Below are 995,432 nucleotides of genomic sequence, written 5' to 3' on the forward strand. Positions count from 1 at the left end.
CTATGTAAGATTATGAGCACAGTAGTTTTATCAGTAAAAGGAAGTCCCCAAAATCCAGCAACTTTGCTGCCACAGACAGACTTAATATGGAACAATGTATGTGAAACATACTTATACATTAATGTAACCAACTCGTGAGTACAGAAATAAATTTTCACACTGATTGTTAGCCAAAGTACCAAGGCAATTCAGTGAGGAAAGTGATAGTATTTTTTAACAAATGATGTTGCAGGGAAAATTGAATTGCTACACAAAAAGAACTTAGAACCACATCTCACATTGTACTCAAAAATTAACTCAAAACAGACCAAAAACTGCAATATAAGGGACAAAACTATAAAACTTATAGAAGAAAACATAAAATAAGATACTTGTGACCTTGAGTTAGGCAAAAATTTCTTAGATATTATACCAAAGCCATGGCCCACAAAAATTGATAAATTATATTACTTTCAAATTTAAAACATTTGTACTTAAGCACACATATACATCATTAAGAATAAATAGACAAGTCACACATTGGAAGAAAGTATTTGCAAACCATATATTTAATAAAGGACTAGTAAAAAACTGAATAATAAAATGCAACTGACTAAATAAAAAAGCATGAGCTAAATAACTGAGCAAACATCATCACCGACTCCAATGGACATGAGTTTGAGCAAACTCTGGGAGATGGTGATGGAGACGGAAGCCTGGCGCGCTGCAGACCATGGGGTCACAAAGAGTAAGACACAACTGAGTGACTGAACTGAACTGACATTTGTACAAAGACAGTAAATAGCTAATATAGGTATGGAAAGATGCCCAATGTCATTACTCCTTAAGTTCCAATGAGATACCATTAGCCACAGATTAGACTAGTCATAACAATAAACCAAGTGATAGTTAAGTGTTGGCTAGGATGTAATAAACTGGAACCCTCCTTCTTTATTGGTAGGGATGTAAATGGTACAGTCACTTTGGAAAACAGTTTGGAAGTTTCTTTAAAAGTTAAATATAAACTTAAAATATAAGCTAGCAATTCAACTCTTTGATAGATTTCCAACAGAAATTAAAATATATGTCCATACAAGTACTTGTACATGAATGTTCATAACAGTGTTATTCATAATAATCAAAAATTGGAAATAAGACAAATGTCCATCAAGCAGTGGATAGATTTTGTCCATCAAGTAGTGTACGCATACAATGGATCAATAATGTCAGGAACAAACTACTGATACATGTAACAACATAGATGATGGTGCCTCTCCAAGTGATCCTTAAGTAGAGGAACCCAGGGGCTTCCCTGGTGGCTCAATGGTATAGAGCCCGCCTGCCAATGCAGGAGACATGGGTTTTATCCTTGGGTCTGGAAGATCCCTGGTAAAAGGAATGGCAACACATTCCAGTATTCACACTTGGGAAATTCCACAGAGGAGCCTGGTGGGTTACAGTTCATGATGTCGCAAAGGGTTGGACAAGACTTAGTGACTGAGCATGCAAGCAGAGGAAACCAGACAAAAATTCCTACATATTATATTATTCCTTTTCCATGAAATTTCTAGGATTGGCAAGATTTCCAAGATAGAAAGCAGATGAGTAGTTGCCTAAGGCTGGGGGTGGAAGCAGAAATTGATTTCGCATGGACACAAAGGAACTTTGGGAAGTGATGGCTCTGTTATAAACTTGTGTTACAGTTGCAGTTGCACAACTACATAAATACATAAAAATCCCAACTCCTCACTTACAACCGGCTAATAGTATGGTACATAATTTATACCTCCCTAAAACTTAAAAAAATCACACAGAAGTGAAAAACAACTAACGTTAAAATTACCTTCCAAACTCTTGAAATGTTTTAATTCTCAAGAAGTGTTTGTAAGCCTAGAATACATCAATTAGAAAATTTTGCCTCTGCTGCCACTTTGGAAATCAGTTCTGGTAGATTCAGTCTTAAAACTGCTGCCATGTTAGCCCCTAGTGTCTTTATGTGATGCTTTTTCAATCAAAGGAATCAATAAAAAACAGTAACCAGAGAAAAGAAAAAACTTAATATATTACAAATTACTAAATTCTATTATTTAAATAAATCTGAGTATAAACTTAATTACAAAAATTAATTACACCAAAGAGCATGAGTATCCCCAACCATTTGCTTACAGATCAATACCTTCTTCTGGTTCTAATGTGTCTTAAGGCAAGTTTCTGATTTTCATTATTTTGTTCTGTGATTAATTATACACTGCAATTTCTTGAATAATATTGGATGAATTAGAATGGGTAATTATATGGGCACATAATGATAGGGGTTTGAGTTTTAATGATAGATATGTGTGACACAAATGCATTTATTCACCTACTGATTCAACAACTGTGTATTATTTATCAGATACTGTAGTATAATATCTGGAATTATTTGTCAGATATTATAGTTTAATATCTGTGTCCATAGGCACAGAGTTTTCCTTAGGGAATTCATTATCTTTTGAGGAAGAAGGAGAAATTTAAAAAATACTTGCCAGTTTAAGTTATTTCTTAAATTTTTTCCCATTCTGATAAGGACAAACACCAGGTATCCAGTTGTCATGGAGACTTAGATGAGAGCGACTTGACTTAAGTTTGGTAGATTAGAAAAATTTCCTTTAGTTGATGTTTCCTAAGCAGGTTTTGGAAACTTTATTGGAATCAGACAAATAAAGCTGAGAAGGGATAAAATGAAAACAGCTTCCATAGACAGAGTAGTATATGCCAAGACTCGGTTGAGAGATAGAAAGATATGTGTGGGGAACTGAAAGTAGTTGACTGAGGCTAGAGTTTGGAACTTGATTGGATGGATGAGGCTCAAGCTGAAGGTAAGGACTAGATCTGAAGGACATTATAGGTGTTGCTTAGGAGTTTGGAAAAGATACTAAAGGCAGTGGACGTGCAAGAAAGGTTTTAAGAAAGGGGATGCTGTTGCTGGATCTGAAAATCAGAATATGAGAGATATGTCAGAGGTAGACCTTCATTAATAGAAACAAAAAACAATGGTTTATTTGCTTAACAATATAAGTGTTAGTCACTCAGTGACTGACTCTTTGCAACCCCACCAGGCTCCTCTGTCCATGAGATTTTCCAGGCAAGGATACTGGAGTGGGTTGTCATTTCCTTCTCCAGGGGATCTTCCCAACCCAGGGATCAAACCCGGGTCTCCTGCACTGCAGGCAGATTCTTTACCGAGTGAGCTACAAGGGAAGCCCACTTAACAAGATAGGTGATGGGTTTTTCAGTTTGCTTGTTGTTGTTGTTATTGTTGTTGTTTTTTCCCCAAATCTGAAAGCAGAGAATCCTAATCTTATTGATCACATAGTAGTACCATGCTATCTATCGTCAGGGACCAAGACTTCTATTCTCTGGCTTCACTATATTTTCATGTGGCTTTTCTCCTCATAGTCACAAAAAAGCTGCCATAATTTCAAACATTGCACCTACATTCTAGGCAGGATGACCAAGGGCTGAGATAATTAGACAGCTCGATAGTCATCTTTTCAAAGAATTATCTCCGGGATAATTCTTTGAAAAGATGACTATCGAGCTGTCTAATTAGGAAGTCAAGAAACACCTGGAGTAACAGGCAAATTTGGCCTTGGAATACAGAATGAAGCAGGGCAAAGACTAATAGAGTTTTGCCAAGAAAATGCACTGGTCATAACAAACACCCTCTTCCAACAACACAAGAGAAGACTCTATACATGAACATCACCAGATGGTCAACACTGAAATCAGATTATATTCTTTGCAGCCAAAGATGGAGAAGCTCTATACAGTCAGCAAAAACAAGACCAGGAGCTGACCGTGGCTCAGACCATGAACTCCTTATTGCCAAATTCAGACTTAAATTGAAGAAAGTAGGGAAAACCAATAGACCATTCAGGTATGACCTAAATCAAATCCCTTATGATTATACAGTGCAAGTGAGAAATAGATTTAAGGGCCTAGATCTGATAGATAGAGTGCCCGATGAACTATGGACTGAGGTTCGTGACATTGTACAGGAGACAGGGATCAAGACCATTCCCATAGAAAAGAAATGAAAAAAGCAAAATGGCTGTCTGAGGAGGCCTTACAAATAGCTGTGAAAAGAAGAGAAGCAAAAAGCAAAGGAGAAAAGGAAAGATATAAACATCTGAATGTAGAGTTCCAAGGAATAGCAAGAAGAGATAAGAAAGGCTTCTTAGGTGATCAATGCAAAGAAATAGAGGAAAACAACAGAATGGGAAAGACTAGGGATCTCTTCAAGAAAATCAGAGATACCAAAGGAACATTTCATGCAAAGATGAGCTCGATAAAAGACAGAAATGGTATGGACCTAACAGAAGCAGAAGATATTAAGAAGAGATGGCAAGAATACACAGAAGAACTGTACAAAAAAGATCTTCACGACCAAGATAATCACGATGGTGTGATCACTGACCTAGAGCCAGGCATCCTGGAATGTAAAGTCAAGTGGGCCTTAGAAAGCATCACTACAAACAAAGCTAGTGGAGGTGATGGAATTCCAGTGGAGCTATTCCAAATCCTGAAAGATGATGCTGTGAAAGTGCTGCACTCAATATGTTAGCAAATGTGGAAAACTCAGCAGTGGCCACAGGACTGGAAAAGGTCAGTGTTCATTCCAACCCCAAAGAAAGGCAGTGCCAAAGAATACTCAAACTACCACACAATTGCACTCATCTCACACACTAGCAAAGTAATGCTCAAAATCCTCCAAGCCAGGCTTCAACAATACATGAACCAAGAACTTCCAGATGAGCAAGCTGGATTTATAAAAGGCAGAGGAACCAGAGATCAAATTTCCAACATCTGCTGGATCATGGAAGAAGCAAGAGAGTTCCAGAAAAACATCTATTTCTGCTTTCTTGACTATGCCAAAGCCTTTGACTGTGTGGATCACAATCAACTGTGGAAAATTCTGAAAGAAATGGGAATACCAGACCACCTGACCTGCCTCTTGAGAAACCTATGTGCAGGTCAGGAAGCAACAGTTAGAACTGGACATGGAACAACAGACTGGTTCCAAATAGGAAAAGGGGTACGTCAAGGCTGTATATTGTCACCCTGTTTATTTAACTTATATGCAGAGTACATCATGAGAAACACTGGACTGGAAAAAACACAAGCTGGAATCAAGATTGTCGGGAGAAATATCAATAACCTCAGATATGCAGATGACACCACCCTTATGGCAGAAAGTGAAGAGGAACTCAAAAGCCTCTTGATGAAAGTGAAAGTGGAGAGTGAAAAAGTTGGCTTAAAGCTCAACATTCAGAAAACGAAGATCATGGCATCTGGTCCCACCACTTCATGGGAAATAGATGGGGAAACAGTGGAAACAGTGTCAGACTTTATTTTTCTGGGCTCCAAAATCACTGCAGATGGTGACTGCAGCCATGAAATTAAAAGACGCTTACTCCTTGGAAGAAAAGTTATGACCAACCTAGGTACCATATTCAAAAGCAGAGATATTACTTTGCCAACAAAGATTCGTCTAGTCAAGGCTATGGTTTTTCCTGTGGTCATGTATGGATGTGAGAGTTGGACTGTAAAGAAGGCTGAGTGCTGAAGAATTGATGCTTTTGAACTGTGGTGTTGGAGAAGACTGTTGAGAGTCCCTTGGACTGCAAGGAGATCCAACAGTCCATTCTGAAGGAGATCAGCCCTGGGATTTCTTTGGAAGAAATGATGCTAAAGTTGAAACTCCAATACTTTGGCCATCTCATGCGAAGAGTTGACTCATTGGAAAAGACTGTGATGCTGGGAGGGATTGGGGGCAGGAGGAGAAGGGGACGCCAGAGGATGAGATGGCTGGATGGCATCACTGACTCAATTGACGTGAGTCTGAGTGAACTCCGGGAGTTGGTGATGGACAGGGAGGCCTGGCGTGCTGCGATTCATGGGGTCGCAAAGAGTCGGACACGACTGAGCGACTGATATGATCTGATCCCGGAGAACTTCTGGGGTGAAATCCTCTTACAGCTCATTGGCCAGGATTATGTCCCTGTGCTATCAGCAAGGGAGGCTAAGAGATCAAATAGTTTGATTAGGTAGATCAGGGCTTTGGAAGCAAGAATAGATATAAAGTGAAGCAAATGGATAAAAAAAGAAAGTGAAAGTAACAAGACATACTGATTGTTTGGAAATGGAGGGCAAGGGAGAGGAAGGGGTCAGGGAAATTCCCAGGTTACTGGTTTGAACAGTTGGAAGTGATGTCATTTACTGAGACAAGAAATGCAAATTTCAAGAAAAGACGAAAAATTAAAATTTGAATATGTTAGTTCAACATCCTTGTGGAATATTCAAGGTGTGGTATTGGATGGCCCCAAAGAAATCTCAGCCAGAGGTACAGATTTGAAAGTCATCCACATATAGGTTGTAATTAAAGTCATCAGAGTGGATGAGGTCTTGAAAGAATAGGAAGTGATATGCAAAGATTATCAATGTAGAATAAAGGAAGAATCAATAAAATTTGGTAGCTTGTCAAATCCATATAAAAGAAGAAAGTTCAGATTTTATAACTAAGAGATTCATTCTTTTGGCAGTATGAAAGGGAAATTAATACTTTGTGCACTTCTTTTTCCTTTTTGACATGGCATTTTTTTTCTTTGTAGTTAGCTCAAATACATGATCTCTTTTAAATTGCTTTATGCTCTCTAGGAAAAATAGATGATTAGACTGAATATTTCTAACAGAAACTGTGTTAAACAAGAATGGTGACTTGACATTTAAAAAGCCTGCACCCAACTTTCAATTTTATTACAGATTTTGTCTCTGGGAAGATGATCTCTTGTGCCACATCATATTTCTCAAATGTGAAGACCAAGATCCATGCTCTGCTTATGGAGATGGGTCAAACAAAGGTTCATTGTACCTGAGTTCCCTGGAGACAGCCACTAAACAGATACAGGCTGAATTACTAAAGGGCATCTTTGCCTTTCTCATCATTGTGTATAGAGGTCAGGGATGAACATTCTTCAGGGTAATTGCTGTTGACCACTTCTTTTGCCCTTTGCTTCTGAGAAGCCACAGCAACAAGGTCTCCATACAGACTGAAGAGCATCTGGTTGACCTGCTCTATTTGCTTGACATTCAATACGGAGAAGTCAAGAGAGATCATCAGGCATTTGTTGAACTGATGAAATCCAGAATATCACCCATTCCTGGGAAAAAATATTTCCTGCATTATAGAGATAAATATTTACTTCAGCTCTGCTGGGAAACATGTGCCTAATAAAAGAAATGTTCCTTTTTTAATGGTCTGTTTATATTGCAGAGATTTCACATTATGAAATTTGGTCACTTACATCATATATAATTTTCATCACATATTTTCACAAAATACTTCTGAGAAGACCTAAACTTAGTAGTCAAGCAAATACCTCATAACAGACATAGATACAGAAGTCTTTTACTCCTATTACTTTTTCTTCTGCAGGATCGAAAAATCTCACAAGGACATGTCACAATGTATACAACACCAAGGAAAGATGTTGGTTGAAAGTGAGCATTTTGTTGCTACAATATTTTTAAACAAGTTAACTTCAGAGGCAGACTATATCAGAGAAAACAGCAGCCAGAATTTAGGGACTCCCAGAAATAATGTGTGTGCTTCCAGACACCATGGGAATATGTACATCGGTTAATGTGTTATGATATCTGGGCCACACCATTGAACTCAACTCAATTTTGGTTTTGTTTCAATACTTCAACCCCAGGTCCATGGTATCTCTGTTAAGTGGCTCCTTGCCTGTTGCATGCTGCCTCTATGAATATGTTTAGTACATTTAGTTTAAAATACAAGCATTATCATATGACTTGTTGGCAATCTATTGCTATGGAAGAGTTTCCTTGACAAAAAAAATCACATTCACTAATTGCATTCTTAAATTATTTCAAGTCAGTCAACTAAATTGAGACTGAAGGGAAGACTATATGCCATTGTGTAAGTTCAAGTGTGTGCAATCCATCATACGAGGGAATTTAATCTCATGTTATACTACCTGCAGTCCTGAGTGGTTGGCAATTACTGCACTTTGCAAGTAGGGAACTTTAGAAGTTCCTTGAGTAACTTACCCAAGGTTTCAGGGAAAAGTGGTGGAGGCAGGGTTCAAACCCTGACTGCTACTGCAAAACACCTGCTAAGAACAACTGCTTTTGTTGTTCTTTAGTCCCTACGTCATGTCTGACTCTTCTGCAGCCCCGTGGACTGCAGCCTGCTAGGGTCCTCTTTCCATGGGATTTTCCAGGCAAGAATACCCAAGTGCTGAGGATAAAAGAGGGTGAGTATTTTTGAGCACATCAAACAACTTAAACTTGACTATAAGGGACTCATCTTCTTCAAAATTCTCTAGCCAATAACATACTAGGAATTTCCCCTTTGTCACCTTCTCTCCAGCATTTCCTTCTCTACATTTTCCTCTAGAAATTTACCTTTGAGGGACTGCCCTGTGTTGGTCCAGTAGTTAAGACTCTGTGCTCCCAATAGAGGGGGCCTGAGTTCCCAGGAGCTGCAACTAAGACCTCATGCAGCCAGATAAATAAAAATAAATTAATTAAAAAGAAATTTGCCTTTGATCTTCTCTTCTTGGTTCTATGTATCCTCACTCTCCCTCCTTCTCGGGCTGCCAACGTTTCTCCAAAACCATTTTTTGTTGCATTTTGCAAATATTTTTTGCTTTCTCATTGTGTGCCTTCCACTAAAATTTCCCAATAATCTAACATAAAATACCCTTTTTAAAGATACATACCACCACCAGCAACATTTTTTCAATTAAATTAAAATTGATAGAAAATACACCAGATGCCATATTTATTTTTCTCTCCTCTGAAAATGAAATGGACACAAAAATAACATCAACTGACCTTGGGAGAGAGCATAGCTTGATTTGCTATTTGTAATTTGTTCCACAGATATTATATTAAACTGAGAATCTTATTAACTCTGTGAGTAAACAAGACTCAGAGAGACTTTAGGAGACATAATAAATTTGTTTAACCAATAAGTACCTCAACCAGAACTCGAGTTCAGATCTTAGAAATTAACGTGAGTAATGATAGCCTTGGAGCTCTAGAAATTTAATGATATAATGCCTTGAGTAATGGAAAGACTTGATTTTTTTTTAACTTAAAATACTCACCTGGCAGAGAAGACTTGTAAGGAGCTCTCAGAATTACACCTGCTTGCATGTGTGCTCAGTCGTGCCTGACTCGTTGCAACCCCATGGACTGTAGCCTGCCAGGCTCCTCTGTCCATGGGATTTCCCATGCTAAAATACAGGAGAAGAAAGAAATTGCCATTTCTTTCGCCAGGGTATCTTCCTGACTCAGAGATTGAACCTGCATCTCCTGTTTCTCCTGCCTTGCAGGCAGATTTTTTACCACTGAGCCACTGCGGATACCCAGAATTATACCTAAGTGACATTAATATGACCTCTATGAGAGATCAGTATATGCACAGACCTGTTGCTACTATTTCCATAATTTGTCTAACTTCTGACGTCCTATTTAAAAAATGCATGCATTTTGCTAGCTCTAAGCTAAAACTGTGGAATGTTGCTAGGAACATGTTGGCTTAAACCAAGTCAAATGAACTTTGGCTAAGAATGATAAACTTCAATTGTTTCGATAATGTTGTAGATGGAAATAATTATAGCAACGTTGCCATCCTGGTATATTTCCCATCAGCTCTTCAAAGAATGACAAAGTTACCCCAGAAAGGTCTTTATTTTGGGGAGTACTGAATACTTTTGTTATCTCTTTTGATGCTTAGAACACTAAAATAATACTTTTATCTTTCCCATTTGACATGTGACAAAACTGAGGCACAGAGTATTTAAGTGACTTGCTTAATATCACTTAGACATTGAGGTGCAGAGATGGGATTCAAGTACAGGATCCAAAAGCTGTACTTGAGCTGAGCCAGAGCATTTCCATGCTCTGCCACTGGATTCAGAATCTGTACCTTTACAGTTGGCCATATTGCTTCCATATATTGAGCAATGTACACATTATACGTTAGAGAAACTGACAACTTATATAATGTAATCACGGTCTAAAAGGAGGAGGATGTTGCTGCTTCTATTATTATTATCTTTTTTTTTTTTTTTTTTTTTCTGCTCAGGCTGGGGAATAAATGTCACTGTTTTATCTACTATGATGTTGTCAGTCCCTCAGTCGTGTCTGACTCTGTGACCCCATGGACTTCAGCATGCCAGGCCTCCCTGTCCTCCACTATCTCTTGGAGTTTTCTCAAGTTCATGTCCATTGAATGTATTATCTACTGTACATTCATCTATTTATTCAAGCATTGATGAATCTTCAAATGGATATTTATTTCACTCCATCTGTGTGCCAGGCACTTTTGCTTGTGATCAAGGCCCAGACTTTCTGAGTTGGATACTTTAATTGATGTTGTAAAACATGGACAGCAGTTTCATTAGGCTCATGATCTCTATCTTCCTCTTAAAAATCTGATTTTATAAGTGGAGTAACAGAGGCTCAGGAAGGCCAAGAGGCTTGCCTTCAGCCAGATGGGTGGGTGGGACATAACAAGGATTTGAATTCAGATCTGATTTGCTATCTAGGTACTTATCTCACTACATCACTAAAAAGGAAAAATGTTTCAGTAATCCAAGTACCACCTAAAACAGTAATCTGGAAAGAGCAATGAATGAGTTACATTACTTATAATTTGTGCTATGGATGTGAGAGTTGGAGTATAAAGAAAGCTGAGTGCTGAAGAACTGATGCTTTTGAACTGTGGTGTTGGAGAAGACTTTTGAGTGTCCCTTGGACTGCAAGGAGATCCAACCAGTCCATCCTAAAGGAGATCAGTCCTGGGTGTTCATTGGAAGGACTGATGTTGAAACTGAAATTCCAATACTTTGGCCACCTGATGTGAAGAACTGACTCATTGGAAAGACCCTGATGCTGGGAAAGATTAAGGGCAGGAGGAGAAGGGGATGACAGAGGATGAGATGGTTGGATGGCATCACCAACTCAACGGACATGAGTTCGGGTAAACTCTGGGAGTTGGTGATGGACAGGGAGGCCTGGCGTGCTGCAGTCCATGGAGTCGAAGAGTCAGACACAACTGAGCGATTGAACTGAACTGAACTGTGCTCTTATTTCTACTTCATTTTTAATAATTAATTAAGCTTTAGATTTCATTACAGACTCTTATGATTCATAAGTAAATGAAAAAAATTTTTAAAAATTTGCAGCCCTTATCCCTCTAACTTGAAAAATGGGTTTCAGTCTACAGCTGTAAAGGACATGGGTATTTCACTCAAACACTTAAACTTTGGAAAAAGGATGGAAGTAGGATTTATTCATTTTGAAAAAGCAAATAGCTCTCACTCTTGCTCTGTTTCATCTTTAGCCTAACTGTTTATTGATACTTTAACTTTTCTTGTTGGTAGTGGGACTCAGAATATTTTAGATATCAGATCAGATCGGATCAGTCACTCAGTCGTGTCCGACTCTTTGCGACCCCATGAATCGCAGCACGCCAGGCCTCCCTGTCCATCACCAACTCCCGGAGTTCACTCAGACTCACGTCCATCGAGTCAGTGATGCCATCCAGCCATCTCATCCTCTGGCGTCCCCTTCTCCTCTTGTCTCCAATCCCTCCCAGCATCAGAGTCTTTTCCAATGAGTCAACTCTTCACATGAGGTGGCCAAAGTACTGGAATTTCAGCTTTAGCTTCATTCCTTCCAAAGAAATCCCAGGGCTGATCTCCTTCAGAATGGACTGGTTGGATCTCCTTGCAGTCCAAGGGACTCTCAAGAGCCTTCTCCAACACCACAGTTCAAAAGCATCAATTCTTTGGCGCTCAGCTTTCTTCACAGTCCAACTCTCACATCCATACATGACCACAGGGAAAACCACAGCCTTGACTAGACGAAACTTTGTTGGCAAAGTAATGCCTCTGCTTTTGAATACGCTATCTAGGTTGGTCATAACCTTCCTTCCAAGGGGTAAGCGTCTTTTAATTTCATCACTGCAGTCACCATCTGCAGTGATTTTGGAGCCCCCCAAAATAAAGTCTGACACTGTTTCCACTGTTTCCCCATCTATTTCCCATGAAGTGATGGGATCGGATGCCATTCGTTTTCTGAATGTTGAGCTTTAAGCCAACTTTTTCACTCTTCACTTTCACTTTCATCAAGAGGCTTTTTAGTTCCTCTTCACTTTCTGCCATAAGGGTGGTGTCATCTGCATGTCTGAGGTTATTGAGATTTCTCCCGGCAATCTTGATTCCAGCTTGTGTTTCTTTCAGTCTAGCATTTCTCATGATGTACTCTGCATATAAGTTAAATAAACAGGGTGACAATATATGGCCTTGACGTACTCCTTTTCACTGTAAGAGTGATGGAAAGATCACAGCTACCTGACCAACATAGGCAGCAAGCTCCTGACTTGGTCCTGTTTTTCCCATTTTATAAACAAGTCAGTAAATCCAGGATAGAATCACTCAGATATGCTTCCATAGTGGCAAAGGATTGCTTGGTATCTAGTGACCTGGATATGAACTGATTTATTGTCTTTTTATCTCCAAAAAAATTTTTTTTCACATGAGTCTTAGAATTATACAATATTTTTTTTTCATTGTCTTAAAAAGTATAAGCTGTTGTATTAGAGTAAAATAAATTATCACATCAAAAATTATAAAATGTTTTTCCTGAGGAATAAAACAGACATCCAGACATTTAATCAGACTATGTGTATGCTAAGTTGCTCAGTCATGTCCAACTCTTTGCAACTCCATGGACTATAGACTGCCAGGCTCCTCTGTCCATGAGGATTCTCCAGGCAAGAATACTAGAGTGGGTTGCCATGCCCTCCTCCAGGGGATCTTCCCAACCAGGGATTGAACCCTGAACCCAGGTCTCCCACATTGCAGGTGGATTCTTTATCATCTGAGACACCAGTGTGTCTATATTTTTCTTGTATCCTCTATCTGATGATTTATAAGCTTCTCTTGGATAGAAAATCTCTTTACTAACTTCTGAAGAAATCATATCACTTTAAGGCTGTCATAAAATGATTTCAAGAGATAATGCTGAGTTTATAATTAAATCAGTACTTCACAGGCCAAGTAAACTTTCTTATTTTTCCTTGACATCCAGTAAAATATTAAAAAGAAGATCAGTTATGTTCTGATTACCGTAGAAATTCTTAGAAATTATGTGACAAGCAATCTGAAATAGAATGCTTTCCTTTTAGTAATCCAGCAAAATAAAATAGCTAAGACTTACGAAGTGCTGGGGAACATTCACTTTTACAAGTGCTTTACATGTATGAACTAGATGCTCCCCAAAAGCCAAGTAGATATGCACTATTCTTACCAGGAAGCAGGTATTTAGAAGTTAAGTGGCTTGCCCAAGGTTTCACGGCTAGTAATCATCATTTGAACTATGAGTAGAGGCAATCAGTTTCAGAGTTGCAACTTCAGCCTTGAAAGCCAGTTTGTCTCTCCAAGCAAAAGCTAATTCAACCACACTGACAGTGTATTTCTGAAAAATGGGGGAAACTGAATTTTTAGATAATTGAATTTTCGGATCATTGATGGAGACAGACAGGAGTGCTAGAAGTTATAGCATGGTTCTTTTCCAGACGCAGCCAGTGCTGAGATGGCTTTTTGTTTCTTCTTCAGGGTCAATTATACAGCTCCTATAATTGGTATTAAAAGAAAATTCCTTTGATTCATCAAGAATTTATGAGTACTGACTCTGCCATGTACTTGCCTAAGCACTGGAGACAGTACAGTAAGACTCAGTCTTTGAACTTGAGAATATTTCTTTGTTAAAAAACTAATTTAAAAAAACAAGCCAAACTTAAAAAATTCGATTATGCTGTTCTTGTGGCTTAGTAAATAAGGATGCTTTTAAAAATTATCTCTTTCTTTGATGATTGAGTATAGAGCATTAGGAGTTACCGTGTGGAATGATGACTCATTCTACAGTAGACAGGTTTATGTATGGAGATAGATTAAATTTGTTCCAACTCTAGAATTTATCTTGAAAATCATATTTTGCTAACATCTATGAGATAAGCTTGTTTTCCCGACATGCTTTTTAAATAAGAGGATAATTCAGACTTTCCACTTATTTGCATTATTGCTGAGAGCTGTGTTTTATTAATTGGATTTTTACTGTAATTGGCATGACACCTTTGACATTGGACTTTCAAGGCCATCTGTTTTCTCCTATTAGTTTTTCTTTATACTATGTAATCACATTCCTACAGAAAAATGTAGAAAACTGGAGGGCTTTAGTTCAGAAATAAAACAATACCTCTCGGGGGGTTTATGTTTAAAAGAGTAAATATATATCCTTATTTGCACATTTTTCAGAGAAGAAACATCTCCATTCCAGCTGATGGCAGGGGGCGGGGTGTTGAAAAACCTGCATCTGAATAGTACATGTATATTAGTCCTCTAAAAAGACAGAAGTAGAAATGCCACTATTAAGAGCTGGAAAGTGAAAGTCCAAATTTCACTTTGAGCATTAGTCTCTCTACCTTTGTGCTTCCTGATCCCTATAATTTAAATGAAGCTTCCTTGCTGGTGTATCAGTGCAAGAAAGACTCTCTTAACTTGATCTGGAAGGCTAATGGCTGGATGTGACACAGTATATGTTGTAACATACTCTTGGTTACTGAGTACACACAGAGGCTTGAGACAGCTGGCCATGGCCACACTTCTGGCTTGGAGTCACGCCCTGAACTTCCACAGTTGAAAAGAGTCCATGCTTCTCTAGCTGCCTGATCCATTACCCATGTGGAATTAGAGCCAAAGTGGTAAACCAGTTTCACCAAAGCTCAGATGGACCCAAGATGTTTACCTTGTACACTGCTCCATGTACTCTTTTATTTGAAAGTGGTTGCTTCTCTGTGATAATGATGTACTGTTTCTTTTGAGAAGGTACCCATTAATAACGTGTTGGTATATATTCCTCCTCACACACATTTTTGAGTAGAGTCCAAAGTAGAAGAGCCAGATTACTTAGAACTAAGTCAACTAAGCTAAGATTTCCTAAGGGAATGCTCTTCCCAAGACCTCATCACATTCTTTGCTGAATTCTTGACATGCAAGTTCATGCTGGTTACTTCACATGAAAGCTAAATGTGGGGAAGAAAATTCTATGGTTCAATATGTGGTAAAGCCATTGACTAACTCATAAGGCCATAGGAAGACAGTCTATAGCTCAATATCAGGTCTAAATGAAATAAAATTTATTTCTAAATAAGCAACAACATTCATAACCTTCTCCAGGGGATCTTCCCAATCCAGGGATAGAACGTGGGTATCCTGCATTGCAGGCAGATTCTTTACCATCTGAGCCACCAGGGAAGCCCCAGATAAAGGAGAAGAGCGTGGCAGAGAATGAGATGGCTAGATAGCATCACCAACTCAAGGGCATGAATTTGAGCACACTCGGGGAAGCCCTATGCCCTAGTGGCTCAGGTGGTAAAGAATCTGCCTGCAATGCAGGAGACCCAGGTTTGATCCCTGAGTCAGGAAGATCTCCTGAAGAAGGGAATGGCAACCCACTCCAGTATTCTTTCCTGGAGAATCCCATGGACAGAGGAGCCTGGCGGTCTATGGGCTGCAAAGAGTCGGACATGACTGAGTGAGGTTGCAAAGAGCTGTACTCTTCACTTGGAGTAACTTTCATTTCACTAGGAGAACAAAGGAGCCTGGAGTGCTACAATCCATGAGGTTGCAAAGAGTCCGATCTAAGTTAGTGACTGAACAACAACAACAAAACCACAATAAAACAGATACAATACCACGTAAAACTCAGGAAAGTCTAATTGTAAAATTACAATTGTTTGAAAATTAAGGCATCTTTCATGTTTAGAAGAATTCCAACATCTCTAGCTTCAATATAGAGACTGGATGTGTTGAGTGAATAGTTTGAACTATCTATTGTTTCTTTAAGTGGTACCATTAAAAGGATGGGTTGGCCAATATAAAATATGGGCAAAGCAACTGTTGAAATAAGACGAGGCTAATATTTAATCTGAATGATAAATTCATGTCAAGAATTCCAATTTACTGTACATCAACGGACTTATGATAATCACCATTAATCATACTGTTTCTGAAAGAGTCCATTATAATCTGTACAGAGCCATCAACAAAGCAAAAGCAAGGCTAAAATGAAAAGAGTTTGCCAGAATGAAGGCTGCAGAATCTAAACAAGGATCAGTGACACATGTTGGGTAGGATAAATCTACAAATAGCTTGGGGCCAGACATCAGACATTATTTGAAATGACAAACTTCACATTAACTAAAAGAAAAAAAAGAAGATCACAGATGGAGACAGACAGTGGTGCTAAAAGTTATACAACTGCATGATTCACTTCCAGAAGAAATCAATGTTGAGATGACTTTTTTCCTCCTTCAGAACCAATAATGAGCCTCCTATAATTAGGTAAACTTTCTACGTCCTATCAAAACAAACTGTTAAGCCACAGAGAGGCCACTGACACATCTGCCGCTCAACCAAAGCTATAGTATTTTAATCTAAGTACAATGCAAAGATGCATGAGTCAATCTACCGTAAATTTTCAGCAAATAGTATGTGTCATTGGAAATAACTTTTGCTTTTCCAAAGACCGTAGATTTATTCTGTAGGAGTTTTAGAAACAAGCAACAATAATTTTAGCAAAAGCAATTCCCTGCGTTCACTAAACCATAACTGTCTGAAACTAGTTATTTCTAGAATTACACAGAACCAAAATAGCAAACATGTAAACAGAGAGCTATGGGTTAGAATTCATCAAACTGAGGTGGGGGGTGGGGGGGAGTTTTGAATTTTAAGGTATAAAATATCACAGCTGTTAACTATTTATAGTTGCCCAGTTTTAATGCATGATACAAACACTAATTAAAAACATTCTCCATAAATAGAAAACCAATTTGCTGTGTGTGCAGAGTGAATGATACAATCAACTTTCCCAGCTATCAGTTTTCTCTTCAAACAGGCGGTCAAAAAGTAATTGACCTTTGGACTTCTCATTAAAACTCAGCAATGGAGTTCAGAAAAAATGAAGCTGGGTCTATTCATGCCATCAAATGAGGTTATAGCATATCTAATCCTATTGTTTCAGTTTTCCCTATTGTCATCATGAGTTGCTGGGCCAAATTCTAAGCCAACTGGGGAGAAAAAGCAGAGTTGAGCCGATTGGTCATGCCACATTTTATCCACTCCTTGTATACAGGTAGAGCCTTCGTTTGCCACTGAGCTAAAAAGATAAAAACATGAAACATGCAATGACATCCCAGGACACTGGGATGGAGAGATGGACCCCTATTGTTCTGAACTCACGTTGTTTTATGTTGTTGCTGTTTTTAAGATTATTTTTTTTTCTTTAATGCATATCATTTTAAAAGTCTTTATTGAATTTGTTACAGTAACAAATTCTGTTGTTTACATACTATTTTTTTGTCTATGAGGCACGTGGAATCTTAGCTCCCCCATCAGGGATCAAACTTTCACTCTCTGTATTGGAAGGTGAAATCTGAAACATTGGCCTACCAACATGACCTTAAGTTGTTAGGTTGTGGTAAGTTGTATTAATGCCCAAGGCAAATTCCAGATGGAGAAATTCTTTGTGGTTCTCATTTTCTGAAATTTCTGAGGAAATTTCATCAAGAGCTTGAGGCAAATTGGTGATGGTGATGGTGGAGGCGGGGGTGGCTGTATGAGTAATAATTTTTCCTGAGAAATGATAAAATCATGAAAGCTAATTAACAAATCCATGGGAGTCTAAAATTGGAGCTAGAAAGAAAACAAAGAGTCTCATCGAGTCATTTTACTTTATAAACAATGGAAATGATAAGATCCAGAGATTTAGAGTAATAAGCCTCAGGTTACATTTTGCTGAAACATGAGTTTGGGTCTCAATGTGTTTGGGTCCCAGCTGTGTTTTTTCAGTCACAGCATAGCTTTACTACTCTTTCATGTGTGTTTGTTTGTTAAAAAAAAAAAAAAATAAAAACAGAACCAAAATTCTCATTGAAGACATCTTGCAAAGCTACATGTACATGCTTGGGTCTTTCTGGTAGTGGTTAGTTCTACTCTGGGCTTTCCAGGTGGCTCAGTGGTAAAGAATCCACCTGCCAATGCAAAAGACGCAGGAGATGCAGGTTCCGTCCCTAGGTTGGAAAGATCCTCTGGAGTAGGAAATGGCAACCCACTACAGTATTCTTGTATGGGAAATTCCATGGACAGAGGAGCCTGGTGGACTACAGTCCATGGGGTCGAAAAGAGTCAGACACAACTGAGTGACTGAGCACAGCTTTACTATGGCCATTGTGTGTGACCTTGCTCATTTTCAAGCACACAGTATTTCCCATCCCCCAGCCTCTTTTCAATCCCAAACGCTTATAATAGCTTGTGTATACTTCCTTACGGAAGGCCAAGTTAGAATGTACCTTCAGGTTCTTTGCAAGTAAAATGTGACTCTTCACATTCAACAAGAAACTTGTGCCTTCATTAAGGTGACCATAGAAATTATCTTCTAAATCACACAATTATGAGAGCAAATGGGGGACTATTGATGATTACAACAGGACAACAGATGCAGACTGAACTACTCTGGACAAACTAGGATATGTGATCTCCCTAGTTTGAGTGTTTCCAATATCCACAATAGTAAAAATTCCCCTGTACAGGTATTTGTTCTAACTTTTTTCTTAAGACTTGTTTTTGTTGACTTATTTTGAAAGGCAGCATTATATAGTGGAAAGGTAAAAGGAAATAGAAAGAAGATATGGTGGTCTCACTTCTAAGTGTGAGATTTTCAAAGAATCATCATCCTCTCTTGGGTTCAGTATTTGCATCTGACTAAGTCACTATGGGGCTTCCCAGGTGGCTCTAGTGGTAAAGAACCTGCCTGCCTAGGCAGCAGACGTAAGAGATGCAGGTTTGACCCTGGGTCGGGAAGATCACCAGGAGAAGGGCATGGAAACTCACTCTAGCATTCTTGCCTAGAGAATCTCTTCCCTTGGAATCCTCTTCATTTGGATAGAGGAACCTGGTGGGCTACAGTCCATAGGGTCACAAAGAGTTGGACACGACTGAAGTGACTTAGCACACATGCAAGTTACTATTAAGTCTTCTTCTAGCCCTAATGCTCTAGGATTTCTATGCCCCTCAAATTTCTATTTGCATTTCCATATGCGTATATGAAAATAGAGACCAATTATGAAAATAATATGAAGTTTCAATAAATATCAGATAAGAAAACAAACAGAATTTGAGTCTGGAATATACTGTTGGTAATGTTATCTCTGAAAAAAAAAAGAGCAAGACTGTTTATCTATATTGAAAGTCACACCCATACATCAACATGAATCCGCCACAGGTATACACGTGTTCATGTTGATGTATGGCAAGACCAATACAATATTGTAAAGTAATTAACCTCCAATTAAAATAAATAAATTTATATTTTTTAAAAAAAGAGAAAAAAAATGAAAGTCACACCCAGACACATAATGTCACAGCAACTTGGTAGTTCAGCACAGACAGGAAATGTTTTTTTCATGTGTGTTTTTGGCAAAACTCTACGGCTTAGGATACTGGTGGGGTTTTTTGTTATAACAGTCTTTCATGTGGGAAAGTCACATTAGACGCTGTCTGGTTGCTCTTGGTTACGAAGACTTTTCCTATTTGACTCACCTTCAATTTTTAGGTAAATTCTCTGGCTTCCTGCTATTGTTTCTGGGTGTCTGCAAGTTTTTGTGTCATTTGAAAGTCTGGGTGATAAAAGTGTTACATGGTCCACGTAACTTCAGAGGTGTAAATTATTAAAAACAGAAAAGTGGTTGGATAAGAAACAGAAACAAAATTTATCACAAATTCTAGATCCTTATCTAGTTTAATAAATCTCCCCTTTTAAATTAGAAGTGATAAGCTTTATCTACCTTCTGCATATGCCACAGGCACAATTTGGTATATTGTTTTGACTTTCCATATTGCTTGTCTGAATTCTAACATTTCAAAACTTCCTCAAGTCATCTTGCTGACCCTGGGAGACAAATACAAATATAGTTTCTCTCTTCTGTTATGACTCTTAGTTATAAATTTTAGGTGCAAGATTGCTTCTTCATTTGATTACTATGATGCATTCCTACCCAAGCTGCAGTATAAAGAATAGTTTTTTAAAGAGCTTATTGAGCTTTGATATTAATAATGTGCTAAACATTTTCTACACACAATCTCAACAAATTCTCAAAATGATCCACTACATAAAATGAGGGTCAGAAAGATTAATTACTCAACCAAGTTTGCACAGCTAGTAAGTGGCAAAGCCAGGATTCAAACACAAGTATATCTGAAATCCAAGGCTTCCCTGGTGGCTCAGTGGTAAAGAATCTGCCTGCTAATACAGGAGAGGTGGGAAATGTGGGTTTGATAGCTGGGCCAAGAAAATCCCCTGGAGAAGGAAATTACCACCTACTCCAGTATTCTTGCCTGGGAAATCCCATGGACAGATGGGTTTGGCAGGCTACAGTCCATGGGGGCATAAAAGACTAAAGTCTTTTTAGTGACATTAAAGACTTTTTAGCGACATTAAAGACTGTTTAGTGACTAAACGGCAACAATATCTGAAATCCAAGCCCTGTGTTTTTAACAACTACAGTGTCACCTCAGGGTATATCATGGGATAACAACCTTCCTCTTTACATTTGCACAAAGTCTCATGTTTTTAACACTCTTACTAGCACATCCATTTAGCTTATTTGATCCTAATGGTGTTTTATGGGGGCAGCACAGAAGGGTAGATGCTAGGTTCATTTTACAAATGAGGATGCTCAGAGAGGATGGTCCAGCAGCACAGAGCCAGCAAGTTGTAGTGCTGGCAACTGAGCTTGTGTCTCTGAGCGGCTGCCCCAGTGAAAATTCCATAAAACCAGGGTTATTTCTTGAAAAGACTTTTTAAAACGTTAAAACCTTAAAAAAACAAAAGTTCAAACGTATCACAAATAAGGAATGACTATCATATTGATCACAAAGTTTGGTTTCCCTTCTTGCCTATTTCACATCTCAACCATTGTCTGGCCAGTTTGAATTTGTGACAACACCAGTCAATAATGGTAGTTAGTCGTGTCTGACCCTCAGCGACCCCATGGACTGGTAGGCTGCAGTCCATGGGGTCGCTGAGGGTCGGACACGACTGAGCGACTTCACTTTCACTGTTCACTTTCATGCATTGGAGAAGGAAATGGCAACCCACTCCGGTGTTCTTGCCTGGAGAATCCCAGGGACGGGAGAGCCTGGTGGGCTGCTGTCTATGGGGTCGCACCGAGTTGGACACGACTGAAGCGACTTAGCAGCAGTAGCAGCAGCAGCAGTGTAACTCAGACCTCTATGACTCTCTCTGAATTGTCATGCAATTCCTTATATTAACTAGTCTGTTTTTCCTACCAAGTTCTGATGTTAAGTACAAAAACCATTTTTTATAGGTCTTCCCTGTAGAGTGGGTGTCCACTAAAAGTTTGCTGAATAAAAAGCACAAGGTGTTATTGTTAAGAGATGTAATAATACCATTTACTGAGTTTTAATCATTTTTTCTCTAAATATGGATTTAGCTGGGAGTCACAGTTGTTTTTTCTTAAAATTTTATTTATTTTTGCTCGTGCTGGGTCTTTGTTGCTTCACAGGCTTTTCTCCTGGTAGTGGAGAGTGAGGGCCGCTCTCTAGTGAGGTGCATGGGTTTCTCATCGCCGTGGCTTCTCTTGTTGCAGAGCACAGGCTTTAGGGGCAAGGGCTTCAGTAGTTGTGGTGCACAGGCTTAGTTGCTCTGCAGTATGTGGGATCTGCCCAGAGCAGGGATTGAACTTGTGTCCCCTGCATTAGCAGGCAGATTCTTAACCACTAGACCACCAGGGAAGTCCCTTTAATCTGTAATATATACCAATCACTCTTCAAAGGACTTTAGGTACATGAAAATATTGATTCCTAACATCTATCTTATTTCACCTCAATCTCACAGGTACAGAAAATGACATACAAAGAATTCAAACAGTTTGCCAAAGTCATATTATAAGTAAGAGGCAAGGTAAAAATTTGAACCCAGTTGGCATAGTTTAGGAAAAGGAAGATTTCAAACTTATTAGCACTTAGCAAATGCTATTAGGTGGTATTCTTTTAGTCTTGGATCCATTTCATCAAAATGATGAAAATGCATTCTTATTGTGTTTTGCTACTGAACGGATGTACTGAAGGAAATGCCATTAAAAAAAAATACACCTTCAGATTTTCCTACAAGAATGAAATGGTACTCCATCATTTGGAGATCAGACTGGAAAAAAGAAGTGCTGTTTCAGCAGATTCTCTGCTGAGGATCTGACAACAAGAGCCAAAAATAGTTGGTACTAGATAATAGCATGGGCTTGGGAGCAAGACAAATAGGTTTAAGACCCAGCTCCATCCATGTTAGGGGCCAAATTCCATAGACGTCCACTCTGACAAGGATTTGCATGCCCCTTTGACATGGTGCCAAACTAGCTGTGACGTTTCGCAGGTTACGTCTGGGCACACAAAGCACAACCCCATGTGTCTGGAAATTATTTTGTGTTAGCTATTCTCCATTTGCCCCTGTTATTTTTTTCCTGGGGGAAAATCCAAGAAAAAAAAATCCCACTGTCCCTTTTAGACCAGATTAGAGTCTCACTTGTCCTCTAGTTTCTGGGTTTGAATTTGCCAAATCGCTGAGCATCATCAGCTGGCATTCAGGAGGTGGGGAGGGAGAGAAGTAGAGGTGTTCCCTCCACACTCCCCCTGTAGGGCCAGAGTCTGACACTGGCTCTCTCGTATCAATAGTCACAGCTCCTGTTGAATGACTCTCTTGCATACAGTTAAAACTCTTCCTCTTGTGGATCCCAAAACCCAGCTCCTCTTTCTGATGCTTCCCCTCTGTTGATAATCCTTAGTGCTTCTTCATCTCTTACTGGCTCCTTTAATTCTGTCCATACCTCTCTGTAAATAGCCCTTTCATCAAATTTTCTTTGCTCAAAGCTTTGAACGTACATCTTCCTGCTAAAGATGACTAATATATCCCTTATCAGTATGGAAATTCTTGTTAGGGATTTAAACGAAGCGGAGACCCACAGCATGGCTTCCTTGGTGACTTGGTGGTAAGGAAGCTGCCTGCCAATGCAGATACATAAGAGACTCAGGTTCTATCCCTGGGTTGGGAAGACATAAGAGACATGAGAGACTCGGGTTCGATCCCTGGGTTGGGAAGATACCCTGGAGTAGAAAATGGCAACCCACTCCAGTATTCTTGCCTGGAGAATCCCATGGATAGAGGAGCCTGGTGGATTACAGTTCATGGGGTCACAAAAGAGTCAGACATGGCTTAGCGAATAAACAACGACAGCAACAGAGACCCACAGCATGTGTATTTCACTACATGCTTCCTGTTGACTTTCTTCTTTCTCCCCACGTGCTCTAGGATGAATGGGCTTTTGCTCTTCCCTTTGTGGTAACTATATCCCTTAGATCATATTCTGAACTTCACTCCACATGGTTTAATCTTCCACCTTGATATTAAAAGATATTAAGGAACTGAGAACATCTTTTTCTCCTTCGAGAATGTCTGCTTTTAAGACTACTACTATGCTAGGTCCCCCAAAACAAAAACAAAATAATAGTTAATTTCAGAATCAAGCCTAACTAATGATGTAATTTTTGTGGTTGGTATTTGCTTTCTTCTTTCTGGTGTTTCATGCATCATGACTTGGAGTTGTCATAAAGAAACAAAATTTACCAGGAAGAAAATAGTAGAATCCATTCACTGGATAGTTTAATATTATATATATTGCCTGGGCCAGAGGCAGAAGATTTCTTAGAAGTCCACTAACCCCATCTCTTGTTTTACAGATATGCTATGCTATGCTATGCTAAGTCACTTATTGGTAAAGAATCTGCCTGCAATGCAGGAGACCTGGAATAGTTCCCTGGGTTGGGAAGGTTCCCTGGAGATGGGAATGGCTACCCACTCCAGTATTCTTGCCTGGGAAATCCCATGGACAGAGGAGCCTGGGGGGCTACAGTCCATGGGGTCGCCGAGTCAGACACGAATGAAATGATGTAACATGCATGCACACAGGGATCATGCACAGACAACAGGTACATAACAAGAAATCAGACAACTCACAGGTCCTTTCCTCTGAGGTCTTATAATATAAAGAAAGAGTCAGGAAGTTAAATCACATGCATTTGTATAACTGAATTACTTTGCTATACAAACACAACATTTGCTGAAACTAACACAACATTGTAAATCAACTATTCTCCAGTATAGAATAAAAATTAAATAAAAAAAAAAAGAAAGTTAAATCAGCATTAACATTGACATAGGGAAAGCACTACCCATTAGAAGGGCAGGGTGCCAAGGATGCCCTGGCAGGGTGAGCGACCCCAGGAGGGGTCAGGAATGGCCTCTGTGGAAGCTGCTGTTTCAAGCAGAAAACTGAAGGGTGAGCAGAGGGAACTGACCTTGGGAATGTGAGTGGAATTGGAAGTTGGGGCACAATAGAAATAAACAGAAGGAAGTGCATGTTCCAGAATTAAAAAAGAAAGCCTTGGTGAAGCAAAAAGAAGGTTCTGTCTACATGACTGGAATAAAGGCTTTAGAGAGAGCATGGTGAGGGAAGGGGCAATTAAGGTGAACAGGGACAGGGGGACAATGCTATGCATGCCACACACTGTGACTCCTGAGCCTTTAGAAACAGAATTTGGGTGATATAATTTAATGCTATTAGTAAGACTGCTACAATTGCACATATTTAATTTTACATATAGTGTCATTTTATATAATTTTAATGTATATTTTTCATGTTATAATTTTATGTATAATACTTAGATGGTCATGTAAAACTGAAAAGAACTTGAAGAAAGCTAATGTAGCAGCATCTGATAAGGTTGGGAAATAATCCTGGTGTGTTTATTAAATTGTGTGGACAGGTTAACTCAAGAACAAAATATCGATGATTAATCTAAAGGCCCACAAAGATGGATCACAAGATTCATGAATGAATGGGAATGAGGGTATAACACTATCATTTCAACACAAACATCCATTGATTCAAATTTTATACATTCCTGAAACAAGTTTACCAGCTTATGTAGAAAAGAGGGGCGTGAATGTACATAAATTCCTATGGTATTGTGTTCAGTTGTTCATTTGATATAGTACTAAGATTGGGACTTCCCTGGTGGTCCAGTGGTTTAAGACCTGAGCTTCCACTGCAGGGAGCATGGGTTCGAATCCTGGTTAGGGAACTAAGATCCCTCGTGCCGTGTGGAGTGGCCAAAAAATAAATACAGAAAATTAAGCAGTACTAGGATTAAGTTTCCACATCTCATGGAAAGGAAAGTTTAATGGAAGAATGTTGATTCCCATCATGCCATGAATTTTTCTAAAATTACAAGGTCTTTAAATGCCCCCATTTGAATCCACGGTCCCATCCTTTGACTTTAACCACAGCACAGCTTTTGGTACCCTTAAGGGAAAAGAGGGTGATAGAAGTGGGAAAGCTAGTATTTCTTCATGTCAGTGAACTTACTATGTACATAAACCTGTTACATTCTCTCAGCAACCTCAGAGAAGTTGAATAACTCAAGAAGTTGATAACTCAAGGTTATCAAGCTAGAAATGGCAAAACTGTGATGTGAGCTCCAGTTGGTCTCATATTAAAGCCCAAATCTTACCATGGTCATTTTCATGCTCTCTGTTCAGTAGCAGAAAAGAGTGAGAATTAACTTTCTTGCTGTATCTCTGAAGTCTAGGGATGTGTCCAGAAGAGCCTAGAAAAGGAAAGAACGGTTGACCTGAATAAATTAAGCTTCTAATTATTGAGCACCTATTAAATGCCAAGATTCATGTTGTGGATTTCATGATGAAAAAGACAGGGTTTGAAACTTCAGGCAGCTAGACAACAAAATTTATATTTAATACAGTCATTCAAGAGGAAAACAATACAGTTCAATGTGATCACTGCCTTAATGGAATGAGTGTCAATTAGATTCAAAGATTTCCAAGAATAATAATCTAGATGTACACAGGCAAAAGAAATCTCTATCAAGGAAGTTCATACTGTGAACAGATGTTTGGGATGATCAATTGAGAGTTCAGAACCCTTTGTGGACTGAGGATCTAATGTACATTGTGGTAACTATAGTAACTATGGAAGGTGATGAATTGTGTCAATTAATTCGACTGTGGTAACAATGTCCCAAATCATCTCATTGTACTTGCTAAATATACACAATTTTGTTTGTCAATTTAATCTCAATAAACCTGAAGGGGAAAAAAACACTTTGGAAAAAGTAGGAATGGAAACCTCTCATCACCTCGAATGCTGTTTATATGTCTGTAATTATTCCCGTCAACTATGCTGTGTGGGCTTCCCTGATGGCTCATCTGGTGAAGAATCTGCCTGCAATGCAAGAGACAGAGGAGATGTGTGTTTGATCGCTGGGTGGGGAAGATCCCCTGGAGGAGGGCATGGCAACCCACTCCAGTATTCTTGGCTAGAGAATCCCATGGACAGAGGAGCCTGGCGGGCTACAGTCCATAGGGTGGCAAAGAGTCAGCCACAACTGAGCAATTCTGCACACACATACATGCTCTGTGTATGAGTGAAATCCTGTACCCTGGACCTCATCATATAGGTAAGTCCCTTGGAAGAACCAAGCTGGTATGACTTCAATTCTAGGGTTGGCCTCTCATGAAAGTAGGAGAGGCCCACCATTCTCTAGAAGACAATTTCCCACCACGAGTCCTAGGAAATGAAAATGAAGAAGCTGGCTTAAATAACATTATAAAATGTCAAGTTCAGAAATAAGAAACTTTTTTCTGGCATTTATTTGCCCAACTACTAGTTATTAAGTGCTTCATCTGTGCCACGCATTGTTCTGGGTTCTGCTAAAAGTGTGATGAATAAGTTAGATATGGTCCCTCCCCATAGATGATTCACAAAATAAAATATTTGGTTAATAAGAAGATATACTGTACAAAAAAAAAGACTCTGCCCCTAGATATGTGCTGAGTTTGTATAGGTCCTTATCTGGTTTGGGATGAGTCATTCTCGAAATCAGTAGTGATAGAAATCATCTTTATGTTGGGGTGATTTTAATTTTTTGCCCTATTCAGATCTATTTTTCACTCTTTTGTAAATTTATTTTTATTGTAGTATAGTTGATTTACAATGTTGTAAATTGTTTACAATGGTTAATTTTAACAATGCTGTAAATAATTTACAATTGTTCATTGTAATTTATAATTGTTCAACTTACATTGTTTACAATTGTTAATTCCTGTTATACAGCAAAGTCATTTGGTCATATATATCAGATCAGATCAGATCAGTCGCTCTGTCGTGTCCGACTCTTTGCGACCCCATGAATCGCAGCATGCCAGGCCTATATATATATATATATATATATATATATATACCCATTCATTTTTTAATATTCTTTGCCTTTAAGGTTTGTCATAGGATATTTTTTAATTGGAATGTAATTGCTTTACAGTGTTGTGTTCGTTTCTGCTGTACAACAACATCAATCAGCTATAAGTATACATATATCCCCTTCCTCTAGAGCCTCCCTCCCACGCCCCCAACTCCATCCCTCTAGACCATCACAGAGCACCATGCTGAGCTTCCTTGACATGTAAACACTACCATGCATAAAATAGATAGGTAGTGGGAAGCTGCTGTATTCTTCATCCTTTATAACCATCCTGTTTGCCTTGTGAAATTGACTGGTATGGACCCCAGTGAAGAGCATGGGCTTTGGCTTCTGCTTCACTAAGCCAATGGGACCCCTGTCCCCAGGAAACTGTGGGAAAGGGGACCCTCATGATGCCTTGACCCTCAACATATGGCCATGTACCACTCCTCTCAAGGTGAACTTCTCTATGTGACTTCCCTGAAGTCCAATATCTGCTCCCTCCTCTCCATTATGCCTCAGAGGTTATATCTCAGCCACTATTTACCACCTGCAGATTACTGCATGATTCCATGGGTTTCCCGTCTATCCACTTGCATCATTACAAAAAGTTCTTTGTAAATGACTCATCCTTAAATTATTCTCATTTGAGTGGGTGTTCTATTCCCTGCTGGGACCCTGACTAACACCTTTGTTGTATCCAAGTTTCTATTCTTTATTTACTTATTTTGCTTACATCGATTGATACCACACCCTCAGCCTGGTATAGAGGATGACACACACAGACAATAGAATACCTGCCTAAAACAAGCGCTCACACATACTCTTAGTAGGAACTTTATTAATCTGTCAAAATTTAAGATGCACTGATCCAAGAAATGCCATGTAAGGAATTTATCCTCTCCATTACAGCAGTATTTGCAACAACAAGATACAGAAATCACTAGTTAGCTATATTATGGTACATTCAAACAATAGAATGACTTGCAAATATTAAAAAGAATGCAAAGATCTATATATAATAATATTGAAATGTCTCCAAGAAATGTTAAGAGAGAAATCAAAGTACTCTATAGTATTTTATATTTCTATTTGGGTAAAATACACAATATAGTGTATCTGCTACATGAGTGGGTCTACACATAAAATTCGGTTTTGTATTTTTTTGGACTTATACAAAAAGAAATTTTGAAAGGGATATGAAGAGATAGGAAAACAAGACTGTTACTTCATATTCGTTTAGCTTTCTGTATCTTTTATTTAAGAAAAAAACAAGGGCTTGAATTAATTTTTTTTAAGTAACGTAAAAAAAATAGAGATGTAATTTCAACCCGCTGTTTTGCTTCGCTTAATGGAGGAGTTCCGAAATAGTAGTCAGAGGAAATAAAATGACTCCCTAAAACAAATTTACAAGAAACAACATCAGTACATTAAACAATATCACTTGTGAAATATGAAATGGCAACATTTTACTCCGCTTATTTCACATGAAAATCTATTGAAACTGACTTCAAAGGCTGAACCACATGTCCTTGACAGCCACCAAGGGCCTTTTAACATAACCTCTGCCTGGTTCCTCTCTTATTATTTTTGCAATACAATTATAACTGAAAGTCCCCAAACCTTGTAATTGTCAACTAACTTTTGGAAAATGTGAATGGTTGACCATAGATTTAATGGGAAGGCCCCTCCTACACTCTCTGAACTTTGTGGTGGTCTTTGGGTACAAAATGACCCAGCTGCAGCAATCCTCAAAGATGAGCCAAAGGAGAAAATAATTGTCTTTTCAAAAAGGGTTTCTCTCTGGACATCAAAGATCTCAGAGAAGGAATCTGTATAATATTATTTCCTTTTCCCAGAATTTATTGGCATCTATCCAAGAGTTTTCACTGAAAATTAACATCCTCCTGGATACAGATAGGTTTGATATCTGAGCTCAGCTGGGTCACCCCATTTTTGTGTGAAGTACAATAATATTTTGTCCATGCCTCGGGCACTCTTATTAATCCAGCACAGTTTCATATCTCTTCTTCCTGTTTCTGCTTTTCAAAAATAATCACAACAAACTAGAGATAGCAGATATTCCTGAAAGTACAAAATAATAGCTAATGCACATACAAAGCCATTGTGAGCTTTAATTTCATTCTAGGAGAATACAGATCATGAGCATTATAATTTCTGATAGATACTTCCATGCACGCAAGCACATTACTTTAATTATTTTCCATTCTGCTTGCTTATTGACACTATCTGCTGTGATTGTTACTCATGTGTGCTGTAAAGAGGCTAAATAAACAAGGTTAAAGAAAATATTTTGTAGGATATCTTGCCCAATGAACAGGGAATTATATATTATTAGTATTCTGCTAACTCAATCCCGTGGATGGAGGAGCCTGGTAGGCTGTAGTCCATGGGGTCGCTAAGAGTCGGACACGACTGAGCAACTTCCTTTTCACTTTACACTTTCATACATTGGAGAAGGAAATGGCAACCCACTCCAGTGTTCTTGCCTGGAGAATCCCAGGGGCAGGGGAGCCTGGTAGGCTTCTGTCTATGGGGTCGCACAGAGTCGGACACGACTGAAGCAACTTAGCAGCAGTAGCAGCAGCAACTCTGTGAGAGTTGGACTGTTAAGAAAGCTGAGCACCGAAGAATTGATGCTTTTGAACTGTGGTGTTGGAGAAGACTCTTGAGAGTCCCTTGGACTGCAAGGAGATCCAACCAGTCCATTCTAAAGGAGATCAGTCCTGGGTGTTCATTGATAGGACTGATGTTGAAGCTGAAACTCCAGTACTTTGGCCACCTGATGCGAAGAGCTGACTCATTTGAAAAGACCCTGATGCTGGGAAAGATTGAGGGGAGGAGGAGAAGAGGACAACAGAGGATGAGATGGTTGGATGGCATCAATGACTCAATGGACATGGGTTTGGGTAGACTCCGGCAGTTGGTGATGGACAGGGAGGCCTGGCGTGCTGTGGTTCATGGGATCACAAAGAGTTGGACACGACTGAGCAACTGAACTGAACTGAACTCAAAATACTAGTCTTTGCTATTTTTGAATAATGCAGTTAGTTCTCATCTGTTAAATTATAGGCACGCACTGGACTAAGTACATTACATGTATTATTGCCTTTCAACTTCATGATAATCTTTGAAACAAAGATTTCGATTCCTATTTTACAAATGAGAAGTGGAAGTTCAGGAATATTATCTGGGATTGACATAACTAATAAATGGCAGAGCCAGTGCTTGTTTTCAATGTACATGTCTTTTCTTCTAAAACCCAAGAGTAGGATTAACTTTTTTTTTGCATGCTCAGTCACTCAATTGTGTCCAATTCTTTGCAATCCCATGGACTGTAGCTTGCCAGACTCCTCTGTCCATGGAATTTTCCAGGCAAGAGTACTAGAGTCAGTTGCCATTTCCTACTCCAGCGGATCTTCCTAACCCAATGATCCAACAGGCAATTCTTGCATCTCCTGCCTTGACAGGCAGATTCTTTACCACTGCGCCGCCTGGGAAGCCCTAACTTTGTAGTTAGCACTTAGTACTACTGTAGTTTAGAAGGACTTTCCTGCTACCAAAATGAATCAGCAGTTCATATCCCAAAGTTAAAAAACCAAAGTTAGAAACTTCTGATATTTCTACTCACCTACTTTTCTGCCCCTATCTGTGGTTTGAAAAAGACCCTTCTATGGGTTTTCCTGGAAATATTCAGACTCTCCAAACCTCTACTTAGAGGGGTTTTTATTGTCCCATATTTGGGCAACAGAACTACAAAGAAAGAGAGATGACAAAATTTAAGCAAATGCATCACAAAAAGTCCCTTTCTGGAGACTCACAGACTTAGAAAATGAACTTATGGTTGCCGAGGTGGGGGGTGGGGGGTGGGGAGGGACAGTCAGGGAGTTTGGGCTTGACATGTACACACTGCTATATTTAAAATGGATAACCAACAAGGACCTACTGTAGAGCACAGGGAACTCTGCTCAGTGTTATGTGGCAGCCTGGATGGGAGGGCAGTCTGGGGGAGAATGGATACTTGTATATGTACGACTGAGTCCCTTCACTGTTCCCCTGAAACTATCACAACATTGTTAGTCAGCTCTACCTCAATATAAAATAAAGATTAAAAAAAAGATGATATTAGTAGTTGGACAGAGCATAAAAGACAAGGAGATACTGAGTACACCTTTCTCTCTCAGTTAGTACAAAATAATGAATAAAAATATCTTTCTGTGTAATATATTTCAATACAAGATATGATCAGAATAAAATATTGAAATATATTTAAAAAATCCCTTTCTGAATTGTTTTAAAACACAGACCATGGAAGAGAAGACCTTTGTTTACAAGAGAATGAGATTTTCCTTTTCCAGAGAAATTCCTCTCACTACTTTGCCTATAAACAAAGGGCAATAATCTAATGTCTCAGGCTGAGTACAAAACCACAGCCACGGGAATCTTGGAAAGGGCTTTTAATATATGCAAGGATTAAACTAATGGCCACACTGATTAGGCAATGCCATGTGTTCCTTTTGGTGACGTGCCTACCCTCTGGGTAGATTGTGTGGATCAGTTACCATATCCCTTTGAGCTCAGAGTCACTCTCAGGATGAATACTCCATTATACAATCCAAACCACAGAACACAAAGCTTGAAGGGGCTACAGAGGTCTTTAATTTCAACTTTTCCAATTTCTCCCTGCCCTAGCAACCCATCCCTCAACTCATGTTTTACAGACGAAGGGTGGCATGACTACTGCCTTGCCAATAAATAGCTAAATTAGGACTCTAAACCAAATCTCTGAATTCCTGACCCTCTGCTCATCCCACAACACGAGAGGACTTCATTTTGAATCCTGGCTAGCATCTTAACAGTGGGCGAGCAAACTCTCTAAATCTCAAATTTCCCCATCTGTAAAGTGGGAACAATGGTATACTTGTCTTATAGGCTTGTTCTGTGACGACTGTGAAGAGGTTAATGCTGTGCTTGATACATGTTAAGTGCCAAGTTAATATGTCATCATCATCATCATCATCATTAATATAATGTTCTCAAGTCAAAGTCTATTCTCTAAGATGTGATACACATATAGGTTTTAAAATTACATTTACCCTCTGAATGCTCAATTGTCGTTGTAAGTTGAATTAAGGTCAAGTATAACATAATATGGGCTTCCCAGGTGGCTCAGTGGGTAAAGAATCCACCTGCAATGAAGAAGATGAAGGTTTTCTCCCTGGGTCGAACCCCTGGAGGAGAGCATGGCAGGCCACTCTAGTATTTTTACTCTTGGAGGATCCCATGGACAAAGGAGTCTGGTGGACTATAGTCCAAGGTATTGCAAAGAGTCAGACTGAGGTGACTGAGCATGCATGCACATAATGTAACATATATGAAATACATAATTTTTCTTCCTGTTTACTCTTCTTTTGGATTAACTTCTAACTGATCAAGGAGAAAAGGTCTGCAGTAAGACACATGAGAATGGGAAGTCCCTCTGTAAATGGTTTTGCTCTCATCTACTTAACCATCTCCTTCAACTGCATGTCCCATGACAGTCATCAGCATCACTATTCACTAATTGATATGCTATGTCAGAAATATGGTGATCGTTTCCTTTTTAAATTAATTTTAATTGGTATACAGTTGATGTATAATGTTGCATGATCTTCTTCAACTACTACTTTTCTACATTTTCATCCAACACTTCAAGCTAATCAGTGACTTAGTCCTGTAAGTCTTATTACTCTTATCCGTACATAATTTACCCTATCGCTCCAGCTTCATCGTAATGACATAAATGTTGACCCTCATCATTTATCATTTGAATTATTTAAGAATCTCCTATTGCTCCCCACTCCCCATTTTCCATGCTACAGCCAGAGGTATCACTCTAAAACAAAACAAAACAAAGATCATGTTTCTGTTTTGTCAAAAAACATTCATGGACCCCAAATGTCCACAGAATAAAGCCTAAACTCTTCCACAAGACATATAAGACAAAAAGCCCTCTTCAACTTCAATTCCCAACTATTTTGACCTCAAATGCTGAAATACTTGTAGTTTCCCAAACATGCCAAGATTTCTGGCCTTTCTTCTAATCATGCTCTTCTCATGACACTATCTAGTTTGATGATTAACTTCTTTTTACCATTCAAAACTCATTTCAGGTTATTCCTCCCTGAAGGCAGCTTCCTCTGTATTTGACAGACCTCACTCCCCAGGTCTCATTGCTGTGAATTTCATATGCCTCTATTATTATACTGTTTTGGAATTTTTTACTTGTCTTGCTCCTCCACTAATTGGAAATTTCCTGGCTAGAGGGTGTTTTCTTCTTATTGGTACCTTCATGTCTATCCTAATATCTGGCAGAGAGTAAGCACTCAATTGATTAGTTTTCATCAGTAAGAATCTCCTAGATCCTTGTGATTGATAATCAGTTATTTCTACATGATATTGCATTTGGTTTACATATTTTAGAGATGGAACGCTGGATGAAGCTCCATGTACCATTGGCTGTGGAGTGACTTCTCACAACCATAAAACAGGGTGTGCACAACCACAACTCCAGAGACCTTTAATCTGGTCTGGAATATGATGCAACACTGGCACCACCCTCTGTCTTTCTTTCCAAAGAATACACTGGACCTTTAAATATGGTTTCCATCTGTGATGATTAGAACCCAACATGATGCGATGCTCTCTCACAACTTCCATCCTTCCATCCCAGAGTCATCAGTGGAATTTTGAAATCTTCATATAAAATACAGGATGAATAATTATAAATACTTTTATACACAATAACTCAGAGTTGTGCATGAGTGGTAGGGTAGTCATTGTATTTAATATGAAGCACGGTCAATTTCACAGGCATGCCTTCACATGTTCAGAGTTTTCTGGCAATGTATTGATGTAAAGGACTGCATTTTCTCAAAAATTTCAAAACAATTATATAATAAGTACTGCTTATATTTATTCTAGGCTCATTACACATATTGACTTATTTGATTCTCCCAATAACCCCAGTGAAGGAACTACTATTATTATGTCTATCTTAGTGATAGAAATTGATGCTCAGAGATTTGTCTTTACTTTTTATTGTTTGTACCTAGTATTATTAGCATTCAAATAATTTTTGAATGAATGAATGAATACCATACTACCAATAATTAGTTACTGTGATTTTTATTCCTGTCATCAGGAAAAAATAATGTTTATCTACCTAAGATGACAAGACCACATATGAATTGACCTTTGAAATGACTTTCACTTTCTCAAAAAGAAGATTGTGGAGCATTCTCATTTTAAAATAGAGATAACAACTCCTTAAGTTTCTGTGTCATACACTTAACATTTCACTTTTTCCAAAAGTCTGTCCTTTACACTACTGTGAAATTTCAGTATGATATATGATACATATCAAACTTTTGCCTTAGCCATGTATCCAGCAGTTATTCATTTAATGTGCCAGACACTCTCCTAGATGTCATGGAAACCAAGATGTATAAGACAAGCTCCTTCTCTTGAGGGGCTTATAATTAAATGGAGGAAACATGTAGATAACCACATTAATACTCATATCTATTAATACTGTGTACATACTTAGTGTATTTTGTACACATTTTCTTATTTAATCTTGACAAGGAACTTCCAGGGTAAGCCAAGGAAATCAGGGGTATAATTGGTCCAAGATCACTTCATAATAAGGGTTGAATTAGGATTTAAACCTAGGACTGTCCAATCTCAGGGCTCATCATATGCCACTATGGACAGTAATGTTAAATACTTTAATCCAGAGACTGATGGAGAAGGCAGGATAACATAGAGGAGAGAGAAAGTAATTTTTCCACTGACAGAAAAGAAGATCTGTGTGTTTTTCTGCACTCATGTGTATGAGGCAGAGACAGCTTCCTAGAAAAGATTTTAGCTGTGGAGAGAAGTTAACTCACAAAGCAATTGGTTAAAGTCCCAGAGTTAAAAGTAATTAGCACAATATTGTAAATCAACTATACTTCAATAAAATTAATTAGCTCTTGCTGGGAAATGAGTTACATATAGTTAGTGTTAGTCACTCAGTTGTGTCCAACAACTCTTTTCAACCCTATGGACTGTAGGCCACCAGGCTCCTGAAATTCTCCAGGCAATAATACTAGAGTGGGTTGCCAGGCCCTTCTCCAGGGGAGCTTCCTGACCCTAGGATAGAAGCCAGGTCTCCTGCATTGCAAGCAGATTCTTTACCGTCTGAGCCACCAGGGAAGCCAGAGCTACACATAACGGAGTGGCAATAGAAAATGCGATTGTCTAAGAAACTTCTACTTCATCTTATGGGAAATGGGATTTTATGATAATTCAAATGGGATTTTAGGATAATTCAAATAATTGTATTTGAATTTGTATAAAAGATCATTATCTATCCCTAGAGGATTGTTTAAGAAGGAGAAAGATTGAGAGTAAAGATATCGGTCTAGACAATAGCAAATAAGGATCTAAACTAGGGAAGGAACATTGTTGAGGCTGGAGAACACATCACTAGTAGGATATTTAAAACAAAGAATCAATAGAATTCATGGATTGAATGTGGGCACACTTACAGTCTGGCAATCTATTGAATTTAGTCCTGTAGCACATTTATTTCTTTAGCTGTTTTGAGTGGCTATTGAATTTTAAACAATACCTGATTTTACCAGGCACTTACTATGTGCCAGATATAATTTTAAACCATCACAAAAACATGTGGTAGGTACTATCATTATTCCCATTATAGCTATAGAAAGTAAGACATAGAAAATTTAAATAACTTCCCTAAGGATATAGAGCTACTGTAATGCAAACTGTGAGGCTATGCCAAGACTTCCTGTTCCCTTTAGGAACAGAGCACATGGCTATAATGGCTGGCAGTATTGCTACTGAACAGCCCTCAGCTCCCAGTCCCATTCTAAGAAAGCCACATGGCCCAAAGCCATAATATCGTCCCCAGGGGAAGTCTAGGCGTCCCTGCTGGCTCAGATGGTAAAGAATCTGCCTGCAATTTGGGAGACATGGGTTTGATCCCTGGGTTGGGAAGATCCCCTGGAAGAGGGCATGGCAACCCACTCCAGTATTCTTGCCTGGAGAATCCCCACAGACAGAAGAGCCTGGCAGAGGTCCCAAAGAGTTGAATACAACTGAGCAACTAAGCACAGCACACAGCACAGGGGAAGCCTGCAACCAATAATTGGTAGAAACAGGGTTACAAAGCCTCTCCCAAGTTTGACAAAGTTCTGAAAGCCCATCCCATTCAGTTCAGTTCAGTCGCTCAGTCCTGTCTGACTCTTTGTGACCCCATGGACTATAGCATGCCAGGCTTCCCTGTCCATCACCAACTCCAGGAGCTTGCTCAAACTCATGTCGGTGATGTCATCCAACCATCTGATCCTCTATTGGCCCCTTCTCCTCCCACCTTCAAACTTTCTCAGCATCAGGGTCTTTTCCAATGAGTCAGTTCTTTGCATCAGGTGGCCAAAGCATTGGAGCTTCAGCTTCAGCATCAGTTCTTCCAATGAATATTCCGGATTGATTTCCTTTAGGATTGACTGGTTTGATTCTCCTTGAGAGATCAAGGGACTTTCAAGAGTCTTCTCCAACACCACAGTTCAAAAGTATCAGTTCTTTGGTGCTCAGCTTTCTTTATGGTCCAACTCTCACATCCATACATGACTACTGGAAAAAACATAGCTTTGACTAGACCAACCTTTGTAGGCAAAGTAATGCCTCTGCATTTTAATATGCTGTCTAGGTTTGTCATAGTTTTTCTTCCAAGGAGCAAGTGTCTTTTAATTTCAGACTGCAGTCACCATCTGCAGTGATTTTGGAGCCCAAGAAAATAAAGTCTCTCACTGTTTCCATTGTTTCCCCATCTATTTGCTGTGAAGTGATGGGGCTGGATGCCATGATCTTAGTTTTTTGAATGTTGAGTTTTAAGCCAGATTTTTCACTCTCCTCTTTCACTTTCATCAAGAGGCTCTTTTTAGTTCCTCTTCACTTTATTCCATAAGGGTATGGTCATCTGCATATCTGAAGTTATTGATATTTCTCCCAGTAATCTTGATTCCAGCTTGTGCTTCATCCAGCTTGATATTTCGCGTGACGTACTCTGCAAATAAGTTAAATAAGCAAGATGACAACATACATCCTTGGCATACTCCTTTCCCAATTTGGAACCAGTCTGTTGTTTCATGTCCCATTCTAACTGTTGCTTCTTGACTTGCATGGAGATTTCTCAGGGGGCAGGTAAGGTGGTCTTGTATTGTCATCTCTTGAAGAATTTTTCATAGTTTGTTGTGATCCACAAAGTCAAAGACTTTGGTATAGTCAATAAAGCAGAAGCAGATGTTTTTTCTGGAACTTTCTTGCTTTTTCTATGATCCAACAGATGTTGGCAACTTGATCTCTGTTTCTTCTGTAAATTTCTTTTCTAAATCCAACTTTAACATCTGGAAGTTCTCAGTTCATGTACTGTTGAAGCCTCACTTGGAGAATTTTGAGCATTACTTTGCTAGCTGATATGAGATCAGCTTCAGGCAACTCCACGAGTCTAGTTTGATAGGAGTCTACAGCTCTACTTTTCTTTTTGTCCGATGTTGCTTCCCTCCTTAACACCCACAGCTTTGATCTCAAGAGCACTCCTTAATAAACATCCTACACTGATCTTCATCTCAGAGTATCCTCTCAGGACTCTCTTCTAAACAGCCACCAAATGACAGGGATAGCACTGCAATTCAATTGGATTGGTTGTATTAGCCATGGTTTAAAACACTTTTCTATGTACCTCTGCAAAATCAAAGATCACAGGGCAATGTCCAGGACTGCAAAAAATGATTAATAAATGAGCACATAAATGAACACATTCTACTTTTTGTATTACTTCATGATGCAGAAAAGTCATTCAATAAAATTATTCTTGAAAAGAATAGAATTGAGAATATGCTGAACTATGTATTGTCAAAATCAAGAGAGGAGACTATTCCTCTAGTTGACTAGAAATAGGAACTAGTCAACTACATCAAGCACTAAGGAAAGACTAAATGGAATAAGGACTGATAAGTGTCCACTGACTCTGGCAATGGGATAGTTTGAGCAATCCAAGTGAAGTTTGTTGACATGATGTAAGCATGAACTATACTACTGTGTTATGGAAAGAACAGGATGATGAGAGAATGAACTGGAAGAACATAAGGTTGAGGAGTTATTGTAAACTATGCTCTCAAGGAGATTGGCTTTCAAGGGAGCCAGGATGGAGACTTGGTGTTTTCTAACATTGTTCATCTGTGAGGGTGAACTGAGTCTATGTCTGCTGTGTAAGCACAGGGATCCTGGAGTAATATCATTTGTAATAAGGTGGCACAGTGGTAAGGAATCTGCCTGCCAATGCAGGAGACGGAGGAGACATGGGTTCAATCCCTGGGTTGGGAAGATCCCCAGGAGTAGAAAATAGACAACTCACTCCAGTACTCTTGCTTGGAAAACCCCATGGACAGAGTAGCCTGGCGGGCTACAGTCCATAGGGTCGCAAAGAGTAGGACACGACTTAGCGACGGAACAGCAACAACAATGAATCTTAAGCAAACATCTGAGGTTCTATGAACAGTCATTCACATCACATCTTCTTTCTCAAGAACTGGAGGTTCCCAAAACTGAATCCTCAAATCCCACACTGTGATGTGGTCAAGCCGTGTGGTTGGTCACTTTGTGCCTGGTGCCCGTATTTGTCGATTTTTTGGAAGCCAAGTTTCAGGTAAGAAGTTCCTGACCTAAGGCCACAGGGGTGGGTGGCCTGGGGAAATAACCACAGAAAGTAGTTCCCACGAACCCACAGAGCACAGAAACCATGTTTGAAGTGCTGATGTTTGTGCTCATTTATTCCAGGCAGCGTGCAGTACCAAGCATTATGTAATAGAGGCAATAGCAGCTAAAACTTTAAAAAATAATCTCTGTGGTAAATTTGAAAACAAAATGCTGAAGCCTGGAACATTTCAGATTTTCCACTCAGTGGATTGAATTGCCAGATACTTCGGTATCACTTTCTCTCCATTTAGCTCTGGAAAGCAAAGATCAAATGCATGACCTCCCAATTTCCATGTTCTGGAAGGAATAGACACTGAAGCTGTGAAATGGAAACCAAGCTCTGAGACATGGTACTATGTAGATGCAAATATATGCTATTGAAGTTGTATGGATATCTTACAGAAAGTGGGATATTTTCTGTTAGTTATGATAATGCATGTAACTCCCAGCTTACTGAAACTCACTGTAACTGGGTTGAGAGATTATGTGTCAATGGTTTTGCCCAGATCTCTTGTGGCTTAAAATAAAAGAGTAGTGTGAGAAGTCTTAATTGATAAATTCTAAAATTCTCCCTCAATTTCCCTTTTAGACCATTTTAGCAGGTATAACTTTTAATCTCCAAACCTCTTAGCAAGAAATTTAATATTATTCTCTTTCAGTAAATCAGATGGCTTGTTCTCATCCTCCATCTTTCTGAAAAAAGTAAGAAAATGTAACCAGGCTTCAGTATGACACCTCCTCCTCAGTGTAATACAAGAATAATACAAGAACAGTGGCAGTCTCATGCCATCTAGGACATTCAGTTACCGACACTTTGCCCACTACCCTTACAACCAGGTGACTGTACAACGTTATAGATGTGTGTGTATGCACATTGTGTGTGTGTGTGTGTGCGTGTGTTTGTGTGTTGGAAGAGGAGGTGATTCTCCCCTAAGGGTTGAGCCTTAACAATCAGTGACCAGCATCCCAATCTATGTAGCCATTCCCATTTGTGGTCACTCATATAATCTAGGTCTTACAAAGGGTCCCCCTATTAAAGAAAACAAGTAAAACGCCATCTCCCCCAATTTCAAAAAGTGAAAGTGAAAGTTGCTAAGTCGTGTCTGACTCTGGGACCCCATGAACTGTAGCCCACCAGGTGGCCATGGAATTCTCCAGGCAAGAATACTGGAGTGGGCTGCCACTTCCTTCTCCAGGGGATCTTCCCAACTCATGGATTGAACCCTGGTCTCTCGCATTGCATGCAGATTCTTTACTGTCTGAGCCACCAGGGAAGCCCAATTTCTGGGGAAGCTTTAAAAATAATTTTAAAATGTTTTTTTCCTAATTTATTCCACTTCTATCTTTTCCAATTCCTGAAGCCTTTCTTCATAAAAGGTGAGACTCAAGGTCCCAAAGGATATTCTAAGAATGGGTGAGAAATAACTGGTTGGTAATCATCAACTCTGTCTTTTGTCAAAAGCTAATAATACAGGCCCCTACCCAACCAGAGGCATGGAAACACAAAGTTTAAAACACTTTCTTGAAATGGAAGCTCAAAAGAGTCACAGTTTTTTCTCATAGCAGCACAAATTTAATGTCTGAACTGTGCTATACACTCTTCACCTCCAAACCCTTATCATATTGGCATGTTTCTGACAAATGAGACTTCCCAGAAGGAATATGCATCCGTGTGAGGTTTTGACCTTCAGTGTCTGGCTCTGGATGAAAGCAGCTGGGAGTACACGACTGTCACATTCTCTCTTAAAACGAAAGCAGCAACAAAAATCCCACTCCTGCCTCTCAAATAGCTATTCCTCCAACTTCAAATGAATGTCTGTAACTGCAGCTTTCACCAAATGTCTTGACATCAAATTACTTGACTGAAAGATAAATACAGAATGGGATGTTGCTTTTGCTGAAAGATATAATGATTGAGATATACATTCTAACAGAAACATCATTGCTTTGTTTCACTAAATGTTATCCATTCTTTCCACACAACTAAAATTTAAAACCAGAATATTATCCAATTTTCATAGCAGTCACAAAGAGAGAACTAAGCTGAATAGTAAAATATGTAGAAACTGGGGGTTTTAAATCTGGAATATATAATCCCAGTTTTATTTCTGTTCATTAAATTCTATCCCACCATTCTACTTCTATAACTCGATCACTTGTTTCCTCCCATTTAAAAAATACTCTTTTCCCAGCTGTCTGCTTGTCTCTGAAGTGTTCCTCCAAAATACCACCCTCAAGAATATCTGGTCAGGAAGATCATCCATTTATTTATTCTCCAAATGGGATACATAAATGAAACAAATAGACATAAATCCTTGCATTCTTGGAATTGATAATGGGGGAAATGGATGGAAGACAGGCAATAAATAATAAACAGAATAAACAAGTAAAATATATGGCATACCACATGGTGATAAATGCTGCAGAAAAACATATAGCAGGATCAGCAGTACTAAGAAGCAGGAAGCGGGTGTGCAGTTTGTGATTTTAAATAGATAGGGTAGTTGGATGGACTTTCTTGAGACAACAATATTTAGGCAAAGGTTTGAAGCAGGTGCTAGTGCAAGGTGGGTGTCTGGGGGAAGAGCGTAGAGGAAAGCAGTTGCCTGAAGCAGAGCAGATGGCCAGTGCAAAGATCCTCAAGCAGGAAGTGCCTAACGAACAGGAGGAAGATCAAGGAATCCAGAGCTAACAAGGGAAAACTAATAGGGGATAATGTCACAGAGACAGAAGTTGGGTACGGAGGGCCTCCTGACAATTTCAGGATTTTGGCATTTACTCAGTGAGATGTAAATCACTGGAGTGCTGTTCTGAGATGTAAACCATCGGAGTGCTGTTTGTTTTTTTTTCTTTAGCCCTAGTCAATCACTGACTTGCATTACGCCTCTACTCATGTACTTTTTAAAAATATATATTTATTTTTAATTGAAGGATAATTGCTTTACAATACATTAGAGGGTTTTTAACAAAAGAATGTCATGATCCTTCTTGCTTTTTGGAAACATGACTCTGACTGCTGAGTTGGGAACAGACTGAGAAGGAAGCCACAGTGAGAAGGACTGGTTAGGAGGCTACTACAATAATCCAGGCAATAGGTGATTATAGCTCACATGAGGGTAGAAGAAGAGGAGGTGGGAAGAAGTTCTCACTTGACCACTTTTTAGATCTATTTTGAAGGAGGAGCCAAAAGAATGTCCTGAGAGATTGGACGTGGGGTGTGAAAAAAATGTCCGCCTTTCCCAATGTCAATACCCTGCGTGAAAGATAAACTCTGCTTTAACTTGCCCACCTCAAGCAGTTTCTTCTTTTTAGTGCTAAAATCTTTTTTTTAATTTAATTAAAAAGATTAAAAATTTGGCAGCACCATGCAGCATGTGAGATCTCAGGTCCCTAACCAGGAATCAAACCTGTGGCCCCTGCATTGGAAAAGCAAAGTCTTAAACACTGGACTGCCAGGGAAGTCCCTGAAATAGTTTATATATAACACTAACACTTCACGTACATTCTTCTATCTTTGCTGTTTCATCCCACACAGACATAGATGGGAAATAAAGTTTAAGGGGTTATAACTGTTTGACTCTAGGAGAGGCCCGTCTGTACGGAAGTCAGACACACAGAGTTTTTTTGTTTTTCATTTGCTCTCCTTAAAAAAAAACTGGCCAGCGATTAAATTTTCAAAGAACAAACAGAACCTGTACTCGGTTCACAATTTATGAGGCTGATCTAATTTATGAAGCTTATCAATTTATGAGGCTGTTGACAATTCCATCACAGTTCTGACAGTTACAGCTTTTATTTTTCTCCAAAACATCAAGATACTCTATTTGGGTGTTGCTGGGACAGAAGTGAGGGGAATCTTGGCATTTGAGCAAGATGATTGTCAGAGGAAGCAATAGTAACCATGAGATGGTCTTGCCCATTTCTGTCCCAAAGCCAGCTTTAAGGGTAATAATAATCAAGTACAGAGAGTGCTTCTCAGTGGACTGAGCTCTTTCCCATGCATCCACCTATGTAATCCTCCCTGCAACTGGTGGATTATGTGTTGTTGGCGGCATAGTACAGAGAAACATACTGTCTCATAAGATGTATATTGGTTTCCCCAGGTCATATCACTGGTAAATGACAGAGCTAGGTTCAAAACTGGGTTTAGAATTTAACTCTAGTCATGTTTCTACTATGTTGCATTGACAGATCTGGAAAGAGAAAGTAGACCAGAAAAGAACAATGTTATTTCACAATCTTGTTAAGGATGGGTCTTTCCAGGAACATAAGGGGGTGGTGTTCAACAAGCCTGTGGAATCTCTAAGGCCTTGACCTGAGATGCAGACTCACCCAGGACCAAACTCTGCCTATTCCATTTCCTTCCATATGGAAGCCTTCAGCCTCCACCAGCTCCAAAAGGAGTAATTCCTCCAGACCCTATGTTTTGATTGTAGAGGACAGTCATTTCCTGCCCCTAAACTCCTTAGGTGCATCCCAGGTGGTACTAGTGATAAAGATTCTGCCTGCCAATGCAGGAGATGCAAGAGACACAGGATCGATTCCTGGGTCAGGAAGATCCCCTAGAGATGGTAAAGGCAACCCATTCCAGTATTCATGCCTGGGAAATCCCATGGACAGAGGAGCCTGGTGGGCTACAGTCCCTGGGGTTGCAAAGAGTTGGACACAACTGAGTGATTGAGCACACAAACTCCTTAGAGAGTCCCCACCTTAGATATAATTGCTATTGTACTTCATCTGTGGGGACAAATGAGAGAACCTGTTTATGAAGTCTGCGGTGCTGCAAAGCCCTTCATGAAATGTTAAGTTCTGTTGGTATAAATCTGGAAATAATGTGATCCATGTCCCCTTGACAGGATAGAAGAATAAAAAGTCACCATCTGCCTGTCCCCAAAACAATATTAATGGGGCTAACACCATGGATTTAAATTGAGGCAGCTTCTAAAATTGGGGAAATAGAAGAAACAAAGTTCATTCCATCAGAAGTTTATTGATTTTCCAATTAACATTGAAAGTTTGCTTCTAACATTTTTGCTTACTAGCTCAGAAATGAAGTATGACTGTGGATAATAATTGACATGAATTGCTATATTCTGTATATCATCTGCAATGTCAAAATGACTGATAATGAGCAAGTTCTAGTTGTTTAAACACTCTACAACTGAAGTAGCATCATTAGAAAAGACAAAGATTGCACAGCCTGAGATTCTTGTGCATTTTTAATGATTCTAGCTTAAAACAAACCTACCAAAATATCGGTTCCTAGGTGAATTTGATTTAAACATACTCAAAAAGAAGATTATTCTCTTAAGAAGGACTGCTACTGCTGCTACTGCTAAGTCACTTCAGTCGTGTCCAATTCTGTGCGACCCCATAGACGGCAGCCAACCAGGCTCCCCCGCCCCTGGGATTCTCCAGGCAAGAACACTGGAGTGGGTTGCCATTTGCTTCTCCAATGCATGAAAGTGAAAAGTGAAAGTGAAGTCACTCAGTCGTGTCCAACTCAGCGACCCCACGGACTGCAGCCTACCAGGCTCTTCCATCCATGGGATTTTCCAGGCACGAGTACTGGAGTGGGTTGCTATTGCCTTCTCCAACTAGGTGCTTTTTAAAAAAGAAAACTTAATTAAGTACAGTTTTTTTAACCAATTCAAGATGCTAGCCTTTTAACCTTCAGATCTTTATAGGATGCTTATAATGAAGGGTAAAGCGTCTGCCTGCAATGCAGGAGACCTGGGTTCGATCCCTGGGTCAGGAAGATCCCCTGGAGAAGGAAATGGCAACCTACTCCAGTACTCTTGCCTGGAAAATCCCATGGACAGAGAAGCCTGGTAGACTACAGTCCATGGGAGCACAAAGAGTCAGACATGACTGAGTGACTTCACTTCACTTACAATGAAAAAGTGAAAAGAATGTTCACCGCTATACTGACATCCATGCCCAAGGTAACATTGGTAAATACTGAAATTATTTGCTAACTTTGGAGAAGGAAATGGCAACCCACTCCAATACATTTTGTCTGGAAAATCCCATGGACAGAGGAGCCTGGCAGGTTCCAGTCCATAGGGTCACGAAGAGTTGCGCACGACTGAGCAACTAACACTAACACTATGGGCTAACTTAGCTACTATTTTGTATTGTGACTGCACAGCTTCAGGGTACTAGGTTCCCCCATAACGGAAGAGATACTGTTAAGCTTAACTCTTAATCACAACCTTGGAGTTTAACACCTAGTATTTAACAAGCTCTGGGAGATGGTGAAGGACAAGGAAGCCTGGCACGCATGCTGCAGTCCATAGTGTCGAAAAGAGTCGGACATAACTGAGAGACTAAACAACAATTTAGCAACTTGTACTAGGTATCCGTGTGCATCTCTTAGGTAAACACAGTTACAAAACAAACCTAGAAACCATTATTGGAGTTTTTGAAAAAGTTAAAACCTTCTAAAATGTTTATTTGAGGAGGGAATTTTTAATTCATGTATTCAAAGCACTGAAAACAGTGCCTGGTAAACAGTTGGGTTCTCAATAAATATGTATTGACTGTTGGTTAAATGAATAAATGTTCTTTGTTTTGCACCAACATTTAATCATTTCAGCACATCTGAGTGCTTACCCTGTGCTAAGTAATATGCTAGATCCTAGGAAAGGTAGAACGAAGCATGAGGCAAAAGAACCAGAGACCCAGTTCAGGACTTTAAGTAGCTAGTGACCTAGTGTGCATGCGCAGTTGCTCAGTCGTGTCTGACTCTTTGTGACCCCACGGACTGTAGCTCTCCAGCTCTTCTGTCCATGGGATTCTCCAGGCAAGAATACTAGAATGGGTTGTCATTTCCTACTCCAAGGGATCTTTCCAACCCAGGGATTGAACCCTCATCTCCTGCATAAGCAGGCATCGTCTTTACCTCTAGCGCTATCCAGAAAACCTATAGAGTAGGATAAAAGGACATAAAGCAGCCAGACTATCAACCAGTGCTGTGTAATCATAGAACGGAAGGCTACTGCTGTCGCAGGAGGTCAGACAAGACTTCCAAGAGGATAGAATACTTGATTTCTGTATTGTAAGAGAGACACAGTAAGGAATGAATGAAACCTCACAGATCAATGATAACTCAGTTGCCTTTACTCTTTCTTTCTCCCCCCACCTTTCCCCGCCCCCCGCCCAAGGTCAATTCTTACCACTTTTTAAGAAGTCAGATAGCATGGTACTGAAATTTTAACTGGGTTGCTTAGCTTTATTAACAGTTTGCTTCTTGGGTTAAGCCTTCAAATGAACGTTAAGTGTTCAGTGCCAAGCACTGCCCGTGCCCAGTGTCGGGCGCTTGTCAGTGTAGGAGGCAGCACCATGCCTGCCCTAGAGGATCCCCCTCCTGTGTGTCATCTGTGTGTCCTCAGGTTGGAAAGACCTCCCCTCCCGCAGGAAAAAACTTTGAAGCTGGGACCTGATGAGTGAGAGTAGAAACAAACGGGGCGGCGAGGGAAAAAAAGAAAAAGAAAAGAAAAAACCAGGAGGGGGTGGAAAGTAGGGAAAGACCTTCCAGGAAGAGGGAGGAGCCTGTATGATGCCACCCATTCCCATAGGCTCCGAGGACCAATTTCTTGGGAGTCCTTAAAATGAATGGCTTCAGGAGCAAATGGAAAACAGGCTTTCCTGTCACTCCTCTCTCACCTGACCGTCTCCCGGGGGCCCTGGCACTGCGCTGACAGGCTGTCCAGACGGGCAACAGGGAACCCACTTTCCTTTTTCCGGCATTCTCCTCCCACTGACCCGGAAGTCACAAGCCGCAGGTTTCTTGGAACTGCGAATACTGTTTGAACTCCAGCTAAAACTGGAGATGTGTTTTGAGTCACATTATGCAAGCATATTTATACCATCTGTTTATGACCCTGACAGGTGGACACTATGATTCATTACTCATACTGCATGCTAAACATAGACTCTTGGAAAATCCTGAGCCCTGGAGAGTCACAGGGTACCGGTCAGTGTGCCCAAGGAGAAGGGAGTGGGAATCTTTTCTTAGGATTTTATAGTCTGTCAAATAAAATCCTTATCATGATGAAAATGTTTTTGAAAGTATTTTATACAGTGGATTAGGTAGATAAGGATGGAGGAAACAGAGTCACAAAATATATACTATTTTGACCGATTATGGAAGATATTCCTTTTCTGTGGGTTATGTGTATCTATACACAAGCACACAAATATTAAAGTATCAGAAAATATTTGGTAACTATGGGGTCAGAAACAAGTCATCTCTGTGTCAGAGGTGAGGATTTGGTTCTAAGACAATTACTTCTTTCTCTTCAGTAGAGTTTCTGTCTCACTTGGACTTAGCTCATGCTCTTTATCATCTTATGCAAGTATTTTCTTAGTTGCTTTTGTTGTTGTTTAATTTTTGTTGGACTTTAGTTTCTTTGCAATGTTGTGTTAGTTTCTGCTGTACAGCAAAGTGAATCAGCTATATGTATACATACATCCCCTCTTTTCTGGATTTCCTTCCCATTTAGGTTACCATAGAGCACTGAGTAGGGTTCCCAGTGCTATACAGTAGGTTCTCATTAGTTATCTATTTTATACATAATAGTGTATATATGTTGATCCCAACCTCCCAAGTCATCCCTGCCTTTTCCCTCCTTGATATCCATACATTTGTTCTCTATGTGCATGTCTCTATTTCTGCTTTGCAAATAAGTTCACCATTTATTATTATTATTTTAAATCATATTAGGACCCTTTTGACCACAACACACAGAGACCTAAATATGAAGCCACAAGATATATCCATCCTTTTGTTTTTAGGGACTATTCCCCCTACCTATAAATTAGGAAATCTACCATCACAAGCCAAGGCTGGTATCACTCCAGTGCTCTCTGTTTCAGCCAAACAAGCAAACTTTTAACAGCCTCATAAATAACAATAACTTTTAAAGTAGTTTCAATATGCAAGTAGCTCAAAGTCAAGCTATCTGATGGGGACCCTTCCCCTTGGGGAAACAGAAACATCCAAAAGAGTCAAGGAAGAAAGGACTCACTGCTGTATTCAATTAGTTGAGAAACCATCAAAGTAAATAAGGCAATACCTTCAAGAACACACAAAAAAAGAAGGCAGTGAAGTAGAACAGATTAAAAGAAAAAGGAGAAGTCTGTTTTAGCTACCAAGTGACCCCAAGGGCGAAGAATAATTTCTTCTTCAGGACAATTTTAGTAAAGGTCTCCTAGCAAGATGGCTCGGTGGAAACGATTTCTTTTCATGTCTGTGGAGAACTGATGAAGTTTGCAGGAAACACAGGCAGTTTAATTCCAAACAAAGTATAGTAGGTCAGTTAGAGGGAGCAACTTCAGAACACTTCTGTCCTCTCTTAGAATACTAATGGCTTTCAAAAGTCCCAGTGGTTATGAGGTAAGTCATTTACATCTTAAGAGACAGGTCAGAGGAAAACCTCCTTAACTCTGTATCAGTTCAAGATGGCTTTCACAGAAATCTCAGTTTTCTCAAATAGACGACTAATCATGCTCAGCCCACAAAATCACTTTTAGCCATAAATCCTTCGGTAACAATGTATTAAGTCCAAAAATCTGCCAGGATTTGTGTCAGACAGAAAAAATACCCAGATACACAAGGTCTCTGATTTCAAGAGTGAGAATGAGAAAAATATCATTAGATATTTATACAGCTATTAATATAAAATCACAGAAGTATGACTATAGGGTTGTAAAATCACCAAAGGGATAACTCTGTTTGGAAGATGCAACAAATAAGAGAACAAATCCTAAAAAATAAATCTCAGTAAGAGGTCCAGTGAATAGCTGAAAAATTTTCCCTCAATCACTACACATGTACCAGTGAAAGCCATGACTAATCAATCATTTATTTTGACAGAGCCTCAGCATCCCTCTCAACACAGCTGATTACCACCAAAAAGTCATAGCTACTGTGGACACTACTTGCCAATCTGGCTCAGTAAAAATGCAAGGAATTGTTATTTGTATAGTTCTGAGAGCAATTACTCATCTAAATTGCCCATTGCAAAAAGGTATCAGTTCAATCAATTATTTATAGGCCCCAAGACCAAACAGTGGAGGATATGCATTCATTCCTTAGCTTTGTGACTATGGCTAGACCTTACATCAAAATTTCTTTCCTTGTCAGAAATGGGAAAATACTTTGGAAGTATTAAATGTTCAATATAAAAGTATTTTTTATGACTACTTTGATAACTGAAGTGTTAAAACAACATAAGATGTGGATTACCATGATGACATCCCTCATAATACCAGTGGTACTGGCTTTAACTAATTTTTTCTTAGTACTCTGGGAAATCTCCCATGACATTACCCCTCCTCTTCAGCTTGCAAAGCCCAACATAAGTATAATACAGTGAAACTCCAAGGTATCCTTAAAGGGGGAAAGAAGTTTAAAATATAAGAGAGAAGAGGTGGAAGAGTTCCTGGGTAGTAGTGTAGTGACTTCAGAGCAAGGGTTTTAAAGCCAGATTATGTGTGTGTGCATCTTGCATCTGCCACTAACTGTGTGACACTGGGCAAGTCACTTACTTGCTCTGGTCTTCATTTCCTCATCTGTAAAGAGAGTCCTAAATGCAGTACTTGGGTACAATCTCAAAAATGACAAAATGGTCTCTGTTCGTTTCCAAGGCAAACCATTCAATACCACAGTAATCCAAGTCCATGCCCCGACCACTAACGCTGAAGAAGCTAAAGTTGAACAGTTCTATAAATACCTACAAGACCTTCTAAAACCTAACACCAAAAATAGATGTCCTTTTCATTACTGGGGACTGGAATGCAAATGTAGGAAGTCAAGAGATACCTGGAGTAACAGGCAAGTTTGGCCTTGGAGTACAAAATGAATCAGGGCAAAGGCTAACAAAGTTTTGCCAAGAGATCGCACTGGTCATAGTAAACATCTTCTTCCAACAACATGAGCGATGACTCTACACATGGACGTCACTGATGGTCAACACTGAAATCAGATTGATTATATTCTTTGCAGCCAAAGATGGAGAAGTTCTATACCGTCAGGAAAAACAAGACCAGGAGCTGACTTGGCTCAGATCATGAACTCCTTATTGCAAAATTCAGACTTAAATTGAAGAAAGTAGGGAAAACCACTACTTTCTTGGTCTAAGCCATTCAGGTAAGACCTAAATCAAATCCCTAACAATTATACAATGGAAGTGACAAATATATTCAGGGGATTAGATCTGATAGACACAGTGCTTGAAGAACTATGGACGGGGTTCATAACATTGTACAGAAGGCAGTGATCAAGACCAGTCCCAAGAAGAAGAAATGAAAAAATGCAAAATGGTTGTCTGAGGAGGCCTTACAAATAGCTGAGAAAAGAGAGACATGAAAGGCAAAGGAGATAAGGAAAGATAAACCCATCTGAATGCAGATTCCAAACAATAGCAAGGAGGGAAGTGAAAACCTTTCTCAGTGAACAATGCAAAGAAATAGAGGAAAACAATAGAATGGGAAAGACTGGAGGTCTCTTCAAGAAAATTAGAGAAACCAAGGGAACATTTCATGCAAAGATGGGCACAATAAAGGATAGAAATGGTATGGACCTAACAGAAGCAGAAGATATTAAGAGGAGGAGGAAAGAATACACAGAAAACTATACAGAAAAGATCTTAATGACCCAGATAACCATGATGGTGTAATCACTCATCTTGAGTCAGACATCCTGGACTGTGAAGTCAAGTGGGCCTTAAGAAGCATCACTATGAACAAAGCTAGTGGAAGTGATGGAATTCCAGCTGAGCTATTTCAAATCCTAAAAGATGATGCTGTGAAAGTGCTGCACTCAATATGCCAGCAAATTTGGAAAACTCAGCATTGGTTACAGGACTAAAAAGGTCAATTTTCATTCCAATTCCAAAGAAAGGCAAAGTCAAAGAATGTTCAAACTACCACACATTATACTCATCTCACATGCTAGCAAAGTAATGCTCAAAATTTTCTAAGCCAGGCTTCAACAGTACATGAACTGAGAACTTCCAGATATTCAAACAGGATTTAGAGAAGGCAGAAGAACCAGAGTTCCAATTGCCAACATCTGCTGGATCATCGAAAAAGCAAGGGCATTCCAGAAAAACATCTACTGCTGTTTTATTGACTATGCCAGCCTTTGACTGTGTGGATCACAACAAACTGTGGAAAATTCTTAAAGAAATGAGAATACCAAACCTCCTAACCTACCTCCTGAGAAATCTGTATGCAGGGCAAGAAGCAATAATTAGAACCAGACATGGAACAACAGACTGGTTCCAAACTGGGAAAGGAGTACATTAAGGCTGAATACTGTCACCCTACATATTTCACTTATATGCAGAGTACATCATGCAAAATGCCAGGCTGGATGAAGCACAAGCTGTAATCAAGATTGCTGGGAGAAATATCAATAACCTCAGACATGCAGATGACACCACTCTAATGGAGAAAGTGAAGAGGAACTAAAGAGCCTCTTGATGAAGGTGAAAGAGGAGAGTGAAAAACCTGGCTCACAATTCAGCATTCAAAAAATGAAGATCATGACACCTGGTCCCATCACTTCATGGCAAATAGATGGCGAAACAATGGAATCAATGACAGACTATTTTTTCAGGCTCTGAAATCACTGCAGATGGTGACTGCATTCATGAAATTAAAAGACGCTTGCTCCTTGGAAGAAAAACTATGACCAACCTAGACAGCATATTAAAAAGCAGAGACATTACTTTGCCTACAAAGATCTGTCTAGTCAAAGTCATGTATGAATGTGAGAGTTGGACCATAAGGAACTGATGTTTTGAACTGTGGTACTGGAGAAGACTCTTGAGAGCCCCTTGGACTGCAAGGAGATCAAACCAGTCAATCTTAAAGGAAATCAATTCTGAATATTTTTTGGAAGGATTGATGCTAAAGCTGAAGTTCAATACTTTGGCCACCTGATGCGAAGAACGGATTCATTGGAAAAGACCCTGATGCTGGGAAAGATTGAAGGCAGGAGGAGAAGGGGATGACAGAGGATGAGATGGTTGGATGGCATCACCAACTAGATGGACATGAGTTTGAGTAAGCTCTGGGAGTTGGTGATGGACAGGGAGGCCTGGTGTGCTGCAGTCCATGGGATCTCAGAGTCAGACACGACTGAGCAACTGAACTGAACTGAACTGAAATAGGAGATAAACTTTTATTCTCTAAACAGAAATTTATTGAGTGTCTGCTAAGTTCCATATCCTCAGTGGTGTGCAAATGCTTACCTCAACTCTCAGCAAACCCCAAATTTGTTCAGTTTAAGATTAACATTGTGATAGGGTGAACCCAAGAATAATCTGTGTTTCTTATGAAAAGAGTTTCCTAGCTGTGGGGTAAAGATCAAGACTGTTTACAAAATCTGTGATCTTAAAGATAAAATATTGTGTAAAAAGAAGTCACCTTTCCCTTTCTCTTTTCCTCTCTTCCTTCTTCTTCCCTCCCTTTCTCTTTCTTCCTTCCTTCAGTATTCTTTGAGAGTTTAGTATGCACTAGATTCTATAGTAGAAATCTGAAAACTTTGTATTATGGTGAATACCTCAGACATATTGATAGTTTTGATATTGCTCATAAATCCAGTGATTGTTGAGAAGACAACTTAAATGATCCTGTGAAAGCATAAATTGATCCACCACAGTAAAGCATTAAAGGTTAGTTTCCTAAATTTTAAGGCCTCCAGACTTGTTGTAATATTCTTCTCCATCAGAAAAGATATTATTGAGGATTAATCTCCAATATAAGTATAATATGAATTTATAAATCACGTAGAAGAACTCCTGTAATAATAATATATTGCTTATTAAAAATAATATATTGCTTATTAAAATAACTAACAATAAAGAAATGAGATAAAATAAATGATCTAGTATTTCTTTTTGTACTTCCAAGAATTTCTCTGTGCACACCTCTGGGGTTCTCATACCTTATGTAGAAGACACCTCTTCTATGGGATTTATCTTGACAAAAGAAGAATATATAACTATAAAACATGGGAAAATATTTTCTTTTTACTAGGCCAACATCTTGAGAAATATTTGGCCAATTTTACACTCTGCCATGCCAAATAAGACTTTACCACAGATACAATATGCAACAAAAATTTCTCAAAAAATGCAGTACATTTTCTTGAGATGTGTTACCTTTTAATTAAGAGCTGCTAAACCCACTTGCCAAATTCAACAGTAAAGCATAATGGTTAAGCACAAAATCTCTGGGGGCCAATTTCCTGGAATCAGATTTCAACACAACCATCATTGGACGTGTTACTTAAACTTTTTATGCCTCTATTTCATTTGTAAAAGGTAGAATGATAGTATGCCTATATCATGAAGTAGTTGTGAGGATTAGATAACTCCCCAGCACACACTATGTGCCCTAGAGTTACTTATTTTTTTTTAAACTAACTTTGATAAAGATAGCACTGAAAAGCTAAGCTTTCTTTACTTCATTTGTGAGTAAGTTGTTAAATTACTTTATAATCATCAAGCAAGAGCCAAAGCACAGCCTTCTTGAAGTGCGTTTAATCCTTAATCCACAGATAAGCAAATCAAAAGTGATTTACCCAACTTCTCAAAGGAATAGAGCAGGAAATCAAAGTCAGATCCCCATTTGTGCTGTGCCTCCTGAATCTGTCCTTTCTATAGGCTTTATTCTAGCTGCCCACAATCTGTTCTTAAGGGGGAAGGGATCTGCATGGGAGGTTCTGAGCCAGTGGTGCCCCCCTCCCTCCCTCGCTTGTCTGTGTTTTATTGAAATGAACCTCAAAGGTGAATTTTAAGGTTGAATGTTGGCAGGAGCATATATCAGGGTATGAAAGGCACTACCCTAAGGAGGCTATTGGAACACTATGTGTGTTTGTATTCAGGAATTCCAAGTTAGTGCTCAATAAGTTTGCTAATTAGATTTTACAAACTGACGCCACTTCTTTTCACTCTTGCTTAATTAGGTAGAAAGGAAGGAAGGAAAAAATGGAGGAAGGCAGGGAGGGAGGAAATGTCGAGTACCTATTATGTGCCAGATATTTAACCATCACAATTCAATGGAGGTGGGCATGGTATAGGAAGAAACTGAGGCTCAGAATGTTGAAGTAACTTTCTCAAGATCACAAAGATATTAAAAGACACAGCCAGGATTTATTATATAGTTGTGTAAGATCATCACACACACATCTGTCTTAATGCCTCCCATGAGACACCCACCATTGCCCAGGCATCCAGTTTTCTGGAAAGATTATCTCCCTGAATAAATGCAAACCTCTGAGCTATCATAGACCCAAAACTCAAGCACAAGCTGAATCTCAGTGACAAAAAATTACTCTTTTGATAATGATTCAGTCAATTTAGCTCTTCCCTGACCCTACAGAATTACATTTACTAGATTACTCATTTTCATGGAAATTATGAAGAATACTAATTCAGAGTAAACTGGGAAAATAGGAAGTTAAGAAGGGGGATGGCATTTGGGACTTTCCAGCCTCCTCAATGAGTTCCCAGAGGCACTCTTTCCCATACCTCTTCTACTCACACTGCTTGCGATTGACTTGAGTCACATTATCATAAAAATATCTTCCCAAAGAGTTCTCAGTTTAAAAAAATTATTGTGTTCCGTAATTCACTTAGAATTCATTGGTTTGCATTTTGAACTGCATTTTCCCATAGGATTAATGGTTTCAGTTTAGCTACCAAAACCTCTCTAACGTATAACATAGCTGAAATGTACTTAGTACCATACTGGTAAAGTGCAAATAATAGACTTGATAAGAAGATTCTTATAATTGCTAAAATTTAATAAATATGATCATAATAATTGCAACCTTGTATCAGGATCTGCATTTAACACAATCTCATGAAAATCTTTGAAGATATACCCCATTTTTATAAAGGAGAAAACTTTCTTGAGCCAGATTAAGTAATTAACAAAAAAACACATAATTACTCAATTTTCAGGATTTGAACTCAGATCTAATACAAATTTGATATTTCCAGTTCCTCAAACTCTCTGAATGTTAATGTAAGAAAAAAAAAAACTGGCATCAAAGGTAAGAAATTCAATTTTGCTTCCAGGTCTGTTGAAAATATGCTTTGGGCAAGTCCTTTGACTTCCCTGGACTTAATTCACTGGTGAGCTGAACAGTTTGGACAACTGGTCTTTAAATTTATCTCGACGATAAATTTCTCATCCCCTCTAAATGCAGCCCTTTTAAAAACTCTTTGTTCCAGAGCTAAAAATTTTAGAAACTTTTCTTCCTAGTCAATCAAAATATATCTCCCAATAATTTCCAAAAATTTTTCTCCTAGAACCATACTGAGTAAACCCATATGCCCTTCTGCATCCATCCAATCAGTACCAGCATTAGGGAACCCAGAAAGGCTATAGTTAAGTGGGTAGAAATGAAACGAAACTATTACAATTGATATTTACTTATTTGATACAGATATATCTGAGTTCAGTAGGAACATAGAGGAACTCTGTATGTCTGTCTGGAATATATTAGTGATGGTGTGGTAGGCTGTATTGAAGTATTAATAGAAATAAAGACTAATATCCTAGGGGCTTAACACAAATTTACTTTTCACTCAAGTAAATTTCAGTGTGGTTTGGTGATATTTCTATGAAACTCTCTCCCAAGTGATAAACTAGGAGCCAGGTTGCTTCCAACTTACAGTTTTGTCATCTTTGATCCTTCACTTATAACTACATAGACAAAAACAGAAAATGGAAAATCATGCATAAAGTTTTGTGGCTAGGGTTGTAAATCACTTTTATCACTTCTGATCACATTTCCCTGACAAGAACTCAGTCACATGGTCCTAGCTCCTTGCAATGCTGACTGGGAAATGTACTCTTTCAGTATTTCCACAGATCAAATTGTTTGGTGCTCAAATTGCATTATGTTTCTTATAAGAACTCAGGGAGTTTACATTGCAGAGTTGCAAATAAGTTAAGATTTGAAAAATGAGCAGGAGTTTTACAGATGATAAATCTGATGGAGGTGTTTGGGTTAAAAAGAAATTCCTGAGCAAAGATCTAGACAGACCCAAAGGAAGAACACGGCAGGTCCAGAGACCAGTATTTGTTACCTAAATATTTATTGGGTCCATATCATCCATCAGTTCCTTTGCTTAGTGCTGTACTTATCTTGGGAAAACTGGATGTCTCAGCAAGAGTTCTGTCTAAGACAAATCCTTGAGTGAAGATTCTGTATTTAGAAAGTGGTTCCCCAAAGCAAAAGTGAACACACGGGAAAGTGAAACAGAAAAGGAAGAGAAAAAAAAAAAAGAAAAGGAAGAGAAGCCAGTATGAGGTTGCATCTTCTAATTGGCTACTGATACAAGCAACATGTCACTTGAGCCTGAGGCTTGAAGACTTATGTGTCTCATAACTGCTCTAAGAAGATTTGAAGTTGTGCACAAAAGATGTCCAATAGCATCCTCTTCCAGCACCATCCACCTCTTATATTACTCAGATTCACTTTCGCCTTCCATTAGTCCAATCCAGGACAAAATTCCATTTCAAAGGTAGTTAGTTATTAAAAGTAGATTAAGGGTACAACTCCAGTTCCTGCTATTGTAACTGGTACCAGAGCACATGATTTTAATTCATTCTCTTACTCATATACTATCTGTTATGGGCTGAATGCTTACGTCCCCCCAAAACGTATGCACTGAATCTCTAGCCCTCAATGTGACTACATTTGGAGATAAGGCCTCTACAAGTAAGGTTAAATGAAGTCACAGGGTTAGGCCCTAATCTAGTAGGATTATAATTAAGAGAAACCAAGGAGCTTGCTCTCTCCCCCTCTTTCATCACCTGCACCAAGGAAAGGCCAGGTGAGCACACAATGAGAAGGAAACCATCTACAAGCCAGGAGGACAGCTTTCACCAGGAACACATGGACCACCACCTTGATCCTGAATTTCGCAGCTTCTAGAACTGAGAGAAACAGATTTCTGGTGTTTAAGTCATTTAGTCTCTGGATTTGATTATAGCAGCCTGAGAAAACTGACACAAGCTATTCCAAATCCTGAAAGATCATGCTGTGAAAGTGCTGAACTCAATATGCCAGCAAATTTGGAAAACTCAGCAGTGGCCACAGAACTGGAAAAGGTCAGTTTTCATTCCAATCCCAAAGAAAGGCAATGCCAAAGAATGCTCAAACTACCACACAATTGCACTCATCTCATATGATAGTAAAGTAATGCTCAAAATTCTCCAAGCCAGGCTTCAGCAATATGTGAACCGTGAACTTCCTGATGCTCAAGCTGGTTTCAGAAAAGGCAGAGGAACCAGAGATCAAAGAGCCAACATCTGCTGGATCATGGAAGAAGCAAGAGAGTTCCAGAAAAACATCTATTTCTGCTTTCTTGACTATGCCAAAGCCTTTGACTCTGTGGATCACAATCAACTGTGGAAAATTCTGAAAGAGATGGGAATACCAGACCACCTGATCTGCCTCTTAAGAAATCTGTATGCAGGTCAGGAAGCAACAGTTAGAACTGGACATGGAACAACAGATTGGTTCCAAATAGGAAAAGGAGTACGTCAAGGCTGTATATTGTCACCCTGTTTATTTAACTTCTATGCAGAGTACATCATGAGAAACGCTGGGCTGGAAGAAACACACACTGGAATCAAGATTGCCAGGAGAAATATCAATAACCTCAGATATGCAGATGACACCACCCTTATGGCAGAAAGTGAAGAGGAACTAAAAAGCCTCTTGATGAAAGTGAAAGTGGAGAGTGAAAAAGTTGGCTTAAAGCTCAACATTCAGAAAACGAAGATCATGGCATCCCGTCCCATCACTTCATGGGAAATAGATGGGGAAACAGTGGAAACAGTGTCAGACTTTATTTTCCTGGGTGCCAAAATCACTGCAGATGGTGACTGCAGCCATGAAATTAAAAGACGCTTACTCCTTGGAAGGAAAGTTATGACCAACCTAGATAGCATATTCAAAAGCAGAGACATTACTTTGCAAAAAAAAAGGTCCATCTGGTCAAGGCTATGGTTTTTTCTGTGGTCATGTATGGATGTGAGAGTTTGACTGTGAAGAAGGCTGAGCGCTGAAGAATTGATACTTTTGAACTGTGGTGTTGGAGAAGACTCTTGAGAGTCCCTTGGACTGCAAGGAGATCCAACCAGTCCATTCTGAAGGAGATCAGCCCTGGGATTTCTTTGGAAGGAATGATGCTAAAGCTGAAACTCCAGTACTTTGGCCACCTCATGTGAAGAGTTGACTCATTGGAAAAGACTCTGATGCTGGGAGGGATTGAGGGCAAGAGGAGAAGGGGACGACAGAGGATGAGATGGCTGGATGGAATCACAGACTCAATGGACGTGAGTCTGAGTGAACTCCGGGAGTTGGTGATGGACAGGGAGGCCTGGCGTGATTCATGGGTCGCAAAGAGTCGGACACGACTGAGCGACTGATCTGATCTGTTCTGATCTGATCCATTGAATATTTTCCTCGCCGGTTTTTGGTTGGTCTAGTGGTCTTCCATAGGAGTCAAGGTTGCTTGCCTAATGATACAGTCTAGACCTTCACTGCTGAGGACTTAGGACTCATGCCTTTGTTAGGTCATGGCCTGACATGACATACACTGGCCCATTCATCATAATCAGTGGATACAGAACCCCAAGTAAATAGTCCGGTTAATAAACACTCCAACTTACCTCCTCTGTATAGTAACAATGCTAGCTCCTTATGGAAACTATGATCAGTTACCCACACCAGTGCTATAATCATTTTCTCACTTGCTGGTTCACTAGCATGAAGATTCCAGAGTGACTAAAAGGTTACTCTAGCTTCACAAAGAGTAGAGCTCTTCCTTTTTCCTTTGGAGGTAAATCCTTTAGGAAAATAGTTCCTCAAGTCCATCAGAGTCCGAGCACAAATTTTACATGTGAATTTCAAAAAACAGTGCCTATTTTATGTCAATCTCTTGCTTCTTGGATTCATGTATTTCACCTGTTGCAGACACAGCAGCATCTCTTGATCCTTGGCTCAAATTATTCACTCTATTCTGATGATAATGCTGAAACCCTGAGGGCAATATTACTGAGCTGGCACATTAGTTGAGTGTTTAATAAGCATTTCCACTATTCTAACAGGCTTTTTGATGATTGAATCTAAAATAAGTAGATCCCACAGTTATGATGGTATTTTAAGCATTTTGTAAGCCTTTAATTGTGGTCCTAGTTGTAGCACTGAAGGCATAAAAGGCAAACCCATATCTTTATATACAGTAATTCCAGGAAAAATAAATGATCTCTCCCTCCAGGGTGGAAGAGGTTTGGTGCAATCAATCAGCACCAAGCTGACTGGTTTCACTGAGGGAGGAGCCCATTAATGGTGCTATCCACAAGTTAGAAGCATAGACTAGGGAAAAGTTGGTTGGTATGGGTGAAACACTGGATATATACAGTTCACTTTAGATATGTAGAGTTTGAAGAATGGGTTAGAAGTTTAGATTTATACATTCAGAAGATAATTGGGAATATCAGTATGGAGTTCAAGAGTGAGACCCTGGGCTGAGTAAGGTGGGGAATGAATAGCCTATAGATGGTCTACTCAGAATAAAAACTTCAGTCTCAGAGAGATTGCTATTCATTCCCGTAGTCCTCTCAAGGATAATTCTTGGCAACTGTAAAGGAAAAGGGAGAAGACTGAAACTGAAGCAACTTCAGTCTGTGACACTAGGAAAGGTGATATATTAAGAGGATTCTTGGGATTTTTACTCTTGTTTTCCCTGATCATATAGCTGAAGTTGCTAGAATAGATGGTGGGTATCAATGCTGAACCAGTACTTCATGTGGAAGAAACTATTTCCCTAAGGATCAGAAAAGTTCTCCACACTTACTTTTCCTGTAAATAACAATAACAGCTAACCACTTTTGAGTGCTTAATATATCAGCTATCATTTGAGTCTAGAACTTCTCTAAAAGTAGGCTGCTTGCTGTGATGGGTTATGGTTTGGTTGAACAAATGTTCTGGTTTTCCCAGTAATATTTTCAGTCTCATACTTCAGTAATATTTCAATCACCCAGTAATATTTCAGGGCCCTCCTTCCAGGTAGCTCAAATGGTAAAGAATCTGCCTGCAATGCAGAAGACCTGGCTTAAATCCCTGGGTCAGGAAGAAGGGTTAAATCCCTGGAGAAGGGCATGGCAACCCACTCCAGGATTATTGCCTAGAGAATCCCATGGACAGAGGAGCCTGGTGGGCTACAGTCCATGGGGTCACAAAGAGTCGGACACGACTGGGTGACTAACAGACATACCCACATTTCATTTTCTGCCTAGGGTACCAATCCGGGTGCTATTATTAATGTGCCCAATTTCATTCTCAGAAGTGTTGATATCTATATTATCCAGTCCTCCCAGTTATAAATATGATAAGATATCCAGTCCTCCTAGTTGTAAATATGGTAAGATATTGTTCCCTTCAAGGAGGCTAGACAGCTTACCACAGTTGGGAAACCCCAAGTTAGTATTCTCTGGCCTCATCCATTTGTCTTAGTGTGCTCGGCAATGTTACAATTTTTAATGTGTGCAACAATGTGAAAAAGGTAGAGAATCTGGGCAACTTGCTTGGTATTATCATCTCAATTTTAGAGGTAAGGATATGGCTTAAGTGGCACAACCAAGATCAAACTGGAAAAGAGAAGATAAAAATCCAGATCCCTCTAAATGATATCATCTTGCTTTCCAAGCATCCTAAAAAGGACATCCAGTTAATTCATCCTATGCTCAGGGATGCCAATCACATACTCATTCTGTTTATGCTGAAATCATTTTGGGACAATGATATGAGACTCTATTGGAAAGAGAAATACTTCTTACTTTTTGGAAATAATTGTGCCATTTGGGACCCAACCAAGTATTTCAGACAAGTATTAAAACCAGTGAGCTAGAATCTGATACAGAGTATAATTTATTCTGCATACAATTTACATTTATGTGGTTCCTGACTTTGAATCCTCACATCACACTGAAACACAGCTCTCTTGTCAAGCACAGTTTCAAAGTGACTCAGCAGGTAAAGAATCTGCTTGCATTGCAGGAGATGCAGGTTTGATCCCCAGGTCAGGAAGATTCCCTGGAGTAGGATATGGCAACCTACTCTAGTATTCTTGTTTGTTAAAATCCATGAACAGAGGAGCCTGGTGGGCTATACTCTATGGGATCACAAAGGGTCGGACATGACAGCATCCGTGCACAACTTATTTACAAGTAGTTGAAAAACACAATCTGATAAAGACTTCGACTTCTTCTCTCCATTGTAACTGGTAACACAAAGAGCTTTCCTGAATGTTTATCTATACATTTCAGTCACCAAAATAGTAATGATATTCTCTTTGTAGTAGCAAGAATATTTCTCTTTGCAAAGTGTAAGTTCAATTGGAACGAAGTGAGTGAAGAGAAAATTAAATCACATATGATTATGGAAAGAACTTTCCTGCCCTAACTCATCCAAAGTTACTCAGTTACTAAGTGGAAGAGTAGGGAATTAGAGCCAGATTTCAGTTCAGTTCAGTTCAGTCGCTCAGTTGTGTCCGACTCTTTGCAATCCCATGAATCACAGCACGCCAGGCCTCCCTGTCCATCACCATCTCCCGGAGTTCACCCAAACTGATGTCCATCGAGTCGGTGATGCCATCCAGCCATCTCATTCTCTGTCATCCCCTTCTCCTCCTGCCCCCAATCCCTCCCAGCATCAGGGTCTTTTCCAATTAGTCAACTCTTCACATGAGGTGGCCAAAGTATTGGAGTTTCAGCTTCAGCATCAGTCCTTCCAACGAACAACCAGGACTGATCTCCTTCAGAATGGACTGGTTGGATCTCCTTGCATTCCAAAGGACTCTCAAGAGTCTTCTCCAGCACCACAGTTCACAAGCATCAATTTTTCGTGAAAGAAAGCTCAGCTTTCTTCACAGTCCAACTCTCACATCGATACATGACCACTGGAAAAACCATAGCCTTGACTAGACGGACCTTTGTTGGCAAAGTAATAGCTCTGCTTTTGAATATGCTATCTAGGTTGGTCATAACTTTCCTTCCAAGGAATAAGCGTCTTTTAATTTCATGGCTGCAGTCACCATCTGTAGTGATTTTGGAGCCCCCCAAAATAAAGTCTGACACTGTTTCCACTGTTTCCCCGTCTATTTCCCATGCAGTGATGGGACCAGATGCCATGATCTTCGTTTTCTGAATATTGAGCTTTAAGCCAACTTTTTCACTCTCCTCTTTCACTTTCATCAAGAGGCTTTTTAGTTCCTCTTCACTTTCTGCCATAAGGGTGGTGTCGTCTACATACTGTACTCTTATTGAAATTTGTGCTTTCCTTTCAATGTCCTACTCCTCATTTCCTGGCCAAACTTTTCTACTATGATACTAATTTTTAAAAGCCTCAACTCCATCACCTAATGCATTCTGACTTAAGAGTAACCCCTAGGAAACCTGAGACCCCTGTGCCTCATTCACATGGAAGCTTTTTATTCTCCCTTATTCACTCAGGCTCAGGGTTGACAGGAAGAGCGGGGCTCTCCCCACGATCACAATGATCTGTAGGCCATGACTCTTCCACTCTTTTGTTAACATCTCGTATCCTGTGTGAATTCACCCATGTGAATTTCATGTGAACTTGTCATGGTCTTCACCACTCTCTCTGAATTCATGATTGGCTTCACCACAAAGCCCACTATCTTCCTCTCCACCACATTTCCTGCAATCATTCTTAACAGCCTCAACATTTCTATCTATCCATCACAGTGGTCTATACCCCACCTCAATTACATTCATATGAACATCCTTTCTGCCAAATAACTGGGCCATTTTGGAAACGTCCTATGATTCCAATTCACTTACTCTTAATATACACAATGAACCAGATCTCCATTACTTTCCTTCACCTCTTCTTTTTAAAAATTTTTTTCAGCTGCACCCTTGGGCATGTGGGACCTTAGTACCCAAATCAGAGATTGAACCTGTGCCCTGCACCCCAGCCCAACCACATCTGAAGGCAGAGTCTTAACCCCTGGGCTGCTGGGGAAGTCCCTCCCCTATCACTTTTAAAAACATCCATCACCCTCTTCTGCATTGTGCTCCCTTCCCTGCTTAGATCTCATCTTCAGAAGTGCTCTCACTTCCTTGCAAACACTTTTAAATCACTTTCCCCTCCTCTTTATCTTACTCTGCCATTCTTTGCCGGGTGAAACTCAAGCTTGATTAAACTCAGCTATCCTATTGCTCTGTGCTTGCACCTAAGAGGCTATATGTTGCTGGAAGAAAGGACACAGGTATGCTGATAGACCTCATTTTAATTTATGAACTCTGCAATGCCTGATAATCCTACCACACTTCTCCAGAAAAATTACTTCCCCATTCTCCACTCTAACACTCTTTTCTGATAGCCACCCTTTCCTTCTATCTCATTCTCAGCTGAAAACATTGCAGGATAATTTCCCCCAAAACAATCAGGAAAGAAACAATTTCATCTTCTTCTCTCTGATGCTAGCACTTCCTTCTGTTTGCCTCTTCTTCTTGCCATTGTCTTCTTTCTGTTTTAGTGGATCAGGTATCCTGCTCTCGTAGAAAGCCTTCCCCTTCATTGGTGCTCTGGAGGCCACAATATTCCCTTTCTTTACTGCACATCATTTTCTTCCTCACCACAGGATCATTCATATTTGCCTACAAATTTGCTGGTAGCTCATGGGCTTTCCTGGTGGTTCAGATGGTAAAGAATCTGCCTATAATGCAGGAGACCTGGGTTCGATCCCTGGGTTGGGAAATTCCTCTGGAGAATGAAATGGCAATCACTCCAATATTCTGGCCTGGAGAATTCCATGGACAGGCAGAGGAACCTAGTGGGTTACAGTCCTTGGGGTCGCAAAGAGTCAGACACAACTAAGCAACTAACTCACTTTCATGCCTTAATACTCATCTTTTAAAAAGACTGCATAATTCTTTTCAGTTTTCATTTTGGTATCTGCTCCATTTTAAAGAACCCTCTATACTCACTGCTTCCCCTTCCTCACATTCTATTTGTTCTTAGTGTGACTGTAACCGAACAGCCATTAACTGAAATAATTTTTTTCAGGGTCACCAACATCTTCCATCTTCCCAAAGTCAATGGCAAATTTTCTGTTCCCCCTTTTCTCAACATCTTAGTGAAGTGAAGTGAAATCGCTCAGTCGTGTCCGACTCTTTGTGACCCTGTGGACTGTAGCCTACCAGGCTTCTCCATCCATGGGATTCCCAGGCAAGAATACTGGGGTGGGTTACCATTTCCTTCTCCAAGAGATCTTCCTGACCCAGGGATCATACCTGGGTCTCCCACATTGGAGGCAGATGCTTTAACCTCTGAGCTACCAGGGAAGCTCCAACATCTCAGTAGGAGTCAACAAATCTGACTAATCTTATCTCTTAATTTCATTTTCAAGGTTTTTGAGACCATATTTATACAGTGTTTTTTCTCCCTTCTTGGGACATTCTTTTTCAATTTCCTTTACTGGCTCCTTCTCTTTTTTCAGATCTATAAATACAGGAAACTCTTAGGGCTCTGTCCTCAGCCTTTGTCTGTTCTCTAGAACACACATCCTGAGGCAATTTTAACTATTCCCATGGCTTCAAATGTCATCTGAATGCCGATTTTCCTCATACAAAGTACTGCAATTAATCTCGATGAATAAACAAATGAATGGCAAAAGGGCAATCATTTCCATAATCTTGTATGTATCTTGTATATGTCTTACTGTGTAACCTTGGGAAAATTACTTAATGCATTTATGCCTCAATTGGTAACATTACTTAATGTCTGGAGCTCTTATGAAAATTAAATGATAATGTACCCAAAGCACTTAGCCTAGTGCCTGACAAACAGGAAGCACTCAATAAATTCGAACACAACAATACATATTAGTTATATCAGGGATGGGCTATTATTTAGAAAACACAATTAAGCCAAACAAAACCAAGTTCTTAAATTTTCATCTCAAGATCATATTTACAAGAATATCACAATCACTTGGCATTTCAGGAACTTCTATTCATGAGCTTTTGTATTTAATTAAACTTTTTTTTCAGCCAAAGTGATGGTTTCATTGCTCCTCCACACATAACCAAAACCAACCTGTCCCCTCTATCACATATAAGAACGGAATCAACTGATGATGCTCATGGCCCATAGTTAACATAAAAAAATTAGTCATAAACTTTGAGTGTCACCATAAAATAAAACTAAACAAAAATATTGATAGGAAACTGCTTTAAAACGGGGAGGGAGGTGGGAGGGGGGTTCAGGATGGGGAACGCATGTACACCTGTGGTGGATTCATGTTGATGAATGGCAAAACCAATACAATATTGTAAAGTAAAAATAATAATAATAAATAAATGATAAATTGTTAAAAAAAAAAAGAATGGAATCAACTGAATAGACACTTAGGGTAGGTGTTAATTATTAAATACATACATGGGGTTGAAGTCTATCCACAATGGGAATAACTGGAATATTTACTCCCTTTGGGGAATATTAGCAAAAGGAAAACATAACTGATTTCTTTTAAATTCTTACAGTTTTATAGGGATGCAAACAATTTTTACCTACAATGTCTCATTTTATCTGTAAATTAGTCGTGTGAGGTGGCAGGAAGACTATAATTTATATCTTATAGTTGAAAACAGTGAGGTTAATTGACTCCCATGGTTTATAATTGGCAAATCCATACCTGGAAAAAAACAGGTCTTGATTGCTAGTCTGCTGAACATTCCAGCACTAGTTCTCAGTGCTTTGCCTCGGTAGATATTGTGATGAACTGATTTTATTATATGAAATAGAACAGGTTGTTTTTCACTTGGTAACACCAACCCCTCTATTTTATTGCCATCCAAAAGATTTCCTTAATACCCCTTGACTGAGAAGCTGCACTTATCTGTGCTTTAGTCTACTGTATATAACTTTAGAAACCATGAAATCTGGTACATTAACATTTGAGAGTTTCCATAAGGCAGAAGACACCCAGACACTCACCAGTTATAAAGCATGACCAATGAAGGAGAAAGGGGCATGACAAAAGCAGAGCCTACAGAGAGATTTCCTTACGAAGCCTAGAGTAGACAGCAGGTTCAGAATCACTCAGAGCCGGGTCTTCATCACCTTGTCATGGCATTTGAAGAAAAACAAACTTTTGAGTGTATTTTCTCAACTAAAACCAAGGACCCTAAAATCTAACTCACAGCATCATCATGAGGATTAGTGCCTAACATATTACTGCTGCTTAATAAGCATTTGTTCCTGCCTCAATTCCCACAAAAACCACTGGTTCATTTGGGTTAAAGACGTCACCCTGCAGGAAGAGGGAAGACCAGTTCCAACTGGGCATTTTATTACCAAGTGCAGCAGAGAGTAATTAAAATCAAATGTGTACCCTTGTTTTGTTCTTTGTTTTGAATGCATTCATCTTGTTTTTGAAAACCGTCAATTACAATGCAGGAAAAAAAGCTGTATGAAAGGTATTAGAATGTTTATATTCCTCAGCCTACTGAAAATGTCATTTTAAAAGTAAAAGTTTAAGAAAAATTTGATCGAGTTTAATTTGAAGAAATGAACTCTTAGACAAGTATTGCTTTGATTCTCTCAATGAGATTTTTGCTGATAAATGAACATAATCTCATGTATTATATACAGAGACTCCTTTAAAAATCTGCCATTAGCCTTTCAAAAATGTCATCTTTTACTCATCCACATCACGGTTTTTCTCCCTCAAATAGCCCCTAATTACTAGAAAGGAAAGAAGAAAAAGGACTAGGATATGAACTGTATTACTTTTCAGAATCTAGAAATCTGCTTAAGATGTATTTTCATAATTATAGCTTACACAGATATCCTGGAAGTAAAAGACACTGAGTATTTCTAATTATCTCATAGATTATCAAGTTAGAAGAGAAAATGGCCAAAATACTTAAATGAGCACCTTCTTGTGAGGATCAAACTGATTAAATAACCTTTATGAGCAAAAGAGAATTTCCACATTCACATCATAAATGGGTCTATTAACTTTTAAAAATCTTTTTATTTTGTATTGGGGTATAGTCTCTTAACTTTTAATATTGTTTTGAAGTTTGAACTCTTAAGCTGTAAAAGTTGTAAGTTTTAAAATGGTTTTACTCATAGCACATATAAATTACTTTTTGGTCAGAAAAGATATTTCAGATTTATTTCATAACAATCCAGCCACAGGGTGTTATTTTAGTCCCACTTAGCGGACAGCTAGAAAATGAATATCACAGATATAAGTAATCTGTCCAGGATATACTTCAAATAAGTGGAATGAATAGTTTGAACTTGAGCCTGGGTCTCTTGAGCCTACTTTGCCAGTGCTTTTCACTATTCACTTTGCTTTAGACTTACAAGACTTTGATTTGAGTCCCATATTAGTTGCTTCTGGGCAGTCAACTTTGTGTAAGTCAACTAACTTCTCTGAAGCTCAGGTATCTTTTTATAAATTTAATTTTATTTTTGGAGAAGACTCTTGAGAGTCCCTTGGACTGCAAGGAGATCCAACCAGTCCATTCTGAAGGAGATCAGCCCTGGGATTTCTTTGGAAGGAATGATACTAAAGCTGAAACTCCAGTACTTTGGCCACCTCATGTGAAGAGTTGACTCATTGGAAAAGACTCTGATGCTGGGAGGGTTTGGGGGCAGGAGGAGAAGGGGACGACAGAGGATGAGATGGCTGGATGGCATCACTGACTCAATGGACGTGAGTCTCAGTGAACTCCGGGAGTTGGTGACGGACAGGGAGGCCTGGTGTGCTGCGATTCATGGGGTCGCAAAGAATTGGACATGACTGAGCGACTGATCTGATCTGATTTTTCAATATTGTACAATTGTATTTGTCGATTGCATCTCAATATAGGGATGGTGGGAAACCTCATCTCATTCAGGTTCTTTCTTTATGTCTTCAGTTGTAGATCCTTTCTAGTAGGTTTTGGTCTTTTTCTTAGATGGTTATTCTGCAGATAGTTGTGATCTAGGTGTGCTCCTGAGAGGAGATGAATTCAGTGTCTTTCTATTTTGCCATTTTGTTAATGCAAAAAAAAGAAAAAGAAACAGCAACATACCCTCAGGTATCTTTCTTTTCAGGTGGGTAAAGTAACATCTAATTTCCTTTCAAGGCTTTAGAAAGAGCAAAGGACATAATGAATATTAAAACACTTCACAACAGATTTTAATATTCCCATTAAAAAGTCAAACAGTTATAGAGACTGACTGCCTGGCAAATGGAAATAACAAGACCCCTAGTGAGCCTCAGATATAAATATAGGTCTAAATTCTTATTTTTTCACTTCCTAGCTTTGTACCTGACCCACATTCCTTATTTTCTGAGGATCGCTTTCCTCACTTGTAAAACTGGCATACACAATAAGTGCTGCTCCATGATCTGTGCCCGATTTACTCCCTTTTAAACTGAAATAGTTATTATTCAGGTTTTATTATATTCTGGATATTTGTTTAAAGACAAATTTAATAGCTACTCAGCAAAGGCATACTTGCCTTCTTTGCTAGTGGTGGTGGTTTCGTCACTAATTCGAGTCCGACTCTTGTGACCTCATGGACTATAGCCCTCCAGGCTCCTCTGTCCATGGGATTTTCCAGGCAAGAATCCTGGAGTGGGTTGCCATTTCCTTCTCCAGGGGCTCTTTCTGATCTAGGGATTGAACCTGGGTCTCCTGCATTGCATGCAGATTCTTTGCTGAGCCACCAGGGAAGCCCTTCTTTAGTGTGATCAGATTTCATCTTGTAACTGCAAATCCCACCCTCACATTACAGACAGGTCTATCAGACTGAATAAAATAGAAGTAATTTATACCCTTTTCAGTGGAAAACAAAACACAACAAAAGCCTATCCTGAGATTCAAGCAGATGAGAGGAAGATTTGAGAGAGAAAAGAAAAGATCTGTATGAAAATGAAACTTTGGCCCAGCTGCCAAGCATACGGAGAAACACAGAGGTTTTGATCACTGGGTAAAGAGCAGACTGTGGGGATCCTTTCTGTGTGCAAAACAGTGCACTTGGACCACCTGGGAAGGTGTGAGGCTTAGACACCTGAGCCACAGGAATGACAGTGGCATTGAAAGATCTCAGAGAAGCTTGCTAATGCAAACTAGCTTTCCCTAAAGGCCCTGTTAAAAAGCCACCCATGGTCAAGTTTGAGCATCAAAATATCTATTTGCTTTCCTGGTTTCTGTATTATTTGATTCTCAAATTCCTTCTTGCAAAAGCAGCACATGTCCAAATAAAAATTCTGTAAATACAAGGGCAGCCAAGACTCATATCTTGCCATCACTCCCCCAAACTGCTCTTGAGAGGAACCTGGCACAACCCACCCACGAAATCTCCGGCTGAGACCCTGGCAGAAAACAGACTGCTTCACGCATTAGCAGCCCAGAGTTATTTTGGGTCTGCCACTTACCAGCAATGTGTGCTTGTGGGGGTCACTTAACCTTTCTGGGCTTCTGCTTCTTATCTATAAATCTACGAGGCTGGGCTGAAGACTGAATATCTGTCAGATCCTTCTTGTCCCAGTGTTCTCTGATCCAACTTATGAACCAATAATAAGGATTCCCAAACTAAAACAAAGTCAATGTTGCCTCCAATTTGGAATGCACTGACGTGATGTTACTAGATTTAGTGTATCTGTGGAGAGGGGAAAAAAAAAAAAAAACAGTTTACCGGCAGCCTGGGTGAGTCAAAAGGCCAAGCTATTTTTGGTAAAGACCACTAAACAGGCTTGGGCATTTATATGCACTTTCTCAGCAACAGGACACAGGCATCTTGCCCACATTCCAGGGAAAGACCTACCAACACCTTTGCTACAGTCCAGTAGTGAAATAAACGTACTTAGCTGAATAAGGACAACTCACAGTGAATGCTGGTTGTTGTTGTTGTTTTTTTTTTTTTGCAGTCTGCAAGTTGGTTATCTTGTCAAGCTGGTAGTCATCAGGTGGGACTCACAGCTTCAGTAGGGGAGTTAAGAAGCATTTCTGGACTACTTTTTTTTTTCCATTTGCCTATACTAAATTGAATTAAGAAGTCGTCACCTTATAAAGATTCCTGTGGTGAGGGCTAAGAAATACAGTGACCATCGTATATTGAGTTTGGGTGACAACTGTGTAAATGACAGGCCGACAAATGGTCTTTCTAGTACATAAGGATGATTAGGATAAAGAATATGTTTTCCTTTTATCATCAAAACTTTGAACATTTCAGGTAGTGCAGCTCTGATGGAGAGAGCTAACTCCAGGCTGTAAAGTATCATTTACTGATGCTAAGTAACCCGACTGGGTGGTGCATTTGGAAACCGCCAAGAGAATCAATTCTAAAAGTTCTCTTCACCAAGAAAACACTTCCCTTGTATCTATGTGAGCTGATGGATGATAAAACTTATGGTGATTAATTTTTCATAATAAGGTCAGTCAAGTCACAAAGCTATAAACATTCAACCTACACAGGGCTGTCTGTCAGGGATGACTCAGTAAAATTAAAAGGGAAAAAGGTTTATAAGGAAAATGTTTAATGAAAATTAATCAATTTTAAGAAAAAAAAAGTGCTAACACCCATAGTTAGCACGTTAATGAGGCAGCAGAATACGGCATTTAGAAGTGAGAATTTGAAAACCAGTGTTGAAATGTGAATTCCAGCTCTGTCTCTTTTATTCACTCTGACACCTTGGGCAAGAGATAGCCTCTGGGAGACTCAGTTTTCCTATCTGTATAATGGTGAGAATCACTGCACCTAATGTGAATATAAATACACATATGATGCAGTCAGCATACAGGCTAATGCATAAGCACTAAGTCAACACTATCAGCATTAATAATCTATTACAAAAGTAAACTTTGAATTATGCTTTGTATAATTATATACTTTGTATCTTTTGCATTAGGTATTGTGTTGTAAAAAGTTAACCAGATTTACCCTCAACTCTGATAAACATGACCCTCTGAAGACACAGGGGCTTGGTCAAGCCATCTTCCAACCACCAGGGAACTGAGAAAAGGAGGTGACACTGAGAAAACAGATGGAAGAAATGTAGAAAGAACAGTCAGGCTGCTAAAGCATTATTTATACTACAGTGTCATTTAGATTCTTGATCTAGGAAAAGAAACTTTAGTCTTGAAATGTTCAGTTGTGTAAGCTAAGGAGTTTCTCTATTTTAGTTGAGCAAGCTTGAGATGTATCTTATGCTACTTACAAAAAAAAAAAAAAAAAACCAAAAACAAACACCAAACCAATGCCTATTGGATCCTTGCTAAAAATGCAGTTTCCTTGACCTTCCAATCTTCAAGAGTGGTTCTAAGGAATTCAGAATCCTTAATGAAGTCCCCAAGTGATTCTCTTACAAAACCAGTGTTAGGGACTGAATCGTGTATCCCCCAAACTCAGTTATTGAAATCATCACTCCAAAATGGCAACCCACTCCAGTATTCTTGCCTGGAGAATCCCATGGGCAGAGGAGCCTGGCAGGCTATAGTCCTTGGGGTAGCAAGAGTCGGACACGACTTAACGACTAAACCAACCAACCAAACAGTACCTCAGATGACTGTATGTGAAGACAGGGTCTTTAAAGAGGTTTTAAAGTGAAATGAGGCCATTAGGGTGACCTCTTATTCAATACGATTGATGTCCTTATGAAAAGAGATCAGGACAATCAGGACACAAACATACAATGGGGAGACCACGTGAAGACACAGGAGAAGACCGCCACCTACAAGCCACAGAGGCCTCGGGAGAAATCAACTCTGATGATACCTCCATCTGCAATTGGACAAAATAAGCTGCTGCTGTTTAAGCCACCCAATTGGTGGTACTTTCTTACCATAGTCCTAGAAAATGAAGATAATCAGCTGTGGGAAACATCAATTCTGGAACTCCTCGCTCCATGTCAACATCTGGTTTCCAACCTTCCAGGCAAGCAGTCCCGCAGCCTTTGTTTAAATCTCCCTGCAAAGGGAATCCTCAAAATTCTAGTGTTACCCATCTCATCTTGGAACTGCTCAGTGTGAGAAAATCTTCCTTACTTTACACTGAAATTTATGTTATCATAACAGTTAAGCTTTCTAATGATAACACTGGGACACGCAAAGATTCTAAAGCAGTTTCAGAACAGTCAGAGAAAGCATTTTACTTGCTGAAAGTTGAATGCTATGCTTACTACTGACAGTATATTATTTGATTTGAATATTCTAGCTTTTAATTAACTTAGGATATTTGACAAATATTATTTGATTATAACTAGCACTCTCAATTTACTGATCATTCTGGATAAACAGAGTTTATCATAGTTTCTAAAATGAAAATATTATGTGTGAAGTTTTCTTCCCCAAGGCATTTTGGACATCTGAAGTGCAATCAACAAATGATGATAAAGTCTCAATAAGTTTGGCTGCATTGTCCTTTCTAAGGTCATATCCTTTAGCTTCAAAGGAAGTGCTTGCTGCATACAATTTCTACCTGCAGTCCGCAGGCTGCCTATTTCTATAAACCTATAGGTAATATTCCTGTCAGGAAGTAGTATTTTTACTGTTTTATTTAAAATAGTCCTATCAACTGTTTTACTGAAACAATGATTATTTTGGACAGGTTCTGCCCAGTGGAGTTGTTCAAACTGATTCAATTACCTGTGTAATTGACCTCCAAAGCTTTCCCATTTTAAAGAGGATATTTCTCATTTTAAAGCAGACACTGACGGTCAGGCTAAAGTTGAATAAAGGTCCTTTCACTTCAGTTGACTCTACTGAAACTCGTATTAATAGTGTAACAACAGTAATAATAATAACTAACATTTATTAACTGCTTACAGTGATTCTATAGTGGGCTTTATGCATATTGCCTTATTTAATGCAGTTACCCCTTGATAGAGGTTGTATGTGCTATCTGCATTTTACTGATGAATCTCAGAGAAGTTTTATGACTCCAAATCACACACTTCAGTAAGTAGCTGAACTAAGCTTCTTACCAAGCTTGCTTGGCTTTAAGGTCTTGCTCTCATTTACTGTGTGCATTCCACAAAGAAAATACACAGTCTGGGGAAAGAAAAATTTATCCTCTCAACAACGTCTGTATAACATCTGTAAAACAGGGATATTAACACTTGCCCCTTGAGACTGTTGTACAGATTAAATATGGATGCAATTTATTTCAGTATCTCACCCTAGTTCTTGGCAGACATTTCTTCAGTGTTTTATAAATGTCAATTTTCTCTTTTTCAGCAACTCTTGCCCATGTGTTTCCAGGGTACCGATCTGGGCCACGTGGGAAAATCTACAACTAGAAGGTACAGCTAATCCTGAGTTTCCTGAGTTTATATCCAAGTGTAAAGGCAAAAGACTGTGATATGAAACAGTTACAAAATAATCTATTTTAATGAGTGCTGAGAGCAGGGGCTTTGTAGTCAGAATGCACTTGATTTGCACTCTGTCTCCACCATTTCCACCCACCATTTGGAAAATCTGGGACTAGTTGCTTTCCCTCTCAAGGTCTGAGCATTCTTGTCTGTAGCACAAGGATCTACCTCACAAGGTTGATATGAGGATTTTAACAACTATTCTTCATTGGTGTTAATTTGTTCCAAGGAGGGCTGTGAGAAATGTGCTTATTGTATCTCACTCAATCCTTACAACAAGGATGAAATGCCCTCTAGTTCACGATTCTCGTGTTGAGATAATCAAGACACAGGGAGGTATATATTTGATGAATGTCACTTGAACAGTGTCATAGCTGGGGTGCTTTTTCAGGCAGTGTGGCTCTATAGCCCATTCTCCTAACATACTACACAACACTGACTTCTAGATTATAAATGATATATGAGATGTTTCAGAAATATTTCAAATGCTAAAAAACAGTTTATTATAAGTTGTTGTTTACTCACTAAGTCACGCCCACCTCTTTCACAGCCCCATGGAGTGTAACCTGCCAGGCTCCTCTGTCGATGGGATTTCTCAGGCAAGAATACTGGAGTGGGTTGCCATTTTCTTCTCAAGGGGATCTTCCTGACCCAGGGATCGAACCCATGTCTCCTGCATTGGCAGGCAAATTCTTTACCACTGAACCACCAGGTAAGCCCATTAATTTGTAAAAATAAAAACAAACTAATTAAGCAGCTCTTCTTTGGGCTGAAAGGAAAGAATAAAAGGTTGTCCAATTTGTGAGGATAATAATGGCTTTAAGCACAATGAATAGCATTATGCTTTTTTTTTATTCCCTAAAAGAAAGAAAGCCCCATGTCTATGAAGTTAATGACCTTTCCAGACTTTTTCAAGATTCTTGCTTCTTCATGTCATTTCAAAAGATAACTTCCAATTTGATGACTGTTCCCATTAGCTCTGGGCCACTTGGCTTGCTTTTTCTAACAAAGGTCCACAGATAAATTGTGCGTGGCGGATGTGATTTCCTTGAAGTTCTCAGTGGTCTAATCTGCCTTGATGTGGTTCCTTTCATGGTTTTACATGGCACTTGTGGGACATAAGTGGGCATAAGGCCAGCTGGGTTATATTGTGTCTATTTGTTTTCTCTTCAAAATGAAGATTGTGTTTAAATGAAAATTGTGTTCCAGGAACAAATTATTTCCCTTTGAAGCGCTATCTCCTAACATGACATTTGAAGGTTTTGTGGAGAGAAATAATTTGTGTTCTCATACAGTTCTTCATGTTAATTGTGCCCTTTCATTTACACTGCAGAAGGAGAAATTCAGACCCATCCTCCGTTCTTCAATATTAAGACAGGATCTACACAGAAAGGCTGGTAGTTTTAAAAAATCTTTTCCAGATTATATGAACTCTACACAAGCATACATATATACACACACACAAGTGTGTACATATATATACAAGAGGTAAGAAAAAACGTTTTTTCTCTTTTTCCCACTTCAATTCTCTTCCTCCTCCTAGGAGTATATTCTTCTCAGGTTTTTTGCTATATTTGCCTGCAATGCAGGAGACCTGGGTTCCATCCCTGGGTTGCAAAGATCCCCTGGAGAAGGGAAATGCTACCCACTCCAGACCTGGAGAATTCCATGGACTGTATAGTTCACGGGGTCCCAAAGAGTCAGACATCATGTTCTTTTTAATGATCTCAAATTCTTCAGTGTAGGTATAAGTTTGCTAATACATTTTTCTTTTTTAATCTATCATTTTCCCTCTAGTGTTTCAGAAGTTATATGTCCTGTTTCTAACTCCCATCCTGTTGCTGTCCTTATAGCTTTATAGTATGTACAGACATATCTCCTTTTATTACACTTTGCTTCATTGTGCTTCAGAGACATTGCATGTTTTTTTTTTTTTAATAGATTGAAGGTTTGTGGCAACCTTACATTGAGCAAGTCTGTCAGCAACATTTTGCCAACAGCATTATTTCATTATTGAAATAAGGTATGTTCAGTGTTTTTTTTTTAAGACATAATGCTATTCCATACTTAATGAATTACAGTATATCAGTATAATATAAAAGTAACTTTCACATGCACTGAGAAACCAAAAAATTCGTGTGACTTATTTTATTGTCATATTCACTTTATTGTGGCGGCCTGGAACTGAATCTCGAGGCAGTATCTCTGAAGTACATAGAGAGTATATGAAATCTATTACTACTTAGAGCTAGTCTGTGTATTTACCTTATGTATAAGAAAAGAAAAATTTTGCTTACATTTTATCCCTTGTCACATGCTACTAGCACACTGATACAATCTGAGAATTTTCAAGATTATGATTTTACTCATTGTTCCAAGATTTTCTTTGCCTTTAGTGTTCTGCAGCTTGAATATACTATGCCCATGTATGAAGGTGTTTTTGGTGTTTATCCTGCTTGGTATTCTAAGATTCCTGGATCTGTGGTTTGATATCTGTCACTAATATTAAAATTGTTACTGCAGCCATGAAAATTTAAAATGGTGACTGCAGCCATAAAATTAAAAGACTCTTGTTCCTTGGAAGAAAAGTTATGACCAGCCTAGACAGCATATTAAAAAGCAGAGACATTACCTTGCCAACAAAGGTCCCTGTAGTCAAAGCTATGGTTTTTCCAGTAGTCATGTATGGATGTGAGAGCTGGAACATAAAAAAGGCTGAGCACCAAAGAATTGATGCTTTTGAACTGTGGAGTTGGAAAAGGCACTTGAGAGTCCCTTGGACTGCAAGGAGATCCAACCAGTCAATCCTAAAGGAAATCAGTCCTGAATATTTATTGGAAGGTTGGATGTTGGATGTTGAAGCTGAAACTCCAATACTTTGGCCACCTGATGCAAAGAATTGACTCATTGGAAAAGACCCTGATGCTGGGAAAGATTGAAGGCAGGAGGAGAAGGGGACGACAGAGGATGAGATGGTTGGATGGCATCACCAACTCACTGGACATGAGTTTGAGCAAGCTTCAGGAGCTGGTGATGGACAGGAAAGCCTGGTGTGCCACAGTCCATGGGGTCACAGAGTCAGACATGACTGAGTGACTGAACAACAACAACTAATTTTAAAAAACTGTTGAGCATCATTTCTTCAAGTATCTCTTCTTCTCCATTCTCTTTTCCTTCTGCTTCTGATATTCCAGTTATGGGTATGTTGCATCTTTTGATATTGTTTGATGCATTCTGTTTTATGTATACTGCTCTGTTTTGTTCATTATTTTTTTCTCTTTGTATTTCAGTTTGGGAAATTTGAACTATTTTCAACTTCACTGATCCTTTCCTGAGCCGTGTCCAGTCTACTAATCAACCCATCAAACACAGTCTTCACTTTTGTTATTTTGTTTTTTATTTGTAGCATTTTCATTTGATTCTTTCTTAGGCGAGTCATCTCTGTGCTTACATTATCTACCTGTTCCTTCATACTGTCTACTTTTCCCATTAGAACCTTTAATGCAGTTCTTTAAAATTCCCTAATAGTCTGTCATATCTGACTCTGGAGTTTGCCATGTGACACTGGTTCTTTAATGGGTCCAAGAAAACTGGCTGATTTTTAGTTTGTTCAGCTTTTTCTTGTTGTAAGGGCAGAAATGTTGACTTCTAAGCTCTACCTCTTAGAGCTGAAATCAGAGCACTATTATTCTGAAGAAAATGTTTTACTGGTTTTGTTGCTTATAAATGTTTCTGATGAAATGCAGCTTGAAGTTTTTTTTAAAGTTTGTTGAAATATAACTTTAATAAACATTTCAGACAGAGTTTGCAGTGATAAATATTCCAAGTCTAGGCATGTCTTCCTCTGTCATTATTTTGCCATTTATGTGAATGATAATTGGTCTGGGCATTAAATTCAAGGCTCGTAATCTTTTTTCTCAGCATACTGAAGATACTGTTAAATGTTTTCTTGAGCCAGTTTTTAAAATGAGGATTCTATATCAATCTTTCTTGTTCCTTTGTAAGTCCCCTGTTTTTCTCTCTGGAAGCTTTTGGGATTTTCTCTTTATACATACATGGAGTTCTAAAGTTCCACTTAGAATATATATGTGTGGGTCTTCTTTTTTCCACTCTCCAGAAGCAGTTCCACAAGCAGTCCCATTGTTATCTAATGTAAGTCCATGTGCCTGATGCACAGTGAGGCCAAAAACAATACCAAAACATCAGAGTTTGGAGCAGAGAAAGGTTTATTGCAGGGCCATGCACGGAGACTGGTGGCTCAAGCCTTAAAAACCCCAAACTCCTCCCGAAAACTTTCAGCAAAGCACTTTTATAGGGAAGATGGCGGTGCAGGGGGTGGGGATGGGGTGTTAGTTGTTGCAAACATCTTGGTGTCACATCCTTTGTTCTTGCACTCAAGTCACAAGGTTCGGGAAACCTCAGCAAAACAAATGTTATTATCTGTTCTGACAAGAAAGGACAAAGGTCCCAAGGCTGAATTTTGCCTTCCAAGGTTCAGGCCTACAGAACATGGGACTTCTTAACTATTGTTCGGCAGTCCATATGTTCAGATGCCGCTCTTCAACTGCAGGGGGCGCAGGTTTGATCCCTGGTTGGGTAACTAAGATCCCAGACACCACGCTGCATGGCCGGAAAGATAAAGAAAAGGCAAGCCAGGCTGAGAGAAAACATATTGACAATACATATAGCTGAAAAAAGATTGGTATCTAGAATATATAAAGCATACTTACAACTCAAATACAAGCTGCAAATTAATTTTTTTAATGACCAAAAGATTTAGCCAGACACATCATTAAATTATATATATTTGAACAGTTAATAGGCACATGAAAAAAGGTTTAAAATGATTCATCATTAGATTTTGACTATGCAAATCAAAACTCCTACTGAAATGAGATGCCTAGCAACCACGAGAATAGCTCAAATTGAAAATACTGATGCCACCAAGTGGTGGCAAGAATTTGAAGCAACTAGAACTCTCATATAGTTCTGGTGGAAATGTGAAATCATACGGTCACTTTGAATGACAGTGTAGCGGTGTCCTACAAAGTCAGACACACACATTATATGAGCCAACAATTGTACTTCTAGGCGTTTACCTAAGAGGAATGAAAACATCTGACCACACTATGACTTCTACATGAATTTTCACAGCAGTATTTTTTTAGTAAAGATTAAAAAACCTAGAAACCACCCAAATATCCAATAGATAGTGAGCAGATGAATGTTGTGGTACATCCATACTACGAAATACAACTCAATCATAAACAGGAAGAAAATACTGATAAACAAAACAACAATGATGAAAATTAAACCATTATGTTGAAAGAAAGAAGCCAGACATGAAAGCGTATCTACTTTATAAGTTCTTATATATGAAGGTCTGTGTATATCACATCTAATCTTTACAGATAAGACAGAAAACAGATAAATGGTTGCCTGGGACCAGAATGGGGAGAATGACTGAAATGAAGCACAAGGAAACTTACATGGCTGATACATTAATATATGTTCTGTTTCTGTATGTGTATGTTCTATATCTTGATGCTTACATTATTATAGGTATTTATCAAAACTCATTCAACTGTACACTAAACTATATATAATTTGGTAGGTAGATTATACCTTAATAAAGCTGATTCAAATAAAAACAATCCTTGAGAACAAAAATAAAAATGCAAATAGTTATCTTGTGAAAGATGGAAATTTTTAGGAAAAATAAAATGCTTTTATACAGTATTTGACAGACATCCACATTTTAGATATGTATTAAACTGGTTCTGTGGACTCCTCAGATGATAAGAATGATCTTGGAAGAATATAAATAAAATGTCCTGAAAACTGGAAGTTTTTAAGTTTGATATTTGAGAACTTTCCAAATTTTCTGAATTGATAAGATGCTGAAGTCCTCTAATGTTTAGAAAGTGTTGATATCATCTTGATTTATTACAATTAATCTTATTTTAATTCCTTTGATAAAATTGATGTTTGTGATCTCCGTTGAAATATCTGAATTATGAAAGTAGAAATTAAAATTATGTTCAAATATTAATTATTAAAATAAGGAGAAAAGCAACAAACTGGGTTCTATCCTTGGCTCTATGTTACCTAGATATATGAACTTACAATGAGTCACCTCTATGCCACTCTAATTTGTAGTGTGTAAAATCCACGTGTGGCTTACATTTTTTGGCTCTTTCCACTAATTAAACCCCTCTATTAACTGCCCTAACTCAAGACTACAATTTTATGTTTGGCTCTAGAAGGATTTGTGTAACCATAAGAGGGCAGCATTCCATTTAAACAAATTCTTACACAATTTCCTGTAAGTGTTCAGTACACTACAATTACAGGCATTGAGATTGCCATAATATTCGCTAGTATTAACCCCCTTAGGATTATGTTAAGAAGAGTAATTTGTCGGTTTTAAGTATGAATACACAAATTTATCACATTTGTGTATCTCTATTTAAAGAGATATTTTCTATGGATTCTGTGTAAACTGCTATGTTCAGGGTTGCAACTATTTCAAAATCAGCATGCCTGTCCCACATCAAAATCACATTTCAGGAATAAGAGGTAAAGTGAGAAAATAAAAGAGGATAAGGAATCATTTATGGATGAGAATTTACTTGGATCTTATTCAGTGCTCAACACAATTTTAAAGTGGAAGATTTAGAAACTACTGTTAAGGCACTTAGACCATTTAAAGACACCGAATATGTATTCCTTAAACAATAAAAGATAATTGACAAAAAATAGATTCCATCACAGGGAAAGGTATTCTAATTTTCTGTATCAATGTTCCAACTGTTAGCAACTTTATCTACTTTATAAGCCCATCAGTTGATAGGAACAGAAGGCCATGGAGGCTTGCACAGCTCAAGATTACAGTAACAACTTCATGGTTTGTGGAACTAAACACCCTATCTCCTGGTCACTCATCTCAACCTGGGAATGTACCTTTTCTCTCTTCTTGGCCTTCAGTTCATCCTTCTGCTGCACAGTGTTGAATACCTTTTCACCATCTTAGAAAGCCACAATCATCTTTCATAGTTAGAGGAAAGGAATGTTCAGTGGTTTGGAAAGGAAAGGTCCAAGTGCAGGAACTCAAGGAACATTTACCATTTCTAGGTTACGTCTATGCCTACAGCACAAACTGTCACCCTCTTGGCTTACTAGGGATGTCTGAAGAATCAAATCAAAGAAGATTTGATTTACTTAAAATCACTCTTTTCATTACACTCATTAGTGTATATGGAGACGGAAATGGCAACCCATTCCAGTATTCTTGCCTGGAGTATTCTATGGACAGAAGAACCTGGTGGGCTACAGTCCATGAGGTCACAGAGTTGAACAGATTGAGTGACTAATACATAAGTGTATATGGCTTCTCACAATAATGGAGTGAATATTAGCAAATAACTAGTATGGCAAATCATACAAGAATCATCTTTTTTTTGAAAAGAACATTTATGCTTGAAATAGAGCCTTGCTTGGGCAAAATTATTAATGGATTACACAACAGAACTTACAAGTTGAGGGAATTTAGAAATGCTCTATAAGCTCACACCTTGCTACAAGACAAGAGGGAAGCCATGCCTAAAAATGAAAAAAAAAAAAAAAGTCATTTGATTATAAATGTTACTCTCATTTTACTATTTCATTTTAATATTTAAAATTTATTCCAATATAGTGTTAGCATGTTAATAAAAGGTAAATTGCTTTTATCCTGACCTACTGTTTTATTGTTTTGCCTCAGCTTTTATTATAGAATTGTTATTGCTATGGAAATGTTAACTTCCTGTTTGTATTTCTGGAGTCCTGAAGGGCATGGAAGTTGGCCAGTTTAAGCTTTATTAGGGAGCTACTGAGAGAAAAATGTCTGCAGCATTTTTGCTTTGTACTGCTGCATTTCACGAAATGAAAATCTGTCCATTAAATGTAAATTGTGTGGTCAATGCTATAGCAATGTCTCCCTTTTCTCCCAGTAAAACTCTATAAACCTTAAGCTCATTTAGGTTAATTATGAAGATTCACAATTGCTATATCTAAACCAATATGAACTTGAATCTAACCAGTCTCAAAATGTATATGCCTCTCTGGATTGCAGAGGAGAGTCATGGATAAGGTTGGGTAATCTTTTCAGATGTGCTTCATCACGGCTGCCACCTGTTGGAGGAAAGTCACAGTGGAGAGCTGAGACCTTGGCTTTCCAGGTTCATAAACCTGATTTTGTGAGTTTACCTAAATTTTAGCTCCAATGTTTTCTTATAAACAAGAACGTCACTTTACTGATTACTAAGGGAGATACAAAAAAAGTGGGAATGAACAACTCTAGTGATCAGATTGCTTATGCCCAATAGCTCTGCATTCACAGTCCTGCCTAGGAACAAAGTAATTAGAAAACTGACTGAGTGATAGAAAAGTTGCTTAATGAGATAGCAGTAAAGGGAAATGAAAGTCCTTAAAAGAATTCTCGTCTTAATTAAAGGAAGATACACCTCTCTGCGGGCTTCCCTGGAGGCTCAGATGGTAAAGAATCTGCCTGCAATGTAGGAAACCTGGGTTCCATCCCTGGGTCAGGAAGATCCTCTGGAGAATGGAATGGCTACCTACTCCAGTATTTTTGCCTGGAGAATTCCATGGACAGAGTAGTCAGACAAGTTACGAGCATGGGGTCACAAAGAGTTGGACATGACTGAGCGACTAACATATATACACACACACATTTCTGCAGTGATCAGAATATGGTAATACTTTGGTTTACTCTTTTTGATGATTACAGGATAGTTATTAGAAGAAATATGCACTCTTTTTTTTTTTCTTCTTTCTGTAGAGTTTGTATTTGTCCTAACAAAAGTGAAGTCACTCAGTCATGTCCGACTCTTTGAGATCCCGTGGACTGTAGTCTGCCAGGCTCCTCCATCCTCAGGATTTTCCAGGCAAGAATACTGTACTAGGTTACCATTTCCTTCTCCAGGGGATCTTTCTGACCCAAGGATAGAACCAGGGTCTCCCACATTGCAGGCAGACTCTTTACCATCTGAACCACCATCACCTATTGTCCTAACAAACTTCCCCTTTATTTAACCAAATGGGTCATTTTACATATACTGCATGAACAGAACAGACAGCATTTACTCCACATAGTTTTCATTTCAGTGGTGAAAAACAGACAATTAAATGTGGTATATAATATTTCATATGGTTAAAAAACAGTCTTAAAAATAAAAATAAAAAAGAGTAAGGAGGCAGAAAGCAATGAAGGAAGTGCTATTTTAGATAGTACAATCCAGAAAGGCCTCTCTAGAAACATAGAGAGTGGAGCAAAATGACATTGAATTAAGTGAAAGGCCAGCCATAGTTTTTCACATACCTGGGGGACTTAGTGACTAAACAACTGAGACCTTTCCAAAATTAAAATGTGGTATTCCAGTCCTACTTTCTGTAGGGGGCCACACTCAGCCTAACACTTATGCAGCTGCTCCTTTCCAAATGAAGGCTCAACATGGCTGAAGTTGACCTTATATCAAGTTGTTTCTGATAACAGTGGAAACAGAAAGACCAGTAGACAGCATGTGGGCATGCTCAGTTGCTCAATCACGTCCAGCTCTTTGGGACCCCATGAACTGTAGCCCACCGGACTCCTCTGTCCATGGAATTTTCCAGGCAAGAATACTGGAGTGGGCTGCCGTTCCCTTCTCCAGGGGATCTTCTCAACTGAGGGATTGAACCCATGGCTCCTGAGTCTTCTGCATTGGCAGGCAAATTCTCTAAAATTGAGCCATCTGGGAAGCCACTCTGTAGACAGAGATAATGCTAAATATGGCTTAATCTTTGGCCACAACAAAGTCAGACTCCATGCAAATCACAAAGAAAGATCAAAGACTATAAAGAGAAGGGGCTTTGGATCCAACACTTGAGCTCAAGTCATACCTGTGACAAGTACTATCTTTGTGATCATTAACCAAGATGCTTAATTTCTTTGTGCTTCACTTTATCTATAAGATTGGCATCATTGTAGTTCTCACTCATAAAATTTTTGGGAGGATAAAGAAAATAAATGATGGATGCAGTATATGATGCATGGAAAGGGCATTGTAACCCTCAGAGATATATAATGCTTTCTCCCAGATATAAAGAAGCAAAAGGAAGTAGTCAGTCATACTTGCTTTAGAAGGGAAAAAGTGTGAACACATAATGAAAGTCCACTAGGCCCTAGACACTGCTTAACATACATAATTATTGACCACCAATACGATGTCAGTATTTCAATTTCACAGGTAAGAAAACTGGGTCTCAGAGAGACCACACAGTTCACTCAAGATTGGGACTTCCCTGGCAGTCCAGTGGTTAAGACTCCGAGCTTCCATTGCAGGGGGTACAGGTTTGATCCCTGGGTGGAGAACTAAGATTCCACGTGTCATAATGAAGTAACATGAATTTCCAGATGATGTTTTTATTCCCCACACCATCAGTCCTGCTTAAGCTACTGCAAGAATACAGAAAAACTATGTATTTCATTTAAAACCACTCCTGGGCATAAAGAAGCAGCTCATCAACAGCTACTGTAGAGTCCTTCCCACTCCCTCTCTTGGTGAGGAGCCAAGAAGTGCACTCTGCTTGGTAGCATCCAGGACTGGGGCATCTCTGCCCAGCCCGAGGTGCTGACCGCTGGATTCAATGTGCAGCGGTGTTCCTCCTTGATTTTCAAAGTCCTGAACTGCCAACGCTCCTTCTCATGTGGGAGCGCACAGAACTGCAACAGGGACCTCTGCCTTCCCACCTTGGTGGAACAAGGGCCCACATCACAGAGCTCATGCCTGCTGCCAGGAACCCACTGAGAATCATCACCATGCTTCCCAAAACTGTCATTCGTTTCCAGAAAGGGAGTGAAATAAATAGCCTTTTGATTGGTTGCTTCTCAGCTTCTTCAGAAAGTTAACCTAAGGCTGCCTGGTGGGCTGCCATCTATGGGGTTGCACAGGGTCGGACATGACTGAAGAGACTTAGCAGCAGCAGCATACCCAGGTGGGTCTAACACACCCAGAGTGGATGGATGGTAGATCAGTATGGGAAACATTCGGCTTTATTTTGGTCTCAGGGGATGGCGGGGCTAGGCAGAGTGTGAGTGCATGTGATAGAATGAGGCATGACTTCCGTGTATGTGTGTGTGTGCTTAGTCACTTCAGTCATGTCCAACTCTTTGTGACTCTATGGACTGAAACCCGCCAGGCTTCTCTGTCCATGGAATTTTCCAGGCAAGAATACTGGAGGGGGTAGGCATTCCCTCCTCCAGGGGATCTTCCTGATACAGGGGTTGAACTCACATCTGCATCTTCTGTATTGCAGGTTGAGGAAGTCCCATTATTTCCATAAGAGGGCCATTTTGTTGGCTGCAATTGTAGCATCATGGGTCAGGGAACTCAGGGCAGAAGCACCAACAAAGGTGCCACAGCCCTGCAGGAATCACACTTCCCGGCTGCCCAGAACCAATGTCAACCAGCCTTCTTGCTGACGCACTACATGCATTCTTAATCTTTTTTGTTGGATGGCACAGCCCAAAATATTCATGACCTACCAGAAAAAAACACAATCTTTAATTAATCAAAACGGTAATTTCTAGGTGTCATTTTATAATACCTTGAAGCTGCTGCTGCTGCTGCTGTTGCATCACTTCAGTCGTGTCCGACTCTTTGTGACCCCATGGACTGCAGCCTACCAGGCTCCTCCATCCTTGGGATTTTCCAGGCAAGAATACTGGAGTGAGTTGCCGTTGCCTTCTCTTATAATACCTTAGGGTTTTACTAATACAATTAAAAGGGGCTCTGGCATTCTAAATGCTAATATAATTATTTAAATTAAATATGGATCCAAAATTTATAATACCTAGGACCTAAAACAAAATCCCACTATGGATCTCAGGCTTTAAAATAGTCTATCTATTAAACAAAAATGCTTTTATTTATAATTACTCATGTTTTCATTTTTTAAATCAAAGATATTAACTTCTAATCTGAATCCCTGAGCAGCCTGAGATAATGAAGAGTTGACATTGTCTGAATAACTATTTTATGTCAATGTATCAGCAAATACTTTATGTTTTTAATCTTATATGTAATACATAATTAAATCCCCAAAATACTACAGGTATTATTATTATACTTATTATAAGGAGAATAAACTTAGGTTCAGAGTGGTGACTTAATTTGATGTAGGTGACATAGCAGAGCAGAAATTTGAATCCAAAGAGTTGGTCTCTTAACCGTGATACTCTCTCTGTCAGTTACCAGTTTTGCCATACTGGTTAGCTATGCCTATAGTCAGGTTCAAGGGGTTGTCTATGCAGCCTTTGTTTTTCTATTTCTTTTCTTTTTCTTTTCTCTCTCTCTTTTTTTCTTCTTGAGAGTAAATTTATGATTTCCAACAGTGTGATGGTTTGAACCAGATCTGTACATCAGAATAACTCAAAAAAGAATTTTCAGGTATGTTTTTGACAGGCCCAACTGTAGAGCTTCTGATTTTGTGCACTAAGGCAAGTAGATGCCTGGGTGTAGGTAAAAGCTCCCTGTGTAAGTCTAACCTGGACTCCTGAGGAAGAACACTGCATCAGGTCTTATTAGACACTGGAAAAAAAAGGGCAGAAATTGCATCATTATCTTCAAGGACTTGGGCAAATACAGGAACTCCAAGTGGTGTTAGAAAACTGGTCAACAAAAGTATATAACAACTTCAGAAAGATTGTGAATCTAGTCTAGATGGAAAGAAAACTTTATAACAGAAATATGGTACCTTGCTTGACACATCACAGCAAACCCCATGAAAGATTTAAAGATGAATCAACCACCTATGATACTTTGCAGCCCCTTTTCCTGAGTTATCACATGCCTTTGCATCCATGAGTAGAAAATTAGGGTGGAGTGGAGCAAAAGAATAAAACTCTAGATTAAAAAAAAAAAAAAAAAAAACCTCCACTGGAAATACATTGTGGTTAGAGCTAAACAGTCCCAGTCATTTAAAAATGGAGCGACTGCTTCCAGGAGAGAGCAGTGCGAAATAACCCCATATATTTTATTCCTCTTTAATGCTTTCTGTTCTACAGACAAGCCCTCACAATTCTGCAAAAGGGTTTAGCCGGCTTAAAAAGACACGGTGAGAAGTCATTTCAAAGGATCAGTGTGTTTGACATGCTCAGACTAATTTTGCAGTCTCTCTGCATTATTTCATATGAATTATTTAAAATAATCTACAACCCACCAACACAATGACTTGTGCCTTCTTTCATTCTCTATTTAATGTTCTTGTTGTTGTTAAAGTCAGAAGACAACTTTTTGGCTTTCTGTTCTATTTATACTTCTGAGAAAGGCAAAGGAATTTTTTTTAATTGGAGGATAATTTCTTCATAAAGGAAGCTTTAAAAAAATGTTGATGTCTGTTTGTACATAGAGTTGATTTTTTTAAATGTCCTAATTTGGTGTCCTAATTTCGCTTCCTTGTTGTGTTTCCATGTGTAATCAACAGACACTAAGTACGTCATTGCTGCTGCTGCTGCTAAGTCGCTTCAGTCGTGTCCGACTCTGTGCGACCCCATAGAGGGCAGCCCACCAGGCTCCCCCGTCCCTGGGATTCTCCAGGCAAGAACACTGGAGTGGGTTGCCATTTCCTTCTCCAATGCATGAAAGTGAAAAGTGAAGTCACTCAGTCGTGTCCAACTCTTAGCAACCCCCTGGACTACAGCCCACCAGGCTCCTCCGTCCATGGGATTTTCCAGGCAAGAGTACTGGAGTGAGGTGCCATTGCCTTCTCCAAGTACGTCATTAGGACATACTAAATTTTTTCCATAGCCCTGGGGCCATCTTACACTCTGTTTTTTTCATTAGAGCCCCACACATGGTATTTTCAGTAAATTTTCAATTCTTAGGATGTGGTCTTTTTCCACTGAATACAAATTTTTCCCTGATTTGCTTCTAAATTATATAACTGTTGCTAAATTAGAGATTTAAAAAAAAAAAAAAACAAACAAAAAACATCACCACTATCTCTCTTGATGTTGAATTAGTATTTAATTTAGCCTACTAGTAGAAATGTCAACAGTCACCCATTCAAGTGACAAAATTAAAAATTTTTTTCAAGTCACGGTGTGGAAAGAATAACTGATTTTACTACTTAGTTGCAGGACCTGACATTGATTTTCCATTTCTATGACAATGATCCCACAATCAGCAAATATCAATTGAATGCCTACAATTCAGAAAGCAAAGGGCTGTGCCAGGGCCTGAGTTGGAGATCCATTAATAACTCTCTACTTCTTTTTTTTTTCCTGTTTTGAAGACAGTATTGGCAGCTTACCTGGCATCCACACCATTCCCCACTTCCTCCCTCACACACTCACTTCCTCCCAGCAGACAGAATCTGCCATCCAACATGGAGACTGAAAACACCAGGTACGTATTCTTCCAGCCTCCCTTGCGTTTGGAGTGCCAGTCATGGCCACAGCAAACTGAAGGGAAGTCTGCTGAGACTGGGTAAGAAACAGAGGAAACAGGGCAAGAAAAACATGGTTCTTCTCTCTGATTAAAAGGATTTTGAGAAAAGTTGCCCCCTTTCAGTTTTTTTTTTTTTTTTTAAGATACTGTTGTTTTAAAAAATGCTGAGGGATTAAGCAGCCATCTTGCAATCATGAGGCAAAAACTAAAGACCAGAAACCAATATCCTGAGAAAAAGACCAAGCACAAAAGAAAGAGATTGCATTCTCAATGCTATTTTGAGCCATTGTATTACACCTGGAATTTCCCTGCTCCTGCAATTTGTATTATGTGGGATAATAATTGCATTTTTTATTAATCCATCTTCAGTGGGGTAACCTGTATTTTGCAACTGAAGCCATCCCAACTAGTATGAAAGAAAAAGCGAAAGAGAAAGTCGCTCAGTCATGTCTGACTCTCTGTCCATGGAATTTCCAGGCCAGAATACTGGAGTTCGTAGACATTCCCTTTCAATCCCAGGTCTCCCACATTGCGGGCAGATTCTTTACAGTCTAGGCCACCAGGGAAGCCCCAGTCCCTCCCAACTAATATACCTGCTTCAAAATTTAACTGACACATTAATGCTCTATTAAACTTCCCTCAGTAGCATCTCGGACCCACTCTACAGCACCTCCCACCTCCAATCACCATCCATGTAAAACAAAATGACCCTTACTTTCAATTCCCATGATACCCTGGCATACAAATGCTCATTTTCTTACTTAGGTTTTCAAAGCTCCCTCATTCACTAGCTCTCAAATCCAATGCAACAGGTCTGACTGATGTAACCACTTGCCCCATCTGTTGGTGGCAGGCAGAATTAAATGTCTTTACTAAGAGAATCTGCTCACTCTGGGGTAGGACAATGATAGTAGCTGAAAGTTCAGAAGCAGAGGGAATTGTTTGTTCCCTTATATTGAAGCCATCAATCATCTCCTCCTCAAGATGGTAAGCATCTTAAATGAATGGATTATTTCTTTCTCTTCTTTCATCATAATTCCTCCAGTACCCTGCAGAAAGTTTAGCAGTTCAGCACATCATATCTCCTCAATAACTGTCAAAATGAGCTGATAATTATGAAATTTAAATGTTAAAAGCTCAATGACACCTTAGAGATTATCTAATATAACTTCCGAATTTCAGATGATGTATATAAAAAGAGCCTAAACTTAAAGGAGACTCAATAAATGATGGTATTTTTTTAATCATTTTACTCAGTAACTCTTCAACTGAATTCTAGTTGATATCCTATTTGTTTCTTTTAACTGTTGGACCCTTGCCTTGATATGCCAGCTCTGGGCTTCCCCAGCCCCGACCCCAGCTACCCCAATGACCTCCCATAGCACTCTATGCTCACCTTTAACATCTTCTGTTTCAACTTGTCACTTATCTGTTTTCCTTACTAGGTTGTAAATTCCTTGAACATGTGAACCCTGATTTATTTATATCTATCATATCCAGAATACAATGCTTAGAACCTAAAAGTTTCTTACAATATTTGTTGAGTGACTGTAAGAACAAATATATTTATGTTGGGAAAAGGGCCTTCCAAGAAAAGTTTTTATATAAGCCTTTGTGATATACACATTAGACATTCATCTATTCACTCAACAAAATTTTTATGGTTTTGTCTATGAGCAATTGATTCAGAGATTTGTCTATGAGCAACAGATTCAGAGATTACTGCTTCTTGGAATACATGGGTACATCCCATGGAATAAGTAGGTCTTTATTTATCTTGGCTTTTCCCAGCCAGCTAGTCAATCTCTACTATAGGTAGTTACTCATCCAGTTTGACTTGGACTTGCTGCTCCAGCAGTCCCTTCCATGGAAAGTTGTTAACTTTATGAGGTTCTAAAGAGACTGCAAATGTTTCTCAACACTTTTTTTATGGGAGCCAGAATTTACACACACCACTGCTCTGCGGAAGGGCTGTCTTTTTGGTAATGCAAAACAACAGGGGGCTGACTGGTTTGCCTGCCTCCTCCCTACAAGTGTGGCTTGGAGAGCATGAGGTCAGCTCTAGGCCCACAAGCTGACGTGCCAACTGGCAAAGTCATTTCTTTGGAAATCATTTAGCACTTTTTTAAAATTACTTAAGAACTGAGCAGGGCATTAAAAAATGTCCAAAACGAAACTCCCCATTGAAAGGTTGAGGTCTCTCTAAGCAAGAATAACCTATTCCCAACTTTGTGGGTCAAGAAACCATTAGAAAGAAATCATCGCAACTGCCCAAAGATGGTCTCGAGTCCAACCGCCAAGGTGCCAAAGCCAACATCATGTTGACGCAGACGGGTAGCCAGCCAGAAAAGGTAGCGCTCTGATGTTAGGCTCCCTCTGCTCCTTTAGCCTGGGAGTGAAGGGACGGGAAGAAGGGAGGAGAGGAAGGCAGGCCAAAAAATCAACAAGATGCAACATGTCTCATAGCCACGTCAGCCATGGCAGGGTCCTGTGATGCTGTTGACTAGTTTTAGCTTTATGGAGACAGAGCCAGCTTCTGTATCAGATGAGTCACTTGTAATCTTCCATCTTGGTACCTGCCCACAAGCCTCAAATAATCAAAAGGAACTGTTCTGGTAACAGTTGAAAATACCTTTTAGAACTTCCTTGGTGGCTCAGTGGGAAAGAATCTGCCTGCCAGTGCAGGAGACACGGGTTCGATCCCTGATCTGGGAAGATTCCATATATAGCGGAGCAACTAAGCCGGTGCACCACAGCTATTAAGCCTCTGCTCTAGAGCCGGGGACCCGCAACTGCTGAGACCCCGTGCCGCAACGTCTGAAGGCAGTGCACCCTAGAGCTTGCACTCTGCAACAAGAGAAACCACCATAGTGAGAAGCCTGTGCACCGCAGCTAGAGAGTAGCTCCAACTCTCTGCAATGAGAGAAAAGCCTGCACAGCAACAAAGACCCAGCACAAAAATAAATAAATAAAATTATTTTTTTAAAAAAGAAGAAAACACCTTACCATCAAATGATGGACAACAGCTTGAATTAAGCAGAAACAGCAAAATATAATGGAGCACAGAAGTTTTGAATCTACAGTTCAAGCTCCTGCTTTAACTTTGAGCTTATTTCTTGTTAACTCTGCCACCTTGGACTGGTCACTGGTCCTCTCTGAGTGCTACTTTCTTATTTTTTCTAATTTTCTAATAGAAATGCTAATTATGTTTTAACTTACCTACCTGTCAGTTATTGGTCAAAGGTTAAATGATTAAATGGTCTCATGATGCTCTCTTGATTTAAAAGAACTGTACAAGGTATTGCCTGGTGACCCAGTGGTTAGGACTCTGCCATGATCTTACTGCCAAGGCCTGGGATCAATCCCTACTTGGGGAACTAAGATCGAGCAAGCCACTGTGTGGCCAAAAATAAAGAAACACACAAATAAATACGTAGGAATTTTTAAAAAGAACTATAGAATGTTGGATTGTGTCTTATGGGTTACATGATAAAATAAGAGGTATGTTTAAAGTGAGCGTGACGATATAGGTACCTCTGTGTGTGTGCTCAGCTATGTCCAACTCTCTGTGACACTATGGACTGTAGCCCACCAGGCTCCTCTGTCCACAGTATTCTCCAGGCAAGAATACTGGAGTGGGTTGCCATTCCCTTCCCCAGGGATCTTTCTGACCCAGGGATCAAACCTGGGTATCCCACATTGCAGGCAGATTCTTTTATCATCCGAGCCACCAGGGAAGCCACCACCACCACCAACACATATCCACTCCTGCCTGCGTCTGGGCCTCCAGTAGCCTTGTTTTTTCTGCCTGGAACCCATTTCCTTCTCATCTCTGTCTCTGAAAGGCCTGCTTATTTCTCAAAGCCCTTCACTTTCAGGAAGACTTGCCAGGTAGCCAGACCTTCATCAGTCCCATTTCAATGTATCCTTCCTATGTGCTTGTCAACTTAAAATAGAGCCATAACCCAAAAGTTGAGAGTTATGTTTTATTCGGAGGAAACTTTTAGGACTTAAGCCCAGTAGGCAGCATCTTAAGTAGGCTTGAGAGAACTGCTCCAAGGAGGCAAGGGGAGGAGCCAGCTTATACAGAAATTTTGTAACAAAGGGCAGGTAGCCTGAACATCAACAGATAATTATTAATGAAAGGAAGCCAGATGTCCCAAGTGAAGGAATTTAGCACTTTTCTATTTATGGGAAGATGCAAGAGTCTGGGCTCACTGAAATCATTCCTTTCATATGCATCTCAGTTATCTGGGACCAGTTTCCTGCGTTTTCACACCCTGAGCTCCTTGGGCTCCCTGGAGGTAGTGGCTGCCGGACCTGCAGATAGGCTTCTCCTTCTGTGTGCCCTGGAGGGCTGGAATGGCTGAAGACCATGACATCCCTGTTTATTAATACGGTAGGAAATACTCCATTTCTCAGGCTAAACTCCTAAAGACTTCCCATTATGCTGCTGGACTTAGTCACTCAGTCATGTCAGACTCTTTGCGACCCCATGCACTACAGCCTGCCAGGCTCTTTTGTCCGTGGGGATTCTCCAGGCAAAAATACTAGAGTGGGTTGCCAGGCACTCCTCCAGGGGATCTTCCCAACCCAGGGATCAAACCCAGGTCTCCTGAATTGCAGGCAGATTCTTTTTTTTTTTTTTTTCAATTATTTATTTGAATTGGAGGTTAATTACTTTACAATATTATGGTTTTTGCCATACTGTCTTTATGCCTCTGACCTTCTGTGCCACTTCTTTTCTGTAATTATTTTAAAGCATGTGTAACAGTATAGGCCAAGCTCTGATTAAGAGACAGGCAATAAACTCCCAGAAGGCAAGGCTGACACCTGGACATCCATTTTCAGTAGGCTTCCCTCCACCCCTCCCTGATTTGACTGCCATGGATGCTGGGAGGTTTCCTGCTTATATCCAGTTTATACTTTTAAATAGGTGGTAACTGTAGCATGAACAGTCTTTGAAACTATAAAATCTCTCCATTCAATGGCCTAGACATCCGTGTCCACATAGCACCTGTTACAATCATTTTAAACTAATACATCAGTGAATTTGATGACAGAGGTGCTGATGTTTGTGGAAAGCTTACTGCTTGCCAGGCATTGTTCTTACATATATATCCCTATTTACTACTCAAAACACTCCTAAAAAATGAATACTGTTACAGCTTCTCCACTATGTAGATGAAAGAAGTGAGACCCAGAGAAATGGAAGGACACAGAGCAAGGCAGCAAAGATTCAGATGCAAAGAGTTCAGCCTCAGAACCATAGCTACACTCTGCTCTATTGCTTTTCATCTAAATGATTACTTTGGCTGCAAAACTGATCTTTATTCTATGCAATTCAGGAGACGCAGCAGACTGGAGTTTCATCCCTGAGTCGGGAAGATCCTCTGGAGAAGGAAATGGAAACCCACTCCATTATTCTTGCCTGAAAAATCCCATGGACAGAGGAGCCTGGTGGGCTACAATCCATGGGGTCACAAAGAGTAGGACATGACTGAGCAACTGAGCCCACGCACATGCACACACACACACACACACACACACACACACATGCATGCACTCACACACCCCTAGACCTTATCTTACTTGAGTTTAAAGGAAAAGCCACAAAAACCCCCTCTTCTACACTTCCCACTGTGCCTGCCCCTTGGGACTTCTGCTTTTGTGTTCCTTTCACCTCCCCAGCATCTAACAACCACTGAAGAAGCAGCAGGGCTTCCTTCAAATGTAAACTGTGGTAAGTACCAGGTTGTTTGGAGCCCACGGAGCTACTGAATCAGTCACTGTTCCCTGCTCCTGCTAACAAATATCTCTTTGAGATTCTCCAGTGACTCAATCACACAGCCCACACCTGCCAAGCAGAATCAGCTGCCCTGAGATCTGAGCTGAGCTGCGAGTACACAGTGTCAGAGGTCAAGCCCGTTTATAGACTCCGTCAGGACAGTGATGCACTAGTGAGAAGAAAACAAGCTTCATTTATGTAGTATTGAAAATTCAGGATGGGTAACCTAGACGAGAACCCAGGAAACATAAATATTGAAACATGACAAACAATGATACAACATTATTACTAACCAAGGTACAAACATCTCTTTAAAACGGAGCCGCAAAATGTTTCATCATATTCCAAATCGGTTTCCCTCCTGGAGTCACAGGCTATGAACCTTCTAAAACTGAATGCAAAATTCATGTGTTTACACTTTTTTTTTTTTTTTTTGTCCTGGAAGACCCACAGCTCTCATGAACTTGAAAGCCCCGGCCATGAAGCTACTCCTGCCAAGAAGGCTTTCTCCTGCTGTACAGTCTGTGGAGTTGGATCCACTCAGTCATGATCTCCGTTGTTGTTTAGTCGCTAAGTCATGTCTGACTCTTTGCAACCTGAAAGACTGCAGCACATCAGGCTTCCCTGTCCTTCACCATCTCCCTGAGTTTGCTTAAACTCATGTCCATTGAGTCGGTGATGCCATCCAACCATCTGTCCCCTCCTTCTCCTTTTGCCCTCAATCTTTCCCAGCATCAGGGTCTTTTCCAATGAGTCATTTCTTCGCATCAGGTGGCCAAAGTATTGGAGCTTCAGCTTCAGCATCAGTTCTTCCAATGAATATTCAGGGTTGATTTCCTTTAGCATTGACTGATTTGATCTTGCTGTCCAAGGGACTCTCAAGAGTCTTCTCCAGCATCACAATGCAAAAGCATCAGTTCTTTGGTGCTCAGCCTTCTTTGTGGTCCAACTCTCATATCCATACATGACTACTGGAAAAACCATAGCTTTGACTACATAGACCTTTGTGGGCAAAGTGATGTCTCTGGGTCTAGGGCCAACTTTCAGTTCCATTGTTAATGCAAGTACCTGTGCCTCACACATAGTTAAGCCAAACAAACTGAAATGTCAGAGTTTGGTACAGAAAAAGGTTTACTGAAGGGCAATGCAAGGAGATAGGAGGCTCATGCCCTAAAAACCCCTGAGCTCTCTGAAGGGTTTCAGCAAAATACTTTTAAAAGCCAGGTGGCAGGGAAGAAGAGAGCTCTATAGGGCCAGCTGGTGCACAATTCTCTGACTGGCTGATGGTGAGGTAAGACTGGTGTCACAGGGGTTAAAGTTATTAGTCCTTAAGCTCCATGAGGGCTGAGGCTATGTGCTCATGGTCATCAAGAAGTTAATATCTTCTATTTGGTTAGGGTTGGGGTGTGGTTTCACATCTGCAAAACAACTCATCAAATAATATTATCTGTTACCTAGGTATTTCAGAGAGGAGTTAAAACAGAGGATAAGTGGGGAGGCCTGTCTCTTCCCTGCCCCTCCCGCTGCCCCTTCCCTCCTGGTCTCGCTCAGACCTCATGCGTCCTTGTGATTTGGAACGCCACAGTTTAAAATCCTTTCTAATGTCCTAATTTATAAGAACAAGTGTGTCTTTGCCTCTACTGGAATGCCTCCCATCAGAAGCAACATGTCTTTTAAGAGAAAAAAAAAATCATAACAGTTAATGCCCTTCTTGTGCGTGTGCTCAGCCACTTCAGTCGTGTCTGACTCTGTGTGACCCTATGGATTGTAGCCTGCCAGGCTCCTCTGTCCATGGAGTTCTCCAGGCAACAATACTGGCCTGGGTTGCCATGCCCTTCTCACTAGGACCCAAAAGGTAACCTTGACTGTTCTCAGGTTCTACTGACTACATAATTCTTATTGACTACCATGTGGTACCTACAGAAATATGAACCTTCGAAGGCCATTTCACTTCACATACAGGAGGAGGAGGAGGACTGTAGTGACACAATTTGTAGATGAAACGATTTTTCACTTATACAGGTTTACATTCCTCCAGAGTCATATCCTATCCTCTCTCTCCTATTATTGTCTAAGCTATTCCCCATACACAGCTCTTTCTCTGCCACTCCCTTGTTCTGAATTCCTGTGTGTCTGAAATTTATTGTAGAATATTTTGGCACTGCGTGTATATAATGTGTTATATACACATTAGTCATGTTAATCTACCCTGTGCCTGTAGGCAGCTGACTTAACCAGGACTCCCACTTAGCAGAAAGTGAATTAGCATTTCAACAGAAAGTCCACATTCCAGGAATTCAGCTCTGTCCATCTTCCAGCAATACCAAAGACTTCTTACTCTGCATGCATAATGGTGGTAAAATGGGCTCTCACTGCTGAAATTATGGGTATTTAATCAGGGCATTGGCTAAAGCATGCATTCTCAGTGGGAGACATATGTTCCGCAAGTGGCAAAATTTATTTGGTGGGGGAAAGGTAAAAAAAAAAAAACAAACCCTGAAATATTGCAAGGGATTCATGTTCCAAAGCACAACCTCATGTGAAAACATCTTATGCCTTAGTATTTAATTTCTCTCTTTAAACTGAGTTATATTGACTTAAAAATTTCTCCTTTGGGAGTAATAATGAAAAATATGTGGAGAAACACGTAACTAAACTATTTTAACACCCTCTACAGACCTTCGTAGGAATACAGAATGTAGCCAATTCTTTGTCCTTTATTTTTAGGATCACTGAGTACCTTAAGCACTGACCTGGTCATATGTGACCTTTATTATGCTGAGGTATAGTCCTTCTCTGGGGATTCCTAGGTGGCACAGTGGTGAACAATTCGCCAGCCAAAGCAGGAAATGCAAGAGAGGAGAGTTTAATCCCTGGGTAGGGAAGATCCCCTAGAGAAGGAAATGGCATCCTACTTTAGTATTCTTGCCTGGAAAATCCCATGGACAGAGGAGCCTGGAGGGTTACAGTCCATGGGGTCACCTAGAGTTGGACATGAATGAAGCGAGAACCCATGCACATTCCTTCTATACCTAAGATACCAAGAGTTCTTATTATGAAAGGATATTGAATTTTGTCAAACTTTTTTCTGCATCTATTGAAATGATCATATAATTTTTATCCCTCTCACTCTGTTTATGCCCTGTATCATATTTATTGACTTGCATATGTTGAACCATTCTTCCAACCCAGGGATAAATCCCACCTAATCATGTTGGATCCTTTTAATGTGCTGTTGAATTTGGTTTGCTAGTATTTTGTTAAGGATTTTTGCATCTGTATTCATCAGGGATATTGGCCAGCAATTTTCTTTTCCTGTATTGTTGTCTGGCTTTGATTTCAGGGTAATGCTAGCCTCATAAAAAGAGTTTCAAAGTGCTCCTTTTGCTTCAAATTTTTGGATGAATTTGAGAAGGACTAGTATTATTTTGAACTGTGGTGTTGGAGAAGACTCTTGAGAGTCCCTTGGACTGCAAGGAGATCCAACCAGTCCATTCTGAAGGAGATCAGCCCTGGGATTTCTTTGGAAGGAATGATGCTAAAGCTGAAACTCCAGTACTTTGGCCACCTCATGCGAAGAGTTGACTCATTGGAAAAGACTCTGATGCTGGGAGGGATTGGGGGCAGGAGGAGAAGGGGATGACAGAGGATGAAGATGGCTGGATGGCATCACTGACTCGATGGACGTGAGTCTCAGTGAACTCTGGGAGTTGGTGTTGGACAGGGAGGCCTGGTATGCTACGATTCATGGGGTCGCAAAGAGTCGGACACTACTGAGCGACTGATCTGATCTGATCTGAGTATTATTTTTTCTTTAAATATTTGGCAGAATTCACCTGTGAAACCATCTGGCCCTGGGCTGTTATCTTTTGGGAGATTTTTGATTACTGATTTAATCTTCTTCCTGGTAACTGGTCTGTTCAGATTTTCCATTTTCCTAATTTTAGTCTTGATGGATTGTGTTTCTAAGATTTTTCATTTCTTCAAGTTTGGTCAGTTGGTTGGAATAAATTGTTCATAGTAGCCTCTTATCATCATTTGTATTTCTTTTGTATCAGTTGTTAGACTCAAGAGTGAAAGGTTAAGTCTTTCCTCTAAGATCAGAAACAAGACAAGGATGCCCATGCTCATCACTTCTATCCAGCTTAGTACCAAAAGTACCACAATTAGGCAGCAAACATAAATAAAAAGCATTCAAATTGGAAAGGAAGAAGTATAAAATGATCTTTGCTTGCAGATGGCATGATATTATATATAGAAAACCCTAAAGACTCCACCAAATAGCTGTTAGAACTAATGAATAAATTCAGTAAAACTGAAGAATACAGAATCAGCACACAAAATCAGTGCATTTTATATACTAACAATGAACTCTCTGAAACAGAAATTAAGAAGGAAATTGCTTTTACAATAGCATCAAAAACAACAAAATATTTAGATGTAAAATATTTTCAGTATCAATGCCCTAAATTTGATCCCTGAATTAATCCACTTCTGATGTTAAGAATACTTGTTTGCCTGCTGGAGGCATTGTTGCTACACCTTGTCACCGGCCCCTGCATGGTCTAGTCCTGTCCATCAGTCTGGGCACATATGGTCTAAATCTCTCTCTTACTCCCTTGGTTTTATCCCAGTCATATTTCTCATCTGGGTCACCACCCTTGTTCTTTGCTCTACCTGGAAGACTTTGACCCCTCACCCCCGCTCCCAGAATACACAATGTGTTCATCATCCCGTCGTCTGATCAGGAGTTATACATCCTGCTGCTGCTGGCAAGTCGCTTCAGTGCTGTACATCCTGAGAAAATCACAATTCAAAGAGACATATGTACTCCAATGATCTCTGCAGCACTATTTACAATAGCCAGGACATGGAAGCAACCCAGATGTCCATCAACAGATGGATGGATAAAAAAGATGTAGTACATATATACAATGGACTATTAATAGCTATAAAAGGAATGAGTTTGAGTCAGTTCCAATGAGGTGGGTGAACCTAGAGCTATTATACACAGTGAAGTAAGTCAGAAAGAGAAAAACAACTATCATATATTAATATATATATATATATATGGAATCTAGAAAAATGGTGCTGATGAACCTATTTGCAGGGAAGGAATGGCAACACAGACATAGAGAATGGACATGTGGACACAGTGGGGAAGGAGAGGGTAGGACAAATTGAGAAAGTAGCATTGACATATATACTCTAACATGTGTAAATAAAACAGATAAGTAGTGGGAGGCTGTTGTATAACACAGGGAGCCCAGCCTGGCATCTTGCAATGACCTGGAGGGGTGGAATGGGAGTGGGCAGGCAGGCTCAAAAAGGAGGGAATATATATATATATATGTGTGTGTGTGTGTGTGTGTGTGTGTGTGTGTGTGTGTCCCAGGTAGCACCTGTTATAAAGAACATGCCTGCCAATGCAGGTAGACATAAAAAGATGTGGGTTCGATCTTTTGGTCTGGAAGATCCCCTGGAGGAGGGCAAGGCCATCCATTCCAGTATTCTTGCCTGATGAATCCTATGGACAGAGGAGCTGGGCTGGCTACAGTCCATGGGGTCACGAAGAGTCGGATATGACTGAAGCGACTTAGCATTCATATGCATGCTATACGTATATATATAGTATATGCATGCTATATATATATATATATATAAATTATGATTCATTCACCAGCATATGGTAAAGGAATGATTCCCCAATTAAAAAATAAATAAATAAAAGAAGTTGCTTCTTTAAAGAGCTTTTCCCTAAGAAACTCAGCTAATGTAGCCCCTTTCTAGGCAAGTGCCATTATGCTAACTTGTATTATGGACTTCAACCCTCTTATCACTTTCTGAAACTGGCTTATCACATTCAAAGAGTTTATTTCCCAGTTTATTTCATTACTCTCTCTCCCCAACCTGACTGAAAGCTTCAGAAGTGTGGTTAACTATTTCTGTCTATAATGGGGGTACGGCATCTGGTACCTACTAGGTATTAAATACTTTATCACTTATCTGTTGAATAAATAAATGATAAAGTACTTTATTTGTACTGAAACCTGTTGCATTAACAGTGTCCCTTCAGCTGGGATATTAAACAACTTAATTTCCCTCTTTAGCTTAACAGTAACTTAGAGATAGTCCATGGGGTCGCTAAGAGTCAGACACGACCGAGCGACTTCACTTTCACTTTTCACTTTCATGCATTGGAGGAGGAAATGGCAACCCACTCCAGTGTTCTTGCCTGGAGAATCCCAGGGACGGTGGGGCCTGCTGGGCTGCCGTCTATGGGGTCGCACAGAGTCGGACATGACTGAAGAGACTTAGCAGCAGCAGCAGCAGAGATATTCCTTTAGGCTAAGCCTTTTCTAGGTAAACTCTCATTGCAGGAAGCAATTCTTTCTTGCAGGTTAGTTTCTCTGAAAATTATTACATCAAAATCTTTGTTTATAAAGGTTTGTTTTAGTTAAAGGAGAGGACTTTCCCAGGCTGAAGCACCTAATTGACTACTAAGAAAATAGTTCTAAGGATTCTTATCTCTCTTATTTTCATTTGCCAGGTGCAAACAAAATGAATGAGGGTTTGGGAGAGGGGCAGAATCTTTGAATTGACACTAGAGATGACCAAATTTCTTGAAGGATCTTAGAAGAGGAAACTGTGTAGGCATGCTGTATTTTCTAACACTTGTCTGATAGGAAGATATCACACATATTTGTTCAGAAGCCTTCAGGTGAGTGGTTGTTTGGATGTACATCCTTGTTTAATTAGGGAACCCATTTCGTGGGCCTGAGTAAACACTAGATGGTATCTAAGTTTCAGGAAACCCTGGGTGAAGTAACTGGAAGTATTGACAGACAGGTATGTCTCTTCCTCTAGCTGCAGAGGAACAACAGACACCATGTTTTGGTCTATTGAAATGCCTTTTTCTTTTCCCCCAACTTGCCCACTGAGAGTTACCATGAATTTGGCACCATCCTTGAAAATAATTTCAAAGAGAAAATTGTGATGGGTGTCGCATGTGCAGAAAGGCTTGATTTATGTTTTTTCTCTGTTTAAGAGGGCAGGGTATGCTATGCTATGTAACGTAATACAGCTCATCTATTAAGAACTTTTTCAAAACCTTGTTTATTTTGCTGCACCAGGGCTTAGTTGCAGCATCTGAGACCTTTTAGTTTCAGTATGTGAACTCTTAGTTGTGGCACGTGGGATCTAGTTCCCTGACCAGGGATCGAACCTAGGGCCCCTGCATCGGGAGCATGGAGACTTAGCCACTGAACCACCAGAGAATTCCCTCTATTAAGAACCTTTATCAAAGAATGTACAAAAATTTCCCCTGCTAGTATCTTGCCAACCTCATTCAGTCAGGGAAACCAGAATCTACAATCAGGTGATGTATTCAGAAAGAAATACAGACATAAAGTGAAACTGCCTGAACTATGGAAGTTATTTTCTTAAATTGAGTAGGAGAAAGAGAATCCCGAAAAGGAGGCAGAAAGAAATTTGAGGGTAAGAAAAACTATGACTTTACAGTTCTATATTCATGGCATTTATTGAGCACTATAGCAAGTACTGCAAAAGTCTAAATTCCCTTGAAAATTAAGCATGAGCTTATACACCCTAAAAGAGGGGAATAGAAATATGCTGCTATGGATTGAATTGTGTTCCCCCTTAAATTCATATCTTGAACTCCTAACCCTCAGTGCAACTCTATTTGGAGATAGGGCTTCTATGAGGGAAACAAGTTTAAACTAGGTCATAAAGGTGGAATCTATAGAACTGCTAACCTCATAAAAATAGGAAAAGAGACCTCTCTCCCTTTGAACACACACAGAGAAGAGGTCATGCTTTCACACAGCGAGATGCTGATCACCTGAAAGCCAGAAAAAAAGGACTCACCGTAATCTCAAACTCAAATTCAATATCAATCTCAATCTCAAACTCACCTCAACCTCAATCTCAAACTTCCAGTCTCCGAAACTGTGAGAAGTAAATGTCTGCTGTTAAAGCCACCCAGTCTATGGTATTTTGATAGGGCAGCCCGAGCTGACTGAGACAAATTTCCCACCTTGCACTTCTCTTGAAGGGCTAGCAGAAGTTGCTGAGCCCTGAATCATAAATGAGGTAGCTTTCTTTATAGAGCTTGAAAGACCAGACTTCCCTCTTAAAGTGCTCCCTCCAGTGCTACGTGACATGCATTACAGAGAGTAGTAGTCACTTATTTTAGGTACTCCTTCTTGCCCCAAACACACACCAAGTGGTGAGATTAATATTAAGAATTTGTAGTTGTTTAGTCGCTCAGTCGTGTCTGACTCTTTTGTGACCCCATGGACTGTAGCCCACCAGGCAGAGTCTCCTGTCCATGGGCATCTCCAGGCAAGAATACTGGAGTGGGTTGCCATTCCCTTCTCCAGGGGACCTTCCAGACCGAGGGATCAAACTCACGTCTCTTGTGTCTCCTGCAATGGCAGGCAGATTCTTTACCATTAGTGCAAAAAACAGGATATCTATCCATAAATATATGTCTTTATATGATCTGAACAATCATATAAAAACCATTGATAGTAGAAGCTTCTATAAATGGGCAGTGGAGGTCTGAAGCAAAATGGAAATTTACCCTCCATGGTATATGTATTAATACTATTTAAATTTTTACCGTAGGCAGGCATTTTAAAAAGCTTAAATTTAATTAACTTAATAAAACACTTTTCCATTTTTGCTGTGATTTTCTTAATTTAAGAAGGCTTTCTATTGTGCACTATGCTTGGATATGACCCTGAGGTTGGCAGGGTAAAGTTCAGAGAATTTCCACCCCACAGAAGCTATAATGATCATGTCACTCTCACGCTTAAACCCTCCAGAGCTTCCTTTCAATGTCTGAAGGAAGAATAGAATCAATTACACTTTGCAGCCTGACCACTGTCCACTCTCCTTTGCAGCCTCTTCCAGCCCAGGCAACATCTTGCTCTCTGCCATACCAGGCTTCCTCTAGTTCCTGGAAATCACACCTCACTTCCTCTTACCTCAAGGTCTGCTAACACATTGTTCTCCCTGTCCAAGGGCTATCTTCTCACTGCTAGTTAACATATGTGAGATGTGGCTTACAATCACACTGGCCCAGTAGCTCCTATTGTTATTTCTTTCCATGTACTTATAGATTTGAATATTTACATATTTGTGTGATTGATTTATGCTAGCTTTCAATGAAAGGGTTATTTTAACAAATGACTGACAATGTCGGAATCATTCTACTACTGAGTGGGAAACTGTAACTAGCCCTTAATGACTCCTGGTCTAATACTTTCAGATCTTTAAGAAATGGATGACCTACTGAAGCAGAAAGTGCTTCAGCTATATATAAACTTGCCTTTCTGGATGCTACTTTTTTAAACTTTTTATTTTGTATTGGAGTATAGCCAATGAACCGGAGAAGGCAATGGCACCCCACTCCAGTACTTTTGTCTAGAAAACTCCATAGACAGAGGAGCCTGGTAGGCTGCAGTCCATGGGGTTGCTAGAGTCGGACACGACTGAGCGACTTCACTTTCACTTTTCACTTTCATGCATTGGAGAAGGAAATGGCAACCCACGACAGTGTTCTTGCCTGGAGAATCCCAGGGACAGGGAAACCTGGTGGGCTGCCACCTATGGGGTCGCACAGAGTCGGACACAACTGAAGTGACTTAGCAGCAGTAGCAGCAGCAGCATAGCCAATGAACAATGTTAATGACAGTTCCAAGTGGACAGCAGAGGGACTCAGCCACACATATACAGGCATCCATTCTCCACCAAACTCCTCTCCCCTCCAGGCTGCTACATAACTTTGACCAGAGTTCCCTTGTACACTATTTTTAAAGTAAGTACATATCCATTTTCACACAGAGCCTATAACACCTTAAAACATTACTGTGCTGTGCTTAACCGCTTCAGTTGTGTCCGACTCTTTGCAACCCTATAGACTATAGCCCTATGGACTGTAACCAGGCTTCTCTGTCCGTGGGATTCTCCAGGCAAGAATACTGGAGTTGATTGCCATGGTTGGGAAGATCCCCTGGAGAAGGGCATGACAATCCAGTCCAGTAATAAAACATTAATAGCTAAAATTAATGTTTTGTCTAAAACATTAATAATTAAAATTATGTTTGTTAATGAAGAAGTGGGCAAACATTAATAAAATAAAATCAATAGGCTAACTACCTATTTCTCCTCTTTCTGTTCCATCTCCTATGAAACCAGAAAAAGATTTAGTAACAGCGAAACAACAAGGAATGAGTTCTTGTTCTTCTACTATTAACCTTTCCCATACACAACCTCAGAACTGTGTTTCCAGTTTCTATGTGTGGGAGCTTATGTGTAAGATGTTCTAGGCGTTCAATCAGTCTCTAGGGAACCCACCAGTTTGTCTTGATTCCCAAAGGACCAAATCAATCCCTGTCCTGAATTTCAGGCATTTCTGTTATAACGATGAATATAAATGGCCTCCTATAGCAGGTGCTTTGCTGTTGTGTTAAAGAGAGGAAGTATTTTCCTCAAGGGGGTCCCCAATATTCAGACACCATTTCTTTTTTTTTTTTTAATTTTATTTTATTTTTAAACTTTACATAATTGTATTAGTTTTGCTAAATATCAAAATGAATCCGCCACAGGCATACATGTGCTCCCCATCCTGAACCCTCCTCCCTCCTCCCTCCCCACACCATCCCTCTGGGTCGTCCCAGTGCACCAGCCCCAAGCATCCAGTATCGCGCATCGAACCTGGACTGGCAACTCGTTTCTTACATGATATTCTACATGTTTCAATGTCACTCTCCCAAATCTTCCCACCCCCTCCCTCTCCCACAGAGTCCATAAGACTGTTCTATACATCAGTGTCTCTTTTGCTGTCTCGTACACCAGGTTATTGTTACCATCTTTCTAAATTCCATATATATGTGTTAGTATACTGTATTTATGTTTTTCCTTCTGGCTTACTTCACTCTGTATAATAGGCTCCAGTTTCATCCATCTCATTAGAACTGATTCAAATGTATTCTTTTTAATGGCTGAGTAATACTCCATTGTGTATATGTACCACAGCTTTCTTATCCATTCATCTGCTGATGGACATCTAGGTTGCTTCCATGTCCTGGCTATTATAAACAGTGCTGCGATGAACATTGGGGTACACGTGTCTCTTTCCCTTCTGGTTTCCTCAGTGTGTATGCCCAGCAGTGGGATTGCTGGATCATAAGGCAGTTCTATTTCCAGTTTTTTAAGGAATCTCAACACTGTTCTCCATAGTGGCTGTACTAGTTTGCATTCCCACCAACAGTGTAAGAGGGTTCCCTTTTCTCCACACCCTCTCCAGCATTTATTATTTGTAGACTTTTGGATCGCAGCCATTCTGACTGGTCAGACACCATTTCTTAAAGCCACACCAGTGGCTGAAATGGAAGCAGGGACAATCATAAATGTGCACAATGAAAATGTGTTTCATTTGGTCACTGAAAATGGGACCAAACTCAGAACAGTTCAGGGAAGAGAAGATGATGGCTATCTGATGAGGTGTCACCTACAGTCAGCATCACACATCTCTGGTGATCAGAAAGAGAAGGTTAAATTTACCAGACACTCTGTTTCATGTCACCCTTGGCCCCTGCCAATGAAGGATCTGTCACGGGAAGATGGATGTAGTCTGTCCACCAAGCGAGTGTTCAGACATCGCCCCATGGATTCAGTTCTGAATCCCCGGGTCCCGTCCAGTCTAGACTGAAGATGGACTCCAGCTTCCAAGTGTTCAGGGCCTGCTGCTCACTGTAGTGGGTCCCTTGGGAAGAGCCAGGGGGATCGGCCAGACTGCTCCAGGAATATAACAAATGACGTGACTGCAAACTCAGAGTGTCTGTTTCCTGTCAGTGGGTGATTAATAAACAGCCCACGGTCAGGTCCCGAAAGGCACAATCAATACACTGTCTACTCTGTGACTCTATAAAAATGGGGCTTTTCTCAAGATGACAGCTAATTACACTTCCTCTCCTCCCTTCCCCAACACACACACACATACCAACCACCACCACCACCTCTATTACCATTATTCATCAAATAGTTAAAGGGAGGCCAGATGTGGAGCTAAAAGTTTTAAGCAGTATTGTAAGAAAATATATGATTCCTGCTCCCAGGAGCTTAGAGTCCAGACTCACCTGGTGCTTGTATAAATGTGCCTAAGAGCACCTCAGATAAGTATAACAATAATAGCTAGACTTAGTGAACACTTACTACACGTTAAACAGTGCGATGAGCACTTTACACGTTTTAGCCGATTTAATCCCTCTGAGGGTGGTATGATTTTTATTGTCACTATACCAAAAAAGAAATCAAACAGAAATACAAATAGGTTAGTTAAAATCTGGCTGAGGTAATAGAGCCAGAGTGCAGGAGATCTGGGGTTCAAGTCTAGGAGTCAGTCTGGCTCTAAAGCCTGGTATCTTATATGTACTCCCTGTGAACAATCATAGCTATAATTTAGTAAATGTTTCCTATCCAGGCAATGTGCTAGGTTATCTCATATGCATTTACTTATTGACTGCTCATGGTTAGTGATTAACCTCATTTATGCATTACTAATCTAATTTATGCATTACTTTTTAAAATGTTTTCATTTGTTCCATTCCACATTTCTGTAATAACTACTATTTTTAACTGATAGATTTTTAACTGAGTCATAAACACTTTCCCAGGGTTAACACTGCAGGACTCAGTCCTTGATCAGTTTTCTCCAGAGTTTGACTCCTGCATGTAAGCATTATACGACAGTTCAAGAAAAATGCCTTCAGGCAGTATCCCAGGTAGGCATCACCTCATAAAGACAATAATACTGCCATTTACTTAGTATTTTACAACTAACATTCAAATTTACCTGAGTCCCAGGGTCAGTCTAAGTGCTAGTAGCTCAGACTGTGGATGTCAAAGCTAAAGTTCAGAAGCTGAGAGGCAGGGCTGGAGTTAAACCATTTGGTCAGTACTCACTGACCTTTGTTCATTCACTAGTTCACTTAAGAAACCATCATGCTGTGGAGAAAGAAAGCTGAGTAAGACGCTCTGTCTTCTGTAATTCACAGTCGGAGCAGAAGAGCTGAATTTGTTCCCTCTAAATATTTTCTACTCGGTCTATGGACCCACTTTGACCTTCTGGTGGAAAGATGTTGGTTTGAAAGCGCAGATACTCTGATCCCTGCTGGTAATACTTGCCCCTGGGGGCCACTTTTTATTGCCTGGGATAGTTTGAGCCAGAGAGAATCACTTCATCTCTCTCTCCATGAACTCCGGTGAAAAGCAGAAACTGATCTTCTCAGGAGACAAGAATTGAGCACGTGGCCCTGATGGGGAGGCTGGCTTTGCAGTGGTTTTTTTCTCTTTTTTTCAGCCTCTGTAAGTGAAGAGCTCTGGTGGCAACCTAAGAACAAATCAGCAAACTGCAGGACCTCAGAAGGGGCCTACACTTTAGAAGTCATGGGGTCCAACTCTCACAAAAGCAGCTGGTGGGAGTGGATGGGGGATCCAAAAACCCTTTAGGCAGAGCCAACTTCCACCAAAAGCTTGGGGGCAATGGAAAGACCTGGAAGAGGCAACTTCAGAAGTTCAGTAGGTACCAATAACCTTTGGATGATGATGGTGTTGATAAAGACGATCAGTTCAGTTCAGTATAGCGGCGAATCCTACGGTGGTGTTTTTTCTGCCCTAGGCAAGAAGTTTGTCCTCTGCTGATTCTCTCTGGCTGAAACTACCCCAGGCAACAAAAGTGAGTGGGGAAAGGCATGGGCTTTCGAACCAGACATAAGTTAGAGAAGTTTCTTCTCCATCTGTGCAACCTTGGAGATTAATGACTGCAAACTCCCAGAAGAGCCTCTGAGCGCAGCGCGTGAATGAGAATACTTGTTATTGGGGATCTCAGAACCCCTGAGAAGCGGGTCAGACGAGAGCGGGGTGTAGTGTCTGGGGCGCACTGCAGGCTGCGCTGAGATCTTGGCTGGATCCGACGCTCAGGGTGGAGGAGCCCAGCACAGCGACTGCTCAGCGTGCGCCCAGTCCTCCCACCACTGGTCGCGGCTGCCAGGAGGCCGGCCGCTGGCGGGAAGGGGCCAGGAAACCTCAGAGCCGCACGGAGACAGCAGCTGCCTTGTTCTGCAGCTTTTTTTTTTTTTCGCCTCCCAGGGGCCAGACATCCCCGCCCCACCCCCTACTCCCACCTCTCGTGCCACTTCTTTCCGCCCTGGTTCTGAAAGTGTTAACCCCGGAGCGTTTCGCGCCTCCCCCTCCCGTCCCCCACCCCCCACCCCTACTCCCCGCCCGACTCCCGCCCAAGGTTCCTAAAAAAGAAAGGTGCAAAGTTTGGTCCAGATAGGGAATGAATGATCAAAGCCCAGCCGATACTTCCTGTTGCCGGGACACTATATATAAAGTGATGAGTGCACGGGCAGCCGAGACGCACCGTAGCGCTCGCCCCGCAGCCGCCGCCTCCGAGCGCCTGAGGTTTCCCGGGGACCACAATGAACAAGTTGCTGTGCTGCGCGCTCGTGGTAAGTTCCTGGCCCGGGACGCCGGCAGCGCTGCTCTGCGCGCCCGCGGAGGCTCCTCGCCTCCTGGTCTCCCGACCTGCCCGCCTGTTGATGGGGACAAAGCTCAACTTGCTCCCTTTCCCAGGAGAGATCTGGGGTCAGGTTGGAACAGGAGACCTCTTTCAAGCTGATTGTGCTTCTCCTAGGGTGTCCCTTTACACTGGAAAGTTCCTGCTGGGTTTATGAAGAAGAGCTCCTGACCATTTTTATTGGCATGATTTTTTTATACATTTTATTTATTGGCTTTCTTCATCTCAGATGGCTCCATACCATCTTTGCTTAACTTGGGCATCCTTGTTATTATTATTAGCGGTAATAATAGTATCAAAGTAATTTGAGAGATTATTCTTAATGCTAAGAATAATAATTCTTAAAACTACTGTAATTAGAATAAAATTTGGATGCAGTGAATATGACATCATTAGTGTCATATTAAGTGGCTTATTTGCCACTTAAGCAAATATTATAGGAAATTTTGAATAATTGGCACCAGAGAAAAGATCATACACACACACATATTTCTTATTGTGCAATTTAAAATTTTAATAACATTCTATTATTAAAATGGGACATTTCAATTTCAATGTAATGTGGAAAATACTGGTGAGATAATGTTAATTGGGTTACAAAATAGATTTAAATAATTGAGGTTCTGCACTCAATAGGGCTAAAAGTTATTTTAAATTTGGAAAAAGAAAGGAAATTTGGAAAAGAAAGGAATGTCTGTAATTTTTAGCTTCTTTTACTTAAATTTACATTTTGACCAATCAAGTTAATAAGATTTCTATGTAGATTATTCTGTGACCAATGACTTATTTCCTTTGAAACTAAAATGTAGACTGCATTGAGATATGAATCAGACATTCATGAAAGGACAGGAAAATCCATATTTAAGCCACATATGTGTTTTGAAAGTTGTTGCAGTAACTGCTTGAATGTGAATGTCCAACCCACTAAGAGTGAATGGAAGGCTAGCAAGTCCTCCAATTAGATCTTGGGATACACACACATGAATAAGTAAATAAACAGCAAAGTCACTAAAGGAAAGGTAGATTACTAAGAGGTCACACTTAAGCAAGCTAATCTTACATATAGGTACTATGTATACATATATGTGTATAAATATATTTGTATATATGTGGGTATATATTATATATATATATAATATAATTTCACTAATATGGAGAACTTTTAAAAAAGTGAACCCTTATTTAAAAAGGACACATATAAAGAACTGCACAAATCATAAGAACCTAATTAAGTTTCCGAAAGTGAATACTTGTAAGCCAGCACCCAGCTCAGACACCATCACATTACCAGCACCCCAGAAGCTTCCTGAGCTTCCTCCTTATCACCACGACAGTCATGGCCAGAGGAATCAACATTCTGACTTATAATGCCATCCATGAGTAAATGAACTTTATGTACTTTTTTGTGTCTGGCTGCTATCACTTAAGGTTCTACTGTGAGATCATCTCCAGTATTGGATGTACAAATGCCCATCCATTTCAGTGCTGTATAATATTCCATTACATGGCTATACCACAAATGACTTAATCATTCTAGGTTTTGGCTAGTATAAATAATTCTGCTATTAATATGGGGACACTTTTTTTCTTCCTAGGCTTTTGTATGCTGTCAAAGATTTGATTAATAATAAACATATTATCAGTAACTTTTAAATTTCATTATTTCCATTAAATAATATGTATATCTAATAATGGGCTTCCCTGGTGGCTCAGATGGTAAAGAATCTGTGTGCAATGCAGGAGACCTGGTTTTGATCCCTGGGTCAGGAAGATCCCCTGGAGAAAGGAATGGCTACCCACTCACTCCAGTATTCTAAGTGTTCCAAAATAATAAGTAGACAAATGTTTTGATATCTGGTCTGTATAAGGATGTAGATACGTATGTAGATAATACGATCTGAAGATGTTACAGCATTATCAAAAGAGAAACCTTTTATTGTGTCTTGAACCTAGTAAATACTTCAAATAGGAATGTGCTCCCTTTCCCTTCTGTAGCTTCTGAGATTGATTTTATTTTATAAATAAGTGAGAAAAGATACTTTGCAGTTACATATGAAGAGTCCAGATGCCCTTTCATAAACACCAAGAGGTAGTGCTAAGAACTGGAAGCATTACAGCTATTTAGTCCTTTGTACCAGGCAGGCCACTGGATACGAGACACAGAATGGAAAACATGGACACCATTTCTGTCCTCATGGACCGCACAGCAAAACGGAGAAGGCAGATACTGGAATGTCTAAATGAGAATAACAAAAGGGGAAGTACGAGGTGACTTGGGAATATAAAAGATCCTGCCTTCCAAGACCTTATAAAGGCAGCTGCTGTGCAGTGGTTATGAGTTTGGTTATTTGAGATCAAAATTCAAAATTCAAATACCAGTATTTTACTTGATAAAAGATGGTGGGCAATTTATATCTCTCTTGTGTTTTAGTTTTCTATAAAATAGAGATAATAATATGCACACGTGCAAGATAACCACACATAATATAGAGTTCCTATTCCACAGTAACACTAGCTTCTAGTCGACATTCTAGACCCAAGTGAATTATGTAAACAAAGTGCTGATGATGCTCAGAGATGGGGGAGAGATGGCCACCAACTATTACCTTGCAGGAGCAATAGAATGTTTATTATTCTCATTATACATTCCAAATGTTTCTTATTTGGAGATAAAATCAAGGCGTCCTGAATTTAAGAAGTGGAAGAAGATAAAATTGTGAGGCAAACTAGAATTCTAGATTCTTTTTGTGACAGCAGAGGATATGCTGGTAGGTAAGCATGAGAGGGTGTGGTCATTAGGACTAATGCCATAGTCGTGGGCTTTCTGAAATGCTCACTCATGTAGTTAGAGACCTGCTCTGCAAGGTGAGGTGGTGACATCACCAAGTCACTTCTTTCATGGTTGCTCAAGGAGCCTCCTGATGCTTTGGGAACATCCTAGTCTAGTCTTAGATTTTCACTGGTGGCTGAAACTTCCCATCAAGGAGCTCCAGAACTAGCCACTGACCTTCTCAAAGCGAAGGTCTAAATTAATGTTAAGATGCTAGGACTTGGGGTGGGGGATGGGGTGAAGCATTAGGAGGTAGTAAATTTTTTTTTTCGGGACAACTGCCTGATACATTGGTCCTCCTTATGTTTATTTTGGTTTCCTTGCCCTCCCCCAGTGGTTGAGTATATCTGTCTAGCCTTTTTGTTTGTTTGTTTAAGAGAATGATAACTTGAAGTTTCTAGGAGAATCTAACATACACTCCGCAGGAGTCCTGTACTTCTGTCTCTAGCAACCTCTCTGGCCTCTATCACCCATGAACCCTCAGCACAATTCCTAATTTCTATCTGGCCTTTAATTTTACTTCTTATTCCTAATTTCAATCTGGCCTTTAATTTTACTTCTTAGGTTAAAACCAATCTTAGGTTGTCAGATTCCACTGGTCAGGGAAGAAGGCGTTCTGTGACAGATGTTTTATCTACATAGTTTAGAAGGAGAGGTATATCAGAGTCTCTCAAAGGGGCACTAAACACACTCAAATATTCTTGTCCTCCTATCCACTCACTTGCCAGCTGGGTCTTGCTCTAAGCAACCCTCAGCCTCCCTGCCTGCATGTTCCCTTTCCATGAAGGCTTTCTGTGAGAAGCATTACCTTCAGTATCTCATTGACCAGAAGTACTTCATTCAACCTGAGTCTTTTCTTTGCAGCCCAGGAAAAAAAGGACAGTGAAGTATATTGCAGAGAAAGAGTACTTTCATTAAAAAAAATTATGTTTACATTATTCAAAGTCTTGCCTAATGACGCCTGGCTGCCCCTGATGTTTTTACTATGGAGCAGAGATGCCAACATTATCGGTGTATCTGTGTATCTTACCTTGTGGAGCAGTAGTTCTCCATCAGATCAGACTTCTTCCATGCGCTTATTAAATAAATCCTTTGTAACAACTCCCTTGGAGAAGGCAATGGCACCCCACTCCAGTACTCTTGCCTGGAAAATCCCATGGATGGAGGAGCCTGGTAGGCTGCAGTCCATGGGGTCTCGAAGGGTCGACTGAGCGACTTCACTTTCACTTTTCACTTTGATGCATTGGAGAAGGAAATGGCAACCCACTCCAGTGTTCTTGCCTGGACAATCCCAGGGACGGGGGAGCCTGGTGGGCTGCCATCTGTGGGGTCACACAGAGTTGGACACGACTGAAGGGACTTAGCAGCAGCAGCAGCAGCAACTCCCTGGCTCTCCTGAAATGAAATTGAGAGTGCTTATATTTTTACCTACATACAGAATTTTTTCAAATCAATATACTGGCATAACTATACTATGAAGGAGAAATAAAAAGAAAATGATTTATAATGAAATAAGCTTCACTAGAAGATTTAATGAAGTAATGATACATTAGCATCTTTATGTAGAACTGTCATGAACAGACCATGAGAAACAGATGAGAGCACGTGGGGTTCAAAACCATGATTGGCGTTGGCTTTGGGCTGTGATTTTTTGAAATGGTGAACAAATCTCGCTAAAGTTTTAAACAAAATACAACCCTCTTTCAGGCTTCCCAGATAGCACTAGTGGTAAAGAACCCGCCTGCCAATGCAGGAGACTAAGAGACGCGGGTTCGATCCCTGGGTTGGGAAGATCCCCTGGAGGAGGGCATGGCAACCCACTCTAGTATTCTTACCTGGAGAATCCCCATGGATACAGGAGCCTGGCAAAGTACAGTCCATAGAGTGGCAAAGAGTCGTAGATGACTGAAGCGACTTAGCATGCATGCATGCACAACCCTCTATCAAATTTTATGTTGTTAAATTCCTTGAAAATTCAATAGGCATAAAAATCTTACAACACACACACACAGGTCTACATATGTGTGTGTGTATATATATACACACATATATATGTATGTATGTGTGTGTGCTCAGTCACTCAGTTGTGTGCAACCCCATGGACTTTAGCCCACCAGGCTCCTCTGTCCATGGAATTTTCCAGGCAAGAGTACTAGAGTGGGTTGCCATTTCATACTTCAGAGGATCTTCTCGACCCAGGAATCAAATCCACTCTTCTTGCTTCTCCTGCATGGACAGGTGGACTCTTTACCACTGTGCCACCTGGGAAGCCCATATGTGTGCATATATATACACATATGTGTGTATATATATATATATATACACATACACACATGTGTGTTTATATTATATACACATATGTATATATATACGTGTGTTTGTGTATATATATATATGGAGTTTGAATCCAGGCTCATATAATATTTTTTTTTAGCTTAGATCACTTATACCATCATCAGTAGGACATTTGACAGTGTGTGTGGGATTTCCCTGGTGGTCTGGTGGTGAAGACTCTGTGCTTCCAACACAGGGGTAGAAAGTTCAGTCCTTGATGGGGGAACTAAGATCCCATATGCCAAATGGCACAGCCAAGAAAAAGAAAGTGTGTGGAATATGGGATTATTCTTGGTCACTGGGGCATCTAGCAGCACACAGAAACTGTGACAAGAGAAAATCCCACACAAATTTCCAGAACTTCTAGGGGATGGTACGACCCCTGTGGTAAACAAAATATGAACTCTTTGCAAACAGAGATTTTTTCCCAATTCATATTTATAGCCTCCAGGTCTCCACAGTGCCTGACACTAAATGTGTGTTTGCTGAGTCAAAGGAGCTACGATGAGATTTGCTGGGGTGTTTGTATAATGTACCAGCAGTTTCCATGGATATTCCAACAAAATGTAGCTTACTGTCAGAGATTTCACATGCTCATGTCAGCTTTGATCTCTTTCAAAATACAAATATAATGCCCTACCCACCTGACCAGTATTTTTCCTACTTATTTTTGTCCATTTCTACTGTGAAGGTACAATACCTTCATGGAGGTCCATTCTTAAGAGAGCAACAACAATGAACCAGACTTATATACTGACCCTTGCAGGTGCTACCTAACTGAATCCCCTTTCTGACCTTCCCATCGATGTTCATTTTTTGGTTTGATAAATGTGATACATTCTTAAAATATCCTAATGGAGATGTCAAATAGGCATTTGGATTCAAAAAGTTCAGAGAAGCCTGGACTGGAGATCAGAAAATCTGGGTCATGAGCAGAGAACGGGTTTTGAAAGCCATAGGAAAGGAGGATTTCACAGGGCAAGAGAGGAGGGCAGGACACAGCCCCAGAGTGCATTTCTGATACTGATAGGTTTAAAAAAAAATGCACATATGAACAGTACTAGCAGCCATGTTTAGAAAAGAAAACAAAAATCAAAATAAAACTTCACAACCCACAAGAGCAGGAACTAGTCAATCGGAAATCCTAGCAACATCTGTAAACTATCCATGCAAGAAGAAGGAGTGAGGTATAGCCAACTTGAAATACACATGGTATTTTTATGTGACATGTAATTAGTTTTAGGAACTCACTACCACAGAATATTTATTTTGGGGTAACTAGCATAGAAAGTCTAAAAAAAGAATTCTTTTAGACAGTTGTAAGGGATAAGAATAGTGTTACAACACATTAGGTAAGAAGCTGTGTGGTACCCACTCCCTCTCACATTTACCTGGCCTTGCTAAATGAATGTTCCAAAGGCCAGAACAGTCTACAGACACACTAAAATGGTTTCTTTCAACTACAAGGTGACATAACTTCCCAGGTGCTTGGGTAGTTTTTTTCAAGCCCAGTTTCTCAGAAGCACCTGAATCAGCCAGACCATAAATGGATAGAGGATACAGGAGGAAATGCAATGTCATTTCTGGAGCCCTTCTAAAAAAGTAATGTGCTCCCAAAAGTTCTGATTTATTACTTTCCTATTGAGATTTTTTTTTTAAATCCACCTCTTTTTATCATAGTTTTAATACAGTGAAAAACATTAATTTCCTAGAAGCATCTTCTATAAAATTAAAAAGAGTAGCCTTAGGATTCTTCACCTACATTTAGTCTGTACCTTGGAAGCATTTTCTATAACAGCCTCTTAAATAATCAACTATAAAACAGGAAAATCAGTGTCAAGATGAATATAGATTTAAAAGACAGTAATTCATCTAAGCTTTGTGACTGCCTTTGGTAAATTCAGTTTTCGTCTCTGGCCTTTGATCCCTAAACCTCTACTGCCATGTAATATTACTTTCTTGTTCAAAAACGTATTTTATTCTTAGAAAATATGGATATCAAGGCCCTATTCTTAAATTCCCTCTGGCATTCATACCACCATCATCACCACCAACAGAAGTAATTTAGGAAGTCATCTGTGAGGTGTAATGATAGTAAGACCTCCGCAACAGCAGTCAAGAAGCAAGAGATCTTATTCCTCAGTTTTGCCTTAGACTCTGAGGTCCAGTCTGTGACTTCATTTCTCTGGGTCTTTGCTCACCTTTAAAATAGGTGTGTTGTACCACATGATATCTGGAAGCTCTGCTATAATTTTATACTTTTGGCTTATCCCCCTGGGCCTCTCATAGTGTCCCATGCCAGAGCAAACCCAGCCCCAAACTATTGCCTGGCCTCTGCCAGTAGGCTGCAGGCACTGAAGCAGTTTGCACAGTGGAAAAAAAAAAAAAAAAATTACGTTTTTGTCATTAAAAATAAATTAAAATGTTTTATTATATATTGATACTATTTAAAATGCCAGACATACAAAAATCAAATGGACTTAGTTATCTATGAAAAAAAGCATACTAAAGAAAAATTTTTTAAATCTACTTTGTTGCAATTGTCAAAGTTCCTTGTGCCCAACTGGTTTCATTGATAAGAAATTCTGTTTAAGTGAAGGAGATCAAAAGAGGAAGCAGCTTTTTGAAATGTCACCTACTTTTAAGCAGTAAGAATTCTGTGTTTTAGGATCAGATTATTCTTTTAAGCTAAAAACTATTTTTTTTTTTTAATTCGGAAACAAGACCTTTTTGTCTTTAGCTAGCATAGAAGCCATTAATGTGCATATTTTCATATCCTACTTAGAAGCCCTATTCCCTTAGGACTTACTAAAGAGATGTAATTATGGTCACCAGCAATCTCTTTAGCCTCTTTGAGCAGAGTTTTCTTTGAATTTGTATTCACAAGGAAGCATTTCACCTTCAGGTGAAATAAGCATGTTAATGGGTAGATTGGCGTGACCATTAATACTGTGCTGGAATACTACATTGGGCTTCCCTGGTGGCTAGACGGTAAAGAATCTGCCTGGAATGGGGGAGACCTGGGTTTGATTCCTGGGTCAGGAAGATGCCCTGGAGAATGAATACTACGTGGGCTGAGAGACAGAATCCTCTGTTCCCACACTGTTTGCTGTCTCTTAATAGCCAGTAAAAGGGGAAAAAATCAACTAGATTGTGCTAAAATAATGGGTCAACTACAAAGTATGAGTGATGTTTACTGAACAATGATGTAGCTATTCCTGCTGTTTGTAAGCCTTCTCCCTTGTCCTACCTTCCAGAAACATGGTAACATTGTACCTTCCAGCTTTCTCTGGTGAGGAAGGAGGTGGATGTGATAGTTCTGGCAGATTTGTGAGTTTAAATGATACAAGTCACTTGTACATTAGAGCACCTCATTGCCTGTATATGACTCCCAACATTTTCTTTCCCAGCAAACCAACCTTGTTCCAGATATTAATTTTTATAAGATCCTAGGTCCTGGACAGAGAGGACAATGCTAACAGCCTTCATTTTCACAAAAACCCTCTGATGCAGAGACTGGAATCTGTTTTACAGGCAAGGAAATTAAGGTTCAGAGAAGTGAAGTAATTTTCCCTACGGTGACCTAGCTGAGGATTTTTTTTTTTTTTTCTCTCTCTCTAATAGGAGCTGAAATCTAGCAGTGGAGTCCAGTGAAAAATACTCACAAAGCAGAGGAAAGCCTCTGAGTTCCTTCAACCAGAGTTCTTTTCTCTGCTGGAGATACAAACGTCCTGGGATGGGACTCAGAGTCATATCCTTGGGCAAAGTGATCCCAGTGGATTTTTTAAATGCTTTTTTCACCTGCTCCTTCAGCTAGAGGAGGCCACTGTTGTTTTTCTTTCCTGATGAAATTAAATATCCCAGCTTCCTTACCGGACTTGAGTTCTAAGTCCAGACCCTTCAGGATAGAGAACATGAGGCAAACACTTTATAGTTTAGCTCCTTTATTAGAAACAGCAATCCTAGGGAAGCAGGGGCTAGCAAAAGAAGAGTAAGCAAAAAAGGAAGACAAATTTAAGCGGGTGCTTGACTGACTGAGAAGCTGCTGTTTTGTATAAAGTACAACAGACTGCTCAGTCTCACAGGACCATCTTCTAGAGAAGTTGTGTGAACTACTGCATTTCAGGACAGAAGAGCGAGGAATTTATTCACCAGGATAAATGATATAAATGATAGATAGATAGATGCATAGATATAGGATGAGGTGGCATGGATGGCTGTATGGACAGATGGACAAAATATAGATCTTCCAGAATTTTACATTGTGTCATAGGTGATCACTTAAATGCCTGTCTCCTTCCTAACACTGCAGGTCCCTAGCGAGAAGAGTCAATTGTTAAAGGCTTAGGTTCAGACAGGATTAGGTTTGAATCCTATCTTCAAAGTATACTAGCTCTGTGACTTTTGAGCAATCACTCAACTTCTTTGAGGCTCCGTTTCTTCATCTATAAAATGGGGATTAATACTATCATCTCAGAGGTGATTGGAGGGGTAGATGACAAGTGAAGTATAGAACTTACTATGTCATGATGTTATAATATACTATGCTATTATTATTCACCATGTCATCCAGTACTTCCAAAAGGATGTTTCACATTGTTGTAGGCACATGATAAACATCTACATGTTTAAGTCACATCCTGTTTTATTCTATTTCCATTTCTAGTTTCTATTTCATTTCCTAACCACCATGGCTGTTCTTTTCTAAATTTCTCTCTCCAGATGCCCTTAACCATATATTGATTGGGCTTCAATCTAAATCATCACCAACCAGAGTAATTCATAAGATGATGTGAACAAGGAATTATCTTCAAAGAAAGGTAGAAATAAAATGGGACTTAATAATTGATGTTCAAAAATATCAACATACTAAAATGTATTGCCAATTCTGAGTCCAAAGTGCCAGGAACTTTGTAGCTGGAAAATTCTGGAAAATTCTAGGGATGTCACCCTTGTGCTTGTCTGGTGGGCTTGAATGGATATAATTAAAAGGAAAATTGTGGCCAGCTCTGTTGTTGAGTTGAAATTTTCAAAATGGATGTTATATCCCAAATCTGGTGATTATGACCCAGCAATTCACCTGCAATGCAGGAGACACAGGAGACATGAATTCAATCTCTGGGTCAGGAAGATCCTGTGGAGAATTAAATGGCAACCCACTCCAGTATTCTTGCCTGAAAAATCCCATGGACAGAGGAGCCTGATGGGCTACAGTCCAGGAGATTGCAAACGGTTGGACACAACTGAATGAATGACTAAACAAATAAGCAAAGAGAAGAAATTAAGATCTGAGATTCAAAATGCGGGAGATGTCCACATATCTGCCTTGGAAAGTTTGACGTGTTTACTTGCATCACAAGTTCTTAGAGATTTTTCTCATTTATTTGTTAATCTAGCAAATGTTAATTATCTGTAAAACTCTGAAGCAGCAAAAGCACCAGAAGCAAATCTGCTCTGACAATTCTTGTAGATTCCAGACATAAACAAGGTACTGCTAATTAATTCTAAAAGCCTCCAAACAAACAACTAAAGGGAAAGTTCTTGAAGGGAACAACAACAAAACGCATTTAACGTTAAGTTTTACCTAGAGACAGTTCTTCAGCCTCACGGGAAGCAAAGAGTGTAAAGTCTGGCCCAGCGATTCATCTAATAAATCATAATTGTTCCTGTTTCCTTTCTCCTGTTTATGTAGCAAAAGCTGTTGGCAGCACATCAGTTCCTAATCGATGAATAGATTTAATGCATTTGCTCTGCATCCTTACCTAGAGACCTCATCCTGGCTGTTCTGGAAATGATTAAGCAGTGGCAGACCCTCAGGTAGAGAAATGGAAGCAGCAGATAAACCTCTCAAATGAGCCACCTGCTTTTCCCACATTTACCTTCAAAATAGAAGCTAAATACAAACAGAATGATCCATGCAAAATGCCAAGCAAAATGAAAGATGCTTAAAAAAAAAAAAAAAACTTCCTTTAGGCAAATTTTGTCATCACTATCATTTTACAGATAAGAAAGTTACAGATTTTGTGCTTGTCCTTGAAAACGCATCCTTTACCTGGAGGCTCTGTATGTGTCTATAGAATCACCAGCAATCCTAATTATACCTAGTAGGTATTCAATATCTACTGGATTGAATAAAATTAAAATATATATTGGATACTTTCTGTGTATAAGACACCATGAAAAAAGCAGGGAATGTGTCAGTCACTCAGTCATGTCCAACTCTTTGTGACCCCATGGACTGTAGCCTGCCAGTCTCCTCTGTCCATGGGATTCTCCAGACAAGAATGCTGGAGTGGGTAGCCATTCCCTTCTCTAGGGCACTTTCTGATCCAGGGATTGAATCCAGGTCTATTGCGTGACAGACTGATTCTTTACCCTATGAGCCACCAGGGAAGCCCATAAGACCTTATGCATGCTGCTTGCTAAGTCGCATCAGTTGTGTCTGACTCTTTGCAACTGTAACCCTCCAGGCTCCTCTGTCCATGGGGTTCTCTAGGCAAGAATAATGGAGTGGTGGCCATGCCCTCCTCCAGGGAATCTTCCCAACCCAGGGGTTGAACCCACATCTCTTACAACTCCTGCATTGCCAGGCAGGTTATTTACCACTAGCGCCACCTGGGAAGCCTGTAAGACAACCACGCTAAACATTTAAGGTATATGGAAACAAATCCTTTTCTATCTGAGCCCTTTAATCAAATCTGTGGAACTGCCTTTCGACCAAGTCAATGATACAAGTTGGGAAGATACTGGAACTGATTTTAAAAACGAGTCAGAGATGCTTTTTCTGAAAACAACTTAAGAATAGGATAAATAACTGACTGGGGCACATTTTAGGTTTGTGACTTCCTACTGAACAAGAGACTTCAAAATGTCTCCAAAAATGAATCTGATTCAAAATGTTCCCTATTTCCCACCTCCTGTGTAATTAGCATATGTAGTCATGACTCATTCTTGTCTGGAATCTTATTCTTTACCAAGTTTATTTGTGTCCCTTTACTCAATTGAAAACAATTGTATAGGAATAGATGAAATAAGAATTATCTCTTTTTAGAGCTAAGATAATGGCCAAGGGTTATTAAGCTGGTGGTTGAACTGAATTTGGAACCCTAATATGCAGGTTCCCAGCAAAGAGATCTGGTTAGTTCATATCAATCTAATGGATCTAAACCCTGTACATTTTTCATATCTTATTATTCATCATCCATTTAGCATTTTTCTTGAAACTTTCTGTAAAATCCCTACTCTTTTTTTCCTTCTTTTTTTTTCATCTCATCTTGCAAATGTTTGTAAAGTCCCAAAGGTTATATTTTAACATTTTTTTATGTATAAAATCCCTGGGTAATGCCATGCTACTTCTCTGTTTCTGGAACCATTTATGTGCTCATAACCCTGTGCTAAGTCACTTCAGTCGTGTCCAACTCTTTGCAACCCCATGGACTGTAGCCTACCAGGCTCCTCTGCCCATGGGATTCTCTAGGCAAGAATACTGGAGAGGGTTGCCATGCCCTCCTCCAAGGGATCTTCCTGACCCAGGGATTGAACTTGCATCTCTTTAAATCTGTGTCTTTAGCTGCATTTCTATCCTGAATACCTGATACATATATTTAAGTGTCTACTCGACATCATCACTTGAGTCTCATTGTTGGAGGACCCAGAACCAAATTCATTGTCTTCCTCCATAACTGCCTCTTTCTCCTGCTGTCAGTAATTAACAGCAACACCACATACCTAATAGTCATAATTCATGGGCATGTCCTCCTTTACTCTTTCTAGTACCTCCCTCCACGGGCAATTAGCTAACATATATCTATCTTTTCTCTCCTCCTTACTACTACCTCATTTCAGCTTCTCATTTCTGACCTGTTTCTCTATTGAGTCTTTTCTTGATCCTTTTTTTACCTTTGTTTTCCCTCTCATTGTTTTGCAGTGATTTGTGACTTTTTACACCAACAGAGGCTTTTGGATGAATTCTTGTAGGAAATAGGAACATTAACTTCCTCGGCTCTATTGTTCAGCAATATTTCCTGAGCATAGTAATTGTCTCAATAAGTGTTTGCTGAATGAATGAATAAATAAATAATTTAAGGATTGGAAGAAATAGGGAAGAGGCCACTATACCAGGTGTATGCTTAATTGCTTAGTCATGTCCGACTCTGCTATCCCATGGACTGCAGCCCTCCAGGCTTTTCTGTTCATGGGATTCTCCAGGCAAGAATACTGGAGTGGGTTGTCATGCCCTCCTCCAGAGGATCTTCCCAACCCAGGGATCGAACCCAGATCTCTAGCATCGCAGGTGAATTCTTTACTGTCTGAGCCTCCAGGGAAGCCCCATTATACCATAAGACTATAGAAAGTTAAATAAGCTAACCTTCATAGCAAAAGAGTTGTTTTTTTTTTTTTTTTAATAAGCTTTGTAGTTTATACTACAAGAGATCTTTAGGAAACTCACTGTGGTATATATCCTGAATGTTTCTTTTCTTGGCTAAGATGAATTGTAAAATATCATGGTTTCCAAATTGACCAGAAGTTTAGCTAACTCTGGTAGTCCTCAAATAGTTCTTTGCGGCAAAGATCATGACGAGGGATCACAAAAGGAACTCCCAAACCAAGTAGTTATTTCAAGCTTTGTGTGGGCTCCTTTTAATGAATTTTCCATAAACGGAAACCCACTGGGTCACTCGTGGTTCTTCATACCGGAGAATAAGCGCAGCAGCAGGGGACTGACTGCATTGCATCACGCAAAAGTAAACTTGATGGAGAAAGTATATTCCTGTATCCTTTAAGCAGCAAATACCGGTAGTCAGCTATACTGAAATCACGTGTCATCTAAGACATTTCCATATCAGTTACCTTGGACAGGTGCTAGTCTTAGCACAAAGAAAGAAACACCATCCATTCATGTGGACTTAAGGAAGGCACTGGGTGATCTCACTTCTATAATCTCCTAACACTATGCTCTTGAGTCTGAATGAAAAACTAGCATGTTAGGGCTATGCAATGTTAAAGGATTTGGTCAAAATATACTATTCTATGGCACATGCTCTGGGTTTTAATTCTGCTTCCACTAATTACTGTGACCTGGACTGGTTCCTCATTTACTTTTGTACTTTTGTAGCTGGTGGACAGATATAGAGTGGGAAGAGGAAGAAAGAAAAAATGGAGAGAAAATTCCATTTTAATGTTTCTTTATCATTATCACATGTAAAATAGACAGCCAGTGGAAATTTGCTGTGTGACACAGGGAGCTCAACCCAGTGCTCTGTGATAACATAGAGGGGTAGGATGGGGAGGGAAATGGGAGGGAGGTTTAGGAGGGAGGGGTCATATGTATACCTGTGGCTGATTCATGTTGATGTACAGCAGAAAACAACACAATATTGTAAATCAATTATCCTCCAATTTAAAAAAAAGTTAAGCATGAAAAAGCAGCTTCTTTTATAGGAAACTATAATATAGGACACTCTTATATAGGACACTTCAGGCTTCTGCAGAGACACCTATGCACAAGTCCTAGCTTTTGCAGATATTCATCAGTATTTATTCACTTCACACAAAAATTACTTTTGTACTCTTCTTAGACTTTAAATGTTATCAGCTGGCAAAGGACACAGAGCCAGTGTTAAGATGGACTGTCCTCCTTTGGCATATTTTTCATTGCTTTTCTAGAAAATGCAGAAGAAAGAGGGGATTGAGATGAAGAGGTTTATTAATTTTGCCAATCCTCTGTCAAGAATTGGTTCCAGAAATTCCATGCGGGAATTGAGGCTAACCAGAGATGGAGAGCTAAGCATCTAATTTTGGCCACACAGAGCTCTGTCTTTTTACCAAAGTGGAAAATTTTCAAGTAAATCACAGAGGCCCATAGAATTTGCTGAAAACAAGTCTGCAGTTCTTTAAGGCTTTCCAATTTTTAAAAATATATATGATAATTCCATGCGGTAGCCTAGGGGAAATGATCTTCACTATTATATAATTGCTCTCTAATCCTTAAGTCAACCTAATTTATTAATTTTTTTCCTCTGTGGATTCCTTTCACCTCAGCTTCCCTGTATTTTGAAGAAATGGCAACTAATTTCTTAAGCATGGTTTCAGAAAACCAACAGTGTCATGTCCAATTGCCTAGAAAAATACAAATTGCATCAGTATTCTCGGTCAGATCTTGTATTTGTGTGGCTGCTTCTAGTGAGGAACACATGCACCATCTGTGGGGTTTTCCCATTTCATCCTCATCTCTTCTTGGTAAGAGAGAAAAGAGTCAGCTAATGGGTAAATGAGCTGCGTTGTCATGGGAAGGGCAGGATGATGGGAAATCAGGCAGGGTTAAGTCTCAGGACTGCCAGCCCTACCAGGATGGGGCTCACTCAGCCACAGTAAGCAAGACAAATGTGTCCCTGTGGACCTCTGAGCTGGGCCTCTTGAAAAAACAGAACCCTCAAAAGTGGCTTTTCAGGAAATCAAAAGTGAACATCAAGACATAAAAAAATAAAAACATTTCTCATTGCTTTCATGTGTCTTTGCAAGTTGCATCAGGAATACTTCATTCCCTAGCGTTGAGGATGTTAGAAATAATTCAGCCAAACCCACACAAAGGGCCTTTCAGAAATATAGTACAATATTATTAGAATGACCAAGTAGCAACAAAGTTAGTTCATCTTGCTTCATTTCCTTCAAAAGATTGATCGTTATCTGTAATTATTTATTCCTTCACTTCTCTGTCTTCTCGCTAGACTGTGAGCAGTCTGAAGAGCATCCTTGTTTTGTGGGTCACCATATGCTAAGACCTTCTACAATGCCTGGTACACAGTGGGTGGTCAAGAGACATATGTTGAATGAATAGATTTCTGAAAGATACAGACCAAACCAGAGCTTTCACTCATTACTGGTCCATTTCTTTCTTCTACTGTTGACCCACTTTATCTTAGCCAATAAAAAGCCCCAGGGGAATTCAAGAACATCCTTTTCCCCAAAACCATTGGGTCATGAGAGTGTCTTGAAAATATCAAGGCAGCCCCAATTTTCCACTGTAGTTATCTTTTGTTGGTTAGCGGTCCTTTACATTATAGCACTCTGAAAACTGCTCTCAGTTAAAAGGTCTGTGGCCCTAGGGAAGATATTTTATTCAATTCTGGTTTATCAGCTCATATTAGGTCCAAACTGCCTTGTTGCTAGTCATATCTCAATAAGAAATGAGGGCATGTGTATATGCATGCTCAGTTGTGTCCCACTCTTTACGACCCCATGAACTGTAGCCCACCAGGCTCCTCTGTCCATGGAATTTTCCAGGCAAGAATAGTTGAATGGGTTGCCATTTCCTTCTCCAGGGGATCTTTCCAACCCAGGGATCAAACCCGCATCTCTTGCATCTCCTGTATTGGCAGGTGGATTCTATTGCTTATTAAAATGCCCAAATGCTTATGAAAAAGGCCTTTCTTTACCTCTGTCATTCCTCATTCAAAAAGGAGTGCTGTTTTCCTAGCTTGGCACACTTTCCTCCAGGTCAAAGGGTTTCTGTGAGATTTGCTGAGTTCTGCAAAGAAGAGAGTTTAGAAAAAATTATTGTGTTTAGCCTGTTGCTTCCCAAAAGTCTGAAAATAGTCAGTGTTGATCCCTGTACCAAAAACAAACAATAAAAGCCAAACAAACAACCCCTACACAGAAACAACACTTTTTCTCTTAATTAGTGTGAAGAACTACTTCAGTGTTCCCTTGAAGACCTTTTGAGATCTAGAATACAAGATAGAATACTCATTTGGAGCCACCTTCACAAGCAGGATTCTGGCCCACACAACTCTCTCTCTACTATGCACACACCTCTTTGGCCATTATGGATAGAAACTTCTGAAACCCTGCCTACTCCCTCAAGTTTTCCCCAATTAACCTCAAGAGAGGTGATCATTTCATTTTCTAGACATCAGTCACCTGTAAGATTCAAGACTACACTGATATTCTGGAGGAAATATCAGTCTTAAAATTTTAATAGTTTTCCAGCAGATTACCAGCTGCACAAAGATTACATCTTCTCATCAGCGCATTTCTGGTAAGCATGCAATACATATCTGCTGCATGAGTGAATGAATGACCAGAGTGAGTATAATCACCAACTGTTTACATACATGTGAAATCATTACAGCTTAGAACAGGAAAACTGAAAGAAAAATATCTGATCTTAAATATACTACTGTGACCATCACCCCATAATAAAGATTGTAATTTCTCCACCTTCCCCTCCATATTTCCAATCTTTTACTTGGCTCACTTTTTTACAACATTCATCTTCTAACACATAATTTATGTATAATTTGTTATTAAAATAAAGTCCATAAGACAGAGTTTGTTGACTATTTTATTCACTCCTGTATCCCAAATACCCAGAACAGAGCCTGGTACATAACTACCAACAAGTGAATAGGTGAAATAATATTTATTGTATATGGGTTCTACAGATGGGAATCATTGCAGGACATTTTTAAATCCTCAGTCCCATCTGAGGATTTAAAATTCAAAATTTTAAATTTAGAATTCACGTCTGTAGAATCAGAATTTTTAGGAATATAAATTCCAGGAATCTACATTTTTATCAAGGAGTCTAGGGATCCTGGTATAGCTATCCTGAGAATCTAGTTCACCTAACTCACTAGTTCACCCAACTCACTAATCTAATGATTATCCTAAACCCCAGGGAGATAAAGTATTACTCAAGGCACACAGGCTATTTAGCAGTGCATCTAAGTGTAATAATTTCTACTTGGATGAGCTTTCCACTCCAGCTATCTATAAGCTATGTTTTCCTAATATACTTTGCTGGTACTGCCATCATGGTCTTGGAGATTAATCTACGTAGAGGCAAGAGTTATGGCTTCTGAACTTGTTTTCTGTGGTCCTAGCTCCGCAGGCAGGAACAGCATGAGGTTCCAGGTAGTAAAGGACTCTGAGGTTAATGATGCTTTTGCACAGAAGAATCACCCCATTTCCATGCTAACATACCACTATTTCCCTTTCTTCTTCTAGTTCCTAGACATCTCCATTAAATGGACCACCCAGGAAACCTTTCCTCCAAAGTACCTTCATTATGACCCTGAGAGCTCTCGTCAGCTGATGTGTGACAAATGTCCTCCTGGCACCTTCCTGAAACAGCCCTGCACGGCAAGGCGGAAGACCGTGTGTGCCCCTTGTCCTGACCACTACTACACGGACACCTGGCACACCAGTGACGAGTGTCTGTACTGCAGCCCAGTGTGCAAGGAACTGCAGTATGTAAAGCAGGAGTGCAGTCGCACCCATAACCGCGTGTGTGAATGTGAGGAGGGGCGCTATCTGGAGCTGGAGTTCTGCTTGAAGCACAGGAGCTGTCCCCCTGGGTTCGGAGTGCTACACCCGGGTATGTACCAGCCAAGTTCATTAACATCACACAGAGTCAGGTAGTGGGGGAAGTTTAAGGGAACAAGTTGGTCCTGATGACATTACAGGATAGCAAATTACAAAGGTAATGGAATCTGCTAGGTATGTACTATGTGTCTGGATGGCTGCCAAAGAACCATTCCTCAGAGGAGCACTTTGCCACGACGGGCCAATTTAGTGACAAATCTCAAATGCAGCAAATCACTCTCTAATGAGATGTGTGATGGATTGCTCTTTCTTAAAGGGACACACTCTTAGTTGCACCATTCATAGCTGATCTATGTCTGTGTTTCACTTTGGCATGGACAGCCTCAGAGTGCAGTGCTTTTGGACAAACATCAGAAATGTTAATTGATACCAAGAGAGTAATTATGCTGATATTAATGAGGCTCTGGCGTGCAAACAGTGAGTAGTTATAATTAATTATATAAAAAGTGAGAATGGCTAGGGGAACTGCAGCTCATTATTAAAAATGAAGCTAGTTTTTCCTTTGGCAGGGGAGTTGAGTGTCTGGGAGGATAACGGCTATAGCAGCATCTCTTCTATGAAGCTGATTCTTTATCTTAGACAAAACAGACTGGCAAGCCAAGAGTAAGTACTTGTCTACAAACAAAGTACTTTCTCTTTTTGCATTTTGAAGAGCAGAGATTAAGGCCACTTTGCACTGAATTTTTTAAAGCTGCAATCCACCTTTTTTTTTTTTTTGCTACGTTCATGAAGTTTCAGTATCGTCTGCATGTTCTCCTGGCCTGGAAAAATTAAGAGTATTCACTCACTTTTCTGGAGGAAGCAGTATGGGTATAGATTCCAATTATTCAATTTGAATCAGTGTTTCTCAGTCTCAGCACTACTAACTTTGGGGGCTGAATAATTCTCTTCGTGGGCAGCAGTCCTGTGCATTGTAGCATGTTCAGCAGCATCCCTGGTCTTTAGCCACTAAATGCTAAAATAGTACTCTTTCCACTAAAGTGTCCCCTGGATGGCCAAATCACCCCTAGTTGACAACCATGGGTTCAGAGCATGTGAATTACTCGTAACCATTTTGACTTTCAGAAGTTGCAATATAGAGTCTAAATTATTATCAACATTTTAGGTTTCTGGAGAAGGAAATGGCAACCCACTCCAGTATTCTTCCCTGGAAAATCCCATGGACAGAAGAGCCTGGTAGGCTGCAGTACATGGGGTCACAAAGAGTCGGACACGAATTAAATATATTCAAAAACTGAACTATTAAGTGTCCTAAGTTCTGCATTTTATAAAATCAGTCACAGAGGGTGCAAATTGCATAACAGTTCCTTAAAATGCCTCTAGTATAAGTCTTTGAGGGAGAAATTGGTGACACTTCCTAATTTTTACTGGATGACAATTTGCGACTCAAAAGCTAACCCAAGTTGTAGAGTGAGAAGCCCATCCAACAGAAACAGATGCATTTAATTCCATTCAGTAATTTATATATGTAGGAAAATTCATTAAGCAGGGCATTGCAGTTTGGAAACTAGAAAGTTTTGAAAAATAATGGAAATAGTAAGAATTTTACTCATATAAGCATGAAAATCTGTTTGTAGAATGAAGTAAGCACGCAATCGAAGTCTTAGCACAAAGGTACACAGAGGTTTATTTATTTACTCACCTCTCTCTGCCTAAAATATAAAAAGTTTCCAGACCAAAGAGAAGGCAAGATTCTGCAGTTTTAGTCTAAAGAGTATTTAACATTCATTCTCTGTTGTTTTGAAGTCAGATTGCCTTGTCTTCAGATTTTACAGCTGACCTCTGAACAGCATAACATGGGTTTGAACCTCGTGGGTCCACTTCTATGCAAATTTTTTTCAATAATACTACAGTAATACCTGATCCCCGTTGTGTGAATCTGTGAATGCAGAACTCTGGCTATAGAAGGCTGACTATAAAGTTATAATGGGATTTTCCAATGCAAGGAGGTTGGGTCCTCTAACCCACCATTGTCCAAGGATCAACTGTAGTTAGTTCTATTAGTTGTATAATTCTTATATAATTGTTTATGCCTAGCATGGTGAATTCTCAACTGAAAAGCAAAATTCCTCTTGCCATTCTGTTTCACGTTTTGCCTACCAGATTATACTTTGGGTGTTTCTCTTGACATTAACAAGGCAAAATCATTTACTTAGATGGATACATCCTTTTATAAGAAGTTCTGTCAATCATGAGAGAGGGAAGCCCTTTACAGAAAGGTCATCACATAAAGCCTCCACATATATTAAGAAACTTTCCTTCTATAATTCTTGGATTCCTCTTGGTAAGGAACTTTAAAGGCTAAATTACCTGGAAGAGTGTCTTGTGCCTATGACCTTCTCATTGGAATGCAGAAGAACACCCAAGCCATCAACACGTATGTGAAGAATTAAAGATTCTTCTTTGTGCAGCTGACAAAGGGAGATTTGGATCCAGATGTCTAAGACCATTTATTCCCAGAATATTCACAATAAAATAATACCATGCAGTCCATGCCCAAATACCTCTGCTTATGATACTGTAGAATTTGGTGTGGAGTTGGATCCCCTTTAAGGAGAGGAGTATAGTAAGAAAATACTAAAAAAAAAAAAAAGAGAGACCTCTTTGTAAGGTGGTTCCTAAGATAATGTCACTGCAACCCTGGAAATGGCATTTAGCATGTTAAAATTTCATGCTTGGTCTCCCCTTTTCTTTTTTTCTGCCACCTTTTTGTCATTTTTATTGGTCAATGCATTATCAAACCCTTTAGAAAAGAAAGAAGCCAGAGGTGAAAATAAAACCAAATTCACTGTGCTCTTTTTCCCTTTTTTGGTAGAGAATGCAATGAAATGGGAGGTTAAAAGTTTTAATAAATGAAGTTTATTAACTTTCTCTAACTTTCATTTGTTTCTTTAGTATTTGGTATCTTGTGTCAGCCAGAATTGCCCTGGAATAGCTACATTTGAACACTGGAGTCTAAATCTGTTCAACTAGCTTACACTAGATGGAGGTATTTTCATATGCAAATACACTATAATGTATGATCTACTCAGGCATAGAGTCAAGGGTTTTAAAGATGTTTATTTTTAATAGCATCTTGGGTTGTTGACTGGTTCAAGTTTTCCTGCCAATGATTTCCCCAAATTTATCAAGTATCTTTCCACCATGAAAGAAAATGCCCTTTCAGTCACCCTTGCCTGAAATTTTAACGACTGTGCCCTTTTTAAACTCAACAGTTTAAGCAAATGGTATATCATCTTCCATTTATTATGTAACTGCAGGCTTACGCTTAAGTCCACAGTTAACTTTATTGCCACCTTCAAAAGTTTATTAAGATGTTGTAAATTTTTACTTCTTGGGGTTAGCACACTTACGAATTGCTTCACAATTAGGATTCAGAAAAGAAAGAACTTCTGTAGGAATCGATTGGGATTTAACGATGTGGCATACCACGGGTACTGATTTCAAAGAATGATATTACAGTGGTTACACAGCAGTTATTTTCATGATTTTCCAGGGATAATTGTGTGGAGAATATGGCTGACAACAAGATCTTCCTGACAACTTCAGCACAGGCAGGACTAATTGAATATCCTACCCTTCTTTTCTTCCCTCTCCCATTATGTGCTTTGTAGGTAACAACAGAACACATTTGTGTTTGTATTACAAGGAGGAAAGAATGCCTAAGGGGTTCACTGTAGAAGTTTTGTTCTGTCTAATGACGTGAAAAATGAAAATGCCTGAAGTTTCCTGCAACATAATAGTAGCAGTAAAAACCAAGTGAAAAGTCTTACCCCAACTCTGTTAAGATGGTTTCTGCTGTCGGAGTACTTGAGAACAATGTGCTAAACGGCTTGATATTTTTGTAGGAACCCCGGAGCGAAATACAGTTTGCAAAAGATGTCCAGATGGGTTCTTCTCGAATGAGACATCATCCAAAGCGCCCTGTAGAAAACACACGAATTGCAGTGCATTTGGGCTCCTGCTAACTCAGAAAGGAAATGCAACGCATGACAATATATGTTCTGGTAGCAGCGAATCATCGACTCACAAATGCGGAATAGGTAATTATGTTTCAAAATATCAATCTTCGTACCACCGCTGGGTTGAATACAAGACTCTCTGGTCCTTCTTAGTTAAACTTATATTTCCCCTTTCTTGAATTTTAACCAACTAAGACTATTCTCTGTGCATCATTGCTAAAGCCACAACTCAAAAATCTTTCAAAAAGTCTCCATCTTCCTATAATAGTGCTCCAAACCCTGACTTTCACACTTGAATCACGTTACCCACAGAAAAGGGGTGAAGTAAGATTATGTTGAAGGTCACATTATCAGAGTCCAAGTTGCAGAATGTTTTTAACCTATGCATTTTTATCACTTTTAAGCACATCTGTATTATTAGCCAAAGTATAAATTGGCAACTAAGAAGCCAAGTAATTGAGAGTACTTGGATCGGATTGTGTTAGTCGCTCAGTCGTGTCCAATTCTTTGCAATGCCACGGACCGTCCCAGCCCTCCAGGCTCCTCTGTCCATGGGATTTTCCGGGCAAGAATCCTGGACTGGGTTGCCATTTCCGTCTCCAGGGGATCTTCCCGACCCAAGGATCAAACCCAGGTCTCCCGCATTGCAGGTGGAGTCTTTACATCTGAGCCACGGTGATATAAATAGATGACAAATTAAAAAGGCAATACTGGCTTTGTTACCTGTGGTATTACTGCACCTATTGCACAGAAGTACTGAGTTCCTGTATATGTCTTAAACTCTATTCAGGAAGGGTCACTAGCTCCAAGTTCAAGGTATCTGAATGCACCCCATGTTGGTGATGACACTAATCAGGTTGGTATCCTCGTCTTGTCACTCCTGCCAGCACACTAGTCTCAGACCTCCTACCAAGGACTCATCACACCGAGGATAACTGACCTTTTAGTATTTAGTCAGCTTGACTCTCTTCAAACATCTTTTTGTGCAACATAGATGTATATAAAACATAGCAACGTGGATTGGGAGATTTAAGATTTAAGCCTGGTTCCAACATTTTTTCTGTTTTATAAAAATCTTAGCTAAGTCATTCATCCTGTCTGGTTTCTTATTAAATGATGGAATGTGGGGAGGGATGTTAAAAGGAGTGACATCTAACTTTAACATTCTCTTTAATCCATTTATAATTTTATTTATATCACTCTTTGAACACTTACTATTTGCCAGACACTTTTGCTATATGGGTTTTAATCTTTACAAAAACACTGTGAAGTTTGTTCAAGTTACTGTATGAACTTGAATGGCAGAGTCAGGATTCAAACCCAGACCTAATGAATCCAAACACAGACTCTTAATCCCTACGATAGACTAATGCTACCCAGACCCTCAGCTTATTGGACCTTTTTTCTAAATGACAAGTTTTTGTGTTTGATTTTTTTCCCACTTAATGTATGCTTATACTTCTGTATCCATCCTTGTTCCCAAAGATACTGTGTGTATGTGTGTGTGCAGAAAATAATATGCTATTTCAGGTTACTTTTCAGGCTTTCTTAAAGACAATGATTTGACACTGGCCTTGAAGTAACTTTTAGATACCAGCCAAGCCTTTAAAAGAATGTTTAACAGTTACTTTAAAATATGTTAATATTATATTAAGTAATAGAATTTTTGCTGTAATTTTTTATAGCAATACTATATTTTTATTAGACATTTAGTAAACTCTTCCCCTCCAAAATATTCTAAAAGAATATTTCATGGAACCGAGCTGGATTGGCAATCTGCCGTTAACATCAGGCAATAGAAGGTTGATTTTATTCAAATTTTTCATTTTAGCATGCAATATTCTGGAAAATGCAACTGTGTTGGTTTTTGTCCTTTTTTTCTCTATCTCCCTCTCCCTTTCCTTCTTCTTCTTCCTGTTATTATTATTATCCATTAGACATCCAAGATTCCAATTACTGAGTGAAAGTGAAAGTGTGAGTCGCTTAGTCATGTCCGACTCTTTGTGATCCCATGGACTGTAGGCCACCAGACTCTCCTGTTCTTGGGATTTTCCCAGGCAAGAATAATGGAGTGGGTTGCCATTCCCTTCTCCAGGGGATCTTCCCTACTGAGGGATTGAACCCAGGCTTCCTGCATTGCAGGCAGATTCTTTACCATCTAAGCCACCAGGGAAGCCCAAATTATTGAGTAAATCTTCTTAATCTTCCCACCTTCCTTTTAGACATGACCTTATGTGAGGAGGCGTTCTTCAGGTTTGCTGTTCCTACAAAGCTTACTCCGAACTGGCTCAGTGTCCTGGTAGACAATCTGCCTGGCACCAAAGTAAATGCAGAGAGCATAGAGAGGATAAAACAGCGACACAACTCACGAGAACAGACTTTCCAGCTGCTGAAGTTATGGAAGCATCAAAACAAAGACCAAGATATGGTCAAGAAGATCATCCAAGGTATGGTAGCCTGAACTAAACAACTCAAACAGAAATCAGAACACCTGCTCATCATACAACAGAAATGAGACTATGTACCTGTTTAATAGTTGTATGGATGCTGTTTCCCTTTGGGAATTATTGTTGGACTGAAATAGTTTTCAAATGATAGAGGAGAAGCTGTTCCTAGATCAGTCATGCGAGGTTTTATTTTCACCTACTCTACTCTCCAATTTTTCAACTGTCTCTCTGGAAGGAGAGAAAATACATTTCAAATGTAGGAATAAACCTCAGGAAATCTGACTCTGGATCCCTTAGTAGGTGTGCGAGCATCCTGTCTGATATATCTAGAAGTTCTTTAACTATTTTAGATCTTACCTCGCAGTTCTACCAAGAAACTATGTGGTATTTATCTGGTAATTCTCTCCAGAGAGAATCTAAGTGTCTAGGTATCCTCTCATTAATCCTCACAATACAGTCTATTTTAAAATTACCATTTTAATAGCACATGTCGTGAGGATTAATGAGATAAGTTCTTTAAAGTGTTTGAGCTTCTTGGAGAAAGGGGCTATTTAAATCCAAGTACTCTCATGTTTTAGTTTTGTAAAGAATCTCCTTTTGAGACTGTGTGTGTGTGTGTGTGTATTATGATGGGAGTGAATTAATACAGAAGGGAAAAGGGAGTAAGTTTCATCCAGAGTGTACTATAAGCTTTGGGATACACAGAAGAGAAAGTTCTGACTTGAATTAGCATTGGGAGGACATTCTGGAAAAAAATGGTTGGGGGGCTTTCATGATGCAATGTTAATGAGAAATCCATTCTACTCTTCACATGTAGTTAAATGATTGAGGAATCCTACACAACTCTAAAGCCTCAAACATCTGAAACTGAGGCAACAGATTTTAGGAGACTAACATCTTTGACAGTTGAATGCTTTCACTTGTGCAGAGTAAACTTGTCTTCTGTTTTTGGCAAACAAAATGTATTCTTTGAAAGTATAATTAGCCCTGAAGCAGAAAGAAAGGGAAGTAGAGAAACAGAGACAGTTAGAATTGGATGGGATCGAATTCCCTGTTTTATAAATGAAGACATTTTATCCCAGAAAGATGAAGGGACTTGCCTTAGGTCTTACAGATACTAAATGACTCATGTCATCAACAGAAACATTACTTACTCATCTATGTTTATGTCCTAGCTCATTACCAAAATATTCTCTAGGCCATGTGTATCCTACTGTTCTCTGGCCTCGTATTATTGGATTTTCAGATCTCCTGTGTGCTGATAATCCTCTGGTGCTATTTATTAAAGACTATTTGAAGCAACTAATTTTTCAAATAGCACATATATTGGTATCAATTAATGAAAGTTTATATTACAAAATAGCTAACTGTATTTTTTCTAAAATGTTACGCTTTTCATTTCTTCAGATTTTCTTAGAAAACTGAGAACAATGTGTCTCTAGTTTCTTACTGTTATTTTCCAAATGTGGGCTTTTCACAAAGCTCTGTTGGATGCCGAGAATACAGAAAGCATATTATTCTGTGGTAACACAAAATAATATTGAACTCAGTTCTCAGAAATAACTAGCGTGACCTGAGCCCTCCCTCAAAGGAAAGGAGGAGGTCGGCCTTTAAATTATGAAATGCTGGGGAACTCCCTTTTGCCTCGGGGTAGTTCTGTAGTGGCTTTAGATAGACTGTGTGAATGAATGTCTCTGTTTTTGCTTCATTCAGACATTGACCTCTGTGAAAACAGCGTGCGGAGGCACATTGGACACCTGAACCTCACCTTTGAGCAGCTTCTAAAGTTGATGGAAAGCTTGCCGGGGAAGAAAGTGACGACCGAAGACGTTGAGAAAACAGTGAAGACGTGCAAATCAAGTGAGCAACTCCTGAAGCTGCTCAGCCTGTGGAGGATAAAAAATGGCGACCAGGACACGCGCAAGGGCCTGCTGCACGCCCTAAAGCACTTGAAGACGTACCACTTCCCCAAGACTGTCATTCAGAGTCTCAAGAAGACCATCCGGTTCCTTCACAGCTTCACCATGTACAGGTTATATCGGAAGCTGTTTTTAGAAATGATAGGAAACCAGGTCCAGTCATTAAAGATAAGCTGCTTATAACCGGAAATGGTCACGGAGCTGTTTCCTCACGACGGACCAGATCTGATGAACGACTGTTTCTCAGGCGCTTGAGGAGGGAACAATGATTTCTTTCTCATCACCAAGGACTAGCTTTGACCCCAGGGCCCCAAAAGAAACTATGGTGTGGAGAAAGAACTCTTATCTCTCCCCCAAAGTATAATAAACCCCAAATAGTTTATCCAGCTGACACATCTGGTCCAGTATCTACTGCCTCTATTTTCTCTTGTTACTGCTTGCAGTAATTCAACTGGAAATAAGAAATGAGACTCCATTGTGTCTTACTAAATATCAGAATGTCTAATTTAAATAGCTTTGAGATTTCAGCTGTACTAGAGGCTTTTATTTAAAAGCCATTTTGTTTCTGTAAAAGTTACTAATATATCTGTAACACTATTATAGTATTTGCTATTTATATTCATTCAGATATAAGGTTTGTACATATTACCATCCTAAAGGGAAACTGTGTAAGACTTAATTTTAGAAAGAAAAATATATATATTCTGTTTATTATTATGATACATGAAAGAGATAAAAATATATATTTTTAACAGAATGTTTGTAGCATTTCCTAATATGTACTGCCATTCTTCCTGTGTTGAGTATTTTTGTAATATACTTTAACCTGTATAAGCTGTAATACCATTTTATAGAAAATGCATTATGTAGTCAATTGTTTAACGTTGGAAAGTGTATGAAATATAAATTATCTGAATATTAGATGCTCTGAGAAATTGAATGTACCTTATTTAAAAGATTTTATGTTTTTACTATATAAACAACATCATTAATTAAAGGTTTCAAATTATTTTTCATCGCTTCTCCTCTTGCTTTTATTTAAATGGCACATGAATGGATCTGAGGTTTCACGATTTTCCCTTTCTTTTATCATCAGGACCATCTGGGAACACTGTTAAAAATGCAGATTCCTGGGCCAATTTTTTGAGAAACTCTAGGGAGGAGGGCAGAAACCTGCATTTTTAACATGCTCCAATGTAGTTCTTACTACACATAAGTTGAAGAATTTCTGAAGTCAAGTTTAGTAAACAAACGACACGAGCCACTTATAACTGCTGCCACTAGCATCAAGAGACCAAACTATATAAGTTCTTTTGGTTGCCAGTAATGGACACTTGTGGGCTTCCCAGGTGGCTCAGTGGGTAAAGAAGCTGCCTGCCAATGCAGGAGACACAGGAGATATGGGTTCAATCCCTGGGCCAGGAAGATCCCCTGGAGGAGGGCATGGCAACCCATTCCAGTATTCTTACCTAGAGAATCCCATGAACAGAGGAGCCTTATGGGCTACAGTCCATAGGATCACAAAAAAGTCTGACATGACTGAAGTAACTGAGCAAGCAGGCACGCACTAGAAACTGGCACTATTTAATTTAAGAAAACATTAACTGGAAGGGTGATGTATTTGGTTGAATGGTACTCCCTGCCCAAATTATGTTTATACCATATTCTCCAGAATCTGTCAATGTGCTTTAGAAAAATCATCTGTCTTTGTACGTGTAATTAAGTTGTCTTGAGATGAGAAAATCATCCTTGATTATCCAGGTGGGCCCTACATGCAGTGGCAAGTGTCTTCATAAGAGACACAGAGCAGAAAGACAGAAGAAAAGACAATGTGCAGACAGAGGCAGAGATAGATGGGAGTGATGTGGTTTCAAGCCAAAAAGCCATAAGCGAGGGAAGAGAGGAGCACTTTCTCCCTGAGAACCTCTGTAGGGAGTACGTCCTGCTGACATCGTGAGTTTGGACTTCTGGCCTCCAGGACTATGAGAGAATTCACATCTGTTGTTTTAAGTCACCCAGTTTGTGGTAATTTGCCACAACAGCCATAGGTACTAATACAGGTTGTATCTAAGCCCCAGAAACAGTAGAATTAAGATAACACTGGGCCCCTGAGTGACAGAAGTTCCTACACTTTGTCTTAGTCTTATATTTCTGTATCTTTCAGTTCAAATTTCTAATTCATAGCAGAGAGACTCTGGTTGTTCAAATAGGGACTGGTGTAAATACACGGCCATTGAGGGTCTGTCTTCATCAGCTTCAGTTCCCAAGAAGGGGATATCACTGTGAATAGGGTCCACACCTCATCCTTTCACAGTCTGCATTTCTCTTTTCTGTCACTTTACTAAGATGTAGATGCAACACCTACATTACAGGTGAAACCTTAATGTAGGTCAAGCCTACCTTTGTGAAATCAGATCATTATGGCTGCTTTGACAGAAGGGTTACTGTTGTCTAGTCGCTAAGTTGTGTTGAACTCTTTCGTAATCCCATGGACTGTAACCCATCAGGCTCCTGGTTCATGGGATTTGCCAGGCAAGAATATTGGAGTGGTTTGCATTTCCTTCTCCAAGGGCCCATCCCAAGGACTGAACCCACATCTCCTGCACTGGCAGATGGATTCTTTACGACTAAGCCACCAGGGAAGCCCTTGACAGAGGGTAGATCCTGGTAAATGTCACACAAGCTCATAAATCTGGGGAAATAAATGGCAGAGGTAAAGTCAAGAGGCTCCAGCCTGGAGAATTAGAGTCCCAAGCTGCAATCCTGGGAGTGGAAAATGTGGAAATTAAGTGCTGAAGGCATAAGTAGGAGGACGGGGGTTAACTAACAGCCAGCATGTTGCCTTCAGAAGTTCCAGTTCCTCCACCAAAGTTCTTGTGCACAGAAAATGAAATGGCCTCATACACATCAGTTAAGTTTAAGAAACGCTTGGAAGTTTAATGGCATCAAGTATAAATCCTTTAAGTGCTAATTTGATTGGCTTCCTTGCCTGCTCTTTCGGGTTGAGTCTGCCTCAAGCCTCTCCTCCAAGGGAAATATATGTAAATTCATGTCAGTTTCTCTCTTTTTTTAACTTTTAATTTTGAAATAATTTTAGACTTACAGAATCATTGAAAATATTATATAAAATATCCCCAGTAAGCTATTTTGTAAAATGCACCTCAATTTCAGTCTATTTTCTCATGAACAGATGATATTATGGATTTGGGAGAAGAATATCACATAGGTAATTGTCCCGGTAGGCTACCGTCCATGGGGTCGCAAAGAGTCGGACACAACTAGACGACTTCACTTTCAATTTTCCTTCTTACATCATACCAGGGGCAAATGATATCAGCATGACTGCCATTGATATGAACCTTGATAAAAATGAATTTTTATATAAAATGTGACATATGTATTGAAGTCCCTTTCTTCTCCAGATATTCACTTGTTCCTATAGGATCTGTTGAAAAGACTAGCATTTCTTTATTTAATTGCCTTTGTGTCTTTGTTTCAAATCAGTCGATTATATTTCTGTGGGTATATTGCTGGACACCATTCTATTCCATTTATCTATCAGTCTGTCTTTTCACCAATACCACACAGTCTATTTTCTTCCAGTTTTGTTGAGATATAATCAACATACAACACTATATATAAGTTTAGGGTGTACAGCATAATGATTTGACTTATACATCATGAAATGATTATCCCAAGTGTAGTGAACACACATAATCTCACATAGATACAAAATAAAAAGGAAAATATATTTTTTCTTGTGATGAGAACTCTTAGGATTTACTCTTTCAACAACTTTCATATACAATATACAGTAGTGTTAATTATTTAATCATATTGTACATTGCATTCCCAGTGCTGTGCATGCTTAGTCGTTCAGTCATGTCCAACTCTTTGGGACCCCACAGACTATAGCCCGCCAGTCTCCTCTTTTCATGGGGATTCTTCAGGCAAGAATACTGGAGTAGGTTGCCATGCTCTCCTCCAAGGGATCTTCCCAATCCAGGGATCCAACCCAGGTCTCCTGCATTGCAGGCTGATTCTTTACCCTCTGAGCCACCAGGGAAGCCCAAGAATACTGGAGTGGGTAGCCTATCCCTTCTCCAGGGGATCTTCCTGATCCACGAATTGAACAGGGGCCTCCTGCATTGCAGGTGGATTTTTTACCAACTGAGATACCAGGTTAGACCTACATCCCTAGTACTTATTTATAATCGGGAGTTTCTACCTTTTGACAATTTTCAACCAATTCCCCGTCCCCCCACCTCTTACCCGCTGCTTCTGGTAGCCACAAATCTGATCTCTTTTCCTATGAATTTCTGTGTTTCTTTCTGAATTACAGTTAACTTACAACATGATATTAATTCCGGTGTACAACATAGAAATTGGATATTTCTGCACATTACAAAATGATCACCATGATAAGTCTAGTTATCATCTATCACCACACAAAGATATCACATTTTTAATGTTGTACACTTCGTTCCTGTGATTCATTTGTTTGGTAACTGGAAATATGACCTCTTAACTTCCCTCACCTATTTTATTCATCCCCATACTTCTCCCTCTGGCAACCACTTGTTAGTTCTCTGTGTCTATGACTCTGCTTCTGTTTTTTTGTTTGTTCATTTATTTTGTATTTTGCTGCTGCTGCTAAGTCGCTTCAGTCGTGTCCGACTCTGTGAGATCCCATAGACGGCAGCCCACCAGGCTCCCCCGTCCCTGGGATTCTCCAGGCAAGAACACTGGAGTGGGTTGCCATTTCCTTCTCCAATGCATGAAAGTGAAAAGTGAAAGTGAAGTCACTCAGTCGTTCCCGACTCTTAGCGACCCCATGGACTGCAGCCTACCAGGCTCCTCCGTCCATGGGATTTTCCAGGCAAGAGTACTGGAGTGGGGTGCCATTGCCTTCTCCGATTTTGTATTTTAGATGACATATATAAGTGAAATCATATGACATTTGTCTTTCTCTGTTTTAATTCACTTAGAATATTATCCTCTAGGCTCCTCTATGTTGTCACAAATGGTATGATTCCATTCTTCTTTATGGCTGGATAATATTTAATTGCATATATACACCACATCCTCTTTATCCGTTCATCTATGGACAGCACTTAGGTTGCTTCCATAGCTTGGCTATTTTAAACTATGCTGCGATAAGCATATGGTGCATATATCTTTTCATATTGGTGTTTTTGTTTTCTTCAGAAAACTATCCAGAAGTGAGATTGATGAATTGTATTGTAGTTCTGTTTTTAATTTTTTGCATACTTCTTTGCATAGTGGCTGCACCAATTTACATTCTCACCAATAGTGCACAAGGGTTCCCTTTCCTCCACATCCTTAAAACTTATTTGTTCTTTTGACGATAGCTATTCTGACTGGCTATCAAAACTCGTTGAAGTTTTGATTTTCATTTCCCTGATGATTATTAATGTTGAGCATCTTTTCATGTGTCTAATGGCCATCTGTATGTCTTTTTTGGAAAAACGTCTATCCAGGTTCTCTGTCCATTTTCTAACTGACTGGTTTTTTTAGAGGTTGAGTTGTATAAGTTCTTTGTGCACTTTTAAAATTAACCTCTCCAGCTCCACTGTCATGGGCACTGTTTTCCTTCTGCTAAAATTGTAAAGGAAGCCTTTCCATTAATCCAGTTAGTAACTGGGCTAGTTTTGTGATTTGTTGTTGTTGTTGCTAGGTTACATGCCATGAATCACAGATTTTCAAATCTCTATAGATACCTGTTTCTAAGGTGGCTGATGTACATCAAAGCAATGGCTGTAGGATCCTGAGTTTCTGGTGTTCCCTTTAGGTTGTGCCTCAAACTGGTTCTCTGTGCACATTCTTATTCCTCTAACAACCCTTGCCCAGAAATATTTTTGCTGTTGTCATTTGAAGTTTCATAGTTTCACAGTGCGGGGTGGGAGGTACAATTACCGTGTTATATTTTTTCTTTTCTCCTTCTTTTTATTTATTTATTTATTTTTGGTTTCACTGGGTCTTGGCTGCTGTGCTTTCTCTAGGTGCAGTGAGTAGGGGCTACTCTTCATTGCAATGTGCAGGCTTCTCATTGCAGTGGCCCCTCTTGTTGCAGAGCATGGGCTCTAGGGGTTCAGTAGTGGTGGCACACAGGCTTAGCTGTCCCACGGTTATTGGGATTTTCCTGGACTAGGGATTGAACCCATGTCCCCTGCATTGGCAGGCAGATTCCTTTTTTTTTTTTTTTTTTTAATTTTATTTTATTTTTAAACTTTACAATATTGTATTGGTTTTGCCAAATATCGAAATGAATCCGCCACAGGTATACATGTGTTCCCCATCCTGAACCCTCCTCCCTCCTCCCTCCCCATACCCTCCCTCTGGGTCATCCCATTGCACCAGCCCCAAGCATCCAGTGTCGCGCATCGAACCTGGACTGGCGACTCATTTCATACATGATATTATACATGTTTCAATGCCGTTCTCCCAAATCTTCCCACCCTCTCCCTCTCCCACAGAGTCCATAAGACTGTTCTATACATCAGTGTCTCTTTTGCTGTCTCGTATACAGGGTTATGGTTACCATCTTTCTAAATTCCATATATATGTGTTAGTATACTGTATTGGTGTTTTTCTTTCTGGCTTACTTCAGTCTGTATAATAGGCTCCAGTTTCATCCACCTCATTAGAACTGATTCAAATGTATTCTTTTTAATGGCTGAGTAATACTCCATTGTGTATATGTACCACAGCTTTCTTATCCATTCATTTGTTGATGGACATCTAGGTTGCTTCCATGTCCTGGCTGATTCAAATCAAGACAGTATGGTACTGGCACAAAGGCAGACAGATTCTTAACCATGGTCCCCAGGGAAGCCCATACCTGGTGGTGTTCACATTAAGGCCCGTAAACATGTCTGTGTCCCTGGGGTGTATGGCCTTCTCAATTTTCCTGCCCCTCCCCTGGCTGCAGTTCTGGGTTCAGTACTTAATTCTGTGCTTTGTCCCAAGAATAGACTTTTCCCTTCTCCTGTTCCCTTTCCTTAGCTATCAGGACACATCATTATCCCCCAAAGTCCATAGTTTGCCTTAGAGTTCACTCTTGGTGTTGTACATCCAAAGTTTGTTTGTTTGTTTGTTTTTAAGTCTGAGATTTGAATTTAGTTTGGTTCCTTTTCGTCATAAGTTTGAGAATGTCACTCACTCCAGCTCTCTACATCCTTCAGCTCTACCCATTCTTCCCAGGAGGAAGTCAAAATTTAGTCAATTTTGTTGTTTAAAGACTTAATGTGAAAGACTGGATGGGAGTTAAAACTATCCTCGTGAGTGCAGTCCCACTATCTCCTCTTGTCCATCTAGAAACTTACACAAGTTGTGAAGCAGTTTTAATGAATTAGTATAATGGGGAAAAAAGATTCAGGCCAAGGAACAATTTTGAAATCCTTATTCTACACTTGTCATGAAAAATTTCCTTGAAGTTTTAATCTACAAAACCATGTTTTTCTATCCTATCTATTTTATTAAGCATCTAATTCAATAGACTACCTTCAGTATTTTATTCATATGATGAAAATCTAATGTGTTAACTTATTGAAAAAATATTTGCATTCCAAATTAGAGTACTCAACACAATATACTTTATACCCAGGTTTACACAAGTTGCAAACCATCACTACTCTCAAGAGTGTAGACTTAGGTTGTTTTAATTTGCTAATTGTGAAACTGTCCCTGTCAAACAGAGAGGTATTTATATTCAGGTATAGAGATGAGTGTGAAAAAAAGGACCTTAAAGACAGAGAACTCTACACTCTTCTTTACCAATGCAGAGATAGCCCTGGAAGTGCATGCATGCTCAGTCACGTCCAACTCTTTGCAAGCCCATGGACTGTACCTCATCAGGCCCCTCTGTCCATGGAATTTTCCAGGCAAGCATAGTGGAGCAGGTTGCATTTCCTACTCTAGGAGATCTTCCTGACCCAGGGATGGAACCAAATCCCCTGCATCTGCTGCATTGGCAGGCAGATTCTTTACCACAGAGACACATGGGAAGCTCAGCCCTGGAAGTAGCTCCTTTCAAAATACTGAGAACATTTGAAGATGTTTCCCTAAGTGAGTGAAAGACGTTCAGTTGTGTCTGACTCTTTGTGATCCCATGGACTATACAGTCCATGGAGTTCTCCAGGCCAGAATACTGGTGTGGGTAGCCTTTCCTAAACTAATACCCACACTCACTGAGGGATAAACTTCTACCATGCTCTTTCCTTGATCAAAGTTCATAACAGTGGCGGTTATCAGTTCAATTAATATAAGTCGTTGATACTGAAAGCAACTGTATTCTCATTCTTTGACTTCCTTGCTGTTGTTTGCCAAATTCCTCTCTCTTCACATCTAAGCTAAGCTAACTAAGCTAAGCTAAGTCACTTCAGTCGTGTCCAACTCTGTGCAACCCCATAGACGGCAGCCCACCAGGCTCCCCTGTCCCTGGGATTCTCCAGGCAAGAACACTGGAGTGGGTTGCCATTTCCTTCTCCAATGCATGAAAGTGAAAAGTGAAAGTGAAGTCACTCAGTCATGTCTGACTCTTAGCGACCCCATGGACTGCAGCCTATCAGGCTCTTCCATCCATGGGATTTTCCAGGCAAGAGTACTGGAGTGGGGTGCCATTGCCTTCTCCGATAAAGTAGGGATTTAACAGTAATAATAGCCAGCAGCAATCATCTCTGTAATGGAGTTTAAATACATCTGTTCTGAGGATGGTTATAACCTATTAGGTAAGACAGGATATACACATGAAAGAGTAACTGTTAATACCAGACAGGATACCCTAAGTGCCAACTGAATTGTATAAACATGGCATAGTCATCACATGTCATCTTTGAAGCCCAGAGAAAGCCAAGAAGAAACAGTAACTTCAGTTAGGTCACGTAGCCACATCTAAGCAGAGAGAAAAGGTAGGATATTTGAGATATAAGAAATTGTACTACAAAAGTCATAGAAGCTGAAAGGTACATAATGTGTTGAAGAAACATTGTCTATACTTATGTTGTTTTATATAAAAATTCAAAGAGTAGCATTAAATGTGTTCATAGAAGTTTATTTAACCCTCTGTGTGCTAGCAATAGATACAATTGCTTGATTTACCCCCAAATCTTCATTTTAGTCTGATAAGCACCTCCTTCTTTTAAGGAACTGCTCTCTCCCACCCCACCCCAAACTCATCATGTAGTTCCAACGGGGGCTGATACTAATTCCTTCTCTGTCAACCTCTACACTTTCCCATTGCTATTCCAAGGTATTCAAAGAGATATATCTTCTTCAGGATTTATAATTTGAAATGACTTGAATATTTTTTTCTGTCCAATGAAATAACTATAAAAATGTAAATCTAAAGCCACTAGAGGTCACAGAGAAAGGGAGTGTCAACTACAAATTAGCATTTGCCATGAGCACTTGCCATCTACCTCTACAAGGATTAAATCAAGTGCTGCTGCAGATGCTGACTTTCAACACCCCCTTGAAAGGAGTTCAGGGTGGAGAGAAGAAATAAGGCACTCTGTGCTCTGGGAAAAACTGGCAGAACAAGTCTTCAGATAGTTAGATATTTTCAAGAGATGATTTTATGAGTCCAGTTCTCGTATCTCCTCATATCTAGAAAAGCACTAAAATCCTTCATGGTGTTGTCTGCTCCAGTGACTAGCAGTAACCTTTATGAGACTAGAAGTTTTCGGTAAAAAATATGTGCTTGATTGTATATACTCCCCCTTCACCAAAACCACATACATGCTGACCTCCCCACTGCCTCTTTGGAACAGTTTCTCAGAGCTATCTAAGAAGCTGTCTCCCAGACTATAATCCTCATTTTGCCCCAAATAAAACTTAACTCGAAACTCTCATGTTGTACACTTTTTAAGCTGGCAGAAGCTAACAGAGAGAACTAAGGAGAAAAGATAGGCAGAGAATCCTAATGATGTTTAAGCCCCTGGTTCTAGCCACATTTTTTCTTCCTGATACTTAGTTTTGTGAACCATTGACTTTTCCTTCTCCCTCAAGCCAGTTTCTGTCATTCATAAGCAGGAGTCCTTATTTAGGTCCCTAAACACCGGACAAAGTTGTTTGGATTTGAGGAGCTAACAGCAATGACTGTGAGTACTTATCCATCTGAGAATCTTTAGTTTTATAATATCTATATATAAACACAATAGGAGCCATTGAGGTTTAAGAAAGGTATTGATGCTTGCAAGGTAGCATTTCAAGATTATTCTGGCAGGAGTGTAGAGAATGGATTGGAGCAGAAATAGGCTAGAGACAATGAAAGCAGAAGAGTTGACTTATTAGAACAGTTTCAGCCATGAAGTAAATAGACAACACAGACTAGGGCTGGGAGCCCAGAATGGAAGAGGAGGTCACATTAAAGCATCTGCCATCTTTCCAAGAGTCATCAGAGGAACAGCACCATCTCTGGACACTTGGTTATGACTAATGGATTGAGATTCCTGGCTTTTTCCAAGTATTTAATACAAAATAAATCTCCCATTTCCTTGGGTTCTCTTGAGTCTTTTTCCAGGGAAATTCTACCTCATCTTTTGAGACACAAAAGCTTAAGTCATAATTCCACAAAAATCCTTCTAACACAAAGACGTCTTCCAAATTGACATTTCTGTAGCAATTTTGGTTTCTCATGACTCACTGATTTCAGACAAGAGAGGGTAAACAGGACAGATCATGCATGAAACCTGTGTCATCCTTGTGGAATCATAGGTTTCTAAGAGACAACAAGAGGTCATCTGTTCGCCTCTCATGTCGTGGTCCAGTCATTTCTAAACCATCCTAGGGAATGATGACCTCAAATTTAACCATTTTACAAGTAATCTTATTGCTTAGCGACTTACCTACAACATATACACATGGACCCACACTGCCAACAGAACACAATTCCAGGACTTAAGAGCTTTCACTCTGAAATTGAAACTGAGGAAAAAAAAAGGTTTCCTTAATAGAAATTCTTACTTAGAATTTTAGAGCAGGTGGGCCCTTCTAGATTGTTCTAACCTAGTGTTTATCAGAAATAATCTAATCATAAGTATCATGTGGGATGTTTATTCAAAATACACATTCCCAGCACACTTTCAGGATGATTTTGATTCCATGGGTTAGGAATTGATGCTAGAATTCTTACTGGGCAATTTTGGAAATGAGTGTATTCTAACCATTAAGGATCCCAATCAAATTGCACAGCTGGAAGAACTCAGAGCTCCTAAGACTCAGAACTCTACTACAATGCTCCTTTAACTTTGTGCTTCTCTTGATGAAATGGAAAACAACTAGCTTTCCCTCTCTGAGTACATTTAATCACTGTGTATGTATCTATCATTTCACTTATCAAAGGACAGTTCAACTACCTCTTGATACTGATGTTAATGGTAATAATAACAACAGCAATAATAATTATAATCTCTATCATTTATTACATGCTTTCCTGTTATCCCAAGATTTGTGTGTCCATTTAGGTTCCTAGAAAACAGTGTTATGTAAGTGAAGTAAGTCAGAAAGAGAAAAACAAATATCGTATAATATCCCTTATATGTGGAACCTAGAAAAATGGAACAGATGAACTTATTTTCAAAACAGAAACAAAGTCACAAATGTAGAGAAAAAACTTACCATTAGAAAGTTGGGGGAGGGAGGGAGGGATGAATTGGGAGATAGGGATTGACATATAGACACTACTCTGTATAAAATAGATAACTAATGAGAACCTACTGTATTAGTGCTGGGAACTCTACCCAATGCTCTGTGGTGACCTGAATGGAAAGGAAATATAAAAAAGAGTGGATATATATAAACATATAACTTATTCACTTTACTGTACAGCAGATAGTAACACAACATTGTAAAGCAGCTATACTTCAATAAAAAATAATTAAAAACTAAGATGAGAAAACGATGTTCTATAAAGCCAAAAGCCAGGAATTCCTTGATCCATCCTTGATTTGCTATTGCTTCTACACTGACCTTAGAACTCACAGGAAATGCCCTTTAAGAACTTGCTAGGAACACAGCCCTGCGCTTAAGCTCATAACAGACATCATCTTATTAAATCTCAACAACCTAATTCATTAACTCTCCCTAATCCACTTGTTATATCATTTCACTAGGTCCTCACAGCCCTAGCAGCTGACTTCCCCTGACATCCACCATTTTAAAAATTGAGACCTGTCTTATAACCTACTACATGGACTGGGTGTGTCAAAACTACCCCAAGTCCTCTACTTCCTACCACTGATCTATCTCGATTACACCTTTGGATTTTAGCTCAAGATGCCAAACACCACTCCTGAAATAGGATGACAGTAAGAGCCCAAAGTCATACTTTGAAAAACAAAATTCACTAGCCAGCAATCCAAGACTAATAGTTTTGTATGGAAACTTCCATCTGTTTTTTGTGGCACCTGGATCAGATTTTTCCTTCCTACCAGGAGAATATGCCACTCAAAAAACTCTGCCTTGGATGATGACATGATGTATTCTGCCATTAAGCACTCAAGGCAAGGAAAGCATCCAGGATTTGATTACTAAGAGGAGATGGCAAGAGAAGCAGCTTTGCTAAAGCCTCCAGAATAAATTTCCGTTTAAACCCAAACTATGAAGTTGAAACTGGGTATTAAAAAAACCTAAAGCCTGCAAACTCACACTTGGGTATAAGTTGTACTACATCTTTTCTTGATTATTTGAAAATAGCTTCTGTTGACTAAGCCACATTTAGAGAATAAAGAATTTCATAATAAAGTTTCTAGAAAACATAAACTTGATGGAATCTGAGAATAAATATAAGAGATGATTCCACTTCGAAATAAGTAGCCATCTTTCTCAGAAGCAGGCCCACGTGAGTTAATAAACCTTCAGTAAAGGAAAGGGGCTTTAAAGTAAGACACACCTGATTTTAAATATTTTTGGATTTTAATATTCAACATGTGTGTATATAATATTTTAGGAATTATATCAACAGTTTAACAATATTTATGATGACCATGTTTACTTCAATGGAATTATTCATTTTGTCTTAGTAATTGTTGTTCAGTTTAGCAACTAAGCTCAGTTGCTAACTTGCAACTCCAACTCTTTGCAACCCCACGGACTGCAGTACGCCAGGCTTCCCTGTCTTTCGCTGTCTCTTGGAGTTTGCTCGAACTCAGGTCCATGAAGTCGGTGGTGCCATCCAACCATCTCATTCTCTGTCGCCCCTTTCTCCTCTTGCCCTCAATCTTGTTTTAGTTAGTGCACACCAATTTTGTACTATCTGTCATCTTGTGTTCTTACTTTTAGCTCATTTCTTGATTAACTGAAGGATGTTTGAATAGGTGTAGTAGAATGCATGAAGTGTTGTATATTAAAAGGTTGTTTTCCCTTGTGTGATTATGTTAAAAAAAATAAGATCTTGTAGGTTCTGCAGCTTATTTTCAGTTTGAGGCTATTACAATAAAGCTTCTATGAATATTTGTGTAAAAAAATAAATAAATCCTGTCTCTTCTCTTAAGCAGTGTGATTGTTTTAGGGCTCAGCCTCTCTGTCTGCATAATGCATAGACTAAAACCTTAGAAACGTATCTGGATACCTCATGTAAATTTCTAACATGGTACATGGCAGAGCAAACAAATGTTTTTTAAAACTTCACACAAAGGATGGGTCCCAACCATTCTGTGTGATCATTTTGATCAGGGAAATGAAATCATTTGACCAGGGAAATGAGAAAGGATCATTCCTCCAGAAAACTATACTGATGATTTGGTTCAGGGTTGTAGCCACTTCACCCCCAAAATGGAAGGGAGGCAGGTCAAAAGAAGGCGGTTAAGGAGACACATAGGTACCCATAGGCCTGGATTTTATTTTGAGCCCTAGGCTTTCTGGGCTTCACTGAAGTTTTGGACTGCTTATGACAGTGCTGCCGTGCAGAGTATGGACACAGAACACCTGCAACTCAGATGGTTTGTGACAAATGCCATACACGCAACTGCAGGCACCATGGAGAGAGCAGATGCAAATACCGTGGAGATGTTCTCTGTTCATGTGCTCAGCAGAAATGGTGGACAATTATGGGAAGACTCTCTTTAAAATAAAACTCTACCCAGTCACTGACATCTGACAGGCTGAGTTAGCCTATTGCCACAAAGTCAGACAGGTCTTTGAGTGTTCAGGGAAGCCACATCAATCATTCTGACTTCCTTTTGATGAATCTGGATAAAAGAAAATCTCTCTCAAAGAATGATTCCAATTGGAAATAATCTTAAAGGACAGAAGAAAATAGCAATCACTGTGCATCTGTCTTTTGCCAAGATCTTATATTTTTATGTTCATTCCCTTAACGGCTTTACAAATTAGCCCTTAATATTCCCATTTGAAAGATAAAGGGCCATGGCCAAAAGAGAATAAGTTATATGCCCACTATTTCATAGCAAGGGAGTAACGGAGATAGATGTTAAGCTCCATTTTGTTTTTAAAACTCTTGATATTTCATTTTATCATACTGATCCAAAGACATTTGGAGAAGTCAGAGAGCAGTCAGTTAAGAATCAAGAAGTGGGCATTTAAAAGCTGTATTTAGTATTTCCTGCATTTTCTTGCCCTAGTGTGGAGGGCAAACTGGTTTCATGCAATTTTGAGTTTGGCTACAGATATTTATGTCATGTTTGTGTCTACTTATTCTGTTTCCACCCCAAGTGGGTGAACAGAAATTCTTTTTCAATTGATTGATTTTTGACTGCACTGGGTCTTTGTCGCTTGGGCTTTCTCTTTAGTTGCAGCAAGCGAGGGCTACTCTCTAGTTGTGGTGTGTGGGCTTCTCACTGCGGTGGCTTCTCTTATCACAGAGCACGGGCTCTAGGCGGGCAGGCTTCAGTAGTTGTAGCACATGGGCTTAGTTGCTCTGCAGTGTGTGAAATCCTCTTGGACCAGGGATTGAACACATGTCTCCTGCATTGGCAGGCAGATTCTTAACCACTGGACCACCAAGGAAGTCTTGAAATTCAGTTCTGATGTTAACTAGCCAGAGGCAGCACAGACCTCATAGATTATGAGGAAAGGTCCTCCACAAGACTGCCCTGGCTTCAGAGGCAGCCACTAGGCACACGTTTTAGGGAGTCCCCAGGCCACTCACACTTCTCACTGGCTATGAAGAATGGGTTCCTACAACCTCCTCAGGCTTGATAATTTGCCAGAATAACTTACGGAACTCAGGAAAGCACTGTACTTATGATCATAGTTTATTATAAAGGATACTCCTAGGGGCAAGATCTACAAGGGTCCTGGGAGGACCATGCCTTCTCCGTGTTGAATCAGATGCATCACCCTCTCAGCACATGAATAATGTGTTTACCAACTAGGCAGCTCCACTGTCCAGAGTTTTTATTGGGGTTTCATTACATGAGCAGGATTGATTGAACTCAGTTTCCAGCCCTCTTCCACGTCCCGGAGGTCAAGATAGCTCAAAGTTGCAATACTAATCAACATGGTTGGTTGATCTTACATCTAGCCTCTATGCTAAAATTATCTAGGAGTCTAACATTTGTAATTATATTGGGTTGGCCAAAAAGTACATTGGGTTTTTGGTAAGATGCTATGGAAAAACTCGAATGAACTTCTTGGGCAACCCACTATAAGCATAAAAATGATATTTTTCATCAGTTAGGTTAGTACAAAGATTTAGTCTCCCGGAAGAAAGGCCAGTAAAATTCTCTATTATATACCCTACCCTACCCGACCCTACTCTTCAAATTTGTTCTCTTTCCTAGCATCTCAATTCTGCCATGGGTACCATTAACCACCCTTTAAGCCTGCCACACCTAAAAACCTGAAGTTGTCTTTGACTCTGTCTTTCCTTTGTCCTTCTCTGGTAGGTTAATTTCCCTTGAGCTGGTTTTCTTTTCCAGGTTTCCTGGATTCATCCTCTCCTTTCCATTTCTACTACCAGCATTGCCACTGTCACTCAGAATTCAGACCCAAAGAAGCCTAAGTTGTCCAGCTTCCTGAATGATCTGCCTAGTTCCCTCTTCACTGACTTCAATCCTTCTTTCACAAAACTATCAGATCAATCTCTGCCAAACACCCCAGTAATTAACAGTAATTTGAGTCCCTTGTGGGCTTTCCTTGTGGTTCAGCTGGTAAAGAATCCGCCTGCAATGCGGGAGACCTGGGTTCTATCCCTGGGTTGGGAAGATCCCCTGGAGAAGGGAAAGGCTACCCACTCTAGTATTGTGACCTGGAGAATTCCATGGACAGTATAGTCCTTGGAGTCTCAAAGAGTCTGAAATGACTGAGTGTCTTTCACTTCACTTCATTTGAGTCACTTGTAATACTTTAAAAACTATTGATGTCTGGATCCCATTCTTAAGAGACATGGATTAAATTGGTCCTAGGTGTTAACCTGAGCAAAGGATTCTTTTTTGCTTTTTTTCACAAAGCTCCTCCAATGACTCTAATAAGGCAGCCAAGATTGGGAATTACTGCTGCAGTGAATTTAAAAAGAAGACGGCAGTCAAATTCAAGTTTTTTGGCTCCACTTCTAACTAGTGATCAGCTCTTGAGCTATTTAAACAATCACCTAGTATCTATGTTTATTTGCAAACTGGGAAGAATAATAATGCCTAATAGGGCGGTTAAGAACATTGAATGATATAATGCACGAAAAGTGTCTAGTGTAGCACATGACTCAGAGTGTGTTCCCAACCAATACTAGCTCTAAGAGTGTTTCATGGCCATTCACCTTATCTCAGAGACTACAAGCTACAGGGTTTGCCTGGGCATAACCAGCCCCTCTTTTTGTGGTCCTCAAAATAAACACTTGTTATTTGATGGATAGGAAACAAGCAAGTGTGGCCAAACCACATGATTGCAGCTCTTTGAGCCATAAATCTTATTTTATTTTTAGTATAGCTTTGTCATATCTTTGCTTTCCAAGTATCTTTAACCAGTGTAATCTGGATGCATGTTAGAATCATTCTGGAGGCTTTTTAAAAATACCAGGCCCAGGGCCTACCCCCCTAGAGATGTAAACTCAATTGGGACCCAGGCATCAGTGTTTTCTAGTTTTCCAGGTAATAGCAATACACGCCTACCCCCCTAGAGATGTAAACTCAATTGGGACCCAGGCATCAGTGTTTTCTAGTTTTCCAGGTAATAGCAATACACAGCAAGGGATGAGAATCTAGAACCTGGACTAAGAGTCTACAGTTGTGCTCTGGGTATAGCCACCTATCAGTAGCCACAGGAGACTGCTTCCAGGAACTCCACAGATGTCAAAATCCAAGGCTCTTCAAATCCCTTATAAGCATAATATGGCATAGCACATTTACCCCTTGGTGTCTGTGGGTCTGCATCCATGAATTCAACCAACAGTGCGATGGATTCAGCCAAACACAGATTAAAATCACACCTGGGGGACTTCCCTGGTGATCCAGTGGTAGGACTTTGCCTTCTAATGCAAGGGATATGAATTTTATCCCTGGTTGGGGAGCTAAGATACACACAAACCTCGTGGCCAAAAAACCCAAAACATAAAATAGAAGCAGCATTGTAACAAATTCAATAAAGACTTTAAAATGGTCCACATCAAAAAAAAAAAAAATATCTTTAAAAAATCGCAGTTGGTTGAATTAGTGGATGCAGAACCCTCCATAGGGCACTGACTGTACTTCTAATGCAAGCAGTAACAAATACCCGAGAATGCCATAGTGAGTCTATTGAGTGGCAGACAATGGAGTACAGGGAGAATAAAAGAGAGAAGGGATTAAAAAAAGAAGAAACAAGAAATAGATAAAGTAAGGAAAAGAAGATAATCAAGTACACCTATAAGGTATCTCTGGATTATTTATTGGCACTTACTGGCTTTCCTGGTGGCTCAGTGGTAAAGAATTTGCTTCCCAATGCAGGAGACGTGGATTCCTTCCCTGAGTTGGGAACATCCCCTGGAGAAGGAAATGGCAACCCACTCCAGTATTCTTGCCTGGGAAATCCCATGGACAGAGGAGCCTGGCAGGCTACAGTTCATGAGGTTGCAAAACAGTCAGATACAACTTAGCAACTAAGCAACAACAAAACAACAATAAGTGTCATGTAGTAACTATGATCTTCCACCTTAATTAGGTCCTTAAGGAGAGATGAGTATCTCATTAAGGAGAATCTCATTAGAGTGGAGACTCTGTGCTTCCTAGAGCATATACTCAAATTACATATCAGCAAGCCCGAATCTGACTTCTGCACAGATTTGTTCTGTGGCTACTCAGGTAGGTAGTATTGGAAGATGTGTTAAATAAAGACTAAGTTGAAAGTTTGGGGCTAGTCCTTAAACAGCCATAGAAAGGAAATTCCTTGCTCACCCTAGGTGGTACACTGTCACTATGGGGACTGCAAGGAATGTGAGTCAGAAATTACTTGAGTCAGAAATTACTCAAGAAAGTTACTCAATCTCCTAACATCCGGTGGCAAAGAGAGCAGCTAAGTGACCTCAAGGTGACTCCCAGGCATGAAGCAGTCAACAGCATCGGTCAGGTGGCCTTGCAGGGAATTTTCCTATATGCTACAAAGGGATCTATAGCAAAAATCACATCATAAGTTAAATTTTTATATCTTTTATAATTTTAAAATTCTTTCCCATTTATGAGTTCATTTGATTTTTTTTCCCCAGGGGAAAAAATACAAAAAAACTGTAAAACACATAGGTCAAATAATTACCCCCATACTTGAGATAAAGTATCAGGTAGTAAGTGACTGAGTTTTGCAGATAAAGGCTTCTGATCTTACCTCCTTTCTGGATGTGACCCTTTTTAAAGAAAAGGATAATCAGTCATGGCATAGATAATTCCAAAATAAGCTATAAATATTTTAAAATGAATTATCACTCTGTCATACAGAGTGAGGTAAGTCAGAAAGAGAAAAACAAATACATATTAATGCATATATGTATAATCTAGAAAAATGGTATAGATGATCTTACTTGCAAGGTAGAAATAGAGACACAGATGTAATGAACAAACATATGGACATATTTGGGGGAAAAGGGGTCAGAGGAATTAGGATTTACATATATGCACTATTGATATTATGTATAAAATAAATAACTAATGAGAACCTACTATGTAGTACAGGGAACTCTACTCAGTGTTCTGTGGTGACATAAACGGGAGGAAATCCAGAAAAGACAGGATAAATGTATACATATGGCTGATTCACTTTCCTATACAGTGGAAACTAACACAACATTGTAAAGCAACTATACTCCAATAAAAGTTAATTTAAAAGTGAAATATCCAGGTTCTGGAGGGAAAAAAAAAGCATCAGTAGGGCACCAATAGGCTCTATCTAAGAGAACTTCCTAGGAAATGTGAATTTGGAGAGGTATTTTGATACTGAATAACAGCAGTACTACCTTTCTGGGAAATGTAATTTCATATAAACAGCATTTTGCAAGCAGAAGGAAGTCATATATACATAGAAAACACACCACCATATACACGCTTCTGAAGTGAAAATGAAATCTCATTTGCCAAATGTCACTGTGTTAAAAGACACTTTCTTCATCATAGCTACTGATCGTTAAATATCTGAACGGCAGCACAATATGACTCTCGACACACATTAACCATCTAAACCTAACAACTCTCCTGTGAGATGGGTAATTATTACAAGAATGTTCTCAGATCACAACGAGGAGACTGAGGTGCCCCCAGTCAGAGCCCCGCAGCCGGTGGACCGCAGAGCCATGATTCAGACCCAGGTCTTTCTGACTCCGAGCTCATGCTTTTTCCGCTGTTCTATGCCATCTCCTCAAAGCCCATAATTAAGCAAAATAATATGCTCTTCACAAATGAAAAGATCTCAAGCACAAGAGTGATGAGACAACATTCGGTTGATGGGCTTCCAAATGTGCGGCGGATCCTTTTTCTGGAAACCGCATTTGGCTTCAGGGGCCTCAAGTCCAGACAGTTTTGGTGACGTAAGTCAAGGTCTCCGTGGCTGTTGGCCTTGAGTCTGAAATAGCTCTGAGCCCTCCTGTCCCGGGCGTCTCCCCTGAACCACCCCCTCCCCCGCAACCCTTCCCACCCCCCAACTCCCACCAAGCTCAGACCTGCCGCAGGACTTGCGAGTGGCTGAGGAGACAAGCTCGTGGGGTTGGAGACAAGGTACATTGTGATCTCCTTCCTCATGCCAGTAACTATTTCCAATGCTCTCACTCTCTCCAGAGCTTATTCTCAGCTCTGTAGGGCTTCGTGTTTGTTTGTTTTGCTTTCAGCTCTAAAAAGGACTCTTACCAGCAGTTGAAGACTTTAACAAAATTATTTGTCACTTAGAGCAATCCAGAGGGTGACTGAAAAGGAATGACGGACACTCTGCAAGGTGATGCTAGAGACCGGATTTTAAGTGTAAACTGCTGTGGTGTCTCCCCACTCTCATTCCTATCCACTGTGTTTGAGTCAAAGAGCGGATTCCCTCAGGTCTGAAAGTCAGTCAGCACACAGTACACCCAGGGCTCTCATCACACGCAACTCAATCTTACCGTCGAGTCCTCGTAATTCTGCAGGTGTGGTTTCTCTGTGTGTTGCCATCTCCCCTCAGTCTTCCTTGGTCCAGGTCGTGTCTTCCTGGGGACCTTATCCTTTTCCTACCAAGGTTTGGTTTCTGTTAAAAGGAAGCAATAAAAAGTAGTGAAAGGGGGCAATGGAATTAAAGTCCAAAGAACTCAGGCTCTGTTTACTTAGAAGGGGTGGCTATGGACTCTTCTTCTCATATATAAAGCAGAGATCATGCAATACTTGCCCTACATATCTCACAGACCTTTAGTAAGGATCAGAGAAAAAAGTAGATGAAAAAGAACTCAATAAATTAAAGGTAAATTCACTGGCCACTCCTGTGATTAGAGATTGTGCTTTAATAGACCTCCCTTTAAAAGAGGGAGGCAGAACTGGAAGTGAAGTATTATATGACATGAGGTGGTGAAGAAATGTACAGACTGTCATTGGGGCCTGGAGGAAGGAACTTGGTTGATGTCTGGGGACATGGGTGCCAGGTTCTAGAAAGAATCCAGAGAGGAAGTCAGATTTAAGCTTGGCCATGTAGGTTGAATGCTTTTTTCTGAGAAAGCAAAGGAGCAGAGGGCATTTCAGAAGACCAGCACATACAAACAGCCTCATGTGTTAATATATTTTTTGTATCCTTAGTGCCAGGGATGGGGGTGGACAACAACTGCTTTGAGGCAGAAAGTGAAATAAGAAGACCTTTTTCACTTTTTTAAGGGTGAAACATACGGCATTTTACTTAATTTTTTGACTCTCTATATATTTTGACTTTACATTTTGTTAAAGTAACATATTGTGAAACATTTAAATTCAAATAACTAGTGTCCTTTTTCCCATTTTTTTTTTAAACTGAGGTATAGTTGCTTTCTAATAATGTATTAGGCCAAGAGGCACATGAAAAGATGCTCAACATCACTAATTACTAATATTGTGCTGTGCTCAGTTGCTCAGTCGTGTCCAACTCTTTGTGATGCCATGGACTGTAGCCCACCGTGCTCCTCTGTCCGTGGAATTTTCCAGGCAAGAATACTAGAGTGGGTTGCCATTTCCTACTCTGGTTATTAATATTTAGTGAAATGCAAATCAAAACCACACTGAGGTATCACTTCACAGCGGTCAGAATGGCAATCATCAAAAAAATCTATAAACAATAAATGCTAGAGAGGATGTGGAGAAAAGAGAACCCTGCTACACTGTTGGTGCGAATGTAAATTCATACAACCACTATGAAGAACAGTATAGAGGTTCCTTAAAAAAAAAAAGGGAAAAAAAAGAAGCATTTTAAAAATATTTCAGGGGCAGAAGGGTGAGGTAAACATGAGAAAATTTAACTGCTATTGTTATTATTATCATGAGCGATTATCACCACATGAACCTTAATAGAGGCTGAATAATGACTGGTCCAGGGTTGGGTTATCCACCGCACAAAGAAAGAAAGTGAATCCTGGAGCAAGACCGGGAAGGGAAAGAGACGTTGGTCCTCATTTCAAGGTAAGGTGATACTCCTGAGTAGGAAAAAGCTTCCCTTCTAAGGCGGTAGAAAAGAAAATGAACCTGAGAATACAAAATTGACCTCTGAGCCTGAACTCAAAGGAGTCTAGAAAAGTTCAAGGACACTCTTCTGAATGTGCAGGGAGGATATCTTCTGACCCAGAAAGACGGTCACCAGTAGGAATGCAAGGAGACTCTTGGAAGGGACCCCAGAAGAAGAATGCACTTGGTTGTATTATCTCTGAGTCTTTGTATTAAATAGCAGTTGTACTTTCCCAGATTTTAATCCCCTTCAGTTATCCCTGAGACATCAGCCATGTCATGGAAACCTTATCAACTGGTCTCAGCTGTGCCGTAGTGAAATAAAATTGAAGCTTGTCCAAACTGGGATCATAACAATACAGAGAGAAGTGGTGAGAATAATGGTGAGCATTTATTGAGAATTTTCTATGTGCCAGGAATGAAGTGTTAGGAGCTTAAGGGGATACCTTATTTTCTCAAAATCTTGAGATTATAGAACTCTAATTATTCTCATTTTACAGGGAAGAAATTTAAGGTTTAGACTGGTTAAATAACTTGCCCAAATCACACATCTGAGATGTGGGGTTCTGTCTCTAGAGACAATTGTCTTTGCTACTACTCTTGATACTTCCCAGATGAGGCTCACAAGGAGGCTGGAGGCTTCAGTCCAAGGATGCAGTGGCCACAGCCAGCATGGAGTGGGTGGTGTCATGGGGAACTGAGATGGAGCAGCCATTGGGGTCTATTGCTGAATGATGGAGGGGCAGGCAATGACCCACATAAACACTGGAAATGAGAGAAGACAAGGCCTGGGGCTTCTCTGAGAACCAGTAGAAAGATCAGGGGGCCTTAAAATAAAGATCAAGTACCTGTTCATAATAATGAATAACATCAAGGGAGGAAACTGCAGCCTAACCTATGTGACTGTCTTTTATGCCTATAAGACAGTGAGGACTGAGGGACATCCAGGTTGTCATTACATGACAATGAGTAAGTGAACAAAGAAAAAGAGGAGACTATTAAGCAATGATGAACTGGCCCATAATCAAATTTCAAACTTGAAAATTTCTAAGCAAAGACTCTATTCTATATAGGTCTAAACAAATTTCACACTGAGAGCATGCTGTTTTCAGAGCTCTCTGACTTTATCTGCTGTTCTATTATCAACTCCACTGTTACTAATGGATTTTCTCTGAACTCAATATTTGGTGGTGTGAGGAAGAAACTGGTGGCAGCATCAGAAATTCCCTTAAAGGTAAATAACAACAAGGTCTACCCTAGAGGCCTCATAGTTATGACACTGCCTTCCAGACCAGTCCCATGGGGCCATAGGTGTCTCAGCCAAGGAGTCTTACTCTCTCATGATGAAGCTTCTCCATTTCCACCATCCCTGTAGAAAGTTCCACTGTTCACAGATGAATCCACCATTAGACTGTCTACAAATCAGGCAACACAACTGAATGTTAAGAGTGCTGCCACTCAAACTGTGAGAATGCAGATCATCGGCAAAAGAAGCATCTGGAAGCTTATTAGAAATGCAGACTGTCAGGCCCCACCCAAGACATGATGAATCAGAATCTCCATTTTAACAAGATCCCAGGTAATTTGTGTGACTGGCAAAATTAAGAAGCAGAACTTAAGATTGCCTGAGACCTTTAGGGACTTCCCTGGTGGTCCAGTGGCTAAGACTCCATGCTCACAATGCAGGGAGTCCGGGTTCAATCCCTGGTCAGGGAACTAGATCCCATGTGCTGCAACTGAGAGAGTTAATTCTTAGGTAGGTTGATAAGAAGTCTGGGTCCCTGAGAAGGAGAAAAGGGTCTGAGGCTCTCAAGGAGGAGAAAAGGACAAACTTTTTTCTACATTCCTTAGTCTTAGTCACATAATTTTTTTTTTTTTTTTTCCTTTAAGCCCAGAGCTGATGATTACACAACAAAACAAGTCATCTTAAACTCTGTAGATTCTCTGGAGAAGGAAATGGCAACCCACTCCAGTACTCTTGCCTGGAAAATCCCATGGATGGAAGAGCCTGGTAGGCTACAGTCTGTGGGGTTGCAAAGAGTTGGACATGACTGAGTGACTTCACCTTCACCTTCAAGGATTTTGTAACAACAATGTATCTTGCTTGAGGACTGTTTCTCCTTCTTAGGAACCTTCTGACTAATCCTGATATCTTTGGGAGTGAGTCTGGTAAGATCTTTCTATTACTAGTTCAAATCCTGTCATCTTAAAATGTAAATTGTGGGAGTGGGTCTGGTAAGACCTTTACAACCTTGAGACATTCTTTTGATTTACTGTAATAACCAATTGAAAAAGTATATAGCTCCCTTGCTAAGACTACTGAGAGGGGCACTTTCTGTCCCCCTTCTGATGTCTATGTCAGAAGCTTTTTCTGTCCTTCTGCCACACAAAAGCTCTGAGTAATCAAGCCTGGTCCCTGATCTTGAAGTTAAATCTTCAGAGATCACGAATCTGACATCATTCACCATAAGCTATCACAACTAAAGATCCTGCATGCCGCAACAAAGATCAAAGATCCCACATGCTGCAACTAAGAGCCAATGCAGCCAAAGAAAGAAAGAAAGAAGATTGCTTGCCATCTTTAACTATCAGACACCACATAGGATATAGTATCCATGTTAGATTAACTCAAGTAAGAGTTGGTGCCTCCCAATCAAGTAATGAATATACTAACTATTCACTTCTTCATGTGTCCCTGACTCTGCTAAGCACTGTTGGTGAAATAAACAAAATCCCCCAAAGCAAGAACAACAACAACAAAAGGCCAAGATAAGATTCCTGTTATGCATACTTAATTCTGTTGGAGAAGGAAAACCTGCATATGCTTAGAATGACCTTTCCAGAAAATTAAATCAGACTCTGTCACTGCCCTGCACAAAATAACTAGGGTTCCTCATGGCTAACTAGATGAAATCTAGACTCCTGCAGAGCATAAGAAGCCTGTTAGCAGCTTGGTGTACACCTTCCTTCCAGCTTTCTCCATGGTCACATCTCTCCCCCAGTGCTTTGCTTCTGTCACTGAACTTGGCGAGGGAATGTGTTGCCCCTCTAGTGTATTTCTATTATCAATTCTTTTTATGACTGTCTCATGGGTACAATATGGGCTTCCCTAGTGGCTCAGATGGTAAAGCATCTGTCTGCAATGCAGGAGACCCGGGTTTGATCCCTGTGTTGGGAAGATCCCCTGGAGAAGGAAATGGCAGCCCACTCCAGTATTCTTCTTGCCTGGAAAATCCCATGGACCCAGAGCTTGGTAGGCTACCATCCATGGGGGCGCAAAGAGTCGGACATAACTGAGCAACTTCACTTTCACTTTCTTTCACTTTCATGGGTACAAAGGTATCTGGTAAATGTCCAGTTGGAAGAAATGAAAATGGCTTAGGAAACAGCTATACGTCAACAATGCAACAGATCAGCATCACAGCCTCCAGCTCAGGCACACCTAAAAGCCCTGGCCCACGCTTAAGCCCTAGGCTTATCTGATAGCTCAGTTGGTAAAGAATCTGCCTGCAATGCAGGAGACCCAAGTTTGATTCCTGGGTTGGGAAGACCCCCTAGAGAAGGGAAAAGCTACCCACTCCAGTATTCTGACCTGGAGAATTCCATGGACTGTATAGTCCATGGGGTTGCAAGGAGTCAGACCCAGCTGAGTGACTTTCACATTTAAGTGCCCTAATCTTTTGCCCTGAGGCTTCTCCCAGGAATCGTCTGACCTGCCTGTGAAGTTCTGTAGGTGCTGGAGGCTCAATTCTCTTCTTGGGATATTCTTCCAAACCTCCTTCCTTTAGGAGACACCTACATATGGTTTGCATTTCGCTTCCAAGGTGACATCCTTTTTAAAATTATTTCCCCAATTAAGTTGTTACAGGGCTTCCCTGGTGGCTCAGAGGTTAAAGCGTCTGCCTGCAATGCAGGAGACCTGGGTTCGATCCCTGGGTCAGGAAGATCCCCTGGAGAAGGAAATGGCAACCCACTCCAGTATTCTTGCCTGGAGAATCCCATGGACAGAGGGTCCTGGTGAGCTACAGTCCACAGGGTGGCAAAGAGTCAGCATGACTGAGCGACTTCACTTGTTACAGAATATACAGAGTTCCCTGTGCTACAGAGTAGGTCCTTGGTGCCTATCCATTTTATATATGTGTGTAACATGTCAGTCCCCAACTCCCTAACTATCCCTTCCCCCCTTCCCCTCTCCATTCCCCCTTCCCGTAGCTCTGTTTTGTTCTCTAAGCCTGTAAGTCTGTTTCTGTTTTGCAGTTTGAAAAATAATAAACACATGTATATGTATAACAGAATCACTTGGTTGTACAGCTGAAACTAACACAACATTGTTAATTGATTAAATTCCAATATAAAATAAAAAGTTAAAAAACAAATGTGACATCCTCTAGAAAGCTTCTTCCCTTCCCAAGACTGAGCTGGACTTTCCCATCTCTGTGTTCTGACTTTGTGCTTATCTCTGTCTTAGATCTTATCTGGTTGATTGTTTATCTTTGCTTGCCTGTCTCTCCCACCTGATTATCACTTTTTCTAGGACAGAGTCTTGTCTTCTAACCCAGGAATAGAACCAGTGTGTTTCATTAATGCCTGCATTTTCAGTGTTCTGCAAAAACCTGGCACAAAATAGACTAGGGCTTCCCAACCCCTTCAAACTTATTATATCCAACCGTATGTCACCCCAAAATCCATATGCCTGCGCTTCGTCTCCCAATTCCTTTCCATAATTCTAGGATAGGAACCAGGTTTCCATATCTTTCATATGCTCCACAGATAATTCTGATATGCAACCAAGATTTATAAACAGTGCAGTAAGCCCCTTGTACCATTTGTTAGTAAAGGAATTATTCATCCTCTACTCCTAGGCATGATCCATTGCTTTTCTAGATAAACCTGAGGCGACTCCCTGACATACTCTTATTGGTTGAATTGCCTTGGTCCTTTCTGGCTAGATATCAGTTCAGTTCAGTCCTTCAGTCCTGTCTGACTCTTTGTGACACCATGGACTGCTGCACACCAGGCCTCCATGTCCATCACCAACTCCCAGAGCTTACTCAAACTCAAGTCCATTGAGTCGGTAATGACATCCAACAATCTTTCCTCTGTTGTCCCCTTTTCCTCCTGCTTTCAATCTTTCCCAGCATCAGGGTCTTTTCCAAGGAGTCAGTTCTTCGCATCAGGTAGCCGGAGTTTCAGCTTCAGCATCAGTCCTTCCAATGAATATTCAGGACTGATTTCCTTTAGGATGGACTGGTTAGATCTCCTTGCTGTACAAGGGACTCACAAGACTCTTCTCCAACAGCACAGTTCAAAAGCGTCAATTCTTCAGTGCTCAACATGCTTTATGGTCCAACTCTCACACCCATACATGACTACTGGAAAAACCATAGCTTTGACTAGATGGACTTTTGTCAGCAAAGTAATGTTTCTGCTTTTTAATATGCTGTCTAGGTTGGTCATAGCTTTTATTCCAAGGAGCAAACGTCTTTTAATTTCATGGCTGAAGTCACCACCTGCATTGATGTTGGAGACCAGGAAAATAAAGTCTCTCACTTTTTCCATTGTTTCCTTATCTATTTGCCATGAAGTGATGGGACTGGATGCCATGATCTTAGTTTTCTGAATGCTGAGTTGTAAGCCAGCTTTTTTACTCTCCTCTTTCACTTTCATTAAGAGGCTCTTTCATTCCTCTTCACTTTCTGCCATAACAGTTGTGTCATCTGCATATCTGGGGTTATTGATATTTCTCCAGGCAATCTTGATTCCAGCTTGTGTTTCATCCAGCACAGCATTTTCCATGATGTACTCTGCATATAAGTTAAATAAGAAGGGTGACAATATACAGCCTTGATGTACTCCTTTCCCAATTTCCCAAGTCTGTTTTTCCATGTCTGGTTCTAACTGTTGCTTCTTGACCTACATACGGATTTCTGCAGATGACACCACCCTTATGGCAGAAAGTGAAGAGGAACTAAAAAGACTCTTGATGAAAGTGAAAGAGGAGAGTGAAAAAGTTGACTTAAAGCTCAACATTCAGAAAACGAAGATCATGGCATCCGGTCCCATCCCTTCATGGGAAATATATGGGGAAACAGTGGAAACAGTGTCAGAGTTTATTTTTTGGGGCTCCAGAATCACTGCAGATGGTGACTGCAGCCATGAAATTAAAAGACGCTTACTCCTTGGAAGGAAAGTTATGACCAACCTAGACAGCATATTCAAAAGCAGAGACATTACTTTGCCAACAAAGGTCTGTCTAGTCAAGGCTATGGTTTTTCCAGTGGTTATGTATGGATGTGAGAGTTGGACTGTGAAGAAGGCTGAGCACTGAAGAATTGATGCTTTTGAACTGTGGTGTTGGAGAAGACTCTTGAGAGTCCCTTGGACTGCAAGGAGATCCAACCAGTCCATTCTAAAGGACATCAGCCCTGGGTGTTCTTTGGAAGGACTGATGCTAAAGCTGAAACTCCAGTACTTTGGCCACCTCATGAGAAGAGTTGACTCATTGGAAAAGACTGATGCTGGGAGGGATTGGGGGCAGGAGGAAAAGGGGACAACAGAGGATGAGATGGCTGGATGGCATCACCGACTCAATGGACGTGAGTTTGAGTGAACTCTGAGAGATGCTGATGGACAAGGAGGCCTGGCGTGCTGCAATTCATGGCATCGCAAAGAGTCAGACACGACTGAGCCACTGAACTGAACTGAACTGAGGAGGGAGGTAAGGTGGTCTGGTATTCCCATCTCTTGAAGAATTTTCCACAGTTTATTGTGATCCACACAGTCAAAGGCATTGGTGTAATCAATAAAGAAAGAATAAATGTTTTTTCTGGAATTCTCTTGCTTTCTTTATGATGCAATGGATATTGGCAATTTGATTTCTGGTTCCTCTGACTTTTCTAAAACCAGCTTGAACATCTAGAAGTTCACAGTTCATGTACTGTTGAAGCCTTGCTTGGAGAATTTTCAGCATTACTTTGCTAGTGTACGAGATGAATGCAATTCTGTGGTAGTCTGGACATTCTTTGGCATTGCCCTTCTTTGGGATTGGAATGAAAACTGATCTTTTCCAGTCCTTTGGCCACTGCTGAGTTTTCCAAATTTGCTGGCACATTGAATGCAGCACTTTCACAGCATCATCTTTCAGGATTTGAAATAGCTCAACTGGAATTCCATCACCTCCACTAGCTTTGTTTGTAGTGATGCCTCCACTTGACTTCACATTCCAGGATGTCTCATTCTATGTGAGTGATCACATAATCCTGGTTATCTGGGTCATGAATATCTTTTTTGTATAATTCTTCTGTGTTCTTGCCATCTCTTCTTAAAATCTTCTGCTTCTGTTAGGTCCATACCATTTCTGTCCTTTATTGTGCCCGTCTTTGCATGACATGTTCCCTTTGGTATCTCTAAGTTTCTTGAAGAGATCTCTAGTCTTTCCTATTCTATTGTTTCCTATATTTCTTTGCATTGATCACCCAGAAAGGCTTTCTTATCTCTCCTTGCTATTCTTTGGAACTCTGCATTCAAATGGGTATATATTTCCTTTTCTCCTTTGCTTCTTGCTTCTCTTCTTTTCTCAGCTATTTGTAAGCCCTCCTCAGACAGCCATTTTGCCTTTTTGCATTTCTTTTTCTTGGAGATAGTCTTGATCACTGCGTTCTGTACAATGTCACAAACCTCTGTCCATAGTTCTTAAGGCACTCTATCTATTATATCTAATCCTTTGAATTTATTGTTACTTCTACTGTATAATTGTAAGGGATTTGATTTAGGTCATACCTGAATAGTCTAGTGGTTTTCCCTACTTTCCTCAATTTAAGTCTGAATTTGGCAATAAGGAGTTCATGATTTGAGCCACAGTCAGCTCTGAGTCTCTTTTTTGCTGACTGTATAGAGCATCTCCATCTTTGGCTGCAAAGAATATAATCACTCTGATTTGTGTATTGATCAACTCATGATGTCCATGTGTAGAGTCTTCTCTTGTGTTGTTGGAAGAGAGTGTGTGCTCTGACTAGTGAATTCTCTTTGCAAAACTCTGTTAGCCTTTGCCGTGCTTTGTTTTGTACTCCAAGGCCAAATTTGCCTGTTACTCCAGGTATCTCTTGACTTCCTACTTTTGCATTCCAGTCCCCTATGATGAAAAGGACATTTTTTTGAGTGTTAGTTCTGGACAGCAAAATGGCTGTCTGGGGAGGCCTTACAAATAGCTGTGAAAAGAAGAGAAGCGAAAAGCAAAGGAGAAAAGGAAAGATATAAACATCTGAATGCAGAGTTCCAAAGAATAGCAAGAAGAGATAAGAAAGCCTTCCTCAGCGATCAATGCAAAGAAATAGAGGAAAACAACAGAATGGGAAAGACTAGGGATCTCTTCAAGAAAATCAGAGATACCAAAGGAACATTTCATGCAAAGATGGGCTCGATAAAGGACAGAAATGGTATGAACCTAACAGAAGCAGAAGATATTAAGAAGAGATGGCAAGAATATACAGAAGAACTGTACAAAAAAGATCTTCATGACCCAGATAATCACAATGGTGTGATCACTGACATAGAGCCAGACATCCTGGAATGCGAAGTCAAGTGGGCCTTAGAAAACATCACTACAAACAAAGCTAGTGGAGGTGATGGAATTCCAGTTGAGCCATTCCAAATCCTGAAAGATGATTCTGTGAAAGTGCTGCTTTCAATATGCCAGAAAATTTGGAAAACTCAGCAGTGGCCACAGGACTGGAAAAGGTCAGTTTTCATTCCAATCCCAAAGAAAGGCAATGCCAAAGAATGCTCAAACTACCGCACAACTGCATTCATCTCACACGCTAGTAAAGTAATGCTCAAAATTCTCCAAGCCAGGCTTCAGCAATATGTGAACCATGAACTTCCAGATGTTCAAGCTGGTTTTAGAAAAGGCAGAGGAACCAGAGATCAAATTGCCAACATCCGCTGGATCATGGAAAAAGCAAGAGAGTTCCAGAAAAGCATCTATTTCTGCTTTATTGACTATGCCAAAGCCTTTGACTGTGTGGATCACAATCAACTGTGGAAAATTCTGAAAGAGATGGGAATACCAGACCACCTGATTTGCCTCTTGAGAAATTTGTATGCAGGTCAGGAAGCAACAGTTAGAACTGAAAATGGAACAACTGACTGGTTCCAAATAGGAAAAGGAGTACGTCAAGGCTGTATATTGTTACCCTGCTTATTTAACTTATATGTGGAGTACATCATGAGAAACGCTGGGCTGGAAGAAACACAAGCTGGAATCAAGATTGCCAGGAGAAATATCAATAACCTCAGATACGCAGACGACACCACTCTTATGGCAGAAAGTGAAGAGGAACTAAAAAGCCTCTTGATGAAAGTGAAAGTGGAGAGTGAAAAAGTTGGCTTAAAGCTCAACATTCAGAAAATGAAGATCACGGCATCCAATCCCATCACTTCATGGGAAATAGATGGGGAAACAGTGGAAACAGTGTCAGACTTTATTTTTCTGGGCTCCAAAATCACTGCAGATGGTGACTGCAGCCATGAAATTAAAAGACGCTTACTCCTTGGAAGGAAAGTTATGACCAACCTAGATAGCATATTCAAAAGCAGAGCCATTACTTTGCCAACAAAGGTCCGTCTAGTCAAGGCTATGGTTTTTCCTGTGGTCATGTATGGATGTGAGAGTTGGACTGTGAAGAAGGCTGAGTGCCGAAGAATTGATGCTTTTGAACTGTGGTGTTGGAGAAGACTCTTGAGAGTCCCTTGGACTGCAAGGAGATCCAACCAGTCCATTCTGAAGGAGATCAGCCCTGGGATTTCTTTGGAAGGAATGATGCTAAAGCTGAAACTCCAGTACTTTGGCCACCTCATGCGAAGAGTTGACTCATTGGAAAAGACTGTGATGCTGGGAGGGATTGGGGGCAGGAGGAGAAGGGGACGACAGAGGATGAGATGGCTGGATGGCATCACTGACTCGATGGATGTGAGTCTCAGTGAACTCTGGGAGTTGGTAATGGACAGGGAGGCCTGGTGTGCTGCAATTCATGGGGTCACAAAGAGTCGGACACGACTGAGCGACTGATCTGATCTGATCTGGAAGGTTTTGTAGGTCTTCATAGAACCATTCAATTTCAACTTCTTCAGCATTAGTGGTTGGGATATAGACTTTGATTACTGTGATATTGAATGGTCTGCCTTAGAAACAAACAGAGATCACTCTGTCATTTTTGTGATTGCACCCAAGTACTGCATTTCAGGCTCTTTTGTTAACTATGAGGGCTACTCCATTTCTTCTAAGGAATTCTTGCCCACAGTGGTAGATATAATGGTCATCTGAATTAAATTCTTCCATTCCAGTCCATTTTATTTCACTGATTCTTAAAATTTAAATATTTACTCTTGTCATCCATTTCCTGTTTAACCACTTCTAATTTACCTTGATTCATGGACCTAACATTCCAGATTCCTATGCAATATTGGTCTTTACAGCATTGGACTTTACTTCCATCACCAGTCACATCCACACCCGGGCATTGCTTTTGCTTTGGCTCCATCTCTTCATTCTTTCTGGAGTTATTTCTCCACTCTTCTCCAGTAGCATATTGGGCACCTACAGACCTGGGGAGTTCATCTTTCAGTGTCCTATCTTTTTGCCATTTCGTACTGTGTATGGGGTTCTCAAGGCAAGAAAACTGAAGTGGTTTGCTATTCCCTTCTCCAGTGGACCACGTTTTGTCAGAGCTCTCCACCATGACTCGTCCATCTTGGGTGGGCCTACACGGTATGGCTCATAGTTTCACTGAGTTAGACAAAGCTGTGGTCCATGTCATCAGTTGATTAGTTTTCTGTGATTGTAATTTTCATTCTGTATGCCTTCTGAGGGATAAGGATAAGAGGTTTATGGAAGCTTTATGATGGGAGAGACTGACTGTGGGTGAAACTGGGTCTTATTCTGATGGGTGGGGCCATGCTCAGTAAATCTTTAACCCATTTTCTCTTGATGGGCAGGGCTCTGATCCCTACCTGTTGTTTGACCTGGAGACCAAACTACGGTGGAGGTAGTGAAGATAATAACCCAGAGAAATATCAATAACCTCAGATATGCAGATGACACCACCCTTATGGCAGAAAGCAAAGAAGAATTAAAGAGCCTCTTGATGAAAGTGAAAGAGGAGAGTGAAAGAGTTGGCTTAAAGCTCAACATTCAGAAAACTAAGATCTTGGCATCCGGTCCCATCACTTCATGGCAAATAGATGGGGAAACAATGGAAACAGTGAGAGACTTTATTTCTGGGGGCTCCAGAATCACTGCAGATGGTGACTGCAGCCATGAAATTAAAAGACGCTTGATCCTTGGAAGAAAAGCTATGACCAACCTAGACAGCATATTAAAAAGCAGAGACATTACTTTGCTGGCAAAGGTCCATCTAGTCAAAGCTATGGTTTTTCCAGTAGTCATGTATAGATGTAACAGTTGGACAATAAAGAAAGCTGAGCACCGAAGAATTGGTGCTTTTCAACTGTGGTTCTTCTGTGTATTCTTGCCACCTCTTCTTAATATCTTCTGCTTCCCTGATTATTTAACTTATATGCAGAGTACATCATGAGAAACACTGGGCTGGAAGAAGCATAAGCTGGAATCAAGATTGCCAGGAGAAATATCAATAACCTCAGATATGCAGATGACACCACCCTTATGGCAGAAAGTGAAGAGGAACTCAAAAGCCTCTTGATGAAAGTGAAAGTGGAGAGTGAAAAAGTTGGCTTAAAGCTCAACATTCAGAAAACAAAGATCATGGCATCTGGTCCCATCACTTCATGGGAAATAGATGGGGAAACAGTGGAAACAGTGTCAGACTTTATTTTTTGGGGGCTCCAGAATCACTGCAGATAGTGACTGCAGCCATGAAATTAAAAGACGCTTACTCCTTGGAAGAAAAGTTATGACCAACCTAGATAGCATATTCAAAAGCAGAGCCATTACTTTGCCAACAAAGGTCCGTCTAGTCAAGGCTATGGTTTTTCCAGTGGTCATGTATGGATGTGAGTGTTGGACTGTGAAGAAGGTTGAGTGCCGAAGAATTGATGCTTTTGAGCTGTGGTGTTGGAGAAGACTCTTGAGAGTCCCTTGGACTGCAAGGAGATCCAACCAGTCCATCCTAAAGGAAATCAGTCCTGAATATTCATCGGAAGGAATGATGCTGAAGCTGAAACTTCCATATTGGCCACGTGATGCGAAAAATTGACTCCTTGGAAAAGACCCTGATGCTGGGGAAGATTTAAGGCAGGAGAAGGGGAGAACAGAGGATGAGATGGTTGGATGTCATCACTGACTTGAAGGGCATGAGTTTGAATAAGCTCTGGGGGTTGGTGATGGACAGTGAAGCCTGGTGTGCTGCTGTCCATGGGATCCCAAAGAGTCAGATACAACTGAGTGACTGAATTGAGAGGCTTCTGTTGGAGAAGGAAATGGCAACCCACTGTAGTTCCTTGGCTGGAGATTCCCTTAGGCAGAGGAGCCTGGCAGGCTATAGTCCATAGATTGCAAAGAGTCTGACATGACTGAAGCGACTTAGCAGAGCCCTCCGTCGTTCCTCATGGTATTTCTAACAAAGAACTGCTGTACTATGTGGGAGGGACTCTCTTGGGAGTCCAGGTAAAGTTATTTCTAATTCTGTCTTAGCATGACTAATTACTATCAATAAAGGGAAGAACGAAAATGAAACGGAATATTTATTTGGTATCTATTTTGTGTCTGGTGCTTCGTACCTGCCCTTTCCGCAAATTACAACAGTTTCTTGTGTCATTCCTGCAACTTTTCCAGTGCTGGAAATTAAAGAAAGAGAGTTTAAATGATTCTTACAACTTGTATTTTTCCCCTCATGTTTTACTGCTTCTGTCCCTTCGCCTTAAGCTCTCTGGGCTCCAGTTTCTGTACCTGAAAATGAACAGATTGTTCAAGATAATGTCCTAGGCCTTTTTAGTTCTAAAATCAGTGAGTTTTTCTTGACAGTGAAGTTTCTCAGTCTTGAGGCAACTTCCTTTGTTGAAGCCTGTCTATTATCCAGTGCTACGTACCATTCAGTAGTAGCTAACTGAATGAAAGGACTGAATTTAAGCACCTAGATGGCTTTGGGTGTTAAGAAGGTTTGCTCGGACTTCTCTGAGCAAACCTTGCCTATTCCTGTTTCTTCACTATTGCCCGTGTTTTGTTCTCCACTTATCCAAATTCTATTCCATCTTCAAAGCACAGCTCATCCATGCAGGCTTCTCAAGCTGCCAATGAACCACTCAATAGGGTAAAAAGGATAGGATTATTCCAGTTGATCTAGGGATGGACTCAGTCCTACATAAACCTTGGGATGCTACATAATGAAGGAAGAACAGAATGGAGGAGAATTTAAAGAAAAAATGTTCCAAAATTGCTCTTCCCTGGAAACAAAGACCACATTACTGCCTTAGAAATAAAATGACTGGGATCTAATTTTAAAATCTACACCACCTCTAGTTTTTATGATTTCATAGACTCTTCACAACTGACCTCTGCTCTGCTGTCACATACCATAAATCTGTTTGTACACATCTCAGCCTTGAATAGTGGTAGAAGATTACAGGAGAAGACCAACTTTGTTTATTACATCTCTGCCTAAGGACATCCTGAAGAGGTCCAGGTCACTATGTGTGCAAGAAGAACCACCAGTGTATGGAAAGATTTATTCTTTTTAATGCATCTTTGTTCTTAGTAAGACAAGATGGAATCAGCATTGTGTAGCCACAGCCACAAAATTAAAATGCTTACTCCCATATATGTACATTATTACGATCTCTGACATTCAGCACAGATGATTAAGGAATGTGTATTCTTGCCTGGGAAATCCCATGGACAGAGGAGCCTGGTGGACTTCAGGCCATGGGGTCGCAAAGAGTCAGACATGACTGAGCAACTATAAACATTCTGGATCACTGTGACCTAAGAATCATAGTGATATACTGCTTCTGCTCCTTTTGTCCTCTGAAGGTTATCATTTACCAGTTGCTCACCTTTGTATCCCTGACACCTGGTACAATGATAAAATGAGTCATTCAATAAATATTTGTTGACCAAATCCAACAATCAATGGACTCAACTCTATTTTTTCTCTATTTTTCCCTAATATGACTCTGAAAATGTGTCATCATTATAATAAACACATTAATTTAAGGCTGGAAAATCTGAGTCATAAAATGGAAGAAACTTCTGTCCTCTGTGCTTTGCTAATGTTTCTGTAGTTATATTTGCAGATCATTTGTTTGTACATGCCTCTCTCCTTCACTGGACATGTGTTTTCTAAGGGAGGTGACTGTCTTACTCATCTGTGTATCATCAGCTTTCATTATAGTGTCCAGCACATAATACACTTTGTAGATGTTTATTAAATGAGTGAGTAAATATATTTCTGAAATAATAGCTGTGCCTACCTTGACTTTCCGCTCATCCCTATCCTAGATTTTTTTTTTTTCCTTAGAATTTTTAGATACTTCCTGTTGTATTTAGACAGGCAGCTTGTGGGAAATTTACAAGTAAAACCCTTGCTACAAAAAGGGATGTGATCTTTTTAAAACTGATGTCATCTTTTTAAAACTGTTTATTTTAAATCACAAAATTGTAAAGCTTGAAAGAACTTCATCAGCTTCAAATGCAAATAATATATTAAGAATCTTACCTACCAATAACATGAAATTGGTATGGTATCATTTTTATAAAGAATATATATGATAGATTAGAAAATGAAGACTTTGGAAAAAATATATGACCAATCATTACACAGGAGAAATTAAAGTGCAAGGAATCAGCATATAGAAAACACATTTCATACAAGCAAGTGGTAGGGATTGTGGGAGAATATGACCTCTTGTGCTCTGCTGACAGGAGTACAGACTGGTGATACCATTCTGAGAAGCCATCTAGCATTACTGGCTGCCTATGAATACATCCTAGAACCCAAGATCCTGAGTGAATAATCCAAAGAAATTCTCACACAGTCTCCATAGGAGCAAGTAAGAGTTTGGCAGGGAATCAGAGGCAACCATCAGCTAGAGCATGAAGAGGCAAAACATAATTCACAAACCCCAGGAAATTCAGTATGACAACAGAATTTACAGAGGAGATTTTCATATAGCAATATGATGGGTCTTAGAAACACAGTACTTAATGAGATACATGATACAAAACCATTTATGAAAGCTAATAATACATACACACAATACATATTTTGCAACCAACAAACCAAAACCAAAGCAGCCCACATCAAGGATGGTAACTTATTATGGAAAGAAAAGAAAAATATGGAATATAGTGATAAATGGGAATAAATAATTTTTTAAAATAAGAGGGAGTTCCCACAGCTCACAGATGTTAATGTCTCATCAACTGATCAATATGATCAACTTCCAATATATTGGAAGTCCAAAAGAAAAAATGAAAAGAAAAAAAAAAAAAAGCTAAAACGTGACAGTAATAACATTAATGCAAATTAAATCCATAAGATAAATTTCTCAATTAGAATAATGAAAGATTTATTTTACTTGAATAGTCTCATATTTGTCACTTATTCCAGATAAATAAAAATGGTTAGCACTGCTATTTAACTTCAATTCTAGATGTATAATTCAGTACAGTTAAGAAAAAAAGAAAGTTAAGGTAAAAAACTAGAAAGAAGGAATATTTATTATTTTATTGTATATTTGAAAAACTGAAGACAATTTAAAAATAATTTTTTCAATTTCTTGAAAGTTTTTTTTGTCATTTTTCTATTACAGATAAGTAATTTGGCCAGAAGTTTGGGCACAAATTTTATATCTAAAACTTAGTAGCCTTCCTAGATAGAATCAAATTAGTTGTTTTAAATAAAAATCACTTGATTCACAATAGGAAAAAAAAAAAAGCTTACATAACTTAACAGTTTGTGTTAGTTTCTCAGTCGTGTCCAACTCTTTGTGACCCCTTGGACACAAGTAGCTCACCAGGCTCCTCTGCCCATGAAATTCTCCAGGCAACAATATGGAGTGGGTTGCCATTTCCTTCTCCAGAGGATCTTCCTGACCCAGGGATCGAACCCAGGTCTCCCATACTGTAGGCAGATTTTTCACCATCTGAGCCACCAGGAATGCCAACTTACCAGTAGTCTTTACTATCTAAAGAAAACTGAGAATTTCTTCAGAGAGACAAAAAAGAGACTTGAGCAAATGTCAAGGCATACAGTGATCTTAGATGGAAATATCTGACAATTTTATAAAGCGGATTCTTTCCAAATCAACCTGTAAGTCTGGTGCAATTTTACCAAAAATAGCAACTCATTTATTTGTGAAACAAAAAGCTGATTTCAAAGTCAATGTAAAAGAATAACTAAGATTATCCAAGGTAATTCTACAAAAGAAGAATATTGAGAAGGGGCAAGCTTAAAAGATGTTAAAATGTTGCATAAGGCAAAATAATTTACAGAATATATTATAGATACATGAATTGATAGATACAGAGAACAAAAAAATAACTCAAAAAACCAGTCCCAAATGTATGTGGAGATTAAGCACATGGAAAAGATAACATGTAAAATCAGTGAAGAACAGAAAGTTTATTCAATCCATGGTATCAAAATAACTGGATGACCATCTGAAAGAAAAGTCTAATTAGATCAATAATATAACTAAAACAAAAATCATAAAAAGGAGAAGAAGAAACCATGGTAGCAATTTTTGATATATGATGTCTGAGTTGTAAATGTCTCCCCAAACACATTAAAAACATTCCCTGGTGGCTTAGATGGTAAAGAATCCGTCTGCAATGCAGGAGACCCAGGTTCCATCCTTGGGTTGGGAAGATCCCCTGGAGAAGTGAATGGCAACCCACTCCAGTATTCTTGCCTGGAGAATTCCATGGACAGAGGAGCCTATAGTCCATGGGTTTCAAAGAGTGAGACACAACTGAGTGACTAGCACTCTCACTTTCAATGAAACAAAAAGTGTGAAAATTTGACAGTAAAAGATTTTGGCATAGCAAAATTTATAATAATCAAAATAAAAATTCTCAAGGGCAAAATGAGAAAAACTATTTTCAACTTATATCTAAGAAAACAAGGGCCAATCTCCCTAATGTATAAAATAGTGCCCATAAATCACCAAGAAAAAAAATTAATAAAAAATTTTAAGGGTTTATAGAAAAAAAAAACACTAATCATATGAGGTTTTGTTCATCCTTACTAGAAAATAAGTGCAAATAAAATTACAGTGAGACACTGTTTTCACCCATCACATTATAAAATACATTAAAAAGTTGTTGATATATAAGTTATCCAGAATATAAGGCAACAGCCACTTTCCTACATTACTGGAGGGGAAGCAAATCCCTGATAGCTCAGTTGGTAAAGAATCTGCCTGCAATGCAGGAGACCCTGGTTTGATTCCTGGGTTGGGAAGATCCACTGGAGAAGGGATAGGCTACTCACTCCAGTATTCTTGGGCTTCCCCTGTGGCTCAGTTGGTAAAGAATCTGCCTGCCATGTGGGAGACCTGGGTTGGGAAGATCCCCTGGAGAAGGGAAAAGCTACCCATTCCAGTATTTTGACCTGGAGAATTCCATGGATTGTGTAGTCCATGGGGCCGCAAAAAGCCAGACATGACTGAGCGACTTTCACTTTTACCGGTAAATTTACTGTACCAGTACAACTTATCGGTAAAGCTATTGGAATTACAACTTCATGTATTTTTGACACAGAAAAACCATATTGCCCCGTGCTGAGCTGGGTGGAGGGGCTCTACAGCAGCTGCTAGTTCAGACTGCCAACTCTGCTCCTAGACAGGAGTATGCCAGGTCTTCTTAGTGGTCTAAGATAGACAAGACCAAAGTCACTCCTCGTGGCTGTCTCCTGAAAACTTGGTGTTTTGGATGTGTGATTTTCCTTTCCACAAGGAGAAATTTGGAGCTGGTATTTTTCCTCTGCTCACTCTGTGCTGATCTGGGAGGAGGGCTATAATAATTACTAGCCTAAAACCACCATCTCTGGTCTCAATGGTCTGAAGGTGGCTGGAGAAGGAAAAGGCAACCCAACTCCAGTATTCTTGCCTGGGAAATCCCATGGACAGAGAAGCCTGGCAGGCTACAGTCCATGCGGTCGCCATGAGTTGTACATGACTTAGCAACTAAACCACCGGAGTATTCCAGGTTCCATCAGCACCCTGAGACAAGCAAAACAGAAGCCAGGCTTCTGGGAAGCCCCCAGAGACGCTGGGTCATTAGGTGTCAGGTTCACCTCACTCCTTTCCCTGAAAAAGGCAGAGATCTTGGGGATTTCCTTCTGATCATATAGTGCTATGCTGGGGGTAGAAATTATACACAGAGGGTGTCTCAGATTTCCTTCTGACTTCAGTTTCCCTAGTTTCCTGCTTGCCAAGATTACATGAGCAACTGAGTGCACACACACACAAGGTTACCCACAGCTTTGAACCAGTTTCTGGATATCTCACAAAGGGATTTTTGTCCCCATGTCATGGTTGAATTAGGATGTTGGGTAAAAACAGAGCTTTCTGTTCTGTCATCTTACTGACATCACTCAATAATATACTTTTAACTTTTTTCTTTGTCTTAGAGATTCTCTGCACACAAAATAAGATTTGATGATTAAAGTTGATGTTGAATATAAAGCATTTGATGCAATGCAGACTTCAACAGAAGGTAGCCCTATTATTTTCATTTTGTGAAAAAAAAAAAAAAAAGCACAGAGGGTCCAAGGGATTAAGTGTAAAATAAGCAACAAGTCTTCCATAATGGATAGTATTGGACAACCAGACTTTAATACCTGACCTGGGACAAAAGACCATCGGGACTCTAGGAATAAATTTATGCTCATTTAGGCTTGCAGCCATTTTACTATATTATTTGTGTTCTCATAAAAGCAAAATAAAGATTAGGTAAAGTAAAAACCAAGTAATTTATCAGTTAAGTTAGTGGTAGGACTGATGCGAATTCAAAGGTTTGAAAATTATCTAATCACATTAGTTACCTATTGCTACATCACAAATTATAACAGATTTAGCAGCTTAAAAAAACATTTATTATCTCACAGCTTCTGTGGGTCAGGAATTTAGGCACAGCTTGGTTAGGTTGTCTGTTTCAGGGTCTTTCACAGGCATCAGCCAAGACATTTGTCCAGGGCTGCGGTCTCATCTGAAGGCTTGAATGAGAAATAATCCACTTCCAAGGTCACAGGCTTGTTGGCAAAATCCAGCTTGTCAAGGGTAATTGGACTGCAGACCTCTGTTCCCAGCTGGCTGTTAGCTAGAAGTATACCTCAGTTCCTTACCACATGAGCTTTCCTAAGATGGCAGTATGCAAATTGACATGGCAACAGAGATTCTGCTAGCAAGATGGAAGTCATAATTTTATGTCACCACTGCAGATGGTGATTGCAGCCATGAAATTAAAAGATGCTTACTCCTCAGAAGGAAAGTTATGACCAACCTAAATAGCATATTCAAAAGCAGAGACATTACTTTGCCAACAAAGGTCTGTCTAGTCAAGGCTATGGTTTTTCCAGTGGTCATGTATGGATGTGAGAGTTGGACTGTGAAGAAAGCTGAGCACTGAAGAGTTGATGATTTTGAACTGTGGTGTTGGAGAAGACTCTTGAGAGTCCATTGGACTGCAAGGACAGCCAACCAGTCTATTCTAAAGGAGATCAGTCCGGGGTGTTCATTGGAAGGATTAATGCTAAAGTTGAAACTCCAGTACTTTGGCCACCTCATGCGAAGAGTTGACTCATTGGAAAAGACTGTGATGCTGGGAGGGATTGGGGGCAGGAGGAGAAGGGGACGACAGAGGATGAGATGGCTGGATGGCATCACCAACTCAATGGACATGAGTTTGAGTGAACTCTGGGAGTTGGTCACGGACAGGGAGGCCTGGCGTGCTGTGATTCATGGGGTTGCAGTCGGACACGACTGAGTGACTGACCTGAACTGAACTGAACTGAATCACAAAAATGACATCTCAACATCTTCCCTCTATTCTAGGGATTAGTTAGAAACAAGTCACTAGACAAGCCCACATTCAACGGGTAGGGACTCCAAGAGGATGTGAATGAGAAGGAGATAAGGATTTCTGGGAGACATCTTAGAGCCCACCTGCCACACTAGTCAATTTTAAAACTCCTGGGGAACAAAAGAGACTAGGTAAACAGAAACATTCCCATTTGGCTCTTGGATATACTCTTAGACTCTTAACAGGAGATTTCCCTCACAAAATTAGCTTTTACTTACACAGATATATTCTGAGAATGTAGTGTGGCTCTAAAACTTTATGGGTAACAAAAAGAAGACAAGAAGGAAATCAAAGTTATCTATGACTAGTTAAATGGTTTAACTGCATAAAATCAGGAGATCCTATTTAATGTTGGCAGACCAATCTGAATAATGGATATCGACATACTTAATCCACCATATATGCATTGAGCATACTGTTTTGAATATAGTAAGGGCTAATATCTATTTGGAAAAAATAAAAGAGAATAGATTTAAATGTGTAGATTTCAATTATCCTTGCTGAGACTGTTCACACTTTAACTTTTACCAAGAGCCATTCTGCCTCTGCTTACAAATGTAATGAAAAATAATTTGTTCCTTAAAGTAGAAATAAAATTGACTATAAAAAATCAAACTCTGTGCTATTATTTCTCACTCCTAACAGAGCTGTGCTTATAAACTTTAAAGGGCTGTCTTCTTTCTAATCTGAGGGGAAGTTGAAGCCCACCAAATGGAAAATAAAGCTATATTCAACAGAAGCCAAGGAGTTAAGAAACTAGGTATGAAATTGTGCTTTCCTCATTACCTGCAATGCATGGTTGGGATCATTCAAAATAATGCCTGGAAATCTTCTACTAAAACAATCAGAAGGTAGGTTGGGAGTTTATGCTTTTTGACCAGGTCCACAACCCACATCTGCAACAGTGAATTTTAGTTAGGTATTATTCCAGAGAAGAGTTCCTATGCTGGTATTAAATCAGAAAAAAAGCAGTTCCACATTGCATTATTCATCATTCTGATATAAATGAAAATGGAATTGACTTAGAGTAGGAAACTACTTTACAGAAACGAGAGGGCTTCTACATAACCAGACTATCAGCCACAAGGTTCAGGCCAATTATTATAAAAATATATGTGATAAATGAATAACAATTTTATTTCTAAAGTACTATTTCCATAGTACTAATAAGGCAATGGTTTTCCTTGAACCACCTATGACTCCAATGCATTGCTTTTATTTTTGGTAAGAATGGGATAATATTAAAGAAGCCATTAAGAGTATAAATATATATAATCTTACCTAAAGTCTTGACTAGTTCCATTATACATTATATGTCTTTGTGACCTGCTTCCTGCTTTAAGTTTCTATTGTGCCTTCCCAAGCAAGACCCTAATCCTGGGAAAGATTGAAGGCAGGAGAAGAAGGGGATGACAGAGGATGAGATGGTTGGATGGCATCACCAACTCAATGGACATGAGTTTGAGTGAACTCCAGGAGTTGGTGATGGACAGGGAGGCCTGGCGTGCTGCAATCCATGGGGTCACAAAGAGTTGGACACAACTGAGCGACTGAACTGAACTGAAGCAAGCCATAATTGACCCTGAGTCAAGAATATAATTCAGATATGTGTAAATTTTCTTTTTAGAATGTATCAGAGAAATATTTCTGCCAATGAAGATTGAAAATCATGTATATTTTTAAGTATGCAAGAGAAATACCAGGAGAATTTTATCCTTATTGAGTAACTACTATGTCCCAAACATTCTTTTTTTAAACTTATATTCTCTCAATGAATGATCAGTCTTGCAAGTAAACTTTATTATCTCAGTTTGATAAATGAGGAAAGGGAAACTGTGAGACCATCGGGAAAAAACCAAGGGAAGAAAACTAACATTTGTGATCCAGTGACAACCAACATGAGGTATACTTTATATTTATTAATTAATTTAAACTTCATATACTCTTCCCCTTGTTACAGTTATAGAAACTTATGTTGGGAAATGTTAAATAATTTGCACAATATAATACACCCAGTAATTAATTAGATCTCATGTGGATCTAATTTCTTGTATTTTCCCCAAGTGTATCACAGTATTTAGGCATAAAATTCTTTATATGTAGCTTCTAGCAGAGGTACTGAAGAATTAAGATGGCTCCCTGCCACCTTAAGAGGGGAAGATTGCTATTTATAAAACTGTTGTGTTCCCCAGGAGAGAAAGGCATCTTGGAACATTTCCAGAATTAAATTTATCCATAATTAAACAAATTAAATTATTAAAAGTAAATATTAGAAGTATCTTCCTTGCCTCAACTGTATGTTCCAAAATAGGACCAGTTACCAAATCTACTCTATCATTTTCCCTTCTTTCTTTCTTTTTTCTAAAAGAAACTTAGAAACTTATTGAACACTTATCGCTTCATTATAATTTCTTTTTAACTCATCTATTTCTTGTTCTAGACTGCTGCTGCTGCTGCCAAGTCGCTTCAGTCGTGCCTGACTCTGTGCGACCCCATAGATGGCCTCCTACCAGGCTCCCCTGTCCCTGGGATTCTCCAGGCAAGAACACTGGAGTGGGTTGCCATTTCCTTATCCAATGCATGAAACTGAAAAGTGAAAGTGAAGTCACTCAGTCTTGTCCGACTCTTAGCGACCTCATGCACTGCAGCCTACCAGGCTCCTCCGTCCATGGGATTTTCCAAGCAAGAGTACTGGAGTGGGGTGCCATTGCCTTCTCCTGCTGCTACTGCTGCTAAGGCGCTTCAGTCATGTCTGACTTTGTTCGACACCATAGATGGCAGCCCACCAGGCTCCGCCCTCCCTGGGATTCTCCAAGCAAGAACAATGGAGTGGGTTGCCATTTCCTTCTCCAATGCATGAAAGTGAAAAGTGAAAGTGAAATCACTCAGTCGTGTCCGACTCTATGCGACCCCATAGACAGCAGCCTACCAGGCTCCTCCGTCCATGGGATTTTCCAGGCAAGAGTACTGGAGTAGAGTACTTCTCCTAGGAGTTCCTTAAAAGCAGATACCTTGATATAGGCCAGGTATCTAATTCCTGGCATTTAGTAGGTGTTCAATAAAAACCAAAAGGATGACTGACTAAATACAAAGCAATTAATTAATCAACAAACATATGCAGCAACAGGGTACCAAACCAGACTCATACTTAGTTCTAGCAAACCTCAGAATACTCTAGACTATGGCCTTCACACTGAATGTTATGTGATGCCACCAGGCTGCTTTGAGTTGTAGATTTCACCCGGCAGGTCCTCAGCCAGGATTCAGATAATTGAGTGTTGCCCACTTCTGTTCCACGACCATTCTAGATGTTCAGATCTTGATCTCCAATAGCTGAACAGAATACAGCCCCTCTGTTTATTTGGTTCTTTATCATGTATTTCTCCCACTTTTCCTTCATCCCTCTGTTCCAAACACATTTTATTTTGATGTTTCAAAAACACTTGATGTAGGCTTTCCTTCTGCTCACTAGAATTTTCAGAGACAATGTGCAGTGGTTAAGAGCATGAGTTTCAGATCAGACTGAGTGGCTTCAAGGCAGACAATCAAGGCAGACAATTTATTAATTAGCATGTGACCTTTAAAAAGCTACTTAGTACGTCCAAGTTTCAGGTTCTTATGAGTAAATAGGGATAAGAGAAGTATCTACCTCAGGGAGTCATCATGGAAATTATTTAAGATAATTTAGATGAACCAAATGTGACCATGAATATGACCATGGTTCCTGACACACTATTTTTTTAATAATAGAATGAGACTGAGAAAATGTCTTTTCATTTGGCTTTTCAATTTATAGGAATTAAAACCAAGAGAAATTTCTTTTACTCTTTAAGAAAGGAAAACTGACCCTTGAACAACATGTGGGTTAGGGGCACTAACCCTCTGCACCGATCCAAATCTGCGTATAACTTACAGTCAGCCCTTCGCATCCACAGTTCCTCTGTATCTGCAGTTCTGCATCCACAGATTCAACCAACTGCAGATCGTGTAAAATGATCATATTTACTATTGAAAAATCCATGTATAAGTGGACCCACACAGTTCAAACTTGTGTTGTTCAAGAGACAACTATGTTAATTGAATAGTCTAGTTGCAAGGACAAGAATATCTATGGTTTGGCTCAGCTTCAGATCATGAGCCCATCCTGGCCATGAGGATGACATGTTTTGGTGGTTAACCTGGGTCATATGGGGCTTCCTTGGTGGCTCAGAGGGTAAAGCGTCTGCCTGCAATGCGGGAGACCTGGGTTTGATCCCTGGGTAGGGAAGATGCCCTGGAGAAGGAAATGGCAACCCACTTCAGTATTCTTGCCTGGAAAATTCCATGGACAGAGGAGTCTAGTGGGCTACAGTCCATGGGGTCGCAAAGAGTTGGACAAGACTGAACGATTTCACTTTTATTTTCTTTCTGGGTCATATGACCTCCCCCAGGGGGCTGGGATGGGTGAGGGGGTAAAAAAAAGGGAGTACTGCCTTATCTGAACCACATGGATTGAGATTAGGCAGGGTGATGCTACCAGAATGAACTTTACAAGCTACACTGTGCATCCCTAAAGGACCAAACCAACCATGGATGACCAACACAGGATGATACTTCTAACCAAGAGAAGTGAAAGCTCCTCCAAATGCTTGCTTTCTCCTAAATTAAAATACAGAGATACAAAAGAGAAACAGCCAAATTCAAAGCCTATTCTAATTTAATTTGGAACCACAAAGGAACTTTTTTGCTCAAAAGGCCACAAAGTTGAGTCTAAGCACTGCAAGTGAAATGGACATCAGTAGATATCCAAGTAGGTTAATCAGGGATTTAATAGCCAGTTTGGCTAAGAGAATGTCTTTGTAAAAATTCTTTCTATCCCTCTTGTAAATTACTTAAATGCTTATTTTAAACTTTCCACTTTGCCTACAGGGACACAGTCTTGAAAAGCATAGCTCCCCAAATTTAAACTGTTCAGTTACCCCTAGGGGAGGTATGCAATAAGACAAAAGTTATGCAAATAAAATGATAAATTTTCCTATCTGTCTGTCCTGTTATAATTAATTAAGATCTTACGTATTTTCTTGTCTCAGGAAAGAATAAGCAAGAATAACAAATTTTAGAAAGAAATAAGTTGCCAATACTTCCTAATGTAGCTTTGTTTCAGAAACTTTTGTAAAAGTCCAATTGATGACAAGCTTCAAATATTACTTAAATCAGGCCATTTACCCATGAGTGTGTGTGTGAGTGTATATGTATTTGTTTCCTTTATTCTCTTCCCCCACATTTCTCTTAGTAAGAAATTTCCTCTCTCCATGGTCATCTATCACTCAAATTATCAAACAATGATGAATGAACATGATATTCAGACAATGTAACTTTGTTTCTTAAATAGAATGTCACATGAACCAGCAAATTTTTAAAATATTCACACATACAAAAGAGCAAATATGGAAGGTAATTATGGGGTCACAGAAAATCTGTTTTCTTTCAACTTTTTGTTTTTAAATGAAACATACATTTTTAGGTTATGAATTAAACTTGTGTGAAAATCTTGGGAAGATCATTAAAAAGGACATGAAATATGAAAATCTCCAGTAATAATGAACACAATTAAATAAATGGTCTTTCAGTTTCTCAATTCCTAAGTTAAGCACTGTGTACCAGGATTTAATATGAATAAGAAAAGCATAGAAACTGACACTTAGTCACACATGCAAAGAAATATCATTTACTTCTATTGTTCTTAAAATACAAATATTCAAGTGGGCAGTGCATCAGATTAAGTACACTGAAACATAGATTTATTTATGGCCACCAGAACTAAATAAAATTTTGGAGGAATAGAAGACAAGAAATGAAAACCTGGATTCAATCAGAGATGTTCCCAGTTCTGGGTTAGGCCTATTTTCTCTGGAAGTTCTACAAAGTTACAGCTAACATTAATTCTAAAATGTATCAAATGAAACAATGTATCACTAAAAGAAAACATCACTGGATATTGTAGACTACCTTTGGAAAAATGTTTTACAAAAACATACCTTAACCATTTAGCTTGGCCAAGTCCATTATTAAACAAAAATGTATCTGTCTCTCAACAAAAGTTGACTAACACTGGTAGCATTATATTCATATTGACCTCTTTCTTTCTAGTTCCAAAAGGAAATACTATCATCATGAGTTTACTTTCTTGAAAAAGGTTTTATCATTAGATTGTAACGACCAGTTTCCATCTTATTCCTTTCTTAAAGTTTCATTTATAATATAATGTATATAATATTAAGCCTGCACGCTCAGTTGCTCAGTTGCGTCTGACTCTTGCAGCCCTATGGACTATAGCCTGCCAGGTTCCTCTGTCCTTGGAATTTTCCAGCCAAGAATACTAGAATGGGTTACCATGCCCTCCTCCAGGGGATCTTCCTGATCCAGAGATCAAACCTGTGTCTCCTGCGACTTCTGAATTGCAGGGAGATTCTTTACCACTGAGCCACTGGGGAAGCCCATATTATATTATTGTGGTCATGCTGCTGCTAAGTCACTTCAGTCGTGTCCGACTCTGTGAGACCCCATAGACAGCAGCCCACCAAGCTCCCCCATCCCTGGGATTCTCCAGGCAAGAACACTGGAGTGGGTTGCCATTTCCTTCTCCAATGCATGAAAGTGAAAAGTGAAAGTGAAGTCGCTCAGTCGTGTCCGACTCTTAGCGACCCCATGGACTGCAGCCTACCAGGCTCCTCCGTCCGTGGGATTTTCCAGGCAAGAGTACTGGAGTGGGGTGCCATTGCCTTCTCCAATTGTGGTCATATGGTAGTTCTCTTTCCAATTTTTTAAGGAATCTCCACACTGTTCTCCATAGTGGCTGTACTAGTTTGCATTCCCACCAACAGTGTAAGAGGGTTCCCTTTTCTCCACACCCTCTCCAGCATTTATTGTTTGTAGACTTTTTGATAGCAGCCATTCTGACTGGCATGAAATGGTACCTCATTATGCTTTTGATTTGCATTTCTCTGATAATGAGTGATATTGAGCATCTTTTCATGTGTTTGTTAGCCATCTATATGTCTTCTCTGGAGAAATGTCTGTTAGTTCTTTGGCCCATTTTTTGATTGGGTCATTTATTTTTCTGATATTGAATTGCATGAGCTGCTTGTATATTTTTGAAATTAATTATTTGTCAGTTGCTTCATTTCCTATTATTTTCTCCCATTCTGTAGGCTGTCTTTTCACCTTGCTTATAGTTTCCTTTGTTGTGCAAAAGCTTTTAAGTTTAATTAGGTAGGTCCCATTTGTTTATTTTTGCTTTTATTTCCATTACCCTGGGAGGTGGGTCATGGAGGAACTTGCTGTGATTTACATCAGAGAGTGTTCTGCCTATGTTTTCCTCTAGGAGTTCTATAGTTTCTGGTCTTACATTTAGATCTTTATCCATTTTGAGTTTATTTTTGTGTATGATGTTAGAAAGTGTCCTAGTTTCGTTCTTTACAAGTGGTTGACCAGTTTTCCCAGCACCACTTGTTAAAGAGATGTCTTTTTTCCACTGTATATTTTTGCCTCCTTTGTCAAAGATAAGGTGTCCATAGGTCCATGGATTTATCTCTGGGCTTTCTATTTTGTTCCATTGATCTGTATTTCTATCTTTGTGCCAATACCATACTGTATGACTATACTCTTTAACACCAGAAAGATATAGCTTTAAAAAAAAATACCTCCAGTATTTTCTGCAATGAGATTAAAGTGTCAGTGAACATGTAACCAGGTAACCACTCTCCTGTGCATGTCACCCTGTACAAGCTTTTACGATTATACTTGTCATACTATGCTATAATTGTGTACTGTCAGTCTACACAATGAGGCTCTGACTCACTGGGATCTAAGGCAATGTTATACTCATTTTCGTGCTCAGTGGCAGATGACGCCTTTCCCTGCCTGTCTTTGCTGAGTCACTGCACTTGTCTTCTGTGCGTTCATGCTAAGTCACTTCAGTTGTGTTCAACTTTTTGCGACACTATGGACTGAAGCCCACTAGGCTTCTCTATGGGATTCTCCAGACAAGAATACTGGAGTGGGTTGCCATGCTCTCCTTCAGCTTTTGTGAATCTTGGCTGCTAAGGGGCTGTAGTTACCTTTCTCCAGAGAATTGTGTTTGACCTATAGAAACCCAGAAATGCCTATGAGCAGTGCCCTCATCAAATGACTGGATGATTCAAAGGTACAAAAGTCCAGTCCTTTGACTCAAAGTAGGACAAATCTCTGGTGTCATTCATACTCCAGAGCTCTCCTGGAGATCAGGCTGAAACTAGACTTAGCCAAACCCACATGGCTGCTTAGCTTCTTCCCCTATCCTAATCCACTTCCTTCACTTTCTTATAAGTTTCTCCTCAAACACTTCATCGGTAAACCACTTGCACAAGGGCTCCCACTTCAGGCTGTGCTTTTAGGAAATCTGACCTAAAACATGGCTCAAAGTGCACTGACTTCTATGACAAACTGACTTTTTCTCCTATTAAACTCTGAAACCTACCAGTACAGAAATGATGACATTCATCTTTTCATATCCAATACCTAATTCAGTGCCTGATGGATAATAAACACTTGAAAAGAAAAGTTTGTAAATTTGAATTAATAAGTAAACATATTTACTTCATTTCTTATTCTCATCTTGTAATAAACAGGTAAGTCCTAGGAAAAGAAAGAGATGCGTCTAAGGATCATCAATGCCATTATCATTTAATACCAGTGTTTCGCTAAGACTAAGCAAATATGAATTGTTGGTAGAAACAGTAAATTCTGAAGTAAGGGTGGGGGGGTGGGGAAGAAGCTCCTCTGCCAAATTCTATCCCTTCAGTTATTCAGATAATTAAACAGTGGTACCTCATCAACTGAACAGATTCATTAATAGTAGCTAATGACCATATATTAAAACAACATTTTCTTTTTTTTTTAAGCTTCCTCTGAGAATATTTTCCATTTGTCACTTTCATTCAACTCCAATATTAATCCATCATTAAACTGGCAAATATCAAGGCAATTCTAAAAAATAAAGATAGGGTATTTTTTTATTGTAGCACAGTGTATCACCAGAGATTAAAACAAATGTGGGCCTCTGGTCTCTGCTGTATCCTGTGCAAATGATCCTATTTCTCTTCACTAAGGAAGATGGATAAGATTCCACCAAATGAATCAGCAAGTTCATCTAGGAGGACAAGAACTCCCACATCAATCAAAAGCTCGTGAATATATCTAAATGAATCTGAAGGCAGAAGTTTCTTTATCGTTGTTGTTAAGACATTTCATTTCTTTTTTTTTGAAGCACATTATTAAAGAGGATTAAAAATGCTTTCTATGTATGTCTGATAAGACTAGTTTTTCACCATGTCTCAAATCTGCTGACACTGTATAAATCCAAGTAGAGACATAATCAGAGAGTACACAGTGGAATTAATGTCTAAAATATAGTTACTTTACTTTTACTACCCATTCTTTTTAGTGATATTTAAACACTGAGCTGTTGGAAACAAGGATTTTTACTTTAAAGGTGAAATATTAACTGCTCATGTATACTTCTTAATCTCTATGTACACAATATCCTTCAGTGACAGTTTTCAGGTTTATGAAAGCAATAGACATTTCAAAGAGGCTTCTTAAGTATAATATTGCTTTGTGTTAGTAACAAAAAATACTTTTGTTGGTTTGAAATACTTGATTTTGCTTAAGTTTTATTCTTCTTTCAGTTTATTAAAAAATCTTTTTTTATATATCCTTGTACTAATCCTTTTTAGTGTAGTTGACAGCCTGTTTTTGCTATTAGTTTTAGTATAATGTTATATTTGTTTTTTTCCTTTTTTTAAATTTATTTATTTTCCTTTTATTTATTTATTTTATTTTTTAAAATTTATTTATTTTAGTTGGAGGCTAATTACTTAAAAATATTGCAGTGGTTTTGCCATACATTGAAATGAATCAGCCATGGGCTTACATGATGTTCCCCATCTTACACCCACCTCCCACCTCCCTCCCCATCCCATCCCTCTGGATCATCCCAGTGCATCAGCCCTGAGCACCCTGTCTCATGCATTGAACCTGGACTGGTGATCTATTTAATATGATAATATACATGTTTCAATGCTATTCTCTCAGATCTTCTCACCCTAGCCTTCTCCCACAGTGTCCAGAAGACTGTTCTATACATCTGTGTCTCTTTTGCTGTCTCGTATATAGGGTTATTTTTACCATCTTTCTAAATTCCATATATATGTGTTAGTATACTGTATTGGTGTTTTTCTTTCTGGCTTACTTCACTCTGTATAATAGGCTCCAGTTTCATCCACCTCATTAGAACTGATTCAAATGTATGCTTTTTAATGGCTGAGTAGTATTCCATTGTGTGTATATACCACAGCTTTCTTATCCATTCATCTGCTGATGGACCTCTAGGTTGCTTCCATGTCCTTAATTTATTTTTTAATTGAAGGAAAATTCCTTTACAACGTTGTGTCAGTTTCTGAAGCCAAAAGTTTCTTGATCAGTGTTTCTGCTCCAGCATTTGTCTTACTAACAAAGTAGCAAGATTTCTATAGGCAGAAAATGGAAGGATACACTTAATATTCTACTTTTAATTCCTGTTACTAACAGATCATCTCAAAGTTTGGTCAAGACAGCATAAAAAAAGGGACTCTTCACAAATACACTTTGTTTAGAGGTAGCAAAAGCCTTCTGTTGAGAAAAGGCTTACTGGATTTCTGTTCCTCAAAATTGTGTCAAAAACTTGCATCAGATAGGTAAGATCCACCTCTCAACCCAACAGCCCCAAATTCCTACTGTTTCGAAGTGGATTAACCATTTGGGAACATTAGTATTTGGTCAGTTCCTCTGGGGAACTCCAGTCATCAACTGCATCTCAACGACAGAGTTATGACCCAAACAAATGAGGCTGGGAGTGAGGGGGAATAGGAATTCTAAAGAAAATTGGCCTTTCTAAAACTATGCTGAATAGTAGTGGTGAGAGTGGGCACCCTTGTCTTGTTCCTGACTTTAGGGGAAATGCTTTCAATTTTTCACATTGAGGATAATGTTTGCTGTGGGTTTATCATATATGGCTTTTATTATGTTGAGGTATGTTCCTTCTATGCCTGCTTTCTAGATAGGTTTTATCATAAATGGATGTTGAACTTTGTCAACCCATCTACTCTTTACAATAACTGTGAGAAGATTTTTATCTTTTTTATCATCATTTCATAAGTGATAAAACTTGGTTCTACAGGTGTTATTTTGGGGGGGGGAATGTAATTGACAATTTTTTATTGTCTTTGTTATTTATCTTTCTTCTGTATGATTTTTTTAAATTTAAATTTATGTATTTTAATTGGAAGCTAATTACTTTACAATACTGTATTGGTTCTGCCAATACAATTGGTTCTGCCATCAACATGAATCTGCCACAGGCGTACACGTGTTTCCCATCCTGAACCCCACTCCCACCTCTCTCCCCGTACCATCCCTCTGGGTCGTCCCAGTGCACCAGCCCCAAGCATCCTGTATTGAACCTGGACTGGCGATTCGTTTCTTATATGATATTATACATGTTTCAATGCCATTCCCCCAAATCATCCCACCCTCTCCCTCTCCCACAGAGTCCAAAAGACTGTTCTATACATCTGTGTCTTTTTTTCTGTCTCACATACACGGTTATCATTACCATCTTTCTAAATTCCATATATATGCGTTAGTATACTGTATTGGTGTTTTTCTTTCTGGCTTACTTCACTCTGTATAATAGGCTCCAGTTTTATCCATCTCATTAGAACTGATTCAAATGTATTCTTTTTAATGGCTGAGTAATACTCCATTGTGTATATGTACCACAGCTTTCTTATCCATTCATCTGCTGATGGACATCTAGGTTGCTACCATGTCCTGGCTATTATAAACAGTGCTGCGATGAACATTGGGGTACACGTGTCTCTTTCCCTTCTGGTTTCCTCAGTGTGTATGCCCAGCAGTGGGGTTGCTGGGTCATAAGGCAGTTCTATTTCCAGTTTTTTAAGGAATCTCCACACTGTTCTCCATAGTGGCTGTACTGGACATCTAGGTTGCTACCATGTCCTGGCTATTATAAACAGTGCTGCGATGAACATTGGGGTACACGTGTCTCTTTCCCTTCTGGTTTCCTCAGTGTGTATGCCCAGCAGTGGGATTGCTGGGTCATAAGGCAGTTCTATTTCCAGTTTTTTAAGGAATCTCCACACTGTTCTCCATAGTGGCTGTACTAGTTTGCATTCCCACCAACAGTGTAAGAAGGTTCCCTTTTCTCCACACCCTTTCCAGTATTTATTGCTTGCAGACATTTGGATAGCAGCCATTCTGACTGGCGTGAAATGGTACCTCATTGTGGTTTTGATTTACATTTCTCTGATAATGAGTGATGTTGAACATCTTTTCATGTGTTTGTTAGCCATCTGTATGTCTTCTTTGGAGAAATGTCTGTTTAGTTCTTGGGCCCATTTTTTGATTGGGTCATTTATTTTTCTGGAATTGAGCTGCAGGAGTTGCTTATATTATTTTTGAGATTAGTTCTTTGTCAGTTGCTTCATTTGCTATTATTTTTCTCCCATTCTGAAGGCTGTCTTTTCACCTTGCTTATAGTTTCCTTTGTTGTGCAGAAGCTTTTAATTTTAATTAGGTCCCATTTGTTTATTTTTGCTTTTATTTCCAATATTCTGGGAGGTGGGTCATAGAGGATCCTGCTGTGATTTATGTCAGTGAGTGTTTGGCCTATGTTCTCCTCTAAGAGTTTTATAGTTTCTGGTCTTATGTTTAGATATTTAATCCATTTTGAGTTTATTTTTGTGTATGGTGTTAGAAAGTGTTCTAGTTTCATTCTTTTACAAGTGGTTGACCAGTTTTCCCAGCACCACTTGTTAAAGAGATTGTCTTTTCTCCATTGTATATTCTTACCTCCTTTGTCAAAAATAAGGTGTCCATAGGTGCATGGCTTTATCTCTGGGCTTTCTCTTTTGTTCCATTGATCAATATTTCTGTCTTTGTGCCAGTACCATACTGTCTTGATGACTGTGGCTTTGTAGTAGAGCCTGAAGTCAGGCAAGTTGATTCCTCCAGTTCCCTTCTTCTTTCTCAAGATTGCTTTGGCTATTCGAGGTTTTTTGTATTTCCATACAAATTGTGAAATTATTTGTTCTAGTTCTGTGAAAAATACCATTGGTAGCTTGATAGGGATTGCACTGAATCTATAAATTGCTTTGGGTAGTGTACTCATTTTCACTATATTGATTCTTCTGATCCATGAACATGGTATATTTCTCCATCTATTAGTGTCCTCTTTGATTTCTTTCACCAGTGTTTCATAGTTTTCTATATATAGGTCTTTAGTTTCTTTATGTAGATATATTCCTAAGTATTTTTATTCTTTTTGTTGCAATGGTGGGTTCTACAGGTATTAAATAGCTTTTACAAAAGTCACATAGCTACTAAGTAGTAGAACTAGAATGCAAACTAAGGATTTTCTGTTACAAGGTCCACTACCTTTTGACTTCATCACTCTATGTCAGGTTATCTAGTATTTATGAAAGGTCTATTTTTTATACTTAGCTCTTGGCATCTCTGCAACTCACAAACTAAAAGGGAAGTTTTTGTGGACACTCTCTTTCTTAATAACACTAGTATTTATAATCCCATAATTCTTCTTCTATAGGACTCGCTATGCTAAATCGCCTCAGTTGTGTCCAACTCTTTGCCCCACAGTAGACTGTAGGCCACCAGGCTCTTCTTTCCATAGGATTCTCCAGGCAAGAATACTGGAGTGGATTGCCATGCTCTCCTCCAGGAGGTCTTCCCAACTCAGGGATCGAACCCAAGTTTCTTATGTCTCCTGCATTGGCAGGTGGGTTCTTTACCACTAGTGCCACCTGGGAAGCCCCATAGGACTTGCTAACTAACAACTAATGAAAGATTTGTTGTACGAATCAATTGTGTATGCTGAATAAGAGTGAGCATAGTCTTCTTTAAGGTTATCTAATGAGTTAGTCAAAGACAGTGAATGCTTTGAGGGCATGCTAAAACTATGCAGTGTGTCAGCAAATGAAGGCATTCCTGGATTAAGCAAAATATCAGGTACTCTCAGTGTTGCAAACAAACATCCATAGCAGACTTGCATGTTCATAGCACCTTGGCCTCTTAATCCCAGGGGGAAGTTCCAAAATTACTGCCCAGTCTTCTGAAGCAGGAAGAAAGGGAATGAGGCTGCATAGTCTACAGGGAGGTAGAGGGAAAAATGCATTGTTGTCTTCCGCTTCTTTTGTGAAGTGATGTATAAAGTTACCTACTAAGGGTGAAGGATGAGACAAAGATGGGGAGACTTAGAGTTGTAAAGGCTAAATGGGTTTGGATCCACTGTCTTGGGGAATGGGAAAAAGGATGAACAGGTGGCAAGGTTACTACAATACAGGGTCCATGAGGCCAAGGAATTTTTCTTCCTGGTATCTCCTTAGCATTTGCTCCTAGTAGGTGCTCAATAAATATTTGTGGAATGAGCAACCTCAGAAGAAATTCTTGTATTCATTTTATAAATGGCAGCATCCACAGAACAATTTTGGAAATAAATTCTATTAACAATATTTCAATGAAATTGCTATTATCTTACACCCTATCATCTATCTCTCATGTTCTTCATAATGCCAACCAAAGGGTCTTTGTGCAATTGAGATCTGGGCAAAATGGCTCAAATATGGATTCCAGGTATAAAGTGAAAGTGAAGTCGCTCAGTCATTTCCGACTGTTTGCGACCCCGTGGACTGTAGCCCACCACGCTCCTCTGTCCATGGGATTTTCCAGGCAAGAGTACTGGAGTGGGTTGCCATTTCAAGACTAGCCCAAAGATTACTTGTATATGATGGGTCTGGTTTTTGGCTTGGTGATGGTGAAGTGGTCTGTTAGTGTTGTAAGATGACTACATGTAGACAAGACTGAGGTCCTCTGGGAACATGGCGGACCATAGTTGCTTCCTTACCTCTCTCCCCTATAAGTGCTAACTGGCTATCTCTGAGCACCAGAGTTTCCCAGGTGCTGTACCTGAACTGTTTCTTTCCCCTTTGTTCCAGAGTTTCTTGGTACTCTGCTGGGAGCTGGCCTGAGGAGCTCCACCCATGGCAAAGGTCATGAGGGAGGAGGCTCGGCATACGCAAAGGCGGGATCGAGCCTCAGGAGTCCCCCTGGAAATTCTCGAGCATCTACCCCCAAAACCAGAGTCTGCCTACTTTCTGCTTTTTGCTCTCACCTACACCTCTGACTTTACAAGGGGCTGTCCCCCACTACCTCTCTCTGAAAAAAGAGTTAACTCTGAAAAAAGAGTTAATAATTCCTGGGTGTGACAGTGTTTCAACCTACAAACTCCCTACAAATCCTCTAGCCTGCCTGAATAGGTTTTTCCGGCCACATGTGATTGTTCAGAGCTTCCCAACTGTGAGAGGCATGAGATGTTCTAAACTGTCTAAATACAGATTCCTTTGAGCAGTTAAAAGATTGATTAGAAATTGTATTGGTGAAGGGTTTTTCACTTGTTGGGCCAATGTTTGCTGCTAAGTCTCCATATCCCTTATCTACTGTGTCCTTGGCAGTGTATTGATTGATATAACTGGTGTATAGAAATGTAAGTAGTAGTCTCAATGTTTGTAACCTTGGACCCTTGAGTTAATTCTTTTCTTGATTGAGCCCACCTCACCTTTGCCCTATAGGAATGCAACTTTATCTAATGCTTTTTGGAGGCTGGCGCCTGACTTTAGAATAATCACCTTTAGAGAAAAATAAGTTTCTTAAAATGTTAACAGGCCTCCTGGCCAGAAGATGATGTAAATCACCTAAACTTTTGCATATGATAAGTTTGAAAGCCTGGCTTCGATTAGGATCAGGGACTGCTGTCCTTGCATGACTCTACCCCTTCCCCCATTATCCTCTATGCACAACTTAAGGCATAAAACTACTTTGGAAAATAAAGTATGCCCTTTTTTGTTCACCGAAATTTGGTCTCCCCATGTTGTTCTTTCTTTCACCTTCTGGCTGAATTTTTCCTCTGAGGCGGGGAAGCTCGTCAAGCCTACTAATTTTGCCTGGGCTTCTAAGATTTGACCGAGGAGGCCTTAGTGTCTCCTCTCCTTCGGGAGAATGGGAGGACACATGCGGCCTTCGTAGGTGACGTAAATTCCCTGCTTTGGAATTTTATTCAGCCTCTTTTCTTCACTGAATTTCTTCACTGAGCTATCCTTATTTCACCACTCTTTACATCCTTAATTAACATTTAATTAAGCAGTTGTTTCCTGATCCTCGCCAACGCCGTCCCTGCTTCGAATTCCCTGGATCCACCAGGGCTGGACCCCGGCAGTACTCCCTCTGTCTTTCCTCACCCTTCAAGAGGAGCTTCTGCCAAGACTACAGAGGACTGGCTCATCCTGCTGCCAACAGCTGCCCATCAGTTTTGATGCTCTTTTTTCAGGAGGTTTTTAACTTCAACAGGAAACTACAGTACTCACTTGGCCTAGAGATGCTGCGTCATGATGGCTTTAGGTCTTGGAAACTACATCCTCCTTGGTCCCTATCTCATCAACTTTTCATGACCTTTGAACCATTAATTTACCGGTTCCTACGGGTATTCCACTTTTGCTCCTATCATGTGGAACTAGAAAAAATGGGGGAACATCTGTGTGATGCATTAGTCAAGGTTAAGCTTTCAAACTGTGTTTGCAAACCTGACAAAGCACTTTATAATCTCCATATGAAAGCCAAGTTTAAAGCAAAGATACTCAATCTGTATAAAATATACAAATGAGTAAATTATTTCTAATAGCATGACTTTCCATATTCCCCTTCAAAGCTGGACTGGGAAAAAATTACTTTGATTTTAAACAATAAATTCATTTTTCCAATATCCAGGATGCCTCACTAATCCATTTCAGGTTTTCATTATAATACAGATCTGCCCACATTTGTAAAATAAAAGATTCAGCTGCAGGAGAAATTAGGAAAAAAGCAAGAACTGCATTTCCGAGTAACATGGAAAAAGCATTAAACCAGAATTCATTTTAAACAAGTTTCTGCTAGACAGTGTGGGTTGAGTGTGATTACTAGTTCTGGGAACCCATTACAAAACAAATAAAAGTTAAACATTGCACTGGAAAATTGATACAGTGAGCTGAATTCATTTATCTATTGAACAGCAAATAAAGCTCAGTTTCGGCAGGGAGAGTTAGGATATCTGGGGAGAGGATTTTATCCCAAGGATGCAGGTTAAGAACAAGTTAGGTTAAGAAAAATAAAAGGTACAGAGATGGAATTTTACACAATCATTCAGAACATGGTGGATTTATACTATGTCAGTTTAGCTTAAGTGGAACTAACTTTCTTCAAAATTGCCTTCTCTGCATAGTTCCTGGTTAGCAATGAAGTATCAGCCACATTTTTTATCTTCAGGTCAGAGTAGACACTAAGGCTCCTTGCAGTCTACACACACTGTTGCTTATTGCTTGATGAGCATCTTGGGGTAAAATACCCTCCCGGAACTCCCCCTTCCAGATTCTCATTTGGCTTCTCTGGCTCCTGTGCCCTCTGCAGATTTAGATCCATGATGAAGGGCACTAGCTTTCCCTGCAAGATACCCCATCATCAACATTGCTGGTGTAAAGACCACCATGTTGGTCATGCAGGAGAGTGTCGCAGATTTTAGCCTGGCCTCCTGGCCCCAGTCAGCTTCCCAGGTTCCCACTTGAGCTCACTTCCCTCACTTCACACCCATCTTCCTTTTTAATTGCCCACCCTGAGGATTTCTGGCCCAACCATCAGACCCAGAAGAAAGCATCTCACATAATGGCTTAACCATGTTCCACAATTGTGCAAGGGGCCAAGCTACCATAATAAATCATTTATTGAGATATTAGCATATATTTCAGTGAAGTTGTGTTTCTCTGATCAAACTGACTGAAACACAGGGTGAGGTTATTTGAGTGGGGAAAGATTGAGGAACAAAATTAGATAAAGCATCTTTCATTTCTCAGAAGAAAGACAATGCCTTTGGCTAAGCTACTGTCACTGCAAAGTTCTCTGCAAAGCTCAACAAAAGTTTCTATTTAAGATCTCCATCTGTGTCCTGAGGGATGAAACAATTTACTAGCAAACTATTTTCTTGATGTTCAATATGTTCACATAATTTATCCATGTGATTGAAGTTACTAGACACTATACACACACTTTTAAATCATATACGATAGCTATATATTTATGTATATATTTCATATGTATTTATATTTATAGATACTATTTCAAATATCAATATAGTCAGTGTTTGACATGGTCTAAATAATATTGCCATTTTTAGTAGCAGGTGTTCAACACTTAAGATTTTGCTTTGCATACCACTTTTGATTTGTATTTTTACTATGACCTTAATTTTTTCCTCAAAATAATTTTGAGAAGTTAGAGAAGAGCCAGTAAATAACTGGGGTTTGGTATAGAAGAATAGAACAAATACCACTCTATAACTAGATCTTGCTTTATTTATTTTGTCTCAAACCTCCACCTGATGCCTCAGATTTATTAACTGAAGACCTGTTTTGTTATTTGTTCAATAATCATTGATGGTCAAATAAGGGCCAGACACAACATTAAAGATTAGGGTTAATGACTAATACATGGAATCTATCCACAATGAGGTGGTATAAGAGACAATAATGTAAAATAAAATTTCAACACAATACAGTTCTACTATAATGTGCAAATGTACAAGGATAACAGGGACCAATTCAACTGAGAGAATGAGCAAAGAAGGATTCATAAAGGAAGTGCTGCTTGAGTTAAGACTTGAAGGACAAGTAAAGTTTTTCAAAGTAAAAGTAAGAGTTAATAGCATATGCATAAAGTATATGCATGAAGTAGAATTACTCTTTAGAAATCATAATAGCTCGATGTATTAGAATATATATATATATATATATATATGAGAGAGATAACTCTATAACTAGACATGCACATGTATATATATACAGCCTGCCATGATGTAAGGCTGCAAAGAGTTGGACACGACTTAGCGACTGAACAATAAACAGTAAATTAGAATATAGAGAACAGGCAATGAAACTGGTAAGGAAGGCATAACTCAGTTCAAGAGAAACTTCTGGGGTCATGCTAAGGAATTTTGGTAACAGAGGTCATTAAATTTTTAAACTGGGAAAGAGTATGATTAAATAGCAGGTGTGATCTGACGCTCGTGTATGAAGAATGACTTAGAGGCAGTGGAGTGGCTTCTGGTTGCTCAAGCTTAATCGTCCAGGACTAGGATCCTGAGCTAGCCCAGATCACCAGGACCACCCTCCCTACCTGCTCCTCTGATTCTAGAAGTCAGGACCCTTAATGATTGGCCCTCCATTTACTGGACATTCCACCAAATGAATATTTTGCTCTGCCGTCTATTAGGTTTTCTGGCTCACATGCACTGACAGATATTTGGGTCACAGCCTGCCTGCCTCCCCTCAATGTCACATATGTTACATTGGGTTTCCGTTACTGCCGGTTCTATCCTGCTGGATCTTTGTCATTTCTGAATACCAACCCTTCTCCATTTGTTCCATCCCGGCCCCTCAAAGTTCAAATCTCAGCTTCTTGGGTTAGGCAGACATTTTCCTCCACTGACCTTGGATTCTTAGTAATCAGTTCTATCAGATAATCTTGACCTTGGCTAGTTTCACATATATGTAAAATAGGCCCTGTTTAACTCCTTATTCTGAATAAAATACTCAATTTGTGACTTGCATTCTGGACATGACAATGAGAGTAATAAATCATATCCAATTAAACCTATGTTTTATTACCCCATATATCAATTTTATGGAGAAGGCAATGGCACCCCACTCCAGTACTCTTGCCTAGAAAATTCCATGGATGGAGAAGCCTGGTAGGCTGCAGTCCATGGAGTCACTGAGGGTCGGACACGACTGAGCGACTTCACTTTCATGCATTGGAGAAGGAAATGGCAACCCACTCCAGTGTTCTTGCCTGGAGAATCCCAGGGACGGGGGAACCTGGTGGGCTGCCGTCTATGGGGTTGCACAGAGTTGGACAAGACTGAAGTGACTTAGCAGCGACTTAGCATATCAATTTTAAAGTTAAAAAAAAAAAAAGCACTTTTTGCTAATTACCATCTTTTCAAATTTAACTCTAAGTTCTTTTTTAAAAAAGAATCTTAAAGAGTGGCTATACTGAGATGTATTTGTAAAATTAATTCACTTTGCTGTACACTTGAAGGTAACAGTAATACAACATTGTAAATCAACTACACTATTAAACTATTCAACTACACTCATTAAAAGTGAGTAAATCAATGGAAAAACTACAATTACCTTTAGAACCAGAAAATATAGGGATGTATTATGTAGTAAGAAAAAGAGGCCACCAGAACATGCAAAAATTCAGTGTCTGATAGCTGGACAGCAGGATCCAAAACAATGATAAAAAAAATGTTTATCTCTTGATAATAAAACCCTTCTTATAGTAAACTAATTACAGTATGTTCAATATATCTGAAGAGTGTTACATTTTTAATATGTTTATGTGAATAAAATAGGAAAAAAAAGCAAGAATCAAACACTAGACCACAAAACTTCCAAGTATCATCTAGTTGCCAGGGAGGAAGTATGATATTTTAACAAAAAAAAAATTCCCAACGTATAATACCTAGAATTTTCATTTCAGCAATTGTCCCTTCAGTATTGAGACCCTTTGTCTGTTCCAGAGGGGTAATTGACAGGTAGAATTTTACCTGAAATCCCCTCAAGTTTCCAGTACTCTTGGTCACTTCCTCCTCAAAATTCTCCCTGTTACTAATCAATGACACTTCATCACAGCCTCAGTGTAAGTTTGAACAAAAAGAGCCATTTCCCAATGGTTGTAAAAATGAGGGAAGTTATACTGTATACAGTAGCAGAGGCTCAGAATTTTAGTGACATTTAAGATTGATTTCCCATCTTCTACAAATCAGTTAACTGAAAATTAGAGAAGTTAAGTTGTGCAGATTAGGATCAAAAGTGAGTCCAGGTTTATGAGGGCATTAAACTTGCACAATCTGGAAAGTCATCTTTTAAAAAAACAACATAACAATACAAAATTACATCCAGGACTTTGATTATGGGTCATGAAAGTGGGAGGTTAATATTCCAACCAGATCTAAATGAGATAATATCCAACTTAAAAAGGCAAAAGGCAAGTAAGGGTGGATCAACGCAGTCTCTGGAAGTGCAGGGAAGAAAAGAGGTATCAGGGACAACTGGACCAGAGACATGAACTTCACCAGGCTTGTTTCTGCCACTGTTCCTTTCTGTACGTTAGCCTTATTCCCTCTCACTGTGGACTGGCAGTATTCAGAAGCAGGGAAACATGGCTACTGATACCTAAGTTATATATCATAGAGCTTCAACTACTGCTGAGATGCCCACTCTGGGCCAAGCCAAACCATAGTGAAGGACCTTAATTGGTGCAGTTGGGTCCAAGTCAACTGTTGTCATAGAAGAAGAGTCATATAAACATGGGGCAATCCAGAAAGCAAAGTTTTCCCTAGTGGCTCAGTGGTAAAGAACCCGCCTGCCAATGCAAGAGACACGTTTTCCATCCCTAGGTTGGGAAGATCCCCTGGAGAAGGAAATAGCAACCCACTCCAGTATTCTTGCCTGGGAAAACCCATGGACAGAGGACTGTAATCCATGGAGTAGCAAAAGAGTCAGACACGACTTAGTGAGTACATAGCAACAACAAACCACTGGCACATGATCAGCACAAGGTAGGACCAGAGACAATGAGAACGTGGGAAGACAAACCACCACTCCATAAATGATGTCCTCAATGCCAAACAGCTAGAAGTGGTATATTCAGGATAATAATCTAAAGGTCTGTTTTCAGTTCAAGGATTATTTTTTCCCCTCTAACTAGTTATAGCAACTAATTAAACTAAAGAACTTAATTTTCCTGACTCAGAATTTTTGTTTTATTATCAGAAAATTAACAGAATATCAACACAAGACCAAATACAAAAATAAACATCATGTTTTCACTCAAAAGTCACACAAAGTTCTTCTGAATGGTCATTTTATGCATCAATTCTCATTAGAGATTTATTGATAGGAAATACAGGAAATCTATGTTACCTATGTATTAAGTAGTAACTCATCCTAGACACTGCCTTCTTTTTTTTTTTTACTGCTATTCTAATCTGATTTATTTACTTTTCTATTGCCTCTTTATCATAGCTATAGGATGCATGGAAAGTTTTAGTTGGTTGTGCCCTGAGATAAATGAAATATTATGAAATATCACTGTATAGTTCTTTGAAATGTAAACAGCATCACTACAGGCTATCACTTATTAAAGCTATATTTTTAGAACAAATAACATCTTATTAAACATTTCAGACCAAGAAGTTCCTGTATAAGGAAGTTGATATTGATTTGCATTTCCTAGTTAAGTCATTCTCTATCAATTTATATTTCTTTGCCCTGAACCAAGTGCTTCGATTATTGGAAAAATTAAAATGAGGGGAATTTTGACAAAATACATCACAAGAGAAAGAAAAACCCAGATCTTTTTTTCACTTTGCTGAGATGAGAAAAGATAGATTTATGGATTTCAGTTTTTAGTTCTCTCCTACCAGTAAGGCTTTCTCTGGGTTAGGCTGAGCCTCATGGCCTGTCTCACGGTGTGACCAGGTCCACAGTTGTTTCACTATGCTAGGTAGAGCAGAAAAAAATTCCAACTCACCAGTTGATTTTGTGAGTATGAAGGTAGAAAAACAAAATGAAGGGTTGTGGACACCACATCAAAATGAAGCCGTATGAACAATCTAAATGACTAAGAGCCCTATTGCCTCTCTTTGACATTTTAACCTCAGTTTTTTGATGCCATGGGCCTCTGGGTTCCATTTTTATGAATGCAAACATTTTATTCAGAATTATAACACTACTGAAAAATTTCTGTCTAGCAAGAACTCTGTAGGGTAAATATTATGCCAGTTTAATTTACTATTGTGGTTTAATTTATGATTGGATTTGCTATTCAGCACAGTTAAAACACTTTTATGTTTACTTTACTGAAATTATACTCATCAAGATCATTTTTCTGTAAACTGTACATTGTACATCTGATTTACTGGTCACTCATTTTGTCCATATCAAATGTGACTGATTATAGCTTCTACCCGGAGGACTTTTCTTTTACGGTTATTATAATAGGGGTTCTACAGCCCCACATTTAATTTACTTGAATTCAATTAGCTTGGCCAAAAATTAAAATACATCTAAGAGTTTCAGTGATTTTGAAAATCCACCCCAAGGGATTTTACACGTTAAAACTTTTTATACATGATGGGATAGAATTGAGCAGTGATTTTTCCAATTAGAAATTACGGAACTGGGATGTGGGCAAGGCGAGTACTGATGAGAAACAAGTTATTAACATGATCTCAAAATATCTCCCTACCAATTATAATTTATAAGAAGTACAATTTACTATGCAGTGGACAAGCAAAACAATGTCTTAACCAAGTGATGGAAATTACCATCAGGAATAAAGGGCAACCAGACATCATATGTCTACACATATGATAGTGTAAGAAGCACATGACATCATTTATTGAGCAATCACATCAAAAAAGTACATACTCAGAATCATATTATGAGAAAATACTGGGTAAACCAAATTGAAGGGCTGTCTGTAAAATAAGTGGCCTGTAATCTTCAAAATATCAAGGTCAGGAATGGCAAAAAGAAAGGCTAAGGAAGCATCCCAAATTAAATAAGATTTAAAAAAAAAAGAAAAACATGAAAACTAAGTATAATACTCAACCCTGGACTAGATTCTGTACTGGAGGAAAAACTGCTATGAGTGATATTATTGAGATAACTGATGAAGCTTTAAACGGACTATACATTTTATAAAATCAGTGCAGCAACAAGAAATTTTCCTGAAATTGAAAACTAGACTGTGATTATGTTAAAAAAATCTATTCTTGGGAAATACACACTGAAGTATTGAGTGATAAAGAATCATGATGAATGCAATCTTCTCTCAAATGGCTCAGAAAAAATCTGTGTGTGTGTATGTGTGTGTGTGTGTGTGTGTGTGTACGTATGGGTATGTGTGTGTGTGTATAGGTGTGTGTATTTATGGGTATGTGTGTGGCAAAGACAATAAAAAAGACAATGTGGCAAAATATTCAAAAGTAGTAACTCTGTGTAAAGATTATATAGTTGTTCTTTGTAATTTCCATAAAATTTTTCCTTAAATTGGAAAGTATTGCAAAATAGAGTTTTTCTTTTTCCTTTTTTTTTTAAAAAACAAAAACTATTTGAAGGTTTTAGAGAAACACTGACCAAAATCGGGGAAATTGTTTAAAATCTTAGGTAGAAAATAGAGAGGAGTTTTCACAAAATTGTGTATTGTAAACATTTGAATTACTTACTGATTGAGGTCCTTCTGTGGAATCGTATGCTGCATACAGTAGCCAGATATACATACACATTATTGCACTGTACCAAGAATCTTTGTACTCTGTATTGGTGGGCAATTTAGGGAATTTCCAGGGTAACTTTCACCATATGCGATTTTCAACTTATTTTCGAACTTGAAATCAGATTTTAAAATGTTACTTGACTGTATTTCCAGAAAGTCCAGTTTTTCTAGGTAAATTCTTACAGATCTAATTTTTGGTTTTGATGTGGACCATTTTAAAGTCTTTATTAAATTTATTACAATACTGATTCTGCTTTATGTTTTGTTTTGTTTTTTTTTTTCAGACACAGGCATGTGAGATCTTAGCTCCCCAACCAGGGATTGAACTTGCACTCCCTGCATTGGAAAGTGAAGTCTTAACCACTGAACCACCAGGGAAGTCCCACATCTCATCTGTTAAGGACGTAGTTTACACCATATTGGGATTTGTATTGATTTTTATTTCTGGCTCCAGTGTGATGAATGGTCTCCTTTTTCTCTCCAGATCTGTGTTTCATCCTTTGCTACCCTCCTCTGGATCTAGGAACTGTGTCCAGAGCTGCTGTGCCCTCTGGTTCCCAGATGGATGTAAAAAAGGGGAGACACTAGCAGGAGATGGGAAGGTGAGAGCTCAGGCCACTGGACATTTATTCCTGGGCTTACCCCAACCTGACCACTGAAGGCTGCTTTTCGCCACTGAGGTTTGCTCTTCAGTGAACAAACTGCTATCATATTGACTTGAACTGACAAGTGAAAGTTGCTCAGTCGTGTCTGACTCTTTGTGACACCATGGACTACACAGTCCATGGAATTCTCCAGGCCAGAATACTGGAGTGGGTAGCCTTTCCCTTCTCCAGGGGATCTTCCCAACTCAGGGATCAAACCCAGGTCTCCCACATCACAGGCAGATTCTTTACCAGCTGAGCCACAAGGGAAGCCCAAGAATACTGAAGTGAGTAGCCTATCCCTTCTCCAGGGGATCTTCCTGAGCCAGGAATTGAGCTGGGGTCTCCTGCACTGCAGGCAGATTCTTTACCAACTGAACTATCAGGGAAGCCCTGAACTGACAAGGTGATTGATTAATAATGGGCAACAGAGAAAATCTGTAAGAGGTACTGTGCTAATATGTATATCAGATCAGATCAGTCGCTCAGTCATGTCCGACTCTTTGTGACCCCATGAATCACAGCACGCCAGGCCTCCCTGTCCATCACCAACTCCCGGAGTTCACTCAGACTCACGTCCATCGAGTCAGTGATGCCATCCAGCCATCTCATCCTCTGTCATCCCCTTCTCCTCCTGCCCCCAATCCCTCCCAGCACCACAGTCTTTTCCAATGAGTCAACTCTTCACATGAGGTGGCCAAAGTACTGGAGTTTCAGCTTTAGCATCATTCCTTCCAAAGAAATCCCAGGGCTGATCTCCTTCAGAATAGACTGGTTGGATCTCCTTGCAGTCCAAGGGACTCTCAAGAGTCTTCTCCAACACCACAGTTCAAAAGCATCACTTCTTCAGCACTCAGCCTTCTTCACAGTCCAACTCTCACATCCATACATGACCACAGGAAAAACCATAGCCTTGACTAGACAGACCTTTGTTGGCAAAGTAATGTCTCTGCTTTTGAATATGGTATCTAGGTTGGTCATAACTTTCCTTCCAAGGAGTAAGCATCTTTTAATTTCATGGCTGCAGTCACCATCTGCAGTGATTTTGGAGCCCAGAAAAATAAAGTCTGACATTGTTTCTATACAAATGAATAAATGTTTATCCAAGTCATCATTGTCTTTATCAGTTAGGGTCCCAATAAGAAACAGATGGCACAGTCAAATGGGATAGTTGAAACAAGTTTGATAGATTATTGACAAGGGTACAGTTTGGGAAGAAAACCCAACCACAGGATGCTGAAGCACTTGGATGTGGCTAGGACCAGTGTGGAGCCTTTACTATCCTTGAAAAGCCTGAAAGGATGGGAGCTGAAAACAAAAGCCAGATACACCCACATAGCTCACAGTCTATATTAGCATGACTTGGCTATTTCTGGCAACTCAAGCTCAGGAAGATGAAGTTTCAAATAACTTTATTGCTTGTTTTAGGAATTTCCCGAAAGTCCATTCATCTTACTACCACACAGCTTGGCTTATCCTCACTTGAGTAAATCTTTCCTTCTTAAGATAACAGCTCCACCAAGTTTATCAAGCAGTTGTTCATTACTTAACTCAACTGAAAACCCTCATCTCATGGTGTCCACCAATCTCAAACTATTATATCATGAGTTTTGTCCCATGCTAATCGAGTCCTCACATTGCAAAGTCCACCTTAAATCAGACCTTTAAAACCTCATATATATTGGATTGGCCAAAAAGTTCTTTTGGGTTTTACCGTATGATGGTATGAAAAATCCGAATGAACTTTTGGGCCAACCCACTATCTGACTTTGTTCTCTCTCTTGCGAGTTGCTGCTAAGACTCTTATCAAAGTGGTATGTCTTAGTGATAAGCGAAACATTCAGCTTTGCTTTATCAACAGATTATTTTGGTAATACTTGGGGGAGTCAGTACTTGTCAAAGCCACTATTAGAAACTAGAACAAATGTTGTCACTATAAGAGACTGGCCACCCAACAGGAGCTGTGACCTCAGTGGAGAACTACAAACCAGAGGACGAGACGGAGTTTTGCGCCTGGATCTCTGACATGACCTACAGAATTGTCTCACTGACCTTTTGCAGTGATAGAAAACAAGAGATAGAAAACAGGAGGAATTAAACCACTCCAGCTAAATACTGAGACCCTAGCCCTGCCCTGGTTTTGAAAACTGCCCTTCTTTCTGCTTCTGTCTGGGTCTCATCTCCATCATGATAATCTACCTAGTGATTCAAACTTGCTTTATTCTTGGCAGTCCTACCTGGCAAGAATTGGAGACTTGACCATAAACCCTAACCAAGTACAAAGTTGGATACTGGATAACTCTTGTCTATTGCTGTTGGCCTGTGAAAATTTCCAATCCTGCCTCAGGTCTCTATCCTCTGGTGTTGCCGTTCAGTCACTCAGTTGTCTGACTCTTTGTGACCCCGTGGACTTCAGCACGCCAGGCTTCCCTGTTCTTCAGACTCTCCTGGAGTTTGCTCAAACTCATGTCCATTGAGTCAGTGATACCATGCAACCATCTCATCCTCTGTCACCCTCTTCTCCTCCTGCCCTCAATCTTTCCCGGCATCAGTGTCTTTTCTAGTGAGTCAGTTCTTTGCATTTGGTGGACAAAGTATCGGAGCTTCAGCATCAGTTCTTCCCATGAATATTTTGGATTTCCTTTAGGACTGACTGGTTTGATATCCTTGCTGTCCAAGGGTGTGTATGTGTTTCGAACCCCAGTGACACTGTCTAACTACAGCAACTCCCCTGCTGCTAAGCTCTTTGGTGTGGGGTCAGTCCCTTGAATATCTAATAGAAACTAAAAGAAAGGTCGTATGCTCACTCCTCCTATATTACACTCAAAAGCTTGAAAGAAAAAAATATCTTTAAAAGAAACAAAGCAAAGACTATAAATGGATGTCTAAATATATTTCCCAAACCTACAGAAACTCTCTGATCTTTCTCCTCTCTACGAAGATTACCATCATCTTTAATACACATTCCCCCGGAAACATCCGCAAGTGCTGTGCTGAATTATTTAGTATGATTTAGCATGCTATTTGTTCTGTGCTAGACCTGTTTGGAATGAAATGGAGAAAAGGACAGGAGACAGACACAGAGGAGCACAATTATAGGCAAATCACACTAGGTTTCATTCATCATTTTTTTGCTTTCATGCCAGGAACTATTTCAGTTCATTTATAATATGCATATTATATTCTTTCAAGGAGATACAAAAACTCATATAATACATATCTCAATACTTACAGAGATAAAAGTGACTCGACAGAAAAGACTATGTCACATGCAATTTCCCTGGCACTCTAAAGAAAGAGGGATAGGTTTTACCTAAAGGACATGTTATGAATCCCAGTGTATATATAAGAAATATGAAATCTTTCTTTAGATTTGGAGTCTACTCTGAAAGAGCCAAGTACAGGCATATCTTGGAGATATTGTGGAGTCAGTTCCAGACACCACAATAAAGTGAATATTACAATAAAGTCAGTCACATGAATTTTTGGTTTACCAGTGCATACAAAAGTTATGTTTAACTGTACTCTATTAGTGTGCAGCTGCATTATGCTAAAAGAACAATGTACGTATCTTAATTAAAGAACACTTTATTGCTAAAATATGCTATCCATCATCTGGGTCTTCTGCGAGTCATAACAGTAAAATCAAAGATCATTGATCACAGATCATTATAACAAATATAATAATAATAGTAATAATAATGTTTGAAATATTTTGAGATTACTGAAATGTGACACAGAGACACAAAGGGAGCAAATATCGTTGGAAAAATGACACAGAGGGACTTGCTCAATGCAGGCTGGCCACAAACCTTCAATTTGTGAAAAATAAAATATTTGCAAAACTGGGTAAAAGGAAGCAGCGGTAAAATGAGGTCTGTAACTGAAAAACTGGTATCATTTCAAGGACTCACGGGTTCCTCAAGTAATGCATTGCTGCGGAATAGCCTTCCTGCTGAGAATAGGTTTTTCATTTTCATTGAATAAATTACACACTCTGCAGTCTAATATAGTGACTAAAAGCTTTGGCTTTCATGTTAGAAAACCTAGGTTTAAATTCTAGCTCCTATTTTCACTAGCTCTGTGAGCTCTTAAAAATTAATTTATTTCATTACACCTTGGATACCTCAACTAAAAATGGGAATAAAGTCAGCATTTATTCATACAATTATTACAAAAACTAAGTGAAACAATACATTAAAGCCACAATGCACTACCTGCATATAGTAAGCACTCGGCGCTACTGTGTCATTCCAAGTTGCTGTTTTAATATTGAATTTGCACTGCAGAATGGCCAGTTTTCACCTTTACCCCTAGTATCGCCATTTAGATGACATCTAGTAACTCTTGGGAACTTCTTCCTACTCCACTATTGTTGTTCACTCACTAAGCCGTGTGTGACTCTTTGTGACCCCATGGACTGCAGCACACCAGGAACCTCTGTCCTCCTCTATCTTCCAGAATTTGCTCAAATTCATGCCCATTGAGTCAGTGATGCCATCCAACCATCTCATCCTCTGCCACCCCCTTCTCCTTTTGCCTTCAATTTTCCCCGGCATAACCCAGTAAGGATTTTCATTTGGAAGTTGCACCAGCACATCATAGATGCTGTGTCTGAAATGAAGCTTATTATCTTCCACCTAAAAAGAGTCCTAACTTACTGATTGTGTGAGAGTGGAAAAATTCCCTGTTCTCAAAGGTGGCTAGAGTCATAAATTTGAGGTCTGAAGACTAATGAAATTAGACAACAGAAGCATTGAACAGATCATTTTGAACAATGAGCTGATCTAGATCTATTGTGTAGAAGCACAAAAATTATATATTATATATATAAAAATTATAATCTGATCATCACTATGAGTCATCATACACAGTCGTCTCTCAGTATCTATGGGGGACTGGTTTCAGTACTTCTGCAGATACCAAAATTCATGGACACTCAAGTTCTTTACATAAAAATGATATAGTATTATATTTGCATATAACCTACACTCATCCTCCTATATACTTTAAAGCACCTCTAGATTATTTATAATGCCTAATACAATGTAAATGTTACATAAATAGCTGCCAGCATGCAACAAATTCAAGTTCTGTTTTTTGGAACTTTCTGGAATTTATACATATGTATATATTTTGATCCACTGTCCATTTAATCTGTGGATGCAGAACTCACAGATACAGAGTGCTGACTGAATGTATCATGACTGTAATCCTTAAAAAGGAAATAAAAAAATCAATTAAAAGTTTCTTCAAAAGGTCAATCCAATTTAGAAAAACAAATTGATCAACATTTAAATTTAAAGCCCTGAGTAAAATGTTCTTGCAGGTCTCTTAGAGTTATAAAAACAACCAAAACTCTTTATATTTATATGTTACTTTAAAGTTTACCATGAGCTTTCCCTTATATTAGCTTTTTAAGGTTAGGAAAGTATGATAAGTATTCTTGCCTTACATATGATAACTCAGAGACAGTACTTGAGATTGGACTATTAGGAAAGCCCAGTGTCATTGAGAAGGTACAGAAACCCAAGTGGAGTGCGGGACCAGGACTGCAACTCTCTGAAGGAAGAGAATTCCAGGGAGGGGGACAGCATGTATAAAGGCCCTGAGACGAAGCACACTTGATGTGGTAAAGAAACAGCAAGCAGGACCATAGGGCTAGAAGAGAGGCTGCCAGGAGCCCCATAATGTAAGGCTTTGTAGGCAACAGGGATAGCTCTGGAATCTTTTTCCTTTTCTTTTAAAATTTATATTTTAGCTGGACTACAATTGCTTTCCATTGTTGCATTAGTTTCTGCTGTACAACGCAGTAAATCAACTATATGTATACATATATCCCTTTCCTCTTGAGCCTCCCACCCTAGCCCCATCATACCCCCTAGGTCATCAGAGAGCACAGAGCTGAGCTCCCTGTGCTATACAGCAGGTTCCTGTTAGCTATCTGTTTCACACATGGTAGTGTATATATGTGGAGAAGGCAATGGCACCCCACTCCAGTACTCTTGCCTAGAAAATCCCATGGATGGAGGAGCCTGGTGGGCTGCAGTCCATGGGGTCGCTAAGAGTCAGGCACGACTGAGCGACTTCACTTTCACTTTTCACTTTCATGCATTGGAGAAGGAAATGGCAACCCACTCCAGCGTTCTTGCCTGGAGAATCCCAGGGACGGGGGAGCCTGGTGGGCTGCCGTCTATGGGGTCGCACAGAGTCGGACACGACTGAAGTGACTTAGCAGCAGCAGTGTATATATGGGCTTCCCTGGTAGCTCAGCTCATAAAGAATCCACCTGCAATGCAGGAGACCCCAGTTCAATTCCTAGGTTGGGAAGGTCCTCTGGAGAAGGGATAGGCTACCCACTTCAGTTTTTTTGGGCTTTCCTGGTGGCTCAGATGGTAAAGAGTCTGTCTGCAGAGCAGGAGACCTGGGTTTGATCCCTGAGTTGGAAAGATCCCCTGGAGGAGGGCATGGCTACCCATTCCAGTATTCTTGCCTGGAGAATCCCATGGACAGAGATGCCTGGTGGGCTGCAGTTCGTGGGGTTGCAAAGAGTCAGACACAACAGAGAAACTAAGCAAAGCACAGCACAGTTCATGTATATATGCCCATCCTACTCTCCCAAATCACTCCACCCTCCCCCTACTCCTGTGTCCAATGGAATCCTTACATTGTACCTTTTCAAAGATCTGTCAACTAGCAAGTTGCAAATCTGGGGCATGCCTTTGCCTATGCCGCTTCAAAATCTGAGATGGTAAAACTTAACAAGTGTTTCTTAGGTAGGCAGCTAAGACACTGGATGGCACCTTTAAGGACAAGACAAAAGCCCATCATTTTATCTCCACGACACCAGCATCCAGCATATCTACAACTGTCTGGTTGTAATTCTCCTAAGAAAGCAGTCCACAGGCTCAGGGCTTCCTCTATTCTTTCCGTTTGCTCTAAACTTGCTCATGAGGACATGAAGGCCAGCAGAGGGTTCACAGAAGATCTGGTACTTTCTACTTTAGCTACTTGTTCAAATTTAGTTCTAATCCTAACTGTTACACTCTTAGTTGTGACATAAGACAAGTCATTTCAGCTTTCGCTTTCCTCTCTCTGCAAAACAAAGATACTGATGCTATTGATATTTTCAAAGGGTGCTTTATCCCAGAAAAATGTGGTAATAACTATATAGCTGTTTTGGTCTCTTCTCCAGAGAGATGATATGTCAGCAAGTATTCGTTAAGCAATTCTATGTTCCCTGCTTGTGCTGGACACCGTGGAGCATAAAAAGAAGTAAAATGCCCAAGCCCAGACCACAGAGAACTCAAAATTCTCTTCAGGAAAAGAATATGTCTCCATAAGCAATGACTAAAGCCTAGGAATCTTAAAATGAAGAGAGAGACCACGATGATTTTGTCAGGTCCTGTCTGCCCTACTGCCTAATGGAGTTATCATAGGAAATAGCTGACACTGACTAGGCTCTGTGCTTCTGTGGATTAATAGGAGGCTTTGGTCTTCTTGTCCCCCTTGGGTGTGTGTGTGCTCAGTTGTGTCTGACTCTTTGTGACCCCATGGACTGTAGCCCACCAGGTTCCTGTGTCCATGAATGTTACAGGCGAGAATACTGGAGTGGGTTGCCATTCTCTTCTCCTGGGGATCTACCCCATCCAGGGACTGAACTTGCATCTCTTGCATCTCCTGTATTGGCAGCCGGCTTCTTTACCACTAGTGCCACCTGGGAAATCCCATGTCCCCCTTAAAAGGGTATAAGCTCTTTGTTTAAAAAAGGATCATATGGAGCTTTACAAAAAGAAAAAGGACATCAAGGTCATTTAGTCTCTTCAAGGACATCAGGAACATAGAGCATTTATGTTCTGTTTATCAACACAGATCGAGTGGCTGTTTTCTAGAGATTTCTGAGAAGAGCTCTGTATCCACCCTCACCTTCAAACTTTCCCACTGGCTCAACCAACGTGTATATAATTTCCACTTCGGGATCACATCTTTGGAATAAATATATTTTGTTTATTGAAAGTCCTTGTTAGAATTCAAACAACTGGGCTTCCCTGGTGGCTCAGCGGTAAAGACTCCACCTGCCAGTGCAGGAGACATGGGTTCCACCTTGATCCGGGAAGATCCCAGATGCCGTGTAGCAACTAAGCCCGTGTGCCACAGCTACTGAGCCTGTGCTCGAGAGCCTGGGAGCCACCACTACCGAGCCCAGGTGCCACATCTACGGAAGCCAGTGCACCCAAGAGCCCGAGCTCTGCAAGAGAGAGAAGCCACTGCAATGAGAAGCCCACAGACTGCAACTAGCTATTAGCCTCTGCTCTCTTCAACTAGAGAAAAGCCCATACAGAAACAAAGACCTGGCAAGCACAACCAAAAATAAATAAATAAATAAAATAAAAGACAAGGTAACCCACATTAACTGACTAGTTAATACATCATTTTCATGCCAAGGAAAAAGGCCTTGAAAGTGAAGTTGCTCAGTCATGTCCGACTCCTTGTGATCCCATGGACTGTAGCCTACCAGGTTCCTCCGTCCATGGGATTTTCCAGGCAAGAATAATGGAGTGGGTTACTATTTCCTTCTCCAGGAGATCTTTCTGACCCAGGGATTGAATCCAGATCTCCTGCATTGTAGGCAGACACTTTACCATCTGAGCCACCAGGGAAGCCCTTAGGAGAAAGGCCTTAGGAGACCATAAATACAAAAATTTTGAGAACAAAAGATAATGTCTGAGAGAACTGGGGCAAGAGAACCCAGAATCAGAGATGCTAAAACCTTCATGGGGCAAGATAAAAACATCTACAAGGTAGAGTGCTCAGAGGGGAAAATAAAATGTGACGGGAAGATAAAGCATGTAAAGCCAATTCTGGCAGCTTCCTGCTTTTGTCTAGGGTGGCTCTGATGTTCGAGAATGAGACTGAACAGCAGAAGAAACTGTGGGGACACCGCTTCAATGCCTCTACTTTACGTGTACAGAAAACACTATCTGGGCTATTTCAGTCACTTGCTTAAGTCCATTCAATGATACCCCAACCACTTTGATAAATTTTTTCAAAAAGTGGTGCTCTTGAGATTAGCCACTTTGGTAAGGGTTTTTGCAGATCCTATTTTCAAGACTTAAAAGCCCTGAATTAAAGTCCTGGAATTAAAGGTTTTTTTATTTTGGCTATGCTGAATGTTTATTTAAGAAAAGGCTATCAGACTGGGTTCAGATTGGGATTAGCATGCAAAGAAGCTTAAACCCCTGGCAGAGTACAACTCAAAAGTCAAAAAGCTCTCCTGGATCAGAGGTGGGTGCAATATGCAGACGCATTTCCTCTTTTCTTCCCACACTCTCATCTTAAAAATAATACCAGACAGTACTAGACATCAAAGACAGCCAGCTGAGACAGGAGGAAGTGACTGTTCAAACAGGAGGGATTCAGCAAGGTAAGTCCCTAAAAAATAAGGTCTGGTGATAAATGAAACAAAGCCACCACCCAGTTTATCAATGTCTCCAAAACATATGAACCCAGCCCACAAGCACCATGAAAGTTCTTCCTGTTAATGCTGGTACTTGATTCAGTCTGTCAATGAACAGTTCTTGATACAAACAGGTTAAAAACAAAATAAAAATATCCCACTTCTTTTTTTAAGCTCAAAGATAGGCATCATGGCACGATAAAAAAAAGAATAGTGTTTGAGTCACATAGCTCTGTTGTTTTCATTCTTGGCTCCCAGATAAAAGAAAGTGTATCATAAGGAGAAGTGCAAAGTGAGAAATACGAATTTTGTTATACATGCTTATCCAGTGTCTGCATTTCTCAGCAAAAGTATAGCACCTTGGTTAAAGGAAGTTTTAAGAAACGAATAGGACCGAGACCCATAACACAGATCTACTATTTACTGGCCATGTGACCATGCTGCTGCTGCTGCTGCTGCTGCTAAGTCGCTTCAGTCGTGTCCATGGGCAAGCTATTAATCTAGCTTCTCTTGAAACAGTAATACTAAAAACCAATTTATAGGATTGTCATGAGGATTAAAATTGAAAAACAAGTCACATGTAAAGTCCCTAGGGAAATATCTTGCATACAGTAAGTACTCAACAACATATAATCCCTTTCCTTAAGATGTCCTCAAAGGAAAATCAATTATATACAAAATGAAATTTTAAAAGCATTTGCCCCTATACCCTAGCCCTCTAAGTATCTTGTCATTTAAAATTTGAGCTCTTTGCACTTTAAAAATTTCTTGGTCCTTTTGAGGGAAAAAAAAAAAAAAACAACACTGAGAATAACACCTGGGATTTTAAGATATAAAAATTGGAAGGCATTCAATTTGAGTGGTTTGAGTGGTGAGATAATGATGTTAAATTCCTATGTAGGAATAGATGTTCAAAGTAACATTAAGGATAATCAACAGACTGGAAAAAATATTTGTAATCCAAGGGCTAATAATCATATTTTTATTTAGAGCTCCTATTAATAAGAAAAATACAAATGTCAATGGAAAATGGTCAAAAGACTTGAAAAGACAATTTATCAAAGACCTAGAAAGAGTCATTAAGCCCATAATGTTCAACTCAATTAATGACAAAAGAAATATAAAGTAACACAATGAGTTATTATTTTGCTTATAAGATTAGCAAAATTAAATAGATTAATGATATCCAGATTGGAAAACTTAAAAGCCAAAAGGAAGGCAATAGTTTTGGAGAAAAATATGGTATTTTGGTTTATCTATTAAAATTTAGGTGCTTATGCTCCTTGACCCTGAAATAAACTACATAGACAATGATAAATGCAGAGGATATTTGCTGCAATATTATTTGAAATATTAAAATCACAGGAGACAAATATCAATCTGTCTTAGGATGCTTTTGATTGCAAGTAACATAAAAACATTTCAAAGTAGCTAAAAAATAAGAAAGGTTTATTATCTCATGTGCCAAAATTTTAATAAGAAGTGGATCTTGAGTATTGGTTAATTTATTTGGTCAGCAATATAAAGGACAATGGTTGCTCCCATCTTTTTCCTCTTTGTAAACTTTGTTGTCAAAATAACTCTACTTGATATCATATGGTACCACAAATCAAAGTTTTTAACAGTGTTTAGCAAAATATGAAGAGCTACCTGTTTATAACATATAAAAACACCTTTCCAAGAAATCTTCTGTAGGAACTCTCATTTCCCCTTGACCAGAATCAATTACATATCCATTCCTAAGCCAATTCCTAGTGAGAAGAAAGGGATTCCTTTACTTGGTTTAAGAAAAAAACATGGCTTCCTAGCATGTTCCTAGCATGTTGGTTTTTTCCTAGGAAAAACATGGCTTCCTAAACTTCATCTGGGATCTACTTTAAAGATATAGGACGAAGACTTGACAGAAATACTCTATATGTTGATTGAAAAATTGGATATATTGAGAGATAAATGAGTCAGAATAGGAGAGGTTATGTTAAGATAACAAATAGGCCCTCTATCCCAGAAACTTAATGCAACAGCAACTCAAGTTTCCTTTTATTAATGTCATGGTCTTATGCAAGTTGCCTGGCTCTCTTGGCAGCTCATCTTTCAAGCAGAGACATAGGGATCCAGATTTCTTCTAACTTGTGGTTCTACTTAATCTCATACATGTCACTTCTAAAATCATTGCAGAAAAGAAAGACAGCATGATGACTGCATGGGGATTTTATAGCCAACCCTAGAAGTGGGTTACATTACTTCCACTAAAATCCCAATGGACAGAACACACTTACACTGTCCTTCCCCAGTTACACAACAGTCTGGGGAATGTGGTTTGTGCACGCAGAAAAGGAAAACAAAATCACAGTTTGGTTATATATAGCTTTGTCTCCATCAGAGGACACATTTTTAAATGATTTTTATTTTTTACTTTATATACTTGTCCTATTATTTTATCATTCAGTTAAGTTCAGTTCAGTCACTCAGTTGTGTCCGACTCTTTGCGACCCCATGAACCACAGCACACCAGGCCTCCCTGTCCATCACCAACTCCCAGAGTCTACCCAAACTCATGTCCATTAAGTCGGTGATGCCATCTAACCATCTCATCCTCTGTCATCCCCTTCTCCTCCTTCCCTCAATCTTTCCCAACATCAGGGTCTTTTCAAATATGTCAGCTCTTTGCATCAGGAAGCCAAAATATTGGAGTTTCAGCTTCAACATTAGTCCTTCCAGTGAACACCCAGGACTGATTTCCTTTAGGATGGACTGGTTGGATCTCCTTGCAGTCCAAGGGACTCTCCAACACCACAGTTTAAAAGCACCAATTCTGCTGCATTCAGTTTTCCTTATAGTTCAACTCTCACATCCATACATGACCACTGGGAAAACCATAGCCTTGACTAGACCTTCATTGGCAAAGTAATGTCTCTGCTTTCTAATATGCTGTCTAGGTTGGTCATAACTTTCCTTCCAAGGAGTACGTGTCTTTTAATTTCATGGCTGCAATCACCATTTGCAGTGATTTTGGAGCCCCCCCAAAATAAAGTTAGCCACTGTTTCCACTGTTTCCCCATCTATTTGCCACAAAGTGATGGAACCAAATGCCAGTTTTCTGAATGTTGAGCTTTAAGCCAACTTTTTCACTCTCCTCTTTCACTTTCATCAAGAGGCTCTTTAGTTCTTCACTTTCTGCCATAAGGGTGGTGTCATCTGCATAGCCGAGGTTATTGATATTTTATTATTGCTTTTCTTCAAACAGCTATTTTTACTTTGTAAATTAAAACAGTTTTGTATATCAAGGGAGAAAAACACTACCTGCCATTCCTGATAAGTTACCTGGTTCTGATAATATTGAATCACATTTTCTTTGTATGAAAATCATATCTTTTCCCCCCCATTATTGGAACCTCAATATAGAATAAAACTATAGTGGAGAGTCTGTAAGTTATGGATTCACATCACAGCATCCTAAAAGGCCAAGGATAAGAATCTGGAGAGGCAAAAGAACTGAGGACACTCTGATCAGAAGCCTTAGAAACACAGGGACATATGGGAATTGATTTTACTGCTTTTTTTTTATATTTGTATAATCATTTCTTTTTCTTTTTTATTTTATTCTTTTAATTATGGCAAAATACACACATAAAGTTTGTCATTGTAACCACTTCAAAGGGTACAATTCAGTGGCATTAAGAGCATTTGCAATGTAGTGTAGCCATTATCACTATCTGGTTACAGAATTTTTCTGGTTACAGAATTCTTCATCACCTTGAATGGAAACCCCATACTGATTAAGCAATTACTCCCCATTTCCTTCCCCCAGCCTTTCATAACCACTAATCTGTTTTCTGTCTCCATGGATTTGCCTATTCTGGATATTTTGTATAAATGCAGCCATACAATGGGTGGCCTTTTATGTCTGGCTTCTTAGATGATTTAACATGAGTCAGTTATGTGATCCTGTGCTCATTTCTCTGAAACCAGTCCTATTCAGAAAAAGGGACTTATTTCAGTCTGTAGCCTTTCAACACCACTTATTTTTCTCTACATGAAGAAGAATAAGGCAAAGCACAGTTGGAAGAGGTAAACAGAGAAATAGGAAATTATAATAACATATGATAAATGCAATGGTTGATATTTGCATGAAGTATTTGGAAGGAATGCAATTATTCCAAACTGAGCAGCCTATGAGGAATTCAATAGAGGTGTTACCAGGTTTTTGTATTACTGGATTAAGAAATGTTAATAAAGCAAAGTGGTCTTAGGAAAAAGAAAGGAAGGCTACTCAAAGTAGAGAAAATATATTGAAAAAGACACCTTGAGCAAATTGACAGCTCAAGAGCCTGCTAAATGGATTTTAACTCAGAGGCAAGGCCATGGAACATGTCAGGTTTGAAGTAAAGATGGTGAAATTGGAATAATATGCTACAACAAATCTTCATCTCATTCCAACTGGTGCTGAGGCCAATCTTAAATCAGATCTCATGTCATAATCTTAGTCACACTTAATTAATTTGCACACAATTTAATACCTGAGAATATGTTAGCTTATAACCTTTATTCACATTTTATTTCTGGTCGTCATGAGCAGCTTTTCGTTTAAGACAGAGACACACAAAAGACATTGCACTGACTATGAAAGGAATGTCCTCATCCCTTACAGGCAATGGAAAACCAAGCAATTGTGACCAATGTTTGGTTAGGGACTTACGTGGTTTCTTGCCTGTAGCATACCCTTTTCCTTCAGTAAATGCAATCTGTTTGGACTTCCTTTGTTTCCTGTAGTTATGCTTGTTCTGTTGATCAAGGCTTTTCCCACTCTCAAGTAAAAAAATACAAACCATGGGCCCAGTTGGCTCTGTCACCCAGGGCCTAGAGCTCACTGAGAACTATAAAACACCCTCTTCCCAAAATTCAACTGTGGGGAGAGTGTGTTTAACTAGCTGACATCATATGTAACCCCCTTGACTGCTCGGTTCCTATTTATTCCAAGCCTATGGAGAACACCTAGGGTTTCAGCCACTGCTGGAGAAATTCTCTCACTGAAGCATCAGCCTTCTAACTTCTTTACTTTCACCACCAACCCTTGCAAAAATTAAACATCACTTCTGCCTCAACCTCCTCCATGACTCTAATCCCCAACTAAGAATTTCTCTGTTCTTTACCCAAATTTACATCTCCTAATTGTGAAAAAAAAAAAAAAAAGGGAAAGTCATCATTATATGCACACTGTGCCCTGGGGTAATTCTCAGTGCTTTACCCACTGGTGATCCTGGAAGACCCATCTCTTTACTGGTTATCCCCAGTGAATATGGGTTTTAAGATGTGAGAAATAAAGGCAGAGAGTTTTTTGTTTTTTGTTTTTTTTTTTTCCTGAGTAACAAAGAAATGCAGAAAAGCCAAATTCTTGGAGAAGTAGAAAAACAACTGGGAAGCAATGTGGAATCTTACCACACATAATAGATTCAGGTAGCTCCAGGATAATATTTTCTTTAAAAAATATTCATTACACTTGCCAGAAGACTTGAAAACCATTGCTTCTTGCCAAAGCAAAGAAAGAATGCTGGATTTCAGACCAACCCATTTCCCTATGCACACAGTTCTAGAAAACCAAAGTAAATATTTTTAAAATGCTCATCATGTTTTAGGCATTCAGAAAAAATAACGTGTATGGACACTGTTCTTTCCCATAACATAAAGTGGGGAAACATGTAAAATGAGACAATTGGATTTTATATTATTATTTGAGGAAGATGAGGGAAAAGATATTGGACCAGTGGTATTCATACTACTTATAACTAACTCAAAGTACCATATGTTAGGTACTATGGCAGATAAGAGAACATATTTTGGAGTTGGTGCAGCTAGGCTTAAATCTAGAACCTGCTTTCCACTTTCTCCCTTAACTTCAGACAAGTTTCTAAGCTTCATTTTCCTCTGTTTAAAAAAATGGGGACAATAATAGTACCTATCTTATTGTATATGGATTTTTCTTGTTATATTCAGTGTAGTGGTAATATCTGGTACCTTGAAGTGTTTCGTGATGATTAAATGAGATTTTATATATATACATAAAACACATCAATGGTCAATGAATGTTTATTATTATGATTACAATATGTCTTGGTACTACCTATCAGGCCAAAAATGTAAATAAATCCAAGCCACTATTTCTTAAGTTATTTCTGACTCAAAATTAGATAACAGGTCCTTAGGTTGCTACCATTACATCTGGAGAAGCCAGATTTGCCATCAAAATATCTTGAGAAAACCATACCAAAGCATGGAGATCAGTTCTGAGATGGCCTCCATACCCACCTCTTGGTGGTCCTAATTCATGCCCTTGGGTAATCCTCTCCCTTGACTGTGGGCGGGACTTAGCTACTGCTTCTAACAAATAGGGTACATATAGCACAAGAGTTGGTATGTCACTTCCAAAATTGGTTATAGACAGACTCCTATCGTGTCAGATCTGTCTCTCTCCCTAGTCCCTTGTCTCTTTCTCTCCTTTTCTCTCTCTCTCAGTTCAGTTCAGTTCAGTTCAGTCGCTCAGTCGTGTCCGACTCTTTGCAACGCCAAGAATTGCAGCACACCAGGCCTCCCTGTCCAACACCGACTCCCGGAGTTCACTCAGACTCACGTCCATCGAGTCAGTGATGCCATCCAGCCATCTCATCCTCTGTCGTCCCCTTCTCCTCCTGCCCCCAATCCCTCCCAGCATCACAGTCTTTTCCAATGAGTCAACTCTTTGCATGAGGTGCCCAAAGTACTGGAGTTTCAGCTTTAGCATCATTCCTTCCAAAGAAATCCCAGGGCTGATCTCCTTCAGAATGGACTGCTTGGATCTCCTTGCAGTCCAAGGGACTCTCAAGAGTCTTCTCCAATACCACAGTTCAAAAGCATCACTTCTTCAGTGCTCAGCCTTCTTCACAGTCCAACTCTCACATCCATACATGACCACAGGAAAAAACCATAGCCTTGACTAGACAGACCTTTGCTGGCAAAGTAATGTCTCTGTTTTTCAATATGCTATTTAGTTTGGTCATAACTTTCCTTCCAAGGAGTAAGCGTCTTTTAATTTCATGGCTGCAGTCACCATCTGCAGTGATTTTGGAGCCCAGAAAAATAAAGTCTGACACTGTTTCCACTGTTTCCCCATCTATTTCCCATGCAGAGTCCTCTATTCTTTTCTGACTTCCTAGCTCTGATGGAACCTGTTATCCTGATGTGAGCATCCCTGTAGAGAGGCTCATGTGGTAAGGAACTGAAGTTGGCTTCTAGACAATAAACAGCAAGGAATTAGGACATTCAATCCAGTAGTTTGCAGGGAACTGAATCCTGCCAACAGTCATGTGACTGAACTTGGAAATCCACCCTCCTCCAGTTATGCCTTGACATGACTAGAGCCCCTGACACAATGATTATAGCCTGTGAGAAACCCTGAACTAAAGTCTAAGTTATGTCTATATTTTTGACCCCCAGAAACTATGAGACAATACATGAAACTGATGTAAAGTGCTATGTATCAGACTCATCTGTTACACGGCAATAGAGCTAATGCCGCATTTGGTCTTACCAAAAAGCAATGAGACAGGTCAGTGGGCAATGGGTTCCCTTTGGGATGATGAAAATGGAACAGGACGGTGGTAATAGCTATACAACACTGTGGATGCACTAAATGTCACTGAAATGTAAACTTCATGGTGGTCGATTTCATGTTCTGTGAATTCTAAAAACTAACAAAAAGTATAATTTTTTTAAAAGGGAGCAGCTCAAGACCTAAACAAAGAAACTAGGAGAAAAACAAGGGGATAATTTAACTTATATGTGGAATCTAAAAAAAAAAAAAAAACAACCAAGAAAGGTGCTATTTTCCTCATAAATAATTCTAGAATGATTTAGCCCTTAAATTATGTAAAGTTATAATTTGATTCAAAGTGAACTTCAAATAGCCAAGAAAAGTAATGAAAATGTTTTAATTTTTAAAGCCCAGTAAACTTTTTTGTGCAGCAAAGGGTAATTACTTCTGAACTTGGTTTTCCTCTCATGTACCCAAAGCTATCAGGGTACAGTCTATTATCAGGAATCCAATTTGAAACAGAAATTAGAACTTCTTTTTGCAATGAGACAGAGAAGGCAATGGCACCCCACTCCAGGACTCTTGCCTGGAAAATCCCATGGACGGAGGAGCCTGGTGGGCTGCAGTCCATGGGGTCGCTAAGAGTCGGACACGACTGAGCGACTTCACTTTCACTTTTCACTTGCATGCATTGGAGAAGGAAATGGCAACCCACTCCAGTGTTCTTGCCTGGAGAATCCCAGGGACAGGGAGCCTGGTGGGCTGCCATCTATGGGGTCACGCAGAGTCGGACACGACTGAAGTGACTTAGCAGCAGTAGCAGCAAGATGTTGTATCCACTGAAGGTAGGAACAACTGTTTAAACCACTTTCCCAATTAAGAAAATATGCTTGTCATAATGTGTCTTTAGATCATACTGTCTCTAAGACTTCATACCTGCTTTTGGGAAACGTATATTCATCTTTTACTTGGAACAGTGTGCCCTGCCAACCCTCCACCACCTGCTGTTCCTCATGTTGCTGTATTAGATTTGTGGTTCTTAACTCTATGGCGCAGAGTCACCTGGAGAGCTTAAAAAATCAAGATCCCACCCTCTGAAATTCTTATTTGTCTGTGCTAAAGTGTGGCTTAGGCTCTGGATAAAAATAGACCATCGTTTTTAAACACAACAGAGAAATAGAACAGGACAAATCTGTCTTCCCGGCTGAAAGATATTGGTATTTGAGAAAGACATCACTAAAGATAACCCTGTTCCAATATATTCTGAAAATATGAGTAGGATTGATGAAAAATAGTAGGGCCAAATCAACATCTGTGAACAACAAGGGATGTGGGAGGATGAAGTCAAACTGTGGGGGTTGGTGAGAGGGATGCAGAGCTGAGAATAGAATAATAAGACTAGGCAGAATGGTGTGTCCAAGAAGGAACTTTCCAGTGAAAATGATAATTTAAGGTGCTTTCTCCTTAGAGTGTTCACACTCTCTATGGACATGAATGTTTAGTCCATATCAAGTCTCATTTACCCCTCCATACCAAATCCTCCATAATAGCCCATGGTGACTGCTTCAAAAGTTGTTCATCTCCCATGAAAAGCCAAAGCACTAGCAATGAGGGTGTTACGGGCTGAATTGTGTTCCCCTCAGATTCATATGGAGAAGGCAATGGCACCCAACTCCAGCACTCTTGCCTGGAAAATCCCATGGACGGAGGAGCCTGGTAGGCTGCAGTCCATGGGGTTGCTAGAGTCGGACACGACTGAGCAACTTCACTTTCACTTTTCACTTTCATGCATTGGAGAAGGAAATGGCAACCCACTCCAGTGTTCTTGCCTGGAGAATCCCAGGGACAGAGGGGTCTGGTAGGAGGCCGTCTATGGGGTCGCACAGAGTTGGACATGACTGAAGTGACTTAGCAGCAGCAGCAGATTCATATGTTCTAATACCCAGTATATCAAAATGTAATCTTATTTGGAGATAGGTTATCAAGCAATATAACAAAGAAATGTTGTAGCCCTTCTCATAAAGTTCAATTTTTAATACCAAAATATGTCACTGCAGTACAATGGGAAATATTTGGTCCTTTATCTCCAGTTCCTGGCCCAGAGCTCCCAAGACCCTTGGAATTTCCTAAGAGATAAGAATGTCTTTTGGTATCCAAGCAAGCCTCTTTCAACCACAGCTGAGTTTACACTAATAAGGTGACTCTGGAGGGCCCCTAGACAGCTTCACAATGGGGACTGCTCCATCAAAAGACCAAGGCATAATTATAGGATTCGAACATTTGACCCCACCCCCTGTCCTCCAGGAAAAGATAAGAGGCTAGATAGAGATTGCATTCAATCACCCATGGCCAATTATTAATCAATCATGCCTTATATAATGAAACTCCATGAAAACCCCTCAACAGTGGGATTCAGAGAGCTTCAGGGTTGGTGAACAAACACATCAAGGTCCTGGGGGTAGGATGTTCAGGAAGGGATGGAAGCTCCACGCCCCTTCCCCACTCCCCTGCATCTTCTCCACTGGGCTCTTTTTGAGTTGTATCCTTTATAATAACCCCGTAATAGTATGTAAAATACTGTCTTGAGTTCTGTGAGTTGCCCTAAAGTGTTAGTTGCTCAGTTGTGTGTGACTTTTTGCGAGCCCATGGACTGTAGCCCACCAGCCTCCTCTATCCATGGAGTTCTCCAGGCAAGAATACTGGAGTGGGTAGCCATTCCCTTTTCCAGGAGGTTGTCACAACTCAGAGATCGAACCTGGGTCTCCTGCATTGCAGGCAGATCCTTTACTATCTGAGCCACCAGGGAAACCTAGTTGCATTGTCCTAGGAAATTGTCAAACCTTAGGAGTGGCTTGAGGGAACCCTCGAATTTGTAGCCAAGTCAGACGGAAGTGCTGGTAACCTGGGATCTGATGCTTGCCACTGGCCTCTGAAGTGGGAATGGTCTTTGTGACAGAGCCTTTAGATCTGTGAAGTCTGATGCTAATTCCAGATAATTAGTGTCAGAACAGAATTGAATTGTCAGACAACCAGTTGGTGTTCAGAGAATCGAATAATTGCTAAATTGATGTGAATAGAATACAGGTACAAAGTAGGTGATTAAATAGCTAATCTCACTAAGGGGTAGTAAGTGGCTTCCCGGGTCGCTCAGGTGTAAAAAAATCTGCCTGCAATGCAGGAGATTTGAGTTTGATCCCTGATCAGGAAGATCCCTGGAGGAGGAAATGACAACTCACTCCGGTATTCTTGCCTGGGAAATCCCATGGACAGAGAGCCTGTGGGCTATAGTCCATGGGGTCACAAGAGTCGGATATGACTTAGTGACTAAACCACCACCACCACCAAGGGATAAGAAGTAAAAAACAAAAGTATGAGAGACCCCTGTAAGTTAATGATCACTCAAGAAAGCAGGCTTGCCTAACAACAAAACCAAGCAGGCTTGCTTAGCAACAAAACTATGCAACGGAAGCATGAGACATGCCCTAAAACAATAAAACAAGGTGAAATGAGACCCACATCCTGCCCAGTGAGGTAAGTTAATGATTCCTGAGACATGCTTCTAAAAACAAAAAAATATAAGGAAAATGTGACATTATGCTAACACCTGAAATGATTTATCATATTGTAGGATATGTTTTTGACTTTTTGCTCATTTCCATTGCACCACGACGGTCCCACTTTGACCATGTAAGGACAAGAAAACTGCCCCCCCCCCCCACCCAATGTGGAAGAGGAGCTGATGATGGAAGCTTGATGTCTGCTCAAGAATGAGGAAGAAGGTGGTCTTCTCTCCTTCCCCAATTTTCCTTTGATTATAAAACTATAGCCCACTAAGTTCTCAGGGTGGCACCCTCTTGCCTGCCTGCCTGTAAACCTCAGAAGCATCCTATTTTAATAAATCAATTCTTATCTATCACGTCGCCTCTTAATGAATTCTTTCTGTGTTGAGACAAAAAAACCTGAGCCCCTCGGAGCCCCCAAGATGAAGTTCTGGATTTCAAGTCACAAACGTTTGCATCCTGCAGGACAAATAATAAGATTATGGTCATACTGTGACCCATCCATTCACTTGCCATTTAAAGGACACTACCCCTTAAGGGTGTCTGCCCTTGTAACTCAAGTGGATGGGAAGACGAGACAACTGCCTCCCAGGAATTCCAGCCACAAATTCCCTAAGAGTCACCCTGGAGGTGTTGCTCCATCTTAAGCCTTACGTTTCCTCCAAAGCCTGCTTGAAACCCAGCTTGACTTAGCAGCCTCTGCCTGGGCAGAGAGTGAGTGCAGACAGGAAGAGTGGGAGAACGTGGGTGAGGTCAGGAAGGAAACCGACCTAGGCTTAACCTCCCACCAGCCCTTCCTTTCTTCTCCCTCCTACTCCTGTTCTTCAAGGCCTTTTTCCTCCCTTTGGACAAGAAATAAAGGTAGGATGAAGTGCAAATTACTAGTTGGAGGCCACTGCAGTTTTTAAGTCTCCCACGATTCTCAGTTCCAAGCCAATTCGATTTCCCTGGGCCAAGTCAATTTCCTCTCACCTCTTCCATATACTTATCCTACATCAACATCCCACCTCTGATCCACATGCACCCCCAGAAATACCAGTGCAAGCCTTCTGCCCTCCTTGTCTCTCAATTTTCTGTTCTTTCATCTGGTGAAATCACAAATCCTTTGGTGGATTTATGAGTTACTTTGTTAGTTTTCTTTAGACTTTCCACTGCAGGTTGGTGTAAGTGGAGAACTATTTAGGCTGAGCCTAGGTTTCAGGAAGATACGGTGTCAAATTCCTCTTGCTCCATATTACCTATGTGTCTTTGTATAAATTACTTGGAACTCCTGAACTTTTCTTTTTATAAAATGCAGATTTCAATTAAACAACTTTATATGTAGTCAGATTTAATTTGATTGTTAGCTAGGTTGGAGCTGTCACTTATTATACTTATATAAAGCTATTAAGATCATATAACTTTTGAAGTAATTTTGGAAATTAAACTATTCTAAAAATGTGATTTGATTATTTATTTTTATCCTCCTGATAAATGCATGCATTGTGGTTTAGAAACTTGATATTGAGCTTGAATGGAGTAAACATCACAGCAAGAAAGAATACTTGAGATTTGTACATTCGTCCTCCTTCACGAACCCCAGGGTTCTGATAGTTATATGAAAGCAGAGCGGTTACCTGTTCAGACACCTGCAAAGAGACTGTCCTTTGTTCTTCCCCAGGATGTTTCATTTGCAAACTTTAACATGCAAAGTATCTTATGTTTGGATGCTAAAAATCAAGTATTATGTATTTCATGAGTGATATCAGAACTTTTTATACTGACAGAATTCTGTCAATACCTGATTTTCACTTTATACAATGATTTAGAATCCCGTTTTATAATTAACAGTTTATTATTTTAATATAGCATGGGAAACTGATATATATATATATATTTGCATTTTCAGCATTTGATGTTTTTCAAATATTCCGAGTAATACATTCTTTTTTTTTAATTAATTCTTATAATGTGTGGAAACAACACTATAAAAGAACAGATGAGCAAATCTGTTGTCTGCTACCACTCTCAATAACACTCCCCTGCCACTCACACACACACACACACAGTAACTAGATTCATGTGTGTTCTTTAATACCATTTTCTCCATCAAATTTATACACGCACATCTATATATTCATAGGACTGCTACTGTTTTTATTTTTTAACAAAACAGAATTATAGTATATATATTTCTACAAAATGTGGACTTTTTCCACTCACTTGCTGCTAAGTTGCTTCAGTCGTGTCCGACTCTGTGCGACCCCATAGATGGCAGCCCACCAGGCTTCCCCATCCCTGGGATTCTCCAGGCAAGAACACTGGAGTGCGTTGCCATTTCCTTCTCCAATGCATGAAAGTGAAAAGTGAAAGTGAAGTCGCTCAGTCGTGTCTGACTCTAGCGACCCCATGGACTGCAGCCTACCAGGCTCCTCTGTCCATGGGATTTTCCAGGCCAGAGAACTGGAGTGGGGTGCCATTGCCTTCTTCCACTTATATATATGTAAAATGCCTAGTACCTGTAGATATAGATATAATTTGATCTATTTTCTAAAGATTTTACACATATATTCACATCCATTAAAAATTTCATACATAGAGGTTCATATCAAACATTTTGGGAAATTTTTTGTTCAGTGCTTATTTTTCTCTTTATTTTTTACTTCTTTACATCTTTCAGTGGCCACAGGACTGGAAAAGGTCAGTTTTCATTCCAATCCCAAAGAAAGGCAATGCCAAAGAATGCTCAAACTACCACACAATTGCACTCATCTCACATGCTAGTCAAGTAATGCTCAAAATTCTCCAAGCCAGGCTTCAGCAGTATGTGAACCATGAACTTCCTGATGTTCAAGCTGGTTTTAGAAAAGGCAGAGGAACCAGAGATCAAATTGCCAACATCCGCTGGATCATGGAAAAAGGAAGAGAGTTCCAGAAAAACATCTATTTCTGCTTTATTGACTATGCCAAAGCCTTTGACTATGTGGATCACAATAAACTGTGGAAAATTCTGAGAGATGGGAATACCATACCACCTGACCTGCCTCTTGAGAAATTTGTATGCAGGTCAGGAAGCAACAGTTAGAACTGGACATGGAACGACAGACTGGTTCCAAATAGGAAAAGGAGTATGTCAAAGTTGTATATTGTCACCCTGCTTATTTAACTTATATGCAGAGTACATCATGAGAGACGCTGGACTGGAAGAAACACAAGCTGGAATCAAGATTGCTGGGAGAAATATCAATAACCTCAGATATGCAGATGACACCACCCTTATGGCAGAAAGTGAAGAGGAACTCAAAAGCCTCTTGATGAAAGTGAAAGTGGAGAGTGAAAAAGTTGGCTTAAAGCTAAACATTCAGAAGATGAAGATCATGGCATCCGGCCCCATCACTTCATGGGAAATAGATGGGGAAACAGTGGAAACAGTGTCAGACTTTATTTTGGGGGGCTCCAAAATCACTGCAGATGGTGACTGCAGCCATGAAATTAAAAGACGCTTACTCCTTGGAAGGAAAGTTATGACCAACCTAGATAACATATTCAAAAGCAGTGACATTACTTTGCCAACAAAGGTTCATCTAGTCAAGGCTATGGTTTTTCCAGTGGTCATGTATGGATGTGAGAGTTGGACTGTGAAGAAGGCTGAGCACTGAAGAAGTGATGCTTTTGAACTGTGGTGCTGGAGAAGACTCTTGAGAGTCCCTTGGACTGCAAGGAGATCCAACCAGTCCATTCTGAAGGAGATCAGCCCCGGGATTTCTTTGGAAGGAATGATGCTAAAGCTGAAACTCCAGTACTTTGGCCACCTCATGCGAAGAGTTGACTCATTGGAAAAGACTGATGTTGGGAGGCATTGGGGGCAGAAGGAGAAGGGGACGACAGAGGATGAGATGGCTGGATGGCATCACCGACTCGATGGACGTGAGTCTGAGTGAACTCCGGGAGTTGGTGATGGACAGGGAGGCCTGGTGTGCTGAGATTCATGGGGTCGCAAAGAGTTGGACATGACTGAGTGACTGATCTAATCTGATCTTACATCTTTCATTTCGTTTTCTATATTCAGATTCAATTAATTGTGAATTTAATGATTTTATCACATGGTTTTGTGATTCTAAGAATTTCCTATTACAGCCTTTGTTCAAACTTCTATTGAGCTATGCTTTCAGGTCAGTTCAGATGCTATATATTCTTTGTGTCCTATAGATTGTAAGCTGTCATCTGAAGTTGTGTATCTGAAAATACATTTTACAAATCTATCATCTATCCATTGACTTTGGTACCTTCTGTCATATTTATACATGTTTAATGTGTCTTTTATACTATCTGAATTTCCTGTCCTGATTTAAAAATTCTATCTCATACACAGGCAGCATGTGTAACTTCTTAGATTTTCTTCTAAGATTCTCATTTATTTCTTTAAATCTATTTTTTTAAGCCTTTAATTCAGCTGGAATTTAAATGTCAACTGTTCTGAATAAACTATCTTTTCCCCCAGTGAAACAGTGCCAACGTTACTATATATCAAAAATTCATTAGTATTACAGCTTATTTTTTTGATTTTCTATTTTGTTCCAACAATCTATTTATCTATTTAAATGTCAAAATAAATTCTACAGTAGCTTATGTCTGGCAAGGCAATATCCTTATCATGATATTTATTTTTCATACTTTTTTTAAAGCTATATTTGTTACTTATTTTTCCATAAGACCATCTTTTGGATAAGGAAATGGCAACCCACTCCAGTATTCCCGCATGGGGACAGAAGGACCTGGTGGGCTACAGTCCATGGAATTGCAAGAATTGGACATGACTTAGCAAGTAAACCACCACCACCACCAAGAACATCTTTTATGAAATTACCAAAACCTCTTTTTACAATTGTAATTGGAATTAATATTATTTTGGAACCATTGATATTTTTATTTACTTAATGTTACCATTTAAAACCACGATATGTCTTTCTAATCACATGAATATCCTTTTATGTCTCTCAATAGGAACCAATTTTTTCCTCTAAGTTTTCTGCTAAACTTTCCTATTAAGTTCTGATGCCTTTCTTCTTAAATTCATTCCTAAGTACTTTATCATTTTTTTAACCATTACAAATAGAATATTTTCTTACTTTTATTTCTGGTTACCATTATCACAGAGAAAACCCACTGCTTTTAATATATTTTTTTAATATATTTATTGTATATCCAGTTATTTTACATCATTTTTCTATTAGTTCTTATTATGATACTATTCTGTAGATGATGTACTTGTTGATTTTCTAGCTATACAACTCATCAGTAAAAAGAAACATTTTCATGACTTCTCCAAAAGTTTGCTTTTGTTTTAATTAAAACAATTTTAATATTTGACCATTTAGAATGATATATTTAGTTTTGAGGGTATTTGAGAATAAATGATTATTTCACACTCATTAACTACTTTTTCATTATAATTATCTGGATTTTTAAAATTAATACTAATAATCTCCAATAATTAATAGTAAATAAAAACTAAATGTTAGCTTCTCCACATACATACACATTAGATGGTAAGGTAAAATTAATCATATAACAATTTATTAGCAATCAGCAATCAAAACAGTCACACAATCTATTTCAAAAAATCAATGAAGCTCTAGCTTCTCTTCAACTTTTAAGAACTCCAAAGAATACCTTGCCTGGAAAGTGCAGCTCTTCACAAGTAAAGCAGATATTCTGGAGGATCCACTAATCTAGTCAAATCAGGCAGGGAACACAGTTTCAAATGACTTTATACATGTAGAAGGCTGCCCTGAAGGTGTCAGGTGAAAAACTAGGTTCCAGACAATAGCCATGTGAATGAACCATCTTGCAAGTGAGTCCTCTGGCCCATTTAAGCCTTCAGATTAAGTATCGGGTCCCACCAATATCCTTACCTTATGAAAGACTCATATGGTAATAAGAGGTAATGAGAGGGTCATGAGTAACGAGAGGGCCATTACCATTCAGCTAAGCTGCTCCAAAATTCCTCACCCACAAAACTACAACATAATACATCTTTGGTACTTTAGTTCATCAAATTTTGGGTTATTTTTTTAATGCAGCCGTAATCTCTTATGCTTTATGCTTAAGGTCAAATGGTCGATCATAAAAATTGTATTCCTTCATACTAAATTAAATTGGAGAAATATGTTTCATTTCTATCATTCAGAAATTGCAAAGTAGGAAAAGGTTGATATGAAAAAAATCCCTTTCCCTTCCTCAGTGTACATAGTTCACATGTTTCTTACTTACTTTCTTACTTCACATCTTTCACATCTTACTCTGTTAATTTATGTTGATATCTTTCCCTTTTTTACTTCAGTCGTATCCAACTCTTTGCAACTCCATGAACTATAGCTGCCAGGCTTCTCTGTCCATAGGATTCTCCAGGCAAGAATACTGGAGTGAGCTGTCATGATGCCCTCTAGGGGATCTTCCCAATCCAGGGATCAAACCCACGTCTCTTATGTCTCCTGCATTGGCAAGTGGGTTCTTTACCATTAGCGCCACCTGGGAAGCCCATTCCTCTACTACAGCCCTCCATCTCCCTTGCACCTCTTAGGATGAGACTTCTAGATGCTCCATTCTTCCTATTTCCACTCATAGATTCCGTTTCTCCCCTACCACCTCTCAAACACCTCATTCCAATCTGTGTTATGAGTTACTTGCTGTTCATTGTGGTCCATTCTCCAGAATATTCCTCCTATAGAATATCTGGATGATGTATATGTTGTATCATTTTCTACCTATAAATGTGTTTATTTCATCATGCTAATGGAACTGCATTTGGCTGCTTACAAAATCCATGGGTGCACTTCTTTTTCTGAGTAATCTGTAGATGTCATTCTGTGGGTGGCAACTCCTGATTCTGCACATGAGAAGTCTGTTCAGTTCAGTTCAGTTCAGTTCCTCAGTCATGTCTGACTCTTTGTGACCCCATGAATTACAGAAGGCCAGGCCTCCCTGTCCATCACCAACTCCCGGAGTTCACCCAAACTTATGTCCATCGAGTCGGTGATGCCATCCAGCCATCTCATCCTCTGTTGTCCCCTTCTCCTCCTGCCCCCAATCCCTCCCAGCATCACAGTCTTTTCCAATGAGTCAACTCTTCGCATGAGGTGGCCAAAGTACTGGAGTTTCAGCTTTAGCATCATTCCTTCCAAAGAAATCCTGGGGCTGATCTCCTTCAGAATGGACTGGTTGGATCTCCTTGCAGTCCAAGGGACTCTCAAGAGTCTTCTCCAACACCACAGTTCAAAAGCATCAATTCTTTGGCACTCAGCCTTCTTCACAGTCCAACTCTCACATCCATACATGACCACAGGAAAAACCATAGCCTGGACTAGACGAACCTTTGTTGGCAAAGTAATGTCGCTGCTTTTGAATATGTTATCTAGGTTGGTCATAACTTTCCTTCCAAGGAGTAAGCGTCTTTTAATTTCATGGCTGCAATCACCATCTGCAGTGATTTTGGAACCCCCAAAAATAAAGTCTGACACTGTTTCCACTGTTTCCCCATCTATTTCCCATGAAGTCATGGGACCAGATGCCATGATCTTCGTTTTCTGAATGTTGAGCTTTAAGCCAACTTTTTCACTCTCCTCTTTCACTTTTATCAAGAGGCTTTTTAGTTCCTCTTCACTTTCTGCCATAAGGGTGGTGTCATCTGCATATCTGAGGTTATTGATATTTTTCCCAGCAATCTTGATTCTAGCTTGTGCTTCTTCCAGCCCAGCATTTCTCATGATGTACTCTGCATAGAAGTTAAATAAGCAGGGTGACAATATACAGCCTTGACATACTCTTTTTCCTATTTGGAACCAGTCTGTTTTTCCATGTCCAGTTCTAACTGTTGCTTCCTGACCTGCATATAGGGTTCTCAAGATGAACTATGGATGGAGGTTCATGACATTGTACAGGAGACAGGGATCAAGACCATCCCCATGGAAAAGAAATACAAAAAAGCAAAATGGCTGTCTGGGGAGGCCTTACAAATAGCTGTGAAAAGAAGAGAAGTGAAAAGCAAAGGAGAAAAGGAAAGATATAAGCATCTGCATGCAGAGTTCCAAAGAATAGCAAGGAGAGATAAGAAAGCCTTCCTCAGCGATCAATGCAAAGAAATAGAGGAAAACAACAGAATGGGAAAGACTAGAGATCTCTTCAAGAAAATTAGAGATACCAAGGGAATATTTCATTCAAACATGGGCTTGATAAAGGACAGAAATGGTATGGACCTAACAGAAGCAGAAGATATTAAGAAGAGGTGGCAAGAATACACAGAAGAACTGTACAAAAAAAGATCTTCATGACCCAGATAATCACGATGGTGTGATCACTGACCTAGAGCCAGACATCCTGGAATGTGAAGTCAAGTGGGCCTTAGAAAGCATCACTATGAACACAGCTAGTGGAGGTGATGGAATTCCAGTTGAACTATTTCAAATCCTGGAAGATGATGTGTGAAAGTGTTGGACTCAATATGCCAGCAAATCTGGAAAACTCATCAGTGGCCACAGGACTGGAAAAAGTCAGTTTTCATTCCAATCCCAAAGAAAGGCAATGCCAAAGAATGCTCAAACTACCACACAATTGCACTCATATCACATGCTAGTAAAGTAATGCTTAAAATTCTCCAAGCCAGGTTTCAGCAATACGTGAACCATGAACTTCCAGATGTTCAAGCTGGTTTTAGAAAAAGTAGAGGAACCAGAGATCAAATTGCCAACATCCACTGGATCATGGAAAAAGGAAGAGAGTTCCAGAAAAAACATCTATTTCTGCTTTATTGACTACGCCAAAGCCTTTGACTGTGTGGATCACAATAAACTGTAGAAAATTCTGAAAGGGATGGGAATACCAGACCACCTGACCTTCCTCTTGAGAAATCTATTACCAACCTGAATTTTTAAATTAGTCTTCAACATAACTTGTTCTTTCTACCAGGAGGCCTAGGCATTTTTTTTTTATCCTTGGACTTTAGGAGTTTATTAAAACTTGCCTCAATAAACCTCACTGTCCATTCAGGTCTTTCTTCAGTTGAGGAAATTTTTCTTCTGTTATTTCTTTAATTATTGCCTTTCTGCACAATCTTCTTGTTTTCCCTTCTGAAACTTATTATTTGCATGTTATGTCTCCTGTGACTCTTTTTAAAGAGTCATCTTTTTCTCATCTTTTTCTCTTGAATTCTATCTCTTTGTAGTTTGATCAAGTAGTCTCAGAAAATTTCCTCCACTTGATTTTCCCAACATCTAATTTAAATCTCTGTAAGGACTAGCTCTCCTTCAATTTATCTGCTGATATTTTACTTAAAATATTATGTCACTTAGTTGCCAGAATCACTTCTCTGCAACACAAACCTTCTTATCTTCTTTAAATTTTATTTTTCAAGTTGCATACAGATCACACACCAGCTCTTGGAAGGGCAGGGGTTGCCTCTCCTGCTGGCTTCTTCTTTCTCTCTCTGGGCAGTGGGAACGTTCTAGTGTGTGGTTTTTTTCTTTGTCTGCTCATTTGGGACCAGCCACTGGACTATCCTAAGTCACACAGTGGACTCTGCTCCCATGGGAGTAGATGTAGCCAGCAGATTTTCTGACTCCCATGTAATTACATGAGGAAACTTAGCTGTTCCTTAGTCTCTTGAAACATTTCAATCATGGGAGTTGGGTGGACTCAGCTCATTGGTTCAGTTTTTCCTCTGTGATCATAAATAATAGACCAACATGACCCAGCCTCCCAGGATCCAGATCTGGTTCAAACTCACCACATCGCTTATCTGTATTGCACCCAGGCTCGTTTATGTCCAAAGCATGGAAACTCCTGCAAAAACGCTCTCATTCACATCCTCCATGCTCTAACTGCCTTGTAGCCCCAACAGCCATTTGGCTACAAGGAGAAAGAATTAAATTTGAATTTGGGAATGACAATGACCAGAATGTTTTAGCAATCACATTTTCAAAATCCTTTTCTGTCTTTAGGATTTATTCCTTAACTAAGAGGTGATGCCAATTTGTGTCTAACACATGGTGTTAGACAACATCCCAATCCCCAAGCATCTATTTACATCCTCTTATTTACATGCAAGCAGAGCATTTTTGAATGTTGCCTATAATTAGGATATTTCTGATACAAACCATATTGCAAGGACAGATGATAGCGGTTGTTGATGTACGGGAAGATCAGTAAAAAAATATTTCAATTTTCCTGGTCTCAGTTTTGAAGCAAGCAGAAAGTATAACAAAGGAATAAGACAGACGAAGATGCCAGTAGCACCTTAATTAGCTATTTAAGAACATAGCTTAAGCACTGTGGTAGTTAATTTCTTAAAAAGGCACCCCTCCCACCCACCTTTGATCACCTCCCAGTATTAACTGGTACAGCCATCCCTTGCCTATTAAAGCCTGGGTGGCTCTGGGATTCAACTGTAAACAACAGATTACATCCGAAGTAGATCAGAAGAGGCCTTCCACTTTCCACTTTGGTCTCTTGGAATGCCCACTCTGGGAAAAGTCAGCCATAATATCTCAGAGAAATTCACTACTCTGAGACCACCACAACGTGAGGCAGCCCAAGCTAACCTCCTTGTGGAGGGGTAGATTTGCCTAGGTAGCTCTAGTTGTTTCAACCATCGCAGCCCAGGCAAAGATAAGTCAGTGAAAACCTTGAACATTCTAGCCCTGCTGGAGAAACACTGAGGAACCCAGATGATGGCCAGAATCAAAGTCCAAAACAGATGGCTCCAGTCAAACCAGATGAGCCAAATCCAGCTATTTCAGCCAACCTTAGGCTCTAGTCATCACAGAGTAGATACAGGCCATCCTTGCTGCATCCTGTCCAAATTTCCAACCCCAAAACTTATGAACTTAATAAAAATGCTGTTTTACATTGCTAAGATTTTTTTTAATTGGAGCTTAGTTGGTTTACAGTGTTGTGTTAGTTTATGCTGCACAGCAAAGTGAATTAGCTATTTGTATACATATATGTCCTCTTCATCACCACAGAGCATTGAGTAGGGTTTCTCTGTGCTATTAATATAGAGTAGGTTCTCATTAGTTACCTATTTTATACATAGTATCTATAATATATATGTATAAATTCCAATTTCCCAATTCATCCCCCTCTCCCTTTTCCCCCTTGGTGTCCATACACTTGTTCTCTATATCAGTGTCTCTATTTCTGCTTTGCAAATAGATTCATCTGTACCAGTTTTCTAGATTCCATATGTATGTGTTACTATATGATGTTTTGTTTCTCTTTCTGACTTACTTCACTCTTTATGACAGTCTCTAGGTCCACCCATGTCTCAGCAAATGGCACAATTTTGTTGCTTTTTATGGTTGAGTAATATTCCATTGATATATGTGCCACGTCTTCTTTATCCATTCCTCTGTTGATATGCCATTAAGTTTTTGGATGCTTTGCCACACAGCAATAACTGGGAACGGTGTGCAGTAACAATGGGCTTGCTGTTACCCACTCTGTCATGCACAGCACTGGATAATCATTAGCCTGTCCAAGCAGGGGTGCCTCCAATGAATAGACTAGGATATATGCTTTCTGAAGGCAGACTGCCTTCCATGACAATGAGAAAGGAAGGAGCTGAGATACACATATCCTCTTTCCCTCCAAATTCATCAATCAGATAACTCACTCCACTACTGGGGGAGAAATAAAGGAAATGATGAGGAAGCCTAAGACATCAGGAATTATTAGCAGAACATTTCTTCAGAGAGGAAATAATTCCCCGTCCCAGATACCCAAAGGGAAAGGATTCTGGACCAGAAAGATGTATTCAGCGAATATAGGAGGCGTGGTTGTGAGTAAGGTCGTGCTTTCTACAAGACCTATACTTGGATATATGCACTTCAAGAAACAGAGCTCACTGTAAGTTGAAAAACCTACCTATAGAAATTTGAAATTATATTATTTTGGTAGAGCAGCCATAACGAAAACCACAGACAGGATGGAGTACCAACAGAAACTTCTTTTCTTGCAGTCCTAGAGGCTTGGAGAAAGGTCTGATTTTCCCTGAGATCTCTCTCTCTGGCTTGCAGATGGCTGCCTTCTACCTTCCTGTCCTCAAGTCCCTTTGTCTGTCCTAATCTCCTCTTCCTATAAGGACACTAGTTCTTGGATTAGGCCTCATTTTAACTTAATTACCTCAGTAAAGACTCTGTCTCTAATACAAACCGAAGATGGGCTTACTTTACCATCAATCTTGTTTGTACACTTGGATTAAATCTCTCATGTAAAGTGACTGTTTTTCTGTCTGGTTCTTAAGTCTTGCTTTCATGATAACATTACACTTGAGAGCAAATGATACTAAACAGTGAGGGTTGATACTGAGAAGGGCCCAGTGGGGCTCCTGGGCACAAAGCCTTTCTGTATTCCGCATTTCTTTGATTACAGGAAATAGCCATCATTCAGCCTCCATAACCTTCCCTGAGTTCCAATGGGCAGATTCAAGCAGTTGCTAACTAGAGAAGGGAGGGGATATGAGATCAGGGAGAACAGTCAAGAGTAGCCTTGCGGCAAGGCCCTTGTTCCCCACCAATGTAAACACACAACAATATCTTTGACCTATTTTGCAGATACTGAAACCCCCTCCAGATGGGAGATGTTAATGATTTAAAATGGTATGTTGCCACAAGCAGGGAGACCCCAGAGCAGTTGGACCTGAAGGCTGACGATGCTGGCTCCTACTTACTCACCACCAACCCATCAGAAGAATGTCCACAAGCTGGTTATCCCCTTTGAACCATTACTATAAAAACTTCTCACTATCCTCTCCAAGTTGGGACACACAGTTTCTTTGAGGCAGGGGTCCACTGTGTCCCTCTTTGCCTAGCAAAGTAATAAAAGTTCCCTGGTGGCTCAGATGGTAAAGCATCTGCCTGCAATGTGGGAGACCCAGGTTCAATCCCTGGGTTGGGACGATCACCTGGAGAAGGAAATGGCAACCCACTCCTGTACCCTTGCCTGGAAAATCCCATGGACAGAGGAGCCTGGTAGACTACAGTCCATGGGGTCGCAAAGAGTCAGACACGACTGAGCGACTTCACTTTCTTCCCTACTTCACCCAAAACTCCACCTTTGAGATTTGGTTCGGCACCAGTGTACAGAGAAGCTGAGCTTTCATCATCACAAGTGAGCAATAAAATTGAGTATTTTGCTGAGGAAATATCTAAGGAAAATGTGGAAGGAGCAGACTGTTTGCTCTTGACTGCTCACAGTAAAATGGGGGAAGAGAGAGGTGGTTTAAAGGTGGAATTGTTCATCAGGAAGAAACAGAAACTTAAAGGTACAGAACATTCTTAGCCTATCCATATTGTAAAACTGAGAAGGTCTATTGAGAAACAACTTTCACGATGTGGCCAAACCACCATCTGATAAGGCAATTTAGTCAGACTTCTAAACAGAAGCCAGGAGCTATGTTTCAATGGAAGAATGACCCCCTGCTTCTCCCCAAGGTGATCCAAAACTCATGAAAACAATTTCAAAAGAAGGGCCACCAGTGCCTGCGGGACCTCCATGCTCTTTGGCCTGTGTTAAATAAAATTAATATTTTATGACACGATAATAAAAATTTAAACATAAAGAATTTTCTCTGTCCTTTTGTCTCCTCTCTCCCCTCTACCATGCATTGCATATCTGCACTATGCATCAGCCAAACTTCCCCATCAGCAGAAGTACCTGCTCGACCATAAACCATAATCATTCTTCTAGCATCAACAAGACAATTCCTTAAAGGATAACATTCTTTCTTGATCTTGTAAGGGGCCATAAGGATGGCTAGAACTGGATTGTGGAAACTGTCAATACCACATAATTTAACATGCAGCCCTCTGTCTCAAAATTTATACAACTTGTATATAATTTATATATATTATACAAATAAAATGTATATCAACGTATGTAACTGCTCTGGCTTCTAATGGGCAAAACAGTTCTCAGTTTCTGGGTCTTCTCTACTGGCACAGAGTGCAATTACCGGGGAGGCAGGGGACGTGGCTACCTTAACCTAGATTTGCAAGGAAAAGAGTGTCAGAGCCACAAGTGTGCCATCCAGGCACAAAAACACTGTAGGAGTGGGGCTACCACAGAGAGCACCCCACTAGAGTGGTGCCCACTAGAACCTGACTCCGGGACAGTAGAACTACCAGCAGGCAATTCCAGTCCAGGAAAGCCACAGGCACAGGACTGAAACCAGGGGGAAGGGGGCAGAGATAAACAACCATTAAAAGAATGATACAGCTTTGATGATAGGACATAACTGGTTAGAACCCATTAGGCCCAAGATGGCGGAAAATTCAACTTCCAGTGAACCCTGAGTCTCAGTATACACTCATTGTAATACATCAGCGTATGTTAAACGACACAGCCACAGGTGCCATGACAGTTCCAAGGCCAACCATAAAAGGCCAAAAAAGTGGGCAGTGGCCCAATTCCTGAAAATCCCTGCCCCTTCCCCAAAATAGTTGGAATAAAACCCCCACTCATTAGCCTATGAAATCACCTAGCTCATAAATACCAACCACTGCATATTTTGGGGCCTCTCACCTTCTGAGATGGTCCACCCTCTATCTGTGGCGCGTGCTTCTCCTAGGACCTCTCTTGCCTTTTCAGGATGAACTGCATTCTGTTTTGGAATATGTATCTCTCTTAATAAATCCACTTCTTACTTATCACTTTGTCTCTCACTGCATTCTTTCTGCACCAAGGCAAAAAGAACCTGAACTAGGTCCTAAGACGAGGTGTGTGACTTAAAAGGTAGCAGTTCAAGGCCCAATGTGTGTTGTGCAGTTTCAGGACTACATCCAACCTGTGAGAGCTATGGTGGGGTTCATGTCAGCAAAGTCAGGGGTATGGGGCCTCCCAAAGCTGGGAGGGCAGGGCAACCTGGAGGCTTAAGGGCTGAAGCCCTGCAGAGCAAAGCTGGGGACCCACATCTCAGTCTAGAAGGTGGAACCTCTGCCGCAGCACAGTTGGTGAGCAGGACAAAAAAATCAAAGAAGATTCTTACATCTTAAGGTTTCCGACTTGCTCAGGATCTGTAACTCCTCTCTTCTTGCCTTTTGGAATGTGGTTATCTGTCCTGTGCCTGTCCCACCATTATACTTTGGAAGTACAAAACTTGATTTCACAGGCTCACAGCTGAAGGGGAACTGCCTCAGGATGAATCCACCTGGAGTCTGACCCATACCTGATTTTGATATTTACATGAGACCGAAATTTAGACTTGATGCTGGAAGGAGTTAAGACTTCTGAAGCTACTGAATGTATTTTGCACGTGAGGATATACACTTGGGGGAGACAGGGATGGGATGCAATTAGCTGAATGTTTGCCTCCCCAAAATTCATATGTTGAAATCCTAATCTCCAAGGTGATTGCATTAGAAAGTGGGCCCAGTGATTAGGTCATGAGGGCAGAGCTCTCATGAATGGCCCTTATAAAAAGACTCCAGAGGGTGGGAGGAATGGAGAGAGTAGCATAGAACTATATACACTACCATATGTAAAATAGATAGCCAATGGGAATTTGCTGTGTGACGCAGGGGCTCTGTAACAACCTACAGGGGTGGAATGGGGTGAGAGGTGGGAGGGAGGCTCAAGAGGGAGGGGACATATGTATATACCCATAGTTGATTCATGTAGATGTATGGCAGAAAACAACACAGTATTGTAAGGCAATTATTCTTCGATTAAAAATTAATTAATTAAAAAATGAGAGACTCCAGAGAGATCCCTCAGTCCTTCTGCCATGTGAGGTTATATTTTAAAAAAAAAAAAGGCTGTCTAGGAAGCAGGCCTTCACCAGACACCAGATCCGCCAGTACCTCGATTTTGGATGTCTCAGCCTCCAGAATTGTGAGAAATAAATTCCATTGTTTATAAGCCACCCAGTTTATGGCATACCTGTTATGGTAGGCAAAACTGACAGTCCCAGTTTCAAGATTTAAGAAATGTATTTAATAGATTTTATTTTTTAGAGCAGTTTTAGTTTTATAGCAAAACTGAGCAGAAAGTACAAAGTTCTCATTTACTCACACCCAATATGTTGTATCCTTTAATCTGTCTTTTGTTCTTTTATTATTAAAAAAAACTACTGATACTTGCAAAAACTATCATTTAGATAGTTGGTTGTCAGTGGGGGCTGGGATTCCAGAAGGTAGAAATGATGATACTGGAGAAAGATGGGATGAGTTAGTATTTGGCCTCAACTGTACCCTCACTCTGGAGTTGCCTAGCCTGGTATTTCGGAGAAGGCAATGGCACCCCACTCCAGTACTCTTGCCTGGAAAATCCCATGGGTGGAGGAGCCTGGTAGACTGCAGTCCATGAGGTCGCTAAGAGTCAGACACGACTGAGAGACTTCACTTTCACTTTTCACTTTCATGCTTTGGAGAAGGAAATGGCAACCTGCTCCAGTATTCTTGCCTGGAGAATCCCAGGGATGGGGGAGCCTGGTGGGCTGCCGTCTATGGGGTCGCACAGAGTTGGACACGACTGAAGCGACTTAGCAGCAGCAGCCTGGTATTTGGGTCCAGTGCCAGAGATTCATTGGTCTGGAATGCTGAGTTAGAAAGAATCCAGATGATTCTTTTTTTTTTTTTTTTAATTGACCAAAGTTGAGGTCCTGTCGCGTGAGCGTGGTCATCCTTCCAGACACCGGCTCCGGCCTCGATTCCGGCTAGGGGCCCGGCCCCCAGCGAGGGAGACCACCGATCGGGTTAATCCCGCGCGCCTCCCGCTCAACCCGCGGCCAGGGCGCCGCTCCGTCCCAGATGATTCTAAGTGTGTCAAGATTTATAACCAAGAAGACAAAGCCGTGTTCAATCAAAGTGGGGACAATTAGACAGTTAAAAAGTGTTTCTTTCATCCAGACTGAGGTTTTTCCTTTCGATTAGAGCTCAACAAGGTTAGTATGTGTGAAAACGGAAATGGAGGCACCAGTCAGTCCTCACGCCTGGGGCTATGGGATATCAGATCAAATTGCTCCTTTTGCCCTGGACTTAGTCACAGCATCATAACCGTAAGCTATCTTTTTATCTCTCAGAAATAGCCAGTTCACTTTTACTTTCAACCCTCAAAGCTAATTTCTTCAAATAGAGTTTTGATTTTCCATTTCATCCTAAAAATGCTTTACCTGAACCAAGGGATGGCTGAGGTTTCAGCAATTCTCTTTGCAGCCTTGCAGTTGTGAATAAGCTAGTTATTGCCTGACTATCTCACTGACGTCTGCCTCTTTTCAGTTTTCCATTTAGAAACGGAGGCAGGTGTTGAAGAAATTGGAATGAGGACAGTCCAGACACCCTTTCCTTGAAATCTCCACTTGTGTCTACAATCCTCTGGATTTCTAAAGCCTGGCATGAATAATCCCCAGAGGCACCATTGAAAATGGAATCTTGTTTTATTATTCTGAGAACTTTCATCCCTTTCCCCTCCTTCCAATCCAGGTCTTCCTGGTTTGGTTATACCCATGTTGCTGGGGGCAGTATAGGAGTCACGGATCTGAGCTCCATCATCCTCAGGTTTCTCTGAAATCGGCTGGGAAGAAAGCGTAGCTCCCCTGGTAAAGAATCTGCCTGCACTACAGGACACCTGGGTTGGATCCCTGGTTAGGAAGATTCCCTGGAGAAGGGAAAGGCTACCCACTGCAGTATTCTGGCCTGGAGAATCCCATGGACTCTATAGTCCATAGGGTCACAAAGAGTCGGACACAACTGAGCAACTTTCACTTCGCAGGATGTGCACAGGACCCTTCCCTTGTGTTTTTGTCAGCAGAAATAGTCCACTCCCCATTGCAGAGTCTGTCTGGAAAGGCGGATGAGATGAGGGGCTCTGGGCTTTCCATTTTCCAGTCCCATGTCACGTGTTTCAAGTCCAAGTTCAGATGTGCTGTATCTGACACCTGCCAAGTCAGGAACTAGCACTGGGGAAGAAAGACAAGATCAGAGGTGCCCTTCCTAACAGCTGTCTTTCACCAACCCTAGTGAGCGTTGCCTTCAAGGATTCAGAGCCTCCTTCACAGTGTCTGGAGGCGCACCTCATCCAGCACACTGCAAAGAATGGAGCAAGGGGCCAGGACTTCTCAAAACTTCAAAACCCCCATAGTTTTCTGGTTTTGAGAAGCTTTTTCCATCTCTCCCTGGGTCTTTTCTTTTTTTAAAATTGAAGTATAGTTGATGTATAATATTATATAAGTTAAAGGTGCACAATATTCACAATTTTTTGAAGGCCATACTCCACTTATGGTCATTATAAAATATTGGATACATTCCCTAAGTTCTATAATATACCCTTGTAGCTTGTACCTCTTAATCCCTACCCCTATATTGCCCCTTCCCCTTTCACTCTCCCTACTGGTAACCACTGGTTTGTTCTCAATATCTGTGAATCTGTCATTTTTTTGTTATATCTGCTAGTCTGTTGTGCTTTTTAGACTCCACATATAAGTGATATTATCCAGTATTTGTCTTTCTCTCTCTGACTTATGTCACTGAGCATACACCCTTCAAGTTCAGCCTCCCTCCTCCCTCCTTCAATGAACCTCGCATTCCTAATAAAAGAATATAAGAGTGAGAAGCGGAGTTAATTGCTTCTAGAGGTCTGGAAAACTCTGTTTCTTGGGCCAAGGCCAAAGCCTCTGTTAGAATCGGAAAGTCGGTCTGCATTCTTAGGCTAGGAAAGGGGAAAAGTACCTTTTGTTCACTTCAAGAAAACAAATAACCTATCACATCATCCTGCCTTAAAAACTAACATTAGGGGAAAACAAATATTGTATATATTAACACATACATGTGGAATCTAGAAAAATAGTACAGATGATCTTATTGACAAAGAAGTAGAGACACAGACAGAGAGAACGAACACATGGATACCGAGTGGGGGAAGGAGGGGATAGGATGAATCTGGGGACTGGGTTTGACATATATACACTACTATGCATCAAAGAGATAACTAATGAGAACCTGCTTTATAGCACAGGGAACGTCACTCAATGGTCTGTGGTGATCTAAATGGGAAGGAAATCTAAAAAAGAGGGGATATATGTATATGTATGTCTGATTCACTTTGCTTTATAGCAGAAACTAATACAACACTGTAAAGCAATAAAAAATATTTAAATTAAAAATCAAATTAAATATTAAATTAAATTAAATTTAAAAATTAATTTTCAAAAACCTCACATTAACCTTTACTTCATGCCACAGACCTATCTTGCCCAGTCCAATCTAACCAACTCATCTAGAAGGCAATTACTTTTTTGCACTCTCAAAGCCCTTATATTTTGAGTTGTTCAATTAGTTACTTTTACATTATCTAGTCGCATGTTTGAGTCTCATTTTCCTCACTGGGATATTAAGTCCCTTAAATATCAAGAGAATAGTATTTGCTTCATTCTGCCTGCTGTGTAGAAGGTCAGCAATGTTGATTTCTCCTTCTATCAGGGGAAATAAAGGCCTCCTGAAATAAAGACCAGACCCTAACCCATTCCTCAGCTAGCTGTACTTCTTTTGGATTATTGTATCATCCAAAGATAAAAAATACTCTCCATCTATCTCTCACTTGTTCCTCCTTTCCTCCAAAATAATGAGATGGACTCTCTTTTTGCCTTGATGAATAAGAATTTAGGCCTAAATATAATTCAATTAAAGAAAATGAACAACTCTCATATCCAAATGTTTCAGTCAATCATATCTGTAAAAATGCATGTGAACAAATATGCTTTCCCATAACTTATCATGTGAATTGGATGAATCCCATAGTCTTTAGATGACCCAGACTATTACATGTTCAAACTTGTCTGTAAATTTGCTAAACCAAATTGTGTCTCTTCAGGCAGGAATCCTTTCCTTGTTAGGATTCCATAAATAGCACCTCTTCCTCTCTATTTCTCTACCTCATCTATGAATAGAATCAAATGTTGAGTGTGCTGTGGAGTGGAAGGTTATGAAACTTCCCGTCTCTTTTCAAATATTGGATTGTGGGTAAAGTTATGGTTTTAGGTGATGGGTCAATAAAATTCTGTCTCAATACCAGCTATAAGATCTGGGGTCAATTCCAGCTATAAGACCTGGGGTTGCTGTTATTCCCCCCAAAGCATCTATTACAATACAGCAATTGTTACACTGACTAAAACTGTTGCAAAAAGAACATTATCATGTGTTCATTTGAATCATACAGCCAATTTTCAAAGAAAATTCACATGGCCTAACCAAGCTTTGACTCATATCTTCAATTGCCTTACCCCCCATCCTCTACTTGAACATCCCACATAAAATAACATGAAATTACTTCACTTTTGCTAAATTTTGTATTGAGATGTTACCATTCCACCTGGAACCGATCAAATATTTTAAAATTAGGGGGATAGAGAAGACCTGATGCTTAGTAGTAAAACTATCTCTATAAATGAAATAATTTGTTTTGGGGCATGTTCCACTTTACTGCACCCACTCCACACCTTATTACTGCAACTACATCCACATTGCTTCAGCAAATTGGGTGCCATCAAGTGATTTATCAGTCAATTTAGAAAAGTGGCAAGGCTCTAAGTCGGCTAACAGGGCAGTTCTTCACCCTCTCCCATCTGACTGGCTGGAGCAGGACAAGAAAAAAAAGCAACTTAGATGAGTGTCTCAGAAATACTGATACTGATGCTATAGATTCTTTGAATTTCATGTAGACTGACCCTTTTCCCCAATAGAGTAGACCCCTGTCTTGGTTGCTCCACTGCTAGGGTTGTCTAGTCCCCATAGCTCCCATGCTTTGTGCTTTGCTGATAGTGTGCAGTCAATTTAGTTATCAATTTTCAGCTCCCTCATCTGGATTTCTTCCCTGGCATGTGCAGGCCACAGGAACAGAGGACAACTTCTGCCCTTTTCCTGCCTGGAGGTGGCATGCCACTCTGTCACTACTCCTGCTGCTCACTCCTGTCTCAGCCTCAGCAAATAAACCGACTGCAGCTCAGCAAACTCCAGTAGGAAAAACAGAGAGAGAGGGAGAGAGAATGGTCTCCTACTCTTCCAAACTTCTTGGAAAGACCTGCCAGCAAACCCCTTTTAATTCCCACTGGGGCGGGGAAAAAAAAAGAAAAGGGAAAGCAAAAGAAATCTCTGCCCCTCTGGGCTAAAGTCACATTAGGAATGATATCCTTTTGATTTTACCTTCTTAGGGTCTGCATTTTTATTCTTGACGGTGAGCATCTGCTAAAGCAATGATTACCTTTATGGAAAAGGGTAACAGGCAACACAGAGAAAGTTTTAACAGGTCACATGGGAAAGGCATAGGGATGCTTTCCATTAATAGTTCAGATATTATCAGCCTCTTAATTAACATTCATCAGATCTTTCTCTTTGTTGACTTTATTTTTATATTTATTTGGCTGCACTGGGTCTTAGTTGCAGCATGTGGGATCTGGTTCCCTAACCAGAGATCAAACCTGGCCCCCTTGCACTGGGAGCACAGAGTCAGCCCTGGAACCAACAGGGAAGTCCCTTGACTTTATTTTTATACTATAATATTTCGAGTTTTAAGATAACCTGTGAGAGATAGAGGGCCATGTAGAAAAATCAGATGTTAGGGGTCAGGCAGACCAAACGGTCCTTAACTAGTTGTATAAATAAAAGCAGGTTAGTCTGTTTCATAGATGATCTGTTCCCTGTTTTACTGGATAATAATAAAAAAAAAATGTACCTCCTTAGGTTATAAAAATTCAATTAAGTTATTTCAAGCACTAAACCTGTAAGCACTTAATAGTTTTAATATTTTTATATTTTAAGCATTCATTTCAAATACTGATTAATAATTTTAAAAGACTATTCAGTTGATCATTTAAAAACTTTCACTCTAAATTATCAGTTCTAACTATAGGTTTCAGTTCAGTTCAGTTCAGTTGTCACTCAGTCATCTCCAACTCTTTGCGACCTCATGGACTACAGCACACCTGGCTTCCCTGTCCATCATCAACTCCCGGAGCTTACTCAAACTCAAGTCATTGCGTCTGTGATGCCATTCAACCATCTCATCCTCTCTCAGCCTCTTATCGTCCTGCCTTCAATCTTTCCCAGCATCAGGATCTTTTCAAACGAGTCCGCTCTTCGTGTCAGGTGGCCAAAGTATTGGAGTTTCAGCTTCAGCATCAGTCCTTCCAATGAATATTCAGGATCGATTTCCTTTAGGATGGACTGGTTGGATCTCCTTGCTGTCCAAGGGACTCTCAAGAGTCTTCTCCAACACCACGGTTCAAAAGCATCAATTCTTTGGCCCTCAGCTTTCTTTCTAGTCCAACTCTCACATCCATACATGACCACTGGAAAAACCATAGCCTTGACTAGATGGACCGGTGCTGGCAAAGTAATGTCTCTGTTTTTTAATATGCTGTCTAGGTTGGTCATAGTTTTTCTTCCAAGGAGCAAGCATCTTTTAATTTCATGGCTGCAGTCACCATCTGCAGTGATTTTGGGGCCCCCCAAAATAGTCTCTCACTGTTTCCATTGTTCCCCCATCTATTTGCCATGAAGTGATGGGACAGGATGCCATGATTTTAGTTTTCTGAATGTTGAGTTTTAAGCCAACTTTTTCACTCTCCTCTTTCACTTTCATCAAGAGGCTTTTTAGTTCTTCTTTGCTTTCTGCCATAAGGGTGGTATCATTTGCATATCTGAGGTTATTGGTATTTCTCCCAGCAATCTTGATTCCAGCTTGTGCTTCATTCAGCCCAGCATTTCTCAAGATGTACTATGCATAGAGGTTAAATAAGCAGGGTGACAATATACAGCCTTGATGTACTCCTTTCCCAGTTTGGAAACAGTCTGTTGTTCCATGTCCAGTTTAACTGTTGCTTCTTGACCTGCTTACAGATTTCTCAGGAGGCAGGTCAGGTGGTCTGGTATTCCCACCTCTTTAAGAATTTTCCATGGTTTGTTGTGATCCACACAGTCAAAGGCTTTGGCATAGTCATAAAGCAGAAGTAGATGTTTTTCTGGAACTCTCTTGCTTTTTCGATGATCCAGCGGATGTTGGCAATTTTATCTCTGGCTCCTCTGCCTTTTCTAAAATGGGTTTGAACATCTGGAAGTTCACGGTTCACATACTATTGAAGCTGGCTTGGAGAATTTTGAGCATTACTTTGCTAGCCTGTGAAATAAGTGCAATTGTGTGGTAGTTTGAGCATTCTTTGGCATTGCCTTTCTTTGGGATTGGAATGAAAACTGACCTTTTCCAGCCCTGTGGCCACTGGCGAGTTTTCTAGATTTTCTGGCATATTGAGTGCAGCACTTTCACAGCATCATCTTTTAGGATTTGAAATAGCTCAACTGGAATTCCATCACCTCCACTAGCTTTGTCGTAGTGATGCTTCCTAAGGCCCACTTGACTTCGCACTCCAGGATGTCTGGCTCTAGTCCAGTAATCACACCATTGTGGTGATCTGGGTCATGAAGATCTTTTTTGTACAGTTCTTCTGTGTATTCTTGCCACCTCTTCTTAATATCTTCTGCTTTTGTTAGGTTCATACCATTTCTGTCCTTTATTGAGCCCACCTTTGCATGAAATGTTCCCTTGGTATCTCTAATTTTCTTGAAGAGATCTCTAGTCTTTCCCATTCTATTGTTTCCCTCTATTTCTTTGCACTGATCTCTGAGGAAGACTTTCTTATCTCTCCTTGCTATTCTTTTGAACTCTGCATTCAAATGGGTATCTCTTTCCTTTTCTCCTTTGCCTTTTGCATCTTTTCTTTTCTCAGCTCTTTGTAAGGCCTCGTCAGACAACCACTTTGGCTTTTTGCATTTCTTTTTCTTGGGGATGGTCTTGATCACTGCCGCCTGTATAATGTCACGAACCTCCATCCAAAGTTCTTCAGACACTGTCTAAATAAAGCCAGAGTTTTTATCAATCTATAGGTTTATTGAACACTAAAATGTCATTGTCCATGTGCCAGCAAAGCTGTGGGAAAACTGTCAGTCTCATACAAAGCTCACTGAAGGGCATTTGTCAGAAAGAAGTAAAATCCTTAAATTATGTACTTTAACCTAATAGCTGCACTTCTAAAAATGCATCCCATGAAAATAATTGGATGCGTGCAAAGATGTATGTACAAATACTTTTTATCATAGCACTTAACATCTAATTATCAGGACAAACAGAGAATTGATTCAATGATTGAATATACATACAGAGAATACGGGACTTCCCTAGTGGCTCAGCTGTAAAGAATCTGACTGCAATGCAGAAGATGTGGGTTTGATCTCTGAGTTGGGAAATCCATTACTTTAATATATTTACTGAAAGGATGGTGTTTTCTCCATGCTTGCAGATCAACTGCTGCTTCAGTTGTCTACATACCATTCAGTCAGGCGAGCAGCAGGATTCTGAGTTATAAGGTAGGACCAGAGATCTCATGGTTATGTGTCCATAGTCACACCTACTTTCCCATACAGCTGGTCCCTTGGTCTGAGCAATCTCAGTCACTGCTTGGAAGCCCCCCAGAGTGCTGGGAGTGAGGACAACCACATGCTCAGGGCATCGGTCATTAGCAGCCAGCACTCACAGCAGCTGGAGGATAGATGCAATGATCCATTAAAAGAGCTCTGGGCAGGAAACCAAAGTGTTTACTATAGCATGTATGACTTCTATAACCAGAAAAATAGCAATAAAGCTAAAGAAAGCTTTTATAGTCAGCTATGTGTTTTAAAATGCTGCACTGAGCTACAATTTAAATCCAAGTACTACCTGAATTTACATTCTCATCTTTCACAGGAGGGAATCAATGCATGTGTGCCAAGTCACTCCAGGCATGTCTTTAAGACCCTATGGACCGTAGCCTCCAGGCTCCTCTGACCATGGAATCTTCTAGGCAAAAATACTGGAACAGGTTGTCTTTTCCTCCTCCAGGGGATCTTCCTGATCCAGGGATCAAACCTGCATCTCTTATGTCTCCTGCATTGGCAGGTGGGTTCTTTACCATTAGTGCTACCTGAGAAGCCCAAGGGCATCAACAGGTAGCATCTAAATTTGATAAGTCAAGAAGTAGAATTATAACATATTATTTTAAAAAATTGAAATTACATCTTAAAAATAAACACTCAGATTAATAGCAGAAAATGCAATTTCACACAGTTTAAGAGAATTAAGAAGACAGACATCATAAAAGTTGACAGTATTTTTCTTTGTGGAAGTTTAACAACATAGAGCTTTCAAGAAGAACATTACAGATACAGAAAAACATCAGTTTAGTGTTTAAAGACCATACTTCAATCAGCAAGATAAACATTTTCTGTACCTCATCTGTGTCTCTTATTGAGATTGCCTCTAAAAGAAATATGAAACACCTGTTTGAAATAAGAATGAATTAACAGTATGTCAGTGGCTGTTCAACAACTGGTTAAGGAACCAAATGCCTATGTCTTCATCTGGCAAAGCCACCACTGACCAAATTAAAGTTAAATTATCTTGCCTTCCTCATTTCCTCAAAGAAGACTTTAATCTATTGGGAATGCCAGAGGAATACTATTCTGTGCTAGAAGGGAGAGAAATTCATACTTATTCCCTCCAGTTCTGTTTTGTTTTTCCTGCTAACCCTTTATCACATTACTGAAGAAAATTAAGAGTAAATTTTAAAAGGCCTTGATTACAGATGAAGATGATTAAGTTGGCATTGTACATTTTAAAAGCTGCAATGAATCATGAATCACAGAGCCCCTTTCTCATCCTGATCGGTTCATATATTCATCTGACCAGTGTTAACTGATTATCTCTTATGTGGCCAGGACCGAAATGCACAATACAGCAAATCTCCGGATGGAACAGATCTGGCTCCTGTATTACTAGAGTTAAGGGGTCTGAGGCAGGAGTTGGCTTGGTTGGTTTATGGCTGCACCCCCAATGGAAGCATGTTGGAATATTTCTAATTTGTTGGTGTCCCTTGCTCATCTGTATAAATCAGTACTGAGGATGCATCCCCAGATGATACTGATAACATGAAAAGATTTCTGTTTCCAACTCCCGTGGTCTTAATAGGGTGGTTAAATTCCTGAGAGTTTAAGTGGAAAGAAACCCAGGACTAAATGTGTTTGTTTCTGTGCATCAGATAAAACAGCTGTTTCTCCCAGCCTTAACAGACTGGTTCTGCGTAGATGAACCTCTTCAATCAGACCAGCCAAGCTCCTGATTGTCTCTCAAACCTCTATGAATGCCTAAGCTGTCTTTGTTTTTTTTAGTGACTCCCAGTAGTTGACAGTGTGACAAGGGCTCTTTAGCACCCCAAAGGGGAAGATCCCATTCAGCCCTAGATGCAGGCTGGAGGGAAGCCAGACTCTCAAGCAGTAGCTGGGAAAGCATGGATGGGGTCATGCCCCTTCCAGAGAGAAAACGGGAGATACTTTGCTTCTTGGAGGGCTTCCCAGGTGGCGCTAGTGGTAAAGAACTCGCCTCCCAATACAGGAGGTGAAAGAGAGGTGGGTTCGAATCCTGGGTCAGCAAGATCCCTTGGAGGAGGTCATGGCAACCCACTCCAGTATTCCTGCCTGGAGAATCCCATGGACAGAGGAGCTTGGCAGACTACAGTCCATGGCGTTGCAAAGAGACACGACTGAAGCGATTTAGCACGCATACACATGCATGGGCTTCATGGAATACCACCATAGATGCAGGTTTTTAATTTAGTTTTATTTTTTGACTTAGCACATTCATTTTTATTGAGATATAATTCAGTTAACAAAATTTACCATTTAAAAATGCACACTTGAGTAGTTTTTATTGTGCAACTGTTACTTCTAATTCTAGAACATTTCCATCACTCCCTCCTCCCCTCCAAAGAAACCCCATTCCTTGTAACAGGACAATATCCCTCCTTTCTCCAGCATCTAGCAACCATTAATCTACCTTTTGTCCAGGGATTTGCCCACTCTGGACATTTTGCATAAATGTAAGTGAACACTAATGACCTTCTACATCTGACTTAGAATAATATTTTCTAGGTTCATCTATACTGTAGCATGTACCTACTCAGTTCATTTTAAGGCTAAATCATATTTTACTGTATGTATATATCACATTTTGTTTATCTGGTCAGCCCCTGATGGAAATTTATATTATCTTCACTTCTGAGGTAGCATGCATAATGCTGCTATAACATTTTTGTACAGGTTTTTGTTTAAACACATGCTTTCAATTCTCTTGGAGATATATATATATATATATATATATGGAATTTCTGGGTCATATAATTATTCCTGTTTAAATTTTGAGGAATTCACATTTAATTTTAAGTCAATTAAATAATCATCATTCAGCACTATTTGCCCACTTTCATTCATCATCTACAACCCTTGTGCCAAAGAGAATTGAGATGGTTCACAGTGGAAAGGAGCTTCCCAGGTGGCTCAATGGTAAAGAATCGGCCTGCCAATGCAGGAGCGTGGGTTTGATTCCTGAGTCAGGAAGATTCCCTGGAGGAGGAAATGGCAACCCACTCTAGTATGTTTGCCTGGGAAATCCCATGAACAGAGGATCCTGGTGGGCTACAGTTCATAGGGCTGCAAAGAGTGGGACACGACTGAGCGACTGAGCAGGAAGGCTTCCTGGGTGGCAAGGTGGTAAAGAATCTGCCTGCCAATGCAGGAGACTCAGATTTGATCCCTGGGATGGGAAGATCCCCTGGAGAAAGAAATGGCAACCCACTCAAGTATTCTCGCCTGGGAAATTCCATGGACAGAGGAGCCTGGCATGTTACAGTTTATGGGGTCACAAAGAGCCAGACATGACTTAGAGACTAAACCATAACAACAACGTGGTGAAAAGAAGTACAGTATAATAGTTATTTTAAAATATTAATACAGTAAAAAAAGCACAAAATATGTAGTATACACTTAGGTGATTCTTAATCTTTTGGAGCTATGTGCCCCTTGGAGAAGTGTATAAAAGCCATGAACCTAGCTTAAGCAATTATGACATTTAAGGAGGGAAGACCCTTATATATTGAACATGGGATAAGGTGGGTTCAGTAATTGTGTGTTCTATTTGGCTTGGAAGTTTCCAGGAGCCAAAACTACTCCTGCTATGCAAAGGAGACCCTAGTCTTTCCAACTCATTTCACAACTATACCCAATAATTACTTTAGACTACAATGTAATAGAAGGGACTTCCCTGGTGGCTCAGACGGTAAAGCGTCTACCTACAATGCGGGAGACCTGGGTTCAATCTCTGGGTCGGGAAGATCTTCTGGAGAAAGCAATGGCACCCCACTCCAGTATTCTTGCCTGGAAAATCCCATGGACGGAGGAGCCTGGTAGACTACAGTCTATGGGGTCGCAAAGAGTCGGACACGACTGAACGACTTCACTCACTCACTCACAATGTAATAGAGCAGAAAACAGACTGTAACAGCATAACTTAAAACTGGTTCCAGGAAACCTCTACTCTTAAAAGCCCATGGGCACAATCCAGTCTTACAGACATAAGATTATCTGGAACAGTTCCCTGCCTAGTGCCAGCCTGCCTCTGTATCACAAACACTAGGTCTGCTTACCCTGCAAATTAATTGGGGAAATTTTTTCATTGTAAATCCTTTTTTTGCTTCCTATTCCTCATCTCTTGAGGGATTTGAAGAAAAACTGTAAATTATCTCATTTCATACGAATTTCTACTTATTCCCTCCACCCTTCATCAATGGTAGTGGTGGTTTAGTTGCTAAGTCATGTACGAATCTTGGCAACCCCATGGACTGCAGTCTGCCATGCTCCTCTGTGCATGGGATTTCTCAGGCAAGAATACTGAGATGGATTGCCATTTCCTTCTCCAGGGGATCTTCCTGACCCAGGGATCGAACCCAGGTCTCCTGCATTGGCAGGTAGATTCTTTACCACTGAGCCACCAGTGAAGCCCCCTCCCATGTAGGCCTTCCTTTTATAACTCTGTACTAGTCTGCCTTTTATTCAAGGATAACTTTTAATGCTGATTTGTATCTTTTCACCAGACCCTGAGCACCAGTATTCATTTTGCTCCCTTTTCTGTTCCTAGAACAGTGCTGTGCACAGGTAACTTCTCAATAGATAGTTGTTGCAATGAATCATCTCAGATCTTGACCCAAAGAGCTGATACTTTTTAAATTTATTTCATGAGCATTCTTTCATCTTGCTACAGTGAGAAACTTCTGCTTCCATATTCAATGCTCACTTCTTTTCTAAAGTCAATCGGTTCAGTTCAGTTCAGTCGCTCAGTCGTGTCCGACTCTTTGCAACCTCATGCATTGCAGCAAGCCAGGCCTCCAAATCCATTATCAACTCCCGGAGTTCACTCAGACTCACGTCCATTGAGTCGGTGATGTCATCCAGCCATCTCATCCTCTGTCGTCCCTTTCTCCTCCTGCCCCCAATCCCTCCCAGCATCACAGTCTTTTCCAATGAGTCAACTCTTCGCATGAGGTGCCCAAAGTACTGGAGTTTCAGCTTTAGCATCATTCCTTCCAAAGAAATCCCAGGGCTGATCTCCTTCAGAATGGACTGGTTGGATCTCCTTGCAGTCCAAGGGACTCTCAAGAGTCTTCTCCAACACCACAGTTCAAAAGCATCAATTCTTCGGTGCTCAGCTTTCTTCACAGTCCAACTCTCACATCCATACATGACCACTGGAAAAACCATAGCCTTGACTAGACAGACCTTTGTTGGCAAAGTAATGTCTCTGCTTTTCAATATGCTATCTAGGTTAGTCATAACTTTTCTTCCAAGGAGTAAGCGTCTTTTAATTTCATGGTTGCAGTCACCATCTGAATTTTTTTGGAGCCCAAAAAAATAAAAAGTCTGACACTGTTTCCACTGTTTCCCCATCTATTTCCCATGAAGTCATGGGACCAGATGCCATGATCTTCGTTTTCTGAATGTTTTAAGTTTCTGAGTTTTAAGCCAACTTTTTCACTCTCATCTTTCACCTTCATCAAGAGGCTTTTGAGTTCCTCTTCACTTTCTGCCATAAGGGTGGTGTCATCTGCATATCTGAGGTTATTGATATTTCTCCCGGCAATCTTGATTCTAGCTTGTGCTTCTTCCAGCCCAGCATTTCTCATGATGTACTCTGCATAGAAGTTAAATAAGCAGGGTGACAATATACAACCTTGACGTACTCCTTTTAATAACCCCCTGTAAATTTTATCAAATTTTGTGTGTTATCAAATCACATGTACAGCAGAAAGACTATTCAAGACATATATGGCACCTTGTCTACTTGCTATAAAATAACCCAGATCACAAGTTCCTGTCTAGTATTGTTTTACTGCTTCCCTGAAGGAAGTTACACATTCAGGCTTTCTCTGAACAATGGTACAGAATTGCCCAACATTCATGAGAGTTTGTATTACGGAAATATTCTACCCTCATTTGTCTAAGATTATATATTGCTAACATCTGAGCCTATAAATCATAGATGGTCTCAAAGAGGCATCTTAACTCTTAATGTATGTTTTACTACATTCTAAGTCTAAACAGGAGAGTCACACAAACTATATTTGCCATTAACCTTAGCAGTGACCTCATCTCGCAAGGTCCCCAAACCATTAATCATTATATCCCATCACTTCTACCCTCCTTACTTTCAAATGTTTTGGATGTTACCATATTTGTTTTCAGGCCCTCTAACATTGGAGGTGTAAGGTCCTCTATAAAAGCATTCAGGATATCATTAATCTGAATGTCTTGATACTTGTCATAAGGGACAAAACAATTATTATTGTTATTATTATTATTTTTGCAATTTCAGCCTGTTAATCTTACCTAGAAGCCTTTGTCCCAGCCAGCATCATTTTTCTTGCATATCAACCTTCATAGGCGTTTTTGTTTTGTTAGAACTTGTGTAGCCCTTACTCATAAATCATCTACTTAGGCCCATAATCATTTAATTTTCCTCTTCAGTTAACTCTCTCTGGGTAGTACAAGTCAGATTATTACATTATGAATTCGCATAATTTTTCCAAAGTGAATCAAAGAATTTCTCACAAACATGTTCCCATTAACCATTCATGTCAGGGCCACTAGACATGTTTCCAGGAAAAGAGGGCATGTTCTTGCCCATTCTGCTAGTCTTGAGAATATGCAGTCTCCATGTGATCTCACAGAATAGCCTTGGGTTTCTTCAGAAAGGACTTGCCACCAAACCTCTGTGAGCGTTTCCATGACACCTGTTTGTTGCTGTCGATCCTGGCTGTTCTCATCCTTTGGCTCTCCTCCCTGCATCCGATTCTAGATCAACTTGAACAGTGTGCTACACCTTGAGACAAACAATAGAGAGGAGGTTCAAAGCCCTGGGCAATTCTACCACTTGAACCAATTTCTTCAGGCTCCCATTTTGCTGCTTCTTCATCTGCATGATTAAAGTTAGTCATCATCCTCAGAGGACTGCTGTGAGGTTGAAATCACAGAATGTATGTAGAGTACCTGGCACTGTGTCTAGCAGGGTACTTGCTAAGCAATACCAACTATGTTACCATTATCATTATTTTTGTAGGTCTTAATTGAATTGGTTCTGTTTTATGTTTTTGGTTTTCTGGCCACCAGGCATGTGGGATCTAAGCTCCCCAACCAGTGATCGAACCCACACCCCCTGCATTGGAAGGTGAAGTCTTAACTGCTGGGCTGCCAGGGAAGGCCCATTATTTTTTAATTACCAACACTGCCCTGGCTAAACTGCTCATCTGCCAACATGTATGGCTTCAGGTAAACTCTCTTTGTGTCCTGGTGAAATACATGTTAACAAGTTTAGTGTATCCCCCACCCCCTTCCCTTCTCCCCACTCACAAATTCCTTCCTCCCTTAAGTCCAGAGGAAAGAACTTCAACATCCAGATTTCCTCACAGGTCCCATCACTCAGCAGTAATGCCTCGGGGCTCACAGCTCCCACCGTATCCTATTTAAGTACGAGGAGTTATAATAACCTCTTAGCACCTGGTTCTACCACCTCTGATCCAATGCCCTAATTTTCCAGCACAATGCCTCAACACTGAACTGGGTAATCCAGGGCTTTAAAGAAAACAGAGCCCTTTTAAGGAAGCAAAACGTGGGTTTGGAGGAGATGCCAGCTACCATAACCCATAAGGTTCCCTTGGGGATGCTTTAAAAGAAACTATTGTTGCCCTGATGTTCACAGAAATACCTAGGACTATTTTAGCAATTAGCAATAATGACTCTTTAGTTTTTATCTCTCTGCTCCTGCTAACATTTTCTGCCTATCCTTGAAGGCCATTGATAGGATATAAGAAGTATCTTTTGGGTCTTGACTATTTAATTTCCAAGTGTTTATTCAGTGTATTCCTATAAACTTTATGAACTGGATGGAACGACATAAAGCTTCTACATTTGCATTATGAATTGAATTATTCAAAATAAATTCACCATTATAACCTAATGTAAGGTGGGAATTTACTGCTCAAATAGATAAAGAAAACAAAGGCAGACAAGCTGACAAAAACTCACACAGTTTATCTGTAAAGTGGACTAGAGTTTAACCAGGGGAGTGATGGTGATAAAAATAATGATATTGATAAAAGAGTCAATATTCATTAGCAAGTACCATTCTAGATATAGTGCAAGATCTTCTAGATGCATTGTCTCTTTTCATGCCTGTCTGAAATGCTCTTTCAGGCATGATCCAAAAAACAATGTTATCCTCAGTCTCCATGGAGTAGCATGGAGGTGCCTTTCAGAGACCAATAATTCCTCTGCAGAGACTGTCCTCATTCTCAGAAGCCAAAAGTTAGCTTGTCCAAGGTCAAATTAAAGGAAGCAGGAGAATCTAAAAGTCATTGTCTAATCTCTTAAATTTCTAGCAAATAGAGCATCAAAAATGTCCTTAATGATTCAAGTTTTAACTCTATAATATACAAAAAAAGAAGATACCTTTCTAGCTCAAGATCTTGCTTTACTGAAAGTCCAGTTGAAGACAATTTAAGCAGGATTTTCTTGCCTTTATGTTTCTAGTTAAACATCTATGCAATATAAATAAAGATGAAAATATCTATATATGAAGCCATGGGTTAATTTAAACATAAAAAACCAGACATTTATGGTAAAACTAGAACATGATCAAATAAAGAAAACTCAAAAAGTGTAAAGAAAAGAAAGTGTCATGAGAGGAACAGCCATTTATAGGAGAAAAGGCAGGACTGCAACAGTGGTTCTCAACCAGGGGCAATTTTTCTCCCCAGGGGACATTTGCCAGTGTCTGTGGACAGTCTTGGTTGTCGCAAATCAGGAACAGGGGGCACTACTGGCATCTAGTGGGTAGAGAACAGTGATGCGGCTAAACAGGCTCCCATTGGGTGCACAGGACCATCACAGACGATGACCCAGCTCGTACTGTCAATACTACTGACGTTGAGAAATCCGGGAAAATATAAAATTCCTTCCTTCAGGTATATTCCTACCTCTAAAACACCTCCAAAGTGAAGGTTACTCAGCTGTCCTCTGCAGATAAAAGTGGAAAACATGGGGAGAAAATCAGTCATGTTGCAACTTCATTCCTTCTGGACCAATGGGAAGCATCCAGTTGGGATTAAAGGCTGGGAACAGGCAGATCTTGAGGAGACATGGGAAAATCTCAGGACTAGCCCTGGAGAAAAAAAAATCACTAGGGAGGTCCCCTCAGGCTGACCGCAAGTTCCTTTAATCCTGCTGCTTCCGCTACTTGGCATCTCACATTCTCAGTATTCCCCCATTGGATGCTTCTTGTACAGAGGCCATCCAATATAGATCTTCTGGATGCTAATATGTATATAGTTTTAATTGAAGGATAATTACTTTACAGAATTTTGTGGTTTTCTGTCATACATCAACAAGAATCAGCCATAGATACACCCATGCCCCCTCCCTCCCATCACACCCTTCAGTCTAATTAAAGAACCAATCTATTATTAGATAGTACTTATCTAGAATGTTAAAGGAGGGTGAGAACAAAGATGGAACATCTTCTTTGTATCAAGCCTGAAGCTAAGTGCTTTATATGCACCATCACAACAGAACTGAGAAACAGGTACTCTCAGCCCAGATCTACAGATGAAGTGTCTGAGGCTCAGTGTAATTGAATAACCAACCTAAGATCATACAGTTAACAATTGATGAAGCTGAAATCAAACCCAGGTCTTTCTGACCCCCAAACCACAGCATTTTCACTTGACCACATAGCCTTCTAGGTCACATTTTGTTTTCATCTATTAACTAGTGCGTGCAACCAGAAATTCCTGAAGGGCTCATCATACTGATGGTAATTGCAGACATACATCCACTTTGTCTTGACACATCTTGCAATGAGCATCTTTGTCCATTAACCAAATCAAGGAGGCATGATGTTAAACCACCTATTCAAAGTGTCACCGCTAGGAGGACTTTAAAACATAACTCAGGCAGACAAGTATTCCTAAGACCAGGTGCCAATCAATACCATTTATGTATCAGTATTGTAATCATAAACTGAAGCCTGACTTGCTTTAATATATCCAGCAGCATGACTGAGACATCAATTCCCTACCTATCTTATTTGCCTCGGGATCTGGTCACTCTTATCCCCTTGGACTTCATAAATGCACTGAGTCACATCTCTATAGATTATTTCCTTATGGGCATCAGGAATGAGAGTAGCTTTCTGTGCTCAAAGAGAAATACATAGGAGACATAAGTTCAGTTCAATTCAGTCACTCAGTCATGTCCAACTCTTCACAACCCCATGAATCGCAGCACGCCAGGCCTCCCTGTCCATCACCAACTCCCGGAGTTCACTCAGACTCACATCTATCAAGTCGGTGATGCCATCCAGCCATCTCATCCTCTGTCATCCCCTTCTCCTTCTGCCCCCAATCCCTCCCAGCATCAGTCTTTTCCAATGAGTCAACTCTTTGCATGAGGTGGCCAAAGTACTGGAGTTTCAGCTTTAGCATCATTCCTTCCAAAGAAATCCCAGGGCTGATCTCCTTCAGAATGGACTGGTTGGATCTCCTTGCAGTCCAAGGGACTCTCAACACCACAGTTCAAAAGCATCAATTCTTCAGCGCTCAGCCTTCTTCACAATCCAACTCTTTCATCCATACATGACCACAGGAAAAACCATAGCCTTGACTAGACGGACCTTTGTTGGCAAAGTAATGTCTCTGCTTTTCAATATGCTATCTAGGTTGTTCATAACTTTCCTTCCAAGGAGTAAGCGTCTTTTAATTTCATGGCTGCAGTCACCATCTGCAGTGATTTTGGAGCCCCCCAAAATAAAGTCTGACACTGTTTCCACTGTTTCCCCATCTATTTCCCATGAAGTCATGGGACCAGATGCCATGATCTTCATTTTCTGAATGTTGAGCTTTAAGGCAACTTTTTCACTCTCCTCTTTCACTTTCATCAAGAGGCTTTTGAGTTCCTCTTCACTTTCTGCCATAAGGGTGGTGTCATCTGCATATCTGAGGTTATTGATATTTCTCCCCACAATCTTGATTCCAGCTTGTGCTTCTTCCAGTCCAGCGTTTCTCATGATGTACTCTGCATATAAGTTAAATAAGCAGGGTGACAATATACAGCCTTGATGTACTCCTTTTCCTATTTGGAACCAGTCTGTTGTTCCATGTCCAGTTCTAACTGTTGCTTCCTGACCTGCATACAGATTTCTAAAGAGGCAGGTCAGGTAGTCTGGTATTCCCATCTCTTTCAGAATCTTCCACAGTTGATTGTGATCCACACAGTCAAAGGCTTTGGCCTAGTCAATAAAGCAGAAATAGATGTTTTTCTGGAACTCTCTTGCTTTTTCATGATGCAGCGAATGTTGGCAATTTGATCTCTGGTTCCTCTGTCTTTTCTAAAACCAGCTTGAACATCTGGAAGTTCACAGTTCACATATTGCTGAAACCTGGCTTGGAGAATTTTGAGCATTATTTTACTAGCGTGTGAGATGAGTGCAATTGTGCGGTAGTTTGAGCATTCTTTGGCATTGCCTTTCTTTGGGATTGTAATGAAAACTGACCTTTTCCAGTCCTGTGGCCACTGCTGAGTTTTCCAAATTTGCTGGCATATTGAGTGCAGCACTTTCACAGCATCATCTTTCAAGATTTGAAATAGCTCAACTGGAATTCCATCACCTCCACTAGCTTTGTTCATAGTGATGCTTTCTAAGGCCCACTTGACTTCACATTGCAGGATGTCTGGCTCTAGGTGAGTGATCACACCATCGTGATTATCTGGGTTATGAAGATCTTTTTTGTACAGTTCTTCTGTGTATTCTTGCCACCTCTTCTTAATATCTTCTGCTTCTGTTAGGTCCATACCATTTCTGTCCTTTATCGAGCCCATCTTTGCATGAAATATTCCTTTGGTATCTCTAATTTTCTTGAAGAGATCTCTAGTCTTTCCCATTCTGTTGTTTTCCTCTATTTCTTTGCATTGATCGCTGAGGAAGGCTTTCTTATCTCTCCTTGCTATTCTTTGAACTCTGCATTCAGATGCTTATATCTTTCCTTTTCTCCTTTGCTTTTCACTTCTCTTCTTTTCACAGCTATTTGTAAGGCCTCCCCAGACAGCCATTTTGCCTTTTTGCATTTCTTTTCCATGGGGATGGTCTTGATCCCTGTCTCCTGTACAATGTCATGAACCTCAGTCCATAGTTCATCAGGCACTCTATCTATCAGATCTAGTCCCTTAAATCTATTTCTCACTTCCACTGTATAATCATAAGGGATTTGATTTAGGTCATACCTGAATGGTCTAGTGGTTTTCCCTACTTTCTACAATTTAAGTCTGAATTTGGTAATAAGGAGTTCATGATCTGATCCACAGTCAGCTCCTGGTCTTGTTTTTGCTGACTGTATAGAGCTTCTCCATCTTTGGCTGCAAAGAATATAATCAATCTGACTTCGGTGTTGACCATCTGGTGATGTCCATGTGTAGAGTCTTCTCTTGTGTTGTTGGAAGAGGGTGTTTGCTATGACCAGTGCATTTTCTTGGCAAAATTCTATTAGTCTTTGCCCTGCTTCATTCCATATTCCAAGGCCAAATTTGCCTGTTACTCCAGGTGTTTCTTGGCTTGCTACTTTTGCATTCCAGTCCCCTATAATGAAAAGGACATCTTTTTTGGGTGTTCATTCTAAAAGGTCTTGTAGGTCTTCATAGAACCGTTCAACTTCAGCTTCTTCAGTGTTACTGGTTGGGGCATAGACTTGGATTACCATGATATTGAATGGGTTGCCTTGGAAATGAACAGAGACCATTCTGTCATTTCGGAGATTGCATCCAAGTACTGCATTACAAACTCTTGTTGACCATGATGGCTACTCCATTTCTTCTGAGGGATTCCTGCCCGCAATAGTAGATATAATGGTCATCTGAGTTAAATTCATCCATTCCAGTCCATTTGAGTTTGCTGATTCCTAGAATGTCGACATTCACTCTTGCCATCTCTTGTTTGACCACTTCCAGTTTGCCTTGATTCATGGACCTGACATTCCAGGTTCCTATGCAATATTGCTCTTTACAGCATTGGACCTTGCTTCTGTCACCAGTCACATCCACAGCTGGGTATTCTTTTTGCTTTGGCTCCATACCTTCATTCTTTCTGGAGTTATTTCTCCACTGATCTCCAGTAGAATATTGGGCACCTACTCACCTGGGGAGTTCCTCTTTCAGTATCCTATTGTTTTGCCTTTTCATACTGTTCATGGGGTTCTCAAGGCAAGAATACTGAAGTGGTTTGCCATTCCCTTCTCCAGTGGACCACATTCTGTCAGATCTCTCCACCATGACCCGCCCATCTTGGGTTGCCCCACAGGCATGGCTTAGTTTCATTGAATTAGACAAGGCTGTGGCCCTAGAGGAGCTATCCCACGTTGAAGGTCAGGAAGGGTGGCGGTGAGGAGATACCCCTTGTCCAAGGTAAGGAGCAGTGGCTGCACTTTGCTGGAGCAGCCATGAAGAGATACCCCACGCCCAAGGTAAGAGAAACAGAAGTAAGATGGTAGGTGTTGCAAGAGGGCATCAGAGGGCAGACACACTGAAACCATACTCACTTAGGAGACATAAGGGCCTCTAAAAATTGTCATCTTTAGGTTCTTAATTCATGATTGGATTTTAAGAGGTTCATGCTCATAAAATTTCATACGAGTGTGCATTATTTTCCATTAATTTATACAAGCATTCTTCAAATCCTCAGAGGTAACTATGTTCCTGAATTTAGAAAGAATACTCTGCTACCATATAGACCTTGCACTGTAGGTTTGGATCCTATTATATTATCCTGAATTACAATATAAAGGACTTAACTCCTTAATACTAGCTTAGGGTACTGGGCACATAAGAACAGGAAGCTTCCTTGGCCCTACAATCCTCTATCACTACACATCCAAATGTTCTGGGGATGCCATGCTCTTCACCAAGAAACCGTCTCATCCACTGGTCCTGGGCACTCACAGATGGTAAATATCTGAAAAATCAATAAAATCTTAGCCCAAAGAGTAACTCTAAGGTGATGTTTTAGATACTGGGAAAGGAAGGGAATATTGGTACCTCAAATCATAACACCTAAGACAACCATTCTGCTTTACTTTTAAGCTTTACTTTTAAGTCAACTGTGGAAGACATTTTCTTCATATGGTACTTTAAGCAGAAAATTAAAGAAAAAAATTCTATAATCTGAAAGAGTTGTTGAAAAGGAGGATTTTAATGTTCTTAATACATAGAAAAATTCCTTGAATTTTCTATCTTGAGGTTATCTCTCAATAGATTAATGATGGGTATTTGAATAATTCACCACTATTTACACTCAGCAATTCTCTCCAGTGTAATCTGATCATCTCAAAAAGGCTATATTATCAGGCAAGGAAAAAGTCCATAATATTGGGTTACTGAAATGATTTTGTAATTTGTATGACATGGTTTTCTATAATGTCACATTGACTATGAGCATAACAAAGGACTGGGAATAAATTGAGTTCACAGCATTAAGTAGGTCCCTTTTCAGCATATGAAAAAGAAATAATGAAATATATATCCTTATACCTGTATCAGAATGCCTACTGTTAATAGAAATGTGAGGCTAGGAATCTCTGACTTTCAGAAATCTCAAGAAAATGAGACAGGCAGTGTGGTAGATGGTATAATTGGAAGCAAAAGCCCCTGTTCTTCACCTCTTCCTCCATCCACACCTTTTACTATGTGCTTCTGTAATTCTTCCCTTAAATGAAGTAGAGTAAATCTCCTTGCCATCTGACTTTGTGCTTCACCACGTGGCCTGCTTTGGTCAATAGCACAAAGCGTTGGAGACAGTAGTGTTTGGTTCTGATATGAAGCAATAAGAAATCTTGTATTGTTCTGCTTGCAGTCTTAACCTCTGCATCTCTGTGAGATGAGCATGCCCAGTCTATTGGTCCCTGGAGGAAGATGAGAGACCCACGGACCTCAGCAGGAAGCTGCCCTCATCTCGCTCCTTCTGATTGAGTCAAACCCCCACTTCTATAAACATGGCGTGAGGAACAAATGCTTATCGTTGAATGCCATGTGTGTTTTGCGCTATTATGCTGTATTACCAGAGAAGGCAATGGCACCCCACTCCAGTGCTCTTGCCTAGAGAATCCCAGGGACGGGGGAGCCTGGTGGGCTGCCGTCTATGGGGTCGCACAGAGTTGGACACGACTGAAGTGACTTAGCAGCAGCAGCATGCTGTATTACTGTGGCCACAGTTGACTGATACAGGTGGGTATCTGTTTTGTGTTCCAAGATGACCTTAATGCAAAGTGAACAAAGTTAACAAATAACACTAGCTGGGTTTCACCTTGAAATGCACCAAAAGTAGGGAAAACTGGAAACAAGGAAACCGAAAAAAAAAAAAAAAAGCAAAAACATAACAAACGGCTCTTTGAATTGGCTTTCATTTCAAGGATGATAACAGAGAAGAATCCGGCTCTCTTTGTGAAACTCAGGGACTCTGGCTTGACACTTTTAATTAAAAAGACATTAAAAAATTAACACAGAACTCTTCCCACTTTGCTCCAGGGCAGCTCATCAAAGATCCTTGCTTTGCTAGTTGAATGCATAATATCTTCGTCCAGGCCCATCTGCTTCCCCTTCCACAGGAAAGATTGTGAATGTCGGTGCCTCCAGTGAGAAACTGTCCCAGCGAGGCTTAATTTCCTCAGCACTGATAACATAAAAGCAATCTGGCAGAATAAATTAGTGGATGATTTCAAAGCACACATTCTTGATCTTCTGCCATATTCCTGACAGAAATCAAAACAGTCCAAATATTTTTCACTACCAAGAATGGAAAGAGGTTTATTTGAAAAGGCACAACTTTGTTTTATCCTCTAAATAAACACCTTGTGAGATGCTGTGTGTGTGTGTGTGTGTGTGTGCATGCGCACACACACGCACGCACATTTCTGGGGCAGAGCTTATAAACACTAATCTATACACAAATCACATTGCTTTTCTCATGGCTCAGACTATAAAGAATCTGCTTGCAATACAGGAGACCCAGGTTTGATCCCTGCCTTGGGAAGATCCCCTGGAATAGGAAATGGTACCCCACTCCAGTATTCTTGCCTGGAGAATCTCATGGACAGAGGAGCCTGATGGGCTACAGTCCACTGGGTGGCATAGAGTCGGACACGACTGAGTGACTAACATGCTCATACCACACACAAATCACCAAGAGTTGATGTTAAAAGTAGATTATGATGTAGGAGGGGGTGTGTTACAAGATTCTGAATTTCTAAAAAGCTCCTCTGTGGGCTAGTGCTGCTGATCCAAATACCTCTAGAGGAGTGTTCTTTCAGTTCAGTTCAGTTCCGTCACTCAGTTGTGTCCGACTCTTTGCGACCCCAGGGACTGCAGCATGCCAGGCCTCCCTGTTCATCACCAACTCCCGGAGTTTACTCAAACTCATGTCCATTGAGTCGGTGATGCCATCCAACCATCTTATCCTCTGTCGTCCCCTTCTCCTCCTACCTTCAATCTTTCCCAGAATCAGGGTCTTTTCCATGGAGTCAGTTCTTTGCATCAGGTGGCCAAAATATTGGAGTTTCAGCTTCAACATCAGTCCTTCCAGTGAACACTCAGGACTGATCTCCTTTAGGATGGATTGGTTGGATCTCCTTGCAGTCCAAGGGATTCTCAAGAGTCTTCTCCAACACCACAGTTCAAAAGCATCAATTCTTCAGTGCTCAGCTTTCTTCACAGTCCAACTCTCACATCCATACATGACTACTGGAAAAACCATAGCCTTGACAAGACAGACATTTGTTGGCAAAATAATGTCTCTGCTGTTTAATATGCTGTCTAGGTTGGTCATAACTTTCCTTCCAAGGAGTAAGCGTGTTTTAATTTCATGGCTGCAGTCACCATCTGCAGTGATTTTGGAGGCACAAAAAATAAAATTCCTCACTGTTTCCACTGTTTCCCCATCTGTTTGTCATGAAGTGATGGGACCAGATGCCATGATCTTAGTTTTCTGAATGCTGAGTTTTAAGCCAACTTTTTCACTCTCCTCTTTCACTTTCATCAAGAGGCTCTTTAGTTCTTCTTTGCTTTCTGCCATAAGGGTGGTGTCATCTGCATATCTGAGGTTATTGATATTTCTCCCAGCAATCTTGATTCCAGCTTATGCTTCATCCAGCCCAGTGTTTCTCATGATGTACTCTGCATATAAGTTAAATAGTAGGGTGACAATATACAGCCTTGACATATTCCTTTCTCTATTTGGAACCAGTCTGTTGTTCTTTACCTAAGCTCAATCTCTGTATAATGAAGTTATCCTGAACTTCAGGACTGATTTTTTACCACCAGGAAAGAGTACAATGCAGCAAAAGGAATGAAGTTTAGAGGTGATCTAGAAATCCCAGGGACGGGGGAGCCTGGTGGGCTGCTGTCTATGGGGTCACACAGAGTTGGACACAACTGAAGTGACTTAGCAGCAGCAGCAGCACTTGGTTAAGTAAAACGACTTAAAGCTTGCCTATTTATTTAACTTGCAGTATGTTTTGGGGCACTCTAATACTTATCAGCCTCCATTTCTTTGCCAATAAAATGAGAATAACCATCATGGGAAAGGAACTAACCTATATAAAATCTTGCTAAATGGTCATTAGTCAATAATGGGAGCCACCATCTTTCAATGCAGTAAAATTTCAAATAATCATAACCTCATTTTCCTCAATTTACTAGCCTATGTTTTATGTTTGGAGAAGCATTTATCCTTGTTCTGTTTCAGGTTTGTTTATTTTGTAATAAAATGCTTTAATCATAAAAAGACATGGAAACAAGACTTTTGGAGATGTCTGTTATGTATAAGTCTTATTCATCCCATAAAATTTCATTGAAGGGCACAGCACTAAAGCCGTGATTAGTGCTTTGAAGTATAGAAAGACAAGATTTCACACCCTCAAGGAAGCTAAGTTCTAGAAAGAATCATATTGCATTTTCTTAGGTGTTACCTCCTCTTGAATTTGTTGAAGACTTCCCATTATTCTGGGATTGAATATGTATCTTTCATTAGTAAATTTATTGTGCTTTTAAGAGATATTGGGTTTTGTAGAATCAAAAAAAAAAAAAAAACTTTTTTTTTTTTTTTTTGCCATGGAAATGGATTTTAGAAGCTATCCTGACCCATTGCTGTGTTGTATAGAAAACCTTAAGAAATATTCATGCCTTTCAAACTGGATTCTTTCATATTTAAGTATTCCTAAATATTTCTCTGATAAAATGTCTTTTGAAATTATTAGGACAAAAGGCAAATGATATTACTAAACAATTCTTAGTGTATATTTTTGGATGGAAGAGAATTGTTGAACTGATGAATTCTTGAAAATAAGTTCTTAGTTCTTAAACCTTGGGCAAATAATTTAATACCACTAAACCTCACAAAATTCATTTGTAAAATGGAAATAAAGAATATCTACTCTTTATAAGTAGGAGGAACATAATTTCTCAATAAATGATGGCAGTTACTTGTTATTCCTTGAGCACTTTATCTTATTATTTTCATGTAAGATACCAGGTTTCTCAAGCCAACAGAAGTTAGAAAAACTGGTTCAAAAGAGCTTTGCCTTGTAGTCTTTTACATACAAGACAGTGATGAACATGGAGCTTTCCTGTACAGGAGTTTTTGTTTTTTTTAATTGAATCATTACTCTTCAGCTTGTGAGCCCACTCTGTTTGTGGACCCCTGGTTACTTCCTCACATAGACCTTATACTCCAGGTAAGACATATGTCTACTTTGTTGTTACAAAGAATCTTTGCCCCTGGAATCAGACAACCCCAACCTCCATACTGAACCCACCCCTCACCATGTAGTCACTTTTGCGGGCAGTTGCCAGAACTGATAACAAGCCCAAAAGGGTCCTTAAATATAACAAAGCCTACAACTGTGGGAAATCATATCGTTGGAAGGCTTCTTAGGAAATGATTGCAGAGATACAAAATCTAGACCCAGTGGTGTGATATTTTTTCAGCTGTGAATGCCAACCTTAGGCTTCTCTAACTTTGTAATTCAATTATAAACACTCCTATTATATAGCTATAGAATTGTAACTAGGTTAAACCAAAAGGTAGCTAACCCATGTATTATTTTCCAATATCGGTGCACACAGGTCAGTGAGAATGTGGGAACTTGAGAATTTTTACGTTTTTGCCAAAGTTGCTTTCCTTAGTAGATATGCTTTAGATTGTCAGTCTAATCAACTGCCTCCATTTATTAAGCACCTACTATGTTCTGAATACATATTTATCTTAGTTGACCATTACAATAAACTTTATCAAATAGGTACAGTTTTATCATCCCAATTTACAGGTAAGGAAATAGACCCAGAGTGGTTGAATATAATTTTGTCCAATCACAGAACTACGAAGTGGTAGAGCTGAGATATATATACAATTTCTTTGACTTTAGGGCCAGTCCTAGCTCTAACATTCAAAACTGTTTTCTATAACATCACTTTGGAATATTAAGAAAAGGCCCCTTTCTTCCTCAGGAAAGTGAACTCTGCTTTAGAATTAATGAAATAGGAAAAATCAAATAAAAAGCAACCACAGGCCACCTGTAGGTTCTCCTTCCCAATTTTTAAGAAAGCTGCACATGAAATACTTTGTTGATTTGAGTTTATCATACTACTCATACACCCTCATCGAATATTTAGAGAAATCATGAGCTAATGAGCAATAGAATATCAAGATGGTTAAGATCAAGGAAGAGGGCTGGGGAATGGAAATTTCAGAGGAGCCTCAGAAAGTAGGGGACAGCTAAGGCCCGGAAGACTCAGGTAGGTCTAGAAATTCATGAAAAAAATTCTACATGAAGAAAGGTCTGTCTTGGCAAAAAAAACAAGAAATCCAAAACAAGGACTCTCTCTCTTAAAGAGATCTACTTTGCTGGGAAAATAGGTTCTTAAGATCTCTTCAGGGCAGGATTGGGAAGGGAAGGTGTACATGCGGTAGCCAGAGGAGGGAGAGATAAGGAGGAAGATGAGAGAAAAACAAGAACCGGGGGTAGGAATGGGAGGAGAGGAAAAACACCAAATGGGGAATGTACAGGGTGAAATGCGGCATGCTTTCTGAGCAGACCGTAGACCACAGCTCAAGGCTTTTCAACCGAGACTGCCAGAAGTATTGAAACTAATGAAGAGGTGGATCCTTGTCATAACTGATGATACATATACATAAAACTTCTATTCTTCAGCACCACAAGAGAAAAGGCCTCAGACTGCGCCGAGGGGTGGGGAGAATTCGACCTTTGATCCTCTGAAACTGTCAGCATTGAAACCTCTCACACGGCCCGTGCTTCATTTTGTCTCAATAGCATGGTTCTGTCCTTGTCCTGTAGCCACTATTAGACTACAAAAATACATACAGTGCGGCAAGATCCACTTTAGGACCATCTTTGCACCCCCTCTCATGTCTGGTAGAGAAACTGCTTGGTACATTTTTAGAGTCATGAATAATTAATACACGAATGTTTGAGCATATTTGGAATCTAAACTGCACTTCACATCTGTGTGACCTTGGACAATTTATGTAACCTTTCTGGGTCTTTGTTTCTCCAAGTGTGAAACTGGGATAGTAATAATGGAATATCATTCAGCCATAAAAAAGAACAAAATAATGCCATTTCCAGTGACGTGGATGGACCTAGAGACTGTCATACTGAGTGAAATAAGTCAGGCAGAGAAAAGCAAATATATGCTATCACTTATATGTGAAATCTAAAAATGTGGTATAGTCTGCCCTCATAGTACAGCCAGCACCGTATCAGTCTCATAAAAATGTGGTAAAATGAACTTCTTTATAAAACAGAAACAGAGTCACAGATGTAGGAAATAACAAACTATGGTTGCCAGAGGGTAAGGGGAAGGGAGGGATAAACTGAGAGATTGGGATTGCCATATTCACACTACTATCTGTAATATAGGTAACTATTAAGAACCTACTGTACAGCACAGGGAACTCTATTCAATACTCTGTAATGATCTACATGGGAAAAGAATCTAAGGAAGAGTGGCTAAGTATACATGTATAACTGATTCACTTCACTGTACAGCAGAAACTAACACAACACTGTAAATCAATTACATTCCAATAAAATTAATTTAAAATCATCCATCTCACAGGGTTCTTGTAATGATGAAAACAAATCCCTACATGCATGTGTGCAATACACATATAGCATTTGGCACAGTACCTGGAATGTGGAAAGTACACCGATCATAGGTGTTAGCTGGTATGTGTAGGTCTTTTTAAAGACCTGTCGATTTTGATCTGAAGTCCAGTTCCATAGACTGGAAATCCAGAGCTCTGTAAATATTTCTGCCAGTCCCCAAGTTCGATTTTCTCTTATTTCTCTTTGCTTCCTTCCTATACACAAGCTTGATACTAATTAGAATTAAGGTGAGTGTAAAATAGGGTTCCTTCGCAACTTCTCAATCTCTTCCAATATTCACATACATACATCAGCAGCATCATGTACTCTTGAGAAAATTCACCTGTTGAGGGTGACGGGGCAGTGTCATCTAGCACATCATGGAGCAACCCTATCATTGTATGAGCCCCATCCTCTATTCCCTCTTCTAACACCCTCCATCTGGGGAGGGGCAAGAAAATCTGTTCCCTTAAGTCACCCAGAGCAGGAAAGCTCATATTTATACCCACTGGGTCCAGCCTTCCATTCTAAGTGCTTTTCCCCACAAATAAGAGTTGTTTTTCCCTATGGAATTCTGGTGAATTAAATATTCCTCATTCTGATATGTTATTCTGAATATAATAAGGAACTCCCAATGGTGAGTTTCACTAAGCCTGTAATAAGTTTACCAGGGCAGCTACTGAGACCTTTTCTTCCCTAGGGTTCTTTACAAGGAGATATATATTAATGATGTAGATGAATGTGTATGTACAGAAGGAGCCTGAAGTGCTCTATTTTTTCAACTGCCCTAATGATACAAGATCTTGCATTTACAATAGTGGTGTTAGAGCAGTGATCTCAGATACTTGGATTCACCAAAGCTCAGAAAGGTTCAGATACTTAATTAGCTGAAGAACAAAGAAGAAACTGGGTCTGCTGATCCTTGGTCCTATGCTCTTTCTACTACAAGCTACATTATGCCCAGTGCCGAGCTCAACCGAGTAAACCTCTGTAGATCTCTGATTAGAGACCAAGAGGTGCCCTCCTTCCTGATCAAGGCTGACCTCAAAGTTCTAAATCATTTATTTCTATTTTAGTTCTTCCAAAGAGAGAGAAAGAGGGAGAGAGAGAGGGAGATGCTTTTCTTTTTAAATGATGCAGTGTTTGGAAACATCCCCAAGAAGGTTCTTTCCTTTTTTTAAAAATAAATCTCAGGGTTTGGTTTTGTTTGTTTGTTTGCTTGTTTTTGGTGAGGTTACCCTTCAAAAGGACCCGATGCACTTGGGTTGTGCAGCCATCTGCCACTACATGCTCAAGTATTGTGGTTAAAAAAAATCTGGCCACCCTGCCTTTGATATAGAAGAACCACATAGCGTTGAGTCATACGCTGTGGAGAGAACACAGCTAATTATGGGATATGCTGGGCCCAGAGAAGATGTTAACTGCTACATAATTACAACTGCAATCCAAGGGGACGGAGTCATGGAAATTCAGTTAATATAAAGAAGTCAACAGAAAAATACTAAACTCTAAGCCACAAATTGTTGATATATAATCTCCTCCTTAGACATTCTTCCAAATTTAAGATCTGGTTTGTCATCAAGGATGTCCATAATCCTGCAGCACTTTTTTTACCACTAAATGAAATACTGTTTAACACTGCTGTGTTTTGATGACTGGAATGAAGATGAAAGAATGGCATCAGTTTCTGAGACATAAGCCCTTGGTTCCAGCCTCAACTTGCCAATTAAAAGAGCAAGAGACCTTGAACAAGTCATTTAATTTGGGAAGGGGGAAAGAAAGGAGTTAGTTAAGAGGATGTCTGAGGTTTTTCCTCATGACAGAAATAGTCTATTTCAAAAGAGTCATTGATCATCAAGTTTACGTCACATAAGTATTTGGATTTCAAAGATGAATAAGACATAGTCTAATAGCCAACTTCACAAAGTTATTACACTTTCTCTGAAGGTCTCATAATTTAGAAAGCTCACAACAGTAATAGAAATTTTACCCTTGGACATTTCTGTTATTTTTTTTTCTCAAATTTCAACTCAAATTCTGATGAAGTAAAATAACTTCTCGTGAGCAGTGGATTAAGAAGTTGAAAGGTGGAAAAGTAGAAATAAATCTTTCATGGGCAATACTTCATGGCCACACTCGATGATTCCTAGACTATGTTCCACAGCATTCTATTTATAGGACATGAGGCTACAGGTTGAGACCAGTCAAGAAAGCAAAGGCATTTAAAAGAACTGTAGCATTGTAGTTGGTGTATTATACAGACTTCAGTTAAGTGGGCTTCAGTGAAGTGGTAAAGAATCTGCCTGTCAATGCAGGAGACCCAAGAGACGGGAGTTCCATTCCTGGGTCAGGAAGATCCCCTTGGGTAGGAAATGGCAACCCACTCCAGTATTCTTGCCTGGAGAATTTCATGGACAGAAGATCCTGGCGGGCTATAGTCCATGGAGTTGCAAAAAGTTAGACACAACTGAGCACACACACACGCACATGTATGTCCATGTGTGTGTATGTGTATGGAATTCCATCCCTCAGGGGTAGAACATGTGCCACAGTGGGGGTTCTTTTTTTTTTTTTTGATTCCAGCTTGTGCTTCATCTAGCCTGGCATTTCGCTTGACATACACTACATATAAGTTGAATAAGCAGGGTGACAATATACAGCCTTGATGTACTCCTTTCCCGATTTGGAACCAGTCTGTTGTTCCATGTCCAGTTCTGTTACTCCTTGACCTGAATACAGATTTCTCAGGAGGCAGGTCAGGTGGTCTGGTATCCCCATTTCTTTCAGAATTTTCCACAGTTTGTTGTGATCCACATAGTCAAAGTCTTTGGCATAGTCAATAAAGCAAAAGTAGATGTTTTTCTGGAACTTTCTTGCTTTTTTGATGATCCAGCGGATGTTGGCAATTTGATCTCTGGTTCCTCTGCTTTTTCTAAATCCAGCTTGAACATCTGGATGTTCACAGTTCAAAAACTGCTGAAGCCTGGCTTGGAGAATTTTGAGCATTACTTTGGTAGGGTGTCAGATGAGTGCAATTATGCGGTAGTTTGAACATTCTTTGGCATTGCCTTTCTTTGGGATTGGAATGAAAATTGACCTTTTCCAGTCTTGTGGTCACTGCTGAGCTTTCCAGATTTGCTGGCATATTGAGTATAGCACTTTTTTTTTTCCTTTTTTTTTAAACTTTACAATATTGTATTAGTTTTGCCAAATATCGAAATGAATCCGCCACAGGTATACCTGTGTTCCCCATCCTGAACCCTCCTCCCTCCTCCCTCCTCATACCTTCCCTCTGGGTCATCCCAGTGCACCAGCCCCAAGCATCCAGTATCGTGCATCGAACCTGGACTGGTGACTCGTTTCATACATGATATTATACACGTTTCGCTGCTATTCTCCCAAATCTCCCCACTCTCTCCCTCTCCTACAGAGTCCATAAGACTGATCTATATGTCGGAGTCTCTTTTGCTATCTCGTACACAGGGTTATTGTTACCATTTTTCTAAATTCCATATATATGCGTTAGTATACTGTATTGGTGTTTTTCTTTCTGGCTTACTTCACTCTGTATAATAGGTTCCAGTTTCATCCATCTCATTAGAACTGATTCAAATGTATTCTTTTTAATGGCTGAGTAATACTCCATTGTGTATATGTACCACAGCTTTCTTATCCATTCATCTGCTGATGGGCATCTAGGTTGCTTCCATGTCCTGGCTATTATAAACAGTGCTGCGATGAACATTGGGGTACACGTGTCTCTTTCCCTTCTGGTTTCCTCAGTGTGTATGCCCAGCAGTGGGATTGCTGGATCATAAGGCAGTTCTATTTCCAGTTTTTTAAGGAATCTCCACACTGTTCTCCAGAGTGGCTGTACTAGTTTGCATTCCCACCAACAGTGTAAGAGAGTTCCCTTTTCTCCACACCCTCTCCAGCATTTATTGCTTGTAGACTTATGGATCGCAGCCATTCTGACTGGCGTGAAATGGTACCTCATAGTGGTTTTGATTTGCATTTCTCTGATAATGAGTGATGTTGAGCATCTTTTCATGTGTTTGTTAGCCATCTGTATGTCTTCTTTGGAGAAATGTCTATTTAGTTCTTTGGCCCATTTTTTTATTGTATTTTTTGATTGTATTGTATTGTAAATTGTCATTTATTTTTCTGGAGTTGAGCTGTAGGAGTTGCTTGTATATTTTTGAGATTAGTTGTTTGTCTGTTGCTTCATTTGCTATTATTTTCTCCCATTCTGAAGGCTGCCTTTTCACCTTGCTAATAGTTTCCTTTGTTGTGCAGAAGCTTTTAAGTTTACTTAGGTCCCATTGTTTATTTTTGCTTTTATTTCCAATATTCTGGGAGGTGGGTCATAGAGGATCCTGCTGTGATGTATGTCAGAGAGTGTTTTGCCTATGTTCTCCTCTAGGAGTTTTATAGTTTCTGGTCTTACGTTGAGATCTTTAATCCATTTTGAGTTTATTTTTGTGTATGGTGTTAGAAAGTGTTCTAGTTTCATTCTTTTACAAGTGGTTGACCAGTTTTCCCAGCACCACTTGTTAAAGAGATTGTCTTTAATCCATTGTATATTCTTGCCTCCTTTGTCAAAGATAAGGTATCCATATGTGTGTGGATTTATCTCTGGGCTTTCTCTTTTGTTCCATTGATCAATATTTCTGTCTTTGTGCCAGTACCATACTGTCTTGATAACTGTGGCTTTGTAATAGAGCCTGAAGTCAGGTAGGTTGAAACCTCCAGTTCCATTCTTCTTTCTCAAGAGAGCTTTGGCTGAAAGAATTCAGCACCACCAAACCAGCTCTCCAACAAATACTAAAGGATATTCTCTAGACAGGAAACACAAAAATGGTGTATAAATTTGAACCCAAAACAATAAAGTAAATGGCAACGGGATCATACTTATCAGTAATTACCTTAAACGTAAATGGGTTGAATGCCCCAACCAAAAGACAAAGACTGGCTGAATGGATACAAAAACAAGACCCCTACATATGTTGTCTACAAGAGACCCACCTCAAAACAGGGGACACATACAGACTGAAAGTGAAGGGCTGGAAAAAGATTTTCCATGCAAATAGGGACCAAAAGAAAGCAGGAGTAGCAATACTTATATCAGATAAAATAGACTTTAAAACAAAGGCTGTGAAAACAGACAAAGATGGTCACTACATAATGATCAAAGGATCAATCCAAGAAGAAGATATAACAATTATAAATATATATGCACCCAACACGGGAGCGCTGCAATATGTAAGACAAATGCTAACAAATATGAAAGGAGAAATTAACAATAACACAATAATAGTGGGAGACTTTAATACCCCACTCACAACTATGGATAGATCAACTAAACAGAAAATTAACAAGGAAATACAAACTTTAAACGATACAATAGACCAGTTAGACCTAATTGATATCTATAGGACATTTCATCCCAAGACAATGAATTTCACCTTTTTCTCAAGTGCACACGGAACCTTCTCCAGGATAGATCACATCCTGGGCCATAAATCTAGCCTTGGTAAATTCAAAAAAATAGAAATCATTCCAAGCATCTTTTCTGACCACAATGCAGTAAGATTAGATCTCAATTACAGGAGAAAAACTATTAAAAATTCCAACATATGGAGGATGAACAACACACTGCTGAATAACCAACAAATCACAGAAGAAATCAAAAAAGAAATCAAAATTTGCATAGAAACTAATGAAAATGAAAACACAACAACTCAAAACCTGTGGGACACTTTAAAAGCAGTCCTAAGGGGAAAGTTCATAGCAATACAGGCATACCTCAAGAAACAAGAAAAAAGTCAAATAAATAACCTAACTCTACACCTAAAGCAACTGGAAAAAGAAGAAATGAAGAACCCCAGGGTTAGTAGAAGGAAAGAAATCTTAAAAATTAGGGCAGAAATAAATGCAAAAGAAGCAAAAGAGACCATAGCAAAAATCAACAAAGCCAAAAGCTGATTCTTTGAAAGGATAAATAAAATTGACAAACCATTAGCCAGACTCATCAAGAAACAAAGGGAGAAAAATCAAATCAATAAAATTAGAAATGAAAATGGAGAGATCACAACAGACAACACAGAAATACAAAGGATCATAAGAGACTACTATCAACAATTATATGCCAATAAATTGGACAACGTGGAAGAAATGGACAAATTCTTAGAAAAGTACAACTTTCCAAAACTCGACCAGGAAGAAATAGAAAATCTTAACAGACCCATCACAAGCACGGAAATTGAAACTGTAATCAAAAATCTTCCAGCAAACAAAAGCCCAGGTCCAGACGGCTTCACAGCTGAATTCTACCAAAAATTTAGAGAACAGCTAACACCTATCCTGCTCAAACTCTTCCAGAAAATTGCAGAGGAAGGTAAACTTCCAAACTCATTCTATGAGGCCACCATCACCCTAATACCAAAACCTGACAAAGATCCCACAAAAAAAGAAAACTACAGGCCAATATCACTGATGAACATAGATGCAAAAATCCTTAACAAAATTCTAGCAAACAGAATCCAACAACACATTAAAAAATCATACACCATGACCAAGTGGGCTTTATCCCAGGGATGCAAGGATTCTTCAATATCCGCAAATCAATCAATGTTATACACCACATTAATAAATTGAAAAATAAAAACCATATGATTATCTCAATAGATGCAGAGAAAGCCTTTGACAAAATTCAACATCCATTTATGATAAGAACTCTCCAGAAAGCAGGAATAGAAGGAACATACCTCAACATAATAAAAGCTATATATAACAAACCCACAGCAAACATTATCCTCAATGGTGAAAAATTGAAAGCACTTCCTCTAAAGTCAGGAACAAGACAAGGGTGCCCACTTTCACCATTACTATTCAACATAGTTTTGGAAGTTTTGGCCACAGCAATCAGAGCAGAAAAAGAAATAAAAGGAATCCAAATTGGAAAGAAGAAGTAAAACTCTCACTGTTTGCAGATGACATGATCCTCTACATAGAAAACCCTAAAGACTCCACCAGAAAATTACTAGAACTAATCAATGATTATAGTAAAGTTGCAGGATATAAAATCAACACACAGAAATCCCTTGCATTCCTATACACTAATAATGAGAAAACAGAAAGAGAAATTAAGGAAACAATTCCATTCACCATTGCAACGGAAAGAATAAAATACTTAGGAATATATCTACCTAAAGAAACTAAAGACCTATATATAGAAAACTATAAAACACTGGTGAAAGAAATCAAAGAGGACACTAATAGATGGAAAAATATACCATGTTCATGGATTGGAAGAATCAATATAGTGAAAATGAGTATACTACCCAAAGCAATTTATAGATTCAGTGCAATCCCTATCAAGCTACCAACGGTATTCTTCACAGAGCTAGAACAAATAATTTCACAATTTGTATGGAAATACACAGTGGGGGTTCTTAAACTGGGATTTGAATTAAAATCATATTAAGAACATATGTCATATTATAAAGTTCTCATTCAGTGGCTCTGTAGTGATATTCTTACCTTTGTTTTTAAAATAACAACTTCATTGTGCTGTAATTAACATACCATATGATTCACCCTTTTAAAGTGTACAATTCAGTGATTGCTAGTACATTCACAAAGTTAGGCAATCATCACCACTGTCTACTTTCAGCACAATCTCATCACTCCAAAGAGTAACTCTGCTACCTCAGGACCATGAGTATTCATACCTAATTCCTCCTTCCCCATCCCCTGCCAACCAGGTCCTTACATCTCAAGGGACAGCTATAAGAATAAAATGGGTTTCTTGTCAGATCTGCTAACTATTTTAATTCCCAAAGTTCCAGAAAAGTGATAAACAGCTAAGGGCTATGAGTTCCCACTTACATGAATTAGGAGATGTTTTGGGTTCAGGAAAATGCAAAATTGACTAGATAAACATTAAAATTATGATGCCACTTGGGACTAGAGTTTATTTTCTCAGGCCAATTCCCCAGCGCTTTCAGAAAGTTCTCTTAAGAGACTTTTTCTTCCAAAGACCTCTGTGCTATCCAACTAACATAAGCGGTAACAGGAATTATAATAGCAATAGGAACATACTCTCCATGAGCTCTTGAAGAAATACCTCGAGCTGATCTTTAACAGATGCCCAGCATCTGTCTTGTAGCCTGCTGGATATGTGTGAGAGACACTAAAGATTTAATAAGAAATTCAAAGATCCCCTGCTTCCCAGAGATGCTGCTAAGGGCCAGATTTCTAGAGGTTGTCGTCATTGTTATCAATTGGAAGGCCTAGTGGTCACCACTCCACTAGTGACATCCCTTTATTGGGAGCTTCCCCTGGAAAAAGCAGAAGCATTTTCAAGCTGGTGGCACTATACTGTACAACATGACATGGTTGATGCATCAGTCAGGACTGAACTCAACTGTGTGTGTCAAAAATCCAGTTACAGCATATTAACTAAATACAAGTTTATTTTTCTTATGTAATAAGGTCCAGAGAAAAGTAGTTCAGGGCTGGAGCAGCTACTCATGAAAAGCAAAACTCTTTCCACTTTCTTAGCTGCACATAACTGTAGTTCTTTATGTTTCCCTCATTCTTCTGCCCACAGCTCAGATGAAGTACTTTTTAATCATCTTAAAATTATGAGGATGACAGTGCCACAGTTTGAGAAGGGAAAAAAACAAAACAAACAAACAAACAAAAAAACTACAGCTCCTCCAAAAGCTCTTGCCAGTAGACTTTTGCTCACACTTCATTAGCTAAAACTAGGTCATATGACCAGGAGAGGCTTGGCTACCAGGAATTCCACAGAGGAAAGAAGAGACTGTTGCTTCTCTACTAAAAACTGGGTTGCATTAATTGAAAGCAGAAAGGAGGAAAATGCAGAAAACTAGGAGTATCTGCCACATGGGGTTTTCTTTTTTTTTAATCACCCTCATAGCTATGTCTAAGTAAAAAACCTGATCTGAAGTTCGTGGGTTTTTTGGTTTAGGTACAAGAAATTACTGACTAGTGCTCATTTCAATCTAAGACTTCTGGTTACTTTTTATGTTACTCTAAGAGGCTGCAACTCAGGGGGAAAAAAAAAAAAATATATATATATATAGGTTTGACATTACAAGTTTTTAAGATGAGGGTCCTGCCTTAGAAATGTATGAAGCCCCAGTAAATATAATGCTTTGCATACAGAGGTCTACATTTCTTCTGAGGTATGAATGGGATCCAGAAAATGAAGTCAGTTTTACCCCAAAGCCTGGCAAACTAAAGTGTCCAGCACCTCCCAAGCAACCACGCAAAGCGAGCATCAGGTTGCCTAAGAGAACACTGCATATAAACAAGAAGCTCAAATAAAACATCTTCTTCAAAGTGTCTAAACAGTGAAGGAAAACAGAGAAGAATATTGAAGGACTTTCACACAGAACGGTGGTGCTCTCAGCCACAGACAGTGGGGTGCAGAGGGGTTCCAGCTGATGAATGTAAAGAGAGCATCCCTCAGCATGTTCCTCGGGTCCAGGGAGAAGGAAGCTACTCTCTGTTACAGGCTTAACTGTGTCCCCTGAAATTTAAATCTGGAAGTCCCAACCCCTATATCTCAGAATATGACTTTGTTTTGAACATGACAGATGTAATTAGTAAAGATGAGGGCATACTGGAACAGAGTGAGGCCTTGATCCAATATAACTGATGTCTTTATAAACAAGGGAAATTTGGACACAGACAGCCACACAGGGAGAGAGACGTGTGACAATGAAGGTAGAGATCAGGATGATGCTTACACAAGACAAAGAACACCAAAGAATGTCAGCAAAACACCAAAAGCTCGGAGAGAGGCATGGAATTGTTCTCAGAAGGAAGCAACCCTGTTGAGACCTTGAACTTGGACTTCTAGTCTCCAGAACTGGGAGAGAAGACGTTACTATTCTTTAAGCCACCTAGTTTGTTGCACTTTGTTACATAGTCTGAGCTAACTAACACTCTCTAAAGAAAGATGATGATAATTGGCTTTAGTTTTTATCATCAAGACAACAGATCTGAAGGCTGTGCTGCTGCTGCTAAGTTGCTTCAGTCGTATCTGACCCTGTGTGACCCCAGAGACGGCAGCCCACCAGGCTCCCCCGTCCCTGGGATTCTCCAGGCAAGAACACTGGAGTGGGTTGCCATTTCCTTCACTGTCTGAAGGCTATAGACCTAAGCAAATAGTGATTTTCCATGATATCAACTTTACCCCTTCTGATGATTGGGCAGTCTTACTAAGTTAATCAACAAAGGCATATGGGAAGGCTGTGGCCTTGAATTCCAAATAGTCTCTCTAGCTTGTGTTTATGAATTTCCATATGGGGGAAGCCATAGTTGGAATCAGAAGCTAAAGTTTCATTCTGTACTATGCTGATTAATTGGCTGAAGAACTTTGGCAAATGACTCACATTCTCTGAAATTCAGTTATGATTACCTTTAAAATGGCGACAATACCTAGTCCAAAGGAATGCTCTGAAGATTAAATGATGCAGTGTAATACGCACAGTTCTGTGGGTGGCACTTAGTAATCTTTCAAGAAATTGTAATAAGGTTAACACTCCTGAGTTGTATCTACAGATCAGTTCAGTTCAGTTGCTTAATCGTCTGATTCTTTGCACACCCATGGACTGCAGCACACTAGGCTTCCCTGTCCTTCACCAACTACTGGAGCTTGCTCAAACTCATGTCCATTGAGTCGGTGATGCCATCCAATCAATTCATCCTCTGTCATTCCCTTTTCCTCCTGCCTTCAATCTTTCCCATCATCAGGGTCTTTTCCAAGGAGTCAGTTCTTTGCATCAGGTGGCCAAAGTACTGGAGCTTCACCTTCAACATCAGTCCTTCCAATGAATATTCAGGACCAATTTCCTTTAGGATTGTCTGGTTTGATTGCCTTGCAGTCCAAGGACTCTTAAGAGTCTTCTCCAACACCACAGTCCGAAAGCATTAATTCTTCAGTGCTGACATAGTCCAACTCTCACATGCATACATGACTACTGGAAAAACCATAGCTTTGACTAGATGGACCTTTGTTGGCAAAGTAATGTCTCTTTTTTTTAATATGCTGTCTAGGTTGGTCATAGATTTTCTTCCAAGGAGTAAGAGTCTTTTAATTTCATGGCTAAAGTGATTTTGGAGCCCTGAAAAATAAAGCCTCACTGTTTCCATTATTTCCCCATCTATTTGCCATGAAGTGATGGAACCAGATGCTATGATCTTAGTTTTCTGAATGTTGAGTTTTAAGCCAACTTTTTCACTCTCCTCATTCACTTTCATCAAGAGGCTCTTTAGTTCTTCTTCGCTTTCTGCCATAAGGGTGGTGTCATCTGTGTATCTGAGGTTATTGACATTTCTCCTGGCAATTTTGTGCTTCATCCAGCATGGTATTTCGCATGATGTACTCTGCATATAAGTTAAATAAGCAGGGTGACAATATACAGCCTGACGTGCTCCTTTCCCAATTTGGAACCAGTCTGTTGCTCCATGTCCAGTTCTAACTGTTGCTTCTTGACCTGCATACAGATTACTCAAGAGGTAGGTCAGGTGGTCTGGCACTCCCATCTCTTTTAGAATTTTCCACTGTTTGGTGTGATCCACACAGTCAAAGGTTTTGACGCAGTCAATAAAGCAAAAGTAGATGTTTTCCTGGAACTCTCTTGCTTTTTCTATGATCTAACAGATGGTGGCAATTTTATCTGGTTCCTCTGCTTTTTCTAAATCCAATTTGAACATCTGGAAGTTCACGGTTCATGTACTATTGAAGCCTCGCTTGGAGAATTTTGAGCATTACTTTGCTAGAGTGTGAGATGAGTGCGATTGTGCAGTAGTTTAAACATTCTTTGGCATTGCCTTTCTTTGGGATTGGAATGAAAACTGACCTTTTCCAGTCCTGTGGCCACTGCTGAGTTTTCCAGATTTGCTGGCATATTCAGTGCAACACTTTCACAGCATCATCATCTTTTAGGATTTGAAATAGCTCAACTGGAATTCTATCACCTCCACTAGCTTTGGTCGTAGTGATGCTTCCTAAGGCCCACTTGACTTCACATTCCAGGATGTCTGGCCCTAGTCCAGTGATCACATCATCATGGTTATTTGGGGCATGAAGATCTTTTTTGTATAGTTCTTCTGTGTATTCTTGCCACCTCTTCTTAATAGCATCTGCTTTTGTTAGGTCCATACCATTTCTGGAGAAATGGGACCATTTCCAACACCATTTTTTGCTGACTGTATAGAGCTTCTCCATCTACAGAGAAGGTATCTACCATTTATTGTGCTCATCTTTGCATGAAATGTTCCCTTGGTATCTCTAATTTTCTTGAAGAGCTTCTTAGTCTTTCCCATTCTATTGTTTTCCTCTATTTCTTTGCAATGATCACTGAGGAAGGCTTTCTTATTTCTCCTTGCTATTCTTTGGAATTGTGCATTCAAATGTGTATATCTTTTCTTTTCTTCTTTGCCTTTAGCTTCTTTTCTCAGTTATTTGTAAGGCCTCTTCATACAACCATTTTGACTTTTTGTATTTTTTTTTCTTGGGGATGGTCTTGATCACTGCCTCCTGTACAATGTCATGAACCTCCATCCATAGTTCCTCAGGGACTCTATCTGTCAGATCTAATCCCTTGAATCTATTTGTTACTTCCACTGCATAATCGTAAGGGATTTGAGTTAGGTCAAACCTGAATGACCTAGTGGTTTTCCCTACTATCTTCAATTTAAGTCTGAATTTTGCAATAAGAAGTTCATGATCTGAGCCACAGTCAGCTCCTGGTCTTTTTTTTGCTGACTGTGTAGAGCTTCTCCATCTACAGATAGTATCTACAGATAGTGCTATAGTAGAATAAAACATGATTTATGAGGCGTAATCAACTCTCAATAATCTATGACCATAAGAAAAGGTTATTATAGGAAGTAAAACCATTAGCAACTAATCTAAAAACTATGTTTTCCAAAAAATTTTTGAAAATTTTTATTGATTTTCATTAGAGAGCTTACATGCGTGCATGCGGGCTAAGTCATTTAAGTCGTGTCTGATTCTGTGCAACCCTATGGACTCTAGCCCTCCGGGATCCTCTGTCCATTGGGATTCTCCAGGCAAGAATTCTGGAGTGGTTTGCCATGCCCTCCTGCAGGGGATCTTCCCAACCCAGGGATCAAACCCATGTCTCTTATGTCCTCTGCATTGGCAGGCGGCTTCTTTACCACTAGTGCCACCTGGGAAGCCTATAGAACTTATGTATGCTCATTATACAATGTTTAAATGATATAAATATGTATAAGGTAGAATTATAATTGTATATTTCTCAAATCCAAGGTTCAGTGCTTATTTTTCATATTTCTTTAGATATGTCTGTGTGTTTAATAGAGATTTTTATAAATTATTTTAAACAAAAATGGATCGTATTCTGTATGTCCCCAACAGATTGATCGAGCTCTGTTCAATAATTTATCTTCAACCTTTCATGCCATACATACTACAAGCTCTATCACAACGCTTCAGATGTTGTATAGTGACTTTTCTGGTAGTCCAGTGGTAAAGAACCCGTCTACCAATGCAGAGGATATGGGTTTCATCCCTGGTTCGGGAAGATTTCACATGCCGTGGGGCAACTAAGCCCATGTGCCAACTACTGAACCTGCAGTCTGGTGCCCACAAGCCACAACTACTGAGCCCATGCGGGTTGCAACTACTGAGGTTTGCACACCTTAAAGCCTGTGCTCTGCAACAAGAGAAGCCACTGCAATGAAAAGTCTGCACACTGCAAGTGAAGAAAGCTCGCACACAGTGACGAAAATCAGCATAGCCAAAAAATAAAGTAAAAATTTTTTTTAATGCTGTGTAATAATGATGTTTTATGGATACACAAAATTTATTTACTCAAGTTGTTTGAATATTCAGATTTGCCTGCAATTTGTAAAATTCACAATGTTATAATAAATAAAAACTATACTTTAGAAGGGGCTTCCCAGGTAGCTCAGTGGTAAAGAACCTGCCTGCCAATGCCCGAGATACAAGTTTGATCCCTGGGTCGGGAGATTCCCTGGAGAAGGAAATAGCAACCCACTCAAGTATTCTTGCCCAGGAAATCCCACGGTCAGAGAAGTCCATGGGGTCGCAAAAGAGTCAGACACGACTCAGCAACTAAACACCACCATCACCACTGTAGAGAATGGATCTATTTTCTCCAATCTTTTAAAAATAAAATAAGGCATTGTTGAAAGGAAGGAGAGAAAATGAAAAGGGGGATATTTATTCATTTATCTAATAATTTTCGTTTATATAACATCAAATAACACATTTGCAGGTTGTCTTGTCGAATTTTACTGATAATTTCCCTGAATGAGAATTAACTGAATTGAGTGGTACACTCTAAGTTATGTGTACACAGCTTTGGATAAAAGCTATACAATCCAAGTCACCTCAGTCATCTCCAACTCTATGCGACCCCATAGACGGCAGCCCACCAGGCTCCCCCATCCCTGGGATTCTCCAGGCAAGAACACTGGAGTGGGTTGCCATTTCCTTCTCCAATGCATGAAAGTGAAAAGTAAACTGATCTTCATTGAACATGTAATGAATTTCATCTAAATAATCTAGTCCCAGGTTTTCATAATTTTTCCAACATTTTGACATCCTGCAGCAACCCCACTGTGAATCACCTCTAAAGCCAGATGGCAAAGCTTCTCAAATGATATGCCCAGAACTCACCCAGGCAGACATCCTAGGATCTTAGCTTCCTTTTGCAGATGAAATAAAGCAGGGTTTTCACTTAACATTCATTAAGAGAAAGAAGGAAAATATTTTTCTTCTGGATTAACTTTGGGAGTGTTAAGCAATGCAAACATTTCAGAGGCAGTAGTTCATGATACCATGCAGGCAGACATCCGTGCCAGGAGACACACTTGCTTGGAGAGACGACTCTTCTTTATCTAGTGGGTCTACATATACTATGTGGTTTCCATCAAAACTCCACTGAGAGTTTTCAAAAAGATATTGACTAGCTCTTCCCAAAATCATCAAAAGAGCAGATTCCAAGAATAGCCAAAATATTTTGTATCAAAAAAAGATAAAACTCAATGTACCAAATCAAAATGTAAAGTGACAGTTGTTAAAACATTGAGGTGAATAACAGCAATTGACTAATTGAAATAGAATATAAAAGTCTGGAAATGAACAGATATATATGTGTGTGTGTGTGTGTATGTGTATATATATATATATATATATACAATATATACAATATATATATATATATACATGAGAGTCTATTATGTGATAGAGATGATAGCCCAATTTAGAGGTAAAATTGCTTGCTACTTAAAATGCAGATAGAAAAAGTAGACATCTATTTGAAAAAATAAGCTATTTATTTCATTATATACACAAATGAAAGAATCAAATATATAACAGAAGCTTCAAAAAGCAGCAGAAGGAAAAAGATTATAATAAGACTATTAACAAATTTTGGACTAATTTATGAGCAAAAAGCACTGTGCTGTGTGCTCAGTCACTTCAGTCCTGTCTGACTCTGCGACCCTATGGGCTGTAGCCCACCAAGCTCCTCTGCCCACAGGATTCTCCAGGCAAGAATACTAGAATGAGTTGCCATGCCCTCCTTCATAGGATCTTCCTGACCCAGGGATCGAAACCACATCTCCTGCATCTCTATCATTGCAGGCAGATTCTTTACCTGCTGAGCCACCAGGGAGCCCTAGACACACACACACACACACACACACACACACACACACACACACACATGAAAGTCTTTTTAAGTAAGACACAAAACTCAAAGGATACATATACAAACATTGATATGTTTGTATCAATTTAGATTTAGATTTATTACTAAATCTTTATTTATTACTAAATCTAAAATAAATTTAGATTTGTTACTAAATCTTTCAAATTAGTTACTTTGAAAAATATCATAAAAATTCTTCAAAAAATAAAGAAAAGTGGGGGAAAATATTTACAAAAAAATATCAACACTCACAAGATTAACAGCTCTTACAAGTCTAAGAATAACGTATTGAAACCACTAGGGAAGATGCACAAAGAATTTGAACAGACAGTTCAAAAAAAAGAGAGCAAATCATCAATAAATATTGAAAGATATTCATCTTTGTGGTTACCAAGGAACTAGAAATAATTAAAACAACACTACCATGACATTTTCACCTATCAGATGTACAATAATTAAAAAATCATATCTAATAATAACAAAAATGCAGGAAAATGGACACTCAGCACTTGATGCAAGAGAACAGCCTTTTCACAACGTGATTCCATTGTGTTCATCACATTCAAATGCATTTATATTTTGGCCCAGTAATCTTACCTTTCAGTTTCTCTCCCAGAAGCCCACTCACAATTGCTTAAAGATATTTGTGCAAAGGTGTTGCTGCTGCTGCTAAGTCACTATTGCACCATTATTTTCTAAGTTACCCATGAAGCACATGCCAACTACATAAAACACGTTAAAACACAAAAAATGATTAATGGGTGACTAGAAGGCTCAAAGGGACAAAAATACCAAGGAGAAACCTGGCTAGAGGGAACACTCTACAACTCAGTTCAATAAAAAGGCTGGAGGAGACACGGGGCAGAAAGAAACCATTTTTTTTTTTTTCAGATTCTCCCTCATTTCAAGAAAGATCCAAATCTTGTGTATAAAATATTAGAATCAGATTTCTGTCTTGCACCCTAATTGTGTTTCTTTTCTACCTGAAGTCCAGATGCTCCTTAAGAAATCTTAAATGAATAAGAGTTTTATATCAGTGCCTTCTAGTTCTGATGTCCAAAGCTAAAATGAAAAATGACTATCTTCAACTGAAAACACACTCTTTCAGGGCACTAAACAAAGTCACATATTTACTAAAGCTAAGAGGCACAGCTATCATCAAGGAAACATTGCTCATCAGGCCACAGCCAGAGTTATATCCTCACCAATAGACGTCTATAATATCCTTTTCTCTGCTTTTTGCTAAAGGTTCATGCAGTTCGAACTTCTACAGCCATGTTTATCTACCTAATTACATATTGCAACTTGCATTTGGAAGGCTAGTTCCATTTCATTACAGCTTCCCACAGACAAAACAAAAATATTTGTTTAAACTCATCCATTGAACCAAAAAAGTGACCACTGTTTTCCTATTCAACTGATACCAATATTGAATCTGAACACTAAAATGATGAAAGATATCTGTCTGGCTGAACAGAGAACAAGAGATTTTAGGGCTCAAAGCACATCACCATATCCTTCCTTCAAAATGGGTTCATACATAGTATGCAAAACTCAGTTTTTGTATCACTGGGAAGACACTATTCTATTCCAAGTCCTTTTAACCATACACCTGCTTCCAACCACTAGTGATGCTTAAGTCTTTCTCACTTGGCTTCCCCTATCTCCCCAAACCAAAGGACTATGTCTATCCCAGGATGGTACATGCTTCACTTTCTAACAGTTAGCATTCCCACAGATCCCTCTGAATCCCTATCATGGTGCATTCTTTTAGAGCTTCTTGTAAATGGAGATTCCACTTACCTGTGTTATGAGGTACTGGGTATCCAGAAAGAATGATTAAGGCTTAGGACTTAAAATTGAACTACTGAAGGCAATCGCAGCTCTGCCATGTCACTTGTGTGTCTGTGAGCATATTATTGAACTTCCTTCAGCATTAGTTTCTTTATCTGTAAAATGGGAATAATAAAAGCACTTGTACTGTGGCCAAGATCATTAAACAGACTAGTATGGTGTCTGGCACATAAAAAATACAAAATATTTAGCTCTAATTGCTAGATTCTCATTATGTCCCTGCACACCCCTGCCTCGGACATACTTAGTAAAACATGTTACATAAATTCCCAGGAGGCCAACGGACTGCCTGCAGGTTTTCCCAGGATGTAGGCAAGTATACAGCACTGAAGGCAATTCCACCAAACCGGAGGTGAACTTCCTCCCAGACTCCTAGGCATGCCTGCCTCTCCATTTCCTATTTTGCTTTATGGAGACCCAGATAAAAAGGACACTGGTTCCATGACTCTAAGCCACTGTGTCCACTTCTATACTTTGTAAAATCAGCCTTTCTGTAACCCTAGTTGTGTAGGCATGCGTCCACTGCTAGACTGTGAACCTGAAGGAGGCACCAAGTTTCCTCCCTCTTTGTATTTCTCTTGGTGACTGCCTGGTACCATGTCTGGAGAAGCAGCATGCATGCTCAGTGGTGTCCGACTCATTGCGACCCCATGGACTATAGCCCACCAAGGCTCTTCTGTCCATGGAATCTTCCTGGCAAGAATACTGGAGTGGGTTGCCATGCCCTCCTCTAGTGTCTGGAGGAGAGGGAAGGCTAAATAAAGAATGAATGAATGGTTGTAATATTTATCAACAAGATAACTGAACCAGCTCAAGGCAAAAGGGAATTTGCCTTGTTCTTTCCTAGCTCCCTTTTCCCCAGCTGTAAGGATATTCTTCCTTTGGTTAATAATGCCTTCCAGCATGCCTTAGCTTGTCTCCATCTGTGTTTTGGATTCCTTCCTTCTATCTCTTTGTATAAGAACTAACTTTTTCTCTGTCAAATGGCAATTAAGTATGAATGCATTCATTAATCAGGTAGGCAGCCCCTAAGACAAGGTACAAACAAAGGAATGTAACAAAAAGTTAAAAATCTTAATTCAAGGAAAACTTGTGTGTAAAGAACTTAACATGAGTCACTAGAAGGGGGCAATGTCTAGTCTCGTCCCTGACAGCTGAGAGAAAGACAACTGTTTATTTACTTTCCAAGAGGCTTTTTTAAAATTACAGTTTAGCTGCTTTACAACATTGTACTAATTTCTGCTGTACAGCAAAGCGACTCAGCTACACATATACATATATCCCCTCTACGTCACCATAGAGCGTTGAATAGAGTTCACTGTGTTTTATGGGAGGTTCTCATTAGTTACCTATTTTATACATAATAGTGTACATATGTATTTGATCATTCCTTCTCCTTGGAATCCTGATGGTTTCTTTAAGTGACTCTGAGAATAGCTATTGTACACATAGAATGTGAACAAGTCTGGCCAGCCTGCTGCTGCTATACTAATTTATCTTTTCTCTGGTTTTTCCCAGACCCATACTCGCAAGAATCAAAGTCCATGCAGAAAGTATTCTGAGAACAGTTACTGCTGTGTTTGCAGAACTGTTTTTCAGAGGAACTAGAGATAGCAGAGGGGTTATTGAGTTTAGATGTCAGTAGCAGCATTATTATGAACACAATCAAATGTTTGATGTCTTTGAGTGACCGCGTGTAACTCCTCTACATAGCCAATGAGTAACATGACCAAAGACTGGTATTTTCCCTCACAGTTGAAACCTCCAGCTAAATGAATCACAGAAGTTCTATGAGAAAGTGAGGGGGAAACCCACCAATAACGAGCCAAGAGATTTTCAAGTCTAACAGAGGAAGTAACTGGGGGAAGTGGGGAGTCAGAATGCCTAGGAAGTCCATTGCTTTTCTGATGGCATCTCCTATGTGCTCTGAATCATCTTGGACTGGAGAGGGCATTACATTACACTGATTGCCTTTATTTGATTAGAGTGGAAACTGCCTAAGGATAAAGTCTTACCTGACAGAGCAGGAACAGTGGATCTGGTGAGTCAGGTGCCCGAGTCTGAGTGCAGCGTCGGCCATTGTATCTCCATAAACTTGGATTAGTTATTTCACCTCTTTGGACTTTCAATTTTGTAAACTGAAGACACTATTACTATCTTCCTCATAAAATGATTGTTAGTATTGCTTGTAATAATTAATCCATCTAAAACCCGATGTTTAGGCCCAGGTAAAACTACTGATGATCAATAATTACCAATTGCTATTGCTGACCATTGCTATCCTCCAAGTACAGAGCCTAGTACACAGAAAATTCTCAAGATAAACTTAATGTCAGTCCCAAGTGTTGTCCCATGGAACTGCTATGTTGGTGAATAAATGAAACAGTCTGGAACAATCATGTCATTGTATCATCACACCTCTGCTTACATCATCAAACAACTTTATTGTTTATTCATTGAGTAGATTGCATGAAATTTTGTAGCAGCTCTATACGGATGAACTGTGGTGTTGGAGAAGACTCTTGAGAGTCCCTTGGACTGCAAGGAGATCCAACTAGTTCATTCTAAAGGAGATCAGCCCTGGATGTTCTTTGGAAGGAATGATGCTAAAGCTGAAACTCCAGTACTTTGGCCACCTGAGGCGAAGAGTTGACTCATTGGAAAAGACTCTGATGCTGGGAGGGATTGGGGGCAGGAGGAGAAGGGGACGACAGAGGATGAGATGGCTGGGTGGCATCACCGACTCGATGGACATGAGTCTGAGTGAATTTCAGGAGTTGGTGATGGACAGGGAGGCCTGCTGTGCTGAGATTCATGGGGTCGCAAAGAGTGGGACACAACTGAGTGACTGAACTGAACTGAACTGATAAGGATAACAGGAATTTAAAACATGCCAAGGGAGTTATTTCTTTCTTCAACAAATATTTTTGAAACAGATACAGTTTTCCAAAAATGAAAACATTACAAAAATGACAGAAAGATAAAATTTCTATATCATTCTTATTAATAATAACAGTCTATAATTATTACCCACCACCCAATAAGCATGGTGCAAGGCTCTTTATATCTATTAGCTCATTTTATGATGACAAAAAATGGCAAGGTCATTATTATGCTCATTTTAGAGAGAAAGAAACTAAGATGTAAACGGACTCAATAACTTGCCTAACATTTTTCAGCTAGAGTTTTCCAAAGCTGAAATCTCTTCTGTATTTCCAAAGCCCGTTCTTTTTCTATTTTGTTATTATCTTTCTTTCAATATCTTACTACAATATCAGGCAGAATGAAATAAGTACTCTGTTGGAGGTATGAGTAAATTATCATGGAACTCCTGAACTCTGAAACTGTGGGAAAGAAAACAGTGAATTTGAATGGTAGAGAATGAGGGTTGACCTTAATCAGGACATTTTACATAAACCATATAAGATAAGGGGCAATAGGAGGAGATAAAGGGAACGTCAGGATATAAAATCATATCAGTCAAGCCCTAGCAATGTCACTTCACAGGGTAGAGTAGTTGTGCGCTCGAACTTAAAAAATAGGCTGCAGGTAGGTGCAGACTCTATCTAGGTAGGGGTAGAATGACCAGAGTGTCAGAAAAGACTGTTCTTTAAAGTATGGATGCAATCTCCATATATTCACCAACTTTACTGCATACCTGAAACACAGATGAACTTGGACGCTTCGTAGAATCATCACAATTCCTATTTGAGTGGGTTTGATTTAATGATGTTTTACAGTAACACATATGGGCTTCCCTGGTGGCTCAGGGGCAAAGAGTCCACCTGCCAATGCAAAAGACACAGGTTTGATCCCTGGGTAGGGAAGATCCCTTGGAGAAGGAAATGCCAAGCCACTCCAGTATTTTTGCCTGGAGAATGGACAGAGTCTGGTGGGCTACAGTCCATGGGGTTGCAAAAGAGTTGGATACAACTTAGCAACAACAACATGTAACACACACACACACACACACACACAACACTATGAGCAGACAATGTCTAAACAATCATATCTTGGTCATTCATTCTCTCCACTCATTTTCTGACACAAGGCAAATTACTCACAGATTATTCTCAATCCTACAAATAATCAGTAAGCAAATACATAAGGTGAAATCTGTCTGGTGCAAGACCTAAGGGAAAGAGAGAGCACTTGCTTTATCAATGACTCCAAAGCAGGTGTTTTAAGAGGAATACAGGGTTTAGAAAGTGGCCGGCTTCGGCATCAACACACAGCATGTCGGAGAGCAAGTTCATAGGACTCTGGGCCTTCAAGATGGTCTGTTTCCCCCAGTTTTATAGACAAAAGGTTTCTACAACCCTGGACTTGCACCAGGACCCAGCACCTTTGTTGCCTAAGGCCATCCTACCACTTCATCCTTAAGCTGTTCCGAAAGCAGTGGCTGCCGCCACTAGAATACATCCCGTTTGCCTCTAAAAGGAAGGCTTTTTTTGGCTACAGCAGAAGGAAAGTGGGAAGATAAAACAAACTTTAATTCATCTGTTCTTACTCATAGGCTTCCCATCAAGGGTGGGTTTTATCCTTATTTAGAATCAATACTAAGTAAAGAAAGTATAAATATACCAATTGAAAACCTCTTTCTGTGGATGCCTCGGCAGCCACAACTAAATTGCTTGAGGTTTATGGACACCATGCATTTTCCCCAGCGCTTATTCTGAAACCCTCAAGTGTTAAACTCAATCGTTTCCTGGGACCCTTGAGAGAATGGAATCTAAGACCTGTTAATAGGGGTTTTTTGTTTGTTTGTGTTTGGGAGGGGGAGGGGGACTGTCATTCTGGGACAATTAGGTAAATCCCTAACAGACGGATGGAGTTTTTGAATCCTAATTGTTTGTGTTCAATATTTTTCCCCAAGAGATAAGAGTAACTATATTTAAGTTGAGTAGTCTGAGAAGAGTAGGAGGATCTGGGTGAAACTGACAAATTTCCCCTGGGCATTTCCCATAGGTTAGCCTTGTGTCAAGGGATTCAACCCTCAGAGATCTCCTAGGATTGCTGTGTGCCACCATAGGAAGTGGCACAGACTCTGAATCAGGTGACTTTATGACTTTAACTACTACTGCAACCCAAGAGAAGGTCAATCTCCAAAGAAAGTTTATATTCTTCATGTGTAAGATAGAAGACTCGAACTGACACGTCCCTTTAGAGCTCTTCCAACAGTGATCTATTCCACTGAGGGGGCTTTTCTGGGCAAACACAAAATGAGCCAGAAGGTAAATGCTCAGAGCTGAGTATTTTGAGAAAAAAAGAAAAATGCATGTAGAGAATGCACCTAAAGAGTTTTTACACCTGTATTTCTTCCCTAACTTAGAAAACCTGAAATCCTTTGACTGCTGCAGATTCTGGGTCAAGAAGTCTCAAGTTAGGTTCACTTTTTTTTAGGAAAGCAGGGATGGATTTATCTTCCTAGTAGGTGAAACCAAAACAACCATGAGTGATAAGCCTAGATCTTGGGCTACTCTCCAGGCACTTTTCCACTACATTGTGCTACCTAGATTTTCTCCTTCAGACTTAAAAGAAAGAAAAACATGAAATGACAGGCAGATGACTTGGAAAATGTCAAACTATTGTCTCCAGACTTTCTAAAAACTAAATCTGGAAGATATCTCATATGAAAATGTTTTTGAGGGGCAAAACATGTGGGATGTCAGAAAACTCATCTCTCTTGAAGTTTAGAAAGTATCATTCAAAAAAAGCTAAGAAAGATCCTACTGTAGAGAAATCTACATATATTTTTTTAAACTGCTGCTGCTGCTGCTGCTAAGTCGCTTCAGTCATGTCCGACTCTGTGCAACCCCATAGATGGCAGCCCACCAGGCTCCCCCATCCCTGGGATTCTTCAGGCAAGAACACTGGAGTGGGTTGCCATTTCCTTCTCCAATGCATGAAAGTGAAAAGTGAAAGTGAAGTCGCTCAGTCGTGTCAGACTCTAGCATGCCATAATTTATTTGGCCAATGAAGACATACTCTACACAAACCACCAATTATCATTATATCTTATCTGAAAAGACATAGAAGTGATCATTTGTGTAGATCATTTTATCTGTATATTTAAGTGACCATGTATCCCACCTTAGTATGAGCCCATGCTAAGCTCCTTTTCCTAATCATCTTCATTCGGCACACTTTTTTTTTTCTTTTTGTAGTATTTTCACTTTATTTAACAAAGATATTCAGCATTTGCTATTGACAATGCATAGAAATTTTTTAAAATTTTACTGGAGTATAGTTGATTTATAATTTTGTGTTACTTTCAGGTGTCCAGTAAAATCAATCTGTTACACATATACTTATCTCCACTCTTCTTTAGATTCTTTCCCTATCTAGACCATTACAGAGTATTGAGTAGAGTTCCCTGTGCTAAACAACAGGTCTTTATTAGTTATCTATTTTATATATAGTATTACATATGTGTCAGTCTCAATCTTCCAATTTATCCTTCCCCCTCTTACCTCCTGGCAACCGTAAGTTTACTTTTTACATCTGTAACTCTATTTCTGTACCTTTTTTTTTATAGATTCCACATATAAATGGTTTAATATGATATTTGTCTTCCTCTGTCTGACTTCCTTCACTCAGTGTGACACTCTCTAGGTCCATCCATGTTGCTGCAAATGGCATTATTTGTTCATTTTCTTTGCTGAGTAATATGCTATTGTATGCATGCGCCACATCTTCTTTCTCCATCCCTCTGCTGATGGACATTTAGGTTGCTTCCATGTCCTGGCGACTATAAGTTAGTGCTGCAGTGAACACTGAGTTGCACGTATCTTTTCAAATTATGGTTTTCTTCAGAGATATGCCTTGGAGTTGAATTGCTGGGTCATATGGTATTTCTGTTTAGTTTTTTAAGGAACCTCCATAGTGACTGTACCAATTTAGATTCCCACCAACAATGCAGGAGGGTTCCCTTTTTCCCACACCCTTTCCAGAATTTATTTGTAGATTTTTGATGATGGCCATTCTAACCAGTGTGAACTGATATCTCATTTAGTTTTGATTTGCATTTCCTTAATAATTAGTGACACTGAGTGTCTTTTCACATGCCTCTTGGCCCTCACCACAGTTTGTTTTTTAGCACAGTATTTGACAATCTGATTCAGTTGTTTCTGCATTCCCGCCTTGGACATCACACCTCTGTATTCCCAAAATTACCTGGCATAATACTGGGCAAGATGTTATGGAAAAACTCAAACGAATACTTTGGCCAACCCAATGCTTGCAGGTCATGGATACTCAAATACTTGTGATGATCCTTTAACTGACCTTTACAAAACTTACCGCCATTTAAATGTGAATGCTCCATTTGATCACATATATTTGGCCCAATTGACTTCTATAGTCCATTGGTTTTGTGGCATACTGTCTAATCATGCACACCCAACCTTTCATGTGTCAGTGAGACGAGTGTAGCAAATCTAATCTTTGCTTAAATATAAACCAGGAGTAAAAAGAAGCCACAAGAATCTTCCCTCAAAGCCAGTACACACAGATCAGGGTCAGCAGTTAAAGGCACATGGTCATCTGACCAGTGACCTATCTTTACCCTTGGGAGCTGGTAAAGTTCCAGATAAGCCCTGGTGAGGAGGATAGATGGTAAGGCGGAATGAGTCCAGACTAGAGTGGCCAGAGGGTCCACGCAGCCTGGAGTGGCTCCGTGCAGTCCTGCCCAGCTGTAGGCCAACACTGGTTAGAGCCCAAATGATAGGGTCACAGCCAGTAACAAGTAGCAGATACCAATGGGCACAGGGAACCACACGTGGCCACAGGCACAAATCGATCAGAAGGAATGAAAACAAATCATTTAAGATGAAATACGTTGGTGGGGACAAATGTATAAGTAGGAAGAAATTGAAACCCCTGTTCACTGTTGTAGGAATGCAACATTGCACAGCCACTACAGAAAACAGTATGGGAGTTCCTCAAAAAATTAAAAGCAAAACAATCATGTGATCCAGAAATCCCACTTTTGGGTATTTATCCCAAAGAACTGAAATCAGGATCTGAAAGCAATATTAATACAATATTCACAGCGTTATTCACAATAACTAAGTTGGGGACACAACCTAAATATCCACTGACAGCCAAATGGATAAAGAAAAAGTGATATTTACACGTATAAAATAGTATCCAGCTTTAAAAAAATAAAATTCTGCAATATGTGACAACATGGATGACCCTTGAGGGTATTATGGTAAATGACATAAGCCAGTCACAGAAAGATAAACACTCATGATTCCATTTTTAAGTGGTCTCTAAAATAATCAAATTCATAGAATCAAGTAGCAGAATGATGGTTACCAATGACAGGGAAGAGAGAAATGGGGAGTGACTAGTCAGTGGGCATAATGTTTCAGTTAAGCAAGATGAATCAATTCTAGAGACCTGCAGTACAACATTGCACTCTAGTCAACAGAATGTATGTCACACTCAAGAATTTGTTAAAAGGGTATATCTCAAGTTACATGTTCTTACCGCAATAATGTTTTTAAAAATAAAATTTGAAATAAATGTCCTTGAGAATAAATAAATATCTAAAATAAATAAAATACCTATATATTGCATTATTATTCTGACTCAATGGGCTCTGAATAAGAGGGTTTAGTTTAGTGAATAAGAGTGTGTGTAGACTGGAATCTGACATACTGTGTTCAAAATCCTCCTGATTTCTCAAAGTTATAAGAATAGAATTAAATGGAATTATTTAGGGCATGTAGCATAGAGGCAGCGCCTAGCATATACTAAGTATATTTTGAACATTTTTTTAAAATATGATACAGGGCACCCTAAGCTGGTGCTCTGTGATAACCTGAAGGGATGAGGTGGGGAGGGAGGTCGAAGTGGGCTCAGGAGGGAGGGGACACATGTATGCCTATGATTCATACTGATGTATGTCAAAAACCATCATAATGTTGTAAAGTAACTATCCCCCAATTAAAATCAATTAGTCAATTAATAAAAACAAGAATTGTGTGAAGCCCCTATAATTTTGTCATTATTAGTTGGTCTTCGTTTAAAGTTTATTCAGTTGCTCCTCATACATCTGTTGTGATTTCTTTCACTTTCCCCTTTGTTTTCCTCCTCCTCTCTCTTATTGCTGGGTCTTATTTCTTCTCTTTCTGCTCTCTTATACACCAGGTCCACCATAGTCTTTTAAAGGTCTGCTTTCCTTGTGTGCGTGAGAGAGAGAGAGACAGAGACAGGAAGCAGGGGAGAGAGAACATGTAGAAAGGTTGGGCAGACAGAAGTGGGCCATGGAGTGAAGGAGGGTCACAGTAGCAGCCATGCATCTCAGGACCAGAGGAGCAATGGCGTACAGACCATCTTTCCTCCCCCACAAAAGTGCCATCATCCAGTCTCACTGCTCTCCCGAACTCACAGACAGGACTGAGTGCTCACACACGAACAGCACTCTGCTCTTGGCTTAACTGCCTTTGATTATGATAAGGGCGCATATCAACCACAGTCCTTAGGTATCCATCAGGCTACTATCCAAGACATACTGACTCCTTTTATTAACTGGAAATTATTTATGTAACAAGTATTTCCCAGAAATCAAATAACAGCTACTAATTTGAAAAACAAGCAAATTCAACTATTTAGCCAAAGAGGCTCCAAATGACACATATTAGGCATGCAAACATCTCTAACAGACATAAACAATTTTTAAGTAATCTTTTTAAAATTAAATAGAAAATATAAACAGGAAAAATACACAAATTTCAAGGTTACAGCTTGATAAATTTTCACAAGGGGTGCACACCCATACAACTATCATCCTGACCAAGAAATAGAACATTTCAGACATCCCAAAGTGCCTTCATCTTTCAGGCACCACCCCTCCAAGGGTTACACTATGCAGAGTGCTAACACCATAGATGAACTGCCTGCTTTTGAACTTCACTGAAATAGAGTTATCAGTCTCTGGTCTCTTGTGTCTGGCTTCTTCTATTCAACATAGCATTATATGATTCAGTCAAGTGAAAATGTAAATTAATTTCAATAATGAAAATTTAGCCAATGAAAATTTGAATTAATTATAACTCTGAAAACTTTAAACAGTATATCAAGTATGAAAATGTTCATATCCCTTGATCCATTGATTCTATTTCAAATAATCCATCCCCAGTTTTTTTAAACAGGTAAGAGTTTACATTCTAAAGTGATTATTAAAGGTGTATTTAACTTTGATGAAAATTCTAAGATGGGAATAGTTGGAAAAAAATAATAAGATTCATCCATGCTAACGCATGCGACCATAGTCCATTTGTTTCATTGATGTAGACTAATCCTAAGCAGCAGATTTCAATTAGCTTTATACACCAATCTCTTGATGAAAGTGAAAGAGGAGAGTGAAAAAGTTGGCTTAAAACTCAACATTCAGAAAACGAAGATCATGGCATCCGGTCCCATCACTTCATGGCAAATAGATGGGGAAACAGTGGAAACAGTGAAGAATTTTATTTTTTCTGCCTCCAAAATCACTGCAGATGGTGAGTGCAGCCATGAAATTAAAAGACCCTTACTCCTTGGAAGAAAAGTTATGACAAACCTAAACAGCATATTAAAAAGCAGAGACATTACTTTGCCAACAAAGGTCCATCTAGTCAAGGCTATGGTTTTTCCAGTATTCATGTATGGATGTGAGATTTGGACTAAAAAGAAGGCTGAGCGCTGAAGAATTGATGCTTTTGAACTGTGGTGTTGGAGAAGACTCTTGAGAGTCCCTTGGACTGCAAGGAGATCCAACTAATCCATCCTAAAGGAGATCAGTCCTGGGTGTTCATTGGAAGGACTGATGTTGAAGCTGAAACTCCAATACTTTGGCCACCTGATGCGAAGAGCAGACTCATTTGGAAAGACTCTGATGGCGGGAAAGATCGAAGGTGGGAGGAGAAGGGGACAACAGAGGATAAGATGGTTGGATGGCATCACCGACTCAATGGACATGAGTTTGAGTAAACTCCGGGAGTTGGTGATAGACAGGGAGACCTGGCGTGCTGCAGTCCATGGGGTCACAAAGAGTCGGACATGACTGAGAGACTGAACTGAACTGAACTGAACCAAACCCATATACTTTGGATGGCTTATAAGCAGGAGTTATATATATGAACTAGCTGCAAGATCAACAATCTGCTTAACTCTTTTAAAAACTTAATTAATAATTATTTTATTTTTCACTGTGCTGGGTCTTCATTGCTATGTGGGCTTTTCTCTAGTTGTGGTAAGAGGTAGCTGCTCCTGGTTGCACTGAGCAGGCTTCTCACGGCAGTGGCTTCTCTGGTTGCAAAGCATGGGCTCTAGGGTCTTGGGCTTCAGTAGTTGCAGTGCATGGGCTTAGCTGACCCACAGCATGTGGGATCTTCCTGGACCAGGGATCAAACCAGTGTCCCATGGATCACAAAGTGAGTTCTTAACCACTGGATCACCAGGGAAACCCTGCTTAACTCTTTAAACAGCTCTTTTTATTTATTCTTTCTCATATGTCCTTCTCCTTGGCAATAACCCGAGACCAGCTCATTTGGAAAAAATGGGCTTTCAAATTATTAATTGCCTGACTCCTTTTTCCAAGCTCTGCCCCACCAGTGATTCTCCACTTTCCCCCACTATTTCTTCTGTTTCACCCACCCTTCCCAAAGGTACGAATGCCAGGAAGTCTGAGGTGTAATATATTCTTTCCCTAACAATATGGAAAAAACAAACAAACAAACTACATGGGCAGAGGATGTTGGATAAATTGCAATTACTGTCTAATAGGGTCTTCACACTCATTCACTGCTTCGTTTGAAGTGTCATGAATATTCACACAAATATATATAAGAAAAAAAAGTTTTCATAAAAAAAAAACTACTTAAGGTTTATCTGGGCCAATACTTTTTCTGCCACAAACAGTAGATGGAGAAAAATTAGAGTTAACTATAATGAACTAAAGTGAAGATGAATATTACATCCAAGCAAATGGATGCTAAGACCATGTATGTGGTTGTCTCAGCCATGGAAAAAGCCCTGGAGTATGGAAGAAAGACAGACATGCCAAAAATGGACGAAAGGAAGCATACCAGGCAATATGGTTACTCCACAATGTCATCCCTGCCCATCCCAGAGGGGCATAAATAAAAATACTCTGGAATTGAGTACTACTGATATTTAAGCCCAATTTCCAACAAGGTCAAGACTAATAGCGTGTTATTTGTTTTACTAACTCAGGTTGCAAACGCCTTTGGGCGGATCTGGTACCTTCTTCTATATCTCGTTCCGCGCCAAGAACACTGTTAGCCATCAACAAAACCATAATAGAACTTGAGTTTTCTCCAAGGGCCAATGAAAACACATACACTGAGCTAATGGGGACGTTTACAGGCAAGGATTCCAGTTTCCTTTCTGAAAATGCCACCAAGGCAGACTAGCTAATTAGGTCTTAGGAAGTGACACTGACCAGAAGGACCCACCTGCCTGGAGCTTTGTGAGTGCACCCAGCCTGTTTTCTATTTGTTTTGCTCTTGTTTTTGTTCTTCTAGCTATAAATGAAAATAACTATTTTTGGAATTTCAAAAGGCTGTCTCTGAGATCTGGCCTGTGCATTTACAGTAATTTCAGGAAAATGGGACTGTAGTACTTAACATTGAAAAAAGAAAAAAAAATGTATTCTTTTGGAAATGTTCAGTTATTCCTCTTCCACCCTTATTCTCTTCCTTTTGGAGAAACCTAGAAAAATAACTTTGTCCGAGGCCACCCTGAAATGCAGTGACAATTCCAGGAATGAAATTTTAGATGTTTCTCTCAACCCTGTTTTTCGATCCAGCCTAAGAATAGTCATAATTTTCCCAGTATTTCCAATATACGTGTCCTTGTGATGGTCCAACTCAACGTCTTTGTGCTTCTGAAAATAACACAGATTGATGGAGACAGGGATTATGGACAACAGACACTGGAATAACACAGACTCAAAGACTAGTACGTTGCTCTATGAATAAGAATTACTTTGACTCCAAGCAAGGTTCTTTGAACCCAAAGAAAGACCACATACAATGAATATTAAACACCAGAAAATGCAATGGGTATTAATGGAGCTTCTATTATAAATACTTAGAACACAAAAGTTTCAGCGTCCCTCATATTCTCTTCCTCCAAAATACTAGGAAAAAATGTTACAACTGCAAGTCATGGACTTTATCCATCTAAATAAGTAAATAATTTTGGAGGAGTCAAAATACATCAACACGGGAGCCAAAACATACTAGGAAATTGTAATGGAATATGGTAGAGCAGACAGAGAATGGACCAGAGAGGCAGACTAGCAATTTCAGTTTCATTTACTATCAGCTCTGCAGCTGTTTAAATTTCTTTCAGCTTAATTTCAATTATAAAATCAAGACTCAAATACTGAGCTTTTTCAACTGCAAATATTGAAACAACCCAAATTTGTATAAATAACAACACAAATAAGTAAGAAATAAAAGAAATTTCTTGACTATTTATAAAAAAAAACCTAGGCGTCTTTAGCTTCTGGCACACTTGGATTCAGGTACTCGACATTGTCAGGAAGTCTGACATATGCCTGAGAGACATGATCTCTCTCATATGCCTCTTTCTTCTGAAAGGGCTTAATTTTCAAGTATGCTTTCCCATCACAATGGCCCCCAGAATTCAAGGGTAATATCCTTACACTCCCAACTCTTATGCAATGAAGACTTCTCTGAGCTAACAGGTGGAACAAGAGTTTACAAACTGAACCTCCTTTATTCCAATCAGTTATATGTTCAGAAGGAGGCATCTAGAGGAATCACTGGAAGGACCCCCAAGGTACATCAGAGTGCTATTACCTGAATAAAGGTAAATAACTTCTGAACAAGTCAAAGAAACCAATGTCTTCTACAATGAATCTCAGGATTGTTGTAAAAGCAAACAAATAGAACTCAATTCCAATGTCCTAAAATTTCCATTAAGACAACAATAAATTAAAGCCATTCTTATAGGTGGATGAATCTTTGATATCCAGGAAATATGTGCTTGTATTAATTCCACTAAGAGCACACAACATACTTAGTAGTGAAATTGCCATTATCTGCACAATATTCTGCCCAAATGAAGTAAGGGTGCAAGGTAAGATTTCAGTTAGATTGAAAAGAGAAAAGGATTTAGCCTAGTGAAGAAGAACAGAGCAGTCATTCTAAGGAGAAGTAAAATAAGATAATAATGAGATATTTTTCGTATAAGAAAGAGTTTGTGGGCAAGATAAGCATTCTAATCAACAGAAAATAACAGATGCAGAAAGCAAACTTAGGTTACTGAGGGGTAAAGGTGGGAAGGGATAAATTGGGAGATTGGGACTGACATACACAAAGTTCTATATACAAAACAGATAACTAATAAGAACCTTGGAGAAGGAAATGGCAATCCACTCCAGTATTCTTGCCTGGAGAATCCGATGGACAGAGGAGTCTGGCAGGCTACAGTCCATGGGGTTGCAAGAGATGGACATGACTTAGCAACTAAATCACCAATAAGAACCTACTGTATAGCACAGTGAACTCTAGTCTATACTCTATAAAAGTAGAGAAGAATCTAAAAAGAATGTGGGAAAAGAATCTAAAAAGAATGGATGTACATACATATATATGTATGTATACATAAATGATCACTTTGCTGTGCACCCAAAACTAACACAACACTATAAATCAACTATACTCCAATAAAAAATGTTCAAAAGAAAATGACATATCATTAAGTAAATTTATAAATATTTTAGTAGGAAGAATTTGCATACTTTCACCAAAAATAAAATGTAAAGAATTAAGTTCTTAAAACGTCGTCAGCAAGGAAAGATGTTTTGGGAGGAGTACTCAATCAGCGTAGTTTTTTCGGATACATGCCTCCTTCTTAAGCTGGTCTGCATTCAATGAGGCAGGCTGTGTGCGAACATAAATTTGACAAATGAAATTCAGCCTTCTTCATTATACAACACAATTAGCTCACTCCAGTACAGATGAGGATTTATTGGTTTAAGCATGTTAATAAAAGCCTGGCTGCAACAGAGAAACAACAAGTCATCTAGAATGAGAAAACTGCATTAATATACATGATGTGGCTTCTAACTGGGGGCCAAAAGGAAAACTATTTCCTGGATATCAGATAGAGGTCTGTCCAACAACAACCTTAATTTGAGCATTTTGAAGGTAGACTTCAAATAAACAATGAAAAGCAACACAGCAACATTTAACCAAACATGAAGAGTTTTTTTTTTTTTTTTTAACACATGGGGAGTGCCAACCATAAATAATTTTTGCAAGCAATACTAAGCCAGACTTACCATCCTTCCGGTAATGCACCTACATCAGGCACCAAGAATCCTTATTTCTGGCTATGATGAATTCAGATGAGTTATCCCGTCCTCAAAAAGATGTCTAGAGAAGGCTTTGCTGACTGCCAAAAGCACTATTCTCTCAAAATAGAAATCCCTTCTCAGTTCGACTTAAGTCTGTTATGATAATCTCAGGGAATTTACCAGTCTGGGAAGAATTTATTTCATGGAAGTGGAGTGTTTCCAAGGTTTAAAGAAATTCACTCCATATTTCGGGAAATGAACATGTGATATATTTTGCATGTTGTTTTAATAGAAGAAGCAAATAGCTCTTTCTACAGCGTGGTATGAGCTGTGGATTAAAAGTGGTTGTATGTTTACAATCAAAGAGTAAAAAACAGGACCTTAAGAAAAGTGAGCATAATTAAAATCTTGAGAAAATAAGGGTATTTTAAAGGCCATAATGGTAAAGCACTAGGTTCCAGAGCAAAAAAAAAAAAAAAAAAAATTCAATTTGAATTGTTTTTCATTATTATAAGGTTGCTTCTAAATATGAACATATTGAGGGGTGTCCATGCCAAGTATTCATTGGATGGTATGATGCCTGCCAAGCATCTCTACTGCTCTGGGTCCTCTCGTTTTGTGTCTGTGGTATAAAGTGACGTTTCCTCAACTCTTTCCTCAACCAAGAGCTCTGAAGCCAAAACAGAGTTAATGACATGACTAAACATGGACAGTTTTGATTATCACAAGGGTGTGCACAGCTTTCTATATGTCTGATTAATTGCAGAAGATCAAGGCAGCCTTGGGGTTTTGCTCATAGGAGAGATGTCAAAACTCATCTCTAGAAAACAGGAAAGCTTCTATGAATAGGAGAACTATAAGCCATGCTTGAAGGAGGAGAAGGAACTAGTCAGGTAAATAAGGTCTCGAGGGGGACTGGCATGGGCAAGAGACCACCAGCCAGTGGGAATACGGCTCTTTGGAGGAACTGGAATGTGTTCTGTTGTGTGAAACAGCCACATATAAGGATGAAGCCAGTGGAGAGAAATTAGAAATGTAAGCAGAGATAAGACCACGCTAAATCTTATAGGTCATTATTAGGACCAGCATATTTGGGGAGCAGCCATGTTAATCATCAGAAAATTCTTTTGTCACTACATATGAAATATATCCAGAATCTGACCACACTTTTAAAACATCTTTATCCCCATGATGGTGAAAGAAAGTGAAGTCGCTCAGTTGTGTCCGACTCTTTGTGACCCCATGGACTGTAGCCCACCAGGCTCCTCCATCCATGGAATTTTCTAGGCAAGAGTACTGGAGTGGGTTGCCATTTCTCGGGTCTCCCACATTGTGGGCAGATGCTACATATACTCTCTGGTTGTGGGAGCTCCATCTCTGTCTCTGCCATCAGAAGGGCAGGAATAAACCAGTTTTGTTCACTGCTCTATTACCTGCTTTTTGAAAAATGCCTAGCACAAAGTAGATGCTGAAAAAGGTTTTGATCATTGAGGACTAGCTTGTGCCTCCTATATTTGAAATCCTTTAGCTGCTTACCATTTCAGTAGGATGAAAAGTCAAAATCCTTACTCTGAGTTCCAGGGCCCTGCTGGACCTGGTTTTCTGGCCTCCCGCCTCCTTTCTGCTTTCATGTCCGATCACTTTTCCACTTGCTCTCTTTGACTGAGTGACTGAGCATGCATACTCTTTACTAGATACACACTGGTCTTTCCATTTCCTGTCTATAGTAAGCATGCATCACTCCAGGGCATGTGCACATCCTATGCTCTCTTGCTCCACATAGCTCCATAATTTGATCCTATGCTTCCTTCAAATCTGCTCAAATGTCACCTGCCCAGAGAGGCCTTTTCTCTACCATCCCACACAATACAATAGCAGCCCCTTCCTGATTCTCTCTTCCCCTTTACCTGGCTGAATTTGTGCACGCTAAGTTGCTTCAGTTGTGTCCAAGTCTTTGCAATCTTATGGACCCTATGGATCACAAGGCTCTTGTCCACGGGATTCTCCAGGTAAGAACACCAGAGTGAGTTGTCCCGTCCTCCTCCAAGGGATTTTCCCCACTCAAGAAACCTATGTCTCTTACATCTCCTGCATTGTCAGGCAGGTTTTTTTTTTTTTTTTTTTTTTTTTTAATTTTAATTGGAGGCTAATTACTTTACAATATTGTAGTGGTTTTGCCATACATTGACATGAATCCACCACGGGTGTACATGTGTTCCCCATCCTGAACCCTCCTCCCACCTCCCTCCCCATCCCATCCCTCTGGGTCATCCCAGTGCACCAGCCCCGAGAACCCTGCATTGAACCTGGACTGGCAATTCATTTCACATATGATAATATACATGTTTCAATGCCATTCTCCCAAACCATCCCACCCTTGCCCTCTCCCACAGAGTCCAAAAGACTGTTCTATACATCTGTGTCTCTTTTGCTGTCTCTCATACAGGGTTATCGTTACCATCTTTCTAAATTCCATATATATGCGTTAGTATACTGTATTGGTGTTTTTCTTTCTGGCTTACTTCACTCTGTATAATAGGTTCCAGTTTCATCCATCTCATTAGAACTGATTCAAATGTATTCTTTTTAATGGCTGAGTAATACTCCATTGTGTATATGTACCACAGCTTTCTTATCCATTCGTCTGCTGATGGGCATCTAGGTTGCTTCTGTGTCCTGGCTATTATAAACAGTGCTGTGATGAACACTGCAGGTTCTTTACCACTAGCACCACCTGGGAAGCCCGTACTTGGCTGTATTTGTTTTAATAATTGTGAAAAAATACTTATCATAATAAGTATTTATGTGTGTTGCATGTCTAACTCTATAAGATCAGTTCTGTGAAGGCAGTAGATTTATGTGGGTCATGACTGTTTCCTGGCACTTAGAACTATGTTTGATCCAGGTTAGCATCTGCATTAGAGGAGTCAACTGGGAATCAGAAGTTACAGCAGTTATTTGATAACAGGAAATTTAGTACCAAGAAGTGCTAAGTACTATGAGCTTAAGTAGGTACCTGCTGCTGCTAAGTCACTTCAGTCGTGTCTGACTCTGTGCGACCCCATAGACGGAAGCCCACCAGGCTCCCCCATCCCTAGGATTCTCCAGGCAAGAACACTGGAGTGGGTTGCCATTTCCTTCTCCAGTGCATGAAAGTGAAAAGTGAGAGTGAAGTCGCTCAGTTGTGTCTGACTCTTCGTGACCCCATGGACTGCAGCCTACCAGGCTCCTCCACCCATGGGGTTTTCCAGGCAAGAGTACTGGAGTGGGGTGTCATTGCCTTCTCCGAAGTAGGTACCAGAACAGTACAAAGAAAACTCTCGAGTGTCCCCGAAGTAACTACAGCAGGAAGCAACCACCACCGCTTAGTCACAGGGATAAGGAAGATGCTGGAAATTCTAAAATGCAGAAACCTAGGACAGAGTCCTTGTGGAGTTGAAACTTGGGGCTCTGAGAAGAGGGATCTCATGGCTGGTGCCTCTGAGCTCAGAGGAGTGACCTGGTAGGCTTGGGACCCAGACCTTGGAAGAAGGACTGTTGAAGGTTGGGCTGGGAAGATGATAAATGATGAAATGGGCTCTGTTCGTGCTGGAAGAACCAGTGGCACAGTGGATCCAGCTGTTGCTTTCAGAAGGAACAACTGCTATGGGATGGAGAAGTCATACTTGGGTGAAATACTAGGAACAGACAGCAGACAGGAAGCCCCTAAGAAGCTAGGGAGGAAGGAGGATATCCTTTCTTCCTCTTCAACACTTGTGACCTCCCTCTGTCTCTCCCTATTGGTGAAGTCTACACGGAGCCTGCTGCCAGAACCAAATTGTGATTTTCATAGTTCTAGCCACAGACAGCATCACAAAACTGAATATAAAAGGGTGGGTTTCAAGCTGAGAGACAACTCAATAACTTGCCCAGAGCTCAAGAACTTCTGTTGACAGAAGTTATTGAATGCACTGGAATGTCTTAAAAAAATCATTTAAATCGACTAAAAATTAAACATGTTCATGATAATAAGTAGCAATTAAAAATTATCCAAAGGAAACAGAGGCAATTGAGGTTTGTCCCCAGGCTATGGCCAAGTAAAATAATCAATTTCTATCACAGGCAGTGCATGGTATTCTGTTTCCTGGCAGCTGAGGTAACAATGGAAATATGCCATGCATTAAAATTTCATTATAACAGTGAAGAGAGAACAGCAGAGAGGTCTAAAGATAAAGTTAGTTTTTTTTTTTTTCTAAAGCAGAGGTTTGATCTTTTCAAGCAAGCATATATTTTGAAACCCCACAATATAGCACCAGGCAACGTGAAATAAAAAGGCTTAGCCTTGCTAGTGTTTCAGCCCATAGTAGCAGTGTGTGTGAGACCACTGTTGGCCTCATCTATAAAGAACATCAATATATAAACAAGAAAACATCTCATTTTAAGGACTAGATTCTAAGGAGCCATCAGGATGAATTAGGAGAAAAATGAATGCTTGAATTAGATATAAATCCACTTGTGCTCCAGAAGTGACTGAATCCCTATAAAAGACACAATAAATTGACTTCTTGCCTGGGGACATTTAAAATTGAATAGCAATTACAATGAATTTTTGTTCTGCAAAATTTTATGCTGAGTTGCTCCTCATGGAAGAAGTCAATTGACCCCCACTACTTAAGTTCACTCCTAGAGAATACAACAAGAATACAACTTTATTCACATAAAGTAAGATGCTTGCCTTGCTCTTTTTTTGCAGCAGGAGGAGATACAGTCAATTCATTTCATACTTGTACTATGTTGATAAAGATTTTTAAAATAGGTGCTATAATAGTCCTGTTTGACATCAGTTAAGGCTATATTGTAATTTATCATGAAGGTATTTCTGCCTACTCTAATTTTGGAAAATATCTTGAGGGAGAGAGATAGCAACAGCTGTCCGGATTACCTCAGTAATCCTGAGGTAACTGGATTGCATGAGATGGCCTGTAAACAATTGTCCATAGAATCAGAGGTGGATGATGGAGCATCATGAAGACTACATGTGGTCTTGAGATGTTCTTAAATGCAAGGCATGTCAATGCAAGTGCATCAAAATAGAGAGTTATATTTTCAATTTCAAAACACAGATTACTAAGATAACTTCAAGAAAATGAGAAGACAAATCATAGAATAGGAAAAAAAATATTTGCAAAAGTCACATCTGATAAAGGACTATTATCCAAAACATACAAAGAACTCTTAAGACTCAATAATAAGAAAACAAACAGCCTGATTTAAAAAGTGGGACAGAGACCTGAAAAGACACTTCATCAAAGAAGACATATGGATGGAAAATAAGTGTATGAAAAGATGTTCCACATTCCATGTTATCAGGGAAATGCTAATTAAAAATGAGATTCCACTGCATATCTATCAGAATGGCCAAAATCCAGAACAGTGGAAATAACAATGTTGACAAGGATTTGGAGCAATAGAAAGTCTCATTCATTGCTAGTGGGAGTGAAAAATTATATAATCCCTTGGGAAATAGTTTGGCAGTTTCTTACAAAACCACACTCTTTCTTTTCATATGATCCAGCATCATGCTTCTTAATATTAACCCGAATGAATCAACAACTTATGTCCACACAAACCTGCACATGGATGTTCATGGTAGCTTTATTCACAATTGCTAAAATTTGGAAATATCCAAGATGCCCCTCAGTAAGAAAATGAATAAATGGTGCCATATTCAGACAATACAATGCTATTTAGTCCTAAAAAGAAATGATCAGTTGAACCATGAAGACATGGAGGCAACTTAACTGCATATTACCAAGTGGTGGAAGATTGTAACCAATACCTCACTCTGATATCAGACATGGATAAAGGGGAGGTTGTATGTAATATGAGAACTCCCCGTACTTTCTGCTCTATTTTGCTGTGAACCTCCAACTGCTCTAAAAATAAAGTTCATTAAATTTTTTAAAAGTGTGGAGTGATTGCCTATGTTACACTGAAACTAATATTTTATCACAACTTGTCTTCCTATGAAGGAGGAGGAAGTGGTTCCATGTTTATATTCCTTACCTCTAGAACAGCTGGCTCATAACTCTTACTCTATTTTCTAACATTTCCCTCATTTTATGTCTCCTGTTATTTCTGTAAATAGCATGTGTTAAATAAGAAAATAACTGCTTTCAGAGTAACAATCAAAAGTTTTACTTAAAAAAGTGACCAAGATTATTTCAATTGGTACCCTGGAGACTATGTAGTTGGAACTCTTTGAGAAATCCTGACTACACCAGCCTTGCTAATCTAATCTCTCTTCTCATTACTCATCTATTCCAAATTCCATTAATTCCCTAGCTTGACCATGGCGTGAGCTTTCCAGAAGTCTTTGTAAGATTTTCTGCTTTATGGTACTTCCTGCATACCATTCAGTCTGTTTTCCCTCTGAAGGCCTGTTCATAAGACAGAATGCAAGAGAGAAGATGAGTCAGATTCTATCACTGACAGCAGTACATCATTAATAATGCTAATAGTTACTTATGAACGACCAATCATGTGCCAGACACCACGTTAGGTGTTCAAATAAAAGTAAGTATTGTGCCCTTTATAGCTGAGGAAGAGTTTCCTGGTGACTCAGATGGTAAAGAATCTGCCTGCAATGCAGGAGACCTGGGTTTGATCCCTGGGTTGGGAAAATTCCCTGGAGAAGGGCAAGGCTACTCACTCTAGTATTCTTGCCTGGAGAATTCCATGGACAGAGGCGCCTGGAGTGCTAAGTCCATGGGGTCACAAAGAGTCAGACACAACTGAGCGAGTAACACATATATGCATACATAGCTGAGGAAACCAAGCCTCAGAGAAGGTTCACAACTTACAAAAGGCCACAAGGCTGGATGATTTTCTGGATCCTCTGTTTGCAAGTGTCAGAAATAAGACTCCAACTCATGTTGGTGAAAAAGGATAAAGTTTGCCTTAATTCCAAATTTAAATTCCAAAGTTTAAACAAGCAGACCAAATGAATGAAAGTCACAAAGGCAGCGTGGCTTCAGGAATACTAAGAACCAGCAACTCAAAGTTCAAGTTTTTTCTGGGTCTCTCTACTCTCTCTGCTCTTCTCTGCATGTGTCACTTATTCCTTCTTATTGCAGACAAGTTTTTTGCCTTTGGGAGGGAACTGGACTACCAATGGCTCCAAAGAGTTATATCTTAAAATGTCTGTCCCTGGAAAGATATTCTCTTTGCACTCATCAATTCAAAAAATCCTGGCAAAGAAAGTTCTATTCATCTTGTTGACTCCTCTGGGTTAATTAACTCTATTACTAAAAAAAAAAAAAGAAAGAAAATGTGGATGACAAGAAATGGAAGTGGAACTGGGAGGAAGATCCAGAAAATTGAAGACTATTCTCATAAGACAAACTCAGAGATGTTCACTATAAAAACCATAATCTAAGGCCTACAATTATTATTCTTATTATGTAGATGAGGAAAACAAAAGTTAAGCCATTAAAAGAAATTAAAGTATAACTTTGGAAAAGGAAATGGCAACCCACTCCAGTTTTCTTGTCTAGAAACCCCCATGGACAGAGAAGCATGTCAGGCTCTAGTCCATGGGGTCGCAGAGTCAGACAAGATTAGTGACTGCTGCTACTGCTGCTAAGTCACTTCAGTTGTGTCTGACTCTGTGCGACCCATAGACGGCAGCCCACCAGGCTCCCCCGTCCCTGGGATTCTCCAGACAAGAACACTGGAGTGGGTTGCCATTTCCTTCTCCAATGCATGAAAGTGAGAAGTGAAAGGGAAGTCGCTCAGTCGTGTCCGACTCCTAGTGACCCCATGGACTGCAGCCTACCAGGCTCCTCTGCCCATGGGATTTTCCAGGCAAGAGTACTGGAGTGGGGTGCCATTGCCTTCTCCGGATTTAGTGACTAAACAGCAACAAAAGTGTAAGCTGCTCAACACAACCCAAGAAAGAAGTATCTGGGACTGTTCACTGTGCTTCTGTCCATTCCGTTGTATCTGTTTCCAGCCGGAAGAAATGAAGGTGGCACAGAGAAAGCCATTGCTGGTGGAAGGGTGATACACAGTATCTCACAGGACCAAGTTGATGCCAGTGGAACTTGAAGTCTACAGATTGAATCAACGGCCAATCTCTCTGGCATCCATCCTCTTAAGATAATAAGACATAAACCATGAATATAGAATAAGAGTAGTGATATTAGTTGATTATTATCTTTATGCAGTGAAATCCGCTTATTTATTACATAAAATAAAACTCTGAAAAATAGGAAAGATCATCACTGTTTCGTATAAAAGGAACCTTAGAGAAAGAGAGGTGAAAATATCTGCCTAAAACCATGGCTGATATTCCAACCTATATAAAACCAGCTTCAAAGTTTCAGTGAGTTCCAAACATCTACTTCCAAAGAGAAGAAGGCAGAAAAGAACAAACAAAGGCTCTCCCAAATAAAAATGGTAAATAACAGTAACAGTAGTGGTATTTGCCTTGATCTCAGCTGGATGAATGAAAGCGAAGGAAACAATAGACACTTACGATCTCAGCAGAGTTGGAGTCCTAGCAGCTAAGAGCAAGGGCTTAAATCTGACGTCAAGACTCCAAGTATTAATAGACACCAGGGATACAGTTAAACAAGAGTCTTCCAGTTGAGAAGCTTATATCTTCACTGGAAAAATAGACCATATTTTTATGTAAAACAAATAAACAGATAATTTATGCTTTGAGTGCATGCATACATGTGTGCTAAGTCATTTCAGTCATGTCTGACTCTTTGTGACCCTATGGATTATAGCCTGCCAGGCTCCTCTGTCCATGGGATTTTCCGGGCAAGAATACTGGAGTGGGTTGCCATTTCCTTCTCCAGGGGATATTCCTGACCCAGGGATTGAACCTGCACCTCTTAAGTGTCCTGCACTGGCAGGTCAGTTCTTTACCACCAGTGCCACCTGAGAAGCCCAATTTATGTTTTACTATTAATACATATGATGACATTAAAACAGGAAACTAGCAGCAGCAAGTGAATGTGGATGCTGGGTTGTTTAGTGTCCTCAGAGAAGATCTCTCTTAGCAGGAGATGTGCATTTAGTTCTGAATGATAAGTCAAAGGAAGCTAAACAGAAATCTGGGTGGGGTGGGAGGCAAGGAGGTGGGGAAAAGGATTATTTCAAAGAGAAAGAAGATCAAGTACAAAGACTCTGATCAATTCAGTTCAGTTCAGTCACTCAGTTGTATCCAACTCTTTGCGACCCCATGGATTGCAGCATGCCAGGCTTCTCTGTCCATCACCAACTCCCAGAGTTTGCTCAAACTCATGTCCATCAAGTTGGTGATCCAACCATCTCATCCTCTGTCGTCCCCTTCTCCTCCTACCTTCAATCTTTCCCAGCATCAGGGTCTTTTCCAATGAATCAGTTCTTCACATCAGGTGACCAAAGTATTGGAGCTTCAGCATCAGTCCTTCCAATGAATATTCAGGATTGATTTTCTTTAGGATTGACTGGTTTGATCTTTCAGTCCAAGGGACTCTCAGAGAATCTTCTTCAACACCACAGTTCAAAAGCATCAATTCTTCAGTACTCAGCTTTCTTTATGGTCCAATACATGACTACTGAAAAAACCATAGCTTTGACTAGATGGACCTTTGTCGGTAAAGTAATGTCTCTCTGCTTTTTAATGTGCTGTCTAGGTTGGTCATAGCTTTTCTTCCAAGGAGCAAGCATCTTTTAACTTCATGGCTGCAGTCACCATCTGCAGTGATTTTGAAGCCCAAGAAAATAAAGTTTCTCACCATTTCCATTGTTACCCCATCTATCTATTTGCCATGAAGTAATGGGACCAGATGCCATGATCTTGGTTTTTCGAATGTTGAGTTTAACAAAGACTCTGAGAATGGAACAAGGCTGATCTGTTTATAGGGCAGAAAGAAAGCCAGAGTAGCTGGATCTCAGTAGCTGAGTTGAAAAATAGAGAGGGGCTTTAAGAGGGGAGCCTCCTCTTGATCCTGTAGTGCTTAACAGGCAAAGGCAGGAGTTTGACATTTTTAATAGGAAGTCATTAGATATTTTTATCTAGAAAATGATGAGATCTGATTTGTATTGTAGAATAATGGTTCTGAAGGAAAAGCCCACATGAAGGCATGGAGATCAGTGAGGCTGGTAGGAAAATAGACCGGATAGGGTGGAGACTTGAACTCAGGTTTTAGCCATGAGATTTGTGCACAGTGGTCACACCCAGGGCACATTTTGGTGAAAAAGCATACAAGGTTGTATGTAGGCTGTGAAGAAAAGAATCAAAATCCCCAAATCTTAGATTTTTGGCCTGTAAATGACATTTACTGAGATAGCAAAACCTTATGAGAGAACAGATACAGTAGGTGGTTGGGGGGTGGGATGATACTTTTGTTTTGCCCATGTTACGATTAGTATGCCTATTAGACAGCCAAATGGGAAGGTCAAGTGTGCAGTTAAGTGAATAATCTGCAAGTCAGGAAGGGGACTAGGACAGAGACATAAAAGTGAGAGTTTTCCGTTTACAGGTACATTTGCACTAAATTCGTACCCTAGGGAGACACTGTGGATAAATAAACCAAGAAAGATAAAGATAGAGCCCTGTGTCACATCAAAATTTAGAGTGCCAGGGAAGAAAGAGCCAATAGTAAGTAGCTCAAAGTATAGCGTGTTAGGTGGTAGGAAAAGAGTGGGACTGAGTCACACAAGTCTAAAGAAAAATATGTTTCAGGAAGGAGAAACAGGTCAACAATGATAAATGCTACTGAAAACAAGAGATCGAATAAATAAGAATAGAGACATCTGGATCATCATTCTTTCCACTGCAAGCCACAGAGACCCAACTGAGAGAATTTTGAACAATTTGGAAGTTATCTCAGTTATCTAGACCCTGGGCTGTTCCAGGGATCCTTAATTCAGAGGGTTAACAACACTAACAAGAACCAGATACCTTCCAATGATGATGAAGGTTCTGAATCCACTGAGTGTTCACTCTATGACAGGCATTGTTCTAATCATTTATTATTTTTCTAAATCTCATTTAATCCTCACAACATTCTTACAAGGTAGGTATTATTTTTATACCCATTTCATAGTTTAAAAGACAAGGAACAAGACAAGCCTGAAAGAGCCAGGCTTTGAACCAAGTCAATATGATTCTAAATTCTCTGTCCTTCAGCACTGTATTATGTGGTGATTTACAGAGAAATAGGTGAGGCTAAAAGATGAGGACATGATGACAGAGGAGAAGACATTTGGAGGCAGAGACATGAGAGCTACAAGGCAGGGTGAGGGATGATAAAGTCAAAGACATGCACTTCAAAGAATCTGGGGTTTTAAGGGAGGAAGAAGGAGGGACAGCCTGGAAGTGACAGTGGGGAGCAAGGCTTACAAGGCACAAAAGCATTTGAAGCATTTCCGACCAAAAGGACAACATAAAAAATAACTTCAAATTTGGGCATTTAGAGGACTTGGCAGTTCCTGAGGGTTCTGTCCTCATCACTGTATTTTTATCCCAGGATAGGAAGTTCTTATGAAGTTCTTGTCCTCTAGTCCAGTCTAGCCAAGAATCATACTCAGTTTTGGAGTGAAGCTATCAGGTTAACCAAGAGGATATCAAAATGAATTATTTTGGGAATGGTTCTCAGCATGATAGTCCCATGAAAGTATTTAAAAAACAGTAACAACAAAGAAAAAACTCTCACATGTAGGAATTTTTCTATTTTTTGATAGATTGCAAACAATTTAACTAGATGCAAATGTTCAAATGTAACTTTCAATGACAGGTTTTAAAATAAATAAGTAAACTGTTTTTCAAAACCAGTAGATATAGATCAGGGGTCAGCAAAGTGCAGCCCATGGGCCACTTAAGTTTCTATGGCCTGAGAGTGAAGAATGCCCTTTACACTTCTAAAAGGTATGAAAATATAATCAAAGACAATTAATATTTAGTGACAGGTAAAAATGATATAAAACTCAAACTCAATATGAAATAATTAAAATCTCATGACACATCAACATTAACAAATGGACATTTGCAAAACATTATGATGACAGACGACATCAAATAAATGAAGTCTTACTCCAAAAGGATTCCATTTTTGTCATTCTGTTACAAACAAGTGCACTTGATTATTATTGTATTTTTAATTTCATCAGTAAAACATAATAGACATTTGTTTTCCCTTGTATTACAGAGGTACCTACATAACCTCAATTTCGCCTCTTAGCCTGAAAAAGTTAAAAGTTTGGCTATCTGACCCTTTATAGAAAACCTTCACTGACTTTTTGTTATAGATAATAGGTAGACAAAATTTATATTACTTAGGTATCACAATAGAAGTCTTATGGATGTGATGTGTGGATGTCTGTCTATAAATGTAAGCATTTGATCATATATTCATTCAGTCAGCAAGCATTTATTGAGCACCTGCTATATACTAGAAAATGTCTTGCTTGCTGAGGATACAATGGTCATTGCTCTCAAGGAAAACAGTCTTATTTTATTGTCGTGATAATTCTGGCAGAATTTAAGAAGAACAAGCAATTTCTACAAAGTTTTCCTGTGAATGACTATGTCTTCCTCTTTCTCCCACTCCATTTGTCGTGATAATTCTGGTAGAATTTAAGAAGAACAAGCAATTTCTACAAAGTTTTCCTGTGAATGACTATGTCTTTCTCTTTCTCCCACTCCATTTTCAGCTATCATTGACTACTTAATTTCATGTTTTTACATAAGTCTAGCAATTCACTGTTTTTCTATCTAGGATGTAAAATGCCAGTAAGCAAATGTGACATCTCTCCCCTACCTTTAATTCCACTGGAATGTGTTGAGACTTTCTCTTCTATGCTTCCCTTCTATTATGTCACTGAATTGGTAGGGGTCCTGGCATGTCACTTGGACAAACTCATTCACGGGAGGTGCCTCTGCCAAGGGGAACTGAGCACTATCCATTATCATAGCAATTGCATTGCTCATCCTCAGAATCAAGTTCCAAAGTCATTTTCTTGTTTTCCAGTAGCTAACTCTTGTCCTTTTCTTTCTAAATTGCCTCTGACAACAATGGTTCTACAGGATTTCAGTGTGGGTTTAGGAGACTGAACAGCCAATGGATCTGGGGCATTCTTATAGCATGCAATCATAACTTGTGTTTAGTTTTCATAACAAAATCTTATCCAAAACCGTCTCAAAGAAGCCAAAACCAATCCAAAACCACTTCCTAGGTCCACATTGCGTAACAGATAGATGTGCTCTTTCCCACCACAAATGAAGGGCACTAGGTAGCTAGATGCCTGATCATATGAATGGTGAAAGTATTTGTCTATCATGTTTAAGCTACAAAAACTGCAAGATTTCTGATTCTGTGCTTGTTTCTGGCTCCACGATTTCTGGTTCAGTGTTTATTAAACAACATTTTTCTATTCATAGGCATCACTATTCCTTCTGTGACTCCTAGGGAGAGTCTATTTTCTTTCTCTTCCTTCAGTTCAGTTCAGTTGCTCAGTCGTCTCCGACTCTTTGCGAGCCCATGGACTGTAGCACACCAGGCCTCCCTGTCCATCCCCAACTCTCAGAGTTTAGTCAAACTCGTGTCCATTGAGTCAGTGATGCCATCCAACCATCTCATCCTCTGTTGTCCCCTTCTCCTCCTGCCTTCAATCTTTCAAAGCATCAGGGTCTTTTCAAATAAGTCAGTTATTCACATCAGGTGGCCAAAGCATTGGAGTTTCAGCTTCAGCATCAGTCCCTCCAATGAATATTTAGGACTGATTTCCTTTAGGATTGACTGGTTGGATCTCCTTGCAGTCTAAGGGACTCTCAAGAGTCTTCTCCAACACCACAGTTAAAAAGCATCAATTCTTTGGTGCTCAGCTTTCTTTATGGTCCAACTCTTCCTTCACATCCTAACAAAATATAACTATTGTGGGAATAGGAACATGGGGGATTTAAGTCTTTCACTTGATACCCACAGATCAAGAAATAGGGAAGAAAAAGAATATGTTTAAGAACTGCATTGATAGAAACGAAGGAACTAGGGGGCATGGAGCTTAAATAATTTAAATATTTAAACGTTAAAATGTTTTTTCTTATTTCTCAAGTATCTTCCTTCCTTAAGCTCTCTCAGCACCATTGATCTTATGTGTCTCAGAAATAGCAAGGATTTGGGAATTTTTACTGGTTCAGTAATCACCCCTCTTCCAAAATGTCTTCTGTAGCAGCAATGAGATTATCTGAATCCTGAGTCCATGGGAAAGAAATCTTCATTCTTTTCCTTTTAGATTACAAGTACACATAACTCGGAGGTCTCTTGTGCTGTAACCTGTGCACTTTGTACAGAGGGCAGGGTTTTGACAATAATGGAACCAGAAGGGATAAAAGAATGAATTAAAGAATAGAGCAGATAGAAATTAGAAAAATTTTTTTAAGTCAGAGAAAAATTAAGTGTGTAGGGAGGGTAGGATCACATGGAAACACAGCGAGTAGAGGCCCAGATGATACAAATTTGATTCCAGGCAGTCCCATACCCTGCCCCACCACGCCCTCCAGCCCCAAAATGACAGTTCTTCCATTGCTTTACGATGGTCTCTAAAACTGCCAGCATTAACAAAACTCTTTAGGGATGTAATTTTAAAAAGATATTTTAACTTAATAAGACCAATCAGATGCCACTTTGGTATGAAAATAACACGCAAACTGTAAATAAGTGTTTGAGCTTGGGTTAAGCCTTATCTACACCCTCTACCATCAAAATAAGAGTCTTCAATCAACAACACTTTGTGCATTCCACATCTCTGGGAAGGCACCCTAGCCTCTGTCACACTCTTTACAGAGTCATTCTAGATGATTCTGTCTCCCTCACAATCTTCCCATACAATGGCACAAGCACTCACCAAAATGTACAATTTCTATTTCCTAAATATCTCCCAAATCTGTCTCCTCTTCCCTACCCACACTTCCACTATTTCAGTCCAGGCTACTCCATCTTTCATATGGATTTCTGACATAAATAGGACTAGGTAGTCCTCTTCCCTGAATCTACCTAGAAAAGAGACTTTTCTAAATTACACATCTGATCTTGATACCTCCTTGAATAACTTTCCCATGGGTTTCCTACAGGGAGTGCTCACACTCACCCCTGGGTTACAGCACACTTGTTTAGTGGCCTGTCCAGAACAAACTCCAGAGCATAGTTAGGGGTTGTCATGCTCTGCCACAGTGACATTCCTTGCAGTGTTTTATGCTGTCTCACGACTCTGCATCTTTGCGGTGATACAGATATTCTTGTCTATCTTGTGAAAACGGTGTGCTCCATGAGCATGAGCACCATGTCTTTTTATTGTTATAGCCATGGCGTCTGACACAGTGTCTGGCACGTGGCACAATGAGATGAAGGACTGGTAACTTCTAAAGCACGTGGACGATACCAAAAGGAGACAGTGCTTGCAGTCTGAGCACAGCCACCACAGTGATGAGGGCACAGTTACCTCTGACAGTCACAGGAAAACAGGAAGTGTCCCAAAAATTGGGGCCAAGGGAAGAAGGATAGGATGAGTGATGGGCACCAGGAGAAAAACATGAAATGCTTAAAAACAAACTGTCCAGTGCCTACTTTGGCAGAGGGCTGGCCCTGATGTGAAGGGTGGCTCAAAAGGAAATGACTGCCCGACATAGGAGTAAAGAATACCAATTATTTTCCTCTTAAGTAGGGCCAGACCAACTCAGCAGAAAACCAGAGGATGGGCACTGCTTTCCTGGAAGGAAGCTGATGGTGCTGATGCCATCGGCTGGGTTGACTAAGGAGACATGATCCAGGAGCCACCCAGCTGAAGGCTGGTATACCACAGACAGACATGCTTCTAAGACCTGCGGCAATTAGGAATTCAAGGTTAGCCCCAACTTTTCAGATGAAGCCTTCTAATTTTCCTTTTCCCTCCCCCGAGCTTCTTCCAGGAAACCTGCCTTGTCCTCTGCTGTGGTTGGAAAAGATCAAATGTGCCCTTTACCGAAAAGGCAGGGCTTTCCTCTCCCCACTGCTCCTTCATGTGCACCCCCATGTGACGGCTCATACAGGGACACTCCCGGGGCCTCTGACACAGAGCTGTCTCAACTCTGTGTCTCTGATCCTTTGTCTCGATTGAGGGCACACCAGGTCAAGACAGAAGGCCAGACCTGCTGGTCCAAGATGGTTAATGATGATAGAATAAAGCCACCATAAAAAACCATCATTTTGAACAGAATTTTTTTGAGATAAATTTTGAGCTCAGACAATTCAGGGATGCTTTTGTGCAATACCTTCATAATTTCGCTCATGCCAACTTCAACCAAAAACTTTATCAGAATAATGAGGCAAAAATCATGGCGGGGGGAAATGTGGTCTATTCTCCAAAGTGGAAAAAAAAAGAAAAGTTGTTGAAAGAGGAGAAAGCAATTTGATTCCACCCTGGTACCCAATCTTTTCTCCTAGAATTTCAATGAGATTTCTAAAGTTGGCTAGACGTTCTCCCACTGCACCCCAGGAGCACACAGGAGAACTTTCCAGTAAGTATTGTCTATATATTATTGTCTCCATTCTGCCCAGTTGTATCAGTCCTTATAACCTGTATATTATAGAACCATTTCCCTTTTACTTCTGTCCCTCTCATCAGCTTGTGGACTTCTGGGAGACAGGAATGTATGTCAATGATCTCAGCTTGTCACCGCTGGGTCACCCTTTCCTTCCAAAGATGGTTTCCTGTGTGTCACTGCTGGTCTGTAAGCTCACCACGGGCAGGGACATGGCTTATTTCAGCACATAAGACAAGAAGAAGACAATGGGCATGTACTGGCTGCTTGTCTGCTTTGGCCAAAACATTGGCAGGTCACATATTTCCATGCCCAAAGTTTGCTTGCAGATACACACACTGTTGCCCTTTCTGAAATCTTCATTTTTCTCACAATGAGTTAAATACTGCCCGTGGAAGGATTTACTCTCTTGGCATCAGCCCATGAGAGGGCTATGAAGGGGCAGGTGCTATGAGCACATAACAAGATTTTAAGCCTGAGGTATCACGTGATGGTGGTGATGCTGGCCTAGGTCATTGCTCTCACTCACAACAGTCACAGCCAAACTTGCACAGGATCCAACTAGTAGCCCCAGTGAGGCCAGGAAATGCAGGGTAGCCCCAGAAGTGGAGTAACCACGGGGTCACTACAGAACATTCCTGAAGGGGAATATACTGGGTTTGATAAATCACAGGGTTCGTGACCCAAGAACAACTCACTTTCCTTGATGATTCCATGGTATTTTTAGCCATTGAGATGGTTAGTTCCCTGTCTGGATATTATTCCTTTTTTGTTTGCTTGACTCTTGATCCTTCCTTCCTTCCTTCCTTCCTTCCTGCTGTGAAATGGTCTGTTTACTGTGTATTGCTAAATCACTACCATATTTACTTGTGTTTTTACGGCCAAGATGCTCACAACCCTTTTTTTTTTTTTTTTTTCCCATCTGGAGGGAAAAACCATTACCTAAAAAAGAAAAAAGAAAAGCATGTCTCTTACATGAACTGAAATGTTTCATTTTATTTTCTACCCCATCTGAACACTTGCAGCTTATCAGGTATTGTGAAGCACATTAATACACATTATCTCATTTAACTCACCACGTTGATTGCTAGAGACTTGTTCTTATCCTCAGTTTTATTTAGGGGGGAATAAGCACAGAGAAGGCAATGGCACCCCACTCCAGTACTTTCGCCTAGAAAATCCCATGGACGGAGGAGCCTGCTAGGCTGCAGTCCATGGGGTCGCTAAGAGTCAGATACGACTGAGCGACTTCACTTTCTTTCTTCACTTTCATGCATTGGAGAAGGAAATGGCAACCCACTCCAGTGTTCTTGCCTGGAGAATCCCAGGGACGGGAAGCCCGGTGGGCTGCCATCTATGGGGTCGCACAGAGTCGGACACGACTGAAACGATGCAGCAGCAAGCACAAAGAAATTTTCTCGAGGTTACCTGCTAACATGTGTTAGAGTTAGAATTTGTACCTGGGTTAGTGCGACTCCTCTTAGCTATTAATTTTCCATAACTTTGAAGTCTGTATCTTCATTTCCCATCACTCCCTCCAAGTCTGTGCATCAGTTTCAAAAGAATTCCTGGCCTAGGGAATTGTGTATCACACAAGACCACAGAAATCATAGATCTCCTCAGCTTGCATCTTACAGATGTATGTAGATCATAGAGAACAAGAGTATTTACAAGATGTTAAAGCTACTTCATGTTATCTCAAACCAATTAGATTTTCTGGTCCTCTTGTGGGTCTCTTGTTCTTATTACAACAGTGACTTCTCCTGTCCCTTATATATTTACTATAATTTTCTGACAAGCAGTATTTCTTTTCCTTCATTCAAGAAGCTCTGCTTTGCCAAAGGAGAATGAAACCTCTCAGAAGGAGAAATCCAAAAATATCATTTGACGCCATTATGCATGCAGAGACACAGTAAACCTTCTAGATGCTTAAGACATCTTGGTTATGGAAAATGATTATGTAAATGAAGATAATTCATACTTCCTCGCTTTATAAATTAGCCCTCGGAACTAACTTGGCTGGTGAATGAGACCAAATACAAGCAAGGCCAACAATAAGCAAACATCAAATGAAGTGTTATTTGTTTTGGATGACCTCTCACGTCCTTTCTGGCCCTTCCAGACCTCCTGGCATTCATCATCTTCTCTGCTCACCTGTCACCTGCTCAAAGTATCACACTGAATGGCTGTCCAAACACACTGTTTACCACCTTCTCTTTCAATTACATTACTCTCCCTTCTTCCCTCCCCCAGTTCTCATTCCCTAAGCTGGACGATTTCCCTCAAGGGTTAGAGGGCCTCTACCATTCTTTTGCATGTTCTCCTGTTCCTTTTCCTATGTTCTAAGAGCACCTGTGACTTTCCAGTACCGCCTCCAACCCACTCCTTACAGAAGACTTCCAGCAGAATGGGACATTGCTGTGATCTGGGGATCTTTCCAGGGCTTTTCTCCCATGACTACTACCTGGTCTACACTTAGCTGTTTGCATGTCATTTCTGCTCTTTTAGGAGGCTAATGGATTTATTAATTTAATTATTAATATTTTTAAAATAAATTTTATTATAAATTTATTAAAATAATACAAAATTTTGTTAATAATTGCATTATTAAATTATTATTGTTTAGCTGCTAAGTCATGTCCAACTCTTTGTGACCCCATGGACTGTAGCCCACCAAGCTCCTCCATCCATGGGATTTCCCAAGCAAGAATACTAGAGGGGGTTGCTGCTTCCTTTTCCAGAGGATCTTCCCAACACAGAAACTGTACCCACATCTCCTGCTTGGCAGGCCGTTTCTTTATCACTAAGCCACCTGGGAAGCCCAAGGGCTCCTGCCAATGCAGGAGACACAGGAGACTCGAGTTCAATCCCTGGGTTAGAAAGATTCCCAAAGGAGGAAATGGCAACCCACTAGAGTATTCTTTCCTGGAAAATCCCATGGACAGAAAAGTCTGGAGGGCTATAGTCCTTGGGGTTACAAAGAGTCACACACGACTTAGCAACTAAGCATGCATGTATGATAAATTATTGACACTCATACTTGTTAACTGGAGTAGGAAATGGCAACCCACCCCAGTACTCTTGCCTGGAAAATTCCAAGGATGGAGGAGCCTGGTAGTCTATAGTCCACAGGGTCGCAAAGAGTCGGACATGACTGAGTGACTTCACTTTCACTTCACACTTGTTAATATTATTTAAATGTTATTTGAATAGTATTAATTTAATATTATTATTATGGATTTCATTAAATAAATATTGGTTAAATAAAATCAATAATCTAATCCCTGCCAATGTGTGAACTACCTGACAGGTCACCCCACACAGTAATCAAGTTCAAAAGCACAGGTGTAGGTCCAGAAGACACTCTAGGAGTGATGACATTTACAAGCAGGTAGCAAGCCCAGTTTCTCAAATTCTGTCAGGGAGACCAGTCACTGCCGGCATCTTCTGACTCCAAAGTTAAGGTTATTTATCCAAGTCTTGCTAATTATCACATCACCCTCATTATGTCTGTAATGGCTTGTTCCAAAATAGATGGTTTATCATTTCATGAGATAGTAGTGAAACGTTTATTTTCCCTTTCATTTATAGGGTTTATTTTTCAATTAAAAAATAATGCAAGTCTGTTCTAATAATGAAATATAAGAATACTCAAAGATATAAGGAAAAGATTAACAATCTCACTCTACCTCATTTTTACTCCATCAACCCTCAAGTAATCAATGTTAATAGTTTGATGTGAACTCTTCCACCCCTTCCTCTATGATCAATACATATATATTTGAAATAAATATATATGTTCATGCAAAGATATAAACTACAAATAAAATATTTTAATTATGCTCTAAACATGGGGTCATATTATGTGTATGGATCCCATGCTTGCTTTTGTTCTTAATAAAATGTCATGGACATCCCTCTGGTCATTATAATCTATATTATGGAATACTATAATTTAGTCAATTTTCCTTCTATTCCATCTGTTTCCACTTCTTTTGTCACTACAAATAACAATATAGGAAATATCATTAACCATAGCATTGCATCTCAGAGGCTATTGTTATCTACAGAATATGTTTCCAAAAATGAGATTGCCTAGGTCAAAGAATACATACATTATTTTCTGGAAAAGACTGGTTAAAGCAACTCACACTCTCCTTGACAACATCTGAAAGTGTCTGTATTCTTAGAAGACTTGTAATATGATAAAAACAACTGATAAAAATATTATGTGAGTTACAAACATACGATAAGTCCATGTGGGCTTGTGTCTAATAGTGAGACATTAGAGACACTTAAATAGTGAGACAGTGAGACATTTAAAACAAAGGGTTGGTGGTGGAAGGAAGAGAGCCAGCTTTCAAGATGTATCCCAGCATTTTTACATAGGTTAAAGCTCGTTGGAAATAGCACCAATGACCTTTCCTGGTATGTGAAAGTAGAGGTGGACATTTTATAAAGGATGAATATAACTTTAAAGAGGAGGGTGGAAAGAGGAAAGATGATGTTATTGCCAGGCAACCCTAAAGAAACCTGCTCTGATTGGATGTATGTCAAATGAGGATGAGATGGTTGGATGGCATCACCAACATAATGGACGTGAGTTTGAGCAAACTCCAGGAGACAGTGAAGGATGGGTAAGCCTTGCGTGCTGCAGTCCATGGCATCGTAATGAGTTGGACATGACTTAGCGACTGAACAACAACGATGAATAATTTAGCCAGATATTAAGCAACTTTACCAAAGTTTTACAGATAGAAAAATGCAGTAATGGGATTTAAATGGGAGGCTATGTGGCTTAAAATCTCATACAAATTCAACCACACTAGGTGATTTCTCACCTGTTCTAGTACCGTAGTAATTATAACAGCTGTGATGATCAGTTCTATGTGTCAACTTGACTGAGCCATGAAGTGCCGAGTTCTAAGTGTATGTGTGGGATGTTTATGGGTGAGATAAACATTTGAAGAGGTGGACTGAGTAAAGTAGATTGCCCTTCCCAATGTGGGTGGGCTGCCTCCAATCTATGGGGGACCTGAAGAGAATGAAAGACAGGGAAGGGAGGATTCACTCTCTCTGTTTTCAAGCTAGGACACTGACCTCTCCTGCACTTGGACTGGAACTTACACAACCAGCTCACCTGGTTTTCAGGTCTTCAGACTCACATAGGAACTATTCGACTGCTCTGCTGGGTCTCCGGAAGATCATGGATCTTCTGAGTCTCCAGACTGTATGAGTCAATTCCTTATAATAAATACATAATATCTATCCTATTGGTTCTGTTTCTCTGGAGAATCCTGACAGTAAAATAGCTAACCTGTATTGGTTAATTCATAGGAAACATGAATTACTATGTTTAAAGCACTGGATGCTGATAACTTTTTTCAAACTATCTCATTTTCACCATACAAAAACCCTAGGAGATAGGTACTATTATCCCATTTTACAAATAAGGAAAGTGAGATTCTGAGAACTTTAAAAACTTGGACTGGCACAAATGATTGAACTAGTATCCTAGAAAGTAGTATAGGGATGCTGCTGCTGCTGCTGCTGCTAAGTCACTTCAGTTGTGTCCAACTCTGTGCAACCCCACAGACGGCAGCCCACCAGGCTCCCCCGTCCCTGGGATTCTCCAGGCAAGAACACTGGAGTGGGTTGCCATTTCCTTCTCCAATGCATGAAAGTGAAAACTGAAAGTGAAGTCACTCAGTCGTGTCCGACCCTAAGTGACCCCATGGACTGCAGCCTACCAGGCTCTTCCGTCCATGGGATTTTCCAGGCAAGAGTACTGGAGTGGGGTGCCATTGCCTTCTCCGGAAGTATAGGGATATGAGGGCTCAAAAACCAAACTCTTCACTTCTGTGACTTTTTTCTCCTAAAAGCAGTTTAATATCTCTCTCCCTCTTCATTGTCACCGCTATTATCCTGGCCCTCTGTATTTCACCCTGTGCTTTATCTCTTCTCTTTCTATTCCCATTACAAAGGTAGATATTTCATCTTATGTATCTCTAGCTCAACCAGGCATTAAGATATTTTAGACTTGCGTCGCTTACATCACCTGCCTTGGCAGATGGGTTCTTTACCACTAGCACCACCTGCGAAGCCCCAGATAAATGCATAGACAGTTGTATATCCTCTCCCATCCTGGGGATAGATTATTCACCAAAAATACTTACAGCTTCACCCTCAGCAATCCATGGACAGAGAGATGCAGTGATAAAAAATAAAAATAAAAAAGTAAATCACTACAGTGAAATCATTACAGGCAGCTCAATAATTTTGTGACTCTCTGAGTTCCTCTACTAAGTTCCTGGTGAGAGATTTTACAATTAACACAAAATGGTAGTTAAAGGAACCCAGGTTTGTTTGTTAGCTTGTTTGTATTGATATTAAACATAATATAGAGTTGGAACTGGTTATAGACAAGGAAAGTGTCTATGTATTCATCCTGTGAAAGTGAAAGTGAAGTCGCTCAGTCATGTCTGACTCTGCAGTTCCATGGACGGTAGCCTACCAGGCTCCACGGTCCATGGGATTTTCCAGGCAAGAATACTGGGTGGGCTACCATTTCCTTCTCCAGAGGATCTTCCCAACCCAGGGATCGAACCCAGGTCTCCTGCGTTGCAGACAGACGCTTTACCGTCTGAGCCACTAGGGAAGCCCTCTTCATCCTGTAATCACACCCAATCCCATGTCTTAGCGCTAAATCTAAAGAAGCTATTCCTTGTCATTAAAATTTAAATCATGATATATCACATAGTGTGTATACATACAATGGTGGTATGTGATTTGAAAAGTCATTTATTTATTTTAGGGAGGGGCACAGCTTTTTAAATATCTCAATTTTCTACAAATTAACATGATGGTGAGAATTTCAAGGAAGTTTCCCATTTCAGAAGAAATTGGCCAATATCTACTCAAACCCCAAATTTGTAACCACAAAAGTTGATTCCTTTGAAAAGGACATTTTTCCCCTTCCCACAGACAAGTCAGCTGAGCAACCCTGCACATGGTGAGACTCAAGAACCAATGGAAAAAAAGAAAATAAACCATAGGCTTCTTTCCAATGTGCCAGGAAAGAGACAGTGGCAAGAACTTTAGACACTGGAATTTGGTAGGGCAACAGCACATTTATAAATTGCAGTTCATTCTTGGAGAATCACTAGGTTCCACTCCTCTTAATATCTCCTCCTGTTGGTTTCTAAAGATGGATATTCAAAAAAGATACATCTACAATTAATCTATGACAAAGGAGGCAAGAATATACAACAGAGAAGACGGTCTCTTCAATAGGTGGTGCTGGGAAAACTGTACAGCTACATGTAAAAGACTGAAATTTGAATATTCTCTAACACCATATACAAAGATAAACTAAAAATGGATTAAAGATCTAAATGTAAGATCAGATTCTATAAAACTCTTAAAGAAAACATAGGCAGAACACCCTTTGACATAAATCACAGCAATATATTTTTGGATTCACCTCCTAGAGTAATGAAAATTAAAACAAAAATAAACAAATGGAACCTAATTAAACTTAAAAGTTTTTTTACAACAAAGGAAACCATTAGCAAAACAAAACAAAACCCACAGAATAGGAAACATCTGCAAAAGATGTGAACAACAACGGACTAATGTCCAAAATATACAAACAGCTCAATAAAAAAAGAAAAAAAAGTTCAATTTTTAAAAAATGGGCAAAAGATCTAAAGAGACATTTCTCCAAAGAAGACATACAGATGACCAGAAAGTACATGAAAGGATGCTTACCATCACTAGTTTTCAGAGAAATGCAAGTCAAAACTGCAATGAGGTATCACATTATACCGGTTACAATGGCTATCATCGAAATGTCTGCAAACAGTAAATGCTAGAGAGGGTGTGGAGAAAAGGGAATCCTCCTACACTGTTGGTGAGAATGTATATTGGTAGAGCCACTAAGGAGAACAGTAAGGAGGTTCCTTAAAACACTAAAAACAGAGCTACCATATAATAGAGTAATCTCCTCCTGGGCATATATATGAGGAAACCTGTAAAGAAAAATGACCCCAGTGTTTATCACAGCACTATTTACAGTAGCCAAGACACGGAAGCAACCTAAGTGGCCATCAACAAAGGAGTGGAAAAAGAAGATGTGGGACATATATACAATGGAATATTGGTCATAAAAAAGAATGAAAAATGTCATTTGTAGCAACATGAATGGACCTAGAGATTACCATATTCAGTGAAGTAAGTCAGACTAAGACAGATACCATATGGCATCATTTATATGTGGCATCTTAAAAATGTTGCAAATGAACTTATTTACAAAACAGAAAAAGACTGACAGAATTAGAAACCAAATTTATGGTTACCAAAGGGGAAAAATGGTAGGAGAGAGGGATAGATTAGGAGGTTGGGATTAACATATATATACTGCTATATATAAAATAATCAACAAGGACTTACTGTATAGCACAGAGAACTCTACTCAATACTCTGTAATAAGCTATATACAAAGAGTCTGAAAAACAATAGATATGTGTATATGTACAACTGAATCACTTTTGTTGTACACAGAAACTAATGCATTGTAAATCAGTTATACCCTAATATAAAAATTAAAATTACAAAAATACATCTGCTGCTAGCTGCTAAGTCACGTCAGTCGTGCCCGACTCTGTGCGACCCCATAGACGGCAGCCCACCAGGCTCCCCCGTCCCTGGGATTCTCCAGGCAAGAACACTGGAGTGGGTTGCCATTTCCTTCTCCAATGCATGAAAGTGAAAACTGAAAGTGAAGTCGCTCAGTTGTGTCCGACTCTTAGTGACCCCATGGACTGCAGCCCACCAGGCTCCTCCATCCATGGGAGTTTCCAGGCAAGAGTACTGGAGTGGCATTATTTATTTTGTGTGAAAAAAATAATTTAGTCTACCCGAGATAAAAATAGTGTGCCTTATCGATAAATAAGCCACCAAAGTTTTATTTCTAGCCAAACATTTTTCTCTTTCAGTGAAAAAAAAAAAATCAATACAGAATCTGACTTGGTTTGTATTCAGTGCAACTATTCTCTCTTAAATTATGTAGCCACTTTATCTTTTATCATCTCCAACTAAAGTGAAAACTGATATTTACTTATAAGCTACCTTTCACCTAGTCGCTAAAGACATTTTGCATAGCATCCACCTAATTAAATCAGATAAACAAAATGAGAGGATGGGGGCAGTGCTGGCTTCAGGTTCATGACTTCCCCTGATGGGCCAACTGAGGAAGACCTCAGGATGGTCACCACTGACGCTCTATGTATGTCAACAGAGTCTTTGGTCTGAGGGTTGTAGGTGGAGCTTAACTATGCCTGGGAAGCCCAAGTGCTGGTGTGCTGTGTAAGCCTGTGCAAAACAGTTGGTAAATGTGTTCTTTGTTTTAGAGGTCTGTTATATATTCTATTATGTTATATATGTATTATATATAATATATAGAGTGTATATATATATTTGGATACATATTTTAGATATATATATCCAAAATCTGGACTTCCCTGGTGGCTCAGTGGTAAAGAATCTGCCTGCCAGTGCAGGAGACATAGATTTGATTCCTAAGATCCCCTGGAAGAGGGCACAGCAACCCACTCCAGTATTCCTGCCTGGGAAATCTCATGGACAGAGGAGCCTGGTGGGTAACAGTCCACAGGGTTGCAAAAAAATCGGACATGACTTAGCAACTAAACAGAAACAACAATCCAATATCCAGTGGGAAATCTTAAGAAGAAATATGACTTGGGGAACAATGGGGAACTTGGAAAAATCCCCTCCACTTAGTCTCTGTGGCCTCAACTCATTCTTATTAACGCAGGATGAACCAGAAGCTCTTTCTTCTCTGTCTGTTCCTTCTCTCTAATAACAGTGACTCTGTGTTCTTTGACTGCCCCTTCCCTGAAGACCGCCCCTCAGCGTTCTGTTCTCAGCCATATGCCCTTCTACTTCTAGTCTTCTGCCTCCCTGAATGATCTCCTTGAAAACACAGCAAGTGGCACACATCAAAGCAAATATAAAGTTATCATTCCTGTGCATAAAACTGGGGCTCTTTATCACCTGCCAAATAAAATTCAAGTCCCTGAGACTGACTGAGAACTGATTAAAAATCATAGATAGAAATTTATATTCCTATAACAAAAAAGAAAAAAGCTCAAAATCAAAGATCAAATGATTATCCCAAGAAGTCAGAGGTGCAAACTAAATGTGACACAGAGAAAGTAGGAAAATAAACGGGGGTAGAAATTAATGGGAGTGAAAATTAGAGTAAAGACAATAAACCGCCCAAAGGTTAGCTCTTTGGAAAGACTAATGAAATTGATAAACCTCTAGTGAGACTAATCAAGAGAAAAGAGACAAAAAAGGCACAAATAATTGCTAATGGAGATGAAAGCAGACCATTGTTACTTGTTCAGACGTTCAAAATATAATGAGGACATTATAAGATTACCAGAAAAATATAGGATGTAGTTAAATCTGAATTTTAGAAAAGTGACTGATCATTTTTTAGTATACATATGGCCCAAATATTGTTTATCTGACAAATATCATAACAGTTTTATACCTGTTAGAGAAATTGAAACCATAATTAAAATTTTTCCATACCAAACCAAAGACTTCAGGTACACATGGAATTACTGAGAATTGCATCAAATCTTCAAGCAAAAAATCTGACCAATCTTACACAAAACTCTTGCAGAGAATAAAAAAGCAAGCAACCACTTTCCAATTCATTTCATGCAACTGACATGAACTTCATAAGACAGACAGAACATTATAATAAAAATAAGTTCAGTCATTTCACTTATTTAAATAATATAAATAACATAGCTATAAAGACTATACAACACAAGAAAGCTGAGTTTATTTTAGGAAGGCAAATTTAGCTTAACATTTTGAAAATCAATGTTATATTCCACATTAATAGAATAAAGGAAAAAAATTATAAGACCATATCATATACAGAAAAAAGGTTGTGATAAAACTTATGCTTACAGAAGTATATTTTACCCATAACGTGCTCGGACAACAGTGTGAAGAGTTGACACTGAGTGTGTTTAAAGTGATCAGAGGTACTGGGTTGGCCAAATGTTTGTTGTGGTTTTTCAGAACATCATATGGTTGCTTTGGGCCAACCCAATAAATTGAATTAGCAATTTCAGACTTGTTCCAGGAGAAAATAATTTCAAGTACATAAAAATGCAATACCTCCTAGAGGAGATACCCCACGTCCAAGGTCAGGAGCAGCGGCCATGAGGAGATACCCCACGACCAAGGTCAGGAGTGGCGGCTGTGAGGAGATACCCTAGATCCAAGGTAAGGAGCAGTAGCTGTGCGTTGCTGGAGCAGCCATGAAGAGATACCCCACGTTCAAGATAAGAGAAACCCAGTAAGACAGTAGACGCTGAGAGAGGGCATCAGAGGGCAGACAAACTGAAACCACAATCACAGAAAATTAGCCAACCTGATCACATGGACCACAGCCTTGTCTAACTCAGTGAAACTAAGCCATGCTGTATAGGGCCACCCAAGAAGGGCGGGTCATGGTGGAGAGGTCTGATAGAATGTGGTCCACTGGAGAAGGGAATGGCAAACCACTTCAGTATTCTTGCCTTGAGAACCCCATGAACAGTATGAAAAGGCAAAATGATAGGATACTGAAAGAGGAACTCCTCAGGTTGGTAGGGCCCAATATGCTACTGGAGATCAGTGGAGAAATAACTCCAGAAAGAATGAAGGGATGGAGCCAAAGCAAAAATAATACCCAGTTGTGTTTGAGACTGGTGATGGAAGCAAAGTCCGATCCTATAAAGAGCAATATTGCATGGGAACCTGGAATGTTAGGTCCATGAATCAAGGTAAATTAGAAGTGGTCAAACAGGAGATGGCAAGAGTGAACGTCGACATTCTAGGAATCAGCAAACTAAAATGGACTAGAAGAGGTAAATTTAACTCAGATGGCCATCATATTTACTACTGTGGGCAGGAATCCCTTAGAAGAAATGTAGTAGCCATCACAGTCAACAAAAGAGTCCAAAATGCAGTACTTGGATGCAATCTCTGAAACGACAGAATGATCTCTGTTCATTTCCAAGGCAACCCATTCAATATCAAGGTAATTCAAGTCTATGCCCCGACCAGTAACACTGAAGAAGCTGAAGTGGAATGGTTCTATGAAGACCTACAAGACCTTTTAGAACTAACACCCAAAAAAGATATCTGGAACTGGAACTCGAAGATAGGGAACTGGAATGCAAAAGTAGGAAGTCAAGAAACACCTGGAGTAACAGGTAAATTTGGCCTTGGAGTACAGAATGAAGCAGGGCAAAGACTAAGAGTTTTGCCAAGAGAATGCACTGGTCATAGCAAACACCCTCTTCCAACAACATAAGAGAAGACTCTACACATAGACATCACCAGATGGTCAATACCGAAATCAGATTGATTATATTCTTTGCAGCCAAAGATGGAGAAGCTCTATACAGTCAGCAAAAACAAGACCGGGAGCTGACTGTGGCTTAGATCATGAACTCTTTATTGCCAAATTCAGACTTAAACAGAAGGGGGGAAAACCACTAGACCATTCAGGTATGACCTAAATCAAATCCCTTATGATTATACAGTGGAAGTGAGAAATAGATTTAAGGGACTAGATCTGATAGACTGCCCGATGCACTATGGACCGAGGTTCATGACATTGTACAGGAGACAGGGAGCAAGACCATTAGCAAAGAAAAGAAATGCAAAGAAGCAAAATGGCTGTCTGAAGAGGCCTTACAAATACCTGTGAAAAGAAGAGAAGCGAAAAGCAAAGCAGAAAAGGAAAGATATACCCATTTGAATGCAGAGCTCCAAAGGATAACACGAAGAGATAAAAATGCCTTCCTCAGTGATCAGTGCAAAGAAATAGAGGAAAATAATAGAATGGGAAAGACTAGAGATCTCTTCAAGAAAATTAGAGATACCAAGGGAACATTTCATGAAAAGATGGGCTCAATAAAGGATAGAAATGGTACGGACCTAACAGAAGCAGAAGATATTAAGAAGAGGTGGCAGGAATACACAGAAGAACTGTACAAAAAAGATCTTCACGACCCAGATAATCACGATGCTGTGATCACTCATCTAGAGCCAGACATCCTGGAATGTGAAGTCAAGTGGGCCTTAGAAAGCATCACTACAAACAAAGCTAGTGGAAGTGATGGAATTCCAGTTGAGTTATTTCAAATCCTGAAAGATGATGCTGTGAAAGTGCTGCACTCAATATGCCAGCAAATTTGGAAAACTCAGCAGTGGCCACAGGACTAGAAAAGGTCAGTTTTCATTCCAATCCCAAAGAAAGGCAATGCCAAAGAATGCTCAAACTACTGCACAATTGCACTCATCTCACACTTTAGCAAAGTAATGCTCAAAATTCTCCAAGCCAGTCTTCAGCAATACATGAACCATGAACTTCCAGATGTTCAAACTGGTTTTAGAAAAGGCAGAGGAACCAGAGATCAAATTGCCAATATTCACTAGATCATCAAAAAAGCAAGACAGCTCCAGAAAAAACATCTATTTCTGCTTTATTGACTATGCCAAAGCCTTTGACTGTGTGGATCACAATAAACTGTGGAAAATTCTGAAAGAGATGGGACTTCCAGACTACCTGACCTGTCTCTTGAGAAATCTGTATGCAGGTCAGGAAGCAACAGTTAGAACCGGACAAAGAACAACAGATTGGTTCCAAATAGGAAAAGGGGTATGTCATGGCTGTATATTGTCACCCTGCTTTTTTAGCTTATATGCAGAGTACATCATGAGAAACGCTGGGCTGGAGGAAGTACAAGCTGGAATCAAGATTGCTAGGAGAAATCTTGATATGCAGATGACACCACGCTTATGGCAGAAAGTGAAGAAGAACTAAAGAGGCTCTTGATGAAGGTTAAAGAGGAGAGTGAAAAAGTTGACTTAAAGCTCAACATTCAGAAAACTAAGATCATGGCATCCGGTCCCATCACTTCATGGCAAACAGATGGGGAAACAGTGGAAACGACTGACTTTATTTTTTTGGCTCCAAAATCACTGCAGATGGTGACTGCAGTCATGAAATTAAAAGATGCTTGCTCTTTGGAAGGAAAATTATGACCAACATAGACAGCATATTAAAAAGGAGAGACATTACTTTGCCAACAAAGTTCTGTCTAGTCAAGGCTATAGTTTTTCCAGTGGTCACATATGGATGTGAGAGTTGGACTAGAAAGAAAGCTGAGCACTGAAGAATTGATGCTTTTGAACTGTGGTGTTGGAGAAGACTCTTGAGAGTTCCTTGGACTGCAAGAAGATCCAGCCAGTCCATCCTAAAGGAGATCAGTCCTGGGTGTTCATTGGAAGGACTGATGTTGAAGCTGAAACTCCAATACTTTGGCCACCTGATGAGAAGAGTGGACTCATTTGAAAAGACCCTGATGCTGGGAAAAATTGAGGGCAGGAGGAGAAGGGGATGACAGAGGATGAGATGGCTGGGTGGCATCACCGACTCAATGGACATGGGTTTGGGTGGACTCCGGGAGTTGGAGATGGACAGGGAGGCCTGGAGTGCTGTGGTCCATAGGGTCAGAAAGAGTCATACATGACTGAGTTACTGAACTAAACTGAATAAAAAATGCAAATTTGGAAATATTTTTATGGTAAATTCTAGCATATTTGACATAGTGGATCATTTTTAAATACCCTCTTCCTTGACATAAGAAAATTATTTGGAGTAACACAACACAAAATAAAAAATAATAATGGTCAAAAATGGAAATAGAAGTAACTTTTCATTTTATAGAAACTTTTATATTGTTTTGTGATGATCTCCAGCTTATCCCTAACCAATATTGTAGTTGGATCGGCTCTTGTGGTTCTTATTAAGACTGTGAGATGTCCTCAGCAAAAAGGAGCAGAAAACTAGAAAAAAAGAGGTTTATTATTCATAGGTCCTGGAAAGTAGGTGGCGCACCTGGAGCCACGCAGTGAGGTTGCTGCAGGGTGCGGGGAGGCGGGTGAGGGAGGGAGGGAGAGGGGAGGGAGAAGAGGAGAGAAAGAAAAGAGCACATCTGGCCTGGGATTTTGCTTTTACTGGTGGCTTCAGAGGCTTCCCTAGTGGCTAAGACCATAAAGAATCTGCCTGCAGTACAAGAGACACAGGTTCAATCCCTAGGTCAGGAAGATGCCCTGCAGAAGGGAATGGCAACCCACTCCAGTATTCTGGACTGGAGAATCCTATAGACAGAGGAGCCTGGCCGGCTCCAGTCCATGGGCTCACAAAACTAGGATATGACTGAGTGACTGACTCCTAGACTCAATTCTTTATTGGTGAATTTAAAACATGACAGCTGGAATTTAAAGCATAGGGAGAGAAAAAACATGTAGTCCAAACGGTTGGTTATTGAAATTAACTCTAAAACAAAGGAACCTCAGTGTGGGGAGATGACCGGGCTCTTTATCCAACTGTATGGCTGGCTTGTGTTTATTCTAGATAGCCAACTTTGAAGTGGAAGCCTCAGCAATCAAAGCTTAAGGCAGGCACTTGCATTATAAGATGAAAAGCCAGCCATCAGGTCTTATGATACATACATAATTTCTTCAATTTTTTAAACGGAAACAACAACAAAAAAGAAACTTAAGGAAACAGGTAATGGATTAGTCATTTTAACTGCATTGCATATTTTTAAAGGGAAAAAATGTATACCTACATATTGATCTATTGTAGTAATGACTAATAGTTCCAGTGAATTACAGTTCCTGTTTTTCTAGCTTTAACATTCTACAGATTTGTCAATGATTTTGTCAAAGTCATTTTTTTCACATATTTATGTTCAAGACAATGTCGACTTTTTTTGGTCAATATGTGCTCACTGATAGTTGATGGAAGAACACATTTAACGTCATAAAATTTCTTTCACATGAAACAAGAGACATAAAAACAGCTAAGAAAATTTAATCTAAAACAGGGCAAAGTTTCATCAAAATACCATTTCAAAATAAATTTCATAAAATGTGTACTGTCCACATCTTTATTTCTTTGGTATCAATTTGAATTATTCCAAATTTTTTACAGCCAAAAAAGTTCCACTAAAATACTTTCATCAGGAATTCATCTTAAATTTCTATTATGTTTAGTAAAAACTTCTAAGTTTTTCTTTTGCTTTAGAATCAATGTCTAGAACTTAGTGGAAATGATTAGGATATTTAAACATTGCCTTGTTATTTTTCCAACAATGTAAGATGAACATCTTTTGTTATTTCTCTGGGTATTTTTCATCGAATTTGATTCATTTTTCTAGGTAAATGTCCAAATTCCTTATATCTGGCATAGAGAATAGCCTTTCTCACCATTTCTGTGCACCAATCTTCAGGGAAAAAGTTTGGAACTTGCTGCTGTCAGTACATTATTAAGTGGATTCTGGCTGTGTGCAAATATTTTTATGGCTGGTTTCTTCACACTAGAAAATATATAATCAGGAACAAAAATCACATACTGCTATCTTTGTTTATTTCAAATGCACTGTTTAAATGCAGAAATATATAGCACCGTGGGAGTTGGAAATACAAACTGCTAAAGGAGGACGCTCCAAGGATTATAAACCATTAGGAATTTCTTCTGGAAATGAACTTGGTGGCCGAGTCCACATGTGTCAGAGGCCAACTGCAGAGCTGGGCGTTCTCTGAATTAACTTTCGTATATAACCCAATGTTTATTAAAGAGATGGGAATGTGCTCATTTGAAACATAAATATATGTTACTGAAAACTCAGCAGTGATCATGGCAAATGCTTGTAAAGTAGACCAGAAAAATACTCTTTTTTTTTTTTCCTGGATGGTGCTTAAGAACTGCTAGGCATGGTGGTAATTTAAACACAGACAAAGCTGAGTCAGTGTGGTTATGCTTTTAAATTCTTTACAGGTAATGCACTCTCGATTGTCTGTAGCCCAAGTGGAGGGTGTATCCCAATCTTTGATCAAATACAGATGGATCATCATGTCACTCTCCACTTACTGAAATGGAGAATAAGCAAACCCTCAACCAACTTAGAACGTCGAGCCAGGAGGCTGCTCATGCCTCTTACGGATGCCTTCATGCTTAAACCTGTACCATTTTTATCACGATTTGTGGATAGTTTTGTCAGTAGGTATTCTACGATCTCTTTTAAAATTTGCATCAGAAACAACAGTCCTGGTTTCAATAGCTCACTGGGAAATGAAAGCTTTGCAGAAATCCCTGGCCTATGTAGTCCATTGCTATGAGATTCAAGGCTTCTCCCTAGCCCTGGATGTGTCCATCTTCCTTAAACAGGGCTCTGGTCCCACACCTTTCTTGGTGAGACACCGCCAAAAAACAAACCCAATATAAACAGAGACAAAATGTGCCTTTTCCTCAGATACAGAAGCCACACCGCAGGTGGAGAAATAGGAATGTCCTCCCGATGCCATGTAACCCCTACATCTGTCCCAAAGCTGGCACACCTTCTAGAAAAAAAGAGAGGCGACCATTTAACTGGTGGGAATGGAAGAATGGCCCAGACCAGCTGGGTTGGGGGACAGGAATTCCGGAAAGCATGATGACGTTGAAGCTGGTATAACAGCAATTACGTGCAATGTCTCCCTTCTGGCTGGAGAAAAAGCAGTGTTCTTCCAAACAGAATTCCTTTGAAAATGCCCTCTCTATAGAAGAAAGTAAAGTTCTAAAATTTCTAATTTCACTTCCAAGTTTCTTCTATTTTTCCCTACCCTCTCCAGCCACCCAGAGCTCAGCTAATCCTCCCCAAAATAAAATATTTCTGCAGTTGTTCCCAGCCTTATTCTCTTGGCCATTATGTTTTCATGCCAGCTCCTCAACTATGATTATATTGATCCATGTAACAGTAAAAGAAAGCCCAAAATGAGTGCAAGACCTTGGGATGTTCACCTCATAGCTCATTTTGACAGATTTATTTAAGAAGTTGTGTGTGTGTGTTTTAACTCAGTTTTGTTTCCTTTTCCAACTAAGTATATCCTCAGCATCAAGGCCAAATTTATAGACTTATGTAGTGGATTCCCTGGAATTAGTCTCCATGTACGTTCCGCCTCATCCCAAGGCAGAGTGTATCAGACCCTCCCTCTGTGAACTGGGCAAACTCCTGGCTTCTAATGCTGCGCCTAATGCCAAAACGCAGTGTGGTGTGACTGCCATCTGCTGGCGTGGTGCTGACATTACAGCATAGACCACCGTGCACTAATCAGGTGACACTTGTTTGAAATCAAAAGCTTTCTCTGAACAAATGAAAAACAAGCTTCCTCAATCTAGCTTCAACACACACACACACAAATATTTACACTGGAAAAGCTGAAGAATTATAGAAATTTTTTTTATGGAAGACTTCCAAGTGAGAATCATACTCTGAGGAAATGGGATTACCCAGGGGGACTCCATCACCAAAAACCTAGAAGCCAAACCTCATCAACTCAGACAGTGTGATTGTACCTTGCGAAGCCTGTTATGGGCTGATATCAAGTCCTATAAGAAGTGAAATCTTCCCTCAGATACTGACAATTAAAATAAATTCTTTCCCTTTAAAGAAAATAGAATGTTTCTTACAATCCAAATGATTGACACGTAAACACTGACACTGAGGGAAGGGACGGGGGAATTCTTTTCTCATTACAAAAGCCATTCTCCAAGGTTTAAGAGTAAGAATCATGCTTAAGAAATGTTGACACAAGCTCACCCTTGAAGCAAGAGCCAGGCACTTCTGCTCAATTCTCTTTTTTTTTTTTTTTCCCCCAACTCTTATCTTGATAAAAGTGACAGTGGAGAGTGAAAAAGTTGGCTTAAAGCTCAACATTCAGAAAACGAAGATCATGGCATCCGGTCCCACCACTTCATGGGAAATAGATGGGGAAACAGTGGAAACAGTGTCAGACTTTATTTTTCTGGGCTCCAAAATCACTACAGATGGTGACTGCAGCCATGAAATTAAAAGACGCTTACTCCTTGGAAGGAAAGTTATGACCAACCTAGACAGCATATTCAAAACAGAGACATTACTTTGCCAACAAAGTTTCGTCTAATCAAGGCTATGGTTTTTCCTGTGGTCATGTATGGATGTGAGAGTTGGACTGTGAAGAAGGCTGAGCGTCAAAGAACTGATGCTTTTGAACTGTGGTGTTGGAGAAGACTCTTGAGAGTCCGTTGGACTGCAAGGAGATCCAACCAGTCCATTCTGAAGGAGACCAGCCCTGGGATTTCTTTGGAAGGAATGATGCTAAAGCTGAAACTCCAGTACTTTGGCCACCTCATGCGAAGAGTTGACTTATTGGAAAAGACTCTGATGCTGGGAGGGATTGGGGGCAGGAGGAAAGGGGACGACAGAGGATGAGATGGCTGGATGGCATCGCTGACTCCATGGACGTGAGTCTGAATGAACTCCAGGAGTTGGTGATGGACAGGGAGGCCTGGTGTGCTGCGATTCATGGGGTCGCAAAGAGTCGGACACGACTGAGCGACTGATCTGGTCTGATCTTCAGGATTCATGGAACTGCACACTTCATGGCCATGAAAACCAAATTCCTATGGCTGACTTCAATGGGTGTTGCCATTTCTTTTCAGGGCAAAGACTGGGACCATGTGTGATTGGGAATAGAATTCACAACCGCTGGGAGGACTTTCCCAGAGAGAATACCCCCTATAGTAGAATGCAATTGAACTTCTTGGAAGGATCCTATTCATTGCAGAAGCAACACATTCACTACCAAAGGCAACGGCTGCCATTAATCAACATAAATTTCTACATTAAAGGCTATGGGAACCAAGATAAATTTCACGTTTTACAAAACTAAAGGATTCAATAAGTACTAGATTTTTACATTATATGAATGCGATTTATCCTGTCCCCAAAGCCCCAGCTCCCCTCTCTTATTAAATGGCCCCACATCTGCTCAGTCACTCACCCCCTAAATGCATGGAGCTATCCTACACCTCTTATGCCCTCACTCATCACATCCAATCCATCTCCATGTCTTAGCAGCTGGATCTCAAAAGCCAAATCTGTTCATATCTCTCCATATCCACATGGACCATCTTAATCCAATTGATGATTATATTCCTTGGGAGGTGCAGCCATCAGGGGCTAAATGGGCATTGTGTCCATTCTTGCCCTTCTATCCTCAACTCTCAGCTGTGAAGTTGGAGTGATCTCTTTAAAATACAAACCTCCAGGAGTGACAGAGACTAGAACCCAAATGCTGTACCATGGCTTACATGCTTTCTACCATCTGGACTCTAGCTCTTCTTTATTCTCTTATCTTTCTCTCTTTCCTTCACTCTTTATACTCTAGCCACTCTGGCCATCTCTGTGTTCTTCCAACTCTCCAAATCTAGCTTCCTCTTAGGAGGGGGATTGGCTTCTTCCTCTGCAGGATGTCAGAATGTCACGCCACCAGCAAATTCTTTTTATTCAGCTCTCATTGAGGACATCACCACCTCACTTCAACGCTCCTTCCCTGATCACCCTATTGAAATCAGTCCTTCCCTTTGTTTTCTTTGCTTCATTTCACTTATCATTATTGACAATTATTGTTGTTCAGTCAATAAGTCGTGTCTGACTCTTTGAACCAGACTGCAGCATGCAAGGCTTCCCTATCCTTGACTGTCTCCCGGAGTTTGCTCAAACCCATGTCCGTTGAGTTAGTAATGCCATCCAACCATCTCATCCTCTGTCCTCCCTTTCCCCTCCTGTCTTCAGTCTTTCCCAGCAACATGGTCTTTTCCAACGAGTCAGTTCTTTGCATCAGGTGGCCAAAGTATTGGAGCTTCAGCTTTAGCATCAGTCCTTGCAATGAATATTCAGAGTTGATTTCTTTTAAGATTTAGTGGTTTGATCTCCTTGCAGTCCGAGGAACTCTCAAGAGTCTTCTCCAGCATCACAATTTGAAAGCATCAATTCTTCAGTGCTCAGCCTTCTTTACATCCAACTCTCACATCCATACATGACTACTGGAAAAATTACAGCTTTGACTATATGGACCTTTGTTGGCAAAGTAATGTCTCTGCTTTTGAATATGCTATCTAGGTTGGTCATAACTTTCCTTCCAAGGAGTAAGCGTCTTTTAATTTCATGGCCGCAGTCACCATCTGCAGTGATTTTGGAGCCCAAGAAAATAAAGTCTGTCACTATTTCCATCGTTTCCCCATCTATTTGCCATGAAGGGGTGAGACATTACTTTGCCAACAAAGGTTCCTCTAGTCAAGGCTATGGTTTTTCCTGTGGTCATGTATGGATGTGAGAGTTGGACTGTGAAGAAGGCTAAGCGATGAAGAATTGATGCTTTTGAACTGTGGTGCTGGAGAAGACTCTTGAGAGTCCCTTGGACTGTAAGGAGATCCAACCAGTCCATTCTGAAGGAGATCAGCCCTGGGATTTCTTTGGAAGGAATGATGCTGAAGCTGAAACTCCAGTGCTTTGGCTACCTCATGCGAAGAGTTGACTCATTGGAAAAGACTCTGATGCTGGGAGGGATTGGGGGCAGGAGGAGAAGGGGACAACAGAGGATGAGATGGCTGGATGGCATCACTAACTCAATGGACATGAGTCTGAGTGAACTCTGGGAGTTGGTGATGGACAGGGAGGCCTGGCGTGCTGGGATTCATAGGGTCATAAAGAGTTGGACACAACTGAGTGACTGAACTGAACTGAACTGAACTGATGGGACCGGATGCCATGATCTTAGTTTTCTGAATGTTGAGCTTTAAGCCAGTTTTTTTCACTCTCTTCTTTCACCTTCATCAAGAGGCTCTTTAGTTCATTCCTCTTTGCTTTCTGCCATAAGGGTGGTGTCATCTGCATTTCGGAGGTTATTGATATTTCTCCTGGCAATCTTGATTCCAGCTTGTGCTTCTTCCAGCCCAGCGTTTCTCATGATGTACTCTGCATATAAGTTACTATTACAAGGTAAATTCATGAGACCTACCTTGCTGTTCTGTTTGACATAGTATCCTCAGTACCTAGACCAGACCTGTGTGCATGAGAACTTAATAAACATTTGGCAAGTGAATGAATGTGTACGCACTGTGTATGTCATTATCCTTGCTCATACTCAGAATTTTCTCTTATATAGAATAACTGGCACTTTTTAGGCTGAGGCTCAAGTTGGATACAGAAGAAAAGAGGTTCTGATATCAACAACCCTGGGTTGGTATCGTAGGTCCAGGGTACCCAGTATCAGACTCTAAGGAAGGATTCACATGCAAGTGGTCATTTAAGGATGGCATCCCAGGAAAGACTTGTAAGAGGTCAAAAGATGTAAAACAGGGAAGCGCTGGAAGCCAAGCATAGTGGTGAAACTCAGGCAAAAGAAAAAAAGAAAAAAAAAACAAAGAGGAGCTCTGGGGTGAAAGTTAAGCTTCAGAATCATCCCCAACCCGAGGCAAGGGAGCTGGGCTTTTTTTGTTCCTCCTGAGCAGGCACTGATGCAGGACTGCTGGGGGGATGCAAACGTCAGGGCCCTGCTGGGTCTCCAGCTCACAGGCAAGGCAATTCTAGTAGCACCCAATTCCACCACTGCATAGCAGCCTGACCTGGGGGAGCTGAGTACCATCCCTAAGCACGAATTTAAATGAGCTCCAATATGAGTAACATTCCCAACAGAAAATTTTTTGGAATTTATTGAGATAATGCTTCCCTGGTGGCTCAGACAATAAAGAATCTGCCTGCAATGCAGGAGACCCGGGTTTGATCCCTGGGTCGGGAAGATCCCCTGGAGAAGGAAATGGCAACCCACTCCAGTATTCTTGCCTGGAGAATCCCATGGACAGAAGAGCCTGGCAAGCTACAGTCCATGGGGTTGTAAAGAGTCAGACACAACTGAATGACTTACACACACACACACATACACACACACAATTGCATATAATGCATTTAACCTAACACCAAAAATACAGAGAGAACTTGGAGGAGAGCTATTATTCAAGATTTGGGTTTTAGGCAATTTGGTTTTGGTTTTAAGGCAATTTGGAGATTAGAAGGGATGTCTAGGAAGTGAAAATATTACATAAGAATAAAAGCTAAACAATAACTCTGGTATATCATCCAGCCCTATGCATAAAAATTTAAAATAGAAGTGAATAATACTGGATAGTAGATTTAACAGAAAAGAAAAAGAAGAATCGGTGCACTTATATGAAGACACAATGTTTACTTCTCACTTAACACTATCCCTTTAAAATTTCTGTTGATGTCCTTTAGGATCCTGGAATATTCACAGAAAGAAAGCACAAACTTTTGGACATATAGGAGGTAAATGATTCACCAATTTTCAGTGCCCTGAGAATAAGAGAAATGGGTACTAACACAGTGAAAAGAAATGGGCTCAGTCACCTAATGGCACCCCACACCAGTACTCTTGCCTGGAAAATCCCATGGATGGAGGAGCCTGGTGGGCTGCAGTCCATGGGGTCGCTAGGAGTCGGACACGACTCAGCAACTTCACTTTCACTTTTCACTTTCATGCATTGGAGAAGGAAATGGCAACCCAATCCAGTGTTCTTGCCTGGAGAATCCCAGGGACGGGGGAGCCTGGTGGGCTGCCATCTATGGGGTTGCACAAAGTTGGACACGACTGAAGTGACTTAGCAGCAGTAGCAGCAGCAGCAGTCATCTAAAATATTTTTAAATTGGGGTATAGCTGCTTTACGATGTTGTACAATGAAGTGAATTAGCTCCATAAGCACACATATCTGCTCCCTCTTGAGCTCCCTGCCACTCCCCATCCCACCCCTCTAGGTCATTAGAGAGCACCGAGCTGAGCTCCCTGTGCTATACAGCAGCTTCCCACTAGCTAGTTCTTTTACATACGGCAGTGCGCATACATCAATCCTAATCTCCCAATTCACTGCCTCCCTACCATGGCCACACATCCACTCCCTGTATCTGCATCTCTGCTCCTGCCCAGCTAACACGTTCATCTGTACCATTCTTCCTGATTCCACATGTATGTGTTAAAGTATGGTTATTTGTATCTTATGTTTGCACTGAGAGAAACTACAAAGGGTTATTGGCCACATTTTGGATTCATCAGCATGTATTGTTAAAAAAAAATCTCATTGATCCTACAGAGAAAACAGCCTGGAGCATCTTCAACCCCACATGTAGCCAGAACCTGTCCACTGGATAATATGAGGGGATTCTACAATCTGTCAGCTTCACAGGAAAGTAAATGAGCTTTACTTGCCATTTTTTGTATCAATGATGGTGACATCTGTTTAATAAGCTTGGATAAATCTTTTAATAAATGTTAAAGTTTGGACCTGGGTCCAATCAGGAGAAACTACCAAAGCCCCAAACTGGTGGAATGAAGAGCACATGGACATGCGGGGGATTTGCTTCTCCCACCACAGAGCCTTGGGCCTGTAGAGAGAAAGTTGATAAGATGCAAATGTGTCCACATCACTTCCCTGCTTCAGACAGCTGTGAATATCAAGCAATGTGTGTGAGGCATTTAACAGTGTCGGGCACACAGTCAGAGTCTAATGTGTTATTATTTTATCATTCTTATTTTTACAGCTGTTAAAACATGAGGATTACAGAGGCTTTAAAAAAAATTCCCAAAGGTTAGAAGGTTAATAATTTGCAAAGCTAGAATTCAAATCCCTAGAAGTTTTTGATACAAAAACTCATGTTCTTATTTATCTTTCTAATAAAGTTGTTTAAAATGTGCGGTATTAGTTAGGGTTCTCCAGAGAAACAGGATGTACATATCCAGATAGATAACTAGGTAGGTATACAGATATACAGATGGATGCATACACATAAGGGCTTCCCAGGCATAGTGGTAAAAACCCACCTGCCAATGCAGGAGAGCTGAGACACGGGTTCAGTCCCTGGGTTGGGAAGATCCCCTGGAGGAGGGCACGGCAACCCACTCCAGTATTCTTGACTGGAGAATCCCCCATGGACAGAGGAGCCTGGTGGGCTACAGTCTGTGGGGTTGCAAAGAGTTGCACACAACTGAAGTGACTTGGCACACACACACATGTACACACATAAATGTGTATACACACACACATATATATGTGTGTGTGTGTGTGTGTACACACATAAATGTGTACACACAAACACACACACACACACATATATATATATATACACACACATACATACATAGAAAAGGGCTTCCCTGGTAGCTCAGTTGGTAAAGAATCTGCCTGCACTGTTGGAGACCTGGGTTCAATCCCTGGGTCCCTAACCCTAACCCTAACCCTAACTGGAGGAAGGCATGGCAACCCACTCCAGTATTCTTGTCTGGAGAATTCCATGGACAGAGGAACCTGGTGAGCTACAGTCCACAGGGTCACACAGCGTTGGATATGATGAAGTGACTTGGCATGCACACACACATAGAAAAAGAGGGAGAGACAGAGAGAAAGAGAGACAAGGAGACTTGTTTTAAGGAACTGGCTTACGAGACGCAGGGGCTAAGTCCAAAAGCTGTGGAACAGGCTGACAGGCTGAAAATTCTGACAAGAGCTGATGCTGCAGCCTTGAATCCAAAGGCAGCCTGGAGGCAGAGCCCTTCCTCCACAGGAACTCAACGTCTGCTCTTACAGCCTTCAGCTGATTGGACGAGGCCCACCCACATTACCAGTACCGTCTGCTTTCCTTAAATTTGACAAACTTAAATGTGAATCACATCTTTATAAGAAACACCTTTAGAGCAATCTTCATTGATATTTGGAAAACAACGAGGTACTACAGCCTAGTCAAGTTGACATAAAAATTCACCACATGAGACATCAGATGCAAATACGATGCATGGGAAAAAGAATGTTTATTAAACAGTATGCTTAACGGACGACAACACACTACGCTTTGCTTTTCTGTTCCTTTTATGTTTTTTCCCACATTTGATGAACGGGCTGAGGGAGATGCTTAGAAGGTTTCACTCAGCCTATTAACAAAGGAAAAGTCTAGAAAAACTGAGAAAGAAAGAAGAGAGGCCCCTGCAGTCTTTACAGACAACACTACTTCTGCCAGAGCATAGTATTTGTGCAGTGGTAAAGAATCTGTCTGCCAATGCAGGAGACTCAAGAGACACAAGTTCGATCCCTGGGTCGGGAAAGTAGGAAATGGCAACCCACTCCAGTATTCTTGCCTGGAAAATTCCATGGCAAAGGCACCCATGGCAGGCTACAGTCCATGGGGTTGCAAAGAGTCAGACATGACTGATCACACACACACGGTGCTTGTGAAGTGCTTTGAGATGACTCTGGCTGTCTTTGATGGCCATACACCCCTGAGGGTGAACACTCCTTCGATCACACAGAAAATGAGTGCTCACATCTCTATCATGATTCACCATCCTTCTGTTTATTTTTAATATATGTTTCTAAGATTAAATTTGTGAATTTTTCTCCTCCACAGGCTTTTGAAGCTTCTTTTATATTCTATCAGTGACAGAACAAAAGAATAAATTGAATTAGATGGCACCATGCAGTTAGGGATGCCTGAACCTCACAATTCCTACATTATTTTCTGGGAATTTGAAACTTATGACAGTCACTCAAACCAAGAAGCAATGTGTTGCTTGTACGTGAGGCCCCAAATAGCCTACTCTGTCTTTAACTAGTAAAGAAAAACATAAGTTGTTTGAAATGACAGAAATTGATTTAGGATGGGGTAGTAACACTGATTTGGAGAAGGCAATGGCACCCCACTACAGTACTTTTGCCTGGAAAACCCATGGACGGAGGAGCCTGGTAGGCTGCCATCCATAGGGTCGCTGAGAGTTGGACACAACTGAGCGACTTCACTTTCACGTTTCACTCTCATGCATTGGAGAAGGAAATGTCAACCCACTCCAGTGTTCTTGTCTGGAGAATCCCAGGGATGGGGGAGCCTGGTGGGCTGCCATCTATGGGGTCACACAGAGTCGGACACGATTGAAGCGACTTAGCAGCAGCAGCAGCAGTAACACTGATTACTTATTTTAACACTCCCAGTGAAAGAGGGAATCACTTTTGTTGATGGTTGCAGAACGTGCCATTTTTGAAGTGGTACCACATGACTTAGGGTGTGGGTGGAATAGAAATAGCCCGTGGTTTTCAAAGCCACGTTAAGGCATGGTGGTGTATCAGGTAGCCTAATAATTTAAATAGGTTTTAATATGTGTTTACAGGTGATTCTGAGCTCTGCCTGGGGAAACATGGTAGCAACACCACTAACACCCTCATTCTCTGTTGCCTTCTAGGCAATTTCATCCTGGCTCCCTAATATGCATCCCCTTTCAAAAAACAAAAGCCCTGAACTGAACTAGACCCCCACCTCTTTCTTCAAAGGCAACTTAGTAAATACCGATTGTTGCCTCAGTTCTCCCAATAAAGTCCCACAAATGGCTGAACAAAAAATCTTTCCAATCATAAACATTATTTCTCTAAGAATTCCAGTAGATTCTCCTTTCTCCATCCAATTACCTTCACTGAGATGTTTCTGCAACTTGTGTTAGTCAGAGCTAGATTAGAGAAGCAGGCCCATTAGGAGATTTATATAATAAGAGACTTATAGACGGAGAAGGCGATGGCACCCCACTCCAGTACTCTTGCCTGGAAAATCCCATGGAGGGAGGAGCCTGGGAGGCTGCAGTCCATGGGGTAGCTAAGAGTCGGACACGACTGAGTGATTTCACTTTCACTTTTCACTTTCATGCATTGGAGAAGGAAATGGCAACCCACTCCAGTGTTCTTGCCTGGAGAATCCCAGGGATGGGGGAGCCTGGTGGGTTGCCGTCTATGGGGTTGCACAGAGTCAGACACAACTGACGTGACTCAGCAGCAGCATACTTATAGGAGGGGTTTAATCTTAAACAAATGTGGGTTAAAGAATCTATTGAGCTATGGCTTCTGCAGCAAGGGGATGCAGCCAGTGCATTCGGGAATGGAAGAAGGATGAGAAGTGAGGCAAGTAAGCTGAAAAAGATCCTTACAGGAATGGGCTGGGACACAGGAGAACGGCTGTAAAACTGCATCAGACTTGCACTGCCACTGAGCCTCCGACCTGGACCATGGGAATGATTTGAAAGAGAAGCTGGTGCCTGTTTTCATGCAGCTAAATCTACACCTGACCCAGGAGTCAGAGAAGCTGAAAGTGGGGTCTGGCTGCAGTACTGGCTGCGGGACTAGAAGGGTGGGAAGCAGTGGGATTGGGAGGGAGGTTCAAGAGAGAGGGACATATGTATACTTACGGTTGATTCACATTGTTGTACAGCAGAAACCAACACAACATTGTAAAGCAGTTAGCCTCCAATTTTAAATATATATATTTTTAAAGAAGTGTCAGCAGATAGATAACAACTCGCCTGGGATGCAACACTTTGTACCATCCTGAGCATAAACTGAATATTGCTGTTCCTTCCACCTTGCAAATCTTGTGTGAAACATCTTTTGTGGCTCACCCCAGCCCAGAGCTGTATACAAAGGGAATTCTGGGAACTGTAGTTCCTGAAGAGCTACATTAACACTCTGAATCTGCCACATATGTCTTATCAATTGGTACCCCAGGAAAACTCTTGGCTGACCCATCCATGAACCTATCAGAAACTAAAGTTTTCATGATGTCAGGATATAAGAGACAATTAGTGATGGAACGAGCTTAGAGTCATCTCAGTCCACACCTGCACTTTACAAATAAGTAAAATGACATCCAAGAAGGTGTAGAAACTTGCTCAGTTCTCTTAATTGCTCAGAGGCAATGCAAAAAATCAGCTTACCTGTGCACTATCCATTAGATGTGAATTGAACATGGCATACCAAGCAGTAGACATTGCCAGACAAGCCTATCCCAGTCTGATGCACCATGCCTCCTTTGAAGGCTGCACAGGGTAATAGGTAACACATAAGCCGTGGTCTTGGCATTCCTTTTCATTAAAAACAAAATTACTGCATAACCTATGTTTGTTATTTTTGCTTTGGCTTTCACATTTTCCTTAAGCATTATACCTTTAAACGATAACAGGCCATCAAAGAATTCATCTGAGGTATGAAATTTAAATTTTTTTGAAGATTATTTTCTTAATTATTTTTAATGGGTAATGCCTTTGAATAAAAAGTTTAACCAAATACAACTGAGGTACAGACTATATTAAAGCTAACATTCTAAAGCTTCTGTGTGTGTGTTAGTTGCTCAGTTGTGTCCGACTCTTTGCAACCCCAGGGACTATAGCCCACCAGGCTCCTCAGTCTGTGGGATACTACAGGCAAGAATACTGGAGTGGGTTGCCGTTCCTTCCTCCAGGGGATCTTCCCAACCAAGGGGTCGAACCTGGGTCTCCTGCATTGCAGGCAGATTTTTAACCATCTGAGCCAACTAAAGCTTAGTCCAGGAAAAAAAAAAAAAAAAAAAACTGTACATTATATAAGATTATGAAAATAGTCTTGGGAGTCACACAACTCAAATTTCAAATAAGAGTTCTACTACATATCAGCTATTGAGCCTGCATCAAGTTCCCCAAACTTTAGAAACTGTTTTCTTTTCTGTAAAATATAAAATTGAGTGTTGTGAGCATTAAATGAGATAATTCAAGTACAGTGTTTACGATATTGCCGGAGGAATAGAAAGAGCATTAAAATAGAAGCTATTAATTACTATCATTACTATTGTTATTGTTATAATTGGCACTATTGGTAATGGAATTATACTAATTAATACTAATAATTATTAATTAGTATCACTGATTTAATTAATCATTAAGAGCATGTAGGACCTAAAGAACTGAATTAGCTCATAATAATTTTTATAAGGTTTTTTTAAATTGCAAACAATAGTTTATGTGATTCCTCTAAGAGGTCTTATTAATAAAACTGGGGTTTAATACCAAAAAAGCCTGGTATTTCCAATATAATATCTATTAGAGTTTATTAGATTTCCTAATATAAGAACTGTTAATTGTATGAAATGAAGCATATATCTTTGCCAACATCCTGCCTTAAGCTGTTTATCTTCTTTCCATCACTCAGTTTCCTCTTCAAAACTAAGAAATACAGATCAAAACATAGCCCTACCTGCTCAGCATCCTCTCTTCAACTGATGTCGGCCACAGATCAAGGGAAGTTCTGCATGACCCTTCAACATGGGAATAATTTATTCTGAAACTACTGGACCCCCCAAAAGCATCTTTTTCACTCTACAGATAAAAACTGCATGGATACTTGTTTATTAAAAAGCACTTTATCCAAGGCTCCACAAATTGCCTGATTATCACCCCGAGGTTTCCAAGCCTTCTTAATGTCCTCATCCACCGTCATGCAGGTTTTGACAAAGGTGAAATTGGTTGATTTCAACTTCTGATAGTTCATCCCTCTCCGTGTTCCACTGCTAATTTGAACTATTCACAACCTTTACTTAGACATGTATCAGTCTGCTGACAGCAAGTACCAAAAATTTGTTTCTTTTCCATATCATAGATCTTTTCCATATCATGTATATCTTGCAAGTTTTCAAGAAGTCTCTGCTCATCTTAGTCATTCAGGGTCCCAAGTTGATGGAACAGGCACCATCCTGAAGATTGCCAATTGCCGTGTTGAAGGATGGAGAAGGCAATGGCACCCCACTCCAGTACTTTTGCCTAGAAAATCCCATGGATGGAGGAGCCTGGTAGGCTGCAGTCCATGGGGTCACGAAGAGTCGGACACGACTGAGCGACTTCACTTTCACTTTTCACTTTCATGCATTGGAGAAGGAAATGGCAATCCACTCCAGTGTTCTTGCCTGGAGAATCCCAGGGACGGGGGAGCCTGGTGGGCTGCCATCTATGGGGTCGCACAGAGTTGGACACGACTGAAGCGACTTAGCAGCAGCAGCAGCAGCAGTGTTGAAGGAAAAAGAGTTCTGCAGTATCTTACATCAACAATTAAATACTTGACCCCAAAGTGGCATGCAGAACTTCTGTAATTCACTGGCCAGAATGATCACACGGCCCCATCTGATTGTAGCACAGTTTGGAAGTACTTAGCCAGAAGGGAGTGAACCAGCAATACCTGGGGAAGCCCTAAAGACTAGCACACCAAATTTCCATTTGATTCCAAACAGCAATATCTTTCTTTTGTTGGAAAAAACTGTGACCTTGAGAAGGCTGTTTACTTATTTTCTGCAGAAAACTTTTGTTGGTAATTCACAGAATATAATCGTTACGTGAAGGGTTTCCAAATCAGATAAGTGGAAAGCATATTGATTGAAAGTTCAGGTGTAAGTAAATTTCAGTCTAGAAGAGTTTCTAATGGCAAATCACCACTGAAATCACACACTTGGAGACTTCTACACCCACCCTTGCAATCAAGATGAAAATGAAGATAACCCGGTAACAGACCTATCCAAGAGTCCTACAAAGAAGCAGACCTATAGTTTTCAAGAAACTGCTGTCATGATGTATCTTCATTGGCAAAAACTAGATTTGGCCATTCACTTAATTCAGGCATGAGAGTTCCAATTATTGGTCTTGGAACATACATGCTCATGGGAATAACAATCTAAACCAGCACTAAGAGGAGCTGCTAGCCAGAAATGTAGCTATTTAAACTTAAATTGAATACATTAGGAATAAATTATATTAAATTAACAATTCATTTCCTCAGTCACACTAGCTACATTTCAAGTGCTCACTAAGCACATGTAATTAGTGGCTATTGTATAGGAACGGCACAGATATTCAACATTCCCATCACCGAACAAAGTTTTATTAAACACAAGCGAAAAACTGAAAGTGTTAATTGCCCAGTTTCGTCTGACTCTTTGAGACCGTATGAACTACATGTAGCCCACCAGGCTGCTCTGACCATGGAATTCTCTGGGCAAGAATACTGGAGTGAGTTAACTATTCCCTTCTCCAGGGGATCTTCCCAAACCAGGGATCAAACTTGGGTCTCCCGCATTGCAAGCAGATACTTAACCATCAGAGCCACCAGGGAAGCCCTTAATTAGACAGGTCTGATCTAAATATTTCACTTTTGTGTCTGCAAAGAGTTAAATGTTACCCATTTCCTAAATGACTTATAAGATCTTAAGGAAGGAAATGGAAAGTCCTGACTACAATCAACTAACAGTCCATCTCTAGGGCTGGAACACAAAAGCTGGAGTTCTTTGATGACACTGATTTGATATGCTTCACACCCTAGTGGCAAAGAGTACTTACATTAACACACAAAAAAGCAATTCAAGGACTTCCCTGGCGGTCTGGTGGTTAAGACTTCTCCTTCCAGTACAGGTCATGTGGTTTCAACTCCTGGTTGGGGAGCTAAGATCCCACATGCCTCATGGACAAAAAAACAAAATATAGCACAGAAGCAATATTGCAACAAATTCAATAAAGAGTTTAAAAGTGGTCCACATCAAAAAAAAATCTATTTACAAAAAAAAATTTCAAATGCAAGGTCATGCAAGCTAGCAAAGGAAAGCAGAACATCAGAAATAGTGTACAATTTACTTCATCTCTGCTGCTGCTAAGTCGCTTCAGCTGTGTCCGACTCTGTGCAACCCCATAGATGGCAGCCCACCAGGCTCCTCCGCCCATGGGATTTTCCGGGCAAAAGTACTAGAGTGGGCTGCCATTGACTTCATCTCTACTAACCCTGTATTTTATAACTCCAAGGTAAAATTTAGTCTAAAGGGAAATTACTGTAAGGTTAGCTATATTTTTAGTGTGAAAATAATATAGAAAGTCTAGGAATCATAAGTAAGATAGGATAATTTATTTTGATACTCTGTAACTCAAATGTTTGGAGAAGGCAATGGCAACTCACTCCAGTACTCTTGCCTGGAAAATCCCATGGATGGAGGAGCCTGGTAGGCTGCAGTCCATGGGGTCGCTAGGAGTCGGACACGACTGAGCGACTTCACTTTCACTTTTCACTTTCATGCATTGGAGAAGGAAATGGCAACCCACTCCAGTGTTCTTGCCTGGAGAATCCCAGGGACGGGGGAGCCTGGTGGGCTGCCGTCTATGGGTCGCACAGAGTCAGACACAACTGAAGTGACTTAGCAGCAGTAGCAGCAGCAACTCAAATGTTTCCATAAAATTAAGAACATTTGGGACATCCTTCGAGATACAGGAGCTAAGACTTCGTGCTTCCACTGCAAGGGCATGGGTTCAATCCCTGGTGGGAGAACTAAGATCCCTGGTAGGTGAACTAAGATCCCTGGTCAGAGAACCAAGATCCTGCATGCCGCATGGCATGGCCAAAAAGTAAAATAAATAAAATTTAAAATTACTCGAATTTAAAAAAAGAACATTTTATGACACTCAACAAAAAGGAGGTGAAAGGAAAGAGGTAGATCAGCTTGAGTTGTGAAGACAAAGAGGAGAAGATGGAAGAAGCCCCCACTCTGCTCTTCCTCAGGTATGATACCCATGTGATATGTGTATCTTTCCTCAAGATTGGTATGGTTGGTGACCAAAATGATGACCATAGGCCCTGAAAGCATGGATCATGAGAACAATGATGCAGAAGCTGGTCAGGCTTCAATTCCTGGTGTTTTGTTCTGGGAACATAATACCCCAAAATTGCCAAATATCCAAGATGTATATTGGTGTACCTCAACTCTTCACTGTCAAACCCCACTATGATGCTCTCTGCTTCTGTTTATCCAGGCTCCTCTTCCTACTTATGCAAAGTCTCTTACATAAGGAAAAAAAAAAAAAACTAAGTTCTTCTGCCTCATCAAAGTTTGCCAAGAGATCCAATAACAGGACTGAGATCTAATTACAGACAGCTTAAGTCCCTTATCTGATACAAGCAAAGCCTGAGCAACAGTAAAAATCAAAACATTTCTCTGGATAAGTTTTATTGAACCATGATGATTTTAGGCCAAAATATATTTGTTCTCTGAAACCTCCACATACTCAAGAAGTTCACTCCTGTTTTATGCAATTTGGAGAAAAACTAGGAGAATTTTAACCTACAAATTGATACATGGTTTATCTTTTTGCAGCCCAGCTCCTCAAATTATAATCACAAGAGAAACTTTAAGAAATATTCATTAAGCATGAAGCATGCATGTTCAGGTAAAATGTACACTTTTCACTCGAATGAAAATGAAAATGAAAAATTTGCCATTGACTATGAAGTTGTGGTTGTCAGGGATTGTTGGTATGAATACTTGTATTGTTCAGGCATCTGCTGTGACTGGTATTGACTCTACTTCTAAAAGACTGAAACTCTAACACAATGGCTAGGAGTCCATCCTTAGCGTCAAGACTGGGACTAAAATAGTAGCCATACGCTTTGTTACTGTGACTTTGGAAGAGCTTCCTTATCCCTCCAGGTCTGTTTTCTTGATCGTAAGATGCAGAAAGTAATATCCCAGGGTGGTTTTAAGGATTAGAAGTAATGGATGCAAAGTCTCTGGCATATGGCAGATGGTCAGTGGATGTTAACTGCTGCTCTTATTCATATTCATTTCCACTCCTGTTGTCCATAAGCAAGACAATGACATGATGGTAGAAATATACCCATGGAAGATGCAGTGACATCGTCAGCCTTAGAAGGGGTTAGCACTTGTGCTCAATCATTAGCAACATGCTTCAAGCACTGAAGAAATAAATGGCTCCCTGTATGATGACTCAGTGATAATCAGACCAACATCACATGAAAACTACCCTCAACCCCCATCAACACAGTATAGGAAGGTCTCCCTCACTGAAAGAGAGACTGTTATGTACAGACTTTGGGGGCTTGCTGTGGTGGTGGTGGTGCTGATGGTTCTTAATGTCTTGGATTTGAAATCTGGAAACCAAGGTTTGAATGCTAGCTCTGCCATTCTCAAGCTGTGTGCCCTTAGCTGCTAAGTCAATTAGTCTCACTGAACCTGTTTCTTTAGCTATAAAAATGGGGGCTGTTTTAAGCAATATGGTACTTGGATTTTTGAAAGCACTTTACATATTGTAAATGCTTGTTATAATGCTTATTTTTAAAAAGTCACTGGAAAGATGCTACTACAATGCATCTGTGTTATAAGGAGGAGCAACAACTGTCCTTGGATTTCACTGCTTCATCCCAGTAGCTGGCTCTCACTTCATTTATTCCCTCACTCACAAATATGGATGCCTACTATGTGCCAGATGCAGCTCCAGAGACTAGACACACAGCAGATGGAGTCTCTCTTCCTGAAACCTACATACTAAATCAAAAAAAAAAACTAGATTTGTAAATATATGGTCTAACTTCCAGTAAAGGTAAGTGCAATGAGGAGAAATAAAGTAGCTTAGGGAGTAGGGTGATCAGAGTTCTCTCTGAAGAAATAACATTTAAAAGCAGAGATTTGAATGAAGTGAGAGAATGAACCATGTGACTACTTCAGGAAGAACCTTCCTGTGCATTGAGGCAGGAGTATAACTGGAATCTTGGAGAAACATCAAAGAAACTGGTGCATCTGACACCTAGTGAGTAAGGCATGGTAGAAGATGAAACTCAGATCATGTAGTATGTGTAAGCTGTAACAGGAAGTTTGGCCGAGGTGGAAAGTACAAAGAACATGGGAGCTGAGGAGGGTGGGGACAGAGGCTCCAGAGGGAGGAGACATATTTATACTCATGGCTGATTCACATTGTTGATGGCAGAAATCAACACACCATTGTAAAGCAATTATTCTCCAATTAAAAAGTCAAAACAAAACAGAAAAATCTATATTAAATAAAACTTGATATCTATTTTTTTAAAAAGAACATAGGAACTGAGGGAATAGAAGCTTTGGTGAGGAAAGGGAAGGGAGATGGAAGGAATTTCAAGGTGGGCAGAGTGGGAGAAGGGAGATCTGGATACAGGGGCACAGTGGATGGTGCTGGAGTGCCCCGGGGTGGGTGCAGACAAAGGCTCCCATTCCCAAGACTAGCCAGTGCCTTTACTGGGGAGTATGGTCACTACTGAGAACCAGTTCAACTTTTCCAGAACAATGCTAGGCACACACACAAAGTCAAATAATTTAATATTCACATTTAAAGTGACATTTGTCAGGAGCATGCTCAGTTACTGATGTCAATGTAGAAGAGGCCACAAGAACTCATGATAAGAGAAAAGCAAGAAAGGCTGTGTACAACAGAAATGCTAACAATGTAGTAAAATAAATGTTTTTAAGACAAGGTGGCTGTGCCTTTTATTATTGTTATATTTCAAATTTCTCTAGACTACACAGTAGGACTATCCTATCACATATAGGCACACAAAGGTTTGTTAAGTGAATCAAAAGATAAGGAAAGACGGAAGGAAAGTAGAAAAGAAGAGAAGGGAGAATAAAGGAAAGAATAGATGACACTGGTTTCCTAAGGCTGCTGTAACAAATTACCCAAATTTGGAGTCTGAAAACAACAGAAAGTTATTCTCCAACAGTTCTAGAGACTGGAAGTCTAAAATCAAGAAGCTAGGAGAATCTATACCTCTCTCCTAGTTTCCAGCAGCTGTTGACAATCCTAGCTGTTCCTTGGCTTGTGTCTGCATAATTTCTGTCTCTGACTCTGTCTTCATGTGGAAGACATATTTTTATTTCTCTCTGCCATCCCTTCTTTTTATAAGAATATATATCATTGGATTTGGGGCCATCCTGATCTCAAGATCCTTAGATTAATCACATCTTCAAGGAACCTTTTTCAAAATAAGTTCACAATCACAAGTTCCAGGTATACATGGCGGGGTGTGGGGAACAATACAACCCACTTGCAGGTGCTGATGTATATTTTTAATATGAGCAAAACTACTAATAGGTCAGATTATCTTATCACAAGCAGTATCAAGGTTATTTCTAAATTAAAAACAGTATGAAAATTTTGTCCTACACAGATACATTTTCAAAAGGAAGGATAATATGTTTTAAAGTATTTTGATATTCTTGAATAAGATTGCTCCAAAAATAGCTAACTAGATTTAGAGGGTGCAATTCTTATTTTAAAAGAAACTGAAGATATTAATTGCTATCTGCACTTTGAAGTGTTCTGCTTTTTGACTGGCCCATTTTAAAACAATTTAAGAATGATTATATTCTAATTTTCATATAAAAAGAACTTGTATGAGCAACAAATGCATGAGAATGAGGTTTTGCAGTAAAATGTTTAATAGTCAATAAATATTAACCCTCAGAAGTATGTATTTTCATTCTGAAACAAGCTACATTAATAGTCAGCAAGCATTTGATGGATAACATACAGCAACATGATTCTCAGACTGGTAAATGCAACCCCACCCCAAAAAATGAATATCCCACATCCATTCATTAAGTGGTCTCTTCTGCAACTGTGTGATATTCTTTGTATGAATATATATTGTTACATCAAAATAAAGACTATATATATGTGTATGTGTCTATTTTTCTTTCTGACCTATTATTAAGAGTGTGTAAAAAGAAAATATGGCTAGCATTGATTTCTTAAAACAGAATGGGATCTGCCAGGAATTTGGAGAGGAGAGAGCGTGTGTTAGAAAGTCTTGTTCTTTCCTAGGACATTGCCATATTATTCAGTCTCATCTGGGGAAAAGGTCCTTTCTTTGCTCCTACAAGGCATTACATTCTAAACAGGAAAATGGCAAGTTTGTGACATCTTTTTCACCTCCCTCATGGCAAATGGCAATCAAAAAAAAGACCACCATCAGAAAGTGCTCTCTCTCTATATATAGAGAGAGAGAAACCAGTGCCATAATCAAGGTAGACTTTAAGCAGAGGAATCAAGGCAAAAATATCAGGGAACTGTGGCCAAATGGCCATAATTTATTGAGAATTAAGAACTGGAAGGGAATATAAAGAGTTTGAGAGTGATTCAGACCTAGGAACAGAAATGAGGCTATATCTTATGTGACAAATCTATTTGGCAGTGGTTCCTAGAGAATTGAGTGACACAGATTCTGAGACAAAGTCCACACCAAAGATCCTTTGGTGATCCTTCTGTTGATCAAAAGCCATAGAGCATAAACCTACTCCCTCTAACTCCTTTCACCAGCAGAGCATTACATTCTTCCTTCCACAAAGATGTGATGCAACACGTATGGACCTAAAGAGGACAGGTAAATAAAAATCACTATGAATTTTCTTTGTTTGGCCTATTTTTTTTTTTTTTTTTTTTTGCTGATATTGAAAAATACTGAGTAGTGAGTGCACAAGTGTGAAGACATGCCACTCTGATGTACTGCTGTTGTTGGGAGTTTCTTGGGTACATATTTCCTGAAAAGCAATTTGGCAGTAGGTGTGGCATCAATCCAGGGGCAGTTAGGAGAACAGCAGTCACTTGTCCTGAGGCTTAGGACACAGCTGGGAGTCTGGGAGTATGTAGATCAGGAAATCTGGAGGTGGAGGATCATAAACAAGTCACACCTGATATACCGGGCTCCCGGCCACACTGCAATACGTGGTTCTCCGAAGCATGCCTGAAGACTCTGAGGGCCTGCTGAGGAGGTCGGAAGTCACAGGCAGAACTCAACTACTGGGCTTCCCTAGTGGCTCAGTGGTAAAGAACCCGCCTCCCACGGCAGGAGACACAGGTTCGATCCTTGGTCTAGGAAGATCCCACGAGCTGTGGAGCAATGAAGCTTCCGTGCCACAACTATTGTGTCCAAGCTCTAGAGCCCAGAAACCGCAACTACCGAGCCTGTGAGCTCTAGAGTCCGTGCTCTGCAACGAGAGAAGCCGCCCCCAACGAGAAGACCATGCACAGCAACTTAGAGAATAGCCCCCGCTCTCCACGGCTGGAGAAAAGCCCTCAGAGCAACAAAGACCCAGCACAGCCAAAAATAAATAAATAAAAATTAAAAAACCCTACTACTAAAAAAAAAAAAAAAAACCTATACTACTGAGTCAGTAGTACTGTGTCAGTCTTTAGCTGACCCAGAGAACCATGGCTCTTCCTTAATTTGTGAATTCTAAACAAATCCCTAACTCAAGAGAGTCTGGGATACATACTTGCTGGGCTTTAAGATCCTGTGTTCCATAGTTAAACTTGGAAGTGTAGGGATGGGGAATATCTATCACCTATTTTGAGATATTAATATTTTGAATCTTTCTATTATTGAATCAGTGATTCCTCCTCTAGGAATTTAAATTGAAAATTAATGGATGCAAGTCTATAATATATATTGAGTATGTTCATCACAGCATTGTTTATAATGAAGAAACAATAGTAACTCTATAATTATCCATCAATAAAGGATTATTTACATCCACATAGCAGAGGAAGCAGAGATCAAATTGCCAACATCCGTTGGATCATCGAAAAAGCAAGAGAATACCAGAGAAGCATCTACTTCTGCTTTATTGACTGTGCCAAAGCCTTTGACTGTGTGGATCACAACAAACTGTGGAAAATTCTTAAAGAGATGGGAATACCATACCATCTGATCTGCATTCTGAAAAATCTGTATGCAGGTCAAGAAGCAACAGTTAGAACTGAACATGGAACAACAGACTGGTTCCAAATAGGGAAAGGAGTACGTCAAGGCTGTATATTGTCACCCTGCTTATTTAACTTATATGCAGAGTACATCATGAGAAATGCTGGGCTAGATGAAGCACAAGCTGGAATCAAGATTGCCAGAAGAAATATCAATAATTTCAGATATGCACATGACACCACCCTTATGGCAGAAAATGAAGAAGAACTAAAGAGCCTCTTGATGAAAGTGATAGAGGAGAGTGAAAAAGTTGGCTTAAAGCTCAACATTCAGAAAACTAAGATCATGGCATCCGGTCCCATCACTTCATGGCAAATCGATGGGGAAACAGTGAGAGACTTTCTTTTTGGGAGCTCCAAATCACTGCAGATGAGAGACATTACTTTGTCTACAAAGGTCCATCTAGTCAAAGCTATGGTTTTTCCAGCAGTCAGGTATGGATGTGAGAGTTGGACTAGAAAGAAAGCTGAGTGCTGAAGAATTGATGCTTTCGAACTATGGTGTTGCAGAAGACTCTTGAGAGTCCCTTGGACTGCAAGGAGATCCAACCAGTCCATCCTAAAGGAAATCAGTCCTGAGTATTCATTGGAAGGATTGATGCTGAAGCTGAAACTCCAATACTTTGGCCACCTGATGCAAATAACTGACTCATTTGAAAAGACCCTGATGCTGGGAAAGACTGAAGGCAGGAGGAGCAGGGGATGACAGAGGATGAGATGGTTGGATGGCATCACCGACTCTATGGACATGAGTTTGAGTAATCTCCAGGAGTTGGTGATGGGCAGGGAAGCCTGGCGTGCTGCAGTCCATGCAGTCACAAAGAGTCAGACACATCTGAACAACTGAAGTGAACTGAGCAGAGTCCTCACATGAGAGGGATATTACTAGAGCTCCCTAATTTCTTTTGTATTGGCACATAATTGCTTTACAATGTTGTGCTAGTTTCTGCTATACAACAATGTGAAATCAGCTATATATATGCATAGAGTCCTCCCTTTGGACCTCCCTCCCTCCCAACCCCACCCATCTAGGTCATCACAGAGCACTGAATTAAACTCCCTGTGCTATGCAGCAGGTTTATCTTCCCCAGACATGCACAAAGAGGTTACATGTCCCAGTCTTCTTGAAGTCAGGTGGCACCGGGTAGCTAGTTCTGATTAGAGGACCAAGAACAAAGTGTTCTAAACTGAAGCCATGAAAAGCAGTCTCTTCCCTTGCTGCACTGAATCCACAGTCAACTGTGTGAGCAAGTAATCCTTTATTTTATTAAGCCACTGAGTTGTAGAGGTGAATTTGTTACTGTGGAGAAGCCTTGATCATGCTGATTAATATAATTTATTGCTCATAAAAGATCAATCTTTCTGTTCATCAAAATGGTAAAATATTGTTTCGAGCAAATTGCTTTCTAAGTGTTAAAGCTTTCAATAAACATCTTGACTGAAGTAATGAATGGATAAAAGCAGGTTACAAATAGCGTTTGGAATATGATTCCACTTACCTAAAATCATATGATTGTACATACAGTGAATGCATGAAATGTGCAGAGAAAGATACTTGTAAATACTCTCACCAGAATGTTAACTGTGGTTATCTAGAATGTGGGACTTGCAACGATCTTTGCTTTTCTCTAAATACTCTTCTATATATACTCACTGATTTTTATAAATACCTATATATTATCTCAATTAATACTAATGCCTAAAACACAGTGTGAGTTATCATTAATATTATCATTACTTACAACCAGGAAAGATATTTTCAATAGATTTCAAAAATACTTAAACACATACTTCATTAAACATCATTGAATTATTAAAGCACAGAATTGAGTGACAGATCTAGGTATGTTTCCAGGCTCTGCTCTATCAGCAGCATGATCTTGACAAATTCACCTCTTGAAGATTTAATTATGATTATTCAGACAGGCTGTGGACTTTGGATACCTGGATTTGAATCCATGTTTCTTCCCTCAGCAGTAGTAATGAGTTCAAGCAAATTATTTAAATATTCTGGGCCTCAGTTTTATCATCGGTAAAATGGAGCTATTAAAATTTTACTTACCTTTTTGAGGAGACTAACTGAGCTGCCTTATGTCATGGGAAAACTTAGTATAGAAGTAAAGATCCTTAACTCTGGATCTAGAATGTCACAGCTGCAATCTAGTTTTGCTTCTGGCTGTAGGTGTGACTTCATGAAATTCTTTTTATCTCTCTATACCTTAATTTCCCCACCTGCAAAAAGGGGATGAATAATAGTATTTATGTATTTAGAAGATTCTTTCAAAGACTGAATGAGTTAATGTTCATTGAGTTCTTAGACTGAAGTCTGGCACATTTAAGTATTTGTAAGCAAAAACAATAAATACCATATGTGATGTGTCTGTAAAAAATACTGGGCACATAGTAAGTGCTCTATAAATTTCACTTATGCATAAACTCAGTCTGATGTATAGTAAGTACACTAGAGAAGGTATATGCTTCTGCTAAGGGAAATGAAAATGCTTCAGAGAACATTTTTATTCTTTGAAGATGTTATTTAGAAAGTGGATGTTGCAGACAAACCCTTCCATTCCCTCTAAAATATCCCACCTACAAAGGGCACCCAAGGTGGCTGGATCCCTCTTCGGCCATTCTTACATTCTCAGACCAAAATGTCAGAATAGGGATGAAGAAAGGTTATCTTCATATCACAGTAATGGTTTTTATTTATTTAATTTCTAACATCTGAATAACGGTGTTAAATTCAATACCATATCAGTTCAGTTCAGTTCAGTTCAGTCACTCAGTCATGTCCAACTCTTTGCGACCCCATAAATTGCAGCACGCCAGGCCTCCCCGTCCATCACCAACTCTCGGAGTTCACTCTGACTCACGTCCATCGAGTCGGTGATGCCATCCAGCCATCTCATCCTTTGTCAACCCCTTTTCCTCCTGCCCCCAATCCCTCCCAGCATCAGAGTCTTTTCCAATGAGTCAACTCTTCGCATGAGGTGGCCAAAGTACTGGAGATTCAGCTTTAGCATCATTCCCTCCAAAGAACACCCAGGGCTGGTCTCCTTCAGAATGGACTGGTTGGATCTCCTTGTAGTCCAAGGGACTCTCAGGAGTCTTCTCCAACACCACAGTTCAAAAGCATCAATTCTTTGGTGCTCAGCTTTCTTCACAGTCCAACTCTCACATCCATACATATCAGCAACACATAAATATTTAAGTATATATATTTATCTGTTTTATCATTTAGCACCATTGCTCTCAGACTACATCTTTCCCATATCTGAGTCCTTAACTTTTGTTTATTTGTTTTGTCACTTTAAAAAATTTTTAATTGGAGGATACTTGCTTTACAATATTGTGTTGGTTTCTGCCGTACATCACATGAATCAGCCATAGGTATATGTATGTCCTAGATTCTGAAACTATACTCCAATAAAAATTAATTTTAAAAAATATTTTTAAATTTAGCATTTAGAAAAATGGTATAGATGATCTTATTTGCAAAAGAGAAATAGAGACACAGACGTAGAGAACTAATGTATAGAGACAGAGGCAGGAAATGGGGGAAGAGGGAGGATGGGATGAATTGGGAGATTGGGATCGGCATCTATACACTACTGATACTATGCGTAAAGTACATAACTGATAAGAACCTACTGTATAGCTCAGGGAACCTTACTCAGTGCTCTGTAGTGGCCTAAATGGGGAAGAAATCTAAAAAAAGAGAGGATATATGTTTATGTATATGTATAGCTGATTCACTTTGCTATAGAGCAGAAACTAATGCAACACCGTAAAGCAACTATACTCCAGAGCAATGGTTTTTAAACTGGGATCCATGGACCCACCAGGGCTCCATAAGGTAGCTCAGGAACCCTTAAGACACTGGCGGGATGCTGAGTAGGAAGGGCATCAAAACCTCGTCTCATTTGCAGTACAGCATCTACAGCTAAGGACATCTGCATCTTGACATTCCACATGTCATGGAAGTGCAGCATGGTGAGCTGCTGAAAATTTAATATAGTACTATTACCTATTTAAATAGTTAAATGTGGGTGATTTTTCTCAGCTAGTCTATGATAACAGAGCCAAAAATTTTTTAGTCACACATCTCAGGAGAGTGGTTAGGCCCTGTTTCCTAGTTCTGTAGGTCTGAATTCCCCAATCCTCTAGGTTGCAGGAAAAAAGGCCTTTTACTGTCCCTTCCTCCATTCCCCTCATTGCCCCCACACTCACCCCAAGAGCCAGGAGCAGGAGATTATACCCTAATGATACCTTCTGAGGAGGGGTTTGATGTCAAAAGCTCTAGGCAATGTTGAAACTACTTTGAATTACCAAAAAAGGAAAATTATGGAGATATTATGTCGTGAAGATTGGCAAGGCAAACTCCTCAGCTCCTGAGAGACAGTAAATCTCCTGGATTTGAATAAAATGATGGTGGATGCTGGGGAAGATTGAGGGCAGGAGGAGAAGAGAGTGACAAAGGATGAGATGGTTGGGTGGCATCACCAATTCAATGGACATGAGTTTGAGTAAACTCCAGGAGACAGTGAGAGACAGGGAAGCCTGGCACGTTGCACTCCATGGGGTTGCAAAGCTTCAGGCACAACTTGGCAACTAAACAACAACAAAGATGCCTTTCTTAAAGCACAGTCTCTTTGAGGCAAGCCATTCCTCATCAAGGGCTGGCAGTGTGGGTGCTCCTTAGGGCTTGGGGTTAAGCACATGGCCTTGGTAACCTTGGCAAAAATGCTCTGTGACTGAGATGGAAAAAAAGGAAGTGGGAGGGGCATAAACCTTTCTCCTCTGATGGACCGTGGAGTCAGGGCAAGCAGCCAAGGCATCAGTGGCCACCATGGAAGCATGACCACAATTACATTAGAACTGTTGTCAAATATAAGAGGGATGGAGAAAGAAGAGGAAAGGGGGGTCCTTCTATCAGTATTGGCAGGAAGAGGCCGGGAGTCAGGCTTGATTTAGCTTAAATTAAAATGTAAATATGGTATCATCTGTATCCTAAAGCATCATGTAGTAATTAAAAGTATTATTTTCATAAGACTTTGGAAAAATGGTTTTAATGCTTAAAAAAAGTTAGAAAAGCTCTATTGTTGGACCTCACGACTCCCTCTGGCCACACTACTCTTTACTTACATCAAACAAGGATTCTACTGAAGGAATTCTTAGTTCTTAGGAGTTCCACACCTGTGGGCAACACATCCAATTTTGCACAAGTCTAATAGCAAGGTCCGTGATGCCCGCGGCAGGCCTCTATAGTGAAGCAGGGGGTAGAAATCCAGACAAATGGAGAAATCAGAGCAGCAGCATCTACACGATAGTGACTACCACATCATATGAGAGCCCAATCATATGGAAAAGACTCAATGAGTTGGAAAAGACTGTGACCCTAGGAAAGATGGAGGGCAGGAAGAGAAGTGGGTGACAGAGGATGAGACGGTTGGATGGCACCATCACCTCAATGGACATGAGTTTGAGCAAACTCCAGGAGCTAATGAAGGATAAAGAAGGCTGGCATGCTGCAGTCCATGGGGCTGCAAAGAGTCCAACACCACTGAGCGACTGAACAACATCAACAACAAAGCTTTACTTGTACCCTCAGTCTTTTCCAACTGGTGAAAATACACTGGATCACAGCTGGAAGGTAAGCCAAACTTTGGGTGTTCCTCTCTGACTATTTCCACCCAAGGGAAGAACTACCACGAAACTGCTGTTTCTCTGGCTGATACTGAGGCCCTGTAGGAATTAAAATAGTCTAAGGAAAGTAAACAGCTGATGGCGCAAGTCTCAAGATTAAGCTCTCATGATCACTTTTGTCTGACAGTTCAGAAAGAAGTGTGGAACAAAGTCATTTAAACAGAGCCAGAAGCAACTCTCATTTCAGTACAAGCAAGTCCTGCTGCCTTTCTTGTGTGTGCAATTTATCATAAAAGCATGGCTTCTATTCCAGGGCAAAGCAGAAGCTGGAAGTCAATTTTATCCCCCTCTTTTGAAAAGAGCATCATGGGTGATGATGGGAATTAAAACAAAAGAAAAAAATCACATCTTATACCAGGAAAATAACTTGCAGCAGCACAAAGGACTCAAGTTTCACTATTTTTGGTCTAGAATTAATGAGGGCTTGGGGAGAGCCTGAAAAGCTTTCTCTTTAGAAAACTCAGTGCTATATTCAGTGAATCTCTGAATGACAAAGGCAAGGTGGGCATCCCTTCTCTAACAGGATGGGCCTTAAGTGAGGCGATCTTTTTAAATTACTTCTTCGTTTTTAATGAATCACCTATCCTGTGATCTAGTTCCTGGGGCAGAGGTGGTAAGGGGTTAGAGGTAAGAATATGGGTTATTTGGAGGAAAATATGTCAAGTTAGACACTCATCTCACACATATATCAAAATGAAATCCAAGTTAAAGAGTGTCATATAAGAAGACCCAGAGAAAATAGCTTAGGTAGCAGATAATGGTAGAGAAAAGATTAGAAGCATACAGCAGAGAGCACAAAGGAACATTTTAGGAGAATTTGTTACATAAGAATTTAAATGTCCATCATGAAATATTGTAAATAAAATCACAACTACTGAGCCTGCGCCCTAGAGCCTAAGCGCCACAAGAGAAGCCGCTGCAGTGAGCAGCCCTCACACCACAACAAAGAGCAGCTCCTGCTTGCCGCAACTAGAGAAAGCCCGCGCACAGCAAGAAGATCCAGCACAGCCAAGGGGAAAAAAAAAAAAAACAACTAAATATATAAAATTATTAAAAAAAAATTCTCTGTGCTATGACTCTTGGAACTCAGAGACAACATCAGTCTATCTCCGCCTTAAGACATCCCTGACATTCTAGTTTCTTCTGTGAACACACTGAGAGGGGCAACTGATTTCGATTCCGTGGTTTTTAACAAAAATGAAGAACTTCTAGGCAAAGTGTAATGCACGGATACTTGTCTCACAGATGGGCTTCCTATATAAGCTTTTTTTAAAATTAATTTTTATTGGAGTACAGTTCCTTTATAATACTGTGGTAGTTTCTGCTGTATAGCAAAGTGAATCAGCTATATATTTACATATATCCCCTCTTTTATGGATTTCCTTCCTGTTTAGGTCACCACAGAGCACTGAGTACAGGGCCCTGAGCTGTACAGTAGGTTCTCATTACTTATCTTGGATTGTTTATCTTTTTAAACTTTCCCCGGATCTCAGAGTCATGTAACCCACACATCCTCCCATGTCCTATACTTAGTCGCTCAGTCATGTCCGGCCCCTTGGACTAGAGCCCGCCAGGCTTCTCTGTCCATGGAGATTCTCCAGGCAAGAATTCTGAAGTGGGTTGCCATGCCCTCCTCCAGGCCATCTTCACAACCCAGGGATCAAACCCGGGTCTCCCACATTGTGGGCAGATTCTTCAAAGTCTGAGCCACCAGGGAAGCCCATGAATACTGGAGTGGACAGCCTATCCCTTCTCCAGGGGATCTTCCCAACCCCAGGAAGTGAACTGGGGTCTCCTGCACTGCAGGCGGATTCTTTATCAGCTCAGCTACTAGGGAAGCCCACAACCTGCCATATTTAAAGCACAAATACTGATGCTTGCATTCAGATTTTCTACTGCTCAGCTGAAAAGGCTTTTCACACTTAAATCCTTTAAGTATTTCCTATCCTATTATGGATGGGCTACAGATCCACCTTAAAAATTTCATTTTTTTCCTATCTGCAAAAGGTGAATCACAAAGAACTTCACATGATTGGGCTTGAAATGAAGAGCATGTTAAATAGTTTCTTTTAAAAAAATAAAGAATTAGAGATGAGCTAATTAAGGACAGACATATTTCAGTGCATTTTTAAAGCATATAATAATATTAGGCAATAATCAAAATACTACCAAATGCCTTCAAATAATCTAGAACAATCATCTGAACATACTTGGAGGATAGTCAAGGTGAACTAAAATATATTATATATTCACTTCATGATCTGTCTGGACTCAATTCAATGATACTACTTATGATTTCAATCAGAGGAAAACAAATAATTCCAGAATAAGATTAAGGGCAATGGTAGAGAGTAGAAGGATAAAGGGAGTGAAATATAATTAGGGAGAAAACTTAGACCTCAGACCTTCGGGAGACCTGGTGACCTTCTGAAAACTCTCCCCCAATATTTGAGCTTCAAATGAAACCTGCATCTGGTAAACACAGCTGTGGCTGGGTGCCAATTTAAGATCAAATGTCTACCAAGCAAGTGGCTGAAGTATTTTTTAAGACCTTGCAAAATCACTTAAAAAGAAAACCAAACTTCACATCTCACTACCCTGGTCTTCCAGTACTAAAGTCTTCAAGAGTCTCCAAAGTCTAAGCCACTTAAGTATTTTCTTTGCCCAATCTCATTCCCGATCATGCAATGTAAACTATAATGAAATTTGCAATTGTTTGTTATAGCTTATTATCAACTCCAAATCAGATTCAGTGATTCAATGAATCTCCTCCCTAGAGAAGCAAGAATTTCCACTTGAGAACCCATCCAAGGCCAACTGAAAACATCATCTTGTCTTAGCTCTAAGATCAGACTGAAAGTAGCTTTTCCATTTCCCCAGGCACCACAGAAATTACCTCAAGTGCTGACCACAGTGTTGCTTTTACCATGTTTGAAATTTTCCATCACTGTATCTAGTCTCACCATGAGAAAGTAGCTAGGCTTTAAAGTACCTTTCTCCCACATATAAAAACGAGTTGACATATTCAAGCATTGAAGTTGTGCTTAGTTTGAGGCAACACGCAGCTGGCTCTTACTTAAGAGTAATTCTCTCCTTAAAATCACATTAGTTCTCACTTTTAGTTTATAGATTCTGTATTTGGGATTCCAGGTAAGCATCCCCGTTAATTAGACACAAGCCAATATTAACAGCAGCAGCTACCACTGTGCAAATGAGATGCTACACAATTTCTGGTCTTAAAAGTCAAGAACCTATGAGTTAACTAGAGGATCTAATCTAGCTTCTAATTAACCACATTAAAATAAATTAAATGCTCTTTCCTCTTCATGTTGCAAAACATAAAAATGTCATGCTCTGTAATTTGAGAATGACTGCTCTCATTTGATTCAGGAGATGGTGTGGTGTCTTTTAATTCCTTTATCAATATTATCCTAGACCAACAGATGGAGGATCAGGCAATTAAGGAGAAATGAGCATGTGCTGTGCTTATCATGCTTTTTAATTTTTTCCCCCTGAAGTTTGCTTACTGAAAGCAGTTTTGCCACATCCACCAGACAGGGGTGTTGATAGCCAAGAAATGACAGATGGAAAATTAAAGGGCTTGAGGAAATCCAAGATATATTGTAGACTCGGGGACAGAAGACAGATATCCCTTTCCTTTCTCAGTATATTCTTTTACTGCAAGATTTTTATTCAAACAGACAGGTATCCAATAACCCTTGACTTTTTTCTTATATCCAGAAATTGTGACCTAGATTTTGCCAAGATAGTAGATCAGTCAGCAAGCATTATTGAGCACCTAATATATGTTCAGCACGTTGCTAGGCTCTGTAGACAGGTGGGTGACAACTCAGTGGCCCTGCCTACTCAGGGAACCAGAAAACTAGTAAGGAAGACAAATAGTAAGGAAACTATTTCATTTTGTTGTTGTTGCTCAGTCACTCAGTCATGTCCGACTCTTTGCAACCCCATGAAGTGCAGCATGCCAGGCTTCCCTGTCCTTCACCATCTCCTGGATTTGCTCAAACTCATGTCCATTGAGTTGGTGATGCCATCCAACCATCTCATCCTCTGTCACCCCCTTCTCCTCCTGCCTTCAGTCTTACCCAACATCATGGTCTTTTCCAATGAGTTGGCTCTTCACATCAGGTGGCCAAAGTATTGGAGCTTCAGCTTTATCATCAGTCCTTCCAGTGAATATTCATGGTTGACTTCCATTAGGATTGACTGGTTTGATCTCCTTGCAGTCCAAGGGACCCTCAAGAGTATTTTTCAGCACCATAGTTCAAAAGCATGCTAAGCCTTCTTATTGTCCAATTTCCACATCCATATGTGACTACTGGAAAAACCATAGCTTTGACTATACAGCCCTTTGTCAGCAAAGTGATGTCTCTGCTTCTTAACAATCTATCTAGGTTGGTCATAACTTTTCTAAATATAAAGGAGTTGAATTTTGGACCACGGCTCTCAGGATCAAGACAAGTTACATGCTGTATCACACTGGGTCCCAGCAAGAAACAGAAGCCCATTTATGTAAGCAGATGGGTGACTTTAATAAGGGACTATTTGTAAAGGTGTGGGCAGGATTCAGTCCCCTAAAAGGAAGCATGCAGCACTTCAGGGTTGTGACGCAGAAGAGTGGAGTCCCCTGAGGAAATAATAAAAATAATAGAAAACAGTAGAGAGCTCTCTAGCACAGAGCCAGCTCTTACCCCCAGGTCCTCCTCCCTGACCTCACCCCATCCCACATACACTCTGAAAGGTGTAAGAGGATCATGCTTAGGGGATCCCAGAAGAACTTTCTGGAGGAATTGGGGCTTTCCTGGTGGCTCAGATGGTAAAAGTATTCGTCTGCAGTGTGGAGACCCGGATTCAATCCCTGGTTCAAGAAGATTCCCCTGGAGAAGGGAATGGCTACCCACTCCAGTATTCTTGCCTGGAGAATTCTATGGTCAGAGGAACCTGGCGGGCTAAGTCCATGGAGTTTCAAGGAGTCAGATACGACTGAGAGACTAACACTTTTCACTGACAGATAGAAATGACTCGCCTCTGTGGAGGAATTCAATCCGCCCTTAGCAAATCAGCAGTGAGGGCAGGGGAACAAACATCCTGACTTCACTCTCCATCCTGATTCCCGTGGGTAAATAAAGGGCCCAGATGAGGCACAAAGTTTAAGCAGGCCATCACCATGCCCTGGGGACCTCGCTCCTTTCACCCTAAATCTGGCCTTGGGTGGACCCAGTGAAAGCCAGGGAGTAAGTCAGCCTGTGGATGCAGCCATGCAGACCATAGGGCGAGGCTGAGAGAGGACAGAGAAAATTAACAGAAGAACATGTAGAATACATGTTTAGAGCACACTTGTTTATTTTTCTAAATCAGATTATATCTGCTCTAAGTCTCAATCTACCTGGTAGTAGTGTCAGTCGCTCAGTTGTGTCTGACTCTCTACAACCCCATGGACTGTAGTCCGCCAGGCTCCTCTGTCCGTGGGATTCTCCAGGCAAGAATACTGGAGTGGGTTGCCATTCCCTTCTTCAGGGGACCTTCCCGACCCAGGGATCAAACCTGGGTCTCCTGCATCACTGGCAGATTCTTTACAATCTGAGCTACAGGAAAGCTCTCAATCTACCTGGTTGGAGAGAAATTCAACTTCAACAAATATTTTGGCCCCCTTCCCCTCCTGGTATGACAGAAGAATCTTAGGAATGTGTGGTCAGTAGAGGGGGAGAGGGTCCAAGTCTTGGTAGCTCTTGCCTCTATAACTGTGCCCAGAACTACTCAATATTTGCCCACTTTAGGCATTTGCAGTCCATCGGGGTTGCAAAGAGTCAAACACAACTTAGTAACTGAACAACAACAAGCAAATGTGATTAACAGATACTGCTGCTGCTGCTAAGTCGCTTCAGTCATGTCCGACTGCGCAACCCCATAGACGGCAGCCCACCAGGCTCCCCCATCCCTGGGATTCTCCAGGCAAGAACACTGGAGTGGGTTTCCATTTCCTTCTCCAATGCATGAAAGTGAAAAGTGAAAGTGAAGTCGCTCAGTCATGTCCGACTCTTCGTGATCCCATGGACTGCAGCCTACCAGGCTCCTCCATCCATGGGGTTTTCCAGGCAAGAATACTGGAGTGGGGTGCCATTGCCTTCTCCGTAACAGATACTATTACACGTAAAATAGATAAGCAACAAGGATTTATTGTATAGCACAGGGAATTATATGCAATATATTATAGTAACCTACAATGGAATGTAATCTGCAAAAAAAATGAATCACTATGCTGTACACCTGAAACAAACACAATATTGTAAATCAACTATCCTTCAATCAATTACTCATTCAATCAATCAATATCTCCTAATTCTTCCAGTTCAAGAGAATTCAGAAATTTAGCAACCTCTGTCTGGGGCTAGAAGGGAAGAAAGGAGTCCCTAACATGCCCTGTTATATGTGTTCTTCTCAATCATTCACTCTGTCACTAAATAATAACAGCTGTTGTCAGGAGACGGGGGTAAAGAAGGTTGCCAGGTAGGGGGTGGCGAGGTGTAACCTGAAGAAACTATGAGAGAATTGGCTGCCGGCAGCCTAGAGAAAAGGTGCAGAGAAGTCAGAGTATCTGACCTTGGCAGGTGTCCTCGCTCATTTTGCAGGAGATCTTCCAAGTTTTCTTGGTAGCTGCCTTTTCAACTCTGCTAATGATGATAAACTGTTGCCTCAGGACCCACAGCCAACTCTCTACACTGCCTATGAGTTTATCACTCTCATCAACCAACTACAGATCCTAATTAGAAAACATAAATATCTGGTCGAGTATAAAAACTCACAGGTGTTATATTGATCCTGAGTGACACTGACATCTAATTGACCAGGTTTCTGGTGGCAGTTCTCTTGGGAACTATGCAACAAAGCTAGTAATGGTAAAAAAAAAAAAAACAAAAAACAAACTGGAGAGAATAACTGTCACTTTGACTATGCATATGGTGCCCCAAGTTTAGAGATGAATTAGAGAGAGCTTCAAACCTAGAGGGGGACTTCCCTGGTGGCTCAGTGGTAAAGAATCCACATGCAATGCAGGGGATGCAGATTTGATCCCTGTGTCAGGAAGATCTGGAGGAGGGGACAGCAACCTACTTCCCCACTTCAGTATTTTGCCTGGAGAGTCCCCATGGACAGAGGAGCCTGGCAGGCTATAGTTCATGAGGTCACAAAGAACTGGACATGATTCAAGCGACTGAGCACGCACACACTTGAATCTAGACGAGGGATTGCCTGGCTGGGTTGCAATCACAGGATACAGCTAGTGCACAGGAGGTGTGCTGACGCATGGGGGTGACAGGGAAGAAATTCCCCAACCTCTTCTGCCTTCACATGTTCATTTCCTTCCTCTTGTCTCCCCTGGCCGAGCCCAATGAGAAGAAGCTGGAAAGGGTGGTAGGGAAATATAGCCCCCAAAGACCAGCCTTAGAGGGTACAGAACAGAGATCAGAACAAGAGGCAGGCGGATGGGCAGAAGGAAGATTATTCCAGCTATTTTTGTCTCCTCTATCCAGGCTCTAGAGATCCACTGAGCTCATCCAAACCTGACTGGGATCAGAAGTACAACTGAGAGAACAGAAAATGGTCTTTCCCTCCAGGCAGAGTCTATAAAAGTCATTTCAATAATTTTCAAGGATAACATACTGACACAGCTATAGGACTATAAGATAAAGACATAAGAAAAATATGACATTGACCATGAGACTCATAAAAAAAAATCAAAGGCACCTTTTATTATGGTTTTATTCCCTTAACTATTAATGGTATAGGTACTGGATATTGGGTTAGTGAAGAATATTCTATAACAGGACAGAAAGAAAGCATTTCTAAAAAATTGATCTTCCTATAAGCACTCTTGTCAGAGTATATTGGATGTGGTGAGGCACCATTCAGATTCCTCGTCAGGAATCAAGGTCTGAGTGCCCAGTGCTGGGAATGGTGTTGGCAGACAGGTCTCAATTGCCAGTGTTCTCAGGGGTGCCTTAGCCTGAAGGGAGATGCTCACCCAAGGTCAGGCAACTTTTCCCTATCCCAGAACAACTCACATCCAATGACTGATTCACACAGGCCTATAAATGGGCTTCCCTGGTGGCTCAGATGGTAATGAATCTGGCCGCAGTGCAATAGCCCTGGGTTTGATCCCTGGGTTGGGAAGATCCCCTGGAGAAGGCAATGGCAACCCACTCCAGTATTCTAGCCTGGAGAATCCCACTGACAGAGGAGCCTGGCAGGCTACAGTCCATGGGGTCTCAAAGAGTCAGACATGACCGAGTGACTAACACTTTACTTTTGGGCTTCCCAGTTGACGCTAGTGGTAAAGAATCCACCTGCCAATGCAGGAGACATAAGAGATGTAGGTTGGATCCCTGGGTCTGGAAAACCCTCTGGAGGAAGAAATGGCAACCTACTCCAGTATTCTTGCCTGGAGAATCCCATGGATAGAGGAGCCTGACAGGCTACAGTGCATTAGGTCACAGAGTCGGACACAACTCAATGACTTAGCATTCATGCATAAAGGGAGAAGTCTTTCACCCCAAGTAAGGACAGTTTTGAAGGTCTAGGCCATCTTCAGAACAGAACCATCTTAGGCATGGCTCAGGCTTCCAGAGAGACTACATGTCAACTTGGCATTTCTCTCTGTATAATCCTGTTTATTTCTCTTTTCTTTCATAGGTTGACCCCAAAAGCACTAAGAAAAGCCCTAAATGCTGATCTTCATCTCAGAGTCTGCTTTCCTAAAACCCAACCTGCATCACAGAGAACCTCTAACAAATAACACTTGTATTTCTCCATATTGCTGAACCTGCCCGCTATTGCAAACCAGCTAAACAAAGGGATTATTTTGCTGCCAATATTTCATTAAACTCTCTGCACGTCACTTTCCCTTTTTCAAGTTTCTAGTTTTGCTCTTGAAATGTACTTGAGAAAATTAATAGACTTGGATCCTTTTTTTTAAAAAAGTCAAAGCACAGTAAGTCTTGTACCAGGAAAACCAGAGTAGAGGGCAGCAGGGAGAACCGTTAAAAAGGAATGAAAGACCTAAGAAAAACAAGTACCAGAGCTATACCCACAAAAACAAACAAAAACAAAAAACAAAAAAACCTGTTTTAACTCTGAAAAAAGAAAGAGATGAAAGAGAATGTAATAAATTCAACAGATTTACAGGTCCAGTGAAAACCACACTTAATCCACACTTATCCAGTGGATACCTGATCCCATGGATACCATAGACTTCTTGCACTGGAAATCTGCTTCTGTTAGGAATCAGAAACCTTTTCCTCTGGGGCAGTACTACCATAGGACACCAAATGGGTGCAAATTCCTTCCACACTTTCTGAGTCCTACCCTCAGAGCCTGTCAAGGCCAGAGAAGTCAAGAGCCTTCTTTAGTTGGATGCAAATGGTCAGCCCTGAAAAATGACAATAAATTCAAGTCATTTTCTGTGATAATAAAATAGTAATAGGTAACTTTCAAGTGTTATGCATGTGCAAGACTTTATGCTAAATGATTTAATAATATTTCATTTAAGGAGAAAAGGGAAGATGCTGAGAACTGTACATCATGTATGAGGGTATGTCAGTTAGCAAATGATTATGGCTATCATAAAAAAAGAAAGAAATCAAAGAGAAGCCACAGTGGCTTTGCAATGTGTTGAGTTGGCTGGGCTGAACGACATTTCCCAACATTCCTTTTTCTGAGTGTTTCAGGTTAGGCTGGAGCACAAGGTAGATTCTCCTGAGAGACCTGGAGGGCAGTCCTTCTGTAGGGCTAACAATGTAGGCCAAGCACACTGTCACAGAGCATTTTGTTGACCTGAGACAGTGGTTGGGTCCGCAACTTCTCCATCTTTCCCCAAATCCTCCAACTCTGCTAGAGTGATAGGCTCTACATACGGGCTAAGGCTTATATGATTTGAACTTCCCATAAGAACCAAAGCAGGGAGTATCCAAATTTTCTTATCAGCCTGCCCAGGTGTGGGGCAAAGGGGAAAGGGAGTGGTGGGGATTGGACGCTTTCAGCTAAAACAAAAATGGAGTCAATCTCTTTATTAGAAGCATCTTTGACTAATGGACCAGGGATGGGGGTTTTAACCTTATGACAAAGGGCCTTGGCCTCTCTAGAGCATTCACACCACCAAGATCAGAGGTAAGAAGAGTGGACATGGACTTCAGTCCATCTTGGAGGGCCCCATCTCATGCTTGTGGGTCCCAGCTTCATCTTGCTTGACCCCACTTTATATCCATCTTCCCTTCAGGATTTCCTTAGCTTTGGACTTCACGCTCCAGTAACAGGTGCAACGACAACAGTGTTAGAAGACTACTTAACCAGCTCTCCCCAGTGCACATGGCCAAATCCCTAAAATAAATGTGTGTGTGTGTGTGTGTGTGTGTGTTTATACACTCCTGATTCTGCCTAGCTGATTGAACTCTGATTCAGAAACCCCAAATCTTACTTGTTTGGGGGATGGGAACATGCATCAGAAACGGTTTAGCTTCTTTGACCATGTGATACTCTCCTTTAGTATGTTTGATGATTCTCACTGGGTTCCCAATTAAGAATGCGGGTGTTCAAGGTCCCTGCGCCTACATTTATACTCTCTATACTACAGCTCAGCTGAACTGCTGGCAGCTCTCTGACCAGATTTTCATATTCTCATATCCAAAATGCAATGGTCTAGGGAGAAGGCCAAGTCCAACCACCAGAGGAAAGACTCTGGCCAACTGTACTCTGTTAGCCGTGATCACCTTGTTTGTCTGGCAGTGTGGATGGTCCCCTTGGGCAATCGTCCATCGTTATTAGTTTCATTTTGAGAATAGATCATGTGTACAATTGGTGAGATTTTTCTTTTCAAAGACGGATTCTAGATGTTGAGAGTATATCAATCACTACATATTTTTTTTATTAAAAACCAATTCTCAAGGCCCTCACCATGCAGTATAATTTCTAACTTTTAGATCACAGGGTCTAACTGTGTCAGTCATGCTATCTATGTGTGGATGGATTTCTTCCCTTTCATTTTTCTCTGATTTCTATTACTTACCATATTAAAAGCACACTGTTTTACTACAATGCCCAATCTGTGCCAAGTGAAGATTTTTCATACTTACAGACAGAATTTAAAACTGCCAGGATTTAAAAGCTCAAGTTCTTATCAAGGCAAATGATTACAGTCATTTATGTAATTTTTGTTGACAGTTTTTTTTTTAACTTTGATCTCCATGTCATAAAAATTAATGCCTATAAGTTGCTTTATGGTCCCACAGAGATGGATAGTGAAAGAAAGAGGAAAAATGCCTGCTCTGTTAGGGGATATGTTGAGAACTGATCATGTAAGTAAAAATCCAGATTAAAATCAATGCTATTAAGAGGCAAAAAAAAGAAAATGGGATAAAAAAGCATTAACAAATTATACCGAGGGAGAAATATAAACTCTACATTAGACAGGTCTGTTAACAAAAAGATAGAATACTAAATTATTATGACTCTAAACTTAGCTGAATGATTGTAGTCATTTTTCAACTCCTGTTTACCAAGTCAAATTAGAATAAACTTGCACAATGAGAATAAAGGAAGCACTGAAAAATAAGTATTGGCAAAATGCAGGTGGGGCGTATTTAGAGTAAATGTGAACATAAACATTTGGTCTGGATGATATGCATCCTAGCATAACAAGAAAATTAGCAAACATCAATTGAATTGCTTATAATTGTCTTTAAACAAAGCACTCAAGACACACCATGAGATTAGAGGAAGATAGATGTGGTATCATTCCACAGAGCAGATAACAATGGCTGAGCCAGCTATTGTAAATCAGAGACTCTACCTTAGCAATATAATGAAACAAATATAATAAAATGAAAAATCTTTAAACAGTTAGAACACAATGGGATCATAAGCAAAAGATAAGATGGGCTTACCAAGAAAATATCACATTAGACTGAAGTCATAGATTTTTGCCAACAAATGAGAAAATCAATGACAGAAGGAAATGAAGTAAATGTTTTATAATTGGCCTTTGGTGAAGCTTATGACAAATTTTCATAAAATTCTACTTCTTAAATTGGTTTGAATCAGCTTAGAGATGAATATAGTCACCTGAACTGAAAATTGGTTGCCTGGTTGAAGGAATATGCCTAGAAGGCTCTGACGAGGATGAGTATTTATAATTTTTAATACTCCTAGACTTTCCTATTTCTTTCAAGGCCTTGATGAAAATGAGGGTAAATTTACAGATTTAGGCAATGCCCAAACACAGCCACTTAATTTTATATTTTTAGCCAAATGAACAGAGGTGCATCTATCTGAAGAAGACAGATGTAGAAGGAAATGAAGGAACTAGAGAAAAATAAAACACTCTAATAGAGGCATAAAGTACATAATGTTGGCTGTTTCTGATGATAACTATGTAAACAGATGGAGGTAGGGTTTGTTTGGGTTTTTCCTTTACTTTGGTTGAGTTATCATCTGTACACATTATGGATTAAAAACCACTAAGACCTTGACCTTTGAATGATTCCCCCGCCATCCCCCCACCTTTTTTTTTTACTGCTCAGCTACTCTTCTCATTCTCTCATGTGAGCATCCTCCTTGTCCATGGAAAAGAGCGTTGGGAAGCTACCTAAAGATGTACTTTGTGCAACAATAAAGGCCAGAGATCTGCTCTGGTTTCAAAAACCAGGTGAAAGTTAGAAAATTAGAGCCTGGGAGCTGGTTCTCCCTCATCTGGCAGGCGGGAACTGGTGAAGAACAAAATTCATCTTCCAGTATCCCAGGGTGTGAGTTAGGACCTCTCATTCACTGGGACACAGAAGCGATGAATAAATAGTAGGATTTTGTAAGATGCCTACAAATTAGGTCACCTAATCTGATACAGAAAGTGGGAGAAACCATGGAAATGGATAAGCTGAGTGGCAGAGAAGAAGGCTTGAACTAGCTTAGAGGATCAGCAGGAGATCAGCTGGGATTTAGGAAAGCAAGCAGGGGAAACAATGTACTAAGAGAAAAGGCTACATGTAAAGACACAGAAGCAAGTGCATGCTGAAGTTCAGAACTGCTGCTGCTAAGTCGCTTCAGTCGTGTCCGACTCTGTGCGACCCCATAGACAGAAGCCCACCAGGCTCCCCTGTCCCTGGGATTCTCCAGGCAAGAACACTGGAGTGGGTTGCCATTTCCCTCTCCAATGCATGAAAGTGAAAAGTGAAAGTGAAGTCGCTCAGTCGTGTCCGACTCTTAGCGACCCCATGGACTGCAGCCTACCAGGCTCCTCCATTCATGGGATTTTCCAGGCAAGAGTACTGGAGTGGGGTGCCATTGCCTTCTCCGGAAGTTCAGGACAGCTGTAGGCAATCTGGTATTAGATTGACTACACACCCAACACTCACCACACCACCATAGTTTACAGGACCTGCATGGTCTAGCCCACATCTAATTCTTCTACTTCCTTGCTGCATACCCTGTTGGGAGACAATTCCCTACAGACCTCTCAAGTTTCTGCATTTCTTGCAAGCAGAGGTACTTACCCTTCCATTCCAGACTATCTTTCCAAGGGTTATTGTATAGGGCATTGTCCTGGAAGTTAGAGATGATGTCTCCTTGTAGGGTAGGTTTGCGTATGTATTGTCCACTGTAATAAAAACAACATGTACCTCCAGACTGAAGGAAATGACAACCCACTCCAGTATTCTTGCCTGGAAAATCCCATGGACTGAGGAGCCTGGCAGACTACAGTCCATGGGATTGCAGAGAGTCAGACATGACTGACTACGCAAGCATGCCTTCCAGATCAAAGGTCAAGCAGGTCTGTTTCCAATTTTAAAAGGCTCAGATTCCCAAAGCTCAGGATTCCTCAATGGTGGCACAAACTCACCATGTGTTCAGCCCCACTGGACCTCTCCATGCTGCCTCTGTGAGACTCAGGTGATGGGTAGGGGGAATGATGCAACACGAAGCTCCTGCTGTTTAATGTGTCAGGACTAATAGAACTTTTGTCTCTGATTCTGAGACATTTTGTCTTCTGTCAGTTTCTATAAGATGGTGGCAGGCTAACATTTTTGGGGTATAGTTCAGTCCAGTCACTGAGTTGTATCCAACCCTTTGCGACCCCATGAACCTAGTAAGCCGGGCCTCCCTGTCCAGCACCAACTCCCAGAGTCTACCCAAACTCATGTCCATTGAGTCAGTGATACCATCCAACAATCTCATCCTCTGTCGTCCCCTTCTCCTCTTGCCTTCAATCTTTCCCAGCACCAGGGTCTGTTCAAAAGGGTCAGCTCTTCACATCAGAGGGCCCAGTTTAGAGTTTCAGCTTCAACATCAGTCCTTCCATTGAACACCCAGGACTGATCTCCTTTAGGATGGACTGGTTGGATCTCCTTGCAGTCCAAGGGACTCTCAAGAGTCTTCTCCAACACCACAGTTGAAAAGCATCAATTCTTCGGTGCTCAGCCTTCTTTTTAGTCCAACTCTCACATCCATACATGAATACTGGAAAAACCACAGCCTTGACTAGACGGACCTTTGTTGGCAAAGTAATGTCTCTGCTTTTGAATATGCTATCTAGGTTGGTCATAACTTTTCTTCCAAAGAGTAAGTGTCTTTTAATTTAATGGCTGCAATCACCATCTGCAGTGATTTTGGAGCCCTCCAAAATAAAGTCTGACACTGTTTCCCCATCTATTTCCCATGAAGTGATGGGACCGGATGCCATGATCTTAGTTTTCTGAATGTTGAGCTTTAAGCCAACTTTTTCACTCTCCTCTTTCACTTTCATCAAGATGCTTTTTAGTTCCTCTTCACTTTCTGCCATAAGGGTGGTGTCATCTGCATATCTGAAGTTATTGATATTTCTCCCGGCAATCCTGTTTCCAGCTTGTGCTTCTTCCAGCCCAGTGTTTCTCATGATTTACTCTGCATATAAGTTAAATCAGCAAGGTGACAATATACAGCCTGATGTACTCCTTTTCCTATTTGGAACCAGTCTGTTGTTCCATGTCCAGTTCTAACTGTTGCTTCATAATCTGCATACAGGTGTCCCAAGAGGCAGGTCAGGTGGTCTGATATTCCATCTCTTTCAGAATCTTCCACAGTTGATTGTGATCCACACAGTCAAAGGCTTTGGCATAGTCAATAAAGCAGAAATAGATGCTTTTCTGGAACTCTCTTGCTTTTTCCATGGTCCAGCAGATGTTGGCAATTTGATCTCTGGTTCCTCTGCCTTTTCTAAAACCAGCTTGAACATCTGGAAGTTCACAGTCCACATATTGCTAAAGCCTGGCTTGGAGAATTTTGAGCATTACTTTACTAGTGTGTGAGATGAGGGCAACTGTGCGGTAGTCTGAGCATTCTTTGGCATTGCCTTTCTTTGGGATTGGAATGAAAACTGACCTTTTCCAGTCCTGTGGACACTGCTGAGTTTTCCAAATTTGCTGGCATATGGAGTGCAGCACTTTCACAGCATTATCTTTTAATATTTGAAATAGCTTAACTGGAATTCTATCACCTCCACTAGCTTTGTTCGTAGTGATGCTTTCTAAGGCCCACTTGACTTCACATTCCAGGATGTCTGGCTCTAGGTGAGTGATCACACCATCATGATTATCTGGGTCGTGAAGATCTTTTTTGTACAGTTCTTCTGTGTATTCTTGCCACCTCTTCTTAATATCTTCTGCTTCTGTTAGGTCCATACCATTTCTGTCCTTTATCGAGCCCATCTTTGCATGAAATGTTCCCTTGGTATCTCTAATTTTCTTGAAGAGATCTCTAGTACTTCCCATTCTGCTGTTTTCCTTTATTTCTTTGCATTGATCTCTGAGGAAGGCTTTCTTATCTCTCCTTGCTATTCTTTGGAACTCTGCATTCAGATGCTTTATCTTTCCTTTTCTCCTTTGCTTTTCACTTCTCTTTTTTTTCACAGCTATTTGTAAGGCCTCCTCAGGCAGCCATTTTGATTTTTTGCATTTCTTTTTCTTTGGGATGGTCTTGATCCCTGTCTCCAGTACAATGTCACGAACCTCCGTCCATAGTTCATCAGGCACTCTGTCTATCAGATCTAGTTCCTTAAATCTATTTCTCACTTCCACTGTATAAGCATAAGGGATTTGATTTAGGTCATACCTGAATGGTCTAGTGGTTTTCCCCACTTTCTTCAATTTAAGTCTGAATTTGGCAATAAGGAGTTCATGATCTTAGCCATAGTCAGCTCCTATGTATAGTAAAATCTTAGAACTATCACCAAGGACTCACCGTCACTTTCTAAACTCTAGTCACATTCAACATCCTTAGATCAGAAAAATGGAGATTAAGAGTAGGAAGAGCTATCACTACATACCTATCAGAATGGCTAAAATAAAAGTGACAACACTAAATACTGGTAAGAATGAAGAAAAATTAGATCATTCGTACTGATAGGAATGTAAAATGGTACAGCCACTGTAGAAACAGTAAGGCAGTTTTCTCAAAAACTAAACATGTAATACCATACAATCCAGTCATAATGCTCCTGAGCCTTTAGCCCAGAGAAATGAAAACTATGTTCTCATTAAAACCAGTATATGAATGTTTATTCAAGTTTCATCTGCCGCATCCAAAAAACTGGAAAAAAAGGCTATTTGCCTTCAATGGATGAATGGTTGGCAGAATTTGGGTATATCCATACCATGGAACACTACTCAGTCATTAAAAAGAAACTATTGTTACACAGAACAGCTTTGAAGAATCTCAAGAAAATTATCTTGCATTAAAAAGAGCCAGTTCCAAAAGATTACATACATGTTGTAAGATTTCCACTTATATAACATTTTAAATGACAAAATTTTAGAAATGGAGATTAGTGCTTTTCAGGAGTTGGAAATAGGTGTGAAAAGCAGAGAAAGGCCGATGTTGTTATGAAGCGGTTTCATAAAGGATTTTTGTAGTGATAAAACTTCTCACTATCCTGACTCTAGTGGTAGATGTGTGTGTGTGTGTGTGTGTGTGTATGTGTGTGTTAGTTGCTTAGTTGTATCTGACTCTTTGCAACCCCATAGACTGTAGCCCACCAGGCCCCTCTGTCCATGGAATTCTCCAGGCAAGAACAGTGGAGTGGGTTGCCATTTCCTTCTCCAAAAGGAACTACAGAAAGAAAGAAAGTGAAGTCGCTCAGTCGTGTCCAACTCTTGGCAACCCCAAGGACTGTAGCCTACCAGGCTCCTCTGTCCATGGAATTTTCCCGGCAAGAGTACTGGAGAGGGTTGCCATTTCCTTCTCCAGTAGTGGTAGATACATGAGCCTAAACATGTGATAAAAATTTCAAAGAATTAAATACACACATATATATACACATACACACGAGCACAAGTAAACCTGGAGAATTACAAGTAGGATCAGCTGGTTTTATCAATGCCATTATCCTATTAGTAATGTTATACTATTGTTTTATATAATGTCTCCATTAGGGGAAATTGGGAAAAGAGTACATGGGATCTTTCTGTATTATTTCTTATAATTCTATTAAATCTAAAACTATCCCTGTAAAAATTTAAATTAAAAACTTCTGGGACATGCCAAAGATACTTTCTTTGCATAAGGAAGAAAATCTATCAAAAAGTATTTCAAGGCAGAAATACTTCCTGTTTACATCACATCAAGTCCAACCAGTTATATACTGCTACAGCATTACATGATTTCACATTTATTTTTTGAGAACTTTGATGAATATCTCTTGCCTTACTGTACCATAAGCTTCTTTATGGCAGGACTGTGTCTGGTTTGCTCTAGGGCTTGGCAGGTATTAAGTGATCAAATATAATTTGTTGTTATTCATTTGCAAAGGTGTGTTTGACTCTTTGCAATCCCATGGACTGCAGCACACCAGGATTCCCTGTCCTTCAACCATCTCCCAGAGTTTGTTCAAACTCATGTCCACTGTGTCAATGATGCCACCCAACTATCTCATCCTCGCCCGTCCTCTTCTCCTTTTGCCTCCAATCTTTCCGAGCATCTTTTCCAAGGGTCTTTTCCAGTGAGTCAGCTCTTTGCATCAGGTGGACAAAGTATGGAAGCTTTAGCTTCAGCATCAGTCCTTCCAATGAACATTCAGGGTTGATTTCCTTTAGGACTGACTGGTTTGATCTCCTTGCAGTCCAAGGGACCATCAAGAGTCTTCTCCAGCACCACAGTTTGAAAGCATCAATTCTTCAGCACTCAGCCTTTTTTATGGTCCAGCTGTCACATCTGTACATGACTACTGGAAAAACCAAAGCCTTGACTACACAGATCTTTGTCGGCATAGTAATGTCTCTGATTCTGAATACACTATCTAGGTTTGTCATAGCTTTTCTTTCAAGGAGTAAGCGTCTTTTAATTTTGTGGCTGCAGTCACTGTCTGCAGTGATTTTGGAGCCCAAGAAAATAAACTCTGTCACTGTTTCCACTTATTCCCCATCTATTTGCCATTAAATGATGGGACCAGATGCCATGATCTTAGTTTTTTGAATGCTGAGTTTTAATTTAACAAATTAATAAAGGAAGTTTCAAGAGGTAATATTAAAGAAACAGAACTTTACAAACATGAATATAATATTTTAAGTAGTGATAATGTCAAAGAAAGTTCCAGGATAACAGGCAAACAAGTATTCCCAAGAGTCAGACTGACCAGGGTCCACATTCTGATTCTGCCACTTATCTGATAGGTATGCTGTGCTTAGTTGCTCAGTCGTGTCCGACTCTTTGTGACCCCATGGAGTAGCCCACCAGGCCCCTCTGTCCATGGAATTCTCCAGGCAAGAATACTGGAGAGGGTAGCCATGCCCTCCTCCAAGGGATCTCCCCAACCCAGGGTCGAACCCAGGTCTCCTGCACTGCAGGCCGATTCTTTACCATCTAAGTCACCAGGGAACCCCGTCGGATAGGTAACTAGGCACCTACGTTTATTTTCTCATCTCTGCAGCATGAAGGGATTAATGGCATCCATCCTAGAGGGTTGTTATAAGAACCAAGATTATATAGGGAAAGCATAGGACTTAGAAAACAGAAGATATTTAATAAATGCAGCTGCTTCCTCTACTACAGTTACGACTAACACCATTGACACTCGATTACAAAGCCAGTTGTTCCAATTGAAGAAAGGAGACACAGGCCAGAGGGTTTTGAAGAGATAAAAAAAATTTCCAACAAGTCTTTCAATAGTGAAAATGTTTTACAAGTATATTTTTCTACTGGGAGGAAAAGAAAATAATAAAGTAGTTAAATAAAATCTTTCTTAAAAAGCTTTCATATTCATCAAGGTATACCACATTGTGGGCCATAAAATATACTTTTACACATTTGAAAGACTAGAAATCATATAAAGTTTGTTCTTATCCCACAATGGAATTAAAATATAAGTCCAGGAACAGAAATATAGCTGAAAAGTTTCCCACATATTTGAAGGTTAAACAATACACTTCCAAATGACACAGGGACCAAAGAAGAAGGTATAAGAGAAATGAAAAAGCATTTGAGCTACAGGAGCACAACTAAAGGGCAAAGACAATGAAATGGAGAAAAGACAGTCTTTTTAGAAGTGGTGCTGAAACAACCGGATGTTTACATGCAACAAACAAAATAAACAAACAAAAAATCCTATATACACAGGCTTTATACCTTTCACAAAAATTACCTCAAAATGGAGTGTAGCCCTACAAGTAAATGCAAAAGTATAAAACTTCTAGAAAAGAGCAAAGTAGAAAATGTACATGAACTTGTATTTGGTGATGAGTTTTCAGATACAACACTAAAAGCATGATTCATGAAAGAAAAAATTGGGAAGGTGGAGTTTATTAAAATAAAAACTTTCTGCTCTGTGTAAGATGCTATTAAAAGAATGAAAAGGCAAGTTAGAGTCTTGGAGAAAATATTTGGAAAATGCACATCTGATAAAGGACTTGTACCCAAAACATACAAAAAATTCTTACAATTCAACACTAGCAACCAGCATTTAAAAAACAGACAAAAGATCTGAACAGACTCTTCACCAAAAATGATACATGGAACAAAAGTCAGCATATGAAAAACCTATATGAGAAAAGAGTATAAAAAGACTACACACACACACACACACACACACACACACATATGTATATAGTATGGGCTTCTCAGGTGGCTCAGTGCTAAAGAATCCACCTGCCAATATAGGAGATGCAGGTTCGATCCCTGTGTCAGGAAGATCCCCTAGAAGGAAGTGGCAATCCACTCCAATATTCTTGCCTGGGAAATCCCATGGACAGAGGAGCCTGGTGGGCTACAGTCCATGGGGTCGCTAAAGAGTCAGACTTGACTTAGGGACTAAACCACCACCCCCATATACAACACACACACTGAATCACTTTGCTGTAACCCTGAAACTAACAAAACATTGTAAACCAATTATACTCCAATAAAATAAAACATATGCAAAGATTCTCAACAGCATTTATCATTGCTGCTACTGCTGCTGCTAAGTCGATTCAGTTGTGTCCGACTCTGTGCAACCCCATAGACGGCAGCCCACCAGGCTCCCCTGTCCCTGGGATTCTCCAGGCAAGAACACTGGAGTGGGTTGCCATTTCCTTCTCCAATGCATGAAAGTGAAAAGTGAAAGTGAGGTTGCTCAGTCGTGTCCGACTCTTAGCAACCCCGTGGACTGTAGCCCACCAGGCTCCTCTGTCCATGGGGTTTTCCAGGCAAGAGTGCTGGAGTGGGGTGCCATTGCCTTCTCCGGCATTTATCATTAAGGAATTACAAATTAAAACATTTGTAACTTTATAGAGGAAAATTTTGGCAAATGCTATCTTAGCCAGACAATCTATATTAAAGATGCTGTTCAGTCGCTCAGTCGTGTCTGACTAGAGATGTCATATTGATTGTCTTCTACCTGAAGTCTAATCATGAGCAAAACACCAGACAGCTCCCAAATAAAGAGCATTCTATAAAATACAAAAATCCTCAAAACTGTCATGGTAATCAAAAACAATAAAAGTCCGAGAAGTTGTCACGGTGAAAGGAACCTAAAGAGACATGTAATATAATACTGAACCCTAGACGGGATCTTGGAAGAGCAAATGTACCATACTAATTTTTTTTTTAGTCTCTAAGTCGTGTGCAACTCTTTTGCGACCCTATGGACTATAGCCCACCAGGCTTCTCTGTCCATGGGATTTCCAAAGCAAGAATACTGGAGTGGGTTGCCATTTCCTTCTCCAGGGGATCTTCCTGACCCAGGGATTAAATCTGAGTCTCCTGCATTGGCAGGGGATTTTTGTTACCACTGAGCCACCAGGGAAGCTATACTAATGTCAGATGTTAACAATAGGGGAAATTGGATATGGGATATATGAAAATTCTCTTGACTATTTTTTGCAATTTTGCAAAAAAAGTTTTGGCTTTTTTTAAAGCCTTGTTTAATGGATAGGGAGCTTCAGTGTTTCAAGATGAGTAAGTTCTGCAGCTCTGTTGTATAATAATGTGACTCAACATTACTGAATTTTACACTTACAAATGGTTAAGATGGTAAATTTTATGTTATGTGCTTTTTACCACAAGAAAAGGTTAATAAAGGGTTTCCCAGGCGGCACTAGTGGTAAAGAAACTGCCTGCCAATGCAGGAGACAAAAGAGATGCAGGTTTGATCCCTGGGTGCCAGCCCTGGAGGAGGGCTGGCAACCCACTCTAGTATTCTTGCCTGGAAAATCCCCATGGACAGAGGAGCCTAGAGTCTCAAAGAGTTGGACATGACAAACCAGTTAGCACACACACCAAGGTAAATAAAAATTTTAAAACCTCATTTCACTTTTAGAACAAAAGAGTTTCTCATTCTCTTCAATTAATTAAATATTAATTATTCAAAGACTATAGTCATTATTAGTATAGCTCTTAGCATCAATAGAATGCTTAATGTATTTAGGAGCTATGCTGAGCATTTCAAAAAAAACTCTTCAGTTGAAACCTCACAACAGCTCCATTAGTTGGGTATTATTACAGCTGGCCTTTGAACAGTGTGGAGGGTGGTGTGCCAACAGTCCACCATTCACACAAGTGAAAATATTAATACATGTATAAGTTGATAGCCACCCCTCAACATATTGGGTTCCACATTCCTGGAGTCAACTCCAGACTGTGTTGTACCTATTTGGTGAAAAAGAGAAAAAAAAAAACCCACCTGTGCAGTTCAAACCCATGTTATTCAAGGGTCCAATGTACTACGCTTTCCACGTTACAGGTGGTAAATATGAAATCTTAAGTACATTGCTGCGGTCACAATGCTAGTAAGCGGTTCTAATTTCCAGAACAACTTGATATCAAAAATTCACATTCATAGTCACTTTGCTGTATTTGCAAATGTCACCTGCAGTAGTTCACAAACCCCCAGTTATTAAAACAAACAAACAAAAAGCCCACAGGAGTAAACAGATGAATAAATGCCAAGCCAGCAGAGCAGCCAGCCACTGACTTTGAATGCCTGTGCATTTGTCATAAGGCATGCACACTATTTTGACCATTTTATAGATTACTGGTCCCCATTGTGATCCCATTAAAACCAACATTGGCCACTGTGATATAAACCATGCTCCATCACTCACCCATATTCAATTTATCTTATAAAAACTGGAAGGAAAAAAATGCTATACCTTATAGACAGAAAAAATCCTAAAGGTAGTTCAGTTGAACCTTGAACATGGCTTGAACTGTATGAATCCATTTACTGTAAATAAGTAAAGAAGACCTGTAAGTACAGTACTAACTTGATCCGGGGTTGGTTGCGTCTGCAGATACAGAACCGCTGATATGGAGGAATCGTAGGTAGGAAGGAATCCTGATACGAGGGCCTACTACAATAAATTATAGGAGAATTTTCCACAGAGGGTTGGCACCCCTAATACCCAGGTTGTTCAAGGATCAACTGTACATTTAAGCAAGCGCTGTATTCCTAGGGAAATTAGATTATAAAAAGTGAAAATGAAAGTCACTCAGTCATGTCTGACTCTTTGTGACCCCATGGACTATATGGTCCATGGAATTCTCCAAGCCAGACCAAGCCAGAATACTGGAGTGGGTAGCCTTTCCCTTCCCCAGGGGATCTTCCCAACCCAGGGATCAAATCCCTGTCTCCCAAATTGCAGGCGGATTCTTTACCAGCTGAGCCACAAGGGACGCCTAAGAATACTGGAGTAGGCAGCTTATCCCTTCTCCAGAGGATCTTCCCGACCCAGGAATTAACCGGGGTCTCCTGCATTGCAGGTGGATTCTTTACCAACTGAGCTATGAGGGAAGCCCTCATGCTATAAAAGTTACATCCTAAATATATTTTCCCTTGGGAGTAGAAGAATCTTTGAACAAAGAAGGAAAGTAATGCCTTTGAACAAATCTTTCACTTTTGTTTAAAAAGACCTTACCTAAGAACCCCATGCACTTGCCAGGCATGCGTTGTGACTGACTGGGAAACAATTGAAATGTTTGAGAAATTTTACAGCACTCTCCTGGCATTTAGAAAAAGGCAAAAAGCTCATATGAGGCTAAACTGGATAGTTCCTTGCAGGTTAAAGTTGGAAACATTTGAGGAAAACATTTCAAGCTCTGTCTAATGCAAAAATCAGCACCAATGCTGACTTTTAATATGGAAAACCATCAATCGCTAGAATAAGTCCCTGTTTGGGATGGAACCATGTGAATGGAATATGAAAAAATGCATAAATAATTTTGAATGGAAAGAGTGAACATGTTTTCTAACTTTGAAAGGGCTGCAGAATGTTAAGTCATAGTTCAAACTCTATGATTTTTTTTCCCTATCAGCTTGCAGTAACTTGAATCCTAAAGATTCTCACATGAAAGGAATGCATAACCTCTGTTAACCAGGGTTCAAACTTCAATAGAGTTATTAGCTCCACCTTATTGATTATGTTAGTTGAAATTTCTCAATCTTTATTGGTGTTTTTTTCCTCTGAATCCCCAGGATTGAGATAAGTGTGTTAAAATTTTCTATTATTAGTGTATTTCTATTTCACATCTCTAGTAGTTTCTGATTTCTGAAAGTCATTGCTGTGTTACTGGAGGAATTGGTAATAATAATAATTTTTGCATTTTCTTTGTGATTTTCAGACTTTAGTATTATAAAAATATTTTTGATCTTCATCCTATTTTGCCTATATTGACCTGTGATTTTTTAATTACAATTGCCCAGCCTTTTAACCTTTGAAATTATTTAATTTTAGGTATGTCCCTTATTGAGAGCTCTGTAGCTTAGACGGTAAAGCGTCTGCCTACAATATGGGAGACCTGGGTTCAATCCCTGGGTACAGTGGAGAGCCAGATGTTGCTCTTGGAGGCAATATGAAAATCCTTTATATTTTTATCTTTTTTTTTTTTTTTTTGGTTAACAACTGAAATAAGCCCGATATGATCTATGTGCTTTATTTCTGTTCTGTCATATTGTTTAATGATATTTTTATGGAATGTAGAGAATTGTTCACTATGTGGACATTTTTCTTGCCGCTTTCCTTTTTTAAGATGCATATTAAAGTATTTGATAGTAAAATAACATAATGTCCGAGATTTTCTTTAAAATACTTCAACCATAAAATTGGTGGTGGGAGGGCTACAGATAAAATAAGTACAGATAATGCTGATGGTTATTGAAGGTGGACACTAGGGTTCATTGCAGTTCTTACTTTTATGTATGTTTGGAAACTTTTGTTTTCAAAAGTCTTTTACTTTTTAAACAGTTATAAAATGTTTTGTCTTTTTTAATTTATATGTAGTTTGTATGGTTTTTTTATAATTTACTTTCATAATAGCCAAGTTGTATCTTTGTGAACGTAGACCTGAAATAATTAAAACTTAAGAGTGTCATAAAAAGAAGCGTTAGTCTCTAAATCAAATAAAGACTTTCTCTATTGCCCCAAGCTCTGCAGTAAATTATACATACTGTAAATGAGCACGGCTTCTTTTAAACTTACAAGAAACAATTTTGTCTTTGTGAGAGTTTTACAGCTACATCCAACAGCCTATAAAAAGCCTGTCTTGATGTGGTTCCCTTGGTGACAGGACATAATATATGTGTCCATTAAATTTGGAAATGTAATGAAGTGTAATAAAAATCTACTTCAGAAAAAATACACTTCTCAGCATATTTTTATTAATTAAAATATTGCACTGAGCATTTTTCATGTCTGCACGCCCGACAGCAAATATAAGCTTTGCCACAGATTAACTGTGACTCTTGAGTTTCATCCAATATTAATTGGTACAAAATAGCAAAGGCATTTTTGCAGAGAAAATGTTTTGACTGGTAGCCCCGAGTGATTCATGGATAAACAGTTACGCTTCCTGAACTGTGCATATACCATTTCAAACGCCACCAGCAATACGGATTTTGACATTTGTGTCTACAGGGGTAGAAACAGACTAGAAAGTGGATATCTTTAAGCCTCGGGGAAGAACCTCCTTACTGATGACTCCCTACTCCATCCTTGAAGACACTGTCACTATTTTGCTTCTGGGGGAGGTACGGTATAATAAAAGTGGTTTAAGAAAACCCTGAACAAAATGGAGACACAGATGTAGGGAACAGACTATGGCTAACACGGAGGGAGTGGAATGAATTGGGAGATTGGGATTGACATATATACGTTAGTATGTATAAAATAGATAATTAATGAGAACCTTGTAGGAAACGGCAACCCACCCCAGTACTCTTGCCTCAAAAATTCCATAGGCAGAGGAGCCTGGTGGGCTACAGTCCATGGTGTCAAAAAGAGTCGGATACTACTGAGCGACTAAGCAATGAGACCTACTCAGTGTAGCATAGGAAACTCTAAGTGCTCTGTGGTGATCTAAATGAGAAGGAAATCCACAAATGAGGAGATATATGTATATGTACAGCTGATTCCCTTTGCTATACAGCAGAAATTAACACAACACTGTACAGCAACTATACTCCAATACACATTAAAAAAAAGAAAAGCCTGCATAAATTCAACTAGCAACAACATAAGCAAAGAAAAAAACCACCTTAGTGTGCCTCTAGAGGCAAAGAAGTTAAGAAAAAAAGTGGGGGTAGAGGAGAGGGAATCAAGGAGTAATAAGCAAAATCACTCTCACGTTCTACTTTGTTTTGTTCTTTAAACTTTAAGCGTTTTATTTTGTATTGGGGCATAGCCTGTTAACAATGTTGTGGTAGTTTCAGGTGAACAGTAAAGGGACACAGCCATACATGTACATGTATACATTCTCCTCCAAACTCTCCTTCCATCCAGGCTGGCACATAACATTGAGTAGAGTTCCATGTGCTATAGAGTAGGACCTTGTTGGTTACCTGTTTTGAATAGAGCAGTGTGTACATGACCCTCCCAAACTCCCTAACTCTCCCTCCCCCTACCCCAGCAACGATAAGTTCATTTTCTTAATCTCACATTCTACTTTGGATGGCTAAAACCTGAAGCAGAAGGAGAGTAGAGAGACTTATTCTCGGGATGATGACCCGGTTATCTTCAGATGAGTAATAGAAAACTCTCAACTACTTCCATCTGAGCTCCTCTCTCTGTCTGTCTTCCCAAATTAACAACATCTCAATGGCTTTGACATATTTTTAATCATATTAAAAACACGTGGGGAAAGTGTGCATGGCTTCTACCCACCTCCTCCCCAAATCAACAAGAGTATGAGTTGCCTCTCATATATTAAGTTAATCTGAAAGATATTTGCTTTTTGAATTCTTGGGTAATTGCAATGTAATAATTATTGGAATCTTGACTGTCCTGGTTGCTGTTCCATGAAATATACCCAACCGATTTAAACCACATTAAGCAACTATTCAACCAAAGAACTAATGAGCTGGACTTACTAGGTCATAAACTCTCTCTCCTAATTTCTTTTTCAAAGTACTCATATAGGAGTCTCTTTACTTAACCACACCTTGATACCCTAGCCACGTTTATGTGAATTACAGAAAATATCTGAAAATACCATTGTACTCACTTGAAACAGTGCCATACTCAAAAGGAAATGCTCAGGCACAGTATTTGTACCAAACACATCACTGAGGGCAGAATATAATATTATATTACTATCAGATGGTACTTATTTGCCTAGCTGCAGCAGACAGAAAGCAAATGATGGCAATCCACAAATGTTTGAAAGTTCTCTAAAACAAGATTTTTTTCCCTACTGGCTTGAAGGTTTTTTTGGAAGTAGGGAACTCTTAAGAGTTGCACATACATCAAGGCAGTAATGGAAAGCAAAAGAGATGAGGAAACTGAAGACCTTCCAAATCTGAAGGCTCTCAGGGCCATGAAACACAGCCAACGGCCAAAAGCTATTGTCCACTTGGCAAGGCAGCATATGCGAGCATGCTCCTTTCACTAACCACGTGGAGTGATTCTCTACCAAAATATATCAGAGGCCTCTCTGAGAGAACCCTAGTCAGGGTTCCCTGATTTCCAGCATGTAACACTCCAGCTCTGATCCAAAGCCTCTCTAGTCCCTAGTCCCTAATGCTTCATCTCACATTGAAGGCACTTATCAGACTGTCTATAACGGTCTCCTTGTCCATGCCTACCACGTACCAGACTGTGAGCCTCCTGACAGTGGGCGAGGAAGTGTCAGCTGCTCGGTCGTGTCTGACTCTTTGCGACCCCATGGACTGTAGCCCGCCAGGCTCCTCTGTCCATGGGACTCTCCCAGGCAAGAACACAGGAGTGGGTTGCCACGCCCTCCTCCAGGGGATCTTCCCAACCCAGGGATCAAACCCACGTCTCCTGCGTCTCCTTCACTGACAGGCAGATTCTTCACCACTGAGCCACCTGGGAAGCCCTCATTATCTGGATAGCAGATACGTGAGGAGGCCTACTTTATTCTCTGCACTTGTTTGACTATTTGAAATATTACTGAATTGTTAAATTTGAATATAGGAAAAGAAAACACATATACCTAGTCACTAGTTCTGCCTATCTGTAGCCATTTGCTTATTCATTTATTCTTTTTTCTTAAAAATATTTCTCTTTATTTATAGATATTAACCGGGGCACACAAGCTCTTTGACCTTTGGTGTGACATGCAGGATCCTTAGTTGCAGCATACAAACTCTTTGTTGCACCATGTGGCACTTTGTCCCTGACTAAAGATCAAACCCAGACCCCCTGCACTGGGAGCACAGTCTTAGCCACTGTGCCCCTGGACCACTAGGGAAGTCCTTATTCATTCATTCTTAGCATACTTTTTCAGTGCCTATAAAGTACCAGGTTTGTGGTAGGCATTGGGCACGAAGTAACGAACAAAACAGAAATTGCTTTTGCACTCTTGGAACTTAATTTCTACTGGGCTTGGGAAAAGACAATATATTAGTAAATGAATACAGACACCAGGCAACCTTGGGTTTTAGTAGTGCTTGGAGAGAAAATAAACCAGATAACTCACAGATAAGAGAGTGACTAGAAGGAGAGAGGGGATACATTTCTGGTAGACAGGGAAGGCTTCATTGAAGTGGTAACTTTGACCAGGATAAATGTATAAGAGGAAAGAGAGGTCATGGGTAGCCTATGAAGGCAGGAAGGGGCTGGGGTAGGACCATGGAGGAACTTAATGGATGCTGCAAGGAATTCAGATTTCATCGCAGTGCCAAGAGAAACAATGGGAATGTTACAAGGAGGGAAGTGACCCAATCTTATTTGTAGGGAAGACCACCATGGCTGTTGGGTAGACAATGGAAGGTGAAGTAGAGAGAGGAACATTTTTGGTTATCAAAACTAGGGGAGAGGGGTGCTGCTGGCATTTAATGAACAGAGGCCATGGATGCTGCTAGAAGTCCTACAAACAAGGCAGCCCTTCTCAACAAAGAGCTATATATCCAGTGGTGCCAAGGTTGAAGAACCTTTACTCTGTGCAGATCAGATCTTTGACTTCAGGAGACTGCATGACAGAAGCAATGGGAAAACAAACAAATCAAAATATATACATTCTAAGGGATGTGTCTTCATGGGAAGCAAAGAGGCAAACTACGGAAAGAAAAGAACAAATAAAAAGAAGCTATAAATGTAAAAGTCAGTCAAAACATGGAGTCATTCACTTTTGTACCAAAACAAAAACGCTTTGCTTTTGAAACCAGCCGAACTCCCTTTAATTTCCCACTGCATCCTTGATATGGTGTCCTTGATATGGTGACTCTCATTGGTGGAAAACACACACACACACACACACACACACACAGCTGGGACTTGCCTGGTGGTCCAGCAGTTAAGACTGTGCTCCCAGTTCAGGAGCCCAGGCTCCATCCCTGGTCAGGGAACTAGATCCTGCATGCTTCAGCTAAAAAGACCCCACGTGCCACAACTACGACCCGGTACAGCCAAATAAATAAACAAAAATAAACAAACGAATATTTTTAAAACATACAAAATTTCTTTCAAAAACACACAATGTTTTTTTCCTTTAGTTAAACTAAATAGCATTCCACTTAGATTGCATTGTGTTAACACTTAGAAATCCTTAGTGAGTAACATTCTTACCCTTGGATATGTCTTCTTTTCAATAAGTTTATGATGTGCCTTCAGAAATTTGAGCATTTTATTAATTAGTGATTAGGATTAAAATTTTTGTCTGACAACACCAGGGCCTTTTCCATTAATATTCTGAAAATGGAGATAGCAGTCTACATCGGACAGTACTGTTAGATATGTTCATCTAGGTTAAGCTGGATTTTTTCCTTTTTCATGCAGATTGATGCGATGGGATTTGCCCAACAAATTATTATGCTGAGACTCAGAGAAGGCTTCACACGCAAAGGGAGCCCCTGGGATGCTGTTATTACTCTTTGAAGGACACTTGACTTTCACCGAACATCTGCTTTGCTTAATGTACCTCTACTAAATGAGAGCACCTGAACTGAATATTTTAACTGAAGAAGGCAACCAGCAAAAGACCATTTGGAAAACCCCAGGATCTTTGCCAGGGGGCTAAAATTCAGTTGACCCTTGAAAAAAATGGGTTTGAACTGCGAGGGGCCACTTACACACAAACTTTTTCAACAAATACATATAGTACAACACAGTAGTACTGTGGTCCTTTGAACCCACGAATGTGGAACCTCGGATCCAGGGAGTAGAGGGAAGACTATGGGCTTAGGGCTTCCCAGGTGGCTTGGTGGTAAAGAATCCACCTGCCAAGCAGGGGACATAGGTTCTATCCCTGGGTCAAGCAGATCTCCTGGAAAAGGAAATAACAACTGGCTCTGATATTCTTGCTTGGAGAATCCCATGGACAGGAGGCTACAGTCCATGAAGTGACAGAGTTGGACACAACTTAGCAACCAAACAGCAGCTATATGGGACTTGAGCTTGCAGGAGTTTTGGTGTCCATGGCGGGTCCTGGAGCAAATTCCCTGTGGATACTGATGGATAACTGAACAACTTAGATCCTTAAAAGAAAATCCTCAGAATAGGTTATTAGGGATTTCCTCTAAAGTCTGTGTTTAAAGCCTGTGAAAACCAGGCTTCCCTGATGGCTCAGACGGTAAAGCAGCTTCCCGCAATGTGGGAGACCTGGGTTCAATCCCTAGATCGGGAAGATCCCCTGGAGAAGGAAATGGCAACCCACTCCACTACTCTTGCCTTTAAAATCCCATGGATGAAGGAGCCTGGTAGGCTATAGCCCATGGGGTCAAAAAGAGCTGGACACGACTGAGCAACTTCACTTTCACTTAAAGTCTGTAATGGCAGACTTTCACAGTGAAAGTGAAAACCAACAAAAACTAATGGAAAACAAAGATTACTTACTCATATAAGAATATGAGTGTTAGACATACTAGACATCCTATTGCGAGGCAATGAAGTACAAGTTAGTACCAGTGAGGGAGGCAGGATGGGTATTCTCATACACTATTTGGGTGGGGGAGGGTTTATTAGGGCTTCCCTTGTAGCTCAGGTGGTAAAAAATCCACCTGTAATGCCGGGAGACCTGGGTTGGGAAGATCTCCTGGAGAAGGGAATAGCTACCCACTCCAGTACTCTTGCCTGGGGAACACCATTATTACAAGCCCCTCTAGACAACTTTTTTTTTTAAAGTTTATGCCTTATAATTTGATAACTACCCTTTGGGCTTCCCAGGTGGCGCCAGTGGTAAAGAATCCACCTGCCATTGCAGTAGAGGCCAGAGGTGAGGACTTGATCGCTGGGTCAGGAAGATCCCCTGGAGTAGGAAATGGCTACCCATTCCAGTATTCCTGCCTGGAAAATTCCATGGACAGACGAGCCTGGCAGGATACAGTCCACGGGGTAGCAAAGAGTTGGACACAACTGAGCATGCGCACACTGCACCCACAACTACCCTTTTAAGTGAATGATCAGAGAAGAACACAGAGGTTCATGAGTACAGGTGCTTGTTGCAAGATTAAAATAATAGTGTGAAATGATAACAGTCAGAAATTTAAGTGGATTATAGTTAACTTATTATTATACTATATATATTAATTATTATATATTAATATAGTTTACCTAGGTTGGGAAGATCCCCTGGAGAAGGAAATGACAACCCACTCCAGTATTCTTGCCTGGAGAATTCCATGGACAGAGGAGCCTGGCAGCTACAGTCCATGGGATCACAAAGAGTCAGACACGATTAAGTGACTAACGCTTTCACTTTCATAGTTAACCTAAAATATGAAATATTAGTAACTTATTAAAAATCAACTTTTCAGGACAATATTCAAGATAGCATTCACTAATGTATTCTTAGAACTTAAAACAATACCTGGTACATGATATTAAGTCCTCTAAACACTTATCAAGTGAAAGAACATAACACTGAATGTAAGAGGGTACACATAATTTTTTTCAACATGATCCAAATTCTCTTGTAAGTATAATTCAGATAGATACATCGGTAGACCCCTACCTATGCACAGAAAGAGATCTGAAAGGAACCACTCAGAATTATTTACAACTATTACTTCTAGGGGGTGGGTTTGTGCACTGTTTATGTTCTTTATTTCTTTATTTTAAAAATCTTCTATGATAAATACTAATAAATTCCATTAGTGACATTTCTAAGTGATAAAAGGTCTGTATGCATTAAAAAAACATAAGTCACTATTCCTTTCAGTGATGTTTCTCGATGGCCTTGATTCCACTTCCCTATTGCAGTGGTCCCTAACCTTTTCAGGCTTCCCTGGTGGCTTGGGTAGTAAAGAATCCACCTGCAAGGCAGGACACCTGGGTTTGATCCCTGGGTGGGGAAGACCCCCCTGGAGAAAAGACTGGCAACCCACTCCAGTATTCTTGCCTGGAGAATCCCATGGACAGAGGAGCCTGGCAGGCTACAGTTCATGGGATCGCTAAGAGTTGGACACGCCTGAGCAACTAAGCACACACGGCAACATTTTTGGCGCCAGGAACTGGTTTCATGGAAGACAATTTCCCCCAGGGGTGGGGGTGGGAGAGGGAGGATGTTTTTGGAATGATTCTCGTAAGAAGCATGCAACCTAGATCCCTTACATGCATAGTTTGTAGTAGGGTTCCCACTCCTATGAGAATCTAATGCTGCCACTGATCTGACAGGAGATGGAGCTCAGGCAGCAATGCAAGTGATGGGGGGCAGCTGTAATACAAATAAAGCCTGGCTCAGTCAGCCACTGCTCACCTGCTGTGTTACTGGAACTCCTGAGTGTTTATGGGATTAATCAGCCAACTTAGCTTAACAAACATTTGTTGACATCCTGTTAAGTGTCTGCCATGATATGGGGAGACACACATAAGCAACACACTTCCTCCTCTCAAGGGGATTACAGTAACTATACAGCTATATGATTTAGATATTTAATATAAAGCTAATATGGTTAAGAGAAAACTGTCTCATTACCTGGAACTAGCATCATAATGGAATTGGGTGGGCACAGGCCACCATCTGAGCAAAAAGCTAGAGGGTCATCACCAACCTGGGGGAGACCAGAAGGAGGAATTAAAGCCATAAGGCAAAAGCAGTGAAAATACACAGTTACAGAAGCCGAGGAAAGAAAACAAGCACAGGAGGAGGCCCCGCTGGCATTCTGACAAGAAACCAAATAAGACAACACCTGAGACGTGAAGTCAACTGCACGGGTAGTTTGACTGTTTGGTGTGTATTCCAGTCACATCTTCATTTCTATCCAAGGAGAAATGATAAATGACATGTCTACTGCCTTCTCTAGCCTCAAGGCCAATTTGCCAGCCCCTTAATCTAACTCTCATTTGTGAGTAAAACTCCCCCTTCTTGGCTGCATCTCCACAAAACCTTGCTCACTCCATTTCCTACTCTTTGCACATCCCAAATCCTCCAGCTCTCCTCCTGGCCAAAGAAACACCTTCTCTAATGCTTTCACGATTTTAAGGCATTTTAAGACAGAGAGAAGCATTTTAAGTCAAAGAATCCATGACTTAAACTGCAGAGGGAGTCCATTTAAAGGAGATTTAGGTCACTGGTAATATGGTAACTTTCAAACAAGATCAGCAGTCTTCCCCTGCTCGTCACGTAGGACATTAAGATGGATCGCCTTAACACCAGACCCTTTGCATTAATAAACATCAGGTTTACAGTGAACAGTCCCAGAAAAAAAGGTATCTCTAGTGAGGCTCTTACCAACAAGCAAGCACTGTATTCAACAGCCACACAGATATAATAATTACCAATATAAGATCTTGTGCCAAAAAGAGCTAGGTGAATTTTGTGGTGTACTGTATAGATTAGCATCTAGGCCAGGGATTTCTTTTAAACACAGAACTCAGAAACAAACCACCAAAACCCAAAGCAGCATGACCAATGCGTAGACCAAAGAATGCTAGTTTTAGGAAATGAACACAGCTGTTATAAAAAATGAGAATCTGGGGACTTTCCTGGCAGTGGTAAAGCCTCTGTGTTTCCACTGCAGGGGGCAGAGGTCAGGGAACTAAGATCATGCAGGCTACATGGTGTGGCCTAAAACATTATATATGTATAGTCAAAGTGAAAGTGAAAGTCACTCAGTCATATCCAACTCTTTGCAACCCCATGGACTATACAGTCCATGGAATTCTCCAGGCCAGAATACTGGAGTGGGCAGCCGTTCTCATCTCCAGAGGATCTTCCCAACCCAGGAATTGAACTGAGGTCTCCTGCATTGCAGGCGGATTCTTTACCAGCTGAGCTACCAGGGAAGCCCTAATGAATATAAAAAGAGGTGATTTAAAGCAAAATAATATATATTTTTTAATGAGACTTTTGGGACTTCCCTGGTGTCCAGTGGTTAAGATTCCATGTTTCCTTTGTAGGGGGTACCAGTTCGATCCATGGTCAGGTAAGAACCTGCATGCCACAGCATGGGGCCAAAGAAAATAAATCAAAAATAAATCCTGGTTTAAAATTCTGGGAAACCCTACATGAGACAAGTGTCTCTACCATCATCTTGAATGTGTCAAGGTAAACTGAATTTCTCCTAGAGCAGGATAAGATATATAACATTTCCCAAGTTTATTTGATCACAGAATTTCTTGATGTACATTATTTTGCAGACCTAAGGTTTTCTTAGGAAGCATATTTTAAAACTCATGAAACTGGATTAGATTTTTAAATTATAGAATTGTATTAGAGGTGACTTCTAATCTCAGAAGTGACTTTAGAACAGCTGTTATCAATTGTGTCTGCCCATTAAAATCACCTAAGAAACGTTTAAAATTCCCAATGACCAAAGTCTTACCCCAAATCAATCAGCTCAGAATCTCTTGTGCTAGGACCCAGACAGACATCAGTAGTTTGTAAAGCTCCCAAGGGGCCTTCAATGGGCAGCCAAGTTGATAGCCACTGTCACTGGGTCTGGGCTTCCCAGATGGTGCTAGTGGTGAAGAACCTGCCTGATAATACAGGAGACTTGGGTTCGTTCCATGAGTTGGGAAGATCCCCTGGAGGAGGGCATGGCAACCCACTCCAGTATTCTTGCCTGGAAATCCCATAGACAGAGGAGCCTGGCGGGCTATGATTCATAGGGTCGCAAAGAGTCGGACACAACTGAAGTGACTTAGCATGCGTGCATGCCACTGAGTCTCCTACCAATGTAGGAAGCTCTTCAGCATTCTGATAGCTTGCTGAAGTAGCTCTTCAATAATAGGGAAACTTGGTACCCACAAGAGACAGTGAAACATTCCTCTGCTACGTTAAACAGAAGATGAAGCACACTGCGTCTAAGACAACATTTATCTCCGTAATATCTTCTCTTGCTAAAACTGTAGGGTGTCTGCAACATTCCTGTCTTTTATCAATAGATGAATGGCTCATATATTTTTTCCCTCATTAGTTTGAACATAGTGTTCGAGATTAAATTCACACACAGAGAAAACACAAGCTTCAAATTTATTAATAAAGTTCTAACAGCAAATATTGAAAAGCAGGTATCTAGATAGAGAGTACAGAATATTAACTGTGACATGTAATATTTAAGGGTAGGCATTTTTATTAATATTTATATACCTAATATGTACCAACTAGAAATCTAAATAGCAGAGATGCTTTTTGCATTATGTAGACACAGACCAAGTGAACCTAACCAGCCTCCAAAGCACAGACTGTCCTAGAGGTGGGAGCTGGCACAAGCTTCTTTGCCAATCTTTGCCTTGGTAGGAAGCTTAATTAATTTTATTTATAGTTCTCCCAAGTACTGCTTTGCTTCTTTTCGATGAATTAACTGGAACCCATGTGAGGTCATGAAAGCACTGCTTTCAGCTGAATAGTTAAAATTCTTGAACTCCAGAGACTCCAGCCAGACAAATAACCAAGACAGAAGTACCTTTCTGAATCGACCTAAAACCAATTTAACAATGACAACTCAAAAACCATTGCCCTGACTTGGGGTGAGTCATGCTGTTAAAATGCATAATAGTTTAATCCCTTGGATACCCATGGATTTCATGCATTATAAACAAAACAACAGGCCCCCAAAACAGTCACTTATGCTAGCCCCACATCACCAAATCTAGATTTCGTTATAGTTTCAGCTCTCCCAGAAGTGGAATTTTTTTTTTTTAATTGAAGGATAATTACTTTACAGAATTTTCTTGTTTTCTGCCAAACCTCAACATGAGTCAGCCATAGGTATACGTATGTCTCCTCCCTCTTGAACCTCCCTCCCCATCTCCCTCCCCATTCCACCCCTCTAGGTTGACACATGGAGAAGGCAATGTCACCCCACTCCAGTACTCTTGCCTGGAGATTCCCATGGACGGAGGAGCCTGGTAGGTTGCAGCCCATGGGGTCGCTAAGAGTCGGACACAACTGAGCGACTTCACTTTCACTTTGCACTTTCATGCATTGGAGAAGGAAATGGCAACCCACTCCAGTGTTCTTGCCTGGAGAATCCCAGGGACAGGGAAGCCTGGTGGGCTGCCGTCTATGGGGTCGCACAGAGTCGGACACGACTGAAATGACTTAGCAGCAGCAGGTTGACACAGAGCCCCTGTTTGAGTTCCTTGAGACATACAGTGCCGGGAGCCGGCATATTGCATATTGAGTGCATATTGCATATTGAGTGCAGCACTTTCCACAGCATCATCTTTCAGGATCTGGAATAGCTCAACTGGAATTCTATCACTGCCGGTAGCCAGCGTGAGGAACTCCGCCCATGACAAAGGTCATGAGGAAGGAGGCTCGGCATACGCAAAGGCGGGATCGAGCTTCAGGAGTCCCCCTGGAAATTCTCGAGCATATACCCCCAAAACCAGAGTCTGCCTACTTTCTGCTTTGTGCTTTCACCTACACCTCTGACTTTACGGGGGGCTGTCCCCCACGACCTCTCTGAAAAAAGAGTTAGCTTACAGCTCCAGTTAATAATTCCTGGGTGTGACAGTGTTTAACCTACAAACTCCTTTGGAAATCCTCTAGCCTGCCTGAATAGGTTTTTCCGGCCACATGTGATTGTTCAGAGCCTCCCAACTGTGAGAGGCAGGAGATGTTCTAAACTGTCTAAACACAGATTCTTTTGAGTAGTTAAAAGATTGATTAGAAATTGTATTGGTGAAGGGATTTTCACTTGTTGGGCCAATGTTTGCTGCTAAGTCTCCATATCCCTTACCTGCTGTGTCCCTGGCAGTGTATTGATTAATATAATTGGTGTAAGTAGTACCTTTAATGTTTGTAACCTGGGACCCTTGAGTTAATTCTTTTTCTTGTTATAGCCCACCACACCTTTGCTCTGTAGGAATGCAACTTTATCTAATGCTTTTGGAGGGTGGCTCCTGACCAATCACCTTTAGAGAAAAATAAGTTTTTCTGAAGAAAGGGTCTTAAAATGTTAACAGGCCTCCGGGCCAGAAGATGATGCAAATCACCTAAGCTTTTGCATATGATAAGTTTGCAGGAAGAAAGCCTGGTTTGCTGCAAGACTCTACCCCTTCCCCCATTATCCTCTATGCATAACTTAAGGTATAAAAACTACTTTGGAAAATAAAGTGCGGGCCTTGTTCACCGAAACTTGGTCTCCCCATGTCGTTCTTTCTCTTACCTTCTGGCTGAATTATTCAGCCTCTTTTCTCCACTGAATTTCCTCACTGAGCTATCCTTATTTCAGCCTCTTTTCTTCACTGAATTTTACTGAGCTATCGTCATTCTATTACTCTTTATATCCTTAATTAACGTTTAATTAAGCAGTTGTTTCCTGATCTTCGCCTACGCCGTCTCTCCTTCGAATACCCTGGATCAGCCAGGGCTGGTCCCCGGCAATACAGCAAATTCCCATTGGCTTTCTATTTTACATATGGTAATGTAAGTTTCCATGTTACTCTCTCCATACATCTCACCCTCCCCTCCCCTCTCCCCTTGTCTGTAAGTCTGTTCTCTATATCTGTTTCTCCATTGCAGCCTTGCAAATAAATTCTTCGGTACCATCTTTCTAGATTCCCTATACCAGAAATGGAATCTTAAGCCAGTCAATCAGGGATCACCTGATCAGCACTGGTCAGATAATCTGCCTGATAGACATCTGCCATCCCCTAAAGAAAAGTGACCCTTCAATAACCACCCCACTTTTTTGTCTGGTATAAACTCCTCGTTCCGCTCCCTTCTGCCTAATAAGTCTTTCATTATATACAGCTTCTTGGAGCTCCTCCTCTCTATCTGCTAGATTAGATGCCTCCTGATTCATGAATCACTGAATACCAGATCTTTAAAATTTACTCAAATGAATTTTGTTTTTTAACACATGCAAAACTTGCATCAAAGAAAACAAATACCTAGTGCTTAAAACTGAAAAGGTTTATGACAAGGTAGTTGCATTATTTATTTGAATAATAAAATAGAGCCCAATTTCAAACTGACTTGCTGAAACGAGCTATCTGATCTTAGAATCACTAATCTTTATTTCCTTCACAATCCAATTTCCTTTATTATTTGCATTGCTAATGACTGTTTTGATTAAGGAATTAGGGATAGAAATGATCACGCAGTATAATTAGGTATGTAGATTTGCAGCTTTTTGCTTTTAAATGCAGTGTATTCAAAGAGCCATATCTTGCTACTAGATAACTTGTGAAATTATTTATTGTATTAGTAATGTGCTGGGATAGTTAAGGAGCTAAGAATTTCAGGATTATCCCATGTCCAATGTCTGGTGGTCCATAAATATACCAAATGAATCTAAGTAGGCCTTTAAAAAATCCAATTTTATTGAAATAAATATGAGTTTTAATAGCCCAATAAAACATCACTGAAAGATAAATATTGGAAGTTATATGGCCCAATTTCAACATAGCAATTCAATGAATTTTACCTCTCGAGGAAAAAAATATATATTATAACTCTTTTTCATGACAAATTTGTATCTAACTTAAATAATACTCCTTAATGAACTTGATAAGTTTCTATAATAATGGAGTGAAGTTATCTGCTGTTCCCCAAATAGTTTGCTAGGTATTTTGAAACTGAAATATAAAGAGGACCTCAGGGAATGTGCAGCACTTATGCTAAAGAGGAGGAAACACAGGCAAAGAAACAGAGAGGACAGGGGGATTTATAGCTGTGTTTAATTTTGTGCTTGGGCTGCTGTCATGGAGAAGAAGTATTAGACTTTCTCTGAAGCTTCTGAAGGCTAGAGACCAAATGGAGATAGGTTGTAAAACAGCAGAAAAAAATATTTTCAAGCAGGCAAAATTATTCCAAGATGGAAAATCCTGTAAAAGAAGTGAGTCTTTTGTAAATAAAAACAATAAAGTCTAGGCTTGATAAATACAGAAGAAATACTGAAGAAGAGGTCTGACTCAGAAGCAGAAGTCAACTGAATTACTTAAAAAAAAAAAAAAATTTTTTTTTTGCCGTGAAAAAGTCAAATATTGTACTGGAAGGAGGTGACTAGCTAAAAGGGTTAACACTAGGGTCATTATTATTTTCTTTTTAATTGGTGTATAGTTGCTTTACAATATTGTGCTAGTTGATAACTTTTAAAATCTGTTTCTACCCTAGTGATCTAGAAGTTAATTACAGTTAATTGGAGATTATTTAAAAAAAAAAAAAACAAGGAATCTAGTTTAAATAAATTTAGTTTAAATAAATCACTGAAATATCAGAAATCAGAAACAAGCTAAAATAAAACTTTTAATTTAAGGCCACAGCCACTGAGAGACACACAAATGGTCACAATTAAATTACTCTCTATTAAAAACTTACACAAATATGGCCATATTTTTTTGAAAATCTCTAGAAGAATTTTTTTTTTTGTATATTTCACATTAAAAACTAAAAATTACTATTTACCTGCACACTTCTGGTTATTATCCCTAGATTCTGATTTTTATTAGATAGATAGATGATTTTTATTTTCTTCTTTTTGCTTATGTTAATATATTTGTTTTCTTAAAAATGAAATGGTTAATTGAGAAATAAATTTAGTAAAATACTCAAAGTATGTTTTGTCTACAGTCACAGAATAAAGTTAAAAACTGAGATACTTAGATATTTTCATCAAAGCCTCATTTTAACCTCAATTGTCTATATATGGTTAAAAAAAATTAAGTACTTAGTGATAGTTATGTAAATTTGTTCTTTAAATTTCTCAGTGCAGAAACAGCCTACACACTCCATAAAGCTCATATTAATTAATAAAATTAGCATTCTGGACATATTTTACTGCAAGTGTAAAAACATTGTTTTAGTATCTTTCACAATATAATTGTGTACTAAGGAGTATTTTAATTTTATAATATTTCAGTTTAAAATTAAATCATTGTCAATAATTATTTTGAGTTACAATCTCAACAGCTATACCAACTGTGGAGGTTAAAACAAATAACAAGATTTAATTCTGGTAAAATTAAGCACTTTACCAAGCACTGTAGTCCAAATTAAGGCAATAACCACATGGTACAAATTCAAGGAAACAAAATTGTAACTTATTCTACCGTTCCCTGCCAGTATCATGTAAAAGAACTTATGAAAAAAACATCTATAATATTTCTGTGTACTTACCATTATGTACTCTGTTTTAAAATCACAGTTGTCTTCATTAAATTAAGCTGAAAGTTAAAGATATCACAGAAGGCCTTACAAAGGAATTCAGCCTCCATACTTTGAAAATTATTTGAAGTTTTGGGAAATCACTGTATTAGAAAATTCAGCTTCTGAGACTTTCTGGTGGTCCAGCAGTTAGAACTTCACTTTCCAATGCAGCAGATACTGGTTCAATTCCTGGTCAAGGAGCTGAAATCTCACATGCCCAGGGGTCTCCATTCCTCATGTCCTAAAACTGGAGTCATGGCTCAGGCTCAGGCTTATGGCTAGTTACTTAAATGCTACGAATGGCTAGACCTCCCAGTTTTGATTTCTGCTAGTTTTGTTCTTCTGATGTCTTCGTTTCCAGGCTTTGGTGCAGTCAGAGCACCTCTGTGATGTGATGCCATCCATCAACTGCATGCCCATCGATCATTATTTGTCCACCAGCCCTTATATGCCTGCCTGGTTAGAGCTTCCTCAACCTCTGGCAGCTCTTGGCACTGCATGGACCTTCTCCATCCCAGTGGATACAACCTTTCTTTGTATGTCCCCATCCTCCTGATACAAACACTCTGAATCAAAAACAAACAAACAAACAAAAACTGTCTGAATCTCATCCATGTCAAAATAGAATCCACATATGGGACTTCGTGGAGAAATAGTTCATATGGTCCCTTTCAGAATCACTGCAGCATCTTTTCTTCATGTAAAATAGTTACAGTGAAATAGGTATGTATCTACCATTCACTTCCAGGGCTGTGATTTCCTCTGCATTCCTTTTCTTGACTTCCCTAGTATGGGACACCAGTGGATTCCCCTAACTAGAGAATCCTCAGCTCTCCTCTTTTCAAGCTGCTGCTAAATATACATTTAATATACATCCCAAATGTACATTTGGGCTTCCTAGGTGGCTCAACAGTAAAGAATCCATCTGCCAATGCAAGAGCTGCACAAGATGACAATTTGATCCCTGGGTCGGGGAGATCCCCTGGAGGAGGATATAATATCCCACTCCAGTATTCTTGCCAGGATAATCCTGTGGACAGAGGAGCCTGGCGAGCTACAGTCCATGGGGTCATAAGGAGTCAAACACGGCTAACCAACTGAATATGCACGCAAACACACTAAATATGCATTTAGGATGAAGTCATACATTAAAAGGCAAAATGGCTCTGGGACCTTGACCAGTAGCTACCATTACCATTGAAAAGAATTCAGTAACACATTTGTGACACTGGTAGATACTTTGGAGGAATGAGCATTCTGACCACTGTGTGGTTCGGCCACACTGACATTTCATAATAGTGCAAGAAAGCTGCTCAGAACTGCTGTGTTATGCTACCGGGCACACTGTCTGGCTGTTCTCTGTTAAGTCTCTAAGAACTTTAGAAACAAAAACTGCTGTTAGCTTAAGTGGTACTTAACCTGAAATCACTTGAGGAAGAGCCTGGAAGCATTGTGCCCTCTGAAGGGATGGGATAAATATAACATGTGTGAAATTTTATACCAAGTTGATAAAATAACTGAGCCCTTTGAAGAGACCACACAAAAACTTATTTTCCTGCCAACACTTGCCTACATGATTTCATCTAGACTCATGGATTAACTACAAGCTCATGACTCCCAAATTTAATCTTTCAGCCCAAATCTGTCCCTTGACCTTCAAAATTACTACCTAAATGCCTCCTCTATAACTCCACATGGATGTCAACCAAGCATCTCACACCGAACACATCCCAAACACAGATAATTCTCCCACATCCCCAGTCTATTTCTCCTGAAATCTCACTAAATAATACCTCCATTCTTGTCAGTGTACAGGAATAAAAATCTTGATTCTTCTCTTTTTTTCTCACTTTCAACATATCAGCAAATTCAGTTAATTCTCCTTCCTAAATATCCAGAATTAGATCCCCATTCACCATCTCTGCCATAACAATCCTGTTCCAAGCAGCAGCATCTCTTGCCTGGACTAACACAGCCTCCTACCTATAGTTTTGCTCCTTCTCCCTCTCCCTCTACATTTATTTTAACGGGAGACGGAGACTTTAAAAGGTGAGCCAGATCATGTTACTCCCCTGCTCAAACCCTTGCAGTGGTTTCTCAATTTACACAGCAGAAAATCTAAATTCTTTACGAAGGTTTATGTGAGTCTTGATGGTCTGCACCCCAGCCTTCCGCTGCCTCCCACCTGCCTCTTGCTGATGACATCTATCATCACTCTCTCCGTTACTCACTTTGTTCCAGCCACAAGGGCATCCATACTTCTACACCTTAAACGTATGCCTGTTCCAGGGACCTTGCCTTGTTTGCTGAGACACTCCTCTCCTGCCATCCACCAGGCTTACTCCGTCACTTCCACCAGGTCTCTGCTGAGATGGAACCTTAGGGAGGCCTGTGTCTGCTTATTCTACATAAAATAGTGTGTTTTGCCCATAACACTCCTTATTTCCTGATCTTGCTATACTTTTCCTGATTTGAACAAAACCATTTATTTACTCACTGCTTGCCTTCTCTCAGAAGATATAAACTCCTCGAGGTTGGAGACTTTGTACGCTCAGCACCTCGAACAGTGCCTGATACAGAATAAGCATTTGCTATATACTTGATGGTTGATTAAACAAATGAATAATGCACTCCTGCATTCCCAGTCTTTGTTATAATGAAAGCCGGCATGTTTGTACATCCTCGCACATCATCTGGAACACATCAGACCTTGATCCAGCCATTCACAATGTCCCCAGGATGGGGAAAATCTGGAGTTAATCATCCTTTTCAAATTGGCACTGCCCCCTGGGCATTCTATCATCCTTACACCAAGACTGCTGGAAAATCCAGATTGAGCGATTACAATGGTCTCCTAAGGAGCCATTTGCTGTTCATAAAACTCTAAAAAATAGCATCTATGGAACAAAGAGGCCGATGCAGTGTAGAGATACATTACCCTGAACAGCTTAAGATGGCTTCCAGGAATAGGATGTACCATGTAATAGCGTAATAACCTGTCCATTTCTCATTAAAAGGAGACTGAGAGTACCCTGGCACCACACATTTATTTTTTAAAGCTCTTGCGTGGAGTTGTTCTCATAGACTCTCACTGTGGACTTGAAGATTCTAAAAGAGAATTTCTAATAACTGAGAGACATCATCAACATATCTCAGGCCTCCTAAATGTGGAATTAGAAAATGAGATAGCAGACAACGAACAGAAGGAACTGCTGCAGAGAATACAGCGTGTACATTTTAGACAAATCTTCTACTCTTTCAGAATGAATGAATGAATGATTTGAAAGAGTAAATACCTCACCCATTATCTTCATAAACTGTTTGGCTCAGAGGAGGCACTGAATATTTGGTACTTACATTTTTAACCTGATATTGGTGATATTTTTAACCGTGATATTGGTTAAGATGGTTAGATCTTGATATCAGATATACAAGGGTTAATTCTTGGCTGCTACTAATTACCCATTGAATTAGACAAGTCACCTAACCTCTCCGATCTTCTATTTTCTTATCTAGAAAGTGGAAGGATTAGAACCTTTCATGGCTGGGGGTGGGGTGGGGGGTCTCCCTGGTGGTTTGATGGTAAAGAATCGTCATGTCAGTGCAGGAGACATGGGTTCAATCCCTGGTCCAGGAAGATCCCACATGCCCCATAGCAACTAAGCCCGTATGCCACAACTATTGAGCCTGTGCTCCAGAGCCTGAGGGCTGCAAATACTGAGCCCATGTCTGAAGCCTGTAAGCCCCGGAGCCTGTGTTCCACAAAAGAAGCCACCACAATGAGAAGTCCTGGCACCGCAACAAAAGAATATGCTCCGCTCACTGCAACTAGAGAAAGCCCACACAAAGCAATGAAGACCGAGTGCAGCCAAAAAAAAAAAAAAAAAAAGTGTAAAAAAAGAACCTTTCATGGAAGAGGACTAAACAAAATAAGCAAAGAAAAGAAAGAGTGTAGTACAGCATCTGTGTGCTCAGTCACTTCAGTTGTGTCCTACTCTTTGTGACTCCATGGATTGTAACCCGCCAGGCTCCTCAGTCCATGGGATTTTTGCAACAAGAAAACTGGATTGGGTTGCCATGACTTCCTCCAGGGGATCTTCCTAATCCAGAGAGACTGAACCTAAGTCTCCTGTGTCCCCTGCATTGCAGGTGAATTCTTTACCGCTGAGCCACCAGGGAAAGCCCAGAACAATATCTAGCATATAAATAAAAATAACAAATACAATAGTAACAGTTAATACAGTAGGCATTGCAGGAAGGATCTGGGAAGAAAGAGGAGGCGATTACTCTTCCACACTTTCGGGTCTCCACTCTGCTCTCTATGGCATGTGATTTGAAGAGATCCTAGTGGCTCAGTTGATAAAGAATCTGCTTGCAATGCAGGAGATCTGGGTTCAGTCCCTGGATTGGGAAGATCCCCTGGAGAAGGCAATGGTGACCTACTCCAGTATTCTTGCCTGGAGAATTTCATGGACAGATGAGCCTGGTGGGCTATAGTCCATGGGGTCACAAAGAGTCAGACATGACTGAGCAACTAACACTCTTTCACTAACAAAATAAAAGGCTTTGGATTCCTGTTTCTCACGAATTAAAGAGAGGGAATTATTTCCCTCAACTTGTCAACTGATTTCCCAGCTGACATCACACAAAATTTAACATCTTTTCCAGGGTTTGATAAACGCCACACTTTCCCTAGGAATTCGCACTCAGTCTCGCACTCAGAATTAAGGCGGGGACATTCATTAGTCGCTCCTCCAATCCTGCCAGTTTCTCCCTTGCTTGCTCTTCTCCCTACACTCCAATCCAGGTACCACTGGCTGCTTTTCCCCTGCTCCCTCTGCTCGTGTGAGAGAAGCCTCCTCGCCACTCCCTGAAGAAAGAGACTGGGATCTCAAGACTCACAATGTTGCACCTCCTGACCCTGTTCTTTGTTCTCATCCAAACCAAGACAGACTTATCCTTCAAGATCAAGCCTGTGTATTACCTCCCCCACGATGATACTGCTGTCTTCGCCACCAACCACAAGTAGAGATGATTTCTGACTCCTTTGCGTCATCCATGTGTTTCGTTAGAACTGCATTTCGCCTTTGGAATCTCTGTTGCAACTACTGGTCCATCCAGAACTGAGGATTAGGGTCAGAGAGACCTAATTTCTAATTCCAACTACCCATTAACTAGGTGACTTTGAGGATGTTATTTACTGTCCTAGAGCTTCAGAACCGTCCTCTGTAAAAGCAAAGTCATACTCTCTATCTGAGAGGATTATTATGAGAATTCAGTGAGATCATGGAAATAAATGTTTAGTCAATGCTGACACATAATACGGGCTTTATGTGTAGTGTGCTTGGCACATAGAACCCAATCTTTTACACACACACAAAAAATTTATAGAGCACTTACAATGTGTCAGGCATTGTGTTAGGAGGCAGTAAGACACAGTTCCAGCACTCAACAAGCTCAGAGGCTGTTGCTGATGCGTGAGGGAATGCGGGTTGGGGGAAGGTGCAGTAGAGCAGGGCATGAGTGGGCTGGACTGACTAGGGAAGCTGCAGTCATGCCCCAGTGTGGCAGGTGCTCTCACACAGTGGGCTGACATGTGACTGCACCCACCCAATTCTTGGAGGGCAAGAAAGGCTTCCCAAAAGCCGTGGGGTTTAAGCTGAGAGGAATCAGCTGAACACGGCGATGGCTGAGGCAGTTGAGATGGTAGAAGTGATGAGGTTGACTTGGGGGTTAATACTGGGGGTTGCACTTAGGTTGGTACTTAGGGCTTCCCTGGTAGCTCAGAGGTTAAAGCATCTTGCGGGAAACCCAGGTTCGATCCCTGAGCTGGGAAGATCCTCTGGAGAAGGAAATGGCAACCCACTCCAGTATTCTTGCCTGGAGAATCCCATGGATGGAGGAGCCTAGTGGGCTACAGTCCACGGGGTCGCAAAGAGTCGGACACGACTGAGTGACTTCACTTTCACTTTCACTGGGGGCGGCAGGGCTTGAAGGACATTCTTGGCAGGGAATGTGCAGAGACCTGGAAACAAAGGGAGCCTACTGGTTCCAAGAGCATTTCAATATGGCTTGAGACAATGAAGATAACCAATAAATATTGAAAGTGTCGGACTTCCCTGGCAGTCCAGTGGTTGAGAAACCATCTGCCAATGCAGGGGACACGGGTTCAATCCAGGAAGATCCCACATGCCACAGAGCAACTAAGTCCATGCACCATGACTAGTGAAGCCAGTGGGTCTAGAGCCCATGATTCACAAGAGAAGCCACCACAGTGAGAAGCCTGTGCACTGCGACTAGAGAGAAGCCCCTGTTATGGCAACTAGAGAAAGTCCATGTGCAGCACTGAAGCCCCAGCACAGCCAAAACCAAATAAATTTATAACATATCTCTATATTATTGAATTAATCAATTAGCTGAGTAATTCATTAACTGGACCCTCTATCCTTCCCACCCTCACTGAGCTCTCCCCACACTCTTATGCGACTATCCATCACATCTATTTGAAGGTGTGTTTACATCCAGTGAACTACAGGGTAGACTACAGCGGTTAGGAGAAGGGGCCCTGGATGAAGACTGTCTGAGTCAGATCTCACCTCTGCTACTTACTGGCTGTGGGACTTCAGCGACTTACCTCCAGTTTACTCTCTTGTAAAACAGAGATTAAAAAATAGCTCCTTCTGTGACTATTCAGATTTAGCTATTAGTATGGCAACCAACTGACACAGAGAAATCATTCAATATATGTTATTAACAAAACATTCCCCAAAAGTATGTGTGCACATCCTGTTTTGTGATCCAACAGCAAGCTCTTTGAGGTCAAACAGTCTTAAATGTTTTCTCTTCTCAGATATGACAGAGCAGTGCTGTTTGAAAATGCTTAATACATGTGTGCTGACAGAGTTACATCAGTTCAGGCAGCAGAGAAGAATGCGTAAGATTGTGAATTTTGGAGCCAGATCTGTCTGAGCTCATATTTATAGCTCTTCCACTTTCTGATTCTGTGATCTTGGGCAAGTTGCATAACCTCTCATTGCCTCAGTCTTCTCATCTGTAAAATGGGGATAACCATAGCAATGACCTCACTGGTTAGTTGTGAGCATTCAGTGAGTGGCCTTACTCCAGGGCTGGTATTTAAGAGCTAGTATTATAATTGTTATGCTGTGTGTATTTTTACCATTAGAATGGAAAATCAGGACTGAGGTGGGAATGCAATGTCTAAACATGCAGTCAAACTAAAGACACAATGCCAATTAGAGATGTGCAATTTCTATGCATTTGTGTAAAATCATCTACGCATAGGCACAAATAAATATCCACAGTTTCATTATATTAAAAGTGCATATTTGTGTGTGTGTGTGTGTGTGTGTGTGCGCGCGAGCATGCGTGCTCAGACATGTAAGACTCTGCGGCCCCATAGACTGCAGTCCGCCAGACTCCTCTGTCCATGAGATTCTCCAGGCAAGATTACTGGAGTGGATTGCCATACTCCTCCAGGGGATCTTCCCCACCCAGGGATCAAACCCCCGTCTCTTGTATCTCCTGCACTGGCAGTTGATTCTGTACCACTGTGCCACCTGGGAAGCCCTTTATATTCAAAGTAACACCATCTAATGTAAGAGGTCCAGTGTAGATTTATCACTGCTTCCTACCTGAATTTGCTCTATCAATTTCAAGTTAAACAGAATCTTGGCTTTAGAAGAACCCAAGTAAAAGATTGGAGGGTTTCTCAGAAATAAGAAGCCAAACAACAAGAGACTGTGTCTTAATATCCTGAAAACAGCAAATATCAAAAAATGACAGCTTTCAAAACTTAGATATTAATGATCAATCTAATCCTAAGAGACTGAATGCAATTTGAACCATCAAAGTCAGTTCTGAAGCTGGATCAAATCCACTTATCCACCCCTGATTTAGAGCTTATGGATTTATTCTTCTAAGGATCTGTAATCCAAATATCTTATTTGGGGCTCTTGGGAGAAGATACAATAAAGTGTACAGAACGGTAGGAATTCAAATGGGGAAATTCCTAACTCCTTAATTAAAGTTGCATGGATAATGCTTCCTGCATGAATCAGATTCATAAAAGTATAATAACAACCACAGATTTATAGTTGGACAACGGATATATGTCATGATCTGAGTTACAGCTGAGAACAGAGTTTGTTAAAGCTGAATTATGGCAAATGCCTTCAACCGAAAAAATGTATGCATAAAATATTAGCCATGATGCACACTTAGAATACTCTGCAGTATAATAAAGACCACTTCTTTTAAAGGTTGTAAATTAAGAATGTTTCCTTTCAAATGAAAGGAATTATCAATTATCACTTTCCCTTTAAAAGTGGCAGAGGAGGTATCTTGCATCTATCTCCTTTATAAAAGATAGGTCCTCGACTGTAACAGTTTTCTATGTAACCTTCTCCAGGGTCCCTGGATTATGGTCACAAAGCTACCATAAAAACAAAAGCAATATACCTCAGTCATTTCTATCAGTAATTACTATGTTACTACCCAGTTACTTCTACATGTTCTTTGATGTGGTGGGCAGGTTTACAAGTGTTCTGAGCACCTTTTTTTCCTATCTTATTATTTTAGGAAAATCCAGTTAGGAATTGCTTAGGTAGTAAATATTCCTTGGACACTCAACATGAAGGCAGACTTCTTTCTCTAAGCCAGGAAATGAGAGAACAATTCTTGAAACATTCAAAGGTACATTTTCATTAAGAAATTTGGGGATTTGAGTTTAAAACTCACATGTACAGGAAAGGGAGTCTGTTGGGTGGAATAAGTGACTCCCCAAGGCTGCAAGGGAACTGGGTCACTTGGCTGGCAGTTGATGGAGTGAGTTTTGGTGTCTCCAGTTGTCAGATTTGCAATAACATTTAGCCTTTACAAATTACTTTACCAACTCCCAAGATCATCAATCTGTAGTTTGTTTGGTTCTTTTCTCTGAAACTTGCCTTTGGTTCCCACTGGTCTCCTGACTTGAGTTATTGCTGAGTTGATCCAAAATTCATCAGCTTTAGCTCTACCTCCTAACCAGGGAATATCAACACTTAAGCTTCTTTTTGAGGGGGAAAAGAATGAAAAAAAAACCATATATATATATTTTCATATATATATACACTGTAGTACGTAGTTAATTAGATCTTCAAACTAATTAATTAGACCTTCAAACTATCTCTTTCTTTAAAAGAAGCTATTTTTTGAAAGTATTCAAGATTCCCATTCTGTACATTTATCCAGCAGTTCAAGGGGGGAAAAAAGCCTTTCAATTTTGCCTTCCTTCATGTGACCTTTTATTTTATTTTTTTTTAAATTTTATTTTATTTAACTTTACAATATTGTATTGGTTTTGCCATATATCAAAATGAATCTGCCACAGGTATACATGTGTTCTCCATCCTGAACCCTAAATATGCTTTTCCTTCTATGTTTAAATATAAGAATAAATTACATATTTGGGGGAAATTTTTGAAGCTATGGAAAAGATAGAGAACAAAATTTTAAAAATCATTCCTAATTTCAATACCTTGAGATCATCACTATTACTACTTTGATATTTCTTTCTAGCACTTTTCCTGCTGCTGCTGCTGCTAAGTCGCTTCAGTCGTGTCCGACTCTGTGCGACCCCATAGACGGCAGCCCACCAGGTTCCCCCGTCCCTGGGATTCTCCAGGCAAGAACACTGGAGTGGGTTGCCATTTCCTTCTCCCATGCATGAAAGTGAAAAGTGAAAGTGAAGTCGCTCAGTCGTGTCGGACTCTAGCAACCCCATGGACTGCAGCCCACCAGGCTCCTCCGTCCATGGGATTTTCCAGCAAGAGTACTGGAGTGGGGTGCCATTGCCTTCTCTGGCATTTTTCCTACGTGCCTTCTAATAGCATAAGGAACAAAATCTATATAAACTGCTTTCCATACTGCCTTTAATATGTGATACTATATTTGAGAATTTTTCCATTTCCACATTCTGTGAAAATCAAATTTTTAATGGTTATGTATTACTAATATGTACATGACCTATGAATTTAACCATTTCTATCTTGTCTGATATTTTAAATGTATTTAATTTTCATCCTTAATTCCAGATTCTGGTTCTTTTCTCTGAGTTTTTTCTCAAAGTTTCTGTAAGCACAAATACTGTGTCAAAAAGTATTTTAGAAGACTACCTAGGCCATATGATTTGTTAGACACTGCTCTTAACTTAATAACATTTATTTATTTATTTTAGCCATGTAAGGCATGGGTACTATTGTTATCCTTATTTTACCTGTAAGAAAACAGGCAGCAAGATTAAGTAATTCCCTGGAGTCACACTGGGACTGTGTAGAAGTCCTGGTCTTTGAACTAACCATTATTCCAAGCTGCCTCTGGGGAAAAGTTGCAAGACTTTTCTGATAAATACTGTCAATGTTTCTAAAGGTCATATAACACGAAACTACATGTGAGAGTGCCTCCCTAAACTTCTATCACTTACTTTAAATTCACCAGCACAGAATACTATTGCTTTTAATGTCTATCGCCAAAGTTTACATTTTAGATGTGTATTTATTCAGGAATATGAATCCCTTTGCTATATACCTGAAACTAATGAGGCTTCGTGGCTCAGAAGGTAAAGAATCTGCCTGCTGTGCAGGAGACACAGGAGACTCAGGTTCAATCCCTGGGTAAGGGAAGATCCCCTAGAGGAGGAAATGACAATCCACTCCAGTATGCTTGTCTGAAAAATCCCATGGACAGAGGAGCCTGGTGAGCTACAGTCCTGCTGCTGCTGCTGCTGCTAAGTCGCTTCAGTTGTGTTGGACTCCGTGCGACCCCATAGACGGCAGCCCACCAGGCTCCCCCGTCCCTGGGATTCTCCAGGCAAGAACACTGGAGTGGGTTGCCATTTCCTTCTCCATGGGGTCACAAAGAGTCAGACACAACTGAGCAACTAGGCACAAACGCATACCTGAAACTAGCACAACACTGTAAATCAACTATACTTCGATTTTTAAAATGCAGCAAGGGGTATGTAAGGAGGGAAAGGGACCTAGGGAATTAAACTTACATCTTTATTTTTTTAATTGTATTTATTAATTCAGCCCCTTTATTCTAAACTTTATAGATGCTTTTTCTCTTTGAGAAAATAGAACTTTGAATAAAGTTGGAGTTCAACCAATAATTGGTAGCTTTGGAAAAGAGGAGAATGAGCTCAGATCAGATCAATAAGCACTGATTCAACTTACTTGGATATAGACCAGCAGGCCTGAAAGAACAGTGTGGCCAGCTGAACTATTAAAGACAAGGCAATTATTTAATAGTGTACATAGGAAAATTCACAGCATTAATGCTTCTGCTTAGTGGGGCTCCTTTCTTAACTCAGAGACAAGCTAACAGATGCTTCTTCAAGTTTACTATTCCTGAAGGTATGAAAGTATTTTCCAACAGAAAGCAGCTGAAAAATAATACAAGATGGTACCCAGCCATGAGCTAGATGAAATAAGTGTTATAGTAAGTTAGAGAGGGGAGAAAACTCCACAAGGCTAGGCCCTGAGCTGAATCCTGACAGATGCTGTGAGGTTTAGCTGATGTGTTGGATTGGCCAAGAAATTTGTTCAGGTTTTTCCATAAGATGTTATAGAAAACACAATGAACTTTTTGGCCAACCCAGTGACTGTATTGAATTGGTGGAGTGTGTCCTGAGCAATGATGAGTCTTCTCTTTGGATGAACCTAATTCAGAAAAAGGAGAAATGTTTGCAAATGGAAGTATTTTAATTGCCTTTTAGTTTTAAGCAGGAAATACAATACCTGCAGCTGTTATTTTCTTCTTATTTTCTTATCATGGAAATAGTGCATTTTGGTTTACTTTATGTCAAAATGCTTGAAACTACATAAGCAGGCTGATGTCTGCTGTGCTTCTGAACACATTCAAGTTTGAGTAAGATATACTGATGCTCATGTTAAGGCAGCTAACTATGAGATATGCTCTAATTGCACTTTTTAATAAAGTGGTCTTTTAAAGGAGAGATTTGGTTGGATTTCAGAAGCTACTAACAGTAGCTTTAAAATACAAAACTATTCATGTGACAGAAACACAGGCTTATTTCTAGACAGTTCTTGAGAGCAAATACTGCAGCAGTTTAAATACTATATTACTTCTTAATTATCTTTGGAAGTTGTTAAGGAAAATGTAATTACAGAGTGGTTAAATTTTTATAAAAGATTAAGATACAAAGACAGCGATTTTTTTCTACTAAGAACCAAAAGCATCATGCCTAAGGCCTATAAAAATTTCAAAATCCACCCCAAAAAAAAGTAAGAAAAAAAATACTGGCTTTAAAACAGAAAAAGAAAATTGCAAAGTAGGGATTAATAAATGATATTATTATATATACAGAAGGTATTCTTTTGTTAGGGCTTCCCTGGTAGCTCAGCTCGTAAAGTCTCTACCTGCAATGCAGGAGACCCCAGTTTGATTCCTGGGTCAGGAAGATCTGCTGCAGAATGGATAGGCTACCCATTCCAGTATTCTTGGGCTTCCCTGGTAAAGACGCTTTCTGGTAAAGCTTCTGTGGTAAAGCTCAGCTGGTAAAGAATCTACCTGCAATGTAGGAGACCTGGGTTCAATCCCTGGGTTGGGAAGATACCCCGGAGAAGGAAATGGCTGCCCACTCCACTATTCTGGCCTGGAGAATTCCATGGACAGAGGAACCTGGAGGGATACAGTCCATGGGGTCGCAAAGAGTTGGACATGACTGAGTGACTTTCTTACACATCCTTTTGCTAACTATTCAACGACAGTTAAGTCTTATGATGCTTGTGTGCTGCGCTGCGCTTAGTCGTTCAGTCATGTCCGACTCTTTGCGACCCCATGGACTGTAGCCCGCCAGGCTCCTCTGTCCACAGGGATTCTCCAGGCAAGAATACTAGAGTGGGTTGCCATGCCCTCCTCCAGGGGATCTTCCCAACCCAGGGATCAAATCCACGTCTCCTGCATTGCGAGCAGATTCTTTACCATCTGAGCCACCAGGGAAGCCCCTTATGATGATTATATATAAGCTAAAATGTACCATTACCCTTGTTAAAATAAATGTGATATGATATGGGCCTCTATAAAAAAAAGAACTTAAGTTCTGCCAAAATGTTAACTTGGCCCTGGGAAGGAAGTACTTCTGTCTGATTAAGATATTTTGAAGCACTGCTCATTAAACATGGCTTTCATCTCTCCAATAAGTAACATTTATTATATAATATACCTAAGGTACACTTAAGATATCAAAAGGTATTACAAAATTTCTACGTCTGTCTATAGCCTCAATTGATAAAGGTCACTTGCTTTAGGCAAGTGCTTTGGCTGATTATAATACTTGAGATGTTAGCAGTATGGTTTCCTCTACTTTAGCCACTGGTTTATTCTTCACTGAATATATATATTTAGTTTCAACATGCTTTTTGGCTCAGACTCTGTAACAAATTATTCACTGCTAGGCCTCAGGGGCCACCCAGTTTGTGGTACTTTGCTACATCAGCCCAAGAAACTGTACATCATCCTCAGGTTGAAATTCCAAACTCCAGCTAGAATAAAATGGACACATCCTGGGTCAGGTGTACTTCTCTGCTCTAATCAATCAATCAGGCTTGGGTTGGGGGAGGGGAGGATTATAACTCCTGCAGACTAAGTGTGCATTTGAGACAAAGGGAGATCTAAGCCTGCATCCTAGAAAACAGAGCAAAAGTAAAGTGCTGATGCTTTATTTGCGGGGCACAAAACCAGGGCGGCAAGAGTGAGGAAAAGGTAGGACGACCACGTATCCTAGTTTGCTCTCATCCTGGATGGCACCTATCGCCCTGGTGCGGTGTGAGAGAGATGAGCAGATGCACAAGTGGGTCTCCTTGGGAAGAGGCATGATGGTGCTTTCAGGTCCACAAATCCAGCACCATCCTTCTTTTTAAGAAAGACTATGTGATGCCAAGTGACCAAAGGGTTCATAAGGATAGAAATCAGGGCTCCAGGGCTATTTTATTTGGCTTAATAATGTCCATGTAATATCAGGCTTGGAAGCCATCTAGTTTGGGGTTCACTGACAAATTTTTTAAAGTAGCTTTTGTATTTTAATGCCCACTAAGTAAAATAACCAAGACCTCAAATGTACAAAATATAGTTTTAAAATAAATTTATCTTAAAAATTGAGTCAATCAATTAAGAAAAGGCTCAATAAATAATAGAACAGAGAACACTAGAGCAAAAATTGTGAGAGTGGTTCAGAAAAGAAGTTCATTCATGAATCCAATGTTTAATTCCACATACAACATGCAAGATATTGTGGTTCATCTTGACCCTGAACAGCCCCAATGACTGGTGTTTCCTGATAATACTTTTCCAGTGCTTGACCCAGGTTTTTCCTCTTCTTCCTCTGTTCTTTTGTTGTTTTTGTTTGTTTGTTTTGTTTTGTTTTTCTACTAGTCCTGACTCTCTATTCTGTGGAATCATACAAGTTATTCTACTGTTTCTTCTTCATGGCTGTCCTTTGAATAGCTGAAGTCAATAATTGAATTTTCTTTTAATCTTCTTTTTCTATTGCCCTTTTTCATTAAGGATCCTTGTATTCTCTTCTTTATCATTTTTATGAATAAAGAGATAAAAGGCCCACGTTACAGAGCCTATGTTTCTCATAAAATACACTTGTGCAGGGTTCCAGGAGGGTTTCAACATTTCTATGTGCCTCAAATTTCTGAAATTCTTACATAAAAATTATGTGATCCCCTCTGTATCTTTGCAAGATGAACAGGTAATATCAGTCCCATTTATGAAATTAGAAAACAGAAGGACAAAAATGTTAAGCAATTTAATTAGAAGACAAATAATAATAAATTTCTGAATTAAAAAAATGGAGCCTCCATATACTAGTATTTTTTTTTCTTCTGCTAATCCTGCTGTTTTTATAGTCTCTGGTATCAGGAAATTCACAGCCTAAGATGTAAGATAATACAGACAGAGCCACAGAAAATGGAGAAAAAGAAAGGAGAAAACTGAAAGAGAAAAAAATACAGGATCTAGAGAGGGGTAGACAGGAAAACCAGAGGGACATGATGGTTATAAAAGAGATATGATATTATATCTGAATATTTTTAAGTAGATTGTTATTCTTCATATTGGCTCTTAAACTTAAGCTCCATGAAGTGAGAACCTACTGCTCAAGTAGATGCTAGGGGGACCTTTCAGAAAATAAAATATCTTCTGGAAAAAATCAATAGAGAACTTATTTTATTTTCTGAAGGCCCCCCTAGCTTCTACTTGAGCAGTAGGCTCTGACTTCATGGAAATTTCGGTTGTTATATGTAGAAACCAACACAATGTTGTAAAGCAATTTTCCTCCAATTAAAACATAAATTAAAAAGAATAAAAATACAGGATTCAAATAAAAATAATAGAAAAATAAAATAAGATACAGTTGGCCCTTCATATTCATGATTCCATGCATTTAACCAACCACAAGCAGAATTTTGCCTGAATTTTGGTTGAATCTGCACATTAGGAATTTGGGAAAAGGGAAGGCTGACTGTACTACACCATCTTACAAAAGGAACTTGAGCATCTGTAGATTTTGGTATCCATGGGGGTCCTGGTGCCAGTGTCCCTGGATACCAAAGGACGATCCTAAGTATATACCCCTAAGGAAGACAAGACTCATGATCTGCTCCAGGTTGGGTTTGTAGTTTCTGCTAGGAGGAATTAAAAGACTCAGTATAAAGTTGAACTCACAGCTAAGATTTATTACAATGAAAGGAATACAAAGCAAAGTCAACACAGGTAAGGGCACATAAGACACAGTCTGAAGGAAACCAAATGCAAGCTCCCAAGCGGACCATCCTCGGGCGGTCACAAGGACATGCTTAATTCCTCCAGCAGAGGGTTGTGACAGCACACACGAAATACTGTCCACCACGGAAGATCACTGAAGACCCAATAACCAACACTTTCCTTGGAAGGTGGGCACATAGGCACCCACTGCCTGTCAGGTAACAAAATTCTAGAATCCCAGCAGGAAAGCAGGTGTTCAGCCTGAATGATACTGTTTGTCCGAACAGTTTAGGCACAGTGAGCCACTCTTGTCAGTTAAGGGGCCATTTAACATCCATGTAAGGATCTGTTTGCAGTCACGTTCCCAGATGCCAGCCAAGGTCAATGCTGCAAGCAGAACTTTCTAAGGAGGGCAATCTCAGGTGTGCTATGGCAACTCCTCTGCACACACAGTAAATGCTTCACCCAGCCAAAAGCTTTACTACAATCTCAGGTTGATTAGACCCTGGAACAGAATTTAGTTTTTACCTCTTGGAAAAAGAGAACCCGGACTGTTTTGATATATAAATACTAGTCATCAAAAATATTGGTTTCCCTGGTGGCTCAGTGGTAAAGAATTCACCTGTCAATGCAGGAACCCCAAAGGAGATGTAGATTTAATCCCTGGGCCAGGAAGATCTCCTGGAGAAAGGCATAGCAACCCACTTCATTATTATTGCCTGAGAAATCCGATGGACAGAGGAGTCTGGCGGGCTATAGTCCATGGGGTTGCAAATAGTCAGTCATGACTGAAGCAACAGAGTGCATATTGAGCACATGAGCACATCGAAAAGATATTGGGATGGCAGAGAGAGAAAAATGGGTAAGACCAAGGAACGAATCCCTACATCCGACTGAGGAATATATAATCTACAGTCTCATTGATGATCTCACTAAGGATTATTTATCAGTCCCACTTGAGAGTTCCTGCAACTGAGATATTTCTGCCCCTTAAATCTAACCTAGATCTTTCCTTCTTATTAAACTGGATCTTTCCATCTGGCTCAAGAAAGCCTTCCATTCCCCCTGGAGGCTCAGTTGATAAGTAGCATTACAGATCATCAGGGCCCACAATGATGTCTGTACCATACTATCTGCTCACAAAGAAGGAAGCATTTGATCCTTGTACTGAAAGTGCTTAGTCGCTCAGTCATGTCTGACTCTTTGCAACCCCATGTACGATAGCTCACCAGGCTCCTCTGTCCATGGGGATTTCCAGGTAAGAATACTGGAGTGGGTTGCCATGTACTCCGCCAGGGGATCTTCCCAAACCAGGGATTGAACCCAGGTCTCCCGCATTGCAGACAAATTTTTTACCATCTGAGCCACGAGGAAGCCCAAAGAGTAAGAGAATTGCTCATCAGGCCTAGCAAGATATGAACTCATGACCCCTGATTTACAAGACCAGTGCTCTAGCCCCTGAGCTATAGGGCCTGTACTGAAGGAGAAGGCTTTAAATTTCCCTATATAAAACACAAAAGTAATCAGCGTAGAGACTTGAGGAAAGTTATATCGGGAGATTTGGTTTCCTTCAGAGAAAACTTTCGTCACTAATTAACTGTGTCTTCTTGGCCAGTTAGACTCCCAAACCTCAGTTTTCTCATCTGTAAAATGAGAGAATCAAGCTACAGGGCCTGCAAAGTCTCTTTGGACTCAAAAACTCTGATTTAATGGATCTCACATTACTGTCAAACATAATACCACTGGCCTGATTATAAAGTCACAATGTTCTCAACTCAAATGTCTTTCGTCCCCAAATCAGGGGAGGGATGAGCAGTGAGCAAGGAGGGGGAGTTGGGAGAAGGGACTTCAAAAGAAAAAGTTGTAGGGATTAAAAGAGCATTTGAATTAAAAAAAAAAAGTCTTCCAAATATTCTTCCTACTCAGAAATGTTTACTGGAATCATACAGAACTACTTCTTTATGCTCTAGCTGAACTTTCCCTGCTTGCATTTCAATAATAAAGAGATCAGCCCATTAATTTTTTAAAACAGGAAATGATAGGGAAAAGACTCCATAAACAGCTGAAATGTTAATCACACAAAGGCTCCCAAAGCAATTTCATTCTGGATCCCTCATGGTTATGCATTACAATAGTAATTTTCATCAGAACAGTGGCCCTTCTGACAGGCTGCTGGGCAAATGATACCTATAGCAGCCTGAATACCTGTGCTGGCTTTTGAAGGGGCACCTGGGCAGAATGTTCCAGAAAAGCATTGGCATAGACAGTGGGGCTGGTGGGGTGGAGGCAACAGAGAGAGTAATTAATCCATTCGGAAGATACTAGGTAGTCTGCATATATTATTTATTTGAATTCAACAACAGGGGATATAATTATCATGCTCACTTCACAGATGATGGAAACGAGGTTCAGAGAAGGTAGGTAACTTTCCTACAGGCATACAATCACATCGTGGATTAGTTTTCCACTGCTGTGTTCTTGCTGCACAACAAATTACCACAACCCCAGCAGTGCAAACACCACAACTGTATTGTCTCACAGTTTCCACAGGTCAGGAGTCCAGGTGTAAGTTAGCTGCGTTCTCCACTCAGATCTCACCAAGCTGAAATCAAAGTGTCGGCCACATGTGCAAAGTCACTTCAGTCATGTCCAACTCTGTGACCATATGGTCTGTAACCCGCCAGGTTCCTCTGACCGTGGGACTTTCCAGGCAAGAATATTGGAGTTGGTCGCCATTTCCTACTCCAAGGGATCTTCCCAAGCCAGGGATTAAACCTATGTCTCTTATGTCTCCTGCACTGGCAGGTGAATTTTTTACCACTAAGGCTACCTGAGAAGCCCAATGTTACATTCTATTTACATTAGAAGTTAGAATTAGTAATGTAAGTTAGAAATTGGAATTAGTCGCTGAGCCGTGTCTGACTCTTTGTGATCTCATGGACTGTAGCCCGCCAGGCCCCTCTGTCCATGGAATTCTCCGGGCAAGAACACTGGAGTGTGTACCCATTCCCTTTTCTAGGGGATCTCCTCGACCCAGGGATCAAACCTGGGTCTCCAGCATTGCAGGCAGGTTCTTTACCATCTGAGCCACCAGGGAAGCTGTGATTCTAATCTGAGGTTTGGGGTCTTCACCCAAGCTCACTGGTTATTGGAAGAGTTCATTTCCACTAGAAGAGGTCACACACATCCTTACCACACGATTCCGGTAGGCAGTTCACAACTTGGCTATTTGCTCCCAGGCCAGTCTGGCTTGTCCTGGATAATCTTCCATTTGGTTAACTCACTAACCAAGTCAACTCACTGGTTAGTGACCTAATCGCAGAAGTGATATCCAATCCTAGCCACAGGTTGCACTCACACTCAGGTGGGGGGTGGGGAGATTATACAGCACAGCACATGGGCCACTGAGGGTCAGCTTAGAACTCTGCCTCCCATACAGAGCTGGCAAAAGACAAGACCCAGCCCTTGGGATTGCTAGGTCTTCAGTTGTGGGAAAGGCAGGAAAGTGAATAAACACAAAATAAATGTGTTCAGGGATATGTATGCATAAATGGTAAGTACCTGCCTAGGGAGGGTTCATAAAGTTCAATCTGACTTTAAAGAAGAGGCTGCTGTGTGGATAAGATGAAGGGCTGAGTGGGGAGGGTATTAAAGGAAGAGGAAGCATCTTCCCTAAATCTCTTCAGTGAATTTTCCATTGACTCTTCAGATTAATCTTTAAGTCTTAAATATGACTTGCAAGTTTTCATGTGATCTAACTTCTCCTTCCTTTCCAGACATTGACTCCTTTAGTATCTGCTACCTGGACTCATTGTACATCTTTTATATATTGATTTTTAAATTTTATTTTTATTTACTTTTTTTTTTGGAGGGGGGCATGTTGTGTGGTATGCAGAATCTTAGTTCCCAGACCAGGATTCGAACCTGTGTCTCCTGCAGGAACATGATTCCCCCAGATTACAGTGGCTTAAAACAAAGGTTTATTTCGTGCTCACAATGCATGATCATTATTGCTGCAAATACTGGTCATTCCAGACTTAGGCTGACAGAACATCCTCCATCTCCAATAAATCTGTGGCCATCGTAACAGAGAGAAGAAACATGATAAATCTAAAATGTTCATCTTGAAAGTGACACGTACTTTCATCTACATTACTACATACATGACATATGTATTCCATTAAAGAAAACGAGTTACATAGCCACTCCTGAGTTCAACAGGGCAGAGACATATAAACACAAGAAGGGGTTCTTCAAGGAAATATTTGACAAAGAGGAATATAATCAAACCAGGCTGCAAGGCTCTCTTCCAACATTTGGGTTTTCACTTTTCATTTGTTAGCAATTAAACTTTACAATTCTGCCTTGGATTTGCAGTAAAGAATACAAGGCAAGGTTTTAGAGGAAAGAGAATCGGAATATCTTGTATTTTGGAAACAAGAAAACTGGCTCAGAGAAGCTGTCCTTCTGCATCTCATGAGAACTGGGATGAAACCACACACCACTGGCCTCTGGACTGAGGATCATTCTTCTGTTGCTTTCATGATATAGGGTTAGTCGCTCAGTTGTCCGACTCTGTGACCTCATGGACTGTAGCCTGCCAGGCTCCTCTGTCCATGGAATTCTTCAGGCAAGAATACTGGACTGGGTAACTATTCCCTTCTCCAGGGGATTTTCCTAACCTAGGGATCGAACCTGTCTCTTTTATTTCCTGCATTGACAGACAGATTCTTTACCATCTGAGCCACCAAGAAAGCCCTACACGAGATAACCAAACTGCTATCCATTGATACAAATCAGACCCAAGGCTTTGTACAGCATGGATGTGATCCCTGTCCTTGAACCTGATTTATGGTCCTCTTAGGGGAACCCCTGAGTCAGTGAGTTACAATAGGGCTTTTCTCAAATCAATTCTCCTTGCTCTGTTGAGAGAGGCTGTAATTATGCTCAGTTCTTTGGTTGTTTTATAGCTTGGTACTGACATAGTGAGAACATCTCCAATAAAAATGTCTATGTGGCTTTGTTTCCTTTTGTATAAATTCATTGTCTAGAATCCAGCAGCCCATGTCTTAGTGATTTATCAGAATTAGTCCATTTAGGAAGGAGTGCCTTGCTCAACTGAAGTCTGTACTCTTTGTTTTACCCAAATATTGGTATTGTCATTCAGCTTAAACTAAGCTCCCATGTATATTTCAAAGCTTTAAAAAACAACAACAACAACAAAAAAAACCCTTTTCTGGTTTAGTCAATTCAACTCAAAAGCCTCTTTATTCTAATCTTTTTATACTTCTTGCTTGTATAATGAACACTTTTTCTTCATCATCGTTTTCTTTTCCACTGACATTCCATATAATGACTACCTAATCTGATGGCTACCTTCACTTATCAATTGGTCAGATCTCAGAGATGGCAGAAAATGTAATGAAACAAAGAACTATTTTTGAAAAATATAGTGTGGTTTATTTTTAAAAATTTTAATATGAGCTCCTTAGTATATCATGGGTCATATGTCCTTCAAATTTACTATGTAAAAACAAGCAGCATATACCATATGACCTTACATTCCCACCCTGGACATAGATCCTGAGAAAACACTGTCCGAAAGATTACAGGCACACCAACGTTCACTGCAGCATGGTTTACAATAGCCAAGATGTGGAAGCAACCTAAATGTCCATCAATGGAGGAATGGATAAAGAAGATGTGGTACATATATACAATGGAATATTACTCAGCCATTAAAAAGAAAGAAAGATCTAGAGAGTGTCATATTGAGTGAAATAAGTCAGACAGAGCAAGAGAAGTATCATATGACATTCCACATATGTGGAATCTAAAAGGAAATGATACAAATGAACTTAAACTTACAAAACAGAAACAAACCCACAGAGAAGGAACTTTCAGTTGCTGGGGGTGGGGGGTGGGAAGGATGAGGGGAAGGGATAGTTAGGGAGTTTGGAATCAACATGTACACACTACTGTATTTAAAATGGATAACCAACAAGGGTCCACTGTACAGCACAGGGAACTCCGCTAAATGTTATGTGGCAGCCTGGATAGGAGAGGAGTTTGGGGGAGAATAGATACAAATATATGTACGGCTGAGTTCCGTTGCTGTTCAGCAGAAACAATCACAATCTTGTTAATCAGATATACTCTAATATAAAATAAAAAGTTTAATTAAAAAAATATTGGAAAGAACAAACTATATGATGTTTAAACCAATGAATAAAGAAAACATGGAGCATATACTCCAACATTCTCAAATCTCTCAGAAAAAAAAAATATGTATCTGAATATTCTTTTATCAATTGTTCACTCTCTGAGTTTTGAGTCCTTTTTTTTTTTTTTTTACTATTTCTTATTTTGTATTTTTGACATATTTTACGTTGCATTTTTTTCTTCTACTATACTCATGGTGTTGAACTGAAAGGTAGTTTAGTGCTAAAAACTGGGCATATAGTAGACATGTAAAGGAATTTGAGACTAGACAGATTGGGCTATTTTAAGAAATGAAATAAACATTCGCTGTCTGCAGAGAGGTTAGAATCTAGATTTTTTTTAATACATATATTTTGGCTGCATCATGTGGCATGTGGGATCTTAGTTCCCCAACCAGGCATCAAACCTGTACCCCCTTGCATTGGAAGCATAGAGTCTTAACTGCTGAACTGCCAGGGAAGTCACTAAAATCTAGATTGTTAAAAATTGGCCCCTGACACTTTTAGGATTTGGAGTCTAAAAGCTTGTCTGGGGGTCCCCCACACCTCAGCTGAATTTGGACTGCCCTCTGCTCATTTGCTGACACCAGTCCAGGGTGCATAGCTTATCATTGAACAGCCTGAGGACCAGGAATTTAAATTCACCTTCCAGCGATCTGTTCTACAATTTACATCCACATACACACATATATAACACAGGTATAGTATTTCCCTGAGGGCTCTCCAGCATAAATAAACTAAATGATGTCATGTCAGACAAGGGAAATTCTTCAAAGGAAGCCAACATGGCACAGAGAATCCAAACATGGAGAGCACATTTGAACAAACAGGCAGACCATGTGCTAAAGAGCTGCTTCCCTATAACGCCAGAGTTTGGAAAAGTTGAAAAGTTTGGTTATTGGAATGGGACTATTCCTAGAAGACATTAACGATTAGTGGACAGATGACTGGGCTAGGATGAGGATGCTACAGTTATGCTCTAGAGGTCTAGGAACTTAACCTGTTCCATGGCTTACTTTCCACAGCTCAGCTTGATGTCACTTCTGTCCTGCCCATGAGAACTATACAGTGACCCTTTCTCTCTTTGCTTACAAACAGCTGACATGATATTAAATCTACTGCTAAACACCATAATTCTAAACCACAATACCTTTTGTATATTAATAGTTTTCCTATATCAAAAATAGCACTGTAGAAATACAGGAAAAGAAGAACAGTATAAAGAAGTTATGTGTAATCCTAACATGCAGATGTAAAACTTCTGAAATGTTTGCTATATTTTCTTCTAACCTTTTATTCTAGGATGACTTAATCTATAATCACACCCCCAAATCCATACACAAAACCCCCACTACCCCAACACACACACATGGAGGAAGGGATCCTCCATCACTTACTAGAAAACGACTTAATCTTTTTACTTCTTAGTTTTCTTACCTGTAAAATGCAGGTAAAACTAATGCCTGCTTCACACTTCTAGTGTAAAGATTAAATGAGTAAGTTATAGAATATGCTTAGAATTTTATCTTGCACATCAGTTCAGTTCAGTTTAGTCGGTCAGTCATGTCTGACTCTTTGCGACCCCATGAACACAGCACGTCAGGCCTCCCTGTCCATCACCAACTCCTGGAGTCCACTCAAACTCATGTCCATCGAGTCAATGATGCCATCCAGCCATCTCATCCTCTGTCGTCCCCTTCTCCTCCTGCCCTCAATCTTTCCCAGCATCAGGGTCTTTTCCAGTGAGTCAGCTCTTCACGTCAGGTGGCCAAAGTATTGGAGTTTCAGCTTCAACATCAGTCCTTCCAATGAACACCCAGGACTGATCTTTAGGATGGACTGGTTGGATCTCCTTGCAGTCCAAGGGACTCTCAAGAGTCTTCTCCAACACCACAGTTCAAAATCATCAATTCTTTTCTGCTCAGCTTTCTTTATAGTCCAATTCTCACATCCATATATGACTACTGGAAAAACCATAGCCTTGACTAGACGGACCTTTGTTGACAAAGTAATGTCTCTGCTTTGTAATATGCTGTTTAGGTTGGTCATAACTTTCCTTCCAAGGAGTAAGCGTCTTTTAATTTCATGGTGGCAATCACCACCTGTAGTGATTTTGGAGCCCCCTCAAAAAATAAAGTCAGTCACTCTTTCCACACATAATGATACTCAATAAATATTGACTAGTATTATCTTACTGTATATTGTTTTGTTTCCTTTCTGTAAAAAAACTTTATAAAGTACATGCAAACTGTCTCTCTACCTTCATAACCCCAGGCTAAACTACTGCCATCTCTCTTCATAATCACTGCAATGATTATCTAATTGATGTCCTCAGTACAACCTATAGTCTAGTCTCCATAGAGTAGATAGGGCAATTTGTTACAAACATAAATCAGACCATAGAGCTCTTCTTCTCAAAATCCTCTGATGATTTTCAATTACACATACAACAAAATATAAATTTCTTATTATTTTAAGAGACTGGATTTCAATTCATGTTGAAATCCTGCATCCAGATCAAACAGGAGTGGTAAAGAACCTGCCTCCCAATGCAGGAGATGCAAGAGATGCCAATTCAATCCCTGGGTCAGGAGATCCCCTAGAGGAGGAAATGGCAACCTACTCCAGTATTCTTCCTTGGAAAATCCATGGACAGAGGAGCCTGGTGGGCTATAGTCCATAGGGTCGCAAAGAGTTGGACAGGATGGAAGCAACTTAGCACGCAATCCAGAGTGTAACCACTAGAGATGCCCTCAAGGTCCCAGGAACTCTTTATTTTCCTGCTCCAAAACTGTAAGTTCAAAGCTCTCAGTTTCATAGTTGCAAGACACTACTCAATCTCCAGGATCTTCGCCATGTTCCAGAGAAACAGAGAAGAGAGAGGTGAAAGGGCAGAAGTCAAAGTGCAAGGAGATAAGCTGTAGAGTCTGTCCCTTTTGCAAGTCTTCCTAAAAGCCTGTTCATACACACTGATTTCATGGTACATCTTTATCAGTCAATCAGTCAGTTCAGTCACTCAGTTGTGTCCGACTCTTTGCAACCCCATGAATCACAGCATGCCAGGCCTCCCTGTCCATCACCAACTCCCGGAGTTCACCCAGACTCACGTCCATTGAGTCAGTGATGACATCCAGCCATCTCATCCTCTGTCATCCCCTTCTCCTCCTGCCCCCAATCCCTCCCAGCATCAGAATCTTTTCCAATGAGTCAACTCTTTGCATGAGGTGGCCAAAGTACTGGAGTTTCAGCTTTAGCATCATTCCTTCCAAAGAAATGCCAGGGCTGATCTCCTTCAGAATGGACTGGTTGGATCTCCTTGCAGTCCAAGGGACTCTCAAGAGTCTTCTCCAACACCACAGTTCAAAAGCATCAATTCTTCGGGGCTCAGCTTTCTTCACAGTCCAACTCTCACATCCATACATGACCACAGGAAAAACCATAGCCTGGACTAGACGGACCTTTCTTGGCAAAGTAATGTCTCTGCTTTTCAATATGCTATCTAGGTTGGTCATTACAGTCTCACAATCTCCCTAACCCCCACAGCAGCTTCAAGAAACCCCAGGACAGCCAGTAGTTTAATGATTCACACAGGTGCTCCACACTAAACTGGTGGCCAGCTGAGAATTAACCCATTTTGTGCAACGATCACACAAACACAAAGAGACTACTTTCAAGGGAAATACGGCATATAAAAAAAATTAAAACAAACAGGGCTTCCCTGGTGGCTCAGTGGTAAAGAATCTGCCTGTCAATGCTGGAGACACGGGTTTGATCCTTGGTCCAGAAAGGTCCCACATGCCGTGGAGCAACTAAGCCTGTGCGCCACACCTATTGAGCCTGCGCTCTAGAGCCTGGGGACTGCAACTGCTGAGCCCATGTGACGCAACTACTGAGGCCCACATACCCTAGAACTCAGACTCCACAACAGGAGAAGCCACCGCAATGAGAAGCCCGCACACTGCAAACAGAGAGCCTGTGCACTGCCCACTCATAACAACCAAAGAAAAGCCTACGTGGCAAGGACGGCCCAGAACAGTCAAAAATAAATAAACGAACACAGGGACATTTTTTTATCTCTTTTCCCCCATTCTCCCCTTATTAACACCATAACTTAAAAGTGGAAAACAGGAAAGAGTTAACAAATAAAGCCAGAAAGGCTCAAGTTCAGTTCCAAAGTTCTAGACATAACTTTGATACCAGCCAGACGAGCCTTTGAAGTGCAAAACAGGATCGGATCCCAAAGGGAATTCTGACACACAAGTCCTGACCTGAGCATTAATCAGAGAAGCCACTGGGTGTGAACAGACCAGGAGGAGTTGGAGGGTGTGGTATGAATACGCTGCTTGGTCTGGTGGTCCTCACCACAACAGAGAAAAATGATCCACTTAGGGGTCAAGTAACAAGTGTCAGGTCCCTCAGGGCATAGCCTGACAATAATCATCACTCAACATAGACAGGAAGCTCATTGCAAATAATTCAATACAGAAAACGTATAAATAATTAATCTCAGCATTTTGCTATATTTTCCTGCTTTCTACCCTTGAACCTTGCAACTCAAAGTGTGTTTTGTGTCCTAGCAGCATTCACCTCACCTGCGGGTTGGTTAGAAATGCTAATCTCAAGCAGCTCCAGACCTACAGAATCAGAATCTACATTTTAACAGCATCACTATGTGATTCTTGTGCTCAGTCACTCAGTCATGTCTGACTTTTATGTGACCCCATGGACTGTGGCCCATCAGGCTCCTCTGTCCATGGGATTTTCCAGGCAAGAATATTGGAGCCGGTTGCCATTTCCTCTTCCAGGGGATCTTTCCAATCCAGGGATCGAACCTGCATATCTGTGGCTCCTACATTGGCAGGCAGATTCTTTACCGCTGTGCCACCTGGGAAGCCCATGTACGACACTTGATATTAAAAGCCCTGAAATCTAAGTTGCATGAAAGCAGAGCCTTTGTGGGTTTTGTTTGATGTTATATTTCCAGTGGGGCAAATGACACCCGGTGTTACCTGGAGGGGCTCAATAAACATTTGTTTTGTGAATGATTCCAGGAGTGAAAGTGCAGCAGGAAGGGGGACCCTTGCAGGTCTGAGAGTAGGCTCTTTCCTAACACTTGTAAATGAATTGCCCAAAGAGACACATGCTGACAAAGCAAGAGACTTTATCGGGAAAGGGAGTCTGGGCGGAGAACAGCAGGATAAGGGAACCCAGGAGAACTGCTCTGCCACGTGGCTTGACATTTTGGGTTTTATGGTAATTGGGTTACTTTCCAGTTTGTCTCTGGCCAAGCATTCTGACCCAGGGTCCTTCCTGGTGGCAAACACATCACTTAGTCAAATGGATTCCAGTGAGAAGGATTCTGGGAGGTTGGCAGGACATATGGACCGGCATCTCCTCTCTTTTGACCTTTCCTGATTTTTTCCGGTTGGTGGTAGCTTGTTAGTTCCACGTTCCTTACCAAGACCTCCTGTTGCCTGGCCAGGGTGGGTGATTTTGGTCAGCAGTTCCCCTAACAAATGCACTAAAGCTTGCGTGCTGAAGATGAATTTGAAAAGATGAGAGCTACTCATGTAACATTCTCTGTATTTTATATACACAGGCACACAAACACATTTTAATCAAAGAATATATTGTTAGTTCATACCTCAGATGCATTAATACAATCTAAATAGTGCTACAAGATGAACTCCTGTCTTGGCCATTGTGAAAGACTAAATCCATGGAAGAGGTGAAGATAAGAGAGTGAGGTGATCCTGGAGAAGTTATTCCCACAACCCAGAAGATGATGTAGATTTGTGGTTCACCCTGGCCTGTCCAAGAGCCACGCTCCTCCTTGGGAATGAATGCACACAGCTCAGAGGGGTACAACCAGGATCCAGGTTCTCTACATGGATGCCACAGAGCTCCAAAGAGATGCCTATTCCAGATTTGGCACTTATGTGACATTGCTAACTTATGCCAGAGTTCACTCATATCAGGTAATTGTCATTCCACCCTGACCTTGCTGGCCTGAAGATGTTTTAGAGCACTGCAGGAACCCCCCAGATCGATAAAAACCCTGGTCAGGGTGTCTGTGATGACAGAATTAACTTTCCTCCAGTGCTGGGATATAAAGACTGGGTCAGATTTCACTCCACTTAAAAAAATTAAGTGTGACATTCCCTTTTTAATCATTTCTTTTAAATTTATTTGAAAATTTTTCAAATATACACAGCAAGTGAAAAGTATAATGAGCCTTCAGTATCCATCATCCAGCCCCCCAAATTATCAATATGCTGCCAAACTTGTTCTATCTATACCTCCCACTTGCAACTCTGTGGTTATTTTTATTTGACAGTTTTATTGAGGTATAAGATACACAGAATCCAACCATTGTGAGAGTACAAGTCAATGATTTTTAGTAAATTTATACAGATGTACAGACATCACCACAATCTGGTTTTCAAAAATTTTCATCACCCCAACAGGTCCATACAGGCCGCCCCTCTTTCCCACTCCCATGCCTGTTTATAGTCAGTTCCTACTCCCAATCTAAGCTCCAGGCAACCACCGATCTGCTTTCTATCTCTGTAGATTTGCCTTCTGGATATTTCATATCAAGAGAATTACATAGTATTTAATCTTCTTCCACTTGGCAGAAGATTTTTGAGGCTCATCCATGTTGTAGCATATATAAGCACTTCAATTATTTTTATTACTGCAGAGTATTCCAGAACATGGACAGACCACAGTCTATTTATGCATTCACAAATTGATGGATATTTGAATGTAGGTTGGGGCTTTTGTGCTATAAAAATGCTATGAACATTTAGAAGGCTATAAAAATGTTATGAACACAAGAAGAAGGCTTTTTGTGTACATATTTTGATTTTTCTTGAGTAGATACATAGGTGTGGAATTGTTGGGCCATATGGTAGTGTTGTAAAATACTAAAAAAACCTGTGTCCCAAAGCAGTTGTACCATTTTATATCTCTACCAGCAATGTGCAAGAGTTCCAGCTTCTCCACATCCTCCCCAACACTTGTTTTGTCTTCATTTTATTACAGTCATTCTATTGCATAGGAAGTGGGATTTCACAATGGTTTTAATTTCTATCTCCCTAAAGACCAATGATGTGCAGCATCTTTTCATGTACTGGGTGGTTTAGTCACTAAGTCATGTCCGACACTTATGAACCCATGGTCTGTGACTCACTAGGCTCCTCTGTCCATGGAATTCTCCAGGCAAGAACATTGGAGTGGGCTGCCATTTCCTTCTCCAGGGGATCTTCTCAACCCAAGAATCGAACCCAGGTCTCTTGCATTGCAGGCAGATTCTCTACAAACTGAGCTACAAGGGTAGGACTGATGCTGAAGCTGAAACTCCAATAATTTGGCCACCTGATGCAAAGAACTGACTCAATAGAAAAGACCCTGATGCTGGAAAAGATTGAAGGCAAGAGAAGGAGATGACAGAGGATGAGATGGTTGGATGGCATCACCAACTCAATGGAGATGAGTTTGAGTAAACTTCGGGAGTTGGTGATGGATAGGGAGGCCTGGCGTGCTGTAGTCCATGGGGTTGCAAAGAGCAGGACACGACTGAACGACTGACATAAATCCCTTCTGAGATATATGCTCTGTGAACTTTTTCTCAATCCAATCAATAGTTGTCCCTCCATTTGATTAATGATGTTTTTCAAAGCACTCTGATTCTGGATGGTTATGACATCTGCTTACTCAGGATGTATAGAGACTTCACTTAGCTACATTTAGTTCATTTGGCCATAACATATGATGCAGAGCCAATTTTAACTGAAAGTTTTTAATCTTTTCACAGCATAAAGGTCTGTGTCTGGAGAAAACCAAGGCTGGCCGATCTTCTGCCTAAAGGGGTGACCCAGGAGAGTGGGGGCACAGGGCTTCTCATGAGGGCAGAACAGAGGGTTCAGCAAGGACACCTGCTGGAACCTGGTTAGTGACTGTCAAAAATTAACATCTTCCAATGCACAAATATAGAATGTCTCTCCATTTATTCAGGTCTTTTTTAATTCCTGTCACCAATATTATATCATTTCCAGTGTTAACAAGTCTTATACTTCTTGTGTTAAATTTATTCCTAAGCATTTTATTCTTTTGGTTGTGATTGTGAATGGAATGGTTTTCTGAATTTCATTTTCAGATAGCTCATTGCCAGTATACAAAATTACAATTGATTTTTGTAAATCGATCTTGTATCCTGTGACCTCGATGAACTCATTTATCATTTCCAGTCACTTTTTCTGGTAGTTCCTTTAGAATTTTCTACATACAGGTGTGACACTTTTTGCACGCACAATTTCTGTGGAATAAGATTCACAGGAGCCTGCTTTTAAATCGAACGAATTAGAATTCATTCAAGATTATTCCTATTACAGTGCTGCACACGCCTGAAGAGCAGAGTGGAAGAGGGATTGGCAGCCCATCTTACCTCTTCTAAGGCTGTATGAGAGCTCTTTGGTTAAGGGTTTTGTCAAAATATGCCTATAAGAATGTGTCTGGGCAAGGAGGAGGGATTCTTGAGAACTGCTGCCTTCAGAAGATGGCTTGGCCTGAGATATGTCCTTAAGGAATATTCTAGGGAGACAGAAGAAATTAAGAGTAGAGGCAGCCTGGGAAAAAACAAACCTGAAGCAACGTACTTTCATGCCCCCATGTGAAAAGCATGAAAGTGTAAGAAGAGGCATCTTCCATACTTCACAGAGGATACCGATGATGGTACCAAGTCAGTATGTTGAGTTCTGAAAGAGGACAATTCAAAGAACTAGATAAAGGCTAGGAAAGAAGGGAAGGTTTCACAATGCCTAAATTGTTGCTATAAAAGTTGCAAGCTCCTTAGGGTATAATAGACTTGAATCCTGACCTATCATTGAGTCCCTGAGTGTAAAGCACTTAGTTCAGAGTTTGTTTAAGAGTAAATGTTCAATTGCCTGGAAAATTCCATGGAGAGAGGAAGCCTGGTGGGTTACAGTTCATGGGGTCACAAAGAGTTGGACACGACCGAACAACTGAGCACACACACACACACATACACACACAAATGTTGAATCCATGGCAGCTGTCTACATTACTACTATTACTTTCACAACTAAAATTAGAGGTATTCTTCAGTTCTCTACAACTAGCATTTCTCATGCTAAAGGTAGCTCTCTGCTCAATTTGTTGTGCATTTGAGGGACAATATTGTGGGACTCCAGAAGTAGATTAAAGCTATTCCAGATAGAGACTGACTTCAGAGAAGGTGGTAAGGAAGATGACAAAGAAAAAGTTTACACTAACCATGCATAGCAATCAAGACTACAAAGTGCTTTTCGCATGTCCATTACAGCATTATTCACAACAGCCAAGGTAGGGAGATAAACAACCTAAGTGTCCATCAACAGATAGATGAATAAAGAAGATATGGTTTCTCTGTCTAAAATATATAAACTATATATAATTATATATATTATATAATAATATTCGGAGAAGGCAATGGCACCCCACTCCAGTACTCTTGCCTGGAAAATCCCATGGACTGAGGAGCCTGGTGGGCTACAGTCCATGGGGTCGAGAAGAGTCAGACACGACTGAGCGACTTCACTTTCACTTTTCACTTTCATGCATTGGAGAAGGAAATGGCAGCCCACTCCAGTGTTCTTGCCTGGAGAATCCCAGGGATGGGGGAGCCTGGTGGGCTGCTGTCTATGGGGTCGCACAGAGTCGGACACAACTGACGCGACTTAGCAGCAGCAGTAGCAGCTATAATAATATTATAATAAATAATAAACTCAAATGTACCAGTCAGTTTCCTAAAAGAAATCAATCCTGAATATTCACTGGAAGGACTGATGCTGAAGCTCCAATACTTTGGCCACCTGACATGAAGAGCTGACTCATCGGAAAGGGCCCTGATGCTGGGAAAGGTTGAGGGCAAGAGGAGAAAGGGGCAACAGAGGATAAGATGGTTGGATGGTATCACTGATTCAATGGACATGAGTTTGAGCAAACTCCAGGAGACAGGGAAGGACAGAGAAGTCTAGGGTGCTGCAGTTCATGGGGTTGCAAAGAGTCAGACACAACTTAGAGACTGAATGACAATGAATGACAATATAATAAATTATATATATATAATTATATATATATATATTAATATTTATTATTTAATAATATAAATATAAATATATTTATATTTATATAAATTTATTTATATATATATAAATAAATTTATATAAATATAAAAATAAATATAAAATATTAATAAATAAATATATAAAATTATATATATAATATATATATAATATATAAATTATATATATAATTTATATATTAATATACATATAAATTATAAAAAGGAAATACTTCCATTTACAACAACATGGATAGACCTTGAGGGCATTACTGTAAATGAAATAAGTCAGAGAAAAAATAAATACTGTGTGATATCACTTATATATAGAATCTAAAAATGCCAAACTCATAGAAACAGAGAGTAGATAGATCCCTGTGATTACCAGGGGCTGAGGGCTGGGAGCAATTGGGGAAATGTTGGTCAAAGGGGATAAACTTCCAGTTATAGGACAAATAAGCTTGGGGAATTTAATGTATAACATGATGATTACAGTTAATAATTCTGTATTACATACTTAAAAGGTGCTAAGAGTGTAGATCTTAAATGTTCTCACCACAAAAACAGAATGGTAATTATGTGATGAAGGTGTTAGCTAACAGGATGGTGGTAACCATTTTGCAAAAGATGGGTGTATCAAATCAACAGGTTGCATGCCTTAAACTTACACAATGTTATATACCAACTATATGTCAGTAAAGCTGGGGGGGAAGAAGACTACCAAGTGCTTGTAAAAAGACTAATGAATAAACCTGAAATGGCTCATCTGTACATGTGTGTTTATATTCAGAATATGTATTTCAAGCTTATCCGTACTCATACTTAATTACATCTTTAATTTCTAAACTGCCAGATTAAGAAACAAGCTCCTTTCTCATTGTATTTTAAAACCTAACTCTGTGATTGTCAAAAAGGAGGCTATTGTGTAGCCAGAGAATGCAGCCTGAGGGGCAGTTTCAAAACAGAACTCTCCCCTCTCCTCCACTGCCCTCCCTCCCCGTTCCTTCTCTCCTTACTTCTGCTCTAGTTTAGGGCTGAGTCATCTTCCCCGGAGGTGATGGCGTCACTGATTTGGGAAATGGGGCTCTTTGAGCTACATTTACTTTATTTGGCTACAAAATACAACCCAGAAACCGAGGTCTAATTGGCTGGCAGATTTTTGGACCCTACAGAGCACAAGAATCTACGTTTGGGGAAATCACCTCTGTCCTGCCCGGTCCTGTGCTCCAGGTAGCCAAAAGTCAGAGCCTATTTGATAGGATGGTCCAGGGCAGGGCTCTCAGAAGTGGCCTGAATGTGTTCCATTAGCAAAAATGCTCAGGTGGCCAGCACCTTTGGCAGAAAGAGGTGATGTTGGGGCTGCCTGATAATAAGGCATCTTTATCCGGCTCATTTTCTCTCTCATGAGCAGACATACAATCCTGCAGCCACAGAGAGACACACATTGCTGAAAGAAGCAGGGAGCAGGCACACTGATTTTATCTTTGTGTGATGCATGGCAAGAAATGGCTGCAACCTCAGGAAACTCAGCACTGAATGGAATGAACATTCTAGACGTAACTTCATTTCCTGCTTAATGGGAAGTGAAACCATTTTACTTCTCTGAGCCTCCATTTTTGCTTCTTTATTCCAGAGAGCAATAATTGCTACCTTCAGGGTGGCATCAAGGATAGAAAAAGAACATACTCTAGAATGTTCTCTGTGAGATCCAATGCACTACACAAAAATGAACGAAAAAAAGTACAAGCTGTCTCCCTGGTGCTATGTCTAAACTTGCCCCAGATACTAATATATTTAAGTGGCTAAAAGCAGGGCCAATTTTCTCACTGATATTCTTCTAACAAAGGTAATTTAAATTATAAGAACATACAATATTATTTTCACATAATTTTATAATGCTATTTTCATTTGAACAAAAAGAGTACGGTCATAAACTTCTTTTCTTTTTTCCTGAGTGGGTCCCTGTACAAAAATACATTGTTTATCATGACTCTAATTGGCTCCCTTGTTTCGGTCTGACACTCTTGCAGGTCCATCCTTCACATCACTGCCAGCCTGCTTTGGCTCAAAGACAAATCTGAGTTTGACTCCTTTTTTTCCCCTGAAGGCCCATATCAGTCAAGTCTTTTGGATTCTGCCTCCTTAAAATCTCTCAAATCCATCCATTTCTCCCCATCACACCTGACATGCCTCTATTTTTAAGCCACTCATTTTTTACCAGAAATTAATGACTTAGCCATCTACACGGTCATTCATAGGGCCCCCGTGTTGCTCTCTAATCTGGATTCCTTTCTCCACCCTGCAGCTAGAATGATCTTCCCATGGTGCACATTTCATCATATAACTCCCTGCTGGAAACCGTGATTTTCAGGAATAATCAGGGTGAAATCCCCAACTGCGGGACCTGGCCTCCCTGCTCCTTCAGGCCCAACCTTGAGGTTCAAGCCCTTGCTTGGCACCTTTGCCTCCCTGTTCACCACTCCCTCTGATTCACTCTCCACTCCAGCCTTTCCTAATGATGTGAGGCCCCCTCATGCCATGTTCTCACCCTTTGTACATACTGTTCCCTTTATCGGGAAGACTCTTTTCTAACAGTTTCCATCCTTGTTGCCTTCACATGCCTAATTCCTTTCATCATCACTGACACCATCTCTTCTGGGAATCTAGCTCGGGACCCCTAAGACTGGGTGAGATTTCGGGGAGCCGGCGTGAGGACCTCTACCCGTGCCAAAGGTCATGAGGAAGGAGGCTCGACATACTCAAAGGCGGGATCGAGCCTCAGGAGTCCCCCTGGATATTCTCGAGCATCTACCCCCAAAAACCAGAGTCTGCCTACTTTACTGCTTTGTGCTCTCACCTCTGACTTTACTGGGGGCTGTCCCCCACCACCATCTCGCTCTCTCTGATAAAGAGTTAACTTACAGCTCCAGTTAATAAGTTCCTGGGCATTAGGAGTGTTTAAATCCAAACCCCTCAGATAGCTCTCTAACTCGCCTGACAAGTTTACCTGGACTCCTACAGCTATGCATACAATTGTTTACAGTCTCCCAGCCTCGAGAGGCACAGGAAGCTTAAGATATTCAAATAGCTTAGAGCCTCTCAGAGAGTTAGAAACTGTCAGAATAAAACTAGTAAAAGATTTCATTGATGAGCCAATGCTTGCTGCCAAGTTCCCACATCCCCTGTATTGTATCCTTGAATGTGTATTAATTAATATAGTTGGAATGTAGAAAAAATAAATAGTGGCCTTGGTGTTAGCAACTTTAGACCCTTAAGGTAATAAATTCTTTCTTTTGTTGTAAACCCACTGCACCTCTGCCCTATAGGAATGCAACTTTATCTAACACCTTCGGAGGATGGCGCCAAACCTTAAAATAATTATTCTTAGAGAAAATAAGTCTTACGGTTGACAAACCTTTGTCAAGAGTCATAAAATGTTAATAGGCCTTCTGGCCAGAAGATGATGTAAATCACCTAAACCATTTGTATAAGATAAGTTTGCAGAAAAGAAACCCTGGTCTCGATAAGGATCAAAGACTGCTGACTTTGCATGATTTCACATCCCCTATTATCCTCTATGTGCAACTTAGGGTATAAAAGCCCCTGTTGAAAATAAAGCTACGGGCCTTGCTCACCGAAGCTTGGTCTCCCCGTGTCATTCTTTCTTGTTTCCTTTTCCTCCTTTTCTCTTCTGTTCTTCCTTCATGCCAAAATAATTTGGAGTGTGGGGGTCCTCTGCGACCACTTATTTGCCTGGGCTTCTAAGACCCACTCGAGAAGGTGCCTAAGGTGGGGCACCTTCCGCTATTTGAGAGGGTGCCTGTGGCCTCCGTGGTCAGAGCAAGTTTGGTGTCACGAACTTTATTGATTTCCCACGCAAACCAGTTATTATTGAGCATCTAATAAATCTCTCAGCCTTTGCTATCCCTTAATTGCCAACGCCGTCATCCTGAGGGAATCCCTGGATCCAACCGGGGCTGGACCCCGACATGAGATGCTCTTTCCCTGTGCCTTCAAGGTATTTTCCTCTGGTACTAATCTATCCGCACTTGCACTCACCTATTTGCTGCTGTGGCTCATCAGAGAGGCTATCAGCTCCCTGAGGGCATGGATAGATCCTTGTTTCTGCTATAACCCATCCCATAGTGGATGTTGTGTTCCCACTCAGGTTACTTCCCATCTCCCAGCTGCTGGGGATGTCAATTTCTGATGGCTCAAAGCCATGACCCTTGCTGGCCACTGCCCCAGGCTGCAGAAAACTGGCTTGTTTTATATAGTTACAGATCCTCTAAGAGACACTGGGCCGTAGTTATAGACCCATCATTACAGACCCTCTAAGAGATACTGGCGGAGAAGGCGATGGCACCCCACTCCAGTACTCTTGCCTGGAAAATTCCATGGATGGAGGAGCCTGGTGGGCTGTAGTCCATGGGATTGTGAAGAGTCGGACACGACTGAGCGACTTCACTTTCACTTTTCACTTTCATGCATTGGAGAAGGAAATGGCAACCCACTCCAGTGTTCTTGCCTGGAGAATCCCAGGGACGGGGGAGCCTGGTGGGCTGCCATCTATGGGGTTGCACAGAGTCGGACATGACTGAAGCGACTTAGCAGCAGCAGCAAGAAATACTGGAGGGTTACAGATACCTACAGATCCATATAGACCGTCTTAGAGAAATTGGGTCATAGTTACAGACCCACAGTTACAGTCCCTCTTACACACATTGGGCCACCATTGACTGGCTGACATGGGCATACCTAGGCTGGGCCTCCTAGCTACTTTAGGAAATCTCTAAAGGGTTATCTCAGCTCCAGAGCTCCTGGTAGAATAGAATGAGGTTGCCACTGTAACTTCACTGAATATTCATTTTTCTCCTTGTCCAATCCTGCCATCTTACTTTCCTTCATGTGCATCTCCCAAGAATATTCCCCAATAAACTTTCACACACAATTCACAACTCTCACTCTTTGAGTCTATTTCTAGGGAACACAGTCTAAAACATTCCCTACCACCCAATATAGTACCTGGCACACAGTAGGTGCTCAGGATACACTTGACGTTCAACCAAATAAATGTCTTGGAAGGCATACTCTCAAGTCAGGAGACTTGTATTATTCATGTTTCCATTTCTAGTGTCCAGCACAGTACCTAACTATTTACTTGCTTGAATGGTCCTTCAAAAGCTCTCTTTATATGACTAAGACAGCAGTCTTCCGGAGGCATATGGCTACTTTCTTTATCCAGAAGTTCCAAAGTTATACAAGCTAAAATCATAAAAAGAGTCTATTATTACTCTGCATGATAAAATTTACTGCCTTCAATGGACGAACAAGTGACATTGCAAATTTCAAAGCAGTTAGAAAATACTTTGCTTTTCATTAGAGTTTAAAAGGGCTGTGCTCTCCCTGAGAATTAAAATAACTCTAAGGTGAGCTATGTGTAGTTCTAATATATCTGATAGGTTTTTTAAAGGTGTATCTTTAGGAAAACTCCCAAAGAAATATGGGTTGGAGGATAAATGCCAGCTTGAATGAAGCTGAAAACTGAAGAGCTTCAAGACTTTTCCCCCATACAACTCTGTGGCTTTCTGAGAGGTAAGAAGAAATCACTGACTGACTAACTAAAAACCCAAGGGTGCTATTTTGGTCTCAGTAACTTGGACGTGGAAGGACATCTTAATGAGGGGAATCACAATGGTTTATGTAAGAACTCAATGGGTAGGAGTTGACATTTTCCAGAACATGAATGGAATTTCAATGGGAAGTCTGGAAGATAAGGCTGTCTTGGATAGATGGGCAAAACCAGAAACAGGGAAGTCAGATTAGAAATTATAGTTGTTTTCAAAGAGGACCCACCTAGTAAAGGGTTGCATACATACATGCTCAGTTGCTCAGCTGTATCTGACTTTTTGTAACCCCATGGACTGTGAAGAAGGCTGAGTGCCAAAGAATTGATGCTTTTGAACTGTGGTGTTGGAGAAGACTCTTGAGAGTCCCTTGGACTGCAAGGAGAGCCAACCAGTCCATTCTGAAGGAGATCAGCCCTGGGATTTCTTTGGAAGGAATGATGCTAAAGCTGAAACTTCAGTACTTTGGCCACCTCATGTAAAGAGTTGACTCATTGGAAAAGACTCTGATGCTGGGAGGGATTGGGGGCAGGAGGAGAAGGGGACGACAGAGGATGAGATGGCTGGATGGCATCATTGACTCGATGGACGTGAGTCTGAGTGAACTCCGGGAGTTGGTGATGGACAGGGAGGCCTGGTGTGCTGCGATTCATGGGGTCGCAAAGAGTCAGACACGACTGAGCAACTGAACTGAACTGAACTGAGGGACTATACCCCACCAGGCTCTTCTTTCCATGGATTATCCAGGCAAGAATACTGGAGTGGGTTACCATTTCTTTCTCATGGAGATCTTCCCAACCCAGGGATCAAACCCATATCTTCTGCATCTTGTGCATTGGAAGGTGGATTCTTTATCATTGAGCCACATGGGAAAGCACCAGTTAAGGAGTGACTGCTTTGTTAATACATACACATATATGCGTGTGTGTACACACACACACACATACACGTATACTTCTGGACCTTGAAGAAGTTATGTTTAGTACTTGCTTTTAAATTACTTCCTTTTTTAAGTAGACTTTATTTTTTAGTGCAGTTGTAGGCACCATACACAACTAGCCAAAATTTCACACTATGAAGCACAGTAATTCATTAGGTTTTAGCAAAACTGAGCAGAAAGTACAAAGGACCCTCATAACCCCTCAACTCCATCCACGCATAGCTTCCCCTATTATCAACATCCCTTATCAGAGTGGTACATCTGTTACCAATGATGAACTTTTACTGACACATCATCATCACCAAAATTCATAGTTTACATTAGGGTTTGCTCTTAGTGCTGTATATTCTGTGGATTTGGGTAAATGTATAATGGTGTGTGGGCTTCTCAAGTGGCACTAATGGTAAAAAAACAAACAAACAAACAAAAAACTGCCTGCCAATGCAGGAGACATAAGAGACCTGGGTTTGATGTTTGATCCCTGGTTGGGAAGACCCCTGGAGGAGGGTATGGCAATCCACTCCAGTATTCTTACCTGGAGAATCCCATGGACAGAGGAGCTGGTAGGCTACAGTCATAGGGTCTATATCATTACAGCATCCTACAGAGTACTTTCTCTATCCTAAGATCCTCTGTAGGCAATTCTCTCATAAAATCACCCCATTCTTCAGTAAAGAATGTTATGTATATGGACACAAGCACACACACACCTCTTGATGTTCTGAGGTGGTGACTCTGAGGAGGCTGACGGTTGGGCAGCAAAGGAGAAGCAGAGCAACAGTTATTGAGGAATGGCTTTCTGGGATTTCACGTGTGAAGGTAGTACAGCAAGTAAGGACTTATTGCCAAGTGAGAAGTCTCGGGGAAGTGGCCTGGTGATAGGAAACTGCTTTCAAAGAGCCAACCCAAGAGAGTTCCCTCACCTGAGTTCATAAACAGCTCAAAAGAGCCAACCTCTTGAGTTATATTCTCTCTCTCTCTCTCAGGTAGCTATGGGTTTTCCAGTAGTCATGTACAGATGTGATATTTGGACCATAAAGAAGGCTGAGCACTGAAGAATTAATGCTTTTGAACTGTGGTACTGGAGAAGACTCTTGAGAGTACCTCAGACAGCAAGGAGGTCAAACCAGTTAATCCTAAAGGAAATTCACCCTGAACATTCAATGAAGCTCCAATACTATGGCCACCTGATGAGAAGAGCCGACTCATTGGAAAAGACCTTGATGCTGGGAAAGATTGAAGGCAGGAGGAGAAGGGGGCGACAGAGGATGAGATGGTTGGATAGCATCACCAACTCAATGGACATGAGTTTGAGCAAGCTCCAGGAGATACTGAAGGACAGGGCAGCCTGGCATGCTGCAGTCCATGGGGGTCACAAAGAGTTGGATGCGACTGAGTGAGCAACAACAATAGGAAGATTCACACTGCACATTAGCATATCAAACTCTTCAGGAAATTCTATCACTAAAGAAAACTACTTCTTTTAAGACTATACATTCCAAAAACTACTGATGTGTACTAATATCTGTGGTGCCCAGTATGAGGATTGCTACACAGCCAACTGAAGGGATTTCTTTAGCAACAGGTTTTCACAACCAAAAAGGATATCCTTGGAGCTTTATGTGGTTTCTGGACTCAAGATAGTTTGGAGAGGACAATGACTGGAGATGTTCTTTAGGGACGGCTACAATGTTTCAATCCCAGTTCTCATCTGGTGTAGACTGAAGATGGTGGCTAAGGATGAGAAGAGGAGTCAAGAGAGTAGTCACTGAGGACAAACTGACCAGACTTGATCACTAACTTCTGTAAGGATGAGGAATAGGCAGAAGGATTCATGTCACTACATAACTTTAGAGCAAGAAGGGATCTGTAAGATCATCCAGTTTGGCAGTTTTCAAACTTATATTTAACCTTAGAACCTTCAAACATCAGTTTCAAGGAGAAACCTCAAGGTTAGGACAGAAGAAATCAGAGGGCTGTGGGAGTGTTATATCCAACACTGGAGAAAGGAAGTGTGTGGGGGAGGAATTCCTGGGCTTCCCGTTCTGAATCTTGGCTGCGAATTTTCACGGCATTTTAGATCTGAGAGAAGTGCTTCAAGAAAGAGGCTTCACAATTCAAGTATCATTTCACCCACTCTCAAAATAGTGCAGGGAAAATAAATTTCAAAGGAGGGAATATTTCACATGAGTAGTTTTAGAAGCCTTGAATTGTAGGAAGACTCACAGTTTTCACTCCTGGCTCTATCACACCCTTCCATATGTTAACATCCAATAAATTTCTTTTTATTATTATTTTTTATTATTATGATTATTTGTATTGGCTGCACTGGATCTTCATTGCGGCATGTGAGATCTTAGCTTCCTGACCAGGGATTGAACCCAAGTCCCTGGCATTGGGAGCAGGGAGTCTTATTAATTGGACCATCAGGGAAGCACCCCAAATCAAGAAATTTCTGAACTTCTCTGTGCATACTTCTGTCTTCCCATCTGTAAAACTGGGATAATAATAACAGAGTAACATCCATTTCCCAGGATTATTGTGACAATGAAATGAGGTATTCCACTGAAAATGTTTAGCACAAAGCATGACATAAGGCAAGCAGTAACTTTAGTTCACTATGTAATAAGTATTATCTCACTACTTAGGATGCTTGCTATATGAAAAACACTATTGTAGGTACTGCAGAGATAAAGAAGAAAACAATACTATTTAAGTCTTGCATTTACTAAACTCTTATTTCAGGAATTTTACTTATGCTACCTCTTATGGTGATTTCATCAAGGCTGTATACTGTCACCCTGCTTATTTAACTTATATACAGAGTACATCACGAGAAACGCTGGCCTGAAAGAACCACAAGCTGGAATCAAGATTGCCGGGAGAAATATCAATAACCTCAGATATGTAGATGATACCACCCTTATGGCAGAAAGAGAAGAGGAACTAAAATGCCTCTTGATGAAAGTGAAAATGGAGAGTGAAAAAGTTGGCTTAAAGCTCAACATTCAGAAAACTAAGATCATGGCATCTGGTCCCATCACTTCATGACAAATACATGGGGAAACAGTGGAAACAGTGTTAGACTTTACTTTTTTGAGCTCCAAAATAACTGCAGATGGTGACTGCAGCCATGAAATTAAAAGACACTTACTCCTTGGAAGGAAAGTTATGACCAACCTAGATAGCATATTCAAAAGCAGAGACATTACTTTGCCAACAAAGGTCTGTCTAGTCAAGCCATGTATGGATGTGAGAGTTGGACTGTGGAAGAAAGCTGAGCGCCGAAGAATTGATGCTTTTGATTGTGGTGTTGGAGAAGACTCTTGAGAGTCCCTTGGACTGCAAGGAGATCCAACCAGTCCATTCTAAAGGAGATCAGCCCTGGGTGTTCTTTGGAAGGAATGATGCTAAAGCTGAAACTCCAATACTTTGGCCACCTCATGCGAAGAGTTGACTCATTGGAAAAGACTCTGATGCTGGGAAGGATTGGGGGCAGGAGGAGAAGGGGACAACAGAGGATGAGATGGCTGGATGGCATCACCGACTCGATGGAGCTGTCCCATGAAGAGGGCCATGTTGCAAGGTACAGAGGCATCCTATCTACAGCCAGCACAGATGTGCCAGGTGTGTGAGGAGCCATCACAGCAGTGGACCCTCCAGCCCCAGTCAAGCCTTCAGATGACTGCAGCCCTGACCAGCAACTTGACTACAAACTCATGAGAGACCCTGAGCTTGAATCACCTGGCTAAACTGTTCTCAGATTCTCTGAACCACAGAAACTGGGTGAGATAATTTTAAGTTTTAAGCCATAAACTTTGAGGTGAATCTGTTAGAGAGATAGACAACATACTCTCAAAAAGCCCTGAAAAGAAGATGTGGTACATATATACAACGGAATATTACTCAGCCACAAAAAGGAAAAAATTGGGGCCATGTTTAAAGACATGGATAGGCCTAGAGACTATCGTACAGAGTGAAGTCAGGAAGAGAAAAACAAACACTGTGTATTAATGCATATTGGTGGAATCTAGGGAAAATGGTAGAGATAATCTTATTTGCAAAGCAGAAACAGAGACATAGATGTAGAGAACAGATGTATGGACACCAAGGGGGTGAGGGGGAGATTGGGATTGACATGTATGTGTCATATATACACTATTGGTTTTGGTTTTTTCAGAAATGCATGCTCAGTCATGTCCAACTCTTTGCAACCCCATGGACTGTAGCCCGCCAGGTTCCTCTGTCCCTGGGATTTCTCAGGCAAGAATACCAGAGTGGGTTGCCATGTCCTCCTCCAGGGGATCTTCTAAACCCAGGGATTGAATTCATATCTCCTGTGTCTCCTGCATTGGCAGGTGGGTTTTTACCACTAGCACCATCTGGGAAGCCTGGTGGCTCAGATGGTAAAGAATCCACCTGCACTGAGGGAGACCTGGGTTTGATCCCTGGGTTAGGAAGACCCCCTGAAGGAGGGCCTGGCAACCCACTCTTGTATTCTTGCCTGGAGAATACCCATGGACTGAGGAGCCTGGCAGGCTACAGTCCATGCGGTTGCAAAGAGTTGGACATTATTGAGCAACTAAGCACAGCACGGAATAAAATAGATAACTAGTGAGAACCTAACATACAGCTCAGGGAACTCTACTCAACACTCTGTAGTGACCTAAAAGGGCATATAGCTACATACAGTGCATATATATATAATATATATTATATATTAATTATATATAATATACATATACATATAGCTGATTAACTTTTCTGTACAATAGAAACTAACACAACATTGTAAAACAATTATACTCTAATAAAAGTTAATTCTTAAAAAGTAAAACAAAATAAAAATAAATTTAAAAAATTAAGTCCTGAAAGAGATATGTGGTTATCCATTTCATTGATAAGAAAACCAAGGTGGAGATGTTAATTACTAATACTTTTTTCAGGTCACTCAGCTGGTTGTGGGGACAGGCAGATTTCAACTAAGATCTACATGTTTCCAGGGTCCTATTCCAAAGACAGAATCAATGAAATATCCAGCACACAAAAGGAAGTACTGTAGGGGAACATGCCCTTAGGGAGACATTGTACCTGCCTTCGCTTTTTGCCTATGACCAGCCCAGAGGATAAGAGTGAAGGACACCCAAGGGTCCATAGAAGGCCTATAAGAAGAAGGTAGAGATTGCCTTAACAAATACAGTCTGTGTCAGTTAAAACACCTAATAGATACTGCCTCATTCACATTTGAAACTGAGGGGCAAATATTAGCAGATAGTTTTCCCCACCGCCATGAAATTCACATTTCTAGCTTTGGGGATTCGTGACTGAAACTAGACCTCACAGAAATACCTTTCAGTGCTTCCCTGGTGGCTCAGTGATAAAGAATCCACCTGGCATTGCAGTAGACACGGGTTAGATCCCTGGTTCAGGAAGATTCCCACATGCCATGGAGCAACAAGGCCCATGTGGCACAACTACTGAGCCTGAGCTTGAGAGCCTGGGAGCCGCAACTACTGACCCCAGACCCCACAACGACTGAAGACCGCGTGCCCTAGAACCTGTTCTCTGCAACAAAAAGAAGCCTGCACACCACTAGAGAGTAGCCTCTGCTTGCCACAACTAGAGAAAAGCCCACATGCAGCAATGAAGACCCAGCACAGCCAAAAATAATAAACAAAATAATAAATTGGGGCTTCCCAGATGGTGCTAGTGGTAAAGAACCTGCCTACCAACCTGCCTACCAATGCAGGAGACATAAGAGATATGGGTTCGATCCCTGGGTCAGGAAGATCCCCTGGAAGAGGGCATGGCAACCCACTCCAGTATTCTTGCCAGGAGAATCCCATGGAAAGAGGAGCCTGGCAGACTACAGTCCATGGAGTTGCAAAGAGTCAGACATGAATGAAGCGACTTAGCATGCAAAATAAGAAATAAATAAAAACTCATTAAAAAAAAAAAAGAAATACCTTTCAAAAGCCAAATTCTTCCCCAACAGTTACCGCGGGCTGGAAAAATGAGCAGAAGACGGAGCCCGGATCTGCACTATGCTAATGCTGGCCTTATCTCACAAGGCACATCTTGCCTGCTTCATTCTCTCCCTCCCAGGTGCGATCTAAATCATCTCCTATGTCCCATTTTTCTTTAAGTTCTCTGAGTTTGGCAGACACGAGGATTGAGCCCTAGATCATACCTTCAGGTTTATGAGGACAGTAATCTGTCATCAGCACCTGCAGTGCCTTTTATCGGCCTCCAACTGCATGAATTCCTCCGACTCTTAGTCTCTGACAACGGATAGACTTTTCTCATCTCTAACCACTAAGGCTCAACCCCACTCTTTGCTTTTGCGACAACATACTACTCTGCTGTATTTTCTGCCTCTGGGAAAATACGAAAGGCATACAACTTAAAAAGAAAAGGCTTCAGAGGTTTAGTCTGTGTTACTTGCCCACCATTCAAGAACAGAGACACATGGAGGCGGCTCCTTTGGGTCCACACCTGATGTCAATGTACCCAGTTCCAAGTTTTGACCTTGGGTCTGAACTCCACACAACTGCATATGGTGGAAATACAGTATGTGAAAAATTAGAAAGGTGAGCTTGCATAGTGGTTAAGCACATGGTCTGCAAAGTCAGAATGCTAGAGTGTTTTTAAAGCACTTAAAAGAATTTCTGGCAAATCATAACCACTCCATTAGTGTTTGTTTCATGTAGGAAGGTTAAATCTATTGAACCAAACTCCCATTTCTTTGGAGAACGGCCTCTCTTCTAAGATAGAGCTTTAATTCTCTCATTTAATCCCCACAAAACCAAATAGTATATTAAGATATTAGAGTTCAGAACCCTCTATCCATCACCCCATTCAGAACTAGGGATTTGATTGTTATTTTAGAGAAAGAATATTTTAAATTTACAGACATTTGCTTAATAGTCTTTATGTTTTCCAATTTTGCTGAGCTAGGAAATTATTCTGCAGGATTATATATATATATATATATGTACAATTTCAATATGTTTCCTATATTTCAAAAGCAATGTAAGGCATTTTCAAGGGCAAAGTTGCCTGTTTTTTTTATATTTACTCTCCACTTTAACTTGAGATTCTAACCCCATCTAAACTGATGCCCTCTTTGTCATATTTAGTTGAACATTATACATGGCTTCTCTGGTAAATTAACTTTCCATGCCTGAAATGCTATATTCAACTGTGGGATCTTTCCTTCTTAGCTCTGTGCATATAGCCATAGGGGTCCTGGGGTCATTGTTTTCCAGAACTGGCTGAAGATAGAACTGTGGAGTCAGCAATGCTAAGTCACTACAGTCGTGTCCGACTCTGTGCAACGCCATAGATGGAAGCCCACCAGGCTCCCCCGTCCCTGGGATTCTCCAGGCAAGAACACTGGAGTGGGTTGCCATTTCCTTCTCCAATGCATGAAAGTGAAAAGTGAAAGTGAAGTCGCTCAGTCATGTCCGACTCTTCTCGACCCCGTGGACTGCAGCCTACCAGGCTCCTCTGCCCATGGGATTTTCCAGGCAAGAGTACTGGAGTGGGGTGCCATTGCCTTCTCCGGAGTCAGCAATAGGTCTTTGGTAATAATCATTTCCACAAATGTATTGAACACTGTTCAAAGCTTTGCTACATTTTCTCACTTTCCTCCTAGTGCAGCTCATGCCAGATTCAGGAGCCAGCCCCGATGACCCCTCCCATCTTTTTTCACACCCATAGAAAATGAAGATTCATTATGATGACTCTGGGCTGTAAGTACAGGGCTTTATTAACTCCACTATTCCATGAGGCAAATAGGACTAGATTCCTTAGAATTATATCCTTATTACTCAATAAATTGGTTAAACCTGCTGCTTTTACCACCCAATTGAGATTGGGTCCCACTTCCCACTCCTTCTTAAGAACAATGGCTAGGGACTTCCTTGGTGGTCCAGTGGTTGGGAATCCACCTGCCAACACAGGGAACATTGGTTTGATCCCTGGTCCAGGAACTAAGATACAACGTGCTGAGGGGCAATTAAGTCCATGCACCCCAACTACTGAAGTCTGCATGACCTAGAGCCCATGTTCTACAACAAGAGGAGCCACCGCAACGAGAAGCCTGCACATCACTAGAGAGTAGCCTCGCGTGGTTACCACAACTGCAGAGAGCCCCTGTGCAGCAACGAAGGCTCAGCACAGCGATAAATAAAAGTAATTAATTAAAAAAAATAAGAACAATGGCTAAATTTACCTCTTTGCAAAGTCTGGGTTCTAATGTCTTCTTTGGTGGTGGTTCTCAAACTTTAGCACAAATTAAAATCTCCTGGCATACTTGTGACACCACAGACTGCTGGGTCCTGGTAGGTCTGAACTGAAACCCAAGAATCTTAATTAACCAGCTCCCAGGATAATGCTCATGCCCTGCATCCAGGACTGAGACCTTGAGAACAGCTGCTCTAGTTTATGAAAAATGGTACAAGAAGTTTCAGTCTGCTGGGGGTTGAATTGTGTCCCTGAAATAGATGTGTTGGATTCCTAACCCCAGGTCCCTGTGCATGTGATCTTACTTGAAAAATGGAGTCTTTGTAGATGTAATCAAATTAAGCTGAACTCATACTGGATTAGTGAGTGAGTAAAAGTCGGTCAGCCATGCCTGACTCTTTGCAACCCCATGGACCATAGCCCATCAGGCTTCTCTATCCATGGGATTCTTCAGGCAAGAATACTGGAGCAGGTTGCCATTTCCTTCTCCAAATACTGGATTAGGGTGAGCCCTAAATCCAATGACTGGTGTCCTCATAGGAGAGATTTAGAGACACAAGACAGATTCATGAGGAAGATGACCACCGAGTGATAACGGAGATCTGTCTCCATGCAGTGCTGAAGCAACAAGCCAAGAACTTCAGAGACTGCTAGCAACCTAGACAAGGAGCTAGGAAGAGGCAAGAGATGATGCATGTCTGGAGCCTTCAAAGGAAGTACGGCCCTGCCAACACCTGGACTTACTTCAGAACTCTAGCCTCCAGGACCAAGAGTAAATTTTAAGCCACCCAGCTTACAGAACTTGCCCATGGCAGCCATAGGAGGTGGATACACAGTCATGGTAGAGATTGAGGATTTAGCCCAAGCCTTCATCCTTCCCTAAGCTCACATCCACCCCATGGCTTCCTCATATATTTCCTCTAAAGATATTGGCCATGTGACTCGCTTTGGCAAATAACACCATGGAAGACAGGGAAGTGCTCCAGTGCTAAGCCGGATCTTAACATCTTGCATGCTTTCTTTCACCCTCTTGCTCCTCTGCCATTACTATGAGAGTGGCTTCCCCTTTCAGCCTGGCGAAGGGCTCCTTCAGTCTCCCCACAAATCTGCAGTTAGGAGCACAGCGGCGCTAACTTCTCTGACTTAAAGCTAAGCCAGAAAATCAAGCCAAGCTGAGTCTAGAGCAACAGAAATCTTCCCCACCCCATTCCTGTCCAGAGCCTTGGTCTGGACCTATGCTGTGAATACTTGTTTGGCCACGGTGTGATCTGGGCAAACACTTTCACTTTTCTGCCTTAACTGTGAAATGAGGGGGCTTAGATTAGCTTGTCTCTAAGTTATTACTTTGTTTTTTTAAATTGGAGTATAATTGCTTTACAATGTGGTATTAGTTTCTGCTGTACAATGAAGTGAATCAGCTATATGTAAACATACATCTCTCCCTTTTGAGCCTCCCTCCCAACCCCACCCTATCCCACCCCTCTGGGTCATCACAGAGCACTGAGCCGAGCTTCAAGAGCTTTAGAGCAGGTTCCCACCAGCTCTCTGTTTTAAACATGGTGTGTATATGTGTCAGTGCTACCCTACCATTTTGTCCCACCCTCCCCTACCCCCACTGTGTCCACAAATCCATCCTCTGTATCTGCGTCTCTATTCCTGCCCTGCAAATAGGTTCATCTGTACTATTTTTATGGAGTCCACATACTTGCATTAATACAAAATATGCATTTTTGAATTGATGAAAATGTCTACTTCTAAGAGTATAGAAATTAAAACAAACAAAAATGAAGTATGAACTTGCAGTTTCATGGGGGAAAATGGAGACCTAATCATCATTAGGTAGCTTATTCACAAACTCCTTCAGTCAGGCATTATTTATAAATGCATAATACATGTATCAAATATTTATTATGTGCCAGAGTGCTGGTAGCTGGAACATCAAAGGTGAGCAGAACTAGAGTCCATTTCTGTCCCCGTGGAACCAGTGGAGACACTGATATTACTTAAATGAAGCGGAGGGCGTGGAGAGGAAGCCAGCACTCAAGAAGGTACAACAGGACTCAGTGATGTTCTGCTATATTTAAAACGGATAACCAGCAAGGTCCTACTGTACAGCACAGGGAACTCTGCTCAATGTTATGTGGCAGCCTGGATGAGAGGGGACTCTGAGGGAGAATAGATACATGTACAAGGATGGCTGAGTCCCTTTGGTGTCCACCTGAAACTATCACAAGATTGCTAATCATCTATGCTGCTGCTGCTGCTGCTAAGTCGCTTCAGTCGTGTCTGACTCTGTGCGACCCCAGAGACGGCAGCCTACCAGGCTCCCTCGTCCCTGGGATTCTCCAGGCAAGAACACTGGAATGGGTTGCCATTTCCTTCTCCAGTGCATGAAAGTGAAATGTGAAAGGGAAGTTGCCCAGTCATGTCCGACTCTTAGTGACCCCATGGACTGCAGCCCACCAGGATCCTCCGTCCACGGGATTCCCAGGCAAGAGTACTGGAGTGGGGTGCCACTGCCTTCTCCGCTAATCATCTATACTCCAATATAAAATAAAAAGTTAAAAAAAAAAAAGATTCAGCGATGGGTTAACAAAGCAGTTAACAGAGGAGGATGCCAAGTCCCCTGTTTACTTCTTACCCAGACATTTTGGTCTCTATCTCTTTAACAGATTGTGCAATAGAAGCTACAGATTAGAATCTCCTAGAGTACTTGAAAAAAAGAAAAACAGCACTGGGTATGGGAGTCCTACCTCCAGAGATTTTGATGAACTTTGTTAGCATTGGTATTATTATCATTTTTTCAGTCTGTCTCTACTCACAAAAATGGGACGATAACTGCCTGCTTTAACAGGATGTGCCCTGTGTTTGCTTCTACTGCTGCATAACAAACTAAACACATATAACGCAAAATAGGTAAATTGAGCAGCTTAAAACAGGCTGGTTTATTAACCCACAGTTCTACAGTGCAGACGGTTGAGTGGACACACCTGTGTTCTCTGCTCAGGTTTTACAAGACCTAAATCAAGGTGTCTGGTGGTTTGGAAGCTTATTGGAAGTCTCTGGGAAAGAGTCCATTTCCAGACTCACCCAGGTTGTTGGCAGAATCCAGTTTCTTATGACTCCAGGGCTGAGGTCCATGTGCCCTTGCTGGCTGCCTGCTGGGGCCCTCTTTACCTTCAAATAAGTAACCCGAGTGTTGAGTACTTTTCATGCCTAGAGTCACTGTGAGTTCCTCTCCTGCCCTTCTCTTTTGCTTCCAGCTGGAGAAAACCCCTTAATTAGACTAGGCCTACCTGCATAATCTTCCCTTTTTGAGGTCAACTGGGCCTCCTGCATGCGTGCTTGCATGCTCAGCCATGTCCAACTCTTTGAGACCCATGAACTACAACCCACCAGGCTCCTCTGTCCATGGGATTCTCCAGGCAAGAATACAGGAGTGGGTTGCCATGCCCTCTTCCAGGGGATCTTCCCAACCCAGGGATCAAATCTGCATCGCCTATACTGGCAGGCAGGTTTTTTATCACGAGCCACCTTGGAAGCCCCTACTGTGCCTCCTCACAATGACAGGAGGACTGTCATCACATTCTCAGGTTCAGGGATTATAGCACAGACTCTTGAGGGCCACTTCTAGAAATCCAGTCTCTCGTATACCACAAGTCCAGACAGGTACCTGGCACACAGTAGGTCCTCAAACCATACTTGCTAAATGGAATGGAACTACCACTTTGCTGTGGCAAAGGATGAGAAGGCATAGAGTGGCTGATAAACAGATCATTTATCAATTAGTTAAATCTAAGCATATTATTCTTTTAAAGACTTTTAGAGTAGAAAACACACATTCTGTGGAAGAGTTCTACAAATCATACATATACAGCTCTATACATTTTCACAAACATTATATGCATGTAATCAGCACACACCTAAACAATCAGAATATCCCTAGTACCCTAGAGGCCCTCATGGACATGGTCCTAATGCCATAGATTAGTTTTGTCTATTTTTTGAACTTTGTATAAATGGAATCACACAATATGTACTTCTGATTGTCTGGCTTTTTTGGTTCAACATTCTGTGCGTTGTGATAAGTAGCCTCTAAGATGACCTCCAATGATCCCCTTCACCTGGAATTCATGATCTTGACTAACCCTCTCCCCTTGAATAACCTGCATCTAACTAATAAAATGGGGCTTCCCAGGTGGCGTGAGTGAAGAACCTGCCTGCTAATGCAAGAGATGTAAGAGAAATGGATTTGATCCCTGGGTCAGGAAGATTTCCCTGGAGGAGGAACTGGCAAGCCACTCCAGTATTCTTGCCTGGAAAATCCCAAGGACTGAGGAGCCTGGCGGGCTACAGTCCACAGGGTCGAAAAGAGTCAGACATGATTGAGCAACTGAGCACACATGCGCACACACACACTATACTGGATACCATATAAATTAATTTATCCAACCTATTGATGAACATTTGGGTGCTTCCAGTCTGTAGTTATTACAAAAATAATGAACATGGCCATGAATAGTCCTATATGTCTTAACAGTCCTATAGCCAAGAACAGTCCTATATGTCTTTCGGAAAAAGATGTGTATGCACATCAGTCTGGTACACACCTAGGAGTGGATCTGCTGGGTCACTGGATAAGGATATATTCAGCTTAATACGCCAAATGGTTTTTCCCAAGTGGTTGTATCAATTCACATAATGCCAGTAGTACATATGAGTCCTTACTGCTTCACAGTTGTGCCAAGAGTTGGTATTTTCTTTTTTTGGAGGACCATTCTAGTGGGAACTGTTTTTGTTCCCCAAGGTTCTCAGGTAATATTAATATTCAGCCAAAACTGAAAATCCCTGCTTAACTACTGCTTCCTCTTTATTAGGCTAAACCACATGAAACTGCTGTATTTGTGGGATTTAAAAATGTAAATACTGGCTATTTCTTGTGGCTAAACTAATGATTTCTTCACATCTTATTTACATTTATGCTAAAAATGAAACTCAAACTGAAATGCACATCAGTGGGGAAATATCTTAACAACTGGAGCTGAAATGAAATTTTTAAATTAAAAATGGATTTCAGTGACTTTTACATTTTAATACTAACCAGATCCTTAAAAGCTTGAAAACAGACCAATGATGTGCACCCTCGCTGCCGGTCAGAATCTCCTGTGGATTTTTAAAACTTAAGTGTCCCTGCCCCAACCCTCAGGAACCCTACCTCTGTGAGATTAAGGTCAGGCTAAGAATGTGTGTTTGTAAAAGGCGAATGTACAGACAAGGCTAAGAACTGTTGATACTACCTGTCCCATGGATTTCTTTACCATTCATTCAATCTAAGGAAAGACTGAACAGTTTGCTGATTTCATATACTTGGAAGAGAAGCACTTGTGTGTTAGTTCCTTTTGGACTTTAGAATGCTGATCTGTATGTCAGGTTGGAAAAATTATTTTGGCCTGAACAGGACTCTCTCTACTGTATCAAGGATCGAAGGCTTAGATTTGACTTGAATACAGCTCTATGAACTCAGAGTTAAAAAGTATCACCAAGAGCATTTACTGGTTACACACAGGTATTTTTAAAAGTGCCCAGACACAACCATGTTACCCAATAGGAGGACTAAGCATATACTCAGTGACCACAAAACCAGGTGTGCACGCACACACCCAGAAACAAAAATGCTCATTTAAAAAAAATTATAACCAAGTGGGACAAAGACAATCTAAGTAGTCATCATGACAGGAAGAATCGGATCCTTGTATTTCCTTAAAGTTATTTTCCAGAGTAATTAAAAATTAAATATAGGACTGGGGCAGATCATCTAGGGGCTGGGAGGAAGCAGTGCCATATGCAATTCTGAGCTCAAGGCCTTTTCTTTTATTTCAAACTTTATTTATTTATTTATTTATTAAATTTTGTATTGGGGTATAGCCAATTAACAATGAGCCTTTAAAAATCTTACTACAGTCCTGAGTCAGATTGGTTCCCAATGCCATTCCCTTACCTCTGCCAGTGATAAATGCATCTGTATTTTCACATGAAGGGGAAAGAAAAAAAGTCTGGAGACTTCATTTTTATCAGTATTTACCAACTCTGGAATTCTACTGCCTCCCGCGATTCTTTTTCCTGTCCGCTTATAGCACTCCAGCACCTGGAGTCGGGACACACGTGCGTAAGTTGAAAGAACGCACTGCTGCTGCTAAGTCACTTCAGTCGTGTCGGACTCTTTGTGACCCCATAGACGGCAGCCCACCAGGCTACCCCGTCCCTGGGATTCTCCAGGCAAGAACACTGGAGTGGGTTGCCATTTCCTTCTCCAATGCATGAAAGTGAAAAGTGAAAGGGAAGTCGGTCAGTCGTGTCCGACTCTTCGCGACCCCATGGACTGCAGCCCACCAGGCTCCTCCGTCCATGGGATTTTCCAGGCAAGAGTACTGGAGTGGGGTGCCATCGCCTTCTCCGAATGAACGCACTAGATAGTTTTAATTACTAGTCTCTATCAACAGACCGCCAAGAGGCTCCCTGGCCAGCCAAGCTGAAAGCCTCCACTCTTGGAATCCAAGTAGTTTCCAACATCTGACATGCTCAGGTTTAGAATCCTGGTTCCTAGATTTTGTTCCTAATAACCCCTTGGGGAGATGCCTGCTCAGAATTCTCAAGACATCTCCCATCCCTACGCTGCTTAGCCACCTGAACCACCTGGAGGATCAGAACACAGTCCTATCACCCAGCAAGACTCTCCCTAACCCACCTCCCAGGTCTTAGAGGAACAAGTTTCAACCGCACCCAGCACAGCGGCTCTCTGGCCCAGGCGGAAAAAGACACCTGGCCGGTGACTCTGATAACCTCACTAATTAGGTGGCCAAGGGGATCAGCGACAAACCCAGAAGGTCACACCTCAAACCCCTCCGCCTCCTGCCTCCCTCAAGAGCCCTGCCAGGTGCTTACCCTCTTCTAATCGACAGGGACGATCTCAATCACGGGTCTCTACTCCTGGCGCGGAACGAAACCCCGCGCGCGACATCTTGGGAAATGTAGTCCCCGCCTTCCCAGGGTCCCCGGGTCCACCCATGAGACCCCCTCACCCAGAGGGATTTCTCTGCCTAGGTCCGATGAAACCGGAGCTGCCATCCCCCTGTGGGGTTGGGGCCTCCCCCCACGGAGGGCCCGGGGTGCTCTCCCTGGTCTGTGGGAAGAGAGGAAACTACAGTCCCCAGGCTGCTCTGCGCCGAGCCAGGAGCCGGCAGCCTCGCTTTGCGTGACCGCGGCAGGTTGGTCCTGGAGCAGATGAGCGCAGAATATTTAGGCGAAAACGCGAGGAGGGGGTGGGATCGCGGGGCAGGAGGAGTATCTCCGCCAAGAAAATTATGCATGCGTTAGGGAAGCTCTGAGAGAATGGCTGTGGAAGGTAAGGGACGCTTGGGCATTTTAAGCTCCCTCTTAACGCGCGCACCCCAATACACACATCCCCGCTGAAGCTTGGGGAACCTGGGGAGGAAAGGAAAGAGGGTGGTGGCGAGCGGGCCCTTTCCTCTTAACACCTCTTCTTGGCACTCACCTGAGCCATGGAAGGCCAGTGGGCGCTTTATTCAGTTGTTTTAGAAAGACAAGTAGATTGCGCAGGACTCCAGCGTCGGAGGCAAAGAGTGTCCCTAATGCGAAACGACGTGCTGGAAATGGGGGGAAAGCCCGAGAGGTCGCCTTGAGATTTCAGCCCCTAGGTGCCCTTTTTGATGCTCCCCACCTCCTGCCCCATACACCGGAGCCAGTTCCTTGGCCCCAGGGTTGGTAGATGCTAGCTTTGCCCACCCCCGCTCCCCCCGCCCGCACGTGGGAAAGGACCCTCAACCAGATGCGTCATGGGGAAGCATGGACTGCTATTGGGTCGAGGGCCCCACGTCGTGTGTACTCAGAAGCGACAGCAGTGGATGTACCCAGAGAGTGGAGGTGTCCCTACACCTGCCTCTGTTCATACAACCCTCCCGAGGCTGGCAGAGTTTACAGAAACAATCAGTCAGGGATGACGGCAATCAACCTCTTCGATTGGGGTGAATCCTCTTCTTTGAAGCCCACCTTCTTTCCTCATATAATTTTGGCCTTTGGCTTTACAGTGCGGGCTCTATGATCCTGCTTCCTTTGAACTTTCCGGTTGAAAGCCCGGGATGGGCGGTTTGTATGGAATCCCAAGTTTTCGTTCAGATTCTCTCACCTTGGAAGACTGGCTTTTTTGCTGAGGGTGCTTTCTGGGTAAAATGTGTGGGCCAGACGGGTTTATGATGTCGCACTATAGCCAAACTGTTCCTGAATGATAAAGTGAAATGAGCATGAGACTAAAGGGGAGCATCCGATCATCTCCAGAATTATGGTTCCTGAGCTTGGCTCAGGTCGTGGAGGAAATGGGTGTTGGAAAGAGGGCATGCTTGCCAGCTGTGGCAGGCTCCTTGCCAAGGGGAAATGAGCCTGCTCCTTGGAGGCCGGAGGCAAGAAGAAACCATGAGGGCTTACTGGCTTCCTTCTCCCCTCCGTACCCCAGGTGAGAGCAACTGAGCTACTCCGACTCTTGTTAGATTACTCTTGTTAATTACTTAGCAACTTGAAGAAGCAACACCCCAGCTCCTGTAATCAACATCCATTAACTTGGAAGACTTGCTTTTGGGCTGTCTGAGGTTTGAAGATTTCCCCAGCTGGGCACTTCTATCTACCTATCTACCTACCTTTAATGTATATATTTGGCTTTTAAATTATTTGTAAAATTATAAGTTTATACACACACACACACACATATATACACACATGATCTTCTGGAGAAGGAAATGACAACCCACTCCATCCAGTATTCTTGCCTGGGAAAATCCCATGGACAGAGGAGCCTGGTGTCCTACAGTCCATGGGGTCACAAAGAGTTGCACAACTTAGCTTCTAAATAACAACAAATCATATTTGTGACTTTGAAAAAATAACCAGCTTTCTTTTCCATGCAAATTAATAGTAGAGTGAGAATCTGTCTTTTTGCATTGTTACAGTTGATGGTAACTGAGACAAGACTTTAGATGAAAAGAAAAAAAAACAAACAAAAAAACACCAAGATAAAGTTCACTGAGCTAAGGCCAAGGGCAAGCTGACCTACTGGCACCCTCTCTGCTCACCCCTCAGATGACATGATATCTTCTCTTCCCCACTCTTCTGTGTCCTCAAGTGAAGGGCACTCCCACTGGTTGCCAGTGTACTTGAAAACAATTTCCTGCTTGCTGGAAGAAGTATAGAATTAGTCATATTTCTTGTCTGATGGGTTATTATACCAGTGAAGCCAGACCTTACAAAAACAAAGGCTTTGAAAGGAAGTATGCCTGGACTGTGGAGAGCTTATTTTATTTTCTAGTGGCTTGTTTGGTTAAAGTGGCTGTCTAATAAACAGGAGATCCTGAGCTGGAATCACAATGAGCTTCAACTTGAAGAATAAAGGGAACGTTTTAAACTTTGGCTGCAAATATTCCTGTCTCTGGTCTTTACAAAGGCGGGCTTCTCGGTTTGAACTTGGCCCTTCCTGGCTACTCTCACTTGGCCTTTCAAGGCGAAGGGTAAACTCCTCTGGGAACTTGCCTTAGCCCTCCTTTCCCTCTGACTTCTGAGTGGCCCGCCCAGTCTGTGGGAAGTGCCTCTAGCATTCTGTTCCCTTAGTACCTGTGCTCCATCCATCCTAACACTTGCCTTAGTTCATGCCTCTCTCTGGACTCTAGTGAAACTGCAACCCCTTAGGAGTGGACACCATGTGTTTTTGACATTTTATACTCCCAGTCTGTAGTATACTACCTGACCCGTGATAGGTATTCAACAAATGCTCATGAAATCCATGGGAAATAAATTTGTGGAGCTTTTGTAACTGACTCGCTAAGGGTGCATGGGACTTTCTTAGGATTTCTGAGAGGTTTGAAGGTAGGGAGGCTTTTAAAGGAAGTGCACTGTCTCTTGGAGAAGGCAATGGCACCCCACTCCAGTACTCTTGCCTGGAAAATCCGATGGATGGAGGAGCCTTGTAGGCTGCAGTCCATGGGGTCGCGAAGAGTTGGACACAACTGAGCGACTTGACTTTCATGCATTGGAGAAGGAAATGGCAATCCACTCCAGTGTTCTTGCCTGGAGAATCCCAGGGATGGGGAGCCTGGTTGGCTGCCATCTATGGGGTCGCACAGAGTTGGATATGACTGAAGTGACTTAGCAGCAGCAGTAGTCCCCTCTCTTTAGTCTTCTGATGCTCAAAGGCTCTTCTAGAGCAGTGGTTTTCATCTGAGAGGGATATTTCTGCCTAGGGCATGTTTGAGATAATGCAGGGTCTGGCTTGATATTTTGTGCCCATGGGTCAGCAATGCTAAATGTCCTGCCATGCATGGCCTTTTTATACAAAATTCCCAACCCAAGACCAGGGAACAACCAGTTTCCCCAAGCTCACTGAGAAACACTGAGAATAAGGAATTTCACCAGTGGGAATGGTATAGGAAATATAATACATGTTACTTAACATCTGAGATTTAGTTTCTGCATCTGGAAAAAGTAGGCACACTACTGTTTAGGTCCTACTAAAGTTGTGAGTATTAAATAAAAGAAAAGGGCTTATTAAGGGTACTCAGAAGGTGGATTCTCCGTAAACTGTTATTTGTACTACCATCCTTCTTTCAAAAAGCAGTACTGTTTGGAACCTGTTTGCTACCCTGAATGTTTACTTATTCATGTCAGTTTTTGTAATTAGTAACAAATTAGAAGGTTTTTTTTCCTTGCAGTGTGTAACCTGTTTTCTTAAGTAAGCTTGAACTTGTAAAAGTGTTAAGAGCAAGTAAGTGGCTCATTCATTTTGCTGAACCTGTAGCTTTGAGTTTACATTAAAAAGAGATGCCGTCTGTGTATTTTATGGCTATCCTGAGTTAGGTTTTCTTTAAATTAATTACAACATCTTAGGTGTAGTCCCTAACCTGGTTATGATCCAAGTCTTATACTTGTGGGCAGCTTAAAGCTGTGCTTTCCAGCCACAGAATGTGTTATGGTCTGCATTCGGATTGAGATTGTATTGGCATCCATTTTCTTCTTAAAAACATGTTGTAAGAAATTACTCCATTAAGCTGGAGAACTAGGACCTCTAGAAAGGACATAGCCTGCAGAAACCAAGAGTAATCCATTCTCCATGGAGACTGTGGAGACAGTTGTATCCATTGAGACACTTTTCTAACACGAGTTGTAGGCAGAGGGAAAAAGTAGATTCATCTGGCATAGTGTTGTATCCACCTCTGTAATCCAAGATTGGTACCTGGCACTTTGGCAGACCTTAGTAACTTTTTCTTGAGTGAAGTATTAGGTTAGCCCCCAAATTCATTCAGGTTTTTCCATACAGTGCTATGGAAAAAAGTGAATGCACTTTTTGGCCAACCCAATATAAATGCTTCAGAGCAAAAGAAAACTTTTCCTACCTTGGTCCCCATTTCCTCTCTCTGCGTCATCCTCAGCTGTATAAGAAAAATGGAATGGAGAAATACTATATATAGTGTTTCTATTCCAGATCTAATAGAATAATAGTTCCTCTTCCATGGCAGAAAGATGAGTCCCAATATTTACCACCCTTCCACAAAGATTTCCAATAGAAGGCTGTGTGCTGTAAATGACATTGGGCTAGGGGATCTACATTTCCCATCTAAAATGAATAAGCTAACTTATCAGATAGCCTCTGATTAGTCATTCAGTGCTCACATTCTATAGTTTTTCTCCTGTGAAAGAGTAACAAAACTGCCCATCACCAAAATATTGTAAGGATAAGTAATCCTAACAGTGGCTGGGGAAAGAGGAGGAAACAAGATAGTTGGAACCTCATGGCAAAGAGAAGCAGTCACGAAAAGTGACTGTACCTTGCTGGCCCAGAACTGAGTCACAATCACAATGCAAGATAAAGACATTGTCTTGATTAGAAGGGTACAGGAGTTATTTTTTTCTAACTTTGGGCTGGATGGTAACGTGGATTTGCTAATACTGCACCCCAGCAGTGAGTTTACCCCTTACAGAAGTGCCCGTCTCTGTAACATTGGCAGCCTGGACTGCAGAGAGGAGATGGGCTTCTGCAGCAAGTACCTGGGACCCAGAGAGAGACAGGCCCCAACTACGGATGCCTTGCTCCCTTTCACAGGCTTGCTTGTGTCTACTTGTCTTCTCCTCACCAGAGGAGAGCCCGTCGAGAGTGGAGAGAGACCAGCAGTGCTCTCCTCTTGGATTGCCTCCCAGAGCACAGGAATCGAGGAGGAAGATGGCTATCTGGGTGCTAGCCCACCTCCAGTTTTTCTAGCTGCGTTTCCATGTGGCGAACATGGTTTTTGTGTGCTTCTCTTTGGTGGAGCTTTTTGCCTGACCCGTGATAGACTCTCCGTGAGGTTGGGTGAACGAATGAGTCAGTGGATGAGTGGCAGACTGAATGAATGGGTAAGCTTATGGGTGCATCTGCTTTCTGCAGTAGGCCCCATGTTCTCCCCAAGGAGAACCCTTAGCTGCGTTCATCTGCAGAAGTGGACGTTGTAAAGGCAGTGCAACCGTCAACCTGCTTCTGCTGTGACTCTGCGTAGCATCTGGTGTCAGTGTTCAGCTACTTGCTACTCAAGTCTCCTGCATTTCACTTTTCACCAAGGGTCTTTTTTTTTTTTTTTTTTCCGTCTTTTCTTAATATTTATTTTGTTCTGTATCCCACAAGATAAGACTTTCCTGCAGCAGCAGCTTAAACAATCGCTCTGTTTTAGGACTTGAGAGTGATGAATGGGAGCCCATCATGGAAAGCTCCTGTTGAGTGACTGTACATGAGGGAGAGGTGGGAGCCCTAGGCTGACTTCCTGCCACTCCCAGCTCTTCTCCTGATCTCTAACTGGTTGGACAGAACTTCAGTCTAATCCTGCCCTTACCTGGCCCCGCCCTTGCTAATTCCTTTTGGGCCACCCTTCTTTCTCTTCTGTCTCGCGGTGAAGACATGTGGAATATGTGATAACATGTAGCCAGTGAAGCTGCGTTCCATCCACATGCTGAGTGAGTCACAGTAGATGCCCCGGGGACACAGTACAGGAGGGGCAGCCAGGGATCCAAAGCCTGTTCCTGTTCCCTGGGGAGTAAGCATCAGACATTGTGCATTTGGTGAATTAGGAGAAAGAGGAGAAAACTGCAGACTCTCTTTCTCTGGCATTGGGCATTTGCTGTTAATAAGCTGGAGAACATTGCCAGTGTGCAAGGAACTCTACTAAATTTGGGGCGGAGTCCATAAAGAAGAAAGCTTAGCCTTCCCTTGTGTCCACTTGGCTAGAGACAGATTCAGATGAAAGCTGAATGATATAAGTGCTAAATAAAAGTACAAGCAACATAACGTGGGAGGTCTGAGAACAGACGGAGCATTTAGTTCAGAGCTGGGTGGGATGGGATGACCTAACCAAGGGGACCGCCTTTGAGTGAGCTTTGGAACACAATACTCATGAGTGGGGGATGGGGGGAGGACATAGAACAGAGGGCTGTGAGTGGGATGTGTGTTCCCTAATGGCGTCTCCCCACCAAGTTCTAGTGTTGTGGCTGTTTAGCCCTCTATGGGCAGGGTAGTGAACGGGCATGCGCCTGTCGCGTCTGGTACATTCCTTTCCCTATGGGCTGCTGCATTATCCGCTTGGCCAGACCTCTAGCACTCCCTGCAACCCAGCTGGATCGTGCCTGTGGTCCTTTTGTCACAAGAGTGAGCTAGGAAAACTGCTCTCCTGATTCCTCCCCAAATTTCTGGTAGTGTCACAGCACTACCAGCTCAGAGCTGGCTCATGAGAGCACACTTGGCTATATTTAGTCTGATTTTTCTAAAGTGTGGGTGCAAGAAGCTGCTCGTATAGCTTGCCTCCCAAGGGAAGAGCACACAGGGGTGGTGGTTGTTGGGTGACAGGGGGCCGCCTCACTGCCTTCTCTTTGCAGCCTTTTCCCAGGGCACCTGGTGCTGGGAGGAACCAGCTGGCAAGTTCAGTTCCTTTGTTCCTCAGCTGCTGTTGATGCTCTGGAAGGTGTTTGGTGCTATTCTGTCCAGAAGTCATTTTTATAGTCCAATGGTTTTACAGTGTCTGTGTATTAGCTGCTAATGAAGGAATGCAGATCCTGAGAGCTGGGATAACACCAACAAAATATAATAGGTAAAATAAAAGCCATCCTCACTTTTAAGTGTAGTATTTGATTTTATTCATTATGTGATTCCTTGACCTTATGAGGTTAACAGCAGGAAGTAAAAGTGATCATAATTGTTGTTGTTCAGTCACTAAGTCGTGTCTGACTCTTTCCGACCCCATGGACTGCACCATACTAGGCTTCCCTGTCCTTCTCTATCTCCTGGAGTTTCCTCATAATATGAGTGTGTTTATTCACTAAAGACTCAACACTTAATCTTTCTCCACCAAAAATTTACTTTCCACTCAACACCCACAGTTTTGTAGATTGGGCTCTCTTAGTCTGATAATTGCTCAGTTATACAACTGTGCATGCAAATTGACTGCAAAGAGAAATTTCAGATCATGCAAAAGAGGAAGAAAATTCATGGACTCTATGAAAGTAACATTGGAAAACCGACAGAATGAGACAGCTGTGACCCAATTAAGATTTGGCTTAGTTAGGCCAGGTAACCATTAAACAAGAGAAAATTGACCTACAATGCTGATTTGGTAGGAACCAAGGAAAGAATTAGACCAGCTAAGGATTAAGAGAAGTCTCTGGTGAAAAATGATGCCCTGAAATACTTTGGGGAGAAAATGATCTCCTTTATAAATGGGCTGTGAAAAGTCAAACATAAAATGAAAAATGTTTTGTCCTGCAGACATAAATCTTGTTGGAGGAGCTATATAACAAAAATTGATTTTTTTTTGTTGTTCTAAGAATTAACAGATACTTAAAATTTTAATATAAGTCTACTAAACTGGAGATAAATATCTCCATTTCTCTCTCCAAGTATCATTCAAACTGTTTCACTCTTAATTTTTGAAACTTGACTCTGTATTTCCTTCCCTCTCTTTCTACATTAGTACTTTAAAAAGTTTAAAGTTCAGATTATTTAGGTATAATTTACATTCAGTAAAATTTACCTTTTGTAATTCTTTGAGTTTTGACAAACATATACAATTTATTCAGTTTTGTAACCATGAAGAAAATCAAGTTCAATTCCTACACCCTGAAAAGATTTCTTGTTTACTTTAGTTACACTTTGCTCACAGTCTCTGATTAACATACTGTTTTGAGTTGTCTTTATACTTTTGCCTTTTCCAGAAGGTTATATAAAATATCATATACTATGATAAAATGATATCATATACTATGCTGCCATTTGAGTCTGAATTCTTTCATTTAGTATAATGCATTTGAAATTCATCATTCAGCGCTGTTAGTTGGTGAATAGCAAGCATTCCATTGAATGGATGTACCACAGTTTATTCACCAGTCATATGTTTAGAGTCTTTCCAGTTTGGGGTAATTATGAATAAATGACTGTTAGCAGTTGCATACAGGTTTTTGTGTAAACATTGTTATTTCTCTTATATGAATAGCTCAGAGTGGAAATTGAGTCTGTGTGTGTTTTAACTTTATAAGAAACTGCCAAACTGCTCTCTCGAGTTACTGTCTCATATGTATTTTTCTCAATTTGGATTTTTTTCTCTATTAATCATCTGCTCATAATGAGGACCTCACAAGAATAAGAGAATTACATTAATGGGGACAATTAGAAGGAAACAGTTTTCCAGAAGTGAGTTCCCTGAGCTATATTATGGAAGAACATGCAAGTAAAGCAATGGCAAATATGTATCTTGCTTTCCAGGTTAGTCCAGACTTCAAGGATGGATTTGGCCTGGAAACATCACTGGTTTTACATCCAAAAGAAAGCTGTTAAATTCCCTTTATAATAAAACGTAACAGGAATTTGCCATCAAGTTCTGGATATTTATTTGTTGTTTTGTTTTGGTTGTTGTTATTGTGGAAAACCAGATAAGGAATGGAGCCCAGATGAGGGAGGGCTTCCCTTTGGAGGAAAATTTGGGGAAGAACATGCTTTAGAGGCCATAGATAAGTTAAACTAGAGCAGGAAAATTTTACTTCCTATCCCTGGAAGGAATTTGTCTTGCCTGCCAAGGGGAGCTTCCGGTGGAGCCAAGGACTCCATTTTATGAAGCCTAAGAAAAGGTTAATTGATTCAATCTCTAGTGATTTAAATTTTAAGTGTGGCTGTGTGTGATCTGATTGAAAATTGGGTCTTTCTTGAGCTCTCTCTTTATACAGTGGGAGCAGTGCTTGATTCACCTGCAAAGACCAGATTTTGCTCAGCCACAAATTAGATGGAGGGCTTTTCCACAAAATTGCTTCGAAGTGCAAAACATGGTTTTGGAGTTATAATCTGGGTATGGATGCATTAGCATTTTCAGAATTTCCCAGTGGTCTTTGGGGTATTTGAGTTTGGGATAGCCCAGAATTTGTATGATACATGGTTGCCTTAATGTAGAGCTACCCTGTTTGAGGTTGTAAAATGTCAGTTTAGGGTTATTGTCTTTGTTTTTGAGAAGGTGCCTGTGCATTACATAAGGGTGAAAATATAATATTAACCAGGCTTCAATAGATGAATATTGCACTTAATTTTGTTGAGTTGCTTATTTCCCCCATGATGACAGTGGTTTATAGCTGGAGAAAAGAGAGCAACCAGTAGCCAAGAAATGGACATGCACTTCCTGGTCTTGGCTGAGTCATCACCCTTTTTTCCCTTCCATCTCTGAGGTTAGAACCAGGTATGTGTCAGTACTTTGTGATGCCTCAGTTTTTGCTTTCTGTTTGTTTTCTGCTCTCTGAGATAACTTAACCACAATGTAAAAAAAATTAAATTAAATCTGCCTGAATAAACTATAGGATTGCCCTTTGGTGTTAAGGCATCTTGGAAATTTAGGCGAGTATAGCATGTACTTCATCTTCCCTGGTAGCTCAGAGGTTAAAGCGTCTGTCTCCAATACAGGAGACCCAGGTTAGATCACAAGATCAGGAAGATCCCCTGGAGAAGGAAATGGTAACCCACTCCAGTATTCTTGCCTGGAGAATCCCATGGACAGAGAAGCCTGGAAGGCTACAGTCCACGGGGTCGCAAAGAGTTGGACACAACTGAGCAACTTCACTTACTTAGCATTTACTTCCTATAGCTTAGAAGTGAAATATTCTTCATTTTACACTCGTAGATATTTATTGAGCATCCAGTGTATGCCAGTCTCTAGCAGAATTTGATTTATTGTCCTGTAATACCATGGATAAGCTTAGGAAAAACAAGTGTTCTGAAGACAGATCTGCTTAGGTAGTGTTTCCTTAGTGATGAGATTCTTCTGGGGCACTTGGTGATAACATCCATGTTCCTCTTCTCCTCCCTTGGATGGTATGTTTTTGAGTCAGAAATGTAACTCAGTTGGTAAAGAATCTGCCTGCAATGCAGAAGACTTGGGTTCGATTCCTGGGTCAGGAGGATCCCCTAGAGAAGGAAATTGCAACCCACCCCAGTATTCTTGCCTGGAAAATCCCATGGACAGAGGAGCCTGGTGGGCTACAGTCCATAGGGTCGCAAAGAGTTGGACACTACTTAGCAACTAAACCACCACCAATACCATGGATAAGCTTAGGAAAAGCAGGTGTTCTGAAGACTGATCTACTTAGGTAGTGTTTCCTTAGTAATGAGATTCCTCTGGGGCACTTGATAACATCCACGTTCCTCCTCTCCTCCCTTGGATGGTATTTTTTTGAGTCAGAAATGGGGCCTTGAATCTAACACATGGCCTGAGTCATTCTTAGTAAGTATATTTGCAGATGCCGGTATGGGGGCAAGATTCTTAATCTAAAATCTAATCCTTGACCCCCTTAAACCATATGCACAATGTGCATATGGAGATTGTATTTTTCATGGTAAAGGGGACTGGGGCTGTCATTCTGTTCTCCAGGGAATAAAGATGAATGTGATCTTCTTTAGAACAGCCATTTTACTTTTTTAAAATATATTCTGATAAATCTCTAGTGCCAACAACTATGTCTGGCACATAGAAAGCATACAACTATTTGTTTAGTAAACAGAAAGATTAACATCTTTTCATTAGTTACTACTGGTTACTCTAAGCCAGCCTCTTGATGGCCATTCTCCAGACATTGTTGTTCAGTTGCAAAGTCTTGTCTGACTCTGTGACCCACTCATGCAACACACAGGCTTTCCTATCCTTTGCCATCTCCTGAGTTTGCTCAAACTCATATCTATTGAGTTGGTGATGCCATCCAACCATCTCCTCCTTTGTCACCCTCTTCTCCTCCTGCCTTCAATCTTTCCCAGCATCAGGGTCTTTCCCAATGAGTCAGTTCTTTGCATCAGATGACCAAAGTATTGGAGCTTCAGCATCAGTCCTCCCAGTTAATATTCAGGGTTGATTTCCCTTAGGATTTATTGGTTTGATCTCCTTGCTGTCCAAAAGACTCTCAAGAGTCTTCTCCAGACATTAGTTTTCATAATGCAATGAGATAGTTGATTTCCCAGCCCGTAGTTGAGAGACTTTAGGTCCAGAGAAGATAAGACCACACAGCTAATTGGTGGTGGGACTGGGCTTTGTTGCCAACTTTGCCATGTTCCAGTGAGAGTGAAAGTCACTCAGTTGTGTCTGACTCTTTGCGACCCCATGGACTATGTAGTCCATGGAATTCTCCAGGCCACAATACTAGAGGGGGTAGCTGTAGGAATTGAACCCAGGTTTCCTGCATTGCAGGCAGATTCTTTACCAACTGAGCTACCAGGGAAGCTTTTTCACAGTCCTGTGTTGCTTTCTGGTTTTGTTTCAGTTTGGTAGCTTGGCTGTACTTTACTAGCTGTTTGTTGGAAATGTTGATAATTTAAGGGGAAGAATAAAACAGTGTAATAAACAAAACATTGCTTATTTGGGCTCTACAGTAGGGAAAACTCTTCCAGGTTTTTAGATCAAACCTCTATGAGATATTTGTCTTGATCTCGGCTCTCTGCACTTTAGTTTCCTTCTGTGTAAGAGCCTGAGGTCTTTGGGTTTTTGTTGCTGCTGTTTATCCCTGTGGGTTTCCAGATTCACTTATGTACCCAGCACAAATGAGTGCGCATTCCTATTTGGATAATAAACATTCATTGTGCACTTGTGATAAACTCAGCTCTGTGAATAGCACTCACCGGGTGATATAAAAGAATGTAAGGCCACGAACCTTTCCTTCATGGGGCTTACGGTTGCTTCAGATTCAAGGCTTGGTTTGTGAATGTATCTTAATAAAAAGAAGAAGATATGGACTTGGGCAGAGTGGGCAGTGTAGGGGGCTCTGTTTTAAGCAGAGGGAGCCGCCATGCCCACGGCAATGGTCCTCTCACTGCCCTTGACTCCCCAGATGTTTTTAAAGGGTGTTTGTTTGTTTGTTTGTTTTGTTGTTCATCTGTTTTTTTAAAAACTTCTATGGAAAGTTTGATCATAGCCTGGAGAAACTGAAAAACCAAGGAAGCTAAAGTAATAAGATAAGGGGAAAGAAAGGAACAGAGGAACAGATGTGAGAAACATTTCGGGGGCGGGGGGGAGGTGGGGAAGACTAGGATTTGAGATTGTGTAGTTACAGGGTGTGGCAGCCACATAAGTGCTCCCAACTCTTCAGGGCCACTCTACTCCCAGTAAAATCAAGCCCAAACTCCTTAGCAGTCAGCGACCTTTCCAGACTGCCACTGCCCTCCTGCTTCAGGCTGATCTCCACTCCTTTCCCTTAGGAACCTTCCCTGATAGTTGAGGACCCCAGGGATCAGCTGTGTGCTGACTCCCTACCATACTGTTTATGCTGGTCTCCCCACCTAGAAGGTCTTTCTTCCACATATTCACTTTGCACATCCTTCTATGTGCATGTCTAAGGCAAGAGAGTAGGTGAGTAAGTCAGGGAGATTTCGTGTGTGATGCGCAGGATCACCAGTACCAGCAGTTTAAGGGATAGGATGAGGAAGGGGAGGCTGAAGGAGATGGGAAGAAGCAGTCAGTGGAAGGAGGGGTCCCATTTCAGAGTGGAGAGTCTCAGCATCACGTGATGAACTAAGACAGCCAACAAGACATGTGCTGGGAAGTACCCAGTGGTTTGGTAAAGATTTAAGGCATTCTGATGAAATGGGGAGGCAAGTCCACTAATACTTTGGGGGTGTTGAGGAAGCTACTCTTGATGCAAATGTATCCTCAAGAAATGGAAAGAAGTGTGAAAGTGCAAAGGAAAGGGAGTTGTGGAAAGGGAGTAATTATGGAAAGGGAGAGATCAAGGTCAAGGGAGTTGTAAATATTGTGAAAAGTTGGAAGAAGGAAAACAAGGGGGTCTCATGTAGGTAGGAAGCAGTTCAAAGCCTTTCTAGTTTGTGTGTGAATTGACCCCGTGGAGAGGGAGATTTTGAAGATACAAAAGATAAAAGGGGTAACCTTTAGAGCAAGGGCCATCAGCACCAGCAAGAGTTTAGCTATATTATGTCTTGGAGAAGGTGTTCCTTCTGGAAAGGGTGGTTGGTACAGGTAAGGAATGTTATAACTATAAAATAAAACACATGACTGTTAAAGATATTACTACCTGTACTGTGATAGGCACTGTTCTAAACTTATCACATGTTAATTCATTAACCTTCACATGAATCTTGTGAGGTAGGTACCATCATCATCCCTATTTACAAATAACAAAAGAGGTCCAGAGATGTTAAGTGACTTGCTGTGGTCACTCAACTAGTTCATGGTAAAGCTGCAATTTGATTAAAAACAGAAGATGTTTGTGACTTCCCTGGTGGTCCAGTGGATAAGACTTCACCTTCTAATGCAGGGGGTGTGGATTTGATTCCTGGTCAGGGAGCTAAGCTCCCACATGCCTCGCAGCCAAAAAACCCAAAGGTAAAACAGAAGCAACATTGTAACAAATTCGATAAAGACCTTAAGAATGGTCCACATCAAAAAAAAAAAAAAAAAAAGTCTTAAAAAGATGTTCATCCCATTTCCTAGTTAGGACACTTTGGGGAATACTGGATTCAGACATTATCATCTTCAGAATTTTTTCAATTATGAGACTATTAAATGATCACCTACTAATATACTGTTATGTCAGTTATATCAATGAAGATTTTTTTAAAGGATGATCTCTAAGGTCATCCACTGACATTGTCAGTGGGTCAGTGACAATTTCTTGCCTGAGTTTATTTTGTAATAACTAATTCTAGGTAGGACAAGGATGGAATTGAGGACTTAGAATTCTCAAATGTTGAGAGGGGATGATTTTCAGAACATGAGTCCTCTTCTGGAGAGGTTAGGCTTTGTGGGGGTGGGTGGGGGGTGCTTGCCTGTGGAGCAGGGGTTGAGTGTACAAGCCAGCCAGTGGATACCCCAAGGGCACCCTCATTCTGCACCCTGGTTTCAGGGTTTCAGGAAAATAACGGCAAGTAGAAGTGATGTCAGAAAGGTGAAAAAAAAAAAAGGTGAAATGACGCTGAAAATAAACTTGGCCAACTGTTCGGTTTTGCCAAGACGGGAACATCTTCTCCATTTCCTTCCATCTCCTGCCTCCTTTCTGCTTTTAATGACCTTAAAATTTAGGTTTCCAGGGTGCTGAGGCCATTGTCCCTGATTCTAATGATAAGGGAGAGTGATTTTCCCCAGCTAATGTTCCGTCTATTGCTTGCTAAGTGCCTCTCTACAAACCCACGGAGCTCCTGCCTCCCTCTGACCTGCTTTGCCTGGCCAGGGTTTCTTAACTGAAATTCAATCGCTTGGCTTTGGCACTGCACGTTTGCTGGGGCTCACCCCAAGGCCATCATCATTGCAATCCTATTGCCCTGGCTTGCCTTACCGAGTACAGCCTCTCATTGGAGCCACAGCTGACCTATTGGCAGCTGGACCACGCGCTCCTGTTCCCGTTTCATAAATTAGGATGTGAAGGCTGTCTTGCCCAGGGTCACATAACTCATTAGTGATGGAGCTCAGATTTAGAGCTCAGTGTCTCAAGTCTTTTTTATTGTGGCCTCTGTAATTGCTGCAGTGATTTGGAATGGATGGTACAGTGCCTACTTTGAAGTGGGATACTGTAAAAGAGAGCAAGAATTTTCTTCAATTATGAGTGAAGGCAGCCAGAATGGAACCTGAAGTCATGAACTTCCTTGGAGGCCTCTAATCCTTGGCTCAAGTGATAAGTTTCTCTTTCTCTCTCCTAGTATTTTATTGATTCACTATAACTGTATCTTCTAAATAGTCATATGAAAGTAATATTTAAACACTTTTCAGGTACGAAAATTTTTCCTATTTATCCTAGAAAGGAAAAATATGAAAACAGAGATAAGAAACTAAGAATAACAATAGTTAACATTTATTAGGCACTTGCTGATATTAGCAGCTGGGACTGCTTCTCAGCCAACATACACTGGTATAACTGTTATTGGTTGTTAATAGACAAGGACTTTCCCGATGGATTGGGGTCCAGGCCATACTGGTGGTCTTAAATACTCTGACTGTTCCAGTAGCCTTACAAGATGGTTGTTAATATTCATTTCCTACATAACAAAATTAAGGCCCGGACAGATTAAATAACTTCCCCCAAATCATTGTTGTTCATTGTTCAGTCACCCATTTGTGTCTGACTCTGTGACCCCACGGACTGCAGTATGCCAGGCTGTCTTGTCCTTCTCTGTCTCCCAGAGTTTGCTCAAACTCATGTCCATTGAGTCCGTGATGTCATGCAACCGTCTCACCCAATGTCACCCCTTCTACTCCTGCCCTCAATCTTCCCCAGCGTCAGGGTCTTTTCTACTAAGTTGGCTATTCACATCAGATGACCAAAATACTGGAGCTTCAGCTTCACCATTAGTCCTTCCAACTAGTATTCAGGGTTGATTTCCCTCAAGACTCATTGCTTTGATCTCCTTGCTGTCCAAGAGACTTCCAGGAGTCTTCTCCAGCACCACAGTTAGAAGGCATCAATTCTTTGGCTCTCACAACCGTATGTGACCACTGGGAAGACCATAGCCTTGACTATACAGACATTTATCAGCAGAGTAATGTCTCTGCTTTTCAACACACCGTCTAGGTTTGTCACAGCTTTCCTGCCAAGAGGCAATCGTCTTCTGATTTCATGGCTGCAGTCACCATCCTCAGTGATTTTAGAGCCCAAGAAGAGGAAATCTGTCACTACTTCCACCTTTTCCCCTTTTATTTGCCATGAGGTAATGGGACCAGATGCCTTGATCTTAGTTTTAAGCCGGCTCTTTTGCTCTCCTTCAGCCTCATCAAGAGGCTCTTTAGTTCCTCTTCACTTTCTACCATTAGAGTGGTATCATCCACATATCTGAGGTTGTTGGTGTTTCTCCTGTCTATCTTGATTCCAACTTGTAACTCATTCAGTCTGGCATTTCTCATGATGTGCTCAGCGTATAGTTTAAACAAACAGGGTGACCAGCCGGTAAATGATGGATCAAGAATTCAAACCCCAATTGGTGCCCATTCTGTTGCTATTAAACAAGGAGGCCACCCTGATACACCCAGTAGATCACCCTGGGAGAGTTTATATTTCTTCCTTGACTTAATGTAGGTAATTGATTGTACCTGGTGTAATTTTATTCTGCCCCCTTGCTGCTGCTGCTAAGTCGCTTCAGTCGTGTCCAACTCTTCGCGACCCCATGGACTGCGGCCTTCCAGGTTCCTCTGTCCATGGGATTTTCCAGGCAAGAGTACTGGAGTGGGTTGATATTGCCTTCTCCCTTCTGCCCCCTTCTGTTCTTAAAAAATGTCTGTAAGCATGATGCTCAGTTTCATTCTCTTCATATGCAGCACTACTGAGCTCAATGATTAGAGCTCTTGAGAGGGCAACAGATACGTAACTGTCCACGTTTCTCAAGGTATCATCACAGCGCTAGTCCTGTAATTTGTTTATGGTTATTGTCAAGGTCACAACCATAGAAAATACATTTTATAATGAAAGGTGTATGTGTTTTGGGCTTCTCTGGTGACTCAGATGGTAAAGAATCTACCTTTAATGCAGGAGACCCAGGTTTGACCCCTGAGTCGGGAAGATCCCCTGGAGAAGGGAATGGCTGCCCACTCCAGTATTCTTGCCTGGAGAATTCCATGGACAGAGGAGCCTGGCGGGCTACAGTCCATGTGGAATGAGAAATCTATGCAGGATGAGGACAAGATCCAAGTTAATTGTAGAACTCAGAGTTGTAACAGTTTCTTTTTGGTTATGTCTGTCAACTTCCCATCAAATTTTATTATAGCTTAGTGATTGATGTGCTTTGATTATTGCCAAGGCATTTTATTCTTAAAAATGTTCTTTTAACAAGGTTTTCTACCTTTGCTTCTGAAGTTTCATCTTGGTCTCCTAGTTTGTCTATCTAGTTATTCTCTAATGTTGTGGTCCCCAACCTCCAGGATCTAATGCTTGTTGATCTGAGCTGATATAATAATAATAGAAATAAAGGACACAATAAATGTACTTGAATCATCTGGAAACCATCCCCCCCAACCCCAGTCTGTGGGAAAAGTGTCTTTCACAAAATCAGTCCCTGGTGCCAAAAAGGTTGAGGACCACTGCCCTAATGTCTCATTGATATTTTCTTGTTTATACTATGGAGGATGTTCAGCCATTTTTATTCTTAACTTTCTAAATCTTTGATCATGTTCAGAATCACTTATTTTTATATTCAGCTACTACTTAACTGTGTCCTCCAAGTGCTGCATGAATGCTCAGTCTTGTCCAGCTCTTTGCCATCCCATGGACAAAGAGTCCAGGCTCTTCTGTCCATGGAATTTTCCAGGCAAGAATACTGGAGTGGGTTGCCATTTTGTCCTCCAGGGGATCTTCTCAACCCAGGGATCAAGCCCACGTCTTCTGCATTGAGGGAAGATTCTTTACCACTGAGTCACCTGGGAAGCCCCCTAAGTGTTAGATATTTGTAAATTAGGGTTACATTTGCAGATAATGAGACATGCCTTTTTTTTTTTTTAATAAGGGAGTATAGACAGATATTCTCTACCATTTATTGAGGGTTTATTATCCACCAAGGATTGTGGCTTATAACCATTTTTTATAATGCCTACTACAATATATGTATTCCCATTTTGCATATGAGGAGACAAGCTTTGGTTAAGTATTTGTATGAGGCTACTCAATAAAAGAAACAGAATGAAGCCTGTATATGTATGTATGTTTAAGAACATCATCATAGTGTCTAAATTCTTTGAGTACTTACTATGTGCAAGGAAGTGTATTAAGCACTTTATAAACTTTGAGATTTTATTTTTATTAGTTTTGTGAGCTTAATTGCAAAATGAGTTATTTCCTTTTAAAAATTGCTTAAAATGAGGTATTGTTTTCTTAATGTCTATAAACTTATCACTAATTCCAAACAAAAATTTGTTTATTAAAGCTCTTCTCCATACCTTCATATGGTATTCTGTCAATCTCTTCTCATTGAAGAAAAATTTCCCCAAAGGATTCTGGCTGTTTTTAAGCAAGTCCATCTGTAGACTTGCTTCAGAGCTGTCGTGTTTGGATTTCCTTCCAGCAGTCTCCTTGGGTTGCCTTTCTTGGTGTCTGTGTTATATTCCCTCCCCCAGGACCCTAGATCTATCTCTTACCTTGTTTCCACCTTCATTTTGATGGGCCCCATCCCCCTGTTAGCCCTGAGAAAAGGTACATGGGAAGCATACTTTTGAGAACTTAGTATCTGATAAGGTGTGTATTCTGCCCTTGTATTTAATTGATAAATTGATTAGACTTTTAAAAATAAGTTGAAAATTGCCTTCCCTCACAATTTTGAAGCCTCTAATATCTTCTAGTTTCCAGTCCTGGTTTTGAGAAATCTGAAGCCTTACCATTCTTGATCATTGGTATGACATTTTTTTGAAATTATTAAATCTTCTTTCTGTTTCTAGTGCTGAGAAACTTGATGAGAATACGCTTTGGTGTGAGTCTATTTTTATCCATTGCATTGTGTACTCAGTGGTTTTTCAAAGTAGAAACTCATGTCATTCATTTCTGAGAAGTTTTTTGAATTATTTATTTGATTTCCTTTTATCCAATTCATTCTGTTCTTTATTTCTCTGGCTGCTATTTTTGAGATGATAAATTTCCTGGACTGGTTCTTATTTTTGAAATCTATGTTTCCTATTTCTCATCTCTGTTCTTTTTGTTCTGTTTTCTGGTAGATTAATTTTATCTCTCAAACTTCTATGGCACTTATAATTTCTACTATCATTTTTAACTTTCCAAAGAGATTTTTTTTTAGTTTTCTGAAGTTTTTATAGCATCCTAATCTTGTTTTGTGGATGTAATCTTTTTATATTTTATTGAGGATATTAATGCTAACATTTTTATTTTTTCAACTGAAATTTATTTCACTCTGATTTCTTCCAGTGCACTGTTCTTTCTATTCATTCTGGTCTTTTTTGATTGGATATTGTCAGATGTTTACAGATATTAGGCTTTCCTTATATTTAAATAGCCCATGCTAAAAATTAGGAAGATCTCTATAAATTGGGTCTGTCAATCATGGTTTTCATTGTAAGATGAATTGGCTGGATATTTTTTAGGACAAGGGAGTGGGCCATCTTATGTCAGGACTTCTAGGGGTCTTTTTGTTGTAGGTCGTGGTTTGTTTTTAATTGGGCTGGGCTGGTTAGTTACTCAGACGACCCAGTATTCAAACTCTAGTACCTGATTGCTGAGTATAAGCCTTGTCACCAATTAACTTCCATTATCTAGGTATATTTTATTATTTTTAAGAAAGTTGGCAATCTAAGCGTAGATTTTCTAGGAATGCCCATTTCTGAAGAGGATTCTTTTAACCAGAAATTTTCTTCCACTACAATTATAACCTGTGTGAGTTCCTAAAAAGAATAACTGATGCATAGTAGGTGCTCAGAAAACAACTGTTGCCTGAATTCGTATTTTTCTCAGCACATCAGGCTTTTTGAACAATATACAATGGGATGAGAAAAAAGCCTTAAGTTTCCTAACTTCCATCCTCGTGCTATAGTGTACATATAGTCACTCAGATTTGACAAAAGCAGTCAGGCAAACTAACATATTAATAGATTCAGCCCTGAGAGAGAGTGTTCTGTTTATGGAACTTCTTGGAGTAAGAGTGTATTTTATATTTGAGATCAGGGGTTGTTGTTGAAGTGGCAGCCAGCTATAAGTCAGCCTGTGGCTCAGATCACAGAGCTGTTCCTCTTAGGAACCTGCAGACCCATGAGTGTTCAGATGGCGGCATTTTGGAACTTGATTTAAGCACACATTCTGCTGACTGCTTCCTAGAGACTTGCCCATCTGTTCCTTTCTGCTGATTGGGTCTTTTTGAACTTAGATTTCCCCATGGGTCTCCCACAGCTGCCTCTTTCTATTCTGACCTAGCTTTTTCTCCTCGCTTGTCCTCTGTGTCTTCCCACCAGTTCTTCATCATTGGGGTGGAAATGGAGGAGAGCTGGGTGATGCTGAGCTGGCATCTATGGAAGAGCCAACTGTGGAACCCAGAGGACTCGCCTGTTGGCATGACCACGTGCTCTGTGGTGACGCCTTTGTCGTCTGTTTGAACATCTGGGTTCCCAGTCTCAGGGAGCCACCAGTAGGTCAAGACTCCCTGAAAGAAGAAGGAGGTGAGCAAGACCTCTCCCCTGAGGGCAGTGAGACCACCATGTTTAAAGATAATCTTTCAGAAAAGCTTGAACTTAGATTCAGTCAGCCAACCATGTTGGGTTTGTCAAGAGATGAGAGGGGAAAAAAGGGTAGTGTACAGAGAAACAGGGTAACAATGAGGAGAGTATGGTGTCTGGAAATACATAAAGAAGAATCATTCACTAGGTATGGAGGAAAATAAATTACCCAGTTAACAAAGCTTTATTAAAAAATTAATTTATCCAGTTACAAAGACCTAAAAGCATAGTTTGTTGCAAACCTGAAGGCTTTAAAATTTTTTTTACACAATTTGCTATGTTCTGTTACTATCCTAGAGGGAGATACTATTAGAAATTCAAGAATTAAAAAATGCAACATAGCAGCATTTCCTTACCAGTCAATTTAACCTTTTAAAATAATCACAATTACACATTTATTACATATACCCTTTGGAAAGTAGAAAGAAAAAAATATTATCCAGGGACCTAACTTTGAAAGACAGCCACTGTTAGTATTTTCTTCTAGGCTTTTTCTTTGTATGGTTTTTGGTTTTGCATAGCAGGCATAAGGCATTTTACTTGCCTCATGGTAGATTTTTTTGGTCTTCAATTGGAGTCCACTGTGGTTATATTCTGATAATACATGTCTGTGATTTATTCTTTTCTTGTCATGAGGCTGAATAAGCAGTGCTTTAGTTCTTGGCTTGAATAAATTCTTTATATGCTTTTAACATAAAACATTGTTCAGATTAGAAAGTGAATAATCCTTAGAGCAAAGAAGTATGATGTATGTTTCACAACCCTTTTTTTAAAAGTATCAGATCTTTTAAAAAAAAGTCAGAAGCACAAAAATGGCTTGGGGAAAATGTGTGAAACAAAGATAAGATTTTTAAGGTTTCCAGATGGGAGGCAGTCTCTCAGGGGCCCTAGGACACATCATAGATGCCTAGCATTGCTTATTAAATAGACAATAATTTTTATTACATATAACATGGTGGTCTCAAGGCAGAGAGGGAAACCTTTATCTTTTCCCTTGGAAAAGGCACGGAAAAGAACAGTTGAGTGTAGTAGAGGCACTGCTGAAGCCAGGTGGAAATTTTGGCCCTGCCCTCACTGCTAACTAGTTGCTACATCAGAGGCACCTGCCCTCAATATCATAACCAATAAAATGAGGTGGTTAAACTATATAATTTTAATAAGTTTCTCTCCTTCTCTGACTCAATGAGTTTATGATCCTGAGACCAAACACTGAGAATATAAAGATGCAGAAACCCAGCAACTTGACTCTTCCTTTTCCTCTTCCTTTGCATCTAGTCAGTTACCAGGTTTGACCCGTTTTACTCTCTAAGTAAGTCTGGCAAATGACCATCCTAGGACAGAGTTATGCTCATTAGTTTACGGATTTATTGCTGCCTTTGTACTGCAGCTTCCCTGGTGGCTCAGGTGGTAAAGAATCCGCCTGTGATGCAGGATGGAGAAGGCAATGGCACCCCACTCCAGTACTCTTGCCTAGAAAATCCTATGGACGGAGGAGCCTGGTAGGCTGCAGTCCATGGGGTCGCTGAGGGTCAGACACGACTGAGCGACTTCATTTTCACTTTTGACTTTCATGCATTGGAGAAGGAAATGGCAACCCACTCCAGTGTTCTTGCCTGGAGAATCCCAGGGACAGGGGAGCCTGGTGGGCTGCTGTCTATGGGGTCGCACAGAGTCTGACACGACTGAAGCGACTTAGCAGCAGCAGCAGTGATGCGGGAGACCCTGGTTTGATTTCTGGGTCAGGAATATCCACTGGAGAAGGGATAGTCTATCCACTCCAGTATTCTTGGGCTTCCCTGGTGGTTCAGCTGGTAAAGAATCTGCCTGCACTGTGGGGGACCTGGGTTTGATCACTGAATTGGGAAGATCCCCTGGAGAAGGGAACAGCTAACCACTCCAGTATTCTGGCCTGGAGAATTCCATGGACTGTGTAGTCCACAGGGTCGCAAAGAGTCGGACACGACTGAGCAACTTTCACTTTTGTACTGCCATGGCAGAGTTGGGCAATTGCAACACTGTCTGGTTAGCAAAGCTGTAAATATTTACTATCCAGACTCTTGACAGTAAAAGCTAATCAACCCCTGATCTAAATAATTTACAAACACATCTCCTCTCATTTTCACTACCATTGTCCTAACTTAGGTCTTCATCTCTTCTCACCTGGAGAACCCAAGAGCCTTAATCTTAGGGTTTCTCATTCTAGTTTTGAGCCTCCCAAATGTGTTGCATACAGATACAGAATAATTTTTTAGAAAAAATTTGAAATGGCAGTTTGCTTGCTTAAAACCCTCAAGGGGCACCCTGTTGAACTTAGGATAAAAATCACAGTTCCTTACCTAACACACAGTTTGAAAACCACTCCACTGACATCTGAAGACCCTTCTAGTCGTGGGACTGGGAGTTTGTTTGATGTGACATATGTGATATGAATTTCAGCCTTAGAAAACCCAACCTAACTCAACCAGGCTTGAGTACAAAGAGGCTTTATATTGGCTTACCCAACTAAGAAGCCTGGTAACAGATCTGGATGAAACCTTTCCCAAGGCTAGGTTTCCAGTTGTGTCTCCTGAACTCTGTTTCTCTGTTGGCTCCTCTGCTGTGGTAGCCCTGTTGACACAGTGGCTTTCATCTTGGGAGGTCAGGCCTGCCATAGCCGTTCCTGCCTCATAGCCTCCTGTGGACACATCTTTTCCCACACAAGTGCAGAGGTCTCTCTGATTGGACAGCATAAGTCATGTGATCCAGGGTAAGGGACCGTGCTGAGGGGTTTAGGGCCAGGGCCTGTGCTTGAGCTCAGGAATTGGAGACATCCCCCCTGAACTGTAAGGAGTGGGAAGAGGAGGAGGGCATTATCCCCAAGGAAATATTGGGCTGTTGTGGAGACAGGATGGAGGTGGACTGGGACAAAATAACCAAGATTCACTGAGCATGCCATGAGCAGGAGCCCTTTGACAGTCAGGCAGTAGTAGTTACAATGAGTACCTGGAGAGGCAGACTATCACAAGATCTGGGAACTGTGATTGCCTTTCTCAGTGGTTCTTAATTCTAGCTCTTCATTAGAAGGACTAGATGCCTGGGCTCTTCGAGGACCAGTGAACTTGGGAGCTCTTTCTGGTTGGCCAAGTAAGAATGATTTAACAAGTTCTCCAAGTGACAGTAATGTGTAGCTAAGGTGACACATTGACTGGGCTTACATCCTGACTTCATTTACTGGTCTATGGAATGGGAACAATTCTATCGTCCATCCAGATTTGGGGAATGAATAAATGAGGTGATTCTATCATCCATCATCCAGCCCAATTTGGGTGATGTATGTAAGGAATATAGCCTACCTACTTACTCAAGTAAAGGGTAGTTGATTTTGTTGTTGTTGTTTTTAAATAAGGGCACCGGTTATGTTGGATTAGGGCTCACCCTCATTGCCTCATTTTACCCTGATTACCTCTTTAAAGGTCCTGTTTCCAAATATAGTTACATTGGGGCTTAAAACATTAGTATATGAATTTGTGTGTGTGTGTGTAGGGGGGTCACAATTCGGTCCACAGCAGGTACTGATCTTATCATTCTCTGATGATAGCTAGTGTTTCTCTACCCAGAAAAATAGAGACATACATACATGTTTATGGACTTGCATATGTTTATGGACTTTGAAGATGCCTGTTAAAAAGGAACATTCGAAGCAGCCTTGCAGAGGAAAACAGATACCAGAGACAAGGAGGTGTGTAAAAGAGGACAGGCCCATTCATTCATTCACTTACTCATTTAACAGTTATTTGCCGAATGCTGTTGCATGAACCGGGCCCGGTGCTAGGGTTATAACAGTGACCCAGGCAAGGCTCCTTTGTCTCATGACTTTTTTTTTTTTTTAATTTCTGGAGTCGGGCAGTTAACGCATCCACAATTCTGTATCAGAGAGCACCTAGTGCTATGTGTTAGAGAATCGAAATGGAGTGATGGGGTGGTGTTTGCCTGGGAAGCTATTTAGATTTTGTGATCAGGAATGTCTTCCCTGAGAAGATGCTGCTGAAGTGGAGGCCTGAATAACAAGGAGTCAGCCGTGCACAAAGGGGCAGAGGGTTGACGGCTGATGAAACGCCTGCTAGTCCCCGGTTTATTTTAGTACCAGCTGGCAGAGCCACCTCCTCCAGCACCAGCTGCTTCTCAGATTCCCTTCTGCTGCCCACAGAGCCAGCCTTCAGGATCTGCTCCGAGATGGGCATGGCTCTTGTGGATTGCTCTCCTCGCTCTGGATGTCTTTCTCTTATCCTGTTGCAGAAATGTTTAGGTCATGTGTTCAAAGCGGGTGAAACCCATCGAGGCAAATATCGGTGCCTCTAAACTCTCATTGACGTTCCCAGAGCTTAGTCACTATTGTCTCCTGCCTGAATTAGAGTTACCACCGTAGGAAGAGAAGTTGGCTTTGGTGTTGTGGTAAATGCATAAACAATCATTGTGCTGTGTAACAGCACAGTTGTGCTTCCATAACCACATGGAATTAAAGGGACCTCAAACAGCACCTGGATGGGATGGAGAAGACTTTCCCTAGAAGCTGCATCCTGAAAGATCCCCACTGGCCGTAGGATAAACAGCAGAATCCTACTGTGGCTTTCAGACTCCTGTGGGTCTGGCACCTGCCACCTTCTCTAGTTCTCTCTACCTCTCGGCTAAGAAAGGCTGGGATCAGATCTACTCTGTGTGTCTCATCCTAGGGCGAAGTTTGAAAGAGCAGTTGCCTCTAGGCATGCCCTTTCCCTGCTTATGACAAGTGCCTGTGAAGCCAAGCAAACTTCATAGCATGCTGAACTCTGTTGCTCACATCTCCTACACTCACATCCACTGGCCAAATGAACTCACATGGTCAAGACCAAAGTCATTGTATAGGAACGTATTCTGCTCCGAGGGTAGGAGAGTGAATGTTTATCAAGCAGTAATCTGATCCACTCCAGCAGCATGAGTGCTTGGAGAAGGAAATGACAACCCACCCCAGTACTCTTGTGTGGAAAATCCCATGGACAGAGGAGCCTGGTGGGCTGTAGTCCATGAGGCCGCAGAAGAGTTGGACGCAACAACTAAGGCAATCTGATCCACCCTAGCAGCGTTAAGTGCTTAGAAAAGTGCCCATATAGGTTGACCTAAATTAGAAACAATAGTGTACTATCTAACAATCTAATGTCCAGAAGTGGGAAAAAAGTTTGTCAATATATTCACAACAGAGTTGAGGAAAGATTTTTATATAGGGTGAGACGAGCATGTCAGTAGACTTTTGGGAGGAATGAGTAGGCTGGTTGAAAATGGAAGGTGGGGCAAAGCTTGAGGATTCCACTGAAATTGGAAAGCACGAACTTAGAGCAGTACCTTTTTTTCTTGTGGTTTTTAATAGCAGCAGCCAAGAAGGCCAACAGTTGGATTGATAACTTTCTGTGAACTGAACTTTATGTGCTTGATCCCCACTCCCTTCTCCTCTCTAATCTTAAGGAGAGACTGAGATAGCGTAACAGTTGGTGTTTACAATGTTTTAATTGCTGTCATATTGAGAACTGACTAGAAACATCTTTAGAAATAATTTATACCACCATAAAATGAATTGCTAATCTTTCAGAGAGTATTCTTTAGCATTGTTTTTGTTTGTATACCAGCCAAGAAGAGCTAGACCAATCAGTGAAGAAACTGCTAAAATATTTTAGAAGCATTGTCTGATTTGAATAGCTAAGTGGGAATATAAATCCTTTCTCAAATACTCAGTCACACTCGCTGCTATTCGCTTGTGGTTTTGTCATCATTGTCTCCTAGGGCAGTGTGCGTGTATGTGCTTAACATGTCCACAACATACCCACCCACCAGTGCTCAGTGGTGGGACTCAGGTGGGAACATAAGGGCAGTGGAGTATGTGTTGACTTGTACCAGCAGGCGTTGTTTATAGTCCTTATGGTGAGCCCAGTATTGAAAGCGACAAAGGTAATGATGTTGATAATTAACAACATGATCCATTTGATGCCTAAGTTTTGAGTGGTGACTTGAGGTGGTAGCATACTGCCCTGAATGATGAAAGAAAGCTTTGGGAATTCAGATGAAGTGATACAAGTATGTGTTGGGATAGGGGAGAGGGTTTTAATGAGACTTAAACTGTATCTTTGACTCAGGTGATAAAGAATCTGCCTGCAATGAGGGGGACCCAGGTTCGATTCCTGGGTCGATAAGATCCCCTGGAGAAGAGAATAGATACCCACTCAGGTATTCTTGCCTGGAGAATTCCATGCACAGAGGAGCCTGTCGGGCTACAGTCCATTGGGTCACAAAGAGTGAGACATGACTGAGCGACTCTTTCACTTTCGAACTGTATCTGAAGGCCACTTGCATATCAACATGTAAATGATCTCATCATAGTCATCCATGTTCCTGAAACATATTAGCTAAACTTCTCCCTGCTCAAAATCTTGCTTTTCCAACTGTTTAGTGAAAAATATTACCTCTTATCCTAATACCCAAGACATCACTCTCTCATAATCTGCTCCCAGATTATCCTGTCTCATCTTCATGATTTCTTTTCATTTAGGTTTTAAAAGACTTGTTCCTTCTTGTAAATGCTCCAGACTTCCCTAATCTGTACTTTTTATTTTCTTTTTTTTTTAATTATTGGTCTAGACTTGATTTGCAGTATTATGTTAGTTTCAGGTGTACCGCAAAGGAAATTAATTATACATATACATATATCCACTCTTTTTTTTAAATTTTCTTTCCCCATATAGGCCATTACAGAGTATTGAATAGAGTTCTCTGTGCTATACAGCAGGTTCTTATTAGTTTATTTTATACATAGTAGTGTGTATATGTCAGTCCCAGTCTCCTATTTGGTCCTTCTGCTTAGATGCCTTCTCCTGATCTATGAGTACAGGCCTCACCTCTTCAAACCCAGTCTAAAATTCCAAGTTCCTATGAAGTCTTGCCTGTTTTAGAGGAGATGGTGATGGTAGCTGGAAGTAATTATCCCTTCTCATTTTGGAAGCCTCTCATCATTACTTCTAGAGAAGGCAATGACACCCCACTCCAGTACTCTTGCCTGGAAAATCCCATGGATGGAGGAGTCTGGTAGGCTGTAGTCCATGGGGTCGCTAAGAGTTGGACACGACTGAGCGACTTCCCTTTCACTTTTCACTTTCATGCATTGGAGGAGGAAATGGCAACCCTCTCCAGTGTTCTTGCCTGGAGAATCCCAGGGACGGGGGAGCTTGGTGGGCTTCTGTCTATGGGGTCGCACAGAGTCGGACACGACTGAAGCGACTTAGCAGCAACTTAGCAGCAGCAGCATCATTAATTCTTCAGCAGTGTATATTCCCACCCTGTCTTACCATATCATCTGCAAATAACTGTTGGACTGCTTATTGTCATTATCATAGAAATGTTCAATCTTCTAGTTTTCATAGACAAGTAATTTTTTAAAATGGTGCTGAGTTCCTATAACTTTTTTGTTAACATTAAAACTTACGTGCACAGATGCAGAGGTACTCGGTTTTCCCAGGTGGCGCTAGTGGTAAAGAACCTGCCTGCCAATGCAGGAGACATGAGAGACACAGCTTCAGTCCCTGGGTTGGGAAGATCCCCTGGAAGAGGGCATGGCAATCCACTCCAGTATTCTTGCTGGAGGGTCTCATGGACAGAGGAGCCTGCTGGGCTACAGTCCATAGGGTTGCGAAAGCATCGAACATGACCAAGGCGACTTAGCAAACTCACAGCACGGAGGTACTCACAAACTCTTACCTAATTTCATAAAAGATACACAGTTGACATCAGGAAATGCAGGGAAAACAATATCAAAATGAAGGACACAGGTTTATACTGGAAACATCAGTGGAAAACTCCTAAGAGTCTGTTTTCATTGAGAACCAATGCCATTTACATCGCATGTATTTCTCTTCTCTGGGCAGGCATTTGGGAGCCACTATTTTAGTACACTGAGAGCTTTGCCAGAGCTGAATTATCTCTGCTTCCTAATTTATCTTTGTCTTTCTCAGATATCTTGGGTCTCTAAAAGCTTATAACGGCAACAACAGCAACAACAAAAAAACCTGATTTGTGACAACAGAGCAAAGAGTTGGGGAGTAGATGTTTCAAACATCTGACAGTTGTCTAAAATAACCAAACTAGCACATCACTTTTATAATAGTTTATCTGAAATGTGTTTGAAAGGACAATAGACAGGTTACAAAGGATCTTCATCCTCAATGAGCAAAAATTTTACAAAATTCCAAATTATGGCATTATATTTAATCATTTTCTTATCCTTAAAATGTAGGTTTGTTGTTGTTCAGTCAGTAGGATGTGTCTGACTCTGCAACCCCAGGGACTGCAGCACACCAGGCTCCTCTGTCCTCCACTGTCTCCCAGAGTTTACTCAAATTCATGTCCACTGAGTTGGTGATGCTATCTAATCCTCTCATCTTTTGCTGCCCACTTCTCCTCCTGCCCTCAATCTTTCCCAGCATCAGGGTCTTTCCAATGAGTCAGCTGTTCGCATCAAGTGGCCAAAGTATTGGAGCTTCAGCATCAGTACTTTCAGTGAATATTCAGGGTTGATTTCCTTTAGAACTGACTGGTTTGATCTCCTTGTGGTCCAAAGGACTCTCAACACTCTTCTTCAATGCCACAGTTCAAAAGCATCAGTTCTTCGGTGCTCAGCCTTCTTTATGGTCCAGCCCCCACATCCACACAGGACTACTGGAAAAATTATACCTTTGACTATATAGACCTTTGTCGGCAAAGTGATGTCTCTTGCTTTTTAATATGCTATCTAGGTTTGTCATAGCTTTCCTTCCAAGGAGCAAGCATCTTTTAATTTCATGGCTGCAGTCACTGTCTGCAGTAATTTTGGAGTGCAGGAAAATAAAATTTGTCACTGTTTCCACTTTTTCCCCTTATATTTGCCTTGAAGTGATGAGACTGGATGCCATGATCTTAGTTTTTTAAATGTTGAATTTTAAGCCAGCTTTTTCACTCTCTTCTTAAACCTTCATCAAGAGGCTCTTTAGTTCTTATTCACTTTCTGCTGTTAGAGTGATATCATCTGCATTTCTGAGGTTATTGATATTTCTCACAGCAGTCTTGATTCCAGCTTGTGATTCATCCAGCCCAGTGTTTCTCATTATGTACTCTGCATATAAGTTAAATAAAAAGGGTGACAATATACAGCCTTGCCATACTCTTTTTTCCCAATTTTGAACCAAGTTGTTGTTCCATGTCCAGCTCTAGTTGTTACTTCTTGATCCACATACAGGTTTCTCAGAAGACCAATAGGGTGGTCTGGTACTCCCATTTGAAGAATTTTATGTAGTTTGTTGTGATTCACACAGTCAAAGACTTTATAGTCAGTGAAGCAGAAGTAGATGTTTTTCTGGAACTCCTTGCTTTCTCCATGCTCCAAGGAATGTTGGCAATTTGATCTCTGGTTCCTCTGCCCCTTCAAAACCCAGCTGGTACATCTGAAATTTCTTGGTTCACATACTGCTGAAACTTAGCTTGAAGGATTTGGAGCATAAACTTTCTAGCATGTGAAATGAGTACAGTTCTATGGTAGTTTGGTATTGCAGTGAAAACTGACTTTTTCCAGTCCTTTGACCACTACTGAGTTTTCCAAGTTTGCTGACATATTGAGTGCAGTACTTTAACAGCATCATCTTTTAGGATTTGAAATAGCTTGGCTGGAATTCCATCACCTCCGCTAGGTTGGTTCTCAAGGGTGTCCAGCTCTCAGTGATTAATCATACTATCATGGTTATCTGGGTCATTGAGACCTTTTTTGTACAGTTCTTCTGTGTATTCTTGCCCCCTCATCTTAATCTCTTCTGCTTCTCTAAGTTCCTTACCATTTCTGTCCTTTATTTTGCCTATCCTTGCATGAAATGTTCCCTTGATATCCCCAGTTTTCTTGAAGAGGTCTCTAGTCTTTGCCATTCTATTGTTTTCCTCCGTTTCTTGGCATTGTTCTTTTTATAAGACCTTCTTCTTGATCCTTGCTATTGTCTGGAACCCTGCATTCATTTGGGCATATCTTTCTTTTTCTCCTTCATCTTTTGCTTCTCTTCTCTCCCCAGCTATTTGTAAAACCTCCTCAGACAGCTGCTTTACCTTCTTGCATCCTTTTCTTTGGGATGGTTTTGGTCACTGCCTCCTGTACAGTGTTACAAACCTCCTTCTGTAGTTCTTCAGGCACTCCATCAGATCTAATTCCTTGAATCTATTTGTTACCTCTGCTGTATAAGGGATTTGATTTAGGTCGTACCTAAATGGCCTAGTGTTTTTCCCTACTTTCTTCAATTTAAGCCTGAATTTTGCAATCAGGTGCTGATGGTTTGAGCCACGGTTATCTCCAGGTCTCTTGTTTTTGCTACTGTATAGATCTTCTCCATCTTTGGCTGCAAAGAACATAATCAGTCTGATTTTAGTATTGACGGTCTGATGATGTCCATGTGTAGAGTCATCTCTTAGGTTGTTGAAAAAGAGTGTTTGCTATAACCAGCGTTTTCTCTTGGCAAACCTCTGTTAGCCTTGCCCTACTTCATTTCGTACTCCAGGGCCAAACTTGCCTGTTATTCCAGGTTTCTCTTGACTTCCTACTTTTGCATTCCAGCCCCCTATGATGCAAAGGACATCTTTTTTTGGTGTTAGTTCTAAAAGGTGTTGTAGATATGGTTATTTAAATCACTGAAACAAATATAGAAAAGCCAGAAATCATTTCCAAATTCTTGTTTTTTCAGTTCCTTTTCAAGTAACATTTATAGAACAAAACAGTTTGATTTCAACATTGGGAAGAAAGTCACTGATTTTTTTTTCAAGTTTGCACTAGCCACTAGAACGTGCTATAATGATGGAAATGTTCAGTAACCTGCACTGTCTGATATGGTAGCCACAGCAGCACATGGTTGATGAGCAATGGAAATTGGGCTGGTGTGACAGAGGAACTAAATTTCATCTGTTCTTAAATATAATTAAAGTAGCCACATGCAGCTGTTGGCTCCTGTGTTGGACTGTGTGGCTTCAAAGGATTGATCAAAGAGTATTGAGCTACACTTTGTGGTGCTAATTTGGATGGCATCTTATCAATTTTCTTAGTAAACTTGAGAAACTTTAACATGGGCATTTTTAAAAAAAATTAGTCTCCAGGAAATGATACGCCTATTAAAGGCTCTATTGACTTTTGAGCTACTTTTAGTCCTCAGATCACCACAATTTTTATATTTTTTAAAATTAATTATTCTATTTGTTTGTTTCTGGCTGTGCTGAGTCTTCATTGCTGCATGGGCTTTTCTCTAGTTGCAGAGAGCAGTAACTATTCTTCATTGTTGTGCACAGGCTTCCCACTGCAGAGGCTTCTCTCCTTGTAGGACACAGGCTCTAAGGCACGTGGTCTTCAGTTTTTTCAGCACGTGGGCTCAGTAATTGAGGCTCTCAGGCTCTAAGAGCACAGTCTGAACAGTTGTAGCACAAGGGCTTAGTTGCTCTGCAGTGTGTGTGATCTTCCCAGACCAGGGATCGAACTTTTATGTCCTGCGTTGGTAGGTGGATTCTTTACACACTGAGCCACCAGGGAAGCCCTATCACAAGTTTTTAAAATGCTGATTCTCAATCTTTAAATTACAATTGTCCATTTCCTCCACTGGTATAGCTCTTCTTTGATCGTTTAGGTAATGTGATTTTTGACTTACATGTACTTGTACACGTACCCAATCCGTACATATAGGCACCTATATATAGCGTATATACATTTGTGAAGATCAGGTGAAGTGAGGGATGGGACTTGTTAAACTTGAGTGTTCCTTTAGCCTGAGCATTACTATGAATAGAGAAAATAAGCAAACAGAATTGTCTGCCAAGTTAATCTGGCTCCACCCCCTTGGGGAAGGAGAATATTCACGTTCGTCAAGTAAAACCAGAACCTATCAGGCCTTTTTCATGTTTCTGTGATTTCACAGAAAACTAATGTCTCTTCCTGAAATATTCTTTTTTCTCTTCACTGTGGGGTGACCCTTGCGAGAGAATTTTAAAGTTGCTTTTCTTCTCTGAAGCCTCTATCTGACCTTTTGTCCTCTTCTCCCCTTCCTAGCCACACCAACCAGTCACCCCTTTCTTTTTAGTGGAGTTGTGTGTATTTGTGGTCCTGGTCTTTGCTTTAGAAGAAATCAGTATCACAAAGATGATATTAACAAGAATGAAGGAAGTAATGATTGCAGCGGTTACTGTCTGTGGGGCATTTAGTAAAATGCTAAGCATTGACTAAACACTTTAAATACATTTTCATCTAACCCTTCTAAAGCATTGTAGAAAAGTTATGATTGGTCCAATTTTATAGATAAGACAACTTAACTCAAAGTAAGTTGTCCAAAGCCTACCACCTAGTGAGTGGTAGGGCCGGGTTTATTTGACTCCAGAGCTCATGGTTTTACTGACTAAGGGTTAATTAAGATGTAGAGAGAAAAAGAAAAACCTCTTATTCCCCAGAGTGTCATGGTGTGGTGGGAACAGCATTGTATGCCATGTGAAAGAGCTCTTGTTTTCATTTTTACCTTAGCCATTTTCATGGTGGCCTTCCGTGGGTCAAGTCTTTCTCTCCCTTCTGATTTCTAATTCCCTCCTCCTTCTAAAAAATACCTTAGTGATAGAAAATGCAACATCCTCCATATGTTAATTCTACATTATTATACTTCTTCCTCCCTTCTCAAAATACCAGATTGTACTATGTAAAGACTTTTTGAACAATGAGACACTTGCAGTTCATTAGTTTGGTTTGACAGACAGCCATCATCACACCTTTAGAGCATATGTTTCAAGGTGCAGCAGTTTGCTTTTATTTTTATTTCTGTCCTCATTCCTCAACTCTCACCAAGGTTGTTTATGTATTTGAAAAACTGTCATTTTTTTCTTCTGGCTTTGCTTCACCTGTTTTTAAATTTCACTTTAGTTTCCCCTTTTCACTTAGGGCTCCTACTTTTCACGTCTGTAATGTGTTTGCCCTTTAAAGTTACATGATACCATTTTGCTTGTTTAACAGTTGTTAAAATTGTTAATGCCAAATATTCCTCTGTTTTGATGGATGACAGAAGGATGTAAATGGAGTGTGGATGCTCGCTGACTATGTGCTGTGTCAGATGTCCCATATGTGCCATCTCGTGTTGTCAATACAGTAACAATGTGTGGCTGAGTAATAAGGTCATATTAGTATTTCCATTTCGTGGAAAAGAAGTGATATAACTTGGCTATGATGAAATATATATAGTAAGTAAGTGTAGACCTTGGGCTTGCATCAACATGTAGCTGAATAGAGGGGAGGGATGTGAATAAAAACACAGGATTCAGAAACATTTGTAGAGACTTCACTGGCAGTCCAGTGATTAAGACTGCTTTTCAGTGCAGGGAATGTGAGTTCAGTGGGCAGCTAAGATCCCACATGCTTTGTGGCCAAAATAACACATCATAAAACAGAAGCAATATTGTGACAAACTCAATAAAGACTTTAAAAAAATAGTCCACATAAAAAAGTCTTAAAAAATAAAAATGAAAGACAAAACAAACCCCAAAACATTTGTAAATATTTAAGTGTATCTAGTGTTTGTATTTTGTTACATTTTAAAGATTACTTTATATTCAGTATGCTGCTGTCATTCAGTTGCTCAGTGGAGTCCAACTCTTTGCAGCCTCATGGACTGCAGCACGCTGGGCTTCCCTGTCCTTCACTATCTCCTGAAGTTTGCTCAAATCCATGTCCATTGAGTCGTTGATGCCATCAAATCATCTCATCCTCTGTCGCCCCCTTCTCCTCGTGCCCTCAATCTTTCCCAGCATCAGTGTCTTTTCTAATGAGTTGGATCTTTGCATCAGGTGGCCAAAGTATTGGAGCTTCAACTTCAGCATCAGTCCTTCCAATGAATATCCAATAGAAAGCAAGTATTTTAAGTGTTCAGGTCACTGAGTTTTGATACTTACATCATGTTGTGTAACTGAAGCAAGATGTAGAACATTTGCACTGCCAAGAAAGTTCCCTTGACTCTACAGTGAAATCTTTGTCTCTTCCACTCAGCACTTGAACGTATCCACTGAGCTTTTTTTTTATTGAATATTATTTAGTCATGATATTTCCATTTTTCTTCTTTGTCTTTTTTTTTTTTTTTTTGAGATTTTCTTGGCTGAAGCTTTCTGGGTATATGTGTGTGTGTGTGTGTGTGTGTGTGTATGTGTGTGAGAGAGTCTGTGTATGAGAGAGACAGGTTTAATTACTCACTGAAGGATTTTTAACATGGTCCACTTTTAAATTTTTGTCAAATAATTCTGAGATCTGTCATCTTGGTATTGGCATCTATGGATTGATCATTCCTCATTCAGTTTGAGGTCCTCCTGCTTCTTGGTTATGTGTGATTTTTCTGTTCAACCAGAACTTGGACATTTTCATTTTATGTTATGAGACACTGAAGGGAAGTGTTAGTTGCTCAGTTGTGCCTGATTCTTTGTGACCCCATGGACTGTAGCCCACCAGGTTCCTCTGTCCATGGAATTCTCCAGGCAAGAATACTGGAGTGGGTAGCCATTCCCTTCTCCAGGGGCTCTTCCCAACCCAGGGATCAAACCCAGATCTGCATTACAGCAGATTCTTTACCATCTGAGCCACCAGGGAAGCCCATGAGACTGAATCTTTCTTACTTAAACCTTCTGTTTTAACTGCTTTTCTTTAACACCACTCTGGCCAAGTAGAGTTAGAAATTCAGGTTCCTCACTCTGCCTAAGTTGAATGCTGGGAGATGGGGCCTCTTTGCTGTTCATCACTGATGATAAACAGAGTGATGAAAGCCCAGGCTCACCACCTGGCTTGCTCTGACATCACCCCAGAAAGGACGGACTGCCTCCTTGTTGGGGGTGGAAGTGCAACCTTCACACTTCTCAGACGACATTGCAGGGGTGTGGAGGTAACCTTATTACCAACCGACAGAGATGAAGGTCTGGGCTCTTTACTTGGCCTTCTATGACCCACTGGAGATTTTTGAATACCTTATTATAGCCCCAGAGAAGGCAATGGCACCCCACTCCAGTACTCTTGCCTGGAAAATCCCATGGGTGGAGGAGCCTGGTAGGCTGCAGTCCATGGGGTTGCTAAGAGTTGGACACGACTGAGCGACTTCACTTTGACTTTTTACTTTCATGCATTGGAGAAGGAAATGGCAACCCACTCCAGTGTTCTTGCCTGGAGAATCCCAGGGACGGGGGAGCCTGGTGGGCTGCCATCTATGGGGTCACACGGAGTCGGACATGACTAAAGTGACTTAGCTTAGCTTAGCTTATTATAGCCCAGGGTAGGGTGGAAGTTGGGCTTCTCCTTTGCTGATATGAGTGGTTGACTTACATTTTTACTGTGATGTTAGAGGAGAGCAATTACTATCTAGAAGTTTCCATCTTGCTAGGCTGCCCTTGTCACGGTCCTTTGTCTACAGAGCACAGGCTCTTATTATCTTACTTTTTGTTGATGCCCTTTGGCACCTCCATGTTTCAGCTTCTTCAGCTCCAAGTCTGCAGTATATGAGGCAAAGAGAGAGCCTAGGAAACTCACCTTCATGTCTTTCCTTGAGATCCAAGGTCCCTAGATCATCTACCTCCTCTTGACCTTTCAAAGTCAGCCTTACATTTGCTTTGTATATAATGCTCAGGATTTTTGTTTTTCCTTAGTAGAGAAAATTGAGAAAAGTGTGTCTATTCTCTTTTCTCAGAAGCATCCAAGAGGTACTACTTTAAAATTTTTTGAGAAAAAAATATCATAGTAGATTACATGTAGTAAAGGAAAATACTGTTTTATGAAAACTTGGTTCAGTTCATGTACATAGATACAGCTGTTTGGGCACTAGTTCATGGCATGAAATCTGCTTCTTATAGTATCATGGATAAAAATGTTTTAGTCACCATTGTAGACTACCTGTTTTCTTATCAGTCTGATACCTGAGTCCTCTAAAGCTTCACAGAACTTCTTTGTATTCTTTGTATTCTCCTCATGAAATAACGGTTAATGTCTATGTTCCCTGGAGGTTGTTCAAAGCCTCCCCCCACTGTCCTGATGGTGAAATGTGTAAGTTAAGCATTATCTGAATTTCTGCTGTGTTTAGTCCAGATATCATGGGTAGGAAGGGTGAATACTTGCTGTGGTTGCCACACTTAAGTAGTCTTGGGGAAATGAGATTCTCTTAATCTGTTTTACAAAGAGGACGTCGTCTCTGTGGACACATTGAGTCAGAGTGAGTGTTCTTCACGTGGCTCAGAGGAGACAGCGTCCCCACACAGCTACACATGGCTGAATACCTGGCTGGGACCGACATTCACCCAGGTTCCGCTGTGGCAGCCACAAGGCAGTTGTCAAGGTTACCATCTACCATAGGGCAGACTCCTGAGGCCAGTACCGTGTGTTTTGGGCATCGGCTGTTCACAGTCCTCGCTGGTTTCCCCTCCTCCTCATCAGCAGAGTGCCTTCTTCCTCTCCAGCCTCCTCTTGTTCAGAGGAAGGGGTCCATCTGTTACTGGTCCCTTCCAGGCTGGCTAGGAATGGACATGCCCTCTTCTAATGCCTCTGAGTTACCCATTTAGAAGTTTATGTTTTACTTTGTTCTTTTTGATGGTGAGCAAAGGATTTCAGACTGTATCTAAAACATGTTAAGTTTTGGCATATGTTTGCAGAACCACACTGGGCTGACCAAGGAGAGGTTTGGAAATCCTATTCTGTTTCCTCATAGTTTGACCCAAATGATAAAATCGAACATGATTTAGTTTATCTAAATTGCCTGGGAGTAGGGGAGTGCAGAATAAGTCAGAGGTGAGTTCCCCAAAGATCATGAGTTTTTGGCACTTTTTGATGATAAAGTGAAAGACCCTGGGGTCTCCAGAACATGGTTCTACTCTACCCTAGAACAGGGCTCACTCAGCAGACTTATTTTTGTAAAGGGCCAGCTGGCAGATGTTTTAGTCTTTGCAGGCCATATGATCTCTGGTGACTTCCCTGTGGCTCAGACAGTAAAAAATCCACCTGCAATGCAGGAGACCCAGGTTCAATTCCTGGGTCAGGAAGATCCCCTGGAGAAGGGAATGACATCCCACCCCAGTATTCTTGCTGGAAAATCCCAGAGACAGAGGAACCTGGCAGGCTACAGTCCATGGGGTTGCAAAGAATCGGACAACTGAGCGACTAAGCGTGCATGCCTGGTCTTTGTCACCACTACTCACTTTTGCCATGGTAGCACAAAAGTAGTCATAGATAATGTATAAATAATTAAGGATGGCTGTGTTTCAGTAAAACTTTATGAACACTGACATTTGAATTCCATATATTCTTTTCAGATCCCAAAATACTCCTTTAGGTTTTTTTTTTTTCCCCCAACCTTTAAAAAATGTAAAAGTTATTCTTGGATCACAAGGCATATGAAAACAGGTGGCAGACTGAATTTGGCCCACGGGCTGAAATTTGCTGACCCCTGCCCTAGGAGATGTCCACTGGACAGGTTCCTTTGCCCAAATAGCCGCTGTGCTCTGTATCCACTGCTGCTGCTGCTAAGTCGCTTCAGTCGTGTCCGACTCTGTGTGATCCCATAGATGGCAGCCCACCAGGCTCCCCCGTCCCTGGGATTCTCAAGGCAAGAACACTGGAGTGGGTTGCCATTTCCTTCTCCAACGCATGAAAGTGGAAAGTGAAAGGGAAGTCGCTCAGTCGTGTCTGACTCTTAGCGATCCCATGGACTGCAGCCCACCAGGCTCCTCCGTCCATGGGAGTTTCCAGACAAGAGTACTGGAGTAGGTTGCCAGTGCCTTCTCCACTGTATCCACTAGCTTAACCCAAACTTCTATTCCTGAGACATTTCTGGTACATCACTATATTCTCATGTTAAAACGTTAGTGACCTGACACCCATGAACACATTCATTCATACAGAAGTTCTTATGAATATTGTGGATACCAGAGTCCTGCATTTGAGTAAGAGTTTTGCCTCAGGTCTCCACAGTGGAAGTCCTGGATTGATCTACTTCTGATGATAATTTTCTTCATAACAACATGAACAGTGTATTCTTAATGTACACCTTCCTTGCTAAGGTGTTGTTATACTTATGCAGCTTTCTAGGTCAATGGGAGTTATGCAACCCAAACTGGAATATTTTGCTAGGATTTCAGTGTTCTTTTTTTTTTTCTCTTGAAGGAAGAGCTAAGCAACCATATGTAACTAGTTAAAATGGAATCATGTGTCAGTTTGGAATGGATCATCTGATAGTTAGAGGATACTTGATTCAAAGTCACTTAACAAGAAGGGATTATTTCTTTGTCAGAGCACCAAGTCCAGAGGGAGGCAATATGAAAATGAAATAGTTGAGTAGCCCTATGGTGGCAGAGCCAATGTGGCCACTAGCCTCTTGACTTTCACTTATGTTTGGAGCCCTGTTGTCACAGAAGCTCTGTAGCAGCTCTAGAGAACACATCAGCATTCAAGACAGAGGGAGGGAAAGAAGGATGGTATCCACATTCTCTTTTGTAGTTCCAGGACTGTCTCTTTACCCATCAAATGTCTGCTTAGGTCCTGTAGGCAGGAATCTGTCAGCAGCCACTTGTAGCTGCAAGGGAGGATGGGAAATTGAGTTTTGACTTTAAGCCATGTTGTGGGAGGTGGCCACGGAGGAGAGCACTGGGAATGTTTAGCCAACTGGAAGTGTCTGCTACAGAGAGCAAGCAGCCTTTTGTAATGCCTGGGTGACTTCTAGAGAGTAGAGTTCTGCTGAGTTTGAATCCAAAATATAATGCACGGGGCACTTCCCTTAATTAAACAGGTGCTTGGAGAGTGTCTGGTATATGTTTATTATATATGAGAGGTATGAAACAAGGGCCATGTCCTCCAAGAACTTTAGCTAATAGCAAGAAATAGACATGAAATTGTGAACAGTCTTTCTCAATTTTAATAGCTAAGGCTGAGGATTGGAGTATATTAATATTTGTGTCATAAGGTCATGTGTTCATTTAGCAACATTTATGAGGTGCCAAAGATGTCAACTGTTTAGTTTGCAGGTATGCAGATGAATAATGCAGTTTCTGTTCTGCAGAAAGCAGTCAAGTAAAACAGCAGTTTTGGGAGCTCTAGGGTTCTGTGATTTACCATAGCTTGAATTATCCAATTATGTTGGAAGAACTTTTATTTGCTCTTTTTTGTTGTTTTTTTGTTTTTAAAGTTTTTTTTTAATGGGATTATAGTTGCTTTACAATGTTCTACTATACAGTGAAGTGAATCAGCTATGCTGCTGCTGCTAAGTTGCGTCGGTCGTGTCTGACTCTGTGCAACCCCATAGACGGCAGCCCACCAGCTCCCCCGTCCCTGGGATTCTCCAGGCAAGAACACTGGAGTGGGTTGCCATTGCCTCTCCAATGCATGAAAGTGAAAAGCGAAAGTGAAGCCTCTCAGTCGTGTCCGACTCCTAGCGACCCCATGGACTGCAGCCTACCAGGCTCTTCCATCCATGGGATTTTCCAGGCAAGAGTACTGGAGTGGGGTGCCATTGCCTTCTTGGACCTCTCACCCCGCCATCCCACCCATCTAGATCATCACAGAGCACCAAGCTGAGCTCCCTGTGGTCTATAGCAGTTTCTCACCAGCTAGCTGTTTTACACATGATAGTATATACATGTCAATCCCAATCTTCCTTTGAAAAATAAAGATGTAAACTACTCAACAGAAGGGAATGACAGTCAGTAGGGTTGGATCAGTATCTTTTCCATCATACCTCTGCTTATTCTGTAAACATCTTATTGAATCAATCTTATTAGGGTAACTGTACAGTAGTAGTCAGGTGGCTGAGCACTGGGTTTGTAAAACTCAATAAGCAGTCCCTTGCTTCATGGGGCTTCTAGTTATAGGGTAAGCAGACATGTTAATAAACACTTGGAATGCATGGTGTATATTCGCACAAGATCTAATAAGAAAAAGATGTACTGTCAACATTGCTTAGAAAGATATTAATGGATGCACAGTCAATTAAGGCTTCACAGGGAAAAGCAGAAAGAGCATTTACTATTTCCATGCAAATAAGGAAACGGAAGAGTATATTATGGGAAAAGTTCAATTCTGGCAAAGCAGAGAAGCATAAGACATCTCGAGAGTTCCAAGCAGCATCTACGAGTTGGTATAAACGTAGGTGCGGGAGCCAGAGCAGCACCATTGACGGTGTTTGCACAGCATCTCTCTTCTCAGTGATGCTGGAAATAAAGGACCATTCAACTTGAATGAGTTGTAAGGAGACAAGGGAGAGTGTGGCATGGGTGGGGATTAAAAGGACTGGGCAGCTGTGTGACTTCTTGACAAATAGATCCACTTGTTCTTACAAATGAGTGTCATGAGGCCAGCACGTCCCTCGGCTCCTCTTGAATCATCTCAAGATGAAATGAAGCCTGGCATTTAGGCAGAGTTTGTTACTGTGACCGAAGTCCCATCGGAATGGGATCCCTCAGAGGTCAGGATCAGGCTGGCCCAGGCTCACTTCCATCGAGTGAAGCATGTCTTCTGCTGGTCAGGCTGGGGTCCTTTCTGGAGACCGTGCCCTTTTCAGGAACATTTGAAAGAAACTGGATATCATTGAGCTACCGTGACTATTTTATTTTTGAAAAAAAAAAAAAAGAAATATACCTGAAAATCAAAGGGAGATGATTGAAAGAAGACTAAAAATATTTTTGGAACTTTCTGCTTTGGGAGGCAGTAGGGAGGTGAAAGTGGACATAGTAATTTTGGTTTTAAAATTTTATTGCAGAATATGACAGAATTGGTTACCATAGAAACGGTAAAAATTGGTTACCATTTTTGAGTGTGTGAGTCAGTGGCATTAGATATGTTTATATTGTTGTGCAACCATCACCACTGTCTATCTCCAGAACTTTCTCATCAACCCAAACTGAAATTTCATACTAAGCAATAAATCCCATTCCCCTCTCCTCCAGCCTCTGGTAACCACTGTTCCACTTTGTCTCTCTGAATGAAATAGAATCACCCAATACTTGTCCTTTTGTGACTGGCTTCTTTCACTGCACATAATGTCTTCAGGGTTCACCCTTGTTGTAGCATGTATCAGAATTTCATTCCTTTTTAAGACTGAATAATATTCTGTGGCATGTATATATCACATTATGTTTGTCCATTCATCCATCAGTGGACACCTGGGTTCTTTCCACCTTTTGGCTATTATGAATAATGCTGCTCTAAACACGGATAGACAAATACCTGTTCAAATCCCTACTTTGGTTGGGATTGCTGGATCAAATAGTATTTTGTATTTTAATTTTTTTTTTGAAGAATCATCATACAGTGTTCCACACAAACGGTCCCATTTTACGTTACCACCAGCAACACTCAAGGGTTTCCATTTCTGAGGGAGTGGATTTTTGCATGTGAAAAAGATGATGCCTTCAAATTGGCATTTCAAAACAATGCTAAAACATGGGTATTTGCATGAAGAATTTTCTCTAGCTTTTTAAAGATTTTTTCTTTTTTGGGTATGGACCATTTTTAAAGTCTTTATTGAATTTGATACAATATTGCTTCTGTTTTATGTTTTGGGTTTTTGGCCTCAAGGCATGTGGGATTTTTATCTCCCCCACCAGAGATCAAACTCACAGCCCCTGCATTGGAAGGCAAAACCTTAACCACTGGACTGCCAGAGAAGTCCTTTCTCTAGCTTTTTAAAAGAGCAACATCTGTAAAAATCTGGTCTTTAACTCATTTTAAGAGCTCACTGTTAGCAACTTTAACATTAAAGCCGCAGTGGCAGCACTTCAGGTAAAGACTGCAAGCAGCCTGCAGTATCAATACAATAACTAAAAATCCACAAGACTGTGAGATTAGGGAGATCCGGCAAACAGTAAGATCTCCAAGCTGACCTGTGAGCTACTGAGCCCATTAAACTGAGTAAATAACTTTAGTGAAAACAAGAAAGGGTTGTAATGAGGACAGAAAAGAGAAAGCAAATGGGGGCACCTATTACATGATGAACAAAGAGATGGAGGTCACGGCATATAAGAGGCCATTTGAAAGTGGCTTGATTTGTAAATATTAGGGACATCAAATTTCAGGGAAAAGAAAACGAAGCCTGTCAGGAACAGTTTTAAATAAGTATACCCAAGCACAGAAACATAAATTGGCTACTGGATTTGTAAGTGAGGAGGGAACAGTTATGAAGGATTAAAACTGTGTATGAAGAAGGCAACATGCATAGAAAGTCAAAATGCCATATCCCACCTCAGGTCTATAGAGATCTTACATTCTGTACACTCAGTATTTACTAGCAGAGAAGAGAGGTATTTTGATGTAAGGCATGTTTGTGTAAAGATAGAAGATTGCTGGTTCATTCAGCAGCTGAACAGATGTTTCTCCGGAGCCTGTTACGTGCCAGATTCTGGACTGGGCAGTGAAGATGGAGCTGGCAGTTGTCAGCAATGAGACAGATCAATTAGACAGACAACCCCAGACAGGGAGGAGATGAAGCCCAGGATTCCAGAGCTCACAGAAGACTCTGTGAAGACGTTGGAACGGACATGTCGGCTGAGTAGGAGTTCACGCCCCCAAAGAAGGAAGTGGGATTTGGGTGGAGTTGAACCTCTTTCTAGGAGGAGGGACCAACATGAGCAGGAGTGAGGGAAGTAGGAGAGTCTGAGTGGGGAGGGGATAGCAGAGGAAGACAGGAGATACTGGAAGCTCCCAGCAGCTCAGTGATATTCCTCAGGATGTGAGTTTCAAGGCAGGAAACAGCTGGGAATCATGCTTGAGTATGAACAAAGACACACATTTTTTTTTTTTCTTTTCTCATTAATGTCTAAATCCCCCATCTCCCTACACAAGCTCACCTCTTTTTAATAATCACAGTTTTAGTATATTTAATTGAAAATTCACTGTAAGTAGGCTGATCTTTGGAGATGGAGAAGCTGATTGTTATTAACAGTAATTAGCTTCATGCTCTCATAGGTTGCGTTCTTTTTATTCCACTGCCTGAACTGGGTATTGTGCTTGGTTCTCCAGCATCCATTCTGCCTCTGCCTGTTGAGTAACCGAGATGTGGTTTGGGGACTTGACCTTAGGTGGTTTAAGGGTAATCCTACCTCCACCACCAGTGTTTTAGTTCACTATTGGATGTATGTGATTCACTTTGGACCAATGAGAAAAATCCAAGTTTGGAGGAGGATTGAGGGAGGAAACCTATGGTCAACCGAGCTGTCTCTATTGCTAGATGTGAACTAGAAGCTTGTAGCTGTAGTGCCATGTGGGGACCCAGGCGTAAGGTGATGTTATGGATGGTAGAATGGAGAAGTGAAAAGGGTCTTGATGGCCCTATTGAACTGGGAAATCAGCTAACACAGAACTTTTCCCATTACTGGGCTTCCTCTCCTGAAAGTTAATGATTTTCTTCACTGGTTAATCTATTTTGGGTTTGTTCATCTGAAACTTGAAATCATCTGCAACCTAAATGATACATGATCTTTGTGACCTTCAGCAGACACTGTACGACTTTTTATGACTATAACCCTTTAAGCCTCATTTCCCTTGTCTGTGAAATGAATATAATTATGTATCAGGGTTTTTCATGAAGATTATTTGAGATCCATCACAAAACCTGAGGGAAGAGGCATGAACTAATACATGAGTGCTTACAATGCACCGTGAAATAGGCTGGTCCATGTTTTAGGAACTTAAAAGACTAGAAAAGAATTTCTGATAATTTTTTAGATAAAATGGTATAAATAGGGCTTCCCTGGTGGCTCAGTGGTAAAGAAGCCGCCTGCCAGTGCAGGAGACACAGGTTCAATCCCTGATCCTGGAAGATCCCACATACTGCAGAGCAACTAAGCCCATGAGCCACAGCTATTGAGCCTGTGCTCTAGAGCCCAGGAGCGGCAACTACTGAGCATGTGTGCCATAGCTGCTGAAGCCTGCATGCCCCAGAGCCCGTGCTCCACAACAAGAGAAGCCTCTGCAATGAGAAGCCCGTGTGCCGCAACTGGAGAGTAGCCCCCACTCACCACAGCTGGAGAAAAGCAACAAAGACCCAGGACAGCCAAACAAAGAAATAAAATTATAAAGTGGTATAAATAAGGTCACATGCATACAGACCACTGTACAGTGAGTTTTTTAAGATTCGTATGATGTTTGTTGAATACTTGTCTTTCCAGGCATAAGATCCAATGTGGGGAGGGAGAGATAGGGAGAATGAGGGAGGGGATTAAGGAAAGGCGTGTCTGAAGAGTTGGTATTTAAGCCAAAACCTTACTGATGAGTAGCAGTTAGCTGAAGAATGGGGAAGAACAGTTCAGACAAAGAAACATTATATGCAAAGTCGAGAAGGCATGGGGTGTTCAAGGAAGAGACAAGGAAGTGGGTGGTACAGGTGGAGTGGACAAGGGATACTGTAGTGGGTGAGGAAATTGGAGAGGTAGAATGAAACAGATAATGTCATAGCCTTGTTGCCCACATTAAAGACTTTTGAATGCTCTGGGGGTACAATGAAGCCATTAGAAAGTTAGTTTGTGTGTGTGTGTTTTTTTTAAACCTTTTTATATACACAAAAGTAGAAGGAGTAGTGAAATAAATCCCCATGAATCTATCAGTTAGCTTCAAGAATTATCAATGCATGGCCAATATCATCTATCTCCTTCTCTTGTCCCCTCTACATTTTCTATACAGTGGATCTTTGATTATTTTAAATAAAGCAGTGTGTACATGTCAACCCTAAACTCCCTAACTATCCCTCCCCACCCAGGTAAACATAAGTTTGTTCTCTAAGTCATTAAGTCTCTGTTTTGTAGCAGAAGAGTCTTGTGAATTGACCTGTGCATTTTTTAATGAGATTGTGGGTATCCAGGGAGGAGGAGCAGTTGGGGTGGTCAGTCTAGGTGACACAGGTGGGTAGCGTGGACCAGAGTGATGGCAGTGGAGATGGAGTGAGGTAGGTGGATGGGAGCAACATTTTGAGTGCAGCACTTACTGGCCCTGGTAAAAGATGAAAGTGATGTACTGACTTACAGGGAGAGTAGTATCAAGGAGGACTCTTTAGCTTCTCTGTAGTGACTGGAGAAGGTGAATATTTGGGGGTAGAAAAATCAAGGTTCAATGTGAACATGTTAAATGTGAGATCTCTGATACACTGACATTGGGATGTTGAGTGACAGTCTTACTTATGTCTGAAGCTAGTAAGAGAGGTATTTCTGGGCTGTAAGCTACAGGGCCATTGCTGGTTCAGTGGTAGAATTCTCATCTCCCATGTGGGAGACCCGGGTTCAGTTCCCAGCACATGCATCATGCTCACCTTCGTTTTATATGTAAAAGAGATGACCAGTGCAAGTTTGATGCATGAAGCAGGGCACTCAAAACTCGTGCTCTGGGACAACCCAGAGGGATACGGTGGGGAGGGTGGTGGGAGGAGGGTACAGGATGAGGGGGACACATGTATACCTGTTGCCAATTCATGTTGATGGATGGCAAAACCATCACAATATTGTAAGGTAGTTATCCTCCAATTAGAATAAATTAAAAAGCAAGTACACACCTGTCAGGAAAAAAAAAAAAAAGGTCTCTCTGGGCTGGATGTAAGATTTGAGAGTCATGGGCAGATTGATTGTATCAGAAATGATGGGAAGGGATGGGACTTGTTAAGGGAGAAGTGAGAGCTGGGAACAAAATATCTGCTTGACTTCTTACTGTTTGCTCAATAAATATTTGTTGAATATTGAGTGGATGCTCGAAGAATAGGGAAGATTCAGAAGCTGGAAGGAATGAATGAACAGTGTTCCAGATGGAAGCATAGATACAAACTGAACTGCAGAGGTTGAAATAACTGCATGTGTGGGAGGCAGTGCCTAAGTTGCCTGATTTGGTATTATCATCTGTAATGTGGGGATTAGTCACTTGCTCAAGGTCGAACTTCTTGAAACTGATGCTTCCTGCATTTGTGCTGCCGTCTTTCTGACTTCGGAGCTCGGGATTTGCCACCATACCATGGTCCCTCTTCCCCAGATTATTTCCTATAGTTATAATTCCACCCCTCAACTTGGAAATGTCTTGTTTCTTCCCATGTAGACCAAATGAAGTATTGTCTTTCATGGACACCTTCTTTATAGGATCTGTTTTCTGAGTTAGATTTCTTTCCTCTTTCCTAGCTCTCCACTGCGGTTTGAATCCACGGGGTATTGATCACCCTGCCCATGGTGAAGGTATTAAACTACAAATTGAAGGTGAAGGTGTTGAGTCTCAATCCATTAAAAATAAAACTTTCCAGAAGGTGCTTGACCAAAAAGGAACCCCCAAGCGACTGCAGACAGAAGCCGAGACAACTAAGGTAGGTGATACTCCAATGAGATTCTGAAGCTGCAGCTTCTATATTTTGTGGCCCAGCCCCAGGGAAGAACTGACAGTACTTTCATTAATTATTGTTGGTGATTCAAAAATCACTGCTCCTCGACTACAAGTAATAAGAAATGAAAATAGTGACTTCATCACCTTTAGAGTGAAATCAAAGCACATTTGTGGTCAGTCTTAGAGCATGAGGCTCTGAGGATGGTATAGGACGAGCTCTAGGGATGAGTGCCTGGACTTAACGATTTGTTTACCAGGCTCAATCGATCATTTGATAATATTGGACAAGTCATATGACTTTCCAAGCCTCAGATTCTTCACCTATAGAATGGGTACCAGCAACACTATCATTTCCATCAGGTTGAACAGATGAAATAATACTGTATATGTACAAGTATTTTGTAAAAGGCTCAGTTGGCTGCATGAGTATGAGGGGATTTTGCTGACCATCACAGTAACAAGTGATATTTTATGAAATATATACATATATTCCAGGTACTGTTGGAAGGACTTTGACATACTGGCTTATTAGGTTCCGGTAACAATTCTGTCAGGTAGACAATAGTAAACAGGACCCTGGTTAAAGATATAGTTGCTCTAATTTGTTGCAGTATTCTTCAGTCCTTTAGTCTTTAATATAGATGTAGGTACAAGACACACAGTGGTAAACTGGGAGTTGAAGGATAGACGATTATTTAGTAAGAGCAGCCTCTTTCAAAGGTTTTCCATCATGGAACTGGCGCTGTATGGGTCTTTGTCTGAAACCGGTGAAGATGCTTTTGTTGGGGGTGTATGTTAGTTTGCTCCTTGAAAATTGAGAGAACTTGTCTTCCTATGGTATTTCCTTCGAAGAGATTTCCTTTCAAATGTTTGTTGAGGAGATGAATATATGCATGCCTTGGAAAGCAGATGTTGCAGTCCCCCAAGAAAAGCCTCAAGTAGAAAGGTCGCTCGGCTGTCATACAATAACTCCCTCCCACTCCCGTAAAAAAAAGAAAAAAGCCTTCCAAGATCAGATGTGAATTTTTCTACCTTGTCTGTACTTTTGGATAATTACCAATTACTTTAGTGTAGATAATTAAAAACTGATGACAAAAGAGTATGTGTGTATCTGTGTTGTAGGGAGTGGGGAACAATTAGCAAGGGAGATATTGCAGATATTTTGCACATTTTAGCTGAGAGAAATTACACCTCATAGAAAATTGGTTGGTTATTGTTATGTGAGAGGAGCTGGGAATAAGTAAGCCCTATTTGGCGTGCTGTGATTCATGGGGTCGCAAAGAGTCGGACACGGCTGAGCGACTGATCTGATCTGATCTGCTCTGATTTTGACATCTAAATCTGGTCAGCCAGTGGTTGATTCCATCTTGAAAGAGTGAGGAAAAAAATATCTTAAAGGTCTTCTTTAACTAGGAAGATAAATGGTTTATTTGAGTAGGATCTTTTCAGAGATGCGTAAAATATTAAATATTACAGTGGAGGAAAAGAAAACATTAATTGACAATTGCCTGATTTTAATTCAACTTTAATTTAATTAAATTAATTTAATTCAACTTTTCCAGATTCTCTTTTATTTGCAGAACAGATTTGGTGATATAAGAAGTTGGATTCAAACCTGATAGGATTTGGTAACTTCTGAATTACCTGGAATGTGTGATGTGGTAGTAAAACCAGTCTTCATGTCAGTACCTTTTTGCCTCTAGTTCACTTTACATTTGCTTTGCTGAAAACCTACTTCACCGAGAATGCAGTCATCTATAATGAACCTTTCCTCAGGTTTAGACTCTGGTTGCAAGCCAGATTTGTCTGAGATTTTCCAGGTTGTCTACAGTGAAACCCCCAAACTGAGTTGAAAGGGAATTCAGAATGTCTTCACATTGACATGTTTAGGAGTGAACAGACTAGGAGCTCTTGTTACAAAGTATTTATTTTTTCATGGAGGACTTGATGACAGTGGTGGTTGCTGGGGAACAGGGGCAAAAATAAAAATAAGGATTACTCCAGACCTGCAGTGTCACATACCCCAGAGATTCTGTACCACCGACAGTGTGAACATGTTCTGTGCATGTATGGACACACTGAGATGTGCCTTTCGGTTGCACTCCAAGGGTTATTGGAGTTGTGAGTCATCCTTTTTCCTTAGGTAAATAATTGAATCTCTGGTAACTTGACCTACTTTACACTTAACTTAAAAAACCTCTAGCTACAGATGCATCATGTAAAGCCACTCAGAAATGCAAATCCATACAGATTTTCTGGAGGACAGTCTGATAGAGTTATCAAAATTTTCAATGAGTGTAAGTTTTGAGCCAGTGATGCCCTCTCTAGGAACTTGTCCTAAGGAAATAATCACCCAAATGTGCAAAGATGGCTGCAGGAGAATATTCACTCTAGCGATGTCTATAATATGAAAATAATGTTCATTCATAAAACTTTGGCCAAAGAGACTGTGTATTCATGGAATTGAACAAATTCTATCTTTTTAAGGGTGATGGAGACCTATGTATATTTATCTTAGTTTGTTCGGAGTGCTATAAAACACTTTAAACTGGGTGGCTTATAATATTATTCAGCTGTATAAAGGAACGAAGTGGAATCATTTGTAGAGATGTGGATGGACCTAGAGGCCGTCACACAGAGTGAAGTCAGTCAGAAAGAAGAAAAGAATTATTGTATATTAACACATATATGTGGAATCTAGAAAAATGCTATAGAGGCCTTCTTTGCAAGGCAGAAATAGAGACGTAGAGAACAAACGCATGGCCCCTAAGAGGGGAACCAGGGGGTGAATTGGGAGATTGGGATCAACATATATGCACTATTGATACTATGTATGAAATAGATAACCAATGAGAACCTACTGCATAGCACAGGGAACTCTCCTCAGTGCTTTGAAGTGACCTAAATGGGAAGGAAATCTAAAGAGGGGATATATGTGTACATATAACTGATTCACTTTGCTGTACAGGAGAAACTAACATAGCATTATAAAGCAACTGTGAAAGGAAAGTTTTAGTCACTCAATCGTGTCCAACTCTTTGCAACCCCAGGGACTGTAGCCCACCAGGCTCCTCTGTCCATGAATTCTCCAAGCAAAAATCCTGGAGTGGGTAGCCATTCCCTTCTCCAAGGGATCTTCCTGACCCAGGGATTGAATCCATGTCTCCCACAATGCAGGCAGATTCTTTACCATCTGAGCGACCAGAGACTATGCTCCAATAAAAATTAAAGAAACTGGATGGCTTATAAACAACAGAAATTTGTTTCTCATAGTTCTGAAGGCTGGGAAGTTCAAGGTCAAGGTACCACCAGCTGGAGTGTCTGATATGAGCCTTGTTACCCAGGTCATAGACATCCATCATCTCACTGTGTCCTCACATGGTAGAAAGGGACCAAGGATCTCTCTGGAATCTCTCTCATGGGGACACTGATCCCATTTGTGAGGGCCCCGCCCTCCCAAAGACTCCTCCTCCTTACTATCACATTGGGGGCTAGGGTGTGAATTCTAGGGGAACACAGATTTTCAATCTGTAGCAGTGTTTATGCAGGAAAATGAGCGTGCTGCTATTGCAGTAGGGCGAGAGGAAGACGGGCAGGTTCCTGCAGAGTGTGTAACATGTTCCCATTTTCCTATAAATATCTTTTCCCCGTAAAAAGGCATCACCGAGTCTGAAAGACTTCATTCCATAATTGTTTTTATTTATTTTTAAATGGTTTTTAATTTATTTCAAAATTTTATTTTTATTTCTATTTTAAATTAATTTATTTTTATTTATAATTGTTCTATAGTATTGTGTTGTTTTCTGCCATACATCAACATGACTCAGCTATAGGTATACATATGTCCCCTTCCTCTTGAACCTCGCACCTCCTACCCGATCCCATCCCTCTAGGCTTGCACAGAGCGCTGGGTTTGAGCTCCCTGTGTCATGTAGCAGATTCCCACTGGCTATTTTACGTATGATAATATATATGTTTCTGTGCTATTCTCTCAATATGTCCCACCCTCTGCTTCCCCTACTGTGTCCACAAGTCTGCTCTCTGTTTGAATCTCCATTGCTGCCCTGCACATAGGTTCTTCAGTACCGTTTTTTAGATTCCATATGTATGTGTTAATATACAATATTTGTTTTTCTCTTTTTAACTTCACTCTGTATAATAGACTCTAGGTTCATCCACCTCATTAGAACTGACTCAAATGTGTTCCTTTTTATGGCTGATAGTTAAGTCATGTATGACTCCTTGAGACCCCGTGGACTACAGCACACCAGGCTTCCCTGTCTTTCCCTATCTCCCAGAGCGTGCTCAAACTGACGTCTATTAAGTTGTTGATGCCATCCAACTGTCTCGTCCTCTGTTGTCCCCTTCTCCTGCCCTCAGTTGTTCCCAGGATCAGGATCTTTTCCAGTGAGTTGGCTCTTAGTATCAGGTGGCCAAAGTGTTGGAGCTTCACCTTTAGCATCAGTTTATCCAGTGAATATTCAGGGTTGATTTCCTTTAGGATTGACTGGTTTGATCTCCTTGCTGTCCAAGGGACTCTCAAGAGTCTTCTCCAGTACTACAGTTCAAAAACATCAATTCTTTGGTACTCAGCCTTCTTTATGGTCCAACTCTCACATCCGTACATGACTGCCGGAAAAATCATAGCTTTGATTATACAGACCTTTGTTGGCAAAATAATGTCTCTATTTTAATATGCTGTCTAGATTTGTCATAGCTTTTCTTCCAAGGAGCAAATGTCTTTTAATTTAGTGGCTGCAGTCACCATCTGCAGTGATTTTGGAGCTCAAGGAAATAAAGTCTGTCACTGTTTCCATTGTTTCCCCATCTATTTGCTATATGCTGATGGGACCAGATGCCATATTAGTTTTTTGAGTGTTGGGTTTTAAGCCAGCTTTTTCACTTTCCTTTTTTACCTTCATCAAGAGGCTCTTTTGTTCCTCTTTGCTTTCTGCCATTAGAGTGATGTCATCTGCATATCTGATGTTATTAATATTTCTCCCGGCAATCTTGATTCCAGCTTGTGGTTCATCCAGCCTGGAGCGTTTCACATGAGGTACTCTGCATTTAAGTTAAATAAACTGGGTGACAATATTCAGCTTTGACATACCCCTTTCCCAATTTTGAAACAGTTCCTTGTTACATGTCTGGTTCTAACGGTTGCTTCTTGACCTGCATACAGATTTCTCAGGAGACAGTTTATATCTAGAGCTGAGATTATGGGGAAATTTTTCTTCTTCTGCACTCAGAGTTTCTTTTTAATATATGTACTCTTTTAAGCATAAAGGAAATCAGTCCTGAATATTCATTGGAAGGACTGATGCTGAAGCTGAAACTCCAATACTTTGGCCACCTGATGCGAAGAGCTGACTCATTTGAAAAGACCCTGATGCTGGGAAAGATTGAAGGCAGGAGGAGAAGGGAACGACAGAGGATGAGATGGTTGGATGGCATTACTGACTAGATGGACATGCGTTTGAGTAAACCCTGGGAGTTGGTGATGGAGCTTGGCGTGCTGCAGTTCATGGGGTCGCAAAGAGTCAGACACGACTGAACAACTGAACTGAACTCTTTTAAGCATATTTATTTAAAGCTCTTTTCAGGTTGCTCATTAGCTTAAGCAGCTCAGCTGTGACTCTTCCTATTTGTTGAATTGGTGTTCTACCTTTGAGGGTGTTGTTTTTCCTCCCATGGGTCCGAAGTCTTGCTGAATGATTTGCCAAGGAGGAGAGTTGTCTTGGGAAATATGCCGTGTGTTGAGGTGCTTTTGTAGTCTGTGTGCTGTTGAAGCAAGCACTGATGAGGTGCTTTTTGTGTTTGTCTCTTCCTGAACTGTTTGGGAGGTAGCATCTTTGACCAGGTGTTTAATTATGTCTCAATCTGATGTTGTCTTTGCTACTGATTATGCAAATAAAGTCCCCCCAGATGTGCTCTCTCATCTGCAGCTTCACACAGGAGCCTGGTTCCATCTCCCTGTCATGCCTATGGGCTCTGCCATTCTGGGTCTGGCCAGGCAGGGCTTTGGAACCAATCCCTATTCCAGATCTCCAGGAGGCGTCTTTAGCTTCATCATTCCTCATTGCTATGAGCTCTTGGCACCTAAAGATATCTCTTCCTTGATTTCAAGTATGGCAATATATAAATTTTAAAATATATTTTCTAATATCTTTACATTTCTAGAGTCTGAGAGGGGATTGCATAGCATAAGTGTAATCTACCATCTTGACTGTGAAATTCATATTGCTTTTATAATTAAAAAATTTCTCTGTCTACACATCCTTGGAAAAAGCATCTTTTTGTTTCTTTATCTTAAATGTGATTTGGGGACCCTTGCCCTCAATGACTCAAAAGACTAGAGCTGTAATTCTAGAAAGAGGGTTATCTATGTCATTGGCTATCTTAAATGAAAGAGAAATGAAATAGAAATCAATAGAGAACCAAGCTCACTTTTAAGCCTTATTACTGGGTAGCATAGGGTCTAGTTGGGAAAACAGAAACAAAAACAGATACATTTGATGTGTGAATTTGCAAAAGATATTTGCCAAAGGGAGTCCTAAATGCCAGTGAGGACTTGGGAATCCAGAGAGTATAGGTGCCTTAGGGATCAGTGTCTTGGCTAGCACAGACATAGAACATCACAGAAAGTTCTATTGGACAGGCTGCTCTGATCTGTGGAAGCCATTGAAATTTTCTGGTTATAAGAGTGAGTAAGATGAACAGATGGAATTGTGTGAACATTTTCTCTGACTCTTGTCCTTGGGCCTGGGGGGACATGTGCTTCAATCATAAGAAAAAATGTGGAAAGGGGAGTCTGTTTTGAAGGTTATATCCCTCAATTGTCCGATGGTTGGAATTTGCGTTTCCATAGCAACTCAGGATCTGGATTAAGATCAGCCCATCGGTAGATAGCATGCTGGCTGTTCCCTACCTTGAAATTCTGGACTGTTTTCCTCACAAGTGGCCTAAATACAGCATTGGGAAATTGAAACTCTTGTCTTCTAGACTTGATCTTCTAGGTGCTTATGAAGAAATTTGCCCTGTGTTTTCATGCCTATAAAGGAAGGGTTTCATAAAGTTAATCTTTATTTTTTCATACCAGCAATGCTGATTCACCAGAGCATGTAAAACAGTGAATCAGAATAATGATCGAGAGTCTTGATGACTTTCTGTGTCTCTTGTTTAGATGTGATTGACTCCTATGTTTTTATTTATAAAATCTCCATCTTGCAGCTGAGAAAATGAAGAATGACTTGCAAAACTTAGCTTCTGGCTAAAAAGTGGAGAAACATGACTGAAATCTAAGTATAATGACTCTAAAACCAGGATTTTTTTCATCTCTTTAACATTAAATGACAAATGATTGATTGATTTTGGAAAGAAAAGAGAATCTGTTATACCGAGAATCAGGCCAATGAGACAAAAGAAGAGGTTAAAACACTGCATGTATTCTTTCTTTCTTGGGGAGAAATGCAGTAGATCCTGATTGCTATATTATATAAGGCAGAAGCAGTGCCAGCATCCAAAGCAGTGAATAATTGCCCACATTTGGCTCTGGGATGCATTATGTGAATCTTTGGCAGCAGATAGCCTTTTCTCATTAGGCTAATATTAGATTTAGTTTGTATTTCTTTGGCACAGAGTTAAAGGAGCTGGCCTGGAGTTTGGTGCTGGAGGCGGGAGGAGGAGAAAGCCTGGTGCTTGGGATAAGCCACAGGTGGATAAATGAGAGCTGACTGTAGGGCAGCTGGGGGATGTTTGTTAGAGTGGGAATGGAAGCATAATCTGGGATTGAAACAGAAAGCTCGGAGAATTCTGTCTTGGGTTAAAGATGAAGGGGGATTGTACTTAACCTTGATCAAATCACATTGCTCAGCTGCCTCTGAGAAGGCCTACAGCAATTTGGGGATAGAATGATCTAATTCTTGGCTATCTGTGTTTCTTGGCTTGGGGAGTAAGAACATCTCCAAAAGAGGCTGTCAACCCAATGTACTGTCACCAGTGATAGGAAAGGACATAATGCATGGGAAACATAATGACCACATACTTAGTTAAGAATTGTCAGGGGTCAGAACAAGAGAGAGAAGCCAAGATGACGTCATGCCGTGTGAGCTCCAGGCCCCTCCTGCACAGGCACTGAACACTTGGAAAGACCTCAGGAGAAACCGCAGTCAACCCGTGTTGGAAAAGGTAAGCATTTACAACTGAAGTGCTGAGCTCTGAAAAGTGTGACAGTGGAGCATGCATTGGAGCCATAGTTTCATGGAATAATCAATCAAGAAGGCAGCTTCGGGAGCATCCGACTACCTGGTTTATTGCATAGGTGGTGGTGAGATGACATGCCTTCTCAAAATCTTGAGGCTAGTAGTGGCGCAGCCTGACCTAAAACATCATAATTCTGACACATGGCTAGAGCTTACCACTCTATACAAAACAACAGCTTCTTGCAGCCACTTGGTTGGCATTCCTTTTCTTGTGTACCCAGACTGCAGTGCATGCCATTTTGAGGATAGAATGTAAAGTTGGCCTCAGGGGAAGTGGTGCCCCTATCAGTGGGTGGATCAGAGCCCAGTTACAATTCCATTGACAATTTGACACAGTAAAGATAGTCTTTTGGAAGAAAGGGTGAGTTCTAGGGGTGGCTTGACTGGTAGCACTCTGCCCAAATGCTTTTCTTTTCCAGTCTGAAATGCTGGGGATCGATATGTAAACTTTTCAACTGTGACAGCAGTTAAGAGTCATGCCTGTCAGAACTGATTGAGAAATTTCACAATTGCCTGCATTTATATAAAGGCAAGTGTATAATTTGAACCTAAGAAAAAGACAAACATAAGAGGCACACGTGACAGCAGTGATCTGCTTCTGTGACTGTGTTGAAGAGACTCCGAGTCCTTGATGGGTGACACTGGAAAAGCCTAGAGGCATCTGAGAGCCCTGGTCAACTCAGCCAAGTGAAGAACTCAAGAAGAAGATAAAACAGAAGTTGGGAGAAGCTTAAGGCCAAGTAAGATGAAGAGCAGAAGGTGGTAGAAGAAAGCAGGGTTGGACCTTTGTCTGTACCCACAGCTTGAGGACTGACGCTTACTCCAACTGAGGGACATTGTAGTCCACCAGACACACAGCATCTCTGAACATATACACACATGTTTCCCCTTTTGACCCTCTCTCTCCCTGTACACACAGACAGATGCTAAGACATTGTTATAAAATGTGTATTGTTGCATACGATTTTCAAGTATATTTTGGCTTTCCTGGTATCCTACATCATAGTTGCTTTTGAACTATGAATACCTGGACTCAGGTGACCATGCGATTTGCAAACTTTGGCTATAAAAAGCCAGATAGTAACTGGTTCTTCATGGTGGGTGTTGCAGTCCCCATGTGACTTTGCGGAAGTGGATGTATTTCACTGAGATGCCTACAGGTGGACCTGTGTGGAGGTGCACGTCTGCGTGTCTTCCCTGCTCCACGATGTCTCAGTTGCACCTCAGCCAATGGGAGACACTGGACAGGTCGGCTTTAGACACTGTACACCCAGGATCTGGACAAATAAATGTTGGGAGAGGGTATGTGGGGAAGGGACACTTTAAGTCATTTTATAAGAATACCTTGCCTTCTCTTCTCTCTTCTCTCTAAATATACAAATGGCTAACACTTACGTTCTATTTGGGTATAACTTGCCAAAAGTTAATAGTTGTAACAGGAAAAACCGTGGTAATAAGTAATACATCATTTTAAACTGCCCTATTATCTCATGGCTCTTCCCAAGTGGCATTAGTGGTAAAGAACCCACCTGCCAATGCAGGAGATGTAAAAGATGTAGGTTCAGTCCTTGGGTCGGGAATATCCTCTGGAGGAGGGCATGGCAACCCCCTCCAGTAGTCTTGCCTGGAGATTCCCATGGACAGAGGAGCCTGGCAGGCTACAGTCCATAGGGTTGCAAAGAGTCAAACACGACTGAAGTGACTTAGCAGGCAGCAAGATATCACTCATATATTGAGAAAGAGAATGATTTTGTAATAATGATTGAGTTGAAAAAATAGTATGTTGCATTATGTAGGAAAAAAATGTGAATTGTAGAGGCAGTTCTGTTGTTCAGAGATAGATTATCCATCAACACATCATGTTCATTCTCCCCTTACTTCTTATTCTGAAATCTACTCATGTTCCCACATCTGCTGCTATCACTCGGACCCACCTCACTATCTCCTAACTGGCTTCCACTTCACTCCTGCCCTCCTGTGATCCTGTTCCCACACACCAATCTTGAATTAAAGGATACCACGCACCTTCTTAGCATCCTTTTCACTTAAAGTAAAAATCCAGACTCATTCCTATGGTGAGAATCCAAGACATTCAGGCTTTGTTTGGCCTCCCCAATCTCACCTCATATCAGATTTCCCTCTGGTCATCTGAGCTCCAGACACAGTTGTCTTTCTGTTTCTGGAATATGCCAAAGTCATGCTCTCTCTTGAACGCATTGGTACCTGCCATCCTGTCTGCCTATATTTACCTCCTTGATCAATGATTGGTTCCCTTGTTTCCCTGTCACATAGGTCCCAGCTCAAATGTTTCTCTGCAGAGAGGCCTGACCACTCCAGTCACGCTTTCTGATATCATGGTGTATCCTTCATGGAGCTTCTTCCTGTCTGAAATCATACTGTTTATTTTCTGTCTCTCCAGTAAAATGTAAACTCCTTGACAGCAGTGATCTTCTCTGTCTTATTCACTGGTATGGCATCAGTGCCTGCTGCAGTGTCCAGCACATCTTAAAGAATACGCTTCTGATAAATGAAATGTTAGTTGATATGACCTGGAAGTTCCTCGCCTCTGGGTCTTCCTTTCTTTTGCCCCGTAGTGTTTATCTTTGGGCTTCCCTGATAGCTCAGTTGGCAAAGAATCCACCTGCAATACAGGAGACCTTGGTTCAATTCCTGGGTTGGGAAGATCCATTGGAGAAGGGATACACTACCCAGTCCAGTACTCTTGGGCTTCCCTTGTTGCTCAGCTGGTAAAAAAATCTGCCTGCAATGCGGGAGACTGAGTTTGATCCCTGGGTTGGGAAGATCCCCTGGAGAAGGGAAAGGCTACCCACTCCAGTATTCTGGCCTGGAGAATTTCATGGACTGTGTAGTCCATGGGGTCACAAAGATTCAGACACAACTGAGCGACTTTCACTCACTCCACTCTGCTATCTTTATCCTCTGTAGAGGCGAGCAGGAAGATCCATCTTGCTGTAATGATTGTTAGTGGCAGAGGATGCTTTTCTGGATGGTGGGGGCAAGTGGAACATTGTCCACAGGACAAGCAAGGGTTGCATCCATAGCTCTTATTTACCCTCCTTCTTCACAGTTCTAACTTGTCCCTTAGGCTAGGGAAATACCTGTTTGTGGTCTGTGGTTGGCATTCCAAACTTGACTTAGTTAAAAAGTCTCCGACCTGCACATCCATCCCTCTGCTCCCTCCAGTGTTGGCCAGGATTCCACCCCTACCCACAGCTCTCTTCATAATCCTCAGTATAAGCATCAGCTGACTCCCTTAACTCTTCCCCCTTTGCCTTGAAGTCATAACCAGATGATAAAAGAAGGCAGCGGCTTCTCCTTAAATGATCAGGAAGTTTTAAATTGAGAATCAGACCACCAGGTATCAGACAACACCTCGAACATTATTGCCAGGGATTTATGAATGAGAAATAGTTTTCAGGTGTTGCTGTTACATGTGACCATACATATTTTGTTATAGCAGCTTGGGATGCTATAACAAAATAGCATAGTTTATAACATGGACTAGGTAGCTTCAGTAATAATGTCTCACTGTTTTGGAGGCTGGGAAGTCCAAGATCAGGAAGTCAGTCAATTTGGTTCCAGGTGAGGGCCCTCTTCTTGACTTGCTAATGGAAGCATTCTGCCGGTATCCTCACATGATGAAGATAAAGTGAGCTCTAGTCTCTCTTTCTCTTCTGAAAAGGATGCTGATCCTATCATGGGGCCCCGTCCTCATGACCTCATCTATACCTATTTATCTCCTAAAAGCCCTACCTCCAAATACGATCACTTTGGGGGTAAGAGCTTCAGCCTGTGAATTGAGGAGGGGCCACAAACATATGGTTCAGAATATATACCAAATGTGCATTTTGGTCAGACGCCAAGTGAGCAAGTGTCCAGTCACTATTTGGCTGAAGTTGAATATCTTCATCTTAGAAAGAATGTCTGGCATACAAGGATAAACCTGAAATACTGATAAGAATACCTATTTATTACAACTTAAATTTATACCAAGCAGATACTTTTTTAAATTGCTATTGTAGTGCAGTGGTATCAGAGTGGTATCACAAGCAGAGTCACAGCTATCGACTCCTGTGGTTTTTATAGTGCACATTTGTGATACTGAGAATATACTCTTCTCAACTGAGATCAGTGAAGGAGCAACAGATGTTTTGGTCAAGCTCTGCCCCTGCAGGCCATGCTAATGATGATGTTACCAAGTCATTGAACTTTCATCCTCTCCACTGAAAACTGACTGAAATGAAGACTTCAACTCTTGGGCTTGCCATGTTGGTTGTAGCTCATGAGGCAGTTTCATTGAAACAGTCCCATAAATGAAAGCTTAGGATTGTATTTAAAGAAGATACTTGTTAAGCGTTCTCAAGATTAAGCTGAATTGTATTGCCATCCCTGTGGTTTTCTCTCTTAAAAAATGTTTTCACAGTACTGTAAAGCAGGAATTTCCACTCAGTAGCTGGAATTCATTCATGTGCCCATCAGATCATGTTGTTCTCTGCTCAGACTCCTCTCATTGCTCCCCATTTTCTTTGAATTAAAAGCCAGAGTCCTTTCCGTGTCCTCCTGGGCTCTGCATGATCTGTTCCCTGGTAAGTCACTCGTGTCACCTCCTGCTACACTCTTCATGTTCAGGCTGCTTCTGGACTAAACTGGGTATCTTCCCACCTGGGTGGAGAAGGCAATGCCACCCCACTCCAGTGCTCTTGCCTGGAGATTCCCATGGATGGAGGAGCCTGGTAGGTTGCGGTCCATGGGGTCACTAAGAGTCGGACACGACTGAGCGACTTCACTTTCACTTTTCACTTTCATACATTGGAGAAGGAAATGGCAACCCACTCCAGTGTTCTTGCCTGGAGAATCCCAGGGACGGGGGAGCTTGGTGGGCTGCCGTCTATGGGGTTGCACAGAGTCGGACATGACTGAAGTGACTTAGCAGCAGCTTCCCACCTGGGAGCCCTTGTAATGCTGTTCCCTCTGCCTGCAGCTTCTTTTTCTCAGGATGCCCAAGACACTCTCCTCCATCTTCTTGAAACCTTTATTCAACCATAGCCTCAGTGAGGCTTGCTGGGCTGTTGTGTTTAAATAACGAACTCTTTCTCAGTGCTTCTGATCCTTGACTCTTTCGTTATTCTCATTCCCACACTCAACATACCCATGACGTTTTAAAACAGTGTATCATCTTCTTATCTATTACACGTATTATTATTTTATGTCATCCCTCCAAATGTAAATTGTGTGAGGGCAGGGACCTGATTTGTTTTTTGATCTATCCCTAAAATGGCAAACTATGCTTGGTATATTACAGGGACACAATTATTTGTTGTGTAAATTAATTCATATAATCAATGTACATTTAAGTTTCACCTGACTGATAAACTTTTAATATAAAAACAAGCCAGGAGATTAGCTTAATTAGACATAAAATACCTACATTTATTGGAAAGGGAATTTTCATATAGCAATAATAAGCCCTAAGGAGCATCCCTATCTGTGTCACCAGCAGTGTAGTGGTGGTCACAGGTGTAAGTAACCAACGTGGCCAAATGATCATTATTTTGCACAAGGTCAAGGTTGCCAAAACTGGAGCCAAAATGGCATTTGGCTACTTGGCCTGCCAAAACCCAAGGCTGAAGCCAAATCCTTATAGAATTTTGGTCAAATGTCACCAAAAGCTGAACTTCATTGCTTCTCTATTCTTTATATAATTAGTTCATAAATGCACTCATGTCCAACTTGCATATTGTGTAATCTTTTTTGGGAGAAATCTGATACCAACCTTTTCTCATGTTGTACTAAATAAACAAAGGAGGGTTAGTCCTATCGATGCCTGAATAGCAGTAACTACTTAGAGGTAGCCAGAAGTGTAACAAACAGAAAAGAAAGTAAAAGTGTTAGTCACTTTGTCGTGTATTGACTCCTTAGGACCCCATAGACTGTAGCCTTTCAGGCTCCTCTGTCCACGGGAGTCTCCAGGCAAGAATACTGGAGTGGGTTGCCATTTCCTCCTCCAGGGAATTTTCCCAACCCAGGGATCAAACCCAGGTCTCCTGCATTGCAGGTGGATTTTTTAACCATCTGAGCCACTAGGGGAACCCAGATGGAAGAAAGAAATGCATCAAAGCTTGGATTTGTTATCGAGCAGAACTCTTTTAAATAGAGGATATGTGATTTCAAAATTTTGTTTCAGTTCAGTTGCTCAGTCGTGTCCGACTCTTTGCGACCTCATGAATCGCAGCACACCAGGCCTCCCTGTCCATCACCAACTCCCAGAGTTCACTCAGACTCACATCCATCAAGTCAGAGATGCCATCCAGCCATCTCATCCTCTGTCATCCCCTTCTGCTCCTGCCCCCAATTCCTCAAGCATCAGAGTCTTTTCCAATGAGTCAACACTTGGCAGGAGGTGGCCAAAGTACTGGAGTTTCAGCTTTAGCATCATTCCTTCCAAAGAAATCCCAGGGCTGATCTCCTTCAGAATGGACTGGTTGGATCTCCTTGCAGTCCAAGGGACTCTCAGGAGTCTTCTCCAACACCACAGTTCAAAAGCATCAATACTTCATCACTCAGCTTTCTTCACAGTCCAACTCTCACATCCATACATGACCACTGGAAAAACCATAGCCTTGACTAGATGGACCTTTGTTGGCAAAGTAATGTCTCTGCTTTTCAATATGCTATCTAGGTTGGTCGTAACTTTCCTTCCAAGGAGTAAGCGTCTTTTAATTTCATGGCTGCAGTCACCATCGGCAGTGATTTTGGAGCCCAGAAAAATAAAGTCTGACACTGTTTCCACTGTTTCCCCATCTATTTCCCATGAAGTGATGGGACCAGATGCCATGATCTTTGTTTTCTGAATGTTGAGCTTTAAGCCAACTTTTTCACTCTCCACTCTCACTTTCATTAAGAGGCTTTTGAGTTCCTCTTCACCTTCTGCCATAAGGGTGGTGTCATCTGCATATCTGAGGTTATTGATATTTCTCCCAGCAATCTTGATTCCAGCTTGTGGTTCTTCCAGTCCAGCGTTTCTCATGATGTACTCTGCATATAAGTTAAATAAACAGGGTGACAATATACAGCCTTGACGTACTCCTTTTCCTATTTGGAACCAGTCTGTTGTTCTATGTCCAGTTCTAACTGTTGCTTCCTGACCTGCATATAGCTTTCTCAAGAGGCAGGTCAGGTGATCTGGTATTCCCATCTCTTTTAGAATTTTCCACAGTTTATTGGGATCTACACAGCCAAAGGCTTTGGCATAATCAATAAAGCAGAAATAGATGTTTTTCTGGAACTCTCTTGCTTTTTCAATGATCCAGCAGATGTTGGCAAGTTGATCTCTGGTTCCTCTGCCTTTTCTAAAACCTGCTTGAACATCTGGAAATTCACAGTTCACATATTGCTGAAGCCTGGCTTGGAGAATTTTGAGCATTACTTTACTAGCATGTGAGATGAGTGCAATTGTGCGGTAGTTTGAGCATTCTTTGGCATTGCCTTTCTTTGGGATTGGAATGAAAACTGACCTTTTCCAGTCCTGTGGCCACTGCTGAGTTTTCCAAATTTGCTGGCATATTGAGTGCAGCACTTTCACAGCATCATCTTTCAGGATTTGAAAAAGCTCAACTGGAATTCCATCACCTCCACTAGCTTTGTTTGTAGTGATGCTTTCTAAGGCCCACTTGACTTCACATTCTAGGATGTCTGGCTCTAGGTGAGTGATCACACCATCGTGATTATCTTGGTCATGAAGATCTTTTTTGTACAGTTCTTCTGTGTATTCTTGCCACCTCTTCTTAATATCTTCTGCTTCTGTTAGGTCCATACCATTTCTGTCCTTTATCGAGCCCATCTTTGCATGAAATGTTGCCTTGGTATGTCTAATTTTCTTGAAGACGTCTCTAGTCTTTCCCATTCTGTTGTTTTCCTCTGTTTCTTTGCATTGATCCCTGAGGAAGGCTTTCTATCTCTTCTTGCTATTTGGAACTCTGCATTCAGATGCTTATATCTTTCCTTTTCTCCTTTGCTTTTCGCTTCTCTTCTTTTCACAGCTATTTGTAAGGCCTCCCCAGACAGCCATTTTGCTTTTTGCATTTCTTTTCCAAGGGGATGGTCTTGATCCCTGTCTCCTGTACAATGTCACGAACCTCATTCCATAGTTCACCAGGCAATCTATCTATCAGATCTAGGCCCTTAAATCTATTTCTCACTTCCACTGTATAATCATAAGGGATTTGATTTAGGTCATACCTGAATGGTCTAGTGGTTTTCCCTACTTTCTTCAATTTGAGTCTGAATTTGGTAATAAGGAGTTCATGATCTGAGCCACATTCAGCTCCTGGTCTTGTTTTTGTTGACTGTATAGAGCTTCTCCATCTTTGGCTGCAAAGAATATAATCAATCTGATTTTGGTGTTGACCATCTGGTGATGTCCATGTATAGAGTCTTCTCTTGTGTTGTTGGAAGAGGGTGTTTGCTATGACCAGTGCATTTTCTTGGCAAAACTCTATTAGCCTTTGCCCTGCTTCATTCTGTATTCCAAGGCCAAATTTGCCTGTTACTCCAGGTGTTTCTTGACTTGCTACTTTTGCATTCCAGTCCCCTATAATGAAAAGGACATCTTTTTTGGGTGTTAGTTCTAAAAGGTCTTGTAGGTCTTCATAGAACCATTCAGCTTCAGCTTCTTCAGCATTACTGGTTGGGGCATAGACTTGGATTACTGTGGTATTGAATGGTTTGCTTTGGAAATGAACAGAGATCATTCTGTTGTTTTTGAGATTGCATCCAAGTACTGCATTTTGGACTCTGTTGTTGACCGTGATGGCTACTCCATTTCTTCTAAGGGATTCCTGCCCGCAGTAGTAGATATAATGGTCATCTGAGTTAAATTCACCCATTCCAGTCCATTTTAGTTCGCTGATTCCTAGAATGTTGACATTCACTCTGAAATGACAGACACACTGAAACCATACTCACAGAAATCTAGTCAATCTAATCACACTAGGACCACTGCCTTGTCTAACTCAGTGAAACTAAGCCATGCCTGTGGGGCCACCCAAGATGGGCGGGTCATGGTGGAGAGGTCTGACAGAATGTGGTCCACTGGAGAAGGGAATGGCACCACTTCAGTATTCTTGCCTTGAGAACCCCATGAACAGTATGAAAAGGCAAAATGATAGGATACTGAAAGAGGAACTCCCCAGATCAGTATGTGCCCTATATGTTACTAGAGATCAGTGAAGAAATAACTCCAGAAAGCATAAAGGGATGGAGCCAAAGCAAAAACAATACCCAGTTGTGGATGTGACTGGTGATAGAAGCAAGGTCCGATGCTGTAAAGAGCAATATTGCATAGGAACCTGGAATGTCAGGTCCATTCAGTTCAGTTGAGTTCAGTTCAGTCACTCAGTCATGTCCTACTCTTTGAGACCCCACGAATCGCAGCACGCCAAGCCTCCCTGTCCATCACCAACTCCTGGAGTTCACTCAGACTCACGTCCATCGAGTCAGTGATGCCATCCAGCCATCTCATCCTCTGTCGTCCCCTTCTCCTCCTGTCCTCAATCCCTCCCATCATCAGAGTCTTCTCCAATGAGTCAACTCTTTGCATGAGGTGGCCAAAGTACTGGAGTTTCAGCTTTAGCAGCATTCCTTCCAAAGAACACCCAGGGCTGATCTCCTTCAGAATGGACTGGTTGGATCTCCTTGGAATCCAAGGGACCCTCAAGAGTCTTCTCCAACACCACAGTTCAAAAGCATCAATTCTTTGGTGCTCAGCTTTCTTCACAGTCCAACTCTCACATCCATACATGACCACTGCAAAAACCATAGCCTTGACTAGATGGACCTTTGTTGGCAAAGTAATGTCTCTGTTTTTCAATATGCTGTCTAGGTTGGTCATAACTTTACTTCCAAGGAGTAAGCATCTTTTAATTCCATGAATCAAGGCAAATTGGAAGTGGTCAAACATTTTGATTGCTCTTGATATAAAGTAGTAAAGGACACTGACCTGGGACATTGGATCCAATCCCCAGTCTACCCTGCTACTTGCCAGCTGTACAACCTGGGGCCAGTTTCTTATCCTTTCTCTGCCTCAGTGTCTTCATCTGTCCAGTGGGGATAATCATAGTGCCTGCCTCTTGGGGTGGTTGCTCGTATCATTGGAATTTATATATAAAATGCTCAAAACGGCTCCTGGCATATAGTAAGCATGCTGTTAAGTTTGCTTCTATTGTTGTTCTTCATATTATCATTATCCCTGGAAAATATTTTGGCAAGATGGATTAGAGAAAATAACTTTTTTCAGCAGAAGTTTTGAATTGGCTGCCTGCAGCCATATTGGGTCTACCAACAAGTTTTGTTTGCCCACACACACTTAAGGTTTAAATTAATCTTCAGTGGTGGAAAAACCCTAACATTCTTCCTTTAAATACTCCATATTTCCCACTTCTCTTGAAAATTTTTTAAAAATCTGGAAATGATAAGCCTAAATTGGTACCAGCTGGAGTTGTCAGCAGCTGCCCCTTTTTGATGAATAGGCTCTCTACTTTGGTTCTGCCTATGCCTGGCCCTCTTCATTCATGAGGTTTCCTGCCAGGCTGCTTTAGGGAGTTTAAGTTTGTGATCTTCAGTGTAAAGGACACTGACATAGTATAAAAAGTATAGTAAGCCCTCTCTTATTTAAATGACTTATCTCCTTAAAGTGCACATATCATTCAACATTCAAAGTATCTGTTAGACCCCTTCTCTGGTGATACTGTATTGAATAAGACAGAAGTGGAAACTGGATCTCAAACATGTACTATGGCACAAGTTCTGATATATATTTGGAAGGAAACCAACTGAGGTCTGAGAAACTGAGATCGAAAATAAAGATGGAGGTGAGACTAGGGGCCTGAAGGAGGAAAAGGAGAAAGGGTGCGTTCTGAAATGAAATCCAAGTGTTATAAAGGAGCAGCCTTGCCAAAAGATGGGGCTAAGAATACTTCCTGAACCAGAGTCAGCTTGTACAAGGGCCCTGAGGTAAGGAGGAGTGTCTCCTGCTGAGGAAAGGAAAGAGACCTATGTGGCGGGTATACAGATGGCTCAAGGTGATGTTATGGATCCTGTGGGTTTGCCTGAACCTTATATTTTCTGCAATGGAGAAATTGATGGAAGGTTTCAGATAGGGGAGGGGCTTACAAAAAGAAGACCCCATCTGCTCCTCAGAGGGTTGGTTGGAAGTGAGCAAGAGGAGAAATAGACTAGGATGTGGATACTGGAGTTGATGGAGGTGAGAGATGCTGATACCAATAGAAATGGAGAGAAGGGGCAAATTTGGAGTTTATTTTGGAGACAGAAGTGATAAAATGAGATTAGGTATAATCCATGAGGCAAAGGGAAGCAGTGAGGATGACGACTAAGTTCCTGGTTTGAGCAGCTAACCAGACACTGGTGTTATTTAGTAAGATAAAAAAAAAAAAAAGTCAAGGAAAGAAGATGTTAATAGGGGAAGATTTGAGGTGAAATCAGAAGGTTCTTTTTGACCATAATTAATTTTACGATTTTAGAGTTACATCCAAGAGAAAATGTCAAGTAAGTCATTAAACTTGCAGTCCAGTTTCCAAGCGTGATCTGGGCTACAGCTATAGGTCAGCGGTCACGGGTGTCATATTGTGGTGTGTATCTGTGTGTGTGTTGCAGAGGGATCAAACATGTAGAAACTAAGGGATATTTTAGAAGTCCTGACTTTTAAAAGGGGATATCTCTGTAGTTTCCCTGACTCTGTGCTGCTACTTGGACTGTTAGCCTTGTCCTGTCATTATTGAATTTTGAGCCTAAGGATTAGGCTCTTCAGTTTGGAGGGTAATGACATAGCCGGAAATCATTTGGGTAGTAGATCATCTTCACTTTTTTCAGCTTTTTTTTTTTTTTTAACCTCCCCCACCCATCGTCATGTTCGCCTACTGTTGACTGCTTCACGCATTTATTGGAAGGAGGCCAGTTGGAAAAGGAGTAGGGGTTGGGGGGATGAACAGCAGGTTGTTTTTAAGCTCTGAAGGCTTCTTAACTTTCTGCAGGGATGTGAGTCTCTGCTCTTTATCAGTGCTGTCATTATAGTTGTCACTTATGTTCACCAACATCCACTTTTCTCCTCCTGGGCTCCAGTAAGACTGCACTTGCTGGTCTCCCAGAATGCCTAGACAGTGGCCTGTAAGAGAAACCCACTGCCCTAAAGGACTGGGGCTAGCAGACACTCTGGTGCAAACTTCAGCTCCCTTTGGGGGAGTGTGGTAGCCACCAGCTCAGATGGCAGAGCACAGAGTCAAAGGAACTTTGATCACCAGGTCACCACAGAGACTGCCCAGGAGCTGACTTGGAGCTGACTTTGTATAAGCAAGAAGTAAATTTTCATTGTGTCCCAAGAGTTTGAGGCATGTTTGTTAGTGCAACATGTGTTGCCATTTAGTTGCTATGTCCAACTCTGTGACCCAATGGACTGTAGTCCACCAGGCTCCTCTGTCCATGGGATTCTCCAGGCAAGAATGCTGCAGTGGGTTGCCATTTCCTTCTCCGGGGGATCTTTCCAACCAGAGATGGAACCCGTGTCTCCTGCATTGCAGGCAGATCTTAACCACTGCGCCTCTAGGGAAGCCCTACTGCAGCATAAGCCTAGCCTAATCAGTTTAATCCAGGTGGCATCTGAGAACAATGTAATAATGTTTGTCCCAAACCTAAGCTCCTCACAGGCAGGCATCTTGTTGAACGTCAAGCCAAGTGCAAACCCTGACAAAGATGGGTGTGCTCCACTAATCCTCTGAAGTCAGTATCGATCATGACTTTCTTTTCAACAGATGGAGACTCTCAGTGCCCTTTTCACTTTAAACGACTGAACTAAAATTAAACTGCTATTTGAAGATTTTAAGGCTTTTCTCCTGGGCCCCAGCAATTGTTACCAGCGTCAGGACATTATGGGACACGTCTTCCTGGTGCCCCATTTTGTGTTTGTCTGTAACTGACAGCAGCTAGCCACCGTTTCCATCTCGCGTTGTTGCTGTGACTTCCGTTAGCTCATGGTTTCTTCTCGAGTGTATCACTGAGTGCTCAGTGCTGTACCTGGTCTACCTTGTTGGGCTTAATTGTTGCTTTTTTCCCGTGTTATTTGTGTGCATGTGTATGCATGTATGCAGTTTAATCCACTGAAGTGATTATTTCGTTTTGGAGACGCTGCCCTCTTTTTCCTTCCAGAACGCAAATATGTGCTGTGTCTCTCACCATTTATACATCAACTTTAAGAACCAAGTGCTTCTCCTTGAATGACCCCTTTCCCTCTTGGGCTTAACTTGGCTAATATTTATCGGGTGTTTGGCTAATATTTATCGGGAGTTGAGCACAGGGAAGTTATTTACAGCAGTGCTTATTAATGCACTTCAGTGAGTCATGGCAGTTTCTAGCCAATGCTGTCATTTTGTTGAGGATGGTCCCCAGTGGAACCCCAAAATTTGCAGCAGCTTCTGAGGAAGCACAAGGCTTGTGTGCCTTGATGGCAAACCCCAGAAAATATAGGGGAAAGGAGTGGTCATAATCAGCATGAATGTTCAGAATCATCCAGCCTTCTCATTTTTACTGGTGAGAAAACTGATGGGCAAAGAAGAGGGGTGGTTTGCAGAAGCCTGCGAAAATGTTACAGAGATGAAATTAGGAGCCAGATTTTTCATCCTGTCACTCCATCAAGGCCTTTTTTTCTTGGGACTTCATTCAATACTTACTCCAAATATTTATGAGAAACTTCAAGTTGTATAAGGGTTGGTTATTTTTAGCATTTTAAGGATTTCTCCACCTTTTCCTGGAGAAGATCTCTTTGGAGCCATCCCTCGGTAAGAGCAGGGGGGAAGATGGCCTTTAGCTTTATACTTGGGGCTTGGACAGTGATGGCTATTAATGAGATTGGAATGAAAATCTGCCACAACATGGATGGACTTGGAGGGTATTATACTAAGTGAAATAAGTCAGAGAAAGACAAATACTATACATTACCACTTTTATGTGGAATCTAAAAAAACCAACTAGTGAATATATATAACAAAAGACTCATAGAAACAGCAATCTAGTGGTTACCAGTGGGAGGAGAGGTAAGATAGAGAGATAGAGGGTTAAGAGGTACAAACTACTATGTATAAAATAAAACTTCGTGGCCAGATTGTACAGCACAGAGAATACAGCCAGTACTTTATAATAACTGCAAATGGAGTCTTAGCTTTAAAAACTGCAAATTGTTATGTTGTACACCTAAAACTTACATATTTTAAATCGACTGTACCTCAAAATAAAATAATAACAATCTTAGGGATTGCTTATAAAGTGATTCCTAGGCTCATGCATGCATTTCCACTCTTTAAAAAGGTATGTATAATATTTGATAATATAGAATAGCATATAAAATATGTATATATGACTAATAGTAAAATTAACACTGGTGAATCCACCACCGAACTTACAAAAGTCTGATTCATCCTCTCACTTTTAAACTCTGGAGTTTTCTGGAAATGACTGGCTTCCTTAGCTTTATCCTTTTTTTTTTTTGGTATTTTCTCCTTCTATAAAATGCTATTGGCTAAACATATGTACCACTTCTCTCTGTATTTACACAAGCCATGATTACAACAGTCTAAGGCGATGGCACCCCACTCCAGTACTCTTGCCTGGAAAATCCCATGGACGGAGGAGCCTGATAGGCTGCAGTCCATGGGGTCGCGAAGAGTTGGACACAACTGAGCGACTTCCCTTTCACTTTTCACTTTCATGCATTGGAGAAGGAAATGTCAACCCACTCCAGTGTTCTTGCCTGGAGAATCCCAGGGACGAGGGAGCCTGGTGGGCTGCCGTCTATGGGATAGCACAGAGTCGGACACGACTGAAGTGACTTAGCAGTAGCAGCATCCCTCATATATAGTGATTTCCAAGACAATCATCAGCCTCCTTCTGGTTTTCTTACCGTTTCCCCCTCAACAGTGTCTGTGCAGATGACCAGCTGGCCTGACCTCCAGGCCTGACAGCTCTCCCGAGCCTGCTTCCCTCATTTTCCAGTGCCTGGTGGACAGTCCCCCGGGATGCACTGCTGTTACATCAAAAGGAACAGAACAAGGAAAGGCTGCATCCTTTCTTTGGCAACGTATAAGTCTTTGACATAAAAATCAAGGAGGAAAAAAATCGAATCTATATTATTATTTTAGATGTCAAGCCTGTTTCTCATCCATCTTGTAATTTTTCTTAAGTGTTCGTTGAACTTGTTACAGTATTGCTTCTGTTTTATGGTTTGGGGGAGCCTCTTGGCCATGAAGCATGTAGGATCTTACCTCCACAATCAGGGATCGAACCTGCACCCCCTGCATTTGGAGGGCAAAGTCATTAACCCCTGGACCATCAGGGAACTCCCCATCTTGTCATTTTTAAGAAAGGTATTTGTTTTTAGAAATGGTGCACACTTACATTATTTAATATTATTTTTCTAAATTGTCTCTAATACTTGATTACTGAGTATCAGTTTCTAAATTTGCAGACTGAGTAGGAATTTATTCTTAACATTTTATATCTTTCTGAACAAAATTTGTTAATTAGATAGTCCAATGAGCCATAAACTTAAATGCACTAATTTTTTGTTTGTTTGTTTTTTGCTTCAAGTCAGGTTGAGGGTTTTAATTTAATACTTGGTGTCTTTTATTAAGGAAGGCAGTTTTAAGATCATGATTATAACCCCAGAGTTAAAGTTTGAGATTTTATAAATGGTTTTAATTCCTATTTTAAATTAATCCAACAGAGAAGCAATGCAGGTATAGCTTAAAATATAGAAATTTCCTTTTCTTTAAAAATTTGTTCTTACTAAATGGATGAACTAAAGGATTTATTTGCTATGCATTATCAAAAGTTTAAATTTTCTTAAAACTGGCCCTCAAATCTCATTGTTTCATCAAATATCTTCTTAAAATTTCACTTTTAGTCTAGTTGATTTTTGTTTTTGTCCTGCAATAGATTTTGTGGGGTCTGATACTTAGATAGTTTTGAAACTTTAGCTACAAAACTTCCAAGTACAAAAATCAATAGAGTATGATTATCACTTTAGAATCTGTTACCATTGTTGTTCAGTTGCTAAGTTGTGTCCAATTCTTCAGGACCCCATGAACTGCAGCACCCCAGATTTCCCTGTCCTTCACTACCTCCCTAAAATTGTTTAAACTCATGACCATTGAGTCAGTGATGCCATCCAACCATCTCACCCCCTTCTCCTCTTCCCCTCAATCTTTCCCAGCATCAGGCTCTTTCCAGTGAGTCAGCTCTTCGCATCAAGTGGCCAAACTATTGGAGCTTCAGCTTCAGGCCACTCCTTCCAATGAATATACAGGGTTGATTTCCTTTAGTACTGACTCGTTTGATCTCCCTGCTGTCTAAGGGACTCTCAAGAATCTTCTCCAGTACTACAGTTTGAAAGTGTCAATTCTTTGGCACTCAGCCTTCTTATGGCTCAATTTTAGAATAATAAAACACAAAAATTATAAATCTGAAAGAGCTGATAAATATCACAAACATCACAAAATCCAAAAAATAAAATTTTATTAATTGATACTTAATCCTTTTTTCCTTTTTTGACTGCTTGTTCATTGACTGTCTCTCCCTAGAACACTAATTTTTGTAGTATTTTCTGTAGCAAGAATAGAAAGATAATTCATTATTTCCTCTAGTGGGTTTCACCAAAATTTCTTGGGATAGTGTATCCTGGAGTTGGTATCATATGACCTCTCATATAAATATACTTACCACTGGTTGTAGTAATACTATAGGTTTGAGCCCTAAGATAGGAATCATGATAGAATCTATTTGCTAAGATTCCTACACAAAGGGGAAAAAAAAGGTATGTTTATGTCATATTGTCAAGTCTGTTCCATAGGTCTCTTTTGACTTGGTGTATGTAAGAGCTAGATTCTCAGCTTTCAGCTTCCCATGTCTAAATAGTCGGAGAATTTTTCAGACTGGCACCTTGCTTCATTACATTTCAAAGCTTGCTTCTTTCACTACACTTGTACTTCCAACGCCAAATGATTCTGAGTCCATGCAGGTGAGAAAAATACTCTAAGAAGTCATACTATGCTGAGACAGCTAATAGTAACTTAGCTATACATGGAAGCACCATTGACCATGTGATAGCATATAGGCTATATAAATACCTATTACTAAACTCAAAGTTGGTTCTGCCTCAACTTCTCCTTAGCAGGATCCCCAACATGTCTGTGGATTTTCTAAGACAGCCCAATAGGAAGGCAGAAGGAAAAATAGGGGCCAATTATCTTAAGTTACTATGGGTAAGATACATCACCTTAGCAAATTTTACAAATTATTAACAGTGTATACGGTTATGTGATTCCACAGGTGAGGCCCTGAGCAAATGAGGGGATGCTTCCCCAACTTGAATTTTAGTTTGTTGACCCCTATTTCACTGTAAATATGTAGGATAACTGTTAAAAAGCACTCACTTTCTGAATAGTATTGACTTTAATTCACAGTTGATGACATGGCATTAGTTTATATGATTGCTTTTCAAAGATTTATTCAATTTTTGCTTTAAAATAAAAATGCATTGTTTATTGGAGCCCTCCCCTAACAAAAATCACATAATCAGTTTAAAGTGGAATTTTAAAAACCCACTAGGTTTACTTTACAGAAATGTTCAGTTCAGTCGCTCAGTCATATCCGACTCTTTGTGACCCTATGAATCACAGCACGCCAGGCCTCCCTGTCCATCACCAACTCCCAGAGTTCACTCAAACTCATGTCCATCGAGATTGGTGATGCCATCCAGCCATTTCATCCTCTGTTGTCCCCTTCTCCTTCTGGTCCCAGCATCAGGGTCTTTTCCAATGAGTCAACACTTTGCATGAGGTGGCCAAAGTATTGGAGTTTCAGCTTCAGCATCATTCCTTCCAATGAACACCCAGGACTGATCTCCTTTATAATGGACTGGTTGGATCTCCTTGCAGTCCAAGGGACTCTCAAGACTCTTCTCCAACACTACAGTTCACAAGCATCAATTCTTCGGCGCTCAGCTTTCTTCACAGTCCAACTCTCACATCCATACCTGACTGCTGGAAAAACCATAGCCTTGACTAGATGGACCTTTGTTGGCAAAGTTATGTCTCTTCTTTCAACATGCTATCTAGGTTGGTCATAACTTTCCTTCCAAGGAGTAAGCGTCTTTTAATTTCATGGCTGCAATCACCATCTGCAGTGATTTTAGAGCCCCAGAAAATAAAGTCTGACACTGTTTCCCCCATTTCCCTATCTATTTCCCATGAAGTGATGGGACCAGATGCCATGGTCTTCGTTTTCTGAATGTTGAGCTTTAAGCCAACTTTTTCACTCTCCACTCTCACTTTCATCAAGAGGCTTTTTAGTTCCTCGTCACTTTCTGCCTTAAGGGTGGTGTCATCTGCATATCTGAGGTGATTGATATTTCTCCCGGCAATCTTGATTCCAGCTTGTGCTTCTTCCAGCCCAGTGTTTCTCATGATGTACTCTGCATAGAAGTTAAATAAGCAGGGTGACAATATACAGCCTTGACGTACTCCTTTTCCTATTTGGAACCAGTCTGTTGTTCTATGTCCAGTTCTAACTGTTGCTTCCTGACCTGCATACAGATTTCTCACGAGGCAGGTCAGGTGATCTGGTATTCCCATCTCTTTCAGAATTTTCCACAGTTTCTTGTGATCCACACAGTCAAAGGCTTTGGCATAGTCAATAAAGCAGAAATAGATGTTTTTCTGGAACTCTCTTGCTTTTTCAATGATCCAGCAGATGTTGGCAAGTTGATGTCTGGTTCCTCTGCCTTTTCTAAAACCAGCTTGAACATCTGGAAGTTTATGGTTCATGTATTGCTGAAGCCTGGCTTGGAGAATTTTGAGCATTACTTTACTAGCATGTGAGATGAGTGCCATTGTGCAGTAGTTTGAGCATTTTTTGGCATTGCCTTTCTTTGGAATTGGAATGAAAACTGACCTTTTCCAGTCCTGTGGCCACTGCTGAGTTTTCCAAATTTGCTGGCATATTGAGTGCAGCACTTTCACAGCATCATCTTTCAGGATTTGAAATAGCTCAGCTGGAATTCCATCACCTCCACTAGCTTTGTTCGTAGTGATGCTTTCTAAGGCCCACTTGACTTCATGTTCCAGGATATCTGGCTCTAGGTGAGTGATCACACCATCGTGAGTATCTAGGTCATGAAGCTCTTTTTTGTACAGTTCTTCTGTGTATACTTGCCACCTCTTCTTAATATCTTCTGCTTCTGTTAGGTCCATACCATTTCTGTCCTTTATCGAGCCCATCTTTGCATGATACATTCCCTTGGTATCTTTAATTTTCTTGAAGAGATCTTTAGTCTTTCCCATTCTGTTGTTTTCCTCTGTTTCTTTGCATTGATCACTGAGGAAGGCTTTCTTATCTCTCCTTGCTATTATTCCTTGGAACTCTGCATTCAGATGCTTATATCTTTCCTTTTCTCCTTTGCTTTTCACTTCTCTTTTCACAGCTATTTGTAAGGCCTCCTCAGACAGCCATTTTGCATTTCTTTTCCATGGGGATGGTCTTGATCCCTGTCTCCTGTACAATGTCAGGAACCTCCATCCATAGTTCATCAGGCACTCTATCAGATCTAGGCCCTTAAATCTATTTCTCACTTCCACTGTATAATCATAAGAGATTTGATTTAGGTCATACCTGAATGGTCTAGTGGTTTTCCCTGTTCTTCAATTTAAGTCTGAATTTGGCAATAAGGAGTTCATGATCTGAGCCACAGTCAGCTCCCGGTCTTGTTTTTGCTGACTGTATAGAGCTTCTCCATATTTGGCTGCAAAGAATATATTAAAAGGCATGGTTTTGTGTAATCATTCAGTAAGTATGCCACTATAATTGCTATGTGTGTTACATTACTTGGATGCAAATAAATGGAGAAGAGAGAATGTTTTTAATTTCAGCAAACACTTGTATAGCAGTTATCACGCATCGGGTTCTGCTTGAAGTGCCTTTCGTGTGTTACCCCTTCTAGTTCTAGCAGAATGGCATGGTAGATAACCTGAGAGCCCTCTCGTTATAAATAGCAAGAAATGCTACATGAAATATACCAGAAATCCTATACAGTGCATGGCAGAGCTTCTAAGGAAGTTAAAGGAAACCATGAGATGCTAGAAACGAAAAGGGCACCAAAACCAGGAGGTGAGAATCTGGCACAACACTGTGATGCCCTTGGTTGAAGGTTGACACTTGGATTTTAAAACTCATGTGGAGTTAAGGAGTGAGAACGTTGGAGCTGCTCCCCACCCCACATAAAATGAGAACTCTAAAAAGGCAGCATTTTCTGAGCAAGAGTAGTCTAAGGGTCTTCCCATTAGAACAGGAAAGCAAAAGAAAATGTCTCTGTCTTCATGTGGATTCTGGGTAGGGAAAGAAAAGTCTTCCTAGAAAAACTTGAATTTATGTACCTGGCTTCCTGTGAATTTGGAATTTATATTTGTAATTCCCATGTGTTCCAGGAGCTGCCAGCTGAGAAATTAATCCCCAAATTAGCTTTGTGCCAGTAATAGCCTTGGGACAAATCCCAGAACTAAAATCTATTCTGGAGGGAGGCTCTGAGATAATAAGGGATCAGTAAATAACTCTCTTCCATCTCCTGGTTTGAGACCCAACTAAATTATGGTTGGACAGATGTCAATTAGATTGTCACCTCTATTCCTGACACATCTGATTGGAGAGTGAGCAGTATGGGCTTGCTAGTATTTCTCTCAAACCTGATCAACTTCATTGAGTATTAGCTCAGTTTCACAACTGCTGATCACTCATATGGGACAGACCATTTACAGCAATTCCCCCCAAAGATTGTCTGGCAGTCATCCTTGTCATCGTGTAATGATAGAAGGAAGAGTTCATTAGTAATATCAATATTGCATGCACCTAATAAAATAGCCTCAAAATAGATAAATAAATTGAATGGAGAAATTGACAAATTCACCGTCAGAGAAGAAAGCTTTAGCTTCTCTTAGGAATTAAGAGCCTAGGTGGACCAATATTAGAAAGGATGTAGAAAATATGAACAACACAGTAAAGAATCTTGGTGTAGGAAATAGAGTTAGAACCTTGGACTAACAAGGAGTACACACTTTATCTGTAAAGTAAGCTAAGGTGACAGAATTAAAGGCACACATGCTGTAACCTAGAGGTTGCATCTTACATCCTTGTATAGAAAATGATTTGTGAAAGAAGACATTTCATGAGTGTTAATTATAGGATTGTTTATAATACAAAAAATAAGAACCTAAATATTCAGAAGTAGAAGACCAGGTAAATGAATTTTGTTCATACAGGGAATACTAAACATAATTCTAAATGATTGGTCTAGAAGTATCTAAAGCATCAAAATGCATAGGTCTCAGTGAGTAAGAATCAAATTGTAGAAAAATATATGCAGCATGACAATATCAAGTTTAAAAATGTAAAAATGTATTTATGGGTACATAAATCTTTGCCAGCTGGTCAATGACGTGTGTACATACTGGAGGAAGCAAGAGAGGGGACCAGGTCTTACAAGGTGGTTTTGACTATGCTTGAAATTTCTTGTTAAAAGCAATTCTAGAATACTATGCTTAGAGATATGGGAGCAACAGTTTCAAAGGGATGAACGTTGAGTGTTTGAGAATATAAAAAATCATATTCTAAATGGAATGGTTTTCCATTTACATCGTTAACATTCCCCCATAAGGTGATTGGTAGATTTCTATTCCTTCCACTTAGATAAGAATCCTAATGAGGCACAAGACTGAGGACCCCGAATCTAAATTCTGTACTTGTAACTCAGTGCTCTGTACATAATCATCTTACTCTGACATTTTCTAGTTCCCCATTCCCAGGATGTGATTTCTTCATTTTTTTCCTAAACCAATTTAGTAGAACATAACTAATGACTAGGTACTCACTGAAAATCCCCAAATATCAAGGATTGGTAATTGTGTCCCCCAAATCATTTAAAAATTACTTTATTACATGGTAAATTGACCTGATGTTCAAGGATCCAGGCATAACCCTTGCCCAATTTCATGTTGCAGTGAGAAGGAGGTTGCATTGCATAGTCGAGCTAATTGTAGCTAATTGATCTTCCCAGGTGGCTCAGTGGTGAAGAATCCGCCTGCCAAGAAGGAGACACGGGTTTGATCCTATCAGAAATATTCCCTGGAGGAGGGAATGACTAGCCACTCCAGTATTCTTGCTAGGGAAATCCCTTGGATAGAGGAGCCTGGTGGATTGCAGTCCATGGGGTCACAAAGAGTTGGACATAGTGACAAACTTTTCACTTTTTTTTTTTTTTTTTTTCAAACTTGTTCTTATGGTTTGTTTCTCTGTTCAGGAAATACAATGATAAACATATAACAGAGCTGATCTGCCCTTCATTGGCACACTATTATTTAGTTGGATGGGGGGAATGTACAGTGTGCTGATTTGCAGGGTAGAAGAGCCACATATTTTATGATTTTAATATTTTTAAATATCAATTGTCAATGTGGGCTGTAGAATTCATTTAGTTGTTTGATCCATTAAGAAAAGGCTTTGTATGGAGTGTCCCTGTGATAGTGTGGAGAAAGACAAGCTTGTTGTTTATAATACACGGTGATACACTAGAAGAAACCCACTGGCATCACTGAGAGTGGGGCAGGGAAAAGAAGAGGAGGAATAGTGTTGTTTTAGGGAAATATTTTAGAAAACTTACTATATTTCTTTTCTGGCACCCACTCAGAGAGACAAAAGTACCATAAGCAAACTGTGAAACTTGGGTAAGAACATCTTAATTGTTTTATTAGTGCTTTAAACAAAACTAAGAATGGAAATCAAGTGTAAAGATAAACAACATCAGGAAAAGAATTCTTCCGCACATGCTGAGAAAGTTGTAATTGAAACGAATTTATCATTAATTGATCTGTGTAGTTATCATGTTGCTTATTTTTCTTAATTCTCACATTTGTTGTGTTAACAAACAACAGATGAATGTCTCACTTTTATCATTGTTGAATTAGTGATTTTATTTTTCTTTTTTACCCAGATCCCTGATGGGTCTTCATTAGGCCTGACTTGAGCCTATTACAAATGCACAAACCTGGAAAAATATGGTGTATTAGTTCTCTGGACAGAACCCATTGGTTATATAGATATAAGTTGGCATGCTCAGTCACTTCAGTCACATTTGACTCTTTGTGACCCCATGGACTGTAGCCCACCAGGCTTCTCTGTCCATGGGATTTCGCAGGCAAGAATACTGGAGTGGGTTGCCATTTCCTTCTCCAGGAGACATGAATCTATTCATCCACATATCTTTTACCTAGCTACTTACCTGGGCATCTGCCTGCCTACCCACTTACACATCTGAGACAGATTGGGTAAGGAAATGGCTTATGATTGTAGGGCCTGGCAAGTTCAAAATCCACGAGGCAGGGTACAGACTGGGAACTCAGGCAGGGTTTATGTATTGCAGTTGTCAGGCAGTATTTCTTCTTCTTTGGGAACCCTCAGTCTTTGCTTGTAGGGCCTTCAGTTGGTTGGTGAGGCCTGCCTACATCACAGAGGGTTTCTTTGGTTTCTCCAGAGAAATAGAACCAACAGGTTGGTTGGTTGTGTGTGTCTGTGTGTTAGTCACTCTGTTGTGTCTGACTCTTTGTGACCCCATGGACTGTAGCCCACCAGGCTCCTCTGTCCATGGAATTCTCCAGGCAAGAATACTGGAATGGGTTGCCATTTCCTTCTCCAGAAACAATAATAGCAAGACATAAAACCACTGCTTTGGAAATATAAAATTAAGGAGCAGCAAAAATGGTTAGAAAAAAGGCGACTGGATGGGAGAATGCAGCAATAATACAGGAACATGAATGGGAATGGAGAGAACAATTCAGGAGATTTTGTTTAAATGAATATTCTGAACTTACTAACGGAATATGCAGGGAAAGGGAGAGGGCAAAACGAGGGATAAAGCTGTGGTTTCCAGCTCAAGTGGCTGAGCAGATGAAATGCCTTTTAAAGGGATAAGGAAGTCAGAGGGGAAGGCAAGTACAGCTGACTCTTAAACATTGGGGATGGGGATGGGAGTTAGGGGCTCCACTTCTCCAGAGTTGAGAAGAGGGGATAACTTTACAGTCAGTATCCATGATTCCACAACAGCAGGTTCAGACAACCACGGATAATGTAGTACTGTAGTATTTATTTTAAAACAGGCATATAAGAGGACCCCTGCAGTTCAAACCTGAGTTGTTCAAGGGTCTTTATAGAGACTATGCAAGATTATCAGTTCTATTTTGGACAGTACTGCCGGAATTTGGAGAAAATTGGTAGTAGTTACCCTGACTGTGTAGCACACAATTTAAGATTAGAGCCAAACAGAAATGTAGGATTTAATTGAAGAAGATAGTTCAAGTCATGACAGAAGATGAGATACCCCAAAAATAAGAGAAAGGAGAGTAGTACACCTTTATGGTTGAGAAGAAAAGGACCCGAGAAGAGGAGAAGTTCCACAGGGAGTGAATTAAGAGTGGCAAATGCTACTGAAATGGAAAGATGAGGACTAAGAAAACAGCATTTATAATAAGAGTAAGAGGTACCTTGAGTAATGGAGGGAGAAGCCAAATTCAAAAGGGTTAGTGAGTGATGGTAAGAAACTGAAATAAATTCAAATTTGTCCACACCCCTCCCATCATTACTTATCCCCAAAACACTGGTTAGATTTGTAGTCACAGGCCTCTTTCCTTTTTTTGGCATTCTGTGGCCCTCCAGATAGTGATTTTAGTAATTATTCTTGAATAAGTGTCCTTAGCAATCTTAGCTTAAAATCTGTTTGTTGGTCTTTTCTGTGCTGTCAGCACTCGGTACTGGTGCCTGGCTTGTCCCTGCTCCCTGCCACACCCCGTGTGTGTGTGTGTGTGTGTGTGTGTGTGTACACATGATTAAGGAATCAGATCACATGGTTATGGAGGCTGTTGTTCAGTCACTAAGCCATGTCTGACTCCCTGCGACCCATAGGCTGCAGCCCACTAAGTTTCCATATTCTTCACTATTTCCCAGAGTTTGCTCAATTCGTGTCCATTGAGTGAGTGATACTATCTAACCACCTCATTCTGTGTCACCCTCTTCTCCTTTTGCCTTCGGTCTTTCCCAGCATCAGGGTCTTTTCCAGTGAGACAGCTCTTTGCATCAGGTGGCCGAAGTATTGGAGTTTCAGCTTCAGCATCAGTCCTTCCAATGAATATTCAGGGTTGATTTCCTTTAGGATTGACTGGTTTGATCTCTTTGCTGTCCAAGGTACTCTCAAGAGTCTTCTCCAGCACCACAATTTGAAAGTATCAATTCTTTAGCACTCAGACTTCTTTACAGTCCAGCCCTCACATCTACACATGACTACTGGAAAAATCATGACTTTGACTATACGGACCTTTGTTGGCAAAGTGATGTCTCTGCTTTTTAATATGCTGTCTATGTTTGTCATAACTTTCCTTCCAAGGAGCAAGTGTCTTTTAATTTCATGGCTGCAGTCACTGTGTCACTGTCCATAATGATTTTGGAGCCCAAGAAAATAAAGTCTGTCACTGTTTCTACTTTTTCCCCATCTGTTTGCCATGAAGTGATAGAGGCTGAGAACTTCCCAATTATCTGCTGTCAGAAAACTGGAGACCCAGGATCTGCTGATATACTGCCTGTTCACAAACTGGTGATCTCAACATTCAAAAAAAGCCAGTGTTTCCGTTTGAGTCTCAAGACAGGAAAAGACTGATGTCCCAGTTCAAAGCAGTCAGATGGAAAAGGGGTTCTCTTACCCAAGAGGGTCAGTTTTGTTATTCTGTTCAACTTTGTTTCTTTGTTGTTCTGGCCTTTAGCCAATAGGTTGGTGGAACTGACCATTTACATCAGGAGGACAATCTGCTTTACTCAGTTTACTGACTCAAATGTTAATCTCATCGAAAACACCCTCATAGAAACAACCGGAATAACAGTTGGCCAATTATATGGGCACCATGACTCAGTCAAGTTGACACATGAAATTAACCATTATATAGGCTGTATTTTTTTTTCCCTTATTAAAGTACTGTGACCACTTCTTGAGTTATTAGGATACTAGGAAGAAAAAGAAAAATAATGTATCCTTTATCCCACTAGAACTTTTCTTTCAAGTCTTTTAAATTAAAGGCCATGTTTTAAAATATCTTGAAAATATTTGCAAAAATGCTTTGGATGTTTGAAAGCTTTCATCTCTTCTGCTTATTTGTCCCAGTCGTCAGAGCAGAAAGACTAAAATGGGCCCAGGGGCCCTGGATGTTTGTCCAGTCGCTGCCACTCACTAACTTTATCTGTTGAGAAAGAAAGAAAACCTCTTCTGAGCTTCAGTTTCCTTATCTCCTTATGGATTGCTCAGGCTTGGCAATCTTTGTGACCTTTTCTGCTTGAATATTTTATTAATCTAGAATTTCTTAAGGGGGAGGTAAATGTTCCACTCTTATTACCACGTGCTGGAGGATTGGAGGTGATGTACAGATGAACAGTGCTCAGTTTAATAATTTGAATATTTTACTGTGTGTTTGAACCAAATAAGATTTGCACACATAATCATGGTTTCCTGATTGTTGCTTAGGACAAGGTGAAAATTAACAAAGGGAATCATTTTAGTGAAAAATATTAAGAAAATACATATTTTAGACTTATATGGAAAAACATTATAATTGTTCCAAACTTGGACTGTATACAGTATACAGTATTAACCTATGAATCTAAGTTGATGTGCTATCATGATGCTTTTCATGAGACCCAGAAATACCACAGTTCTTGTAGCAGAGACCTGCATATATGCTTTACTAACACTTTGCTCCACTTGCATGAGTATAACCTGCCAAGTACAGTACCAGGCACAGGAATCCTTGGGTGAGTGGATGTGGCTTTGGCCCTCAGAGAAGGCAATGGCACCCCACTCTAGTACTCTTGCCTGGAAAATCCCATGGACAGAGGAGCCTGGTAGGCTGTAGTCCATGGGGTCGCTATGACTGAGCGACTTCACTTTCACTTTTCCCTTTCATGCATTGGAGAAGGAAATGGCAACCCACTCCAATGTTATTGTCTGGAGAATCCCAGGGACGGGGGAGCCTGGTGGGCTGCCGTCCATGGGGTCGCACAGAGTCGGACACGACTGAAGCGACTTAGCAGCAGCATCTTATAGTCTAGTGTAGCGTCAGGAGTGTAAATGAGTCACCGTAACCCAGTATCCTATCTGCAGTAGGGAAAGTACGTACTAGGGACCAGGTTTAGGATAACAGAGGTGTATCACCTCTGCCGTGGGAACACCAGGGAAAGCCTCACTGCAGTCATTCTTGACTGACTGAAAGATTGGGAGTGTGCATTCCAAGTACAGGAAATAGGCTGTCCAAGGGGCTTTCAGTAGATCCTTGGGTGTTTTCTGATATTTCAATCAGGAAGTCCCTGGAGAAGATGTTTTCCTTTTGTCTTCCCAGATCCAGGTGACAAGCCTAAGCTAATCTTGCAGTGGTCATGGATTAGATTCTGGAATATTTGCCATCTCTGCACTTTCTTGTTTCCTGGCTCAGGGTTTCTATTTTCTTTTCTTTTTAAATTCCAAATAAGTCCTAAATAAGAATCTGCATATCCTATAAATATTCTTTTTCAATATGGCTTTTGGCATTTTAAAAAAGGCAGAGAGAAGAAAAATGATTTTCAGTAATCTTGGATGAGGGAAAACTTTGTACCCCTAATGAAATGCCTAAGTTTGCTTTTGTGTTAGCTGGAAGCCTACTGTAAAGCAGACCGATGTGGCCTTCTGTTCTACTCCAGGCGCCAAGCGCTTGCTGGGCTGGCTTCCCACTGAGTCTGTGTAATGCATTCCTTCTGTCCCACCCCATATTGCTGAACTGCTGAGGCTGGTGACATCACCTTGGATGATAAAGCCATTCCCAAATGGTTACAAGTTGAGCTGACTAAATGGAGAAATGCGGTGGGGGTGTAGAGGGGCTTGCCACTTAGACTAGCATTGTGATTTCATTTGCCTTCTTAAAAAAAAAATTCCTCTGTAGAAATAGGAATGATTACACATTTAAATTTGAAGTATTTTATAGGGCGGATTTATTGCTCCATTGCCACTTGGCTCTCAAGCAGATCCATTCATCTGTTCCTTTGACAGCCCACAGATTTAAGCTTTCTCTCCCAGTGGGCCTCCTCTGGACACTTTAAGAGCTAGTGGGAATCATATGGAGAAAGTAGGTGTGGGCTGCTGGGACAAGTTATCTGATGTCTTGTGATTCTGGTTGAGAATTTTTCCTGTCAGGGCTGGGGTTTACAGAAACCTCCTCCTCCTCCTCCCACCTCTTGCTTTGATAACTTAGTGCTACTCATCATTGTTAAAGTCTCACCTTAACCCTTCCTTGGCCCAAGAGCCTTCCCTGAGCACCTAAGTCATGGGTGAGTCTCTTTGTCATCTCTGCTTCCCATCTCATCACAGTTGCCAGGCAAAGAGGGCCACAGCAGGCTCATGCCCTCAAAATTGTGTCCCTCGGACTTCCTAGTGGTCCGGTGGTTAAGACTCTGTGCTACCCACGCAGGGGGCACGGGTTCAATCCCTGGTTGGAGAACTACAATCCCACATGCTGTGTGATGTGACCAAAAGATATATATTAAACAAACAAACCAAAAAAGCCTGTGTGTCTTGACCTGGAGGGAGCAGGGAGGTGTTTTATAGTAATGATTCAAAGAGGGTGTGATCAGCTCATGAACATCCTTCTCACTGGTTGCTGGTGAGGTAAGTGGGAGTCAGCATCATTGATCTTGTAGGTCCAACTTGTCTGGGGTCTATATGCTTGTGGGCAGGATACAGTTAACTTCTCCCACCTGATGGAGGTTTCAGTATCTGTAAAACAGCTCGTGTATCCCTTGAGGGGGAACCAGGACCCTGCTCCAAGGCTGCAGTATTGTTTATTTTGACTGTTCCTTCCTTGTCTCTGCATCTATCTTCTCCCTTCCCTAATTAGCAACTGTTTGAATCTGCTTGCTGGAACTCAGGGAAGGTCATGGAAGCTGAATGAAGCCTACTTCTTTAATGAAGAAATAGGGACACAGACAGGCTTTTGTGCCCAGGAACACCACAGGGTCCTGCACAATATCAATAATGTCAACATACATAGCAGAGAAAGTATGGGGTCTAAAAGAAGTAGTAGATACCATAACCTAGGATATGTAAATACTTGTGCATTATTTAGAACTACCTGAGCTGCTTATTTAAAAGTTTGTGTGTCAATTTGTATATGTGTGCATGTGCATATGTATTTATATAGTTTAGAGCTTTATCTCAGCCTAGAGATTTATGACTGTATGATTAGTACTTGGGCATCTTCATTTATCACTTGCCCTCGGGAGGTCTGTCAGGGCAAGCATGAAACAATTTGAGAATCAAGGTCCTCATTCACCTTCTGTTGGCTTTCTTTCAACTTCTGGTCCCCACTCCGCCTTTTTCTGTTTGTTTTTTTTTCTTCATTCCTTCTCTTCATTATATATGAAAGCATCTGGTACAATGCCTGGGCTTCCCTAGTGGCTCAGTGCTAAAGAATTAACCTGCCAGTGCAGGAGATATGGGTTTGATCCCTTGGCCAGGAAGATCCCCTGGAGAAGGAGATGGCAACCCACTCTAGTATTCTTGCCTGGGAAATCCCATGGGCTACAGTCCATGGGGCTGCAAAGAGTGGGACACAACTTAGCAACTCAACGACAACAGCAGTACAATGCCTGGCGTGAAGCATGTTCTCAGTAAATCTAACCTTTTCCCCATCCTTTCTGCTTAATATTTCTAAAATGAGTGAGTGATTAGAACATGTAGGGGGCAACATTGCAGGATGTGTTGAGGAAGAAGTGGAGTAGTCAGGTGAAAGCTACAGACTGACCTTTGTCCACGTTATTAGTCAGGAATGAGGATTGGGAAGGCCAGAGGAGGGCAAATACCTATTTGTGTGGTTCTTCTGAAACAAGAGGGAAGAGGGTGGGCCACAACCTTTAAAAGAATGACATAGCCCGAGGACACTACATAAACTGATTAGAACCAAACAGATGGTGACAGAGCTCTGATACCAGACCCAAGAGCTTAGACTCTGTTCTCTAGGTAGATGGGCCCCCAGTGGATTTTCCTGAACAGGAGACTAATGAAGTAAATAGTCATTTAGTCCCAGTGGCTTGCAATGGGGAGATCCTGGCAGTAAAGCGTTGAAGGAGGATTATGAAGACCATCCTAGAAGTTGATGAGTACCTAAGATTTTGAATGTTGTTAGAAGGAAGAGAAAGTGAGGAATGGATGCAAAAATATCTTGTGAAGGAAGAGTCTTTGTTGTTGAGGGGTATGGAGTCAAGACTCCTGAGGTTTCCACTATGAACTGAAATAGAGGCATGGGAAAGGGGAGCTTGCTGAAGGAGAAGGTGAGTTACTGTTTTTTCCCATTGGGATTTGACATGAAGGTAGGTCTCCTAAAGGGGGATGTCAGACTCCGAATGAGAGGCCAGGAAAGGTTATAGTGATAGAGATTTGGAAGTTATACACAGAGGTGTAATTGGTGTCATGAGTGTGAAAGGTGGTGAGCTTAGGACTAAATGCATAAACTCTGGGAATGTCCAAAACAAGGGACAAGCTTTTTTGATTTTTTTTTTTTGCTAGGCCTACAAGGATAGCCCTTTTCTCCTTCATTCTTAGGCTGTTTGTGTTTTGTTTTGTTTTGTTTTAACTGAGATAATAATGATTTATAACATAGGTTTTGTGTGTATAACATTCTGTTTATACTTCTATATACACTATGGGATTCCCACCATCAAAGTGAGCCCATTTTACTGGTTAATTCTTTTTTCTCTTTTACCTTCTTTCATCTGCTTTCCCTCTTTAAAAAATTAAATTGTATAAGTCTGAGATATACCATATGATGAATTGACATATGTATGTGTATATTGTAAAATCATTACTACACTAAGATTAGTTAACACATCCATCCCCTCCCAAAGTTACCTTTTTTGTTTTTGTTTTTTTCATGTGTGGTGAGAACATTTAGGATCTATTCTCTTAGCACCCTTCAGGTGTATCATACGGTGTCTTTCCCCTAGATTTATTGAGCAATGTGCTGTGTTTAGTTACTCAGTCATGTCTGACTCTTTGCAACCCCACAGGGACTGGAGCCCACCAGGTTCTTCTGTCCATGGGATTTTTCAGGCAAGAATACTGGAGTGGGTTGCCGTTTCCTCCTTTAGGGGATCTTCCCTTCCCAGGGATCAAACCCACATCTCTCACGTCTCCTGAATTGGCAGGGGGATTCTTTACCAGTGTGCCACGTGGGCATCCCTATTGAACTATAATTGGCATATAATATTGTGTAAGTTTAAGGAGTACAACATATTCATTTGGTACATTTATATATTGTAAAATGATTAACACCTTAGGGTTAGCTAACACCTGTATCACACCCCATAATTACCATTTCTTTTTTGTGGTGAGAACATTTAAGAGCTACTCTTAGGCAGCTTTCAAGTATATGATACAGTGTTGCTCACTCCAGTCACCATTCTGTGTATTAGATCCCCCAGAACTTGCTCATCTTCCATTGCAGTCACCAGGCTGTACATTGCCTTGCTTCCCTCTTTTCTTTCTTTTCTCTCTTTTGGCCCCTCCCTCCTTCCTTCACCTTTTCCATTTCTTTTTTCTCTAATTTTGTCTTCCTTTTCACTAATCGAATGCAAAGATGCCTGGATGTTTTGACATAGACTAGGGACAATCTTTGATGCCAGAGAGGAGCATAGGCAAAGAGAAAATACAGACAACCTTGAGAAGTCCATGGTTCTGTTTTATATATTATGCACAAGACTAGTTTGTCCTTCAAGGGCAAATTATTCCTCATCATAGAAATAAAATTCATTTGGTTAAATGGGGATTACAGGCAACCTATCATAACTAAATGTGTATAGGCTTGGAAACTAACTTTCACTTGGACATTATTTTAAGTAACCTCATAAAAGTGATTATCATAAAATTGCCTTTCTTTGTTCTCTGGTTTCCTAATTCTGTAAGACTTGGGAGATTGCCCTGGTATTTCCATACAGTGGTGTTGAAAGTTGAAATCAAAGTTCTGCCTCCTTCTCCAGATGACTTTAAAAACATACTCCCCTACAAGCCAGAACTTTAAAAGGTATATCTAAAATTGTACTTTTTTTTTTTTTTAGTGCAGTATGTTAAGGACTAAGTTTGTAGCAAATATTATCATCTCAGGAATATTTTTAAATTATATTTAAAGCATTTTATTGTTCATAATGTGATTTAATTTTTAAGACAAATGCTTTTTTGAAAATTAACAGCAATAGATGTACCTGTTTTCCTACTGAGAATGAGATGATCTGATCATCTTTACAGAACGCAAGGAAAATATCTTTTTGATGTATCATTTTCTTGCTATTGTCTGGATGTCCTGACACTTACAACCTATGCAGCCAAAGGAGACTGTTTCTCACTAGCTGAATAATTCTTTCAACCTTATGTGGGGTAACGTGGGTAAAAGGGACTCTCCCCTTTTCAGTGGACACACGCCCACCATCTAGCATTGCCTGCTTAACTTCCCTTTCTTTTTTTTTTTTTTAATTAATTTTATTTTATTTTTAAACTTTACATAATTGTATTAGTTTTGCCAAATATCAAAATGAATCCACCACAGGTATACATGTGTTCCCCATCCTGAACCCTCCTCCCTCCTCCCTCCCCATACCCTCCCTCTGGGTCGTCCCAGTGCACCAGCCCCAAGCATCCAGTATCGTGCATTGAACCTGGACTGGCATCTCGTTTCATACATGATATTTTACATGTTTCAATGCCATTCTCCCAAATCTTCCCACCCTCTCCCTCTCCCACTGAGTCCATAAGACTGTTCTATACATCAGTGTCTCTTTTGCTGTCTCGTATACAGGGTTATCGTTACCATCTTTCTAAATTCCATATATATGCGTTAGTATACTGTATTGGTGTTTTTCCTTCTGACTTACTTCACTCTGTATAATAGGCTCCAGTTTCATCCACCTCATTAGAACTGATTCAAATGTATTCTTTTTAATGGCTGAGTAATACTCCATTGTGTATATGTACCATAGCTTTCTTATCCATTCATCTGCTGATGGACATCTAGGTTGCTTCCATGTCCTGGCTATTATAAACAGTGCTGCGATGAACATTGGGGTACACATGTCTCTTTCCCTTCTGGTTTCCTCAGTGTGTATGCCCAGCAGTGGGATTGCTGGATCATAAGGCAGTTCTATTTCCAGTTTTTTAAGGAATCTCCACACTGTTCTCCATAGTGGCTGTACTAGTTTGCATTCCCACCAACAGTGTAAGAGGGTTCCCTTTTCTCCACACCCTCTCCAGCATTTATTATTTGTAGACTTACCTTCCCTTTCTTTGCTTTATTGTAAATGAGATATTTGACATTTGAAGATATTTTTACAAGGCGAAGATATTCATCTTCAAGAATAAAAGTACTCAAAATCATGAGTTAACACCTTTATTAATTTGGTCAGTTAGTACACTTGCATGCTTTGGATCTGGCATTTTGTCAGTTACTGAAGAGTGTGTGTGTGTGTGTGTGTGTGTGTGTATTTAGTCATGGGGAAATCCTAAAACAACATAAAATGTTTTAACATATGGAATTTGTCGATAGGGGATTGACAATCTAACTGCATGGTGATTTATTGCTGAAAACAGGAAACTTACCACAACCAAGTGCTGCATTCTCCCACTGCTTATTTTGTAAATAAAGTTTTATTGGAACATAGCCACACGTGGTCATTTACATATTGTCTGTGATTGCTTTCACACTCTAGTGGCAATTTTGAGGAGTTTGACAGACTTTGTGTCCTGTAAAGCTTCAAGTACTTATTATCAGGTCCTTTACAGATGAGATTCAGTTGACTCCAAGCTTAAATGCACTTAAATACAAGTCAGTGATGCCCAAAAGGTTGGCCAAATAAGGTCTCATGGAGAGGCATTTTCAGATTGGCTACAGATTCGTGTAAAATATTATATACCTACTTGGAGAAGGGCAAACCAGAAACACAAACTGAAATGACTTTGGACAATTAGGAGTTCTAGTTCATCAGCAAAGTGAGCTTAATAGGTATCTACTTTCCTGGGTCACAGGATTTAAGGAAATCATACACATACACCTGTTTTCTCTGGATTGGCTTCTTGCTCTGGGAAAGACAGGTCTTTGTATCTCTAGGCTTACGGGCTTCTGTTAGTTGAGATTTAAGAAGACCCCATTCTATAACTTGAATCTCTCTAGTCACTTGCTCATGTCTGGACCAATCACTGGCCTTGTTGTTTAGTCACTAGGCCATGTCTGGCTCTTTTGTGACCCTGTGGACTGTAGCCCTCCAGGCTCCTTTGTCCATCAGATTTCCCAGGCAAGAATACTGGAGTGGGTTGCCACTTCCTCCTCTAGGGGATCTTCCCAACCTAGGGGTTAAACCTGCATCTCCTGCATTGGCAGATGGATTCTTTACCACTGGGGCCACCCGAGAAGCCCATCACTGGCCTACCAGGATGCCATGGCCTGAGAGAGGAGTATTTCCTACGAGAAAGGAACGCAACCAAAAACTAACATGTTAACTGCATTGTCTTTACCTTTGTTAGACCTCATTCTTTGACTTTACTCAAGCTTTGTATGTAGTCTGGGTTGAGATAAATAGTTTTCATAGCTAAGGCCTAGTGTACACGTGGACACTGATGTACAGCCAGTAGCGGTGGTGCAGGCTTAAGGAAGAGAAAGGCTCCTTTCTGCAGCACCTGCAGTAGAAACTGCAGTGGCTTATGGAGCTCCTGTGATATGTTTAGAATTCTGTGAATGGCACAGTCTTTGTGATTCTTAACTTTTTATCTACCTTGACAAACAGTGAGGGTAATTTTCACATAACTGACAGATCTCTGTGTATATCCCAGGGGTTATGCACAATTCCCCGAATGCTGGCTTTATCAGGTTTCTCTTCCACAAGAAAGCACATGGGAAGACAAGTGAAGCAGACTTTGTTACAGATGACCTTGAATCTGCTCAGAGGGTGGGGACAATCGTAAAGACTCCCCAACTTTAGCACTTCATTATAACATTAAAATCAGTAATGACCTACCTCACTGCTGATCACAATACCTTGGGGACCTGTGTCATGGTGGTTGAGAACCACTATCCTGGAAGAACTTGGAGTCACCTTAGGGTGATGGAAGAGGTTTATAAAATTATTCATGAGACAGGGTAGATGGGTTGAGTGCCTAATAAGTGGAGCCGACATCTGGAACAGTCAAGAGCATAAAGCATCCCACAGATAGAGGATTCTTGCATTTGTGGGCCTGTATTAGTTATAGGTCTCTGGTTACAAGAAACAGAAATTCTTGTCAGTTAGCTTATGCAAAAAAAAGGAGAAGGTACTATAACAATAAAGTGTATCTTCTAGTCCTCTGTCGTCTAAAATGACATCTGGCACATACTAGGTATGAAGTAAATATTTGGTGAATGCATGGTCCCAGCCAGAAAGTCATTAGAAACCCAGTGGTTTTCCATCTCCAGCTCTCATCTCTCTTCCTTTGTGTATAATACTCAATTCACCTGTTTTTTTGCCCCTGCAGATGATTACTCAGCTTCCCACTTGACGTGGCAGCCTGTGGCCACCCACAGCTCCAAGCTTATACTGTCCAGTTTCAGCCATGAAACGAGGCTGACTTGACTCCTTCATTCCCACTTTGAATTCTGGGAAAGCGAGAGTCTGGCCAGTCTAGGTTAGTGATGTCCCTCTGGCAGATCAGTGGTGCTGCAGACCCTAGACTCCCTAGGATCCTGTGGCTGTGCGTCAAGCAATATGGGGACTATTCTCAGGCACAAAGGAATTCATTGTAGCTGAGAAGTCAGTCCAGGGTGGCTACTCTTGACCCATGAGATAAATGAGATGAAAGGTGCTAAAGCCAGCTCTCCATGTAGTCTGCAGCAGGGCAGGATTCTCTGGGAATGGATGGTTATAGCTGGAGTCAGAATAGTTAAGCCTTCTGAGTCTTAGGTAGACTATCAACCCTACACTTCTGTGTTTATTATCACTCGGCTTCCATGCCAGCCAGGAGAACATAGAATTGTCTTTTGAGAAAATGTCGAACTGAGGCATCCTCAGTTAGCTGGTGCTGAATAATAATGGAATTCTATTCTTGGACTTCGTGATTCCATCTCTGAGCAAATGCAGAGGAGACCTTGGCAGGTATCTTTATATATGATCAGCAATGCCAACGCACCTCTTGCTGTTAAGGCGATGCAGCAGACATGAGTGACATTTTTAGACTGTTTGTACTGAATGTAATAATGTTTTTGTGTGGAATGTACTGTGCTTTACTCTTGAGAGATGGCTTGGTTTGATAGAAAGAGGCAAGCAGGTTTATTAATACAGCCCAGTAAGGCCATGTGCCATCTCTGAAGTATCAGTCTACTTCTTTAACCTTTGTGAGTTAGTTTTGTCATTTGCCTAATGGAGATAATGACATTTCAGGAGAAAGAAAGAAAAGGAATAAATAGATGCTTACTTTATAACACACACAAAAATAAATTCCAGATGGATTAAAGGGTGATTATGATAAAGTTTTAAAAATTTCAGAAGACAATGTAGGAGAAAGATTTTCTTAGGCATCATAAAATTAAATATTTCTTAATACAAAACAAATCACTATGAACATAGGTAAACTTGGGTGACAGTGTGAAGACATTTGTGACATATAAAGCAGACATTCAGTTAATATCCGTAACATGTTCTGTAAAACAAATATCCACAACAAATCAGTAAAATAAGTCACATAAATAGGCAACTCAGAGAAAAAATTTTCATGTCACAATAAACTTATAGAAAGACTCAACTTCATTAATCAAAAAATTCATTTTTTAAATGAGATGCCCTTGCATTGGATTAGCAAACATTAAAAAAAAAAAAAAAGTGATGTGGAACAATGACCACTTTCATACACAATGAGTGGAAATTTTTTTTTTTTTAGTGAAGGCTCTGTTTGTTATTTTGGCATTAATTCTAAGATATAAAATGTGTATGCCTTTCGACTCAGCAATTCTACTTCTGGGAATCCCATCAAGAATTCAATTGTGCACAATAATGTATGTATCAGGACTCTTATTTCAGAATGTTTTGCTGTATAGAAAAAAAATGAGAGCCAATCTTTATCAATGGGAGTAGTTACATTATGGTATCTATCATTAGAATGAAAAATTAGAAACACACTAAATCCCATCAATAAGAGGATAGCCAAATCAATCATGGTATATTCAGTAATTTTGTGGAATATGATGTAGAGATTCAAAAGAATGAGGGAGATCCAAAAACGAGACTATAGAAATATTGATAGCTCTCCAAGATCTCTTGTTAAGTGAAAAACTGAATCATGGAATCACAAATACAGTATGGTAAATTTATATAAAAGGTACTTAAATTTGTGTATATTTATGGGAAAATAGAAGAAAAAGGAAGGGTCATGCTAATTTGACAGTAGGGGCCTTTGTGCAATGTTTCAATGTATAGATAAAAAGTGATAGTCACACTTTCTGTATTATTGTGATATTTAACTATTTTAGGTGAAGCATTTCCAATTTTTCACTCTAATGAATATACCATAATTTAACTACTCTATTAATATGTTGTTTTTAATTTTTCCCTTATAACAAAATGTTTTAAAACAATCTTTGTACATGAATTTTGTGTACAATTGAATTACTGATGGGTTCCTAAAAGTAGAATTGCTGGGTCAAAGGGTATACACATTTTATAAGTGTTAGTTGCTCAGTCATGTCTGACTCTTTGCAACCCCATGGACTGCAGCCCACCAGGCTCCTCTGTCCATGGGATTTTCTAGGCAAGGATACTGGAGTAGTTTGCCATTTCTTTCTCCAGGAGATCTTCCTGACCCAGGGATCAAACCTAGATCTCCTGTACTGCAGGCAGATTCTTTACTGACTGAGCTAAAAATAACTTAAACAGAAGCCTTACTAAAGAATAGTTTCATTAACAATTTATGAAGGGTTCATTGTTCTACATTACTTGCCTAAGTTACTTGCTTGGTGCATAATAAGTCCTTGATATCTATTAGCATTTTTCTTCTTTGAATTCTTTGGTAGAATGGATAAGAATTGCATAAACTAAGAAATATTCAGTTAGTGCCTTCTGTATGTCCTGGGGCGAACTTATCTATAAGGACCTTCCAACCTGCCTCCGAAGATTAAACAGATTCACTTGAAATGTGGATTTGCAAAGGGAAATTAATTAATCTGTTAAATGAAAAATACAAATAAAAAATGCATGGGCAGTTGGCAGGGCTGATGCGTATGGTCGTGTAGATTGGGCACTGCACAATCTCCTAGATTTGTGCAGGGGTTCCAACCAGTCAATTCTGAAGGAGATCAGCCCTGGGATTTCTTTGGAAGGAATGATGCTAAAACTGAAACTCCAGTACTTTGGCCACCTCATGCGAAGAGTTGACTCATTGGAAAAGACTCTGATGCTGGGAGGGATTGGGGGCAGAGATAGAAGGGGACGACAGAGGATGACATGGCTGGATGGCATCACTGACTCGATGGATGTGAGTTTGAGTGAACTCTGGGAGTTGGTGATGGACAGGGAGGCCTGGCGTGCTGCGATTCATGAGGTCGCAAAGAGTCAGACACGACTGAGCAACTGAACTGAACTGTCTACTTAACTCTGTGGAGTAGTGAGATTATAGTTGACCAGAATGAGCTGGAGTCTTAGAGAAAGTCATAGGAAAGTTGGAATTTAGAATGATAACTAGGGAATAGGAAGGATTTGAGACAGAAGATATGAAGCAGTGTGATATTCCCAATGGTGACGAGGGGAATAGCAAACCGTTAGGAAGGACACGTTCAGGGCTGAGGACACAGCCGGAACCCCATGACTTACGCTTGTTTCCACCTGTGTTTGCTTTTGTTCGCTTCATTTGTGACTTCTTTAATTGTTAAAATGATAAAGGCATAGTCTGGCTTTGATGTTTCAAGGTGTTAGAAGCCATACATTCTTGGTTTAAGCAGAGTTGAAGAGGTTCTGGATTGTTGACTTATAGTAGTCAAGCATATAGAAGAGACGGATTCTGAACCAGAATGCAAAAATCATTCATTTCCCAGGATAGAGGCAACTGAAACAAGACTGAGACCCAGACGCCTGGTGCAAGTATTGGTGGCCCATCAGAAGATTGCTTGATTAGTCCAGACTAGGGGCTAGGGTTCTGGCAGTCTTAGGAGAGATTTCCAGCAGTTATTGGATTTGTTTATCTACTTTAGCAATGTCTATGCCTAGACTCTGTACCATTTCCTAGAATGAGAGCATCCCTTTCCTATTGTCATATCAGAGTTTGATGCAGACTAAAATGCTTATCCATCCTACTTTTGTCATCATTATTTTTCAACTTATCCAAGAGTTTCTGGTACAGTTAGTCCTTTCCATCTCTCTGCTCCCTTTTATGAGTTGGTTCTTGTGTTTTATCCCTGTTTTAATGTGTTATTGTACCTTTTGTTTTAATCTGTCTTGATTCCTTTTTTAGAAGACAGGTATACAGTAAATAAATGTATGTTATTTATGCTTGCCACAAATTTCTACCATGACTTCATCACTTCATGTTGGGCATGTTACAATTAAGTTGTTAATTTTATTTTGTTAAGCTGCATTTTCTGATAACTTTTGGCCCCCTCCCCAAGCAAAATAAGGTGGCTTATCAGGTGGCTTAGTGTTAAGGAGTGTCCACCTGCAACACAGAAGAAGCAGGAGGCATGGGTTTGATCCCTGGGTCAGGAAGATCTCCTGGAGGAGGAAATGACAACCCACTCTAATATTCTTACCTGGAAAATCTAACGGACCTAGGAGCCTGGGGGGCTACAGTCCATGACGTTGCAAAGAGTTGGACACAACTGAGCTACTGAGCACACAACAGTGCAAGCAAAATAAATCCACCCTCTCCTGTGTGTTCTTTCTTTGGAAGGCAGCTGTGCTCACCACTCTACCACCAACACTCTACCACCACCACACTCGCGTGTGTTCTTTCTTTGTTTCTGCATGTGTGTGTTAGAATGTCTTATCTACCTGTGTCTTCATGACTAGATTGTAGAGTTCTGAAGAAAGCAAAGACAAGGTACATTCATTCATGGACTAGACACCCTGCTTCCTGGAAAGAGCTGGGTCTGCAGAGTGCTGTGGACTCTAGGACTAAGGGCAGCACCACCCCTGGAACTACCTCTTGGAGGACCTCCTGACCCCCAGAGACCCAGGCTGAGGAATGAGAATACATAGGTTGAGCTTCTTTCTGTGCGAGTAGGAGAATGCTGGCTTCTCCAGCTGAGGGACTCAAGGGGAAAATGCACTTCCTTGGCATGCTGTATGAGTCCTGGCAGTCTCAGTTTAATCTGTGAAAAAGAAAAGTCCCCTAAACCTCAGTGACAAAAGTACAACAATTTTCTTTTTCATATTATATCTCAGTTGCTCATCATCGGAGGTGTCTCCACATCAGGAACCCCAGCTGATTGAGGCTCCACCATCTGAAAAGTCAGTAGTTACTACTGCAGGAGGAGGGAAAAGATGAGTAATTGCACACTGACCCTTCGGCGTTGTCTCTCCAAAGTGACACATACGTTCATTGGGTAGAACAAGTCAGGGGAGTTTAATTCTTTCTGTGCAAGAGATGGCAGGAACTGTATATCAGCAGGCAGTGGAAATGTCCCCCACACTTAGAAATGGCAACTGTCAACCCAGCCATTGCTGGTCCGTGTGCCTTTGACCTCTTACCAGATTACTGTGTAAGGGCCTCAGTGGCTGAACCTGAACCTCAGGGACGAATAGAGCCAGGAAGAGGCAAAATAATAATGATAACCTAAAAGGGGCCCAGAATCCAGAGAGAAGAAAGATATGGAAAACACTCATAATAGGTAGCAACTAACTCCTGTAGGGGTCAATAGATTACAGCCCATGGACCAAATCTGGCCCAACCATTGTTTTTGTCTGACCCACAATCTACAAATGATCTTACGGTTTTAAATGATTGAAATAAATGGAAAGAAAAATAACATATCATGTGTTTTACAATGTGTCATACATTATTTCCTAGTGGCTCAGTGATAAAGAATCCACCTGCAGAAGACACAGATTTGATCCCTGGTCCAGGAAGATTCCCTGGAGGAGGAAATGGCAACCCAGTATTTGTTGCCAAAACCCAGTATTGGCAAAAAAAAAAAAAAAAAAAATCCTGTATTTTTGCCTAGGAAATCCCAAAGGATAAAGGAAATCCCATGGATACAGTCCATGGGATCACAAAGAGTCCGACACAGCTTAGAGACTACACAGTAACAGCAACAACAGTACATTTTTCTAAGTCTTTACTTTTATCAGCTCAATTAATCTTTACGGCAATCTTACAGAAGAGGTACTAGTAGTCATTGTGTAGAAGAGGCCACTGAAGCTTCTAGATTGGTTAGGGGATAAGTAGACCTCATGAGTCCTACAGCTGGAATTCACACCCAGAAAGTTGTACCCTAGAGCCTAGGCTCACATGTATATTTCTTATGTATATAATGTCTTTGTGTATGTGTGTGGCTGTTCTGGGTCTTTGTTGTTGCACTCGGGCTTAGTTGCCTAGCCACATGTGGGATCTTAGTTCCCTGACTACGGATCGAACCTGTGTCCCCTGCATTGGAAGACAGATTCTTAACCACTGAACCACCAGGGAAGTTTTTGTATCCTAGAGCCTAGGCTCTTAATCTGCTTCCCTAAGCCAAAAGTGCAGTGTTGAAGTGACAAAAGAAATATTCAGGCAACACATTACTGGTGAGTTCCCAGGAAAGATGGTTGTATTTCAGTAAAGCAGAGAAAGGCTCTGTAGGAAAAGGAATCCCTATTTCTACCATAATAATAGGAACCATTAACTTTAAATCCTGATTAAGAAAATTCTTACCCATTCTCCTCCAAAATAATTCTGTTCTTCATTAGTAGATTTCAGACACATGTTACAAAAATTATATTCAGTAATCACTACTATATTTTACATAGCTAATGAAAAGTTTATGGAAATTGACTTACTCTCTTGTTGTATGTGAACCCTATACAGAAGTAATTTGCTCACTCCTGAACTAGTGCTATGGAAGTTGATAAGAAGATGCCAATAACATTAATGCAAACAATGATACAAACATTTAGGAAATCCAGTAATAACATAAAAAGCTTTTGTGTAAATAAAAAATATGAATTTAGCTTTTTTTTTTAATATGAAATTTTGAAACCTACTCAAAATAGGAAAAAGGGGGTGAAACGGACCTCAGGTACCCAACACCTAGTTTCGATAAATGCCTAGTTTTACGCATTGCTCCAACTGTTCTGTCTCCTGACATCAAGGAATTGTAAACAAAGGCATTCTATCATTTTACTGGAAAATATTCCAGGATGTTTCTATAATCGGTAAGGGCTTTTTTTTTTTTTTTTTTTAAGGCATAGCCACAATATCATTATCACATCTAACAAAATTAGTTTAAAAAATGCCTTAATGTTATAAAATAATAAGTCCATGTTCAGTTTTTCCTAGTAGTGTCAAGGAAAGCAGAACTTGAAGTGGAGTGCCTGTAGGGGGGAGACAGTGAGTGGTAACTTGATTAAGCCAAGAAAAACAAGGTAAAAGAAAACAAAATACATAGAAAAGAATGAAGATAAGAAGAATGCTGGGTGCATGCTAAGTTGCTTTAGTCGGGCCTGACTCTTTGTGACCCCGTGGACTGTAGCCCACCAGACTCCTCTGTCCATGGGATTCTCTAGGCAAGAATACTGGATTGCATTGCTATACCCTCCTCCAGGGGATCTTCCCGGCCTAGGGACAGAAGCCCTGCCTCTCATATCTCCTGCACTGACAGGTGGATTCTTTACCACAAGCACCACCTGGGAAACCCCAAATAAATAGAAAACAATGAAGATACAAAGAATAAAATTAAGTGTATCAGTGGCTTATGGTGAACATGACAACCTCCCTTATTTTATACAGGTTCAGTAAACAAAATCCAGCAACACGAAGCCCTTTTAAATCAAGGAGCTGAAAAGTGGTTTAAATTACAGGAATGTGCAAAGAGATACCAAGAAAAATAGAGGTTGTAATTTAATATAAAACTTATGGGAATCTGAGGTTAAAAGCAGTGAACAGGATAAATAAGGACATTACTTATAGGCACAATATAAAAGGAAGATCTATTAGTCATAAGCATAAAAGCATCAAATAAGACTGAAAAATAAAAAGCAGATCTTACTAAAATGCCAAGGAACTTGATATTAGTTCAATTTTAGTGTATAATCTTGCTATATATTTTTCAAAATCACCTAGATCAGATAAACTATATTATAATAAATAAAATTACATATATTTAACTTTGAATTCTGTGAAAGGGAAGGGAGAGTGTATTTTTGTATGTCCATATTATACTTTCAAGAATAGTATACCCAAAATTTTCATAGACCATGTTCTCTTATTATAATCTAATAATTAAAAACAAGTTTAAAAAGGAAATCAATAATAAAGTGACCCAAACTATCTTAATTATATTCATAAAATTCTCCTAAATTAATCTTGGATCAAAATAGAAGTCAAAACTTGAATTGTGAACTACCTCAAAAGCAATTTAAAAAGGAGAAAAATCTTATACCAAAATCTTATGGGATGTATCAAAAGCTGATCTCAAGGAAATGTATTATTGCTTTAGATATCAATATTTACAAAGTAAAAGGAACTTCAAATGTGTCTTAAGAATTTAGAAAGAGAACATAAAAATAAAACCTTGGGAAAAGTAGTAAAGATAAAGACTTAAATTGGTGAAGCAGGAAATAATAACTTGTAGAGAAGTTAAGTGAGTCCAAAATCCAGTGCTTTGAAAAAACCAATAAAATCGATACCCTCTTCTTGATTGTAGTGGAGAAAAAGAGAGACACAGCAAAAATGTGTGTCATTAGGAACAAGAAAGGAGATAAAACCACAGAGAGAGAACAAATTAAAAGACTTGTAAAAGGATACAGTGTAAACCCTTGGGACAGTAAATTTGAAAGCCCAAAAGAAAAGTTTAGGATGCAAATTACAGGTCATATCTGGGACTGGCCTACTCAGAGAAGCCCTACCCAATTTACTGCTTCCCGTGGTTACAACCAGAAGTTCTGGATACCGAAAGAAACTGCCCAAGGCTTCAACAGTAAACGGTACACACAGATGGGGAGGGAGGCAGAACTTGAACTACCGGTGGTGCGGCGGTGATCACGGTTTTCCTGTTTCGCCCCTGCCTGGCTGAAATCTGAACTTTGCAGAGAGTGTCTACAACTACAGGTTAACAGATAACCCCCCTATTTCTGACCAGGAAAGGGGGCCTCCTGCAAACCAAAGAGTGGGAGAAATCTCTCTTTTCCTTGTTTCTTTTTCTCTCTGAGCCCTATCCTCACTCCAAGGGTGGCCTCAGCAGAGGTGCAGGTACCTAAAACCTTGAGAGAAAAAGGTCTTTGGTCGGACGAATCAGAAAAAGTAACCCCTCCCCCCAACAAACCCAGTCCAAAGAGTGATGGGGGGATCACCCCGTTACTGTTTCTCTCTTGTCTTTCACCACATTGCCCAAGGGCAGCCGCAGTTACACAGAAGTGTGGACAGTAGGGTGCCTTAGACTCAGCACGCCTCTCTGTCCAGAGGAAGCAGGAAGTCAGACCCCTGTCATGGTGAGTACGTGACTCCGCGCATTCATCAAACTTGCAGGCATGTGTACCAACAGGAATGGATTTAACTGGATACAAATTCCCAGAGAGGCCTAGAGTGCTGCATTCCATGGGGTTGCAAAGAGTCGGACACTCGACTGGGCAACTGAACAACAAATTCAAAATTAAATTTAGACCCAGAGGGATGGTACGGGGAGGAAGGAGGGAGGAGGCTTCAGGATGGGGAACACGTGTATACCTGTGGCGGCTTCATGTTGACATATGGCAAAACCAATACAATATTGTAAAGTTAAAAAAAAATAATAAAATATATAAAAAACATTAAATTTAAACCAGAAAGCTTATACATTGATTTGGGAAGAAGAAAGCTTTCATAATTAATTATCATAGAAGATATTAGAAATGTAGCAAAAGGTCTCCTGACTTTTAAATAGAAGTCATGAGAAACAGGTCATTATATAGCTAAGTTGTCTACGTATCAGAAAGAAGTTTCCACATATAAGTGGTATCATACAGTATTTGTCTTTCTCTGTCTGGCTTAGCTGGTGAATATAACAAAAAAGACGCAGACTCAGATATAGGGAACAAACTCTTGGTTACAGTGGGGAGATGAAAGTTGGGGGGCAATAATGGGAATTGATGGGTACAAGCTATTAACATAAGGATATACAGAACAGAATATAGCCAATATTTTATTACTAGAATGGAATATATTCTAGCTTTAAAAAATTGTGAGTGACTGCATTGTACATTTGTAATTATGTAATATTGTACATTAGCTATACTAATAAAGAATTATTCCAAAACTTAAAAAAAAAAAGGCAGTTAATCCTGATGTTACTATACTATCCCAGGCTATAAAGAGAAATAGCCTAACACAAAGAGCAAAATATGATTTAAATATATATATATGGAACATGTCTATATGTCTACATGTCTGTATCATGATATAACTATAGCTATATATCTATCTGCATGTCTATATCATGTGATTATAAATACCAAATAATCTAGCATTGTGACTATGTGTAATATGCTATAACTAGGTAAACTTTTTTCCAGGAACAGAAAGATACTCAGTTTCAGGAAATCTATCAGTATAATTAATTTCTGATACAAATTAAAGGAAAGCCATGATGAAAATGCTTCTAACGGCAGTTCCTAAACTTCAGCAGATATTCTTACTTAAAGTGAAAGTTAAGTCAGGATGTGAGCATTTCATGAGTAAAGACTGTTTACAGAGAACAGATTTCAGTGGCTAATGAGTCTTAAATTGTAAAACATTCAAATCATTTTAGATAAAATCAGGAACTAGACAAGGGTGGCTACTGTCACCAGTAGTATTAACAGAATTGTTTTGGAGGAATGAAAATGTAAAAATTGGTATAAATAGTAGAAAAAGAATACTTTATCACCTGTGCTTATTATAAAAGTCTATGCCTAGAAAATTCATGATAGATTGATACTAGTGTTAGGATTAACAACCACTTGGTCCACATAAATATGCAAAAATCAATAGTTTCTCCTCTCAAATAGCAAAACTGCAAAAAATGGGAATAAAACACATTACATCCACAGTTGGTGTCTGCAGATCACCTGTATGTTGTGGGGAGCTACTGTCGAAGGGGAAGCCTGGGAGAAATAGGATCAGTTTGTATTTTGAAAAGAATGCTTTGGCAGCTCCAAAGAGACTAGTGTGAAGTGGGGAGACCAATTATGAGGCTCCTGCAATGATCCAAGAAGAGACGGTGTTGCCTCAAGCAATGACAGCCGCAGTGGAAAAAAGTAGAAAGGGGCGGATTTGAAAGATCAAGCAGGGAATAAAGGATTTGCCGTCAGCTGATTGGAGGGAAGGGAGAGGGAAGAGTTAGAGATGAATCCCTGGCTTCCGGCCCGGAGCCTGGGGGTGGGGCTTCTTTTCCTGCGTAGGAACGCTGGAACGTGCAGGATCTGTGGCCCCATGTGCGGGGGTGGGGAATGTGAGGCGTGTCTAGTTCATGGGTATATGAGTATTCAGTAGGCAAGTGTGGTTACCTGTGTTTGGAGCCTAGAGCGAAGGAGGCATCTAAGGAAGACATTTGCACCTCCATTGCTGCCCTGCAAATAGGCTCATCAGTGCCATCTTTCTAGATCCCACATATATGTGGTAACATACGACATTGAGAACAGACTTCTGCACACAGTGTGAGGAGGAGAGGGTGGGACAAATTGAGAGAATAGCACAGAAACATATATGTTGCCATATGTAAAACAGCCGGTGGGAATTTGCTGTATGACACAGAGAGCCCAAATCCGGTGCTCTGTGACAACCTAGAGGGGTGGGATGGGGTGGGAGGGGAGGTTCACGAGGGAGGGGACATATGTATACCTATGGCTGATTCATGTTGGTGTATGGCAGAAACCAGCACAATATTCTAAAGCAATTAAACTCCAACTAAAAATAAATAAAATTTTTTAAAAAGGAAGACATTTGGGTGGCATCAGCAGATGGTAGATGCATTGGAGATTCACAGTGCAATTTCTGGATCAATGTTTCTTTACAATAGGAATCTGATCTTCAAATTCCTGATATAAAAACTTTTCCTTTTAGTCCTCCAGACAAGTATACCTCTCTTTTTTGTCCTCTTTGCTCGGGTATGAACTCCTTTCTATATAATTTTTTTTTTTTTGCCATGTTTTAAAGTTTTAATTAAAGGATAATTTCTCTGCAGTATTGTGTTGGTTTCTGCCAAATATCAACATGAATCAGCCATAGGTATACCTGTGTCCCCTCCCTCGGAACCTCCCTCCCCATCCCACCCCTCTAGGTTGTTACAGAGCCTTGGTTTGAGTTCCCTGAATCACATAGCAAATTCCCATTGGGTATCTATTTGATCTCTGTCTCCTGACCACCTTTGGCCTTGACCGACCATCTGTGCTCCTGCCAGGCTGTCTTCTCTAGCAACTATAGCAATTCTGTAAATTTTGGGCAGCTGTTCCCTCGCCTTGTCGCTTTCAGCCTAGAGGTTTAACAACTCTCTGCTGGTGTTCTGCTCCACCTGATCCCTGCCCACACTATTATAATTAGTTCCTTCATTAAATTCCTCCTCATCTTCCCATTTGATGTGCTGTTTCCTATTGGCTATCTTATCTGGTTAGTGACTTGGCTGCGTCAGAATTACCTGGATGCCTATTGAAATTCAGATTCTGGGCTTCACCCCAGAGTAACGAAAACAGAATTTTTGGGGTGAAACCAAAGACTCAGCCATGTTTCAGGAGTCATAGGTGATTCTGATTTGTAGCCAGATTGGGGAATCTTCCCTAGTGTTCCTGGTGACATTTCTGGGACCACATAATATACTGGACCAAATAAGTGAAAGTGAAGTTGCTCAGTCATGTCTGACTCTTAGCGACCCCATGGACTGCAGCCTACCAGCCTCCTCCGTCCATGAGATTTTCCAGGCAAGAGTACTGGAGTGGGGTGCCATTGCCTTCTCTGACGTGGACCAAATGGCAGAGGTTGAATAAATAGTCCAGGGCTCTGCCATTGTCTTTGTGTGACCTTGGGCAAAATTATTTCACTTGTTTAAGCCTGGGGTTCCACAAATGTAAAGGGAACTCATAGTTTCTTTCTCTTATGGTTATTCAGAGGCTTAAATGACGTAACCCAGATAAAACATCTGGGTTTCCTGGGCTTCCAGGGTTCCTTATTATCAGTTGATAGGGTTCATTCAGTCTCCACACACTCAAATTTTACTAGCTTTTGGGCAGATAAGACTTGGTCCTTATATCCAGTCTTGTGCAGGACACAGAAAAGCAAGATAATTACAATAAAATGCAATTAGATTCTTCAATATTTAAAAACTGCTAACATAAAAATTTAGGAACTTTGGCTAATGTCAGCAAGCTGTGGCCCAGAGCAGATGTCTGTCAGCTTCGTCCTGTGGAGTAAGGCTAGCAGTTGCTTGGGCAGTGTTGCTCTCAACATATGAATAAGTAGTTGTGAACCTAACTAGGGGCAGAGCTGTTTTGTGATAAACTCTTTGGGGAGTACAGGAGAGGTGGGTTGAAGCAGGGAAGGTTTCAGAGACATCTGTGACACATCAGATACTTGAAGATGTTCATTCCTTGGGCAAGGAGTCAGGGCAAGTGTTTCACTGGCACCTAATAACACAGAGTACATGGGAAATGAAGTGTGGAATCATTGGGAAAGACACAGTTTGGTATGATGGAGACACAGTATTGAAATGGCTGGTGTTTATTCAGCTCATATTTATTAAACTTTTGCTATGGATCAGGCACTGCTCTGCATGTTGGGAACACAGACTAGTGCAAAATAGTCCTTGTTTATGGCGCAGCAGCTTCCATTCTTGTAAGGATTTTAGTGAACAAACGAGTAAATGTATAATTTAAAATGCTGGTAATTGCCATCTGCTGTGCTCAATCGCTCAGTCTTGGCTGACTTTTTGCAATCCCAGGGACTGTAGCCTGCCAGGCTCCTCTGTCCATGGAATTTTCCAGGCAAGAATACTGGAGTGGGTTGCCATTTCCTTCTCCAGGTAATTGCCATTGAAAAGTACAATAAAGCAGGATAAAGAGAAAAGGGTATATGGGCTGGGGAGGGTAGATAACAAGGGCCAGCCAGGGAAGGCCTGTCTAACAAGCTAACCTGAGAGAACACAGAAGCTGGCCAAGTGGATCCCTGGGGAAAACACTTCAACAGAGGGAACGTGATACAAAGACCTTGATACCAAGCACTCTTGATGGACTGAAGAAACAGCAAGGAGCCTGGATGGCTTGAAGATAAGAAAGATGAAAAGAGTGATGAGACAAGAGTGGAGAATTAGTGGAAATTGTAGTTCATGTAGAGCTTGGGTGCCACTGGTGAGCATCTTTGTTTTCATTCCGGGTGAGGTGGTAAAGCATCATTGGTTTTTTAAACTATTGTTATTTGTTTGGCAGCACTGGGTCTTCACTGCTGTGAGGGTTACTCTCTAGTTGTGGCATGTGGGCTTTTCATTGCAGTGGCTTCTCTTGTTTTCGAGCATGGTCTCTATGGCACAAGGGCTCAGTAGTTGCAGCTCAAGGGCTCAAAAACGGTGGCTCCTGGGCTCTAGAGCACAAGCTCGGTAGTTGTGGCATACAGGCTTAGTTACTCCGTGACATATGGGATCTTCCCAAATCAGGGAACAAGCCCATGTTTCCTGAATTGGTAAGACGATTCTTTACCACTGAGCTACCAGGGAAACCCCCATCATTGGGTTTATTAGCATCTGACTGACTTAAAATGGGCCACACTTGCTGCTGTGTTGAGGATAGACTGTAGGGGGCGCAGGAGGGAAGCAGGAATACCACTTGGGAAGCTGTCCTAATAACCCAGGAGAGAGAAAGAGGGGGACCAGCAAGGGAAACAGGGGCAATGGTGAGAAGTAGTCAGACTCTTGGTATATTTTGAAGATTGACCCACGTGTTTTAATGATGGATCACAGGTAAGTGTATGCATAAGAGATAAGAATCAGTTCAGATCAACTCAAAGTTTTTGAGCAGAGCAGTTAGAAGGTCATAAGTGTTAACTGAACCAGAACTACAGGAGGAATAGGCTTGTTGGGTAAGGTTGAAAATCAGGCATTCTCCTTCAGATGTGTTTAGTTGGAGGAGATGAGCAGACAGCTTCAGTAGAGAGCCTGAAGTGCAGGGGAGAAGTGCAGGCTACGGAAGGTGTTAATGTGTAAGCACTATTTAAAGCCTTGAGACTGGATGAGTCTTCTTAGGAAGAGCGAGTTCTACAGAGCTGCAAGGACTGGATGCCGGGGCTTGCAATATTTAGAAATCAGGGAGACTAGGAAGAAACAGTAAAGAGTCAGAAGGAGCAAGCAGTGAGGTGGGAAGGAAAGGAGGTGAGTTATGTCCTGGATGCTAAAACAAAGTGCTTCTAGAAAGAGGGAGAGTGGAATTAAATGTACCTGATAAATTGACTTTGATGACTGAGAATTGACTGTAGCAGTTGGCCACATGGAATCGGTCACTGGTGACCTAATAGAGCTGTCTCAATGGGGTAGTGGGGCTAAAAAGCCCGGTGAGAGTGAATTCAGGAAAGAATGAACCCACAGGATTTGGAGAACAAGAGCAAGGACAACAGTATTGAAACTTTAAAGGGAAAGAGAGATGCAACGGCAATAGGAGGTAGATGTGGAGATATGGTGTAGAAAAGGTATTTCTATCCTGATGGGGTTGATCTCCTATAGAGAGGGGAATTGAAGTGGAAGAAGAGTAGACAAGGGCTGAGTAATGTCTTGAAGTAGGCACGAGGGTGTGAGGTCTAGTGTTTAAATCAAAGGCTTGATTTCAATTAGGTCCCAGAGTTACAAGAGAGAAGACAAAGCAAATGAGCTCAGAGACAAGATGGGCAAGTGGAGAGATGATGGGGAAGGATTGGGGAGCTTTGTTCTGCTGGCTCCTCTGGTCTCAGAAATGAGAATTATAATTCCATTCAACAATGAGAATGGACAGCAGACATTGGAAGGGAGTGAGTGACTGATTAGATGAGGGGCACAAATTGGAGATGCCCAGAAACACTAAGTTTCCTCTTAAGTTACTGGCCTTGAATTTCAGTGGTAGCCAGTCACTAGAGTGGAGTTTTATTCTCTATCCTTATTCAGCTGGGAAGCTGAGGGTATTGTGTAGAAAGAGTTGAATTTATCTAAGGTTGTGACTTTGCCAGGCAGATGTAGCCAACCAAATGAGAGAGAAGCAAAATATGCCATATAGGAAGCTTAGCTTTATTCTGTAAGCCCGGGGGGTCTTCTGTGATGACATACGTGTTTCATTAGGATAAACCTGACAGCCATGAAAAGGGGGAAACCGACACCCTGTTACAGTGGATGCTGAGAACTGATATTAATTGCTTCCGTTTCAGCTACCCTGACCTTGGTGCTTGCTTTCCGTTTGATGGACTGTTTGAAGTGTGGACCTCTTGGTAGACTTGTGTCTTTAACAAATAATAACTTCCATTTCCACAGGAGGTTAAGAGAGCACCCCCACCCCCACCATCCACTTCCCCTCCTCACAGTCTTCAATAAACCACAAGCCGAGTCAGCAAGCTCTGAAAAGTCTGAGGTTCCCAAAGCTAATTTTAAAACTTTGGTACATCACAGAGCAAACATGTTGTGCCAGTCTCGGTTCAACTGGGCCAACTCTTTTCAGGTACAAAATATATTTTATGAGTTAGATATCTATCTAAGAGTACATTTTGTAAAGCCAGATAAAATTGCATTTTCAGCTAGAGAAATATCAAATATCAGAATGACCTCCAAGGACCAAAACATCCCAGAACACTGTGTATTTTATTAAGTAAAGAGAGCTAAGCAAAATCCATTGTGTGGGTATGTATAAAATGTGTTTACACCAGCATCATCTATCTTGGGATGGCTTCTTATGACTACTTGCTTTATATATACCCTAAAGACCAACTCGGTGTCTTATTTTTATTATTATTCATGTAAAGAAAAGCCTTTATATAAATTAAAAACCTTAAGAATTATTGTTTCCATTAAGTTATGTTGACTTTGTTCAGATTCGTTTCCCGTCTGACGATACGTTTGTTTCTCAGTATAACAAATCAGGAAAGTCCTGCTGACAAGGCTTATAATTAAGCTGGATATGAAATTCCTTAATCTGCAGTTGTCACAAATAAATTAAAAGTTCACAGCAGTTTTGTAGAAAAGTGACTTTTGAAATGATTCCTTTCTGTTCCCCTTTGATGGAAACCATTAAAGCTCATGTTTTCTGACGGAAGATGATTATTTAGTGCTGAACTTGGTATCAGTTGTCTGGTGTGGGAATGTAGTTTGAGGCACGGGTTTTTAAGTTACTGAAAACATTGATATGCTTAAGTCTCCCCTAAGACTGCTGAAAAACTCCCTCTGCTCACCAGGCTGTTAGGAGTGGAAACTACAGTGGACACTGAAATAATTGGATGATGTGTCTAGGTTCTCTTAGTTCTTCCCTTCCCCCTCCCTCTTTTACTCAGACAAGTAATAGTTTACAGAGTGGCCACCACAATGCAGAACACTGTGATCACACCAGGCTGAGGGGAGGACACAGTTCTCATCCCCGAGACTTTGTAATCTGGAGAATACTGAGTGAATTGCGCTATGTTGGCTACTGTAGAGGTTATAGACTTTCTTAAGGAACCAGTACTTCCTTGGGATGATGAATTTCCTGTTAACAAACACATATTGTCAGTCAGTGTAAGATTCCGCTATTGAGTAATTCAAAGTGAGTTTGGAAAATCTCAGTAAAAGTACCCTCTCCCCCGCTCCACCCAGGCACACAATGAAGGGGGAGGCTTCTCTTTCTTTGCTCTATAGCTTCTGGATCTGACTGAACGCCAACTAAATGAGGTGGTGGCAAGGATATGAATTTAATTACCTGGCAGGAAAGAGGCCTAATAAATTCTCGGCCTTATCACTTCGGCATTATTAGTACCATTAAGGGAAATCAGGACCTTGGATAGAGATGAGTGGGGCAGCCTGGTGTCAGATGGAGCCCAGATGTGTGTATTAAGCATAGAAGGGGCTGAAGGTCATGCATCACTCACTCCAGCCATACGTGTGTGTATCTGATCATATAACAGTATCAGCAATAACACTGTCACATATGCAGGCGGCTGGAGGATAAATATGGACGTCGTGTGAAAGGTAAAAGTGGGAATAGAAGAATAAAGTGACAGTGAACCCTTATCTCTCAATAAGAAAGATGCTTTCAAATGTGTCCTCCTTCGGGCCTGCTCTGACAGGCCTCTAATACAAAATCCTCTGCCTCACATAACCAGCCTCTGAGAGTCGGAGCCCCTGTGCTAAGCCCCCTCTGCTCAGCACAGGGATGAAGGAGGTAGACATGGCAGCTGGTGTTAAAGAAGCTTAGCTCAAAGGGAGGATCAAGGGAAATGTGACAGACAGTGAGTGCTGGGTAGAGATAACACCTGCATGATGGATGTTTGGAAAAGTGAAAAATTGGACAATGCGACAAATAAAATGGAGAGAGGGAAAATGACAATTTTGAGATCAACATACATAATGATGCTAGTTTAGATGAAAAGGGAGGAGTCAGGCGGCAGACTAGAGGACATGAAGGAAGAGAAATGTATATGTATACACTTAATATACTTTTAAATTATACCTGGAGTGCAGCTAAGCTTTAGAACCTGGGCAAATACAGAGCGACGAGCCCGATGGTGAAGCCATGCTCCCTAATAGGTTTACCCTTGGCCTAATTATTTTTTATGGATCGCTACCCAGGAAGGATATAAAAAAGAATGGCTTTAACCTTTCTCTCAGGCTGATTGGAGTTTTACTATCTTTTTGCTCTTCTCCTTTCTAAATCAATGAAAAAAAGTTTGTCTAAGAAACAGTAAATCGAGCCACTCTGACCTTTTGATATTTGGATAAAGCAAAAATGTAAGTGATCATCTTTAGTCATCTTATTGATGAGTCTTCCAAAAGAGAAGCACAAGCCATCTGGTTTCCTGGATAGCTAGTCCTTTACCTGTCAACATTTAACCATTAAGAGCTTGAATCTTCACAAATAAGTTATATGTTTTTAGATACAGATAATTAATGTAAGTTCCCTGGAAGGGAATGTGTCCATGTATAGATGCCTGTGAGCCTTTATATTTTAAAATGATCCTTAAAAAAAAAAAAAAAAACTCCTTCTCTCCTTGTCCTAATAGTGTGGAGAAACATGGTCTTGCATTGTGTTAGGATGCTTTTTCTTTCCTTGACAGTAGTAATGGCCATGTTTTGGGGTACCTCACAACTATGCAAATATGATCTCTCACCATGCCTACCAATTCCGGCATTTCAGATGTAAAAACATTCAGGTCGGCTTTCCACATGATTTAAATTGACTACACTTTCTGAAAAGTCAGGAACTGCAAGATGAAAAGGAATTTCTATACATACTTTTTCTTTGCTAGAAGCTGGTGTTGTGTGTCAGCATATGGTTGTCATACGAGGTAATTAAATCATTAGATTCTAGCAATGTTTTTATTTTAGAAAATAAACCAAGCAAATCAAACTTGGAATGCTCACCCTCTCCTTCCTCAACTCCCCTCTCAGCCAATTCCTTCCCTACAGGAATAACTAGTGTGGGACACCCAAAAGATTTTTAAGATTTTCACATTGCTGACAATTACCGGAAATTATCAGTAATCATACAAGAGGCTTATAACTCATAGAGGTACCAACATAATTATTACATGTTTTTCAGTGCTGTGAACTTAAATATACTGATAACTCAAGCACAAATGATGTAGCTGTGGCTTTATTAATCATATTGTCTAGAATACACAGACTACACGTTAGTCAGTTTATTTAGTTGTGACCAGTAAAAGCAAGTCCTAATTTTAAAAGTTCAGAGCTTTAGACACTCTGTGGACTTCTTGCTCCTTTTTGTAATTGGAGCATGTTCACTCAGGCCATACCATAAAGCAGATCATCTTTAGGCAGAACCATATTATCACAGGGATGCATACCCAATTGGCATCAGCAATCTCTCAGCTCATGTAAAATCATCAAATAGGGTATGGCACTTGAAAGCAAATGTACAGCCACTGTGCCTCCATAAATCATCAAAAAGAATAAAAGTGATTCATGTTTTTTAGAATGGACATAAGTCCTTTGCACTAGACTGATTAGGAAAACAGTCCCAGAGGACTTTAGATTTTTGTATAGGGGAAAGAATATAAGAATTTCATCGAGACTTGCACTGAAATTCTGTCACTGATGCTCATTCTTAACCTTTAGCTATTTAAACTCTTCTTTATAAACGACCAACATAACTAATGACTAATAACTTTATTATATAACTTTATATATATATATGTATGTATAACTGTATTAACGACTAATATAACTGAGCTTCGCTGATAGCTCAGCTGGTAAAGAATCCACCGGGAATGCAGGAGACCCTGGTTCGATTCCTGGGTCAGGAAGATCCCTGGAGAAGGGATAAGCTACTCACTCCAGTGTTCTTGGGCTTCCCTGGTGGCTCAGCTGGTAAAGAATTCACCTGCAATGTGGGAGACTTGGGTTCAATTCCTAGGTTGGGAAGATACCCTGGAGAAGGGAAAGGATACCCACTCCAGTATTCTGGCCTGGAAAATTCCATGAACTATAAAGTCCACGGGGTCCCAAAGAGTCAGACACAACTGAATGACTTTCACTTATATAACTAAGGGGCTTCCCAGGTGGCTCAATGGTAAAGAATCCCCTGCCAAGCAGGAGACGCGGGTTCGATCCATGCATCGGGAAGATCCCCTGGAGAAGGAAATGGTAACCCGCTCCAGTATTCTTGCCTAGGAAACCACATGGCAGGCTGCAGTCCATGGAATCACCAAAGAGTCAGACATGACTTATCAACTAAACAACGTTATAACTAAAGATGTCAAGTGCCTGGCAAAACGCCTGGCACACGGTTGGTGCTCAGTAAGTGGTAGCTCATATTATGTGCAGATTGTCACTGGAGGAGTTCCCTAGGGTTTAGTAGGGATGGTGAGGTTAATTTAGGGGTGTATGGAGAACGCCTGGAAACCTCTGGGAAGATGCTTAGCCACTGAGAGTCTAATTGATGAGGAGGCAGAGCAGTGCCATCCTGCAGTTGGATTTCTGCTATTCCCACATGACGGGCTTGCTTGTCTGTTGGTTTAAACAGGCTGGACCTCAGACCCAGACTGTTGACCTTTGTTCCCCTCTACTGATTATTCTCTGCATTTCCAGCTCTCCTGCCTCTCCAACCTAGCTCTGTTGTTCAGAGCCACCATTATAAACCCCCCATTTCCACAGTTCCCTTCTTTAAGAGGTCATCTGGGGGCTTCCCTGGTGGTCAAGTGGCTAAGAATCTGCCTGCCAATGCAGGGACATGGGTTCAATCCCTGGTCCAGGAAGATCGCATATGCCGCGGGGCAACTAAACCCATGCACCACAACTACTGAGCCAGCACTCTAGAGCTCGCGCATCTCAGTGAAGAGTAGTGCCTGCTGGCTGCAGCTAGAGAATGCCTTCACACAGCAACGAAGACCCATCACAACCCAAAGTAAAGAAACTTAAAAGAAAGCTCATCCATTCCTTTCACAAACATTTATGGAACACACGCTGTATTCTACGCCCTTGTGCCTGACACTGGGGATACTGAGATAAAAAGACAGAGCTGTGCATTCCAGGAACACGAATTCCAGCTCAGAAGCCCTAGGGAGATCTGGGGTGCTAACGATGCTCAGAGCACACTTCCTGAAGCCTCTCTTCAGGAGGCCAGAGGTGCTCAGCATGATGCTGGGACAGCAGAGTATGAAAAAACATCACTCCAAGGAATGTTCTGTGTGTGTGTTATCTAGTAAGGGCAGAGAAGGGTGACAGGCTCTTATGTCAGTGGGTGATTTTCCTTTACCCCCAGTTTAGCATAACAGTTTATTCATAACTTGGAGAGCGTCAGACAAGCACTATGCTGAATGCTTGAAATGCAGTGCTAAGTACATTTCGTCCTTCTGTAACCCTTCAGGCGTAGGGCACATACTAGAAGAGATGGGGTAAAAGAGGCTATTTTTCTAATTTATCAGGATGCAAGTTTTGGGCTCAGAGCTATTGAGACTATATTGAAAGCTTATCTGTCTGTAGTACGACAGGTCCTCAATCCTGTTGGGAACCTGATCCGTGTTGTTTGGTGGAGCCCATGGTGGCAGGCATATGATTTAGGCCTGGTAGTTTCCTATATCTTTGACCACAGTGATTGGTTCAGATATGGACATTTGATCCAGACTAGGCCAGTTGGGAATCCATATAAGACATTCTTGCCAAAGCTATTGAAGATAACTGCCCTCTTTTCCTCGGGGTTGCTAAGCTGGTAGGAAGTGAGTCTGGGGTTACTTGACCACCATCTTTGCCTGTTGGAAAAGAGGAGAGAAACAGAACCTGAATGGCATCATTTCTGGCCCCAGATTCAATCATGAATGAAAATAATATTTCCTAGTTTTGTGTGTGTTAATCACCTCCCTCCTATGACCCATTTCAATGATGAATAGGTAGACATCAGCCAATTTAAATTAGATGGAGTTGTAACTAAAATAATTCTTATAAACTCACCCATTCAAAAGCTATTACCAATAAATCCTGGTTGATTTTATAATAATCTCAAATGTCTTAAGTCACATTGCCTCTGGAAACCACCCGATGTGTGTGTGACTGACTGTGCTGCTTTCTATGACCTTTCATATCCTGTTGGGCAGGCACCCCGCACACACGATGGTCCCTGGTGGTTTGTTAATAATCCCGTGCTCTGCAAGCACCTGGATGAAACATCATCTGGAATTTCTGTAGAATGCCTTTATGGGTGTGATCTACTTCCCTTCCATTTGTTGTTTTCAGTATTTCTCAGTCACTCACCACGTGCCAGGAACTGTTGTTAGACATTATTGTCACAGCCTTTCATCCATTCTGTATGAGGAAATTAAGATGTTGAGCAGTTGAGTCATTTCCCCAATCAGCTGAGAAAGTGCTAGACCTGTGATTGGCCCTTGAACCTGACCCCAGAGCATGTGATGTAACCACTGTGTATTGGCATCTGTCTGTGCACCAGGAGTGGTTTAGGTTTCTACGTGTTTGGTCTCACTTCAGACACTCTTGCCCTTTCCCCCCGGCTCGTTGGTTCCCCTGGGTGACTAGTATCTCTAGTGCCCCCTTTGAGCTAGGAAATATTCAAAAACAAAAATGGTTTCTTCCCACTGATTATTTGCTGAGAGAGATCTTCACCCATATAAAGAAAGTAAGTCAGCCTAAGAAAGCTCTAGACTTTCTTGAACTGTCTTGGAATTTGTAACTTGTAGAACTATGAAAAAGTGGGCTTCTCTGGTGGCTCAGACAATAAAGAATCTGCCTGCAATGTGGGAGACCCGGGTTCCATCCCTGGATTGGGAAAATCCCCTGGAGAAGGGAATGGCTACCCCTCTAGTATTCTTGCCTGGAGAATCCCATGGACAGAGGATACCAATATTTTGTTTAAATGGTTTTTCCAGTGGTCATGTATGGATGTGAGAGTTGGACTGTGAAGAAAGCTGAGCACCGAAGAATTGATGCTTTTGAACTGTGGTGTTGGAGAAGACTCTTGAGAGTCCCTTGGACTGCAAGGGGATCCAACCAGACCATTCTAAAGGAGATCAGCCCTGGGATTTCTTTGGAAGGAATGATGCTAAAGCTGAAACTCCAGTACTTTGGCCACCTCATGCGAAGAGTTGACTCATTGGAAAAGACTCTGATGCTGGGGGGGATTAGGGGCAGGAGGAGAAGGGGACGACAGAGGTTGAGATGGCTGGATGGCATCACCGACTCGATGGACGTGAGTTTGAGTGAACTCAGGGAGTTGGTGATGGACAGGGAGGCCTGGCGTGCTGCGATTCATGGGGTCGCAAAGAGTCGGACACGACTAAGAGACTGAACTGAACTTTCAGAACTGAAAGAAAAACATCAACAGTAGCAAAGAGCCACAGATGAGGTTTAAGGAAAAATGAGTCAAAGTGAAAAGATATTCTGAACCATAAAATTTATGGTCCAGGGAAGGAAAAATGAAATCTTTGGGCTGTTAAGAACTAAGTTGTCTTTCTGTACCAAGGACAGCTTTCTGTATTCCCAGAACTCCTAGGATTCCCTGCACTGAGCAATTAATTGTACATGCTTCAAGTCAGCAGCATGCTATAAACAACATAAAGCTTTTGTCCAAAATAGTTTTACAAAAGTAGGATGTCATCACCACAGCAAAACCAACAGAAGCAAAATATTAATAACTCAAAAGCAATTGTAAAGTCATGTTTAAACCAGTACATAATACTACAGTGTAAAGTGTGTAATACCAAGAAGATAGAGGGTATATATAAGAGATAAGAAAATGCTGGAGAAGTCAGTGTTAAATATACGTAGAGTATCATTCAGTCTTAAAAAAGAAGGAAATCTTGTGTATGAAATAACATGAACAAATATGGAGGACTTTATGCAGAGTGAAATTAACTAGTCACAGAAATGCAAATACCAGTTTTTTAAAAAGATTTTTTTTATGTGAACTATTTGTAAGTCTTTATTGAATTTCTTAAAATATTGCTTCTATTTTATGTTTTGTTTTTTTGGCTACAAGGCACATGGGATCTCAACTCCCTACCAGAGGTTGAACCCTCATCCCCTGAATTGGAAGGTGAACCACTTGCCCACCAGGGAAGTCCCATCACATGATCTTATTTATGAATTTTTTTTTAAGTCAAACTCACAGTAACAGAGTAGAATGGTGATTACCAAAGGTTCTTATAACCCACGATTGTCCACATAGTTAATTTCCTTAAACTGATTAAATCAGCATTTCATGTGCAGAAAGCAGCCAGTGATTCAGGTGGTCAGCCTGCACAGTTGGTGATCCACTCTGAATGTTACAGACAGAAGGAGTAGAAGACACCTTTGATTTGTTAGCCTTCCTCATCTTAAAGCCTTGAAGTGAGGAATGGAATGAGAATGCCTGGCTTGTAGTTGTTGCTCAATGAATATTTGCTGTGAATGAATGGCAGTGAGGAAACGAATGACTCATGGGACTCCCTTCTGCTTTGTCCAGAGCCTGGTATAAAGTTAGTCTGAAAATGGGCATCATAATACCTTTCTCCACATTTGCTCTGTGGAGGAATTGAAAATTTGGATACAAAAACACTTGGTAAATACACAGCATTGTGTGCCTGTGTGTGTGTGTGTGTGTGTACTCAGTCGTGTCCAGCTATTTGCGACCCTATGGACTGTAGCCCACCAGGCTCCTCTGTCCATGGGATTCTCCAGTCAAGAATACTGGGGTGCCCTCCTCCAGTGGATCTTCCCAACCCAGGGATGAAACCCATGTCTCTTGGTCTCCTGCGTGGCAGGCGGATTCTTTACCCACTGAGACACCTGGAAAGCCCATACAGCACTGCTGCTGCTGCTGCTAAGTCGCTTCAGTCGTGTCCGACTCTGTGCGACCCCATAGACGGAAGCCCGCCAGTCTCCCCCGTCCCTGGGATTCTCCAGGCAAGAACACTGGAGTGGGTTGCCATTTCCTTCTCCAGTGTGTGAAAGTGAAAAGTGAAAGGGAAGTCACTCGGTCGTGTCTGACTCCTAGCAACCCCATGGACTGCAGCCTACCAGGCTCCTCCATCCATGGGATTTTCCAGGCAAGAGTACTGGAGTGGGGTGCCATCGCCTTCTCCGCCATACAGCACTGCTGCTGCTGCTGCTAAGTCGCTTCAGTCGTGTCCGACTCTGTGTGACCCCATAGATGGCAGCCCACCACCAGGCTCCCCCGTCCCTGGGATTCTCCAGGCAAGAACACTGGAGTGGGTTGCCATTTCCTTCTCCAGTGCATGAAAGTGAAAAGTAAAAGTGAAGTCGCTCAGTCATGTCCAACCCTCAGCGACCCCATGGACTGTAGCCCACCAGGCTCCTCCGTCCATGGGATTTTCCAGGCAAGAGTACTAGAGTGGGGTGCCATTGCCTTCTCCGCATACAGCACTACACATGTGTTTAAAATTCCTGCTGTGGACCCATGACTCATTTTAAGGCCCTCTATGATCAGAAATTAGAAAGTAATATGGGGATTAAAAACTAGCTTTAAATATTATGCGACTTGCAGAAGCTGCCTGGCTTTAAACACTCCGTAGCAGAAAGCCCAATAAATTTGAAGTTCTGTAGCCCTTCCCGAACTCCACCATATACCTCTCTCCAAATACTCCAAATACCTCTGCACTTCCGGTTTTTGGCATAGAGGCTCTTCTTTTCTCTCTGGAGCAGCCAAGTTCTGTCCTTTCTATAGCTGATTCTGCTGGCTTTGACCTGGTCTTTATTCTAAAACATGTATAGGAATATACATATGTATTTTGTGGAATTTGTGACAGGGGGAGCTGTTTTGGGAAGCATCCTCTTAAGACAGGGTAGATATAATTTTACAGCTTCACAAGAACCTTGTGAGCTCTGTTAGCCATTTATAATCCCCCAGCTTGTCCCGCATCCTACATCCTTTAATATGTTTTAATAGATGTACTCAGAGTTCTTCTTCCTTTAATATTTTTCACTCCTGGATTATTTATATACTTTATTTGTAAAATATTTAAATTTCCTTCTCCCTGGGCTAACTGCATTTGGGATTGGCAGATTTTAAAATTTTCATGGGCTCTGCTTTTGCAAGAGAAAAATCAAATGACTAGTGCATGTCTGAACTACATGAATACTCTTAGTGTTAATTATGCCCAGACAGTCAACAAGGCAGAGAGATAAAACCAGTGCCTGCCTTCAAGCAGTTAAGAGTCAAATGAAGAAGATACACACATACAATATAAGTGCAAGAAAAAAAATGATAAGAGTGCTCAATCATATTAAAAATAACGGACTTTATATACTCCCCCAAAGTGTTTGGAAGGTTTTTCACATACATTGCTTGGTATAAGAGCTCTGTAGAGAAGGGAATAATTATATCTGACTGGAGGACTTCGGTGAAGCTTCATGGAGGAGATGTTGCTTAAACTTGGCTGTGAAGGATAGTCTATAAGCGGAAAAGTGGGGAAGAGATTTTGGGAATGCATTCCAAAACAAGAGAATGACAAGCAGTATCAAAGAGGGATGAAAGGGTAGGGTGGGTTTGGATATGCATAGACCAGAATAGGTAGATCTTAGGAAGCCGAGAACAATATTCTGGACCATTTCATTGGGAAACTAGATCATAAGGAACTAGATCATAAGGAACTTGTTGCCATGCTAAGTATTTCAGCACTGCACTGAAAGACTCAGTGTTTCTGCCAACAGCCTGGTGGTTTAATTACCCTTTATTGTAGTCTCGTAAAAATATTGTTTATTGAGAACCTGATGTTTCAGTGAAATGTGAATTGTTTACTTTCTCTGGGATTTGTTCAATTCTAAGTGATAGTAAAGTACCTTGTACTGTCTTATGCAGTTAATCAGTCAAATGATGGGATCAATATGTATGGACTCACGACATAACACTCGACTTTTCTGGTGGCTCAGATGGTAAAGAATCTGCCTGCAATGCAGGAGACCTGGGTTCGATCCCTGGGTTGGGAAGATCCCCTGGAGGAGGGCATGGCAACCTACTCCAATATTCTTGCCTGGAGAATCCCCATGGACAGAGGAGCCTGGCGGGCTACAGTTCACGGGGTCACAAAGAGTCAGACACAACTGAGCGACTAAGCACAACATAACACGGCGCTGGAAAAGCCAATGGTGGCCAGACATGGTGGATCCAGAACTCACAGTGTCACGAATCTCCTCCTTTAGGTCTCCTTTTTCTCTTTTGGCTCTACAGCAGGGCCTCTGCATGTGTACAATCCCCAGGTCAGGTCCAGTAGACAGATGTCTCTTTCTTGGGAATTCTTGCCAACATCTTCAGAGTTAAGGAACCACGCTGATTGTATTCACCTGTCCAACTGAAATATGGGCCTGGGAGTGGTAGAGAGGCGCCTCCAGGGAAATCGGAGTTCCTATTTCCAGATGAAGGGGAACCGATGCAGAGTTGGAAGACAAAAGAAGTCCACTGCAATAATACTTTGTTCTCTTAGAAAGGCTCAACTGTGATTTACTCACTTAGGATTGGAGGCTCAATATCACTGATAAACAGGAAGGGCAAGTTCTCCTTGTATGTCTGTCCTACATGTAGCAACAATTGGTTGCAAAGAGGCCAAAGCTTTGTTTGATACAGATGTGAATTTGTCACTGTTGTGCGCTTTTGCTCAATAAAATGGATACTTTTAAAGACATCACTATGGTAAATGCTTTAAACTATTAATACAACCAAATTGTGTCTGTTTAATTTGCTACTAACTGATCTTCATGAGGTTGTCAAGCCCAGTACAGACCTTCATTCTGTTGTGAATTTTGTGATGCATTGTGTTGAGAAATCTTCTAAATTGTCTTTTTTCCCCTTTACTTTAGAACTTGCTATTGAAGCGGGAATGTAAAGCTTTAAGAAAGAAAGTGCCTCTTCAACCGGAACTATAGAGTTGCTAGGGCCCTGCCATGATAATTGACACAGCAGAGGTTCAGCAAACACTGCTCTGAAGTTTGCATTATCAAATCTACCCAGATTTTCCAATCCACAAAACATCTATTCAGGCACTCTTTTTTTTTTTTTTTAATTTTACCATCCAGAGATTTCTAAATTTGTCAGTTGACCTGCTAGACACTGCATATTACGTTGCTTAAATAACACCGTAAACTGTGGGGGACAAAGGTGGAATTGTCAAATCACCTACAGTTTTTAATGGCTTTCTCTTTCATATGAACATTTCAATTTCAATTGCTGTCAGTTCCTCTAAATAGGAATCAATCTTCTTTTTTTTTTTTTTTCCACTTTCATATTTCCATCATTCTGAGTGCTTTCCAGGGAAGCAACCAAATTAAATTAATCTCTGCAGCTTTTGAGTTTTTGTATTTATTTATTTATTCTTTTCTAATTCAGTGAATCTGTTGCACTAAGACATCCCTTTTGTTAATGGTTCAATTTCCTTCTACAGTTCCAGATGAGTTGTCAGTGATAATATTTGAATTCCAGTAGGTTCTTTGTGAAGAAAAATATAATATCCCAGGCTGTCACAGTCAGTTTATTTTTTAAATGACATTGGTGGTGTTAATACCTTTTAACTTGACTTTCAAGAAGAATTTCAAGCTTTGATAATGTTAGAATCCATAGAAAAGTAACCACATTGACACTTTCTTTGCATTCTATCTACTGAATATTTTGAGTTATTAGCGTTTTTAACTGTTGATCCAAGCAAGCTTTTGATAGGAACTCTGTGAAGAATTGTTAAATGAATAAATAGTGCTCTCCTGCCCCAGCTGCTGCTTTTGGGGGTTTTTTTGGAGTGGTTAGAGAGGTTTGGGGTATTTAGTGCCTCATAGAGCTAGACTGTAATTATCTAAACTTGACCAGTAGCTGCTGTCCAACATGACACCCCTTTGTCTGCTGACTCTGGCGAAGCAAAGGTATACTGCGTAATGGAGGGAAGGGGTGCTTTCACTTTATTTATTATATGAATGACACTTCCTGGAATTCTCTGGAGGAATCTTTTACTCAAAGTTCAAGGTTGAATTTTATATATACTTTATAGGCAGTAATGGAATATTATAAAAGTTGTTGTTCATTCACTAAGCTGTGTATGACTCTTTGCGGCCCCATGGATTGCAGCACACCAGGCTTCCCTGCCCTTCACTATCTCACGGAGTTTGCTCAAACTCATGTCCTTTGAGTTAGAGATGCCATCCAACCTTCTCATCCTCTGTCACCTTCTTCTGCCTTCAATCTTTCCCAGTTTTGGGTCTTTTCCAGTGAGTCGACTGTCTGCATCAGGTGGCCAAAGGATTGGAGCTTCAGCTTCAGCATCAGTCCTTCCAATGAATACTCAGGTTGATTTCCCTTAGGATTGACTGGTTTTATCTCCTTGCTGTTCAAGGGACTCTCAAGAATCTTCTCCAGCACCACAATTTGAAAACATCATTTCTTTGCCACTCAGCCTTCTTTATGGTCCCACTCTCACATCTGTACATGACTACTAGAAAAATCATAGCTTTGACTATATGGACCTTTGTTGGCAAAGTGATATCTCTGCTTTTCCATATGCTGTCTAGGTTGGTCATAGCTTTCCTTCCAAGGAACAAGTGTCTTTTAATTTCATGGCTGTAGTCACAGTCTGCAGTGATTATGGAGCCCAAGAAAATAAAATCTGTCACTATTTCCATTTTTTCCCCATCTATTTGCCATGAAATGATTATAAAAGTTAACCTCCATGAATAAATATAGTTCTCTTTCTCATTAAAAAAAAAAATGATTGTGATACTGAACAATTGAGTGAAATTCCTCCTTGTTAGTGTGATCTGGACCAGAATCACATGACATGCTTGTCAGTGAAGGCTCCTGAGCCCCACCCTAAGCCTTCTTGGGGAAGAATTTTTTTTTTTCTTGGTGAGACGAGTGCTGATCACCAAGCCTCCCAGGAGGTTTTTATGCGAAGTAAAAATTGAGAACCAGTTATAAAAGATTAGTAACTGTAAAGCACCAGCCTAACATTAACATGTAGGAGTATGAAAAGGAAACAGTCGTGTACAGTTGACCCTTGAACAAGCTGGAGTGATTAGCACTTTTAACTGTTGATCCAAGCAAGCTTTTGACAGCAACTCTATGAAGAATTGTTAAATGCCTGTAATGTATAGGATGGGGAGGAGTTGGTCCTCCCCATCCATGGATTCAACCAAACATATAATAAATAGTGTAGCACTCACTATTGAAACATACACACATATAAGTAGACCCACAGTTCAAACCCATGTCATTCAAGGGTCAACTGTATATTTGTATACCTGTGTGTGTGTGTATATGTGTAACTTCTTTTGCTTGCACAGATAATTCTCACCCTTAATATTATCTCTATCTACCAATGTTATTCTAAATTATTGAAATAATTTGTTACACAGTAACTACATATATTGTTAGTTTAGGGTACAATAAAGTATTATACAAATATCACCTTTCTATCAAGACTTAACATCTAAGATAAATAATAGTCACTGTTGACTATTTAAGACATGTTAAGGACAGAAGTCAAAGAAATTACAGGATTTTTACTAAGTCACGTATTTCTACATTTCAGAAATAGAGCCATTTCAAGAACAGACCGTGTATAGATGTATTCATTCTTGCCCTCCAAGAGTCAAGGCCGTTTCAGGAAGACACAGTACAATTTCTGTTCCTTGGGAAGTGATTTCTGACACCCTCCAGTGATTCTCCTGAAGTTCAGGTGCAGGCCTCCTCCCCCTGTTGTCCCAGCCACGATGAGGTCTAGCCTGTGGGTTTAATCACAATAGACAAGGTGACTGTTTCAGCTGTGAATCAGTCCTGGAGGGTTAGATCCTATTAAACTTTGGTTAGTTGGCCAAATTCATTCCGACAAGAACTTCTAAAGTTTTAAGCGATTATTTGACATTTATAAAATACCAATAGAAACACAAAGAGATGTACATTTCTCTGTATTTGGGATCTTTTCATACCTTCTGGAGGATCAGTTCACAATCACCCAAGAAAGGAATGCTTTTCTCTTACCAGACAATTATTTTATTTTATTTATGGCTGTCCTGGGTCTTCATTGCTGCACGGCCTTTACTCTGGTTGTGGCCAATGGGGGCTGCTCTCTAGCTGCAGTGTGCAGGCTTCTCATTGCTGTGGCTTCTCTTGTTGCTGAGCAGGGGCTCTAGAGCACATGGGCTTCAACAGTTGCAGCACGTAGGCTCAATAGCTGCAGCTCCTAGGCTCTAAAGCACAGGCTCAATGGCTATGGCACATGGGCTTAACTGCTCCGCAGCATGTGGGATCTTCCCGAACCAGGGATCAAACGTGTGTCTCTTGCATTGGCAGGTGGATTCTTTACCACTGAGCCAGCAGGGAAGTCCTTACCAGACAATTATTGAAACATAAAGGAAGAGGGCTAATACTCTTGGTATATTTTTTTTATCATCCACTTGCTTCCCAAGTGGCAACGCCTCCTCAATATTTAGGCCAGAGCATTATTAAGAATATGAAATGTTATTACAGAGCAGATTTCATAAGGAATTTGATCCATCACTATGGTATTATAGCAGACTTTCAATCACTTTGTACCATTAGAGTTCCATTTTTAATGTTGCCTGGGCCTGGAACTATGTTCAAAGTTGAAGAATGAAATGAGTTTGGAGAAAATGCGTTTATCCATTTCATTCATATCTCCACCTCTGTCATGCTCTGCCTACCTTTTTGATTGCCCCCAGGAATTTGGCTGAAAATAGTATGTATTGTCTGAGGACTTGCTGTGTGCCCCTCAGTGCCCCATATTTAACAATAATACAGAAAAGCATTTCCTACCCAAAAAAGGAAAAAAAATAATAAGTGGTGATGATACAAGTCACGTGGAAGCAAAAATACATTCACAGTTTCCCGGGATTTGGGGCATGGACTTAGCTTGTGCGGGGGAGGTGGAGTGTGTGCTATTCAAACCACTACATCCTCTGATAAGCCCTGAGTTTTCACAGTATCCACCCAAGCCTTTTGGAAATAGCAAGTCAAAGGCACACCCTGCCCCCCACATGGTCTCACCAGCTGTGCATATTTGGAAAGAATAGACAAAATGATTAACAGCCAAGTCACCATTCCCTTATGGTGGGCCTTATAGTGTTTCCTTCTGGAGAAGGAAATGGCAACCCACTCCAGTGTTCTTGCCTGGAGAATCCCACGGATGGAGAAGCCTGGTAGGCTGCAGTCCATGGGGTCGCACAGAGTTGGACACGACTGAAGCGACTTGGCAGCATGGTGTTTTAAGGGTTAGATGGACCTGGCACTAGGTATGTACCCATTAAATAAAATCTAGCCATTATTACTGTGTTGCTCTCATCTGCGCTTCTTTGTAATGCCTGGTCTGGAAAAGGCAGATCACAGACAGGCGTGTGTTGTTTTGCTGTGGGTTTATGAAGGTTGGTGCGTGACTGCATTGTAGGTAACAATCTTTCCTTCCCACTCAACTGTGACCTCAGAATATAGATGAAGGCATGGTGAATATGAACTTCATAATATGGTAACAGGAAAAAAAAACAAACAGGAGAATGAGGGGCTAGGGAAAGACTGATTTAATAGTTGCAGAGGATCTAGATGAGCCAAGGAAATAAAGTGACGAAGGCCATTTCTATGGGATGGTTAATCTGAAACACTGTTTTTGAGGACTTAAGTTTTGATAACCCCCAAAATAAACTTAAATAAGGAGGTTTGAGTTATAACCCACCCACTATGGCCAACTTGCAAAGTTAGTATCACTGCTCCTCTCAGGCTAAAAAATCACCTTAGGCAACCATTTTGTGTTTATTTTCTCTTTTAGTCCTTCTCCAGGCAATTATTTTAATTGGATTTTATCTGTGGCAAAAAATAGAGGGTGGTAATCATGGTGAAGGATTGACTCCAGAGAATGAGAGGTGCAGGGAGATGGTGGCAGTATTGTGATTCCCCCTCCCACCACCAGGTGGCGCTTGATATCTGACTGACTGTTTAGCCTTGGAACAGGGTCTATTCTCAACTTTTTAAAGTGATGAAAGATGACATCATCTTGAAACAAATAGCCAACTCTCAGTGGACTTTTCACGTTTTGTGGATGAATTTTGACCTAATTCTAGAGGGTGAAAAGGAGGCATTGATGAGTTGAGCCTAAGAAGTGCTGTTGGCTAGTGGGAAGGGAGTCCTGAACACAGTTATCCTATGCATAAATATTTGTTAAATGAACAGATAACTTTAAAACCTTTTCATGAAAGAACTCTACTCATTAAATACTCAGAAGTCGTTAATGTCCCAGCCACAGAAAAAATCACATAAGTTTCTTAATTTCCTTTTATAATGCACTACTGGAAAGAGAGCTTATTTCTAGTATTAAACCAAATGACAGTACATTGATGCATTTCCTTTTACTTGCAAGAATTCCCCACAGACAGCATTAATGGATTTATTTTAAATTGCTGTTTGTAAAATGAAAACAAACTCCAAATAATTATATAAAATTGTTTTTTAATGTTTGCATAATTTTTTCATCATTAAAAGCCACTGAGCTCTTTAATATTGAGGCAGAACCATCCACTGAGCATAAAAAATTGTTACCTTGATGCTTTTAATATCTCTGCCTCACACACAAGCATTCTCTGCTCTTTGTGGTTATTTATAGTGCTTGTCACATTAGTGGTTTACTCTGACAAATGTATTGTTTTTCATGAACTTTACCAAGAGAAAAAGGGGAAAGAATCCTTATCCTGCAACTTCCCAGAAACCAGGCCTATGTGCTTGGCCTGGCATAGAGAATCAGACAAAGGTGGTACTCTCAGTTTACCACTTAAGAGACCTTTAAGTGATGCTATTCTTACCTTTCCCCTATTTTCAAATTCATCCTCTGCAGAGGCCATAACTGGATGCTGAAAAAGCCTACCGAATCCACTTATTAGGATCAAGGTGTGGTTTTTAAACTGCCTTCCTCTTGAGTTCAGTTTTATATACATTTTCACTCATTGAACACTGGAGTGAAAATACACTCTTCAAGGTATTCCAGATGAATGCCCCGCAGATCATTAGTACTTTAACTTGCCTTGACTTGCAGATAATAGAGAGAAAAGCTTTGCCTGTCATTTCTGTTTCATTGACACCTAACCTAAGATTGTAAACAGCCTGCTAAATAGTTGTAAATGATGATGATTATTTTTGTCTCTATGAATCAGGGCATTCATCAGGAAACATGCAAAAATAAACTAAATACACATGCTAATATTATGCATTTGTCTTACATAACCCATGAGTTCAAATTTTGCATTCATCAAAACAGCTTTACTGGCCTTTAGAACTGGCTGACTTTATAATAAGCAATGTTAAAAACTTGAACATAAATATTCAAGCTAATAAAAGATTGCTTTTGCCTAACAGTCCCTGGAAGATGCTGTTTTAAAATAGCCTCCCAATGAGCAAACTAACAGAATGGTTAAAAGTATGATCTGCCCACCAACAGCCTGGAGGTTTGTTAGAAATGCATAAGCGTGGACTGAACCCCAGACCTGCTGAATCAGTCTGGATTTTAACAGTGACTAATAAATCTCCTGTGCAGGTTATAGATGATTTATATGCATGTTACTTTGAGAAGCACTGTGGGAGGTACCACTTATCACCCAGGAAGACACACTGTAAAGTGGAAGTGTTGGTCGGCTCAGCTGTGTCCTACTCTCTGAAACCCTAAGGACTGTAGCCAGCCAGGCTCCTCTGTCCATGGGGATTCTCCAGGCAACAGTACTGGAGTGGGTAGCCATTCCTTTCTCTAAGGGATCTTCCCGACCCAGGGATCGAACCCAGGTCTCTCGCATTGCAGGCAAACTCCTTACCATTTGAGCCACCAGGGAAGCCCACTGTAAAGGTGCTTCCCAGATGTCACTCAGAGGGCCAGTGTCCAAACTGGATGTATTCCAAGGGCACATCTAGAAAATGATGATATAATTGATCTTGTGGGGATGAGGAATGTGTATGCATATTTCAGAAAGCTTCCTAGGCAGCTGTGATGAACAGCTAGTTTTGTAGAAAGCAAGACATCAGAGAATGGGATGGAAAACTGACAAGTTTTGAAAGTTTGAAAAAAGGGAAGATGAGTAAAAGGAAGGTTCACATCAAGAAAAAGTGATCATGCTAGATTGGCTCTAAGGTACCAAATCCTCATCAGTTAAGAGCTATTTGAGAAAGACAAGAGAAAATGGAAATGACAGAAAAAGTGGCTAGAGAGGCACCCCATCCACATTTGCTGGATACAGATCACCATGCTAGCCAGTGATGGAGGTGAGTGAGCAGACAGTCTAACCTGTAGTGACCTCGAATTGGGCGGGGGTCAGGGAAAAAGACTATCACTGACTCTAATCCAAGTAAGGACAAAATATGAAAAGAAGGTCAGATAATTATATTCTCAACCTAAAGGAAAGACTGAGCAGTTTTGGCTGGAAGAATCAGGAATGACTTCCCTGAATGGAGACCATCCCTGTGCTCCAGATGTTCTTCTCATCACATATGTTGATTGATTCTTTTAAGGAGACTCAGAGGTCAAGGAGGGTCAGCATCCTTTTATTTGCATTGTTGTTGTTTAGTTGCAAAGTTGTGTGTGACTCTTTTGCAATCCCATAGACTGTAGCCTGGAGAAGGCAATGGCAACCCACTCCAGTACTCTTGCCTGGAAAATCCCGTGGACAGAGGAGCCTGGTAGGCTGCAGTCCATGGGGTCGCTAAGAGTCAGGCACGACTGAGCGATTTCACTTTCACTTTTGACTTTCATGCATTGGAGAAGGAAATGGCGGCCCACTCCAGTGTTCTTGCCTGGAGAATCCCAGGGACAGGGAGCCTGATGGGCTGCCATCTATGGGGTCGCACAGAGTCGGGACACGACTGAAGCGACTTAGCAGGAGCAGCAGCAGCAGCAGACTGTAGCCTACCAGGCTCCTCTGTCCATGGTACTTCCCAGGCAAGAATACTGAAGTGGGTTGCTGTTTCTTCCTCCAGGGGATCTTCCCAACCAGGGATCGAACCGGCATCTCCTGCATTGCAGGGAAGCCCTTTATTTTCATTATCCAATAGGAAAAAGTCCTTGAAGCTCTTGTCCTTGGAATCTGTGGCCAAGATTCATAAGTCATTTGTGTTTTTATCCATGCTGATCTCTTGGCAGCCTCCAGTGTTTATGAGTTTTTCTCAAGCACTGGCCAACCACAGTCCTCCTTGGACTTGTGAAACTCATATTCAGCACATTCTACATTTCTAGAGTATGTGTGCCTTCAGAGTGTTTTTAGTATCCCACTGCTTCACTGAAACTGTAGACCCACCATCCGAGGTAGGGAGGAGAGAGATGATTGCCATCTAATTTTAGGGAGGTTAAGTGACTTTGTGGACAGGGGGCTAACTAGTCATGGAGATGGGACTAGATCAAGTTAATTGTCCTTTTCGTATTTCCACACTTCTTCTCCCTCCTTATCACAAGCCACTTGTGTTAAGTCACTACTCCTAGCTAACAATATTTGATCCACCTCTCCTTCTGGACACACGGAGAGTGAACTTTCTGCTTCCCATCTGGTTGAGTGGTTCCGGCCAGGGAGACTGAGTGGAAGCGATGGTTGCCACTTTTGGGCTGGAGCATGTAATGGATAGTTTCAGACCAAGTGGTTTCCTCCTCTGTGTGGTCATCATGGAAACCATGCCAGGTTGAGGTCTCTGTCACCCTGGGTTCCTGAGCATCTCTGGTGAGCTGAGCTGCTGCACTTGACTTGTAGTATGATTAGAAAGTAAACATTCATTGTTAAGTCCCTTGAAATTGGGAGTCATTGGTATATAACCTACCCTATACTGAATGGTATAGACTCTATCAGATCCTTTTGTATATGAGCCAGTGTGTGTTCACTGGAGAGCGAAGGGGTGTCAAACCACTTGAACTCGGCAGGGTCATAAAGCATGTGCCCAATTCATGTGGTAATACAAGGCTCTAGATTCTCAGAGTGAGGGTGCTTCACCTCCTTTCCAAGTTAAATCAACCACTTCTACTTTATACCTCACACCTCTTTGGACCCCTGTCTATATTTGTTGAGTGAATAAATGAATGAAAGTGAAAGTCACTTAGTCATGTCCGATTCTTTGCAACCCCATGGAATAAATGAATAAATAGACATCCTTGGGGTTTGTTCTTCCTATCAAGATGTTTTAGCAACATCACTTCCACATGTTGAACTCTGTAAGCCATGGGAATACCAGGTGTAAACACCAACATTTTCCCAGGAATTCAGTTTGGATAGGAGATCTGTGGCTCGGTGGTAAGGAATCTGCCTGCCAGCACAGGAGACACAAGAGACACGAGTTCAATCCCTGGGTCAAGAAGATCCCCTGGAGAACGAAATGGCAATCCACTCCAGTATTCTTGCCTGGAAAATCCCATGGGCAGAGGAGCCTAGTGGGGTTCAGTCCATGGGCTCACGAAAGAGTCAGACACAACTTGGCAACTAAACAACAAAACAAAGGAGATCTATATTACCACAAAACATCTAGCATCATAGGTTTTGGAGGCAGAAAAAAAGGGATGAAGTTGTGAATGTTACTAGAAATTCAGAGCAGGAATCCCCCAGCTTGGTTTGGTGATATTCCCAACACCTGCCATGTACCTCTAGGAATGTTGGGACATAAGATACAAGACTCTCAAGAAGAATTTAAATAAAACAGATTAGCTTTAAGTTTTTAATATTTCATTGAAAACAATATCTTTTTACCTTTTATATACCATGCTAATGAGCCCGTATTCCAGGGAGTAGCATGCCTGCATGCTAAGTCGCTTTGACTCTTTGCAACCCCATGGACTATAGCTCTCCAGGCTCTCCTGTCCATGGGATTCTCCAGGCAAGAATACTGGAGTGGGTTGCCATGCCCTTCTCTAGGGACCTTCCTGACCCAGGAGTGGAACCTGAGTCTCTTGTGTCTTAGTTGGGTCCTTTACCACTAGCGCCACCTGGGAAGCCAGGGAGTAGCATATAGCTGCATAAATAAAGTCCTTCAGCAGAGACAGTGTCTGTGATCAATAGCCATTGAAACCCTAAGTGGGCTGCAAAGTCAGTTGTCTCAGCTGGTATCAGAAGCTGCTGGGTCTGGGAAGGGTGTCCAGGTTCACTGTGATGCCCTTGGCTATAGCTCTGCCCCCCATTATTTCACTGCAGTAATTATTGGTTCCTATTTCTTCTGTTTAATTACTCCTCTGTTTCAATCTTCCTGCTTCCTAACTTCATTCCTTTATTTTTTTTTTAAATTTTTTGTTGAAGGATAATTGCTTTATAGAATTTTGCTGTTTTCTGTCAGACCGCAACATGAATCAGCCATAGGTATACATATATCCTCTCCCTCTTGAATCTCCCTCCCCTCTCCCTCCCCATCCCACCCCTCTAGGTTGACACAGAGCCCCTGTTTGAGTTTCCTAAGCCATAAAGCAAATTCCCGTTGGCTATCTATTTTACATATGGTAGTGTAAGTTTCCATCCATGTTACTCTCTCCATACATCTCACCCTCTCCTGCCCTCTCCCCACGTCCATAAGTCTGCCTATTCTGCATGTCTGTTTCTCCATTTCTGCCCTGTAAATAAGCTCTTCAGTACCATTCCTCTAGATTCCGTATATGTGTGTTAGAAGATGATATTGATCTTTCTCTTTCTGACTCACTTCACTCTGTATAATAGGTTCTAGGTTCATCCACCTCATCAGAACTGACTCAAATGCATTCCTTTTATGGCTGAATAATATGCCATTGTGTATATGTACCACAACTTCTTTATCCATTCACTTGCTGATGGACATCTAGGTTGCTTCCATGTTCTAGCTATTATAAATAGTGCTGCAATGAACAATGGGATACATGTGTCTCTTTCAATTTTGGTTTCCTCAGGGTATATGCCTATGAGTGGGATTGCTGGGTCATATGGTGGTTTTATTCCTAGTTTTTTAAGGAATCTCCATACCATCTTCCATAGTGGCTGTATCAATTTACATTCCCACCAACAGTGCAAGAGCTTTTCTCCACTCCCTCTCTAGCATTTATTGTGTGTAGACTTTTTTGATGATGGCTATTCTGACCATTTTGAGGTGATATCTCATTGTGGTTTTGATTTGCATTTCTCTAATAATGAGCAATGTTGAGCATCTTTTCATGTGTTTGTTAGCCATCTGTATGTCTTCTTTGGATAAATGTCTGTTTAGGTCTTTTTCCCACTTTTTGATTGGGTTGTTTGTTTTTCTGGCATTGAGTTGTATGAACTACTTGTATATTTTGGAAATTAATCCTTTGTCAGTTGTTTCATTTGCTATTATTTTTTCCCATTCTGAGGGTTGTCTTTTCACCTTGCCTATAGTTTCCTTTGCTGTGAAAAAGTTTTTAAGTTTAATCAGGTCCCACTTGTTTACTTTTGTTTTTTATTTCTGTTACTCTAGGAGGTGGGTCATAGAGGATCTCGCTTTGATTTATGTTGAGTGTTTTGCCTATGTTTTCCTCTAAGAGTTTTATATTTTCTGGTGTTTTATTTAGGTCTTTAATCCATTTTGAGTTTACCTTATTATATGGTATTAGGAACTATTCTAATTTCATTCTTTCACATGCAGCTGTCCAGTTTTCCCAGCACCATTTATTGAAGAGGCTGTCTATGCCCCATTGTATATTCTTGCCTCCTTTGTCAAAAATAAGGTACCCATAGATGCAGGGGTTTATTTCTGGGCTTTCTATCTTGTTCCATTGGTCCATATTTCTGTTTTTGTGCCACTACCATACTGTCTTGATGACTGTAGCTTTGTAGTATAGTCTAATGTCAGGAACATTGATTCCTCCAGCTCCATTACTCTCTCTCAAGACTGCTTTGGTCTTGACCCTGCTATTCAGGGTCTTTTGTGTTTCCATATGAATTGTGAAACTTTTTGTTCTAGTTCTGTGAAAAATGCCATTAGTAATTTGATAGGGATCATGTTGAATCTGTAGATTGTGTTTGGTAATATAGTAGTTTTCACAATATTGATTCTCCCTGCCCAGGAACATGGAATATCTCTCCATCTGTTTATGTTGTCTTTGATTTCTCTCACCAGTGTCTTATAATTTTCTGTGTACAGTTCTTTTGTCTCCTTAGGTAAGTTTATTCCTAGATATTTCTTTTTGTTGCAATGGTGAATGGGATGGATTCCTTAATTTCTCTTTCTGATTTTTTATTGTTAGTATATAGAAATGCAAGTGATTTCTGTATATTAATTTTGTATCCTGCAACTTTTCTAAATTCACTGATTAGCTCTAGTAACTTAGTCCACTGGGGTTCGCTCCTGAGGCTGCCCTGGAGGGCTTGGGTTTGCCCCTGTGAGGCCAGGTGTGGAGGTGGTGCAGCTGCTTGGGTCGCCGGGGTTCTGGCAGCACCAGGTTCTGGCAGCAGGAAATATAGTGCTCTAGAAGGGTATGACAACCAGTATTGGCCGATACACTCCAGTATACTTGCCTGGAGAACCCCTCTCACTGACAGAGAAGCCTGGCAGGCCACAGCCTACATGGTTGCAAGGAGTTGGACACTGCTGAAGCGACCCTGCATGCATAGATGCAGGACTCACTGTGGCAACTCTGCCCCAGTGAGAGTTGAGCGTGAAGGTGTCACAGCTGCTTCTCTTGCAGGGACCCTGGTGGCACCAAGTGTGCAGGGACATGGACTGCCTCCGCCATAGGAGTTCTGGCCCTATCAGAGCCTTTTTTCGAGCCTCTTGTAGCTGGTGATCAGAAGGCCTCTTTGGCCAGTCTTTCTCCATAGCTCTGCCCATTCAGGCACTTAGAGGGCTCCCTTGCCTGGGGTCCTTCTCTGTTATTCAGCACGTCAGGCACATAGAGGGACCCCCCCTGGATGGAGTCCTACTCTGTAGATCAGCAGGTCAGGCACTTAAAGGAGCACCCTAGGTGGGGTCCTACTCTGTAGTTCAGTGCATCAGGCGTTTGATGGGCCAGCCTCTCTATTGTTCAGCTGCAGATGCTGGCATTTGGGGAGAGAGAGCTAGAGTGACGGCTCCGCCCCCTATGTGTGACTCAGCAGTATCACCTTGCTTCCATGGCTGCCCGGCTTTCTTCCACAGGCATTTCCCACCACAGTCTCCTCTCTCACATCCTGTCCATTCATCTCTCCACAGTCAACAGCAGCACTTGCCCTGGGATTGCTCCACAATCCCTAAATTCCAGCTCCCAGCCACTGCGCCTTCCAGGGGACCTGAGTCCCTGTCCAGGGTATGTATGGCTGCGGCAAGAACTGTCTGATTCTCATTACAGTTAGTCTGCCACAGATCAGCTGTTTCACCCTCAGCCTTAAAGTTTATCCTCTGACTCAGACAATTGCCCCAATGTGGGGATCAGACCCCTGCTTCCGTTCCCCCACTTGCTGAGGGTAGGTCCAGTCCTACTAACACCCCTGTTTTTCCCCCTAGTTCCTTCATCCTACTGAGTCTTGTGTGGGTCTATATATTCTTTTCCACTGGTCAGGTACTCCTGTCCGCTCTCAGCTGGTGTTCTGCATACACTTCTGGGTCTGAAGGTGTATTCCTGATGTATCCATGGAGAGAGATGTATTCCACGTCCACCTACTCCTCTGCCATTTTCTTCATTCCTTTCTTTCATCATCTCCATCTGTTTCTGTCTTTGAAAACTTCATTCTGGTCTTAAAGTCTAATTGATGCCTCCTCTAACATTTCGTAGTTCATTAGCATATCTTAACAGATTTCTTACATAGAGTTCAGCCATTTTTTATGTATCTAAGAACTTGAAAGCTCTTGATTAAGTATATGGGGCCTCAGAAAGTCACCTTTTTTAGAGGAAATAAATATTCCCAAATGCTTATGATTCTTAATAAACATGTTTTCTAGTCTCTTAAGTCCAAAATAGCCTGTCTGATACCCTTGATATAACACATTGTATTATTTGAAAGCATACTAATTAATGATGGTAAGAGTTAACTTTTAATGAGCACCTAAATGTGTCAGGCATTTTCCCTGAGTGCCTTGTATTTATTACATCACTTAATTCTTCCTAAAACCCTAAGAAGTCAGTGTTAGCCCTGTTTTACACATGAGGAAACTGTATTGCCGAGTATTTGAGTATCAGTAACTGTGGCTTCAACCAGGCAGCAGGATCCAGGTCCCATTCTCGTAACCATTGTAAAGAGAGAAAGAGATAAGATAAATAACTGGCCAGAAATACCTACAAGTCTTTGAAGATTATTTTCTTGTTGATATTGAAATTTCTTACCCAGTTTTCAGTTGGTCACCATGTATAGATTTGTTTCTTAGTTAAAGTGATCGTGTCAAAATCATACCCAGCTGAACTTGGAAGAAAAATATTTCACAGAGTCAGTTTATTTGGAACCATTTTTGGGGGACTAGGAAAGAATATGAATGTTGATATTACCCTGTATTATACCCACTGAAGCTTTGGAATGTAGAGTTCTCCTATGCTGGATGGCTTGCTGAATACCCAAGTGCCAGGTCAGTCCTGTACCCACAGGGGCACATCCCGTGACAATCTGTTGACACATTTGGATCTCTTCCTATTTTATACATATTGCCTAAGTTCACCCTGCAGTCTTTAACATCCTCTGTTAGTGACAAGAAGGCTGAGCACTGAAAAATTGATGCTTTTGAACTGTGGTATTGGAAAAGATTCTTGAGAGTCCCTTGGACTGCAAAGAGATCATACCAGTCAATCCTAAAGGAAATCCCTAAATATTCATTGGAAGGACTGTGGCTGAAGCTGAAGCTCCAATCATTTGGCCACCTGATGCAAAGAGCTGCCTCAATGGAAAGAACCCTGATGCTAAGAAAGATTGACAGCAAGAGGAGAAAGGGGCGGCAGAAGATGAGATGATTAGATAGCATCACCAACTCAATGGACATGAGTTTCAGCAAACTCTGGGAGATAGTGGAGGACAGAGAAGCTTGGCGTGCTGCAGTCCATGGGGTCACAAAGGGTGAGACGTGACTTAGCAACTGAACAACAGCACCAAGGTGATGAGGATGATGACAGTAAACCAACATTTACTGTCCGGTGCTTGTCAGGTACTCCATCTTCTTAATGGACATTCACTCATGTGATTCTTAGAGTAGCTCTATAATGTATGTAGTGTCATATCCTCGGCCTACAGAAAGGCAGCCTAGGGAAGTTTCTATAATTTCTTCGTGGTGACACAATGGGGCACTGCAGCACTGGTAACCCCTGTTCTCAGCATATATGATTGGCGGTGAGTGTATGTGTTTAGTTGCTCAGTCATGTCAGACTCTTTGCAACCCCGTGGGTCCATGGGATTTCCCAGGCAAGAATACTGGAGTGGCTTGCCATTAGTGGAAGGCATCCATTTACAGACATTTATTGCATCTGCTTTGTGTGACATGTCCTGAGCACTCAGAGGAAGGAGGTGGTTTTTGTCCTTATGAACTTGTATTCAGCCATGCACACAAATAATTGAGATAAAGAGATGAAAGAGTCTTTTCTGAAAGCACCAGCCAGAAAAGATCAACCAGTTCCTTAGAGGAAAACCAAGAACAGAGGCAGTGCGTTTGATTGCATAGGAATTAACCAGGTGAATAAGAAAAAGGCATTCAAGACTGAGGAAACGCTGTGTGTAGAGGCCTGAAGCCCTTTACTGATTCATTCAACAAATATGTTTGACTTATGGTTACCAGGGGGTTAGGGTAGGAGGGAATAAATTGGAAGATTTGGATTGACATATACATACCACTATTTATAAAATAAATATCTAATATGAACCTACTGTATAGAACAGGGAACTCTGCTCAATACTCTGTAATGGCCTATGGGAGAAAAGAATCTAAAAAAAAAAAAAAAAAAGAGTAGATATATGTATATGTAATAACTGATTCACTTTGCTGTACACCTGAAACTAACACAGCATTGTAAAGCAACTATACTCCAATAAAAATTTTAAAAAATATATGTTTGCCTGCATGTACTCGGACTGCCTTCATGGAGCTTATACCCCACTATCCGACAGATGGAATGAGATTTCGTGGACATGCATGGCATAGCTAGCACACAGCTACACTGGTGCTTACAAAGTAAAGGCAGGTAAAGCTACAGGATTAGTTACCTATTGCTGTTGCAACAGATATCCACAAATAGTGGCTTAAACAACACAAGTTTATTATCTTCCTGTAGTGGGAGTCATTTGTTGTTGCTGTTGTTGTTTGGTTATAAGTCCGGAATAAATAAATCTTAAGGTCTAAAATCAACATGCTGTCAGGGCTGTGTTCCTTCTCAAGGTTCTAGGGAGGGTCTATTACTTTGTCTCTTCCAGCTTCTAAAGGACACCTGTACTCCCTGACTCACAACCCCTGCCACCATCTTCAAAGCCAGTGGTAAATCACCTTCAAGTGTCTTCTACTCTTATACTCCTGCCTCCTCCAGAAAAGGACCCCTGTTACTACATGGAACACAGCTGGATAACCCTGATCATCTCCCTCCACCTAAATCACAAAGTGCCTGCAGAATCCCTTGTGCCATGGAAGGGAAGGCACTCACAAATTTCAGGGATTAGAATATGGACACCTCTGGGGCCTCTTGTTTGGCAGGAGAGGCAGGTGATGAGTTTCATTTGATGCCCTGGATCCTGGGCTTTGTTTAATAGAATCACAGGAAATGAGCAGCAGCAAAAAGAAGATGGGAGAAAACATTAAGAGGTTTTTGCTTGTAAGAGCTTATGAGGATCTGAAGTAATATCAGTGAGAGTGGAAAAGAGTAAGCAATTTGAGAGAAATTTAGTACAGTTAGCATGGTGATTAACTGGATAAGCGATGAAGGAGAGGGAGAATTCTAAGATGACCTTCAAGTTTCTCCTATGGTCAGCTGGGTAGCAAATATTCTTTATTTTCTGCTTAAAATGATGTTTTTCTGGACTGTCCAGTGTCAGCATAAATATTCAGGCCAGTACCTTAGCTGCATTGACTACTAACAAATCACTGGTGTTAGGTTTTCCAGTTGAAGTTCCTCTTCTGTTTTTATATTTTTTCTCTCCTCCTTTTAATATGCTGGTATATCCAGATGTCTTCTGCACTGAATTGCATTTTAGTGTAGTATATTACTCTAATCTATGACTCAAACCTTTAAGATACGATAAGACTTGACGCACATCACTCTTTCTTTTGGCTTTTGATATGTTTAAGAAAGTAATTTTGATCCAGCAGCCTCATTTCTGGTAATATATCCAAAGGAAATAAAAATCACTATCTTGATGAGATATCTGTACTCCTGCGTTCATTGCAGTATTATTCACAGTAGCAAAGACACGGAAACAATCTAAGTGTCTATGGATAGATGGGAATGGATAAAGAAAATGTGCATATACATATTCCATTGTGTGTTATATATTGATATATATGTACATATATCATTCAGTGTAATAAAAGAAGACAATCCTGCTATTGGATGAATCTGGTGGACATTTTGCCAAAAGAAATAAGCAAAAGACAGATATTGCATGATCTCACCTATATGTGGAATAGAATAAAAGTGTTAAAGAGTAGTGGTTACCAGAGGCTAGCAGGTGGGGGGAAATATAAGGTATTGATCAAAGGATACAAACTTTCAGTTATAAGATGAATAAATCCTGGAGCTCATATGTACAGCATGGTGACTATACTTAGTAATAATGTATTATATACTGGAAATTTGCCAAGAAAATAGATCTCCAACGTTCTCACCATACATTATGGGATGTGGTAAATATGTTAGTTTGATTGTGGTAATCATTTCACAGTGTATACATATAGCAAAATATGTTGTTCACATTAAAAATCTTGCACAGCCTTGCTAATGCAAATTTCAGTTTTTTTCTATAGAACAAACACTTTACCAAAATATGCAACTTTTTTTGGTGGGAAAAGAGACTGTCCTGTGATTTCTATCCATTTACTGAGGCCTGTGGAAATAAACCTTTATGTACTTAAAGTTATACAGAAAATAGAATAAAATTAATACCAAAAAAACATTGTACACATTATGTATATACTCTTTGTTAAAATTCAAAATATATTAATTCTTACCATTAAACATTGTGTTTGCATAGACTGGGAGAAGTATATGCAACACGTATATCTGACAAGTGACCTGTATTCTGAATAGATAAAGGCATACAGATCAAATTAAAAAAGAAAACAGCCCTACTTTTTAAATTGTCTAAAACTTCACAAAAGAAAAAAAAATATCAAAGTGGCTGATAAGCCTAGGAAAATATATTGTCATTAGGGGCATATAAATTAGAACCACAGTGAGAAACAATGTCATACTCCTAGAATAGTCAAAACTTCAAAAGATCAGCAACATCAAGTTACTGAGGGTGTGGAGCAATCAGAACTCTCTTTCAGTGTGAGTAGAAATATACAGTGTTGCAACTACCTTCCGAAAACTGTCAGCAGCATCTCAAACATAAACACGGTAAATATAAAGTTAAATACATACTTGCCCAGTGACTCAGAATTCTACTCCTAAGTATTTCCAAGAGAAATTAAGACATATAGCCATGTAAATAATTCTACATGAATATTCATAGCAGTTTTATTCATAATACTCTGAAAGTGTAAACAACTTAAATGTCCATCAGCAGAGAGTGGATCAACAAATTATGGTTGATAATGGCTCTCTGCAACATTAAAAGAGAACAGATTACTTGTACTCACATCAACATGACTGAATCTTATAGACATTGTGTTGAAAGAAACCAGACCCAAAAGCAAACAGACTGCATGATTCCATTTAAATGAGGTATGAAAACAGGCAAAAGTGATAGAAAATAGAAGATGCTGTAAGGGGTTGGAACTAATCGGAAGAGGACATGAGGGAACTTCCTGGGGGAATGGAATTGTCCTATATCTGATTAGGGTATTGGTTATGCTGAAGCTGAAGTATCAATACTTTGGTCACCTGATGAGAAGAGCTGACTCATTGGAAAAGACCCCGATGTTGGGAAAAATTGAAGGCAGATGGAGAAGCGGGCAGCAGAGGATGAGATGGTTAGATAGCATCACAGACTCAATGGATTTGAACCTGAGCAAACTCTGGGAGATAGTGGATGGAGGAGCCTGACATGCTGCAGTCCATGGGGTCACAAAGAGTCAGACGTGCCTTAGTGACTAACAACAACAATGTTGATTACAGGGTGAACACACTTCTCAAAGCTCATCAACTGTATATTTAAGGTGTATGCATTTTATTATCTGTAAATTTTATCTGTAAAATAAAAATAGTGTGCTCGGTACCAGGAATGCAATGATGAACAAAATAGATGGGGTCCCTGCCTTCATGGATTTTGGAGTTGGATGAGTGAGAAAGACATTAAATAAGAAATTGCATGAGAGATAAGCCTTATGCTATGGTGTTCTAGTAGGATAAAGCAAGGGAAGACACTCAGGAGAGCTTAGTGTCCCAAAAGAGGTGATATTTAAGCAGATTCTTAGAGAATGAGAAGGAGTGACTCAAGTGAAGTTGAAGAGGCAATGAGAGATGAGTTTCCTAAGAACTTGGAAAGTGGAAAAAGCAAAACTCACTTATTTAAGGAATGGAAGTAAAATGTGACTCGAACATGGAGAAGAATGGGGAAAGTGACAAAGAAGGACAGTCAGGGGCCAGACAGTAAAAAATCCTGTGGATCGTATTAAGGGCTGCCGTGTGTTGCTGGGGCAAGGGGAATGTGGTGGTTGCCTTTACTCTGTAGAATGATGTGGTTGGTCCAGTGCTACCTACCAGGTTTCCTCCTGTAATTTTTCGTTTAATATTAACAAAATTTTTTATCTGGGCATGACTGCATGCCCAGAGCAAAAGCTTCATTTCCTAGCCTAACTTGCAGCTCTTTGTGGCCATGTTGCCAAGTTTTGGTCAAGGGGATGTAAATTCCTGGGAGATTTCTCTAGGAGGCAGCTGGGGCATGCCCACCTTCTTCATTTCCTATTCCCGCCTGCTCCCAGGGACTTGGCTGTGGCCTTGAAGGATGCTTGAGCATGGTGGCCACACTGATCCTTGGGTCAGATCCTGAGGACCTCAAGAAGAGCTTACATAGTGGCCCTGAGTGACAAGCCTTCAGACTTTTATGAGAAGGAGAGGGAAAGGAAGAGAGGGAAGAGAGAAGAAAAAGCATGTTTGGAATTTTGGGTAGTTCTAGGTGAAGCTAGTCCTGACTCAGATTTCCGATTTTAAAAATCATCCTAGCTTCACTGTGATTCCTTGAACACACAGTTTCATCCACTTTCCTTTGATAGTTTGCTTTCTCTTTGGTTTCCCTGTCCTTTAGGGAGTTAAATGATGAAAATGAAACCATCTTTTATCAACACACAACACTCGATGGTTTTACTTTCAATTTCTGCAAGTGGCTGGTTTAAGGTATAGGAAAATGATAGATTGGTCCACAATTATAAACTAATTACCAAGAACATGGGAACCAAATCTCAATAAATGGTTGCCCCCCTCCAGTTCATCTTGAGTGAAGTTGATTAGCATCTTAAATAGGAAAGTTGAATGACTCTCATATCTGACTAGTTGTAAAATGTTAGCTTATAATAATGATTTACTACATCAGCAATATCAGACTCCCATTTTAGAAAACGACGAACTAGTTAGGACTTAAAACATTTTACTCAAAAACAAACAAGCAAAAAACTTTACTATCTGCAAGGAAGAAACACAGGCAGGGTCGGTGCATAGTGATGGTATGGAAAAGGACCATTTCTTCCCTATATTAATCTGAAACCTCTCGGATGTTTCTGGACAACAGAGCTGCCTCCATTCGCTCCCATCCCCTGCCTCAGTGTTCACCAGGGCCTCAGTATCCTAATACTAACAATTGGCATGATGTTTTGAACAGTTAAATCATGTTACTTTCTTTCAATGAGCCAAACAGAAGATGAAGCTAATATTAAAAAAGCACAATAAAGCAAAAACCATTACAACTGTGCTTAGAACAGAAGGACATTATGAGCTAAAAATGTTTTAAATTAGTTTTTAATGTGAAAATTAAAGGCATTATAAATCCATCACATGAACAGGATTGTAATTTCCAGTCGATGCAAAGAAAAAAATATCCTGATAGGAAGGGTTTTAAAGCACCGGAACAGATCACTGAAGGAAATTTGTCAAGGTGGTTTCTCTGGAGATCTTTAAAGGGGAAGTCCATCTTTTATAGCTGGTGCAGAAGAAACTGGGGAGGAGGCATGTGGCTGAAATTGCTGGCAGTGGAAGGTTTGTCTCTTCTACTGTTAAAAGTTCTGTGTAAAGGGATGTCTTCGTAATGTTAGAGTTGGAGAAAATTTTTGAAAGCTCAGCATCATTACTAGCCGAAGAAATGCATATTAAAAACAAAATGAGACATTATGACCTTCTTACCAGAATCTCTGTAATTGGAACAACTGCCAATACCAGGGTTTGGCTGGAAAGTGGAGTAACTCATCTTTTACTCATTGTTGCTAAAGTGTGAATTCCTGCAACCTCTTCAGAAAAGTGTTAGGCGAGTTTTTTTTTGCAGGGAGGGGGGATGTTGGGGAGGGAGGTGTCTTTGTTTTTTATGAAGTTAAATAAGCAACTCCTGTGACTCTGCAATTCTACTCTTAGGTATTTGCCCAAGAAAATGGAAATATGTACAAACAAAGTCTTGTATCATAGGAGCTTTATTCAAAATAGCTACAAACTGAAAATAACCTAGGTGTCTGTCAATCAGAGAGGGGAAGAAAGAACTAAAACCAACAATGGTATACTTTCTACACAGCATTAAAAAAGGAGTGAATGGCTGATGCATGTATCAATATGAGTAAAATCACAAACTTCATGCTGAACAAAAGAAACCAGGTGCCAGAGTGCCTACACTCTTATCTCAGTGATGTGTGGTTCAAGAGAAGGTGGAACTAAGAGATGGAAGAGAAGCACCAGAATAGCAGGGCCCTCTAGGGCTAGAGACTGGGGGAAAGGGTAATATGTGACAAGTTCTGGTTGAGCAAGGAACATAAGAGAAACCTTCACGGGTGATAGAACTTTCCACTGTCTCGATCTAGGTTGTGATTGCGTGGTGTATACATATGTAAAAAAATTATTGCATTATACAATTTGTACTAGCCTATCTTGCTGTTTGCATGACTTCCCTGGTGGCTCAGGGCTAAAGAATCTGCCTGCAACACAGGAGACCCAGGTTCGATCCCTGGGTTGGGAATATCCCCTGGAGAAGGGAATGGCAGCCCACTCCAGTATTCTTGCTTGGAGAATCCCCATGGACCGAGGAGCCTGGTGGGCTTCAGTTCATGGGATTGCAAAGAACGGACACAACTGAGTGACTAATACACACACACACCCACGCACACACACTATATACCGCAATACTCTGTATTGTGATTCTGAGTCCTGTGGGAGTGTTGTCCAGTATTGTCCAGTATACTGGATACATTGTATAAAGCACCTGTCTTAAAAGACCATATTCTTTTAAATTTTGTTTCCAATTTTGTTGAGATATAATTGATAACACAGTGCTGAATAAGTTTGAGATTTATAGAGTAATTATTTCACTTATGTTTATCATGAAATCATTACCATGATAAATGTAGTTATCATTTATCATCTCATATAAGATACCTGCCCCCCCAAGAAAACCAAAAAACAGTGAAAAATGTTTTCTCTGCGGTGAGAACTTTTAGGATGTACTCTCTTAACAACTTTCCTGTACACCATACAGCAGTGTTAAATGTAGTCATCAAGATGTAAGTTATAGTCCTAGTGCTTATTTATCTTACAGCTGGAAGGTTATACCTTTAATAGTAGGAGAAGGAAATGGCAACCCACTCCAGTGTTCTTGCCTGGAGAATCCCAGGGACGGGGGAGCCTGGTGGGCTGCTGTCTATGGGACCGTACAGAGTCGGACATGACTGAAGCGACTTAGCAGCAGCAACTTAGCAGCATACCTTTAAACCACCTTCCTCCAATTTCCCATCCCTCTCCACTCTAACCTGTGAGCCATAAATCTGATCTTTCTTTCTATATGTTTGAGGGCTTTGTTCTGTTTTTGTATTCTACATATGAGATCATATTTTTCTTTGACTTATTTCACTTCCAATAATGCCCTCAAGATCCATCCTTGGTACAAATGGCAAGATTTCCTCCTTTTTATGGTTGACTAATATTTGATGTCTATGTATACCATAATTTCTTTATCCATTCATCGGTCGATGGACACTTGGGTTATTTCCATTTCTTAGCTATTATAAATAATGTTTCTGTGAACATGAAGATGCAGATATCTCTTTAGCATAATATTTTCATTTCCTCTGGATATATTCCTGAAAGTGGAATTGCTGGATCGTATAGTAGCCCAGATGGTAAAGAATCTGCTGCAATGCAGGAGAGCCAGGTTCAATCCCTGGGTCAGGAAGATCCCCTGGAGAAGGAAATGGCTACCTGCTGCAGTATTCTTGCCTGGAAAATTGCATGGACAGAGGATCCTGGTGGGCTACCGTCCATGGGGTTGCAAAGAGTCAGCCATAACTGAGGGACTAACACTTTCACACTTCCATGGGAGTTTAATTTTTAATTTTTTGAAGAGCTTCCATACTCTTCCAAAATGGCTATACCACTTTCCTGCTATACCATTGTCCTACCAACAGTGCACAAGGGTTCCCTCTTCTCCACATCCTTGCCAGCATATGTTATCTCTTATTAATAATAGACATCCTCACAAGTGTCAGCTGATATATCTCATTGTGTTTTGATTTGCATTGCTCTAATGATTAGTGATATTGAGCATCTTTTCATGTACCTTTTGGCTATTAATATATCTTCTTTGAAAAAATGGGTCTTTTCCTATTTTTTAATCTGATAATGATGATTTTGCTATTAAGTTGTATGAGTTCTTTATAGATTTTGAATATTAACCCCTTATCAAGTACATGGTTTGCAGATATTTTTCCCACTTGATAGGTTGACTTTTTGTTTTGCTTGCCTGTGTGTAAGTTTTTGTTTTTTTTTTTTTTACCTAGATGTAGTCTCGCTTGTTTATTTATAGTTTTTTCTTCCTTGTGTTTTAAGTGACATATCCAGGAAGTAATTGCCAAGACACATATCAAGGAGTATTTTTCTTATGTTTTCTCCTAAGAGTTTCATGGGTTTTGATCTTATGTTTAAGTCTTTAATTCACTTTAAGTTAATTTTTATTAGTAGTGTAAGACAGGGGTCTAGTTTCATTCTTTTACCCATGAATATCCAGTTTTCTCAGCATCATTTATTGAAGGGACTATATTTTTTATGAGTATTCTTGGCCCCTTTGTCAAATATTAGTTAACCATACATGTATGGGTTTATTTCTGTTCTCTAGATTCTGCCCCATCAATCTATGTGTCTGATTTTATATAAGTACCATACCATTTTGTTTACTGTAGCTTTATAATATAGTTTGAGATCAGGAAGTGTGATGCCTCTCTCTTTGTTGTTCTTTCTCAGGATTGCTTTGCTATTTGGGTCTTTGGTGGTTCTATATAAATTTTAGGATTTTTTAAACATCATTTTAAAATGTCATTCTAATATTGATAGAGAGTGCATTGAATCTGTTGATGGCTTTGTATAGTGTGGATATCTTAACAACTTTAATTCTTCCAATCCATGAACATGGGATAATTTTTTATTGTGTTGCCTTCAATTTGTTTTTAATGTTTCCTAGCCTCAATGTAGAGCTCTTTCATTTCCTTGGTTAAACTTATTAAGTTTTTATTATTGTAAATTTCAAGCGCTTTAGATCACGTATCCTGTCATTAAAAAAAAATAATAGTAAAGTGAATGAATGGAGCATGTATGCAATACATCCTTTATAACTGTATCTTTTAGAACAAAATGTATTTGGGGTAAAAAGATCATGATTATTGGTAGTAATTAATTGTGAACTCACATTAGATACTCTTGCTATTTTTTGTGTGTTGACTTGATGCTTTTGATACTAGAAACCCCTTTTTACTATGCTTATTTATGGGAATAAACATACATTCATTTTAATTCATCAGCTGCATTGCTGAACTTCATAGTCAATATCTTGGTGTTGAAGGGTAACAATATATTATATTATGTAAAATTAATTAGACTGCCAGAATAGAAAGTCATGATGCATTTGATAGGTCCGTCTCTTAAGTTATGAAGCCATGATGTGAAGTCATGCTAGACTGTGTTAAAATGAACAGAAGAGTGGACTTCAGAAAAGTGAAGTGAAAGTTGCTCAGTCATGTTCAAATCTTTGCAACCCCATGAATATACAGTCCATAACATTATCCAGGCCAGAATACTGGAGTGGGTAGTCTTTCCCTTCTCCAGGGGATCTTCCCAACCCAGGGATCGAACCCAGGTCTCCTGCATTGCAGGCAGATTCTTTACCAGCTGAGCCACCAGGGAAGACCAAGAATAGTGGAGTGGATAGTCTTTCCCTTCTCCAGCAGATCTTCCCAACCCAGGAATCAAACCAGGGTCTCCTGCATTGCAGGTGGATTCTTTACCAACTGAACTACCAGAGAAGCCTGGACTTAGGAAAGACTACTGTCAAATCTCAGTTCTATCACACACTACCTCTAACCAAGTTATTTTTCATTTTTGAGTTTTACTTCTCTAAAGGAGGACCAGTAATACTTGCCTCAGAAGTTCATTTGAACAAGTAGAATAAAATAATATTTGTGAAAATGTCTAGCATAAGGCATAATACATATTAGGTTAAAGCACAGTAAAGCTTCATTCCTTCTTTTCAGGGCTCCCAGAAGCCACACGAAGCATCTAGACTTGGAGTTCTTCCTTTTTGCTAAACGACCACATGGTTGGCCACTCCCAGCCTGCATAGCAGGAGCATCTAGGTGAACTCTGAAATAGATGAAGGTACCCGTGATGCATGCTGGTTTGTGGCCTGGATGGTCTTCCAGCCCCTTCTGGACCTTATTCTCTGCTTAGTCATTAAACTTAGTGTACCTTCTCTTCAACTCCCCTTCACAAAACTCATAGTCTTTTGAATCAGATACATTTCCCAACTGCATCACAGTTGTATCAAATAGCCAGAGAATGATAATATCAAAAGTCTAGAGCTGCTAACAACCCAGAGTGGTAGAGTGGGTTGCCTGAGTGGGAGAGCCTACAGCATACCAGGTCCCTTATGTGCATTTGGTATTGGGTATTCTGTTTACCCCCATAGATCCAGCCTCACCCATCTTCACCCTACTCAGACCCTGGTAGGACCACATCACCCAGGCTCCCTTGACCTCTGACTTCCAGTTGGGAAACACCAGCAGGAGACCAAAGGGCAGGAGGAGGGTGAGGTTGAAATGTTCATTTCTCTTCTCCCCCCATACCAAGCTTTGATTGACAGCAGCTACAGTCTGCTACCTGAGGCCATGGCCCCCATTGGGCAGTACTTCTCATTTGGCTCAGGTCTCTTCAGGCTGCATTAGCAGCTCTCTCCCCTTCAGTCCTAGAGGTGGTATCTGCCTCCCACCATTGCTGGCCCAGAGGTGACGCTCCCACCCCTGCTGGTTCCATTAAGCCTTCCTGTACCTTTGTCAGTGGTTCTTACTGTGTTAATTTTCTATCGCTTCCATAACATGACCACAGATTCTGTCTTAGAACGTATATGTATGTTAGAAGTCTGTCATAGGTCTCACTGGGCAAAAATCAAGGTTAGTTAGGGAAACTCCAGGGAAGAATCCACTCCCTTATCTTTTCTGGCTTCTAGAGGTACCCACATTCCTTGACTTATGGCCCCTTCTTCCATCTTCAAAGCCAGCAACAGCAGATTGAGTCCTCATAGCCAATCTCTCTGACCCCATCTTCTGCCACTGTGTTCTACTTTTAAGATTGGCCTACTTGGGTAGTTTAGGATAATTTCCCCATCTCAAGGTTTTAACATCGATCAATCCAGCAAAGTTCCTTTTTCCCAAGTTCCAGGTTTACAGGGATTAGAATGTTAGCATCTTTGATGGCCTTTATTCTGCCTACTGAAGCTTGTTGTTCAGTTGCTAAGTCATGTCCACCTCTTTGCGACCCTATGGACTGCAGCATTCCAGGCTTTCCTGCCTCCAAATATCTCTTGGAGTTTGCTCAAACTCGTATCCACTGAGTTGGTGATGCCATCCAACCATCTCATCCTCTGTTACCCCCTTCTACCCTCAGTCTTTGCCAGCATCAGGGTCTTTGCCAGTGAGTCACCTCTTCACACCAGGTGGCCAACGTATTGGAGCTTCAGCTGAAACACTAAATTCTCTTCTTTTACCCCTTTGTGTTATCTGTTTCCTACCAGCACACTGATAAAGTATGCTTTAATCCCATTCCCTAGTGACTCTGTGATATATAAGTGTTGTTTCACAGATGAGAAGATTGAGGACAGAAACCAGTCAGCTAAATTTGGATTTACCATACCCAGTATTAGGTAATTTTAATGATGTTTGGCTAGTTTAAAAAGAGAATCAGAAAATCCAAAATTGTTTATGTCTTTTAGCTGCTGGAACTACCCAAGAAATTTCATAAACATTGCCTAACTCAAGGCAGAATTATTTGGTGTACAATATGTGTATGTAAAATACATATGCATTTATGTATTCTGCCCCCCAACTTCCACAACCCGAACATCATAACCCAGGATAAAGAAAAGGGAGTAGAAGAAAGAATCTGTATCAGGAGGTTGTAACTTTGAAAAACTGTGGAATAAGGGAGGTTCACTTTATTCTGGCTCCTTTGACATCTCTGCTTCTCTCCTCATCTAGCCCCTCAATTTAGTTTCTTCTTCTTCCTTCTGCACCCCACCCTCACCTCTATGTATCTAATAAGTCATTGCAGCTTTGGTGTGAATTGTTTTAATATATTGGGTTGGCCAAAAAGTTCATTTGGGCTTTTCCAAAACATGGGTTTTAACATAATATGGAAAAACCCGAAGAAACATTTTGGCCAACCTGCTATTATCTCTCCCAGGATAATTGATGTGGTGAAAGAGGAGGTATCTGCAAAGCAGCTCATCTCGTTTACTTAAAATATTAGAGGATATCTTGGGCCCATGGGTCATTTGGTCCTGCCTGGTTAATCCCGCTGCATTCATCTCCTCACTGCTGATCCTGTGTGCTACGTGAACCAAAGTAACAGAGAAGCTGCGTTGGCGAAGGAACACTTGGCAGAACAACAGTCCAGTTGAAAAGCCAAGGTTTGGGTCTACAGATTTTGCTGATGCAGTTGGAGACAACCCAGGGGCAGATTCCATGCAGGGAGCCAGGGCCACCGTCAGCAGCTTTGAGTAGATCTAATAGCATGCAAGCCCTGTAGGAACAGGGATTGATGTCTAGTTTCCTTGGTCTCCATATTCCCAGTGCCCAGCATACATATTCTATAGATTGTTGTTAAGTGAAGGACTGAGAGAAAGAGAGGAAGGAGAGAAAGAAGTGGCATTTTTAGAGTCTGTAACCACTCCACCAAAGATAAAGGGTGACTTTTTCTCTTGCCGTCTTTTGCCCCTCTTAAAGTAAAGCACTCAAGGGTTGACAGACGTGTCTTGACAGCCAGAAAGAAGCAAAGCCCCACAGGAGAAATTAACTGTTGATTTTGAAAGAGAATTTCAACTGCTGTCTCAACTAATGTGTTTTCCTTCCTAAGGAGACAATGATATTTGATGATAAAGCTGTACCAATAATACGTATGTAACCTACTTGTTGGGGCCTCCCAGGTAGCCAGTGGTAAAGAAGCCGCCTACTAATACAGGAGATACAGGAGCCACGGGTTTGATCCCTAGGTTGGGAACATGCCCTGGAGTAGGAAATGGCAACTTGCACTCCCACTCCAGTGTTCTTCACTGGAAAATTCCATGGAGAATGGAGCCTGGCGAGCTATGGTGCATGGGGTTTGCAAAGAGTTGGATACAACTGAATGAATGAGCACACACACAGCTTACTTGTAATAGAATATTGTAGATCAGTATATAAATGTGTCAAATCAACATGTGTGTGCCTTAAACTTATACAATATTGCATGTCAATTATGTCTCAATAATAAAAAAAATATCATGGATCAATTGGGAATTCTCTTGCCTAACATACTTCAATACATTCTCCCAGTAATCACACCACTTCATCCTCATGACTTACATCACTGAAGTCTCTGCTCACATGTTCCTTTCTAGAGATCATCTCCCAACCTCATTACTGCCCCTTCCCTTTTCCTCATAGCACATGCCATGGTATTACATTACATGATAACTGTTTATCCCCACCAGAATGAACGTCCGTGCAGCTAGGCACTTTCTCTGTTTTGTTTCCTGTTGTGTCCTCAGTACTGAGAACAGTCCTTGACCCAGAGTTGGCACTCAGGATATATTTGCTGAATGAATGAACCTGGCTTTGAATCTATCTGGTGACCTTCGACAGGCCCGTCTCTCTGCACCTCAGTCTTATCATCTATGAAATGGGGGTAAGAATTACAATATGGAGTTATTTTGACAATTAGTATTCAAAAGATCCTGGCACACCCATCTGAACTTTCAAAGACCCTCAAAAATAGGGGTTTCTTTCATGTTACCTGTTTTAATTGCATATATTCTTGAATGTAGGTCATTTTTCTTTGCTAAAAGATAATTATTAATATTATTAGGTATTCAGGAAACTTGTTAATATTAATGATCTAGATACGAGTTGTAGTAGTCAAATCTCATCAATGAGACAGAAAATCAAAGTTGGCCACTGACCATTAAATAAAATGTTATAATGACATTCACTAGATGGCAATCTTGGTCTCAATATGGCAAGAATTGAATGATTGACAGAAGTTCTTATTTGTTAAAGAAAATTGTAAATGACCACGTTAGATGACATAAGCAGAGCCATAAATGTAGAAAGTGATTTAAGACTAAGTTCTTATAATGTCAGTCCCTTTCAATTTGCAAATCTAAGTGGTATGTTTCTCCATTAAAAAGTCTGTGCAAATGCAAAATACTGTCTCCTTAAAATGTCAAGTGCAGTGAATTACTAAGATGTTGCTGATGGTTTGTGTTTTAACCTCAAAAACTCCCAGTTATTGTCTTGTTACAAATAGCAGATGTGCTTTCTGACATGGTTATTACTTTATTAAATAATTTTATTTAATGCTCTTTTATCTCTCCCATGTCTCTCTAATAATTTATTCATAAAGTTCATCATATTCTGCATAAAACTAGCACGATTATATTTGTACCTGAATTTTTTTTTTTTAGATTGAGATGGATGACAAAGATCAGATATGTTAAAATTACTTTGCTGCATTGCCCTCTAATTGCCAGTTTTACTGAATGTGAAACGTATTTACCTTCTCATCATTGTGCTTTCCCTGGGAATAACACTCCAAAGTCAATGAAAACTCTGTTCACTACAAAGCATACTTTCTGGTGGTCCTTCTTAGACTCCTTCTGCAAAAGTATCAGAATGTTTTTTATCACATTCAGATGTGATAAAAGGTGAAGTGAACTCTGGGGCTTCCCAGGTACTGCAATGGTAAAGAATCTGCCTGCTAATGCAGGAGATGTAGGAGACATGGGTTCAAACCCTGAGTTGGGAAGTTCTCCAGAAAAGGAAATAGCAACCAACTCCAGTCTTCTTGCTTAGAGAATTCCATGAGTAGAAGAACCTGGTGAACTACAGTCCAAGGGATCACAAAGAGTCAGACATGATTGAGCATGCACATATGAGGTTAACTTTATGGATGACCTGAATTACTGATTGTTGGGCAGTTTTAAAGCAAGCAAAGAAACATATCTGTTTTCCTTATCTTTCATTTGGTAGCTGTTCAGTATTAATAACCAGTGGGAGTTGAACGTGTAAGAAGTGACATGCATTGTGACTAGTTTTTAAGATATCTTTGCCTCGGAAAGTCGTCTTTATTCTAGAGAGAAAATTGACATGACTGATGATGTTTGCTTTTGGATAGTGGGTATCATATAGTTGCATAGAATGCTCATTTCATGCCTTTGAAGCTATGGGATCCTGTACCTTTTGAATGAGAAGGATTTCTACTGATGATGATTTTGGGGAATGAAAAAGATGGATGGTCATTTAACACATGTTATTGGGCATCCTTCTTGGAGAGGCATGACTGCCTGGATTTAAATCCCTGTTCTTCCAGTAATTAGCTACGTGATCTTCCCTCACTTGTGATGGAGACAATAACTGATCTACCTCACAGAGTTGTTGGGGGAATTAAATGAGTTTATGTTTGTAATTCTTATCCCTGGGTCGGAAAGATCCCATGGAAAAGGAAATGGCAACCCACTCCAGTATTCTTGCCTATGAAATCCCGTGAACAGAGGAGCTACAGTCTGTGGGGTCACAAAGAGTTGGACACAACTTAGCAACTATACAACAACAGCAATGTATGTAACTCTTGGGACATTGCCTGGCTCCAAGTAAGCAGATCTCTACGTGTCTTCCAAGGCGCACTGTGGATCTTGCTTTGTCTATGGAACCTTCTCGGATCTCTCTTCTTTCTGGCTGCCTATTTGATTTATTGTCTGAGCTGTATATTTTGGAACTTTATTATATTTGGGGCTTCCCAGGTGGCACTAGTGGTAAAGAACCCACCTGCCCATGTAGGAGACATAAGAAATGTGGTTTTGATCCCTGGGTCAAGAAGATCCCCTGGAGAAGAGCATGGCAACCCATTCCAGTATTCTTTCCTGGAGAATCCCATGGACAGAAGAACCTGGTGGGCTACAGTCCATAGGGTGGCAAAGAGTCAGACACAACTAAAGCAACTTAGCACACAGCACATCGTTATTTGATGTAGCCCTTTTTTTACCTCTGTCTTCCCCCATTCATGTAAGTCAGTCTCATCCACAAATTTGTAGAACCATTTAGAATCATTAATGAACTGGAGCAAAAATGTTATTATTAATGATGGCAGAGGGTATGCATTTTCTGACTACAGATTGCTAGCCAATTATGTAGTAATACTGCTAACAATCAGAGTAATCATAATGAGATGGCTTCTAAAAAAATAAGTGTTATTAAATATTGTGAAATTCATCTCAAATCTATATCATCCTAACAGTTTGCTTCGAAATTAACTTCTGGATTGAAATAAAATTACAATTCTGATGTATTATTTCTATAAACCACACAACTTGAGCCCCCAAAAATCACTTTTTTAATTTAAGTATAGTTCATTTACAATATACTGTTAGTTTCAAGTGTACAACTTAGTGCAAAATTCTTGTAGATTATATTGCATTTAAAGTTACTGTAAAATACTGGCGATATTCCCTGTACTGTGCAGTGTATCCTGGTAGCTTATTTTATACATAGTCGTTTGTGCCTCTTAGTCCTCTACCCTCTATAGCAGAGGGCTGGCTAAGTTTTTGACTTCGGTCCTTTGGTAGAAATGGTTCAGAGTGACCCTCCTCTGCAAGGCCTGTTAGGAACTTACTTCCTTTTCCTATGGAGAATTAGGTTTTTTTCTTAGCATTCCTTTATCCCCTAAAACCTATTTCTTTCTTCCTTCTTTTCCCCTTCCCCACCTTTGCTTCCTTCCAGTCAAGCCAACCACCTAGCCAGCTAGCTATTCGTCTTTTTCAACCTCTTGCTATATGCTAGGTGTTCAGTATTCAAAGGGTCAACTTAGAGCTAGCCCCTGTTTTCAAGGAGCTTATACAGTGATGTAAACAGTTGAGTACTTAATTACAGATAACTTTAAAGACTAGAAAGAACAGCGTGCTCTGAGTGAAGAACAACAGACTTTAAACTGTGTAGTTAAGGCTGCACTGAGGAAGTGATATTCAAAAGAGGACTTGCAAGATGAGAAAAAACCACCGTGCTGATATTAGTGGGGGAGAAACAAGGTGAGGAAGCCCAGGGTGGGTAGAGGGGACTGCACATAGGGAGGCATAAAGACCCTCATGGAACTGGGGATGGCCAACCCAACTGAAGCCCTGTGGGTTTGGAAGAGAGCTCTGAGAGCAGAACCTAAGTGGTCCCTGGGGGTGACCACATGGAACCTTGCAGGTCAGGGGTCTAGATCTGAAGGGTAATGAAAGTCAATGAGATGGCTGAGGCTTGCACCTTTTGACTGCCATTTTTAAGTCACTCTGATTGCTTCTGTGGATATTGCTTTGGAGGGTGCCCAGGACAGCATGAGGGAACCCAGAGGCTGTTGCAACAGTTCGTACCTCTATTACCATATTTAATGCACTGGGTTATTTAGTGATTGATTAGCTTTGCTCTTCATATAGGCGATAGTGAGTCCTGACACTGAATGCCTGAATTTAAGGCCACCCTTCATGCTGTCCAGGGGGATTACTTCTCTTGTGTGTGACTTGATTTGCTCATGATGCTGCTCATCTGCCACTGTCCCTGACCAAGGACCCGTGGCACACGTGCTGCCCAGCTCCACAGCACCAGTCATCCAGCACAGCATCCTCTCCTGCAGAAGTGGTCCTGGCGAGAGAACCACTGCTTCTGCTTGTCTAGAGAATTATTACCTCTGCTGATGTTTAAGTTTTCAAAAGCATACGCTGAATTATTTTTTGAGATGTGTGTGTTGGAGGGGGGTGCTGTTGTTCATGTTCTCTAATGACCTTGCTGTCGAATCCAAATATGACTCTGGTAGGGGGTTATACTTCTCTCCCTTCTACCTTCCTTTTCTTCTATACTGTTTTTGGGAGATCATTTGGATAACAGTAACAGAAGAGGTGCTGTGAACCTGTGTAGGGGTGCCATGGTGGTCATATTAGGGGGATACAGCAGTGGTCATGTGTAGGGATGTGACAGTGAACACAGAATGATAAAAAAAAAAAAAAAATACCTACCTTTGTAAGGACTTAGTTTCTGGGAGCAATTATATGAGACAATGGTGACTATTATGGGGGCAAAAGAGAGGAAGGAAGAAGTTCTGGCCAGTGGGGTCATTGTCAGGGAAGGCTTCACTGAGAGGGCAACAGTTGAGCAAACACTTGAAGAGCGAGCCATGAGGACATCAGGAAAGAGCTCCTGGATGAGGAGAGCAGCTTGCGCAAAGGTTCTGAGGCGCTGCCTGCGTGGCAGGTCAGACACGAGAGTGGACGGAGGGCAGCGAGCGCAGGGTGACTGGCCGTGTGTCATCATGAGACCAAGATGCAGAGACAGACGAGGGCAGTCCTGGGGTCCACTATAAGGACTTTTACTCTGAGGGACGTGGGGAGCCAGCCCACAGTGTTGACCAAAGGAATTCCTGGAGGTATGTTGACTGTGAACTGCTCATTGAGTGACTGAGGGAAAATGACCTACCAAATCCATTTGTCTTGAAATTGGTTTCCCAGGTGTGGCAGAGGAAATTGCTGACACTGGCCTTGAGTCACTCTGACATATTGTCATTGCTGGGGTAGCTTCATATCAAATAATAGAGTGTCAGCTCTCCCCTAACGAGGTCTTAGAGCTCCTCCTCACTGCTGGAGAGTCAGAATTGTGAAGAGTAGATCTGTCTGGGCAGTGGGGACCGAGGGAGACAGACACTGCCCGAAGCAACTGGTCATTAGGAAGAGACTCACACACAAGTGGCGTGGAGAGGCAGTCCGGTGTCAGGGCTAACAGCAGAGATTCTTGAGCCAGGCTGCCTGGGTTGGAATCAAGTTGTGCTCAAGCTGTAATGTTAGGAGTTAAGTTTGTTGTGCCTCAATTGCTATAGGCATGAAATGGGAATCACTATGGCACCTCTTAGCATTGCTGTGAGGATTAGTGACTATACTTGTAAAGTGCCTTATATGTTTTGAATAAAATCCATATATACTCTAGCTTTTGGGGGCTTATGCTCCAGGTCCATTACTTTGTGGCTGAAGGAAATGAAATTGCACTCCACAGAGCCATGTTGCCCTTTCCTGGGTTGCTTTGTTTTCCTTTGTCTTTGAATGGTTGATGATTCTGCAGTTAAACCTGTATAGTTCAGGGCTCCCCTCCAGTCCCAGTCAAAAATGGAACAACTGCTTTCCTTGAAGGGTAACACTGTTGGAAGAAAATACATTGGCCAAGCCATCATGCTAATTATCTAAGGCTCAAAGGAATTAGTTTTCTGGTGGTCAATGAGTTTACTGTCTTAAAAAAAGTTTATTAAATTAATGGGATAGGAAAGGATTTATATTTAAGTACTTGCATGATGACTAGAATAAGAATGAAGGCCTACTGAGAACTGGAGATACAGGGTCAGACTGCCAGTATTATTAAACATATATTAATTCTTAATAGGTTCCCAGGTTTTTGATGAACTGGCATCTGTGTGATGATGCTATGTGCTAAGAATACTGTCTGGTTCTTTTTAACTTTAAAATCAGATAATTATTGGGAAGAGAGTTGAACCAAGTACTGAGTACTGTGCTATGCCATGTGATTTTTAAAAACTGTCTCAGTTAATCATCACTTCATGAGATATGCACAGTTTTATCTCGGATACACAATTTGAGGAAACTCAAAGCTAAGAGGTCATATAGCTACAAATGGTGGTGCCAGTGTTGAGAACTTACTGTGTGCTTTCCGAGGCCACACTGTATCCACTCTCTTGTCCCTTTGGGAGGTCACTAAAGACCATGATGAGTCACAGAACTTGATCTAGTCTATCCTAGTAGGTAATATTAATGCCTCCTTATCAGAATTTTGGATCCCTAGAACCAGTGTGACAGAATTGACCCAGGAATAAATTATAGAATAAATCCTGTGTGTTTCCTGTTACACAGGAGGAGGAGAAAGGGACAAAAGAGGTTGAGATGGTTGGATGACATCACCGACTCTATGGACATGAGTTTGAGTAAGCTCCAGGAGTTGGTGGTGGACAGGGAAGCCTGGCATGCTCAGTCCCTGGGGTCTCAAAGTGTCGTACATGACTGAGCAACTGAACTGATCCTGTTACTAGTGTTCTCTAAGACTTGTGTGAGTGTGTGCTAAGTGGCTTCGGTCATGTCCAACTCTTTGCGACCCTATGGACTAGAGCCCTCCAAGCTTCTCTGTCCATGGGGTTCTCCAGGCAAGAATACTAGATTGGGTCACCATTTCCTTCTCTAGGGGATTTTCTCGACTCAGGGATCAAAACTGTGTCTCCTGCGTCTCCTGCATTGGCATGCAGATCCTTTACCACTGGCACCACTGGGAAGCCATTCATATAAAGGGGAAAGACCAGAAAAATGAGAGACACAAGATCAAAATAGGGAAAAGAGAAAGTAATTTGAGTAAAGTATCTCTGGGTTGAAGTAATGAATCTGCCTATAATGCAGTAGACCCAGGTTTGATCCCTGGGTCGGAAGATCCCCTAGAGAAGGAAATGGCAACCCACTCCAGTATTTTTGCCTGGAGAGTTCCATGGACAAAGGGGCCTGGTGGGCTATAGTCCATGGGTCATGAACAATCAAACACGATTGAGCAACTAACACTTTCTACTGTGTCTTAGAGAATAAGCAGATAACGCTGTTGCAGGTTATGAGACAGCTGTCTTGAACTGGGCATCAAACAGACCACAGAATCAGACTGTGCTGCACCTTGGGGCTAGAGCTCATCCAAAGGATGAGAGAAGGCTGCTGAAGTGAGCAGGCACAAGGCTGCTGAATGTGTCTGGGTGGGAACCAGTGGCAGGTTCTTTAGAAGTCTTGTGTTTGTAGTCTTTGCCAGCAATTGGGAAGAAGCTTCGAGCATTGCTCAAGAACTGGCATAGAACCACTGTTCTAGAGAAACAAATGTCATTTTCTGAGGACTGAGGTTTCTTAGCAGAATCTTTGATATTTGGAGCTGCCAGGATGCAAATAAAGGCATGAAATAATTTTAGTATTTATTTTTAGTAATTTTTAAGAACAGACTTCGTATTGTCTTGTTCCTAGAGTCACCTGTTCCAATTTGTTGAACTGGGATGGAAGCCGTGCTAGGCATCTTTAGCCTCCTTCCTCCCACTTGAAGGCCCTCCACAAGATGCCTATCTGGTTCTACATACTCGCAGGATGATAAAATCAGCGATGGAGAGGACTAAAGTGCAGTCTGGGAGCTTTAGAATTGTTAAGGGGTTTGGTAGAATTAAAGATGTCTTGTCTTTCTGGGCTAGACTCAACTTGGGTTCTCTATCATCGTAAGATGAAAATTCAGACACCAAGGGACAGAAAAAATCCAAAAGCTAAGCATTCTGTGTATATTACCTAAAAAGTAGAGTGCAGAAAAATCCTGAGAAATTGCCCACACTGCACTGAATCTGTAGTTCACCTTGGGTAGTATGGTCATTTTAACAGATTGATTCTTCCAATCCAAGAACTCAGTGTATTTTTCCATCTGTTTGTGACAGCTTCTATTTCTTTCATTAGTGTCTTATAGTTCTTAAAGTACAGGTTTTGCCTCTTCAGGTAGTTTATTCCTAGGTATTTTATTCTTTTTGATGTGATGGTGAGTGGGATTCTTTCCTTAATTTCTTTTTCTGATATTACACTGTTACTGTGTAGAAGTGCAGCATATTTCTCTATATTAATTTTGTATCCTGCAACTTTACTGAATTCATTGATGAACACTTGTAGTTTTCTAGGGACATCTTTAGGATTTCTGTGTATTATGTCTTCTGCAAACAGTGACAGTTTTACTTCTTCCTTTTCAGTTTGATTTTTTTCTTTTCTTCTCCAATTGCTGTGACTAGGACTTAAAAAACTATATTGAATATAAGTGGTGAGAATGGGCATCCTTGTCCTGTTCCTGATCTTAGAGGGAATGATTTCAGCTTGTTATTGTTGAGTATCATGTCACCTGTGGATTTGTCCTATACAGCCTTTATTATGTTGAGGTGTATTCCCTCTATTCCTATTTTCTGGAGAGTTTTTACTCTATATGGATGTTGAATTTTATCAAAAAATTTTTCTGCATATATTGAGTGATCATATGATTTTTATTCTTCAACTTGTTAATGGGATGTATCACATTGATTGATTTGTGGATATTGACATCCTTGCATCCCTGGAATAAATCCCACTTGATCATGGTGTATGGTCGATTTGATGTTAGATTTGGTTTGCTAGTATTTTGTTGAGGATTTTTGCATCTATGTTCATTGGGGATTTGGCTAGTAATTTTCCTTTTTGTGATATTTTTGTCTGGTTTTGGTATCAGGGTGATGGTGGCTTCATAGAATGAGTTTGGGAGTATTTCTCATTTTGCAATTTTTTGGAATAGTTTCAGAAGGATAGGTGTTAACTCAGTCCCATCTGCTTCTCCCAAGAACGGAAGACAATCACATGGAGATTAATGGATCTTTAGTCTCAAATGGGATTTTCCCAAAAGTCTTCTCTAACCAGACTTAGGCATATATTCCCAGTATCCAATTTGATAACTAGCATTTATTAAATCATCCAACAAACCTTTTTTAAGTGCCCCTGAAAAGAAATATAGACATAATAAAAGTAGAAATGTAAGACATAGAATGCCTAGATTTCAGTCCTAGCCCTGCAACCTACTAGTTCTATAGTCTGTTAATTTACTTTATTATTCTATGCCTCAGCCACTACAGCTGTAAAATGAGGGTGAAATGATCATTTGTACCATTGGGTTGATTGCAGCAGTAAATGGATGAATATCTCAAAACCACAGAGAACAATGTTTCACACATAACAAGCACTATTTAGGAGCCTGTTGATTGAATGTGGTGCTAATGACAAATATGACTATGACAACAATGTTGGTGACAATCATGATTACGTTGTTAGTCTGGGAATAAAAAATACAGCTCTTTCAAGTGACTAGTCATTCTGAGTAAAGATACAGCCAAATGAGTCAACAGTTTCATCACAGATTTTGAATGTGTTTGGATAGAAGTGTGAAGTAGTGTCTGAGTATGGAGGAGACTTGGTGTGGGGTGGTGGGGAGAACTCTGGAGGGTATGATGTCCTAGCTGTATCTCAAGCAATGAGTAGGGGTTAGCCAGGAAGCGAGGTGAGAACAGTACCTTCCAGCTAGAAGAAGCAGTGTGTGTGAAGCTGTGTGACGCGTTTGAGAATCACAGTTAGTTTGGCATAATTAGTCAACATGTAGAATGCTGGTGAGTGAGGGGCGAGGTATTACCTTGGAGAAAGAAGTAGGAGCCAGATTTCAAAGGCTCTCATAGTTCTTAATTGGGAGTGGGGCTTTTACCTGGAAGGTCTGAAACACAGGACTGACAGAGCCAGGAAGGCAGAGAATCCAAGACTCAGAAACATCAGTGACTTTTATAGCTTTGTGAGTTTCCTCATCTATAAAATCAGGGTCTCTGGGACCACAGGGTTTTAAGGTCTCTGCTGTGCTTGTAAATACAGAATGAATGAACAGAATATTCTCATTTTGGACTCTCCATTGATAAAGGAGGAAACAGATGGCATACTTGGGTTTTTAAGAATAAATGTTAAGGAGAAGACTCTTGAGAGGTGTGAGCTGAAGACATGGATACGGGCCACCTGAGAAAGGTCCAGCCACTGCCAAGACTGCTCAGATTCAGGGAGCAAGAGACCCTGTCCTCTGCCTGCCCCACTCTCTCATCTTCTCCTAGTGCCTCCACTCACACCTAGTGGAAACAAGAGATCAGTGTATAAGGTTGTATCCTTGGAGTTCAGGGAAGGACCAAGAGCAGTCAGATGGAAAAATGGGAAATATCCTGAACTCCTCTTGGGACCAATTATTCTGAGTCTATTTTAAGCATTTTTTTCCCCTCTTTGGTCCCTATCAAAATCCACTGTAAGACAATAGCTGGGGATAAGATTGGAATTTGTGAAATTTTCCAAACCATCTTATTGTTCTGAATCAGAAAGCAATACAGGTTCTTTTATTATGATCAGCTACTTTATTCTGTTAGGGCATTACACGGAAAACCACAGAGTAAGTACAATAATTCCTCCTCCTCTTCTTTCCTCTTATTGAAACTCATCAGTATGAGAGCCTCTTGAGAGTTATCACCACCATCCTTACAATAATCTAAAAGGTGCTTTATATTATTCACATTTTACGCATGAGAAAATTGCGGCAATGGTTTTCCAGTGACCCCATAGCTGTAACAAAACAGGGCTTCAAATTCACTTTGGGGTTTTTGTTTATACTCCAGTATCTTTAGGCAATAAAGGTCCTTTTGGTAAGTCTACCATCCTGCTTTGGGAAAGATGCTGGTACCTGGTTAATACTGCCATCACCACCGTTGTCTCTACCACCACCTCTGCAGTCATCACTGGTGCTAACCCAAAGCAAAAGCAGCACGTAGATACTTTAGGACGAGGGGCAAATTTTATGGACACTAAGTCTGAACATCTTAAGGAAGATTTATTTTTGCTTAACCTCTGGCCTTATGTTTTAATGACGTTTCAATTTTGGCTTTGTAAATGTATTTTTTAAAATCAGGTTTCTTCTCACAGATGCTATCAGTGGTAACATATTGGTTATAATTTGGTGCCATGTAACATTTCAATGGAAGGATCAGGTCAGCCACCACTTCAGTACTATTTGGATGCAACTAAAATTTTTGCAACATAGTGCTAGTTAAAATTGCCCAGGACTGAGTGCCCTTCTGCTGTCCCCCAAAATGGTGGCTGCTAAAAGTCCTTACAACTGCAGATTAGGTAATTGAATAATTTGTATACCAAATTAAGGTCCAAATGATGCTTTTAATAGCATAATTACTCATAATAAGGAAAAGGTCAGCATTCACTAGTAATTATCTATTCTCTATAATTTTTAAAACATTAAAAAAAAATGCTGTGGCTAGCACATCCAAAAGGGAAAAGGCACCACAACACATCACTGGTAGGCGAGCACCATGCCTTATTATTAAATTAGTAATTTCACTTGAGAGACACAGTGTATAATTGATCAGCTAATTTGCCCAAAGCCTTTCATTTAGATACTATATTTCACATCTCCTTTCACATTTTCACATTTCTAAAAAGCCGGCATCATTATGTGACATAGTTTATTTAGCATCTCTCTTTTTCTGTCTTGGTGGTACCTAAAATAAATGCACATCTTAAAATCCAGTGGCATCTTAGATCAGATGAAATAGGGATTCAGACCCTTTTGTTTACTTTCTCCCAGTGAGATAGCCCTGAAAGACTGAAAGAACTCTTTGAAAAGAGCTAATGCAGAAGACTGAATTTACATCTTCTTCTAGTCATTCATTTTTCTAATTTATAGTATGTGCCTTACCTGGTTGAAACACTGTGAGTTCTTTATGGAAATAATAGTCACAATGGTAAATAGTATTTTCAGTGTTTGGGTTGCCCTTTATAGTCTTTGGGGCTTCCCAGGTGGCGCTAGGGGTAAAGAATTCACTTGCAAATGCAGGAGATACAAGAGATGTGGGTTCAGTCCCTGGGTCTGAAAGATCTCTTGGAGAAGGCAATGGCTATCACTCCGGTATTCTTGCGGCTATGACATACATCATCTTATTCTCAAAAGTGCCTTGAAGGACAGACATCAGTTTCCCACTTTCTGTCTAAAGAATCAGGTGCAAGCCTTCTGAAGTTTGGGTGATTCTGCTAAGGTTATCCAGGTCAGCACTGAAAGCCAGAGCCAGGATCTGGGTCTGCCAACTCCGAGTCCACTCTTTAGAGAGGGAGCTTCCAAAGTTAAAGTCCAACTCCTGCTTTTCAATCAACATCTAAGCAAAATTTTTTTCCCCTTAGGTTCTAATATCTTTTCCCATGTTCTTTTGTTTTAATTGCATAGGTAATATATGAACACAAACCCGCTGTTTTTTTAAAAAAGTGAAATATAAAGTAAAAAGTGATATATCTACATACCACTGTTTCTTTTATCATTTACATATGTATAAATAGCTCTTCAGCATAAATGAAATCATACTATATATAGTTTTGTAATTTGCTTTTCTTGTGGTCTATCTTAGAGGCACTTTTCTCGGCACTGAGAAATCTTCGTGTCAGTGTATGTGATTTTATCTCTTTTCTTGACCAATAAAGGATATTGCATTCTACCCATTTACCATAATTTATTAAAATGCTTCCCTGTCATTAGACATTTGGCTTGTTTTCAAATGTAACTTCAGTTACAATTAATGCTAAATAAAAATACAAAAATTGTAGCACATGCCTGTCAATGCAAGTGTGTACACTTGTGGGTGACAAATGTGTACTCTTCGTGGAGGAGTAAAGAGTGGACCTACTTATATTTTAGCTGTTCTTACTAACTGTCCACAAAGAAAAGCAAACCAGCAGTATGTCAGAATAAGCAAACTGAATCTTCAGGAATTTTTCCCCCCAGTTATAAAAGGGAGGAGATAACACTTAAACATCATAGGGTTCTTCTGACAGTCTTGCAGAGCAGGAATGAGAGCAGAGTCATGATCGCCACACTGCAGGGCTTCTCCCTCTCGTGGATCAGACCGAGCCACAAAAATGTGCACAACCAGGCAGTCAGTCCCAAGGGCATCTAGACAGTAGAGGCAGTTTCCAAAGGTCGGAGGATGAGGTGGACTTCTGGCTGTTGTGTGATGGGCGGATAGAAGAGGGAGTCTGGCCAGCCTAGAGGCTGGGGAGACATGCATCAGCCATGGCATCCCAGAAAGAACAGCGTAGGCAGAGGCAGGGAGAAGTGTGTGTTGGTGACCTGCAGTGCAGCAGAATCCTAAATGGTGTGAGGTAGCTGCAACCTCAGACTGGATGACAACTTTCACCCTGAATCTCATTAGTACAGCCTATCTTTTTAATGATTTTTTTTTTAATGTGGACCATTTTTTAAAGTCTTTATTGGATTTGTTACAATATCCCTTCTGTTTTATATTTTGGTGTTTTGGCCACAAGGCCTATGTGATCTTAGCTCCCCAGTGAAGTGAAGTAGCTCAGTCGTGTCCAACTCTTTGCAACCCTGTGGACTGTGTCCATGGGATTTTCCAGGCAAGAGTACTGGAGCAGGTTGCCGTTTCCTTCTCCAGGGGATCTTCCCGAACCAGGAATGGAACCTGGATCTCCTGCATTGTAAGCAGATGCTTTACCATCTTAGCTCCCCAACCAGAGATCAAACCCTCACCCCTTGCATTGGGAGGCGAAGTCTTAACCACTGGACTGCCAGGGAAGTCCCAGGATCAGCCGCTTCTTTTTGTCTGCTTGGCGTGGCCATTGCTTTCCGCCCCTGACTTCTCTGCCCAATGACAAGAATGATACACCACCCATGGTTAGGCCACCAGGAGTCCTACATATCCCTCTAGTTATGGGAGAATGTTCATCAGAAGTTTAATAACAGGGCTGAAACTGGAGGAAAACCTCTAGTCTGTTCCCACAGTGAAGCTACATTTGACTTCAACATGCCTGAACTGCTCTCTGCCCAGTGTTTTTCCAGGTGCCTCTGAAGCAGAGAGAGGAAGGTGGAGGGAATGAGATGGTTACAAAACCAATCCCGAACCAACTAAAAGCTTTCAGCTTAGAAATAGACTATTGTTTCATATCAGCAAAGCCCTGGGAAGCGCCGTGTGGCTCTTTGGATCTCCCTTTGCAGCCAGTTATTTTCCAAAGCATTTCTGAGCCAATGGAAACAAAAGCAGGGTAGAGGAAAGAAGGCATTCTGGCATTTTTAAGGAGGATGCAGTTGCCAACAGTGCTGGGGGTTTTGTGAGCATGTGAAGACGGGCTGGTTTTCAGAGGCAGTTGGCAAAGACCTAGCCCTCTTGGCTAGTTCATGTTACTTCCTGGTATATCTGCCAAAGACGGTATGATATACTTTTTGGTCTCATCGCTGCAGCTGTTTGCCCATCATCCACAACTGTTTAATATTGTTCGAGGTCTGGCCTAGGAGTGTTGTGTGTGTATACACACTTCCTGTGCTAGGGTACTCTGTTATTTGTCATTGTTCATTTCCACATTGGTACTGTTGATACTCTATCATATCACTTGCCACAAAATAAGAGTTGTGGTTTACAGCAGTGAGATTATCAGAGTAAGAAGTGCCGGCTTGAAACAGGTCTCCGTCTCCCAGTGGGTGGATAAAGTGACTGGCAGCATAGTGACATACTGACTCCTATCCTTAGAAATGAGACTCAGAAACCCACAAGTTTGGAGGCATGTTGGGCTCTTGACTTAAAAGACCCTCAGGGTGATTGGAAAGTGTAGTCTGATTACAACCGGAGTCATAAATAGATTGACACTGGGTCATAAATAGATCAAGAACCATCTACTCTGCATTGTTGTCTCAGACCATAATTGATGGGGCAGGATTCAAATAGATCCTTACCAACTGGCTCGTTTGGCCTGTGCCCAACTGCCCACAGGTTTGCAGTTGCCAGGAGCTGCAGAGTGCAGGGCTGTACTACATGATGTGTCCAACAAGCCCATAAGGGGAGTGGCTGCAGTCCAGATACCTTGAGGTTACCTATTTTTCACTGGTCCATATAGTCAAAACTATGGTTTTTCCATTAGTCATGTACAGATGTGAGAGTTGAACCAAAGAAGGCTGAGTGCCAAAGAATTGATGCTTTTGAACTGTGATATTGGAGAAGACTCTTGAAAGTCCCTTGGACAGCAAGGAGATCCAACCAGTCAATCCTAAAGGAAATCAACCTTGAATATTCACTACAAGGACTGACACTGAAGCTGAAGCTCCAATTCTTTGGTCACCTTATGTGAAGAGCCAGCTCATTGGAAAATACCCTGATGCTGAGAAAGATAGAAGGCAGGAGGAGAAGGGAATGACAGAGGATGAGATGGTTGGATGGCATCACTGACTCAATGGACATGAATTTGAGTGAGCTCTGGGAGATAGTGGAGGACAGGGGAGCCTGGTGTGCTGCAGTCTATGGGGTCACAAAGAGTCGGACACAACTTAGCAACTAAACAACTTTACACTGAGTTGGCATTGTAGCAAAGATCACAACCACATGTCCCTCTGCAGGGAAGCACAAAAGATGGCTCTCCCACTTTTCTAACTGAACCCGAATCAGAGATCCTAACTTCCAAGTAGAGATAGCACAGCTTTGGAAATACAAACAACAAAAACAGTAATGAAAATAGTAATGAACCTTCCTACAAATGTTTCCATGTAGTCGACATTATTCCAAGCACTCTAAATGGATTGCATCACTTAATCCTTCAACAATGCTGGGAGGTAGATATAGTGATTCTCCCTTTACAGACCAGGAGACAGAGTGGTGCAAAAATGATACAGTGAGCTGTATAGCTGCTGAGTGCTGGTTTGAGCCTGGGCAGTTTGACCTTAGGATCCCCAGGCTATAATTGGTTGTAAGAGTCCAAAGGAGCACAGAAGTAGCCATGGGGACAAGGAACTGTAGGCAAGGGTCAGAAGCATTTGATAATGGGCATTGTCTGTGAATATATAGCTCAAGAAGATGCAGTTTTGTCATTTTCTCTCCCCAACAGCAGAGTATCTTCTCTGGTGATTCCTACTAGGAACCATTGATTACTGAAAATGGTTCATGAAGCAATCCAATTAAGTGAGCCAAGAATTACATGTCAAGTGTTACCATCTTTATTTGCTTATGTCAAGTGGAGTCAGAGTCCTTCTGTGATCAGCAAAGCAAGTGTAAAGTGGTTGATTAATTTCTTTTAAGTTTCGTCAAAAAATTTGTGGGCAGGGAATCTAATTTTCAGTTTAATTTTCCTTCCAACACAGACACTCCATTTTTTTCTTTCCCTCTCTCTCCCCCAATTACTGCTAGCCAGAACGTATCATCCGTAGTTTTATTTTACTTGAGTGTTGGGTTAATAATTTTAATCTGAATGCTTCTCCCTTCTTATCTTTATTTTAAGTAATTGGTAAAGGATGCTCCATTACAAACCTGCTTAAATAGACATCAGCCATTTTGCAGAATACCTGAAAAACCAAAAGACTTTTTATCCTTTAAAGTACTTCCCACACTGAAAGTTTTTTTGTGTGTGTGGCTAATAATATATATTTTGTGGGATTCATTGTGTGCCTACAATGGACTGGAAATGGAGGAAACACACAGGTGAATAAAACTCATACCTACAACTGCAGTTTTCTCGTATATAAAATGAAGATGGTAAGTGGATTTTTTTCATAGAGGTGTGATTAAATTATATAGTCTTTGTAAATGTCTTGGCTTCCCTGGTGGCTCATATGGCAGAAAATCCACCTGCACTGCAGGAGACCCAGGTTTGATCCCTGGCTTGTGTTGGGAAGATCCCTTGGAGAAGGAAATAGCAACCCACTCCAGTATTCTTGCCTAGAGAATCCCATGGACACAGGAGCCTGGTGGACTATGGTCCATGGGGTTGCAAAGAGTCAGACATGAATTCTTAGTCTAAGTATTCAACAAATGTTAGCATTGGCCACATGGCTTCAAGGTTGGCTTCTGCTTCTGTGACATGGAAGCAACTGGCTACCCTGGACTGTAGGGTCCGTACTCTCTCCATGTTCTCCACACTCTCAGACCTGTGTTGAGACTCCTGTTTATTCTTTCCATGTTGCCAGTGCCTGAGCTGTGACTTTTCAATCCTATATCAAGATTTCATCTAAAGACACACTGTGCTAGGTGTTAACTCCGGCTGTGTGATAGAGTGTGTGCTGGTTTCCCATTCTTGGTGTGAGGATGTGAGACAGAACATTTGTGATTTCTCCTCTAATTTGATTGTTCCCCTTTAGCTACCACTATGGAGAAGGCAATGGCACCCCACTCCAGTACTCTTGCCTGGAAAATCCCATGGACAGAGGAGCCTGGTAGGCTGCAGTCCATGGGGTCGCGAAGAGACAGACACAATTGAGCAACTTCACTTTCACTTTTCACTTTCATGCATTGGAGAAGGAAATGACAACCCACTCCAGTGTTCTTGCCTGGAGAATCCCAGGGACGGCAGAGCCTGGTGGGCTACCATCTATGGGGTCGCACAGAGTCGGACACAGCTGAAGTGACTTGGCAGTAGCAGCTACCACTAAAGGATCAGTGACACTTTTTTAATAAAGTTGATCCATCTTAGAAAGCTATGGGTATACATGGACACCAACTCATCCCAGACTTAGCGTTGAAAGTCTTAAGTTCTAGGAACCCCTAAGGGTTAGTTTCCCCAGGACTGTCACAGTTTTTAAGCTGAGAATCCCAGCTTCCAAGAACCTCCTTGAAAGAAAGTGAAAGTTACTCAGCTGTGTCCAACTCTTTCTGACCCCATGGACTGTACAGTCCATGGAATTCTCCAGGCCATAAAACTGGAGTGAGTAGCCTTTCCCTCCTCCAGGGGATCTTCTAAACCCAGGGATCAAACCCAGGTCTCCCACATTGAAGGCAGATTCTTTACCAGCTGAGCCACCAGGGAAGCCCAAGAACCTCCCTGGTCCCAGGCAAACAAGGATGTTGGTCTCTCTAGATTCAGAAGACCAAGGTTGTCAAGAATGCATTCCTAACAGCTTATTTGTATATAGTTATTATTTTGCCATAATGAAAAATAGGAGCTAGTTATCCCTTTTGAAATACAATAACTGCTGTTAAAGTTCTGTGACACTGATGAGGCTTTACACGCTCTCCTGAGAGTCAGGAGGGATCCAGGTCTTAACCACTGTTTTGTATGTATCTGAAGCTATATATATCCCTTTCTCTCTAGTTAAACAGATTCTAGAAGTTCTATAGGGCTCTTCAAAATAACAAGAAAATTGACAAATACCTTGCTTTAATTGATTTAAAAATAACTGACTCACTGGCAGGCAGACGGATGCCTTAGGTCAGCAGATCACATTTTTTAGCCTCTATAACAAGAATCAACCTAGAAAATGAGATAACTGTAAGAAAGGTGCTTGTTAATCATGGTGCTAGAGCAAAGGAAATTGAGTCATTACATTAGAAAGCCATCAAGTTTTATGAGTTCTACTCACTCATCTGAAGGTATGCAGTTAACCATTGAGCCATGTGGGAGTTAAGAGTGTTACCCTTCACACAGTCAAAAATACAGTGGGCCCTGTGTATCTGCATCCACATCTGTGGATTCAACCCACTGCTGATCATTTAGTGCTGTAGTATGTACTGAAAAAAAAATCTGGACCCATGCAATTCAAACCCATGATTTTCAAGGGTCAACTGTGTATTTTAACTTTCAGTGCAGGCTATTAAGTATGATCATTGCTTCCACAATATGCCCCTCAAAGATTCCAGTTTTATTTGATTGGAATGGCTCTCAGACATGGCTCTTTTAAAAATTCTCCGGGTTATTCTAATTTTAATCCAGTGTTGTAGCAAAGGATGTTGAGAACCCTCTCCACCGGGTCGTACCAGACACATTGACAACCACGCATTTGACCTTTTCTTTTGCTCCATAAAGACCAAACCATTCTGTGTGAAGACAATACAGCAAAGCATAACATCCACTACTTTCTGTTTGTAATTTCCTTGGGAAACTCCAGGTTATCTTATTAGGACTTGGGGGTATTTCCAAACGCTTTCTTATGGTGAGATAAATCTCCATTTATTTATTTATTTATTTATTTTTTCATTTTGGAGAAGGAAATGGCAACACGTTCCAGTATTCTTGCCTGAAAAATTTCACGGGGAGAGAAAAGCCTGGCAGGCTACAATCCATAGGGTTGCAAAGAGTTGGACATGACTGAGCCACTTCACTTCTTGTTCATTTTATTTAATTCTTAATTGAAAATCAACTACATTGTACATATAATACATATATACAATATATTTGCAATATGTAATAACTATACTATTTGTAACTATACAATATGTAATAACTGTACTAAAATAACTCTGCAACAGTGTGTTAGTTTTAGGTGTATAGCAGAGTGACTCAGTTATATATATATATATATATATAACTGCATATGTATATTTTTAGATTCTTTTCAATTATAGGTTATTATAAAATATTGAATATTGTCCCCCATGTTATACAGTAAATCCTTGTTGGTTATCTATTTTATATATAGTAGTGAATAGCCATTAATCTCATATTCCTAATATATTCCCCCACCCCTCACCATCCCTTTTCCCTTTAGTAACCACAATTATTTTTTATATGTCTTTGAGTTGTTTCTGTTTTGTGAGTAGATTCATTTGTATTATTTTTTAGATTCCACATATAAGTGATGTACTTTCTCTGCTTCACTTAGTATGATACTCTCTATGTCCATCCATGGTGCTGCAATTTCCATTTATAATTGATTCTTAATAGCTCCAGCTTTAGGTAATGCCATTTGCGAATGTTGCTTCCAAAGCTTAGCAGGGCAGCCCACCAGAAGACTTTAACAGGTGCTGTATTAGCTCAAAATAAAGAAGTCAGATTATAAAACAGAATTGTTTCTGTGTATCCTTTACTCCACTTTCAAACATCTTTCTTTTTTCCTTCCTGATTTGCATTTGGAAACTTCTGGAAGAAAAAAATTTTTTTTTAATTTTATTTTATTTTTAAACTTTACATATTTGTATTAGTTTTGCCAAACATCAAAATGAAAAATTTTATTCTTAGCTAAACAGTCAACATTCTACTGGTTAGATTTTCAGTTAATACACTTTACCAAATATGAACAGCTCTCTTTACTTTATCTGATTATTTCCCTGGTTCTGTTGTCAACCTTAGAAGCCCCTTTTTTCTGGAGCCATCTTTTCTCTGAAGTGTTCTCGGTAGTGTTTCTGATTCAACTCCATGGGCTGGTGGAAATCCTGAGCCTCTTTGTCCCTGTTTCTCTCCGAAGGCTTCTTTAAGATAAACAGCTCAGTCATATTAAATAGTAATCTGTCTTACAACACAACTAATTTGGGTTTAGCAAAGTTAACTTCTTCGCCCATCACAGACATAGTGCTAGTGCATTCCTTTGCAGTGGTTATTTGAGGGGACTTCTCCCAGGTCTCCTTTATTTTTTTCAAGGCCAGGGGTGAAGGGCAGTATATAAATGAAGGATCCACTGTAATCCTAATCCTTTTAGTATCACTGTGGGCTCTTTAAAGCTACTCCTATAAGCTGCCTCTGAAATATGATTTTCATTTTTTTCTACGTGGAAACTCAGACATAGTCTCACAAAGAGATTAAACGACCTCCCCAAGGACATTCTTTGCTAGTCAGAGGGTGATCCAGTAATCTAATTAAGGCCTTATAATTCCAGCAGTGTTGCCAAAACCACACTTTTCCCTCCTCCACCTGCCAAACCCAGTAACTGAGCACGATGACTCGCTGGCCCCTGGCCCTGGAATCCCTCTGATGCCCACAGCTGAAGCCATGTGACCACACTTAACGGCCTCTACCCCAGGCCAAGGCCATGGCATGCTGAGTGGTCATTAATCAAGAGGGAATTTAAGGAATCCTCCTCCAGGATCAGGTCTGGCCACAGAGACTTCTCTGGGTTTGATCCTTATGGCTGCAACATGGCCCCATATTGTACCCTGGTACTGGTCATAAATAGGATTACCATTCTCTTCTCCTTCATTGGATTTTCCGATTTGTCCTTTGGTTCCTGCAAGGCTAGGGTGCCCTGTGTGCCCTCCCAGAGTCCACGTTCTTTGAGCCCTTGCCAGGCAGCTTCCACCTGTCAGGCGGGCAGCCCTGCTTCTCCCGCCCATTCACCACCTGCTCGCCTTCCCACTTGGAGTTCACATGTGCTGTTGCTCCCTGTGATTCCCGGGTAAATGGCTCTTTTCTAGACCAACTGGCCTACACATATATGCCTATGGCCAATTCATATTGATGTATGACAAAAACCATCACAATATTGTAATGTAACTATCCTCCAATTCAAATAAATTTTAAGAAATTAAAAATAGCGCCTACCTGGGCCGCTATGTGCCACCGACTCCTAGCGCCTTGCTGCATGCCTGCCCAGGCATCTCCCCCATTGCTGTAACTGGGCTGCCTCTGCTCTGTGAATCTGTCGAGGTTCAGGGTTCTAGTTTTGTGCCGCCACCCATGAAGTTCCAGTGTGTTAGTCTGGATAGGAGCCATCCATACCCTGTACTAATTGAAGATGCTCTTTAGACTCAACACTTTCGTCCCATTTTCATTTATTTCTTACAGAACTTAACCTTTTATCCTGGCATTTGGAGGTAACCAGCAACCACCTTCTGTATTTCCAAGTGGTGTTTGGGCTATCTGCTTCTGAGTTTGAAAATTGTTCTCATTGCTCATTGTCCTTATTTTTGGCCATGGTGCCAAGTTTGTGTTTGTCTTTTCTTTCTCTGTTTTCTTCTTTCTTGTTTGATTTTGTGGAGGGTTCTATTTAATCCACCTTTTACTGTATCATTCTAGCCAGAAGATGGATGGGTGGGTGAGTGGATGGATGGACCGACATGCAGACATTCTACCTATTACCTTTTCAGTGATCCATCATTGGCACAACCAGAGTATCTGGTGTGTGTGAAATTGGTGGATCTTTGTGTTTTTATCACTATCCCCTCCACAGTACCTTAAATGTAGCTAACATTCAACACATGCCTATTATCAATAATAAGGAAAAAACTATTACCTTGTCAAATTCAGATTTGGTGTCAGAATGAAGGAGAGGCTTCTACTAGTTTACCAGAATAACCACATCCTTCACTTTGTGTGGGAAGAGAAGCAAGACAAGGCTATTAAAATCTCTGGAAATAAGTGATGTCTCTCAGTTCAGTTCAGTCGCTCAGTCCTGTCTGACTCTCTGTGACCCATGAATTGTAGCACGCCAGGCCTCCCTGTCCATCACCAACTCCCGGAGCTCACTGAGACTCACATCCATCGAGTCAGTGATGCCATCCAGCCATCTCATCCTCTGTCGTCCCCTTCTCCTCCTGACCCCAATCCCTCCCAGCATCAGAGTCTTTTCCAATGAGTCAACTCTTCACATGAGGTGGCCAAAGTACTGGAGTTTCAGCTTTAGCATCATTCCTTCCAAAGAAATCCCAGGGCTGATCTCCTTCAGAATGGACTGGTTGGATCTCCTTGCAGTCCAAGGGACTCTCAAGAGTCTTCTCCAACACCACAGTTCAAAAGCATCAATTCTTCGGCACTCAGCTTTCTTCACAGTCCAACTCTCACATCCATACATGACCACTGGAAAAACCATAGCCTTGATTAGACGAACCTTTGTTGGCAAAGTAATGTCTCTGCTTTTCAATATGCTATCTAGGTTGGTCATAACTTTCCTTCCAAGGAGTAAGCGTCTTTTAATTTCATGGCTGCAGTCACCATCTACAGTGATTTTGGAGCCCCGAAAAATAAAGTCTGACACTGTTTCCCCATCTATTTCCCATGAAGTAATGGGACCAGATGCCATGATCTTCGTTTTCTGAATGTTGAGCTTTAAGCCAACTTTTTCACTCTCCACTTTCACTTTCATCAAGAGGCTTTTGAGTTCCTCTTCACTTTCTGCCAGAAGGGTGGTGTCATCTGCATATCTGAGGTTATTGATATTTCTCCCGGCAATCTTGATTCCAGCTTGTGCTTCTTCCAGCCCAGCGTTTCTCATGATGTACTCTGCATAGAAGTTAAATAAGCAGGGTGATAATACACAGCCTTGACATACACCTTTTCCTATTTGGAACCAGTCTGTTGTTCCATGTCCAGTTCTAACTGTTGCTTCCTGCCCTGCATATAGGTTTCTCAAGAGGCAGGTCAGGTGGTCTGGTATTCCCATCTCTTTCAGAATTTTCCACAGTTTATTGTGATCCACACAGTCAAAGGCTTTGGCATAGTCAATAAAGCAATAGATGTTTTTCTGGAACTCTCTTGCTTTTTTGATGATCCAGCGGATGTTGGCAATTTGATCTCTGGTTCCTCTGCCTTTTCTAAAACCAGCTTGAACATCTGGAAGTTCACGGTTCACGTATTGCTAAAGCCTGGCTTGGAGAATTTTGAGCATTACTTTACTAGCGTGTGAGATGAATGCAATTGTGTGGTAGTTTGAGCATTCTTTGGCATTGCCTTTCTTTGGAATTGAAATGAAAACTGACCTTTTCCAGTCCTGTGGCCACTGCTGAGTTTTCCAAATTTGCTGGGATATTGAGTGCAGCACTTTCACAGCATCATCTTTCAGGATTTGAAACAGCTCAACTGGAATTCCATCACCTCCACTAGCTTTGTTCGTAGTGATGCTTTCTAAGGCCCACTTGACTTTACATTCCAGGATATCTGGCTCTAGGTGAGTGATCACACCATCGATGTCTCTAAAGGGACCCTATAATCAGATGCACACATAGCCCTGAATTGCAGTATTTGAAAATTTTAGAAATGAGAGAGATTTGAAATAAACCAGCGTTAGGAAGGAACAGACATGGGACCAGAGTGAAGTTAGATTCTTTCAGTACCTCAGAGCCAAGAGTCACAAAACACTATGCAGGTATTCCATAATTTATTAAACCCTTATGCACATTTTAGGATGCTTCCAAGTTTTCACTGTACAAATACCATAGCAACACACATGCACACCTACATGAGTACATTTACACATATGTGTTTCTGCTTCTTCAAGATAGAACTTGAAGTGGAATTGCACTTTGTAAACATTTAAAAACACACTAATTTCCACTTCAAAAAGACAAAGCTAGTCTGAGAAAGCACATTTCTCCATGAATATTATCAACCTTCTCAATATTTGCGTATTTCTTGGGCAAGAACTTAAACAAGGTTTTCCTCTACATGTCTGTGTTTATTAGTGAACACTGTAAGCTTTTGTAAATAGAGAGGCGAATCTGGCTTCCCTCATAGCTCAGTCAGTAAAGAATCTGCCTGCAATGCAGGGGACTTGGGTTTGATTCCTGGGTTGGGAAGATCCCCTGGAGAAGGAAATGGCAACCACTCCAGTATTCTTGCCTGGAGAATCCCATGGACAGAGGAGCCTAGCAGGCTACAGTCCATGGGGTCTCAAGAGTTGGGCACGACTTAGCAAGTAAATCACCACCACATCTGTATGTTGTAGGGTGGAAAATACTTCAAAAATCTATTGTTAAGTAAAAAATAGGGATGGGCACAGAAAACCATTTTTCCTATTTTGTGTGTATATAGGTGTAAAACACATAGGAAAGAAAATGCATGCAAGGCTATACTTCAAAGTGATGATAGTTGCTAGCTCTGCTGAGAAGAATGGAGTTGGGAAAATAGTATGAAAAGAGTGGCTGACTCTTTATACATCTGTATTCTGAATTGTTACAGAAAATGTGCATTCAAGAATTACCATGTATATTTTTTTAAAAAGATTTATTTATTTACTCATTGGTTGTGCTGAGTCTTCGATGCTGCATGTGGGCTTCCTCTAGTTGTGGTGAGTGGGGCTCCTCTTTGTTCCGGTCTGCAGGCTTCTCATTGCGGGGGCTTCTCATTGCCGGGGCCTCTCATTGCGGGGGCCTCTCATGCCGTGGAGCACAGGCTGTAGGTGCAGGCTTCAGTAGTTGCACTGCGTGGGCTCAGTAGTTACAGTTCCCAGACTCTAGAGTGCAGGCTCCGTAGTTGTGGTGTGCAGCCTTAGTTGCTCTGCTGCATGTGGGATCTTCCTGTACCAGGGATCAAACCAGTATCCCTAGCATTGCAAGGCAGATTCTTAATCACTGGACCACTGGGGAAGCCCACTGTGCATACCTTTTAAAAATAAAACAGCCATAGTATAATGTCTCTGTCTCAGGTATCTGAGCTTTTGTTAAATGATTGCTCGAATAATAAATTATGTAAAACCCGACATGTACACAATGAACACCTCTTAAGTGGCAGACCTTGTGGGGGAGCCAATGAAGGGTAGAAATGATGGGCAGAAGTATGAGTGCCCTTGAAATGCTCAGAGTTGTGTGTGGGCACAGATGTATAGACAGATAATTAAACCCCACTGGAAATGGGACTCTAATGAAAGAATGTTACCAACAACTATGGGAACAAGGCAGAGGGGGTATTGGGGAGGTCTTCCCAGTGAGGTTGCATTTGACCTGGGGCTTAAAAAGGTGTACAAGAATTCTTTAGGTCAAATGAAAGTAACACCCTAGCAAGATAAAGCTTAATGTGCAGAGACGGGGCAGGGGAAATAGTTTATGTGGCTGGGGAAGTAGTTCTGGGGCAATGATGGGTAATGAACCTGGGGTGATTTGTTGGGTACCAATCACATCAAGTTTGCCTGATGGGACCATAGAAACGGGTCTCTCTCCCTTGCTCTTGCTTCACCAGCACCCAGCGCAGCACAGCTTGAGAGAATGCGTAAGTGTGTGCATGCGAGTGTCCCCACCATGTATGAGAACCTCACCGTGTCACTCTCTGTGGTTGCATCATTCATGGTCTTCCCAACTCCTCGCCTATTCTCCTTCTTCACTGATAGTCTTCCTTTCCCATAATCTTTCAACTTTCTCAATCTTTTGGTTTCCTCTTTCCATCTCATTGATATCCTTGTGTGTCCCTGTCCTAAAACTGCCTACTGTTGACTCTTCCCTCTCTCTGACTGCATTTCACCTTCACTTGCTGGGGCTGCCGACTGGTTGTATTCCCATGGGTGCCCACCTCATGGGTGCTGCACTTCTCTTACCTTGGATTGGGTTGGCCAAAAAGTTTGTTCAAGGTTTTCGTAAGATCTTACAAATGAACTTTTTGGCCAACCCATTGCTGCTACCATATACTGCTCTTACCCACTTATATTTCTCTCTCTTTTGAAACCCTTGGCTTCAAGCCCTCATTTTTCATCTTTGTGTCCCCAGCAGATGGAATAGTGCCTAGTATATAAGATTTGCTTTTTGTTGTTGTTTAGTCACTCAGTCATGTCCAACTCTTTTGCAACCCCATGGACTGTAGCCCACCAAGCTCCTCTGTGCATGGGATTTCCCAGGCAAGAATGCTGGAATAGGTTGCTATAGCCATCTCTAGGGGATCTTCCTGACCCAGGGATCGAACCTGTGTTTTCTGAATTGCGGGCAGATTCTTTACTCCTGAGTTACCAGGGAAGCCCCAAGCAAGTGCTTAGTAAATATTGAATAAGTGAATCTTACCTCCATTTAAGGATGGGCTGTTGATTGTTAGTTTCTGTCTTTATACCTGGCCCATCAAACAGTACAATGTTCTGTGTGCCTATTGGAGAGTGCAATTCTGTGGTTATAGAACAATCCAAATAAAACATAGTTCATGGGGATGGAGCATTTGTGAGAGTCAGTATCATATGCGGGGCTTCCCAGGTGGCTCAGTGGTAAAGAATCTGCCTGCCCACGCAGGAGACGCAGGTTCAGTTCCTGGGTCAGGCAGATCCCCTGGAGAAGGAAATAGTAACCCACTCCAGTGTTCTTGCCTGGGAAATCTCATGCACGAGGAGCCTGGTGGGCTACCTCCCGTGGGGTCATACAGAGTTGGACACGCATTAGTGACTACACAATAACAACAACAGCATATGAGACTTCAGAGCAGATTGGAGGCCGTGTTATTACTAGAAAACACAATTCTATTGAAAAGGAAACACTTTTCAATAAAGTCAATGTTGTAACACCAATGTTAATTTTCATAGTCTCGTGTTGAGGTTTATACGTGTTAATGCTTTTCAAAATATCAGTTTTTATTTTAATGACTAGTTGTCCCCCAGCTGACATAGACATCCTTACTGTGCTCTCACGGTCCTGATCCCAAGCTCTCTCCTCACCCAGCTTTATCCTCACTGCTCTCATCACGATTCAGTGCTAGAATGTAAACCATTTGCAGGCAGGGGTCCTTTTGTTCTTTCTCACTAGCCTATCTCAAAGCATAGCTTAGATATTTCATGAGGGAATGAATCTTCTAGCTATTCTTCTAAAAAGTTACCTAGCCATTGGCCTTCTGCCTGATATTAAAAATTCTTCATGCTGAAATTCTCTTCTTTTAAACTCTGAGAGTTAGGAGAGGCTACTCAGCAGCATATTTAAAAACCTTGGTATGCATCGGACAGAAAACAGTCATCCAACGTTATTAATAATTGTTTGCTTGTTTTAAGTGGCTTTTAAATAGTTTGAGTTACAATATGCAGAGGCATTTTCCCTGCTTTCAGTACTGCCCTTCTGCTCAGTACTCTGTCATTTGGGTGTAGGGTTGACTTATTTAAAGTAGAAAGTAAAGTAAAATGTAGAAGCCACTGCATATGTTAACTATGGAAATCAGGCCACTTTGCAAATAGGAACTACAAAGCCAGTGTTATCACATAACAATTATAAATTATTATTTGATGCCTTGCCTGTGTAGGAGACTTTTTTAAAGTAATATATTAATATTGTAAAAAGCTGGAGCCATGAACTGAATAAACACGCACACATAGAGAGAGCTGAAAACTTAACTACTTTTGCTTTGAACAATGGGACAAACAGAGCATGAAATTAAGTGTTGAGCACGTTAAATCTACAGATTTCAAACTTTTTATATGGTCACTTTTCAATGAGTAATACTAACTTGAAAACTAGTTTGACTCTTAAAAAGAATTATGGAGTGAAATACATTTGATGAGTAGAATAATATGATTGAACAGGTAGCTGCGAGGGAGGCCAGATTGACCCTGCTTGCCATATAAGAGATTTTTGTGCTTTGTAATCAATAATTCTAAATGACTCTGAAGGACTCCACTGATGTATAAAAGGTACAGAAAAATAGTGTAATGGAGGAACAGAGAATCAGTGGAAAATTAGTTTGGAATCCTTTTCTGGGCTTTTCTTTGAAAGATCAGAAAAATGTCCTGCACTCAATTCTCTCTGGTCTGTATATCCAATGTGTAACCCAGATATTTTTATTATTAAGATAATGTGCTTTCAAATCAAAGAGGTCAAGAAATGCTGCCAATACCTTTGAACCTCCAGCCTCTTTTTGCACCTGCTCAGAACTCCACATGGCTAAAAGATCAGAATTTAGAGCCCAGAAAATAAATGGAAAATAATGAGCATGCAAAGGCAGAGAATGAAGGTTTTTGTTTTTGTTTTAATTTAACTACCTGTGTAAATTCAAGAGAAGAATTGGAAATGGAGTAAAAAGTGAAAAGGGGAGCTTATTAAAAGGGAATAAACAGGAGACAAAAAGCAAACATTTGAAAGAGGAGTTTTGATGATTTATGGGGAAATGCGATTTTAGGTAAGGAATGAAATGGCATTTTTGGCATACCTTTTAGTGTCGTTACTCATTCCTACAGACTCTGGGTGATGCTTGGTGAGTGGAAGATTTTTTCCTGTTTTGGATTTGTTAAGCACTTCTGTAGTATCCCAGATTTCATTTTCACAAATAACATTCGTGTGCTGAGTGAGCCTTGCTCAGTGAGATTCCAGATTTCTATTTATGCCCCTGAAATGATCCTCAATAGAGAAGATCCAACAGCCACAAGGACCAAAAAGACAAGACAGACTGGAAGAAAGACTGAACAAATGAAAATGCTTCTCTCAGTCAAGACGTATGTGTACTGATTATTGGAAGCTTCGGTTCGTGTTTAATTGGCTGTTTGTGGTCAGAGAGAAGGCTGGCCTACTCTTCTCTGGCCTTTATTTCTCTTGTGAATAAAGCTGCCTGATTTATGCCAGGATCTAAGAAATCAACAGGATATAATGCCATGTTTCTTACCTTTTCATACTGTTTTTGGAAGAGGTTATGGAATGGCAACCATCAAATCCTTTGCATTTTTTCCTTCTAGTAGATCTGGGTAAATTAGGCCACTGAGAAATAACAAAGCTGGTTTATTATGCAGCTGTCAGTGAGTGTTTCTAAAAACATGCTTAATTCTGATTTGCACCTGACCTACACTTCAGTAGCAATAAATAGAGTAGCCGTAGAAGGAAGAGTAGATATAGCAACAGTAGAAGCAAAAAGAAAATAACAGTAATGGTAGAGGCTCTTAGTTATTAATAATTATTAATCATCAGGAGTAACAGAATAAATGACATGTTTTGAGTTTATTTTCTCATCAGAGTCACCATGTGTGTTCAGTTGCTGTCATGTCCAACTTTTTGTAACCTGTGCACTGCAGCACACCAGCCTTCCCTGTCCTTCACTATCTCCCAGAGTTTGCTCAAATTCACATCCATTGAGTTGGTGATGCTATGTAACCATCTCATCCTCTGCCTCCTGTCTCTCCTTTTGCCCTCAGTCTTTCCCAGCATCAGAGTCTTTTCCAATGAGGTTGGCTCTTCATATCAGGTGGCCAAAGTATTGGAGCTTCAGCTTAAGCATCGGTCCTTTCAAGGCTGATTTCCTTTAGATTGACTGGTTTGATCCCCTGGAAGTCCAAGGGGCTCTCAAGAGTTTTCTCCAGCACCACAGTTAGAAAGCATCAATTCTTCAGTGATCAGCATTCTTTATGGTCCAACTCTCACATCTGTACATGAGTACTGGAAAAAATCATAGCTTTGACTAAATGGACGTTTTTCAACAAAGTGGTGTCTTTGCCTTTTAATACTCTGTCTAGATGTGCCATAGCTTTCCTTCCAAGGAGCAAGTGTCTTTAAAAGTCACCACAGCAGAGGCATAAAGACATTATCACCTGCTTAAAATTAAATAGCCAGTGTATGGAAAAGCCAAGGTACAAATCTAGGTCTCTGGAATTTCATTTGAACAGAGCCAGCTGAGTGCCTGTTCATGGTGTCATCCAAGCTCCCTTACCTGATCTTTGGTCTTTCAGACTCATGTGTGAATGTGAAGCACACTGTGAACGTCTCCTCTGTGTCGGTCAGTGCTCAGTAACCCACACGTAGTATACAATGCAAGGTGCTAATCAGGTGACCAGTAAGTGCATATGAATGAAAGAATGAGGACAGAACCCTCATGATTTTTAAATTCAAATATCCAAGATTGCTGTTGCTTGGCAGGTTGCTTCATTGTGCCCCTTTGTCTTACACAAAAACCTTTCTCTCCCATCAAACTGGATCAGCAAATGGCACAAGGAAGACCGACTTCTGATCCAGCATGTAAGAAGCTTGGAAGTCGTCCCTCTATCCTAATAACAAGAAAAAGCTGGACACACTGAAAAATCAATAACTCTTCTTAGATCCACAAGAGAAGTGAGGTCACATAGCAAACTACTGCCTCCTTAATTAGAGAGACTAATAGGCAAATACAGAGACTCACATCTCACCCGGAGAAGGCAATGGCACCCACTCCAGGACTCTTGCCTGGAAAATCCCATGGACGGAGGAGCCTGGTCGGCTGCAGTCCATGGGGTCGCACAGAGTCGGACACGACTGGAGTGACCTAGCAGCAGCGGCGGCACATCTTGCCAAAGCATGAATGTCCATGTAGACCAGCACTGGGCTAGGGACACCTGAGCTGTCATTGATGAATTGGAGACTCAGTGGAGGACACTTAAATTACTCAGTGAAAGAAGCTAACCTGAAAGGGCTACAAACTATATAATTTCAACTGTGGCATTATGGAAAGTCAAAATTATGGAGATAGTATAAAAGATCACTGGTTGTCAGGGGTTAGGGAAGAGGCAGTAATGAACAGGCTAAGCACAGAGGATTTTTAAGGCAACAAAACTATCCTTTATGGTAGCATAATGGTTAATAGCTGTCATTATCCGTCTGTCCAAACACACTCAAAAAACGTGTAACACCTAGAGTGAATCCTAATGTAAACTGTGGACACTGTGGATGATGATGTATCGACGTAGGTTCATCAGTTGTAACAAATGTACCTCTCTAATGGTGAATAATGCTGATGGGGGAGACTGTGCATGTGCGTGGGCAGAAGTATGTGAATAATCTCTGTACCTGCCGCTCAACTTTCAGTTCAGTTTAGTCACTCAGTCATGTCCGACTCTTTGTGACCCCATGGACTGCAGCATGCCAGGCTTCCCTGTCCATCACCAACTCCCAGAGCTTACTCAAACTCAGGTCCATCAAGTCAGTGATACCATCCAACCATCTCATCCTCTGTCGTCCCCTTCTCCTCCTGCCCTCAATCTTTCCCAGCATCAGGGTCTTTTCAGATGAGTCAGTTCTTCGCATCAAGTGGCCAAAGTATTGGAGTTTCAGCTTCAACATCAGTCCTTCCAGTGAATATGCAGGTCTGATTTCCTTTAGGATGGACTGGTTGGATCTCCTTGCAGGCCAAGACTCTCAAGAGTCTTCTCCAACACCACAGTTCAAAAGCATCAATTCTTCGGTGCTCAGCTTTCTTTATAGTCCAACTCTCACATCCATACATGACTACTAGAAAAACCATAGCTCTGACTAGATGGACATTTGTTGGCAAAGTAATGTCTCTGCTTTTTAATGTGCTGTCTAAGTTGGCCATAGCTTTTCTTCCAAGGAGCAAGTGTCTTTTAATTTCATGGCTGCAGTCACCATCTGCAGTGATTTTGGAGCCCAAAATCACAACTTTGCTGTGACCTTAAAGCTGCATTAAAAAATAATTGTTTTTTTTTTTAAACTTACACAAAGACACAAAGTGATAAAGTGTAATTCTGTATTCTCATTTTAGAATTTATACATTATCATCATCAAGAATCAGTGCAGACTCTGGAGATAGACCTATCTTAACTGTTTGATTTATTTGTCATCTAAAGAATATTTACTGTGTGCCAAGTGCTAGGTGCAGAGAGTATAGTAGTAGACAAGTAAATGGAAAATTATTAGATAACAAGGACTATAATACATTAAAATGTTTGGGGAATTAGTTATGAACTGATGCTCAAGGAAGTCAGCCCTGAGGAAGTGATGTTGAAACAGATCTGAATAACAAGCCAGTGCTAATCAGGATCAGAGCTGAAAATGGCTAGCCTTTGGTGCTTACTGTAGAACGGGGATGGGCTTCTTGTGTTGGAGGAGCAGGAAGAAGGTGAGAATGTCTTGACCTTAGAACATTAAGGCCAAGGCAGAGAAGAATTGGAGATAGCTTTGGAGAAGAATTGGAGCCCAGGAAAGGGCTTTTCAGGCTAGAGGATGGAGTTTGGATTTTATTATAAGTGGAAGGAGAAGATAATGAAGAACTGAATCAGATTTACACACTTAAGAGTTTATCCTTATTGAGCTATGGACAATAGATTATAGATGGCAAGTGTGGAAGTTGGGAAATGAGACAGAAAATTATTGCTGAAGTCTAGGTGACAAATTGTTACCTTTGGGGGTTGGAAAAAGCAAACTTGAGTAGAAGGATCCCAGACACAATTTTCATGCAGACTCCGTAGTCCTGGTATGGATCATGCATATTTAAATATTAGAAAAAGGGTGAGGGAAAGGTAAGGAATCAAAGAATGATTACTGGACTTTGGGTCGTATCTTCCAGGATGTTGAAACAGTGGCAGAAAAACAGAATTGAGGGAAATTGTGAATTCGTTTTAGGATATGTTGAGTTTAAAAGTCCTATTGGGCATCCAAGTGAGACATAAAATAGGTGACTTGTCTAAATAAGTTGAAGTTAGAGATACTGAGGAAGAAGTATAAAACTTGGGTATCACTGACTTATAGACAGTATTTAAAGCCAACAGGACTTGAAATTACCACAGCTGAGAGTGCACATAGAGAACAGAAGTGGCTCTAGCATCAATGCCAGAACAGAGCACTTAGGAGTGAGTTAGAGGAGAAGCAGGAGACACAAGAGACACGGGTTTGATCCCTGGGTCGGGAAGATCCCCTGGACTAGAAAATGGCAACCCAGTATTCTTGCCTGCAAAATTCCATGGACATAGGAGCCTGATGAGGTACAGGCCATGGGGATGCAAAGAGCTGGACACTACTGAGCAACTGAGCACACCATCTATCCATCCATCTAGAGAAGAATCAGCTTGCAAAAAGAGACGTAACTGGAGAGGTAGAAGGAAAACCATTAGAGTGAGATGTCTGGAAACCAGGAGAAGGAAGTATTTCACCATCACAGTTTGTCTCATGGTGTCAGATGCAACCGAGGGGCCACATGAAGGGAGGTGTGCTATTGGAAGAAGTGATACTTCATCCAGGACTTGGCCACCTGGATGCCTCAGTGGCCATGACAAGAGCGTGTTCACTTGGAGGAAGAGGGAGGGAAGCCCACAAGGTCAACAGCATGCAGTGCTGAAACAGATGGTTGCCTTAGACAATTCTTTCTGTCTTTCTGTGAAGAGAATGGACAAATAGGGCAATAGCTGGAGGTAGGGAAGGGGGAGATTGGGTTTTCAAAATACATTGTGGCAGAAAAATCAGGAACAATATACATTGTCTATTAATGGAGAAATGATTCCATTGTTAGCTTTTCATTGGAACACAAGTGTGTGTGCCTATATGTGAACATATATTCTTTTGCATGTAGAAAAAAGTATAACAATTTTTAGAAACAAGTAAATATGGCAATCATTTGTACTGACCGTAAACTGAGCACAGATGTCTGTGTCTTCTTCCTGCTAAATACCATGAAACTCTGCTCAATGTTATGTGGCAGCCTGGAGGGGAATGGGGGGAGAATGGATCCATGTGTATGTATGGCTGAGTCCCTTTGCTGCTCACCTGAGACTATCACAGCATTATTAATCGGCTGTGAAAGTGTTAGTCTCTCAGCTGTGTCCAACTCTTTGTGACCTCATGGACTGTAGCCCACCAGGCTCCTCTGTCCGTGGAATTCTCCAGGCAAGAATACTGGAGTGTTTTGCCATTTCCTTCTCCAGAGGATCCTCCTGACCCAGGGATCGAACCTGGGTTTCCCTCCTTGTGGGCAGATTCTTTCCCATCTGAGCCACAGGGAAGCTGTTCTCCTGAAAGTATCACAACATTGTTAACTGGCTGTAACCCAATGCAAAATAAAAAGTTATTAAAAAATAAGATAACGGTAGGGGAATATAAACATTGATGGCAATAACAATGAGAAAGGAAGAGGGGTGGGGAGACACCAGTGAGTTTCATTGTAAAATCTCAAAGAGGTTCTAGACTTGGGGACAGGAGTAGAAACAGGATGTAAAATAGGGGATCAGTAAAGCAATGTTCATCAGTCTTTTCCTTGCCCATTCCTGCTTGTAGAAAGAAAGCCTAATGGCCAGGTGTTTATGCCTCAAGCAAAGAAATAGTATGTCTCTTAAAGGTTAACTTTTTTAAGTGTGTGGGATGAACTGGAGCATATTGTGTGGGTATTAGCACTCAAGAGTGAGGTCATCTTCATTTTGGCATTTGGGGATCATTTTGAGTAATAGGTTACTCAGGCATCACGCCCAGTGCAAATGCACAGAAATCCCTGTCTAGTCTCCACTGCCGCTTTTTTTTTTTTTTTTTCATTAGGAGATAAAGATATAAACCAGATATTTGCAGGAAACCTACAGATAAAGCCAAATATGTGCAAAGAGAACTTTTGAATAATAAAATCCTCCTTTTAAAAATTCTTCTTGTATCCTCAGAGATATTCAGAAACATACTGCATCCATATAAAATGCATTCATTTTTTTCCTGGATGCTGTGAAAAAGGTACATATCTAAGAATAAGTCAGCCCATGGAAATTACAATACAATTTTTGAAATAAATTTTAAAATGTCATAGATTATTTGGCACATGAAATTGAGAAAAATCTCTCCCCATGTGTAGAACAAGGGTTGGCAAACTTTTTTCTGTGAAGATCCAGAGAGTAAATATTTTCAACTTTGCAAGCCATTTGGTCTCTGTCAAAATCATTCACTCTAGTTTTGTAGCCTGAGGGCAGATAGGCATAGCCAAGTTCCTGTAAAACTTGACGGACACTGAAGTTTGAGTTTCACATAACTTTCACCCATCATAAAATATTACTATTCTTTGGTTATTTTAACTATTTAAAAATAAAAACTATGGTTAATTAGATTGTGGACCATACAGAAACAGGTAGTGGATGGACTGGCCCATGGAACCATATTTTATTGGCCCTTAATGTTGATGAATGTATGGATGATACGTGGAAACAGCAAACGAAATTGTGGAATGAGTTTAAGCAACTGTTGGCATATAAGAAAAGAAACTATCTGGTTTTCATGTTGGGAAGCTTCTTTGAAATTCTCAGCAAATATGACATTGGAATGCTGAGAATGTGACACAAGAAAAAAATCCAAACCAGACTAATTGGCTCAACATTTGAACAGTATTTACACAGTCATAATAGGGTAAATGCTGCTTACTGATCTTTTTAACTTTGAATCTATCTACAGTCATAATGCGGCAGACCAGATAGAGGTTGTAGGGCAAAATATCCACCATTAACCATGACAATATAAAAATAATAGTGTGGATGATGGAGGTGGGACTTGGAAGGAGGTGAGCAAGTATTGAAAATGTAGGAAGAAGAAATGAACAACCATAGAAAAAATGTAAAGGGGCTTATTTGGAAAATCCTATATTTAAATATATCAAGGCTACAAAGATAACCAATTAAGAACTAAAGTTATTAATACAAAGAGTAAACCAAGGAGAAGGAAGAGGGACACTAGCATTATGTGTGTGAATTTCTCATCCTTCTCATGGAGAAATCTACAGATAATTCTCTAAGTTTGGTAGGTTAAAGAGACTGAAAAGAAGAATCATTAAGAGAGTGCCCCTGGAAATTGCAACTGGGATTGGAGAAGGGAGATATTTAAGTTAGGCTGTGTGTGTGTTCAACTTTGAAGAACTAATTGTATCCAGTGAGAAGACATGGAACTTTTGTTTTTCAGTGTAAGCTCCTTTGTATATCTTCTTTAAAAAAAAAAAAAAAAAAAAGCATGTGCATGCTTTCCTTGATAGCAACAAGAGGTTAAAAATAGACAGGATGACTATAGAGGCATAAAAATGACCTAAATTGGTAAGCTAGTGAAAGTACGTGATTTTTTGTTCAGAGGGAAATATAGCCTTAAAAATATGTGCGTAGACATGGTTTGTGGGAAAAAATAGTTTATGACAATAAAGGTAATTGTGTTGATGAGATCAATCCGAAGTAAAAATTTTCTTTAATTATATGAAAGTATTTGAAAGGTAAATGTACATATACAAGAAACATATATTTTTGCTTTTGTGATAAAATGCATGGTACTCTATTTTATTCTCTTCCCTTGTATGTACTAAGGTCTTCAGAGCTCTATCAGCCTTAGATTGTCAGGCTATTTTGTCCATCTGGCCAGTTTATCTGAACTAGAATTCACCCCTGTATTAGTCAGCTTGGGCTGCCATAATAAAACACCATCAAATTGAGTAGCTTAAATAAGAGGACTTTCTGTTGTCACAGTTCTAGAGGCTGGAAGTCTAAGATCAGAATGCCAGCATGCAGATTCTGTTGAGAGCTCTCTTCCTGGCTTGGAAATGGCCCACCTTCTTGCTGTGTCCACACCCTGGAGAGAGCTACAAAGAGCTCTCTGATGTCTCTTCTTCTCTAAGGACAGTAATCCTATGGGATCAAGACCCCACCATATGACCTCATTTAACCTTAATTAGTCCCATAAAGTCTCTGCCTCTGAATACAGTCACACTGAGGGTTAGGGGTTCAACATATGTATTGGCGACGCAGACACTTAGTCTGTAATGGCCCTCATTGAACTAAGTTTCATGTGGTTCAGTTGAACTTACAAACAAATTATTCTGCCACTGGGAAGTCATGGGCCTGGAGAATGACAATCCTTTATATAGGCTTGACTTTTAAAGCCTGATAACACTAGTATTAGAAGCTTTACATAGACTGTAGCTCTGACCCTAACAGATTGTAGAGATTTTAAGCTTTCCAAACCCAAGTCCCCATTCTATCCCTGCTAAATATACCTAGAGCAACATTCTCCTAGGTCTTTTGTTTCCTCCTGTGTGCCAATAGCATGGTGCCCTCAACTTCCCGAGACCCATCGGCCCTCTTTTTCTGTATATTCATCCAAAGTGAACACTTAGCCTTTTGATTATTTCATTTGGTCATCACAACAGCTTTGCAAGATGGAGAGAGATGTTTTTATCCACATATTATTGGGGATGTAGTTGAGAGACAGAGATGAGCCTTGCCTTCCTTCCCATATAGTACAAAAAAATGTGCCTCCTTCCATAATAAGGATAAAGAGCCCTGGACTAGGGGTCTTATGACTGGTGCCAGTTCCAGCTCTAAGCTTGGCATACTCAGGACAAAGGCAGCTCAGATTTATCTTCATTGATTCGGCTAAGGAAGCAGTCTAGCCCTGGGCACCTCAGTAAGATGTCACATCTTTTTGTCCCTGCTTCCATCAGGCCAACATGATATCATAATCCTCATTTCCCGCTATGTTCATGGAGTAAGAACGGAGTTTGAATTCACTAGCAGTGTGACCTTGGATGAGTTACTTCACCCCTCTAAGCCTGTTCCTTTATAAACTGAAAATAATAATTACTTTGTGGATTGTTGGAAAGATTGTAGGTTTTTGGAAAGATTAAAGATGATTTATCTAAAGCACTTAAAACAATTCTCGCTCCCATATGCTGTTATAAAACTGTGCCTAATATTATGTCTAGAATGGTATTAATCTCCTCTGCCACTTTCCCAAGCCCAATTTGGTCCAATTTAACCAGACCTGTTCTGGCAATTTCAGAGGAGCAAGAAGCAGGCCCAAGTGCAAAAGATCTCTTGACCTCACCTATCATCAGCTCTGCCTTGTTCTTCTGATCAAAGCAAGTCACCAGGCTCCCTTCTCCCCTACCCCTATATTTAAGAGATGGATAAATAAATAGGTGCTACCTTGGGAATCTAAGGACCCTGGGTCGTATTGCAAAGGGTCTTTTTTGTTTTTTTGCACTGAGGATATTTTTGTTATCAGTGTACCACATTGTTGTTCCAAAGGAATTTTAGTAAAAATATGGAACAAGGATGATCAACAACCATTTTTATGCTTCCTGTTTGGTTTCCTTTGTGCTTCTGTTCATCCAGCATTCTTGCAGGGGTTTGCCCATCAGGTATGTGCTTGGAGTGCACATGTGCCCTGGCTCCTTGCACCTACCCACAGGGTGTGCTCATCTGGGCAGATAGCTGATGGGTTTCCCTCCTTACTATGAGCAGGCACAAAGGACAGTGTGATCCTCTCCCTTCGTGTCCCTCTTGACAGGCGCAACAATCGGGGCTGATAGGAAAGGCAGGCCTTGATAGTCAAGCCATCCAGGAGGCCAGAGGGATCTCGTTTCCTATTGATGGCCTGCATATGTCTGTGTGTTCCCTGCATGAGGTTTTATTGTTAGAAACCCTGATGCATACCCAGTATCCCACACTTGGGATGCAGCAGATCTTAACCAGCATTGAATGCAAGCATCCGCTTCACAGCTTGTGAGCAGTAGAGTCTACACATCTGGATGATGTGCCTTTGTAAATATTTAGGTGCCTGGGGAATCGGGGATTTATCTTTGGTGTGAAATTAGGGTGCTTTCTGTCTGACTATCCCTGGAGACATGGAAGAGCTGACTCTGAGTCGGATAAAAACCAGTGGCACAACCTATTGTTGGAAGGCATGAAGTGACGTTTGTGTGGTTGTAGCAAAGCCAGCCTGAATAAGGAGGACCGTTTCCTCATGTCTCCTAATTTGGTATCTTTATTTTTTCGTCTTTCCTTTCTTTCCTTCTTCTGCATTTGCTCGCCCTCTCCCTGCTCCTATATCTACCTTTTCCACCAGTGCCTTTTCGTCTTCCTTGTTTCATACCAGCTGTTTTCCTTCTGATCTCTGCTTAGTACTCCTAATGCCATCTCACAATGCCTGTAACTGAGCTCCAGTCAGCCAGATTCCAAAGACTGACTGTGTCCACCACACTATTGCTTCCCCGCATTGGGCCTGAGAATCCAGTAGGCGGGTGTCCTGGTGCCCTTCAAGAGATGTGACTGTAACTCTCCTGAGAACATAGTGTGTGCAGACACTTTTAAGCATATTTCTCATCCTTCCACCAAGGACAAGATCACAATTGTTTCCAGCATGTTGAGGAGCATGTTTAGAAAGATTCGGTGACCTGCCCAAGGTCACAGTGCTAGTGAATGCCAGAACTGGCCTTCCATCCAGGTCTGCCTGATTCCAGATGCCAAGTTCTTTCATTACATCACTCTTTGTATCATTCAAAAAAGAAAAAAAAAAAGGATCAGAGATGTGAGCTATCTTGCTAAGAATTATAGTGCCAGACTGCCTCTGCATTTTTGGCTCACTATGAGAGACATCTAATCGGAGGAAAGCCTGTTTTACTCCCAACCTGGGAATGTCAAAAGCACAGCTGGGACTTGAACCAGTTTTCTGACACTCAAGGATATAGGAGCTGTGATATATGATAGACAGACCTTTCTTTCATTCCTTCCACAAATTATCAGTGCTGTGTGCCAGGCACTATTCTGAAGTGTGGGATTCTTTGTGAAATACAAAAGATCTTTGCCCTTGAGGAGGCTGCAAGCTGGTGGAAAGAAACTGATAATAAACAAAAGACAAAGTTAACTCTGGTACTTGCTATGGAGATGGAAACAGTGGAACAAGGTAATGAGTTCTGGAAGCTGGAGGAGAGAGTGTTGCATTTTTAATTAGGGGAGATTGGGCAGGATGTATTGGAAAGGTAGTATTGGAACAAAGGCTTGAAGGAAGTGAGGGAATTGGCTATGTGTAGGTATCTGGGGGAGACCATTTCAGGCAAAACAAGGAGTGGGTATAGTTGGCATGTGTGAGTAACATCAAGAAAGTGTAGTGGAAGCGCATGTTTTGGGAAAAAGTAATAGAGGTGGCATCGCAGATTTAGGTGCTCAGATTGCTCGAGGTTGTGTAGAACATTGTAAAGATTTCAAATAAGGGCAGGGGGAAAACAAAATGCTCTGTTAGGTGCATTGGGTACCTTGATGAAGTACTCTAGATGTGGCGTAATAGTGTTTCTAATCATGACTGTAGCAGTGTTGGTGATGAAAAGAGAAGTGGATCTGCATACAATGGAAAGTAGACCCCTCAAGTTTCCCCAGTAGATGAGACATGGACTATGAGAGAAAGGCATCCATGATTAATCCAAGATTTGGGATTTCAGCAACAGGAAGCAGGCCGTCTCTCTCAGATGAGCTGTAGACAGCAGTCTGGGGAGGAAGAATAGGAGATCATTTTTGGCAAAGGTGAATTAGACTGTTTACTAACAAAGATTTGTGGAGGGAAAGGAGGGAAGAGGCGGGAATCAAGTTAGATATAAACACATAAACTTTGTATGGTTAAGAAGAAAACAATTGTGTAGTGCTCTATTCCCATTGACTAGAACAGGCCAAGCATGTAATAAATGTTTTATAAATATTTCTTGAATAAACAAAAACTCAGCATATCAAAAAAAGAAAATGTTTCCTAGATATGCAAATAGAAATGTGAAGTCATCAGTTATACAGTTTGAAGAGAAGTTAGGCCTGGAGATATGATTTGGGATTCATCATATACCAATGTTTGAAAAAAAAAAAAAGACATGTGATCCCATGGAGAGCCCCAGTGTGATATGTGAACTGGAAATAAGTCCAGCAGGTAGTGAAATTTGTCTTGAATTGCTCCAAAAGTAAGACTCAAAAAGCAGTGAGAAAGATGATGGAGGTCTGACTTTGGCTTTGAAACAAAAGACCATTTGATGTATTTGATACAAAAGACTATTGCTTATAGACATGAAATAATAGCACCTTTCAAAGGACACATTTTCTAATGCTGCAAACTTTCAGAGAGAATCTTGAATGTAGATTGCCATTTTCGCAGGTCTAGGTTTCTCTAGATCTGTGCAGCTTCAAAAAAAAAAAAAAAAAAGAGAGAGAGAAAAGAAAAATGTAGTAATTATTTTCAGGTACAGGATTGACATTTGATCTTGATGTATTCAAGTGGTTGTTTATACACACACACACCCTTGATGTATCCATCCTGATCCAGGTTTCTGGCCACCATTTCAGATGTCTTAAACTGGATTGGACTCTTGCCTTGGGTTTAAACTTGAACCTACCATTTAGATTCCTTCAAATTTTCAGTTTCTGTAATTCAGAGCATTTTGGAAGGAAAAAAGGCCATCAAAAATTTAATATGGACAAGCTAAGGGAAAACAACTATCAGGCCAAACATCTTTTTCTTTTTTTTTTTCTTTAATGGCACCACCATGATGATGCCTTAAAATAGTGATTCTCAAGTTTTTAATTCCAGGACCCTGCTATACTTTTTAAAGTTATTGAGGACCTCAAAGACGTTTTCTTTACATGGATGGTGCAGATATGTGAGAATAACCAAATGCCCTATTTAATAAGGATCTCAAATGATGGACTGAAACCTGTGAAATTAATGTTGATTAAAAAAATCTGCTTCAGGGTCAGAGAGTGCTAATTTGACAGAAATTCATCTAAAGAAGATGCAAAGTTTTAGAACTTTCCCTTAAGTTCAGTACAAGTCATTGATATGACTCAGTAATAATGAAGGTTTAGACTTAATAACACATTTCATTTTTGTAGTCGCCACACTTAGGACACTACCTTTTGAAGGAAATACTAACAAGCTACAATACCTGGTGGAGGAGACTGGAAAGTAAAAGGTCTGAAACAGATGCCCTATGAAGAACTGTTGGAGGAATTGATCAATGCCATACTGTATACTTGGGAAACAATGACTGAAGTTGCATAGCTGCTACTGCTAGTTAGAGGTGCCACACTGCTCACAAGAGATGAGCACCACAATTAGGAAGCATACAGTGATCCAGGTGATAACTGAAGCAGTAGTCAATGTTGGAAAATGTGAATGAAATGAATCTTTCATTCATTCAAGAGGAAAAGTGTTTAACTTTTACCTGGAAACTTTCTAGCAGTGAGATATCTTCTCTTGGGGAGGCAAGATGTTTAAGAGCTTCATTCACCATGGAGATATTTTGGTTTAAACCCGAGAAGGACCAAGTGGATCTCATAAACTACCCGGGGAATAAAATATAATAGAAGAGATACCTTTTAAAATTTGTCTAATCACATTTTTCCCTTGAAAGAGTGAAGGTGGCCAAAGAGGGCATTCAGTTCAGTTCAGTTCAGTCACTCAGTCGTGTCTGACTCTTTGTGACCCCATGAATCGCAGCATACCAGGCTGCAACTGGTGTCCCTGTCCATCACCAACTCCCGGAGTTCACTCAAACTCATGTCCATTGAGTCAGTGATGCCATCCAGCCATCTCATCCTCTGTCATCCCCTTCTCCTTTTGTCCCCAATCCCTCCCAACATCAGAGTCTTTTCCAATGAGTCAACTCTTTGCATGAGGTGGCCAAAGTACTGCAGTTTCAGCTTTAGCATCATTCCTTCCAAAGAAATCCCAGGGCTGATCTCCTTCAGAATGGACTGGTTGGATCTCCTTGCAGTCCAAGGGACTCTCAAGAGTCTTCTCCAACACCACAGTTCAAAAGCATCAATTCTTCGGCACTCAGCTTTCTTCACAGTCCAACTCTCACATCCATACATGACCACAGGAAAAACCATAACCTTGACTAGACGAACCTTTGTTGGCAAAGTAATGTCTCTGCTTTTGAATATGCTATCTAGGTTGGTCATAACTTTCCTTCCAAGAAGTAAGTGTCTTTTAATTTCATGGCTGCAGTCACCATCTGCAGTGATTTTGGAGCCCAGAAAAATAAAGTCTGACACTGTTTCCACTGTTACCCCATCTATTTCCCATGAAGTAATGGGACCAGATGCCATGATCTCCGTTTTCTGAATGTTGAGCTTTAAGCCAACTTTTTCACTCTCCACTTTCACTTTTATCAAGAGGCTTTTGAGTTCCTCTTCACTTTCTGCCAGAAGGGTGGTGTCATCTGCATATCTGAGGTTATTGATATTTCTCCCGGCAATCTTGATTCCAGCTTGTGTTTCCTCCAGTCCAGCATTTCTCATGATGTACTCTGCATAGAAGTTAAATAAGCAGAGTGACAATATGCAGCCTTGACGTACTCTTTTTCCTATTTGGAAACCAGTCTGTTGTTCCATGTCCAGTTCTAACTGTTGCTTCCTGACCTGCATATAGATTTCTCAAAAGGCAGAGCAGGTGGTCTGGTATTCCCATCTCTTTCAGAATTTTCCACAGTTTATTGTGATCCACACAGTCAAAAGCTTTAGTACTTAAAAATTACTTAATTTAAATGCCAAGTATTCTGTAAATTAGCCCATCCTTCTTGATAATTAAAGGCACTTTTTGGTAAATGAGCATAAAAGCTGCTAGAACAGACATTAATGGGGTATTGTGTGAGTATACGTGTTCATCCCTCCTCCCCTCTCTTCCTTCCTTTCTCTAATCTTGAGTAAGATTACACAATGGAAGACAATAAAAGAGAAGACTTGAAACTAAAGAAAAGACATTACAAGATGGTAAGAGAGGAAGAAACAATTTTAGAGTTTACAAATACCTGTAGCATCACATTATAAGCAAGTATGTTTACCACTTTCTGATATTTGGGCATAAAGCTTTCTTTGTCCTGCCAATGGCAGTAAACAGTCTTTGCTTTCTCTACTTTTTCCAATCAACCCACTGGGCTTCATGTGAGCCGAACTCATTAAGAGTTTGCACAGCCATTGGGGGCTTAAAATTTCGGCATTCTCATATAAATCGAAACCCAGTAAATTAAAAAATAAAAAGAATTTATATTGCAAAACAAATAATGGATAACTGAATTATAAGATAAAATTTCGCTTTAAAAGTATTTTGTAATATGTTCTTTCAATATCAAGCTCCTTTAAAACATTTTTTATTACTTAGCAGAAATGCCACAAGTTTACCTTAAACAACATGTAACTTAAGAATTTTTTCTAGAACTTCCCTGGAGGCCCAGTGGTTAACGTCTGTCTGCCAATTCAGGGGATATGGGTTCAACCCCTGGTCCAGGAAGATCCCACGTGCCATGGGGCAACTAGGCCCATGTGCCACAACTAGCGAAGACTGCGTGCTCTGAAGTCCATGCTTTGCAACGAGAGAAGCCGCCGCAGTGAGAAGCCCGTGCACCACAACCGGGGAGTAACCCCACTCCCCACAGCTAGAGAAAGCCCGTGCAGCAACGGAGACCCAGCACAGCCAATAAATAAATACATTTCTTAAAAAAACAGAAGAACCCTTTCCAATTAAATGCAAATCAGAAACTAGTAGAAAACATAGTTGAAATTATGGATTAAAGCAAAATTAAAATGGGAATTTCTTGCAAAAAATAATTTGCAGACAACTTTCCTTTAAAGTCCTTTTAAAGGACTTTCAGAAATGTCATGTGTCTTTTACATAAAGTGAGGTGTCTGTAAAACAGAAAGTGAAGGCGTATGAAATGCACATTCACATTGCCTATAGAAAGGCCAGGACCAATTCATAAAGAAAATGCCTGGAATTCTGCATGAAGTCCAGTGCATAGGGGTTAAGATAACAAACTGCCTCTGGCCTCTTTCAGGGCAGCAGAATAAACCAAAATTGTCTCCAGGGCTGGAAATCAGATACAACAGACCTCCTGAGCATGGAGCAAGAAATAGGGCAGGTGTTTTTTCTAATGTTTGCCTCAGGCAATATTTTTTTTTTAAATTACTTTCTAATAAATATGAAATACTCTCTCTTTGTTTTATGAACTATTATTTTGGTTTAGACTCTTTCTATGAGGGGAAATACACCATGTTCGAGAAAATTATCTAATGTTGGGTGTAGAGAGAGGCATGCCTGTTGAATGGGAGGGGCAAGGAAGTAACACCATGAAGAGTGGACAGCTTTACACCTCCCAGTGGGACAATGTGAGTATTGAATAGGCTGACGTGAGTTTGACACATGTTTGTTGTTCCAAATTGCGCAGAGAAATAAAGTATAAGCTCTTTAAAGACATCAGGTGATGGCACTGACTCCGCAAGCTCGGTTGCTGTTGAGGGCGTCGTAATTGAGGAGGAGTGGAAGTTGATGGGGGCGGCTGTTGACCGGGAGAAGTTGAAGCAAAACAAATGAAAGTCTGCTGTGAGAATAGAGAAAGCAGCTGCAGACCCGGGCAGTGGGAATCACAATGGCTCTTCACAAGTTAACGTGTAGCCAACTAATAACAAGTTCAGATTAGAGCCAAGGCTGCGAGTCAGTTGATAAATGGGGCCAATACTTACATCACATTCTGAGTAAGAGACAAACAGGGCTTATTAAGGCCAGGAATCTCTGTCCCTCCCCATTGGATCTGTTATGCCTGTTTACAAGGAAGCATATCCCCATAGTCTCATATAATCTTAAAAATGTATGCCTGAAGCTTCACCATCTAACACCAAATTCCTGCAGAGTAAGAGGAGAGTGTGGGCTTCCATGGTGACTCAGTGGTAAGGAATTAGCCTGCTACTGTCGGAGATGTGGGTTCAGTCCCTGCATTGGGAAAATCCCCTGGAGAAGGAAATGGTAACCCACTCCAGTATTCTTGACTGGGCAATCCCACGGACAGAAGAACCTAGCAGGCTACAGTTCATGGGGTCACAAAGAGTTGAACACGACTTAGTGACTAAACAACAAGAACAGAGAGTATAGGGTGGAGGCAAATCAAGGCCGCACCTGGAGCGTTAGCCTCAGCGCACCTGGATTTACAATAAAAGGAAGTTTATCACACAAGCGTACGTGGTGGGCTGGAAAGGGTGTGTTCTGCATTGACTGGGGATGTTGGGATTCATCTCCTCCTGAATCCCCAGTTGATGGGGCTTGTCTTGGTGCTGAGGGTACTTCATTCCCTAGGAAATGAGCAAGTGAAGGAATAACCTCCCAGGAAGTTTGATATATTGATGTGTAAGCAGTTTTACCCTCCTGCCTCTCCCTTCCTAATTTACAGCCTTCTGTGACTGGTTTATAGGCGTTTTCAAAAGATTTGATTAGCTTTACTTGCAAGAAACTTGCTAGGGGTTTCAGGGCAATGATGTGTCAGCTATGAACTCATTCAGCTAATCTGAAGGAAACTTTTTAGAGCAGGAAGGAGCCAGATTCAGAGGTGCTGACTTGTGAAACATGGTGGGATGTGCATCTCTAGCTGAAAGAGCCAAATCTCTGGTTTCTTAATCATGTGAGGGAAAGGCAATGAGGGGCGGAAAGGAAAAAAACTAAACAACACAACATTTGCTCTATCCATGCCAGAGGCCCTTCTCTTTCTCATCAAAATTAGGAAAATGATTGATCTGGTTGTACACTGTGATTGGCAGGAAAAGGGCTTCCTGTCTGCGACCAGAGGCTGTGGAGTGGAAGGAAGAGGAAGACGAGATTAATTTGAGCAGCACACAGTGGGGCTAGAGCAGAGAGGGCTGGACTGCCAATCCAGCTGGATTAATCCAGGTGATTAAGTAGCAAGGCAGGGCTATGCCCTCAGACTCAGTGAGAATGGTGTCATTAATTCATTATGGCTCTATAGAGCATCTATTAAGTTCAGGGCTCTCTGGCAAGCTCAGCTGTCACAGTTCTGTTCTGAGTGTTTCGGTTACTAAGGTTGTCATTACCCCAGTACAGTGGTGGAAGAACTGTATATGGTCTTTGTGGATTATATGGGTCAGCGATTGATTCATTTCTGCATCAGGGTATCTGGGAGTTTGAACTAAAAGATTTGAATCCTGGTGGATGGAATAATCTGCAGCTTGTCTACTCATTTGTCTGATGGTTGGTAGGTTAGTGGTGGCTGTCAGCTGAGATCTTATGCTGAGGGATTGGCCAGAACTCCTAGATCTGGTCTCTTCATGTGGTCAGGGCTTCCTCAGAGTATGATGTCTGGGTTTCAAAGGTGAGTGCCAGAGAGGGTGAGCCAGGTAGAAGCTGTATCTCTTTCATTACGTAGTCTCAGAAGTCACAGATAGAATCAATCCCACTATATTCCATGGCCCAGCTCCCTGTGATCCCTGTCAGAGTTCAGAGGGAGGGAATATCAACCCCAAATATCAGTGGAGGAATGCCAGTCACAATAAATGAAAAGCAGATATGTATGTGAGTATGTACATGTATGTGCACATGTAAAATCATCTTTGGAAAAATGGAATGCCACGCTTAAGAGTGAGAGAAAAACCTTACCACAGCACAAAGCAAAAATTGATATTTTTTTCTGATTATTTTATAAGCAATGGCCCAAAGAATCATGCAATTGGAAATATACTAATAAAACATAACACCTGAAGTTTTCTAAACTTGAATTATCCTCTGTTTTCACTGTTACCATCTATATTATTGTTTCCTTAATTTTTTTTCTTGAAATTGACCTGTTTTTTATTGAAGGAAGTTGATGTACAATATCATCAGTTACAGGTGTATAATAGAGTGATTCACAGTTTTTAGAGATTCTTCTCCTTCTATAGTTGTTATAAAATACTGGCTACATTCCCCATGTTGTGCAATATATCCTTGTATCTTACTCTACACCTTTTAGTTTGTACCTCTTGCTCCCCTACCCCTGTATTGCTCCTGCCCCCTTTTCTCTCCCCACTGGTAACTACTAGTTTGGTCTCTACATCTGTGAGTCTGCTTCTTTATCATTACAGTCACTAGTTTGTTTTATTTTGGGGTTCTACCTATAAGTGATGTCTAGTGATAAGAGAAAGTATTTGTCTTTCTCTTTCTGACTTATTTCACTTAGCATAATGCCCTCAATGTCTATCTGTGTTGCTGCAAATGGCAAAATTTTGCTATTTTTTATGACTGAGTAGTATTCCATTGTATGTATATGTGTGTGTCTGTCTGTTGCTGTGTATGTGTGTATATGTATACACACCTTCTTTATCCACTAATCTGCTTCTGTATCTTGGCAATTGTAAATAATAACCCAGGTTTTTTTAACTCAAATTTGTTTTAAAAGAAAAGATTTAGGGTAAGCTTACATATAAAAAAATAAAGCAGAGCAGTTATTATGTGCTCGATGAAAATTCTGCTTTCTGATGACAGTTCTGAGGCTGAAGGAAGCCCTATTTTTGCCAAAGATCATGTCAGTGTGTGTTGTAAGATATTAAATATATTATATTAATATATATTATATATATAAATATATTACATATAATATATATGTAATAACACTTATACAAAATCAAGGCTCTCCTCTTGCCATTTGGAGAAGGCAATGGCACCCCACTCCAGTACTCTTGGCTGGAAAATCTCGTGGATGGAGGAGCCTGGAAGGCTGCAGTCCATGGGGTTGAGAAGAGTTGGACACAACTGAGCGACTTCACTTTCACTTTTCACTTTCATGCATTGGAGAAGGAAATGGCAACCCACTCCAGCGTTCTTGCCTGGAGAATCCCAGGGACGGGGGAGCCTGGTGGGCTGCTGTCTATGGGGTTGCACAGAGTCGGACACGACTGAAATGACTTAGCAGCTCCCCTTGCCATAATCTGAAAGTGTAAAGGGAAATGAAAGACGTGTCAGTAATATTTAAGGCCAGGTCTGTGTATCATCCAGCATCCTTTAAAGAACCACCTATATTAAAAACCGAGATCCAACTAGTCCATTCTGAAGGAGATCAGCCCTGGGATTTCTTTGGAAGGAATGATGCTAAAGCTGAAACTCCAGTACTTTGGCCAACTCATGCGAAGAGTTGACTCATTGGAAAAGACTGATGCTGGGAGGGATTGGGGGCAGGAGGAGAAGGGGACAACAGAGGATGAGATGGCTGGATGGCATCACTGACTCAATGGACGTGAGTCTGAGTGAACTCCAGGAGTTGGTGATGGACAGGGAGGCCTGGCGTGCTGCAATTCATGGGGTCGCAAAGAGTCGGACACGACTGAGCGACTGAACTGAACTGAACTATATTAAAATCCTGATCCAGAACGCAAACAGTGATTCAGAATGATTTAAAAAAAAAAAAAAATCTATAGCTGATTAAGCTTCCATCTCCCCTCAACCAAGTTCCTGGGGTCTCTGAGGAAGATGAGCTTCTAACACCATTGATGATTGTTAATTAATGAGTGTACTTGTAACCTACCATTGGTCCACCTCTGTGTTTTGTTTCATAAACCTCCCTGAAAGATCCAGTGACCAATAAAAGACCTCAGCTGGTTGGCTTCTACATGAAGTCTTGCTCCAGCCATTATCTTATTACCATCCCCACATGCTGGTGGAATTGACTTTTTCCCTTACCTACTATGCATAATTAATTCCTAGACTTTACAGGACCGCCCTACATCCAGAGCTCCCAGGCCCACTTGCATACAAGTATCTAAATCCTATAATGTTCCTAAAATAAGTATTAGCACCTGCTGCGGCCAGTTATCCTAGGTCCTAGAGATATCTGAGGATAGTGAGAAATGGACACTGTCTTAGAATATGCAGAGAAGCCATTTGGGGGCAGCTGTTTCACCCCCAAAATTTAATCAATTACTTAGCAATCCAATTGTCTTATTGTTAGAGTAGTCATCAGAAAACACTGCTTCCTGGGGACTTTTCCCAACAGAGAGAACTCGAGAATAGGTGTAGTTTTCATGGTTTTCTCCACCTGGACCTTTTCTTCCTAGTTTTCAGGGGTATGAAGACCGTTAAAGGAGGACAAGAGTCAGATATTTATTTTCAGGGACTCCAGCCTGTAGCTTTGACAGTCATCCCCAATGTTTTTGATACCAGGGACCCATTTCATGGAAGGTATTTTTCGTACAGAGCAGGGTTGGGTGGGGATGGTTTCTGAATGATTCATTACATGTATTGTCCACATGTTTTTAAGCTAATGCTGCTGCTGATCTGACAGGAGGTACTGCTTTGTGGTCCGGAGGCTGGAGACCCCTGCTTTACCACACTATAGGACTTCTAACAGCAGTGCCTCTCTAGGCATGGGACTGGCGTTAATAGACCTTCTTTTCCTTCTTTATTTGTAGTCGGCTACAGTGAAGCTGTCAAAACCAGTGGCCCTGTGGACCCAGCAGGATGTCTGCAAGTGGCTGAAGAAACATTGTCCGAATCAGTATCAGATCTACAGTGAGTCATTCAAACAGCACGACATAACTGGTAAAGTATGCAGTATCCGAAATAACTCAGTCCCTCTCCCCAGCTCGATGGCCTTTCCCACACCCTCACAATGAAAAAGCATCTTCCTGCTGAAACTTTCTGGCCTGGGTTTACTTTAAAAGGGGTGATAAATTCCAGATCCGGGCACGCCACTGCAACTTAACAAGCAAATGTGGTTATTACAGGGAGCCATGGGTTTTGAGTGTCCAATATAAATGTATGTGGTAATCAGGGTTAAGGGGTGGGAGGATTCTAGAGAAAATAAGAGTGTTGCAGTCCTTGAGAAAAGAAAGGGAGGAAGTCTTTCAAATGAGCTTGGTTACAGGATCCGTAGGTAGATGTTTTCAGTAGAAAAGATTTCTGAATGGGAAAATTCTGGAGTGAGTATAATAATACTAACTCACTGCCCCTGAGATGAATACCTTCAACACACAAATTAAGCCTCCATTTAGATCAAGGGGCTTTAAGTATTGTATGTGGAGGTCGAAAAGCACTTGGCAGCAGGAAATATGACAGTATAATGAACTGTAAAAGCCTGCAGGATCATGGCTGTCAACTGGAGAATGGGGTGGGTGAGAGGAAGCTGGTGGGTCCACAGGGATGCTCATCAGGGCCAGGGGGTCTTCTGCAGGCCTCACCCATTCCTCCCACCCTTCTCTTTTCAAACTCTGCCATGAAAGGACAGAGGAACATGTTCTGTGCACCAAAACTGTGCTTCAGGGGGGATAAAGTTGACAAGTCCTGGTTTCAGTCCAGATCTGTAGCCCGCCAGGCTTCTCTGTCCCTGGGATTATCTAGGCAAGAATACTGGAGTGGGTTACCATGCCTTTCTCCAGAGGATCTTCCCGACCCAGGGATCGAACCCAGATCTCCCGCATCACAGGCAGATTCTTTACTGACTGAGCCACCAGAGAAGATCTTTCCTAATGTTTGTTTGATAGTAATAACAATGCCTTTTTCATTATGTATTTGAAAGTAGTGTTACCTTTTAATAGGGGTAGGAATTCTGTGATCCCCTTGAGGGAAGGGTAAGCGTTTACAGTGGTTTGAAGAGGGTGAGCATTATATCCCTCAGAAATAAAGATCTCATGTTTCAATGATTATGGAGTAAATGGAACCACTTCCGAAGGCTGTATGCTAAGTGGCGTGTTGCAAACAGCTGTCATATTGCTTTGGGTCTCCATGGATACCCCTAGTATTGGTAGATCTCAACCTTCTTGGGATCTTGGGCAAACTCTTTAACCTAGGCAAGTTATTCAACCTCACTTCTTCATCTCCTAAGTGGAGATAATAATAATACCTGTTTCAGGGAGTCATTGTGAAGATTAAATGAAATGGTATAATAAACCACTATAACCATTTAGTGACTCCTGCATACCTATTCTTCATATCAAAACTCATCTGGATGTGTCTAAAATCATACTACTACCTCATTCTGAGGGCAGCCTGTTTTCTGGCAAGAAAAGAAAGCAGAGGACTATTGGGGGACTTAAAAGGGAATGATTTCAGATTAACATTTGGCACACATCTTTCAGACATTCACCTGTTTGAGACAGACTACTTTTGTCCCCTGATTGTTGACCTCTGCCTCTCCAAGGGTGGATGTAAACTACCCAATGATCACAGGTGCCAAGTGGCCAGAAGATAGCTCTCAGGACTTCAGCCAGCCTGCAGTTTCCAACCCTGTGGTGCTGGAAGCTCCAGGAATCCTAGTGCCCTCGTAGACTCTGATAAACCTAGGCAGAGAGGGTTGTGAAAAATCAAAACATGATGGCAGAGAAAACCTCAACAACTGATGCAGTCTGTAGAGTGTCTTAGAGTGAGGGTTGGGCAGTAGTTAAATGTCCCAGGTCAGTGCCCAGACTTGCAGCTTAGCGGTGTGATTCTGTGAAGGTGACTTGGTATATACTCCAGCTTTCTTTATCCATAAACAGGAGCTGATGGTAGTAGCTGCCTCAAAAGTGTTGCTGTGAAAGTACTTCTCGGTCATAGTAATCACACAGTAAATGTTAGCCACTGCTGTCTTCCTCAGTGCTGCTCTGCTTTCTGTGGAAACAAACTATGCACAGAAACACTGCTGAATCCATCCATCTTCATTATCCTAAAAATTGTAATGAGCACCTAAGGATGGGGGTTGAGATCTGGGCTGGTAATATTCTGTTCTTGTCTGCAAGGCCACAATAAAGATGTTCGTATGTCTCTTACTTACACTTAAATTCTCCTGAGTAATGCTGTTCATTTACCTTTCTTAAAGCCAGGATCTCCAGTATCAAGCTCATCAAGGAATCATGTCTATATCTCTGTTATATATAAGTGAAAGTGAAGTCGCTCAGTCGTGTCCAACTCTTTGCGACCCCGTGGACTGTAGCCTACCAGACTTTTCTGTCCATGGGATTCTCCAGGCAAGAATACTGGAGTGGGTTGCCATTCCCTTCTCCAGGGGATCTTCCACCCAGGAATTGAACCTGGGTCTCCCGCATTGGAGGCAGACGCTTTAACCTCTGAGCCACCAGGGAAGCCCATAAACAATCCCCTAATTTAGAGGCACATGATACCATAATAATAAATTTAAAGGATGTACTGAATAGAAGAAAGAATAAGGAAGAAGAAAAAAGACGGGCTTTCTGATTACAATCCTGAGGCAAACCCTCCTTCCCCACCTGCCTCTGCCCCTGCTCTCCACCCCTCGACCTCTGACAAGTAATAACCGTGCAACACTACACAAGCTAGTTTCAAGTTAGTGATATGAGAATAATATTTATCTTAAAAGGTTGTTGGGAAGATTAAAGAGGATGATGCATGTGAAGGCTTTAGCTTTATGCCTGATACATAGTAGACATTTATCTGTTTAGCAAGTATTTATGGAGCATCTACCCTGTTCCAGGTTTCAGGAATACAGCAATAAATAAAATGAGCAGTGATCTGTGTAGGGAAAAAAATTGCGCCTCCATAGAAAACTATGCATCCTCAATAGCACATCATTCCAGGTTATCTAATTCTGATTCTACAAAGCTGTTTTACAACTCTGTAAGTTGTAGGAAACTGATAACAGTATAAAATAATTCCTGTTGTAGGTGTATAAATTCTGTCCCACAGAGGTGCAATTGACTTCACAGTCCACTGTGGAAAAAGGTGAGTTTTGCCACTCCTTTACACATTCACATCACTCCTGATCTAAAAACATGTCTGCTGTTTGGATTCTCCTTTGAGTTGGTTGTAATATCTTTTCAGTTTTCACAGAATCTTAAACATATGTTGATTTTTGTGTTTCAGGAAAGTCATGCTTTTAACACTTTTGAAAATTATCCTTTAACCTTGTTAATTGTTTCATTTTTAAAAATTGATTTTAGCCAACAACTCCACTCTATTAATATCTTTCTGATGCCTTTGTTTGAGGCTTCCCTGGTAATTCAGATGCCAAAGAATCTGCCTGCAGTACAGGAGACCCAGGTTCAAAACCTGTGTTGGAAAGAGCCCTGGGAGAAGGGAATGGCTACCCACTCCAGTATTCTTGTCTGGAAAATCCCATGGACTGAGGACCCTGGTAGGCTACAGTCCATGGGGGCTTTCCTGGTGGATCAGAGGCTCAAAGGGCTGCCTTTATTTAAAAGACATTAAATTTTAAACAAACTTCTCCCACCCTGCACCGTCCAGTTTCTCCAAAGTCTGAGAAAACTTAAATATGTTTTCACACACCAGCATTCAAAACCTTTTGCAAATTTCCTATTAGGATTTCTGCGAATTTCACTGTCCAGAAGACACCTGCTATTTTGTGGCAGATGTGTTTAATCAGAAGAGATGCTACTAGTGTTAGTAACTCCCTGCAGAAGCACTCTTAACAGGCATTAGATGGTTAGAACACCTGAGAGGCATTAGACTGGATAGATTTAAATCATCAGATTAGGCTTGAAGGAAAGAAATTTGTCTATTTTCCTGTGCTTGCAAGATTCTTTTCCCCAGCTTTCCGAGGCAGGGCTTGGAATGCTGATGAGGAAGCTCAACTGGGGCCAGGTGTAAGCTCACAGGCAACTTTCAAATTCTCTTTTAAGCACAGTTAAGAATCTTTTCAGATTTGAGGCGATTTCAGCCTCTAGCTGTGCCTAGTATTCTTCCTGTGGTGGTCGCTAAAGTCAATTCATTTCCTTCATCATCAAGCCTTCCATCTGTAAAGGGTTCTTTCCATTGCCAACTTTAAAGACCTGTTTTCATGGGTGAGGCACTCAGAGTGCCTCAAAATACACAGTGTGTTTTTAAAAACTATTTTAAATGTGTAAAAGCTTTCCACATGACCTGCTTCATGGAACAGTGATGGGAATCCTTTAGATGTCTGCAGGAATAAATGCTTACTATGTAAATGTCCCCTGCAGATGGTCAGTATTGATTTGTCATATTTCTCAATGGCCTCCTCCAAAATCAGTGACTATTTCTGGTTCTTTTTGTGCTTCAGCCACTGCCCATTTGTACCTCATCCCCCTTTGCAGAATATTCCCCTGGGATGTAGCATCCTGAAATTTGGCAGTTCTTACGCTATCAAATAAAGGAAGGTGAAGTGAAAGTGAAAGTCACTCAGTTGTGTCCGACTATTTGCAACCCCATGGACTGTACAGTCCATGGAATTCTCCAGGCCAGAATACTGGAGTGGGTAGCCTTTCCCTTCTCCAAGGGATCCTCCCAACCCAGGGATCAAACCTAGGTCTCCCACACTGCAGGTGGATCCTTTACCATCTGAGCCACAAGGCAAGCCCAGACCTTTAGGTTGTAGACTCCATGCATTTGCTAACTTTCTGCTGTGGTCTTCCTAGTCTTTCATTATGGTTAGTTACCCATCCAGGCCAATGGGGTATGCAGTTAACAAGTGTCAAAAGAAGCAGAGTGTTATTTTACATGCTGTACCTGTGAGAACAGTACTTTGTAGAACCCAGTATATCCCAGTAAAATGGAGGCTTGTTGAACCACCACACAGCCTCATCTGTATCTACACATTTTCTCATCTTTATTGGATTTTGCTCTGGGTAGTGTGTTCTACTTTTGCATGTTTGTGTAATCATGATGGTGTGATCACTGACCTAGAGCCAGACATCCTGGAATGTGAAGTCAAGTGGGCCTTAGGAAGCATCACTACGAACAAAGCTAGTGGAGGTGATGGAATTCCAGTTGAGCTATTTCAAATCCTGAAAGATGATGCTGTGAAAGTGCTGCACTCCATATCCCAGCAAATTTGGAAAACTCAGCAGTGGCCACAGGACTGGAAAAGGTCAGTTTTCATTCCAATCCCAAAGAAAGGCAATGCCAAAGAATGCTCAAACTTCCACACAATTGCACTCATCTCACACGCTAGTAAAGTAATGCTCAAAATTCTCCAAGTCAGGCTTCAGCAATATGTGAACCGTGAACTTCCTGATGTTCAAGCTGGTTTTAGAAAAGGCAGAGGAACCAGAGATCAAATTGCCAACATCTGCTGGATCATGGAAAAAGCAAGAGAGTTCCAGAAAAACATCTATTTCTGCTTTATTGACTATGCCAAAGCCTTTGACTGTGTGGATCACAATAAACTGTGGAAAATTCTGAAAGAGATGGGAATACCAGACCACCTGATCTGCCTTTTGAGAAATGTATATGCAGGTCAGGAAGCAACAGTTAGAACTAGACGTGGAACAACAGACTGGTTCCAAATAGGAAAAGGAGTACATCAAGGCTGTATATTGTCACCCTGCTTATTTAACTTATATGCATCGTACATCATGAGAAATGCTGGACTGGAAGAAACACAAGCTGGAATCAAGATTGCCGGGAGAAATATCAATAACCTCAGATATGCAGATGACACCACCCTTATGGCAGAAAGTGAAGAGGAACTCAAAAGCCTCTTGATGAAAGTGAAAGTGGAGAGTGAAAAAGTTGGCTTAAGGCTCAACATTCAGAAAATGAAGATCATGGCATCCGGTCCCACCACTTCATGGGAAATAGATGGGGAAACAGTGGAAACAGTGTCAGACTTTATTTTTCTGGGCTCCAAAATCACTGCAGATGGTGACTGCAGCCATGAAATTAAAAGATGCTTACTCCTTGGAAGGAAAGTTATGACCAACCTAGATAGCATGTTCAAAAGCAGAGACATTACTTTGCCAACAAAGGTTCGTCTAATCAAGGCTATGGTTTTTCCTGTGGTCATGTATGGATGTGAGAGTTGGAGTGTGAAGAAGGCTGAGCGCCGAAGAATTGATGCTTTTGAACTGTGGTGTTGGAGAAGACTCTTGAGAGTCCCTTGGACTGCAAGGAGATCCAACCAGTCCATTCTGAAGGAGATCAGCCCTGGGATTTCTTTGGAAGGAATGATGCTAAAGCTGAAACTCCAGTACTTTGGCCACCTCATGCGAAGAGTTGACTCATTGGAAAAGATTCTGATGCTGGGAGGGATTGGGGGCAGGAGGAGAAGAGGACGACAGAGGATGAGATGGCTGTATGGCATCACTGACTCGATAGACGTGAGTTTGAGTGAACTCCGGGAGTTGGTGATGGACAGGGAGGCCTGGCGTGCTGCGATTCATGGGCTCGCAAAGAGTCAGACATGACTGAGTGACTGATCTGATCTGATGTTATATTTCTCTTTGGTATGAATTGCTCTACATTTTTAAACTAAATCTCAAGCAGCATTTTATTTCTGCATTGTAAAGTTTTGACATCATCAGGGCATGAGTTTCCCATAAATTAATTTTCTAATAACAGCCCTTATTCTTCTTTGATAGAAAGCTTAGTAATGTTACCTCTGTATTCCTCAGCATTCTTAAACCAAGGGTGCCGAGTTTGGTTGTCTTGATGATTCAGGATAATAGACTTCTGAATGTTGAAAGGGACTTCAGAAGTCATCCGAAGTTTTATAGAATCAGTTTAAAAATGCCCTTTTCAATGACAAATATGAATGGAGATCAAAATATCAGCTTCATTCCTAATAAAGCTTTTCTGAGAATGTCATTTAGGTCTTCAGATGAACACACTCCTTTCTCTGGATGATTCCAGCTTCCTTTCCAGCTTTAGTTCAGATACCACCTCCTACAAAAGCTTTTCTTACTCTTCCTCATCTGGGTTCAGTAACTCATCCTGTAGCTCCCCGGATAAAGGCTGTGATAGGACATGTGATGTTGAGTTGACACTTGAAAATTTTAATTATTAGGAAGTTCTGCAGAGGTTTAGCTGAAACCCATCCTTAGATCCCATTTAGGTTCCTGGGTTAGAAACGTTTGCAGAATAAGGCCCTCAATACAGATTCTCATGCCAGGCCTTCATGGAGCCATGGTACCTTCCCCTGGCCTTTTCTTCTTCACAGTGGTTTGTTGAGTGGCCATCCCCAAAAGCCTCCTCCCACCTTCTTTCTTCATAAAGAAGAAAGTAAGTAGAAGACCTTTCTTCTAGTAAAGGTCTTGTGGCTGCTGTACTGAGAAGTTTCACATTGTCTAATGGAACTTCCCTAAAACTGTTTACCCTCTATCCCATCTGCCTTCTGCCTCTTGTTACAGAAAGCAGGTTCCTGCTCCCTTCTACAAACAACCTTTTCTGTCTCTACTTTCATGAGACTCCCCTTGTGACCTCTGGATATCTGCTTTCTCAGTTGTAGTCATCCTCTCATCTTTAGCTACCTTTCTCTCAAAATACAGTTGACCCTTGAACAAAGTGGGTTTGAACTATACAGGTCTACTTACACGCAGAAATTTCAATGGCAACAGTACCACATTGTCCATTCAATCCTCGGATGCAGGGAAACAATACATGCAAAGGGCTGACTATGTATATTACAGGTAGATTAACCACCCTCATTGTTCAGGGGTCAACTGTAGTTTCATTCTAGCCCCTTGACCAGTCCGTTTCTATTAATACTCATTTCATTTATTTGTTACATCATAGTTAATTCACTTGTTTTATAAGATTTCTGTGACCACTACTGCATGCCAGGGAGAATACTATACCCAACAACTTTAGAATGTTACACCCTTGCAGTTCAAGAGACTTATTCACCATGATGGACTATATGCTGGGCGCAAATCAGTCTCAGTCAATTTTTAAATTTTTCATTTTTGTAATTTAAAGTGAAATTTACATTTATTAATTTAAATTAAAGTGAAATGTAAATTAAATTTATTAAATTGTAGTGGCACAGGGTGCATTATCTAACCAAAACAGAATTAAGTTAGAAATCATTACCAACACAATTAAGAAGCAAATATTTAGAAACTTAATGCACAGCCATGTAACCACATGGGAAAAGGGGGGAGGGAATCACAAAAGAAAACAGAAAATATTTTGAACTGAATGATAGTATCAGGTTGGCCAAAATGTTCATTTGAGTTTTTCTGTAAGATGTTATGGAAAAAACCCAAATGAACTTTTTGGCCAACTCAATAGAAAGATTAATATTTCTAATGTTTTTGTGGTACAGCCTCAATAGAACTTAGAGGAAAATTATTGCATGAAATGTCTGTATTAAAAAAGAAAGAAGACTTGAAGTCAGTGAGTTAAAATGTTATCTTTAAGAAGTTAGGAAGAATACTAATCTCAAAGAGCTAAAGTCAGTGAGACAGGAAACATACACACTATAGAGAAAATTAATAAAGGTGCGGTTGATTCCTTTCAACAAAAATTGATAAATGTCTAGATAGACTGAACAAGGGCGGGGGCGGGGGGGGGGATAGAATCAAGTGACAAATTGAGATACCACTAAACCTTCTACATGATTAAAAGAGCGGAAAATATTATGAACAGGTTTGTGCTCATATCCTTAACAACTTAGATGAAAAGGACTAATTTCTTAAAATTTAAATAGCCACAGATCTCTTTATACGTTAAACTTTTAATTAGAACTTCCCATAGAGAAAGCTTCAAGCACAGAAGTCTTTTTCCAGTGAATTAAGACAGTCAAGAATTAGCAACCAAACCTTCACAAATTCTTTCAGAGAATAGAGAAAAGGGGGTGTACTTCCAAACTCATTTTATTTGACCAGACTAATCCTGATACCAAAATCTGACAAGAATGGTATGGTACAGACCAATATCCTTCATGAATATAAACCGACAAACCTTGAGGAAATAGAAGCAGGTTGAATTTCACAGTAGACAAAAAGGATAGTATATCCTGGTCATGTGTGTATAGGAGTTGCTGCTGCTGCTGCTGCTAAGTCGCTTCAGTCGTGTCCGACTCTGTGCGACCCCATAGACGGCAGCCCAACAGGCTCCCCCGTCCCTGGGATTCTCCAGGCAAGAACACTGCAGTGGGTTGCCATTTCCTTCTCCAGTGCGTGAAAGTGAAAAGTGAAAAGGAAGTCGCTCGGTCGTGTCCAACTCTTCGCGACCCCATGGACTGCAGCCTACCAGCCTCCTCCATCCATGAGATTTTCCAGGCAAGAGTACTGGAGTGGGTTGCCATTGCCTTCTCCATAGGAGTGCTAGGTTGATTCTATTTTTTTTAAATCAGTGTTTTTCATCATATTAAGCATATTAAGTGTAAATGAAGTCATATGACCATCTCATGAGATGCATAAATATCAGCTGTGATATGTAAAGGAACTTGGATGTCATCACTGTGATCTTTACCACAAGAGAAGCTGGACACAGAGAGTTCCCTGGTGGTCTAGTGGTTAGGACAGTGAGCTCTCACTGCCGAGCATCCAAGTTCAATCTCTGGTTGGGGAACTGGCATTTCACAAGTCATATAGTGCATCCAAAAAAAAAAAAGCTGGACAAACTGAAAAACAGCAGGGGTATTTTTGGACCCAAAAGGCTGATGTCACAAGTGAGGTCTCCATCCTGTAATTTAGAGAGAAAGGCACATGCTAGAGCTACAGGCCCCCAAAGACTGCTTAGCTGGAACAGAGACGGCCAATAATAAAGGTCAAAAACCTGGATCCTTCCCAAGGAAAATGAAAGAATGGCCAATACGCATGTGAAAATATGCTCAGCAGTGTTATTAGAAAGATGGAAGTAGAACCCAGTGAGATATCACTTTACGCCCAGTAGAACGGCTAAAATCTGAAGGATTGGCAATACCAAGTGTTGCTGAAGATATGAAACAACTGGATCTCTTGTACACTGTTGTGAGTAAATATGGTGCCACCTGATGCAAAAGCTGAATTTCTTAGACAGTTAATCATACACTTATTAGATGATCCTGCCGTTCTACTCAGAGATATTTACTCAAGAGAATTGGAAACATATGTTCGTAAAAATTCCAGTCTGCTCATATTCAAAACAGCATTACTCAGACAAAAATTTTAAATAAGACTTAAGTCTTCAAGAGTCAGCTGGATAAACAAATTGTGATATATTCACACCAGAAATAATACAGAATCATACAAAGAAACCAACTACTGATACCTATGACAACAAGTATGAATCTCATGTTGTACTCAGTGAAAGACATTAGAAAGAAAAGGACAAATACAGTGTGACTCCAATCATATGAGACTCAAACAACAAAATGAACAACAGTGATGGAGTGAAATCGGTGGTTACTTCTGGCCAGGAGGATGCCAGAGGGGAAACTAATTATAAAAAGGAGCAAAGAAACTTTCTGTGCTGTTGAAAATGCTCTGTGTATTTGTCAGAGTTGTCTATTTGGCACCTCAAGTATGTGAAATGTATAGTAAATAAGTTAAATCTCAAAGTTAGTTTTTAAAAGCTTGTGTGTTTTCCAGCTTTTCTAAAATGGACATACTGTTTTTAAAAGGAAAAAATGGAATGTCATCATTACATACTGGTTATAGGATCATTTATGTTAAAGGTAGATATGGTTTTATATTCATTTGTCTATAATAATATATAGTTATATGTAATGAGATTGAGTTTGCAAATCCACTTTATGCACTTTTCACTGGAAGAATAATCAGATACCAGAACATTCTTATATAGAAAGATATAGTTTTACCAGTTTACCAGGGAGATTACACTGCTGATGAAGAAAGAGCAGTTCTCTTGTACTGAGATTCTTATTGAGTCTACATCTGTGTGTCCAAGACGCTTGTATTTCACAGATAAGTTAAATTCCACGAAGTATTTGTTGCAATAGCAGATAGTTGGTACTTTTATATTTTACTCATTAATTTGTTGTTCAGTTGCTAAGTTGCATCTGACTCTTTGCAACCCCATGGACTACAGTGCGCCAGGCTTCCCTGTCCTTTACTGTCTCCCAGAGTTTGCTCAAATCCATGTCCACTGGGTCAGTGATGCTATCTGACCATCTCATTCTCTTCCACTCCCTTCTCCTTTTGCCTTCACTCTTTCACAACATCAGGATCTTTTCCAATGAGAAGAGCCATGTGGCTCTTCACATCAGGTGGCCAAAATATTGGAGCTTTAGCATCCCAAACAGAAGCCCAGAATATTGAGAGTTTACTTCCTTTAGTATTGACTGGTTTGATCTCCTTCCTGTCCAAGGGACTCTCAAGAGTCTTCTCCAACACCAGAACTTGAAAGCATTAATTCTTTGGTGCTTAGCCTTCTTTATGGTGTAACTCTCACATCCATACATGCCTACTGGAAAAAACATAGCTTTGACTATATGGACCTTTGTAGGCAAAGTGATGTCTCTGCTTTTTAAGACGATGTCTAGGTTTGTCATAGCTTTCCATAGTTTTTTTCAATTAAAAACTACTCTCACCACCATTTTATAAACCAAAGGAAGTTTAACAACAACAACAATAAAAACCTCATGGTTTAGATAAAAATGAAGTACATTTTACTTTAAGAAAAACATACATTGTTTTTTATTTCTCCCACTTTCATCACAGATCAGCACTGCTTTGTAAGCTAGCTTAAAGAAACTACTGCTCTTGGGGGACGTTTTTTGATATTCTAAATACATCATTTGTTTAATATTAGAGATGGTGTTTGGCAGGATAAGAGTAGAAGTTGTCACCAAGTGAACTATTTGTTGTTTCACAGATCAAAATGAGAACACAAGGAATATTCTTTAAAAAAAAAAAAAAAACAGCAGCATAAACTTAAATATTCCCCATATTCTGCTGCTCTTGTTTCATCTACTGACTGCCCTCTGTGGAATTATTATAATCCAGAGTCCTCTCACAGGTGGGAGGGTTGCTATGGCTACCGGTTCTCTCTTGGATGACCTTCCCCCTCCCTTTACCATCTTTATAGGTTTCATAGTTTCAGAAACAGACTCAAGAAGAAGGCTTGCCTAGGTCCCACATCCAGGAAATGGGGAGCTGGAGTCAGGAACTAGTGTTTTAAACCCTTACACCAGTGCCGCTCTCACTCACAAGATACCCTTTTCCCAGCCAGCAGCAGATAACAGACCCACACCGAAGGCCTCCGAGACCTGAGACATGCTGGTGCCAGCCAGGAGGAATCTTCTTCCCAAAGTAGTAATTCTGCTTTAGAAAACCCATTGTTAAGTGAGACAGAGATGGAGAAAAATCATATGACACCCCTTATATGTGGAATCTGAAAAGAAATGACACAAATGAATTTACAAAACAGAAAGAGACTCACAGACTTAGTGAATTGATGGTTGTGGGGGCAGGGAGGTATAGTTAGGGACTTTGGGAAGGTCACGTACACACTGCTATGTTTAAAATGGATAACCAACAAAGACCTATTGTATGCACATGGAGCTCTGCTCAGTATTATGTGGCAGCCTGGAAGGGAGGGGAGTTTGGGGGAGAATGGATACATGTATACGTATAACAGTCCCTTTGCTGTTCCCCTGCGACTACCACATCGTTAATTGGCTGTACCCCAATATAAAATGTTTTTGGTGTTTAAAAAAATTTTTTTAAAGAGAAAACTCCTGACATCTTAAATACTGTCTACTGCTTTTTGGAGGTTTTCTATGTGCAAGAGGCTCTGCTGACAACTGTCTGCCTGTCAGGCACCTATAACTGGGACCATCAGTGTTGGCAAGTTAGTAGCTCTCTATCTTGCAAGCTGTTACAGGTGAGGAAGTGAGGCCCAGACTTCAGTGGGTGACTCAAACTGAGCACTGGACATCAGCAGGACCTCCCACACAGGCTTGTTGGGAGATGAGAGGAGTGAAGCATACTTACAACAGTGCCTGGCATGGGGTAGGAGCTCAGTGAGTGTTACCTGCCATCCTCCTCGTTATTGGCCTATGTTTAGTGAGTGAGAAGCATTTCATGCTTACCACTAGAAAAGCAGGACACCATCGGTTCCAGGTTTTCGGTCTTCTAGTCCGATAGAAGACCAGAAGACTCCTCCTCCATCCTCTTATTCACCTGTGCAAACAGAAGCCCAGAGCTAAGCTGATCTGTGCAAGGGCACACAGATTTTTGGATTACCAGGAAATGTGAAAAGCTAGGTCACATCACTGTGGAAGAACAGGAGACCCATTCTTAGGGAGAGTCTAGTAGGTTGCCTCGCTTAGAAGTAATCAGAGTGGGGACCTGAAACGGACAAGACTCCCTTTCAGTGAGCGTGTTTTTCCACTTCGGGTTCCAGGAGTAGAGTGAAGGTTTATAGTCGCCAACTCAGTCTCATTGTTCTTAACTCTTTCAACCAGATCCAGCTTTTCCTTCTCTTCCTTTTCTTTATTCCACCTTTCCAGTTCCCTATAAGAATGTCACTACGTTATACTAAGTCAACTATGATCCAGGATCTAACTTCCATCACCCCTTTCTTTGAACACTGAGCTTTGTACCCTGTCAGAGAAATTAAGTTGACGAAATACTTAATCTGTCCTGAGAAGTCCCTGTTTGCTTTTCAGCTTCTGTATCCATTTGATTCCTTTTTTTCTGATGGTTTCATTAATTATGCTGTCTTGTTTTCCTTTTTACTTCATGTGTTTTGGGAACATGCTGAAGTCAGATTGCAAAATTGGAGATCCCCTCCCCTTGGTTTTGCTCCCAGCTCCTGTTTGAAAATTCATATATGTGTACTCCCTTCTTGTCAAGTCAGATTTCCCATCTGCATGGAGCCCAGGTTTTATGGGCCAAGCCTCTGTTGCTGCACACTATTGGGGGATTGGAAATTATGCCCTTTTAGAGGCCATCTGCTAAGTGGACCAACGACTCTCCTCCTTCAGATGGCACTGTTTACAGTGATAAGCATGATACTGTACATTATTAATGGAGAGAAACTGAAGCCCACATGCGGGACTGATTCTATTAATTTTTAAGAGCTTATGGCAATGTTCAGACGAAATGTGATTGTCCTCAAGAGGTCTTGGCCAGCATCATTCTAGACCATTCGTATTGGCAATCTGATGTTCCTCCTGCAGAGTTTCATTAGGTATAATTTCCAATTCCCATAGTTACTTTAGAGTGATGTAGCTGTTAAGGGTTTAATTGCTCCTGACAACCTTCAGATCTTGGAAAGTTATGAAAGATTAGAGAAAACAAGGAGTCTCCTCCACTGTTGAGTTGCCTTGGCCAAGTCAGTTTAACCTCTCTGACCTTACAAAGTTGCTGTTAGTTATTATTGCTATTGTTGTTATAGATATGTAGCTGAATGGACTCCATACAAAGGTTTGTAAGATGCAAAGGAGAGTATAGAAATTACTTTGCAAATGGTAAAGAATGATGAAATACATGTGTGTGTGTGTGTTAAGTGAAAGTATTAGTTACTTAGTCGTGTCCAACTCTTTGTGACCCTGTGGACTGTTGCCCTCCAGCCTCCTCTGTCCATAGGATTCTCCAGCAAGAATACAAGAGTAGGTAGCCATTCCCTTCTCCAGGGTATCTTCCCTACCCAGGTATTGAACCTGGGTCTCCTGCATTGCAGGCAGATTCTTTACTGTCCGAGCCACCAGGGAACCCCATATGTGTGTGTGCACATTGTATATAATATATGTGTATGTATACTTCTCGTTTTCACTGTATAATTATGGCCCTAAAAACTATCAGCTTCAATTTCCCAGCCCACCAGAATCTTACTTCACCCCATACATTTTTAAAGTAGTACTAATTATTGTAAATAAATATCAACTTATCTCCCAAACAAATACTTAGCATCAAATCCTCTCAATACATTTCTCTAGTAACTCAGAGTGTTAAAGAGTTTAGAAGATTTGATTCTTGATAATTAAGAAAATTACCATGTTGGGGACAACCATTTATTATTAAAAATATTTGGATGTTTGCATGCCAGGCACTCTAGTAAGTATTTTGCATGTATTTTATCTTCATGATAATCCCATGCTATGCTATGCTATGCTAAGTCACTTCAGTCGTGTCCGACACTGTGCGACCCCAGAGACGGCAGCCCACCAGGCTCCCCAGTCCCTGGGATTCTCCAGGCAAGAACACTGGAGTGGGTTGCCATTTCCTTCTCCAATGCATGAAGGTGAAAAGTGAAAGTGATAATCCCATAAGGTATTGTTATTCCTGATTTACAAATGAGACTTGGAAAACTTGGTATCTTATGCAAGCCTAAAAGTGGCAAAGTCAAGGTTTAAAGCCAGGGCCATCTGAATCCAAAGCTCACGTTTTGACCTCTATGCTATAAAGATAGCACCATACAAGTACAAGTGAGTGATATAGAAAATAAACTTGGGAATTAGTACCACAGAGGATTTGAGAAGGAACTCTTATTTGTGGTTTATTAGAAACTCTGCTTGGAGGAGGCTGAGCTCATTTGTATGAAATTTTAGAAGAGAAAGTCCCTGAAATATCAAACTGTTTTTGTATATTTGGTTTTATCCTGATAGAATTTGAAAAGAAAATATAACAACTTTTGAGCCACAAACCTCACCACTCTCTATTGCCTCAGACCATGCCTTTTAACACTTGTGTTAAACCTGCCTGAGCCTGCAAACATTTGGATTTCTGAATTCTGAGGAGTAAAACAGTGGTGGAGGTGGAGATAGATCAGAGGAGTAGACTGAGAGCTGCACTGGAGAAGGCTTGAGTGTCAGGTTAGGGAAATTAGATTTTCCTCTCTTGAGTGTCATTCAGCACCCGGTATAGCATCTTTAATGATGAGTGAAATGATAAGCGCAAAGCACTCCTGGAAAAAAATCAAATGCGCAGATCAGTGACATCACCGAGGTATAACTTGTTGGCCCAGGTGGATTCTGAAGCTGTTAGATAAGTCTTTCACCAGTCTCTAGCTTTTTCCCTTTCTGGTTGCCAGAGGTGGTTTCATACCTAACTCCCTTTCCACAAAGCCCTCATCCCCACCGTTTCTCTTAGTAGCATAGAGATCAGTAGTGATGAATTGTCTCAGCATCCCTCCCTGCAATATTATCTGCATTTTTACCTCTCCATAACTGTTTCCCTTATGTCTCTGAGGGGGAAAAAAAAATCCCAAGGCCAGTCCCCTAACCATGCTCTTCTTTCTGCCCACACGCCCTTTCTCCTCCCCCAGCCCGAGAATCTTACTCATCTGTTTTCCCCTTCCTTCTTGGTCTTCAGATTTCTGCCTCCACTTTCAGTTTGAAAACATGCTGTATCCTATCTACACCCCCTCCTTGCTATTCTTACTCCCATCTCTGTGGTGTAGGATTTCTGTCTGTCTTCTAAGCAATCTCCTATGATCCAACTTTATGGCTCTCTGGGAAACCATCTTTTGTCATTTTACACCAGACTGGACCAGGTCACTTCTGCATTGACATTGCAAACACACTTCCCGTGTATGTGTGTGTGTATATATGTGTGTGTGTATGTGTATATATGTGTGTGTATATATATGTGTGTGTGTATGTGTATATATGTGTGTGTGTATGTGTATATATGTGTGTGTATATATATGTGTGTGTGTATGTGTATATATGTGTATATATGTAGATGCAAGCTGCCAAGGTGGTGCAGTTGTAAAGAATCCGCCTACCGATGCAAGATATGTGAGTTCCATCCCTGGGTCAGGAAGATCCCCTGGAGAAGGCAATGGCAACCCACTCTAGTATTCTTGCCTGGGAAAAATCCATGGACAGAGGAGCCTGGTGGGCTGAGGTCCATGGAGTTGCAACGAGTCAGACACGACTGAGCATGCATGCATGTATATATATGTTTGTGCATGTATGCATGTATTTGTAGATGTGTGTGTGTGTGTGTGTGTGTGTGTAGATGTAGATGTGTGTGCTTCCCAGGTGGCACTAGTGGTAAAGAACCTGCCCGCCCATGCAGGAAACATAAGAGATGCGGGTTCGAACCCTGGGTTGGGAAGATCCCCTGGAGAATGGCACAGCAACCCACTCCAGTATTCTTGCCTGGGGAATCCCATGGACAAAAAGAGGCTGGTGGGCTACAGTCCATGGGGTCTCAAAAAGTCGGACACAACTAAAGTGAACTAACCAATCCATGTAGGTGTATAGATGTATATAAACAAAAGCTACTGGATAAAATCCAAACTCTTAAGCTTGGCATAAATATTCCTCAATTTCATTTGAGTCATTCCTTGTGTCCACCGATTCTACAACTGCAGTAGACCACACTAATTCTTGTTGCAATATATTTACCCAGTGAGCTTTTAGTAATTTTCAAGACCTAATTCAGATTATTCCTCTCTTCCCTTCCTTCCCTGGACCAAGCAGAATTAATTTTTCCATCCTGTATTTTCTTTACATTTTTTTTTAAACAGCGAATGACAGCTATTACTGTTAATATTATAAGACTTATCATTTGGTTACATGTTTATCTCCTTTCCATCAGCCCAGAAACTCCCCTAGGGTAGAAAGAGCATCTGATTTATCTTATCATCTCTAGCTGTGTTAACCCAGTGCCTGACATAAAATAGGAATTTAATAAGTGTTGATTGGATTAAATTGAGTTTATTCTTCCTTTGATAGGCTGAACTCTGAACTTAAAGCTGTTCTTCATTTCTGTTGATAAGAATACTTTGATTAGTGCTTAAGTTTCCTGATTTGCTTCCTTTTCATGAAGCTTATCCTATCCTTTCCTATCTGCGATGTCTTATAATTACATTCCATGGATAATCAAGTCTCTCTTCCCATCTCATTCTTAGAGAAGCCCCATTTTACTTTTTTAAAGAACTTCTATTCAAAATGTGTACCAATCCCCCAAATGCCATCTTTAAGTGTACTTGAATGACAGACTCTCAACATTTTGCAGAATTCAGAGTCCCATATTTCCTTCAGACAGGTCTTCCCAAGGATGTTTTGGCAGGCTGTGTCTGGCTCTCTGCTCAGTGCCAAGACTGGTTGTCACCATGTCGTGGAAGCTTGCTGGGCCCACTGAAATGCAAGAGACAGGTGTTATCTTGTAGGGTGGAAAGAATATCTTTTGTCTGAAAAGCTTCTGTTTAGGGCAGCAGGGCAGGAATACAGAATCTGTCACACCACAGCTATGTTTAGCGCTGGTTTGCCTGTGTTTCACAAATAACAAGGCATGATACAAATAGAGTGTTATGGATTTTGTCATCTAAATGTCTGGACTTGGGTGCAGTAGTGCTAGACTGAATCCCAGCCCTTCATGGCAAATTAGCAAACCCCAAACTACCTTAATGACATTGATACTATCGCAGAGATTATAATTAACACAAAAGAAATGAGAACAATGAGTGACTGGAGTTGCCAATATGGAGCAGTTTTGACCAACAAAATTGGCAATTGCATTAGGTTTCTCATAATAGTGGAACGATGTATCTGCTATAAAGGAAGTAGTTAATAATAGGTAATGCTTTTGAGAATTTTCTAATATGCAGGGGACACTGTTAAATACTTCTTATGCATTAATGATTATAAAGAGAGTTATCCTTCTCTTTATATATGGGCAAAATGGACAGGGAGGGTCCAACTCTCTCAAGCTCATGTACTAATAGGATGCAATGGATAATACAATAAATACCAAGGAAAGAACTCTTTGGACCCAGGAGTCGGAAAACTTTTTTTGTGAAGGGCCAGGTAGGGCCATTTAGTTTTTCAGGCCATATGGTCTTCTCACAAGTACTGAACTCTGCCTGTGCAGCATGTAAATGAATGAGGTGACTGTGTTCCAATAAAACTTTATTTATACAGGCTGTAACCAGCAGCCCCCTATTCTAACCTCTTCCTTCCTCTGCTCAAATATGTTTTCTTAGTGATGGTTATAAAAGAAATGTAGAAGTCATAGTTTTAAAAAACATGCATTACCTTTTTCCTTTTTGTATATATTCAATATAGAAAAATTAGAAAATATGTACACAAAAAGGAACAGTATGTATTAGATTCACCAAAATGTTCATTAGAGTTCTTCCATAACATTGTATGGAAAAACCTGAGCCAACTTTTTGACCAACTCAGTGAAATACTGCTTTAATTCCAACATCCAGAAATAATCACTGGTACATTTTGATATGCATCCTTTCAGATTGTCTCTGCACACGCATTTATAAGAAGTGGCATTTTACCTTAGAGAGTGGAATAGCTTTCCGTTTTCCACTTAAAAGTACATGGCAAGTGCAGTTCTATGTCAGTTGTTGAATGCAGAATATTTTCTTCGGCTGTTAGTGGTCATTCTCTGGATGTTGTGCGTGTCTCCACTTTCCAGATAAATTGTTTATCTGTTCTCATACGCTTCTCCTTCAACACCTCATCCTCCCTTCTCTCGCTCTGCCTGACATATATTCTTAGTTGTATTCTGAATTCTCCTTCCTCATACTTGTAACACACACAGAAGTTGATGATGACTTGATGTTGACCTGTCGCTCCGTCATATCCAACTCTGTGACCCCATGGATGGTAGCCCGCTAGGCTCCTCTGTCCGTGGGATTTTTCAGGCAAGAATACTGGAGTGAATATTGCCCTTTACTCCTCCAGGGGATCTTCCAGACCCAGGGATCAAACCTGTGTCTCCTGCATTTCAGGCAGATTCTTTACCTGCTCAGCCAACATACACAGAGGTGCCTGCAAAACACTGCACTCCCAAGGCCCTTAATCTCCATGTCAGTAGCTCTCAGTTGTGCAGTTGGGAGTCACATTTTCTTTCACTAGCATTGGTACCTCTGGTCCAGTCAACCAGATTCCTTCATCATAGCCCTGGTTGTGGCCAGCACAGTAGTGAAATCAGCTCCAGAGGTAAACAGGAAGGAGAAAAATACTCCATCTCCAAATTGCTGTTATTGTCCTCTATAGAAGCCACCCTTGAGGACAGCGTAATTTCTTTGAATGTTTTTCTTTCTGTCATTTTCCTTCTTCCTCAGGGCTGCTCCAAAGGGGAAGCCTACAGCTTTTCTTAAATTCATTAAATTTTCAGTGTCCTTCCCCAGTGGTTGATTCCCAGAAGCTTACACAAGACAAGAGGGCATTACAGTTCCTTCCAGGGAAAAGATACACCACAAGAGTTTCAGAAGGTTGCATGTTGCCACCGTGGCCTTCTTTATAAATCTTTCAGGGGATGCTGAGCATTTCTAGAAGCGACAGCTGGTGTCATTTTGGAAGGATCTTACTCCAACCTGCCGTTGGGTGGTAAATTCACAGTGAAGATCAGATGAGCACAGAGAAAAAGGAGGACGAGATGTAGGTACTTCTGGTTTTGCAAAATATGGGCCCACTAAGTTTAAAGTAAAAGTGTTAGTCCCTCAGTCGTGTCCAACTCTTTGTGATCCCATGGACTGTAGTTCACCAGGCTCCTCTGTCCGTGAAATTCTCCAGGCAAGAATACTGGAGGGGGTAGCCTTTCCCTTCTCCAGGGAATCTTCCCAACCCATGGATCAATCCTGGGTCTCCTGCTTTGCAGGCAGATTCTTGACCTTCTGAGCCACCAGGGAGGCCCCCTACTAAGTTTAGGTCAAAGATTAGTCTCAACAAACGTAGACTACAGAGTAAAGGATGCAGTTACAACTGGGTGAATACAGACAGAAAGTGCCCAGTAGAATAAAAAAGGGAGGCCATTTGTTTCTCTAAGCAGTGACTTAAATGTGTTCAGCTAACTATTCTGAGGATGTCCCCAGAATAGTGTAGATTTTGTTACTCATAAGAAATTTCCCACTGATATTCAAATCACACTTAAAATTTATAAAGGGATATTTCATACATATCATCTAACCTCAGAACCCTGTTGATACAGTATTAATGGGAATCTGTTTTCAGATGAGGAATATAAAACTAAAAAAAGAAAAATGACCCAGACCACATAGCCAGTAGATGGCAGTACTCAACTCTGACACCAAAGACTGCATTTTTTTGCTCCAGTCCAAGTTAATGTCACCTTCCTTACTCCCCTCATTTTGCCCTTGTTAAGTAAATCCTGTGTAGAGTCATATTTGGCTATTGCAGAACATTCTATGCTATTATATGCTATAGAACATGCAAACTATTAGCAGATTGAGAGCTCTAATCTGTATAGCCCAAGCATGGCTGTTCAAGATCTTTTAATACTGAGGGTATTATTCACCAAAATATATTGTTACCTTTAACTAGAACTAGTAGAGAAAGGGAAATTATGGTGGAACTATTCTGAGATAATTAGTAAAATGTCAGGGACAGACGGACTTGAAACTATGGGAAAAAAATGTATGTTCTACTGATCACACATTGGCAAAACCTGCTTCCTGATTGGAAAACTCTACTTGTCATTTTTTTTCTGCTTTTTATTTAAGAAATTAGCTGGCTTGCTTTTGCAAGTTTTTGTAGTCTGTGTCTTTCCCTCTTTATCACCTCTGGCTATGCACATTTAAGTTAGATTTTCTTAGTACATTAAAATAGAAAGACTAGGAAATGAACAATTCTACTCTCTGCTTGGAAGCAGTATCAATAGAAATGATTGTTGTATGAACCACTAAGGGAAAATCCAGGTCCTGTTCAGAGGATAATGGATGCTATAGCTCCTATCTTTGAAACCTCATAGTTTAAAAGGATAACTGTTACAATTATACTCTCACTTATTGTGAAGCCACTACCTCTTAATTCACAAGAACTGACCCCGTCCATCGAAATGACACTCGGTAGGCAGTGGAAAAATAAAGATTGAGTTAATGGCAGGCAGAAGAGATAGAAGAGAAAACCGAACCAAAAGAAAGCCAGCTATGTGCTAGCCAAGTAAATTCAGGTAGGTCATACCTCGAAATGGGGCTCCAGTTCTTCATCTGCAAAACAGTGGAGTTTGAACAGAAAACCTCTCAAGTGTGTTTTAACCATAAGATTCTAAATCGGGCATTTAGCAGTTGAATATAAAAGAAATCTTCATTAATAACAGGTTATTATGCAAAATGGCATGGTGAATTGCACTGCTCACTAATTTTTCTAATTTTGTTTCAGGGCCCATTTATATCTTAACAGTGTTTGAAAATAATATTTATTTTCTGTTGCAAATATTCTTTAGTTTGGACCTTTAATCCTTAGAGGAATCTTCCTTTTTCATTCTAGCAGTTTGTTTACTTCCTGAATATTTTATTGTTCTCTCTATTGAAGTTTAATTATTCACTGATTAACAAAATAATTTGTAATTTATTATAAATTGCTAATTTACAAATCATTCATTACCTGATAATTGTTTAATTATCTTTAAATTAGTGCTCATTAATTTGCTCAATAAACATTTGCTGAGCAATTACTAGATGGCCAGCACTAACAGAATGGAGACACAAGCCCGTAGCGGGAAAAAAGTTGGGCTCCTTTAGAGAAAGAATTCACTGTCTGTGGTTTTCTGGAGTACTGGTTCTTCTTCCATGCAAACACCTATATTCACAACACCTCCTTATTAACCTAATTCCTTTAGCTTCATTTAGGGAAAAAAATCCCTAGAAAGATAACATTTAGAAACTTTTATCTGCTGCAGTTCATTTCTGAGATTGTCAAAGGAAAACACCTTTGATAATCCAGAAGACTTTGAAAAATCAAAATGCATGAAGTTAATGGAATCATCAAAATTATATTTGTGTACTATATAATCCTCTGGAAAAGGGCATGGCAATCCATTCCACTATTCTTGCCTGGAGAATTCCATGGACAGAAGAATGGTGGGCTAATGCACAGGTTATTACTCTTCAAGTAACTATGGATGTGAGCTGGGCTTGAGGGATGAAAAACAAATTTTGAGGGGGAAAAAAATGTGAAAAGTTAATGGGGTTAGATGAGGTTGAAGGATTATTCCCTGATTCCATTGTGTTAGTTTTTCCAGGTGGTACTAGTCAGGCTAACCAACCCAAAATGAATGAAACTGTAAACCACAAAATGGTTCAATTTTTCTCACATAGGACAATTCCTTCGATCTGGAATTTTGGCAGCTGCAACATTCAGTTCAACAGCCTAAATGTTGTTTTAGATGAAACCATGTCTTTGTCATTTGATTCTGCCCAAGTTTAAAGATTTCCTTGATTCCAGCTGATTCCCTGGGGCATGTTAGAGATAGACTGAAGTAAAAGCCTAGGGTCATCGATTACTCTTTGCCAGAATTTGAGTAACATGCCCTGAATAAAACATTAATGCCTCTTGGCCTAAATTCTTTACTGGATCTGATTAACTTCTGACAATTATGGTTAATAAGAACAGGTAACACAGTTAATAATAATAAAATTATGAAGCTCAACACTTCATACCACATTTTCTCTGTGTCTTTCCCTATACCCAGCATTTAATGCCGTCTTACTGGGACTTAGATGGACAATGCATATTGCAAACTGCCACCCTGATTTCACTTCAGTAGGAACTATTAAACTATTATTGGCACTGAGCTGCCCTGATCTGATAGAAAGAAAACCCTATTCTCCTCTTAGAATCCTGAAATTTATGTCTGTCTTCATTGTGTTGAGGGAAATGTCTCCAAAAACTTTAAAAGGAAGAGGGAAAACCACACTTGATAAATGCGAATGTTGAGACAGGGTTAATGGAAGATCTCTGAGTCACCTGAGGCCCCAGGCATTGTTAGTCTGATAAAGCCCTCTTAGTTCTAGCATGAAATGGGCAGATTCTGACTTGTGAGTTGCCACTTCTATGTGTTCAGCATGCCCTGGAGGTTTACTTCTTTGTCTTACGTGGGCAGATTGGTTAGAGCATTCTTAAAACATACTTGGGTAAGGAGCCTGTCGATCCTAATCCTAGAGACGAATGCTTACTGAAGACCTGAGGCTACCATAAAATTGCCTCATTCCTTCTAACTCTTTCAAAACCTTCCAAGAGGTGGCTTTATGGTGTGCTTCTCTAATGGCTCAGCAGTAAAGAATCCACCTGCAATGCAGGGGACACGGGTTCTATCCCTGGGTTGGGAGGATCCCTTGGAGATGGAAATGACAACCCACTCTAGTATTCTTGCCTGGGAAATCCCATCAACAGAGGAGCCTGACTGGCTACAGTCCATGGGGTCACTAAGAGTCAGACACAACTTAGAGACCAAACAACCACCACATCTTGAACCAAACGCAGACTCTCCAAATTCTCATTCAGCCAAATAGAATGTTTTCCAATTAATTGTAGCTATTTATCAAGAAGTATATTTTCTTCCTCATGTCATTCTCAGAACCCAAAGAAACTAATCATTAGTAACAGTCTACACACAGAAAAGTACTACTTTAGAACAGGATTATCTTCATTTTTATAGTGGTTTTTTCTCAATTTTGTTGAAGAAGATGGGTCTTGGCTGGTGACAGGAGGTACCCTTGTGTTATATATATTGGTTGTTAAGTCACTAAGTCATGTCCGACTCTGTGACCCCATGGACTGCAGTACGCCAGGCTTCCCTATCCTTCATTATCTGCCGGAGTTTGCTCAAACTCATGTCAGTTGATCAGTAATGCCATCCAACCATCTCATCCTCTGTCACCCCCTTCTCTTCCTGCTCTCAGTCTTTCCCAGCATCAGTGTCTTTTCCAGTGAGTTGGCTCTTCATATCAGGTGGCCAGTGAAATAATAAAATGTCTTGCATGGAAGCCAAAAAAAAACCTGAAGCCGTTTGTAACTGAAACCAAATTAGTAACTTTGTTTAACCTCTACTTAGAGTTGAAATAGATAGGGTATATAGAAGACTTAACTTTGCTCCAAACAGATGCTGAAAGGTTATTATGGTCTTTTTCAGACATGTTTGTCAAGGATTTTTTTGTTTTGTCCTAAAGGAGTGGGTAGCCTTTCTTCTGAAAGACAAGAGCTGGTGGTGGAATTTTTCAGCTGAACTTTGCAGTTGGCCATGTAATTTTTCAGTTGAATTGTGCAGTTGTTTTGAGCTCCTCAAGGGGGAGCTTCCACACAAGTTAACTGCGGGAAGCTCATGAGTTCCTCTTGACTTTTGGTAGGTAGCTCCTTTTACCTCCACTTAGTCCTGGTAGGAGTCTCCCTTTGATATGCAAGTTTTACTGTTTTAATTGACATAAAGGAAGTGACATGCAGCCAGTGTGACATACAGCCAATGATAGAAGTTTTTAAAACTTCTGTCAAGTTGTAAATTAATTGTTTTAGTTGTAAATTCATTGGCTCCAATGTTAAGTGCCCTACAGTATGTAGGACAGCACATACCTTACAAGCATGGTCAGTCTTGGCCAAACCGGCTCAAGAAAGCAATGACGATTGGGTCTTAGACATGTACTTTTAATTAGAAAATTTTCTATAGGATTATTCAAACCTATCATTTCATACTGCCATTTAAGTGATGCCTTCTTTTTATGGTTAATATGAAAGGGATTGCTCTCATTCTTTAGTAGATCTCAGGAGTTATTCCTCACCCCACCTCCAAACCCTGTCCCTTCAACACAGATCTATTTCAGTGTGGATTATGTTTTTATTCTCATTTTTAATATCTGAATATAAGGACTGGGTAAATCCCACAGAGACTCCTTTTTCAAAAATAAGAGGAAAGATAAATTAGTAACTTTGTTTAACCTCTACTTAGAGTTGAAAAAATAGAGTATATAGAAGACTTAATTTTTCTCCAAACAGATGCTGAAAGGTTATTTCCTCTTGCTACTTTTTTTTTAATGAAAAAAAAATTGAGATATAACACACTGTCCCTAAACTGTGATTTTTGGTGGGTGATTATTTGCTCTAATTCAGCCTCCCCATTTTCTTCTGAGGTAATTTCCCTGGGGAGAAAGTTGAGACAAAGAGAAGATGCAGAGTAGCATTTCTCTTTAGGATTTTTGGAAATATAATGCCCTTTTGTGAAAAATACAATCATTTAGAGGGAAATGATTCTTCTGTTTTAACTCTGCATAAAGTGGGAGGATTTCTGTAGAATATAAATATTTGTAAATGCATTATGTAAGCAGGCTTTAACCAAACACCTGGTAAATGTTGCACAGTTTATTAATGACTTGCAAACCCTCCAAGTTGGGAAATAAAACTATGCCATTATGATCAGTCATTTGGCAGACAGTCAAGCCTGACAGCGATTGTTTCATACCTTTTTGCCCATAAAGCCTCTGAATCACTGAAAACATTCAAGATTTCAGCAGATTTCCCTCCCACCCCCCGACCCCCGACCAAATTGCTCAATTATCTTCCATAAAGTATTCTATTATTCTTTCAAATTTGAAGTTATAAAAAATGACTCTAAGCAATGTTATAAAATGTACAGTACATTGTTTCTAGCTGTCTAAGACCCTTTCAAAAGCTATGGCGCATTCTTTGCTCTCTTCCTGTATTCATCTAACACCTATTGCATGCATGAGACTAGATTATGTGCTGGAGGGCTGGAAAGAAGGGTGAGAAGGAGTAGCACACAAGATACCACCCTCAGAGATCCTAAAGTACTTTTGAGTTTCAGTCTCCCTACCTGTGAGTTAAGTAACATCACGAAGCAATATACAGTTAACTGTCAAGAAGATGGTACAGAAGGTGAGTTCTCTAGGAATCCAGAAGTGAAGCTGTGGTGGGATGGAGTGGACTAAATTGATTCTGGAGTTCCAGAATTTAAGCTAGACTGTTACGAGTACGTAGGATTAGGAGAGCCAGAAAAGGGGGAAAGAGCATCATCAGAAAAAAAATAGTAGTTTGAATATGCCAAGTGTTTTAGGGACAGTGTACAAAACTGAATGTTTAGAAACAGAGTGGTTTTTATTAGCAAAGTGCCTTGAAATAAAAATCCTTGTTGTATTGATTCTATATTGCTATTAAAGGTAAATAGTACACACATCCCCTCTCAAGGGGTGGATTACGACAAATATTTATTGAGCTCACAAGTTCACAGCCTAGTGATTTAGGGTAGATGAGTGGTCCTTCCGGGCTTGGCTGGCCTCATCCACTTGTCTGTGAGCCAGTTGGCTGTTGGTCTATGTGGAACAGACTTAACCAGGATGACAGGGACAAATGGAGCCTCTGCCCTGCTGCCATGTCTCTCACCTGCCAGCAGGCTGGCCTGGGCACATCTTCTCATGGCAGTGATGGAGGTGCAAGAGAAGAGAACCCCAGTCTTACAAGTGCTGTCCAGTCTTCTGCTTGCGAAACAGTTGCTAGCATTCCCTTGACCAAAACAAGTCACAGGACCACCCCCTCCCACCCCACTATGGAGTGTATCCTAGATATACACAGCGAACTGTTGCAGTTATCTATTGTTGCTCAACGAAATATTCCAAAACTTAGTCGCTTAAACACAATTTATTAGACTTCATAGGTTCTATGGATTAAGAATTCAGGGAGAGCTTAGCTGACCTAGTCTTCTGATCGTCATGACGTCAGTGGTACTCATCTGGTAGATAGACTGTTCTGGATGATCCAGGGCAGCTTTGCTCAGATGCCTGATGTCTTGGCTAGAAGTCTGGGCTCAGCTGGACTTTCAATTGTACTTTGTTCCAGCTTGATGAGGTCTTAGGGAGACTCAAAATCCTTTCATGGTGCAAGCTTTTCCCACAGTCAGCCTCCCAAAAGAGCTAGGGCAGGAACCACATGGCCTTTTCTGACCACACAGTAAGCTCTGCTGAGTTCAGTAGGTCAGAGCAGACATGCACCTCCCAGATTCCAGGAGTGGAGACACAGACTTTTATGGGAAGAATATGAAAGAATTTGCAGACATGTTTGGAAACCACCATGGTTATTCACAAACAACAAATTATCTACATTTTTCCCACGTGTGAATTATACTCAACTCTCATAAGCCCTTGTGGCTCAGCCGGTAAAGAATCTGCCCACAATATAGGAGACCTGGGTTCGATCCCTGGGTTGGGAAGATCCCCTGGAGAAGGGAAAGGCTACCCACTTGAGTATTCTGGCCTGGAGAATTCCATGGACTGTATAGTTCATGGGGTTGCAAAGAGTTGGACACGACTGAGCGACTTTCACTTTCACTCATAAGCCCTGGGCTTCCCAGGTAGCACTAGTGGTAAAGAACCCACCTGCCAGTGCAGGAGACATAAGAGATGTGGGTTCAGTCCTAGGTCAGGAAGACCCTCTGGAGGAGAGCATGACAACCAACTCCAGTATTCTTACCTGGAGAATTCCATAGACAGACAAGCCTGGAAGGCTACGGTTCATAAGGTTGAAAAAAAGTCCAAGAAGTTGGACACAACTGAAGTGACTTAGCACACATGCAGGCACTCGTGAGTCCCACCCATCGAAAGACCCATCCCATTCCGATATCAATCTTAGGCACAAGGTTCAACATCTTATCTAAATCAGGTGTAGCTGAAACCTTCACCTCTTCTTATCAGAATAGCATATTACTGTTGCTTTTATCTCATAGTGAAGCTAGTAAATGATTTTCATTGAAGTAAAAGTGTCAGTGTCACCATTTCAAGACTTGTTTAACATTCTTGTCTATTTTGTGTAAGTCAGTTGAGTTAAAATTAAATGTTATAAACTACAAAGCCATTTACCTGGCACATGTAAATGGAATATCTCATAGGACACTGACCAGGATCCGGTGAAGCGGACAATGCTGCTATCCCCCCAAGCCTATGGAATTCTCACTTTTCTGCTGTGAGTACTTTAAATACACCATAACCTTCCAAATAATGGAGCCTTATTTTTTAGGTTAAAAAATTATGAATATGTAGTCTTTTTCTTTGTTGTTGTTTAGTCACTAAGTCATATCTGACTCTTTGTAACCCCATGGACTGTAGCCCACTAGGCTCCTCTGTCCATGGGATTTTCAGCAACAGCACTGGAGTGGGTTGCCATTTCCTTCTCCAGAGGATCTCCGCAGCCCAAGAATCGAGCCCATGTCTCCTGCTTGGCAGGGGGGTTCTTTATCATTGAGCCACCTGAGAAGCCCCCACACCCTAATGAGTCGCCTGGCACAGCCCCTAGGGTACAAACATACTATAGTGAAAGCAATTCACTTTATAAGAGGACATTCAGTGAACAGAAGTTGCATTAATAAAAGAAAAAGTCTGTCACAAAGTAGGGATGGACACAAAGTTGAAAGAAATTGCTGTATCTGTAACAGAAAGTAAATTGCAGAAATCTCTGGTTTTTTCCAACAACTCATTACCTCAGTGATGTAGTCAAAACATTATGGAAGATTGGAACTTATTTTCCTATAAAATGCATACCCAGTGGAGACTGATTTGGAAAATTAACATTCTGTATCAGTGGAGATTAACAGTTTTTCCTCCTTTCTGCACCCTTCCCATTTGTAACTTATTGATGTCTTGGGTTTTATGTTTCATAGTAGCCTCATAAATCATTTAATTCTCTTCAACAATTAACTGAGCTAAGTTGGCAATGTTAATATCTTTTTTGTTCTTTTTGAGAATGAAGGCATACTGAGTTGAAATTTCTCACTTAATGCCACCTAGTACATCAGTAACCATGCTGGGATTAAATTTTTTAAATTCTTACTCATGGGTTTTACCTGTGTTGCTTTGAGCCACTATGGCCTTTTGATCTTTGCTTGAAATAAAAGAATTCTTGATGATTAAATAAGTGGACTTTTTTTAAAATCAGCAAATAATGAGCCTTTCCAAACTAAAAGCAGTAAGCATAGAAAATCCAATAAGAATACTATTTTATAAAATAGAGTTGCTACAAAGCAGCCTATTAAACTGGAAAAAAACAAGACTGTTGATGACTGTGATTCTTCAAGAATCCTTTTTTAGGAAGGTGGAAAGTGAAAATCTGACTGCCCTGTCTACCTCCAACCCAAAGCAGAGTCTATTGGTTGATTTTAGAGTAGAAAAACTGAAGGAGTTCTCTTCTGTCAACCCCCAGATATTTCTACAAAGCTGCTGCTGCTGCTGCTAAGTCGCTTCAGTCGTGTCCGACTCTGTGCGACCCCATAGACGGCAGCCCACCAGGCTCCCCCGTCCCTGGGATTCTCTAGGCAAGAACACTGGAGTGGGTTGCCCTTTCCTTCTCAAAGCAGAGCCCTTCTAACAGTGATGGTAGGTAGTGGTTGATAGGGAAGTTTAGGATACTGACAAATTTGGAATGGAAGTGGTATAGATTCACACAACTGTTGAGCAGGTCTGAGGATCCAGGTGAGGATGGAAACCATGGCTTGTAGTGGCTGTGGTCCACACGGGTGCTGCTGCTGCTGCTGCTAAGGCGCTTCAGTCGTGTCCGACTCTGTGCGACCCCATAGACGGCAGCCCACCAGGCTCCCCCGTCCCTGGGATTCTCCAGGCAAGAACACTGGAGTGGGTTGCCCTTTCCTTCTCCAATGCATGAAAGTGAAAAGTGAAAGGGAAGTCGCTCAGTTGTGTCCAACTCTTTGCGACCCCATGGACTGCAGCCTACTATGCTCCTCCACCCATGGAATTTTCCAGCAAGAGTACTGGAGTGGGCTGCCATTGCCTTCTCTGCCACACTGGTGCAACTTCTCTAAAGTAATGTGTAGGTTAATAAGACAGATGGTTTGTATGGTCTTTGATTGATGCTTAGTTGGTCTATGATGAATTTGAGGATATTGTCAATGGAGTCTGTATGCAACTGACTATAGAATTGGAGTAAGAAAGTGAACTCACATAGGAATTTATAGATGAGGGGAAAGGAGAAGTAGAAGGCTTTTGAATGTGCATAAGGCTGAAGGATTGGAGAAGGCAATGGCAACCCACTCCAGTATTCTTGTCTAGAAAATCCCAGGCACAGGGAAGCCTGGCGGGCAGCCGTCTATGGGGTTGGACAGAGTCAGACACGACTGAGCGACTTCACTTTCACTTTTCACTTTCATGCATTGGAGAAAGAAATGGCAACCCACTCCAGTATTCTTGCCTGGAGAATCCCAGGGACAGGGAAGCCTGGCGGGCAGCCATCTATGGGGTCGGACAGAGTCAGACACAACTGAAGCAACTTAGCAGCAGCAGCAAGGCTGAAGGATAGAATAGCCAGAGGGAGAGGACAGCTGGGCAGAGAGGAGGTTGGTGATAAAGCTTGAACTTAAAGAGCATGAATAATTCACAATGATACCAAAGTCCAGAGAGTGGCTCTAATGGTGAGTGTCTGAAGTAGAATAATAGTAGGTAGTAGATTCAGTTGTATGGTAGAGAGTAGGATTTGATGGAAAAATTAGTCTGAAATCCACATGCCGTGTTCCTCAAGGGATGTGGGTGATTGAGAAGATGAATAACAGCAAGAGAAGTAAAAAAGAAATTGGAGGAGGGTGTAAACACCAAAGGAAAAGTATCTTTTATGAGAGTGGAGTAATAATCAGTGAAGAACGTAAGAGCCTCTTGATGAAAGTGAAAGAGGAGACTGAAAAAGCTGGCTTAAAACTCAGCATTCAAAAAACTAAGATCATGGCATCCGTTCCCATCACTTCATGGTAAATAGATGGAACAACAATAGAAACAGTGAGAGACTTTTGGGGGGTGGGGGCTTCAAAATCACTGCAGATGGTGACTGCAGCCATGAAATTAAAAGATGCTTATTCCTTGGAAGAAAAGCTGTGACCAACCTAGACAGCATATTAAAAAGCAGAGACATTACTTTGCCAACAGAGGTCCATCTAGTCAAAGCTATGGTTTTTCCAGTACTCATCTATGGATGTGAGACTTGGACCATAAAGAAGGCTGATCACAGAAGAACTGATGCCTTTGAACTGTGGTGTTGGAGAAGACTCTTGAGAGTCCCTCGGACTGCAAGGAGATCAAACTGTTCAATCCTAAAGGAAATTAGGCCTTAATATTCATTGGAAGGACTGATGCTGAAGCTGAAACTCCAATACTTTGACCACCTGATGCAAAGAATTGACTCATTTGAAAAGACCCTGATGCTGGGAAAGATTGAGGGCAGGAGGAGAAGGGAATGACAGAGGATGAGATGTTTCGGTGGCATCACCAACTCAGTAGACATGAGTTTGAGCAAGCTCTGGGAGTTGGTGATGGACAGGGAAGCCTGGCATGCCTCAGTCCATGGGGTCACAAAGAGTCGGACATGACTGAGCAACTGAACTGAAATGAGAGTAATAATCTGGAAGCAGCAATAGAAAAGTCTTGCCAGCAATCACTCAGACCCACCTCACTGCCTGTCCCTCCAGTGGCATTTGTCAATGAGGCAAGGAGGAAATTCCTAGTTGATTATTTTAAAAATTAGCGAATTTTAAAAATAAAGTTGTGGTTTTTGTTCATACTTTGTCCTTCCTAGTGTAATGAATGCAAAAATATAGGGCTGACCTCCCTCTTCTCCCTTCAATATTTTCCCCTCTGAGTTTATTTTATCATTTTGTGATTTATTTTCCTTGAGGAATGCACAGTGTTTATTTTAACCTAATTGCCTTGTAAGAAATATTGGAGCCAGGCATTTCACGGAAGGCTTTGTATATTTTTCTTCTTTAAGACTCTTTTCTCGTCAGAGGGAAATACTTAAATCTGGTTTAATCCAGCTTTATATAACCTAGTTAAACCAACATTCTCCAGCCTCCTGAAATCACTGAACCTTGTAGTATTTATCCATGGAAAACATTTTTTGTGACTGACCATATAGCCAAGACCAAAAAGAAGTCAGCAGGACTTATCTTTTCACACATGTGATTTCCATTGATTGTTAATATTTATTAACAGGAAATATTTACTCCATCTAGCTTTCTTTATAGTCTGGAACATGCTGGCTGAGAAAGAATGTAATAAAATCTGTGAAGTCATTAGTGACAAAGACCAAAGGCTTTCAGAATTGTTTTCCAGATTTTCTAATTCTGGGACAAAGTGGTTTATCTTTTTCTCCCTCCCTCTGTACCTCCCACCTCCTACTCTTTCTTCTCTTTCTTTCTTGCTGTTTTTCTGGTGTAACTTACATATAGGTGTGACTTCCCTGGGGGCTCAGACAGATTTTGTAATTCTGGGACAAAGTGGTTTATCTTTTTCTCCCTCCCTCCCTACCTCCCACCTCCTACTCTTTCTTCTCTTTCTTTCTCTTTCTTTCTTGCTGTTTTTCTGGTGTAACTTGCATATAGTCAGCACACAAATCTTAAATGTACAGCTCAATACATTTTTACATAGGTGCATATATACTCCCATAAACCTCACTCATAACAGATTGTTTCTGTCATTCCAGCAGTGTCCCTCTGCTGCCTCCTAGCTATCTTCAGAGTGAGCCATTGTTCTGGCCTCTACCATCATACATTAGATTTATTAATTCTTAAAATTCGTTTATGTCTGGCTTTTTTCACTTAATATTTTCTCTGTGAGGTTCTTCCATGTTGTTGAATGTAACTGTAATCTGTTGTTTTTCACTGTTGTGTGTGCTCAGTCACTCAGTCATCTCCAACTCCTTTGCAATCCCATGGACTGTAGCCCGCCAGTCTCCTCTGTCCATGGGATTCTCCAGGCAAGAATACTGAAGTGGGTTGCCATTTACCTCTCCAGGGGATCTTTCCAACCTAGGGATCAAACCCGTATTACCTGCCACTCCTGCATTGCAGGTGGATTCTTTCCTGCTGAGCCACCATGCATGATATTTAATTGTATGAATATATCCTAATTTCTCTGTTTCATTGCTTAGGGACATTGGATAATTTCCAATTTGGGGCTATTTTGAATAAAGCTTCTAAGAATATTCTTGTACATGTATTTTGATAGAAAGAATCACTAATTTCCATACCAAGAAATGGAATTCCTGGGTCTTTGAGCCTGAATAGATACTCCAAAGTTTTCAAAAGTAATCATTCTAGTTTATACTTGGACAAGCGTTTCATGATAATTCAAGTTTTTCCACATCCTTGTCAACACTTGTAGTTGTCAGTGCTTTCAATTTTAGCCGTCTTAGGAGAGCTGTAAGAAAAGTTTATTCTTAATCTAAAACCAGGATGATTTTAAGATGAATGAATAAAAGCATAGGTTCAAGCAGAGGGCCATTAATCTTCCAGAGCTTATTGGAGTGCCACAGTAAGAGATTTGTTGAGCTGATGTTTCTCTAAATATAACCTGCAAATCACCTACCTCAACTTTATTCAGGATGATACTCCTGGCTTCAACACTGATCCACTGAATCAGAATTCCTGTCCTCAAACTGTGTACCAAATGTGTACCAAACTCTCTTAGTAACTTCTATAGATGTTACTGATTTTATGTAAACAGATTAGAATGACATACAGATTAGAATGACAGAGATCTCAAATGGTAATGTAGAAATTGGGTTAAATCTATGTTGACTATATTGCAAGGCAAGCAGTTGAGGTACCCAAAAATCAGGACAGCCTCAGAAAATCTCGGTCACCATTGATATCAGATGATCGCTCACATCAGATGATCATGTGTGGGTAATTTGAATTCCAGTGGGAAAAGAGAATAAGGTCAAGGAAATATTTGAATTTTCTTTGGGAGACAGAGAATTATCTAGAGTTAGTGCAGGCATCAAACCATACATCCAAGGAACTCAGAGAACACAAAACAGGACAAATACCAAAAATCAATCAATCAGACAGACAAAGCACACCATGCCAAGGCCTATCATGTTGCTGAAGACAAAATGCAATATATTATCTCTATTCAAAAGGCGTGGAAACATTTTTGTCATTGATTACCCCATGGCTTTTTTAATTCAAGTTATAAGCTTTTGTAAGAGGATGGTGCTGTTGTTGGCTTACCAGTTCAGAGCGTCCCCGCTCCTCTGATTTACTTCCACACTTTATTATATTATGTCGTGATAGGCATGTCAGTGCCAGTATTTGAAGTTGACCCATTAAGGTCACACCCTCCAAATATTCACAACTCATTTTTATAAACTCCTTTTGTTGTTGTTTTTAATTTACTAATGGCAGCTCTTACAAGACCTTGTGTGGCAGGTATTTAGTATATATGTATATCATCTCACTTAATCCTCATTCTCATGACAACTTTATTAAATAACTATTATTATCCTTTTTAAAAAACACATGTAGAAACTGAGGATAAAGGGACTTAAAATATTCAAATTGATCAAGCAAATAAGTGAAACAACTAGAATTTAAACCCAGGCAATCTGACTCCAGAACTCCTACTCTTTTTCTTTCCATGTTTATTCAGTTATAATTGGCAAATAAAAATTATATATATTTAAGGTACTTGACTTGATGTCTTGATATATCTATGTGAGTGGAAACAACTACACTTAACCATTCTGCTATACACATCTTAATTAAAAACCAAAACAAGAAACCACACCTCATTACTGCACACATACACATAAGAGCATGTGTATATGTAGCATGGATGTATAGCAGACTTTATTCCCTGTTGTTACTAAGAGTTGAGAGCCCGATTTGCTCAACAGGTTAGGACCTGTTTTGTCTCTTTACCCTTGTTTTCATTTGCCCTGTTGCAACAGCAGACTGGTTGAAATGAACAAATCCTTTTGAACTCTAGAGTTGTGATACAGGAGTTGGCAGGCTGGCGTGGAGATGCAGTGTTTCCTACACAGCAGATGCTGGTCTCATCTCTCCAGTGTGTGGAGAGACGCAATAAATCAGGAAGGAGGCTGTGTACCCAATTCAGAGTGCAGGGTGTGTGGGCGGACTCTCCACAGGGATTCTGATAAATTTTAGAGATTGCTCACCAGCAAGTTCTTTTTACCCCATTTCACTGTTTTCTGGCAGGCTTCTTCTTTTTAAATGACTTGTCGCAACTAGTTCCTACTATCAGTTTTTTGTTTGTTTGTTTGTTTTAAGCAGAGGACAACAGTAAAAGACAAACAAGACCAGGCCTTACCAAAAAATGTGTCTTTTCAATGGTCATATGGTGAAATCTAAAGATGCTTAAATTTTTTAGATAATTTTTAGATAATTCTGCTCTGATTATTTGGGTAAATGCTAGCATCTGCTCCTTGTTGTTTATGCTTTATCAGCCCAGGACACCTACTTTCATATCTCCTCTCTCCCCAACACACATATACTCAGAAGAATGTTTACTGTGAGCCGTTGCTCTTTACTAGAAGGAAAACAGAACCGGAGATTTCTAAGGATTAGGTTACAGTCCATAGATGAAAGGTTGGGATTTTACACACAATAATATCCTTCATCCTTTGACCCCTCTGGCTCTTCCGGCTTTAACAGTTCCCTTCTGAACCAACCTCTGGACACTGTCAGCGCAGAAACCACACAGAACTCACGTCTCTAGCTAGAAACCTTTCGAATAAAGTATTATCTGCTTGATGTTTCAGTGCCATTTCTCCATTTGCCTGTCCTCTGCATCTTACATATTTCTCTCTGATATTTTGATCTATAAGGACTTGCCTTTGATTAAGGGCCCTGCTCCTTAAATGTTCTTTCTCAGTTTCTCCACTTTATCCAAAGATAAGAGGCACCTCTGGTGACCCAACATCCTTGACATATTAAATCTGGGTGTCAATTGCAAGTTTGATTTGACAAACCTCTTCCATTTCTTAATTTCAATGACTTTGTAATACTGAATTATTTCTTTTGGTAGGCATATGATGTTCTTCTCCTCAAACTTCCCTGTGTTGCATAGGTTTTTCACGACTAAAGGCACTGGATGGTTTAGAATCTAATTGTGGACACATGTGCCTTTTTTCTTCTGAAAAGACAAGGATATGGAACTTCATAAATCAGAATACGGGGCTTAAAATATAATTTATAAGGAATAAATACAGGAAATGTAAATCATGCTTGAGAAAGGCTTACTTTCATCTTAGAAGCTGGATTGAAAAATCATGTGGCTACATTTGTAAGTGATGAAAAGACATTCTGAAAATAAAATCTCAAGGTTAAATCTAGAGGCACATTTAGTGGCTATTTGAGCATTCCCAGTGTCCCCAAAATGTGTGTGTGTGTGTGTGATCCTAGCGATGAATCTCACGGCTTAGTTCATTTAAAAGGTGAATTCTCATCAGGGCTGACTTCTGTGTCCTTATGAGTTTTTAACATTTCGGTACTTTAAAGAAAGCTTAGAGCTATAATAATCTGATCCAAAAAGTATACAGGACTCTAAGCAAAAGGAAGCCTGGAAGACTATTGCTTTACTATCAAAGAAAATCTGAAAGAACTGTTACAGATTCAAATTTCAACTGTGTCCAGATATCTTAGCACTGTATGATTAAGGAAGAAATCTAGGAATAGTCACTGCAGACATTTGTGTTCTTTGTGTTAGAAGCAAGATGTGAAAATGGTCCAAATTACTAGTATTGGGATGACATGGCAAGGAAGATACAGCCCAAACCAATAGAAATTTGATGCTAGAGTAGGGATATATGATTTTAGAACTGACGATTCTATCAAGTCCTATCTAAGGATAGAATCATCTAATTCATCAGTTTAGACACATTTTGGAGCTATTCTTCACTGTAATAGTGAGGTTGTAACATTTGACATCTTTATGTAGAAGACTTAATTTAACCAATATAGTTTTTGTTGACTCCAAGCTGTTGATGTTATGATAGCAGTGCATTTATCAGGTATAAGATGTTTCTTCAATCTGAGCTCTGTTTTTATGGGCTGATCAGTATTCAGCTCTTCCTTAACAGAAGCTGTCTCCTGGCTTGTGAGGGTGTGTGTTCTCACGGTCACAACATGGGGTGTGTGTGTTGATTTACAGATTTTTGTAGTTGAAGGCATGTATTCTGCTATGCTCCATTAGTCTGCATACAAAGGGAAACATTTCGATTGTAAAAAGCAAGCTCACTTGAGTTGCTGAGACGATGTAGCTTCTGCTAGGGGCAAAGGACAATGATACATTTCCCCCATGGCTTTGTTGTTTGTGAATTTGACTTGTGTATCCTGGTGTCTCATGATTTAAGGAAACCCAGTATATAACATCTAAATTTGTAAAATGAGGGATCCTTGAGTCTCTGTCTGTTCTTGTTTTACTCTTGTTTAAGTCACAGCTTTTTATAATAAATTTGCTCAAATCAATGATCAGTGTGGTATAGGGACTGAAAATATAGGGCTTGACGCTTCCCTGTGGTCCAGCGGCTAAGAGTCCTCACTCCAATGAAGGGGGACCAGGTTTGATCCCTAGTCAGGGAACTAGATCCCACGTGCTGCAACTCAAGAAACTACAGCAACTAAAACCCAGCTCAGCCAGTTTAATTAATTAGTTTTTTTGAAGTCTCATAGTGCCAGATTTGACCCAAAACATCAATTCTTCTTGCTAGGAGGTCTTTGTCATAATCTTTAACATCTCTGGGCTAAATTTTCTCATCTGAAAAATGAGAGAAGTAATTATGCTTGTATGTAAGACTCTGATGAAATAAATCACAACAAGCATATAACAGATTATGCATAGGTATTTGTGTGTGTATGAAAATATATGTATGTATATGCATATATACATATGTATTTAGGATTTACATAGTGATCAAATACAGAGTGTGCTATTCTTATATAGTGCCCACAGTGTTTTATGGAAAATGAGACACTTATAAAATCAATAGATAATGTACACATACAATTTTTAGCAGCAGATTTATCTTACTAATTATGTATTGCAGAGGCCACTATTCCTTTTGATCTCCCGCGCACACATTTACTCACCATGGAGATGGGTGACTACAAGGCATCCTGGCTGGGGCAGTGAAGCCACCTCGGCTGGTTTAAACTCAGGCAACATGTCACGTTTGTTTTGTCAGAGACTCTATCAGGCACCACTTTGCCTAGTGAGTCTGTGTCAGAGCTTGGGGCTTCCCCAGAAAGCAGGCTTAGAGAAGGAGATCTGAGTATTGGGAGTTTATTGGGTGGTGTCCTACTTACCACCTGCTAGGAAAGCGAAAGATGCAGGATTCAGGCTGCGATTCAGTCATCACAAGAGCCTCAACCAGCTCTGGAGCAGGGATTGACCTTTGGAATTAATCCAGACCAGGGCGGGGGTATCTGGGGGCTGGACCTTAACGCCTATGCCTTCATCTTCCCACCCACCCACCAGTTATCGCTTCTGGGCTGCTCTCAGAAACAGGGTCATGACCTCAGGCAGCGTAACTCTTTTCAGCCCAGGACATCACCCAGAAGAGCTTCAAGCAACAGTCACTCCCACCTGGGGAGTCCTTCAGTATCTAAGTGACACAGCACGGAGTCTCCCATCCACTAGAACCTATCATTGTCGGAAATTGATTTGACCTAAGTTATCTGGTCTTGGCTTTTCTCTTGTTTTTCTTCCTCTATTCTTTCCTTTTCTCCCACCCTTCCATCAACCACTAATTGATGCCCTACTATGTAGCAGGTATATTCTGTTGCTGCTAAGTCACTTCAGTCGTGTCCGACTCTGTGCGACCCCATAGATGGCAGCCCACCAGGCTCCCCCATCCTTGGGATTCTCCAAGGAAGAACACTGGAGTGGGTTGCCATTTCCTTCTCCAATGCGTGAAAGTGAAAAGTGAAAGCGAAGCCGCTCAGTTGTGTCTGACTTGCAGCGACCCCATGGACTGCAGCCTACTAGGCTCCTCTGTCCATGGGATTTTCCAGGCAAGAGTACTAGAGTGGGGGCCATTGCCTTCTCCAGGTATACTCTAATGAGGTCTAGAAATTCAAATATTTTTTAAAAGAGATTCTCTTCCTGTTCCAAAGCTTCTGTTCAAATAAAGAGACAAACCAGGCAGCAAAGTGGGCAATGATGATGACCTGTGGAATTGGAAAAATAATCATTCAACATTCTGCTGTCTCTTGCCCTCCATGTGATTGTGTCACTAAAATTCTCAAGCCCTATTTTCCTCATTTTTAAAATAAGGATAGCAATTAAACCTATCCAGAGGACTGTCCCAAAGAATAAATTAAAGAATGAGAAATGATTCACATTTATGCCCAGCCCATAATTGTCCACTCAATTTTATTGGTGATGTTTTTATTATTGGTAATAATGACTATGTCAGAGGTTCACTGACCCATTTCCATGTAACTCCTTCACCTTTATCTGTTGGGTCAACCAAAAGATACCTCACCTAGGCGAGGAGCTCAGTGGTTGAATGACCTGGTGTCTTGAACTCTACCCTTCCATACGTTCTGTACATGAGGGATTCCATGTCTTAAGAACCTTCCATTACAAAGAATGCAGTTACTACACCTGGTTGGGCTCCTCAGAGTCCATCACAAATGGTCTTGTCTCTTTCTTAAACCACATTCCTTCTGATATCTTGTTCTCCCAGATTTTTTTTTTCCCTGTCTCTAACCACTCATTTAGCAGTGTGTCCCTGTTGGCCTGTTTTACTGATCTACGCACTTAATGGTAGAGGTCCTCAAAGGATCAGCCTCAGAGCCTCTCCTCTGTTCATCTCCCTTTCCCTTTGACGATGGGTTTATATGTCATCTCTATGATCGTGGCTCCCAAGCTAAACTCCAGACCTGACTTCTCTTTGCAGCTCCAGCTTGTACACCTCCACACCCACTTTACTTGTAAATATCTCATAGGCATAGGCAATTCAGATTTATTCCACATCCTAACCAGAAGTATTAATTTCTCTCTTCTGACTTGTTAACTCAGTATTCTCCATGTCAGTAATTACCCTTTCTTTTATTTTATTAACCAATTTATTTATTTTATTGACCAATCCAGAAACCCAGGATGATCCTTGGCATCTGTTTCAATCTTGCCTCAAATACCTAATCCATCACCAAATCCTTTTGATTCTACATTTGAAATATCTCCTCTCTTTGCATCTCCATCATCACCTTCTAGTAGAAGCCACCATCATCTATGGACTCAACTAAAGCTCTAGTCTCCCAACTAGCTTCTCTACCTCCAGATGTCACCTAGACCTTCAACTGGGACATTTTTTTATAGCCAAAGAGTGAGTTTTTAAATACAAATTGCATCTTGTCACTGCCCTGCTTAAAATTGTATTTTGATTTCCTATCACACTTGGAATAAGTAATGGGATCCTTCTCTTGCCTCCAAGACTAAGAATGATCTTAACTTTGTCTGCTCTTCTGTCCTCATCTCAAGCCATTTGTCTCCACCCTCCTCACAAGGCCACCTCCACTCTCTGGCCTTTTTGTCTTTACTGAAAGTAATAGTCTGCAGAGAACATTTGCATATATTTTTTCTTCTGCCTTCAGCCTCTTTCACTGTCCTCTTCACCAGTCTTTCTCATCCTTCAGATCTTAGTGTTCCTCCCTCACTAAATTTCAGCTCTGTGAGGACAGAAACCATTGTATTCATTGCTTGTACCCAGCAGCTAGCCTCATGGCTGTGTTAGATTATTGTTTATTAAATGAAGGCATGACCTTTCTAGACACAGTGTGAATTTGAATCAGATGTTTTGGCTCTTATCTCTGCTCTGCTAGGATTAGGCATGTGACTTTGGGCAGGTCTCTTCACTTTTCTGGGCCTGGTTTTTTGTTTCTTTTAACCTTCAAAAATGGGGATGATACCATCTCTTTTCCCTTTCTTACAGGGCCATTAATCGATCAAAATGTTAATGAACACCTATCAAGTGCTAAGCACTGGAGCCACTCAGTTAAATGAAACTCACATTCTCTTTATAAAGAGCACAGAATTTGGAAGTGAAGACAGGCATGTGAACAAATTCATGATAATACTATAATATAGTAAGTGTAATGATAGAAACAAGGCATTCCTTTATGAAATCTCTGTTTTAATCATGAAGAAGTATACTGAGTCCAGTACTATGCAGTAAGTGCAGTGCATGTGCACTCAGTCATGTCCAACTCTGTGTGACCCTATGGACTGTAGCCCGCCAGGCTCCTCTGTTCATGGGGATTCTCCAGGCAAGAATACTGGAGTGGGTTGCCATGGCCTCCTCCAGGGAATCTTCCCGACCTAGGTATCCAACCTGTGTCTCTTGCATTGGCAAGTGGATTCTTTACCACTGGCACCACCTGGATTTCCTACCTAATTTAACTTTCACCTAGAAAGCTCAAAGCTACAAAAGTCAATATTCCCATTTTACAGATGAGGAAACCGTGACATAGTAACCTTAAGTAAGCTCCAGTTCATAGCAGTAGTGGGTAGAAGTGCAGAGATTCTAACCCAAGCTTTTTACTCAAGTTCAGGTTGCTTTCCTCCCCCCCAGAAAAAGAAAATACAACAAAATTAAACTAAGTTATTACCTTATTGCTAGAAGAATGAATTAACTAATGTTTAAGTAAAGTATTTTATTGCCAAATATAAGTCAGAACAAAAAATTTTACCAAAGAATCTCACTTTTTCCTTCAGTTTTTTTCCTAGTTTTCTGAGTCTATTTTTATTATCATTTACAATTGCTTTTGAGTCTATTATTGGTTATAGCATGTCTTTATTTGTACCCACATTAAGCAAAGTGTTTCCTATGACAATGATTTGAAACTTCTTGAGATCAGATGCCTAGTATGTGGCATTTTGGTCCCAAAACACTGGCCTCATATGGGGCTATTGGAGAAAATCCAAGTGGGCATTGCTTTGCTTTCTTTCCAAATAATTTTTGAAATGTCTCATTACAACTTAAAGTTCTTTAAAGGGGGCTCAATTTGAGATTAAATATGTGAGGTACACATCCTGTAATAATGGAATTATAAAAAAGGGAAATAAGGACAGCTAAGTGACTTGAAATTAAAAGATGCTTACTCCTTGGAAGGAAACCTAGATAGCATATTCAAAAGCAGAGATATTACTTTGCCAACAAAGGTCCGTCTAGTCAAGGCTATGGTTTTTCCTGTGGTCATGTATGGATGTGAGAGTTGGACTGTGAAGAAGGCTGAGCGTCGAAGAATTGATGCTTTTGAACTGTGGTGTTGGAGAAGACTCTTGAGAGTCCCTTGGACTGCAAGGAGATCCAACCAGTCCATTCTGAAGGAGATCAGCCCTGGGATTTCTTTGGAAGGAATGATGTTAAAGCTGAAACTCCAGTACTTTGGCCACCTCATGCAAAGAGTTGACTCATTGGAAAAGACTCTGATGCTGGGAGGGATTGGGGGCAGGAGGAGAAGGGGACGACAGAGGATGAGATGGCTGGATGGCATCACTGACTCGATGGACGTGAGTCTGAGTGAACTCCGGGAGTTGGTGATGGACAGGGAGGCCTGGTGTGCTGCGATTCATGGGGTCACAAAGAGTCGGACATGACTGAGCAACTGAACTGAACTTAAGTGACTTGAGCCATCAAGCTCAAGTGGCTGAGAGTAACAGTGAGTGAAGGAGTGTACAATGCAGGTGTTGGTGTAATTTTCAATTGGCTGTACTGTGTAAGTTGGTTGTATGGTACATTTCACCTGTGCAGAGGGGCCACATTGTTCATCAGAGACTCACCAATAGCAAATCCTCAGTTTTAGGACTGGTTGTCATCATCATCCATGGCTAATTTGCATTTAAATCTCATTGGGGGACTTCCCTAGTGATCCAGTGGCTAAGCTTCTGCACTCCCAATGCAGGGGGCCCAGGTTCAATCCCTGGTCAGAGAACTAGATCCCACATGTGGCAACAAAGATCAAAGAAGATCCTGAGTGCTGCAACTGAGATCCAGCACAGTCAAATGAATAAAAATATTTATTTAAAAAAAAGAAAGATTATTATGTACCAGACACTGTGCTTTCTTTATATCATCTCATTTAATCTTCATAAATATTCCTATAACAGAGGTGCTGTTATCCCACCCATTAGGAAGGTGTGTAAATGAAGTCTTAAGTCAGATTAAGTAACTTGCTTAAGGTAGCATGGCATGTAATTGGTGGAGATCTGTTTTGTACCCAAGCATCTGACTCCACAGACACGACCTTGACCATCATAAAGCCATTGGTCCTTGCTGTCTGAGTCATCCAGTTCCCCCTTCCCCTGTGCTGCCAGTCTTCAGGGGTGATCTCGCTCATCCTAACACGAGCCCTCTCCCTTCTCCTCTCACTCTGTTCTTTCTACCTTCCTCCTGTGCCAGCTTTGTAATCCTGGGGATGAAAGAAGGGAGAAAATAAAGCTATCATCCATTCATCCATGTCTCAAGTTCCACAATCGTTAGCACCAACACTTGCCTGGACTACTAGGGGGCTGTTGCAAGCCTGCAATTGCAAAGTCAGGGTATTGGCACTGTAGACATGGTGAAGCCAGCCAATTCAAATATACAGGAAATTGCAACATGGGACTGGTGGCCTTAGGGTCTGCCATGCCCTCCAACTTGAGTTTCCAATGACAAAGTTCATTTTGACTCTGTCCAAATATTATTTCACTAGTTTATTAAGCAGTATTCTGAATGTTAGCAACGGAAAAATGACAAGATGTACCCGTGCTTTAAGTGCCTTTAAGTAGGGGAAAGACATTCTCTCTGTAACACCACCGGATGTTTTACCTGTAGATTCTCAGGGGAGTCTGGGAGAGGTTAAGACTTGAGTCAGCCCTCAAAGCCTAACAGTCAAGAAGGGGATGGGGGGAGGGAAGACATAAGGAGCAAAACTTGTAGGGAGACAGAGATACAAGAAACGTTGAAGAGAATCTGATTGTGCTGCTTATCTTATTCCAATATAACTTTTAGTGGTATAACTTGTTGACATCGAATTTTGGACTTTAAGCTTGATGACCTTACTTTTACTCCCTCTTGGAGGACAGAAAGGAACAGTATGTACATGTGCATTTTTTATTATCTCTTCAACATTGAAGCAATGCCAAACAGTATCAGTCAATTTTTATAGTCTTGCTTTCCTCAAATTTTCATCGCTTATCAAACAGAGGAATCTGATTTCACTTTTGTTATTGTCTTAGTTAAATGTCACTTGAAATGTTGTGGTTAAGCTTGATGGCTTTGAGGGCCATCAAGACCCAATGCATGGAAGTTTTTCCTGGTAGAACTGAACTGGAATCCTTGTTCTTCTTGTTGTATGCTTTGGCATTTTGTCTCCATGGCTTGTTTCTGCATCCTTAAAATGGAGAAAAAAAGGCTTCCCAGCATAACTTATGGACTCAATGGGGCAATGGATGGGAATGTGCCCGACACATAGTAGGTGCTTTCTGAAAAGTATGTTTTGTGTTGGTTTGCCTCCTTATCTGCCCAAGTCCTATGGAACCTCCAAAGCTGAGGATGAGTTTGTCTCTTGGGTAAGCATTCTGAGAATCAATTAGTTGAAAGTGAACATCTACATTAGTGGTTCTCAACCAAGGGCAGTTTTGCCCTCCAGCAGACATTTGTCAAAATCTGAAGACACTTTTGACCAGCATGACTGGGAACTGGTACTGCTGGCATCTAGGCTAAACTTCCTGCAGTGCACGGGACAGCCCCACAGCAAGGAATTTGTTGCTGATGTTGTTTGGTTGCTCAGTTGTGTCCAACTATTTGCAGCTCCATTGACTGTATTCCACCAGGTTCTTCTGTCCATGGGATTTCCCAGGCAAGAACACTGGAGTGGGTTGCCACTTCCTCTTCCAGGGAATCTTTCCAACACAGGAATCAAACCCACGTCTCCTGCGCTGCAGCCAGATTCTTTACCACTGAGCCACTGGGAATGCCGAGCCCCAAATGTCAATAGCTCCCAAATAGACAAGGTCAAGCAAATAAGATCCACTGTATTTGCTTGTCATATTAATGACTTCTGAAATTTGGGATGTACCAAGTCAAATTTTCTTTTCCTTTTTACCCCAACATCCTGAGAATGGATTCCCAGCGTCACCATCAGGATGTCCTTCTTCCAGGTGCTTCCATCATAGTTTTGGAGTGAACTACACCATTCCCTATAGGACCTTACATTTCTTTTGGTCTGTTTCCTAGAAATGGCAATGACAGTCTCTATTCTACTCACTTCATTGAGTGCTTAATCAGCACAGCATGGGGCAGAGGGTATCATTTCATACCCAAATTTACAAGTGAAGAAACTGAGGCCTAGAAAGGTGAATCATCAGAATAGTAAACATGGAGCAAGTAACTGGTCAAGCCAACCCTGACTTTCAACTCCAAACCCAAGACCTCTTTCTTTTTCACCAAAGTTTTCATGGTTCTTGCTGTAGGATTTTATCACATAGTTGCTTTGTGGTCTAGTTGTTAGGACTTGTGGCAGTCCAGTTAAGACTCCACACTTCCAATGTGGAGCACCCAGGTTTGATCCCTCGTCAGGGAACTAGATCCCGCATGCTGCAGCTAACGCCTGGTGCAGCCAAATAGATGTTAAAAGAAAAAAGCTTTGAAGCAATTTTAAACATTCCTTTGGCATTGGATCAGTGGTTAGGATGAATCTGTGCAGAGAGACCAGCAAGCCTAGCACCCACCTCTTCAGGCTCTGTACATGTTGGGTTTACAGCGATGAGTGGAATACCACAGGGGCGGGGGAGACTGTCGATATCTCATGTGCTTCCTGGTAATTAATTTTGAAAGATGCCCAATGCACGGTGGGTTGCTCACCTAGTGACATTCGATTACCTGAGAATCCCCAAAGCCATGCATACAAACACTGACAAATAAAAGCAGATGCACCAACAGGTCTGGTCTACCTAGCCAAAGCAGAAAAAACCTTGAAGGCGATTTATGATATCATAAATCTTCAACCATAGGCTTGGATAAGTTGATACTGTACTTCCTCGCTTGAAAAATCCTCTCTGAGGTACAAGGGAAGTAATTACTGAGTCTTCCCAGGATCTAAAACAGAATCCCCAAACAAAATGTTTTAAGGTTTCCTTAAATTAATTTTTGGAGAGGATTTGGTAACTGTGTGTTCTGCCAACAACATACAAGGATTTAACCTTTAATTTACTGTGTGGAGGCTGTCTGTGCCTTCTTAGAGAGCTGAAAAATAGTGCACAGGCCACATTTTCCCTCTGTTTGAAAAGCACTATAATTTCTTACCTTTATATTAATACTTTGGCTGGGAATTAGCATTATTTTCATTTCCTCCTTTGAACATCATCAGCACCTGAATATATTCAACCAAAAACCTAGATTATCTAAAACAGTCATCTTATCCTAGGATTAAACCACAATGGAAAAGAATATGTATAACTAAAGTCACTTTGCTATATAGCAAAACTGACACAAGGCTGTAAATCAATTATACTTCAGTAAAAAAAAAAAAACAATAAATTTTTTAAAAATTAAAAGAGAAAAGTCTTTTTTATCCAAGACTGGTTTAAAAAATCAACATACAGTCCCCATCAGTATGGTAAATTACTTACAGTGATCATGGTGCAAATGTCCAATAACCCTTCTCTTCCTCAACACAGGGAAGCGGTCTTTAATTTACTGCTAATCATTCCGGATGCAGCCAAGTAAGTGACTGGGCTTGGCAGTGGGCTGTGTTCTCAGGTAGAAATGAGAGAGGACTTCTTGGTCTTGGAAGGTTTTGTGCACCTTCTTGCCAGGAAGTGAGGCAATGGGTTGGCTGACCTCAGAGTCCTGTTCACTCTGGTACTGGTGATTCTCAGTTACCTTTAGGAAATCAGGACCTGGGTTAGAGGTTACCTGAGAAGATAGGTTTGCACTACACATTAGGTTGTAAAAATACAAAGAGCCAGTTCAGACGAGTCGTCAGCCACCCTTGGTCTCGTTAGCTGATAATCTAGAATAGGTCCCACAGAATGGAATCTCAGAGCCTGGACTCAGTTGAAGTCCTGAAGGCAGGGCTGCCTGAATCCCTTTCCACTGCCAGTGGGTGGGATGTGGGGGCTGTTGCTCTTGTTCAGTTGCTTACTCATGTCCGACTCTTTGCGACCCCATGAACTGCAATACACCTGGCTTCCTGTCCTTCACCATCTCCTGGAGTTTGCTCAAAATCATGTCCATTGAGTCAGTGATGCTATCCAACTATCTCATCCTCTGTCATCCCCTTCCTCTCCTGCCTTCAATCTTTCCAAGAATCAGGGTCTTTTCCAATGAATCAGCTCTTTGCATCAGGTGGCCAAAGTTTTGGAGCTTTGGCTACAGCATCGGTCCTTCCAGTGAATATTCAGGGTTGATTTCTTTTAGGATTGATTGGTTTGATCTCCTTAGTGTCCAAGGGACCCTCAAGAGTCTTTTTCAACACTACATGGGGGAAGAAAGGGTAAAAGTCAGCTATTGAAAGTGGCAATTTATGTGTCAGACATGACCCATCTACATGCTTTGTTTGGATTATAATATGAGGTGGGGGCAAATTTTAAATTAGGAGTTTTCATGAAACTTCTGATTTTCCATTCTTAGCTTAAAAATAGAAGTAGCAACACACAGCCTGTATTCTAGCATAACAAAAATGTATCAGAATTGCACATTTTACGGCGGGGGGAGCCAGACTGACCTGTCCACTGTCATCCACCTAGTCCCAGTCGTCCCGTGGAGGGTTCCTCTTCACACAGTTATGTTATCCTGACAACATTTGAGTCCGTAACCTCTGGTGTAATTGGATAAGGAGGAGAACCCAGGTGCATCTAACATACAGAAGTATGCAGTTGGTCTTAAGGCATATTCCACATAATTTGTAAGGTATCATAATTAAAATACCAAAATTTGCCAATAATTAACTTTTTGGAAATAAGTTACCATAGGTTCTGATTATTCTTCCTCACCTACCTCCTGATGGGCTTTCTTGAAATGGTGATAAGCAGGCCAGGACGCGGCTCAACCGAGAATCGAGAATCGCAGATAAGGTTGACTCTGAAAGTCAAGATTCTCTTGGAGTACATGTGGTACATGAGCTCAGCTTGCTCCCTACCCTCTCCCCCTCGATATTGACTTTTATCAATGAGAAACCCAGGAATATCTGACTTCAGGCAGGGCTGTATTCAGGAAATCAAATAATGTTATCTTATCTACCTCCCTCTCTTCCTCTGCTCTCATCACCCCCCTTTCTTCTTCTCAGCTCTTCTCTCTCTGTTGGCTTAATTCTCCAGCAAATTCTCTCCATATGGTGGCAGAGACAGCCGCTGACAGCAAGTCTAAGCTTATTTTGCCCCGTGGGACATAATCTAAGAAAGACAGAGAGCATCCCTCTTTAGAAATCATAATCATTCTAGTAAATGTTATTGGCCCTGTCTGGGTCACACACCCAGCATTAATTTAAGAAATTTGTTCAGTGCCTCCATTGAGTCAGGCTCTAGCTAGGTGATTTAAACTTTCTTACATAATGGGAGGTGGGAAGGGATCAGAAAATAAAAGATAAACATAACAAGAAAATGATGCAGTACTTGAAAAGTCCTGCAGGGACTTTTTAACTTAGTGAAAGCCCTACCAGGGCTTCCCAGGTGGCACTAGGGGTAAAGAACCTGTCTGCCAAGGCAGAGGACATAAGAGATGTGGGTTCGATCCCTGGCTCAGAAAAATCCCCTGGAGGAGGGCATGGGAACCCACTCCGGTATTCTTACCTGGAGAGTCCCATGGACAGAGGAGCCTGGCGGGCTACTGTCCATAGGGTCACAAAGAGTCAGACACAGCAGAAGGGACTTGGCATGCACACAAAAGCCCGACCAGGTGAGGAGGAACAGCCCTCCCCACCAAAAGCAAAAGATGAGACGTGTTCAATCCCTGGTACTGACGCAGACCTATGAAGAAGGAGGGATGAAGCTGTTTCACGACTCCCCGCAAAGACCCCTCATTCCCCTGTCACTCTCCACGGCAAGGGGACTGGAAGGGTGAGCTCAGCCTAGTGCATCTTGAGGTTGTTCCCGCGTTCCCACTGCTTGCCTCTAAGTCCTCAGGCGCAGTAATCACTTCCTGACCCTCGCCTTTCCTGCCTGAAAATTGGCAGAAGTGTCAGGCTATGTAAAGAATCCTGGGTGGCAGTTTACGGAGGTAGTTAAAGCACGGCCTCTACATATTTTTGTCTCCTAGATCTGCAGCTTAGTAAATATGTGACCTTTAGCTATGTTTAGTAGCTTTTAATTGATTATAGATAATAATAGTATCTTCAGAGAGTTGTTGAAAATGAGGTAATTCATGTAAAGCCCTTGGAACGGTGTTTAATGTTGCTATTATTGTGAGGGGGAGTGGAAGGAAGCAGGAGGAAGCATTCTCAGGCAGCCAGAGAACCACAGTGCCCAGGTAGTTCCCACATGGCATCGTCATGGTGGGTCCAGTCTGCAAAGGGCACGTGTTTGTATCTGTCATTTGATCCTCACAGTCACCTCCTGAAATAGGGTCATTTTTAGCCCTATTGTAGAGCTGAGGCGATTAAGACTCACATGTGCTTTCCGGGGCCTTTATCTGCACCATTTAGCTCATAATCACATACTTTTGTATTTATGCTTCTCTCCTTGTATCGTTATTCCAGAAACTGTGACTTTGGAGTCATGGTGAGATTGAGGAAACATGGGTTCAGGCTGTGGTCCTGGTGATGTGCCCTGCCCCAGTCACTCTGTTACTTTGGCCCAGCCAGGACTCGGGTAGAGCCGGGGCATCCACCTCATGTGTCACCTTTACCAGCATCAGATTTGGAGCTAGCCCCATGCACAAATGCCTGTTTGTTTGGGGAGCTGTTCAATGACCTCTATTTCTGCAAGAAAAGAGTCCCTGTCATTCAATCTTCAGGAAAAGTGGCATCCCCTGCTCACTTGTAGGTGCATCAGGACTTTCCAGCAGGGTTGGAGCTGAAGCCGCATCCTCAGCCCGCTCCTGCTTACCCTGAAATTCCCGTCAGGCCTTGCAACATGCAGTCAGTCATCTTTGAAAGCTGTGCCAGGGCTTCTGCTATAGTTCTCTGAACAGAGGATAGGGGTCACCTAAACTAGAGACCAGACCAGACACGTATCTATACACAAGTCTCCTCCCATTTCCTGTGTGGTTTTAGTCAAGTACTTTCTATGAGCCTCATTTCCTCATGGGAAGCACAATGAACCCTTTGCCATACTCAGAACTCTCAGAGATTCCTTCCAACTTAAAACAGACTGAATAATGGTCATTCAGAGACACAGGTCCTAAGCCCTGGAATCTATGAATATTACCTTATTAGGGAAAGGGACTCTTTGTAGATGGGATTATGTTAAGGGTCTTCCCAGGAGGAGCTTTTTCCAGGATTTAAATGGGCCCTAAAGTAAATCACAGGCTTCCCTGGTGGCTCAGACTGTAAATAATCTGTCTTCAATGTGGGAGATCCAGGTTCGATTCCTGGGTCAGAAAGATCCCCCGGAGAAGGGAATGGCAACCCACTCCAGTATTCTTGCCTGGAAAATGCCATGGACAGAGGAGCCTGGCAGGCTACAGTCCATGGGGTCACAAACAGCTGGACATGACTGAATGACTAACACACACATACAAAGCAGATCACAGGCCTCCTTATAAGAGAGGGGCAACATGAGATTATACACACAGAAGAGGAAAAGGTAATGTGAAGATAGAGGCAGAGATTAGAACAATGTGGCCACAGGCAAAGGGACCGTGACTGCCAGCAGAAGCTAGAAGCGTCAAAGGAATCCTCCCCTACAGCCTCCAGAAGGGGTTGTGGTCCCGCTACCATCTTGATTTCAGCCCAGTGACACCAAAGCTGAACTCTGGCCTCTAAACTATGAGGAGTGAATTTCTGTGGTTTGGAGCCCTGTGTTTGTAATGTGTTAGGGCACCTGTGGGAAACTGGGACACCACTCCCCAAGTCTATCGTCACCTTCCCGTTCCTGCTCAGCAAAGCTTGTGGTCTCACTGGGTGCTTTTTCAAAAGCAGAAAAAGGCATTTGTCTTTTGTGAAGCCTATAGGAGGGCTTCCCTCGTGGCTCAGATAGTAAAGAATCTGCCTGCAATGCAGGACACCCAGGTTCGATCCCTGGGTTGGGAAGATGCCCTGGAGAAGGGAATGGCAGCCCACTCCAGTATTCTTGCCTGGAGAATTCCATGGACAGAGGAGCCTGGTGGGATACAGTCCACTGGGTCACAAAGAGTCAGACATGACTGAGCCACTAACACTTTCATGTTCAAGCCTGTAGGAAGGTGAAGTGGTCATTTATTCCCAAGTTCTCTATGCCTTTCAACTTGGCAGGTGTTTCTGTGTTCGACCCCAATAAAATGCCCTCTATTACATTCAATTTCTCATTGTTGATGTCCAACAATGACTCTTGCAGCAGAAAAGGCACTTAATTTAACAACCTTGAGATCATCAGTATGTGAGTAAAGAAGACGACATGCATTTAGTGACTCTGAGGACATCATTCGATAAATATACCTCGATCGTTCTGTGTACCAGCACATGGGCGACATTGGGGCACGTGTGATGGTGGAGAGCCTGACAGGAAAGATTCTTATTCTTATGGAGCTGGCATTGTATTAGCCCTCACACATTACAGCTTCTGTGTAATGCTTAAGCTTCAGTTGGGGCAAAATTCTGATTTTCCAAGATTGCTAGCAGAGCATCAGATCCACGTTTCTGCTGGGTGAACTTCCTCTCAGAATATTCCCAGGCTGGAACTTCTGTAAGGGGTTCTAGGAAACAGTTTTAGCACCCAAGACCACTGTTAGGGTTCAGCAGTACAGACCTTGGTTCATAAGAGGTCCCTCTGATTTCTCTAAATTCCATTAGAAGTGTGTGAGCTTACCTGACCCCAGCCACCTTAGAGCTTTGGAATTGAGGAGAGTATTGAACGAATAAAAACACTGTGGGCAGGAAAGAATATTTTAACTGTCCTCCTTTGTTTAATTCCATACTTTTCATCACTTCTCTAAATCCCAAGTGCTCTCAAAAAAATAATAATAATAGCACTAGTACTACCATGATTTCCTCCTTTTAGGACATCCTGTCTGGGGGCAGTGACTCAACTTCCTGCCCTGAAATGCAGCCCCAAGCCATTGGTGATTCAGGTTGAAGCCTGAGTTTATCTCTGATGTCTGCTGTTCTTTCACACCCCACTTGTAGATATCGTGATTCAAAATTCTACTTCTTTTTAAAATTAATTTTTAAATCATTTTCAAAAGTCTTTGTTGAATTTGTTACACTATTGCTTCTGTCTTACGTTTTGATGTTTTTGGCTACGAGGCTTGGGAGATCTTAGCTCCCCAACCAGGGACTGAACCCGCACCCCTTGCATTGGGAGGTGAAGTCTTAACCGCTGGGCCACCAAGGAAGTCCCTAGAATTCTCCTACTTCTTACTATATCCTTACCTCCACCCTGGAGTGAGGCGTCCCCGCTCCCCGTTCTGACTGCCCTGGGGGTGTGCTGGCTCTTGCCATTGCTCCTCACTTACTCCCCACTCCCAGTTCATTCCCCACGTAGTAACCCAAGGGAGTCTTTGCATACATGAGATTATGCCCAGTTTATCCCTTACTCAAAACTGTCCCCATTGAGTATAAAATCAGGAGACCTCACCAAAGCCTGGAAGGCCCTGTGTCATCTGGCCCCTGCCTTCCCTTGGACCTCGTTTCCTAGGTTCACTTCTCTTGCCTTCTCTGCCCTAGTGACACCAACCTTCCTGACATTCCTCTATTTGCCTTGACACTTCTGTGTGTTCCAAGGTCACCTCTTGAGCGAGACCCCTTTCTCACCACCTTAACTGCAATAGCACCATCCTTCCAGTAGGGGGCCCTGTCTGCCCTCATATATTCGTTTATGTGTGTTTTCCTCCGGCAGGAGTGGTAAGCTTCCCTGCAGCTCCAGTACCCAGAGTAGGGTCAGGCATATGATGGTGCTCAGTAAGTACTTCATAAAGGAAAGAAGTAAAAGGCACGAGAATGATCAATATGAAGGCTTTTACGCTTCTTCCAATTCCAATCTAGGAGTCTGTGAAAGGCCCAACAGCCTGGATCACCAAAATGCCATTTGGCACCAGTTGGAGTATCAGAAAATTTAGGTGATGCTTCCTTTTTGAAATTGGGTTAACTTTTCTCTCCCTCGCCCCCTTTAAAAATAATATTTATTTATTTATTTGGATGTGACAGATCTTTGTTGTGGCATATGAGGTCTAGTTCCCTGCCTGACCTAGGATCAAACCCAGGCCCCATGCATTGAGAATGAAGAGTCTTAGCCACTGGACCACCAAGGAGGTCCTCAGAAGACTTCTCTCTCCTTGATCTCTCCCTGTGTAGGCGTCTGACCGCAGAGCCATGTGGTCAGTCAAGACACTCTGTGAGAAACAGCAGGCGTATAAAGGTCCTAATAGCACTCCTCTGATTTCTGACTGTAATAGCAGCCTCCTCGTTCATCTAGATGCTGTTTAGTCGCTAGGTCATGTCCGACTCTTTGAGACTCCATAGACTATAGCCCTCCAAGATCCTCTGTCTGTGGGATTTCCTAGGCCAGAATACTGGAGTGGGTCGCCACTTCCTTCTCCAGGGGATTTTCCTGACCCAGGGATCAAACCTGCATCTCCTGCTTTGCAGGCAGATTCTTTACCACTGAGCTACCAGGGAAACCCATCTACATGGTTACTGGACTCTTTAAAAAATCTTGGCTTTATCCAGTGGTCTTAATCTGATTTACTTACTCTTATTACTTACTCCCTAAGTACAGGTTAAATATATCCTACTCACTGATAGCTCCCTGATACCCAGACTAGTTTAGCTCACCCAGTCTGGGCTCTCATATTTGCCCTTTCTTAACATTGACACACCTGTAAACATTGATCGTTATCTGCCTTGCATATCAATCTGAAAGCTCCAGGAGTGACCCTGACTGTCTTGTTCCTCATTATCCCCAGAGTGAATAGCAAAGTCACAAGGACACAGTCAGTGCTCAAAAATGTTTGTTAAATTAACAGTTGGATTTTTATGATAAGCAACAAAAAGTGACAATATAAATTGCCAAAAAACGAGATATAATTGATGATTGTTGACTCCTTATCACTCCCATGACTCACTCTTGTTTAGACACTCTGTTCTGTGATCAGCAGGAGGTGTTTGGTGAGGAGGCTGCCCAGGTATTTGCTCCTATAAAATATCTAATGCTTGTCAAGAGTTTTTGGAACCACAGGCTTGAATGGTTCCGTAAAAACCATCCAGGGATGGCAGCAAATCAGATTTTGTTCCTGAATTCCTTGGTGTACATATCATGAACTTTTCCAGAAGATATTTTATCAGGAAATTCTCTTATATAATTTCCCTTAGTCTCTCTACTGTAGTCTAAGACTTTTATTTTCTTACCAAGGAAGATAAAGCACAACTAAAGTATAGTAGTAAGAATTAGGAAAAACTCTCATGCTTTAAATATTCTTCAGCTTTTCTCAATTTTCCTTTCTATCATTGGAAACAATGGGGTTCAGGATTGGGAACACATGTACACCCGTGGCGGATTCATGTTGATGTATGGCAAAACCAATACAATATTGTAAAGTAATTAGCCTCCAATTAAAATTTAAAATAAAAAACAAACAACGCAGCAAGAACACTTATGGTCTCAGGGTTTGATAGAACAACTTGAACAGCCAAGCATGTAAGAGGTGAAATGTTGATAGGTATAATTGTTCGTACCACATAGTGTGAAATGCACAGACTATTATACAAGTTTCGTAACTTACCCATTCAGAACTGATGAGATAACATTCTGATTGGGCTTCTGTATCCACACTGTGGTATGTCAGATACATTAATGGAAATGTTGAAGTTGGAGGTTCCTAGATGGGAGCATCTTGGTTTCTTTGCTTGTAAAGAAACTGAGCCACGCGCACTAGAATAAAACCCTCCCTTTGACTTACTAGCACTAATGATGGACCAGCCAACCTCTCAGGACCAAAGTTCTCATTTGCCCTACCAACACCTCAGCAGAATGTTCCAGCTTGTGAAACCACAGCCCAAATAATGAGGAACGGAAAGCGAGATGGTATCTACAATCTGCTGGTGGAAGAGATTTGGATAATCTGAATTGTGTGTTTCGTTTTTTAACCAGCCTTTTTTTTCTGGTTGGGGGCGCCCCCCTTTGCACTGGTAGCATGCGGTGTCTTAGTTTCCCAATCAGGAATCAAACCCAAGCTCCCTGTGTTGGAAAGTGGAGTCTTAACCACTGGATGACCAGGAAAGTCCCCTAGTTTGCCTCAAAAAAAAAAAAAAAAAGCAATATTCATTGTTGAGTTGAAAGCTTGTATAAAGCACTAGATTCCTGCTATTTGGAGGCCAATTAGCCACATAAATGATACCCAAGTCCCATGATGTATTTTCTGAATGAAATTTCAAGACCAAGGTCTGATAGCAGAATATTTGAAGGCAGGGCTGTCCTAGAAGCCTGGGACTTAGACTTACCACTCCTTAGCTCTCCACCTTGGAGTACACCAGTGCCCAGAAATTAAGAAAGGAATTGGAAAGGAAATCCAAAGCCATGAGTCGGCTTCTCCAAAGCACGTTGAGTTCCAGTCACAAGGCTGATCGCTACTGTAAAAAATTACTGCAGACTTAGTGACTTAAAATGACACACATTTATTATCTTAGAGTTGTAGGGATCAGAAGTCTAAAATAGGTCTTCAGGAGCAGAAATCAAGGTGGAGCCACATTTCTTCTGGAGGGTGTGGGTAAGAATCCATTTCCTTGCCTTTTCCACTGTGTAGAAGCTCAGTTCCTTGGCTCGTGGCCGCATCACTCCAGTGCTTGCTTCTGTTATCACATCTCTCCCCTCTCTGGCTCTCCTGTCTCCCTCTTTCACTTAGAAGGACCCAGATGGATAATGTCAGATACTCTACCATCTCAAGATCCTTAATGAAATCACATTTGCAGTGTCCCTTTGGTCGTATAAAGTGACAAACTCACAGGTCCCAGAGATGAGGATGTGGACATCTTTGGCCAAAGGGCATCATTCTGCCTATTGCAGAAGACAGACACGATCACTTGAGAGTGTGTGTGTGTCTGTGCGTGTCCCTTGCCTCCTTTCTCATGGCTGCCATGACCTGCCCGCTCTTGCTAAGCTTCCTCAGGTTCCTCTTCCCCCACCTCTCCATCCTCTTCCTTGTACAGATTTTATTGAGGCTTCAGACCACCACCCACCTCCACACCCTCCTGCACTCACTTCCTTGCCAGGCACCCGTCCGGAGCCAAATCAGTACTGGTGTGGTTCTCATCAGTTCTCCCCATCAAATGTGTCTCTTCCCCCACTTCTACCTGGCACATGATGGAAGCACAGGTCATGCGTGGACCCTTGGTGGGTGGGAAAGTTCCTGTGATTACTTCTGGCCAAAGATTTGTCAGTAACTCTAGGCTGAGCATTTCACTGTTGTCTCTGAGACCTTCCAGCACATCTCTTTCCCCTGTGATATAGTGATCAGCAGTTTTGAAAATAGATGGACTTGCAGTTGACATGAGAATAGGCAGGAAATAAACGTCACTGTAGCCACTGATATTTTGGGCCTACTTGTTACTGCAGCATGGAACCTAACCTACTCTGACTGATGCATTTAGCAAAGATTAAAGGAAGGTAAGGGAGAAGGCAATGGCACCCCACTCCAGTACTCTTGCCTGGAAAATCCCATGGATGGAGGAGCCTAGTAGGCTGCAGTCCATGGGGTCACTAAGAGTCAGACACGACTGAGTGACTTCACTTTCACTTTTCACTTTCATGCATTGGAGAGGAAATGGCAACCCACTCCAGTGTTCTTGCCTGGAGAATCCCAGGGACGGGGGAGCCGGGTGGGCTGCTGTCTATGGGGTCACACAGAGTCGGACATGACTGAAGTGACTTAGCAGCAGCAGCAGCAAAGGAAGGTAAAGAGAGGCATGAACAGCACAGGTTGCTCCTAACTGTTTCTCCCCATTCACCTATCTCTACCCAGAAGACACTTAGGTTTCACTGTTCCTCAGAAAAAAAATGCCCATTAACCCCACCTTTGGGCTGTTGGATTTCTTTTTCAAGGAGGTAGAGAATTCAGTTCCTGAAGTATATAGCGAAGTGTACCAAAGACTTATCTTTAATCACTGGTGGACTGTGTCTGTTCGTCATCAGTTAAAGTGGAAAAAGACCTGCAAGTCTGGTGCCTTGGGGTATTGAGTACAGGGGGGTGCTGCGGCATTTAGCAATAATCATTCCCTTTATTTCTTACACTAAACTCTCCAAAGGGAAGTGTGCTTATTCCAGGGCAGGCAGAGTGTGGAGAGAGTTGGAGAATTTGATAGAAATCACAGTAGCAAGGGAAGCATGCAGGACCCTACCCCCACACCAGGAAAAGAAAGGTATTGAAAGGAATCTATGCCAGGCTGCCCTGGTGGCTCAGGTGGTTAAGAGTCCACCTGCCACGCAGAAGACCTGGGTTTGATCCCTGGGTTGGGAAGATCCCCTGGAGAAGAGAATGGCTACCTACTCCAGTATTCTTGCCTGGAGAATTCCATGGACAAAGGAGCCAGTGGGCTACAGTCCATGGAGTCTCAAAGAGTCAGACATGACTGAGTGACTTACACTAACCAACACTATTCAGGGCCCAGGGTGTCTTTTCTGAGAGCACTCACACCCAAGGCTCCTTGTTTTGTAGTGTTTTCGATGCCCACGCTCAGCCCTGCTGGACCCTGGCCTTAGAGCGGTGATTGAGCTAAGGCATAGCTCCCACCAGGCTTCTCTGGCGGCTCAGTGGTAAAAATTCCACCTGCTAATACTAGAGATGCCTGGGTTGGGAAGTTCGATCCCTGGGTTGGGAAGATCCCCTGGAGAAGGAAATGGCAAGCCACTCTGATATTGGGGAAATGTCATGGACAGAGGAGCCTGGTGAGCTTCAGTCCATGGGGTCGCAAAAGAGCTGGACATGACTTAGTGACTAAAACAACAGTAGCATAGGTCCCACCAGCCAAAGATGGAACTCCAGCCCAGCACCAGGGGTGCAGCACGGGAGGCAGATGCTTGCCTATGGAACCTGGAACATTAAATGCATGTTTCACAGAAACATTGTAACCTGGTTAATCATTGCTGGAGTTTCCCTATAACCACAGTTATAGCATCTAACTCTTCAGGCTGTTCATCAGTGGCACGGGTTCCTATAGGCAAGCCTCAGAACCCATCACCCAACAGAGAGCATTGTTTCTATGGAAACCTGCAATCCGTGACCCAAATACCCAGGTTAAAATGTTGCTGTTCTGTTTAACTCAATGCGTGGGTCAGTCGGGGATTGCCAAAACTAGATGAAAATTGAAGTGCTTTTTTAAATTTGTGGATTTTTTTTCCATCCTGCCTATCCATTCCTGTCAGCGGGCACAAAGGAGGACCCTCTATTCTAAAGTGTCTGTTTTTAGATGGAGACTTCTGTTAGGGCAAGGTCAGCCCAGAGGAAGACGGAAATCCTTTTCCAGTGTTGTTCATTTGCTTTTCCTTTTATTTCTTAAAACCCTGCAGGGCGAGCCCTGCTGAGACTTACAGACAAAAAGCTTGAGCGAATGGGGATCGCCCAGGAGAACCTCCGGCAGCTCATCTTGCAACAGGTGCTCCAGCTGAAGGTGCGAGAAGAAGTCAGAAACCTGCAGTTACTCACGCAAGGTACCCTGCTGCTGCCTAGCGGGTGGATGCGAGGGGAGGCGGGAGGAAAGAAACCCTTACCATCATGACAGAGGGGAGCCGGGGAAAAACTGGATTGTTTTGTTTTGGGGTTTGGTTTTTTGTGGGGTTTTTTGCAGAATTTCTTTCATCTTTTTTAAAAAAATATATAGATTTAAAGGTCACTTCCCTCCTAAAATTTCTCTTTTTCATAGCTCCCTAGAGGGAAGGAGGTACAGATGAGTAATGGATAAACAAACAATTATCTGAGCTAATTTCAAGGTCATCCATCACATCCAGCTATAGAGGTTGTGCACTGCATAAGCCCCAAAGAATACCAGTAACATAGATCAGGATACCGTTGCACACCCTAGAGTTGTACAGTGTGCAGCTTGCACAATGGTACAGGGCAGCCCCGCCATTTTAGTCTAACTACCCATTCTTCAGGGGCCTTGGGATTTGAGTGACACTGTAGTTCATATGGCCATGATATAAGTGGCATTTTTATTGTGTTTTGTTTTACTTCACTTTTCACTACTAATGGGAGAGAAACATTTTAGAGGTATGTCTCTGTGTGTGTGTGTGTGTGTGTGTGTGTGTGTGTGTGTGTATACATGTGGGGGCTTCCCAGGTGGCTCAGTGGTAAAGAATCTGCCTGCCATTGCAGGAGATGCAGTTTCCATCCCTGGGTCGGGAAGATCCCCTGGAGAAGGAAATGGCAAACCTACTCCAGTATTCTTGCCATGGAAAATCCCATGGACAGAGGAGCCTGACAGGCTACAGTCCATGGGGGTCCCAAAAGACTCAGACATGAGTTAACGACTAAAAACAATAACACATACATATGTACATACATATGTATGTATACACACAATTTCTAGGAATTTTGCAAACCCTATTTATCATCTTGAAAAGCAAATAGAATAAAATTTTAAATAGACTGTGGAGAATTTAAAACTGGAATATTGCAACCATATAGTTCTAAAGAAGAATTATTAATAATTTCAATTTGTTGAAAGCATTTAAAAGCCCTATAACTAGAAGTGCCAGAATAAAGTTGAATCTTGAAGAAAACTTTAAGGCACACTATATGTAAGTTATATGTCTAGGTAAGATCTGGTTGCTATCAACCACTGTCAGCTATAACCCTGTTTTATTTTAATGCTCATTGTACACCATTTTGGATGAAAGGATGATAAAATATGTATTTTTGAGAGCCTTGGGTATTTTTCAATCTGTAGAATATTGTAATTGCATGCATACTGATATTGAAGAAATCTGGGTCAGCCAAGTTTCATGTTATTGCATTTAGATTAACCCAGTAATAGTCTGTTTGCCTAGAAGAAGTAAAGTACTGCCTGAAAGATGACTGTTCTAGAAGGATAGATACAGACTTCAAGTGATATGGAAATATATTGTTTATTTGGTATACATGATCCACTTTGTTCTCCAGAGACTTTCGATGGTAAATTTACAGTTAACAGGTACACTCAGTGACTTACATGTGAATCCAACTTAGTGATATACTTTTAAGTTTCTCTCAAGAAGTACAGAGAGATTCCAAGATTTATCACAGGAATGTCCGTTGCAGTGCCAGGTATAAAACTGAGAAATTAAAACAACCTAGAAGTTCAGCAATATGGGGAGAATCAGATAATTCTATGTAAACTGAGAAGATCCAATAAAACGGAGTCATTGGAATTATGTCTTCAAGGAATATATGACAACATGGGAAAGTACTCAAAGTAATAGGAAGAAGGGGGAAAGGTCACATATAAAATTTCATTTATAATATGAGCCCCATTTTGTAAAGACATATTTTTATATGCAATAGGAAAAGAGTTGAAAATGGTTTTCCATGGGGAGTGACACTGTGGGTGATTGTGTTTTCTATTTTTCTAAATTTTTCCAATCTTCGAGAATAAATCCGTATTACATTTGTAGTAAGAAAACACACGCACACCATTTCAGCTCCAGTCACAGTGCCGCCCTGCCTGGTTCTGTTCGGCATCTGGCGTTTCCTCTGCTCTGCTGTTCTCCTCCCGGGTGAGACACAGAATGAGACCTGAACTCATCACGTGTACCTTTGGACTTTTCTTTTTCTTTTTTTTGCCTCTGCTACTGACAGTCTGCCATGTGTTTGCTTTGCAAAATCATTTTCTACAGCTTTCATTGCCCTAGATGCATAATACATAAGATTTTTCCTGAGATAGTACTCAACTCTATTAAGCTAAATATGCGTTTGTGTTCTGGGAAGGTAATGCGGAGTTCAGCCTTTTCGATTCAGTTGTTGTCGTCTTTCACTTTGAAAAGCGGTGCCTTTAGAATCCTCTTATTCCATTCCCTTTAGAAAAAGAGGTCATGTTCTCTAGCTCTTGGAAATTTTGTCTGCACTCCTATTACTTTTTTTTTTATTGCTTGTCCTTTCCATGTTAATGTTCAAACTCATTTTATGTCGGATGGCCTTTGAAAATCCATACCTTATTGAAAGGATGATTTCTTTAAAAAAAAAAGAAAAGGGAAACAGAAATTGACAAGTCATTTTATGATTCATAATAGAAGTTCTAAAATCAGCTAGGGTTGCCTTAAAACATTTTGGGTCTAGGTTCGCTGTAATAAGAATTGTAACTCCATTCCACCCAGGTGAACTGAGTGACTTAACTTGTATATCATATAAAAATGTACCAGGCAAGTGATAATGTGATTCAGTACTGAATATTTGATCCCTCATCTCTGAAAATATTCATCACTGGAAATAATATGCTAGATAGGTATAAACAGATGTCTTAGAACATGCCTTCGTTTTGGCAAATCCCTGCACTTTCCCTTGAAAGAGTATAACTCACCTCTCCAGTCTCTAGAGACACACTTTCTTTCTCAGCTCACATGGGACTATGATTCTAGTGTAATGCAATTCATTTTTGTGTTTAAGAAATATTTTCCTACTAACACATTTAAATGAGGATTGTTGCCTTCAAAGGAGCCAATTTGTGAGGTTTGGGACTTAATTCACAAATGATTAAGTTTCTTATGTGTTTCCTTCATGCTTTGGAAGGCAATTTCAAAACATAAGCTTTAACTGACTAGCAAAAGTTTAGGAAGAACCCGAGTGTCCACCATTAGGAGGCCAGATAAATAAGTTGCGGTACATCTGGGTGATGTTGTGTACTCGGAAGTTATAAACACGAGATTGAGGACTAATGATATGGAAGGATCTGGAGATGCTGAATGAAGTAGAAAAGGCAAGGCACAGAACAACGTGGAGAGGATGCTGTATCTGCGAATGAAAGAGGGAGAAATATGCATACGTGCTTTGTGTACAGAAGGAAATGGTACACAACAAGCTAATACAGACTCTTGCCTGTGGGACGGGGAAGAAGGGAGATACAGGACTTACGCTTTTTAAGTCATTTTGTGTCTTGAAATATGTTCATATTAACTGTTTAAAGAATAAAATATTTAAGAAGAAACAAGGAGAAACCGTGAATTGTAGCATCACACAGGCCTGAATTTTTAAATCTTGGCCCAACACTTACTGATGTGTTATTTCATGGAAGTTACTTTGTCTGTGTTCCAATTTCCTGATCTCTTAAAAGTGAGATCAGTAAATCTACTCACCTCATAGGGTGTTATGAGAATTAAATGAGCTCAAATACATATGTCACTCAGTGCAGTGTGGCAGGAAGTACAGCACGTAGTTAGCGGTCAGTAATAGAAGCCACAGAATTAAATCAGCCTCCTGAATTTATATCAAAGCTCTATTTTTATACTATCCTTTATTGAGATATAAATTCACAGAATATACAGTTTAACTACTTAAAGTATAAATTCAATGATTTTTTAGTATAGTCACAGAGTTGTGCACCCATCACCACAATTAATTTTGAAACATTTTCATCACCCCAGAAAGAAACCCAATACCCACTAACAGTCATTCCCCATTTCTTCCCAACGCTCCCCAACCACCAGCTTTCAAAAACCATTAATCTGCTTTCTCTTTGCCTATTCTGCTGCTACTGCTGCTAAGTCGCTTCAGTCATGTCCGACTCTGTGCGACCCCATAGACAGCAGCCCACTAGGCTCCTCTGTCCCTGGGATTCTCCAGGCAAGAATACTGGAGTGGGTTGCCATTTCCTTCTCCAATGCATGAAAGTGAAAAGTGAAAGTGAAGTTGCTCAGTCGTGCCCGATTCTTAGCGACCCCATGGACTGGAGCCTATGAGGCTCCTCCGTCCATGGGATTTTCCAGGCAAGAGTACTGGAGTGGGGTGCCATTGCCTTCTCCGAGCATATTCTAGACCTTGCCTATGAATGGAATAATTCAATACATGGTCTTTTGCAATTGGCTACTTTCACTTAGAATAATGTTCCTAAGGTTCACTCATGTTGTAAGCATGTGTCAATATTTCATTTTTTTAATTGTCAAATTGTATTTCATCATATGAATGTACCACATTTGATTTATTCATTCATCAGTTGGATACTTGGATTGTTTATGAATCTTGGATATTTTCTATAATATTGTTTTGAACATTCTTGTACAACATTTTGTATGGACCTGTTTTCATTTCTCTTGGGTATATACCTGGGCATGGAATTTAGAGTCATAAGGTAACTCCATGTGTAACCATTACAGGACCTGCCAGACTGTTTTCCAGAGCAAGCTGTACCCTTTTATATTCCCACAAGCAGTCTATGAGGGTCTCAGTTTCTCCACATAGTTGCCAACACTTGTTATTGTATGTCTTTTTTATTATAACCATTCTAATATGTGTAAAGTGGAATGTCACTGTGATATTGATTTGTATTTCCCTGACGACTAATGATATTGAACACCTTTTCAAGTGCTTACTGGCCATTTGTGTATCTTCTCTGGGTAAACATCTATTATAGATCCTTTACTTATTTTATAATTGGATTATTTGTTTTTTTCCAAGCTCTATCTTGGACCCACCATGTTTCTCCATGCTTGATTACCTACTTTATTTACAAGATCTAAAGGTAAATATTGGGCTGCCATTTCTAAAGAGGAACCCAATTCTCCAAGGATGAAGTCTTACCCCATGAGAGGCATTCAAAAGAACCTGCCACAAACTTGGAAATCAACTCCAAAATGAAACAAATGAATGGACTCTAAAGATTTCCTCTCAAGGAAACAACATCCTTTTGGATGTAGAAATTATACACAAATCAGTTACTTCAGTTTGTAATCAAACCTCCAAATTAGATACATCCATCTGAAAGCTCATTCTACCGTGTTTCTAGAGGAAGTAAACTAATAGATAATTAAGGCTAATTTTCTAACTTTTAACTGATGTTTTAAAATTTGTCTTAAACTTTTCTTCTACACCAGTCATTGTCACTTAGCCACCAGGAGCCCCATGACAGTAATATGGCCAAAATCGTCACAAATAGACCAGGAGGGCTCCAGCCTGTCACTGTAGGTTATCTGAACACAGGAGAGATGAAGTTTCTGCCCTCCTTTTTCTTACTGTCCCTCTTCTGGATGCTGACCAAAGACAAAAACTATAAGGTGCTTTAAAAATGTGTATGGTGGACTCATAGTAAATAGATCCATTTATGGGCTCTATCAATGAATTGTGACAAAAATTCCTGGCTCATTATCTAAAGCCAAAACCATCCTTCAGCTAAAATGCTGGTCTCTAATTGCCCTGCCTTTATTCACCATGGCCCTGTAACTACCTGATACTTGCCAGCAACATAATCAGAGTTTGGCTCTGCTTTACTCTCGTTACTTTGGTGCCTTTGAGGTGCTTCCTTCCCTCCTGCAGCCTTTTGGTCTTCTATGGAGTGGCCACGCTGTTCATCTGGTGGTCTTGCTTGCTTCCATGTTCCTGCAGGAAACTCAGCCATGTCAGGGCACCTGCTGCTGTCTTTTGTGAAATGCAGTACAGAGCAGGAAATAACATGGTTATACTTTCCTTCTGCTTGATTCCTGAGAGACAAGGGAAAAAAGGTGCTTTATGTAATACACAGAGTGGTGCAAATTATTCTGGGATCCACCAAATTAATCCATAATCAAACTTACAGGGGGCATCCTTAGCTCTTTATTACAGGATATTTCTAGGAAGAAAAACACTTAGGGATATTAAAAGCTGTTTCTCATATAGCTGATGAGTATTAAATATTTACTATATGCAAAGCAATGTGCTAATTGTCACATCAACCCTTGACATTTACCCGAGCATAATCAGTACTGTTGTTAGCTTCAATTTACTTGCGGAGAAACTGAGGTCAGAGAATATAAATAATAGGTGCAGTTTTGGACAGCTAGTAAAAAGCCTAGCACAGGTCTGTCTGACTTCACAGCGAACTGTATCCATTACACTGTATCACCTCTGATCTGTCTAGTGAGTTATTCCTATTTCACAGCAATGATATGAGGATTGCATGAGATTTTATGTGAAAACTATATAGCACAGTTCATGGCATAGTCTATGAAACTGGGCTGGCAGACTTCTTCTGGGAAGAGCTAGATAGTAAGTATTTTAGTCTTTACAGGCCATAGAATGTCTGTTGTAAACCCCCCGCCCCCACCCATCATGGGAGAGCCACCACAGACAGTCTGAAGTGAATGGGGCTTAGTAGTACACCAATAAAACTTTATTTACAAGCACAATTTCTAGTTCATAGTTTGTGGACCCCTGCTTCACAAGGTCAAAAGTGTAAACTTCTAACAGCATAATCAAGATTACAGTTTTATTCTTAATATCTTCCCCTTTGAGCTGTAATTGCTTCCCTCAACCCCAGGAACACTGTAGTATAAAACTGCTGCTGCAGTGCCCTTTTCAGTGTCTTTCTTGGCTACAGATACATGGATAATATAAAAATGTAACAGTAACTGTGAAGGTTGGGTAAATTTAAGCAGTAGAAAGCGATGTTCCAGCTGGAGGATAAGGCAAATGAAGACAGTAAACGCTGCCAGTCTTCAAAGGCCTTTTTAATTAGTGCCTGCAAAATGAAAAAAAAAAAAAATAAGAGTATGATTGTTTACCAAGGCCAGTTATAGCTCATTAAACATTAGTGTTTCCCAAAGGGCTTTTTCCACATTGTCAAAAATATATGTGTCAAATTTTAGTTGAGAATTACATGACCAGATGGACTTGCCCAAAGCTCCATCTTACGGAACAACACAAATTAGAAACACTACTCCTAAGCCAAGAAGACTTTTCAGAACCATGTGTACAGACTGAGTATTTTAGTCCAGTCACCCCCACAACGATACTTTAGCAACTAAAGTAGGCCATCTGAATTGGAATAGGCCATCTGGTCCACCACCTTGCTTAAAGAAAGGAGTCTTTGTAGAGCACATCAGTAGAATTTTTGAGAAAATTTCCAATCTCATTTTACAGTTTTGGGCACCAAGACCCAAAGAGAGTTAGAGGATGGTCTGTGGTTACCCAGCTAGTCAGTGGCAAAACTGAAACTAGATCCCAGTTCTCTTAATTCCCAGGCTGGTATTCTTTTTTCTCATTGTTTCTAATAAGGTATGATTTACATACAGTAAAATCACCATTTTTAATGTACAGTTCTGCAAGTTTTAATAAATGCATATGGTTGTATAACAACCACCACCACAGTCAAGATATAACAGTTTTATAACTCCAGAAGATACTCTCCCTGCTACCCCCACGTTGTCAACGCTTCTCATTACCTCCAGCATCTGGAAGCCACTGATAGGTCTTCTGTTCTTAGTTTTGCCCTTTCCAGAATGTCATATCATGGGACTCATAAAGTCTGGCTTCTTTCACTTGCTATAATACACTGAATCTTACCAAAGCTGAGGGTGTGTGTCACTTGTTCATTCACGCTCACTTTTTAGCATTGAGTTGGATGGATATACCAAAGTTATTTATCCATTGCCCAGGTGAAGGACATCTAGATTGTTTCCAATTTGGGCAAATACTAATAATGCTGGTAAGCATTCACAGTGACTTCTCTGGTAGTCCAGTGGTTAAGAGTTCACCTTCCAGTGCAGGGGGTGTGGGTTCGATCCCTGGTAGGGGGACTAAGATCCCATATGCCTTGCAGTGCAGAAAACCAAAACGTACCAGCAGAAGTTAATATGGTAACACATGCAATAAAGACTTTAAAAATGGTCCACATCAAGATTAAAATCTTTAAAAAGGATAAATAAAAGCGTGCACATACAGGTTTTTGTATAAACATCAGTTTTCATTCATTAGAAAAGTACCTAGAAGTGATTGCTGGGTTGCATACAACACGTTTCCCTTGGTAAGAACTGCTAGGCCAGTATTCTTAGGATAATCAAACTAGAACAGCAGTAGAGACTGACTTTAATACATATAAAATATTGGAGGTTTTCTGAAAGTCACTGCATCTCTGCAGATGTCCTCCCTAGCACTTCCTGGAGCCACTATTACTGTAAGAGGACCCTGCTTTCCTGGGAGTTTCTAATAAATTGTCTCAAGGTAGGTTTAGGTCAAATGTGTTTACAATTCACTCATTAATTCAATTTAAAAATTCTAGCATCTATATACAGGCAGTAGGGTATGGTTTTCCCCAGTTGTCCCTGAGAAAAGCTTCCTTTGCCTCTTTACTAAGGAATAAAATCTAGTAATATTTGCAGCTCCTAGAAGAGAAAATGTGAGCCTCTCAGATTCCTTGTTATGTGTACATGAGCTATGTTTGATGGCTCTTTCTAGTATCTCTCAGTTTATACTATTTAATTTCCAGGCTTCTCTATGTCTAATTTCAGCTGTGTCACTGGTGTTATAACTCTGATGCTCACATATCAGGTGTCTTCATAATTGGCTCTTCTGTATCATAATTGGATAGCATTAAGTTTTTCCTCCTTAGTGCTCATGTATTCCATGAGCATGATAGTGACGCCCTTGGTTCTCCCCTTTGGTTTCTAATGGCTCCTTCTCAGGTGGGTGGCTTGCCGCCTTCCTCTACCACTCCCCAAATGTTGACACCCCCTGGAGGTAGGTCCTCTTGTTTCTTCTCGTTTTGCGGGCTGTCTAGAGAGCCTCGCCCACTCCCATTGCTTTAACCATCCCCGACTTCAAAGTTACTTTCAAATACATCTTAGACCTCTATGAAGCTTCAGTTCCTTACATTAATATCCTTAAAAGATGTGAACCTCTGATGAGTAGTCCACTGACATCTCAAATTTAAAATATCCAAAGTCAACCCAATTGTCTTTCCCACCAGGTCTCCATCCAGTTCTCCTCCCTGTATTTCTTCTCAAGGTTATTAATGCCTTATTCACGCCATCACCTGAGTGAAGAAGGCTTGGAGTCACCTGTACTCCTCCTGTCCCCTCTCCACTCACATGTAATCAGTGAGCAAACGCTCTGAATTCTGTTTGTAAAATGGCTTTCTAGTCAGTCCCTGCCTCACCCTCATCCTTGTCACTGTGTTAAATTACCTCCCTTTGGCCTCTTCCCAGGCCACTGGACGGAGAAAGCAATGGCACCCCACTCCAGTACTCTTGCCTGGAAAATTCCCTGGATGGAGGAGCCTGGAAGGCTGCAGTCCATGGGGTCCCTAAGAGTTGGACACGACTGAGTGACTTCACTTTCACTTTTCACTTTCATGCATTGGAGAAGGCAATGGCAACTCACTCCAGTGTTCTTGCCTGGAGAATCCCAGGGACGGGGGAGCCTGGTGGGCTGCCATCTATGGGGTCACACAGAGTCGGACACGACTAAAACGACTTAGCAGCAGCAGCAGCAGCAGGCCATTAGAATAACATACTAGTTATGATTTTGCTCTCTAGTCTCTACCTTGCCCCATTCATTCTCCTTTAACTTCCAACTTCGGTTGCCAGAGTTAATTTAAATATATATCTGATGACATTATTTCCCTCCTAAAAAAAAAAAAACGAAAACATTTGATGACTCCCAGTTGCCTAAGGAATAAAATCCAAACTCTTTAGTATTCCATAGAAATCCATTCTAAAGCATTTCATAGGTGTATTAACTTTGGGCAAGTTACTTGTCAGAGATTAAGTTTCCTTAGTTGTAAAAATGGGGACTGAATCTATTTCATCGAGTTGTTATGAATATGATATAATAAAAAGGACCAAGCCAGGATGAGACATCACCTCTTCTGAGAAGCCTTACCTTATCTCTCAGGCAGAACCAATCACACTGTTCTCTGCATTTCTAAGCGCATTGTTCATACTAATAATCTATTCATTACACAGTGTCTGTTGAATATCTGTTTGTTCTTCCATCCTGTTCTTCCAATGAGCAACAGGCTCTGTGGTAGACACTAGGGATAAAAGGAGCACCCAGTCTAGCCATAAGGATGGGTTGTGTGTGCTGTGGCAGAGATGCATAGATGTGCAGTGATGCCACAGAACTGGAACATAACCTCATCTGGGAAAAGGGGGTAAAGGGAGGTTTGCCGAAGGTGTAACTCTTTCAGTAGAAGTTGGAAATTAATTAAAGGGAAATGAATAGGGCAGGGCACAGACTAGAGAGCAAATCATAACTAGTAGGTTATCCTAATGGCCTGGGAAGGGGCCAAAGGGAGGTGGTTTAACACAGTGACAAGGGTGGGGGTGAAGCAGGGACTGACTGGAAAGCCATTTTACAAACAGAATTCAGAGGGTTTGCTCACTCATTACATGTGAGTGGGGAGGGCACAGGAGGAGTACAGGTGACTCTGAATCTTCTTCACTTAGATGGCGTGAATAAGGCATTGATAACCTTGAGAAGAAATACAGGGAGAAGAGCTTGATCTTAAAGGATGGAAGTTTTGACAGAGGGACATGAGCTGGCATGAGGCAGGAGCGGAAGCTTGGCCTCAGGCGTGGGCGCGTGGGGTGTCTTTGTCTCCCCTGCAAATCATGGGCCTCCTCAGTTGTCACCTGATTTTGCTGTGCTCTCCTATCTCCCAGCACCATGTCTCACAGAGAGTGAATCCTCTGTTTAAATGTGTTTTGCTGATTTAAGTTTAATTGTTGCCCTTTTCTCCTTATTTACCAGCTCTTATTTCATTTTCAATGTCATCTTCTCAAAACAGTGAATACAGTATCATTTTTTAAATGGGTTTGTAATAAAAGAGAGTCGCTAAATAGCCATTTTGCATTATCCATGGGCAAAATTGCCCCAAATTGTAATCCTTTGTGCTCGCATTGTATTGAATTGATTAGTGCAGTGGCTGTGGTTCTTAAATGTATATACCTTTGGTGAGGACTCTTAAGTACATAAGCCCGCCCCCTGCCCCACATACATTGAGTTGTACCTCATATTTTCAAGTCTTCAACGTTCTCCTCAGTGACACTCAACTGACCATAGAATGAACCTTTTCTCATAAAACCCAGTTAATTGTCCAGGGGCTCACAGTAGGTGAGGACATTGAATGAGTGATTCAATAGGATTATATGCGGATTATTCCTTTTCCCACTGGAGTCTTCCATTGCCTCTTCTTCCTTCAGCATTGTTTGATCATGCCCTACCAACCACATGCCCTTCCCAGTCTCCAAGACAGTCTTTCTTCAACCTGCTGCCTTCTTGGGCTTTACCTTCAACACACTTTGGGGATCTTCACACCCTGTTTCACATAGTTTGCAATTAGGAATATTTCTAATTGTATCAGGTCTTTGTGCCTTCAGAGAAATTCTCCTTGGTATGAGATTTGTGTTTAGTTTCCTAAACACAGGCTTCTTTGGGGAATCACTAAGCCCTCACATCAGTTCATCGGTAGGAGTTAGCATTGTGACAAGTCCATCCTAGCTAGTGTCCATTCCCGTTTCATTTTCATTCTGAAGTTCATCGTGGCCATTCAGAAAGTGTTTTGTTTGAGGCTTGAAATGGACCCATGATTCTAGTCTGTTGTAGTCTTCATGGCTGAAAAATATCTGCTTGTTCTGAGTACCCTGATGGCCCCTCTATCTAGTAGATGGTGGAAGTGTTCACACATCTTTCTAATTTGGACACATTCTGCCAGGAATTATTCTTGTCATTACTTCTCCACAACTCCGTGTCTTGTGGTATCTTTTGCATGGTACAGTTCCCATTAGGAAACCCCCACAGACTCCAAATTCTTCATGTCTGCCTCTGCAAAAATCATCAACCTTGAAATTCTCTGCCATTGACCCCTTTGCATTAAATGTTCTAAATGAAGTTAAAAATATAGTTGGTGTTTCTTGTTTGGACAATTCAAGATGGCCATGAGATTGCACTGTTATGTCACCTCATGGTTTGAAGAGTGTGACTCCAGTGACTGATATTGCAATGAAGTTGATATGTGGGTTTTCCATGACTGACATTGGTCCATTTCTTTGGGGGGAAGTCTGGATCCTGAAATCTGAGCTGTATGGTATTCAACTCCCCTATGGGTTTTTAGAAAGGCACTTGAGAAGGACAATGGCATGTGGACCTGATACGAGAAAATCAAAGCCATTGGTAAGGATGCATAGAGCAGTGTTGGATTTTTTTAAGAAGAAAGAGAGAAAATATGCCATGTAAATGCTTTAGGATTTCTGTCCCTAGTATTATATATGATATATTACTTTTGCTGTGGCTTATTTCTTTGGGGCAACCAATTCTCAGTGCCTGGAGTTAAGTTCTGCACAGTGTAGATGGTCAAGATTCTCCTTACATCCGAGTTTCTACATGCCAGTTCTAGAAGGCCCCACATACATACATGTACTCTGAATGGCCCAGCCTTGTTTCCCAGCCAAGAATTAAAACCTTTTGTTATTCTCTGAAATAGCCCCTCCATTCTTTGTGTCCCTTTTTGGTTTGTTTATCCCTTTATAGTAGCAGTTATACAATCATCCAGTAATTCATCTAAAAGCAAGTTTATTGAGATCCTACCATGTACCCAGCACTTTATCTATGTGTTAGGGATACAGGGATGAATATGACATTTCTTGACCTTGAAGTCAAGCAAAATAGATAAGAGTAACAAAGGTAAATGTAGAATTCTAGGATCTTATAGGAAGGTCGTCTGATTTAGAAGGAATGTGTCAGGAAAGATTCTGAGAGTAAGTGACCTCTGAACTGAACTAGGTGCTATAATTAGCAGAGTGTGTTTATTTTCTCTCTAATCATCAAGCAGATATAAAATTGCTAAGATGATAAGAACTTTGGAGAGTTTATTTACTAACAAATCATAGATTTACTTCTGAGTGTCTGCTATGTGTCCGCCTTGACTGAATGTTGGTGAAATTCAGTAGACATGATAGATATGGTTCTCCCATACATGGATTTTGTGTTTTACTGAGGAAGGCACTCATCAAAGAAAGAATCATAGTAACACAACAAGTGATGTGAAAGGGGACGTTAGTTACACTTTGGGGAGGGAATTCCCTGACTCTGAAATATCAGGAAAACCTCCCTCAGGCTGAGATCTAAAAGAGGAAGAGGCAGTAACTAAAGCAAATGGGAATTGGGAAGATGTCTCAGGGAGAGGGAACAGCCTGTTCTAAGGTCAAGGTGGAAGAGAAAACTCGGTGCATTCCAGGAACACAAGGAAGGCTAGTATGATTACAGGTGAAGAGAGAGGGAGAAGGGACACCAGCCAGCAGGAAGCCAGGCTGAAAAGATCCCACATGCTGTAACAAGAGTCTTGAGAGTCCCTTGGACTGCAAGGAGATCAAACCAGTCCATCCTAAAGGAAATCAGTCCTGAATATTCATTGGAAGGACTGATGCTAAAGCTGAAACTCCAATACTTTGGCCACCTGATGTGAAGAACTGACTCGTTTGAAAAGACCCTGATGATGGGAAAGATTGAATGAAGGAGGAGAAGGGGACAACAGAGGATGAGATGGTTGGATGGCATCACCAACTTGATGGATGTGAGTTTGAGCAAGCTCTGGGAGTTGATGATGGACAGGGAAGCCTGGTGTGCTAGAGTCCATGGGGTCGCAAAGAGTCGGACACGACTGAGTGACTGAACTGAACTGAAGGAATTTAGAGACAATGAGGAGACACTGAAGGGTTTCAGACTGGAGACAATGCTGATCAGATCTGTATATCAAAAGATGAGAAGAGGCACTGGAGAAGGACAAGACAGGGGGCCAGACATCCAGGCAGGAAGCTGTTGCATTGATCTGTGCAGGAGATGATGACATCCTGAGCGAGGGTGGTGGCAGCGGGGGTGAAGAGGAATCAACTCGAGAGACTAGAGACTTCCCTGGTGGTCCAGTGGCTAAGACTCTGTGCTCCCAATGCAGAGGGCCCAGGTTCAATCCCTGGTCAAGGAACTAGATCCCACATGCCATAACTAACAGTTTGCATGCCACAATTAAAGATCCCACGTGCTGTAACAAAGGTCAAAGATCCCGTGTGCTGCAACTACAAGCCAGCATAACCAAATAAGTAATATTTTTTAAAAAAGCAACTCAAGAGACTCGGCTACCTGGGATGGTAGATCAAGAACCAGTAGATGAGAGGATTCAGTAGCATCATTCTCTCTTCTGCACCCCAGTCTGCTCCCTCAAATCCATGACCTCCCTGTTGCAGAAGTATCTGGGCAGGCTTCTTCAAAATGTAGATTTCGAGACCTTACTCTGAAACTGTCATGTCAGGCTCTCCAGCCCAGGTGTTAGTATTTTAGACAGCTTCACCCCCATATGACTCTGACACTTATGAAAGGTTGGGGGCCACTGCCAAGCACTGTGTAGATTCAGCACACAGAGTACTCCAGGCGCTCATCCCTCCTGTAGCATCAGAGTAAACCTCCCTTTGGGCTTAATGAGTCTGCTCGTCATACCCGGGTGAACTCAGAGAGAGGCATCAGCCCTTGGGGTGCAGGAGGGTATCTCACCTTAAAACCCACATGGAATGGAGCCCATCTAACAGATCACCCAGCCTTGTAGGTGAGGTCCCCAAGCTCTAAGCGGCCCTTTTTCCACAGTTCTCAGGACACAACACCACTGCAATCCCACATCCTGTATCCCCCAGGAGAAATGAAACAAACTCTCCTGGGCAGTCAGTCCTGCAGGGCAAGACAGAAGGTGATTCACAGAGCACCTCCACTATCTCTTGGATGTGGCAGGTATCAGGGCAAAGCTATAGTGGTAGGGCCTCCAGTAAAGCCACAGGAGAGGAAAAGACAAAGAAAAGGACGTGTTTCATCTCCAGCAAGAACACTTTAGGTGTTTATATTGGAAACCAGGGAGGTTTCATCATTTGGCAGTCATTTTCAAAATCATGAATACTTAATATTACCATTAGATGCTGTTTTTATTTCAAAGGCACAGGTTACCAATGTTATCACAAAGGGCAAGTCTGGAGCTAATACTGATTGTGCACCTGTTTGCACATTTGGCATTTTAAATTACATATTTAGTTCATACAATAACTTTGCAAGGTAGTTGTCATGAAACGCATATTACAGATAAAGAAACTGAGGCCCAGAGAGCTGCAGTGCTACACAATTAAAACAAGCAGATGCAAGGATTCTTCAGAGAAACAGAACCAATAGGAGATACATATAAAATATCATATAGGAGATACAAGCATCGGCAGGGAAAGAGAAGGGGGCTGAACTGATTAACTGAGTGTCCGTTAGAAATTAGCTCTCATGATCATGGGGGCCAAGATCTATAGTCAGAAAGCTGGGACCCCAGGACAGCCAATGGTGTAGTCCCAGTCCAAACATTGGCAGGCTGAAAACCCAAGAAGAGCTAGTGTTACAGTTCAAGTGCAAAGGCCGGGAAACAAGCCAGCGTCCGAGCTCAAGACAAGTCAGGCAGGAGGGGTTCACTTTTACTTGAGGGGGGGATGAACCTTTTTGTTCTGTGCAAGTCTTTGATTGGTTGAGGCCCACCCACACTGGAGAGAGCAATCTGCTTTATTCCTCTACCTATTCAAATGTTAATCTCATCCAAAACACCCTCACAGACACACTCAAAACAACATTTGACAAATATCTGAGCACCCTGTGGCTCAGTCAAGTTGACACGTAAAATTAATCACCCCAGTGGATAAGATAACTAGTTGTCTCCAAAACCAATGCCCTTTCTTTCCAACCTACCTGCCTGCTGTGAAGTATCTCTTCTTTCAAAGATGCAGTTATTTTTCTTTTATAAAAAACTCTCAGTGCCAATGCACTTTTAAACACTAATGCTTGAGGCTGTTCAAATAAAAGATTTTTCTTAATAGCTTGCTTATCACACCTGGTTATCACTCTCCATCCCCCATTTTCCATGATTTAGGGCTGCTAGGAATGGGAGGGTGTCATTTTGCTGGGCTGTTTCTTGCATACCTGAGATTTGGGGGCACTAAGAAATCAAATTTGTTCATCTCCCAACTTGACATCATAATGAAGCAGAGATGCCAACCCAGCATTTCCTGATGTCCCTCAAATATCCTGAGTAATCTTAATCTTATTAGATCAATGATGTGAAATTTAAATTGATTGCCAGTTGCCATTTTAATTGATTTAATTGAAATTGATTCGGCATAAAGGAGTGCACAGAAAATTATTAACAGCGCCCTCAAAGGTTTCAAGTGTCTGCTTTGTAAGAGGTGATGGAGCTTTGATGTTTATATCAGAAGACTCAGTCTTTCCAAGTTATATCAGAGAAGTAAAGCAAATGTTTAGCACTAAAAACCATGGAACATTGATGAGGTTCACATACAGAGGGTCTGAAAATATATGAGAAGCGTTTGACTGTACTTTCCAGTTCGTCCCATTTCTATCATGTTCTTTGGTCGTCATGAGTTTGTGTTCACTATAAGCTACATATGTGGGTATTTATTACTGCTAAGTATTGGAAAATTTGATTCTTGCCATTTGGGTCCCTAAAATTCAGACCACACTATGGAATGGAGGAATAGATGAAATAATAGCAGGAAAAGTCTCATTGACCTAAAATTGTTTTTGTAATTTTTTAAATTAATTGATCCTCTCTTGAGGCTTGGATATCTGTTTTGCTACATGAAGAGTTTTACTATAATAATTTTGATCTAGCAGGATTTTACCTTACTTAGGCAAAAATAAATGGCCTTTAATTCTCTGTTTCTAAAAGTTCAGATATGCGTTATCTTTTCTGCTTCCTCTTCCCTTTCCCTCTTTTTTTCTCCCCAGCTTCTCTCCACTCCCCATTTCTTCACTGGAGACCCCTCTCAGCCTGCAGAAGAACCATTAGAAATTTATTAATTAAAGACCAGCTTCTGCTTCTTTGCCAGGGATAATCATTTGTTTTAGAGCTGATTTTGTGCTTTAATTAAATGAGCATGTCATTCAGCCAAATGAATTCATTTATATTTATTTATCTAGTTCTTTGGCCTGGACTTTCTTAGCAGGGTCTCGGGCGCATCACATTTGCTCACAGAATGAACTGAAAAGTGTCTCATGTCAGTTTAAGAGGTTCACAAATGGTTACTCCTCCCCATAAAAGCTGCATGAACAAAGCTGCGATTAGCAAATGTGCAAATGGCTGTTTCCTCAAGTCAAGGTCATCAGAGGAGCCATATTGATTATGTTTGTGCATACACGTGTGTCCTGCTAGAGCAGGAAAGTGAGGATTACCCGTCACCACAGTCACTTCAGACCTTAAGAAGGTGTCAGAGGTCATGTTTTGACCATCTGGGCATCTACTGGCCTTTTCAAAATGCTAATGGATGATGCAAAGTTTAAATTCTACTCAATCTTTCCCATCAGATTTTGGGTTAGATTACCTACCGAGTATAGACTGTGTCTAACATTATAATAGACAATTTATAATGAGCTTCCCAGGTGGCTCAGTGGTAAGGAATCTGCCTGCCAATGCAGGAGATGCGAGTTTGATCCCTAGATGGGGGAAATCTCCTGGAGAAGGAGATGGCAATCCAGTCCAGTATTCTTGCCTGGGAAATCCCATGGACAGAGGAGCCTGGCACGCTACAGTCTATGAGTTTGTAAAGAGTCAGTCATGACTTAGCACACACACAATATTATAATAGGTGCTTTACGTTATGAAAATGGAATGAACATACTTATTCATTCACTAGTTCAACAACTTTTGTTGAGTGCCTATTATGTGTCAGGCTAGATATTAGGACTCAATGATGAATAATGCAGTCCTTGAAATGGGACAAGTAGGCCAGCTGCAGAAGACTCACTAGAGTCTTTCTGGCATGAGAGAATCATGTTCCCTTTCCAGAAGACTGATTCACTGGTTCTTAAGAGTTCTCATCTGCTTTTCCAGAACACATACCAAAGGGGATAAATGTTACCTTAAGATGCTTTTGAACTGCGGTGTTGGAGAAGACTCTTGAGAGTCCCTTGGACTGCAAGGGGTTCCAACTAGTCCATTCTGAAGGAGATCAGCCCTGGGATTTCTTTGGAAGGAATGATGCTTAAGCTGAAACTCCAGTACTTTGGCCACCTCATGTGAAGAGTTGACTCATTGGAAAAGAGTCTGATGCTGGGAGGGATTGGGGTCAGGAGGAAAAGGGGACGACAGAAGATGAGATGGCTGGATGGCATCACTGAGTCAATGGACGTGAGTCTGAGTGAACTCCGGGAGTTGGTGATGGACAGGGAGGCCTGGCGTGCTGCGATTCATGGGGTCACAAAGAGTCGGACACGACTGAGTGACTGAACTGAACTGAACTAAGTTCTTACCAGGAAGAAACAAGTACAGTTAAAGCAGTTCTCCATCTGATTGAAAGGATGGGAAAGGGTGCTGATGCCCACCTGGCACTGATAGACTTTTATTTAGACTTTCTGGTGATCTCACAGCTACAGATAACAAACTCCTTAATCACCCATCCTTTGTGACAAAATCCCTATGGGTGTAAAGAGTAACTCTGTGATTAAAAATAACTGTGTCCTTCATGACACATATTGCCATTTTCCCTGCTGAACTACAAACAGGCTTTGACTCCATCTGGAGTCTCGGGGGTTTTGTTTTTTATCTAAAATTGTCTGAACACAAAACTAGGTTTTAAGGGCTTGACCGTTGAGTTTCCAACAGCTTAACAAGTTACTCCTTAATGGAATAGCCATAATGTTAATCTTGAAGTCATTTGTTTTCTTCTCTGCATCATAATAAGAGCGGAAATTATGACAACTCGGCAGTTTCTAATATGAGAGACATTTGGGCTGGGAGTCAGTCTGTTGAATTCAACCAGCACTGGGATTAGGAACTGCCAGTACTTGAGTTTCCTCATCCTTAAAATAGTTCCTGGTAGATAATAAGTACTGTGACAATACAGATAATTGAAATAATTCTTGCTTAGACTCTGGGGAGCTTATTCCATTCAAGCCCTAGGCTTAGAAAGGAAAGGTTGAGAAAGAGTTGACTTCTTTGTCCCTTGATATGGGTGTGGAAAGTGTTGACTGTGGCAGAAATCCTACTGCCCAGGTGGAGAGAAGGTGACTGGGTGTTTACAAAGATAGGAGAATGGCTTCAGCTTAGGAGCACCATCCCAGACCCTGAAATGTAGCTCATAGAGTATTCAATTGGATAGACATTTACTGAGCACATATTAGATGCTAAATACTATACTGATTTAAGACAACCCTGCCTTCAAGGATCCTTCAGTCCAGTGAGTGTTTCAAAGACTTAGACTTTTAACTTCTTAGAGTCATATTAAAATTGATCCACAAATCCAGAATCCTTAGTCCCAGGTGAGGCCAGGGTGACTAGCAACAACAGTAACAATCACTATCCTTTATTATATATTTATTATGTATCAGCTCTGTTTTAAGCTGTTTACACCGTCATTGTATCCTTTCAACAACTATGAGACTCTTAAGATGGAAGCTATTATTTTCCCTGCTTAGTGGATAAAATAACTGAGGCACAGAGAATTGAAGAGACTTGAACCAGGTCCCAGTTTCAGAAGTGACAGGGCAAGGATTTGAACAGGCTTTCTTCGAAGCCCACTCTTAGACACCAGGCTAAGTGTGCAGGTGCAACCATAATGGCATGGAGAAAAGACATGCAAGGGAGAGTGTTGGAACTGCAGGTTAAAAAAAAGTACAGCATTGCACGTATAACAATTCAAGTTCTGTAGAGACTCACATTGACTTTTTCTAATAATGCAATACCCTGTGAATATATTTCATGATTCCTTTGTGCCATGTCCCATGCCAGATACTAGAGTTACAGTTCAGAATAGAGCGGAAATGGTCCCTGCCCTGGGTGATTTTATTTTATTTGTATTGGAGTATAATCACTTTACAATGTTGTCTGTGTTTCTGCTGTACAACAAAGTGAATCAGTGATACGTATACATATATCCCCTCTGTCTTGAAACTCCCTCCCAACCCCCCACCACCAGCCTAGGTCATCATAGAGCATGAAGCTGAGCTCCCTATGTTATACAGCAGCTTCCCACTAGCTATTGATCTTATATACAGTAGTTAAATATGTGAGTGCTACTCTCCCAATTCGTCCCACCCTCTCCTAACCCCCACCTTGGGTCCACACATCCATTCTCTCCATCTGCTTCTCTACTTCTGCCCTACAAATAGGTTCATCAGTACCATTTTTCTAGATTCCATATATGTGCTAACAGGCGATACTTGTGTTCCTCTTTCTGACTTAACTTCACTCTGTATGATAGACTCTAGGTTCATCCACATCTCTACAAATGACCCAGTTGATTTTAGAACCTCAAAGGGAGGTGGATGTGAGAAAAGAAAGAAGGCTGCATGTAAATATAGTCACATCTCATTTAATGCCATCCCCGGCGGCACTGATTCATTATAACTACTTCTTTCTTAAATGTTTCCTTTAAAAAAAAAATTGTTTAGACCTATAACTATCCAGTATAGTTACTAACCTGTATCTTATCCATTCTCTGAACTGCCCCACTCTGTAGTCATGCAGTCGGCTGCTACAGCTCACCTTAGTGTACACTCAGCCCATGAGCATGGAACATTTTCAATCAATCAGCAATCTTTCTTCACAGTCTAAGTTTACTGTGCTCCTTGCTTATATTTATTCTGCTTTGGCCTCTTTCTACCATTAATTTTGTCATCTGGTGACCAGTTTTGACCATAATGGCATGAAGAAAAGACATGCAAGGGACACTGTTGAAACTTCAGTTAAAAAAAAAAAAATACATCATTGCACGTATAACAATTCAAGTTCTGTAGAGACTCACATTGACTTTTTCTATTAATGTAAATTGTTATTTTTTTAATTGGATAATAACTGCGTTACTAATGTGTTGGCATAACTATATATATATATATATCTCCCCTACCTCTGGAGCATCCCTCCCACCCCTCCCCTCACATTGACTTTTAAGGCTTCAAATTTGCTTTCTGTAGGGACTCAAATTTGCCTTCAAAGGACCTAATGAAAGCCAACAGGAATATCACAAAGTTGGCCGGTGGTTACTGGAAACAGTCTATGGTGAGAGTTATATGAGACTCCTTAGATTCAGAAGCATGGCCGCCATTGTCCAATACCAGGGAGGCATCTCCAAGGGAGCTGCACTGCCCCCTGCAGGATTGTTCAGGTAGCACATCCCTCTCTGGGGTCCTGCCCACAGGAAATGAGGTGCGTGCGTGCGTGCGTGCGTGTGTCTGTCTGTCTGTCTGTCTGCCTGCGTGTAGGCTATGAAGTTTCATCAAGGGTAATGAAGAAATCATTGAAAATGTGAAGAGTGGCTCTACGTTAGGCTGGGGAGTAACAGTGACATTTAAGTGGTGACAAGAAGGAGAAATAAGGGTTGCCAGGTAGAGTAGAGGAAGAACAAGCAGGCTAATGGGAAAACTTGTGCCAAATATTGGAGCATAATAGAGGTTAGCATTACCTGGAAACTGAGCATAGTCCACAGACCGGACCTCAGAGCTCATCACACGGCCCAGACACAGCAGGGGCCCGATCCTGAGGGCCTGGGAGCCACGGTGAGGATCTGGAATAGCGGCTCCATAAGTAAAATGAGAGGCCATTTAGGGATTTTAAGCAGAGGAGCTATGAGATCTCATTTACATTGTAAAAGATCACGCTGGCAGCTGTGGGGAAAATGGATTGGAGAAGGGCGGGATGGAGCTGGGAAGGTCGGTGACTTTTGCAGAAATCCAGGTGAGGGCAGGCAGGTGTTGGTTACAACTAGGGCGGTGGCCACTAAGATGAATGAGACAACAGGGTGGCTCTGTTTGCAGGTAGGATCAACAGGACTTGGTGCTGGAATGGGTGTGACTGAGGGAGGTTGCAGAGTGAGTCCCGGTTCCTGTCCTGAGCTGCTAGGTAGGTGGAGGAGCCTGGAAGGGGGAGTATGAGGCAGAGGATGGACTGAAACGTGAAGAGGTCAGTTTGGAGCTTGTTAAGTCTGAAGTGCCTTTGATACAGGTAAGAAAGCGGATGTCTTGAGTGTGGAGCTCCAGTGAAGGATTGGCACAAACCTGTAGGTTTAACAGAAATTTATTTCTCGTAGTTCTGGAGACTGGGAAGTCCAATACCAAGATGATAGCTGATTCGGTTCCTGGCAAGAATTCTCCTCCTGGTTTGCAGACAGTTTCTTCCTTGCTGCCTCCTTGCATAATTGGGGGTAGTAGGTAGCACTGTTGTAGGTAGCAGAGAGGGAAAAAAGCAAGCTCTCTCATGGCTCATGTTGCAAGGGCACTAATCCCATTCATGAGGGCTCCAGCCTCATGACCTCATTTTTCCTCCCAAAAGCCCCACTTCCTAATATGTTCACATTAGGGATTAGAGCTTCAGCATATGAATTTTGGGAAGACACAAACATTTAGTCCACAGCAAATGGTAAAGTAGAAACTACATAAACATCTAATGTGTTGGTTAAACTATGACAAAACCATATAATTGAATGTGTACAGTGTTGAAATTATACGCAATGACAAGAGAAAGTTCTCACCAGACATTAAATGAATATGAAAATAGCATATGCAGGAAGTTTAAAATGTTATTTTTAGTGTATACACAGTAGATGTGTGAGCGTATCTTATAGGGAAAGAAAGAAAACTGGAAAGAAATGCACCAAAATTTTAAGTGGTATCTCTGGATGGTTGTTTGAGGGTGCTTTTTATTTTCTTCTTTGCACTGCTCAGTTTTCCAAATTTTCTAAAGCAACATAGTTACTGCATTTTTCTGACCTGGAACAATGTTTCTGTTGTTCTTGATATATCTGCAGGGCTACATTGAGTAGAGAGCAATGTGACCAAATTCCTTTTTATCAGCCAGATGGCAACCCATTCCAGTATTCTTGCCGTGGGCAGAGGAGCCTGGTGGGCTACAGTCCATGGGGTCGCACACAACTAAGCACGCATGTATGCACTAGCTCTGCAGTTCACTGGAGTCTCCTTTTGTATCCATTTCTGCAGTGATGACAGTGACCTGAGTTACATTTCTTAGTGTGCTAAAAATGGGATGAGTTCATAAAATGCTCCTCTTTTAAAACATTCTCCTGAGAAATCCTTAGGTCCTGGAGAATGGCCTGATTTCCTATTGATCTTTTTATTGCCTCAATTATTTCCTCAAACATGGTTAGTTAGTTCAGGTCCCCACCTTTCCCCATTGTCTATTATGTTTGGTTTCTGTTAAATATGAATCTTTGGCGGCACTTCCATTATTAAATTGACAGTTGCGTAATGCTATATTGGCATTTGTAAGAGTGAAGCATATTTCTTAGGCACCATGGAGACAGTAGCCATTTCTTTTTTTTGGAACCACCTGAGCAGAGCCAGTATTTTGTGCTCTTGTAATCTTCATCTTAAACACAGCAATCCATCTGTTTCATTGTTTTATTCTCTCCTGATAAGACTTCCCGCTGCTCTCCTCCTGATCTATAATCATCCGACCCTCATGGACTCTTGTAAACTGAATCATCACTAGTGATCTGATGATGACTTCTCATATAAGTTATCATTTCAGGAAACCCATTCCCTTTCCCTGGTTTGCTTTTTAACCTTCAGCTGCTGCCCAATTATTAGTTCTTTGGATGGCTGCTTCAGCAGCTTTTCTCTTGTACTTGCTTGTAGTAGGTATTAATAATAATAAGCAGTTCGTAAATGTGCACAATGTTGAATGCACGTAAGGTTATTGTTGACAGTCCTATTTGTAATCAGTTTTCCCGTTAGATGAGTTAGGATTCTTGTGGTTGCAAAGAACAGAAAGCCAAAAGTGGCTTCAGTAGAACAACAGGGCTTGGTAATACACATAGGTAAGAAGTCTTTGACTGGGCTTCAGAGCCAAGAGGCAGGAAACAGGGCCTCAGGTAGAAATATTAGGTTGGTCAAAAAGGTCGTTCAACTTGTGGACACGGTAGGGGAAGGAGAGGATGGAGCAAATTGAGAGTAGTGTGGAAACATATGCATTACCTTATGTAAAACAGATAGCCAGTGGGAATTTGCTGTATGATGCAAGGAACTCAAACCAGCGCTGTGACAACCCAGCGAGGTGAGATCAGGTGGAAGGAGGGAGGGTAGTTCAAAGGGAGGGGACACACGTATACCTGTGGCTGATTCCTGTTGATGTATGGCAGAAACCAGCACAATAATTATAAAGCAATTATCCTCCAATTAAAAATAAATACATTTTAAAAAGAAAGCAAAAATAAGCAAACAAAAAATAGAGAAGTATTTACATCAGTTATCCGCATGACTATACCATGCTGCCACTAAAAAATTTTCAAAGAAAAAATTATGAGATATTGATAACAATAAAATGCTGAAATTTGAGGATAGAGAAGCAGCATAGAAAAAAATATAGATTAGGTACCAAATTTTATATTTCTAATTTGTGTGTGTTTAGAAGAAAAAATTATATAAATTAAAAGTCAATGAACTACAAAAAAAATGCAAAAAAAGATGTGAGAATTTTTTTTTAAGTATGCCAGATATTAAGAAAATTTGAAAAAAATGTAAAGGAATGTCACTCTTCACTGACTTTTTAATTTGGAAAATATGTATTTCATAAAACATAGATTAACATGCAATGGGTTTATTATTTTTAAATGACTTAATAAAAACATTTAATGTTGAAACAAAGGTCATTCTGGGTTTTCCATAACATCTTACAGAAAAACTGCAATCAATAACCTTTTTGGCCAACTCAATAGAACTATGAACTGGGATCTAGCTCTAGCCTGCTCGCTCTCTCTTTCTCCGTCTGTCTGTCTCTCCTCTCTCTCATTTCTCCTTTTCTATTGACCTCATTTTCTAATCACAGTATCTCTGCAACTCAAGTCACAGAATAACAGACAATGCCTCACTCTTTCAAGTTCACTATGACTAAAGCCCTCAGAACTCTCTCAAATGCTCTCAGTTTCTCACCTTTCTCCTCCCACTTATCTTCTGCCCCACCCCAACCCAATTCCATATTCCCTGAACAGGAACCCTGACTCACCCAGCTTTGATCCAGTCAACAACAGCCAGCGGTAGGATTGTAACCTGTCTCCCTAGCTGTCTAAAGACTTCCCCTGGGGTCATGGTGAGACGGACAGACACCCGAAAAGGTGTTGACCACAGTCATTAAGTGGTTGATGCCTTCATTGCACTTCCTTTGTAAGTACTTCATTGTACTTAGTCAATGGCAGGGATATAAATTTACCAGATTTAAATCTTTTTTCATTAATATTTAGAGGAAGAAGCATATAGCTACTAAAGATGAAGTCATAGGGGGAAAAGTGAGCTTTGAAGACTTCTTTCCAACATGGCAAGAAAGAACAGGTTGTGTTCTTGACAGAAGAGATTGTCACACAGAGATGTCAGGGAGGTGATGGGATGTGATTAAAGAGCGTAAAGTAGAAAAATCAGAACTAGGAATGACAGCAAGAAAAGTAAAAGCAGAAAGGGCTAGCTCTTGAGAAGTAGGCAGGATTCCCATGGTGAATATGGCTATTTTAAGTACCACATTTAAGAATCCAAATACCGACCTATGTAAGTTTTATAAAGCTTGCATCCCACAAGTAAGAAGATCCATTTTGAGGTAACCAGAATACAATTAGCCCTTCTGTGTGTGTCCTATTGCATTGGATCCCCAAATTGAGGCATGTATGTATTCACTCATCTAAAAGACATTTGTAGAACACAGGATTCAGAGATAAACAGGCTTTGACCCATCAGATGTTGCTAGACAAGGAGGCCAACACTGGATACTGAAAACAGACAGATCTGTGAATAAATGACTTCATTTTTTCAACACAGGTTTTTTGGACCTAAATGGTGAGCCAAGCACTGAGGTCAGTGTTAACTAGGAATTGACAGGCATGGATGGCACAGTGCAAGTGTGTGGAATGTTCTAGATCCTGCAAAAAGAGAGAGAGAGATGAGTCCTAGGAGAATGGCCACAAGGAATTATCTGTGTAAACAATCAGGGGTATGACAAATATCAGCTTGCCTCAAAGAGATAATAGCATAATTTCCTCACCAAGTCCTTGCAAAATTCTTTATTTAAGCAACGGTTTTAGCACACCCAAGCATGCTGAGGGGTCTTCTCCTCCCAGTCTCTACACCCACCTGTGACTGTCGACTCACTACAAAATATATCACTGTCCTTCACATTCCAGAATGACACTGCCGACTCTCCATATATCTCGATGAAGGATTATTCAGTTATATAGAACATTCCTCAATTGGAGGTAGCTTGAGATGGGAGAGAGAAAAAAGTGTTAAGGCATATTAAAAATCGGCTTTTTCCTGGTGGCAGTTTGTCATTTTTCAATTTGGCATCCTTCCCTGTTCTCTTTTCCACCACGTAGATCTGTCTGAGTCTTGATTCAGAGGGGATTTTCTTGCAAGGTCCCTTTCTTCCACCATATGGATAAAATCACCAGGTTTAACTGAAGGCTGTTTGGAGTCTTGCTTTATTTACAGTCAAAAGCAGATCACTTATGTTGTTGGCCTCAGTCCTAGACTCTCAGGAAATAGTGACTGTTGGCCGATGATGGTCTGTGTCTACACCCTGGCCTGAGCCTTGGCTTTGACTGGCCGTGGGTGTCACAGCTTCCTGGGATCTGGAGCAAGCTCCATCCCGGGCTTTTCTTGTTCCCTCAGGCCACCTTAATCTGACTGTCCCATCCCTTAGTCTCTGAAGCCACAAGTCTGTTTTCGGTGCCCCTCTGTGGTTCACGGCATAGAGCAAATTATCAAAGCTGCTTGAGCTGGAAAGAAGTTCATTTACTTAAAAAAAAAATCAGCAACCACATGTGCAGCAGTTCTTGTGTATTAAGCACTTTCTCATTTCACAGATAAAGAAACCAAGGCACACCAAGGTTGAGGAACTTGTCCTGCAGCTGCTAACTGGCAAAGCTGGGGCATGATCTCAGGCAGTGATTCAGTGTCTTCACCGTCTTCCCCAGCTGTGCTGCTTCACCCCACTTAGAGGTTCCCTCATCCAACCTCTTATTAGATTAAATGAGTTATTGTATAAAAAAGCTCTTAACACACAGTCAGAGCAATATAAGTGCCAGCTGTTGTTATGAGTGTGTTTAATAAATGGTGAAAGCCGAAGCCAGAGAAGTAATTCAGGTTCATATACTTAGTGCAGTATTTCCCAAATCATATTCTGTAGAACGCTAGTATCCAAAAGGATGTAATAAGCACTGTATTTTTTTTTAAAGGATAATAACCAAATAGGTTTGGAAAATGTTGGTTAAAATTTAAAGCCAGTCTTTTACGCTATAGTACTTCTCAAAGCACTTTCATGTGCTAATGTGTATTATTAACCTCCCAAAGGTGGCCCTGACACACAGTTTTCTAGACAGAGTAAGACTATTGTATGGGAGAAAATTAGCATAACAGGACTGAGACTGCTTTTCTTGCGAGGTTGGCCCCAAATGGATTTCAGGAGCTTTCCCACCACCTTTTGGTCAGAATGGCCCATGTGCTCATGTGACTAAATTGTCCATACAAGATCATTCATACTGAGTACTTGCTTTCCTTCCGGGAGTCTAGACATTTGGTACATGCCAGGCTGAGGACACCCATGTGACCAGATCCTGTTAAAAAAAAAAAAAATCTCTGGGCGATGACTCTCTAATGAGTGTCCCTGGTAGATAGCACTTCACACGTGTTGTCACAACTGGTAGCTGGAGGGATTAAATGCATCCTGTGTGCCTCCCTGTGGACAGGATACTCAGAAACTTGTGCTGGTTTCCTCCAGACTTTGTCCCGGGGGCCTTTCCCTTTGCAGATCTTGCTCTGCATCCCTTTGTCGTGGTACATCTTAACTGTGAGCCCAACTCTCTGCTGAGTCCTGCTGGTCCCCTCAGTGAGTCAGCAAACCTGGGATGTTCTTAAGGACCCCTGTCACAGCCAGGAAAGCGTTTTCTACACGATGACTTTTAACAACACGTGGCCCACTGGGGGTCCACAGTGTATGATGTGGGTAAGGATGAGCTGTTCACATCCTTACCCCCACAAGTTAGAGGTGGCGATCACCCCACATCACCCCTCTGAGAAATGTTAGGGTTCCTGAGGCCCACGTGGAGGTCATTACCAAGTAGTGATTTCCTTCCTGGCTGGGACACCCAGATTAACTAAACAGTGACAGAGCACAACTGGCTGGTTACAATTTCATCACATTTTTGGCACATTTGGGTGGCAAGGATAAGGATGAAACCATCTTTCAAGTTCTCCCATTTTTTTTTTTAAAGATTCACTTATTTGATTTATTTATGGTTGTGCTGGGTCTTTCTGTAGTTTCGGCGAGCAGGGCTACTCTCTAGTTGCGGTGCGCAGCCTTCTCGTTGCAGCGGCTTCTCTTGTTGCGGAGCACGGGCTCTAGGCATGTGGGCTTCAGTAGTTTCCGCTCACAGGCTCTAGAGCACCAACTCAGTCATCATGTCGCACGGGCTTAGTTGCTCCATGGCATGTGGGATCTTCTTGGACCAGCGGTCAAACCACATCTGCATTGCAGGCAGATTCTTTACCACTGAGCCATCAGGGAAGCCCCAGTGTTCTTCCATTTTTTAGCCTTACCTCTTTAGTCCAGGATAAAAGTGTTTATATAGATGTATATTATATTAGAATTTGTATGAAATGCATCATGTCAAATTATATTTGTGCATAGGAATTGTTTTATATATCTAGTTAGATAATTCTAGTAAAGGGAGGCTTTTTGAGCCTCATGGCTGAGCCTGTGGGCTTATCCCTTGGTAAATACAATTTCCTTGAGTTCATTTTAGAGAATAAACAGATGTGCCCAGGGTCTCCCGAGAGCAGGTAGGCTGCTCTGGTGCATGAAAAACCAGCTGAAGAGGGTGATCAGCCCCAGCATGTGTTCCTTCCAGCCCTGTCCCTGGTGCCCCTCCTCCTCACATTCTTCATGGCTGACTTGTCCTCCTGGTGTTTGTCACAGCTTCCAGAAGTTATATTTGCATATCCCCCACCATGGGTGGGGAACTGTACTTCCTGCAGGCCAGCCCACTCCAGCTCACTTCCCTACATTGTATGTCTAGACCTGCCCATACTATTTGCCTTTGACCTTGTTCTCACAGCCATGGTTGACCTGTTTCTAGATAACATACAGTCCTATACCAAGAACCAGTCAGTTATTGGTTTCTCAGGCTGTTTGGCAACTGGACTAAGCAGTTGGTCCTCCTTATAGTCCCAGTGCTCTGTGCTCACGCTGGATCATGCCTTCATTTATGTGTTTCTTGTATCCTCTTTGATCTTGTTGACCTGTCCAAATCCCAGCTCACAGAGTGCTCCATGAAGCTGGCCCTCTCCATTGCACCACTGTGGACCTCCCTGGACCTTGAATTCCCACCAGTGTCTCTTATCTGTAGCATATGCCTTCACATGATTATTTTATCTCCTTATACATCCGTATCCACAGTGGTTGAGCTCCTGCTAAGAGCCTTTCAATGCACTCGAAAATAGAGATACAAAAAAAGAATAAAACAAAGTCCCTGCCCCAAGGAGCTGACTGTCCGAGCTGCTTTATATTGTTACACTGTTTTTCACACTCAAGTGCTGATTCTTCTCTGCATCTTAAAACTCTCTGCAAATAACGAACTCTTCTTGGGTTCTTTGCATTTCCAGAATGATGATGCTTCAGTAGCAAATAGTGATTAAGAACTCAGGAACAGATTGAGTTCCTAGTCCATTTCTATAGTCATGAAACATGTTCGCTTCTATTTCCTCATCTTAGACTGAGATGAGGAAGGGCTGATGTGGATAATGTTCATAGATTCCCAGCAGGGGCCATGCACATGCTGATCACATAACTAACTGGTAGCTGTAATTCTTACTAAGCAGGCCTATGACACAGAATTCATAAAGGTTTTTCCTGGAATTTTGGCCTTGGAGCAGCACTGGGAGAATTTTCCTAGTGGGCGAGATCCTGGCATTGTACCATCCATCTCCGATCAAGTCCAACCTGAGCAGGATGGGGGGATGGGAGGTGTTACAAGAGAAAGCAGTGGTGACTCAGAAAGCCAACAGTGCGTGTCAAGACCTGCTAGGCTTCCTCTGCCCAAGGATGTGCATTTCCACATCCATTTTTGGCAAGAAGCTTGCTGTCCCTGTTTTGTTTCATTTCCTGACACTCAGGGTGGAATGGAGGCTGGAAAGAAGACTTTCCATGTAATGATGGAGTACTGTCTGCCAGGTGCCATGCATGCCTTCTCTGCACAGCATTCCTGCTTAGAAGACCATCTTACTCTCATTTGAAAGACTTGAACACTGAGACTTAAAGAGGTTAAGTAACTTGACCGCAGTTACACAGCTAACCCAACACCGATCCAAAGCCTTTCCCCTTAATACCAAATGCCCTTTAGTAAATTAGATCTGTGGAAGCCCTGGCCTACTCTGAGCTGATCCATCTGTATTTCCCCTCCTGCAAGACCCACTCCCACTCAGCCCCCAGGGGTCTGTGAAATAGGTGACAACTTCACACAAGCCTGCAGCACCATCGTCCTATAATGCAACCTCTTCAGGGCTGGGACTAGGGTGAGGTGCATGAGGGGCCTGGTGCAAAATATAAGGGAGGCCCCCATGCCCAGGTTCATGCATGTGTCTGTCCATGATTTTGCTCACCCTAATCCCAGCCCTGCTTTCCCCAAAGCCAATTGTCCTGCTAGAATTCGCTGAAGATGACTACACCTAGACCTCCATCACCGTGATAACCAGGATGGGTCTAAAATTCGCTGGCAAGCTGTGTGCTCCCCCCAACCCCTTCTCAGATTGCATGTTTCTATTCCAGGACAATTCCTGCCCCTAAAAGTATTTTCCCTCCTCCAAAACTACCGTTTGTGGTTTCTTTTTACCTGATTCTCCCTCCCAAACCCTAATTTGCACGCAAGCAGGAGGAGACCTCAGAGATCCTCTTCCAGGGCTACAGATTTGGTCTCAACCCAGGTGTTAGCTCCATTCTGTTCGATGTGGCTGAGCAGAGAAGGATTGGGGGTGGGGGGTGGGGGGTGGGCAGGGCTGAACAGAGGAGGACTAGGAGGCCAGGGCTGAGTGGAGATCAGGGTGGTCTGGGTGAGCAGGCTCCATCTCAGGTATGGCTTGTGGACAGTTGTGCTCCCCATTGTTATAACCCCCGCTGGCCCTCCTCATCATACAGAAGAGGAAATGGAAGCCACAAGGAAGGGATGACTTGCCTGAGCTAAGTTAGCCAGCGAATGCTAATCCAGGCTTAGAAACCCTGCCTGCCACTCCAAGCACATTTTCCCCACTGAGTCAGGCAGATGGAGCCCACACTCTTCTCTTGGCCCCATTACTGCCACAGCTACCAGCTCATAAAAGGAGGTGTGATTCATCAATCTAGAAATCAAGACCTTTCAGAGTTTAGAACCACCCTTGATAGATGCACATTTTACTTTCTTGGCAAACTGCAGTGCAACTTTGGTTCTCCATCCAATTAAATCTGGGCTTTGCTGATCTCCAGCTTTGTTCACAACAGATTTCTGCCTGTTGAGACAATAATCATGCATGAACAATGCTAGATTTCAATTGCACATTTCCTTGTTGTTGGAGTTAATAGATTGCTCAATCCCTTTTAAGCAAATAAGGTACCAGGTTACTGATCTGACAAAAATGAGTAACTTCATTAACTATGTAATTAGACATTTGAAATTGAACTTTATGAATGCTTGTGTTCATTGAGAAAGCCATTAAAATCATATGGTAAGCGTTAAAAAAGAGCGGGGGGGCGGTCATGATTCATACTTTAGCTATGCCCAGCTTTCTCTCCAAAACCTTCCCCCATAATTGAGTACTAGCAGTGTGGTTAGGGCTTCCCTTGTGGTTCAGCTAGTAAAGAATTTACCTGCAATGCAGGAGAACTGAGTTTGGACCCGAGGTTGGGAAGATCCCCTGGAGAAAGGAAAGGCTACCCACTCCAGTATTCTGGCCTGGAAAATTCCATGGACTGTACAGTCCATGGGGTCGCAAAGAGTCAGACACAACTGAGCGACTTTCACAATGTGGTTCAGAATCATCTGGAGTTTTGACTCAAAAATGGAATTTTGACTCAAAAGTGCTGAGTCTTGCAACATCCCCTGATTCTCCTGACTCAGAAGGTGAGTCAGTCACTACAGTTTAAAACGTACTCATATGGAACTTGGACCATTTATATCAGTGACTTCTTACTTGGTTTCTGAACTTTTTGTTTTTCTTTGCTTTGAGACATGAAGTCATTACCGCCATCATATCTTGTATCTCTGGTTCTGAGTCAAATTCAACAAGAAATGGAAATCACTCTACATTTCATCAAACTATGTTTTGACCAAGATAGACATGGGAGAAGGGAATTCTCAGAATAGGAGACATTCAGTTTTCTCTTGTGGGTCATGATAGAGTTATATAGGAAGATCCCTCATTTACCTACTGGTGTGTTTTCAGTAAAATTCTGTTGTCAAAGATGATAAAACGCCCTTGAGATCTTAATTTTCAGTTATAGGCAGAAAATATCCAAATACATGTCAGCATTTTCCTAAAGCTCCTTTATAAGAATTTCTTTTAGTGCATGAAGCCCAGCATGCATAGTGTTGGGCACGGCCAGAATCTGCCAACATGCATATTTGACAACAGAGTTTTTCAGAAAATGTGAATTAATTTCATTAATTAATTTGAATTAACTCATAAAGCTAATAATTTAAAATATTTATATTTTAAATATAAATTTCCATCTTCTACTTAAAATTTTTTAACTTTTTCATATGGGACCACATCCACCAATGCAACAGCCTGGTACCTAGTGGCCGTTCTTTGAAATAGACTGCGGCACACTAAAGACATTTGGAGATTCTCTAACATTCCTCTTTCTGAGAGGTGGTGCTTGGGTATCCTCCCCTTGAAAGCTGAGTGACTGCTCTGACCATTATCATGTGGCAGAAACTGGCAGTATCTAGTTCCCACACTTGTCCAAGTGTACCCACAAAACAAGCGCACCTGCCCTGAGATCACCGTGCTGTGCGGAGCCCAAGCCACAGGAAGATGTTCTAGAAAAGACTTCACGTGGAGAAAAATAAAGGTCAGGGAGCACCCAAGAAGGAATTCCCTGATGGTCCAGTGCTTAGGACTCCAAGCTTTCACAGCCAAGAGTGTGGATTCAATCCCTGGTCCAGGAACTAAGATCCTACAAGCCCTGTGTGGCACACCCTGCCCCCCGAAAAAGGATCACCCAGATGCCAGACACGTGGCTGAAGAAGCCATCTTGGAAATGTACCCTCCACCCCCGTAAGGGGACATCATATGGATCAAGGATGGACCACCCACCTGAGCCCTTTTTGAATTCCTACCCAACAAAAGCATGGGCAAGAGGAAACTCCTTGCCTCAAGCCATCTATTTGGAGTAGAGAACTAAAACAAGAGCCTGTATTTCTTCTCTGCTCTCTTCTCACCTTCATTCTTTCCCCTGGCCTTACTTTCTCAAAGTCATTTTACATTCTGGCTCTTGTGGGAATTTGGGTTCTCAATCCTTATTTAAACCAGTCTGGAGATCTCCTCAAGTTATGTGAACTTTAGAAAATTAGAATATTAAAGATAAATGTATATACATGACAAAATTGGGTTCTGAGGGCAGGAGGGCTGCAGGGAGCAATGGAAATTTCTGCTTGAAGTGCTTTATCTTCCGTGGGCCACCTTGCTCAAGGTGAAGAGAGCGCAAGATCAAGGATTGGTCAGCTCTTCCTGAGAGTTGCCTTCCTTATCGGTAAAAGCAGGACCTGTTCATCTTTGACATTCGAGGAGCCTAGGAGTAAGATAGCTCTGCTTTTGTATTACTTATTTTGAGGGATATTTTTGTCTTGTAACATATTAGAAGATATATTTATTCCATGGCAGTCCAGCCTGTGGGGCAAAAGAAGTATCTAATTCTTTGTAGAAGCCTGTGCCTTTCTCATCTTGTATCTCCAGCTCTCAGTAAATAGCTTTGAGTAAATGAATGAACAAATGAACGTGTGTTAGTGACTGAGGCTACAAAGACAAATGAGACACGGCTCCTGCCCTTGAGGAGCTCACAGTCTATCGAACACAGGCAGCAAATTAAATACTGGTTATGCCTCCTAGGTAGCACATTCTTTTATTCAGAAACATCATTCTGTCTGTATCGAGCTACTGTTATACCCATATCCTGATGGAATGACAAGCTTCAAGGAAACACGGTTCAGAAGAGCCCAGAATAGGGCAGGAGGCTGCCAACCACTCACCCTAAATAGACAGCTTCCCCGTGCTGGGTTGAGGTCTTAGCTTTGGTGGGAGGAGGAAGAAGGGAGGTATGTCCCATTAGAGCTGTGGAAGGCCAGGCACAATTACTCAGAAGCCCCCTCAGGGACCTGTCAGAAAAGCAGGAACAGAATCACTAACGCATCGTTCCATCAGGCTTTGCTGACAGAGACTCCAGAAGCAGCAGCAAGACTGCTTCATCACACTAACCCTCAGAGCTGCAGCCAGAGCTGAAAAGTTCAAGGCAAACACCAGAGTTGTTTTGTGTGTGAAGAGTGATGAGGAAGTCACTGATTTTCATCAGCCTGGCCCACAGAGCCTTTGAGGAATTGCCTTTTGTTTTCCACCCCAAGTGAGTTTGGCGAAGTGTCAGCTCATGCCTTTTTTCTCTTTTTCTTTCTTTATACTGAGGACTTTTGGAGGTGGGAGATAGAGGAGGCAAAGACCTTTGTTTAAAGATAAGTGGCTTCTTGTTCTTTACTCTCCTGGGGAGCTTGAGTATCAGTGACAATATATTGATAAGATCAACATTGTATGGAGCGTTGCTTACCATGTTTTGGACTTTTGAAAGATTTCTTTTTTTGTGTGTTACATAGCAAGACCACAAGGATGTCAGGAATTTGTCAGAGTGATGCCAGGATCTGGTTAATTTCCAAGCAGTAGACTTGTGTTCTAGCCCAGGGAGGCTGATCCCCACAGGTGGAAATGACTTTGTTTGTTAGTAGAACCTGGTGAAATACCTAAGCAGTAGTTAATTTCCTGTCTTCAGTAGACTCTGAGCTCCTTCAAGTAGAAATCCCACAAGGAAAGGTAAAAGCAACAACGCTGCAAACCCAAAGTCTTTCCCATCCCTCACAGTTTAAAAATATCAATATCTTAATGCTTTGAGAAGAAAATGTCATCTTTATCAAGGGCCACTTTCTGTTTTAAAGCATAGCTTTTTCATCATCCCATCATTGGAATCCAAAGTAATCACAAACTCACTGTCTTGATAATTAGGTACAATTATAAAAAATAAAGTTTTTTCTTTTTAAATTAAAGAGCAAGTACAGAAACTGTTGCTAGTAAGTGGTGATTAGCTTGTAATTACCGTGGCACTGACCCATGAACCTCATCAGCAGTTCTAACTGCAGAGCTCCAGTTTCAAAGGGGAAGAACTTTCATATTTCTGAAAGTAGAGCCTGCTTGCTAGTTTTGTTTCTATTCTTTTAAGTTTTACCACTTTCCGTTGGTCTGTGCATTGCTCTTAACTGTGATGAGTGTTTCCTCTGTGACCCTCCATCCCTGGTGATTTTGTTTAAATCTGGACTCTTATGGCCCAAGATCCCTCCCTGTCTTTAGATGAGTAGTGAATAAAAAGTTTTATTACTTAATCTGCAGGAGGTGACTAGAAGGTGAAATGAGGTTAAAGAAAGCGTATCAAGATAGCGTGCTTGGTCTCTCTGCTTCTAAGAGGTCTGAAATCACTCAGTTCCTTGGAACTCAAAACGTGGAAGAGACACTGGTGTGTAAAGGCAAAACCAGCATGTAACATGGATTACTGGTCCCAAGCCAGCAATGATTAAGGACCCTCTTGGTTGCATAGTCTTGTCCCTTAGTCCAGAGAGCTGAACTCTCAAATGAGGACTACATGGAAAAAATTTCTGAAGCATGAAGTTCCTTCTTCCTCCATTCATGAAGACTGTTCTGTAGCCATAAGCATCCTAGAGGATGAGATGGTTAGATAGCATCACCAACTCAATGGACATGCATTTGAGCAAACGCTGAGAGATAGTGAAAGACACCAATGATTGGCATGTTGCAGTCCATGGCATTGCAAAGAGTCGGACATGACTAAGCAACTGAACAGCAACAAAACATCGTAGACTGAAAAAGAACTTGGAAAGATTGTTTTTGTCCATATGCTTGACTTCAGATAAAACAATCACAACCTACCCATACAAGATAAGAAAATGATAGTGGTCAGTTTTCTTTGGTAACATCCTGATGTTCGGTTACTTTCCCCAGAAGGAAAATCCTGGTATGCCTTTGGAGTTGGACAGAGCTGGATTCCAGTGTCTGTGCAGTTACTCTCTGGGTGTGTGATTATGAGCAGATTATTGATCTTGCCAAACCGTAACTAATTTGTAATATGCAAATAAACACCAGTCTGCATATATTAGGAGATTTTGAGGGAGTGGAGATCTATGTGCTGTTCCTTCTCTCTTCCTCCTTATCCCAGCCAGTCCCTCCTGCTACATTCTCACTGCTGTCCTCCTCAGGGCCGAGGACAATGTCCAAGTCTAATCATTCCCAGGGGAGTAGGTAGCATGATATAACTTGAACATTCGATATAAATTTTAAAGGGAAACATTCTTGCCCCCTTCAGAGTAGCCAGATAAACTAAGCAAGCAGGTAGTGTATCCCATGATGTGTTAGTTTAACAAAGTGCCCAAAACTGGGTAGCTTAGAACAACAAATATCCACGTGAAGGCATCAGGAAAGCTCTGTTCGGGGCCCCTCTCCTACCTCTCTGGTAGCTTCTTGTATGGCAGGGTAACGCCAGTCTTCAGACGCCTCTCCCAGTTTTCCCTTTTATAAGGACATCAGTCATTTTGGATTGGAGGCCACACTGTTCCAGTGTGACCTCATCTTTTACATCATTCCATCTACACCACCAAATCAGGTCTCACACTCTGACCTGATGGGAATTCGGACTTTGATGTATTAATTTGGGGGAGACACGTTTCAACCCATAACACACTAAGTTGTGGGACAGTAAATCCTGAAAATCTTCTGGCAGGTCCTCCTTGACATTATATTAATACTTGGGATTCAGGACAAAGTAATTTGTGGCCAGCCCCTCAGGTGTTTCAGAAAGACAATTACTTGGAAAAACAGCCTCAAACCCAGCAGATCAGGGAAACGTGTCATAGTGCAGAGTTGCAAAGTCACGTGCACAAAAGAAAGGGAGGGAAAGCCTGGAGGAAAATGGACAAGACAACCACAAGGGCCCTAACAGCCACATCAAGAATGCCGCACAATAGGTAAAGGGTCTTTGAGGCCCGTACGCTCTTCTTAGATCTAGGAGGTCTCTTCCTCTAACTAAGGCTGTGCCTTTACCGAACCTAGGAAGCTTTTGGTCCCACAACAGTGACATGTGATGCAAAGACTTCCAGTCCCCAGGAGAAAGGTATTTGTCAAGGATATCTAGGCTTGAAAATGGGACTCTATAAGAATGAAGTTAATTGAGATTCTTTTTTTTTAAATAATAAATTTATTGGAAAAACTTTGAACAAAGATGTGGAAAACCTCCACAATGGAAATGATGAAAGATAACTAAGGGAAATTAAAATAAGATCTTCAGAAGTGTAGAAAGATCCTACATTTATACGTTGGCAATTTCTTTTTTAATTTAAATTTATTTATTTTAATTGGAGGCTAATTACTTTACAATATTGTATTGGTTTTGCCATACATCAACATGAATCTGCCACGGGTGTACATGTGTTCCCCATCCTGAACCCCCCTCCCACTTCCCTCCTCGTACCATCCCTCTGGGTCATCCCAGTGCACCAGCCCCAAGCATCCTGTATCCTGCATTGAACCTGGACTTAACATCACATATTTTTGTTAGTTGGGACTAGCTGAGAAAATTTTAGAATAATTTTCAAATATTGGAATGGTGACGGAGAGCAACATTTTGTCATTTTCAAGGCAAGGGAGGATCAAGGGGAGACTCAAATTATGGGAGGTGCAGTTCAAACTAGATTTGAGAAGAAATTCCTGACAGTAAGGGTAATTTATTTTTTAAAAAAGTAAAACTGTGGTATCTTCTTTACATATGTTAGATACAAAGGTGGGCTCCTCTCTGTTATAAAATGAGCCTAGTCATTCCTGAATATCAAAGAGCTAGGCTTTATCTTTCCATCTTTTTTATGGAATGTGCTCATAACTTACACAGGTGCAGAGCTGAGGTCTAGGGTCACAGGGATGACAGGCACAGGTTCTATCCTCAAAGAGCTCACCCACTCATGTCACTTAGCCAATATCTAGTTGTTGAATAAAAGCATAAATGGAGATATAAATACAGATCAATTCTAATGCAATAGCATAGTACTAATGGCTGCCCCAATACCATGTTTCTATGTCTGTGGCCAAAGTCATTCAAGAATGCTTTGCAGGGCTTCCCTGGTGGTTCAGCAGTAAAGAATCCACCTGCCAATGCAGGAGACACAGGTTCATTCCCTAATCTGGGAAGATTCCATGTTCCACTGAGCAATTAGCCCATGGGCCACAACTGCTGAGCCTGTGCTCTAGAGCCCGGAAGCTACAACTACTGAAGCCTGTGCACCCTAGAGCCCATGCTCTTTAAAAAGAGAAGCCACTGCAATGAGAAACCTGCTTACCACAACTAGAGAAAAGCCTGTCAGCAACAAAGACCCAGCACAGCCAATAATAAATGAATGAATAAATAAAATTATTTTTAAAAAAGAGAGCTTTGCAGAAGAGTTGGCATTTGGGCACCGTCTTGAAGGATGACTGTTGGTTTGCAGAATGGGCATGAAGGAATGGGACACACACCAGAGGCATAGTGATGGGCTATTTGGACTCTGAGTACAGTGTGATTTGAGTAGAGGTGACCTAGTAGAAGTCAAGGGGGGCCAGTGATCAGAGAGGAGGTGAGAGGCAAGTAAAATGCATAAACTCCAGTTCTTCAGAGGGTCTCTTGAGCTGCTAGTGACTCAGATGCCTTTTAAGTGTGGTCCACTCTTTTCAGGACTCCCCTGACCCAGCGTGACCATAAGACACTTTATTTTGTCCTTCATTTGTAAGTTGTAAAACAAAAGGATTATCACTTGATGATATTCTAAAAGACAAGGCTGGATGAGGTCACTCTTCAACTCGGGAGTATTCAATTTCAGTGTCAGGTCTTCGTGAACCTTCCCTCTCTGTCAGGAGAGACCCACTTGTGATCATGATGCAGAAAGCTGAACAAGCCTGATGCCAGCTTCTTTCCAGAGAAAGATGGAGCTTCGGGTAGGAGATGGATGGATGGAAGCACAAGCCAGCTGGACTCTTCCATGAGGGTGGAGCTGGCCACGGCCACCCTGCCGTTGAACTCTTGCCAGCTTATTTTGTTGCATAAAAATCTCATCTGTGCACTGGGAGAGTGGCTCTGTGGAGCTCAGAAGCTCAGGGAACATGCTTCGCCAAACTCTGCTTCTTAGACCCTAAAATTGTTACCGAACCAAACTTGGCTTCACTCACCCAATCTACCGACACCGGGTTGTGGTGAAGGAAAACACGGTGTTTATTTACCAAGGAAGGAGAGTAAGCAACTCATGCTCAAAATACCCAAACTTTCGATGGCTTTCTAGGGTTTTAAAGCCAATGTTAGAGGTGAGAGTCTCAGGGTGGGTGATCAGCTCCTGGTCCTTTTCCTGATTGGTAGATAGTGAGGTAACTGGGTGATGTTTCAGGAATCTCAATCATTCCAAGCAGTCTGGGGTGTGTGTGCTTGTGGTCAGCATGAAGTCACCATCCTCTGCTGGGTTTTGCAGGGAAGGGCATCAGATTGTTAACTTTATCCCTTCAAGATGAACTTGAAGGCCTATGATTGTTGTTCTAATCATTAACTGCTTGAGTCTGCTCTTTGGAAGTCAGAGAATGTCACAGAAGAAAAGGGGGAAAATGGGAAGACTGGTGCCCACAGGGTCTTGCTAGTTTTCAGTCCCCCCTACCTTTTCTTTGATATCCCTCAGTCCTGAGGGGAACAGGACAAGAAAGGGAATAAAGTTTCAAAGGGAACTCAGTTTTAGGGGAACTCAGTTTCAGGTTCTCATGAGAAGCAGTAAAGCAAGGTATGAGCAAGGGAAGAAGAGGCTGAAGGGAAGCAGCTCAGAGGCGCTTTCCACACAGAAGTATCTGTTGAACACTTTGTACGTTTTAGGCACTGTGCTCCTGCTGGATGCAAACACCATATTTCCCTGCCTGCAGGCATGCCATGTGGTTAGAGACATTTCCTCAACAGAAGAGACAACTAAAAGCAGTCACAATATACAGGAAATTAAGGGGATAGGCAGAGGAGGCCGTGGACCCTCGGAGCAGCCTTAACGTAGCAAAGCATTCCAGGCATGGCAGCCAGATACAAGAAAGGACTTGCTCAGTATGGCCAGAAGTAAGGTAGCTCAGCTGGTAAATAATCTGCCTGCAATGCAGAAGAGCCCGTTTCAATCCCTGGGTCAGGAAGATCCCCTAGAGAAGGGATAGCTACCCACTCCAGTATTTCTGGGCTTCCCTCGTGGCTTAGACAGTAAAGAATCTGCCTGCAATGTGGCAGACCTGGGTTTGATCCCTGAGATGGGAAGATCCCCTGGAGAAGGGATGGCTACCCACTCCAGTATTCTGGCCTGGAGAATTCCATGGACAGAGGAGTCTGGCGGACTACAGTCCATGGGGTTGCAAAGAGTTGGACATGCCTGAGCGACTTTCACCTGTGGGGCTAAGTTTTGTGGTGGGTGCAAATATGAGGGCTGAGACTGGACGGCAGATAAAAGTGAATGGTGCTGGGATTTCTCTGGAAGATCAGTGAATAAGACCCCCTCCCAATGCAGGGGGAGCAGGATCAATCCCTAGTCAGGGAGCTGAGATCATCCCACATGCCTTGGGGGTCGAAAAAAACCAAAACATAATGCAGAAGCAATGTTGTAACAAATTCAAGAATGACTTTAAAAATGATCTGCATTAAAAGAAAAAAAATCTTAAAAAAAAAAAAAAAAGGTGTATGTTGCTAAGGAGCTGACATATAACAAGAGAGCCTTAATAGCCTCACAGGGACTGACCGCACAGCTGAGGACCCAGTCTCACTGGGCTAGCAGCCAAGGTCCCACACCTTTAGCACACACACAAGCAAGCACCCAAGGGTGCTTTGCTACTACTGCAATGGTTATACTGAGAAAACCAGGGAAGAGCACAGTTGTAAAGAGTAATTAGTGTTGTGACTAAATAAATGAACGCCACCTGTGCATCCTGTTTGGGGAAATGAGTCAAATTAGTGAAACAAGTTGCATAATCACAGCAAATGCCAATCTCAGCCATTGCAGCCAGGCTGGCCATTTCTAGTTTTAATGAGCGGCTTCGTGATCAGCGTTCATTCAGATGAATGAAGAGGAATTTTCGGTGTACATTTTATTTTTAATTGCATACATAATATGTAATTGCTGCCAGAAATTTTTTTAAAAATTGTTCAAAAATTTAAAAGTTAAAGTTACTCTAAACCAACCATGCAGGAACAACTGTTACCATTTTGGTGCACATATTTTTAGACTTTCGTAAATATGTATATTTATAAAAGCCGATTATTTGTTATTCTGTTCTCTTAGCTTACATTTGATTTCAGTTTTGGGGGGTTTCTTTTGTTTCTTCCCCCTTTTTAAAAAATATGAGAGTGACTAGTTTTGCTCAATGTTATGAGTTTTTTTTTGATTCCCTCCCACTCTCCCCATCCCATTCCAGGAATCTGGAAGGTAATGGAAATTGTTTAAAGTTCTTTTGATTGTTACCATCAGATTTTTTTAATAATACTGACATGTTTAAAATCTATGTTCTAAACCTCTGTTTCTCAATTATTAATGTCAAAAATGAAACAATATCTATTGACTCACCCCTATATACAGATGAAAAATGCTCACACTTTTCCTTCCTCCAGCTCCAAACCATACCACCCTTCCTTCCAGTTTTTTGTTACTCCAAGTTTCTTATCTCAGTCTGCAATAGTTAAGCTGTTGATTGTCACATAATGGGACCTCTTGTTTCAAGTTTGAGATAGCATTTACATTCTCCTTAGAAACAATGCTATTTAACGACGTTTGCTTTCCTCAGCATCCATACTGCTGGTTCATCTCAGTTACCAGAGAGAACATATGCATACGTGCTAAGTCGCATCAGACATGTTCGACTCTGTGACCCTATGGGCTGTAGTCCGCCAGGGTCCTCTGTCCATGGGATTTCCTAGGCAAGAATACTGGAGTGGGTTGCCATGCCCTTCTCTAGGGGATCTGCCCAACCCAGGGATCGAACTTGCATCTTTTACCTCTCCTTCATTGGCAGGTGGGTTCTTTACCACTAGTACCACCTGGGAAGACAGAACACATCAGCGTTCTAAAGCCTTTTCCCAGCTGAAAATGTCTTCTTCTCACCTTCCTTTATTGCTGATAGAATTTGGGAAATGACCATTCTCCCTGAAAAACACATAGACAGATTCAACTGATATCTTTCTCTTGTATACAGGATATATTTCTTTTTCCTGGATTTGAGAAAGTTTATTAAAAAAAAAAACTTAATATTCAGTGGATGTAAATGTTTCTCAGTTTGCACAGAGCCCACAGTAAAACTTTAACTAGAGGGTTTTTTTTTTTTTTTTTTTTTCCCATCTCAGATTTTTCTTCACTATCCATTTTTGGGGAGTTTACATTTACCCATTTTATTATTCTTTTTTCTAGCTTAGTTTTATTGAGAAATCATTTACATACATCATCTGTGTAAGTTTAAGGCACACAACATGATGGTTTGATGTATGTATGTGTATGTGTGTGTGTGTTCGCTCCCTTCAGTCATGTCCTACTCTTTGCAACCCCATGGGCTTAGCCCGTGGCTAAGTCCTCTGTGCATGGGATTTTCCAAGCAACAGTACTAGGGTTGCCATTCCCTCCTCCAGGGATATATCAATACATATATTGTAAATGATTTCCACATTGGTTCAATACAAATACAATACACTTTTTCATACAGATACAATAAGAAAAGAAAAAAATTTCTCCTTATGATGAGAACACTTAGGATTTACTCTCTTAGCTTTCTTGTATATCATACAGCGGTGTTAGCTATAATCATGTTGTACATTACATCCCTAGAACTTACTTATCTTTTAACTTCCAGTTCATACCTTTTGACCATCTTCTTCCAAATCCCCTTCCCTCCAGCCTCTACTGCTGATAACTATAGTTCTGGTCTCTTCTCTATGATTTTTTTCTCTTTTTCTGTTTTTGATTCTACATATAAGTACAATCACAGAGTATCTGTCTATCTCTGTATGCCTATTTCACTTCACATAATGCCTTCATGATTCATCTGAGTCATCACAAACGGTCGTGTTTCCTCATTTTTTATAGCTGAATAAATGGGCTTCCCTATAGCTCAAACAGTAAAGAATCTGCGTACAATGCAGGAAACCTGGGTTTGATCCCTGGGTTGGGAAGATCCTCTGGAGAAGAGAATGGCAATCCACTCCAGTATTGTTGCTTGGAGAATCCCATAGACAAAGAAGCCTGGAGGGCTACAGTTCATGGGGTCACAAAGAGTGGGATACGACTAAGCTACTAGCACACTAATATTCCAATGTTTATATGTACCACAATTTCCTTATCCCTCCATCCTTGGATAGATACATTTTTGCAAAAGTAGAGTTGCTAGATCATATGGCAGTTTTAATTTCTGAGGAGGCTTTATCCTGTTTTTCCATAGCAACTGTCCCAATTTATAGTCCCACTCATTGTGCGCAAGGATTCCCTTTTCTTTATATCCACACCAATATTTGTTATCACTTGTCTTTTTGATGATGACCATTCTAATGGGTATGAAGTGATAATCTCATTGTGGTTTTAATTTGCATTTCCCTAATGATTAGTGGGACTTCACTGGTGGCTCAGCAGTAAAGAATCTGCCTGCTAATGCAGGAAACGCAGGTTCAATCCCAGTTGGGAAAGATCTGCTGGAGAAGGAAATGGCAACCCACTCCAGTATTCTTGCCTGGAGAATCCTATGGACAGAAGAACCTGGAAGGCAACAGTCCATGGGGTTACAAGAGAGTTGGACATGACTAAAGCTGAAACTCCAATACTTTGGCCACCTCACACGAAGAGTTGACATTGGAAAAGACTCTGATGCTGGGAAGGATTGGGGGCAGGAAGAGAAGGGGACCACAGAGGATGAGAGGGCTGGGTGGCATCACCGACTCGATGGACATGAGTTTGGGTGAACTCCGGGAGTTGGTGATGGACATGGAGGCCTGGCGTGCTGCGATTCATGGGGTCGCCAAGAGTCGGACACGACTGAGCGACTGCACTGACTAGCAACTAGGCAACAACAATGCCTAGTGATGTTGAGCATCTTCTCATGTACCTTCTGTTTTTCATAGATCTTCCTTAGAGAAATGTCTTTCAGATCCATAGCCCGTTTTTAAACTGGGTGATTTGTTTTTTTTTTCTATAGAGTTGTATGAATTCTTAATGTTTTGGATATTAACCTCTTATCAGATATAGGGTTTGCAAATGTTTTTTCCCATTTTATAGATATATTTTCACTTTGTTTAGGGCAATATACATTTTTGAAATGGATTCTCTCGCATTGGTTCTGATTTCTTCCTCATTTACTCACGCTGTGCATAGCTATATACTGTGTACCTGATTTTTTTTTTTTTTTTTTCTCTCTCTGAATTCTGGCTACATCTAAAATTCTGGTGAGTGTCTTACCTTAATAGTTACTAAAGCAGGTTGATTTTCTGAATCATTTCAGGGTATTTTTGAAGTACAGATTTCTTAGCTTCACCAAAGGCCCACTCAATCAAAATCTCCTATATGTAACCCTGCTACTGCTAAGTCAAGTCAGTCGTGTCCGACTCTGTGTGACCCCACAGACGGCAGCCCATCAGGCTCCCCCATCCCTGGGATTCTCCAGGCAAGAAAACTGGAGTGGGTTGCCATTTCCTTCTCCAATGCATGAAAGTGAAAAGTGAAAGTGAAGTCGGTCAGTCGAGTCCGACTCTTAGTGGCCGCACGGACTGTAGCCTACCAGGCTCCTCCGTCCATGGGATTTCCCAGGCAAGAGTACTGGAGTAGGGTGCCATTGCCTTCTCCATATGTAACCCTAGGAATATGTATTTTAAGTATCCTCCCCCTCTGTGATCATATAGGTTTGGAACCACTGGCCTATTCTACTAGTCTAATTCCATTTAATTCAGGAACATTTCTCCTCTTCACTGCTTTTCAGCAGTTTTAAATTCTACAGTGGAATTATTTGCTTACTTGTATTCTTTTCAGAAAAGAATCTGCCTGCAGTACAGGAGACATCGGTTGGATCCTTGTGTTGAGAAGATCCCCTAGAGAAAAAAATGGCAACTCACTCATATTCTTGCCCGGAAAACCCCTTGAATAGAGAAGCCTGTCAGGCTATAATCCATGGGGTCACAAAGAGTCAGACACAACTTAGCAACTGAACAACAACAATTTTTTTCATAAAAGCCCTTTTTATCTCCATTTGTTGCCTTATGACTTTTCCTTTAGCAAGTTTGTGTTCTGAATAATTACCTTGAGAATACAAAGTAGTTACTCTTAAACTTTTGTCTTTCTCTTGTGGAGAATTTTTTCCAAAGTCTATTCTTCCCTCATATGTTGTTTATTTCCTTGGGTTTAGATGATGTTTATGGTCTGTAGTGTGGAACCATTTTTCATGCCTTGGTGGGGGCCTGTTTGATAACTTACTCTTCACTGGTACCTTGGGTAACTTCTCTGCATTCCCAGGCACTCTTAATTTGAGGGCTGTGTGATGTGCATTTCCATAATAAGTTTTGTCATTCAGTTGCCTCGGGAGAATGGAAAGGAGCCAATTTCATGAGCAGACCCAGCAAGAACTTTGCCTTACTCAGCATCTGCTACGTGTGCAGGAACTCGTGCATCAGGACCTGTTTCTCCATATCTTGGGTGCACTTCACCCTCCCCACTATTCTGTACGCCTAGCGTGGCTGCATCTATACCTCTCGTGAATTATCTGATCACGTGATAGAATTACCTCTGGGTAGAACTTACATGAGTTGGAGCAGTATCCTATCTAGTTCCAGAATGTTTGTCCTGTTTCTTTAGGAATGACCACATTGCTGACAGGTTAGAGAATCCCCACTTCACAGGAGTTCTGAGTGGGTGGGCCATAGGCATTATTTTCCCACATTGCATATTCCACAGTGTTCCATAAAATTGACTCTCTCCACTTCCAGCAGACTGCCCTGCCTCCAGAACCCTTGCCCTGGATGATGGAGTAAATGCACAAAAAAGTCAAATAATAGCCCCAAACTGGAAATAAGCCCAATATGCATCTGCAGTTATGGTTAATAAATTTTGCTGTTTGCACAATGGAAAGTGAATTCTAATTAGCCATATGCCTCAGTGTAGACAAATGTCACAAACAAAGTTGAACAAGGGTCTAATGGAAGCCATGCGGCATGATTGATTCACATCCCTTTCCAAACAGGCAGAGCTTAGCAATACATTACTTAGAGATATGTATACAGGTGATAGAGGTATTTTTTTAAAAAGCAAGTGAACAATGAACTCAAGTACAGATGATCACAGGTGGAGGGGAGGAGGGGGAACAGGGATAAGGCCCTCCAGACATTTGAAGTCACTGCTAACATTCTACTTGCTAAAATCAGTAGGTGACACTTGAGTATTTGTTTTATGGTTATTTTTAATAGCAATACTGATTTTTAATGACAATGATTTTAAATGTTTGTACATTTAAAGTTTTAATGTGACTTAATAACTCCTTGTATGTAATCTAAGTCATGTTCAACTCTTTTTTGACCCCATGGGCTGTAGCCCACCAGGCTCCTCTGTCCATGGGATTCTCCAGGCAAGAATACTGGAATGGGTTTCCATTTCTTTCTCCAGGGGATCGTCTGACCCAGGAATCAAACCCACATCTCCTGCATTGTGAAAGGCTGATTCTTTACCAGTGAGTCACCTGGGAACTTAATAATTTCAGTAATATATTAAATCTAATCTCAATAATTTTCATAACTCCTTTTCATGAATGACACTTCATAATTTAAAAAATTAAAAGTAAAAATAAGCCATGTAGGAGAGGAAATAGCTAAGGGTGAGCCTTCAGCTGTCCCCACTTCCACCCCACTGTGGCTCAGCGGGCCCTGTGACTGTCGTGGGGAGGGGGCTCCACATGGGACGTGTTCCTTCCAGTCACCACCCGTGTTGCCAGGCTTCCTAATCTAGTGATGTTGTTGGACTTTCCCAAAATGCCTTCCGCTTGGTCCCAAACAACTGTGATCAACTCATAGAATGACAATTTGTATGCCTTCCCTCAGTTTGAGGTTTCTAGATACTAATGAATGGCTTTTTAGGTGACCTGATTTAGCACTAAGACAAGGCAGTTCCCTACTCCTGCTTCTCTTTGGATTTCTGAAAGGAGGAAGGTGGGGAAACTTGCTTTCATGTGAGACTTTTCCTCCAGAAATAGGAATAATGGCTAGAACCATAACACAGGGCAATGTTAGCAGCAGTGTGACCATGATCAATACAGAACATCCTTGTCAAGTAGCACCGCATGTATTCACTTCCTTCAAAGGCAGGGTTCATGCCATTATGCCATCAGACAAGGACAGTGAGGCTCAGGGAGTTGAAATGACGCGTCCCTCTTTTTGAAGCTATATTCACTGTCCAAAGCACACCTCCATCCACTCCATCACAGTGCCCAATGCTTCAAACCTAGAGTCAGCTCTAGTTGAAAGATACTTTCAATCATTCAGTAATTATTTGTGAGCACCTGTTTTGAACTGGACCAGGTGCTGAGGACATAGCAATGAACAAGGCATACATTTTCACTGTTGTTCTGACCCTTAAAATATAGGACAAAATATAGACATTAAAGAAAGAATTGCACAAATAACTAAGAAAGGACAGTTGTGAAGAAGTGACTGTGTAATAGTGTATAAGGGAAAACCAAGGCTACAGGGTCAGGGAAAGGATTTCATAAAGGAGTGACCAAGAATAAACAAGTTACCAAGCAAAGAAGTGGGGAGAGGAAAGTTTACAAGAGGTGTAGCCGGTAGGAAGAGCCCGGGGTCTGAGGAGAACTCGGTAAACAGAAGAAATTAGCAGAAGGGCTTAGTGAGACAGGTGGACGGTCCTCAGAGATGAGGAGCATCACACTGCAGGGCCGTGTAAGCCATAGTTAGGATTTTGGTTTTATTCCAAAAGGAAGGGCAGATCTCCAAAGGGTTTCATGAAGAGGGAGAAGCATGGTCATAGCCATTGCTTTGTCTACTTAAAAGAAGGTAAACAGAGCAGACCAGCTTATTTTAATCCAAAATACAACAGGGAACAATTAACATATACTAATCATATCCTGTATTATTACAGACTTGTTTAAAGTCTATAGTATCCATAGTGAAAGTGAAATCACTCGGTCGTGCCCAACTTAGCGACCCCATGACTGCAGCCTACCAGGCTCCTCCGTCCATGGGATTTTCCAGGCAAGAGTACTGGAGTGGGGTGCCGTTAATGGATAAAATATGTCACTCTCACTCTACGTATTGGACATTGAAAATAGATCTGACAAGCCTTAAAATCTCTGGCGTTCACAACTTTTCAAGTTGAAGATGCGTCTTCTGAAAAGGAGGCGTCCCTCTCCTGAGGCAGCTCCCATGGTTCTTGCCATGGCCCACCATCACCAGTCAGATTTGTCTGTCCTTCTGCAAACAAAAGGGTGGGGCCAGGAACTGCCAAAACTTCTTCAGCTCTTCAAGGGTCTAAAGAAATATATATACCACATGACAAAATGAATGGGCCTTTGTTTTTCATCAACCTTTTGTTTTTATAAATTCTCATTCAGTGTCTATAAAGGGCCCACCCAGCAGATCTTTATAAAATCAGAAAGTTAATTTTAATATAACTTCACTTGATTACCTGCCAGTCTTTAACCCCCTCTAGTGGCATTTTATCTCTTGTTTTTCCATAAACTGGGAAATGACTGATTACTCTCCAGCATAAGGCTACCTGGAATGGCGAATGGTCCCGTTCACACCTGTTTATTGAGAACCTGTGCTGTGGAGTTACTGTGTCATATGCTTTGGAAATGGATGACAAAGATGAGCAAACCAGGTTTTCTGCCCTCAAGTGGCCTTCAGTCTTAGGAGATCAGAAGATTGCAGTAGACTGTAATGTATATGCTGCCAAGATGGCTCACAAACTCTGGATTTTCATAAACAGGAGAGGAACCAGGAGAGCCTTCAGTTACTCAGATCTCTGGCAGTAGAAGTTACTTTTTTTAAATTGGCATATAATTGCTTTACAATGTTGTATTAGTTTCTGCGTGCAATGAAATGAATCAGTTATATACATACATACAACCCCTGCTTCTTGGCCTTCCCTCCCACCTCTCTCCCTATCCCACCTATCTAGGTAACTTCGGAGTACCAAGCTGAGCTCCCTGTGCTATACAGCAGATCCTTGTATAGCTAAAATAGTTATTTATTTTACACATGCTGCTGCTGCTACCAGGCAAGAGTACTGGAGTGGGGTGCCATTGCCTCTCCGATTTTACACATAGTAAGGTATTTATGGGGCTTCCCTCATGGCTCAGATGATAAAGAATCTGCCTGCAATGCAGGAAACCGAAGTTTGATGCCTGGTTGGAAAGATCCCCTGGAGGAGGGCATGGCAAGCCACTCCAGTATTCTTGCCTGGAGAATCCCATGGACAGAGAAGCCTGGTGGGCTGTAGTCCATGGGGTTGCAAAGAGTCAGTCAAGACTGAGCAACTAACACACACAGTGTATTTATGTCAAGCCAAATCTGCTAATTCATCCTACCCCCCCCTTCCCCACCGTGTCCAAACGTCCATTCCCTATGTCTGTGTCTCTATTCCTGCCCTGGAACTAAGTTCATGCGTGTAATTTTTCTAGATTCCAGCTGCATGCATTAATAAACAATATTCCCTTTCGAACTCAGTTCACTCCGTGTGACAGACTCTGGGTCCATCACATCTCTACAGATGATCCAGTTTCATTCCTTTTCTGGCTGAGTAGTATTCCGTTGTGTATATGTTTCACATCGTCTCTATTCATTCATCTGTCGATGGACACTTAGGTTGTTTCTGTGTCCTGGCTGTTGTAAATAGTGCTGCAGTGAACATTGGAGTACTTGTGTCTTTTTGAATTATGGTTTTCTCAGGATAGGAGTTCATTTTAAAAAAATACTAAAAGTCCATGCTTCTGAAAATTCATGACATTGAATTCTGGACTATCTGTTCGTGTACTCCCTACATAATGCCCTTCATTGAGTCAGTTTCTGAACAGATCTTCTCTGAACTGCCTGCCTCTTTGGGATCACACATATACATGTTTGCATGCCTCTGCATGCTCACTCCATGGAAGGGACCAAGATAGCCATTGTCAAGTTGTTTTCATTTTTGATTTGCTTCGCTGTAAATGGGATAGAAAACTGGCTATGGTAAGCTAATTATACTGAAGCATTTACTTTCTGCTGCTAAATGGGATTATGTAGAAGGCATCCCCCTACCCCAGAAGAATTTAGCATTTAACTGCAATAACTATTTTTATGTTAGATGAAACACCTGACTAACCTTTAGGACCTGGCTTGCCATGAAGTATAAGTATCTGACTAGCCAAGGAAGCATCCTGGTCCTGCAGAATGGCAGTGTATTGTGTCCACTACTCAGGATAAACCTCCAGTCACCATAATGTAGCAGCTGCTTTGTGAGAGGGTGGGATGGGGCTATTGGGGGTGGGGGTAATTTAAATAGCAATTCCAGTACAGATTTATATCTTAGTAAACTCCTAAAAGAGACTGAAATGGTTCTTTTACTTGGTGACCCTGATGCTGGGAAAGATTGAAAGCAAAAGGAGAAGAAGGCAGCAGAGGATGAGATGGTTAGATAGCATCACTGATTCAATGAACAAGAATTTAAGCAAACTCCAGGAGTCAGTGAAGGACAGAAGAACCGGACATGCTGCAGTCCATGGGGTCACAGAGTCGGACATGACTTAGCTACTGCACAACAAATGTTCTCCAAGTCATCACCCAGCTGGGACCCTGAGTTTTGGGTCTCTTTTAGGAGGTGACATTTCACTGTGTACTCCTCAGTTTATGGTAACTGAATCATGTCGATTCAGGGGTAATTGCTCCCAAATTCTTTATAAGAAAAACTCAGTTGTCATTTGCATTTTAGATCCCTGAAATGGATTGGCAGGCATTAGAGAGTTAATCCATCTTCTAGCTATAAGTCATATATATTTTTTTGTCATTCTCCAATTTGACACAGTGGAACAGGGTGCTGCTATTGAGAAATTGAAGCACCAGATGTGATTAAATAAGATCACACATTTCATTCTGTCTTTAATTTCACATCACTCTTCAGCAGCTGAATCTGTATGCTCCCCGCATGGAGTCAGCCAGCACCAGGCATTCTTAGCGTGCCCAGCAGAGCGATAGCAAAATGTTTCCAAAGTCAGCCACCCTGCTGGGCTCTTGTGAGTCAAATCTGTTTTTGCCTCCAAAGAATTCAGTATTGCTAGATCTGGTTTATTAAACTATTCCTCTCCCTAGAGAGTAAGATCCCTGGCAAATTTACATCATTAATGCTCAATTTAAAGTAAGAGGCATTAAAAAAAATTAACCTAGAATCAAGAAGAAAGAAACAATTAGAAGAAGTCTTCCTATCTTTCCCCTCAGCCTTCCCTTGTTTCTGCTGTGACTTCTCCATCTCTCTCCCAACCCACCCTGATTCTTTGCTTCTAGGAATAAGAGTTGGAAATGGCATTTATACATCTGCTTTGCAAGCATGTCTTAAGAAGCTTTTTTTGTGGCATTCCTGATGTCGTTGAAAAATGAAGTTGAAATAAGGGGCCATTTCTCAGATGAGGGTTCAGTGTACATGACCCCTGCTGTTGCACATCAGGCAGTTTAGTATCAACAATAGTGAAGCAATGTCCTGCCTTGAAAAGTGAGTAGTGGTCCTTGGCAGACTTGGCATGGCCATAGGGCCATCGTAAATGTAGTCTTTGAGGAGAGAAGAATAGCTGTCCCTTCCCAGCTGGGTATACTCTTCCTTTACAACCAGAATCCAGACTAAGACCAGTAATGATCAACTGGATAGTATGATGTGGCTTGATTCATTCCACAAATACAGATGGAATATATGAATGTATGTAGGGCTGAGCACTGTCCTAGGCATGCTGAGCAAACATCATCACTGGTATGATGAAGCTTGTTTCCTTCCTCTTCATGATCTAACCTCTGCTTACTTCTCCTTTCTCATCCATTCACCTCCAGTGTGCTCGCCAGGTAGAATAACCTGCAGTCTCATGAGCGTTATTCATTCTGGTTCATGTGTCTAGCCAACCTGAACTTCCTTCTACCCATTTGTCTGCCTGGCTTCCTGGCCAAGTATCAGGTCTCATTTCCTCCATGTGATGGCCTTGCCTCCTCCTCTGCGCTCACTGAAATGTATCTTCTTGTCTTTCATTCATTCTTCAACGTTTCCAAGGGTAAAGAGTGCCTCTTACTCAGTATGGTCCACATTCTGCCTAACACATAGTGGGCACTCAAGAAACATTTGTGGAATTAATCTGTGAATTCATTTATACCCTTAAATAAGACTCATATGTACTCATTTGCCCTTCATACAATTTTTGTAAGACCCACAAAATAAACTCTTAAAAGGAAGTAGATTGTGACATCTATAACCTTATAACCCTAATTATACTGAGAAATTAACACTCCTGTGTACTTTCTTATGAAACTCACCTCCTCTCCCTGGTATGCTTTTTAATAAGAATGGAACCCCCCTGGCAAAATTAAATTGGAACTCTTAGAAATATTAGGTGGTTCTTTGTTGGAATCACTTCTGGAGAATTACCAAGCCTGTGCTTTCCTTACTGAGTACAAATTAAACTTTATTTTAAAAATAAGAAAAAGAAGAAACAGATTCGCAGCTATGAAAAATAGATATGCATATAGATAAAAGGGCTAAGGCAATGGGTAAAAATGAAAGAGTGTGTTTGGGTGATGTGATTAGGGTGTATTTTTCTTACTTCAAAATGTCCTTTAATATTTTATAATTTATTTTTGATGGAAAAAGTATTAAAAAGAAAAACAATCTTCTTTGAAAAAAGCATATATCCAGGAGGTTTTTGCTTTACTTATATGAGCACAAATGAATCAGTTAAAAATTTTCCCTGAGCAAACAAATATTTTTCCTGTGTTTTTGTATTGTATAGACTTTTTTTTAATCTCAGGCTTTTCATCAGCAACATGTTCAGTCACTTCTTCAAAAAGTAAACACTAAATATCAAATATATGTCAGGCATTCTGATATGCACTTGTTTTCTCTGTATTAAAAAAATGATTTGCAGTATATATGTGTATTAAATCATCACATTGTATACCTTGAGCTTACACAATGTGATGTGGCATCTGTATTTCAAAAAAGCTAGAAGAAGGGACTTCCCTGGTGGTCCAGCACTCAAGGATCCGCCTGGCAATGGAGGGGACACGGGTTCTATCCCTGGTGAGGGAACTAAGATCCTACATGCCGCAGAGCAACGAAGCCCACATGCCGAAACCATCGAGTCCTTGGGCTACAGCTAGAGAGTGTGTGTGCCGCAATGAAAGATCCCTCATGACCCAACTAAGATGTGATGCAAATAAATAAATCCAAGTAAATAATTTGGATTGAATCCAATCCAAATAAATAAGCTAAAGAAAAATAATGATAATGACAGAATTTAATAGCACTTTCTACCTCCTTAAGCTCTTCCTTATACAGAAGAACTACCATCTTTCACAACTCTATAGATAGGACATGTATTGGAGAAACAGTAGCTGCTATAACAAATATATTCCAAAGAGTTAGTGGCTTCGTTGTCTCTTATTTAACATCCTAGCTGAAGGTTGCAAGTCAAGGGGATGACTATTCCACACAGGGATTTACGGGCCAGACCTAACAGCCATTCTGCTGTCTTTGTGCATGTTAGTCGATCAGTCATGTCTGACTCTTTGCAACCCCATGCACTGTAGCCCACCAGGCTCCTCTGTCCATGGAATTCTCCAGGCAAGAATACTGGAGTGGATAGCTGTTTTCTTCTCCAGGGGATCTTCCTGACCCAGGGATTGAACCCGAGTCTCCTGCATTACAGGCAGATTCTTCACTATCTGAGCCACCAGAAAAGCCCCTGCCATCTTTAATATACCAGTTTTGATATTGATACTGCTCCAATCTTTGTTATTCCAATCTGGAAGTAAAGGGCCTTGAGCAGGAAACAGAGGTGACAGACATCACTTGTGCTTACATCCTATCAGTAAGAGCTTAATCACATGACCACACCAGCCTCAAGGATAGTTTGTAATTATAGTCTAGTCTTGTGCTCAGAGTGAAGGGAAGAATGGACTTGTGGGCACAGCTAACAGCCTATCCCACAGCAGATATTTTAAAATTGTCATTTGTTAGATGAAAAAAACTAAGGCTCAAAGAGGTTGATCTCGAAATCCCCCAATTAAACATGAACTATCAGAACTAGAAGTCTGGCTCCTGAAGCCTAGATCAATATCTCTTTCATCACTTCACATTGCCTAGAACTAAAATGAGAGCAAAAGACTGGCTCTGTGGAAGCCAGTGGCTTCCCTATAGCTGCCCTGCGCACTAGCTGCAGAAACATGAACCGTCCTAGCACAGCCCAGAATTTGTTATTCTTCTCTTGTTTTATTGGTTCAGCCTTGACCAGAGAGGGGATGCTCCTAGTGTTAGAAGAAAGACTAAATGCTGCCTTATAAACAATTTACTGCAAGCAATATGTCTTTCTTTCCAGCAGCTCCAGGACAAGATAAGAATAGACTAATAAAATCCATACCCACATCAAAAGTTGAAGCGCAATCTGCAAGCATGAATACAGCTGGGGGATATCCCTTGTATCTTCAGTTGCTCCTTATCTTTTGGCTTATTTAATGATTTTTATGGAGAACTTCAGAGAAGGCAATGACACCCCACTCCAGTACTCTTGCCTGGGAAATCCCATGGACGGAGGAGCCTGGTAGGCTACAGTCCATGCGGCCACTAAGAGTCGGACACGACTGAGTGACTTCACTTTCACTTTTCACTTTCATGCATTGGAGAAGGAAATGGCAACCCACTCCAGTGTTCTTGCCTGGAGAATCCCAGGGACGGGGGAGCCTGGTGGGCTGCCATCTATGGGGTCTCACAGAGTCGGACACAACTGACACGACTTAGCAGCAGCAGCAGCAGCAGCATGGAGAACTTACCTTGTGGTGGGTACTAGAGAGAGGATCAAGAGAGAGAACTCCAGCCATTACAGAGCTCATAAGAGACAGCAACTAACAAAACAGTTACAAATCTGTACCAAAAAGGCTGAGACAGACAATAATGATGGGAGTCCTATTTCAGGTATGGCTTCTGGAAAAGGCTTTCTAAGGAGGTAACATTTAAATTGAATCCCAGAGGATGAAGGAGTCAGTCATGTTGAGGACAGTGGAAGTGTCTTACAAACAGAAAAGCAGCATACACAGTGATTCTGATCAAGAGAGAATGTGACATATTCCAAGAACTGAAGGTGTCATGTCTGCTGAGAGATACTGAGTGAGCGGAAGATGCAATACTGGCTGAAGCATTCCTTATGTAATCCTCATAACAACCTGCGAGGTGGGTTACTACTGATCATCCCATTTTATTGATAAGGAAACCGAGGTGTAAAGGAGTTAAATGGTTAACTAACTAGCCTAACATTACACAGTTAATAAGCAGGGGGTCAAGAGATACACTCAAGGAGCCTAGCTACCTCCACAATCTTATTTTATGACATTATCCCATTATAATGCTGACAACTCAAAACTTTCCACTCTATCATAAACAGATTTTCTCTCCTTCAAGACAAAATCCCTCTCTTCCCGTAGTGAAAGATTCTTAACCTTACATCTCAGGAACTCTTCCTCCTCCAAGGAAACCAAGGACGTAATTCATGAATTGGGTGTTCATGAATTTGGAGATATATAATATATATTGTTGTTCAACAGTATGTGATAAATATAAATAATATATTTAGGACTGATGAATTTAGAGATATATAATATATACTCTTTTCATGTGGAATAAATTGCATAAATATTGCATATACATTTTAATCAAAATTATACTTAGTCTTATGCTGAATTCAGTATATAAATTATACTTTATTTTTACTGAAATTTAACATTTCCTTCTATTATGAACATAAGTATAAAACCTCACTATTCTTACCAGTTCTTGTGACTTTGTTACTAGAATCACATGTGATTTTTAATCACATGACAGTTGAAGTTACCTTGAAACAGCATTTGCTCTCATCACCACTCTCAAATTGTGTTAGGCAATGGCAACCCACTCCAGTGTTCTTGCCTGGAGAATCCCAGGGATGGGGGAGCCTGGTGGGCTGCCATCTATGGGGTCGCACAGAGTCGGACATGACTGAAGCGACTTAGCAGCAGTAGCCACATGCTTTTGGCCAATAAATCCTCTCATTCAATGCATTGATAAAGAAACACTTGAGTAAGTGTTTGTTTGTTTTTAAACTACTTACTTATCTCTGGTTGTACTGGGTCTTCCACTGCCTTGCACAGGCTTTCTCTAGTTGCGGGGAGTGGGGCTACTCTTTGTCGCAGTGTATGGGCTTCTCCTTGCAGAGGCTTCTCTTGTTACGGAGCACAGGCTGTAGGCATGCGGTCTTCTGTAGTTACGGCTTGTGGGCTCAGTAGTTGTGACTAAGGGGCTTAGTTGCTCCACAGCACGTGAAATCTTCCTAGACCTGGGATCGAACCCATGTCCCCTGCCACCAGATGTTGTGTTTCAAATGATGGGGGACATGAGTTTTTTAATCTGGCAGTTTAAACTTTTGCTCTCCTTCCCTACATAATGAGGTTTCTAGCACAGTCTGTATAGATTGTCTGCACTTTCTCACATCTCATTTGTTCTGCCATCCACTGTGTTCTGGCTCTCATGCCCAACTTCTTTCCCCATAGTGGTAACTCTAAGATCACTGGCATCCTCTGAGGTTAAGCAAACACTTCTCAGTATCCCTTTTCCCTGAAATCTGTAGAATTTTGCCACTGTTGATCCCATTTTTCTTCGGGGGACTCTGTTAAGTCACCTTCAGGAAAATCACTCTTCTCTTTTCCTTACGCATATGGCAGTGTCTTTACCAGCAACTCCACTAATCACTCCTTAGAAAATAATGTTCCTCTTCTTGGGGAACCACACCTACTCCCAAGCCCTCAACTGCACCTGTCCACTGACAAGTCCAACCCCAGCCATTTCTTCTGAGTTTCATTCCAAGTTCCCAGCTGTCCAAAGACCATTTTTACACCATAGCCCAGAGGTGCCTCCCACCCAGCACGTTAAAGATGAAGTTATATACTGCTTCCGCACCAAATCTGATCTTTTCTCCTGTATCTGTATTTTGACTGTTGACATCAGTCTCTTCTGATCACCCAAGATCAAAACCTTAGGGTTGCCCTCAATTGCTTCCCCTCCCTCACTCCTACTTCTACTGAACCGACAGTTCCTATTGGTCCATTATTGAGGAGGGGGGGTTGATACAGCCCAAGGATGATGTGAACCACTGGGAGAGAAAAACATATTCTTGGTACAAGTTTTATGAGTATCATATCAATTTATGACCCCTTGAAAATTACTCTGTGGTTTTTATTTTTTTTTATTTTTATTTTTTTTATTTTTGGTCACACTGGGTCTTCACTGCTGTGTGTGGGCTTTCTCTGGCTGTAGAGAGCAGGGGCTACTCTCCAGCTGTGGTGTGCAGGCTCTAGGCGTAAGGGCTTCAGTAGTTGCAGCACGCGGGCTTCAGTCATTATGACCAGTGGGCTTTATTGCTTCGAGGCACATGAATCTTCCTGCATCAGGGATCAAACTCCTGTCCCCTGCATTGGCAGGCAGATTCCTATTCACTGTGCCACCAGGGAAGTCCTATGGTTTTTATTTTATTTTATTATGATATCATTGACATAGAATATTATATTAGTTTCAGATGCACAACATGATTAGATCCATGCCTTTATTGTGAAATGATCACAGTAAGTCTGGTTAGCATCTGTCACCACACATAGTTACAAATGTTTTGTTTTTTTCTTTTTCTTGTGATGAGAACTTTTAAGATGTGTTCTGTGACTTTTAACTGTCTTTCCCAAGGCCACAACTTCCACTAGGAGTCTGATGGCTGAGTTACAACTTGAAATTCCAATTTTAATGGTTTTCCTCTTTTTTTTTTAGCATGGAACATGTTGAAAAAAGAATATAGGCTACATTCCTGTATCCAGTGTCACATGCAGCTCATCCCCTTGCTGACTAGGGGTTTCTCACCTTTTCCTGATGAGAACGGGTTGAGAAAGGCACGGTGGTCACAGAAGTTCTTGCGTGACAAATACTACCATAAGCGGACCCTTGCTCATGAGGGCTGACAAGTGTTTCCTCTTTGATGTGTTCCTCTCAGGACACTACCCTCCTCCCCACACCACTGGAGGTGGCTCATTGTGTTTCTTTTGATGAGGGCAAATGCATCTGTGTCCTTCTACAAGCTTCTATTTCTTCACCCGATGCTATTTCAGCAGCACATCAGCTTCTTGGCTTGAGTGGTGTTTTCCCTTTTTAAGTGGACTCTTTCTTTGAGGAGATCTTAGCGACTCCACACCAGCTCCGTCGTGCAGGAGGGCCCAGGTTCTGTTCCAGGGGAAACGGGGGGTGTATTCCATGCACAGACAAACGAGGACAGACTGTCTCTGACATTAAAATCTTTTGTTTAGTCTGCCAGCAGAGCAGTTAGCAAGCCGCAGGTTCTGGCTCTTTAGATGTCTCTCTCTGTCCCCTGAGATCCCAGAAACATATGTCAGGTTGTTTGAGAGTTCGTTGAAGCCACCTCACCAGACTTGGAATCAGAAAGCAGCCACTCCTGTCTCTCTCCCCTCAAGCAAATAGAGGCAAATTAGAATATCAGGGACGCATGCCCAGCTTTTTCATAGAAAACCTCTGTCTAAAATTTTTCAATTAAAGTATGCACATAGAGCCTGCCACACATGTCGCGAGTGGTAAAGAAACTCCCTCCCAGTGCAGGAGACGTAAGGGACGTGGGTTCAATCCCTGGGTCAGGAAGATCCCCTGGGGAGGGCATGGCAACCCATTCCAGTATTCTTGCCATGGACAGGTGAGCCTGGCGGGCTATGGTCCATAGGGTCACAAAAAGTCGGACAGGACTAAAGCGACTTAGCCTCCACACACATACATATAAAAAAGACCATGTATGTTACCTGTACAGCTCACAGAATTTTCTCAAAGTAACCACACCCCTGAAACTAACATTCAGATAAAGAAATAAAACATGGCATGCATCGGAGAAGGAAATGGCAACCCACTCCAGCGTTCTTGCCTGGAGAATTCCAGGGACGGGGGAGCCTGGTGGGCTGCCGTCTATGGGGTCACACAGAGTCGGACACGACTGAAGCGACTTAGCAGCAGCAGCAGCAGTATCCCAAAACCCCTGCTTATGCTGCCTTCCAGTGGGTACCCCCTGAGGGTAACACAATTCTCAATTCTAACAGTAAAGAAAAGCATCGTCTGTTTTTGCTCATCCTATAAATAGAATCACTCATCATGTACTCTTGGTGTATGGCTTCATGCAGCAGTGTGGATCATTCATTCATATTGTTGTTTACAGTTGTTTTTTAACATGCTCATTATTTGTTTCTCTATGGCTGCGCTGGGTCTGCGTTGCTTCTCAGGGCTCTCTCTAGTTTCAGCAAGTGGGGGCTCTCTAGTTGTGCTGTGCAGGCTTCTCACTGTGGTGGCTTCTCTTGTTGCAGAGCACAGGCTCTAGGATGTTCAGGCTTTGGTGGTCGCAGCGCATGGGCTCAGTAGCTGCAGCTCAAGGGCTCCAGAGCACAGGTTCGGTAGTTGCTGTGCATGCGCTTAATTAGTTACCCCACCCTGGACCAGGGATCAAACTGGGGCCCCCGCCTTGGCAGGTGGATTCTTAACCACTGGACCATCAGAGAAGCCCTAACTACAGTTTTAGGTGGTTTATTTTCACTGCTCTAAATTGGTCAACATGTAACACATCACAAATTATTTCTGCATCCTGCAGCTCATGGGTATTTTGGATAGCTTCCAGTTTGGGGCTACTCTGTACAAAGTTCTGCTCCGGATTATATTAGATATGTATGTGGGTGAACAAAACTAAATATTTCCATTGATACACATTAGAAGTGGATTCGCCCAGGAGGGTAGGGTATGTTGTGTTAGATTGCCAGTGCTATTATCACAAGAAACCAAATACTGGCTGGCTTAAACAAGAAAACTTATTTCCTCATAATTCTGGAAGCTGGAAGTCTGAGATCAAGGTATAAGTAGTATTGATTTCTTCTGAGAGCTCCTTCATGGCTTGGAGATGGTCGGCTTTTCCCTGTATTCTCTCACGGGCTTACTTTGGTATGTGTGTGTGCTCAATCACTTCATTCACGTCTGACTCTTTGGAACGCTACGGACTGTAGCCCACCAGGCTCCTCTGTCCATGGGATTATCCAGGCAAGAATACTGGAGTGGGTAGCCATGCCCTCCTCTAAAGAATCTTCTTGACCCAGGGATTGAACCTGCTTCTCCTGTGTCTTCTGCATTGCAGGCAGATTCTTTACCACTGAGCCATTAGGGAAGCCCTTCCTTTTATATGTCTCTGTTCCAAATGTTCTCTCTTTATAAGGGTATCAATCATAATAGATTAGGGCCCACACTAAAGGCCTCATTTTAACTGAATTACCTCTTTAACATACTATCTCCAAAAGTGGTCACATTCTGAAGTCCTAAGGGTTAGGACTTCAAGATATGAATTTGGGGATGGGGGATGCAATTCAGTCAATTCAAATGTCCCTATTCCAGTTCTCATGATCCCCATTAACTTAAAATTGACAGGAACAGATAAAGGCTTGACATCTGTACATTTTTCTCTGTCTCTACTAGACTATGTGGCTCATACATTCTGTAGAATAAAATAAAATCTAAATATCATCTTAAAAGTAGAGTAGTGAAACTCTATTGTCAATGAAAACATGAAGACATAAAATATGCCAGTTTTCTTTTTCAACTTTTTATTTTTAAATAATTATATATTCAGAGGAAGCAGCAGAAAAAAATGCACAAGGAGGTTCTACGTACCCTTTACCTCTCACTCCACATTACTAAAACCTTGATAACCATAGTACAATATCAAAACTAGAAAACGGACATTGGTACAATCCAATAGTTTTACAAGCATGCAAGTGTGTGTGTGTGTGATTTTATCACAGGTGTAGCTTTGTGTTGGTGACTCAGTGGTAAAGACTCTGCCTGCCATTGCAGGAGACGTAAGAGACATGGGTTCAATCCTGGGTCAAGAAGATCCCCTGGAGCAGGAAATGGCAACCTGTTCCAGTGTCCTTGCCTGAGAAATCCCATGGACGTAGGAATCTGGCAGGCTCCAGTCCAGGAGTCGCAAAGAGTCAGACATGACTGAGTATGCACACACACATACACACAGAGCTTTGTGTACCCACTACTACAGTTGAGATGCAAAGCCGTTCCATCAGCACAGATCCTCTGTGCTGTGATTTTATAGCCACGTCTATCCCCACTGTCCATGCTAACCCCTGGCAATCACTATCTCCTCCTCCATCTCTATCATTTAGGTACTTCAATAATGTTACTTACATGGAATCACAGAGTATATAACCTCTTGAGATTGTTTTTTTTCTTCCCCTCACTGAACTTAACTCCCTTGAGATGTATCTGACTTGTTGCCATGGATGAAGAGTTTGTTCTTTTTTATTGCTGCCTCATATACCCTGGATGAATCCCACAATTTGTTTAACTTTGTTCTCAAGGAAGAATATACAGATTATTTCCAGTCTTGGGTTATTGCACATAAGGCTGCTATGAACATTAGTGTACAGATTTCTGCACAAATGAAAGTTTTCATTTTTCTAGGAGAAACATCCAATAGCTTTCTTTAAAAAAAAAAAAAATCTGTTCTTAAAAAAGAAAAAAAAATAACAGAAACTAAATGAGTTAATAAAGAATATTTAGCACATTGTTCGGAGCAGGCAATGGCACCCTACTCTAGTACTCTTGCCTGGAAAATCCCATGGATGGAGGAGCCTGGTGGGCTGCAGTCCATGGGGTCGCTAAAAGTCGTACACGACTGAGCAACTTCACTTTCACTTTTCACTTCCATGCATTGGAGAAGGAAATGGCAACCCACTCCGGTGTTCTTGCCTGGAGAATTCCAGGGACGGGGGAGCCTGGTGGGCTGCCGTCTATGGGGTCGCACAGAGTCGGACACGACTGAAGCGACTTAGCAGCAGCAGCAGCAGCACATTGTTGGACTAGTAAAGTGCTTGTTCATGTCAACACGCACTAACATTTTTCTACTACATTAACAGGAAACAGGCACTATCGTAGACGCAGAGTGTACAAAGATAAAAAGATACAGACCCTGCCCTCAACAAACTCACTCTTCCCAATTAGAGAGAAAAAGAGGAAGGGTACCAGTGATCAGCCTTAGGCTGAAAAAGGCAAGAAGAGGGAATAGTTACAGGGACTTAGGAGGGGACAGTCATGGGGCAAGAGCCACTGACAAGAGCTGTGGCCTTTGGTTAAAAGATTCACCCCTGGAGACTGCGGTGAGGGAGGCTGGGGAATCAATACCCTGAACTCCTTTCCTCCTTCCTCCGCAGTCTTCTCCTAGCACTTCCTATTGGCAGGACTCAACCCAACCAGAAGCCAGAGGACCCTGTGATACGGTCCACCCAGATCAGTGTCTGGAAATACAAAGCATGATCGGGAAGGGTGTGGAGCAAAACGAGAGGAACCAGTAGACTTAGCTCCAACACACACCCGGCTTTGAATCCACTTTGTAACTTTAGGCAAGTTAAGTTCTCTGCGCTTCAGGTTGCTTACTGCAAAACAAGTGTAGTCATGATAGTTACGCAGGTTATCAAAAGCATAAACTAGATGGTTTCTGGAGGATACCTAGCAGAGTTCCTGGAATGTGGTAGGCATCATTTTGTGTGGCCCAGCCCCACCCCCAGCTGATGACAACTCTCTACACTTGTGGCAATGTTCTAGCCTTCATGAGTTCCCAGGGGCGCAATCTCTCCTAACGTGGTCCAGAGACCAGGCACTGTAGAGACGCCTGGGGTCCTTTCCATCAGGCAAGTTCGTGACCCGGCCCCCCCCACCCCAATCCAACTAAATCATGAGCAGAAGGGTGGAAATCTTCACTTCAGACAAGTTCCCCCCAGTGATTGTCATGCACAATAAAGTTTTGGAACTACCATCCTAGAAGTCCGTATTTCTAATTGACACCCGCTTGGGTGAGGTATACGTGAGATTTATCTGTACTTGGCAGCCATTAGGTACAGTTACAGCCCATCGGCTCCAGGAAGAGGGACCATGAGACCAGGACACTAACAGTGTGCCTTGTGGTGGTGGGCCATGCTGATTTTCCATTTTGCTGGCTTTATTAATACCTGAGGAACAATGTTCCCAGGCTTTTAATTAAAAATTCTCTAACATCCAGACTCTAATCATTTTCTAGGTTGGATATAGGCTCAGTAAGTAGCTGGCTTTGACCCCCTAACTCCTCCCTTCCAGAGAAAACTTAATAAGCAGAGCAGAAGCTTTTAAAGGGAATAAAATCTTTGGAAAGCTTTGTAGATGAGAGTAGGTCAATTCTAAGTATAAACAGGAGGAGGCCAAAACTTGGAATAAGGTCAGAGGATCAAGGACTTTGCTTTAATTTGTTAAGGAAAGGTATAAGAAAATTAATCAGCAGTCTAGGGCAGACACTGAGCTCATGATTTGGGTCCTGAATTGGTTTGGAACTCAAATTGGCTGCAGTAAAGAGATTGGAAAGAGCAGAAGCTTAGAGGAAAGATAATTATCTTTGCTTCTCATGTAAAACTACAGAGGGAGGCAGAGCAGACTTGGGATGTTGGTTTTTCTCCGCAAAGTTCTCAAGGAATTGGGCTCCTGTGTCTTTTGGTCCTGCTGTCTCCCAAATTTGGCCCACATCCTCATGTTCCAAGATGGAACGCCAGTGGTCCCATCCATGCTCCAAACCACAGGAAGAGGGAAAGAAGGTACAGTGAGGACAGAGCAGCTAACTTTTAAAGAAAAGTGTAGACTCTGCCACACCACTCATCTGATCACTTCACTGTGGCCAGGACTCGTTCACATGGCCACAGCAAACTACAAGTCTAGCTTGGAAGCAGAATCCCTGCTAAATATTCAGTTTCTTAATATTTTGGATGTGGTCTGTGGTGTGTAGAATCTTAGTTCCCTGACCAGGGATCAAACCTGCACTCCCTACATAGGAAGCACAATAGAGTCTTAACCACAGGACCACCAGGGAAGTCCCTAAATATTCTATTAAATGGATGACACTTTGAGGACAGCTAGGAGTCACTGCCATCCATTCCACATCCTGAAAAAATTTGGACCTTCTTTTCCCAGTGGAATGGTTATCATTCAGATTCCAGTCAGGAAGCCAGAAACCACTCGGGGTATATTTAGAATAGAGAACTTAATAAAGAGAACTGGCAGAACAAGTGCAAAAGTGAGACAACCCAGAGGTTAGTAGCAGTGGAAAGCTTTCTCAGGGCCGGGGCATACAGGAGGAGGCAGAGTTCAGAGCTCAGAGTTGCCTGGCAGAACTTGGAACACCAGTGGGCAGTCCAGTGGGAACTGGAGCCACGAGATGACAGTCACTGCCCTAGATGCCCCCAGAAACAAAGTGACCCAGGAATATGCTGGCCTTTCCCTGCTTCTGCCCCCAGTCTCCTTCTCGTGCCTTACATTGTCTAGAACTGTCTGGAAGCCAGAAGGCAGGGACTGTCTGGGAACTATAATTTCATGCCAACAGAGTAAGCAAAGAAGAGTGACGTATGGACCAGAAAGCAAGCAGGTGACTGGAATGGCACCAAACCAAGTTGTGGTCCAGAATAAACTGCCAATGAGTGTTACTGGCTAGGCATTATTTCTGGATGAAAATTTTGCAAACAAAATACTGTCCTCTGTTGAAATATGTATGGGGGCTTCCCAGATGGTAAAGAAGCCACCTGCCAATACAGGAGATGCAAGAGACATGGGTTCAATCCCTGGGTCGGTAAGATTCCTTGAAGGAGGGCATGGCACCCCACTCTAGTATTCTTGCTTGGAGAATCCCATGCACAGAGGAGGCTGGCAGGCTACAGTCTACAGGGTCCCAAAGAGTTGGACATGATTGAAGTGACTTAGCAAACAAGTACTCTCTCTCTCTCTCTCTCTCTCTCTCTATATATATATATATATACACACACACACACACATCTTCAGATGTTCCATATATATATAGATATATAGATATATATATCACATATATCTGAAGATACGGAAATGGGTAATCTCACAAAGGAGTAGGAAAAGAAGTGAGAACCCAAAAAGCCTACAAGGGATCTCTGAAGAAAGGGAATATATGGGGAAATGTTCAGTCTCTGCGTTACCTGTTAACAAGGAGTGTCTGGGGTCAGGATATACCCAGGTCTGTCTGAAACAACTCAGCAGTGTCATTGAGAAGAAGCACTGAGAATGGTTGTTGGCTTCTGCCCCCAGAAAGGTTACTGGCTGCTTAGTAAAGGCTGCATCTGTGAATGAAAAGGGACTCTACCCTGAAAGGGGGTGAGCAGAACAGTCTTTTCTGCATTTCTCCATTTGCTGGCTCAACAGAAGCAGTAAACAAACCCTATTCCCAGAACTATGCTGACAACATTGATGATGGCGGCACACAAATTAGGAGAGAAACAAAAAACCATGTTAATTTCAAGCTCCATTAGAAACACAGGCAGAAGGGGAAAAAATCAACATCTGCCAAATAGAAAAGGTCAAAATCAGAAGGGAAAGAAACTTTCTCTTTGACATCCTAAGAAAGGTACTGCCAGCGTTGAAGACATAGGATTCTGTTTCCTCATTGACTTTGTTAACCATAAAATTCTTGTAAAAAGTTCTCTTGTCAGTATCTCCTCAAATCAGATCTATGAGGTGATAGAGAACAAGCTGCCTGTTCTTCCTCCTGGAAAAGAAAACTGCATGGTGTTTGGGGTACAACCACAGGATTCCATTCCAAAGCTGTCTTTGATTTGGTATATTGATGTAATTTTTTTAAAGAACCTCCAATAATGTTTATGGCTTTGGCATAATGTGTAAGTAATATTCTTTTGAAGACTCCACAGTATAAGTTGTCTATGATGTAAAACTGGCCTAACAGTCTTGTCTGAAAGATATTGGGCCCTTGAATGCCTTTGTGAAATGTGTTGTAGGCCCCAGATCAAGTCCAGGAAATACACACATGTCTTCCTCTTAGTTGCTTGTGTTGAGGGGGATGATACACAAATGAAAACAGATATTCCTCCTAAGTTCTTTCTAATGTCATGGCAGTGAGCATTCTGGGTCTTTGATGACAAATGAGTCTTCGTTTGTAAATTGAATGCCATATGTATTAACTTCATTTCCTTCCAGGCGTTTTGTATTAGTGAGCATCACATATGACTTTATAATGCTTCAGTACCAGATGCCTGCTTGTTCTTTGATTCAATATATGCAGGAAGAAAAGATGCATATGGATGTCACCGTAACTCTTTGGCTAGGAAATCAGTCAGAAGTTCCATCCCACCTGGTGGCCAAGGGATTGACCTTGTTGATTTCTCGGGCTTCTCTCTCTGGAGTTTATGATCTGTGACATATTTTCCCAGAGGCATGAAGTTTGAAGAATCAATCACTAGATGTAATCAAATTCACCCTCCCGTCCCCAAAATCAAACAGGTATTTTTAAACACACAACCATATACACATTTCAACAATAGCAGAGTTCTGTTTGAGAATGGAAACATAGTCATTGCTAAATTACATGAGTGGACTGAGCTGAACTCCAGGTATTAGTTACAGTGGTAAGTGAGAAATTGTAGGAGACTTTTAAAATCAGAACATGGATTATGGCTTGAATTTAATTAAGTGCATGCTGCCACTTAATTATATTCAATCTATCTCTTTTTATATACCAACTCTTACTCCCCAAATGTTTCATCTCTGCTCGTCCTGTTTTTTCTAGCTCTGCCATAAGCTCTTTGAGATCAGAGCTAATGTCACATAGTAGATCCTCGACAAAGACATTAAAAATAAATTAAGGAGCATAAGACTAGATGAATTTGGCTACAGATTCAAGACACTGCCATTTACGTTACACAATATGACCTGAGAAATTTAAGAACAACTGAGGATATTCCCAGTTCTTCCCTGGAAGCCACTCAGTTTCCCCTCCTCTGGCTTCCATAAATAATATACAGGTTTAATTTTTCTTTCTCTGGTCTTTTGTCCTTTGAATCCACCCCAGCAAAAATGCTCAACTCTATGGCACTGGAAAATATTGTGAAGAGCTTTACCATATTCCAACATTTATGTTTTCCTATGCTTATTTTTTTCTTGCTCTTCATTTGAGCTTTTAAAAATTTTCTCAGTTTCCACTGTCATTTCATATTTGTGTTGTCTTTGCCTTCTTTTTGGCAGCTAAGGTACATGTTTTAAATGAGATATTCCTAAGATGCAAGTTAAGGACTCTCTACTTATAGAAAAATTCTCTAAGGATAATGTAAGGAACTAGTGGCAGTGGGTATGTCCAGGAGCTGATATTGATGTATGGCAGAAACCATCACAATATTGTGAAGTAATTATCCTCCAATTAAAAATAAATTAAAAAAAAGAAGTGTAGAATCATGGAAGAAAGTGTTTTCATTTTGTGACCATCTGCATGGATTGTTTTTGTCCATGAGCCTGCATTGCTTTTATAATTTAAAAACTGGTTACAAGACAAAATGTCTACTCTTATTATGGCAATTCTAGTAAGTCCTAAGTTTTCATGAAATATGAATGCAATCAGTTTATGCATATGATTATGAGAAACGAATAATCTCATTGTTTTAAGATACAACACTTAATGAATTCCGTATTCCACCTTTTGAAGCATCTTGTAAGTGTCTGAGCTTAAATACTGGTCAGTGATTCATGCTAGGGGATATTTATGGGGAGAGAATGACTAAGCTGCTTTTGTATTTGTAGCTTTCAGCTTTGCATGGCATACTTCTAGTGAGCATTTAATCACATAGAAAATGTTTCTGTCAGTGGGTCAACAGAGCCACTTCCATTGCATCTTTCTGTATTTTTATTCATGTTTTCACTCTTGGCAGTGTTCACACTTGTGCACATTGCACACGCTAAGAGTCCTCCACCTTGATTACAGCTTGCTAATTCTTCACATCCGTGGTCCCATCACTTTTCACTCCTTGCATTCCCTAAGTTTCTCTTTCTCTTTAGGGTTTTTATGTCATTCTTTTCCCAGGGTTTCATTCCCATGTCAGTCTTATCTGATCCTGCTCTGATTTATCATTAGCATTTCTACTCTGGCTTGTTTGAGTTTCTGCAAATGGTTCAACCACTGTCAGACATGTTCTAACTTTTAAGTAAATAAACACCTGCCTACAAGCGCATAAAGTTATTTGACTCCATAAATGAACTCAGAAACACATGCTGGACATTTAGGTTGCTTCCGTGTCCTGGCTATTGTAAATAGTGCTGCAGTGAACATTGGGGTACATGTGTCATTTTGAATTCTGGTTTCCTCACATAATACATCCCCAGTAGTGGGATTGCTGGGTCATATGGTAGTTCTATTTTTGGTTTTTGGTTTTTTTTTTTTAAGGAAATTCCATATTGTTCTCCACAGTGAAACTGAAAGTCGCTCAGTTGTGTCTGACTCTTTATGACCCCATGAACTGTACAGTCCATGGAATTCTCCAGGCCAGAATACTGGAGTGGGTAACCATTCCCTTCTTTAGGGGTTCTTCCCAACCCAGGGATCAAACCCAGGTCTCCCACACTGCAGGCAGATTCTTTTACCAACTGAGCCACCGGGGAAGCCCAAGAATACTGGAGTAGGAAGCCTATCCCTTCTCCAGGGGATCTTCCCAACCCAGGAATCAAACTGGGGTCTTCTACATTGCAGGCAGATTCTTTATCAACTGAGCTATCATGGAAGCCCAAAATACGTTTAAATTTGCACATTGTAGAAAGTGGAATTTTAATTTCCAGCAGAGTATGTATATAAATGCTCAGAGATATATACAGTTATGTGACGATGCACTGTCTGTAATCTGTAACATTTAAAAATTAGCAAAAAAAAAAAAAAAGAAAGAGACTGGCTATCTAATCCCCTTCACCAGTGAGTCTCCAACTTTAGTATCTATTAGAATTACTTGAAGAGCTGGTCAAAACACACTGAGTCTGAATTACAGATTCAGTCAGTCTTCAGTGGAGCCTCTGAGTTTTCTTTTCTGAAAAAAATCCCAGTTAATTCTGATTCTGTTGATCTTGAACAACATGTTGAGAACCATTGTGACCCCAGTTCTCCTTAGGACACAGAAGCACTGCATTTCCCAGCTGTGCTTGTAATTGTACTTACATTAGGACCAAATGACTGGGTCCAGCCCAGCGGCTGGTGTATGACATCTCCTAATCGGGCCACACCATTTCCCGCATGGTCCTCCACTCTCTCTCGCCTTTCCTAGGCAACAGTGGAGACTATGTATTGAAGATGGTGGTCTGCCAAGATGGAGGGTCCCTAGATCTGTGAGTTTGTGGTGAAGGAAAACAGCCTTACTCACATAAAACTGGCATGTGAAAGAAGAAGAAGCCTTTCTTATCAGTTTATCCAGTCAGCGAGGTTTGGGCAGCATTGTCTAACTCATCCTAATATGCATGACTTTCACATGATCATAAGATGAACCAGTTACCCAGCTCTGAGGCAACTATGCAAACTTGAGAGATTGGATCAATCTACCATCTACTCTCCGCATCCCCCAAAAATCTATTTGAATTGACCTATATGTACTTGAGACGTCCCTGGTGGCTTAGATGGTAAAGAATCCACCTGCAGTGTGGGAGACCTGGGTTCAATCCCTGGCTTGGGAAGATCTCCTGGAGGAGGGCAAAGCAACCTACTCCAGTATTCTTATCTGGAGAATCCCCATGGATGGAGGAGCCTGGTGGGCTACAGTCCATGGGGTCGAAAAGAGTCTGACATGACTGAGCGACTAAGTACACATGCGTACTTAGCTTAGAGCCATGGGGGTCTGTAGGCCACAAAGATTGTTGCTAATCCTTCCAAACATCTCCTAAAGCCACTTTGATGCATTCTGGGAAGATGATCTTTCATCTGAGTTTTTCCAACTGCCAGCTCCTTGGACTGTTAATATTCTTACACTTTCAGAATGGTTCTACCCGCCCATCCTTTGCTTCATATTGAAGGAGACCAAGGCCCTTTTATTCTTATTCAAGTTTCATTACTGGACAGCTCTGCCTTGCCTGCCTCTGTTTCTCTTCTACCTTGTTCTGCCAGTGAAGTCATCCCAGAATTTCTTTTAGACAATCTGATTTGTTTTTAGTTTTTATTTTATTTTTGGCTGTGCTAGGTCTTCACTGCTGCATGTAGGCTTTCTCTAGTTGCGGCAGCGGGCCTACTCTCTCGTTGCAGTGTGTGGGCTGCTCATTGCAGTGGCTTCTCTTGTTGTCGAGCACAGGCTCAGTAGTTGTGGCACACGGCATGGGCTCTGCTGCTTCACAGCATGTGAAATCTTCCCAGATTAAGGTTCGAACCCATGTCCCCGGCATTGGCGGATATATTCTTAACAACTGGACCATCAGGGAAGTGTTCTTTTTTTATTTTCATGAAAACTTTAATTGAAGTATAACTGGATAATGTTGTGTTAATTTCAGGTGTACAGCAAAGTGATTCAGTTATCTACACACACACACACACACACACACACACACACACACACACACACAGACACCCCTATACTTTTTGAGATTCTCTTCCCTTACAGGTTATTACAAAATATTGAGTGTAGCTCTCTGTGCTATACAGTAAGTCCTTGTTGTCATCTACTTTATATATAGTATGGTGTATATGTTAATCCCAGAGTCCTAATTTGTCCCTCTCCCATTTCCTCTTTGAAAACCAAAAGTTTGTTTTTTGTTTGTCTGTGGGTCTATTTCTGTTCTGTACATAAGTTCATTTGTATCTTTTTTTTTTTAATTTAGATTCCACCTATAAGCAATATCATGTAAATGTCTTTGCCTGTCTGGTATACCGGCTTGACTAGAGCAGAATTCCCCTAGGCATCTTCAGAGTTAAGGTTCATGGGCCTTTCATCGTGGTTATAAGCCTTGGAAGCCCCCAGAAGACCCCAGTTCCTTTACCCCATTGCTGGTGTTACTTTGTTGAATCTGACTCACCCCATCTCTCTGGAATCTGCCACGTGTGCATCACCCCATCCTGCCCCACAAACCTTGAAGAGTTTGACCATCTGCCTGCTTGGTATCTGCCAGGCTCTGGTATCCCATTTATTTGTCGGTTCTCCTGTCCGCACTCTACACACAGCACACTTCATGACTAAAGTGGACTTTAGTCAAACTCTTTTCTTTTTTTATGTACGTGTTGTATCATTGGCCCTGAGAATATCTCTCACAAACAGAATTAAACCAAAAGCAAAGACTTTCCCCAAATATACTATTTAAAAATGTGCACTTTGCTGACCTACACTGACTGGTGAGAAAGTTGCCTGGAGAGGGAGACAAGTTAGCTTAGATCTGAATATTGAGTAAGACTTCACCTAAAAAATGTATGTATGTGTGTGTATATATATACTTCCCTCAACCCTTTCCTGGTATACTACACCACACCACCTTACATGAAATCAAAACCTCAAGATGACAAAATATCAAAGATTCACATTTTAAAATGGTGTCTCTTATCTGGATGATAAGGAGACATACATTTGTTGAGAATTTTGAAATTCAGAAGGATGGCAGCCTCTATCTAAAGATAATTTCTTATATATTTATTTCCATGTCATCTATAGTACCTAGATACTTAATATTCTATTATACATTTAGGCTATCATTTATTCAAACGACCCAAACAAATGTTGCATCTGATTTTCTTGTTATTTATATAAAGACAGGCCGACTAAATCTTGTGCACATAACCTGATAATATTTCTAGAGTAGATCTAGAAACACATCTACCAAAAATCTGTTCCTTGATTCTTTGCAAGGAAATCCCTTCATAAAAGTGTATAAACAATTGATGTAAATGCTATAAGAAAGCGCTAAAATGTGAAAAGTGGTTATGTCTGGCAAGAAGTTCACTAAGATGGGCAGAAATGGACAGATGGATGCTGTTTTCAGTTATAAGTGCTGCAGTTGACTTTTTCTGTCTGTGTATTATTACAATAAAACTTAGCATATTATTAAAATTATTTTTCCCATATGAAATTACAAGAAGGGTATATGAATACTTTAACGAATTCATATTACATACCTGTATGAACAAGCTGCCCATCTGAAAATATACACAAATCTACCCTCCCATCAAAAATATAAAACATTTCCCTTCCCATAAAAGCCTCACAAAATAGGTATTCTATTTTCTTTTAAATATTTTCGAATTAGCTTTAAAATGACAAGCAATTTTTATTTGCTTTTATCTTACTGATAAGGTTGAATTGCTTTCCTATCTGATTATTTACTAACCATTTCTATTTCTTCTCTTTGCTTTTTAAATGAACACACCAAAGCTCGTACACCTAATGGATGCTGTCTCTGTGACATCTGTCACTTTCAAAGGTGGTTTCCTTACACCAGTGACATGGCCATGGCTTAAACATTTGGGTAACTCTTATTTTTGAAAGACCATCAGAGTCCAAGTCATGTTTTTTTGGATATTCTTAGGACCAGCTGTATCATCAAGTTAGTGACAAATTGCAGAGCAACTGCAGCGAACCTTAGTTTTCTTTTGTGGTTTTAAACCATCCATGACAGAACTGTCAAAAAGGCATTTCAGGGATCTTCCCTGGTGATCCAGCAGTTAGGAATCTGCCTTCCAATGAGGTGACATGGGTTTGATCCCTAATCGGGGAACTAAGATCCCACAGGACAACTAAGCCTGGGTGCCACAACGAAGAGCCCGCACACTGCAATGAAACATTCTACATGCCGCAACGAAGACATGATACAGTCCAAAATAAATAGGTAAATGGCACTCCAGTTTCCCGTGGAGCCACAAGAATGTGAACAGAATAAATACGTGGCTCTGGAAAAGCACTGCAATCATTTGACTGTATCTAGTATGGAAGGCTTCTCACTAACTCATCATTTTACAGACTTCCTATTTAATATGTTCATATGAATTAAAAGTCCATTAGTCTGCATGTCAATCTGTCATGCAATCTTATACACACAGGGTTATACAGAGCAGACACTTAGAAATTGGATCAAGATGATAGACCAAGCGTATTTTTGACTAGAATGTCATGCATCCAAAGGATTCTTCTCTGTTTTATTCATTGTATTCCAGACACCCAGAAGAGTCTCTAGCACAGCTAGGTGGTCAACAAATATTTACTGAATAAATGAATACATTATGAAAATATAAATGAATGAATGAACAAACCAACACTTCACAATTGGGCCTTAAGACCAAAGCTTTGTTTACCTTCTTTTGTAAAACAACGGAAGATGGCAAATGCTTTTGAATAATACAACTGACAAATACACAGTAGAGGTCAAATGGCATTAAAAAAGGAGCAAGCTTCACTTCTTACCTTGGCTCTGTGCCCTCAGGGAATTTACAGTCTAGTGTATGAGATAGAGAGAGAGAGCTTGATCAAATGTTCCTACAAATAAGTGGGAAATTACGAATTTTGTTGTTAAGTGCAGACATGTAGCAGGCTTACCTGGCCTGAGTAATCAAGGATGGCTTCCTTCTCTGAGGAAGAGGTATTTTGATGACATATGGAGGTAAAGGGAACATTTTGAATGCAAGTTCAAAGACAAAAAATAAAAGCACCATGCATTGGAGAAACAGAGAAAAAACAGGTGCTAGGAAACTCTTGGGAGTATAGAGTGTTGAGAGATGATGCTGGAGATAAGATCTTGGTGGTTCTCTGCTATGTGATAAGGGAGAGACTCATTGACCCTTACCAGCAGGAAGGACTTGGTAATGCCTACCTGGTAGATGTATTGTGAAGATAAAACATATAAGTGTAGCTGTTTGCTTAATGTCTAGCTCATTGTTGTTGTTCGGTTGCTAAGTCATGTCTGACTCTGCAATCCCATGGACTGCAGCATGCCAGGCTTCTCTGTCCTTTACCGTCTCCCAGAGTTGGTGTCCATTGAGTTGGTGATGCTATCCAACCATCTCATCCTCTGTTGCCCCCTTCTCTGGAGCCCTCAGTCTTTTTTAGTCATCAGTGTCTTTTCCAGTGAGTTGGCTCTTTGCATCAGGTGGCCAAAGTATTGGAGCTTCAGGTTCAGCATCAATCCTTCCAATGAATAGTCAGGGTTGATTTCCTTTAGGATTGACTGGTTTGATCTGGCCCATGCAGGTGCTCCACTATGGTTATTTTTTTCCCTCTTTCTTTTCTTTTATTACTTATGTATTGAGTTCATTAAGAGCCAGAACTTGGTCTTCTCTTTCAGTGGATCCCCCTTAGTGCCTGACCTGATGTGAACTGCTTGGTAAATGCTCAATAAGTGACAGCTGGAGTTACTATCAGTAGTAAGTAGTCCATTGTATGGGTTTCCCTGGTAGCTCAGCTAGTAAAGAATCCACATGCAATGCAGAAGACCCCAGTTCAATCCCTGGGTCAGGAAGATCCCCTGGAGAAGGGATAGGCTACCCACTCCAGTATTCTTGGGCTTCCCTGGTGGCTCAGATGGTAAAGAATCCCCCTGCAATGTGGGAGACCTGGGTTGAGAAGATCCCCTCGAGGAGGGCATGGCAACCCACTCCAGTATTCTTGCCTGGAGAATCTCCAAGGACAGAGGAGCCTGGTGGGCTACAGTCCATGGGGTAGCAAAGAGTCAGACACAACTAAGCAACTCAGTACAGCGTAGTCCATTGTATGCTGGGTCTTACATTTATTTTCTTTGGATTTTATTCAATAAAGGCTGCTGTAGATTTTACTAAATCAAGTACCTAGCAATGATAATTCCTAGGTGGAATTATGCATCTTTGCTATCTGTTGAGACTTGATTGTACAGTTTGGATATGGCTTTATTTTCCAGCAAGTGGAGTGTTATTTCAGAGCTTCAAACATCTGTAAGATTTAGAGTAATGAAAAATGTAATCTATGTATAGTGAACTGCAACATATATTTGCATCACAGCATTTTTCTGATGGCTATTAGAAAAGCATATAAATACGGAGATTAAATGAATGCATAGAAATAAAAATATCCTTTCACCAATAATTTGCTGCTCCAACAACAAAGCAATAATTTAGAGCTCTGACCTTGTAATTCAGCTGATTAGAGGAATCCAATTCTCTCTTTATTTCATGTTATGTTGCATCTAATTGATGGAGAAGTCTAAGTGAATCAATATGCCCACAATTGACCTAGACAAACTCCATTTCTTTTGTGTCTAGATGACGTGTTTGCCCAGTTTTCCCAACTTTTCAGGAAAGAAAAGAAGTCTTTTTCCTTTTTTTCCAACTGCGAAAACTACAAACTAAATCTGGGTTCTTCCTCTTTCTCTCTTACAGTTACATAATAAAGTTCCCACATTCCAAACTTTGCTGACAATTCTGTTGAGCGTACACAAGATAGACTAGAATGCATCTCAGCCTTCCTTAACTAGATGAATGTAAACAATTTTAGAAACAACCTCTAATCAGATTTAATGTACTCAGACCCAGCCAAAATGCTCACAGAGCAGATCAGAGGAGAAAGAACACACAAAGCATCACCTTTTATGGCATGATCTTACATGGTTCTTTTTTTCTGATTCTTGGGATAGACCCAAGAAAATATTTACACTCTACATATTACCCACAAATGCCTTTTTTTTTTTTTTTTGGTCTTTTTCATCCTTCCATTTTTATTAAGAAGTTAAGTTCCTGTTTATCTTACCTCTCAGTCCTTCTTACAAATACTGTTTTGTGTACTGGCCTATTCATAAATTGTTAATGTCACACTGGAAAAAAACCTTTCAGAAACAGGCCCTCCTGACATGTAACTACTGGTAATTTCAGCTGAGCGTCAGGGTGCCTGAAGCCCGCCCAGCCCTACCAGCGAGGAAAGCCTCTGAATTTCTTCTTTCCGCTAGTGAAACAATTAACTTTATGTTCCATTTGCCGACTGCGGGGCCCACCTAAGTTGATTGTGTCTGTTAAACCCGTGTCAGTCTTTTCAGTCTGCTCAGCTCAGGGGAGAGTCAAAATGTATAGCCAGGCTCACGCGCTTTGGGGTAGAAATGAAAAGATTTGTACTCATCGAACAAGAAAATGGCATTGCTGGCTGTCAGTCCGGAAAGAAGAGCTTTTCTCTTCGATGCTGCACAGCAGGCTCTGCTCACGTCCCCAACTGCAGCTCATGCCTCAGTGCTGAGCTAGCAGCTCACCCCACCTAACCTGGCAGGCAGACGTGTCTGACATGAAAGCCACCCACACTCAGATTGAGCTGCAAGGATGCCCCAAACAGAGAATGAGTTCTGTTCAACCGAATAGGTTGCACTGCTCTTACTTCAGTGTGGATTAGCCATCAGCTTTCGAACTGTGGTATTGGAGAAGACTCATGAGACTGCCTTGGACAGCGTGGAGATGAAACCAGTCAATCCTAAAGGAAATCAACCCAGAATATTCATTGGAAGGACTGATGCTGGAGCTCCAATTCTTTGGAGCTGACTCATTGGAAAAGACCCTGATGCTGGGAAAGATTGAGGGCAAGAGGAGAACGGTCGACAGAGGATGAGATGATTGGATTGCATCACCAACTCGATGGGCTTGAGTTTGAGCAAACTCTGGGAGAGGGTGAAGGACAGGGAAGCCTGGCGGGTTGCAGTCCATGGGGTTGCAAAGAGTCAGACATGACTTAGTGACTGAACAGAAAACCATCGGCTTTAAGATGGGCCTTCAATGCCTAGGAAATCAAGTGGGAGAGTAGCCTATAGAGCTAGCTTGTGTCTGAAGACAGAGTGGCACATCATTTCTCACTGGCATCCGATGCCCCTTCCCCTCTCCCTGTCACATCTCGTCCAGCGTAGAAACTCAAGTGGGCCAGTTGATTGGCTGTGAAGGGGGTTGGGGATTGCTTGGAAGAACGGGCTTGGAGCCCCATAGGTAGGAAATGCCACAGTTTGGATCTATGATTTGACTGTGCATGGGGGTGTTTTGCATTTCACATCTTCATCTGGCTTCTAGCAGCACACATCTGGCTCTGATTTTCACTAAAGTGTTAAAAAAAAAAAAAAGAAAAAAAAGTAAAGTGGCTATAGTAATGCTCAAGGAGTTATTTCCTAAGAAGATAAATCTGCTGAGGGGGACATGTATTTCCAAACCAAATATAAATTGACTTCTGTATTTTCCATTTTCAGTTTTGTATGTTGTCTTTTCATTCACAAATGTGGATTAGATGCCTAGTCTGTGCCGCCACTGGACTTCCCCAGGTGGCTCAGTGATAAAGAATCCACCTGCCAGTGCAGGAGACGCATGTTCTGGGTCAGGAAGATCCCCTGGAGGAGGAACTGGCAACAACTCCAGTATGCTTGCCTGGGAAATCCCATGGACGGAGGAACCTGGTGAGCCACGGTCTGTGGGATCGCAGAGGCCAGCGTGACTTAGCGGCTAAACAACCGTGCCACGATTACAGTGAGCAAAACAAACGTTTTTTCTGGCCCACAAAGTAACATTCTCATCAGTGATCATGAATCTTCAGAGTTGGCTGTATACAGATCCTTAGCATTTCAAATTATTTTACCATGTCGAAACACCTTATGGCTAAATGTCAGCATCTCCTGTGTATAAAGAGGGGAATGGGTCTGCAGAATCCTTAGGGTACCTGGAAGACATTCAGCTGGCTGGCTGGCTCTGCCATCGGGTCTTGGGGTCTTGGGGAAGGTGCTTAATGTTTTTGGGTTTCAAACTTTGCATAAGTAAAATGAAATAATGCCCAATTTGCAAGGGCTTGTTTGTTTTTCCCCCCAGTGGAATGAAGATTGAAGTCTAGCCTGGCCTAATAGTAATAGAAGTAGCTATTATTGTATTTTTGCTGTTTTTTCTGGGAATCAGTTAATATAGCTTTTGAGACAAGGATTCCAGAATGTGTTTTATTAGGTTTACCAAAATCGCCTGGTTCTGGTTTGCCGCAGTTTATAGTAGGCAGTAATAGAATTCAGTTTCTAAAGCATCACTCTGTAGCAGTTTCATCCTTTTATATACCCACATGCAGGAGCACAGATGAAAAGAGATGCATATGTTCACTCTTGCCTGGTAAAGCAGGGTCATGCATAGGATCCAGTACAGGCTGTCACTAAAGAGTCAGCTGCTGAAAAACCAAACTCTGAAGTCATGCTATTTTGATTTCAAGCAAGCAAAACACACAACAGTTTATATAGATCTTTTCTGTTCCTCTAAATGTTTCCTTCCATGTTAGAAAAATGACAAAGATTTTTCTGGGAACTAAAGGGTAAATAGATGATCATAAGGAGACTTCAGGAAGTATAGCATATATTTCCTTTCAGAGCCAAGAACACGTGGAAATCAGGCCTCTGAAACATCAGCCAGATGCTGGAAACTCTTATGATTTGGTTTCATTAAAGATACCAAAGAATAATTAGACCATAAGGGGAATTCTGTTTTCCATTCCCCGGGGACTAGGATTAGTAAGTGATTTTACATGTCAGGTTTTTTTTTTTTTTTTCCACTTCCTGTTTTGTTCCTATTTGAGAAAACTGTTTGCCAAATGACGGGAACAAATAGAGTGGGAATACCCAAGCACCGGAGGCTATATGGCTGACCCAAGGAATGATGCTATGGGCTTCCCAGGTGGTACTAGTGTAAAGAACCTACCTGCCAATGCAGGAGACATAGAAATGTGGATTCAGTCTTTGAGTCGGTAAGATCCCCTGGAGAAGGACACAGCAATCCAGTCCAGTTATTCTTAGCCTGGAGAATCCTTTAGACAGAGGAGCCTAGCAGGCTACAGTCTGTGAATCTGCAGAGTCGGACATGGCTGAAGTGACTTGGAATAATGCTAGTTATTTTTATTCCTGCCAGCCTGATCTAGGCTCTCCTGCAGGCCTTGGGTAGATTCTCTTTTCATCTAGGCAACCAAAGTGATAGAACTTTGGTATCTTTTTTCCATTGTTAATATGAAAAAAAAAGAAAGATAAAAGAAAATATGTATGCATAGAAATAAAATGAAGTTACTTGATGTGTTAGTGTTCCTAACAACTAAACACAGCGAAACACTATCACAAATAGGAAAGACTTTCAAGGTTTTCATTGTACTAAGAACTGTACACAAATAAATTGAAGTATAAATGTAAGCCAGCATTTCAGTTAAACTGCTCATTAAAATAATTAGGCCAGTGAAGCGAGGACTGTGTAAGCCAAGGAAATTGTGAGGTTTGGTTAAAATCCCCTCGCTGCAGGTATGTATAGAATTGAATGGGAAGGGAGTTGTAAAGCTATGGGTTTAGTAAATAAAACCTGTTCTGTGCTAAAAGTCGAAAGATACTGGGAAAAAACTAAAAAAAAGAAACCAATTTTAATCTGTATAGAGTTGTAGTAATAGGAGTCCTAAACTGGAAGGGATTTTTGTTAAACCATTTGTTAACTGGCCACCATCAGGTTTCCATTAAAATTTATTTTTCCCTCTGAGTTTTAATTTTTGAAAGATCCCCTTTACAATTTACACTTATTAAGTAGCAATTAATTAGACTTCCCACTAAGTAAAAACACAATCCTCCAATTAGAGTATTGCCTTAGCATGGAATAACAACTAACTACTGTTTGCCCTTTCAATTCATATGATTTAAAAAACTAAATGTGACATTTTAATTTTCCAGTGTTATCTTATCATGGGTAGATGTGTGAATTCTGTTAGACTTTTTCTGAGAAGCAAAAATAGTGCCAGGAGGCCCTGGAAACTCTTATGATTTGGTTGGAAAAAAGTGCCAGGAGTTGCCACTCTTGAGGGTGACTAGTTGCCACCCACTGTCTGTTCCAGTCTCTTCGTTGTCTGGTGGGTTTAATGGTTCAGCCTGAGACTGTACAGTTTAGTGCAAGGTCAAGGCTGAAATACAGGTCGGTTGATTTTTCAGTCTAGTCCTCTTTTTGCTAAACACCCTGCTGCTTGATAAACTTGGGAGCCTGAGGAATTTTGAATGCTAATAATTCCAAGATTTTAGAAGCACAGCTGCATTTGAAAGTCTGTAAAAATTGCACTGTAGTAACCCATTTTCTCCTCTGGCTTTCTCATTAAATTTTCTTAATATCAAACTGGTCATTTTTTATTTTTGTCTCATGGGCCACGCTGTTCTACAAGGGCCATACTTCCTGCTTAGTTGATCCTCTGTAGAACTTCCAAGTCATTGCGTCTTCTCTATTTGAGTCTTTAGAATGAAACTTGCCTCCTGCAAACACTTCTATTTGATCAAATTAACAGTAAGACCTAGAAAAGCTCAGAAGACACCTCTCTTCAAAGATAATTGTGTTAGGATTGCTTCTTTTTAAAAAAAAATGTTTATTTATTGATTTGACTGCCCCGGGTCTTAGTTGCGGCATGTGGGATCTTACGTTGCAGCATATGAACTCTTAGTTGTGGCATGTGGGATCTAGTTCCCTGAGCAGGGATTGAACCTGGGCCCCCTGCATGGGGAGCACAGAATCTTAGCCATTGGAACACCAGGGAAGTCCCAAGGTTGCTTCTTTCTGATGAGAGCTAAATTTGGAATCAAACCCTATACACCGTATCTCTGAGCAAACTGGTAAGCAACTCAGATGTGCTGTTGAGAACTCAAAAAAAAGAGTATGCACTCCTCCATCTATAGGATTCTCTAGACAAGAATACTGGAGTGGGTTGCCTTGCCTTCCTCCAGGGGATCTTCCCAATCCATGGATCGAACCCATGTACATCTCCTGGATTGGCAGGTGGGTTCTTTACCCCTAGCGCCACCTGGGAAGCCCCAGATATTTGAGTCCATACTAAATATGTTTGGAACTGTATCCTTTCAGAACTTTAGGGAAAGTACAGTTGGCTTCAGAAAAGTGATAACATTGAAAAAAAGCAGTGTGGCTAAAAATTAGAATTGGTGCCAGCCACTTAGGGAGCATTAGCCACCCCTGAATCCGGTTACCACTACTGTAAGTTCAGAAGCCATAGTGAATAACCGGCCCATCACACCTGGCACCATTGTCTTTTTAGACCACCTGAGCATGCAGTGAACACATGAAAGGTTGCCATTGCCTATGGAAGCTTTTTTAGAAAACGCGAGCTCACTGGGTGCCCCACAGGCCCCTCATAGCATCCAAATTACATTTGGAGAATGGAACGTTTAACTACCTGCCATTTTAAGCTGCTGCTGCCAAGGAACCTCTGTCCTGAGGCTGCTTCGGGGAGACATCTGCAAGGTCTAAAGGGTGTCTCTCTTTCAACCTATCAATTAGGAAAAGAGCAGAGGGAGATGTGATAGATTACATGGCCCTAAGATGGATCGCTCTGAAAACTCTCATATTGGCAAGAGTAATTCAAATTGCCAGGAATCCAAACTTTGCCGTGTGACAGCCACAGAAGTCTGACGGGGTTTGACTGGTTTATCCTGCTAAATGAAGCCGCTGAGATGACTGTCGTGGGGTGATTGATAAAGTGCATAAATCTTAACTATGGAAAAAAGAGAAGATGAATCGACACACACATAGATTGGAAATGTAATGAAACCAAATTGAAGATACCAGGACTTCCTAATATAGTACACGAAAACAATACCCTATTTAGTGTTCCTCATGGGTCCCATTCCATTGGCCTCGTTTTGCAAATGACCGGGAGGACATGTTTGGTTTTCATTTTTCTCGCATAAGAGACCTAAACTGGCAACAGAGCAAGAAAATAAATAATAATGACAACATAGTGAATACATGCCTCTGGTATTTATCATTTATTATTTATTTCCCTCGTGTTAATGGAGCTTGGAGAAAAAAAAAGATGGCTTCTGCTTCCCTCCAAGCTGCTACTGAATGCTGTTAGTGATCATATGCAAAGTTATGGTAGTTTTCAAAGTAATTAGAACCCCGAGCAAATAAACACTAAATGGGCTCTCATCTTTGAAGTTATTTTTTCTAACTAAATAGCTCTGTTCTGCTATAATTATATACTAGTCATTATAAAATTAAAAATCATTTTAAGTGAATGAATGCTTTTTTAAGAAGCATTTGTTTCTTGCTAATTATTACCAGCTAATTATAGTTTATGATGGTCTTCAAGAAATCTGAAATCACTGCCTTTAAGCCCTAGTCCCCAATGGTTGCAAATTTCAATTCCAGAAAGAAAAGAAAAATGATGGAGAAGAGGGTCCAAAGCAATGAAAATCTAAATTTTCACGACTTTGAAAATATCTGACTTTCTGAAGGTCATCACAGACAGATGGCATGAAAAAAGCTTTGTCTTGTGGACCAGCACTTCTAGAAGCACTACTGGAAGCTAACTGTGACCTTTGCATGTTAATTAATGTCTCTAAGCTTCAATCTTTGCATTTTTGAAATGAGGATAATATCTACCTTGCAGCATTGTTTTGAGGATTAAAGATAATGTCTATAAAATTTTTAGCACAGGAACTGGTATCATAATTAGTAGCTATTATTATTAGCATCATTTATCATCATTTATGTTTTTTTTCATGCTAAGAAAATTTACTACTGCTCAGAGGCCCAAGCTTGGTCTTTAGGACAGCCAGTCCTTGGCTTCTTGTGACAATGTTGCTTTCAGTGGCAAATTAGTTTCTACCAAAAACATGGCATTTAAGTTAAACAATCTGGAAACGTGTCAGTTTCCCATGTTATTTTTCTTCCTTTTGGGGCTAAAACCAGAAGAATGGTGGGAAGAAAGTGACTGTACAGGGCACATGATTTATGAGGGGCTTTCCCGTGAACCAGCAAGTTCTGGAAAGCCCACCAGTCATAGTTTCATGCAGGTCCACACTTTCTTAATATCTCCCGAGGACAATAAGGAAAATAAATAAGAAGGGTAAACAGCAATAACAGAAAATCAAACAGGCTTCCCTGATAGCTCAGTTGGTACAGAATCCACCTTCAATTCAGGAGACCCCAGTTTGATTCCTGGATCAGGAAGATCCACTGGAGAAGGGATAGGCTACCCACTCCAGTATTCTTGCCTGGAGAATTCCATGGACTGTATAGTCCATGGGGTCGCAAAGAGTCAGACACGACTGAGCGACTTTCACTTTCAAACTGAGAAATAAGACAAACCCCTACAGATAAGCCCAAGTTCTCTCTCTCTTTACTCTATTACAAAGTAATACCATGAGTTAAACAGGTTAATAAAACCTGGGTACCAGGTGTTTTGGGAGGGAGGGAGAGGTGATGAATGTCACTTTTGGGGTTTCCCTCTATCTCCCAGCACTGTTCCAACTGTCTCCATCAGAAAGCTCTTTCCTTTTACTGACCTTAGCTCTTTGCTTTGACTTCTCATTTCTCATTTTGTTGTTGACATAGAGAACATTCTTCCTAGCTCCTGGGTTTCCAAGGACTAACTTTGCTGCTCTCTGCTCTTTAGTCGCTCACTCGAGTCCAAGCCTTTTTGCCCCCCTGGACTGTAGCCCACCAAACTCCTCTGTGCATGGAATTTCCCAGGCAAGAATACTACAGTAGGTTGCCATTTCCTTCTCCAGGGGAATCTTCCCGATCCAGCAATAAAACCCGCGTCTCCTGCTTGGCAGGTGGACTTTTACCACTGAGCAACCTGGGAGGCCCTGAGTTTGCTGATGGTTCCTTATATCCCAGGCACTGAAAATGCTTCACATGTGTTATCCTAATTAATCCTCAGAACAACTCAGTATTACAGTTGAGGGGCAGAAAAAAAAAAGTGACCTCTTTCAAGTACGTGAGATCAGGCTACCTTCCTAGCTATGACATGGTGGGTACAGATTGGTAATTCCAGGTGAAATATTCACCAGAGAAACCAAATTTTCATCTAAGTATAGATGATACAAAGGGCACTGGGGCTATGATTCCTCAGTCTGACTTCTCCAGGCTCCCTCAGTGCAATGTGTCTAGTTCTTCTGGTGTGTAGTTGTTGATCAAGAGACACAAATATGGGACCTCCCTGGCAGTCCAGTGATTAAGTCTGTGCTTCCAGTGCAGGGGAACTAAGGATCCCACACGCCATGTGGTGGTTTAGTCACTGCTAAGCTGCTGCTAAGTCACTTCAGTCGTGTCTGACTCTGTGCGATTCCATAGATGCAGCCCACCAGGTTCCCCCGTCCCCGGGATTCTCCAGGCAAGAACACTGGAGTGGGTTGCCATTTCCTTCTCCAATGCATGAAAGTGAAAAGTGAAAGTGAAGTCACTCAGTCGTGTCCAACTCTTAGCGACCTCATGGACTGCAGCCTACCAGGCTCCTCTATCCATGGGATTTTCCAGGCAAGAGTCCTGGAATGGGGTGCCATCTAGTCATGTCCAACTCTTTGTGACCCCATAGCCTGCCAGGCTCCTCTGTCCAGGGAATTCTCCGGGCAAGAACACTGGAGTGGGTTGCCCTTCCCTTCTCCAGGGGATCTTCCTGATCCAGGAATCGAATGCAGGTCTCCCACAATGCAGACATATAACTGTGGAAGACCTATAGGCACAGCCCCCAAAATTTAATAATAATAAAATAGTGTTTATTAAAAGAAAAAGTCACAAATCCAACTGACTTTCATGCATGCTTTCTTCCTTCCTCCTTGGAGCCATACATTTCTTACAGCTTCCTGGTCCCACTACTCTGACTTCCCGGTTAAAAGGAGAGAGAGAACCTTGCCAGGTTATGACATATCCCCTCAGGGGTAACGGAAGAACATGCTGTCATTTCAATGGAATAAGGGTGTGGTAGTGTTGGCCTTTATTATTTTTCTTAAAGATACTGGAAAGAAAAAAAAGGTTGGATGTTTTTCAGAGGAGAGATTGATGGGAGACAGGAAACCATACTGAGATGAATTGAATGCCCCCCGCAAAAAAAAGACAAGAAAAATTGCCCTTCCTAACTGCAGCTCATTCCGAAGAGTCCAACACAGCTGTCTAACATATGCTTCTCCCCACCCACCAAACTCAAGCACCGGTAATACAACCAGCCGTGCTGTGTCTTTCTCCAAGTATCAAACACAGATTCTCACAGGATCAGATTTTTCTAATAATTTTCTAATAGTAAGAGCTACTGATTTGTACACCCACTCTGTGCCAGATATGGGACTAGGTCCCATTCAGTCCCTGCAGTAACTCTGAAATTGGTAAACTTTTATTCCTAGCTTACAAGAAAGCCAAGACTAAACAAGTTTAAGCAAATTGTTGCTGACATGTAGTTTGTTGTTCAGTCACTAAGTCATGTCCAGCTCTTTGCAACCCCCTGGACTGCAGCACACCAGGCTCCCCTGTCCTTCACTATCTCCCAGAGTTTGCTCAAATTCATGCCCATTGAGTTGGTGATGCCATCCAACCATCTCATCCTCTGCCACCCTCTTCTCCACCCTCTTCTTTTGCCTTCAGTCTTTCCCGGCATCAGGGTATTTTCCAATGAGTTGGCTCTACACATCAGGTGGGTAAAGTATTGATGCTTCAGCATCAGTCCTTCTAATGAATATTCAGAGTTGATTTCCTTTAGGATTGAGTGGCTTGATCTCCTTACAGTCCAAGGGGCTCTCAACAGTCTTTTCCAGCACCAGAATTTGAAAGCATTGATTCTTTGGTGCTCAGCCTTCTTTATGGTCCAATCCTCACCTCAGTACATGACCACCAGCAAAACCATAGCTTTGACTACAGAGATCTTTGTTGGCCAAGTGATGTCTCTGCTTTTAATATACTGTCTAGGTTTGTCATAGCTTTCCTCCCAAGGAGCAAGCGTCTTTTAATTACATGGCTGTAGTCACCATCTACAGTGATTTCTGGAGCCCAAGAAAATAAAATCTCTCAGTGCTTCCACTTTTTCCCTTTCTGTTTGCCATGAAGTGATGGCACCAGATAGCATGATCTTAGTTTTTTCAATGTTGAGTTTTAAGCCAACTTGTTCACTCCCTTCTTTCACCCTTATCAAGTTAGAAATGGGGATATCTGGTATCGAAACTAAGCCCCACTGTCTTTCAAGACTGGCCATTTCTACTATGCCTCGTTGTCAGTAACAGGACAGAATAGGGAACAGGGTTTTAAGAAAATCTGTTTGATAACCCAGTAACCCAAAGAAATAGCATTCGTTTCTTTTCTTTTAATGGCAACATTTAGAGTTCATTAAATACAATAAACCTTCAAACTGTTCTACGGCTTTTCTGCTTACCTATTTCTTTTTTTTTTTTTTTTAAATTCTGTGTCCTCCCTGATATTAATATGATCACCATAATAAGAGGACTATTGGTTCTCTCGTGGAAGGTTGATTCAAGACTTGAGTACCCACAGCACATTTTGGGCAAAATGGATTTACAAAACACTCAGAGTTTGGAGATCCAGTCCAAAAATCCACGCCTTCAGCCAGTAGGTCAGGCTCTTTCTTGTGACCATTCCTGAACAAACATGGCTAAGAGCAGAGAAACTGAATAAGGAATCAGCAGGAACATGCCTGAGTAGAAAAGAATATGGCATTTAGAGGGAACGTGGGGCAGATCGTTTATCTCTGCCTGGGATCATGTAGTTCCCAACAACAGATGAATTTTTGTCCACTGTTTCTCCAAGATTCTCCTATAGCCTGATTTCTAGAAAACAGTTATGTGAGTATCCATATGTCACCTCTGGCAATTGTAAGAGAATTTAATGAATTTTTATAACATCATTTCCAGGCAACTTTGATGTTCCATTTTGGTCTAAATAGTGTAAGAGGGATTATTTCAAATTCCTTATGGATGAAGATTGGCGGGAACAGGGATACATCAGGCAATCAGAATCACTCATTTGTCAATCTAATTGTGCAGATGTTCAAAACAGGATATGCTGATTCTTGTCCAATGCCATGTGAAATTTTATGGAATCATATTGCTTGAAGGGAAGTTATGAGGTCATGCTAGCCAGTTCTGCCTCAAGCCACATACACAGCAAACCTTAACTGTTAAACATGAAGAGAGTGGCTTATTGTTTCATCTCTCTTTAAGAAAGGAAAGAAACCTGGAGCTTTCTTCATTTTATCATAAAGGGGGCAAAAAGTGATCATCAGGGTTGCCCATAATGAGTCTAAAGATGTATATTTGGAAAGGCTTCATTTAATAATCTTTGGTGGATAGAAGGTTTGGCAGTCTTTTAAAGTCATGTATATGTTACCCATTTTCTTGACATGAAGTCTATGATTCATAGTCATCTTTGTTCTTTGAAAATGAACTCACACACCTTCCAGAATGTGATACATTTTACTTTAGGGTGCCTGCAGGCATCTACCGACCAGAAGCCACTGTGTCTCCATGTTGGAATTTATGGATGGAAACATTCTGTATTAGGGGAATTTTCTGAGTCAAACTCCCAGACAGTGAGAAGAAAACCCTACTCTCCAACCCCAGGACAATCCCTGTTCCATATTTACGTACACATTCCACATTCATCTCCTCTGTTTATACATTGGCTATTTGAAATCTTTATTCATTCTGTTTCTAACCTCCTCCCATCCCAATCTCTCCAACTTCTAGCCATACAAACAAGTACGAGGGGAAACCCTTTCTCTTCACAGAAGGCTCATCACTGGAATCTAAGATGTACCTCTCTTCCCTAGAGTTCAGTACTTGAGGTTCTTACTCAAGTTCAGGTTAGTTAGTATTAGTTCAGGTGTGGCCAACAGCTTCGTTTCACATGCCAGTTCAGATTGGGTGAGGCTGATTAGACAAAGATTACAAGGCCACTTATCTGTGAGGAGAATGTGGTGACAGGTTAGCAGCATCTTTCATGAGTATGGATATGGGAATAGAATATCTGCGCTATAAATGTACCCTTCCAAAACTCACTCATAAACACCTAGAGAATAAGAATCTCTTACTTTGTATTTTAAATACTTTGCGTACCTGGTACAGTTCTGACATCAGGAATGAATTCTAAATGAGCCTAGAAGGCAATATCTTATTTTTACCCAAAGATAACATTGTCTCTAAAAGCACCAGAGAAGGAGTACTGTGTACTTTTGTCCATGACTCTCAGCCAAGTATCAGAATAAAGTGAAATTCCACGTGCAGCCACACTTAGAAGCAGATTTTAGTTGTGATACTTCTGGGCCCTTTGGAATTTTTATTGTTTGTAAAAAAATCCATGAGAGCAATTGTCCAGCTCCTTCTACCTGATACCTAATTTGGGCTGAAATGATAGGCCTACAGGAAAAAATCTTAAAAATAAAAATATGTATCTGGCTGATATAAAAATGAAATAAATGTGCAGGGTGCTGCTGCTGCTAAGTCGCTTCAGTCGTGTCCGACTCTGTGCGACCTCATAGACGGCAGCCCACCAGGCTCCCCCGTCCCTGGGATTCTCCAGGCAAGAACACTGGAGTAGGTTGCCATTTCCTTCTCCAGTGCATGAAAGTGAAAAGTGAAAGTGAAGTCGCTCAGTTGTGTCCGACTCTCCGTGACCCCATGGACTGCAGCCTACCAGGCTCCTCCATCCATGGGATTTTCCAGGCAAGAGTACTGGAGTGGGGTGCCATCACCTTCTTCAAAATGTGCAGGGAACCACAGCTAATGAAAGTAGCTCACACGATAAAAATAGTCATATTTGCTTTGAAAACCCGCATTGAATTTCTAGAGGGAACAACCTGGTGGTATTGACTGAAGCATCTAAATCCTGATCCCTCTCCAGTTTCGGCAGATTCCCAAAACATTGGAGGTTCATTCTCATTTCATAAAGAATAAAAAACTCCCCTATAGTTACAGAACTTATTGCCAGGGTTAATTGGAATTTTAACTTCAACAACTTCTGGAGGCTTCGAGCAAAATATTGTACATGTGAAAGGCAAGAGAAATAAGTTGTAGGAAACTGACAGGTTGGGTTTACACAGAAGTTTCCCTTTCTTTGGAGGAAAGCTCTTGAGCTGATCGAAGAAATAGGCAGCTGCCAGGGCCCAGCTTTTAATCTGTTCAGCAGACAACCTTCCCTAGCCTATATAGAACACATCAAAGGGAGAGACAGCCTTTGCCCACCTTGAACCTTATGCCCTTAGGAAAATGGGAAGAACAATGGACTTATTATTGGAGAAGGCAATGGCACCCCACTCCAGTACTCTTTCCTGGAAAATCCCATGGAGAGAGGAGCCTGGTGGGCTGCAGTCCACAGGGTTGCTAAGAGTTGGACACGACTGAGCGACTTCACTTTCGCTTTTCACTTTCTGCATTGGAGAAGGAAATGACTACCTACTCCAGTATTATTGCCTGGAGAATCCCAGGGACAGGGCAGCCTGGTGGGCTGCCATCTATGGGGTCACACAGAGTCAAACACGACTAAAGAGAGGTAGCAGCAGCAGTGGCAGTATTTTTGGGTTGGCCAAGAAGTTTGTTCAGATTCTTCCATGAAAAACCTAAACAGACTTCTTGGCCAACCCGATAGAAGCCCCCAGTGCGAGTTTTGACTTCCCCAGTGGCTCAGCAGTAAAGAATTCACCTGCAATGCAGGAGATGTGGGTTCAATCCCTGGGTTGGGAAGATCCCCTGGAATAGGAAGTGGCAGCCCACTCCACTATTCTTGCCTGGAAAATCCCATGAACAGAGGAACCTGGTGAGCTACCGTCCGTGGGGTTTCAAAGAGTCGGACTAAGCACACACATGCACGGTGTAGGTTTCTTCAAGACAGCTGACATTGAACATGTAATATAGCCAGTTTAAACATTGACTTCCTCTCTGGGGGGAAAAAAAAAAAAAAACCTGTTTTTGCTTACACCACAGGGTTGAGATGGTCAGATAAGAAAATGGAAGTGAAGACTTCCCTGGTAATCCAGTGGTTAAGAATCCACCTGGCATTGCAAGGGACATGGGTTCAATCCTGGGTCCAAGAAGATCCCACATGCTGTGGGGCAGCTAAACTCATATGCTCTAGAGCCCAGGACCTGCAGCTACTGAGTCCATGTGCCCTAGAGTGTGTGGTCTGCAACAAGAGAAGCTATTGCAGTGAGAAGCCCCTGCACCGCAACTAGAGAATAGTCCCCACTCTCTGCAAGTAGAGAAAGCCTCTGCGCAACTGTAAAGCCTCCAATTAAAATAAATAAATAAATTTTAAAAAATAAGTAATAACTAAAAAGACCCAGCACAGCCAAAAATAAATAAATGATATTTAAAAAAATAGAAAATGAAAGTGAAAGGACCTGATACACTGTAATCAAGGCAAATCATGCTGTTACCATCCGGTGTCACTCAGCTCCTAGTTGGTTACCCCTGTCTAAACAACTTGCCTTAAAACAGAGTTATTAAAGTCTTTCTGGTGTTGACCTCGCTTCTGCCAAAAATACCTGAAGCATGCAACACCTGTGTATAACTTGTGGCTTTCTGTACTAGATGGTGGGAGAGGAGATAGACTTTGAAATGACACTGCACTACCCCCCCACTCAGTGCGACCCATAGCCTTTCATGTAGAAAAATGCATGATGAGCGCATCTTAGGGAGGATAGAGGAGATGTGGGTGTAGAAATTGAGGAAGGGTTTTCAACTATCCCTGGAGTCATACTCAGTAAGGGGTCTACTGAGTCACACTAAAGGCATCTACATATAAGGCCACCATGACTAAAGCTACTTAGAACCCTGCCAGCTTCTTTGGGGCCCGATGGCCACCCAGTGCAGGTTTCTAAACTATTTCTAGATGTATCATGTTTACAGAAACAACTGCCATGTTGACTGCATATCCCCTTTTCTCTCCAGTCTAGAGCTTATCCCTTTATGCCAAATATCAGCAGTTCCTTAAAATGTCTAGTGTGTATTGGGATGCATGCGTGCTCATTCGTGTCTGACTCTTTGTGACCCCATGGACTGTAGCCCCACCAGGCTCCTCTGTTCATGGGATTCTCCAGGCAATAATACTGGAGTGGGTAATCACTCCCTACTCTAGGGGATCTTCTGATGACTGAACCTGTGTCTCTTGCCTCTCCTGCATCGGCATGTATTCATTCAGCTGACGTGTACTGTTTACCTGTCACAGCTTCCGTGCTAGGAACTGATGATAAAACAGTGAGCATGTCAGAAGGAGTTACTGTCACATAGCATTTTCACCTCTAAGCCCACCACCACTACACACAGGGAGGCCCTTGAACAAGGGGCTTCTCTGATGCTGCATTTTTAAAGAACACTGGATTCCAGGTCTCCACTGAACCTCAGTTCTTTCTCTCTTACTAACTCACCATGTCACCTTTCTCATTCTCCATTTCCTAATCTGTGAAATTAGAGGCTGAAATGAGTTCTCTTCGGACCCTTTTGATTCTAGAATAACCTGCTTTCCTGGCCTTAACGGAACATGTGCTTCAACTGCCGTATCTGTTGGAAAATTATATTTGCCCTACTAGCACCACTGCCAGTTTCTGATATTGAATTTAGAGAATATGTTGAGTTTGAACAATACAAGGTGTCCAGGCACACATAGGTGCTGCTAAGACTATGCTGAGGATGTGATCACTACCGCAGGCCAAAAGCAGGGCAGCCTTGCAGCTTCCGCTCGGGGCTCCTGAACGTACGCTGGTGCCACTTAAAGGAAAAGCGTGGAACCACCTGCCGCTGTGCAGGTGGCTGACATAGCTGGCAATTATTAAGAACTGTTATTTCTAGAGAACCTCTCCCACCAAAGTGCTTGGGGCACAATACATATATAGTCATACAACTGAGATAAGTCTCAGTTGCCTAATGAGAAAATTACGTCCTGTCACCATTTATGTGTGTTCCCTAGAAGCTAGGTTCAAACCAGTTTCTCCTCATTTCTGAAGAATGCTTGAGCCTTTTCTTTCCCTTCTGCTGCTGCTTGGAGCAGCTTTTGGAAGGAAATCTGTGTTTTCTTTCTCCTAAGCTTGATGGGCCAGGGTCACAGTCCCCTCAGGGTCACTAAATATTATCATCATCCTGGCTGTCACCGTGTTTATACTGAGAGCTGTAATCACCAAATCTCCAAGAGGTATTGAAACAGGAGGGAAGAGGGACAGGGTACATTATTCTTTAAAAGAATAATATAACCATAGGACATGACAAAAACTGGCTAGAACCAACTAGGTCCAAGATGGCAAAAGACCTTGAACTTCGTTGTATGCTCACTGTAATTGTTGTTGCTTAGTCGATAAGTCGTGTCCAGTTCTTCATGACCCTGTGGACTGTAGCTCACCAGGCTCTTCTATCCATGGGATTTCTCAGGCAAGAATACTGGAGTGGGTTGCCATTTCCTTTTCCAGGGGATCTTCCCAACTCCAGGGATCAAATCCAGGTCTCCTGCTTGACAGGCGATGAGCCACCTGTGAAGCCCCCAGCATTAGCTAACGACATGCCCACTAGCACCGTGACCATTTAGAGCTAACCATAAAACGCCAAAAGTGGCAGTGACCCAATTCCTAGAAAGGCTCCTGAGGCCGTTGGAATAATCCTCCTACTCGTTAGCTTAGGAAATTACCCAGCTCATAAAAACCAACCATGCCATATTTCAGGGTCTCTCACCTTCTGAGATGGCTCACACCCTTTCTTATGTTTCTTTCTAGATAAATCCACATCTTACCTATCATTTTGTCTCCCATTGAATTCTTTCTGCAATGAGACATCAAGAACCTGAGCTTCCTTAGGTCCTAAGACCAGGTGTGTGATCTCAAATAAAAGACCGTGGATTCGAGTCCCAATCTGAGTTGCATGGTTTCAGTATCAATGATGACAATATTATCCTTGATTCTATCCCAAACTCATTTATCTCTGCCCTTATAGCATTAGAGTGGACAGTGCAGCTAATTGGACATGAGCTCAGTGCACTTTGAGTGACTGCAATCCTCTCTGAGTTGCTTGGCTACAAAATGGCACTAGGAAAATGTTTTGCATTTGTTTAACATCATAAGGACTGGACTGAAAGGTATATTTTGACTAAGAATGAGGACATTGTGCTATCATTTACATAGGGATTTGCTTTTGGTATTCCTTGTTGAGCTAAAGAAAACGTTAAGGCTATTGATTTCATGGTTGATCTGGGCACTCACAGCAGAATAAAGCCTAGAAGCATTTATTATGCTCCCCGCATCGCCATCATGAAATTAACAAGAAGGCCCAGTGCCATGTGGCCAGGGAGACAAACTACAAAGGTCAACTGAGAATCTCAGTGGTGTCATTTAGGAGGGAATCACTGGCAGATATGAAATTTGCCAAGGTTAAGTCACATGTGTCTGTGTGTTTAAATATGTGGTTGTCTGTGCTCTAGTTGTTTGCTTCCCTAACTACCTCTTTGGGGAAATGAATGCCATAGGACCAAGCTGTCCATTTCCCCCTGGCTGCCCCCAAAATGAAACAAATCTCAGACACACAGGGAGAATAGAATTATGCTGCATGGAAATCAGCAAAATGCATCAAATATGCACGTCCAGATTACACTATTAAAATAGACTTTTTACTTATTCCCTCTTACTTATTTAAAGCACTGACGATGCATGCCACAGTGTCAGAACAAGGAAGTGGTAGGAGGATTAACCATTTCAGTTTTGTGTCTGATAGCCATAGACTTGGCTACAGGTCACAGCATAATTCAAATGTGAACCAAAAATGAGTGATTAAAATCATTTAAAAAGATACAGTGTTTGCATCACTTCTCACGTAACCACTTCTTATTAGAGTTAATCATAAGCATTAGTGAGAAGATGCTCATGTATGATTATTGCCTAATATTAAAATACATAAAGGCACACCCCCATTTGATCTAGATTTCCTTTCCAGTTAAAAGCAAGGGGAGGTGTTAGGATATTTTTCTTTTCATGTGTACTCTGTTGGTAATAAAGGGCTATTGGTCTGATCAGTAGGTCTTAAAATAATAACACTAACACCGGCTGATTGTAATTTGTATTTCAGAAAAATAGTTGTTATACGTTCCATCACGTGGAGGGAAAAAAATTGTCAGGGGTGAGCACTTTTGAGCTTTTTGATCCCTTGGAATTCATCTTCATTTTTGCACTGGAGGCTGAAGCAGCCGCAGACCCAGATGTGCAGTTGATTTTTGTTCAATTTCAACTCTTTGGGGAAAATTACACAGAATTGCGTAATTTTTTTCTTAAATGCCCAGATTATGTAAACACACCCTTTTCATTCTAATAAGAAAGCTAGAGCCACCCACTGGGAGAGCATGCTAGTACCTTTTTCCTCTAAATTGTATTTGGGAGCAAATCTTGAACAAGAAAGAGTTTAGATCCTTTTATAACCTGGCATGTGACAACATCTTATGAGCCACTTTGCAGATACACTTGGCCATATATGATGAGAACATTGCACTTGGCTTTCTGTCAGTTTATACTGCCATGTTTGTCTCTTTGATCATGTATGAAACCTCAGAATAGACAACTTACTGGACATAGTTTTGCATTTGCGTTCACTGAACTCTAAATTATAATGATCCAAACTTTAATGCCTTTCCATATGACTTGAGGGCTTCCCTGGTAGCTCAGAGGGTAAAGAATTTGCCTGTAATACATGAGACCGGAGTTCAATACCTGGGTCAGGAAGATCCCCTGGAGAAGGAAACGGCTACCCACTCCAGTATTCTTGCCTGGAGAATTCCATGGACAGAGGAGCCTGGCGGGCTGTACAGTCCATGGGGTCGCAAAGAGTCAGACATGACTGAGTGACCAATAATTTTTTTTTTCTTATGGCTTGAGAGTAAGCTTTTTCTGGATATGTTGCTTTCAACCTGGTCTTGAATAGAAATGGCTCTGTTCCACTGGTAAGGCAGCCACTGATCAATGAAAAAGGGCCCATGTACGGTCTTTATGCTTTGTTCTCCATGCTGCCTGCATGCAGGAACTTTCTTGGATCCACTTTAGACATTCAAATTCAGCTAGGAAAAAGGGGGACTTGTGGAAAGACAGAAAAAGAGAGCCTTTTCCTCAGCTCTTTGCCTGTGGTAAATTCCACAGTGATAAAGCAGGAAATTAAATAAGATTAGTTTATCTATGGCATTAGATTTGGCAAGGTTGCCTCCAATAATACTTTAGGCTTAGCCTGCAGAACTACGTGGGCTCTTGCATAAACAGATATGTGTTTCATGAGAATTAGAATGGGAACTAACATCAAGAGATTTTATGGAAGGCTTAATTACCCTCAGAGGCTTGAAGAGTATGAATTATGAGATATTTGGTCAAAAGTAAAAATGGTAATTAGAAATTGCTTGACATTAGGACCCAAACAAAGGTTTGCTTTGAAAGCATTTGTTTATGTTATCATTGTTTGCTTTCCCACAATCTGGTCTCTTTCTGGAGTCAATAAATACCACGTTTGCTAACAGAATGAGTGCTAGCAATTAGCAGAGTTCCAACCAACGCCGGGTAAATAGCTGCATTGTTTTCTTTGAAAATTACCAGTGAAAAACTAACCAGAATTGTTTTTACCAGTTCTGAAAAGAATCTCTCAGAGCTCTTTATTTGGGGGAAAAGTAGCAAGAGTCAGGATAAAGGGCATGGACTCTGGGATTCAATAAGCAAGAGTTTGAATCCCAATTCAGTAAATTAATAATCTCAAAATGTGGTCTCAGGTACCTCATCTATAAAATGAGGGTACTAATAAAAACTCTCCAATGGAGTCATGATAAGGATTAAATAAAGTGAGTATTAAAAGTAGTATACATAGTGGAGGGGAAAGCATCTCATTAGGGTTAATCCTTTTTGTTTCCTTGATCCCTAAATAATATCATTGTGAGTAGAATTCTGCAAATTTTGTAGGAGACATTCAAGTCAAATCTATTTGTTTATCCCTATTGTGCTAGGCCTGCATAAACCTGTCAAAACAACATAAGGGAATGAGTGTGTTGGAACCAAAGCCTGGGATTTCATTTCTAGCTAGATGAATGACCAGATATTTAGAGAAAAGCCTTCCCAGTCTGCATTTAAGCACGCTGGATGATGATAGATTGATAGATATAGAGATACAAAATCAGGAAACATCCAGAAAGCTCTACTTCACAGGAGTAAGCAAGTCCTGGAGCTGGCACTTGTGGTCTAGGTTTAGAGCTACGCACTTGTGAGGAAAGGCGGAGTGGAGTTAAAATCTGGACTCTGAGCATATTGGGAAGTTGAATCAGATGTCCCTCACAAAAAGCCAAAACCTTGAAGTCCAAACATTCTCCATAGGTGAATTAGGAAAAATAAAGCCTACACCACAGAAGTCTTGCTTTCCACAACTCCCAATGGTACAGACTGCATACAGTCTAATTTCTAAGCTTGTGGAAGAAAAACTGCGGAGAGAGAAAAACTTCAAAAATCCTCAAGAAGTCAAGAAAGAAAAATGATAATAGTGGAAGTATAGAAAGAGTGGAACAGATGCCACAAAATAAAGCTGGGGAAGTGAATCTAGTTATTTCAGTAGCCAAAACCAATGTGATTGTACTATCCTTCCCTACTAAAAGTCAGTAGTTATCAAACTAGATAAACACACACACACGCTATCAGACAGAATCCAGCTATGTGTTGTTTAGAAGAGACACTGAATGGTTGAAACTAAAGATGAGAAAAAGATAGTCTAGGCAGACATTAGCCTAAATGAAACTTTCATTGATATAATAATAATATCAAATAAAAACAAAACTAAAGCCCAAAAATATGCTAGAGATATGGAGGTACATTGAATTTTCTTAAAAGTTAACATTCATCAGAAAACTGTAATAATGTTCAATTTTTATGTAATGAATAGTATAGCTTCAAATCGTAAAGACAAACTGATAGAATTACAGTGAGAAATATACAACGCCACATCATAGTAGGAAATTTTTACTTGTTGCTTTTAGTAGAATACAGAAAACTAGAACAACACAACAGATAAGCTTGACTGCGAGGACACACGCAGAACAGTCTTCCAACAGCCGGAGAGTAGAAATTCCTTTGAGAGAGACCCAGAAAATTCATAAAAAATTAATCATATTCTAGGGCATACACAAAGTCTCTACAAATGTTAAAGAATCTATTAGATCACACAAAATATAAATAAATCAGTCATAAAAAGGTAAATGCATGTGTATATAAGTTTTAAAGCCCACTTTTAAATTACATGTAGATCAAAGAATGAATCATAATGGAAGTATGTAAATTAGGTGATAATATAAATAATACTTCAGAAAGTATGTGACAAGAAGCTAAAGTAATACTTAAACAAAAATTTATAGCCTTGAATGCTTATATTAGGGGAAAAAATGTACTGAGTGAATCATCAACTGAAAAATTTGAAAAAGAGCAGCAAAGTAAAGCCAGAAATACTAGCAGGGAAATTGAGATTTTAAAAAAAATGAAATAGAAAATACCAATAGAGATCATCATTACTCTTTGAAATAATGAGACTGATCACACAAAAATATTGTGTAAATAATAGATATAAAGTAATTACAAATGCACAAGAAGTTAATTAGATAAGGCAAAATTATAAACTTCTTTATGCAGATAAATTTGAAAATTTAGGTAAAATGGATAATCTAAAAATACAAATAATCAAAAGTAATTTGTGAAAAAAATAAAAATCCTGAATGATCTCATCATGAGTAAAATTAGTGAAGTTTTTTCTACTGGAAAACACTAGACAAGATTTTACTTATGAGTTATGCCAAATATTAAATTCTAAAATACATAAAATATTTTAGGCAATAGTGAAAGAAGGAGGGAATAATCCCAGACTTTTTCTACAAGGCCAATATTAACCATGGATCCAAACTTGACACAGACAGTATAAGATAATAAATTACACACAATTCAAATATCTAGAACAGTAACAGGTAAAAAGAATATTAGCAAACCAAAATAAGATTTTTAAAAGATGTATCATAAATGTGGCTTATCCCTGGAAGCACAGTCATTGTTGCTGTTCAGTCGCTCAGTCGTGTCTGACTCTTTGTGACCCCATGGGCTGCAGCATGCCAGGCTTCCCTGTCCTTCACCATCTCCCGGAGCTTGCTCAAGCTCATGTCTTTTGAGTTGGTGATGCCATCCAACCATCTCATCATCTGTTGTACCCTCTCCTCCTGCCCTCATCCTCTCCCAGCATTAGTCCGTTGTTAGAAAGTTATTGAATGTGATATGTCATGTCAACTGAGTAGAGAAAATCATGTATCATCTCAATACATATAAAAAATCATTCAGTAAAATTTTACAATTCATTCATGATAAAAATTCTCATCAAACTAGGAATGGAATGGAACTTTCTTAATCTGATAATATATTGGGTTGGCCAGTTAAGTTGTTGAGATTTTTCCATAGAATGTAACAGAAAGACCCAAACAAACTTTTTTGCCAACCCAATATATCTACTGGAGAAGGCAGTGGTCACCCACTCCAGTACTCTTGCCTGGAAAATCCCATGGACAGAGGAGCCTAGTAGGCTGCAGTCCATGGGGTCGCAAAGAGTCGGACATGACCGAGCAACTTCTTTCACTTTTCACTTTCAGGCATTGGAGAAGGAAATGGTAGCCCACTCCAGCGTTCTTGCCTGGAGAATCCCAGGGATGGGGGAGCCTGGTGGGCTGCCATCAATGGGGTCGCACAGAGTCCGACACAACTGAAGCGACTTAGCAGTAGCAGTAATATATCTACAAAAAAAAAATCATATTTAATGGTGAAGTACTTTTAAAAGCCCCTTTAAAATCAGCAACAAAATGAGGAGGCTAGCTATCACTACATGTATTCAAAATACTTTGGAGGTTCTGGAGAAATATGGCTAGTGAGTAATTTGTATACCAGGAGACAGGCACCAGAATGTTCAGAACAGTTTTGATTTCAGTAGCATAAAACTGGAAATTGCCCAGCTATCCCTTGACTTAGATTGTTAAATCAGTCTTGACATCTTCATATAATGCCCTTCTATCACATCAAGTAAACCAATGGACCTTATCTTTATGTCTTCATATGGATAAGTAGTGTTGAACAAAACTAATCACAGAAGAATGCATATATTAGTATCATTCCATTTACATGAAGTGTACATAAAATTTAGAAACAGGCAAACTGTCATGTATTTTTATATGCTAAACACTGTTCTTTTTTGTTAATTTTTAAATGTTTATTTTATATTGGAGTATAATTGATTAAGTTACTTTCAAATATACAGCTGAATGATTCAGTTATACATATATTGATACATGTATCTATTCTTTTTCAAATTCTTTTCCCATTTAGGTTATTACAGAATATTGAGCAGAGTTCTCGGTGCTATACCGTAGGTCCTTGTTGGTTATCTATTTTAAGTATAGCACTGTGTACAAAATACATATATAAACTATAAAGAAAAATAAGGTACTAACATTCAGAATTTTGGTTACATCTGAGGGGAGCAGAGGAGATGAGCTTAGGGAAGGGCTTATGTACAGTTTTCTGTATCTTAAGCTTTTAAGAGGTACGCAGTTCAGTTCAGTCACTCAGTCGTGTCCGACTCTTTGCGACCCCATGAATCACAGCACGCCAGGCCTCCCTGTCCATCACCATCTCCCGGAGATCACTCAAACTCACATCCATCTAGTCGATGATGCCATCCAGCCATCTCATCCTCTGTCGTCCCCTTCTCCTCCTGCCCCCAATCCTTCCCAGCATCAGACTCTTTTCCAATGAGTCAACTCTTTGCATGAGGTGGCCAAAGTACTGGAGTTTCAGCTTTAGCATCATTCCTTCCAAAGAAAACCCAGGGCTGATCTCCTTTAGAATGGACTGGTTGGATCTCCTTGCAGTCCAAGGGACTCTCAAGAGTCTTCTCCAACACCACAGTTCAAAAGTATCAATTCTTGGGTGCTCAGCTTTCTTCACAGTCCAACTCTCACATCCATACATGACCACAGGAAAAACCATAGCCTTGACTAGATGGACCTTTGTTGGCAAAGTAATGTCTCTGTTTTTGAATATGCTATCTAGGTGGGTCATAACTTTCCTTCCAAGGAGTAAGTGTCTTTTAATTTCATGGTTGCAGTCACCATCTGCAGTGATTTTGGAGCCCCCAAAAATAAAGTCTGACACTGTTTCCACTGTTCCCCATCTATTTCCCATGAAGTGATGGGACCAGATGCCATGATCTTCGTTTTCTGAATGTTAAGCTTTAAGCCAACTTTTCCACTCTCCTCTTTCGCTTTCATCAAGAGGCTTTTTAATTCCTCTTCACTTTCTGCCATAAGGGTGGTGTCATCTGCATATCTGAGGTTATTGATATTTCTCCCGGCAATCTTGATTCCAGCTTGTGCTGCTTCCAGCCCAGCGTTTCTCATGATGTACTCTGCATATTGTTATTATTAGACTCTACATTTTGTATTTTCTGTACTATATTTCATAATGTATAAAAACAAAAAATTGTATGAATGTGGGTGGAATAGACATTCTTTGATATAGCGTCCTATTACCCTATCAAAGGAAGAATCTGCCTGCCAATGCAGGAGAGGCAGGTTTGATCCTCTGAAAAAGGAAATGGCAACCCACTCCAGTATTCTTACCTGGAAAGTCCCACAGATAGAGGAGCCTGGTGGGCTACAGTCCATAGGGTTGCAAAAGAGTTGAACATGATTTAGTGACTAAACAACCACAACAACCCTATCAAAGGCATCAGTTCTGGAAACTTGCCAATTTATATATAAGACACCTCACATGGTAATCATCTAACTATTGTCCTTTGTGTTTATTTGGTTGTGGCCAAAGTCTCCTCCATTATTTTTCTTCACATTCTTTTAAATCCACACTTTCATTTCTTACAGCCATAGATCCATGTCATGCAGTATTCATAACTACATGCTCATTCAGTCATTTGGAAATTCCTTAAATTCCTAAGGTACTTCCTCATCTGTGAAGCAGAAAATGTAATACCTGTCTCAGACCAGGCCGGTGCACGTTAAACAAAGTGATTATCAGCCTGGATTTTAGTAAGTACCAAGTACATGTTAACCATTATTGATTGTTTTTGTGAAATAGAATAGTATATGTAGGGTTCCAAGAAAATGTTGCATGTGGTGTGAGCATTGAATACATCACATTCTGAGTGTCATGGATCCAGGCCTGTGTTCATTTCCCTTTGATGATCTTCCGGGGATGCTTGTGCTGACCTCCAAGGCTATACCGATTTGCATGATGCTCAGCCCTGTTTCAATAGGACACATTCCTTGAGGCAGGTTCTCTGTTTTCCTATCTGTGTGTCTGCATTGCCTGTGACAGTTTTTGCTGGGGGTGAAGGGGTCCTCAATGCTTACTGGCTTCCTTTACAGTCTACCATGTATTAGCATCTGTTCAGCAGTGACCATTACCTGGTATAGAAGCTCATCACAGGGCCTTCCTGAGGGCTTCACCCTTGGGGTCTTCTTCACTCAGAGCTTCAGACCTCCTTTTCACTCAGGTTGATTATTTTTCCATCTTCTTTGTCCAGTCAGTCATCACAGGTTCTTACCCTGAAATAAAAATTAGTGAGGAAACATGTAAAAGAAGCTACTACACGAATGACAGAACAGATCTTTAAAAATCACTTTCATTGCAATCCCTCTTTCGTACTCTTTCCTTGCATTCAAGTCATTCCCAGAATTCCAACCAATGAACCATGGTTTCTCAATTTAATAATTAGGGATATGATAACTTCTGCTCCATGTGGTTTAAACTTTAAGCTCCTATGAGCCCCATTTACCTAATAATTATATTCAGCTGATGCAGTGACTGCCTGGCCTGCTTATTGTATAAATAATTTATCTTATCTCTCCTTTATCCTTATTTGTTCTCTGTTGGTTTGCAATGTGTTCTTTTTCTCTTTAATCCAAGAAATATGTCACTGTTGTTGTCTTTTGGATTATAAGATCAAGTGTATGATCTAGCAGATTGTCAAGGATGTTCAGAGGAGACTGCTAAGAAAGACTATCTCATATGTGTCATTAATTTTCCTTTTAATGGCCAAGCTCCAGAAAAGCGCTAATTCAGCACACAGTATGTTCTGTGATTCCCTAACCTCTTGAAAAGAGACCAGATAAGAATGAGGAATGTTTCCATTTAATGTGCTATGTGTACAATGCAAAATTGGAATACAAATAAACATTTAAAAAAGAAAGATGAACAAACTCAAACAAGACCAGCCTACCCTCTGGGAATTCATAATCTAAATATGGCATACACAGAGTGAGAAAGGAGAAAAGAAAGTGGGTGGTAATATTATTGCTGACAATAATGTCCACTCAGGAAATGGAAATATATAGAGGAGTCAGCTTGTTCTTGGGCATTGATCAAAGGAGAAACCACAAACATATAGCAGGAGAGGAAAGTTGCTTGATTTCTTAACAGACTCCTGCTGATTTTATCTGGTTGCAGAGCTCGTTACCTCTGCCGCCCCAGGATTCTGGGGTGTTTTGACTAACGTTATTTGCAGTGTCCATAAACTCAAAGGAGGTTAGTGCTAAAGGGGATATGAGAGAATAGTCATGGTGCAAAAAATAAAAGAAAACAAATATACTTAGGGAGTAGAAAATTCATAGCAATTTGTGAAGCAGCCTAGTGATGTTACCATAGTAGGAAGTAGAGATGACTGCAGAGAACTGTGGAGTTCTTTCCCCTTTTCCCACCAACATCCCCGCTTAAGGCACTCACATTCTAAAAGAAAAAGTTTTTCTCATCTTTATTTCTTTAATTAATTTTTATTGGAGTATAGTTGCTTTACAATGTGGTGTTAGTTTCTGCTGCTGCTGCTAAGTCGCTTCAGTTGTGTCCGACTTAGTGCGACCCCATAGACGGCAGCCCACCAGGCTCCCCCGTCCCTGGGATTCTCCAGGCAAGAACTCTGGAGTGGGTTGCCATTTCCTTCTCCAATGCGTGAAAGTGAACCGTGAAAGTGAAGTCATTCAGTCATGTCCAACTCCTAGCGACCCCACGGACTGTAGCCTACCAGGCTCCTCTGTCCACAGGATTTTCCAGGCAAGAGTACTGGAGTGGGGTGCCATTGCCTTCTCCAGTTAGTTTCTACTGTACAGCAAAATGAATCAGCCATACATGTACATGTGTCTCCTCTTTTTTTACTTCCCTCCCATTCAGATCGCCACAGTGTCGAGTTCCCTGTGCTCTACAGTAGGTTCTCGTTAGCTATCTATTTTATACACAATATCAATAGTGTGTGTGTGTCAATCCCAGTCTCCCAATTCCTCCAACCTCCCCTTCCTCACCCCTTGGTATCCATACATCTGTTCTCCACATCTGTGATTCTGTTTCTGCTTTGCAAATGAGGTCATCTATGTAATTTTTCCAGATTCCACATATATGCGTTAATATACAGTATTTGTTTCTGTCTTTCTGACACACTTCACTCTTTATGACAGGCTCTAGGTCTATCCATGTCTCTACAAATGATCCAATTTTGTTCCTCCTTATGGTTGAGTAATATTGCATTATATGCATATATGTACATATCGCATTGTATACATATATATACATTTATATATGTGTGTGTGTATCTTCTTTATCCATCCCTCTGTTGATGGACATTTAGGTTGCTTCCATGTCCTGGCTATTGTAAATAGCGCTGCTATAAACATCCAAAGAAATTCTTTATTGTGCCAACAACCATGCTAAATGTGTCTGCTGACCCCAGCTGACATTGAAATACCAGTTGGTGAGTCTTAACAACTCCCACTGCACAGATGAGAGATGCCTACTGTGGTAGTGGTGTGGTGGTTTTAGTCACCAAGTCGTGTCTGACTCTTGTGACACCATGGACTGTAGTCTGCCAGGCTCCTCTGTCGCTGGGATTCTCCAGGCAAGAATACTGGAGCGGGTTACCATTTCCTTCTCCCAGGGATCTTCCCAACTCAGGAATTGAACCCAGGTCTCCTGCATTGCAGGCAGATTCTTTACCGACTGAACTATGAGGGAAACCCCATTGTGGTCTTATTTACCCCAAATCACACAAACAGGGACAGAGATGCAGCTAGGATCCAGACCTGTTCATGCTGATGGGTGACTCTGCAACTTTGAAAGGAGGAATGTGCAGGGTTTTTTATGCAAACAAACAAACAAAAAGAAAAAAATGTGCTAACTGAAACAAACCAGATGAGAAGAGTATAGAAGTTTTGTAAACTCTCCCAAAGTACTGGGGTCAATAAAAGAGACCCAAAACTTGATTGAATAAAACATCTGGCTTCCACCTCATTGCATCCTTGTCCATATTGATCAGCTGTAATAGAGCATGACAGAGGTATTGATTGCCCGAGGCAGTTCTCAGGTATTTGGGACCTGACAGCAGCCATAGACTATCAAGAAGGCAAAGCTCCACAGAAGCCTAAAATTAGGAAGGTTAAGTGAAAGGGGACAGGGTGTTCAATATTTATATGAGCCCAGAAAATGACTTACCTGAAGCAGAATGGGCCTCATTTTTGGTCACCTGTAAGTTACAGATAAGCATACGTTGGCTACTGTCTTATAATATCTGTTGATGAAATGCCTACTTAAAGTATTTTCCTGGGCTTTCTGTAATATTGATTTCTAAAACACTCTTAAAAATAGTGAAAGCAGAGTAGATACACACTTCTACATTTGCTTCCTGCTTAAAAAAAGAAAAACACCACCAAAGAAAAATGTTAAGTGCATAAATCCTTAAGACATGGAAAGGAAAAGAGAAGATGACAGTTCACAAATGTTGGGAGCTGGAAAGCAAATGGACACATGGCAAATCTATTAGCAGTCTGAGATATTAGTATCTGAGCTAATTAAAGAAAATCAATGGAAAGTTTGAGAAATAATCAGATCCCCAGAGCCCCTCTACCTCTCCTTATAGGCAGAAGACTGCCATGCCCCCTACTCTGGCTAATGACTGAAGCTTTGTCCCTGAAAGGGGTAAAAACGGTTTCTGGAAATGGGCTACTCCAGACACGGTTGAGAGCAAAGATCCAGGAGCCTCTTCTCCAAAAAGATGAAATTAATAGAGTACCTGAAGTGTGAAACATCTTCAGAGGGTATTTAGACAAGTGGTAAAGAGTTTGAGGCTGAGCAGTGACAAGTATTTAGAAAACCAAACAAATTGAAAAACACGATATAATTGCTACCTTTCAGGAAAACAGTAGTCACACAGGAAAGAAATTGTGATAGTAGTTTACGCCCTCCTCAATTTTGTATGGCACTTAAATAGTGTGACAGTGAAAACAGTGAATACTGACTGAGTGCCAAGTCCTATATGGGGATTAAGGGGTGATGGGAAGGGTGGCAGGAGTGACAGAAGTTTATGGAGAGAGGAGAGCTAAGTGGGAAATTGACTTTTTTAAAATTTGAAAAAAAATTCAGTAGCATTGTAGATATATCATTTAGAGATATCCAGGTGAATGCCAAAATAATCAGGTAGGAGAGGAGGCAGGGAAGAGGAATATCATATCATCTTTTTTTGTTTCTCTTTTCCTCCACAAGGTCCTTTTTGCCACCTACAGGCTCTGAGTTACACAAGGGGATCTAGTTCCCTGACCAGGGATCCTGGCCACCTGCATTGGGAACTCAGAATCTTAACCACTGGGCCACCAAGGCAGTCATGATCGCAGATCTTGTAGAGCTATTCAGTTCCTTAAAATTAGGCCTAGATAATTGTGATTTAAACATCTTTATATCATATATATCCCTGGTGGCTCAGATGGTAAAGAATCTGCCTGCAATGCAGGAGACCTGGGTTCAGTCCCTGGGTTGGGAAGATCCCCTGGAGAAGCGAATAGCAACCCACTCCAGTATTCTTGCCTGGAGAATCCCACGGACAGAGGAGCCTGGCGGGCTGCAGTCCATGGGGTCACAAAGAATCAGACACAACTTAGAAGCTAACACACACATTATATATAGATTCCAAACTGATTAACAAAAGTAGGATGGAAGTACGTGCTGAAAAGACAAGTTGGACTTTTGTCTCAACAGCCAAGAGTGAGGAGCAAAAAGCGTTCTACTCCTGGTCTCTGCAGACATCTTCCCCAGCAAACCACTGTGTCCACGTGCTGTTGAAGTGAAGCCTGTGTCTCAAGCTGATGAAATGACGTCCCCTCACTTAGGAATAATAGGAACCAGATGGCCTCAGCCTTCTCAGAACATCTCATTTCTAACTGCTTTTATTTATCTTACTTTTTTGGTTGTGTTTCTTTAGGACATTTTTTGATCTTGCCAATAGTAAAAATTATTTTCTGAGATTCAAAGCATTTGTAAGATGTGAATTCTCTGGAGTTTATGGGGTCTTCTTACCCACCTTTTTCTGGATAAATAAGATCTATGCCTTTTTAACGGAGAAGGCAATGGCAACCCACTCCAGTGTTCTTGCCTGGAGAATCCCAGGAACGGTGGGGCCTGGTGGGCTGCCGTCTATGGGGTCACACAGAGTCGGACATGACTGAAGTGACTTAGCAGCAGCAGCAGCATGCCTTTTTAAAAGTTTAAAAGTATGGGTTCAGTGAAGGGGTGATCACGCTCACGTACCTTAGTCTCTTGCATTGTGAAATGCCTTACAGTCTTCGATAGGGAGCTACATAGTATTTAAGCTTTTTTTGGTCTGAGGCTTTTAGTTTCATGAAAGCTATGGACTTCTTTTTCAGACAAATTCCTGTGTACAGATTTTACATGCACTTTAGGAGGTCAGAGTCCCAGAAGCCCACTCACAGACCACCTAAGTGTCCATGAACCTCTTAACAGGTCTGATCCGTATCACTTGCTCTACTAATAGATTCTAAGTAAGTGTTGAATTAAATGACTGAATGGACCCAAAGAGAGGGCCTCCAGTTCCAGCTGACTTCCTGGGTGAAAACAAGGACACATAATCATTGCACTCTTTTACGTCTTTGATTTTCCTCTTGGAGGCTGGAGAATTGGTTTCTCACCCCTGCTCTTTGGGTTCTGTCTTCCCTTGTATCATCCTCCATCCATCCTTAAAAGATATCTTCCCTACCACCTAGACTTCTGAATTTCTAGCCCCAACTTGTAAAATGTGCCATTAATAGTTTGTCTTGCCATCCTGAAATAAATAAATAATGCTCTGTTATGCCCAATTTGTTCTACTTATTCAGGGCTGCCATATGGCTTCAATGGATGTCTAGTGAAAATGTATTTAATATCTCCTACAACCTACATAAAGATGTCAAACGCCTATAATTAAAGACAGATCCTTTTTGAGATATTGCTTTACCAATTAGCCACCTGGAGCTGTCTGGCCAAGTCCTAATCAATGAGCCAGTTGTGGACACTTTTAAGATGTCTAAGTCCAAAGAAGAGTTGGGAATACGTAGCAAGTTTAGTAGTGATGAGAGCGCCAGGATAACTAAATTCAGGATGTTCTCAATGTCTAAGTGCCTCTTTGCAGACCATTTCCACTCCCTCAGGTGATCACCATTGGCAGTAACTGGGCAGCATTACCTGAGCCCTGCCCTTTGCAGAATAGTAAAACTTCCAGTGGCCATGTGAGGAGCGATATAGTAGAGGTCAGAGAAAGTACTGCAGAATTAACCTTATTCTGTAGGTGGTTTGTTCCTTTCTACAAAGGAGTTATGTCTCAAATTAAGTCCTCGCCTTGAGATGCTGTCAGGTCCATACAATTTCACCAGCATCCCCTTCCTCAGCAGTTCCCCAACCAGGTAGGAAAAGCTGAGGGGAAGGTAAACAGCAGTGTGTCTCAGAATCGCCTTGGGGACACACACTCATGTCATGGTACTACGTAGTCCCTAGCTCATTCTCATGCATTTGCTTTATGTTCTCTGATCCCCTAGCCTTCTGCCTTCACCTGTTCCACTCCTGTGCGTACGGCCACAGTAGTCTCTTCACTCTAGCACAGGTCCTAACGAGCTTTAGAAAACCACCGACTAGGAATGTCTCGGAGCCTTTGTGATGGGTCACCAAGGCTTGCAGAATAGTTTCTCTGAAAACAATTTTATCTTCCTTCTTTGGCATTAGAAACCAAAAGACTACTCCAATATGGTATTTACGTCATTAAACCGAACCATGAGGAGAATTTTGTAAAAGATAGCCGGAAGTCCAGGATTTGCACGTTACCCTTTAATGGAACTTGGGGGGAACAGGAGGTAAAAGAGGACATGTCAGTGCTGTACTAGAGACACCTCAAGGGGCAGCAGAGATACCGAGAGAGCAAAAGCTACGGGGATAGTTACCGGGGAACCGTTTGCCTTCTGGAGAGAGAGCTAACTAGAAGGTTGCGTCGATTTTTGCAGGTGTTCGTGACAGAGCAAGAAAGTTGGAGTGAAACGGAAAATAAAATTGAAACTTATGTTAGGAAACAACTGCGTGTAGCCTTCTTTCCATGGCAAGGGAAGATGGCTTTAGCTTTTTACAGGAAGTCTCACATTACATGATGAAAACCATCTCCGCAGGGCTTAGGAGAGGAGTGGTCGCTTGCATTTTCACTTACTGTGAGCCTTTTAAGGATTGTTTATGCGTTTGCTTGTCAGCACCTTGACTAGCGGGCCAGCTCCATTCTCACCTCCCCTACCTCACAGGCAGAGCCCTGGCTCCCTACTTCACTGTGCCTCTGAGTGGGAACAATTACCCTGTATCTCCTAAGCCTTTCCACAGAAAATTCTTCCTTTGTATCTTCACATATGCTCCTCTTTATGGTTGCTGGGTGCTTTCTCCTGCAGTTGCTCTGTCCTTACCGTGGAAGTCTTGGCTTCCTAGAAGCCAGAAGTCATGTCTTTCCCCACTCCATCTTTTGGTAGCATTTAGGATAATACTGCAATAAGAAGCCAGCCCTGAAACATGTGGATTAATTCAATAACTTTTTTTTTTCTTTTTTCTGGGATACATGTCTCTGTGTGTCTGAACAGAATTCTGTGACTTTGGTTAAATGCATGTCTGAAGGGCTTCACATTTCCCAAAAGCTAATGTTTAAAATAACGCCGGAGGCCTAAAAGCACCAATTTTCCTGTCCTGTTTTGTTCCACTCCTGCATTAACAGTGAGAGTCTCATCGTTCCACACCCTCTGCCATTGTTTTCATGTGTCCACACGTAAGAATTAAAATGATCACTGGTTGACTAGTATTTCTGAAGGATTCTGTGCTTAACACTTGGCAGCTGTTCTTCCCACAATCAATTACAGGAAGTAGGCACCTTTTTACAGGGAAACTAAGAAAAAAGCACTTTATCAAGACTGCTTTACAACACCAAGAAAAGAAAGTGGAGAGGGAGTAAGAGATGAAGCAAGAGTGACAGACATCGATGGTGACCGATCCTGGGTGGTGGTTCACATGGGTTCATAGTACTGTTCTCACTACTTTATGTGTGTTTAGAAACGTCCATAAAATAAGTGTTAAAATTATTAAAACGAGGCACTTCCCCGACGCCCCAAAGATTAAGACTTCGCCTTCCAACGCAGCGGGAGTGCGGGTTCAATCCTTGGTCAGGGGGCCAAGATCCCACATACCTCTGGGCCAGAAAGCCAAAAATGTAAAAGAAAGAATAGTGTAACAAATTCAGTAAAGACTTCAACATCCGAAAAATCTTGAAAAAATACTAAAATGAAACTAAGTTAAAAACTGGTCAGGAGAAATTACATTTCTTCTTCATCTGATCTTTGGTTATGATTATTTGGGTTCCTCCTCCTGGTATGGGAAATACTCATGATAAATGAATTCGATTCTGGAAGTCCGTTGAAACCCCGGGATAGTTTGTATCCAACCATTTTTCCTCCCCAAGGCTTTAAAGGCTTTAGATCTCCTTTAGCTTTCCTCCTGAGTATCCCACAGAAGCCTGTTTGGGTACACCAGGAAGACATCAGGGGATGTCACTTCAAATGCCAAGATAGCATCTTTTTGCTCTGCTCCGTTGCGATACCTTGTGTGTTTCCCAGTAACTTCTCTCGGGTGTAAACTGCTGCTTTTTCCAGGTCGTCTGTGCTGCCACCTCGTTTTCTTGTTTTAACTGAAGAATTGTTCATCTCTATTTAGACTTCAGATCTGCATCTGCTTTATGTTCTTCCATCTGTTCTGCATTGTAGTGTCTTTGTAATATATTAGGTGCTGGGTAACATTTAAAGAGATAGTCAAGCTAGTGTAGGCCTTGGGCTTTCTCTCTCTTAAAGGGGAAGATTCTTAGACTATTAGCAGAAGTATAAATGGGTTTTACTGCCATGTAGAAATCGGTTTGTCTTTGGAAATTTAAAAATAAAGAATTTCTTGTTTTTAATTTTTAAATTGTAATTAATTTACAAGGTTCTGTTAGTTTCAAGTATAGAGCAAAGTGATTCAGTTATATATATTCAGAATATATATATATTCTGAATATATATATATATTCTTTTTCAGATACTTTTCCATTGTAGGTTATTATAAGATATTGAGTATAATTCCCTGTGCCAAACAGTTTCTATACATATATACATAGAGAGAGGGAGAGAGAGAGTAGTGTGTTTATGTTAATCCCAAACTCCTAATTTATCTCTCCCCTACCCACTATCCCTTTTGGTAATCATAAGTTTGCTTTTTGTGTCTGTGAGTCTATTTCTGTTTTGTAAAAGTTCATTTGTATCATATTTTGTAGATTCCACATGGAAGTGATATCATATGGTATTTGTCTTTCTTGGTCTGACTTCAATTAATATGACAATTCTGGATCCACCCATGTTGCTGCAAATGGCATTATTTCATTCTTGTTGATGGTTGAGTAATATTTCTGTGTGTGTGTGTGTGTGTGTGTGTGTGTGTGCACACACCACATCCTCTTTATCCATTCATCTGTCAGTGGTTATTTAGGTTGCTTCTATGTCTTAACTATTGTAAATAGTGCTGCTGTAAACACTGGGGTGCGTATATCTTTTTGAATGATAGTTTTATATGGATATGTGCCTAGGAGTGGGATTGCTAGATCATATAGTGGCTCTATTTTTAATTGTTTGAGGACCCTCCATAGTGACTGCACCAATGTCTTAATACATTCCCACCAACAGTGTCGGAGGGCTGGGTTCTTTATCCTCCAGTGTTTATTATTCATAGACTTTTTAAATTAAAATATTTTATATTCTTTTTCTCCTTACCTCTTTTTTGGCATCATTCCAAACCCACTCTCAGAACTAAGGGACCTGGTCTCCATAACAGACTGGTGGATTGAAACTTCAAAAGTACCTGTGTATCCACGTGTCTCTCTCTGCTGCTAGGGGTGAGTGCATGTTATTCAGAGAAGGGCAGTTTCCACTGTGTGGCTCCTAAGTCCTCATGCTTGGAATGAAATCCCACCTCTGCAGCAGCCTTCCCCAGACTCAGCTTTGCTGTCCATAGAATGGCAGGATAGTGCCTGCCTTGTAGTATTGTCATAAAGATAACATTTGCCAGGGCTTCCCTGGTGGTCGAGTGGTTCAGGATCCGCCTTGCTATCCAGGGATCTTGAGTTCGATTCCTGGTCAGGGAACTAAGATCCCACATGCCTCTCAGCAACTAAGCCTAATTGCACAACTAGGCAGTCGGTGCACTGCACAAAAGATCCCACGTGATGCAACTAAGACCTGATGCGGCCAGATAAATAAATAGTTTTTAAAAAGATAACCTTTGAGAAGTTTCCAGTATAAGACCTCTCACTTACTGCAAATATTTTATAAATAGTCAAAAGTTATAATTACTATTAACTCTCCAAGTTACTGACAGCATGGTAAAAGGCTAAATATGGATGATAATAGCTACAAAAAATAATGTGTTTTCTGGGTTGCCAAATTAAGCTAAAACCAGTTTTCACATTAACAGCAGGAGGCACTTGCTAAGTTAGAAAACACAGCTACCAATGAGGTTCCAAAAGAAGATCTTTGAGGCTGATGCTCATTTCATGTGTCATATTCACTTTGGGTGAAAACTTTTGCTGAAATGTGAGAGTCTCATTGAATTTATTTATTTTTCCCTCTCTTGTCTACCCAGCTGTTATTATGTGTATCCTCAGAGGTAGAAACTTTCTGACCAGGGCTTGTTGGTCAGGACAGAAGTTTCATGCTTTGATTTTGTTTTGTGTTTGAGGTTGTAATGAAGAGTTCAGGGGAAGAATTGTTGGATGCTCTAGGGAGAGTATAGACGTCACTTTTATTTCTATGTCCTGTAAAGTGACAAAGAACAGCAGTGCTAATAAGTGATACTGTGTCTAGTCAAGATCAAATAAATAATTCACTGTTTCTGAAGAGAGTGAAGCCTTTGAGGAAGGCAGCTTTTTTTAATAAATGAAAGATTCTAAGACTTCCAGTAAAAAATTTTGGTAACATCTGTATTCCTTCATTTGAACTTTTAGTAAACATCTCTTGAGCATCCTCTTTGAGCCAGTTTCCTGTTATAGTAAGAATATAAAAAGGAGGGAGATGGCTCAATTAACTTCTATCATTTTAGGAGAGATTTGAAAAGGGGCTAATTGCAGATGAATGGATTGGGTTTAGATAAAGTCACAAGGGATGGTGCAGTCCCAGGGGCATTGTGACAGTGGGGAGATATTTACCACCTCTTGGCCTCAATGAACAAGGGAAGGAGTGAGCCCTGGAACCTGGAGAGAGGCCAGTATGACTGGGCTACCCCTGGGAGATGCAATGAGCTATAGTTGATCAGAATGACCTGCTGGGGAGAGAGCTGAAGAAGATGAATTCCAAGGTCACTCCTCTGCTGTACCCTGAAACTCCTGCTGGTGCTGCCCATTGGCAGATCCCTCCTAAAGCCAGAGAAAAAGGGAGCTCATTTGTGCAGTTCACAGAGATCAGTCTCCCAGGTCTCAGAGCAAGGTGGAGAAGGTGCTGGAAAGGGCAAAGGGAAGAATCCAGCACCACTGTGACCTCCCTCAAGACACTTAGTCTAATGGTAGAAGGCTGACACAAGAGCAGGTAAATGTCAGCATTCACTGTAATTAACATGCTACTGAAACTTACAAAATAATGTGAGAGCCCAGAGGACAAAGCTACCAGCTCTGCTATTAGAGAAAATTTATTCTGGATCTCAAAGAATGAGTGCAAGTTTTCTGGATGACAAGGGCAGGCAGAGGAAGAGGAAAAGGCAGAAATATACAAATCTTGTTTACAGATCATCAGCGTGACTCCAGAGCAAGGTGTATAGGACACAGGGAAAGGATTTGGAATTTTGCAAGGCTTTGCTTGGATTGTTGGAGAATCTTATCCAGACCTACCACAAAGTGTTTAGTGAGCAAGTGTAATATGCTGTCACCTGCCAGCTTCATGAGAAGTGTCAGTTGTGTTCACCGCTGTGTGTGCAGCCACTGGAACAGTGCTTGGCATCTGTTCCCCACTCAAAAGCTCTTTGGAGAACAAACGAGCAAGAGAACAAAAGACCCGTTGTATTTGACCTAAGTCCCATGACTTTGTTTTAATTTATTAAAATTAAATTTGATACCCATTAGCTAGGTGGCGCAGTGGTAAAGAATCAGCCTTTACCGCCAGGAGACCTGGGTTCAATCCATGGAAATATCCCCCAGAATAGGAAATGGCAACCAACTTCAGTATTCTTGACTAGGAAGATTCGTGAACAGAGAAGCCTGGCGGGGCCTACAGTCCATGGGGTCACAAAGAGTCGGACACGACTGAACATGCACACACACAGAGCAAGTAATACTGTTTTGATTCTCCTTTTCTGAGCTCAGTTAAGTTCAGTCACTCAGTTGTTTCTGACTCTTTGCAACCCCATGGACTACAGTACGCCAGGCTTCCCTGTCCATCACTAACTCCCAGAGCTTACTCAAACTCATGTCCAAGTCAGTGATGCCATCAAACCATCTCATCCTCTGTGGTCTGCTTCTCCTCCCGCCTTCAATCTTTCCCAGTATCAGGGTCTTTTCAAATGAGCCAGTTCTTCACATCAGGTGGCCAAAGTATTGGAGTTTCAGCTTCAGCATCAGTCCTTCCAATGAATATTCAGGACTGATTTCCTTTAGGATTGACTGGTTGGATCTCCTTGCAGTCCAAGGGACTCTCAAGAGTCTTCTCCAACACCACAGTTCAACAGCATCAATTCTTCAGTGCTCAGCTTTCTTTATAGTCCAACTTTCACATCCATACAGGATTACTGGAAAAACCATAGCTTTGACTAGACGAACCTTTGTTGGCAAAGTAATGTCTTTGCTTTTGAATATGCTATCTAGGTTGGTCATAGCTTTTCTTCCAAGGAGTAAGCGTCTTTTAATTTCATGGCTGCAGTCACCATCTACAGTGAATTTGGAGCCCCCAAAAAAGAAAGTCTCTTACTGTTTCCATTGTTTCCCCATTTAATTGCCATGAAGTGATGGGACCAGATGCCATGATCTTAGTTTTCTGAATGGTGAGTTTTAAGCCAACTTTTTCACTTTCTTCTTTCACTTTGATCAAGAGGCTCTTTAGTTCTTCACTCTCTGCCATAAGGGTGGTATCATCTGCATATCTGAGGTTATTGATATTTCTCCCAGCAGTCTTGATTCCAGCTTGTGCTTCATCCATTCCAGCGTTTCTCATGATCTACTCTGTATATAAGTTAAATAAGCAGGGTGACAATACACAGTCTTGACGTACTCCTTTCCCAATTTTGAACCAGTCTGTTGTTCCATGTCCAGTTCTAACTGTTGCTTCCTGACCTGCATACAGATTTCTCAGGGGACAGGTAAGGTGGTCTGGTATTCCCATCTCCTGAAGAATTTTCCACAGTTTGTTGTGATCCACACAGTCAAAGGCTTTGGCATAGTCAATAAAGCAGAAGTAGATGTTTTTCCTGGAACTCTCTTGCTTTTTCAATGATCCAATGGATGTTGGCAATTTGATCTCTGATTCCTCTGCCTTTTCTAATCCAACTTGAACATCTAGAAGTTCATGGTTCACATACTGTTAAAGCCTGGCTTGGAGAATTTTGAGCATTACTTTGCTAGCGTGTGAGATGAGTACAATTGTGCAGTAGTTTGAACATTCTTTGGCATTGTCTTTCTTTGGGATTGAATTGAAAGCTGACCTTTCATTTTCACTTTCAGTCCTTAGTCCTGTGGCCACTGCTGAGTTTTCCAAGTTTGCTGGCATGTTGAGTGCAACACCTCTGAGCTCAGCGGTAAAGAATCTGTCTGCAATGCAGCAGGCTGGGGTGTAATCTCTGGGTTGGGGAAATCCCCTGGAGAAGGAAATGGCAACCCGCTCCAATGGTCTTGCCTGGAAAATCCCATGGACAGAAGAGCCTGGTGAGCTACAGTCCCTGGAGTTGCAAAGAGCTGGACAGGACTCAGCAACTAAACCACCACAAAAGACAGTGGTTTTTTGCAACAAGCACAAGATGAGGAGCCCAGATATCTATTCATCACTGGAAGCATCATTAACCTTCTGTGTCTCAGCTCTGTTGTCTCTAAAGTGGAGATTGTACTCTCTTCCTCAGCTTTCTCTTAAGATTATTGTGAAGATCAAAGGGGCCTTCATAGGTATAAAAGATCTTGACAGTTAACATGACTCCTTCCCCTGCATCACCAGCAACTGAGATGGGCTACATAAGTGAATTTTTCAAATAATTAAATCTGTTGCATTAAACAAGAGTTTCTCAATCTCGGTACTATGTACATTGGGGGTCAGAATATTTCTCTGTGTGTGTGTGTTGGGGACAGAGTGGTTGTCCTTGCATTATAAGATGTTTTACAGCATCTCTGACTTCTGCTCACTGGCACCCCCCACCACTAATTGCAATAACCAAAAAATGTCTCCAGACTTTGCCCAGTGTCCTCTAGAGGGCAAGGCCATCCCCTGGTTGAGAACCACTGCATTCATCATTCTTTTTTTATCTTAGCCATTTTAGATGGAAATCTTTCTCAAATACGTTGATCACATCCCCGGCCTGTTAAACATGGGCTTCTGGGTTGCTCCACTAGCGTACTGGCATCCCATCTTTGAGACATGATAGAGTTATGTCCCCGTATCCCTACTCTCCCCTGTTTTCATAGACATTGTATCTGTATTGTATGCTTTTGATTTTCCCTCCCTCTCTTCCTGTGAGGCTGACAGCTGTCATTTTCCCATAAACATCAAAGTGTACTAATTTGCTGTCTCTGATCTGCTGAGGATTTTAACAACAGCTAACCAGATTTCATAGAATGTATCTAATATGAGGATCAACTCGCTCCCTGGGTTTGGACGTAAGGAGCCTGGCAGATGGACTTGGTTTATTTGAGCCATGTGGTGTGCTGTGTGCTAATTCACTTCAGTTGTCTCCAATTCTTTGCCAGGTTCTTTCATCCATGAGATTCTCCAGGCAAGAATACTGGAGTGGGTTGCCATGCCCTCCTCCAGGGTATCTTCCCTACTCAGGGATGGAACCCGTCTCTCTTATGTCTCCTCCACTGGCAGGTGGGTTCTTTACTATTAGCGCCACCTGGGAAGAGCCATGCAGAGGCTCTCTTATTCTTCACTTCTCAGCGCTTCTCCCCTTAGGGACACTTGCAGGGTCCCATGGTGATATCACGACTACTATTAATATGGCCATGATATTACCCACATCAACTTTCCAATATCCTGATTTTAGAATGAAATAAGAGAAGGATGAAAAATATCTGATGGTAGTTCACACATTCCTTTCAATTGGGTACAAACATTTCAGAAGACAGGTTTTTTTCCAGTCTCACTACCCCCCTCACTCTTACATCCATTGAGAAATTATACAAGGAGATCATATATCATTTATGTCATCTAAGAAGCTGCCCAGAGCCTGGTGTGATGTCAGCCAATAAGATGTTCTTTGACATTTTAAATAAGTCTCGTGTTAGCACCTAGGATAGTGGCGTATTATCAGACACTTAGTAGGTTCTCAAAAAATGTTGATGGAGGGAAAAATAGGAATGAATAACAAGGATATAAACTCACTTCTGGCTCAGTGGTAAAGAATCCTTCTGCCAATGCAGGAGACACAGGTTCAATTTTTGGGTCAGGAAGATCCCCTGGGGAAGGGAATGACAACCCACTCCAGTATTCTTGCCTGGAGAATTCCATGGACAGAGGAGCCTCATAGTCCATAGGATCGCAAAGAGTCAGACACAGCTTAAGAGACTAAACAAGAACAACAAACCTCACTTCCCAGTTGTCAGTATGAAGAAAACTCATGGAAGGTATGACAAGTCAGAGACTTCAAAAATCCAGATGAGGAAAGTGCTTTGTAATGAAATCACAGGCTAATCTTCCATGTCACAGATAAAGAGAGGAGTGCAGATGTCCTAGAAGGGGGTGGGGAAATAAAACAGCATTCTGTTTCCTGTTCTGTGTGGTTCTTCTTTTAAGTTTGCAGACTGGGAATGGCCCAGCAGATTCCAGCTCACAGAGAGAATCCACCTCCTCTTCTTCCCTCCATCGCAAATGCTTGTGTTTTTCACTGGACAGGAAGAAAGGTTCCGACTCTCAGTGTTCCCCTGCCACCAGTGGATAGAATCTGTCAGTGGATAAACCTCAGTGATCTCTAACCACAGTTTGCCCAGGTAGTTAGGCTATTTCTGTCCACTGTAGCAAGGAATAATCCCTCACGCCAGAATAAAGCAACCTGTTGAGGAACTCCTAGCTGAATGGTGTGCAAGGTTGGAGAAAAGCATTCCATTTAAAAATGGCTCTGTACGTAATTTTAAAAAGGAATCCATGTCCAGTAAGACTCTGAACACTGGGAAGAAAAAACAGCATTTGACTCACTGCATTCTCTCAAGGTTATGTCTGGTCTTGACATTCCCCATGGGTGACAGGTTTTCAGATGGTGGTTCTGAACCAGCCAGATCCTTGAGAAAGGAGGCCGAGATGTCCAGTTTCCACCGGGGACTGTGAAGCCTGAGATCACTGCTGGTAGCATGATCACCCACAGGGCATGGCCTGGAATCTGAGCTTATCCCCGAATGGGATGAACCCAGGGATGCTGTGACTTATACTTGCAGATTTCATCTGGTCATTGCAGTGAGGCATTCTGTTAAAGAAGTCAAGACAATCTGACCTGGCCAGAGACAAGAAAATAGCCTGTCCTTGAAAGATAAAGAAATTCTTAGAGCATAGTAACCACATGTTTGTATTTTCAAAAAAGCAACATTAGAAAAAATATCTGTGTATCTCTTGGGTTCTGCAGTCTTGTGGTATTTCAGATAGGTTAATTGGGCTGGGTTAATGGTTCCTTTTATTACGGTGACTTTCAGCTATGCAGAAGGCTCCTGATTAAATCATGGGCTGCTCTGGGTGAAAGATATCACTTCTCTGGCATTTAGCCTCCGCAGAATACAGCAGGAATTACATGGGTGACTTTGGAGCATGGTGGGGACTTAGCTTTGTTTTGTCTACATTCACAACAAAGAGCAGCAAAGTGCCTTTTCTAATGAGATGATTACACAGGATCTGGGGCCCTTTCTTGAAGCCAGTTGTGTCTGGAGTCTGAGCAAACAGGAGGGTGATGTGCAATGAATTCAGCTTAGGCAGGGCTCAGCATTAGGGACCTGTTAGGAAATGAGGAATGAGGGGTATAGAGGTGGGAGCTGTGTCACTGCTGAATTCTGGGTTGAATTCTCCTTGAATCCAAGGTCTCCTAAACGACTCATTGGACAGTGGGTTCTGGGGCTAGAAAGAATAACTCTTATGCAAATAGACTGAGTTAAAGAGGCCCTGCTGCCCATTTTGTAATTATTTATTGAGAACTTGCTAGGCTCTGGTCACTTTTATGTATGTGATTTAAGAGAATTTTTACAAGCCTTTGGGACATTGAACTAGTATTTTTTTTTTTTTTTAAAGATGGTATAATGGGGGGCTGGCCATTTTCATATAGGTGATTTAGGAGAATTTTTACAAACCTTTCAGATCTGAATTATCTTTATTTTAAAGATGGGGAGATGGGGACTTCATCCCCATTAGTCTTGCATACTGTGGCCTGAAATTGGACCTGTCACAAGACTTTATTTGAAACTGGCAAAATTCAATTTGAAAATAGGTTTTCTGTTTTGTCCCTTTTATATTAAAGTTCTTCTTATGCTTCATAGGTTAAATTAACTTTTGAGACCTAGCCTAGGAAATGGAACACCAGAAATAGTTTTGATGAGGAAATGTCTTCTCATGGCAAATAAGAATAGTTGTTAAAATATAACTTGTAACCACATATGTGTACACTAGTTATGAAGAATAATTTTTGTGTATTATAAGTAAATGTGTGTGTACATGTGTATATATACGGTTACTTATTTATTTTGTATTCACTACATCGAGAAAAATTCTGAAACAATAGATCTTAAATGGTTAACAATAGCTTTCTCTGGACAATAAGATTTAAGTAACTTCATTTTGTTCTTTTTTTTTCTTTCTCTGCTAATTTTTCCCCCTCATGGGGATGGAGCATGAATGATCATCCTTAGGAAAAAGATAAATAAAGGAGACAGTGTACATCTGGCTCTTTAAAGATTAGGGCATATTTGGATTTTTCTCCTTCTGTAGCCCATTCCTCCATCTGTATTGGCTTCATCACAATAATGTGGTGTAAGCACTCAATTTGAAAGTGATTTTGTAAGAATATTAATGTCTGTGTGTGTGTCAACATTCCAGAGACATCGACTCAGAAGTCCTGAGGATGCTAATTAGGATTGAGAGAATGTTCAAGGAGATGTTGGGAAGAAATATAAGAAACCAAAGGGAAGATATAGAGCTACCTGGTCTCTAGGACTGTCTCCAAGAGACTTCAGCTTGGGGAGGTGATGAGCACCAACTGGGGGAAAGAATCACCCATTGTCGATCATTGCCTCTGAAATCCATCTGGGAGAGGAACAAAGAGCAGATCTCAAAGCATGAGAGGAACCCTAGAAAGATGGGAAAACACGGCCAAAGAGACTAAGGAAAGACCAGCTCTGAGTTGTGTGCTAGAAAGTTGGAGAAACAGCACCGCCCTACAGTGGGCACTGGTGTGTTTGAAAGGTTGTTGTGTGATGTGATCACGGAGGAAGCAAAGGAACTCTTAGAACTCATGTCTTGGGAAGAAATGGGGCGGGAGGATGGAGGAGGAAGGAGTCAGCCCTCAGGACAGAGGGAATGGAAACAATTTAGATATGTGTTATTAATTATTGTCTCCAAAGAGCCTGATGTGGCAAAATGGATGATGACACTGGGGGAGGGGGGGCGGTATTACTTCAATCCCTTCCAACATAGCTCACGTCTCTTCCCGTGTGGCATGAGTCATAGTCTCTGGAACTTTCTTGTTTCCAACAAGGAGGCTATAGCGCTGATAGCAGCTATTGGGAAGATTGAGTGTTACATCTCTGCCATTTTTGCAACTGTTTTTCACCCTCCTGTCAACCCCAGCCTGCAAGACCCCAGGGTGGAAATAGTCACTGCAAACTAATACTTGACATGTAGGGGATTGATTCTAGAATGATTTTTCAGAACTTAAGTTATATTCTCAAATGAGTGGTTTCTGGCCCTTGTTCTCAAAACCCTCCTCTACATCTTTCATCTTTTATCTACAACAGATGTGGCCGATTTTCCCATAGATGGAATCTATTTTATTTGCAGGCGTCTATGGCTTAAGCATTACCATTGTCGTGATGGTGGTTGTCATTGTCATTTAAACTTCATCTGCTTCTAAGAAGTGTTTGAGACAATTTTCTTAGATACAATAGAACCTTTTAACAAGACTGAAATGCAAGAACTTTTTCACTGAAAGGATAGTTATAAACTGTCAGCCCGAGTGTTGTGTTTCCCATTCTGAGCATTTTCTTCCTGGGTCATAGCAGACACTTGATAACTATTTTGGAGTTAAATATAAGTGGGTTTTACTTATTTTTGGTTGCCCTGGGTCTTCGTTGCTGAGTGCGCTTTTCTCTCGTTATGGAGGCTGGAGGCTGCCTCCACGTGTGGTGCATGGGCTTCTCATTGTGGTGGTTCTCTTGTTGTGGAACACAGGCTTAGCACACACGAGCTTCAGTAGTTATAGCGTGTGGGCACAGCAGTTGTGGCGCATGGGCATAGTTGCTTCAGGATATGTGGAATTTTCCCAGACCAGGGATCAAACCCAGGTCCCCTGCATTGGCAGGTGGACTCAGCCACTGGACCACCAGGGAAGTCCAAGTGTAAGTGGGTTTTGATTTCATGTGACTCATCTCTCTGTTGCCTATCAGTGTCATATGCATTGATCAATTTATCTTCCTTTTCTGGGGCCTGGCCTCGGTTGGGGGATAGGCCAGTTGGTTAATTCATTTGTTTGCTAACCAACTGAATACATGCTAAATGTCAGAGTACGTGAGGCACGGTAAGTACATCACCATTATATGTTCTCATCTCAGCAGCAGCAACATCAGGAACATAAACTTCCCCAAATACCTGCTGTCACCAGCAGTGACACCAAAGATAAATTAGGGACCAACCGTTTACAAGGCAGCTTGACCATAAGACACAAAAAACATGTCTTCATACCTACAAAAACAAGTAGGGCATTCTATTTAAAAGTAACGATATGGAACATGATAATTTATAGTTTACTGTAGATAAATTATTTAACCATTTGCACAGAAATGGGATAAAATATGTCTTGCCACTGTTTCTGTTTTGGCATTGAGAAAACTGAGTCCTGTTACTCAGAATTTACAAACATAATGTGTCAGTCCAGGTTCTCTGGAGAAACAGAGGAACAGAATGTGTAGGAAAAAGAAAGAGATCAGGGTAGATGGATACATACATATACACATATCAACTGTTAGCTGTTAAGAACTGAGCCACACAATTATGGAGGCTGAGAAATTCATGTTCTATTGTCTGCAAGCTAGAGACAAAGAACTTACTTCCACTCCAAGTCCAAAAGCCTGAGAACCATGAGAGCTGGTTCAGTCCAAGTGTGGAATCCAAAAGCAGGATGTCCCAGCTCAAAGACAGTCAGAGAGAGAGAATTCTGTCTCACTCAGGCGTTTGATAGATTAGCTAAGGCACACCCACCCTGGGGGAACTCCCCTGGTGGCTCAGTGGTAAAGAATTCACCTGCAGTGCGCAAGATGTGGGTTTGATCCTTGGGTGGGAGGATCCCCTGGGGGAGGAAATGGCCACCCACTCCCGTATTCTTGCCTGGGAAATCCCATGGACAGAGGAGCATGGCGGGTCCATGGACCTACAAAGAGTTGGACACGAATGAGTGACTAAACAACGACCCACACTGGGGAGGGCAATCTGCTTTACTCCACCCACAGATTCCAATGTTCATCTCATCCAGAAACACCCCCACTGACACACCTAGAAACAGTTTAACCAGACATCTGGTGACCCTATTAAGTTGACACATAAGATTAACCATCACATGTTCTTACCTGAGCTTGTACCTTACAATAAGAGAGAGCTCACAGTCCTGTGCCTTCCCACAAGGTTTCTCATTGAAAATACAGCCACCCCCCAACCCTACTCAGTTTGGACAAAAGCTTAGATATGTTTAGATGTGTGTTGTCTGCAGGTGGTTTCTGAAGGAGTATCCGGGAAAGTCCCATCTTTCACCAGAGCAGCTACAGCGGCCAGGAGTTCTCCTACCTCCCCGATGGCTGCCCGCTTTCCCTCATCAAAGCCACACTACAAGCCTGTGCTCAGCTTCTCACCGCATGGCATCCATGTTCAATTCTTAGCAATGCTGCCACACTCTCCTTCCCCCAGTTGCCACATTTTTCAGGAATTCCCACCGGCTCAGGACTCCTGCAGGGATGGGCAGAACAGAAGATAAAGGCAGGATGTGCCTTGTGCCTCCAAAGGCTCAGATCGCAGCTCCATGGGGGATGGGACTACTCAGGCCACCAGTGTGTGCCCAGGGCCCAGGCCAGGCCACTCACCCATGTTGGGCAATTAATCAGCCTTTGGTAAAAGAAAGGGAGGATGGGGTGGGGAGAGGATGTCTAAGAAGGAAGAAGATAGGCAAAAGAGGAGAAAAGAAAAGAAAAGAAAAGTGAGAGAAAGGAGGGAGGGAAGAAGAAAGAAACATGAGAAAGTTAAAAGAGGAGGAAAAAGAAGAAACAGAGGGCTTCCCTGGGGGTCCAGTGGCTAAGACGACACTCCCAATGCAGGCAGCCCAGGTTTTCCTGCGTGCCACACCTGGGACCCAGCACAACCAAATAAGTAAATAAAAATTAGAGAAGGAGCAGAAAGAGTCAATAAAGGAAGCGAGAATGGTGCTGGACTGGAACTGGACAGTAAAGTTGGATGATGGCCGGTCCAGGTAAAGAGAAAAGACGGGCGTCTCCTAGCTCAGCCCTTAGCCAGCTACGGGACCAAGTCAGCCAGCCTTTGTGGACTCTGGTGGGATGTCTTGTTTGTAACTGGATAGAATCAGACCAGATCATCTGATGGAGCCCCTGCCTCCATCCTGGCCCTCCGAGGATCAGCACAGGCCTCGTGGCCACCCACACTGACTCGGTCCTATTTGCTGTGCATTTCACCCAGTCTTCATCTTGCTGTTATTTGTTGTTCAGTCACTAAGTTTTGTCTGACTCTTTGCGACAGTAAAGCATCTGCCTACAATGCAGGAGACCCGGGTTCAAACCCTGGGTCAGGAAGATCCCCTGGAGAAGGAAATGGCAACCTACTCCAGTACTCTTGCCTGGAGAATCCCATGGACGGAGGGACCTGGTAGGCTACAGTCCATGGGGTCATAAAGAGTCAGACACGACTGAGCGACTTCACTTTCACTTTCGCAACCCCATGGACTATAGCCCACCAGGCTTCTCTGTCTATGGGACTTGCCAGGCAAAAATACTGGAGTGGGTTGCCATTTCCTTCTCCAGGGGATCTTTTTGACAAAGGGATCTAACTCACATCTCCTGCATCAGCAGGCAGATTCTTTACCACTGAGCCACCAAGAAACCCATAGATGTACACCCATGGCTGATTCATGTCAATGTATGGCAAAAAATCACTACAATATTGTAAAGTAATTAGCCTCCAATTAAAATAAGTAAATAAATAAAAATTATATGCTAAAAAAAAAAGAGAGAAACCCAGTCTTCATCTTAATAGATACATAGTTGTCCTAGGTGAACTTAGGAAGGAAAACACAATGACAGTTTCTGTAGCAGCTAAATTGCAGAACATGGAGAGGGTTTGAGAAGGACCAAGCTTATTTTACATGGCCTGCTCTTAAAGCCAAGACATAGGCACATGCAGACCTTGGGTTCTGCCCTCTGCTGCACTCAGCCAGAGCCTGACTTGGAAGCTTCAGAAAGGAGAGTGTAAAATGAAATATAGATATTTATAATTGAAGTGTCTTTCCCCCTGGGTATTACTTTTCCTTTTTTTTTTTAATGAAAAGTCAGTCAACTGAATATTTAGCTCCCCAAGGAAGGCTCCTTGGCTGTCGATTACACCACGCACATGGGGAAAAGCTCTACCGGAAAATGATGCCCGCTCTCGGCTAATGATCACCTTGCTCGGGATCAGTGCCAGACAAGGTCTTTGAGGTTGGCCCCCTTTCAGCTACGAATTAGGTATTAGGTTCAGAGTATAGCCAAAAGCATTTTGTGTGCAGCTGCAAACCCAATGGGCACTGGATCCAATTTTATACATGTACAGGTATATCAAATAAATTTAATTTCCCCATTGAAGGTGCTTGCTTTTAATTCCGGGGCCAGCAGTGCAGAACAGTTTTGAAGATTAAATTTCCATTCCAAGAAAGTAGTTGGGGATAGAACTTCTAAAGCAGAAGTAACCAAAAAGCAAAAGGTTTTCAGTGCTCACAGAGAAGGAAGAGGGGCGGGTACAATGATCTATCGGACAATAGATAGATAGAAGCCTTCAGTGCAAGATTACTTCTGCCACCTCGTTTCAGGCTAGATAATCGCCTTACTTATAACCAAAGCAAGGCTGGCTTTAATGCCCAGATTGTAGCAGCGGGGACCCTACTGTCATTCAAAACACCTGGGGCCCCTCTGTGTTATAGGTGGCTGCTCAGCTTCTTAAACATAACTGCAGAATGCACCTGAATTAAGTATAATTTTAAGAGCAAATCCAAAGGCTTTAAAGAATAATCCTAGGTCACTTCCTCCATGAAGCCCTTTCTGATTTCTGCCACTCAGCCACCACCACCTAACCACTCTTTCCTGTGTCTGGCTCAGTGAGACCCTATGCACATATCTGTGACAGCAACTATAAGAAGAGGTAGTTTTATCTCAGGGTTCAGTTACCCACCTGGGGTTGATCCCTCGGGTGGGAAGATCCCCTGGAGAAGAGAAAGGCTACCCACTTCAGTATTCTGGCCTAGAGAATTCCGTGGACTGCATAGCACATGGGGTCACAAAGACTCAGACACAACTGAGGGACTTTCACTTTCACTTCACTTTAAGTTACTCAACCTGTGCGTATGCATTTTATTTTTATTTATTTTTGGCTGTCCTTGGTCTTCGTGGCTGCTCGCAGGCTTTCTCTAGTTGTGGCGAGCGAGGTTGCTCTCCAGCTGTGCTGCTCGGGCTTCTCAATGCCATGGCTTCTCTGGTTGTGGCTGGTGGGCTCTAGAGCTCAGGCTCAGTACTTGTGGCACATGGGCTTAGTTGGTATGTGGCATGGGATCTTCCTGGACCAGGGATCAAACCATGTCCCCTGCACTGGCAGGTGGATTCTTAACCTCTGGACCACCAGGAAAGTCCCTGTGCATTTTAAACGATGGCCATAATAATAAGGTTGTGCGGATTGAGTGAGAAGTACTTAAATCAGTACTTGGCACATGGTAAATATTATAGAGCTGGGGAGGGGAGAGCCTGTCTTTGACTCTCTAAAAGTCATCCCAGCTTAGCAAGAAAAAACAGCTGATTGACTTTTGATCCCTTTGTTTAGCTCAGCATTTCATACTCTAAGCCTTGGGATATTTGAGGGGATTCAACAAACCGAACAGGTTTAGGTTGTTCCCAGTGATTGAGTGCCCGCTGCATACAAGCAGATTCTTTACCATCTGAGTCACCAGGGAAGTCTACTGTAGTAGGTACTTGATATAAAATATTCTGTTTCATCCTTTCATAGCCCTCTGCTTTTTCCCATTCTAAATATTAGGGAAATGAGTCTCAAAAGAGTTTAATAACTCACTTAAGATAGTACTTGATGACCCAGGATTCAAACACATCACATTCCATCTCCATGCTGTTTCCTTACCTCAGCCTCCTGCACGTCACATGGGTCGAGCAGTTGGATCACATGCTGCCACGCTCCAGTGTGCTCTGCCCACCCACACAGACCAGCCTCCTCACATGATCTGGGAAATTCCTAGTCAGCCAGACTGGCTGTCCTTCTGTCCCAAAGGCCAGAAACTCAGCTCAAATTAAGAGACCGGGGGACATTTGCTCAGCTTATCTTCCATCCATCCTCTCATCCCAAAACCTGGAGTGTGGGATTGCCATCATCAGCAGTGCCTGCTCCCAGTCACCCAATTAGTGATGAGACCAACAGCATGCTGGACCTCTAAAGCCTTCCCCCCAGGACTCCATCAGAAGTGCATGGTACCCTTGAAAGATAATCCTTTTGAAAGTTTGCACTTCATCTCAGATTATTCTAAGGGACTAAGCTGCTGTTTGTTTTTGTTTTAATATTTATTTTTGGCTGTGCTGTCTCTTAGTTACAGCATGCAGGATATTCTGGAATCTTTGATCTCTGTTACGGCATGTAGGATCTTCAGTTGTGGCATGTGGGATCTAGATCCCCAACCAGGGATCGAACCCCGCTACATTGGGAGTGTGGAGTCTTAACACTGGACCACCAGGGAGGTCCCTAAGCTGCTGCTTAAATTAAGAGCAAAGTAAGCCTAGAATCTTACAGACAGTACCAAGAAATCCTGACATTACTGCATGTCTTTTGTTGAGGAGAGGCTACCTGCCATTAAAATTATCTTTCCTGCTTTCTAAAATAAAAATATCTTTCACAAAGTACTATTTTGTAGGATATCCAAAGTGATTTATGAGAACAAAACCTGCAGCAGAAGAAAATTATGTGTGTGTGTATATACAGACATACATGTCTACTCCATTTTATTTAAGAAAATGAAATAATTGTCAGTTCAAGTGGTATTTTGACAATAGGGGCAATTCCACTCAGCGGATGGTTCTTGAGCATGAACAGATTCTCATGAATAAAGAGGTGCTCCTAGCTGTATTTATCTTAAAATGGATTTGTTTTAGTGAGCTATTTTAAGGAGAAGTATATATTAAGTTAAAAGAGTATTTTAGCAAGAAAGCTTTCTAGTGCTTTGGTCATTTGGCACCAATCGTATTTTAATTGGCTTCCATTTATTGCACTTGTTTTCAGAAAAGGGTGTTCATCTTCTGATTTTTTTTTTTTAATAAAATAGTCACCTACTCACTAACTTTTATCAGATAGTGGCCAAAACAAAGAGTGGACTAAGGCCAGGTTAGCAGATAAACAGTCATGATTGCCATCGGATCCTTTCCATGCCCAGGGCAGACATCAAAAATCAATCTGATCCAGGCTTCTTCTCAATACCACCCTCTGGAAGCCACCAAAAATCCATCAGTGTTGGCCACAAGTCTGATCCTGGACTATTCGTTCTTAAGTTTCTTCATAGTTGGAGCCAAAGCTCATACAGCAGTAGCCAAGAGTAAGAACAGAATTCCACATTGTTTAATCAAAATAGAAATATACACTGTGAAAATCATACCATGTGATCCCTGTATTATGAACATAAATGGAATAGTAGCTTTCCGTGTTCAGTTCAGTTCAGTCGCGTCCAACACTTTGCGACCCCATGAATCGCAGCACGCCAGGCCTCCCTGTCCATCACCAACTCCCGGAGTTCACTCAAACTCACGTCCATCAAGTCAGTGATGCCATCCTGCCATCTCATCCTCTGTCGTCCCCTTCTCCTCCTGCCCCCAATCCCTCCCAGCATCAGAGTCTTTTCCAATGAGTCAGCTCTTCGCATGAGGTGGCCAAAGTACTGGAGTTTCAGCCTTAGCATCAGTCCTTCCAGTGAACACCCAGGACTGATCTCCTTTAGGATGGACTGGTTGGATCTCCTTGCAGTCCAAAGGACTCTCCAATACCATAGTTCAAAAGCATCAATTCTGCTGCACTCAGCTTTCTTTATAGTCTAACTCTCACATCCATACATGACCAATGGAAAAACCATAGCCCTGACTAGACGGACCTTTGTTGGCAAAATGATGTCTCTGCTTTTGAATATGCTATCTAGGTTGGTCATAACTTTCCTTCCAAGGAGTAAGTGTCTTTTAATTTCATGGTTGCAGTCACCATCTGCAGTGATTTTGTAGGAAACAATGAATCATTTGGAAAGCAATTAATCATGAGGCCATATTTAGGGTAAGTAAAACACAGTTCTTACTGGATATATATTTCATGTCTTCCCTTGGTGAAATGTCCCTATCCACTCATCTCCAGAGCCATGTCCCATTCTGCCTCTTAGGATCTCTCACCTGAACTTCTATAATAATTCCAACCAACCTTAAGCTCCTGTGTCTCTTTTCCATAATTATTGTTCATTTTATGTGAGTGCCTAGCACCATTTGGCACAGTGAATGAATGTGATTGAATCAGTACCCGCTGAGTTCCTTATCTCCTTTAATTGTATCCTCCATTTAAAAAATGTTTTTATTGGAGTATAGTTGCTTTACAGTGTTGTGTTAGTTGTTTCTACTATACAGCAAAGTGGGTCAGCTATACATATACATATATCTCCTCTTTTTTGGATTTCCTTCCCATTTAGATCACCACAGCATTGAGTCGAGTTCCCTGAGCTATGCAGTAGGTTCTCATTTGTTATCTATTTTATACATAGTATCAATAGTATGTATATGCCAATCCCAGTCTCCCAATTTGTATCCTCCATTGTATGCTATGCTATGCTAAGTCACTTCAGTCGTGTCCGACTCTGTGAGACCCCATAGATGGCAGCCCAACAGGCTCCCCCGTCCCTGGGATTCTCCAGGCAAGAAGGCTGGAGTGGGCTGCCATTTCCTTCTCCAATGCATGAAAGTGAAAAGTGAAAATGAAGTTGCTCAGTGGTGTCTGACTCTTAGCGACACCATGGATTGCAGCCTAACAGGCTCCTCCGTCCATGGGATTTTCCAAGCAAGAGTACTGGAGTGGGGTCATCCATTGTATACCCATATGTAAATCTGAACATATCACTTCTTTGCCTAAAACCTTGTCTCCTTTTCACTACTGAGTGAAACCCAGAGTTCTCCCCAGTGATGCTGCCAACCAGCCAAGCTTTGTACTTTAACATCTAATGATACCAAACTCTTTGAAGTTCCCCACAAATATTATAATAGTTCATTCCTTTGTGCCTGTTTTTATCCTGTTCCCACTACCTGATTGCCCTTTCCCACCTAACTCTAGTTCAGCCTTCAAAGCTCAGTTAAATTATTATTTCCTTAGAAATCCTCCCCTATATCCCAGAGGTGGGATCAGTGCCTCACCACTGTTTATATTTTTATTGTAGCATTCAGCCATTTGATGTTGTAATGATCTATTTTTAAATCTCCTTAAATGATTACATTTTTTGTTGCACATTACAGAAAATCCAACTCAGACTAGATTATATTGGTTCACATAAATGGAAAGAGGTACAGAGGCTTCAGGTATAGTTTGATACAGAGGTTCATGGGATCACTAGGCCTCACTTTTCTATTTCTCTTGACCCAGTCTTCCTGGGTTTTCCTTCAGACTAATCCCTCATGGTATCATAATGATTGCCACAACTCCTAGTACAAGTTTCCTGGTTGATACATCTCTTCCCCTCGTGAGAAGACAAAAGCTCTGCACTTTCTCAGATTGAGTCAGTGAAAGAATAGCGCCATCACTAAACCAATCATGGGTACAAAGGAAATAGGAATGTGATGATTTGTTGAGACTCTGAGCCTGGAAAGGGGCTTCCCGGGTGAAACTAGTGGCAAAGAATCAACCTGCCAATGCAGGAGATGTCAGAGAGACGGATTCTATTCCTGGGTTGGGAAGATCGGGAGTAGGAAATGGCAACCCACTCCAGTATTCTTGCCTGGGAAATCCCGTGGACGGAGGAGCCTGGTGGCTACAATCCATAGGGTCACAAAGAGTTGGACCCGACTGAAGCGACTTAGCATGGCACAACACCAAGGTTGGAAAGCTCAGGTCCTTGTAGGAAGGGGGAAGGTATGAAGAATATTTTGAAGGCCAACAACAGTGTCCACTCTACTTTCCAATTAGACCAAGCTCCTAATGGTCACACATGCCCTGCCATATTTATCTTTGGGTTCCCAGCATGTAGTACCATGCTTGATACATTCAGAATAGATGATGAATACTCATTGGCTTAGCAGAAGGGAACTGAGCCTGCCTGGAACTGAAAACACGTATCTATCCACACCCATGTTTGTGCGTACTCCCTGCTTTAGCCCTGCAGATTCCACCTCCACGCTGACTGCCTCCTCCAGCTACTTCTCAGCCTTTCCCTATATGAATTCTTCTGCCTGAAGTGGATTCCCAGTGCCCTTATCCTGGGTTATTTTTCTCTCAGTCAAAATTCAGCTTCAACCCCACTCACACCCACCCCAGTTCCAAAAAGATCTTCTGGTTTAGAGGCTCTCTGAGGCTTCCCTTACAAGTGGAAGATTCTGTGATAAGTGCACGAACATATCACCAGAAATGATGGAAACATCAAAAGAGAATGGTTTGTCAGTCAGCCCTTTTTTATTAAGTATTCCCAGAAGGTAGCTCCTATATATCTTTTGATTATTCCTTCAGAAGAGAGAGGATAACAGAAGTAGAAAGAGACTAGACTTTGCAAACAGGTCAGGGTCAAATCCTGGAGCCATCATCACTTCTTAACTCTTTGAAATGTTGGGCAAGTGACTTAACCTCTGTGAGCTCAGCTCCCTCCTCTGCAAAGTGAGGGATAATCCTCCTCACCTCCTCGGATCACAATAAGGGTTAAAAAAAGATAAGCTGTCAGCCATAAAAAGGAACACATTTGAGTCAGTTCTAATGAGATGGATGAACCTAGAGAAGTAAGTCAGAAAGAGAAAAACAAATATCACATATTAATGCATATATATGGGATCTAGAAAGACAGTACTGATGAACCTATTTGCAGGGCAGCCATGGAGAGAGACACAAACATAGAGAACAGACTTACGAACCCAGGGAAGGGAAGGGAGGGGGAAGGTGGAATGAATGGAGAGAGTAGCATGGAAATATATACACTATCATATGTAAACTAGATAGCCAGTGGAAATTTACTGTATGACTCAGGGAACTCAACCCCTATTCTGTCTTAGCATCCAGAGTGCATTATTGATATATACCTAGTATTCTAAGTTCCATAGTAAAAATCTACAGGGGAGCCAGGCTATTAAACTAGCTCACTGTGACTGGAGAAGCTCTTCTGAAAACTCATTCAGCCTCATGGTGTCTGAGAGTAAAAAAGTGAGACTCCTTAGCCATCTTTGGTCATTTGTCCAGTTCCCCTCAAAGGAAATTGTCTTCCTACTTTGACATGCCTTGGATTTGTTTCCTTGGTAAAGCCAAAAATAAACAGCTTGCCACCTGTGATCCCTCTGAAGATCCAGGTAGGATTGTTGCGGAAGTGGAGTCTGAAGAGTCTCAAGTGTCCTTGGGGTGCTCTGGGCTCTGGCTTCCACACACATGGCCTCTCTGATAGAAAACTCAGCACCATCTCCTATTCCCAGAAATAAGCCTTACTGGAAATGGGAAATTGGCCAGGAAGATAAGTTGTTCGTTGACTTCACACAACTTCAGATGTATCAGTGGACATCCCTGGTTATAAAAACCTGCACCAGGCTATTATCTGGTTATTTCTTCAGACTTTTAAACCTCCACTCGACTCCTCTCCATATATTCTGTTTCTTCCCCTTTGTGAGTTTTTGCTACACTTTTCTTTGGAGAACAAAACAGGATTTCTCCCACTATATATATATCCTTCAGGGCATTTTATCATCAACTTTTGTGGTTTTAACTACTTGTCTCCATCTACTTGTCTCCAACTACTTGTCTCCATGAACTGTAGAGTTCATCCCCCCTCCTCCAAAAAAACAAAAACAAAAAAAATTGTTTTTACCTTTTTTGACCACACCATGCAACATGTGGGATCTTAGTTCCTTGACCAGGGATCAAACCCCATGCCCCCTGCATTGGCAGCTCAAAGTCTTAACCACTGGACCACCAGGGAAGTCCCCCAAATTCTCAACAAACAGAAATTGTTCCTTCTCTCAGAGGAATTTTAATGCCAGCTCTCAATAATCGTTATGATAACACATTCATCATATATGTGTATGTGTGTGAATGGATTTTTTTCCCTACAAAATGTTCAGAAAGGGCCACTGCATGGAAAGGACTGCAATTGTTTTCAAATTCCAGTGATTAAAAACAGAGGTCAGTGGCTTCATTTGATACCTGAATGGGAAGAGAACAGATATTTTATGTGTTCTTTGCCAGTGGATTTCTAATAGAGGAAAAAACCTGGTAACTCTTGGGGACAATGTTTTTATTTGTATGTTTTCTTGGAGTATAATTGCTTTACAATATTGTCTTAAGTTTCTGCTGTACAACAAAGTGGATCAATTATATGTATACATATATCTCCTCCCTCTGAAGCCTCCCTCCCTCCCTCCCATCCCACCTATCTAGGTCATCACAGAGCACAGAGTTGTGCTCCCCGTGTATACAGCAGCTTTGCATTGGCCATCTGTTTCACATGTGATAGTGTATGTATGTCAATGCCACTCTCCCAATTCATCCCCCCTCCCCTTCCCCCACTGTGTCCACATTAGAGAAAACGTTTTTAACTGTATACTCTTGAGTTTCTTGGGGAGCCAAGGAAAGAAAACGCCTGCCCAGTGCCATTCTCTCTCTCACTCTCCATGCAGAATTCTTTCTCTTGGTAAATACAACTGCCTCATGCTCAACTCTTTAAAGTTTTACCCCTTTCCATTTTCATGAGAAGCACAACCAGAAACAAGAACTTCAGGTCATCTTTCCAGGACCCGAGCCTTCAAAGCTCCACACTGTGGGCATGGGTACAGGTGATTAAGCTAGCAAAACATGACATGTACCCTTAGGCCTTGGAAGTAAAGTTGTTTTCCTTCATACAAAAGGAATGTGTGTCCATTGTCTAGAAAGTCTAGACTATACAGATAAGCAAAAGAAGAAAGTAAAAGTCATATCCCATTCCAGCACTAAGAAATAACCACTGTTAGTATTTCATCGCAAATGTTTTTGATCCTTCAGACATATATGTACATCTGGATAAACTGTTTTTACAAAAATGAATCAGAGTTTGGGCTTGCCGGTTTTCTTTCTGAATCCCAGCTGCACAGAGCTGAGTTAACTGCACTGCTTGGTTTGTAGCATGCGATGTTTTCAGCTCTCTCAAAGCTCTCTCTATCTCCTCCCACTTAAGCAAAAACTACAATGTTTGACATATAATTAACATATACTCTTGTTTTGAGTGAGAATGTTTGTAATTCATACAAACATGATACAGTGTTATCGATACCATAGTTTTTTTTCTTTTCTTTCATTTGACACTGGGACTCTGTGTTGCTATATATATGTGGCTTATGTTGACATATATATATGTGTGTGTATATATATTATGTTGATATATATATGTATATGTATACATTATGCTGATATATATATATAATTTGATCTTCATGAAAATCCTGAAAACTTGGTGAAACAGATATTATTCTCCCCATATGAATGAAGAAACTAAATTGACGTAGAGAGATGAACTGACCTGCCCAAGTTCACATAGCTAATCAGTGGCCACGCCAAGATGTACAGTCAAGGCTCTTGTTCCCTATCAATACCTCCCCATAGTACTTAAGAGTCAAGATTGTTTCCAGCAAAATGCAGTCATCTTAAACTTCTCCATGAGAAAATTGTTTATAGCCTGATGAAAGGTCACATCAAAATATAATGTTTCCATAAGTCTGGGTTGACCTTTCATTTTTGTCTAAGACGTAAGCCAGATGATCCTTTCCTCAAAAAAAAAAAAAAAAGAAGAAGAAGAAGAAGAAGAGGTATCAGTGTGGCAGGGGTCACTCTTCTCTTTGAACACTGTCATGGGATATAAGTTTCCTTAATGAGTCCTGTTCTGAAAGTGGTGATGGCAGACAAATTATGGTTTTCAAGGTGAACCATCTCCTGAACCTGCCCTCAGGTTAGCGATGGGATGAATCGTTGTGCCAAAAAGAACAGAAACTTGGATAGGAAGAATGGGAAGCAGACAAAAGTTTCTAGCCATTCTCACATCAGAAAATACCCTGTTAGAAAATGAGTGTGTAGTTCCTTTTGACCTCCGTGCAGACCATAAAAAGACATGTTCAAGATAAATATTGGATTTTGGCCCCTAAAATCAGTGAGTACTATCCCAGGGGTGGGACTCATGAGTGGAAGGTTGGGTGATTGTGTGCAGGGAAAGGTGAAGCCAAGTCCTTGACTCTTGCTGGTTAAGGAAAAGGTGATTGAATGATGGGCTGATGGAGGACTCATTCTTCAACGTAATCTTAATTATATTACAGAATGCTCTTCATCAGCATTTTGTGGACAAAGAGAGAAGAGCTCAGTTGGCTGCTGGTTGGTTCTGGCTTTTTAATCTTGGCGTGTCCTTCAGCACCACAGGCAATAGCAGGCAAAACCTGTGTTCTCTGAGCATGTTTTCCTCGTAAAAAGATTTCTTCTGCATAATCCAATTGACAAAGGCTTATAGTCGGTACTTTAAGAAGAATCAGTATTTCAACTATTTGCCCAAATGAGCTCCCCCAAAGTTTCATAGTGATAATAATTATAACTTCTAAATACGGACTGCTTGCTGTGTGCCAGGCACTGTGTTTAACAAGCACCATTTTATTTATTCTGGGGGGAAAAAAAAGAAAAACTTGGGCATTAGTACTATTATTATCTGCATTTTGTGGATGCAGAAATTGAGGCTTAGTGATGTGGAATGAGTTGCCCATGGCTGCAAAACTAACTGGCCAGACTGGAATGCAAATCTAGAACTGTGTAACTCCAAAGATAAATCTCTATGCTCAAAATTCGTGTGAGTTATCCATGCCTATGTTACAAATTACATACCACCACCAACATTCCCATCCCCAAGGCATAAGAATACCCTGGTGTGATGATTTAAGGATGTTCTCAGTCTGTGAACATGGGACCTAATTCCTCTTTCACTTCAGGTAGCCTTATTTCAGAGAAGAGTCTGTTTCTTCTTCCCATGGTAACAAAACGCTTACTCCCCTATGTTGATATTATGTTATTATGACTCAAGGAAAAAAAGATTTTACCCCTAAAAGAACTTAACAAGCCTTGTCACCAGACTCACCCAAAGTATCTTGGAGTCATATTGCCTTAGTGTTGGATTTCATCTTCACTATTGACCAACTCTATGGGCTTGGATATATTAGCAACTCTCTCCGGACTTCCATGGCCTCATTTATAGATTGAAAACTTACAATTATTGTTTAGTTGCTAAGTTGTGTCAGACTCTCTTGCGACCACCTCATGGACTGTAGTCCACTAGGCTCCTCTGGCCATGGGATTTCCCAGGCAAGAGTACTGGAATGGGTTGCCATTTCCTTCTCCAGCAGATCTTCCCAACTCAGGGATCAAACTCATATCTCCTGTATTGGCAGGTGGATTCTTTAGCACTGAGCCACCAAGGAACCCTGAAAACTCACAGTGCTACCAACCAAATGCCAATGAGGCTGTTATAAGGAATAACTGAGATTCTTTTGTCACATTTCTTGCATGTCTTTTCCATGGTAGATGCTCAAAGAAATATTTATGGAATATTTATGTATTTCATTTTGCATTTATTCTTTCCATGTTGATGGAATGAATGCTCTAAGTCAATGCCCAGCTTTGCTGCTCATTCTAAAACTTGTTCACATGAGAGAAAGAAGAGATCCTTCCAAAATCTAGGGAACCCTAGAGGGATGAAATATCCAGGTTCCAGGGTTCAGTGTGACTTTGGGCAAGTCATAAGATGTGATTCAGAGTCTCAAGGGCCTTACACACAAAATAAGAGGAAACTGTGGCTGTTCAAACATGTGGATATACTTAATGCCACTGAGCAAGACATTTAAAATAGTTAAAATGATAAACTTTATGTTATGTGTATGTTACCAGACCAAAAAGAGAAAGGAAAATCCTGGCAGGCTAGAGTACATTCTTTTCTTTTTTTTTTACTTTTATTTTATATTGGGGTACAGTTGATTAACAATGTTGTGATAGTTTCAAGTGGACAGGAGAGGGAGTCAGTCATACCTGGACATGTATCCATATGCCTCCAAACCCCACTCCCATCTAGGCTGCCACGTAACACTGAGCAGAGTTACCTGTGCTATATGGTAGGTCCTTGTTGGTTATCCATTTTAAATAAGCAGTATGTGCGTGTCCATTCCGAACTTCCTAACTATCCCTTCCCCTCATCTTTCACTCCAGGAACCATAAGTTGGTTCTCTAAGTCTGTGAGTCCGTTTCTGTTTTGTAAGTATGTTCCTTTGAATCATTTCTTTTTTGATTGTGCATATAAGAGATGTTATACAATCTTTCTTTTTCTTTGATTTACTTCTTAGAGTACATTCTGATACTGGAGTGCCAAAGCTTGAGACAAATAATATTAGCTTGGGTAGCATGTATGATCCTTGACTATGCGCCAAGCACTGCTAAGATACCAGATGCTTGATCTCAGGTGACTTTCTCAGTAGTCCTATAGATTGGGGTGTTATTATTATCCCCATCTTATAGACGAGGAAACAGCCTAAACTAGTGTTTCCAGAGCTGGGATTTGAACTGATATGTGGCGGCTACAGTCCACGGGGTCACAAAGAGCCAGACATGACGTAGTAACTAAACAGCAACAACAGTATGTTACTTATTCCAGCCATTCAGCTAAGTATATATATTATTAGTCATTGTCTTTTTCCATATACAGCAACAGCTGTCCCTAGAATTTAAGTAATTTGCCCAGGACCACAAAGTTTTTAAGTTGTGGAGGCAGAGTGGAATTGTGGAAAGTAGCTACCATTTACAGAGCCTTTTCAGTGGAGTCAGTGGGAGGACTGAATGGAATAATTCATCTAAGCATTTAACCCAGAGGCTGACACCAACCCTATGAAAAAGATTCTGTGACTACCATCCTACATTTACCGACAGGGAAAGTATGGCTTACGGTAGGCAAGAAATGGTCTGAAAATACGCAGCTTAAAGTGACAGAGCTGTGGAATCTGTCTCAATGCCAAAGCATAGGCACCAGTCTTCTGTGTCCTCTGACCTCAGAAATTGCCTAGAAGTCAGGAGGGTAGGTTTCTGACCTTGTGTGGTCTGCCTGTTAGCTCTGTGCGGTGAACCACTGTTGTCATGGGGTTTAGTTGTTGTTTCGGCTGTGGTGAGCCTTTGTTGTTGCATGCAGGCTTTCTCTAGCTGCAGCGAGCCGGGGCTGCTCTCGAGTTGCAGTGCGTGAGCTTCTCATTGTGGTGGCTTCTCTCGTTATGGAGCGTCGGCTCCAGAGTGCAAGCTTAATCGCTGTGGCACTCGGGCTTAGCTGCCCTGCAGCATGGGGTATTTTCCCAGACCAGGGATCGAACCCGTGTCCCCTGCATTGGCAGGCAGATTCTTAACCACTGGACCACCAGGGAAGTCCTGTTGTTTTTGTTTTTTATGGAAGTGAGGCATAAAGGGAGTTCTCAGTCTCCCAAAAATGTGTCTTTTCATCTTAAGGATCAAGCTTGATAATGAAGGAAATTGTTCAGTTCGGTCCCTATATCAAATCTATTACAGAAGATGGATACTGTTTGCAGTGCCTTCTGTAGACATAAGTTGTAATCACTTCTCAAGAAGCTTTTCATATAGCGATGCAGAACCACTCTAAGTCAGCCCAGGCAAGGGTTTCCCCCATAATTGTGCCTGTAGTAATCTACCATTTTATATTTATTTCATCAATTTCAGCAGTTCATAAGAACACACATAATCTTAGATGCAGTAATCAACTGTTTCAGCATTGCCCCATCCTAAAATTAGGGCTTGAACTCAGTAATTTAGCTGGAGAAACTTCATTGTTGAGTGCCACTCTTTCACAGATGAGGGGAAGTGCTACTATTTGGACTGTATTTAATTCTTAGTATTTCACCAGTTGAACTGGATACCATGGAGTTTAATAATGTGGGGTATAATTGCTGTAATGCTGTGAAGGTGTGGCTGCCGCTGCCTCTAGTCCCTGCTGCAGGCCTCTCTCTCTCACAAATGGGACCCTGCTCCTCAGTGGGGCTTTTCTGCTCCAGTTTTTTAATAAAACAGATTTCCTTACAGTGAGGAATTTATGCAGGAATCAGTTAAGGGTATGAAGTGGTCACCAAACAGCTTTTCAGGACTGCTAACATTGATCAAGGATTTCAGTAAGTACCTCTTACTGTACCTTCAGCTTACTTCCTATCACTGGAACCTTGGAAAGTAGGTCCCTGTGCTGGCAAGTTCGCAGGGACAGGACGGGGATTGGTCTGAGGTAGGTCGCGTGGCTCACTGGGGAGAACACCTCCTCCAGAGTCAGTGTGTGCAGTTCCTGTTACATCGTCTTCCCGGCATAAACTCTTCTTGGTCCTTTTTGCAGCACGTAAAGGAGGCGTGTCTTAGAGCAGACAGAATCTAATGCCTAATGATCTCTGGTGGGGCTGATGTAATAATAATAGAAATAAGTGAAAGAAAGTAAAAGTGAAGTCGCTCAGTCGTGTCCAACTCTTTGCAACCCTATGGAATGTAGCCTACCAGGCTCCTCTGTCCATGGGATTTTCCAGGCAAGAGTACTGGAGTGGGTTACCATTTCCTTCTCCGGGGGATCTTCCCAACCCAGAGACTGAACTCTGGTCTCCCACATTGCAAGCAGACACTTTACCATCTGAGCCACCATGATAGAAACAAAGTGCTTAATAAATGCAATGTGCTTCAGTCAAGCCAAAACCATCCCACCCTCCCCAGTTCACGGAAAAATTGCCTTCCACAGAATGGGTCCCTGGTGCCGGGAAGGATGGGGACCACTGTCTTAGAGCATTCAGCATGTTCCATCGAGGATGAAGACAGTCCCAGATGAGCTGTGAACCCTGCATGTTTATTTGCCTGTTTCCCAGGTGGACTGTCATGGCACTAATTGCCGGTCAGGATAGTCCTTGTATCTGTATGCTCCCCACCTCCCTGTCCACTCTTCAAGTATGACCCCAACAACTGAGAATGAAACAAAGGTCACTCTGAAGTGTAAAGTATCTTATGAAGCTGTATCATTGCCACTGCTGAGATACCTTTCATTTTGTAGTAAGACTCACGATTTCCCATGGGAAATGATTCTTCCTTTATCAAAATGTGTAAACCCTGCAGATACCAGGGCACATGTGATAAAGTAGATTTGTGATAATCACATTTCTTTAAAGAGTTTATAATGCATATGTTACCTGTTAATAGGTTGAGAGTGGCATCTTGCTGACCCTAAAATGTAAGGTTTATACTTCTGAGACGGTTGAGCAGATTTTAAGGGAAATGATGGTAGAGATGACCGCTTATTTGGATAATACCTTCTGACTGCTAAGAAATAAGATGAATCGAAAACCTAAGCATATTTATCTAAACATAACTTGGGATTTATTGGCCAAACATTGAATTTTTTGTGGATACTGATGTATAAAAAGTGGATAAAAATCAATTCTGCTTCTTAAGTATTTATAAATCAAGAAAAAGTGGACTATGTTTGCTGAGGAATGATCTATTTTTAATGTCTTATTTTATAGCAGTAATTAAATTTCATCTTAATTGTCCTCCTAACCTCTAAAAATAAAAGCAGGAGTCCCTATACACAATATGTATTACATTGTACATTGCTTCATTCAGTAAATATTTCTGTATCAGGCATTGTGCACTGTAGCAAGTGAGATAGAAAACGTGCCATCACAGGTCCATTTTGCTAGAGGAGACAAGTTATGAACACAAAACCAAATCAATTTGTGTAATTTCACAGGATGATAAATGTTACGACAAATAAAAGTAAGGTAAGAAAGTAGACAGACATTGCTTCCTTTGAGGGGTAGTCAGGGAAAGACTTGTAAGGAAATAGAATCCCAGTAAAGATTAATGAAAGAGAAAGAATGTTCCATGAATGCCTTTCATGTACAGACACCTCACCCAAAACAATTGGGGAACCACCAGCCCCACCTAAAGAAAAATTATTCTCTCTGACTTCCTCCCCCACAATTTTTTCCTAGTTCTGTTTTCTTCATAAAGTATTTAAGATTTTTTTTTTTTTTAAAAAGTTCTCTGTCCATCTTTCTTTAATGTTATTCCCAAAGTGAGGCCGAATTTATCCTGAAGTTGGGACAAATTCTAACAGTGCTGGGAGAGACCCAGTTCCATTAATCGCTAGCTTGCTATTTTCTAGAAGGCTCTTATTTGCTTGGGTCTCCTTCCCTGGTGGCTCAGACAGTAAAGAATCTTCCTGCAATGCAGGAGACCCCGATTCGATTACTAGACAGGAAGATCCCCTGGAGAAGGGATAGGCTACCCACTCCAGTATTCTTGGGCTTCCCTTGGTGGCTCAGACAGTAAAGAATCTGCCTGCAATGTGGGAGACCTGGGTTCAGTCCCTGGGTTGGGAAGATCCCCTGGAGGAGGGCATGGCAACCCACTTTAGTATTCTTACCTGGAGAATCCCCATGGATAGAGGAGCCTGGAAGGCTGCAGTCCATGGGGTCGCAAAGAGTTGGACATGACTGAGTGACTAAGCACAGCACGCAGCACACTCTTGTCCTTTGGACTCTTCAGATAGCCTTCTCCCTAGGGGAAGTCCTTAACTAATGAACTCACCTTTCTCTTTATTCATATGCTAACCTGGAAACCAGCCTTTATGCTCTGTCTAGGGCTTCATGTCCTCTTCTCTCCCTGTTGAGGAGGAAAAAGAGATGAGACGTGCCATTTGATAGGATTCTCCCAAAAGACAGGTAGGATCCCAGGCATTTGACACACTTTGCCTCCTCTAATTTTTCTAATTTTCCTGAAAGCCTAACTGTTGTTCAGTCACTCAGTCGTGGACTCTTTGTGACCCATGAATGGCAGCACACCAGTCCTTCACTCTCTCCCGGAGCTTGCTTAAACTCACGTGCATCGAGTCGGTGATGCCACCCAACCATCTCGTCCTCTGTCACCCCCTTCTCCTCCTGCCCCCAGTCTTTCTGGGACATCTTCATTCTACAAGTGAGGGAAAACTGAAGCCCAGAATGCTTACGTGACTTCTTCAAAGTCACCCAGTTCGTGAGTTGTAGATCTTGGATTTGACCTTATTTCAGATTCCAAAACCATCCCATGCTCTTTCTACTACATGGATCCAGAAAACTGGCAATTTCTCTTATCCCAGAAAAGGTATAATATATGCAGCTCTCCCACTGCTGGGCATATCCCAAGAAACCTTCCAACTAATTCTCATGGCTAGTGCCTGGCAAGTGGGACAACAATGCTACAAATGAACGTTCCAGTTTCTAGAATACAGTTTCCATTAAGAGAAGATATTGCAGGCAGTAAACCGCCTACCTTAATAGTGAGTGCCAAAACCCTGTGGGTGATATATAGAGAAGTTGAAATAAGGAACAAAACAAATACATTTAGGCTTGACCAAATTCCTCTCAGTTTGGGAGGAAGAAAAATATTATTCTCTGCAAATGGGGAAAAAAAATAGATTTATTCCTCTCTGCTATTACACGAGTCCTGCTAAGCAATAATGCACGGCCAAGCCAAATGCTCTGATCGGTTTCTCTGAGCCGTTATTAAAGTTTGCAAAATATTGCTCAGATTCTTCCTGGCAGGGTTTCAATATTGTCTGTTTAAACTGGAATTGGGCTGGTACTCTTCATTTCTGTTAAGCCTGCCAGAGCTGGTGATCCCACTGCACAAATCTCCTGGTGCGGTGGCCTTTATCCAGCATGGGCTGGTGACACCCTGAGAGGCAACACCCTCCCCTCTCTTGGAGCTCTGATATGACTCAGTTCAAAAATGATTGAATCGACTAAATTCATCTTCTTTCCCTTTGTCTCTCCTTCTCACCCCAACGTGCATGCACACGTGTGTACATGCACTCAGGCAAATGCACGCTTTGGACTTCCTTGCTGAGCAGAAATGAGAAAGGGGAACTCTACAGCACAGTGTCTTGGAAGGTACCCTTCCCATGAAATGGGGACCTCTGAGCCCAGTATTCAGAAATGGACACAACACTCTTTTTCCATCAATCTGGCAGGTGACCTGAATTCTCCAGCAACTTTCCACTCCCCAACTTTGTCCTCTGACACTCTCCAGCCCTACTCAACCTGTCCCATTTCTTCAAACACCCCATGCTCTTTCTTGCCCCAGACTTTGCTCTGATGGGACCATCCTTCCTCCTTCCTGTTCTGATGAACTCTGGTTCACCCTCTAGGTCTCAGCTTGGACGGGCTTCCCTGGTGGCTCAGGGGTAAAGAATCCACCTGTCAATGCAGGAGACATGGGTTCGATCCCTGGGTTGTGAAGATCCCCTGAAGAAGGAAATGGCAGCCCACTCCAGTATTCTAGCTGGGGAAATCCCATGGACAGAGAAGCTGGTGGGCTACAGTCCATGGGGTTGCAATAGTCGGACACAACTTAGCAACTAAACAACAACTCAAATTGGATGGCATTTCTCTGATCCCTCAGGGTGATGATTTAGATGCCCTTGTTATGTGCTACTATGGGGAGCTTGCCTTGTCACACCTTGATTGTAACTTGTCTCCCCAAACAGAGCTGCAAATTCTGAGATACAGACTAAGACTGTCTTGTTCACAGACCTGTACAAGGTAGGCTAATTGCCATAACACATCAACCAAAGAAATGAATGAAACGTCCAACACCATAGACTTTTATTCTTGCATGAATAATGATCCTAGGCAGCTTTGTCTGGTACACAGGATGGCCCTCATCTATGCAGTCATTCAACAACCCAGACCAGCAGAGGTTCTGCCATCATCAATAAGTGGTTTTTAAAGACTCCCTGGAGGTTTTCTCTGTTCAATCCAGCCAAAAGGAAAAAGCATGAAGGAGTGCCTCACAGGAGGCTTTTATGGACCTGGTCTGGAGCTGTGTACATCATTGTTGTTTATGGTCTATTGGCAAAAACTTAGTCACCTAGCTACACCTTATTGCAAGGAGAGCTAGGACACATAATCCTTGGCTAGGCAGCTACTCCTGGAAGGGAGAACATAAATTTGGGTGGGTAAGTAGTCATCAATAAGTATCCAATCAATAAGTGGATGCTAAGCAAATAAATGGATCAACAAGTGAAAAGACTTAGGTAACAAGACATCTCCTTAGTGTATTCTGAACTATGGTGCAGGAGCACCTTCTCCCAGCTATTTCAGATTTAAAAAATCTATCAGCTACCAATGATCAGAGAGGCAGGTGGAAACCTATCAATAGATTGCCTTCAGCTTTCACTAGTAGAATGATGTGCCTGGCACAACAGGCAACATAGACAGTAAGCCCTCCATATCCACAGGTCCCGCATCTGTGAATTCACACACCTGCAGTTATGGAGGGCTGAGTACTCTATACCATTTTACCTAAGGGACTTGAGCATCCATGGATTTTGGTATCTGCAGGGGTCCTGAAACCAACTGCACACAGATACCAAGGGAGGATCATAGTTTATGTTCAATGAATATCAGTTGAATGAGTGATTGGAAATTGTAAACTATTGAGATTGGAAAAGACTTAAGAATCCCCATATTTATATCGTGCTGAGTGATCATCCCGCCCCACTATGGAGGAAGCACACTCACTGCTAATGTGGCCTCTGCCATCTCCAGGTCATCTCTGTTAGAAACTCCTGCCTTTCACTGAGCTGAAACCTGGCTCCTTGCACTATCCCAGCATTGGTATCTATCCCTCCAGGTCATGTGTCTTCCAGAGGTGCTCAAACCTGGCTGTACCTCAGAAGTGCCATGGGCACTTTTAGGAAGCTATGTAGTCCCTGATGGCATCTCCAGAAATTCTGATTCCTCTGGGTTGTTTAGGAGCCAGTTGTTTGAATGATCCTTACATGTAGCTGGTCCAGGAAGCCATGTGTCTGACTTCTGTCTGGGATTAGAATCCTGCTTCCATCACTTATGGGCTGCAGTCCCCTGGGTGAATTGTTTAGCCTTTTTATTCTTCATCTCTAAAGCTGTGACAAGAATAGTGTCTATATCATAGAGTTGTTGTGAGGATGGAACGATTATTTCAAGTAAAGTGCTTAGTGTAGTATCTGGCCCACAAAGACCCTCATTAGACAGAGGGCACCATTAGCCTCCTTGCCCTCCAACTCCTGTTACTCATCCTTTGTCTCCTTAGCAACCTTTCAGATATATCAAGGCAACTACCAAAAAAACACTTCTTTTTCCTGACCAGTTACTCTCAGTTCTCTTTTTTAATCCCTTTCCTATATGAAAGATTCATATTTCTCCTCATCCCAGGAGGAGGTAGTGTGTTTCTGTACCCCATAACTGGTAGGAATCAAAGCCTCTGATGCAATGAATGTAGATAATTGGGCTCTGGCTTGAAACTTCAGATGACAGTCGTTACTGGTCATAGGAGGGTAGCTGTGCATATTCTCTTATTCCAGGGAGGTCTTCCCATAGGGGAACCCTAGATGAACTAATGTCTGTAATGAAGGGGAAACCAGAGAGAGGATATGGGAGTTTATTTTCTGAATGCTTTCATCCTGATATGTTCAGTTGAGAGTCAGAACCCACCCCAAGTTAACTTATTAAGTTTCTAGAGTTCATTGTGGATTTTCAGTCTTTAGTCATCATGGTCAACACCACAGAAGCAAAAATAATGAAAATGGTGCCTGGGGAAGTAGGAAGGGCAGATCTACAGATCCAGTGTGAAATTAGGAGGGGAAGAAAAGGCCAAATGTAAAAAGCAAAGTGAATCCTAGTTAGCAATAAGATATGGTGTAGACTTTCGGAACACATAAACAAGTCAGGGAGAAAACAATCTGGACATTTCCTAGTACAAGACATACATGTTTCTTAAGTCTTATTTGTTAGTCATGGGTCATCTTTCCTTCCCTTAAGGTTGAGACTTATGCTTGTAGCATGAGGGACAGTTGGGGATTGGAGGGGATAAATTCATTTATCATCACAATAATTATATTAATAAGATGTTCTTCTTAAGCTTCATAATTGTTCAGTCACATCCCTGTGAGTTAGAGGTAGACTATGTATTAATATTCTTGTCTAATACATGAGGAAGTGTCTCAGAAAGGCAGTGTGGCTGACCCAGTGTCAGGCTTCCATGTGTGCCACACGAAGGAGGAAAACCCGAATTCTTCTAATTCCAGGTTCAGTGTCCTCCACTTCTAAAGTTGCCAGTTGTTCCTGGAATATTCCATTCATTGACCAGCTCACTGTTCCTCAATATTTACACATGCACATATTTAAAACTGTCATGTTCCTTTAAGCAGCTCTTATCCTCAGCTTACATGTCACCTCCTCTAAAAGTTCTTGACTTCCCGAAGTTGGCCATAGCATGTTGCTTCTACCTCAGTTACAACATGTGTATCACTGGATTCTAAGTGCTTTTTTATGAGACTTCTCCCTTCACCCCTGTGATGACCAGCCGGAGGGCAAGGACTATATGTCAACTTAGCTTTATATCCCCAGCAACTTACACAGTACAAAGCATAGAGTAGATCCTCCTTAAACATTTGTTTCTTGGGTAGATGGACGGATAGAAAGTTTTTCAAGGTTGAGATTTTTAAAAATATACAAGGGCCAGCCTGCTTTCAATAAAAGGCTTGCTTGGCTTTCTGATAAGGACAGAATCCTTCTGATGCATTTGGTTTAGATCTTCTCCCATAATTATTTCTCCATATTCTAGAATTTCCATTGCTGAAATATTTACTTGCTATCAATCATCACTATGCCCAAAAGGGAAAGAACTTGTCCCAGGCAGCAGTGTAGTAAGAAGAGCACAGTCATCAGGTAGAGAAGACTGGAATCTTGATTCATCAAGTTCTTGAGTATATGAATTCTTCTACAAATTCCTTATTCCTTGGTTTCCTCAAGTGTTAAATGAAGACAATGATGGTGCCTCCTGTACAGATGCTTTGTGAGAATTAAATGAGATATGTAATATGTATGCATGCTCAGTCCAGCTCTTTGCAACCCCATCGACTATAGCCCACCAAGCTCCTCTGTCCTTGGAATTTTTCAGGCAAGAATACTGGAGCAAGTTGCCATTTCCTTCTCCAGGGGAATCTTCCCAACCCAGGAATTGAACCCGCATCTCTTGCATCTCCTACATTGACAGATGAATTCTTTACCACTAGCGCCACCTGTAAAGTGCTTAAATGAGATAATAAGGGCTAACCTGGTGGCTCAGACAGTAAAGAATCTGCCAGCAATGCAGGAGACCCGGGTTCAATCCCAGGGTTGGAAAGATCCCCTGGAGAAGGGAATGGCAACCCACTCCAGTATTCTTGCTTGGGGAGTCCCATGGACAGCAGAGCCTAGTGGGCTACAGTCCACGGGGTTGCAAAGTCGGACACAACCAAGTGACTCACACACACACACAAGTGTAAAACACTTGGTACACACCAGCACTTTGGACAGCACCAGACGCAGAGTAAGCATTCCTTATGGCTGAACTCTTCTGTCTTCTTACTGCACGCATAGAATCCTGGGACCCGGAAATCTGCTGAGTCAAGTCTGTACCTGGAGACCCAGTGCCAAGAAAGCCTGAACATGTCATTGTGGTTACTCTTTAGACTAAACAGGCTATAATTCACTGCATCTTTAGCCAAGTCATTTCTCTGACTTCAGTTTATCATCTCCTCTTACAGACCTGCTTCAGTGTTTTAGTGAGCTAGATGTCAAGCACTGGGTCCCCTGCTCTGAACTTGGCACTTGATGTGTGTAACTTAAACTGGAAGTTCTTTGAAGACAGGAACTGTTTAATCCTCATCTTTCCACATCTGGGCCCGACTTCCTTCTCAGGAGTCCCTTCCCAAAGTTTTGCAGAGTTGAAATAAACTTTTCTATATCACTCAGCATGCTCTTGGGGGGACTTATTTGAGCTCCAGGAAGGTTCTGGCCCATTAACCCTATTCCCCTGCAAGCACTTAGTGAACTTAATGATCCCGCTGCCCCCAGCAGGGCACCAGACCCACTCGCTCTCTGATGCCTTCCGAATCTTCCCTGGCATCCGGCAGCCATGAGAGCCCTGGCAGCACCACTTCCCCAGTGGCACTTGGGGAGCCGGGCCAAGTTCTCTGTCAAGTTAATGGAGTGACCTTCTTTTAAGTTGTGGCCAAGGCAGCCTCATGTTCGGAGGCAGAGGGCTCTCTCCCTGGAGCTATAAGCTCTTAAGTTTTATGTCTGTGGCTGCGTAGCACCTGGAACATAACAAACATTTAACATATGGGGAAGGATGGAGAGAGAGAAGGAAGGAGGGAGGGAGGCAGGGAGGGGGAAAAAGAGAACTGGATTCTTGGTAGTGTTAGCTTCAAGATGTGTATCATTTACCTAATATAGGATGGAGATCAAGGAGAGCTACTTTTACTATTTCCTAATAAAAAGTCTTCTCCCATGAGTGATTTTATGACCTCTACAAGCAAAGTGCAAGAGGGAAGCAACAAAATCGTTTGGTCATTCCAATAGATGCTTTCTCCCATCCTCTGCCCTTTCAACAAATCTCAGTTGAGAAATATCTGTTGATAGGTGAACAAGGATAATGTCATTGAATAAAAATGGATGGAAACCAATAGAAACCCAAAATGATTTTAGTGCCAGAAATACTGTTTGCTCAACAATAAGTAACATCAGAGGACTGAAAGCTTTCCCACAGAGGTCAGCAGTTCTGCGAGTGAGGCACCGAAATTCACACCTCTGCCAGAAGCACTCTCTTCCTGGCACGACAAAGGAAAACTGAAATCGGTTCACGTCAATACCCAGAGGAGGCGAGTTTACCTCTTCTGATTATTGTTCAGGTGTGTCGTTCTCCAAAGAACCAGCCTCCGGAGGCTTGTGAGACCTGCTGTAAAATGTAAAAGCTTTGTTTTAAAATGGATAAGTCCTTTTTATGTTTTTGTTTTGCTTTGCTTTGTTTTTCCTCTTGGAACTAAACTGTAGCCTGCAGATGTCTGTCCTGTGCGAACCTCAGATATACTCCTGTTTTAGCAAGCATCGCTTTTATTTCCGTAATTGGCCATATCATGAAGCAAAATCACCTGGGCTAAACTATACCCTTGGTTTTCTTTGTAATTTTAAAATATTGCTTTTTATAGCGATTTGTTATCTGAGAATCTCAATTCTGGAGTCAAAGTATTTGAGGTTAGAAATTAAGGATAATAATAGTAACACTTGGATGCAAGAACTTTTTCTTCCCTTACTTCATTGAATCATCACAACAACCTATGACCTGACTATATGATAATATACTTGTTATGAATATGAGGGAATCACTAGCCAAAGCTAGAATCCAGACTCCTCCAGAGCCTGTAACACTTCCATCCACTCTGTGGCTCCAAATACACCTTTAGCCACTCTTTGTTTTTCTTTAATACATTGTTGTTGTTGTTTAGTCGCTAAGTCATGTCTGACTGTGCGACACCATGGACTGAAGCCTGCCCGGCTCCTCTGTCCGTGGGATTTCCCAGGCAGGAATACTGAAGTGGGTTGCCATTTCTTTCTCCAGGGAATCTCCCCAGACCAGGGATCAAACCCATATCTCCTGCATTGGAAGCTGATTCTTTGCCACTGAGCCACCAGAGAAGCCCTTTCCTATAGCACCTATCAATTTCCAGCATACAAAATAATTCACCTATATGTGTATTGTCTATTGTCTTTCCCCTCACTAGACTATGAGTTCCATGAATGCAAACATTCTTTTTTTCTGTTCTGTTCATTGCTCTTACCTAAAGTCAAGACAAGAGCCTAACACATAGTAAGCTTTCACTGTATATTGCAATAATTATCATCTATGTTTATCTTCTGTACTGTGCCAATCCTATTCATGTTTCACTAGTGGAAAGACTGAGGTCAGGTGCCACCTGCTGATTTACTAATGATGATACAGTGAGCAAGTTGGCAAGAAAAATCAGATCTCCTTACTGCCAACCCAATTCTTTGCCTAAATCCCAATTCAATCTTGCCGTACTTTTATTATGCTATAAAATGAATAACTGTTTATGAGTTCATTCCCAGGCACATTATTGCTTTTATATCACATCAAAGAACTTGAGACGGGCAAAAGATATAGCCCTATTGATTGTTCTCAGAGACTCAACTTTTCCGTCCCACAAGGAATCCACGCTTAAGGTTCATTTTGGGGACAGAAGCAAATCTACCTCCGTGTCAGGACAGAGTTGCCAGACTGTCTGGTGTTAGGAATCTTGAAGTCAGTCATCTGAACTGAGAACCCTTATCTGTTCATCTCCATCATACTCTGACCAAAACTTAGAACTGACCCAAAGTCAAAATCCTGAGATGTTTTCAGCTTTTGGAGACTCAGTGGGTTGGTGTCTTCTAGGGGAAATCCAGGGCTATGGGAAGTAGCAGGAAAGTGACTCACTCATCCTTGAATTAGTCACTGAAGCTGTGGGCCTGGGATGCAGGGCTGAAGTCCTGGATGTTGGCTGAAGAAGAAAGTGCCAACTTTAGAAGCAAGGGTATGTTAAAAAAAAAATGTGTCTGACTTTCTGATAAAAGACAAAAGATTCCAGAGCCTGTCAGGAGAATCCATTTCTATGAGCATGAGTTTTATTACTAGCAACCTTAATCTTCATCAGTTCAGTTCAGTCGCTCAATCGTGTCTAACTCTGTGACCCCATGGACTTGGCAGCATGCCAAGCCTCCTTGTCCATCGTCAACTCCCAGAGTTTACTCAAACTCATGTCCATTGAATCGGTGATGCCATCCAACCATCTCATCCTCTGTCATCCTTTTCGCCTCCCACCTTCAATCTTTCCTAGCATCAGGGTCTTTTCAAATGAGTCAGCTCTTTGCATCAGGTGGCCAAACTATTGGAGTTTCAGCTTCAACATCAGTCCTTCCAATGAACACCCAGGACTGATCTCCTTTAGGATGGACTGGTTGGATCTCCTTGCAGTCCAAGGGACTCTCAAGAGTCTTCTCCAACACCACAGTTCAAAAGCATCAATTCTTTGGTGCTCAGCTTTCTTTATAGTCTAACTCTCACATCCATACATGACTACTGGAAAAACCATAGCCTTGACTAGACAGACCTTTGTTGGCAAAGTAATGTCTTTGCTTTTTAATATGCTGTCTAGGTTGGTGATAACTTTCCTTCCAAGGAGTAAGCGTCTTTTAATCTTCATGGTAACATCTCATTCTGTCTACAGTGGAATATGTCACTTTCAGTAGAAAATATAGGAAGAGAGACTTTTCTACTACTAATGACATGCCTAGACTACTCTGCTATCAAACTCATGCACAAGGCTGCTGGCCAAAAGAGGGGGACTTATTTGTAGTTTAACAAGTCAAGTGGCCCATAGACATTAAACTTATGATGTTGAATTGACTAGTACTAGGCTCTGGACATGAATTTGAGCAAACTCCAGGAGATAGTGAAGGACAGGGAAGCCTGAACACAGGAGCCTGATGGGCTGCAGTCCATGGGGTTGCAAAGAGTCAGACATGATTTAGAGACTGAACAACAATGGGCTCTATGAGGGACTTCCCAGGTGGTGCTAGTGGTAAACATCTGCCTGCCAGTGAAGAAGATGTAAGAGACTCAGGTTCAATCTCTGGGTCGGGAAGATTCCCTGGAGGAGGGCATGGCAACCCACTCCAGTATTCTTGCCTGGAGAATCCCATGGACAGAGGAGCCTGGCGGGCTGCAGTCCATGGGGTCACAGAGTGAGACACTACTAAAGTGACTTAGCACACACACAGGCTCTATTGGGCATGCACTATTCTTTAAAGCTCTCTACACTTTAAAAATACATTTTTAAAAATATACTTTCTCATAAGTTTTAGATGAGTGTAAAATCATCCTGAGTAATTGCAGAGCCTTTTTTTTTCCTTAGTATTTATTGATTTGGCTGACTCAAGTCTTAGTTGTGGTGTGAAGGCTGAGTTGCCCTGTGGCACGTGGGATCTTCGTTCCTGGACCAGGGATTGAACCTGAGTCCCCTGGACTGGAAGGCAGATTCTTTTGCAACCTTTGTGTATAACATGGAGATGACAGGACTTAAGTTCCAAGATTATTGTGAAGATAAGTAGTAATATAAATAAATAGCCTAGCATATTTTCTGATATGTATTTTTTTTCATATTTTAATGGACTTTTAAAAAAAGTTTTAACTGGAAGATAATTGCAACGTTGTATAAGTAGAAGATGGATTCTTAATCATTAACCACCAAGGAAGTCCCTATAACAGAGATTCTTATACTTTCCATTTTATAAGTTAGAAACCTGAGTTAAGAGACACTCAGGACATGCCCTATGACAAATCCTCTGGCTTCTCAGTCTTTTCCACTGTGAGTTTCTGCCCCCTTCTCACCGTGATGTCTCTACCCGGATGTCCTGTAGGCTTCTCAAATACATAGGAAGAGGCAAATTCAATATCTTCTCTTCTTAGAGAAAAGAAAGAAAGAAAGAAAAGCCTATTCCTCTCCCCCCTTATTATTTAATAACTGTTCTACTTCGGTCACCCACTCTAGAAACTTTGGAGTCTCCGTTGAACATCCCCTCTTTTCTCCTGCCATATCTCTTAGGTAACTCAGGATTTTCATTTTTGAAATGTCTGTCAAAACTCCTCTGTCTTGTCCATTGTTCCTGGTACTGCTCTGCTTCAGGCCTTTGCCATCTCTTAGTTGGCCTGTGCTAATACTCAATAGTTTAATTCATTCAACAAGTCATCATTGGGGCTTCCCTGGCAGTCCATTGGTTAAAACTTCACTTTCCAGTGCAGGACACTAGTGAGTTCAATCCCTGGTCAGGGAGCTAATATGCTCTGTGACCAAGAAAACAAAACATAAAACAGAAGCAATATTGTAACAAATTCAATAAAGACTTTAAAAAATCACCCAGATTGAAAAGAATCTTTACCCCAAAATGTCATCATTGAACCTCTGCCATGTACCAGACACTGTGCTTGATGCTAGGGAGGCTGTCCTGGGCAAAAGCAAGCATGGACCTTGTCTGCATGGCACTCTGTTCTCTAATTTTGTTGTTGTTCAGTCACTAAGCTGTGTCTGACTCATGACCCCATGGACTGCAGCATGCCAGGCTTCCCTGTCCTTCACTGTCTCCCAGAGCTTACTCAAACTCATGTCCATCCAGTCGGTGATACCATCTGACCATCGATCTTCTGTCCTCCCCTTCTCCTCCTACCTTCAATCTTTCCCATTATCAAGGTCTTTTCCAATGAGTCAGCTCTTCCTATCAGGTGGCCAAAGTGTTGGAGCTTCAGCTTCAGCATCAGTCCTTCCAGTGAGTATTCAGGGTTGATTTTCTTTAAGACTGACTGGTTTGACTTCCTTACTGTCCAAGGGACTCTCAAGAGTCTTCTCCAGCACCACAGTTCTCTAATTAGTTATAATCAAATAATCACTCCAACAAATATAAAAGGACAACTGTGAAAAATACATGATTACCTTGTCAGCAGTGCTAGTACAGAATGCTATTTCTAAACTGTATATATGATCATGGCACAGTCTCCGCTTTACAGAGGTTCCTAACCACTCATCGCCTACATGATAAAATCTGAACACATTAGCTGAGCATACATGTCTCTTCATGATCCGGCTCCAAACATTAGATGAGGTTGCAAGCCTCCTCCAACTCAATTAACTCATCCTATGACTCAGCCATATCTGATATTGTTTTCACATCTTACCCTTCTGGAAACAAGTGTGTTCCTTGCTTCTTCCACACCTTAGCTTAAGCAAAACTCTTCCAGCAGTGCTGGTCCTCCAGCTATGTCAGGAGATATCCTACTTATAGTGCAGATTCACCTTAAAGCCTCTTCCCACTCCCTGGATGTAATTAATTATTCTTTATGTTTTCTATGCCACTCACATGGCATGTCTCCCACTGGAATATAGTTATTAATAGTTTCTCTTTCTACCTCCCTCCCTGCCAGATTGTGACCCACTTGTGGGCAGAAATGGTTTTAGTTAATATAGATTTGAATTGATGTTACTGCATAAGCCAGACCATAAACACATAGTAAGGGAGACAAAAATGTTTAGTTTTTTTAAAATTAATTTTATTGGAGTATAGTTGCTTTACCACAGTTGTGTCAGTTTCTGCTGTACAGCAAAGTGAATCAGCTGTGTGTATACATATTCCCCCATTTTTGGATTTCCTTCCCATTTAGATCACTACACAGTGCTGAGTGGAGTTCCCTGAGCTATGCAGTATGTTCTCAGTAGTTATCCATTTTATACGTAGGATTAATAGTGTATATACGTCAGTCCCCATCTCCCAATTCCTCCCAACCCCCACTTTCCTCCCTTGGTGTCCTAGCGTTTATTCTCTATATCTTTGTCTCTATTTCAGTTTTGTAAATAATATCATCTATACTTTTTTTCTGGATTCCACATGTATGCATTAATATACATATATTTTTCTATTTCTCATTTACTTCACCCTTTATGGTGTCTCTAGATCCACCCATATCTCTATGTTTCATTCCTTTTTGTAGCTGAACAATAATATATACATATCACATCTTCTTTATTCATTCACCTGTCAATGGACATAAAATTTGCTGCCATGTCCTGGCTATAATAAATAGTGCTGCAAAAAAAATTTTTTTTCATTTATTTCTTTTCACTGTGACTTTCTAATTTCTTTTTTTTTAATATAAATTTATTTATTTTAATTGGAGGCTAATTACTTTACAATATTGTATTGGTTTTGCCATACATCAACATGAATCCACCACAGGTATACATGTGTATATACCCCCCCTCCCACCTCCCTCCCCATCCCATCCCTCTGGGTCGTCCCAGTGCACCAGCCCCAAGCATCCAGTATCATGCATCAAACTTGGACTGGCGATTCGTTTCATGTATGATATTATACATGTTTCAATGCCATTCTCCCAAATCATCCCACCCTCTCCTTCTCCCTCTCCCACAGAGTCCAAAAGACTGTTCTATACATCTGTGTCTCTTTTGCTGTCTCTCATACAGGGTTATCGTTACCATCTTTCTAAATTCCATATATATGCATTAGTATACTGTATTGGTGTTTTTCTTTCTGGCTTACTTCACTCTGTATAACAGGCTCCAGTTTCATCCACCTCATTAGAACTGATTCAAATGTATTCTTTTTAACGGCTGAGTAATACTCCATTGTGTATATGAACCACAGCTTTCTTATCCATTCATCTGCTGATGGACATCTAGGTTGCTTCCATGAGCACTTCTTTGCCCTCAATTTAATGTCAGGAAGTTTTCCTGCTTGGTTGGGGGTTTTTGTAGGAAATCATATGCAAATAATTCCAGAGACCTTTATATCATCATATTCAACAATGTGTCATTTCTTCACTATGTACACTATGTCCCTCCTGCTTTTTAAACCTTTGGCATAAGAACAAGTTTTGCATATTTGCATAATTACTATTTACATAATTATAAAGTGACCACATCAAAATATGGAAAAGGTGTTCTTTGGGAAGACTTTGATCTATTTGTTTGTTTGTTTCATGGCTATAAATTACCAGGAATGGATGAATTAACTGTTAACTGTTTCCATTACCTTTCCAACCTTGACCAAGCCTAGATCTTGTCTCTCTGTGCTTGAATCATGATTATGGCCAATTGGTTCCCAAGGTGTACAACAGGAAATTGAGAAACCCATGAGAATAGCTGTGAACAGTTCTTTGAGAAACTGATTTCACAACATGATGAGAATGGTAGAAGAAAAATGTAGTGATAAACTAAAAACAGACCCTTGGGAAGGATGTAAGATTTTCTTTTAAATGTACACTTCTTAAGGACCTTTAGGTTTCAGGCATCTGGCAATTGAAAGGAAACATTTCTTCAGTTCAGTTCAGTCGCTCAGTCATGTCCAACTCTTTGCGACCCCATGAATCGCAGCACGCCAGGCCTCCCTGTCCATCACCAACTCCCGAAGTTCACTCAGACTCACGTCCATCGAGTCAGTGATGCCATCCAGCCATCTCATCCTCTGTCTTCCCCTTCTCCTCCTGCCCCCAATCCCTCCCAGCATCACAGTCTTTTCCAATGAGTCAACTCTTCGCATGAGGTGGCCAAAGTACTGGAGTTTCAGCTTTAGCATCATTCCTTCCAAAGAATACCCAGGACCGATCTCCTTTAGAATGGACTGGTTGGATCTCCTTGCAGTCCAAGGGACACTCAGGAGTCTTCTCCAACACCACAGTTCAAAGGCATCAATTCTTCGGCGCTCAGCCTTCTTCACAGTCCAACTCTCACATCCATACATGACTACAGGAAAAACCATAGCCTTGACTAGACAGACCTTTGTTGGCAAAGTAATGTCTCTGCTTTTCAATATGCTATCTAGGTTGGTCATAACTTTCCTTCCAAGGAGTAAGCGTCTTTTAATTTCATGGCTGCAGTCACCATCTGCAGTGATTTTGGAGCCCCCAAAAATAAAGTCTGACACTGTTTCCACTGTTAGAGGCTATCAAATCTCATATTCCACAACCTGATAGTCACAGACTGTTAGACTATTAGACAATGCCATAAAATACAGAATCATGGTCATATTATTCATGTAGATCAAAACAATGGATAGATAGCTTTCTAAAATATAAAATAAAAAATTAATAGCCCAGCAGAATTGCTGTAGAGAACAAGATATTATTCACCATGTCCATTACTGAAGGATGTGACGGTGGAATTACACATAACCAAGTACTCACTCAAAGTGGTGTGTGCATCACAAGACTCGATTCTCTCAACAGCAGAACTCCCAGGCCAGTCCCTCCAGCCATGAGTAGCCTCAACCATTTACTCAGAGGGCCAGACAAGCATGATCACTTTTAACATATGCCATTACTGTCACCAGATGAGGACTAGAATTCTGATTATAAGGATGCTATCAGATAAATAGTAGAAATCAGGATGATTCTGTTTCATTTCTCTAGTGCTATGTAACAAACTATACCCAAAACTTAGTGGTTTATAATAAAACAACTACCATTTCATTATATCTTACACATTTGAGTGTTGGGAACTGGGGCAGGGCTCAGCTAGGCACCTTTTCGACCTCACATGGCATTGAATGTGGTTCCTATATGGCATTCAGCTGGTGGCAGGGTTGGTCGAAGACAGATTTACTTGTGTTCCTGGTGCTTTGGCAGGGATGACTGGAAGACTGGGCTCAGCTTTCCACTTTCCGTAGAATCTCAAGGCTTCTCCATGTGGTCTTCCCTATAGTGTGATGAGACTTAACAGACCAAGCTGCCTGCCTCTTACAGGCCAGTCCTAGACCTGGCATAGCATCATGATCCCATTCTCCACTGTTCAAAGCAGACAGAGGCCAACCCAGATTCAAGAAAAGGGAAATAGATGCCATCTCTCATTGAGAGAAAGTGTCAAAGAATATGTAGATGCCTTTCCTCCACAAGAGAATGCAAATTGCCTTGCATATTTGATTTCAGATTTGTGCTGTAGATTTATAACCTAGACAGAATAGATCTGTGTTTATTCCGTTTTTCTAAAAGTATTTATTAAGCATGAGCTTGTTGTGTGCATAGCACTGTGCTGTCTACTGAGAGAGACTGAGAAGAGATACAGGGCGCAGTCTCTCCCCCTCCAGGAATTTGCATCTTGATGTGAATACAAGACAAACACATAGCAAGCAATTAGAGCATATACTAATATAATTAAAGTGGGAAAATGCACATCATAGACCAGTGTGGCCAACACAAATGCCTGTAGGGCTCAGGCAAACCCAGAAAAGAGATATGCTGTCCTGGGAACAGTCAGGAGTGTGATGGGACTTTGGAGGGCTGGGGAGTTCGTGGCACATCTCAGGAGGTAACTCTGCTCAGCTCCAGCCAACTATTGTCATTTGAGAATATGGGACAATGATGCCACAACTACCAATTTTTCAAAAAAGTATATTCCTCTTCATTTTTGCATTTTAATTAATTTGACAATTAATTAAAATTTGACCTATATGCCACCAATTTTCAGCCTCTAAAAAGATAAGTGCTTTAAAGATTTGTGAAAACAGATGAAGTTAGACCGGAGCAGCACTATTTAAAGTGTGAACTGCACGGGACTTTCCTGGTGGTTCAGTGGCTAAGACCCCACCCTCTCAATACAGGGGATCCAGGTTTGATGCCTGGTTGGGGAACTAGATCCCACATGCTGCAACTAAGAGTTTTCATGCCATAGCTAAAGATCCGCATGCCTCAATGAAGAGCAAAGATCCTGTGTGCCACAACTGAGACTGATACTGTCAAATAAATGAGTGAGTGAGTAAGTGTGAGCTGCAGACCAAGGCTAGGCTGTACGCTGTGCATGACTAATCCACAGTGGAGTCAATAACTTGAGGATAAGTATTGTGGCATACTCCACAGCACTTCAACACCCACGCCTGTGCCTGGTGTGCTTGTCCTATTGAGGAGGGACCAGTGTTGGTCCTGCAGAACTTGGCTGCAAGCTGTGTTGGTTGTGTGCTGCATGGTAGTCCTGCATTGCAAGAGCATGTGGGACCAAGCCCCATGGAACAGAGCCACCTATGAGGCCCCACGGAGAAGCTGGACCTCAAATGATAAAAAGAGTTGGGCTAAGCAAGAGGGGACAGAGAGCTTTACTGGGTATTAGGAATCGTTATTGTTGTTCAGTTGCTAAGTTGTGTCTGACTCTTTGCGACCCCGTGGACTGCAGCACACCAACCTTCCCTGTCCTTCACCATCTCCCAGAGCATGCTCAAACTCGTGTCCATTGAGTCAGTGGTGCCATCCAACCATCTCATCCTCTGTCGCCCCTTTCTCCTGCCCTCAGTCTTTCCCAGCCTTAGGATCTTTTCCAATGAGTCAGCTCTTCGAATCAGTATTGGAGCTTCAGCTTCAGCATCAGTTCTTCCAATGAATATTCAGGATATTAGGAATAGCATGCCCCCAAAATCAAAGGAGAGTTTATTTGTGAGAGATGTTGTGGAAGGCACAGATGGAATGTGGAGTGATGATAGAGAGCCCCAGATACAGCCTCATACCCTGTAACTTACCTTGTGAGGAACACCCCTAGAGGGTCTCGGAAAGCAATTCTCCATTGCTAACTTCCTGAAATGCTTTTTCCACTCTTTTCTCATTTCTTTCAAGATCTGGTTCAAATTCCACTCTCTCAATTTATGCAACAGTGATCACTTTTTTTTGGTATCAACTAATACTTTATTTATACTGTCATCATTCCATGGCCATCCTTCTGTATCTGTGGGGGATTGGCTTCAGAACCTGCCACTGATACCAAAATCCTCAGGTGTTTGTGTTCCATAGTTGGCCCTCCATATCCTTGGATGTGGAACCCAGAGATATGGAATGCTGACTGTATTATTTATTGAAAAATAACCACATGTAAGTGGACCCACAAAGTTTAAACCCATGTTTTTCAAGGGTCAACTACATACGTATATTATCTTTCCTCCCTAATATTTGATGTACTTTGTGGGCAAAAAACTCCCTTACCCAGCCCTGAGTCCCCTTCAGAATCTAGCAAAATCTCTTGCCCATAGTGAATATTCATGTGTGTGCTGATAAACAAGACACACAGTTCTGCAGGGCAGACTCCTGTGATGAGAGCATTTGGAATAGGTTAGAGCAGAAGAATAAAATGTAAGCAAAGGTCTGAACAATGAATGCTGAGAGCGAGCACTGGAAAAGGATAACCTAATATAGAATGTGCATACAGTATACTTTGCTGACAAAGGTCTGTGTAGTCAAAGTTATGGTTTTTCTGGTACTCACGTATGGATGTTAGAGTTGGACCATAAAGAAGACTGAGCACTGAAGAACTGATGCTTTCAAACTGTGGTGGAGCTGGAGAAGACTCTTGAGAGTCCCTTGGACAGTAAGGAAATCAAACCAGCCAATCCTAAAGAAAATCAACCCTGATTTTTCCTGACTGATGCTGAAGCTGAAACTCCAATACTTTGGCCACCTAATATGGAGAGCCAATTCACTGGAAAAGACCCTGAGGCTGGGAAAGATTGAAGGCAGGAGGAGAAGGGAGCAACAGAGGACAAGATTGTTGGATGGCATCTCTGATTCAATGGACATGAATTTGAGCAAACTCCAGGAAATGGTGAAGAACAGGGAAGCCCGGTATGCTACATTTCATGGGATTGCACAGTCAGACATGACTTAGTGACTGAACAACAAGGAAAACATTGCACATAAGTTTATTAAGCTGTGGTACATGTATCCCTATGTTAAATGTCCCCAGACTGTTGCAATTCAGTACATTTTCTGTTTCTTCAGTCCTCTGCCAAATCCTACTAAATGGTACCATGTGTGGGTCCCCACTACTGTGTATCCTGATTTACTTCATGGAACTTGTTTGAGTGAGGATGAAAGGGTATTTCCTGTATGTCCATGGAATAAAGAGCACTTTGTAACAGCTTTTTCCCTTGCAATATAGAATCCTCTTAAAGCCTTTTCACTAGTACTACATTTATTTTTGGTATTCTACATCAGGTGTCAGCAAACTTGTGTGTGTGAAGAACCATAGTAAATATTTTTTGGCTTTGTGGATTATATGATCTCTGTAGCAACAACTCAGCTCTTCCACTGTAATTTGAAAGTAACCATAAACAATTAATAAATGGATGGGTGTGGTCATTCCAGTGAAACTTGATTTATAAAAACAGGGGGTAGGCTGGATTTTCCTTATAGGTGCTCTAGTTTTCCAGCACCTCTTCTAGATTACTGGAAAGGCCAGACACAAGCTTTTGAAAGAGAGGAATTGGACTGTAACTTCGTTTTTATGTTTAAAAGTAACAGATTTTTCGTTTGTAGAGAAATTTCTCTAGTTTGCTCATTTCTTTTATTTTTAGGTTCTCATTAGTTGTCTGTTTCATACATACTAGTGTATGTATGTCAAACCCAGCCTCCCAATTCATCCCACCCTCTTATCCCCCCTTGGTATCTCTACATTTCTTCTCTATGTCTACGTGTCTCTTTCTGCTTTGCAAATAGGTTCGTCTGTATCATTTTTCTAGATTCCACGTGTATGCACTAACATACAATATTTGTTTTGCCTCTTTCTGACTTACTTCACCCTGTATGACACACTCTAGGTCCATCCAGGTCTCGACAAATGGCACAATTTCATTCCTTTTTATGGTTGAATAGTATTTCATTGTATATATGTGCCATATCTTCATTATCCATTCCTCTGTTCAGTGGACATTTAGGTTGCTTTCCATGTCCTGGCTATTAATAAATAATGCTATAAAAAACTACGCTAGTCAGAATGACCATAATAAATCTACAAACAATAAATGTTAGAGAGGGTGTGGAGAAAAGAGAATTCTCTTACACTGTTGGTGGGAATATAAATTGGTGCAGCCACTATGGAGAACAGTGTGGAGTTTTCTTAAGAAACTCAAAATAGAGCTACCATTTTTCTTCTTGTTCAGTCAATCCCACTCCTGGGCATATATCCAGAGAAAACCATAATTCCAAAATATACATGCACCCCAATGTTTATAGCTTACTCACTCTATTCAGATCTTTTTAGTCCTTCAAATAAGTTCTCCTTACATCTAACAACTGCGGTAGTAACCTGACCTCTTGATCAACCTCTCATTTAAGTGCTGGGTCCTATCTAATCTCCACCTCCACCTCCAGCTATTGTTCCACTGCATTTTCTACTCTAATCTATTATGTCCAAATGCTGTAAAACACTGTCTCCTGCACAACCAATTTCATTAAGAAATGGTAGCTTTGTCATCAACCAGCAAGTCATGGAAAAGAATGACAATTTCATGAGTGCTGTAACTTTAAAGCACAGATAAACACCAGCAATTTGTATTGAGTTCAACACTAAGTTGACTTTCCTTCCCCTTCTTGATTTCCAAAATAGACAACAAGTTTCTAACATCCATACTCATGTTAGATAACATCCTTCACATATGTCTATTAAAAGGATTCCTGTTTCAGTGATGTCTGGACTTTCCTTAAGACAAATAAAATCTGTCTCTTTAAGCCTCTTCAGTTAAACATTGCACTGCAAGAGAAAATGCTTGACAGCGTTGCCTCTTGAGACACAGACATCTTTACCAAGGGCACACACTCTTAGCGTCGGTTCTAACACTACAGAAACCATAGCGTCGGCATGCAGACCGGGAGCCGTTGAGACAAAAGATCTTGACATCCTGGCATAGAAAGTTAACAGCGATATGAAATACATTTGATTGCTGTCTAAAGTAACATCATGGTCAGCCAGACTTCTGTCTCGACGTGGAGCCTTTCTGTCACAAAGACATGACTGATTCCATCCCGTGCATTGGTCTGTCAACAAGGTAATCTACATCTTCTTCAGATTTCATTCTAAATAACCCATGACTGAGATGAATGAGTCCCTAGTGACTCTTACTTGTTTCCACTAAGATATTATTCCTTGAGGCCACCACTGGATATCTAAAAAAGCTTGGGAATTTCACAAGCACATTTGCATCTAATTCGTGAACTCTACTCCAAATTCCAAGAAGCATTTACATTTGTGTGGGGGGCGGGGAGGGGTCTGAAACTTTCCCCCTCTTGAGTATTTCTTAACTCTTCTCTATTTCTTTCTTACATGCGTACGTGCTGAGTCACTTCAGTCATATCCGACTCTTTGCAACCCAATGAACTGTAGCCCACCAGGCTCCTCAATTTTACAAGCAAGAATACTGGAGTGGGTTGCCATTTTTTTTCTCCTGGGGATCTTCCTGACCCAGGGATCAAACGCAAGTCTCTTAGGTCTCCTACATTGACAGGCGGGTTCTTTACCACTAGCGCCACCTGAGAAACCCATTTCTTTCCTGGGCCCAGCAGAACACAGCTCTTCTAAGGATTTCCAGTGATGGAAGAAATTCCTTGAGGGTGAGGAGAAAGGACTTTCTTAAAATTTTCACTTATAATCTACAGATCTCAAGAAAAAAACAATGAGTTGAATTTTAAGCCCTATACCTCTCTCATCATATGATTAGATGAGAACTGAGCAGTAAGACAATCAGAACCCTCCAAGTCCTGCTTATCCCCAGTAACCCCAGTGTATTAAATATTTATGCACAAGCCTCAGTCCAATAATTAAAAAATCTAGATTGACTTCCAGGTCCTGCTTCTTTAAGGTTCTTGAACAGACCTTCTTAAAGTATCTGTGAAAATTAACAAGGTAGTGAATTTCAATTACCTGTTGCTGCATTAAAAAACCGCCGCTTTTTTTTTTTAATTTTTATTGGAGTGTAGTTGATTTACAATGTTGTGTTAGTTTCAGGTGTACAACAAAGTGAGTCAGTTATATGTATACATATATCCATTCTTTTTTAGATTCTTTTCCCATATAGTTCATTACAGAGTATAGAGTAGAGTTCCCTGTGCTATACAGTAGGTCCATAGTCACTTATTTTATATGTAGTAGTGTGTATAAGTCAAGTCCCAATCTTAGAGGCCCAGAACAGCAACAGTCACTACTTGGCTATGATTTTGCAGTTTGGGTGACTCAACAAGGAGCTCATCTTTTCCCCCACGTGTTATCAGCTGGGGCTGAGATCCACATCCAAGATGGCGCACTCCAATGGCTAGCAAGTTAGTCAAGGCAGGTGGCTAGTTGCTCAGCTGGGGTGTCAGCTGGGAACCTCAGTTCTCCTCTATGTGGGCCTTTCCATGTGGCCCCTTGGCTTACTTATAACATGGTGGCTGGGTTCTCAGAGGGAGGAAGCAGAACTTTCCAATCCTCCCAGAGATTAGGTCCAGTGCCATTTCTGCCATATTCTGTTAGACAAAGCAGTCACAGGCCTGGCCCAGATTTTAAGGAGTAGGAAAAAAATACCCCAACCGGAGTTAGGAAGAGGGGCTGTGACAAGAATTTGCAGCCGTCTCTCACTCAGAAATCAAAATACTTTGATTTCCATGGAGATAACTCATAGTTTTTAGTTCCTAGAATGTAAATTTTATCCCAAAAGAGTCATATTTCAATCCAGTATTTTATCTCTTTGCAACCATATGAGACTTATCCTCCCTGCACTCTTTTGAGATCCACCACTCTCTGTTATTAAATGGAAAGGAATATGAAATTTGTTGAGCATCTGTTAGGCATAATACCCATAATATATGTTATTTTATTTACTGTATTTCTTTGCTTCTGAGGTATACTATTAACACTTCTGAATTGTACCTTTTACATTATAATCACTGTAGGTCATATGGCAGTCTTGGCTACATGAACTTGGATGACTGTTGATATTTTTATCATCTCACTCAAGTTATATATACTATTAGCACTTCACCTGTTGAGTTTAATTGCTATTTTAAAATGTCTTCAAAAAAAATAAAATGTCTTCAGAAATATTACACTATAATTTGGCACTGAAGCAAAAATTTATCCTGAATGCTGAAAGTCATGGAACTAGAACACCATTAGCGAGGCAAATGTTTGACACTGGGATAATGACCTCAATTTCATATTTTTCTGCAAAGCAGTAATCATGAGCTTTACACTGCCTAAAGGAAGATGCCACGAGTAGACGAAGGTGTATTGATTTTATTACTAGGATGCATGCAAAAGGAATGCCTGTCATACATAAAGCTTGCACCTAAAAGTACGGAAATTGCCAGGTTCTTCAGAGCAAATGAAAGAAATACCAAAGAAACTAAATATCATGCATTGTTCAGGATGGTCACAAAAAAAGCATTATCTCATAGTTCCATGAGCAGTGTTTTCTTCTCCTTCCTTTGTCCACGATGTATGCTTAGTCGCTCAGTCATGTCTGCCTCTTTTTGACCCCATGGTCTGTAGCCTGCCAGGCTCTTGGGTCTATGGGATTCTCCAGGCAAAAATATTGGAGTGGGTTGCCATGCTGTCCTCCAGGGGATCTTCCCAACCCAGGGATTGTACCCAGGTCTCCCTCATTGCAGGCAAATTCTTTACTGTCTGAGCCACCAGGGAAGCCTATGAATACTGGAGTGGGTAGCCTGTCCCTTCTCCAGGGGATCTTCCCAACCCAGCAATCAAACCAGAGTCCCCTGCATTGCAGGCAGATTCTTTACCAGCTGAGCTAGCAGGGAAGCCCTTGTCCATGATACGTTAAAAAAAAAAAATGCATTTTGGATTCAATGAAATATAGTAGTTCTCACAAAACCATCTGTAAACCACACATGAATTCCCTCCTTTTACAGATGAAGGAACCTTGGCTTAGACAGGTTAAAAAACTTGACCAGTCTTAAGACTAGCAAGTAGAAAAATCATTGATGTTCATTACCCCACAGTGATTCCTTAAAATTGTAGAGCAACACAGGTGGGTAGTTCTAGGAAGATACTAAATGTTGTATGATGACAGCCATTCCACTGCCATCCCCAGTACACTTCACAAACATGAATGCAGTGGCACTTGCAGTGCCCCGCAAACCAAACTGCTACTCTCGAGAGAGAGCTTTCCACAGGGCTGGGCCCCTGCCCAGGATCCCCGCACAGTCCTGCTGAGAAGACAACTAATAAAAAAGCTCATTCGTGCAGAGTTTTGGTGACTCAATCGATAAAGAATCTGCCTGTGATGCAGGAGACCCAGGTTCAATCCCTGGGTCAAGAAGATCCCCTGGAGAAGGGAATGGCTACCCACTCCAGTATTCTTGCCTGGGAATCCCATAGAGAGCGCTCTGACAGGCTACAGACCTTGAGATCACATAGAGTCGGACATGACTTAATGACTAAGCCACCACCAATAAGCAATCAGAAATTAATGCTCTGAAATAGTGACTTTTAAAGAACAATTTTCCAACTCTTAAATTCTCAAGTTACTATGCCTAGAATGTGGGTCAGATACCACTTGGCCAAACTATCACTTTAAGGCGGTACATCAAGCATCCCCTGGCACCTTACAGGTAAGAGCTATGGTTTGGGCCACTGCTTGCTCTAAGGAGCAAGGAGACCCTAAGGAGATATGGGAAGCTTCCTCTATCCCATCCTATCTGGGCCAGCTCCTTGTGAGGCTACCATAGCAGTCAGTAAGGGCCTGCCGCCCTCTTCTGCATTTCCACTGAAGAGACAGAGGGGAAGCAGTTTAAGGGCCCCTCCTACCCTAAAGAGAGAGACTCCATCACTTCGATGACAGTCTTTCATTAGGTGTCACTGTCACATAACTTCAGTTCACTTCAGTCTCTTAGTTGTGTCCAACTCTTTGCAACCCCATGCACTGCAGCACACCAGGCTTCCCTGTCCATCACGAACTCCCGGGAACTTACTCCCAGAGCTCATCACCATAGAGTCAGTGATGCCATCCAACCATCTCATCCTCTGTCATCTCCTTCTCCTCCTGCCTTAAATCTTTCCCAAACATCAGGGTCTTTTCAAATGAGTCAGTTCTATGCATCAGGTGGCCAAAGTATTGGAGTTTCAGCTTCAGCATCAGTCCTTCCAATGAATATTCAGGACTGATTTCCTTTAGGATGTACTGGTTGGATCTCCTTGCAGTCCAAGGGACTCTCAAGAGTCTTCTCCAACACCACAGTTCAAAAACATCAGTTCTTCAGCACTCAGCTTTCTTTATAGTCCAACTCTTACATCCATATCTGACTGCTGGAAAAATCATAGCTTTGACTAGATGCACCTTTGTTGGCAAAGTAATGTCTCTGCTTTCTAATATGCTATCTAGGTTGGTCAGCTTTTCTTCCAAGGAGCAAACATCTTTTAATTTCATGGTTGCAGTCACCATCTGCAGTGATTTTGGACCCCCAAAAATAAGGTCTGTCAGTGTTTCCATTGTTTCCCCATCTATTTCCCATGAAGTGATGGGACCAGATGCCATGATCTTAGTTTTCTGAATGTTGAGTTTTAAGCCAACTTTTTCACTCTCCTCTTTCACTTTCATCAAGAGGCTCTTTAGCTCTTCTTCACTTTCTGTAATGAGGGTGGTGTCATCTGCATATCTGAGGTTTATTTCTCCCAGCAATCTTAATTCCACTTTGTGCTTCATCCAGCCCAGCATTTCACATGATGTAGTCTGCATATAAGTTAAATAATCAGAGTGACAGTATACAGCCTTGACGTACTCCTTTCCCAGTTTGGAACCAGTCTGTTGTTCCATGTCCAGTTCTAACTGTTGTTTCCTGACCTGCATACAGATTTCTCAGGAGGCAAGTAAGGTGGCCTGGTATTCCCATCTCTTGAAGAGTGTTCCACAGTTTGTTGTGATCCACACAGTCAAAGGCTTTGGCATAGTCAGTAAAGCAGAAGTACATGTTTTTTGGAACTCTTTTGTTTGTTCGATGATCCAATAGATGTTGGCAATTTGATCTCTGGTTCCTCTGCCTTTTCTAAAACCAGCTTGAACATCTGGAAGTTCGCGATTCACATATTGCTGAAGCCTGGCTTGGAGAATTTTGAGCATTACTTTACTAGTGTGTGAGATGAGTGCAATTGTGCGGTAGTTTGAGCATTCTTTGGCATTGCCTTTCTTTGGGATTGGAATGAAAACTGACCTTTTCCATTCCTGTGGCCACTGCTGAGTTTTCCAAATTTGCTGGCATGTTGGGTGCAGCACTTTCATAGCATCATTATTTAGGATTTCAAATAGCTCAACTGGAATTCCATCACCTCCACTAGCTTTGTTTGTAGTGATGCTTCCTAAGGTCCACTTGACTTCACATTCCAGGATGTCTGGCTCTAGGTGAGTGATCACACCATTGTTGTTATCTGGATTGTGAAGATCTTTTTTATACAGTTCTTCTGCATATTGTTGCCACCTCTTCTTAATATCTTCTGCTTCTGTGAGGTCCATACTATTTCTGTCCTTTATCGAGCCCATCTTTGCATGAAATGTTCCTTTGGTATCTCTGATTTTCTTGAAGAGATCTCTAGTCTTTCCCATTCTGTTGTTTTCCTCTATTTCTTTGCATTGATCGCTGAAGAAGGCTTTCTTATTTCTCATTGCTTTTCTTTGGAACTCTGCATTCAAATGAGCATTTCTTTCCTTTTCTCCTTTGCCTTTCTCTTTGCTTCTTTTCTCAGCTAAGATCTCCTCAGACAACCATTTTGCCTTTTTGCATTTCTTTTTCTTGGGGATGGTCTTGATCACTTTCTCCTATACAATGTCATGAACCTCCATAGTTCTCAGGCACTCTGTCTGTCAGATCTAATCTCTTGAATTTATTTGTCACTTCTACTGTATAATCATAAGGGATTTGATTTAGATCATACCTGAATGGTCTAGTGGTTTTCCCTACTTTCTTCAATTTAAGTCTGAATTTTGAAAATTGCATGCCCAGGACCTTTTAAAGCAGGTCACCATTATCTTCATTATCTCCACTATAGTTTGGCCTCAGATTAAACAACAGGGAGGGAACACAGCCCTGCCCTTCAACAAAAAAATTGAATTAAATATTTCCTAGCATGGCCCTGCCCATCAGAACAACACCCAGTTTTCCCCTCAGTCAGTCTCTCCCATCAGGAAGCTTCTGTAAGCCTCTTATCCTTATCCATCAGAGGGCATACAGAATAAAAACCACAGTCACAGAAAACTAATCAAACTGATCACATGGACCACTGCCTTGTCTAACTCAATGAAATTATGAGCCATCCCATGTAGGGCCACCCAAGACGGATGGGTCATGTTGGAGAGTTCTGACAAAATGTGGTCCACTGGAAAAGGAAATAGAAAACCACTTCACTATTCTTGCCTCAAGAACCCCATGAACAGTATGAAAAGGCAAAAAGATAGGAAATTGAAAAATTAACTCCCCAGGTCAGCAGGTGCTCAGTATGCTCCTGGAGATCAGTGGAGAACTAACTCCAGAAAGAATGAAGAGACGGAGCCAAAGCAAAAACAACACCAATTGTGGATGTGACTGGTGATAGAAGTCAAGTTTGATGCTGTAAAGAGCAATATTGCATAGGAACCTCAAATGTTAGTTTCATGAATCAAGGTATTTTGGAAGTGGTTAAACAGGAGATGGCAAGAGTGAACATTGACATTTTAGGAATCAGTGAACTAAGATGGACTGGAATGGGTGAATTTAACTCAGATGACCATTATATCTACTACTATGGGCAAGAATCCCTTAGAAGAAATGAAGTAGCCATCATAGTCAACAAAAGAGTCCAAAATGCAGTACTTAGAAGCAATCTCAAAAATGACAGAATAATCTCTGTTTGTTTCTAAGGCAAATCATTCAATATGACAGTAATCCAAGTCTATGCCCCAACCAGTAATACTGAAGAAGCTGAAGTTGAATGGTTCTATGAAGACCTACAAGACCTTCTAGGACTAACTCCCAAAAGATATTTCCTTTTCATTGTAGTATACAGGAATGCAAAAGTAGGAAGTCAAGAGATACCTAGAGTAACAGGCAAATTCAGCCTTGGAATACAAAATGAAGCAGGGAAAAGGGTAACAGAGTTTTGTCAAGAGAACGCACTGGTCATACACCTTCTTCCAACAACACAAGAGAATACTCTACACATTGGCATCACCAGATGGTCAATACCAAAATCAGATTCATTATATTCTTTGCAGCCAAAGATAGAGAAGCTCTATACAGTCAGCAAAAACAAGACCAGGAGCTGATTGTGGCTCAGATCAGTTCAGTTCAGTTCAGTCACTCAGTTGTGTCTGACTCTTTGATACCCCATGAACCACAGCACACCAGGCTTCCCTGTCCATCACCAACTGCTGGAGTCTACCCAAACCCATGTCCATTGAGTCAGTGATGCCATCCAACCATCTCATCCTCTGTCGTCCCCTTCTCTTCCTGCCCTTAATCTTTCCCAGCATCAGGGTCTTTTCAAATGAGTCAGCTCTTTACATCAAGTGGCCAAAGTATTGGAGTTTCAACTTCAACATCAGTCCTTCCAGTGAACACCCAGGACTGATCTCCTTTAGGATGGACTGGTTGGATCTCCTTGTAGTCCAAGGGACTCTCAAGAGTCTTCTCCAACACCACAGTTCAAAAGCATCAATTCTTCAGCACTCAGCTTTTTTCTAGTCCAACTCTCACATCCATACATGACTACTAGAAAAACCATAGCCTTGACTAGACAGACCTTTGTTGGCAAAATAATCTCTCTGCTTTTTAATAATGCTGTCTAGGTTGGTCATAACTTTCCTTCCAAGGAGTAAGTGTCTTTTAATTTCATGGCTTCAGTCACCATCTGCAGTGATTTTGGACCCAAAAAAATAAAGTCAACCATTGTATCCACTGTTTCCCCATCTATTTGCCATGAAGTGATGGGACCAGATGCCATGATCTTCGTTTTCTGAATGTTGAGCTTTAAGCCAACTTTTTCACTCTCCTTTTTCACTTTCATCAAGAGACTCTTTAGTTCTTCCTTACTTTCTGCCATAAGAGTGGTGTCATCTGGATATCTCAGATCATGAACTCCTTATTGCCAAATTCAGACTTAAATTGAAGAAAATAGGGAAAACCACTAGACCACCATCACATAGTTACTTAGTTTAGAGACTGCTGAGTGCTCAGGGCCAAACAAAGATGCATAAAATACAAGCCCTTCACATGTGAAGTTTCCCTAAGCAGGAGGGTGGGTGAATCTTGGGCAGAATTCCCAGCCATATGTGTTAACAGTAATGAGCACCCTTCCTTCTGTAATATTATCCACGATGTTATATGATAGTGGTTTTCCTATGTACAGATCTCTCCATAGACTGGAAGCTTCCTGAGGGCAATGACAAGGATTATTCATCTTTATGTCTTTGGTGTCTTGCATAGTGCCTGGTACAGCAATCCAAAAATGATGTTCATTTCTTTTGTTCATTCATTCAACAAAATCTTGCAGAGGTTCTGAACAGGGAGAGAGGTGCTTTATGAGAATATATAAGGCCATGTTGAAGTGGCCTGTGAGATGGCCCAATAGGAACAGGAGAATCGGGGCAGGAGGATGAGGAAGGAAGGAAGGACCATGTAAACAAAGGAAGGGCAGGATGGGACAAATTCCATCAGTTACTATGCCTGGAATGCAGGGTGGATACCTCTGGAAGGATGGGCTGAAGTGTAATTGTAAAGGGCCTGGAATATTGGGCCAAGTATTCTTCTTGAATTGGTGCCATTAGACAGAATCTCTTTACTCTCCTCAGAACACTCAGGAGGTGGCATTGCTCTGGAGGAGACTGGGGAATCAGGGTCCAGGGGGCTTCTCTTTTAGAAAAATGTGCTGGGGATTTGTCTTCCGTCTTGGAAATGATATAGAGCGAATGCCGCGTAAGAACCAGAAGACTCCAGAGCTTATCTGTGTTACTGATGATATTTCCTTAGGGAGGAGGCAGTGCATTATAACCAAGAGTCTAGGGTACCAGCTTCCATCCTGGCTCCATCCATTATCATCAGTGCGACCCAACCACTGTGCCTTAGTTTTCTGGATTGATAATGGAGTTATCAAAGTTAGCAAACTGGAGTTGATAATCACATCATCTCAAAGGTGTTAAAAGGTTTAAAGGAAATGATGCTCAGAAACCTATGAGAACAGTACTTCTTGGAAGGTAAGTGTTCCCCAAACGTTAACTACGATCATCTCTTCTCTTCTGTGGACCTTGGTTTCCTCACCCAAAGGCAGATAATTCATGTTCCCAACCACTTCTCCTGGGCCCTGACAGAATAAAATACGATTAAATGCATGAAAGCAATTTGGTAGTCAAGCTCTGCATAGCGGCAGGGTAGAGATAAGGCTGTTAATTATGATGTCCTTGGGTGAAACATAATCCCAAGAGCCTGGACAGGAAGGTGGGGTGTTCACATATTTTCAGGTTGCTGGTTACAGGTGGGTGTGTGTGAATGACTTCTCTAGATGAAGTATGTCAAGATGAGGGCTCTAGTGTTTGACTGGTCAAAGATGGAATAAAGATGGAAATAGGGAAATTTCCTAAGCAAGAAATAAATAAGGTTGCAGCCCTACAGCCTTGTAAGCCATATAATTTCAAACTTCATAGTCTCAGACATCTGGGCTCTATTACCTGAAATCCCATTAAACCTTCAGTTTCATAATTCTGTGTAGAACTTGGTAGATTGCAAGATTCTGCTTATGGCCACCAGCCAGTTCAAGCAATTAATCACAAGGGTCCCGGAACAGGATTGCAACTCATGCCAAATGGATTCTTTAAGGGGAAGCTGTGTACACAAAAGAAATAGCCCCATCCACACAGTTTCGTAGCAACATGCTTTGTAGCTCTGCCAACCCAGAGAAATTATCTGTTATCATTAAGACATCCAAGTCTCATAACTTTTTCCTCAATGGAAATTCGTACTCACCAGCCCAAAGAAGATCCTCAAACCTCGTTAACTGTAATGTAGACTGTAACATGCCCAGAGCCAGCAAGTCCAGTTCAGACTAAATGAAACCCTACCCTTTACCCACCCTCAGCGTTTTCTCCTTTGAGGGAACTCAACATGAACTGAGCTGTCTTTCCTTTTGAACTTTTCTAGAATGCCTGGACTGTTTGCATTTGCCCATATGTTCCAGGCCAAAGGGCCAAAACCCACAGAAGAGAAGTAACCTTGGAGCCTCTCTTCAGAATCCTGCTAGACATACCCCAGGGTGAAAGGGCCCATCACAAAGGAATTATTTCTCCTAAGACTTCTTGCTTGGTTTTGCCAACTTGAAAGAGTTTATGTAAACAAGGTAATCTTCTATACTTTAGAGCGTTTATAAAGCCTTTCCTAATTACTGTTTTGTTTAGAGAGAGACTGGGAACATGATGGAGAACGGAGGGGAGCCTTGAGCCCTCCCTTCAGGCAGCAGAAAGGGGAGAGGGTGGCAGTCAGAATAAAATTTATGATATGGGGAAAAGTATTGTGACTTCACCTTGCTTTTTAGGTTTCTTCTTTCTGAAACTCCCTTTATGCGAAATCGCTCAGTCCCCGTTTCTAATGCCACACAGCAGCCGTCTAGTTTAGTAGCCACTAGGTACACGTGACCATTTAAATTTAAATGAGTTGGGACTTCCCTGGTAGTCCAGTGGTTAAGACTGTACTTTCAGTGCAGGGAGTGAGGGTTCAATACCTGGTTGGGGAAGATCCTACATGCCTCATGGCCAAAAAATTTTTTAAATTAAAGTAGATATTTTCAGAGTCTTTAAAAGAAAGAAAAAGAAAGTAAATTTAAATGAATTAAAATTAATTTTATAGAAACATTAGCTACATGTCAAGTGCTCAAAATAGCCACAGGCGGTTAATGGCTGCCATACTGGATAAACCTGTGGTGCTGGAGAAGACTCTTGAGAGTCCCTTGGACAGCAAGGAGATCAAACCAGTCAATTCTAAAGGAAATAAACCCTGAATATTCATTAGAAGGACTGATGCTGAAACTGAAGCTCCAATATTTTTGGCCACTTGATATGAAGAGCTAACTCTCTGGAAAAGACCTTGATGCTGGGCAAGATTGAGCGCAGAAGGAGAAGGGACAACGGAAGAAGAGGTGGTTGGATGACATCACCAACTCAATGGACTTGAGTTTGTGCAAACTCCAAGAGATAGTGAAGGACAGGGAAGTGCTGCATGGACGGGTGTGCCGCAGTCCATGGGGTTGCGAAGAGTCCGACATAAGTGAGAAACTGAATGACAAAGAACATTTCCATCATTGCAGAAGCTCCTTTGGATGGTGCTGCTCTAGATGAAGAACCTCAACAGCCTTGCTACTCAAAGTGGAGGGCACAGACCTGCAGCACTGGTATCACCTGAGAACGTGTTAGACATGTTTGATCTGCATTTTAACAAGATACCCTGGTGACTCCTCAGATCAGATCAGTCACTCAGTCGTGTCCAACTCTTTGCGACCCCATGAATCGCAGCACACCAGGCCTCCCTGTCCATCACCAACTCCAGGAGTTCACTGAGAATCACGTCCATTGAGTCAGTGATGCCATCCAGCCATCTCATCCTCTGTCGTCCCCTTCTCCTCCTGCCCCCAATCCCTCCCAGCATCAGAGTCTTTTCCAATGAGTCAACTCTTCGCATGAGGTGGCCAAAGTACTGGAGTTTCAGCTTTAGCATCATTCCTTCCAAAGAAATCCCAGGCAGTTCTTCGGCGCTCAGCCTTCTTCACAGTCCAACTCTCACATCCATACATGACCACTGGAAAAACCATAGCCTTGACTAGATAAACCTTTGTTGGCAAAGTAATGTCTCTGCTTTTGAATACGCTATCTAGGTTGGTCATAACTTTCCTTCCAAGGAGTAAGCGTCTTTTAATTTCATGGCTGCAGTCACCATCTGCAGTGATTTTGGAGCCCAGAAAAATAAAGTCTGACACTGTTCCCACTGTTTCCCCATCTATTTCCCATGAAGTGATGGGACCAGATGCCATGATCTTCATTTTCTGAATGTTGAGCTTTAAGCCAACTTTTTCACTCTCCACTTTCACTTGCATCAAGAGGCTTTTTAGTTCCTCTTCACTTTCTACCATAAGGGTGGTGTCATCTGCATATCTGAGGTTATTGATATTTCTCCCGGCAATCTTGATTCCAACTTGTGTTTCTTCCAGTCCAGCGTTTCTCATGATGTACTCTGCATGTAAGTTAAATAAGCAGGGTGACTCCTAGACACATTAAAATTTGAGAAGCAATGTTCTAAAATATCCTTCCCTTCTAAGAGTCTGTATAGTGAAATTGATCATTGTCCTTGGCATAATTCGTTCATTTTTATGTAGCTTGTGTCCCCTTGTGACCTAGAGGTTGGGATGGGGTGGGAAGTGATAGGGAGGTTCAGGAGAAAGGGGCTTCTGTATACCTATGGCTGATTCATCTTGATGTATGGCAGAAACCGACACAATAGTGTAAAGCAATTATCCTTCAGTTAAAAATCAATTAAAAAATAATAATAAAAGATTTACTCTTTGTCCAAAGAAGCTTGGGGTTAGGAGTAGTGATACTTAAAAGAGTGGTCCTCAGATGGGTGATGTGGGTGTGCCCTGCAAGTTTATTAGAAATGCACATTTACAGACCTACTCCAAACCTACTGAATCAGATTTTTTTCCACTCAGGGCCCCAAATCTGGGTTTTACCATGCTCTCCAGGGAATTTCCAAGCACAGTGAAGTTGGAGAAGCATTAGGCAAACACATCATCAGGTGATTCTAATACAGCAAGATAAGTATAATGAGACAGGAAATTCTCCAAGCCCTGCACCCGCAAGGGAGGGTTGGGGGCAGGTATCTTAGTAAATGTTCGGTGGAACAAATGTTGCTTGTCTGCTTAATTAAATAGCTGATGCATGAATAGGCTTGTAGAAACTAAACAATACTGGGATGATGGACCTGGGGCTTTGGATGGATTGGATGGCTTGCTCAGGTCTTGCCTCTCCTGTCTGCCTCACTCTAAAACCCAGTATTTGGATCACTGCACTATATTATATCCAGGACTCTTGGTATTTTATTTCATGAAGTGAGCAAGACTATAAAGCAAATTTGCCCCACAGTCTGCACACTTTTCTCTGTCTGAAAGACAAATAACTACTATTTAAGTACTGAGGAGAAGATGTAGGGGCGCCCATGGATTTGTGCCAGGCTGGTTTCGTGAGAATCACCAAGCTGCTTGTTAAATAGCGAGATTTCTAGACTTCCCTCTGGACACTCTGAATCAGAGGAAATTGGAGAGAGGCTAGACAAAATAAAAATTGTAAGAGCTCCTTGAGATGAGTCAGATGCAGTTGAGTTTGAGAACCTCAGACGAAAATGGCCAAGTTCTTATCACCCTGGAATTCAGAGACTCAGCTTAACCCAAAGGAACCAGAGCTGATTTCTGAGAGATGTGTAAGCCTCATCGTGTAGACTAGCAGTTTCATTTGTAGTAGAGCAGGAAGGGGATGAATACAGTGTCAGTGGGCTGTTTTTTCCCGTTAGTGCTGAGGAAAAGGAAAGGGGCAGCTTGTGCACAAGTGCATTCTTCCTCTCAGTGTGTGTGTGCGTGTGTCTAATGTCACTCATCTCAGGAACCCACAAACTCTGTACAGAGAGGCAGCAACCCAAGCTGATCATGACAGCAAAGCCTGCGCCAGAAAGACTCCCCTTACAGTATCCAGATTCCTTCACATTCTAACTGAAACAATAGAATTGAGGGCTGAAAGGATAGAAGACAAAATCAAGGCCTTCCTACCCCACCTGGGTGTAAATGATTACCTAAAGGTCTTCGCATGGGGCTCTGGGCCCTCATGTGTCTTCTTAGCACTTGTGGCATCAGTGGGACCTGGACATGTCATAATCAGGTTGAACGTCATAGCCTGGCCTGAAGGCTGCAGCTTCTCTAAGGTCCTATATCTCCCCAAGCCTGCCTCTTTATCTTTAAAGGGAGGTCATGGGATCTACCTCCTCAAGTTGCTGCAAAATGGAACAGGCTCTTATCACAATGCTTGACACAGACTACTTAGTTAAGGATAGTTTTTTACTACTGTGGTCATTGTGGTCTGTAGATTCTGAGTTAGTTGATGTTATCCAGAGAAACAGGATCAATAGGAGATATTGGTCTCCAGTAGGTGATATATCTGTATATCTATCTATAGATCCATCTATCTAGAGAGAGATGGAGAGATAATAGAGAGAGATAGTAAAGAGATAGATAGATATTGCAAAGAATGGCTTACACAATTTTGGAGGCTGAGAAAGCCAAGGATCTGTAGTCAGCTAGCTGGAGACCCAGCAGAGCTGATAGTATAAATTCCAGTTCAAGCCCAAGTGCAAAGGCAGGAAAACACAGATATCCCAACTCAAAAGCAGGCATAGAGAATGAATTCTCCCTAAAGCAGCCTTTTTTTCTACTTGGGTTTTCAACTGACTGGATGGGGACCACCACATTAGGGAGAGCAACTTGCTTGACTCAGTCTACTGATTCAAATGTTAATCTCATCCAGAAACACCCTCCTAGACACACCCGGAATAATGTTTAATCAACTATCTGGCCACCCCATGGCCCAGTCACATAAAATTAACCATCACAGAGTCATTACAGATTCCAGTTTACGGAGGGTTTTGAGAAGTTACAGGCTAGTTTGTGTGTGTGTCATCTGTTTTATTGCCCTGAACCCAAGTCCTCTGCCCTCCTGATACTCATCTTGTCTGAGATTCTGACCTCCATCTTCATCCAGTCAGAGGTAGCACTGATTTCTTCATCACATTCTCAGGAGGCGAACACCCCCCTCCTCAAACCATCAAGAAGGCTGGTAGTGGCAGAAATGAAACCAGTGGAGCTGAGAACACATGTGACTTCTCCCACCAGAGGGCTGGTGAGCAGAGTTGAGTTTTATTGCCACATAAATCCTTCTTTGTCCTTCTTTTATCTCCTAACTCCTTCCATACCTACTGATTAATTAATTGAGCATACCTGTTTAAAACATCCCATCTTGATTCTTATAATAGTATGCCTGTGAGGGTTCTAAAAGTTGGAAATGATTTAGTATCAGAGGTTTTGATTACATTGAATATAAAATCAAATAAAATGAGCAAATGATGAAGTGAAGAGGGGAGTGAGGTTTGAAATTAGCCTTATTTCCTGTACACACAAGAGGCACACTTAAGTTGGTTTTTATCTTGGCCTATTTTGGGAGTGATATATTTGACTCACAACCAGGAAGAGAAGAGAAACAAGGACCTGTACCCTCTAAACCATCTTCAGCACTATTGACATTTTGAGCTGGATAATTCTTTGAAGTGGGGGTCTGTCCTGTGCATCCCAGGATGTTTAGCAGGGTCCCTGGCTTCTACCCATTCGATACCGGTAGTATGACAACCAGAAATGTCTCCTGACGTTGCCCAATGGGAGAAAAATTGTACCCAGTTGAGAACCACTGCTCTAAACATAGGACAGCTTTAGACTGTGAGACAGAAATGTACTTTCTCTAGGCCAAACCTCTTATTTAGGGCTCTTTATGTGTAGGGTTCATGTTTGATGAGCATTCTTTGATAAAGACACAGCTACTTGCTTTGTCTCCTGCATTCCTGTTGGAGTTTAGCAACTCGCTTTCCTAATACATGTTTTCTATTGAGTCAGGAAAGCATTGTGGTGAGAACACATCTGCTTTCCAGTCTCAGCTCTGGGCACTTCAGCAGGACGGCCATGACAAGTTAATGAACCTAACCTCATTTTTTCTAGGTGTGTTGTGAGGATAATGCAATTCAGCCCTCAAAGATGGCAGTGGTGACTCACTGAGTACCTATAAAATCTTAGCTGGCCATCATAGCTGCTCAGTGAATATTAGTTCTGCTTCTTTTTTTTTTTTTTTTTTATGATTTTATTTATTTATTTGGGCTTCCCAGGTGGCGCTAGTGGTAAAGAACCCACCTGCCAATGCAGAGGACCTAAGAGATGCAGGTTCGATCCCCAGGTCAGGAAGATTTATTTATTTTTGGCTAAGCTGAGAGTTGGACTGTGAAGAAAGCTGAGTGCCAAAGAATTGATGCTTTTGAACTGTGGTGTTGGAGAAGACTCTTGCGAGTCCCTTGGACTGCAAGGAGATCCAACCAGTCCATCCTAAAGGAGATCAGTCCTGGGTGTTCTTTGGAAGGAATGATGCTAAAGCTGAAACTCCAGTACTTTGGCCACCTCATGCGAAGAGTTGCCTTATTGGAAAAGACTCTGATGCTGGGAGGGATTGGGGGCAAGAGGAGAAGGGGACGACAGAGCATGAAATGGCTGGATGGCATCACCGACTCAATGGAAGTGAGTTTGAGTGAACTCCGGGAGTTGGTGATGGACAGGGAGGCCTGGTGTGCTATGATTCATGGGGTCTCAAAGAGTTGGATAGACACGACTGAGTGACTGAACTGAAACTGAACTAAAGCTGGGTCTTCATTGCTATGAAGGCTTTTCTCTAGTTGCAGCGAGCAGGGGCTACTTTCTAGTTGCACTGCACCAGCTTCTCATTGTGGTGGCTTCTCTTGTTGCTGAGCACAGGCTCTAGGGTAAGCAGGCTTCAGTAGTTGCAGCACATGGGCTCAGTAGTGGCGGCTCCCAGGTGCTGGAGCACAGGCTCGGTAGTTGTGGCACATGGGCTCAGTTGCTCCAAGGCTTATGGGATCTTCCAGAACTAGGGATTGAACCCGTGTCTCCTGCATTGGCAGGTGAATTCTTTACCACTGAGCCACCAGGGAAGCCCAGTTCTGCTTCTTATTGATTGTTGTGGAGGCAACTCTGGGTCTCCCTCCTTTGGATGGTGCATCTCACACCTGCTATAAATTGTCAGAGTGCATTCAGGACCCCGAAGTCTTCAAACATGAGTCATAGGAGAGACACTTTCAGATAGAAGATATGACCCTTCTGGTTGAATGGAAGACACTGAACAACCCTTTTAAGAGACGAAGTCTTCTTTCTTCTCCAATCCGTGAGAGATGGGGCTGCCCGCACACACCATCTTTTCTTTTTTCCCCAAACACTCCCTTGCGGCTGGAGTAGGGGGAGGTGACACTGGACATTCTCAGTCCCAGGCACGTTCTTGAATCCTCTCCAGGCTGGCCTTTGTCTCCAGGGCCAGCGTCTTCCTGCCTTTCAAGTGTCTGTTGTAAACTGTCCTTATCACAGAACTGTCTGTTGGCATCGGCACTAGTCTGGGTGAGAGGGGAAGCCAGCTGCATTCACTGTGGCCTTGGCAGGTGAGGGGAATGTTACTCATCACTGGAGGGGGCAAAGGCTTGGCCTCGGGGCTGTGTTGTTTCTGCTTCCTGACCTCTAGCTGTGGCGTTAGTACACTGACCTAATTGTATCTCTAGTTTCTCTAGGGAATTTTGAGAAGTTTCAGTAGTAATAATAATAAGCACCCATCACTTAGCAGATATTGACTGTTGGCCAAACACCATGCAAAGAACTTTTTCTGTGAACCCATTTCCGCATTACATCAACCCAGTGAGGTGGGAATCATGATCACTGTTTTAAAGGTGAGGATGTTGAGGTTTGGAGAAACTCACGTGTTCAATATCCTGTAGTTGCTAAGTGGTGAGCCTGGGATATCAACCAGATCTGCCTGATTCAGTAACTCATGCTTTTCAATCACTGGACTCTGATGTGGCCCTGCTCATGCTGGACTCTGAAGCTATTGCACTAAGGAAGGAAATAGCTCCCAGGATGCCTAAACCATTCAATAGCAATGTTGTTCACTAGTTGCAAATCCACACGTGGTCATTTCTGGGATGCACATGTTCCTTGAGTAGTCCTCGTGTGCATGCATGCATGCTCAGTCATGTCCTACTCTTTGCAACCCCATGACTGGACCCTGCCAGGCCCCTCTGTCCATGGAATTCTCCAGGCAAGAATACTGGAGTGGGTTGCTATGCCCTCCTCCAAGGGATCTTCCCAACCCAGGGATCGAACCCACATCTCCTGCATTGGCAGGCAGATTCTTTACTGCACCACTTGGGAAGCCCGAGTAGTCCTTAGATTCAAGAAAGAAATAGGCACAATTCCCACTCATTTGCAGCCCCAACTACAGGATTAGGTCTCCAGTAAAATTAGATATTGCATTAAGCCCTAAAAAAGAAAAACCTCTCCTTCTGCAACATCAGTTTCTTCTTCATTATTTCACAACCATTTATTAAGCAAGTTCTGTATATGTGGCACAACACTTTGCATTAGGAAGACACACAATAAGATGTGGTAGCACCCTCAACAATTTAGGAGAAGAGATGGATGCATTAAACTTATGTTATTCTTAATAATTCTTTTTCAAGGTCACACATTTTCCAGAGCTGATTTTAGCAAAAGTCTGAGTGATACTATGTAATGTCAGATTCCTAGAAATCTGTTATTCCAGCTACATGTGTGTACTACATGCATACTAAGTTGCTTCAGTTGTGTCCAACTTTTTGAAACCTCATGGACTGCAGCCCACCAGGCTCCTCCATCCATGGGATTCTGCAGGCAAGAATACTGGAGTGGTTTGCCATTTCCTCCTGTACATTCCAGCTATACAGTTCCTTTAAGGGTTGGCTTGGATAAAAGATTTTTATTTGCATCAGTTTCCAACCCCCTTAAATAATGCTGGAATGTTGTCTCTTAATTGAATTATAAAGATTTCTTTTCTTAGTAGTATTAGTGAATGAAGATAACTGTGGATGCTTTAGTTAGCTAAGGCTCATGGATCAAAGTTGCACCCTTGTGAACTGAATTTTTTTGTTCTTTTGTAAAACATCGTGACAATAATAAATCGAAGTCCTAAAGCCTTCACTTTTCCCTACATTTCTTTTCTATACATATGTGTAAGTTTTTTTAACTTTTTATTTTGAAGTAGAGTTGATTACAATGTGATATTTTCAGGCGTATAGCAAAGTGATTCACTTATACATATATTTGTATCTGTTGTGTTGTTTGGGTTTTTTCACATTCTTTTCCCATGTAGGTTGTTACATGAGCAGAGTTAACACGGAGCAGAGTTCCCTGTGCTCTACAGTAGGTCCTTGTTGGTTATCCACTTTAAATATAGCCATGTGGACATAAGTTTTGTATTGTGGTGTATCGTAACTGCTCACCGTGTTGCTACATAATCATCATCATTATTACTTTAATGGCCATGTAATCATTCATCTTATTAATGTACTATGATTTACTTAACCTAAATTTTTAACAATAGGAAACTGGTTGTTTTCTACATTTTCCACTATTATAAATAACCTCTGGGTTGCACATTTGTGCATATAACTTCTTTCATTTTCCTTAGGATGCACTCCTAGCATGGGAACAGAGTCAATGAATGTGAATTCTTAATATTTTTTAATTTTTTTAATTTTTTAATTTTTCCAGCTTATAATGCCACCACAATATATTAATATTCTACTTTCATTAGTCTTATCAGTAGTGTATATTATTTTATATTTAATACACTGAAATAGCACCTTACTTTTGTCTCAAAAATCATAAGTTTTAATGAAACACATAAATTGTGCATTCTCTCATGTTTTGAAAAGCCTGTTTTAAAGCCTAGGAATTTTTTTTTTTAAATAGTAAGAACTTTTGATTTCTCCCCATTGCCCAATAGTTTGGGGTATTAAATAAAGCTAATACCAAAATATTTTTTCTGAGCAAAATATTCAATTGGCTCTTTTATTAACTAAGTAGTGAAGACCTGTGTATATTGTATAGGATCTATAGGGAGTACTGAGATAAAAGGCAATTAGAAAATGAAATTTGAAAAATTAGATGAATATATCTGTACCAGCATTGCCAAGGTCAAGAGCATGTTTGCCATTCAAGTAGTTCAATCTGCTCAGGTTTTAATGACTTTCTCTACCTAATCGCTAACCTACTCAGCCAGTCTGCCTTTTCAACTAACAAAGGCAGGACCTCCACCCATACTGCTTCCAATATTTCCTTCTGGGTTTTATCCTGGGAAAGCTTCTTAATGCAGAATGAAGTGCCCCCGCTACTGACTATACACACCACCCCCCATGAAATGCTTCCACACCATTCCCAATCTGATCTTCCAGATCAAGTAAATGCATGAAACCCCACAGTGTACAGATGGGTTCCCAAACCACAGCCCTGTCCTAGGGCCGAATGCCAGTTCCAAGGATCTGGTTTTCCCCTTCCTTGCATTCAAGTTCACACATCCCTGAGAGAAATATCTTCCATGCTCTGGGGAAAAAAGGAAGGACATTCCAAGAATACAACCCATCACTGTAATTTGCCTTGGAGTTGAATCACCGTTACCTCCACTAGAGCTTTCTCTTTGACCTAAGGATGTTGAGGTTTGTTTGAATATGATTATTGCTACATACCAGAATATGGGAATATAAAGAAATTTATCATGTTTTCTTCTTTTTCCTCTTGCAGCCTCAGCCGAGGGTTCTCCATAAATGCAGTTAGCCTTCCAAGCTGCTGTCCTGCCAGTCAATACGAACATGGCCTGTTCCTCACAGAAAGACTAACTCATGGCACTGCCAGAAGATATCCTTGGAGCATTGACAGATTAACCAGATTAACTGAAAAACCACCCATTCAGTCAAGATTACGGGCTGTGGAAAATCTTAGTTTGCTCTGGATTTTTAAATGAGGTGCATAATATACAGTGCCAACTTGTTCCAAGTGGTCATTGGCAGACCATTAGCTGGAAAATTGCTTCCAGTTTTCATCACTGTGCATAACTGAGGCTCCCTTTGGGGAGCTGTCTGTGCCCTTCACTACAGGTCCTGTTTTAGCATGACAACTACTGGATTATTTTATTATGTGTGCAGATGGCATGATGTGTTAGAAAAAAAAAATTCCAGCAGTCCTGCAATCTCAGTGGAAGTGTTCACAATATTATGCCCTGGTAGGAATATAAACATGTCTCGATTGTGTTAGTTATGGTGTCTAAAGGTAGTCTGTCCAACTCTTCAGCACTTTACATGATAACCCTACACCGAAACACATAAGCACGTTCAGTACATGTGAGAAGACAAGTCTTTTCTTCTTTCTTATAAATTTTGTCCTATTTTGGCTCAGACTGTCCAAGGCAAGACTCCACTCCCAGCATATACCCCATAGTTTGGGACAGATTGGTAAACATGGCCACAATACTGTTAGACTTAATCTCTTGACACTTCACTGGATTTCTTACAGCACCAAAGGGAGATAAAGGTGGGCCTGGGGAATGGTGGTTGTTTCCTCTTGTTTCCTCTTCTTGGGCACAACTTACGACAAGCACATCCATACACTCAAACACAGGAGGCTTCTTTCTAATTGGCCAGTGTACATAGTCTCTCTTTCTATAGAAGAGTTCTTTCACCAAAAATGGGGGGAATGGCCATATTTTCATCCTAGGCTATGGTGCGTTGATAGTAAGGACAGCAGAATAAAGGGGTGTGACTTTAACACTTTGGAAAACTCTTCAGGTCAAGTGTTGAACTCAGTTCTCTGAAGAGGAAAAAATAGTGTGACCCCCTGCATGTCTAGAGAAGCAAGAGTTTCCAGCCACACACTAGGTTTCTTCCTCAGAAGAGAACCTACTAGTCCTTTTTAATCCTATCTGGAATTATACCCGTAACTAATATTTTTTACTATGTTTTACAACAAAGCACAGTCCTGGGGTGCCAGTCAGCCCAGTTATTGCTTGTCTTTAGGAGTTAGAGGAATGTTCATGTTGACTGACCCTATATCATGCTTTAGGCACTTTTTCCCCCTGAAAATGTAAAGTTGACTGAATCAGAAACTCAGCCAAGTATGTTCTGTGTGCCTGTAATCCCAGTCTGTGGATCGCAGGGATAGGAGACTTTTCTTTAAATACATGTAACAACCCTGGGACCCAGCCAGCACAAGCAAGCTTGGCATTTCAGAGGGTCACCAGACACACACTCATTGTCTGTTCTCCCCACATCTTTCCACCCCTGGGGGTATCAGGAAATGCACAGCCCATTAGAAAACATCCCTGCCTGCGATTTGGAAGCTTGACAGGGAAGGAGGGAGATCCAAAGGTGATCCAGGTGAGTCACCGGGCCAGATGACTCACCGCGAGCCTGCAGGCTGTGGTGCCAAAGAAGGGGGCTTCCAAGCGGGAACTCACAGGAGCTTCAGTCACCACCGAGATCTGGCCCTTTGGTGGGTCAACATCAGGACCAACACTGTAATTCTTTACAGATCCAAAATTAAGAGGCCAAAGCCTAGCTGCCAATGCCCCTGGACACCTCAGTCTCCACCACCCAACTCCTGAGGTTCAATTCCAACAGCAGAGTTCACGCCAGTCTTTTGTTTCTTCCTTTCTTTAGAAAGCAAGTGTTTATTGAGCATCTACTATGCGCCAAGCATTGAGCTGGGGCACTATGGTTTACAAGGTAGACTCTCCCTGCCCTTATGTCTCCTCCTCCCAAACACTATCCCAACCCCACCTTTTCCACAGTGAAAACTGAATTCAGACAGCATTCGCCCCTCCGGAGCAATGTGGGGGAGACGGTCACGCACAGCTCCCGTGACTGAGGAAGCAGGCGGCAGAGGGGAAGTAATGGACAGCATCAGGCCACGTATTTGCACCCGTCATGTACAGCCAACCCTTCCGGCACCCAGATTTAGCTGATGAGAGCTTCCCAAAGCAAGTTTCAGTTGCTTCTCTTGATATCCACCCTGGTCACCTATATTCCCATCCTTTATACAGGAACAGCCATTCATCATTGTACTGGCATCTCAGAAAGCCCAGTTCTATAACTAGTCCTGGAGACACAGAATTGGGCCTGAGGAACTCGACAGAACTACTGCCAGGTGCTGAGATACTGTAGCTGGGAATGCACTAGTTTAGCCGGGAACATTAATGATTGTTAACACCCTTGGAAAACCGAGCATGCTTTATGGTGCAGATAGATATTCATTAAATGATGGTGATTCATCCTAACTTTGGCTTTTGCAAAATATGTTATGAACAAGTAAATAAGTAGAGTTGTCTAGCCCTTTTCTTTTGAGTCAAAGTGTACTGGACAGTTATTTAAAGATAGTGGGTAAAGGTGGAAATAAGAGAGGGCAAAGATGGAGACAATGAAAGAGCCCCATTGAAGATGGTTTCTCTAAAAATGCCTTAATTCCTGGCACGTACCACATATTTGCATATGAACTACTACTGTTTTCCAAACTGTCAGCCTCTGTTTGAAATCATTTGAGGGCATGGTTTTGGAAACATGGTGGCTTAAAACCAGAACAGTCATGACCTAAACCAGCAAAACTGGAGAAACGATTTCCTTCTCAGCCTTGGGATTCTTTGTTCTGTGCTGATCCACAGTTACCCATGGCTACTTCCTGTTGTGTTGTACCTTCTTCCCAAGATGCGTGTAGGACATTTTACCTCCCAGAGATGGCTCTGTTGAGTTTTGTTTAGGAGGAGGCAGGAAATGAGGAGGGAGAATATAAAGGCTTTGATGTCTCAGGGCTGTAAACTGTTGATGCATTAACTTTTCCTCTTACTTGAACTTGTGCTGCACCTTTTATTAAAAGTCTGGCCCCTACACTCACACAGGAAAGGCACTCTTGGGAATGAACAGAACGAATACTTATCAGACTCTCGGGTGCCAAGGAGGATAAGCTCAGTTCGGGCTCCAGATCGGAATTTAAATATGCAGAGTATCGGTGGTTCTGCTAGGGTGAAAAACACATCACCCGAGTAGTTTAAGATGCACCTGGGGGACAGAGACACTATCAGCTTTCTTGTGGGTAATGGCACGTCTTTGATTCCCTGCTTAGGCTCTGTGAGGTGTGTAACTGCGCCATCCGCTTCTACCTCCAGATTATGGGGAAATAACCCGGGTTCCCTCCAGAGTCCCTTCTCAGTTGCCCAGACAGAGGCGAATAGTCCTTCATTCTGGGGGAATTAAGCCTCTTTTTTAACCTTCAAAAGGAAAGGAATATCAACCTTACGTGAGACTATAAACGAAGGGTTAAAACCTCTAATAGATGCACTCCCTGGTTTCTTACAAATGCTTTCTTTGTCTGCAAATGTCACATAATTGTTTTGGGATAGGAACAATACAAGTCTAATGGAAGAAAAGTTTTTAAGACCCCCTTAGTACTTTTATTTTACCAAAACCTCCTCTTCCAGTGCATTAGCAGCTTCATTCTTTGTGATGCTTTCCTCTTCATTCTTTAGAGTAATTTTGTTACTTGACAACTAGACTTAAAGCTGCCTGTCGTCTCTTTCTAAAAACTTAATCTTTAAAAAGACATCAATTCTTCTATGCCTTAAAGGCTGTTTTTGTTCACCTCTCCCACACCCCCTCCACCTCACTTTCTTGCTTTTTTGTGTGTGTGGTTTTTTTCCTTTTAATCTCTTTCTTCTTTTCACATGGTTCCTTGGGTAGATTTCATGTATTCTATAAAGAACTCAAACAGAGAAACATAGTTGTCACCTTTTTTCCCCAGGACTGACTAAGAATTCCTTCTTAAGTTTGATCTTGGTGAAAGCTAGTTGCCCAAACACTGGGACAAGGATTCTGATCTGGGGGCGGGGTGGGGGGTTGGTGGTGGTGATGGCAGGTCAGTGCCGATAATCAAAACAAGGGCCGTGTGATGACAAGAGAGGACAGCCCAGGAGATGGACCTGCTCAGGACACGGCTGGGGACTCAGTTTCAAAGACAAGCAGGTCCTTCTCCTTAGTCTCCTGAGATGTGAATCTCATCCTGTAGCCAGAGTTTATCAATGTGAAATATTCGTGGCTCTGAGACACAGCTTCAGGGTCAAAGAGAACTGTGCTTGCATTGTTTTGCTCTGCTGACTTACTCCAGGAAGGAGATGGGGAGCCTTCTTTTGAAGGTGAACCACCTGTGGGAAGCTTAAGGAAAAATTAGCCAAGGAGGTTATACCAGCCCTTAATAAAAAGCACAAAATAGAGTCTTCCCTGAAGATCTCATTTGGGAAGATGGCTAGGAGCATGGTACCCTGGTTTCTTCTGGCCATCATCTTGGCTCTGCAGGGAAAATTCTGGGCAAGTGTGGCAAGCCCTAAGATCTGACCTTTTCAGGGTGAAATTTGCCTGTGACAGATAGAAGTGCCTCTGAGTAGGGACTGGTTTTAGACATCCTGCTCAACTGGAGAATTCCATGGACAGAGAAGCCTGGCGGGCTACCATCCGTGGGGTCGCAAGGAGTTGGAAACGAGTGAACGACTAACCCTGACTGACTCAGCAGCACAGACTGAGAAATTACCAACACAGAACAGCAAAAAAGGGGTATAGAAGGCACTGTAAATCTGGAGTTTCCATTGCCACATATACCGCTATTTTAAAACCTTGCAGAGCCCCAAGCATCCTTACTTTAGAGGTTCCTTTCCTCAATTGTATCAAGCACTGGAAGGCACCAACAGCTTAGGCCTCATAAAATTTCAAAGTAACCATATGACTTGCATTGAATTGCAGGTGACTGGCTTACATTATAGATATTTAAACATTACTTCCGATTATACAATATCTTTTTCAGCTGTGGGAGCCAGTGGCGTGGGGTTTCATTGTTTCCTTCATTGTTGTTGTTTTGCAAACCTCCAACATTTATGGAAGCCTTAGAAAGGCTCTTAAAACCAGGCCTTTTTGCCTAAAGGACAGTGATTGAAACAGCCATTTGATGTAAACAAGGAGACTTAAATTAAGCCAAAGTTGGAGATACTACCACCTAAAATCTTTAAGGCTGGTTGCCTTCTGCATTGTTTATAGCCTTTTAAATTTCAGCCATTAGGATCAAAGGAAATAAATAGGCTGCTTTCACGTGGCCTTGGCACAGTAGCACACACAACTACTACAGGTGGAATTCTAGGCTGAGTTGATGTGCCAAAGCACACAGATCTGTCTTATGTGGTTGTATTTAATCACCACCACCCACCCCTCAATTTCTATGAAAATATATTCAAATGCTTTACTCACAAGAAAATTCTAAAATGAGACTCATTATTTAGATCATTGCTTCTCTCATAGGAAGGGGTATTGATTTTGTGACATAACCTTGAAGAAAATCACCTGCCATTAAATACCTTGACGGTCACTTCTGTTCCAATCCACAAGCATACCCTGGTCTTCTTCCATCTCCTCAGAGGGCTGCCCGGCCTCCCTCTTAAGTAGCACACGTGTTATAAAGACCCCTTCTAAAGCTCTGAATAGACTCTCTGTTCAAGCATAATTCCAAAAATGCAATTTGAATTTTGAGTACCACCTTGGTCCTTGATATGACTCCCTAAATTAATTCTAATTCTTTATATCTATTTTCAGTGTTTTTTTAAGCCACAGTCAACTGCATTTATATGTTTGCATTGGTCACTTCCCACTCACTCTGTCGCAGCTTTTGAGCAAGCCTAGACTATAAAGAATCTGCCTGCAGTGCAAGAGACCAGGGTTTGATCCCTGGGTCAGAACAATCCCCTGGAGAAGGGAATGGCAACCCACTTCAGTAGTCTTGCCTGGAGAACCCCATGGACAGAGGAACCTGGTGGGCTACAGTCCATGGGGTCACAAAGAGTCAGAAACAACTGAGCAACTAACACCTTCACTTTTACACCAATTCCCATTTAAGACATTTGAGAAAAGACCAGAAATATTTCCCTGTGTACCAGCTGCAGAAGTTTTGAAGCCCATAACCAGGTTCTTCTTCACATCAAAAGGCCCCTGTTTATAGGTGGAAACCTTAAAGAGAAATGGGGGCATGCAAGGGGGTAGGAATCACATTTGTACACTGGAAGCTTTGTCTTTTTCATCATAATCTCACTCTCCCATCACATCACCCTTCTCTTTCTAAAAGCAGTAGCCTCTTTGCTGAGTGAGTGTTGACCTCCCACTTGGGGTAGTCAGGGTTCCACTTGCTTAAATTCACTCAAGGAGAATTAGAAGGCTCTCAGGGGCTCTGAGTGATTCCAACACCCCTACTTTTCCTTCCCCAGTCGAAAAACGCTATCCTTATGCGGCCATGTTTGACGAGACCATGATTTAACAAGTGGAAGTTCCAATTTCAGAGAGCTGAATAAAGCCAGCTTCTTGACCCTGCCCTGTCTCAGTCGTGATTGGCACAGAAGCAACTCATCTGCTGAAAAGCCAAGGCAGCACGAATGTTTTGAAACGAATTCCACTAAAACTCTTGTGTCACTCTATCACACCTGCTGTAGTTCCAGTTAATCCAACTATTTAGTATTGTTAGCTACCAAATTAAACAGCTGTACACAAAATTTTAGAAAAAATCAATACTGTAACACAATTATACATTAGCCATCAAAAGTACCCGAGAAAAGAAAATATTGAACTGTTGTTTCTGTACTTGAATTATTCTTAGGATTCTGTGGAGAGTGGCACTGCTCTGATAAAGGGGAAACCGTTTCGAATTCAAGAATACTTGCATTCAAGAGAAATTGCACGTCTCTCTGGGCCTTTGCTCATCTGTCTGGGATGTTACCTGTTCTGTCTTAGCAGACAGGGTTGTTTGGAGGCCAAATTGAGCCAAGGGGAGAAGCTGTTCTGTATCACCAATGTCTATGTATTCATCATGGTGAGCAGGGCGATGGGCTTTCATCAGTGAGTTCCTTTCCCTTGTATTATGCCTTTCCCTCATAGCTGTTTTTACTGAGTCCATTCTGGGATGCTAAAAAGTAAAACGGTAAGAAAGCACCAATCAACATTTTGGGGAAGCTACCAAATTATTTGAAGGGATGCTACTTAGGAAGAAACTTCCGTAGATGTTTTGGTACAACTTATAAAAAAGGTAAAGGTAACTCAAGCATTTTGTATGCACACACAATACATGGGGGCTGGTCTGCAGAACCTATGGCTAGGGTGAACATTTATCTCCCCCTCCCAAAGGTTTAGAGCACTGTGACCGAGCTGAGGGAGAGAGTTCTGGCTGGGCTGAGCACAGGTGAAGATTGCCAATCCTCAGGTTAAAGAAAGCCAATGAAGTTGATGAATTGCGGGTCACAGGAAACAGCCACATCGAACTTCCTAGATGAGCTGGTGTCTTTGTGCTAGGAAAGGAAGAGGAAGAAAAATCACACCATGTGAACTGAATATAAAATGAGTGCTTTCAGTTGCATATGAGTGGGAAAAATTCTGACAGAAAAAAAAAAAGTTCACTATTTTATAAACACTAACAAACATGGCTATAAAAGCACATTTCATAACACAAAAGCCTACGTAGATGGGAGACATTTTTATAGCTTCCTTAAGTGAGTAGTTAAACCAGCAGTCTGAAATCTCTTAGTCCCCTAAGAGTGGTTAATTAAATATTTTCCTTATTCATTGCCCACAACTGTGGGTTGTTGTTTTTTTTCCTCTATGTACCCTAGAAAAATTCCCAAGACTAGACTTAAGGAGGACACAAGCTGGTTATGTAGTAAAATAAGAGTGTCTTTTCTGTTGGATGTTCATTTTAGTTCCCTGAGTTCCCAGGGCATACAATGTTTAGAAACTTCTTTCTCTAAACATAAGAATTATTGCACACCACGATTTTGAACTACCGATTTCCATATCTTAAGCAGCTATCAACTTGCCAATTCCCTTTGGGTCTTCTTTACATTTTTCTTATAATGTTTCCTTGTGTTCTGGGTTGTCCTCAGAAAGAGTTTTGGGGGTGGGGGGGGCATGATTCTTTTTAAATTGATAGAAATGAAACTACAGATTTTTGCCCCCTTGTATCTGTGAGCATGATCTCTATCAGGCTTAAAAATCTGCTTTATCATTTTTGTATATTTGACTATTTTGTATTCAGCATTACTTGATTCCTTATGTGCATGGCAATGTATTAAAATGTGGGATTTCTATTACTGTGTAAAAGTGTTTTGATTCTGATTTTCAACCTATATCCTTGGGAAAAAAAATTACATTAAACTTTTCATTTCTATTTTCTTCAGCTCATCAGCTTTGCAGAAGAAAAAAAGAAAGTTAACAGCATTTCACTTTCCCTGTGTTAGCTAATGATGCAATTCATGGTGGAAAATTGTCCTCAATTATGCTGTGTTTCCTGGAGAAATAATATATGTGGAATGAATTGGTGGCCTCCCTCCAGCTCCCAGCACACAGAATTCCCCCAGCACCAAATCCCACCAGCATGATGGCTATTACCATTGAACACTTTCCTGTGGAGCACAGCTGGGTGAAAGACACAGTTCTGTTCCTCCGCAGATACGCTAACACCCTGGAACGAGATGGCATGACAGATCCTGGCCTGCCAATTACCTTTCACCCCAGAGAGTCTTACGTGCTTATCATTGCATGATTGATGGCATCCCCCAGAACCTCTTATCTCCATCTCTCTCAGGTGATGACCAAGTGCCAGCTATCTGTATTTTATCAATTGAGATGCCTTCAAGTAACACCTGCCTAAGCGATCGGGGTACGAGGGCCGTTCTCTAGTTCAGCAAACATCTAGAGATACTCCACTCTCAACCACGTATTTAAAAGACACCAACTTTATTTTTTCCTCAAAAAAAACCCACTGAGTAATACAATGCACCAAATATAACAATAGACCATTTTATCTGCTCCAAACTCCCATTTTCACCCTTCCCTTTCTCAAGGAAACATTGTAATGAGTACTTACAGCCATTATGACTTTGCTGAATATGATAAATTGCCTCAATTGATATTAGACACTTCCTTCCCCAAAAGGAAAAAGGACCGTGTAAATCACATGAAAAAGAAAGGAAACACTCATTGCCTTTTTTACTATTATTACATGTTTACAAAGAATCTAGTGTTCTGGGGGATTTGAGGGTTTTTGTTTTCCCCAGAAAAGGTTTCCAAAAACAAAACGTGTGAGAACCTTTTACTTTAGTTTACTGACCATATATAAAACTTCTAAAGCTGTCTACACACCCTATAACTCTAAAGGCACAATTTTCTCCCACTTTCTATTCACACAAGTTAAGAACATGGAAAATGGGGCATGTTTTTTTGTCAGTGAACTTCTTCAGAAGATGTAAAACTAGACCCCTACAACCCCCACTCCTCTTTGTCCTGACTTTTCTTGGATCATTTTTGGCTAATTTTTCCTTTTCTTTTTTTTTTTTTTTTTTTGGTCCATTCCTCATAATTTCCTTCCTTTTCCTCTGTCAGTTCTCTGACTTTAACTTATTGCTCTCTTTCTGTGTGCTTCTCTTGATGCCTTTCTCTGCCTTACCTTCTAACACCTCTATATTATCTCCTTCTCTCTCTCTTTCTCCGTCTCAATCTCTAACCTATTTTACCTTTCTCCTTTCTTTTCCCTCTCTGTGGGGTAGGACACTTATCTTATTTGTATTTGTATCTCCATCTCTTGGTATATAATAGTTGCTTAACAATGTTAGGCCAACTGAATTAAACTTGGTTCCTAATTCTTCCCACCTTATTTCCTTCCTTTCTGCTGAGCCTACCAACTGCCACAAGCTCTTCATTAAGCAAATAAACTCATGGTAATAAAGATGAAAGCCAGATGTGTTTTCAGACGTGGGTGTTTTCAGAGGTGGGTGAATGGTAGCAGGTTACCTAGGTAGCTTTATGTAACCCAAGCCAGAAGTATGCACATTTCCCTAAGTACCACTTTGCCAGTACAAAGAAAGCTTTCCTGCCATCTCTGCATTTCAGAAACTCATGCTTGCCTGGGTAAATGTGGTGGCCATATTTGAACCAAGGGTAGACACTATCACACAGAGTGAAGTAAGTGAGAAAGAGAAAAACAAATGTTGTATATTAACACATATATGTAGAATCTAGGGCTTCCTCGTGGCTCAGATGGTAAAGAATCCACCTGCAATGCAGGATGCTCGGGTTCAATCCTGGTGTTAGGAATATCCCCTGGAGAAGGGACTGGTTACCCACTCCAGTATTCTTGCCTGGAAAATCCCATGGACAGAGGAGCCTGGCAGGCTGCAGTCTGTGGGGTCACAAAGAGTTGGACATGACTGAGCAACTAACACGTACTTAAGGGGAATCTGAAAAGAACTGGTATAGATGATTTTATTTACCAAGCAAAAATAGAGACATAGCAACTGTGAAATAAAACTGTAATAGACATAGAGAACAAACATATGGATACCAAGGGAGAAGTGGGGTGGGATGAATTGGGAGATTGGGATTGACATACATATACTACTGATACTAAGTATAAAGTAGATAACTAATGAGAACCTGGCGTAGCACATGGAACTCTACTCAGTGCTCTGTGGTGACCTGAATGAGAAGGAAATCAAAAAAAGAGGGGATGTAATACATAAAGCTGATTCACTTTGCTGTACAGCAGAGCCTAACACAACAGTGTAAAGCAACTATACTCTAATTAAAAGGATAGTTATGTCATGAGAAGTTCACCATCAGAATTATGTGTTATATGACCCAGCAATCCCACTCCTAGGCATATACCCTGAGGAAACAAAAATTGAAAGAGACACATGTATCCCATTGTTCATTGCAGCACTATTTACAATGGCTAGAACATAGAAGCAACCTAGACATCCATCGACAGATGAATGGATAAAGAAGTTGTGGTATAGATTCACGGTGGAATATTACTCAGCCATGAAAAGGAACACATTTCAGTCTGCTCTAATGAGGTGGATGAACCTAGAACCTATTAAACAGAGTGAAGTGAGTCAGAAAGAGGAAGTTAAATACTATACTATAACACAAATATACGGAAGCTAGAAAAATGGTACTGAAGAATTTATTTACAGGGCAACAGTGGAGAAACAGACATAGAGAATAGACTTATAGACAGGGGGAGAAGGGAAGAGAGGGTGAGATGTATGGAAAGAGTAACATGGAAACTTATATTACCATATGTAAAATAGACAGACAATAGGAATTTGCTGTATGGCTCAGGAAACTCAAACAGGGGCTCTGTACTCAACCTAGAGGGGTAAGATGGGGAAGGAAATGGGAGGGAGTTTCAAAAGGGAGGGGATATATGTATACTTATAGTTGATTCATAGTGAGGTCTGATAGAAAACAGCAAAATTTTGTAAAGCAATTATCGGTCAATAAAAAATAATTTAAAAAAAGAATTATGTGTTAACGTAGGATGATTCAGAATCATATAACATCCCTTCAGCTGCTGCTGCTAAGTCACTTCAGTCATGTCCGACTCTGTGCAACCCCATAGATGGAAGCCCACCAGGCTCCCCCGTCCCTGGGATTCTCCAGGCAAGAACACTGGAGTGGGTTGCCATTTCCTTCTCCAATGCATGAAAGTGAAAAGTGAAAGGGAAGTCGCTCAGTCATGTCCGACTCTTAGCGACCCCGTGGACTACAGCCAACCAGGCTCCTCCATCCATGAGATTTTCCAGGCAAGAGTACTGGAGTGGGGTGCCATTGCCTTCTCCGAACATCCCTTCAGAGGACCTAGTAAATGTATTCTGCTGTGCTAGGTCTTTTGTTTCAGAGAAAGCAGTCCACAGTTAAGGAGACTTCTGGTGATTATGAGATCATTAGGACTGTTAATACTTTCTCTTTTACAGAAATCTATTTTTTATGGCATACAGATATACGTGCACCATAAAATAGCTTTCTGTCATCTTTCATGATTTTGTACGTCCATTGATGAAATCAACTAAAATAAGCTTTAAAGTGCCTTTCCAACCACGTTCTTTTGTTTTTGTAAGAAACTGGGGAGATGTAAAGAGAGAGTGGATAATGAGAAGTGTATACAGTTGTTTCACAAGAGATGTCCCCCTTCTCATGAGAAATGGACCACTTGATAGATTCCTATTTTTCTCTCATGTGTTTTTGTTAGTTTTAAACATAATATAATTAGGTCTCCCATTGCCCAATCTCTAGAGGGAAGTCCAGCAGTGGAACAAAACTGTAAACAAACACATTTCCAGATTTTATTTTGCCCTTCATGAAGCTTACAAAGCAGAAAGTGTGAGTCAGAGTGTGGTTATGTGTTATACAGAAAATATCTTAAAAGTCCTTTTCCCATGTATCCCATCCTCCTCTTCCATCCAAATCAGGTGCTTCCCTTCCTTAGACCAGATCTTCCCCCGATGCCCCTCAACCAAGAACTCTCCAGCCACCAGACTCTGCTGGGTCTCAGTTCAGTCACTCAGTCGTGTCCGATTCTTTGCGACCCCATGGACTGCCACATGCCAGGCCTCCTTGTGCATCACCAACTCCCGGAGTCTACTCAAACTCATGTCCATTGAGTCAGTGATGCCATCAAACCATCTCATCCTCTGTTGTCCTCTTTTCCTCCTGCCTTCAATCTTTCCCAGCATCAGGGTCTTTTCAAATGAGTCAGTTCTTCTCATTAGGTGGCCAAAGTATTGGAGCTTCTGCTTCAGCATGAGTCCTTCCAATGAATATTCAGGACTGATTTCCTTTAGGATGGACTAGTTGGATCTCCTTGCAGTCCAAGGGACTCTCAAGAGTCTTCTCCAACACCACAGTTCAAAAACATCAATTGTTCAGTGTTCAGCTTTCTTTATAGTCCAACTCTCACATCCATACGTGACCACTGGAAAAACCATAGCTTTGACTAGACTGACCTTTGTTGTCAAAGTGATGTCTCTTCTTTTTAATATGCTGTCTAGGTTGTCTAGGCTGTCTAGGTTTCTTCCAAGGAGCAAGTGTCTTTTAATTTCATGGCTGCAGTCACCATCTGCAGTGATTTTGGAGTCCCCCAAAAAATAAAGTCTCTCACTGTTTCCATTGTTTCCCCATCTATTTGCCATGAAGTGATGGGACCAGATGCCATGATCTTCGTTTTCTGAATGTTGAGTTTAAGCCAACTTTTTCACTCTCCTCTTTCACTTTCATCAAGAGGCTCTTTAGTTCTTCTTCACTTTCTGCCATGAGGGTGGTGTCATCTGCATATCTGAGGTTATTGATATTTCTTCCAGCAATCTTGATTCCAGCTTGTGCTCCATCCAGCCCAGCGTTTCTCATGATGTACTCTGCATACAAGTCAAATAAGCAGGGTGACAATATACAGCCTTGACATACTCCTTTCCAATTTGGAACCAGTCTGTTGTTCCATGTCCAGTTCTAACTGTTGCTTCCTGACTGGCATACAGGTTTCTCAGGAGGCAGGTCAGGTGGTCTGGTATTCCCATCTCTTGAAGAATGTTCCACAGTTGGTTGTGATCTACACAGTCAAAAGCTTTGGCATAGTCAATAAAGCGGAAGTAAATGTTTTTCTGGAACTCTCTTGCTTTTTCAATGCTCCAACAGATGTTGGCAATTTGATCTCTGATTCCTCTGCCTTTTCTAAATCCAGCTTGAACATCTGGAAGTTCATGGCTCACATACTGTGAAGCCTGGCTTGGAGAATTTTGAGCATTACTTTGCTAGAGTGTGAGATGAGTGCAATTGTGCAGTAGTTTGAGCATTCTTTGGCATTGCTTTTCTTTGGGATTGGAATGAAAACTGACCTTTTCCTTTTCCTTCTGGTTCTGGTCTCCCACTAAACTCTCTTTCCTTCCATTTGCATTGTTCTAAGTCCCATTGTTTATCCCTGTAATCTTCCCATTTTTGCTTTCCCAGCTCTGTTTTCCTATGCCTACTACCCTCACTGTACCTCACAGAAGCTAGTAAACATTAGCTTTTATTTAGTGATCACAGGAAGATAGAGGATGTGATGATGCAATATTTTTCCTTAATAATTTTCTTTATTGAGTTTTCTTAGTAAGTCTTGCCCCAGAACTGTAACATAGATGATCCAAAAAATGAAGAGTAACAGATGGCTAATGTGGTTACTTGCCTTAGATAGCTCAAATTCTATCTCCAGAAAGCAAGCTGTAGGGAGTTTGAAATAATTTTTGTTTATCATTGAGCAATTGTAGATGGGTCTTGTGCTATTTGTTCCGTGTACCAAGAACAGTGCCTGGTATTGAGTTAAGTGTTGGTGACTTAGAGATGAAGAACATTCTCCCTGCCTTAAAGATCTTACATCCTAACATACAGAAAATAAGGAGCTCAACAAATAATAAGGGGAAAAAATCCCATATGAAAAATGCAAATATCTCTAGAAGGATGATAACTTAAGCCTCACTCATTCTCAGATACTGGGATTAAGGAGAGAGGCAAGAATGCTCCATGTTGAGTAAGCTCTGTAAACATGATATATTTACCCCACTCTTAGACACACATGATACGTGTTAACATATTAAAGGCTCTGAGAAAGGTTGCAGGTTATAGATTGCAAATAGATAGATAGATAGATAGATTATAAATATTTGTTCAGCCCAGTATTTTCAAAATTCATTCAAGCATCAGCTATTTGTCCCCAGAGAGTACTAATGAATGGTGCATGGAAGAAGCACATGGGGAAATGCTGTTTTAAATCCATCATTAGTTTGGTGACAATGTGTTATCTTGACCAGATGACTATAAAGTCCCTCAGGAAATAAGTGATGCAAAAGATGGGCCTGCTAGAGGGTGATAGACATCTAAGGGCCAGAAAATGGGATAAGAACTTGCCTGTTTCTATTAATTAATTGTGAAGCGACAGTTAGAACAACAATACTTTGGCCACCTGATGCGAAGAGCTGACTCATTTGAAAAGACCCTGATGCTGGGAAAGATTGAAGGCAGGAAGAGAAGGGGACGACAGAGGATGAGATGGTTAGATGGCATCACCGACTTGATGGACATGAGTTTGGGTAAACTCCAGGAGTTGGTGATGGACAGGGAGGCCTGGCGTGCTGCAGTTCATGGCATCGCAAAGAGTCAGACACAACTGAGCGACTGAACTGAACTAACTGAATTGTGAAGCAACTGCTACATAATCAACCTATGACCTATCACATCCTAGCCCTGCCACTAACATAATGGGAAAGGGGAAAACAGTAATGTGACTTTGGCCAAGTCACATTTTTATTTATTTGGTTGTGCCAGGTAATAGATGTGGCACATGGGATCGTCCATGTTCATTGTGGCATACAGGATTTTTAGTTTCACCATGTGAGATCCAGTTCCCAGAACAGGAATCAAACCCAGGCCCCCTGCATTGGGAATGTAGAGTCTTAGTCATTGGACCACCAGGGAAGTCCCCGGATTTTAATTTTTTATTTTGAAATATTAGCAGTTTGGAATAGATGGGCTCTAATATGCCTTTGTAGCACAACCTTTTAAGTATGACTATAATTTGTACCACATTATCTCAAAATTTTGCTTTTAAAAGGCAGTGGCACCCCACTCCAGCACTCTTGCCTGGAAAATCCCATGGACGGAGGAGCCTGGTAGGCTGCAGTCCATGGGGTCGCTAGGAGTCGGGCACGACTGAGCGACTTCACTTTCACTTTTCACTTTCATGCATCGGAGAAGGAAATGGCAACCCACTCCAGTGTTCTTGCCTGGAAAATCCCAGGGACGGGGGAGCCTGGTGGGCTTCTGTCTATGGGGTCGGACAGAGTCAGACACGACTGACGCGACTTAGCAGCAGCAGCAGCAGCAAGCATATATAAATATCTAGAAGCTCCACTCCACTGTACCTTGCTTCCTTCTTAAGACTAAAGAGGACTTTTTATATTACATGGTTTTGTTTCACGAATGTTATGGGAGATTTTCAAAGGAAACAAGTTGGACCATAATTTGAGCAATTGCACAAGCACACAGACTACAGGCAGCCACCTCTCTGACATGAGCAGGTGCTGGTTTTTATTGGTTAAGCCAAAAATCTTTTTAAAAAACTATTCTTGGACACAATGGGAACTAGGGGGTAAAAAGCAGTCTTGCAAAGAATTAGAAAAAAAAAGGGTATCAAACTTGCCACTTTGGTATGATTCCTTTAATGACACTCTGTTCAAAAATTAAATTAGTGGATTTAGAGAGAGGCTGAATCCCAAACTATATTTTAAAGAAGCATTCATAAACGTGTACACTAACTTGACTATATTTCTCAAAGTGCATTGGTATATGCATAGTACAGTGATAGAAATGAAGGTGGGAGGGAAGGAGGAAGAAGCTGGAAATGTTTCTTTTTTTTTTTTTTCAGTGGAAATGTTTCTAACAAAGACCCAATTCTGCTTCGTCCATCTTGACTTCCTCGCTGATGCTGCACAAGACGGATAAATCCTTTCCCTCTTTTCCCTCTGTATTTTTCTCCATGACATTCCAAAATCATTCCATGGTACATGAAAACAGAATAATCTTTTTAAAAAGACATATTTTATTTCATTTTAGAGAAGAAAAATTGTTATCGTGAGAATCGGTCCAGATGCGTATGTGATAATAGTCTCTGAAATACAGTTTAATTGACTGACCCTAACAAAAACAATAGCTCCATTAACTGAGTGCTTGCCATGTGTGGAGCATTTTATATGTTATGTCATTGAATCCTCACAATATTGTTAGGTATTATTATTCCCATTTCACAAGTGAAGTAATTAAGAGAATTTAAAGGTTTTAAATTCTTAGGTCAGACTGCGTAACTGACTCAGCTCTTTGTGACCAGGAAACACAAAATCTCAACCATTAGAATATACATACACTAATAGAGCATGTGCCATACACATTGAGTACTAAATGACTAATCCCTCACATCAATTGTCCTTGACATCTTCAAAGTCACAAGTTCTTTTGAAACTCTTCTGAAAGCCATGGATGCTCTTGTCCAAAAGTGTACCCAACATACAAATCTTTACATACATTTTCAAGAGGTTCAAGGGCCTTCTGAACCTCATCCCATTTCAAGAATGCTTCCTGTAAGTAACAAAACAGAATTTACTTGGTGAAGTTGAGATGATAGCAGAAGAAATGGAGCCAGCAATGTTTTGGCCTTTAGTAAACAGCAAACATCTTCTCACAGGAAGGAGGGAGACAGTCATAATTCATTCCACAAGTAGTTACTGAGTGCTTCCCATGGGAAACGCCATGGTAGACCCTGGGAATACACCAGGAAATTCTGCAGACAAGGTCCAGTCCTCATGGAGACTGTTGTTTGGGAGGGGAGACAAGGAGATAAACAGGCATCAGATTTGCAATCCTTATTCTTCACTTTTTGAGCCTCTCACTGTTTATAAGGGTCCCCAAAAGACCAGATAACTTAGTTTTGGGTCTCTGTCGTAAAGATAAATGTGACTATTGCATGGTTTCTGTCCCAGTGTGTGAAGCTGAAAATATAATGAGCACTGCGGTTAAAAATATTTTTCTTTATTGCCTTTGGTAAACCGAGGAAGGAAGTGGACCCACTCTTTCCAATGCTGATTCCAACATCTGTCCTCTGAAATCACTATTAATGTATTCTCTTCAGATTAGGACTTTTGATTTTCTGGAGATAACAAGAATATTAGCTATGCTTTTTTGTGTTGTTTCTCTTAAAATTTTAAACACGTTCTTTTTGTTCAATGTATTGTTCACTTCAACTGAGGTTGGGGGTGAGATGTCTGTTTGTAGGAAACCAAGAACATATTCTGTGTCCTCAGATGGAATTATTTCAAGCTTGTCAAGTCTTTTTTTTTTTTTTAGGTTTGTATGAATGCTTTTATTTATTCATAATCCATTTATATCCACAAAGTAGTTGAGCCAGTTCACAAGAAAATATACCATAAAATAGAAAGTTGTAAATAAATAAAATCAGAACCAGAGAAATTGCACACAAACTAGAAGATCAAGACAAGGATGTAGGCTGAAGCCCATCCACGTTGGCCGTCATTATGAAAGAGGAGCCATAAGTTTCATGTCAACATCAGAGGCAAGCATAGTAAGCTGATGTAAGATTTACAACATCCCTAAAACTAAACATGATGTCTAGTGGAGAAGAACACAAACATCACGTGAATTTTTAACATAAAACAGAAACAGTGCTCATACTGCTTAGGGTTATGCCTCCAACCCCTGGGAGTATGAGTTCAGGCTTCTCTGATGATAAGACTGAAAAAACTGGAGAAGGAACACCTTGGGGGAAGTCAAGTTTTCCTTCCCACTTGAGTCTGAGAAAAATTTCTTAATGCATATTTCTAGATAGGACCCTGAGTGAAGCTATAGACAATGTCCCTATAGCTTATCCCGGTGGCTCAGATGGTAAAGAATCTGCCTGCAATGCAGGAGATCTGGGTTGGATCTCTGGGTCAGGAAGATCCCCTGGAGGAGAGCATGGCAACACACTCCAGGATTCTTGTCTAGAGAATTCCATGGATGGAGGAGCCTGGCAGGCTATATAGTTTGTGGGGTTGCAGAGAGTCAGACACAACTGAGCAGCTAACACTATCAGTTCAGTCGCTCAGTTGTGTCCAACTCTTTGCGACCCCATGAATTGCAGCACACCAGGCCTTCCAGTCCATCACCAACTCCCAGAGTTCACTGAGACTCACGTCCACTGAGTCAGTGATGCCATCCAGCCATCTCATCCTCTGTCGGCCCCTTCTCCTCCTGCCCCCAATCCCTCTCAGCATCACAGTCTTTTCCAATGAGTCAACTCTTCACATGAGGTGGCCAAAGTACTGGAGTTTCAGCTTTAGCATCATTCCTTCCAAAGAAATCCCAGGGCTGATCTCCTTCAGAATGGACTGGTTGGATCCCCCTGCAGTCCAAGGGACACCCAAGAGTCTTCTCCAACACCACAGTTCAAAAGCATCAATTCTTCGGCGCTCAGCCTTCTTCACAGTCCAACTCTCACATCCATACATGACCACTGGAAAAACCATAGCCTTAACTAGACGAACCTCTGTTGGCAAAGTAATGTCTCTGCTTTTGAATATGCTATCTAGGTTGGTCATAACTTTCCTTCCAAGGAGTAAGCGTCTTTTAATTTCATGGCTGCAGTCACCATCTGCAGTGATTTTGGAGCCCAGAAAAATAAAGTCTGACACTGTTTCCACATCTATTTCCCATGAAGTGATAGACCAGATGCCATGATCTTCGTTTTCTCAATGTTGAGCTTTAAGCCAACTTTTTCACTCTCCACTTTCACTTTCATCAAGAGGCTTTTGAGTTCCTCTTCACTTTCTGCCATAAGGGTGGTGTCATCTGCATATCTGAGGTTATTGATATTTCTCCTGGCAATCTTGATTCCAGCTTGTGCTTCTTCCAGTCCGGCATTTCTCATGATGTACTCTGCATAGAAGTTAAATAAGCAGGGTGACAATATACAGCCTTGACATACTCCTTTTCCTATTTGGAACCAGTCTGTTGTTCCATGTCCAGTTCTAACTGTTGCTTCCTGACCTGCATACAGATTTCTCAGGAGGCAGGTCAGGTGGTCTGGTATTCCCATCTCTTTCAGAATTGTCCACAGTTGATTGTAATCCACACAGTCAAAGGCTTTGGCATAGTCAATAAAGCAGAAATAGATGTTTTTCTGGAACTCTCTTGCTTTTTCCATGATCAAGCAGATGTTGGAAATTTGATCTCTGGTTCCTCTGCCTTTTCTAAAACTAGCTTGAACATCAGGAAGTTCACAGTTCACATATTGCTGAAGCCTGGCTTGGAGAATTTTGAGCATTACTTTACTAGCATGTGAGATGAATGCAATTGTGTGGTAGTTTGAGCATTCTTTGGCATTGCCTTTCTTTGGGATTGGAATGAAAACTGACCTTTTCCAGTCCTGTGGCCACTGCTGAGTTTTCCAAATTTGCTGGCATATTGAGTGCAGCACTTTCACACCATCATCTTTCGGGATTTGAAATAGCTCAACTTGAATTCCATCACCTCCACCAGCTTTGTTCATAGTGATGCTTTCTAAGGCCCACTTGACTTCACATTCCAGATTGTCTGGCTCTAGATGAGTGATCACACCATCGTGATTATCTTGGTCATGAAGATCTTTTTTGTACAGTTCTTCTGTGTATTCTTGCCACCTCTTCTTATTATCTTCTGCTTCTGTTAGGTCCATACCATTTCTGTCTTTTATTGAGCCCATCTATGCATGAAATGTTCCCTTGGTATCTCTAATTTTCTTGAAGAGATCCCTAGTCTTTCTCATTCTGTTGTTTTCCTCTGTTTCTTTGCATTGATCGCTAAGGAAGGTTTTCTTATCTCTTCTTGCTATTCTTTGGAACTCTGCATTCAGATGTTTATATCTTTCCTTTTCTCCTTTGCTTTTCGCTTCTCTTCTTTTCACAGCTATTTGTAAGGCCTCCCCAGACAGCCATTTTGCTTTTTTGCATTTCTTTTCCATGGGGATGGTCTTGATCCCTGTCTCCTGTACAATGTCACGAACCTCCATCCATAGTTCATCAGGCACTCTATCTATCAGATCTAGGCCCTTAAATCTATTTCTCACTTCCACTGTATAATCATAAGGGATTTGATTTAGGTCAACCTGAATGGTCTAGTGGTTTTCTCTACTTTCTTCAATTTAAGTCTGAATTTGGTAATGAGTTCATGATCTGAGCCACAGTCAGCTCCCAGTCTTGTTTTTGCTGACTGTATAGAGCTTCTCCATCTTTGGCTGCAAAGAATATAATCAATCTGATTTTGGTGTTGACCATCTGGTGATGTCCATGTGTAGAGTCTTCTCTTGTGTTATTGGAAGAGGGTGTTTGCTATGACCACTGCATTTTCTTGGCAAAACGCTATTAGTCTTTGCCCTGCTTCATTCTGTATTCCAAGGCCAAATTTGCCTGTTACTCCAGGTGTTTCTTGACTTCCTACTTTTGCATTCCAGTCCCCTATAATGAAAAGGACATCTTTTTTGGGTGTTGGTTCTAAAAGGTCTTGTAGGTCGTCATAGAACCATTCAACTTCAGCTTCTTCAGCGTTACTGGTTGGGGCATAGACTTGGATTACTGTGATATTGAATGGTTTGCCTTGGAAACGAACAGAGATCATTCTGTCGTTTTTGAGATTGCATCCAAGTACTGCATTTTGGACTCTTTTGTTGACCATGATGGCTACTCCATTTCTTCTGAGGGATTCCTGCCCTCAGTAGTAGATATAATGTTTATCTGAGTTAAATTCACCCATTCCAGCCCATTTTAGTTTGCTGATTCCTAGAATGTCGACATTCACTCTTGCCATCTCTTGTTTGACCACTTTCACTTTGCCTTGATTCACGGACCTGACATTCCAGGTTCCAATGCAATATTGCTCTTTACAGCATCAGACCTTGCTTCTATCACCAGTCACATCCACAGCTGGGTGTTGTTTTTGCTTTGGCTCCATCCCTTCATTCTTTCTGGAGTTATTTCTCCACTGATCTCCAGTAGCATATTGGGCACCTACTGACCTGGGGAGTTCCTCTTTCAGTATCCTATCATTTTGCCTTTTCATACTGTTCATGGGGTTCTCAAGGCAAGAATACTGAAGTGGTGCCATTCCCTTCTCCAGTGGACCACATTTTGTCAGATCTCTCCACCATGACCCGCCCGTCTTGGGTTGCCCCACGGGCATGGATTAGTTTCATTGAATTAGACAAGGCTGTGGTCCTAGTGTGATTAGATTGACTAGTTTTCTGTGAGTATGGTTTCAGTGTGTCTGCCCTCTAATGCCGTCTTGCAACACCTACCATCTTACTTGGGTTTCTCTTACCCTGCGCATGGGGTATCTCTTCACGGCTGCTCCAGCAAAGCGCAGACGCTGCTCCTTACCTTGGACGAGGGGTATCTCCTCACCACCGTCCTCCCTGACCTTCAACGGATAACCATCTTATTGGGGTCTGGATGCCAGGTTATCTTTTGCAACTCTTGCATTGTAGGCAGATTCTTGACCGTTGAGCCATCTTCCTCTAGGTTCTTGAATTCCACTTAAGTGAAATGTTACCTCCCGCAGAAAAGAATTCTATGCTTCTCATTCTTTGACCTTCCTTTACTTGCTCTCAACATCAACTGGATAGGGAGAGATCCGAGGAACCCAATGGAGGAATTGCACTTGCCCTAGCCGGATACCTCCATAGAAACACTATAGCACATACAATAAAGGTTTTCACATCCAGCAGCTTCTTATCACATCCATCAAAGGCAGCAAAGGGCACAGCAACTATGTGCAACCAGGTGGAAAAAAAATTCTGAGTGGCCAAGTCATGTGATCTCTGTTTATGAGCTCATCAAATCTGCAGGCTGCCTAGAGGATTGAGAATAAGGACTAAGGAAGATCATCTGCTCATGACTAGAGACGCCCAGCAACCAACCTCAGTTGTGACAACAGTCATGTTTGGAGTGCTTGTAATATGGCAGGCACTTGAATGCACTGTATATTTAATTCTTGCAATAACTCTCCAAGTCTTTCAGATACTAGAAACTTTCAGATAGTAGGCCCATAGAGCAAAGGAATATGATAAGTCATTGCTCACTAGCCAGGATGAGTCCCACAGCTCTGTCCATGGTTAGGGACTGGTCTGGGAGAATAGGGGACCTCCCTGGTAACTCAGATGGTTAAAAAAAAAAAAAAAATCTGCCTGCAATGTGGGAAACCAAGGTTCAGTCCTCGGGTCTGGAAGATCTCCTGGAGAAGGAAATAGCAACCCATTCCAGTATTCTTGCCTGGAGAATCCCATGGACAGAGGAGTCTGGCGGGCTACAGTCCATGGGGTCACACAGAGTCAGACATGCTGAGTGACTCACACTGGGGGAATGGGCCATGCATGTAGATACTTTTGAGGTTTACCTTTTAGGCCCATATGACTCCAGACCTTTGTCTCTCACCTCTATAGCGCAGTCATATATTCCTCAAGTGATACAAAGAAGCAAATGTAGATAGTAAACATTTCTGGCCAGCCTCTCCTGCACCAGCAGCCATGAGTGAGAAGGAGACATATATTCCCATTCGTCAGCTGATCCCAGGAGAAAGAGCAATAGATTCAAACACAGAACGCTAAAGAAGCTGGCCGGCACCCTGTCCAAAGGGCCATTTCAGCACCCAACTTCCCCTCAAGAGCCGTGGAGAAGGGGGCTGACTTGGAGGCCAGTTGCTACCATCTAGTTTGTAAACTGTCCAGAGCTGAGCCCAGCTGAGAACAACACTTTCAGGCTGCCAGGCACTGGGCTGAACCTCCAATGCAACAGTGCTTTTCAGCCACAAATTGTGTTTTTGAATTTAGTTCTTAACGTGATTTGTCACGTGATTTTCTCTTTACAGACAACAGCAGGTGGTGATGGGAGATGCTGGTCTGGGCTGTCCAGATGCTGCCATGTGGTCTTATGCGGTAGCAGGAATCTGAGAGCATTAGGCATCATCCAAGTCTATTCTTATCTTATCTGTACCCACAGTTTTGACTCCAAACTCTTACCTGACCCCTAACTGCTTGAGCCAGACTGTAAACCATATCCTTCCACTCTTGCCTCTTATGGCTTAAACCAAAACTTGACTTAAGCTATGGGTAGAAGGCCTCTTTCACCTGGACCCTACACTAGTAAGGAGTTGGTCTTCAAAATGTAGAGGAGAAAACTTGAGGCCAAAAGTGAAGTGAAAGTGTTAATCGCTCAGTCGTGTCTGACTCTTTGTGACCCCATGGACTGTAGCCTACCAGGCTCCTCTGTCCCTGGGATTTCCCAGGCAAGAATACTGGAATGGGGTGCCATTTCCTTCTCCATGGGATCTTCCTGATCAGGGATCAAACCCATGTCTCCTGCATTGCAGGTAGATTCTTTACCTGCTGAGCCACCTAGCTGCTGCTGCTAAGTCGCTTCAGTCGTGTCCGACTCTGTGGCACCCCACAGTCGGCAGCCTACCAGGCCCCGCCGTCCCTGGGATTCTCCAGGCAAGAATACTGGAGTGGGTTGCCATTGCCTTCATGGAGGGCACAAAATCAGTTGTATATATATATATGTATATATACGGCGTGTGTGCTAAATTGCCTCCAGTCATGTCCGACTCTTTGCAGCCCTAGGGACTGTAGCCCACCATGCTCCTCTGTCCATGGGATTCTCTAGATAAGAATACTGGAGTGGGCTGCCATGCCCTCTTCCAGGGCATCTTCCTGACACAGGGATCAAATCCATGTCTCTTAAGTCTCTTGCACTGGCAGGAGGGTTCTTTACCACTAACATCACCCAGAAAGCCCCAGTGTCTTCAAAATTAGAGGAGGAAACCTGAGGCTGAAGGACAGGAGAAAAGGCAGCTTTCCAGAAGGGAGTGCTAAGAAAAGACAGGGCTTCTGATGTCTTCGCTTCTCTTACTCTAAACATCACCCCAACTAGAGTTGCCAATCATATCAGGTGTCCCTGAAGACTTCAATCTTGAGATTCCCTGCTTTCACACAGAACATCTGTGGAGACACCACTGATTCTGACCAGTTATTCCAAGGACTGCCCTCTATTGCCCATCATAGGATGGACTGGCACTTGCAAACTGTCAACAGAAGTGATGATGTTCCCCCGAGCTCCTGGCAATAGCAATGAACAGTCAGACTGCCTCCTCCTGTCCTTCTCTGCCAAGCATCCAAGGCCACTTGGGAGGCCACACATGCCAGATGGTGAGGCTACAAAGAGATGCTCCACCTGCATCAGGCTTTATATGTGCAAGAAATAGAACTGTAATGCACAAGCCAAGATTTCAGGAGTTGTCTGCTGTGGCACTTAGCATTAGTTATTCTGGCCAATTCAATATGAGAAATGTGTTAAAAAAAAAAAATCTCAACTGTTTGGAAAATCACACAGTAGGCCCTAGGAGATGGTCTGTGCATGCTAAGTCGCTTCAGTTGTGTCCGACTCTTTGCGACGATATGGACTGTAGCTCGCCAGGCTTCTCTGTCCATGGGAATCTCCAGACAAGAATACTGGAGTGGGCTGCCATGCCCTTCTCCAGGGGATCTTCTCAACCCAAGGACTGAACCTGCGTCTCTTTTGTCTCTTGCATCGGCAGGTGGAATCTTTGTTATCGCCACCTGGGAAGCCCATCCAAAAGAAAGAAAATGTCGTATATCATTCTTAACTGCCCTTCACTTTTTCAGGAAATAGTTCTAGAATTGTGTATATGACCTTAAATTTTCTTTTTCAATGGAACATGGAGTTATTTGGCCTGAAATAAGGTTGATCATTATTGACAATTAATTTGACATTATTAATATCAATTCAAGTCTTAGCTACATCACACTGATGATACTTATACATCTTAACTCTAGTTTCAGGACATGGATTGTTTCATCTTCCACTTATAGTTATAAAATGAGAAGATAAAAAAATAAGAAAAGATTCATAGAATTGACTGAACACAACTGGATGGTCAAAACTAGATTGCAGGATTACAGGAAGTGCTTCCAGGTGATGGCTTCAAATTTTCTGATTTATGAAAGTTTGAATTCAGCCAACCAACAGTGGGTAAGAGAGTTTTGGGGGAAAGTGTATGGCAGTGTGTTTGCACCAGATGGGAGCGTATAAACTGGCATGAATATCTACCACCTGGGCTTCTGAAAGAGCCTCCTGCCTTTCTATTTTCCATACCTAGAATCCTCTCTTACCAGATCATCATGTAGCTATTTCTTTCTCAACATTCTGTTTTTCCCTCAAATGCCACCTGAGTAGGAAAGCCTTTTTTTAATTACCCAGGTAACCACTCTCCCCACCCCCCAACACAAACAACAACAAAAAGCTATAATGGATTGGGGGCAGTGGGGGCACAGATGAGGAAAATTTGAATTTCACTACATATTAAATAATATTATTTTAACTATTAAGTTTTCTGAGAGTCCTAATGTCATTGGTTATACAGGTGAATATCCTATTCTTGGACTTCTTGGTGGCTTCATGGTAAAGAATCTGCCTACAATGCAGGAGCCATAGGAAGCACGAGTTTGATCCCTGGGTTGGAAAAATCCTACTGGAGGAGGGCATGACACCCCACTCCAGTATTCTTGCCTGGAGAATCCCATGGACAGAGGAGCATGGTGGGCTACAGTCCATAGGGTCGCAAAGAGTCAGACAGGACTGAAGTGACTTAGCAAGCATACATCCTATACTTGGGCTCTTTCCATTTCATCAAGTCACCTTGGCAAACATTGCCCCATTGAAACCCTCAGGTAAATCCTACAAACAGGTAAAATGATTAGCCTGTTAACAGACAAGGGGGCCAAAATACAGGAAGGATCACAAGACTTGCCCAAGGTTATGCAGAACTAAGATTTGAACCCTGTTTTCCTGACTCGAAACAATTTGCCCTTTTTGCTATGCATCATACCATCTAAAAATATTACCATTACTAACCAAGAAGTACAGCATTTTTAATTGCCAAATGAGTTACATATTTATATGTATACAGATACATATATTCGTCAAAATCACATCCCAAAATAGTCTGTCACAGAAGACAGATTACTTCTCTGAAAGATAGAGGCTTGTAATGTACGACAACTTATTTTGTCTTTGAGATGGAGGTTGCAGGGGCACTGATTTTGAGCTAAGCCTCTGGGTCCCTTAAAGCAAGTACTTCTGTTCTTTAATCCACCAGCTTGACCTTGTGCACCTTCACCTCTGTAAAGACAGTCAGTGGGTGGCTCCAGAGCTCTAACATTGCACCCTGACAATGCCCAACACCTTGCAAGCTGCACAGAGGCCTGCCTCAATCAGTACTTGAACAGAAAGAAAACCTGGGAAAAAATTTTTAAGCATTGCAAGGAACAGTGTTGTTCACTTAGGAGTTTGTACTTTTAACCATGAGTCAACACTATATCACTTGTCCAGTAGGAAAAGGGGCTGGTTGAAATGCGTCATTCCTATCTCATGTAAGGAACAGGAAGCTTAATCCTAGAAGCTGGTACTCAAAAATCCAATGGTGAAGTCAGTCAGAAAGAGACAAACAAATATCACATATTAATTCATATATATGGAATCTAGAAAAATGGTACCTATAAACCTGTCTGCAGGGAAGGAATGGAGACACAGACGCAGAGAATGGACTCTGGACACAGCAGCAGAAGCAGAGGGTGGGACAAACTGAGAAAATAACATTGACATAACCATGTGTAAAACAGATAGCCAGTGGGAAGCTGCTGTATAACATAGGGAGTACAGCCTGGTGCTCTGTGATGACCTAGAGGAGAGGGATGGGGGTATTGGGAGGGAGGCTCTAGAGGGAAGGATATATATATTAAATATATATATATATAGGTATAACCTATTTGAGTTGTTATACAGCAGAAACCAACACAAGATTGTCAAGCAACTATCCTCCAATTAAAAAAAAAAAAACCCAATGGTACCTCTAATTAGACTAGAATGCCTTTTGATCAAGGTTCAACTCATAATTACACACCCATCCAAATTTTCAATTTGGTCTCCAATTTGTTCAAACATGCCTGTGGATTTGACTGTACAATAGTGTTAAGCTAAACCCATGCAATGATCACATATACATTTTATATTTTAGAAATCTACGCTGAAGAAACTGACTAGAAAATCCGCATTCAAGATCTGTTTGGGAATTTTTCCCTTTCTTTTTAAAAAGCCTTACTAAGATGCAATTGCTATACCATAACCCCTATTTTAAGCACACAGTTCCAATGTTTTAAACTATATTCTCAGGGCTATGCAACCATTTACCACAACCTAATTTTAAAACGTTTTCATCACGCCAAAAAACAGCTCTGCACCCCTCAGTAGTCACTCCTCTCGCTCCAAAGCTCCTCTTCCCCCAGCCCCTTACAAACACGAATCTACTTTATGTTCCTATAAATCTGCCTATCCTGGACATTTTGTATGAATGAAATAATGCAATATGTAATCTTTTGTAACTGATTTAGTTCACGTAGCTTAATGTTCTCAAAGTTCACTGGCCATAGCATGTATCAGCACTCCATTTTTATTGCCAAATGTTTCACTGTATGAATATACAACATTTTGTTTATCCACCCATCAGCTGATGGATATTTTCCTTGTTTTCCACTTTGGACGGTTATGAATAATGCTGTTCTATAACAGCATTATTCATCTACATTCATCTACAAGCTTTTGGGTGGATATACATTTCTATTTCTCTTGGGTTTATACCGAGGGCTGAAATTTCTGGGTCATATAGTAAATATATGTTTAACTTTTTGAGGCACTGACAGACTGTTTTCCAAAGTGACTGAACGGTTTTACATTCCTATTAGCAATGTGTGAGAGTGGCAGCCTCTCCATGCTGTCACCACCCTTGTTATTGTGTGAATTTTTCATTACCGTCATCCTAGTAGGTACAGAATGGTATCTCACTGTGGTTTTGAATTGCATTTTCACAATGACTAAAAATGTTAGTGAGCATCTTCTCACCTGCTTGTCATACGTATATCTTATCTGGAGAAATGTCTCTTTGTATCCTTAGACTAATTTTTTAAAAACTATTTTGTATTAGGGTATAGCCAATAGTTTCAGCTGAACAGTGAAGGGACTCAGCCATACATATGCATGTATCCATTCTCCCCCAAACTCCCCTCCCATCCAGGCTGCTTCCCTGTTCTATATAGTAGTCCTTCAGTTCAATTCAGTCACTCAGTCGTGTCTGACTCTTTGCGACCCCATGAATTGCAGCACACCAGGCCTCCCTGTCCATCACCAGCTCCCGGAGTTCACCCAAACTCACGTCCATCGAGTCAGTGATGCCATCCAGCCATCTCATCCTCTGTCGTCCCCTTCTCCTCCTGCCCCCAATCCCTCCCAGCATCACAGTCTTTTCCAATGAGTCAACTCTTTGCATGAGGTGACCAAAGTACTGGAATTTCAGCTTTAGCATCAGTCCTTCCAATGAACACCCAGGACTGATCTCCTTTAGAATGGACTGGTTGGATCTCCTTGCAGTCCAAGGGACTCTCAAAAGTCTTCTCCAACACCACAGTTCAAAAGCATCAATTCTTTGGCACTCAGCTGTCTTCACAGTCCAATTCTCACATCCATACATGACCACTGGAAAAAACCATAGCCTTGACTAGACAGACCTTTGTTGGCAAAGTAATGTCTCTGCTTTTCAATATGCTATATGCTATATACTGTCCTTCCAAGGAGTAAGCATATTTTAATTTCATGGCTGCAATCACCATCTGCAGTGATTTTGGAGCCCCAAAAAATAAAGTCTGACACTGTTTCCATTGTTTCCCCATCTATTTCCCATGAAGTGATGGGACCAGATGCCATGATCTTAGTTTTCTGAATGTTGAGCTTTAAGCCAACTTTCTCACTCTCCTCTTTCATCAAGAGGCTTTTGAGTTCCTCTTCACTTTCTGCCATAAGGGTGGTGTCATCTGCATATCTGAGGTTATTGATATTTCTCCCGGCAATCTTGATTCCAGCTTGTGCTTCTTCCAGCCCAGCGTTTCTCATGATATACTCTGCATAGAAGTTAAATAAGCAGGGTGACAATATACAGCCTTGACGTACTCTTTTTGCTATTTGGAACCAGTCTGTTGTTCCATGTCCAGTTCTAACTGTTGCTTCCTGACCTGCATACAGGTTTCTCAAGAGGCAGGTCAGGTGGTCTGGTATTCCCATCTCTTTCAGAATTTTCCACAGTTTATTGTGATCCACCCAGTCAAAGGCTTTGGCATAGTCAATAAAGCAGAAATAGATGTTTTTCTGGAACTCTCTTGCTTTTTCCATGATCCAGCAGATGTTAGCAATTTGATCTCTGGTTCCTCTGCCTTTTCTAAAACCAGCTAGTCCTTAGACCATTTTTAATTTGGTTATTTGTCTTCTCATTGAGCTGTTAAGTGTTGTTTATATATCTTGGATACAAGTGCCTTATCAGAGATATGATTTGCAAATATTTTCTCTCCTTCTGTCTGTTGCTTTTTAATTTTCTTGATAGTATCATTTGTAGCACAGAAGTTTTAAATTTTGGTATAGTTACTTGTATAGTTTCATCGTTGACTTGGAAAAAACTCACTTCACTCTTCCCACTGTGTTTTTTTAATACGACTACCACACTCACAACACTTCTAACACCAGATGTGTGTGGGGTTTTCCCCACACCAAACCATCTCTAACAGTAGCTGGGTATCCTACAATTCAACTCAATTCTGACATGACCTACCTGAAGATATGGTCGGATCCCACAAGCTAAGGGCTCAGTCCCACAAGACTGCCCCCACTTCAGGTGACTGTCTCAAATCCAGCTGGTTTCCTATGCTTCTGCCCAACTGGCTATAAATGGGAGGTTCCCCCAACCCCTTCCTTGGGTCTGATTAATTTGCCACAGAAGCCCGTAAAACTCAGGGAAAAAAAAAATCTTACATTTGCTGGTTTATTATTAAAGGTCATGATAAAAAGATACAGATGAAGCTGTATGTAGGGCGAAGTCTGGGAGAGTCCTTAGCACAGGAGCTTCTGTCCTCTTCAAGCTGAGGTATGTCACCCTCACTGCACACAAATGTGTGCACACACCTGGAAGCTCTCCTGGTGCTCCTTTGGGGATGCTGTACTTTAGGGATTTTTGTGATGGTTTCATCACATAGGCATGATTGATCACTAACTCAGTTTCCAGCCCCTTCTCACCTTCCTAGAGGATAGGGGTGGGGACTGAAATCTCCAAGCTTGTAACCATGGTTTGGTCTTTTGGTGACCAACTCCCACCCAGAAATTCACCAAGTGCTGTCTCATGAGAACAAAAGATGCTTCTTCTACCCAGGAAATTCCAAGGGACTTAGGAGCTCTAGGTCAGGAATGAGGGTCAAAGACCAGACATTAGAACAAAAGACACTTCTAGTGCTCTTATCACTTAGGAAATTTCAAGAGTTTTAGAAGCCCTGGGCCAGGAACAGGAGGCAGAGACCTATATATATATTTATTTATTATTTCATCACTGTCTCATCCTACATACTGTTACCTAACCTAAGGTCCTTCCCCAGTGGCTCAATGGTAAGGAATCACCTGCAATGCAGGAGATAGGGGTTTGATCCCTGGGTTGGGAAGATCTCCTGGGGAAGGAAATGGCAACCAGCTCCAGTATTCTTGCCTGGGAAATCCCATGGACAGAGGAGCCTTGCAGGCTAAGGTTCAAGGGTCGCAAAAAGTCCAACACAACTTGATGACTAAACAACAACATAGCTGTCCTACCCTAAATACTGCTGCCCGACCTAAGGTCATGGAGATTTACTCCCATGTTATCTTCAAAGACTTTTTTACCACCTACATTTAGGTCTGTGATCCATTTTGAGTCATTTGTGTGTATGGTGTGAAGGTCAGAGCCCAACATCATTGTCTTGTGTGTGGCTGTTTCATTGTCTCAGAACCGATTGTTAAAGAGATTACTTCCCCCATTGAATTGTCTTAACCAATTAACCAGAAATGTGAGGGTTGGGTTGATTTTTATACTAGCATGCCTTCCATACTCCTCCAAAAGTTACCATTAATTAAATTGATCTGTCTTATTGTTTGGGAAATATCTGATGTATTCCTAGGAAAGAGAATTTGCAGAGTATACATTTACCCACAGAATATGACATCTTAAAGATGACTTTGAGCCCCCCTCCATGTTTTATAAGGAATATTAGTTTTTAAATTAATAGATCAGCAATAATTATAATAATAGTATAGTAGGATATATTGGGCCTGGAACTGTGCTAAGTTCCATGTTTCTTTCAATAGGTGGAGCATTTAATCTTCACAAGAAGAATTTAAGCTCAGTGTATACTTGTTTCCCCAGATGAGAAAACTGAGGCTTAAAGGCATTAAGTAACTTGCCTCACACAGTAAGTCACTTGTACATTTCCAAATCTCAGATGAACTGATCACCCTCTGTAAAACTTGTAGATCCTGCCTACTAGCAGACACAAAAGTCTAAATGTTCCCTCGGGGTATGAGAGTGTGGTCAAAACAACCCACTAAAAACCTGAAATTTCCTTGAAGTCCCCATTTACTTTAATGGAAAAGAAAATTGCATTAAAAATTACATGGATTTAAATTTAATTTTAAATTTAATTAAAAATTGCATGAGTTTAAATTTGACCTTTTGTTGTTGTTGTTCAGTTAGTCGTGTTCGACTCTCTGCGGCCCCATGGACTGCAACATGCCAGGAGTCTTCACTATCTTCACCATCTCCTGAAGTTTGCTCAAACTCATGTCCATTGAGTCGATGATGCCATCCAACCATCTCATGCTCTGCCACCCCTTCCTCCTCCTGTCCCCAGTCTTTCTCAGTATCGGGGTCTTTTCCAATTCATGCAAAAATTTATTCTCCATAATACCTACATTTACTTTAACTAGATAATATGTTTATTTAAATGAAGCTTGTTCCTGGAGGTAACACACAGGAGGAGGGAATTCCTTTATTTCTTCTTCATCCTTTTTTGGTTTTAATAATTATTTATTTATTTGGCTGCACACGGCCTCAGTTGTGAAATGTTGTGGATCACAACTAAATGACCTCTAGTTGTGGCATGCTAACTCCTAGTTGCATGTGGGATCTAGTTCCCTGACAGGGACTGAACCCAGGCCCCCTGCACTGGAAGCACGAGTCTTAGCCACTGGACCACCAGAGAAATCCTTTTAAAATTGCAATTAAAATGTTGCAACTGAACATACTGCCTCTTGAAAAGCCACCTAGAACTATCCCTAGGTCTCTCTGAAAGAGCCCTTGGGGGTCACAGGATTCTGCTGCTAACAGCTCTGTGTCTGACTGAAGGACTCCACATGTTCCTGAAGCATGGCTATAAAACAATTTCCTTCAAGCAAATCTGATTTTCATATTAACTTACATGATGGGAGTGAAGATGTATTCCTACAGGAACAAAGAAACGTAGCCCCAACATGTAATTTGGAAACAACTGCATCTGCAGGAAAGCTTTTCAAAATCACCTATTTAAAAAGAATGTATCATTTTTGATAAAACAATAATAAAGCCAAACTAAGTCACAAGGAGAATGAATAGTATGCTGAAACTTACAATACTGTGTTAGAATCTACATTTCCTCATGGAATGGTTTCCTCAAAATAAAATTTGTCTACTGTGTACTCTGGGCTTTATAGTCAACCTGTTACTGGTTTTAAAAGAAAAACAAAAAAATGTGAAGATGCCTAACATTTTTGAATATGTTAATTAAGGTTGATCATTCTCTTAGATAATTCATGGTCAGAGCCACGGATGGGTTTGTTTAATATCCTTTTCAATAACGAAAATGGGTTTACTCTACATATGGATGTCTTTATAATCTTTTCTCTGGGACTTGATTTTCACAACTGGTGTGCAGTTTTCTGACTTAGCATTCAGAAAAGGAAAGGAATGACCTGCCAGTCAGCTGATCTTGAAATTTAGTAATTTCAGAAGGTCTTTCCTAAACCTTTTCATTAAGCAAGGTGGAGCAGCAAGAAGGATAACTTGTCAGAGCGTGATCCTGGGGACGTACCAGGCAAACTGGTGAAGCAGATGAACCAGAGGTCTGTGCATAACAGAACAAAGGAGTATCTCAGGAAGAACGCATTGTAAGATAAAAGGGTCAGAGTGTAAAGAGAAGAATCCAGTAAGAAGCTTTGGTCCTGGCAAAAAATTGACAGCACTCTCAAACTGAATAGTTGAAGAGCTTTTAATAAAGATGCTATGTACAAAGGTGTGGCGTTAGGGAAACCAATAAGAACTGGTGCAATGTCTCAGGACAGGACCATGTGGTCACTAGAATACAGAGAGGACACCCGGCGGGAAGTAGGGGGCAGGTATTGGGGGAATGACTACCTTTACCTCATTCTCCTCTTAACCTCCATCTTCTACCGGTTCCTCCCATTGGTCAAAGCCAAGCAGACACTAAAGGGGTCTTTGCGTCCACTTAGGTGTCAATGCCCTCCATCATAGAACTCCAGGAACATGGCTGTGATTGATCAATTGTGCTTATTGCTGTTTGTAATGGACGAGAATGCACACACACCCTGGAAAACATTGGGAGTCTTAGAAGGGGATGCAAGAGAGGATTTATTTCTAGGATTTGGGCTGGCGGTCGATAATCTGGGAAAGCACTGAAGAAGCGAGAGGCTTGGTTGTGGGTCGATCCTGTTGGGAAGTGAGACAAAACTTCTTACCAGTTACAGCTAGGTCTCACCCCATGGCTCCATCATTATAATAAGATTTATTTGGCTACCCAATCATAGACTTGCCCCACTTTCTCATAGCATCCCCCTCCTCTAATTAAAATGATTGGTTATGTTTGTAGCTCACACAGTGTTCACATTTTTGTCTGTGTTCCCATGTGAGTGTAGAGTGCTCCTGCTATCTTGATCCATGAGGGTCACAGCCTGTCTGATGCTTAGGTTCTACATTAGATTCCAAGCTCTGTCTTTCCATATCCACCTTGCTGGGCAGTCAGCAAGGTTGATCCCTGGGCAAGAGAAAAGCAGTTCCTATTCTCTGGGACCTGGCCTGATATAATCAGGCCTCAGGGCTCTAGTGTTGAATATAAAATTTTTATAGAACCTCAGCATCAGACAAGAGCATGAAAGATGGAAGGCTCTGAGTCCAATGTGATGTTTGTCATCAGGCCACATCTCTGAGCCCGATTCTCCATGAGGAAAAGTAAGAAGTGATTCTGTTTCCCTTGAAAAGAAAAACCACTTATAAAACACTGGTGCTTCTGATGCTCCACCTTGGGCTGCCTCCTAACAGAACATGATACGCAGGGAAGAGGACTTTCTTTCCCACATCACTGGAGGTTACTGGACCCTGTGCAACTTGGGCACTAGGAGGGATGGTTAACTCTGTGAAGGTGTCTGGCAGGCCACAGAGGAGAACTGCATTCTGGCACCTGATTAGAAAGTGACGCTCAGAGAAGCAGAGGAGGCCATTGGTCTGTGAGCACAGAAGAGATGTCCTCCAGGGATCCCCAGATACACACAAGGGGCTTTATAGGAAGCTGAGATCTTGAATTATGTAGAAGGAAGGAAGGAAGGACCAGAGAAATTTGGGCTTACCCTTATTGTCCCTTTAATATCCATGGTCTGTTGAGGTATAGTGGAACCTAGCATAAATATTTTAAAACACCAAATCAACCAATTTCACATGCATTTAATTAAAATGAGCCTCTTCCTCAGTTTGGCAACGATGCACAATGCACTTTTAACAGCTTTGTGCATCATTCCCAACCTGTAAATGCAGATAATCAGGTTTACTTATTTATAAGGTTCTTTGAGGGCTGGGGATGAAAGTCTCTTTTAAAGTACAAAGCATTAATTTTTTGTGACAGAGTGCTGTACGAGAAATGAACATGAAGCGATAGAAACAAGTTTGTGTTCTTTCTGGCTTTTGGTTTTTAGTTGCTTTCTTCAATGAGACACAAAAGCCAGCCTCCAACAGGAGATCTGGGGTTTGAGATAACAGAACTAATAAAGTCCTGGAAGTATAAAATCCTAGATAGGCTCAAATCGGCTACTCCTTTTGAAGATGGGAGAAGTAAATTGATAGTCAGAGTATTCTGTACAAATGAACTCATTTCAGTAAGTTGCACTGAAAAGCCTAGGAGTATGTAAATGGACCTCTATTTATAGAGCCGTTACATCCATTTTTGACCAGGACGAGCCAGTGGAGCGATTGGAATAGTCAATCATTACAAGTAACTAGACCACAAGAGAAAAATTTGCCAGTTGCTAGGTGATGACTTTCAATCTATCATTTTAAGCAATAAATATAAGATGAAGTTTTGAGGAGAGAAGCTATTCATAGCTAAAACTCTAGCTTAAATGGCTATTATTTATTGCACGGAACTGAAATCGGATGAAGTTGAGAAACCCAGCATACCAACCCAGAAGCCAAGATGCTACACCAGCGGACATCTTTCAAGGACAAGACCAAAGGTAAAGAGAGAAGAAGGATTTAGGAGAAGGATGAAGAGGATACATGTTAAAAAAAAAAAAAATACAAAACACCATGGACCTGACTGTGTCACTTCTTATTATGCTTCAAACCATGAAAGGCAAAAGGAGTAAGTATTGTTTCATCATTTAGAACTTTGCCATTTCTCAAAAAGATGAAAAGTCCATCAGACCCTATCGATTAGCGAGCAGGTGGCAATAATGTATTTGGCACAATGGCAGACGTGAATGTCATGGAAGGCCCTGCTCTCGGAGAGCATGGAAATCAGTCTGGAAATACACGCAATCCAAGTGAAACAGAGAGTCACAAAAGGCATCAAAATCCATTGGTTAAAACCTATACCTGGCCTAAAGCAAGTGCTTCATCAATGCCGGGTTTAACGATAAAGAATTGTGTAGCACGGTGTATACTATTGCTGGGTCCATAAGGTGGGAACTTCGGCTGTCTAAAACACAGCTGAGAATTACAAAGCACAAGAAAAAGCCTTCCCTCATCACCCATTTACCTTCGCAAGCCCGGTCTTCTAGAACAGTGGTTCTCATACTTTAGGGTGCATCAGAATCACCTGGGGAACTTGGTTAGTCACACACCACTGGGCCCCACCTCCCAGAGTTTCAGATCCAGTAGGTCTAAGATCATTTGCCTTTCTAATGTGTTCCCAGATGATAGTGATACCTCTGATTTGGGGAGCATATTTTGAGAACTACTGATGTCAAATATTTTAAGCAAATTTAAAAGCATGAAAGAAGAAAATAATAACAGCTAGTACTTACTGGGTACCCACGATGTCACTATGCTTCAAATCCTCTATTAGGGGATAGATGGAATGATTGATGATAGATAAAGAGATGATAGAGAGAAAGTCTCTAGTTTTCATATATGCATAAACACAAAAATAGGCATTATGTATTTCTAATTTTATAGATAAAAACCTGGAACTAGGAGAAATGAAAACACTTTCTCACAGCTTGTAAGAGGTAGAACACAGTTTTGAACTCTAGCCTGTCTCAGTTAAAGCCTACCGTCCCTTCCCCATACCACTCTGCATCTCAGCAAGGCAGCAGTCACCTGTTGACAATAAAAAACACCAGCTCACAGTGTTAGAAGAGCTTAAAAACCAACCAAAACCAGAAAGTAGAACAGACAGCATATTAAAAAGCAGTGACATTACTTTGCCAACAAAGCTCTGTCTAGCCAAAGCTATGGTTTTTCCAGTAGTCATGTATGGATGTGAGTTGGACTGTAAAGAAAGCTGAGTGCTGAAGAATTGATGCTGTTGAACTGTGGTGTTGGAGAAGACTCTTGAGAGTCCCTTGGACTGCAAGGAGATCCAACCAGTCCATCCTAAAGGAAATCAGTCCTGAATATTCATTGGAAGGACTGATGCTGAAGCATCAATACTTTGGCCACCCGATGCAAAGAATAGACTCATTTGAAAAGACCCCGATGCTGGGAAAGATTTGAGGGCAGGAGGAGAAGGGGACGACAGAGGATGAGATGGTTGGATGGCATCACTGACTCCATGGACATGGGTTTGAGTAAACTCCGGGAGTTGGTGATGGACAGGGAGACCTGGTGTGCTGTAGTCCATGGGGTCGCAAAGAGTCGGACACGACTGAGCAACTGAACTGATCTGACAGAAGAAAATACAAAAAAAATCACAGTAGCTGAGGTCTTTTTGACACACAGTCTGCCCCTCTGCAGGCTGGAGAGAAGGGATCAGTGTTGAACTGCACAGTATTATTGCTTGGGGTGACCAAGCAGTGGGGTGGGTGGCCGGGCCTCCCTGATGGCTCTAACCTTGTTATGGTTGAAGCAGAAACTGGCTGGGATGACTTTCAAAATCCAGAGAATGGACAAAAAGAGATGCTTTAAAATTATACTCTCTTGGAAGGGCTCATATTTCTCCACACTGACATTGACTTTGACCCCAAATAATAATTATATGTGGAAGCCAACAGGGTTAGAGCTCTAAAAAGTGTCTCCTCTCCCTCTTCCTCCTCCTTCTGCTCCTTACACAAAGAAGAGCCTTTGGTTCCGAGCCGAGAGTGGCCATGTAACATTTGGAAGCAGGCACCCATTCCCCTCGTCACAACTCCTACCCACTCCTACCCACGCTTTTGCTTCCTGCCTTGAGATAATATAAGCCCCTCAGGTTTTGTATCATCCAGATATTCTTTTCCTTTTTCTGATAAATTAACTTTATTATATTTTGTACTTAACAGATAAGTGGTGATTGGGGGAAGATTATAAACAATACAATTAGGAGTGTATTTCCAGCAAAAACAAAGCTTTTAGGTTTTCCTTCACTCTTTGTTAGGTATTCCAGGATCTGTAAATTAATGCCAGGGGTTTCCCTAGTGGCTCAGTGGTAAATAATCCTCCTGCAATGCAGGAGATGCAGGTACATCTCTGGGTCGGGAGGATCCGCTGGAGAAGGGATATGGCAACTACTCCAGTATTCTTGCCTGGCAAGTCCCATGGACAGAAGATCCTGTCTGGCTACAGTCCACAGGATTGTGGAAGAGTTGGACAGACCTAGCAACTAAATAACCATTAATGCCAACAGTTTTCTACACTTGGGGCTTACCTTCCCCTTCCCCACATGCGAGCACACCCGAACGTGACGCCGGTTGATGACCTGGGCTCCCAGTTATTCCCCAGCCAGGCCCCATTGCGTTTCGCCCACTTCCCTCTGAGGCCCTGTCAGGCCCTCTTCCCTGCAGCCCAGACACCTGCAGGTAACATCGCTGATGGGAGCTACCTGGGACCTCAGCGGTTGGGGTGGGGAAACGTGAGTGGAGCAGTAACTGACACGAGCCCAGGTGGGCCTGAGGAGGAGGAGCAGTGAGCATGCGCCACCGGACCTGGGGCGGCATGGAGGAGAGCCAGGAGGTGGGGGAGGAGCCTGGAGGAGCGGGAAAGAGCTGAGTTGGCGGTGTGGTCGCTAGCGGTGACCTGGACGCAGAGCAGGTAAGACAGCAGCCCTGGAGGGAAGAAGAAGGCCCCTCCTCTCTCCCCTTGCTCCCCATGACTCAGTGACCCCGAATGAGTTTAGTTCTTTCGGGACTGGCTTGCCTTGCAGAAGGAGTGAGATTCAAGAGCAGTTGAATGTACCCCTCGCGTCCCCCCTCTCCCCCACACCTATCTGCTGATGCCTGCTATTACTTTAACAGCAGATAAGACCTTTCACTTCCATACTTACAAGATTGATCATGAGACAACAAATGTTCCCTGACCCAAATGTATCCATAGTAAAGAATAAGGGACTAAAACGGCCACCCACTCCAGTATTCTTGCCTGGGAAACCCTCATGAACAGAGGAGCCTGGCAGGGTACAGTCCATGAGGTCGTGAAAGAGTAGGACAGGACTGGGACTAACCAACAGTGAGGGACTAAGGTGAGACCTGTCCCGTAGATAGAGGTTAGGAAAAGGGACACCTCCTTTTCCACCTAGATACTCTGATTTGACTCACCAAGGCATCCTGTGGCTGCAAAACTCTCCCAAGTGCTTCTTAGTGTAGCAGAATATGAGAAACAGCTCTGGTATCTCTCTTATCTTGGTTTAGATCTGCGGTTTCTCCTGCTGCTGCTTCCCCCCCCCCCTCTAAAAACATATTTTATCCAAACTCTAGGAAAAAATGCTTTCATCAACCCAGCATCTCCACAAACTCCTTGTCATTTGTATTCTTTTTTTTTAAATTTTTTCTCAGTTTATTGAGTTGTTTTTGATATATTACATTGGGTAAATTTAAGGTATACATTGTGATGATTTAATACATATATATTGCAGAATGATTACCACCATAAGATTAATTAATGCATTCATTTCCTCACATAATGAACTCTTTTTGATAAGAACACTTTAAGATTTAGTCTTCTAACAAATTTCTTTTTATTTTATTTTATTTTATTCTTAAAAAATAATGAAGGTTATGCCTGCCTGTTTATTTAAACCCATTCAGTATTAACCCTGCAAAAGCAGACTCTGGTCTCTATAACCCGTCAAAGCAGCGTTTTTGGTTTTTTTCTGTTTCTCGAACCCAGATGCCAATAACTTAGTGGCTCAGTTGGTAAAGAATCCGCCTGCAGTGCCAGAGACCTGCGTTCAGTCCCTGCGTTGGAAATGGAGAAGGAAATGGCAACCCACTCCAGCATTCTTGCCTGGAAAATCTCATGGACAGAGGAGCCTGGTGGGCTATATATAGTCCATGGGGTCACAAGAGTCAGTTACGACGTAGTGACTAAACCACCACCTCCTCAACTTTAATGATGTGGTTGATATGGAGACTGTTTAATCTTTGAATCCCTCTCAGGCCTTGAATTTGTGACCTCAGTTAATACTGCATTTCCTCCCTTACCAACCATGGCTTCCATGTCACTGTTACTCTTATTTCATCCCCTACCCCATAGCTGTAGAAATTTCTCAAAGTTCCACGCACTTTCCCTTAGCAATCTTGCCCATTTGTAGGAATCAATAATCACTTTTTAAAACCATCTCTGCCTTCTTTACCTGTTGCCCAAGACTCTCAAAAAGTCTAAACCAAGATTCCACCTATGTATTCCACCTGTACATCCCCATCAGGCTCTTCCAAGTCGACATGTCCCAAATGAATCCATTGTTATCCTCTAGCCTTCTGTTTCTTCCCCAGTCTCTCATCTCTTATGGAGTCACCCAGAGTTGAATCCTCAACATTATCTTGGAGTTACCTTTGTTTTCTTCCATTTCCTGCTAATTAGAGCCCAGTCTCCGTAACTATGCTAATACTTTCACAGAAGTACAATTGACATACATACAATAAGCTGTACCTAAAGTGTCTAATGTGATAAATTTGGCCATATGTATATGTCCATGAAACACACAAGATAGTGAACAGAACTATAACAAAAAATGTCTCAGGCTCCCCTTCCCAACTGTCCCCTCCCCAGCCCACGCAGCTATCTGCTTTCTATTACTAAAGGTTACTTGGCACATTTTAGAATGATATTGATCTTTTCCTGTGATTGTTTGCCATTGTGTTCTTTTGTGAAGCATGTGTTTAGTCTTTTGCTAAAATGTTAATTTACTTGTTAGAGAAATATACTGTTATTATTACATTTGAGGGCGCTTTATATATATCCTGGATACAAGTGCTTTGTGAGATTTATGATTTGCAAATATTTCCTTCTAGTCTGTGACTTGCCTTTTCATTCTGATCATTGTGTCTTTTGAAGAGAAGTTCATAGGTTTGATGAAGTCCAATTTTTTTTTCTTTTATAGATTGTGCTTTTGGTATTGTATCTGAGAAATCGTTGCTTAATCCAGGGTAGCAAAGATTTTCTCCTGTTTTTCCTTCCTGAAGTGGTATGGTTACAGGCCTCACATTTTACGTCTGTGATCTATATTCAGTCAATTTTTATGTATAGCTTGAGATGTAGATCAAAATTCCTTTTTTCTTTTGCATATGGATAGTATATTATTCTGCACCCACATTTGTGGGAAATTCCAACAAAACTCTTTCTCTGCTTTGTTGAAATCAATTCATCATATATGTGTGGATCTCTCTTTGTTTCTAGACCCTTTATTTCATACCACTGATCAATTTGTCTACAAGGATGTCAATATAACATATCTTGATTATTGTAATTTCATGATAAGTCTTGAGACCAGGAAATGTAAAGTTTGTTCTTCATTTGGAAAGAATTGGCTATTCTAGGGCCACTTAATTTCCATACAAATTGTATGGATTTTGAGTGGAATTTATTGAATCTATAGATCACCTTGGAGAAAACAGATGTATTGTAATACTAAGCCTTCAGCTCCACAAGTATATCTCTCCATTTATCATGTCTGCTTAAATGAACCACAGCAGCGTTTTGCAGTTTTCAGTATACAGGTATTATTCATCTTTTGTTAGATTAATCTCTAACTATTGTGAGTTTTATCTTGTTGGGTTCTGTGTATTTTTATATTCCCATAAATATTTGTGAGCTTGTTCTGGAATATGGTTAAGTTACTTGGAAATTGGAAACAGTTTGATCCTTTTGAGTCTTGCTATAAAGCTTTGTTAGGCAGAACCAGAGCAGCACTTAGTCCAGGATTAATTTTTCTCCACTAGTGAAGTAAAACCCTGCTGAGTACCCTGCTTTATGCCTTGTGAATTACAACATTTTCTACTCTTGCTGGTGTGAGCATGAAGTCTTCCTGGCCCTGTCTGAGATCTTATGGACTGTACCCTCTGATCCTCTTGGATGGTTCTTTTCCCAGCCTTGGATAGTTTCCTTATGAATAGGCGCCGATCATTATTCAGCTGAATATGCAAAAGATGTCCTCTACAGAACCCCAGAGTCCTCTCTTCTCATGTATTTCCTTCCATGAAAACTCGAAGTCCCTGGGAGTTTGACCTCCCTGTACCTACCCCTTTGTCTCCTCAACTCAAGAAGACCATTGGGATCCACCTGAGTTCTTTTTCCTTTCTTGCTGCAAGGCCTGGAACTGCTCTCCAAGCAATAAACTGGGGCCATCATAGGGTTCACCTCATTTGTTTGCCATCTTTCTGAGAACACTGCCCTTTGTTGTCTGATATCCACTGCCTTGAAAAACTTTGTTTCATGTATTTGTCCATTTTCTCAGTTATTTTAAGTAGGAAGACAAATCTAGTTCCACTTCTTCCATCTTAGCTATACAGAGATGTCCTCCATGTCCCATGACTTTATTCTACAGATTCTATTCTGTTCTCTTTCATTCATATTTTCTATTCCACTGACCTCATCGTAACATTGTAAAAACAACAATGAAATAACTTTCATTTATGAACCCTTGCTGTGTGCCAGGGCCTATGTCACACGCTTGATAAGTGTTATATCCAACAACCATGGCTGTGAGTTGCGCTTATTTACCTATGAAGTATTTAAAACATTTAGAACAGTTCAAAGTAATGTAAATATTCTCAACAACTACAATGGACAGTGCTAAATTTTGGCCACATTTGCTTTAGCAGATGTGAAAATTCCCTTTGTATCTTCTTCCCCAGATCAATTTCCAACCTTCCCTTGCTTAAGATAGCTTTATTCTGGAGTTGGCATTCTTCAGGTCCATGGATTTGTACACTCAAGGTGGACTTATCCCCATTTTACTAATGAGGAATATGGGACATAGGTTAAGTAACATGCACAGAATTGTTCAGTTTATAACTAGTGGGACTAATTTTGGAGGCCAAATCTCTCTGGTCCAAAACTATGTATCAGTACTTCACTCCAAGAATACATTCATCTTCCCACGGTCCTATTCAAATCACACCATTTGCCGATTTTAAATGCTATCCCTGAATTAAATAAAAGATTTTAATCTCAACTTTGTAGTCCTGACAAAGCATGACTTCAGTGTACGTAGCCACGCCTGCCGTGTGAAACCTCTTCCAATCATACCAAACCACATTTTTCCCCAGTATCACAGTGAATTTTCTCGCTGCTGTGTCTTGCCTATATTTTTTTTTTCTCCTTCTTGAATGTCTGTGTCTCCCCATACCTGTGGATTAAAATCGATAGTGATCTCTCGTAGCTTATCTGACAAAATACATCACTGATTCATTCATTTATTCATGTCAAATATGGATGTCTGTAAAGAGCAGATGAGCGATGGCTATTTGAATCCTTGCTCCTTCCCTCCACTTTGTATTCTGCCGCTCTACTCAAAACCCATTAGCAAAGTATTTTTCATCTCTTCCCCTAGCATTTTGCCATATTTTATAGTAATTCGCGTACATACTCTCCCTCTTCTGTATGGTAATTTTATCTCTGTATTACCGTGAATGTCTAACACAGTGCCTTTGGACATGATGGGTGCCAATAAATGTTTCTTAAATTGAATTATACACTCCAAATCTGGATATTCTGGGAAATGTAAGAATTGATAGATACAGTAGTATTTGTTTTTAATTTACTTTAAGCTACTTAAAAATTACTGAATGCAAGCATTTCCTTTTCTTGTACATCCCTAGAGCCCTTTCAAAACATACAGTGCTCTGGCCCACAAGGAGCCTTACTAGCCAGTGTTCCTCCAGCAAACCCCTGAAACACAAAAGGAAATCTCAACTCTGTGCTTCCACCCACAGAAAATGGCATTCATATCTTAAAACAAGTTGGCTGAAAGACATTTGGGTCCAAGCAAGTGATATTAGGCCAAATGTTCTCACTGAAACAATCTGACATTATCTCATATCGCAAATGTTTAGTTTGGAGTTTTGGTGTAATTGATGGTGTATTATTATTATTGCCACATTAAATGCCACTGCCATGAACAGAGTTGCTATCAGTGAGTCTTTTTATGGTCACTGAGCTGCAGAGCAACCCTGCTTGAGCTGGAATGACAGATACAGTGAATTTTTTCCTCAGCTAATTCCATGCGAATTTAGCCCCATTTTATAGTTCCCCTTGCGCTCTACAAAAACAGGATAGTGACTTTGAGATTACTCATTATATAAGGCAGAAAATAAACCATGTATTAGCACTATATATTATGCAGGGAAGTATGCTTTAAGACACAAAAAGTATTTGGTGCTGGATAGAAATGTGTGGATTTGTTTCTATGCTTGTGACACACAATTTTGCTCAGCTAGGTGGATTAACTAAAGAATGAGAAGGGAGAAAAAAATATCTGAAACCAGAATAAATATTCCAGGCTGCTTCACCCTGTTCAACTTTTTGTGCATGGACATTGCTGATTTGGACATGTACCGTTTCATTTTCATTATTCATCCTCCCAGAAGCCAGACAGACTAGAAATGTGCTAAGGTGTGTTGTGAAAAAGTAATGAATTCTTGGCCACAAGCACCCTCCCCAGCCCACACTCCATTCACTAGCCATAGCAACACAGCAACTCCCTGAGGCTTTGGTCCAAGGAGGAGCCAACATCACCCTCCTTGAAGCACATCCATTTTCAGCTCTGACAGGGTGCATCAGTGGGCATCTTTCTGGTACCAGTGTAATTTAGATCAGTTAGCACTGGCTGAGTACCTGTGGCATACCAGACTCAGCACTACAGTGGATACAGTGTGATGCCTGGTTATGCAGCTCTCATAACTAAATAGACCTAGAAAGAACTTTAAGATACTGTATTGGGGGACTATCGTTACTTGTGGCCCACCCAACAAGGAAATACGTTGTTCAGCCACCCCATTCGGTAATGAGGTATCTGTCCTGTGTGTTCTGACCATGAGATTCTTTTTTACGTTTGCTTACGTATGGCTGTGCTGGGTCGTCCTTGCTGTGAGGGGCTTTTCTCCAGCTACGGCGAGCAGGGGCTACTGCCTGGTTGTGGTGGGTGGGCTTCCCATTGCTGTGCTTCTCTTGCTGGGGAGCGCAGGCCCGAGGGCATGCAGCTTCAATAGTTGCAGCTCCTGGCTCCAGAGCACAGGCTCAATACGTATGGCACACGGGCTTGGTTGCTCCCCGGCATGTCAGATCTTCCCAGATCAGGGATTGAGCCCGAGTCTTCTGCGTTGGCAGGCAGATAGATTCTTTACCACTGGGCCACCAGAGAAGTCCTGACCATTAGACTCTTATCCTAATTTAGAGTTGAGTCCATTCTTAACTTTGGTAAAATGCAACAGCTTTCTACCCAGGACTTAATAAAAATCAGTGAAAAAGATTAATCAGGTTGGACCTACAAGCTAAAGCAGATTTGATGTAATTTACTAAATAGATACTAATAAATATATGCATGTTGATTATACATACATATGCAGTATTAAAGTTTAATAACTAAGCTGTAACTAATATGCAGAGCCAACTAAAATTTAATTAGTGTATGAGCAGTCTTGCTAACAGTGTTGCCCAAAGGGACGTCACCATCATGTAGAGTCTAGTTCTTCTCAGCTTCTCTCCAGTTCTTCTATATCTGTCTGCTCAGTTCCTTTGGTGGATCCAAAACTGGTCACCTGTGAGACCATTTGCTTAGTTTTTTATTCCAAGGCTGACATACTGTTATCGACAATTATGACCTCCTTCTGTCATTGCTCTCAAGGTTCAAGCATTTAGTCTTCACTTAAGACTTCACTATATGTCACTATATTTCAGTACCACCCAACCTTTTGTTGTTCCCAATTTGCTGTTGCACAAATGTCTGCAGTGCTGAACTGTAGGATACTCACTATTCTCCAGTGTCCACTCTGCACTGCTGTCTGTTCCAGCCACATAGATTCCTTGTCAGTCCTGAAATGTACTGATGTGAGGGGTTCTGTAGAACACCCTAGGTCTTTTAGAAAGCTAAGTGCTTTCTAAAAAAAGTTTCTTCATTGTGTGGGCATTATTGATGCACTTTTTTCTCCCTGGGGTTTCTGTAAGTAATCGATACATGCATGTTTATATGAGGTCTGCACTAGAGTAACATGATGAGCAAAGCACCATGGGAACACAGAAAAGAGACTTTGAATTCTGAAAGGACAGTGATACTTGATGATGATGGCTAGAAATTTTGGTCTGGCAGAGGAAGGGCATTCCAAACATAGGGACTGCCAGAAACATACAGTAATTCATTGTTGTGAATGGCATGTTTTAAGACTGTGTGGCCCCCAGGTGTGACTAGAGTACAGGTGACTTGAGATGAGATGAAGCGGGAAAGGGAGCAAGGTTTTGGAGGTCCTCGAATGCCATGATAAAGGTGTTGGAATTTGTCCTTTTAAAAAAAATCTATCCTTTGGCTTTTTGTTTAAGCAGGTTTTGACATCGGTTTTTGTTTTTTCAAAGGAAATAGACTGCAATGTAGTAGGTGGACCAAGAGGTGAAGGATAGTGGCAGGTGGAACAAGTAAGGTGACTGTTATCCAAGTGAGAGACAATGAACTTCTCAATGAGGACGATAGCAGGGAGAGTGGGGGATTGTGTCATTTCAGATGTAGATTACAGGGAGTTAAACTGTATGAAGGGTTGAAGGAGAAGGAGGATCAACAATGAAATTCGGGTTTCTGAATCGAATGGGTAGACTTCAATATCATTGATTCAGATTAAAAATATAGGAGGTAGTGAATGAATTTCTGTGTTAGAGAGATTTGGAGGATGGGAAACAGAGATGCCACTCTAGCCTATAATCCTTGGTTCATGGTCTTGCCGTTAGTCATCCCTCTTCTAAAGCAATAACAAGGGAGAAGCTCGTTTCTGTGACCAGTGTGAAGAATGAAGCTTAGTTCAGCCAAGGTAAGCGAGAATACACCTGAGCATGAGCCACTCTGGTTATGACCAGCACCTTAGTACCTAGGCTTCCAGAAGCTCCCTGTGTAAATTGACGTTTCCCCTCTCCTCAAGAGGTAGATAGCATTATTGACTCCAGTCCTTTACTGCTTTTGGTATCCACACCCTTGATCATGTATCTTTGCCGTGCCTCCCACAGAAGACACGGTATACTTTCCTCCCTCTTGGCTCTGAGTTAACCCAATGACATGTTAGTAGGTGGGATGCAAGCAAGGGTCTAAAACGTGCTTGGGCAGTGGGGCTTGATTGCTCTTTTGTACTTCGCCCATCACCATCAGGAGTCCTTTTCCCTGAGTCACTTTTTCCCATTCACCCATTTATGAAGCAGAGCCAGTCCACAGCATGGAGTTTAGCCACCCAGACCCACATGAAGAAATAGTTTCATGTCACTAGGGCTTTTTTGGGATCTTTTTTTGAATGCCGACCATATTTAAAGTCTTTATTGGATTTGTTACAACATTGCTTCTGTTTTATGTGGGTTTGTTTTGTTCTGTTGGCTGTGAAACATGCAAGATCTCAGCTCCCCCACCAGGAATTGAACCCATGCCCTCTGCATTGGACTTCCTGGACCACTGAGTTTTGGTGTGTTCTGTTACATGGTGAGGGGCTTCCCTTGTGGCTCAGACAGTAATGAATCTGCCTGCAAGGCAGGAGTCCTGGGTTCAATCCCTGGGTCGAGAAGATCCCCTGGAGAAGGGAATGGCTACCCACTCCAGTATTCTAGCCTGGAGAATCCCATGGACAGAGGAGCCTGGCAGGCTACAGTCCATGGGGTCGCAAAGAGTCAGACACGACTGAGTGACTAACACAGTTTAGGGAGGTTATGCAGTGAGAACTGATACAGCTAGTGAGTGGAAAACATGGCTCTTGGCGGTGATCTTCTCAGCTTCTCTTCAGCCAGCCTGAGGTTGAAAGAGGCTGGCAGAGCCCCCAGCTTGTACATGCTGGTCTGAACAGCAGCTTGCACAGCGACTGCTGAGGTTAAACAGATCTAGTCATATTAGTGATGGGACCCTTCACGGATTTTCCGCCACCACTTGAAAACCATCCCCTTCTGTTCATGAATGGCATTGTGCTTGTGTTTCTCAGATCACTAGAAACAGAAATTCCTCGCTTAGTGGTGGACTTTTTGCAAACCTTAATTAATCCCAAATCAAAAAATTAATGCTGTTTTGAATCTCAGTTTTTTATTCCATCCTAACTCTTAACTTATTTATGGGGCAGGCTGTTGGGGGAACTTGTTTCCTTTTCTGCAGAAGTAGACTATCTGGTCAGATGCCAACTTCAAATTCTTAAAGACAAGTATTAAGTAGACCTTTGGCCTTGCTTTTTCTGCGTAAACAATCCAAACTCACTTAACCTTTCCTCAGAGGTTCAATTTGCCAATTATGTGACTGTTCTTTGGTCTTTTCTGAACCCTTTTCTACTTTGTTACATCTCTTTGAGGTTGTAAAGACCAAAATTGGACTGGTCTTTACATCGGAACTGGTGCGAAGTGTGACCCCTGTGCTCTTGGGTCTTTGAGAGGGTGCCAGGTCAGATACCACAAGGTTGGATTAGTTTCCATTGCACAGTTACAGAGGGTCTGTGCTCGCTTTGGATATCCCAGCCACCCCTGGGACTCCCTGTCTTGTAACTTTGGCATTGACTTTTTTATATATAACTTTATTTTTATTTATTTTTAGCTGTGAGGGTCTTCGTTTCTCTGCAGGCTTTTCTCTAGTTGTGCCAAGTGGGGACTACTTTCTAGGTGTAGTGCACGGGCTTCTCATTGTGGTGGCTTCTCTGGTTGCAGAGCATGGGCTCAATAGCACACAGGCTCCAGTAGTTGTGTCTCCTGGGCTCCAGAGCAAGGGCTCAGGAGTTGGGGAACATAGGTTGGTTGCTGTGCAGCATGTGGGACCTTCCTGGATCAGGGATTGAACCCATGTCTTCTGCATTGGCAGGTGGATTCTTAACCACTGAACCACCAAGCAAGCCTGGCATTGACTTTTGATACTTCAGACTCTTAATCTGTTATTTTGTATTTGCCATGACCACTCCAAGTTGGTGATGGGTTGTGCTTCATTTTCATAGAACAATACATCCTTCTGCTGAGACTCTAATCCTTGTAATTTAGATTTGAGATTTCAAAAGTTAAAGAAAAGACAGCCACATTAGTTAATTAGAATGGTGGGAGGGAGACTATAGAGGAAGGGGCTATACGTGTACTTACAACTGATTCACGCTGTTGTTCAAAAACTAACACAATAATGTGAAGCAATTATCTGTCCAAAAAATGTAAATAAATGAAAAAAAAAGAATGAACACACACCACTTTTGTAATACTAATCAAAGATAGTATTATGCTTAGTTACTAAATATAAATATTATACTAAGATAGTTAAATAATACCATAAGGTTATAGCCTGCCCAAAGGAAAAATGCAAAATGGCATAATTTCTCATATCCGTGAAAGGATTCCCCCCTAAATACAAGGTGAGGAAAATTAACAATAGTCATAATAGCTAACATTTATTGTGTAAAAACAATGCTCTAGGGGCTATACTCTTTCTGTACATTTTTGTAGATTAGGCTTCCCCAAAAAGACATAGATTAAAAAAAAAAATAGTTTGTGTGAATGTGAACTCACTAAGTTGCAGACCCAGCAGAAACCAGGAAGGGCCTGGAGAAAGTAGGACAGGAAAGGGAAGAATTCAAGCAAGTGTGCAATTTCAGGTATGCACTTTGCTCCTGGAGGAATGAAATCCATTCCAGTTGAACATTCCCGGGATAAGTCATCAGGACAGTGTGGCATTAGACACAAAATGAACTCATAGATCAGTAGTACAGAATAGAGTCCAGAAATAGTCCTATATGCACATGGTCAATCGATTTGCAATGAAGAAGGAAAGGCGATTCCACTGAGAGCTATCAGTTCAGTCGCTCAGTTGTGTCCAACTCTTTGCAACCCCACTGCAGCATGCCAGGCATCCCTGTCCATCGTGAATTCCCTGGGCTTGCCCAAACTTGTGTCCATTGAGTTGGTGATGCCATCCAACCATTTCATCCTTTCTCCTCCCACCTTCAATCTTTCCCAGCATCAGGGTCTTTTCCAATGGGTCAGTTCTTCGCATCAGGTGGCCAAAGTATGGAAGCTTCAGCATCAGTCCTTCCAATGAATATTAGGACTGGTTTCCTTTAGGATGGACTGGTTGGATCTCCTTGCAGTCCAAGACTCTTAAGAAGAGTCTTCTCCAACACCACAATCCAAAAGCATCAATTCTTCGGCACTCAGCTTTCTTTATAATCCGACTCTCACAGCCATACGTGACTACTGGAATAACCAAAGCTTTGACTAGACAGGCCTTTGTTGGCAAAGTAATGTCTCTGCTTTTTCATATGCTGTCTAGGTTGGTCATAGCTTTTCTTCCAAGGAGCAAGGATCTTTTAATTTCGTGGCTGCAGTCACCATCTGCAGTGATTTTAGAGCCCAAGAAAATAGTCTCTTACTGTTTCCATTGTTTCCCCATCTATTTGCCATGAAATGATGGGACCAGATGCCATGATCTTAGTGTTTTGAATGTTGAGTTTTAAGCCAGCTTTTTCACTCTCCTCTTTTAATTTCATCAAGAGGCTCTTTAGTTCTTCTTTACTTTCTGCTGTAAGGGTGGTGTCATCTGCATATCTCAGGTTATTGATATTTCTCCCAGCAATCTTGATTCCAGCTTGTGCTTTATCCAGCCCAGTGTTTCTCATGATGTACTCTGCATATAAGTTAAATAAGCAGAATGACAATATACAACCTTGACGTACTCCTTTCCCAATTTGGAACCAGTCTGTTGTTCCATGTCCAGTTCTAACTGTGGCTTCCTGACCTGCATACAGATTTCTCAGGAGGCAAATAAGGTGGTCTGGTATTCCCATCTCTTGAAGAATGTTCCACAGTTTGTTGTGATCCACACAGTCAAAGGCTTTGGCATAGTCAATAAAGCACAAGTAGATGTTTTTCTAGAACTCTCTTGCTTTTTCAGTGATCCAGCAGATGTTGGCAATTTGATCTCTGGTTCCTCTGCCTTTTCTAAAACCAGCTTGAACATGTGAAAGTTCTCTATTCATGTACTATTGAAGCCTCACTTGGAGAATTTTGAGCATTACTTTGCTAGCATGTTGCTGCTGCTGCTGCTGCTAAGTCGCTTCAGTCGTGTCCGACTCTGTGTGACCCCATAGATGGCAGCCCACCAGGCTCCGCCATCCCTGGGATTCTCCAGGTAAGAACACTGGAGTGGGTTGCCATTTCCTTCTCCAATGCATGAAAGAGAAAAGTGAAAGTGAAGTCGCTCAGTCGTGTCCGACTCTAGCAACCCCATGGACTGCAGCCTTCCAGGCTCTTCCATCCATGGGATTTTCTAGGCAAGAGTACTAGAGTGGGGTGCCATTGCCTTCTCCGTGCTAGCATGTTAGATGAGTGCAATTGTGCGGTAGTTTGAACTTTCTTCGGCATTGCCTTTCTTTGGGATTGGAATGAAAACTGACCTTTTCCAGTTCTGTGGCCTACTGAATTTTCCAGATTTGCTGGCATATTGAGTGCAGCACTTGCACAGCATCATCTTCCAGGATTTGAAATACCTCAATTGGAATTCCATCACCTCCACTAACTTTGTTCATAGTGATGCTTCCTAAGGCCCACTTGACTTCACATTTCAGGATGTCTGGCTTTAGGTGAATGATCACACCATCGTGATTATCTGGGTCATGAAGATCTTTTTTGTACAGTTCTTCTGTGTATTCTTGCCACCTCTTCTTAATATCTTCTGTTTCTGTTAGGTCCATACAATATCTGTCCTTTATTGTGCCCATCTTTGCTTGAAATGTTCCCTTGGTGTCTCTGATTTTCTTGAAGAGATCTCTAGTCTTTCCCATAATCTTTTTAATAAATGACACTGGAACAATTGGCTGTCAATATGCAAAAAATTTAAAAAATGAACTTCAGTTCATACTTCACATTATATACAAAAATATCTTAAACTAAAAATAGATAATGGGTTTAAGGCAAAACTTAAACTTTGACTTCTAAAATAAAACAGAAAATCTTTAGAACCATGGATTAAGCAGAGATTTCTTAGATGTCACAAAAAGTATAATCCATAGAAGAAAAAATTCTTATATTGTACTTAATCAAAATTAAGAATGCTTACCCTTTGGCAGACTCTGCTGAAGAAGGATAATATCAAGCCATAAACTGAAAGGAAAGATTTACAAATCCCTATCTAATAAAGGACTTGTACCCACAAGATATACAGAACAGTCAAAATTCAAATATAAGAAAACAGTAAAAATGAAGAAATGTTTTGAAGATATGTACATGGAAAATCATGTAAGATCATGCATGGCATCCAGTCCCAATCACTTCATGGCAAGTAGATGGGGAAATAATGGAAACAGTGAGAGACTTTATTTTCTTGGGCTCCAAAATCTCTGCTGATGGTGACTGCAGCCATGAAATTAAAAGACGCTTGCTCCTTGGAAGAAAAGTATTACCAACTTAGACAGCATATTAAAAAGCAGAGACATTAGTTTGCCAACAAAGGTCCATCTTATCAAAGCTATGGTTTTTCCAGTAGTCATGTATGGATGTGAGAGTTGGATTATAAAGAAAGTTGAGTGCCAAAGAATTGATGCTTTTAAACTGTGGTGTTTGAGAAGACTCTTGAGAGTCCCTTGGACTGCAAGGAGATCCAACCAGTCCATCCTAAAGGAGATCAGTCCTGGGTGTTCATTGGAAGGACTGATGCTGAAGTTGAAACTCCAATACTTTGGCCACATGATACAAACAGCCAACTCATTTGAAAAGACCCTAAGGCTGGGAAAGATTGAAGGTGGGAAGAGAAGGAGATGACAGAGGATAAGATGGTTGGATGGCATCATCAACTTGATGGACATGAGTTTGAGTAAGCTCCAGGAGTTGGTGATGGACAGGGAAGCCTGGTGTGCTGCGGTCCATGGTGTTGCAAAGAGTTGGACAGGACTGAGTGACTGAACTGAACATGGCAAATACTTATGTAAAATGCAACATCATTAGTCTTTAGGGTAATTCAGATTGAAACAACAAACATCTATCACTTCAAATCTACTACAATGACTATAATAAAAACACAGAGAGTTACAAGTGTTGGTGAGAATGTGGAGAAACTGGAATGCTCATCTGTTGATGGTGGGTATGTAAAATGTAGCACCCACATTGAAAACTAGTTTGTGCTTTCATGAAAAGTTAAACACATATTTCCCATAATACCCAGCAATTCCACACTGAAGTATCTACTCAAAAGCCAAAACAAGAAAAAGAAACAAAACACATGTCCACACAAAGACTTGCACACAAATGTTCATAGTAACATTATTCATAATTGCCAAAGAGCAGAAATTGTGGTTGACATATGTACACTATTGATACTAGGTATCTAATAGATAACTAACTGAAAATATACTCTATAGCACTGATGCTACTGTTTAGTTGCTAAGTCACGTCAGACTCTCTGCAACCACATGGACTGTAGCCTTCCAGGCTCCACTGTCCATGGGATTTCCCAGGCAAGAAGACTGGAGTGGGTTGCCATTCCCTTCTTCAGGACATCTTCTTGACCCAGGGATTGAACCTGTGACTCTTGCTTGGCAAAGAGTTTTTACCACTCTTTACCACTGAGCCACCTGGGAAGCCCCTGCTGTATAGCACAGAGGACTCTATTCAGTGCTCTGTGGTGACCTAAATGGGAAGGAAATCCAAAAGAGAGGGGATATGTGTAAATGTGTAGCTGATTCACTTTGCTGTACAGCAGAAACTAACACAACAGTGTAAAGCAGCTATATACCAATAAAAATTTAAATAAAGAAATGTCCACCAACTGGTGAGTGGATAAATAAAATGTGTTATAATCATACAATGGGATACTATTTGGGACATAAAAATAAATTATAGTTCATGTTACAACGTGCTGCTGCTGCTGCGTCGCTTCAGTCGTGTCCGACTCTGTGCGATCCTATGGACGGCAGCCCACCAGGCTCCGCCGTCCTTGGGATTCTCCAGTCAAGAACACTGGAGTGGGTTGCCATTTCCTTCTCCAATATGGCTAAACCTCAAAAACATTATGCTAAGTAAAAGCTTGGTGCAGTGGTCACATATTATATGATTTAATTTCTATATGAAGTGTCCAAAAACGACAGATCTGTAGAGAAGAAAATACATTTAAGTTGACTATGACTCAGGGTAGGAATAGGGATTAAGTGCCAGCAAGCATAGGGATTTTTTTTTTTTTTTTGCAGAGGTTTGCAGAGAATGATGGACATATTCTAAAAGTGGATTGTGGTAATGGTTGCATAACTCTGAAGATTTTCTAAAAATCATTAAATTGCACACTTAAATTGGTTAATTTTATGGTATGTAAATTACACCTCAGCAAAGCTGTTTTTTTAAAAGATTATATTTTTTAAATATTTTTATTGAATTGTAATTGATTTACAGTGTTGTATTTACAGTGTTGCTATGAATATAGTGGTGCATGTACGTTTTTGAATTACAGTATTGTCCAGGTATATGTTCAGGAGTGGGATTGCTGGATCATATGGTAATTCTATTTTCAGTTTTCTGAGAAACGTCCATACTGTTTTCCCTAGTGGCTGCACCAACTTACCCCACCAACAGTGTCGAAGGTTCCCTTTTCTCCACACTCTCTCCAGGATTTATTATTTGTAAACCTTTCAATGATGGCCATTCTGACTGGTATATGGTGGTTCTTTCTAGTTTTGATTTGCATTTCTCTAATATTTAGCAACGTTGAGCATCTTTTCATGTACCTATTGACCATCTGTATTTTTTCTTTGGAGAGATGTCTATTTAGGTCTTCTGTCCATCTTTTTTTCATTGTTTTTCTGTTGTTTCTGTTTTGATTTTGTGTTGTTGTTGAGATGTATGAGCTATTTTTGTATCTTGGAAATTAAGTCCTTGTTGGTAACCTCGTTTACAAATATTTTCTTCCATTCTGTGGGTTGTCTTTTCATTTTGTTTGTGGTTTCCTAGGGAAATCATATTGTATATACAATTTTGCATTCGACTTTTTTCACTAAAAACTATACCATAAGTATTTGTTAAGTCATTAAAGATAATTTGAAAATATCTTTTTAATAACTACTTACTATTTCTTTATATAAACATACCCAAGATTTATTTAATAGTTTCCTATAGACTGTTTATGATTTTTAAAAATATTTTGTTTAACCTCTTTGTATACAATAACTGTGTAACCACAGACATGTTCACCTCTCAGAACTTTAATTATCTGATAGGAAATGAGCGTAATTAAGAGTTCTGACTTCTTAAACACAAAATGGCTATTCTGAATATTATATAAAGTCAAGTGTGAAACAGCATGGTAACGACAGAAACCATCTAGATGTTAGCCATTATTACTGCTATTAGCAAACTTTATAAAACTTTAAATTTATGATTATTCCTCAGAATAGAATCACAGCAGTGAAATCTCAGGGCTTATTTTATTTTATTTTATTTTTTTTTTTTGGATCAGGGCTTATTTTAAAACAACAACAACAACAACAAAACACAGCTCTCTAAATTAGAAGCAGGCAAAACACGTTCTTGGCTCTTCTCTGTCCCCCTTTCTCAGTCTGGGAATCCAAAATGATTCTTTGCATTCTTGCTCTGATGCCATGAAGAGTTCCATGGCTGTAAACTTTTTATTTCTTCAATCACACCCCATCAGCCTGTGCTTTCTCTCCTCGTGGGGTATGGACTAGGTGGCCTTGGATAAAAACATTGAACAAAAATGACTGTGGGTGACATGACTTATACGCTTCTTCACTGGTAACATAGTTGCCTTTTCATAAGGCTCACTAGAGCCTAAATCTAGAGAATTGGAGCATGGAGTCTTCAAGATTCTCTAGGAAGGTTAACGGGGAAAATCGTTGGTCACTGAGTGTTCAAATCACAGACCACTTTGCATGTTGTTGTCCTGCCCTAATTCCTTAGCCTGGTAGGCAGGGGCCTTAATTATTTACCCCCTATTTACTTCTTCAGCTTTATCTCTTGCTTCACTGTCCCTCCAATGTGATGCTAAAATCATACAGTAGAAGGTCTTGCCATTCCCCCAAATATGTCAGGCTTTCTCCCCCACAAAGCTCTGTACACCATGATTCCCTGCCTTGAACACTCTGTACCTATCCCTACTCCCTTTATTTGGCTATTCCTACTTGTAATGCTGGCATCGTCTAATAAACTACATCTTCTTGGAAGTGGTTCTGTTCCCAAGCCCAAGTTTGGTGCTCCCTCTTTAAGCTTCCATGGCACCCTGTCATTACCCTTACTGGATTTAAATGGCCTGTTTATTTGCCTTCTTCCCAATCACATTATGTGGCAGCCATGGGGTTGCATCACTTTGATCTCCCTTCAAGAAAGAGCTTGCTATTTAACTGCAAGGAGTGCAGTTAGCTGACAGCCTCCAGCTGTTAATGCCTTCAGGATCTGCCCCAGCTTTCAAGCTGAGACCATGATCTTTTCCGGCAGCCGCAGCCAATGACTGAGCATAATAGCGGCACTGGGGCCGACTCGGAGCTCCTGCAGTGGGCAAGCTCTGAGTTGGCCAGCTCGGTCAGATCTGCACGGTGGTCTGCGGTGCTCGCCACCTCATCACACTTCTTTCATCTCTCCTCTCACACATGTCATGTCTGCGCTGGGGGCCGAAAATGTTCCCTTTGCAGTCTCACCTCCTCACCCTCACTTTTATGGAATTGCTCTCCAATAAACCTCTTGCACACCTCAATCTATCACTGCATCTGTTTTCTGGAGAACCTAAGACAGACGATGAACTTTTTAAAGGAAAGGGCCATATTCTTATTCAAGTTGTATCTCCAGCTCCCATAACAACTCACAATAGGATCTCAGAAAATAATTTGGGAAGAACTGAATGAATGAATGAATGCTCAAGATAATGGTTAACTTTAAATGATATCTTAATCTTAGGTAATTCACAAATGCCAGTCAACAGTCAAGAACATTCTGATTTGGAGACCCCAATTCATTCATGAAATGCATTGTAGGAATGACATAATTGTGCCTTTTGAAGTGGACATTTTCCAACGGTTGAATTAATGCTAAATATAAATTACCCCTTAAGAGAATCGCATGGTCTGCGGTAGTGGAGTATGAGTCATAATAGATATTTGTATTTGAAATTACACAATAGCTATAAAATTATTATTTACTGTCAAAATAGCAAATTTTAAATAGTATGGCTTATGCCTGGAAACCCTGTCTCAATGTTGCTCTATAAAATAAAATCCAAAAGCATTAAACATTTTCCAAAACCTGGACCCTCTTTACTTGGCACCTGGCACACTGCCATCTGTATCCAGGAAGCAGCTCCCCCGTAGACTATGAACTGCTTGAGGACAGCACTCCGAGAGCACACCAGGCACTTCTTTGTATCTAATCCCTCCCACCCTAACTTAAACTGAAGCTGAAACCAGTACTTTGGCCACCTGATGTGAAAAACTGACTCACTGGAAAAGATCCTGATGCTGGGAGGGATCGGGGGCAGGAGGAGAAGGGGATGACAGAGGATGAGATGGTTGGATGGCATCACTGACTCAATGGACATGAGTTTGAGCAAGCTCTGGGAGTTGGTGATGGACAGGGAAACCTGGAATGCTGCAGTCCATGGGATCGCAAAGAGTCTGACATGACAGAGTGACTAAACTGAATTGACCCTAACTTCACCCCCAGCATCTGTAGGAGCTGCTTTGTGTTGGAAAGCAGTGCATTTCAAATGAAATGCAAGCTTCATCACTTACTAATTTTGACCTTCATCATCTAAAACTCTTCCTTATTTTCCATCTTATAAGAATTAGTAGTGAGATTTGGAGATCCTGTTTCCTCTCTTCTGCTTGCTCTCTCTCTGCCTCTCTCCTCTTCTTTCCTCACCCTTTCCTCTTCTGATTTTCCCTCCCTCTCTCCCTTTCTTCCCCTCCCCTTCCTTCTTTCCTTTCTTGTATTTTCCAAACATTTATTAAGTATCTACTATGGCAGGTGCTTTGCGGCAGTGGTGAATAAAGCAGACAAGGCTTATGTCCTTCTGGACCTTCACGGTGGGGGTGGAGATTATAAAAAACAAGGGACTGGCTGCAGGACTGTGGTGGGCCGGAAACTGCCCCCGCCCACCCCGCAACATCCGAGTCAAACCCCTGGTGTCTGTGAATGTGACTTTGCTTGAGGGGGACAAAAGGAGGGGGTCTTTGCTGGTGTGATTAGGCCCAGGATCTTGAAATGCAAAGACAGCTCTGGTTTATCTGATTGGTCCCTGAATGGACCCTGCCAACAGTTTGGAGATGATTCTGGCCTCTAGAACTGTGAGAACTCATTGCTGTTATTTTCAGCCAGCAAGTTTGTGATAATTTTTTTTTTTTTTTTATCAGCCATGGGAAACAAACATAAGGGGACATGAAGCTAGAGGCTCTAATCTAGGTCAGGGGATCTGGGAAATGTCTGTGCAGAGACTTTGGTCCTCCCGTGCTTTCCTGCCTTCTGCCCCCTCGCACTTGAGGGTATCGTCTCCATTTCTAGACTCTACGACCTTTCCTCTCTGTTTGATCCAGTCTTGCCTTTCCCTTGTCCAGAAAGTTGGAGATGAATTCTTATAGGTTTGCTTTAGACCCTCCTTGCTAAAGATTCTTAGGTCTACACTCCACATTTCTAGAAGAGCACCACTGACCTCCCTCAGCCTGGGTATTGACAATGACAGAGAAAGGAGGCAGCTAGGGCCCACTTTGCCAGCAGGTGCTACTTCCTGACATAGGACTCTGTGAATCACCGACATAAAAGACCCAGATGAGTATCACAAAAGTGAAGGTGAAAGGCGTTCAGTTGTGTCCGATTCTTTGTGACCCCATGAACTATATAGTCCATGGAATTCTCCAGGCCAGAATACTGGAGTGGGTAGCCTTTCCCTTCTCCAGGGGATCTTCCCAAACCAGGCCTCCTGCATTGCAGGTGGATTCTTTACCATCTGAGCCACCAGGGAAGCCCAAGAATGCTGGAGTGGGTGGCCTATCCCTTCTCCAGCAGATCTTCCCAACCCAGGAATCAAACCGGGATCTCCTGAATTGCAGGCGGATTCTTTACCAAATGAGCTATCAGGGAAGCCCTGGGCATCAGAAAGTGAAAGTGAAGTCGCTCAGTTGTGTCTGACTTTGTGACCCCGTGGACTGTAACCTACCAGTGTTCTCCATCCATGGGATTTCCCAGGCAAGAATACTGGAGTGGGTTGCCATTTCCTCCTCCAGGGGATCTTCTTGACCCAGAGATTAAACCCGAGTCTCCTGCATTGCGGGCAGATTCTTTACCCACTGAGAAGTTCTCTTCTGGCTTTAAAAAGAATCCTCATTTCATAGTCAAAGATTTTTCACTTTTGTGGAAAAATATTTTATGCAAATTGACTTGGGATCCTATATAACTAACTTTGTAAATAAGTTCTGCAACACACATTATCCGAAAGGAAGGCGATCTGAACACTTAGGTACTATGTGTCCGTTGGTTTTTCCCAGCCCGGGTAATTCCCCGTATCAGATACACCGGTGATTGCTGATCTTGACATTCTCCCAAAACACACAGCTCAAGTCAACCTCTGAGAATTAATTTTTTTAAAGTGTCATGTGTTTCACAGTGTCACGTCCAGGGGTAAACTTAAGCAAGTAGTATAAGGTAAATTATTCAACCGAAAGAGGTTCTCTGTCATACTTCCTTAATAAGATTGACAATTAACAGGTGCTGGGCCATGCCTGTGTTGGATAATTCATGATTCAAACAAATCTCTGGTTCTGTGCTCTAGGCAGACTGGACTGAAACATGCCTGCTCTTCCCTAACTCTCCTCTCTCTTGTCTCTCCCCTGCAAACTAAATGACACTGGATAATATAAATTACTTCAGTTCAGTTCAATTCAGTCGCTCAGTTGTGTCCAACTCTTTGCGACCCCACAGACTACAGCATGCCAGGCCTCCCTGTCCATCGCCAACTCCCAGAGTTTACTCAAACTCATGTCCATTGAGTCAGTGATGCCATCCAGCCATCTCATCCTCTGTTGTCTCCTTCTCCTCCTGCCTTCAATCTTTCCCAGCATCAGGGTCTTTTCAAATGAGTCCATTCTTTGCATCAGGTGGCCAAAGTATTGGAGTTTCAGCTTAGCATCAGTCCTTCCAATGAATATTTGGGACTAATTTCCTTTAGGATGGACTGGTTCAGTCACTTATATACATCAATAGATATTTTCATCCAGTAGCCCACTTCTTTGCCTGACACTGCAGGAATCAGAAATGCACAAGACATAAGTGGTCCGTGCCATCAAAGAACTTACCTGTGCAAAGATCGCCAAACACTCGTGTCTGCAGTAAGAACCTTTATAGGAGTACTTGAATTTGTTGCAGAAACAAAGAGCAGGAAGCAGACACTGTGGTCTGAAATCTAGTCCATGAATATAAGTCATCTATAGAGACCCTAGAGTCTAGCACAATTTATCCAATAAAGCAAGAGCCCAGTAGATGTGAATTGAATGGATAAATATATGGTTGAAAGTGGGTAAGGGTGGTCAGAAGGTTTCCAGAAGAGAAACTTGAGTTAGGATGTAAAGGATTGAGAGACATGAGATGACATAAGGCAAGAGGAAACTTCTAGAGGAATATAAGCAATGTTGCCAAAATAGACTCTGCCTAGAAATAAAAGTAGGATTTGAATGGAGAATTAATGCTGAGGTTGATTCTCTAAAGGCTAATGCTGTTTCAGTCCATGGCTTATACATTGTTGAATAGTAGAAATGCACAAGGCATTTCTGCTTCTGCTTCATAGTATGCTTCTAGCATTTGTTAATTTTGGCAGCAGAAACGAGAAATCCAAGGACCTGGGAGACAGGCATGGCCTCCCTCTGCAGCTGACCTGCACAAACTTTCCTAAGCAGATGCCAAGGTTTTCATGTGTTTCTAAAACTTCCAAGTGTACAGGGAGAATCATATATACAGCTGGGACTTCCCTAGTGGCTCAGTCGGTAAAGAATCTGCCTGCAGTGGAGGAGACCTGGGTTCAATCCTTGGGTCAGGAAAATCCCCTGGAGAAAGAAATGGCAACCCACTCCAGTATTCTTGCCTGGGAAATCTCATGGTCAGCGGCACCTGGTTGGCTACAGTCCATGGGGTCACAAAAGTCAGTCATGACTTAGCAACTAAACCACCAAAAACACTACCACAGGATTTGTGTGGCTATCAGCAGCTGAGCCTAAAGAGGTGTTGCTTCATGGTAAGACAAGCTGGGGTGTCGTCCTAGGACATATGCCATTGAGAATTGTCCCAGGGCAGGATGTTTCCCCCAAATTTCCAGAAACCAGTCACAAAGGATGACCAGGATTCTTCTCAACCTCCTTTATTCTTCTCTGTGGGCCTGGTTCTCTACATCTGAACATCTTTCTGGTCTTTCTTTCTTGCTCACATCCTTAATAGTTGTCATGGAGTCAGATGGCTTCCAGAGATAAATTAACTGTGATGATGCTCCATTTAGGATCCATATGGTTTCTATTACCCAGTGAATCAGAACTAACATTCTGACTTTGTATGTAAAACCATTCGCCAGGGTTCTTTGGACCTCATTCCTGTCCCTTTAACCTACATCTCAGTTTCTGCACTTGTATTTTTGCATCATGGAAAGTTAAATATCAGACTGTTGGAAGGCAGTTTGGTGTATAGAATATTGACTTCAAAACTGACAACCTTGGCTTGAGACTAGACTCGGTCACAAATGAGCTATCTGGCCCTCCCCATGCCCAAACTTCATTTTCCAAAACCATGGCAAAAAAGGAACAACAGTACGTAACCTGTTACCCTCACAGGATTATGGAGATAATCTAGTAGGATAGTGCATGTGACAGCCTTTGTAGAATGTAAGGCACATAAATATGTTAAAAAGTTGTTTTTTCTTTTTTTTTGAATAGTACATAGAGTTTTTTTATTTTTTTTATTTTTTATTTTTTTTTGCATTGATTGATTTTATTTTTAAACTTTTCTTTTTGAGTCTTCTCTAAGCATATGGCATTCTCAAATTACTATTTCTGTTCCATTATTTAAATAGCTATTGAAATCCCAAGACTTTCATAAAACCTGAGTCAGGTGAGTGTTGACAATGTCTGTTGAATTTCACAATCTCTTAGAATTTGATTCTATAGCTTCTTATCTTTTATGCCAATATCTAAATTTATTCTTGCCCCTGTGGCTAACACTGGCGTGCTCAGTTATATCTGCTGAATTAATATATGAGTGACTCAATGTCTATTAGCCAGGATAGTCTAGGCTATGCTTCAATAACAGAAAAGTTGTGAAACCTCAGTAAGTTAATCTCATAAAACTTTATTTCTCATTCATGTAAAATCTGATGCAGACCAGTGAGGCTGGAGGAGGTCTCCAGAGACTCAGAGAGTCAGAGTTTTTTCTGCACTGGAATCAAGACTTGGTTTCCAAGATTGCCACAGAGAAGGAGATGAAAAATGGAGAAAGCTCAGAACTTTTAATTGCCCTGACTTGAACATAACAGGTGTCTTTTCCACTCATGGCCTATTTTGTTGTTATTGTTGAGTGGCCAAGTCATGTCCAACTTTTTGCAACCCCATGGACTGCAGCATGCCAGGCTTCCCTGTCCTTCACCATCTCCCAGAGTTTGCTCAAACTCATGTCCATTGAGTTGGTGATGCCATCCAACCATCTCATCCTCTGTCATCCCCTTCTCCTCCTGCCTTCAATATTTCACAGCATTAGTGTCTTTTCAAATGAGTCAGCTCTTTGCATCAGGTGGCCAGAGCCTATTGGCCAGAACTAATTGTAGAGACCAACCAGACTGCAAAATAGGCTACAGAGTGCAGGGGAGCAAATGCTGAGTGCCAGACTATTTGCTGGGTACTAACTTCTCTGCCTGTGAAGAGCTGGCTCATTGGAAAAGATCCTGATCTGGGAAAGATTGAGAGCAGGACGAGAAGGGGGCGACAGAGGAAGAGATAGTTGGATGGCATCACTGACTCGATGGACATGAATTTAAGCAAGCTCTGGGAGTTGATGATGGACAGGGAAACCTGGAATGCTGCAGTTCATGGGGTCTCCAAGAGTCGGATATGAGTTAGCGACTCAACAACAACTGCTCTGCAACACAACATGGCCCTCCATCTCAGCAAGGGTCTTGCCTATTACATTCCAAGTACTGTCCTAGCACAGGGAAACAGAGCAATGTGTAAGGCAGACAAATTCCCTGATTTGGGGGAGGATATGTTGAGGTGAAAGGTTGAAAACATTCTGGCTGCACTCTGATGTTACAGTACATTGTTCTCTCTGTACTTCCACTTCAGTTATTGTTTATCCCTGTACTTGTATCTTTTTCGAGGGTGTCCAAGTTCTTGGAAGAATAGAACCATTCTGATCACTCTGTGCTTCTCCCGGGAGAAATGACACTTACTTGTCTTGTTTCAGCTCATGTCTGCTGGTCATGAGGGTCAGAAGCCCCTGTGGTTTCAGCTGGAAGGAGGGAAGGAAAGCTTGGAGGCAGCGCCTTCCAGCTGGCCTTGTTTAGATTGGCACCGTCTCTGTAAGCAACCATGACTCCAGAGCTGCTGGAAAATGTGCTTATCACCCTAGGGGGCTGAGCAGGAAGGGGAAGGTCCCAGCTGATAGAACTTGAAAGAGAGCTAATGGAAAACTGGCTTCAGCCTTTTGGTGGATAAGCAGGAGGAAGATGTGGGGCTCAGCCTCGGGGAATGAGCAAGCTGTGATATTATTTTCACAGTCATAGCCAGAGAGAAAGGAAAACTACTGTTAGTTTTCATTGGCTGAATGGAAGAAATACACAGTTATGTTTCCTTTCTCGGCTAGTTCCTTGTGACAGTCCTTCCCTTCTATCACTGGAGTTCCCTTCAGCTTAAAGGAAATATTTTTTTTCCTTATCGGCCAAAACCCTGGTACCAGTCTCTAAGTCGACTTCACCCAACCTGACTTGTTCCTCTAATGCAGATTGGCATTTCTTGATTCTCGGCACTGCACTTGATACTTGTTCTGGATATTGTTAGCATCCATGTCTACCACCTCTGTCTCCAGTTCACCTTCTGTTACATGGACAGAAAGCTAAAAGCCAAATTCCCCAGTCTCCCCTTGCTGGTAAGTCTAGGTGCAATGAGGATTCTTCCATGAGATGTCCTCTCATGAGATTAGAAAGGGGAAGGGAGAAGTACCATCCTCTCCAGGGTTGGCATTGGTTGACGCACATGATCATCACGTGAGAGCTTGTGCAGTGACCAGGGAAGCTGGTCTGGGAATGAGATTTGAGGCTGTGGAGTAGCTGACATGTGAGCATGGTCTTCCGCAGTTTCTGATTGGAGGTGGCAGCTGCAAGAGAAGCTTTGAGGCCTAGAGGTGGCCCGTTTCAAGTTCCTGCCTGTCTTTCTGCAATTTTGTAACCACTTCAGTTCAGTACAGTTCAGTTGCTCAGTCCTGTCCGACCCTTTGCGACTGCATAAATCACATAAACCGCATAAATCGCAGCACTGTCCATCACCAACTCCCAGAGTTCATTCAAACTCATGTCCATCGAGTCAGTGATGCCATCCAGCCAGCTCATCCTCTGTCGTCCCCTTCTCCTCCTGCCCCCAATCCCTCTCAGCATCACAGTCTTTTCCAATGAGTCAACTCTTCACATGAGGTGGCCAAAGTACTGGAGTTTCAGCTTTAGCATCATTCCTTCCAAAGAAATCTCAGGGCTGATCTCCTTCAGAATGGACTGGTTTGATCTCCCTGCAGTCCAAGGGACTCTCAAGAGTCTTCTCCAACACCACAGTTTAAAGGCATCAATTCGTTGGCGCTCAGTTTTCTTCACAGTCCAACTCTCACATCCATACATGACCACTGGAAAAACCATAGCCTTGACTAGACGAACCTTTGTTGGCAAAGTAATGTCTCTGCTTTTTAATACGCTATCTAGGTCGGTCATAACGTTCCTTCCAAGGAGTAAGCGTCTTTTAATTTCATGGCTGCAGTCACCATCTGCAGTGATTTTGGAGCCCCCAAAAATAAAGTCTGACACTGTTTCCATTGTTTCCCTATCTATGTGCCATAAAGTGATGGGACCAGATGCCATGATCTTCGTTTTCTGAATGTTGAGCTTTAAGCCAACTTTTTCACTCTTCACTTTCACTTTCATCAAGAGGCTTTTGAGTTCCTCTTCACTTTCTGCCATAAGGCTGGTGTCATCTGCATATCTGAGGTTATTGATATTTCTCCCAGCAATCTTGATTCCAGCTTGTGCTTCTTCCAGCCCAGTGTTTCTCATGATGTACTCTGCATAGAAGTTAAATAAGCAGGGTGACAATATACAGCTTTGATGTAGTCCTTTTCCTATTTGGAACCAGTCTGTTTTTCCATGTCCAGTTCTAACTGTTGCTTCCTGACCTGCATACAGGTTTCTCAAGAGGCAGGTCAGGTGGTCTGGTATTCCCATCTCTTTCAGAATTTTCCACAGTTTATTGTGATCCACACAGTCAAAGGCTTTGGCATAGTCAATAAAGCAGAAGTAGATGTTTTTCTGGAACTCTTTTCCTTTTTCCATGATCCAACAGATGTTGGAAATTTGATCTCTGGTTCCTCTGCCTTTTCTAAAACCAGCTTGAACATCTGGAAGTTCATGGTTCATGTATTGCTGAAGCCTGGCTTGGAGAATTTTGAGCATTACTTTACTAGCATGTGAGATGAGTGCAATTGTGCGGTAGTTTGAGCATTCTTTGGCATTGCCTTTCTTTGGGGTTGGAATGAAAATTGACCTTTTCCAGCCCTGTGGCCACTGCTGAGTTTTCCAAATTTGCTGGCATATTGAGTGCAGCATTTTCACACCATCATCTTTCAGGATTTGAAATAGCTCAACTGGAATTCCATCACCTCCCCTAGCTTTGTTTGTAGTGATGCTTTCTAAGGCCCACTTGACTTCACATTCCAGGATGTCTGGCTCTAGGTCAGTGATCACACCATCGTGATTATCTGGGTCATGAAGATCTTTTTTGTACAGTTCTTCTGTGTTTTCTTGCCACCTCTGCTTAATATCTTCTGCTTCTGTTAGGTCCATACCATTTCTGTCCTTTATCAAGCCCATTTTTGCATGAAATGTTCCCTTGGTATCTCTAATTTTCTTGAAGAGATCTCTAGTCTTTCCCATTCTGTTGGTTTCCTCTATTTCTTTGCATTGATCGCTGAAGAAGGCTGTCTTATCCTTGCTATTCTTTGGAACTCTGCATTCACATGTTTATATCTTTCCTTTTCTCCTTTGCTTTTCACTTCTCTTCTTTTCACAGCTATTTGTAAGGCCTCCCCAGACAGCCAATTTGCTTTTTTGCATTTCTTTTCCATGGGGATGGTCTTGATCCCTGTCTCCTGTACAATGTTACGAACTTCTGTCCACAGTTCATCAGGCACTCTATCTATCAGATATCTATCTATCAGATCTAATCCCTTAAATCTATTTCTCACTTCCACTGTATAATCATAAGGGATTTGATTTAGGTCATACCTGAATGGTCTAGTGGTTTCCCCCACTTTCTTCAATTTAAGTCTGAATTTGACAATAAGGAGTTCATTATCTGAGCTACAGTCAACTCCCTGTCTTGTTTTTGCTGACTGTATAGAGCTTCTCCATCTTTGACTGCAAAGAATATAATCAGTCTGATTTCGGTGTTGACCATCTAGTGATGTCCATGTGTAGAGTCTTCTCTTGTGTTGTTGGAAGAGGGTGTTTGCTATGACCAGTGCGTTCTCTTGGCAAAACACTATTAGCCTTTGCCCTGCTTCATTCCATACTCCAAGGCCAAATTTACCTGTTACCCCAGGTGTTTCTTAACTTCCTCTTTTGCATTCCAGTCCCCTATAATGAAAAGGACATCTTTTTTGGGTGTTGGTTCTAAAAGGTCTTGTAGGTCTTCATAGAACCATTCAACTTCAGCTTCTTCAGCATTACTGGTTGGGGCATAGGCTTGGATTACCATGTATTGAATGGTTTGCCTTGGAAACGAACAGAGATCATTCTGTCATTTTTGAGATTGCATCCAAGTACTACATTTCAGACTCTCTTGTTGATCATGATGGCTACTCCATTTCTTCTAAGGGATTCCTGCCCACAGTAGTAGATATAATGGGCATCTGAGTTAAATTCACCCATTCCAGTCCATTTTAGTTCACTGATTCCTAGAATGTTGACATTCACTCTTGCCATCTCTTGTTTGACCACTTCCAATTTGCCTTGATTCATGGACCTGACATTCCAGGTTCCTATGCAATATTGCTCTTTACAGCATTGGACCATGCTTCTATCACCAGTCACATCCACAGCTGGGCATTGTTTTTGCTTTGGCTCCATCCCTTCATTCTTTCTGGAGTTATTTCTCCACTGATCTCCAGTAGCATATTGGGTACCTACTGACCTGGGGAGTTCCTCTTTCAGTATCCTATCATTTTGCCTTTTCATACTGTTCATGGGGTTCTCAAGGCAAGAATACTGAAGTGGTTTGCCATTCCCTTCTCCAGTGGACCACATTCTGTCAGACCTCTCCACCGTGATCTGCCGGTCTTGGGTGGCCCCACAGGGCATGGCTTAGTTTCATTGAGTTAGACAAGGCTGTGGTCCGTGTGATTAGATTGACTAGTTTTCTGTGAGTATGGTTTCAGTGTGTCTGCCCTCTGATGCCCTCTTGCAACACCTACTGTCTTACTTGGGTTTCTCTTACCTTGGACGTGGGGTATCTCTTCATGGCTGCTCCAGCAAAGTGCAGCCTCTGCTCCTTACCTTGGACGAGGGGTGTCTCCTCACTGCTGCCCCTCCTGACTTTGAACGTGGAGTAGCTCCTCTCGGCCCTCCTGTGCCCACACAGCCACTGCTCCTTGGCTGTATTTCTTTCACAACCTTCAGGACAATAATTTCCTGCTATATCTCTTGGAACGACCATGTCTGATGACTGTATTTTAGACACAATGGACTTGTAGGAATGATTCTGAAGCAGCAACAAACCAGAGTCAGAATACGAGAGAGAAGATACGGATACCAGGAGCCTGCCAGTGGCCTGACCTGACTGGGCCTGGACGGACCCCACTTCATGTAACCACACAGTCTGGAAGTACGGAAGCCTCGGGGTCGGCCGTTACTCGCCTGGCGGCACCTCCTGGAGCCTCCAGGGCTCCACTTACTTCACTACTTTTAAGTCCTATTCTGCTTGAAATACCTAGAGTGGTTACTGTTCCTTGTGCTATTTCCTGACCCACATGGTGCTGCTATCCACTGTTTCACTGGGATGTTCACTGACTACACTTGACCCAAGGCACTCACCTGCCAGTGGGTAGTCAGGAAACACACTCTAAGATCCATGTTCTTATCCCTACTCCACACTGCCTCCTCCCTTATCATTTAAGGCTCAAATCAAGTTTGACATCCATTCTCACCCTATTCCTCATTCCTCCATTCCAAGCAGATGTCTGTCCTGTACCTCTTCATGTTGATTCATTAATTTTCCTCTCTAATCTTCACAAAATGAAAAGAAAGCTCCACATATACATACATTTTACATATATAAATATATATATACACATTCTTACTGTTTTCCATTATGATTTATCACAGGATACTGGATATAGTTCCTTGTGCTCTACAGTAGGATCTTGTTGTTTATTCATTCTCTGTATAATGGTTTGTGTCCACTAATCCCAAACTCCTAGTCCATCCCTTCCCCATCACCCCTTAGCAACACGTCTGTTTTCTATGTCTATGTGTCTCTTTCTGCTTCATGAGTAAAGTTTGTGTCATATTTAGATTCTGCATATAAGATTCCACACACGATATTACATGGTATTTGTCTTTCTGACTACTTCATTCAGTGTGATAATCTCTAGATCCATCTATCTTATTGCAAGTGGCACTGGTTCCTTCTTTTTTATGGCTGAGTGATATTCCATTGAATATATGCACCACATCTTTATCCGTTCCTCTATTGATGGGCATTTAGGTTGCTTCCACGCCCTGGCTATTGTGAGTAGTGCTGCAATGAACATTGGGGTGCATGTATCTTTTTGAATTATAATTTTGTCTGGGTATACACCCAGGAGTGGGATTGCTGGATCACATGAATCTCTAGTTTTAATTTTTTGAGGCATTTGCATGCTGTTCTCCATAGTGGCTGCACCAGTTTGCATTCCCACCAACAGTGTAGGTGGGTTCCTTTTCACCACACCCTCTCCAGCATTTGTTATTTGTAGACTTTTTAATGATTGCCATTCTGATCAGTGTAAGTCTTGGTGTAGTTTTAATTCCCTCCGGTGTATTCTTTGTATTTGCTGGATGGCCCTGTGCTAACTTGTAGAGTGTAAGAACACAGCTCTCTTCTTCAGTTTAAGCTGATCCTGCTCCTACTGTGTGCATAACCCAGTGTCTGTGGGGCAGTGACAAGCACTATTGGGAAATGGGGGTGCATATTCTAGTGGAGGAAGAACCCCTATTACCAAAGAAATGGATGGGGAAGAGGCGGCAGAAAGAAACTGCCTTGGAGTTTGTCCAAACAGGAAGCCCTGGGTTTTCTTCTTTGCTGACTTGATCACAGTTTTATTCTAAATGTCACATCTCAGGTCTCCTGCCATTATTTCACAGCAGACATCAAAGTGACTCCCCCTCCCCCAATTTACATAGCTGCAGCTGGGCTAGGGACCCAGCTCCAGGAGTGAAGATACCAGCTGCGCATCCGACCAGGTTGTCTCAAGGGGAAACTTCGAAGTCATTTTCAAAGGTTAAAGGAAACTTTAACCAGTCTGGAAGCTGCTGGAAATATCTAGCACGTACTTGATTTCTTTCCAGTCTAAGGAGAAAGCCTAAAGGATGGAGAGGCTATAGCTCATTGGTTAGAGAACACCAGGGAAATCAGAACTCAGTGGTGAATATCTGGTTTTGCAACTGGAAAAGTTCTCTCGGTGGTAAAGTTTCATCTTCCCCTTAGAGTCCCCTTGTGACTTTCCCACTAGATCTCATTCTGTGGTTTTGGTACTGGTTCTAGCCTTTTGGTTCATGAGAATTGATGGGAACATCAACACTCTGAAACCAGCTTCAGAGTGACAAGATTGCGCAGGTGAACAAAGGTTGTGGGGAGTGGGAGGGAAAGGAAGGAGGGAGGTATTCTGTAGGAGGCAAGGGGGAAGAAAGCATGAGGGTTCTGAGAACACAAAGGGGAAGCAAGTAGAGACAAACAACTTTTCTCCAATGGAAAGAAAGATCTTTGTCTAAGCCCCTTCAAGACGGGTTTCCCTGGTGGTGCAGTAGTTAGGAATCCGCCTTGTAGTGCAGGGGTTACCTGGTGCAGGAAGATCCCACATGCTGAGGAGCAACTGAGCACATGAACTACTAAGCCCACAAGCCGTACAGCCTGTGCTCCGCAGCAAGACAAGCCACCACAGTGAGAAGCCCTGCGCACTGCAATTAGAGAAAGCCTGTGTGCAGCAGCGAAGACCCAGTGCAGCCAAAAAAAAATTGTTTTTAATTGAAAAATTATTTTAAAAAGATCCAACCTGATAAACTCTTGTAATACTGTTTTTGGATCTCTCCCTTTGTACAGACCAACTGGCAGGTCCTGTAGGATCATGTGTCATTTGTGCCAGGGTGCACTGGATTTCACGATTAGACCACCAGGTCCTCCAGTCACTTCTCCAGTCATACCTGTGTGGTCTCTGGACCAGCAGCACCGTCACTAGGGAGCTTGTTAGAAATGCAGACTCTCAGGCCCCACTCTGTAAACATGCTGAATCGGAATCTGCATTTTAACGAGATCTCTGTATGATTCGTATCCAGTAAAGGCCCTCGTGGGAAAGCCCTGATGCATTTCGACCAGCTGTGTTGGGCTGGGAGCTAATTAGGAGGAAAGCTAGAATGGTCCTGCTTTCCCAGCCGTGTCATCCAGCAAACCTGGAGACAGTGCGCTGGTAAAGAAAATTAGAGATGAGACCCGGAAGCTGCCATTTCATTGAGGGGAAGGTTTTGTCTTTTCTTTACAGGAGAAAGCTAACATTTCCCATCTCTACCTCCACCAGAATTAGGCAAGCATAAAACCAAAGTCAATTCCTTACAATTTAAATAGCCTCAGTACCAACCAATTATATTCCCGGACATGAGAAACAGCTGTTGTAACATTAGAGCTCCAACAGTTTCATCTCAGCTATTTAAAGGGATAAAAGAGCCAATATTTTCATTCCCTTGTGATATTATCAAGACATGATAAACAACAAAGACTGTAGTATTAATTACATTAATTTGGAGAGGAGAGAGACCACTTTAATTGCTCCAAGCTGGAGAATAATTTTTTATGGGACGGACAATCATTCCATAAATTCACATTAGAAAAGGTATTTTGTCTTTCTCTATCAGCAGCAAAATTTCTGGAGGCAAAAAATGACTGCCCCGTTTTAAGGTGGATTTCGATGGGAAAAAAACATTCTCATTGTTTCCTTGAGTCATTCATTGAACCCTGACTTGTTGAGCTATTTGAGAGAAAGCAGCACAGAGGAGGTATTTGTCTTGAAATAATTTGTGATCTATAAAAGGACGTAGGACTGACACCACTAGATTTAAATGCTTTCTCATATGCAGAATGGATTTAGACTGTGTCACCTCCCTCTCAGGGTCAAGAAGACCAAATGAGTGATGTACATCAGAATGCTTTGTAAACTAGAACACCGTACAAAAGTGAAAAATGCTTTATCAAGTGCTTTCTACATAGGGCACTGAGCTGGGTCTTGACTTCTAGGACCCTATTTTAATATTCATAAGAAATCTTAGGAAGAAAAATAACATTAAAAAATGAGAGAATGTAATAAGTAGGTGATTAAAATGCCCATTTTGTCAATGTGGAAATTATTCAGATAAAATTATACAGTTCTGATTAATTATGTGGTATATACAATACTATTCATGGTTACGTAATCTCTCTCACCCCAAAACACATAATAAATGCATACTGACCAATGTGCAGGCATGCTCAGTTGTGTCTGATTCTTTGTGACCCCATAGACTGTAAGGTGCCAGGCTCCTCTGTCCATGAATTGTCCAGGCAAGTATACTGGAGTGGGTTGCCATTTCCTCCTCCAGGGCATCTTCCCTACCTAAGGATCAAACCCAAGTTTCTTGCATTGGCAGGTGGATTCTTTACCACTGAGCCATCAGGGAAGCCACATACTCACCACTACCCAGTCACATAATGAAATCACCCACACATTAACTGTAGTTTTGGTAATGAAAATACGTGTAAGTAAATCTACCCATGAAAAGCTCCTAAGATTAATAACATTGGGCTCCAGTGGTAGTGACAGAAGAGGAGAATTTAGGGCGGTTCCAGAAAGAAGTCCAACGAGCTCTTGAATGTAGCAAGTATTGCTCTGGCTTTGGAATAGACATTTGTAATTCAGGTCTTAGAGGATGCCATCCAGGTTTCTGAAAGTACATGTTTTAGAAATTCTCTGTGAACCCTGCAGATGGAATTCCAGTTGAGCTGTCCCAAATCCTGAGAGATGATGCTGTGAAAGTGCTGCACTCAATATGCCAGCAAATCTGGAAAACTCAGCAGTGGCCACAGGACTGGAAAAGGTCAGTTTTCATTCCAATCCCAAAGAAAGGCAATGCCAAAGATTGCTCAAACTACCACACAATTGCACTCCTCTCACATGCTAGTAAAGTAATGCTCAAAATTCTCCAAGCCAGGCTTCAGCAATATGTGAACTGTGAACTTCCTGATGTTCAAGCTGGTTTTAGAAAAGGCAGAGGAACCAGAGATCAAATTGCCAACATCTGCTGGATCATAGAAAAAGCAAGAGAGTTCCAGAAAAACATCTATTTCTGCTTTATTGACTATGCCAAAGCCTTTGACTGTGTTGATCACAATAAACTGTGGAACATTCTTCAAGAGATGGGAATACCAGACCACCTGATCTGCCTCCTGAGAAATTTGTATGCAGGTCAGGAAGCAACAGTTAGCACTGGACATGGAACAACAGACTGGTTCCAAATAGGAAAAGGAGTACGTCAAGGCTGTATATTGTCACCCTGTTTATTTAACTTATATGCAGAGTACATCATGAGAAACGCTGGACTGGAAGAAACACAAACTGTAATCAAGATTGCTGGGAGAAATATCAATAACCTCACATATGCAGATGACACCACCCTTATGGCAGAAAGTGAAGAGGAACTCAAAAGCCTCTTGATGAAAGTGAAAGTGGAGAGTGAAAAAGTTGGCTTAAAGCTCAACATTTGGGAAAACAGTGGAAACAGTGTCAGACTTTATTTTTGGGGGCTCCAAAATCACTGCAGATGGTGACTGCAGCCATGAAATTAAAAGACGCTTACTCCTTGGAAGGAAAGTTATGACCAACCTAGATAGCATATTCAAAAGCAGAGACATTACTTTGCCAACAAAGGTTCATCTAGTCAAGGCTATGGTTTTTCCAGTGGTCATGTATGGATGTGAGAGTTGGACTGTGAAGAAGGCTGAGCGCCGAAGAATTGATGCTTTTGAACTGTGGTGTTGGAGAAGACTCTTGAGAGTCCCTTGGACTGCAAGGAGATCCAACCAGTCCATTCTGAAAGAGATCAGCCCTGGGATTTCTTTGGAAGGAATGATGCTAAAGCTGAAACTCCAGGACTTTGGCCACCTCATGCAAAGAGTTGACTCATTGGAAAAGACTGTGATGCTGGGAGGGATTGGGGGCAGGAGGAGAAGGGGACGACAGAGGATGAGATGGCTGGATGGCATCACTGACTCGATGGTCGTGAGTCTGAGTGAACTCCGGGAGTTGGTGATGGACAGGGAGGCCTGGCTTGCTGTGATTCATGGGGTCGCAAAGAGTCGGACACGACTGAGTGACTGATCTGATCTGATCTGATCTGTGAACCCTGCTAACAGTGTCACACTTTCCTGGTTCCCCTGCCATTGCCTCCAGAGTTAGTATGGAGCAGTGTGGGGAATGGGTCTTCAATCCTTTTAATGCTCTGAAAACTCTAATTGAGGACAGGAGCAATTCACACACAACTAATAATATCACACTAAAGAAGAAGGGATTCAAAGAAATGAAAAGTACACTCTAGGATTGCGCATTCCCCAGTTGCTGGCACCAGGGGCACTGCTATATATGGGAAGCCCTCACTGAAGGATGAAAAACTCTGAGTACTGCAACATTCTGAACCACAGGATCCCTTTTTATATAGAAATATCTTTATAAGTTAAATATCCAATAGGGGATTGCTTAAGCAAAATGTGGAACAACTGTATAACCAAAAAAATCATGCAGTAGAACTGTGTAAGTCAATATGGAATAAGTCAGTATGTGTGAAGTGTATTGCAGGAGATAATTTCAATTGCAAAATCGTGTTGTTCAGTATGATCTCACTTTTCTCTAAAAACGTGTTAATATGAATAGGAAAATGTTAGAAGTATATGTATATAGAAATTTTAACACTGGTTGTCACTTGATAATGGGATTTCAGGTCATTTTTATCACCTCTTTGCTTATCTACACTTTTAGGATTTTCTATAATATTATATGTGTAGAATATATATATACACACACACACACATATATATAGTTTTGTAATGCCCCAGAGAGACAGTCATATGACAATCATCCACATTTTTTTGGAGTTTGTTGTTAACCCACTTTTAAAAGCTTAATTTTCATAAACACAGAAACACCTGCAAAGAAACGACCTGTGGCCTAGCCAATATCCCATCTTTTTGTCTTGCTAACACACTCCAAATATTGTCTATCGAGCAGTGACTTGCTAGGAAAAGTAGACTCAGCTCTGATAGATTATTCTTAATCTAAGCCACAGTGATGGTTAATTTTGTGTCGACTGGGCCATGGGGTACCCAGATATTTGGTTAAACTGAATATGTCTATGAGGGTGTTTCTGGATGAGATTTAACACTTGAATCAGTTGATTTAGTGAAACAGATTGCCCCCCGCAGTGTGGATGGGCTTCATCCGATCCAGTTGCCTACCTAGATTAAGAAAATCTTCTCTTTCCTGACTGTTTTAGAGCTGGGACATCGGTGTTCTTCTGTTTCTAACTCACGCTTGTGCTGAGACTGGATCTTACACCATCAGTTCTCCTGAACCTGAGCCTCCAGCTTGCTGACTGTGGAGCTTGGGATTTGTCCGCTTCCATCGGCACATGAGCCAAGACCTTATAATAAATCTCTTTATATAAAAAATATAAAAATACATATCATTATATCCCACAGATGTATTCATATATATTTTTTTTCCTCTATTGATTCCATTTCTCTGGAGAACCCAGACTAATGCAGTCAGTCATGGTCATTGCATTCTCTTTTGCTGGTGATTTATAGCACTGACTCACTTCTGGTCAATGAAATGTAAAGAGATGCTGGGGAGGGGGTGTTCTGTGGAACTTTTCCTCTTTAATTAGAAGGAGAGTGGCATGGCCAAAAGCTGGTGTGGCTCCTCTTTCTTCCTGCTCTCGGTTGGGTTATGTGAGGGCAAATGCCTAGAGCTGGTGTAGCCATGTGTTAGTTAGCTAGTCATGTCCAACTCTTTGTGACCCCATGGACTGTAGCCCGCCATGTTCCTCTGTCCATGGAATTCTCTAGGCAAGAATACTGGAGTGGGCAGGCATTCTCTTCTCCAGGGGATCTTCCCAACCCAGGGATCGAACCTGGGTCTTGTGCATTGCAGGCAGATTCTTTACCATCTGAGCCACCAGGTGTAGCCATATTATAGTATTATTGCCGACTTTACTGATAGAAAAGTAGATGGAAAAATGGGAACCCTGAGTTCTTTTTTTAAATTGAGTTATAATTAACATACAGTATTATAATCCTTTCAGATACACAACATAGTGATTCAATATTTTTATACATTATGAAATGATCACCACAATACAGGCTGTATTCCACATGTGTATGTTATATCCCCACAACTTATTTATTTTTATTAACCGTAGGTCCATACCTCTTAATCTCCTTCGCCTCTGTCATCTGCCCCCCCCCACCTCCATCCCCTGTGGCAACAACCAGTTGGTTCTCTGTATGTATGATCTGTTTTTGTTATGTTTTGTTTGTTCTGTTTTTTACATTCCATGTGTAAGTGAAATCATATGTATTTACTTTTCTCTGACATTTTTCACTTGGCATGATAGCCTCCAGTTCCATCAACATTGCTGCAAACAGCAAGACTTCATTATTTTTATGACTGAGTAATATTTCATGTGTGTATGACTATATATGTAGTCACACACACGGACTGTCCTCTGTTGGTTTCTTTCCTTGTGCTTTGATGGATTCCTTTAGTATTACTGGGCTTCCCAGGTAGCACTAGTGGTAAAGAACCTGCCTGCCAGTGCAGGAGACAGAAGAGATGAGGATTTGATCCCTGGGTTGGGAAGGTTCCCTGGAGAAGAATACTCCAGTATTCTTGCCTAGACAATCCTATGGACTGAGGAGCCAGTGGGATTGTTTTTTCTTTGTGTGTGTGTGTGTGTGTGTGCTCAGTTGTGTCCAACTCTTTGTGACCACATGGACTGTAGCCCTTCAGGCTCCTCTGTCCATGGGATTTCCCAGGTGAAAATACTGAAAAGTGGGTCACCATTTCCTCCTCCAGGAGATATTCCTGACCCAGGGATCAAACCTGCATCTCCTGCTTTGGCAGGCAGATTCTTTACCATTGAGCCATGGATGAAGGCCTTTAGTTTTTATGTATTAATTGTAAGTTTTTGGTTTGTGGTTACCATGAGGTTCTTCTATGGCAACCTGTATGTATAGTCTTCAATTTTAAGCTAGTAGTTGCTGGAGTTTGAAGACATTTTAAAAGCACTATATTTTTACTTCTCCTTCCAATGTTTCATATTTTCAATATCATATTTTATATTTTGTGTACCCCTTAATTACTCACTGTAGTTATAGTTGACTATACTACTTTTGTCTTTTAACCTTCAGATCAGATCAGATCAGTCGCTCAGTCGTGTCCGACTCTTTGTGACCTCATGAATCGCAGCACGCCAGGCCTCCCGTCCATCACCAACTCCCGGAGTTTACTGAGACTCATGACCATCGAGTCAGTGATGCCATCCAGCCATCTCATCCTCTGTCGTCCCCTTCTCCTCCTGTCCCCAATCCCTCCCAGCATCACAGTCTTTTCCAATGAGTCAACTCTTCACATGAGGTGGCCAAAATACTGGAGTTTCAGCTTTAGCATCATTCCTTCCAAAGAAATCCCAGGGCTGATCTCTTTCAGAATGGACTGGTTGGATCTCCTTGCAGTCCAAGGGACTCTCAAGAGTCTTCTCCAACATCCCAGTTCAAAAGCATCAATTCTTCGGCGCTCAGCCTTCTTCACAGTCCAACTCTCACATCCATACATGACCACAGGAAAAACCATAGCCTTGACTAGATGAACCTTTGTTGGCAAAGTAATGTCTCTGCTTTTGAATATGCTATCTAGGTTGGTCATAACTTTCCTTCCAAGGAGTAAGCATCTTTTAATTTCATGGCTGCAGTCACCATCTGCAGTGATTTTGGAGCCCCCAAAAATAAAGTCTGACACTGTTTCCACTATTTCCCCATCTATTTGCCACGAAGTGATGGGACTGGATGCCATGATCTTTGTTTTCTGAATGTTGAGCTTTAAGGCAACTTTTTCACTCTCCACTTTCACTTTCATCAAGAGGCTTTTGAGTTCCTCTTCACTTTCTGCCATAAGGGTGGTGTCATCTGCATATCTGAGGTTATTGATATTTCTCTGGGCAATCTTGATTCCAGCTTGTGTTTCTTCCAGTCCAGCGTTTCTCATGATGTACTCTGCATATAAGTTAAATAAACAGGGTGACAATATACAGCCTTGACGTACTCCTTTTCCTATTTGGAACCAGTCTGTTGTTCCATGTCCAGTGCTAACTGTTGCTTCCTGACCTGCATACAGACTTCTCAAGAGGCAGATCAGGTGGTCTGGTATTCCCATCTCTTTCAGAATGTTCCACAGTTTGTTGTGATCCATACAGTCAAAGGCTTTGGCATAGTCAATAAAGCAGAAATAGGTGTTTTTCTGGAACTCTCTTGCTTTTTCCATGATCCAGTGGATGTTGGCAATTTGATCTCTGGTTCCTCTGCCTTTTCTAAAACCAGCTTGAACATCAAGAAGTTCACGGTTCACATATTGCTGAAGCCTGGCTTGGAGAATTTTGAGCATTACTTTACTAGCATGTGAGATGAGTGCAATTGTGCAGTAGTTTGAGCATTCTTTGGCATTGCCTTTCTTTGGGATTGGAATGAAAATTGACCTTTTCCAGTCCTGTGGCCACTGCTGAGTTTTCCAAATTTGCTGGCATATTGAGTGCAGCACTTTCACAGCATCATCTTTTAGGATTTCGAATAGCTCAACTGGAATTCCATCACCTCCACTAGCTTTGTTTGTAGTGATGCTTTCTAAGGCCCACTTGACTTCACATTCCAGGATGTCTGGCTCTAGGCCAGTGATCACACCATCGTCATTATCTGGGTCATGAAGATCTTTTTTGTACTGTTCTTCTGTGTATTCTTGCCATCTCTTCTTAATATCTTCTGCTTCTGTTAGGTCCATACCATTTCTGTCCTTTATCGAGCCCATCTTTGCATGAAATGTTCCTTTGGTATCTCTGATTTTCTTGAAGAGATCCCTAGTCTTTCCCATTCTGTTGTTTCCCTCTACTTCTTTGTATTGATCACTGAAGAAGGCTTTCTTGTCTCTTCTTGCTATTCTTTGGAACTCTGCATTCAGATGTTTATATCTTTCCTTTTCTCCTTTGCTTTTAACTTCTCTTCTTTTCACAGCTATTTGTAAGGCCTCCCCAGACAGCCATTTTGCTTTTTTGCATTTCTTTTCCTTGGGGATGGTCTTGATCCCTGTCTCCTGTACAATGTCACGAACCTCATTCCATAGCTCATCAGGCACTCTATCTATCAGATCTAGGCCCTTAAATCTATTTCTCACTTCCACTGTATAATCATAAGGGATTTGATTTAGGTCATACCTGAATGGTCTAGTGGTTTTCCCTACTTTTTTCAATTTAAGTCTGAATTTGGCAATAAGGAGTTCATGATCTGAGCCACAGTCAGCTCCTGGTCTTGTTTTTGCTGACTGTATAGAGCTTCTCCATCTTTGGCTGCAAAGAATATAATCAGTCTGGTTTTGGTGTTGACCATCTGGTGAGGTCCATGTGTAGAGTCTTCTCTTGTGTTGTTGGAAGAGGGTGTTTGTTATGACCAGTGCATTTTCTTATTTGTAGGTTTTTAAGAAGCTGAACCACTACTTTTGCTATTTGCCTTTACCAGCATGATTTTTCCTTTTATATATTCTCTTATTTAGTTATGGCCTTTTTATTCTACTAAAAGAAGACTCTTTAGCATTTCTTGTAGGGCCAGTTTAGTGGTGTTGAACTCCTTTAGTTTTTCTGTTTCTGGGGAACTCTTGATCTGTCTTTCAATTCTGAATGGTAACCTTGCCTGATAGAGGACTTTAGGTTGTAAGATTTTTCCCTTTTAATACTTTAAATATATCCTTCCACTCCTTCTGGCCTGTAAAGTTTCTGCTGAAAAATCAGCTGAAGCACCTATGAGGTTTCCTTTGCCTGTGATTTGTTGCTTTCCTCTTTCTGCCCCCTGGATTCTTATTGAAACTATTAACCTGTGTCACCAACCAAAGCCAATTTCTAGACCACCAGTTAAGTGAGAAGCTAAGGGTAAGACATTTTATTTAAAGCACTTTTGAATTTGCCTGTGCTGTTTCTTATATAAGAAACTAGCCAAGGAGCAAACTTGTGGGACACAGTGGTGTAAGGAGAGGGACAAATTGAGAGAGGACCATGGAAACATATACATTACCATATGTAAAATAGATAGCCCATGGGAATTGGTTGTGTGATGCAGGGAACTCAAACTGGTGCTTGTGACAACCTAGGGGGTGGGATGGGGTGGGAGGTTGGAGGGAGGTTCAAGAGGGAGGTGACATATGTATACCTGAGACTGATTCTTGTTGATGTATGGCAGAAACCAACACAATATTGTAAAGCAATTATCCTCCAATTAAAAGTAAATAAATTTAAAAAGAAACTAGCCAAAGAAAGGAAAAGTATAACCCCTCCCCCACTATTATTATATTTTGTTAATCTTTGTAAAAATTTGCTCTTTATAATCATTTCAGCCACAAAGTTAGAAACTTTACAAGATTAATCATTTACTGTTTGCCTGCTGGTCCCTGGAGCAGCCCCTGCAGAAAGATGAATACATAGAACAAGATCCCTTCTGCCAGTGACATTGCGCCCACTTTGTGAGGGGCCGGACACATATCTGTTGTTGGAAGAGAACGAGGAAGTGGAGAAAAGGCTCCCTTTTCTTTCATGAGTGATATCAGTGCCACTGAATCACTCTCAGACTTCAGAGTTCCTTGGGGGAAGCAATCATTCCAGCTCTTAAAGGGTAAAACTGGTTTTCTCTGGCAGCATGGTTTTATAGTAAATTTCATCTCATCATGTCTCTGGCAAGGGAAATCTTTATTTTAAAAGGTTTAAAGTGGGAAACAGTTTATTGATGACATTGGCCATGAAGCCAGAAGAGGCACACAGGTACCCTCAGCCTTGAGTCTTGGCAGCTTGCCTCCAAGCCCTTCCCCAACAGGAGACTTGGGAAGGGGCCAAGAAGATGGCTGAGTTGCAGAACTTGATGTTGGCTGCTTGGCCATGGGGCCACTTCATTACTCTAGGGACATTCATTCTGGGACAGTTAATGACCACTCCATAGAGCCAAATGAATTGAATATTTGGGTGCGATCTTGAAAATGAGACCTCAGTTCTGTTCAGTTCAGTCGCTCAGTCGTGTCCGACTCTTTGCGACCCCATAAATTGCAGCACACCAGGCCTCCCTGTCCATCACATCCATCCCGGAGTTCACTCAGACTCACATCCATCAAGTCAGTGATGCCATCCAGCCATCTCATCCTCTGTCGTCCCCTTCTCCTCCTGCCCCCAATCCCTCCCAGCATCAGAGTTTTTTCCAATGAGTCAACTCTTCGCATGAGGTGGCCAAAGTACTGGAGTTGCAGCTTTAGCATCATTCCTACCAAAGAACACCCAGGGCTGATCTCCTTTTGGATGGACTGGTTGGATCTCCGACTAGACAGTAGTAAATCTATTGAGAATAAGACTCAATGGGCTTAGATAAATAAGACAGCAATTCTAGATGTGTGCCTCCTTTCACTGATTATAAGCACTGAAAAGTGAATGAAAATCAACTTATCGTAAAGAAAATCCCATCCTGCTAGTGGCCTGTATCATTTCAAAGATGATTTACCAGGCTGATGATTGATTTTCAAGATGTACTTGTTTCCAAACCTTTGACCTAAAATTTTTATTTTATCTTCCCAACCTTCTTGGTAAAATTACATTAAGTTAGGGATTCATTAACTCCTTCCCTCATTCATTCCACATGAATTTTATGCACACTTAACAGTGTGACAGGTACTGTGCGAGGTGTGCAGGAAACAGAGGTGAAAAATAGATCATCCTTGTCCTTATGAAGTTAACAGTCCTTCTGAGACTTCTAGTGTCTCAACCAACAGATGAAATAAGATAGGAGCAGCATAATTATAGAGACATGGACAGGAACACTTGACGCCAGATGAAATGATCAACTTCACACATAGGGGATTCAGTAAAGGGAGCCTTTCGTTCCATGCAGTTCTCTTCCACAGCTTTAGCAAGCCGAAGTGATCCATTTTCAGATTTCAGTAAATTAATTGGTCCTAAAGCAAGACTTGGCTTAAACCATATATCTACTCCATTTTATTTTAATTAGCTTTTCTTGAGAATATGGGTTTATCTATTAGCCATTCATTCAACAGAAGTTTATTGCACACAATTAGATGCTGGGTAGGTTGGAGAATTCTGGCTTTCAGTGTGAGTAAAGGAAAGAAGAGGTAAAGATTGGTTTGAAGGGAATAAAGGGAATAACAGGAATAATTGTGAGTCTAGGTCAATTCCATATTGGTGACTAAGAGAATATTTAGGAGCCTGGGCCTCATACATTTAAAAAGCAATTTCCTACCTTAAATTACTAAGACCAACTGGTGCACATCAGTTTCTTTCCAATTAAAGGGAGGATCTCAGTGCTGCATTCAAATCAGTAACTGAACTTCCTCATAAAAACAGCTAAGTCAACATAATATTGCTTCCTTTGTGGTTCAGATGATTAAGCATCCTCCTGCAATGCAAGAGACCTGGGTTTGATCCTTGGGTTGGGAAGATCCCCTGGAGGAGGAAATGGCAACCCATTCCAGTATTCTGGCCTAGAGAATCCCATGGACAGGGAAGCCTGGTGGGCTATAGTCCATGGAGTTGCAGAGTCAGACACAGCTGAGTGACTAACACACCCACACACAGATTAATATTAATGATTTGACTTAAGGCCCTACTTCTGCACACACACATATGCTACATACACACATAAATGTAGTACATATGATACATTTATAGCTTTCTAGAAATTGATTTATGATTTAGACAAAAAGGACAGACAGCACTAATACCATGATAAGTATGAAAGTGAAAATGTTAGTTACTCAGTCGTGTTGCACTCTTTGCGACCCCATGGACTGTAGCCCACCAGTCTCTTCTGTCCATGGGATCCTCCAGGCAAGAATACTGGAATGGGTTACCATTTCCTTCTCCAGGGCATCCTCCCCACCCAGGGATTGAACCCCAGTCTCCCACACTGCAAACAGATTCTTTACCATCTGAGTCACCAGGGAAGCCCAATACCATGATAACTTGCCCATATTTTAAAGATCCTTTTTCCCTGGCAATCTCAAGCATGTTACTCTGAATTCCACCCTGAGAAAGGCTTGGAAACAAGCCTGGAAGGAGAAGGGACCCAAAGAGCCAAGTGGCGTGTGGAGTGGGACTAGTAGAATGTACCAGAAGCTCCCAGAATGTGACAAGGGAACTTTCATTTGAAGGGTGTGGGGAAAAAAATTAATTAGACAGCAACTGAATTCTTCAGTCAGGTTGTTGGGCAGGAGTTAAGAGGTACACTGTGCTCCTGTAAGGAGTTTGTTGTTGTTTTTTTTTTTTTAAGAACACCCAAGTGGAGAACACGGAGATATAATTTTTCTTGACACACCAATGTACAATGAGAACATATATTTAGTAACATTCGCCTCCCTGCACCCTGAGCAGCTGTTCAGCTCCAGCAAACACTCCTCCTTCCTGCTGGGGAAGGAGAAGCGTGCGGCACGAAGCTTCTGGAGTTGCCAGCAAGAGAGAGAGCTGGGGCCAGCCTTCCAGAGCCGCCCCTCCCTCTCCCCTCTACTAGGCAGCAGGGGGTCCATGGTCAGGAAGGGAAAGAAGATGCTCAGAGGGAAGACCAACCAGAGAGTCCTGTCTAACTGCAGCAGGAAGAGCACTTGAAGTTCAATCCTCCTCAAAAGCAGGGGGCAGGAAAGAGAATCTCTTGAAATTAACCCCCCGCTTTGCTCCATGAAGTTGTAAGTCACTAGGCAGGGTTAGGGGCCATCAGGGAACTATGTTGTATTGCCTAGAGGGCAGACTTACGGGAAGTGGAAGACAGGATGTATCAACCTGGGGTCAAGTCATGCTTTTCCAAGGAGTGACAGAGTGGACATCTGCTTGTCTAAGTTCACAGTTACCTTCTTAACAGTTTTTGACAGGAGCTGCGGGTGTACAGGTGGTGGTTAGGATGGACCAGGGTGGAGAAAGGCCCTGTGTAAATACAATACATGATCCAGTCGAGGATTGTTGGGTTTCCTCCTTCCTCTTCTCTCTCTTCCCTCTCTCCTTCCCTTCTTTCCTCCCTTCCTTCTTCCATCCCTCCCTTGCTTCTACTATAGTGTAGTGGTGTTACTCAAAGTTTGGCCCCCTACTGGCGGAATCATTGTCATCATCACTTGAGAACTTGATAGAAATATAAATTCTTGGGTCCCACCCCGTATTCCCACGGGAGGTAAACTCTAGGCAGAAAGATGTCAGTTCCTAGATGAGGATATAGAAAGACATGGGGATGGTCTTGGATATTCTCTGTCACTCACTCACTTGCTGTGAGGGAAGCCAGCTGCCATATTTGGAACATTCTTTTGGGGAGGGCTCTGGGGCAAGAAACTAATGTCTCAGGTTAACAGCCAGTAATGACTGAAGGTCCACCAACAGCCGCATGAGTGAGCAGAGAACAGGATCTGCCCTAGTCAAGCCTTGAAATAGCATTAGCTTCCCCCGACACCCTGATTAGAGGAACCTGTGAAAGTCTCTGAGCCAGAGAACCTGATGAAGCTGAGCCCAGACTGCTGATTCGCAGAAACTGGAGATGATAAATGTTTGTTGCTATAAGCCTCTAATCTCGGGGTAATTTGTTACATAGCAATAGATAACTAATAGAACTATTGAATTAAAAACTCTCCAAGTGGGGCCCTGGAATGACTATTTTAACATATTTTCCAGGTGATGTTCACACAAGGTAGTTTGAGAAGCACTGCATGTGACTAAGAGTAGAGGCTTTGCAGCCAGACTACTTGGATTCAAATCCTAGCTCAACTCCATCCTAGCTGTAAGAGCGTGAGCGGCTTACTTAACCTCTCTGTGTCTTCATTTCTTCTGTAAACTGTTACTAACGATAGTATATACCTTTAGGTGGTGTAAAGAGGATTAGTTGAATTAATATATTTAAAGCACTTAGTACATTGCCTGGCAACATCAAGTACAATACATTTAGTGGTGACTCATCATTCAACAAATATTTATAAGGCACCAACCAAGGGTGAGGCGTTGTGCTAGATGCTGGAGTTACAAAGATGAATAAGACATAGGTTGACTTTCCTGGGACTCTTGTCCCAGGAGATAGGCATAGAAAAAAATAAACACAATGTTAAGTTAAAATGCTGGGCTTGGGCTTCCCACGTGGTCCAGAGGTTAAGAATCTGCCTTGCAATGCATGGGACACAGGTTTGATTCCTGGTCTGGGAAAATCCTACATGCCATGGAGCAACTACATGTCTGTGAGCAACAGCAAAGGCCCAGTGCAGCCCAAAATAATTTAAAATAAATTAATTAATTAAAAAAAAAGTTGGGCTTGATTCTGGAGCCCATCAGTGGATGGAGGCATTAGGGAGAAACTTGATAAATGGGGTACTTGGAGGGATATGGGCTTGATTGCCCCCAATGCCTTGTCTCAGTTTTTCTGAGTCTCTCCAGCTTCCTTTTTATATGGAGAACTGGCAAATCTATCATCACCAACAGCAGCTCCTTAGATAGCAGCTGCTTAAATGCAGGGCCTGATGTCTTATTCACAAGGCTGTAGCCACTCTGTCCTGTTTTCTGCTCCTAATAAGGCAGCCCAGTTCGTCTGACCTTCGGGTGTCAGCATCTGCTCTTTGCTCTAAAAGCCTCCTACCCCACCTCCTTGCAACACAGGCTCCTTCTTACCCTTCATGTCTCTGCTCACGTGTCTCCCTGTCTCTGCTCTCACTGCCTGGTCACTCTATTTAAATAACGCCTCCGTTTCAACACACTTTTCATACCCTGAGCACCAGTAGAATCTGGCCCTTGCTTAATTGGTTTATTTATTTGTGAGTCTCCCTGAGTAGACTACATGGTCTCTCCAAGGTAACGTTTGGTCTGTTGTATTCACATGGCCCACGCCCAGTGCCCTCCCTGGGACATAGTAGGCTTTCAATAAATATTTGTTATTGATGGATAAATGAATGAATGGACATGTCCCTTTGCAGCCACTGTAACACTTCAGCATGATTTGCTGAAATGCCAATCTTAATCACAAAGGGCATTAATTCAAATTCTGGAAGACAGAACTGCTGAAACACCGATTGTAAAACCAAGTCACTTTAATTCTTAGGGGTTGCTGGAGAGCCCGGAAGAGATGGAGAGCAGGAGGCCATTATACTATTTAGCATTTAGTAAGCACCTCCTCCTAGGTGCTGGGTGCTCTATTAAATGTTTTATATGCATTATTTCATATACATCTGAAGTAGTTATTATCACTGGGGAGAGCAGAGAGGGAGACTGAGGCTTGGAGCCCGTAATTAACTTGCCTCAAGTCACAGCCAGTGTGATGTAGAAGTATCGTGATGGAACCCAGATGGTCAGGCTCTGAACCTCCTGGGTTTAACCACTCAACTCTCTTGTCCCCAATGGAATGCAGCTCATTAGGTAAATATTCTCACAGATGGAAGTGTACACAGCTGAACAGCTATATGACACCGCAACCAGACGGGGAAATATCAGAAAGGTCTCTGATATCCACGAAATGACAGCCCTGCTGGTCATAGAGGTAGGTCATTCATGGGGGCCCTTCTCCTGCACCCGGGGGTGTGTTGTTCAGAAGTCAGGTGGTCAGGACAGCTGCAGAGTGTCCCACCCCCTCCAATTGATGTGGGTGTTCTCACTCTCCAAAACCGGTTTGGTGGTCTCTTCATAAGCTCCTCAACGATTAGCATCATCCTCCCCAGGATGGCTTGTAATTTGCAGTCATTGGCAATTCCTGTTGCAAGGGATTCTAAGATCAGACAAGCCAAGGAGCAGGTGACAGGTCACATCTGAACTTAGATGGACAAGTTGTCAGGGTGGGAGGGACAATAACTGAGACGAGGGGCAGTTTTACAAAGCTTTGGGGCCTGTCTGCATTGCACCTGGAGCAATCTTTGACCAGGGGTTCCTATTAACAACAAGCCTCCACAGGCCTCAAAGAACAAGAAAGGAGTCAGGCTTATCCAGTCTTAAACAGGACTAAAGTCTGCATTTTTCCTGTGTGATGAGGAATTATTGGGCCTTCAGTGAGGGCAGGCTCCTTCTTGGGTAGAAGAGAACAGTTAGGAAAAGTGAGAATGCTTCTGTAGGCAATTCCCTTTTCAAGGCTTAATTAAAGCCAGAATGTATATTTTTAGTCTGCTTTTGCATTTGTGACATTTAAATATTCAGATTTTCAATGAGACAAAGCCTATGCTGAAATTTACATATAAATATATTGAAATATATTTAAATATGAGTCTTCTTCATACCTTTTTTCTTAGTGTTCCCAAGCTGTCTGCACTTCCACAAGGGGATCAGTCTTTGGGAAATGAAGAATAAAGGTGTCTAAAGAGAGAAGTAGAGAGAGATTTGTTGGGAAGCTGATGTACTTGGGTAGACCTAACATTATGTATCAGTTCAGTCACTCAGTCGTGTCCAACTCCTTGAAACCCCATGGACTGCAGCATACCAGGCCTCCCTGTCCATCACCAACTCCCAGGGCTTACTCAAACTCGTGTCCATTGAGTCAATGATGCCATCCAACCATCTCATCCTCTGTCATCCCCTTCTCCTCCCACCTTCAATCTTTCCCAGCATCAGAGCCTTTTCAAATGAGTCAGTTCTTCATGTCAGGTGGCCAAAGTATTGGAGTTTCAGCTTCAGCATCAGTCCTTCCAAAGAATATTCAGGACTGATTTCCTTTAGGATTGGCTGGCTGGATCTCCTTGCAGTCCAAGGGACTCTCAAGAGTCTTCTCCAACACCAAAGTTCAAAAGCATCAATTCTTTGACACTCAGCTTTCTTTATAGTCCAACTCTCACATCCGTACATGACTACTGGGAAAACCATAGCTTTAACTGGGTGGACAGTTTACAATTTGAGGAATGGTTTTTGTTTGTTTCAGCTTCTCTGGTGGCTCAGAGGGTAAAGCATATACCTGCAATGCAGGAGACCTGGGTGGGGAAGATCCCCTGGAGAAGGAAATGGCAGCCCACTCCAGTACTCTTGCCTGGAAAACCTCATGGACGGAGAAGCCTGGTAGGCTACAGTCCAAGGGGTCGCAAAGAGTCTGACACGACTGAGAGACTTCACTTTCACTTTGTTTGTTTAAATTACAACTTTTCAGAGTGACAGTTTATCCAGGCTAGAGGTCAGTCCCCAGCCATGCAGGCTTTGGTAGATGTATGTGTGTATTTTAATCTATTTAGAAAGGCTACAGGCTTCCTGAAAGGCTACAGGCTTAGAGGCTTCCTCCTCAGACCTCAAGAAGTATGATTCACGGAGATACAGCAAATTTGATCAAATAACAACCTTGAAGCATCACTCAAATCACTAGCTTTACAGACCATATTATCACCATGCTAATAACTAGTTACCCATACTCGATCCATGGACCACCAACTGTAAATGATTTTGACTGTCATGAACTGCATTTGAATCTCTGAAATAGGACTGGACATAATCCAGCCTCCCTCGAGTGAGTTAGCACATACTTTTAAGATCCTACGGGGTCTCTCAGTTATCATTGCAGTCATCAATAAGTATGCGCCAAGGGTAGTATACAAGTGCAGGAGGATGCACATTTTTCAGTTGATACATAGAAGACAAACTTGATTCCACTGGGTATCAGAAGTGTTTTTTTTTCCCCCTAAGTGAAGGGAACGTTGACAGACTATTGCATAACAAAGAATAGTACAATCTAATGGGGAAAATTGGCTGGAATTGTGGGTGTCTTCCTGATTTCATCACCTTTGATAGTTGACATTTCCATTTCTCATTTTCTCTCAGTTACTTGTCTATAAATGGATGTTCAAATGTTAATAGGGACCCACACAAATGTAGCAACTTCCTCCTCTGGTAAATTATACCTTGGAGCCAGTTTTATTGTGATTCTTTCTTTCCATGTCTGTTTCTCCTCCTGGAATTTGGGCTGTGTGGTGCATGAATTGTGAAAGGAATGAAACAATTCCTTGGGAAGGAGACAGAAGCTACCGAGACAAGCCAGCAGGGTGGAGCTTGCTCTTCCCCCAGGAGTCAGTAAGACTTTCGTAAGGCCCCTAGAATGGCATCCAGACTGAGGTAAGGGTAACTGAGGTAAGGGTAACTGAGGTCAGGGTAACTGAGGTAAGGGTAACTGAGGTAAGGGTAACTTCTTTGTCACCATTTGTTCCTCAGAAAACACCAACGAGAGGATGTCCTGTCACGGAAAACAGCTGCCAGTTTCACGTTGTGAAATACACATGGACGACACAGATAAATATAAATGTATATGACTTGGACCATGTCAAGCACTAGAGTTAAGATCATAGAGGAATTTCTCAATTTAAATGTGCAGTTTTGATAAACACTAATACAGACTGTCTTGCCTCATAAGCAATCACAGGCTAAGTATCCACCAACTTGGCTTATTGGCTTGACTCTTGTCATTGTTTCTGTACTATGAAGACAGGACTTAAGTTTCCCTTCTCTCCTGGCTTGCCATCCTGGCTTCCAGTTGTTACTGTAAGGAATAAAGACTTGAGAAAAATGGACATGAATCTGAGCAAACTCCAGGAGATAGTGAAGGCCACGGAAGTCTGGCATGCTGCAGATCATGGGGTTTCAAAGAGTGGGACACAACTTAGCGACTGAAGACGACAGTATAAACTTGACTTCCTGCTTCCATTTTTGCTCTACTATCAGTGAGAGGAAGCTGTTAAAAATGGAAATCAGATCATATCACTCCCCTGCTTAAAATCCTCCAGGACTTATCCATTCCACCGAAAAGAAAATCCCAGTACTTGGCCCGACCTGCAGCGCCAGGGCATGTAAAAGTGCCTGCAACTTCTCTCTCTCCCTCCTGTCCTCTTCCTTGCATTCAGCATACTCCAGAAACAGTAGACTTTCTGCTGATGTTCTAACTCAATAGTTCTCAAAGTGTGGTTCCCAAACCAGCAGCATCAGCATCTTCTGCATAGTGGCTAGAAATGCAAATTCTTGGGCCATACCCAAACTCTACTGAATCATAAGTTCTGAGGGTGGGCCCCAGTGATCTGTGTTTGAACCAGCCCATCTAGGGATTCTGTTGCCTGCTAAAGTTTGAAAACCTCTGGTGTAGCTCCTCAGACACACTTCTGCCTCAGGACCATGTACCGGTCAGACCCTTTGCCTGGTATGCTCTTCCCAGGGCTCTTTCCTCATCAGCTGGACATCAGCTGAAATGTTAGCACCTCACCAATCATCCTATATTTTATTTTATTTAAAGTATTTTTTTTAAAGGAGTGTATGCACAATTTTATTTATTTGTTTAGGGAGAGTGTGCCCAAGTTTATTTTTCTGTAGTGGTGTTAAATTTTTAAAGTATTTATTGAATTTGTTACAATATTTTTTCTGTTTTCTGTTTTGTGTTTTTTTGGGCCATGAGGCATGTGGGATCTTAGCTCCCCAACCAAGTACTGGACCAGCACTCCCTACATAGGAAGGCAAAGTCTTAACCACTGAACCGCCAGGGAAGTTCCTATTTTATCTGAGTAAAGTTGATTTACAGTGTTTTGTTAGTTTAAGGTGTACAGCAAAGTGATGCAGTTAAGTGTTAGTTGCTCAGTCGTGTCTGACTTTAACCCTGTGGACTGGAGCCTGCCAGGCTCCTCTGTCCATGGAATTCTCCAGGCAAGAATACTGGAGTGGGTTGCCATGCTCTCTTCCAGGGGATCTTCCCGACCAGGGATCAGATCTGCTTCTCTGCATTGCAGAATCTTTACCGACTGAGCCACCACATACATTATTTTTTAGATTCTTTTCTCATATAGGCTATCACAGAATATTGAGTAGAGTTCCCTGTGCTATCCAGTAGGTCCTGTTAGTTATCTATCTTATATATATAGCAGTGTGTGTTTTCATCCCAAGCTTCTGATTTATCCCTCTTAAGCATCTTATTTAAAGTGAGCCTGTTTGCCTCTCCTCATCTTAATCTATGCCATTTAATTATCCTCTATGTTCTCTGTAGAACTAGCTCAAATCATCTTGTTTATTTATTTACTTGTTATTTTATTATCTCCCCCATTAGAAGGAGATCTGACACCCTATTTATTTTTATACTGTGAATTCTGAGTGCCCAGCATAGGGCTTGCACATAAGATGGGCTTAATAATGGTTTCTTAAATTAGTGCCTATGAGATTTTTTTTTTTTTGATTGCCTGTCTTTCAGAAGGAGATCAGTTAGACTCTCTAAAGGAAGCTGCAGTGTTGTGGCCAAGCCTTGTCATGGGGTCAGAAGATGAGGGTCAAATTCTAAATTCTCCACTTGAAAATCAGCTGACTTTGGGTAAGTCATTGAACTGGTTTAATGGGTTACAACAAGGAGTGATTTTGTCTCATCGAAGTATTCAGCGGTGTCTGGAGATGTTTTTGGTGTCAACTGAGGATGCAAGTGAGAGTGGGGTGTGCTCTTGGCACCTAATGGGCAGAGGCCAGGGATGTGGCTAAGCATCCTGTAGTGCACGGGCCAGCCCCCACCTTATGCTCAGGAAAATAACAACAGTGCCTCGGCTGAGAAAACCCAAACTAGAAAATTAGGATTAACACTCTCTTCCTAACTCACAGGGTCCTGACGATGCTCAAGCAAAATTCTTCTCATGAAATTGTCTTGTAAATGACAAAGGACTGTAGGCAAATACCCTCAGTGTCCGGCACCACACCTTACACAGAGTAGCTGCTTAATAAATACTGGCTCAAGGAACAAATGGATGAATGGATGAGTGGATGAACTGGATGATTCCATGAAATGGATGATTGAATTGCATGGAGCCCCTTCCCAGAACTGAATTTTTGTGTCCTCATTTGCAACAGAGGATAAGGATAGTACTTGTGTCCTAAGAACCTTGGGAGGATCACGGAGACGATGTGTACAAAGCACCTTGTTTCACCCTTGGTTATTGCCCCCGCCACCCCCACAGAGTTCCTGCTTCCTCCCCCCTAAGTGACTCCCCTCCTCTACTCCCTTGGTTTACACAGAGCTGCCCTATCTGTTTCAGTGAAAAGGCATCATCAAGTCCTACTCTGCATTTTTCTGATGAAACACCTGTTATTCAGAAACCACCTGCTCCTGGTTTCCCAGAGTTGCGGAGAAGGGACTGGAACCCAGGCTCCTGTTTCCTGGCTGGGAATCTCTCCACCATGCCCCTACTTTCCCTTGGCTCCTTCTGTTTTCTCACCTCCTACAACCAATCAGCACGTACCCAGCAGAGTTTCCCAACCTTTCTGAGAGCTGGGAATGCTTACTGTTAGAAACCCCAGCACACATCACCAAAGCATTAAAATGTGCCCACGTCAAATAAAATCTGTGTATAACTTTATGAAAATTGGGTTGCCTTGGCAGTCGACTGAAAGTTACATTTTAGAAAATTTAAACACTTATTAATGTATTTCAGTTTGCTTTTTTACATTTTGAAGTCATTTTTTTTCCCTCCAGCAGATGTAATTATAGACCCTCGAAAGGCATTTGTGTCTTTGGTGCTTTATACATTACAAAAAACGTCTTATTTACTTTTTTACCCATTGGTGAGTTTCCCATCTTCCTTGTTCCTGTTTGCTTATAATAGTCAATGACCATTCCAGAGTCTAGGAAGCATCTGGAAACTGTTGAGTACTTGGTGGGTGATATTTCATGTAGGTAATGCTGTTGACTTGCAAACATGATCTCATGCACCAGCGTCCATTTTTGTCCAAGAGTGTGACAGTCGAATCTTACATTTGCCATAGGTATTGTGGACTGTAAAGGGCTTTCTCATATATTACCCATTTGTACAGTACTTGAGCACAATCTGTATTATGTTACAGCTTCTCTTGATTTTACCAATAAGAATCCAAAACTTAGGGAGGAGAAGTGACTGACTCACTCAGAGTTATAAAGCAAGTGGCAGAACAAAGGTGAGAAGTGCTATCTTCTGCGTTTCAAGTGTGCCACGATGCTTTTGGACCTGGAGAAATTACTCCTGAAAGAGGAAATAAGCACGGATGGAATCACTGGGATAGCTTTAGCTTTGTGTGAGTGCGCGCATGTGTGTGTGAGACTGAAACTAGCCTTGAATATTCTTTATTTGCCCTACAGATAGTGGAATCAAATTAATTAATTAGGTCAACAAATACTTATTAGTGATGGGCCCTGTTATAAGTGCTGGGGATACAGCAGTGAACTAAAAGAGCCTCACAGAGCTCACATTCTATATGCAACAGGTAAATGATAAATTGACAAGACAATATATATTAATAGTATTTGATGTCAATTAGTGTTAAGGATAAAAATTAAAGCAGTTGAGGGGATAGGAAAACTGGGCGGGGGGAGTTGCTGTGTTGTTCAGACAGGTCAAAGGTGACTCATTTGTAAGGTGGCCTTGAGAAGAGACTTATAAGGGAGGAAGGATGTAGCATGGATACTGGGAACAGACTAGCCTAGATGAACATGTGCGAAGGCCCCGAGACAGGGACATGTTTGGCATGTATGAGAAACCACAAGGAAACCAGCCCAGCTGGAGAAGAGTGAGTAGACTGGGATGGAGGAGAGAGTTATTGGTAGAAAATAAGGTGAAGAGGGGTCTGGTGAGGAGGCATGGGGAAAGTTAGGGAAGATCCTCCAGGACCTTATAGGGGCTTGTGGGGGCTTTAGCTGGGATTCTGAGGTAGGTTTTCCTTGAGGGCTCTGACCAGAGGAATGACATGATCTGACATACACTGTTAAAGATGTTTGATGGACAGATTAGTTCATGGCATCTGGTCCCATCACTTCATGGCAAATAGATGGGGAAATAGTGGAAACAGTGTCAGACTTTATTTTTCTGGGCTCCAAAATCACTGCAGATGGTGACTGCAGCCATGAAATTAAAAGACGCTTACTCCTTGGAAGGAAAGTTATGACCAACCTAGATAGCATATTCAAAAGCAGAGACAGTACTTTGCCAACAAAGGTTCGTGTAGTCAAGGCTATGGTTTTTCCAGTGGTCATGTATGGATGTGAGAGTTGGACTGTGAAGAAAGCTGAATGCTGAAGAATTGATGCTTTTGAACTGTAGGGTTGGAGAAGACTCATGAGAGTACCTTGGACTGCAAGGAGATCCAACCAGTCCTTCCTAAAGGAGATCAGTCCTGGGTGTTCCTCGGAAGGACTGATGCTAAAGCTGAAACTCCAGTACTGTGGCCACCTCATGCGAAGAGTTGACTCATTGGAAAAGACCCTGATGCTGGGAGGGATTGGGGGCAGGAGGAGAAGGAGACGACAGAGGATGAGATGGCTGGATGGCATCACCAACTCGATGGACGTGAGTCTGAGTGAACTCTGGGAGTTGGTGATGGACAGGGAGGCCTGGTGTGCTGTGATTCATGGGGTTGCAAAGAATCGGACACGACTGAGCGACTGAACTGAACTGAACTGAAGATATTCCTAGTTTGTAATATTTCCATCTTAGGAGACTTAGACCTGCTTTGAGAGACCATGAGGGACACCTTGATCTTCAAGCATATTCAAATCCTGAGGTGAAGTCGAACTTTAGTAATTGATTCATCCTTCAGATCAGTGACTGGGCTCCACCTGAATACCAGAGCTACCTATGGCAGCCTTGGGGATTGAGGAATGAGTAACACAGGGTTCCTGCACTGAGGAAGCTCCTCTTACAGTGAAGAAATACAGACAACAAACAAACAAAGGATTTCAGCTATTGAGAAGGGCTGGGGAGAAAATAAAACCAAGGGAGACGCAATGATGATGCCATCATAGAGGGCTACTGTAGATTCCAGTTGGCTTTTGAAATGAGGAACTTGAGCAAAAAGTATTGCACACGTAGAGCAACTTATGGTATCCAGTTTCATAAAAAATATTATTATTCTGACTTTTTAAGCGAGAAGCTGATATTCTGTGAGATTAAACCACATGCCTGAAGCACTCGTAAATGACAGATCTGGGGGTCTGAATCCAAATTTTCTCTCATTTTCCGAACCAGAGTTTTCTCATAGTGTACAGCACTATGGAATGTGACAGTAGGGCTGGATAACCCTGGAGCGTGGGATGAAGGAATCCATAATACTTAGGCAAGATGGGAAAAATGTGTCAAAGCAGAAAGAGACGCAAAAGAGCAAGGGCTGTGACTTGCTCCCACTACGGTCACACAGGATGACTGTCAGGATGTAGAGGAGCTGCAGTCCCCATAGCCTCAGTTCCATTGGGCTGAGAAAATCTCCAGCCTAATCTCAACAGAAGGGCCCTTGCCTTGCATGGGTGCTCTCAGCAACCCAGGCTGGGGTGGGCCCCTGGGTCACATGTGGTTTCAATCACTGCATTTATCTGCATCACTGTCATTGTATCTGGAAGATGACTGAAGCCTCATTTCTCTCCCAGGCCTGTCTGATTGTGCAGGGGGTACATGTCAAATCTGGAAAAGCTATCTCATCTTTGGCAGGCCAGAGATAGGGCAAGACTTCAGAAAGGTACAGCAACATCCTACTCAGGCCCCTTCACCCCTTTATTAAAAACAAATCTGAAACAACAAATGTCTAAAATTTTCCACTTATTCATTTCATCCTGCCTGATTATAACCATGCCCTTTGTCCACACCCGCTGGAGTTTTTTTTTTTTTTTGCAGCCTTGGGGGAAGCTGGGATGTGTCTGTCCCTAGCTCTCAGTCCCTCCCATAATAAACAATCACTAAACAGCTTGCGGCCCTAGGCAACTGTTTGTCCAGTTTGGCCAGGCCCCTGTGACTTAGGCTGGGGAAGAGGGTGGGAGGTGTTCCCAGTAAAGCAGAATTCAGGCTGTAAGGCCAGGGACTTGGCTTTGACCAGAAGTACTGTTTGGAAGCACATCTTTGCAGTCTTGGAGGATCATTAGAGAGACTCTGGATCTTTATCTGATTTGTCCAGTGATGGGTCCCTGAGGGTATGGGCTCATGGCTGGCGTGTGGGAGGGCCGCTGAAGGAAGGACTAGCTTGTACTAATGGTAAAAAAAAAGGTCATCCCCTGCCTCAAGTGTCTCATCTACAGCTGGCCATTCTACCAGTCATCTGTCCCTCAGAGACAGCGCCTTAAAAACCATTCCCCCTCCCCCGCAAAAGAGAATAACATCACTTTCGGTACTGGGAGGAGCTTAAATCAACCGGGTTTTTCTCGGCTATTAGATCTTTCTTTTTTCCACGGTGTGATTGGATCCCTTGGAGGGTTTCTACAGAATAGACAAAGGGC

The 995,432-nt window shown here is 41.0% G+C and overlaps 2 protein-coding genes, 2 long non-coding RNA genes and 2 other non-coding genes across 11 annotated transcripts; 4 read left to right on the top strand and 2 right to left on the bottom strand.

Annotated features, from left to right (window-relative positions):
- Nucleotides 1-25,506: 25,506 nt before the first annotated feature.
- On the bottom strand, nt 25,507-458,312 carry LOC139186942 (uncharacterized). Of its 2 annotated transcripts, none has more exons than XR_011570629.1 (7): nt 458,106-458,312; nt 286,633-286,778; nt 156,071-156,192; nt 130,992-131,142; nt 125,268-125,359; nt 112,529-112,893; nt 25,507-25,859 (listed from the first exon to the last, which is right to left on the bottom strand). It is a non-coding gene; the product is annotated as an uncharacterized lncRNA (long non-coding RNA). The 2 variants fall into 2 exon arrangements; XR_011570630.1 differs by lacking the exon at nt 25,507-25,859 and adding an exon at nt 78,038-78,400.
- Nucleotides 108,410-136,526, top strand: TNFRSF11B (TNF receptor superfamily member 11b). Its single transcript, XM_019974124.2, has 5 exons — nt 108,410-108,600; nt 126,841-127,210; nt 131,067-131,261; nt 133,403-133,627; nt 135,341-136,526. The coding sequence occupies exons 1-5, from the start codon at nt 108,571-108,573 to the stop codon at nt 135,727-135,729; spliced, it is 1,209 nt and encodes a 402-aa protein (XP_019829683.1). The 5' UTR covers nt 108,410-108,570; the 3' UTR covers nt 135,730-136,526.
- On the top strand, nt 116,072-116,206 carry LOC139187063 (small nucleolar RNA SNORA42/SNORA80 family). Its single transcript, XR_011570760.1, has one exon. It is a non-coding gene; the product is annotated as a small nucleolar RNA SNORA42/SNORA80 family (small nucleolar RNA).
- Nucleotides 458,313-458,406: 94 nt separating the features above from the next.
- SAMD12 (sterile alpha motif domain containing 12) lies at nt 458,407-907,310 on the top strand. 5 transcript variants are annotated; one of them, XM_070802753.1, is made up of 6 exons: nt 458,407-458,565; nt 505,073-505,251; nt 656,966-657,095; nt 716,283-716,423; nt 893,274-893,375; nt 898,907-907,310. In XM_070802753.1, exons 1-6 carry the CDS (start codon nt 458,553-458,555, stop codon nt 898,927-898,929), a joined length of 588 nt encoding a protein of 195 aa, XP_070658854.1. In that variant the 5' UTR covers nt 458,407-458,552; the 3' UTR covers nt 898,930-907,310. The 5 variants fall into 5 exon arrangements, with proteins under 5 accessions (XP_070658854.1, XP_070658850.1, XP_070658851.1 ...); XM_070802749.1 differs by lacking the exon at nt 458,407-458,565 and adding an exon at nt 478,644-478,837; XM_070802750.1 differs by lacking the exons at nt 458,407-458,565; nt 893,274-893,375 and adding exons at nt 478,645-478,837; nt 897,477-897,526.
- On the bottom strand, nt 675,028-704,394 carry LOC109568633 (uncharacterized). The gene is made up of 3 exons (XR_002182278.2): nt 704,280-704,394; nt 703,954-704,020; nt 675,028-675,246 (listed from the first exon to the last, which is right to left on the bottom strand). It is a non-coding gene; the product is annotated as an uncharacterized lncRNA (long non-coding RNA).
- TRNAG-CCC (transfer RNA glycine (anticodon CCC)) lies at nt 730,558-730,630 on the top strand. Its single transcript has one exon. It is a non-coding gene; the product is annotated as a tRNA-Gly (tRNA).
- Nucleotides 907,311-995,432: the final 88,122 nt, after the last annotated feature.

The sequence above is a fragment of the Bos indicus genome, chromosome 14 (assembly GCF_029378745.1).
Source record: "Bos indicus isolate NIAB-ARS_2022 breed Sahiwal x Tharparkar chromosome 14, NIAB-ARS_B.indTharparkar_mat_pri_1.0, whole genome shotgun sequence".
NCBI classification, from domain to species: domain Eukaryota; kingdom Metazoa; phylum Chordata; class Mammalia; order Artiodactyla; family Bovidae; genus Bos; species Bos indicus.

Coding starts and splice junctions, on each gene's coding strand:
- TNFRSF11B (XM_019974124.2), top strand. CDS start 108,571: ATGAACAAGTTGCTGTGCTGCGCGCTCGTG. Junction 108,601..126,840: donor TGCTGTGCTGCGCGCTCGTG/GTAAGTTCCTGG, acceptor TTCTTCTTCTAG/TTCCTAGACATCTCCATTAA. Junction 131,262..133,402: donor GACTCACAAATGCGGAATAG/GTAATTATGTTT, acceptor CCTTCCTTTTAG/ACATGACCTTATGTGAGGAG.
- SAMD12 (XM_070802749.1), top strand. CDS start 478,690: ATGGAAGAGCCAACTGTGGAACCCAGAGGACTCGCCTGTTGGCATGAC. Junction 657,096..716,282: donor CAAACAGCACGACATAACTG/GTAAAGTATGCA, acceptor AAAACCCTGCAG/GGCGAGCCCTGCTGAGACTT. Junction 893,376..898,906: donor CTTCTCCCACCAGAGGGCTG/GTGAGCAGAGTT, acceptor TTCCTCTTGCAG/CCTCAGCCGAGGGTTCTCCA.